Below are 1,017,378 nucleotides of genomic sequence, written 5' to 3'. Positions count from 1 at the left end.
TGCCACATAATTGCACTACACAAATACACCCCACACCAAACAATTCCACCCACACACTTCCACAACTAACAATTCTAAATCAAACCACTTAATTCCACGACAAACTACATACATCCACTCAGCTGCAAATAAAAAACATAAGTGAAAAACATTGTAATTTACAATGCCAAAAGCTCTAATTTTCACAAATGTAAGACCGATTGCATTACAAATGCTTGTTTTGGCAGTGGTGCCACTATGAATGTGAGTATGGATGAGCAGGCTATAATTGCCTGTATGGTGGGGGAGAGAGAGGATGCGGTTAAAAATATAAGTTTGTCTGGTAGTTCCAATTAAGTCTATTCCCCAGCGTAATCCCCAGATAATTAAAAACATCAGTCTGCTCCAGCAGTTCTCCATTAAGAAGCACCCTGCCCTTAATTACTCTATGCTTATGCAGGACCATAAACTTAGTTTTGTCTGCATTGATCACCAACCCTCGATCTTTACAGAACTCTTCGAATCTTAGTAAGGCCCTCTGCAGAACACTCTGGGTTTTAGAACTAATCAGGGTGTCCTCTGCAAACATAAGTATAGGGATTTTGGCACCTGCAAGGGATGGTGCATCAGTTTAAAATGCAGAAAAATAATCTACAACACCATTGATAAACAATGAAAATAGGGTTGGCGCCAGAACGCACCCTTGACGCACTCCCTTCAGTACTGGGAATGGACCAGTTTTGTTGCTCTGGGTGCTCCAGGGTACTTGGGCAAAATTTCCTGTATGTAATTGCTGTACAGCAAATAACATTTCTGCCGGCATGGCCAAATCTTTGCATACCCTCCAAAGTGTACTCCGCGAAACCAGATCAAAGGTGGATTTTAAGTCCACAAAGGCTGCATAAATGGGGCCACCAGCCAACACAACGACACGCCAATAAATCAAAACATACCGAAAGACCTGGTCTATTGTGCTCACGTTGGAGCGAAATCCTGCCTGTAATGGAGTGGAGTGGTGTGGCTTACTGGTTAGAGGCAGCAGACCCAGAAGCAGAGGACGGCCCGGGACCAGGGTTCAATTCCCGACGCGGCAGGGTCGTGGACCAGGGCCAGCAGACTCGATAATTCTCGCCTCAGTGCCCACTCTAACCAGGTATCACACTCGGCAACTCTGGGCATTAGCTTGCCTCATCTCCACAACAGCCCCCCACATTTGCCGGGGATGCCTGGTTTCACCTTGGAGATACCCAGGAGGGACCATCTCACAGGGATAGCCAGGACAGGTTCCCCGGCAGTCTACAGCGCCACGACGCCTCAAGGGCAGCAGTGCGCTTTACAAGACTCATACATTTACATGGAGTTAATATCTTATTATCATCGATCCAGTCTCGCATCCTGTTTAGTACCATTCTGCCCATGATCTTTTGAATGGCATCTATGAGACTGATAGGTCTGTAATTGCCTGGGCACGAGCGAGCTCCTTTTTTGGATATTGGCAGGATCTCTGCACCCCTCCATGAATATGGGATAGCTGCCCCACTCACTGTAGCATTCACTAACAGGAGAATATATTGTTGCCAGATTGCCTTATCTTTTTTTAACAGATCCGCCGGTACACCATCGGGGCCGGGTGCTCTACCATTAGCAACTGAACTCAAAGCTAATTCGACTTCCCCTATATCAAATTCTAAAGCTGTGCCAGAAAACGAGATGGTATAAGCAGCCTCGAGTTCACCTCCTGTCTCCAAGGCAAATTGCGTAGCAAAGTGGGAAACCCACTTCTCCGGGTCTACGTAATTATTGGGTGTGGGATTCTGTCCCCCTCTTCCCCATTTTACCTGAAGCCAAAAAGACTGGGAATTACATTCTTTACTAGCCTGGTAGAGGTCTGCCCACCTCTGTTCGTCCCAATCTTTTTTGGCTTTATTTAATGCTGGTTTATACTCATGCCGAAGATGCTTAACTGCAGTGTAATCCTTCAGTTTAATAGCTGCCGCTAGTGACTTATAGGCTGCCCTGCAATCCTTATTATACCAACTAATGCCTTTACTTTTCCGGTTGGTTGAACTGTTAGCCGGTTTTAAGAAGAAGGTTCTTATTTTACTAAACAGACCCACATGGAGCTTAGATATTCTCTCATTTATCTCAGGCTGTATTGTATTTACTTGTATCTCATCAAGAGTCTCTGAGACTGCAGCCCTTATATCAATAAGTATTTTTTCACTAGAAACTACCTTATCCCATTTTACCCTCCTCATGTTATTACAGAGCTGGACTTCACTAGTAGAAGGTAGCGACAGTGAGTTTGGTGGTTGTAGGCTACCCTTAAGTTCCATTTTTAGAGATAGTAGATTATGGTCACTTTCCACTCTCTCCAAGACCTCCATATCACAAAGGTCTGACCAATAATCTAGGCTTAACCCGTTAACCGCGGCGTAAAATCTGCCGCGGTGCGGGTGAAATCTTGCATGAGCGGGGCCGCGTCAGCCAACGGACGTACGCAGCACTACGGAGGTAGTGTTCGCGATGGCCGTTGGCCGACGCACGCATCGAAGGGGTTAATAGTATATAATCAATCCTACTAGTACTCACACCATTATCAAATGTGGCGGCTCCATGTTTATCGGAGGATGAGCGGCCATTAACTGCTCTAAGATTCCCCTCCAAACACAACGCCTTAAGTTGGAGGGCTGCTTCTGACCATCTCTTAATGGGAGGTATCTCTAAACTAGGTATACTCCATAATGTATCCTCTTCTTCGGTCAATTTAGAATCCTCGCTACTAAGGGGTGTGAAGGTGGTATTGAAGTCCCCAGCTATAACTATATAGGGGTTGCCTGCCAGTCCACCCAGAAAATCTTCTAGGTAGCCAACTGTACTTCATTGTCCTCCCCCAGTAAGACCCCTTGCATATAAGGTTGAGTTGGCCTGTAAACGTACAGCCAAGATGTCAGGACTATCGACAAGGACTATACTCGTGGTAAAACCCAGATTCTGTTTTACCCAAATAATTAGACTGGTCTACCCTTCAGCCCCTGGAGAGCTGGTTTAAAAACAATTAAGAATCCCAACCGATGTATGGGCATATCATCAAGTGGCAGCGATATTTATCACTGGCCGCAATTAGCGTGTAAAATTTCAATGCCGAATATCGCCGAAATCTATCGCCCGGTTAGCGCACTATTACCAACGCGCATCGCCGAGGCGATAGAAATCCAGGCAAAAGCAGCGGAAAGAGTAAAAACATCCGGAATTCCAGCGATAGGAAACTGCGTTAAGGAAAACCTTGTAGATAGGGAGACGTGGACTCAGCATAACAATCCACCTCCCAATATAGATATGGCTTAGTAAGAAAAATAGCAGGTGTTGCAAACTGGCGAAATACCTGGTTAGCACTATTTTAATTAGTGATACACTTGTAAATAGAGAGAAGCTGGGTTAGCGATAATATTCCATGTTGTTTCACGGGACACGCCTCCCTTGCATCTCATTAGCGATGGAAGGCGATGCGATGTTGAAGCCAGCGCTAATCCCATTAAACACGCGTTAGCGTGCTCTTGTAAATAAAACGATATTTTTATCGTCACATTTCGGCCGAAAACGGATGCAAACGCGGCGATAAAAATATCGCTAGCCCTTGATAATATACCCCTTAATGGTTTAGTTGACCACGTCTCCTGGAATATGCAGATATCATACTGCTCTATTAAGTCCTGCCAGTCTTGTGACTTCACCTTAGACTGCAGGCCCGCAATATTCCAGGAAATGTAGGATAGTACTGTGGGACATGATGGTAATAACAATTCCAAGTTCCTAGATTGGTTATATACTGGGTGAGTCGTGCACCCCGTATCTGGGTATGAGGTTTGGTGCCCTGCTAAGTCATTGTTCTTTCGAACGCTGACGTGAGGTTCTGACCTTAGTCAGTCACAGCAATCCAACCCACTCAAGGGAGCGAATCTATTTCCTATGCTTACTCCCATACCACCCAAGTTTTCTAGAGTACCAGATTTGTGACCATTCCAGCCCATGGGCACACCTAAGCCACCATTACCACCGCCCTGACTGTGCGGTGGCTTAAAATAAAATGCATAAGGCAATACTCGAATTTCAAAATTATCATGTGGAATCTAACTCAATTGATCAATAAGAAAATGTGGCGCAGCCCGATTATTGAAATTTAGGGTTACACAATCTCCCCGCAATGATTTTTGAGCTGGTCCTAACCATTCCACTCTTCTAGCCATTATAATTTGGTGGCTCAATGTGTCCCCCCGAATTCCTCTTAGATTTACTTGATGTGTTAGCCAGTGTAGGGATTTGTTCATTAGCTGTGTGGTAGACTCCAATTGGCCCTCCCTCAATGGTGGAACATTTCCCAAGATCAATACAAGTGGGGAGGAAGCCTCCGGTAGATGTAACGACCAGCCCACGGGATAGGGTTGCTGTCGACCAACACTTTGCTGAGGGACTCCCGGCTCTGTACCCGACTTCTTCGTAGAATGACTAATGTCCGTAACCAGGCCTGCTGCAGCGATGACTGGGAGCTCCTTCCCGGGGTTTGGTTTATGACTTCTATTATTATTATTACCTCCCTTGTTCCCAGGGGTTGATGATGCACCTGAAGCACCTGAAGCTACCCCCGGAAGTTGTACTACTAACTGGGGTCCCCTAGCTGCTAGAGGCACAGAACTCACAGAGACCGATGCAGGGCTGCGGTCAATATTTTTGCAGTTACATTTACAATGGCAAACCCCTGGGCTTTTTATCAAAGACAGCCGCTCCTCAATTATTGATAACTTACTTAGGAGTGGATTCAGTAAAACTGTAACCAAAGTCTCTAGCCTTTTCCACTGGTCAGTGTCACTGTCAGAGCCCACTATGTTGCTTGGGTTACCATTAAGCTTTATTGCGGGAAGCAAACCTCGGTCTTTTTCTATAACTGTGAGACCGGTAGTCACGGATTTAGTGGTTGCCTGCTTCAGCCTGTCTTTGTGTTTTTGTATAGTACCTCCCCTACTCCGTTTGGCAGGTGGCTCATTATTAATAGCAGTGGGCAGCCTTGAGGAACCATCTCTGTGAGATTTTTTAGATCTTGTAGTAATCTCGATACCCGCAGAATCACCCATTACCGACGGTGTGGGGGTTATCACATTTTCTTGGATTATCCCAGAGCCGACTGATTGTAATGAAGATGCTTCCGGTGGTAATAAAGGCAAGGCATCACATCCCCTCAAACCAGGGTCCATATCTATTGTTTCCTGCGAAATTGTGGCAGCTGGGCCACTTTGTTCAGGTACATGATCGCACTTATAATTTCAGCATGCCGGGGCTCCATCTGGGCAGACACAGGTGATTTGGCACTACTTATTCCTCCTAGCGAGGAACGTTTCTGAATAGCAATAGTGTCCAACAAAAGGTGCCTTTCTGTTGCCTGGATTTCTTTAATCAGGACAGACTCGGCCCTGGTAAGTAAGGCGTCTAGAGTCCCCGCAATTCCTCCACCCGGGGGTGCACATAGTTCTTTTCTTTTGCCCATAGTCCCGTAATCAGAAGCTTCCGTAGGTCTAAGGGGGCTTGCAATAGGCACAATAAACACACCCTGTACCTTAAAGTTGGGGCTCCTTATGCCCTAGTCCAGATGTTAGATGGGATGCCCAGCCCGGCCTCCTCTGGGCTCTGACGGGCACGGACGGGCGATGCGCGCGGGAGCCCTGGCCCACTCTTAAGCGCCTCCTGGCGCGTATGACGCGGTGCACGGCGCAAAGCCTGTTGGGGGATGTAGATGGAAAACAAAGTCATTCAGTCATGGCCAAGGGGGAGATGCAAAGAATGCTCTAGCCATAAACATGAGGTATTTGAACATCTAGTCCACTGTGTTTACTCTTGTGTGAAAAAGGGCAAGATTCATTCTGGCACGATGCTCCTGTCATTGAACCTCAACAGGAAGCACTTACAGATTTAAATAAAGCAGGTGCCCGAGTTGAAGGTCAAATTCAGTAACACATTAATCAGCACAAAAGATTCGTGAGCACGGAGGAGGCTAGGCAGGTGTGCTTTCTCCCCATATCTACCGTCAACAATTTTCTGTAATCCTTGATGGTGGTCTGTGCATCCATGAGTTTCTCGAGCGCAATCCCCGTGTAGTTCCTGACACCAGGAGGTTCTGTCTCCTCATCTGCTGCTCTGATCGGTCTCTGGCCCTTTATAAACAAGAGGCATGTGAACTGCATAGAAACCCCGCCTGTTTGGCCCCAGCCCACACACCAGCGGTGTATAACGTCTTCCCGCCCTTTCCGCACTATGATGGACAGCTCACTCGAGGGACCCCGGCGCCCATCGGCGCGGTGGCAAAAGTTACAGACACACATGGTCGCTGGAGACAACTCTTCTGGGCCTTTACGCAGCTGTAGTGTAGGAAAAGCACTATACATTTACCCACCGAGGTAGCACTAACTGATTAGCCAGCAGAAAGTACTCCAGTTGAGTAGAGGTATTGCACAAAACGGTGGCATCTTCTTGGATAAATATGCAGGGCAGGATTCCTTCTGGCATGATGCTCCTGTCACAAAAATTAAACCTCAACAGGAAGCACTTACAGATATAAATAAATCAGGTGCCCGAGTTGAAGGTCAAATGCAGTAACGCATTAACCAGCCCAAAATCTCCGCAAGCACGTGAAATTTCACGTGTTCGCTGAGATTTTTAGCCGTTTCGTAAACTTTTGCGAAAGGCAATTTCGCAAATTCCGCCCACCCTTAATGCACAGCCATGGGAGCGCGGGATAATACAGGCAGAGAGCGCACATGCAGCCCAGGCTCAGTAAAAGCACCTCTCCCACTCTGCTAAAATCACTCCTCCTTTCATCCTATCCTCCTTGTCACTATGGCCCCCAAAGCTCACTGAAACGTGCTCGACATCCTATTTATACCTGCTCTTCTCCTGACTCTCACAGGTAAAAGATGTTTTTGTATTTTGAAGAACGCGCCCTGTGGTCTTGAATTTGTACCGCTGTATGTTTTAGATAGCGCTTAAAATCTGGGCTCACCTAGGGTGCAGGTAAACCCCACATTTCTAGATAACTGTTGTGGCATAGCAAAAGCATGCTTCGCCCAGAATCACTCAAGCTAGTGATGTCGGGATTAAAATTTGAATCTTCCTTCTCTATACTAGACAGCAAATGCTTGCATGCCATGTACCTGTTAAACAGTCATAAATGCTTTAAAGATCACAAAACACAGTCTGAAATACCTACTAAGAAAAAACGAGTACTGACATTACATATACTGCTTTAAAAGTTGATGCATTATAAAAATAGATATAGATACCAAATGCCCCATATTGTTGCCAACTTCACCTAATGCTAACTTATTAACCAACAACGCATTGCACCCTGGGACTTGTAGTTTTGCTTTAACCTTTCTGTATGTAAAATCTCAATGTTTACAAATGTTCAATGTAAAAAGTTGTGTACTTGCTCATGCACACCAGCAATGCACGTGTGATATCTTCAGCCAGTTCTTGCAGATGGATGCATGTTGTGAGGTTATTTTTAGCGCATTCTAAAAGCAAAACCTCATTCACCAGAGTGCAACTTATTATCACCTGTAGGGCTTGAAAAATCAGGAGAGCTATTTTTGGGGACTACTCGCCCTTTCTGGATAGTTGAAAATCCTCTAACTTCAGGGAGGACAAACTGATGTTTGACCTCCTTCTCATTGCTTACAAAGAGAAAGAGCAATAAAAAAGCCATTCAATATTGTTTTCTTGTCACATTTGCTGGCTTTCAGAGACAGAGGTCAAAAGTCAACTTATCTTATTACATTTATTTTTCTTTCCATGATTTAATTTAGAGGAATTTGTAAAGTGAACTGTGTGACAATTGAACTGAGCAAAGCATGTTAAATGAAAGGCTGTAAGATGTCAGGCTTTCTTCTAACACAACACTGAAATAGCTAAGTAAACTGTTTAAACATTTCAAATATATTTCACTAGCTATGAAAACCCATTTTTCTAATTCTATGGTGAAAAATATATTTTTATAGGATCAAAACAAATTAGAACACTTTACTTGGTGATGCACAATTTTTAAATATTTTTGCTGAAACCCAATTTCCCAAAATTGTATAGGCACTATTATCATTAAAATTACAAGTTAGTGGGAAAGTTTTGTGGCCATTTCAATGGAAAATATGCTATCTGTTAATAACAATGCACTACCACATCATGCTTTGGTAATATATTTATGAAAAGGGAGTTTTTAAACATGAATTGAGAATTATTACTGCTCCTACCCATATGACAATGCTATTAGTGAACTAAGAGGCAAGCCAGGAATCATGTGTACCCTATATATGGGCTCAATTCTTGTTTTACATGGAGAAAGCATCAAGGGGCTGATTACGATGTCGGTCAGAAAGGTTCCAAACGGCATTCGGATTCTCCTAAACCGCTTCAGAACCTATGTTTTCGACCGGCTCGGAAACCTTTCTGACGGACTGATTTTGATGGAAAGGTAACCATTCGGTCAATCCAAATCGGTTCCAACTGGTATTCGGAGACTCCGAGTCGGTCGAAGCCGAACATTACATCTCTATGGACTGCGTTTCCGACCGACACATTACGTTGTCAGATTCGGACAGCCTTTCCGAATCGGTCCGTCCGACATGGAATGGCTATCTTAATCTGACTTTTGGGGCCTGTATCAGGCCCCCCTTCACCCAGAGGCCTCCAGTTGGGGCCCGTGGGGGTACCCAAGGGACCCCCCTTTAAACCCATGCACACTGTGGCAGGCACCATGGGGTGCCTGCACCAGGGTGCAAGGTTTTTCGTAACCACCCCTTTTTTCAATGAGAGCCTGTGTTGTGGGTTGGAACACAGGCTCCCATTGAAGTCAATAGGAGACTTTCCGAACTTTGTTCGGAACCATTGTAATCGGTTGGTCAGAACCGATGCCGAAGAGTAGTCAGTCGAAAGAGTTTTCGACCGACATCGTAATAAGGCCCTTAGTCTAGTACATAACAGAAATAGTGAACTTGCATATTTGAAGGGTGCGCTCTTATGTGATAATAAAGAAAGAGGCGGCTCAATAAGACAAAATATTTGACTAGGATCACACAATTTGAGACCAGTTCACGGGTCAAGTACATTACATTTAGGTCGAGTTGATTTATTAAAGTTACTAGACCTGCAGGTCTAGTAACTTTTTTATGATTTTTCGAGCCCCAGACTGATCTTTATTCCTAAAACATATTCACTAATGACTTGCTGCTTGTTTACATTATTGTGCTAAGCCTTTTCCTCTTAGATGAAGTGAGCTCTCTTTCATTTTGGGGCGTGTCAGTTATTTTAAGGTTTTGAGCAGCTCATCCCCACTCAGAATTTCTTCTTAATATCCAAAGACAAAAGCAGCAAAACTCACTGACATCCGGCAGATCCCCCATTGAAAGTAGGAGGCCATGTTCACAACTCGCCGTCTATTTCCAGCCCCAAAGAATCACTCAGCATCACTTCGTCATCACTCAGCACCACCTCAGTATTACTCAGCACCACCTCTATCTAGAGTTCATTCACCACTTCCTGCACAAACTACCTATCCCTCTTTATCTATTCTATGCAGCTCTCACCCTTATCTATTCACCATATCACATAATTCCTCTACAAAAATACACTACACACCACACCACACAATCCCACAACTGGTAATTCCAATTCAGCCCACATAATTCCACTCCAAACCACATACATTCCTCCACTCCAAACCAAAAAACACATAGCTTAAAGATATTGTCATTTACAATGCCATTTACAATGCCAATAGCTCTATCTCCAAAAAATGTGAGACCTATTGCATTGCAATTGCTTGTTTTCAATGTGTCTGGTTTTAGTCAATTTTATTCAATAAGAATTAGTCTTTCAAGCATCAGAATTCAAAATTAACATAATCTAATAATTGATATATATATATATTTTTTTATTTTTATTTTTTTTATTTGTCCAGGTACCAAGAACAATATACACTTTACATTTTACATTTTACAATCCCATTCGAATAGTTTATACAAAATAAATAATATAGTTCTGTAGTCAACATACTTAGATCTTATTAACTGAGCAAAGTATTACAGATTAGATTCCCTCCATCTTTTTAATGGATCCCACAAATTCTGTCCCACTTCTCTTCTTTTCCTACCCCAATAAACAAAAAGGGAAGATTCAATATTGTGTATACCCAAAAGTCTTGCAAGCCACATATGAAACACCGGCGCTTGTGTATCTTTCCAGCCCGCTGAGATAAGAATCCGAAGAACCGAGACAGCAATAAAAACAAGGGCTTCTTCTTCTTTATTCAGCCCCAACTTACTGTCCGTTCCCATTATCATAAGAGTAGGGGATAAATTAATCTTAACTCCTAACAGCATCTCCAAAAATGTCTCAATTTCCCCACGAATTACATTTAGTTTCTCACATTGCTGAAACATATGTACTAAATTTGCGGGCCCTTCCTGACACCTAGGACAATTATCATTCTCCCTTTTACCCCAAATAAACAATTTCGCTGGCGTAAAATACAAATTAAACAGGGTTTTATATTGTTGGGCTTTCAAATTTGTTGAGCGAAACAACCTCATAGCTAACTGAAGTGCTCTGTCAATATCAACATCTGGGTCTCCCAATCTCGATACCCAGGCAGTTTCCATCTTTTCCAAATCATCTGGGATCTCTAACAATAGAAATCTATATACTAATTTAATCTTATTACCTCCTTTTAATAAATAATCATCCATCACTTTAATTCTGTTCCCTATAATAATCCTTGATCTTATAGCCATTATAATACTATGAATTTGCACAAACTTAAACCCTTGATTCCCTGGAATATTGTATTTTTGCTGAATATTCTTGAATCCCATCAAGACCTCCCCTTCAAAAATATCGCTTAATGTTTTAATTCCAAGATGTTCCCATGATCTCCCCATACTATCCCCACTCAATTGCGGGAAAACCTTAGAATTCCACAATGGTGAATACCCATTAACTTTTGGTATTGATAGTAATTTTCGAACTTGTTTCCATACTTGCCAAATACCTTCAAGCGACTTGTATCTCATTTTTTTGAAATATCTTCTCTCAGTTTTCCGTAGCAGAAGCCCCAGTGCTTCTCTGCCCAGCATAAGTACATAAATAGAGGGGGGATTTTGAGTACCAAATGATGATTCCAAAAGATTAGTGGCAGGATCAAATAGGATTGCCATCTTAGTCAGCAAACACGCCCAATAATACAGTCTGATATTCGGCATTGCTAACCCCCCTTTTTCCCGTGGAAGGGACAAATACTTCATTGATCGTCTTATTTTGCCGTATTGCCAAATAAAATTCACGAAAGTTGCTTCTATTGACCTTAATAGACTCTCATCTATCGCAAATGGAATAGCACGAAAAAGATATAAAAGCTTAGGGAACATAGTCATTTTCACCACATTAACTCTCCCTATTATAGAAAGATGTAGGGTATCTATTCTTTTAAGGTCTGCCGTTATTGATTTCAACAGAGGGGCAAAGTTTTCTTTTATAATCATATCTATAGCTGAGCTAATCATAACCCCTAAATAGACTGCTGACTCAGTATATCTTATATCCTCTTTTTTAATATTAGCTGTACAAATTATCTGAGTCTTATCCTCATTCAAACGATAGCCGGATGAGTGCCCAAATTCCTCTGCTATCTCTTTAAGAGCTACTAATGCCCTAATCGGCTCAGATGTAATTATCGCCAAATCGTCCGCATAAGCCAATAATTTGGTTTCCATCTTATTACAAACTATTGGTTTAATATCATTGCAACCCATAATTCTGCATATCAAAGGATCTATATATAATGCAAAAAGGATAGGTGAGCAGGGGCACCCCTGACGCGTCCCCCTGGAGATATGGATTAGTTCTGAGCTTTCACCCATTAGCTGAATTTTAGCCTTAGGGTCACAATACATGGCTCTAATAGTTTTAATTATATTAGGGCCGATGCCCCTTTGGTCCAATATCCCCCATAAATACTTCCACGCGACACGGTCGAAGGCCTTTTCTGCGTCGAGAAGGATCATGGCCATCCTTCCCCCCAAGGCAACCTGCACATCAAACAGAGTGATCGCTCGCCTAATATGATCGGTTGTTCCTCTGCCTGGAATAAATCCATGCTGCCACGGGGAGACTAGACCGCCAATAATCCTTCCCAACCTTTTAGCCAAAATCTTAGCATAGATCTTATTGTCCGCATTAATGAGGGATATTGGCCGATAGGATCCAGGGTGCTCTTTAGGTTTTCCTTTTTTATGAAAGACAATAATATTTGTTTCATGCCAGGACTCCGGTATTAATCCCGTACACATTATCCCGTTAAATAAATCCAACAATATCGAGGCAATTTCCTTCTGAATGCTTTTATAAACTTCTAGCGGGATACTGTCCGGTCCTGACGCCTTTCCGACTGCCATCTCCTGTAATGCCTCCAATACCTCACCCATTTCCAGATCCTTATCTAGCTCTCCTTTATCGGTCGTGCTTACCTGAGGCCCATTATCCACAAACTCATGTCTTCCGGTCTCTGAATTAATCTCTTCCTTATACAGTGTCTGATAAAAGTTTCTAAAAACTTTTAATATATCACTTGGTTCAGAATAATTCTGGTTGCCTTCACATATGTTTGAAATCATATTTTTGGTTTTCCCTTGTCTGATCCGAAGTGCCAATAATCTACCTGCCTGTTCTCCAGTCTCATATAATTTACCTCTATGGGTCTGGTATTCACCTGCAGCTTTCTGGGCTAACTGCTTATGAAGCTCTGCTTGTATGATGGAGATCCTCTGTCTAGTCCGCACACCATCTTTTCCCTGGCCAATTTCCCTCATATGCTGTTCTTCTGCTATCTGATTAATTAATCTCAGGTTCTCTAACCGATCTGCTTTCCTACGCTTAGCAGAGTAACTAATTGTTTCACCCCTCAGTGCTGCCTTAAATGAGTCCCAAACATTATTTCTGGATGCGCTAAAACGATTAGCATCAAAATAATCCTGCGTCCATTTCCTTAAGTGTTCAACATAGCTACTATCCGCTAACAATTTCCTTTCAAAGGTCCATCTTGAGAATTTTTTTTTAAAAGCCTCACATTCATATTCCAAAATCAGGGGACTATGATCAGACATGATTTTCGGTAATTTATTAATATTAACTTTGTTCAATTCTGTTGCTGATACCAGAAAATAATCCAATTTTGAATATTTCTTGAAAGGACATGAGAAATATGTAAAGCCCGGATTATTGGGCTCTTTATTCCCCCATACATCTACCAGCCCATGTGATTTAGCCAAGGAGCTAATAGCTCGAAATACCCTAGGTTTTCGCCCTAAATAAGGGCCTTTATTTATGAAATCAATATGGATATTAAAATCTCCACATACTATAACTGGGCCAGGCCAGTTTGCCAATTCTATTTCCAAAAAATCAAATATTTCAGGATCATCCTGATTAGATCCATAGATCGCACAGATTGTACACCCAATTTCCAATTCTACCAATGCCCATCTCCCCGCTGTATCGGCCCTTTGACGTTTTGCCCCTCCCAACGTTGATTTGGCTAAAATTGCCACACCTCTTAGAATAGACGTCTGTGAGGAACAGGTCAGCAGATCAAAACCTTTAATATTTATCAAATGTTTTTTTTCCCAGGGTAAATGCGTCTCCTGTAACACAGAACGTCTATAGAATTTCTCTGCCAGAGATTAGGACATTTCTTTAGTTTAAATTCTAATAATTGATATTTCAATATAAGGTAAAATAGAAAATTAGTTGAAAGAATTGTAAATATTGATATAATGCCGCAAGCATGTTCCATGAAGGAAGTCCCCTAATCTTAAATATATTGGAGTAAGGTGAAAATAAGGTGTCAGTTCTGATACTCAATAAAGAGTTCTAATGAGAGAATCAGTGTATAAAGCGTAAGGTATCTGCAAATCAAGCTGTTAAGTATTCTTTGCCCTACATCAGCAGACAATCAATGGAAATAGACTAAGCAACCTCTCATGTAGAGAAGTTGTTAGAAACTGAAAACATGCACCAATATAAAAACACAATATTCCAAATGGCAACAAGTGTCTTTTTGTCTTCTCAATTGTCCATTAGGATTGTCGTAATGCCGAGGAACAGGTAAACTTGCCATCTTCTCACACTCGTACAATAGGTTTTAGACTCATGAATTATCCTTCCTGTTGCCTCCTCTGCTCGCGGTGAGAACATGACAATCAGTTGTCTAATACAAAACAGGATTGCTTGTGGTCCAGTTCAGGGAGGATCTGACTTGGCAGTTCGAGCTGGACTGTTCCTATTGGAGCAGGGTCAAGACTGATTTGCATATAGCTGGGTCCAAACTGAGGTGGCATGGTGTGCAAAATCATTATGGACTATGATGCAGCCCCAAGTAATTACCAGTGGCTGAGATTAATTTAAAGCGATACCAAAGGGGATGATGGACGGAGCGCTTGAGCAAATCAAACACTCACCCCCAGTCAACTGATCTGGGTTTAATCCATCATCATTCTTTAGCTCACTCCACCACCCCAGTTCAGACATAACCATATGCAAATCAGGTTGACCCTGTGCCTCATGGGAACAGTCCAGCCCAAACTACCAAGCCATGTCTTCCCTGGACCGAAAACAAGCATCCTGGGACCAGTTTCGGGTTCATAACCCTCATCAGCCAGGCTATCTTGAATCCAGTGGAAAAGTGAGCAAGGGACCCACGTCTGGGCATACCCTGCCAACTTCGGGTGAACAGAGCTGGACTGTTCCTATTGGAGCAGGGTCAAGACTGATTTGCATATAGCAGAGGCTAAACTGAGGTGACATGATGTGCAAAATAATGATGGACTATGATGCGGACCCAAGTAATTACCAGTGGCTGAGATTAATTTAAGCATTCCATCCATACATCACTTTTGTATACTTTGCTGTGAAATATGTGAGCTCTTCAATTTCTCTAATGTTAAAATGAACTGTTTTTCTAATGGCCTCATTAAACAGGTTAGATTCTTTTCATATACCTTGACAGTCTCTATAACTGTGGGAGATCTAAAGAAATACCATGTGATTTCCAACTTGTATTTCTCGCCCTCTTTCTTCCAAACATTCTTTAAAACATCTGCTTTATTTGCCTTATGAAATATAAGAGCTCTTCTTTCCTCTAATGTTAAAATGAGCTTCTTTTTTAATGGCCTCATTAAATAGGTTAGAATCTTTTCGGATACCTTGACAGTGTGTATAAATGTGGAAGATCTAAGGAAATACCATGCAGTTTCCATGTCTTTTGCTTGTAGATGAGGATTCATTCTTTTCTGTAGGGGAACCTTAGAACAAATCATGTCATAATTGGAAAAATAATATTTGAAATCTTCCTGTCTACAGAATAATTTAGCTAAAATAACACGTAATTGCATATATAAATAGGATCTGATGGTAAGCCACCTCTTCTGCAGGTGAAGAAGGTAAGTGTACACAAACATAACAATCTTTAGGGGCATATTATCAAGCACTGCGTTAAAATTATCGCCGCTTTGGCGGCAGAAAACTGCTGCTAAAGCGGCGATAATGGGCTTGATAACATGCCATTGAGAATTCCAATAGAAGCCCATGTTCTAGTGTGAACCTGGGCTTCTATTGGACTTCTCTAGGGCATATTATTAAGCCCATTATCGCCGGTTTAGCGGCAGTTTCCTCCCGCTAAAGCGGCGATAATTTTAACGCTGTTCTTGATAATATGCCTCTTAGTGTCTAATGATTGGTTAGATTCCTGAACTAACCTAGAATGAACATTAGTCGAGAAATCTATTGTAAAGACACTTTTAATTTAATCTCATCTATTCTGTGCACAGGCAAATCTAAATCTAAGTGTTTATTTCTCTGGTGTAAATCTCATTCGAACCAAAAAGACCATAAATACTAGCACAATAACTATTAGTGTGGAAATAATCACTGTTCTACACTTAGCATTGTTAAGGATACAAGTTTGTCTACAGTCAAAACTTTAGTAGAATATAGTAGCAGACAGATTCGAAATTCTGTATTAACTTTTTCTTGAGCAAACGAGCAAAATGTTTGATGATCTACTTGCGGTTATTTCCTTCAGCTTATATACAAATTCTTTGTGAAACATCCATAGCCCTACTCTAACTTCTTCTAAATGTGTTATCCCTAATTTTGTACTGCAGCCTTGGCCCTAGGGAAATCTTCTTAACTCTTTTTATTCACCTGTGTTAATTGTTTTATTGGCAAATTTATTTATTTCAGTCTTTTATTTTTCTGTCTTAAATACAGTTTATCATTTGTCATATCAGTCTTTCAGGCTTGAAACCACTAAATAGTGCCTGTCAAGTTCTTGGTTGTAATTTGTGTTCCACAAAACATATTTAATCAATGCTGTTTTACTGTGGCATATCATGGAGTTTCAAGTGAGTCTGATTTCAGCCTGTTAAGACTTTGATTTGATGCATTAGGTATGTTCTCTGAGTGATAGGTCCAGTCAGGTGCAGAATACTCCTGCTGTCTTGGATCTCCTTGGTGTCTGTTCATATTCTTCTTTCTCACTTACACCAGCTAATTCTGATTCTTTGATGATGGTGTGTGGTATACATTCACCTGACACACTAGGGGGCATATTATCAAGAGCAAAATCGCTGCAGCGCTGGAAAAGTGGCGATTTTTACAACTCACAATTTACAGGGACTTGCGATCACGCTTTAGTGCGAGTTTCCTTGAGTCAGGTGCCTACTTTGCATGTCAGAGATATATATCGCTAATGACATGCAAAGTAGGCGTTCCCAACCTAATCCGCATGTATTCCGTCAAAAACACAACCTTGCTCTATTATCGAGGCGGGTCAGGTGATCACAAAAGTCGCGCTAACTGCGTTTTGCGCCGGATTCTAACCCCTAAAGAAAACCTGACTTAGCCATCCTGCCAATGGAAGGTGGATTGTCAGGCTGAGTCCACCAGGGCGTATCAACAAGGATTTCGCCATTGGTGAGTTTATATCTCTGGATTTACAGCGATATTCAAGCATTTTGCTGCTATCGCTGGATTTGAAATCGCCAATGCGCAAAGCGTTGTTAATACAGTGCTATCATGGCGATACAATCAAGCGATAGCTGGTGATAGCAAAAAACGCACTATGTGCGTTTAGTTATAATTATTGCTACGTGTTGATAATATACTCTTAGATCTTAATTGCCTCCTACCATTTGTCCATTCCAATCTCCATAGGAGTCTTTCTCTTCTCACACTTGTCCCTTCATCATGATGGTTTGGTTGCTCTTGTGAGGATTTAACAGTTCCTTTAATTTTGTTCCTTCATTTTCAGTGAGTATTTCCATACCAGTTTGCGAGATTTCAGGAACTTTTACCAGAGAGATTTTGCTGTACTTTTCCCCCTCGGTCCTTCAGTACGTACAGGTACAGGAGATCTTGAACTAGGCTCAAAGTACACTACTTTTTCTTCTGGGTGTGCGAAGCATGCACCCAATTAGTTATCGCAGCACACTTGACAGCGGTGTTGGTATTGAAGCTGGCCTGGTAGGGACCTTTCCACCTCGGATCCAGTCAGGAGTTTTTGCACATGCTTTTTCACCACAACCCATTCACCAGGGTTCAGGTAATGACACTGCTCCTGATGTGAACTGGCAGTACCAGCTCCAACCTGATGAGAAACAGAATTCTCATAAAATAATGATTGTATGGTGCAGCATGCACTACTGGAGACTATAAAATCAAATTTTGAACAAATCGTTTCACTTTCACAATGTATATATGTAATTACTATTCGAAATACAATTGCTTTGTATGATTTTTAACAAAAATACAGCTTGGCATTCCTGTCGCCTACTATACATATTCAATACATTAATAACAATGCAAATAATATTTTTGTCTTCAATTGATTGAGGCCCAATGCATTTTGGAATGTAGTAATTCCTTCTTCAGGGGAAACTGGAAACAAAGTCAAATGGCAAGATACATTTTTTGGTAAACGTAATCATAATAATTGCTATAATCTTTGAGGATGACCTCTCCCACATTTAGCCCCACATCGAGAGAGTGCATTTTTGCCTGGTGGATGTACTCACAAGTCCATGCCAATAATCTGATAAAATACTCTGTACACAAATACAACAAAGCTATAGCATAACAGTGCTTTCGTGTGTGATTCAATTCTTCTAACAAGTGCTCAGTGGTTCTTGCTTTCTAGGATGTTAATGAAATGTGTGACACTCACATAGCGGCTGATAACACGGAATGCAACCAAACCATCGTAATTCTTCTTAAAAAATATAACGATCTGAAGGAAACACGTTAGTTATAGATTCCTTACCTTAGAATTACCCCAAGGCGTTAGACTGGATCCGGAAAGTTTTTTCTTCAGCAGTAACTCTGCGCGTCAGAAGGTGGTGTCGGTCGGCTCCGCATCCATCGTTGGCGTCATGGTCACCGGAATGACATCGCAGTAGCTACTTAGTCGCCGCCCTCGCGTGCTGACATGAGTTCTTTCTTTTTCTGCGGCAGCCAGCGCAGATTCGGAGAGAGCGGTACCTCCAGTCTGACTTATTCTCGAATTCTTTTTTGAGTCTATCGACTCCTGGCGCAGGAGGGATGCCCGGCTTCAAGGCATGTGGTGTCTGTCACAGACTGATGTCGGTGACGGATCCGCACTGCATGTGCCTCTTTTGCCTGGAGTGCGACCATGACCCCAAGTCGTGCTCCGACTGCTGGTTGATTGCGCCAAAGGCTTTGCGGGAGCGGTCCCAAAAGCTGCTTAAGTGCCGACAGTCGGCTCCGCGCCGTTCGAGGTCCCGGTTGCGAGGGAGGTGAAGGGACCGGTAGCGGAGCTATCACCACTCGTCCAAGTCATCAAAGTCTTCGCACTCGGGGTCGGGTAAGTTGAAGCACAAAAAGAAGTCAAAGAAGCATTGTTGCTCTTCGCCTTCTCCCTGTCGGTCGGCTGAAGCAAGGAGGGATGCGGGCGGTGCCCCTTCCGCAGCTCCGTGCACGGAGCCCGAAGAGTCGACTCATGGCTTCCCTCCCTTCCCGGGACCTGGAGCGACTCCCTCCCAACTTCGTGAGTTTTACGAGGCGATGTACGCCATCTTTGGGTGGCCCGAACCCACCGGTGTGCCTTCGGGACCCGCGGACTTAGTCGGGGGCTCTAGGCCTTCTCCGCCTTCAGCTCCTGCCACGGCGCCGCAGGCCCCCCTTGGATCCAGGCCTGGATCCAGATCGGCACCGGTTGACCTCATTTCACCTCCCCCGCGCTGCTTCTTCCAGCACCACATCCGATGCCGGTTGTGTCCTCGGCCAGCGTCGACCCCGGCCTCCATCCCAATGTGGACCTAGAGCCAGACTGGCGTCACCCGACGCTGGATCCGATGCCGAGTGGGGTATTTATGCCCCAGTTCACTCCTGGGGTCCCTTTTCAGCCAGATTGGCAACCAATCCAGATTGGCAACCTGAGGGTGAGGAGCAGGACTGGGAGGGGTCGGGTCAGATGGAGTCTGAGCAGGACTGGAGAGAGGACCTGGGAGATGCCAGTGGTCTTGACACATCTCCTGACCTTGGCATGTTGTCTCCTCAACCTCGAGCTTTCTATGGTGGCGGTCAGGACTAACCTCCTGACAGAGGGGCTTCAGCTGGCAGCGAGCTTACTGACGTCCTTTTGGGCATGTGGTCCAGGACGAACACGGGGGCACCCGTGGATAGGATGATTGCCCGATGCCACCGCCCGGCTCCGGGCGTACCTACTTTCCTCTCCCAACACCCAACCCCGGAGAGCTTGGTGGTCCTAGCCTCCACTTCCAAGGGCGCATTCCCTGCCGCTCCCCATGAAAGGGAATCCATGAACCTGGACTATATTGGGAATAAGATTTTCTCTTCCGCCAGCTTGGGACTGGGTCGGTAAACACCGCATATCTATTGGGCCGTTATTCCCAATCTGTGTGGGATACGGTTGCGCAGGTGCTGCCTGTACTTCCCCCCCCTCGGTCCTTCAGTACGTACAGGTACAGGAGATCTTGGACTAGGCTCAAAGTACACTACTTTTTCTTCTGGGTGTGCGAATTAGGCACCCAATTAGGTATCCCAGCACACTTGACAGCAGTGTTGGTAATCAAGATGGCCTGGTAGGGACCTTTCCACCTCAGATCCAGGCAGGATTTTTGCACATGCTTTTTCACCACAACCCATTCAACTGGGTTCAGGTAATGACACTGCTCCTGATGTGAACTGGCAGTACCAGCTCCAACCTGCTGAGAAACAGAATGCTCATAAAATAATGATTGTATGGTGCAGCATGCACTACTAGAGAATATATCAAATCAAATTTTGAACAAATTGTTACTCTTTCACAATGTATATATGTAATTACTATTCAAAATACAATTACTTTTTATGATCTTTTAACAAAAATACAGCTTGGCATTCCTGTGGCCTACTATACATATTCAATACAGTGTCCGGAGGACGCCCGGACAGTGCTCTCCCAGGCTGTCACCGCGGGGAGGGATGCACTAAGTTTACCATCCGTTGTGGGCTGGATACCGCCAACTCTCTAGGCAGGACAATTTCCACGTCTGTAGCCCTTCGTCACTACACCTGGATGAGATCGACTGGCTTTTTGGGGGATGTCCAAAACACCTTGATGGACATGCCCTTTGATGGCCGTCGCCTTTTTGGCGACAAAGTGGACATGGCTCTAGCGATTCAAGGACTCACAGGCTACAGACAAGTCCTTGGGCCTCTCCAGCCACCCAGTGCATCCTGCTTTTCGCCCCTTTTGTGGCTACGGAAGGGGTGCCCCACTACGTTCCACCCAGAGCCACAGGCAGCAGCAAGTTACCCAACCTTCGCGCGGCCGGGGACGTAGAAACCAACGCCGTGGTTCAGGGGTCCAGCGGACTGGCCAGTCCACCAACTACAGAAGCCTCCAAACCCTCCTAGTCCGACTTTTCAGGCCCATCAAACGCCAGTGGGTGGCAGGATCTGCCATCACCTCCCCCACTGGTGCACCATCACAGGCGACCAGTGACTTTTGCAGATAGTCCGAAGGGGCTACTCCCGCCCCTTCGAGGCTACCCCTCCAGCCATGCCACCGCAATACCACCACATTTTGGAGGATCACCTGGGACTTCCCCAACAGGAAGTTACAGCTCTCTTGGCCAAAGGAGCCATTGAGCTCGTTCCTGTCCCAGACATAGGTCACAGTTGTTATTCCCACTACTCTCTTGTTCGCAAGAAGGACAAGGGCCTGCATCCTATCTTGGATCTCAGGACCGTCAACCGTTTCCTCCGGAAGGAGAAGTTCAAGATGTTGACGCTTGCGCACGTCTTGTCTACCCTCAACCTTGTACTTGCAGGACGCTTATTTTCACATCCTCGTCCTGCCGGCCCAATGACGTTACCTGCGGATCACAGTAGTCCATGAGCAATTTCAGTTTACCGTGCTCCCCTTTAGCCTTACCAGCGCATCTCAGGGGTTCGCGAAAGTGATGGCGGTGGTCGCAGCTCATCTGCGCAGATCAAGGGTTTCAGTCTTCCCCTATCTCGACGACTGGCTGTTGAAGGCGGGCTCGCCCCAAGCAGTCGTCTCCCACCTCCAGACTACGGCCGACCTCCTGCATTCACTGGAGTTCTCCATCAATGTGCCAAAGTCATACCTGATTCCTTCTCAGAAGCTCCTATTCTTCAGAGCGGTTCTAGACACGATGCAGTTTCGGGTCTATCCTCCCGAACAGCGAGTCCAGAATATTCGGGCTATGATTCCGATCTTTCAGTCTCTATCCCGGTTTTCGGTCAGGATGACCCTGAGGCTGCTGGGCCTCACTGCCTCCTGCATCCTGCTGATCGATCATGCCAGGTGGCATATGCGGGTTCCGCAGTGGGACCTGAAGTTCCAGTGGGCGCAGCATCAGGGGAATTTGTCCGATTGAGTCCAGATCTCGGAGGGCAATTGCAGTGGTGGCTCATGAACCAGGATTGGGTCAACGGCAGATCACTCTCCCTTCCCCAACCAGAACACACAGTGGTGACAGACGCATCCCTTCTGGGATGAGGCGGCCACATGAGAAAGGCGGAGATGAGAGGCCTCTGGTCTCCGGGCCGAGCTTTGGGTGATCCGTCTTGCACTGAAAGCATTCCTTCCCTCTGTCCGGGAAAGAGTAGTGCAGGTGTTCACGGACAACACCACCGTCATGTGGTACTGCAACAAACAGGGCGGGGTCGGGTCATGGACCCTATGTCAGGAGGCCCTGCACCTCTGTACATGGCTGGAACATGAAGGCATATACCTGGTAGTTCAACACCTGGCAAGTTCTCTGTACGCCAGAGCGGACGAACTCAGCCGCAGGTGCATGATGGATCACGAATGGTCGTCTTCACTCAGAGGTAGTGCAAGGTCTCTTTTTACAGTGGGGAGAGCCTTGGTTAGATCTATTCGCCACCGAAGAGAACACGCAATGTCAGCAATTCTGCGCATTGGAATTTCCAAGCCGGCACTCACTAGGTGACGCTTTTTGTCGCGAGTGGGGTTGCGGTCTGTTGTATGCCTTTCCCCCTATACCACTTCTACCCAGAGTGCTGAAGAAGATCAGGCGCTACCGGGCCCAAGTCATTCTTCTGGCTCTGTATTGGGCATGAAGAGTCTGCTATCCCAAGCTGCTCAACATGGCCATCGATCCTCCGATCAGACTGCCTCTTCGGGAGGATCTTCTGTTGCTGCAGCAGGGGATGGTCCTCCACCCGAACCTGTCCAGCCACCACCTCCTTTTCGTGGAGACTGAGCGGCAGCAGTTGACGTCTTTTGAGCTGCCTCCTGAGGTTTGCCATGTAATCTTGACAGCCAGGCGTACCTCCACTAAAACGGTATACGCCTGCCGGTGGAACAAGTTTGTGGCATGGTGCACATCAAAGGCTGTGGATTCCCTTTCTACCCCTCTTTCTGAAGTTCTCTTGTTCCTTCTTTCTTTAGCCCAGCAGGGCTCTGCTCTGGGCACTATCAAAGGCTATCTTTCGGCTATGCTTGATTAATGTTAAATATCTCCACAGATTTTATAGGACCCCTTCACAGCTACACCGTATGGGGATCAAGGCGGATGATGGCTGTTGGAGATGTGGCTTTGCCCCAGCTACGTTCTTGCATATGGCATGGAGTTGTCCAAGGCTATCCACATTCTGGTCGGCAATCTTCACCATTATACATGAGATCATTGGCACCACTGTCCATCCGGATCCCTTGTTGGGGCTTTTAGGATACGTCAAAGAAACACCAGTCGGGAACTGAAAACTACATGCTATGTTGTTGCTTTTTGCCAAGTGGAGGGTAGCTATGCATTGGGAGAGGAGGGGTGCCCCCTCCATGAAAGAGTGGATCCAGGATGTAATATTTAGCCACACACAAATGCCCACTTTTGGGGAACTGATGCCACCGGCATCCAGGCCAAGGGACATACGGGGACCATATTTGGAGTGGGTGCGCACACGCCAACAGAATGGTGCTGACTCTTCGGGGGTGTCAGTTGACTCGTAGACATGCCTTAGTATGCCTCAGAGCGAATAACTCGATGATCTAGAAGTGTTGCTGTTAAAACAATTCATATTTGTATTGGAAAGCATAAATGGGCCCTACTTTCATAAAAAACACCAGGTGCAATGAAGTTCAATCTGCAAAGCTAATTCCACCTGTTAACTTGATGTACAATGTCTGATATGTTTTGTTTTTGCCACACTGGAGATCTGCGGGCTTTGCCGTGTACAAATATCTTGCTATTATTCACAAATAACTAGAATGTGCTAAGACTGGAAGTAGCTTGCTACGCTGTTGGTGGTGTTTGTTTTTATGTGCAAAATGGCAATAAAGATATTTTTTTTTAAAAAAGGCTATCTTTCGGCCATCTCTGCCTTCCTTTGGCTTCCTGAGCAGCCTCCTCTTTTCAAGTCCCCGGTTGTTAATCGTTTCTTGAAAGGCATAACTCATCTCTTTCCTCCTATTCCCTTTGTTAGGCCTCAGTGGGACTTGAATCTAGATTTACATTTTTTTAATGTGTGCTCCCCTTGAGCCGCTTCACAACTGCCCTTTAAGGCTTCTGACACTTAAAACTGCTTTCCTGGTAGCCTTTCCTGTCTGTCCATCCGGACAAGGTGGTTCTCAGGACTCGTCTGTCCTTCCTGCCCCAGGTTGTCACTGCCTTTCACATCAGGCAGACCATCACTTTGCCCACCTTCTTTCCGCCTCCGCATCCTTCGAAAGACGAGGAGAGGCTCCACTGTCTGGACCCAAAACGTGTGCTTTCCTTTTACCTGGATCGCACAAAACAGTTCCGGGTGGATGACCAGCTCTTTGTTGGCTATGTGGGCACCAAGAAAGGTCGGACTGTACACAAACGGACTATCTCCCGATTGGTCGTTTTGTGTATCAAAGACTGTTATTCTCTGGCAAAGAAGGAGCCTCCAGTGGGGCCACGTGCCCATTCCACCAGGGCGATGGCAGCAACTACTGCCTTGAGACGTGGAGTTCCTCTGAATGACATTTGTCAGGCAGCTACGTGGGCTTTGTTGCACACCTTTTCCAAACACTACTGCCTTGACAATCAAATAAGGAGAGACGGCTTCTTTGGCCGTTCTATGCTCCATGACTTTCTGTTGGGTGTGATCTTGGTTCGCAGACCCACCTCCGGGGTTGATATTGCTGGGGTATCTATTCTGAGGTAAGGAGTCTATAACTAACATGTTTCTTTCACATGAACAGGTTGCTTACCTTCGGTAACGATATATCTGTAAGAAACATTAGTTAGTTATAGATTCCTTACCGTCCCACCCATCCTCCCCGCTCTGCGAACTGATTTCTAGGGTTAAGGATGCCCTTACAGGGCCCTAGTTTTGTGCACCAGTGGCCAGTGTCTTGCATGGCTCTGCGTTTCTGGCGCAGAAAGTCATGTACAAAACTGACGTCAGCGCTCGAGGGCAGCGTCTAAGTAGCTACTGCGACGTCATCCCTGCGACCACGACGCCAACGACGGACGCGGAGCTGACCGACGCCACCTTCCAGCACGCAGAGGTACTGCTGATGATAAAACTTTGTGTGATCCAGTCTGACGCCTGGGGGTAGTTCTAAGGTAAGGAATCTATAACTAACTAATGTTTTTTACAGATATATTGTTACCGAAGGTAAGTAACTTGTTCCTCCATACCTACTATGTTAAAAGAACTAAAGCTGTCATTTATCTGTCATTGAATCCATTCTAACAAAAATATATAACCCACATCCAACGTACCTTTGCACTATCAGCATATTTTATTCAATGTTAGAGGGAAGCTATTCCGGTTTGCTCTGCTTGCAAATCTACAATATAATTAACACACTTTCAGAACTGATCTTCAAGTCGTGCTGCCGAACATAGCATACCTGAGTGCTGCCTAAGATCAGAAATACTGTCTTAACACTGCTGCCATACCCTGACGAGTGTATCGATTCACATTGACATAGAAATAGGACTCCTTTTGCTTTTACCACTTCTCAATTCTGATTCCCAAAGCCGCCGTGTTTAAGATATATTGAGAAACGAGTCCCACTCTACTTTGCAACTATAAAACCGATGATACATGCCATAGGTATGTCTGTCCCCCAAGGTGCGCAGAATGATCCAATTTGCGTAAACATAAGTGAAAAATCAGTACTATTTCCATCGCCATAATGGACCGACAATGAAAAATCATCCACATTGGTTCGAACCGTGACTGGTTTAAACATGCACAAGTAGTGATCAAACATGCAAAAGTGAATGACAGAGTGAACTGTTAATATTAAAATAGAAAAGAGCGTTGATTCCTGTGGATTCAAACTGTGTGGTCAATGAAACTGCATGAAATGTAACATATTTTTTTGTGGGGGTTTACATATGATGGATAAATCAATAGTATACAAAAATGTTTGCATCAATACATTTCTGTTTACCACTACTTACACAATACAGCCAGTTCCTTGTATTTCGTCTTCTTCTGAATAAAACCTATCTTGTGTGATACCTAAGATGAATGAATGTCTGATATTAAATGTGAATGTTTATACGAAACAGCTAAATTCAATCTATCATTCAAACCTCTTGGTATAAGAGTATTAAAATATTTTATCCAGAATGTCTCCCTTTGAGTTAATTTTCTGGAGTTGTTTGGGCCTGCAGTCATTTCTAGCACTTCCACTATTTGAAACGTTAGTTGTGATTATGTTCAGCCCAATGAGCAACTAAGTTAGAATTGGGATTTTTGTTTCTCATGAGACTCTTGTGCTCTGTGATGCAGATTTGTATTCTCTCAGTCTTTCCAAGGTACATGAGTCTGCAGGGACATTTGATGGAATAAATTACATTGCTGGTGTTACAACTTGATGTGTGTTGTGATTCGACCTGTTGATGGATGTGTTATGGTGTTGCCCGTCATCGCATTGTTGCAATGTAGGCAGATGCGTCACCTTGTAAAGCCCTGCTTCACATTATACCCGCATCATGTATAATGTATGCAAGGTGGGCATTCCTCTGCAAGAAAGCCTCATAGAAGTGTTGCAGTAAAATCTATGAGATTTCACTGCGACACTTCTAGGACGCCAGTGCGTCAAAACCATATGCCTGCCTCATGGCAGATGTAAGGGTGACGCAGTGCCATAGGCACAGGCCTACCCCATGCATTTCTGGAGTTGCGTCATACTTGCGACACAACTCCAGCAGTGCATGACTTTTGTGCCAACAAATACGTCAGGATTCCTGACATATCTGTCTTTCCTTGTGGAATGGAGTGTCGTACATTAAATACGACGCATCCATCGTGTCACAAGGAGGGCGCAGGGAAACTGTTGCATCGCTGTTTTGTCGCAGTGATGCAACATTTTTCTTAAATGAGGCCCTGAGAAAGCACAGCTCTTCCTCTCACTGCAAAAAATTTGAAAATGTAATCAGGAATTTCTAGTGCTGGTGGGAATGTGCTTGGCCCTTCCCTATCGCATTTATAAACAGAATTATTTAGTCTTTATGCCTGAGCACAGCTGTTGCCTGGTGAAGATTGCTTGGCAACCCTTTGCTGGGCCAAAACACAATGGGGCCTATTTATCAAAAGTCATGCAGCACTGCAGGCCACCTTGCTGCACTGCGTGACAAGGAAAGGGCAGGAATGCACTGTATTTAACATTATACAGCACGTTCCTGTCCTTTTCCTATGCTGGCTCACAATGTGCTGTCTAGCACCAATGCAGACACTATTGCACCATAATGGAAGGGTGCCTGCATAATAAACAGGATTGTTTTGGTGCAGGAAGGGACACCTTTCGGCACAAAAACCATCCCCTGAGGCATTTTCCTCTTTTTATGTGTACTGCAAGATGCAGCACACATAGAAAGAGGAAAAACAAGGAGAGATAAAGATAGTTCTCCTTGTTACACCTTCCCTAGGGATGCGTAGCATTTTGGCTCATTCCCAGGTCTGCGTACAAATAGGAGCTCTAGAGGGAAGAAACAGGTCACCCTCCACTTAACAATCAAACGAAAAACATAGAGACCCGATTTACAAGGCACCTTTATTTTAAAAATAATTTCAAACGAGGTGAGGATTCATGAAATGTAAATGACATATACTCTTCTCTTTTCCATAATGAGGTAGTCACCAACCGTTCTTATACCTTCATTTGAAACTAAAAATGTTTTTACAGATTGCAGTCAATACTTTTTTTATATCACCATACAAAAGAAATTGAAAAAAGTGCAGAAAGATTCAGAAGAGTTCAAGAGAATTCTCCAAATAATTGTGAAGAGACAAGATGACCCCTCACGTGCGCACCACCAAACGAGCTCACTGGTTGGTACTCACAAGTTATGCCCAGTTTTATCATCATTGGTAGTCATCTTGTCTCGGAAAATAAATGTGGTGTCCAAATCAAAAGAAAAGAGTATAGAATAGGTGCTGTGAAGTGAAGAGATCACATCCCACGATGCGACCCTGTGTAGTTAAAATTGAAAAAAGTGCTCATTACTCAGAACCAACTTTATTATTCAACTGTGCACTCGTTCAAAATAAAAGAGGTTGCTTAACATGCAGACCGTTTCTTACTGCACCAACATGTTTCATTGCCACATTAATTTTAGGGCAAATTCTTCAGGGCAAACAAAGGCGCCTAGGCACCAGTACTGGACACACAATTCACTTTTTCCGGGGACTGCCAAAAGTAAAAAGATAGGTCACACCTCAATTACTCTCAAAATCACCCATTCATATAAAAAATCTTATGAAACACTTATTTTAAGATCTAGAGTTTGTATTTACTAGGCCTGGGCTAAAATTCCGTTCCGCTCGCGGAAATTGCGATAACTTGACATTTTCGCGTCCCGCGGAGAGCGCGAAAATGTCTAAATTTCCGCAATCCGCATTTTACCGGAAATTTTTTGCTTGCTCGCGCCGTAAAATAATACATTCTCGCGTGCGCGCGATCGCCTTATCTGAATCCCCGCGTTCGCCGACAAGTTTTCCCGATCCGGTCGCATTCTCCACAAGATGTTGGATTGTTGGTAGCCATTTGCGTTGTCTCGCGACAATTCGCGCCCGCAGTAACGTCATTCGTCGCATGATCACGTCTTTCTTCTCACGATCATGCACCGCGAGACAAGTGAAAACAAGATGGCCGCGTCCGTGAGCAACCGCATGGGTAATTTGGCGAGCCGCGACCACGCAGAAAATACCGCGAACGGGCGGGAAAAAAACTTCCGCATCTTCGCGATATTTCCGCGTGTTTGCGGAGATTTTTAACATTTTCGCGATAATTTGCGAAAGTGAATTTCGCAATTTCCGTCCACCCCTAGTATTTACCCTAAGAGAGCCACTGTTCCCTGCACCAGATCGGTCTGTTTAGGTCGCACAAGAGGCTCCACCTGTGAGTCCTCTCTGTGGATTGCACATTCAGCTGTAATGTCAATCTATGAGGCAATACATATATTATTTAAAAACCAGAGTGTAGTATTCAGGAAGATTTTCACCATATTTCTGGGCCCTGAGAGTTCTCTTTTTACACAAGGGTTCCTTTCATCTACATAGGGCCGTGATGATACCTCCCCTAAATCTGTATTTATCATGCACCATCACGCAATGCCAGCCGACTGTCCAAAGTCTTTATAATTGCACATTTATAGCCAGTCGTCGATTATCAAACTGAGCCTCTCGCGCTCGTCATTACTTTAAAAAAAAAGATAAAACAAATTTTTTCCTTATCAATTGCCCAGAAGCGATACCTCATGTTCGTCATTATGTTTAGAACACAAGTATGTCTTCAGCGTGTCACCGATTGACAATATCCTCTCGCATTCATCTCTCTTCGTTGTTTTTAACTTGTTTAAAAACCAAAACACACACTGTAAAAATAGTGTCGTACCCCCGCTTGTCAGGAAAACACATCTTACATTAGCCTGTAACCTCGTGCTAACTCTCCTGTTCACCTTACCGCCCGGGGCCTCACGGAGCGTGTCTACTCCTCTGGTCGTCTCTCCCGACCGGGCGCCTCGTATTTAAACTTCCGAGGGCGGTCCGGTCATGTGGGGAGACGATGCAGAGGCGGTGCCATCTTTGAAAGGGGTCTAAAAACAATACAGAAAACAGAGTCGTCTATGAATGAGTACTTTCAGAATGATGCCCTGCTATTTGAGAATAATGGGCAGTCTTTATGAACAAAGATGTTATTTGCCAGAGCGTTTAAAGATCGATAAACACTTTCATGAGTAGTTATACTACTCTTTGGAATTATGCACAAAAAACCATTATTTTCAATAAAGCATTCATAATATTCTATGACCTTATATCGGAATTATAGAAATATCGTTTTTAGGCCCCTTTCAAAGAGACGCCACCTCTGCATCGTCTCCCCACATTACCGGACCGCCCTCGGAAGTTTAAATACGAGGCGCCCAGTCGGGAGAGACGACCAGAGGAGTAGACGCACTCCGTGAGGCTCCGGCGGTAAGGTGTACGGGAGAGTTAGCACGAGGTTACAGTCTAATGTAAAATGTGTTTTGCTGACAAGCGGGGTACGACACTATTTTTACATTGTGAGTGTGTTGGTTTTTAAACAAGTTAAAAACAACGAGGAGAGATGAATGCGAGAAGATATTGTCAAGCGGTGACACACTGAAGACGTACTTGTGTTCTAAACGTAATGACGAACATGTGGTATCGCTTCTCGGCAATTACTAAGCAAAAAATGTGTTTTATCTTTTTTTTAAAGTAATGATGAGCGCGAGAGGCTCAGTTTGATAATTGACGACTGGCTATAAATGTGCAATTATAAAGACTTTGGACAGTCGGTTGACATTGCATGATGGTGTGTGATAAATACAGATTTAGTGGAGATACCATCAAGGCCCTATGTAGATGAAAGGGACCCTTGTGTAAAAAGAGAGCTCTCAGGGCCCAGAAATGTGGTGAAAATCTTCCTGAATACTACACTCTGGTTTTTAAATAATATATGTATTGCTTCATAGATTGACTTTACAGCTGAATGTGCAATCCACCGAGAGGACTCACAGGTGGATCCTCTTGTGTGACCTAAACAGACAGAGCTGGTACGTAGAACAGTGGCTCTCTTAGGGTAAATACAAACTCTAAATCTTAAGATAAGTGTTTCATAAGATTTTTTATACGAAGGGTGATTTTGAGAGTAATTGAGGTGTGTCCTCTCTATGTTTTTACTTTTGGCAGTCTCTGGAAAAAGTGAATTGTGTGTCCAGTACTGGTGCCTAGGCGACTTTGTTTCCACTGAAGAATTTGCCCTAAAATTAATGTGGGAATGAAACATGTTGGCGCAGTAAGAAACGGTCTGCATGATAAGCAACTGCTTTTATTTTGAACGAGTGCACAGTTGAATAATAAAGTTGGTTCTGAGTAATGTGCCCTTTTTCCAATTTTAACTACACAGGGTCGCATCGTGGGATGTGATCTCTTCACTTCACGGAAATGAATGAGGGGCAGACCCAATATACCCTTGAGGGCTTGGGCAGATAAATTCAAAAAGCTAAACTTGCCAACAAGGGATTTTGTTTGGAATGAGATAATTATTTGAGAATTTCAAAAAACTTAATTTATAAATGTGTTGAAATGAATTAACACCACAATGAAATCAATCAACTGATCTAATCATCAGTTATTAACAACAACACACACGGGGATTTTGTTTTGTGATTTAAACACAATGATCTTTATATATTCATCAGAGATAAAAAGGAGTACAGATGAAACAATGATTTGAGCAATATTTCATGAAAGCAGGGGGCGATATTAAATCCACATTTCATCAATAGAACATCTATTCCAACTTAGTTTGAACAGAGACAAAACTCATTATTGAGAAAATAGTCAACTGTACATAACAAATATACTGAAAATAGATGGTATAGTCGACGTTTCGGTCTTGGGTGGTGTCAATCCGTCAGACCATCTTCAGGACAATTATTGCATAAACAAGACTCCTAAATGAACATAATACAAACAGTTACATCCATGTAAACATAATTTGTGCTGTCAAACTTAAGTACATAATCTATAAAATAAAAAACCAACCCGTGTGCGAGAGATGAAACTATGAATGTTCTTGTCTAACGAATCAAAGCTATGTCCAACACTTATTGTTGGCAGAGCAGTTATCATTGTTTTATATTAAATGGTTGCATTTAAGACCGGACAATTTCTTGAAAAAAAGCAGGGTATGCTTACTTTTTGAATCTTTTTAGCGTTCTCACGAGACTTTGTTTAAAATCGTGAACTAAATATTTTCAGTGGTGCTGCAACAGAAAAGGACGAAAACTCAGCATTTAATTACAATGATTCATTGTGGTTTCAAAGAAAAAAGAGAAAGAGGTAAATTTAAATCCTACCAGTTAGTCTTTGACAATTTTGACTGCCAATTTGTTTAAAAATGGGAGTCTTTCCTCCTGTAATTTCGCAGCTGTGTAACAAAGCAAAATAGTATAATATTATACAGTGACTATCGTCTACGCTAGTTGTTCTCATCCTAACTGTGCTGTTTCTATCAAAAGTCAGTGTTTTACTTGCGGTAACGATTCACTTGTAATTCCTCTAGTATCTGACCGCGCACAGTGATGTAAAATGCTATGATGGCTGCACTTATTTATTTTAAGAGTGCTTACTTCACCTGAAGCCAATGTATAAACAGTGTGTTATACTGATAGTTTAGAGGCCAGATGGTCAATATAAGTACGCGAACCTGAGCAGTAATTTTAAAATAGGTCCATTATTTGTCTTAGTGTAACAAGGATAATGGATGCTAGAGTCATCGCTGCCTTATTCTTTATTTTAATATAAAACCAACATTACTGGGGCTGAATCGGAGCGTCACTCGCTCATATCAGGGAAAACAGCCTGTGAGAATCCACCGATTAAATTAAAAGGCACAGATTGTTTAAAATGGACTGACTAATCGTAGCATTCAAAAAACTAGTCGACGGGTCACAAAGTTAATTTGACTCGTGCTGCTATACCGGTAAGTAAAAATACCGAAAAACCCCACAAAGACTCACTAACCACGCAGGAGCCAAAGTCTACTTACATATCTAACGTCTGTATCGAAGTACGCATGGGGGTCCGTCCGAGTCCGGAAAGCCTAATTCTTCTCGCCACACTCGAGTGCTTATAAAGACAAACGGCAGCTTAAACGAGGAAGTTGGTGCAACTGATGCCGGAAATGCATCGATTGTTTTGGCATTGTAATGGGGCGGCCATCTTTGAGTGCCCTATTCATTGCAGTTTCGTATGTTATTGCTGCCGCTTTTTACTGCACCCTCTATATTAGGATAACGGCTTTGGATGTTAAGTCTATATTACTGATAATCATGTATCTCCAGAATTGAGATTACGAGAAACGGATTAACTCGTAATTTATTAAATGTGAGTGATACTTCAATGTGTCTACATTGGTGATCAATAGAGGCTAAAAAGCCATTAGGGTCTACCTGAGTTGTAGTCGGTAATTGGTGATTATGCTCTTAATTAAGAACCGTCATGTGGGGGAGGCTTCTGGTTATTCTAATCACTTTCTAATTACAAGTTATCAAATTATTTGACATTTAATCAGTGCCATTTACCCTAATGTATGGTTTCATAGTAAAAAATACAATCAGTGTACGTGAACACTGCTGTGAAACATTTGCTAACCTATATATTTATCAAAGATTATGTACACCATGAACAAGTTCTACGTTACATCAGTTTAAATTTAAAAAGATGTCGAGAACATCATTTTAAATTTCCTACCTCTACACGTTTTGCTTTAACAAAATTGCTTTGATCTGGATTTGACCTCGACAACAAATCTTTGTATAAGTGACATGGTGGCTATCTCAGGGACTATACAATGTACATTTCAACAACTATTGCCAGAAATACATTCAAACATAAGACACATTTTGGTTGCAAACCTCCTAATAACTTAGTCATCAAATAATGAACAATGTGTCTGTGTGAAAAAATGACATCATCGTACTGAGAAGGCAAAAACCCAACCGTTGTAGGATTATGTGTTCGAAAATGTGGATGATGTACAGTCTAACAACAGGAGTTTCAAGAAATCTAAAGGGTGCGATTCTGTAATAGAATTGAAGCCTCACCTAATGTTAAGGACCAGTGTGTTTATCTAACTTTGACATCTTAATGGTGAGGAAACAAAAGAATCAACTGCTTCTGAATTATGTATCCGAAATGTAGTTAGTATACAATTCCAACATCATTAAATTAGGCAAGCCAAGGAATGCCATTCCGTGGCAGAGTTCAGGCCATGTTTGATGTTGTCAGTGCGACAGATCCAGCGATTTTCTCTCAAGGTGAGTATGTGATCTACATTAGCCTGTCTTATTGTGGGTTTGACCACTTCGATGACCCACCATAACATTTCTTTTTCGGTATGCTTCATTTTGATATAATGCTCAACCAGTGGTGCATTCTCCACTTTGCATCTAATTCTTGATTGGTGTTGTAGGATCTGTTTTTTCACCATTTGTGTAGTCTTGCCTATGTATTTTAAGCTGCAGGGGCATTGTATACAGTAGACAACGTTGTTGGTGTTACAATTCGAGAAAGATTTAACTTTGTAAGTCTCACCATGAAGTTCAAATGATTTAACATTACTTGTGCTTGAACATGCTGCACAGTTCCCACATTTATAGTGACCAATTACTGGTACTAACTGTCGCATGTCGTTGACTATATTCTGGTCTGGTGTCTTATAGGCATGCACAAGCCGATCTTTGAGGTTGGTGCCTCTCTTGAACGAAAACAATGGTTCTTTGGTCAACTCAGGTAATGCGGCCAGAAGTGACCAGTGTTTTTTGACGATTTTTTTGATTTTGTTAGTGGCTGTACCAAATGTGGTAACACAGACAAGTTCTGGTTCATTTATTTTAGGCTTGACTTCTAGCAAGACATTCCGATCATTGTACCAAGCCCTTTTGAGTGATTTTTTGAGTAGCTTGTTGGGGTAGCCACGTTGATGTAATTTTTCTTTGAGCTTCTTTGCTTCCAGAAAGTAGTCCTCCCTCCTGGAGCAATTCCTCCGAAGACGGAGAAATTGACCGAAGGGCAGGCCGTCCTTGAGTGACTGGGGGTGGTGGCTATCATATTTCAGAAGAGTGTTACGGGCTGTTGGTTTCGTAAACAAAGTGGTATATAGTGTGTTTTCTGTACCTACTCTAACTGTGTTTAAATCACAAAACAAAATCCCCGTGTGTGTTCTTGTTAATAACTGATGATTAGATCAGTTGATTGATTTCATTGTGGTGTTAATTCATTTCAACACATTTATAAATTAAGTTTTTTGAAATTCTCAAATAATTATCTCATTCCAAACAAAATCCCTTGTTGGCAAGTTTACTTTTCTCTTCACTTCACAGCACCTATTCTATACTCTTTTCTTTTGATTTGGACACCACATTTATTTTCCGAGACAAGATGACTACCAATGATGATAAAACTGGGCATAACTGGTGAGTAGCAACCAGTGAGCTTGTTAGGTGGTGCGCACGTGAGGGTTCATCTTGTCTCTTCACAATTTTTGGGAGAATTCTCTTGAACTCTTCTGGATCTTTCTGCACTTTTTACAATTTCTTTTATTTGGTGATATAAAAAAAGTGGTGACTGCAATCTGTAAAAACATTTTTAGTTTCAAGTGAAGGCATAAGAACGGTTGGTGACTACCTCATTATGGAAAAGAGAGGAGTATATGGCATTTACATTTCATGAATCCTCACCTCCGTTTGAATTTTTTTTTTTTTTAAAAGGTGCCTTTTCATTCCCAGGTCTACCAGTAATGGTAAATCTGGGAATGCGACAAAATCCATGGGTGTTGTGTGGGAACACCCACGCACCATCCATGGAATGCCTCCCTGGGGAAGAGTAACGCAGCTCAGTGATTTACAGTGCGTTGCGTTACTTCAGATTTATCAAGCCACGCAAGGAGTCCTTGTGTGGCTTGATAAATTGAACTTAAGGGGTTGCTTCACCTTTGCACCCTGTTGCATGGTTGAAAATAGATGCAACGCTATGATAAATATTCCCCCTATCATATTTTGCTAGGCACAGTTTCTTAGTGTCTTGTTGCTGAGCAAGGAGGCATGGCAACCAATAAATGAAGGCTTCACAGGAGCCCCCCAAAAGCCTTCAGTGAATAGCTCAAATTAATATGGGAACAATGCAAATCAGTTTGATGTCATTACAAACACTGTTGTGCTACAATCATATCACTACAAAAGTAAGCTTACAACCAAATGTTGTTAGACTTGTATCCTAAAAGGTAATTAGTAAGGGTAATTAGTATGGTACTATACCCTGTAACCTGGTGAATCTATATATGATATATAGGAAATACATTCTTCCTGGAGGGGAGGTGAAAGCCACATCATAATGTTAATGACTCACTTCAGAGGGCTACTTCTGGTGTAAAAGCAAGTCCAGGATGAAACGAGCAGTCTTCTCATCGGGGACTTCATTATATCAGCTCTGGGTCCAAAGATCTGGGTCTCATATAGGGTTGTTACTCTTGTGTGCAATTTTCACACAGACCATCGCTCAGTGTATTTCGTTTAACACGATCATTTTCAGGAAAATAATGTTTTTATTATGGGAAAGCATTTCCAAATTTGTCTATACCATGTCATCTGAATGTCAGACTGTACCTAAAAAAATATAAGAGGATGCAGTATCATCAAACAATATGGCATAATTTGAGTCGGTGTTTGCCGGTGCTCGGCACGGGCACTTATTTCTAAACACCCGCACTCATGACAGTCCACCACATAATGGTGCTGTTTCTTTAATTTTGATATGAACCCCCAACAGAGTGTTTAATTCTATACACCAGTATTTCCCAAACTGTGAGTTACAAGATGAATTTTAGTGGCTCAGAATGTCAAAGCAATCAATAAAGATGACTTTAAATTCTTAATTTTTCTTGTCGTATTTGCTGACCTTCAAAGACAGAGCTCAAATATCAGGCATGGAGAATGGTGTTTACAAACTCCTCACACTTTGCAATCAGAGAAAGAAAAGTAAATTGAATTATGCGACAATATTGCTAAGGCACAGTGGGCCCGATTCACAGAACTAACTTAAGACATAATACTAAACTTACCACCATTTTGGTATTCACAGAAGGCACTTACTCATTTTGGTATTCACAGAAGACACTTACTCATTGATGAGTAAGTGCCTTCTGTGAATACCAAAATAAGTAAGAGCACTTACTCATTTTGGTTTTCACAGAACGCACTTACTCATCAATGAGTAAGTGTCTTCTGTGAATACCAAAATTAGTAAATGGTAGTAAGTTTAGGATTTTGTCTTAAGTTAGTTCTGTGTATCGGGCCCAGAGAGTGTGAAAGGAAAAGCTGTAGGATGTCATTAATTTAAACACAAGACAAAATGTAAATACCTGTAAATGAACTGTCCACATTCAGCAGTTAGGAAATAAAAAATGAAGCACGTTTATTTGTAATTCTCAAGTGTGATGGAAACAAAGATTTTCATAGGATCAAGACACTCTACCTTATGATGAACACATGATAACTATTCATTGAAAATCGATTTCCACACATTATCATTTAGGCAGAGTATAGTTTTATCCATAAAACTGTCTGTCTGTGAAAAGTTACTGCACATTTCAATCGAAAATGTGATGCCTGTAAAATTACAGTGCGCTACCACACAATGCCTTAGTTACGTTAAAACTATTGCCCCCAATACGTCCATTAAAGATAGGTCACAATGGTTTTTGATCTAAAGTTGGGTTATAATTCTGAAAGTTTTGGGAAGCACTCCGGCATTAAAAATGTAAAAATACCTGACACCCAGGCCATTCTTACACCTTTGGGTGACCTGGAATAATCCAAATCGTCACACTTGTACCAGAGTGATGGTTAGTATTAGAGTTTGTACTGGCATTGGCAGTGCTCTTAGGGGTAAAGGGTTATGCAAGCTGCAGTATCCTCCCAGGAAGGGCCCTGTCACTTATGTTTTCACAAATTAACTCCTGGGCATACTTAAACCATAGTCTCTGCTGTGAGCTCGCTTTTACTCTAATCTGGTAGGTCTAGGAGTTATCCTGGCTCAGCACAAACTAAGCCGTAATGTAGTGAAGAGCGCAATATTGTATGCTAGTTGGAACATGACAGAAGTAGAAAGTGCGAACCTATAGTTAAAGCAAGAAAGTATGGCTACTGTGTGGGTCTGGGAGCACCACCAAAAGTTTATTTGTATGGCAAACCTTTCACTGTCTTGAGGAATCATCAAGCCCTGGTTCAAGTCGTTGCCAAATGTGGTAAGAGTGGTGGCATAAAAGAGGTAAGTCAAAAGCAGCAGCAACTTGCTGTAGGGGACACGCTGGATTTAGGTATAGTATAATTTACTATTCCAACTCCAGCCTGCGCAACAGTAGGGAAGGTGTTGAAATAGTAAATTATACTATTCCTTAGAGCACCCCCTACAGCAAGTCGTAGACCGACTTGCGTTGTAATGGTTTGCATTGTAACAACTCAGTTGTTGCAACGAAAGCATTGTAATTGCATGCGTTGTACTGCATGCAATGTAAATTCTGCTTCCTGAAATCCAAAGCTAATTTAGACCAGACATCATCTGGCAGCGGGAATATGTGAAGTGGAGTGTGATGAGTTGTCCCGCGCTTGTCAGACAACAAGCTGGTGTGACACTTGGAAACCCAAGTGGATTCTTGAGAGTCCAAAGATGGCCACTGTTTTAAAGTTTTGCAAGTGCCACCCACACCTAAATGGCCTTAATGTGCAGCTTCCATCAGATTTTCTCGCAAGGAGCTTGGTGGCATACAAGCATCATTTCTCATTAGGATCCACTGAGCAAAAGGTTTAAGAGGTGATACAAGCAAACTATCTTTGGGCCAACCTTTAGCCATGAAAGTTATCACTGATGAGAGGACTTTATCTTTGCTCAGAGCATACATCCAGTCATTGAACTAAGCAAAACCAGAGGAGAGCTGTAAGGCATCATTCAAAGTATCCACCACACACTCCACATCATATTTGTCATCACTTGCATCACTTATTTTTAAGGGCAATCTGGAGAGACAGTCAGCTCTTATGTTTTTCCCACACGGAATGTGATTGTTGGTACAGTTATACTCCTGTAGGCGTGATAACAACCTTACCAGCCTGACAGAAGCCTTGTTAGACCCATTGCCACTAAGCATGTGAATTAATGGTTATGGTCAGTATAAAGATAAAAATGCTTGCCCCCAAAATAAGGTTTTAAATTTTTCGATAGCTCAGGGGCAAGTCAATGCCTACCTCTCAATCGTGCTGTAATGCGTCTCAGCCTGAAGCTCCGATCGAGATGTGAAAGCAATAGTGTGTTCACTGCCTTGTACCTTTTGGGACAACACTGCGCTCAAACTACTCTGACTGGCGTCAACCAGAAGTATACACTTGCACCCAGATTTGTAAGAAGATAGGGCTGGCACGTCAGAATAAGATCCTTGATGTTTTCATATACTTGAGCAGCTGTATTATCACAAAAAAACTCTGACCTTTTGCAAGAGCTTACAAAAGAGTTAGAACACAAGTGCATATCCTTCTATGAACCTTTATCCTTGGGTGGAGGAACATCACTGATAAACTATACTAAGAAAAGTTTTGGTCTGATGCCGTCCACAGATATGTGACGTTCCAAATAGTCTAGCTCCTGCACTAAAAAGCGACAATTGTCTGTTTTGAAGGTATTGCCAACGCTTTGAAAGCATCTTTGACTTTGGACAAAATCAAATTGTATTCCTGAATAGTTTCTGCCAAAATCAAGATAGCATCTTGTTAAGCCTGTGTGTCACTTATGCCCAACCGAATGGAGTCCATCAACATCTGAAAGACACTCCCTGCAGATACCAGAACAAAAGGAAGCCTTAAAAACTTAAATGATCCAAAGTGGGTGACAAAGGTGTTTAAATCTTGGAAATCTGCAGCGAGTGGAACCTAATGATAAGCTGAGCGTAAATTCAATAGAGGAAACAAATGTGCATTTCCTAAGTTGGCTAACCAGTCTTACATTATGAAAGTGGATGGAAATTCACTCAAATTTTCTGTTGAAGGTGCGCAAGTCAGCACACAGGCGTATCTCACCTGTCCTCTTGCGGACAATCACAATGAGGCTGAACCATTCTGACGTGTTTGTAGAGATAATGACTCCTTCCTCGACTAATTTGTCCAATAAAACGTTAAGTTCAGGTCTCACAGACAAAGGTACCGGTCTGGGTTTATCAGCAATAGGTACTGCGTGCTTCTTCAATTTTATGCTATTCTCAAACTTACGAATTGCACCAATTTTTGTTTGAAAACCCCCTGGATACTGCATGGTAACCTTAGTATTGCTATCTGTTATGTCGCTTACAGTAGCTACCCAACCAGGATTTACCACCACTGAATTATCATCTCCAGGAACCAACATTAAACCTAGCGTGGCTAAGTCTCACAAGCCAACAATAAGTTTACCTCACAGCGCAACATAGACATTTGTCATGAACTCTCTCCCAAGACACTTTGCATTTTCCACAAAGAAACCCAACATGCTAATGTCTTGGTCCTCATAAGCCTTAGGAGCCACGTCTGGAGGAATAAGGGTTTTGATGTACGCCCATCACTGCGTGAACAAGGTGTCTGACACAATAGTGATGGCTGTGTCAGAATCGGCCGTCATCTGCAATTTAGTGCTGCTACCATATACTTCACGTAAAGGCCCTTTGATTGGTTTAAGATTCTTGTCAAGAACATCCAAAGTACGGGTTAGGATAGAGAGATCATGAGTGCAACCAGGTAATGATGTACCGACATCCACTGAGTGTACTTGAATGAGCAGATTCCCACAGTTAGCACTTTCTGTTTCTTGGCACTATTTTCACTCAAAACTACATATTTCCTGGTCTACTGATTGGGTTTTTTCTCTTTGGTCTCATTTTATTTATTAAATTCAACTCTACTTTTCTAAATTGGTGTGGGATATCTCTTGTATTGTGTTTGTGTGCTCCATAAATACCTTACACAATGCCTGTAAGTTAAGCCTGACTACTTTTCTTCCAAGCTTCCAAAAAGTTAAGCACAGGGTTATTTAGGGACTTTTGGGGTTCACTCTGACAAGGGTTGCATTTGTTTCTTGGTTTCTTGAGGAGGGTTTTCACCCCCCCCCCCCGATCAAATCCTGAATTCCTACTACTCTTCATCTAAATATGCTAGAAATAAGCATTGTATTGTAAAGCTGCACAGGGCACACAACACAGTGACATTTCCCTGGTTAAGGTAGTCTTTTCCCTTGCCATCAGATTACTGCCACCAGTGGACTAGGTGGAAAGGTGGAGCCAGGAGACACTCTTTTTAATCCCCCTCTCGTTTTGCCAAATTGTGTGCTCTTGGGCAAATTTGTCAAATGTATTCCTCTGCTCTCCTTTGACTAGATTGGGAGCATTTAGTGTCAATGTAAAAGCTTCTAGTAAGTGCGTGGTTAAAAAATAAATTTGGTATCATTTGAGGAGGAGGAGAAGTGCCCCGTGGTCATGGTATTGCCCCAAAAATGCAATATAGTTCAAACATTTAGCGTACTGCAGCAAGTAGTGCTGTGCTGCAATCTCAGGCTACTATTTAACAAACTGTTTGATCCTGGGCAAAATATACTCTCCTTTGCCTCTGTCCACTGTCTGTACAATATGTCAGCACTTTGAAAGATGCTTCATAGAAGAAATAAACACCAAGGGCATACTATCAGGTCAGGTCACTAGCATGGTATTCATGAAAACATTCAGGGCTGTTTATGGGAAGGTGAAGGTAGCTGGATTTGCATCTAAATAGCTTAACTTGTTCCTCAAGCTGTATTGTTCGGGGCCTTTCCTGTGCTGCAGCCTCTCTCTACCAGCCACTGACAGACACCTCTTTCTCAGCTCATAAAGGGTTGAAAGAGTGAGAGTTCCTTGCACTTTGAGAGGGTTAAAGGTGGCAGTAACCAAAATGTGGGACAATGGGCATTCCGCTGTGCCTCTTTGCAGGCAGCGGGACAGATGCCACAACTTCTGGACAAACCTTACTTCTCTGTGTCAGACGTTGGTCATCAACGAACTGTACTTTTAAAAATAACCCTTCACATAAATCAAAATAATTGATTTGAGATTGACTTTTCAGGCTTGTTATGAGTCCTGACTATGACACTACAGACTTTCACACCAGGCGTTCAATGGATATAGTGGGAGGGTTCACGGACACTCAATAGGTTTGATAGAGCACAACATTGCTCTTTTATTGGTAGGGGTGCCTTATAACCATGGTTAGTCCGCATGCACATATAATCTATTGTCATATTAACAATAAGGTATTAGAACATGAATTGTACTAACATGTAAGTAAAGTGCTAGGTATTTTCTTCATGTAATCAAGAATTAATGTAGCAAATGTATGAGTTTAGATGTATCATATACGTGTGAAGTGTATTCATGACTAATTAATTTTTCATATAAAGGCTCATCTAAAATGTGTGTATAATAATGACTCATATATGCTTGTGTTTTAAATGCGGGCACTGTTCTTATGTTAGCTGATCTTGATGGGCCTAACTTTCGTTTCTCCCTGTTTGCTCTAAGTGAAATTGTTAATTAGAGTTTATGTGTCTGTGGAATATTTTTCTTTTCACGTCTCTGTTGCAGGTGCAAGAATTCGTTCACGTTAGTTAGAATAACGTCTTTGTTTTAGGAGTTAGTCAGACATAGGGAGGAGAGGATGCCTCTGAACTAGCGGAGCTGATAATAAAGGAGGATGTCTTCCGTGTGTGGAAAGGTCTGGGAAGCAAGGTCACAGAGCAAGAGCTTGAATGTATCGTTACTCCATGGAAAGTTGCCTACGAGGCGGTGCTCAACTGGACGAGGTGGTCAAGTGATGTAACTGAGGTCATGATCTTCGACTTTGTATTGGGGATAGGGACAGAGCCCATGGAACTTCTGCCTTACCTGGAGAGGGGAGAGCATCTTAGCTTTATGCTACTCGACCCATTAAACGTGAGTGAGCTTCTTAGGAAGACTCCATGTGCTGACACCTTTTGAGAGCTTGCCTGGGGAATGCTATGTAGGGATGTGACGGTAGAAGTAGTGTGGGGACAGATAATGCTCTTACTTATTATTCACCAATGAAAAAGGCTCTGGATGTTGTTTCTATAATCATTTGCTTCTTAATTTTAGAATTGGCTATTCTGTGCATGTTGCACCGCTTACATTTTATTAGTAGATTTGGTTTTATATTAGTGCCCATGTATCTTTACAATGTTGTTTTGAGGTGTTTAACTGTTCTTGACTTTATAATAAATACATAACAAATTTGGATTAGCAGTCTGTGGTCCTTTGGGGTCTTGGAAAGTGGTAAAGTAATTGACTAATGATTTTCCTCCCCTCCACACTTGCAAACCAGGCAACAAGCTCATCGGTCTGAGGTTCCAAAGTGAGTCTAGAACGTGGAACCCGGCTCCTTCAGTTGGTGGCTGCAGAGGATGGTTGCCTCTCGAAGTGAGGGCAGAATCCAGAAAAATCGACTTAGACCCATAGAGCCCCAAAATAGAGCCCAATAGTTGACAGTGGAGAATGATGGGCTTTGATGGAGATCGAAGAAAATTGATGGTGCGGCGAAGACAGCGGTGAATGGTGGCATGAGTATAAACAGGGATGTGTGTGTTAGATTGCGGTAATCGGATTGTGCGATGTCTTGCTGAGTTGGGATGACAGCCGAGTGAATGTGGTTTATCGGGCTGAACGCGTGCGGTCCATGAGGTTTTGGTTTAGTTTTGGTTTATCGGGTTCAAGAGTAGCCTAAAATCCCAGGATAGGTTTGTGGTGGAGAAAACACAGCTTTTTCATAATTGTTTGCCCATTGGTCCGTTGGGAAGTCGTGGAGCGCTATCGACAACCCACTTGTGACAGGGAACTTTGTGTGAGTGAACATGTTAAAATTGTGTGTGGAAAGCCTCATGTGCAGGGGTAGACTGCAGCGATTCGAGTGGCCAGCGCAGGTCATGGGTCACGAGATATTAATGTTTTTGAGCGAGTGAATTCTATTGATCACTAGGTACCCAGGGCATTGGTGTATCTAAGGCCTACCAGGGCTGAAGCATTGATTGTGCCACCCCTGGCCTGGCCTAGCAATTTGACACGACTGGCTGATCACTCAGCTGGGGTAAGTTGGTGTATCCACCTCTTACTTAGGTGTAGTATACCTATACCTAACCTTAAATGGAACACATGTTAACCTATAAGTCACTCCTATGGCAGGCCTTAACAATCCTGAAGGCAGAGTGCTTGGTTCCATGTGAGATGGTGCTCTGGCATGAGCTGAGCCTGTCTGAAGTGGTCGGAACAACTTCCTTCTACCGTTTCCAGATATTGTCATACCATATACTCTTAAGTGCATTATGAACCTCGCGGTTAAATGCTGTCTTTGGTTTGGCTTTATCAAAACATGTCGAGTAAGGTGTCATACGAATTGGAATACTAACCCCTCGCCAGTTCTGGCGACGGGGTTAGCATTCCACCCTTCTAGAGGGACACGACATGTACAGAACCTGAAACCCGGGTAAAATCAGACATAGCCTCAGCTCCACAAAATGGATGCTGCCACCACAGACACAAGTCTGCCCTCCTGCTGCTGGGAGTCCTTCCAGTTTGGGAGACGTGGACAAAGGGTTTCCTGCCAGGGGAGGTGCGAGCACCACCCCAGACAGGATTTTGTGTATTGGTCAGGTAGGGCTTGAATGGAATCAGACATGCCTGAGGCTCACAAGGAGCCTCGGTGCATATGCCAGTTCAAACCGGTCCTGGGGCACACCAGCCCCGGACCTGGGGTGAGCTGGACAAAGGATTGGGGGTGTAACCACCCCCCTTCCTGGTCCCACCCTTAGGGAGGGAGCTAGCAGGTAGTCCGGCCCCTAGAATCCGCTTAAAGGTAGGAGCTGTGTCCTAAGACTTCGGACATCCTGGAATCAACTTAACCAAAAGAAGAAGACGGGAACTTCGACGCTCTTCTGCACAGAGGACTGAAGGAAATCTCCCCTATGGTCAGGGAGTGACCATCTTGCTAACGCAAGCACCATCCAGCAACTCGACGTCTGCTTTGCCGCCGCCTCCCGCCAGAGCCCGAGCTCAGACACCAACAAGGACTGGACCTCCAGACCTCTCACAGCTCGATCCACAGTCCCTGCAAAGAAGGAACCCGTGGAGGCACCGAGACACGTGGAGCCAGCCATCTTGAAAAGACACTCGACAAGCTGCAAGCGCAACAACAGAGGCTTCCTCCGAGTTGTGCTTTGGGTCCTAAAAAGCCCAACATCCGAGCAGCATCTGCACCAAAGGTGAGCCCTCCAGCATCTCCACGATCTGCGTGGGGCCCCACTGCACTTTGCGACTCGACGCGCTTGCCCAGTCCCTGGCCTGTTGGCTAGTGGCCAATTTGGCGACCTAATTTGAAAACTACGATGCTGGTCTGGTTGCTCCAGACTGGCCTCTGCTTCCCTCCAAAGGAGCAGCCCCTCTGACCTTGCTGGTCAGAGTAAACAGCTTTCTTCAATTCCTGCAACTCCTGCTTTTGCCAAGGCTTGTTTTCTTTGTTTGAGTCGCCGACACTGCCGACAGCGAGAGCCTGCATGGGACAGCTCGTGAACGGACTCCTGGATGTCGTCAACCTTCAGGGACCACGTGGCTGCAGAGACAAGCTACCCTTCTTCACCTGTTTGCACCCGACATCGCCTGGTACCCACCTGGTGCCACGCTGGTCACTGGTTAGTGACTGTGAACACTGTCCCCTCTGCTTTCAGGTCTTCTACAACTCCGATCCTCCCTTGGATCCACCGCATCTCTTCTGGACCGACCGCCTGCAGCATCTTTGTCATCAGGCTCCATTGAACAGATAGACGAAACCCGACGCACTTCGAGACCTATGCACCCGCTTCCTGTGGGTGAGGTAAAGCTGGCACTCCAGTGCCCAAGTGTAGAGATACATCTCTAGTGTCTGTGTTTTAAGTCTTAAGTTCGTAGTCCATCCAGAAGACCCTTCTAGCAGTAACTTTTGAACTTTTACGCACCCATTGAAAGCCTATGGGCGCCAGCGTGTAACTTTCCTCACTGCACACGCGACCCGTGGACCTCCTGGTCACTAACCGAAGTTAGCTCCTTGTAGGCCCAGCGATTCTAGAGGCCCTAGGCCTTTTCCCTTTCCTATTCGTGGTACTTATACCACTATTTTAGTATATGGTTTGAGCGGCCACCAGGGCCTATCCATATAAAGTGCAACTTCTGTATATTGTAATACTTTCTTGTTTAACGATTTGTGCTCCTGTGCTCATAAAGAGTCTAGGGGATACTTTGAGTAATAAATACATATATATTTTGAATATATATCTGTGTGGTGTCCTTTCATTGGTATAAAAGGGGGTTGCATATGGTAAAACAGCTTGCTTTACATGCCAAAACGAGTTTAGCCTGAAAGACTGCTTAGCCTACGCTACCACTAGGGCAGCTGGTCCGAAAAGGTTGACTTACAACCATACCATAAGGGTTGCTTGGCATGGTACAAGGTGGTCACTTTAACTAGTGAACATCATATACCAGGCCAACTTCTCACACTTGGTTTTGGTTTAATGTGACTGTCGGTTCTATTGGAAAGCAGACAGTTACTTGGTTCTATGAGTGGAGAGTGAATGCGTATGGTGAGATTGTTCGGGAGGGTGAACTGCTGTGAGGAGGAAAAGGTGAGTTCAGAGTGTGCCGCACTGCGATAGGTTGGTTGGTGTGATGCCATGCTGGGATTGGTGGATTGTAATTAAGAAGCAGAAGTAAGAAAAATAGTTGGGCGTAAAGATTTAGCTTTAAAAAGCGCTGCTTTAGGCTAGTACGAGATTTGTGTAAGGCAGACACAGGAGTAGTAACTCGAGTGGGTGAAGAAACACAGCCCGAGTATACTCAAGCACACTATATGGCAACGAATGTAGGTTTCCATACTATAGTTTGGCTTCAAAATTGGCACAAGATGTCTGAGAAGGAGGGAGATTTGGCTTTTCCACTTTATGGGTCATATTGATTGGATGTATTATATCAGTTGAGGGGAGTTACCGCTTCATTGCGACCCCCCCACCTAGACGACACAATTTAAGGCATTGGATGTGAGCATCCCATGCGCAGAGCAGGGAAAAATCTCAGGGTAAAATGAGAAGAGCCATGAAGGGTTATCAGGATGCACGATGGGGAGGACAGTTGAAGAGGTGCAGAGTGGATACCATTGAGGGGGAAAGATTGTACCCCTTATTGGTGAAGGAAGTAGACACTCAGAATAGGGATTGGGATGATGTAAGTGATACTGATGACAGTTTGTTAGACAAATTATTAGCAGACCGCCCCCCAACTTATAACCCACAGTCAGAAGAGTGACTGCAAGAATTGACAAGTGCAGAGAGCATGGAAAGAACAGAGTTGTCGCCAACAGGTCTTAATGCAAGAGTAGTGGGAAATATATCAGCGGGGACAGAAAGAACAGGGATGCCAGTGCTTGGAGGATCTCAGACTAGTGCTACTATACGGTTACCAGACGCTCTTACAGTACAGGTCATCATTAGGCCTGTAAATGATCCAAATCAGGGGGGAAACAGCAGCCAGCAACAGACAGAATTAAGAGAAGTAATCCGCTTAGTGGGAAATGTTACGATGGAGGGCAATGGTCCATTTTTGGTGCCAGCAACCGCAGACCTTTCGAGGATGTGTGTTGCATCTAATACATGTCGACAGGTACATTAGCCAATTACCACTCATATTTGAGAATGTGGGAAGCTCCAGTTAGAGGACCCATGGGAAGGATATCGGAGGTGGGAACGAGTCAGGTAGCTTCTGGAGTTCAGCACATCTTACAGGATACCAGGTCAGTAGATCGGCGGAGGCATCAGAGTTGTGAAAGAGAAGGACAGACTAGTGTGCCAAGTCAGGGAATGATTAAGTCTGCAATGAAAGCACAATTGTTAGGTGTGGTGAAATTGAAAGCAGAAGTGGATGAAAGAATTGATGGGAACTTGTCTTTGGACAGGCTAGAATTGTATGAACAGGATGAGCTGTTGTTCATGGCGAAGGATAATACCCGTAAGGCGAGGCGGTCACATGAGAAGTTGACTGAACTGGCTCAGAGGTACAATGTGGACCTGACTAAAACTAAATGTTGCTGGGAAATCATAGGTTAAATTACAGTGATCAGGAATTGGGGATAAAAGGATAATGGTTTTGAAAACACATATCCGAGAGTTGGTTATAAGAATATATGCATGGCGCATGCCTCACAAGTGGGAAGAGAGGTGGTCTAAGAAAAAAGTGTCGAGAAGGGGATAGGAGATATGCTACCTCCCGGACGGAGGACCACGGGAGTGGAGGCTTATCCATTGCGAGAGGTAAAATGCGGGGGAATGTGCATGTGCCTTGGAGTAGAGACGACTTAGCAGCATTTACAAATGACTTTCCTAGGCTGAGGGAGAAACCCACTGAATGGAACAAACAAGTTGACAGCTTTGTAAACATTTCAAAAGTGTTATGGATTGACCTGAATACTCTGTTTGATATTGTGATCCCGAGTGATTTATGGTCAGCGTGTACAATTGCTGTCAATTGGCCATCTGCAGAACTGGATAGCGATCCTGTGACACATGGCCCTTCCCCTGAAGACATGAAAAAGTTTGATCAGGTAATCACGTGGTTGCAGACTAAGGTTCCCCGCAGGTTATTGATTGCCTTAAGATAGATCAAACTGCCCAAGAGCCTAAGGAGTCAGTGCATGCCTATTATGAGAGGCTTTTGCAAGCCTTCAGGCAGTACAGTGGGCTGGATACTTTGCACCCTAAGGATATGGGAAAGTCTATTTCCAAGTTTGTGCTAGTGCTGAGGCCACATATTAGCTTTATGATTCAACAACATTTGATCTGTTGGCAGAATAAATATGTGAACAAAAGTTTGGGATATGCTAGGTACTGTAGTAATGAGGTAGAGTCTAAGCATAGGAAGATAAAAGACAAACTCATGTTGGCGCAGTTAAGAAATGCGGATAAAGTCAAGCAGACACAAATGAATGGGGGAACTCTGAGTAGGAGACAGGGGAATGGTCAAGGAGGCGGCCAAAATCCGTTGGATCCTGTGGGACAGGGAAGAGGAAGGGCAACAGATCCTAGGTCATGAGTAGATTTGGGAACCTTAGGGAGGACCCCTGCCTGTCATTATTGATACCAGAGTAGGAGATAACACAAGTGCTCATTGTTATGAATACAGTGACGAGGCCCAGATCCATGAATGGGGGGGTTTGAGTCAGCAGGTGCAGGTTCCCCAACCCCCAAGGATTGCACAAGGGCAACTGGGCATATCAACAGATGGTCTTCAGGGAAACGTATGAGGATTTTGATCTAGACCTATCACAATGACGGTGCTCAAGGGAGGGGAAGGACTCTTGGTGCAGTCCTGGAGGTAGTCCAGAGTGGACCATTTGTGGAGGCAGATGTTGACGGTCATCCCATTACTTTCTTGGTTGATACTGGTGCTACCCTTTCTGCTGTTTAATCAACAGGACTCCCCAACCTTCTCCTCTCGGGATAATCGATGCAAGTTGTAGGAGTTGCCAATAAAAGAATGACCAATCCTTTGATAGATGATTTACCTGTAAGAATAGGAACATTCCAGGATTGGCACCAGTTTGTTGTGTGCCATTCGACTCTGGTCTGTTTGTTAGGACGCAATCTTTTATGCAAGTTAAATTGTATCATCTATTGTACGCCAAAGGGAATTGAATCACAAACTGATGATGATGATTTTGCATACAAATTGGCGAGTCAAAACGTCTGTGTAGAAGTATTTCCTGTGCTAACAGTGGAGGAGCTACCAAATGACTTGAGAGAGGCTGTCTCTCCAGTGGTGTGGGATTTCATGAGAGAAGAGATAGGACTGATCAGAGGGGTTGAGCCAGTTAAGATACAGATCAAGCCGAATGTTGAATTTCCAAGAACACCACAATAGAACTTAACCCCGGATATGGTGGCAGTAATAGCACCTGTAATTGAGTCTATGATCGCGCAGGGTATTTTAAGGGAGATCAGAGGAAGTCCCTGCAATTTCCCCATTGTGGGATTGCAAAAGCCTAATGGCAAGTATAGATTTGCCAGGACCTACAAACGGTCAATGAGATTGTAATTCCATGTTGTCCCGTGGTACCGAATCCAGCCGTGATCCTATTCCAAATCCCTTGTGGAGTAGAATGGTTTACTGTCATCTATTTATGCAAGCTTTTTTTTCAATACCCTTGCATTAAGAAAGCCAATTTTTGTTTGCTTTTCTGATGAAGAACCTTGTAATACATGGTCGTATCCCACAAGGGTATACTGTAAATCCATCTATATTAAATCAGATCTTGAAAAGGAACCGTGAGAGTCTATTTTTGCCCCAGAATTCAGTGCTTGTGCAATACAAAGATGATCTTCTGATTGCTTCAGAAACTGAGGATGCTTCAAGGATTGATACTGTTGCTCTGCTAAATCATCTGACAGAAAATGGAAACAAGGTGTCCCCAAGTAAACTCCAATGCTGTTTATCTGAAGTCCAATATCTGGGTCATCGTATTGTTAAAGGCAAGAGAAAGGTGTCACCAGATCGCATTGAGGCGATCATGCAGATGAATCCGATGAATGAGTCCGGATATTTGTGGGAATGGTTGGCTGTTGTCGACTGTGGATTCCCAGTTTTTCATTGAAGGCAAAGCCTTTACTGAGACTGACACGCAAAGACGTGAGTAATCCGGTACCATGGGATATCAACTGTTTGGTCGCCTTCCTGGAGCAGAGAGTCTGTGTCGTGCTCCGGTGTGCGGAGACAGTGTGTCACAGGTGTGTTACATGTCAACAAATCAATGCTGGCAAGAAAACTGTGGTTGCGTTGAGTCATATTGGGAGATCAGGAGGTCCTTTCAATAGGGTTAGTAAGATTGAATGTATGACATTACAACACATACATTTACAACGCATGCCTTTATAATGCAGTTTTTACATCGCAAAATCCTTCACAACGCATTCTTTTACATCGCATGCCATTACATCGCATTTTCAGAGACTACCTTTACAACGCTTTCCATTACATCGCATTATACCTTTACAATGCATACCATTACAATGCATACCATTGCATCACATTTAAGGTAAGTGTTGGATAGTATAGGGGTAATAATTACTATTCTAACTCCAGTGAGTGCAACAGTAGGGTAAGTGTTGGATAGTGTAGGGGTAAAAATTACTATTCTAACTCCATTTAGTGCACCAGTAGGGTAAGTGTTGGATAGTGTAAGGGTACTATGCGTTGTAATGGTATGCATTGTAATGACTTGCCATGTAATGCCTGCGTTGTAGTGACATGCGTTGTAATGACATGCGTTGTAGTGACATGCGATGTAATGGCTGCATTGTAATGACATGCGATGTAAAGGATGTTGCGATGTAATGACTGCTCTGTAAATGTAGTGCGAAATAATGACTGCGTTGTAAAGGTTGTTTCCCATAAGATTTCGTTGAGATGGACTGAGGTACATTTTGGTGGCGGTGTGTGTCTTCCCACATTGAGTGGAGGCATATCTAACTAGGAGGTGTGATAGTCTGACGGTAGTCAAGTTATTGATTAGAGAGTTGATTCTGCAGTTCGGATTTCCAACTTCATTGGAGTTAGATAGAGGAACGCATATCCATAGTGAGATCATGAGACTATTGTGTGCTGCCTCACAAGTTGACCAAAGATTGCATTGTAGCTATAGGCCGGAGGCGTCTGGAATTGTGGAGCATGTGAACGGGATGCTCAAGATGAGGATGGCAAAAGTGTGCTCTTCGAAGTCTTTGAATTGGCCAGATGCGCTGCCCTTAGTGCTGATGAGTTTGTATAGCACTCCAATTAGGAGGACGGGACTTTCCCCACAAGAAATATTAATGGGGAGGGCAATGCGCTTGCCAGCAGTGCCAGCCACAGCATTGATAAACATCACTGCTGATTTGATCCTTGATTATTGCGAGGGATTGGCTGATGTGGTTTGTTCTGTGTCTCCCCAGGTTAACGCAACGATTGCAGCGACCTCGTAGGACCTCTTGCATGACCTATGCCCGGGAGACTGGGTAGTAGTTCCTAAGCACATGAGGAAGAACTGCCTTAATGCATGGTGGCGAAGTCCGTATAAAGTGATCTTGGTGACGAATACTTCTGTGAAGTGTGGAGGCTTGGCGAACTGGAGTCACACCTCCCATACCCGCAGAGTTCCAGAACCCCTGGAAGAAACAGCTCCTCTCCCTGAAGAAAATCCAGCTGTGGTTGGAAGGCTAGTGGAGTGGGCAAGCCAAGCTGTGGGGGCTCTTGACGAGGCTGGTCACCCATAAGGTTGAGCTGAGGGGGGTCAAACTACACAAGACCCAGGTATAGGCTCTGAGGGAGACGGTAACGTGAGTGTTATAGAGTCAGACTCAGCTGAAGAGACTAGTGTGGGACGTAGTTGAGTGATGTGGAAAATAATTTAAGCTGAAATTGAATCATGGCCGGTGAGACAAGGAAGGCTGAACTTGAGATTTTCACCTGAGAGAGATTCTGCTCCCATTCTGAAACAAGTGAATCAGAACAAAGTGATACAGAGCAAAATCGAGGGAGGTTGAGAAGACCGAGGAGATCAAGAGAACCATGCCAGAGGTACGCTGCCCCGGAGTGGACATATCTCATCACAGATGAAGGGAACAGCGAGGTCCGGGAAACTGGGATCTGGACGAGTGAGGCGGGGAACCTCAGCGCTCTTAATTGAAATTGAATTGTTGGTTCCTGGAGTAGAAGCTCACAGAGTTCTGACACTGACTGTACCAGACACTCCAAGGCTGAGTGGCTTGCGGAATCTGAGCCTAAGCGAGCTTTCATTTCCAACCTTTGGGTGTCAACCTTCAGCTCAGGAGATGGCAGCACTTCGTTTGGAAATTTAGCAGCGTCTCATTGAAGAACTTGGCTCTGACCCTATACATGATTTAAATTGAATTGTAAATAAAAAGTTGTTTCTCTAAAGAAGAAAACCTAGGCAAGAGTGGAAGAATACATTTAGAGACCTTCCAGTAGAAGGAGAAAGAAGGCTAGTGAAGTTTTTGGACTGTGTAAATAATTCAGTGAAGACCTGAATACAATTGAATATCAGTACCCCTGGCCATCGCCTATGAGTTTATGCACAACAGGTGAGGAGCAAGGAAGAGACTTTGGTTGGTCCTCTTGCAAGTCGTTGCCTGAACTTGATCCAAAATGGAGTCTGGAAACTCGAACCATAGAAAGAAGTGTGTAATAGGCACACTCATAGTGGGAGTAATCATTGTTATAGCTGTAGTCATCAATATATCAATTGTTGAATTGCATGAAACAGATGACTGAGGGGGTGGGAGTACGAGGGACATCTACTGCAAGCACAAAAGAGGGTACATTAGAATCTGATAGTTATGATAGAGGAAACTAGTCACTTATTGCATGTAGATTTGTCTAAAGGTGATTATACATTGAATGCGTATGCAAAGCTGTTGTATGAATATGTGGATGCAATGGATGCAAGAGATTGTTATATGTGTATGCAATTGCCGTTGTCAGTAGAGGAGGGGATTAGGTATCATCGCCTACCCCTGATGTATGGTATTACTTGTAGTATATTACTCAGTATATTTTAGGCAAGGGACATTACAAGTATAATTTTTCAAACTATGATGTAGTGCTCTCAGAGGTGCCAGCTTACAAACACCTGGATCAGTATGATTATTACAAACAGAAAGAAAGAATGGTAAAGTATTTTGTATTTACTGTTACATTAGATACAGCTTACGCGCATATGCACAACCTCACCTTCTTGCTAACTGATATAGAAAAGAAATTTGTAGATCAGATAGAAGATAGACATCAGCAATCATTATTTAGGCCTAACAGAAGAAATGTAAAAGTTGAATGGACTAAGGAGGAGTTAGCCCATAGAGCAAAGGGAAGTTATGGTCCAAAAGCTTTACATTTACAACAACTTGGAAAACTTTGCATTAGACAGACACAGACATACTATGATAATATATTTGTGGGATAGAGTGAATGTGACAACATCTTCCTGATTGAGTAGTCTTTAAACAAGGCATTGAAGGATACAATACAGAGGGTGCTGAATGTGTATTTTGTATGTGGGAGGAATACATATGTTTGATTGCCACAAAATTGGTATGGTACATGTTATGTAGCTATCGCATTTCCCAAGATTTATCAAGTGGAGGATTTGTGGTCGTTAGAAGGGAAAGAGTCTCATCGAGAGAAACGAGGTACAAGTGCAGGAGAGATTGTGGGAGATGTGTTTGGAGCAATGATACCGAGTCTGGGAGTGGTTCTGAATGATGTGAAGATTAGAAAGTTATCAACTATAGTGGATACGTTGTCAGTAAATACAGCTTAGTCCTTATTACTTGTAGATGAAAAGATGGTCTCTATAAGGGCTATGGTGATGCAAAATCGTCTTGCTTTAGACGTATTGTTGGCAAAAGAAGGCGGAGTCTGTATAATGTTGAGGGTTCAACAGTGCTGTACTTATATCCCAGATCACAGTAAGGATCTGAGGAAATATATACTGGGATAAAATTGGTCAAGGATTTTGAAAGGTTGGGAGTTGGTTTGCGAATATAGGGAGAGGATTTCTTGGTTATATTTTGAAACCCATCATCATAGTTGTGATTTGTGTCATCGTCTTATTAGGTGCTATCAGAGCCTATTAGTGTCATCGAGCAAGACAGGCTGAGAGTTCTTTTAGACAGCAGGAAAGTAGAATAGAAAGACTGCAGGACAGTCACTATGAGAATCTCAAGAATGTGGAAAGGTTCAGATAGGAAAGCCTGGCTACTACTTCTGTTTAGTTTAGTATTTTCTGCAGGGATACAATCCTAGAGGGAAAGGATGCTGATTGTGATGACACTAGTCATCAGAGCGGGGGGCCTGATAGAGCACAACATTGCTCTTTTATTTGTAGGAGTGTATTTTACCCATGGTTCGTCCGCATCCACACATAATCTATTGTTGTATTAACAATGAGGTATTAGAACACAAATTGTAATAACATTTAAGTGAAGTGCTAGATATTTTCTTCATGTAATCAAGAATTTATATAGCAAATGTACATGTTTAGATGAATCATATACGTGTGAAGTTTATTCATGACTAATGCATTTTTCATATAAAGGCTCACATAATGTGTGTATATTAATGACTCATACATGCTTGTATTTTAAATGTGGGCACTGTTCTAATGTTAGCTGATCTTGATAGGCCTAACTTTCATTTCTCTCTGTTTGCTCTAAGTAAAACTGTTAATTGGAGTTTATGTATCTGTGGAATATTTTTCTTTTCACTTCTCTGTTGCAGGTGTAAAACCTCATTCTCGTTAGTTAGAATAACGTCTTTGTTTTGAGAGTTAGTTTGACATTGAGAGGAAAGGATACCTTTGAACAAGCGGAGCTGATAATAAAGGAGGATGTCTTCCATGTCTGGAAAGGTCTGGGAACCAAGATCACCGAGCAACAGCTTGAATGTATAGATACTCCATGGAAAGTTACCTACAAGGCGGTGCTCAACTGGACGAAGTGGTCAAATGATGTAATTGGTGGCGTTCTTTTCGACTTTGTATTAGGGATAGGGACAGAGCCCAGGGAACTTCTGCCTTACCTGGAGAGCATCTTGGAACGAGTTCTGTAGCTTTATGGTACTCAACCCATTCAACGTGAGTGAGATTCTTAGGAAGACTCCACATGCTGACACCTTTTGAGAGCTTGCTTGGGGAATGCTAAGTAGGGTGTCATGGTAAAAATAGTGCGAGGACAGATAATGCTTTTACTTATTATTCACCAATGAAAAACGGTCTGGATGTTGTTTCTATAATCATTTGTGTCTTGTTTTTAGAATTGTCTATTCTGTGCATGTTGCACCATTACAATTTTATTCATAGATTTGTTTTTGTATTAGTGCTCATGTACCGTTACACTCTCGTTCTGAGGTGTTTATAGGTCCAAATTTTCTTGGCTTTATAATAAGTACATACACATTTTGGATTAGGTGTCTGTGGTCCTTTGGGGTCTTGGGAAGTGGTAAACTGGCTAATGATTTTCCTCCGATTCACACTTGCAAAGCAGGCAACAAGATCATCGGCCTGAGATTCCAGAGTAAGTCTAGAACGTGGAACCCTGGTCCTTTAAGGTGAACTTCCTGTCTGTAGTATCCACAGTGCCTAGAGTCTCTTGTGTCGCCACTTACCGCCCACTTCATTCCAATTTAATATTTAACAACACTGATGCAGGGATAGCTCAGAACATCTTTGAGGTCATTGTGACACCGGTTCATAGATGCATTCTGATTTCTATTTAAATCGCAAGTTTATTCCGGTTAACCAAATCCATCAAACTTTTTTACAGGCAATAATCATGCTAAAAAAATGAGATCATGATGCAGGGTTAGTTTATCATCCTTAAAACGCCCTAAAGTAAAAGCGCAACAAAAAACTCAAGAAATAAATAACAACACAAACATACATGGGAAGTGAAGAAGAGGGCAACTCTGTGGAGACCACATACACTAAAATCTTTGACCACACATCCCATAATTCTCCTTTTTAGGGAGGAGCCTGTGTTCAGCAAGTAACTTTTTATTACATGTTTGTGACGGAAGACTAGACCGAGCGAGCCATTATGGTGAAGCAGTACACAAAGATAAGAAACCAGTGCACACAGTATAAATATGTTCCTTAACACGTCGAAGTATCAAACATACGTCGTCATCGCAAGCAAACATTTGTCCCCTATTGGGCTGTTAGTAGGTTTCTCTGGGAGCAGTTGTTCATAAATTAATGCTGGAAAGTCAGTTTACACACAGTGCTTAAAAAAATGGAAATAGAGAAGTGCAGGTACTCCTTATTGTTTGAGTCCTTTTGTTCAGGGCATAGTCCATCAAATGATAACCTTAAAGCACTACAGTGGTCAAGAAATGAGACGGGGTAGTGAGATAGAGGAGCTGTGAAACTTCACAGGGGTAGCAGAAAAGTAAATACACGCAGAGTGTTTAGGGTCTGTATGTAGAGAGGAGCAGATAGGTCTTGAGCCCATTTCTGAATATCCAACAGTCTAGTTCAATATGAAGGTACAATGATAGAGGGTTACTAAGGCACAATTATAGTTACAGGTAACGACACCCAAAACAGGCAGCTGGTTGTATGAGAGCACAAAGTTGAATAGGTGAAGATTTGTGAGTTAGGCACATGATCTTGAATTCAATGACTTGCTGGCAGCCCATGTTAGGCTTTCATGGCATTAGTTATATAGTGCGACCTCTTTAATTAAAAGAAGGGGTGTTGTACGTAGTTTAGCACCCAAATAGTTGAACTTTTTGTCAGGTAACCTGATTTTGGTACAATACCAGTTCTGGAGCCAGGATATGACAACTGCCAGTACTGGTATAATTCTATGTATTTTTTTATTATGTAGAGGTGGATACAATGCTGGAGTCTATGATGATAAAAGGCTGTCTTGCTGTTAACATTTTCTTGTGACATGTAGGAGATTTTCACCTCTAAGGAGACATCCATATTGGAGACATGGGGGTTTATTTAAAAGTCCTGTGCGCTGTCGGTACATTCCTTTTTCCTATATTAAAAGTAACACACCGGTGGCGCAAGGGGCTCGTAAATAAGCCCCATTATGTTTATGAAATGCAGCCACATGCAGAGATGGTAGTTCTTTAAATATTAGAGGCTCATCAGTCCCAGGAGGACGATCTTTGTCTTTGGTGAATTTAAAAAGAGTTTCTGTTCATCCATCAAACACTAGGAGGTCTATTCTCAAAGGTAAATCTACACAATTAAATGTACTACTTGTAAATTTACTCTTACACATTTGAGTAACTTTACTACTTTGGGCTACACACAAAATCTGAGCTTACTCAAAAGTGTAGACTTTCATGTCTCCACCCCCTGAAACAGGAGGTAGAGCCAAATTTACAAATGTGACATTACTACCACCAAAAATGAGCAGTAGTAAGTCTAGCACCACACATGGCGAACCACTGATACGGTAACACCCTCCCATAGAAAATAATATAGGCAGGGACTTTCAATAGAACCCCATAGGAAATAAAGTTAAACTAGATTTAAAAAAATGATATTGCAAATAAGTTTATTGTTAAAACATTCAAATATAAATAAAATATATTATTTTATTATAAAATATTGTAATGACTCTTTTCTAATTGAAAAGTAAATGTAACTTTTATTTTGAAAAATTATTAAATCCATTTAAAATAATTCTTTGCATTCATTTTTCTAATTTTTGTAGAAATAATTTTAATACATATAGACATTTTATTTTAGGTGGGATTTGTTTAGATAATTAATCTTCAAAAACAATGTTAAGTTAACTTAATATATTTAAATTAATTCATTATGTAATTCAAATTTAGATTAATAGTTAAACAGATTTATTTTGTTCTACATTTCAAAATAACGATCTATACAATTAAGTTGCAATAATATTTGCAATAAACCATTTTTCACTATTTTTCACGTTACATAAACTTTTTACATTTTCCCTGTTCTGTACAGGAGAATCCCAGACCTGGTGCTGGAAATATCTCTAGGGTAAAGTATAGAGGAAAAGTAAAAAGTTTTTTAATTAATTGCATATACGTATTTTAAATGTAAAACGAAATACACAAAATGCTACAGCAATAAAACATAATTTAAATTGATAATTTAATTATTATGAACATAGTAAATTAATATTATTTTTCTGAGGTTTGCTTTTAAAATAACAATTTCACCTAAAGTAAAAAATATATATATTTTGATTATGTATGTATAATTATTAAAAGTGATGTATGTAATAAATAAAAGTAATTTAATTGAATTTTAATAAAGAATAATGTTACATTAATTTTTAAATTAATAAAATGTTATTAACATATGTTTAATGTAACATTATTTCCTATGGGATTTTATTTTAAGTCCCTATCTCCATTATTTTCTGCCCCTACCTCCATTATTTTCTATGGGAGAGAATTGCAGTACCACTGACTGGCCGTATGAGGTGGTGGACTTATTCAGCTCTTTGCTGGAATACCTTTGTTGCTATATTGTGTGCATTTTGGTTGTAGTAAATTTAGAAGTGCAGTTTGTGAACAGTAATGGACTTACTGTTTTGTAGGTATGGTGAACATAATTCCTAAATCCCTCCCTAACCTTCACTAACCTCTGCTTACTCCTGTCTAAACCCCTCATATTTAGTACAAAGTATGCAATGCAAGTAAACTTAAATGTATGAGGATCTTCCCAAAGAAAAGGTAGTAGAGGTGGAGTTGGAGGTAAACACTTTTAGGTATGTGAATAGCATTTCATCGTACTTTGGCACTAATACCAAGTACTACTGAACATACTACAAAACACAGTTTGTGAATAGGTACCATGATGTTTAGGTGGCACTCTGCAGCTCTTTGACAGCTGCCCAACCATCATTCAATGTCAGGTTCAGCTAGGTATTGTCAGAGTTTACATGGAAGTCGATCTTAAAGCTGCTGTAAAGTTATGTAAGTGGGTCCATGTAGGCATTGTACAATCTGCCCCAAGGCTTCCCAACATTCAAAAGATAAGGCATGGTACTGTTGGAGCATAATATGAAAAACACTGCTGAACCATGTGAACTGTTCTTTAACATCTCTCCTTCCATTTATAAAGGGCGAAGGCCCCATGATATGATGCACCTCACGTTACTACACTGAGCACTCTTTCCTATCTCGTTGTACGTTGGATGCAGTGTAGCGCCTGTGAATCTCCACTGAACTTTGGATATGAGCCCCCAGAATTCCTGGTTCCTGAATCCCATCCCATCCAGGGAATTTCGGGGCAGTGGATCAGTCAGTCACACTGTCTGCAAAGTAAGACAGCCGCAGTCTGCATACAGAGGACATTTGTGAACATTTCAGATTAAATGGTACTGGATAGTGGCTGTGCTCAGGGCTGACTACTAGGGGACATTCAATGTACCACTCACTAAGGTCTATGAAAGGTAATAGGCTTTGCAAGTTCATGTACATTTCAAGATACAACGGGCCTGATTTTAAAAACGACCTTTCATTTGCAAAGTCAGAGCAGCAGTGCACTGTGATTTGTAGTTGCCATGATAACTCACAGTGCCATTGTTGTCAACCCATGTGATCCACAAAACAAATGGCACAGCAAAGGGGTGCTCCTTCCCTCTTGTGATGTGAAATGGAGTTCACAAATGCCTTGCAACCAAATATACTGTCAGAAAGCATGAAATGGTTACCGACTGCCGAGGACATGGTGTAGCCATTTGCAAAGGATAAGCGTTCCATATCGGACAGCTTACACTGTATAGGTGCAGCCTGTGAGCATCAAGAGGCGCAGACAGCAGTCCCACATACACTGCCTGGCCTCCCCAATGTTGAAATCACATTGCACGCTTTTTAGGGCAGGCCCAACTACAGAACCGTGGTCGCTATGCTGACATATTATAAATGCTCAGACGGGGGTCTGCTGTCCCAAGCAAGCCTCCGTCCCAGCAATGGCTACTGTTTACTGGGAAGTACAAAGTCCAGCTCCATTAATATGAATGAGGAGGGCAGTTTGTATCTCAATGTGAACAACTCCTTTGCACTGTAGATGTTTAAAGAATCCTTCACAATGCAAAGGGTGGGAGTGCTCACGTCACAAAGCACTCAGCTACGAGCAGGCTTTTGAGCATGAGGCCCGAGATGCGTTCAAATCCTCGAGGTGCTGTTGTCCAAGGGTCTGATCCACAAAGGTAAACTTACACTTTTGTGCATGTTTATGTTGTTTTGATATTTACAAACTTCGAGTGAATAGTAAGTGTATGACTGCAGAGACTCTGCAGTGTGGCGGAGAACTCTGCACATAAAAAGACAGGCCTGTCCTGTCTTTTTAAAGCTGTGTGAAGAATTACTTTTAACCAGTGTAATATCAGTGTGCCATTTTGAAAGGGCTCCCTGGACCAACGTCCACCAGTTGATGGGCTGGTATTTTGTGCATTATTTCATACAAATCAGGAACATGTGAGTTTTCTGCTTTGGTATGAAACTGGGCTCAATTTGGGTTTGATTACACTAATTTGAAAATCAACGGAGTATTAGTGGTGTTGATATATGCCTGAAAAGCAAATTACTGTTTCTGGCTGATCTTGGATGGCAGTGAACTTTGGCCCTTACCTGTCAACTGAGAGAAGCACTAGTGTAGATGTCACCAGAAGTAATTACAAGCATAGGGCATTGTATAAAGGCGTGTAAACATGCCATTAATAGATAAAAGAGCATTTCAGTTCTGTAGCTATCCTTGTGAAACATTTGTAAAATGTACAGATTACCTCTAGAGATTTTAGTGGTGATTCTCTTATCTGTTTCCACAAATGTCCATTTATATTTGCTTTTTTAACCGCTTCTGCCATCGCATAACTGGCGGGGATCCAGTCTGCAGGGATTTTCCAGTTTTTGTGCATGCTTCTATTTGCTTCCAAATGTCTATCCATGACTGACCAGCAGACTTTCTCTAGAAAGCTCTGCTCCACTTTTACCCGTCACTGTTGCCCTTCATTGTATGGCCATCACTTAAGTCTTCAATTTTTGACGTTAGGTTCATTAAGTCCTCTTGATAAGCAGACACCATTTTGTTCGGTTATTGTAGTCTACCTACCAAGTCACATGCAATCTCTATATATTGTGTCTTTTCTGACCTTGATCAACAATGCATTTTACTTTGAGTGTATTTTAATGTCTACCTATGGATCACTCCAACAAATGACTTTAGGCAAAAGAGCATAACTTCATTAATAAATTTGAATACATAAACCATCTTCTGATTTTCCACATAGTTCTCCATTCCCATTGACGACATTTGGCCTGCTCCGGATAAGTATTCAATAATAATCCTGGGTGTTCCCTCATTCTATTACACTTTTAACTCTTGTCACACTTTAACATGTTTTTTCATGGTGGCACAATTTTTGACTTATGTGGTACTTGTACAATTCGCATTTTTTTTTTTTTTACATAAGACCTCTTCGGCACGTGGAATGAGAATGGGTTAGTTCAGAGCAGAAGAGATACAAATCGATATACAATTCAAGAGAGCATTCATTTTGCAGTTTTTCATTTCCTGAATCGCCCCTTCTGAAGGCTGGATACACATTTCCTGTATCACGATGGTAGGTGGGCAAATGCACATATCTGGCACTGGCAGTTAGTTGGGGACAGGGTTGGCATAGGTTACATTACTGCTCTTTTGAGAATTGTAATTGTATTTCTGCGTATAGTGAACTGCCCTTTGAAAGTCCTACGAGCCTGGTTGTGAGCAGTGCTCGCAAAGGGCTCTCCATTACAGATGAATCTCATGTCTCACCACCTTTCTCATCTAATTTATTCTTTCCTTGTGATCTCATGCACTGGGGCTCAGGGATGGCCACTCTTACTTCAGGAGATCTACCCTTTTCCTTGTTGTTTAGCTCCTTAATATCACTGTGCTTTTGACATTCGTTATTCGATTCCGTTTATTTGATAGTTATCCCTGAGAATAGGTTGGCTAACTTTCCATCATCACTTTGAAGGACGCTTTAAATTCATGTAGACACTTTGCGGGTGCAGAGACACTTTGCGTGCAAGGAGACACTTCGTTCACACAGACACATTAGAAATTGTGTGTTGGGGACCAGGGGGAATTGTGAGTCATGGAGCACATAACCCACTCCTCTAATTCTCCCCCTTTTATCAGTTATTAGTCAGCTGGATATCAGGCTTATCCACTGTGACTACTGTGTCATACTGTATTTGAGTTGCAACCTCTTAACCACCACCTACAGTAAGACTTGAATGTTCACTAATGGCATTGTTGTAGATAGAATTTTACAAAATGAATAACACCACCATTCAAAGAACAGGAATGAAATAGTCTGGAATGCCAAAGGTAAATATCAGCATGAACCACAAATAAAGCTCAAGGCCCACTAATTGCCTTAGAACACAAAGGAAAGGTCTCGCAATCTACTTCTGCCTATTTCTCAAAATTTTAAAATATTGTGGTAGACAAATACAGATAGTGAGTGATACAAAAACACCCTGACAGTACAACCTGTGCAGTACACTGGCATGGGCAAACGCCACCACAAAACTTTACATCCTACCCTCTCATTACTACTTTACCTAAATATGCTTGAAATAAACACTGAATTATAAATCTGGGTAGGGACCACACTACGGTAGCATTTCCCAGAGAAGGACATCCTTGACCTTTGCATCAAGATCAATGTCACCCTAGTTGTGGTCTAGTGGGTAGTTGGAAATTGTGGAACCAGACATGGGTTTTTTGGGCTAAATTGTGTGACCTACAGCAGTCATATTCCTCTCTCCCCTTTCTATTCAAGATTCATAGTATTTAAAATCAGTCTAAATGTTGTTAAGTTTTGAGTTAAAAAACACAACAAAGTCTGGACTGGATATTACTTCGGGAGAGGGAGGGTAGACCGTGTCAACCCTTTTGGTCTATTCATCAAAATGTTAAAGTTGGTAAAATGGTAGCCTTTGGAACAAGCAGTACTACAGTACAATCTTGGGCCACCAACTTTACCAAATTGTTTAATTTTGGGCAAATAATACTCTCCCTGCCTGTGCCTCCGTCCTCTGATCTGACAACGTTTGTACCTTGAAGGAGGATCAATGGAAGAAATGAACCCCTAGGGCATATTCTCAGCATATACTCCTAGCATGGTTTTCATTCACACATTCAGGTTTGCTTAACAGAAGGTCTCCAATTAGCATCTCCAAACGTGAATGTGTTGCTTAATCTGCATGGTGCAAGACCCTACCTGTTTCCTAGTGAATTCTGGACACAATTTCAGGTAGGTTAAGGTTTCCCGTCAGGTAGTTAGCTAAAAAAGTGGCATGTTTGGCGTCCTACATCAGCTGAGTGTGCGCAATAGAACAGACCACCCAAGTGTGGAACAAACCTGCAAATCAGTGCAGTTTGGATCCTGCCTGCACCTTTAAATGATGTTCAGTTTTATGAAAAAAAACAATGACATGTAACCTTCTGCTATTTGTTTAGTAAGACACAGTAAATTCAGATTTTCTTTAGAGATTCCTCTTGCTGATTTTGACATTGCAATTAAGGGCCCTTAGAAGAGTAGGGCAAGTAGACACCAACACCCACCTCAGATCTAAACATAAAGAATCACACCAAGGTGGTGTAAGAGGATTACTTATCCAGCAGGTGCCACGTTGGAGAATCCAGTAACCTTCTTCAATCCTCTCCAATTGTATTCAGATTTCTTGCATCCACACCCCTCTAACTAAAAAAACCAATCAACGACAATAACTAAGTCCAAGAAATGCTTAAGTATGGGTACTCTGTACTCTTTGCCCATGTACTTTCCAGCTTGAATTTCATAGTTGCCAATGTACTGCATAGCCATTTTCTGTCGACTTTTTGATTCTACATACCATTTTCCTTTGAATCCGTGATAATCAAACATAGCTTAAAGTGTAAAGTCTTGTTTTGGTGATTACGTCCTAATGACTCCAGAGCACAGAGAATGTTTTGAATTTCGTGAATGAATTCAGGCGTACTAGATTGTAAGGTCAATTGTGTACAGCAGAGCCCACAATAATTGGCGCTATCTGCACAAACAGGGGCATTGTAAGTTTGCCATTGACCCTAATGCAAGCGAGGAAGATTGCTCCCCTTCCCTTGGTTTGCTAGTAAAAACTGATATAATTAGGGTACAGTGGGCCTCCCCCACCACCGGTCCCCAAGTCACTGCATGTGCTGCTCTCTATAGATACTTGAATATCTATTCTCAAATAGTACAATTATCATACAAATGCATGCTAAGGCCTAGTGCTGGCCCAACGCTTTTTTTGAATACTTGAGTCCTGTGTCACAAGCAATGCATGCTGTTAAGTCTTCTGTCCCTTCCTGACATTCATAGCTTGGGACAGCTTGGTTTAATGTCACGGGTGCCTAATATGTGGCGGTATTGAGAACATGCTGCATAGAAGTGAGCAATGTCAAGTATTAGCCATCATTGTCAAAGGTACGGGCCTGCTCTGCTCTTCAGAACAGTACTAGGGTCAGTGGAGTGTCTTCATCGCGGGTGTGAGACAGGCAGTCCTATTTGACCAAGAAAAGTATGTGTTTGCCAAAATACATTTTTCTTATATTTTTCGGAACTGAAGGGAGGACACTGTTAAAGCAACAGCTGCAAACGCTGGTCATTATTTTCTCTTGTTGGCACATTCTCAGAGAGGTGCTTTGGGTAGTCTGTGGCCTTCCTGGCAGAATAGTGCTGTGTTTTTATAGAGCAGCTAGTTTTCTATCAAAGGTTAAATGGTACCATTACAGATTTTTGTGACTGATGACTGATTCACTTGTACTTGTACATATTTATGTTACTTTATTGGCAATGTGAGGGCGTAATTGTCATCTTGTACATTTAAACATTACTAATGGCGTTACTAATGACAAACGCTGCCTTGAGCTTCGGACATAAAACTGCATTTAAAAAGTGGCACGCAGACATTTGGTGCTGGAAAAGTGAGAACTTGAGGTCTGGTCAGAGGCTTACCATTTTCATGCATCATGTAAAACCATGCACAATTTATTTATGGATGACTTTAAATTGTGTTTAGTTTAGACTTGACCTCACCACAGAATGTAGATTAAAATGGCAAAACGTGTTTTGAACTTGCAAAGTAGCATATATATTTGTATTGAATTAACATGCATTTTAAAGTGTAGAGAAAAGCTGAAATACAGCTGTGATTTAGTTTCCTTTGAAAGCCTCAGCACTGTCGTTGAGGTAAGAATGGAATGTTTGCCCTTTCCTGTTTCTCCATGAAAGAAAGACTCTTCTTATAATTTACAGCCAGCAACCTGCTATCAGTATTCGGTTGTTAAAACAAAGCCTCATTCATTTCATAGCTAGAGTAACTGCAAAGCACACATTTTTCTTCTGTATTATTATAAAATGTATTTACTGTTTCCGCCTAAGTAAGAGTTTCTAGTTGGAAATAAATATTTTCTGTTTAATTGAAATAAAAGTTTCTTTAGCAGGAAGTTAGGAGATGAAATCATTTAGAGCATAATTCAAATGTGTTACATGAACTCGCCTGTTTTTCCTAAAAACAGAAAGCTGTATGCTTTCACTAACTGACTTTGCCAAGGCTTAGTTGCCCTATACTTTATTCTCTTTTTTTATATATATATTTATTTAGCCAGTAGCCATTAGCAGAAAGCAAATACATGAACCATGAATGCCGGAGACTAATAACATAAAAAAAGAGGAAGACATAGAGCATTATACAATTTGATCACTTCAAAAACATATAGATTGCAACACAAGTATAAATTAAACCAGAAAGCAAGTCATACTTCCTCCATTCTCTAAAAAACAAAATAAGTACATAAGGCAAGTTTCCAGGGGGTGACAACAATTTGAGTAATATCGGATATCGGCCTTTCAAGGACCATCTTAATATATTGTAGGTGTTAAGTGCTCAATAAGAGCCCCCCAGATCTTAATACCCACTCTCCGTTTCTGTTACCCTTTGATGGCATAAAGGCTAGTTTCCAGTTTACATATAGCATACAGCCTTCCTCTCCACATTTCAAAGGTGGGGGGTTCTTTCTGCCGCCGCAGTGATGCAATATATAGTCTAGCTACTACAACAACAATAAATATTACATATCTAAATGTATACATTTCCTGTGCTAGCCCACCATCTTCTAATACCGCGAGTAACATAACTGTCGGGGTTATCACAATCTGTGCCATTGTAACTTCAGTCAAAAAGGTCTGCATCATATTAATTAATTGTTTCAGTTCTGGACAAGTTGAAAACATATGGTCTATATCTGCCTGATCCATCCCACACCGGGTGCACTTATCTTCATTCACCCCCCCAGCGAGCAATCTTTGCAGGTGTGTAATATAAATTAAACATGGTCTTGTACTGTTGAGTTTTGAGACTGGAGGAGATTAGAAGTTTATCAGCTAATATAATGGATTCTTGAAGGATATTTCCTCCGAGGGACAGCCTGGTGTTCCATTTAGCATTCTGTTCCACTACATCATCGTTTTGTATTTCAATGAGTGCTTGGTATAAATCCCCGATCCTCCCCCGTCCCTTTACTACCTCTAGTAAGTTATTTTTCTGTGCTAGGCGTGAAATATCGCCCCTTTTAATCAGATAGTCACGAATCTGCAGATATTTTAAAAAGTCTGCTTTTGGTAGATCGTACATAGCCATTAGCGAAGCGTATGTCCTAACACCACTGCTGTCTACTAAGTCTCTTGGGGGCGTATCAGCAACACCCGGCGATAATTATCGCTCAGCGCTCTTAGCGTGAGGAGAATTATCACCGGGTAAGGTGGAATTTTATCCCTGAGATAGCGTGCTATTAGCAACGCTTATCTCCTCAGCGATGAAAATCCTCACGCTAACTGCCTAACATGAAATTATCGCTGGAAACAAAGCGATAATCTCATGAAATGTGGCGTTAGCTTGCTGATGGGGACTCACAAACTTAGCCATGATATCCTCCTTCCATAGGATATCATGGCTAAGTCAGTCCTGAAGTAGGTGTATGGAAAATAGCGATAACAGGGGTTATCGCTACTTTTCTTGCCGCTATGCTTCATAACGTGGCGCTTGATGATAGGAGAAATGTCGCTTAGCGACATTTTTCCTGTTATGTTAGGCCAGGAACACCCACTTTGCATCTCATTAGAGATGCAAAGCTGGGCGTTAGGAATCCCCATGCTAAAGCAAGGTTTCACGCGTTAGCGTGGCCTTGCTAATTAGGCGATAAAATTATCGTCGCTATTCGGCCGAAAACGACCGCAAAAGCGGCGATAATTTTTTATCGCCAGCTTGTAAATATGCCCCCTAGAATCTGAATGCCTTTACATCTCCATCTATTCATAATGCCAACCGAAAAAATAGAGGGAAGTAGAGCTGGAACATCCGTGGGGATGTAATAATTATTCCTACCAATCTGTAGATATCTCCGAATCTGAAGCCAAGCCTTATGAGCGGCCTGGACCACCTTGAACCGCGTGTTTTTATACTTTATTCTCTTAATGGGAGATTTTGCAATTATTAATTATTGATTTAGCTTCATGCTAAGCTCACTCTTGTATTTCTTGAACTCTTCATGAGTTCTGAATGACATCATTTATGCCTCATTTGTCCTTAGAATAGGGATTCCTTCCTTTATGGAATGCTCTGTATTGCAATTTATTATATGAGCTGTATTGATTCTATTTTTTCCATTTTCAATTCTGTAACCTGTTTGATATCTGAATAATGATTGATGAGTCAGAGAAACTTACATTTTGATTGGAAAATAAATCCCTTTAAAACTACTCATAACTCTCATTATTGACTAAAATATTTATTTGTATTTGATATGCTCATGTTTATGTAGGTTTCCTCTTGGTCATCACATGGTGGAAAAAATCTATCACCTTGAGCGGAAAACAAGGGTAGTGTTTTGCAAGGAGAGATTACTGTGTGATTTTCCGCTCCATCAACAACATGCAAATTTTCATTTCAGATTGTGTCAAGCTATTAACAGATCAATTTTGTCCTCACTTTTCCTGCTTGTTGAACTATTCACTATCTCCTCTTACAGAACCGTAGTATATGCAAACAGGTCAAATAGCTGTTTAGCAACCTCTCCTGATGAAGAGAACTTTCCTCCCAAAACCATTTCTCTAGAAGATGCTAAATTAAGGGCATACGAAGCGGATCTATTGTGAGTATACATGTATTGTATGTAGCTCAATCTAGTGAGAAGCTTACAATACATTGTGATAGAAACCACATAAGTTCGCCCTATTAAGAATATTTAGGAAACCTGAAGTTCTATTTTCAGGTCTATTTTCTGATGAGCTGTACCATTATTGTGTTGAAGAGGTTAATTCACCCTCTGCCTTTGATATGGATAATAGCTGACATATCACAAGAACAGACATGTGGTTATTGTTGAAATATATTTTTTTAACAACTTGGGGAATTTGGAAGTTCATGGGTCAGTAACTCCTATATCTGTGAATTGATATACTCTTTTAACTGAAACTTTGGATGATTATATACATTTAAATCCTCAAGTGGTACTCCAGTTCCTGCTGTATAGCCCAGACCTCTTATAGGAACATTTCTTTTCATATTAGTTATTGATGATCTGTCTGCAAACATAAGTGATCACCAGTGGTTTCTTATCCCAGTAACTCGACCTCTTTCCTGACTCGATTCACATTTATTGTATACTTATATGTTTTCAGCCATTAAGTATAGAAAGGGAAGCATTGTTCTGTCTTTACAGTTTTCACAAAAGCTGGGCTATAAACTATTTCGCCTGTTGATTCTGTTAGCATGCAACAATTAGCAAAGTGGTTCAATTTGTGTAATATGAATATTGTGATTTTTCTCAAGAACCAGGTACATCCACAGCAAAGACAATACACCACAAATAATCTCTCTGCTCTGCTTCAGAAAGCTATTTAGTTCCTATTGTACCCTGGTTCATGTTGACCTTTTATACTGATAGATAACCTGGAATACCTACTCTTCTTAGTTGACATAATGTATGTTGATTGTGTGATAAGGTGTTTGTCCTCCACAGGAAAGTCAATTTCAGTGGATTGTTGTGTGTAGAAAAGGGTCATGCATGTGCCTACTTCTTGTTGCTGAATGAGATGATTTCACTTGGAGATCTGTGAGGGTGCTAAGAAACACCATTCCCTTATATCAGATACTTATTTCATCCCAGATTACCTGACCATTTTTGCTGAAAAAAAGGCCAACATTTACCTGTTACATTGTCAAATGCATATCTTCTGTGCAGGGAAGTCTGAGGACACCTTGCCCAGAATTATCAAAAAAGTAGCAGGTTTGTTGAAAGAGCCCAGACATCAACTCCTTGATGTCAGCGTCCTCCAGAGAATTAAGGAATACAAGTGAAAGGGTTAGTTGTGGGTTCGGTAATGCTTCTTTTCAGGAAAATAATTAAATCACACCAGTGGAGTATGCACAACTTTACATGCCTAAAGCTGATTTTAGCCAAAAGCCAACATGTATTCCTTGAAAGTGCAATGCCCACATTCATTTTTAAAATGTTGTAAACAGTGTAGAACAGGGAACACTAAAACTCTGTTAGATTCAGCAGATCATATTGTGAATGATGATTGTGCCCAGGGCTTTAAGTCGGATGAAAAATTGGGTGGTTTATCAGAGCGGCGTAGCCGCTGTATTTAAGGGTGAGGCTTAAAACATGCTAAAAATCTGTGCTTAGCATAGTGTGCTGACCCACTGGTATTTTGCTGCTTCTGTCCATTTATTCAGATATATACCACAAGTAATATTACACCTGCAAGAAGCCAGGGCTATTGCCTTTGTCAATGGTTGTAAGTTGCATAAGATAAATAAGCAAGAACTGTGACATCGTTGTGTATAACATTGAAAATGGTTTAGTTCTTATCGGCGAGGTTGTGGCCTAAGGCTAGAGCAGTCGAACTTCGAGCTGAGATAGCAGGTTCGAGTCTGACATCCTGTGATTCACAAAAGTATTATGTCCTTCTGCAATGTAATGGTGTTCATGTAAAGCGCTCCAAGTTTGTGCTATATAAAACTGAAAAACGAGTCTCTTTGAAGTTACATCAAATGCAATGACTTTTTTTCCTTTCACCCTGAGGGTAAAAATGGAGAGCCCGATAGCGACCCATTTCGGACCTAGCCCACTTAAAGCCCTAATTGTGCCCTGAACTGAAGGAAAAAGAGGGAAAACTTTTAAACTTTATATGCTGTCAGATGAAATTACCTATGTAGGAATGGTTTATCCTTAAATGTACGCATACAGTACTATTCAAAAAGTATGTGTTCTTTACCAGATGACTTCTGGAAAGTGGCAAACTGTCTTGGTAAAGTATCTTGATTTGACAAAAGGAGTTTAAAGACATCAGACTTTGATAAGAAAGCAGAAGAGTATAAAACGTAGATTTCTCAGTCAAGCAAGTGATGTGCGTTTTGGTGAATGGATTTGTTTTCTAAATAAATAGGCGACTTGCGAATCAGGAGGTCGTCGTCGACCAATGAAGAGGTCTGGTCTGTATTCACAGAATTTGGGATGTTAAATTTCACCAGACAGTGCAGCTCCTCTTCCAGTTTACTGTTCCTAGCTGCTTCCTGTCTTTGCAAGCTGCTTTCCATCACCTGGGCCCTGTTGCTCGACTTTCCTTTGTCCAGCTGCTCAACCTCATTGATGTAGCAATGGAAAAGAGACCGCGATTCTTCGGTCACTTGATGGGAAAAGATCTTATCCGGCTCCAGGGATCTTCCAAAGTCAGAAACAAAGCTGTTCATACGAAAGAGCTTTTCAGTGGGTTCGACGGTTCTAGAAAAAAGGAATAAAAACATTTGTTTACAATTAGTATCTTATGGTTCCTTGAGAAAACGAAAGAGTGGCAAAAACCATAACACAATGCTGAACTATAGCCAGGGCTACATGAAGACCTTTGTACGCAGCTGCCTTGCAACACCATGAAAAATGGTCCTAGCAAGCTGTGGAATTGCAACAAGTGAGTAAGCATTGGCAAGGTCAATAGTTCAGGCCTTTATGTGTGAATAATGCAAACCGAGTCATGCAAAAAGGCAGGAATGCAGAAATATTGGTTGCGCATTAAAATTATGCTTCCTGGTTTTGTCAATGTTTGTTGGGGTTTACCATCAAAGGCAAGGGGCCCCCAAATGATTAAAAGGGAATTAAAATGAATTACAGTGGCTGTTTTTTTTTTTAACACAGAGGTACTTACACGGATTTACTGTCTCTCTTCTCTGCTATCAGCGAGAACACATGCCGTGCCATGTGCCTGGTGCCCCAAGTGACCCATGGAACTAACCACAAGGATGGTGAGGGAGGGGGAAAGAGCTCTGTAGCCTCTGAAGGAAGTGGCGTGTGCCAACACAGGGATACCTGTTACAGCTATAGGGCTAAGGGTGTGAGTGGAAGTAAGGCCGGAGGGGGAGGGCAGTTAACGGTGTGAAAGTTGGCATCCTCCAAAAGGCAAGATATAAACTAACAAACGGAACACTCTCTTTAATAATGTCTCTCTGATTTAGAGGCGCTCCGCCGGAGGTCAGCCGCAGCCATTTATTATCATGTCATCAGAGGCAGGACCGTGTGTTGTTTTCCCTCAGCTTTTGTGATGCGCTTTGTGTTCAGAGTGGCATTTTTACTACATTTGGCCTCTGTCAGTTCATCTTGAAGTGAAAGTGCTCTAAGTACGCCTAACTCTGACAATTTTTAGCAACTTACATAGGGGCATATCAGCAACAGACGGCGATAAATAACGCAAAGCGCGCTTAGCGCTTTTATATTTATCGCCGTCCATCGCTGGAATTTATCGCCCGGTTAGCGCGTTATTAACAAAGCGTTACTCCAGGGTGATAATATTCCAGCGATATCCATGAAAAATGGGCCAACATCGCTGGAAAACCAGAAATGTTGCACTCAAAACGGCGATAGCCTTGGTGATACAACCCTGTGGTCGTATCACTATAATCCACCTCCCATGTTAGCTATGCCTTAGTCAGGAATTTAACAGACTTAAAATTCCTGTGTTAAGGCATAGTTAACGCGATGATTATTATCGCTAAGGCTCTTTGCTGATATGGCGAAGCTGCCTTAGCGATAATTTCCCATGTAGTTTTCCCAGCCACGCCTACTTTGCATCTCATTAGCGATGTTTATCGCTGAGATGCCAGACGTTGGGAATTCGGCAGCTGACATGCGCTAATGCATGTTAGCGCCGCCTTGTTGATAGGGCATTGAAATTATCGCTGCTTTAGCGGCAAAAAGTGACGCTAAAGCGGCGATAATGCCCTTGATGATATGCCCCTACAAATGGAGCCCGGGCCCAAAGGACAGCGGCTGAGTGATTTACAGGCCTTTCTTTTTAAGGGGCCAATTAACTCTCGACTATCTAATATCTGTCCAGATTTGCCTCTGAAAATAAAGGTCATATCTTACTGAAAAACAAGGGGGCATATCACCAACATACTGCGATAAACATTGCAGAACGCACATAGCGTGAATTTGTATAACGCCGGCTATCGACGGAATTAATCACCGAGATAACGCGTTATTATCAACGCTTATCTCCACGGTGATAAAAATTCCGGCGATAGCGGCGTAATGAGGGAACATTGCTGGAAATCCAGCGATGCAACTGCAGCGCTAAGGGAATCCTTGTTAATAGGGAGATGTGGACTTAGGCTTAGAATCCACCTCCCATTATAAATATAGCTAAGTCTGACATTTTGCAGACGTTAGCTGATGGCGATAACCGCAGTTAGCGTCGATTTGTATGTCGCTATGGGTATCAGGGTCCGGCTTGATGACACCGCGATGTGCAGTTAGAGACTTTTCCAGGGTTGTTTTCAGAGGGAACGCCTAGGGAACGCCTACTTTGCATGTCATTAGCTATTATTATAGCTGACATGCAAAGCGGCAATGACATGGGCGCTATTGCCAGTAAGCCGTCGCTAACAGCTGTTAGCGACAGCTTGCTGACAGGGCGATAAAAATATCGCCGCTTTAGCGGCAAAAAGTGCCGCTAAAGCGGCGATATTGCCCTTAATGATAAGCTCCAAGGCTATTTTCTAATAATATTTTTTCTGCTATAAGTAAGCATATACATTTACCAATAAATATTCGTCTTCACTGATCAGTGAAATTGCGGGGCACATTAACAAGGCCTTGACGCCACAGGAGCGTCACGTTTTTAGCGTGAAATGGGTGGGCAAAGGGTGTTGTGGTTGGGCGTTCCGCCACAACACCCATTGCTTTTTAACACTGCCACCTATTTACAAGGGTGGCATTATTAGGAGGCAGCGCCAAAAATAGGACCAGGGAAAACTTGGTATTAACCTGGCGAAACAAGGGGAAATTATTAATTTCTCCTAGTTTTTGTGTTTCAATGTGTGCTGCATTCTGGAGCACACATAGAAACAGCAAATTGCCGCTAGTAATTGTTCATGTGCAGGAAGGTGTGCCTTCCTGCACATAAAAATCATTGAAAAATGACAAGTTGCAACTTCTATGTGTACGGCATAAAGCAGCACACATAGAAGTTACAAATCGCCATTACTGATTGTTTATGTGCAGGAAGGGACACCTTCCTGCACATAAAAAAAGAATTCCCAGGAACACAGATATCCCTGCATTGGCACTAGGCAGCTGAGTTTAGCGCCAGCGCTAGAGAAAATGCAGGGAAGCGCCGTATCATTGTAAATACGGTGCATCCCTGCGTTTTCAGAATGGACGAGTTTGACATTAGCAATTTTTGCTTAACGCCACGCTTCGCCATTCCCTTGTAAATATGCCCCTACGTTTTTCATCAGCGGCGACTCCTCCTTCAGGGCGGAGGAGCACTGCCCCGCCTACCACCACCTGTGAATTAAACAATAATGGAACGGGTTTTAAACCAGTTTTATTATCGTTTTATTTTAACCCCCTTGGACCCGCCCCCAGGACTCTGCCGAGTCTTTGGGGCGGGTCCAGGGAGATGACAATGTGGAAGGGGAGTGGTAGGCTGGCCAAACCCTCATGAGTAGAGAAGCTTTCTCCAGCCCCAGCTGCGTTGCTGTCTGCCTGGGAGCGCAAAGTCTGCATGAGAGCGCAAAGTCCTAGCGCTCAGGCCAATCCTGACGCTGCTTAATGCAGCGTCAGGATTGTCCACAGTGCATTCTGGGAGCCTGTGCCCAGAAGAGCACGATGCGGCGGTGATCAGGTACGTCATTTCTTTTTTAAATTATCATTATTTTGTTCCGACCCCCTCCCCTCCTCAGCTCCCTCCTCCATCCCGCCCGCTACTTTGGCAGGGGATGGGACGGTACTATTTTACATGTGACATTCTTTCAGCGTGAGTGGAGGATGAAATGGCGACACATGAGAGGTGGCAGCAGACGACAGTGGAAGAAGAGCATTCTCAGTGACCTAGGTAGTGGAAATATGCTTCATTATTAAACTAAACAAAATCTGTATTGGAGGCAGGCATAGAGGAGACTAGTGTGTACATTTATAATGTCAACTAAGCAGTACTAAACAGTAAGAATATCACTTTTGAATGAGCTCTAAACATTCTTAGACCAGAGCCTTTAAAATAGAGATTGAAATGACATGTGACCACCTTATTAAAGCTATGTTTGGACAGTTTACCTAGTTCATGGAGTTAACTGATTTTTTTCCAGTGGGTGAATACTATTATATGGACTTTGATCAACTCTGAGCCAGCTGCAAACTGAATAAACCGAACAATGCACCTCAAACCGATTATTAGTCGCCTGCATGAATTGGGTGATGCAGGGGAAACGGCAAATACAACGACCGCCGAGCAACGCGTTGCCTTTGCAACACGGGCGGAATAACGAATGCATCTGAACCACGCATTACATTTACAACGTAAGTCATTACAATGACATGCGTTAGGTCAAGCGCCTTTAGACTTGAAACTCCAACGCTCTCCCTATTGTTACAGTCACTGGAGTTGGAATAGTAAATTATACTATTCCAAAGTCCAGCACCCCCCGAAGACAAGTCGTTGTAACGACTTGTGTTGTAAATGGAATGTGTGGTTTAGGTGCATTCGTTGTTCCGCCGGCGTTGTTAAGGAACGCGTGGAAAATGAATGCATGGTTGTGTCATACAACCGTGATGCAGCAGTGGAGATTTGATTCTCCCACAATGACTTGTATCCCTTTTGAGACTGAGGCAACCTCAACAGTGGGGTTAGCAAAGTGTTTTCTCTTACGTAACATACACAATCATGACTGGATTTCATAACGTGCCTGCGTGGTGTTAATCTGTACAAATTTACTATTAAGAAGTACTTTTAAGAAGTTGTTTAGCTTCTGGTGGGTTCTACTGACCAGGATTTTGTGGGAGCCAAACCCCAATAATTTTGTGACTCCCAATATCTTGTGCACCCCAATTTTTACCTTGGGCAGTTCAGTTCTGAGATCTCTCATTGATCTAGCGGCAAGAGAATACTCTCCCTATCAAGAGCCTAATAGTTAAGCAGAGTAGGATTTAAAGTAGAAACTGGGGCCACTCAAACATTGATCTCTATATCAGAAACAAGTTTCAAAGATTTAATGCAGAATTGTCAAGTAAACTATACAAAATAAATAAATTTCTTGCCATGAAGACTCAGATACAGAATACAGAACCATAAAATCATACTTAAATATCTATTTAAGCAATTAAATCTCTCCAGATCATAAATTTATTAAGAGTACTGACAGCATCCAAGGGCCTTATTTATTAAGGCCTTGTGACACTTTTGCACCACCGTTGCATCACTTTTCGTGACTCAGTGGTGGCGTAAACAATGTGGCACGTTGTGTCATATTTACAAAGTGACGCATCTAGGCAAATGTGTCACCTTGTAAAGCACTGCGCCACATTATACCTGCGTCAGGTATAATGTATGCAAGGTGGGACTTCCCCCACAAGAAGTCTAATAGATTTCATTGTGGCACTTCTAGGATGCCAATGCGTCAAAACCTTACGCCTGCCTCATGACAGGTGTAAAGGTGATGCAGTGCCATAGGTACAGGCCTACCCCATGGATTGCTGGAATTGCGTCATGCTTGCGACACAATTCTAGCAATGTGTGACTTTTGCGCTAAGAGATACGTGAGGATTCTTGATGTATCTGTCTTTCTTTGCAACATGGAGCGCCATACATTAAATACAGTGGATCCATAGTGTCGCAAGGAGGGCACAGTGAAAATTGTTGCATCGCTGTTTTGCCACAGCGATGTGACTGTTTTCATAAATGAGGCTCTGAGTTAGGAAAAAAACGTCTCAAAATAATTGGCAGAGTCTCATGAGGAAAATGAGAAGTTGCCCCAAATCCTTCAAAACCGTGGGTTTTTATGCACAATTTATGCATAACAATTAGCCACAACTCAACAGCTGCAAATTCAGCATATTATGTTCATGGTTAGATCGCAATGGCAAATAAAAAACAACTTTGAGTTAATTAAAGCATCTTAACACTAACCCATTCCTAAAAGTAAGAGCCTTCTTCCACTTGATTCCTTAGCAACTGCACTTTGGAGATGTTCAACATAATATGAAACATTTCTCAAACAATAGCTCATAGGATTATATTCTCCAGCATGCCTGCGTCAGAACTTCCAGCAGAAATCCTTCAAAACAATACATCAGGTACAAAGTAGTTTTCTTCATAATACATGCTTTCTAATACATTTCCTCTATTGCGTCCTAGCAATCTGCACTCTGTAGAAACTGTGGGGAGACCAAATTCATTGCGGGCCACTGACTGGGAGGGGGAATGAGAAAGAGCAAGATGAGCAGAACATCAGAAACTGCATCCATTTTAAATAAATGGTGTTGTGCAACATAATGTGGCATAACTATACCACATTAATATTCACATTGCTAAACAAAATAGTCAAACTGTTTTTACAGCAACATAATTAGTTAATCGATTACATATGCATCATTAAAATCACTAATTTGCACAAATAATTTGTCACCAAAAATTCCACATTTAGAACAACTTCTGAAGGAGCTTAGCTGTAGCGTATATATGCATTTTCCTCCTAATAGCAGCAGGTAGATTTCTAACAGCAACGTTGTATATCTGGAGGTGTTCTGTTAATGCTAAGTGAAAGGTGATTCCAGAGATCATAGGGGCATATCATCAAGGCCATGCAATAATTATCGCTCAGCGCTCTTAGCGCGAGGATAATTATCGCCGGCCAACTCTGAATTTTATCGCGGAGATAGCATGCTATCAGCAATGCTTATCTCCAAAGCGATAAAATTCAGAGCGCAAGCTGCCAATTGTGCGATTATCGCTGGAAATACAGCGATAATCGCACAAGGTTTGGCGAAAGCTTGCTGATAGGGCAAGGAATACTTAGCTATGATATCCACCTTACGTAGGATATCATGGCTAAGTCAGTTTTGAAGCAGGCGTAAGGAAAGTAGTGATAACAGAGGTTATCGCTACTTTGCTTGTCGCTCTGCAGGTCAGCGTGCCCATTGATAATTAGAGAAATGTCGCTTAGCGACATTTCTCCAGTTATGTCAGGGCAGGAACGCCCACTTTGCATCTCATTAGAGATGCAAAGATGGGCGTTGGGGGAAAGGGCGATAATGCACGGATTCACGCGCTAGCGCGACCTTGCTGGTTAGGCGAAAAAATTATCGCCGCTTTCCGTCCAAAAACGGACGCAAAAGCGGCGATAATTTTATATCTCCTCCTTGATGATATGACCCATAGTCTTTTAGAGTAACTGCTTTATCCCTTGGTAAAATTTGAAAAAATGCAGAGTATTATTCCGATGATCATAGGTAGCGTGGAAGTATCAAAAAGGAGAACAGTTTGCAAGCTTTTCGATGCAAAGGTTTTTTTCAAGGTCTCTCTAGGAATAAGGGCCATGCACAGTACTGCTCAATCGCTCATGTCTACATTCCCAGAAGTTGCTGTCTCCTCTGCGGATTGAAAGAAAACAGTTCTATTTGCCCACAATGATGTGAGGAGTGGGCGTTTGAGTCACACTTGCCCTTGTTCAAAACAGAAGTATCATTGTTTTTGCAGCTGCCTGTGGTTCAAAGAAAGTCAGTCCCAGGTAGATCTGTTTCGTTAAGGGTTTGCTTTTTATTGCAAAATTGTTTATTTGTTGTTTGCACATGCCCTGTTGTTGCTTCTGGGCTTGTATTGGAGAAGGTCCTTCCTTTGCTCATGATGAACCATTAGCTTAGAATGTCTCTTTCGCGATCCTGCCTTTTGAAAGCTAATAGTGTTACACAACATTCACAAATTTCTGTTCCCCATGTTAAGGAAGGTGTTTATCTAAGTATTTTTAAAGGGCATGTGATAGAACGTGTCATTTCCAGAAAGTGCACTGATGCAAAAAAAATATCCATTTATACTGTTTGACCTGGCATTCTTGGCATTGTTTCCCCTGTCATTTTTTGCTTTCTGACCTCCTGTTTTGCTGACTTCATTTTTGCTGACTTTAGGATTCTGGGAACTTTAAAACTGCTGACCAGTGCTAAAGTGCAGGTGCTCTTTCCCTAAAACAAGGTAACATTGGCTTTTCTACAATTGGCACATTTAATTTATTTATAATTACCTAGTAAAGTGCACTACATGTGCACAGATCATCTAAATTGAATGCTATTATTAGGCCTGCAGTGCTGATTGCGCCACCCACATCAGTAGCCCTTTAAAAATATGTCTCAGGCCTGCCATTGCAGAGCCTGTGTGTGCAGTTTATACTGCCATGTCGACCTGACAAGTTAAGCCTCTTGCCAGGCCTGAGCGTTCCTTTTAAATACATATACTTTACCCCTAAGGTAGGCCCAGGACAGCCCTAAGGGCAGGGTAGTGTATTAAAAAAGTTGGACATGTACTTTTAAGTTTTATATGCTCAGGTGTTGACAAACTCTTACATTCCTTTTTCACCACTGCAAGGCCTATACCCCCATAGGCTGTCATTGGGGCTGCCGTATTACATTTTATAAGAGTAGTTTCCACTTAGGAAAAGTAGATATTTTGAGTTTGGTGTCTCTGGACTGACAATTTAAAATCACTGGGCTTTGTGCATTCCCTCTAGGCAGTCACACACAAAGGGAGCTTAGGTGTGCCTGATGGGCCATCCACTTCCTGGTAGCCCATCACCAGGCTGATGGGTCTCTCTGTGCTGGATGGGAGAGAGGAGCTGCGACTTCCACCTGAATAGGGCTGTACAGTCCCCACACAAAGAGCTGAAGATCCCCCTGTAGGTAGTTTGGAGCCAGGGCACAAAGGGCAGGGACCTTGTGCACTTGAAAGGCCTCTCTTTGAAGTCTTCCCAACTTCAAAGGCACAGCTGGGTATAAGTATTGGCCCCTTGACACTACCAACTGAGTACCCTTCTTGACTTGAGGACACTCTGGCAAGAATAAGGACTGCTGTGCTGCTGAAATGTCTGTCACTCTGCTGGACTCCTGCTCTTCTATGCCTGCCCTGCTGCCTGTTAACTTCCTTGCCTGGTAACGAGAACGACTGGACCTAAACCTCTACATGTCCAGCACCAAGTTACTCTAAGGGCTTGCTAGCTTGCCTACTGTTCTGAAGTCTCAAGGACATCAAAGACTTCATTCAACTCTGCTAACTCCTCTAGACTCTGCCAACTGTGGGTCCTGCCCTGCCAAGTGGTACCAATCCAGTCCTGATCCCTTGGAATTTATTTTTTGCTGATTCTGCAAGAATCCACACAGTGTCGACATTGCGCCGGTCTGCACTGACACAGTCTCTTCTATGCATTGTCGCTTTGAGGACACCACAGCACCGATAGTGCGGCAGAACAACAATGGATTTCCTTTCTTTGCCAAGAGTTCGATGACACTTCTCTCAAATGTGCGACTCAGAACCGACACATCACCTAAAATCCTTTGGATCGACTCCTGACCACTCCTCACAGCTTGATCCTCGACGTTGATGTTTCCATCATGGAGGTACTCTTTGCAGCGAGCCCTGTTTGGCTCCTGTATCCAGCCCGCACTCCATTGCTGTCGGCCTCACTTTTCAGATTTGACCTAGTCCAGTGTAGCCTGATAGCCCCAGTTGCTTATGTTTATGTTTCTAAGCACTTTATTTGCAGATATTCTTTAAAGCTCATAACTCTGGTTCCACGTATTTAATTTTTGTCATGTTGGTCTTGTTTTGTTCATTAAATTAAGCTTTACTTTTCTAACCTGGTGCGGATTGTTTTTGTGTAGTGTTTTCACTATGTTACTGTAATTTAAGTGTTGCACAAATACTTTACACATTGCCTCTTAAGTTAAGCCTGCCTGCTCTGTGCCAAGCTATCAGAGGGTGAGCACAGGTTAATTTAGGGTGTGTATCTGACTTACCCTGATGAGGATTGTGGTTGCCGCTTAGACAGGGTGCATACCTCTGCCAACCAGAAACCCAATTTCTAACATATACCATTCATTATTTTGGAAGAAAACGGATTGTGAAACCATATGCAATATGTCAGACCTGTCAGCCTTGGGGTAGTCTCCCCCAAACTTGCCTTCCTCCTCCATTTTTGCTGATCTAATTTTTGCTGGCCTTAGGATTCTGTGCATTTTACCACTGATAACCAGTGCTGAAGTGCATGTCTCCCCTCCTTAAAACATGGTAACACCGGCTCATCCTCAATTGGCACATTTAATTTACTTATAAGTTCCTAGTAAAGTAGGATTACATGCACCTAGGGCCTGTAAATTAAATATTACTAGTGGGCCTGCAGCACTGATTGTGCCACCCACTTAAGTAGCACTTGCAACATGGCTCAGGCAGGCCATTTAAGCCTGTGCATGTGCAGTTTTAAAAATCTATTTCGACATGGCAAAGTAAACCTTTTTGCCATGTCCAAACCTTTCTTTTTAATACATATAGGTCACCCCAGGGTAGGCCCTGGACAGCCCAGGGAGCTGCTTACAGTCCAAGGCTACTATTTAAAAAGTAGGACATGTGCTTGTAAGTTTTACATGTCCTGGTAGTGAAAAACTCTTACATTCATTTTTTGCTACTGCACGGCCATAACTCAACTATAGGATAACATTGGCTATACCTTATTATATTTGATAAAAGTGTAATTTCAAAATTGGAATAGGTAATCAGTTCATGTTTAGTGTCTCTGGAATCAAAAGTTTAAATCCTAACTTATGGTGAAAACTGATTTTAAATTACAGTTCTTAAAATGCCACTTTTAGAAAGCTGGAATTTTTCTGCCTTAGCCAGATAGGGCCTCATTTCAAAGAAAGTGTTGCCGCGTGGCACAGCAAGCCCTTTGGCTGCGCCATGCTGTGGGACTTTCAGAGCACAGGGATGCAACATATTTACAATAATATGTTGCATTCCTGTGCTCTCCTGTGCACAATGGGCTGGCATGTGCCAACACAGGAACCCTTGCACCATGGTGCAAGGATGCCTGCATCATGAGGATGATTGTTTATGTGCAGGAAGGGTTCGCTTCCTGCACATGAACAATCTGAAATTTTGTTTTTCAACTTCTATGTGTGCTGCAGAACTGGCAAAAATGTTAAAATGTGCAGGCTATAATATGTTTTCTTATTATGCAGGAAAACTATTCACAGGCTGCTTCCCACGGACTCAGCCTTCAACAAGCAACAAGCAACAAAAAGAATACATATGCCATTCAGAAAGAGCTACAGGACAATGATCAGATAAGTAACTTTTCCTTAGTAAGTAACTTTTGCTAAATGAAATGCAGCACAAGCGCTTTTCCGCCATTAGAGAGGCTTGGGTTCTTTAAAGTCTTTCTTGTCCTTATTTCCACAGGTTTTAATTGGCAGGCAAATGAGGCGACGAAGTACCCGTAAGAAGCCCCCCAGGGGATGGGGGGGGTGGTAACTGGAGGCGCAGCACGAATACCGGAAGGCTCAGGATGAGGCAGAGATGGTAACTAGTCATAATATCGAATTAAAAATATCGAGTGAACAAAATATCGACTTTTTAATATCGAGTGGACAGGATATCGACTTGCAAAAATATAGTGATGCAGAATAACGAAATGCAGGTAAGAAATATCGATTTTCATTGTATCGAAGTTATTAATATCGACAGTCATAATATAGTTGTTAAAAATATCAAATTTTATTTCAGTGTTAAAAATATCGATTTTTTTAGTGTTTTAAGTGTTAGTATATGTGTTAAAAAAATTATTTTTGTAATGTATGTTTGAATTTTGTAAAAGTAATGAATTTTATGTTAATTAATTTTTGCGTAAATTAATTCCGTAGCGGGTTGTGGGTTTATAGGGGAATAGGGTGGGAAGTAATTTAATTATAATTAGGGCTCCCGGTTTTCCGTTTAAACAGCTTTTTACATAAATACAGACGGAAAACAAGTTTTCCTTTGTCTGTATTTATATGTAAAAACAGGAAAATACTAGCACATTTTGTGGCGCTGCCGTGCTCCAGCAGAGAGTTTCAAAAAAGGATGGTATGGTGATTGCTCCCAGAGTAAGTATCGCCTCTGATGTTATCAGTATTTACAACAAAGCCTCATTAGCAAGTGAATGGTCTTTTAAAGACCTGTGAAGTACTTGGGTGCGGCTGGCAGCTCAAAAACTGTGTGTGTGCCCCGGAAGCTGTCTCAGCCCGGGCGGACACACACGACGTAGGTATTGCGAAACGGTCCAGCTGTGTCTATAACGTCAAGCTTATCCCTCGACGCTACCTTAGCTTCAGCTCTGGAACTGTACGCCTGCCAAGTAGGGCAAAGTTCAAGTGGAGAAAGTGAACTCTGTAAACTGTGTCAGCGTAACTCCTCTGGTTGTACAGTTCACACTGTTTGCACACACTGTGCCCTTCTGTTACCATTCCAGACCCTTATCTATGCAGCGTTTCATAGTATGCAAGTCTTGATGTATCAGGTGCCTTTCTACACGATTGCTAAGTTGAAATGTTTACTAAAGTTATCAAACAGGTTGATTAAATAACATGCTACATGTTGTAAAGTGGATTTTTTGTTTAACACACCTTCGTGGGCCTATTCACAAAGGCAAATTCAGGCATAAATCACTCCTAAAGCTATGTTCACAATGTTATTTACCATACTTAAGCCAGCTAGAAATTCAGAAAGTGGTTCCTAGCAGGTGTTTTCCCATTTATTTCTATGTGCGAAGAGCTCTACCAACAGTGTAGATCTTGGCACAGGGTGGACATGTGGGTCTTCTAAGGTGTGATTAGCCTTGAAGTATATGAACGCCAACGCCAATGGATACAGGTGTTTGACAGCATTCACAAACTACTCCCTTCCCCTTTCCCGCCTGGAAAAGATCGCATTTCCCTCCAGAAGGGCTTGAGCAAATCCCTTTTCAGAACGAAAAAGGGAATTGATCACCCTCATTTTTGGTGGTCGTTTAGAGAAAGGAGGTTATCCATGTGGGAAAATATTTTCTCTGTGTAGGAAAAAAAGATTGCGCTTGTACAGGGTACTATTTCCCATGTGCAAAGTTCTCCACTATGCAGAACTCTGCAAAATAGGAATAGGACCCTACGCAAATGTCACACGACCTTTCCAGAAATATACAAAGAAACTTGCACCTAAATCTCCTCTTGGACATAGTTGTAAATCTCCAAGCTTAGATGTACTGCTATCTTTTTAAACTGGGCCCTACATACCTTAGCAAACCAGAAGACAACCAGTAAATGTGAAAAAGTTGTGAACTGTGCAGGCAGTGTTTGCACATTAAAGAAAACGGTGCAAGGATTTATAAAGTCCCAGGCAAATACGTATCATTCCGCATTCCAGACAAAGGGGTAATATTTATAGTCCCCAGCTGTGACATTGTTTCCTATGCTGCCTCCTGCTGGTGGCACCGTACCTTAACTCGCTTCAAGAAAGTGCCTGCACTTAAGTAATTTTCACTGGGTTCCAGCTTTGTACCATATATGTTAAATTACTAAATGAAAAACACACTCCAAGAAAAATATTATTTCTGGATCATGCGTTAACCCTTCAATAATTAGAACAATCCACAAACACTTGTCTTAAAGGGGTCTAAAATCTTTTGTAAAAAGTAAGAAAAAATAAATGGAGGGGCCTAAAGTTTTTGCCGATTTATACTCAATTCAATTCAATTCAAAAGACCTTTATTCGGATTTCATAAAATCCATAAAAGTACAACAAAAAACAACACATTTGCACAATAATACAATCCATAAAAAACACCACAATCATAACAATTCATTTTCAAATATACAGCTGTCATAAATAATTTTCAGGGATTTTCCATCGTTTTGCGTGCGTGTACTATTAATCTCAGAAAAGTGCTGGTGCGGAAGATTAGTTCATCTGTATCCAGGGAAAATAATAATGAACAGGATTCCCCCAGAGAAAGGGGTCTTAATTTTCTAAAATAGGGAGTTAAAAACCAGTTAATATATTTTAAGTAAAATTTACAGAAGAATAGGAAGTGAATATCATTCTGTTTACTAGTGCCATCACATGGGCAGGGATTGTATTCTACTGTATGATGATACCCCAAAGGGAAAGCCAACAGGAATTTTACAGATCCTGCCCTTAAACGAAAAAGCAACGATCGTTCCCAATTAGACATGGGGAGAGTTAGATAAGATGGTAGTGGGTGCCTACACAAATCATACCCCATATAAGTGGCAACAGAAGATTTAAGTGACTCCCTCCCCATTCTTTCTGAATTGAAAAGTGCATAAAGTGCTTGTTTAACTACGACCTTATCGTTGTTCTCAATTCCAGTGGGTTCTGAGAAAAGATCGCCTTTATCCACGCACATAATGTTTTGGAAACCTCGGCTAACCAAGGTATTGACATATAGTGATCACATTTTAGGCAATCCATTATAATGTTTTTTGTTAGGGTTGCTGAGTTATTTGTCCAAATCCTAATCCAAAATAGGGCTGGTCTGGCTCTAATAAAATCACAAACGTAGGGGAGATTTAGTTCTTTATGACAGATGAATTCAGAAGCGGAAAAAGGAGCACCCAATATTTTCCTGCAAAAACGGTTTTCCTCACGCTGAATCCCTGAGTTTCTCCCTGAGCCCCAGACCTCAGCCCCATACGTAGCCACAGGAATGCACTGTAGTTTGAAGATTTTTAAAATGGCCCTAGTGGCACCTATTTTCTTCGGGCGTGGGAGGCTCAATATAGAATTGGTGGCTTTCGAGAACTTGCCCATGGCGTGGGCAGAATGCCCACTCCATGAGCCGTTCGCAGCGAAAACCAACCCTAAGTACGGAAAAGAGGTTACGGATTCTAGTTTATCCGAACCTACATTTATAGTATTGAGCTTCCTTTTCCCGGGTCCACAAGACATGATAAAAGATTTTTTTAAATTTACGCGCAGATCTAGTGCCTCCATATGCTGGACGAATGCTCTAACGAGCAAACGAAGAGCATTAGGAGTGCGGCCCATAATGACCGCATCATCTGCGTATAATAAAACTGGTAGTGGATTCCCCTGGATGATTGGAACGTCTCTCGTCACTTGTTTCAAGGCTTTGGCAAGACCGTTAATATAAATAATAAATAGCAGAGGTGCTAAAACGCACCCCTGCCTCACCCCCCTACCTATTTTTATGGGTCCAGACACATCACCACCAGACCCGATCCTAACTTGCGCTTTAAGGTCAGTGTGAAGATAGGTCAGAAAGTTTACAAGAGTTGCATCCAGACCATAGTTAGAAAGCATAAGCCATAATTTGGATCTGTTAACTAGGTCAAATGCAGACGAAAGATCCATAAATGCGAGATAGATTGGGCTGGATCGAGCAACGTTATACTTATCAACAATCAATTTCAAGTTTAAACATTGCTCCACCATGCCCACACCACTCCTGAATCCCATCTGGCACGGATCCAATAGATCTGTATCTTCAGTCCACTCTATCATCCTATTATAAGTAACTCGTCCAAGGATTTTTAAAGTATTGTCCAAGAGCGAGATTGGACGGTAGTTGGCTGGGTCTGACCTATCGCCCTTCTTAAAAATGGGAACTATAGTACTAGTCGCCCAGGTGTCAGGCATAGGCACCATGGGTAAACTATTAAAAACATTAAAAAGAATTGGTGCCCATAAATCCGTATTATGCTTAATAATATCTATAGGAAGCCCATCGGGACCAGGGGCCTTGTTACCAAGGCTCTCTTTGATGGCTGTAACTATCTCAGAGAGGTCGATCTTGAGGTTGCATGACACCTTCAAAGAAGGAATGGTTACTTCCTTAGAAGGGGTAGCATATATTTTAGCGAAATGGGCCTCCCAGCTACTACTAGTAATGTTACAGCTAATTGGGGATAAATGTTTCCCCATATCTCGCGTCTTCCTGACAGCTGACCAGAAGGGGCCGCTACTCTTCAAGTTTGCGCTCGCAACCAGTGTTTCCCACTGTACTGTGAACAGAGTTCAGTCAAACCTGTACTGTTAAAATGGGGTTTCTTTTTTCTTAGTGCATCCCTTGCCCCTGTGTGTCTGGCCATAATTGCGGTCAGGATCTCAAGCTGACAATGGCAAAAACTAAAATATCAATAACCATGGAATTATAAGGAAACAGCTAAGTGCAAGCCACCCTCACTGTGCAATCTGTGTTAGTTAGGGTACGGAAAATCCCGATATTTCTACCAATTCAAAAATGATAACATGCAGTTTAGAAAGCAGCGTTGGGCACAGACAGACATGCTTTTTCAGGCAGCATATTACTCTTGTCTAGTGCATAATTTGAATTGAGTTGCTTTCAGGTGTTTATAGTGGGGCACAATTGGGTTGTATCTAAAGGCAGTGTGAGGTTCTCTCAGTGGGGCAGTATGGTGTTCAGTGTGGGAGAGGATGTGGCACTCTGTGCTGATGACAGAAACTGCAAGGCTCTGAGACAAATGGCTTTTGATATCACTTTGTTGTATTTGGGATTTATATTTGTCAATTTAAATAAATGTGGAAAAATACTACCTGCACCGTCATCTTTTACTTGTTGGAAAAGTTAATGTGGATAAATACAGATAAAATGCCCAAAAAATAAATATGGATAAATACAGACGGAAATGGCACAAGCCCTAATTATAATATATATTTTTAGAATTATTTAGAATTAATTAATTATATGTTAACTTTTTTGCGTAATTTAATTATGTAGCGGGTTGTGGGTTTATAGGGGAGCAGGGTGGGAAGTAATTTAATTGAAATTAATTGATTAATTATTTTATGAATTAATAATTTTGTATTTAATAATTTAAATTGTTAATTAAGTTAATTACTTTATTGGTAATTAATTATACATTGATTAATAATAGTTAATACTTAATTGGTAATTATGTTATTTGTGTTTTTCTATTAATTAGTAATTAATGCGTTATTAATTATTAATTAGTAAATATGTTAATTGTGTACTTTTTTTCGGAATGGGTTGAGGGTTGTGAGGGGAGTAGGGTAGGAAGTAATTTAGTTTTAATCTAATTTTTATTATTTTTTATATTATATTTATTAAAAGTTATTTTATTGTGTTAAGTGTGTGAATTTATTTAGATTTGATGGTTATTAATTTTATTGTTAATTGTTTTTAGTTAATTAATTAATTGTTAATTAATTATGTTAATTTATTAATACTTTACAATATTGTAGGTAACGTTTATAGGGGAAAATGGTGGGAGGTAAATTAATTTTGAAAATTTGTTTTATGTAAATTATATTGCAGGAGTGGGTATACTAAATTATTCCCCTACGCTATCCAACACTTTCACTACTGTTACACTTGGTGGAGAGGGAATATTAAATTATTCCCACTTGCTATCCAACACTTTCCCTACTGTTGCATTTGCTGGAGTTGGAATAGTAATTTTTACCCTCCTGCTATCCAACACTTTCCCTACTGTTGCATTCACTGGAGTGGGAATAGTAATTTTTACCCACTCGCTATCCAACACTTTCCCTACTGTTGCACTCACTGGAGTGGGAATAGTAGTGTTTACCCTCCCACTATCCAACACTTTCCCTACTGTTGCACTCACTGGAGTGGGAATGGTAATTTTTATCCACCCGCTATCCAACACTTTCCCTACTGTTCCACTCGCTGGAGTGGGAATAGTAATTTTTATCTACCCGCTATCCAACACTTTCCCTACTGTACTACTTGTTGGAGTGGAAATAGTAATTTTATACTTTAGGCTATGCAATGTATTTTGTTTTGTTATATTTAGGTGCCGATTCGGATCCTGGAGAAACCGGGTACGAACCGTCGGACGGAGCATTTTCTCCGTCCGACTCGTACCCGGTTAAAAAACATTACAAACATGCAAGTACGATTCGCACTGAAACACTTTTTCCGTACGATTCGTACAAAACACCAACCGAGGAAAATAAACATACAAATGACATCCGGAAAAGCGCCGGCGTGACGTCGGGACGTATGCAGCCTGCGTTCCACGAACCAGGAAGTACGATTCCCACCGACGTCATCCCGCACGGAGAATATTTTCCGGCAGCCAAAAACTGCCGGGAAATCAGGACGACGCGCACAAGGAGCACCTGTACGCGACGGACAGACATGGACCCGAACCTACGTGTCATCCCGGCCCTCATAGCAGTCGACCTCCTCTACAGGTACAGACGCCGCAGAAGGTCAGAACAACACCCAGGGGCAAAGGGGGGGGGGCAGGGGCAGGGCACAAAACCCCCACCCAAGTCACACAGCACACATGCCCTGGACATACCTGACCTCCAGGCCCTGGTCACTTCGAGGGGGTGGGGGCGTGTCCAGCAACGCCAGCGTCCGCCACAACGGAAGTGGGCGACGATGCGAACCGGCAACACAACAATACAGGTACGTACCGTACCCACGCCTTAAGAGCGTGGGTACGAGTCGTACCACGCCCACACCCACGTCACCCCAACAATGGCGGTACGGCCCGCACCCATGTGCCAAAGGCCTGGGTACGGGCCGCACAAGCATTCCACAGCGTGGGCACGGGTACGTACGGACCGTACCCTCACCCGCATATGTATGGAGCGTACCCCCACCCCAACAGTTTATGTACGGACCGTACCCTCACCCGCGTATGTATGGAGCGTACCCCCACCCCAACAGTGTATGTACGGACCGTACCCTCACCCGCGTATGTATGGAGCGTACCCCCACCCCAACAGTGTATGTACAGACCGTACCATCACCCGCGTATGTATGGAGCGTACCCCCACCCCAACAGTGTATGTACGGACCGTACCCCCACCCGCGTATGTATGGAGCGTACTTCCACCCCAACAGTGTATGTACGGACCGTACCCCCACCCGCGTATGTATGGAGCGTACCCCCACCCCAACAGTGTATGTACGGACCGTACCCTCACCCGCGTATGTATGGAGCCTACCCCCACCCCAACAGTGTATATACGGACCGTACCCCCACCCGCGTATGTATGGAGCGTACCCCCACCCCAACAGTGTATGTACGGACCGTACCCTCACCCGCGTATGTATGGAGCGTACCCCCACCCCAACAGTGTATGTACGAACCGTACCCTCACCCGCGTATGTATGGAGCGTACCCCCACCCCAACAGTGTATGTACGGACCGTACCCTCACCCGCGTATGTATGGAGCGTACCCCCACCCCAACAGTGTATGTACGGACCATACCATCACCCGCGTATGTATGGAGCGTACCCCCACCCCAACAGTGCATGTACGGACCGTACCCCCACCTGCGTATGTATGGAGCGTACCCCCACCCCAACAGTGTATGTACGGACCGTACCCCCACCCGCGTATGTATGGAGCGTACCCCCACCCCAACAGTGTATGTACGGACCGTACCCTCACCCACGTATGTATGGAGCGTACCCCCACCCCAACAGTGTATGTACGGACCGTACCCCCACCCGCGTATGTATGGAGCATACCCCCACCCCAACAGTGTATGTACGGACTGTACCCCCACCCGCGTATGTATGGAGCATACCCCCACCCCAACAGTGTATGTACGGACCGTACCCCCACCCGCGTATATATGGAGCGTACATGGCCATTCGCAGGAGGGGTGGGTGTAGAGTCCTCCTAGCAGTGCCCAGACACAGGAGGGGTGGGTGCCTATCACTCCCAGCAGTGCCCAGACACAGGAGGGGTGTGTGCAGAGTCCCCTCAGCAGTGCCCAGACACAGGAGGGGTGGGTGTAGAGTCCTCCCAGCAGTGCCCAGACACAGGAGGGGTGGGTGCAGAGTCCTCCCAGCAGTGCCCAGACGCAGGAAGGGTGGGTGCCTATCACTCCCAGCAGTGCCCAGACACAGGAGGGGTGTGTGCCTATCACTCCCAGCACTGCCCAGACACAGGAGGGGTGTGTGCAGAGTCCTCCCAGCAGTGCCGAGACACAGGAGGGGTGGGTGCCTATCACTCCCAGCAGTGCCCAGACACAGGAGGGGTGTGTGCCTATCACTCCCAGCAGTGCCCAGACACAGGAGGGGTGTGTGCAGAGTCCTCCCAGCAGTGCCCAGACACAGGAGGGGTGGGTGCCTATCACTCCCAGCAGTGCCCAGACGCAGGAGGGGTGGGTGTAGAGTCCTCCCAGCAGTGCCCAGACACAGGAGGGGTGGGTGCCTATCACTCCCAGCAGTGCCCAGACGCAGGAGGGGTGTGTGCAGAGTCCTCCCAGCAGTGCCCAGACACAGGAGGGGTGGGTGTAGAGTCCTCCCAGCAGTGCCCAGACGCAGGAGGGGTGGGTGTAGAGTCCTCCCAGCAGTGCCCAGACACAGGAGGGGTGTGTGCAGAGTCCCCCCAGCTGTGCCCATGGAAAGAAAGGGGTTGAGTACACACAGATACAATGGCCACAATTGTCAGTCAGGTGCTCAAAGACCCAGCAGAACACGAAACACATGTGTGCGAGGCTGGGAGTACACACATGCAAAGTGTGGAAAAGGGAACATGTACACATGAAGTCCTGTCAATATACTCTACTCACAAGTACAGTGACCCCCAAGGATGACACAAATGATGCAGGTGGAGACCTTGGCCAGCATGCATGGCCAAAGTTGAAGGGGCCGTCACACACCCAGCAAATGTAGACACAGCACTGCACATATGTCTTCACAACACCCTGCAGGGAAGATGTTAGGGTCCACAGAGGAAGGTACACACCTTGGGACAATGTCACCATGCAGTAACAGCTTACATGAGCAAAGTGTGATAGCAAATACCGTGTGATGGCACACAGATAACAGGGTCCACCCCACGAACACCACACTACAACATATCCCAGACACCTAACACATTATCGCCACCACAAATCATGGAGCAGCACCACCAACAGCAATGCCAGAAAAGCAGTAGTGTGCCAAGGAAAATAAAATAGCTTTATTCAGCAATGTACTAAAATGAATTGTAAGAAGAGTTCAAAATGCACAAGGCCCATAGGGCAGTCCATAGTTCCAATCCAGGTGGGGGACACATCGGGATGCGTGTCCCCTAGCTTGCCTGCACAGTTCAGACTACCTTGTCATCCACAGGGGGGAAGCATCTTGTGGGGGGAAGGACCAGGCACCGCAGGGACAGGAGGGGCAAGGGGAGGTGTTGTGGGTGCAGGGACGGACAACTCCAACACAGGGGGTGGGGCAGTGCCAAAGGTGGATTCGAGCACGGCACTGCACACTACTGCCAGGTTGCCCAGCGTCTCCCCTGCACCCGAAGGAACCACAGGCCCCAAGGAGGGGGGGGGGGGGTTGGAGGGATGGGTCGCAGCGCTACTGGGGGGTGGTGTGGACAGGGGGGGGACTCAACTCCCCTGCTGGTGTCCTGCCTCCACCGCTTGCGGGGTGGTGCCACACTGGGGCTGATGGACAGACTGGGCAGGACTGACCCTGTGTCCGACTCTTGGCCAGGAGAGCTGAGGGGAGTGGATTTGGAGGGTGGTGGTCGTGAGGAATGTGGACTCCCACTCTGGCTGCGTGTCTTCCATTTCCCCCCCGACCCAGTGGGTGTGCCTACTTCACCCTGTGTGTGCGTGCCAGGAGTTGTGCGCTTTGCCTTCCCTGCTGGTGTGGTGCCTGTGTCTGGTGGGGTGTGTGCATGCTGACGTCTGGGTGTACATGGGACAGGCATGGGAGTGGGAAGTGTGGATGGGGCATGGGTAGGGGGTGGGACGAAGTGCTGCAGGAGACCCACTGCTGCAGTCAGTGTCGAGTCAATAGACCGCAGCAAGTTGCGTTGGTCAGCCTGCGATGCTGAAATGCCCTCCAAGTATGCCTCCATGTTGTTGAGCACTTGGCTGTGGCCATGGAGGACATTAAGCATCGCAGCCTGACCAACCTGCAACTGCCGCAGGATGTCCACAGACTCGGCATTGGCGGCAGCAGTAGAGACAGGGGCAGGGGGTGCGGTGCCTGGCAGGAAGGAGACACGTGGTGACCTAGCACGCCAGGAAGGGACACGAGCAAGTGGGAGGCCGGTGATGGCAATGTAGGGGGCGGGGAGAGATGTTGTGCTGCTGTCAGCTCGGACCCGTCAGCTTCATATTCTGTGGTGGCAGTGGACAGGTCCTCCGGCTCACTCCCCTCGGCCTCAGTTTCACTCGATGTGTCAGCTAAGATGTCACTGCAGGCACTGGTGCCCGGTCCCTCCGCACGGTCCGTGCCGGTGTCTCCATCCGTGTCCCCCGACGATGCCGTGGGCAAGGTGAATAAACAGGAATTAATCAGACACCTGTATACATATGTCACATGAGTCAAATCTACATAGGTTACAGTGCATAGCCTGAAAAGAAAGATGAGTAACATCTACAATACAAGGTACAGATATAGGCCCTGCAACACACAGTTGGTTCACCCACCATGCCACTGAGAAACTATGGAGAGCATGACACATTTGCAAATGACATGATATGGATTTGGACAGAGGAGCAAGGCTCTGGGGACAATCCAGCACTGCATCTGCACCACACAGCGTTGCCGTAACTAGGGATGAGCAGGGACCATCTCCATGAACTTGAGGCACATGCTGCAAAGGTAATACTTAAAGACATGCCCAACATGAATGGGTCACTGCACCTTGAGTGTATGTCCAGACAAACATCACACACTGGCCAGACAGAGCAATGAGATTTCAGGTGTCGACATGTAGGCCTTGCCCGCACCAACCACCCCTGACATGAGACAATTTGATGAGACACAGGAAGCACTTGCACCTCTCAGTCTGGGAGAAATACACATGGGCTGCCAGAAACCTATATTGGACCCAAAATACCCCATGTGCGCCTGTACAACGATCTCATTTACAAATGGCCATCATCAGATAATTGTAACAAGACACACAGGCACTGGCCACCGTGAGTATGAACGAGGAAAATTAGGTCAGGCTGTACAGTGGACACTTGTAGAACACGTTACGTAAATATACATGGTGCCAGGGGACAATGGCACAGAGCACATCCTATGCTGTAGACACTGAGAGTGTCCACATATTGTGATGACACACGTGATACCTAGCAAAATATGCCCCAGGGGACAGTAGTGGCCACAATATTCCATGGTCCTGAATGGTAATGACTGCAACACAGGCCACCATCCCTGCACTCTGCGTATCGCACACTCATGCACATCATGTCACAGGCCACAACATAGGACATGCTTGCTGTAAGGGATTACACTTCAGAGACATACTCCTATGTCTGCCAATTGACATGGACCCCACAAGTACTGAACTGGACAGGGCACAGGCAAGGTCCCAAAACCTGTTACACACCACCCCCACACATGATGCTGCAAGCATTGGTCACGTGGACAAACTGGCAGCCCAGATGACCTTGTGAAAGAGTGACTACACACAGACCAGGGAACACATGGCAAGGAGGGGAAGGGAGGAAGGACAGCACCGCAATACTGTGGGTGACAGGACCTGCACCGCACATTTAAACACTGGCAGTGTATCCATGCAACTGCGCACTTACAAATGCTGGTGACACACAACAAACACACATGTACCTACCCCCTTCCTGCTGCTGCTTCTCCCGTAAGCGCCTGTCCATGTCTGGAAAGACCACCGCCAGCACACGCTTGTGGATGTGGGTCAGACGGCGACGCCCATGGTTCTTAGGGCCCACAGGTCAGTCCCCCAGCAGGACCCGTGCGATCCCCCGCGTCCAGCACCGGATATCCTGCCAGCGTTTTCTCACCTGGGCCAGGCGCCACTTGCGACCCTCCGTCCTCCTCACGGCACTGACGGCGTCCCTCCAGATCTGCTCCTTGGCAGAGGCGCCTACGTGTGGGGTTGAAAAAGTGAGACTACATCAATACACCTGCCACGTGTCACAGAGACACACATTAGAACAATTTTGCTGGTTTCAACAAGGCATAGTATGCAGCCAAAGCATTGCACCTTTGTCATAGGGACATTTTCCTCTGTGTAAGGGCAAATGCACCACTTGCCATTGAAAGTACACAGGTGGCATGAGGGGTACGACACAATAAATGATCAAGACTCACACTGTGCATCAGAAGGTACACCAGGATTATGTGCAGCACCTCAAAGCAGTCACATGCCACAGGCCACCTACGCTACCTCAGCAGAGTACACAGACACACACAGGCACAGGACATTCACCTGCCATTGCCAAATGCAGCTACAAACCTCACTCTGCACATGTGCCACTAGACTGGGGGGGCTCACAGGTGTGGGGCTGGCTCTGCACGTCAGACACACAGCACTGCTCCCTGCTCACATCAGATGGGCAGGGTATATCCATCCCTCATGCAGCTGGGGTGCTACACTCCACATATGCACCCACCCACATGACAGGGGACTTACAAACACACCGATGTCCAGGGTACGAACACATCCTGTGGACACTCTCAGCACAGGTACACTGAACAAACACACATCTGTGGGTACAGTCACCTGTCACACTGGGGTGACCACAGAATCACATGAGGACTGTAGAAGCAACATTCCCAGGAGGATTAGATAGGCAGAATGTGGCATGCACCATGCAGTGATTGTCACAGTAAACACAAAGCAAGTGAGGACGGCAGACATGCACCACAGCATGCTCTGGCTGGGAGACTTTAGGGCATTCCCCCCCCTGGGACCTACTCTACAGTACAATGCATGTGTGTCACACCTGGACACAATGCCAGAAGTCCCAGTCACAAAAAAGGGACACAGTCTGTGCTAGTGGACTCACCACTCACCTGAAACCCTGGTCGGCCATACAGCATGGGGTACTGTGGGAGGATCACATCCAGCAATGCCAGATTCTCCTCCAGGGTGAAAGGCTGGGCCCTCTCCACAGACCTTGACATGGTGCCAGGGAATCACGAGCAGCAGCAGTGTTGTAGAATTAAAAGATGTGCAGGCAAGTGCTCTCTCATGGGACCTGGCTGCCTTATATCTGCCTTGCTGGCCTGTTTCATGCACAGGAGTACAGAGTGATTGGTCACTCACATTTGCATCCTATGTTTCCTCCAATCCATTTAAACCTACCCCTGTGAGGGGGTTAGATTTTTTTAGAATTCAGCATGATGTCATTTCAGCAACAACTTTGCAACAAAGTAGATTATTCCAAACCGACTTTTGCAGGCCACCTCATTCAACAAATTCAAAGTTTAAACTCGGTCTCCATGGCAACCAGCATGCATCTCTGGCTTCATACTTGTCCCTCATGTGTCCCCTATGTAATTTGGAGATTCACACACAGGTACGGTGCGATCCGGGGCCCTAGGGCACCCCAAATGCATAGCTACGGGCCGTACAGGCGTGTGTACGGTCCGTATCACTATGGGTACGCATACGCGAGCAAACCCATAGTGATACGGACCGTACACACGCGTGTACGCTCACTATCACTATGGGTGTGCTCGCGTATGCGTACCCATAGTGATACGGACCGTACACACGCGTGTACGCTCACTATCACTATGGGTGTGCTCGCGTATGCGTACCCATAGTGATACGGACCGTACACACGCCTGTACGCTCACTATCACTATGGGTGTGCTCGCGTATGCGTACCCATAGTGATACGGACCGTACACACGCCTGTACGCTCTCTATCACTATGGGTGTGCTCGCGTATGCGTACCCATAGTGATACAGACCGTACACACGCGTGTACGCTCACTATCACTATGGGTGTGCTCGCGTATGCGTACCCATAGTGATACAGACCGTACACACGCGTGTACGCTCACTATCACTATGGGTGTGCTCGCGTATGCGTACCCATAGTGATACGGACCGTACACACGCCTGTACGCTCACTATCACTATGGGTAGGCCTACGGCAGCACTCCCATAGTGATAGGGAACGTACACACGCCCTCAGAGCGAATGTACGGTGCCTTTCACACATAACAGTGGTGACAGGCAGCACACAGAAAGGAATAGAGCTGACATACTTGTCCATGGATGGACATCAAGGCATTGTCTGTGCAGTACTACATGTGTGGGGCACAGGTGTGAAAGGCTGTGATGTGGCACATTACTCCTGAGTTGTGAAGGCAATAGATGTATGATGAGATGTGTACAGATGTTATGTGTGATGGTGCACTATGTGCCAGACATGCCCTTCACTCCTTTGACATGTGTGCATGTCGTACAGAACACTTGAGATAAGCGTCACTGGCATGGCACAGTCAACAACACACGCAAGTGTCCCCTGATGCCCGCTACAGGGGTTACCACACCTGACATGTGACTACCCACGTTGCACGATGTGACTATGTCATGTATGTGTGGTGTGTTCCCATTAGCTTGATGTTGGTGTTCCCTCAAATGCATTTGCAGTTGCTGCAACCAACATGTGTCTGTGTGTAGATGGCCATGGCACACTGTTACGCACACCAGGCCACATGTGGTATCGGATGTAAGGTGTGTATGTATGCATGGGACACGGAGTAGCGTAACAAGGACCTGTCTGCATACTCTCAATGTATGTGTGATCAGTCATGACATGTACACCTTCATGGCAAGGTGTGTGGGCTGTCCTAGTGTTATGTCATGTGACCTGTGGCTCTAGTGTTCCGCTATCTGTCTCTGCAATCAACATCCTACATCTGCTGATATGTTGATGTATGTCACTCCTGTATTGCGTCTGGCTGTTCACTTACACTGGGACACAGCTAGTCCCATGTCATGGGATGTGGAGGTTCACAATCCCCGTGTGTAGCTGGGTCTTGGTAGGAGTGTCACCTGGCAGCCATACGTGTCCAGGGCATGTAGCACATACCTGACTCCGTATGTAGCATATGTGTATTGACAGATTAACATGTGCTCAGTACATATAAATTGTTGTTGTGGTGCACTCACTCTTCCTTGTCACTTCCAAATTACTGCAGAGCGCCGCCTCTTCCCCGACCAATTCCGGACTTGGCTGACATGCGGGAGAATGACTGTATACGCTGCTACCGCTTCCCCCAACCGTTGATTGAGGAGTTGACGGCAAGGCTGGCACCACACCTGCAACCGCTGCACAGGTATCTTACGGCACTGACACCCAAGCTGAAGGTAATGGCAGCCCTACATTTTTTTGCCACGGGTACCTTTCAACATACCATAGCTCATGTTGGTGGCATGTCCCAGACCATGTTCAGCCGTGTGCTGCATGATTTTTTAGAGGCCATGTTGCTTCACCTGGATGAGTTTATCCATTTCCCAACTCCTGAACAGTTGACAGGTGTCAAGCGTGGATTCTATGCCCTGGGAGGGATGCCCCATGTCATTGGGTCCATAGATGGGACACATGTGGCTTTGGTACCACCACAGGCACAGGAGGTAGCGTACAGGAATCGCAAGCACTACCACTCCATCAATGCCCTTGTGGTGTGTCTGTCCAACATGGTGATTTCACATGTCTGTGCTCGTTTTCCAGGATCAGCACACGATGCCTACATCATGAGGCGTAGCAGGGTGCCTGAAATGATGACGCAGCTGCGCAACGAACGAGCATGTGTTGTTGGTGGGTACACTCTGCTTGTCCTGTATTTTGCGTAGACTTCCTGCCCGACTGCTTCTCCTGTCCTACTTATGTCCATGTGGTTTCCATGTAAGGGACGCTGGCTATCCCAACATGCCATGGCTGATCACACCTCTCCGCAACCACAGCACGCCGGCCCAGCTCCGCTACAACACCGCCCATGGCCGGACAAGGCGAGTGATAGAGAGGACATTTGGCCTCCTGAAGAGCCGATTCAGGTGCCTACACAAGACCGGCGGCGCCCTCCCATATGCCCCGGTGAAGGTCTGCAAAATCTTCATGGTCTGCTGCATGCTGCACAACATGGCAGTTGAGAAAGCTGTGCCACTCATCCTGGATCAAGATGATCAGGACCATCCACCCGTGGAGGATGAAGGGCTTGGCAATGGGGCTAGTGATGTGGAGGATGTGGAGCCGCAAGAGGACATCCGGAGTCGGCTCATACGCGACTTCTTTGCTTAGTGGTGAGTACCAGTGTCTGAGTGTGCACGCATTGGTCCTGTGTGGCATGTGTTGCAATGTGTGTGTCCATCTGCATGTATGCCACGTGAGTCAGAGGTGTGTGTGGATGTGTCACTCGAGTGATGGTGCCAGTGATGAGTGTATTTCCACAGTCATAATTGTGACCTAGCATGTTGTCATCCTTATATGTGTCGAGTACATGCACATGCAAGTGGATGAGCTTTTTGTGGCTGACTTCTTGTGTGTCTCTCATCCCCAGGTACTTGCGCATGCCGTCTGCTGGTTGCATTGTTGTGGCACTGCTATTCCTCATGGACACGTCATCGTGTGCTGACTCAGCGTTACACGCACGGACAAGTTTGGAAGTCTCCTTAGGGTAAGGGATGCATCAGGGGTGTATTGGGTGTGGCAGTTTACGATGTGTGCACACTGCCCCTGTCGATGTTTGGTTCCTCTGCAGACATGTTGCATCACCATGGGACACATGACATGTAGCTGGATTCACTTGAATAGATGGTCAGACTTGTTGACAGTCATCTGTAATGGGATAGTGGATTGTGATGAAGGCATCAATGTGTGTAACACTGCCCTCGGACACATACGGTTTGCATTGGCTTGACATGGTGTGGGCCTTCCACATCAGAGGATCAATGGTGTATGGCAGCCTCTCCGTGAGCAGCAGGGGGTGTTTAGCTGTTACCCGACACTTGTGTGCCAGTTCCATGGATATCAAGCATTTGTGGTGCAGAAGGGGGGTGCCAGTGTTGGACCCACATGTTACTCCACATGACCTGTGTATGTGTACTCCGAGTTGCCTCTGCATTCCGGAATACATGACTAATAAAGGTGTCCCTATGCCTCCAAGGTGCCTCTCCTCAGTCAATGCTGGTGTGTTGCCACGGTGCATACGGCATGTCTGGCATGGTTCTCAGTGATAGTGGCTATGTGTCTATGTGTAGAGTAGCAAGATGCAAGCTGTTTGTCTGGGATTAGACTCGGTATTGTGCATGATGTCCATGACTGTGTGGGTATTGTGACATGTGCCATCCCCATGCATCCAACGTTTTCCAGGCCACCATTCTCTGCATCCACCTGACTCAAGCTTGCAGGACATGGTTCTGCCACCTGTCTACACATACCTGGGTGCCCCCCAGGACACTCCACATGATCCCTGACCTCTGCGCATGACTGTAGCTGTACTCAATATGTCTGTCGGCACGGTTGTGCGGCCACCCCCTCAGCTGGTTGGGCCCATCACGGGTGTGTATGGTGCTCCATGTCTGTCTTGCCTAATACATTGTGACCCATGTGTGTCCTGTGCCAGACTCAGGCCCCAGGGTATGGATGGTTGAAGTAACATGAGAACTCAGGCATGGTTAGACTTTACAAGACACATGTAATGTAATAATGCAAAATGTAGGCATCATCTCTTGATCGTGTAAGTTTTTATTTGTATTGGGGTACGTGGTGGGGGGGTATGACAAGAGGGGCTTTCCGGGTGTGTGGAATCCAAAGTTCACTGGGGGAGTTGGTATCCTTGCCATTGGCAATCATCAGAGTCCATGCCACAGTCTTTGTCAACATTGGTCAGACAGTGACCAGCAAGTCCATGTGGCAGAGAATGTCATTTGCTGATGTGCTGCTGTTGGGTCAGTGGGCCAGGTGCCAGGCCAGGTGTCCTGGGAGATTGGTGCTGTTGCGCCGACCCTCACGGTCTTTTCCGTGGACGACCCGCCCTCCTGCGGGAACCCTCAGAAGCAGGCCGTGAGATGTTTGGGATGCTCCGTCGGATGTATCCTCCTCCTCCTGATCCCTCCCTGTGGGTGGTGATGTTCTTCGCCTGGTGGCACAGGGAGGGTTGCCCATGTTGTCGGCTATCCGACGGAGTGAACGGTTAATTCCCATGAGCACCGTCACGAGCTCAGCCTGTCTGTCCTCCATCCGTCCTTGGTGTCGCTGTTGACAGGCATGTTGCTCCGCATGTTGCTGGGCCTGCTGGGTCTTGATCTCCTCGAGGGTCCCCTTCATCTCGTTGAGGGTGGACACAACCTTGCTCATGCCCGTGGTGTCCTGCCGGTATGTGTCCAGGATGTTTCTTACATGGGAATATACCGGTTCCGCAGCCAACTGGTTAGGCTCGCGCCTCCGCCGTCCTCCACTCCCACCACCCCTGCCCACTTGCGCCTGGCCTGCCCTTGTGGGCACATCGGGTCTCCGGGACCCCTGAGGGGTGGCCTTTGCGTTGTCGCCTGCCTCCTCCTGGGTGCCCGGTACACCGTGTCCCTCCTGGTCAGCCTGGCTGCGTTGTGGTGGTGGGGCAGGGATCCTGGGTGTCTCCTGGGATGTGGCAGGAGTGGGGGTGGTGGTTGGCCCAGTTGTACCTGACGCAGGTGCTGCAGGTGGTTGGACACCAGAGGGGCCAGGTTGGTCGGGGTCGTCCACAGAGTGGTGAGAGTCGTCGCTGCCGGTGGGATCGTCATCCCGCAGAGACAGGTCCTGTGAGTCTTCCCCCCCAGTGTTGGGGGGTGATCCACGACGTTGACCTGTGTGTGAGAGAGACAATGTTATTTTTGTTCCATGCAACATCCATGTTTCATTAGTTTCAAAGTTGGCACATTTCCTCTGGGTATTTGGATATGTCTTGCATTCCACTCACAGTGCACTTGTGCATGGGTATGTCCCTTGGCCACAGCTTTTGAGACTTTACCTATGTGTGACACAGTCTTACTTGCTGCGTCAATTGTGACTGCAGTCAGCAGTGGGGTGAGCAGGTGTGGCGAGCCATGCATTGGCGCCTTCCGTGTTGCACTGTACATGGGCAAATGGAGTTGTTCCACACACTTATATAATGCTGGTAGCTGGCGTTGTGCTCGTGCACAGGTTGACACATGGCCCAGTGTTTTGCCTTGGAGAAGAGAGGGGGATTCAGGCACTGGCCACCCTTGTCTACATGCACGCAGTCCACCTGCTGATGAGCAGACATTCCCACACCACCCAAGGCTGAATTGGTCTCCCTGTGTATCCCTTTCTCACTCCCTCTCTGTCCCCCTCTCCCTCCCTCCCTGTGTCAGCCTCCTCCCTCTGTCCGTCTCCCTGTGTCTCCCTCCCTCTCTCTCCCCCTCACCCTCCCTCTGTGTGTCACCCTCTGTCACCTCAGCCCAGCTTCCTAGGCACACACTGTTTGCAGATCTTTGAATGGCCCTTGGTTTGTTCATGTGAGTTTGTTTCTGATCTCCAGGCACCCATTGGGTGTAGTGTCTGTGTCTGCGCTGCTGCTGTGGTGGTGTGTGCTGCCACTCTTTCACAGTGTTGGCTGTTCATCAGCTGCTGTCATGTGCAAAAAGTGCCTTCACCCCCATGTCTTCATGCATGGCGTCCGCCATTTGCAGGCAAGTCTTTCCTGTTTGGGGACACACTGTTTGTCTGGCTGTGACCTAGGCCATATGGGCTGAGGGCATTGTTGTCTGCTTCTGAGTTGCACTATGTGATTTTTGAGGCCCACACTCCCGCCATCCGGGTTACCGTGTCTTGTGTTGGTGTTTTCTGTGGCCTGTGACTTGGCATTGTCTAGCTGGGGGCATGGGGCATGGTGGCGCTAGTGGCATGTGCGTGTTTATGGAGTGTGGTTGAGTCATGCGATAGCTTTGGGGTGGTTGCGTGCATGATTGTGAGTTTGGTTGTGGATGACGTTCCCCCCATGTGAGGTGAGTTGTTTGTGTACTCACCAGGCTCTCGGAGTCCTTCTACTCCCTCCACTCCCACCAGCGGCAGCATGGCCATCACCTTCTCCTCCCAGGGATGGTAGTGTACCGGTCTGCGGGGCGGCCCTCCTCCAGTGATGTTGGCCTGGTTGTGGTCGTCGGTCATTTTGCGGCGGACCGTCCTCCGCAGATCGTACCACCTGGATTGGCATTCATGCCTGGTCCTTCTGGTGGACCCAACAGCATTCACAGCATCGACAATCCTCTGCCACATGGCTGATTTTTTGCAAATGCTGGTCTGTCTGACCAATGTTCCAAAGAGGTGTGGCTCGACTCTGATGATTTCGGCGACAAGGACCTCCAACTCTCGGCTACTGAACTTTGGATTCTTGTTAGTGGGCATGGTGAGGGGTGTGGGTGTGGATGGTTGTGGGGGGTGTGGGTGTGGATGGTTGTGGGTGTGTGGGTGTGGTTGTGCAGGTGTGTGTGTGAATGTGATGAGGGGGTGTTTGTGAAGGTGGTTGTGTGAAGGTGTGCAGGTGTTGTGGAGGTTGTAGTATGGTGCAGTTGTTTCTCTGTGTGGTCTGGCAGCAGTGGGTCTGTTGCAAAGGATCATGGTTTGTGTGTGTTGGGCCTTTTTATTGGTCCATTGGTGGTTGTGGCTGTGTTTGAACTTTGGGTGGGTGTGTTATAAGGAGTGGTTGTGTTTTGGGCCTCTGTTTGGGAGTTTGGCAGTTGCAGGTCAGTGAATAGGTTGTATTTGTGCTTGTTGGACATGTTTTGTGGCTTTGTGCGATTCGAATGGAGTCCTCTTGTGTTGTTTTGCTTTGTCCTGGTTGTGTACCTGTGTTTTTAGCGTCTGTACGGTGCGTACATCGGCCATTTTGTTGTACAGTGCTGTCCTTGTCTCTGGCTTGGTACGACTCGTACATGCGCGATGTTGGGTGAGGGTGCTGGTGTTGGGGCCTGGGGTGCGCTCCGTACTTAGACTGGTGGGGTGTGTGTTCGCTCCGTACATACACGGGTGGGGGTACGGTCCGTACATACACTGTTGGGGTGGGGGTACGCTCCATACATACGTGGGTGGGGGTACGGTCCGTACATACACTGTTGGGGTGGGGGTACGCTCCATAAATATGCGGGTGAGGGTACGGTCCGTACATACACTGTTGGGGTGGGGGTACGCTCCATACATACGCGGGTGTGGGTACGGTCCGTACATACACTGTTGGGGTGGGGGCACGCTCCATACATACGCGGGTGGGGGTACGGTTCATACATACACTGGTGTACAAACACGGGTGGGGGTACGGTCCGTACATACACTGTTGGGGTGGGGGTACGCTCCATACATACGCGGGTGGGGGTACGGTTCGTACATACACTGGTGTACAAACATGGGTGGGGGTATGGTCCGTACATACACTGTTGGGGTGGGGGTACGCTCCATACATACGCGGGTGGGGGTACGGTCCATACATACACTGTTGGGGTGGGGGTACGCTCCATACATACGCGGGTGAGGGTACGGTCTGTACATACACTGTTGGGGTGGGGGTATGCTCCATACATACGCGGGTGAGGGTACGGTCCGTACATACACTGTTGGGGTGGGGGTACGCTCCATACATACGTGGGTGAGGGTACGGGCCGTACATACACTGTTGGGGTGGGGATACGCTCCATACATACACGGGTGGGGGTACGGGCCGTACGTACACGGGTGTGTATACACGGGTGGGTGTACGGTCCGTACGTACGGGGGTGTACATGCACGGGTGGGGGTTCGGCGCGTACATACGAGGGCTGGGGGGGTGGTTCGGCACGTACATACGGGGGCTGGGGGGGTGTTGGGCGCGTATGTGGGCACATGTCTCCATGGTTGCTATTGGAGTTCGGAGCGGACGGTGTTTTTTCCATACGGTTGTAACATCGGACGCACGGGATGGATCGTACTTGCGCGGTCGGACTTCACTTTTCACATTTGTACGGTAAATCGTCCGGGGACGTGTCGGACACATTTTCCGACCCGAGGACGTGTGGGGAATTATTCCCAATGCGATTCGTATGGACTTTTTCCCATGCGAATCGTACTTGGCAGTTTGTACGGCACTTGTACGATTCGTACGGTAAAAAGACCGGATACGAGTCGTACGGGGAAATTTTTTCCAGGATCGGAATCGGCACCCAAATGTAGTGTAAAATAATATTTCAAAAACAAAATATTTATCTTAATGTTTTGATCTCAATATATATATATATTTTATATTAGTATTAGAGGTTTATGTATATATATATATATATATATATATATTCAATGAAAAAACCAAAGGTTTCACACATGTTATAGTTAGCTGGACATTTCACTCGTAAAAAACCAATGCAATTCCCCCGTTATAGTTAGTTCAGCTAACTATAACTCGCGCCCGCAATGCACTGCTGATGACGTCACATATTACATCACTCATGACATGGTCAGTGACATCACTCATGACATCACTGATGACATCTCAAATGACATCACTAATGACATCACTGATGACATCATCCAGAGAATGTGTGTTTTTCTGAAAATTACATATGTTTTATATATGTATATCTCAAGGTCGATGGAAGAATAAATGGGTATATAAGTGTCTAAATGGATGAATTGTTTTTGAAAAATTGATTGTATAACTGACTGATTAAGTGTATCTTAGTGAATACATGGCTTAGTGAGTAATGTTTAAATATGTAAATATCTGTATCAGTCTCTCACTTTGTGTATAAGTGGCTGCATGGGTTGGTGAGTAGCTACATGAGTGTCTATATAGGTTATTAGTTGGTTTTTTGAGTATCAGTGTCTGATGTCTGTATGGTTCGGTGGGGGGTATTACGTAGTGCATAGGTGCATGAATGAATGACTCACTCTTTGTATGTGTTGAAGACAGCATGTGTGCAGGACTCTATGGGTGGATGAGTGTGTGCATGGGTGTGTTAGTGAGTGAATGACTGTCTCAATAGTGTCTCTATGAGTAACTACATATGTTTTAAACTAGTATATGTCACTATTGGTGTATATAAGCGAGTATATGTGAGAGTGAGAGATTGGAAGAGTTCCTGTATGAATAAGTATGTGTTTCTATAAGTGATTGTTTAAAAGACTAAGTATGTGTAAGTTTCTGTAGAAGTAAGTGTGGCGGTGTGTGTATAACTGTATATGCAAGTAAATGTATGTTTGATTCTTTATTAGCATGAGTGACTATGTGTGTGAGTACCTCTATGGATGAGTGGCATTGTGTAACAGGATGTATACGTGTATGAGTACATATGATGAGTGAGTACATGTATGAGTGACTGTATAGGACTGTTGGTGAATGAGTGGATGTGTATTTGGATCTTAGAATTACTGTATAGGTTGTTGTAACTGGTATTGGTATGTCCATTGTTTTTAAAATTTTAATTTCTATTTTTGAATGTGTGTATCAAAGGTTATATTAGGGGAAGAGGAGGTCTGCCACTCTATCACAAGGATGATGTCATAAGTGATGTCATCAGTGATGTCATTTGAGATGTCATCAGTGATGTCATGAGTGATGTCACTGACCATGTCATGAGTGATGTAATATGTGACGTCATCAGCAGTGCATTGCGGGCGCGCGAGTTATAGTTAGCTGAACTAACTATAACGGGGGAATTTCATTGGTTTTTTACGAGTGAAATGTCCAGCTAACTATAACATGTGTGAAACCTTTGGTTTTTTCAGTGAATTTCTAAGGTTTTTTAAATTCTAATTCCTAACTATAACGTGTGTGAAACCCATGGTTTTTTCAGTGAATTTGCAAGGTTTTTTAAATGCTAATTTTTTTTTTTCTTCTATTTTTTTAAACATATTTTTATTTTAATTTTCTATCCTTTTATAAAGACTATGGTTAAATTTTTAAAATTCTTTAATATGTTTTTTTTAATATATTTTATAAAATAAACATGTAAAATTTATTTGCAGTACATTTTTTCCTTTTTTTTATTTTTTTTTTTAGTACGCGTACCGTAAGCTTACGGTAAGCGTACGGTTTACGCAACGTCCGTAATTTATCTACGCTGTTTGCGTATATTTACGCAATTTGCGTAGCCGCGCGTACTCTGCGTGGGACGTGTACGCGTGTACGCTACACGCGCACGTTACGCGGAAGTGTCGGGGAGTGACTGTTAAGCGCATGCGCGCAAGCGCGTGTCTTTTTTACGCGCATGCGTACTTTTGCCGTAAGCGCACCGTAAGCGTACCGTAAGCGTACGGTAGGTCATGTGATCATGATACACAACTTTTGATTGGTTGAAACTACTTTCAGTTCTAGAACTCTCCTACACCACACCCATTCCCCTCATTTCTGCTTGTGATCCCTTAGGAGAAGGAGCTGGGTTGTCTTTGTGATACGATGGCAGAACAGCAGAGCCCTTCTGAGAGTGAGGCTAGCACTAGCAGCACTACCTTGAGGCAGAGAGCGAGGAAACAAAAGACCTCTTATGTATGGGATTATTTTACTTTTCCTGAAGGCCAGCAAAAGGTAAATGCACCCTTAGTAACTTGTAAGCTGTGTAAGCGTGTACTTTCAAGAGGTAATCCTGACAGGAAGTATTCCTTTGGGAATCATACCATGATGAGACACCTCAAGGATGTACACAGAAGGACACATGCTCGACTTACTGGAGGTAACCCTTCAGTAAGTCAACCAAGCACATCCACAGCAGCTCAGCCTGGACCATCATCTGCAGAGCCGAGTCCTTCTTCTGCAGGTCAGGTGAGCCCTTCATCTGTGGGGGAGCATCTCCTTTTTCTAGCCCTCTGGAAATTAACCCTCGGTTTGCGAGGGTTGAAGTACGGTGCGCCACTTGTCATGATCTAATTACTTATAGGGAGACCAGTGTTTCCCTGGTGAACAGTAAAATAGATCAGCACACTTGTCGTACCGTCTAATATTCCCAATCTTTCTTTCCTCTGTCCCTGCATGAACACAACGGCTCTTTTAAGAGCCAACCTTATCTTTCATCTTTTTTTTATATATGTTTTTAAAAACTTTTTTTATTTTTTTTTTTACCGTACGCGTATGGTGCGCGTAATTTTTTTTTTTTTTAAAAAACACTAAAAATCAATTATCACATTACAAGGTCCTTGAGAGACTACAATTATTATTATTGACTTACCATACCCACTCAAAAAAATATTTATTCATTTGTTTTTTAAAAAAATTGCTTTAAAAATGGTTCTAGTTTTCAAAAAATTTCTATATCAATCTGAAAAAAAAGAAAAAAGTATTAATATTTTTAAAACATTTTATAATACAGTACACATATTTACATATTTATCAAAAAATATTTTTGCCTTATTTTTGCTGTTTTCAGAATATATTGCATTTCACTATAAATTGTGAAAGCAATTGCATTCATCATTTAACCGCGGGCAAAAAAAAAATAACAATCTCAAAGATTGTATTAAAAAAGCCCAGAATCTCTTTTTACTTAAACTTAACATTATAGAAATGCATAATATTCTTAAAAAATATCATCTAATATCAATACTTATTTCTTTAAAATACCGTCTGATATTTTTGTTTCAGAAGTATAATCACAATATTATATCTCAAATAACTCCACAATACATCTGGTTCCATTTTCTTTAGGCCAAATAGTAATTTTAAAATTCTTTTTTGATTAAATTTCCAATGGTAATCCAATAAAATTCTAAAGTTTTATTTGTACAGATCTCACCGATTCTCTGTAACATATTGGTTCCCGAAAGATTTATTAATAATTTATTAAGTCCACAATAGAATTGGTTACCTTTCCACATGGCCAAATAGTAATTTAAAAAATCTTTTTTGAAAAAATTTCCAATGGCACTCCAATAACATTCCAAAATTTAAATTGTGCAGATGTTACCGATTTTCTCTAAATTTTTGGTTTTCGAAAGTTTCATTAAAAATTAAAAAAGTCCACATTACAATTGGTTATCTTTCCATTAGGCCAAATGATAATTTAAAAAATCTTTATTTTTGAAAATTCCAATGGTAATCCAATAAAATGGTAAAATTGTTTTGTCCAGATCTTGCCAAGTCTCTCTAAAATTTAGGTTTCAGGAAGATTAGATAGGAATTTGCTAAATCAAAAGGCAAACGTTGCTTAAAAACCAATTGGGAATCATTACACAGTGTCCAGCCTTTTTCACATTTAAGATAAACTGTGTAATGTCCAGATGTAACAGTAGGTCCTTCATGGAAAATTATTGCAACAGGTTCAAAAGTTGTTCCTGAAATTGATAATTGCTGTCCTGTAAACTTCTTTATTAAAGTATCCAATTTTGAACCATCAGCTCTACATCGTTGCATCATTAAAATTACATACTGTCCGTATTCCTTTAAAATTAATGTTGAAAACATGTCAGATTGACACTCACCGCATTGTATGCTATGATTAGCATCTTTAACTAATTTAGCAAAAGTGACTGTTTTACTCTCTGGCAATGTCAAAAAAATAAACCTTTCATTATCAACATTAGAGCCACATATATTATAACAGTTTTCACAACTATGTTCCCATTTATAAGAGAGACCAAATAAATTATCAATTGCAACTTCTTCTTCTTCCAGTACCTGAAGAAAAAACATTAAAAATTCGTGTGCATCTTGCTGTTCATTTTGAGAAAACTGTGTTCGTCCTGAACATACATCTAAAAGTTTTCTAATTTCAGTAGCACTTTCTATTTGAGTTTTATCATTTCTCAGCTTTTGAAAAAGGAGACTCAGCTCAGAACAGAATCTTTTTCCCTGATTTACTATTATCTGCTCTTGCAAACTTTCCAGATAAAATGCAACATTCAGCACTACATTAGCGTAGCAGTTGACACCAGAGCTATTTTCAAAATGACATCCTACAACCTGTTCTTCTTTTTCCTTACTCTTTTTGCTTGCAATTACATCACTCCTCTTTTTTTTCCTCCTCTCTACATCTTCATTACAGATATTCTCATTTCTCCTTTTACGAGAAACTACACGTTTCTCCAACACAGGATACTGACCTAAATGAGGAGCATAGCTTCTTCTTAATCTATTATACTCCTTTACACAATTTGTATCAGCACTAACTTTTGAGTCATCAAAGTCTATCATGAATAAACCTGATAATGTTTTCACTCGTGACAAAGCAACATATGCCATACCTTCTTTGAACACAGTTGAACCAATGTTCACAAATGCACAATCTACAGTCAATCCTTGAGACTTGTGAATAGTTACAGCATATGCTAGCGAAAACGGAAACTGCTTCCTACGTACATATAAGTCTTTCACAAGCATGAAACGAACTGTACAACGACAAATGTCTTTAACTTCTTCTATCTGATCAAATTTTATTTTTAAACATTCAATTCCATCTTTTTTCTGATAATTAATAAAACCCACAACTCTTCCCATAGCTCCATTAACTAAACCTTTTTCAACATCCAAATTTCTCCTTAAAAATACTCTACAGTTCATGCAAACATATAGATTTTTTTCTAATCCAGCTGTTTTGGAAATGTTCTTCTCTAGTGAATCCAATTTATTTTTCAGTGTGCCTGTTACTGTGACAGTAATTCTTCCATCCTCAATTTTGTCCACTGCTTCCAATTTCCTGATCTCTTCCTTTTCCAATTTCAAAAGCTCCTCATTGAATATTGAGCATTCACGTAGAGTTGGCATTAAGCAGATGACACTTTTGTTTTCTGCAATGTTCTTGTATATCTTCTCTGCAACTATTTCTTCCTTTGGAAATAAATTATGTAGCAGCCGACTCTGTAATGCTTTTTTGCCAACTTCTGTGAGTAGTCCAATTCTGATATCTTTCAGAATACTTCCATATTCTTCATCGCTTGCTTGCCTCATATTAGTAGTAAGTTCCTTGTACTCAAAGAAGGACCAAATATTTGTATTTCCGATGCTTCCCAATGACTTCTTCGTGTCTTCATGTGTGACAGTATTAAACACTGGTTGTCCTTTAACTGGAGTAAGTTGCAAAAGATCTCCAAAAACTATGACGTGTTTTCCACCAAATAACATGTCATAGTCTGTCTTCAAAATTTGCTGCATTCTTAAATGCACAAAGGCAAGCATTAAGTTTGAAACCATGCTCACCTCATCAATAATGAGAACTTGCATCTTCTTCAATACTCTTGAAACTTCCAAGGATGCTTCTCCAGTTAGCTTGTTGTATTGTATTTTGTTCTCATGCTCCACTGGTAACATTAGCAAACGATGTCAAGTGATTCCTTTTATGTTATATGCTGCTAACCCAGTTGGAGCAGTAACCACACAAGACAAAGTAGAATCCGTTTTTTGCTGTAGGTAGCTTCTGATGACTTTAATTAGGAAACTTTTTCCAGTTCCAGCTTGTCCGCTTACATACATCCTGATTGGATAAAATGATGTGCATGAGCACTCTTTTTTTTATGTAGAAATCCGTGATCAATTTTTTTTCTGATCTCTTCATAAATTTGTTGCTGCTCTTCATTCAGTTGTCTTTCCAAATTTTGTAAGTCTATAAATTCTTCTTGAGCTTGATTCATAGCCGTTTCCACTTCATTCATGGCTATTGATGCTTCATTTTCAACGATTGGTTGTCCTAGGGGATCTTGACTGAGTGTTTCTGAACTTTGGCTGTCCTGAGAACTGTCTCTAGCTATTTCTGCTGCAATTGTAGTTTCCTGTTCAATTTCTTCATTTAACATTTGCAGATAACTTGAGAATGTACTGCATTGTATGCTGTCTTTGCAAGCATTAAAAGAATCTTCATAGCTTTGAAATTCTCCCAGTAGTTCATCCTCTGTACGCCATGGTTTAAACAACTGTAAAAGAGCCAAGTAGTAAAATTCCTTCTTGTCAGTAGTGTCGCAACTCAGCTTCCTGTGATTTATCAAACTTCCTTTTGTTTGCTTTACCAAACATCCTTCCTCACCAATGACTTTATATTTTCCATTGTTGATGTCTTCTGCGGCTTTCCGTGAATAAATGTAGTTCTGCAGCACTTCATAGAGACACATGTTCTCCAGATGTTGACTTCTCTTGGGATAATATGTGTCCAACATGTTTGATTTCAAAATATCTGTACTTTCTGGGTCATTCTCGGCCAAATATTCAATTTCTCCAACAGATTTTAGTACCCGATTTCTCATTGCTGCAAGGCCTAAACTTGCCCAAATTATTCTTCTTGATTTCGAGTAGAGACTTGCAGAAGATAACCAATCTGAACATTCGTAGGATCCAATTTCTCGATGCGATAACATCTTCAAACTGAAACTGTACAGCTTCTTACTGACAGTCTTCTCGTGAGAAATCTCTTCCCACATTTCCTTCAATTCTGTTTTTTCTGATTTCGTAATGTAAGACGTTACATATCGAGCAACAGCAATGGAATTGTCAGCTACATACTGTATATCCATGTTAGCGTTCCACATGGATAAAATGACTGGGTTGTAGTCATTTATATTTTTTGATTCTTCTTTTCTTTTTAGGTTGTAGGTATTCTTAGGTGATTTTCTTGAGATAGTATGTCTCACAGCTGACATAAAACTGTTTACTCTTCCATTTGAAAGAACAGGTCTAGGAAATCCAAATCGACATTTAGTGTAGTATTTATCTTTGCTCTTGTATTTCCGTCGACAGTATTTTCCACACCGATGACTTTGGAAACTTAAAACTTGCTCCTTTAACTTTTTCTCTTCTGTGCTTTTTGGTATAGCACATGTTGCATATTCTTCAATGTAAGATAACACTGCTTCATCAGTATCTGTTCCAAACTTTGGGGCATCCTTGATCCACAACAGCATATGAATATGAGGAGCACCTCTTGCCTGGTACTCTTTTCTCCAAAAGAAATCTACTACTTCTCCAAGAGGTGGATTTTTTTTATTGCAGATGAAGGACATCATAGCCTCAAATCTATGATTGAAATATCTGCAAACATTAACCAGATCCTCTCGTAGAAAATCCAGTAAATCATCCCAAGCGTACTCAGCACAGCTTAGGGTAACGAACCATGTTGGTGTTCCTAAATTCCGTAACATGCATTTTAATTCACCATGGCGTCGGTACCAATATTCATTTGTCCCACGCTGACAAGCCATCAGATTGATCAGTTGTGTTTCCAAATGATCATCTCGGTGCTGCACTTTCTCCATAAAATCCTTAGCAGATACATTTTGTAAATGTACTCCACTTTTTAAAATGTGATTTACTGCATAAGACAGTGCAGACAAATCACTTTCAAATAAAAGATGGAACAAATAAGGAATACTTTGTCGAAATCTGGGATCTTCAGCATATAGTCTTGTAGTCCGATACTCAGAAGCTGGAATCTGTTCCGGACGTTCATCGTATCGTCCTCCTTTTCCTTTAGGAAACAGCTGGGGAAAACATCGAGCTTCCAAGCTCTCCTCCCATACACTCACGGGAGTTCCTTTTGCTTTCTTCATCTGAAAGAGATCAATATTGTCTCCCATAACTTCTTTTGAATGAAGAGGATGTATGCTAAAATGTTCATAAATTTCTTCTTCCTTTGACTTGTCCACTTTTTCAATTTGTCTAGTTGGTGTTTCTGTGTCTTCTTGTAAATCTTCTTCTTCTTCTTCTTCTATATAAATTGATTCATACCATTTGTTATTCCTTTTCAAATACAAATTTGCTCTTTGTACTTTCCGTACATCTACCAGCTCCTGCCAAATCTTCTTATTCTTTGTAGGTACACCATTAACCAGAATAATTAATGGTTCAGTTTCCAAAGTATCCGCATCAATAGTTTCCATATTTTTTTTCAAATCCAAGGGCAAATACACCACTCTACCTTTTAAACCTCTCAGTAAATCTGAAGGAGGTAATTTACCAGTTTTGGGCTCCATACGTACTATGGTCTGGAACGGATGAACACATTGAATGAGTATAGACTCATATGTATTTAATTCAGAAAGTTCAGCAGGAATAGCATCCAATTCTAAATTATTATGTACAGCTCTGGTCGGCATTCTATTTTCCTCTAACTTGTTGTAACAGTATTTACAAATACGCTGATCTTCACCCAAATCAAAACAATTTTCAAGAAATATATAGGTGGCAAAATCCTTCCACTTATAATTATCTTCATTTTCACTCTTTCTGTAGAGATCAACATTCCTGGTTTGTTTTCTATAATGAGTTCTGCGGCAACAAATACAAGTAAAATTTGGTCTTTCATTGGAGATTATTGCAAATTTTGTTATGTGATCATTAAATGTGTTACTTACAGAGGTTTCTACATTCTCTTCCACTTCTTCCTCATTTACTGTGTCCTTCTCTGCACTGTTTTGTTCAGGACCAAAGTAACAAAACTGAATTTCATCAACAACCTTCTCTACATCTGATACCGTTCCTCGGAACAGAGCCCTATTCAATTCATTTAACTTTATTGCTGGACTTTTGGCAAAATACAACCGTCTCACAAACTTTCTCATTTCAGTATGATGAACAGCCAGCATCCTAAAATGATGGAAAACACTATTACACACTTTTCTAGATAGACAAGCCAGAGAATGACCCTGCAAACCAGTATTCTCTCTCACTCTGCATGGATCCAGACTTTGAAGCACCTTAATCTTCTGTTTTATACTTTTTTTACTATATTCTCTTAGAAACTCACGAAATTTGTCAATAGATTCCTGACGCACAGTGCAAATACTACTACAATTCCAAGTGTACACTGGGGCTTTAGGACGTCTCCCCATAGCCTCATACGCCATCACTTGTACCTCATCTCTTGGAACCATTATCTCCTTCTCCATTATGCAACCATTTTTCACTTCGTAAGCACGACCTCTGGTGTCAACTGCATGCAGCAAACTATTACTTTGAAAATAGCTCTCTTCATTAAAAAAAGGTTCACTACTTGAACTATGCATCCACTTTCCTAAAAACACTTTACAAAAGTTTGTTCTGTTCACTACTCTTTTCCTTTTGCTATGTGATTTCAGTACATTAACCATTTTGTCTAATGTACGCATCCTATTCAAAATTAAAATGAATAGTTTCCTTTTTAATTCTAATGCCTTTGCTGCAATGGCTTCAATTTCTTTTTTTCTTTTATAAAACTTAGTCTTTTGCTTATATTTCTTCACATCCTTTATCAAATTGGACATAACTCTTCTCTGAAACATTTTTCTACGTATCTCTTTAAACGCTGTTTTTCTATTTATGTAAATCTTTTCAGTTGCAGAAGGTATATTTGCATTAACTAAATTCTCAATTTTTTCCTGTCCTTTTCTTTTCAAAACATTCTTTCCAGTACAGACATTATGTACATTTTTCCTTCTTTTGAAAATATTTTTTAGAAATTGTTTTGTCTGCTTACCAGAAGATTTTTTCTTTTTCCCAACATGAGCATCTTCTATTAACTTTGGTCCTCCAGTTGTCTTCAAATATAGGTTTTTTTTGTGGGTTTTTTTAACTCTGGATTTTGTAGGCATCTTAAATTTTGTTCACTGCTCTTCAGCAATACCTGAAAAAAACTAAAAAAAGAAATCCTTTATTTTATTTAAATATATTACTACATTTCTTTTCACAATAGTCACAAAACGTAATTTCTTTGCCAATTTGAAAACACACTTATTACTCTTTTTTTGGCAAGGTAATAATCACTTTTACAGACTGACACATTATAAATCCACTTTTCAGATTTTTTTAAAAGCACATGTCCAGACTGCTTTTTCAGACCACCACCATGTGTATCCTGGGTGACCGTCTACACTCCAGCAAGGGCAACCAGCCTTAGTGATGCTGAATGTATTTGCATTACAGACTGAAACCTCAAACCCCACTCGCTTGTAAATACTGTGCATGATTCTACATGGAAAACAGCTGGGTGTGTGCTAAGAGTCTGCTTCTGCACCAAAAAATCGCTCCCCCTTTTTCCTACTAATGCAACTGTGAAATCACCAGAGCAAAACGCAATAAATCTCTGGCTGTAATTCCTATTTGCACACTGAGTCATGTTTTCACATTAGTCACAAAACGAAATTTCTTTGCCAATTTGAAAGCACACTTACTGCTCTTTTTTTTTTGGCAAGTGATAATCACTTTTACAGACTGACACATTATGAATCCACTTTTCAGATTTTTTAAAAAGCCCATGTCCAGACTGCTTTTTCAGACCACCACCATGTGTATCCTGGGTGACTGCCTACACTCCAGCAAGGGCAACCAGCCTTAGTGATGCTGAATGTATTTGCATTACAGACTGAAACCTCAAACCCCACTCGCTTGTAAATACTGTGCATGATTATACATGGAAAGCAGCTGGGTGTGTGCTAAGAGTCTGCTTCTGCACCAAAAAATCGCTCCCCCTTTTTCCTACTAATGCAACTGTGAAATCACCAGAGCAAAACGCAATAAATCTCTGGCTGTAATTCCTATTTGCACACAGAGTCATGTTTTCACATTAGTCACAAAACGAAATTTCTTTGCCAATTTGAAAGCACACTTACTGCTCTTTTTTTTTGGCAAGTGATAATCACTTTTACAGACTGACACATTATGAATCCACTTTTCAGATTTTTTAAAAAGCCCATGTCCAGACTGCTTTTTCAGACCACCCCCATGTGTATCCTGGGTGACTGCCTACACTCCAGCAAGGGCAACCAGCCTTAGTGATGCTGAATGTATTTGCATTACAGACTGAAACCTCAAACCCCACTCGCTTGTAAATACTGTGCATGATTCTACATGGAAAACAGCTGGGTGTGTGCTAAGAGTCTGCTTCTGCACCAAAAAATCGCTCCCCCTTTTTCCTACTAATGCAACTGTGAAATCACCAGAGCAAAACGCAATAAATCTCTGCCTGTAATTCCTATTTGCACACAGAGTCATGTTTTCACATTAGTCACAAAACGAAATTTCTTTGCCAATTTGAAAGCACACTTACTGCTCTTTTTTTTTGGCAAGTGATAATCACTTTTACAGACTGACACATTATGAATCCACTTTTCAGATTTTTTAAAAAGCCCATGTCCAGACTGCTTTTTCAGACCACCACCATGTGTATCCTGGGTGACTGCCTACACTCCAGCAAGGGCAACCAGCCTTAGTGATGCTGAATGTATTTGCATTACAGACTGAAACCTCAAACCCCACTCGCTTGTAAATACTGTGCATGATTCTACATGGAAAACAGCTGGGTGTGTGCTAAGAGTCTGCTTCTGCACCAAAAAATCGCTCCCCCTTTTTCCTACTAATGCAACTGTGAAATCACCAGAGCAAAACGCAATAAATCTCTGGCTGTAATTCCTATTTGCACACAGAGTCATGTTTTCACATTAGTCACAAAACGAAATTTCTTTGTCAATTTAAAAGCACACTTACTGCTCTTTTTTTTTGGCAAGTGATAATCACTTTTACAGACTGACACATTATGAATCCACTTTTCAGATTTTTTAAAAAGCCCATGTCCAGACTGCTTTTTCAGACCACCACCATGTGTATCCTGGGTGACTGCCTACACTCCAGCAAGGGCAACCAGCCTTAGTGATGCTGAATGTATTTGCATTACAGACTGAAACCTCAAACCCCACTCGCTTGTAAATACTGTGCATGATTATACATGGAAAGGAGCTGGGTGTGTGCTAAGAGTAGGCTTCAGCACCAAAAAATCGCTCCCCCTTTTTCCTACTAATGCAACTGTGAAATCACCAGAGCAAAACGCAATAAATCTCTGCCTGTAATTCCTATTTGCACACAGAGTCATGTTTTCACATTAGTCACAAAACGAAATTTCTTTGCCAATTTGAAAGCACACTTACTGCTCTTTTTTTTTGGCAAGTGATAATCACTTTTACAGACTGACACATTATGAATCCACTTTTCAGATTTTTTAAAAAGCCCATGTCCAGACTGCTTTTTCAGATCACCACCATGTGTATCCTGGGTGACTGCCTACACTCCAGCAAGGGAAACCAGCCTTAGTGATGCTGAATGTATTTGCATTACAGACTGAAACCTCAAACCCCACTCGCTTGTAAATACTGTGCATGATTATACATGGAAAGGAGCTGGGTGTGTGCTAAGAGTCTGCTTCTGCACCAAAAAATCGCTCCCCCTTTTTCCTACTAATGCAACTGTGAAATCACCAGAGCAAAACGCAATAAATCTCTGCCTGTAATTCCTATTTGCACACAGAGTCATGTTTTCACATTAGTCACAAAACGAAATTTCTTTGCCAATTTGAAAGCACACTTACTGCTCTTTTTTTTTGGCAAGTGATAATCACTTTTACAGACTGACACATTATGAATCCACTTTTCAGATTTTTTAAAAAGCCCATGTCCAGACTGCTTTTTCAGACCACCACCATGTGTATCCTGGGTGACTGCCTACACTCCAGCAAGGGCAACCAGCCTTAGTGATGCTGAATGTATTTGCATTACAGACTGAAACCTCAAACCCCACTCGCTTGTAAATACTGTGCATGATTCTACATGGAAAACAGCTGGGTGTGTGCTAAGAGTCTGCTTCTGCACCAAAAAATCGCTCCCCCTTTTTCCTACTAATGCAACTGTGAAATCACCAGAGCAAAACGCAATAAATCTCTGCCTGTAATTCCTATTTGCACACAGAGTCATGTTTTCACATTAGTCACAAAACGAAATTTCTTTGCCAATTTGAAAGCACACTTACTGCTCTTTTTTTTTGGCAAGTGATAATCACTTTTACAGACTGACACATTATGAATCCACTTTTCAGATTTTTTAAAAAGCCCATGTCCAGACTGCTTTTTCAGACCACCACCATGTGTATCCTGGGTGACTGCCTACACTCCAGCAAGGGCAACCAGCCTTAGTGATGCTGAATGTATTTGCATTACAGACTGAAACCTCAAACCCCACTCGCTTGTAAATACTGTGCATGATTCTACATGGAAAACAGCTGGGTGTGTGCTAAGAGTCTGCTTCTGCACCAAAAAATCGCTCCCCCTTTTTCCTACTAATGCAACTGTGAAATCACCAGAGCAAAACGCAATAAATCTCTGGCTGTAATTCCTATTTGCACACTGAGTCATGTTTTCACATTAGTCACAAAACGAAATTTCTTTGCCAATTTGAAAGCACACTTACTGCTCTTTTTTTTTTGGCAAGTGATAATCACTTTTACAGACTGACACATTATGAATCCACTTTTCAGATTTTTTAAAAAGCCCATGTCCAGACTGCTTTTTCAGACCACCACCATGTGTATCCTGGGTGACTGCCTACACTCCAGCAAGGGCAACCAGCCTTAGTGATGCTGAATGTATTTGCATTACAGACTGAAACCTCAAACCCCACTCCCTTGTAAATACTGTGCATGATTATACATGGAAAGCAGCTGGGTGTGTGCTAAGAGTCTGCTTCTGCACCAAAAAATCGCTCCCCCTTTTTCCTACTAATGCAACTGTGAAATCACCAGAGCAAAACGCAATAAATCTCTGGCTGTAATTCCTATTTGCACACAGAGTCATGTTTTCACATTAGTCACAAAACGAAATTTCTTTGCCAATTTGAAAGCACACTTACTGCTCTTTTTTTTTGGCAAGTGATAATCACTTTTACAGACTGACACATTATGAATCCACTTTTCAGATTTTTTAAAAAGCCCATGTCCAGACTGCTTTTTCAGACCACCACCATGTGTATCCTGGGTGACTGCCTACACTCCAGCAAGGGCAACCAGCCTTAGTGATGCTGAATGTATTTGCATTACAGACTGAAACCTCAAACCCCACTCGCTTGTAAATACTGTGCATGATTCTACATGGAAAACAGCTGGGTGTGTGCTAAGAGTCTGCTTCTGCACCAAAAAATCGCTCCCCCTTTTTCCTACTAATGCAACTGTGAAATCACCAGAGCAAAACGCAATAAATCTCTGGCTGTAATTCCTATTTGCACACAGAGTCATGTTTTCACATTAGTCACAAAACGAAATTTCTTTGTCAATTTAAAAGCACACTTACTGCTCTTTTTTTTGGCAAGTGATAATCACTTTTACAGACTGACACATTATGAATCCACTTTTCAGATTTTTTAAAAAGCCCATGTCCAGACTGCTTTTTCAGACCACCACCATGTGTATCCTGGGTGACTGCCTACACTCCAGCAAGGGCAACCAGCCTTAGTGATGCTGAATGTATTTGCATTACAGACTGAAACCTCAAACCCCACTCGCTTGTAAATACTGTGCATGATTATACATGGAAAGGAGCTGGGTGTGTGCTAAGAGTAGGCTTCTGCACCAAAAAATCGCTCCCCCTTTTTCCTACTAATGCAACTGTGAAATCACCAGAGCAAAACGCAATAAATCTCTGCCTGTAATTCCTATTTGCACACAGAGTCATGTTTTCACATTAGTCACAAAACGAAATTTCTTTGCCAATTTGAAAGCACACTTACTGCTCTTTTTTTTTGGCAAGTGATAATCACTTTTACAGACTGACACATTATGAATCCACTTTTCAGATTTTTTAAAAAGCCCATGTCCAGACTGCTTTTTCAGACCACCACCATGTGTATCCTGGGTGACTGCCTACACTCCAGCAAGGGAAACCAGCCTTTGTGATGCTGAATGTATTTGCATTACAGACTGAAACCTCAAACCCCACTCGCTTGTAAATACTGTGCATGATTATACATGGAAAGGAGCTGGGTGTGTGCTAAGAGTCTGCTTCTGCACCAAAAAATCGCTCCCCCTTTTTCCTACTAATGCAACTGTGAAATCACCAGAGCAAAACGCAATAAATCTCTGCCTGTAATTCCTATTTGCACACAGAGTCATGTTTTCACATTAGTCACAAAACGAAATTTCTTTGCCAATTTGAAAGCACACTTACTGCTCTTTTTTTTTGGCAAGTGATAATCACTTTTACAGACTGACACATTATGAATCCACTTTTCAGATTTTTTAAAAAGCCCATGTCCAGACTGCTTTTTCAGACCACCACCATGTGTATCCTGGGTGACTGCCTACACTCCAGCAAGGGCAACCAGCCTTAGTGATGCTGAATGTATTTGCATTACAGACTGAAACCTCAAACCCCACTGGCTTGTAAATACTGTGCATGATTATACATGGAAAGGAGCTGGGTGTGTGCTAAGAGTCTGCTTCTGCACCAAAAAATCGCTCCCCCTTTTTCCTACTAATGCAACTGTGAAATCACCAGAGCAAAACGCAATAAATCTCTGGCTGTAATTCCTATTTGCACACAGAGTCATGTTTTCACATTAGTCACAAAACGAAATTTCTTTGCCAATTTGAAAGCACACTTACTGCTCTTTTTTTTTGGCAAGTGATAATCACTTTTACAGACTGACACATTATGAATCCACTTTTCAGATTTTTTAAAAAGCCCATGTCCAGACTGCTTTTTCAGACCACCACCATGTGTATCCTGGGTGACTGCCTACACTCCAGCAAGGGCAACCAGCCTTAGTGATGCTGAATGTATTTGCATTACAGACTGAAACCTCAAACCCCACTCGCTTGTAAATACTGTGCATGATTATACATGGAAAGGAGCTGGGTGTGTGCTAAGAGTCTGCTTCTGCACCAAAAAATCGCTCCCCCTTTTTCCTACTAATGCAACTGTGAAATCACCAGAGCAAAACGCAATAAATCTCTGGCTGTAATTCCTATTTGCACACAGAGTCATGTTTTCACATTAGTTACAAAACGAAATTTCTTTGCCAATTTGAAAGCACACTTACTGCTCTTTTTTTTTGGCAAGTGATAATCACTTTTACAGACTGACACATTATGAATCCACTTTTCAGATTTTTTAAAAAGCCCATGTCCAGACTGCTTTTTCAGACCACCCCCATGTGTATCCTGGGTGACTGCCTACACTCCAGCAAGGGCAACCAGCCTTAGTGATGCTGAATGTATTTGCATTACAGACTGAAACCTCAAACCCCACTCGCTTGTAAATACTGTGCATGATTCTACATGGAAAACAGCTGGGTGTGTGCTAAGAGTCTGCTTCTGCACCAAAAAATCGCTCCCCCTTTTTCCTACTAATGCAACTGTGAAATCACCAGAGCAAAACGCAATAAATCTCTGCCTGTAATTCCTATTTGCACACAGAGTCATGTTTTCACATTAGTCACAAAACGAAATTTCTTTGCCAATTTGAAAGCACACTTACTGCTCTTTTTTTTTGGCAAGTGATAATCACTTTTACAGACTGACACATTATGAATCCACTTTTCAGATTTTTTAAAAAGCCCATGTCCAGACTGCTTTTTCAGACCACCACCGTGTGTATCCTTGGTGACTGCCTACACTCCAGCAAGGGCAACCAGCCTTAGTGATGCTGAATGTATTTGCATTACAGACTGAAACCTCAAACCCCACTCGCTTGTAAATACTGTGCATGATTCTACATGGAAAACAGCTGGGTGTGTGCTAAGAGTCTGCTTCTGCACCAAAAAATCGCTCCCCCTTTTTCCTACTAATGCAACTGTGAAATCACCAGAGCAAAACGCAATAAATCTCTGGCTGTAATTCCTATTTGCACACAGAGTCATGTTTTCACATTAGTCACAAAACGAAATTTCTTTGTCAATTTGAAAGCACACTTACTGCTCTTTTTTTTTGGCAAGTGATAATCACTTTTACAGACTGACACATTATGAATCCACTTTTCAGATTTTTTAAAAAGCCCATGTCCAGACTGCTTTTTCAGACCACCACCATGTGTATCCTGGGTGACTGCCTACACTCCAGCAAGGGAAACCAGCCTTAGTGATGCTGAATGTATTTGCATTACAGACTGAAACCTCAAACCCCACTCGCTTGTAAATACTGTGCATGATTATACATGGAAAGGAGCTGGGTTGTGTGCTAAGAGTCTGCTTCTGCACCAAAAAATCGCTCCCCCTTTTTCCTACTAATGCAACTGTGAAATCACCAGAGCAAAACGCAATAAATCTCTGCCTGTAATTCCTATTTGCACACAGAGTCATGTTTTCACATTAGTCACAAAACGAAATTTCTTTGCCAATTTGAAAGCACACTTACTGCTCTTTTTTTTTGGCAAGTGATAATCACTTTTACAGACTGACACATTATGAATCCACTTTTCAGATTTTTTAAAAAGCCCATGTCCAGACTGCTTTTTCAGACCACCACCATGTGTATCCTGGGTGACTGCCTACACTCCAGCAAGGGCAACCAGCCTTAGTGATGCTGAATGTATTTGCATTACAGACTGAAACCTCAAACCCCACTCGCTTGTAAATACTGTGCATGATTATACATGGAAAGGAGCTGGGTGTGTGCTAAGAGTCTGCTTCTGCACCAAAAAATCGCTCCCCCTTTTTCCTACTAATGCAACTGTGAAATCACCAGAGCAAAACGCAATAAATCTCTGCCTGTAATTCCTATTTGCACACAGAGTCATGTTTTCACATTAGTCACAAAACGAAATTTCTTTGCCAATTTGAAAGCACACTTACTGCTCTTTTTTTTTGGCAAGTGATAATCACTTTTACAGACTGACACATTATGAATCCACTTTTCAGATTTTTTAAAAAGCCCATGTCCAGACTGCTTTTTCAGACCACCACCATGTGTATCCTGGGTGACTGCCTACACTCCAGCAAGGGCAACCAGCCTTAGTGATGCTGAATGTATTTGCATTACAGACTGAAACCTCAAACCCCACTCGCTTGTAAATACTGTGCATGATTATACATGGAAAGGAGCTGGGTGTGTGCTAAGAGTCTGCTTCTGCACCAAAAAATCGCTCCCCCTTTTTCCTACTAATGCAACTGTGAAATCACCAGAGCAAAACGCAATAAATCTCTGCCTATAATTCCTATTTGCACACAAAGTCATGTTTTCACATTAGTCACAAAACGAAATTTCTTTGCCAATTTGAAAGCACACTTACTGCTCTTTTTTTTTGGCAAGTGATAATCACTTTTACAGACTGACACATTATGAATCCACTTTTCAGATTTTTTAAAAAGCCCATGTCCAGACTGCTTTTTCAGACCACCACCATGTGTATCCTGGGTGACTGCCTACACTCCAGCAAGGGCAACCAGCCTTAGTGATGCTGAATGTATTTGCATTACAGACTGAAACCTCAAACCCCACTCGCTTGTAAATACTGTGCATGAATATACATGGAAAGCAGCTGGGTGTGTGCTAAGAGTCTGCTTCTGCACCAAAAAATCGCTCCCCCTTTTTCCTACTAATGCAACTGTGAAATCACCAGAGCAAAACGCAATAAATCTCTGCCTGTAATTCCTATTTGCACACAGAGTCATGTTTTCACATTAGTCACAAAACGAAATTTCTTTGCCAATTTGAAAGCACACTTACTGCTCTTTTTTTTTGGCAAGTGATAATCACTTTTACAGACTGACACATTATGAATCCACTTTTCAGATTTTTTAAAAAGCCCATGTCCAGACTGCTTTTTCAGACCACCACCATGTGTATCCTGGGTGACTGCCTACACTCCAGCAAGGGCAACCAGCCTTAGTGATGCTGAATGTATTTGCATTACAGACTGAAACCTCAAACCCCACTCGCTTGTAAATACTGTGCATGATTATACATGGAAAGGAGCTGGGTGTGTGCTAAGAGTTTGCTTCTGCACCAAAAAATCGCTCCCCCTTTTTCCTACTAATGCAAATATAAAATTACCAGAGTTGTACACAATAAATCTCTGCCTATATTTCCCAACATGTGTAACCTGGGTGACTGCCTACATTCCACCAAGGGCAACCAGCCTTAGTGATGCTGAATGTATTTGCATTACTGAGTCCAACCTCAAACCCTTAAACTATTCTTTTTGTATACCAATACACCTTAATTTATCGTGAAAACATAGTCCATATTATTTTACATGTTCCTCACATTTAAATTTCTCCCAAAACAGAAAATAATAAACACAACTTCAACAAAAAGAATTACATTTCTATTATTCATTTCTTAATTTACCATATACATCTCCTCTCAAACTCTAAACTCACCTTTAAAATTAGTTAGTTGTGAAAGAAATGTGGCACTCAAACAGCAGATTATCAGAGCCAGGATCTCTGTTCTCTACACCTCTCTCCTCTCAGCAGAACCAGATAATGGCAAAGTTTCCCTCTATTTTTCCACACATATACATGTAAGTTTCAAATCTCAGTGCTTCCCCCTTTTTTTCAAATGTAATCACACATTTCTATTGGTTGAAAACCAACCCTTTTCCAAAAGTACCCTTCCCCCAACTTGACTTCTGCCTAGTACCCTTCCCCCAACTTGACTTCTGCCTGCTACCATAGCAACAGCTCATGGAACACTGCTGTGTGGAGTCAGGTCAGAAGTTCGCCAAACAATGTTTCAATTCCACAGAGCAAGAGTGCTTGACTTTTCAAACCTAACAGCAAATCCATAGTACTGTTCTTTGGTAACACATTTTTCTGTACCAATACAAAACATGCTTCTATTAATTTACACATACAGCCTAGTTTTTATTCTAGAATGGTATGAAACAGCCAATCAGTTCTTTTTTTTTGAAAAAAATATGTATGCCTCCATTTCCAAACTGTCTTTCTTTTCATATTGCCATTCTACTGAAAGACACCTCCTGAGTGCATCCAGTTCTCCTTTGAAGATGTTCACAGTGTGGATTGTAGGGCACAGCTATGTCTTCTGGAGTGAAAAGTTTGCAGAGAAAACAGGTATGGTGAGAGACCTTGCTTTGCCAAATGTAGACATTAAATGGATTGGTCAGAGAGGGTTAAAGTGGCACCAATTGATGCCATTGGTGAAATCCTTCATGCAAATCCAACACCCTGACCTCATAATAGTGCACTGTGGTGGCAATGACCTAGGCACTTTGACTGGGGTACGTCTGGAAATGCTTATGAAGGACACCTTTGCACAACTGTTTTCACTTTTCCCTAAAACTGCCTTTGTGTTTTCTAACATATGCCAAAGGCAAAAATGGAACTGGTCCAATCATTTCTGTCCGCAGATTGACAAAGCAAGAAAGCACGTCAACAAATCTGTTTCTGCTTTCCTCCGTGACTATGGTATGGGTTCCATTTACCACAACAACTTGCGTTACGACATGCAAGACATTTATAGAGGAGATGGTGTGCACTTCAATGATGAAGGGAACAGAGTCTTCCTCTTGAACCTTAGACTCTGCATCGGTACTTACTTGTAGGTACCAATAAAAAATCACTTCATAAACACAACAGCTCTTTTTAGAGCCCCCTAATATCTAAACACTTAAATCTGCATTTCATTTCTTTTTTTTTCTTTTTTTTACCGTACGCGTACGGTGAGCTTACCGTACGCGTACCCCGCGATTTTTTTTTAAAATCAATAAATGTTTTCTTTGTACTTTTCTGTCCTTCTTTGACCCCCTTACAAATGTTAGGGGGTCTGTAACTCTCTCCCTTGCCCCCTTTTCAAGATATCACTCTTTTTTACCGGAGTGAAATACACAAAATGGCGGCCGCCGCTTCCTGGTTTCGGCCGATTCGAATGTTTACTAAGATCTAACAGCCAATCAGAATCGCGCTCGCGCACGCCACCGTACGCGTACGGTAAGCTTACGGTAAGCGTACCGTAAGCTGGCTCAGATATATATATTGATTTAAAGGCTATTTTCTCAGAATCTACTGAACAGATGTACACCAAACCTACAAAAGGCACTTCCTTGACCTGAGGACTACCTCTCTGCCAAATTTCTAGTAATTCTGTTCAGCCGTTCGGGCTGTAGCCCTGTCTAAAGGTCCTATGGAAAAATGCATGGGAAAAACGCGTTTTGGGACCCCCCTTTTATCTCAGCCCCCGCTTGACGAATCCCCCCGAGACTTTCAGGGTAGGAGCGGAGCGTAGCGCCCCACCTATTTTGAGAAATTCGCGAGGATTCGTCGACCGGCGCCAAAGTTATTCAAAATAGAATGTTGCGGATTTCCTATGGAAACAGGGTCCTAACTATAACTACCTACTGGCGACCGCCAGTAGGTAATATATATATATATATATATATATATATATATATATATATATATATATATATATATATATATATATATATATATATGTATATATATATATATAATTATATTTTAAATTCTGTTTTTTACATTTTATAATTTAAAATATTAAATCTTTTTTAATATTATTAAGTTAATATAAGTAATAAAAAATAAAAATTAATGTTTATTTTTTTTAACATTACATTTATTATTTATTAAATTGAACTTTTTTTATTATTTGTAAGCATGTTTTACTTAATTATATTTATTATTTAATTAATTTTATATTACTTTTAAGACATTTTAAAAAGTCGATATTTTAGCAAACTATATTATTGACAACGATATTTAGGATTAAATATTTTTGTACTTACCTGTTTGTAGATAGGAATTCGATATTCTGTCACTCGATATTTTCTCATCGATATTCTGGCAGCTCGGTATTCTGCACCTCGATATCCTGCCAGTGATCCGGCAGAGATCCATAACCGACGAACGCCATCGGGGAGGCCAATGCTCAAGGAGCGAGGGAGTATTTCCAGGAAGCCGCGATGACCCGGAAGAAGGTAAGTTTTACCCAGATGTGAAGCAGCACTCGCGGAACTCGCGGAACTAGAACGTAAAGTGCTCCTTCTGTGTTGTTGGATGATTTTAAACTCTTGCGGATCTGCCCCCTCTGCAACATGCAGCGGGTGCAGGGTAACTCCAACACTATCCCTCCCCTGGGGAGGTGTAGCATTCAGATGCATTTCAAGGTATCCGATTTCTCCTAAATCTGGAAATATGTCAGGTTCCCTGGGTGTTGCATGGGAACACCCACAGCAACACCAATGGAATGACCCTTTCACTGAAAGTGCTGTGCGATAAGGGGCCATGTTTACAAGGACAGGAAAAGCTATGCAAGGTTGCTTTTCCTGTCCTTGTAAATATGAGACAGTAAAATGCGCCACCAGAGCGTCTCAAAAAGTGATGCACCGGTGGCGCAAGGGGCTTGTAAATAAACTCCTAAGTTCCTGTAGCCTGTCTCCGGTCATATTACTGGTTGTAGCTTACAGTTGGTCTTTGTGTATTCCTCCCACAGAGCCACGCACAATACAGAACTTAGGTGTGCCTGGATGGGCCATCACTGACAGGATGGGAGGGAGGTGCTTGACACAGTCCCACTTACACCTGAATAGGGTGTGTCCTGCCTCCAGACAAAGGGCAACATACCGCCTGAAGTTAGTGTAGAGCCAGGAAATGGAAGGTAGGATGCCTGGGGACTTCAAAGGGAAACCTCTAGAAGCTTCCCCCCGCACAGCAAATGCCCAACTGGGTATAAATACTGGACCTCAGACACAACCACTTCAGTACACTTCTGGACCTGTGAATACTATGGCCAGAAGAGGGACTGATGAGCTGCTGGAGGACTGTCACTCTGCTAGACTGCTGCCCTGCTGGACTCCTGCCTTGCTGTGCTGTTGCCTTGCTGTGCTCATCTACTGTCTGCTGCCCTCCTGCCTGGGTAAGAAGGACAGGACATGCATCTCTTGAAGCCAGAACCTCAGAGTGACTCCAAGGGCTAAAAGCTGGCCTCCTGACTTGAGCCTAAGGGACAGAAGGCCTTGCTCTTGCACCTGGACTGTGAGTCTTTCCTGCCAAGTGATGCTGCCTTAGTCCCGGACCCTTGGAAGTGGGCCTAAGGTGCTCTGCCAATCTCTATGATCCAGTGGAACCGATGCATCACCTCTGCTGCACAGCACAACCCCAAGCAGAACCAAGATATTGTCGCTGCTTGGATCGGAACTGCCTCAACGTTCCGCAACGCTTTGCAGCCCATCGCCGTATCAGAACTGCCGCTGTGTGCCGCATTCTTGGCACAGGTGCTCACATCTCTCGTCGATTACAGCCTCTTCGCCGCTCAGAAGCAACGCTCTGCTCTAACTGCACAACACATCCCCGTCTCTGGACTCTCATTGATGCGATCTTCGACAACGACTCAGGAGGACCTCGAGCAGCAGCTTTCGCTGCATCTAGAGTCCGACTCATCACTTAAGCGGCGCAACTCATCATTGACGTGGATTCTAGCAACTGTATGCTAACCAGGATTTAAGGTACTATTTAACAGGCTTAACTTGGTCCCTGTAGCCAGCCTATGCTCCATCGCGGTAGGCCTAAATTTGTGACTTTTTTTCCGATACCAGCAGATATCCAGAGTTAGCGATTTACGACCTTTGGCGCTATTATTACTAAAAGCTTTAAAATTGAATATTTCCCTTTCTACTGATCAGATTCTTGTTGTTATGGTCTTGTTTTATTCATTAAAAAGTACTCTATGTTCCTAACACTATTGTGGGCTCATGTTATGGTGAGTTATCACTCTATTACAGTTTGAAGTGTTGTACAAATATTTTACACATTACCTCTGAGGAGTTAAGCCTGACTTGTTTGTGGTAAGCTACCTGAGGGTTGAGCACATGTTAAATTAGGGATTCCTTACTTCACTCTGAGAAGAATTGTGGTTGTTACTTGAGAATGGTTTCACCCCTCTCAACCAATGTTCCAGTTTTTTACACAATACAATTACTTTTATGTATTATTTTAAAGGTGTTTATAATGCACTGGTCTAACCACAGGAGCGAAGGAGCATTTCACATAAAGCTGCAACACGAGAAGCTATAAGAGGGTGAGAAACGAGACATGGAGAACAAATTATGCATAAAAGTACATTCTGAACAGCTGTGACTTTAAGCGTTCTGAAAGGAAGAGGATTGGTACTGAGCCTCAGATATCCAGATCAGCAGCATAACACATGCCTTCAGGGGGTCCCATTCAGGCCAAAATCAATGGACATCTGTGAGCTATGGTCGGCTTAGCGGACCCTCATCACATTTTGCAGGTGGGCCCCATCCTTTTGTGCTCTGCCACGGAGCCAGATGATGATTAAATAGAGTAATAATTTAGGTACATTTTGACCATATGTGCCTTGACAGCTTTCTGGAAGGACAGCAAGTGGGTGTTGAGTATTAGATTATTTTGTGGATGGTTCTAGGGTCTCAGTGCTCTCCGTTTCTTGAAATTTTCATTTTTTGGAATAGAGATGTTAAAATAAAGATCTGAATATATAAATAACCCTTTAAAAGAATTTGCCCTCGCACCTCAGTGCTATACATACAAACAGTAAAAGTAGGGCAAATAGTGTCACACAGTATTTTTTGCTTTGCACTAGTGTGAAATTTCATTGATGTGGCTCATTGGTTACTGATAACAGGTTCTGCATGTAATATGTGAATCTGAAGGAATGTTTCTTGCTTTGCAGCCATTGGTTCTCTGCCTCTCAAACTGCTAAGAGAGTAGGGTCACATTTGTGGTTTTCGTTGCTCTTTCTTATTCCATGCCTATGAAAGGGCCTGGGACAATATTGTTCAGTTCTTCTTCAATGTCGATCATCCGATGGTTCTTTTTAGCAGCATAAAAGTGTAAAGGAGAGCAAATTTTGTAAATCAATTTAGTATACAATGTGCTACACAATGGCCCAAGTCGACAACCAAATGAAGGTTAGTCAAATTTATAACAAATTCAAAAATAGTTGGACATATACAAATCTTAATCCTGCAGACTCGCCTGCTGCATCCACTCTTTAGGGGGCTGGTGCTAGTGAACGGGTGCAGGACCCGATATAAATGCACAAACGATAAAGGGAAGCAATAAATCCCAAAGAAGCCTCACACTCCATAGTGAGGTATAAAAGTATAAAAATGTATTCACAGCAACGCGTTTCACCAGATCCCGGCTGCTTCACGGCTAACAAAACATACACAGTTGAGCCCAACCCACAACTGTGTATGTTTTGTTGACCGTGAAGAAGCCCGGGATTGGGTGAAATGCATTGCAGTGAATACATTTTCATGCTCCTACACCTCACTGTGGAGTGCGAGGCTTCTTTGGAATTTATTGCTTCCCTTGATCGTTTGTGCATATACAAATCTTAGCATGAGAGTATCAAACTACAGGGGAAACATAAGAAATCCAAATCTACTAAAGAGATTTTCTTGGTGCAACATGTAAAGAACAACGAGTTCTATGACTATTATGCAAGAAATCAGGAAACAAAAGTGAAGGTTACCCTGCATCGGCACTTAATGTAATTCTATCTATCCCTACTCTAACTCTAGATGTGGCATCCATAAATTAGCATATAAGCAAAAGGTTCAAAAGAGAAAAGGTGTCAGTGGTAAGAGTCTTCCTAAGAAGTCACTCTGTCATAAGATGGGTCAGCAGCATGAATCCGCAAACAGGAAAGGAGCACTCAGGTGCTCTCTGTCAAGAAGGCAAAGAGGAATAGGGTAGTGTCCCTCTTTACAATGCATCACATACTCAAAATCGTATTCAGCAAATGTCCCATAATTTTGCATGACGTTGATTCCTTTCACGGCCTTCTCCATGTACGCCCTACTGCATCAGTTTGTCCTTGATCTATTTTCTCCGTCTCCCTTGTGAATGCACTTCCTTCCACCTTCTCTTCGCCAGGCCAAGCTAATTATAACTCCTTCATTCCACAACTATCTAATGGACCAATACCCTTACTCTTCACTAACAAGCGGTTGTCTATCTGCAATGCAAAACATGGGAATAAATAACATTCTACAAAACTCACATGAGAATATAAGCATTAGTTTGTTTCAGAACAAGAACATTTCCAAATGTATTGTGGATTCAGGCCTACAATGTAAGCTAAAATAATGAATGCACCATGTTATTTACATTAGCATTTCCATTAAATCATTAGCATGTCCAGCAGGAGCATTTCTCTAAGCTCTGGTAATACGTTTATTTGAACCACATCATAAGCCTAAGAATACAGTTCATATTTCACCGTGTCACATCACTAATGAGACCTATAAAAGCGTGTTACATCGTTATACGTTTTCAGCACATATTCTATGGATCATTTGTTAAGCTTCACATTGAATCATATCAATTTCACAAGAACTTGTTAATTGGTTCACATTTCTTCTAACATCTAGTTTCACCAAAAACACTGAATAATACATGAGTGCATACTACAAATGCTTACATTGCACTCCTAAGAGGCACCCTAACTAGGGCACGAATTTCCGCTCTTTCCCCTACCTGCAATTTTCCAAGTATCTCACAGATGAAAAAGGCTTCTTTATCCCTGTGTGTTATCAAGCCATAGCAATCCCTGACATAAATAGGAGTTGCGTGGATTACAAACAGATTGTCGTCTTGGTGATGGCTGAGAGCTGCGTCACTCTGGAATGCTTTGCCTCTCCACCTTCGCATGAGGGAGTCAGACGGAGCTTTAGAAGAGCACTGAAAACCTGGCTCTTTAACCGCCCGCTGCTCTCCCCTTTTTTCACCCCTTCCTTGCTGCGAATCTGCAACTCAGTGCCGGGACACCTCCGTTGGAGTTATCTGAGCGCTCTATAAATCTCACTTATTAATATTATATTATTATTATGGCTGAGAATGTTACTGTTTATAATCTGATAGATGCATTACATTCATGTGAAAGACTTCATTACGCACCAGTACTTCCTTTGTAAGTAGACCTGCAGGAGAATAAAGCAAGCAATAGTAACTCAGTACAGGTAAAGGGGTAAAGCACTACTAACTTTAATCAGAGCTATTGTATTGTTTTGCTCATTATTTATCAATGTATCGATATTTCTGCTCTATATTTGCTATTCTTTAGTTCTACATTCACAAATGTTAACAAGGGAGCCGCCGCTTGCGTTTCAGCTATAATGACTCTCCTAAATCATATTCTAGGTAACCTTGCAAAATTTATTTGAGCAAAGTACAGAGGGCTATGGTGGTGCCTAGAGGCGTCCCAGAGTATAGAGCACCATGAAGTCTATTTATCAAAAGTTATGCAGCGAAGCGCAGCAAGTAAACTTGCTGCACTGTGCTGCATGACAGGGAAAGGGCACAAATGTGCTGTATTTAACATTATACTGCACATTCCTGTCTTTTCCCAGTGCTCGCGCACAATGTGCTGCCTAGTGCCAACATGGGCACTCTTCCTTTTTGTGCAGGAAGGGGCACCTTCGTGCACAAAACAATCTCCTGGGCCCTTTTCCTGTTTCTATGTGTGCTGCAGAATGCAGCACACATAAAAAGAGGAAAAAATGAGACATAAAGCTATTTCTGCTCATTACGTCTCACCTGGGAAGGCGTAGCATTGTGGCACTCTCTCAGGTCCAACAGTGACGGTAAATCTGGGAATGTGCCAAAATCCATGGATGTTGCAGATTTATGAAGTCACTCAGGGCCAACTTGAGTAACATGATAAATCGCACTTAGTAGTTGCGTCGTGCATGCGCCCCATTGCGTGGTGCAAATGCGATGAAACTAAATGATAAAGAAGGCCCTATATGTGTCTTAAACCCATCTACCTGTTATTAAATGGTACAATTGAGATTCTTATTGCATGTACAGATCACTTCAGAAAATGTTATTTTTGAAGTAGTCTCACACGATACCATAAAATCTTAATTTTTGATCACTTTTCACTAAACAAACTGAGGATTAATCAGCAATGGCGGCAATGTTGAATGATCTAGCTCTTTATTAGAATCAGAGAATTGGAGAATAAAAAGAGGAATCTGGGCACACTAGAAAAAATATCAGGGAAGTAAACCTCTGAAATATGAGCTTATCCATGATTGACAATTGTTTTCTGGCATTGGAAGGGAATGAAAGAGAAAGGAAAGCTATTGTTTGATATATGGAAGATCCTGACATTGTGCAAAGAAGGACTAGAAGGCAGGTAAAAAAGAACATCGACCAATTACAACCTTTTCACAGGCCTGTAAGGCAATGGAGAAATGTCCAGTTTGACTACATATGCAGTTCTCAATTATTCCTATTCAAAAGTCAGTTATTAGATATAATCTTCCAAACGCATTTCAGCCTTCACATTTCAACACACCTGTAGAAGTGAAATTAGGATGTTTCATGAAAGAAAAAGTTAATGAAAATTAGAAAGAAGATTGAGGGAGGATATTTTGTGAAAATGGGAAGGATGGAGTAAAACAAGGTTGTCCGTTATTGAGTGATAAAGACACTCTTTCTACTGTGATTAAGGTGCCAGGTGGGTGAACGAGCTCCAGGCACTGTCATTAAGTTAAATGTAGGCTGCAACTAATGTGTGGCCTTGTCAAAGCAAGTTCTATGGTTGGTGGTACAATGCCCATTACTATGATTGCTCCCTTCTGCCCCTGGGAGCAACCCTCAGAGCACATAAAGTGCTCCTTACAAAATGCCCTTTCCCATGTTCTTTCCATACCTGAGTGAATTCCTGAGGCATATACGATGGAAGGAGCCATCAGAGCATATATTATTGCTGATTATATGATGTCCGATTCTATGAGGTAGTGGTAGCTGCCTAAAAGTGAACTCTAGGGGGAATATTTACAAGCCCCTAGCTCCACCAGAGAGTCACTTTTTTGGGGCACTTGTGGCGCTCTATACTTGCCCATAACTACAAGGCTGTTCTAAGCCACTTTGCGTGGCTTAATACACCTTGTAAAAATGGCACTGTGCAACCCAGTTTTCAGCGGCAAAGGGGCGTGCAGCAGATGTGGCTCTGGGCATTCCCAGCAACACCCATGGCCTTTTGACAATGCTCCTGATTTACAAGGTTCTCCTTCCACGTACCCAAGAGAAACCTCCGCTCCACCAACCTCACCCTCGCGGAAACCCCGTGCATCCGTAGAGCCGGAGTGGGTTGAAGAGACTTTTCCTACATCGTGGCAAAGATCTGGAACGAGTTCCCAATCAACATCAGATGCTCCCCTACTCTGCACACCTTCAGGAAAAGCCTCAAGACCTGGCTCTTCCGCTGTCTCGGAGCTGCACCCCCCCCAGCGCCTTGAGACCCTCACGGGTGAGTAGCGTGCTTCACAATTCCCTGACTCATTGATAAATCAGAGGCCGCTGCAAAAACTGTGGGCAACAAGGAGAAATACTTTTATTTCTCCTTGTTTTTTGCTCTTTTCAATGTGTGCTGCATTCTGCAGCACACATTGGGCCTTATTATGACTTTGGTGTTGTGGGAGCAGGGCCGCCACACTGCTGCCCGCTACCACACTGCCAAAGCCAAAACAGACTGCCTGCCAGATTATGACATTTTAAGTCGCTGGCGGGCAGTTCTTTGGCATTCCCACAGCGGTGCCTTTAAAATAAGATCTGCAATGGGAATGTCAAAGTATTTTGTTGCATGGACCGAAATGCACAATATTGTGCATTTCGTTCCATGCAGGAACATAGGGGTGAATGCAGACAGGGTGCACACCATGTGCCCTCCTGCATGCACCACATGGTGTAGAGGCAACCGGGGGCTCTTTAGGGCTCCTTTGTTTCCTCACAGCCACACTTATCATGTTGGTTGCGCTGCCATGAAAAGTGTGGTGGTAAGGAAACTCATAAGCGGCCCCACAAAGCATATATTGCGGCCTTAAGACCGCCACACAACCATCAGGGATCTCTGATCCCTGGCGGTTGTGGTGCTTCCAGGGCAGACCGACTGCTCTGGTCATAATAGGGTATGTGGAAGACTGCCACTGCTGCTCCACCGCAAGTCTGGCGGTGGACCACCAGACTCATAATAAGCCCCATAGAAGGAGCAAAATGCCATTAATGATAACTTTTGTGCAGGAACGTGTCCCTTCCTGCACAAATACAATCATCCCTGTAACGCAGGTACCCTTGCACCATGGCAGCTTTTTTAACACTGGCGCAGGAGTGAGCACAGGGAGTGCCGTATTCTTGTTACTACGGTGCATTCCTGCTTTTTGAAAATGACGCAGCTCAGCGCACCAAAATTGCTTGCGATATCGAGCTGCTCCATTTTCGTATAAATATGCCCCTATATTCTTTATACCATGTTGCATAATGCCCTTTCCTATGGGTTGCATCTCTGTTGCTTCTATTTGGGTTACACAGCATATTATCAAGTGAATGCCATAGTCCTTCCTCATGTAGCACCCTTCATCTCTGGGTACTACTTTAGTACCAAATTTGATATAGTTCAATCTTTATATAGCAATCACAAATGATACATACCTGCAACACAATTGCATCTATCATCACTCTTTCTCCAGTGTCCATGCATAGGCACAGATACATGCACAGGTTCAGTAGTCTCTGGCATACATGCACAAAACCAAAACACTTCTCATCTAGGACAAAATGCACTCACACACCTTAATCCATCATTACACTAGAATAAACATTGCATCTCAATACTTTTTGTTTCAAGTTCAAACTTACGCACAACTTTGACCCTCATGCATGGCGTCAAAACAGTAGCCATAAAGGCCACATAACACCCACTCTTCAATCCATGGTACTCGCAAAGAGAAGCGCCTATCCGTCCACAAATGTCCTTTCGCACCACTCACGCGTCTGCATCCTATACAGCTGATCTTGCTCAGAGCAGAGCTGTTTTATTGTATGTTTGCAATGTCTAAAACCCTTACATATAACTCCAACCTAGTCTGCATTGATTCATTATTTTCAGTCAGCAAGGCCTAGAAGCAGAAAGGGGCAAGCCCTTGTTATGTATGTATTTTATTGCTTTTGCTGTATTGTTGTGTAGGTTTTTTTAAGATTTTGCACGAGCCGCACCAGCTTCCTTGTTTAGATATGTAAGTTGAACTGTGCTGTCACAGAACAGACCTTTTAGATGCCTTTGTTTTGTTTTTACTCATGGATTTAATCGTATGTATTGTGCAAACTTGAATTTCCGCTGATTCGGTTGTGGTGAGACCTTTATCAGCGTTTTTACAGGGAGTGCTGCCTTTTCCCTGCTATCCCCACTGTGTCCGCATTTTTCAAATTCAACTTTACCTACCTGCATTGGAACCTTACTTCATCGATGTCGGAATTAGACTTCTGGCACCGGTTCCATTCTCTGCATTCTTCTGTGGAATCCTTATGCATGGTGTGGCGTTGCAGCATTCCTAGGTCAATCAATCAGTCATGGCATTTGTACAGCACACTACAGACCCGCGAGGGTCTCAAGGTGCTGGAGGGGGGGAAACTGCTACTGTTCGAAGAGCCAGGTCTTGAGAAGTCTTCTGAAAGTCAGAAGGTCTTCGGTCTGCCTTAGGCGGATGGGGAGGGTGTTGTCGTACTTTAATATTCGGGACCGCGTAGGGGACAGGGCCCTACCCCTGTCTATCTTGGTATTAACAAACCGCAAATGGTAAATGTGGCATGTACGAGTGCTTTATATATCGTTCTAGCTATGAATGCACTGTGTACACGTTATTCTGCTTCAACTACGCGGGTTCCATTTTGGAAGCAGTGGCCATCTTGTCATTGCCCTCACATAGGCTATAATGGAGTAAATACGGGCCTCACAGTACATGGGCTTTCCCTCTGACTTCTCTGTGACCTGGGCAGCTGGCTCTGCTGCCCCAGGTCAAACCGGTCTCACGAGCTCCCCTTCCTCCGTCCACCTGTGATTAGCATCAGGGCTTGACCCGTCATAAAACCCTTTCATTCTATACAACCCCCCGGCTAATCTCTTCCACACCTGCTTGTTCCTGCTTTATGACTTGTTTCCCAAAACAGGAGATGCTCATGTTTATTGGGGGGTCTATTGACATCAAATGTGGGATCTGAACCTTACTGTGTAAATCATTGTGGGCTGGCCGAACTGGAATGTGGGATGGTCATCATGACTCTGCTTTTTCGTTTGTAATGTATACTTATAATGGCCATATCGTAAACCAAGGAATGTGTGCCTGGAGCATGATATTTTGTACTTAAGGAGAAGCCCGTTCCTATGATTTTCAGCAGTCTCCTGAGAACATACACGCTGTTGTACTTCTAGGATACCTGTAATTGGTCTGCAGCCAATAAACGAATCTTTGACTTCACCCAGAAGACTCTGTGTTTCTGTAGGTCTGGAACAGGGTGAACCCAGAAGTCATAGGGTGTGTGCCCCTGCACCGCTGGGTCTAAAATACCCAGTACTTCAGTTTGGCGCCCAACTCGGGACGATTTCAGCGGTACCAGTCCAAGCCAGAGGTTCGTGAGGAGCTTCGTGTGGAAATTCCGGAGGAAGGCCGCCACTTCATCGACCCCTGCATGTCGACGTGGTCCGAAAGTCTTTTCTGCGAGGTTCTCCGCGTCCCGACGGCTACGAAGGACTGCTGCCCTGATTAATCGACCTGTTTTGGACCCTTGACGAATTTGAGAGAGCGAAACAATCGAGAGAGTCTTCTGGTGACGCCATCGATCAGCAATATTCAGTTAAGTATAAGTGGAGCGTCTCCCCTTTGTTTTGGTATCCTTCGGGATCATTTGAATTAGTGATTTGGAGTTTGCAAACGCCAAAGCCAGAGGACTCGTGTATTCACGAGACTATCGTAATCGATAATCCTTTGACGTTTGGATCTAGACTAGTGAGCAAAGATGCCTGGTTCTGGACTATTTGGTAGATTATTCTGTTTGGGTTGTGGAAAAGATTTCCAGCTAGAGGAATCATGTCCGGTTCCTCCGGTTGGAACTCCAACTTATGAGCTCTATGTAAAACATGGCGTAGGCCCCATTGCATATAACGAAGTATGGATCCACTACACCAGGAAAGACGGTGTTTTAAAATGGCCCCAAAATGGTAGTTTTGATACCGATATTTTAGATAATTTGGAAATTAAATTGTTTAAGAAGAAAGCCCGGCCGGCGATGTTTGACTCTTTCCGCTTATGGCGAAAGGAAGCCAAACAAAAGGAAATTAAGTTAGCGAAAAAGAATAAGAGAGAGAAAGGTATGACAGTAATGCAAGCAGCTGTACAATTTAAAGACAATGAGGAGGAGCAGATGAGTGAGCAATTGCATAGGCAGCGCAAGTTATGGATTGACTAGTGTTACCCAGCTTTACCACATTCTAAGCAGGATGAGTTAGAAGAAAAGGAGAAAGATCCCCTGATGTCACATTTGTTGAGTTCGCCACCCCCGTATGCTCAAAATGCCACGGCGCCTCCCCAGCTTGTAAATATGCCACCTCCAGTGAATATACTGCAAGCCTTGCCGCAACCGCCAGTTGCTTTGCAGCCGGCTCTTATCCATGTAGCGCAGCCCTCTCAAGGACCGCCAGTTGTGCTTCCAACTGCCCCCGCACTTCCTGCGACTTTGCCTAATACAGCAGCTGCCTCCCCTGACACTCTTCCTTCCACCACTCCAGTACCTGTCTCTACATCCTCTTTTCTTCCCTCTGTTTTTCCCCCTGTTCTCGCCTCAGCTTCTCCTTCAGCGCGACAGCGCTTAGCTAATGTGGTTACTACATTAATGTCGCCTCTCTTTGAGTCATCTGGTGCGACTCCTGGTTTACAGCGTAAGCAGTTGCGCAGCCAATTGCCTAACCCTGACGAGAAAAAGGTAATAGATAACATGGCGCGTAGATGGATTGTTTTCCCTTCACTGTATGATGTGGAATCAGTTGTCAACGTTTTCCATCAGTGGGATGCCCCAAAACAGAGATATGTGTTCGAGAAAATGTGCGAAATTCTCTGTGAAGAATTGGAGGATAGTGGTAAAAATCCGAACCCGCAGGAGTTGTGTAGAGTGAGGTTCGATTTTGGAACTGGTATAATTGTGGACCGCGGAGTAGATAAAGCAGTTGCGGTTGTATTGTCCTTTAGGAATGATGATTGCCAACAGTCATTGTTTGAACAAGATGTCCTTGTGGGGAAAAAGGTAAAAGCGCGACAATACCCTATGAGAGAAGTTCCCCCGGTATGGAAGGAAGCGGTTGCAGCTGCCGGTGGTAACCCCGCTGTGGCAGCGCATTTCCAGCGTGTTTGGGTGCATGTTCCATGGAAGCGCTCTGAGGTGTTAGCGCTTAAGCAGTCCTTGCCTGATCCCCGTAAAAACCCAGCAGGTTATTATAAAGAGTTGTCGCAGACGGCAGGGTCATGCGTTATGAATCTGGCCGACATAGACATGTTGTTTGGTAATGTTGTTCCACAGCCTCTATGGGGGTCAATTCGTAATGTAGATCACGATGCAGAACTAGGGGATACATGGGCTAACATTGTTGCTGCTGATGCTAGACAAACTGGTGGTGCGAAACCAGAACCTTTAGTAGCTGAACTGCCTGGTAGAATCATTACGTATATGAAGACAATAATGCCTGCGATGCGCGTAAATTGGGACAAGTTATCTGCATGCAAGCAGAAGAAAGATGAGACAGTGTCAGACTTCTTTACTAGGTTTGAAGAAACATTTATTGACCACAGTGGGCAGGATATGAGTACTGAGGGTGGCCAACGGCTGTTTGTGGATAAGTTTGTGCAGAATTTACTTCCTGACCTGTGTAAAAAGTTAAAAGATTCAGAAAGTTCTTGGGCTGTTTCTTCTTCAGCGCAAATACTGGCTACTGCACAGTATTATGAAAATAGAGATAAAGACGAGAAAGATAGAACAGAAAAGAAAACGAAGGAACTAAAGACAAAGGTCCTTTTACAGCAGGCCTATCCGCCACGTGGAGGTCAGAATAATTATAGGCAACCCCAAGGGGTCTATCACCAACCCCAACAGTTTCAGAACAACCAGCAAATGAACGGGTATTATCAACCACGTGTCCCTGTAGGTCCCAACCAATGTTCATACTGCAAAGAGGAAGGTCATTTTAAATACAGTTGCCCTAAATTGATGCAGCGTAACGGCAATATGTATGGCGCCAGAGGAAGGGGTGGTCAGCAAGCTCCTAGAGGCAGAGGGCGTGGAAGTGTTCCCCAGAACGCGCGTCCTCTGCCGCCTCAAAGTACCATCAATAGCTTTGATCAGCAAGCTAACGCGACTAGTAATACGGCTCAGTATTATAATAATGATTATTATGCAGAGGACGGTGATGCAGAAAATAATGATTACTAGGACAGCCATAGACAGAGAGAGGGAGTTGTTTCAGTGCCAGTGGATCAGAGTGGACCGTATGTTGAGGTGACTACAGCAAATGTAACGGAGCCTTTTCTGCTAGACACTGGTGCTGCAAAGAGTTCAATCATGCATTCAAAACTCCCTGGCGCACCTTTGTCTGGCGATATAAATGTTTCGGTAGGTTTTTCTGGCGCCCCAGTTAGGAACCCGATTTCTAGTCCCATGTCACTTTCTGTTGGACCTTGCGAGCTGAAAGCACCCCTGATTCTGACAACAGGTTGTGGTGAGAATTTGCTGGGATTAGATTTGTTGAAAAGATTGCACGCTACACTGTATTGTTCTCCTTCAGGAGTACAACTTACATTAGGCAAGAAAGTGATTTCCCCAATGTACTTGTCTAAAAACACAATGCCGCCTGAATTGTCATCCCTTTCGGATGCCCTTTGGGCTACTGGTCCCAATGATGTGGGCCTCTTGGAGATACCGCCATATGTGGTGACTTTAAAGGCTAATGTCAGACTGCCACGTATTCCCCAGTACAAGATCTCTAATGAAGGGCAGAAAGCATTGTTAGACATTGTCAGCGACTTGATTAATAAGGGTGTGATTGAAGAGACAAGAGGCAACGTTTGCAATAGTCCGATTTTACCTGTCTTAAAACGAACGGATCCTTCACAGCCACCTGTTTACAGATTTGTGATCGATCTCAGAGAGGTTAATAAGATTGTTGTGCCACAGTTTCCGGTTGTCCCCGATATAACCGCCTTGTTAACGATGATTCCAGCCTCTGCTGCATGGTTTTCAGTGATTGATTTAAAGAATGCCTTCTTTAGCATCCCAATTGCAGAAGAGAGCAGAGACATTTTTGGTTTTAGTCTGGGAGGCCGAAGCTTCCGCTTCAAACGCGCTCCCCAGGGCTACTGTGAGAGTCCTTCAATATATAGTCAAGCTTTGAAAGCGCAGCTTGATGCACTTGTTTTACCTAGTGGCGCTATCCTGATTCAGTACGTGGACGATTTACTAATCGCTGCGGATACTGAAAAGATCTGTAAAGAAGCCACATTGTCACTGTTGCGCCATTTATCCGCTTTCCATCACAAGGTGTCTCTCTCTAAACTGCAATATTGTCGACAAGAAGTGACCTACTTAGGTCATCTCTTATCGAAGGAGGGAAGGAAACTGACCCCAGAAAGAATTCAAGCCATTGCACAGTTGAGTGTGCCAAGAACACAGAGAGAAGTGCGTGCTTTCTTGGGCATCACTTCATACTGTAGGCATTGGATCCCTAGTTTTTCTTTGTTGGCAAAACCTTTAGTAGCCTTAACATGCAAAGACACACCGAATCCTATCCCATGGTCTGAAGAATGCCAGAAAAGTTTTGTGGAATTGCGTAATGCATTATGTTCAGCACCTGTGTTGGGTACCCCTGACTACAGCAAGCCTTTTACATTGTATGTTCACGAGAAAGATGGATGTGCGTTGTCAGTGTTAACACAGCCTTTTGGCGACAGACCGCGCCCATGCGCATATTTTTCATCAACCTTGGACCCTGTAGCGAGGGCATTGCCAAGCTGTCTGAGAGCGACAGCTGCTGCAGCGATGTCTATCCGACAATCTGCTGGTTTGGTAATGGACAATACATTGATTGTTATGGTTCCACACGCTGTAGACACATTATTAAATAGAACCAAGACACAACACTTGACTAGTGCGCGATTATCAGGTTATGAGCTTACACTGTTAGCAAATCACATACACATAAAAAGATGCAATACGCTGAATCCAGCTACATTGTTGCCAATTCCAGCAGACTCAGATGAGATTGAGCAACATGACTGTCTGTTCAGAACAGAAGAAGAGACGAAAGGGAGAGTAGATCTAAAAGATACTCCCCTGACTGAGTGTGATGGCACTTTATGGGTGGATGGTTCCTGTTTCAAGCTCCCTAATGGTGACACGACTGCTGCATATGCTATCACGACTTTGCACACGGTCGTGGAAACTGCACGAGTGCCACATAATTCGGCCCAAGCAGCGGAATTAATCGCCCTCACGAGAGCATGTGTGTTGTCTGAAGGAATGAGAGTGAATACATACACAGATAGCCAGTACGCCTTTGGCGTGGCTCATAATTTTGGGCGTTTGTGGAAGGAGCGTGGGTTCCTGACGTCGCATGGAGCTAAAATTCAGAATGGCAAGTTGGTGAATGATCTCCTTGAGTCACTGACCCTACCGTTGCAAGTTGCGATCATGAAATGCAGTGCGCACAGGAAAGTCACAGATGATGTTGGACGTGGGAATGCGTTTGCTGATGAGACCGCGAAAGAAACAGCACAGAATGTGAAGACTAGAATGTATGTTGCAGGCCCCGCAAGATGGGTTAATGATGTGGGAATGTGTGAGAACGCAATAGAGAGTGTGAAGTCGCTTCAAGCTGAAGCCACAGAGGAAGAGTTAAGCAAGTGGAGAGAAAGTATGGGTAAGTTGGATGAGAATGGTTGTTGGATTGATCTGACAGAACATAGGCGATGGTTGTTGCCTGATGCATATGTGCTTCCAGTGGTTACTATGGCACATGGAATGGCACATATCAGTACGAAAGGTATATGCAAGTTGTTGGCTCCAGTATGGCAGAATGCTGTGATTCCCAAGTGTGCAGAGAATGTGGTCAAGAATTGCATGGTATGCTTGAAGTATAACCCTGGTAGGGGAACCCCAACTCCAGCTGGTCACTTTGCACCCCCATCATGTCCATTTGAAGTTTTGCAGCTGGATTTTATTCACATGGAAAGATGCAACAACCTGAAATATGTACTGGTGGTTGTTTGTGCTTTCTCAAAATGGATAGAGGCTTATCCTCTGAAAGATAACACTGCCCTATCCACAGCCAAAGCCCTTGTGAAGGAATTTTTCCCTAGGTTTGGGATGCCAAGAATGGTGTGGTGTGATAACGGAAGTGAGTTTGTGGGTAAAGTGATGAAGAATGTATGTGAAGGGCTAGGGATAAAGCAGAAGTTCCATGCTGCAAATCACCCCCAATCAGCTGGATTAGTAGAACGCTACAATGGAGCCTTAAAGCTGAAGCTGGCCAAAATCCAGGCGAGCACCGGTCTTAAATGGCCTGACGCTCTGCCTTTAGCACTCCTGTCCACCAGAATGACCATGCACTCACGAGTGGGACTTAGCCCTTACGAGGTTGTTTTTGGCCGTCCGGCCAACGTATGGGGTGTACCGAGGCCTACGAAGTTCAGTGAGATTGAACATCCAGTACTACTCGATTACCTGTATGATTTGACTGTTAAACTGCGTGTTTTGCACCAACAGGTACATGATACTCTTCCCCAAGCTTCTGAACCTCCTGGACACCCTATCAACCCTGGCTCGTGGGTCCTGATCCGAAATTTCCAGCGTAAGAGCAACGACGAGCCTCGCTGGATCGGCCCTCACCTTGTATTCCTGTCGACAAGGTCAGCGGTGCGAGTAAAAGGGAAGAAACACTGGACCCATGGTACCCACTGCAAAGTAGTCCCCTTGCCTCTGCCATATGACCAGTGGGTCAAGGAGGGTATCGCCGACTCTGAGACGGACACTGTACCTCGTTTTGTACCATTCAGTGACGCACGCATAAAAGACACAGTTTCAGACCAAGAGAGTGACAATATTCTGCAGGAAGCTGTGCCACCATCAAATCGACTGGACACCACTGAGCCTGAACTTTTGTTTCAAGACCAAACAGCACCTGGCCGTCTCCGCTATAATTTGAGACCTAGGCCCATGGACAAATAAAGATTTCCTCACTATTTCCTTTTTAACATTTTTGCTCTCCCATCTGAAGGACTTTCTTGATTTTTGTTTTTTGAACCACCATCCGGGTTCTGCCGCAGGGTCGCGGTGCCAAGACTTTGGGGTACAGGCCGAAGACGCTAGGTCAACGGTTCTGGTTGGTCTAGGGCGTTTCCCTGGACTGACAGGCGTGCCCCTTAGCAGAAGACACTCATCCACCGCGAGCGGCCCGAGTAGAGGATGGAGTTTTTTAAGATGGAGAGACCGATTGAGGAAATGAACTTTAACGCAAGGATGTGTAGAATTGTAAAAAGTAAATGTTTTGTCTTTTTGTGCCTTTTTACACTGTGTAGCATAATAATGTTTATTGTAGGATTTGTGTTTTTCTCCGCTCAAAAGCCCATTGAACCCACTGAACAGCCTATACCTCTTTCTACTGCCTCCTCTCACTCTTTTCACCCTTTGCCTGAGCACGAACAGACCAGACGATCAGAGTTCGTAAATAACTCGTTTATCCAGCTCTTGCACCAGCACCAACTGGTAATGAATACGACCAATTGCTGGGTGTGTGGGTTAATGCCCCATACCATTAACAAGGGTATTCCCTACCTGGTGCTGCCGTATAGTTACAATGGTTCGTCATGGGCATTCCAGACCATGTTTCTCTATGCTCTAGATACATATTCCCCTCGCCAACCGCGTTCCATCAGACCTATCACCAATAATAAGGCTTTGATAAAAGGAGTTGCCGATATGAGTAGGGATATCGATGCATACTCATCCATTCCCAAAGAAGAGTTGAGACCTTATGTAGGATGGAACGCGACGGGGTATAGTATTAGTCTGGGTGAAAGACAGCGAAAAATCTCATCTCCAATCTGGGTCGTACCCCACATGGGTCGGTTCTGCTTACAGGGTAATGGTCAGAATCCTAGAGCTCAACTGGGAAGAAGTGACTGTACTGAAACGTACACCTTCCCGTCACAGTTTTCCCCTGCGTTTTTGGCTGCCAAGGGCACATATTTCATCTGTAATGACCGAGCATATACATGGCTGCCCCCTGATTTCTCGGGCACATGTTATATTGCGAACTTGCTACCGCCGACATTTACTTCTGCCTCTGACTATCACAAGACCAGAGTTGTGAGAGGTGTGATTAGTAAGGAGGATACTGCCGGTCAGGAAGCGGGAGACTTCTTCTTGGGTTTCCTGCCGTTTTGGGGACCTATGGTCAATAGTAGGAACCTGAGACAGCTGACTCGTGTGGTTGAATCCACTGTTAATGTAACGGCTGGTGCCCTTGGTAATCTGACGGCTGAGCTCCAAGCGGATCGCCTCATGACTTTGCAGAACCGCATGGTTCTAGACGTTATTCTTGCAGACCGCGGTGGGGTATGCAAGGTCATCCAATCCAGTTGCTGCATTTTCATACCAGATAATGCTCCAACAGTGTATCAAGCCATCTCCAAACTCCATAAAATATCTGAATCCATACACGTGGATAAGGGAGATTGGTCACTGGTGGGGTGGTTCTGGGAATTGATATCTGCCTGGGGTTGGAAAGTTCTGATGGTCATTGGAATGATCTTAGCCATTCTTTTCCTGTTCTGTCTGTGCATACAGTGTGCTCCTGCGATATGTGGCCTCTGTGCTACCTTATGTGTAAGGAAACCTGTATCGAGGGACGAACTAAGTAATAGGATGATGCTACAGCAACATCTCCATGACTTTGTGAACATTGACCTAGACTCGGATTAAGATGAGTATAGTGATTGCCTATGTAAGGGCAAAAGGAGGGTCTGTCGTACTTTAATATTCGGGACCGCATAGGGGACAGGGCCCTACCCCTGTCTATCTTGGTATTAACAAACCGCAAATGGTAAATGCGGCATGTACGAGTGCTTTATATATCGTTCTAGCTATGAATGCACTGTGTACACGTTATTCTGCTTCAACTACGCGGGTTCCATTTTGGAAGCAGTGGCCATCTTGTCATTGCCCTCACATAGGCTATAATGGAGTAAATACGGGCCTCACAGTACATGGGCTTTCCCTCTGACTTCTCTGTGACCTGGGCAGCTGGCTCTGCTGCCCCAGGTCAAACCGGTCTCACGAGCTCCCCTTCCTCCGTCCACCTGTGATTAGCATCAGGGCTTGACCCGTCATAAAACCCTTTCATTCTATACAATCCCCCGGCTAATCTCTTCCACACCTGCTTGTTCCTGCTTTATGACTTGTTTCCCAAAACAGGAGATGCTCATGTTTATTGGGGGGTCTATTGACATCAAATGTGGGATCTGAACCTTACTGTGTAAATCATTGTGGGCTGGCCGAACTGGAATGTGGGATGGTCATCATGACTCTGCTTTTTCGTTTGTAATGTATACTTGTAATGGCCATATCGTAAACCAAGGAATGTGTGCCTGGAGCATGATATTTTGTACTTAAGGAGAAGCCCGTTCCTATGATTTTCAGCAGTCTCCTGAGAATATACACGCTGTTGTACTTCTAGGATACCTGTAATTGGTCTGCAGCCAATAAACGAATCTTTGACTTCACCCAGAAGACTCTGTGTTTCTGTAGGTCTGGAACAGGGTGAACCCAGAAGTCATAGGGTGTGTGCCCCTGCACCGCTGGGTCTAAAATACCCAGTACTTCAGTGTTCCATGTCTCGGCAGCGAGTTGGGGAGAATGATCTGCCGCCGGCGGTCACTCTTTGGATGCGGGGGACGGTGGCGAGGGCCCGGTCTGCGGTGCGGAGCTGGCGTGTGGGGGTGTAGAGGCTGAGTTGGCTGTTGAGGTACCTTTGTCTGGTGTTGTGGAGTGCCTTGTGTGCGTGGGTGAGGAGCTTGAAGGTTATCCTCTTGTTGACAGGGAGCCACTGCAGGTCTCTCAGGTGGGGTGTGAGGTGGCTGTGGCGAGGGATGTCGAGGATCAGGCGTGTGCGGAGGCTTTCTGGATGCATTGAAGCCGTTTCAGGAGTTTGGCCGGGGCTCCTGTGTAGAGTGCGTTTCCGTAGTCCAGTCTACTGCTGACGAGGGCCTGGGTGACCATCCTTCTGGTTTCGGTGGGGATCCACTTGAAGATCCTGCAATGCATGCGGGTGTTGAAGCAGGAAGAGGAGACGGCAATGACCTGCTTCGTCATGGAGAAGGTAGAGTCGAGGATGACCCCTAGGTTGTGTGCGTGGTCGGTGGGTGTTGGGGGTGTTCCTAGTGCAGTCGGCCACCATGAGTCGTCCCAGGTCGAGGGGGTGGATCCGAGGAGGAGGACCTCCGTCTTGTCAGACACGTTCTCTTCATGGCGATTTTTCCTTCCGGAGTTCCTCTGACTCACACAACGCACGCTAGGGTCGTTCAGCGGCATGACATCACTCGGCAGAACTTGGCAATGGTAGCGTATTCTTCTAGACCTTTCCGCTGCACTGTGGAGTACATATTTACTGCGCATACATTTTTATGTGTTATTCTTAATTTTGCTCACAATATAATATGCTGTAAGAGTCATGCAGGGAAAGCATGAGGAGAACATTCCTGCTTTTCAAGTCATCGGCACGGAAGCTTAAAGTTCAAGCTTTTTACATGGTACATTATCCCTTTGGATTATAAACGGAAACCTTCATCTTACATTTTTTTCATTTCTGACACTCTTCTTCACTCATTTCACAAGTACTTTCTGTACTTATTTGCAGCATATTTCGGAACTACCACTACATTTTTTTTTACTAAAGAACAAGGCGAAGTTTGGACATTTTCATATTCACTTTTTTCTACTTTCACTTCTTGCATTGTCATTCAGTGTAATTTTGTATTGATTCAGTAACATTATGACCACCCAAAATGTTGCATTGCAACCCCCCCAAGACTTTTGGCCAGCTGGTTACAACCCTTGTATGAAATGGGTAGAGCGGAAGTCTTATTTTCTTAACTTCCTTGACACTATAGATGAAGATGGTAAAATGAAACCTGAGAGGAAAAAAAGTTATTTCTACATTCTATTGGCCCAGGTGGTCTAAAAGCCTATGAACACATGACAAGTCTGTGGGGGGAGGGCATGCTAATGTATTTGACGTTACTTTGCAAGATTTTGACAATTACTGTGTACCAAACGTTTGCATTGGGATAGTCAGATTTACATTTTTTCAAAGGAAGCAAGGACCGGGTGAGTTGGTGGATGAGTATGTTTCTGCTTTAAGGAAATTGGCTAGCGATTGAAAATTTGATCATCTTCAGGAGAAGTTAATTTGTGATCAGGTGGTAATGCATACTGCGGACACAGCTATTCAAGATAGACTGTGGTTCAATGGGGATGCTGATCTTAAAGACGTTTTGGTTATTGTTAGGAAGGCAGAACTTTCCAGTCGAAGTGCAAAGGTACTTAAAGCAGATCCTAGGAGTGGTAATGAAAAAATAATTTGTGAAGTTAACAAATTATATAACAAGAACAAAAAGGAGCACACAAAATCTTTTGATTCCACTAATAAGAATTATAATGTGAAACCGTCTTCAATAACCCAAAAAGATAATTTTAGATGTTATTGCTGCGACAGTAGTTCACATCTTGCTTCTAGCATGTTTTGTCCTGCTATCAAACACAGATGCTCTGTTTGTGGTGTGGTAGGGTATTTTGCCAAGGTATGCAGGAGGAAAAAAAGATGTTAAAGTTAAAGGTGTGGATGAACTTGCTTCAAGTGATGAGGAAGAGTTCTTAGAAAAGGTCATGCATTGCAATAGCCAAGATTCTGATGTGCATGATATGTTTGTGTTAAACATCAAGGATACCGAGGTGGATATTAAGAAGAAACCCATTTGCTCTATGTCCATTGGTGGAGTGTTAATTGATGTGTATGCCAATTCTGGATCTCCCTTTACTATTATTAATGAGTAGGTTGGGAATTCCACGTTTGTACCTAAAATTGGGATGAATCTCAGTGAACCTGATATCAATCCAGAAGGATACTCAGGTGAAAGAATTGATTTACTGCCCTATATGAACTTGTTTTTAAATTCAAGAATTAAGATTCTATTGGTAAACTTTATGTGGCAAAAAAGGGACCTTCAGTATTAGGTTGGAGGGATCAAGGAGCTTTACACACCATTTTAAATTCTAACAGTCCCGATACGGTTATGATCGTGGATGAGAGGGCTGCGTTGAGTGACCAAATTCTTACAAAATTTCCACAAGTTTTCAGTGGTACTATTGGAAAATGAAAAGGGTTTGAACATTGCATTGTCCAAAAAAGGATGCTTGCCCTAAAGTACACAGAGCTAGGAACATTCCTATTATAGTAAGAGAAGAACTGGAGAATGAGTTAGATAAATTGATCAAAGCAGACATTATTGAGCCAATCGAATCATCTGCATGGATTTCTCCAGTGGTCGTTGCAAGACGTAGCAACGGTAAAATTAGACTTTGCCTTGATTTACGTCATTTGAATAACAATATTGTAGTTGACAAGTTGCTTCTTTCAAAATTCACCAAAATGCTTGCCCTGGTCAAAAGTGCAAAATGTTTTTCTACTATTGGCATATCTGCTGCTTATCATCAGATTCCTTTAGCTGAAGAAATCAAACCATACACTGCGTTCATTACACCTATGGGGTGTTTCCAATACAAAAGGATGCCTTCTGGGCTTGTATCAGCAGCTGCTATTTTTCAGAGACTAATGTTTCAGTTGTTTGGAAAATACCCTAAGGGAAAGTGTTTCCAGGACGATATTCTCCTTTTTGGGAAAGATAGGGAGGAGCATGATACAGTTTTGAGAGATGTGTTGTGCACGTTAGAGAGCAAGGGACTTACCATAGAACATGCTAAGTGTAAATTTGCGGTGCATTCTGTGATATATTTAGGTCATGTTTTCTGCAGTGAGGGAGTTACTACTAAGCCAAAGCTTGTAGAAGCTGTCTAGAATGCTCCGCATCTCACCAACAAAGACAAACTTAGATCCTTCTCAGGGCTTGTGGAATTTTATGCTAAATTTGTGAAGGGGTTCTCCACCAGGGTCTTCAATATTAGACAGCTCCTTAAAAACAAAAACAGGTTTGTGTGGATGGATGATTGTGAAGTTGAGTTTACTGATATTAAAACAGCAATTACTAAAGCTCCTATACTTAAAAGTTTCGATCCAGCTTTGGATAACGTGGTCACTGTGTTGATAAAAATCTCAAAGATTTTTGGGAAATTAGGAATTAACTTTCTGCGAATCGTGACATGGTCTTCAGGGGTGAGAGAGTTATCCTTCCCACTGCTTTAAGAAAGGAAGTTATCCAAATGTGTCATGAAGGACATTTGGGAATTGTGAAGACCAAACAGAGAATAAAAAAATGGTTTTGGTGGTCTGATTTAGACTTGTGCATGGAAAAGTTTGTAATAGATTGCGTATGGTGTGCAAATTCTGACAAGTCTCTTAGAACTCTTAAATCATATATGTGTGAGGCTATTATTCCCAAAGAACCTTGGCATACAGTGGCAGTGGATATTATGGGTCCCATTGGTTCTCATTACAAGTTAATAATATCTATGATTGATATTTTTTCAAGATGGCTAGTAAATGAAGTCGTGGATAAGGTTAATTCTGAAGAAGTCTTGAAGTTCATTGACTACACCTTTGTTAGTGAACGTTTGCCGGTTCAGATAATCACAGATAATGGCGTGCAATTTTTGTCTAATGCAGTGAAAGATTACTTCAAGAAAGTAGGTGTTAGACATAAAACTACTTCCCTTTATAATCCTAGCAGAAATGGAATGGTGGAAAGGTTTAATAGGGTTCTTAAGGCTGCTGTTCAGATGGCCATCAAGAACAATGTGATCTGGGAAATACAAGTTCATAAATTTGTCTGGACTTACAGAACCACTGTTAATGAAGCGTTAAAAGCCTCTCCTTTCAGGTTATGAGAGGTAGGAATGCAAGGACTAAGTGCAATCCTGAGTGGCTTCTTAGCGGTAATGAGTGCAAAACTTTTGTGAGTAATGTAAGAGAAAGTATTGGTGAGAAACACAGGAAATACAAGGAATCTTTTGATTACAAGAGAGGCTCGAGTACCCCTACCATTCATAAGGGGATTTGGGTTAAAGTTAAACTTCCCTGGTTGGTTAAGAAAGGTTTGAGTCAATTTTCTGAACCATTACAAATTATAAATGGTCTTCGTAATGCTGTTCATCTTAGTGATGGCAAAGTGTGGAATCTCAAGAGAATTGCAATTCTTAAGGGTGATTCCAATTTGTTTTCAGGATGTGACAGCAGTACCAGAAGGCATGTCCTGAATTTTGCAGATGTGGAGGATGTAGGTACTTAGGTAGATGATGATGTGAACGGGTTGGTTGGTTCAAGTGTGGATCAACCTCTAACTAGTACCAATAAGTCTGAGGTTGTTGATGGAGTTGATCGCACTGGTTTAAGTGTGGGTGCTCAGACACCTGTTGAGGTTGGGGAAAATGTAAGTAGTGATATGTCTATTATTACCAAGGATGTAAGACCACACAATAGAAGAGTTTGTTCCAGACCTAAGTGGATGTCCAATTTTGAATGTAGTTCTTAGTTTTTTTTCTTTTCCTTCTTCTTCTTTCGTCTCTGCTGTTTTAGAGGGGAAGATGTGTTGTGTATGTATTTTATTGCTTTTGCTTTATTGTTGTGTATTTTTCTTTATGATGTTGCACGAGGCGCACCAGCTTCCTTGTTTAGATATGTAAGCTCAACTGCAATGTCAAAGTTCTGGAGTTTACAGGTCTGGCAGAGCAGTTGAGCAGGGGGAAAAACAATGTGTCCAGGGAGCTGTGCTGCTGGTGTTCTTGTATTGGAATAAACTTCTTCAAACTTAACTTATTTGTGGATTTTACTCAACAGCCCTGCTCACTGTTTCTGAGCTGTGCTCTGAAAATCAAGCTCCAAGAGAAGAAATGTTGATCTAAATGACTACAATTTAGACAGTGCAAGCGCCTAAAAACACAGGCACTCATCTCTGCACTGAGCCTGCACAGCTGCTCATGATATGCTCCCAGGGGTATGAAGTGCTATATTAAATGCAACTTCAATGTATCACAATATAATTACCCTACAGGGTCTACATCTTCTATGGCACTGCAAAGGAAGCGAAGTGTTTACACAAAGAATAGCAGCATTGTCATTATTATTTTTGAGAGAACAGTTGATTCATCTAATAGAACAATAAGTGTGTTTTTAGAAAGAGACAAAATACCTGCGAATTACATGAAATTTTGTTTTGCAAAAGATAACTACCCAGAAAATAAAATACATGATTTCTGAAGAATTACTTCTATCTTTTTTAGACGTTTTCATATGCGGACATTATCTTCAGTAGTTTGGACTGAATAGTTGTTTTGCAAACTTCCTGGAGTAATAATCAGAGAAAGGCAAGTGGGTTATATATTTCTGTCTCCAGCGTGACTAACCAAGGATTCGATTTGTTTCCACTGTTATTTCTTGTATTTGTAGTCAGTTGCTTCTACATGCCATTGAATCACGTTTTGACATTTAATAAGCTCTTCAAATACCCTGAATATGTATATAAATTAAATTTTATTTATTTATCAGCATACACTGTTCACAGAAAAAACACATTTTCTCAAGTTTGGCATTTCCTGAAATATTGCTCCTCCACAGACCGTATAAAAAGAAGTGAAAATTCCATAGGAAAAACAATAGATTCAATTGAAGCTGGATTTTTTAAATATTGCAAAACTGTAGAGCACAATTATCACTAGAAATATGCAATATTCATATATAAAACTGCATTGTTAAACAAATTATTGTATCATATAAATTGTAAGGTTGTATTAGTTATTGAATGGCTAGTATGTACAACTTTTAACTACAGAAAAAACGGAATTGTGTGTTTTGACATAAATACATATTTGTTTTACCTCACTTCTGGCTACATCATTCTAATGGCCTCTACAATGTATGTGGCCTGTGCAGAAGGTAGGAGAAATATTATCCACCCCACAGTTGCAAAATTAGAGTTTCAGCCGCAGATGCACTGAGACCGTCTTACTCTGTAAGGCTGCTATCTTCGAGATTTGCTTATTCCAGTTAGCATGATTGCCTACTCTAGTTCACATGCCTATCGGCCTTTAATGCCTTTCATAATATTTCTGCTAATTGCCACATCGCATTTCATAGATCACAAAATCTCCTTCTTTGACACCATGGGGCATATTTACAGTGAAGTGACAGAGTGCGGCGTTAGCTTTCCTGCATTTCTCCTCATTTCGCCTGTTTAAGACCAGGCTCCCTTCACTTTGGTGCTGCCTCCTATTTACGCCACCCTTGTAAATATCGAGCAGAGTCAAAATCAATGGGTGTTGGGGTGGATCGCCCACAGCAATACCCATCACCCTCCCCTTTCACGCTAATTACAGCGTGAAAGGGTGCCTTATTTACAATATGGTGAAGCCCCTATCGCCATCACAACGTCACTGAAAGTGACATTGTGGTGGTGATAGGGGCTTGTAAATATGCCCCTATATCCCTGCAATTTAACAATACTTAATCGCCGTTAGCCTATCTGGTTATTCCACCAACCATTTGCATGAACTCAGATAACCCCCAATAATGCTCAAACCTAACTCTTAACAATTTATCACAAAGAAAACGCACGGAATGGTTTCTTTAACCCCTTCGATGCTCATGACGGAATGGTTCCGTCATGAGCATCGGTGCTCCTGTGCTCATGACGGAACCATTTCGTCATGAGGACAGGGGCACGAAATCCCTCTGCTGCAAACAGCGGAGGGATTTCCTTTTCTCCCCCAGAGCCTCAGGAGCTGGGGAAGAGCTTCCCCAGCTCCCGAGGCCCCCTCCCTGGTTTCTGTGAAAGGACGATCAGCGCGCACCTCGCGCTGTCGTCATTTTACAGAAACCGAAACTAAAATGAGTCTTTAGGTTCATTTCAGTTTCACTTTCTACCTGCTCAGGGGGCTATCTCAGCCCTCTGAGCACGTATAAAGACGGGAGAGGTATCATTGGAAAGGAGAGAATCTACCCTTTCTAATGGTACCCCTCCCCAGTGGATCCCTGCTTGGGGATCACCCCAGGAGGGCGATCCCCAAGCAGGGATCCACCCATTAGCCCCCAAATTGCATCCCCGGGGGGGGCAAAAAGCCCACTAGTCACCAGGGATTTTTTTAGGCAAATTTGAATTAGGGTGGGGGCTGCCCAAAACAGCCATGCCCATGCCCCACCGCCGCCCCCGCAACAATTACAGCCTTCCTGCCCTCCCTGGGGGGCAGATGGGGGCATTAGCCCCCAAACTGCCCCCCGGGGGAGCAAAAAGCCCAGTAGCCACCAGGGAATTTTTGGGGAAAATTTTAATTAGGGTGGGGGCATTGGCATGCTCATTTTGGGCAGCCCCCACCCTAATTAAAATTTGCCCAAAAAACTCCCTGGCGTCTAGTGGACTTTCAGCCCCCCTGGGGGGAAGATGGGGGCATTAGCCCCCATCTGCCCCACCTGGGGGGGCAAAAAGCCCTCTAGACGCCAGGGTTCTTTTTGGGGCAAATTTGAATTAGAGTGGGGCAGCCCCAAACGGGCATGCCCATGCCCCCACCCCCGCAAACTTTACAGCCCTCCTGCCCCCCCGGGGGGGCAAAAATGCCACTAGGCGCCAGGGATTTTTTGGGGCAAATTTTTATTAGGGTGGGGGCATTGTCATGCCCGTTTTTGGCAACCCCCACCCTAATTAAAATTTTCTCAAAAAAATCCCTGGCATCTATTAGGTTTTCTGCTCCACCTGAGGAGCAGATAGGGGCATTAGCCCCAATCTGCACCCCCGGGGGGCAAAAAGCCCATTAGTCGCCAGGGATTTCTTTACACAAATTTGAATCAGGGTGGGGGCTGCCCAAAACAGGCATGCCCATTCCCCCACCCCCACAAAAATTACAGCCTTCCTGCCCCCTGGGGGGGGGGGGCAAAAAGCCCAGTAGACGCCAGGGATTTTTGGGGCAAATTTTAATTAGGGTCGGGGGCAGTGGCATGCCCGTTTTGGGCAGCCCCCACCCTAATTAAAATTTGCCCCAAAAACTCTCTGGCGTCTAGTGGACTTTCTGCCCCCCCGGGGTAAAGATGGGGGCAGTAGCTCCCAATCTGCCCCCCCCCGGAGGGCAAAAAGCCCATTAGAAGTCAATGATTATGCCGGCAAAGTGCCTAGCTGTAGTTTTTTAAACCTAGCTCTGCCGGCACCTAGGGAAACCTACCAAACCCACACATTTCTGAAGACTAGACACCCGGGGGCTTCCAGGGAGGTATGGCTTGCGTGGATCCCCCAACGTTTCCTTACCCAGAATCCCCTGCAAACCTCCATTTTAGCTGAAACAAATCACTTTTTTCACACATTTTTGTGTGGGAAAGTTGAGGCATCACCGGGCTCACACAAATTTACCACCACCCAGCGTTCCCCCAGGTATCCCGGTAAAAATGGTGCCTCACTTGTGTGGGAGGCCCAAGTACCCGCGACAGGCAAGGGCCCAAAACGTAGTGAGGCGACATCAAAATTGCCTATCGCAAAACAACTTGGTATTGCACGGGGGTCACCTGGGTTTTTGGCCCGGTGCTCGGCGGCCATCTAGGGAAAACTACCAAAAAAAAGCACCATATTTACAAAACATGGTGCCGCCCTGAATTTCCCCCTGCTCTGGCGCTAAACTTAGCATCCTAGGGCCAACGCAGACCCCCTTGCGCCATAGTACAAGGGTGTCTGCGTTGAGGAGAAGATTGTTTATGTGCAGGAAGGTCTCCCTTCCTGCACATAAACAATCTTTAAATGACGTTTTGTAACTTTTGTGTGTGCTGCTTAATGAAAGACACATAGAAGTTTCATCACGTCATTTATTTTCTTTGATTGTTTATGTGCAGGAAGGAACACCTTCCTGCACATAAACAATCAATGGAAACAGCAAAAACTAGGAGAAATAAAGCATTTCTCCTCATTTCGCCTGTTTAAGACCAGGCTCCCTTCATTTTGGTGCTGCCTCCTATTTACGCCACCCTTGTAAATATCGAGCAGAGTCAAAATCAATGGGTGTTGGGGTGGATCGCCCACAGCAATACCCATCACCCTCCCCTTTCACGCTAATTACAGCGTGAAAGGGTGCCTTATTTACAATATGGTGAAGCCCCTATCGCCATCACAACGTCACTGAAAGTGACATTGTGGTGGTGATAGGGGCTTGTAAATATGCCCCTATATCCCTGCAACTTAACAATACTTAATCGCCGTTAGCCTATCTGGTTATTCCACCAACCATTTGCATGAACTCAGATAACCCCGATTAATGCTCAAACCTAACTCTTAACAATTTATCACAAAGAAAATGCACAGAATGGTTTCTTTAACCCCTTCGATGCTCATGACGGAATGGTTCCGTCATGAGCATCGGTGCTCCTGTGCTCATGACGGAACCATTCCGTCATGAGGACAGGGACACGAAATCCCTCTGCTGCAAACAGCAGAGGGATTTCCTTTTCTCCCCCAGAGCCTCAGGAGCTGGGGAAGAGCTTCCCCAGCTCTCGAGGCCCCCTCCCTGGTTTCTGTGAAAGGACGATCAGCGCGCACCTCGCGCTGTCGTCATATTACAGAAACCGAAACTAAAATGAGTCTTTAGGTTCATTTCAGTTTCACTTTCTACCTGCTCAGGGGGCTATCTCAGCCCTCTGAGCACGTATAAAGACGGGAGAGGTATCATTGGAAAGGAGAGAATCTACCCTTTCTAATGGTACCCCTTCCCAGTGGATCCCTGCTTGGAGATCACCCCAGGAGGGCGATCCCCAAGCAGGGATCCACCCATTAGCCCCCAAATTGCATCCCGTGGGGGGGGGCAAAAAGCCCACTAGTCGCCAGGGATTTTTTTAGGCAAATTTGAATTAGGGTGGGGGCTGCCCAAAACAGCCATGCCCATGCCCCACCCCCGCCCCCGCAACAATTACAGCCTTCCTGCCCTCCCTGGGGGGCAGATGGGGGCATTAGCCCCCAAACTGCCCCCCGGGGGAGCAAAAAGCCCAGTAGCCACCAGGGAATTTTTGGGGAAAATTTTAATTAGGGTGGGGGCATTGGAATGCTCATTTTGGGCAGCCCCCACCCTAATTAAAATTTGCCCAAAAAACTCCCTGGCGTCTAGTGGACTTTCAGCCCCCCTGGGGGGAAGATGGGGGCATTAGCCCCCATCTGCCCCACCTGGGGGGGCAAAAAGCCCTCTAGACGCCAGGGTTCTTTTTGGGGCAAATTTGAATTAGAGTGGGGCAGCCCAAAATGGGCATGCCCATGCCCCCACCCCCGCAAACTTTACAGCGTTCCTGCCCCCCCGGGGGGCAAAAATGCCACTAGGCGCCAGGGATTTTTTTGGGCAAATTTTTATTAGGGTGGGGGCATTGTCATGCCCGTTTTTGGCAACCCCCACCCTAATTAAAATTTTCTCAAAAAAATCCCTGGCATCTATTAGGTTTTCTGCTCCACCTGAGGGGCAGATAGGGGCATTAGCCCCAATCTGCACCCCCGGGGGGCAAAAAGCCCATTAGTCGCCAGGGATTTCTTTACACAAATTTGAATCAGGGTGGGGGCTGCCCAAAACAGGCATGCCCATTCCCCCACCCCCACCCCTGCAAACATTACAGCCTTCCTGCCCCCTGGGGGGGGCAAAAAGCCCAGTAGACGCCAGGGATTTTTGGGGCAAATTTTAATCAGGGTCGGGGGCAGTGGCATGCCCGTTTTGGGCAGCCCCCACCCTAATTAAAATTTGCCCCAAAATCTCTCTGGCGTCTAGTGGACTTTCTGCCCCCCCGGGGGAAAGATGGGGGCAGTAGCTCCCAATCTGCCCCCCTCCCGGAGGGCAAAAAGCCCATTAGAAGTCAACGATTATGCTGGCAAAGTGCCTAGCTGTAGTTTTTTAAACCTAGCTCTGCCGGCACCTAGGGAAACCTACCAAACCCACACACTTCTGAAGACTAGACACCCGGGGGCTTCCAGGGAGGTATGGCTTGCGTGTATCCCCTAACGTTTCCTTACCCAGAATCCCCTGCAAACCTCAATTTTAGCTGAAACAAATCACTTTTTTCACACATTTTTGTGTGGGAAAGTTGAGGCATCACTGGGCTCACACAAATTTACCACCACCCAGCGTTCCCCCAGGTATCCCGGTAAAAATGGTGCCTCACTTGTGTGGGAGGCCCAAGTACCTGCGACAGGCAAGGGCCCAAAACGTAGTGAGGCGACATCAAAATTGCCTATCGCAAAACCACCTGGTTTTGCAAGGGGGTCACCTGGGTTTTTGGCCCGGTGCTCGGCGGCCATCTCGGGAAAACTACCAAAACCATACATTTCTGAAAACTAGACACCCGGGGGCTTCCAGGGAGGTATGGCTTGCGTGGATCCCCAAACGTTTCCTTATCCAGAATCCCCTGCAAACCTCAATTTTAGCTGAAAAAAATCACTTTTTTCACACATTTTTGTGTGGGAAAGTTGTGGCATCACCGGGCTCACACAAATTTACCACCACCCAGCATTCCCCCAGGTCTCCCGGTAAAAATGGTGCCTCACTTGTGTTGGAGGCCCAAGTACCCGCGGCAGGCAAGGGCCCAAAACGTAGTGAGGCAACATCAAAACTGCCTATAGCAAAACCACCTGGTTTTGCAATGGGGGTCACCTGGGGTTTTGGCCCGGTGCTCGGCGGCCATCTAGGGAATCCTACCAAACCCATATATTTCTGAAAACTAGACACCCGGGGGCTTCCAGGGAGGCATGGCTTGCGTGGATCCCCCAACGTTTCCTTACCCAGAATCCCATGCAAACCTCAATTTTAGCTGGAAAAGCCACTTTTTTCACACATTTTTATGTGGGAAAGTTGTGGCATCACTGGGCTCACACAAATTTCCCACCACCCAGCGTTCCCCCAGGTCTCCCGGTAAAAATGGTGCCTCGCTTGTGTGGGAGACCCAAGTACCCGCGAAAAAGGGTAATTTTTCACTGCGAAATTGAGGTGTGACCATGTTGCGTTTTGCGCCATTTCCTTTCGCGGTCACTAGGCCGCCCTGTACAAGTGAGGTACCATTTTTCTCGTAAGACTTTGGGGAACGCGGGGTGGGTGGAAATTTGTGGATGCATGCAGATTCCGGAACTTTCCACCACAGAAATGTGGGGAAAATTTGTTTTTTTTGACAATGTTTTAGGTTTGCAAGAGATTCTGGGTAACAGACCCTGGTGGGAAGCAGTCAAGTCACCCTATCCTGGATTCCCCTAGGTGTCCAGTTTTCAAAAATGTATAGGTTTGCTAGGTTTCCCAAGGTGCCCGCAGAGCTAGGGTTAAAAAACTACAGCTAGGCACTTTGCCCAAAAAGGGTCATTTTTCACTGTGAAATTGAGGTGCGACCACGTTGCGTTTTGCGCCATTTCCTGTCGCGGGCACTAGGCCGACCCGCACAAGTGAGGTACCATTTTTCTCGTAAGATTTTGGGGAACGCGGGGTGGGTGGAAATTTGTGGATCCACGCAGATTCCGAAACTTTCCACCACAGAAATGTGGGGAAAATGTGTTTTTTTAACAATTTTTTAGGTTTGCAAGGGATTCTGGGTAACAGACCCTGGTGGGAGGCAGTCAAGTCACCCCATCCTGGATTCCCCTGGGTGTCTAGTTTTCAAAAATTTATAGGTTTGCTAGGTTTCCCAAGGTGCCCATAGAGCTAGGGTTCAAAAACTACGGCTAAGTACTTTGCCAAAAAAGGGTCATTTTTCACTGCGAAATTGATGTGTGTCCACGTTGCGTTTTGCGGCATTTCCTGTCGTGAGCACTTGGCCGACCTGCACAAGTGAGGTACCGTTTTTCTCGTAAGACTTTGGGGGACGCGGGGTGGGTGTAAATTTGTGGATCCACTCCGATTCCGGAACTTTCCACCACAGAAAGGTGGGGAAAATGTGTTTTTTTGGACAATTTTTTAGGTTTGCAAGGGATTCTGGGTAACAGACCCTGGTGGGAGGCAGTCAAGTCACCCCATCCTGGATTCCCCTGCGTGTCTACTTTTCAAAAATGTATAGGTTTACTTGGTTTCCCAAGGTGCCCGCAGAGCTAGGGTTCAAAAACTACGGCTAAGCACTTTGCCAAAAAAGGGTCATTTTTCACTGCGAAATTGATGTGGGACCATGTTGCATTTTGTGCCGTTTCCTGTCGCGAGCACTAGGCCGACCTGCACAAGTGAGGTACCGTTTTTCTCGTAAGACTTTGGGGAACACGGGGTGGGTGGAAATTTGTGGATCCACACAGATTCCGGAACTTTCCACCACAGAAATATGGAGAAAATATGCTTTTTTTGACAATTTTTTAGGTTTGCAAGGGATTCTGGGTAACAGACCCTGGTGGGAGGCAGTCAAGTCACCCCATCCTGAATCCCCCTTGGTGTCTAGTTTTCAAAAATGTATAGGTTTGCTAGGTTTCCCAAGGTGCCGGCAGAGCTAGTGTTAAAAAGTTACAGCTAGACACTTCGCAAAAAAAGGGCACATTTTCATTGTGAAAATGTGGTGTGTTCACGTTGGGTTTTGAGCCATTTCCTGTCGTGGGCACTATGCCTACCCACACAAGTGAGGTACAATGTTTTTGGGGAGACTTGGGGTAATTCAGATTTGTAAAGCAACTGCTATTACCTATTGATTTTTGATGAATTTCTGCCTTCCAAATGAAAGACTTTGTGTAAAAAAGAAGTCATTTTGAAAAATGACTGATAATTCTCATGCTAGTATGAGTATTCCCAACTTCGAAAATGTGCAAATATGTACTGTTTCTAAACTCTATAATTTGTTCCCATTTCAGAAATACATAGGTGTCTTTCATACCGATTTTTCCATGTATACATTTTCCCACAATAATTGCTGTATACCCGGAACATAATAAAAAACCATTGCAAATTCCTGCTCAGTTTTTGACTCTGGGTTGGTCGGGTTCTTGGTGAACCTACAAGTCCTATATATCCCCACAACCAGGAAGGTCCAGCGGATATAACGCTATATTGCTTTCAAACAGCTGTCATAATTAGAAGAAGTTACAGGTAAAAACGTTGACACAAAAGGCTGTTTTTTTCAACAAATTTTCATTTTTTCCTATATTTAACTGTTAGTTTCTATAAAGAAACCTTGATGAATCTACACAAATGACCCCTTGCTGAATTCAGAATTTTGTCTACTTTTCAAAAATGTATAGCTTTCCAGGATCATTATTGCTTTCAGACCCATTTCTACCATTAACTGGAAGGAGGATGAAAGCACAAAAAATAGCAAAAATAGGCTATGTCCCAGAAAAATGGCAAAACTGTGGAAAAAATTTTGGTTTTCTGACAAAAGTCTGTCATTCCCTAAAAGCTGTGAAAATGGTGGTTTCAGCCCCTCAAACTCTTTTTTGATACCATTTGCTGAGACAAACCCAGGCGCTTTCATTTGCAGCTCGTTTTTCCCATTTTTCCACAAAAAAAAGAAATTTGCTGTATTTTGGCTGATTTCTGGAACCCCTCCAGGGGAATCCACAAACCCTGGGTACCTTTAGAATCCCCAAGATGTTCCAAGAAAAGGACGCAAATTTGGCATGGATACCTTATGTGGTCAAAAATTTTCAGGGGCCTAAGCGTGCACTACCCCAAATAGCCCAAAAAAGGATTAGCACAGGGTGGGGAAAGGCCTAGCAGCGAAGGGGTTAAGAGTACAAGCCTAATCCCAAAAACAATAATCTCCTATAAACAACCAGCTACTCAATCTAATGCAGTTAAAAGCCTCATCAGAGGTTGTAAGTGCTTTATAAAAGCAATTACAGTTAAATACATGCATTTTATCAAAGAGTTTATGTTCTCTCCTTTGTTATATTAATCAATATCTTCCTTTTCCTGAAAAGTTATTGGGCTGGTCAAATCATGTCAGAGTGACTGTGTTGGTTTTACAGATGGCCCGTCGTGCTCTGACAGGCTGACAAGTAGGAGGTTTGCTCTTACTGAAACCACAAGCTTCAGCTCAGCTGACTAATGCCTCCAACCATGAATCAGTTTGTGATCTGAAGCGGAATAGAGACAGAGAAACTGGGAACACTGAGAAGCACATCTACTATTAATTCATGCAATGCTGCACAGAAAGGGACCCTGCTGCACTGCATGAAAGTGCGATAGCAGAAATGGTCCATATTTCAACGATATGGATCAATTCTACTCTAACGCCAAAACAGGTACCCTTGCACCATGGTGCAGGGTGCCTGTGCTACAGGAAGGATTGATTTTGTGTAGGAAGGGACACCTTCCTGCACAGAAACTATCCAAAGTGGCATTTACGCCTCTTTCGGATTGGTGCACGATTTTGGTGCAGACCCAGGTTTACAAGTATTTAAATCTGGATATGGATCAAAATCAATAGGTGGGCGCTTGTGAATGCCCATGCTCCACCTATGTAACACCTGCACGATGCAAAGTAATGCAAGGCAGTGCTGTGCGCTGCCTTTCATTACTTCATATTTACTAAATCACTCAAAGCCACAAAAAGTGTTTTTGTGTGGCTTAGTAAGTGTCAAAAATGATTTTGCATAAGGGCTGCACCACAAAAGTGATGCAAGACCAATGCAAAATCATATTAAATTTAGATATGAGTTTCTTTCCAAAGCCACCAACATGTATCACATGGAGGTAACATTATATAAATATAAGCACTTTATAAATGAACCAACATTAAAGACACTTCTGCATGAATATGACGGGCACTGGGCTCTTGTCTTTACAAAATGACCATTTTCACCCAATTTAATCATAAAAATTGCAGATTGCTGAAAAACATGAAATTGTGATTAGTGATAAGCACAGATGTGTAATTTCATGAGTACCCCCATGCTCTATTTCCACATAAAACACGCTTCTCACATTCACTTAAAGAAGTGGGTAATAGTGAGAGAAAAGTGGGAAATGGGTAAGAGCTTGCCACAGAGTGTTTTAACATACACAATGTGCATGTATATATAGATTTGTATGGCAAAGAGTGGATCCTTCTCCAGTAAATGCGTCCAAGATACTTTTGCTGCTGTATAGAAGATCACACACTGTGACATTTGCATTATTAGTTTGCAATGAATTTCAACAGGAAAGAGTAGCAAGACAGAGGTAGAAAGCTATGTAAAATATAAGTAGTTCTGTGGTTACCTGAAAGTCTGACACCAATGAACTGGTGTATACTAGCACGCACAAAAATACTTCGCTGTAGAAGATTAAAAGCTGAACTTCTAGAAAAGAGGCATGGATAAGATAGTAGATGAGATTTGGTAACATATACATTGTCATGGTTTGTCACCGGTGCTCGTTCCCACTCCCATCCACCTCTGGACCTTGGCATTATTGCCCGCCCTTTCATCCCTTGCTCAGGCTATTGCAACTCAGGATGCTGTCTGCATTGAGTGACAGGAGTCATGCTGCTGAGGATTGTGGCTTTCACATGTGTTCCCACCATCACCAGCACAGTCTTTACTGTCCCCATTTGGGCACCCTAAAAGTCATAACCATAAGCCCTGTCTGAGTAGGAGATGACAGCAGGATTTGAAGATTTACTGCAGGATTCCAGGATTCTGACATTTGAAGTTCTCCTGCAGGATTTGAGACTCTAGCTGTCTATAAAAGCCACACTCAGGGCACAGAAAGGTGATTTACTTTTATCCCTCTTAATGAGAGGAAACCTCTGCTTGGGCTCAGCTCCTTACATGTGTTTATGGCTCTACAGTTGAGATTATCTTCAAGTCAGACATCAAGACTATCTCCCCAGAAGTTATTTTGCTTGAGCCTTCTTGGCATTCATTCCTTAGCATCGCAGCAAAGACTTTCCTTGCATCCTTGCAATCTCTCGATACCCACCAGCGCTGTCTTCAGAGGCTTAGTTTAATGATAGCTAGGGAGAGTTAGATATTGGCTTGTGGAACTCCTGTTGAGACACTACTGTCTCCTCCGCTTACATATTGGGATTCTATCACACCCTCAACGTTGTGCTGTAACAACTGGATTTTGAATCTCTGCATGGTTGTATGCAGATCTTGAGTCAATCTTTGTTTCTGATTGGCGTCTCAAGTTGTGGCACATTAGCAGCTGCTATAAGACATCGGAACAAGACCAGTCTTACGACTATAATTTTTTCTCTAACACGATAAAGATACCGGGGTATATTTACAAGCCTCTATCACCACCACAACGTCACTTTTAGTGGCGGTGTGGTGGCGATAGGGTCTTCGCATTATTTACAAGGTAGTGTTAAGCCACTTAATGTGGCTTAACACTGCCTTGTAAATAAGGCATCCTTTCATGCTGTATGTAGCGTGAAAGGGGAGGGCAATGGGTGCTTCTGTGGGTGTTCCACAGCAACACCCATTGATTTTGACGCTGCCTTCTCTTTACAAGGGCAGCGTAAATAGTAGGCAGTGCCAAAATTAAGACAACCTGGTCTTAAACAGGCAAAATGAGGAGAAATGCTTTATTTCTCCTCGTTTTTGCTGTTTCTTTGTCTGCTGTGTTGTGCAGCACACATAGAAACAGTAAAACACCATTGATTGTTTATGTGCAGGGAAGGTGTCCCTCTCTGCACATAAACAATTATAAAAAAACAAATGACGTCTTGCCACATCTATGTGTGCTGCATTTAGCAGCACACAGAATAGTTACGAAACACTATTTAAAGATAGATTATGTGCAGGAAGGGAGACCTTCCTGCACTTAAACAATCTTCCCCTCAATGCAGACACCCTTGCACTATGGTGCAAGGGTGCCTGCGTTGGAGCTAGGTTGCTAAATTTAGCACCAGTGCAGGGGGAAATGGAGAGCTGCACTATATTGTTGCAAATATGATGCAGCCATGCATTTCTGAAGTGGCGGAGCATGGCGTTAAGCCAAGGAGGCTAACGCCGCATTCCGCCACTTCGTTGTAAATATGCCCCCTGTGCCATTCATTTGCTGAAAAGTGCATCAGGTACTAGTGTGAATCTCGTTTATGCCTCATTTCCTGTAGAATATTACGATTCATAAAAAGTCCATGCAAATGAAAAAATTGCATGTGTTTTAAGTTGATGTAAGAGCAGAGAATGACATTAATGTTGTGTTCTGCTGAGTATAAAATAGCTGCCACTCATGAGAGACTGCAGAAAATCCAAATGTGATGAAAAACTGACAACATCTCTTGTGTGCTTCCCTCTTCTCCCTGTTGCTCTTCCCGCCTCTTCAACGTAATCCTACATACAGTTTTGGATGTCTTCAGCACTGACAATGAGGAAGGAGACTGGTGGATTCACATTATTCCTGCAGAAACATTTGGATCAACAGGTTAGCGGTGAAGTGAGAGAGATTGTGCCTTCTTGACAAAGAAAAATTCCAGCCTTGCCCTTAAGTGATGTCCATTTCCTCGATTGATGTCTCTCCCTGTCAAATATAATTATCCTGGAGCAATGATTCAAACTAAGCATTTTGACATCTTGGCATCTCTAAAAGAAATCAATAATCATTTTTTTTGTTGGCCTATCATTGAACGTGTTTGCCATATCACTGGTTTCTTTGGTGATTATGTTTGAACATGCACCAGTTTACCACATCTCTACAGCTGGACTAACCCCCGGTACCTCTGAGTTGGGCAGAGGGTCTTTTCAGCGCTGTACAAATATCACCCTAATTTTTGTCATAAAAGTATCACTTCTTCTCTTATTTCGCATTGGTCCTGTGGGTGCCATACATTCAGAAAGCATAGTGGCCCAAGTGTCTCACGCCCAAGTGTCTGAGCAGATGCGTCACTTTGTAAACCCCTGCGCTACATCATACCTGCGTCAGGTATAATGTATGCAGGGTGGGCATTCCCACGTAAGTAAGCCTCATAGAAGTGACGCAGTGAAATCTACGAGATTTCACTGCGCCACTTCTAGAGTGCAAATGCGTCAATATCTTATGCCTGCCTCACAGCAGGCGTAAGACTGACGCAGGCCTTTTCACATGGGGCTTTACCTTGTGAGAAAGGACACATTGCTGGAGTTGCGTCACTTTTGTGACACACTCCAGCAGTGCATCACTTTTGCGCCTACAGATATGTCTGAAATACTGACGTATCTGTAACTTCTTGCAACGTGATGCGTCATACTGTAAATATGACGCATCATTGTTGTCTTAAGGAGGGCGCAATGAAAAGTGACGCATAGCTGTTTCCTCGCAGCGATACGTCACTTTTCATAAATGAGGCCCTAGGTTTCAACAAAAAAGTCTCTTGCCCATGAACAGAGTCATAATTGGATGATACATGTTACATTTAAAGCTTGGCCATGACCCTTCACCGAACTCAACACTATTCATTGTAAAGTACTATGATATAAAATGGCATTAATTAATGCATTGCTCCTGAATAAATTACTCAAACATGAAATGAATTTTCAAATTGGGTAGCCGTCAAAACATACATAATTCAAATAACCAAAATTATAATGGACTTGAGCTACCTGTTCAAAAATATTAAAAAACGCATTAATAAAACACACATATACAAGCCTAATACAAGCGATATGGGGAAAGATCCAAAAAAGCAGCTTTGTCAAGAAGTACCTAACCGACAGCCAACTACTTCACGAGATGAAAACATGAACAGCAGTGGCTTTCGGTCAACCTGACCAAGTAAAAGCACATCCCAATACCAATACCTTGTGCTAAAGAAGATATTGTACAGAAAATAGGTGAAAAACTACTTTAAAGGCACATGAATACTTCATCTAAACAGATCGGATAACAGAAGACCGCACAGATTTCCACATTTCTAGTGGAAGTGTTTCTCAATCAGTTTGGAAGGTGAAAGGTGCAAAACAATAATTTCATCAAATGGATAGCATACATCCTTTGCCTCAACATTAAGAAAACACACTCCATTCCTTTGCAATTTCTTGGGAACTGTAAAAAACAGAACAGCAATTTCAAGAAATGCCACAAATGCATGAATTTCAGACAGTCTACACACAAAATGGCCAAAAGTACAAAGGAAAACCAGGCACAATATTAACCAAATGCAGGGACGGCAAAAGGGCGTCTGGGTAGCAGCTACTCGCTGCAGCTCCACCGGTCCGACCCCTAGCTAGGTCCATAATGCTCTCATGTGGCAGTGACTGCATCAGAAAAGAAGCCGGAAAGCTGTAAAACGTACCGATTACCCTATCGCATGGAGCGGCTGCTCTGCATGACCGTGGTCTCACTCTCGTCAAGTTCAGCAAAGGAACGCGCTCAGAGTGGGTGGCGAGGTACGACGCGCTTAACAGCAGCCTCCTGAACAGCAAGCCGGGCGGCTCAGGCATCCTCGTTTCACTCTGCTAATATGTTTGGCCCAGCAGATATGGGGAAAGTGCAAAATGAGTTAGTGGAAGTGGCATTGGAAGATCAGCTCGTCCTAACCGCTCCAGGGGCACCCTTTGCAAGCGCCAATGATCCTGGGGCCTCTTCTTCAGACACTCCAGCAAAACTGCTTCAAGTTCCCCCACACCAACGGTTAATGCAGGAAAAGCTGGGGGAGCAGGGGCAAATGTCTGTAGTGCGCAGTTAAAAACTGCCCAGCCTGAGACTACCATCTCCATCACCCCCTGACTCAAGAATCTCAGGGACAGAGTCTTTCACCAATGCGGTGGTATCATATGTAATCACCGCAAACACGGGTGCCACGCGCCTTGAGAATTCACCAACACCAGCAAATCCAATAAACACTCAGCCAGACAACTTTGAAAACTCTGGTAACCCTGATAAGCCAGATACCATTGGAAAAACCTATCCGGTTACAGATGAGTCAGAGCTATATGAGACCGGCATTTCTACATCTAGCAAAGGCGAAGACAAGGGTAAGAAGCAAGATTGGGGAACTAGTACTGATTCAGGGACCTAAAGGCAGATCGTTGTGCAAAAGAAGAAGCTGGGAATGAGACTGAAAAAAATGAAAAAATGCATAGTAGACACAAAAGCGGGGAGACTACGGAACAAGGAAGCAGTGCTGAGCTTAGATGGGATTATTCCTCCTCCCAGTTTGCGACTCCATCAGATTGCACTATTCGTTCAGGCGGTAACCTCTCGGCTATGGGAGATTTGGGCAGCAAGAATTCAGGAATCCTAAGAAGTAAAGAAGAAGAACCCACCCTCGCGGAAGTCCTACAGTTAATCAAGGGCTTCCAAGAAGAGGTAAAGCTGGACAATCGTAAAAACCGACAAGCTACACAGAAACTGCAGGGCGCAATTAGGAAAGTCAGTCGTACTTGCACTGAAATCGTTGACAGAATGTCGTCTGTCGAAGTGCGCACTCAGAATCTGGAGAAAGATGTCTCTTCACTAAAAGAGCAAGGAGAAGCACATGATTGTATAGTCAAGGATCTAATGGCAAAGGTCGTGGAGCAGGAGAATAGATTGCGACGGAATAATCTTTGCATTCCTGGTGTCCCAGAAGGAGTGGAGGGGAGTGATCCCAGGGCTTATATAATCTCACTCTTCAAAGGAGCATTTCCCGAGTTGCAATCCTGGTACTGGGACAAGGAAATTCAATGGGCTCATCGCTTCCCGCTAACACTTTCTAAACGGTCTCCGTCTCCAGTGCAATACCCCCACGCATTGCTAGTATATTTTGGTAACGTTCTTTTACGCCAAGCACTTTTTGACTTAGCAAGACCTAAAAGTAAGAGGGAGTTTAATCGCGTTACTTTTTTCAGCAGGCCCGACTTTGCCCATGCCACAGTGGAGCGACGATGGAGGCTGAGGCAGTTATTTGCTCCTTTTCAACAAATAGGGGCAACGGTCTATCTGCAGAACCCATTGCGCTTAATTATCATTTTTAATGGAGTTACATGCAGCTTCATTTCTGAAGTGCAAGCTCAAGCCTATTTGAAATAAGTTACAGAAACAAGAAGAGATAGAACCAAGGTTTCAATATTTAGGCATTTATGGACATTTATGGGCATAAAGGTTGTGTTTACACTAATGAATACTGGTTAAATTGGTTATTATAATTTGCAGTCACACTGCTAGGGTGGTTGGTCTAGGAAAGGGGCTGGACCGGGGAGGGGCACGATGTTCTGATTGCTCAGATGTCCACACCCTGGTTCGCGGTGAACCAGGTTGCCTATATGGGTGGTGGTGGGCGGGGAGAGGGATCCATCTGGATTGGGGTAGGGTTGGGGAAGGGGTTGGCAATGAGAGAGTTGACTCAAGTTCTTGTTTTTCACTATTTGTTTTATTTGCATAGGAGGAGTTTGTTAATCTTTAATGAGTAATTTACGTATAGCAACAATTAATATCTGTGGACTCAATGATCCCAAGAAACGACGGAATACCGCAGAAGCTCTTCAGCTACTTAAAGCCGATATTCTATATTTACAAGAAACGCACATAGAGAGAACACAGATTAGTCCTTTAAATTCACTTGGTTATACAGTAGTAGGGGCCACAACACAAGGTGCTCGGGTTCGGGGGGTGGCAGTATTATCTGCAAAGCGCTCAATTCAATTTAAACAGACATTAGTTGATCAACATGGGAGGTGGGTTATTGTTGAATGTCAGAGGGAAAATGGGGATTTTTACTTACAGTATGTTCTTTATATGGAAGTACCGCAGATGACCCAGCAATCTTTGATTTCATGAATAATGAGTTGGCTAAATGGCAGCTTCCATTAATCCTTTGTGGCGACCTCAATATAAATGTGCCTGCTAACAAGAACATAGCTCTAGATAAAGATTGGATTTATTGTGGGCGAAAACCGAAGGTTTTTAAAGCTTTGAAGACATTATGTTATGAACAGGCACTGACCGATATTTGGCATGCACAACACCCTACCGACGCCGGCCATACTTTTTATTCTTTTCCGCATAATAGGCTGGTAAAATTGGATTTTGTGTTTGCACCTTACTCAATTCTCCAATCATGCTCAATCAAAAAGACCCCACGTATAATTTCAGATCACAGTCCTCTAGTGGTTGAAATAAAGGGGGTCATAGGTGGTATCAGAAAACTGTCTAACTGGACTTTTGAACGATCCCTTCTTTTAAATGATGATTACTGTAAACGTATGAAGCATTGGATCCCACAATTTATCAAGGATAATTTAGGTAGCACAGGGATCGAAATGGTATGGCATTAAAAGCTGCAATCAGGGGAGAAACAGAGTTTTTCTCTTACCCTAAATAGGGATAAGCACCAGCTCCTGGACAACTTGCAAGCCCAACTCGCAGTTGCAGAGGAGAATTTAATCACTGCTATTACAGATGGTAAGGAGCCAGCAAAAGCACTTGCCAAAATAATGTCGGCAAAATCATCTGTGCTAGAGCAAATCGCCAAAAAAGATGCAGATAGATTATCAACCTGGGGGAAGGAAGCATATGAATGCAGCGGGCAGGTCGGGCACCACCTCGCGGTTAGAGCGAGGCAAAAAAACACCAGGAATATTATTACAGAAATCAAAGACATCACTCATAAAACAATTGGAGACCCCGAGGGTATTCGGAATGTATTCCTTACTTATTATCAAAATTTATGTCACAAAACTAACACAGCACAGCTTCAAGATATTAATATATACCTCAAACAAATTCCAGCGGTACAGTTAGTGCAAGATGACCAGGCGCTATTTGATGAGCCTCCTCAATGGATAGACATCTTATTATGTATTAATAGCCTTCCCAATGGTAAAGCTACTGGGCTGGACAATATTCCTGTGTAATTCTATAAAAAATTCTCTACTGAACTAAAAGAGGTTATGCTCCATTTGCTGATTCATGTATTTAAAGGGGGGAAGCCACCAGAATCATGGTCTCAAGCTAAAATGATCATTCTTCTGAAAAAGCATAAATCTCCTTTAGAACAAGCCTCCTATCGCCCTATTACGCTAATTAATGCAGATAGTAAAATGTATTAAAAATGTTAGCGGTCCGTCTAGCTGGGGTTATACATAAAGTAATATCACCATGGCAACATGGTTTTATCCCTGACCATGGCACCACGGACCATATTAGGAGAGCTATAGCATTGTTTGATGCTGCCCACATATCTAAAGACCCAATAGCACTTATTCTATTGGATGCGGAAAATGCCTTTGACAGGGTTTCCTGGTCCTTTCTGTGGGAGACCCTGTCAAGGGCTGGGATTGGGCAGGGATTTATACACGCTTTCAAAATGCTGTACGTTCAGCCTACTGCAAAACTACTTATAAATGGCATGTTGATGGATACGTTTAAAATCACTAGAGGTACCCGTCAGGGATGCCCGAGTTCACCACTTTTGTTTGCTTTATATATAGATCCCTTTTTACGATTACTTGAAATTAATCAAAAAATGTGTCCCATTATTTGTCATGGCTGGGAAACGAAAGTCCTGGCCTATGCCGACGACATAGCTCTAGTAACAACTAATCCCTGAATATCGATGGTTGAGCTAGAAAAAGAGGTGGAAAGATTTGGAATTTTATCAGGATATTAATTCTCTTAATAGATCAAAATCCCAGATTATCTGCAAGAACGTCAGCATGGGTGATGATATACGCCAGGTAGAAAAGGCTACGTATCTGGGAGTGGACATCTTGGCCAACGTTGATCGGATAGTTGAGTGCAATATAGACCCCTTGATTAATAAAATTAAACCTGAATTAATCCGACTACACAACTTGCATCTCTCAATAATTGGTAGATTCAATTTAATTAAGATGCTCTTTTTTCATAAATTCTTGTATTTTATAACAGCTATTCCGTTAGAATTCAGTACCACCTGTTTGAAAAGGATCGAAGACCTATACTCTCGATTTATATGGGCGTATGAGAAGCCTCGGAGAGCTTATAGGTTTCTTTCCCTACCAAGGGAAAGGGGTGGGTTGGCACTCTCAAATATAAAACTTTATTATTGGGCAACAACTATTCTGTATAATCTAACTCTTTTTTTCAACAAGCCTACAGATAACTGATATACCCACCACAATAGAATTTATAATGGGCAGAGATGCATGGGGATGGATCTGGAGATTCCTGAACTCGAGCGTAGAAGTAGCAGGCGGAATGTTATCAAACCTTTAAGATATCGTGATTAATGTTCATTTGTATTAATTATCAGATGCTTATGTATGTATTGATGTATTTCACTATGTTATTCGATGTAATATGTTTTTGTTTTATTTATTGTAAAGAAGGGATATATTGTGGTGATCTGGCATGCATTCCATCATGGTGCTATGTCATTGGAATGTAGAATGTACTGTGTGAGGCTGCAGTGGAAAGATTCCATGTTTCACAGTTACTCTGGGACTGCCGCAGCTGTGGCTAATAAACCTATTGCTTGAAGTATTCAACTCTCCTACTCTTTACTTCCCAATACTTCACCACGGATTCTCACTACAAGAAAGTCCGCTTTAAGATGCTCATTGCTGGGTTTAAAACTACGAAGTCGATTCGTAAAATGTTAGGACTGGGTCGTCTGAACTATTATATTCCAATATATAATAATCCTAATTTGGCAGAAATTTTTAATGACTTAATAATTAAAAAATGGCAAGATAAAGGCCTCTTAAAACTCGGTGACTTCTATTCCCTATCCGAGATAGCTTCATTTGAAAATCTCAAAGAAAGATATGAATTGGACTGGAGAGATTTCTATAAGTATTTACAAGTGCGCGATTTTTTGAGGAAAAAATGTGGCGGCCCAGCAGGATTTATAAGTAATACCTTATTAGATAATTTGGGAAAGAAACATCTAACTATTGGATTTCTATATAATTCTCTTAATTTACTAATGCCGGATGATTTGATACTGCGTGCTGGGAAGTGGGAAGAGGAAATTGACATTTCGGAAGATTTATTTTTCCACTCAACCAAATTAGCACAAAATCTGTTAACACCCGGCACGGCTACAAGCCCAGTATTATAAATCCTGCTTTTTGTTGTACTATACTCCGAAAAGGATCGCAAAATGGGGTACAGGGAAGGGGACCCTTTGCCCTCGATGCTCCTTGTATCAGGCAGATCTCAGTCACATGTTTGTTTCATGTAGTAAATTAAGTAGCTTGAAACAAGAGATCGCCAATTTTATAAAAGAAGTGCTTGGGAGGGACCTTGATCTCTCATCATCCCTGATCTGCCTTGGGGTTGATAAGGAGACCCGTGGGAAACCGGGAGAGCAATTGGTCTTTATTTGCATGGCAATATATCGGCTCTGTCTAGCTTCAGCTTGGTTAGATCCATCCCCACCAGGATTTCATCAATGGTTAGTACGACTAATATCAAACTATTACTTTGAAAAACCTATTTATGGGAATAGAGGGATGCATGCTCGAAGGAAAGGCTTAAGGATATGGGAACCACTGGCTAAATGGCTCGAGAGGTAATTTAATTTAATTTATCGAGTCAGACCTGTTATTGTTAACTATATGAAATTTCATGTCCAACCCCGGGGAAGGGCAGGTAGGGAGGGGGGGTAAAATTAAATTGTGCATGTTGTATAGCGTGAGATCTAATTTATATTTACTGTACTAATATATGTTCTAATGGATATATGTCTGTATGTATGTAATACAGTATTCTAATAGTAATCAGGCACTAATAAAAAGATTTTTTTTTTAAAAACAATATTAACCAAATGCAGACAATTTGGTTCTCTTTCAGGATTAGACTATATGGAAATAATTGGATTGGTATTAGAATACTAAAACAGCCCCATTACAGAAATAGTGCTAACCTATGTAACCCAACATAAACTATATTAAAATAAACTAAACCTTATTATCAAAAGAGATAATATACTCATGGACTTCTGTTATACCTGCTGCTCAGCCAGTGTGACTGGTTGTGTGGAATGTTGATGTGGCGATGCTGTGGAATGTTGGATGAGTGTGGTGTCAGTTGGAGGATGGGCTGAGCAGCAGCACTCTTCATGTAATCTACTTAAATAAATACTTAATCTACCCTGGACTACGCGACGTCTTTGTATTACAACATATTTTGCAACGATTTTAAAAGAAACCAAAGCAGTTACATGATCAGGAGTAAGTGTTGAGGTGAGCGTCTGCGAAAAGGAAGTGGATGTCGGCACCCTCTCAGGTTTCATTGGTACGGACTTGCTTCAAAATTCTGCAGCAGTTTAACCTGTCCGGTAAAGGTGCAACATTTGAGTCGGCTGTTCGCGCGGCCCTTGCTTTACTTTGTCACCAGGGCACGTCGAGCTGTTCGACAGCACAGGTCGGCAGAGCACCCCGCAGAATCTTGCAGTGTGATGAATCTTGCTGGGTGGTGATGTGCAGCGAGTACGTGACTGGAGCCACCCGGCTCACCTGACATCTGCGTGCCGCCATCTTGTTACCAAGCAGCAAAAGCCAAGGCTGTTTCCCAACTGTGTTTCTGGTTGATTTTCTGTCCATCGCTCTACATTAAGGGTGCTAAAAAAAGTGGATAAGTGGAGAAGTGTATGGATTTCCGGCGAGAGACCCCTCATCACCTGCCTTTCTCAATGAGTCATTTAGCATGGGATATTTACATGATATGCGGTATGGTTTGTGGGTTCCTCAACTTTGAATAATTATTAATAATAACTTGCATGTGTGTTCAGCCTGTGCTGACTTTGTGGGAAAGTTGGGGAAATGATTTTGCTCAGGAGGCAACAACGTTCTGTGGGCTTATGAGACATGGAAGAGTCCGGTTCCTGGTGGCTACCATCCTTAATCAATAGTGGAAATGTGGTGTTAAAAATAAATGAGCTTGAGTTTAAACAACAGCAAATGTTCAGGAATTAGAGTTGAAAGTAATATATTTCAGCATATATGTAATACAGTGGCAATGACTTCCTATACTGCAGCTTCTGAACTTTTCATTCTTTGATTGACACAGCTGTGGGCGCTAAGAGTCCATGATGAGTTGCAGCTCTGTCAGCAGCTTTTAGTTTGGAATAACCTTTTGGGCAGTGGACAGTGCTGTTCTGGAGGGCCATGCAACATTGTTGTGGGGTATAACGTGAGGGTTCTAGGATACAGAGATGTCTGGACTGTTCTTACTGTGATCTTAGTAGGTGGTACCAATGCATGGTGATTTCATGCGAAGTTAGTTTATGTGGGTGTTTATTTACATTTTGTGTGTTGAGATTGGAGTGTTAGTCCGGTGTTAGTACTGTATTAGGGTAAGGTAGCTGGTAAGCCAGTATGTCCACCTTTCCATGGGGTTAGGGTAAAAGGCAGCGTGTAGGCAAATGACGTGTATTGGTGTGTTGTTTCACCCTTACTATGGGTTAGGGTGAGGGAATGTGTTAAAGCCATATTTTCCAGTATTGGTGTGTTGTTTCACCCTTACTATGCATTAGGGTGAGGGGCATTTTTCCACTCTTCCTACGGGGTAAAAGTGAGGGGCAGGATTAATTCAACCGTTGAGTGTCTGAAGACTTGATGTGTGAGTGAAATTTTTTATTCACCCTTACTATGGTTTAGGGGTGAAAAGCAGCGATTGAGCCAACTCATGGGTATTTCAAATGTTTTACTTTGCCATCCGTCCTACAGAGTAAGGGTGAGGGGCAGGATTAAGCCAACCCTTGAGGGTTTGAAGATTTGATGTGTGAGTGAATTTTTGTATACCACCCTTACTATGGGTTAGGTGTGAAGGGCAGGAGTTGAAGCCGAACTTCTAGTGATTGAAGAGTTTTTTCCATCTCTACTATAGGTTAGGGGTGAAGGACAGCTATTGAGCTAACACATGGGTGGTCATGGGTGATTGAAGTTTCTATATATTTAGTGTCAGTGAAGAGTTTTCCATACTTACTTTGGGTTAGGGTGAAGGGCATCATTTAAACCAAACACTTTCTGCCTGAAGCGTTGTTCTATCCTTACCTTAGGTGAGGGTGAGGGGCGGTTTTAAGCCAAGGTGTTCATCTTTCAATATATTTTGTTAGTCACTATGGATGGTCTTCCACTCCGCCTCCGGTGGTGGGTTCCCTGCATGCTGTCTTTTATGTCAGCCTAGCCAGCGGGCGTGTTTGTGGCATTAGGGGTTTACCAGAGGTTTTGTGGTGTGGTGGAGTGCATGTTGTTGTTTCTGGTTAGAAAGGGAGAAGATGAGTGTATTCTTATATGTTTTCTTTGTAAAGAAGGGTGATGTGATTGTATTCTTATCATATGTTTAAATTTGTTTTCTTTATTTGGTGTGACAACATGCATGGTACTTTTCTATTAATACGTCATGACATGTTGCTTATTCATTTATGCATAATGTGTGAAATGTTTTCACCTTCATTTCCATGCTCCTTTATGCTGTCTATTTTGCTATAGTGTAACCATGCATGCAAGATCTTCGATTGTTATTCTTTGCTTTAGTGAAGCTTGCATGCAAGAGCCCGTATTGTTATCCTTTGTAAAGAAGAGAGATGTGTTCTACCTGCTGCTCAGCCAGTGTGACTGGGTGTGTGGAATGTTGGTGTGGCGATGCTGTGGAATGTTGGATGAGTGTGGTGTCAGTTGGAGGATGGGCCGAGAAGCAAGGAGGCTGCTCCTGGTGGGGCTCTTCATGTTATCTACTTAAATAAACATGTACTTAATCTACCCTGGACTACTGGACGTTTTTGTATTACAAAAACATAATTTAGGAGTTGCCAGAATAGCACCTGCGACACATGGCTTGCCCCTTGCGACCCCTGGCACAACCTTTGCGACCCCTGGCTTCAGAGGTGGCAAAATCAGTGCCAAGAACACAGGGGTGGCTCCGCAAACATTATTGTTGGCGTGTTTTTCATTATACTAATAATGAATAATATTTTATTACCCACTATTAGTGTAATACAAATTCGAGCACTCTTAAGACCTTTGGTAGCAGCTGTGGTAAGTGAAAATGGTTTCAAATGTATGTTGTATGTTTGCTTGAGGGTGAGATTGTGTTTAATTGAAAGTGAGCAAGAGTATGTCTGAGCAAGTGTGTATGTATGTGAAAGCATATGTGTATGGGTGAGGGTCACGTGACAAGTAGTGAGTGAGATTGTGGCCCAGAATTGCTATTCTTTGATGCAATGCAAAGCTGTACTAAAGTTTCTGTGCTGCCTGGCATCATAGGAGAGCCATGTCTAATAAGATCTGGTGCATTTTATCTCTCCCCGTGACCTGGCACACTTTTAGCAACCATGCATCAACGCACACACCCTTGGGCCATAGTGCAATGGTTTGTGCATTCTCTAAAGCATAGGTTTTATATTGGAAGTGGTCCCCTCTAGTACAAAAACTATGCTTTAAGACTTTACTCACTTTGTATGTGTGTTGTACAATGCAGCACACAGGCAAAGTTGGAAAATTGAAGAGAAACTAGTGAATTTCTTCGCATTCGCCTGTTTCAAAGAGGCATAAGATTTAGGTGGAATATCCTGTCTATTAATGTTTGTACATTTGCATCAAAACTCTTGGATAGTTGCCTGGCAACACCCATGAACCACCCATGGAATGACCATCTATACAAAATAATGAAAAGCGGCGCATAGTGCAACTTTGTGTTACTTTGGGATACTATCCAACACAAATCCTCAATTGTGCTGACAGGGGTTGTTAGAAATGGGGGACTCTAGTTGGCAAGGATTTACACCTTTGTCGAAGCCGGGACCCTTCTCACTAGTCAGGGTAAGGGGGATACACTTCTAAAATAACCCCTGCTCACCCCCTTGGTAGCTTGGCATGAGCAGACAGGCTTATCTCAGAGGCATTGTGTAAAGATTTTGTGCATGCATACAGTAACACAGTGAAAAAAACTACAAATGAACACCACACCAGTTTAGGAAAATAAGCCAAATTTTATCTAAACCAACAAGACCAAAAACAACAAAAATCCAGCATACAATACTGAAAAAAATAGTTACTGCGCAGAATAACCTATAAATTGCAGGAATAACATGAAAAACACAGTTCCTTTGGGGGCTACCGCGACACCGAGCACAACAGAGTCTAACAATTCTAGCCAACCGGTTGGTGCGGGTTAGCGAAAGCATCGAAAGACTCGGAGACAGTACCTTTCTTGTTGAGGCTGACACGATGGTACGAGCCGGTCAGGGGCAACTGTCACGGTTGTGATGTGAGATGGAAGCATTGCAGCGGGCATTGTCCTCATGACTCGGTGCAGGCAGCAGCTCATTGACGGAGTCGGTGAGACCGAGGCTTGCGTTGCAGGGTGAGATGGCACTCGATGCGGTGCTGACAGGTCACGGTGCGGCGACAGAGCTGGTTGATATTGGAGTCGGGCAGCGACGGAGTCAGTGACATCTGTGCAGCGTGTAGCGAAGCGTTGCGGAGTGCAATGGCCACTGGACGCGGTGCAAGCAGCGGCTGTTTGATGGAGTCAGTGACCCCAGGTTTGCTTTGTGAAGAAAGGCAGTGCTCTCTGTGGTGCCTTCAGGACACAGCGTCTGCAACAGACTCAGTGAAGGAGCCGGTTGCCCTTTTTTCTGCGGCAAATGGAACCAGCAGAACCAGAGACGGTGCCCAGAAAGATGGTGAGGTATTTGCTGTTCCTGAGACCTCTTGAGCAAGGGGCAAGGTCCACTTCAAGCCCTTGGAGATAGTTTCTCAAGCAGGATACACACACAGTTCCTCTCCTTGGCAGAAACAGCCACTGCAGGCCAACTCCTGACAGCACACAGCAATGGGGCAGTACTCGTCCTCCAGTTTTTCCATCTCTTCTCCTTGGCAGAGGTTCCTCTTGAAGTCCAAAAGTGATCTAAAGTTCTGGGGTCTGGGCCCCAATATTTATACAGCAAAATTATTTGTTATCTGAAGGCAGAGTATGTCTGTGCCCATCCTAAACCAGTTCTGTCTTCACTGGTGCAGCTTCCTGGCAGGAGGTGCAGACAGCATTGTGGAAGGCAGACCAGGCCCATTCAGGTGAAAGGAAATCTCCTCCCCCTACTCTAAATGCAGCCCAGGTCGATTCAGCCCAGCCCTGACCCATCAGACTCTCTGGAGCCACTGCACCTTCCCAGCCCCTGTCACTCCAAAGCCAGATGTCAATCCACATCCTACCAGAGGCACGCTTGGATGGCTAAGCAAGAAAATACCTAATTTCTAAAAGTGGTATTTTCAAACACAGAATGCAAACATCACCCTCACTAAAAGATGCATTTTAACATTCTGAGTTGAGGCATACTAAACTTTATTTTCCAACCTTGTTCCCAGGTGTAGTTATGTTTATAAGATGTTATAAGCAAACTCCCCATTCTATCCCATGGGAACAGGTAGCCTTGCAATAGTGAAAAACTACATTGGCAGTAATTCATTATCAGGATATGCCACACACAACAGGGCATGTCCTACCTTTAACATGCATTGCACCCTGCCCACAGGGGTAGCTTGGGCCTACCTTAGGGGTGACTAACATGTAAGAAAAGGGAAGGTTAGGGCCTGGCAAGTGGGTGCACTTGCCAGGTCGACATGTCAGTACCAGACAGCACACAGGCTCTGCAATGGCAGGCGTGAGTTACACTTACAGGCTGCTAAGGTAAGTGGCACAATCAGTGCTGCAGCCCACCAGCAGCATTTGATTTACAGGCCCTGGGCACACACAGTGCACTGTACTAGGGACTGACTAGTAAATCAAATATGCCAACCATGGATTCACCAATCCATAACAACAATTTACAAAGGGGGACTTGCACTTTGGCACTGAACAGCAGTGGCAAACTGCCCAAAGCATCTAGACCAGCAAAAACGAAGTCCAACACACAGCATAAACACAGGAGGCTAAGACAAAACTACAGGGGAAACCGACGCCAATGATGTCAGGTCTAACATGTGTCATATGTGTCACTTCCTGTGATGCCATTAAGGTCAAAGGGTATGTGATGTCATTTCCGCTACCCCTGGCATGTTGGTGAAATGATGCCCATGAATATACTCACAGGTCCTTTGCTTGGTGTCCTCCTGAAAGTCCACAAATTCATTCTACACCTGCAGAAAGGTCTAAAGTTGAGACTCTAAAGTACATATCATCTCAAATTTCCCCCCAAAATGTTGAAAAACTAAAGCAATGCTCAAGAAAACTTCAAAAAATACCCAGGACAAAAAGATTTAAAACCCTTTTTTCAAAATGCTGTATGAAAGATTCACAAATCGAGGTGGAACATTTAAAAAACCAATAAATGTACGAAAATTCTAAAAAACGCTCCAAGGATTTGCCAAAAAGAAAACCCAAAAAATGAAAATGAATTTTAAATAAATGCTCCAAGATGTCCAAGTGAAAATTCCTAGTCACTGCTTTGTTCGTCCAGATGCAGCGCACTTCCACTGTCATCTTCCGTTCAGCACCTCTAAAATAAAAGGAAAATAGTTAAATTCACCTTAACATTTGAAAACAAGACCCTTAACTACAAAAAAAAGTATTACAACTTTTTTTAAAACTGTGATGTTTAGCAGACAAAACGTAAATACTTACTGGAGCCAATGCAACTGCAACCAGCCACCGCAGCCTTCAATCCTCCGAATGTCGAAGAAAGACTGCTCCTGCATATGTGAAAAAAACAAACTGGTAAATTAATAGACATAAAAAACTTTTAATCTCCACCTCAAATTTATTACAAAATAAATAATATGTCTTTTCAATGTCTTCAATAGACTTGGTTTTTTAAATTAAAATTTAAAATGTCTATTTATTATTCAAGAACAAAAATGAAGATTAGAAAAATAGTTAAACACATTGATTTTTTCTCTTTGTTTGACCGGACATGATATTTATCTATAAAAAATATTTTATTCCTACTAATTATTTTCTACCTCTTTTTACAGAGCAAAAAAGAAATGAATTATCAATCAATTTGAAATTCAAAAGAATTTCAGATAGCAATAACTAAAAAAGAATATTTATTAACTAAAAAAGTAATTAATGCTTATCTGTTTTACAGATCTATATGGCCCCAATAAATAAATAAAATAATTTTCCTGAAACAGGTCTCTACAAACATATAATAACATTATACTAATAATAATTTGCCTTCTTTTTTCGTACTGCCCTGAAAACCAAGAACATTTGAAAACAGCTATGCTAATGTTAAACTTGCACCTTCTACATTGTATTTGTGTTAATAATAAAGTTATCATTTTATTACCATATATGACCATTAGCTTTGTAATAAATATTTTAAATAAACAAATTTGTAATAAAACATTTTATTATAATTCAATATTTTTCTTTCTTTTTTATGAATATATAAGAATGATGAAACATAATTGAAAATACTACATGATATAATAAATATTATAAACACATAGCTCTACTTTATACATATTTTATCTCTCCCCATTTAGTTTTACTTTTCAGAACATGGAATGTGGGTAAACTCCCCAACCCCTTGTTCCTAAAGTAAATCAAAATAAATGTAATTAGGCACACTAGAGGAGTACCCCCCCCAACACCCCATTCTAAAACAATATTTATTGGAGCATATTGGGGATATAGCTTCTAACTTGCATTCTAAATTAAATATAAAACAATAATATGTCTTTTAGGCTATGGGGCAAATCTCCACAGTCCGCTCCTTAATGAAATTTGAAATAATAATGTATCCTCTTTTGTTAGTTTATGGTGGTAAAACCACCAAACCCTCATCCTAAATTCAATTTAAAACAATAATTTATGCTTTTTGCTACTGGAGGCAAACCCCCAGCCCACCAATCTAAATTAAATAGAAAACAATACTTTGTTGACTTTCATTTTCAGCTTATTGGGGTGGGGGTGGTAAAACTTTCATCCTAAATTAAATTGCAAAATGAATTTTATTTTAGCATAAGCATGTCCCATATTAGATAGATACATATTAGATATGCACTTACCTCTATTGTACTGTTCCCTTGCATAGTAGTGTCCCATGTCGTTTTGTAGTGATATGTAGGTTGTATAGCCGATGTGGTAAACATCCAATGTGGTTTGGATTCATTGTAATGGATCCTCATTGTCTGTAAACTTGGGGTCCATCCTAGAAGCAATATTTATTATTCATTAGTATTACCAAGCTCAATAAAGCCTCAAATGGCGAGTTAAAAAACGTGCATTTATAATCGGAATAAAACTTCAACTGGCTGCTTAAATAATGTTGTCCCTGTGAAATTCACTGGTGAAACTGAATGTATGTGTTGTCTTGTAGAGTGCACGGTTTCCCCTAAGGGTTTCCTGGTGCTGAACAAAGGTAGAATGAGTCAAGCCCATACATTACAACAACCAGGTCTTCAAGTTATTCTGGAACATGGTGAGTGAGGTGCAGATAAAAGAGAGTGCAGGAAGGCATTCCACAGCTTCAGGCCTAAGTACACAAAGGACCAACCTCCCATGCATGCCAAGCTGATTCCAGACACTTTACAGAGAGAATGGTTGAGTGATCGAAGCATGTGAGCAGGCTGGTAAGCCACTACAAGATCTTGAATGTAGAGTGGGCCTTATGCTGGATCTGGCCTTGTACTTGTAGCACAAGGCCTTAAACTGAATTTATTTATCCACGCCCAGCCAGTGGTGCTCATAGAGAATATTCAACGCTGAAACTGTGGCATTTTGGACAACTTGTAGTTGCTGAATGACTGCCTTATCTGCTACCAGATATAAGATGTTCCCATAGTCAATTCTCAAAAGAATCGGGGCTTGGATCACTGTTTTTAGGATGATGGTGGAATCAAACCAGTGATCTTTTTTACCCACTTCAGCACTGCAAAGCATGTTGAGGTCACCTTGGTCATCTGAGGCTTCATTGATAGACTCTTATCAAGCCAGAAGTCAAGGTTCTTTACCTGGAGGTCATTTCCAGAAGGGTCCAGAGATTCTCCGGACAGTGCTGATGGCCCCAAAGTCGAGGGCTCTTGCCCAAGACCATAACCTTGGTCTCCTCGCTGTTAAGCATGAGAGCATTATTACTCATCCAGGTAGAAATGCTGATCAAGCCCACATTCAGGGCTACGGTACTGTGTCTATGTGCAGATAAAAAGGAAAATATTATTTGTGTGTCACCTGCATATGAGAACAGGGTTAATCCGCAGTTTTCTACCACATCCGCGAGAGGGTGTACATATATTTCTAAAAGAATTGGGCTTAGTGCTGAGCCCTGGGGAACACCAGACGTAAAAGCACACAGCTCTGATTTGACACTGACTGAGAAAACCAGGAATGATCTAGATTCCAGGAACAAGTTTATCCAGACCAAGTCTGTTCCCTGGAGATCCAGTGTCATCAGCCTTTCCAGGAGGATGGAATGGGACACAGTATTGAAGGCCACACTGAGAACTAATCAAATCAGCATATCTGTGCTGCTCTCATCCAGGAGTCATCTCAGGTATTCTGTAACTCCTAGGAGGGCTGATTTGGTACTGTGTACTGCCCTAAAGCTAGGGGTGGGCGGAATTTGCAAAATCCACTTTCGCAAATTATCGCGAAAATGTTAAAATGTTAAAAATTATCGCAAACACGCGGAAATATCGCAAAGATGCAGAAGTTTTTTTCCCGCATGTTCGCGTGATTTTCTGCATGGTTGCGGCTCGCCAACTTACCCATGTGGTTGCTCGCGGGCGCGGCCATCTTGTTTTCAGTTGTCTCGCGGTGCATGATCGCGAGAAGAAAGACGTGATTGCGTGACGCATGACGTCACTGCGGGCGCGAACTGTCGCGAGACAGCGCAAATGGCTAAAAACAATACATCTCATGGAGAACACAACTGGATCAAGAAAACTTGTTGGCGAACGCAGGGATTCAGGTAAGGCGATCGCGCGCGCGCGAGAATGTATTATTTTACAGCGCGAGCAAGAAACAAATTATCGCCAAGCTGCGGAATGCGGAAATTTTGACATTTTCGCGCTCTCCGCGGAACGCGAAAATGTCAAATTATCGCAATTTCCGCGAACGGAATGAAATTTTCGCCCAGGCCTACCTAAAGCCCAACTGCGAAGAGTGGAGAACGTTTTGAGCTTCCACAAAGGTGTTAAGCTGTGAATTTACGTGCTTCTCTAATGTTTTGGAGAAGATGGGCAGCATGGAAATCGGTCTAAAATTAGCCCAATTAGTGGGATCAAGTTTAGGTTTTTTTTAAAGTGAATGGACCATGGCATGTTTCCATGCTGGTGGAATACATCCATCTAGTAGTGAGGAGTTGAGCAATCTGACCACTATTTGGTGTAGGTCCAGGTCCAAGAGATTGCGTTTAGTCGGGGGGAAGAGGATCAAGCAGAGGGCCCAATGTGACTGACCACATTTGGGACAAAAACTGAGGAATGTCCAACAGAGACAGCAACTCCATCTTGGGAGCAACTGCAAGCATTAGTAGAGAATTTTCTTCCCTTCTTGGGACAGGGTCCGGAGTGCTGATGTTTGGTGTCAATCAATCAATCATAGTATTGATAGAGCGCACTACTTACCCGTGAGGGTCTCAAGGCGCTGTGAGGGGGGGGCTGCTACTGCTCGAAGAGCCAGGTCTTGAGGAGTCTTCTGAAGATGAGCAGGCCCTGGGTCAGTCGTAGGTGGGTGGGGAGGGTGTTCCAGGTCTTGGCGGCGAGGAAAGAGAAGGATCTGCCGCCGGAGGTTGTACGTTGTATGCGGGTGACAGCAGCGGAGCGGAGCTGTTGGGTGGGGGTGTAGAAGCTGAGTCGGCCATTGAGGTAGGCTGGTCCGGTGTTGTGGAGGGCTTTGTGTGCGCAGCTTGAAGGTTATCCTCTTTTCGATGGGGAGCCAGTGTAGGTTTTTCAGGTGGGGGGTGATGTGGCTGTGATGAGGGACATTGAGGATCAGTCGGGCGGATGCGTTTTGAATGCGTTGCAATCGTCGTGTTTGGCCGGGATACCTGCGTAGAGTGCGTTGCCGTAGTCAAGCCTGCTGCTGACGAGGGCCTAGGTTACTGTATTTCTTGTTTTGGTGGGGATCTACTTGTAGATTCTGCGGAGCATGCGGAGGGTGTTGTAGCAGGAGGAGGAGACGGCGTTGACCTGCTTCGACATGGAGAGGGAGGAGTCGAGGATGATTCCCAGGTTGCGTGCATGGTCGGTGGGTGTCGGTGCTGTTCCCAGCGTGGTTGGCCACCAGGAGTCGTCCCAGGCTGAGGGGGTGGATCCGAGGATGAGGACCTCCGTTTTGTCTGAGTTCAGCTTCAGTTGGCTGTTCTTCATCCATTCGGCAACGGCCTTCATTCCCTCATAGAGGTTGGTTTTGGCGGTGTGCGGGTCTTTGGTGAGGGAGAGGATCATGCCTCGGTGTGATGCTAGCAGCCTGCCCTCCAGTCTTGTGAGCCTTTGCAAGGTGAAGCTGTATTTTGGCCAGCTTTTTAACAAAAAAGTGAGCTAGCACTTCCCATTGATCTTGAGGCAGCGAAGGGTATTTTTCTTGGATCTGAAAGCTCCTTGACCACATTAGAAAGTGTCTTCGGGCAGTTTTAGGCATTAGAGATCTTCTCCTAATAGAATGCCACTCTAGCTGCCTTGCAAAGCCCATAGTAGTGTTACAGGGCTGATTTATACTCTGCTGTTAGGTCCTCATTGTAGGACTACCTCCACTCTCTTTCTAGGCCATTACATAATGTTTTCTCTAGGGAAGGGCTTCACTGAACCATGGGCAAGGGTGGTGGAGTCTCGGTGAAGACCTTGATGTTACTGAAAGGATTGCCTTCAGAGAATTCATGATCCAACAATCGACCATGGGCTGTTAAAGGTCTGCTGGCTTTTTAAGGTCTGGTACAGTGTGATGCAGTTGTACATTCAGAGCAGGGTCATCTAGTCTAGACCAATTTCTAGATTTGCTGAAGGTGGTGGCCGGTCTTATCAAGGGGGGAGTCTGGTTCCTAAAGGAGAATGGCACTGCCAGATGGTCCTGCATACTTTGTGTGTGCTTGTGCTTGACATCAAATCAGACAGATGAAGGTAGCTCTCCCTGCAACATTACCTGGAGTCTTCGCCTCACACTTTTCTGTGCTCTTTGCTAGCGGTAGTTCAAACATGCCAGTGAGGCAATGGGTCGTATAACAATTCAGCCAATGAACTACTGACGAAAGGCTGAGTTAAACAATCTAGAGCTGTTTCACAAGGTTTCCCACTATGAATACAAAATGTTGTGCCTCCCTCATTGGCTGTGAGCCATGACATAACAAGAACTTGCACTGCCCAATGTTCGTTACTAATAAAGATTTTTTTTTACCAAATGTTAATGTTTGGCAAACACTATATAACACTAAGAGGTGTTACATGTTTTGAATAATAACTGACTAATACATAATGATTAAATAAATAAAACTTTAAATGGTGCACTAACTGACAACTGCTAATATTGTTAACCAGCAAGAGGTTATGTTTCTGTGCTGTAATTCCATCTATTCCAATATAGGAATGTGTTGTTTTTAGTGAAGCAACCGTTCTTTCCAGGATGGCTTCTTTGTTCACCAAATACCCCCAGCCAGCTTCTGAAAACAATGCTCCTCATACATTACATAGAAAGCACTCTGGAGACAGTAGAATGATACAGCATGGAGCCTCTACAGAATACTGGATACGATTTTTAAAAGAGTAGTGACAAAGTTTTTAGCAAACACCTTGACTGTCAAGTCAGGCCTAAATATGGCCTTCCAAATTCTTAACGTACTGGTTTAAAGATTTCAGATTTTATATGAACTGGTAAGAGAAAGCCCCATTTTCTTTGCAGGTTTTTGCAAAATATAGAATTTTAGATAACAATGGTGCTGTGTACAAAACTGACTCCTTCCAAAATTCTCAGACAATTTGTAAGGAAGTTTGTTTTGTGTTTTTAAAACAATATGTATAATAAACAAACACATAATATGAAAATGATTTTAAAGATTTGCCTGAGAACCCTTTGACATGAAAGAGAGCGAGGGAAATATTTTCTTGAAAATAAGCTCAGACATCTGCTCACATCAGTTTGCCCTATCATACTGATAAATGGTGATGAGCATCATTACCTAAATATCCTAGACTACAGATTTCATAAAAGCAGGGGTATTCACTCCAAGACTGTATAAAACGGGAAACAACGACCGTGTTGTTACAACGCAGTGCCATTACTAACCAACAGCCATATGCATCAACCAAACCAAAAGCGATTCCTTAATAGCGAGAAATAAGGAATCGTTATTAAGGAATCGCTATTGAGCATGCATCAACGGATTCGGTAAATTTTAGCGATTCCTTAAAAATCGCTATATTCACCGAATAATCAATACCGGGGCATGCAAACTCCGAATAGCTATTTGCGAGTTCGGTAACACCGAATTAGCAATTAGCGAATTCGGTATTAGCGAAATCGCAATTGACCGCGTCGCACCGGGAACGTGCAGATAACATCACCAACCAGGAAATACTGCAGCCCTACCCACATTGCCTCGACAGAGGAGCAAACAGGAGCTGTGACTGAAGACTGCCTGTGCAGAGTGAAGCCACAACAACTGAGCCATCCTCAAAACAAATACCTGATGGAGAAGGAAGCACCATCCAGCGCTGAGGCTGCATGCAAGCGCAAGCGCAAGTTCTCCGAAAGGGAGCTGGAGCACCTGATAGAGGGAGTAAGCAGCAAGCACGATCGCCTCTTCGGTAAGCTGTCCCTCAAGGTGCCTGAGGCGGAGAAGCGCCGCATTTGGCTGCGCATCCGGGAGAGGGTGAATGCTGTAGGTGTGACGCCCCGCAGCATCGACGACCTCAAGAAAAGGTGGTACGACCTGCAGAAGCGTGCAAAGGAGAGGATTTCAGAGAGGCTCCGGGAGGCAAGCAGAACCGGAGGCGGCCCTTCCACGGTACAAGCAAACACTGCCCTGGAGGTCCTGGTGGAAGGAACAATCGAGCGGGAAGCCGTCGTGGGAGTGACCCAGATGGACACGTCCGGCGCAGCCACAAGTGCCCAAGGTAAGATGCATGCCTGTGACCATACCCAGCATAGCGTAAATCCATTTCCATGCCCCCAGCAGGATCTGAGTGTGTATGCAGCTTTGGCACACACAGCTTTACTCCTAACACTAGTGCATCATGGGAGTTGTAGTCTAGTCAGCCCAGTGTGCATGTACAGGCGTAAATGCAATGCCCATTCACCACATCAGTTGAACATGGATAGAGACTGTTTATTTAGTGGATCACAGAGGGACATGTATGTGTACAACACTATGTAGGTGTAACTATCCCACTAACCATGCACTGTTTCACGCACAGATGCATCTCCTGGGGATTCGGACGACAGCGGGCGGCTGATAATATCCGAGACACCTGTGGATTCCGACCTGGAGACAGCACAGGATGCGCATACATCACCTCCACCTGCCACCCCACCAGCACCACCACCACCAGCACCACCAGCACGGGCACCGGCACCAGCACCACCAGCACGGGCACCAGCACCAGCGCCACCAGCAACAGCACCAGTCACACCCGCTGCAGCTACAACAGCCACAAAAGCGCAGAGGCGCAGGTCCCAAGTTGCGCCCTTGCAGGTGATGGAAACACCCTCCACACAATTGGGACACAGTCTGCGCACCATCACACCACCTGATGCACCACCTGGACGCGCAAGACTCACACAGCAGCGCAGGGCTCGGAGAAGTTCCGTCTCCTCAGGCCACTTGGATCTCCCACACACTTCTGCCATCGAGGAGAGGATGCTGCGTGTACAGCGCCTGCAGGGACGACATATGGCAAACATTAGCTGCAATATCGTGCGCCTTGCTAGAGAAATGCGTGCCATGACTGCGGCGGTTACGGACATGAGCACGGCGGTTAGGGACATGACCACTGTGGTGGCAGAGGGCAATGCCACCTCAGGGAAGACATCCATGAGCTCACCCGTGCCATGAGGGAGGGCCATGAGTGCGAGAAGAGGAGGCACCGACAGCAATTGGTGCGTTCCGCCGCCGCTACAAAGGCGATCACACGTCACAGCAACAGTACCGCAGTGTTGGCACGCCGCTCTGTGTCCTTGCAGGTGGACCTTGGGCACTTCTGCGGGGATGTTGCCAAGGCACTAGGGCAGATGACCACTGCTGTTTAACACCTACAGAGCAGCACATGCAGTGCTGCTGCTTTGGGAGGGGATGACGCCAGTGAGGCTGCCTCCAGTGTCAGCAGCGTGTCACTGGCAGAGCCCAGCACCAGGCGCCGCAGTTCGCGGGCCTCCACGGGGACAGGCCGTGGTGAGGCATTGGAGACACCTGAGCGGAGGCTTGGGGTACGTGGCAAGCGCCACTAGACAGATACACAGACATGCCGGACCATGGTGGGGCAACCATGGACCTCCCCTTTCTGAGTCTGCACAGGCGTGACTTTAACGCACATTTGATTTTACATTTTTCCTGTGGAGCATTATTTCCATTGCTTGTTTTGTTGCACATACCGCAGTGCTACTGTGCATTAAACAGTTGCACCCCAAACAAACTTGTAATGTTTCATTCTCACCTGATTCAGAAATGATGTTGCATGATGTATGTCCGCCTCCTGTGGCCCTCTGCTGTGTTAGGGACGTGTGCCTGTCGTTGTTGGGCGGGTGGTTGGTCATCCCGGTGGTGGTCATTCCTGTCAGCCTCTATGGGTATCCCCCTTCTGGTCGCAATGTTGTGCAGCATTGCACATACAGCAATAATCCGGCAGCAGGTTTCAGGTTTGTATAGCAAGGCGCCGCCAGTCTTATGTAGGATTCTAAAGCGACTCTTCAGAATCCCAAATGTCCTCTCTTTGACATTCCTAGTGCTTATGTGTGCTGCGTTGTAGCGTTGTTCCTGTGGGGTTGCTGGATTGATGTATGGGGTGAGTATATATTCACGCAGGGCGTAAGCACTGTCACCTAGAAGATAGAAGCAAAGACTTAGCATTGGTGATGTCCATACATGTGTGGTGTTGGTGTGGGGAAGCGTAATTTGTACGTACCAAGCAGGAGTCCCTCTCCAAATTCTCCGTTGATTAGACGCCTGTGGATTCCACTGTGGCGGAATATGTAGGAGTTGTGTGTGCTCCCCGGGAATTGTGCCACTAGGTCCGTTATGATGTGATTGGCATCGCACACAACCTGCACGTTGATTGAGTGGTAGGACTTGCGGTTCCGGAATATGTGCTCATTTGCTGCGGGTGGACATATGGCGATATGCGTACAGTCGATGCATCCAATTACATGGGGGAATTGTGCCACCTGGTAGAATGCCTGTTTGTTGCGGTCCAACTGCTGTGGGGTTGTGGGGAAGCTGATGTGGGAGTGTAGCATTGTCAGCATGGCATCTAGGAATTTCTTGAAGAAGCGTGAGAGCGCGCTTTGCGATACGCCTCCGGCTACCGCAATTACCCCCTGGAAACTTCCTGAGGCCAGTAGGTGCAGGCTGCATAGGACCTGGATGTGCTCAGGGATTGCATTGGTCCGTGTGTCTGGTGCTGCAGTAATGGTTCCAGGTCTGCAATGAGGCGCATGATCATGGCACGATTGAGTCGATACTTCTCGTACACCTCGTCCTCATTCTGGCCGAGCAAGGTGATGCGCAGTCTGAAAACTCTCTCCTGGACCCTTCTCCTGCGCTGTCCTGCCGCATTGATGCGCATCCTCCTTGCAAGCACATAGAGGGCTGCCATTTTGTGGTAGCTAACAGGGTCTCCTTGGCCACATTTAAGGGGTTGGTGATTACCACAATCAGTTGCACCTGTAGAATCATTTTTTTTATTCACATATTTTTTTTTTTAACTTTACCTTCAGGTTCTGATTCCCCTTATTTAGCTCATGCAAAATAGCGATTTTTGGGATTTTCGGTATTTGCGACTGTTGTTGCATTGGGTAGCGATTCGTTATTTGCCATTGGCACTTGCCGGGAGCTATTAGTGATTTCGGTGATTGCTAAATCGGTATTTAGCGAATCGGTATTTTTGCATGTTGGTTAATTGCGATTCGGTATTTTACCGGATTTCATTTAGCGATTGGTTATTTGCTCACAGTTTTGGTTGATGCATTGGGATTCGTTTTTTTTTCATGGCTAACGGGTGTTATTAGCGATTCGGTATTTTACCGACTGGATTTTGGCTTGATGCATGAGGCTGCAAGTCGTTACAACGACTTGCGTTAGATGGCGCTCTATACTAAGGAATAGTTTGATTTACTATTCCACCACCTTCCCTAGTGTTGCACACACTGGAGTTAGAATAGTAAATCATACTATTCCTAAGTCCAGCTCGCCATCTAGCGCAAGTTGTTGTAATGACTTGCGTTGTAATGGCCCTGTGTTGTAACAAAGCGGTCGTTATAACTACCGCGTTGTGATTGCATCGCGGTGTAAGATCTGCGATGTAAAGTTTCATATTCGTATAAAACAGACTCTACAATTACTTGCATACTGGGTTCTGCTTTATCATTGTGATGCAGATGCCACCATGATGACGAGTTCTGTGTTAGAATGGTGGCATGTGGAATGGTCAGGTGTTTTAGCAGTTGGTTTCCGCTGCCTTTTCTGGCTAGTCCTATACCTGTATATTGAATAAAACCAGGAGTTATCTTACCTGCGAAGACCCTGTGTCTTCCTTTCACTGGCAACGATCAGATCTGGACCGTGGTGGACCGGCAGATCAGGAGGTTTCTTCTTGGTGTTTGTAAACCAGCAGATGGGGAATCCTCCCATCTCAGCCCAACAGCAGCACACCCCTGCGTGTTTTCTGCGCCTTGTTTCCTGCCCGACAGCATTATGCGGGGGCATACTCCTAGGTAAGATTTTTTTGGGGTGTTTTGCAACTTTAGTGACGTCACCTACCTCGTCATCATCGCGCGTAGATTAAACCCTGCCTTGTAGCCTAGCGACCATTGCCCATCCTTTCCCGTGTCTGTTCTGGCTGCGTCACTACGTGATTAACGTTGGTAGCCTAGCAACCTCCAGCTTTGAGTCTGTGATTATGGCACCAGTTTCTTTTCGCTGTCCAGCCGTTCCGCCGACTCTTTCCATATGTCTTTCTCTACTTCCTGGGTGCCACATCCTGGTAAAATCGACGTCTGCTCAAACCAGGTGCTCCTGTTTATCGTTGTTTGGCGTATCGGTGATATGCACACCCTGTTGTTGCATATTCAAGAGCTGGATCTTCTTCCCGCAGCGAGTACCAGTGACACGCACACCACGTTGAACAGTCGGATTTTAATTCCCCACCCTACCCAGGTCACTGATGTGCCAAGTAGACTCCTGTCACCAGTTTTCTGGTAACTTTCTATTTTTTGCTGCAGCTTTTCCAGCATGTTGTGTGCACCATCAGTTACACACACACTGTGTTAATTTTTATTGCAATTTACAACTGTTCACTCCCTGCACAAGAATATTCCAGCGAATTGTGTGCATCTTCAGTGACGTGCACACAGTGTGACCTTTTATTGTTTTACTGCTTTTCGCTTTCTCATAAGCCTAACCTGTTCATGTTATTCCAAGCATTCATTCTGGTTTATATCATTGTAGTCATTTAAACCTGCCAATATGCAACAGTCTGTTTTACCCACTTTTCCATTTTTAGACACTCCAGGAAATCCCCCTGTGCAGTGGGAATTATGGTTAGAAGGGTTTGAGGCTTACCTAGACGGCTTTGAAGCAGACGTTTTCACTCAGAAGAAAAAGTTAGCCTTATTGCACCATTCTTTGGGCACTGAAGGGAGGAAGGTTTTAAAGCACTTACCTCCAGCTGTAGTTATGGGTGAGGTTGATGCAGTGGATGAATATGTCTCTGCCATAAAAAATGATGGATGCCAGATTTAAAAAGAAGCATCACATCATACTGGAGAGACACAGGTTCTACATGAGGAAGCAGTTGCCCGGCGAACAAGTAGAAGCTTTCATAAGTGATTTTAGAGTCCTAGCCGCAATATGTGACTATAGAGCTTTTGAGAATGAAATGTTAAGGGACCAATTACTTGAGAAAACTAATAGCAAAAAGATTCAAGAGAAGCTTTTAAGGACTGAGAACTTAACTTTGGACAAAGCATTAGAAATAGCAAGAAAGGTAGAGACTACCAGCATGTACATGGACCAGATAGTCTTAGAAACTAAATTGCATTCAGTTACGGTGGAGAATGTCGTGTACAAGAGGGAAAGGTAAAGTGATAAACAGAGAACATTAGAGTGCTACAGATGTGACAGCAGAAGCCATTTGGGTTATGCTTCTTTCTGTCCTGATAAGCATTGCGCAAAATGCAAAAAGAATGGTAATTTTGCTAAAGTGTGCAAATCTAATCCAGTACATCTCAAACCTATGACTAAAAAGTTTCTGTCAGTTGATAACGTACCTGTGGTGGATACTGAGCCTGACAGTGAGGAAGAAACTTTGGTCATGATGGTGTTGGATGCTTGTGAATCGAGTGTTGTGGGGAAGTTGAATGATTTGAGTGATTATCGCAAAACGACTGAGTCCATAAATAAGGCTGACAATCCAGAGGTCTTGAAGCTTGACTGCACTAGTGTCAAGCATCCATTTTGTCAAATTGGTGTAGATGGTGAAAATATTTCCATACTGGCCGATTCCGGTTCCTTTTTAACTCTCATTGGTCCCGAAGAATGGAATAGTTAGTCAACATTCCCTTGAAGAAATCCCTGTTTAAGCCCGTAGCTTATGGGGAGTAAGCCTGATCAGGTATTGGGGGAATTTGATCGTGGGTTAACTTTTAAGGGGCATTCCACTCCCTCTACTGTGTATGTGACAAAAGATGGATCTTCTCTTCTGGGATGGTTGGAGCAGAAAAATCTGGGTATCATTTCAGACCCAAACAGTCCAGAGCAGGTTCTCCTTAAAGAGGACATAAAATCTATCTGGGCGGTGGGGGTACAGGATTGGAAAGCGTCTTTTCCAGAGGTCTTTAGCAAAATTCTTGGAAAAATTAAGGGTTTCACATTGTATAATTTTGAAGCAAGGAGTTCAACCTGTGGTTCACAAAGCCAGACATGTTCCATTAACCACGAGGAAGGATTTGTCCCTGGAATTAGAATCTCTTTGTCAGCAGGGTATCGTTGAGCCCATTGAGAGCTCTCAATGGTTGTCCCCTAGGTTTTGGCCAGGAATGAGAATGGTGCCCTTAGAATAAGCATTGACTTGAGGGATCTAAATGAGAGAATATTGGTCGACAGATATCCTCTACTTAACATTACGAAGATGCTGGGTTCATTAAAGGAGGGATAACATTTTCACCACCTTAGATATGTCCTTTGCATATCACCAGATCACTCTCAAGAAAAAAAGTTGGCATCTTCCATCCTTTGTGACCCCTTCTGGTGCTTACAGATTTAGGAGAATGCCCTTTGGACTTGCATCAGCTTCGGCAGTATTTCAAACGGTCATAGAGGCGATGTTTTCTGGTGTTCCCAATGTCAAATGTTTCCAGGATAAAATTTATGTGTACAGTAAGAATGTGGAATGTCATGACAAGACTTTGGCCACTGTTCTATCTCTCTTGACTGAAAGGGGTGCCACATTAAAAGTAGAGAAGTGTAAATCTGCAGTGGATGAGGTGGATTAACTGAAATATATGTTATCTGCTCGGGAGTGGAAACTGAGGAGAATTTAGTAATGGCCATAAAGGGTTTCTCCACACCGCAAAATAAAGACCTTTTTTTTTGGCATGTTGGAATTTTATGCCAGGTTCATTCTAAACTGTAGTGATAAGACACATAACATAAGGATGCTGATGAGAAAAACCAGCAGTTTATGTGGTCTTAAAGCAAGAGTGTGAATTCCAGCAAATAAGACTGGAATTAAGCTGTGCCATTCCCCTGCAACCTTTCGATACACATGATCTTTTCATTGTCATCACAGATGCAAGTCAGCATGGGTTGGGTGCTGGGTTACTTCAAAATAAAGGAGAGGTGAGAAGGCCACTTACTCTGTGATTGAGTGTGAAGCCCTAGCTTGTTGGTGGGGTGTAGATCATTTTAGGCAATACTTATGGGGTTCGGAGTTCATCATTCACATGGATCACAAGCCTTTGATTAACGTATTCACCACAAAGGGAGCCAGCAATGTCACTCCCCGCATTGCTAAATTTTAGTACAGGTTAATGGAGTTCCAGTTTCAATTGGAATATATTCCTGCCGCTAAAAATATTTTTGTGGACTGTTTGTCCAGGTTGCCCCTCTCCAATGTGTAAGTAAGGGAGCAGGTGGATGATGGTATTTGCTTAGTGGCCTCATTGGTGGAATCTGGTATTGGTTGCATATCAAAGGAAGAATGGAAAGTCACTGTGCAGGAAGCTGAAACTATCCAAGTGGTGGTTGGTATGTTGAGTGAGGGTTGGGTCCCTAAAGCTGGGGAAGCCAGTTCTTTCAAACATGTCTTTCCCGAGCTAAGTATGCATATGGGCGTGTTGAGAAGAATGGATTTGTTGGTGGTGCCTGTGGCATTGCAAAGCAAGATTTTGGCTTTGACCCATGAGGGTCACATGGGCATGAGAGCCATGAAGAGGAGAATTAGACATATTTTGGTGGCCAGGCATGGCTAGGGGAGTTGAACTTTTTGTGAGAGACTGTGTAGCGTGTGTGCTTAGTGACAAATCCCAAGTCATGTTTCCTAATCCAATTTAAGCAGTGCCTGTTCCTGACAAAGCGTGGTTTAAGTTAGGTTTGGACATCATTGGACCCATGTATGTTTTGGATGAACGAAACAGGTATGGTTTAATTGCGGTGGACTATGGCTCGAGGTGGCCTGAAGTGAAATTTGTGAAGTCTGCCAACACTGAGGAGGTGTTAGAATTTCTCCAGTCTTTATTTTTGAGATAAGGTTCACCTGTAAAACTGGTCACCAACAAGGGGGTGCAATTTATGGTCAAAGAGTTCCAAGGGTTCATGAGTCATTGGGGCATCAAGCATATTATCACTTTGTTATATCATCCATGTGTAGTGCTAGAGGCACTCTTGTGTTCTAACACCACGTGATGACCTTTGACTACTATCATTTTAATTGACTTTGGTGTTTTATTTGATCCTAACCTGAATGTACATCCTGCATTTGCCTTGTTTCTCTTGAAGATTTCTTCTCGTAGTTTTGAAGTGGGAGCTGTCACAGTAGAACAGCCTTGCCAAGAACAGAATGTGTGGGATGTGCATTTGAAAGCATGAGAGAGAGAGGTGTGGAATGCACTTTTTGGTCTCGAAGTGCAGTGTTATGAGCAGTGGTGCACAAATGTGCATTGTGTTGTAAACTGAGAGATGAAGTATGTGATGCTATAAGTAGTGGTGCACAAATGTGCATTATGTTGTACATTGAGAGATCAAGTATGTGATGCTATAACTAGTGGTGCACAAATGTGCATTGTGTTGTACATTGGGAACTATTATGCAGTTCTTACTATTTGCTTTGACATGGCCTTATGTCCTCTTGAATTCTGACTCTGCCTTGCTTGAGCTTTTCTGTGCGCACAGACAGGTCCCCATAGGGTTTGCAAGTTGTTTTGGTTAATCACGTTCAAGGTTGTTTTGTGAGAGATTGTTTAATGTAGCCTGGAATAGTGTATATATCTGTCTGATTTCTTGCAGGACGTCCAGTATTACTTGCTGCTTGTTTATTCATTATTATTATTATTCATGCATTTAACTGTTGCATTTACCAAGTGTGTTATTATTGCTTGCATATATATGTATATATATCTATATACATTTGAATGATGTTAATTTGGCATCTGGGAAAGCCATATTGTTAGAGAGCATTGCATAAATAAAACACCAAGCCGCATTCTAAAAAGAGAGTCTTTGATGTGTTTCATTTTATAAAGTGAAACCCCTTTTCTAGGTGGTGTTGTGTTTTATGTCTTCTGCCTCCTCGTGCTTGGGCCGTCGTGTGGGAGGGGTAATTTGAAGGCGAGTCAAGACACCCTGCAATAATGGTTTGGTAGAACGATGTAACAGGGTCATGAAGGACAGTATTCAGTTGTCAGTGGTAATTAGATTGAATTGGAAGAAGGGACTTGTAGACTTGTGGTGTACCCAATGTGAAACGTGAATCAATGAGAGAAAATTGTGAAAAGTCCCAGAGCAAGTATGTGACCAAGGAGCCAATCAAAGGGAGAAGACAGGCTCTTTTCAAAGCCGGAGTCTCGGTTAACGTGAGATTACCTGGTCTGGTTGCTAAGGGGTATTCAACATTTTCCAGTCCTATGCAGATCATTGCTCTCAGAGGCAGATCTGTCAAGCTTAGTGGTGGGAAATGGTGGAACAAGGAGAGGTTGTCCAAGCAGAGGTCTGACGGTGAGCAGGGAGTACTTACTACCACACAAAGCAATCCTAGCTTGAATGGTTCTGAAAGAGAAAGGAGACCTCCTGTTTGGTTCAAGGTACGTGAGATATGATATTAATGTCTGTGTTGTTTGCTTTTTGTATCTGTTTTCTTGCCATGCTTTCCTTGTCATGTTTTGATGCACACCCTCCGCCATTGTTGTACTGTAAGCTTTTTATGTTTTTCCTGACTTCCCTTTATTGTGAGAGGAGAGATGTGGTACTACGATCTTGGAAAGGACCCAAGGTGTACGCATTCCCTCCCTTTGCCATGATTCAGAGAGTTCTTCAGATAGTGAGACAGGATCAGTGCTTCCTTGTCCTAATAACTCCCTTTTGGCCATCCCAAGCATGGTTCCCCACCACTCTAGAACTAGCTTCTTAATTCCTACCCTAGAATCTTCTTGCAGACGTAGACGGAGGAGTTCACCCCCTAATTCAGAACAGGAGTTTAACCCTTCTTGCCTGTAGAGTGTGAGGAGATCCAATGAAATCTCAGGACTTTCGGCAACGGCTGCAACTCTCCTCAGAGTGTCTTGGGCCCCAGGCACTCACTACAGATATAACAACATATGGAGAATCTGGGTACGTTGGTGTCTGGAAAGGAACCTGGATTCCTTGGAGGCACCTATTGTTGACATAGTTAACTTCCTTGTTAAACAATTTGATAAAGGCCTCAGCTATAGAACTATCAATTGCTATAGATCAGCTATTTCTCCTGGTCATGTCCTTGTCAATGGTAAAACGGTAGGTAAAAATGTCATTGTTTGTAGAGTGATGAAAAGCATTCGTTTAAGAAGACCTCCTAAACCTAAATATGAAAGTCTTTGGGCTGTCAAACTAATCCTTGATCTTTTCAATAATAATAATTAAAAAAAAAAACTAAAATAAAAACTTTCCATTAAGGTGGCTACTCTACTATGCCTGATCTCATGCAGAAGGGTCTCTGATGTCAAAGCCCTGGAGATTACGAATAGGTAATATAACATGTTCGGAATCAAATTTGAGATTTATAGAAGAACAAAGACTATGTCTGATTCAATCTTTTACCCACGTTTTGATTTATGTCCAACACTTTGCGTAGTGGACTGCATGAGAGAGTATGATCGCAGAATGTTTGCTCTTCGCCCTCAGGATGTTAACCAATTACTTATATCCTTTGTTAAACCCCACAAAGGCATAACCTCGACCTCTATTGCTAGATGGGTTAAGACTGTTATGGGTCTAGCAGGTATTCACTTAAAGAAATTTCAAACTCACTCCCTTAGAGGGGTGCTATGGCCAGTCAATCTCTCTGGTCTGGAGGTAAGTTGGGACAACATTCTCAAAGCTGCTGACTGGTCAAATGCTAGCACCTTTGCACGTCATTATTACAAGCCTATTGAACATATGTCTGATGTTGTTTTACAAAGCTACCAACATGCATAATGTAGCCTCCGTTCTTGTAATGAAATTGCGATTCTCATATTACCATGACTAGAGAATCTGGATTTCATTAAAGACACGGAGGCTGACATTATCCCGCCCATCCCACCCCTTGGTGGTCTTACAATGATGTAATGCTGTTTTTGTTACAGTTTATTACTGTACTTTTTATTAACAGTACTTGTTTCATCTCTTGTTCCTTTTAGCTTGATAAGCTCGACACTGTTTTTTACATTCAAGAGATATTTATTTATTTCTCTTTTCAGGTAACGCTCCTTCACTGTGTGTCGTCTGGCCTTTGGTTTTACCTTCGTTCTTCCTTCTCCTTCATCCTGCTCATCAGAAGATAGTTTTGATGTTTCAAGTTTCATGAACCTATTTTCTTCCACATTTAAAAGAGGCAGATTGTTGATGGCTCATGCCTTTCATGTGTTGCTATTGTTCTATTCTGGAACCTTTTAATATTGTGATGTAAGCGGCTGCTTGGACTGCATTAAAGGAATAATGCATAATGTCAGCCTCCGTGTCTTTAATGAAATCCAGATTCTCTAGTCATGGTAATATGAGAATCGCAATTCTGCTTCATTATTGTGATGCACGTGCCACCATGATGACGGGTTCTGTGTTAGAATGGGGGCATGTGGAATGGTCATGTGTTTTGGCAGTTGGTTTCTGCAGCCTGTTCTGACCGGTCCTGTACCTGTATACTGAATAAAACTAGGAGTTATCTTACCTGAAAAGACCCTGTGTCTTCCTTTCATTGCAGTTATCAAACTTGGGATGCAACATGAAAGAATGATTTAGGTCATTATAGAAGAGGAGCAGGAGCCTTTTCACTACCATACCCCAAACTCTGATGTACTCTCTCCCAGACATAACTTTATGCTAATATTGAAATAAGCACTGCAGCACAAATCATATCACAAGAATGTACTTTAAATATTTTCCTAAAGCCTGGATAACAGTTATGAATTCAACCAGAAATGAGGAAGCGCTTTAATTATCTCTCTTTTTATTTGCTGTCTATTGAGAGGACACTTTGCTGCAAAGCTTTGAAAGCGCCAGATATTACCACCTTTTAAATTAATTGAACTTAAACAGAATTACAATGCAATCGACTATACCATTGTGGCAGCAATATATGGTTTTTAATATAGAACTATTCTTGAATTATTGTTTTACAATGAAAATACTCAAAAGCGGATCAATTTATACATATCCTTATTTGGAAATTATTCTTTTTATTTATCTATTCAACATTTATATGTTACAGCCAGAGCGGCATACAGTAGCTTTACAAGAAACCAGAACGATGAAGACAAGGAACGTGGATGACAACAACCAAGATGGCGGATAGTAATGTGAGGTGATTGTAGAAACATATTAGACTGAAACATTTAACCTGATGTGATTTAGCACAAAGTAGTGCTGAAACAGTCCAGCATGGATCATGTATATTGTGGTCTGACTTTAGCACAAGATTTAAGTTATTTCCTCCACAAAGGGTGTCAATGTCCTCAGGTGTGCTGGCAATGAGTTCTAGGTGGAGGCAGCCAGCCCGAGTATAATTATTTGCTTGTGAAGACAGATTTGCATTTAGGAACTTGGAGCAGAAGGGAGTTTTTACTTGTCAGATTTCTAGCTTGTTCAGCAATGCTGAGGTTACTGTCAAAGTTGTCAAAAGTCTCTATGGAAACTTTCTCTCAAACATTAGGTGAAAAACCTGTTTGTATGTGAGAATTACCTTAAATTGAGATCACTTACCATAAAAAACATTTTTACCCAGTCATTGTGTTAAGGAAACATTTTCTACACTTGATACTCAAGATACAGCAGATAAACCATATCATTTTCTGTTATCATTCCTACAATCTCACGGGCATATTATCAAGAAACGGTGTTAAAATTATCGCCGCTTTAGCGGCAATAATTTTAATGTCGTGCTTGATAATATGCCCCTCAATCCTTTATAAAAGAAGAGTTAAACCGCAGCTTATGTAGAAAGGGGATGGGGGGTATTTATTTAAGCCATCCCATTTTTTTCTGAGTTTTATATAGTGAGAGCTTGACCTGAAGGTATCAGAATGTTTTACATGAGCACCAGTTGCAGTACACAAGGAAACATTTTTTGTTTAATTTTTTTGTTTTGTTAGGCATGGGGAGATTAACCCCTTTGCTGCTAGGCCTTTTCTCCCCTAGTGCTAAGCCTTTTTGTGGCTATTTGGGATAGTTCGCGCTTTGGCCCCTGTAACTTTTTGACCACTTAAGGTATCCACGCCAAATTTGCGTCCTTTTTTTCCAACATCATGGGGATTCTAAAGGTATCCAGGGTTTGTGGATTAGAAATTAGGCAAAATACAGGTTTTTTGGGGGGGGGGGTAGGGGAATGGGAAAAAAGGGCTACAGATGAAAGCGTCTGGTTTTTTCCCTGCAAATGTTATCAAAAAAGGGGTTGTGGTGCTGAAATCACCATCTTCCCACCTTTCAGTGACAAGCAGACTTTTGTCACAAAACCAAATTTGTTTTACACAGTTTTGGCATTTTTCTGGGACATAGCCTATTTTTGCTATTTTTCTGCTTTCATCCTCTTTCCAGTTAATGGTAGAAATGGGTATGAAAGCAATAATGGATCCTGGAAAGCTATACATTTTAGAAAAGTAGATACAATTCTGAATTCAGCAAGGGATCATTTGTGTAGATCCTTCAAGGTTTCTTCACAGAAACTAACCGTTGAATATAGGAAAAATTGAAAATTAGTTGAAATGGGTGGGTCAAGTACCCGCGACAGGCAAGGGCCCAAATCATATTGAGGAGACATCAAAATGACCTATCACAAAACAACCTGGTTTTACGAGAGGAGTCCCCTGGGTTTTTGGCCCCAGGCTTGGCGGCCATCTTGGAAAACTACAAAACCCACACATTTCTGAAAACTAGACACCCGGGGGTGTCCAGCGAGGTATGTCTTGCGTGTATCCCCCAACGTTTTCCTACCCAGAATGCCCTGCAAACCTCAAATTTAGCTGAAACCCCCCCTTGCAAAACCAGGTTGTTTTGTGATTAGGTAATTTTGAAGTCACCACAATAAGTTTTGCGCCCTTGCCTGTCACGGGTAGTTGACCCACCCACACCAGTAAGGTACTACTTTTCTCGGAAGACTTTGGGAAAAGCGGGCTGGGTGGAATTTTGTGGATCCACACAGATTCCAGAGCTTTCCACCACAGAAATGTGACGAAAATGTGTTTTTCTTTAATAAATTTTGAGGTTTGCAAGGGATTCTGGGTAACAGAACCTGGTCAGAGCCAGACAAGTCACCCCATCCTGGATTCCCCTGGGTGCCTAGATTTAAAAAATGTATAGGTTTGCTAGGTTTCCCTAGGTGCCGGCAGAGCTAGGGTTCAAAATCTACAGCTAGGCCCTTTGCAAAAAAAGGGTCAGTTTTCACTGTGAAAATATGTTGTGTCCACGTTGCGTTTCGGGCCGTTTCCTGTCGCGGGGACTAGGCCTACCCACACAAGTGAAGTACCATTTTTCTCTGAAGACTTTGGGGAATGCGGGGTGGGTGGAATTTTGTGGATCCACAAAGATTCCAGAGCTTTCCACCACAGAAATGTGACGAAAATGTGTTTTTCTTTAATAAATTTTGAGGTTTGCAAGGGATTCTGGGTAACAGAACCTGGTGAGAGCCAGACAAGTCACCCCATCCTAGATTCCCCTGGGTGTCTAGTTTTCAAAAATGTATAGGTTTGCTAGGTTTCCTTAGGTGCCGGCAGAGCTAGGGTTCAAAATCCACAGCTATGCACTCTGCAAAATAATGTCAGTTTTCATTGTAAAATGTGGTGTGTCCACATTGTGTTTTGGGCTGTTTCCTGTCACGTGCACTAGGCCTACCCACACAAGTGAGGTACCATTTTTCCCAAAAAACTTTGGGGAATGCGTGGTGGGTGGAATTTTTGGGATCCACGCAGATTCCAGAACTTGCCACCACAGAAATGGGTGGAGAATTTGTTCTTTTTTACACATTTTGAGGTTTGAAAGGGATTCTGGGTAGCAGAACCTGGTGGGAGCCAGTCAAGTCACCCTATCTTGGATTCCCCTGAGTGTCTGGTTTTCAAAAATGTATAGGTCTGCTAGGTTCCCTAGGTGCCGGCAGAGCTAGGGCTCAAAATCTACAGCTAGGCACTTTGCAAAAAAAGGGTCAGTTTTCACTGTGAAAATGAGGTGTGTCCAGGTTGCCTTTTGGGCCATTTCCTGTCACGGGCCCTAGGCCTACTCACACAGGTGAGGTACCATTTTTCTCGGAAGACTTTGGGGAATGGGGGGTGGGTGGAATCTTGTGGATCCATGCAGATCCCAGAACTTTCCATCACAGAAATGTGAGGAAAATGTGTTCTTTTTAACTCCATTTGAGGTTTGCAAGGGATTCTGGGTAACAGAACGTGGTGAGAGGCACACAAGTCACCCCATCCTGGATTTCCCTTGGTTTCTAGTTTTAAAAAATGTACAGGTTTGCTAGGTTTCCCTATGTGCCAGCTGCGCTAGGGCCCAAAATTCACCCCTAGGCACATTGCTAAAAACAAGTCTGTGCCTAATGGGCTGACCGGCGCACTCGGGGGGGAATTGGGGGGAGTTGCCCCGATATGACCCTAAGGGCGGCAGAAAGACTGTGGCTATGTTTTGGGGGGGGTCGGGGCATTGGTATGCCCATTCTGGGCAGCCACCACCCTCACACATAACAAAAGCAAGCATAATCGCTGGTGCCTAGTGGGCTCTCTGCCCCCCCCCTGGGGGCAGATCGGGGCCACTGCCCCATCCACCCCTCTGGGGGCCAGAAAGACTGTGGCATATTTTGGGGGGCGGTGTGCCATTGGCTGCCCATTCTGGGCTGACCTCAACCCTATATAAAAAATAAAAAAATTCTGAGCCGGAGGGATTTCTGACCCCCTCTGGGGGGCAGATAAGGAGCTATTGCCCCAATATGCCTACGGGAAGGGGCATAAAGACTGTGGTAATAGTTTTTGGGGGAGCATTATCATGCCCATTCTGAGCAGCCCCCACTCCTACATTTTTAAATAAAAATCCCTGGTGCCTAGTGGGCTTTCTGGCCCCCCTGGGGGCAGATCAGGGGCTATTGCCCCCATCTGCCTCTGGGGGGGCTGAAAGACTGTTGCATTTTTTTGGGGGGGATGAGGGCATTAGCCTGCCCATCTTGGGCAGCCCCACCCCTATCTCAATAAAAAAAATCTCTGGTTTCTAGTGGGCTTTCTGCCCCACCGGGGGCAGATTTGGGGGCTACTGCCCCCATCCGCCCCCTGGGGGGCAGAAAGACTGACATTTCTCTGGGGGTGTTGGGGGCATTGCCATGCTCTTTTTTGGCAGCCCCCATCCCAACATCAATAAAAAAAAAACAATCCCTAGTTTGTAGTGGGTGTTCTGCCCCCTGGGGGACAGATTGGGGGCTACTGACATGGTCTGCCCTCTAGGGGGGGGGCAGAAATACTAACATTTCTCTGGGAGGGGCATTGCCATGACCTTTTTGGGCAGCCCCCACCCCAACGTCAATAAAAAAAATCCTGGGTTTCCAATGGGCTTTCTGCCCCCTGCGGAGGCAGATTGGGGGCTGCTGCCCCATCTACCCCCTGGGGGGCAGAAAGACTGACATTTTACTGTGGGGGATATTGCCATGCCCTTTTTTGGCAGCCCCCACCACAACATCAATTAAAAAATATCCCTGGTTTCTAGTGGGCTTTTTGCCCTTGATTGGGGGCTACTGCCCCATTTGCCCCCAGGGGGGTCAGAAAACTGTTGTGACCAAACAAAGGGATCCACTAGGGAAGGCTACCATTGGAAAGGGGAGATTCTCCCCTTTCCAACGATACCTCTCCCATCTTTTTCGGTGCTTGGGGGGCAGAGATAGCCCCACAAGCACGAAACAGAAACTGAAACTAAGTTTCAATTTCGATTTCGTTGCAATGACGATGGCGCGCCATGCGCGACATCGTCTTTGCAGTGAAATTCAAAAATTGGCCTGGGGAGGTTGGTGAAGCTCTTCCCCACCTTCCCAGGCAAAAAAAAAAAAGGGAAATCCCTCTGCTGTCTGCAGCAGAGGGATCTCCTGAGCATGTGCTCATGACGGAATGGTTCCGTCATGAGCACACTTCAATTTGTGCTCATGACGGAACCATTCCATCATGAGCATGGAAGGGGTTAAGGGGTTGATTACCATCGGTAAGAGCTGTTTCCTAATGCATTGTAATTAGTCGGTTGGATTCCTTTCCGACCGACCCATTTCGATGGTGTCGGTCAGAAAGAAATCCAACCGGTCATTTCAACTGACCTCCGACGGGTTCGGAGAGCCTGTCCCCCAGTCAGAATGACCTCAGTTATCCGAAGGACGGCTCTTTCCACCCGAGGGATTACAATGTTGGATTCCGAGACCCTTTCTGTGCCGGCCTTTGTGACACAGAAAGGCTGACGGAAGTTGACTTTGGGGACCCCCATCGGTGCACAGCCTCCAGTTTGTGGCCAAGGGGGCACCTATGGTGCCCCCCTGTTGATCCCTGCAACCTGTGGCAAGCACTTTGAGGTTCCTGCCATGGGGTTCAGGGTGAACTGCACCTCTTTGTTTTACAATGAGAGCATGCATTCCGGTCAGAATGCATGCTCCCACTGTAAAGAATAGGAGTGCGACCGAACACTGTTCGGTCGCATCCTAATTGGTCGGTCGGGACTGCCGATAGGAGGTCGGGCGGTCCCATGACTGAAACGTCATCAGGCAGTCTTAAATCTGCCCAACATCGTAATTAGACCCACACAGATTTGCCCAGAATTACAGGATGTTGAGCGTTGTTGCCAATACTCGAACCCGGGTCCCCAGATTTTAAGTCAACCGCCCTAGCTGTTAGGCCACATCCTCTCCCCTTTTCCCCTTGCCATTCGCATAATACTCTTTCAAAAAGTGCAAAAAAAAATAGTTACCAGTAGCCTCAAATCTGTTGAGGAAGATCATTGAAAAAAGATGGCTGACTCACAGGAGTCACTTTTAATCTCAAATTAGCTTAACCTTTTCATTGATGTTAAGTAATATATTTCACTAAACCCCAATAATTTTATATTTTGAACATTGTTCATTTATTGATATATTATATTTTGATGGTTTTAAATTGATCATCTGGATTTAAAGGCAACAGTTTTAAAAAGTAATTTACAGTTCATCATTGCTCATCATGGTGTTCTAGGAAAAGTGTTGTAATTAAGGAAAACTGTCAAGGGACTGGACAACAAGAGAGTCTCTTATATGCCCTTGTAGATTTTCCAAGGAAAGGGTTATACCTTCCAGTAGACATAGTGCCACCATGTGAAGAATAACAAATGTGAGAGGGAAGAAGTGGGAAAAAGTACTCTTTTGCCAATCTTAATCAATCTTGATTGAAAATGAAGGTGGAGTTGGTGAAAACAGCAAGGCTCCAAACTCCTTCGGAACATAAGGCAGGAGGAAAGAGCCAAGCAGAACAAACAGATCCAAGATGATCCACAAAGAAAATTATTCAACATCCTATATGAAAAATGTAGGCCTAACACGCATTGCAAATAGGTGCTAAGTGCACAGAAAAATCAAGAAAACTAAGGGGCATATCTACAAAGCGGCGATATAAAATTATCGCCGCTTTTGCGGCCGTTTTCGGCCGAAAAGCGGCGATAATTTTATCGCTATATTATCAAGGTCACGCTATCGTGTGAAACCTTGCCTTAGCGCCTGAATTCCTAATGCCCATCTTTGCATCTCTAATGAGATGCAAAGTGGGCGTTCCTCCCCAAGATAACGGGAGAAATGACGCTAAGCGACATTTCTCCTATTATCAAGCCTCACGCAAAGCAGCATAGCGACAAGAAAAGTAGCGATAACCTCTGTTATCGCTACTTTCCTTACGCCTGCTTTGAAACAGACAGCCATGATATCCTATGGAAGGTGGATATCATGGACAAATATGTTAGGCCCTATCAGCAAGCTATCGCCAAACTTCGGGGGATTATCGCTGGGTTTCCAGCGATAATCTAACGTTTGGCAGTTAGCGCTAGGATTTTTATCGCTTTTGCTAATAGCACGCTATCTCAGCGATAAAAATCCTCACTAGCTGGTGATAATTATCCTAGCGCTAAGTGCGCTTAGCGATAATTATCGCCGGGTGTTGCTGATATGCCCTAAATGCTTTGGGACACAAAATGCATTGCCATGAACTGCTTGAAACAAGAACCGACATCACAGCTCAGTGTATACCTGAGTGTGTGGGTTTTACGTCCAGAGCACCATTCTAGAGCCATGCCGCTGCCCCCCATACTTCGTGCTACCTGCAACACAGAGAGAAATCCTCTACCAAGCACAGAAGTGGTAGAGTTGCTCTGATGACAAGGTAGTTTCATGTGTGACTTAACACTGCATTCTGCAACACACCGATGTGAAATGTATAAGAGACTTCCTCTTTTACCCAATCTTAGGAGAGTTCTTGATACTGTCCTCCTCACAAATGTGACAAAGACCTATAAATGCAGCACAGCATAGTAAGAGAATCAGCGTTAATATGTGTAACAAAAGATATAGAATAAGAAAACCTGAATTATATACCATCACCTTTCAAGATGAACTAAAACTTTAAGAATTTAAATGTGAAGTCCCGGCTGCAGCAATGATATATCACAATTGCCTAGTAAGTATGTTATGCACCATGACAAACTTGTGCTCTAGGCTTTCAAGGGGGAAACAGCGTTTACAACGCTGTCGCCACAATGAAATGCTATTCCAGCGCAGTTGTTACAACGACCTCGTTGTTAGTACGCAATACCATTACATCACAAGTCATTACAACGACTTGCTGTAGGGGGCGCACTGGTATTGGATTTGAAATTCAACACCTTCCCTGCTGTTGCGCAAACTGGAGTAGGAATAGTAAATAATACTATTCCTAAGTCCAGTGCGCCCCCCTACTGCAATTCGTTTTAATGACTTGCGATGTAATGGTATTGCGTACTAACACGTGGTCATTGCAACAACCGTGTTGTAATGGCATGCGATCAAATCGCATGTGTTGTAAGGAGCTATATTCTTTCAAGGTGACTGCCACCATTGGCAAATCTTGGAGAGCCCTTTGGGCCAATCAAAGGAGAGCCCTTTGGGTCCATGGGCTACCTGGTACTGCTTGTGTTTACTCAGGTGTTTCGTGAAATGCTTTCTTCTCAGACATGAGGCTTCTGTTCAACCAGCACCCACACCTTGTGCATGCTTCCATGCTCCTATGATTCTAAAGGCATGCACATACATGATCTTCTGAGTATTGTGTTGCTTGGGACCACCTTATCAGAGTGACAGAATATGTGAAATGTGGTAAATTATTCCTGTTGCTCTGGTAAATGAGATAGTGACTTTAAATATTGCATTAAGTGGAGCCAGATTCGGTTTGAGAACACCTGTGAATAGAGAGCTGGCATTTGCCTAGTATAGACAGAACAAGGAAGTATTTCATAGCTAGCAAATGGTCTGGAAACAGGCTCAAAGATTTGAGGGCATAGGATAATGATTGTAATGGAGCTCTACATATGTTTTCTTCTTTGAAGCACGGTCTCTGTGAAATCTAGGGCCAGATTACCAAGGTGTTGCGTTGGGCTTGCACCACGCAAGGGGGCACAAGGGCAATGCAAATCGCTGCCTTGCATTACTCTGCAGCAGGGAGGCGCAGTGAAGTGCGCCATGGGTGGAGCATGGGTGTTCCCATACATCCACCCATGGATTTTGGCACATTCCCAGATTTAGCCTTACTGGTAGACCTGATAATGCTTCAAAAAGTATTGTTTTTGTGCAGGAAGGTGTTCCTTTCTGCACAAAAAACAGTCCTGCCTAAAATGCAGACACCCTTGCACCATGACGCAAGGGTGCCTGCGCTGGGAAAGAACAGGAATGCACCGTATATTTATAAATACAGCGTATCCATTTCACACCGCACAGCAAGGTGGCTGGCTGTGCTACATGTAGGAATGATAAATCTGCCCCCTAATATATTAGGTATCAAGTTTAATATGGGTACTAACAAAACATCTTCCAAAAAATGATAGACGTCCCATCTGCTCTCCTCTGCCTTCCATTACCCCATTTAAAGAATATTGGTTGGTGACATCCATCACTGACTCCTCCTAGAGAACACTAAATTATAGGCTACCTGTTCCACTACATTTCCATTAGAATCACTTTTGTGACATTCTGCCATGTAACCCATGACACACTGCTGTGAAAAAAATTTGAAAATTTAGAAAATGTTTCTGAAGTGCAAAGAAACAATTTTCAGCATGTCAGGGACAATTAGAATGAGGAACCTGGAAATGTGTCCTCACTCACAAATCCTCTATTTGAAGATCTTGTGTTACGCTAATGGGATTATTTTAATGTGACCCTAAGTTTCATAAGGACCTCATCCGTATGATGGTCTTTACATTGAAACACTATGAGGAATAGAAACAAGGACATATAAAGCTGGGGGTTTCAATCACATACTCTTGAGATAAATATTATCAACATTAATAAATATTATTAAAAATAAAGAACATATATCATCCTACCTATCAAAAACACAAATATTGACTACAAAAATATAGCCATAAAAATATCTCCAATGCTTAAATTTCAAAAACAAAAATAAAGAAAAACTAAATATTGTCTACACACTAAAACATAAGAAACATTACCAAACCATCAACAATATTGTCAATCAAAAATTCCCAAAATCATAATTTAAAAAATATATTTATATATAATTTGTGAAGCTTAAATATATATACATTATACATAGATGAATAACCAAAGCAAATGGAGTGTTTACCATTTAAGGTATAAAAAAATCAAAAAAATCCAAGCTCCTAACTCAGCAACCAATGAAATTAAACTTTAAAAGATTTAACAAATAGAAACACTTTCTCAAATAAAACAGAAACATATAAAAAGGAAACTAAAATATGCAAGTAACTGCCGCAGAAGATTCCATCACTGCTTGAAATCCTCACTCTGCCCAAATTAAACTTTAATCTAAAAAAATGCAACACTTTCTGAAAACAAAGTCCCTAAATTTAGAAAGTAAGTACCAAATTATAACATGATATAAACTTAACTACAAAAGAATGTAAATATTGAAATACACACATAAATACAGAATAGTTATTAATAGATTATGGGGCTGATTACAATGTTGGTCAGACCTGCCGTTTGACCGCCGTGTCCGGGGGACAATTCCAACTGCTGAGGCTGCAAATGAATCTCTTATGTATTACGATGCATTCAGTGCAAACCTCTGACCGCTGCAGTCGGAAAGCTCGCTGCAGTCAGAAAGCTCTCAGCATTGGCCGCAACAGTCGGGAAGCTTTCCAATAGGGATTCCATCACCGACAGCACTGCTATACAACTGCCAAGCAGATTACGATGAAACTGCTGTACTTGCAGTCCGGATTCTAAGGTCACACCCTGGCGATCGACCGCCACACTACTTATCTCACCAAACACCACAACTCTGTCCATTGGAAGTACAAAAAAAGAACACAGCTGATAGTCATTGCCTAGGTAGACACACCTACATTTCAAAGTATACAACACACCCCATCCCAGACTATGATCCTTTTCCACAACACTGCAGTGCAGCTCCACACACTACTTTGTTGCAGAGAGAGAGAGAGACATAGAGAGAGACATAGAGAGAGACATAGAGAGAGAGAGAGAGAGAGAGAGAGAGAGAGAGAGACACATAGAGAGAGACATAGAGAGAGACATAGAGAGAGAGAGAGAGAGAGAGAGAGAGAGAGAGAGAGAGAGATAGAGAAGGCGGCCATCACTGCACAACACCATCACACACCCCATCTACGTTTGTTCATACACTGTTCCTTGTCACTCCTTCTTCATACCCATTTTGCATCACATTTACTAGCACGCTCACATTTCACTTTTTTTAACATGTCACCAGCAAAAAATCTATATTTTACTGACACCGAGTTGCCAGTGTTGGTGCGTTAAATCCTTGGAGTTGAGACACATTTTTTTGGAACCCAAGTCCAACTGTAGAAGCCGCCTTTATAATGTAATACCAAATATCTTCTTTAAACGCCTGTGGAACATTGACATAAAATAATTAATTAAATGTTTCTGAAGCTGCTGAAAGTAAAGATGCTTTTGTTTTCGCAAGGCTTGCTCAGGAACCACATTCAGACAGTGCATGATGCTAGCTTAGCCACAAGTGCTTGGGCACACCATATGTGGAAGTGGCACAGTCTATGTGCACTTTACTAGAACAGATGTTGCATGTCACTTCTGTAGAAATTACCGTTACTGGTACATTGCATTAGCTTGGGCAGTCCCAAAATGTCACAAACAAAGATCACATGGGTAGCAACAAGTCACAGCACCTCAGACCATGCAGGTATCATGTAGTGTTGGCCTCTTCTGATTGGCCTAGTGTTCTATACTTGTGTAACTTGGTGAGGCTACTGATGGGCAGTAGCCGCCCCCTTTGCTTAATTTCTTAAGAAGTGTCATAATCCTGTACTTTTACTGAACATATTTGCATGAATAGTGACTATTTTCCTCTTGTGGTTTTCACCAATAAAAAGCTTTAGAAGTCTCCTTCTTGTTGGACATTCAGCCACTTTGCTGTCTGTTCCCCTGCTGCACCTACTATTGTATTGTATCTTGTCATGTAATAAATTCTCTTTTCATCATATGTGCTGAGAGACTGGTACTTTTTTAAAAAGGTTTCTACATTTGGTGAGAGAATGCGGCTCCAAAATCCCTGGCTTCTGCCACCGCCGGGCAGCTGCCTTCACCCTCATTCAGAGGTTTTGAGGTTTGACCACGACTCTTTCCTGCCATCAACTTCTCTCTCTCTCCCTCCCTCTGGGGCTGATTGCCTTCGCCGGACGTGAGTAGGTAGTTGTCATATCTCTTGTTGCGCTTGCTACTTTGCCCAGGTTCCTTCTCTCAGTACATACTGATGGATCTTTTTGTACTGTTGTGTTTGCTGTTTTCTTAAAATATTTATGCAGTTCTTTTGTGCCTAATTTGCTAAATGGTTGTTTTTTACCGCTGCCTTGATCTCTTTCATTTGCATGGTCTTTGTTGTTTTGGTGATCTGTTTTTCGGTCTGTCACAACTTTATTGAAGACTGTACTACTGTTTAAGGTTGGTACTTGCTGTCTTTCTCGCCCTCTTTCTGCTGTGGTTGATGCTGGGGGACAGACGTCCAATTTTGGGTCACAGGACCCATTGATTTTTGCTACCTGTGCTGTTGCTCTCCGGCTATGCTACCTGACCGTGCTCTTCTCAATGATATGCATCTGCATTTGGATTTTAGTTGCTGTGCCGTCGCCTTCACCACTGAAGAACGGGTAGGGCAACCATTCACATTTTTCCTTGCCAGCAGTAACTCCCTGAAACTAAGCAGTATCTTCTGACAGTTTATCACGGAGGGTGAATTTCTGAAGGTCCCTGTCTTCCCTCCGGAGACTCCCCAGCCAGGGGGGGAAGAGTTGCCGGATGGGACATCACTAGGTGATTGCTGAGGGTGGACCGTCCCACCCCAGGTTTAGGGTTGATTCGGGTAGTGTTCACCAGGTTTAGGGTTGATGCAGGTACTCCTTCCCAGGGTAAGGGTTGATGCAGGAATTGCTCCCCAGTTTGGCACAGGTATTGAGTGCATGACGATATCGTAGGGGTGCTAGCAGGTAGTGCTTCCCCCTGTTTGGTGCAACAGGTAATTTGGCACCAGTTTTTGTGACAACCCTGGTGTTGGGGCTGGTAGCCACACTATGGAGTAGCCAGAGCAGGTTCAGCTCTGGGATACTGCCTTCTGCTGGACACCGAGGGTCGTCTACAGATGTGAATAGGTGTCCACCTAATCACAACAGGGAGGGGGTTTGGATTACATTGTTTGTGATTGTATTGTATGCATTTATTTGAAGTGCTGTTATTTTTTATATGATGTCTTTAAATGTTACATTCTGTATAGGGATTCATTGAGACTATTACTATTTTGTGAGTGACCTTTCATATATTGCTAGATCTCAAATGACTATTACCAGTCGACTTAATACAAATGTTACTTAGAAATGTCACAATGCTATGTGGATACAGGCTGTCGAACTGACTAACAGACCTCCGGATATTTACTTTGTATTAGCCAAATGACCCTCTGTCTGTGTGATATTTCTTATCACACTTGAGGTTCCCATTATCCTCTTACTGTTCTATTATTATTTTGAGACTTATCACGATGGCTGATGGATTTGATCTGCACTCAACCGTAGCGGAGATTGGGTCTGACCGCCATGCGTGTGTGTGGTCCTGCCTATTCAATTATGATGGGACCGACACCGCTGCAGTCGGATTCCGCACCTTTAACATTGCGGCGGTGGCTGCTGACCGCAGCACCACCACGATGTTGAAAGGAGCATGTTGTGCATTTCACTGCAGTACGTGGCAGTCACTACACTGTGCCTGCCACTTGGTGCAGTGAAATATAGGGGAGTACCCCAGTGCACCCTCACCTCCCCCCAACACAAGGGGGGGCTGCAACGGGCCCCGGAAGGCATTCTCTGCCAGCCTTTCAATGGCGGTTCAACCGCCACGGAAAGGCTGGCTACCACCAACATCAGAATTGTGCCGGCGGAGCCTGCTAGGCTCTGCCGCCCTTGTGAGCATGCTGACCACTCCGCCAGGCAATCGTGATGATTGCTACCAGCGGAAAAGCGGTGGCTGGACTTTCCCTCCGCCGCAGTACCCACCGCCATCATAATGTTGGGGAGGGTAAATCTCATGACGATGGCGGAACGATCGCTGGCCCGGCGGTGGCTATTTTTCCGTCATCGTAAAGAGCTCTTAGGTTTGGAGTACATTCCTCAGCCAGAGCACACAGTACCACACAGCTCCGCTGCGCAGGGACTGAATTCCCCTTTCTGTATTTCATGTGTATGCCTGAACTGTATACAGAGTTCACCATTACTGCACTGAAACACTGCACGCAACCCCTTATCCACACCGTGGGGTCTTCCATTCTGTCTAGCAGCACCATTTGCCTCTTTGGGGGATTACATAGGAAAGCAAGGGAACAGAAGTGCAATCTACTTTCCTGTCACCTTTTATTCTGTCCAAGGAACGCCAATACCACAGGACTCGTTTCTCTCTCTTACCAACTTGTGAATGCTTTGGTTAACTAGTAGCAATTGCATTGTTTGTTGAATGACGGACAGCTTCCTCTGCTTTTGCAAAGGCTGCGGGCTTGCTAAAAGTGTGTGTTAATGTCCGTCCTTCCTATTGTTTCACCTGGCATTACCTTAAAAAAAGCCACCTTTTGTTTCTCCGTGTCCAGTATAACTGAACGTTGGTAACAGTGGTCAGCGCTTTTGCACACACTCGCAATACAGGATCACACAGCGTCAGATGGCAAAGAAAAAGAATGCAGGAGAAGGTGGAGAGGACCTAGTCCTCAAGGATATACTAATGGGCAGAATGATGAGTCAGCAGCAGGCTCCTCTGCTCAACACAGATTTCAAAATGTCATTCTCTGCCACAGGGGCACAACTCACCAAGCTGTCCCACGACGAACAGACAATTTACAAAGCTCTTGCGCAAAAACACATGAATGAGGAAGTTTACGAAATAGAAAGAAATATGACCTGTTAAAATTATGCACAGAAAAACAAAATACAATACCTTTTTGACCATAATTCATTAGATGACACATTTACCACCAAAACCTGACAAACTTTGCTATGGGACATGTGCATTTATGCACATCAGAGAGCCCACGATATCATCACACTAGAAAAGACCTTAAATAGAACACAGTCAGCTCCGCCTCAAAATACTCACAAAGAGTGTGTAAGTTGCCCCAATTCTGGCACCACCACACAGCACTTCCCCACGTAGTACAAAAGAAACTACTAAAGAGTGACACCTCTAAATGCTAAGCACTTCTTGACCAATTGGTGGAGGGAAGGCTTTAAGTAAACACCTTCACAGCCACTAACTCCTGATCATACCTGGAAACAGTGCTCTCACTAGCACGCGCAGAATTAATGGACAAAGGTCCTCAGGCCCTTTGTGCGTATGAGCTGCAAGCCACGGCCCTAAGAAAAGACGGAATACTGAAACAGCCCCCTCCTCCAGAGTATAGTTGGGATGTAGTCAAATTTACGTTCACAGATTTAGAACTACCGACCTGGGATCCTGCCAGGGTTGCAGACTTGCTAAACTATGCAATAGACAAGTTACGTCAGTGGATGAAATGCACGAATACATTGGCAGTAATAGAAGTAGCACACATCCTTACACTCTGTGCCCATATCTGTCCAGTCCCCACAACACCCACATTGATAATGCCCCTGCGAGATGTGTCCCCTCCACCTGGGAGAAGGAAAATAAAGTAGCATATGTACATGTCCCATGGTCCAGAGCAGATCTCATGTCCTTTACCAAAGAATTTTCGAAATTACATGAAGAACAAAGAAGAGGGTACACAGAACTAAAGAGACAGGAAGTGAGACATATAGGTGGAATGGAATGCACACTAATTACACCCATTGTTCCAGGGCCACTATATTTAAATACAGCAGCTATAGTCTCTCATTAACGCACTTGGATCTGGCCACATCTGATTTCCAGTTTTTAATAAATAAGGATACACTGAACAAAGTTTTTCAAGACGCTTGTGATGACCTGACAAACATTTACCAAGCTCTGCCTGATGTTATTAGCCAGGGTTCGAAGGAAGGGGTAGAGGTTCCATCTTAGATAACACATAACATTTCCTGGCCTCAAAGCTTCGATGATCCATATTGCCTGTCCACAACAACAGCTCCTACACCTAATGGTATAATCTTGGAAATGGCTGCTAAAGTGCGACAATGGCGTATGTACAAATATGGTTTAATAAAAAAATTTGAGTTGAGAATAGGGACAACATGCAGGACCAGCTTACACTTCAAAATAAAGGTCCCCTACATTTGCCCACAGCAACAGATACAATTTCAGCTACAATGTTGTTAGTTAAGCTCACAGACCCGCAAGTTGAAATGCCTGACTGGCTACAATGCGTAGATTTACAGTGTCAAACTAATAGAACTACTACGCCTTGCATGTGAGTGTGTGGAAGAGGACTCGTGCCTATTTTATGGCCTCTAAGAGAAATATACTAGAAGATCAGGCATATTGTCTGGGGTTAGCAGGAGAGACAATAACCTGCGTGATGCATATAATGCACCACAGGACAGGCTCCATTGTAATGCTAACTAAATGTGCAATTGGGATTCAGCCCAAATAATGTATAATATTAGACAGGTCGTAGCCCAAAAACGGACATTTAGGAAGCTTATTCAGGGACATAATGGCAATGTATTTCAGTTACAAATACAAGAATTAACATATAATGAGACACCCAGCCCTCCTGGTAATTCTGTAGACTGGGACAGTCAAGAACTGACTTTACGGCATCTACTGAGCATGTTTCCGGAACTAAATAGAAAGGATGGGAGAACTATGATGGAGGAACACGATTGGCAGCTCAGTGAAGTTATTAAGGCTCTGGAATTGCACTGAGAAATATTCTGTTTACCAAAGCTTTTGATATCACGATACTTCCCCATCGTTAAAGGGTTAAAGATCACTGTTTTGACCTGCCTGTGAATTAATTTTCCCGGCTTGCCGCAAACTCTGGACATTGAGCCCAGACCAAAAGCACATAATGCAATAAGTTTCCTGTGATTATGAATTGAACTGTAACATGGTTTAAACATGTATTCTTTGCAGCGGAGAATGGAAAGGAATTCATATACTTAAATGTATATTAATAAAATAGGATTGAATACTCTTACCATTGGTAGTTTGTTTAATGTTCATGAACGATAGACAAAGAGAAGTTTTATTATGTATATTTCTACTTTAATAAGTTTTGGTGCAAATGTTTTTTTTCCTAACATTTTTATTTTCAGGTGCAAAGAACGCCGGAGAGGAGATGTTTGTTTTTCGTACGTGTCTGTTTATGTTTTGTTTCCTGGTACATTGCATTAGCTGGGGCAGACCAAAAATGTCACAAACAAAGATCACGTGGGTAGCAACAAGTCACAGCACCTCAGACCATGCAGGTATCATGCAGTATTGGCCTCTTCTGATTGGCCTAGTGTTCTATACTTGTGTAACTTGGTGAGGCTACTGATGGGCAGGAACCGTCCCCTTTGCTTAATTTCTTAAGAAGTGTCATAATACTGTACTTTTACTGAACATATTTGCATGAATAGTGACTATTTGCCTCTTGTTGTTTTCACCAATACAAAGATTTGGAAGACTCCTCCTTGCTGGACATTCAGCCACTTTGCTGTCTGTTCCCTTGCTGCACGTACTATTGTAGTGTATCTTGTCATGTAATAAATTATTTTTTTATCATATGTGCTGACAGTCTGGTATTTCTTTTAATCGGTTTCTACACAACAAACCTCTGTTGCTAGGCAGAATTAAATTTGGGATAGGGTTTTCAACAAGGACAATAGTGTTAGTGCTACCCTGCGCACAAATGAGGACATCAGGAAGAGGTGGCATGACATTAAGATTTGGGTAAAGTGCCTCTTCAACAAGCACCACCTGGTGGCCCAGAAGAGTGGCGGTGGGACTCCCAGGCCACCATTACAACTCACAGCCTGAGTGGAGAAGGTGCTTGCCAACATGCACACTGAGGGCTTGACAGTAATACCTGTGGGGCTGGAGACTGATAAGTAACACCTCACCAACTGGCACAACATATCAATGTACTGTTTGCACACATCTCACTTCTTGCTATTGTCCATCACATCCAATTTTCCCATATGCGGTAGCTAAAGTATCAGAGATATGTCATTGGCAGTTACAAGCAGTAGTCCTGCACATGATTCACAATGTATCAGCCTCCATCACATCCCACCCGTGGGAAGTTTGTTTGCAAATGTTTTACCATCAAATCATCATCACTATACCCATATATTGTGCCAATGTACAACAGTATGTGCCAACACAACTACATCTTGCCAACAGGTATGAAATATAATGCAGTTTTATTAGTGTTGCCAAATTGTAACTGACAGGACTACAACTCCCATCAGGCCCTGTTGCCTCAGCCCCTAACAATATGTATTACTCTCTTTTCCCCATAGCCACTTTGCAGCCATGTCAGTACTCAGGTTCACCTTACAGGTAGGTAGCCATTGCTCAAGTGTGGGCTCGGAAAAGGTGACAGAACTGCAACTCTTATCAGGCCCTGTTGGCTTAGCACTTAACAACATGTGCTGCTCTCCTTTCCCCATAACCACTTGGCAGCCATGTCAGTAGTCAGAGTCACCTCACAGGTAGGTAGCCATCGCTCATGTGTGGGCTGGGAAAGGCTGACAGGACTGCAACTGTTGCCTCATGTACTGCTCTCCTGTCCCCATAGCCACTTGGCAGCCATTTCAAAACGTATCCCCATGTCTAATGGACTGCACACATTGCACACAAAGCTCTGCTCAGGCACATATTCATCTACTCAGACAGAAAATGCACCAGGTCTCCATAAATGTAAAAAAAGACAACACAACACACATCAATGAAGTGTGTAACAGAAATTTCAGTAATCCATGAAGGTAACACAACCTACATGACATGGCTGGTGAGCCACTGGCATTGCACATGCACACATGATAACCAGTGAAAAATGTACTACACATTTATTGATATGCCTATATCGGACACACCTAGGAATTTGATGTTACAAATACGCACGTAACATCTACACTGGTCTTGCATCAAGTCATTGGGCGATGCCATATCCACCCCTATTGTCAACAGGAAGTGGAGCAGTTCGCCTAATGCTCATGCCAATAACCCTTCATCTAATGGATGTTGCACAACATCATTTTAAACTGTCAAACACAACAGCTATAGGCTAGAATGTCTACCTCTCCCTTTTGTCCCTTCCATGCCTCTACTCACTGTGTACCAAAGGATGTGGAATGTACATACCATATCTACTACAATGACACTCTACTCTGTCACAACAGGTGGATCTTGCACTACATCTGGTTAGACACAAGATACCGACCAGAGCCCCGCTCCACCCCAGGATCGAGTCAACAGTGATGCTGCATCTCCTGCGCATATTGACGTGAAGGGCCTACCTAACCCTTTTGGACAGCCTGGGGTAACAGAACCGGTGAGTCTAACTGTGCCCACGAGCACACTGCCCATCCCAGTGGCAACACCTCAGCTGACCACTGCCCGAAGTACATGTGGACCTAGCTCCAGCAGCAAAATCACCTGCACCCCAGTCCCAGCTCCGAAGGTGAGCACTGGCACCACTCTCACTGAGGATAGAGGGGCCAGAGGAAGGGTGCAGTTTAGGCCAAAGCTACAAGTCTGTGGGGCAAGGGTGGTGGGAGGGTCTCTGTGGGCCAGGTTAGTGAGGCCATTGACCCCACTGAAGCCCAAGCCAACATTTTCAGAGCAATAGGTGCATATGAGGACAATCAAGGACAGATGGGCCAGGTACTAGAGGAACTCCGGGAAATAAAGTAGCTGCAGTGGTCCATAGACCACCGTTTGGATACACATAATGAGAATATGGATCATCTCATTGGGGTGCTGAAGGACATCCACCCTCTGCAGGGCTTCCCCCCATCATCTACCGATTCATGTGGCCAACCTACATCTGGGCCATCTACATTAGCAGCTGCCACAGAAATGGAGGCCCGAGCAGAGGAGGACTCCTCAGACACTTCAGAGCCTGCAGCAGTGGATCACCCCTGCAAACATAAGCGGGGACATCCCCAAAAAATACAGAAGATTTGGATGGCAACGCACTGAACCAAACCAGGAATAAGAGCCGCCCCTGAAGTCATCCTTTGTGTGTGGCACATTGGACCAGATGTACGACCGTTTTTTGTGGTCTCAAACAGGAAATCACCCCATTTGCTACAGGCAAATTAGGTCTGCCCTATGTACAAACCCTATTTTGCGAGTCACAAAATAGGGTTTGGGACTTCTATTAGGAAGGGGTGTGCCAAGGGCATCCCTTTCTAATAGAGAGTCACACTTCAATGTAAGATTGTTTTGTGGCTGCAAAACACTCGTAGTTTATCACCCATTTCAAATGGGAAGTAAGCCACTCGCAAACAAGAAGAGGTCCCCAGGAGACACGTTCCCCTTTGTGACTGGCAGTGAAAATATTTTTTAAGGGCAGGGAAAATGGAATGCATTAAAAAAAAACTCCTTTATTTAAAAAGCCGTCACAGACATGGTGATCAGCTGACCCCAGCAGGATACCATCCCTGATCGTGTTAACCCTTCCCAATGGGGTCGCAAATTGACCCTCCCTCATGAATATTAATGAGGCAGGCAATGTTCGTCCCCATTAGGATTCGCAAACAGTGTCTGAGACACTGTTGTGAATTCCAATTTGCGACTCGCAAAACAACGCAATTTGCAACTCGCAAATTGGAAGAGTCGTACATCTGGCCCAGTGACTTTGTTGACTATCCCTGTTCACATTTCATTTCTGATGACAGGACTTTGTTGGACTTTGGACTCCAGACAATATAGCTACATCTCAAACACTTTCCTACACCACCTCTGACAACTACACCCCTTTGTTTGCACCATTTCACCGTAAATGTGCTGTAAATTAGTCACAAAATGCACTACAATAAATACACGTTTCACACATCCAGTAGTTCATGCTGTATCATTCATATCTAGCAGAAAATGAATTCAATACCTTGTGTTCCACCAAATTTAAGTAGAGCCAACTTGTGTGTGCATAGACTAGTTGCATTTTGAAAATGTGCTCATAATTTTACCAAACATGTCACTCAACAAAGACATAAAAGGTCATAATGTGGTCCACAGAGTGAAATTACACATCAGTAAAATAATCAGTGTAATGTCATGTTCAGACCTCAAGAACATCTTTGGAGAGCACACGTTTGACAATGCCAAAATCAGTAGTAATGTTACAAATGTGTCAGGGAATCAGCTCGAGCCATATCAGCTACCACACAATACGAATCCCCCATCATATATTACTAGGAACCACAACAGGGGATCACTGTAGTAACTGAGCACAGGTTCAGTGCAAACAAGCGTAGCAGCATCTGATGGAATGTCATAAACAGTTACCAGCGGAGTTCCACAAGCTATGTGACATACAATGATGAGACATATTAACAGTTACATCCAGCTCATACACATTGAGGACTTAATCAATGTGAAGAGGCACATGCTTGTTTTGGCTAAAATACCACAGGGAATATTTACAAGGACGGCGATAAATAAACGCAAAGCGAGCTTAGCGCTTTTCTATTTATCGACATCTATCGCTGGATTATATCGCCCTGTTAGCGCATTATTTACAGCGCGTTTCCCCAGGGCGATATAATTACCAGCGATAGCAGGGAAATCGCCGTTTTGCATGGAACATCGCTGGTTTTCCAGCAATGTTCCCCACAAAACGGCGATAACCTTGCTGATACGACCCTGTGGTCGTATCAGCACAATCCACCCCCATATTAGGTATGCCCAAGTCTGCATTTTAACAGACGTTAGTTTTCAGCGAAAACATCGGTTTTCGCCCAAAACTAACAATCTGCTAAAATGCGTTGGCAGCCTTGTAAATATCGCGATGTGCACGTCAGCGATATTACAAGGTTGTACTGCCCAGTGATGCCCACTTTGCATCACACTAGAGATGCAAAGGGAGGCGTCGGGTAAAAGGGTGCTAACATGCGCTAATGCATGTTAGCACCCTCTTGTTAATAGGGCGATAGTTTTATCTCCGCCTTTTTGGCTTTGAAAGCAGAGATAAAGCCCTTGTAAATATGCCCCTATATTGAGTAGGTGAACATGAAGGCACACATATTGCCTAAGGACCACCACATGACAGGGAAGAAATCCAATGGTGTAAGAGGAACTTCCATCCTATCGCTGGGCAAGCTGCGTTGGTACCGGAGTTGTACACCAAATGTCTGTGCCAAACATTCTCAGGAACATACCATGTTCATTTTGCACTGCAGAACAGCATCTTACACCTGCTGATGTCACCACTCTGAAGTGTCCAGATGAAGATGGCAGGGTGAAGGTACCTACAAAAGGCCAATACACAAAGCAACAACAACACAATGTTCATGAGTCAAGAGCTTCTCTGATAACAGACCTGCACAGAGTCACCCTCATCTGTACACACCAAACTGTCAACCATTAATGACCTTCTCACAGCTGCACAACCACAGTAACTGTAACAGTCACAGTCATGACATCTCTCAGCATATTTACACTCAAGGGAAGAAGTTGTTGATTAGCTGTTGACACTTGTCAACTCCTCCCTCTTTGCCACTATCATCATCACTGCTCATTTCAGGGTTCGCACCCAGGGGGTCCTGTTTATTTCCATTCTCTGTGATCAGAGGGATGTTCCTGCACAATGCGATGTTGTGAAGCATGCAGCAGGAGACGGTGATCTGACACACCTTCCTGGGTGAGTAGAGGAGGGATATCCCAGACTTGTCCAGACATCAAAATCTGGCCTTCAGGAGTCCAAAAGCCTGCTCTACCAGCCGCCGTGTTCTACCATGGGCCTCATTGACCTGGACTTCCCCTGGCATTGTTGTATTCCTCCGCGGGGCCAACAACCATGGCGGGTTGGGATACGCTGAGTCCCCTAGATGGGAGATACACAGATGTGCATTTATGATTCAGACATCTGCAGAAGATGCCACGAGACATCACACACAGACACAAAGGTTTGACACAACTCAGTCACCAACAAGCCAGGTCCTCTCTGGTTGTAATCGTGAGATAGTAGAGTGCTGTTCCACATTACAGAGGAGTCATAGCAGATCCTGAGAATTTTGCACAGATGTGTGAGATGTATAAATCTGCAAGACATGCCTCTTGCACATTGATGGACCGGAAGTTCTTCCTGTTCCTATACACCTGCTCACAGGATTGTGGAGGTACTAGGGCAATATGTGTGCAATCAGCACCAACTTCATGTAGGATGTGACCTATGGCACAAAAGTCTCCCTTCACAGTGGTCAATTCTTGATGTTTTGGGAACTGAATGTAGCTATCCATGTGTCTCTTCAGTGCTGACAGCACATCACGTAGCACGATACTAAACATCGGTTGGGACATTCCTCCTGATATAGCCACCTTATACTGAAATGAACCAGTGGCCAGAAAGTGCAGTGGTGCCATCAATTTCACTGTTGGTGTCAGAGCTGTGGGGTAGGCCCGACGAAGACATAAGTGAGACTCCAACTGGTCACATCGATCCTACATTTTCTGCCTATTGAGACAAAACTTCTTGATGACGTATTTTTCTTCCATAGTCATTACGGCTGAAAATGGGCAGAATACTGGAGCCATCCATCTTCTCCCTCTGCCAGGGTTCCTTTGTGTGAAATGGAAACACATACCAGGATACAGCCAACATACATGCAGTAGACATACATACATACAAAGTTGTAGTATGATGGAAGTGGAAGAGATGTATGACAAATGAGCGGATGACAGATTTGAAACATCGAGCAGGGTTGTTTGAGAGCCCATCACAGCTGGCACAGGGCAGATGGTATTACATACACATACCAGATTTATACAGTAGTCATCCTGATGGATAGGATGCACTGCCATCATCACAAAATCCACCTATCTGCACTAATCTGGACTACACATGAGTCTGTAACAGCACTGTGAACATCATACATAATCATCTAATTTGAAGGGCACCGTCATAGTGTGGAGTCTGCATTGCCCACATTACGTCACCGCCGGGGTACCCAGCCCTGCGGTGACGTAATGTATTCATGCTCACTCACTGACGTGTGATCAATGGTATGAGCAGAGGAAGGTGTCATACATCAAGTGATTTGTAAATGTTGTTTGGGAGACACACTTTTGAATTACCATATAATGTGGTAAAGCGGAATGACATGGTGGAGGCCTCACCTCCACATTGTGACTTTCTGGATCCCCGACCAAGGGTGCTTTCAAACTGTGTGGTAGGTGTGTTTAGCCACGTCAGTCACTAAAGGCTGAAGAATGTTATTGTGACCATTGCAGTTCAAGAGATGTGTCTAACAACAGGGGAGACAGCCTATGTGGATATCAGACATCATTAGTGGGAAAGGCTTATTCTACGACCGCCGACTGATTTTAATCGCGTGGTAGGTGTGTTCAGGCACGTCAGTCACAGCCACAGGCTAACGTTGAAAAATGCAGAAGAGGCCCTTTCCATGCTTTAGTTGTGCTTAGCATGTGACATGGACATATGTACAGTGTTGTAGGTAGATTTATGTGTGTGCAAGATGGCAATCTATTTTTTACCTACCAGAGGTCCTCAAATTACCTTCTACAAACAGTCTCTACATCTCTTGCATCCATACAGATCAACACCCATTAAAAGAAGGTCTTCCAGAAATCCACCCGGAAGGTGTGGACCCTGAGGGTCTCCAACCGGCGTAGTGCCCACTGCCGTAAAAGGTGGGAAGACCTCTGGTGCTGGACTTGCAAGATAGCAGAAATCCAGCTGGGGCTGGCCCCCAAGAGTGGAAGGGGCAGATGCCGGACCTTGACCCCCTGATGGCCTGCATACTGGTGGTAACCCACCCAGACCTTTATGGACAGTTGAGAGCCCAAAAGCAGCAAGTTGAGCATTGAGTACTGGCCTGAGTGAAACATTGTGCATGAACTAACTTTTAAGTTTTTTTTTTATCCCCAGCAAGCTTGAAGCTGACTCACGTCCTAAGCAATAGGACTGTTGTAGCATGTGTGGGTATAGTAGTAGGTGCATGGTGTTCACCACTGACTATAAGTCGTGTTGCCTGGAACTGAGCAGGGTCCACTAAAACATGTGTTTCCACTGTTGCAGATCCACATGGCAGTGTTATGTCTCTACCTACCTACATTGTCCAAATATCTCATGTGTGTAAGTGGTCCTACACAGGCCACTTGTTAGCCTTGTGTCTGCAGTGTAGTTGTCTCACTACTGTGTCTCAGGTGATGGTGTACTACATACTTGTGGCATGGTATACAGTATACTCTGGGTGCAGTGACTGTGCCCATCTCCTCTGTATTTTGGGAGTGTACAGTAGTATGAGTTGGATAACTGCACTGGTGCCATCTTTTTTGATGCCTACATGCAGCCATTCATACCTTTACGTGTTGTACTGTCTCAAGCACCCCTGTAGCATACAAGATCTGAGAGTAGAGACGATTTACCATCTGTATGTGTCAGATATTTTTGTTGGCCAATGTGTATATGACTATATGACTGAGCGATGGGCATGAGTGTGGAGGCCATAGATATTCTGAGGCAGATATCTGTGAGTTAACCTGCAGTGCTGAATGCCCAGTAAAAGCATGGCAACAAGCTGACTCAGGCTGTTGCCTACCTGGAGGGCATTCACTCTGACATGACAGGCCTACAGGGATCTAATCAGGCCTCCAAACTAACGGTAGCCTTCTAATTCTTCCAACATTCCACCACCCCTTCTACCCCTTTTCCATCCACCATCCGTGTCCCCAAATCTGCCCAATGCATCCACACACCTCAGCACACATCCACCTCAACTTCCACATGCAGCACACTCCACCACAAAGATAAGTCAGAAAAACAAAGCACACCCACAGAACAACCAATCACCACCATCACCACAACTTCCAATGACATACTGACAGACACCACACACCCAGACTCTGCCACATCCACTCCCAAAGTCACACACCAACACACTACAGCCACAACACCACCAACACAGGCTAGTGACATCACACAGACAGACTCAACACACACACAATCATCCTCTGCCACAAATGACATCACATACCCAGAAACCACACCCATATCACCAGCAACAGACGCATCACACAAGACCCTGCACCAGAAACATTCTACACCCAAATAGACATCAAACATACAAAGACATGCACACACAGCACACACGTTCATTACTCAGACCTCACATCCCTCTACCTCCAACACCCAACCCCTTGCCCTGGCTTCACCTCCTCCCAAATCTCCTAAATCCCTTACCATGTTTGCCTTTGACCTCTCCCCTGCCACAGCTGCCCCCCTTCCAAAACGCGAAAGGGAGGGGTTCCCACCACTACCCTACCCTTTCAGTTTCATGTCCACCCCTAAAAGACCTGTGCCCCTACTACACAAGTCACTACCCCACAAGGGAGTAAGTGGAAGTGATCCACATGCACTGATACCAACCCGCCCCCTCCCAAAACCCAAAGGGCCGCTTCTCCACCACACACCAGGTCTTTGAAGCAAAAGTCCAAAAGGTCTAAAGCTATCACCCCTCTATGCCATTCACTACCCTTAAAGGGTACACATTCAGCTCATGCACTGGCCTATTCCCTCCCAATTCCATACCCAGCCCTACAACAGACCCTGCCCAAACCTCCCGATCCTGAGCCCAGCCCTCCCACAGCCTAAACCAACCCTTCCAATCGTGAGTCCAACACTCCAACTGACCAACCCAACACTCCTAATCCCAGCCCTCCCAAAGACATTTGGAGTTTGCATGGTAATCTATCTAGACAATAGTCTCATTATGGACCAATGCCCTCTGGCTCTGAAGTTGCACCTACGGAGTGCAATAGATCTCCTCCGGTTCCTTGGTTTTATCATCAATCAAGAGAAGTCGTCCCTGACTACATCACAATCTTTTATCTCCCTGGGGTTTGTGATTAAATGGTGGACTCTGCCTTGAGCCTACTGTCCAGGAAAATGGCCAAAATACAAGGTACGCAGAACCCTGGCAAAGCCTTCAACTTCTCTTTGACAGATAGCCAAGGTAGTCGGACTTCTGTCCTCCTCCATACAGGCCATTTTTCCTGGCCCCTTCACTTCCAGGACCTGCAACAACTGAAGGCGTCCCACCAGCGCAGTGGCCTCACATACTCCCAGCATGTTCCCATCTCAGACGAGGCCAAGGACGAGCTACAGTGGTGGCACACACATATGGAGGCCTGGAACGGGTGAGCTATTTTCGGTTCTCAACAGGACTTAGTCATAGAAGCTGATGCCAGTGGCTCGGGTGGGGGTCATGCTGTGAGGAATTTACCACTGGATACGGATGGTTTGATTCCGAGCAGGCCCATGTACATCAATTGCCGGACACTGATGGTGAGCTCTTTCCCTGTAAGATGTTGGACGAGAGAACATGCCCAATGCTGTGTACTCCTGAAAATGGACAGCATAGTAGTAGTCCGCTACATCAACCATCTGGAAGGTATGCGCTTCAGAGCTCTGTTGGATCTGGCAAAGAGCTTTTGGAAAAACTTGTTTGACCATCGAGTGTTGGTGGTGGTAGAGCAGTTCCTGGGCTCTGACAACCAAGTGGCGAATTGGCAATGTCGTCACTTCAAGAATACTAGCCTGTGGAAACTGACTCCAAAGATATTTCATGCCCTGTCAAGTTGTTGGGGTCTTTTCACAGTCAATCTTTTTGCATACCAGCTGGACCATCAACTTTCACAGTTTTTCAGCTGGAGACAGGCTCCCGAAGCTACAGCAACCGATGCTCATCTCTGAGACTGGTCCATAAAGATGGGTTATGCCCTCCAGCCATTTGAAAGGCTGATGAGACTCATGGCGCAGACCCTCCATCAGCAGGCAGACCTAGTGTTAGTAACTCCAATTTGGAAGTCGCAAATCTGGTTTCCAGGTCTTCAATAACTTTGTGATTTTCAAATCTGTCTGCCCCACAAACAGTTTCTCCTCAGGGATCCGTCAGAGCATCCCTACCCATTGATGGTCAGCGGATCCTTCCAGCTTCTGGCGTGGAGGATTACAGGTCACACTGGCAAGTCCCAGGGCTTTTGCACACAGCTGCGGACCACCTGTCCCAAGCCAGTGTGGACATACCCTTAAGCTGTACTGTTCGGCCTGGTCTCAGTGGTCGGTGTAAGCAGCAGGATTTGGATCCCGTGGAGACAGATGTCCACATTTTGAATTTTGACTTCTCTGGTGGAAAAAAGATTGACCCATAGGTCAGTCAAAACCTTGTGGTCCATGATCTCCTCAGGAAATGCCCACATGGGGACTGTCCAGTTGGCGAACATCCATTGGTCCAGAAACTTCAATGGCATCAGGTTGTCTCTACCTCCAGAACCAAGATATTCAGTACTTTCAGATGTCAACAAAGTGTTGAATATTTTCCTCTCCTGGCCGCGCAATACATTTCATTCTAGGAAGCAGTTGCTTGCAAATTTGGCTACGTTGTTGTGCTTAGTCTCTTGCCGTCCTGTTTTGGACATCTAGGCTCTAGACATTACTGGCTGCACCTTTACCCCTGAGGTGGTTTCCTTTCATGTGTTGAAATCCAATTGGAGTGTGGTTTATCGGACACCTGCTTGTATTTGTGTACTCTGGTTCGTTTGGGTAGTGGGTGCCGTACTGGTGAACCCTTCTGGGCACAAGGGTAAGTAACAATGAACGTACGAGCGTTATCTCCCGTAGGAGTAACGTCTCCAATTAGGCACTCCTCGAATACAATTTCGAAAACATTTTAATAAGTTTTAATAAGATTTCATGCTGAAGTCTTGAACTTGCTTTTATACTCGCTTACCGTTCACCGTGATTTGAACGCGTCTGTGCTCTTCGTATGCAGTACGCGGGTGTCTCGTGTTGCTTGGTAACCCGTATTCAAAACGAGTTCCGATCACGTGGTTAGTAAATAGTGAAAACATACTACGGTTGAAAATAAGGGTGACTGAAATCAAATTCGTATGGTTTTGACAAACAGAGTATGAATATAGTTTTGTGAGTCGAATGAGTCAAATTGCACTCCGATACTGTTTCTTGCTAGGTAACCCAAATACATTTTCAACATGTATCAAATATTTACTGTACATAAACGATGGTATGCGATGTCATGCTCAATTCCAAAAAAATGCAAGGCATTAAACATCAGGTAATCAATAAACATAGTTGCTATCGCATGATTCACTGTGATATTCTTAATTAACCACTGTCTACCTCTATAGATAACACCCAAGGTCTAAACGTTCATTTAATCCCTTTGGTTGCAACGTTGACAAATGTTGTATCCAAAAAGTTTCTCTCCTTAATAAGTGTTGAGAATTGTCTCTTCCGGGTAATAGGGGTACTTGTTCGAGGATACAAAAACGTAACTGACTCGTGTTATGATTGAGGTCATTAAAATGTACAGCAACTGTAGATTTCCTATTTTTTAACCGTAGGTTGCTTTTGTGTTCGATTATACGCGTTTTTATTTTTCTTTGAGTCTTACCAACATACGCAAGTCCGCATGGACATTTTAATATGTAGATTACATTGCTGCTGTTGCACGTTCCTGTAACTCTGAGTTTGATGGATGAGCCTTTCTTCGTCACTTGCAGGTTGAGAAGTTAATAGACTACTCCTTTCTATCTTTTGTGCTCTTTCCTTAGCGTTACTTAATGTGGTTTCGGGATATCCTCTCTGTTTGAATTTCTGTAGTGTGATTGTTTTGTGCTTGTTGTAAATGTTCTTTTTATTCGGAGGAGTTGTGAGAATGGTAGATGTTTTTTCAAAGATGGTTGGTGGAAACTCTTGAAGTGTAGCAGATTATTCTGCTCTGTGGGTTTATTGAATACACTTGTTTGTAGTGTGCCACTGTTGTTTGTGATCAGAACATCTAAAAAAGATATTTGATGTTTGTTAATGGTGGAAGTGAATTCAATCCTTTCATTAACTTTGTTCAAATTTTCAATGGCTGTGGTTAGTGTAGATTCTGACCCCTTCCGAAGGATAAAGATGTCGTCAATGTACCTTTTATATAGGATGAGATGGTCACTCCATTCCTGTTGTTGTAGTATATGATCCAATTCAAAACGATACAGAAAAATATTGGCGTAGCAAGGTGCGGCACAATTTCCCATAGATGTACCTGATGATTGAATGAAAAATAGTTTTTTCCATTGAAAATAACTGTGAAAAAGTGAGAAGTGGAGTAACTCCATCAAGAATAATTTGAGGGCTGACATATATGCGCGTCGCCGACAGCAGAAATCAACTACAGATAAATCTTCCGAAGACACGTCATCAGACGATTTCGAATACAGAAAACGAACACTTCCAAACACCACAACCACAAGATCTGATAGGTCTGACCCTTCCACATCCGACAATCAGAGACAACAAACACCAAGTATCACTCCTTTTTTAGAACAGGAGATAGGACAGCAAGAAGAACCAGGAGGGGCAGGAACAAGAAAAAAGCATATTCCAGATCCAATTGCCAAGAAGACGAGAAGCCAGAAACCCTAGTCATAAACATCTCTAAACAGCATATCACTGAATTTCAAATACAGACGTTACAGAAAGGAACCTCGTTCGTACCAAAGCATCATTCCAACATTCTCGAAACACAGATAAGTATGTACAAATTTTTACGATCTTTACAACTCAAACATTTTTTCACAAACATACTGGAAAAAAATAGAAAGTAGATACATCAAAACAAGACATTCTAATGGAATTAAGAAATTCAACGTTGCAACCAAAGGGATTAAATGAACGTTTAGACCTTGGGTGTTACCTATAGAGGTAGACAGTGGTTAATTAAGAATATCACAGTGACTCATGCTATAGCAACTATGTTTATTGATTACATGATGTTTAATACCTTGCATTTTTTTGGAATTGAACATGACATCGCATACCATCGTTTATGTACAGTAAATATTTGATACATGTTGATAATGTATTTGGGTTACCTAGCAAGAAACAGTATCGGAGTGCAATTTGACTCATTCGACTCACAAAACTTTATTCATACTCTGTTTGTCGAAACCATACGAATTTGATTTCAGTCACCCTTATTTTCACCCGTAGTATGTTTTCACTATTTACTAACCACGTGATCGGAACTCCTTTTGAATACGGGTTACCAAGCAACACGAGACACCCGCGTACTGCACACGAAAAGCACAGACTCGTTCAAATCACTGTGAACGGTAAGAGAGTATGCGGTCCCCCGCTCCTCATCACCTTTTATAAATGTTGACAGCACGGCGATAACCGGCGGTTTACTTACAGGTCACCGTGTCTTAAAGCAGGAACTGCAGTGCACACCTGAATGGAGATTTTAATTTAAACGATTGAACTGCCTAATCAGGTCAGCTGTTCAAACACCCCTGGTTTACTTTCGTCTGAGTCCGTTTATATTATTCTCCATAGTTCACATACCGCAAACGTATTCAGTGTTTCTCACGGGAAGGTTGAGCATGCTACACGGTATCCGGGTACCAACACCACTAACACACAGGTAAAACACACCACGTTAGAGTATGACCTTTTTTTACATTGTTCTTAGCACACGGTGAATAAGAGTTTGTTTAGTCATGCCAAGAATACCTTCTGATCACAGCAATAATTAGAGTACTAACAACAAGGTAACCATTAGCATTAACTTGTAACTGCCACCAACTTCCGATAACACAGCTCGAACCCGTCACTGATTTATAAGGTTGACTATTGCTTCATGTGATGACATGTACACGTTGTAGTTTAGAAACAGTTACAAAACGTACTATTGTTTATACTTTCAGAATTAAAGGCCCCTGAAGAAGGGCAGAGCCCGAAATGCATTGGGCAGAACACAAGTGAAAGAAAATGAAATATATGAATTACCATGTACTATGAAAATAATAGCATGGGATCCACATATAGGATATTAAACAATCGTATAAAAGCAAGTTCAAAACTTCAGCATGAAATCTTATTAAAACTTATTAAAATGTTTTCGAAATTGTATTCGAGGAGTGCCTAATTGGAGACGTTACTCCTACGGGAGATAACGCTCGTACTTCCTTTCATGTGTCCCATAGGACAAAGTGCAATTCCAGACTCATCTCATATACGGCTTTACCAAGTACCCCTTAACTGTGTGTTGTTCACTGTGTTAAACAGTATGAGTCAATGACCAAGAAACTATGGCCCAAAGGGGAGAGACAGCTGCTTATTGCCCTTTATGAACTTCAGAGAGTTGTCTCCTTCCCTACCATTGCGTGCTGGGTGTGCTGGGCAATGCAAGAAGCTCGTATTGACACCAGAGGGGCTATGGCATTGAAAGTGTTCGCCCTTTGGGCTCACTTGGAGGATATTATGAATGCGGTGGGCTTATTTTCGGATTCGGCCTTTAAAAGGTTTTACTTCAAATCAGTTTCCTCCATTGCGACCTTGGTGGTGACAAGCTTTAAATTAGCATAATCCTCTCCTCCGGGTCCTGACATAGAATGAAAAATTTCCAAGCGATTGTAAAGGAAAGTTTCAATTTTGTTAAGGACACGGAGGCAAAGATTAGCCCACCCATTGCTCTGTAACTTTTTCACCCACCAAATGATATCGGAGGTCTCCGTTCAAGGTGTAAGTAACAGTTCTTTCATCAAGTCCTTTAATAATTATATGAACTTCTGCATTGCAAGTGCCTGTTCTTTTGCATCTTCTGTGTTAACTGAAACTGCATTACTTCCTGGTTCACCTGAGGTCCTGGTTTGAATTTTGTGTTATTGGTCCTTGCTGGATCGGAGTCGTCCAAACAGGAGTCAGTGGTTTCCACAGACCACATTGATTGCAGGAAGATAGAGGACGAAGACAAGAGGACGGAGGCTGAGAAGGGTCACGCTAGGCCATGATGGGATGATTGTTACTGTGATTATACACATTTCCCTATGAATGATGGGAAATGTAGTTTATGTTGTTAATTTAACAGCTTCTGTTTAATAAATGAAGAAAGTGTTAGCCTAATCCTTGTCTTCATGTCCTTAATAGAATTGAAACTTTCCTTTTACCATTGCTAGGACATTTTAAATTATTAACAAACTGAATACCTAAAAAAAAATCAAACAATCAAACTTCAGCGAGACCCGCAATGATTCAAACAACCCACAATATTTCCAATTTACGCTAAGGACCATAGGAATTATGTGATTCTGCTGCCACGGCTTGTTTCACATAATTGCAGAATTGACGCATTTGCCACACAATCAATCATCTGCTGCATAATCTGGTGATTTTAACAAAAAAGATTGTTTCTGGCTTAAATAGATCAAAAGTTACTAAAAATGTTGCAACGTGTTTGTGCGCAGTGGAAGGCCTTTTGCAAAGGTTAACAGATCATCTTTCAGTTGCTTATTGCTATATTTAGTTGTTAAATTGGCACAAATGATGTCAATTCTATACCCTAACAGTATTGCCATGTGTATAAATGATAAAATAATGAAGTAATTCTATCACAAAATGTGCTGCATTATGTTGCATAATTTGCCTCTTCTTGCGTAATTTAGTCAACCCAGACACTTAATTTGGTGTTCCACTGCCACATGATTCTAGTGGCTATGCTCATGTCCCTCTTATTACATGTAAATGTTTTCAGGAGGAACTTAGTAATCACCAGAACTGTGTAAGAACTTCTGACCTGCAGGTTACATATGGGCCTCTACAAAAATGATGGAATTGTACAGGCTCTATGCATTTAGCTTTTGAATACATGATCTGTATTATATATGCAGTACTATTCCACAGCAACATTAATCCTCTAAAATGTTTGCGATATTTCAGTCCTGAGGCTAGTTTATATTCATATCTCTCCGTAGCAGGTGCTTTAACCACCTGAGGTGGATTGCCAATGCTATATGTTGGACAAGCCTACCTATAAGTCACAGATTTGAATCTTGTAGTGGTTCACTTTTGATTTCACTTTGAGCAAAAGCCCCAACCAGATGAACTGGTCTTTTTAGAGTTAATGACAGTAGGAAAACACGCAGATTTACACTTTTGCAGCAGGAATCTGTTCACAGTCAGAAGAAAATACAATTGTTAGGAAGTTTATGGAAGAAATGTAACAAATGCCTTTTTAACCATATTATAAGCAGCCACAGGAGTTTGGGGGCATATTTACAACAACTTGCGATAAATATCGCAAAGCGCGCTTAGCGCTATTTTGTTTATTGCCGGCTATCGCTGGATTTCAACGCTGAGATAGCGCATTATTATCAATGCTTATATCTGAGGCGATATGAAATCCAGCAATAGCGGCGAAAAACGCCAATATTACTTGAAAACCAGAGATAAATTGTGGGTGATAATGAAATCCTTGCTGATACGCCCCTGTGACTTTAACCCTGCAATCCACCTCCCATTATGTAGATGGCTTAGTCAACATTTAAGCAGGTGTTAAAATCCTGCGATGTCGCTAAGCGGGTCTACTGCAGGCTTGCAAATACCGCAAAGCCTTGTTAACGACTATTTCCATGTAGTTTTGCTTCGGAACGCCTACTTTGCATGTCATTAGCGATGGCATGCAGGGTGATAGAAAAACGGGAGCAAACTCACTGAAACTAGCGCTAACAAGGCTTAGCGTGAGCTTGTTAATGGAGCGAAGTAAATATCGCCGCTTTTCTGGCTCTTAAAGTCAGAAAAGCGGCGATATGGCCCTTGATAATATGCCCCTTTGTTAGGTCTCGCCTGACCCAGCGCATGCGCTGGTCTGGCGAGACTTATTGAGAGGGCTCCAAAAAGTGCTATCAGGCCAACCTAGAGCTACAGTGCATGTGCGCGGGCGCGTGCGCCGCGCTTTACCGCGATTACTTTCACTTTTGCGGCCGCACGGCCGCTTTGATGTTTGATCGTGATCGCGATCGCAATCACTTTCACGGCCGCTTGGCATAGCCAATAGGTCTCGCTTTTGGGACCTTATAAGTATTTAGTTATGCAACTGTTGCATGGCTAAACACTTATAAGGTCCCAAAGGCGAGACCTATTGGCTATGCCAATGCTTGTTTTTGAGCTTGGTTCAGTGCATTGCTTAGTAGAGATAGTTGAGACAATGTGGAAAATTGTGTCTCGCCTCTTTCCTGAGCTGTCTTGAGTGAGAAAGATATAAAATATGGGTGAGGGGTCCGAGAAGCAACAGTTTCCAAGACTGGCAGTATCTGAGGGTATCAACAGTGTGAATGCACCAACCAAAATGCTCCTGTAGCAGTGGTGGGTAGGGATAGTTGTGCCTGCGGCTGTGGTGTGCAGGAATCGTGGCATCATCACGTCACCTGCTTATTTCTGCTGTGAAAATCTCAGGCTGTAGACCTTAGGCCATCTTACAGAGCCTCGACCAAGAAGTGTCATTTTAGCAAAGCGTATCCATGGATCAGTGTCTAGTAAAGATGCATGCAGTGGATAAAACAGTCTGAAAAGACCCTTTTATTAGATCATGCCTACCAGACAGCTTTTAGCTGTAGGTGAAGGTCTCATGTAGACCTACCAATACCTTTCAGTTGGGATAGAGCCTGCCCGTTATTTACCATCGGCTGGTTTTATACTCATTCTTATTTGCTTGCCTCCAATTTAATGTCTTGTCTTCCTCTTCTTGTGTTTGTCCTTCCCTAGGAGCATGGCTTCTTTTCTTTCCTTTTAACTGGCTGTCTATTATCCGTTCCACTGCTCACGTTAGGAATCTTTCTCTTTATCTTTAAGCACCTGTCCCGTGCAGATGGGCTTAAAAGTATCGCCGTTTTAGCGGCAGGAAACTGCCGCTAAAGCGGCGATAAGGGGCTTGATAATATGCCCTAGAGAATTCCAATAGAAGCCCAGGTTCACACCAGAACATGGTTTGCCGCTACAGCGGCGATAATTTTAACGCCGTTCTTGATAATATGCCCCGCTGCACTCTCCCCTCACACCTGCTCTCTCTCTCTCACATGTGCTGCTGGTCCTAAAAATACCTGCTTCTTACTTCCCCTACTTGTACACTCTTGCATGTGCTGCTTACTGTTCATGCCGATTACACTTCTTGTTACTCTCTCTTTGTTCCTCTTTTCTGCCCCTCGGCATTTTTTGATTTTTATTTAAACCTACCTGCGCACACCCTACCCGCTCTAAGGCCCATATTATCAAGAATGGCGCAAATATTATCGCAGCTTTAGCGGCAGGAAATTGCTGCTAAAGCGGCGATAAGAGGCTTGATAATATGCCCTAGAGAATTCCAATAGAAGCCCAGGTTTGTTGTCCTTGACACCAGAACCTGGGCTTCTATTGGAATTCTCTAAGGCATATTATCAAGCCCCTTATCGCCGCTTTAGCAGCAATTTCCTGCCGCTAAAGCGGCGATAATGTTATCGCCATTCTTGATAATATGGCCCTAATTTTGTTCCCCCTCTCCCGCTCCGTTTTTTCTTTACAGTTTTTGAGGGTCCCGCAGCATTTGGTGCTTTGCCATTCCACTTTCAAAAATGCACTTTTGCGTAAGTGAAAATATGTTTTGTTCATAGTAGCAGCTGGATTGGTAAATAAGATGTAAATAAAACGGTACCCGCATCATTCAATGGGTGGGGACATGCGTGGTGACGCATGCACATGCATACGCCAATATTCATGCATGCAGGTGCCAGCAGGGACATGACATGTAAGTATTCATGCACGAATCACACCATCACGTATTTTTTTCTTTCTTGGTTTTAATGCTGTTGTTGGATTCAGACTGCTCAAGACACCACTGGTCCTCGGTGCCACTGCACATGCTGCACTATTAATAGCTAAAAGCAAACCGTCGCTTGGATTTAACATGCTGCAAATGCTTTGTTTTCTCTTCGCCCTTATAGTAGAGCCAAGTTTCTGCCTTGGAAGGGAATGAAAACCTGTTAGGTGCCTTATACCAGGTCTAAAGAGCAATTATCTTAAAATGCATCTCCAGCAGTGAAACCAGTGTGTGCTCTCCACAGCTTTTAGCAGATAATGCCTAGGTAAGACTGCACTCTAAATACCAATAGCGTCTGCCTCTGCATATGAAAGACCGAGGACTCAGAATGTTGGATACCACTACAATAATTCCCTTGCATTGTGTGATGTTCACATGCTTTACAGACGTGTATCCATGGTGTGAGCACGCCTCTAAGAATGTAAGACGATTTATCCTGATATAAGATGTAATAGCCTGCAGCTCTGAAGATGTTCACCTGGAATCCCTTTTTAAGATGAATGTTTTGGTGCCTCTCTGAGATTTCTGTTACTGCATCCAGATGCATAACACAAACAACTGACATGCACCTAAAACCAGCCAGGACTATTGTCTTTGCCAATGGTTGTTGACCGTTTAAGATGAATGAGTAACAACAATGATTTTGTTGTAAATAACTAATATTGAAAATGTTTCCATTCTGAAATGGGTAGACTGTGAATTAAACATTTCTGAGGCAGTAGTGGTTTTCCGAGTGTCTCAATCACTCCTGTTATGTTCGCTCCATGTTCTCACACCTCATTTCTTTCCTCTTCAGCACCCTCTTTTCACTCTCTCCTGGATGCACTTTCTCACATGTCCTTCTCTTCAACCCCTCCCCAAACACACAACACACCTGCTCACCTGTAAGCCCTGCATCTTCTTTTACTTTTGCACTGTCAATATTATGACAAATGTGTATCTCCTTCACATACATTTTTTTTGTGCCATATTTATATAGCGCGAACTCGACCCGAAGGTATGGGAGCGCTTTACATAGCACCGTATTTACATTACACATTCAGGCACTGGGAGATTAAGTGATTTGCCCAGAATCACAGGATGTGGACGCGACCTCGAGGCTCGAACCCTGGATTCCTGCACCAGAGGCGGCAATTGCAACTGGAATACGTGACCATTGCTCTGTGCTCTGTATAGAGAGGCCAAGGATTGGATGACAATGAATTCTGAACATCTTTCTGACTCACTGGCAGGGACTGTGAGAAACTCCCACTTCTTTCTCCCTCAGCTCCAGAGCTCTCAATCGTGACCTCGTTATAAACACCTGGAGGTTCTATGCAACATATGCACTATTCAAGTCTTGGACATTAGAATGTTGAGCCCTCGATTGAAGGCAATGGAGCAGAAACAACCTGTATAATCTGATATAGGCCCCACTGCTGTCCACATTTCAATGTTCTACTACACAGCCTTTGTCTTTCACTTTCCCCTGCCTCTCCAAAATATATGGAGTGTGTAGGGGAACGCGAAAAGGCAGAGGTTGTGAAGCAGGGCACCCCGCAGCTCCCCCTCCCCTCCCATAGCTCACAGAATCACTTGAGCCTCCTCAGCTCCCGGATCACCCTTTCCTTGCTGAACGAGAGAAAGCAGTTTAGCCGAGCCTAGGGAAAACCAGGGGTTGAATAGCCTTGCTGGTAAAGGAATTATTTACATTAATTATAAATCTTTGGACAACCTTTCTCCTCAGGGCATCTATGGACCTTGAAAGGATGTTGCTTCATACTAATGTTAGTGAGAAAATGCTCTTTTTGCAAGTTTACCCTCATTTTCTGCAGAATTTTATCCTGGCTTTTAGACTCTGCACGCTGGGGTACTGCAGTCAGCCGCGGTCCGTGCCGGTAACAGCAGTTGGGTGGTGGGGCCGTGTAAGGGGGGATTCTGAAAGATGATGCAGAGGGAAAAGTAAAGAAATAATTAATTTTCCCTCTGCATCATCCCTCTGAATCCCCCCTTACACGGGCCTACCGCCCCACCGATGTTACCTGCTCGTACCGCGGCTGACTGCAGTCCAGTGCCCAGGTGTATGGCCTTTGACCCTTAAAACACATAGAAATTGCTTAATCCCTGACTGGTGCATTGAACTCTCCTTTAAGGCTAACGTATATGTTTTAGAAATTGCACCTATAGCATGGAAAGTTAACAGCCACCTGTGAACTGAAAAACACACAAGATGATGGACGGAATATTGCACATTGGCAAAACAGTCACCCCCAGTCACAGATCTGGGTTTAATCCATCGTTATCTTGCTCACCACTCCACCCCAGTTCAGACATGGCCATATGCAAATCAGTGTTGACCCTGTGCCTCATGGGAACAGTCCAACTGGAATCAAGCATCCTAGGACCGGTTTTGGGGTTTCACCCCTCTTCAGCCAGGATAGCTTGACTCCAGTGGCGTAGTGAGCACGGGACCTACGTCTGGGCATACCCTTCCCACATAGGGCAAACAGCAAAACACACAAAATGATGGACGGAATATTGCACATTGGCAAAACATTCAACCCCAGTCACAGATCTGGGTTTAATCCATCGTTATTTTGCTCACCACGCCACCCCAGTTCAGACATGGTCCTAGGATGCTTGTTTCCAGTCCAGTCTGGCTTGGCAGTTCGGGCTGGACTGTACCCATGAGGCACAGGGTCAAGACTGATTTGCATATGGCTGGGTTCAAACTGGAACGGCATGGTGAGCAAAAAAACGATGGATTTAGGCCCAGATCTCTGTACTGGGGTGAATGTATGACATTGTTCTGCATTCTGTCCATCACTGTTGTTTTTGCATTTGTCACCCCGAGTAGGAAGGGTATGCCCAGACGTGGGTCCCGTGCTCTCCATGCCACTGGAATCAAGCTATCCTGGCTGTTCTGCATTCTGTCCATCACTGTTGTTTTTGCACCTGCGAACTGCAGCACATATTGTACCATCCACTAGTATTACAGGCAAAACATTGCTTCAGGACTGCCATTGGAGCCTCACTACTGCAGTTTGAGCCTTCAATGCACCCTGTTATAATAACCCTTTTTGACAGGTAAAAACCTCCCTCTGAAATATTAGTAAATCACTGCTATGTAGGTCTTGCAGCCAACAAGGTAGGTTGCATGCTATTTAAAAGTTTGAACATTTAGAAAATTAATGTGTACATGTCCCTATAGTGACAAGACACTGAATGCTATTTTCACTGAGGCAGGACTTGTTGTCCGATGTAGACGATACTGATACTGCTAACTCCACAGTATCAGTATTACCAAAGTAGTACAACCACAAAAAAAAACGAAACCACGATTTTACAGTAATTAAATACAGCTCCATTGTGAAGTTTGATTTGTAATAAATTTGAAAGAAAAGTACATTTGAGAAAGTTACTCTTTACCTGCTTATAAATTCAGAAGGCTAATTAACATTAGCCTATAGCAACTCTCAGCCTGTCCTAAACCTTGAATGAGGTGTGAAATTCCTCCCAGAATCTTCAGGGTGGGGACTGTGGGCATCCTCTTGTCCTCACAGTGTCAAATTCTGCCTTACAGTTTTGTTTGAGCCACATGTGATAATTTAGTGCACTTGAAAGGAATAAAACAGGATGCCAGGGCAATTATTATTTCCTGTCTGGCTGCTGTAGGACCCTGCTTTTGTCCTGTTTGTGACCTGCTTCAAATAGATTTTAGTATTAGAACGACACTAGTGAGTACTATAATACACTCCTCTAAACACTCCAAACCTTTAGAGCCACATTTAGTGTGGCTGAAGACTTCAGTCATCAATGAAAATGCCCCAACATATATATCATTATGGGCCTGAAAATAAAAACGAGCTATTGAAAAAGTGGTAGGATTTCCCCTCAAACTTTTACCCCATTGGTTAGGTAATGTCCAGAACTCATCTCAAACGCATTAGCTAACGTCAGGTATACGTGTGGCACCCCCAGACACCCCAAGAGAACACTGGACCTGTGGAAGAACAGAAGAGGATTGAACTTGCTATCTGTGACCTGAGCGGAGGTCAGAAGGACAGAATCTGCTCCCTCCTGTACCCAGGACAAAGAAACAGACTTCAAGGGCCTGTTCGCTGACGTCAGTGATAGTTTCAGGGACACAACAAGCTTCAAAAGGCCTTTTTCCTAAAGTGTACAGGTGACCAATAGCAACAGGACTTGGACTATACTTTGCTGATAGCATCCGCTGAAGTCCTGGTAGTCTTAAAAGTGTTCTCCTGTGGGTTTTTGGGCACCATAAGTAAGTTTGGAAATGTCAAAAAACTTTAGAGCCTCTGCAGTACCCACTGAGAAAAGTGTCCAACCAGCAGTTCCAAGTTGTTTGATTACATTTCAGTTTTGTACCATGCAGAGATCTCCTGCACCTCAAAAAATGACAAAGTCCCTTCCTGAGTTGGTTCTTGAAAGATTTTTCAACTAAAAACTGAAAAGCTCCAGAGGGTTAGTGGGACCAACCTGCTTTCAGTATCCAACCTGCAGTTGCACAACGGCCGCTTCAGTTTCAGCTTTAACCCGTGCAGAGAGGGTTTTCAACAAAAAAAGTGACAAAGCCCCTTTTTAGGTCGAACCTGTAGCAGCTCCCATGCGCTGTTCTGGCGAGACTTTATGTAAGGGGCTTCAGAAAGCTCATCACACGCTCGTGCGTGTGGTCAGCTTTCGTTACAGGCTATTGGGCTTTGCGTGCATCTTTCTAAGAAAGACAGCACGCAATTGGGCAAAGGCTGGTGCATGTCCCGCCTTTGCTCCGCCCACGGCCTATTGCTTGCGGTTACCCGCACAGGCGACATCTGGTTGCAATTATCGTGCACAGACGCGTGAGTGATAATAGAAAACAGATGTCTTGCTGTGGCGCGCGCATCACTCGCGTGCTTGTTCAGCATTGCGGCCGTGCGTCTTTCTTTTCTCATCACGGCGCCCTTCTGCAGCCTCCCTCAACAGGATTGAAAGCATCACTCTATACAAAGTCTCCCATGCAGTGTCTCCTACCGTGCGTATGCTGTCTGCAGCATGCACAACCCGAGCTTCGCCTGTGATGCGCGCCCATGCTCCGGGAAGCCACAGGTGGGGGGAGCTTTGACACTAACCACAGACCCCTTTCATCCCAAACAGGTGCCTGGAAACCGCCGAGCTGTAGTAATTGCTTTTTTAGATGGCGGACACTGACTGTAGGCTTGAAAGGGGGAACTGGCAGACATGGAATTGGCACACTATCGACCTTGTGCGACCTCAGTGGCCATCCACGGGCCAATTACATTTAAAAAATCTGCTCGCGTTACCGGACTGTATACACTTTCTAGCCTTTTGATTTTGAAATTAACTTTAGGGCTGTCGGGGACGGGACGAACTGTCCCAAGATAGAAATACCCCCAAAGGGGCCGGGGCGCTGTTAAGCATATTTCGTTTGTGCGCTGTTTTAGTATCACATTTATTGCGAATTTTATAAAATAAATAACGAAAACTTCAGATACCAAACAAATGTCAAAGCGTAAGGTGAAAAACTGTTCGAAGACGAATATATTCTCACGGAAAGTCACATACAAGAAAATGTACTAATATGGAATGTGTGTTAACATGCATTACTATATGTTAGAGCCTTAGCATTATGTTGTTGTGAATCCATATACGTGTATGTTTATGGTCAATTAAAAATGATTCGTTTTGATCTTATATGCATTGTGGGTTGCAACGAGTACTGTTTATTATATATTTGCGAGTTTTGTATAGTCCCACTCCTTATCTTGGTCACTTAAGAATGCCATAATTAATATGAGCAGTAGTTATTAATTGGTGAATATTGTTAACATTAACAATTTTGCGATTATTACACATTTTTAAAGTACGTAAAATTGTGTTGCTTTTCAGTGACGGTTTTAGTTAATCAAGCAGAGGTGTTTTTTTTTCTCGTGAAAACATGATCTGCTTGTGTACGTTCGTAGTGCATGTGTGTCGTTTCTTTATGTGTGTTTCAGTGTGTGTGTGGGAGGCCGTATTGCGTCTGTCTTTGATACACAACCCCACGTGTTGCTGAGATGCAGGGCCCGGCGCCTGCTCCCCGGGGCTCGGACCCTTGCAGGTGAAAGCCCACTTAGGGAGCGCCCCGATGTTGAATATGTTGTGAGTGGCAGAAGCGCTGGATGTTGAATGTGTTGTGCGTGGACGAGCTACCAGCCCCGCCGTTCATGTTAGGGGTGGCAGCAGGTTGTCTCGAGCGCTTCATTCTGAGCGGCTCGTGGAGGGGCCAGAGCTGCCTTCCAGGTTCGAGTCTCGGCGCCTGCTCAACACCCTGTGATTCTGGGCAAATCACTTAATCTCCCTGTGTCTACCAAAAATGAATGTGTCCATAAATAATGTAACTGGTGCTCATATAAAGCGCTTCAATACCTTCGAGTCTTGTTCGTGCTCTATAAAAACTGCAAAATAAAAGAAAACACAGACTTCTCCACCGCCTGCTGTTCTGCCCCTGCCTCCGAACCCTGGAGAGATCGGACAGTCCCACTCCCAGACCTTTTACTGACCTCCAGGGTTCCCTGGCCCCGGGACTCATTGCCCCCACTCCTATAGGATCTCAGAACATCCCCACCGGAGATTTTGCCATCTCCTCAAGCTAGGAGGCCCCTGATCTTCACTGACATTTGGAGTCACCAGAATCCCGCCAGCCACACACTAATTGCTCCGGGTTCTTATTACACCCTCACCTGAGGAGACCCTCACCTTCACTACCCACATACAGCATCGCTTGGAATCATGTCCTGGGATCTCCAACGACCCCCCCCTCTGGGGTCTACTGACATCTCCTCTGAGCCCCCCCCCAAACACCAATTAATCCTGACCTCCCTTCCCCTAGGATAATCGCCATACCACGACTCCAGGGTCACACTACCTATCATCACATCTGAAGTGGCTGTTTCTCCATGGGTGATCAACCGTACGTAAATTTCACGCACTGCCCATAACTTTGGCCTCTTGTCCAGTGTCCATGAGGATTTCTTCCAAGGTCGCCTTTTGTCTGTAATGTCAGACACTGGAGCGAGCTGCCCCTGAAGCAGCCTGAGAGTCCTGTAACTCTCACTGCAGTGTGTCGTTCTCTGTGGGCACTAGTGCTTGCGCCGCTGCAGTGCACCCAATTGTTTGTGTTACATAATTGCTTTTTAGAGGAAGCGCGCGATCAGCAGCTGACACTTATACGGTCCCAAAGGCGAGACCTATTGGCTATGCCAATGCTTTTTAAATTAGAACTTCAAAATGTGTTCGAATTTACACTTCCATAATTTTTTCAGCGAGACTTCTGCACTTATTGTTCCTGACCAGGACTTCATTGTGGTCGGCCTCAATTTGTGCCTAGGTCCAGGTCTACCACAACTACCATTTTTGCTTTGTGCTTTTTGGGGTACTATTTTCACTTAAATCCTAAAACATGTATATCTCTTGTTCCCCTTATTGGAGTTTTGTTATTTTGGTGTCATTTTACTTAATATATTGCTCTCTATTTATATAAATATGAGTTGGAGTTTTATTGTGTTGCGCTTTGGACTTTTTCACTGTTTTGGTACTTCTAAATGCTTTACACATTTTGGTTAAGTTAACCCTATCTACTCTGTTCCATGATTCAGGAGTTGAGATCTGGTTTAAATTACTGAAACCTTTGACTGGACCTAACAAAATTGTGACTTTATTATTTGTGGTGGGCACCAATCCACCCGACTTTCTGACAACACTCATAACAGCTGGTGATCCACAAACGGGTAGTTCACTGACTGTGAAAGCACACTTGCTTACATAAATCTAGAGACTCAGCAGTAAGGGTACATTAGGAGGTTTTCCTACTACCCAAAATCTCTGTCATGACCAATTGCAGGGATTTTCATGCATGGTCAGTACCAGATCAATATGTTAACTACTATTTATGAAGACATTTAAGCGGATGTATTCATCAGAAAAATGGACACCTGTCCATATGTACATGTGCAGGTTCTGCTTCCCGATAGCTACCTTGCAAAAGAAATCCTGAAAATGTTGTTGTGGGTGCCTTTGACCTGACCTGATACACATAGCCTTGTAAATATTCCATACCTTAAGGAAGTAGTTGTCATTGCTTGCTATTAATATTATGTTTCTGGATATTCTGCTGCACAACACCCAAACCAGTTTTACATGCCATCAGAGGGCATTAAGGATTTGTTCAAGTATTATATCAGAGGCCACAGAAGGCATTTGTTGAACATAATTATTTGAATCTTGATTCTGGAGTACAGACATTTGAAGAGGATTCAACAATAGCTCCATTGGCTCGGAGCAAAGCACATTTTTGTACTTGCTGCAGATGCTCGGAAAGCTGAATACAACTCCTTATGTGGTATGTAGAGCCTGACTTCATCACTCATGTAGGCTGATGCACAGGGGGATAGGCCTGTAAGCATGTGTCAAAGGGTCTTGGATTCAGTGCATGCTCTAGGTGCCAGCGAAATGTTTTTTGCATCATGGCCATTCTCTCCCTTTTTTCAAATTCTGTATCTGTAGAAGGATGTGGACCTTAGTGGTAGCATAGGTTAATAAAGTGATACTCACATCGTTTCCATTTTGCTGTTTTTTGTGGGTAAGTAGTTTGTGTATGTTTTCTTTGGGTTTGCATGATTTGGTAATCCTGATTTAGTTATGAAACAAGAGATTCCTCTATATGGCATGCACCATAACTAATACTAATGAGATTAGCTAAACTTTGTAGCAGGGAAGAGGGCAGAACTGGTGTGGCGATGGAGGATTTAGGTCCATCCCAGTTTCAGTTCCACCATCTAAGTGCTACTATTAATGAAACTTTCTCCCTCCCTTCAATTAACTTAGAAATTCCTTCCTATGTTTGTTCATTTAAACATCAGTAGTAGTCTTTTGAATAGGAGTACCAAACAAAACTAAATATTTCTCTCCTGAAAAAGTCAAGGAAGATGTAAGTATAAAAGTATGTCTGTAAATGTATTAATTTATAAAATAGACTCCTTCATTTAATTGAAACCATAAAGTGTAAAACTGCCTTTCTACATTTATTTCCTGCATAGACCCAATGCTGTCAAACCAAGCTATCCTCAGGAAATCTCAGATAGGCAAAACCTTATTAGCATATATGGGATGCACCTACACAAAGGAAAGCACAACATAGGAATGTATGAACATATTTATTTAAATGTTTACACAATATTACAATAATAACACAACTGTATTTGACAATATGGAAATGATTAGAGAGCACAATGATTTACCCAATATGGCTTATATTGAGATCATGACTATAGCAAAATGCCTTAAGCAGGCATCCATAAATTCTTCTGCACATAATATCTCCCAAATATCCTACCACGAGTCATAGGGCAGATTCCTTTTATTCTCAAGTTTAAATATTTTTGTTTTTAATTAGCAATACAAGTGAACCTGCAAACATATTGCGATTCCACAAAGAGCAAGAACAATAGAAATTCAAATACAATAGTACATGTAGCTAAATAAATGGCAATTAGAAGGAATCAAGTGAACAATGGATAGAAGTAAGAAAAGGTTAGAAGAAAGAGAAGGGGAAAGAGAAATACCTTCATAAGTGATATTTAAAAAGTACAATGTCTCAAAGGCAGTCAATAATATAAGTTAAAAGTAAAGTGAAAAACTTTTATCTTAAAGATGTACCAAAGGACATATAAGAATCATTAATAAGGGTCAAGAGATATAGGCATTTGTGGCGGTAAAAAGATAGGTACTGAGAGGTGACCAAAATATACCTCATTTAACCAGGATTGGAAGAGTTTGTATGTAAATGATATCTGTCAAGTCTATGATTATGGCACATACAGTTCCACCACTGTTTAATGTTGAGATTCTCAGAAGATTTCCAGTTAGATGTAATGGATAAACCTAATGCCAGTAAAAGATCTACAAGTATACCAAGCATTTTGTTATTAGCCCATAGTGTATGTAATCCACCGAGAAATATTTTATCAAGGGAGAATGGTGTTGAAATCCCAGTGATGGCACTGATTCTGTCCTGAATTTGCCTCCAGAAAACAGAAACCACATGACAGTGAAAGAACATGTGAATATAAGTGCCAGAAAATGAATTTCATTCACAACATCCTGCTTAAGAAGTTTAAGTTTGAACATGTAAGCAGGTGTATAAAATATTCTATTAGAAACGTAATGTAGTGTTTGTGTTAAATTAGCTGGACCGACTGTGGAGTGCAATTTGACCCACTTTTTATCGCATATAGAAAGGGGCAAGCTATATAATAAATAATTTTTCATAATACTTCCTGTTTAGATTTAGGTCTATCTTGAATGGGCATGGTAAGTTGTTTGTAAATGAGGGAAGCTGTGGAAGTTTTGTGCGGTGAATAACTAGGTATGTGCATAACATGAGTTCTATTAAAGGAGTGGGAAAACAGCTTAAGAGCCTGTAGAAGGAGACCATGTAATATGTTATATTCATTAAGAAATGAAGATGGAAGATCAAATGATTGGGAAATAATTGGAAAGGCGATAACTGAGCTGTTTGAAATATATTGAGAAAAAGTAAGCAGACCCTTCTCAAGCCATCTCATCCAAAATGGAGGTTCTCATTTAAGGATAAGCATTTTGTTGTACCAAATGATGCTTTGAAGAAATGGATAATATGAAGAAGAATTGGAAATAAGAAGGGGTTTGATCAAGGAACAGGAATATGAAATAAATGATGGCAACCAAAACTTGGGGGGGGACATATAGATAACCTGTTTGTGGGTGAAAGGAGAGATCATGGAGGATTCTAATGCAAAACATAGTTTAGTACCTGTGGAAGTAGAATGAAAAATAAGGGATGGGATCTGTTTGATACCGAAAGCCTTATGTAAAAGATAAAAGTCAGGAAAGTTAACACCACCCGCAGATTTGGGGAGTTTTAGTCTAGCCAATGATATGTGAGACCTTTTCCAATTCCATAGAAATTGAGAGAACATTTTATCCAGAGAATGGAAGTATTTCTTGGGTATCTTAATTGGTAACATCTGAAGAGAAAAGTTTATAATGGGAAAAATCCCCATTTTAATTGTACCAAGACTGCCCCACCAAGATAAGAAGAGGGGTGACCAGCCCTGGGTAAGGTGCGTCATTTTAGTGATAATACTCTCCAATTTGAGCTTTAACGTATCTCTGAGACTATTGGTATATAAAATCCCCAAACATTTGATCTTTACTGGGTTCCAAGATAGTCCTATCAAAGTGTAATGATCTTTAATACAATATTTATTAAGAGGTAGGACTTCAGACTTATCCATATTGAGCTTGTAGCCCGGATACCGCAGAGTACGATCACAGCTCTTTAAAGAAAGATGGCAAAAAGGTGTCAGGTTGTGAGATAAAAAGAATATCATCTGCATATTCAGTACACTTGATATGTGTATCTGTGACCTCAAATCTATGTAAGGTATCGGATGTTCTTAGTTGGTGTAAGAAGGGTTCTAAAGCTAAAATGAATTGTAACGGAGGTAGGGAACAGCCTTGTCTGTTACCTCTCTTAAGGTGAAAATAAGGTGATTGTACGCCGTGTATTAGTACTGTAGAGTGAGGTGATGAATATAGTAAGGAAATTAGTTAGAGAAAACTAGGGCCAAAACTATGCCATTCTAAGACTTTCACCAGGAACTGCAAATTGACTCCGTCAAATGCTTTCTCTGCATCTAGGGTAAGTGCAGCTAAAGAAGGCACAAGTTTACGTGCTTTACTAATAATATTTAAAAAGGTACCTGAATTGTCTGCAATATTCCTGTGTTTGACAAAGCTAGACTGTTCCTGAGAAACTAGATCGGGAAGAAGATAATTAGCTGAAGGGCAATAGCTTTAGCAAAGATTTTGCTATCTATATTTATCACAGAAATTGGGCAATCCTGTTTACATAAAGTCAAATCACAGTCTTTTTTGCAACAATACAGATCATGGCTTCAGTGAAAGAGTCAATAGATACATTTATGGAGAGAAAATAACTGACAAGCTTGAAATTCTGAGGAAATGAAATGCAAGAAAATTGAAGATAGAATTCAACAGTGAAGCCATCTGGGCCAGGTGCTTTACCTTTAGGTAAGCGTTTAATTGCTGCTTGAAGTTCATTCATAGTGAGTGTGGATTCAAGGGAGGGAGCATCAATATTTGTGAAGTTGGGGGGTTTAAGATTTGTAAAATATGAGTTCATAAGATCATCAGAAGGGCTCCAAAGAGGGATGTAGAGGTCTTGATTGGTTCCTAATAATTGTTATTGTGTTTTACAATAAATCGCTGACTGATTTACACTGTTCAAAATAAAGCATCACTCTACAATGAACATGTAATATTTGTCATATAACTACTACACAAGTGTACTACAGATGGTAACTATACCACACGTTCAAGCCATCAGTCTCCCATATAAGTTTAGGCATTTTATTTTATTATGCAAGGGAATTACAACTTGGAAAGGTGAAATAAAGATGAGTGCACAAGCATATAACACAGAATAGTAGGCAGGTGAACAGATTGGAGGGAATACCGGGCAGGTTGTGATTCTGAATACATGCTAAGCTTTAACATTTACTAAGCTTCTCAGCAACCACCAGGAAGAACAATGATCAGGATGCGGGAGAAATCTCTATGAGTAATGATCTCTATATACTATATTTGTCACCCATCTCCAAAATAGCAACCACTTGGAAGATCAATGTGATGAAACAATGTAGTGTAAGAGTGCCTTTGCCAGGTCAACGAGATGAATGAATGGTATAAAAGACTGATTTTACCTGGGGAGCCCCTAGGACGCAGCAGACACAGCTGTCTCCATGGCTGCAAGTTCTTTGAATTGTACTAACATAGTGTCCTATGCTGCTGCAAAAAGGTTGTATCCAAACTCCACGGGCCTCCACCCAGTGCAGTGCAGTGCAGTACTCTCTACATCACCCCAGCGGAGCAGAACCCTACACCACTGGGTGATGCTTTGTACCCATTAAGCCCACCAGTGCATAGTCAGTAGGCGTTTTCCAAAAGAAGGGCCAGATTCAGAGAGCATACCCTCACCTTATCACTCTTCCTCCTGGTAAGTACATGCCCAATGCTGTAGCTCCCAAAGATGCAACTAATGTGAGCTCTGTAATAGTAGCCAGCACAATGTGTATAGAATGCCAGCATCCAGATATTTCAGGGCAAGACCATAGCATGTGCCGAAAATCTGCAGAATGCGCTTGACATCTGAGGCAAGAGAGGTTGGCCATTGCATACATGCAATTCAACCATGAAAGAGTAAGGTACGCCCTATGAAGTATCATAAACTGTATATTTGGTGTAGAGGTCTTGATAATATTGTGTAAAGCATGCCACTATGTCAGTGTCATGGAGCAGTTAGGTACCTGAAGAATTAGTGATTGTCTTAATAGAACATTTTTCCTTTTTGTCTTATAATTATCCAGTAAGGCACCTGCTTTGTTTTTGGCACTGTAATAGCGAGCATTGACTCTGAAAACCATGCCACATGCTTTTTCAGTAAATAATTTATTAAACTGTATCCTTGCTGCAATCAACACGACCAGATCTTGTGAGAAGTTGGCCTTGCATATGCTGTCCACTAGTTATAGTGGGCACCTTGCACGAGTCCAAACAACCCTTATTGATGATAGGTTTAAAGACAACCTTTAGTGAAAGCTATCCTAGTGGTAGCTATGGAGAGCAGCCTTCAGGCTAAGTCTTGAAATAGTGTAAAGCAGCTTGGTTTACCAGATTATAACCTTTTGAATTACTAAATGAAAGGAGAACCACACAAGGTATACATATAAAATATATGTATTTATTTCTAAGCACTCTCTACTAACCTCTTTATGAAGTTAGAGAGCAAGGCACACACTAATACAGTTCTAAAACGACAGTAAATAGCACAATATACAATGGGCCCTAGGGGTGGACCAAACCATATATTAAGAAAGTGGTATAAGAACCACGACTTGACTAGACACAGTTCCTAGAGCATGTAGAATCGCTGGGATACCAAGGAACCACCCAAGGTAGTGACACAGGAGACCCAAGAGGGACTCGTGCAGTGTGAGAACACAGGCGTGAGCATCCTTCTATTCTATGGGAAAGTCGCGGTTGGAATTTTAGACGTTAAGGACACTTAGGAGAGGATTTTGAGCAAACCCCTTTAGATTTAGGGGGTTCTAGGGCCAGCACCCACGGGAGCACCGGAGTTCTCGAGTTACCTCACCCAGGGAAGCCGGGTGCATAGGTGTCAAATGGTGTCGGGAATCACCGTTGATTTCAATGGCGATCTGCTGCAAAGTGCTGCTGTCGGGAAGGAGATAAGTGTCCTGTGTGATCCAAGCCTGGATTGAAGATCAGAAGAACCTGAAAGCAGAGGGGACAGGATCTGGGTCACTTGCCAGTGACCTGGGGCACGATAGACGGATGCCCACCATGTCGGGTGTTTCAGGTGCGACGAAGTTAAGCTTGACTCTGCAGCCACAAGGACCAGGAGGCGTCAAGGATGACCAGGAGCTGGATCCCAGCTGTCCCACAAAGGATGTCGAGTGCTGCGGTGTCAGTTCCCGGATTGGATCCAACAAGCCTTTGCAACAGCAACCCACGCAGGAAGAGAAAAGATGCTTCGGTGCGGACCAGCAAGGTCCTGGGGACTCCCCAAGCGATGGAGGGTCAGGTCACGTCTGGAGCAACCAGGTAAGCCCAATTAGAAGTAAAGTTGCCTTCACAGAGACCCACCAGTCGACAGACTAGGGATCGCGAAGGGACCTCGAGAGAAAACACAAAGGGCCAGCTCACGGAACACTCGTGGAGTGTAAGCGGGCAATCTTCGGTGCAAATGCTGCTCAGTCAGACCTACAAGTAAAGCTCAGCTGCAGGAGTCGCTGGAAAGCTGATGCTTCTGCAAATGGTCGCGGTGTCCAGGGGTTCGGGTTTCACGGTCTTCCACCAGGGATACAGGCCTCAGAATTACTGGGTGCACAGATCGACCTCAGAGACCACGGAAACCCACCTCCTGTGTTGCAAAATTCTTCGGAGTCTGGCGGGAGCTTCGGAGATGCAAACCAAACAGATCCGTCTATGGTGCCTGCCTTGCAGGGGAGTTACTCCTTTACTCCAAGGGAGATTCGTCAGTCATCTAGTTCAATGTAGATCGTCGAAGTTCCAGGATTCAGTATCAGAGTTTCGTCCAGGTATAATCTAAAGTCCTGTAGTCAGTGGTTCCTTCTTTATACCCAAGGAAGGGGTTGGACATACTCTGGGGACCCACCTATGGGAGGGTCAGTATAGAGGGGTGGCTACACCCATTTCCTTTGTCCAGTTTCGCCCCAGAGCAGGGGATGGTAGCACCTGCGACCGGTTTGAACTGGACTATGCACAGCGACACCAAATGTGTCCCCAGTGCTGAACTTCAAAGCATTCTTGGAGTGCACCCACCCAGCCCCAATACACTAAAGCATGTCTGGGAGGTGGTGACACCTCCCTGTGACAGGAAACCTATTGTCCAGGCCTCTCCTGCCAGAGTTTCATCCAGCAGCAGGAGGGCAGACTCGTGTCTGTGGCTGGCAGCATCCATTTTGTGATGCCAGGGCTCTGTTAGCTGGTACCGGGTATATCGGTGCTGTCATGTCTCTCCTTCTAGAAGGGTGGGATCATACTCCCACACCAGCTACTGGTGTGGGGGTATGATTCCAAGGTGTTTGACACCAAACACAACATGTTTCCGTGCAGCCATCCCAAAGTTAGCATTTACCATTTGGTTATAATGCACTTAAGAGTATATGGTTTGGCTGCATCACAAACAACCCCAGAATAATGGTTCCGAAGGCTGCAGAGGGTCTCTGCTCATGCATGGGCACCCTCTCACATAAAATCCAGCACCCTGCCTTTAGGAATAGTAAGGCCTGCCATAGGGGTGACTGATGGGTTTATATGTGCAGTGATATGGAGAGATATAGTGAACCTATATCTCAGTAAGGGGTGCATGCACCACCTTACCCAGGCTGCAGTAGCAGTCCTGTGGTGTCATTTTGGAAGGCTTCCCAGGGGTGGCTTAATACATGCTGCAGCTCTCGGTAGGCCTCTGGGGTACCTATGCCCTGGGTAAATAGTATACCATCTACTAGGGACTTTTAAGGGTACCCCAGAATCCAATCTGGAGTGTATCTAAAGTACTGGTAATCATTTTAAGAGAGAAAGCAGATAGGCTGGGGTTCCTGAATAGCAGGATCCCAAGCAGACTAAGTCGAAAACCAGCAAAACAACAGGAAAAAAGTGGGGGCAACCATGCAGTCAGATTACACCTTCCTACAGATCTGACTTGCTGTTTTAAGAAGTATAATAGAGATGTTCTAAGGGTTTAATATTAGTTAATATGGCTGCGGTCTCTGTTTCCTTAAGTTTTTTCTTAGAGGAGACAAAACAAATTTTAAACCCCCTGGTTGTAGCCTTAAAAGTACCCTGTTCAAAATTAAAGGAGGCATCACCTTTGCCATTCCGTTTGAAAATGTCAGAGACAAAGTACTCATATGGTGGGATAAAGTCTTTGTCTGAAAGTAAAGAGTGATTGAATCTAGATTTGTGATTATGCGTAATTGGAATTTCAACATCAGTCATGACAGGGGTGTGATGAATTAATTAAATGTTGAAGCAGATTTCCGCTAAAAAATATATAATCAATACGTGTTTTAGATTGATGGGGAGGAGAATAAAAGGAATATTCTTTAAGATCTGGGTTAAATATTATCCAAGAATCAAAGAGGGAGTGATGCAATACTGTGCGTTTGAAAGCTTTATGTCCTTTATGAGGTGAGAATTTAGTAGAAAAAGAGCGGTCAAGGAAGGGGTCTAATATCTGATTGCAATCTCCAACCAATATAAAATTCTCTGAATAAAGTTGTGTGATTTTATGAGAAATCAGTTTCCAAAATTCTGAGTTCAGGCGTGTTCAACCATATTCATTGAGAAGTGTGTAAGGGATATCATTAGCATTAAGCTTGAGATACAAATGAAATATTATGTGTATATGGCTTAAAATAATTACTCCACTTTTACAATGAAGAGATGAGGAAAAATACAAGTCACCAACCCAACCTTTCTTTAGTGACACAGCTTCCTTATCAGTAAGATGTGTTTCTCGAAGGAAACCAATTTGACATTTAAGGGTAGATAAGCGTGACAGTACTCATTGGTGTTTATCCGGATTCAATAGGCCTTATCATTTAATGTGACAACTCTTAAATTTACCTCGGGAACAGACATAGTAATAACAAATCAACATATGTGAAGGTATGAATAATATATATCAGTTCAGAAAAAGATAAGGAAAGAAGAAAAAAAGGAAAAAGGAGAGAAGCCAAGGAAAGTAAAGGTGAGAGGGAGAACACCTGAAAACTTAGAATAAAAGTTAGAAGAGACAATACAGGAAAGAATAATTCCGTAATTGCAAGTGAAAGAGAAACAACATAACAAAAAATCCCGAAGGACACGAGAGGGCGGAGTACTTAATGAGGATGCACCTGACTCGGCTCCAAACGGACAGGCAGTAATACACTATGTGAAACTCTAATAAGTAGAGGCGAAAACATGTAAAACATGGGAAAAGAAGAAATGAAGAAAAAAATAGATGAATAAAGTTTCAATAAACAAAAAAATAACAAAAAGATCCATATCAACAAATACATTAAAAAATAATAAATGTACTATAGATTTACCATTGGTGACAAAGGGAATTGATGTCAATGGACAAGACTCACGTGGGGGAGACACACATAGGAATGAGAACATCAGTCACGAGCCAAAACTGAAACTTAAAGGTAAATGGAAAACATGGGTCAGCAGCGTTATCTCATGTGGCACAACCTGAAAGAAATGACCAATTATTTAATAAGCAACGTGAAGATGATAAAAAAGATATAGAAAAGTCACATTATAGTGTTTGCAGTGGTTTCCACATTCTCATGACCTTGATGTTGAAGGAAAGCTCGTAGATCATCTGGTTCCTCGAAAGTAAGTTGCCTGTCTTTGTATGTGATTTTATAAAAGCATGGATGCATCAAACCATATCTTATATTTAAGTACTTCAACTGAGATCTCTTCTCAAGGAATCTTTAACTTTTAACAGCAGTGGCATTGAAAGCATCCTTCGTAAAGTAGACTGTGTCCAGGCCAATGTAAAGCGACAATTTGTTAACCACTGATAAGATTTGCATCAATTCTGTAAACTATAGAAACAGGATGATGATCCCTCTGGGCTTGTAGATTGAGGAGGATGTAGTTTTGGGCCCCAAGCAATGAGCCCTTTGAATACTGATAGGACTGTTGTAGGTGCCACTACTGAAGGAATTGGGGTCTGCAATAAAGCAATCATATTAGTTCCTTCCGAGTTCTCCATTATGCTATAAAGCCCCAAGTTGTTCCAGTGATTTCTATTTTCCAAATCCTCTGTAGATTTCTTAAGTTGCGTCATTTCTTTTAGTAGGTGAGAAACATTTGGCTTTGAATCCTCCACATCCCTAACTCGTTGCTCAATGGCAGAATTGCGCAGATTATGAGAGGACCATTTTTCTTCAATACGCTGAATTGAGCACTAATTGCAATGACAAAAGGCTTTAAGGCTCTAATTTCCTCCACAACATCTTCCAGAGTGAAAGGAGAAGGTGATTTGGAGGGAGATTCAACATCTTTTTTTTGACGTTTGACTTACCCAGATCTCTTCTTTCAGATGTCTCCTGTAACAGACGCTGATGAAGCCCCTTTATATTCGCAATCGCACTGCATAATGGCTAAAAGATAGTCTGGCCTAACTTACTTTGGATGGTGAAGTCGCCTGATAATAGGTTTGGCATTAGCGAAGAATGGCTTAGTTTTACCATTCAGCCTATAAGGCTTTCCCATTAAGAGTGAATGGAGCAGTATCCCCAGAGACTTTAGATGTGTTTTATCAGATTTAATTGCAGAAGTTGTAAGTGCAAGGATTAATTAGAATGAGGGGCAGCTGAACAAAAGTGGAAGAAGCCAAGGAGAAAGTCATTATGCCAATAGACAGGAAAGGAAATAAGAAGGACAGTCAATGAAGAACTAAATACAAGTCACTTCAGATAACTGCATCTGTGGCTTTAAATTATGAACGTCCATATAGGCAAATTTTCATGTAAGGCACCAACGTTATCTAGTGAGACTAATTGAGAATGTGTAGGCGATGGAAATCACAGAAATGCATGAGTAAGCAATTAAATATTGCAAACACTTTACTCAGAAGCAATGGTTAGCTTCATCATACGCAAGGGACTTCTGTAAAGCTTAAATAGCATTGTGTCTGGAGCCTTTGATAAGTCTACAAGTAACGAAGAACATGCCAATCATTTGCTGAGTGAACATTCCAACAGAAACCTCTCATAGTGCCACTTCTGAGGTGGTAAAGTGTACCTCAAAATGAAGGAAAAATCCAAAATGGCAGCTGGCACTTCTGAGGAAGAAAGCATACACTGTCATTGCAGAATGATTATCTTAAAAATGATAATAACGAGTTCACAAAGGTATAATGGGCAAGCGCCCAGCTTCCAATGCCAGAATCTATGCCTTATGTCAGGAAACAGTCTCAAAAGAAGCCGCCTTGGAGTCCAGCCATCGGAGCCACTCAGGAGCCACTCAGAAGCCACTCAGGAGCTTCAAAGGCTGGCATCCATCTTGCGGGGCGCCTTCAGATTTTTGCTATTCTACATTTAAAAAACATAATATGGTGGAAGCTGAAAGCCAAGTTACACCTGTACTTTAAAAATTCTGAAATAAAGCTTTAACACTCACCTATAAGAAAGACGTAAAAAATAGCAATTTACTCTATAGAGCAAAGTTAATGATGATAAAATTCAATTTTTTCCACTAACCTTGACACAGTTCAGTATTTGTCTAATTGATGGTACATTGAAATCATTCCCACCACCCTTTGGCTAAAGCATACACTTTAAACAATATACATATTTTGGCTAGTAACAAACAATTATATAAACTAGATGTATGTTCATCCCCTTAATAAGCGCAGTAACACATACCACACATTTCTATCAACAATATTTTCGAAAAAACTGTCAATAATGCCATAAAAAAATTAAAATGTACTTTGAACAATCAATGATCTTTGTAGTTCTAAAAATATATCCTCAAACAACAATGAAAGGGTTTTACATTAATTGTGTCTGTATACTATCAAGATACATTGAAACAAATCTACTCTAATCATAAACTATACCACTAATAGACAATTTGCTTTGAAGATATAAGAAAACTTACGGCCTTAGTGTTCTGTGCCACCTACTAAATTAGCAAAGCACTTGATAGTTGACTCCCTATTTTACAAAAATAATGAAAAAAATCTGAGGGCCTTTTTGGACCTAGATTGGATTCATCCGCTGATCAGGTCACAAGTGCCAACCAATGTTCCACATATCGTGGTAGACTGTGTTTGAAAGCACAGTAACAAAAATAAACAGTGTATTGTAAGGGTGGCAGCACTTATTCCAAGGAATGTGTAGAAGTCACAGCCGTACACATGTGTCAATCTTTACTTAGCGCGATTTAAAAAAATTGCTACCCTCCCTTGTTAATATCGCGAAGCTGCCTTCGCGATATTTTCCCTGGTTGGTTTCACAGCCACGCCTACTTTGCATCTCATTAGCAATGCAAACCTAGGCGTGCTGGAAACAGGGCGCTAAGTCAGCAAGACACGCAATAGCGTGCCTTTGCTGATAAGGCGATGAAATTATCGTCGGTTTTCTCCCGAAAACGGACGCAAAAGCGGCGATAATTTCAAATTGCCGCCTTGTTAATATGCCCCGATGTATGTTGCTATCAGTGCTCTCCTTATGTTATTGCCTTTTTGTGAGTACTTTAAGTTTAGACTTTAATAGAACAGTGTTTGCTGTGATGTCCGTTGAAGACACTTTTCCTTTCAGGGTTGGTAATGGTAGGGGTTGTTGTTCGAGGCACCAAAGTGCAAATAACTGACAGTACTTTCTCCATGTTATTCTCTGTTTTGTCTACGTCATGCTCTGTAATTGCCTTCATTGTTTCTTTCTTGGGGGCATATTATCAAGCCAGGCGATAAAATTATCGGCTTGATAATATGCTCTATGGAATTCCAATTGAAGCCCATATTAAATGTGAAGGACGTCTAACATGGGTTTCAATTGGACTTCCATAGAGCATATTATCAAGCCCATTATCGCCGTTTTAGCGGCAGTTTTATGCCGCTAAAGCGGCGATAATTTTAGCGGCTGTCTTGATAGTATGCCCCACAGTGTGTTCTTTTCGTAGGATTTTCCATACTTATTATGAGTATTGGTACCGATAAATGCCAGTCTTGTATATGACCTCGATTCAGATGAGCACCTGATAATGTTTTTCTCTTTATCACGGTCACATTTGGTGTTTGGCGCAAGAGAATGTCTTGCTAATAAGAGCGTGTCTAGCCAGAAGCGTTTCCCAGAACAGCATCTTGGGAATGGGTCTTGAAGTACCAAACCGTGTTTTTCTGAACATGTTTTGAAGAAAATATTCAAACAACTCAGAGATACATATACAGTTATAAATACACAATATTGATTTTTAATCTCCGATTTCACCCTACTTTCGAATAGTTCAAAATAATCAGACAAGTTGGTTGCAACAGAATAAAAATAATTCTTTCACGATAGAGTGGAGCCCATATGCTCGTAAGTCACTAAGCTCAGTGGAAGGCTCTGCATTTCAACCTTTAAAACTGGTGCGAGAATCACTGAATATGCCACAGAAGGATCGGGACTATCCTTAGACAGACGAATGAATCATCCATAATCCACAAAAAATGAATATCAATGATCCATATAGAAACACAATATGTTTGTACATTGAATTTACATCCACTTAAAACAATTATCAAAAGATAAACATCTAAAATGTAAAATGCAATTTTAGAATAGCAGCATTGAATCCTACCAAGCAGAGAGCAAATATTACAAAGTAGAGAAATTCATCAGGATTAACCTATCATTTTTGCAGTGTGTGAACATGCTACTGTGATCACAGCCATGTTCAACTCACATAAAGTGTGAAAGTAATTTTTTCCTTGGCGAATCATACATTGGACAACAAAACAAACATGCATTGGCAAAGCCAATATGTCTCGCCTTTAGGATCTATTGGCTTTGCCAATGTTTTTTAGCCATGTTGCACAGCCTCTCTCTTGTTATGCATCATGGCGGAAGAATAAAGATAAAAACTTTTGGCAAGAATAAAAAAAGAAAAAAGAAGCTGCTGCTTCATTTTGTAAGTGCTGACGCAGCAGCTTTAAAAAAAATTTGGGCTGTCCCAAAAGCATTTTATTGGTAACTAAACAGAAAAAAGTGTGGCAGCATTTCAGCATTTATTTATTTTTAAAGTGGGTGGAGGCAAAGCAACACTCGGAAAGAGGGTGACAGAAGCAACAGGGGGACCTGGTGGGTGGAAGCAACACACAAGGAAAATGAGGTTGGGGGAAGCAAAATGGAGGGTGTAAATGAGGGGAAAGAACACAGAGAGACAACAAAGTGGAGCATCGGGCGGTAGTAATGTGGAGCTGGTGAGGAAGCACACGGGTGAGGAAACAACGCGGGGGGGTGTGGGGAAAACCCACAATGTATGAGAAAGAGGAACTTCAGAATGAGGAAGAAGAGAGAAATACATGAGGAAGACAGCTGGGCAACACATGCACTGTTGTGGAATGCTCAAACAAAAAGAAAGAAAAAGTGCACAAAAAGTGAGCAGTGGAAGGACACAAGTAATGCATCCTGGCACTATGGTAGGGATAAACACATGAAGAGGAAGAAAGTCCTCACAAGCTTTTAAATAACAAGCAAGTAAATGAGAGTGACAATCAAGCCAACCAATGGTAAGTAATGGGTGGGCTCTAAGTCCACTTTAAGATAACAATATGTCATGCATCAGACAGTGCGTGCTCTATCTAGTAGGCGAGCCCTCAAAATGTAACTGATTCAACACCATCAGCATAATAAAAGAGCAAACAGTCTGATTTAGGTTCTGCCCCAAGTTTGGGAGAATAATACTAAGGGGCATATTATCTAGTAATGGCAATACTGATCGCCAGCGCAAACTATCGGCATTTTATGTATCGCTTCCTTTCCTAGATACTTTTCGCATTTTTCTCACTTATTATTAACAGTTTGGAAAGATGCGAAGGTGTCCAGGAAAGGAAGCGAAAACTCCCGCTAGCACGCGATAGTGATTCATGCGATAGCATGGGATCCACATGTTCGCGGTGCGTTAGTATTTCAGCTAACACCCTTCATGAACTAATTGAAGAGGGAACAACTGATGGGGAGCGGGAGGAAGGGGCAATAGAAGGAGAAAGGGAAAATGAATACAATGGAGCACAAAGTAGTGTTGGTGGTTACCTGACTACGTTTGTTCTACAATAAAACAAAGGAAATGAACATAAAACAATAATTACAAATAATAATAATAATAATAATAATTTCAAAGCCCATTACACAAGGATATTTGGAGATGGGTATTTGGAGTCAACTGAAGAAAAGTCTTGTTCACTTTCTCCCATGTATATGTTACCTTTACAAAATGGTGAACTTTTCTTATGTGCCTTCATGTTACACTATGTTTAATCAGGTTTTTATCAGGTGTTAAAAACCTGAGATCTTCGGAGATTAGCGCAAGTTTTTTTTATCGTGGGACAACTTTGCTAATACAGAGAAGTTGTGTTAGCGACTTTTAGCTTGTAATTTATGTTAGAAACGCCTACCTTGCATGTCATTAGCGATAATTATCGCTGACGTGCAAGGCGATAGGAAAAGCGACAGCTAACTCCTGAAATCTTGAGCTAACGCATGTTAGCGCAGGCTTGCTAATAGGGCGATAAAAATATTGCTGCTTTTTTGGCAAAAAGTGCTGCAAAAGCGGCGATATTGCCCTTGATAATATGCCCCTAAGGGCCTTATTACGAGTTTGTCAAGCCTACTGGCGGCCCGCCACTGATGCGCTGACAGGAGGTCCGCCAAGCCCATAGTGCGCTCACCTGCTGGATTATGAGTGTAATCCATGTTAGGCGGGTAGTACGGCGGGGGTCTCACAGGGGGGTCTCTTAGGTTCATAGGAGAGCCTAACATGCAGATCGCTGCCATGCGAGTTCCGACTGCAGGTACCTGCACGATGTGGAATGCACCATGTCATGCATACCACACCATGCAGGAACATGGGTGCAATTCCAGGGGAGAACAACAAGTCCCCCCTGCATGCACACCCGGGCCTAGGAGCCACAGGGGGCCCGTTGCGTCTCCCCATCCTTTTGAAAAGGGTGGTGCAGAGGAAACTCATAATACGCTCAGCAGCGGCACCGCCAGCATATTACTGCTCCTGACTACAGTACCACTGCCGCGGGATCCTGGATCCCAGTGGAGGTGGCGGTCCTGTGGCAGTTCAACCACCACACTCAGAATACTGCAGGTGGGCCAGCAGTGAAGGCGGTGGTCGGACCGCAACCGTGAGTACAAAGGTCCTGTGGACAGCTGTACTCATATTAAGGCCCGAAGGGAAGTACATAGGTGAAATTTGATGTACAGTATGCTTGCAGATGAATGTTCTATGGTATCCATATAGCATTCAAACACAGGCTTACTTTGAAAACAGATAACATACTCTCTGAGCGTTCCCAAAACTGGTTTACCCCTCTCAGTTGTATTTACCCAAATTGTCCAAACCATGATTGTTTCCTGAACAACCACAGGTTATGAAAGTATATGATTTCCATAAGAACTTGGATGTGCTTGCACCAGTCTATATTTTTCCTATGATGTAGCAGAACATCACTCATGGCTTCCATAATGTACTTCTGTTTAATGCTGCTCCACATTATAACCCAATATAGCGAAGGTCTTAACTGTGCTAATGCAGGTATGCTTTTCAGCCCTACATTTAAGTACAATACAATATTCGGAGCACTTAGTGGTAGGCCAAAATTCACAAAGGTTTATTGTCGGGTTAGTGTTCCTTTTGTAATGCTAACCCAATGCTAAACCTTTTTGGGATTAACAAACCAACGCTAATTGGTATTAGCGTTGGGTTGTATGGCACAGTAATGCAAAGCAGTGTGAAATACTGCTTTGGATTACTTTGAAAAAAGGTAGAGTTACATGAGGGACACATTTGCATTCCCATGCAACCACCTATGCTTTTTGACACTAACCCTGTCTACTAACATAAGTAGACAGGGTTTAGCACCAAAATTTAAAACCTCTGGAAAACAGGCGTTAAAAAAAGGAATGTGTTCGTTTCTCAATTTGTTTCCAACTTTGCACGGGTGCTGCACTTTGCAGCACACATACAAAGTAGAAAAAGCTTTAAGGTGGGTCTAGCCATAGTATTTTGTTTAGGAAGGATATCCTTCCTGTAAAAAAAAACTATGGTAAAGTCAGGCACTCACCCTAGCAGTATGGCGCTATGGTGTGTGACTGGTGCACAGCAGCTGAAATAAGTTCTGGCGCTATGGAGAGGGGAGGAGAGAGCCATATCTCAGTAAATGAAGTGCTCTTCTGCTCTCTGCTTTCACAAACGCAAAGCAGCATTTTTGGCTGCTGCTCTGCATTCCGTGACTCCTTTCAGAATCTGTGTCTTCGCTTTACAAGTTTTTCAAGAGGCAATCCACATTGAGTGCATAAGTATTCATGTGCCCCCCCCATATTTCTGCTCAATACAGAGCAGCGTTTTGGCATTGTGCTTTATAGATGTCATTAACAGTGGATAGTGCTCATCTTTTCAGTTTGCTCAGCACACTGTGGCACACGAGCACTGAGCTCGTATACTATAATTCGTAACCATTTATTTGAAAGAATTTCTACCACAGTTCATTCTAATTCCCAACAAATCAACATCCATGGCCATTTCAATGGGATAATTGGCCAGGCTTTTGTTGCTCCTTAAGCATTTATGGCCTGTGACTACAATGGGTCTGATTATGTCGGTCGGAGAGGCTCCAAACGGCATTAGGATTTTCCTAAACCGTGTCGGAACCCATATTTCGGTTCCGACCGCCATTCAGAAACTCAGATTCAGTCGAAGCCAAATCATACAGCTCTACGGACCTTGTTTCCGACCGACGTATTACAATGGGGCCGATTCTGATCCGGGTCGGAAGGGCACCGAACGCGATCCGGCCGGAAAAACTACGAGCCGTACACGTGTTTTCTGCCCGACTCATACAGCTGTACGAGCGAGCAAGTACGATGCGAGCTACGTGAAATTCACCAGCCGAGTTGATTCCGGGTCCGAACCGCTTCATACGTCTCGGTTGTAAGCTAACCGTGGCGTGCAATGGATACGATTTACAACCGAGCAAGTACGATGCACGCGTCGGACAGCCTGTGCGAGCCGTAGTGTCCGGCTCGCAAAATGTCCAGGTGGTTGCCTTTGGGGGTCCGCGTCACCCGCAGCCCTATGACTCAGACACAGGGGGAGACTCAAGGGTCCCCCCAACACAGGCATGTATGGTGCGGATGGCACCGACCCGTGCCCACTGTAGGGGGCGCCCTTGCGCGAGACGTACCCATTCAGTCAATGGGAGCCCATGTACGCGCCGTACGACCGGCTGCCATTGACTTCTATGGGAGTCCGACCGAACCGAGTCCAGCCGCATCGTACTCGCTCGGTCGGACTGCAGGACTCCGGCTCGGTCAGAAAAGACACCGGATCCCGCTCGGTCGGAGTGTTTTCCGACCCGGATCGGAATCTGCACCAATGTTGTATTGGGACAGCCTTTGGGGACCCATAGCAGGGCCCCCTTCATCCTGAGGCCTCAAGTTTGCGGTCAAGGGGGTACCCAAGGGACCCCCTGTAAAACCATGCTCAGCGTGGCAGGGACCATGGGGTGCCCACCACAGGGTGCAAAGGCTCCCTTTTTGCAGTGGGAGCCTGTGTTGTTGTTCAGAAGCATCATAGTCGGTCGGTCGGAACCTCCGACCGCGAGTCGGTCAGAACTGAATCCAACAAGGAGTAGGGAGGTTTCATTTCCTACCGACATCGTAATCAGGCCCGATGTATTTATTCTTGGATGTATTAATAGATAGCCTCTTTAATCTACAAAAATCCTAAAATGTATTTCGCAAAACTTGCAGCTCACTTGGTGTGCAGAGAAACCAATAACATGTCATCCACAAACAACAGGATAGGAATTTCAACAGCGTCAATCATTGGTGCATCATTCAAGATATCTACATATAAAGGGGATTTACATATGAAGAAAAGAATGTTGGAGTTAAAGAACCACCCTACTATCTCCCATTGTTTACTGGAAAAATATCCGCTAACTCCCTCCCCAAGTGATGTCCACCTCACCTTAAAATATTTCCCTTCATGCAAATGTATTAACATCCTTAATAGGTTTAGGAGCATATTTTGCCAGAGTCCCCTAAAAGTTGGTAAAGGGTATTAAAGAAAGTAAACTGAGGATCTACAAATGTCACATATAGGGACTCCTATAAGAGTGTAAACACTTCTCCTCCAAAATATAAAACCTAAAAACCTGATCAATTGTGCTGTGCTTTTTCTTACGTAGGAGAAAATGTCATGGGTTAGTTTCCAATGTTCAAATCTTGAAAAGATCCACCTCCCTAAGATTTACGGGGTACTGTCTATGAAGCTAATCAGTTAAAAGTTTGTTGTATTCTGCTTGCACTCATATTTGGAATTCTATCCAGACTGTAGCTTTACTTCCTACAAGATAAGGAATGCTTTTGGGCTTTCACCAGTGAGAAGGAAAAAAGGAGAAAGCTGCAGGCTACATCTGATTGTATGATATGAAACGAGAGATACTGGACTTGCCGGAGGGACTTTATTGCACTCAGCAGTCAGCAGCCAGACACACACATTGCTGGCTGGTCTTTGGACAAAATATCGGATAACAATTGTCGTGTTGCAGAAATATTGTGTCAAGAATATCGGGATTTCATAATATATCATGGACAGGAATATCAATGACAAAAATATTGTGTTAAGTTTTGTTTTAAATAACGCTGTAAAAAATATCGAAGTAGATAATATCACTGGATAACATAGGGGCCTATTATCATGACAGGCGAATCGCCACCGCCGGACTGGCAGTGACGATCTGCCCGCCAAGACTCACCGTCGGACGGCCATTTACCCCCTGCCACATTAGCATCGTGGGGGGTACCATGGCGGACGGAAAAAACATCCGCCGCTTTTCCGCCGGCAGGCAATCATCAGGATTGCCTGGCTTGCGGAAAAGGCCCATAATATGGTAGCCGTGCCTTGCAGGCACCGCTATCCATATTATGATGTGTGCGGTGTGCATGCATTTCCATGGCGGAGACTCCGGAAAGGCATGTGGAGTTCACTTTGGGGGCCCGTTGTGGGGGCTGCCCTTGGGGGGTACCTATGGTACCCCCTTCATTGGCATACACAAGGTGCCTGTCACGTTGTGCATGCTAATACACAACATGCCTTTTTAACATTGTGGCGGGTGCTGCTTACAGCGGGATATGCCGGATGCGACTGCCAGGATGGCGGTCGCATCCTGATGGGCATCGCGGGACCGCCGCACCTCTGGCGGTCGGTCCCGTTTACTGTTACGGTGGTGGGCGGAAAGTCCGCCCGCCATCGTAATGGGCCCCATAGTTTTTTAGTGTAAAATAGTGTGTAATGTATTGTTTTATTTAATTCTATGTGTATATATTTTTCTTAATATGTTTTAAATGTAGAATTTGTTTATTTATTAAATTGTTTTAGATTGTAATTTTTAATTGTTTTAATGTTTTTTAAAGATTTTCTTTAGTAGTGGTATGTTGGGTTAATGGGGATAAGGGTGGGGATATTTTTTTTTAAATGCATATAATTATCTTTTTTAAAGTCAATAATATTTTTATATGCAGTTGTTTATTAATTTAAAAATACATTTTTCTATTTTATAATTTTTAAAAACCCCAAAATACAGTGAAGCGATATTTTTCATAAAAGAATATATGAAATATATAAACATATTTAAACAATTTTAGATTTTTATACAATATTATATTAGCATTTTTGTATATGTCTAAATGAAATAGTTATAAACATTTAAAAATTTGTAAAACAATATTTAGAATGTAAACATATTTAGAAAAATAATCATAATGTTAAATATTTAAACGTTTTGATACAATTTATTTATAAAATGTGTTTATTTGCAGAAAATGTGGTTGTATTATTTATGAATAATAGAAAATATTAATTACAAACTTAGAAATATTATCAGTAAAGAAAAAATTATTTTAATTTTTTAAATTTTCTTTTTTATATAAATATTAGTAATTAAAATTGGTGTGTAATAACGTTTTTGAAACATAATTTTTTAAGTGTGATAATGTGTGGTATCATTTGCATATTTTGTTTTTTTAAATATACTAGTGTAGGTAAAAAGGTTTATTTTGAATTGGAATTATATATTCTGCATTTTTCAGTTTTTATACTTTCCTCAAATTTGTTTTGATTTGAGTTGGAATAGTAAATATCACACTTTTTAGTGTCCAACACCTTCCCCAAATTGGTGTACATTGGAGTGGGAATAGTGAAAGTCACACCTTTACTGTCCAGCACCTTCCGAAGCCTGCCTTAGATGGGAGTTGAATGGGAATAGGAAATGCCGCCCTTTTACTGTCCAAAGCGTTACAACAAACAAATGATGGACGGAATGCTGACAATGCATACATTCTTCCCCAGTCAAGAGATCTGGGTTAAATCCATCGTTCTTTTGCCCACAACACCACCCCAGTTTAGACATGGCCATATGCAAATCAGTCTTGACCCTGTGCCTCATGGGAACAGTCCAGCCCGAACTGCCAAGCCATGTCTTCCCTGGACCGGAATCAAGCATCCTAGACCGGTTTCTGGCTATCAGCCGTCATCAGCCAGGATAGCTTGACTCCAGTGGCGTAGTGAGCACGGGTCCCACGTCTGGGAATACCCATCCCACTTAGGGCGAAAAGCGTTACAACAAACAAATGATGGACGGAATGCTGACAATGCATACATTCTCCCCCAGTCAAGAGATCTGGGTTAAATCCATCGTTCTTTTGCCCACAACACCACCCCAGTTTAGACATGGCCATATGCAAATCAGTCTTGACCCTGTGCCTCATGGGAACAGTCCAGCCCGAACTGCCAAGCCATGTCTTCCCTGGACCGGAATCAAGCATCCTAGACCGGTTTCTGGCTATCAGCCGTCATCAGCCAGGATAGCTTGACTCCAGTGGCGTAGTGAGCACGGGTCCCACGTCTGGGAATACCCATCCCACTTAGGGCGAAAAGCGTTACAACAAACAAATGATGGACGGAATGCTGACGGAGTACTGGGGTGAATGTATGACATTGTTCTGCATTCTGTCCATCAATTGTTGTTTTTGCATTTGTCACCCCGAGTGGGAAGGGTATGCTCAGACGTGAGTCCCTTGCTCTCCATGCCACTGGAATCAAGCTATCCTGGCTGACGAGGGCTGAAAGCCCGAAACCGGTCCTAGGATGCTTGTTTCCAGTCCAGGGAGGACCTGGCTTGGCAGTTCGGGCTGGACTGTTCCCATGGGGCACAGGGTCAAGACTGATTTGCATATGGCTGGGTTCAAACTGGAATGGCATGGTGAGCAAAAAAACGATGGATTTAGGCCCAGATCTCTGTACTGGGGTGAATGTATGACATTGTTCTGCATTCTGTCCATCAATTGTTGTTTTTGCATTTGTCACCCCGAGTGGGAAGGGTATGCTCAGACGTGAGTCCCTTGCTCTCCATGCCACTGGAATCAAGCTATCCTGGCTGACGAGGGCTGAAAGCCCGAAACCGGTCCTAGGATGCTTGTTTCCAGTCCAGGGAGGACCTGGCTTGGCAGTTCGGGCTGGACTGTTCCCATGGGGCACAGGGTCAAGACTGATTTGCATATGGCTGGGTTCAAACTGGAATGGCATGGTGAGCAAAAAAACGATGGATTTAGGCCCAGATCTCTGTACTGGGGTGAATGTATGACATTGTTCTGCATTCTGTCCATCAATTGTTGTTTTTGCCCTTTTACTGTCCAGCACCTTCCCCCAAATTTATATATTTTAGAGTGGGAATAGTAAATATCATCCTTTTAATGTCCAACACCTTCTCCAGATTGGTTTAGATTGGAGTGGGAATGGTAAATTTCACCCCTTTAGTGTCTAACACCTTCCCTAAGTTGATTTAGATTGGAGTGGGCATAGTAAATTTCACCCCTTTAGTGTCCAACATCTTCCATGAGTTGGTTTAGATTGTAGTAGGAATAGTAAATGTCACACCTTTAGTGGCCAACACCTTCTCTGAGCTGGTTTAGATTGGAGTGGGAATAGTAAATGTAAACCTTTATTGTCCTACACCTTCCCCAAATTGGTTGAGATTGGAGTGGGAATAGCAAATGTCACCCCTTTAGTATCCAACACGTTCCACGAGTTGGTTTAGATTGGAGTGGGAATGGTTTGTGATACCCCTTTAATGTCCAACACCTTCCCCAAGTTGGTTTAGATTGTAGATGGAATAGTAAGTGTTAAGTTTTAGTGCCCAACATATTTCCCTTGTGGGTTTAGATTATTATTTGTATTTAAATGTTTATAGTAAATAATAATGTTTTAGATGCATTTAATGTCAATTTTATAGGTGTACTATTTTTATAGGGTAAAAGTAAAAATGTGGTGTGATGCAGTATTTTTGAATTACATTATAGATGTTTATTATAAGTTTTGGTTTTATTTGAAGTGATCGATTTATGTGAAAATATTTCTTTTAGATTTTTTTTAATAGAATTTAGTAGTTATGTAGAAGATTATTTTGTAGTCAATATCGTGTTTATCGATATTTTTGACATTGTATATTTTTATTTATAGTTAACAATATTTGTGTTTTTGACATTTTTGCTTATCAATGTATGTAAAAAACATTATATTTTTGTTAACAATATTTGTGTGCTAGATATTTGATATTGTTATAGCTTTATTTATGGATTCGATATTCATGTTTCGATATTCAATTTCTGATATTTGTGTTTCTCTATATTTGTTGGATCAATATTGTGTCATTGATCCTGCTGGCTCTTACTTTCTTCAATAAGTCAGACCACTGTTTACATTCCCAGGCAGGTTTCCTTTCTTTTACTATTTGTAGCGCTTCGTTAGGCACTTTACTGCCTCAGCTAAACCTGCTTCCAATGCTAACAATAGGTTTGACTCTGCTTGTTTGCTCTTTATTGCGCTCATAGTGCTGTTTCTCCCTGTCCTTGGGCATTAATTTACAAGGCTTAGTCATAGTGATGGTAAATCTAACATTCCATAATGGAAAGATACATAGGGACATATTTTCAAGACCTTATCGCCACCACAACAGCACTTTCAGTGACGTTGTGGTGAAGATGGATGTTTTTGTCAGGGGATTTTCCTTCAAAGAATACCATGATACACCAGTATATTTTTGCATAGCCACAGAGTTTTATAATGTTCATGGGATGCCCCGGGATATGCTAGTAGACTTTTAAGGGGATTGGACCTTAGAAATGATAATATGCAACAGAAGACATTTCGGATAAGATTTCCTTATCTGCTTCATGATTTATCAATAGACAGATCATATTAACCAATTAAAAAGATCATAAAGCCCCTCAGGATAATAGGTTGGCTTTAACTCTAATGTAAAGCATTCTGCAAGCCGTAGGACGTTCCCATGTCAGAGCCGTAGCTTGTGAGAAGATTGATATGTTCACCTTCAATTTAGTTGTCATATTGGGATTTGCACAGGGATTTAGCTTACCCTTTGTGCGTATGCTAGCCAAGTGCAATCATTCTGGATATTTTAACTATCTTTTATGGTATACAGTGTCGATAAATCATCTCTGATGGGACAATCTATCTGATGAACCAAGGATCCTCATGCACACCCTCCATGTGCTTGGCAATAGTTAGATCACACTGTCCTAAATGGGTGAGCTCTGAGGACAATCACATGTTTCATTAGTGGAAATACTCAGGTACATGATAATTCTGAGGCTTCCTCACCAGTGATGACATGATTGCCAATGTCACTGGTATCACTTCCATTACCTCTGGGTCTTTTTCATTAATTTCTAAACAGTGGGTATACTCATAGATTTACTACCTCATAGATCTACAGGCTTTTGGTGGTGGTTCGACCGCCAACAGCCCTTCGGTCTTACTTCCACATTTTAATGCTGGAGAGCAGACCCACAGTGCTGTGGCCCTTTTCCTGGGCTGTAGCCCAAGCTACAGTGAAATGGACCACTTTGCAACCGCCAGACTGGCAGTCGCATTCTCCTAACAGCCGCAATAGCGGTCAGTGGTCCGCCTGACCACTATCGTTACCACCCCCTTAGTGCTCAGTCCCTGACAAAGTTTTTCTTTGCCATAATGGGAGTACGCATTATTCCACCTGCCAAAACTATTTTTCTCTTAACTCTCCCTCTGAGCCCCGTCCCTCACAGGAAACAAACTGCTCCTATTTAACACCTGCTCAGAGCAGATGGTAAATGGGAGTGTTCAACACCTTTAAATAGGGAATACAGTGCACAATTTCTCAATTATTCCCCATTCTGAGGGTTATAACTCATAAGAGGCAGAATTCCAAGTGATGATCCCAGCCGGTAACAGTAATTCTGGCCACTGGGTCTCTAGGTATGGAATTCTGCAGAACTGATAACCAGGGCCCACGTGGTTATTTCTTTACCCTCAGCAATACTTTGATCAGTGATTGTAGTACTTTTACATGGTTGATATTTACTATTTTCAAACATAATTTATACTGTTCTTAGTCCTCTATGTGTTAAGCTAACTAAAGTGTCGAGCATCTGTTAGCGTGCTGATATTTGTTGTCCTCCGTGTTGGTCAAGCAAATTGTCTTGGAGGATAGACTAGAAGAGGTTTTAGCCTGTGTTAAAGGGTTCTCGTGCATGAGAAGTAATGATCGTGGCCCTCAGGTATTTTGAAGCACGCCCATAAATACAACTATTAATTAAATATATCACATAAAACAAACACTCGCCTCTAAAGGAACTGCTGGAGACTTCTTCTGACCCAACTAGCATGATCATCGTTGCTAAGAACTTTAGCCAAGCACACAGAAACATTTCAGGCTGTCTGCAGTTAGTCAACTTTTCTCTCGGTAATAGTAAAGTAAGGGGCATATCAACAAGTTCTTTATCTCCACTTTTTTGGCTTTAAAAGCCAAAGAAGCGGAGATAAAAATATCGCCCTATCAACAACAGGGTGCTAACATGCAAAATCGCATGTTAGCACCCTTTTTCACTACGCTTCCCTTTGCATCTCTAATGAGATGCAAAGTGGGCGTTCCAGAGCAAAATAATAGGAGAAATGACGCTAGGCGACATTTTTCCTATTATCAAGCTTCACGCTAACCCTGTTAGAGACAAAAAAAGCAGCGCTCACCACGGTGTACGCAGCTTTTTTACGTCTGCTAATTTTCAGATTTAGCCATGTAATCCAATGGGAGGTGGATTACATGGCTAAATCAACCATGGGCTATCAACAAGGATATCTCTATCCTTGTAGTTTTATCGCTGCATTACCAGCAATAACCTCCCGAAAAGCCGCTATCACTGGATTTTTTTATCGCCTAGGCGGTTGGCGTTGTTAATAACGCAATAACCAGACGATATTATCCAGCGATAGCGGGCGTTAAAAAAATGAACGCTAAGCGTCCTTAGCATTAATTTTCCCTGTTCCTTGTTAATAAGCCCCTAAATGTAGTTGAGCAGTACTAATTAACATTGCCAAAGTAGGGGGTGGAGACTAGACTGGTGACGTTCCAAAATCGGGAGAGGTGGAACAAAACAATTTTGGCTTCATGATTGATCTGGAGGCCCATTGACAGGGTGTCATCCAAAAAACCCGCCAGATATTTATAACCTGGTCTTAATTAAAGGGATATTCCCCACAACAAGTAAGTGCAGTTTATTAAGTGTTCAGCAGTTGCATTGTGGATCCCAGAGCTCAAAGGTATTCTCTGCACCATAAAAATGTCTGTCTTTCACTAACAAACTAGGGTGCAGAAGGGCATCTTCCTTGCTTGATTTAGAGGAAATGAGACCTTGCTGTTCCACCACAGAAGACAAAGCAGTGAGAAGGGACATGCCTTGGTTCTACACGGAATCACTTCAGTTTTTCCCCAGTTGTGTGTCACATCAAGCTGTCGGCCCCATTACTAGATGCAATTTCAGCAACTTATGAGACTGTCAAAATTAACATGAAACCTAATCAATTTACCTTGATCCTGTTTGTCAGTCATCCACTTCAGAAACATTATTATCACAATATGACCAGTTATGATTCATATATATGGAGGTGGGGTGGAAGTGCAGGTAAAACCTCAGGAAAAAATAGCCCAGTAATGTGCAAAAAGCACATACAAGTGTTCACAAAACGCGACTCCAAAATGTGACTCAGAATTGTCTCCTTAGTAAATGTTGCAATTGCATTTTGTGCTATGAGCAGTTTGAGCAGAGTGCCGGAGCTACACTAAAAATATCCTTTTAGTCCACAGGCATAGGTGCTGGTCTCTAGAATTACCAAGTGAAAACAAAACACCTTAACCTTTCATTTGCGAAAAGAGCAGTTCTACTCTGAAAGAAATGTTTGTCTGTTAGGAAGTATTAATAAAGTAAAGTATTTTATTTGCGTCAGCTGAGCCTGTAAAAGATGCCGCTGCTAGGGAACCAGCAAATATCTTTGTGTAATTGCTCATTCGTGAGTGGAAGGTCATTTGCTTTTCCGTGGTCGCTTCAATCCATATCGGCAAATAATGGCTGTGTTATCCCACTTTACCCACTTCAGGTTTGCGGTTGAGCTGAGTGCCTTCAGCCTCACCTCCAGAGCTCTCAATTGAGCAGGGGCAGCTCCTCCGCTAAGGCGGAGGAGCATCGCCCCACTGTTTTTGCAGCAGCATAAGAAAAAAATAAAATGATAATAACTCAGTTTTTATCATTTTAATTTTTCCTTGTTGCAAAGCAGCTTGGCGAGGCGGATCTGGCAGATCGGCGCTGACAGAGCAGCCACGGAGTGGTTTGCCTTCACGCTCAAGTGCGCAATGACTGTTTTGCCGGTCAAACTCTCTGGCCGGCCAAACCAGTCTTGTGCACTCTCCCTCTTCTCCACCCAGGCTGCATTACAGCCTGAGTGGAGAAGATGCCCTGGCCCCCATGCCCTGCCTGAGAGCCGAACCACAGTGCTCAGACCAATCACAATGCTGCATTGCAGCATTGTGATTGGCTCAGGGGAGCCTGGGTGCTTCCAGGCTGCTTCCTGTTCCTGCCGGCGGGAGGAAGAGAGACCTGACCAGGGGGAGCGGCAAGGAGGACGCGGCAAGCAGGTAAGGTACATTCATTTTTTTTCAACCTCATCTAAACCCCTCATCCCCACCCTCTGCCTTCGCCCCTCCACCCCTAATCAGTGTCAGACGCCGCTGCAATTGTGACACACACTGGTGCGACTCAGTTCAGAGTATGGGTGACCAAGAATGAAAAACTGCTCTGATGTGTTGTGGCCTGGGACTCTTGTATTGCATCACTTTTTTATATTCATAACTCAAACTCGACTGAAAGGTGTTGGAGCGCTTAACATGAGCACCGGTTACATTACACAACGTCACATTCTTTTTTAGGTTTTTTTATGCACAAGGAGATTTTCCCAGAATCACAGGATGTAGTGGCAAAGCTGAGACTTACAGATATGGCCATCGGGTCAGGTGTCTCATTGCGAGTGCGTATTCCGACTGAGACAGAGGCGTAGCTAGAGCTTGTGGCGCCCGGGGCTATCCTCAGATTGCCACCCCTGGGGAAGGGGGGTTGCTGGGGAAAAAGGACGGCAAGCACTTGAAAGAGGTCCGAGAGACACGTAGTATCGCCGCTAATAGTTAACTCGATCATGCAAGTTACATGCACATACATGACACGGTCCAAGGCTACACAGTTGAATACACTGGTGACTGGCAGTACAAAAGAGAACACACAGACTGCATGATCTATCTGGGGACTCAGAAAAACCGCATGTGACATCCATCAGAGAGCTGCGTGAATAATTTCCTGGTAATCCCTCAGCACAATGCAAACATGCACATACATGACACTGTTCAGGGATCATCATCTACAGCTGACCTTAAATGACCATTCATCATGGTCCCCCCATTAAAGCAGTGCACTTTGTGATCTGCATGGTACATGTTCTTTGCAGCAGGCACATTAACCCTCTACTACTTTTCCAGGAGTCAACCCTTCCACTAGACAAAACTTCGATCTCTCTCTAGGAAGAACATCAATAACCGAAGTTATCATGACATTTTTTTTTAATGTTTCTGAAAATTGCTGGAGGCCAGGAAGGAGGCAGCACGTTTTTTTTAAACCATTATATACTTGCAAACACTACGCACCCACCCGAAATAGGTACCCAGTGCGGTCACACCTTTCGCATCGCCCTAACCTGCTCAAGGTTCATGTGACCTCAGTGACAGAGTCACAGCGACTGGATCACTGTTGCTCTAGGGTGTGCTGCTTCGTAGGCCTGCCCGCAAGACTGGACATGAACTTCAGTATGGATTGTGGTGGACAGGCCTTCAAGGTTAACCCACAATTGACACCTCTAGGGTACACCTGCTTGTGCTAAGACATCAAGCCTTCTAAGGTCTAGTGGGGCCTTCTAAGGTCTAGCATGGGAATGTGCTCCTTCGGTAGAGTGGTCTGGTGGACTGGTCATGAAGGCTGAACCCGGTTCCCCAGTTCCAAATTCGACAGCTCTGGCCATAGTGCCACATCCTCTCCCCCACTGAACACCATACTTCCCCACTGAGAGAAACTCGCACTGCCTTCAGCTATAACCTAATTGTGCCCGCCATAAACACTTGGATGTGGCTCAATTCAAATTATGCACTTGATAAGAGTAATATGCTGCCAAAAAAAAATAAGTAAAAGCAACCACCCATAGGGAATGCGAAATTAAGTAAAGCATGTGAAATGTAAGCAGAAACAATGTGGTTACCTTTACGATCTCTCACTCACTATTCAGAAATCAGCGAGTAGTTTTACCTGAAAAGTTAAGGACATGACTAGAGGGCCCTGAAGGGAACCGTTTCAATGTCCATTGCTTATATCCTTACAAAACGTAAGCAGTATGGTTTAAAAATACCACATCCATAAACACAGAGCCATGGTACACATTTTGTTTTCCAATCCACCCATCAACCAGGTATTACAGTACCTCCAGGAATGGTACACTTTCCCACCTGGGGACAACAATGCTGTTCAGAGAAGGACGAGAAAACAAAAGTAGCGCTTCACTGGCAACCTCTGTAAAGTGATGCTGATGTATTTGGATGTAAATAATACCAATTGGCCACTTTGCAACCACTCTGTCTTGCTTTATTTAGTTATGTATTTATTTTTCATATTTAAAACCTTCTATTTCTCTCCATCCCGCTGCACTTTGGAATAGAAACATGTCAGAAAAATGGCATTTCCCGCAAGAGTGTTTTTCTTTTTTGGATCCATTTCAAAGGGAAGCAACTAAATGAAAGAAGGAAAGAGAGGTTGTGAACCGTTTCTTCAAGTCACGGTTTTCAGTAAGTGAGGAGCAAGATAGAAAGAGAGGGAATAATAGGAAGAGAGGGGGGACAGCTGCCAGCACAAAAAAGAAGAGGACATTGCCCGAGTCCTATTCCTTCTCTGCCCGTCCCCGAACGTCCACGAAAGCAAGCCCAGCCTTATCTGAATGCCTTTGTCCTCCCCCAAAATAGTGCCGCCTGGGGCGGACCGCCCCCACCGCCCCACCCTAGCTACGCCACAGGACTGAGAGCAGCTAAGAGCCTGATCCAGTTCCACAGTGAGGGAGGGTGGTAGACTTTCTTTACAACAGCCAACAAATCTGACCAATCCTGGTACTGCTGTCATGTTGCTTTCAGAATGAGTGCAATACAGGGATTGGCTGGAGCAGGCTCACCTGACTGCAATCCACCAGGATGTTAAAAACAGCTAATATTGGTGCGGTCTGAAATGCGCATGTCAGGCTGGCCATCGCAAGACAGCCGGCCTATTCAACATGTGAACTTTAAGCTTTAGGGAAGTCATCCTTGCTGCCAATCAGCAGGAATGACCCTGCCCCTGTCCTCACACTAAAGCTGGAACAGCGGCAGTTTATAATGAAATGGTAATGACCATTACGGTGCAAAGCTCCTCCACCCTAAAGGAGGAGCCGCCACTTATTGAGAGTCCCATTTGGTGCCATTTTGCGGTTTGGCATTTCATATCCTCTGTAGCTTGCTGTTCCAAATAAACTATGTAAGGATATTTTCAACAGCCTATAATTTTGTTGTACTTTATCTTCTTGATAATCATGTCAAGTTTTTCTTTTTGTCCAACCATGAGACTAATGGGGCTGTATTACGCATTGTCATTGTTTGTGCTCGGCGCACTTTTTAATAGGTACAATGACAATGCACCCTATTAGGATTTATGCGCCACCCCCAGGGCAGCCACCAAATCGCACTGCCCCCAGGGCAGCACATTCATGTGAAAACACAGAGCAGCTGCTCTGTGTTTTCACAGTGCAGGCGGCACCAGCGCGCACTTTTACAGGGTAATAGAGATCCCCTTGCAGGTGGGTGCTGTGAGTGAGGGAATGTCTGGGGGTCCATGAGACCCCCTTTACCTCCTGCAGAGGGCTGCTCTCAGGAGGCGCACTCACAGTGCGCCACCTATTAAATGGCGCACTGTCAGTGCGCCTCCTGAGGGCTTCTTTGCCTCTGCACCCGCATGTCTCAAAGGAATTCTCTCAGTTGCATAGGGCATGCCCCTATGCGAATGAGTGAACACCCTCTGAAGGTAGCGCTGGTGCTTTAAGTGCGCCAGTGCTATCGGTATTAGTGAAGGGGACTCACAAGCGTCTGCACCCCCTTCTTTAATACCAAAGTGCCCCGGGAGCATGCAAAACGGGCGCAAATGCCCATTGTGCCCCCGGGGCACTTATTGTACTATAGCCCATGGTGGTCCTAAATGATGTTATCGCTTCGAAGGTTGAGATTATTTAGTCTGCTGTGGTCATGGCTATGACTAGCCTTTTTGTGCTTTTCACAAAACAACTAAAATTCCCTAAGATGGGACTGCTCATTTGTGTCAAAGGGTCTCACAACCGTTCATGGTAACTGATTTATCGACACAGTGCTGACTGAGGACAAAAGCCATAAAGGGTCTGTTAATCCAAATATAGGAAATTGTCAGCCAACGCGTTTCGTTCATAAAGAGGAACTTCTTCAGGGCATAAGTACAAGTGAGAAGCAGCCGTCAGTTCCATAAGGACCGAAGGAGCTGACACTTGTTCCCCATATTTTGTCGCAGGCTGGCCCCTAACAAGGAGGCCCTCGCAGCCGCTCTGTACACGCTTACTCCTACTCAGGAGCCACTTATACTTATGCCCTGAGTAAGTTCATCTTTATGAACGAAACGCGTTGGCTGACAATTTCCTATATTTGGATTTTTGCAATAAAGGATTGCTTAAAACAACTTAACAAAGACTATAGGACTTACTGAAAATAACTCTTTACTTATATGGGTGATGCACCACTCCACTCTTGGACTCTACATTTCTGATGTGAAACCTCAATTAGAATCATTAGAAACTTCTGGGGCTTTCGAAAATTTAGGTACAGGAGTTTGTCATTTGCAATTAGTTTTCCTCTCCTGAGAAATGAGCCTTAAGACTATTTTAATGCCAGTTTTAGGAGTAGTAGTAGGGTTGTGTTTATTAGCTTTGTTTCCTTTTTATAAAACCTATAGATATTATTTTCATGGAAGAAAGAACAGAGTGAGTAGTAAACAGATGAAGAGTGAATTAGAATTAAATGATCACATCAATCAAGAATACAAGAGGTTAGAGGAATCAGAGAGCTGTAAAATAAAGAGAAAAGACTCACCTGAGGATGAGAGTGAGCTCTAAATATTTGTTTTTGAAGAAAAATGTGATGGTTAGATAACCATCAAATGGGGAAATTGGGGAAGAGTTTAATAATATTGAGAAAATAATACAGTTTATAAGAATGTGCAGAATTAACGTGTGGGCTTTAATGAAAAATAAAACACGTTTAAGTACAAAATTTGTATTAGGCAACCATATGGACTTGTGTTAGGCCTCAAATGACTGATGCTACATTGTCTGACAAGCTGACATGAGTAAAAGAAATGTTTAAGTCGTATAAAATGTTTATCTCCTGACCCTTCCATGAAGATGTTCTTTTCAAAATTAAAAATAGTTGCATTACTATTTTCATCTAATTCTGCTAATGTTCGCTGCTAACAAATGTATAAGTTTCTCATTTAGAAAGATAGTTGTGAAGATTCCCCTCAAGGGAAAATAGTTTTGAACAAGAAAAAGAATTACAAATAGACAAGATGAAACCGCTAGACGATAAGAAATAGTTACGACACTAAAAACTGCTATGTGGATTCATTGTATTTTCTATGAGAAGACGAGGTGTGATCCTGTTCCCATGAGAGCATTGCAAGATGATTGACTGGCTGAAGAAACAAGAAACCACAAGTTGCAATATTAATAAATGTTTTGTCTATAATAGTTCATGTTTCTGGATTAGGTTATGAGCTTTTTTCCCCACCCTCCCCTCCTAAAATATTACCCAGACCCTTGTTTCAGATTGCTCTGAGACTCTACTGAGTTTCTTGAACCGCTCTTTATGAGAAGTTCTGCTCTTATTGAGTATTGATTTTATTTAGTTTACTTTTGATGCAAGAGCTTTATTCTTGTTCTCTCTCACTCTCTTGAACTAGAACTCTTCATTGGTTCTGACTGACACCATTTTCTCCACATTCCCAGAATTGGGATTCTTTACTTTATGGAACACGCTTAAGGCATTTATTATATACGATTGTCTAATATTGATTATCAAATTCTTGATGATCGAATATAATGAGAATTCATTTGTGATTTATAATAAAGATGAATTATTGACAGATTTGGATTAATAAAACCCTTTAATTTATAACAAACTCTCATTATTGACTGAAAACAGATTAGGTATTGTGATTATAATTTTGGTAATGCACAGCTCTTGTCTTCTCTCAAACAATGGCAAAGATCCATTAGACCAGGAGAGACAAAAGCAGGGATTAGCCTGATGACCATAAACCGAGAATTTAATTTAAACTGATTCCCGCTCAATCAGAACTTCGCCGTGTATTGACAATTTTTCTTGTAATATTTTCATGCAATATTATGGTTATACCGAGTAGACGAAAAAAACCATGAGCAAATATTTTGTGGGTTATAAAGAAAAAGTAAACATCTTTATGGCCTATAATGCATCATAAACTCATTACAACCTGTAGCCAATCTTGGGGAAATTGTGAAACCTTTACTGTTTTGGCAAAAATTTTCAAATTTCTTTTGGAGAGGGTGAAGCCCAACACCCCTGGGCAGGATAAGGCTTAGCTGGCAGGGAGGGAGCAGTGCAAAGCAGTCGTACTATCCCTGGTCTTTAGGTAACTCTGCATAATTAAATTGAATCTGGACATGGAGACTGCACTGACTTTGTGTTAAGTAACCGTTGTAGAGGGGCTTAACTACCCACCAGGTCTAGGGTTGGGGAATTCAGAAACTGGGCATTAGGAGGTTGTGGAGTCCTGAAAATGAACACCCTGAAAAAAATAAATCAGACTGCGACATCCACTGTTCTAAATATAGGTCAGTGGGTTCCAGAAAATCAGGCCATGTTGTAGAACTTTGGCCACACTGAGGGTCCACACATCCAGTATATAATTCAGAGATATACATGTTTTTTAAACAAAAAAAGTAAGTAGGAGTGCCACTCTCAAAGACACTGCTCAGCTCGTTGTCTGGTTGTGTGAGCTGGGGATAGCGCAATGACAAGGGTAAGGTCCTGCACCTTCAGGCTATTGTGCTTATGTGAAATCCAATCCCTGTAACCCGTTCCCACTGTGCATGATTCAAAGTTGTGCAAGTAGCTCTGTGGCTGAGGAGAGCAGGGGAAAAGCATGGCCGAAGGCAAGGCCCTGCACTCTGAGCCAACTGCGCATTTAAGAAGGCCAGGTGCAGTAGGAACAATGAGCACTGGGGTTCAGTGGAGGGCATAGCTGAAGGCCCTGTGTCCACAGTCAGATGCACACGGCAATCCCCTTATGGTCTTACCTAACTATGGGGTGCCTGTGTCACTATCAGGATTGTTTTTGAGCAGGAAGGAAAACCTTTGTGCACAAAAACAGTCCTTAGAGTAATATTCCTTTTTTATGTATGCTGCAGAATACAGCATACATGGATAGAGGAAGTAATGAGGTGTGTTACAAATAGGAGGGAAAAACTCTACTCAAGCAGAAATCACAACCCTTGTCAGGGTGAAGTCACAAGCAAATCCTTAATTGACCCGTGCTCAATCCTCAGTAACTTGGCACAGAGCAATCAGGTTTAACTCAGGCAATTTGTAAAGTATTTGTGCAACACTTCAAATAGTAACACTGTGAAAACAAACCACAAAAGGATCCCAGACCAGATTTTGAAAAATAGAGGTCCTTTTTAATGAGTCAAATAAAAAAAGCAAAATGACAAAAATCCAATTAGTAGAACCAGAGAGATGCAAATAGCTCCAAAAAGCACAAAACGCCAACCAGGGATATCTTTTCGTGCCGGACGACCAGATACGCAGGACAAAGTCACAAGTTCAGGCTGACCACGATGAGGCACAGGTTGCTGCAGGGACCCATTTAGACCCGCTGAAGAATGTACCTTAGATCTCAGTTGCAGATCATTCCACGGTTCTGCACTGATGATGCGTCACGCAGCCAAGGGGATGAGTCCGTGAGGAGTTGTTGATGAGCTGCGATGCAAGGATCTGTGTTGTCGTCAAGTATCCCGTCAACAAGGGCTTGTGATGCGAAGTCCGGCATCAAGGTGGCATCGCGCAGTCAAGGTAACAAATTGGTTCCATGGAGTTGAGAGGCGACGATGCGAGGACCTGCTTCATCGTCGAGGCTGGTGTCGATGAGAGATGTGAGCACCTACATCGGGAAAGCTTCCTGCAGGCAGCAGTTTCGAACCTTTACGGGTCAATGTAGAGTCTTTGGCGTCGGGAAAACCCTTGCGGCAAAGGCAATGCATCAGTTCTGCCATGCAATAGAGAAGATTCATTGGTTCTGCTGGGTCCATAGATGGGCTGACAGAGTGCCTTCAGGCCCACTTCCAAGGGTACTGGACTGCGGTAGCACCACTTGGCACCATAGGACTCACAGATGGCAGAGTCCAGGTGCTGGGTTCAAGGTTGATGGAGAATTCTGTCCCTAAGGCTCTAGTCACAGGACCAGCCAACTAGCCTTTGGAGTCACTTTGGAGGCCTGGTCCAGGTATTCTCACCAATGCAAGAGGGCTCAGGTCAGCACAGCAAGGCATCAGTCCAGCAAGGCAGTAGTCCAGCATGGCAGCAGTCCAGCAGAGTGGCAATCCTTTTAGCGTTAATGCAGTCCTTCTTCTTGGCAGAGTATATCAAGTTTAGAAGAGTACTAAGAGTTGGTATCTGAGGTCCAATGTTTATGCCTGGGGCCCCTCTTTAGGAAGGTGGGAGAAGCTTCTAGGTGGTTTTCTGCCTTCCCTGGCCTGGTTCCAGAGTAAATACATGGGATATGTAGCCCTTTGCATGGAGGCAGGACACAGTTCATACAAGTGCAAGCAGTGCTGTGCCCAGCTCTGCCCTCTCATCCTGGCTCTCTATTGTGTGTAGCTGTCTAGGAAAGGAATACACAAAGCTCAACTGTCAGCTACACTTAGTCATGTGACCCACGAATAGGCTACAGGCACTAAATAGCCAAGGCGGATAAATGCAAACGTTCTAAAAGTGGCATTTTCAAACTTGTAATTTAAAATCCAACTTCTCCATGAGAGAGGATTTTTCATTACAATTCCAAAGACATCAAACATGAACTGGTTACCTCCTCCCGTTTGTAAATCACAGTTTATTAAATGTAACAAGGTAACTCCAATGAAAGACTACGGGAGAGTCAGGCCTTGCAGTAATGAAAATGAATATAAGGATTTTTCACTACCAGAGCATGTAAAACTTCAAATTACATGTCCTCCTCTTTAAATACACTGCTCCCTACCATGTGGTCTGTTTAGGGCCTATCCTAGGGGTGACTTAAATGTACTAAAGATGAAGATTTGGACCTGCCAAAAGTTCTATTTTGCCAGGTCAAAATGCCAGTTTAAAACTGCACACACCTCTGCAATGGCAGGCCTGAGAAGTGTTTCAAGGGCTACTTAAGTGGGTGACACAATAAGCACTGCAGGCCCACTTGTAGTATTTATTTGACAGGCCATGGGTACATGTAATACCACTTCACTAGGGACTAATAAATAAATTCAATATGCCAATTAGGGATACGCTAATGTTACCTTGTTTTAAGGAGTAAGCACATGCACTTCAGCACATCAACAGTGGTAAAGTTCTCAGAGTCCTAAGGCCAGCAAAAACAAGATCAGCAAAAATGGTAAAGGAAGGCAAAACGTTTGGAGGAAGGCCACCCTAAGGATAACAGATCTCACAAGGACAAATGAAGATATTTCTCTTTGTTATTCCTCTCTCTCGGTTAGGCACACATTTTGGTGCAAAACCAGGTTTACTGCTTTTAGTAAATCTGGGATTGCGTTAGAAACACATGGGTGGTTGCATGGGAACATCCATGCTCCAACTGCGTAATACCTACCTGAATACAGAATACAGAAAAAGCACTGTGTTGAGTTGCTTCTTTTTACATAGCCACACAGAGCAATGTAAATTGGCAATGTAAATTGGCCCTTGCATGGCTTTGTAAATCTCGGTGGTTAGCCAAAATATCGAGTTTTAAATTTCGACCTACAATAATATCGTGTTTTTAATATCGTAGGTACAGAATATCGAAGTCAAGAATATCGATGGACAGAATATCGATCTCAAGGTAAGTAATATCGAAGTAAATAATATCGAAGTAATTAATATCGATGTAAGTAATATCGTAAGTAAAAATTTCGATGTCAATAATATCGATATTTATTTAGTGTAATGTCATTTAATATGTATTTTATTTGTATGTGAAAGATTATTGTAATGTATTTTAATACATTTAAAAATAAATGTTTAGAGATTTATAATTATTTTACATTTAATTTAGCGTTTTAGTATCAGAGCGGGTTGTGGGTTTATAGGGGAATAGGGTGGGAAGTAATTTAATTATAATTAATGAATTAATATGTATTGTTTAATTGGTATTTATGATTAATTAATTGGTAATTAATTAATAATTGGTAATTAATTGATTAATTAATTGTTAATTAATTATTAATTGTACAATTATTTTATTAATTGGTTAATTATATACATTATAATTAGTTTATTATTAATATTTATTTATTGTTAATTAATTAATTGTTAATTAGTAATTAATTGGTGATTTAATTTTATTAAGTGATTAATTGATAATTAAATTAATTATGTGAATTTTAATGTGTAGTGGGTTGTGGGTTTATAGGGGAATAGGGTGGGAAGTAATGTAATTATAATTAATGAATTAATATGTATTGTTTCATTGGTATTTATGATTAATTAATTTGTAATCAATTAATAATTGGTAATTAATGTGATTAATAGATTAATTAATTTTTAATTAATTATTAATTGTAAAATTACTTTATTATTTTGTTAATTATATAAATTATAATTAGTTTATTAATAATATTTCTTTATTGTTATAGTTAATTATTAATTGTTAATTAGTAATTAATTGGTGATTTAATTTTATTAAGTGATTAATTCATAATTAAATTAATTATGTGAATTTTTATGTGTAGTGTGTTGTGTGTTAAAGGGGGAATAGTGTGGGATGTAATTAAAATTTATTTATTTAAATATTTATTTTACATAATTGGTATTTAATAATATTTTTTTTTTTTAAACATTGTTAACATGCAATTTTTTTATAAGAAATTATTAAATTGGTTATAATGTTAATAGAATCACTATGCTATCTAGTGCTTTCCCAACTGTTTTACTATCTGGAGTGGGAATAGTAATTTTTACCCCTACGCTATCCAGCGCTTTCCCTACTGTTGCACTCTCTGGAGTTGGAATAGTAATTTTTACCCCTACGCTATCCAGCGCTTTCCCTACTGTTGCACTCTTTGGAGTTGGAATAGTAATTTTTACCCCTACGCTATCCAACCTTTTCTCTACTGTTGCACTGTCTGGAGTGGGAATAGTAATTTTTACCCTTACGCTATCCAACACTTTCCCTACTATTGCACTCTCTGGAGTGGGAATAGTAATTTTTACCCCTACGCTATCCAACGTTTTCCCTACTGTTGCACTCTCTGGAGTTGGAATAGTAATTTTTACCCTTACGCTATCCAACACTTTCCCTACTATTGCATTCTCTGGAGTGGGAATAGTAAATTTGACCCTTACGCTATCCAACACTTTCCCTACTATTGCACTCTCTGGAGTTGGAATAGTAATTTTTACCCCTACGCTATCCAATGTTTTCCCTACTGTTGCACTCTTTGGAGTTGGAATAGTTATTTTTACCCCTACGCTATCCAACGTTTTCTATACTGTTGCACTCTCTGGAGTGGGAATAGTAAATGTTACCCTTACGCTATCCAACACTTTCCCTACTATTGCACTCTCTGGAGTGGGAATAGTAAATTTTACGCTTACGCTATCCAACACTTTCCCTACTATTGCACTCTCTGGAGTTGGAATAGTAATTTTTACCCCTATGCTATCCAACGTTTTCCCTACTGTTGCACTCTTTGGAGTTGGAATAGTTATTTGTACCCCTACGCTATCCAACGTTTTCCCTACTGTTGCACTGTCTGGAGTGGGAATAGTAATTTTTACCCTTACGCTATCCAACACTTTCCCTACTATTGCACTCTCTGGAGTGGGAATAGTAATTTTTACCATTACGCTATCCAACATTTTCCCTACTATTGCACTCTCTGGAGTTGGAATAGTAATTTTTACCCCTACGCTATCCAACACTTTCCCTACTGTTGCACTCTTTGGAGTTGGAATAGTAATTTTTACTCCTACGCTATCCAATGTTTTCCCTACTGTTGCACTCTCGGGAGTTGGAATAGATATTTTTACCCCTACGCTATCCAACATTTTCCTTACTGTTGTTTTTGTTGAAGTTGGACTAGTAGTTTTATTGTGTCTGATATTAAATATGTTTTGTAATATTTTAGCTATTGTAATATATAATTAATAATAAAAATTATTCAAATTAAAATTATTGATTATTATTTGCTATATGTAATTATTTAATATTTATTAATGTTATTGTTTTATGTGTATAGATGTATTGGTAATTTAAATAAATATTTAATTTATATGTTATAGAAATTATTATTAAAAGTAATTATTAAGTAAGTGTATATATTATATATTATATATATGTTTAATTAAAGTTTCATTGAATTATATATATTTATTATAAATTTTACATATTATACAATATATTTAATTATGTTTCTTTGATTTATAAGTATTATTTGGTTTATTTTACATATATTTTTAAACTAAAAAAAAACCGATATTTTTGAATTACGATATTTTTGACATCGATATTAAATTATCGATATTTTTGTACTTACCATGTTGTAGATAGGATGTCGATATTCTTGACCACGATATTTTTGTTGCGATATTTTTGTAGGTCGAATTTTTGTCTTTCGAAATTATGTCATACAACCGTAAATCTCGACTAGCATTTTGCGTCCTGGCTGCGCCCAAAAAGTGCCGCAACTACCATGCAAAATGTTAGTAAATCTAGGCCTAAATATACTTTCAAATGTGCATAAATTGTTATAACAGTGGTGCAGAAGAACTGCCTAATCATATAGCTCAATATTAGGCTTCTGTTCTCTTCAAAATAATTTATTAACAGAGCTTAATCGCACAACATAGAACAAGATGTTAAAGATCGATTACATAATTGCAGCCTTTTTTTCTGCTCCAATGAAAGCCCAATTAATCATTTTATAATGCTGGCCATGCATCGTCGGGTGCAAGTTAATTGGATCTTCATTCATGTGCTGTTTCATTAGATTGAATCAACTGAACCTAATTGAAACAGACACTGACAAGGCCAATCGTTTCAAGGAGAGAGCTTCTCAAGCATCGCTAAGACAACTAAAACTGGTACTTCATGGGTAGTGGTTCTGCAAGCCTTATCCACACAAAGAACAGTATAACAAATGGAACAGCTACAGATTATGCTGGCTATGCTGTAAATTTCAATGTATACCCATGTAAATATTTATGACCCAACCCAAAAACAAAAAATCTACGCAGTTTGGGATTTGTCTACGTTCTACAGATTTTACTGGCAGCATGTGGATGATGTCTTTCTAGAAATATATGTATAATGGCAATATTGTTACCTGTGTCACATGCAGAGGCTGGTAATTTTTGTCCCTGTAGAATGTGGAAGATGGGAATACCTGCATTGAGGTGTATAGGGCATGCCAAATATTGTTTCCAGTGACGTCTGGAGTCTTTCAATATCAGTTAGAGGGGCGAGGGCAACTGTAGGGGCGGTAATTTGTCTTACTGGGAGCAAATGAAATCTGCCAATGAGGTTGTCTCAAAGATATCAATGCAGGGAGCATTTGGAGGCTAGAAATACCTGGGATTGGGGGGCATGTGGATGCGGGCAATTTATATTAGAATGGGATGTGCATGTTGACTATCACAGTAAACTAGGCATGTGAAATTAGCAAACTCTTTATTACTAGGTGCATGTGGCGGTTGGCAACACCTCCCAACAGGCAATGTTTGTTCCAAGGACACATGGAGATTAGCTGTATCTACTACAGGGGTAAAAGGGAAGTTGGAAATTCATTTTACCGGTGGCATGTAGAAGCTGTCTATATGTGTTAGAGGGTGTTTCTGAGCATCATTTTAGATGTTATTGTAGACATGTGTACCTTGGGGTACATAGAAGCTGTCAATGTATGTTACTGGGTACCTTTTAATGGAGCCCACTCGGGCATGTGGAGGATGACTTTAGTTCGCGCTTTACAAATGCCAGATCCATAATCACCCCTAGGGGTCTCAAGGGCTGGGGGCCATCGAGGAGATTAAGGGCCATATTATCAAGGAACGGCGATAACATTATCGCCGCTTTAGCAGCAGGAAACTGCCGCTAAAGCAGCGATAATGGGCTTGATAATATGCCCTTGTGAATTCCCATAAAAGCCCAGGTTCACATCAGAACCTGGGCTTCTATAGGAATTCACAAGGGCAGATTATCAAGCCCATTATTGCTGCTTTAGCGGCAGTTTCCTGCTGCTAAAGCAGCGATAATGTTATCGCCGTTCCTTGATAATATGGCCCCACATGAGCTATTATGGAAAAAAGCACGCTTGTGGAAAACAACACTATATGCCTGTTTCATGGATTACTCCACAGCGTTCGATAAGGTCAATCGACAAAGGCTATGGAGTAAGTTTATAACATGGGGAATTGACCCGAATCTTCTGAACTTTATTATCGGATTATATTCGGAAACATGGTTACAGGTAAAATTAACACTTGACATTACATTATCAATGTTATTGCGTCATCTTGTGTGATGCAAGGGCAATGCAAACCCTTGATAAATCTGGTCCCTAGAACAGGGAGAGAGCAGGAGAGCTGGTTTTTTTTCTGTTTCTTAGAAGACTACACGTTGCTTTTCCAATTCCCTAGGGTATTGCCATCTCTGACCCATACTCCTTGTACTTCGTAATAAAAGTGACAAATGTTAATGCACATCAATGCAGGTAGAGAATTTCCACTCACAGCAACTTTACCACTTGCCACAAGTCCACCATACACCTCATGTACATTGTTAATGAATGGTGCAGAGTGCCATTAACTTCAAATCTAAAGAAGCATTTGCAAAGTTAATAGGCCTTGCCTTTAGCAATACCATTACTGACGTATTGGCTTTGCCAATGCATTTTGCTGATGCTTGTTTACGGCACTGGTAAAAAAATCAAAAATGTGCTATGATGTGTGCATGCCTCATCACACATGTGCTGCTAAGTGTCCTGAAGCTATTGCGTATAAATGCACACCGGGCATACACTTGTGTACGGCATACCGCACCATTTTCAGTTTTTATTCATTGACCTAAGATGATGGACGTCTATTTTACATGCCGTGTTAAGAGCAAAGGAAAAAAGCAGTTTCCTGAATGTGTACAGTGGAAAGCTACAAGTCCTCCATTCAAATGGATGTTAAAGGCCCTGTGCCCCAGGGGAGGGACGAACACAAAAAGCGGAAGGAAAGCCATTGAATAAAAGGCAAGCAAATGAGAGCGACAAGTTTGCCAACTAAGGCTAAGCTAAGGGCTAGCCCACTGTAAGTAGTGGTATTGTCCACAACAGGTATTTGACAACAGACAGGTGTTGACAAGATCAAAAAAAGGGATTGCCAACTTTCAAGTTCTATTTTTACTTTTCAATTCATCACCGATCATGCAAAATCAATAGCGGCTAAAGAGTCATCCATCTCCAAAACAATGAGAGGTGACCCAATGTCCCTAAGAACCTGGATGAATATATAATACAATGGAAGTCGATTTTTTAGTGCAATCTATGAATTCCTTAGAACAAAGAATAAATCTAATTGCATACTGCTAAATATTTTGAACTACAACAGGTTTTGAACTGATGTTCAACTCCTTAAAGCATGTTTTTTAAACAAAGTTTAAGTTACTTAGTGACATATTTAGCTTCATTGTACAGATTGTAGATTTAGTATACATATCTGAAGCCACAGGCAGATTTTTTAAGAAAGTAGCAACACTTTAAAGAGGAGTGGGAGTGGATGTTTATGGCGCTATGAACTAGAAGAGAAAAATATATATATATTTATAAATTATGGGGCTATAGATATATATATATATATATACATATATATATTCACTGAAAAAACCATAGGTTTCAGGCACGTTATAGTTAGGAATTAGCATTTAAACAATCTTAGAAATTCACTAAAACAACCATAGATTTCAGTGATGTCATGAGTGATGTCATGAGTGATGTCACTGACCATGTCATGAGTGATGTAATATGTGACGTCATCAGCAGTGCATTGCGGGCGCGTGAGTTATAGTTAGCTGAACTAACTATAATGGGGGAATTTCAATGGTTTTGTACGAGTGAAAAGTCCAGCTAACTATAACGCCCCTGAAACCTATGGTTGTTTCAGTGAATTTCAAAGGTTTTTTAAATGCTAATTCCTAACTATAACGTGCCTGAAACCTATGGTTTCTTCAGTGAATTTCAAAGGTGTTTTAAATGCTAATTTCTAACTATGCCTATAGAGATAGGACATATGAAGAAAGAAGAAAAAACGCACAGAAAGAAAAAAAAGAAATGCAGAAAGAAGCAACAGAGGTCCTCAAAGACGGAGAAAAGTGCAGGAAGAAGGATAATGTGCAGAAAGAACAAACAGAAGAGCAGAAAGAAGCCTTGTTGCAAAATCATCCTGTACCCTCAACTTTTTCAGACGGATACTGGTGGTAACTGAGTCTGACTAACCAGTCCTAGAGCCAGTGCTATGTTAATAGACACTCAGAATACAGTGAAAACACCTACACACACTAGGGAACACTATGCGCTGTGGTCCCCCTGTGATTAGCATGACCTCCTCTGTAAGCCCCTAGTATATAATAGGGCAGGGGATTAAAACTACCTCTTAAAACGCGCCACAGGGCATGTTTCACACGTCACCTCAGGCCCCGTCCCCTCCCTTCCCCACTGTGTAAACACGCCCTGTGGCCGTTTTAAGTTGGGAGATTAAGTCCCCTTGAATCCTGAGGGTGCCTAGGGTCCAACTAGACCGCTAGGTACCTCCAGTAAGCGCCACAGAGCTGCAGTGCAGAGAGATGTAAAAAGGGGCATGGCCTAGACCACCTCTCTGCAACACAGCGCAGTGGCGCTTACTGGAAGCACCTGGTGGGCTAGTTGGCCCCCAGGGTCCCTCAGGATTGAAGGGGAATTATTTCAACTTAAAACGCGCCACAGGGCGTGTTTGCACACGTTAACTCGGGCCCCGTCCCCTCCCTTCACCACTGTGTAAACACGCCCTGTGGCCGTTTTTAGTTGGGAGATTAAGTTCATTTGAATACTGAGGGTCCCTAGGGTGCAACTAGCCCACTAGGTACCTCCAGTAAGCGTCACAGAGCTGCGTTGCAGAGAGGTCTAAAAAGTGGCACGGTCTGGACCACCTCTCTGCAACGCAGCTCAGTGGCGCTTACGGAAAGCACCTGGTGGGCTAGCTAGTCCCCAGGGGCCCTCAGGATTGAAGGGGAATTATTTCCCCAACTTAAAAGCGCCATAGGGTGTGTTTGCACACGTCACCTCAGGCCCCGTCCCCTCCTTTCCCCACTGTGTAAACACGCCCTATGGCCGTGTTAAGTTAGGAGATTAAGTTCCCTTGAATCCTGAGGGTCCCTAGGGGCAAAATAGCCCACTAGGTACGTCCAGTAAGTGCAATTGCAGAGAGGTGTTAAAAGGGGCACGGCCTGCACCACCTCTCTGCAACGCAGAGCAGTGGCGCTTACTGGAAGCACCTGGTGGGCTAGTTGGCCCCCAGAGTCCCTCAGGATTGAAAGGGAATTATTTCCCCAACTTAAAACGCGCCACAGGGCGTGTTTGCACACGTCACCTCAGGCCCCGTCCCCTCCCTTCACCACTGTGTAAACGCACCCTGTGGCAGTTCTAAGTTGAGAGATTAAGTCCCCTTGAATCCTAAGGGTCCCTAGGGTCAAACTAGCCCACTAGGTACCTCCAGTAAGCGCCACAGAGCTGCGTTGCATAGAGGTGTAAAAAGGGGCATGGCCTCAGAACACCTGTCTGCAACGCAGCTCCCTGGCGCATACTGTAGATACCTGTTGGGCTAGTTGGCCCTCAGGACCCTCAGTATTAAAGGGATATTAATTCCCCAACTTACATTTGGCCAAGGGGAGCGTTTGCAGAGTGCTGCAAGGAGGGGGCATGGCCTCCGTCGCGATGCCGGTCTTTTATTTATTTTATTTTTTTAAGAAGGAGGGCTGTGTGCCCCCCCTTCTTTTTCTAATTTATTGGCCCTGGGGACCCCATCCCCCAGGGCCTGCACCCTACTTTTTTTTTCCATTTGAAAAAAATTAATTTGGAAGGGGCTGCGTGGGCCCCCTCCCAAGGCCTTAATCGGCCCAGTGGACCCCAACCCCCAGGTCATGGCCTTTTTTTTTTTTTCTTTTTTAGGAGGGGGGCTGCGTTGCCCCCTCCTCAGGTCACTGATGGCCCCGGGGACCCTATTCCCCGGGGCCGGCCTTTGTTTTTTATTATTTTGAAAAAATATATATTTATAGAAGCACCTAGGACATGCTGGACAACCGTATGTACCTATCAACATGACGATTTGCGTGATATTCATTAAAAGGCAACTATGATACAATGAATCCACGTGGAATGTATTTACACCGCTAGTGAAGCTCTGACGTGTCTGACGCCCTACCGTTCCTAATCCCGGCGCCCCCGCCGGAGGGTACTCTCCAAGTAGATACCCTTGTCGTTTATTTATACAAACATGGGTAGCTATTGACGGGCACATTTAATACACATGCACACCAAGCCATTCAAAGGGGATTCGACAAAAATTCGACCAAACTATGCAAGAAACCCCCATCACGGTTAATAAAACACACATCCACCACTGGATATGTAATACTTTTTATTTTACTCTCTGGAAAGGAGACGAACCTCACTTGAGTCACAGCATGCTCCTGGCTGAGCCCAATGCTGTGTTACACCCACCAGTGCCCGCCGATTGCCACACACATCTGTGTTGTATTCCACCAGCTAGTACGTATGCTATAACACTCTCTAGCCCATGTGCACTGTAACATCACCCCGTGAATATGTCATGCCACACTTGCCTTCGCACGGGTTATATTGCCCCATCTAACGTGCCTTCCTCGATGCCTATGTTATAACGCACAGTGCTATGCCATACATATTACAATCTGGGATCCATATCTTTGTCACAGTGCATATGCAACGTTACACTCCCCAGCACATATTTTATATTACAACTTTAGAGACTAGTTAGGTTACACAACATTGCCCTGTGCATATTACACTCCAAGGCGCATATCGCATAGCACGCGTTATTGCCTCTGCTATCTCGCGCTCTCCAATGAATCTGTCATTGCGCACAATATATTGCATATTATATTTCACGCCCCGGTTCATCTTATATCACACTTTTTGGTGCATAGTTTATACCATATACTATATCTAGTTTTCATTTTCAATCGTGATCTCAGGACTGTGTTCTATATAACACTGCGTCCACCTACCCTTTTCACGGGCATTACATTTTGCGATGGGGGTGGAGGGTCAGGGGGTGTTTCTGCCAAGTGAGCCCAGAGTCACAGTCACAAACGTCCTCTTCTTCCTGAATAAAAGTGAGATTATGCTGCATACTTGTTCATATTTTAAGTAATTCGCACAGACACACATTTTAAAAACAATATCGTTCCTAATACCCACCTTCTCTGAACAGTTAGCTTGCTGCCCCATCCACCTCCTCCCTATCCTCTGTTGTCTGAATCCATGGATTAGCCTCCTCCCTCCTGCCATGCATGGTCTGATGTGCTGCCACTGCCCTCCATTTAGCATGATGTACCAGTCCACTCCTCCTGCCCTCCATTGCCCAATTCTATAGCCCATCATTGACCTACTGCTTAGCCTCTGTGCTTATCTTGCTGCCCCTATTCTCCTTCCCTCTGCCCTCCGATGTCTTTGTGCATGCCCCTGCTCCATCCTTTTTGCCCACCATGTTCCATGGACCTGCCACTCCTATCTACTCTGAGTGTTCTGTTGAGCTGCCACTCCCCTCCCACCTGCCTAGCATTGTCAGATGACTGTAACCTCTCCCTGCCACCTCCACCCTGCCTGTCCACATGCCATGCCACTATCCCCTTCCTCCTGTCCTCCATGGTCCATTTTACTGCCACACCCTTCTGCCCTCCCTGGTCTGTTGTGCTGCAACTGCTCCTCCTGCCTGCCCCACGCGGTCTGTTGTGAGGCCCCTTCCCCTGAACACTCTTGTCTGTGCCCAGGTCCTGACCCTCCCTTCTATCCTCCATGGTCCTTTGTGCATGCCCCTGCACCCTCCTTCTTGCCCATCATAGCTATTGTGCTGCCACTAACTATCCCTCTTGCCATGCATGGTCTTCTGTGCTGCCACGGCCCCTACCACCATCCCTGTGTGGTCAGCTAGCTGCCCCTGACCCCTTCCCACCTTCCCTCCATGGTCTGTGTGTATGCCATCATAGTCTCACTGTTGCTCTCCATGGTGCATCTTGTTTCTAGTGCCCATCATGCCTGACCTCCATGGTCATGTTGCTGCTCCTGCCCTGCCCCCTTGCCCCCAGCCCTCTGTTTCCATGTGCAGACCCCTATTCCCTCCCTCATGGCTTGTCTGTTCCATTGTAATGCCCCTGATCCGTCCCTCCTGCAGCTTTCTCTCCTGTCTGTCCATTATGGTCAGCTAGCTACCATTGCCTCTTTTCCCTCTGTTCTCTGTTGTCCATGTGCATGGTCCTGTCCCCTCCCTATTGCTTTCTATGGATTGTTGTGCTGCACTCCCGTCCCGCATGCCCTGTGTGGTGTATTGTGCTGTTGCAAACCCTGATGCCTGCCCTGTAGGGTCAGTTTGGTGCACCTCTCTATGTCCCTCCTGTCCTCTGTTATCCGAGTCCATGTCCCTACCCCAATTCCTCCTGCCTACCAATATCCAATGTACCATACTTGCGAAAATTTTGAACTTGGTAAGAGGGAGATTTTGAAAGAAAACTGGTGTATTGATTTTCCCCTTTGAGTTACATTGAAAAAGAGGAGATTGTAGACAGGAGACAGATCAAATAAAACCCATTCGAGCTTAAAAACATTGGACGTTTCCTGGCTGCAACGGGTCTGTTGGCATGTATGGTTGTACTACCACTGCCTCTTCCTTCTGCCCACAATGGTCTATTATATTGCCACAGCCTCTCTTGCCAGTCTGTATTGTTGGTTTGTTGCCCCGGCCCCCCTTTCCAATGCCCTCCATAGTTTGTTGTGCTGCCACTGCCCTTCCTGCCTGCCCAGTGTGGTCAAATTGTTGCCTCTGCACTCTCCTACCTGCCTTCAATTTTCAGAGTCCGTGCCCCTGGCCTCTGCCTCTCAACAGTATCCCAATGAACAACTAGATTGCTAACATTCTATATTTATTACAAAAGTGTGGAACGCCTGACGTCATCTTGATGAAATCAAAACTGTAATACCTAGAGCATTTCCTTTAGAAATTACATATATGAGAGGGTCTTATTTGCCTCAAAATTATGGTTAGTGCTCTAAAAAACTAAAATGAGGACATATTTTCTGAGTTTTCAAATAGCGACAAAGAACATTTAAATTGTTTGTAATCTTTATGTTTTTATATCCAGGTGACCACTTGATTAAATGTTGCATTTAGGGGAGAGGATGTGGTGTTACTTCCAGAGCTGCAGGGTTTGCAACTGGGGAACCAGTTTGGAGTTTCTGCTTCAGCTCAACATTCTGTGATTCTGGTCAAATCACTTAATCTCCCCATGTCTACAACCAAAATGAATTTGATCTTGTGTGATGTAACCAATGCTCATGTAAAGCACTCCAATACCTGACAAGTCTGCACTATATAAAACTGCAAATACACAAAAAATAAGTTTTTTGCACACTTAAGTCATTGGGCTACATGTGGGCTACATCTGGGTGATATTTGTGCTGCATTTGGGCTCTTTTGTCTCTGGTGGCCATCTTGGGAGATTTATTTGTTATGAAGTTTCCTAATTTCCTCATTTACTGCAGTCTCCTCAGTAGGAAATACTTTCAGTATTTTTTACTTTGGTTCCATCAAGAAGGCATTCAGATGTGTCACACATTTGCCATAAATTCTGAATGTTAGCCCTCTAGTTGCTCATTGGATCACTGTAGTAAAGCTACTGCTCTCCAGGGAAGTCTGCTGCTGGTATTGAAAGTGCATGTTTCAGTCTGCATGTCAGAATTTTTTAATTAAATAGAAGAGGATTTGAGAAGTCACTCAAAATGTGCCCTAATTTTTCTTTCTGCAGCACTAATCATACTTTCTATGGCAAAATGAACCCCCTCATTTTGTTCCTTTTTAAATTAAATCTTTTAAGTGTTACCAGTTTATTCCAATCAAGATGGCTTCAGGTGTGCCATATGTTTGTCATAAGTAGGAGTGTTAGCGCTCTAGTTGTTCTTTAGAACACTCTGGGAAGCTGCAGTAGAACACAAAGGAATCAACTGACAGTCTCTGCCCTTGTTGGATGTTAATGTTTTACTGAGAATGTCAGACTTCATTCTCACATGACTGAGAAAGATAATATGAATTTCCAGAAAATATGCTCTCAGTTTAGCTTATAGATCACCTTCCAAACCTCTGTGGGAAAAGCATGAGAAAATAGTTTTCTCTCAAACATGATTCATGATATCACAGCAGAAGGCTTTTTCACATGGTAAAATCACCTTAGAACACACCACAATTCCTAAAATGAGTATGGTACCATCAACAAATGATTTATAATGTAACTAAAGTCTTAAAACCTTCTATTAACTGCAATGCTTTTTAATGAGGTGCTATCATGTATATTGGTCCCAAGATGGCTGCCAACACTTCTTGGATGAAGTACTGACAGTCAATCAGATCTCACGATGAGATGTGTGTGTGGTTAAGCTCCGCCCAGATATATCTATCTTTTTAACTATAATTTTCTCAGGAACTACTGAACGGATTTACACCATTTAAGCAAAAGGCACGAGTCTGAACTGAGGACTACCTCTTTGCCAAATTTGGTGTAATTCCATTCAGCAGTTCGGGCTGTAGCTGTGTCAACAGGTCCTATGGGAAAATGCATGGGGAAAACGCGTTTTGGGACCCCCCTTTTTCCTCGGCCCCCGCTTGACGAATCACCGTGAAATTTTCAGGATAGGAGCGGACCGAAGCTAGCCAAAAGTTTGAAAAATTTCGCGAAGATTCATCAATCGGCGCCAACGTTATTCCAAATAGAATGTTGCAGATTTCCTATGGAAAATAGGTCCTAACTATAACTACCGACTGGCGACTGCCAGTAGGTAATATATACATATATATACACACACACACACACACACACACACACCATTGCCCAATTCTCAATGCTCAAAATAGATATAGTAGACCTACTGGTCTATTGTGTAGTGGTGATTCTACTGGTCACCTAGCATAGGCCCACTTGGGTTTATTCCAATTTGTGACCTCGATCCGAGGTCAGCTAATTTTGACACCCTCATGGGTATTTGCATATTTTGGTGTACACCGATCGACTCCCCTCTCCAAGTCTTACACTGAGACCTGAGACATTCTACTCTCCCACTCAGCCATATGCTATCCCCGAGCAGGCATGGTACCTTTTGTAATGAAATCTTTACTCCCATCCCATATCTTTTACTGACAATATATCCTGGAGGGATTGCGAGCACATATTGGATCAGTTGTGTCTTGGACAGAACTCTGGCCAGGCCATTAACCGAGCTGCCTTACTACAATTTGGTGCACTATCTCAACCTATATTGAAATAACTTAATTTAATTTTCATTTGGGGTCAATATTGATCCTTGTATATATTTATATTTTATATGCACAACGGAACAAAATATTGAACTATTTCATAACACTGTTGTAATGTGTAACACAGGGATTGTATTGTGCATATACCATGCAGAATATCTGTAATATGACTTTACCACAGTCCAAGATGGCGGTTTAGTTCTGTGTAATTTTAGAACGTGGAACTAACTAGTCCTACCTTACTGTTCACTGTTCACGAAGCATATATGGAGTAAGGGTGATACAGCCACCCCATGTGTGAAGAAGGCTGAGAAGCTGGAATACATACCAGGGGCTGAAAATCACTAAATAAGGCCAACTTTCATCTATTTTTGAGAGCGTCTGTACTCTTTTGCACTGCAAGAGATATATGATGTGTATATATGTGTATATATATATATATATATATATATATATATATATATATAGAGAGAGAGAGAGAGAGAGATAGATATATCTATATCTATACATAGATATATTACCTACTGGCGGTCGCCAGTAGGTAGTTATAGTTAGGACCCTGTTTCCATAGGAAAACCGCAACATTCTATTTGGAATAACTTTGGCGCCGGTCGACGAATCCTCGCGAAATTTTCAAAATAGGTGGGGCGCTACGCTCCGCTCCTACCCTGAAAGTCTCGGGGGGATTCGTCAAGCGGGGGCTGAGAAAAAAGGGGGGTCCCAAAACGCGTTTTTCCCATGCATTTTTCCATAGGACCTTTAGACACAGCTACAGCCCGAACGGCTGAACAGAGTTCCTTGAAATTTCAACTGAAAAATTAAAAGATTACCTTTCACAACGAAGCGCATAATATGTCCTCCATGTGCGCACGGTGCGCGAAGCGCATCGTGCGTACATGGCCCATCTAGCGTAACGTGCCCACCGTGCATGCACGGCACTAACTGCGTAAAGTGGGCGCGCGGTGCGCGAAGCGCACCGTGCGCGCACGGAACGAACTGCGTTAAGTGGGTGCGCACGCCACGAATGGCGTAAAGTAACTTAGCATTTACAAAAACATACAAATTCACTGAAAAAACCATAGGTTTCACACACGTTATAGTTAGGAATTAGCATTTAAAAAACCTTGCAAATTCAGTGAAAAACCATAGGTTTCACACATGTTATAGTTAGCTGGACATTTTACTGATAAAAAACCATTGAAATTCCCCCGTTATAGTTAGTGCAGGCAACTATAACTCACGCGACCGCAATCCTCTGCTGATGACATATGTGTCTTTATGAAAAAAAAATATTTGTAATATATGTATAGCTAAAATTTAATGGAAGAAGACATGGGCAAATAAGTGTCTAAATACAGTATTAGCATCAGCAGAGGATTGCGGTCGCGTGAGTTATAGTTGCCTGCACTAACTATAACGGGGGAATTTCAATGGTTTTTTATCAGTAAAATGTCCAGCTAACTATAACATGTGTGAAACCTATGGTTTTTTCACTGAATTTGCAAGGTTTTTTAAATGCTAATTCCTAACTATAACGTGTGTGAAACCTATGGTTTTTCCAGTGATATATATATATATATATATATACACACACACACCAACACACATATACCTTGTGGCAACTAGGTCTGATTTTCCATAGAGAGAGCATTTTGGTTTGCAAATAACTTAGGCCTTGTTCAATAATTCTTCACAAAACTTTCCCTCAAAAAGAGTTCATCCACCTCAGCTCCTTACTGGAAATTATTGGGGTGACCAGTCAAGCTGGAACTGAGAAAAAAAGGGGGTCTCAAAATGTAAAATCCCCATGCTTTTTCCATAACATCTTTAGGCAGGGCCAGAGCAAAAACTGCTGAACGGAATTGCACCAAATTCTGGAGGAAGCTAAATCGTGGGCCGCAGATTGTGCTTTTTGTGGTTTGTTGTAAATCCATTCAGTGGTTTTTGATGAATTAAAGTTGAAAAATAATTGTATATATCTACGGTCGGGTCTGCGAAAGTCTCAAGAGACTCTTGCTGGAGAGGCAACTTAAAAATAGAGTGTTCAGATTGGCCCAGGGAGCTTTTGACCCTCGGGCCATCTCACACCCGGCGAATGTCAGACACTAGCAGAAGCGAGCATTCTGATTGACTGCCAGCAACATGAGAAAAATATTGTTGCCAGCCTTGCAGGACCCCAGGACTTAGTACCCTGTCCTGTAATTAAAACAAAATACATTTTTACAAAATAGTATAAGGGGGCAGGTTAGGGATAACCTGATCCCCTAATCCCCGTGGTGGGGACCCACAGGGACCCTTCTGGTGCCAAAAAATAAAAACAATCTGAAAAAAATGGCAGACGTAACATTTATTATGTTTATGCCTGGGGAATCTACACCCAGGGCTATATTCTTGAAGGGGAGGGGGCTGTGTGATCCTCCTTCCCGAGCCTCAAGAGGCCCGGGCGAGCACACCCCTGGGGAAGAATTTTGTTTGTATGGGGAGGGGGGCCATGTGGTCCTTCACTCTGAGCCATTAAAGGCCTCGGGAAGCCCACCGCCAGTGCACTTACTTTAAGGGAGCCCCCCCCCCCATCAGCCATTAATGGCCCTGGGGGCCTAATCCCCCAGGGCCAGATAAACAGCTTTTTCCCAGGGAACCCACCCCTGGGACATAGCAGTTTCCTTACCCACAGCAGCGCGAACAAAGAAACCTGTGTTTGCTCTTCCCACCTTCGGGAATAAACACCAAGTCTGGTCCCAGCAGACGGAAGCTTTGAAAATTATCCCGTCCACTGGTAGTTGGCTTTTGATCTGTTTCCCTGCCTGTTCAGAAACACACACATTCACTGGATGATGTCATCAGTGATGTCATGAGTGATGTCATTTGAGATGTCATGAGTGATGTCATGAGTGATGTCACTGACCATGTCATGAGTGATGTAATATGTGACGTCATCAGCAGTGCATTGCGGGCGCGCGAGTTACAGTTAGCTGAACTAACTATAACGGGGGAATTTCAATGGTTTTGTACGAGTGAAAAGTCCAGCTAACTATAACGCCCCTGAAACCTATGGTTTTTTCTGTGAATTTTTAATGTTTTTAAATGCTAATTCCTAACTATAACATGCCTGAAACCTATGATTTTTTTCAGTGAATTTCAAAGGTTTTTTAAATGCTAATTTCTAACTATGCCTACAGAGATAGGACATGTGAAGAAAGAAGAAAAAACGCACAGAAAGAAAAAAAAGAAATGCAGAAAGAAGCAACAGAAGTCCTCAAAGATGAAGAAAAGTGCAGGAAGAAGGATAACGTGCAGAAAGAACAAACAGAAGAGCATAAAGAAGCCTTGTTGCAAAATCATCCTGTACCCTCAACTTTTTCAGACGGTTACTGGTGGTAACTGAGTCTGACTAACCAGTCCTAGAGCCAGTGCTATGTTAAAAGACACTCAGAATACAGTGAAAACACCTACATACACTAGGGAACACTATGCGTTGGGGTCCCCCTGTGATTAGCATGACCTCCTCTGTAAGCCCCTAGTATATAATGGGGCAGGGGATTAAAACTACCTCTTAAAACGCGCCACAGAGCGTTTGCACACGTCACCTCAGGCCCCGTCCCCTCCCTTCCCCACTGTGTAAACACGCCCTGTGGCCGCTTTAAGTTGGGAGATTAAGTCCCCTTGAATCCTGAGGGTCCCTAGGGTCCAACTAGCCCACTAGGTACCTCCAGTAAGCACCACAGAGCTGCGTTGCAGAGAGGTGTAAAAAGTGGCACGGCCTGGACCACCTCTCTGCAGCGCAGTTCAGTGGCGCTTACTGGAAGCACCTGGTGGGCTAGTTAGCCCCCAGGGGCCCTCAGGATTGAAGGGGAATGTTTTTCCCAACTTAAAATGCGCCATAGGGCGTGTTTGCACACGTCACCTCAGGCCCCGTCCCCTCCCTTCCCCACTGTGTAAACACGCCCTGTGGCCGTTTTAAGTTGGGAGATTAAGTCCCCTTGAATCCTGAGGGTCCCTAGGGTCCAACTAGCCCACTAGGTACCTCCAGTAAGCACCACAGAGCTGCGTTGCATAGAGGTGTAAAAAGGGGCGTGGCCTCAGAACACCTGTCTGCAACGCAGCTCCCTGGCGCATACTGGAGATAACTGTTGGGCTAGTTGGCCCTCAGGGACCCTCAGTATTGTAGGGGAATTAATTCCCCAACTTACATCTGGCCAGGGGGCGCGTTTGCAGAGTGCTGCAAGGAGGGGGCGTGGCCTCCGGCGCGATGCCGGTCTTTAATTTTTAAAGTTTTTTAAAGAAGGAGGGCTGTGTGGCCCCCCTTCTTTTTCTAATTTATTGGCCCTGGGGACCCCATCCCCCAGGGCCTGCACCCTAATTTTTTTTGTAGAAAAAAATAAATTTGGAAGGGGGCCACATGGCCCCCCTCCCAAGGCCTTAATCGGCCCCAGGGACCCCAATCCCCGTGTCATGGCCTTTTTTTATTTTTAATTAGGGGGAGAGGAAGTGGGCTGCGTTGCCCCCCTCCTCAGGCCACTTATGGCCCCAGGGACCCCATCCCCCGGGGCCGGCCTTTTGTTTTTTATTATTTAAAAAAATATATATATTTATAGAAACACCTAGGACATGCTGGACAAACCGTATGTACCTATCACCATGACGATTTGCATGATATTCATTAAAAGGCGACTATGCATACAATGAATCCACGTGGAATGTATTTACACCGCTAGTGAAGCTCTGACGTGTCTGACGCCCTACCGTGCCTAATCCCGGCGCCCCCGCCGGTGGGTACTCTCCAAGTAGACACCCTTGTCGTTTATTTATACAAACATGGTTAGCTATTGACGGGCGCATTTAATACACACGCACACCAAGCCATTCAAAGGGGAGTCGACAAAAATTCGACCAAACTATGCAAGAAACCCCCATCACGGTTAATAAAACACACATCCACCACCGGATATGTAATACTTTTTATTTTACTCTCTGGAAAGGAGACAAACCTCACTTGAGAGTCACAGTGTGCTCCTGGCTGAGCCCAATGCTGTGTTACACCCACCAGTGCCCGGCGAGTGCCACACACCTCTGTGTTGTATTCCACCAGCTAGTGCGTATGCTATGACACTCTCTAGCCCATGTGCACTGTAACACCACCCCGTGAATATGTCATGTCACACTTGCCTTCGCACGGGTTATATTGCCCCATCTAACATGCCTTCCTCGATGCCTATGTTATAACGCACAGCGCTATGCCATACATATTACAATCTGGGATCCATATCTTTGTCACAGTGCATATGCAAAGTTGCACTCCCCAGCACATATGTTATATTACAACTTTAGAGACTAGTTAGGTTACACAACACTGCCCTGTGCATATTACACTCCAAGGCGCATATCGCATAGTACGCGCAAGTGCCTGTGCTATCTCGCGCTCTCCAATGAATCTGTCATTGCGCACAATGTATTGCATATTATATTTCACGCCCCGGTTCATCTTATATCGCACTTTTTGCTGTATAGTTTATACCATATACTATATCTAGTTTTCATTTTCAATCGTGATCTCAGGACTATGTTCTATATAACACTGCGTCCACCTACCCTTTTCACGGGCATTACATTTTGCGTTGTTGGGTGGAGGGTCAGGGGGTGTTTCTGCCAAGTGAGCCCAGAGTGACAGTCACAAACGTCCTCTTCTTCCGGAATAAAAGTGGGATTATGCTGCATACTTGTTCATATTTTAAGTAGTTCGCACAGACCCACATTTTAAAAACAATAAAGATCCTAATACCCACCTTCTCTGAACAGTTAGCTTGCTGCCCCATCCACCTCCTCCCTATACTCTTTTGTCGAATCCATGGACTAGCCTCCTCCCTCCTGCCATGCATGGTCTGATGTGCTGCCACTGCCCTCCATTTAGCATGATGTACCAAACCACTCCTCCTGCCCTCCATTGCCCAATTCTATGGCCCATCATTGACCTCCTGCTTAGCCTCTGTGCTTAGCTTGCTGCCCCTATTCTCCTTCCCCCTGCTCTCCGATGTCTTTGTGCATGCCCCTGCTCCATCCTTTTTGCCCACCATGTTCCATGGACCTGCCACTCCTATCTACTCTGAGTGTTCTGTTGAACTGCCACTCCCCTCCCACCTGACTAGCATTGTCAGATGACTGTAACCTGGCCCTGCCACCTCCACCTTGCCTGTCCACATGCCATGCCCCTGTCCCCTTCCTCCTGTCCTCCGTAGTACATTTTACTGCCAAACCCTTCTGCCCTCCCTGGTCTGTTGTGCTGCAACTGCTCCTCCTGCCTGCCCCGTGCGGTCTGTTGTGAGGCCCCTTCCCCTGAACTCTCTTGTCTGTGCCCAGGTCCTGACCCTCCCTTCTATCCTCAATGGTCCTTTGTGCATGCCCCTGCACCCTCCTTCTTGCCCATCATAGCCATTGCGCTGCCACTAACCCTCCCGCTTGCCATGCATGGTCTTCTGTGCTGCCATGGCCCCTCCCACCTTACCTGTGTGGTCAGCTAGCTGCCCCTGACCCCCTCCCACCTTCCCTCCATGGTCTGTGTGTATGCCATCATAGTCTCACTGTTGCTCTCCATGGTGGGTCTTGTTTCTAGTGCCCATCCAGCCTGACCTCCATGGTCATCTTGCTGCTCCTGCCCTGCCCCCTTGCCCCCAGCCCTCTGTTTCCATGTGCAGACCCCTATTCCCTCCCTCCTGGCTTGTCTATTCCATTCTAATGCCCCTGATCCGTCCCTCCTGCCCTTTATGGTCTGTTATGCTGCAGTTTTCTCTCCTGTCTGTCCATTATGGTCAGCTAGCTACCATTACCTCTTTCTCCTCTGTTCTCTGTTGTCCATGTGCATGGTCCTGTCCCCTCCCTATTGCTTTCTATGGATTGTTGTGCTGCACTCCCGTCCCGCATGCCCTGTGTGCTTGTCTCTTGCCAGTCCTGTATTGTTGGTTTGTTGCCCCTGCCCCCCTTTCCACTGCCCTCCATAGTCTGTTGTGCTGCCACTGCCCTTCCTGTCTGCCCAGTGTGGTCAAATTGTTGCCTCTGCACTCTCCTACCTGCCTTCAATTTTCAGAGTCCGTGCCCCTGGCCTCTGCCTCTCAACAGTATCCCAATGAACAACTAGATTGGTAATATTCTATATTTATTACAAAAGTGTGGTATGCCTGACGTCATCTTGATGTAATCAAAACTGTAATACCTAGAGCATTTCCTTTAGAAATGACATATATGAGAGGGATCTAATAAGCAACTAGAGTGCTAACATTCTGAATTTATGGCCAATGTGTGACACATCTGAATGCCTTCTTGATGGAATCAAAGTAAAAAACTGAAAGTATTTCCTACTGAGGAGACTGCAGTAAATGAGGAAATTAAGAAACTTCATAACAAATAAATCTCCCAAGATGGCCACCAGAGACAAAAAAGCCCAAATGTAGCCCAAATATCACCCAGATGTAGGCCACACGTAGCACAATGACAGAAGTGTGCAAAACACCTATTTTTGGTGTATTTGCAGTTTTATATAGTGCAGACTTGTCAGGTATCGGAGTGCTTTACATGAGCATTGGTTACATCACACAAGATCAAATTCATTTTGGTTGTAGACATGGGGAGATTAAGTGATTTGACCAGAATCACAGAATGTTGAGCTGAAGCAGATAGTCCAACCTGGTTCCCCAGTTGCAAAGTCTGCATCTCTGGAAGTAACACCACATCCTCTCCCCTAAGTGCAACATTTAATCAAGTGGTCAACTGGATAAAAAAACATAAAGATAACAAATATTTTAAAAGTTCTTTGTCGCTATTTGAAAACTCAGAAAATATGACCTCATTTTAGTTTTTTAGAGCACTAACCATAATTTTGATGCAAATATATATAATTTCTAAAGGAAATGCTCTAGGTATTACAGTTTTGATTACGTCAAGATGACGTCAGGCGTTCCACACTTTTGTAATAAATGTAGAATGTTAGCAATCTAGTTGTTCATTAGGACACTGTTGAGTGGCAGAGGCCAGGGGCACGGACTCTGAAAATTGAAGGCAGGTAGGAGCGTGCAGAGGCAACAATTTGACGACACTGGGCAGGCAGGAAGGGCAGTGGCAGCACAACAGACTATGGAGGGCAGTGGAAAGGGGGGCAGGGGCAACAAACCAACAATACAGGACTGGCAAGAGAGGCTGTGGCAATATAATAGACCATTGTGGGCAGAAGGAAGAGGCAGTGGTAGTACAATCAAACATGCCAACAGACCCGATTCAGCCAGGAAACGTCCAATGTTTTTAAGCTCAAATGGGATTTATTTGATCTGTCTCCTGTCTACAATCTCCTCTTTTTCAATGTAACTCAAAGGGGAAAATCAATACCCCAGTTTTTTTTCAAAATCTCCATCTTACCAAGTTCAAAATGTTCGCAAGTATGGTACATTGGATCATGGAAGGCAAGAGGACTTGGGGTAGGGACATGGACTCAGATAACAGAGGACAGGATAGACATGGAGAGGTGCACCAAACTGACCCTACAGGGCAGGCATCAGGGTTTGCAGAGCCGCACAATACACCACACAGGGCATGCGGGACGGGAGTGCAGCACCACAATCCATAGAAAGCAATAGGGAGGGGACAGGACCATGCACATGGACAACAGAGAACAGAGGGGAAAGAGGCAATAGTAGCTAGCTGACCATAATGGACAGACCGGGGAGAAAGCTGCAGCATAACAGAGCATAAAGGGCAGGAGGGACGGATCAGGGGCATTACAATGGAACAGACAAGCCAGGAGGGAGGGAATAGGGGTCTGCACATGGAAACAGAGGGCTGGGGGCAAGGGGGCAGGGCAGGAGCAGCATGATGACCATGGAGGTCAGGCAGGATGGGCACTAGAAGCAAGACACACCATGGAGAGCAACATTGAGACTATGATGGCATACACACGGACCATGGAGGGAAGGTGGGAGGGGGTCAGGGGTAGCTAGCTGACCACACAAGGAAGGTGGGAGGGGCGGTGGCAGCACAGAAGACCATTCATGGCAAGCGGGAGAGTTAGTGGCAGCACAATGGCTATGATGGGCAAGAAGGAGGGTGCAGGGGCATGCACAAAGGACGATGGAGGATAGAAGGGAGGGTCACCACCTGGGCACAGACAAGAGAGTTCAGGGGAAGGGGCCTCACAACAGACCATGCGGGGCGGGCAGGCAGGAGGAGCAGTTGCAGCACAACAGACCAGGGAGGGCAGAAGGGTGTGGCAGTAAAATGGACCATGGAGGACAGTAGGAAGGGGATAGGGGCATGGAATGTGGACAGACAGGGTGAAGGTGGCAGGGACAGGTTATAGTCATCTGACAATGCTAGGCAGGTGGGAGGGGAGTGGCAGCTCAAAAGAACACTCAGAGTAGATAGGAGTAGCAGGTCCATGGAACATGGTGGGCAAAAAGGTTGCAGCAGGGGCATGCACAAAGACGTCAGAGGGCAGGGGGAAGGGGGAAGGAGAATAGGGGCAGCAAGCTAAGCACAGAGGCTAAGCAGGAGGTCAATGATGGGGCATAGAATTGGGCAATGGAGGGCAGGAGGAGTGGACTGGTACATCATGCTAAATGGAGGGCAGTGGCAGCACATCAGACCATGCATGGCAGGAGGGAGGAGGCTAGTCCATGGATTCAGACAACAGAGGATAGGGAGGAGGTGGATGGGGCAGCAAGTTAACTGTTCAGAGAAGGCGGGTATTAGGAACTTTATTGTTTTTAAAATGTGTGTCTGTGCGAACTACTCAAAATATGAACAAGTATGCAGCATAATCTCACTTTTATTCAGGAAGAAGAGGACATTTGTGACTGTGACTCCGGGCTCACTTGGCAGAAACACCCCCTGACCCTCCCCCCATCGCAAAATGTAATGCCCGTGAAAAGGGTAGGTGAACGCAGTGTTATATAGAATATAGTCCTGAGAGCACGATTGAAAATGAAAACTAGATATAGTATATGGTATAAACTATGCACCAAAAAGTGTGATACAAGATGAACCGGGCGTGAAATATAATATGCAATACATTGTGCGCAATGACAGATTCATTGGAGAGCAAGAGATAGCACAGGCACTAGCGCGTGCTATGCGATATGCGCCTTGGAGTGCAATATGCACAGGGCAGTGTTGTGTAACCTAACTAGTCTCTAAAGTTGTAATATAAAATATGTGCTGGGGAGTGTAACATTGCATATGCACTGTGACAAAGATATGGATCCCAGATTGTAATATGTATGGCATAGCGCTGTGCGTTATAACATAGGCATCGAGGAAGGCACGTTAGATGGGGCAATATAACCTGTGCGAAGGCAAGTGTCATATTATATATTCACGGGGTGGTGTTACAGTGCACATGGGCTAGAGAGTGTCATAGCATACGCACTAGCTGGTGGAATACAACACAGAGGTGTGTGGCACTCGGCAGGCACTGGTGGGTGTAACACAGCATTGGGCTCAGCCAGGAGCACGCTGCGACTCTCAAGTGAGGTTTGTCTCCTTTCCAGAGAGTAAAATAAAAAGTATTACACATCCGGCGGTGGATGTGTGTTTTATTAACCGCGAGGGGGGTTTCTTGCATAGTTTGGTCGAATTTTTGTCGACTCCCCTTTGAATGGCTTGGTGTGTGTGTGTATTAAATGTGCCCGTCAATAGCTACCCATGTTTGTATAAATAAACGACAAGGGTATCTACTTGGAGAGTACCCACTGGCGGGGGCACCGGGATTAGGCACGGTAGGGCATCAGATACGTCAGAGCTTCACTAGCGGTGTAAATACATTCCACGTGGATTCATTGTATGCATAGTCGCCTTTTAATGAATATCACGCAAATCGTCATGGTGATAGGTACATACGGTTTGTCCAGCTTTTATTTATTTATTTGTAGAGCGTGACATTCATCCCAAGGGATATCAAGGCACTAACAGCATGAACTAGGGTATTAGGCTACTGGAACAGGCAGGAAGATGTTAGTTTATTGGGAACAAATGAGTTTTCAGTTTTTTCTCCGGATAGTTGGGTGTGAGTCGAAGGTCTGTGGGAAGATCGTTCCATTTTCTAGCTGCCAGATATGAGAAGGAGCGCCCTCCGGACCTTACTTTCTTTATACGTTTAGTTCTGGCCAGTGCCAGATATGAGGACCGCAGGTTTCTTGTCGGGGCATAGAACTCGAGTCTTCCCTGTAGTATTTTGGGGCCATTTTTAAATAGTGCTCTATGGGCATGGCTGAGTAGTTTAAAAACCGCTCTTTGGCGCATGGGAAGCCAGTGCAGGTCTTTCATGCACTTTGATGCTGAACCTAATCTGTTTTTGTTGCATACCAGCTTGGCAGCGGCATTTTGGAGCACCTGTAACCGAGTGAAGAGAGACTCATTCATGCCCACAAATAGAGCATTGCCGTAGTCAAGCTGACTCATAAGCAAGCCCTGCGTGACTGTTCTTCTGCAGTCTAGTGGGATCCAGGGAAAAAGCCGGAGTAGCAGTTTCAAGGTGGCAAAACCCTTGCCACAAAGGGCCCGTACATGGTCCTTCATGGATAGAGTATCATCAATGAAGATACCTAGGTTTTTTGCGCAGTGCTTAGGGGTTGGGGCTGTCCCGAGTGTTTGTGGCCACCATGTGGCGTCCCAGATCCCCTTGGCCCCTCCAAAAAGCAGGAAAGCATGTCCTAGGTGTTTCTATAAATATATTTTAAATAAAAATAATAATAAACAAAGGCCGGCCCCGGGGGATGGGGTCCCTGGGGCCATAAGTGGCCTGAGGAGGGGGGCAACGCAGCCCCCCTCCTAAAGATTTTTTTTTTTTAAAAAGGCCATGACCCGGGGGTTGGGGTCCCTGGGGCCGATTAGGCCTTGGGAGGGGGGCCACACGGACCCCTTCCAAATTTATTTTTTTCAACAAAAACAATTAGGTTGCAGGCCTTGGGGGATGGGGTCCCCAGGGCCAATAAATTAGAACAAGAAGGGGGGCCACACAGCCCTCCTTCTTAAAAAAATAAAATAAATAAAAGACCGGCATTGCACCGGAGGCCACGCCCCCTCCATGCAGCACTCTGCAAATGCGCCCCCTGGCCAGTTGTAAGTTGGGGAATTAATTCCCCTTCAATACTAAGGGTCCCTGAGGGCCAACTAGCCCAACAGGTATCTCCAGTATGCGCCAGGGAGCTGTGTTGCAGACAGGTGTTCTGAAGCCACGCCCCTTTTTACACCTCTATGCAACGCAGCTCTATGGCGCTTACTGGAGGTACCTAGTGGGCTAGTTGGACCCTAGGGACCCGCAGGATTCAAATGAACTTAATCTCCCAACTAAGAACGGCCACAGGGCGTGTTTACACAGTGGTGAAGGGAGGGGACAGGGCCTGAGTTACCGTGTGCAAACACGCCCTGTGGCGCATTTTAAGTTGGGGAAATAATTCCCCTTCAATCCTGAGGGACCCTGGGGGCCAACTAGCCCACCAGGTGCTTCCAGTAAGCACCACTGTGCTGCGTTGCAGAGAGGTGGTCTAGGCCGTGCCCCTTTTTATGTCACTCTGCAACGCAGCTCTGTGGCGCTTACTGGAGGTACATAGTGGTCTAGTTGGACCCTAGGGACCCTCAGGATTCAAGGGGACTTAATCTCCCAACTTAAAACGGCCACAGGGTGTGTTTACACAGTGGGGAAGGGAGGGGACGGGGCCTGAGGTGATGTGTGCAAACATGCCCTGTGGCGCGTTTTAAGAGGTAGTTTTAATCCCCTGCCCTATTATATACTAGGGGCTTACAGAGGAGGTCATGCTAATCACAGGGGGACCCCAACGCATAGTGTTCCCTAGTGTGTGTAGGTGTTTTCACTGTATTCTGGGTGTCTTTTAACATAGCACTAGCTCTAGGACTGGTTAGTCAGACTCAGTTACCACCAGTATCCATCTGAAAAAGTTGAGGGTACAGGATGATTTTGCAACAAGGCTTCTCTCTGCTCTTCTGATTGTTCTTTCTGAATGTTATCCTTCTTCCTGCACTTTTCTTCGTCTTTGAGGACTTCTGTTGCTTCTTTCTGCATTTCTTTTTTTTCTTTCTGTCCTATCTCTGTAGGCATAGTTAGAAATAAGCATTTAAAAAACCTTTGAAATTCACTGAAAAAAGCATAGGTTTCAGGCACGTTATAGTTAGGAATTAGCATTTAAAAAACCTTAACAATTCACTGAAAAAACCATAGGTTTCAGGGGCGTTATAGTTAGTTGGACTTTTCACTCGTACAAAACCATTGAAATTCCACCGTTATAGTTAGTTCAGCTAACTATATCTCGCGCGCCCACAATGCACTGCTGATGACTTCACATATTACATCACTCATGACATGGTCAGTGACATCACTCATGACATCACTGATGACATCTCAAATGACATCACTGATGACATCATCCTTGTGATAGAATGGCAGACCTCCTCTCCCCCTAATATAACCTTTGATACACACATTCAAAAATAGAAACAAAAATTTTAAAAACAATGGACATACCAATACCAGTTACAACAACCTATTCAGTAATTCTAAGATCCACATACACATCCACTCATTCACCAACAGTCCTATACAGTCACTCATACATGTACTCACTCATCATATGTACTCTTACACCTATATATCCTGTTAAACAACGCCACTCATCCATAGGGTTACTCACACACATAGTCACTCATGCTAATAAAGAATCAAGCATCCATTTACTTGCATATACAGTTATGCACACACCACCACACTTACTTCTATAGAAACTTACACATACTTAGTCTTTTGAACAATCACTTATAGAAACACATACTTATTCATAAAGGAACTCTTCCAATCTCTCACTCTCACATATACTCACTTAAATACACCAATAGTCACATATACTAGTTTAAAACATATGTAGTTACTCATAAAGACACTATTGAGACAGTCATTCACTCACTAATACACCCATGCACGCACTCATCCACCCATGCAGTCCTGCACACATGCTGTCTTCAACACATACAAACAGTGAGTCACTCATTCATGCACCTATGCACTACGTAATACCCCCCATCGAACCATACAGACACTCAGACACTCATACTGATACTCAAAAAACCAACTAATAACCTATATAGACACTTATGTACCTACTCACCAACCCATGCAGCCACTTATACACAAAGTGAGAGACTGATACAGATATTTACATATTTAAACATTACACACTAAGCCATGTATTCACTAAGATACACTTAATCAGTCAGTTATACAATCAATTTTTCAAAAACAAATCATCCATTTAGACACTTATATACCCATTTATTCTTCCATCGACCATGAGATATACATATATGAAACATATGTAATTTTCAGGAAAACCACACATTCACTGGATGATGTCATCAGTGATGTCATCAGTGATGTCATTTGAGATGTCATCAGTGATGTCATGAGTGATGTCACTGACCATGTCATGAGTGATGTAATATGTGACGTCATCAGCAGTGCATTGCGTGCGAGTTATAGTTAGCTGAACTAATTATAACGGGGGAATTTCAATGGTTTTGTACGAGTGAAAAGTCCAACTAACTATAACGCCCCTGAAACCTATGTTTTTTTTTCAGTGAATTGTTAAGGTTTTTTAAATGCTAATGCCTAACTATAACGTTCCTGAAACCTATGTTTTTTTCAGTGAATATATATATATATATATATATATATATATATATATATATATTACCTACTGGCGGTCGCCAGTAGGTAGTTATAGTTAGGACCACGTTTCCATAGGAAATCCACAACATTCTATTTTGAGTAACTTTGGCGCCGGTCGACGAATCCTCGCGAATTTCTCAAAATAGGTGGGGCGCTATGCTCCGCTCCTACCCTGAAAGTCTCGGGGGGATTCGTCAAGCGGGGGCTGAGATAAAAGGGGGGTCCCAAAACACGTTTTTCCCATGCATTTTTCCATAGGACCTTTAGACAGGGCTACAGCCCGAACGGCTGAACAGAATTACTAGAAATTTGGCAGAGAGGTAGTCCTCAGGTCAAGGAAGTGCCTTTTGTAGGTTTGGTGTAAATCTGTTCAGTAGATTCTGAGAAAATAGCCTTTAAATCAATATATATATCTGAGCCAGCTTACGGTACGCTTACGGTACGCTTACCGTACGCGTACGGTGGCGTGCGCGAGCGCGATTCTGATTGGCTCTTAGATCTTAGTAAACATTCGAATCGGCCGAAACCAGGAAGCGGCGGCCGCCATTTCGTGTGTTTCACTCAGAAAAAAAAGAGTGATAACAAGAAAAGGGGGCAAGGAGGAGAGTTACAGACCCCCTTACATTTGTGAGGGGGTCAAAGAAGGACAGAAAAGTACAAAGAAAACATTTATTGATTTTAAAAAAAATTAAGGGTGTACGCGTACGGTAAGCGTACGGTAACAAAAAATAATAATAAAAGAAATGAAATGCAGATTTAAGAGTTTAGATATTAGGGGGCTCTAAAAAGAGCCGTTGTGTTTATGAAGTTATTTTTTAGTGGTACCTACAAGTAAGTACCGATGCAGAGTCTAAGGTTCAAGAGGAAGACTCTGTTCCCTTCATCATTGAAGTGCACACCATCTCCTCTATAAATGTCTTGCATGTCGTAACGCAAGTTGTTGTGGTAAATGGAACCCATACCATAGTCACGGAGGAAAGCAGAAACAGATTTGTTGACGTGCTTTCTTGCTTTGTCAATCTGCGGACAGAAATGATTGGACCAGTTCCATTTTTGCCTTTGGCATATGTTGGAAAACACAAAGGCAGTTTTAGGGAAAAGTGAAAACAGTTGTGCAAAGGTGTCCTTCATAAGCATTTCCAGACCTACCCCAGTCAAAGTGCCTAGGTCATTGCCACCACAGTGCACTATTATGAGGTCAGGGTGTTGGATTTGCATGAAGGATTTCACCAATGGCATCAATTGGTGCCACTTTAACCCTCTCTGACCAATCCATTTAATGTCTACATTTGGCAAAGCAAGGTCTCTCACAATACCTGTTTTCTCTGCAAACTTTTCACTCCAGAAGACATAGCTGTGTCCTACAATCCACACTGTGAACATCTTCAAAGGAGATCTGGATGCACTCAGGAGGTGTAATTCAGTAGAATGGTAAAAAGAAATGAAAGACAGTTTGGAAATGGAGGCATACATATTTTTTTATTAAAAAAAAGAACTGATTGGCTGTTTCATACCATTCTACACTAAAAACTAGGCTGTATGTGTAAATTTATAGAAGCATGTTTTGTATTGGTACAGAAAAATGTGTTACCAAAGAACAGTACTATGGATTTGCTGTAAGGTTTGAAAAGTCAAGCACTCTTGCTCTGTGGAATTGAAACATTGTTTGGCGAACTTCTGACCTAACTCCACACAGCAGTGTTCCATGAGCTGTTGCTATGGTAGCAGGCAGAAGTCAAGTTGGGGGAAGGGTACTAGGCAGAAGTCAAGTTGGGGGAAGGGTACTTTTGGAAAAGGGTTGGTTTTCAACCAATAGAAATGTGTGATTACATTTGAAAAAAAGGGGGAAGCACTGAGATTTGAAACTTACATGTATATGTGTGGAAAAATAGAGGGAAACTTTGCCATTATCTGGTTCTGCTGAGAGGAGAGAGGTGTAGAGAACAGAGATCCTGGCTCTGATAATCTGCTGTTTGAGTGCCACATTTCTTTCACAACTAACTAATTTTAAAGGTGAGTTTAGAGTTTGAGAGGAGATGTATATGGTAAATTAAGAAATGAATAATAGAAATGTAATTCTTTTTGTTGAAGTTGTGTTTATTATTTTCTGTTTTGGGAGAAATTTAAATGTGAGGAACATGTAAAATAATATGGACTATGTTTTCACGATAAATTAAGGTGTATTGGTATAAAAAAAGAATAGTTTAAGGGTTTGAGGTTGGACTCAGTAATGCAAATACATTCAGCATCACTAAGGCTGGTTGCCCTTGCTGGAATGTAGGCAGTCACCCAGGTTACACATGTTGGGAAATATAGGCAGAGATTTATTGTGTACAACTCTGGTAATTTTATATTTGCATTAGTAGGAAAAAGGGGGAGCGATTTTTTGGTGCAGAAGCAGACTCTTAGCACACACCCAGCTGCTTTCCATGTATAATCATGCACAGTATTTACAAGCGAGTGGGGTTTGAGGTTTCAGTCTGTAATGCAAATACATTCAGCATCACTAAGGCTGGTTGCCCTTGCTGGTATGTAGGCAGTCACCCAGGATACACATGGTGGTGGTCTGAAAAAGCAGTCTGGACATGGGCTTTTTAAAAAATCTGAAAAGTGGATTCATAATGTGTCAGTCTGTAAAAGTGATTATCACTTGCCAAAAAAAAAGAGCAGTAAGTGTGCTTTCAAATTGGCAAAGAAATTTCGTTTTGTGACTAATGTGAAAACATGACTCTGTGTGCAAATAGGAATTACAGGCAGAGATTTATTGCGTTTTGCTCTGGTGATTTCACAGTTGCATTAGTAGGAAAAAGGGGGAGCGATTTTTTGGTGCAGAAGCAGACTCTTAGCACACACCCAGCTGCTTTCCATGTAGAATCATGCACAGTATTTACAAGCGAGTGGGGTTTGAGGTTTCAGTCTGTAATGCAAATACATTCAGCATCACTAAGGCTGGTTGCCCTTGCTGGTGTGTAGGCAGTCACCCAGGATACACATGGTGGTGGTCTGAAAAAGCAGTCTGGACATGGGCTTTTTAAAAAATCTGAAAAGTGGATTCATAATGTGTCAGTCTGTAAAAGTGATTATCACTTGCCAAAAAAAAAGAGCAGTAAGTGTGCTTTCAAATTGGCAAAGAAATTTCGTTTTGTGACTAATGTGAAAACATGACTCTGTGTGCAAATAGGAATTACAGGCAGAGATTTATTGCGTTTTGCTCTGGTGATTTCACAGTTGCATTAGTAGGAAAAAGGGGGAGCCATTTTTTGGTGCAGAAGCAGACTCTTAGCACACACCCAGCTGCTTTCCATGTAGAATCATGCACAGTATTTACAAGCGAGTGGGGTTTGAGGTTTCAGTCTGTAATGCAAATACATTCAGCATCACTAAGGCTGGTTGCCCTTGCTGGAGTGTAGGCAGTCACCCAGGATACACATGGTGGTGGTCTGAAAAAGCAGTCTGGACATGGGCTTTTTAAAAAATCTGAAGAGTGGATTCATAATGTGTCAGTCTGTAAAAGTGATTATCACTTGCCAAAAAAAAAGAGCAGTAAGTGTGCTTTCAAATTGGAAAAGAAATTTCGTTTTGTGACTAATGTGAAAACATGACTCTGTGTGCAAATAGGAATTACAGGCAGAGATTTATTGCGTTTTGCTCTGGTGATTTCACAGTTGCATTAGTAGGAAAAAGGGGGAGCGATTTTTTGGTGCAGAAGCAGACTCTTAGCACACACCCAGCTGCTTTCCATGTAGAATCATGCACAGTATTTACAAGCGAGTGGGGTTTGAGGTTTCAGTCTGTAATGCAAATACATTCAGCATCACTAAGGCTGGTTGCCCTTGCTGGAGTGTAGGCAGTCACCCAGGATACACATGGTGGTGGTCTGAAAAAGCAGTCTGGACATGGGCTTTTTAAAAAATCTGAAAAGTGGATTCATAATGTGTCAGTCTGTAAAAGTGATTATCACTTGCCAAAAAAAAAGAGCAGTAACTGTGCTTTCAAATTGGCAAAGAAATTTCGTTTTGTGACTAATGTGAAAACATGACTCTGTGTGCAAATAGGAATTACAGGCAGAGATTTATTGCGTTTTGCTCTGGTGATTTCACAGTTGCATTAGTAGGAAAAAGGGGGAGCGATTTTTTGGTGCAGAAGCAGACTCTTAGCACACACCCAGCTGCTTTCCATGTAGAATCATGCACAGTATTTACAAGCGAGTGGGGTTTGAGGTTTCAGTCTGTAATGCAAATACATTCAGCATCACTAAGGCTGGTTGCCCTTGCTGGTATGTAGGCAGTCACCCAGGTTACACATGGTGGTGGTCTGAAAAAGCAGTCTGGACATGGGCTTTTTAAAAAATCTGAAAAGTGGATTCATAATGTGTCAGTCTGTAAAAGTGATTATCACTTGCCAAAAAAAAAGAGCAGTAAGTGTGCTTTCAAATTGGCAAAGAAATTTCGTTTTGTGACTAATGTGAAAACATGACTCTGTGTGCAAATAGGAATTACAGGCACAGATTTATTGCGTTTTGCTCTGGTGATTTCACAGTTGCATTTGTAGGAAAAAGAGGGAGCCATTTTTTGGTGCAGAAGCAGACTCTTAGCACACACCCAGCTGCTTTCCATGTAGAATCATGCACAGTATTTACAAGCGAGTGGGGTTTGAGGTTTCAGTCTGTAATGCAAATACATTCAGCATCACTAAGGCTGGTTGCCCTTGCTGGAGTGTAGGCAGTCACCCAGGATACACATGGTGGTGGTCTGAAAAAGCAGTCTGGACATGGGCTTTTTAAAAAATCTGAAAAGTGGATTCATAATGTGTCAGTCTGTAAAAGTGATTATCACTTGCCAAAAAAAAGAGCAGTAAGTGTGCTTTCAAATTGGCAAAGAAATTTCGTTTTGTGACTATTGTGAAAAGAAATGTAGAAATATATTTAAATAAAATAAAGGATTTTTTTTTTAGTTTTTTTCAGGTATTGCTGAAGAGCAGTGAACAAAATTTAAGATGCCTACAAAATCCAGAGTTAAAAAAACCCACAAAAAAAACCTATATTTGAAGACAACTGGAGGACCAAAGTTAGTAGAAGATGCTCATGTTGGGAAAAAGAAAAAATCTTCTGGTAAGCAGACAAAACAATTTCTAAAAAACATATTCAAAAAAAGGAAAAATGTACAAAATGTCTGTACTGGAAAGAATGTTTTGAAAAGAAAAGGACAGGAAAAAATTGAGAATTTAGTTAATGCAAATATACCTTCTGCAACTGAAAAGATTTACATAAACAGAAAAACAGCGTTTAAAGAGATACGTAGAAAAATGTTTCAGAGAAGAGTTATGTCCAATTTGATAAAGGATGTGAAGAAATATAAGCAAAAGGCTAAGTTTTATAAAAGAAAAAAAGAAATTGAAGCCATTGCAGCAAAGGCATTAGAATTAAAAAGGAAACCATTCATTTTAATTTTGAATAGGATGCGTACATAAGACAAAATGGTTAATGTACTGAAATCACATAGCAAAAGGAAAAGAGTAGTAAACAGAACAAACTTTTGTAAAGTGTTTTTAGGAAAGTGGATGCATAGTTCAAGTAGTGAACCTTTTTTTAATGAAGAGAGCTATTTTCAAAGTAATAGTTTGCTGCATGCAGTTGACACCAGAGGTCGTGCTTACGAAGTGAAAAATGGTTGCATAATGGAGAAGGAGATAATGGTTCCAAGAGATGTGGTACAAGTGATGGCGGATGAGGCTATGGGGAGACGTCCTAAAGCCCCAGTGTACACTTGGAATTGTAGTAGTATTTGCACTGTGCGTCAGGAATCTATTGACAAATTTCGTGAGTTTCTAAGAGAATATAGTAAAAAAAAGTATAAAACAGAAGATTAAGGTGCTTCAAAGTCTGGATCCATGCAGAGTGAGAGAGAATACTGGTTTGCAGGGTCATTCTCTGGCTTGTCTATCTAGAAAAGTGTGTAATAGTGTTTTCCATCATTTTAGGATGCTGGCTGTTCATCATACTGAAATGAGAAAGTTTGTGAGACGGTTGTATTTTGCTAAAAGTCCAGCAATAAAGTTAAATGAATTGAATAGGGCTCTGTTCCGAGGAACGGTATCAGATGTAGAGAAGGTTGTTGATGAAATTCAGTTTTGTTACTTTGGTCCTGAACAAAACAGTGCAGAGAAGGACACAGTAAATGAGGAAGAAGTGGAAGAGAATGTAGAAACCTCTGTAAGTAACACATTTAATGATCACATAACAAAATTTGCAATAATCTCTAATGAAAGACCAAATTTTACTTGTATTTGTTGCCGCAGAACTCATTATAGAAAACAAACTAGGAATGTTGATCTCTACAGAAAGAGTGAAAATGAAGATAATTATAAGTGGAAGGATTTTGCCACATATATATTTCTTGAAAATTGTTTTGAATTGGGTGAAGATCAGCGTATTTGTAAATACTGTTACAACAAGTTAGAGGAAAATAGAATGCCGACCAGAGCTGTACATAATAATTTAGAATTGGATGCTATTCCTGCTGAACTTTCTGAATTAAATACATATGAGTCTATACTCATTCAATGTGTTCATCCGTTCCAGACCATAGTACGTATGCAGCCCAAAACTGGTAAATTACCTCCTTCAGATTTACTGAGAGGTTTAAAAGGTAGAGTGGTGTATTTGCCCTTGGATTTGAAAAAAAATATGGAAACTATTGATGCGGATACTTTGGAAACTGAACCATTAATTATTCTGGTTAATGGTGTACCTACAAAGAATAAGAAGATTTGGCAGGAGCTGGTAGATGTGCGGAAAGTACAAAGAGCAAATTTGTATTTGAAAAGGAATAACAAATGGTATGAATCAATTTATATAGAAGAAGAAGAAGAAGAAGATTTACAAGAAGACACAGAAACACCAACTGGACAAATTGAAAAGGTGGACAAGTCAAAGGAAGAAGAAATTTATGAACATTTTAGCATACATCCTCTTCATTCAAAAGAAGTTATGGGAGACAATATTGATCTCTTTCAGATGAAGAAAGCAAAAGGAACTCCCGTGAGTGTATGGGAGGAGAGCTTGGAAGCTCGATGTTTTCCCCAGCTGTTTCCTAAAGGAAAAGGAGGACGATACGATGAACGTCCGGAACAGATTCCAGCTTCTGAGTATCGGACTACAAGACTATATGCTGAAGATCCCAGATTTCGACAAAGTATTCCTTATTTGTTCCATCTTTTATTTGAAAGTGATTTGTCTGCACTGTCTTATGCAGTAAATCACATTTTAAAAAGTGGAGTACATTTACAAAATGTGTCTGCTAAGGATTTTATGGAGAAAGTGCAGCACCGAGATGATCATTTGGAAACACAACTGATCAATCTGATGGCTTGTCAGCGTGGGACAAATGAATATTGGTACCGACGCCATGGTGAATTAAAATGCATGTTACGGAATTTAGGAACAGCAACATGGTTCGTTACCCTAAGCTGTGCTGAGTACGCTTGGGATGATTTACTGGATTTTCTACGAGAGGCAAATTCAAACATTAAAAACATCGAATACAAGACAGCAGGAGAACTGTGCTCATTGGATCCGGTTAATGTTTGCAGATATTTCAATCATAGATTTGAGGCTATGATGTCCTTCATCTGCAATAAAAAAAATCCACCTCTTGGAGAAGTAGTAGATTTCTTTTGGAGAAAAGAGTACCAGGCAAGAGGTGCTCCTCATATTCATATGCTGTTGTGGATCAAGGATGCCCCAAAGTTTGGAACAGATACTGATGAAGCAGTGTTATCTTACATTGAAGAATATGCAACATGTGCTATACCAAAAAGCACAGAAGAGAAAAAGTTAAAGGAGCAAGTTTTACGTTTCCAAAGTCATCGGTGTGGAAAATACTGTCGACGGAAATACAAGAGCAAAGATAAATACTACACTAAATGTCGATTTGGATTTCCTAGACCTGTTCTTTCAAAAGGAAGAGTCAACAGTTTTATGTCAGCTGTGAGACATACTATCACAAGAAAATCACCTAAGAATACCTACAACCTAAAAAGAAAAGAAGAATCAAAAAATATAAATGACTACAACCCAGTCATTTTATCCATGTGGAACGCTAACATGGATATACAGTATGTAGCTGACAATTCCATTGCTGTTGCTCGATATGTAACGTCTTACATTACGAAATCAGGAAAAACAGAATTGAAGGAAATGTGGGAAGAGATTTCTCACGAGAAGACTGTCAGTAAGAAGCTGTACAGTTTCAGTTTGAAGATGTTATCGCATCGAGAAATTGGATCCTACGAATGTTCAGATAGGTTATCTTCTGCAAGTCTCTACTCGAAATCAAGAAGAATAATTTGGGCAAGTTTAGGCCTTGCAGCAATGAGAAATCGGGTACTGAAATCTGTTGGAGAAATTTAATATTTGGCCGAGAATGACCCAGAAAGTACAGATATTTTGAAATCAAACATGTTGGACACATATTATCCCAAGAGAAGTCAACATCTGGAGAACATGTGTCTCTATGAAGTGCTGCAGAACTACATTTATTCACGGAAAGCCGCAGAAGACATCAACAATGGAAAATACAAAGTCATTGGTGAGGAAGGATGTTTGGTGAAGCAAAAAAAAGGAAGTTTGATAAATCACAGGAAGCTGAGTTGCGACACTACTGACAAGAAGGAATTTTACTACTTGGCTCTTTTACAGTTGTTTAAACCATGGCGTACAGAGGATGAACTACTGGGAGAATTTCAAAGCTATGAAGATTCTTTTAATGCTTGCAAAGACAGCATACAATGCAGTACATTCTCAAGTTATCTGCAAATGTTAAATGAAGAAATTGAACAGGAAACTACAATTGCAGCAGAAATAGCTAGAGACAGTTCTCAGGACAGCCAAAGTTCAGGAACACTCAGTCAAGATCCCCTAGGACAACCAATCGTTGAAAATGAAGCATCAATAGCCATGAATGAAGTGGAAACGGCTATGAATCAAGCTCAAGAAGAATTTATAGACTTACAAAATTTGGAAAGGCACACTGAAAAATAAATTGGATTCACTAGAGAAGAACATTTCCAAAACAGCTGGATTAGAAAAAAATCTATATGTTTGCATGAACTGTAGAGTATTTTTAAGGAGAAATTTGGATGTTGAAAAAGGTTTAGTTAATGGAGCTATGGGAAGAGTTGTGGGTTTTATTAATTATCAGAAAAAAGATGGAATTGAATGTTTAAAAATAAAATTTGATCAGATAGAAGAAGTTAAAGACATTTGTCGTTGTACAGTTCGTTTCATGCTTGTGAAAGACTTATATGTACGTAGGAAGCAGTTTCCGTTTTCGCTAGCATATGCTGTAACTATTCACAAGTCTCAAGGATTGACTGTAGATTGTGCATTTGTGAACATTGGTTCAACTGTGTTCAAAGAAGGTATGGCATATGTTGCTTTGTCACGAGTGAAAACATTATCAGGTTTATTCATGATAGACTTTGATGACTCAAAAGTTAGTGCTGATACAAATTGTGTAAAGGAGTATAATAGATTAAGAAGAAGCTATGCTCCTCATTTAGGTCAGTATCCTGTGCTGGAGAAACGTGTAGTTTCTCGTAAAAGGAGAAATGAGAATATCTGTAATGAAGATGTAGAGAGGAGGAAAAAAAAGAGGAGTGATGTAATTGCAAGCAAAAAGAGTAAGGAAAAAGAAGAACAGGTTGTAGGATGTCATTTTGAAAATAGCTCTGGTGTCAACTGCTACGCTAATGTAGTGCTGAATGTTGCATTTTATCTGGAAAGTTTGCAAGAGCAGATAATAGTAAATCAGGGAAAAAGATTCTGTTCTGAGCTGAGTCTCCTTTTTGAAAAGCTGAGTATTGATAAAACTAAAATAGAAAGTGCTACTGAAATTAGAAAACTTTTAGATGTATGTTCAGGACGAACACAGTTTTCTCAAAATGAACAGCAAGACGCACACGAATTTTTGATGTTTTTTCTTCAGGTACTGGAAGAAGAAGAAGTTGCAATTGATAATTTATTTGGTCTCTCTTATAAATGGGAACATAGTTGTGAAAACTGTTATAATATATGTGGCTCTAATGTTGATAATGAAAGGTTTATTTATTTGACATTGCCAGAGAGTAAAACAGTCACTTTTGCTAAATTAGTTAAAGATGCTAATCATAGCATGCAATGCGGTGAGTGTCAATCTGACATGTTTTCAACGTTAATTTTAAAGGAATACGGACAGTATGTAATTTTAATGATGCAACGATGTAGAGCTGATGGTTCAAAATTGGATACTTTAATAAAGAAGTTTACAGGACAGCAATTATCAATTTCAGGAAAAACTTTTGTAACTGTTGCAATAATTTTCCATGAAGGACCTACTGTTACTTCTGGACATTACACAGTTTATCTTAAATGTGAAAAAGGCTGGACACTGTGTAATGATTCCCAATTGGTTTTTAAGCAACGTTTGCCTTTTGATTTAGCAAATTCCTATCTAATCTTCCTGAAACCTAAATTTTAGAGAGACTTGGCGAGATCTGGACAAAACAATTTTACCATTTTATTGGATTACCATTGGAATTTTCAAAAATAAAGATTTTTTAAATTATCATTTGGCCTAATGGAAAGATAACCAATTGTAATGTGGACTTTTTTAATTTTTAATGAAACTTTCGAAAACCAAAAATTTAGAGAAAATCGGTAACATCTGCACAATTTAAATTTTGGAATGTTATTGGAGTGCCATTGGAAATTTTTTCAAAAAAGATTTTTTAAATTACTATTTGGCCATGCGGAAAGGTAACCAATTCTATTGTGGACTTAATAAATTATTAATAAATCTTTCGGGAACCAATATGTTACAGAGAATCGGTGAGATCTGTACAAATTAAACTTTAGAATTTTATTGGATTACCATTGGAAATTTAATCAAAAAAGAATTTTAAAATTACTATTTGGCCTAAAGAAAATGGAACCAGATGTATTGTGGAGTTATTTGAGATATAATATTGAGATTATACTTCTGAAACAAAAATATCAGACGGTATTTTAAAGAAATAAGTATTTATATTAGATGATATTTTTTAGAATATTATGCATTTCTATATTGTTAAGTTTAAGTAAAAAGAGATTCTGGGCTTTTTTAATACAATCTTTGAGATTGTTATTTTTTTTTTGCCCGCTGTTAAATGATGAATGCAATTGCTTTCACAATTTATAGTGAAATGCAATATATTCTGAAAACAGCAAAAATAAGGCAAAAATTATTTTTTGATAAATATGTAAATATGTGTACTGTATTATAAAATGTTTTAAAAAATATTAATACTTTTTTCTTTTTTTTCAGATTGATATAGAAAATTTTCAAAACCTAGAACCATTTTTAAAGCAATTTAAAAAAAAAACAAATGAATAAATATTTTTTTGAGCCGGTATGGTAAGTCAATAGTATCATGGTTCCTTTTTTTCTACTTCTCTACAATCACATTTTCAGTTTTTAATTGTAGTCTCTCAAGGACCTTGTAATGTGATAATTGATTTTTAGTGTTTTTAAAAAAAAAAAAAAAAAAAATTACGCGCACCGTACGCGTACGGTAAAAAAAAAAAAAAAAAAGTTTTTAAAAACATATATAAAAAAAAGATGAAAGATAAGGTTGGCTCTTAAAAGAGCCGTTGTGTTCATGCAGGGACAGAGGAAAGAAAGATTGGGAAAATTAGTCTCTGCGACAAGTGTGCTGATCTATTTTGTTGTTCACTAGGGAAACACTGGTCTCCCTATGACAAATTAGATCATGACAAGAGGCGCATCGAATATCAACCCTCAGAAATCGAGGGTTAATTTCCAGAGGGCCAGCAAAAGGAGATGCTCCCCCCACAGATGAAGGGCTCACCTGACCTGCAGAAGAAGGACTCGGCCCTGCAGATGATGGTCCAGGCTGAGCTGCTGTGGATGTGCTTGGTTGACTTACTGAAGGGTTACCTCCAGTAAGTCGAGCATGTGTCCTTCTGTGTACATCCTTGAGGTGTCTCATCATGGTATGATTCCCAAAGGAATACTTCCTGTCAGGATTACTCTTGAAAGTACACGCTTACACAGCTTACAAGTTACTAAGGGTGCATTTACCTTTTGCTGGCCTTCAGGAAAAGTAAAATAATCCCATACATAAGAGGTCTTTTGTTTCCTCGCTCTCTGCCTCAAGGTAGTGCTGCTAGTGCTAGCCTCACTCTCAGAAGGGCTCTGCTGTTCTGCCATCGTATCACAAAGACAACCCAGCTCCTTCTCCTAAGGGATCACAAGCAGAAATGAGGGGAATGGGTGTGGTGTAGGAGAGTTCTAGAACTGAAAGTAGTTTCAACCAATCAAAAGTTGTGTTTCATGATCACATGACCTACCGTACGCTTACGGTACGCTTACGGTACGCTTACGGCAAAAGTACGCATGCGCGTAAAAAAGACACGCGCTTGCGCGCATGCGCTTAACAGTCACTCCCCGACACTTCCGCGTAACGTGCGCGTGTAGTGTACACGCGTACACGTCCCACGCAGAGTACGCGCGGCTACGCAAATTGCGTAAATATACGCAAACAGCGTAGATAAATTACGGACGTTGCGTAAACCGTACGCTTACCGTAAGCTTACGGTACGCGTACTAAAAAAAAAAATAAAAAAAAAGGAAAAAATGTATTGCAAATAAATTTTACATATTTTATAAAATATATTAAAAAAAACATATTATAGAATTTTAAAAATTTAACCATAGTCTTTAAAAAAGGATAGAAAATTAAAATAAAAATATGTTTAAAAAAATAGAAGAAAAAAAAAAATTAGCATTTAAAAAACCTTGCAAATTCACTGAAAACACCATGGGTTTCACACACGTTATAGTTAGGAATTAGCATTTAAAAAACCTTGCAAATTCACTGAAAAAACCATGGGTTTCACACACGTTATAGTTAGGAATTAGCATTTAAAAAACCTTAGAAATTCAATGAAAAAACCAAAGGTTTCACACATGTTATAGTTAGCTGGACATTTCACTCGTAAAAAACCAATGAAATTCCCCCGTTATAGTTAGTTCAGCTAACTATAACTCGCGCGCCCGCAATGCACTGCTGATGACGTCACATATTACATCACTCATGACATGGTCAGTGACATCACTCATGACATCACTGATGACATCTCAAATGACATCACTGATGACATCACTGATGACATCATCCTTGTGATAGAGTGGCAGACCTCCTCTTCCCCTAATATAACCTTTGATACACACATTCAAAAATAGAAATTAAAATTTTAAAAACAATGGACATACCAATACCAGTTACAACAACCTATACAGTAATTCTAAGATCCACATACACATCCACTCATTCACCAACAGTCCTATACAGTCACTCATACATGTACTCACTCATCATATGTACTCATACACCTATACATCCTGTTACACAATGCCACTCATCCATAGAGGTACTCACACACATAGTCACTCATGCTAAAAAAGAATCAAACATACATTTACTTGCATATACAGTTATACACACACCACCACACTTACTTCTACGGAAACTTACACATACTTAGTCTTTTAAACAATCACTTATAGAAACACATACTTATTCATACAGGAACTCTTTCAATCTCTCACTCTCACATATACTCGCTTATATACACCAATAGTCACATATACTAGTTTAAAACATATGTAGTTACTCATAAAGACACTATTGAGACAGTCATTCACTCACTAACACACCCATACACTCACTCATCCACCCATAGAGTCCTGCACACATGCTGTCTTCAACACATACAAAGAGTGAGTCATTCATTCATGCACCTATGCACTACGTAATACCCCCACCGAACCATGCAGACACTCAGACTGATACTCATAAAACCAACTAATAACCTATATAGACACCCATGTAGCTACTCACCAACCCATGCAGCCACTTATACACAAAGTGAGAGACTGATACAGATATTTACATATTTAAACATTACTCACTAAGCCATGTATTCATTATGATACACTTAATCAGTCAGTTACACAATCAATTTTTCAAAAACAAATCATCCATTTAGACACTTATATACCCATTTATTCTTCCATCGACCTTGAGATATACATATATAAAACATATTTAATTTTCAGAAACACACACATTCACTGGATGATGTCATCAGTGATGTCATCAGTGATGTCATTTGAGATGTCATCAGTGATGTCATGAGTGATGTCACTGACCATGTCATGAGTGATGTAATATGTGACGTCATCAGCAGTGCATTGCGGGCGCGCGAGTTATAGTTAGCTGAACTAACTATAACGGGGGAATTTCATTGGTTTTTTACGAGTGAAATGTCCAGCTAACTATAACATGTGTGAAACCTTTGGTTTTTTCATTGAATATATATATATATATATATATATATATATATATATATATATATATATATATTAAAGCTCACAGGTTGCCCTTCAGGTTCGGGGAGCACTCTAGGAACAGCAATGCCATGCAGACTTCAATAGTTCAGACGTCGCGGCCTGACGCGTTTCGCTTTCGCTTTTTCAAAGGCCGTTCTCTTCTTTCACTCGGCAATGCGCGTCCCACATAAATGCAGAAATGCCGCCCGCTGATAGGCTGCAAGTTCCCACAGGATTGTGGTGTTTGTAGTGAGTCGCTAATTCACCCTGAATGGGTGCCGGGTTCAGAAGATCCCTAATGACTGCCCTGGATGGGCCCCCTGAGCTGAAGAGTCATGATTTCGGCGTCGTTCCTCCGGAATGAGCTGGGTGATTTCCCAACTCATCGGCCAGCTCTGATTTCAGCGGTGGTGCTTCCCCCGCGGCAAGGCATGCCGCGTTGTAAATTAAAGCTCACAGGTTGCCCTTCAGGTTCGGGGAGCACTCTAGGAACAGCAATGCCATGCAGACTTCAATAGTTCAGACGTCGTGGCCTGATGCGTTTCGCTTGCGCTTTTTCAAAGGATGTTTTCTTCTTTCACTCGGCAATGCGCGTCCCACATAAATGCAGAAATGCCGCCTGCTGATAGGCTGCAGGTTCCCACAGGATTGTGGTATTTGTAGTGAGTCGCTAATTCCCTGAACCTGAAGGGCAACCTGTGAGCTTTAATATATATATATATATATATAATATATACCTGTGGGGGCCGGTTTTGGGCCCCTGGGGGCCGTTTTTGTTACAGGGCCGTTTTTGCAGCATAGCTGCAAAATTGGCCCTGTAACAAAATCGGCCAAAAACCGGCCCCGTCAAAGAGCTCGGCGGCACCCCCGGGGGAGGGGGGGCCGAGCACTTTGCCAGGTCCGGTTTTGGTTCCCAGTCCGGCCCTGTATATATATATATATATATTACCTACTGGCGACTGCCAGTAGGTAGTTATAGTTAGGACCTATTTTCCATAGGAAATCCGCAACATTCTATTTGGTATAACGTTGGTGAAAATTAGAGTTAAAAAGATAGATATATCTGGGCGGAGCCTAACCACACATGTCATCGTGAGATCTGATTGGCTGTCAGTACTTCATCCAAGATGTGTTGGCAGCCATCTTGGGACCAATATACATGATAGCACCTCATTAAAAAGCATTGCAGTTAATAGAAGGTTTTAAGACTTTAGTTACATTAGAAATCATTTGTTGATGGTACCATACTCATTTTAGGAATTGTGGTGTGTTCTAAGGTGATTTTACCATGTGAAAAAGCCTTCTGCTGTGATATCATGAATCATGTTTGAGAGAAATCTATTTTCTCATGCTTTTCCCACAGAGGTTTGGAAGGTGATCTATAAGCTAAACTGAGAGCATATTTTCTGTAAATTCACATTATCTTTCTCAGTCATGTGAGAATGAAGTCTGACATTCTCAGTAAAACATGTACATCCAACAAGGGCAGAGACTGTCAGTTGATTTCTTTGTGTTCTACTGCAGCTTCCCAGAGTGTTCTAAAGAATAACTAGAGCGCTAACAGTCCTACTTATGACAAACGTATTGCACACCTGAAGCCATTTTGATTGGAATTAAGTGGTAACTCTTAAAACATTTAATTTAAAAAGGAACAAAATGAGGGATTTCATTTTGCCATAGAAATTATGATTAGTGCTGCAGAAAGAAAAATTAGGGCACATTTTGACTTCTCAAATCCTCTTCTATTTCATAAAAAAATTCTGACATGCAGACTGAAACATGCACTTTTAATACCAGCAGCAGACTTCCCTGGTGAGCAGTAGCTTTACTACAGTGATCTAATGAGCAACTAGAGTGCTAACATTCAGAATTTATGGCAAATGTATGACACATCTGAATGCCTTCTTGATGGAACCAAAGTAAAAAACTGAAAGTATTTCCTACTGAGGAGACTTCAGTAAATGAGGAAATTAGGAAACTTCATAACAAATAAATCTCCCAAGATGGCCACCCGAGACAAAAGAGCCCAAATGTAGCCCAAATATCACCCAGATGTAGCCCAAGTATAGCCCAATGACAGAATGTCCCAGAGTGTTCTTAAGAACAACTAGAGCGCTTACTGTCTTACTAATGACAAAAGTATGGCACGCCTGAAGCCATCTTGATTGGAATAAACTGGTAACACTTAAAACATTTAATTTAAAAAGGAACACAATGAGGGGGTCATTTTGCCATAGAATTTATGATTAGTGCTGAAGAAAGAAAAATGAGGGCACATTTTGAGTGACTTCTCAAATCCTCTTCTATTTCATTAAAAGATTCTGATATGCAGACTGAAACATGCACTTTTAATACCAGCAGCAGACTTCCGTGGTGAGCAGTAGCCTTACTACAGTGATCTAATGAGCAACTAGAGTGCTAACATTCAGAATTTATGGCTAATGTGTGACATATCTGAATACCGTCTTGATGGAATCAAAGTAAAAAACTGAAAGCATTTCCTACTGAGGAGACTGCAGTAAATGATGAAATTAGGAAACTTCATAACAAATAAATCTCCCAAGATGGCCACCAGAGACAAAAGAGCCCAAATGCATCACAAATATCACCCAGATGTTGCCCACATGTAGCCCAATGACAGAAGTGTGCAAAACACTTATTTTTTGTGTATTTGCAGTTTTATATGGTGCAGACTTGTCAGGTATTGGAGTGCTTTACATGAGCATTGGTTACATCACACAAGATCAAATTCATTTTGGTTGTAGACATGGGGAGATTAAGTGATTTGACCAGAATCAGAGTGTTGAGCGGAAGTAGAATCGTCAACCTGGTTCCCCAGTTGCAAAGTCTGCAGCTCTGGAAGTAACACCACATCCTCTCCCCTAAGTGCAACATTTAATCAAGTGGTCAACTGGATAAAAAAACAAAGATTACAAATAATTTAAAAGTTCTTTGTCGCTATTTGAAAACTCAGAAAATATGTCCTCATTTTAGTTTTTTAGAGCACTAACCATAATTTTGATGCAAATAAGACCCTCTCATATATGTAATTTCTAAAGGAAATGCTCTAGGTATTACAGTTTTGATTACATCAAGATGACGTCAGGCGTTCCACACTTTTGTAATAAATATAGAATGTTAGCAATCTAGTTGTTCATTGGGATTGTGTTGAGAGGCAGAGGCCAGGGGCACGGACTGTGAAAATTGAAGGCAGGTAGGAGAGTGCAGAGGCAACAATTTGACCACACTGGGCAGGCAGGAAGGGCAGTGGCAGCACAACAGACTACGGAGGGCAGTGGAAAGGGGGCAGGGGCAACAAACCAACAATACAGACTGGCAAGAGAGGCTGTGGCAATATAATAGACCATTGTGGGCAGAAGGAAGAGGCAGTGGTAGTACAACCATACATGCCAACAGACCCGTTGCAGCCAGGAAACGTCCAATGTTTTTAAGCTCAAATGGGCTTTATTTGATCTGTCTCCTGTCTACAATCTCCTCTTTTTCAATGTAACTCAAAGGGGAAAATCAATACCCCAGTTTTTTTTCAAAATCTCCCTCTTACCAAGTTCAAAATGTTCGCAAGTATAGTACATTGGATCATGGTAGGCAGGAGCAATTGGGGTAGGGACATGGATTCAGATAACAGAGGACAAGAGGGACATGGAGAGGTGCACCAAACTGACCCTACAGGGCAGGCATCAGGGTTTGCAGCAGCACAATACACCACACAGGGCATGCGGGACGGGAGTGCAGCACAACAATCCATAGAAAGCAATAGGGAGGGGACAGGACCATGCACATGGACAACAGAGAACATAGGGGAAAGAGGCAATGGTAGCTAGCTGACCATAATGGACAGACAGGAGAGAAAGCTGCAGGATAACAGGCCATAAAGGGCTGGAGGGACGTATCAGGGGCATTACAATGGAACAGACAAGCCAGGAGGGAGGGAATAGGGGTTTGCACATGGAAACAGAGGGCTGGGGGCAAGGGGGCAGGTCAGGAGCAGCAAGATGACCATGGAGGTCAGGCAGGATGGGCACTAGAAACAAGACACACCATGGAGAGCAACAGTGAGACTATGATGGAATACACACAGACCATGGAGGGAAGGTGGGAGGGGGTCAGGGGCAGCTAGCTGACCACACAGGGAAGGTGGGAGGGGCCATGGCAGCACAGAAGACCATGCATGGCAAGCGGGAGGGTTAGTGGCAGCACAATGGCTATGATGGGCAAGAAGGGGGGTGCAGGGGCATGCACAAAGGACCATGGAGGATAGAAGGGAGGGTCAGGACCTGGGCACAGACAAGAGAGTTCAGGGGAAGGGGCCTCACAACAGACTGCGCGGGGCAGGCAGGAGGAGCAGTTGCAGCACAGCAGACCAGGGAGGGCAGAAGGGTGTGGCAGTAAAATGGACCATGGAGGACAGGAGGAGGGGATAGGGGCATGGCATGTGGACAGGCAGGGAGGAGGTGGCAGGGACAGGTTACAGTCATCTGACAATGCTAGGCAGGTGGGAGGGGAGTGGCAGCTCAATAGAACACTCAGAGTAAATAGGAATGGCAGGTCAATGGAACATGGTGGGCAAAAAGGATGGAGCAGGGGCATGCACAAAGACATCGGAGGGCAGGGGGAAGGAGAATAGCGGCAGCAAGCTATGCACAGAGGCTAAGCAGGAGGTCAATGATCGGCCATAGAATTGGGCAAAGGAGGGCAGGAGGAGTGGACTGGTACATCATGCTAAATGGAGGGCAGTGGCAGCACGTCATGCAAAGAATTACAGCAACATGCTAATGATGATGTACTCACTTGACTCTCTAAAGTATTTTCCATGCAAGAGTGGCACCGCAATGAAGATATTGTTTTTACGAACATCGAATATTGTGGACTTCCAGCCGTACAATTAACACACTGGCGGTGCACTCTGGGACTAGTATTTTCAATTGAGTCACGTGAGTCTGTAGAACTTTAAAACACGCAGCTGAATGCAATGTGCATTTGAATCATTGACCTTCTACCTGTGAACAAGGCTGAAAGGCAGAAACGTTAGGTGAAAGAAGGAACCTGCAGTGTTTGGACGATTGATAAACGCTGTATCTGTGCCAGTAATGAGCCTCTTGTTGTTTTGCCATGTTAAAGAGATGGGCTGCTCCGTGCCCATTGTGAAGAGGCTACCATGAAGGGTCGGGGGCTCCGGTAACAGGAGGCTTGTTTGTTGATTTAGATTGAGGAGCATGACCCACTCACGCGCCCCAGCCTACCAAGGAGAGGCCAATGTGGCGAATGGGCACGCGTGTTGGAATGGATTCGGGGTGTAGGATTTTCACCCACGATCGTGCTGGCTGGATTTGTGTTAATTCTCGTCATGCAAAGAATTACAGCAACATGCTAATGATGGTGTACTCACCTGACTCTCTAAAGTATTTTCCATGCAAGAGTGGCACCGTAATGAAGATATTGTTTTTACGAACTTCGAATATTGTGGACTTCCAGCCGTACATTTAACACACTGGCGGTGCACTCTGGGACTAGTATTTTCAATTGAGTCACGTGAGTCTGTAGAACTTTAAAACACGCAGCTGAATGCAATGTGCGTTTGAATCATTGACCTTCTACCTGTGAACAAGGCTGAAAGGCAGAAACGTTAGGTGAAAGAAGGAACCTGCAGTGTTTGGACGATGAATAAATGCTGTATCTGTGCCAGTAATGAGCCTCTTGTTGTTTTGCCATATATATATATATACACATATATGATGTGTGATGTCACTGACCATGTCATGAGTGATGTAATATGTGATGTCATCAGCAGTGCATTGCGGGGGCGCGAGTTATAGTTAGCTGAACTAACTATAACAGGGGAATTTCTAGGGTTTTGTACGAGGGAAATGTCCAGCTAACTATAATGCCCCTGAAACCTATGGTTTTTTCAGTGAATTTCTAAGGTTTTTTAAATGCCAATTCCTAACTATAACATGCATGAAACCTATGGTTTTTTCAGTGAATTTCAAAGGTTTTTTAAATGCCAATTCCTAGCTATAATGCCCCTGAAACCTTTGGTTTTTTCAGTGAATTTCAAAGGTTTTTTAAATGCCAATTCCCAACTTTAACGTGCATGAAACCTATGGTTTTTTCAGTGAATTTCAAAGGTTTTTTAAATGCTAATTCCTATCTATAACTTATCTCTAAAGATATCATGTTTAATGATTTTGATTGGATTTCTATATTTTTCAAATTCAGTGTGTCAATTTCATTAATTTTTTTTTTTTAAATACTTTTTTATCACCATTTTTTAAACATATTTTTTCAATTAATTCTTTTAAAAATTAAAAAATATTATTTGAACTTAATGGGTTTTTCAAACATATTTTTTTATATTTTTCAAAATATCTTTTTAACTATACGTGCAAAACTTTATTTTAGATATATATTTTTTCAATGTTTTTGGATCCGCGCACCCTAGCGCACCGTTCACGATCCGTACGCGATAGCATCCACGCATGGTATGCGTTGGGTACGTGTTTAGTGCGCGATCGCTATGCGACCGGTACGTGACTCCCAGCCTATACGCGATACGTTCGATATGCAAGAGATGTATAGGAGAGATGGAGTACACTTTACTGATGAAGGAAACAGAGTCTTCCTCAACAACTTGGATAGGTACTTACTTATAAGTACCAAAAACTCTCAATGAACACAACGGCTCTTTTTAGAGCCACTCAAGAACAAAACACTTAAGCTTAATCTTTATCTCCCAACATTTTTTTTTTTTTTTTCCTTGGATCCGCGAACCCACCGCAAGAGAATCCGCGCACCCAACACGATAGGATGCGCGCACCGTGTCCTTCTGGGACCCCCTAAGCAGATCTAGAGGGTCAGAGTATTTCCACTCTGCCCCCTTTATATATATTACACACTTATTCCCCTTCCATCTTCAGCCTCGCTTCTACCGAGGCAGAAAATGGCCGCCAACAGTTCCTGGTTTCGAATGTAGAGAGACGCTCGATAGCCAATTAGCATTCAGCGCTCGATCGGGAGGGTGCGCGCTCCGTTCGGGGAGGGTGCGCTCACGGTGCGGGTAGGGTCCGCAGATCCTCCGCGGCCATAGATATCACTAACTTTTTTACCCTAATTTTCTCAGGAACTACTGAACAGATTCACACCAAATATGCAAAAGGCACGAGTCCGAACTGAGGACTACCTCTTTGCCAAATTTGGTGTCATTCCGTTCAGCGGTTCGGGCTGTAGCTGCGACAACAGATCCTATGGGAAATTGCATGGGGAAAATGCGTTTTGGGACCCCCCTTTTTTCTCGGCCCCCGCTTCACGGATCACCGCAAAACTTTCAGGGTAGGAGCGGAGCGGAGCTGGCCAAAAGTTTGGAGAATTTCACGAAGATTCGTCAATCGGCGCCAAAGATATTCCCAATAGAGTGTTGCGGATTTCTCATGGAAAATAGGTCCTAACTATAACTATCTACTGGCGACCGCCAGTAGATAATACATACATATATACATACATACATACATATATACATACATACATAGAATATATATATATATATATATCCAGTACTCCTTTTCTGTTTCGATTCTCCGAGCCTGGGAATCAGAAAAGGCACGGCCTCCTCTTATTTGGTGCAATTATTCCTTTTTTTTCCGTGCTGTGCCGCCATGACGTGTTTCAACCCACCAGGGGCCTTGATCACTTGACCTGCTAAATTTATTCTTCCCGTTTTAAAGTGACAAGCGCATAATACATTCATGAATATGGAAAACAGACTGCCCGTCGGTATTCCAACATTACACTATATAATTTAACAACCATAATGATTTCTTTGATGCATGGCCGATACATAAATATTTTAAATGATTATAAATCCATGATTTAAGAACAAAAATATGTGCAAAACTACACAAACTCACTGTTTCAATACATTTTGTTTGAAAGGCACAAAATTCGATTTTTATCGGTTTCACTCTTTGGATAGAGGCTTGCTATTTTATAGATATATATATTCACTCCAGTTCCAAATCCCTCGATGACGACCGGACGCCAACACTGAGATACGACTCATATAGATTTTTTCTTTGCGCTTTATTTAATTCACTGTACATATATATTTCGGAAAACTTGGGGGCCCATTAGGATGGCGGGTGTGCACCCTTGCGGTGCTGGGACTGGCCGCCAGTGGTGCGGCGGTCCCGCACTGCCAATTAGGATGCAACCACCACCCTGGCGGTCGCATCCCGCATATTCAACATTGTGGCGAGTGGTGCTGTAACCAGCACCGGCCACAATGTTGAGAATGCATCAACGCGGTGCCTATCACCTTGTGAATACCAATGTAGGGGGGTACATGGTACCCTTCAAGTGCAGCCCCCCAACCCCCCACACCCCCCAGGGACCCACAACGGCCCCCAAAGTATAGACCACATGCCTTTCCATGGCGGAGTCTCTGCCATGGAAAGGCATTCTACCGCCATCATCATAATATGGACGGCGGTGCCTGCAAGGCACCGCCACCATATTATGGGCCTTTTCCACCCGTCAGGCAATCGTCACGATTGCCTACTGGTGGAAAAGCGGCAGACGGTCTTTCCGTCCACGGCGGTACCCCCCGCCATGCTAATGTGGCAGGGGTAAATGGCCGTCTGGCAAGGTGTTTTGGCGGGTGGATCACAACCGCCGGTTGGACGGTGGCAATCCGCCCGCCATGCTAATAGGCCCCATAGAGTCTGTTACAGTGGATCTGTATAATTTCATTAGAACAATTCAGTTTCTGTGGTTACTTTTTCTGTGCCCCATTTAAAATTAAAATTAGTCCCTCAAACAGTCAGCTTTCTGTATCGATGTAATTATTACAATATTATTTTGCTTAGTCAATGTTCGATGAATTATTATTATGATTTTCATCAAAGTGTGAAAGAACGAAAGTATAGTAGCAAACATTTTATTTACATTTCTGTTTCTTTCGCTTATGATTCTGGGCCCGAATTTTGAATTCCACCCAGTGTATATATATTTTAATGAAATAACAATACGATTAGTAACTGAATGTAGTAGGCGCCAGGCGTGGATTAGACATCTGTACCACTTAAACTCACTCACAAATTTGCAGCAAATGTTATTAGTTCTGTTGCCACTATTTTTCCCCTGACCAGTAGCCTGATTAAACAAAGTTTTTACAAGTCCAGTCTAAAAAAGGCACCAACCGATCAGCTTAAAATGATATTTACATCAGCCATACGATGCAAGGCTTGCATTCCACTTGTCAGTTTGCATCGTTGCAGAATCAAGCAGTTGGGCAGCATATATTTTCTCAGGCACTCATGAGTATAAAGAGGGGTTAACGGGTAGTTGATATGGTAGATATGAGTTGGCATACGCAAAACGTGCTTGGATTTGACTCACTCTTGGTGTGGTGGTCCTGTCTTAGTCAGCAAGGTCAGTACAAAAAACATGAAAATGACGAAGACTGCAAGGCCAACCCAGAATCCGATGACAATGGAATCTGCAAGAGATTTAAGACATAAATAGTTATTTCACATTGGTGAAACGATTTGCACGCAAAGTCATGTATGCATCAGATAGATGAAGATTGCATTTGACTTAATTTCCCCAAACTTGTCACTGTTTTGTATGTCTTACCACCCTCTGAAGAGGTCACAAGCTTTGCCCATTCGTGCATTGCTTCCAATACATTTCTGCAGGGTGGACCTGCTGAAATCTTTCAGGGGAAAAAGTGAGGTGCAATAATTATTGCACAGCTCGGAGTTCCGATCCATGTGCCAACTCCTGTTTTTAGAGGAAACAAAATTAATTCCTCAGCTCATAATCAGGAAGTAAATAAAAGACCTGTTTTAAAAGGAAAATGAAATTTTAGTAAACGATGCAAGGTAAAGTGATTTGAGCTGTCTCAGGTCACTTAGGGGCCATGGAGAAACATGGACTCTAGGCATAGGTATTGAACAGAATGCCGTGTGAGGTCAAGGAGGCATACATATTAGTGAGAAACGCCTTATTAATGGCAACAGGTGGCTACTTCTTGGTAGTGAGAAACATGATTGGGTTAATGCAGTCCTAGAGGATTGATGGGGATTTTCTGAATTTAGGGGTACCAACAGCATAATGAGGGCGAGAATCCAAATGATCTACTACGGTGGAGACACCATAGAGCAGGACAGGTGGCTAAAGAAAGTGAGGATTAAGTGCAAGAGGTGAGTCTTTAGATCGTTGCGTAACTTTAACACGGCACCGCCCAGCAAGCTTCAGATATATCGTCTGTGTCAGTAGCGGCAGATGGCCCGTGCGTTCTGGGAAGCCAAGTTCAGGTGACCTGGTGTAAAGTATATTAGGAAATCTTTGGGCAGGTACACAGGAGTTCCTAAAGGTATGCCTTGTGGACAACGCACAAAGCCTTGAATTTCACAATCTCTGCAAATGGCAGCCAATCAAGAACTTTCAAGGAGTGTGTGATGTGGGCTTGTTGTTTAGACTGAAAGTGAGCTAGGAAGTGGCATTCTAGGTTGGGAGTTTTGAAATGTCTTTTTTTGGAATGCCTGATTAGAGGGCATCACAATAAAGAAGAATAAAGAAGAGAGGACGAGTGTTGTGACTACTAAGGCAATTTTGAGTTGAAGGTGGAGGTGAGGACTGATAACCAGGAGGTTGCTGTGCAGCACATATGGGCATATTAACAAGCCAGGCGATAATGGGCTTGATAATATGCTCTATGGAATTCCAATTGAAGCCCATGTTAGATGTGAAGGACATCTAACATGGGCTTCTATGGGAATTCTCAAAGACATATTATCAAGCCCATTATCGCCGTTTTAGCTGCAGTTTTCTGCCGCTAAAGCGGCGATAATTTTATCGCCTGGCTTGTTAATATGCCCCTTAGTGTCTTATTTATGAGGCCTTACATCGCTGTTACGTCACTTTTTTGTGACGCTGAGGTGGCATTAATAATTCCCCACACTGCACCATATTTACAAAGTGACGCCTCTAGGCAGATGTGTCACTTTGTAAACCCCTGTGCTGCATTATACTTGCGTCAGGTATATTGTATTCAGGGTGGGCGTTCCCCCATAAAAAAGGCCCGTAGAAGTGGCGCCGTGAAATCTATGAGATTTCACTGCGCCACTTCTATGAGTTCACTGCTTTAAATCCTTACACCTGCTTCACAACAGGCATAAGGACTGATGCAGGCCCCTTTGCATGGGACTCGCCCATGTGTAATCACATTGCTGTACTTGCATCTGTTTTGCGACACACTCCAGCAATGCATCATTACTGCGCCACAAGATACTTCAGGATTCCGGACGTATCTAGTCAATCCTTGCAACATGGAATGCCATACTGTTAATACGGTGCATCCTTGGTGTCGCAAGGAGTGCGCACTGAAAAGTGTTGCATTGCTGTTTTCAACTAACGATGAGACACTTTTCATAAATGAGACCCGAAATGTGCAAATATTTATACTTGAGCAAGGTACTATTGTTTTCATGAAATAACAAGACTCAAATGTTTAATTTTTGTGAGCAATTGTATGAATAAAACAATTGCAGAAATAAGGTTGTACAAACAGCAACAAAAACATTTGTGAACCAGAAAAAAAGACAATACATTAAAATGTGCAGAGAACACTGCTTTAAATTTGCTCAATATAACGTTGGTTTAGTGACGGGCCTATTCATCTCTCAACAACAAACAACCAACAATAGAACAGCCGTCTCTTGTATAATCTTTGCAGTAAATATAGCAAACGGTGTGGTGCTGAATACCGAAACATCATAATGTGTAATGAATATAAATCCATCAGGTTTGAGCACTATTCAGATACCAAGGCCTTAGTCACATGTTTCTAGGGCCCTGACATCAACGTTTAGGCACATTTATTATTTCCAGCCACATATACAAAGCATACATCAACTCATCTATCCATGTGAACTGTGTAATAGCTAGTCAGCTGGAAACAATTGTTCACAAGGAACTCATTTTAAAGAAAGGTTTATCACTTGTTGCAATTATATGATTTTTTGCAATCACTCTCTCATGAGCCTAAAGAAGGAACAGTACAATCTTGAGGTTTAATTTAATGTCCACATTGTGGTATTTACTTAATGTTTATTAATGTAGTAGCCCAAAAGATGTATTAGTTAATACTCGCTTCAGCTGAAGTGAGTAACCTTTATTTGTAAATGCAAAAATCTTATTAAAAACATCTGCTCACATAGAACAACATATATTGATAATGCTTCTGCAAATATTGAAAAATTAGGAAAAAGGTGACTTATTCGACCCCAGTGAAGTGACCATAACCAACAAGTGGTAAAACTCAAGTGACAGTATTTAAAAAATGGTTATTGGAGTAAAAAGGATGTCTTTTGTGATTCTAATTCAATATTTCAGATCAAGGACCTGAGTCTTTTCTAGAGCTCTCAAGACTATCCCATATTGGTTTCTGACAATGTTTCGACCCCACTATGGATATGGGGGTCTCTTCAGGATGGAGAATTCTGTGGTCTACTGGTACTCAAGTTCCTGTCGTAAGTGCCAGGTCACTGGTGGCAATTTCTTCTAATTACCATTGGTCCACACCCTTAGTTCAATTATTCTGGGTGACTGGTATGATAGAGGTACAATGCCATGCAGAAGGACTGAAGGCCTTCAAGCTTCAGCCCTTACGGTAGCAATGTGTCTGGTATCGGCAGGTGCAATAACCATGAACATAATTGTAATAATTCTATTGGGGATCGCCTCCAGGGATAATTGATCCCATCTTGTGCAAGCATTAAATGCCCTCTTCTAATGGTCCAGGACTCAGCTTGTGCAGTATTTTGTAACTGCTTGCCGTCAATCCGGAGACGTATGAGCTCCAAGAAGAATTTCAGATAAAGAAGCCATTAGAGTTAACCGATCGGCAGAGACCCAGACCCAGGTGCTCTTCAATTGGCCGCCACAGGGCGGCAAATGAAATGGAGGAATCTCGCCAGCACCCACCCCGCTCTTCAATTTGGCCATCGGTGGGACCGCCATGGGTGGCCAAAGAGCTAGCGAGGCCACTGCCTAGCTAGCAATGAATACAGACAACGGGAACAAACAAAGGGGTGCCATGTAGGGGCAAAAAGGAAATCTGTTTAAAAATACAGTAAAAAAATTAAGGCCTAAAAGAAATAGATAAGCCTCGCTATTTTCATAAATTGTGGTCGCGATAGTTGACAGCACCAGCAGAATTACAAGTAGGCTAGGTCACCCCAATGACTCCTGTTACCTTCATATCTGTATCATTCTCTCACCTGCTTCACTCAAATGCACCAACCCCACTAGTGTGCCGACTCTGAAATCCCACCCATCAAGACATTTAGCCAACGGTAAAAAAACATGCTATCATAGCCTCGCGCTGATTGGTGAAGATAGATAAGTATATTCCTTGGGTGGGTCACCGTTGGGTGGAAGCACAGGTACGCACGGTTCGAAGTTCTCTCAGGAATGTAAGCTCATAAAGGTAAGCATGCGCTCTTCTTATCTAAAGTCTTCGCCACCAAGGCTAAGCCAAGCAAGAAGAAAACAAACACTCATCAGCGGCACTGCATGTAGGGACTGCGTGCGCGCCCCTGCTCACTCCTGCGGCAATACTCCATGGCAGCAAAATTTTCAGAATAGTTGGGACATGCACTGACCATTAGCCATTTGCAGGCTACAATTTTTAATTGACACACATACAAGCGAATCCAAAGTGTGGGAGGAGACAGACTCCACATGTACAGACAACAGATCGCCTAACAGCGCAAGCGCTGCATAGGCTCGACCTAAAAAGGGCAGTACCAGGGGTTCCAAAGGGCAAGTAAATGATGGCAACCTCCTGACAAATGGAGAACAGACAGGGAAACATGTTAAGAAAGGTGTTTACTGCATGCATATTGTGCAAAACTAAAGAAGGCACTACACCCCTCAGTGCTTACATCTCCAACATATTAACCAATACTATCTCATTCACAAATTCACACACTCATGCATGCAGAACCCTGCTGAATCAATTAAAACACTGCTGGCAACAAGGTAAATTCTCACACAAGCACTCTTTTAAATGGGAATGCCATAGACCAAGCCAGTAAAAAGGACTAGTGAGAAGTATTATTGTTCCATGAAATGCTGCTCCAATTGGCACAAATATTCATCTGATACATCAGGATAAGGTGACAAAACTACTAGAAAATAAACTTATGACAAGTAAAGCACTCTACTATTATACAAACATGCAATCTCTACAGAGATTCATACTCACCTTGGGCACCATCAAAAATTAGCTGCATATGTTTACTCCTCACACCATCCCCTAAAAATATTCATAATGCCGCACTAATGGAAATGGAGCTGCTTTGCATGTGATGAATCTCTGCACTGGATCCATTCACTCACAAGAGGCACCAACAGCGTATTTCAACCATCCCTAGACAAATTGCTATGGTAAAATATGGACGTATTACAAGTCATGCTACCTTCCTCTGGACCCTACTGCATATAATATAAGGAGAGAAGGACTTTTATAGCCTCACATTACAACACTTAAACCCTCAACTCCAGCCACTCTTGGCTCCCTTTTTACTTGAAGTATGGTAGGGTACGTGCCTGGACTGTATGCGGCATTGAGTAAACTATTGGAATCCTCAAACAAATGTACCTCTATCATTTCATAAGTGGGACCACCTAGTGATTACTGGGCACCTACGGAAGATCTGCCTCAGACTCTACGACATGCCCATCAATAGATGACCATCAGCTTTAAAATCTCAGGGGCAACCACTGTAAAGACTAACAGCACAACTACTCCAACATGGGATGATCAGTGAATGGGCACTTGCCACTATCTCGGGACTGTGGTTCTGCACAAAGGAGGCACCTGGCATAAAGGCTGCATTGCTCACACATACACAAATAAGCTTCACAGGGCCTTGAGATGTCCAATGAGAGGGCAGAGAATTCTTCAAATACTCAAAGTATTTTTTCTACTACCACAATATATATGTTCATGTCCTTGTTTCCTCCCAAAGATCCTAGACTCCACATCTGCCTCACTTGAAGAACTCAAGCTCATTGTAGCCTGCAAAAAGATGACAGAATGGCCAACAACTGATATTCAGATATAGGAAATACAACTCTGCTGAGACCAACAGGATCAGAAACTGCTAAAGATGCTGAGATGGGTTTAGGACCTTGTTCTAGGGAGGGTCGTGGTACAGCAATGGTGGTTTATTATATAGTTATTTTAGACACAGAAATTATTTTCCCACAGTCATTTAATATTCAATTTTTAAGGTTTTGCAGAGCTGGATGTGCAAGATGGACACAACATTTATCCAGCTTGATGATCTATCTTCTCTTCTTTCCTTTCTTTCAGCTGGGCGGCCAGCAGTTGGACCCCCATCTGAGAGAGGAAAAAGAAAGGTTGTCCTGATAGTATGGTAAATGTTTTCTTATATCGGGTAGATTAGACTGCAGTTCTACTTAAATTAATGGTTCAGGGTAATGGTAGTACTGTTTTTACCTCCTCTTCATGGGGAAAACTGTTAGGTGAAAGAAAACAACAATGAACACAAAGGAAAAAGCGTAAGCTGCTGCCCTAAAAGAATTGAGAAAAGAAAATGGTATTCTTCCTCTCCGATATTGTCCTTCCTCTAGTTCCAGGTTTCCAGGGAGTGCATCGGCAGATTTCCCTGGAGGTCTGGGAAAGATTGCTTCTCTCCTTCCGCCCTGTGTCACCTCACAGGCATATTGTAGCTTGCATACAGAGTAAGAGTTCACTTGTAATAAGGAGTATAATACATTATACCTTATTCTCTGTCTATGCGTTCTCAACTTAAACTCTATTGAGAACATCAATTTACTTTATCTGTTTGACTTTGAATTTGGGGTCTCTAGAGCTGCTCAAATATTGTGTTGCCAGGCTTATATAATGTTCAGTGCACCTTTAGTTCTACTTTCTCTGGATGAGGAGTGGGCTAGAGTATGACTAGAGTCAGCATCATTCTAGACTCCTCCCTCACCATGACCTGCCAGATCAATGCCGTCACCTCCACCTGTTACAACTCCCTCTGCATCCTCCGCAAGACCTTCAAGTGGATCCCCTAAAATGCAGAAAGACTGTCAGCCACGCACTCATAACCAACAGACTGGACTACGGAACCCCGTCCTCAGAACCCCACAAGATGAGCACATGACCCAGCACCTACAAAACCTCCACTGGCTCCCCATCGAGAAGAGAGTAACCTTCAAGCTACTCACACACGCCTACAAATGCCTCCACAACATCGGACCCAAATACCTCAACGAAAGAGTCTCCTTCCATGTACCCAAAAGGAACCTCCGCTCTGCCAACCTCTCACTGACTGAGACCCCACGCATCCGCAGAACCAGAGCAGGTTGAAGAGCCTTCTCCTACATCACAGCAAAGGCCTGGAATGAGCTCCTGGTCAACATCAGACGCTCCCCCACTCTGCACACCTTCAGGAAGAGCCTCAAGACCTGGCTCTTCGGCTGATCCGGAGCTGCATACCTCCCCCAGCACCTTGAGACCCTTACATGTGAGTAGGGTGCTTTAAAAACCCCTGATTGATTGATTGCTTGTTCTTGGAGGGATGTGGAATGGTTGCAGTGTCTTTCCCCGTTTGTGATTTGTGTCCTGTAATGAGGTCATAGTGTTTGACCCCTCGTGCTTATAGAATAGCATTAATTGAAGGAAAGATGCTGATGATTTCTGGAGTATGCTCAGATGTGCCATCCTAGAAATGAAATGTGACATGATGTGGGGGCAGTGGACGGTGCAATCTTGACACCTCAAAATTTACCTCAATCAGAACATCCACAATTCAATGATTCTGAGACGGCGTTAAACCTCAATTTCATGAAGCAATGTGTGTCGGAGTTAAGGCATCACCCCACACATTCAAAATCAGATAATACATTCAGTTAATTAAAAAGGCCTACTCAATAACTGAGTTTTAAAGGAGTGGAACAGTTAAAGAGTTTTATTACAAAATTCAAATTAGTCAATGCCATAAAGGCTCTCACTGAATAGGACAACACTGAGTGGCCCCAAATCCAAAAATGTGTCCCAAGTGGGGAGCAACATCAAGCGATAAATGTACAGACTCCCTAGCTGCATCAAAGTCTTTAGGAAAGTCATGTGGCACACCCCCAAAATCAAGGATTTTTATAAACTATTATCGCATATTACATTAACTGAACTGCAGAATCACTGTGGTGTGAGTAAAAGTATAATTTATTTTGCAAATCGAAGTACAACTTAGTCCAATGTCAGATTGCCTTAGCACCTAAGTACTCTCCCTTTACATGAATAATGATTCTATCTGCGCTATGCTAATGTCATCCGGAGATGGTAGAAGAAACTAGTTACATGAACAACCGCTAATTATTATGAATGAATAAGGTACAGTGAGCTAGCGGACAGTCCTTGAGACAGTTACAGTTTTGTGACTGAGCTGTGGAAGATTCACAGAGACCAGCATGAACAATAACAATGGAAATAAACAAGAACAGATCTGTTTGAGTGTGTAATGCAGAAATATTTAGTAGGGTAATGTGCAGGGGAAGGAACAAGAATGACATCCATCATGGGTAAGATGGCTCCCAAGCTCTAATTGATGCCTATTTAACATTAGTCTGGAAACACACTTCTATAAATCCTTGGAAATTCCGTTAAAAGGCAATATAATTATATCAGTGTATACATGTATATTCAAGTGCAAAATCATATTTTGCACGTTGCAAATATTGCACAAAAACATACATGCCCTAAAACCCTTAACTATGACCCATTCTTGGCTAGGGTGGTTTCCTATTTTTGCGCACACCAAACAATAGAAATAACAATTAGCACTGGAGGATATATCAGAGCAGTGTTATAAACACATAGAAAAATGATTTTTGCTCATTCTGATTTACAGAATTGCACATTTTTATTAGTCTTGCATTTTACTCTCAACCAAGAGTTAAAGAATGTGACAAATTCAACTTAGACCTTCTAAGACTGAACCTTCTTCTTATGAAATGGTCGACATTATCGATTTCTCTCTCTTCTATTCCTGCATCATCAAAAGCAAATGATATGACGATTAACCATGAAAAAACAAACATAGTTATCCCAGGGTGGAAAAAGAGAAAACAACATCAATGGCATCTTGACAATCATCGCCTGACTATCGCGAATCAATTTAGGTATCTGGGCTGCTTGTTGGACAACAAAGGAGGTCACTTACTACACTGGAACTCACTACAACCAAAATTAGCCTCGCTGCAAGCTGCTTTCCGAACAATATTCAAGGGCACAAACAAATTCTCTTTTGAGGCACTGATGAAAATAGTCTCTGCTAAATTAGTGCCAACACTGTCATACGGATCAGAGGCCTACCTGGGAAAACTGGGGACTTTCTTAAATAGGGCACAGAGCGTAGTGTTTAGGTCTTTATTTCAACTGCCAGGCAACACCTCACCAGCTCAAATTAGGATGGAATTTACACTCCAGGATCAAGTGCCTGTACAAATGGCCTGCATAATAAAATACCTGCATTCCACAAGATCTGCTGAGCAAGAACTGTTGGAACATCTCCTCTGGCAGGAAGTTGCGTGTCTTGACAGCACAAATCATACCAACACCTGGTCGCAAGCTCTAGACGAAGCACTGGTGCAAACTCGATCAAGGGAGCACTGATACTTAAAATTACCTCATCTACAGTTCAAAACAGCCCTGGACAGAAATGTCACAAGCATTGGCATAGCAAATAGGTCTCGCCTTTGGGACCTTATAAGTGTTTAGCCATGCAACAGTTGGTGTTGTTGCACCAAGGATATTGTGCTGCATAACTAAATACTTTTAAGGTCCCAAAAGCGAGACCTATTGGCTATGCCAATGCTTGTTAATCCGGTGGCTGGGCGTCAATGGTTCAATGTGACATCAGGTCGCCCTGACTAACCAGTGTAATACTTTAGTGCCTATTAAGAGATGGGGTTCTCTGTGTAAGCCAGTAATAGTTAAATGGATTCTGTGAGGCAGTAAAGGTGTTTTTCTCACATCAATGCCGCTATACTGTTGTAAAAAAAAAAACCTGAACATTATCCTTTTAACTTTAGTAAAACATTTGCGAGGTGTTTATTACAACAACTGTGCGCGTGCACAAAAGTCTCCGCTCCTCCCAGTCCTCCCCGTGCTTCCATCAAAATTCCTCACCGGAGCACTCCTTCTCTAATTTACAGAAAATGTAGTGCAATAATTAGGTAGGGGTGTGGGTGTCCACTGAACAGCCTTCTTTATTGTGGAAACGGACACTCAGGGGGCGTGAGGAAAGCGGGACCCCAGACTGTGCTTTCACTTTCTTGCTCCCTGAGATCTAGGTTTAAAGTTTCTAAGGGGCATATTATCAAGACAGGCGATAAAATTATCGCCGTTTTAGCGGCAGAAAACTGCCGCTAAAACGGCGATAATGGGCTTGATAATATGCTCTATGGAATTCCAATTGAAGCTCAGGTTAGATGTCCTTCACATCTAAATGGGCTTCAATTGGAATTCCATAGAGCATATTATCAAGCCCATTATCGCCGTTTTAGCTGCAGTTTTCTGCCGCTAAAGCGGCGATAATTTTATCGCCTGTCTTGATAATATGCCCCTTAGTTCCCAATTTGTCCTGCACTTTCAGCAAGTGAAAGCTGACACCAAGATATTTCTTATTACGTACATGCAAAAATGAGCAAATTCAGTATGTTCCGTGTTTTGCTCTGGTGCAAAAATGTATGTAAGAAATGGAGCAAACTATTCCCTGATCAGAAAAAAAATATTAAAACAAGCAGTGCTTTATTTTTCCACCAGTACAAAATGTATGCAATCATGGCAGTCCACGTCGACTGTAATGCGGAAAGCTTAACTGAGGAACAGAAAAAAAGTTATTTGGGAAAGGAGGTGTTCTCAACACAAGAAAACTTTAAAAAGGGCACAGTGATCCTCGGAAATAGGGACCAGAGGTCCAGGAGGACGCAGGACCAATGAGTACAGCCGAGGCAAGACAAACTTTAAATGCACCTGTCCTGTGATCCATCTGAGCAGGGCGGGATGCCAAGTCCAAGTCCTAATAGCCTGCACTGGCTCAGTTAAAGGTTTGATAGGGCTTGGCTTCAAAGACCTTCGAAGGATAAAATGCGGAAAGGATCGATTCCAACCTGCGACCTGCAGGTCCCCGCAGGTGTTCAGCCCCAGGTTAAATAGGCTGGGTGCGCTACAAATGCATCGAGTCGGGGGAAATTGTTGAATGAGAAACTCAAGCAAGGCTCAGGGTAACCCTGTAACTCCTCCAGGCAGTCCCTGCCTCTTCGCAACTTAATTAAAGAGCAGGGGGCATATCATCAAGGGCCTTATCTCTGCTTTTTTGGCTTTAAAAGTCAGAAAAGCGGAGATAATGTTTTCGCCCTATTAACAAGAGGTGCTAACATGCATAATCGCATGTTAGCACCCTTTTTCCCTACGCCTCCCTTTGCATCTCTAATGAGATGCAAAGTGGGTGTTCCTTCCCAAAATAATTGGAGAAATGTCGCTAACTGACATTTCTCAAATTATCAATGGGCTCGCCAACAAGCATAGCGATAAGAAAAGTAGCGCTAACCGCGGTTATTGCTACTTTCCTTACGCCTGCTTTTAGTTTGACTTAGCCATGATATCCAATGGAAGGTGGAAAGTCTGCCCTATCAACAACGTAGCGCCAAACGTTGTGCGATTATCGCTTGAATCCCAGCGATAATTGCACATTTGGCAGCTAACTCGGTTATTTTCATCGCTCTGGAGATAAGTGTCGCTGATAGCGCGCTATCTCCGCGATAAAAACAAGCGATAGCTGGCGATAATTATCCTAGCGCTAAGTGCGCTTAGCGATAATTATCGCCGATTGTTGATGATATGCCCCTAAGTTCTCAAAAGCGCTTCCGGGGAAGTTATAGCTAATTAAGTTAAAGTGGAGTGTGTTGTAATTTAAAACTTTTTTCTATGTCCAGTATTGGGAAACACTGACCATTCACGGCTATCGGAACCACAATCCACTATCAGCACATCACAAACCTCACTTTTGGCATAAACCAGCCGTGCTCTCATTAGGGGCTGCACTCTGAAAGAGGGTGCGGTGTGATAGAAAGAAGCCACGATTGTACTCTACAGCCACAGGGTCAAACGTTCTTCCACCCGCACCGGATTTGTTAAAACAATTCACAGTACAAGAATGTGCACTATTCAGACAAGTTGTGCACCAAGTGAAAAGAATAGGCATCAGCAGTCACGTTTGAACAATCTAGCGCTGATACTAGCGCTGTACAGAAAAAGAGGGTGCAATAAACCCTGAACTTGGACTCTAATCTCCCATATTTAAAAGGGGTTAGAGTGCTTTCACACGAGGTATCAATGTGGCAGTCGAGAGATTTACGAGGGGAACTGCATAGCAAGAGCAGGATTGTAGAAACAAGCATTTACAATGCAACGGTCTCGGCATTGTTAAAGTTAGAGCTATTGGCATTGCTCATGACAATGCCGTTTCTTTAAATGTTTTAAAAACAAAAACATAAACAAAAATAATGTCATGAGCAATGCCAATAGCTCTAATTTTACCAATGCAATTACTACTTTTCTATGAAAGTTTGAACCACCTCCTTCAGAAAAACACGTGGACAATAATACAGCCTCACGACATGTTCCCCAAACAACCTTATTTTGTCACCTTGTACGGAGATTGATTCAGGAGACTTGTTGAGAACACTTTCTAGAATAGGAGCAATTTCGGGAAAACTCCGGGCATTATTGGACGCTTTACATCCAGCTCGAGATATAATACACGGTAAATAGAATATAAAACATATATAGGTCAAGCCAACAAGCAGGTTGAGTATACAAACACAAACTACCACTTTCCAGCTATACAAACACACGGTCTAGACCTGCGTAGATTTGTGGTGCCGTATAGTGTGTAAAAAGCAGTGCAGCGGTCCCGTGTGTGTTTTTGACATTAACAGCTCAACAATTACTCTATCAGCAGTAAAGCGCTCACAGGACAGCAGTGTTACATTTTTATATGCAACAGAGTTGTGCTGTGTGTTCCCCCTAAAGCTTCACTAAATACACGTGTTATTTCAATCTAGAACTGATCCAGGAAATATGGAGTTGAAATAGCGCATATGTACGGGAATGTCATAATATTTTCGGCAGCAGAGAGTGCGTTAATGCAGTGGTGTTTGCTTTTAAATGTCATTCTTCCTAATAAGGGCACAGCGGCAGCTGCCTAGATGTTCGTAATTGGGAAAAGTACATAATTTGAATGCAATTGACACTGCATTAAAGCAGCCACACCTGGCACCACCCCTCCCGTGTGCGATGCCAAGAGCCGGAAATGCAGGGACGAGTTTCGGCTAAGAAAAAGTGCAGGGTGTCCTGAAGACAGGGGCGCCACCCTTTTCCCTGCACAGACAAGTATGCGATGCAGACGCAGGAACGGCTGCTTTCAAAAATGGTTCCACGAAGTCCCGTCACTGGAGGTGCAGCGCGTGGTTCCTTCCCGCCATCATCCTCCGCACGAGCAGCACTCGGTCTGTGGCACTTAGAATGGCAGTAGAGCACCCATTAACACTGCAGTAGTGTCCTTGAGTGGGATGTGCAATGGACAGTCATTGTTTTCCTTCCGAGATTCCACCTATTGCAGTGATCAAGGAGCACACTCCATCCGGACGCATGACGTCAGTACATTTAAAACGTCACAGTTAAGAGGGATTACTGCTTCCTACTAGGTCTGTAAACAAGCCAGGCGCCATTGCTGTATTATGGGAAACAAAGGAAATACGATAGGTTTACATTATCCCATCATTTAAGGAAGGCGGCGGGCAGTAAGAGTGGGCTAGCCTGAACTGGATAATGCTCGACGCTACTGAAAGAGCTCTGAGACCACTGCCCGTCCCTTCCCACCTCCCGGGTCACAGACACAAAAGACCAAGACACTATGTGCTTCACCTGACAGAAGCGCTGGCAGTACTCGCTGGCCGCTTTCTCTGCAGGCTCCTCGCTCCGCCGCAACGCCTCTTCTAGCGCTCTCAGCCGCTCACCAAGCCCCGGCGGCTCCCTGGGACGGCCGCCGCCACTCTCCTGCTCGGCCTCCTCGTCCCCTCGTCCGCCATCTTCACACCGCGCTCCGTCACCTACGCACTCTCCTGCGGGTCACGTGCGAGGACAATGCCACCTCCGGGGGTGGGGGGGGGGCGACTCGGGCACCGGGGAAGGAGTGAGGCGATACAGCGGCGGAGAGCACAACTTGGCGCGCGGGGGGAGAAGGCGGTTTAGAATGGCCTGAGACTGGCACAAGGCCCGCCCCCGACATAGGAGAAACAAGACAGATCCCCGATCGGCCCTGGAGCCACTAGCAAGATGTATATAGAATTAAAGACACAGAAACGTAACAAATCGTAATAAAAACATGCATAGTCAACTACTGTAAAACTACACAACACAACACCACCGCCAAACGCAGCGTCCTTTTCGGATTCGGGGGCGTGTTTTGCTGTTGTCTCCTCCCTGAGACTTTTCGCAAAAAACACGCCCCCCGATCCGAAAAGGACGGGGCATGATTGGAGTGACGGGACCTCTTCTCCAATGGCTGGCCAGCATTTACGAGGCCAGCCAATGGAGAACAGGGCAGAAGAGGGGCGGGTTCAAGCCCCTCTTCTCCCAAGTCATTAAATCTCCGGACTTCCGGTCTGCCGACCGTATGGTCCCGAGACCTAAAAAAGTGAGCGAACCCCTTCGATTCAATCGAGTCTATTAAAGAGTCCAGGATGTATGGACTTCAGTGGGAGCAGCAGCGGAGAGGCATAGAGGTGTGTTAAAGCGGGTGGGGGTGGTAACTTAAGCAGTGTTGAGATAATCACAGCATATGAAGGAGAAACAACAAGGGGTGGACGCATATGATGGCGAGCACAACAGAAGGTGGCGGGGAGAGAGCAAACCAGGATTAAGGCTGCTGAACACGTAACGATCAGTGTGCAAAGAGGTCAATTAACTCACCTCTATATCTGATCCTACTTAATTGGACAGTGGAAGTGAGGCAACAAAGGACCGGGAGCCGGCGTGAGTCCTGGCATCCACGGGTATGAGAGCGGCTTGGGGCATAGCAATTTGGTAATTTCAGCAAGAATGCCGGAATATAATCTCTAAAATCTCAGAGTATAACTAAGGGGAGGCAAATCAAGTATCAAACATCAGACCCAAAGCCAATGGGTATGCATCGAGAGAAACAACTCACCTCATAGTCGAGAAACCGTGGTACTAATTAATACAGCTGTAAATACATTCCATAAAAGCGAAAACTTAAAATACGCTGACAAACAAGAAACAAAGCTGGAACTGGAACAGCAAAGATCTAAGATGAAGCGTGGCGGCCGGAAACAAAGCAGTATTTACGTGAAGCCTTTATGGCACACGGGGGCTTGTTTTCTTTTTGTTAAGCTTGTGTGTGATGGGTGTTTTCCTGAAGTTTGTGCATGATGGTTCTATGGTTTTATTTTTAAAATGTGCTAAATTATTTGGATTGTCAGCGTGACGCGTGCCATAACGGCTTCACATAAACACTGCTTTGTTCCCGGCCGCCGCGCTTCATCTTTGATGTTTGCGGTTGCAGTTCCAGCTTCGTTTCTTGCTTACAACAAGCGCCATATGGGACAGGTTCAGCATCGCCATCGGGTGCCCTAGCCAGGGGAATGGGGGCAGTGAAAGCCATGCTCAACACCCGACCAATTGAGCAGGCACAGTGCAGCGTGGCAGCGCTGAAAGTTTTTAGGTCCGTGTAGGACACAGTGTTTGACTGCAGCCAGCAACGAAAATCACACAGCGCGGCGTTCGTGAAGCGGGGCCACGCTCACATTGAAAGTTTAAAAAAAAGCACGCGAGTGGTGCATGCCACCCGTGGTGCGCACCGTGCTAAGTAAAAACAGATGGCCCCTGCTCGTAACCGCAAGCCTTAGGCCATGGGCAGATACATGCAGACGCCTTTGACCACTTGCGTGATGTCTTTTTAAGAAAGACACACGCATAGACCAATGGAAAAAAGAAACACACGCACAAGCGTGTGGAAAGCCCTGAGCGATTACAATAAGTCATTTTTCTAGAGCAGCGCATGCGCACTGCACTAGAGGCTCGACTTAAAAATGATATCACGGAAATCTGATCAGAGCTTTTGCTAAAAGAAAACATGCTTAACTGGTCCTCGGTAGCTACAACAGAAAAGGCCCACAAACATACATTTACGAAACATTTTCCTCCCACTATAAGATGACATTTCTGCAGCTTCGGGTTGGCTCTTTTACGTCCTTAGATCTGTCTCCACCATGGGTGGATAAACCAGTCGAAAATATGCTGACTTTGCACTCTATCTCATGAGTCAATAACTCATTTGCTCTATATATTCCCTACACTATTGGCAGACCACAGAAGATTGCTCAGGTCCCTTTGGATTAAGGAGGGGACACGGACATTACCATCTGCCGTCAGTTTTCTACTGAACAATGAGCAGCCGCAAGTGATCACAAAACTGGTAAAACTTTTAGGGTGTGTGGAGAAGCAAGTAACAATAATTTCAGAACCCCGAAATGAAGAAGGGGAGGATCCCTGAACACTAGTAGTCTTAAAACAATTAGCCTCAAACAGACAGACAGTACTGCTTCTCTTTTTATCCAAAGGCACTTTTATTAAGTCATTAACTTCTATTGAATTGTATTTTAACCATTTTTACCAGTGAGGAATACTGAGGATGAACTATGAATTGCCTGTTAAATTACGGAGACCTAAGAAAAATTGTGACAATAGCTATTACTCCGATTTTATTTGTAATTTTAGGCACTTTGACAGACTTCATTGTCTAAATAAAGTATTTTTGAATTGAAAAAAAGCAAATTATTAATTATCGTAAACATTTACTGTATAGTGGTTTTGTTTCATAGAAAAAGACTGATTTAATTTAAGTTGAGAAACGGCTGCCCATTTGTTACATTTTGAATATTTTGTTTCCGAATCAAGAATTCTTTAACATTATTTTAAAATAATGTCTGAATTATACATATATGCATGAATTGTTAACTGGAATGTGCGTTGGAAAAGTTTTGCTGGTTGTTTTGCCCGCTTTTTCAGGAAGAAGTTTTATTTATTGATGCCCCACAACCATTAACTGGTTCATCCCACTTGGTACCCTTTGCTGTAGGTGAAGTATGAGTGTTTCATGCTTCACAGTCCGAGAAGACGCGCATACCCATATACCAAGGGACTATCAAAATCCTATCCTATCAAAATCCTTCAACTGATTCTATGGATGATTACCATCATGTGAATATGGAGAGTGGGGGCATGTTGCACATCGCCCAGTAGAAGAGAAATGTCTTGCCTCCAGGATGCAAGAGCTAGTCCTCATTATGAAGTCAGCGATGCTAGCCTGCTGTCAATTCAAGCTCAGGCAGAGTGGGTTGGAATTTCATGAAAACGGAATCCAGTGGCCATTTTGAATTGGGCTTTTGCATGATACTAAGGTAATTAGTCCATGTGACCACCTTTCTGTCTGAATAAACTTTGATGAAATATATTGTGCTCATTTTCAATTATCATCAGTCTAGACTTCTCCAAGGAGTAGATTGTGAGCTACTGGTAGCTCAGCACCTAACTCTGAGTAGCTCTCCTGTGTGCCGCCCAGCCTACGAAATTAGACCCTTTACTTGATTTAATAAAAAACAAATGTATCAAAATTGAGAGTATATATTTGAAATAAAAATGGGTTTATTTTGAGAACTCATCTGCTGATGTTTTGAGAAAAGTTGCTCGATTTTTCAATACATTTTTAAAGCAGCTATTTGAGTAATACATTTTGATGCTGGGCAGACTTATTTCTAATATCATAACACTGGTGCCAGGGGAATTGTGGCTATCGTTGCTTTGTAATACTCATGTTAAGGGATTAGAAATGGATAACTTATTTCTTTACATTACTCCTGGCAATCCTGCCTGATGTACTGAGGTGATCCCTACTAGTAGTCTTGTATATGGTGACCACTAATGGGATCTTGTCTGGTGTGGTCACTATTACAGCACTAATAATTTTGGTAGCTCGGTATGATTTTGATTGAACTAAATTAGCTCTTCTGACAGAAAAGGTTGGAGACCCCTGGATAGCAAAATTATGCAATTGAGTCTCTTGTCAGTAAGATGCTGAATTAACTTTAAAAGCAAAAGACACACAATTGATGGATGGAATGCAGAACAAATCAAAACATTCACCCCCAACCAAGAGATCTGGGTATATCAATCATTCTTTTGCTCACCATGCCACCCCAGTTTAGACCTGACCATATGCAAATCAGTCTTGACCCTGTGACTCGTGGGAACAATCCAGCCCAAATTGCCAAGCCAGGTCCTCCCTGACCGGAAACAAGCATCCTAGGACCAGTTTCGGGGTTTGACCCCTCATCAGCCAGGATAGTTTCAGTCTAGTGGCACAGTGAGCCCGGGACCCAGGTCTGGGCATACCCGGCGCACTTAGGGTGAGGAAGAAAAAGACACACAATTGATGGACGGAATGCAGAACAAATAAAAACATTCACCCCAGTAAAGAGATCTGGGTTAAATCCATCATTCTATTGCTCACCATGCCTCCCCAATTTAGACCTGGCCATGTGCAAATCAGTCTTGACCCTGTGCCTCATGGGAACAGTCCAGCCCGAACTGCCAAGCTAGGTCCTCCATGGACCGGAGGTTTCAGGGTTTCACCCCTCATCAGCCAGGATAGCTTCAATTCAGTGGCACAGTGAGCCCAGCACAGGGTCAAAACTGATTTGCATATGGCTGGGTTCAAACCTGAATGGCATGGTGAGCAAAAAAACGAAGGATTTAGGCCAAGATCTCGAATTAACTGTAAAAGACATAATTGTCTTCAGCCTTGTACTGAGAAGGGTTATAAAGAGGGTCTCATTACGAGTGTGTTGCGTTTGTGATAGTGAAATACGTTTCTGAACAGAATAGCTCCACCAAAATCAAGTAATTATGAGTTTTTGTCCCCGGAATGAGAAATAACCATGAACCTGAGAATACCCACTCTCTTTCCAATCATTCCATATTCCAGGGATGCATTTGCTGCCATTTACCACCTGCTCTGAACAGATAGTACAAATTAGCAGGTGGGCCACAAAGGGTAGCAGGGTAGGGGGTAGGGAGGGAGGGAGAGGGTAGATCATGGTATTGCATGGCTGGGGGTGCTTTGCATACTCCCTGTGCTTTGGCAGTGGGTCGTTGGGGGCCAGGCTCAGACTTTGCTCACTGCCGCAGCCTCCTCATCCTAGTGGTTTTACTGGGTGTGGATTTGGGCCTGGTGTTCCCGCATCCAGTAGTTGCCTTTGTACGAACACCAAGCAACTCATAGTCTGGCAGAGCGGCAAGCACATAAGGGCTACTGCTGCACCAAACTCGTCATGGGGCACACAGGTTTTTAAAAAGCTACAGACATTTAGCTCATGTGCAATTTTCAATTTCATTTTTTTAAGGATTTTTGGTTTGTATTTACTAAGAAGGTTTGTTTGGAAATGAAGTTGTTGGTATGCTTCAAGGGAAGCAAGAACAGGTCATTGATTTAACCCCTTGCATGCTGCGTGCATTTTCACGCTGTGTGGGCGATTTAAATTGTGGGCGGGATTCGGACGGCCCCCAGACGTCCTCCGCACACGCCCACCATGACGTATGACGGAGAGGGGGCCTCCGAAGCATGCAAGGGGTTAACGTGTAACAGAATGAATGAGAGGAAACTAGGAAGCAGCAAAGCTAGGTATGGCTATTATGATAGCGGCTAGGTAGCAGCAAAGATAGGTATGGGTATTATGATGGTCTTCTGTAGTGTATCTCAGGTTTATAGCATGCATGACCTGAGCATGGTTCTTCCCTTGTAGCCAGCAGTAAACTGGCCTAGAACTGATTTCCCATGCTTGAGTCCAAACAAAACAAGAATGTAAACAAAATACTATTCCTAAAGACATAACACACTGTCAATAAAGGAACAAGCATGGATAAAGCCAACAGATCCCACCTATACAAGGCTGAAAGCTAGGAAAGAAATCACTATGATGCAGTCAGCATTGGCCACATCAGAGCACTTTTTCTGTGCCAGGGGCAGGGCAAGCAACACAATGCAGGAAGGGGTGGGGCAAGCCACAAGAGAATGCAGGAGTGTCTCAGAGGGACAGGGGCAAGCAACAACAACGGAATGTGGGTGAAGATGGGTTAAAGCAACAATGGAAAGCGGGAGGAGGTAGTCATGACAGGGCAAGCAACAACAACAAAATGTGTGATGGTAGGGAGGGATGTGGGCAAGGAATAATGGAATGCAGGGGTTTGGGAGGGAAAGGGCAAGCAATAACAGCAGAATGTGGGCGATCACATGAATAAGTGTGGGGAGATAACTCCACTTCTCAGCTGAGTTTGAGGAGTTTTTACCACTTGGAACACGAAGTTTGGCAAAAACTCTGCAGCGGAGCGGAGTTTACTGGTGCTCTGGTCTTCTTTTACTATTTAAAATAGTGCCTCACAAACTGACCTGGAACTTAAAACCAATCTGTAAAGTGAGCCGGTAAAGTGATGGGTTCCCAGGATGGCTATGGTTAACTTACCTTCATGTGTATCCACGGCGGCGCGGAACAGTGCACACTACGCTAAGAAGCATAAGGTGGCCCCGGCCTGCTGGGATTTCTCAAGGAAGTGCAGCTAACCCCCAACGGCAAGATGCCTGACCCTATCATGGGATCTCCTTGGGACAGGCTCGGCCGTCGCGCAGTTTGACATGCACAGTTCTTGCTGTCAGGGGTTAGCTGCACTTCCCTGTGAAATCCGAGCAGGCTGGTCCCACCTCATGCTTCTTAGCATAGTGTGCACTATGTGCAGCAGGATCATGCCCTGCAACCGTGGATACATGTCAAGATAACTAATCAAAATGTAACATTATACGGAAACCAGTTCGATTTTTACGTTTTTTTACATTTAATAAATGTAAATGTGTACATTTTGAGCCGGAATACATATGGTATTGTTTATTTGGATGTCTGTGGACAGATTGCAAGATTACATTTGGCACGGAGAGAGAAGAATGACAGTATTTTATGAAAATAATGGGCTGAACATCAATTATAAACCAGAACTCTGAGAGGGAAAAAAGATACCTTGAAATTCACAAAACAGCAGAACAGATGCTCACGGGTGATTTGGTATTTCAAAGTAATGTCTGCCGGCATTGGTAGTTGTGAAATACAATGACCCTGCCCTTTATGAGAATAGCACAGAGTAAAGACACGATATTGGTTAAAAAGTTGTTCGGTCTGTGCACAAATCATATTTTATTGCAGCCTAACGGTATGGAACAAAACAGACTGCAAACATGCAAAATTTTAACATGACAGTTCTGCATTTCACACCAATAAATCTTTTAAAGGTTTGCCTCTTCATGTGAATACATTTTTGGATTCAATAAAGATGCCAAATGGAAAGTAGGGGTGGAGTGAGGCAACTCCGCCAGCTCGCGGAACTCCACGGAATTCCACAGAGTTTTATGCAACTCCACGGCAAGATCCGCAAGCTCCACAAGCTTTGCTCACCCTTAATTGTCAGCCATTGGAGGGTAATACCAGGCAATAGATATGGCCAAGCAAGAGTCCAGTTCTCCCTCAGCAGGGGCAGAGGGTAGCAAGCATCAGGGCAGCACAGTAGAAAAGCAGTTCTTCCAGAGCAGCAGTGCAGAGAGTGGCAGTCTTTGTAGCAACACAGCAGCCTTTCTTCCTGTTAGAGTTTCTTTACAGGTCCAGAAGTGTCTGAATTGGTGGGGTCAGAGTCCCAGTATTTATACTCAGTGATGTCTTTGATGTTGAGGTGACTTCAAAGAGGGACTTTGAAATGCAGAGAGGTCCTCCCTTCCCAGCCATGGCTCCAGACTCACTACAGGGAGGTATGCAACCATTTGTGTGGGGACAGGACACTGGCCATTCAGGTGCAAGTGTCAGCTCCTACTTTCCATCATTCCCAGGATGACCCATCAGGATTCAGATGGCCACTTAGTCAAACCTAACCTTCCTTTGTGTGGGACTGTCTAGACGGAATGCACAAAGTCCAGCTGTCACCGACCCCAGATGTGTATTGGAGACAGGATGAAGACACACAGAGCTTAACAGCAGAGAAATGCCATCTTTCTAAAAGTTTCATTTCTAAAATAGTAATGTTAAATCTAACTTTGCCAGCAAAGAGGGTTTATCATTACCATTCCAATGATATTAAACATGAAAGAGCTACTCATTCCCAATCAGGAATTACAGTTTACAAGTGTAATAAGGAATTCCTAATGTTAACCTATGAGAGAGGTATGTCGTGCAGTAGTGAAAAAGTCATTTGGATGTTTTTCACTACCAGGACAAACAAACCTTAAAAGTACATTTCCTACTTTTTGATTACACAGCGCCCTGCCATATGGGCAACCTTTGACCTACCTTGGGGGTGACTTATATTTATTAAAAGGGGAGGTTAATGATTGGCAAGGCGTTTTAAATGGCTAGCAACATGGTAGTGTAAACTGCACACACATTCCCTGCAGTGACAGGCCTGAGATATTGTTAATAGGTTACTTAAGTGGATGGCACAATCAATGCTGCAGGCCCACTCACAGCATTTAATTAATAGGCCCTGGCACATGTAGTACACTTTAATCTTTGATTTATGAGTAAATTAAATTTGCCAATTGGGTAGGAACCAATGTTACCATGTTTAGAGGAGAGAGCACATGCACTGCAGCCCTGGTTAGCAGTGGTGAAGTGCTCAGAGTCCTAAAGCCAACAAAAATATGGTCAGAAAAAGAGGAGGATGGCAAAATGTTTGGGGTGACCCTTCAGAGAGAGCCATTTTGTAATAGAGCAACATTAGAATTCAGTAAGGGGTGTAAGGGCCAGGGTGGGTGCAAGAAACTACGCAGGATAGGTTGGGGTGAAACACATGCAAACACATGCACTTTTACCGAGTGCAGCCACTAAAATAAAAAAGTAGCTCAGAACGCTCGAGCAATGGAAGGACTCTGAGCAAGGAATTGGTATTTGGGACATGCTCAATGGACAGGGGAAACACACAAAGAGAAAGTGAAGCTGGTACGTGTAAGAATATGAAAATGACGATGAAGCCAACAAATGGTAAGCAATGGGCGGGATCTAAGCATCCCATATGTAAACAAAATGTCACACAAGTGACAGCGCATGCACTGTTTAAGGGAAGACCGATAAGGGAAATCATGTAAAAAACATACATATTCTGATACAGGTGTTGACAAGTGCTGGTACCGTCTGGCTTGACACAGTCTTTAAATGCTCCCTGCTTTATCCAGAACTCTAAAATATATAGCTCTCTGATTTACCCAGGGATTCTAAGAACTAGGCCTGGGTGTGAAATTCTGCTACACTTTCCTACTCCACGCTTGGTGTTGCGCAGAGTCATGCAAAACTATGCAGATCAGAATTTTTTCCTCTCTCAAGCTTACCAATGTCAAGTTGGCTAGTGCGAGGATGGAAAATCTTACTCCAGACCACCTCCCATCGAGATTTCGCAACGCAGACAGTAGTGGATGGTAGCTGCTGCTCGCAATGAGAAACCTCAACGACCTAATCCACTCCACCGCTTGAAGAACCCCACGCAGTGCAGCAGAGTTTTTTGGTCAATTTGCGGAGTTCCGCATGGCCTAACGCCACGAACTCTGCGCAGACCTACTAAGAACACAGCTTTTCAAAGGACTTCAAAGCCATCAATCCTTCTGCTGGAACAAGATCTACTAAGCCCCTTAAATAAAAACTGGTTATTTGGGAAAACATATGCACACAACTAAAGCTACCAGAGAAAATAGTAATAATGCATCCCTCACAATACCACTCAATATAAGTATTGGACATACACAAACATTTTACGGGTTGTCCTCACACTCTCCACCCATGGAACGCACTCTTGATGTAAAGTAATACAAATCAGCCCTAAGTGGTGCTGTGTGTTGCTTTCAGACTTCCACGACAACCACCATCTGATAAAAAACGGCTCTTTCCAGCATCTTTACTGCGCAATAAAAAATAAGCATTTTAACGCAGGTTTGGTTACCTTTGCGATGCAAACCCAGTGCAGAATGCCAGTAATTCTAATGCTTTTGTGCACAAGACACAGCACTTTAAAGAAAATACTCAGGCTAACAGAAACCCAGTGGAGTGCAGCCAAAGCATGTGATGTGTAATTTTGCATATTAGGCCCAGTACCAATATTGTAGCCCAATTTGAACTGATTGTGATCTAGCAAGGTCAATATAATCACTTTTGAAAAATCAATACTATGCATGAGAAAGAGAACTTTAAAGGTTCGAAGCTGGAACAAAGAATAGTTGACCACGTATTTAACCTGTTCACCTAGAGCTAAAGTTTAGTACTTGTCGGACATGGCCCTTTCTGCAAGTTCATTCCCAAACTTTTTGCCTTTACCCTCCTGTTTTGTGAACCTGTTTTTGTTTTGCCTTTTAGGCCTCTGCACACTCTACCACTACTAATCAGTGCCAAAGTGTTTGTGCTCTCTCTTCTAAAACATGGTAGAATTGGTTTATCTCACATAGGCCTATTTAATTTACATGTAAGTCCATGTAAAGTGTGTACCCAGGGCTTGTAAATTAAATGCTACTAGTGGTCCTTCAGAACTCATTGTGCCACCCACTTATGTAGCCCTGCAGGGAAACATTGTTTACATCGAATGCGCTACAACTTATTCCATTACAACGTGGTTGTTACAACGACTGTGTTGTTACAACGCAAACCATTAAATCGCAAGTCATTTCAACGACTTGCTGTAGGAGGCGCGCTGGTGTTGGATGTAAAATCCAACACCTTCCCTGCTGTTGCACAAACTGGAGTCGGAATAGTAAATTATACTATTCCTAAGTCCAGTGTGCCCCCTAACCATTTGATGCCTGGAGCCTGATCCTGGGTCACATGGCTAGGTCTAGCTGTCAGTTGGTCTTTGTGTATTGCTCTTAGACAGTTAGGCAAAGGGAAGATAGGTGTTGGCAGGATGGTCCACTCTGAGTTAACGCTGGGAGGAGCTCTAACCTACCATGCTTGCGGTGATGCCGAATTCTACTATAAAAGTTACTGAGAATCCCCGGTCGACTGGACCTTTATTACCTGCTGAGAAGCGTAAAGGGGAGAAACATTGCATTCATGACAAACCCAGCACAGATCAATTTAGAAAAACTCGAAAGATCAATGACTCCGAATTTCCAATTTAGGGATTTTATTACAAAGCCACAAATAACTGAACATACAAACAGCTCATGACGAGGTTGTAAAAATACATAGGCACTAATACGAAGCTCACTCTACGAATCAGTCTAATCCGGTGCAGCATAAAAAGAATGAGCAACTCCAAAAATACTAAACAGGCAATAACAGCACCAACATCGATAATAGTCTTCATTAGTCGCTGTAAAAAGAAATCTGTTAATCTATCCCTACACTATCACTAAAGTGGCATCCCTACTTAACATTTCCCAGGCAAGATCAAGAAAATGTGTCAGCTCGTGAAGACTTCCGAAGAAGTGCACTCACGTTGTAAGGGTCAGTAGCCAAAACTACAGAATTCATTTTAAGTCTTCCTTCTAAGAATCAATCCATTCCTCCAACCCCTCTAACGGCTCTCTGCTAACTCATCCCTTGGGGCACTGTCCCTAATACAAAATGCACAATCGATAGAACACGCCCCTGAAACGCCTCCTCTGGCCAGGCACCTCTCTTAGGTAATTTTCCACCAAAACTTGCACTCTGTCCAGCAACAGTTGGTGTGTTCTTGGGTCTCAGGCTTCTTCAGCAAGAAAGAATATTGGCTCACAATTATCGGCATTCCTGAATACTTTGTAACAGGTCTCCTCCATACCTAACTCCTAAAACAAAAGGCGTTATTCTAACTAACGAGGACAGTGTCCCTGCACCGGCAACAGAATCATGAGAACAGAACAACCTTGCACGCACATGAATTTTGCTGACTGCGTCCAAATGAGAGCTTTACCAGGGGAAAACGCATTTCGCCCTACACAAACCAGCTAACATAAGAAATACGAAGAGGCCTTTTATATACCACGAAAGAGCAAATACTCCATCTAGACCTTTGACATCAAATTAAACACATTTATAAATGTTGCATTAGCAAGCACTACATTTCATCACATTTAAGGCACAATTAATCATTTCTACATGTGCAGACTTTAATATGGTGCACGTTTAAATCTAATGCATTACATAACACATGAGCTACTTTATTAAGCATTTTGCAATGAACATCGAGAATTACATGATTCCCTCTAAAGGCCATTTTACGTTTCTTTAAATGGCACGACTCATTCTAACATTTTATTTACCATTGATTATTGCAACACAAATTACTAACTAAAGGTAACACACATAAGAATATATGCGGGTACGGACTATTTGTGAATATGATGTACCCCTACAATTTCCAGAATATCACTGCACTCTATCACTTGCACATGAAAAAGACTGTCTGAGTCACTCTCACAAAGGGTTTGACATTGGTCTTTTGTGACCACCAGACAAGCTGGGTTAGAGGGGTGGAGAAACCTCTAGAAGCTTCTCTACTTTAAATTGGATACCAGCTATAAATATTAGACTCTTAGGCCCAACTCTTTGGTACACTTTTAGACCTGTGTTCTTTTCCAGGAAGAAGGATGGCTGTGCTGCTGAAAAGACTGCCATGCTGCTGGACTGCTGCCCTGCTGTGCTGACCTGCTGCTCTGCTGGCCTGTTGCCACGTTGAAAAGGACTGAACCAACATCTCTGTACCCTGGACCCCAGAATGATTCTAAGGGCTAGTTGACTTGTTTCCTGATCAGAAGCCTCAGGGACAACCATCTTGAACCCATCACCTTGACTGTGCCATTTATGAGTCCTGCTCTCCCAAGTGGTGCCACCGCAATCCTGGACTCTAGGAAGTGGGTCTGAAGGCGCTCTTACAGCCCATCTGTGGATTCAGCAGAACTGAAGGAATCACTTAGACGGTGCAGTGTATATTCCTCAGAACGGGCGCATCACCTCTGCTGCTCAAAGCATCTACCTCGGAACCGATACATCACCTCTGCTGCATGGACCTCCCTAACGCAAGGACTTCGCATCACCATCGCAGCCCATCAGCACTGCCACTGTGCGACACAGTTCCACGCAATTACATGACCTTGCCCGAAGCAACCCCCCAAACCACCACTTTGCGACACATCTTCCCGCCCAGACCTCAAATCACCTTTTCTGCATGATACATCCTCGACATGGGACTCCAAATCTCTTTTGAACCAGTATTAAGGTATTTTGTTCAGTGCACCTAATTGGGTCTTTGTTGCTGTCCTTTTGTGCTTTTTTGGGCTGTTTTCACTGAAACCATTAAACTGACAAATCTTCGGTTCTACTGATTGGATTTTTGTAATTTTTTTCTTAAAATGTACTGTATATTTCTTATTTGGGGTGGGATTTTTCATGTGTTGTGTTTTCACTTTATTACTGTTTGAAGTGTTGCACAAATACTTTACACAGTGCTTCTAAATTAAGCCTGACTGCTCAGTGCCAAGCTACCAGAGGATTGAGCACAGGTTAATTTGGAGTCTGCTGTGGCTTCTACCTGACAAGGATTGTGGTTGCTACTTGAGTAGGGTTTCACCCCCCTCAACCAGCAACCCAATTTCTTATGCCTATTCAACGGCACTCATGATATGAACAACAGACACAAATCTGAGTATGCCTTGCTGCCATTTAAACCTGTGACCTGCAGGCATACCCCTGTGATCAGCACATTACCCTTCTATGCTATTGGGGAATGGATCCTGTAATTCACCTAGCACATGCAGATATTGGCGACAGTTATGTTAATCTGAACAATCTGGTTGTTATCACGTTATGTTTGTTCACATTGTTCTAGTGCTCTGTGACAGTATTTTTCTCTGAGCGTATTGAAAATTAAGCAATGTGGTGTAATGACATAATTTGGGGATTTTCATGTAACAAGAGTTAGGTCAAATGCCAGAAATACTACGAAAGATTACAACGGCATAACGAACATTTCACCCAGCCTAGTGTAAAGCAGATGCAAAATAAGGTATTTTTACTTTTTAAGATTAAAATAATTTCAAGAAGATGGGGATAGCCAAAGGCAAATACACAGAAGACACCCATTTGTCAACAGACTGAAGTTGCATTGAAAGTGCTTTTTCTTTGTTCTGAGGAAGGAAGGTGATCATAAATCTAGATTTCACATGTAACAATTGCAGGGGGTAAGCAATGGCTGAAAAATCAATGCTACACTGAAATCGCTGCAAATTTTCTACCGCCACGTAAAATATCCCCATAATTATCTATTCGCAGCATTGTTTAGTTAATTGCTCACACTGTCAAAATATTTTAATGATGCCGGTTTTTCGTTAGAAAAATGCTCAATTATTTTGAAAGATTTTTTGAGAACGGAAGCTTGAAGTCTTTAAGGAAACCAATGTATCTTTTTCGTTAAGCACCACCGAGCTTTCTTTTTAGAAACTGGGCTTTTGTGATGCTCTTGCTATGAGTTGCCATTTCCTCTAATAGACAACAAAGATAAAAAAAGATTGTGATTTTTGAGGTTCACGACTTGATCGCTTCTTATGTCTGACCCTCGATTTATGATTGCAGTGTTGAACTTAAATGAATTTATGCAAATCAAATTAGTGTAATAGTAGTAGAAGCATATATTCGGTTACTTTCACATTAAAGCACGCACATATTTACAATAAAACAATAGTTACAACTGAGCACATGGAACACCCATGTGGTCTGCAATTTCTGATTTACGAATTTAAAGCACACGTTCTACATAAACTCTGCTGGTTCGTACACAGATATCCTATAGTAATAAATATAAAGTGCTCTTGTGCTGTATAGCTCTTATGGCTCTGGAACAACAGCTTGTATCCCACATAGGGGCCGATTCCATTTCCCAAACAGATGAGCGCCGTTAAAGTGTCAGTTGCATTGTGCTTCATAGAGTGCATAATTCGAGGTTTATATGGGCGTCCTCTAAACTTCCTAACACCATTTGGTGACTATTATTCCAGAATATAGCTAAGGTCCTCTCCATTAAGAAAAAACTAAAAACAAATTATTAAGAACAAAAACTAAAAATACATACAATGAATTAAAATTCCTTTAAATAAAATCCTGTTACTACAAATAATCAAATTCCTGGCTTAACATTTCACAACTCTATTTCTCACTCGCCAGGCATATAGCAAATATCTTGATAATGTAAAGATTAACCACTCAGAACAGTCACTCCTAAGGATTCTAATAACATCGCTCAAGTGGTTCGTGGATAGTGTGTGACATAACGGAATTAGCCACGTCCTCCTAATTGCAGCCTGAGACAAAATAATAAAAGCATTTCCTCTGTTTCAGAACTAAGCACGATGGACAATTTGGGGATACATTACAATCATTCCATCTGCTGCAGAAACCACTGACAGGCTGAATGCTGTATCTAAATTTCAGGTAAAGTGACTTCGCTAATAGAGGCTCAATACAATTCAGAAATTCCTCACAAGGCATATTATTTACCAGGACCATCCTGTTAGCTCCCCAATAGTACTGAGGTTCAGACATCGGTCCCATATAAGGTGCCAGTTTCCAGTCGCGGCTCGCATGACTCGCGGGTGGGGGGTCTCGTGGGGGTCGCGGTGGGGTTTAAAAAAACTAAAAAAACGAACCTTACCGGGTTCCGCACCCACGTTTTGTTGAAACACAATTGTGAATCATACCTGCCCTCCCCTAAGCCAATCACAACGCTGCAATGGCAGCGTTGTATTGGTGCGTACAGCGCCCAGCCGGGCGCCTGTAGGGAGGCCATTTTCTCTTTGTAGGCTGCATGCAAGGGCAAGCCACTCCTCCTCAACCCGCCCACCTGCCCTATCCCAACCAGGCATTCCCTCCCGCCCGTCCCCAACGAGGCATACCCTGCCTTCTGCTTTCTTGCAACACGGGAAGCAGAATCATAAAATGGTCTCTAAAATACCATTTTATGTTTCTGCTTCTCACACTGCGAGAAAGCAGTGGGGCGACGCTCCTCCACCCTAATGTAGGAGCCGCCCCTGCCTTTTTAAGGCATGGCAAGATATTTTTTTAATGCAATCAGGGTTAATCCATAATTCGCTCCTACCCAATCTAAACAGCCATTCCGTAACATATTTAAGAGAACAGCAAACAACGGCTGACCATGATTGAGCACTTCAATTCAACTTGTTTCTTATATCGTAATGTGGTGCAACGACTCCCAGCATCCGCCGTTGATAGATGCCAATATTGCACAGAAATTCATGAGTAATGAAGGTGCACTCTGATAGGAGTCAATCAAGATAAGACAAGTATAGTCCATCAATCTTCTTTTGTTTATTTAAAGTTGTTATTTAAAAACTGGCACACCGCCAACGTGTTTCATTCCCTGATGCCAAAGGAACTTTGTCAGGGATTGCATATAAAGTGAACATTCAATATAACAAAATAACAGATATAGTCTCATCGAAGTAAAAATCACAAACGTGTGAAAATATCCCAAGGCGGTGAATGCAATATATAACCTCGAGTATGTATTAGGTATTTAAATGGAAATCATTAGAGTCCCATAATTGGCTCCCGTATAGAGTAAAGCAGGTATGAATAAATTCCTGCTTAAAATATCTTCATAGACACAGCACTCCGGACAACAGCATGATAACCGGTTCACCCTAATGCACTCAGTCAATTGACCCTGTCTCCCCCATCTTATTGGGCAAAATGATCCGTTTGGAGCCTGATTATTATTTGTAGAAGATAACTAGGGATCCCTATCTGTTCCATGGCTGCCTACATTTTTCCCCGGGAATCAGGTCAAATGTGCCACGTAGGTCCACAAACACTACTGTAATATAAATCTTTCCAATTGACCCGGACCCGCTCCTCTTTTACCCACACAATGGTGCAACGCACACAAGGCACTCCACAAGACCGGCCCAGCCTATCTCAACAGTTGACTCTCCTTCTACGTACCCAACAGGAAACTCCGCTCCACAGACCTCTCCCTGGCTACCGCCCCACGCATCCGTAGAACCACAGCTGGAGGCAGATCCTTCTCCCACCGCGCCGCCAAGACCTGGAACACCCTCCCCCTCAACCTACGACAAACCGAAGACCTTCTAACCTTCAGGAGACGACTCAAGACCTGGCTGTTCGACCAGTAGCAACAGCACCCCCCCCCACTCCCCACCCTCAGCGCCTTGAAACCCTTGCGGGTAAGTAGTGCGCTTTACAAATTACTTGATTGATTGATTGATGTATGAGCACATCACCTCTCACCCATCCTGCCGTACTGCCCCAATTGAAGAGCAGGAACGGGTGACAGGTGACGCTCACCTGCTCCTCTGTGAGCCGGACATTGCACTACAGGTCATGCAGGAGTGAGCAATGGGGCACCTGTCTCCAGGCTGTGGTTCAATGACTTGCAGTTAGAGAGGAGGGGAGGAGTATTTGTAACAAACATCAGAAGAGAAAAAGAAATCCACTGTGATGACCTAGCTCTTTCTAGTAGTGCCTCATCAACAAATCTCTATAATTCTTTAGACAGTTGGGGGCATATTTACAAGAACAGACGCATCAGCATCGATGAGTTAGATTTCTTGCGCCTGCCGCAAATGTCCTAAAGATGCCATGGATGCACTGTAGTTACAATACAGTGCTCCTTGGAGCAAAGATTCATGGATATGTCAGAAATTCTGATGCATCTTTTGGCACTAAAGTGACTCATTGCTGAGTTGGTCGCAAGACTGACGCAACTCCAGCAATGGGTCAGAACACAGAGTCTAGTCCCATGTTAAAAGCCCTTGCATCAATCCTTACGCAGGGTTTGAGAAGGCGTAGGGATTTTGATGCAGTCAAGTTGTAGAGTAAAGCAGTGAAAATTTGTAAGTTTAACTACATCAGTTCTATGTGTCCTTTAACATGGGAACACCTACCCTGCATACATTATACCTGCCGCAGGTATAAAGTGACGCAGGCCTCTACAAACGGATGCACTGGGCCCAATGCGTCCGTTTGTAAATATGGAGCAGTGTGGTGCACTGATTGTGCCGCTGCTGTGTCAAAAAGAAAGATGCTGGTGCGGCGTTAGCTTCTTGTAAATATGACCCTTGCTCTCCTAATCCTCTCATTGTGTAACATATGAGTGACTGGTTTGGCATCCTCTTCATGTCAATACAATGTTTGAAATCAATATGACATCTAACATCTTCCCTCGAACATTCAAGAAACATGTCAATGGCAGGAGTACTACTAGAAAATCTCAATATTTTTCGGGTCAAATACTATTCCTAGCTTTTTCACGTAGGGTCACTCTAATTCCAACATTGTCTATTTTGAAATGTACATATTTTTAGTACCTTCTGGTCTTTGTACGTAAACTCTTCCTAAAATCGTTTCTAGATGTTTTTGGGAACTCAATTATAATAAATAATTATAATTGGGCTTTCCACCTGACAATTTACTTTATTTCACTTTTTAGTACTAAAGTTAAACATCTATGAAACCAAGCCTGCTAAGCAAATCAGACGGTCCATGGTCAATACCATTGTTTTGGAAATACCGTATACAAAGTCTGACCTTATGTAATGATGTTCAAGATGATGGGATATATAAATGTACTAGTCTTCACTCATGCTCGTCCAAACAAATGCCTGCCTAAGAGAATCATTAATATACCAGATGGAGAGTTAAAGGGTTAAGGCGCCAAATCCAGCAAAGGGGTGAAGTACACATGGACTCCCATTGAGTACTGACAGCAGCAAAAGAATACAACTCATCCAATCAGAAGAGAGTAAGACCAAAATGTTCCTAAGTGCAAATACAAGAATAGGAAGTTATACCACAAGCAATAGATAAGAAAGCCATTGAATAATGAGCATGAGCTGACAAGTTCATGTTCTTTATTTCATGATTTGTTACACTCCATGGAGGTCCACATAAAAAGACAGCATATATTATAAAATGAGCAAAGGGGCTGACCCAAAGCCCACTCTAAGCATATAATATATAATATGTATTGCAAACTATGAGGGGCCTATTTACGATATCAGGTAGACTTGCGTCCGCCCGACACCATCTCGGAAACGGGACCGACTGACCTCTGGTCGGCAGTACTGACCACCTCATTAAGTGCGGTTGCATTCCGACATTTCCCTATGGGAGCATGTGTTACGGCCATAAACCGGCCATATTACATGCTCCTATAGGGAAATGCGGGGTGGTGTTAATCCCTGCACCTTGTGGCAGGCACTAGGGTGCCTGCCACGGGGTGCAGGGATTAACAGGGGGGCACCATAGGTGCCCCCTCGGCCACCAACCGGAGGCCGCAAAGGAAAGGTGGCTCTGCTAGGGGTCCCCAAACACGCTTTCCGACAGGGTTTCCATGTCGGAAAGGCTGGCATGGAAACCCTGCCAAAAAACGTGCATCGCAATCTGGATGCCGTAAACCGCCATCCATTTGGAATACGGGCCGGTTCCGACTGGTGGAAGCCAACCGTAATTATTGTCCGGTTTCAATTCAGACCGGCTGAATCAAAATCAGCCGGTCAGAAACCGACGATGTCGGTCGTATGGCGTCCGACCTGAGATCTGAAGCCTTACGACCGACATTGTAATAGGCCCCTAAGTCTTCCAACGGGCAACAAAAGCTGTTTGTCAAAGGGTGCACAAGAAATATCTCTCAAGCATAGCCCCACATAAGCATTAACTGTGTCACACATCCAGTGTCAATCACACATCATACACGCATAATCCACAGATGAGAAGACCACAGTGACACTGAAATATTATCTTCACTGTTGGACTCAGGAAGCTGGCTTCAGTTGCAGGAATACAAGAATAAACTGAAAACTTTCTTTTTTTCAACTATAGGAGCACACTTTCCCTTCTTAATCAACTGTTCAGATTTGTTGAACTCTTGAAAGGCTTGAAATATTTTCCATATCCCTTCATAACATCAATCTCTCTTTTGTTTAAAATATTAATAAAGACCAGCAAATGGGTCTTATTTTTTTGTTGATTATTACTTTGTGGTTTTATGCAGAGCAAAGCAGGCCACAAATGGCATCAGAACGCAATACACAGTTAAGAGTCAAGTAGAGAAAACAAGTCTAATAAATCATAGGTAGGGAAGTGGATAACAAGAGTAAAATATGCAAATCAATTCCAGGAAAAAAGCACAAACAGGAACTTGGGTAATAGAGAGAAGTACATGCATGTTAGTTATTGGACAGCGTAAGGTTTTATCGTATTCAGTAAATACAGGAAAACATCACTCCGCTAAGTCCAGGTCCCTTCTTATGCTTGTGTAGACGTGGTGTGCAAGCTCACAAATTCTAGATCTGCTTATTTCACTGCCTTCAGAGCAAGCAGTCTCTGTATGAAGTGCGAACAAGCATGTCTGTTTCGTTGAAAAATGCTGGATACAATTTTCTATCACTATTTTATTGTTAGGAGTTAAAAAATGTATGTGATAATGATTTTCACTACTTTGGGTTCCCTCGTGTTGCAATATGATAGTTCCTTGTTAAACTGCGAGTACTAAGATCTATATACGTGTCTTTCTTTCTAATTTAGTAGTCATAATGGTAGAAGTTTCCCACCAACTTTCTTTGGTGCCTGTGACATTCAGCATGCTAGTTGTTGTTTACCGGCGCACTCTCCGGAAGCCGACATCCGCTGCGCTCACGCTGGAAGGCGGAGTGCATATTTATAAATAAATATGGGCGGAGCCGCGCTCGGCAGTCCGCGCCTAATCCCTAACTCTGTGTGGTCTCCCCATCATTGCTGCTGCTTGCGACAGAGCTCTGCCGCCCCACCTCCCATGGTCACGGGAGGGCAGATCTGTAGATCTTAACTCTGGCAACGAGGACGGAGCATCCTGCGCTCCAAGGCACTCCCAGCAGGCGTAGGCTGCACAGCCCTACGCCCAAGCATCAAGTTGGCCATCCTGCAGCACCACGTGCAGTATGCACGGCGCCGCGAGGCAACCCAAGGCCCAGACCCATCAGTGACAGCAGAAAGCAGACAACACCCACATGGGTAGGCCGCACAGGACGTGCAGAGGCCACACCCGCAGGCGGCACTCACTTGGCTAGGCCCAGCCTTGGGCAGCAAGGCTGCAACCACAAAGGGGTACCACGCAAAGGTCCAGCGACGCCAACTGTGCCACGCACAGTGCCACAAAGACAGCGCAAAGGCACAGCGCTCCTGTGGAAGTACCCAACATTTTCCTTGCCACGCCAAGGGGGGTCAGGAGAACAACTCCCAACCACTGCTTAGGGCTGCACCACAGCACCCTCCCACAGGGGTCCTGCCCCCCTTCAGCGAAACAGCGGACACGGACACAGCAGAACCAAGGTGGCAAGTCTGGCTAGGCCGCCTAGAAAACTACTTTATCGCCATGAGGGAAACTGCTGGTGCTGTTAAGCGCTCGCTGCTTCTCCACTACGCAGGGGAGGAGATATACATGCTTTTCAAACACCTCCCCAACACCGGACCCCCTGAGGATTATGCAGCAGCGGTCACTGCGCTGAATGCGCACTTTGACCCTCAACTTAACCCAGATTTTGAACATTTCAAGCTGAGGAAAGCAAAACAGAGAGAAGGAGAATTCATCAACGCATTCCATGCGAGACTGAGGGAGCTTGCCAGCACCCACCTGGCAGGGGACAGAGCGGCAGAAGAAATCAGAGCACAGCTAATCCTTGGAATTCGCAGCAAAGTCCTATGAGGTCTCATCCTCAGACAGCCAAATATACCCTTGAATGGTATATTAGTGCTGGCATGATCACACGACCTCTCAGCAGCACGAGCGGAGGAGATTGACCAGGCGCTCATGCGCGGCGGTGACAAGGGTGTCACCGTAAAGACCGAACGGGCCGACACTGTCAGAACGCGCAAAAAGGACCCAAAGCAACCGATGCAGATATTGTGAGTATGACGAACAACCCCCACAGTGATGCCCAGCACAAGGGAAGACATGCACCAACTGCGGGATTGCAAATCACTTTGCCTCGGTGTGCAGGAAAAAGACACAACAGAAGGAAGGGGCACAACTCAGACAGGCGCAAAGGATGGTTCGCCAGCTGTCAAGAGTCCTCGCCAGGGAGGAAAAGGAGGGAACAGTCAACTTATCAGGATGATGAGTCATTATCTGATGAGGAAGTGGAGACATACCTAGTCTCATTCACCCTCAACCCTGATGCACGGTGCAGATAGCTGGATCAGAAGTCAACGCGGTGATCGACACAGGCACGTCAGTCACCGTTATCAGCATCCAACAATATAACAAACTAAGACCCAAGCCAGAACTCCGACCGTCTAAGACAAGAATCTTCACGTATGAGAGTGACACACCGTTGCCGCTCCGAGAGAAAATTACCATGCCAGTGCGATCAGGAGACACAGAGATCGCAGTAGACATCCATGTCATCAACCAGGAGGCCAACGCACTGCTAAGCAGCCACGCAGCAGAAGACCTGGGACTGGTGACGTTCGCCAGGAGCGTGTAAAAGACCAGACCAAAGACCTGCTCAACCAATTCAAGGCCTGTTCCAGGGGCTAGGGCAGATAAAGAAGGCAACCATAAGACTGCACATAGAGCCGACCATCAAGCCAACAGCCCTGAGGCACAGGAGGATTCCCTTCCACCTCCAACCGCTGGTGGAAGAAGAGCTGCAGAAGCTGGAAGACCAAGGGGTCATAGAAAAGGTCTCTGGGCCCATACCATGGGTGCCCCCCATGGTGTTCGCCGAGAAACCCCGCCAACCGGGGAAGATAAGACTCTGCATTGACATGCGGCTCCCCAATAAAACCATTCGGCCTGAACGTCACCTAACACCAACAATGGGTCCAGATGGTTCTCAAAGTTAGATCTGAAGGCTGTTTACCATCAGCTGGTGCTTGCGAAGGAGAGCTGATATATAACCACATTCAGCACCCACCTAGGACTCAGGAGATATAAACGCCTGAACTTCGGCATATCTTCAGTCACCGAAATCTTCCAAAACACGATCAAAGAGATCCTGGCCGGGCTGCCTGGCGTGCTGAATGTGAGTGATGATATCCTCATCCACTCGCAAACAGCGGAAGACCACTACAGACAAGTGAGAGCCACGCTGAAATGGCTCCAGGACCATGGAGTCACCCTACACAGGGAGAAGTGCCTGCTATTCCAGCAGCAGATAGAATTCTTTGGCTACACCTTCACGCAGGAAGGAATACAAGTCGACCCCCGAAAGTCTTAAGCCATCAAAAACGCGCTAGCACCCCTAACGGTAGCCGAAGTCTGTAGCTTCCTAGGGATGGCCACATACTGTGCGCGAGCAGACGCCAGGTGGCAGTGGGGCCCGGATGAAGAGGCAGCATTCCGGGCAGTCAAGAACGCCCTCCTCGACAACACCACGCTGGTGTACTTTGACCCCACCAGACAGACAGAGATACTAGTAGATGCCAGCCCCGTAGGGCTAGGGTCCATTCTCACTCAGGAGCAGGAGCCCGGGCGATGGGCCGCCTTAGCATATGCAAGCAAAGGACTCTCTCCAACAGAAAAGCGAAATGCCCAAATTGACAGGGAAGCCCTGGCAATCTGCCGGGGGTGGTGGCATTTTCACCTGTATATATGTGGACACCCGTTCAAGATCATCACGGACCACCAGCCCCTGGGACCGCTATTTAAAGGCTCAGCACCCCACCCCCGCCACGCATCGAGAGGTGGGCCATTGGACTCCAACAATACGAAATGGATGTAGCGTACCGGCCAGGTGCCAAGAATCCTGCCGATTTCCTCTCGAGACACCCGACCGTGACAGCGGACGGAGGTGAAGGAACAGACGATGAATCCACCAAAGCTCACCTGAACATGATATCAGCACTCACATGCCCGTGAGCCCTGACTCTGGAGGAAGTCGCAGAAGCAGCCGAAATGGACACAGTGATTGCCAAGGTCCGAACCGCAGTTCAAGGGGGACGCTGGCGCCAATTCCTACAGTCAGCCAATTCATGGTCCGACCCCAAGAAAGAGAGCCTCATACACATGTGAAGAGTCAGAAACAAACTGAGCATCACCCAAGGAGGGATCCTGCTAAGAGGGTCTCGCATTGTGATCCCAACAGCCCTCCAAGCACGAGCGACACAGCTGGCCCACGGAGGGCACCAAGGAATGGAGAAAATGAAAGCCTGCATGCGGGAAAAAGTCTGGTTCCCGGGCATGGACGCCTGGGTCGACAAGACAGTCTGGAGGTCCCCCTCCTGCCAAGTGACAAGTGGCCCTGAAAGACCCACACCAATCCACACTGAAGAACATGGAGAGGGGGCATGGGAGAAGCTGAGTGCAGATTTTGGAAGTTTCCCGGATGGCTGAGTGACCCTAACCGTGATTGACAGCTACTCAAAATGGAAAGTGTCAGTTCAACAGCATTCTCACATCTGGGCCCCGCCCTAGACAAGATCTTTGCCATGTTTGGGTGCCCGAAAGAACTCAGAACTGACAATGGGCCCCCGTTCCAAGGGCACGAGTTCCGGGAGTTCATGCAGCATCATGGCATTCGACACAGGCGCATCACACCACAATGGCCTCAGGCAAACGGTGAGGTCGAACGATTTATGGGAACCATCAACAAGGCGCTCCGCATCGCCGAGGCTGAACAAACAGACCTGGAACAACACCTCCAGAAGTTCTTGAGGTAATACCGCAGCACTCCTCAAAGCTCCATGCGCCAAGCACCCTGGGCGCTAATGTTTAACGGCAATTGCCGGGATGGCCTCCCTACTGCCCCTGGGTGGACACCCCCTCCCTTTGATGAAGACGGCGCCCTCAGGAGAAGAGAATAACGCAACAACACCGCCAGCTGGTCCCGGAGAGCAGTGTCTCACCAACTGCATCGAGGGGGCACTGTCATCATAAGAGACCAGGAGGGAAGTTTCGAACTCGGTACGAGCAAGGGTATTGGACAGTGGTCGACATGAAAGGAACCATGGTAACAGTCAGCAAGGAAGGAGAGACTGCGACACACAACATCTCATGGTTTAAGCGAGTGCCCATCCCCGACCCCCATACTGACATGTCCAGCGACCCTAGCAGACCAAGCGGCAGCCATGCGGAGTCCCAAGAGACAGAAGGTTGTCACCCAGAACCCGTCTCACCACCGAAGGCTCTCGAGGCCACCCAAGAGCCCCATGAGGCGGCCTTCTCTTCCAGTGTGCCAACCTCTGAACCAAGCTCCAGGCGTGGCCAGTCCAGGTATGCGCAGAGGGGCAACCCTCAGCCGAGCACTCGTTTGAAGGACTTTGCCTGCCAAGTAAGTGGACTGCAATAACTATGGGGATCAGTCAAGGACTGAGTTGGGATGGGATGTGACATTCAGCGTGTTAGTCGTTGTTTACCGGCGCACGCTCTGGATGCTGAAATCCCCTACGCTCACGCCGGAAGGAGGAGCGTGTATCTATAAATAAACATGGGCGGATCTGTGCTAGGCAGTCCGCGCCTAATCACTAACACTGTGTGGACTCCCCATCATTGCTGCTGCACACGACAGTGCTCTGCCCCCCCTCCCCCGATGAGCACGGGGGGGCAGATCTGTAGATCTTAACAGTGCCCATCTTTTAGTTTTGATAATCTCGATAGGTCCCAAAGGAATGTACATTTGAATCAATTGCACCATGTACAGGTTAGTTCTAGTGGAAACCCTTTTAGTTGGGGTGTTTACTACTAGTTTTCTTTTTTAATGTACCTCTGTCTTAGGTAGGCCGACCAGCCTTTGTCCCTACTTCTACACTGATCTGATTTTGACTACATCTGCTCACATGAAATTCGAAGTAGTCTGCATGTGCAGACAAGATCGTACAACGTTAGTACTTACTGCGGAAATCCGCTCTGACTTGTAGTTAAGAAGTTTAATTACTGCAAGCCCTAAGGAAAGTTTCATCCTATTGAAATAAATAAATTACAGTTGCTATTTACAGCTACAACATTCAGCACATTTTATACAAACGATTCACATCAACTCTCAGCTGGTGTTTGTGTAGTTTCAGTCTCACAGGCGTGCATCGCCCATAGGGCAGAAAGGGCTTCAGCCAGAATCACCCCCTACGACCCCTCTCCCCCCATCCTGTATCTCAGCTTCGGCTGATGCAGGATTCAGGGCACACACAGAGCTTGAGCTGCTGTCTGAGCAGTAGATGGCGCCTTATCTCAGTTTCATCTGAGAATTTCACAGGTCTTACAAAGACCGATTACTTGTTAAAGGGCAGTTTCTTAGGGGCATATTTGCAAGGGCTTTATCGGCTTTTAAAAGATAAAACTATCACCCTATTAACAAGAGGGTGCTAACATGCATAAGCGCATGTTAGCACCCTTTTACCCAACACCTCCCTTTGCATCTCTAATGAGATACAAAGTGGGCGTCACAGGGCAGTACAACCTTGTAAATATCGCTGATGTTCACATCGCGATATTTACAAGGCTGCCCCAGCATTTTAGCAGACCGCGGGGCATATCATCAAGGGCTGGCAACATAATTATCGCCGCTTTTGCGGCCGTTTTTGGCCGAAAAGCGGCGATAATTATATTGCATTATTTGCAAGGACAAGCTAGCGCGTGTTTCCTTGTTTCAGCTCCCGTTTTGTTCACGCCTCGCTGTACATCTCTAATGAGATGCAAAGGAGGCATGCCTGACAAAACACCATGACTAAGGCATAGCTAACATGGGAGGTGGATTATGGTGATATGACCACAGGGTCGTATCACCAAGGCTATCTCCGTTTTGGGTGCAACATCGCTGGTTTTCCAGCGATGTTGGCCCATTTCCCTGGAATATTATCGCCCTGGAGTAACGCGTTGTTAATAACACGTTACCAGGGTGATAAATTCCTGCGATAGATGGCGATAAATAAACAAGCGCTAAGCGCGCTTTGCGTTTATTTATCGCCGTCCTAGTAAATATGCCCTGTTAGTTTTTGGAGAAAAACGCTGATTTCTCCAAAAACTAACGCCTGCTAAAATGCAGACTTACCTATCCCTAACATTGGGGTGGATTATGCTGATACGACCCTGTGAGTTGTATCAGCAAGGTTATCGCCATTTTGCAGGGAACATCGCTGTAAACCAGAGATGTTCCCTGCAAAACGGCGATAACCTCGCTATCTCTGGAATTTTATCGCCCTGGAGAAACGTGTTAATAACGCGCTACCAGGGCGATAAATTCCAGAGATAGCCTGCGACAACAAAATTATCGCTAAGCACGGCCAGCAGTTCACAGAAGGGGTCCCGATCCTGTATAAAAGAATCATAGGTGGGTTAACTCCCTCCAACCCCCCAACAGTTTCCTGATACAAAGCCCTGACACTTGCCTGGAGCCACGGCCCTGCAACAGGACTGCAGCCGTCGGGTTCTCAGCACCTCTCTGCGTTGGTGCTCGTTTAACTTCTGCGCGGTCTTGCCTCTGCTTTTCACTTTTGTGCTTGTCTGCTGCATCTCCGGTGTCTAGTGGGGCCATCTCGGTTGTTAGCACAGCCTTAGGACTTGATGCGTCTTCACTCAGCTGCCCGATCTCCGCCTCTGCGGGCGTTCTCTCCACGTGGGTGGTCCTTCTGCTCTCAGCCTCAGCTCAGTCGCTGAAGTTCACCGCCAGCTTCCCCTGGTCCATGCCACTTATTAAGCCCATTTGGTGAGCCTCCTGCTGTTTCCCATATTTGTATGCCCTATTCGCTCTGCCGGCGCAAGAAGGAGAAAGTAGACAGTCTCCTAGGCTCCAGTCACAGCCTTCCAGGTCACCAATTTTGGATTTATTGGGAGTTCACCTCACAAAGAGATTATGAGTAACTCTGGTAGGGGGGAAATCAAGGACAATACAGTTGGGAGCCTGGCGGGCCAGTAAGATATGAAGAATTACCAGGTCAGGGCCTAGGTCCACCTCTTTCTTCTCCATATCCTCCTCTTTATCCTGAGCCTCTGTTCTTGCCAGCAACTGGTGAACCTCCGCCCAGGACCTCAGAGCCTTCTGGAGCTCCAGATTTTTGGTGCTCTTCTTGGTTGGAAGACTCCTTTCGTTACAGCACTCCTTGAGCTCAGCCACATTGTAGCTCTCCAGATTGATGAGTTCAAATTCCATTATTGCAGGTATGGTCACAGGCATCAACAGTCAGGTAGAATGAGAGTTAGTCTGGAAAAAGCAAAAGATCCAATCAAGGAGAATTTTGAAAAACTCAAATTGGTATCAAATTGTGGGCCATCTTTGATGATTTTTGGCTAGTTTTTCTCTTACTGGCATGCTCCAGCCACAAGATTTTCGTGACAAAAGATGCCCCCAAGATATATACCGGAAACTCTCAATGAATAACTCAAACCATCCAGTAGACATTCCGGTGCACTGGGGGAGTCCCAGATAGGGGGAAAATCTGTATACTATTTAATGCCCAAGGTATTCCCAATTCTACACCAAAGACTGAGTGCTGCCATTAGAACCCTGAACCAGTCTTTTTTAAAGTGTTTTGGAGCCCTGAACTTGTAAAGAAAACCAGCGATTTCCCAGGTGCTTTGTGACTGCTGTCAGCATTCTACCCCAATCTGAAGTATCAGGGGACCCTACCAGCATCCTGCAGTTCTTGAACTGAAAGGCATCACAATACAGCCTCAAGTCGGGACACGCTGGGCCTCCTTTTTCTAATTCTAGATGGCAAATAGTTGAGCACTATTGCACAATGCTCACATCCTACATTCACAGTTCACCACTTGCAGCTTATCAGTTCAACACAGACTTTTCACTTGCCAACCTTCAGCTTGAGAATCTAAAAAAACCTCTAGATTGCTCTCACTCTCTGCTTCCACTCACTCCTTCACACTCTTGCTTTGACCTGTACTTTCTACTCAGCCTTTTGTGCTCTTTTGTGCTAGGCATCTGTGACTGTTTGCCTTTTGTGCCAATTTGTATTTTTGGCTCTTGTGGTCTTTTCTGCTTTAGCACCCGTTTCTCATTTATGCCTTTTTTCTGCCCGTTTCATTGCTCAGCACAGTCTTCTGTGCCCATTTTTGTCGTCTTTCCTCGTCTTTTCGTGCCCATCTATGAGTGTGTTTTTGCTACATTGACTCATTGCTTTTTCTACTTTACTCCTATTGCATCAGGGAACAACCAGGTCTCCCTCTCCCCTATTTTCCCACCTCGATCCTCTCCCCTCTCCTTACCTGTTCTCGCATATGCCTTCTCCTTCTATGGTTTCCACCTCCCCCTAGCCCTGCTCCATCTCTCCTCACCCCCTGCTAGGACCTACTTAATGTTGATAGCTACACAATAGCACCGTGCCATGAGCAGTGGGGCTGCTGCTGGAACACCAAAGGCAAGGTTGGCCGTGCCAGTCTGAAGCAGGACTGCACCCTGTGCCATGGGCCCTGGTCCCTTCTACCGCCACTGATCTACTTCCTCTGACTTGCTTGCACTCAACCCCAGATGCTGTCATGATTGCTGCCATGCTCTGCACTGCGTTACAACAAACAAATGATGGACAGCATGCTGACAATGCAGACATTCTCCCCCAGTCAAGAGATCTGGGTTAAATCCGTCGTTCTTTTGCCCACTACACCACCCCAGTTTAGACATGGCCATATGCAAATCAGTCTTGACCCTGTGCCTCATGGGAACAGTCCATCCCGAACTGCCAAGCCATGTCTTCCCTGGACCGGAATCAAGCATCCTAGGACCAGTTTCTGGCTATCAGCCGTCATCAGCCAGGATAGCTTGACTCCAGTGGCGTAGTGAGCACGGGTCCCACGTCTGGGAATACCCATCCCACTTAGGGCGAAAAGCATTACAACAAACAAATGATGGACGGAATGCTGACAATGCAGACATTCTCCCCCAGTCAAGAGATCTGGGTTAAATCCATCGTTCTTTTGCCCACTACACCACCCCAGTTTAGACATGGCCATATGCAAATCAGTCTTGACCCTGTGCCTCATGGGAACAGTCCAGCCCGAACTGCCAAGCCATGTCTTCCCTGGACCGGAATCAAGCATCCTAGGACCAGTTTCTGGCTATCAGCCGTCATCAGCCAGGATAGCTTGACTCCAGTGGCGTAGTGAGCACGGGTCCCACGTCTGGGAATACCCATCCCACTTAGGGCGAAAAGCATTACAACAAACAAATGATGGACGGAATGCTGACAATGCAGACATTCTCCCCCAGTCAAGAGATCTGGGTTAAATCCATCGTTCTTTTGCCCACTACACCACCCCAGTTTAGACATGGCCATATGCAAATCAGTCTTGACCCTGTGCCTCATGGGAACAGTCCAGCCCGAACTGCCAAGCCATGTCTTCCCTGGACCGGAATCAAGCATCCTAGGACCGGTTTCTGGCTATCAGCCGTCATCAGCCAGGATAGCTTGACTCCAGTGGCGTAGTGAGCACGGGTCCCACGTCTGGGAATACCCATCCCACTTAGGGCGAAAAGCGTTACAACAAACAAATGATGGACGGAATGCTGACAATGCAGACATTCTCCCCCAGTCAAGAGATCTGGGTTAAATCCATCGTTCTTTTGCCCACTACACCACCCCAGTTTAGACATGGCCATATGCAAATCAGTCTTGACCCTGTGCCTCATGGGAACAGTCCAGCCCGAACTGCCAAGCCATGTCTTCCCTGGACCGGAATCAAGCATCCTAGGACCGGTTTCTGGCTATCAGCCATCATCAGCCAGGATAGCTTGACTCCAGTGGCGTAGTGAGCACGGGTCCCACGTCTGGGAATACCCATCCCACTTAGGGCGAAAAGCGTTACAACAAACAAATGATGGACGGAATGCTGACAATGCAGACATTCTCCCCCAGTCAAGAGATCTGGGTTAAATCCATCGTTCTTTTGCCCACTACACCACCCCAGTTTAGACATGGCCATATGCAAATCAGTCTTGACCCTGTGCCTCATGGGAACAGTCCAGCCCGAACTGCCAAGCCATGTCTTCCCTGGACCGGAATCAAGCATCCTAGGACCGGTTTCTAGCTATCAGCCGTCATCAGCCAGGATAGCTTGACTCCAGTGGCGTAGTGAGCACGGGTCCCACGTCTGGGAATACCCATCCCACTTAGGGCGAAAAGCGTTACAACAAACAAATGATGGACGGAATGCTGACAATGCAGACATTCTCCCCCAGTCAAGAGATCTGGGTTAAATCCATCGTTCTTTTGCCCACTACACCACCCCAGTTTAGACATGGCCATATGCAAATCAGTCTTGACCCTGTGCCTCATGGGAACAGTCCAGCCCGAACTGCCAAGCCATGTCTTCCCTGGACCGGAATCAAGCATCCTAGGACCGGTTTCTGGCTATCAGCCGTCATCAGCCAGGATAGCTTGACTCCAGTGGCGTAGTGAGCACGGGTCCCACGTCTGGGAATACCCATCCCACTTAGGGCGAAAAGCGTTACAACAAACAAATGATGGACGGAATGCTGACAATGCAGACATTCTCCCCCAGTCAAGAGATCTGGGTTAAATCCATCGTTCTTTTGCCCACTACACCACCCCAGTTTAGACATGGCCATATTCAAATCAGTCTTGACCCGTGCTCACTACGCCACTGGAGTCAAGCTATCCTGGCTGATGACGGCTGATAGCCAGAAACCGGTCCTAGGATGCTTGATTCCGGTCCAGGGAAGACATGGCTTGGCAGTTCGGGCTGGACTGTTCCCATGAGGCACAGGGTCAAGACTGATTTGCATATGGCCATGTCTAAACTGGGGTGGTGTAGTGGGCAAAGGAACGATGGATTTAACCCAGATCTCTTGACTGGGGGAGAATGTATGCATTGTCAGCATTCCGTCCATCATTTGTTTGTTGTAACGCTTTTCGCCCTAAGTGGGATGGGTATTCCCAGACGTGGGACCCGTGCTCACTACGCCACTGGAGTCAAGCTATCCTGGCTGATGACGGCTGATAGCCAGAAACCGGTCCTAGGATGCTTGATTCCGGTCCAGGGAAGACATGGCTTGGCAGTTCGGGCTGGACTGTTCCCATGAGGCACAGGGTCAAGACTGATTTGCATATGGCCATGTCTAAACTGGGGTGGTGTAGTGGGCAAAAGAACAATGGATTTAACCCAGATCTCTTGACTGGGGGAGAATGTATGCATTGTCAGCATTCCGTCCATCATTTGTTTGTTGTAACGCTTTTCGCCCTAAGTGGGATGGGTATTCCCAGACGTGGGACCCGTGCTCACTACGCCACTGGAGTCAAGCTATCCTGGCTGATGACGGCTGATAGCCAGAAACCGGTCCTAGGATGCTTGATTCCGGTCCAGGGAAGACATGGCTTGGCAGTTCGGGCTGGACTGTTCCCATGAGGCACAGGGTCAAGACTGATTTGCATATGGCCATGTCTAAACTGGGGTGGTGTAGTGGGCAAAAGAACAATGGATTTAACCCAGATCTCTTGACTGGGGGAGAATGTATGCATTGTCAGCATTCCGTCCATCATTTGTTTGTTGTAACGCTTTTCGCCCTAAGTGGGATGGGTATTCCCAGACGTGGGACCCGTGCTCACTACGCCACTGGAGTCAAGCTATCCTGGCTGATGACGGCTGATAGCCAGAAACCGGTCCTAGGATGCTTGATTCCGGTCCAGGGAAGACATGGCTTGGCAGTTCGGGCTGGACTGTTCCCATGAGGCACAGGGTCAAGACTGATTTGCATATGGCCATGTCTAAACTGGGGTGGTGTAGTGGGCAAAAGAACGATGGATTTAACCCAGAGCTCTTGACTGGGGGAGAATGTATGCATTGTCAGCATTCCGTCCATCATTTGTTTGTTGTAACGTTTTTCGCCCTAAGTGGGATGGGTATTCCCAGACGTGGGACCCGTGCTCACTACGCCACTGGAGTCAAGCTATCCTGGCTGATGACAGCTGATAGCCAGAAACCGGTCCTAGGATGCTTGATTCCGGTCCAGGGAAGACATGGCTTGGCAGTTCGGGCTGGACTGTTCCCATGAGGCACAGGATCAAGACTGATTTGCATATGGCCATGTCTAAACTGGGATGGTGTAGTGGGCAAAAGAACGATGGATTTAACCCAGATCTCTTGACTGGGGGAGAATGTATGCATTGTCAGCATTCCGTCCATCATTTGTTTGTTGTAATGCTCTGCACTGCATCACACAGCTGGACCCTTCTCCTGCACTCACAGACACTTCTCTTGCAGCACCTCCCTTAAGCCAATTTCCGCACACACCTCACCCCACATCAACTGCGCACTCCTTTACTCCAGATCTCTCTGCAAACACCCCACCAAGGGCTGGGACCTCATTGACACACACTCCTGGAGCTTAGGCCTTCATCCACACCCAACATAGCAGACGCCATCCCTCCTGGCTACAAGATCGTCTGCAACGACAGGCTTCACAAATGTGGAGGAGGCCTCGCGAACATCAATAAAGACACCATCAATTGCACAACCACAACAGATGAATCAACCACTCTCATGGAACACATGCATTTTCAACTGTATATCAGCCACTCCATGACCATCTCAGGTACCCTCGCTTATCGACCGCCAGGACCCCATGTTACAACATGTAGTAGGTTGAGTTCCAACATGTTGGCAGCTCCTGTATGAGAGCTTTAACTGGTAGTTTATTAGCAAGCTGAATGTTCCTCAACTGCTTAGAGCTTTAAAAGAATGACTGAAATGACTATCTTCACCTCTGCACTTGACTTAAGCCCTGTCACTTGAAACCAAGCCATTGCAGAGGTAGGGACTCATTCTTCTGCTGCTGGTGTTGTTGCTAGTGTTGTTGCTGGTTTTTCTTGTTTTGGCTGCTGTGAGCACTGTCCTCTCTATACAGGTTGAAGGCTGCACACCCGAACTTCTGCCCAGTACTCCAGCTCCCAGCAGTTCTTCTTTCAGGTCTCTTGCATTATGAACAATCCTAGTCATGTGAATTCAAAAGGGTTTTACTTTCTGGCATCCACATCAAATATGGATGAAAATCAAGCCCCCCCTAACTCCCACCACAAATTCTCCGATATTGTCCCCATGCCCTTAGATCTACCTTCTTCATTTTAATGGCTTTTTAAAATCTTTAAACACACCTCACACTGCAGATATTTCTGAGACATATCCTTCTATATTCCTTCCGAGTCTGAGATAAATAAAAGATGGAAGTACTTCTATAGTCCTTTCTGATACCACTGACTCCCCCGCTGGAGTTGGTTGCCTAAAGTCACTCTAAATACCCTTATTGGAACTTGCCCAAAGTTTTCTTGAAAAAGTGTCAAATATACTGAATTTGCCAATGCTTGTTCATGGTTAAGTGGACAGTACCTTTTAAAATCTATATTTCTGGAACCCTCTAGTGGATCTCTTTGGTGTCAAAAAGTACATAATAATACAGGGTTTTTTAGATATTGGTGTTGGATTTCTTGAGTGTCTCATGTATTTCTTCTTCAATTGTTTTGGTGCAGTTTAAATGCTTTACACTTTTTCCTTTGTGTAAACTTTACTGTTCAAAGCCACAGCTACCCAGGGTTCAGCTAGAGGGTTTTAGAAACAAAACCTATTGGTCCTAAAAGGGATGGGTTGGTTACTCCCTCTTTGATGTTGCCAATTCATGTCAGCAGCCTTGAGCTGCTGAGCTCAGTAAACAACAGCAAGGGCTAGAACCATCGTGCACTGTGACAGCATGCAGAGGATTGACGCTACCATGCCAACGTAGAGGAGCCAACTGAAGATACCTTTTTCTTAATGCCCACCGGCGGTGGAAATTACAATGACCATCATATAGCGGCAGGATTGTAGAATAATCCAGCTCAGCGCAGGAAGCTACAATACCCACAACACAGCGGTACAAAAGGTGATAGAAAGGAAACCTTGTGGTGTACAAGGGTGTGCAAGAAGCAGCTAGATGGGGTGGCTGGACTCTCACAGCATCATGGTTTGACAACTTAACCGAGAGATCCACATCTAATCAGGAGACACATTAAATGGGATCCGCGTACTTGCACATTGACAAATTACAACAATGGGTAAAATGATGAATACAAATGAATAAATGGTGAAAATACTGAACCTTTTCACAAAAAAACGGGCAACATTTAAATGATTGATTCAGACATTTCATTATATTTTTGAAGCCTGTATATCCGTCATTGAATGTAAAGACTACAACTCCCACAAAGTGAGAGGAGTATCCAGATATGACACACCTTTACAGCATGGGTGTCGTTTCACCAAAATACCAGGGGTAGCGGAAGCAGGTCTCACTTCAGGACAATCATGGAAGCAGGACTGTCGCTACCGGTTCCATACCCTCTTCCATGAGCAAGGCTTCTTTTCTTTAAATGTCTCTGCACCCAATTTTGGAATACATGTGCCTAAGGGTAGATGGACAAACCTGTGGCAGACTTGGGAGGGTTGTGCTGAGAATGTACCGCACGTGAAGCAGTAACTTAGCCAATGAAAGTCAGTCCAGTTACCTAGGCAACCACAGAAAAGTTCAATAAGGGTGAAAGCCGAGCCCACTTGTGTGATTGGCTGCAGCAAGCCCAGCCCCAGTGGAACTAATTCCGGCTAGAGCTTAGCTGAAGAGAAATGAATCTACTCCAGTTGACCATGAAAGAGAGAAATACACCACTCAGCTTATTTGGTCAGTTGATTGTGTGTCAATCTCCAATCTGAGCTGTGATGCAGAGTGTAGAAAAATACGCTATTATAACCTCAGATATATGACACTTGGCAGAGCTGCTGTAGTATCCCATACGTACTACTCTATACATATACATCAAACTTGATCTGCAGCTCCCACTCAAGTCCTGCTGGTCTGTGAAAACTCACTTTATCTCTAATAGAAACTTGAATAAAAAAGCAAAAGAAAATGTCTGAATGGAATGCTTTTAAAACGTAGTACTGCAGTAAATCTAAATGTGTACTGGTATGAATAAAAAGTATGAATGAAAAATGCAAAATAAAAACACTTATTGTAACTCTTCAAAAATGTGTGCCGTCACGACAGTTTGCATATTAGAACAGCAAAGGTGGCCTGAATATACAGACAACTTCTCCTGTGCTGTTCAAAGCGGGATAGCACATTAATACTGAAAGCCTTCAGCCATGCTTGGGGTTCTCTGGGGCCTGAGAAATATGTTTCTAAGCTACAATTCAGCTGAATCAATCAGAATTGTTACAGTTGCAAGTTGCAACTGTTACAGTCTTGAGGAACACTGCTACTGATCCTCTAGAGTATTTTGTACAGCCACATGCATTTGTTCCTCTCACCCCTATTAAGCTAGGGGTCACAAGAGCAATGGGACCCCTGGCAACCCACAAATGACCTCGCTCCTTCACAGAAAAGGAAAAAAAGATGGTAACAACTATTACGGTCAATTATCCTGTGATCAAGGCCAGGAGAGAACAAAACGCGTTGGGGGAGATCAGACATTCACGCTGTGTCACAAAATAAAATAAATAATGAATTGCAACAGTTTGTGGAGTGTTGTTGTTTTTGATGAAGGGCAATGGAATAAGAACAATGGTGAGTGGCAATACATAAATATGATGGGGCACGATGCGCCCAACTCACCACACATGATGCTCCCGCCCGGTGCTGCACGGCTCTCTCTGCGATGGTGGTGCTCACGAGCAGGAAAGGGAAGGACTTCCCTCCCTGCCCAGTGGAATGAGAATCCTGACCAATCCAGAAAACGGCAAGAGAGCAGCTCCAGGATTGGTGGGAGCAGGCTAACCCTGTGCTCATTTTGAAGCTGGGGACCTGTGCCAGCAATCGCGCCGGCTATTTCACATACCGGGGATTGCTGAGTCTATAGTGCACATGTCAGTCTGGCCGTAGGTAGCCAGCCAGCCAACCCGACGTGCACTGAAAGAGGCAGCAGTAATCCTGCAATAGCAGGATTCAGCCCCGCCTCACACTTATGCTGTACACAGCGCGAGCTGGTGGCAATATAAAATGGCATTATTATGCCATTTTATTTATTAGTGTTTGCCTGCTGCGCTCACAGCAGGCAGGGCGACACTCCTCTGCCATTTAAGAGGAGCCATCCTTGAATAAGAAAGTCTAAAGCGGGACAACTCTCCCACTGCAAGCTGCAGCGAAGTATGTCAACCTTGCCATGCACTGCTCACGACCTCACAAATTGCATCACTCATGACATGTTCTTTGACATTATTGATAACATTAATGCAGCATCTGAAATGACATTATCGATGACAACACTGTGCATGGCAGGGGCATCAGTTACAGTTAATTCACTTAACTATAAGTAGTGAATGTCAGGGTTTTTTTTGTTTAAAATGTGACATTGTAACTTACATTTTCACCTAATATTAACATCCGATATGAGCATGTGATTGGAAGTCATGGGACTCTCTTCAGACCACCAAGGAAATGCCAACACGTTCTTCAGTCAATCTGGAACCTCCCTTTGTTACTACCTTTGTTGCTGGGGGACCCTCGCCATTTTAAGGTAATTGACCTCTTTTGTAGAGAGAAGCTTTGAGATAATTGTTGTTAAGCTCAAACAATATGGAAGATTAGGCTACCCATGCAATCTGATCTCACAATATTTTATAGAATTAGTCACTGGTGTGTATGACATATAGAAGCTGTTATCCGATGGAATGCCAGTGTGCAGCAACGAATCCCTGACAGTACTTTGCACATCATGTTCTGCTTTGGAACTGTGCCTGTCATTACATACAGGCTGAGTTTCAATAACACAAGAGGCAAACGAAATGCACAAAGCAGAAGATTTGTGTTTGTATTGAATTTAAGCTCTTTACACGGCCCACTTTCCAATTAGAAAATTGCCCGTTTTGCTGAAAAATACTCATTTCAATGTGAACAATTATATTAATTTCTTTTGTCAAAAAGATGGTCTTTCTTTAGTTTACGTGTAGAATGTACCTCTAAAGTACACTGGGCCCGATTCACAAAAGCAATCTGAGACAAAATCCTAACTTTACAACTTTCGGTATTCACAAAATTCATTTAGGAGTAGTAAAGTTAGGATTCCTAACTTTACTACTCCTAAATGCTTTTTGTGACTACAAAAAGTCATAAAGTTAGGATTTTGTCTCAGATTAGTTTTGTGATTCGGGCCCACAGAGATTTAATTTTGCAACACGGTGCATATAATTCTGTAATATATGCACATTTTACAGACTGAGGGGCAGATTTACAAGCCCCGTACGCCACATTTGCGCCGCCGTTGCGTCACTTTTGTGAGGCAGCGGCGGCGCAAAGCCAGTGCCATGCTGCAGGGTATTTATAACGTGACGCATCTAGGGAAATGCGTCATGTTGTAAAGCCGTGCGCCACATGTGGGCATTCCGGCGCAGGGGGGCGTTCCGGCGCAGGAACGCCTCCTAAAAGCAGCTGAGTGAAATCTACAGCATGTTAGGCATGGGGGCACCCGAGCCTTGCTGGAGCTCCGTCGCGCTTGCGACGCGACTCCAGCAATGCGTCACCTTTACGGCAGCAGATGCGTCACGCATCTGTCTATTCTTGCCCCATGGTGCACCGCATTGTAAATGCGGCGCATCCATGGTGGCGCAAAAGGAGTCTGCCGTGACGCAAAATAACTGGCGCATTCCTGCTGATATGCAGGGATACGCCAGTTATTGTAAATCTGCCCATGAATATTTCCATTAAGCTCAAGATTTCTTTTGTGATGATAGTGCAAAATATATCGTATAATACAAGGGTCTCGCTATTTCTTTCTGTGATCCTTTCCCTTGCAGTTCGTACATTTCATGTTACGTGGACATACTGCCTTTTCAGACCGCCTTCCAGACCTCTAACATATATCTAAGAACAAAAATACTCAATGGCAATAAGCAATCAAGCACGGAGGAGAAGCACTGATTTATTTCCCGGATTGGGGGATGGGCGGGTGAGGCTCAAAACAAAGCCTGTAAAGATTAGATGAATGTGAGTGGCAGTGTGAGTGAACACAACCAATATTTCGTACTGCTGTAGACTTGCCGAAGCTACCAGGACATAGCAGAGACATGTTAATTGTACTATCTTTACTGTCTAAATGTAAAGCTTGGTGCAGTTGGGTCATTGCTCAGACAGTGGATTTTGGTACAGCAAAAGACATCAGTGTAAAATATTCTATGATGTATATGTCACTCAACGGAATCACTGTACAAGTTTTTCTAAAAGATCATGAAAGCTCGTATATTACAGAGATTCACATGTGCCCAAAGAACAAACATGGCGGAGCCTCCCACAACATACCCACTCTGGTTCTGGAGTGCGGCTTTTCCTTGATTCTAGTGATACACCGGCATACAATGGTGCTTTAACTTCTGTGGCCTCCTCAACCAGTCAGGGGCAATAGATAGGTAGATGACTTTTCTTCTAGCGATTGTTGTGGCCAGCTAGACTGTGAACGTTAGAGAGAAATGGGCCCATCCCCTTTAACCTAAGCAGGGTCAGGGATGAAACAGTTTTCTGCATTTGTGTGCTTACTTTCGCCATCAGTACTGGAGTACACACCTGGGGGGATATTTACAATAAAATGTTGGAGCGTGGTGTTACTCCAAAATTGGTAACGCCGTGCTCCGGCATTTTTTTAACGCAGTGATGAGGCGCACCCCTGGGTTTACCCTAGCCCTAGCCTAGTTCCAGTGCAGGCACCCGTGAACCATTTTGCAAGGGTGCCTGCACTGCAGGGGCGATTGTTTATGTGCAGGTAGGGGCACCTTCCTGCACATAAAAAAATATTAAAAGGCGATTTGCTGTTGCTGTGCGTGCTGCAGGATACAGCACACATAGAAAGCGCAAAATACGAGGAGAAATTAACAATTTCTCCTCGTATCGCCAGCCAAAGACCAGGTTTTATGTGGCCTCAGTCTTTGGCGCTGCCCAATCCTTGGAAATATGGGGCAGTGTCCAAAAGCAATGGGTGTTGCTACAGAGGGCCCAATGTTGCATTGCCCCTTTCACGCTAAGTGAATCGTGAAAATGGGCCTTATTTACAAGGCGGCGTTAAGCCATGTGAAGTGACTTAACACTGTTTTGTAAATAAGGCGAACGTCACTAAAAGTGACATTCTGGTGGCAATATCCCCTAGTAAATATGTCCCACCCCTGGAGGGGTGGAAGCAGTAGCAGCTCTTTCCCTACCAGCCCTTAGGACATCCTCCAGCCGCTCGAGCCTCACTGTGGCCTTCCTTGTCAAGGAAAGGTCGTGCATGAGGAGGGCCCAGCAGTCCTAGTGCCTCCCACACTACATCCCATTAGAGCAGTAGCTTGACTCACGAACCAGTGCAACCAGCATGGGTACATGAACCTGACCGCCCGCCAAATAATGCCGCCCAAAGACATATGAGCATGCCTCAGCTGTTCCATTCCTGTCCTATGCTGAAAGAATTAGTACCAAATACGAGAATAAGCAGAAGGCTAATTAACCCATTTCCTTGCACCTGCAGGGGGCGCCGTTTCGCATACACACTAGATTGTAGTCAAAATGGACCATTCCACGGTTAACATCTCACTCAAATGAACATGTTATTGGGAAAACATGCTCACGGTAGGGAACAGTGAGTTGAAAATGTTAGAGTAGGATGTAAGTATTAATTCAGGGTTTATTCGATAGCTTCCTTACATATTTTCTAAGCCTGGGACATGAATCAAGCAATCCTCGACCATAGACAGGGGGCAGGAAATTATATGTACTAAGAATTCCTCTTCCTTTAATGCATGCATTAACAACCGTCCGAAACTGCATGTATTCATTATACTGATGCGTTTTGTAGATGTTTCCCATCCACTAATTGGAAATGCATCCCTTGATGTGAAGAAGCAGGGATAATTAATGTCCGCCCGACCCTCCTGAAACATTCGATGAATAGTCAGAAAATGGCTTCTCTAACCAAAAGGTCAAGGTATGGTAATCTTTTTTGTTGCAGTCAATTATCAGGACAATTATACATGTGAATGACCAAAAGAGAGAGTAGGTAATAATCCCTAAGCAGGCCCTCATCGGAGAAGCTCTCACTGAAGGTTCCACGCGCTGAAGCAGAGGCTCCTGTAATCGCATCGACAGCCAATGAGCAGGCGTAGTGTGGGGGATGGGCGGGTAATGCTCAAAACAAAGCCGTTGGAGATCAGACATTTTATATTGCTGTCAACTTGCCGAAGCTACACAAACTACAACTATAGGGATATTTTATTATGCTTAATACGTAAATGTAAAGCTTGGATGTATGGCGTCACTGCCTGGCAGTCGATGTTGGTACAGCCACAGCCAATGATATCAGTGCAAATATCCTATGATGTATATATCACTCAGTTGCATGACTGTACACCTTTTTCTAGAAGATCATGAAAGCGTATATTTGCACGATTCTTATGTGCCCAAAGAACAAACATGACGCATCTCACGACATGTCTACTTTTGTTTTCATTGCTGAGCCTATGGCTTTATTTATGAGATTTTGCCATAGGGCAATGTCCCAGGCCTTCATGCTGCGCTGCCCTATGGCAAAAAAAGGGCAGGAATGCACCCTATTATCAGACATGGCGCATTCCTGTCCTTTTTCCCTGTACGCGTGCGACAATAAGGGCACCTTTGCACCATGGTGCAAGGGTGCGTGCATTGTGGAGATGATTATTTTTGTGCCGGGAGGAAACCTCCCTGCACAAAAACAATCACAAGAGGCTTTTTCCTCTTTCTATGTGTGCTGAAAAATTCAGCACACATAGAAAAAGGAAAATCGAGGAGAAATAAAGATATTTCTCCTCGCTGTACCTCATAGTCATAAGGCTTTGGCACTGCCTCAGAGTTACGATTTCTCGTAAATCTGGGGCAGTGTCAAAAAGTCATGGATGTTGCTTGGAACACCCCCAGCAACACCTATTGCACGCCCCTTTAATGCAGAAAACTATGTCAAAGCCAGGGAAGATATTTGGCATCATTAAGCCAAAAACAGTGGCTTAGTGCTGCCTGGTAAATATGGAGCAGCGTCCTGCGCCACCGGAACGTCACAAAAAGTGACGCACCGGCGGCGCAAGGGTCTTCCCAAGTTGTTTTCCATGTTTGCCTCATCCATTTGTAGATTATAATGAGGAATTTGTGATCCATCATCTGGACTGATTCAAAGGCCTGAGTGGGGCCACCCTGTTACCATTCTGCAATTGTTCGTCTCTTTCCCCAGCTGTGCAAGTCTTCTTTCTGTTTTGCTTTACCATAGAATCACGGCCGTTTTTGCCTCGTCATTTTGAAATTCTTAAAATGAGAAATAGCTAGAAATATGAACTATTTTTGCAGCTTCTTAGCTAGAAGACTTGAATTGGGCTTGACAAGTGAAGTTCCCTGAGCCTTACCCAGAAACTCAAGCATTTCTGAATTGGACCGTTCGACCGCCTGATTTTTGGCACTTTGTGATGCAACCCCTATGCTGTCTAGCACCAGCAACAGTGCAGTCCAGGCAATGTGAGGAATACGCAGTTGTGGGTGCAAAGTACAATAGGCGCTATATATGCAATTCAGTCAGCGCGCCCACATTCACCTCTTCAAATGTTTTTCTGTTCTTACTACCACACGTTGTCACTTAAAAAAATATACTACACAAATCGCACGGCAAATGACGATTACAGTACGGCCCCCTGCAGCGCTCTGCACACGTCCTGTGGCACTGTGCATGTATCGATTAGTTCTGGCTGCTTCAGCTCTTCTGCTTTGTATTGTGAAGCTTTTCCCTTTGAGCCAAGAATGGACAGCAATCCACTTCGATCCATTCCTGCCCTTTTCTCCCTCTGGAGGCCGAATACATCGATCCAATAAATAAACGTAGGCTTCAAGTCCAATAACCCAGTAGGCCACAAATAGAGCTGCGGGTTTTATGCATTAAATGAGCGGGAAAAGCAGCAGTTGCACAAAGCCACAGGCTTATTCTGAGGATTTTTCACCACAGTTTGCGACTGTGAGAAGAATTTGACGCCAGATAGAAGGGAGGCATGTTCACGTGTGCATGTGCAGAAATTGGGATGTAACAGAGGTGTGTTGTGTCCAGTGCCTGGGGTACCTGATTCAGTGCTCACTACCTGAATGAAGGCAATTGCATGCAGCTGCAATCGCAACATCATTGCTCAACATAGGCCTTATTTGATCACCCACAGAGAAGAAAGAAGCCACTTCGTGTGACCTATTTTTAGCTCGGCTAGGGACTTGTTTAGAGCAAAACCATGGCATTCTGTCCATCAACTGTTGTTTTCGCATAGAGACTTGTTTAGCCCTGTGCCAGAGCCTATTCCAAAACCGATGCAAGGACCTGGGTGGAGACTTTAATAGTGGAGAGCGTGCTCGATGTTAAAATTAAAAGTGGAGACTAGGGAGTCTAGTACCCCATCTCCATCTGTGTCGCCAACATGTTTCTGCCACTAAGGCTCCACCTGTGTTTCCACGCAGGACCGTGCATCGGTTTTTAACATCACTCACTCACTTTTTCAGCACAGGCCCCCACTTAGTTGTAGAAGTGCCTCCCTGTCTTCAGGTGTAAGCCCGCCCTTTATCAAACGTGTTTTTTAAAGGGCGAGGATAGTCAATGATGAAGCATGACACCTGGTAGTGTGTGAGGCCAGTCCATACATTTTTTTGAGATGTCCAGCACCACCTAATTCATTGGCATAGTGTGCCTCATCTTTTACTAGGAATCAGGCACTGGGTCAGGGTAGCTCTTGTTGTGCGATATAAGAAGTGTCCACTGAGCCCAGACAGAAGTAGAGACTCAAGAGCCAGTTGGTTGACTTCCTGTTCACAGCACAGGGCCACAAAGCTGAAGAAGCCTAGGCGAGTAGGCAGCCAAGATAATCGGATTGCCGCTCCTTGTAGCAGTGCAGCCCAAGAGAGACCGAGCCCAAACACTTAAAAGTTGCATCCAAGTCTGCTGGGCCCAGGAGAGTTGTCGGAGCGCAGCTTGGCTGCCCACAGGGACGGTTATCTCCAAAAGAAGGAAACCGCTGAGTTCGTTATGGCCGGTGATCAGTAGTCCATTGGTGAGTGGACTTTAGCTGGACCCAAGAGGATTTCGAGGGACATCAACACCTGTGGCCAAAGTCACCCCACCAGGACTGTTGTCAGAGGAGTTGCCCCAGGAAGACCTCCATTGACCCCACAGCATCTTCAGCATCTTTGAGCATCTTAAGCATCCTATATCCCTTGCATCAGGACCAATCCATAGAAATGAATAGCAAGAGACCACTGACACTGGAACTGGACTGAAGACTGCATTTCCTGTTGAGATAAATATTTCTTCAGACCTTGCTGTGGCCCTTGATTAGATCCCTGCAGGAGTTGCTTGCCCAAAGTAACTCTAAGTAACCACATTCCACTTTAACCAAAGGTTTCTTGAAAAAAATTCTAAGTATCAATTTTGTTGGATCTGCAAGTGACTGTTAAGTGAGACGTTTTGATTTAGTGTTCCCTGTAAAATGTATTCCCTCTGGAATCCTGTGGTGTTTTTTTTCAGTTTTGGTGTTGTTCTACCTGTCAGCCTTAGGGTGGTCTTTCCCCAAACATTTTGCCTTTTCCTCTTCTGTTTTGCTGAATTTGTTTTTCTTGGCCTTAGGACTTGTGCACTTTACCACTGCTAACCAGTGCTAAAGTGCTTGTGCTCACTCCCTAAAACATGGAAAAATTGGCTTACACTCAGTTGGCATATTTAGGGGCCATGGAGCACTATACTGTAAATACAGCACATCCATGGTGTTGTTAGGGCATTTGTGACAAGTGCAAGAAATCTGAGGCATCAATGCTGATGCATCAGTTCTAATAAATATGCCCCATAGTTTACTAGTAAGACCCGAGTAAAGTGGTATACCATATCTCCAGGGCTGGTATATTAAATGTCAGTAGTGGGCCTGCAGCACTTATTGTGCCACCCACTTAAGTAGCCACTTAATACATGCCGCAGGCCTGCCATTGTAGCCTGTGAGCAATTTTGAAATGTCAATTCAACTTGGCAAAATAAGCCCCTTGCCAGGCCTGAAACTCCCTTTTTAATACATTTATGTCACCCCTAAGGTAAGCCCAGAGCCAGCCCTTGCTCTAAAAGCGCCCTGGGTGGAAAGAAATTTGCCGCCTCGCTTCTGCTGGTAAAAAAATGAGGTAGCGCCCATTTTACAGGCCAGTCCCTAACCTCCCCCAGCTCACATGAATCACCCACAACTCCGCTCTGTCAGGCTGGTTCTAAGTCCTTTGTTGGACTGGTGAGGGATGCTGATGTGTGTCAACAGGAGGTACAGAACGTTGAGAGGGCATGGTAGGGGGCAGATACAGTGCTAAAAGATTGACTGCAGCACGTTCAAATGATTAGAAGCACTTTAAACAAAATCATTAGAGTCAAAGAAGAGGGGTGATGCTGTTTGGAAGATGTTTACGCCGACTATTCTTTATACCCCTCTGAAAATTGGTGCGTGGGCCTGAGCCCAGCTTGCCCATGCCAAAAGCTGGCCCTCGGTAGGGCCGTATGGCACAGTGCATTGCTTTTAAAAAGTTGAACATGCACTTTTAAGTTTTACATGTCCTGGTAGAAAAAAACTCCTAAATTCGGTTTTCACTACTGTGAAGCCTACCTCTCCCATAAGATAATATTGGCTTACCTTATTACATTTAATAAGTGATAACTTTTGTTTGGGAGCAGGTATAATGTCATGTTTGATGTCTAGGAAATTGTAATTTAAAATTCTCTTTAATGGTAAAGTTGGATTTAGGTGCTATTAGAAAGTTGCCATTTTCTTGTCCTATCCATTTGATGCCTGCAGTCTGTTTCCTGGGTCACATGACTAGGAGTAGTTGGCCTTTGTCCATTCCTCCGAGATAGCAACACAATATAGGGAGTGAGTGCTGGCAGGATGGGCTATTGAAGCCTGATGGGTAGGTGGAGCAGCACACAGCCCCACTTGCACTTGAAAGACAATGCCTCAGCTCACACACAAAGCACTTCACCCTATCCTATTGTGACTGCAGACAGACTGGGACCAGAGCAGGGATGCAGGAACTTCCAGACTCTTTTGCGGGAGGGAAAACTCCAGAGGTTTCTCCTATTTCTAAGATGACACCAGGTATAACTGTAGGACACTCTGACCCATTCTTCACCTCTCTTCTGGATCTACGGGAGGACTCTCAGAGGACTGCCTTGCTACCTGTGGCCTGCTAGGTTCTTCAAAGGACTGCTTTCCGCACCAGAGGACTGCCCTGATGCCTAAAGCTTGACTTGCACCCCCGGGGGACTGGCCTGCTGCTTGAAACCTGCTACTCTGCATGTACGCAAGACTTCGAGAGTGACTCTAAGGACAAGTTGGCTGGCCTCCTGATCAGAGCTTCAGGGAAAAAAAGGCTCCATACATCTTGAACCTTCACCTCGACCAAGCCTGAGTGAATCCTGACCCTCCAAGTGGTGACCCTCCAGGCTTGGACCCTTGGAAGTGGTGCTAAAGTTGCCCAGATAGCTCAAATCCAAAACTTGGGAATTAGAACATTTTCTGCCAAAAAGTGGTCTGAGAACCAAGAGGAGACCGAGACCCTATCTGCGTGCTATTCCCCCTGAGGTGTATCACTGGTTAGTCTGACTTCACAGTAGGCCCCGCTACTTTTTTCTCTGCCGCAGCAAATCCTGTTTAGTGGCTCCTCACAGAAGGAGCATTGGGACTCAAGGAGCCGTTGTTGGCTACAGCCTTTAGCTTTGTTCTGCTGGAGATTTTTGACTTCCAATTAAGAGAGTTAATCTAAACATAGAAATCTTCACTGCAACTCCGTTGACAATGGTGCCTCCTCCTTGGACATGGCCGGTTGCCTTGCCCTGCTGAATTTTACCTTTTCAGACATTTTTCTTACAAAATTCTTCCAAGACCGAAGGCAAGCAGAGACAGGGCCCAATTGACTGTGTATCAGAACTACCTTCCATCTTGGTCGCCATAATTTCCGACTTCACCCTGGTCTATCACGACTAGATGCCTGTGGTGGGTGATTAGATTGTTTAGTCCTGCTGCTATTAGATGACAACACCTCCTCCTTGCACACTGCCGGCTGCCTTGCCCAGCTGAATTTTTCCTTCTCAATTTTTCAATGAAATTTCCTCTAAGTCCAAAAGTAAGCAGAGGATGGTCACAAACCACTTTGTGAATCCGAACCAGACTATCTCAATGAGCCATTACTTTCGACTTTGCCCCGGTATTAAGTGACTAGGTGTTGTGTTTGGCGATTTGATCTTTTGGGCACTATTTTTCATTTTATGGTTTAAAAATTCATAACTCTGTTTCACTTTTTGTACTGTTGTTGTTTTGTTGTCAAATGATTTCTTAAATTTTCTTAAGGAAAGAAAAAAACTATTAAAAAAGTAGAAATGGGAGATCCAGAATATTGAAAAAGAATCCTTCTGGGCTATCCTACTATACGAAGTCAAAAGAAACAACGCAGAAAATTTCTGGCACACAATAAACAGCATCAACAAACCACAATATCAAGTGTTGGGCTCAAACATTTCAGAAAGCACCGGGGCCAGTTATTTAACTATCCACTTTCAAACAACGGAGATAATGCTCACAAATGAAAATGTCCTTGCAGTTGGGTGCAGGGCCTTTCAGTTGGAAATGCAGTTATAAATTACACTTGTCATTAGAAGCATTGAAATGTTCAGACCAAACACTCATCCCCCTCCCATATTCACACACACAGATAGGGAGGCAGGGGAAGACAGAGGAAACAACGCACACTAAGTAAGACATGAGAAGCTATTCACCACCTGCTCCTCATATTGGGTTGAATTCACAAAAAATGAGCCAATCTGCACCCTGTGATTTACAACCTCACGTGGATGTAAATTTACTCATTTTCGTAACTCACAAATGTTTTCCAGGTTAGACCTGGAAATATGCCCCAGTCACTGGTTTTAAGGTACAAACCTGTACAACTTTTGTGAATTCCATTTTGTGCACACAGATGTTCAGACTTCTATTTTTGCATGGAAAAAATAGTATCTGTGACATAATAACAATCCTACAAATATCAATATACACATATATCAGAATTTTAATATTGATTACAAAAATATTGCCTATTTTTACATAATTATTAATATTAATAATATTGAACACACCAATATCATTTACAATAAAATAGATGTTTACATATATCTATAGCAAAATTATCAGAAACCCATATCATATCACTTATAAATAAACATATGACATCTAAAATATCGATAAACACAATACCAACCAGAATATTATCGCCAACATGACTAATAAATCCTTACAAATACACCCAAAAAGACAAATTTAACTTAAAACAATTACTTTAAATAAATCCTAAACTCATAATAAACAAATACAACAAAAAAATTACAATTAACCAAAAATTAAAGAAACAACCCTCAAAGAACGTAAACCTAAAACACATATATTTAAAAATACCAAAACAATTACTGTCACATATAAACACATAAATACATTCATTAATACAAATTAGAGTATGTGTGTATATATATATATATTCACTGAAAAAACCATAGGTTTCACACATGTTATAGTTAGCTGGACATTTTACTGATAAAAAACCAATGAAATTCCCCCGTTATAGTTACTGTAGGCAACTATAACTCACGCGACCGCAATCCTCTGCTGATGCTAATACTGTATTTAGACACTTATTTGCCCATATCTTCTTCCATTAAATTTTAGCTATACATATATTACAAATATTTTTTTTTCATAAAGACACATATGTCATCAGCAGAGGATTACGGTCGCGTGAGTTATAGTTGCCTACAGTAACTATAACGGGGGAATTTCATTGGTTTTTTATCAGTAAAATGTCCAGCTAACTATAACATGTGTGAAACCTATGGTTTTTTCAGTGAATTAGCAAGGTTTTTTAAATGCTATTTCCTAACTATAACGTGTGTGAAACCTATGGTTTTTTCAGTGAATTTGTACGGTTTTTTAAATGCTAAGTTACTTTACGCCATTTGTGGCGTGCGCGCCCACTTAACGCAGTTCGTTCCGTGCACGGTTTTTATCAACTTTAATAAGCCCTGTACATTTGCACAGGGGGTGAGGTCAATGTGGATAGTGTTTTTTTTATTTCGATTTTATAATTTCATGTTGCCAAAATTACGTTTTTTTTCTCTATTAATAAGCCCTGCACATTTGGTGGCCTGCGGCCACCAAAAGCACAGGGGGTGGGGTAAGTGTGGATAGTGTTTTTTTTTTATTTTTATTTTTTTACCGTAAGCGTACGGTAAGCTTACGGTAAGCGTACGGTAAGCGTACGGTAAGCGTACCCCGCGAAATTGCCGAAAAAAAAATAAAACCGTTTTTGCTCTTGGGGGATGTTTGGGGACTCCCTCAACATGACTATGTGGGAGGGAGTTGTCAAAACAGCCCCGTAACATGTTTTTGGCCATCATGTTTGATAAGACAAAATGGCGGACGCCGCTTCCTGGTTTCGGCCGATTCGAATGTTTACTAAGATCTAAGAGCCAATCAGAATCGCGCTCGCGCACGCCACCGTAAGCTTACGGTAAGCGTACGGTAAGCGTACGGTAAGCGTACCGTAAGCGGGCTCAGATATATATATTGATTTAAAGGCTATTTTCTCAGAATCTACTGAACAGATTTACACCAAACCTACAAAAGGCACTTCCTTGACCTAGGGACTACCTCTCTGCCAAATTTCTAGTAATTCTGTTCAGCCGTTCGGGCTGTAGCTCGTTCTAAAGGTCCTATGGAAAAATGCATGGGAAAAACGCGCCAGTAGGTAATATATATATATATATATATATATATTACCTACTGGCGGTCGCCAGTAGGTAGTTATAGTTAGGACCCTGTTTCCATAGGAAATCCGCAACATTCTATTTGGAATAACTTTGGCGCCGGTCGACGAATCCTCGCGAACTTTTCAAAATAGGTGGGGCGCTACGCTCCGCTCCTACCCTGAAAGTCTCGGGGGGATTCGTCAAGCAGGGGCCGAGAAAAAAGGGGGGTCCCAAAATGCGTTTTCCCCATGCATTTTTCCATAGGACCTTTAGACACAGCTACAGCCCGAACGGCTGAACAGAATTACTTGAAATTTGGCAGAGAGGTAGCCATAAGGTCAAGGAAGTGCCTTTTGCAGGTCTGGTGTAAATCTGTTCAGTATTTCCTGAGAAAATAGCATTTAAAAGCATATATATATGTGGGCGGAGCCTAACCACACATCTCATCCTGAGATCTGATTGGCTGTCAGCACTTCATCCAAGAAGTGTTGGCAGCCATCTTGGGACCAATATACATGATAGCACCTCATTAAAAAGCATTGCAGTTAATAGAAGGTTTTAAGACTTTAGTTACATTATAAATCATTTGTTGATGGTACCATACTCATTTTAGGAATTGTGGTATGTTCTAAGGTGATTTCACCATGTGAAAAAGCCTTCTGCTGGGATATCATGATTGAGAGAAAAATATTTTCTCATGCTTTTACCACAGAGGTTTGGAAGGTGATCTATAGGCTAAACTGAGAGCTTATTTTCTGTAAATTCACATTATCTTTCTCAGTCATGTGAGAATGAAGTCTGACATTCTCAGTAAAACATGTACATCCAACAAGGGCAGAGACTGTCAGTTGATTCCTTTGTGTTCTACTGCAGCTTCCCAGAGTGTTCCAAAGAACTACTAGAGCGCTAACAGTCCTACTTATGATAAACGTATGGCACACCTGAAGCCATCTTGCTTGGATTAAAGTGGTAACTCTTAAAACATTTAATTTAAAAAGGAACAAAATGAGGGGGTTCATTTTTCCATAAAAAGTATGAATAGTGCTGCAGAAAGAAAAATTAGGGCACATTTTGAGTGACTTCTCAAATCCTCTTCTATTTCATTAAAAAATTCTGACATGCAGACTGAAACATGCACTTTCAATACCAGCAGCAGTTTTCCCTGGTGAGCAGTAGCTTTACTACAGTGATCTAATGAGCAAAAAGAGTGCTAACATTCTGAATTTATGGCAAATGTGTGACACATCTGAATGCCTTCTTGATGGAATCAAAGTAAAAAACTGAAAGTATTTCCTACTGAGGAGACTGCGGTAAATGAGGAAATTAGGAAACTTCATAACAAATAAGTCTCCCAAGATGGCCACCAGAGACAAAAGAGCCCAAATGTAGCCCAAATATCACCCAGATGTAGCCCAAGTATAGCCCAATGACAGAATGTCCCAGAATGTTCTTAAAAACAACTAGAGCGCTTACTGTCTTCATTATGACAAAAGTATGGCACACCTGAAGCCATCTTGATTGGAATAAACTGGTAACACTTAAAACATTTAATTTAAAAAGGAACACAATGAGGAGGTTCATTTTGCCATAGAAATTATGATTAATGCTGAAGAAAGAAAATGAGGGCACATTTTGAGTGACTTCTCAAATCCTCTTCTATTTCATTAAAAAATTCTGACATGCAGACTGAAACATGCACTTTTAATACCAGGAGCAGACTTCCATGGTGCAGTAGTTTTACTACAGTGATCTAATGAGCAACTAGAGTGCTAACATTCAGAATTTATGGCAAATGTGTGACATATCTGAATACCTTCATGATGGAATCACAGTAAAAAACTGAAAGCATTTCCTACTGAGGAGCCTGCAGTACATGAGGAAATTAGGAAACTTCATAACAAATAAATCTCCCAAGATGGCCACCGGAGACAAAAGAGCCCAAATGTAGCCCAAAATCACCCAGATGTAGCCCAAATATAGCCCAATGACAGAAGTGTGCAAAACACTTATTATTTTGTGTTTTTGCAGTGTTATATAGTGCAGACTTGTCAGGTATTGGAGTGCTTTACATGAGCATTGGTTACATCACACAAGAACAAATTCATTTTGGTTGTAGACATGGGGAGACTAAGTGATTTGACCAGAATCACAGAATGTCGAGCTGAAGCAGAAACTTCAACCTGGTTCCCCAGTTGCAAAGTCTGCAGTTCTGGAAGTAACACCACATCCTCTCCCCTAAGTGCAACATTTAATCAAGTGGTCAACTGGATAAAAAAACATAAAGATAACAAATAATTTAAAAGTGCTTTGTCGCTATTTGAAAACTCAGAAAATATGTCCTTATTTTAGTCTTTTAGAGCACTAACCATAATTTTGATGCCAATAAGACCCTCTCATATATGTAATTTCTAAAGGAAATGCTCTAGGTATTACAGTTTTGTTTACATCAAGATGATGTCAGGCGTTCCACACTTTTGTAATAAATATAGAATGTTAGCAATCTAGTTGTTCATTAGGATACTGTTGAGAGGCAGAGGCCAGGGGCACGGACTCTGAAAATTGAAGGCAGGTAGGAGGGTGCAAAGGCAACAATTTAACCACACTGAGCAGGCAGGAAGGGCCGTGGAAGCACAACAGACTATGGATGGCAGTGGAAAGGGGGGCAGGGGCAACAAACCAACAATACAGGACTTGCAAGAGAGGCTGTTGGAGGGAAGATCTATTACGGGTCAAGGAAGCTAGGGGCGGTCCCCAGATCCCCGGGAGCCACCACAGAACTGAGCAGGAGAGTGAGTCAGGGACAAAAGGGGCACCTTAATTTTAGCCGGGGTGCCTAGGAACGCTTGCTCCAAAAATGAAGAAAACAGACATATGAGACATGGAATTGGAGGCAGAATACAATGGCAGTTTAATGAGAAGATGCAACTTCAAAGAAACCGCAGAATAGAGACATAAAGTACAAAATACAGAATCCAGATAATCATACAGCTGTCATCATATTCTCTGTATCTCAATTAATGTACTGACAGAGAGAGAGAGAAAACACATCTATAAATGCATCATGAGAAACAAGTTACACCAAGGAAAATGTTACCTAGGAACACTCACGTTTACTCTTAGAGCAAGCATTCCTGCAATTACAATACAAAATCTTTTAAATGCAAAAGTAAAGAGAACAATGGTTAAACATAACATGACATTTCATATAGGTAAAATAGAATAAGATACTTCAAGCAAAGCAGAGCAAGACATTTTAAGCAAAGGAAGACAAGAGCTCCCAGCTCTTGGGGAAAACCTGCACTGCCTGTTAACCTACATACAGACGGCGAGGTAGTCCGTCGATATCTGTGGGTGCTCCCTTTTTATATCATTTTGTGGGCTCCTTTGCACGCTACATCTACCTACGTATGCTACCCAAAAGCTTCGTCTGCAGATTTTACCAGACATTTCGTCATTTACCCACTTAATGCTGACAATGGACTGGGTGAAAAGGTCAGTCTCTCAGGCCAATCGCTTATCGTAAGTTCCATAGAGCAAGCAGAAAATAATGGGTATTGTACGGGAATTCAATATATTCATGTATAAAATCTCCTCAGTTCTCCTAACTTGACGCTCTGCGGTTGCCTCTTCCTTAAAAGCGGGAAACCTGCCCAGGAAGCAAGTACCAGTCCAGGATGCAGCCTACTGTATGTCGACAGCTTCAGGGGGATGTTGAACTTTGATACCGAGCACGGAGCACTCGGGTAGGGTGGGGGCTACTAGTTTGGATAAGAAGGCCTCGCAGACCTGCCTTCAGACTGCTATACACTAAAATTGCAGAGCTATGGTCAATTTAACAAAGAGGCCTACATATTGAACAGAAGGGCCTACACAGGGGTTTTATGCTGGCTGAGTGGTAAGGATGTCTCAGGATAATTATATAGCAACACAGGACCCGCTGGTCAATTTAATACGGCCTACAAATGCAGCTGGCAGGGCAAGGACAAGGGTCTCATACTTCAGGTGTGGACAGAACGGGCCAGGGGCCCCCTGTGATACAAAATCTACCCTCCTTCAAGGCTGTGGCAATGTAATAGACCATTGTGGGCAGAAGGAAGAGGCAATGGTAGTACAACCATACATGCCAACAGACCCGATTCAGCTAGGAAACGTCCAATATTTTTAAGCTCAAATGGGCTTTATTTGATCTGTCTCCTGTCTACAATATCCTCTTTTTCAATGTAACTCAAAGGGGAAAATCAATACCCCAGTTTTTTTCAAAATCTCCCTCTTACCAAGTTCAAAATGTTCGCAAGTATGGTACATTGGATCATGGAAGGAAATGGGATAGGGACATGGACTTGGATAACAGAGGACAGGAGGGACATGGAGAGGTGCACCAAACTGACCCTGCAGGGCAGGCATCAGGGTTTGCAACAGCACAATACACCACACAGGGCATGCAGGACGGGAGTGCAGCACAACAATCCATAGAAAGCAAGAGGGAGGGGACAGGACCATGCACATGGACAACAGAGAACAGAGGGGCAAGAGGCAATAGTAGCTAGCTGACCATAATGGACAGACAGGAGAGAAAGCTGCAGCATAACAGACCATAAAGGGCAGGAGGGACGGATCAGGGGCATTACAATGGAACAGACAAGCCAGGAGGGAGGGAGTAGGGCTGGGGGCAAGGGGGCAGGGCAGGAGCAGCAAGATAGCCATGGAGGTCAGGCAGGATGGGAACTAGAAGCAAGACACACCATGAAGAGCAACAGTGAGACTGTGATGGCATACACACAGACCATGGAGGGAAGGTGGGAGGGGGTCAGGGGCAGCTAACTGACCACACAGGGAAGGTGGGAGGGGCCATGGCAGCACAGAAGACCATGCATGGCAAGTGGGAGGGTTAGTGGCAGCACAATGGCTATGATGGGCAAGAAGGAGGGTGGAGGGGCATGCACAAAGGACGATGGAGGATAGAAGGGAGGGTCAGGACCTGTGCACAGACAAGAAAGTTCAGGGGAAGGGACCTCACAACAGACCACACGGGGCAGGCAGGAGGAGCAGTTGCAGCACAACAGACCAGGGAGGGCAGAAGGGTGTGGCAGTACAATGGACCATGTAGGACAGGAGGAAGAGGATAGGGGCATGGCATGTGGACAGGCAGGGTGGAGGTGGCAGGGACAGGTTACAGTCATCTGACAATGCTAGGCAGGTGGGAGGGGAGTGGCAGCTCAACAGAACACTCAGAGTAGATAGGAGTGGCAGGTCCATGGGACATGGTGGGCAAAAAGGATGGAGCAGGGGCATGCACAAAGACATCGGAGGGCAGGGGGAAGGAGAATAGGGGCAGCAAGCTAAGCACAGAGTTTAAGCAGGAGGTCAATGATGGGGCATAGAATTGGGCAATGGAGGGCAGGGGGAGTGGACTGGTACATCATACTAAATTGAGGGCAGTGGCAGCACATCAGACCATGCATGGCAGGAGGGAGGAGGCTAGTCCATGGATTCACACAACAGAGGATAGGGAGGAAGGGGATGGGGCAGCAAGCTAACTGTTCAGAGAAGCGGGTAATAGGAACTTTATTGTTTTTAAAACATTGTGTCTGTGCGAACTACTTAAAATATGAACAAGTATGCAGCATAATCTCACTTTTATTCAGGAAGAAGAGGACGTTTGTGACTGTGACTCCGGGCTCACTTGGCAGAAACACCCCCTGACCCTCCACCCCCTATCGCAAAATGTAATGCCCGTGAAAAGGGTAGGTGAACACAGTGTTATATAGAACATAGTCCTGAGAGCACGATTGAAAATGAAAACTAGATATAGTGTATGGTATAAACTATGCACCAAAAAGTGTGATATAAGATGAACCGGGCGTGAAATATAATATGCAATACATTGTGCGCAATGACAGATTCATTGGAGAGCGCGAGATAGCACAGGCACTAGCGCGTGCTATGCGATATGCGCCTTGGAGTGTAATATGCACAGGGCAGTGTTGTGTAACCTAACTAGTCTCTAAAGTTGTAATATAAAATATGTGCTGGGGAGTGTAACGTTGCATATGCACTGTGACAAAGATATGGATCCCAGATTGTAATATGTATGGCATAGCACTGTGCGTTATAACATAGGCATCGAGAAAGGCACGTTAGATGGGGCAATATAACCCGTGCGAAGACAAGTGTGGCATGACATATTCACGGGGTGGTGTTACAGTGCACATGGTCTAGAGAGTGTCATAGCATATGCACTAGCTAGTGGAATACAACACAGAGGTGTGTGGCACTCGGCAGGCAATGTTGGGTGTAACACAGCATTGGGCTCTGTCAGGAGCACGCCGTGAATCTCAAGTGATGTTCGTCCCCTTTCCAGAGAGTAAAATAAAAAGTATTACACATCCGGCAGTGGATGTGTGTTTTATTAACCGTGAGGGGGGTTTCTTGCATAGTTTTGGTCGAATTTTTGTCGAATCCCCTTTGAATGGCTTGGTGTGCATGTGTATTAAATGTGCCCGTCAATAGCTACCCATGTTTGTATAAATAAACGACAAGGGTGTCTACCAGGATTAGGCACGGTAGGGCATCAGACATGTCAGAGCTTCACTAGTGGTGTAAATACATTCCACGTGGATTCATTGCATGCATAGTCGCCTTTTAATGAATATCACGCAAATCGTCATGGTGATAGGTGCGTACGGTTTGTCCAGCATGTCCTAGGTGTGTCTATAAATATATATTTTTTAAAAATAATAAAAAACAGTGGCTGGCCCTGGGGATTGGGGTCAAAAAAATATAATTAGGAGACTGGCCCTGGGGGATGGGGTCATCAGGGCCAATAAATTAGAATAAGAAGGGGAACCAAACAGCCCCCCTTCTTAAAAAACTAAAATAAATAAAAGACTGGCATCGTGCCGGAGGCCATGCCCCCTCCGTGCAGCACTCTGCAAACGCGCCCCCAACAGGCATCTCCAGTATGCGCCAGGGAGCTGCGCTGCAGCCAGGTGTTCTGAGGCCAAGCCCCTTTTTACACCTCTCTGCAACGCAGCTCTGTGGCCCTTACTGGAGGTACCTAGTGGTCTAGTTTGACTCTAGGGACCCTTAGGATTCAAGGGGACTTAATCTCTCAACTTAGAACAGCCACAGGGCGCGTTTACACAGTGGTGAAGGGAGGGGACGGGGCCTGAGGTGACGTGTGCAAACACGCACTATGGCACGTTTTAAATTGGGGATATAATTTCCCTTCAATACTGAGGGCCCCTGGGGGCTAACTAGCCCACCAAGTGCTTCCAGTAAGCGCCACTGAGCTGCATTGCAGAGAGGTGGTCCAGGCCGTGCCACTTTTTACACCTCTCTGCAACGCAGCTCTGTGGCACTTACTGGAGGTACCTAGTGGGCTAGTTGGACCCTAGGGACCCTCAGGATTCAAAGGAACTTAATCTCCCAACTAAAAATGGACACAGGGCGTGTTTACACAGTGGTGAATGGAGGGGACGGGGCCTGAGTTAACGTGTGCAAAAACGCCCTGTGGCCTGTTTTAAGAGGTAGTTTTAATCCCCATGCCCTATTATATACTAGGGGCTTACAGAGGAGGTCATGCTAATCACAGGGGGACCCCAACGCATAATGTACCCTAGTGTATGTAGGTGTTTTCACTGTATTCTAAGTGTCTTTTAACATAGCACTGGCTCTAGGACTGGTTAGTCAGACTCAGTTACCACCAGTATCCGTCTGAAAAAGTTGAGGGTACAGGATGATTTTGCAACAAGGCTTCTTTCTGCTCTTCTTTTTGTTCTTTCTGCACGTTATCCTTCTTCCTGCACTTATCTTCGTATTTGAGGACTTCTGTTGCTTCTTTCTGCACTTCTTTTGTTTCTTTCTGTGCATTTTTTCTTCTTTCTTCACATGTCCTATCTCTGTAGGCATAGTTAGAAATTAGCATTTAAAAAACCTTTGAAATTCACAGAAAAAAACCATAGGATTCAGGCACGTTATAGTTAGGAATTAGCATTTAAAAAACCTCAGAAAAACACTGAAAAAACCATAGGTTTCAGGGGTGTTATAGTTAGCTGGACTTTTCACTTGTACAAAACCATTGAAATTCCCCCGTTATAGTTAGTTCAGCTAACTATAACTCGCGCGCCCGCAATGCACTGCTGATGACGTCACATATTACATCACTCATGACATGGTCAGTGACATCACTCATGACATCACTGATGACATCTCAAATGACATCACTGATGACATCACTGATGACATCATCCTTGTGATAGAGTGGCAGACCTCCTCTCACCCTAATATAACCTTTGATACACACATTCAAAAATAGAGACTAAAATTTTCAAAACAATGGACATACCAATACCAGTTACAACAACCTCTTCAGTAATTCTAAGATCCACATCCACTCATTCACCAACAGTCCTATACAGTCACTCATACATGTACTCACTCATCATATGTACTCATACACCTATACATCCTGTTACACAATGCCACTCATCCATAGAGTTACTCACACACATAGTCACTCATGCTAATAAAGAATCAAACATCCATTTACTTGCATATACAGTTATACACACACCGCCACACTTACTTCTACAGAAACTTACACATACTTAGTCTTTTAAACAATCACTTATAGAAACACATACTTATTCATACAGGAACTCTTTCAATCTCTCACTCTCACATATACTCACTTATATACAACAATAGTCACATATACTAGTTTAAAACATATGTAGTTACTCATAAAGACACTATTGAGACAGTCATTCACTCACTAACACACCCATACACACACTCATCCACCCATACAGTCCTGCACACATGCTGTGTTCAACACATACAAACAGTGAGTCACTCATTCATGCACCTATGCACTACGTAATACCCCCCACCGAACCATGCAGACACTCAGACTGATACTCAAAAAACCAACTAATAACCTATATAGACACCCATGTAGCTACTCACCAACCCATGCAGCCACTTATACACAAAGTGAGAGACTGATACAGATATTTACATATTTAAACATTACTCACTAAGCCATGTATTCACTATGATACACTTAATCAGTCAGTTACACAATCAATTTTTCAAAAACAAATCATCCATTTAGACACTTATATACCCATTTATTATTCCGTCGACCTTGAGATATACATATATAAAACATATTTAATTTTCAGAAAAACACACATTCACTGGATGATGTCATGAGTGATGTCATCAGTGATGTCATTTGAGATGTCATCAGTGATGTCATGAGTGATGTCACTGACCATGTCATGAGTGATGTAATATGTGACGTCATCAGCAGTGCATTGCGGGCGCGCGAGTTATAGTTAGCTGAACTAACTATAACGGGGGAATTTCAATGGTTTTGTACAAGTGAAAAGTCCAGCTAACTATAACACCCCTGAAACCTATGGTTTTTTCAGTGTTTTTCTGAGGTTTTTTAAATGCTAATTCCTAACTATAACGTGCCTGAAACCTATGGTTTTTTCTGTGAATATATATATATATATATATATATATATATATATATTACCTACTGGCGGTCGCCAGTAGGTAGTTATAGTTAGGACCCTGTTTCCATAGGAAAACCGCAACATTCTATTTGGAATAACTTTGGCGCCGGTCGACGAATCCTCGCGAAATTTTCAAAACTAATGGGGCGCTACGCTCCGCTCCTACCCTGAAAGTCTCGGGGGGATTCGTCAAGCGGGGCCTGAGAAAAAAGGGGTGTCCCAAAACGCGTTTTTCCCATGCATTTTTCCATAGGACCTTTAGACACAGCTACAGCCCGAACGGCTGAACAGAGTTACTTGAAATTTGGCAGAGAGGTAGTCTACAGGTCAAGGAAGTGCCTTTTGTAGGTCTGGTGTAAATCTGTTCAGTAGTTCCTGAGAAAATAGCATTTAAATCAATATATATATCTGTGGCAGCTTACGGTGCGCTTACCGTGCGCTTACGGTAAGCTTACCGTACGCGTACGGCGCCGTGCGCGAGCGCGATTCTGATTGGCTGTTTGATCTTAGTAAACATTCGAATCGGTCGAAACCAGGAAGCGGCGGCCGCCATTTTCTCTCTCGCACTCTGAGGGGGGGAAGCAAAACAAAGGTTCAAAACATGTAAAGGCGCATGTTAGACAGCTCCTAACAACCTAGCCTTGATTAAGGTGTCCCATTAGAACCCCCAAGGCCAAAAAATCAATTCTTTATTTTTTCGAAAAAACGGCGATTACGTTTACCGTACGCGTACGGTAAAAATTAATTATAAAAAAAAAATTATCCACTTATTCCCCCCCCCACATGTGCAAAAGGTGCCCGCAGGGCACCTTTTGTGCCTGGCATATGCCGTGTGTGAAAATAGAATAGTTTACCTTTCACGACGTAGCGCATAATATCTCCTCCGTGTGCGGACGGTGCACGAAGCGCATCGTGCGTACATGGCCCATCGAGCGTAACGTGGGCACGCGGTGCGCGTAGCGCACCGCGTGCCCACCGTGCGTGCACGGCACTAACTGCGTAAAGTGGGCGCGCGGTGCGCGAAGCGCACTGCGTGCTCACTGTGCGCGCACGGAACGAACTGCGTTAAGTGGGCGCGCACGCCACGAACGGCGTAAAGTAACTTAGCATTTAAAAAACCGTACAAATTCACTGAAAAAACCATAGGTTTCACACACGTTATAGTTAGGAATTAGCATTTAAAAAACCTTGCAAATTCACTGAAAAAACCATAGGTTTCACACATGTTATAGGTAGCTGGACATTTTACTCATAAAAAACCAATGAAATTCCCCCGTTATAGTTAGTGCAGGCAACTATAACTCACGCGACCGCAATCCTCTGCTGATGACATATGTGTCTTTATGAAAAAAAAATATTTGTAATATATGTATAGCTAAAATTTAATGGAAGAAGACATGGGCAAATAAGTGTCTAAATACAGTATTAGCATCAGCAGAGGATTGCGGTCGCGTGAGTTATAGTTGCCTGCACTAACTATAATGGGGGAATTTCATTGGTTTTTTATGAGTAAAATGTCCAGCTAACTATAACATGTGTGAAACCTATGGTTTTTTCAGTGAATATATATATATATATATTCACTTAAAAAAACATAGGTTTCACACACGTTATAGTTAGGAATTAGCATTTAAAAAACCTTGCAAATTCATTTAAAAAACCATAGGTTTCACACATGTTATAGTTAGCTGGACATTTCCCTCGTAAAAAAACAATGAAATTCCCCCGTTATAGTTAGTGCAGGCAACTATAACTCACGCGACCGCAATCCTCTGCTGAAGACGTCAGATATTACATCACTGTATTTAGACACCTATTTACCCATGTCTTCTTCCATTAATATTTAGCTATACATATATTACAAATATTTATTTTTCAGAAAGACACATATGTAATCAGTGATGTAATATCTGACGTCATCAGCAGAGGATTGCGGTCGCGTGAGTTATAGTTGCCTGCACTAACTATAACGGGGGAATTTCATTGGTTTTTTATGAGGGAAATGTCCAGCTAACTATAACATGTGTGAAACCTATGGTATTTTAAGTGAATTTGTACGTTTTTTTAAATGCCAAGTTATGTATTTATTAATATTTTCTTTTTTCAGGTTTTTCACCGTGCACCCACGAGGCTTTGTGCGTGCCGTGCGCGCACCGTGCGCACACCCCGCGCTTTTTCGTCAAAAAAATAAATGTTTTTTTCAACCTTGGGGGTCCTTCAGTGACCCCCTGACAAAGGCTAGGGGGTCAGGAACTGTCCACCCTGCCCCCTTTTCACGTTCTCCACCTTTGTTTTTCACTGCCTCAGACTGCGAGAGACAAAATGGCGGCCGACACTTCCTGATTTCGACCAATTCCAATGTTTACTGACATCTAACAACCAATCAGAATTGCGCTCGCGCACGTCATCGTGCGGGCACCGTGCACGCACGGTGCGCACTTATAGATATATTTGTACTTTTAACTGAAATTTTCTCAGGAACTACTGAACAGATTGACTCCAGATATTCAAAAGGCACATCCCTGACCTGAGGACTACCTCTCTGCCAAATTTCAAGTAATTCTGTTCAGCCGTTCGGGCTGTACCTTGGACTAAAGGTCCCTATGGAAAAATGCATGGGGAAAACGCGTTTTGGGACCCCCTTTTTTCTCGGCCCGCTTGACTAATCACCCCGAGACTTTCAGGGTAGGAGCGGAGCGGAGCGCCCCACCTATTTTGAACAATTCGCGAGGATTCGTCAACCGGCGCCAAAGTTATTCAAAATAGAATTTCCAGATTTCCTATGGAAACACGGTCCTAACTATAACTATCTACTGGCGACCGCCAGTAGATAATATATATATTACCTACTGGCGGTCGCCAGTAGGTAGTTATAGTTAGGACCACGTTTCCATAGGAAATCCGCAACATTCTATTTTGAATAACTTTGGCGCCGGTCGACGAATCCTCGCGAATTTTTCAAAATAGGTGGGGCGCTACGCTCCGCTCCTACTCTGAAAGTCTCGGGGGGATTCGTCAAGCGGGGGCTGAGATAAAAGGGGGGTCCCAAAACGCGTTTTTCCCATGCATTTTTCCATAGGACCTTTAGACAGGGCTACAGCCCGAACGGCTGAACAGAATTACTTGAAATTTGGCAGAGAGGTAGTCCTCAGGTCAAGGAAGTGCCTTTTGTTGGTTTGGTGTAAATCTGTTCAGTAGATTCTGAGAAAATAGCCTTTAAATCAATATATATATCTGAGCCAGCTTACGGTGCGCTTACGGTACGCTTACCATACGCATACGGTGGCGTGCGCGAGCGCGATTCTGATTGGCTCTTAGATCTTAGTAAACATTCGAATCGGTCGAAACCAGGAAGCGGCGGCCGCCATTTCGTGTGTTTCACTCAGAAAAAAAAGAGTGATAACAAGAAAAGGGGGCAAGGAGGAGAGTTACAGACCCCCTAACATTTGTAAGGGGGTCAAAGAAGGACAGAAAAGTACAAAGAAAACATTTATTGATTTTTAAAAAAATCGCGGGGTACGCGTACGGTAAGCTCACCGTAAGCGTACGGTAAAAAAATAAAATAAAAAAATAAATGAAATGCAGATTTAAGTGTTTAGATATTAGGGGGCTCTAAAAAGAGCCGTTGTGTTTATGAAGTGATTTTTTAGTGGTACCTACAAGTAAGTACCGATGCAGAGTCTAAGGTTCAAGAGGAAGACTCTGTTCCCTTCATCATTGAAGTGCACACCATCTCCTCTATAAATGTCTTGCATGTCGTAACGCAAGTTGTTGTGGTAAATGGAACCCATACCATAGTCACGGAGGAAAGCAGAAACAGATTTGTTGACGTGCTTTCTTGCTTTGTCAATCTGCGGACAGAAATGATTGGACCAGTTCCATTTTTGCCTTTGGCATATGTTAGAAAACACAAAGGCAGTTTTAGGGAAAAGTGAAAACAGTTGTGCAAAGGTGTCCTTCATAAGCATTTCCAGACCTACCCCAGTCAAAGTGCCTAGGTCATTGCCACCACAGTGCACTATTATGAGGTCAGGGTGTTGGTTTTGCATGAAGGATTTCACCAATGGCATCAATTGGTGCCACTTTAACCCTCTCTGACCAATCCATTTAATGTCTACATTTGGCAAAGCAAGGTCTCTCACCATACCTGTTCTCTCTGCAAACTTTTCACTCCAGAAGACATAGCTGTGTCCTACAATCCACACTGTGAACATCTTCCAAGGAGATCGGGGTGCACTCAGGAGGTGTATTTCAGTAGAATGGTAAAAAGAAATGAAAGACAGTTTGGAAATGGAGGCATACATATTTTTTTTTTAAAAAAAGAACTGATTAGCTGTTTCATACCATTCTACACTAAAAACTAGGCTGTATGTGTAAATTTATAGAAGCGTGTTTTGTATTGGTACAGAAAAATGTGTTACCAAAGAACAGTACTATGGATTTGCTGTTAGGTTTGAAAAGTCAAGCACTCTTGCTCTGTGGAATTGAAACATTGTTTGGTGAACTTCTGACCTAACTCCACACAGCAGTGTTCCATGAGCTGTTGCTATGGTAGCAGGCAGAAGTCAAATTGGGGGAAGGGTACTAGGCAGAAGTCAAGTTGGGGGAAGGGTACTTTTGGAAAAGGGTTGGTTTTCAACCAATAGAAATGTGTGATTACATTTGAAAAAAAGGGGGAAGCACTGAGATTTGAAATTAACATGTATATGTGTGGAAAAAGAGAGGGAAAGTTTGCCATTATCTGGTTCTGCTGAGAGGAGAGAGGTGTAAAGAACAGAGATCCTGGCTCTGATAATCTGCTGTTTGAGTGCCACATTTCTTTCACAACTAACTAATTTTAAAGGTGAGTTTAGAGTTTGAGAGGGGATGTATATGGTAAATTAAGAAATGAATAATAGAAATGCAATTCTTTTTGTTGAAGTTGTGTTTATTATTTTCTGTTTTGGGAGAAATTTAAATGTGAGGAACATGTAAAATAATATGGACTATGTTTTCACGATAAATTAAGGTGTACTGGTATAAAAAAAGAATAGTTTAAGGGTTTGAGGTTGGACTCAGTAATGCAAATACATACAGCATCACTAAGGCTGGTTGCCCTTGCTGGAGTGTAGGCAGTCACCCAGGTTACAAATGGTGCTGGTCTGAAAAAGCAGTTTGGACATGTGCTTTTTTAAGAATCTGAAAAGTGGATTCATAATGTGTCAGTCTGTAAAAGTGATTATCACTTGCCAAAAAAAAGAGTAGTAAGTGTGCTTTCAAATTGGCAAAGAAATTTCGTTTTGTGACTAATGTGAAAACATGACTCTGTGTGCAAATAGGAATTACAGGCAGAGATTTATTGCGTATTGCTCTGGTGATTTCACAGTTGCATTAGATGGAATGGGGGAGCCATTTTTTGGTGCAGAAGCAGACTCTTAGCACACACCCAGCTGCTTACCATGTGGAATCATGCACAGTATTCACAAGCGAGTGGGGTTTGAGGTTTCAGTCAGTAATGCAAATACATTCAGCATCACTAAGGCTGGTTGCCCTTGCTGGAGTGTAGGCAGTCAACCAGGTTAAACATGGTGCTGGTCTGAAAAAGCAGTTTGGACATGTGCTTTTTTAAGAATCTGAAAAGTGGATTCATAATGTGTCAGTCTGTAAAAGTGTTTATCACTTGCCAAAAAAAAGAGTAGTAAGTGTGCTTTCAAATTGGCAAAGAAATTTCGTTTTGTGACTAATGTGAAAACATGACTCTGTGTGCATATAGGAATTACAGGCAGAGATTTATTGCGTATTGCTCTGGTGATTTCACAGTTGCATTAGATGGAAAGGGGGAGCCATTTTTTGGTGCAGAAGCAGACTCTTAGCACACACCCAGCTGCTTACCCTGTGGAATCATGCACAGTATTCACACGCGAGTGGGGTTTGAGGTTTCAGTCAGTAATGCAAATACATTCAGCATCACTAAGGCTGGTTGCCCTTGCTGGAGTGTAGGCAGTCAACCAGGTTACACATGGTGCTGGTCTGAAAAAGCAGTTTGGACATGTGCTTTTTAAAGAATCTGAAAAGTGGATTCATAATGTGTCAGTCTGTAAAAGTGTTTATCACTTGCCAAAAAAAAGAGTAGTAAGTGTGCTTTCAAATTGGCAAAGAAATTTCGTTTTGTGACTAATGTGAAAACATGACTCTGTGTGCAAATAGGAATTACAGGCAGAGATTTATTGCGTATTGCTCTGGTGATTTCACAGTTGCATTAGATGGAAAGGGGGAGCCATTTTTTGGTGCAGAAGCAGACTCTTAGCACACACCCAGCTGCTTACCATGTGGAATCATGCACAGTATTCACAAGCGAGTGGGGTTTGAGGTTTCAGTCAGTAATGCAAATACATTCAACATCACTAAGGCTGGTTGCCCTTGCTGGAGTGTAGGCAGTCACCCAGGTTACAAATGGTGCTGGTCTGAAAAAGCAGTTTGGACATGTGCTTTTTTAAGAATCTGAAAAGTGGATTCATAATGTGTCAGTCTGTAAAAGTGTTTATCACTTGCCAAAAAAAAGAGTAGTAAGTGTGCTTTCAAATTGGCAAAGAAATTACGTTTTGTGACTAATGTGAAAACATGACTCTGTGTGCATATAGGAATTACAGGCAGAGATTTATTGCGTATTGCTCTGGTGATTTCACAGTTGCATTAGATGGAAAGGGGGAGCCATTTTTTGGAGCAGAAGCAGACTCTTAGCACACACCCAGCTGCTTACCCTGTGGAATCATGCACAGTATTCACACGCGAGTGGGGTTTGAGGTTTCAGTCAGTAATGCAAATACATTCAGCATCACTAAGGCTGGTTGCCCTTGCTGGAGTGTAGGCAGTCAACCAGGTTACACATGGTGCTGGTCTGAAAAAGCAGTTTGGACATGTGCTTTTTAAAGAATCTGAAAAGTGGATTCATAATGTGTCAGTCTGTAAAAGTGTTTATCACTTGCCAAAAAAAAGAGTAGTAAGTGTGCTTTCAAATTGGCAAAGAAATTTCGTTTTGTGACTAATGTGAAAACATGACTCTGTGTGCATATAGGAATTACAGGCAGAGATTTATTGCGTATTGCTCTGGTGATTTCACAGTTGCATTAGATGGAAAGGGGGAGCCATTTTTTGGTGCAGAAGCAGACTCTTAGCACACACCCAGCTGCTTACCCTGTGGAATCATGCACAGTATTCACAAGCGAGTGGGGTTTGAGGTTTCAGTCAGTAATGCAAATACATTCAGCATCACTAAGGCTGGTTGCCCTTGCTGGAGTGTAGGCAGTCAACCAGGTTACACATGGTGCTGGTCTGAAAAAGCAGTTTGGACATGTGCTTTTTGAAGAATCTGAAAAGTGGATTCATAATGTGTCAGTCTGTAAAAGTACTTTTCACTTGCCTAAAAAGTAGTAGAAAGTATGCTTTGCAATTGGCAAAGAAATTTCGTTTTCTGTCTAATTTCAAAGCATGACTTTGTGTGCACACAGGAATTATGTACTGTATTATAAAATGTTTTATTAAATATTAATACTTTTTTCTTTTTTTTCAGATTGAGATAGAAAATTTTCGAAAACTTGAACCATTTTTAAAACAATAAAAATTAAATTTTAATTAATAAATAATTTTTTGAGTGGGTATGGTAAGTCAAAAATATCATGGTCCCTTTTTTCCACTTCTCCACAATCACATTTTCAGTTTTTCATTGTTGTCTCTCAAGGACCTTGTAATGTGATAATTGATTTTTAAAAAAAAAAAAAAAAATTACGCGTACCGTACGCGTACGGTAAAAAAAAAACACAAAAAAAAGTTTTAAAAGCATATATAAAAAATAGATGAAAGGTAAGGTTGGCTCTTAAAAGAGCCGTTGTGTTCATGCAGGGACAGAGGAAAGAAAGAATGGGAATATTAGACGGTACTGTGAGAAGTTGGCCTGATATGTAGTGCTCACTATTCTAGTGATCACTGTGTATCATTCCAAACGACCCTTATTGATGATTGGTTGTAAGTCAACCTTTTAGACCAGCTATCCTAGTAGCGTGGATACGAGCAGTCTTTAGGCTAAACTCTAGAGGGCGTGTTAAGCCAGCTGTTTACCATCACATATACCCCTTGAACACCAAGTGAAAGGACACCACACAAGTTGTTATGAAAATAAAAGGATATTTATTTATAACAAGACTACCCTGGCTCTTTATGAGTCAGGGAGCTAAGCACACTACAAAACTCTTAGGAAAATACTTCAGTTGCACAATTTACACAAATGCCCGAGGGGCACGAGAAACCATCTACACTAACAGTGAAATGCGAATGGTTAGAGTCTGGAGGTACTGATTCCGGAGTGATCCGATCAGTGGGACTAAACGAAAAAGGAACTGGACACTTGTAGAGCGAACCTGCGATGGAGCACCGAGGTGCTCGAGTTACCTAGCCCGGAGGCTGCGGCTGCGTGAAGTTCGGCAAGATGTCGGGAGTCCTCGTGTAGTCTCAGGAGCCTGAAAGAAGAAGTTGCTGGCAGGCGACCAGTGACGATGTTCGGAGCGATCCAAGCCTGGATCGGTGATGAAGGAAACCTGAAAGCAGAGGGGACTCAGTTCTCAACCGCTAGCCAGCGATCGTGTGGGTACCAGGGGGGTACCGGCTGAAGTCACCTCGACCAGGTGAGTGGGTGACGTCGGACTCGGCTGTTCCTCGGACCAGGAGGCGCGGCGGCGACCAGGATGGAGGGCGAGCTGTCCCACGAAGGTGTCTGCTGTCGATGATGCTGGGCCCAGGCAGGGGCAGCGGATCTTGGCAGTGGCAACCCAAGCGGGGGAGTCAAGATGGCGTCGGGAGTGGACCAGGAGGGTCCGTGGTACTCCTCTGTTGAAGGGGAGCAAGAGCCAGTCTGGAGCAACCAGACTAGTGATGAAACAATCGTGGTGCGTCGTGAAGAGGGCCACAAGCCGGTCGGCAAGTGGTCGAACAACGCGGCGAACAACAAGGAGCGGAAAGGCCCCCACGCAGATCTCGGGGATGCTGGGGAGGCAGACTTCGATGCTGGAGCTGCTCAGGGTTAGGGCTTCTCAAACCCTAGGTGCACTCACTCGAGGGTCCCTCGGTGGGCGTGCTAGATAAGCGTCGTGCAGGTTCTGAAGATAGCCGGTCCCGCAGGTCTCGTCACACCTACGACTCTCAGCTGGGCTGATGAGGTAGGTAAAAGGTCAGAGATGGCAGGGTACTCGGGTCTCGTCGAGCTGGGCAGTCTTGATCCGTAGGAGAGACTTACAGCAAACCGCAAGCGCTTAGATGGTGCCTGCTGGTGCAGGGTGGCTACTCCTTAGCCACAAGGGAGAGTCTTCAGAAATAGTCAAGAGTTCCTTTCGTGGAAAGTGGTTCGTGATTCGGAGTTATCCGATTATCTGATTATCCAGTTTGGGAAGGGGACTCGCTCCTACCTTTATTCTAAGAAAAGGGGCTGGCCCGTGACTAGGTTCTACCTATGGGTGGAGCCAGGAGGGGGGTGGTTACACCCCTATCCTTTGTCCGGCTTCGCGCCAGCTCAGGGGCTGGTGTGCCCCCGAAACTGGTTTGAGCCGGGCTATGCACAGTGAGCACCGGGGTGCCACTGGCAATCACCTTCCTTTCAGCCCTGCCTACCTGGGATACACAAACCCTGTCTGGGATGGTGCTAACACCGCCCTCGACAGGAAACCCTTTGTCCAAGCTCCCTTTGCTGGAAGGTCCCCCAGCAGCAGGAGGTCAGACTTGTGTCTGGTGGCAGCATCCATTTTGTGATGCTGAGGCTTGAGTCAACTTTAACCGGGGTTCAAGGTTACTTCCATGTCGTGTCCCTCTAAAAGGGGGGAATGCTAACCCCGTCGCCGGGGCTGGCGAGGGGTTCGTATTCCCATTCGTATGACACCTTACTCGACATGTGTAGGTGATGCAATGCCAAAGTTAGCAAATAACCGCAAGGATTATAATGCATTAAAAGTAGTTGGCCCGCGTCACCATGGAACGGCTATTAGGACTTGGTTCCGCAAGCCGCCGACGGGCTCAGCTCGCGCCAGAGCACCGTCCCACATGATTCCCTGCACTCTGCCTTCAGGATTGATAAGGCCTGCTATAGGAGTGACTGATAGGAATCCATGTGTCCATTTTAGGGTTTTAGGTGTAGGAATACTACACCTACAGCAACGGGTGATTACACCACGTGGCCCCAGCTGTCGTGCAGCCAGTTGTGTCAGATTTGGGGGGCCATTCCAGGGGTGGCATAATACATGCTTCAGCCCCTGGTAGGCCCTGGGTACACCGATGCCCTGGATACCTGTGGTATGCTGAGACAGGGACTGACAAGGCGGCCCAGTTCTAATTAGTGGATGCACCTAATGTACATGTGTGTTAATTTCGAGAGAGAACAGCTAGGCTGTGGGTCTGATTGGCAGGCCCACAGCCGGAGAAAGTCGTAAACCAATGAAGCAAAAGCAAAAAATCTGGGTGATCATAGGATTGCAGACCCTACTCTCCTACATGACCCCCCCCAAACTTTGGGACAATAAGCTAACCTTGACCAGGTGAGTCTTCTTGCTCTAAGTGGAAATACCTGGAGAGCCCATCTGCATTGCCATGATCAGTGCCAGGTCTATGCTCCACTGTGAAGTCCATCCCCTGTAGGGAAATGGACCACCTAAGTAGTTTGGGGTTTTCACCCTTCATTTGATTTAGCCACAAGAGGGGCTTATGGTCGGTCTGAATCTTGAAGTGAGTGCCAAACAAGTATGGCCTCAACTTCTTCAGGGCCCAAACCACAGCAAAGGCCTCCCTCTCAATAGCTGACCAATTCTTCTCTCTGGGGGTCAGCCTCCTGCTAATAAAAGCTATGGGCTGGTCATGACCATCAAAATTCAGTTGCGATAGAACAGCTCCCACACCCAGCTCCGAAGCGTCTGTTTGGACAATAAATGGTTTGGAGTAGTCTGGACTCTTTAGGATAGGTGCTGTGCACATGGCCTGCTTTAGGTCATCGAATGCCTTCTGACAGCTTGCTGTCCACTGAACTTTTTTTGGCATCTTTTTACTTGTCAGGTCGTTTAGCGGGGTCACAATGGATCCATAATTTCTGACAAATTTCCGGTAATAACCAGTCAGGCCCAAGAAAGCTCGAACCTGAGTCTGGGTGGTTGGAGGAGCCCAGTCCTGGATGGCCTGTATTTTGCTCTCCAATGGTTGAACCTGGCCTCCACCTACAAGGTGGCCCAGGTATACAACCTGTGTCTGCCCTATCTGGCACTTGGTGGCCTTGATAGTGAGGCCTGCCTTCTGCAGGGCCTCTAACACTTTCCTCAGGTGGACCAGGTGATCCTCCCAGGTGGAGCTAAAGACAGCGATATCGTCCAGATACGCCGCACAGAAGTCGTCCAACCCAGTGAGAACTCGATTCACCAGCCTTTGGAAGGTGGCAGGTGCATTTTTCAAACCAAAGGGCATTACCACGAACTGATAATGCCCACCCGGGGTAGAAAATGCTGTTTTGGGCTTGGCCTCCTCAGCTAACCTGATTTGCCAATACCCAGCTGTCAGGTCAAACGTACTTAAGTAGTTGGCCGAGGCCAACCGGTCGATAAGTTCGTCTGCTCTTGGTATCGGGTGGGCGTCGGTCTTAGTGACCGCATTGAGACCTCTGTAGTCCACGCAAAACCTCATCTCTTTCTTACCGCCCTGGGTGTGAGGTTTCGGCACGAGCACTACGGGACTAGCCCAGGGGCTGTCCGAGGGTTCAATGACTCCCAGCTCCAACATTTTCTGCACCTCTGTCTTGATGCAGTCTCTGACATGATCAGGTTGCCGATAGATTTTACTCTTTACGGGCAGACTGTCCCCAGTGTCGACCTCGTGGGTACACCACTTGGTCTGACTGGGTGTCAGAGAGAACATATGTCGAAAGGATTGAAGAACCTGTTTACAATCCTCTTGTTGATGTCCAGAGAGGCTGCCACAAAAGACAACACCATCTACTGATCCATCGTCAGGGTTCTGAGAGAGCAGGTCTGGGAGAGGGTCACTCTCCTCCTCCTGTCCCTCATCTGTGGCCATGAGCAAGCCCATGCCCTCCCTGTCGACATATGCCTTGAGCCTGTTTACATGGAGCACCCTGTGGGGGCTCCGGGGAGTTCCCAGGTCTACCAAGTAGGTGACCTCTCCCTTTTGCTCAATGATCGTGTGGGGCCCAGACCATTTGTCTTTGAGTGCTGCTGGGGCCACTGGCTCCAGCACCCACACCTTCTGTCCAGGCTGGTACACAGTCAGGACAGCCTTTTGGTCGTGCCAAGCTTTCTGTAATTCTTGGCTCGCCTCCAGGTTTTTAGACGCCTTTTCCATGTACTCCGCCATCCGCGAGCGGAGACCGAGCACATAGTCCACAATGTTTGATGCCGGCTTTCTGAGAGGTCTCTCCCATCCTTCCTTTACCAAACAAAGGGGTCCCCTTACAGGATGTCCGAACAGAAGCTCGAAAGGGCTGTAGCCAACCCCCTTCTGCGGGACCTCTCTGTAGGCGAACAAGAGGCAGGGTATCAGGACATCCCATCTCCGCCGAAGCTTTTCAGGTAGCCCGTGAATCATCCCTTTTAGGGTCCTGTTGAATCTCTCAACAAGCCCATTGCATTGTGGGTGATAGGGTGTGGTGAACTTGTAGTTGACACCACATTCCTTCCACATAGCAGTCAGATATCCCGACATGAAGTTTGCACCTCTGTCTGAGACGACCTCCTTAGGGAAGCCCACTCTGGAGAACACTCCAAGTAGGGCCCGTGCCACCACAGGTGCCGTAGTGGTCCTAAGGGGAATAGCTTCAGGATACCTGGTGGCGTGGTCCACCACCACCAGTATAAACTTGTGCCCTGATGCTGTCTGGGGTTCCATTGGTCCGACAATGTCGATCCCCACTCGTTCAAAGGGTACCCCCACCACTGGTAGTGGTATGAGGGGGGCCTTTGTCGTGCCACCTGACTTACCACTGGCTTGGCAAGTGACACAGGAGCGGCAAAACTCCTTTGTATCTTCGGACATGTGGGGCCAGTGAAAGTGTGGAACAATTCTGTCCCAAGTCTTATTCTGGCCTAAGTGACCTGCAAGGGGAATCTCGTGGGCCAAGGTGAGAAGGAAACCTCTCAGAGACAAGGGGATGACCAGCCTCCTGGTCGCACCAGGTTTGGGGTCTCTTGCCTCAGAGTACAGGAGTCCATCGTCCCAGTACACTTTGTGGGTACCTGTGGCGTTCCCTGCAGCCTCAGCAGCGGCCTGCTGTCTGAGGGGTTCAAGTGAGGGGCAGTCTAACTGTGCCTTCCCCAGGTCTTCCCTGGAGGGTCCCCCTGAGCCCAGAAACTCAACCTGACCAGGTTCAAGCTCTTGCGGCTCAGTTTCCCTCAGTTCTTTAAGGTCAGCCTCCTCGGAGACTTGATCCACGACCTGGGGCAAGGGGGAAGGCGAAGCCTTACCCTTACTGCTCCTTTTCTTGGAAGGTGTCTGGTCCGTTCTTCCAGGATCCAGCACCTGTTCAGTGGGGCATCTTTTGGCCTGTGACCTGGTCACAGCAAGGACATGTGCTGGCAAACCTAACATTTCCATGTGAGTCCTCTGCTCCACTTCTGACCATTGTGACGTTTCCAAATCATTGCCCAACAGACATTCTACGGGGAGGTCTGAACTAACCACAACCTTTTTCGGGCCACTTACCCCTCCCCAGGAGAAATCAACAACTGCCATACTGTGATTGGTAGTGACGTTGCTGGCATTGGTCACTAGGTAACTGGTACCTAGCATGATCTGTCCAGGGTCCACGAAGTTAGGCGTCACCATGGTGACACTGGCACACGTGTCCCTGTAGGCCTGAGCCACTCTTCCATTTATCAAAGGTGTCTGCCTGTATTTGCCCAAAGTATTGGGACTGGCATCAGGGGACATATCCATATCCCCTGTACAGACAAGGACGGCCTGAGTGAGCGTGCCGACTAAGTCGTCACTCCCCTCGGTTCCCAAGGTTAACCCAACTAATGCCTTGGGAGGCGCACTACCACTGCTGACTGTACTAGGGGGCGCAGGTGCCTTAGGGGCTGCAGTGGTAGGAGTTTGCCCTCCTTTCTTGGTGCACTCACTAAACCAGTGAGTCTTACTTTTACAGTATTGGCACCACCTTTTTGACTGGCCTTCTTGAGTCTTCTTCTTCTGTGAAGCCTGACCCCCACCCTCTTTGGTTTGTTGGGGACCTGTCGAAGACTTCTGGTCATTTTGTTCGTTCTTGTTACCCTTTTGGTCTGCTTTCTTCTGACCACCCTGGTTCTGATTCTGGTTCTGCTTGACCCTTGTTCTGACCCATCTGTCTGCCTTCTTTCCCAATTCTTGGGGAGAGGTCAGATCCGAGTCGACAAGGTGCTGATGCAACAATTGGTTCTGACAGTTGTTTAAAATCTGTTCTCGCATGATAAGATTGTACAATCCTGTGTAATCAGTAACCTTGCTACCCAGCAACCAGCCTTCCAAAGCCTTAGTGGCACAATCGACAAAGTCAGCCCAATCCTGAGACTGAATTTTCTGGGTGTCCCGGAACAGCAACCGGTACTGTTCCGTGGTTAAGCCAAACCCATCAATCAGTGTGTTCTTCAGGACTTGGTAGTTGTTAGCATCCTCAGCTCTTGTAGTGAGGAGCTTGTCCCTTCCTTTACCTTCAAAGGAAAGCCACAGTATAGCTGCCCACTGACTTGGGGGGACGCACTGGACAGTGCAGGCCCTCTCCAAGGCAGTTATCCACTTGTGGATGTCGTCCCCTTGTTTAAAGGGGGGCACTATTTTACTCAGGTGTCTAGTGTCTATACCCCTGTCTTTCTCTCTATTGAGAATGCTGCCACCAGTGGGATCTAACCCACTTAATTTCTGCTCTCGGGCTAAGGCAAGTCTTTCTTTGGCGAGGGCAAGTTCTTCCCGCTCGATCCTCAGATTGACCTCCCGCATCTTCGCTTCATGCTCCCTCCTCTGAGGGGAAGTCATTCCTCTCTGAGAAGGTGCCTGAGAGACATGTGTATGAACCGATCTGCCAGAGCCTCTGGAGAGAGACCTAGCTCGTCCGTTCCCAAGGTTAAGCCTGCTTGAGCGTGGGCCCGGGGCTCCCCCAGTTCCGTTCTCATGCCTGCTTAAGTTGGTCCTTGTAAGCCTGCCGACTACCACTGGACCTTTGTCTGCCTCGTCTCCCGATAACTCGTCCTCGTCCTCCTCCTCTGTGTGGAGGTCGAGGTCTGGGTCACCGAGGGTTCCCTCTAAGGGCGGCATGTTCCCATCTGCACTGGGGGGACCTGTGTTAGAGGACCTCCTAGCATCGTACGCCTCTAAGAGACCTATGAGAATTGCGATGGTAGGGTTAGAACCCTGGTTTAGCTTCCTGGAGGCACACAGTTGTCGCATCTCCTTGAAGCTAAGAGTTGCATATCGTGACACGACCTGTGGAGGGTCACTGACCACTAAGGGAGTCTGCGAAGACTCTCCGTGGATCGACATGCTTTTCTAGTGAGGTGTAAGTGTTGCACCTACCTACACTATGGGTTTACCTACTGATCCCTTGCTAAGAGTTGTAGTCAGGGTGTGCTAAGCCCTGTTACACTACAACAGCCGGTTCAGTAGAACTCGGAGTATTCTAAGTTAAGTTATATGTACCTGGGTACTTATGTGATCTTTCACTGCGATATTCTTAGGATACGTGTGTGGTAAAACAACAGCAAGCTCAAATCCCAACCGCTGCTCACCAATGTGAGAAGTTGGCCTGATATGTAGTGCTCACTATTCTAGTGATCACTGTGTATCATTCCAAACGACCCTTATTGATGATTGGTTGTAAGTCAACCTTTTAGACCAGCTATCCTAGTAGCGTGGATACGAGCAGTCTTTAGGCTAAACTCTAGAGGGCGTGTTAAGCCAGCTGTTTACCATCACATATACCCCTTGAACACCAAGTGAAAGGACACCACACAAGTTGTTATGAAAATAAAAGGATATTTATTTATAACAAGACTACCCTGGCTCTTTATGAGTCAGGGAGCTAAGCACACTACAAAACTCTTAGGAAAATACTTCAGTTGCACAATTTACACAAATGCCCGAGGGGCACGAGAAACCATCTACACTAACAGTGAAATGCGAATGGTTAGAGTCTGGAGGTACTGATTCCGGAGTGATCCGATCAGTGGGACTAAACGAAAAAGGAACTGGACACTTGTAGAGCGAACCTGCGATGGAGCACCGAGGTGCTCGAGTTACCTAGCCCGGAGGCTGCGGCTGCGTGAAGTTCGGCAAGATGTCGGGAGTCCTCGTGTAGTCTCAGGAGCCTGAAAGAAGAAGTTGCTGGCAGGCGACCAGTGACGATGTTCGGAGCGATCCAAGCCTGGATCGGTGATGAAGGAAACCTGAAAGCAGAGGGGACTCAGTTCTCAACCGCTAGCCAGCGATCGTGTGGGTACCAGGGGGGTACCGGCTGAAGTCACCTCGACCAGGTGAGTGGGTGACGTCGGACTCGGCTGTTCCTCGGACCAGGAGGCGCGGCGGCGACCAGGATGGAGGGCGAGCTGTCCCACGAAGGTGTCTGCTGTCGATGATGCTGGGCCCAGGCAGGGGCAGCGGATCTTGGCAGTGGCAACCCAAGCGGGGGAGTCAAGATGGCGTCGGGAGTGGACCAGGAGGGTCCGTGGTACTCCTCTGTTGAAGGGGAGCAAGAGCCAGTCTGGAGCAACCAGACTAGTGATGAAACAATCGTGGTGCGTCGTGAAGAGGGCCACAAGCCGGTCGGCAAGTGGTCGAACAACGCGGCGAACAACAAGGAGCGGAAAGGCCCCCACGCAGATCTCGGGGATGCTGGGGAGGCAGACTTCGATGCTGGAGCTGCTCAGGGTTAGGGCTTCTCAAACCCTAGGTGCACTCACTCGAGGGTCCCTCGGTGGGCGTGCTAGATAAGCGTCGTGCAGGTTCTGAAGATAGCCGGTCCCGCAGGTCTCGTCACACCTACGACTCTCAGCTGGGCTGATGAGGTAGGTAAAAGGTCAGAGATGGCAGGGTACTCGGGTCTCGTCGAGCTGGGCAGTCTTGATCCGTAGGAGAGACTTACAGCAAACCGCAAGCGCTTAGATGGTGCCTGCTGGTGCAGGGTGGCTACTCCTTAGCCACAAGGGAGAGTCTTCAGAAATAGTCAAGAGTTCCTTTCGTGGAAAGTGGTTCGTGATTCGGAGTTATCCGATTATCTGATTATCCAGTTTGGGAAGGGGACTCGCTCCTACCTTTATTCTAAGAAAAGGGGCTGGCCCGTGACTAGGTTCTACCTATGGGTGGAGCCAGGAGGGGGGTGGTTACACCCCTATCCTTTGTCCGGCTTCGCGCCAGCTCAGGGGCTGGTGTGCCCCCGAAACTGGTTTGAGCCGGGCTATGCACAGTGAGCACCGGGGTGCCACTGGCAATCACCTTCCTTTCAGCCCTGCCTACCTGGGATACACAAACCCTGTCTGGGATGGTGCTAACACCGCCCTCGACAGGAAACCCTTTGTCCAAGCTCCCTTTGCTGGAAGGTCCCCCAGCAGCAGGAGGTCAGACTTGTGTCTGGTGGCAGCATCCATTTTGTGATGCTGAGGCTTGAGTCAACTTTAACCGGGGTTCAAGGTTACTTCCATGTCGTGTCCCTCTAAAAGGGGGGAATGCTAACCCCGTCGCCGGGGCTGGCGAGGGGTTCGTATTCCCATTCGTATGACACCTTACTCGACATGTGTAGGTGATGCAATGCCAAAGTTAGCAAATAACCGCAAGGATTATAATGCATTAAAAGTAGTTGGCCCGCGTCACCATGGAACGGCTATTAGGACTTGGTTCCGCAAGCCGCCGACGGGCTCAGCTCGCGCCAGAGCACCGTCCCACATGATTCCCTGCACTCTGCCTTCAGGATTGATAAGGCCTGCTATAGGAGTGACTGATAGGAATCCATGTGTCCATTTTAGGGTTTTAGGTGTAGGAATACTACACCTACAGCAACGGGTGATTACACCACGTGGCCCCAGCTGTCGTGCAGCCAGTTGTGTCAGATTTGGGCGGCCATTCCAGGGGTGGCATAATACATGCTTCAGCCCCTGGTAGGCCCTGGGTACACCGATGCCCTGGATACCTGTGGTATGCTGAGACAGGGACTGACAAGGCGGCCCAGTTCTAATTAGTGGATGCACCTAATGTACATGTGTGTTAATTTCGAGAGAGAACAGCTAGGCTGTGGGTCTGATTGGCAGGCCCACAGCCGGAGAAAGTCGTAAACCAATGAAGCAAAAGCAAAAAATCTGGGTGATCATAGGATTGCAGACCCTACTCTCCTACAGGTACGACAAGTGTGCTGATCTATTTTATTGTTCACTAGGGAAATACTGGTCTCCCTATAACAAATTAGATCATGACAAGTGGCGCACCGTATTTCAACCCTCAGAAACCGAGGGTTAATTTCCTGAGGAGAGGAAAAAGGAGATGCTCCCCCCACAGATGAAGGGCTCACCTGACCTGCAGAAGAAGGACTCGGCACTGCAGATGATGGTCCAGGCTGAGCTGCTGTGGATGTGCTTGGTTGATTTACTGAAGGGTTACCTTCAGTAAGTCGAGCATGTGTCCTTCTGTGTACATCCTTAAGGTGTCTCATCATGGTGTGATTCCCGAAGGAATACTTCCTGTCGGGATTCCCTCTTGAAAGTACACGGCCACACAGCTTACAAGTCACTAAGGGTGCATTTACATTTTGCTGGCCCTCTGGAAAAGAAAAATACTCCCATATGTAAGAGGTCTTTTGTTTCCTCGCTCTCTGCCTCAAGGTAGTGCTGCTAGCCTCACTCTCAGAAGGGCTCTGCTGTTCTGCCATCGTATCACAAAGACAACCCAGCTCCTTCTCCTAAGGGATCACAAGCAGAAATGAGGGGAATGGGTGTGGTGTAGGAGAGTTCTAGAACTGAAAGTAGTTTCAACCAATCAAAAGTTGTGTTTCATGATCACATGACCCACCGTACGCTTACGATACGCTTACGGTGCGCTTACGGCAAAAGTACGCATGCGCGTAAAAAAGACACGCGCTCGCTCGCATGCGCATAACAGTCACTCCCCAACACTTCCGCGTAACGTGCGCGTGTAGCGTACACGCGTACCCGCCCCACGCGCAGTACGCGCGGCTACGCAAATTGGTTAACTATACGCAAACAGCATAGATAAATTACGGACATTGCGTAAACCGTACGCTTACCGTACGCGCACTACTAAAAAAAAAAAATAATATTTTCAAAGTTATACTAATATATCTTACCTGTTTGTTAAATAAAAAAAAAATCTTGAAATATTGCAGATTTTAAAGAAAAAAAACAGTGTTTTAAGAGAAAAAAAAGTTTAAAAAAAAACTTGTTTTTAAAAAAAAAAAAAACATTTAATATAAGAATTTATAAAAAAAAAAAAAAAAAATCAATAAAAAAAAATATGGGAATCACATATGTTATAGCTAAGAATTAGCATTTAAAAAACCATACAAATTCACTGAAAAAACCATGGGTTTCACACACGTTATAGTTAGAAATTAGCATTTAAAAAACCTTGCAAATTCACTGAAAAAACCATAGGTTTCACACATGTTATAGTTAGGAATTAGCATTTAAAAAACCTTGCAAATTCAGTGAAAAAACCAAAGGTTTCACACATGTTATAGTTAGCTGGACATTTCACTCGTAAAAAAACAATGAAATTCCCCCGTTATAGTTAGTTCAGCTAACTATAACTCGCGCGCCCGCAATGCACTGCTGATGACGTCACATATTACATCACTCATGACATGGTCACTGACATCACTCATGACATCACTGATGACATCTCAAATGACATCACTGATGACATCATCCAGTGAATGTGTGTTTTTCTGAAAATTAAATATGTTTTATATATGTATATCTCAAGGTCAATGGAAGAATAAATGGGTATATAAGTGTCTAAATGGATGCTTTGTTTTTGAAAAATTTATTGTGTTACTGACTGATTAAGTGTATCATAGTGAATACATGGCTTACTGAGTAATGTTTAAATATGAAAATATCTGTATCAGTCTCTCACTTTGTGTATAAGTGGCTGCATGGGTTGGTGAGTAGCTTCATGGGTGTCTATATAGGTTATTAGTTGTTTTTTTGAGTATCAGTCTGAGTGTCTGTATGGTTCGGTGGGGGGTATTATGTAGTGCATAGGTGCATGAATGAGTGATTCACTCTTTGTATGTGTTGAAGACAGCATGTGTGCAGGACTGTATGGGTGGATGAGTGTGTGATTGGTTGTGTTAGTGAGTGAATGACTGTCTCAATAGTGTCTTTATGAGTAACTACATATGTTTTAAACTAGTATATGTGACTATTGGTGTATATAAGTGAGTATATGTGAGAGTGAGAGATTGAAAGAGTTCCTGTATGAATAAGTATGTGTTTCTATAAGTGATTGTTTATAAGACTAAGTATGTGTAAGTTTCCGTAGAAGTAAGTGTGGTGGTGTGTGTATAACTGTATAAGCTAATAAATGTATGTTTGTTTCTTTATTAGCATGAGTGAGTATGTGTGAGTAACTCTATGGATGAGTGGCATTGTGTAACAGGATGTATAGGTGTATGAGTACATATGATGAGTGAGTGCATGTATGAGTGACTGTATAGGACTGTTGGTGAATGAGTGGATGTGTATGTGGTTCTTAGAATTACTTAAGAGGTTCTTGTAACTGGTATTGGTATGTCCATTGTTTTGAAAATTTCAGTCTCTATTTTTGAATGTGTGTATCAAAGGTTATATTAGGGGAAGAGGAGGTCTGCCACTCTATCACAAGGATGATGTCATCAGTGATGTCATCAGTGATGTCATTTGAGATGTCATCAGTGATGTCATGAGTGATGTCAGTGACCATGTCATGAGTGATGTAATATGTGACGTCATCAGCAGTGCATTGCGGGCGCGCGAGTTATAGTTAGCTGAACTAACTATAACGGGGGAATTTCATTGGTTTTTTACGAGTGAAATGTCCAGCTAACTATAACATGTGTGAAACCTTTGGTTTTTTCACCGAATATATATATAGATATATAAATATATATATATATCTTCAAAACAACTTCGGCGTAGTTACCACCAACGTATCCACAGCACAGAGAGTCCACAGTGATTTCTTCAAGGTATTTTTTATTTATTTTTTATCCACACCAAGTGCAAAAGTAAAAGGACGGTCGACGCATTTCGGCTGATGCCTTCGACTGGACCAGAGAGTCCCAGCGTCTAGACTGTCTATTTAAAGTAACTAAGTGCATAAGTCCCTTGTTAGTGTTTTTTTTGATAAAAAAATAGACTAGACTGCTAACCCATATAAACGGCTGGTTACATTTGGCTTATGGCAGTCGCCATTGTTCCTTTAGCATGTTTTGCATTTTTATACATTTGTTATCAATTATAAATACACATGTGTCATCACACTGTCGTAGATTTCCTGAATTGTTCACATTATTCATTTGTTGGTAAAGTACCCAAACCAAATCCTCGATACAGTGTACGAACAAGTGTAATAAAGATAAAAAAGATGATAAGGACACATAAAAAATGCAGCAGGTGGCCTGTTTAAGGATAACCATATTAAGTACTCTGTTGTGGCTAATGGTAAGGAAAAGTAGTGAGGAGGATAACCAGATCTAAGTTGGTGAAAGGGGCAATTTTAAGGCAAGGGGAAGGAGATGAGAGATAAGATAAAATAAAAAAGGTTAAAAAAGGAGAAACAGCGTCTTGTACAGATGAACAGGATTATTTCACTTCATTACATTTATGTATGGTTTAGATAATTTTGGTTCTGACCGTTGTTGAGCAACCAAAAATTCAAGTTAGGATCAACTAAACCCTATACAGTCCAAATTTCCTCTATAGACTACACTAGGAATTCCTAGATTGTAGATCTAATTTAGATAGTAGAGTGATGTAAAGTACATTCAAACATAAAGGAATTAAAGTGACAGTGCCTAGTGCAAAAATGCATTTGTGCAAATTTAACATTCCAAGGATCCTTTTTCGAAAGATTTTTTTCATTTAAAATCAACAGTAAATGTCAAGAAGGCATATATATATATTTACATATGTATATTTATTGAAAAAACAAAGGTTACCGGGACATTATAGTTAGGCTGACATTTAACTTATACAAAACCAGAGAAATTCAGCGGTTATAGTTAGCTGAGCTAACTATAACTCGTGCCCCTGCAATGCACTGCTTATGACATCACAGATTACATAAATCATGAAATGGTTAGTTGCATCACTGATGACAGCTAAAATGACACCACTGATGACATTACTGATTACATTATCCAGTGACTGTGAGTGTTTTAAAAATGTTTATGAGGGTTGAATTTATATATCAAGGTGTATTGATGAATCAGCGGGTGTATGAGTGCCTGTATCGATGATTCAGTGGTTGCGTGACACACTGTATGAGTTAGTGATTAGGTGTCTCAGTGAATGTATGGGTCACTGAGTAGGTTGTCTGAATGTCTGTATCAGTCTGCCAATTGGTGTCTAAGTAGTTGTATGGGTGTGTGAGTGGGTACGTGAGTGGCTGTATAGGTGATTAGTTATCTGAGTACCTGTATGGGTGTCTGACTGTGTTGATGGGTGAGGGTGTGTGTAACTGCCTGCATAGAAGAGAGTGGGTACGTTAGTGGCTGTATGATTTAGAGAGTGTGTGTGTGGGGCCTGTATGAATGAGTGAGTGTGTTTTGGTTGTGTAGGTGAGTGGATTTGTCAGTGGTATATGGGTGAGTAACTGGGTATATGAATGACAACACAGGTGAGTGATGGGGTATATGAGTGACTGTATGGGTGAGTGAGTGAATGTGAGAGTGGCTGTATGAGTGAGTGTGTGCTTGTGTCAGTGATTACATAGGTGAGTGAGTACAGGCTAGTAAGGGGACGCTGTAAGTGCGGCTGGGTAGTTTGTAGCTGCACGAGGTGGCTGCTGACCTTCATGAGCCCCTCCTGCCACCAACAAAGACTTGGGGAGCAATCTTGCCGCTATTGGACTTTGTGCAGGGGCCACTGCTGCACGGACACACTCTGGTGGGACTCCAAGTCCCAGAGTGCTTAGCGTGCTATCCGCCACCTGCAGCTGTTTGGGCGTCCGCTCCTGTGCCTCATAAGTGCAGCTCGCAACTCATGGCGCGGGACACGCGCGGGCGAAGCCCGGGCCATGGGCAGGCCCGTCCTGCGCCTGTCATCGCCAGGAAGAGGCAGGGCAGGGCCTCTCCCCTTGGTTGTACTGACTGGAATCGCAGAGGCACTAGCTGGTAAGACTTGTACCAGTCTATCTCCCCTGCTGCTACCTTAGCACCCAGCTTACCCTCCTGGGATTTCTCCACCATAGACAGCCTACGCTCGTGATCAGAGGTGCAATAAGGATCCTCAGACTACAGTGACTTTGGGACTAAATGGGCTGGCTGTGTTATAGCGGGAGTGCTTAGAGCCCGTTGTGTCCCTAATAAATCCATAATTGCAGACTTTCATCCCAGGCATCAGAGGTCTACAGGTCCTAGGAGTTGGACGAGTGACGCTGAAATCTAGAATAGAGCGGGATTGAGAACCAACCTGTCACCAGCTAACAAAATGGGGAGGAGGGTAGGCTCTGCTCGAGCCAAAATGAAAAGTATCCCCCCACTCCCTCCAACATCTATAGATAAAATGCTTCAGAGGGCACTAGGGGTGGTGGATTCCGAAATCGAGCAAACAGAAAGGCGGCTATCACTTACCCCTGATTTGTTTACTCCCCCATCCACCCAGAACACTCAGTTAAACCCGGTCCAAATTCAGGTAGATGTTCACCCCCGCCACCTTCTGAGTCAGTATCCCACAAGAAAGCGACATGCAAAAGTAAAAACACTCTGAGCATCCCCAAAAATGGAAAGCGTAAATTAACATCTGAGGCTGGATCTAAAAAAAAGAAATACTGTGACGATATTACTGTTAGCACACAGGGGGAAGAAGAGCGAGAACTTGGAGCAGACAGGCTGAACCCAGCTAGCGTAGACAAGACATACCCGCCTTGGGCATTGAATTTAATGGTAGATTTGCAGAACAACCTGAGGGCTATTATTAAAGAAGAACTGGCACCCCTTGCTAGCCGCCTAGTCAATCTGGGGAAAAGATTAGTGTCAAGGGAGGCTAGCCTATCTAACCACCTCACTGGCCAGCCCATAAGAGGGACCGATGCATGTTCCCAGGTTGAGAGCGAGGACTTAATATCCCCACTGGGGCGGGAAGGGAAAGTATGCAAGGGCTCTAAGCCGAGTCATGAGTCAGGGAACCAAAGTGCCCCTAGGTTACAGAGAGTTAGGAGCACTAGCATTTAGCCCCCTAGTCCCAGCTAACAACAGTAAAGAGAGCAGACAAATAGCACAAGGTTTGAGCGAAGGCAGAAACGTTTGCCCAAGCTCAAATCTCCAAGATATAAACCGCCCTCCTGCCTGCTCCCGGTATGTAGCCATTTTGACAGGCGTCCCGTCCACTGAACCCAGCACCAAAGAAACCCATCTTGAGCTGAGGAATACATGCCTGTTCTGGCTTGCAAGACACAAACATTATGACTATGCCAGAGCAGGAGGAATCATAATGGTTTGTAGAGTGCGGAGTCAAACTTTAAAAACCCCTATACTGTGACCAATCTATTTAAAACCCCCACTAATTGCCACAAATCTACAACAGCCATGAGTCTTCGACCTCTGATTTTTTTTTATACACAACCACAGCCATTTTCAAGAAGTTGTGCTCCACTCTTACTTTCAGAAGTTGGCGTAGGCCCCCCTCTAGAAGGCGGCTGGGATGCCCTTAATAGGCATCCTCTTCTTAACTTACCGGTGAACAACAGATATGACGCACTGGAAGAGGTAGACTGACAGAGAGGGACCACCCAAGGTTGGGCTCACACAGGTGGTAGGACATGATCCCAAGGATATAGATAGGCGGGGTTTGAAACAGTTTATGGCGGCCAGTAGTCCACGCATCCCCCACATGATTATCCAGAAAGGAGGAAGAACAAAATCACCTGTGGTCCTTGAAGCTCAACCCAATGTTCCCCTGGGAGAAATAAGCAGAGAAAGTATACCGAGGAGGTATTCAGGCGAGGGCTGTGTGGTTGACCCTAGCGACTCTTCAACACAAGACGATGTAACCCCAGGGGTCATGGGAGGGGCGAGCGGGCACGCTAATGGGTTGAGGATACTTTCATGGAACGTCGCAGGTCATAAAATCAAACTGCCTTGTGTGGAATGGGGCGACTTTGTTGATAAATACGACATTTTTATATTTCAAGAGACTTGGGCAAGGGAAGACCTCCAACGGGTGGGCTATGCCTCTTATAACATCTTAGCTTCCATCGGGGGGAGAAGGAGTCCCTCTGGTGGCCTAGCCATCTGGGTAGGCACCCACCTTGGTTGCAGGGCGGATCAGTAACCAACCCCTACAAGTGACATCCAGTGTGTGCTGCTCTCCTTCCCAACAAAGGCGAAAATCTCCCTAATAAATGTATATTCTCGCCAAGAATCGCCTACCATTGCCCTGTTGGGAGATCTTATTCCAACCCTGGATCTGGGGACATGGTTGATTGTGGGGGGCGACTTTAACTGCCACTTTGAACCCCTCATCGATCCTTCACATTTTGCCCCAAAGGAAGAAGACCTTTATTGGTCTATTTCCAACCCCCTTACCACACCTATGAAAACATGGTCCCCACTAGCGATGCAGCTAAACTCACTCACCTTAACTTTCTCATTAAGAGCATGCAACGGTCGGACCAAATCTGACCAACCAGGGCAGACTACATTTAATAGAGCAGGCCAGGCATCCCACATCGACTACATTCCAGTGGAAACAAGATTTTGGGGAAAAGTCCTTGATTTTTTAATTGGACAAAGACAGAATAGTGACCACAATGCCTTGATCTTGACCCTCAAACAATGGGACCTAGGTATTGCCAAACTTTCCCCCACACTTGTCAATTCCCATAGTGCACTAGTGGCGACCAACAACAGAAGAAATGTGAGATGGGCCCACATTCAGCAGCGTCCTGAGAAGTTAGCTAAAATCTATCAGCTGGCAACGCCATCCCTAGTCAAAATGTCGGAGGCAGTCCATGTGGAGAGGTCCACCACAGATCTAGATAAGATAGGGAAAATACATTCGGAGCTCTCCTTGAAATTGGGGGAGGTTTTCTTCCTGGTGATCCGTGCTAGAGAAAATAGTCATAACAACTGCTGTGGTTGAGACGGAGTTCCAGGTAATACATTGCTATGTTAGCATAAGCGTTTTAGATTTAAAATGCCAGCTTGCCACTTTTGCTGCTTTTGCACACAACACTGCAGGTAACTGTTATTATAAGAAAAGTGCCTGTTTGCTTTTCCTTCACATGAGAATGGTCTGTTGTTCACATCCCTAGACGTGCACTGCGACTTTGGTCTGAACACTGTGTGCAGAAGCCGTCAGGGCCAAATAGCAATGTATGTTTTTGAATTCATGTTGATCGGCCTACGCTCTAGCCATAACACGCACACAGCTGCAAATATCTGAAACTCGAGTGCCTTTAATATTGCAGTTTGCATGCATGAGTTAGACACTTTTTGGAGAAGACCTTTTCCAGACACAGAGCAAAGCTGATCCTGTGATGTGATTCACCTAAGCTGATATTTACGGTATGGGGTTCCCCATTCAAACTCAGAGACCTTCTATTAGTTAATAATATTAGCTTACTAGTGAAGGGAGGGTGGTTGTATTCCACTATCATTTGTAATATGATTTCTCCCTTCATTTTCTATGGTATTGTAACAATGCTGATGGTTTTATTTTTAATCATTTGTCTGCTTATGTTAGCCAAAGTACTGCATTTTAGGGCACGTAGTTAAAATAAACATTTTAAACTTTACTGTGTCTCTCATTACTCCTGTTGTGGTCTGATATGAGAATAATAACGAACAGGTATTTCTAATTCCCACCATTCCTGAGAGTACTCTAAGTCGCTTGTTCTGGGTTGTCTAATCATTGGTAGCTTCGAGATGATACGGAGAACGAATGAGACACTGATGCTAGTTGGATAGGGGTTCTGGGTACTGAGGTGAGATTTTGGTACACCGCAATTCACTGAGGTCCTGGTTTCCTGCGCATAGTTCTGTGCATGGGCAGAATCTCTGTAACACTGCCCCTGGTTTAACGACCAGTGTCATAAGGCCAAGCGGGGTCTTTTGGATGCAGTCAAGGCCAATGACAGGCCGCAAATTAAACTTGCCAGGGCTAGATATAAACGGTCCTCCCAGCTGGGGAAAATGAATTGGGAACAAGAAAGGTGGGAAATGCTCAGGAGCGCTCTGAATGACAAAGATTTGAAAACCTTCTGCGCAATAGTGAGCACGGGCGACAGAGAAGGGAGACCGGCTATCGAGCCCAACATAGCCCCTGAAGCTTGGGAGACCCATTTTGGGTCATCATACTCCCACAGGGACGCTGGCTCTGATAACATTAGTACCACCAGCACGGTACCCGAGGCCCAACCAGAGGGGGAAATGGAGATCACAAGCACTGAAGTGAGAACACTAACAAGCTCCACTGCAACAAAGCCCCATGTTTGGATAAACTCCCGGGGGATCTTTTTCGCGAAGAACCCACAATATGGGTTCCATACCTGTGAACTTTTTTAAATGCGGTCCTGAAGGGCTCGAACCCCCCCCCCCGACACTTGGCGTGGGGCTGAAATTGTTTCCATATTTATAAAAGGTTGTCCCCTCACACTCTCTAACTACAGGCCGATCAGTTTAATCGACATCCCCCAAAAACTTTTTGGCGGGTACTCTTGCACCGCCTACAGGGCTGGCTGGATGAAGAGCAAATATTAAGTCCCTATCAGGCCGGCTTCAGATCAAAAATGTCAACTGTTGAGCAGATATTCAGACTCAATTACTCTTCTGGAAAACGGTGACTATAGAGGGTGGCAGCCTCTATTTAATATTTGTTGATCTGAAGTCGGCCTTCGATCTTGTACCCAGAGAAACATTTTGGGGGATGCTGAGTGACCTAGGGATTCCTCCATACCTCCTGAATGTTATTAAGAGGTTGCACCTTGACAATTTCGCACAAGTATGCTCTGGAAGGCATGGGGAACTTACTTCACGTTTCCCTGTTCAAAAGGGGGTACGGCAGGGATGTGTTTTAACCCCTACTTTATTTTGTCTTTTTATTAATGGTCTTATCAACTATCTTAAAACAATCAAGGAAATCGATGCTCCAAAGTTAGCTTCAGTGAAGGTCCCTGTGCTGATGTTCGCAGACGATACTCTGCTACTTTCAAAATCGCCTATGGGCATTCAGCGTATTTTAGATGGATTTGAAATTTTTGCAAGTCAAGAGGGCTGGAGATCAATCTAGCTAAAACGAAATATATGATCTTCAACCCTCCCCACTCAACTCGCCCAAACACTTCCCTACATGGTATTCCTCAGAAAGAGTCAAGATATTTGATTACCTTGGAGTTACCTTGGCAGAGAATTTTGAATAGGGTCCACAGTTGGACAAAGCAAGGCTTAGATTAACGCAGGCAGTAGGTGGTATAATGAAATTGTATAGATCCTCAACTTTTAAACCAGCCGCCCCTGTGGTGGAAATCTATACAGCCCAAGCGAGGGGTGTCACACTGCTAACATGTCCAAAAGCAATACTGCTCCACTTAATTTTTAATGCTCTCATTTCCACCATGCAGTCCAGAGTTTGCTCTGGCATGGCAGGACCACTGCTCCAGCCAAGCCATAGCAAACTGAAATGTCCCAGGGGTGGGCGCCCTGGGACATTGCTGTAGCTGATCCTGGTGGGCGGTGGTCCCCAGGGCCATATAGGACTCCTGGAGGAGAACAGCGCCTTATTCAGATTTGCCCCGGGGAGACGGTGGTCCCGGGGGCCCGCAACATACTGTTATATTTCATATTGGTACCCTAATATAGGTCCAGGGAACATCGTACACTTTTCCTACATGAGCTCCCGTTATTTCATATGAACGAGCCTTATAAGGACATAATTCCAAATAAGGACAGAATGCCTTATACGGACATCCCGCCTTATAAGGACTGCAGCTTTTTATGGACTAAACCTTTCACCTAGTTCCATGCAGAGGGTGGGTTTTTCCCAATCGATATTGCTAAGACGTCATCCTTAGCACATATGAATAATTGATGAGTACACTCTCCAGGACGTCTACTTCACCTCTCCCATTGATGCACAAGGTTTAATCCCCAATATCATCCTCATACTGAACAATGGGAAACACATGTACATAGACTGTATAAATACAGCACCTCTTGCTATCAGAAAGCAGGAGGGACCCAAGACTTCACTGCCGACACACTGACCAGAGACGCTGCAGCTCCGGCATGCCTTCACTCCAGCTGACGTCCTGGACTTGAGCTGGACACCCCTTGTACAGTGTCCAGCTCATGTCCAGGACGAAGTCCCACAATCTCACTATTTCAGGTATGGGGGTTTGACTAAAGCCTAGTGGGATTCTTGGCTCGTAGGCTCTTAGGCTTAGGCTATATAGCTCCTATCTGTACATCAAAGAGAAGGGGGGGACCGGGAGCTAGTTATGGTCCAGTGTCTGTGCTCCATGTTATATCTATAATACTCAAATGGAGACACTGTTCCTAAAGAGGGAAAGGGCAAAAGAGACCAGTTCGGAAAGAGATAAGAAAGAGGAAAGGCCTAGGTTAGTATTAGGCCCAAACAAGTTTAGATCAGGAGGGAGGGCATACCTTAGTTTCTCTTGTTGCCCTCACACACCCCGAAGGATGTCATGCTTCATCATTGGGCGTTTGCTCCTCGTCGGGCCGGCGCTGCAATGCCCTACGGGTCCCCCGAAGGGTCACTTTAGCGGAGATCTTTTAGAGAAAACGCCGTTTGGTGCATGCGGGTGTGTGGTTTGGGTCCTAATAAAAAGGATATGTGGTGATGGGGTGTGTCAGTGACGAGGTAGCCTAAAAATGTCTAAGGGTTACTGAAATAATAAGGTTTAATGTAAATAGCACCCTTGACATACTAAAAAACCCGTAGGTTGGGTGTTACCTTATTGGAAATAATGTGCCATTAGGTAACTAGTGTGTGGTCATGTGGTCGACATGTTTCGCGCCCCAATGGTCCAAAAAAGGATCCTTGGCGCTTCCTCAGGACCAAAAAAGAATAAAAGTGAATGTGGACTGAGGGATACTACCCACAGTTACTATCCGGGCGTACTGGTCAAGATAGTGCTGCTCTCTGTGTGAGAGTCAGGTCGCTCCAGGATAAAAGCCTAAAAACAGGGAGAATAATGCTCCATAGATTAGGGGACGAGCGTACACACCTTCTAGTGAGTTTAGCTCCGGCGTGGCCTCTTAACCACCTACCCCAGTCGTCCTCCTATCTGGAATATAGCTCCTACTCACATGCTAGGTACATTTAGGTACATCTAGTCAGGCATCTTAGGAGTACACACTTCATTTTATAAATGCATTTCTTATTCATGTATATGTTTATGACTATTGCAAAATGGTTGATCAATAGTATTCCTTTTTATTCACTATACTGCTGGTTTTATATCTCTGCTACTGTATTACAGTTGTAACAGCGCACCTACTGTACATGAGAAGAACTACTGTACAATAAATTCTTATTGTAAACTCCCTGACTGTTTCTTCTCTGTATCTCTCTGAGAGCAAAAACAAACATGCATGAGTGACTAGGTGAAAATTAATATATTGTTTCTACGAGTCTGCGGTTATTGTGTTATAAGGTTGCCAAAAACGAATCTCTCTGATAGCAGGAGATTCTAGTGGCACAGCGAGCTAGCTAATGCAACCCAAAGGCTAATATATGCGGCGGGGGTGTACAGATTTAGTCTGCCACCAGACACACAGTATATGTTATCCGCAAACGTCGTAGGTCCTGCATGACAGGGTACTATAGGAACTACACTACATGGCGCCCAATGTGGTATATTGAAGGTACACTTACTCAACAGTAGAATCTGAGTAGCCCAGTCGTGCTTATTCTCAGAGACCCTACTTACAAAACTCAGAGACATCTGGAGTAAGTGGGAAAAACTCTGCCACAGCTGAGTAAGCGAGATATCCTATGTATTGGCTGTTGGTTAATCAAGCTTGAAAGGAACATTTCCCAAAATTGTGCATAAAACCTTTGCATAAAACCTTTTCATACCTTCCTTAGACAATTGGCCTGTGTTCAAAACACAATGGTTGAAGAGGGAGATTTAAATGTTCTAAATCAAGGACGTAATCAGTCTAGTGAGGAGGATGCAAATGCAATACATATTGCACCCAAAGTAAGACAAACCTTAACAGTTAAACTACTCAAACATGGGTTACCACCCAGAGGAGGTGTAGTAATATTTGTGATAGAGGCACACAAAGATTTCAAAACAGAGGTATTCTACTCATGGGTTATATTCCCAGCTGCAGATGCTGTAACAAAAACTTTTCATTATTACTTACATGATGACATTCTAGCGGTCTAAACTCCTTTTTAGGAGACTGAGATTCCACTTACCTACCAGGAACATATTTTCTAGTTCAGTGGCGCCCTACCCCACATAAGAACAAGAGCAAGGCTTGGTCCTTTAGGGATTCCAGGAGCAACATGGCCGATATTAGCGACCTATGCACCACATCCAAACATTGACACAATGCCAGGTGATTAACTTCTTGTTCAACGCAAAGAGTTGATAAAACTCTACAGGAAAATGACACATTTCGTCTTGAGGACACGTGTGGTCCAACCTACAGTAATTACACCGACTGCAGCTCCTACAGAGAGCTCAGGTACTAAAATTACTCGACAAACATTACAAGTGGTAATGGGCAAAGTGCCCACAGAATGTGAACAAATTCCTTTCTGGGTAGCTCAAAAAATAACCCAGTTAGAAGCAGTTTTTCCAAATACAACACCATTTGAAAAACACAGAATGTTAACAATCTGTTTGCCCATGGGGATAACACGACAGTTAGAGGACTGCACCTCTTGCGGTACAGTCTTTGCTGCCATATATACCAGAACTCATGGTATTCATTCACTAGGAGTAGTACAGTATGTATTATTAAGACAAATACGAAACGACTATGGAGCAGAACCTGCCCTGAACATAGGGATGAAGTTATTAAATAACTACGACCAGGTATCAGCCATAATTCTAGCTAACATCAAAGGGGAAGCAGCATCAGTGGCAAATCGCCAACGCCTAAGGGAATTCACTCCATTAGAACAGGAGAACAAACTACCCAAAATAATTGAAACTGCGTATGCAGCATTAGGCAGGGATAGTTTGGGGGGAAAGCTTTGAAATGTCAACTACGGGGCAGTCCTGAGAAGGATACTTTTACACAGACACCTACTTCTTCAAAAAAGAAGTGGGATAACAAAAAAGAAAACTCTAAAGAGAAAAGATCTCAGTCCCGAGGTAGGTCTCCTCAACAGGAGCCCTCTGAAAAGAGGTACAACCTTAGGAATAGGGATACTATTAGAAAACCTGACAGGTATCAGGATACTGATACACGTTCCTCTCGTTCCTTTCTGGGCTTGTAGAAAGGCTCTGAAAGAGAAGGATCAGAACACAGAGAAGAGCGCACACAGTCCAGAGACAAGCAGCACACTCAAAACTTTACTTCTAAAAAAGAAGATAAACAAAATGCAAAACCTCAATTTAAGAAAAAGAAAGTTGCTGGTCTGAAAATTAGACATGCCCAGAATTCTGAGGACACAACTTCTGAACAAGGAATGGGCTCTGACGATGCTAGACAGCGTGGGAGAAGTAACAATAGCTCGCCTTAACCTTTAGGAATTTCTGGTGGCAGCGGAGTTGAATGATTACATCACGGTGGAAACACCAGACAACAGGGTTAGCGTCCCATATAGGTTATATGAAATAACACTCCGGCTGGAGGGGGACAAGCCTAGGAAAGTAAAAGCTCTTTTGTGGAAGAACTTATCATCTGGTTATGACATCCTGTTAGCAGAACAAGATTGTCCGCCAGCATTCGTTATGAAGTGCCCCAGGGGAGAAAGTGTAATTTTCCCTGCATTTTCTAACTACGTTCTGGTTCACTTAAAACATGCTTATGCACAGGAGTGGGCAGTAGCCCAAGCTCCAGCACTGTACAAAATCACGCAGGGTGGGATGAGAACTCAACCTACCACATGATCCCGTTAAAAGTTTCACCAAATGCTCAGAGGCAATACCCAATAAAGCAAGAAGCTAAAAACAGGTCAGGGAAATCTGAGATCAACTTGAATACCTAGGGGTCATTGAAAAATGTACCTCTCCAATGAACAATCCTTTGTTTCCAGTCTCTAAACCGGACAATACATCGTATAGTTTTAGATTACAGACATTTAAACTCATGCACAAAGACATTTGCTGTCCAAAATGCACACAGTGCCGCATTAATGAGTCACATTATGTGCAAAAAATACAAAACCACACTTGATATCTCAAATGGATTTTTCTGCCAAAATATAGCGCCTGAAAGCAGGTATCTGACCGCCTTCAGTGAGTTAGGGTCCCAGCAACAATTTTGTCATGTGGCACAAGGGTATAAAAACAGCCCAGGTGTATTTTCAGCAAGAGTAACAGAGTTACTTCACAAATTTGATGAAGAAGCGTTGTCATATGTGGATGATATTTATCTGACTGACGACGACTTGATGAGGCACTGGACCAGGGTAAGCACCATTATTATGGGATTTGCCGCAAAAGGCTATAAGTTCAACTTTAAAAAGTCAAAAATAGCCCACCTAAATGTCCTATTTTTGGGATATGAGCTGTCAAGTGAAGGCAAAAGTCTGGCCGCTAACTTTTTTTTAAAAGTGTGCACTGCTCCAGCCTTGGGTTCCTAAATTTCGGTAGAACATACATTTTAGATTACGCACAAAGGGTAAAACCTTTCTATGAATTAATTAAACCTGACTTTTCAGCAAAAGATTGGACACAAGAACATACTAATATCCTTCGTTTAATCCAGGAAGACATGATTGCTTCAAAACACTTACAGACACGCGTAAACGTACGCCACTTAGTGATCCGAATAATTGCGGGTCAATGCGGGTACACATATCCGACCTTTAATGAGGGAGAAACTGTACCTATCGCTTACAAATCACACCTGTATACAAGTGCACTTCAACAGAAAAAATACTGACAGCCGTTCACACTACACTACAAGAGAAAGAGCACTGGCTCAGGGGAAACGCATTATGTCGTAGCTCCGGTACCAGCTTTAAAAGCTATTACAAAGGCCAGTGTCCCAAATGCGAAAGCGTTACATCCCAGGTGGAAACAATGGGCAAATTCTCTAACTGCAACAGACGTTGAACACAGATTTGATCCTAGTTTAAAAACTCAGGCATACCAGCAATATGAACAAGAATATCCTCTACCAAATGAAATATTTCCTCTTGATCAATATGAATATATTATATACACTGATGGATCTGCACAACTGGCCATAGGGAGTAAGCAACAATATTTTTCAGCGTGTGCAATCGTAAAAGGTTGCATGAATGATGGCAAATTCCATCCAAGTTGCAGAAAAACGCAATCTCCCAGGAGACTGCACGGCTCAGTTGGCAGAATTAAAAGCACTAATACTTGCACTAAAAAATACGGATCACGAATTCCCCACATTAATCGTGTGTGATTCTTTTTACTGTGTGCAGTCGTACATTGAGTACTTACAGCATGGGGAACAGAGCGGTTTTAAAGATGCAAAAACTGGCACAATAAAGCACAAAATGCTTTGGGAACAGGTAGCGGAATTGAAATCCGAACTACCAAGGACTCACCTGATCCATACACTGAGTCATCAACGTGATGGCATGCACGTTGAAGGGAATTCATTGGCTGATGAAGCCCCAAAAGGGGCTGTTCGCACAGCTTCCATATCTGCGCTAACTCGTTCAAAAATGGGAATAGATGGAGATATAATGGTAGATGTCATTTCATCCCGAAAAGGCAGCACAGCAGTACCTAAAACAATTCCACTCAAATACTCCTATAAATTAGATGCACAAAACATTCCATAAACTCAGATTCCTGGAGTGCGGGATAGAATTATACCAAATATGGATCGTAGACAAGGGTTAATACGAGCCGCTCACAAGGGTTTGGCTTCTGCGCACACAGGCGTTGCTGCAACTATATCTTTACTGAAACAGCGCTATTGGTGGCCAGGGTTTTCCAAGCAAACTAAAGACTATGGGCCTCATGTAGGTAGCATACCAGTTACCACTTCTAAAATACCGAACGTTACCGAATCGGTATTTAAGAAGTGGTAACTCGTATGTAGGTAATGAGTCGGTATTTTTTACCGATTCGTTACAATTCGGTAATTACCGAATCGGTATTTACCGATTCGGTAATGAGGCATACCTTCCCATTGAGGGGAAGGTATGCCTCATTACCGAATCGGTAAATACCGATTCGGTAATGGTGGAGAACATGCAAGGGTGGCAGGGTGTCACATTGACACCCTGTTGCACCCCTGATTCGGCCATGTGTGCACATGTGGCACACATACATGCCCTAAGGGCATGTATGTCTGCCACATTGCACACTGCTAAGCGCTTCAAAATGCATACACACATACATTAATTATTTACCACCAACTATAAGTTGGTGGTAAATACCGACTCCTAAACACACCCACACACTCCCCCTACATATCATTTCTGGAATCGGAATTTACCGATTCGGTAAAATTACCGAATCGGTAACATTACCACATCGGTAACGTTACCGATTCGGTAATTTTACCGATTCGGTAGTTTTACCGAATCGGTAAATTCCGATTCCAGAAATTGACCCCCTACATACCAATAGCCAAAATACCGGTCGGTAACGGTATAATTACCGAAAATCGGCCGTTACCGACCGGTATTTGGCTACCTACATGAGGCCCTATGAGGCATATTCACAAGGAGCTATCGCCGAATTAACGGCACTTTATCGCAGCCAAAGTCTTGATAAATATACCTCCCCATTCACAAGCCCGTGTTAACAGCCCACAGCACCAGTTTACCTGCGATATCAAAGCGGTACAAAAGGGGGTGGTGATGGACGGACCATCAGAACCAATCAAACACTCACACCCAGTCAACAGATCTGGGTTTGATTCATCACCATTCTTTAGCCCACTCTGCCACCCCAGTTCAGACATGGCCATATGCAAATCAGTCTGACCCTGTGCCTCATGGGAACAGTCCTGCGATATCAGCCGTAAAAAACATCGCCACAGAGGACCCCAACAACTATCGCTAATGAGTTGCAGAGTAAGCGTTCTCGTGCCAAAAGCCACGACAACAACACACCACAACTTTCTCAACGACCAGCCAGATCAGTGATAAGAACACAAAACCGGTGATAAGGCGCGTTAAGCCCTGCTCTGACCTGGTGTAAAGTCAGACGGTAGCCTGCCTCAAAAAGGGAGCACAGCCCAGGGATACATTGGAAGTGCAACAGATGTCATGGAGCCACTCATCATGCGGCCCGGACTCCCAACACCCACCGCCACCACCCCCTGGACCACCCCTCCCTGGCACACCCCGAACAAAGACATGCCACATCAGCTATACCTAAACTTGAACAAAATAATCCACATGATGTCGCACAATCACAACTGGTGACATGCATGAGTCGTCACAGAAATGAGCATCACACATTCACTTTGGAAGCAACAAATGAAACTTTATTAAAATGAACACTGAAATCAAATGAAGACACATGGCGGCTCCCCTCGGGACAGAGAGATAAGAAGAGAGGGAGAGACAGAGAAGAAGAGAGGGAGAGACAGAGAGAGAGAGAGTGCTGCCCCTGCGTACCCAGGCCACACTGCTCACCTGCTGCTGCCGGACTGCTCTCCAACCACGTGCCGGTATGTGTAGCAGTACACCAGGTCACACATCTGAGTAAGAGCCATCATCTGAAACAGAGTCCAGATATATGATTCGCACAGTACACACACTTGCACCAGATAACATTGCCTGCCCGCCCAGGCTGAGGCACCCCGAAGCCTCTCGCCGCCCATAAGAGCATGCCCACCCATGCCCACCCAGGCCTCACTGCTCACCGTCTGCCACCGGCGTGTAGACAGGATGTCCCACCACGTGCCGCTGCAAGCCACAAGCCCGACACCTGCAGACATGGCACCCTCCACACCATGCAGTCATGCTCTGCAGGCCACCAGGTCTCACGTTTGGTGCTGGGTCTTGATTACTCCATGGCATAGGACATACCAGTTCACCCGGCAACACCGCAGGGTGCAACCCGCTCAGGTTTGATTTGTTCAGCATTACGTACATCAATTGTGTGTCTTTTGCATGCCCGATCAGCCTAATGGGTGCCACTAACTCTGTGAACCCAGAAGCAACACCATGTGGCGGTAGGACCGCGCTGCCCGCTGGATCTGGTCTACACTGCGGTCCAGCAGGGCCCACAAAATCTGACTGGTCCGGACCGCCGGGACGGGGCATCATCGCAGGCTGCACACCCTCTCAGCAGCTTAAGGTGCCATTGACTCAGTGCACCCAAAGTCATCGTCCCGTGGCGGTGTGCCTGTTCCGGCCGAAATGCACCTGGTGCGACTAACCCTGTGCAACCCCAGTCAGTGCCACGTGGTGGTAGTCCCGTGCCGTACGCAGGCCTCGGTTGCCACTAACCCTGTGCAACCCCAGTCAGCACCACAAGGTGGTAGGCCCATGCCGTACGCAGGCCTCGGTTGCCACTAACCCTGTGCGCAACAATTCTTGGGCCTTTTATGATTGAGACCCGTGACGTCCGTCATCCAGTCACCACCAGCAGAGGGAAATGTGACGTAGTTGGCCCCTTATGTTGGCGGAGTCACATGGCCTGTTAAGCCTGTGCCGGATGGGTGAGGTGTGCATGCAAACCTGCCCTTAGGGAGTGGCTGTGACATGCTGACAACTAGTCCAGTGACCTGCACACCCCCAGTGAGTTCGCCTGCGACGGATAGCAATGAGGGCCCCCCCTCGGAGGGTAAGCAGAGTGGTCTGGCCTGCCGTACGCCGGACTAGTGCAGGGCTTGCAACAATGAATCGTGGGCTCTGGGTGTGGTTCAGTCCATGTCCAGACAAGGAAGTGAGGGATGTGTGTGTCCCTGTTGTAGTGTCCACAGGACCCGGTACACAAAATGCAATGTAGCACCCTCTGACGGGCATCCCACAGGATGCGCAACATTGACGCAAGGGAAATCACTGTCTCTATATTCCTCCACACATGTATACATGACTGATGAAAGACATGACACAGCAATGCGTCACTGGATGTTTATTGCACATCCTGTGCACTTCTGCAGCTGGGGCAGTACAGGGCAATGTCGAGCACACTACACATACGGGGAAGACTAGTCCTGCGGAAGGGAAGTGTACAGTCCGCAGTCTGTCCGCTGTGTCATTGGTCGTCAAACAGGATGTGACAGTCCATGTCGCTGTCCAAGGTGTGTGCTTCGGAGAGTCTCGGGGATCAGTGGAAGGTCATGAGCCCATGTGGCGGAAATGAATGCTAGTGCCTCCTGATCACAAACCCATCCACGTCCTCGAATGTGTGCTCTGCCCCACCTGTGGGTGTTGCAGTACCGGCTGGAGCACTGTGTGCCACTGACACATCAGGTGCCTGAGTGGATGCGCCTGCTGCACTGGTGTGTGCTGCAGGCCTGGCAGTGCTTATCGCTGATTTCCTCATCGCGCTTTGGCCCATCGCAGGTTTTTTGGTGTGGTTTGTGTTTTTATCTCCATCGAGGCAGTTGTATCACGGATATTGCCCACGGTTTCGGCAGACTATCGAATGGTACCGCCGCGTTGTGAATTCCACATTTTCACGGGGTTATTTTCCCGCGTTAGGCTGCAATGTTGAAAGTTGCGTTACGCTACTCTTGCGGTAGTTATCACATGTTCTTGTGAATATACCCCAATGTCTTGAAATACGACAACTGCCGCAGAACAAAAGCTCCACCGTCGCACGCCCGGCACAGACACCATTACTAAAATCAGACAAACCTCTCGCATGTGTATACTTGGACCACTGCAGCCCCTTACAAACTGATGGGGCTTACAGGTATATAATGGTTGCAGTGGATTCATGCTCAAGATTCCTATGGGTTTGGCCTCAGCGTTCTGCTGATGCTCAAACTGTTTTAAAAGATTTGCGAGTCTTTATCGGTACATACGCAGTCAGCTTGTTACACTCTGACCATGGCCCTGCATTTAGCTCTCGGGCTTACAAAGAGGCCATGGAAGAAATAGGCATAACATTGCGATTCTCATCTCCGTATCATCCTGAGGGAAATTCAGTTGTGGAGAGAAAAAAATGTGACTTAAAGCAATTTTTAACAGCTAGGGTATTAGGCAAGGGTGGTAGTTGGGTCACACACATGTATGGGGTTCAGCGTGCATTAAATAACCATCCAAGAAACTCTCTAGGGGGAGTCACTCCATATGAGGGCCTCTTTGGGACACGAATGTGGGTGCCTGATCTTGATTGTGAAGGTGCAGTGGCAGAAGAAAAACAACTTGATATCCATGATCGTTTGGCTGTTTTACAGGATCTGAATGAATCCAGGACAAAACAAAGCAATGTCCATCTAAAGCAGACCGCCACTGAGGAAGTCAAGGTAGTCACGGCAAGACCTGTCTGGATCCCAAAAGTCGGGGACCTGGTCAGAGAGAAAATAGCGGACAAAAAGGAATTTGGACCTTCCTACAGAAAACCTGTACCAGTCCTTGCAGTACACGGAACAAGAACTGTGCTACTGCCGCCTCTGGCCAGAAAAAAGGAGACACCCTCCTCTAGCTACAATCCAAGAAGTTCAAACAGAAAGACTCTTCACATTTGAAGAGCCACCTGTAAGAAATGAAGGACTAAGCAGCAATGCTATGGAACTTGTTCCACTTGAACAAAACATACAAAAAAAAAAAAATAATAATAATTCACAAGTTGCAATTAGATATAATCCAGATGTCTACATCACATGCCTCATCGAGAGGAAAAGGACATTTCAACCAATCCTGATGAAATTCCAACAATTGATCGAACTGCTTCTGGCTATTTCATTAACTTTGATACATTTTCAATGGATCCAAGCGAGACGGAAATGACGCCAGCCAAAACACCGTTCAAGCATCAAGTAAAGAACTTTCTTCTCTTTCTTCAAAAGACATACCTGATATCACCTTGGATTGAACTCTGGGTAAATTCTGGGGTAAGGTTTTTTCTTTTATGGCTAGGTTTAATATTGACTTTTAGTATGCTTATTAATGGACATTATCTTCAACAAGATTCCACAGCCCAAAAGGTCAACATCCTCCTGAAGCCACAAACATCGTCACATCGTGAACAAAGAGACTTGTCATCAGTGAACATCACAGCTGTTCCTATACCAGATGGTATAGTATGGGACAAGGTTGATTTTAACATATTCGGAACGACCAAACTTTAAAAAATTGATCATGCATTTAAAATATCATTAAGTGATTTCATTACCTCCAGTACTTTTTCTGATGATTGGGTCACTGAAACAATTAATAACATGTTGTCTGATCTAGAAAAAACTGCTGTATTTTCAAAGAATGAAATGTTAGAGGGTTCATCAAACTATGACAAATTGTACATTTTGGTCATCATTTTCTGCACAAATCCATTTCACCTAGGAATGTATTTGAGTACAATCAGTGGGAACATTGCCCAACACCACCAAAGAGTAGTTCACAAACATTTGCACAAAAATTTGAATACTTTTTAGAGTATAACATCACTGATCCAGCCTCATTTTATTATAAGGTTGCACCAACATCAGCACTGAAAATTATGTTAACAAACACCAGATTTACTCTGCTTCCTTTCTGGCCCAAGTGTCTGAACAGGGTTTCGACCTATGGCAGGCCGAAATTGACACAAAATCAATTTGGGGTTCAAAGGACTGGCAAGTCCACGGTACAGAGGCACTATTAAGAGCATGCCTCATTCCACAGCAGATGATCTTTTTAAACGATACTGTGCAACAGACATCCTGTTTTGGAATAGCCAAGATAAAGGAACTGAACACTCCAGAGTTTCCAACACCAAACCATGGCTGACAGAATTCTTCTGCAAAGGTAGGAACAACACTTGACATACTAAATTACAATAGAACAGATCCCAATTGGAAGGAGTGCGCGGTTAGGGCCTTAGACACAAACACTGGTCATAAACGGTTCCTGCACAGCACTGAGGAACTCAATATGCATAGGCCAGACCCACGTTATGTGCAGAGGGAACATCCAGGGGTAGTATCATCCTATAGTGTTGGGAAGTTGTGCCTACAATGGCTAGAAACCTCAACACTTTCAGAAGTGAAACAACACTTATCTTTTCCCTATGGTAAAACAACGTCAAAAACGTTTCCTATATGCAGGCATTTATGCTGCCTATAATGAAATCTGGAAAATTTCTCAACAAGAAGCCGCAGAGAAAATACGGGAAATAGACCGTATTAACCTAGAAAAAGCCTTTGCTGTGGGGGAAAATGGGTTAACAACTTTGACCTCCAGAGTATATTCTTTGGGCAACATTGTATCTTCTGCTATTGACATAATGGAACAAGACATAGCCATATTACAACAAGGCCAATCACAGTTGCGTTCTATCATGTTATTGAGCTGCATGCTGCAATATTTGCGTGCAGGCCTTATGCCTTGGTGCTTTATAAACAGTACGTCTCTGTTTTCAGAATACAATCTAACTGATACACAGATTGAAATGGCACAAAGGGGAGCTAAATATACAATGCTGCAAATTGAAAAAACTGGGCAGGCTACCATTTAGAGTGGCTGAATTACCAACAACTGAGTGGCTGATCCACGGCCAAATTACTCTCCCAGTCACAACATTTCAGTTTCACTATTGCCTTGAGCAACGGCAGGCAGGCACATATGTAAAATTGGGTAAAGAATACATTAAGAAATCCTGGGATTTACCATATATATTTCAGTGCAGGAGTGGGGATCAAGAAGTGTTTCTCAGTGGTACTAACTGCAGGAACGCTTTAAGAAAGAACTGCTGCAAGCATGCAAAGCCATAAACCTTCCTCAACTGGTACAACAACCAACCCACATAGGAGGCCATATCTTGGATATACTATTTGCAAACATCACAGAGGCATCGGTGGAGGAAATACTGCCTATGTACAGACTATTACTTCCTAAGGAAAATAACAAAACTAAACAATCAAGAAAATATTGTCAGGGTAGAGAATGAACTAAGTTGCTAAAAGTAAAACAACTCTCTCTAAGCCCTGGAGAAAATGTCTTTGACCATACAAAAACAGTCAAGGAAAATTATAGATATTTCTGCAGACAGATTACTCATTCTCTTGACCAGCGGGTACCATTGAAAAAATTAAAAAACAGGGATAACCTGTCAGCCCCTTGGTACAATGAGGAACTAAAAATACTAAGGAAGGAATGCAAACAGACAGGGAGAAAATGGCAGAAACAGTATGAGGAAAAGGACAAAAAAACGCCCTGAAAACGAAATCAAATTCCGATAAAAGAGCAATAGCAAAGGCAAAAGCATTTTGCAGGCCACCAACAGAACAAAAACTATCTTCAACTTAGTAAAACAGCTATCTAAACCTGATAGTACACATAATAACATTATAGCTACTAAGGGCTCTGCGATAGCCTCACAACTTTTTTTGAAGAAAAAAATCTATCAAATTATCAGTGGCCTAGAAGTAGACAAAAACGCTCAGAGGGATACCATGAGTAATGTACCGGAGGTAGCTAAAGGTAATAAATAGACTGAGGGTGAAATCAAAGGGGAACAGATTACCTTAAAACAGTTTCAGATCCCCACACAGGAAGAGTTCAATAACATAGCTCTCAGCATCTCTTCTGGATCTCCACTAGACCCCCTCCCAAATTGTTTATGGAAGGAGTTCAATGCAGAACTATTTCCATTACTCTATGAACTCTGCGGCCAGTCACTTGTCAGCGGCTTGGTCCCAAGCTGTTGGAAAAGAGTGATGGTGACCCCATTATTAAATCCGCACTTGATACTCTTTGCCCAGCAAACTATAGACCTATCTCCCTGTTGCCATACCCAGTAAAGATTTTAGAACGGCCCGTCACACGGCACAGAAACAGCCTTGGTAACAGTCCTGGATGAGTTGAGAATGAGTACTGACACTGACCATGAGGTTCTATTAGTACTATTGGACATGTCAGCCACGTTCGACACGGTCAATCATTGGATATTACTTAACAGGCTTGAGGAATGCAGAATCACAGGCCTGGCTCTTAACTGGTTCCAGTCCTATCTACAGAATAGACAGCAAGCAGTGACTATTCCTCCTTTTGTATCCAAAAATATACCCATCAGATATGGAGTACCACAGGGCTCTGCAATCAGCCCAATTTTATTCAACATATACCTACGCCCACTGATCTCCCTAATAAAATCATTTGGAATCAAGGCAGTGAAATATGCTGATGATATTCAGCTTTTCTTCTCCTTAGAAGGATCCAAAGCAATATCCTTAGAAAGTTTCCATGACTGTATGGATAAAACATCGAAACGGCTGAAGAATAACTCACTACATTATAAAGGGGAGAAAACTGAAATACTACACTGCTCAGTGAATAAAATTCAGCGTCCCCTCCCTGACAATTTCTGGCCTACCCCTGCTAACAATCAATTGACCCAATCTAATACAGTACGCAACCTGAGGGTGCTATTCAGTTGCAATCTACAGTTGGACTCACAGATGAACAGAACTGTCAGTACCTGTATGGGTCTTACAAGAGCTCTACGTAAAATCCTCCCACTACTGCAACCTTCAACAAGAGCACAGGTGGTTAGAAGTGTAATACTGAGCAGACTAGACTACTGCAACGCCTTGCTATTGGAGGCACCAGCGACCCTGATTCAAAAGTTGCAGAGAGTTCAGACGATTGCAGCCAAACTAGCCCTCAAAAGACAGTTTAGGTCCTCCATATTCTCAGCCTTGAAATATCTGCACTGGCTGCCAATCAAGCAAAGGATACACTTTAAATCACTGTGCATCGTCCATTAAGCAGTAAACAAAATGGGCCCTAAGCCACTGCAGGAAAAATTCCTCTGGTATGCCCCAGCTAGAAACCTTCGCTTCTAGTCTGCACAGCTAGCTTAAAGAAAACCCGAATGGGTGGTAGGTCATTTAGCTCTGCAGCCTCACGCCTATGGAATAGCCTACCGTTTGATCTTAGACAAACGGACAATCTACTAAACTTCAGAAAGAAGTTAAAAACCTGGCTATTCCCTAGGGTTTAGTCTAACCATGCTGCAGCTATGACCATCTGGCTGTATGAAAATGTACTACACAGAGCGTCTACTGAGTAATCTGAAGTGCCAGGATACCCGTGGGGTGATAGTGTGCTATAGAAGTCTCACATACAATATCATACAATCGAGAAGTGTTTCTTAGTGGTACTAACTGCAGGAATGCTTTAAGCGGTTCTCTCATGTGCCAAGATATAGTTTTGCACTGGGCCTGTAATGGTTCAATTTCGAATCTGTCTAGCCACATGAAAGGAACACCAGCTGCCGTCATATCGCCAGTGTTCGAGTTACTGTCGAATGGGAGTTACTTGATGCTGAACGATCAAGGTTGCTGTGGCATGCTTCGTCATTGCCTATCTGGTCACTGTGAACACCAGGGTTACTTGCTGTATGCAAGTATTTTTTTATCCAACAAATACATACAGGGAGGCGCTAGTATGGCCTTCACTGAATGTTTCGTTGATACATTTTGATGCTTTAAGCAGAATGAAAGCCATGCTTTTACAGCAAAGCGTGCCGCTGACCTCCGCTCGAGAAACCTTTGAACTTCAAGTTGCAAGAACCTCGACAGAGATACAGGTGCTAATTCAAACAAATTGCCCCCTACATTTCGTAGAAATGGTGGGTCGTATTTTTAACATGTCTGATACGAGTGGCATTATTCACCTATTTAAGACCATAGGGTCCGGATTACTTTGCACATTCCAGACTATCCTCGGAGTTATCCCTAACTTCATGCACTCCGTGTTTGGAAGCATTTTCGGAGGTCTACCTCTGATACTGCTCTATGTAGCTTGAATCCTGATTATCGTCCACCTGCTGTGCAATGGACGGACCTTCCGCCAGCGATATAGCGAAAGCTCTCCTGGAAAGACATTACCGTGAGCGCATTTTCTTTGTTTTTTAAACTGTTTTTAAATGAATTTTTAACGTTTTTAGAAACATTTTAAATGACTACTTGATAATTTTATGCGTTGACCCCATTATAAATGTGTATCATTATTGTTAAGTCTAAGGTGGAGTTGGTGTTATATTTAATATCGGTACCCTAATAGAAGTCCAGGGAACATCGTACACTTTCCCTACATGAGCTCCTGTTATTTCATATGAACGAGCCTTATAAGGACATAATTCCAAATAAGGACAGAATGCCTTATACGGACATCATTCCTTATAAGAACTGCAGCCTTTTATGGACTAAACCTTTCACCTAGTTCCATGCCGAGGGTGAGTTTTTCCCAATCGATATTGCTAAGACGTCATCCTAAGCACATATGAATAATTGATGAGTACACTCTCCAGGAGGTCTACTTCACCTCTCCCATTGACGCGCAAGGTTTAATCCCCAACGTCATCCTCATACTGAACAATGGGTAACACACGTACATAGACTGTATAAATAAAGCACCTCTTGCTATCAGAAAGCAGGAGGGACCCGAGACTTCATGGCCGACACACTGACCAGAGACGCTACAGCTCTGGCATGCCATCAATCCAGCTGACAGTAGTCTGACGATCCCTTGCGGGGTGTTCAGCTCAAGTCCAGGACGAAGTCCCACACTCTCACTATTTCAGGTATGGGGGTTTGACTAAAGCCTAGTGGGATTCTTGGCTCTTAGGCTCTTAGGTTTAGGCTATATAGCTCCTACTCACATGCTAGGTACAATTAGGTACATCTAGTCAGGCATCTTCGGAGTACACACTTCATTTTATAAAGGCATCTCTTATTCATGTATATTTTCATGACTATTGCAAAATGGTAGAACAATACTATTCCTTTTTTATTCACTGTACTGCTGGTTCTATATCTCTGCTACTGTGTTACAGTTGTAACAGCGCACCTATTCTACCTGAGAAGAACTACTGTACAATACATTCTTATTGTAAACGCCCTGACTGTTTCTTCTCTGTATCTCTCTGACAGCAAAAACAAACATGCTCGAGTGACTAGGTTAAAAGTAATATATTGTTTCCACGAGTCTGAGGTTATTGTGTTCTAAGGTTGCGAAAACTAATCTCTCTGATAGCAGGAGATTCTAGTGGCACTGCAAGCTAGCTAATGCAAACCATAGGATAATATATGCGGCGGGGGTGTACAGAGGTAGTCTGCCACCAGACCCACAGTATATGTTATCCGTAAACGTCGTAGGTCCTGCATGACAGGGTACTATAGGAACTACACTACAATACCCCCTTAATTATTTTATGTGTGCCCCGGGGAGGAGGCAGTCTCTGGGGCTGCGTGGAGTTATTACTATTTTTTTTAATGCTTTTATGCCGTGGTGGGGCGCCAGGGGGACACCAAGACCATGCCTTGGGGGCCCCCTTTTTTTATTTTTTTAGTTTGCATTGGGTACTCAGTGAAGCCAAGTCCCAAGACGGCTGCCAACACTTCCTGGTAGAAGTGTTGGCAGCCAATCAAAGCGGGGTATTTCTCTGCATGAGCTCGTCTTTTTGCACAAAGGCTTTGCAACCAGAGAAATATCTTTATCTTCTTAAATTTCTGAAAAACCACTGAACACATTTCACCAAATAACAAAAAGCACAATCTGCGTAACAACATCTACCTCTCTGCCAAATTTGGTGTAATTCCGTCCAGCAGTTTAGCCCGTAGGTCTGACAACGCGTTCCCATGGGAATTAACATTACAAACACACCCTTTTTTTTGCCCATCTATTTCTCGGTCCTCATGCACGGATCAACCCCAAACTTTCCATGACAGACAAAAGCCACTTTGACACTTTTTTTGAAAAATGTCATGAAGATTGGTGAAACAACGCCTAAGTTGTAGGCAATCTAAAATGTATATATATATATATATATATATATATATCTCAATGCTCCATTGCCAATCCCACCAGGTGAGCAGCACTCGAACACGCACTAAGGTGGCAAGCCTTTAATTCAGGGTACAAGCAGGTTCAGTTTGTCGTTTCAATCAAACAGCCAGAACGCGATTCGCCTGACGCGTTTCGAAAGTCTATCTTTCTTCTTCAGAGGCAGTCGCTGTAATGGATGCGTGCTCCGGTCTCCATTCTTAAATGCCAAAATCACGCCCCCAGATGGGCCGGTCTAATGACCCTCGGCATTGTGGATAATGAAGTCCCGGTAAATATAACCTCAGATGGTGCACTAATTTCTGTTAAATATTTTCAGCCCATAGATGAGCCACCACAAACAGCGCCTGCTTTCAATCCCAAGCGCGTTCTCCCACTTCACGGCTTGACAAATGCTCTGCCATGGCCCCCTCTTTTCACGGGGTGGTGCAAGCTCGACGGCTGGGTCGCCGCCAAATATCAATGCTCCATTGCCAATCCCACCAGGTGAGCAGCACTCGAACACGCACTAAGGTGGCAAGCCTTTAATTCAGGGTACAAGCAGGTTCAGTTTGTCGTTTCAATCAAACAGCCAGAACGCGATTCGCCTGACGCGTTTTGAAAGTCTATCTTTCTTCTTCAGAGGCAGTCGCTGTAATGGATGCGTGCTCCGGTCTCCATTCTTAAATGCCAAAATCACGCCCCCAGATGGGCCGGTCTAATGACCCTCGGCATTGTGGATAATGAAGTCCCGGTAAATATAACCTCAGATGGTGCACTAATTTCTGTTAAATATTTTCAGCCCATAGATGAGCCACCACAAACAGCGCCTGCTTTCAATCCCAAGCGCGTTCTCCCACTTCACGGCTTGACAAATGCTCTGCCATGGCCCCCTCTTTTCACGGGGTGGTGCAAGCTCGACGGCTGGGTCGCCGCCAAATATCAATGCTCCATTGCCAATCCCACCAGGTGAGCAGCACTCGAACACGCACTAAGGTGGCAAGCCTTTAATTCAGGGTACAAGCAGGTTCAGTTTGTCGTTTCAATCAAACAGCCAGAACGCGATTCGCCTGACGCGTTTCGAAAGTCTATCTTTCTTCTTCAGAGGCAGTCGCTGTAATGGATGCGTGCTCCGGTCTCCATTCTTAAATGCCAAAATCACGCCCCCAGATGGGCCGGTCTAATGACCCTCGGCATTGTGGATAATGAAGTCCCGGGGCGTGATTTTGGCATTTAAGAATGGAGACCGGAGCACGCATCCATTACAGCGACTGCCTCTGAAGAAGAAAGATAGACTTTCGAAACGCGTCAGGCGAATCGCGTTCTGGCTGTTTGATTGAAACGACAAACTGAACCTGCTTGTACCCTGAATTAAAGGCTTGCCACCTTAGTGCGTGTTCGAGTGCTGCTCACCTGGTGGGATTGGCAATGGAGCATTGATATATATATATATATACACATATGTAAAGACACAATCCCGATTCCCCGTGGTACGGACCACAGAATGTATTTTAACAGATGCAGTGCTTTATTCCAGAATATAACCCATCAAGCAACAACCAGTCAAATGAAGGCAAGTGCCCAGCATGATACGTTTCGACTGTGTCACTATGGTCTTGATCACATGATGTGCTCGAGACATTAGGAAATTTAAATAGTAACGTCTGACCCTCCTTAATTGGTTACAAAGAAGACACACCCAGAGCAATAAACATCGGAAAAAGACCAAGCATGTTACATACTCAGGGCCCGATTCACAGAACTAACTTAAGACAAAATCCTAAACTTACTACCATTTTGGTATTCACAGAAGGCACTTACTCATTTTGGTATTCACAGAAGGCACTTACTCATTTCGGTATTCACAGAAGTTAGGAGTCCTAACTTTAGGACTCCTAAATGCCTTCTGTGAATACCGAAAGTCTTAAAATTAGGATTTTTCTCAGTTTAGTAGTAGTATAGTTAGGACTCCTAACTTTAGGACTCCTAAATGCCTTCTGTGAATACCGAAAGTCTTAAAATTAGGATTTTTCTCAATTTAGTAGTCCTAAGTCTAAACTTAGGACTACTAAATTGAGAAAAATCCTAATTTTAAGACTTTCGGTATTCACAGAAGGCATTTAGGAGTCCTAAAGTTAGGAGTCCTAACTATACTACTACTAAACTGAGAAAAATCCTAATTTTAAGGCTTTCGGTATTCACAGAAGGCATTTAGGAGTCCTAAAGTTAGGAGTCCTAAATTTAGGACTACTAAATTGAGAAAAATCCTAATTTTAAGACTTTCGGTATTCACAGAAGGCATTTAGGAGTCCTAAAGTTAGGAGTCCTAACTATACTACTACTAAACTGAGAAAAATCCTAATTTTAAGACTTTCGGTATTCACAGAAGGCATTTAGGAGTCCTAAAGTTAGGACTCCTAACTTCTGTGAATACCGAAATGAGTAAGTGCCTTCTGTGAATACCAAAATGAGTAAGTGCCTTCTGTGAATACCAAAATGGTAGTAAGTTTAGGATTTTGTCTTAAGTTAGTTCTGTGAATCGGGCCCCAAATACGTTGGATCCAATAAATACATATGACTATATAAAATCAAAGTAGTAAAATTAGATATTTATAATTAAAATCTGAAACATTCATAACAGGATATTGGACATAAATAAATACCTAGTGCATTAAAATCCAACCATAGTGGTGAATTGGATTAACCAAATCCTAAAATAAGATTAATAACAAAGAAACAAAAGTCAATTCACAATATATTTATACTGTTAAACTATTTATCAATACAATGTCAGAAGAGGCTAAATATATAACTTCAAAGAAAGGGAATCAATTATTAAACCATATGGGCTACACCTTCAGCCAAGAAAGGGCATTAACAGAAACCATAAACTGGAAATGTACTAATGATTATTCGAATGCATGCAATGGGAGGGCAACTACAAAAGATAATTATGTAATAAATGTATAAGAGCACAACCACCCCCCATATGCTACAGAACTGAAAACACCTAATTGTATGCACTAAACAAGCACTGGCAAAGCCAACAGGTCTCACCTATACAAGAGCTATTGGCTTTGGCAATGTGTTTTTGCCATGTTGTACACCAGTGTGGCTGCTGTTCAGCATTGCTAAACGTTAGTGGCATGGAGTGTCCTTAAGTGGAGTGGTGGGGAGTAGAGTGTGGCAGACTGGATTTGTTGGAGTAGAATGTCGTAGATTAGATTCAAGTAGGGTGGTTTGGAGTAGGGTGAATTATGGTGGAGTGGAGTGGATTGGACTGGTCTAGAGGGGGTGGATTGGACTGAAGTAGGGTGCATTGGAGAGGGGTAGAGTGAATTTGACTGTAGTGGGGTGAATTGCAGGGTGGTGGGTTGCATGGATTGGAGTGAGTGGGGTGGACTGAATTGGGCTGAGTGGATTGGACTGGGGTAGAGTAGGGTGAATTGGAGTAGAGTGGGGCGGATTAGACTGCATTGGAGTGGTCTAGGTCCACTCTCTTCCCGCAGCTCTGCTGTGCCTTCTCTTGCCTCCAGACCCCAACCTCCTCCTTGGGAGGTTCGAGGCTGCTGTCCCCTCCTGCACCTGCTGCCCGCTCCAACTGGGACCAGACTGCCTGCAACCACCGTAACCTTTCTCAGCCATTTTTGAAATTAATTTTGCCCTGTTGTGCCACTGTTATTGTGACCATCTGAGTCATGCTCCAATTCCACCACTGTTTTTATTTTCTCGTGCCTGCCTGTTCCTTTTGCCGCTGCTGCCCCTGCGGCCCCTCACCCTGGAATTCACCCCGGGAATTCCCCCCAGAATCCCTCCCGGAATTCCCCACTCCCGCCTCCCAGCCTCTCCTCCCTCCAACCTCCCCTACTTAATGGCGGCCGCTGCATGGTTGTGCCAACGGCGCGCCGGAGGCTCGCCAAAGGCAAGACCATCTGCGCCCATCCGCAACCCGACTGTGGCCAGCACCATGAACCCTGGACCGGCCACAACCCATCGCTACGACACCACCACCCTCCTCGCACTCAACCCTGGAAGACTTTGAGAATGCCAACAGGCCTCGCCAAACACGACCCACGGCCAGTTCTCCTGCCTCCACTGCCACCAGATCCTCACCGCCACCCTGGCCTCCAACACTGCCGATGCCAGCACCGGCGACACCCTAAAATGCATCCTCCTCAACATACGCTCTGTACACAAACACGCCATGGACATTTGGAACCTACTCGACTCTTTATCGCCCGACATTGCCTTCTTCACAGAGACCTGGACTAACGCATCCTCCGCCCCCGACATCAGCACCGTCATCCCAGATGGATACAAGATCCAGAGGAAAGACCGCCCCAACCACCCAGGTGGGGGCCTCGCCATCTCCCACAAGAGCACCCTCTGCCTCACAAACTCCAGCGAAACCTTCCCCTCCACCGAACACCTGCACTTCCAGATCCAGACCACCCCTAAAGCCAGACTCCGAGGAACCCTCGTCTACAGACCCCCCGGCCCGAACACCCTTCGCCACCGCAATCACCGACTTCATCGCACCCCACGCCATCGCCTCAACAAACTACATACTCATTGGAGACCTGAACTTCCACCTCTACAACCCCAGCGCCCCCAACTCCACTATCCTTCGTGACATCCTCGCCAGCATCGGACTTAAATAACTCGTCAACACACCGACCCACAGAGCAGGACAAACCTCGACCCTATCTTCACGGCAGGAAACAACATCCAATTCAGTCACACAATGCAGCTGCCATGGACCGACCACCACTGCGTACACTTCGCCATCAACAAACCCAAGGCACCCAAACCAGCCCCACACCCACCATGAAGGAACTGGAGCAAGATTACCGACGAGCAACTTAACTCCACCCTCACCAAAGACAACCACACCTGGGCACCCGACGCAAACGACGCAGCCAGAGAACTCCACACCTGGATCTCCAACTGCGCGGATGAGCTCGCCCCGCTACTCAACCCAGACAGACAACGCCCCAGGAAAGCCGCCTGGTTCACCACCGCTCTACAAGGAGCCAGGCGCACCTGCAGATGCCTGGAGAAGAACTGGAGAAACACCAAGACAACCAAAAACCACACCACCTACAAGGACACTATGACGGACTACCACAACCAGATCAGAGCCACCAAGAGGAACTTCATCCACAACAAAATCCAGGCCAACTCCACCAACTCCAAGGAACCTTTCAGTGTCATTCAAGAATTCACCAACCCACGCAGCAAAGCCACAAACATCACCCCATTCCAAGACCTCTGCGACAAGCTTGGAACCTATTTCCACCACAAGCTCAAAAACCTCTATGACAATTTAATCGACCATCCACCAGGTTCCACAGACGGCCCCGTCCCCCAGAAACACCAGCCAACCCACCATCTCCAACTGGACACCGATCACGGCCAAAGACACCGCCTCGACCATTAAAAGCATCCACTCGGGGGCCCCCATGACCCCTGTCCCGCTCACATCTACCAGAGCTGTGGCTGCCATCGCACCCGAACTACAATGCACCATCAACACCAACTTCAAAACAGGCACCTTTCCAGATGACTGGAAGCACGCAGAAGTCAGACCTCTGCTCAAGAAGCCCACAGCTGACCCCACCGACCTCAAGAACTATCCGCCCCTCCCCTTCGCAGCCAAAGTTGCAGAGAAAACAGTGAACAGGAAACTGACACGATTCATTAAAGAGAACGCCGTCCTCGACCCGTCCCAATCCGGATTCCGAAGCAACCACAGCACAGAGACCGCCCTACTGGCCTCCACAGATGACATCCGCACTCTCCTGGACCAAGGCCACTCAGCAGCCCTCATCCTACTCGACTCATCAGCGGCCTTCGTCACCGTCTCCCACCGCACACTAGTTGCCAGACTACACCACGCAGGCATACAAGGAACAGCCCTGGACTGGATCCGATCATTCCTTACTGGAAGAAGCCAAAGGATCAGACTCCCACCCTTCCTCTCCGACCCCACAAAAATCACCTGCGGCGTCCCACAGTGTTCATCCCCGAGCCCCACCCTCTTCAACATCTACATGGCCCCCCTTGCAGCCATTGTCCGACAAGACGGCCTCAACATCGTATCCTACGCCGACAACACCCAGCTCATCCTCTCCCTCACCAAAGACCCCACCACTGCCAAACTCAACTTCCAGAAAGGAATGCCAGACATCACAGTCTGGTTGACCAACAGCTGCCTGAAGCTCAACGCTGAGAAGGCAGAAGTCCTCATCCTCGGTACAACCCCTTCTGCATGGGACAGCACCTGGTGGCTGACCGCCCTCGGAAGCCCACCTACCCCCTCAGACCACGCCAATAACCTCGGCATCGTACTAGACTCATCACTCACCATGAACCGACAAGTCAACGCCGTCACCTCCAGCTGCTCCAACACCTTCCGCATCCTCCGCAAGACCTTCAAGTGGATCCCCCCTGAGTCAAGGAAGACAGTCACCCACACACTCATCACCAGCAGACTGGACTATGGAAACGTACTCTACGCTGGCATCAACAAGTCCCTACTCCGCAAACTCCGGACAATACAGTACACCGCCGCCAGAGTCGTCCTCGGCATCCCCCAACACGATCACATCAGTCAATACCTACGAAGTCTCTACTGGCTCGCCGTGGAGGAAAGAGTCACTTTCAAAATCCTCACTCATGCCTACACAACAACAGACCCAAATACCTCAATGACAGAATCAACTTCCACGTACCCAAAAGAAACTTCTGATCTTCCAACCTCGCACTGGCTCAAAACCCGCGCATCCACAGAGCCAGAGCAGGTGGAAGATCCTTCTCTCACATTACAGCCAGGACCTGGAATGAGCTTCTGGCAGACATCAGACGCGCCCCCTTCCTTTTCAAAACTTTGGGAAAACCCTCAAGACCTGTCTCTTCAGCTAAACAGATCTGCGGACCCCCCCTCAGTGCCTTGAGACCCTCACTGGTGAGTAGCATGCTTACAATTCCCTGATTGATTGATTGATGGATTGGAGTAGGGTGGACTGGAGGGGTGGGGTGGATTGGAGTGGGGTGGACTGGAGTGGGGTGGATTGGAGTGGAGTGGGGTGGAAGGGAGTGAGGTGGAAAGTAGTGGGGTGGAATGGAGTGGGGTGAGTTGAATTGGATTGGCATGGCGTGGGGTTGATTGGAGTGGAGTGAAGTGGATTAAATTGAGGTGAATTGGATTAGGGTAGATTGGAATGAGGTGGATGGGATTGGGGTGGGTGAATTGGAGTGGGGTAGATTGGATTTGCCTGGATTGGATTGGGGTGAGGCGAATTGGAGTAAGGTAGACTGGATTGGGGTGAGGTGGGTTGGATTGTCTTCAGTTGGAGTGGGGCAGATTGTTTTGGATTGGAGTGGGGCAGACTGGAGCAGTGCAGATTGGAGCGGGGCAGATTGTTTTATTGGAGCTGAATGGAGTGGGGCATATTGTTCTGGATTGGGGCTAATTGGAGTGGGGCAGATTTCTTTGGATTGGAGTGGGGCAGATTGTTTTGAATTGTAGTGGGGCAGATTGTTGTAGGGCAAATTGGAGTGGGCAGTTTGTTTTGGATTAGAGTGGTGTAGATTGGCTTGCAGTTGGGTGGATTGGGGAGGGGGTGGGTTGGCAGGATTGCATTGGGGTGAGGTGGATTGGAGTGGGGTAGATTGGAGTGTGCTGGATTGGACTAGTGTGGGGTAGACTGAATTGGAGTGGGGTGGATTGTGGCTGATTGGAGTGGGGTAAATTGGGAAAGAGTGGGTGGACTGGGGTGAGGAAGATTGGATTGGAGTGGAATGGAATGGGTCAAATTGCAGAGGGGCACATTGTTTTAGATTGAAGTGGGGCAGATTGAAGTGGGTCTGATTGTTTTGGATTGGAGTGGGGCAGCTTGGAGTGGGCCAGACTGTTTTGGATTGGAGCAAGGCAGATTAGAGTGGGGCAGATTCAAGTGGGGCAGATTGTTTTAGATTGGAGTGGGGCATATTGTTTTGGATTGGAGTGGGGCAGATTGTTTTGGATTGCAGTGAAGAAGATTGTTTTGGACTGGAGTGAGGCAGATTTCTTTGGATTGGAGTGGGGTAAATTGAAATGGGGCAGATTGGAGTTGGGAGGATTGGCGTGTGGTGGATTGGGGTGAGTTGTTTGGTTTGGAGTGGGGTGGATTGGATTGGTCTGAGGTTGGGTGGATTGAGTGGGCGCATTGGAGTGGGTGGATTAGAGTGGCGTAGATTGAGGTGTACTGCATGTTTATGTGTTAAAACCAACAAGGCGTTTGGCCCAAAGGCGGTTGGGTGGGGCCAGAACAATTTCAGACACAAGGGGGGACCCAACCGTCACATTTGAGGTGCTGGAATGAATTTGCCAGACTGAGAGCATTCACTTGTTTGAATGTTCTTAAGCATTTACTTGCTTATCATTTATATTTTGAGCTTTTAACTCATTTACATTTGTAAAAGCATGCCTAACCATAAGACACACCATTTTCACAGTGAATTACATATAGTAAACAATCATTTTTAACTTCAGCGAAATTCAAATACATTCAATAAAGACAAAAATCATAAATACATAAAACATGAATGGTGAAAACGCATTCTAGCTTAATCCAGTCAATTTATAATCAACAACCAGTATTAGCTAAGCAGTACCAATTCTGTATAGAGAATCAAAGGGTGTTGGCTGCTGTAAAGAGTTACATTAATGTATTCTGGATTTCTTTTTCCAGACTAAATCCAGTCTAAAGGCCCTGAGGAGAACCGCCTAACTAGGATGGGGCTCGAAACGTGTTGGCGTCCAATACTGCTGGGATAAATCAACTAATAAATATGCCTTTTTCCAGGGAGTCAGTAGAAATGGAGTGACACTGATTAAATTGACTCAATCAGTGCTTGGTCCCTGCCCTGCTCTGCAGAGAGGAACGGAAATTATATTAGGCCTGCCTTGACAATTATGAGGCTATAAAGAAGAGTGCCATACAAGCCATTAATGGAAAACATCAGGCGGGATCCAAGCGTTTTTATGTATACAACAGTGTATCACAAACAAGACGCATGCACTAGCACATAAAAAGCCACCAGCGATACCCCACCTGCCCCTAGACCTCACCGAGAAATACATACACCAGAACTTTTAAAACTAACACATGGGGCCATATGTAGGTGGGCTAATACCGGTCGGTAACGGCCGAAAATCGGTAAATTTTCCGTTACCGACCAGTATTTAGCCCTTTGAGATGTAGGAGGCTGGATTGAAGGATTCGGTAATTTACCAATTCGGTATTTTAAGAAATCGGTAAAATACCGAATCGGTAAATTACCGAATCCTTAAATCCTATGTAGGAGCACTCAAGTGAGTGCATTTTTAGGTTAAGGATTTGTTATTTACCATCAACTACAAGTTGATGGTAAATACCGAATACCTTTTCAAAAGCAATTTTGTGCTTTTTTAAAAGTGCCATGTGGCAGACATGCATGCCCTTAGGGCATGTATGTGCGCCACATGTGCACACATGCACGATTCAGGGGTGCAACAGGGTGTCAATGTGACACCCTGTCACCCTTGAATATGCTCCCCCTATTACTGATTCGGTATTTACCGAATCGGTAATAGTGAATGGCTTCCCATTCATTCCTATGGGCCTTCAGGCCCATAGGAATGAATGGGAAGATATGCCTTATTAACGATTCGGTAAATACCGAATCGGTAATAACGAATATTACCGAATTGGTAAAATTTACCGATTTTTTACTTACATTCTATTTACCGATTCTTAAATACCGATTCGGTAAAATTCGGTATTTAGGAATCGGTAAATAGAAATTACCTACATATGGCACATGATGAGGAACCCTTCGTTTTACATGACAAACGACCGAATGAAACTTACCCAATACCAAACCTGGATGATGGATAGGAACTTCAAAATGTGTCCCAAACTATTCACACAAATATACACCATACAGGGTGAATATGAAAACCCTGATGTCCCTTTTGTATAAACGTTACTACCAAACAAAGCAACGCCTACGATGAACTCCTTGATAATACAATACAACATGCAAATAACCACTACCCCCAAACAATAATCATATACTTTTAGCAAGCTATGATTCAAATAATTCTAAAAATATAACCCCCCCCACAGACATACAAGGCTGTTACTATCACTGTAATCAAAGTATATGGAGACACCTTAAAAAATCTACACTATGCGGCATATTTATGACCCCCTTGCGCTGCCAAAGCATCACTTTTTGTGACGCTCTAGTGGGGCAAACCCTAAAATCATATCTATGAGGCCATGCAAAGCCACTATTAATGGCATTGAATGGCCTCAGAGATATGAAGTAAGGCAAGCCAGTGTAAATAGGTGTGTTGCCTTACTCTGCATTAGGGACGCGTTCCATGGGCATTTCGGTCAGTGTTCCCACTCAACACTTGTCGTACTTTAATCTCTGGGACCGCGTAGGGGACAGGGCCCCACCCCTGTCTATCCTGGTATTAGCGAACCGCAAATGGTTAATGCGGTATGTACAAGTGCTTTGTATAACGTTCTAGCTATGAATGCACTGCGTACACGTTATTCTGCATCACTACGCGGGTTCCATTTTGGAAGCGGTGGCCATCTTGTGATTGCCCTCACATAGGCTATAATGAAGCAAATACGGGCCTCACAGCACATTTGCCTTTCCATGACTCTTCTGTGACCTGGGCAGCTTGGCTCTGCTGCCCCAGGTCAAACTGGTCTCACGAGCTCCCCTTCCTCCGGCCACCTGTGATTAGCATCAGGGCTTGACACGCCATAAAGTCCTTTCATCCCACACAAGCCTCCGGCTAATCACTTTCACACCTGACTGTTCCTGCTTTATGACTTGTTTCTATCAACAGGAGCTGCCCGTGTTTTATTGGGGCCTATCGATATCTGATGTGGGATCTGAACCTTGCTGTGTAAATAATTGTGGGCTGGCTTAACTGGAATGTGGGATGGTCATCATGACTCTGCTCTTTCGTTTGAAATGTACACTTGTATATTGCCGTATCATAAACCTAGGAATGTATGCCTGAAGCAGGAAAAAGTGTATTTAAGAAGAAGTCCGTTTCTATGATTTTCAGCAGTCTCCTGAGAACATACACGCTGTTGTACTTCTAGGATACCTGTAATTGGTCTGCAGCCAATAAATGAATCTTTGACTTCACCCAGAAGACTCTGTTTCTGTAGGTCTGGAACAGGGAGAACCCAGAAGTCATAGGGTGTGTGCCCCTGCACCGCTGGGTTTAAAATACCCAGTACTTCAGTTTGGCGCCCAACGTGGGGCTCGATTTCAGCGGTACCAGTCCAAGCCAGAGGTTCGTGAGGAGCTTCGTTTGGAAATTCCGGAGGAAGGCCGCCACTTCATCGACCCCTGCATGTCGACGTGGTCCGAAAGTCTTTTCTGCGAGGTTCTCCGCGTCCCGACGGCTACGAAGGACTGCTGCCCTGATTAATCGACCTGTTTTGGACCCTTGACGAGTTTTGATAGAGCGAAACAATCGAGAGAGTCTTCTGGTGACGCCATCGATCATCAATATTCAGTTAAGTATAAGTGGAGCGTCTCCCATTTGTTTGGTATCCCTCGGGATCGTTTTGATTTGGAAATTTGGAGTTTGCAAACGCCAAAGCCAGAGGACTTGTGTATTCACGAGACTATCGTAATCGATATTCCTTTGACGTTTGGATCTAGACTAGTGAGCGAAGATGCCTGGTTCTAGAATATTTGGTAGATTGTTTTGTTTGGGTTGTGGAAGAGATTTCCAGCTGGAGGAATCATGTCCGGTTCCTCCGGTTGGAACTCCAACTTATGAGCTCTATGTAAAACATGGTGTAGGCCCCATTGCATATAACGAAGTATGGATCCACTACACCAGAAAAGACGGTGTTTTAAAATGGCCCCAAAATGGTAGTTTCGATACCGATATTTTAGATAATTTGGAAATTAAATTGTTTAAAAAGAAAGCCCGGCCGGCGATGTTTGATTCTTTCTGCTTATGGCGGAAGGAAGCCAAACAGAAGGAAATTAAGCTAGCGAAAAAGAATAAGAGAGAGAAAGGTATGACAGTAATGCAAGCAGCTGTACAATTCAAGGACAATGAGGAGGAACAGATGAATGAGCAATTGCACAGACAGCGTAAGTTAGGGATCGACAAATGTTACCCAGCTTTACCGCACTCTAAGCAGAATGAGTCCGAAGAAAAGGAGAAAGATCCCCTGATGTCGCATTTGTTGAGTTCGCCACCCCCGTATGCTCAAAATGCCTCCCCAGCTTGTGAATATACCACCTCCAGTTAATATACTGCAAGCCTTGCCGCTACCGCCAGCTGCTTCGCAGCCGGCTCCTATCCCTATAGCGCAGCCCTCTCAAGGGCCGCCAGTTGTGTTTCCAACTGCCCCCGCGCTTCCTGCGACTTTGTCTAATTCAGCAGCTGCCTCCCCTGACACTCTTCCTTGCACCACTCCAGTACCTGTTTCTACATCCTCTTTTCTCCCCTCTGTTTATCCCCCTGTTTTCGCCTCAACTTCTCCTTCAGTGCAACAGCGTTTAGCTAATGTGGTTACTACGTTAATGTCGCCTCTCTTTGAGTCATCCGGTGCGACTCCTGGCTTACAGCGTAAGCAATTGCGCAGTCAATTGCCTAACCCCGATGAGAAAATGGTAATAGATCGCATGGCGCGTAGATGGATTGTTTTCCCTTCACTATATGATGTGGAATCGGTTGTCAACGTTTTCCATCAATGGGATGCCCCAAAACAGAGGTATGTCTTTGAAAAAATGTGTGAAATTCTCTGTGAGGAATTGGATGATAGTGGTAAAGACCCAAGCCCGCAGGAGTTGTGTCGAGTGAGATTTGATTTTGGAACTGGTACCATTGTGGATCGCGATGTAGATAAAGCAGTTGCGGTTGTATTATCCTTCAGGAATGATGATTGTCAACAGTCATTGTTTGAACCTGATGTCCCTGTGGGAAAAAGGGTAAAAGCACGCCAATATCCGATGCGTGAGGTTCCCCCAGTTTGGAGACCTGCTGATCCAAATGCTAATCCACCTGTCTTAGCACATTTTCAGCGTATTTGGGTACATGTTCCATGGAAAAGATCTGAGGTGTTAGCACTTAAGCAGACATTGCCTGATCCCCGTAAAAACCCTACCGGTTATTATAAGGAGTTGTCACAAACTGCAGAATCCTGTGTAATGAATCTGGCTGACATAGATATGCTGTTTGGGAATGTGGTTCCACAGCCTTTGTGGGGATCCATTCGTAATAAGGATCATGCTGCAGAACTAGGGGACACATGGGCTAACATCATCGCTGCTGACGCTAGACAGATTGGTGGCGCGAAACCAGAGCCTTTAATAGCAGAACTCCCTGGTAGAATCATCACGTATATGAAGACAATAATGCCCGCGATGCGCGTAAATTGGGATAAGCTATCTGCATGCAAGCAGAAGAAAGATGAGACAGTGTCAGACTTCTTTACCATGTTTGAAGAAACGTTTATTGACCACAGTGGGCAAGATATGAGTACTGAGGGTGGCCAACGGTTATTTGTGGATACATTTGTGCAGAATTTACTTCCTGACCTGTGTAAAAAGTTAAAAGATTCAGAAAGTTCTTGGGCTGTTTCCTCTTCAGCGCAAATACTGGCTACTGCACAGTATTATGAAAACAGAGATAAAGACGAGAAAGATATAACAGAAAAGAAAACGAAAGACCTAAAAACAAAGGTCCTTTTACAGCAGGCCTATCCGCCATGTGGAGGTCAGAATAATTATAGGCAACCCCAAGGTGTCTATCACCAACCCCAACAATTTCAGAACAATCAGCAAATGAATGGGTATTATCAACCACGTGTCCCTGTAGGTCCCAACCAATGTTCATACTGCAAAGAGGAAGGTCATTTTAAATATAGTTGCCCTAAATTGATGCAGCGTAACGGCAATATGTATGGCGCAAGAGGGAGGGGTGGTCAGCAAGTTCCTAGAGGCAGAGGGCGTGGAAATGTTCCCCAGAACGCGCGTCCTCTTCCGCCTCAAAATACCATCAATAGCTTTGATCAGCAAGCCAACGCGACTAGTAATACAGCTCAGTACTCCAATAATGATTATTATGCAGAGGACGGCGATGCAGAAAATAATGATTACTAGGACAGCCGTAGACAGAGAGAGGGAGTTGTTTCAGTGCCAGTGGATCAGAGCGGACCGTATGTTGAGGTGACTACAGCAAATGTAACGGAGCCCTTTCTGCTAGACACTGGTGCTGCAAAGAGTTCAATCATGCATTCAAAACTCCCTGGCGCACCTTTGTCTGGCGATATAAATGTTTCAGTAGGTTTTTCTGGCGCCCCAGTTAGAAACCCGATTTCTAGTCCCATGTCACTTTCTATTGGACCTTGCGAGCTGAAAGCACCCCTGATCCTAACAACAGGTTGTGGTGAAAATTTGCTAGGATTAGATTTGTTAAAAAGATTGCATGCTACACTGTATTGTTCACCGTCAGGAGTACAACTTACATTAGGCAGGAAAGTGATTTCCCCGATGTACTTGTCTAAAAATACAATGCCGCCTGAATTGTCATCCCTTCCGGATGTCCTTTGGGCTACTGGTCCCAATGATGTGGGCCTCTTGGAGATACCGCCATACGTGGTAACTTTAAAGGCTAATGTCAGACTGCCACGTATTCCCCAGTACAAGATCTCTAATGAAGGCCACAAAGCATTGTTAGACATTGTCAGCGACTTGATTAATAAGGGTGTAATTGAACAGACAAGAGGCAACGTTTGCAATAGTCCGATTTTGCCTGTCTTAAAACGAACGGACCCTTCACAGCCACCTGTTTACAGATTTGTGATTGATCTTAGAGAGGTTAATAAGATTGTTGTGCCACAGTTTCCAGTTGTCCCTGATATAACTGCCTTGTTAAAGATGATTCCAGCCTCTGCTGCATGGTTTTCAGTGATCGATTTAAAGAATGCTTTCTTTAGCATCCCAATTGCAGATGAGAGCAGAGACATTTTTGGCTTCAGTCTGGGAGGCCGAAGCTTCCGCTTCAAACGCGCTTCCCAGGGCTACTGTGAAAGTCCATCAATATACAGCCAAGCTTTGAAAGCGCAGCTTGATGCACTTGTTTTACCTAGTGGCGCTATCCTGATTCAGTACGTTGACGATTTACTAATTGCCGCGGATACTGAGAAGATCTGCAAAGAAGCCACATTATCATTGTTGCGTCATTTATCTGCTTTCCATCACAAAGTGTCTCTCTCAAAACTGCAATATTGTCGACAAGAAGCGACCTACTTAGGTCATCTCTTGTCGAAGGAGGGAAGGAAACTGACCCCAGAAAGAATTCAAGCCATTGCACAGTTGAGTGTGCCAAGAACACAGAGAGAAGTGCGTGCTTTCTTGGGCATTACCTCATACTGTAGGCATTGGATCCCCAATTTTTCCTTGTTGGCAAAACCTTTGTTAGCATTAACATGCAAAGACACACCGAATCCTATCCCATGGTCTGAAGAGTGCCAGAAAAGTTTTGTGGAATTGCGCAATGCATTATGTTCAGCTCCTGTGTTGGGTACCCCTGACTACAGCAAGCCTTTTACATTGTATGTTCACGAGAAAGATGGTTGTGCGTTATCAGTGTTAACACAGCCTTTTGGCGACAGACCGCGCCCATGCGCATATTTTTCATCAACCTTGGACCATGTAGCGAGGGCATTGCCAAGCTGTCTGAGAGCGACAGCTGCTGCAGCTATGTCTATCCGACAATCTGCTGGTCTGGTAATGGACAACACATTGATCGTTATGGTTCCACATGCTGTAGACATTATTAAACAGGACCAAGACACAACACTTAACTAGTGCGCGATTATCAGGGTATGAGCTCACATTGTTAGCAAATCACATACACATAAAGAGATGCAACACGCTGAATCCAGCTACGTTATTGCCAAATCCAGCAGACCTAGATGAGATTGAGCAACATGACTGTCTGTTCAGAACAGAGGAAGAGACGAAAGGGAGAGTAGATCTAAAAGATACTCCCCTGACTGAGTGTGATGGTACTTTATGGGTGGATGGTTCGTGTTTCAAGCTCCCTAATGGTGACACGACTGCTGCATATGCTATCACGACTTTACACACGGTTGTGGAAACTGCACGAGTGCCACATAATTCGGCCCAAGCAGCAGAATTAATCGCCCTCACAAGAGCATGCGTGTTGTCTGAAGGAATGAGAGTGAATATATACACCGATAGACAGTACGCCTTTGGCGTGGCTCATAGTTTTGGGCGATTGTGGAAAGAACGTGGGTTCCTGACGTCGCATGGAGCTAAAATTCAGAATGGCAAGTTGGTGAATGATCTCCTTGAGTCACTGACCGTACCGTTGCAAGTTGCGATCATGAAATGCAGTGCGCACAGGAAAGTCACCGATGATGTTGGACGTGGGAATGCGTTTGTTGATGAGATCGCGAAAGAAACAGCACAGAATGTAAAGACTAGAATGTATGTTGCAGGCCCCGCAAGATGGGTTGATGATGTTGGAATGTGTGAAAACACAATAGAGAGTGTGAAGTCCCTTCAAGCTGAAGCCACAGAGAAAGAATTAAGCAAGTGGAGAGAAAGTGTGGGTAAGTTGGATGAGAACGGTTGTTGGATTGATCTGACAGAACATAGGTGATGGTTGTTGCCTGATGCATATGTGCTTCCAGTAGTTACGATGGCACATGGAATGGCACACATCAGTACGAAAGGAATTTGTAAGTTGTTGGCTCCAGTATTGCAGAATGCTGGGATTCCCAAGTGCGCAGAGAATGTGGTCAAGAATTGCATGGTATGCTTGAAATATAACCCTGGTAGGGGAACCCCAACTCCAGCTGGTCATTTTGCACCCCCATCATATCCATTTGAAGTTTTGCAGCTGGACTTTATCCACATGGAAAGGTGCAACAACCTGAAATATGTATTGGTAGTTGTCTGCGCTTTTTCAAAATGGGTAGAGGCCTATCCTCTAAAGGATAACACTGCCCTATCCACAGCCAAAGCCCTTGTGAAAGAATTCTTCCCTAGGTTTGGAATGCCAAGAATGGTGTGGTGTGATAATGGAAGTGAGTTTGTGGGTAAAGTGATGAAGAATGTGTGTGAGGGGCTAGGTATTAAGCAGAAGTTTCACGCTGCAAATCACCCCCAATCAGCTGGATTAGTAGAGCGCTACAACGGCGCTCTAAAACTCAAACTGGCCAAAATCCAGGCGAGCACCGGTCTTAAATGGCCTGACGCTCTGCCTTTAGCACTCCTGTCCACCAGAATGAACGTACACTCACGAGTGGGACTTAGTCCTTACGAAGTGGTTTTTGGCCGCCCGGCCAACGTATGGGGTGTACCAAGGCCTACGAAATTCAGTGAGATCGAGCATCCAGTACTACTCGATTACTTGTATGATTTGACTGTTAAACTACGTGTTTTACATCAACAGGTGCATGATACTCTTCCCCAAGCTTCTGAAACTCCTGGACACCCTATCGACCCTGGCACATGGGTGCTGATTAGAAATTTCCAGCGCAAGAGCAACGACGAGCCTCGTTGGATCGGCCCCCACCTTGTACTTCTGTCAATGAGATCAGCGGTTCGGGTGAAAGGGAGAAAGAATTGGGTCCATGGCACCCACTGCAAGGTAGTCCCCTTGCCCCTGCCATATGACCAGTGGGTCCAGGAGGGTATCGCCGACTCTGAAACAGACACTGTACCTCGTTTTGTACCACTCAGTGATGCACGCATAAAAGGCACAGTTTCAGACCAAGAGAGTAACGATATTTTGCAAGAAGCTGTGCCATCGTCAAATCGATTGGACACCACAGAGCCTGAACTTTTGTTCCAGGATCAAACAGCACCTGGCCGTCTCCGCTATAATTTGAGACCAAGGCCTATGGACAAATAAAGATTTCCTTACGATTTTTTCTTTTTGACATTATAAGCTCTCCCATCTGAAGGACTTTCTTGATCTTTGTTTTTCGAACCACCATCCGGGTTCAGCCGCAGGGTCGCGGTGCCAAGACTTTGGGGTACAGGCCGAAGACGTTAGGTCAACGGTTCTGGTTGGTCTAGGGCGTTTCCCTGGACTGACAGGCGTACTCCTTAGCAGAAGAAACTCATCCGCCGCGAGCGGCCCGATTAGAGGATGGAGTTTTTTAAGATGGAGAGACCCGTTGAGGAAATGAACTTTAAAGCAAGGATGTGTAAAATTATAAAGAGTAAGGGGCAGATCTATGTCGGAGATGCGCCACTTTTACGCCGCCGTTGCGTCACTTTTGTGACGCAGCGGCGGTGTAAACCCTGCGCCACGTTGCGCCATATTTACATCGTGACGCATCTATGGAGATGCGTCACGATGTAAAGCCCTGCGCCACGTAAAACCTGCGTCAGGTTTCACGTGGGCGTGTCGACATAGGGGGGGGCGTTCCGTCGCAGGAACGCCCCTGAAAAGTGACTCAGTCAAATCTATAAGATTTGACTGAGTCACTTTCCCAACGCTGATGCGCCAAAACCCTGCGCCTGCTTGAAGCAGGCGTAAGGCTTGACGCACCATGTTAGGGATAGGGTAGGTTGGAACAGTGCTGGAGTTGCGTCGCGCTTGCGACGCAACTGAAGCACTGCGCCAACCTTACGCCATTGGATGCGTCACGCATCTGTTTATTCCTGCGCCATGATGCGCCGCATTATAAATGCGGCGCATCATGTGTGGCGCAAGGGTAAACTTGCGTGACGCATCATTCCTGGCGCATCCTTGCTGATTTGCAGGGATGCGCCAGGCAACATAAATCTGCCCCAAAATGTTTTGTATTTTTGTGCCTATTTATACTATGTAGTATAATAATGTTCATCGTTGGATTTGTATTTTTCTCCTCTCAAAAGCCCATTGCACCCACTGTACAGCCTATACCTCTTTCTACTGCCTCCTCACACTCTTTTCACCCTCTGCCTGAACACGAACAAACCAGATGATCAGAGTTTGTAAATAACTCGTTTATTCAGCTCTTGCACCAGCACCAACTAGTAATGAATACAACCAATTGCTGGGTGTGTGGGTTAATGCCACATACCATTAATAAGGGTATTCCCTATTTGGTGCTGCCATTTAGTTATAATGGATCGTCATGGGCATTCCAGACCATGTTTCTCTTTGCCCTGGATGTCCACTCCCCGCGACAACCGCGTTCCATCAGACCTATCACCAATAATAAGGCTTTGATGAAAGGAGTTGCCGATATGAGCAGAGATATCGATGCATACTCGTCCATACCCAAGGAAGAATTGAGACCTTATGTAGGATGGAACGCAACGGGGTATAGTATTAGTCTGGGTGAAAGACAGCGAAAAATCTCATCCCCAATTTGGGTCGTACCCCACATAGGTCGGTTCTGCTTACAAGGTAATGGTCAGAATCCTAGAGCTCAACTGGGGGGAAGTGACTGTACTGAAACGTACACTTTCCCATCACAGTTTTCTCCTGCGTTCTTGGCTGCCAAGGGCACATATTTCATCTGCAAAGATCGAGCATATACATGGTTGCCCCCTGATTTCTCGGGCACATGTTATATTGCGAACTTGCTACCGCCAACATTTACTGCTGCCTCTGACTATCACAAGACTAGAGTTGTGAGGGGCGTAATTAGTAAGGAGGATACTGCCGGTCAGGAAGCGGGAGACTTCTTCTTGGGTTTCCTGCCGTTTTGGGGACCTATGGTAAATAGTAGGAACCTGAGACAACTGACTCGTGTGGTTGAATCCACTGTCAATGTAACGGCTGGTGCCCTCGGTAATTTGACAGCTGAGCTCCAAGCGGATCGCCTTATGACTTTGCAGAACCGCATGGTTCTAGACGTTATTCTTGCAGACCGCGGTGGGGTATGTAAGGTTATCCAATCCAGTTGTTGCATTTTCATACCAGATAACGCTCCAACAGTCTATCAAGCCATCTCCAGACTCCATAAAATATCTGAGTCCATACACGTGGATAAAGGAGACTGGTCACTGGTGGGGTGGTTCTGGGAACTGATATCTGCCTGGGGTTGGAAAGTTCTGATGGTCATTGGAATGATCTTAGCCATTCTTTTCCTGTTCTGTCTGTGCATACAGTGTGCTCCTGCGATATGTGGCCTCTGTGCTACCTTATGTGTAGGAAAACCTGTATCGAGGGACGAGCTAAGTAATAGGATGATGCTACAGCAACATCTCCATGACTTTGTGAACATTGACCTAGACTCGGATTAAGATGAGTATAGTGATTGCCTATGTAAGGGCAAAAGGAGGGTCTGTCGTACTTTAATCTCTGGGACTGCGTAGGGGACAGGGCCCCACCCCTGTCTATCCTGGTATTAGCGAACCGCAAATGGTTAATGCGGTATGTACAAGTGCTTTGTATAACGTTCTAGCTATGAATGCACTGCGTACACGTTATTCTGCATCACTACGCGGGTTCCATTTTGGAAGCGGTGGCCATCTTGTGATTGCCCTCACATAGGCTATAATGAAGCAAATACGGGCCTCAAAGCACATTTGCCTTTCCATGACTCTTCTGTGACCTGGGCAGCTTGGCTCTGCTGCCCCAGGTCAAACTGGTCTCACGAGCTCCCCTTCCTCCGGCCACCTGTGATTAGCATCAGGGCTTGACACACCATAAAGTCCTTTCATCCCACACAAGCCTCCGGCTAATCACTTTCACACCTGACTGTTCCTGCTTTATGACTTGTTTCTATCAACAGGAGCTGCCCGTGTTTTATTGGGGCCTATCGATATCTGATGTGGGATCTGAACCTTGCTGTGTAAATAATTGTGGGCTGGCTTAACTGGAATGTGGGATGGTCATCATGACTCTGCTCTTTCGTTTGAAATGTACACTTGTATATTGCCGTATCATAAACCTAGGAATGTATGCCTGAAGCAGGAAAAAGTGTATTTAAGAAGAAGTCAGTTTCTATGATTTTCAGCAGTCTCCTGAGAACATACACGCTGTTGTACTTCTAGGATACCTGTAATTGGTCTGCAGCCAATAAATGAATCTTTGACTTCACCCAGAAGACTCTGTGTTTCTGTAGGTCTGGAACAGGGAGAACCCAGAAGTCATAGGGTGTGTGCCCCTGCACCGCTGGGTTTAAAATACCCAGTACTTCACACTCGTGAATTTTGATGCTTCCTCAGATTTACAAGACCATCTAAACCTGGGAATGCGCTCAAACCTTATGCATCGTCAAGCGAGGCATAATGAGGAGAAATATCTTTATTTTTCTTGGTTTATTCCTCTTTCTGTGTGTGCTGCACTCTGCAGCACACATAGAAAGAGGAAAACGCTTCTCAGGATTGATTTAGTGCAGGAGGGTGCCACTTCTTGCACAAAAACAATCCTGTCGACAACACAGGTACCCTTGCACCATGGTGCATGGGTACTCACGTTGGCGCTAGGCTGCCGAAACGGCCCCAGCACAGGGGAAAAGGACATGAATGCACTGTATTGTAATACGTGTAATGCTAATTTAGCCAAAGCAGTAGGCCTGAATTGTATTTGGACTTGTTTTCCTGACTAACATTTAATGTTATTTTGCTTGTACTGTGAAATGTTGCCCCTATATGTGTTCCCTCTGCAGGTAGACAAGACATTGTTAGTTTAGAGAAGGGACCATTGTTCATTGATCGAGAGACCTGGGAAGGAAGGGATAATGAAGAAAAGATGAGTTCTCATAGGAAATGGCACCAATGATGTGTGGGGTGTTTTATTGTGTGAAGCGGCAGGTGCAAAAGGAGCCGAAGAAGCACATGATGGAAAGTTACCCAACGCTTGTAGGAGTCGCTTGGCGGTTGCTTTTGTATTAACTTAGATTAGTAGTCCCCTTTATAGTGTAGGGATAGTTAAGGAACTGAAGGGTTTCTGGGAGAAGCTGAATGCAATCAAATTTACATTTTTGTCTTTTAATTTCATACATAGCAATAACCGAGTTAGTCGTTTTCTTCGTGTTATATAGGGTGGATCGGTTTCGGAGATTTGGCTTCATCCTATTTTCTCTCTATTTTTAAAATATCATGCTAAGATTGATGTATTTGAACCTGTTTCAAAACTTACAATAAACTTGACTAATGACAATATGGTTGTGGACCTAAGTTCCTGGGAATTTCTCCCCCTGGGTTGTTGAATTGCAGAATTCCTTACCTCTCATAGGGGCATATTATCAAGGGCCGGCGATAAATATCGCAAAGCGCGCTTAGCGCTAGCATATTTATCGTTGGCTATCTCTGGAATTTATCGCCCGGTTAGCACGTTATCAACAATGTGCATCACCGAGGCGATAAAAGTTCCAGAGATAGTGGGGATATCGCCCTTTTCCATGGTGGAAAACGGCGATATCCTAGATGATAGGGCCTGTGGTCTTAGCCACACAATCCACCCCCCATGTTAGGTATGCCTTAGTCAGGAATTTAACAGACGTTAAATTCCTGCGTTAAGGCATACTTAACGTGATTTTCAATATCGCTAACCCTCGTTGTCAATATGACGAAGCTGGGTTAGCGATATTTTCCCAAGGGAGTCTTGTCAGGCATGCCTCCTTTGCATCTCATTAGTGATGCGATGGGAGGCGTGCTGACAAGGGGCGCTATTGCAAGGAAACACGCGCTAGCATGTCCTTATTGATAATGCGATAATATTAGTGCCGCTTTTTGCCCGAAAAGGGGCTCTAAAGCGGCGATAATATTACCGCCACCCCTTGTTGATATGCCCCATGCTGCTTAATAAGAGCCATCGCCCAGGTGAATAGTTGAGTTTTGGCGTTATCACTAGGCGATCGACTTGTAGTGTTGCTGCAGCTAGAATCTTGCTTCATTGACTTGTGCTTCATAATTAAGGATTGAAATCTTCTTCATTGAGACTTTTTAAATACATTCACTTTACACAGACGTATTCTTCGAACAAAGGGGCATATTATCAAGGTCCGGCGTTAAAATTATCGCCGCTTTATCGGCAGAAAACTGCCGCTAAAGCGCCAATAATGGGCTTGATAATATGCCCTAGAGAATTCCCATAGAAGCCCATGTTCTGGTGTGACATTAGGGTTTAGAATGTCCCTTTCCGCCTGTCCAGCTGCCATAAAAAGTCAGGCAGAAAGTGACTTTGAGGGGCCAGAGCAGGCAGGGCCCCCTTTCCCACTGACCCTCTGCTATGGGACCTGGGGACACCTATGGTGCCCCCCTACAGCATCCCTGCACCATGTGGCAGGCACTGCACCACACATTGCGACCACCCTGAAGGCGGTCACATCGTAATGCAGGCCGCAGGACCTCCGACTTCTAGCCGGGCTGTCTTGCTTCCGCCACTGTGCTGGTCGGATAAGAGTCCGACCAGGATCCTAATCAGGCCCTATGGTTCCAAGTTTGAAAGAATGGAGAAATTTGAAAACCTAGCAAGGCAGTATACTATCTGCAGTCTGAATGTTCGAGAAGTGGTGGGGAGGTTTTATCAAACACTTCAGGAATAAGCTGCTTCTCTAGATTACATTTGAGAACATGTGGCCTAAAGGCCATAGTTGCCCACTTTGAAACAGGAAATCCAGGTTTGAGTGGCATCATCGGCTCAACATCCTGGGAAAATCATTTAATCTCACCATGTCTGATAAAAGACACAAAAACAAAATCTGACCTTGTATAATATAATTGGGTACTAAATCCGAAGCAGGAGAAACTGCACACAATTATTGTGAATTGTCTGACTTAATCAGTGAAAGAAAAATATTAACAACAACGTGAGCTCGGCGGTTCAATCGCGGTATTACGAAATGGACAGATTGCTATTTCAAAGGCTGCGGCTGAACCGTGATCAGCGCCAGCATACTGCAGACCACCAGGGTCTAGGTGGGGGAAAAGCAGATGCCACAGGATGGCACAGAGGAGTTTCTTTGCTGTTCGTAGTACAAGCTGGCCTTTCTGACCAGCTGACCACGGCGGTGGGACTGCCAATTTCGAGTCAGCAGAAACTAAGGATTTGGGGTGCATACTCACTCCTCTCCTGTTCCACCTGTCAGAGTTTGACGTGGATCCCTTTGTCTAGTTCCCCCCTTCATAGCAGCATCTTCTCCATGAAGAATATGACACTGTTTGCGGCGAAATACAGGTAAGCCCATTTTTTACCATATAGCAATTGCCTGGACTGGCCACATTTGGGCCAGACTATGGCAATGTGTAGGTGGTATTTTTCCACATATGTCATGCATATGTGTACATTCAACACATGTGCAGTCGAAATGTACACACAGGCATCGATAGATATGGAAAACCATTGCCCATCACAGCAAGACCGCCACACCACGGGCCCAGCGGTGAACTCATAATACGGCGGTTAGAAGACCAGCAGTGCTGCAGTCTTCTAGTGGCCTGGGTGTTTGGGCAGTCTGACCACCAAACTCGCAATTAGGCCCTCAGTCCAAACATAGAAGTCTTCACCACAAATTCATCCTGTGGCTCCATGGCGACAGTGCCTCCTCTTCGGACACCGCCTGCTGCCCTGCTCAATCTTACCTTCTCAGACATTTTTCTTAAAACATTCTCTGAGTCTGGAGGTATGCAGAGACTGTGCCCAATTCACTTCCTGTATCAGAACCCCCCTCCATTGCACACAGACATCATTTTTGACTTTGCCCCAGACTAGCGCAACTAGATGTCCACGGGTGGTGCTTTACACTTTTAGGCGCTATTTTTCACTTTTATTCCTGATAACAGCTTTTAAGTGGAAGACACTGTTTTGCCTCCACAAAAGTGTCTGGAAATTCCTGCCTCCCTACCATGGTCTCAGTATGTCTGAAGGCACAATAGGCCAGCTTGAAGTGCTTTGTGTGTGTGCTGCCGCAGTGTCTTTGAAATGCACAGCTCCACCTCCATCTTGCTTGGATGGCCCATCCTGCCAACACCCAGTCCCTCTATTGTCTCTCTGGGAGGAATACACAAAGGCCAACTGCCAGCTACACTTAGTCATGTCACCTCTATAAATGTGGCCCGCTTACAGGCTGCAATGGCAGACCTGAGACATGTTTTAAAGGCGCTACATAAGTGGATTGCACAATATGTGCTGCAGGCCCACTAGTATAATTTCATTTTTCAGCACTGGGTATATAGTATATCACTTTACTAGGGTCTTATAAGTAAATTAAATATGCTACTCAGGTGTAGAACAATTTTACCATGTTTTAGAAAATGAGCTCAATCACGTTAGCACTAGTTAGCAATGCTAAAGTGCACAGAGTTGTAAGCCCAATGAAAACAAATTCTGCAAAACAGGAGGGGAGAAGGCAAAAGGTTTGGTGGAAGACCACCCTAAGGCTGACAGGTCTAACAAGAAGCAACCATTTTAAAACACTTAAGGACAAATAATAAATAAGAACCAAAGATCCAAGAGGGAGGGTGGATTTGAATGTTTTGTAAGAAAAGATGGCATTCCCTGAGTGGGCAGGCCTTACCAGTAATCCAGCTCTATTATTGGGCTTTTCAGTAAAAGTATTTTAGAACTGTAATAAAATAATCTGATAAAACTAAGTGGGATCAGCTCTTCAATGTTATTTTAATAGCCTATTCAAGGAAGTGATTTGTTTACTAGTTTCTCTTCCTAAGTACTATTAGATAGTCCTCCTATTGAAAAATCTCCTCAGAGCTCCTCACAAACATCTACAAAGCCCTCCAAAATGCCGGACCTGCATACCTCAACCAACACCTCTCCTTCTACACATCCACCCGTCATCTCCGCTCCGCCCACCTGGCCCTGGCGACCATCCCACGGATCCGCAAGACCTCAGCTGGAGTAAGATTCTTCTCCTACCCCGCTGCGAAGACCTAGAACTCCCTGCCTCTACACCTCAGTCAATCACCTTCACTGCCTCAATTTATAAAGGTTCTCAATACCTGGGTCTGCAACTGAACCGCAGACCCATGCCCCAGTGCCTTCAGACCCTTACGGGTGAGTAGTCGCACTTTACAAGAAACCTTATTGGTTGATTAGTCCTCCTAAAGACTCTTCAAGCCACTGCCAAAACATGGGGCGGCGGCTACAAAAATGAACAGAATTGTATTTTATGGAAAGTGTCAGTCAATCTGGGACTCACTGTGGACTCCAAAATGCACAAAGGATAGTTAAGGCTTCCCTTTTTAGCTTTGCAGAATTAACTTGTGTGGGGACTTGAATTCAAACAGCTGAGTTAGGCCAAAGGTGATCCTTCTGGCAGATATAGAAGGGGGAGGTTTACATTACAATTCTGTCAGTCCATCTCATTGGCTCCTTCTCTGCCTTCCAGGGCATAATCATTAACAGCAACTGCATTTGACCGTAAACAAAGATCACCTACCAAGGTGAAGAAATAAGTGAAAAGATGGTGCATTGCCACAGACTTGGTCCTTGATCATGTCTGGCAGACTGCAAGTATCTTTATTTCCAACAATATTGACTAAAATACCAAACTAAGTAACTCTCAAAGGATCTTCTGTTTGCCAGGTGAGGCATGTCCTAGAAAGAACATTTGATATTTCACCTTATCTTGAAAGCTAGGCTTGAAATTGTAACAAAAAATGGATTTATAGACTACCACCAGCAGTGGGTGACGGTGGTCAGATGTATATTCTGAATGAGTCATGCAAGGTTGGAATCGGATTTCTGGGCTCCTTTTAAAAGGTGGTTGGAATCAAATGAGTAAATTGGGATGTTCTATAAGTAGACCCTGAGGAAGACAACCTCAAAGGGTTTGTAAATGTATCTATAGATTGAGAGGCTTATTTATGAGCCCCTTTTGATGCCGGTGTGTCACTTTTTGTGACGCACCAGCGGTGTAACCTATGCACTGCACTGCAAGATATTTACAAAGTGACGCAATGAAGCAGATGCACCATTTTGTAAACCCCTGCGCTACATTATACCTGTGTCAGGTATAATGTATGCAGGGTGGGCGTTACCCCGCAAAAAAGGCTCGTAGAAGTGTTGCAGTGAAATCTATGAGATTGCACTGCGACACTTCCAGGACGCCACTGTGTCAATTCCTTACGCCTGCCTCACAGAAGGCGTAAGACTGACAGAGGCCTTTTCACATGGGGCTTCTCCCATGTGAAAGGACACATTGTGGGAGTTGCATCTGCTTTCAGACACACCACAGCAATGCACCACTTCTGCACCTCCAGATAAGTCAGGAATACTGACGTATCTGTAAATCCTTTTGACATGGAGCGCCGCACAGTAAATATGGCGCATTCATGGTGTCGCAAGGAGGGCGCAGTGAAAAGTGTTGCATCACTGTTTTTTATGCAGTGATGCAACACTTTTCATAAATGAGACCCGAGAGTCCAATGAAATATCTGTCACTTTTAACTGAGCCTCTTTATGGAGACAGCATATCTGATGAACTGGAAATCAATAAGAGGTCACTATGGGCCTGATTACGATCTTGGTGGATGGGATACTCCGTCACAAAATTGATTGATATCCCATCCGCTGTATTACAAGTTCTATTATATCCTCTGAAACTTATATTATGGTGGACAGGATATCCGTCACGTTTGTGACAGAGTATCCGATCAACCACGATCCTAATCAGGCCCTCTATTTTCCAAAAACAGTTTTTAACTGAATCTCACAAGATTACTCTTCTCAATCCTTTTAAATTAGGATGTGTCTGCACTGTGAGAGGATGAAACTTTACTTCCTCAAATTTAAAATGATTTCCTAAAAAGCCGAGAACGGGTCTTTCCCCCTTCCTGAGAGGGCCTGTAATGGACTTCTGATCCAGAAATCCTGTAACTTGATTAACTTGAGTGCAAAGCATCGGTCACAGTCCATGATTACACCCAAATGTCATAGTTGCATTGATATCATCTTTGGTGGTCCAAGCTCCTGAGGCCAGATGGTGCTATTGCGATTCTTGACCCAGTTTTCACAAATGATAGGCCATCATTGGTTCATGGATTGGAAGCAATAGTATAGGCTAGCGGCATCTAAGGCTTTTGGGGTTTCGAGCTACGGGATGATCTGTCTGTCATGTGCATAGTTGCAACACGTAAGAAAGATTTAGTAATATTCCATATTATGCTGAGGGATGCATTAAGGAGGAGTAAAAAGATTAGGGAACTTCTCATGATTCCAGTATTGATGCAGAAAGGGGTTGAAGAATACGGTGGGAAAGAGATTATGTTGGCTATGTCAGAGTGGTAAAAGGAGATCCAGATGAATGTGCTTACTGGAGTGCCAAAGTCCTCCCTTATCTGTAGTAGCATGGTGAATGGACTGTATCGAAGGAGGCGGAGTGATAAAATAGTCATAGTATGGCAACTCCATTTCTGTCAACTGTGGTCTGCTTTAATCCCAGATTAAGAAGGGAATGAATTCCATTCATATGCCAGCACTGAAGCCTGTTTGGTGATTAGAGAGGAGGCTATTTTCTTCCAAAAATGTGAGAGCTGACTGAAGCCTGTTTTGATGTGATTGCCAGTGATTGGGCAGTTGGATATTGATTTGAAGATACTGAGCCTGTTAGATTAATGTTTTGTTTCTTCATGATTTGCTTGATGTAGAATATTTTGAAGTCACTAGGATAGCTGCCTGTGATTAGGGAGCTGTTGGCAATGGTTCTGAAAGAAACAGAGGCAGTAGATGCTCTTAAATACTTACGGTGGGCAGAAGATTAAGTAGGGCTGATAGCCTCAAGAAATTGCTTGAATTTGATTGGCAAAGTTGTTTCAAGGTAGCCAGAAGTGGCTTACTGCCCGCAGGCAAACTTTTGAGTTTAGGGTTTATTGACCAGAGTAAGGAGACTAGTGAACTACCTGTTCCCGAGAAAGTGTTCCATGATTTGTCTTTTGAAATGTATGTTGGAGAGGACTTATAATCAAGACATTCTGGCTGTGGTAGATTCTGGGTTACATAATTCTGTGAGCATCTTATGAAATTCTTTTTTGATTGGCATGTAGCATTAGAAATCTGAACCGAGTAGCAGAGTCTTTTTGACTTGCATGTTTACCTTGATACCCACTGAAATTAAAGCGTAAAAGGGTTTACTTAACAATTCATTGAGAGCCCTTTCAGTAGTTTCTAGTTACTAAGATTACAGAGGAAGCTACCAATACTTGTTACAAGGATAGTCCCTTTGACTCAAAAGCCCTGAAGAACTGGAAAGTCAAGGGGTCAATGGAGTATGTATTTAGGAGCCATCCAAGCTGAGCTTCCAATCTTGGAATAATGGTGAGGAGTGTTATACGAAAGGAAGGATGAATTTCAAATGGGGTTATCATGACTCCCTTTTATACACCAGAAGGAGTAGGGGTAGAGGTGAAATATCTCTATATGTGGTGGCACATGCTGTGTGTCCTACTACTGTCCTCACCCATACAATTGAGTGACATGCTTCATCATAGGGCTGCTTCAAAACACCCCCACGCATCCAACGCTTGGGGTGGTGCAATAGGGTAGGGTAAGACAAAACACAGCACAGAAGAGAAAACATTAATTAATGACCAAAGTGACTGGGATCACCGGAAGTGAAAGTGCATTGTAGATTAAAACAAGCTCGGAGGTGTCACTGTGTATACAATGTATTCCTGGACCCTCTGGCCAGGATTAAAAAATGTGAAGGATGTTGGTGATTGGGAGAAGTAATGGGCTCCTTACACCCCTCCTTACTGCCAATCAGTCGAAATGTTTCAGCGGTGAGTTGCTCCCAAAATAAAGGGTCACGCCGGCCTTCTTCAGGACTCAACCGGCCCCCAGGATAAAGATCACCTCATTACCCGAAATCAGGTGGTGTGAGAACAAGTTGTTCTTACACTGAGGTATTCCCTAGAGAGTATACTTCTGTTATACTACATCAGAGAAAAAAAGGTAACAAATAAAGAAAGGGTCACTAAATTAGTTCCCTCTCTAAGTTATGTTCACTGTAATGTTTCAATCATACAACAACCCACCACAGCTCAGGGTCGAGTACCCCGAGTCCATACCTATACTAGGAATCATAAAAACGTTGATACATAGTAACAGCTTATCCTACTCAAATAGTAGGTGTAGATCAATGTAAGTGTGCATGAATGGCATCACTCACTACAACTCATGGTAATTAAGTCATCCCTCACTTACTGAGTTTACCTTACAAAACTGAAAAACGCACTGCTCTCACAATAGCAAAGGGACCATGGTGACATGCTTGCTTTCATTTTTCTGGTACTGTGGTCATGAAGGAACATCTACGTGCCGGCGGTGGTGGTTGGTGGCAAATCACATTGAAGGGGCCCAAAAAATATGCACATAACAAATGCACATAATAATATACACAATAATAAATAAATATATATACCCTTTTGGATGAGGATGTCCTTCTTCTCCTCCTATGACAGATGCCACAGGCATCTAAGGGGATTCTCCTGAGTATCACATTAGTCGTTTTCTCTTTCTGTCAGTCGAGCTCCCCACCATTTCCAGTTGTTGGTAGGACTTTTGTTTGGAGGAGGCTGCTTTGGCTGCTCAGATTTCTAGAAGATCTTGAACTCTCAAGTTTGATAATTTACCCTAGACTTCCTCCTTAGAGTGATGCCTTATCTAGTTCCTTCTCCTGGTTTGGAGAAAGCCTGGCGATATCAACGCTAGTGGTCCAATAATCATCATTTAAGGCATTTAGGGAACTGTGGTGAGGTTCTATGATTGCAGAGCCTTACACTGCAAAATTACATTTGGATTGCTAACTAGCATAGCCAGAGAGTTGCTTTTGGTTCCAACTTTAGGTTTTCATTCTTGTTTTACAATTCTTGCTACAACATCCCTTTGAACCCTTGCAGTTGATGTCAGATAAGTACCCATTTCTGTATGTTTTCTTTCTCACCTAACCCAAACAGTGTTCTGAGCTGGGGTACCCATTAAGGGGTCCTGCTTATCATAGAATGTTTATGGTTAAGTCGGTTCTGCAACTAGTACCTTTGTTAGTTTCTGAGGCACTTCAAATCACACATTGGAAATTACGGATTTATTATAACGTCTGGCTTGTGAAAGTGTCACTAATAATGATATATTAAATTTTGGATCGTCAAAAGGGGTGTTAGGTTTTCCACTGCTTCCATCAGTAATGGGTCTGACATTGCAGCAGCCTGTTTCATTGCCAAAAGAAGGTTGTCCAGTATTTTGGCTTCCTTGTCAGACGTGCAGTAAGTTTGGACTCAGATATGAACATGCCCATTATGATTGCTAGGCTTTGAAATGTCATGCTTAACTTCTCAGTTTAAGTAGTGGTTGACTCAGTCCTAGACATTAAACCAGATCCCGTACACAATTGACACAAACTGTTTTCAATACACGGTCTTTAACAATAAAATGTCTGGGTCACAGAGGCATCTGGGCCTTGTGTGTGTTTTAATAGGGAGTATATATTTACAGTGTTAATTGCAAACAGGAAGTGAGATGAAAACATAATATTTGTATTATTTACCTAACTCCCGATAAGGAGAAAGTTCAGAATAATTTGTTGGTGGCTTGGATATGACACAGGAGGATCTTACCTTATTTATTTAAAGACTATAGAGTCTTAGGGGCCTATTAGGATGGTGTGCGGACTTACGTCCGCCCTCCACCATAGCTGTGCTGGGACCGGCCACCAGTGGTGCGGCTGTCCCGCACCGGCAATTAGGATGCCACCGACACGGTGGTGGTGTCATCCCACATCCACATCATTGTGGCGGGCAGCGCATACAGCACCGCCCGCCACAATGCTCTGGCTGCACATTGTGCATTTGCGGTGCCTGCCACGTCGTCCATGCAAATGCATAGGTACCCCCATGTGCCCCCCCGACTCCCAAACATCCTGGGGACCCACAACGAGCTCCCAACTGTGGAATCCGCATGCCTTCGTTGCCGCCACGGAAAGGCTGCTTCCTGCTGCAATTGTAATATGGATGGCGGTGTCTAGCAGACAACGCCACCATATTCAACCCTTTTCCGCCCGGTCGACTCGTCGACCGGCGGAAAAGCAGCAGACGGTCTTCCCGTCCGCCGCGGTACCCCCCACCATCATAATATGGCGTGGGAAATGGGAGGCGGGCGGGGGATGTCGTCGGGTGGATTGCCACCGCCATGCGGGCGGTGGCGATCCGCCCGACATCATAATAGACCCCTTAGTTTCTGTACCTTGCATTCATTTAGTTATAAAAAGGATGAGAAAAATGAAGATAGTATTAATACCCTCAATATATAAAGTACACTTATTAGACCAGGCACAGGTTTTCTGGCATACTACTGGGAATGAAACATCACATATCCTACAAGCTACTATTCCTCTAGAGCAGAACCATACAAATATACAGAGCATAGTTTAAGTATGAGAAAATGGAGTTTGCTGTACAAATGAACATGTATTACTTTTATTTTATCAACAGAAAAAACATTTTCCCCTGGAAGAATACCTTTCCCTTATACTTCAACCAATCTTGGGGTGATCTGGTCACCTTCCCAGCCTGAAATAAGACTTATTGCACTCCATTGCTGAAGTACTTTTTCATTATTTCCAGGGTGGGAAAAGGTTGGATCAGAGTTTGTGAATACCCACAGAGGTTTTTAGATATTCATGAACTTCCAAAGTAAATCACACCTTGTAACACCCACTTCCCACCACTTGTGTGGAATTTACTACTGCAGATGTCTCCACTCATGTGGAGGACAAAACTGAAGTAGTAAATCCATTTATGCCTGCTACAAATTATTTGTGCATTTCTAGCAGGAATTAATGAGATATATTTGGCAATAAATGTATTTTTACAGTTGAAAATACCTTTGTGAATCAGACTCAATGTGGATATTATATGAATTGTCTCTTAAAATGGATTAAATGTGTCCTCATGTATGACATGCTGTAGCAAAGTGCAAACATTAAACATTTCTCAGTTCATGCGCTCCGACCTCGACGACATGGAAAATAATTTTCTAACCCCAATTGACATATCTGACCTTTAGTTAAAGCCTCAATAAAGTTGTGCAAAATGTATTCAAGTGCCATGAAAGTCAGATGTCTCATGTGGGCCACAGTGTGACTTTGCATCACCCACATGAGCAGGGACATAGCTTGGTCAGTAAGATTGGGGGGGGTTGTAAGCTTCAGATTTTCCAACAACCACTCTGGCATATCTTGTTAAAATACATTATGAGAAGGACACGAGGGGGACTTAAGGGGCAGTGGAAAGAGAAAGGAGTATGGATTGCTAGGGGTGCTTAAAACACAATAGTTTCCAAACAAAGCAAGTTTTAAGACAGAGACGAGAGAAAGTGTATGTGTTTGTGTAAGTGTGGGCATGTACAAATCCAGAATGAAATCCAACAGATACCTCACCATACCGGACTGAAAGCCCATGTACTCAACTATTTACTACAAAATGCATTTTTAGGGGGTGAAATCCCCCAAACCTCCATTCTGAAGCTATGCCCCTGCACTTGGGAGACTTCAAAACAGAGAATGAAGGGCTGCAGTGTCAGCCTTCAACTGATGCAGAAACAGTTGCAGCAGGCATTTGTGAAAATGGATCCTTTGACATGTTTAAAAGCTTACCTCTTACTTGAACTAAGTCATCTGAAAAAGGTGTCGGAAACCCATAACTTCGGGTTATCTGCTTGTCTATGGATGGATCCTGACAAAAGGTGACTGGAGCTCACAAGTCTCACTGACGGCATCATATGTGGGAATTGGACGTAACAAGTAAGTTACAATGTTTTTAAAGTAACTGAATTCAAATGTGCTATTTTTTAGGCAGGCTGAGGTTGCATTTGAAAAAGCCTATTTTTTGTGTACAATCCATATTCTCATAATTTGGCTTGGGTGGGAAAGAACTAGAAAAGTCAAGTCCAAAACATTTTATTTGTTGATTTTTTAAATTAAAAATAGATTCAATATGTAAATATCACAAGGATGTTGTTAGAAAAGTTGTTCCTCACCACCTGGGCCTGGAAAGCCCCATAAACTGTGCCCATCAAATTCTTTCCTGCGGAACTTACTATAATTAGATTTCCCCAGTCCTGATATGACCTGGAGTAAGTGTAAATGACTCCCATTTTGGACTACCAGAGAGCAAATATGAAATGAAATGCAATCATTTGTAAAGCGCACAGCTACCTCCGGAGGCGTGTCCCAGCACTGGGGGCCGCCAGGAAGATTAAGCGAGCTATTGCCTAGAGTCACTAGGTGCTGGGCTAACCTGCCACCGGCGATCGAACCATGAGGCCCGTGTTCCAGAGTCAGCCGCCCTGGCCGCTGCACCACACCTCTTCCCTTGGACCTCTTGGAACAGCTGCTCTTCAGTTGGAGAACCCAAGGAAGATACTTGAGGTTAATCACATGGCTTAACCCTACAATTATCTTGGGAACGCGAAAGGAGCTAATTCGTACCAAACGGTCAAACACAATTCTGGCAGGAAGTCTGGATTTGTTCCAGTTTATGTGAATAAATAGATATAGAGAGACCTACCTTTGAAGTTTGCCTGTTCCTAGCTATGCCGGCTCTCCTCACCCATGGAGGTGACAGGTATACAGCACCTCAAGTCCTCATACTATGGATAGGTGGAACCTCTTTTTATTAGACAAACCCATGGGCAGACCAGAAGAAATTCAGCAGCTGAGACTGCTTTCTCTCATCTTGGGAAAACTTTTAAATAGGGCTTCTGGGATTGATTTAGCTATAAATCAGAAGAGCGTCTAAAAAGTTGTAAAGGGACAAATGTGCCATGTTGTTGAGGGAAGGCTGCCCTCCCCCATCCATTTACTGCTATATGTTGGGCTTATGCCGCCTGGAACCCAGAGCACTCCTGGACCTGGAGGGGACAGGAAGGAGAAGAAGAGGAAGTCTGCTTACTGTTGACCTGCTAGAAGATTGATTCATTTGTTCCTGCTTTCCTGTGTATCCAAACTCTAGAGGTGGTTCTCGAAGGGTCAGGGATGGTGGCTCCTATAATTCACAGGGCAATCCTGGCCAAGAGAGCACTTTGGAAGAAGAAATCAGCATCCAGCTTTGTCGCAGTGCAGGATTTCGAGCTCTTAAACAGTTACTAACACCATGTGTAGAACCAGAGAGAAGGAATTATTTTTATTTTGCACCAAGGCTGCCATCATTATCCTAGGATATCTGATTGAAACATGATTTTTACCTCTTCAGTAAAGACAAATCCTGGGGCAGATTTACAAGCCCCTTGCGACACTTTTACGCCGCCATTGCGTCACTTTTGTTATGCAGTGGCGGCATAAACAATGGGGTCAATTTACAACGTGACGCATCTAGGGAGATGATTCACGTTGTAAGCCCTACGTCACATTATACCTGAGTCAGGTGTAATGTTTGCAGGGGGGGGGTTCCCACTGCATCACGCTTTCACTGCCTCAAAATCCCTATGCCTGCTAAGACCAGACGTAAGGAATGACGCAGGGCTTTTTGATTGGGACTCACCTATCTGTTGTGGCGCAGTGCTGCAGTTGCGACACTTTCATGAGCAACTCCACCAATGAGTCACTTTTGTGCCAACAGATGCATCAGAATTTTTGACACATCTATTAATCCTTGCGCCATGGAGCACTGTATTGTAAATACAGGGCATCCATGGTGGCGCAAGGACATTTGGCTCTGGCACAAGGAAACTGACACACCTATGCAGATGCCTCAGTTACTTGTAAATCAGGCCCCCTGTCTATATATGTGTTGGAGAGCATATATTGCTCTTCCACTAGTTCCAGTTCCTCACTCATAGCATATGCATTTGCTTGTGCTGCTGGTGTCTAAAAGTGTTGTTTAACACCACATTCAGATTTGTGGCAGATGATCCTTAAAAAGAAGTAGGATTATGGGTAATTTCGAAGCAGCACAAAGCCCTGTATATGGTTATGTCAGTTGACAAAGCCTGGCCGAAGGCCAGTCCATTAGATGAAAGTAGCTGTCCCACAAGGTGATTTTTCTTCTCTTTGCTGTTGGTTAAGAAGTTCCTGTTAGAGGCGCACTGAGATCTGGGTGGAAATTATTCAACTTGTCAGCTAAGAACATGAGCTGGGCCTTGTTTTGCATAACTCAAATGTAGAATTTACGTGTAGCACGTTTGAACATGTAAGGTTAATCATCTAGAAAGTGATTTTGAGTTTCTACAAAAGTAAAAACGATTACTGCCAGAGGGGCATATTATCAAGGGCCTTATCTCCGCTTTTTTGGCTTTAAAAGCCAAAAAAGCGGAGATAAAACTATCGCCCTATTTACAAGTGGGTGCTAACATGCATGTTAGCACCCGTTTTCCCAATGCCTCGCTTGCGAGATGCAAAGTGGATGTCACTGGGCAGTACTGCATGTAAATTATCACTGATGTGCACATCGCGATACTTACAAGGAGGCCCACGCATTTTAGCAGACGTTAGTTTTTTTTCACCAAAAACTAACGTCTGCAAAAATGCTGACTTACGTATACTTAACATTGGATGTGGATTATGCTGATATGACCACAGGGTCGTATCAATAACGTTATCGCCGTTTTCCATGGAACATCACTGGAAAACCAGCGATGTTCCATGGATAACATTGCTATCGCTGGAATAATTATCGCCATTCCGCTATGCGTTGTTAATACAGCGCTAGCATGGCGATAATTTCCAGCGATAGCCGGCGATAAAAAATGTCACACTAAGCGCGGCCAGCAATAATTATCGCTGCTGCTTGATAATATGCCCCAGAGTTAGCTAAGCTTTCGGCAATTTGAACATTTTGCAAGTCTTCACTCAAATGTTTTACAAGTTTCTTAAGATTAGTTGTCCTTTCCTGGTGAAGAAAAATCTATTTCTCCTATTTGACTGGTAAAATCCAGCTAATGAACGAAAATGAAATTTCACATGTTTTGCTGGGGGTCAAGACATAACTTTCACTTATAGGTTTCTAATCTACCTATTCCTATTTTGAAAATGTAATATGAGAAAAACTCTAGCATATTAGAGTAAAAAACATGAAGGTATGGCACAGACAAAAATACCAGTTGATCTCATACTAGGTTAGCTTTCAACACCTTTAGACATCCTCCTAGTGCATGGATTTACCAACAATCAAAAAAAAAAAAAAAGAAATAATAGGCTGACGGAAAGATATGACCGGAATTGGAACGGCTATGAATCTAAAATCAGACGGCAATAGCGATAACATATAGATATTCAGGAGCATATGTACGAGGAAGTGGCAGGGTGAGGCGTTAGCCATCACGGTCCCCCTTCCTGTACATTGACAATCTTTCAATGCCATTTTGTCACTTCTATGTGTGTTGCGCAATGCAGCATACATAACAGCCACAAAATGGCTTTTTTTGAATATTGTTTATGTACAGGAAGGGGGACCTTCCTGTACATAAACAATCTAAGCCATTTTGCTTTTTCCATGTGTGCTGCACAAGGCAACACACATGGAAAATGCAGAAACGAGGAGAAATAATGCATTTCTCCTCGTTTCGCCAACTTAAGACCAGGAATTACCTGGTCATAAGAAGGCTACGCCCCTATCGCCACCACAGCGTCGTTATAAGTGACGTTGTGGTGGCGATAGGGGCTTGTACATAAGCCCCACAGATTAAAAAAAAGAAATGGTTTAATTGCAAAACCAAAGAATGGTTACTAAAACACCGGAAGCATATGACAGCTACAATGACCATGGGAAGCAAAGACAAATGAACAAAGACTATGAACTGTCTTGAGGCTTCTCTAACCAGCTTATAAATGTGTGTATCATATACTCTGTGACGGCTTCTGACCTATGAAAGTGAAGGGGCATTAATGCATGGCTCTAAATGAACTGCACAACTCAGCACACCAAGCTTGGAACCTTGTTTATGAGCATTCGGAGTAAAGATTTACAACTAAGAAAAGTATGAAAATGCACGCCCGTATTGCTCATTTTACAGCAAACGTTCACCATAAATTGGCTGAGGGGCATGTAAAATATAGACATGGACACTTTGGGCACCATTAGGTCAGAGACTAGTAAGTCACCTTACCCACACCAGTTTCACTAACCCACAGAAACACAAGTATACAAACACATTCATTCACACACAAACAAACGGTCTTAAAGCCCCCTCCCACATACATTTCTTGGCCCTCTACACTACATCATGATGGGCATCAGTAGAGCCTTCGAAGCAACTGAAACAACACAGCGGCAGGGGCAATCGCATAGGATTGCCAGCTTTTATCTCTCTCGTTCAGATCCCTGCCAATCATGAGATGAGGGAAGAACCGGGCATGAGTAAGGGCTTATGCGTGCACTGACTTGCAATCATGCAACGATTCAGGGTTTTTTGTTTGAATGACCACTGCGTGTCCTATGAGGGCTACGACGCAGCTGCCTTCCATCTGTATTGAGTGTGCCTGTGCAAGGGAATCATTAACTCATTTGATTGCCTGAGATCAGCTGAAGTAACGAATCCTTGAATGGTGGCTGGACTGTGGCTGGGTGTTTCCCACCATGTTCTTGTGCACTGGTCCCCCCCTCCCCTCCCCCGTTAACCTGCTGTTTACATACATTTTTATCTCTTTGTAATACTCCGTGTAAATTCAGAGATGTATGGAGACGATTGATATCAAATGCACATATTACACACTGGTGATAGTGTGTAGTTATGAAAATATCCTTGGGAAAACAGTTTTTTATTTCCTTAAAATAACACTGGCGCCATTGATGACTTTGCACAAAACAGTTCAGCTGTGTACATTTTTTCATCAAGAGGGTGGAAGCAAAAGGGCAGTTATAAAGGTGACACTTCCCATTTTAACTCCCATAGCAATCTCACTGCTTCACAAATAAAGGCTGAACAGAATTACACAAATGATAGCATGAAAGTTGATCTTTACTCACTGAAGTGCCTTTACTTGATTTGGAGTAAATCTGTTCAGTAGTTTGAGATATTAGTTTTACAAGAATGTTTCAAGATGGTCTTGAAAAGGTGAAAAAGTTGTCAATGTCTGGGCCAATAATATATGGATGTTCCGTGAACTCAGGTTTATGGACCACCCATGGACTAAATAAAAAAAAATGATTAATCTAATTGGATGAGAGAGCTTTTTCTCCCATCATGCATTTTTGATCTGTGGATCCAAAGCTGGGTCTCCATATTGGAAACTCTCTGATTGGCTCATCACAGCAAAGACAATGTTGGTGCTGCTGCCACTGCAGGACATAGGGCATTGTTTCCACTGCTGAAAAGAAAAATGAAGGGGATATAATGGGGCAAGAGGAAAATCCCCTGACTGATTAGCCCCTGGCTCAGGTGAGGGAGAGCAATGGACCACTAAGGATTAAAATCTGTAAAAAAATAAAATAGCTTTTGCTGCTGGGATTGTGAACTTGCAGGCAGCTTTGAAGTTTGTGAACCATGGCTCATGGTCTGCAAAACCACAGCTATGGTTCTTGGAACCTTATTGGACCCCCCCATGGAGTTCACAATCCCAATACCAGGTCTGTGAACACTGCATGGGCTCACAAGTCTGTATGTGTCACAACCCAAACAGTGGTTCATAAACCCCCTTGGTAAAAAAAAGGCCAGTCTCCAATTGGCTGCCTAATGGCCAAGCACAGTAGGATCTGGCCCGCAATGGGGAGTTGTGCAAAGGGCCCTGCACCGAACTGTTGCAAATAGTATAGTATCAAAAATTCCAGAAAGCCATAAAAAAAGCGAAGGGCCTGATAATGACTATGGTGGTCTGATGGACCTCCGTAGCCACGGTGGCTGTGCGGGCACTGCTGCACCAGCAGTCCAACTGCCCTATTACATGGTGGACGGTCGAGCGCCATAGAAACGCTGCCACCACCAGGGATCCACGATCCCTGGCAGTCTTCGAGCAATCTGAAGCCCACAATATATTGAGTCCACATGGCGGTGAGCACACCATGAAAATAGTGGTAGTGAAGAAACTAAGGGTGCCCTATGGGTCCCCCGTTGCCTCAGGGCCATAGGGATACATGCAGAAGGGTACATGGTGTGCTGCCTTGTATGCATGAACCCCCAGTTCCTGCATGGCATGGATGTCACAGTCCATGCCATGCAGGCACTTACTTTGGCATTCCAATTGCAGTGCCTTTCTAATGCTCACCGCCTGGGACCTCCAAAGCACCGCCAGCCAGACCAGGAGAAACCTCCTAATCTGGCGGGTGGTCGGCGAACAAGTTTGGGGGTGTAGGAGTAGGGCGCTGGCATGGCAGCCCGCTCCCACACTGCCAAACTCGTAATCTGGCTCTAAGTCTATCACTTTAGTTCACTTGACATACCATTCAATTCAGACACACTATTAAAGAAAATCTTTCTGATTTCAGGACCAGAAGGTTTAAGAAAAAAAAAATGTTGGGATGTGAGGGAAGAGCTTTCCTCCTGTTCCAGCATTATTTCTTTTTCAGTCACTCTGATGTGCAGCATGCAACAACACACTGACATCGCAGTGATTGAAAGTGAAATGACTCTGCGCCATTAGGTAAAGTACAGGCTAACAGTGGACACTGACTGGAATTAGAATGTTTAGGTTTCTTTTAACTTTGATAAATATATGGTTAATAAAAGAACTGACCAATTAGAGGGCCAGTGGATATATGCTATTCTGTGACTACACAATTTACTACATAATTGTGGATTTAACAAGTACTTTGCACATAGGGCCCCATTTACAAACTTTTGCTGCAGGGCAGTGCAGCAGGCCTTCCTGCTGTGCTTGCGTGTGTCAAAAGAAAAGGGCAGGAAGGTGCCATATCTACAACATAAGGCACATTCCTGTCCTTCTCCCCTGCGCCGCCGCACAAACAGACACCCTTGCGTCATGTTGCAAGGGTGTCTGCATTGCGGGGATGATTGTTTTTGTACAGGAAGGGACATCTTCCTGCACAAAAACAATCATTGGTGGCATTTTCCTCATCTATGCATGCTGCAGAATGCAACATGCATAGAAAGAGGAAAAACAAGGAGAAATAAAAGTATTTCTCCTTGTTGCGCCCCTCCTACGGTTTAGGATTATGATTCCTCATAAATCAGGGAATGCTTCAGATTCCATGGGTGTTGCATGGGAACACCCACAGAAACACCCATGGAATGCCCCTTTCACGCAGTGTTCTGCATGAAAGGGGCAGATATTTACAAGGCCCTGAAAAAACACATAAAGTGGCTTTGCATGGCCTTTTTCAGATTACATGGGTGATGCATGGGAACACCCATAGCAACACCCATGGAACTCCCCCTTCACGCAGTGTTCTGCATGAAAGGAGCACATATTTACACGGCTCTGAAAAGCCACGTAAAGTGGCTTTGCATGGCCTTTTTCAGATTACATGGGTGATGCATGGGAACACCCATAGCAACACCCATGGAACTCCCCCTTCACGCAGTGTTCTGCATGAAAGGGGCACATATTTACACGGCTCTGAAAAGCCACGTAAAGTGGCTTTGTGTGGCCTTGCAAATATGCTGCGGCACATTGCGCCATTGGAGCGTCAAAAAAGTGAGGTTCTGGCAGTGCGAAAGTGCTGCTAGGGCCTTGTAAATGAGGCCCACAGTTTGCATAATTCATAATTCACAAAAATGTTATTACTATCTCGAATAGACGAAAATAGTACTGCAAGGGAATGTGCTGCTTAACTTGTCTCTTTAGATGTTTAATTTAAATAACCCTGCAGCATAATTTGATTCTCCATGTCACTTACATTCAATAGCCCTGAAAATGGTAATGCTCTGCAAAGTATTTTGGGACTGCCATTATGATGAATCCCATTTTTACTGGGATATACGGAAATATTTTATCTTGTACAACCGGTTGAACTTGCCTTGCGAGCACTCAGTGAGTGCTTTATAAGCTTTGAAAACCTAGCAACAGAAAATATTCTATTTGGAAATGTCTAAAGCGTTCATTACCAGGCAGCAATAGCTTTATAATTCATGTGTGCGTGCGGTTTTGAAAACCTATAAATACAAATTATGTTCCTCCATCTCTAATCAATTTAGCGCACAGCCAGTAGTCCGGAAGACCTGGAAGGTTGATCAGGATGCGTCTCTACTTGCGTGAAAGGAAATTATGTGTTGTCTATTCATGTAGTGTGTTTGATTTCCCCACAGCAACAGAAAATTGCCTTGCATAAACAATGTAGGCAGGCAGCAGTTACATCATATTTAGGGCTCCCGGTTTTATGGTATTTATTTTTTTAACATTTCCATCTTTATTTATTCATATATGCTTTTATGAAATGTTATCTGTATTTATCCACATTTATTATTGTCACAAGAAAAGAAGAGGATGTAGCTAGTATTTTTTCACATTTATTTAAACAGATAATGCACACTTGCACTGAGTTGTTATAGGTTTAGATATATTTATATATACGCCAAATTAAGTATACACAATGCATTCATCTGAAAACTTTGCCATTGCATTACAAATCCATGTGCATTTCAAGAGACTTTAAGGACATTGAGGCTCTTTCTAGATTGTTAATGAAATAAAGACCACTGAAAACCCGTTCAGTATGTGCTGATGATACTGGATCAGGGCTCTGCACCCCTTCATGTTAGCCAAGTGCGTATTGACTGCATCGTTAGCGCTGGGTGAGGACGGCACGAAAGGGGACAGATTGGGAACTGGGGTTTTAAAGTGCGTCGAAATTGGCTTCTGAACCTCTGGAAAGAAAGTGAACTTTTCTTGGATATCTTCCACTTTTTAGTCAAGGTTTCAGGTTGTATACAGCATGCTAAGAGAGACAGGCAAACGGGGCACCATGAGTTGCACCCCCTTAATTTATAGCAAGTGCGCAAAGGCTTGTTGTAACTTGTTGCCATTCCTTTTCCTTAGCTACGTCTTCCCTACTGCTCAGCCAGGATGAGTGCTGGAGTGCTTGGTGATGAATAGAATGCTGGATGTTTGGTGATGTCATAGAATGCATAGGTGCCTGGTGATGTGCTGAGTGTAATGTGGAGTATGCAGGCTGAGCAGCAGGGAGGCTGCTCCTGGTGGGGCTATCCGCTATTTACCATCATCTACTTACTTACCCGAAACTTACCTTGTATCTAAGCTTGAATAGACCAACTTTAGATTATACACCTCAGCTAATAGACTTTCAATTACAACAGGGCGGTTGCATTATTCCACCAGTAGCAGCTGGTGCTTGTGGAAAGAAAAGGAGAACGCATGGTCCTTGCTGTTTTGGTTCACCCTCCAGCTAGAAAGTGCCTCAAGGCACGCGCTCCTTTTGGGTCTACATACGAGAGTTTGAACACAGTGCCAAGGGAGCAAGGCAGCTGTCTGTTTCTCAGACACTTCTCAGTAATAGTGGGGGTGGGGGTGAATTGCTCCCACTTAATTTAGAGTGGGCACGGGGTGGGAGGAATGGGTGGGGCAATTGTGCCTAGCGCTGCAGTGGACATCACTAATGGATGGGACTGCCTATTCAAAGTCAACAGCCTTGCCATGATTTTTTTATCATGGTGCATCAATGTCCTCGTATAGGATGGGTAGAAGGTGTTCTGGGGTTCGTTCGGAAGGAGCCTTGTCTCTGCCTCTGAATGGCTGGTAGGACTGGGGAAGAGTCAGTCTCTGTGGTTGTCTCTACCCAGGCCTGTTGGGGAACAGTCCGATAGCATCGAATCTCAGTCCTTTCTGCCTGTGTGCCTCACACAGCAGTGGTGGTTTGTGGGGGTGGGAGAGGGCAGATCGGGTGTTTGTGGCCCAGCTCTTCTCGGTGTCAACAGTCACCCTTTAGTGAGACAAAGGCTGCACTTTACATATGGTGCTGCGTGCCAGTGGAGGGAGCACTTTACACTGCGGGGATGGGTGGGGATCCCATCTAATTTGGATGCTGTTAGTCCCACCTGAAGGCACCCCAGGGGTAGGGACAAGGTGAAGCTTCGTATGCTGAATTGCCAGTCCTTGTTGCCCTGCTGGGCCATTGTCACACACATGATGCCCACTGGGCAGAGAAACGTACCTTAGAGGATGGCAGGATAATGCCTTCTGCCAGAAAAACATTCCATGAGCACATTCTCATTCATTGATATATGGCCCTGCAGGGGTTCCTGTAGGCGGGCACAACCCTAAATCAGGAAGAGGGGCGAGACTTGGCGAGACTTAGCAACCCTGCGCTTGGAGCACGGCTGCGACACACAAGTCTCGGAATCCGTTTGTCAGTATTTTACGGTTTCTATTTACAGACAAAAGAGAGTACAATTCTGTCTCTGTTTATATGTAAAAATCAGTTTGAGTTAAAATCTGGAAGGCTTAATCATCAGAACACAATTATTCAAACACAAAACACCCCGACCCAGCTCTAAAGCTTAACATATAATATATGGATCACTAGGGAAATCAATATGAAGTCATCATTATACACTTTGCCTGCCTTTAAGAAGAAACAAGAAGGTGCAGCTAAGCACCAATAAAATGTACTAAGGGGTGATTTATCAAGGTTTCATGCAACACAGCCAGGCACCTTGCGCTGCGATGCGTGAAAGGACAGGAGTGTGCCATATTAAACATTATATGGTGCATTCCTGTCCCCTACTTGTGCTGGCGCACAATGTGCTGCCTTGTCAATGCAGGCACCCTTGTGCCATGGTGAAAGGGTGCCTGATTTGTAGGTAGGATTTTTTTGGTGCAGGAAAGGGCACTTTCCTGCACAAAAACAATCCACAGAGGCATGTTCCTCTTTCTAAGTGTGCTGCAGAAAGCAGTCCACTCAGGAACAAGAAACAATGAGGAGAAATAAAGATATTTCTCCTCGTTGCACCTCTGGTGGGAAGGCGTACAATTCTGACACTTTCCCAGTGCTGTGTTGGTAAATCTGGGAATGCGTCAGAATACATGGGTGGATGCGTGTGAACACCCACACTCCACCCATCCAACACTCCCACCAAGCACTGTAACACAAGGCATTGTCTTGCACAGCCTTGAATTAGACCAGATTTACCAAGCCACGCAGGGTGGCCTTGTGTGTTTTGGTAAATCTGAATCTAGGTTTTGCGTCACCTTGCGTCTCCTTGCATAGTGCAAGGGCTAGGCAAAGCATTGATAAATCTGGTCCCATGTGTCGCGTATCAAAGTGCCTCATGTAAAAAGGGTTTAGCATTCACAAACCCTCTGATTCAGAAAATCAGGTGGTTTGCGAATGTTTAAACCCTTTTAACCTCTTCAGTGCCCATGACGAGATAGTCTCGTCATGGAGCACGGTTGTGCTGTGCCCATGACGAGACTATCTCGTCATGAACCCCGCCCGCTAATGTAACGCCCGGCACAGGGCGGGGAAAGGGCGTGGCACTGAAGGGGTTAAAATTGTACTAAGCTCATTTCACTAGTCTAAAAAGGTTTTCTGAATTGTTAAATGGATTAAGAAAATCATAAGGAATCGGTATTCGAAAGGGACTTGCTAAAGGCGTCCCTTCCATATATTGATTCCTTGTGGTATGCATTAATGTTTTGGACCTGAAATCTGGTGCAAAACATTAATATTTTACCACCAACTCAAAGGAGGTGATGAACCCAAAAGTGTTTTTTTAGGAGTAGGCAGTGGTTCATGATTCTAAATGTTTTCTTTTTCTTTTTTTAACGCATCCCGCATTCTTTTTAGGAAAACTGCATTCAAAATAATTGCTTTATTTAAAAGTAATCACAGACGTGGCACACTGCTGATTCCAACAGGCCACCATACCTGTGATTTTAGCCAATTATAGTGGGTCACACTAAGCGCCTACCAATGAATATTAATGAAGTAGGTTCAATTGCAACCCTCTCCAATTCTGTATTTTGTGAGCTGACCTTTTAGAATATAAGTCTATACAAGAGTATTGAGTAAAAGTTGGTGCGCAAATTGCAACTTCTTTTACTGAATCCATGTTTGATGCCTGAGGCACTATATTGGTGAAAAATAAAAGCAGACAAGAAAATCATGATGGGAAAGTTCACTTACTCCTAGGCTAGGACTTCTCCAAGTTAGATTTACGAACATATTCTCAACTTGTACGTGTACACATTAGAAAAAAGTACATTTTTCCCATTGATATGTTTAATAAATGCAAATGTAATTATACAAATTAGACTGCATGTGTATATTTGAAATTCCGATCAAGCAAATAAGCTAAGGGTGAGGTTGGGACAGTACTAGGTGCGTTCTCCATTTACTAAGTGATCTAGTAGTAGCTCTCCCACTCCTTGGTCTTTCCTTTGCATAGTCTGGGTTGGATACTTGACTAGTGCAAGGTTTATATGGCATTGTGGCATATATTGGAAAAATGTAGCTACTCAACTCTCCTGTACACCAGAGCCTACACACGCAGGGCCATAGCCACGGGGTTCCATTTGAGCCCAGATTAAGCTCCGCCCCCCTGTGCTGCAACACCCTCAAAATAACCATGCCAGAGTTCAGAAGGAGAATGAGCAATAAATATGCCTTAACATTTTGTTTTTATCTTGTTACGTTTCCTGCATGTTCCAAGACAAGTTAAATGTCAGGCTGTCTTCTGACATATTGCTGCTTATTCTTTTATGGTGGAGATGTTAGTATTAATACAACTGACTACTGACTTTGATTTTATATTGTGCTACATATATCACATTTGCAGTGATATGCGGGATATACCACACCGAGTCCTTCGTATGCAAGTTTATGTGTTGCTCTGTAATGTAAATGTATTTGCAAAGGGATGACAAATCCACCCATATTGCAAAGAGATGCATGTGAAAAGCAAGGTATTGCATGCTGTCTCTGACGTGTGACTTCAACCTGCTGCTAGAGGGAGTGGGCACACATTCTGTGTGAAGGGGCATGTGTTGTGTTGGACTCGAGCGTGTGCTCGACCCATCATTCTTATTGAGTGTTCTAGAATTGTATGTGCTGACATTGTAGAATGTGAGGCATTCATTATACTGAGCTGCCTGCTGGCAGTTGTGCCTACATGTTGTCAGGGGTTTAAGTTAAGAATAAACCTAAGAAGAATGCTTCTTGTGTATGGCTATTCTTTACAACAATGGCGACGATGGACTTAAACCCCACAAATCCACGCCTTTGAATTATAGACAGCTAAAGGTGATTTCAACAAACTTCTATGTTGTTGAGGAAAATGTTATTCAACTATGGAAGCGTTCTCTGCGGCTCTACTGTGAGGTAAAATGTATTTTCTTGGGCCGCGGTGAAACTTTGGTACCTCATTGTTTGCTGAAGTGGAGCGTCGTATGCTGGACTGGAGCGTTGGGGAAAACCATCTTCAGCTGCATCATTCAAGTGGCAACAAGTGTTATCCTTGTGGCAGCCCTTCCCATTTAGCAAATGATAGAAAATGTCCAGCTTTAGGCCAAAGATGTGCATATTGTAAAATGTCTGGTCATTTTGCAGGTATGTGCCACAAATCCAAGTCTGTGAAGTGTGTCGTTGTAGAGTGTGAACAGGAGGAGCAAAATTGTGACTGATAATGATGAGACCATCATATGTTGTTCACATGAAAAGAATGATGAAGCTGGTAGTAAGCAAAGGAAAAAAACAGTTTGTGAGATCATTGCTGGGGGTGTACAAGTTACTCTTAAGGCGGACTCTGGTTCTCCTTATTCCATTGTCAACAAAGATAAATGGGAAGGTTTATTCTGCTCAGTAATAGGTACTGCATTGGAGAGTCCTGATATACATTTAGTAAGTCATCCAGTAAGTTATACAGGTGAACCCATTGATCTTCTTGGCTTTCGCAAACTTACGTTTGAATTCAAAAGGGAGACAAGCTGTGGCAAACTATATGTCTCTCTCTCTGGTCCTTGCGTTTTAAGATAGTGGGATCAAAGCGAATTAGGAATACGGTTGGATCCCAATAGTGCTGATCCTGTTTTGAGTATTAAGATGGATGGTGAGGATGTAAGTGAGGATTTGACATCTAAATTTCCAAATGCTTTTTCTGGGGGTGTTGGTGAACTCAAGGGTTTTTCTCACGAAATAATTTTGAAAGAAGATGCATGTCTGTGCATCCACAAAGTTAGAAATATTCCACTTTGCATCAAGGATGAAGTTATAAATGAAATTCAGAAACTAGTTGAGAATGGTATAATAAAACGTGTGGAGTCTTCAGATTGGGTCGCCCCCCTTGTCGTGGCCCGCAAGGTCAACGGCCGGGTCCGTCTATGTTTAGACTTGAGGGAACTTAACAAGAATATTTTTAATGATGTGTTTCCCCTTCCAAAGATATCGGAGTTACTTTCTGCTACTAAGAATATGGAGTGGTTTTCCACCATAGACTTAACGCCTGCTTATCACAAAGTGCCCCTCCATAAAAAAAGTAAACACCTTACTGCTTTTGTCACTCCAATTGGTATGTTCCAATTCAGACGGGTTCCTTTTGGTTTAGCATCAGCAGCTGCTATGTTCCAACGTGTGATGCATCTAATTTTTAAGGATGTTAAGAATGTTCTGTTTTTCCAGGATGACATCCTTTTCATGGGAAAAGATAGAGCAGAAGATGATAAAGTCTTGTACAGAATGCTTGTTTCCGGTCCAGGGAAGACATGGCTTGGCAGTTCGGGCTGGACTGTTCCCATGAGGCACAGGGTCAGACTGATTTGCATATGGCCATGTCGAAATTGGGGTGGTGGAGTGAGCTAAAGAATGATGATGGATTAAACCCAGATCAGTTGATGGGGGTGAGTGCTTGCAATGTTCAACACTCCGTCCATCATCCCCTTTGGTATTGCTTTGTTCACCCTAAGTTGGCAGGGTATGCCCAGACGTGGGTCCCTTGCTCATTTTGCCACTGGATTCAAGATAGCCTGGCTGATGAGGGTTATGAACCCGAAACCGGTCCCAGGATGCTTGTTTCCGGTCCAGGGAAGACATGGCTTGGCAGTTCGGGCGGGACTGTTCCCATGAGGCACAGGGTCAGACTAATTTGCATATGGCCAAGTCTGAACTGGGGTGGCGGAGTGAGCTAAAGAATGATGATGGTTTAAACCCAGATCAGTTGATTGGGGGTGAGTGCTTGTAATGTTCAACACTCCCTCCATCATCCCCTTTTTATATTGTTTTGTTTGCCCTAAGTTGGCAGAGTATGCCCAGACATGGGTCCCTTGCTCACTTTGCCACTGGATTCAAGATAGCCTGGCTGATGAGGGTTATGAACCCGAAACCGGTCCCAGGATGCTTGATACCAGTCCAGGGAAGACATGGCTTGGCAGTTCGGGCTGGACTGTTCCCATAAGGCACAGGGTCAGATTGATTTGCATATGGCCATGTCTGAACTGGGATGGCGGAGTGAGATAAAGAATGATGATGGATTAAACCCAGATCAGTTGATTGGGGGTGAGTGCTTGCAAAGTTCAACACTCCGTCCATCATCCCCTTTGGTATTGCTTTGTTCGCCCTAAGTTGGCAGGGTATGCCCAGACGTGGGTCCCTTGCTCACTTTTCCACTGGATTCAAGATAGCCTGGCTGATGAGGGTTATGAACCCGAAACCGGTCCCAGGATGCTTGTTTCCGGTCCAGGGAAGACTTGGCTTGGCAGTTCAGGCTGGACTGTTCCCATGAGGCACAGGGTCAGACTGATTTGCATATGGCCATGTCTGAACTGGGGTGGTGGAGTAAGCTAAAGAATGATGATGGATTAAACCCAGATCAGTTGATTGGGGGTGAGTGCATGCAATGTTCAACACTCCGTCCATCATCCCCTTTGGTATTGCTTTGTTCAAAGTTATGCACATGTTGGATAGCAAAGGCCTAACGGAAGCAAAATCCAAATGCAAAATTGCTAAGAGAAGTGTAACTTACCTTAGATATGAAATTAGTGCCAGTGGTATTCGCCCCAAATCTGATCTAGTAGATGCAATCAAAAATGCCTCTGCACCCCAAAATAAAGAAGAGGTTAGGTACTTTTTGGGCCTGGCAGAGTTCTATTAAAATTTGTGTACAATTTAGCAAGTAAAATGTTTTGTATTAGACAGTTACTTAAAAAGGGCTCTATTTTCAAATGGTCTACGGAGTGTCAGTCTTGTATGGATGGTATTAAGAGAGATGTTTGTTCTGCTCCTGCCCTCCCAGGTTTTGACCCAAAACTAAAAAGTTTTATTACGACAGATGCCAGTGGGCGGGATTTGGGAGCTGTTTTGTCCCAATTGCAGAGTGATGGTACTGAGTGTGTGATAGCATTTGCATCAAGATTACTTACACCCACAGAGGAGAAATACTCTGTTATTGAAAGGGAGGCCCTTGGTTGTGTTTGGGACTAAAGTACTTTAGACAATTTGTGTGGGGTACGTGTGTCACTGTAAGAACTGACCACAAACCACTTACCAAAGTACTTACATCTCAGGGTTTGAATTATGTTTCGCCCAGAATATCTTGTTTCTCTGTACAGTTATTGGATTTTGTTTATGACATTGTGTATGTTCCGGGGATTCAAAATAGAATTGCAGATGTTTTGAGCAGGTGTCCTTTACCTGTGTGTGAGGATTTGAAATGTGAATGGGACAATTGGTTAGTAGCAAGTACTTTTTGCAATGAATTGGCTAGCATTAGGCATGAGGACTGGATCAGTAACTGTTAGACTTGGGGGTCTCTAGTTGGCACAGGGATGCACTTGTGACAAATAGGGACCCTCTCCTCTAGTCAGGGTAAGTGGGTACACTCCTAAAATAACCGCTGCTCACCCCCTTGGTAGCTTGGCACGAGCAGACAGGCTTATCCCAGAGGCAGTGTGTAAAGCATTTGTGAACACATACAGTAACCAAGTGACAACACTACAAATGGACATCACACAGGTTTTATATAAAAATTAAGTATTCTTTATATAGATTTACCACAAGACCATTAAACGAAAAAAACACACAATACTGTTAATTTAGATGGTAGAATTTTGCTTAGTTCTCTTAAGTTCTTAAATGCGACACTTTAAGTCAATGTACCTTTGAGATGCGACACGCAGGGCAATGAAAGTGTTGCAACGATGTTGATGTGATGAAGTTTTTGGTGCAAAGAAATAAAGACGTGAAGATCTTCCAGATCCGGCACGCTTCTCCGATGTTGCGAGAAGACTCGACTCGATGCGTCAGCTGCAGCGGCGACACCCTTTACGCGATGCAACGACAGCGACACTCTTCTCCGACGTTTACGAGACGCTTCCGCTCGATGCGATGTTGCAGCGGTGACACCCCTTTACGCGATGCGACGACGACGGCACGCTTCTCCGTGGAAGCGAGGCGCTTTTCTTGATGGGGTGCAATGCGACAACTACGATGGCTGTGATGGCGACACGCTTCTTCCTCGATGCGAGACATTTCCTGGATGATGCGAGACACTTCCGCTCAATGCGATGCTGCAGCGGTGACACACTTTACGAGATGCGACGACAACAGGTCCGACAGCGGCATGCTTCTCCTTCTTGAGTCGCGCTTCCAGCTCCTTGCGACACGCAGTCCCTCAGAAGGCCCAACAACAGCAGCAGGCACTTCCAAAGAACTCTGGGGAGCTGGGGGGTGAAGTCTGTTGTTCCTGAGACTTCAGCAGGAGGCAAGCTCTTTTCCAAGCCCTTGGAGATCCTTCACAAGTTGAGCAAAAGTACACACAAAGTTCCTTTCTCCTCTCTTTGGCAGTAAGGCAACGACTGCAGGCCAATCCCCCAGTTTCAGAGATAGTTTCCTCCTCAGCTTCTTCTGTTTCCTCCCCCAGCAGATGTTCTTCTTGTTTTCCCAAAGTGATCTAAGTTCTTGGGATCAGAGTCCCAATATTTATACCCAGAAATCCTTTGTCCTCTGAAGGCAGAGGGGCCTTTGCCCAGTCCAAATCAGTTCTTGAGCACTCTGTCTACCAGACTTCTCCTTTCCTTTCACAGTGCAAGGCAGAAACATTAGACGTCCCACAGGAGGTGGAGCCAGCATTGTGGAAGGCACATACAGCTCTGGAGCACTTTGTTGACAGAATTCCTTCTCTTCATTCACTGTGCAGGGCAGAGACATCAGCCGCTCCCCAGGAGGTGGAGCCAGCATTGTGGAAGGCAGGCACAGCCCTATTCAGATCCCAGGTGCAACTCCTCCCACCCATCTGGATGCAGATCTCTCTATTCACCACTGGGACACCTCACCCTGTCTCCTGGAATTCCCCAGCCGTGTCACTCAAACTCCAGACAAAGGAATACACACAGCCTAGCAGAGGCAGGTTTGAATGGTTAGACAAGTAAATGCCTACTTTCTAAAAGTGGCATTTTCAAACCCAGAATGTTAAAACCAACTTCACTAAAAGATGTATTTTATCATCCTGAGTTCAGGCATACTAAATTCGAATTTCTACCATGTTCTCTGAGTCAGTTAGGATTATAAAATGTAATAACCAAACTGCCCATTCTGGCCTATGGAGAACAGGTAGCCTTGCAATGGTGAAAAACGAAAATGGCTGTAATTCACTATTAGAACATGCCACACACACCAGGGCATGTCCTACCTTACCCTTACAATGCACCCTGCCTTTGGGCCTACCATAGGGGTGTCTGATATGAAGAAAAGGGAAGGTTTAGGGACTGACAAGTGGGTGCACTTGCCTAGTCAGCATGACAGTACCAGACTGCACGCAGGCTCTGCACTGGCAGACCTTAGACACACTTTTACAGGCTGCTTCTGTGGGTGGCAAAACCAGTGCTTCAAGCCCACCAGCGGTATTTGGATTACAAGCCCTGGGCACTCCTGGTGCACTGTACTAGGGTCTGATGGGTAAACCAAACCAACCAATCATGGAATCACAAATCATACTTCAATTTACAATAGGGAGCACTTGCACTGTGGCACTGGACAGCAGTGGCACAGTGCCCTGAGCAATTAACACCAGCAAAAAATACATGAGGCACAGCGAAAAATGGAAGGGAGACTCACGCCAATGTGCCAGGTGTAACAGTAACGTTTCCAGGGATGAGACCTTACATGTGGTGAGTGATTACGTTCTTAAGGGATGGCCTGAGAAGGCTAGTTTATCCTGTGAGTTGCTACCATTTTGGGAGGTTAGAAATTAACTCTCATTTGAAAAAGAACTACTGCTCAGGGGTGGTAAAGTAGTTCCCCCTAAACCTTTCGTGATAATGTCATCAATTTGCGTCATGAAGGTTACCTAGGGATTGTTAAGACAAGTGTAGGATCAAACAGTCGTATTGGTGGCCTGGTGTTGACAGAGACATTGAAAGAGTTGTACGTGGTTGTTATAGAGTGCATTAACTCGGATAAATGTTTGGTCACTTTTAAACCCACTTTACATCCTATTGTAGTTCCAAGTATGCCGTGGGGGAGAGGATTGGAATAGACATTTCTGGTCCTGTTAAAGCTGTAGATGGTATAATAACATACATTTTTGTCATAATGGATCATTTCTCCAAATGGCCTGAGTATAAAATTGTGGAAAAGACAGATTCTGAAAATGTTTTAAGTTTTTTAGGAGAAGTCTTTGCAAGAGTAGGTCTTCCTAAGGACTTTGGGGAATATCATCAAGGCAAAGCAATAAAATTATCGACGCTTTAGCGTCTGTTTTCGGACGAAAAGCGGTAATAATTTTATCACCCTATCAGCATGGACACGCTAACACGTGAATCCATGCCTTAGCGCCTGTTTACTGAAAGCCCAGCTTTGCATCTCATTAGAGATGCAAAGTGGGCGTTCCTTCCCGAAATAACTGGAGAAATGTCGCTAACTGACTGTTGTGGTTTTACTTATTTAATTCATTCCTTTTTATATAACCTTGTTCCTGCTTCACTACTTCTTTGCCTGTGCAGCTCGTTGCATTCTATGTTCTATCTGTGACTAGCCTGGCAACAGAATGTGGGCAAAGGAGAGTGGAGGTTGGTGTTGGAGGAGGCGGTTAGCTGGAATAAGGACTGGTGGTTTTATTCTTTCACTAGAATAAATGTTACTGAAACCTACTTGTAGTCCTTCTGAGTTTTATGGACTTTACACTGGCGACGAGGATGGGACCTACAATCAAGATATACTTATTTCATGTCAGCTGAATCTGGATTTTGAACGTTGTGCACAACAAGAATAAATACTTAGAGACATCGGAGCTGTACTCTAAGTTTGGTACTTTAAGCGCTCCACAACGAGGAGGCTGTTCATTGTGTCAAGTCAGCACGGTAAAATATGTTTGGCGAGAATATTTCGTGGATGTTGACAAGAAGGCTTTGCTGATGGGTGCCGATGTCGAACTGCCCGTATCCAACAACTTTAAGTAAACTTTAACGGCGTTCGCGCTGCCGTACTGTCGTGTGGGAAGACAGATTTTCTGAACGCGCTGCCGTACTGTCGTGAGGGAAGACAGATTTTCGGAACTACTGTGTGCTCATGAGCTAACGTGTGGAGAGACAGATCCTTTGGAGGAAGGATTCAATTTGCGATATAGTTTTTGTTTTTGATGACCTCATCGATGTTGGATTGAACATTTGACAGTCAATATTTGAACGTCAAGATTTGAACGGTAACGGTAACAGCTCCGCGAGCTAGACTCACCTGCTCGTGCGCTGCCCCGTTGCTGTGGAGTCTCGAGAAGCGTGAAGCGTGAGGCGAGCGGCAGCGTTGCTGAGAACCACCCGGCTCACGTTACGCTAGCGTCATGATCAGTTTCATCGTGTATCAGTGATACACACACTGGATATCTACGGCGTTTGACTACGTTTCGTTTGGGAGGAGAGCTGTTGTGTATCAGTGATATACACTCTATTGACACAGAGGGTTTATAGAGAGAGGTTTTTGAAACAATTTTAACCTTACGTTTTAATGCAGATTTTGGACAAAACTATTCCTTATATTTCAATGTATTGAGATTAATGACAACTAGTTTTTTGTTGTTGTTTTGTTTATTTGTTTATTTATTTATTTTGTACAGGTGCATGAGTTATTACTCTTTTAGTACTTATTCATGATGACTGCGTCTAGCATGTCGCAACCTCCTCAGTTTTTGAGTGATGTGGGTGACCCCATGTTACCTTGGAAAAGATGGAAACCTCTCTTTGATTCGTATTTACTGGCTATTGGGGGAGAAAAGTTCTCAGCAGTGCGGAAGCAAGCTACACTTTTACACAATTTGGGGATTGAGGGTAGACATGTGTATGATAGTCTAGATGAGATTCCCCTGGGACGTGGTGAGGGTGAACCTGAGAATATTTATGACATGACTGTACTTATGCTGGAGAATCATTTTGGTTCCAAGATCAACGTAGTTTTAGAACGCCATAAATTTTTCTCCAGAATTCAAGGGAAGCAGGAGAAAATCACTAGTTATGTGGCGACTTTGAAGACTTTGGCACGTACCTGTGAGTTTGAGCAACTCACGGATTCTCTCATCAGAGATCAAATTGTCAGGTGCACGAATGATCCTAAAGTACAACAAAAGCTTCTGGCCAAGAATCCAGATCTTAAGGACACGTTGTCCATTGTAGAGGGTATGGAGAACACAAATATGTGGGTACGAGAGATGAAAGTGGATAAGGGTCCTTGTGTTTCGGCTGATGAGAAGACTGTTAGCGAAATAAAGAAGGAGGAAGTTGTAAAGACTGACGTTAAGGGTGTGATTAAGGAGAATTGTGAGAAAGACAAGAAGTCTCCATATTCAGAACAGCCTAATTTCAGAAACAAGTCCTCTGAACAATTTGGATTTAGGAGTAACAGAGGAGGTTTTAAATGTTTCAGGTGTGGGAGTGAAAATCATTCACCTAACAGTCCCAATTGTTTCGCGAAGTCTGTGGTGTGCAATAAGTGTGGTAAAAGAGGCCGTTATGCACGGGTGTGTCGGAATGGTAGAAGTCAAACAGTGCAGTGTGTGGATCAGGAAAGGAAGTTTGTTTGCAGCATCAGGCATGATGGAGTTGTTGATGGGGACACATTAGACATGCCTGAATGTGAAGTGTTGATTGGGGGTGAGCGATTTTCAGTGTTGGCTGACTCGGGATCACCTTACACGATGGTTGGTGATGCGAACTGGGATGCTGTTATTGGTCTGGAGAAGACTGAATTGTTTCCCCCGGATATTAGTCCTGTTGGATATGGGGGAGTTAAGATTGATGTTTTGGGTTTTGTTGTAAGGAAGATCCAGTTTAAAGACAGGGAGACTTTTGGTAAAGTGTATGTGGCGAAAAGGGGGGACAACCTTTTGGGGTGGAGACACCAAAGAGATATGGGAATCAAATTGGATCCAAATTCCCCAGAGAAAGTTTTACTTGTGTCACCTTCTTCCATGTCAACTGATATATGCTCCCAATTTCCCAGAGTTTTTAGTGATGGGTTGGGGTTGTTGAGAAATTTTGAACATAAGATTATTCTAAAGGACAATGCTCAACCTTTTGTCAGCAAGGTTAGAAGAGTTTCACATATGTTAATGAAACCGTTGGATTTGGAACTTAAGAAGTTGTTGTCGAGTGGTGTGATTGAGGAGATTGAGTGCTCTGAGTGGTTGGCTCCCATTGTTTTGGCACCTAAGGATGGTGGGAAGGGGATCAGGATGTGTGTGGACTTGCGTGGGTTGAACAAGCACATTTGGGTGGACAGACAACCTTTACCCAATATTTCCCAAACACTTGCTTTGATTAAAGACGCTAAATGGTTTAGTGTGATGGATCTTTCTTCTGCTTACCATCAAGTTCTTTTGCATCCTGATTCTAGGCATTTGACTTCTTTTGTCACGCCTTTAGGAGCTTTCAGGTTTGTCCGAATGCCCTTTGGGTTGGCCTCTGCTGCGGCTTGTTTTCAGAGGGTGATGAATAAGGTGCTGGCTGGGTTGCAGAAGGTTCTAGTTTTTCAGGATGACATATTGATTTATGGTAAGGATGTGTGTGACCATGATGAGGTGCTTTGGAAAGTTTTGGAAAGGTTGCAAGAAGCTGGTTTGGTTATAAAAAAAGAAAAGTGTAAGTTCCGTGTGTCGTCTGTGGATTATCTGGGGCACACCATTTCTTCTGATGGTATTAGTCCTAAGCTCAATTTGGTTGAAAGCATAGTTAAAGCCCCTGTTCCAGTCAGTAAGGATCAAGTTCGTTCATTCTTGGGTTTAGCCGAGTTTTGCTCCAAGTTCATACCTAATTTTGCAGGGGTTTCATTTCCTTTAAGGGAGTTGTTGAGGAAGGGTGTACAATTTTCATGGTCGGTTGAGTGTTCTTTTGCTTTTGGCTCCATCAAAAAGACAATAAGTCTTATGCCCACTCTGGGACATTTTGATTCTAGGAAAAAGACAATCTTGTCTACAGATGCGAGCACGCTTGGTTTGGGGGCGGTACTTTCACAAGTTGTTGAGGGTGAGTTGAAGATTGTTGCTTTTGCGTCTCGTTCTCTCAAGGGTGCTGAGGAACGATATTCAGTAATTGAGCGGGAAGCGTTAGCGGTATTTTGGGCTGTACATCATTTCAAGTTTTATCTTTGGGGGTTACCGGTGACAGTTAGGTCTGATCACCGTCCCTTATGTCAAATTTTTGCTTGCAGAGATGTTGAAAATGTTTCTCCTAGGATCAAGCGTTGGGTTGAGGGACTTTCTGATTTTAATTTCATTGTTGAGTATGTTCCAGGTTCTATGAATGTTGATGCGGACTGCCTGTCTAGGTTGCCTATTGATCAGTCTGGTGCTGAAGTTGATGGGTCTTTGGTTGGATGGGTGCAGGAAAACGCTGTTAATCAAGAGGAATGGTCTTTGATCTCTCATGATGATAAAGATTTGGAGTTACTTAAGAGGTTCACGATTAAGGGTTGGCCAGCGGTGGAAGACATTCCGGAGCAATTGAAGAAGTTTATTAATGTCAAGGAGGAATTATGTGTTTTTGATGACAAATTGTTAAGGGGTAACCGTGTGGTGCCTCCTTGTGAACTTAGGAGTAAGTTAATCAATTTGGCTCATGAAGGGCACTTGGGCAGGAATTTAACAAAAGCTAGAGTCCGCGAATGTTATTGGTGGCCAACAATGGACAAACAGGTGGAGGAGGTAGTTAAAGACTGTTGGGAGTGTGCTAATAATGATAAGAGCAAGAGTAGTCGTACTGCACCGCTTTCACCTGTTGAGATTCCGACTGTACCTTGGACCAAATTGGGTTTAGATATTGCTGGTCCTTTTGAGTCCTTCGCGCACAATGAGCGGTATGTGTTACTGTTGGTGGTTTACACCTCCAAGTGGGTAGTTACCAAATGTGTACCAACAGTAAATACTAGAACTGTTATTGAGTTTTTGACTGAGGAATTTTCAAGAGAGGGTATACCTAAACAGCTTGTCACAGACAATGGTGTTCAGTTTGTCTCCTTTGAGATGAATACATTTTTGAAGGAATTATCTATTGTACATTTTAAGACAGCTCTATATTCTCCGCAATCCAATGGGCTGGCGGAGAGGATGAATAGGATTGTGAAGTCGTGCGCTCAAAGAGCTTTGCAGAGTAGATCTTCGTTGAAAGAAATGCTTAGGAAAACATGGTGGGCTCACCGCAACACTCCAAATTGTTTAACTTTGGTCTCACCTTTCTCTGTTTTGAGAGGGAGGAAACCTCGTGATAAATTGAATCCGGCTTGGTTGTTTTTGAATGTTGAGGGTGTGCAGTTGGATGAGGATGCAGTGTGGAGGCAGAAGTGTCACCAGGAAAAATATAAGAGCAGGTTTGATTCTAAGAACTCTGCTGTTCTCAGACAATGGAGTGTGGGTGATGAAGTTTTGGTCAAAAGATCTGGGCTTCTGAGGAAGGGTCTTTCACGTTTTATGGGCCCATTCATTATCAAGGAAGTGAGGAAAAATGTTGTGGTATTGGATTCTGGGGAGGTTTGGAGCATGTCTCGTCTGGTTAAGTGGGTGCCAGGTTCTGAAGGTACGTCTGATGTGTCTACTCATGATTCTGCCTTGACTCATCACGATTGTACTCCGATGGCTATGCATCATTCTGGCAACCACCGTAGGATGAGATTTGCGCCATCTTGGCATAAAGATTATGCAATGTCTTGAGGTTAACTTGACAAGGGGACTATGAGATGTCTGGTTTGCAAATGTTTTGTTTTGCTTTATAAAAGTTGCCTTGTAAATTGAAGTTTCAATATTGTGGGGAGGGAGATGTGTTGTGGTTTTACTTATTTAATTCATTCCTTTTTATATAACCTTGTTCCTGCTTCACTACTTCTTTGCCTGTGCAGCTCGTTGCATTCTATGTTCTATCTGTGACTAGCCTGGCAACAGAATGTGGGCAAAGGAGAGTGGAGGTTGGTGTTGGAGGAGGCGGTTAGCTGGAATAAGGACTGGTGGTTTTATTCTTTCACTAGAATAAATGTTACTGAAACCTACTTGTAGTCCTTCTGAGTTTTATGGACTTTACACTGACATTTCTCCAATTATCAAGGGACTCGCTAACAAGCATAGCGATAAGAAAAGTAGTGCTAACCACGGTTATCGCTACTTTTCGTACGCCTGCTTTAATTCTGACTTAGCCATGTAATCCAACGGCAGGTGGATTACATGGCTAAGACCACCCTGCCCTATCAGCAAGGTATCGCCGGTCACAGTGCGATTATCGCTGGATTTCAGTGATAATCACACTGGTTTCCAGCTTACGCTTGCATTACTATCGCTTTGGAGATAAGCGTTGCTGATAGCACACTATCTCCGTGATAGAAAGCAGCGATAGACGGCGATAATTATCCTAGCGCTAAGTGCGCTTAGCGATAATTATCGCCGGCCCTTGCTGATATGACCCTTAGTTTCTGACAATGGTGGGCAATTTGATGGTGCGCCCTTTAAGAAATGTATCAAAGAAACTGGCATTATACATAGAACTACCTCTCTTTATCATCCCGAAGGCAATGGTAGCATTGAGAGCTTCAACAGGGTGACCAATAACATCATAGAATTATCACACAGTATTTATAAAGATTGGGAAGATAAGTTGAGAAAAATGGTGAGTGCATATAGAATCACAAAATGTGTGTCTACTGACTATTACCCTTTTGAACTCATGAGGGGGAGATCTCCTCGCACCAAAGACAACATGGGTCGGTTGAAGTGCAGTGAGATTATTTCATGGTCAGTTAAGGATGTTAAGCAGTCCCTAGAAAATAAACAAAATATTTTGGTGGAAAAACATGCTGGTGTGTCTAAAAGAAGTAAGGTCAATTTACAAGTTGGCGATATGGTGAAAGTCAAGTAAGGGAGGCTTGTACGCAAGGGTGAAAGCAAATATTCTGCTCCCCTTAAAGTAATTAAGATCCTTTGTAATTCAGCACTTTTGAGTGATGGGAAGTTGTGGAATGCCAATAGAATTGCTTTATACAAAGGACACGTTGAGGAAGTCTTCACTAAAGACAATCAAGTGCGAGCGTGCAGGTATGACTGGATCGATGCTGATATAAGAGAGTTGTGTTTACCGAATGATATCATTAAAATCCAATTTTCAGATGTTCACAATTTTGATGTTAGTCCCGAAAGTTCCGTCCAGGATGTATCCAAAGGTGTTGTGGGGGGAGGGGGGGGGGGATTAAGTGTCTCGGGCTAAACGTGTGTGTACCAAAATTAAAAGATGAGATGATTATATTACACATATTTACAACTAATTTTGCAATTGTTTACTATTCTGTTTTTTTAAATCTTTGTTTTGTTTTGTTGTATTTGTTTCTGGGAAAGGGGGAAGTGTTGTGTTGGACTCGAGCGTATGCTCAAGCCATCATTCTTATTGTTGAGTGTTCTAGAATTTTATGTGCTGACATTGTAGAGTGTGAGGCATTCGTAATATGGAGCTGCCTGCTGGCTGTTGTGCCTACATGTTGTCAGGGGTTTAAGTTAAGAATAAACCTAAGAAGAATGCTTCTTGTGTATGGCTATTCTTTACAACAGCATGCATGGAACGAGCATGTTGATGCATGTATGTGGTACATTAACACAATCTTTTTATACTCATTTAGAATAGCTGAGGTTAACAAATTTCTTTTTCTATGTCTTTTAATTCTTTTATGTTCTTTTGTTTTCTTGAACCTTACAGGTGCCAATATATGCCTCTCCATCTGGGGCACAGGCAAATAGGCCAGCCCCCTTTGTTGATGTTTGTTGTGTGTCTGGCATGGTGATAATTGCTAAAAGACAGACTTAACACCATGGACTGAATAGTGACTTTGACACACAATAGGTAATGGGGGTTAATTAATAATCAGTCCTGATGAAAGTCCGGACCCATTAGGGGTTGAGGAAGGACTAAAACATTTTGCCCTAGTATGAGGGTACAGGGCTGGTAGCCCTCCCCTTAGATCACCCGAGCAATTTATTCACATTCTTAATCATACCAGTGGCACCCAAAATAAAGAGAAACTGAGGTGAACACCAGGTATTTTTAAAATTCAAATCCCTGTGAACATTAGAACATTATTCAAAGTGCTACCTGGAAAATGATAGAACCCACTGCGTTTTTAGGCACCGGAGTGCGATCTTATGATGATGTATGACACCAATTGGCTGTGTGAGTGCCCGCAATAACAACACTAAGGAGAATATTTACATGGTCTGGCGCATCTCTGCAAATCAGCTGGGATGCGCCAGAACACTTGCGACAGGCAAAACCACCCGTGCGCCACCACTGGTGCGCCACCTTTACAATGCGGCGCGCCGTGGCGCACGGATGGGCAGATGCATGGCCCATCCCCCGTTGTAAATGCAGCGCATTGCTGAAGTCGCGTTGCAAGCGCGACGCGGCTCCAGCAAGGCTCGGGGGCGCCCTATGCCTAACATGCTGCATCACTCCTTGCGCCTGCTTCAAGCAGGCACAGGGTTTTGACGCAGCATGGCCGTAAAAGTGACTCAGTGAAATCTTGTAGATTTCACTGCGTCACATTTACGAGGCGCACCTGCGAGGGAACGCCCACCCTGCGCCGTAACGCCCACATGAAACCTGACGCAGGTTTCATGTGGCGCAGGGCTTTACAATGTGACGCATCTCCCTAGAGTGAATTTCAGATAGGGAGATAGTGTGGATTTTTTAAAAGTAAAACACACTGTTCTCCACTAATTTCCCAAAAGGTTGTTGATGGATATGCTCAAAGCTCGCTGTAGAGATATTCTAAATTAGTGGGGAGTTAAATTAACAATTTGCTTACAAAGTTGGTCAGAATTAAGAAACTCCTCAGTTTATGAAGCTGATGAAGTTTCCTACATTTCCATAAAGTAAGGTTTATCTTTTCAGGTCTTCCAGATGTGATGATTTCCTGATGCAGAATGCCCCATGTAGGACATCTTCTAGCAAAAAAGTTTGAGTGTGGAGGTTGGACATCCATCGCCTGAGGTAAGAGATCTAGGAGGTAGGGCTCTGAGCTGAGGCTAGCTTATTTTTGTATTTTTAAAAAGAACTTCATTAGCTTTGCATTTCACAAAGCTTGAACAGTTTAGAAAATACATATATTTGCAAGTCAGCCTACTTTGCAACTTTACATCCTATTTTAAATCCCATCTTATTGCTGGGCTTTAAAGTTGGGTTGTGCAAAGTTGATTGAGTATATGTACCTGAAGAAAATCCACATATTCCTTCACATAGAATCACATGGAGTGCACCTAAATATTGAAACCAGAATATTGATGGCATAGAACATTGAGGACAGAGTATTGAATCCAAAATATAGACAGGTGTGTAAGTATAGATAGATTTTCTATACCTTTCTCCACATATATGTACCTGCACGATATATGTTTCTTAAAGGTATGTAGATGTGGAGTTAGGAATAGTAAATCTATACTTCCCTACATGCACTTACCTTTCAATATTCTGTCTTTGATATTCTTGTACGATGATATTCTGGGGGTTGATAATTAGTAGTACAACCAGTATTTGGAAAAGAATGCACCTAAATAGCACTGTTTTAATGTCTGGTCATCGCTGAGGCCCATGCCCACCAAAATATATATACTTCTGGCTTCAGGTCTGCACCCACGGCATGTCCATTGGTGTATATCTGCCTATCCATATCCATTAAGCAACAATAGACATCAAATCATGAAGTTTGTCCACGGAAATGCACTCTATGAACCTCGTGAGTGGAGGTCTGGGATCCTCTTTGCAGTGAACATGATAAAAAGCTTATACAAGATCAGATGTCAGCAGGAAATCTTTTAGAACATGACATTGAACAATAGTCAGCCTAGGGCTTTGCCCATTTTAAAACTACCTACTAGATTACTCCAAAATGATGTTGTACATCTACTAATACTGCCTTGCCCCAAAGCAGGCCCCCCTGTTCCACAGTGCAAGGGTGCCTCCATTATGGGCAGGCTTGTTTTAGTGCAGGAATGGATTCCTCCCCGTGCAGGCCACCCACAGCCATCTTTAATTTTTGGGCAGGGTGTGGAGCCCACACACGCGCTGCCCTACAGGCTCAAATTCCGACCGGCACTGTGCTGTAAGAGGACGAGAGCTGACATTGTTCATCTCTCCTGCCTGCAGTCTGTGTGCACAGCAGCAATGCTGCAGATTGCAGTGCCTCCTCTGCCTTCAGGGTCCCGGGGATGGGGTCTTGGGACCCAGTAGGCTTCTGGGGAGGGGTTTTCATGCACACCTCCTCCCTGGGAATTTTCAAATATACACCTTGCACCGACCCCCGCGGTCTATGGGTATATCTATCCTTATCCTCCACTGGGATAAGGATAGAAATAGCAGCAGAGCCCTACACACTCCATGCATACCTAGACATGTTTAAAGGCCATGTTAAAAGGTGCATAACTAAGGCCCTGTTGAGCCAGTTTTCTTGATCTTCGGCTCAGCCTAAGCCCTAGCCACCAGGAGCATTTTCAACAGGTCTCTTGGAATCAAAGAGGTGCTCTTTGTGGGGAGCTGGTTTCACTAGCTCTCTGTGTCAGCCATCTCCTTTGCTGTGCCCTCCACAGACACCCTGGCCTCCTGGCCATCCTGCAGGCTATCCATGGGACAGTGAAGCCATGTCCTCCCCAAATGGTTCTCAGGGGGCATATGGGAGCCAGCATTAGTGGCCCTGGAGAGACCCGTCTAGGTCTGAGGGTCAGGTGGCTTCTCCTTCCAGCTCCTTCCAGCTGTCCATGCTGGTGCTGCCTTTGCCATCCAGGTCCAGGGTCTCTCTCACTGCCTCTCTCTTGTGCAGCGGTTTTGAAGTGTGAGTGAAACGTACTAGATGCCAGGCACCCCATGCCAATCCTAGGATGCAACATCATCCCTCCACCGCTGTCCCAGCTTTCCTGCACAGCAGTCTGGCACAATCCAATCTGGTGCCATCAGATTTTCTCTGTGCAGAGCTCCTCTGACGGCCTTAGCTCTACCTCTTACTGACATAACTGCCAGTTATCCTTCTAAACAAAACTTCAGGGTAGCCCCCTTGTGTTGGATCCAAATATCTGGCCTTCCACCTTTGTTCAGTGGCCTGTGCTGTCCCAACCCAGGTGAAGTGTGACATCTAATTATTAGATGCAGATTTTCCTCCCCATCCCTCCCTCCCCAGGAACCGAGTCATTCACTGATAATTGCTCCTTTCCTATGGCAAGGTGCTTGTTTCCTCTGTTCAGGAGCAAGGTGACTTACTTGGCCCAGCAGGGGGAATTAACAGCCAGTAATCTGATTCTGAGGTGAGCCAGAGAAATAAGACATTTCCGTATGACCCATTAGATGTACATGTATGGTATTTGCATCTGCATATTCAAACTCAGCGTACATGTTTCACCCACATTTGGCACCTCGCTGGACCGTTAAGGCCTAAGTGGAGTGAGACAGCTCTTTACATCAGATTTCAGCTATGTCTATAGTACAGTGATGCTACAGATTTTCCAGTAGACCCTAATGATCTTTCTATGAATACACAATATTATTTTGAGACATACCCTAGGTCAGCACCTGGGCCAGCAGGGTCCCTTCTGCGCCAGGCTATCTGTGCGCAATTGCTGGGATGTGTATGACAATAGTCTCAAACGCCCAGCCTGCACACGTGCACACGTGTAATCAGCCTTGTGTCCCTTAATCCTAGCTGTACCACATCAACCCTGTCTTCAAAGGCGAACATTGTTGTTAAACACACTCAGTCCAATTACTGTGAAATTACCATGGGTGAGACTCAGGCAGTGATACTCACCCACAATAAAGGTCCTAAACTAGGTGATGAAAAGCAAAAAATCTGGGTGGTCTAAATGGACAGAACCCATTTCTCTACAGGACGCAATGAACTTTGAAAGTGGTGGGTGGAAATATCTGCCTCAAGTTGGACCAAGCAAGCCCAACTTTATTTAGGTGAGTTAGGAAGAAGCCTCACTTGGGAGAAATTTGAAAATGTAGTGCCATGTGGTGCATGTTATAGCAAACTTTTCAATTAATTTGTATACAAAGTTAGAAGGTCCAAAGAGACTGTATTGGAACTGTCCGATACTTTTGTGGCATATCAGGAAATCTATCAAACCATTTCTACTGCATATATGCAACTCAAGGTCAAGTATTGCCACTGTTGGCGAAAATGCAATGACATGATTCTAATGTGAGCTCACTAAATTGCCAGCCCCCCCCTTTTTAGGTGTTGACTTTAAGGAGAAAAGAAGCTGAACAGACAAGATTTAGTGAAGGATGATTGTGTGGTGTAATTGTTTAGTTAAAACAGCACAAGAGTCACTCACAACAAATTTAATGTCCAAGCTTTGTGATTATTTTAGAAAAGGATATACTATACTCAGCAACATCTAGATATACTTGTGTGTTGGACTTGACCCTCTCTGCAGGGTCACCCCCAAACATTTTGACTTCACTCTCCTAAGTTGCTGAATTTGGCTTTAGGACTTTGTGCACTTTACCGCTGCTATTCAGTTCTAACGTACTTGTGCTCTCTCCCTAGAACATGGGAAAATGTACTCACACCTGGTTGGCATATTTAGTAGTGGGCCTGTAACACTCAATGTGCCACCCACTTAAGTCGCCCATTAAACATGTCTTAGGCCTGCCATTGCAGCCTTGTGGGCAGTTTTAAACTGCCATTTGGACCTGTCCAGAGAAACCTTTTTTAGGCCCAAACCTCCATTTTTAATACACATGTTGCCCCTAGGGTAGGCCCTACACAGCCCAGAGAGCAGGGTGCAGTGTATTTTAAAAGGTGGACATTTATTTTTAAGTTTGACATGTCCTGCTAGTAAAAAACTCCTGCATTTGTTTCTCACTACTGTGAGGCCTGCCTCACCCACAGGATAACATTGGGCTCCTTTATTACATTTAAAACGTGTTAACTTTCATTAGGGAACAGATAGAGAAGTTGAGTTTGATGTCTATGAAATATTAATTTGCAACCCTCTTTAATTGTAAAGTTGCATTTTAAGTCACAATTCTGCCACTAATCTTTTGTAACCTTAGACAAGCTGAGGCCAGTGCAAGGAAGGCAGGACATTCCAGACACCTCTGGGGGTGGAAACCTCCAGAAACGTCTCCTATTTTAAAGTGGGCACCATGTATAGATATTGGACCTTCAGACCTAACTCTCCAGTACACCTCTAGACATGTGGAAGACTTCGAAGGATTGCTGTGCTTCTCTGCAAGAAGAACTGCTACTCTGCTGCTCTGCTGCCTAAGTGAAAAGGACTGGACCTAGGGCCACCAGAGTTACTTCAAGGGTTAGTGGGCTGGTCTCCTGATCAGAGCATCAGTGACTCCAACCACCTTTAACCCAGCACATGGAATATGCGTTCTGTTAGTCCTACCCTTTAAGTGGTGCCACCCCAGTCCTGGAACCTTGGATGTGGGCCTGAAGGTGCTTTGCCAGCCCAGCTGTGGTCCTGTGAGCAGAACCGATGCAGTTAAACGCATCTCCTCACAGTTGCACAGGAACTGCCAAAGTACGATGCATCCCTGACGCAGGACGTCGCATCGCAGATCGCCGCTTCCTCAGAACCACAGCTGCACAATGCATCCATGACGCACGCCTTCGCATCGCAAGTCCCTCATCGATGGCCATCTTGACAATGACTCAGAATTTTGCAACGCAGCCCCACAGTTTCCTCAGAACCTCTGCTGCAGGACTTTGAATCACAAGGCCCATGACTAGAGCCTCCTTGACGATGACACAGGACTCTGCATCGCAGCTCCTCAGCTACCTCTGATCTTCCGCTGAGTGACGCATCCTCGAAGCAGGATTTCACAATACTCTGAAAACCAGGATTTAATGTACTTTGTTCAGCGGGCCTACGTGGGTCCCTGTATCCGGCCCACGGTCCATCGTGGTCGGCTTGAACATGAGATTTTATCTCAGTCAGGTTGTTAGACCCAGGGTTCCAGGGACCCCTGACTCTGACACGGTAGCTTGGCGCAAGGCGGGGAGTCACACCCGAGGCTATGTGGAATGTAGTTGTGCAGCACACTCCCACTCTGACACAGTAAGCACACACAATAAGGAGACACCACTCCAGTTTTATTTATAAGAACAAGTATCTTTATCCACCTTTTAGTCAGGGTAGAAAACGTGAGGTTCGCACAGAATGCAGGGTAAATGGGTTTTGGGTCCTCGATAGTCCACACAGAACCGAAGTTCAGGTGTGGTGCCCGGTGGGGCCACTTTCAGTACCAAAACCACCAGACTGGCCCAGGGGCGGCTGGACGGCTCAATCACTCCCAGCTCCAGCATCTTAGTGACCTCGCGCTGAATGCTGGTCTTCACCTTGTATGACAGCCTATAAGACTTGGTCTTGACAGGGGGGCTGTCCCCTGTGTCCACGTCGTGGGTACACAGCTTGGTAATCCCAGGAATGAGGGAGAACGAGGAAGAGTACTGCTCCAATACCTGGCGGCAGTCCCTCTGTTGCTCCGGGGTCAGGGACGGGGAGAGAACCACTCCCTCCACCGATCTGTCTTTCTCTTGGGATGCCAGAAGGTCTGGAAGAGGCTCGCTCTCCTCCTCCTCGCTCCCATCAGTCACCATCAGGAGGGTAAGCTCAGATGTCTCCTGGTGTGGCTTGAGGCGGTTGACATGCAACACTCTGTGGAGTTGCCTTTGGGTCTTAAGATCCACCATGTATGTGGTCTGGCCCTTCTTTTCCAGTATCTCGTACGGGCCAGTCCACTGGTCCTGGAGGGCGCTAAGCTCTCTGGACTCCATGACCCACACCTTCTGCCCCATATCCAACTCCACAGGCTGGGCATTCCGGTCATACCACTCTTTCATGACCGCTTGGCTGGCCTCCAAATTGTCAGATGCCTCTTTCCACAGCTTAGCCATCTGGCTGCGGAATGCCAACATGTAGCTCACTACATCCTGAGGAAGCCTCCTAGGAGTCTTCTCCCACCCCTTCATCACCAGACTGAGGGGTCCCCTAACAGGGTGTCCGTACAGAAGCTCGAAGGGGCTGAACCCTACCCCCTTCACCGGCACCTCCCTGTAGGAAAACAACAGACAGGGCAAGAGGACGTCCCACTTCTTCCTCAAGTCCTCAGGCAGACTCCTGATCATTCCTTTCAGGGTCTTGTTAAAACGCTTGACGAGCCCGTTGGTCTGGGAGTGGTAAGGAGTGGAGAACCTGTAAAACACCCCACACTCCTTCCACGTGGCCTGCATATAGGCGGACATAAAGTTGGTGCCTATGTCAGACACCACGACCTTGGGGAAACCCACCCGGGAAAAAACACCCATCAGGGCCCGCGCCACCGCAGGTGCAGTGATTTTCCTCAGAGGGATAGCCTCCGGGTACCGTGTGGCGTGGTCCACCAGAACTAGGATGAACTGATGTCCCGAAGAGGTCGGCGGATCCATAGGCCCGAAAATGTCGATGCCCACCCGCTCAAAAGGGGTACCAACGACCGGTAGTGGTTCCAGGGGGACCATCAACTTGGTCCCTGTCTTCCCACTCGCTTGGAAGGTCATGCAAGTCAAAGGCATCAGAGGCAATCCTCATCCTGGGCCAATAGAAGTGTGGGACCAGACGAGCAAAAGTCTTATCTTGGCCCAGGTGTCCCGCCAGGGGGATCTCATGCGCTAACTCCAGCAAAAAGGCTTGATAGCATTGGGGGACCACTAAGGCCCTTGAGGACCCATGCCCTGGTGCCTTGGGATCACTGTAAAGAAGGCCATCCTCCCAGTAATATGATAGTTTCCAGCAGCATTTCCGGCTGCTTGGGCTTCGGCCTGACGCCGCATGCCCTCAAGGGTGGGGCACTCCTTCTGAGCCCAACAGAATTCCTCCCGGGTAGGCCCTCCTTCCACCTGCCACTCTGTAGGGGTTGGCAAGTCCCCCACGGGAACAATGTCACCCTCAGCGGACTCCGGTGCAACCACAGCGGGTGCCCCATCCATCTCACGGGGTGCGCCCTCCAAGGGGTTTTCCTGGTCAGCAGTGGGATGGGCCATTGTCCCAGGCTCCAGCCCTGGTTGATTCCCTTGCCGAGCAGCCATGGACTGTGTGACCGCACAGGTCCATTCTGGTAGGCCCAGCATCTCTGTGTGCGCTTTGAACTCTACCTCCTTCCAGGCAGTATGCTCAAGATCGTTTCCCAACAGTCAACTGGCATGGCAGGGCTCACCGCGACTCTCAAAAAGGCCTGAAACCCCTCCACACTCAAAGGGAACTTGAGCCACGGGGTAGTGACCCACACTGTTGTCAGCCATCACAACCGGGTGGAATACATCAAGAATCACTTGCTCCGGTGACACCAGCTGTCTCCTTACCATCGTCATGCTGGCACCTCAGAGCCTCCACCCCTTGCCCATTGACAAGAACCATCTGCCTGTACTTGGCAGTATTTGAGGGTACCTGGGTCTGTGGAACCATCTCCCTGTCCCCCAGGGATACTAGGGTCAATCCTGCCCACTCACCCCCCTTATCTAGGGACAACACCTCCCCCAGCGCTACACTCGCCACCCCGGGGTTCTTACCTCCAGTAGGGGCTGCGGTCCTTTTACGACACTGGGGATCCCCCTTGTAGTGTCCAACCTCCCCGCACTCATAGCACCGGACAGTTTTGGGCTGCTGACTTCTGTCAGGATAAGTAGGCTTGTGGTAACCAGATTGGGGCTGGGATCCAAACCCTCTCCCTTGCGGTCTGTTTTGGGGGCCTTTGGAGAACTCCTTTTTATCACCCCCCTCTCTCTTCTGAGGGAAACCCTGTCCACCCTTCTGGGGGTCCCCCCTGGATCCCTTGTTGGACACCCTGGTACTGATCCAGGTATCCGCCTCCTCCGCAAGCTCCCTCGGGTCGGTCAACTTGCGGTCAACCAGGTGTTGGCACATCTCTGGAAAACATTTATCTAGAAGGTGCTCTCTTAAAAACAAATCGTACAGCCCTCCATAATCAGTCACCTCGCTGCCCCACACCCAACCCTCCAAGGCTTTGCGGGCGTAGTCCAGGAAATCTACCCAGTTCTGTGTGGGAAGTTTGTGGCTATTTCTAAACTTCTGCCGATATTTCTCAGGGGTAAGACCAAACTTCTTAAGCAACACTTCCTTCATGACAGAATAGTGGGTCTGATCTGCCTTGTCTAGTGTCAAGAGTGTGTCCCTCCCCACCGGAGGCATGTACCTATATAGGCTACCCCCCAATAACTCTTGGGGACCCCATGGGCTGTTAAGGACACCTCGTAGGCCGCTAGCCACTTGTCGATATCGACCCCACATCTTTGGGCATATAGAACCTAGACTCCTGTGACGCCTCAGTAGGTACGCTGCCACCATTTGCTTTGCCGTTAGCCCCTATTTGTAGGGCTTTGATTTCCAGCTCCTTAAGGCTAAGCTCATGGACAAGTTTTCTTTCCTCCACAGCCAACCTCTTCTCTTCACGCTCCTTCTCTAACCTGGCAAGCTCTAGCTTAAGTTGTCTCTCCTCCCTCCTGTCCTCGAACTCCTCTGCAGATAAGCTCCTTACCGAGGCACTACTGCCTGCCCTGGAACGCCTTCCTGGCAATACATTCTCATTAGTATCTATGTGCAGTAGGTCCAGCTCTCCTGGAGCGTCCTGCTTTCCCTGCCCCTCATCCCCTCTCCCTTCTGGGTGGGCCAATGCCCATGCTCTCAAGGTTTTTTCAAGCTCCTCTCTTTTGGCACCTCGCTTGAAGAACACCCATTTCCCATGGCAGAACTTCCTTAGCTGCGCCACCGTGTACGTTTCCAGGTTGGCCAGCTCGTATTCCATCTTGCTAGGTAGGGCCTCGGACAATTTCAGGGAAAACCACTAGGACGTAGGTAACAGGCTTAACACAAGAGCACTTACAATCAGGTAATCAAGGAGAATTTTGAGCTTGCTTTACATCAGGTGTCTGATTGTGGTGCATACTGAGTCACTGTAGGGTGCTGCACAAGCACAAGTTGTCATCCCACTGCTGAACACCAATGTTAGACCCAGGGTTCCAGGGACCCCTGACTCCGACATGGTAGCTTGGCACGAGGCAGGGAGGCACGCCCGAGGCTATGTGTGACATAGTTGTGCAGCACACTCCCACTCTGACACAGTAAGCTCACACAATAAGGAGACACCGAGCCCCAAGTGAAGGGAAGAGTGGGCTGACCGGGGAGGAGGTGTCCTGCGCGTGCCAGAGCCGGTGCAGCCTTGGAGGCTGAACTTCCCCCGCAGGGACAGTGCGGTGAGTCGGGGAGGTCTGGGGCCTACGCCCACGCAGAAGGCCATCCCCATGGACAGCAGGCATAGCCCTGGGGGCTCCTGGGGCCGGAATAGGTGCAACCAGATAAGTGCAAATTTGGCGCTTTGTGCTTCTAAGCACGGCTTTGACTTAAATCTTTCAAATTGCATATCTCCAGTTCAACTGATTGGATTTTTGTTGTTTTGGTCTCAAATAATTATTACATTTTATTATAGTTTTCTAAATTGAGGTAGGATTTTTCTTGTGATGTATTTTCACTTTATTACTGTTTGAAGTGCTGCATAAATACTTTACACATTGCCTCTAAATTAAGCCTTCCTGCTTTTATGCCAAGTTACCAGAGGGGTAAGCACAGTCTAATTTGTGGTTTGCTTGTGATTCCCCTGACAGGAATTGAGGATTCTGCCGAGAAAGGTTTCACCCCCTCAATCAGTATCCAAATTTTCTACTTTGGGTATTAGTTTATTTTCTGAAACTGTTTCTCAGTTGCTCTATAACCTTTTTGTTTCTATGATTTATGAACAATCATCAGGGATAGAATTTAAGCATGGGCTAATCCCAACTAATAGCTGAGCACAAGAACCCATGTATACCATAGGAATACCATGGGGCATATTAGCAAGGGCCTTATCGCCGCTTTATCGGCTTTTTTTTCCGTTAAAGCGGCAATATTATTATCGCCCTATTAGCAAGCCTGCTCTAACATTTGTTAGGGCCAGCTTTCCGGCGTTAGCTGCCGGTTTTCCTATCGCCTTACATGCCAGCGATAATTATCGCTAATGACATGCAAGGTAGGCGTTCCTTACAAAAATGACTGGTAAAAGTCGCTATCACCACTTCGCTCTATTACCAAAGATGTCCCGGGAAAACAAAAGTCGCGCTAAGCCCCGAGTAATGCATGAATTTAACACTTGATAAAAACCTTACTAAAAATGGTGCTACATGGAGGTACATAAGGGAGACTAACCCTGATCTCCTTCTGAGGGCCACAAACACCAAAGAGGTACAGGTCATGCTTCATTATTAGCCCCTTAGCTTGTATGAAGGTACATTTTAGCCAGCTAAAGCCATTGCTTCTACTCATGTTCAAAAGGTGCATCTCATCACAGGCCCTCACTATGTTGTCCTGATCCGGCCTTTCACAACATTAGATACATGTTAACATTCACTGTTGTTCCTGCTGCACAATTAATCCTTTGATCGGGTCATACAGGGGGTTTTCTGGCACTCCATCACGTTAGCTGAAATATTATTGACGCTAATGCATACCTAGAACGCGCTGATCCCATTCTATCGCATAAATGCCTATAGCGTGTTGGCGGGAGTTATCGTTTCCTTACCCGGACACCATCGCATCTTACCGATGTGTTCATAATACGTCAATAAGTATGCAAAAAGTGTCTAGGAAAAGAAGCGATAAAAAAATGCTGATACCTTGCGCTGGCGATCATTATCGCCTTTTGTAGATAATATGCCCCTATGTATTTATGGCATTCACATATTTACATGGGACCCTTGTATTCTAGGGAACTCCATAGAATACATGCCGAGACTTGTTTTGAAGATCATTCTACAAGTTTACTGAAACTTTTAATTACATTCTTACTTATCTGAAATATCTATTTGATAGCGTATTTGAATTTGTGAAATGGGTTCATGTCTTTTCAAGAGAAATGCTGTCGCTTCTATACAACTGCTATGCTGACTGCTTTATATGATGGCATTCATCTTACATAAGAAATAATTATCCTGAAGAAGTCAATAAAGGTTTGGGGGAAAATGCGTTGGCTGGCTATGATTATGTATCTTTAAATAATGAGCAATGAAGAGTAATAAAGCCTTCTAGAGTCTGAGGAATGCCGTTTACTTCTGGCTTGTCACATAATGGAAAAGATCACTGTTAATTACAGATTTGAAATAAGAAAACGTTCTCTACTTATATACATGTTCACTGTAACAAGAATTTTTATATATATGTAAATTAAATTTTGGATGGAATATATAACCTACTGTACTTTTACAGAGTGCTTTTCTAAGCGTTAACATTGAATATTAAGAGATGTAAAGGAAAATAGATAATATATGTATATATTCATATGCTACACTTATTGTGGCAGAATTGTTTTTAAAACCCATTGAAACTGCCTTTCCCGCACTAAGGGGCATATTATCAAGCACAGCGTTTAAATTATCGCCGCCTTAGCGGCAGAAAACTGCTGCTAAAGCGGCGATAATGGGCTTGATAATATGCCGCAGAGAATTCCAATAGAAGCCCATGTTGACACCAGAACCTGGGCTTCTATTGGAATTCTCTGCGGCATATTATCAAGCCCATTATCGCCGCTTTAGCAGCAGTTTTCTGCCGCTACAGCGGCGTTAATTTTTTAACGCCGTTTCTTGATAATATGCCCCTAAGTACTTCATAAGGTTTGAAAACCTATGTATGCACATTACTTGTTTGCCCTTGCCTGAGCAACGTAGCTCACTCCCAGCATTTCAGATCTTGAAAAGCTGCAACGTCTAATTAAGAAACGTGATTTATTGTAAAATTGCACCTGCCTGCTGGCTTGAAAGCCAAGTATTTATTGTAGCATTTGCCTGTAGTGTTTGATCTTTTCAACAATGTAACAGCAAATAATGTTTGAAAGTTCAGAGGTTAAGTTGGTTCTTAAACAGGCAGCAACTGTTTAGTATGAGTAGCAGAGCAAAAGCATTAAACAGAACTAAATTAATCACAAAATAGCTTATTCACTGGGCAACATATGCAGTAGCGGCTCGTCCCCAACCAAAGTGGTAGGGTGGGCTGGGCCGGAGGAGGGTGTTGGGGAGGGTATGGGGAACAAAAGAAAAAAAAGAAAAACATACCGTGGTCTTACTGCTTCTGGGCACAGGCTCCCAGACTGCACTGCGGCCCATCAGTGATGTTGCACGAATGCAGCATCGGGATTGGCCTGAGCGCCAGCAACTGGCCAGACAAACTAGCAGCCTGTGCCTGCTCTCTCCAGCCCCTTCAACCCAGCTGGGGCTGGAGGGAGCTTCATTGTGCATGCACAGTGAAGGGAGTGCCCACCAATTCCCCACCAGCAGTGCCATCCCCTGGACCTGCCTCCAAGACTTGCCAGAGTCCTGGGGCGGGTCCAGTGGATTAAAATAAAACGAGAACTACATGGGTTTAAAACCCGTTTTATTATCGTTTTATTTGCTAGTGGTGGTGAGGGGCGGCGCCCCTTTGCTCTAATCGAGCGGCTGCCGCTGAACATTTGGTTCATTATGGTAAGCAATAGATAATAATCACTATATACCATGCCTACATTGAGGAAGGAAGAACACCTAACTAAGCTCAAGTAGAATGTACCCAAACTCGCCATATCTATGTAAAGTAATTAAAACAACAGGACAAGAAAACATAAGAAACAAACAAAAAAGTCTTAAGTTCAGACTTCTTAACTAGTGGTAGGGCTTGACTCATACCATTCTAATGAGCAAGCTGCCACTGTCACACAGAGGAGTTCTCAATCCCTCTATTCATCCCACCCTCTGACTTCAGAAGTGCGGTTCAGCTCTAGTACTTTTGCACCTCGACAAAAGGGGAATGCTCTACTTCGTGGCCTTCCCAAGGGACATATCAGCAACAACCAGCGATAATTATCGCTCAGCGCTCTTGGCGTGAAGATAATTATCGCCGGGTAACGTGGATTTTTATCGCTGAGATAGCGTGCTATTAGCAACGCTTATCTCCTCAGTGATAAAAATCCTAGAGCTAACAGCCTAACGTGAGATTATCGCTGGAAACCCAGCGATAATCTCACGTAGTGTGGCGTTAGCTTGCTGATAGGGACTCACAAACTTAGCCATGATATCCACCTTCCATAGGATATCATGGCTAAGTCAGTCCTGAAGCAGGCGTAAGGAAAGTACCGATAACAGGGGTTATCGCCACTTTTCCGGCCCCTATGCTTCATAGCGTGGGGCTTGATGATAGGAGAAATGTCGCTTAGCGACATTTCTCCTCTCATGTTAGTTCAGGAACGCCCACTTTGCATCTCATTAGAGATGCAAAGCTGGGTGTTAGGAACCCCCACGCTAAAGCAAGGTTTCACGCGCTAGTGTGGCCTTGCTAATTAGGCAATAAGATTATCGCCGCTTTTCGGCCGAAAACGGCCACAAAAGCTGCGATAATTTTTTATCGCCAGCTTGTAAATATGCCCCCAAATCCTCAGTTATTCTTCTGAAGGCTAGGAAGTAAGATTCAGACTAAATAACACCTGCTCTACAAGATTTTTATTGGCTTCCACTGGATACAGGAACTAACATATATGTAGCTTACATAACATACCGAGTTTTACACTTCAGTTAGCCTTCCTGTTTAAAGGGCAATCTTTACCATACTGGAGATGAACAAAATACAGGAAGCATAAGTTGCTTAATTTTGTAAAATATCAAAGACCAAAAAATACTAGACTCTAAGCCAGTCCTCCTTACATCTAAACCTCAGATTTGCATCCTGAAACACAGGCCTTAAAAATCTATCCCTTCAAAACACATCTCAAGGTCTAGCATTTTCTGTTATTTATCTCCAGTTTCACCATACTGACTTTTGTTATAATTGATCTTTTGTTATTGATGCCTGTGCTCGTATATCTCTTTTTATCATTGTCTGTGAAGGGCTCCAGAGTCTATGTAGTTAGACCCTTGTTTCAGAAATACCATTAATAAATAAATAAATACACAAATAAATAAACAATGGCAGGCTATGCAATAGAAACCATGAGGTAGAACTAAGTGCAGTAAGGGGGACATACTAGCAAAATATACCAGGGCTATCTGGTTATATAACAAACTTGAGGATAGGAATCCATCATAGGGTGACGGGAAATATGTTAATGTGAATAAAAAAACAGAGAACCACAATACTGGCCCTATATTGTCAAAGTAAGTGCATGTGGAGTTAAGACAAGTGTATTTATATTTCCTTTGGCAATAGTGGTACTTGATAGAGTGAAGTTGATGTTTATGCTGGCCGTTATAACTTGACAAACAAGTCCCTTAAAATGTAACTTACTTCCGGTGTATTAAACATTCAATTAAATATTCAAGGCATTATTTGTAGTACGATCCATAAACCATCACTGTTTTCCCAAAAATGTTGTCAATTTGAAAGGAAATGTACATATAGGGGCACAATTAAGATGGAGACAGGCATATGATTAGATAGAGGAAGTTTGAAGAGTCAGCAGTAAACACGTATGATCAAGAGATAGAACTAGGTGCAAGAAAGAATCTTGTTTTAAATAGTTTTCATACTTAAAGTAAGAATTGTTCCTGTTTGAAGATGCAGGACACACCTCTAAAATGCAGGCATAATAACAAAATGCATGACTCAATGTAAGAAATTGGGTTACTGGTTGAGGGGGGTGAAACCCTTCTTCAGAAGAAACCACAATCCTTGTCAGAGTGAAGTCACAGGCAAATCCTAAAGTAACCTGTGCTCAACCCTCGTGTAGGTTGGAACAGAGCAGTCAGGCTTAACTCAGAGAAAATGTGCACTGTGTTTGTGCAACATTTTAAACAGTAACACAATGAAAACACACCACAAAAGGATCCCACACCAGTTTGAAACAGAGTAATTTGTGATGAATAAAACAAGGCCAAAATGACAACAATTCAATCAGTAGGTCAGGAGATATTCTATTTTAAAGATTTCAGTGAAAATAGCTAAAAGAAAAAGCACAAAGCTCCAAATGTGGATATCTAGTCACGCCACACTGGGACAAAGCCACAAGCTCCGGCCGACCATCGTGGAGTGCGGGCCAGCTACTGGCACCCAGTTAGGCCCGCTGAACAAGGGTACCTTAGATCCTGGTTGTGGATTGTTCCTAGGTCCTGTGCCGAAAAAGTGTTGAGCAACCGAGGCAATATGTCGGTTCTTAGGTGCTGCTAAGCGATGTCCTGCATCACTGTTGAGCATCCCATCGACATGGGCTTGTGATCAGAAGTCTGGCATCAGAGGATACTATATGCAGCCGAGGAGAGTCGTCGGTTCCAAAGAGCTTTGAGGTTATGGTGCGAGAACCTGAGTCATGGTTGACGCTGTTGTTGATGAGGGATTTGCGGTGCAAGAGCCTGCGTCAGGGAAGCTTTTCACAGGTGGTAATTTGGATGCTTGCTGCAAGGTCGATGCAGAGTACTCCGCTTCAGTAGACCCCTTGCAGCAGAGGAGATGAGTCAGTTCTAACCGGAATGGGGGAGCATAGCAGAGGAGATGTGTCGGTTCTGCTGGATCCACAGATGTGCTGGCAGAGCACACTCAGGCCCACTTTCAAGGTTCCAGGACTAGGGTGGCACCACCTAGCAGGGTAGGACCCATAAATAGCAGAGTCCAGGTGTAGGGTTCAAGGTTTTTAGAGTCTTCTGTCCCTGAGGCTCTAGTGAGGAGACCAGCAAACTAGCAATTGGAGTCACTCTGAGGTACTGGGTTCACAGATGCAGGTCCAGTCCTTCTCAACCAGGCAAGAGTAAAGCTGGTCAGCAGAGCAAGGCAGCAGTCCAGGAAGGCAGACGTCCAGCATGGCAGCAGTCCACCAGAGTGGAAGTCCTTTCATCAGCACATTAGTTCTTTTTCTTGGCAGAGTATCCACAGGTCCAGAAGTGCACTAAAGAGTTGGTGTCTGAGGTACAATATTAATACCTGGGGAGAAGCTTCTAGAGGTTTCTATTTGAATTCCACAGGCATCCTGCCTTCACTGCCCTGGCTCCAGACTACCTGCAGGAGGTATGCAGCCCTTTGTGTGGAGGCAGGACAAAGCCTTTTCAAGTCGGGCTGTGCCCAGCTCCACCCTCCCATCCTGCCAATAATGGTGCATCCAGGCACACCCAAGCACTCTATGCTGTGTGGCTGTCTAGGAGGAATACACAAAGCTCAACTGTCAGCTTCACCCAGTCACGGGACCCAGAGACATGCTGCAGGCGCTAAATGGCTGTGCCACGAAAGTGTCAACTTACTAAAAGTAGCATTTTCAAAATGATAACTTAAAATCCAATTTTTCCAGAGGAAGGGATTTTTCATTACAATTCCAAAGACACCAAACATTAACTGGTTGCCTGTTCCCATTTGCACATGGCAGCTTATGTAATGTAATATAATAACTTCAGTGCTATCTTATGGGAGAGGTAGGCCTTAAAGTTGTGAAAAATGAATTCAAGAATTTTTTGCTCCCATGACATGTGAAACTTAAATTCACAACCTACTTTTTAAATACACTGCACACTGCTCTCTGGGCTGTCCAAGACCTACCCTAGGCCCTAGGGGTGACTTACGTCTATTAAAAAGTAAGGCTTGGGCCATGCAAAAGTTTTATTTTGCCAGATCAAAAGAGCAGTGCCAGGTCGAAAGAACAGTTTCAAACTGCACACATAGTGTGCAATTGCAGACCTGAGATGTTTAAAGGGCTAGTTAAGTGGGTGCCACAATCAATGCTGCAGGCCCACTAGTAACATTTAATTTACAGGTCCTGGGCACATGTTGTACAATTTTACTAGGGACTTACATGTAAATCAGATATGCGAATAGGGTATAAATGAATTCTACCATGTTATCAGGAGAGAGCAAAAGCACTTTAGCACTGGTCAGCAGTGGGATTATGAACAAAGTCTTAAGGCCAGCAAAAAAAGTCAGCAAAAAATTGGGGAGTAAAGGCAAAATGTTTGGGGATGACCTTGCAGAGAGGGCCAGAACCAACATTCAGTTTTCTTTGTGACTGGCTGCACAGGACTCTAGACAGGCCTACATCATGAGAGTGTCTGGAAGAGTGAAAAGTCTTTTCTACAGGATTGCTTTGAGTACAGGTCAGTAGACCTCTGATCTTCTATTACATGTTTCGACTGGATGTCAGTGTAAGCAGTACAGAGGCAGCAGGAGGATAAAGGGGGTGATCCCATAAGGAGACCATGCTTCCTTTTTTTGCGTGCTTTGAAGGGTAAAAATTAATATAGTGAGACCATTTAATATGCTGTTTTGTTGTGCTTACTTTGCAAAAAACTAAATGCAGACGCCCAAAGCTTTTCTTCAGAGATTGTTGCTGGTGCTACTAAACTGCAGAGTTGTTAAATACCAAGGACACCTAACTTTGCTTCCACCTCAAGTTTTTTTCTTCCACCATCCTACTGTTGCAAATGGGTTTCAACCATTTAGTCCATCAGGATTTTATATTTTTGATCACCCAGTTTTTGCACCCTTACTTAGGATGAGTCTCACTACCTGAGTCTCACTCATGGTAAGTTTCTGGTAATTGAACTGATCATGTCTACCAACATTGTCTGCCTTTTAAGGTAAGGCCTCTGTGGCACAGCAAGTTTAAGGGGCACTAGGCTGGTTAAAGAAGAACGCATGAGAGACAACAGTTGTACAGAGATAGCATGCCCATGGCAGTTTTAAACTGGAAATGCATAATGTATTTTGACAGATCAACAGCTTCCTTTCAAATATTAATAAGTCACACCTAAGTCGTATTGCTCTTAGGGTAGGGTGCATGGTATTTAAAAGTTTAATGTGTGTAACACTGTGCTACATTGTTAAAAAACACCACTTGCAGATTGGTAGCAGCTAAAAAAATATTCTCCAATACACTCTTAGCTCAGTGTATCTAGAAACCTAGTGTAACCAGTAGGTCACAAGTTCACAGCACATTCTAGAAGGAACATGCTTCTTCCATATGATATACAGCACGTGTAGTTTACTGCATAGATTCAGATTGTCTGTATTACATTTCATTTTTTGAACAACAGCCAATAATAGGACTTCTTACTAATGCATCCAACATACTACCTAATTTTATTCACTTACTTACTGACAGCATCACAGAAAATATATCTTTTTTTTAAATAAAAAGAAAACACCTCAATTTCAACTGCTTTTTCTTTGCAAACTTACCTCCTTCAGCTCAAGCCTTCTCATGACTGCTATTGTTCCTTCACTTCAAAATACTTAGAGTATGGTTTGTTGGCCACAGCTATGTATATGTATATTGGGCTAAAGAGGCTGCAAAAAAGAGAGCTACTGACAGGGACTTGGGTTTGCCAAATGTGGAGATTACTTGGTTTGGCCAGTGAGGGTTAAAGTTTCATCAGTTGCGGGCTTTGGTTAAACCATTCTAGACTGACGAGCTCCTCACCTTATGATTGTGCACTGTGGTGGTAATGACCTAGGCACATTGACTGGGGCAGGGCTGGAAATCCTAATGAAAGATACCTTTAGAGAAGTGATGTCACTTTTCCCTCACACTGTCTTGGTGTACTATAATATATGCCAAAGACAGAACTGTAAGTGGTCAAATCAATTCTGTATACAGAATGACAAAGGCAGAAAACATGTTAATAAAACTGTTTATGCATTCCTCAGAGACCTTTGCATGGGCTGTATCTATAACATCAATCTGCATTTTGACATGCATGGAATTTATAGAAATGATGAAGTGCATTTTACAGACAAAGACAACAGGGTGTTTCTAAGTAACCTGAAACTCTGCATCAAGTCTTATGTGTAGCTGTCATATACACACAATCAACACAAAGGTTCTTTTCAGAGCTACCCCAGTACACAAAATATTGTTAATTTATTTTCTAATTTTATTTTGTTTTTGGGAAGCTTCACAACGTCGCGAATACGTTGCAAAATCACAATACAAAAGCAGACATTCAATGACTGCCAGCACATCCAAATATTTTAACTAAACAACGACAGTCTAAACATTGTGCTACACATATTACTACATACATGCATCTTTAAAACATAATTAAACTCATGTTTTTTACAAAATTTCTTAAAATCGATCTTTAAGACCTATTTTCAATTTTTGCAGTTATTCGGTGTGTCATGACTATGTCGTTAACCGCGACGATCGTGCCTTTACAATAAAGTGAAATACACACATATGCTGACATATTACAGTATTTTGCACACTAGGGGTCTATTACTGTACACATCAAACTCATGATTTTCTAGAGTATTTCTAGAACAACCGTCTCTAAAAACTATTTTCCATTTTCGCATTGAGGTTGGATATCGCAATGACTGTAATCGCGATGCCCAGCGGATACGTCGTGAAATTCGGAAAGCAAAAGCAAGAATTCAGTAGCCACCACCACATTAAAAAATGATAACTATATAATGAATTCTAACCATCACACAAGATAAATCACTATCTAACTAACTCTATATAAACATTTTCAGACTCTTAATATAATACAATGTGCATTAATGATTCACTGATATATTTTTAATTTCCACCAATATTCACAGTGTTGCCGCAATAGTCGCGACGTCCACATGGCGGTACATAAAGGGCTACGATGGCAATCGCGGCGTCATCGCGAATATCGTGCCGGATTAAAAAAAAACAATTTTGGACACATAACTTGTGTCACTAACACTTACATTTCTGAAACATGGGGTCAGAGTATTTCAACTAAGCCTGGGTGTTGAACTACGCTCTGCTCGCGGAGCTTGCGAAGTTTAGGTAACTTCGCGATTCGCGTAGAGCGCGAAGTTGCAGATTGCTACGCAATCTACCGCGTAGCGTAGTAGTTTTGCTTCCTCGCGCGCTCAATATTCATTCTCGCGTGCGCGGTAACGTCTTACCGTGATTCCGCGTTCGCCAACTCGCTTTTCTGTCCATTCGCGTGCGGCACGAGGTTTGTAATATGGCCGCCTGAGCCCGCAAGAGTGTGCGAACGCGAACACGTCATTCGGGCGGCGAGCTGACTTCCAGCGGCTGTCTTGGTAAGATCGCGATCCCGAACATGCAAAAACTACAATCTGGCGAAGGATATCTCTCGAGCTTCATAAAACCTTCTCTAAAATGATCACTTTGCTCAGAAAAACTCCTCAGATTGTGATTTTGCTGTAGTCTTTTGTGTAAGGAGTCCTTTATTTTTTTTTACTCTTTTTTTCAAGAGGAAGGAAGTGCCCCCGAGTCTCCAACTTCCTGTTCCTGTCCAGCAGGCTCATCCCAGTGCTTTGTCCATGTGCTGTTCAATTTAATTTGGATTTGGAGCTGGAAGGTTCACTTTTTGTGTCTGTCTGCTGCATCATACCATTGGATTGGATTTATTTGAGGACTTTTTGATTTGAGATTTAATTTACAAGTAAGTTGGAGAACTGGTGTGTTTGTTTCATTGGGGCTTGTTTGTACCTACATTTTTCTGGGATTGTCATTGTTTTGAAAAATTATTGTTGTGGGTGGCCTGTACTTTCAATAGGGGCCTAGTTGTTTTTCTTTGCAATTTCAGCCAGTAGGGTACCCATGGGTCCATTTTTCTGTGGTGTCTATCGAATTTAAAGATCATGTAGGGCATGGATGGCATAGGATTGAAATGCTAAATGTGGCTGTGGTGTATTTCACTGTTTGTGTGTGTGTGAATTACCTTTGTTGGATGTGTGTGCTTGATGTGTAACTTCTTTCCAATCCTTTCGTAACCCTATTGATTTTCATTTTTGTATTAAAGCTGTGTTGTTTAGCAGTCCTCCTTTGTCCGGTCATATATAGGCCTGCTTCAGTTCACTGTTTTCCATGGCCTGTTGTGACTGTGAGTGCCCATGTGGCTTGTGGCAATTTTGTGGTGGTAGTTTAGTAGTGTGTGCTTCTTTTTCCATAAAGGCCTGCATTTCTTTTCTTTGTTCCCCTTGGCTTATGCTTGTTGTTGTTGTGTCCTGGCCATGTGTGTGGCGGCCATTTTGTGAAGGCAGGCATTGTGCTTTTGCCATAGGCTTACATTGTCTGTCTTCCATTTCTTGTTGTTGTGTGTGGGTAGCGGCCATTCTGTGGAGTCATCCAAGCAGTGTGCTTGCTTTTGCCATTCTGTTCCAAGCTTGTGGCCTAGTCTGCCAGTAGGCCCAGAGGTAGTCATCCTCAAATCATGGGTGCATAAAAACAGTTTGTGTTGTCTGTTGAATTTTTACACCATGGATGGCTTTGGATTGAATTGCAAAAGGTGTTTTTTGGGGTGGAATTGCAGTTTTTGGGTGTGTGTTAAATAAATAGGGCTTTTCAGCCAGTAGGTAACCCTAGGGATTCAGCTTGCGTACTTTTGACAACTCTGCACAGCGTGGACTTACAGTTTTTGTCATTTTCGCGCTCTCAATATGCGTGTTCGCGCACACGATAACGACTTTTTGTACAGTTCGCGATGCCGAACATGCAGAATTTGCAATCTGGCAAACAATATCTCGCGAGCAACATAAAACCTTCTCGAAAACGCTAATTTTGTGCATTTTGCTAAAAAACTCCTCAGGTTGTCATTCTGCTGTAGTTTTGAGCACGGATCACTTTTATTTAAAAATATATAATTTTAGGAGAGGAAGTAAGTTCCACAGAGACTACAACTTCCTGTTCCTGTCCTTTGTAATCACTTTTTGGTATTATTGTGGTGGGTGGCCTGAGCATGTGGGTGTTGGCCATTTTGTGAAGGCAGGCATTGTGATTTTGCAATAGGCCTGCATTGTCTGTCTTGTATTCCTGACCTTTTCTTATTTTTGTGAGTGGCCTGGCCATGTGGTGGCGGCCATTTTGTGGGACCAGCCACTGTGCTTTTTCTATAGGCCTCCAAGCTTGTGGCCTAGTCGGACAGTAGGCCCAGGGGTACTACTCATCAATCATCACAGGTGCATGGAAGTTAAACAACTGTTTTTGTGTTGTGCGTTAAATTTCAACATCATGTATGGCTTTGGATTGAAATTGAAAATGTGGGCTTTACTTTTTTTCTGGGGTATATTTCACTTTTTGGGTGTTGTAAATAAATGCCTTTAGTTTTTATGTGTATATGTTCGTTGTTGTTGCTCCCTGATGCTGCATCCCTCCCATAAGATGCACACATTTTTATTTAGGGCAAACAGGCTACACTACATTTATGTTTTTGTTCTTTGCTATTCTTATTCTTCCTGAGTGTACACAGTACAAGTACACCAGGAGCCCTGGCCTTGTCAGTCTCATAAATGGCTATACTGTTGTTCTTCACTGACTTAATAAAATTTAATAATTGTTACCACCCACCACACACTAAGAAGTTATATATTATATTATTGATCTTTTGACTGATGTTCTTCTGGCTTTTTTGCTTTTAGATGCACAAAAGACGGAGGAGGTGTGTCATCATTGCCCGTTGTGGTGCCAGACCGACGTCCTGCTGCTGTACATGACGTGACGTGTGAGTGACCTGACCAGCCATCTCTGCAACTTGTGCAACTGAGTGCTGTTTTGACATCTGAAGAAGATGCGCCCAAAGAAAGCAGGTAGCAGGTCCTCCGGTACCAAGAAAGTTGCCATGGAGAAGAAGGAACAGAAGAAGAAGGAAGTGTCACTTAAGTCTGGTGTGCCTCCCAAAACCTTTTTTGGGACACCAAAAATGATGCCTGCAGCAGCGGTATCCAGGGGCCAAGCTGGGGGCAGCACCTCCGCATCAGTAGGACCAACCCACCAACCCAGGCCCAAGCAGATGAGTGTGGAAGAGGTAGCCAGCCTAATGGTGGAAAGCAGTGATGCTGAGCCTGAACTAAACTTATCGCTATCTCAAAGTAGTACACAATCTACGCAGGAGGGAACACATCAGATAAGTGGTCAACAACAACAGCCGCAACCACCGCCCGCAATAGTAGCTGTTTTTCCTCCCGAAGTAGGGGCAGTTCAGGAAATTGAGCCTCATGCAGAGGAAGAAGAGAAAGCCACTCCTTCAGAAGTTCCATTGTCTTCCAAATCCCCAGCAAGGAAAAGGAGGGTTAGTACATCAAGTTCTTCACCAAGCCCCCCTTCTGATGATCTAGATGCCACTTGGAAGCCACAAACAGAGTCTGAGACGGAGACACGTCACAAGAGCAGGCATGGGAAAAGGAAGGTTCCAGAAAGCCTTACACTTATGGAGGTTGATGTAGAAGAGCAGGATGATGATGATGATGAGCCAGTTATCATGAACATCACTCCCGGGCCTGAGGAGATGGAGACCAACATTTTTACACTATCCAAAATGGCTGCGAGGGATGTAGCACGCATACCCCAACACAGGTAACACCAACACGACTAAGCCTGGGCAAAGCACTACGCTACGCTCGCGTAGTTTGCGAAGTTCGCGCTACTTCGCACTACGCAAATTGCATGTAGCACAGTGCGAACACGTGTAGCATAGTGTTGCATAGTGCTGCAGTCATTTTTTGCTTGCTCGCGGTTCTCAACGTCAAGTTGGCGACCGCGAGCAAGCAAAACGACATCCCGGCGAGACTTTTTCCTTGTTCGCGATCAGCAACATCAAGTTGGCGATCGCGAGCATGGAAAATAAACCTCCCGGCGAGATTCCCAGCGCGAGGAGGTCAGGTTTCTCATTGCGAGTGATCGTGTATGCTCGCGACCGCTCGCGATGAGAAACTACCAGTTCGCGCTGAGAAAGCTGCCGCTCGAGTACAAATCTACTCGAGCAGCAGAAAACTACAGCTCGCACTGTGCAAGATGCCATTTTCAATGATTGCACGGTTGCTTGTCCGCACTGTGCAATCATTGAAAACAACATCTGGCACAGTGCGAACAAGGTACTACGCAGTTCGCGAAGTGCTACGCGTAGCTAGCGTAGTGCGAAGTGTACTTTGCGTAGCTTCACTACGCCCAGGGTTAAACACGACCTCCAGCTTCCATATTTACATTAGCAAAGGGCCGGCAGCGTCCTACATCCAGCACAAGCACCACCTCAGCAGAAGAAGGTAGTGGTACTGCACAGAGTCAAATTCAACACACACCCTCCACTTCATCCGGCATTGGAAGTGGCACCTCCAGCAGGAGACAAAAGTTAAGCTCCCCAGTGTGAGACTTCTTTACGGTTAGTGGAAAGGAGGAGAACATTGCTATATGCTCCGTTTGTCATACCTCTGTTAGCCGTGGTAAGCTTGGTACAAACTATGGTACCGGAGGCCAATGACCCATCTGAAAAAACACCACGCAATCCTGTGGGAGGAGCACCTTCGTCGCATAAAAACTGGAACCATTGCTGTTGGGGATAAACGAGTAGAAAGTCCGCTCACGGTGGAACAGGAAGAAGAAGAAGAGGGAGACATTCTCTGTGGTAGTGATACACAAAGTAGCCCTGTCCCCAGCACTGCAGTGGTAACGCCCACATCCTCAGCAACATCTCAGTGGCACAAGAGTAAGAGTCAGCCTAAGACACCAAGGAGTACTGCTTTTAAAAAAAGTGCGACGTTCAGCACAGGAAGGAATACCACGCAGCCTACCATTCTTAGTATGTTTACTAGGCCGGAGGGGCAGTACGAACGCAACCACCCAATAGCACGTTTGTACAAGGCGAAGTTGGCTAAAATGTTAGCACTGGACCTTCTCCATTTTTCTTTTGTTGAAGGGGTGGGTGTTCTTGAATTTGTGACAACCATCTGCTGCAAACATTTTGGATGAGTTTAACAGCAAGGTGTTTGATTGGCTGCGACCAAGAGGGCTTAACATTGGTTTTGTTGCCACGGACAATGGCAGTAATGTAGTTAGGGCCATGAAAGATGGTGGCTATTTCAGGGTCCCGTGTTTGGCACACTGCATTAACATTGTTGTTCAAGACTTTCTGAAAAAGGAAAGCAAAGTCAGCAACTTACTGACCACCTGCAGAAGAATATGCACACATTTCAACCATTCTTTTAAAGCCCGGAAGCAGCTGAGGGTCATTCAATGTGAGCATAAAATGCCAGTCAAAGCACTCATCCAGGAGGTGCCAACACGCTGGAACTCAACTTATTACATGCTTGAGCGTCTGTTTGAGCAGTACATACCACTCAATGCTTATGTCATGAAAAGGTAAGGAGATCCTACTATGAAAGGCATGACCGTTGAGATGTCCCAATGGGACCTCGTTAAATGCCTGACAGAGATGCTACTTCCTTTTGAGGTCTTCACATGTGAAGTCAGCAGGGAGGACTGTACTATGGGCCAAGCTATCCCATTGGTGTACATGCTAGAGCAAGAGGTGAAGGAGGTGTCAGAAATGTACGCAGGTGTGGATGACAAAGTAGATTCATATTATTTGGCAGACACCTTAGCCGTTCGCTTATCTGACAATACAAGGATTCAGAATAACATTGTGTCACATCGACATTACATTACTGCCTCAATTTTGGATCCACGTTACAAATTATTGCTGAGCAGTAATGAAGTAATTCCTTTTTCAGAAGTGGATGTTGCCAAGTACAAAACTTTGATAGCTGAGGAAACCACTGACTTTGAAAACGAACGGATCTTAATTAGAGGCTCGCTACCCCAGGGCGGAAAAAGTACTACAGGCCACCCAGAATCAAGTTCTACTTCAGAGGCCAAGAGCAGTGCGTTTGCCTCCTAGCAGTCAACAACACTGCCAGCAATAACATCAACAACAGCACCAACAGGATCATCAGCCACATTTAAAAAAACGGCAGGTGATTGGTTTCTACGGAAAGGGTTTTGTACGTCCATTACTGATGCAAAGGCAAAAGAGGCAAAGCAAATCGGAGCACCCCTGAACATTGAGCCGATGGATCAGGCCTTTCTAGATGACACAACAGAGGTCTTCATGGAGCAAAGTCCATTGGTGTATTGGTATGGGAAAAGAAGCCAATGGCCAGTGCTCAGCAGGCTGGTGATAAAGTATGTGGCTTGCCCTGTTGCAAGTGTCTCTTCAGAGCGTGTTTTCAGTGCTGCTGGTGCCATTGTTACTGTGAAAAGGACCAGTCTCTCGCCCAAAAGTGTGGAGAGGTTAACCATGATCAAAATGAATCAGCACTTTATACCACCGGAGTACAAAATACGTGAATCACAACAGGAAGAGGAGAGCGACTTCGATGACATAAGTAGTGGGTTATTACATGACGTACTTCTGTCTGAACCACCAGAGTTTGAAGACGAGCTCCTCTTCCCTGACAACTAGGCTTTCAAATTGTTCTTCCTTCCTTTATTTGTGTGTGTATCTGTTTTTCTGGTTCAAATCTAATCACAACAAATCCATCAACAGTCTCCTCTTTTTATTTCCCTATTGGAGTTGCACGTCTGTGCATCACTGTCCACTCCACTCCTCAGAGTCCTGCTCCATCTTCCTTACTCTCCCTAAATATATTTCAAGCAAGCCAGACATTGGATAGAGATGGAGAATAGTACAATACATGTTACCTCTAACAGTCCCTCCATAAGAAGTGAAACGTGACTACAGCTATATTCCGTTTTGTTTCCAAGCCGAAAGCAACTCATCACTGACTGTCAGAAGGCTAGGCAGGCATCTGATCTGACAGCCAAAGAGAACAGCAAGACAGGTAATGAATGATTATTTTGAATGATGGCATGCATTGCATTGGATGCTTGCTGACTACGAGTGAATGTGCATGAAGTCGAACTATACTAGTTTATCTACCAAGTAAAAGTGACTCAGGTGACAGTCAATGTTTCCTTGTTGTTTAATAGCCACATTGTACTCCTACCACTGCAGGTATCGGCCAATATCCATTGCAATTTTATCATATGGAATATATTATAAACTTAATCAGTCACTACAGACTGAGTTGGTGTTGGAGAACACGTACCACACGGTCATGATGCTGAGCATACTATCTTTGCACACAGTCAGTCAGTTGGATCGGAGATAATTGATGGAATAACTGCGCTTCATGGACTGCCTTTGAAAGGTAAACAGTTTCAACAAGAACCACAGCAGACCTAGGCTACATGTCCATGTAGTGGTGTGGACTGGAGTAGAGTGTAGTGGTATGAGGGACAGTGGCGCATTGATTTAGTCACTTCATTTGGAAAATGCTAGGTTGCTGCAGTTCATATGCCTTTTGTCTGGCTCTGTCAAAATTTAAGGTAAATGGGGGTAGGGTACCTGGCCTGTGCCGTGGTTGGCCTGTTCTGTGGCTGTGCTGGCTCCTGTCCCGTTGTTGTTGTAGCTTAATGCTGCAGAGTAGACACTATGTATACTATCCAAGTCGCCTCAGTCTGAAAGTGTTCTCTCAAGAGTCTTGTCTTCTCTTCTTGCACTCCACTGTAATTGAGTTTATTTTTTTAATTCAGTTAATTTTCAATACCCCTTTTGTTTTTCCACCTACACTTACATGCTAGCCTTTAACCTGTGCTATAGTGGGAGAAACAACTCACACTTACTTTACCAATCCACATCAGGCAGGCAGTGGTACCCAAGATTGATGTGCGGAGTGTCCATAGAAGGGAGGACCAAGAGGAATGACGAGAATGATGCAACTCCACATTTGGACCAGGATAATACAGTAACTTTAGTATCATTCATTATTCGTCTTTAAATTTATTTGATTCCTTTTTTCTCTTCAATCATTACGACTGTGTGTTGTGGTTTGTTTGGTAATTGATCCCTACAACTATTTTTTCCTTTGCTAGCTTGAAAAATAAAAGTAAGCCCGGTACAGCATGTAATTTGGTTCGGTCTGAGGGCAGACAGGCAAGGCAAATTTCATATTAATAATTTCTGCCCTGTACTGTCTAATTGTGTAGTAGTAGTTAGTAAGTACAGCTCATTATCATTAACCATCAAGTTCTCTTCATCAGCATGCATGCATTTCCTTTTTCTCACTTTATAGATTTCTTTGATAATGGATCATGGTCGTCTTCCAAGATAATGTTTTACTTTTGTTGTGGCCATGCATACTGTCTGTTTTTCTTTGTCAAACCTTTCCCAAAATCCCCCTTCCCATCCATTCATTAATCCCTAACCCTCTTCCTCCGGGCTGTGTGATTTATATTGAGGTGTGATGTGACTACATTAAATGTACACCAACAATTGATCACACGCTTGCTGGGACAGATGTGGTGAAAGCAACACTAATTGAATTTCAACTAAGGCAGGGCAAGGATCTTCTTCTGCTTGCCCACCCATGCTATACTTTACTTTGTTCTACTACTCCTCCCACAGTCTGTCTCAGTCAAGTAACTTTCTCTTTCTTTTTCCAAATGCTATTGCCAGTGTCTACTACTACCACCACAATAATGGCATCTTCTCCATTCATTTGGGAAACCAACCATGCAGCCATCAGTGTGCCGAACTTCATCATCATCAATCACAGGTAAGATACGTTTGGTGGGAGGTATAATGGACAAGGAGGAGAGACTGACAGTACTAGTATGACAATTAAAAATAACTCACTATCTGTTTGTGTGTTACAAAATCGGCAGATCTTTTAAATCAAACACTGGCTGTGGGCATGCAGCAGCAAGGAAACACATTAACAAACCATGTGACGTAAATTGAATTTGGAAAACAGTAACCCACCACAAAACATTAACATTGTATGTTTAAGTAAATAATATAAAATTTAATATACCCTAACAAAAATAAACTATCCCACTCTGACCTAACCCACCCCCCTCCCTAACCCCAACCAATGTCCAAAACGAAAGTCAAAGTCCCAAATGTCCGTAAGTGAAACCTCAACGCCCAAAATCCACCCACCAACAAAAGGAATTAAAAAAGGGGCAAATGACAAGGTCCTATAGTGGGCGGGCCTTCAGGTGTTTATCCACCAGGATTTTTACACGCTCCTCTAGGTGCTCCTCCAAGCGGGCCATCCGGTGGAGCAGCTGGTGGCGAAATGCCCTGCAGTTACATGCAGGGTGGGGGGCAGCAGTGGTAGAGATTGAGGCACGGCGGCGGGCGGCTGCCGGACCATGGCGCCGTAAAACTGGAGGCAGGGCCTGACTGGGGCCCAGGGCATTGGAGGAGGCTGTAGCTGCAGCCGCCTCCTCCTCCGCCTGAGCCACCAGCCGGCAAAATTCATCGCAAATGGCCTCCAATTTACGGCGCCGGGCCCTGGCTGCCAACTCCTTCCTAGTTGGTTTTGGTGTGGAAGGAGTATCTATATCAAGAAAGAAAAAGAACATGTTGTAACCAATACTCTTAGCAAAACAGAAACACTAAATCCATTTACCACATAGTGGCACAGTATCACTAGCAAGCACAGTACATAACATTTGTGATTTGGTGGTAAGTATCTATACTCCAACTTCCTCGGACTCTAACATTTGTGGGAGTTTCCGACATTATACTCGTACTATGTACTCCAGTACACACCAGTCGTGTTGTTCTTATCTCTAGTTTAGCGCAATTACATAACCTTGTTTTAGCCGGCATGCCAGCTCAGTCAGCTAAGCTTGCACCCAAGAGAAACAGATATGAGTCACATGATGCAGACTCACGTTAGTTTTATTTACTACTACTGTCTGCAGGTGGGGAAGCTCATATTTTCGTATTACGGGCGGTGGCACTGGCCATACTCTGTCCGTTACATGAGGGCAAATGATCAATTTCACTTTCACCCTGCCCTGGGTACTACAAAAAGGGTGATTATTTATCGGATCCGATGATCATTGCTTATATTATAGATGGTAATACGACATCAGGTCAGTAGCGGTCGGTGGTGGGAGTGCTGCCGGGCGGTGACGTGGGAAGGTGCAGGGTGGGGGTAGTAAACTATGGATTACGGACAATCACAGGTAATTAAACAATACATATAAATAAATAAAACAAATTTCGTTGCACGCACTGCATCGCATTTGGCGGTGCAGTGCGCACAATGAAAATCATTTTATTTATTTTTATGGTTACTTACCTGTATTTGGCCGTAATACATAGATTACTTGCCACCCACCCTGCCCCTCCCCATGTCAACGCCCACCAGCACTCCCACCACCGACCGCTACTGCATAGGGTACTTTGCTTTCATTGATTGTGTAACCAACAGATAGGCCACCCTTTGCAGGCTGGCTGACACAATCGAAAATACATTAACATAGGTAGGGAGTGGTCCTCGGAGTCGGAGGAAGGCGCTTCGGCTTGATTTTATAAATATGCGGACTACACCTCCCATAAGCCCTACGTGTTGTCTCATCCAGAGCCGCCGATTCACGGCACATGATTGCGTTCAAAAGGGAGGCGGTACCCGACATGCTCTTACTTACTGTCTACCTCTGAAGAAAAGAGAACTCTTGAAACGCGTCAGGTTCCAGTCAGACGCTTCACTAAAGGCAAGCGCTGCTGCTCTTACTTTTCATGGCATTGGGGAAAGCAGATCTGAGACTCGAGTGCGGCTCATTGCTTTGGACCCCCCCGGTGTGTTATCATTATGTGCGGCCGTCCTGCCGCAGAGCCAGCACCACCACGCAAATCCAAGAGGGCCACGGGTTCCTGATACACGGAGCTCATGTGGAGCACAGGTCAAGGATATTGAGCAGTGACGTCTCCGGGGGCTCGTGGTGAGCCTTGAAATGCTATAATTTAAGAGAGCATCCATTAACCAATGCGGACTACACCTCCCATAAGCCCTACGTGTTGTCTCATCCAGAGCCGCCGATTCACGGCACATGATTGCGTTCAAAAGGGAGGCGGTACCCGACATGCTCTTACTGACTGTCTACCTCTGAAGGAGAGAAAACTCTTGAAACGCATCAGGTTCCAGTCAGACGCTTCACTAACGGCAAGCTCTGCTGCTCTTACCTTCCATGGCATTGGGGAAAGCAGATCTGTGACTCGAGTGCGGCTCATTGCTTTGGACCCCCCCGGTGTGTTTTTATGTGCGGCCGTCCTGCCGCAGAGCCAGCACCACCACGCAAATCCAAGAGGGCCACGGGTTCCTGATACACGGAGCTCATGTGGAGCACAGGTCAAGGATATTGAGCAGCGACATCTCCGGGGGCTCGTGGTGAGCCTTGAAATGCTATAATTTAAGAGAGCATCCATTAACCAATGCGGACGACACCTCCCATAAGCCCTACGTGTTGTCTCATCCAGAGCCGCCGATTCACGGCACATGATTGCGTTCAAAAGGGAGGCGGTATCCGACATGCTCTTACTGACTGTCTACCTCTGAAGAAGAGAAAACTCTCGAAACGCGTCAGGTTCCAGTCAGACGCTTAACTAACGGCAAGCGCTGCTGCTCTTACCTTTCATGGCATTGGGGAAAGCAGATCTGTGACTCGAGTGCGGCTCATTGCTTTGGTCCCCCCGGTGTGTTATCATATATATATATATATTCACTTAAAAAACCATAGGTTTCACACACGTTATAGTTAGGAATTAGCATTTAAAAAACCTTGCAAATTCACTTAAAAAACCATAGGTTTCACACAGGTTATAGTTAGGTGGACATTTCCCTCGTAAAAAACCAATGAAATTCCCCCGTTATAGTTAGTTCAGATAACTATAACTCACGCGCCCGCAATCCACTGCTCATGACGTCACATATTACATCACTCATGACATGGTCAGTGGCATCACTCATGACATCACTGATGACATCATCCTTGTGATAGAGTGGCGGTCGCGCGAGTTATAGTTATCTGAACTAACTATAACGGGGGAATTTCATTGGTTTTTTACGAGGGAAATGTCCACCTAACTATAACCTGCGTGAAACCTATGGATTTTTAAGTGAATTTGCAAGGTTTTTTAAATGCTAATTCCTAACTATAACGTGTGTGAAACCTATGGTTTTTTAAGTGAATTTGTTCGTTTTTTTAAATGCTAAGTTATGTATTTATTCATTTGTTTTTTTTTCAGGGTTTTCACCGTGCGCGCACCCCGCGATAATTTAAAAAAAAATAAAAATGTTTTTTTCACCCTTGGGGGTCCTTCTGTGACCCCCTGACAAAGGCTAGGGGGTCAGGAACTGTCCACCCTGCCCCCTTTTTATGTTCTCCACCTTTGTTTTTCACTGCCTCAGACTGCGAGAGACAAAATGGCGGCCGACACTTCCTGATTTCTACCGATTCGAATGTTTACTGACATCTAACAACCAATCAGAATTGCGCTCGTGCACGTCACCGTGCGCGCACGGTGCGCGCACGGTGCGCGCATATAGATATTGATATGCTTTTAAATGCTATTTTCTCATGAAATACTGAACAGATTGACACCAAACCTGCAAAAGGCACTTCCTTGACCTTATGGCTACCTCTCTGCCAAATTTCACGTAATTCTGTTCAGCAGTTCGGGCTGTACTTTCGACTAAAGGTCCTATGGAAAAATGCATGGGGAAAACGCGTTTTGGGACCCCCCTTTTTCTCGGCCCCCGCTTGACGAATATATATATATATATAAGTCGTGCTTGCAACCTACTGCGAGTCAACTGTATTCTGAAAATACTACTTATATTCCCCTCCGCTTTGCTACTCTGGCGCAGTTTCTTTTACATTTTCTTCAAAGTAATACTCTCCAGTGACAGTCTCCACCTATGCTGTCTATTGAGGATAGTACATCCAGGCATACATCCATTAAAGTAAACGTTTATCCTTCTTTTTTATATATCTCTTACCAAACCTTAGTTGGTTTCACCAACAACCACCCATGCGTCCGCTCCTTCCTTGCTTGCCTTTGAGTTTGAACCAAGCACCGCTGATTGTTGCTATCTAGTACTATCCACCCATACTGTGTTGCCCACCCAGTCAGGCATCCTCTTCCACCTTCCACCCATCCTTCAACAACCCATGCATCTGATCTGATTACTATCAGCCACCTATGCATGCTTCCAACATATCCTTCTCTGCCAGTCAGTCATATTATTTATCTCGCCCGTCCTTCCAAACTACTTTCCCTCTTTGTTCAACACATTAATCAAGGTCATCTGATCTGAGTTTGTCTTCTCCATAAAACCTTCACAGCTGATTTGGAGTCAAATAGAAGAGGCCATTGGTTACTCAACTCACGCTGCTAATGCTAAGTAAAGGGTGTCTTCTTCAACCGTTGTATAATGTTCACTACAGCTTAAGTCACACAGTACAGTGAAGTAGTGAACACACTTCCATCCAGTAGTAATGTCAAGAAGTAATGAATATAACTTACCACCGCCGGCCACTGCTGCTGGCTCCCCCCCTGTCGCTCCTGCAGGTGCCGCCAGTTCTCCCGCCGCCTCCGGAATGGCCGCATCGCCATCACCGCTGGCCCCGCCGGCACTGGTGGTTGGTAGTATGCCTAGAAAAGACATTACACATTTTTAGATGCCTGGAAACCTCCCCCTATTTTATTAGTGTTCACTTGGAACATTGAAAAAAAAGTTAATACAACATACATCAGCACTACAGTAGTACAGTCAGTAGACAGACACTAGTAGGGATATGGTTCCTAGGGTCATCTAGTCCTACTCTACTCTTTTGAAAGTTAGCCTGAGACATGTGTAACCCTTTTAGATTCATCATGTCTACTACTACTCTTTTTGCGCATATTTAATTATGCCTGGCAGCTTATTGACATGTGCAGTAGACGCCTTTGAGGCCACATGACGGTTGCGTACAAGTGAAGAGGTCGAAAAACAAGCCACTTTGTTATTGAGTTTGGTTAGTCCATATTGCTTAGCCATCACATACATGTTACACTTTTTGCCATGACTGCAAAATGATTGCATTCAGCAGTATACTATCTAACGGCTAACGGGCAGCATTTTTCTCATATAATAGGCGGAAGATTCCCTTCTACAAATCAGAGATTTACAGAGCTTATGATGCATGATGTAACCAGTATTTCTACGTTCTACGGTGAGGGGTCTTCCAGAATTCAACAGATCTTTTGTCTTGTTCTTGTTGGCATGCACTTGTAAATGTTTATTGTTTTATTCTTATGCTTTTTGCTGGCTTATTGACGATGGCTGTAGTAAATTACATTTCATATAACGACGTACAGAGCTTGTTACTTGTTTCAAATAAACCTTTTGAACTTACACATAGACTCTGTGGTATTTGGTGTGGTGGGGTGGACTTACACAAGTGAGTGAGCAAAATGGTGTTATGTTCTGGGTTGTCTTTCTCAGTCATCATCATTGTGTATCTTCTTCGTAGGTGGGGTCGGGAGTGGGACCCTAATGTGAGACACTATAGCTAGTCGGTCAGGGGATCGTGGGTTCTTCGGACTGAGGTGTGATGAGTAAGGTCCAACCTCCCATCACCAACATCCTATTTTGTTGTGCATAGTTCTGTATGTGGCTCTGCAGAATCACTACAACAGTAGTTGTATCATGTACTATCCGATCCAAAATACTAGTCAAATATCTGGTTGGGCATTTTGTTTGTGGGAATTGTCAAAGCCTCAACATTGAGAAGACTAGAAGAGGAACACCCAAAGCACAGGACACAGTGGCTAGAGCTATTGGTCAATCAGAGTTTTATTATTCCAAAGAAAACCTTCAATAAAGAGTGGGCATCTGTGCAAGCTTCGCTACAGACAGAATAATAGTAGTAGTAGTAGTACAGAGAGTCATAGCAGAGGCAGTTAGAAGGAACTTAGTTAGAGGCAGGGATAAACAGAATTTGGAAACAGATAGTCAAGGTCAAAGAAGCTTTTGTAAAAAATAGAATTAGAAAGTGGAACCATAATTAATAGCTCGGAAAAAAAAGATGCAGTAAAAGTTAGGGAAATATAACTGTTAATATAACCACTGGAGGACTTACTGGGGCCAGCAGCAGGAGCCTCTGTAGAGGAGCGGTCCTGTGGTTCTCCCGCCAACTCGGACCCGGTCTTTTTGCCCCTGGATGGTGCTGATGATCATGTAAAATATAACAAAGAAAGAGACAAACATTAAGGAGTGCTGTGAAACAAATAAATCATTTGGAAAAATAAGTCAAAAAACATTTTAAGAAACAACAATTGCAATAAAATTGACCTATCTAATCAGATGGATCGACTACTGGGCTGTTTGCTGGATTCACGGATCGTTTACTTATTTATGAACACTCCAGTGTTCCATAATGATTCGGATTACAAATACTAACGAAGCCTAGTAAGTACCACATGACCTACACCACCTATTCCAGACGGGCCAATTGTTTACTAAGTCTGCATTTCCATTTTTTTAGCCATCAAATGCATAGATGAGATGGAGGAAACATGCATAAATTTGTGCATACATACAACAAATTGTGGGTTGGTTGCATGACTCTGATCTAGTTCTGCTACTGACTGACCATGCTAAGCCTACCACTCACTAAACAAAGTACAAAAGGTTCTACGGAGGACTGGGGTAAGCAGCACTCAGTGACAGAAGAGGCGTCACGCAGACCGCGTAAAACAATTATTAACTAATACTAACTAAACCTAGTAACCAATATCCATCCACCACTATTTCACAGGAGGACAATGGAAGGACTAGAGTCTCTCTAGCAAATTGCATTACCTAACTTCAGTTCTCTAAAATAAACTCTTACATTAATCAGCACAAGCTAGCGCAAAGTTGCAAACAAGTAAGAGTAGCACCGAGCACCTGGGTCCTACAATCACAGAAAATTTTGATTTTTGGAACGTAATTTACCAGCAACGCGTAGCACGCAGCAGTAATCTTGTTATTCGTCAAAAATTGAATTTATACACAATAAGTTACTCACCAAGCCCAACGACCTTGACACCTAGCAGGTCCAACATGTCCTGCTCCCGGTCCAGGATGTCGGACCACCGGTGGGCCAGCTGATTATGGGTGCATCGGACACCTGAGCACCGGAACACTGCCCGGCGCACCTTCGCCCACCAACGGTGACGCTCCTGGGTAGCGTACCCGGAGCAGGGCCTGCCGCTTGCTGCCAAGGTCAAGGGGAGGTGGCGCTGAATGAAAAAAACAAGGGCGGCCACCTCCGCCTCCCCAAAAAGTTGCCGGGCCTGCACCACTGCAGGACGCATTCTGCCGCAAGGCAGGCGGCTATTGCCCGCAGGTCCCTTGCCCTTTGCGCTAGATGATGTGCCCTTGGCCATGGTTCTGGGGTGGGTGGGAGGCGGAAAAGAAAAGTTAGAAGGGGAAAAAAAGTTAGGGGGAAGAAGTAAGAAAGAAGTAATAAAAGTAAAAAAAACACAGTAAAATTAGAAATAAAATGCAAAATATAAACTTAGGGAAAGAGAGAGATAGATGATAACTAAAAAAATGTTTTAAATACTAAGGATTACAAAGATTAAGGGAGGATAGAAAAGTAGGCCCAGAACCATAGCATAGATGAAAAACAAGATGGCTGCGCCCATTCGCGACCGCGTAAGTTTGCGCGATATTTCTCGCGAACATGCAATAATCGTCGCGAACAAGTAAAATGCGCTCCCGAACACGACATGCGCATTGCGAACACGCTATCCGCGACCCGGAACAGGAAATAAGGCATCGCGAGCAGGGGGGACAATTGAAAAACAAGATGGCCGTGCCCATTGGCGACCGCATGGGTAAGATCGCGAGATATTATCCCCCCAGCATGCAAGCAGCTCCCCGAACACGCTCACCATGCTTCCGAACAAGAAAAAGGCATTGCGAACGGGCGCCCCAAGCAACTACGCACGCTCGCGAAGCTACGCGTCGCTCGCGTAGTGCAAGAACATCTTCACGTAGCTTCGCGAAGCGCGACTACGCGAACTACGCCCAGGCTTAATTTCAACCCTAACCCCTTATGTTTGCTTTCACAGTAAATTGTAGCCCTGGGAGGCGTTCCCGATAAATAAAATGGCAGCCACACTTTCTGTTCAGATTGTGTCCATATAATCACAACATTCCTGTTAGCAGTAGCACGTGCAGTCACGATTAATCACAAAAATGAAACGAAATTTCCGCTATCGGAGATGTCACTATAATTTTCATCTTACATTACTCAAAGACTACTGAATGGATTTGCACCAAATAACCTTTCTGCCAAATTTGGTGTAGTTCCGTCCAGAGGTTCGGGCTGTAGGTTCGACAACGCGTTACTATGGGAATTAACACTACAAACACACCCTTATTTCATGTCCCTCTTTCTCGGTCCCCAAACTTTTCCTGACACAGAGACCCTACTTTTTGGGGAAAAATTCATGCAGATTGGTCAAACAACGCCAAAGTTATAGGCTAGTCCAAAAATGCTTTTCCTATGGAAACTAGGTCCTATATTTATCCATTTACTGAAAAAAACAAAGGCTGCAAGGACGTTCTTATTAGGCTAAGATTTCACTCCTACATAACTTCACATCTTACATCACTCATTACATGGTCAGTGACATCACTGATGAAATCGCTGATGACACCTCAAATGACATCATCTAGTGAGTGTAAGGGTTTCGTAAATGTTTCTAAGACTTAAAGATATATACTCAGCCACACCATAATTTAAATTACTATTCTTTCTGTACTACTAATAAGTTATACTATTTCTAATATATGCATTTGAGTCGCTCTGTAACAGTCTGTATCAGTGTGTGTGTGTGTGAGGGGCTGTATGGGTAAATATGCGGGGGTGTAAGTAGCTGTATTGGTGAATAAATGCATGCATGAGTAGCTGTATGGGTGAGTGAGTGGCCATGTGAGTGGCTTTATTGGTGAGGGACTGGGTGTTAGAGTGAGTGGCTGTATGGTTGAGTGAGTGGGCATGTGAGTGGATGTATAGGTAGGTGAGTGGGTGTTTGAGTGGCTGTATGGGTGAGCGAGTGGCAGTTTGAGTAGGTGTTTGGTTAACTGAGTGGGTGTTGGGGTAGCAGTATTGGCGAGTGAGTGTCTGTGTAAGTGGCTGTATGGGTGAGTGAGTGATCATCTGAGTGCTTGTAGGAATGAGTAAAGGGGTATTTAAGTGGTTGTGAGAGTGAGTGAGTGTGTGAGTAGTTGTATGGGAGTGTCAATAGGTCTGTCAGATGCTGTATGGGTAAGTGATTGGCAGTCTAAGTGATTGAATGATTGATTAGGTGGATGTGTCACTAGCTGTATGGGTGATGTTATGGATGTGTAGATTGTTGTGTGGGTGAGTAAGTGGTTGTACGGGCAGCTGTATGAGTGAGTGGGTGGTTGTGTGAGGGACTGTATGGGTGAGTAAGTGGGTATGTGAGTGATTGCATTGATGAGTGAGTGGGTGTGTGACAAGTTGTAATGGTATGTGAATAGGTATGTGAATGGTTCTATGGGTATGTGGGTGAGTGTATGAGGGACTGTATGGTGGGTGGGTGTGGTTCTGTGGATGATGTCATCAGTGATGTCACTGACCATACCATAGGTGATGTAATATGTGAGTTCTTAAGCAGTGCATTGCGGGGGAATAAGTTATAGTTAACTCAGGTAACTATAAATGCTGTATTTTTATGGTTCTGTACAAGTGAAATCTGAGCCTAACTATATCGTTCCTGTAACCTTTGGCTTTTTCAGTGAATTTCTAAGGTTTTATTAAATTCTATTTCCTAACTATAATGCCCCTGTAACGTTTGTTTTTCAGTGAATTGCTAAGATTTTTTAATGTCAATTCCTAATTATAACAGCCCTGTAGCCTTTGGCTCTTCAAGTAAATTTTTAAGGTTTTTAAAAAAATTGTATTTCCTAACTGTAACCTGTGATCTTTGAGAGTGTGTGTGTGACTGGCTTTATAGGTTGGTGAGTGGGTGTGTGAGTGGTGGTATGGGTCTGTGAGTGGGTGGGAGAGTGTTTGAGTGGGCCTGTTAGTAGATGAGAGAGTGTCTGAGTAGGTTTGCGTGTAGCTCCATGAGTGTGTGAGTCAGTCTATGAGTGAGTCCATGAGTGTCTGAATGAGTCTATGAGTGGGTTGGAGAGTATCCGAGTGGGTCTGTGACTCAGTGCATGAGTCTCAGAGTAGTTCTGTGAGCGGGTGTGAGAGAGAATGAGTGGTTCTGCAATTGGGTGTTTAAGTGTCTGAGTGGGTCTGTGAGATGGTGCATGAGTGTCTGAATGGGTCTATGAGTGGCTGTGAGAGTGTCTGAGTGGGTCTGTGAGTGGGTGCCTGAGTAGGTTTTGAGTGGGTGTGAGAGTGTCTGACGGAGGTCTGCAAGTTGCTACATGAGTGTCTGAGTGGGTCAATGAGCTTGTCTGAGAGTGTCTGAGTAGGTCTGTGCGTATGTATGTGAGTGGGTGTACAAGTATCTGAGTGGGTCTGTGATCCAGTGCATGAGTCTCTGAGTAGGTCCGTGAGTGGTGTGAGAGAGTATGAGTGGTTCTGTAATTGGGTGCTTGAGGGGGTCCGTGAGTGGTTGCGTGAGTGTCTGAGTGGGTCCATGAGTTTGCGTGAGAGTATTTGAGTAGGTCTGTGAGTGTCAAGTGGGTCTGTGAGCGGGCGTATCAGTGTCTGAGTGAGTCTGTCATTGGGTGTGTGAGTGCTGGAGTGTGTGGGTAGGTGCCAAAGTATCTGCGTGGGTATCTCAGTAGTTGTGTGTGTGTTTGGGTTACAACAGAACCACACCTGCCCCTTTATCCACCAAAAACCCACAGTTTCAGACAAAATATCAAGTGGGATACTTTCTTCCAGTTAATTAGTAACTGCTACCTCGTTGGGTGAGTGTTCAGTGCTTATTCTAGACTAAAGCTCTGTAATGGAGCATGAGGAAATGTGTCCAGTGACCTTGTGTGCATTTCAGCAATGTGATTGTTCCTTCTGCGTCTTTATCCAGAAATCTGAAATTGCATGAATCCTCCTATAGATAGGACAACAAAACTTCAAACAATCTTCAACAAACAAGGGTACTTCCTCTTAGCTATATGAAGTAAGTGCTTCTTTGTTTAGTGGAGATGTCCTCATATTCCTATATATATACTCTAACTTGTGTCCCACCCTTGCACAGTATTCTCATCAATAATTTTACAGCAAATGTGCACTGATATTATCAATGATGTCAAACAAGATGTCATGAGTGATGTAATATGTGGGGTAATTACTAGTGCATGGAAAGGGTGTGAGTTATAGTTATCTTAGGACATGAGTTATAGTTACTTGAGATAACTAACAACAACAGCTGAATTTTAATGGTTTGTGTGTGTAAAGTCTTAATCTAACTATAACGTCTCTGTAACCTTTAGTTTTTTCATAAATTTCTAAGGTTTTTTAAATTCTATTTACTAACTATAACATCCCTGTAACCTTTGTTTTGTAGTTAATTTCTTATTTTTTTTAACAGAATTAATATTTCATTACCATACATTAATCTAACCTTCATTGAGCATTGTCTTTAGCCATGCATGACAGGTGGTTGGCTGCAGGGCCCACCACATGCACCCAACCCCAGGCCCTGTACCCAACCCTCTGAAAGGCAGCCAACCCGGGAGCGAGGCACACAGCCTCCCTGATGGACCTGATACTTGCCAGGAAGTGTTTTTCTTAACTTTTTTCTTTTCATGCCTGGGTTTTGCTGACTCTCTTTTGTGGCCTCCGGGCTCTGGGCACTATCCCACTGTAGATACAGTGGGAAAGTGCAAGCTCTCTTCCTACCCATGTTGGGAAGTGGTGCTGACTGGATATTCTGAAACATGGGCCGGTCTGTCATTGCCGACTGGTGGGTGTGCACTGGCCTCTATCGCGATTAAGCTCTTGAGGAGCTTGCCATTGTCCAACCTGCCAACACAGGTCTGTGTGGCACCAGTGCACGTATGCCCAGGAAGTGAGGAATACCTGTTTTCACTACCTATGAGGCTTGCTCTTCCCATAGGTTAAGATAGGCAAGTAGTTGACATTACTTCGGGCTGCAATAGCGGATTGCAGTGGAGCAGCCTCATAATGTTTCCTATCAATTGGTTCATCATACCAAACCCTTTCCTATGGTAAAAGGGGTTTGACACAACTCGCCTAGAAATGCCACTTATAGAATATGGACATTTCTATGCTCTAAGAGTCTTGTGTGCTGTGGTTACCAGCTCCTTTCGTGAAGGGCAGACATGTGTTGATCCATTCAGTGTAGCGCATATGCAGCCCCGGACATCTAAGGGTATCACAGTCCTGTTATTGCTCAATCTTGGGTGGCTGAACGCCACTTATCCCTCTAAGAAGTTAGACGCCGACTGCTGGGGGTTGTACAACGAGTTAGCATAGAGAAGTCTTGTTTGTTTTCGGAATTAACCAGATAAATTGCTCCACCAACTAAGAACGGCCATGCACCACCACTACCCATAGAATTGAGAAAGATCAATAAATCTGTCAATCCTTTCTGTGTCAGGCACGAGTGAGGTTTCCCGTGGATCAACCAGGTGCAGCCTGAGCAAGACACAGCACTGCCGGCCTGGGCAGCTAAAGACATCCCACAGAACAGTCATTCTGACGTGCTGCGGAAATGCGATAATCAGAACAGGGCAATGGAGTGGCATGCGGGCCTAGACTGCCAGGCATCATCTGGTTCCTGGCCCCACCCATCCCCCTTCCACTCTGGTCAAATCACTGGGTGGGGCACAAGTTGTCATGGCTACTCAGCCTTCGCACTGCTGGGTAAAGTCTACACAAATTGCAAGCCCACTAGTCAGATGCTCCCTGGCAGGGTGATTTTCTTTGCTTGAAACAGCTGAGGCTGACCAAGCAATACATCCCTAAATGGACCAAGAGTGTTTAAACGATCAGAGTATATGGCACTGGCTGAACACTGCCCAGGCAGACCTCCCTGCTCTGGGATGTCAGCTTCATGTCACTACCTGTTCTCTGGAAAGGCAGGCTTGGAAGGAAGGCCCATCAGGCAGGGCTGTGAGGCAGGAGCAGACAGGAGCCATGGCAGGCTGGCCAGAGCAGCACCCAGCTAAGAACCGCTGGTCCACAAGTTGGTTTGGAGTACCCTGTCCCTAATAAACCGGAGGAAGGCTACTACTCTTACTTGTATTCCATGCACACAGAGGGACAGAGGGGAAAACCAGCACAAACACACCCATCCTCCTAGAGCCCTGCCTGGACTTTGAGAACCAAATGATCTCTCATTGGGACTTCTAGGGCAGCTGAGATTGTGGCTTAATGTCCCTGCCTGCTCTCAGAGAATGCAGGCTCAGAGGAAAGGCTCATCAGGCAAGTCTGGAGGCAGGAGTGAACCTAGGCCCCTGGGGGTGCTGGCAGGCTGGCCCTGTCCTGTGCAGCACCCATCTGAGACCCGCTGGACCACAAAAGGGGCAGAAGTACCCTGTCCCTAATAAACTAAAGGAAGGCTACCACCCTTACTTGTTTTCTGTGTGCATCGAGGGACAGAGGGAACCGCCCGCGCAAATGCACTCAACTTCCTGGAGTCCTGCCGGGGCTTAAGGAAACAAATGAGCCATCATCAGGGTCTCCAGGCCAGCTGGGATGTCCAGTTCTCATCCCTGCCTGCTCTCGAGTAGGGCAGGCTCAGAAGAAAGGCCCAGAGGGCAGAGATGGGAGCCAGGTGTGGACCTGGACGCCTGGAGTTCCTGGGGCATCCCAGGCCCTGGCAGCACCTGGCTGAGAACCGCCAGACCACAAGAGGTCCAGGATACACTGTCCCTAATAATCCGTGCGCACCAAGTGACAGGGGCAAATGCACCTGACCTTCTGGCTGGACTCCGGGAAGCAAATGTGCCCTCATCGGGACTTCCAGGGGGGCCAGCCACCTAGACGCACTATTGGAAAGCACTGCGTGTGACGAGATTGATAAGGTGCACTTGCGACCAGATGTCTGGGCTCCATCTAGTCACACTGTGCCTTAACGCAAGGGCTTCTGCTTGTCCTTGGAGGGGATAGGGACTCTGCAGCCCTGGGAATTGGCACCCCAGTTGGGCCTCAGCCACAGGGCGGTGAGGGGGGCCCTGAGAGACCTCCAAGATGGGGCTTAGAAGCAAATTAGCATGCAAGCTAAGTGGGGGAGGCCTCCCGGGGCTGATGGACCTCTGTGCCAGGCCCTTGGCGGGGGGGCAGGCTGGAGGATTGAGCCCAGGGCGGGATCACCAGCCCCAGGTCCCAGCAGGGCTCCGAGGCCCGGTCAGAGCTCTGGGGCCGGCAGAGCATGGGAGGCCTCGTGAGGCCCCAGAACCCCGTCCTGGGCACTTTGCCATGTGACAGGACCAAGGATGGAGTCCAGGATTGGTTGGAGCCCCAGGGCCCTCAAGGGCCCTGGTCAGAGCTTCTGAACCCTGCAAAGCGGGAGAAGACTTGAGCATGGAATAAGGGCCCAGGCCAGGTCTCCGCCGGGTCCTGGAGTGGGATCTCCCATCCTGCAGCCTGTCGCATGTCCAAGCACCCGGGATGGAGTCCCGTGGGCTTGGGGAGGCCTCCCCTGCTTGGCCACAATTGTCTCTCCAGAATTGATTATATATTTACACTGGCGATGGGGTTGGAGCGCGTAAGGGAGATCCGACACCTACCCTGCGGAATATCGGATCACTCACCTCTCTTCCTAACATTCTCCTCCCAGTACACTACACGACGGAGGGTCTTCCCAATACAACCGGGATATCTCCAAAACCCAATAATAGGAAAGTGAATTCGTACAGTCACGAAGCACTATTTCACTGACAATACACATTCCGTGACCTTCCCAGTAACGCTCTGGGAAGCTTACAAAACAGTGCTGCGCGGACATGCGATTTCATTAATAACCGACCACAAGAAATTACAGAGACAGCAGCTGGAAGACATCGAGCACGGGGTTGCAAAAGCCGAGGCGAACCACGCACTTGACCTGACTGACGACACTACACATGCACTGAGTTTGGCACAACAGGAATACAAAACATTTGCATGGGAGGGAGCGAAGGCAAAACTCATGGCCACAAAACACACCATTTACGAAGCAGGCGATAAGGCGGGAAAGCTCCTTGCCTGGCTGGCCAAAAAATACCGCGCCTCTAGATGGATAGCTCAGCTCAGCTCCAGCGAAGGGATGACCAGGGACCTGCAGCAAATAGTTGATTCTCTTGCCACCTATTATACGGAGATCTATACGCCAACAGCCACTAACACACTAGAAGACAACCTCGCCTTTCTAAGGGATATTCGCATGCCCTCCTTATCACGGGATGCGGTCTTAGCGCTGGATGCCGAACTGATCGAGGACGAACTGGTCTCTGCCATCGGGGCACTCCAACCAGGCAAGGCTTTAGGCCCGAACGGCATTCCGATAGAGCTGTACAAAAAGATGGTGACTCATCTCACGCCTCATCTCCTCAATATGTACAGGGCCAGCCTAGCACTTGGTGAGCTTCCCAGGGATCAGAGCCTAGCGACCATAGTTGCGATTCACAAGTCAGGTAAACCTCCGCACTATTGTGCATCGTACAGACCAATTTCTCTTATGAACGCCGTGGCAAAAGTACTTGCCAAGACTCTGGTGCTCCGCCTCCAACCCTACCTCACCACTTTGATCCATCTGGATCAATCGGGCTTCATGCCCCACTTTAACACAGCCCTGAATCTACGTAGGCTACAGGGGGTCATAGCTCGCATTCCTACTATTGATGAAGATGCGGCCATCCTCTCATTGGACGCTCGCATGGCATTTGAGATGGTGGAATGGCCCTTCCTCTTTGCTGTGCTCCTGCACATGGGTAGGCCCTAAGTTCTGTGCCTGGATTCAGCTCAATTATAATAAACCTATGGCGCACGTAGTGGCGAACAACCGTATTTCAAAGGACTTCCCTCTAGGTAAAGGTACTAGACAGGGGTGCCCACATTCCCCTCTACTGTTCGCAATAGTGTTGGAGCCTTTGGCGGCGTGGATCCGTCAGGACCCCGTCATCAGGGGGCTTAAGTGGACGATGGGATGGGAAGACCGCATATCATTATATGCGGACGATATGTTACTCTACATGGCGTCTCCCACCCGGTCACTAAATTGTCTCCTGCACATCTGTGCGGCCTATGGTAGAGACTCTGGATACACCATTAATAGGTCGAAATCCCTGCTGTATATCTTATACAGCCCTCCCCCAAAACTACCGCTTAATTGTGATATCCAAATAGCGAAGCAGGGTTTCATGTACCTTGGCATATATATCATCCCCCAGACTGCACAATTCACAAACGAAAACCTAATGAAGCCCCTGGACCGCTTCCGCCGTGACGTGAAGCATTGGCGATCTCTCCCACTTACGCTACTCGGCAGAGCAGCACTCTTTAAAATGATGGCACTGCCCAGATTTTTATATGTCCTACAAAATACCCCTTTTATGTTCCCCCCTCCTTTTTTATTTTAATAAATACTGAGGTACCCAAACTCCTCTGGGACGGTGGGACACCTCGCATCGCCATGTATATTTCTGAAATGTATAGCTTTTCGAGATCCATTATGGGTTTTGCACCCAATTCTACAAATAACTGGAAGGAGATTGAAAGCACACAAAATAAGAAAAAATGGGCTATGTCCCAGTAAAATGCCAAATCTGTGTTGAAAAATGTATTTTTCTTATTCAAGTCTGCCTATTTCTGAAAGCTGGGAAGATGGTGATTTTAACAACGCAAACCCTTCATTGATGCCATTTGCAGGTGAAAAAAAGTATGCTTTCTTATGCAGCACTTGTTTCCCCCCAAAAAACACATTTAGCTGCATTTTGCTTATTCCTCGGTCACCTCCAGGGGAATGTACAAACCCTGGGTACCTTTAGAATTCCCAGGATGTTGGAAAAATAGGACACAAATTTGGCATGCTTAACGTATGTGGACAAAACATTATGGGGGGACCTAAGCACGAACTACCCCAAATAGCCAAAAAAAAGATTAGCACAGGATTGGAAAAAGACCTTTCAGTAAAGGGGTTAACAAAGACCTCATAACATCTATTGCCTGAACATTGTAGGCCTCATTTATGAGGTTTTGCTGTAGGGAAGCGCAGCAGGCCTTCCTGCTGCGCTTCCCTACGGCAAAAGAAAAGGGCAGGAATGCGCTGTATCTATAAGATACGGCGCATTCCTGTCCTTTTCCCCTGCGCCAGCGCTCAATGGGCTGCTGTGCACTATCGCAGGCACCTTTGCACCATGGTGCAAGGGTACCTGCGTTGAGGGAATTACTATTTTTGTACAGGAAGGGAAACCTTTCTGTACAAAAATAATCACAAGAGGCTTTTTCCTCTTTCCATAGAAAAAGGAAAAAAGAGGAGAAATAAATATATATTTCTCCTCGTTGTGCCTCCCTTACGCCACCCCTGGGGAGGTGTAAGCTTTTGACGCTGCCTCAGATTTATGATTTCTCGTGAATCTAGGGCAGTGTCAAAAGGCCATGGATGTTGCTGGGAACGCCCCCAGCAACACCCATTGCACGCCCCTTTAACGCAGAACACTGCATTGAAGGGACTGATATTTATCAGGCAGCATTAAGCCAAAAAAAGTGGCTTAGTGCTGCCTGATAAATATCATGCAGGATTCTGCACCACGGAACGTCACAAATGAGGCCCTGTCTCTTTTATTCCAGTAACATCGATGAGGAAACCTTAACTATACAATTTGTTTACTGTCTGACTATCTGCCTTCCATTTTTCTTCTACGAACTGTGGGGCATATTATCAAGGACGGCGTTAAAAATGATCGCCGGTTTAGCGGCAGAAAACTGCCGCTTAAGCGGCGATAATGGGCTTGATAATATGCCCTTGAGAATTCCAATAGAAGTCCATGTTCTGTGTGAACATGGGCTTCTATTGGAATTCTCCAGGGCAAATTATCAAGCCCAATTTTCGCTGCTTTAGCGGCAGTATTCTGTCTCTAAACCAGCGATAATTTTAACGCCGTCCTTGATAATATGCTGACCTGGCAAGTTGGAGAATGGCAAGCAGACCTGCTGGAAGTCTTACTCCCTGTCACATCGGTGACATTTGAAATTACAGGTTATAAATGTCACAGCTGAGAAATTCAAGCTATTATAGTGCTTAAAATGACCGTGTTCCAAGGTTTGTATTACAAATGGAAAAAAGTCAACAGTTATAGCTACCTAGATCTTTAAATTGGTTTGTCACTGTTAGAACGAAAGTCATTGCTTGATAGCAGCCATTTAGAGAACAGGCATTTGTTATCGTGCTATTGTCGTCCATTAGAATAAATGAAATCCAGTAGAAATTTAGGGGCATATGTACAAGCCCCTATCACCACCACGTCACTTTTCCTGACGTTGTGGTGGCGATAGGGGCTGCGCCTTCTGTACAAGGCAGGGCTAAGCCACTTAAAGTGGCTTAATGCTGCCTTGTTTATAAGGCCCCTTTTCACGCTATGGTTAGCACGAAAGGGGCGTGCAGAGGGTGTTGTGGTGGGCGTTCCACCGCAACACCCATTGTATTTGACACTGCTCCCTATGTACAAGGGTGGCGTACATAGGAGGCAGTGACAAAATTAAGACCAGGAAAACCCTGTTCTTAAGTTGACAAAACGAGGAGAAATGCATTATTTCTCCTCGGTTTTGCTTTTTCCATATGTGCTGCCTTGTGCAGCACACATGTAAAAGACAAAATGCCATGGTTGGTTTATGTACAGGAAGGTGTCCCTTCCTGTACATAAATAAACCTTTTTAAAAAAATTCCATTTTGTCACTTTCATGTGTTCTACATGAGGCAGCACACTTGAAAGTGACAGAATGGCATTTTAGGATTGTTTATGTGCAGGAAGCGACAACTTCCTACACATAAACAATCCTCCCCTGCATTCAGATACCCTTGCACTCTGGGCCTGCGTTGGTGCTAAGTTGCTCAACTTAGTGCCATCGCAGAGAGAAACGCAAGGCTGCACCACATTCTTGTAAATATGGTGCAGCCTTGCGTTTCAGAAGTGGCGGAACGTGTCGTTAAGCCAACAACACGCTCCGCCACTTCCTTGTACACATCCCCCTTAGTCTTCTTTTCAGGTTTATGGGTCTAGGAAAATGACTGTCTATAATTACCATTCGACGACTGCAAGCTTATTATATCTTTTTTTCCGTATCTCATTTAGAAATGCTTAATGAAACTCTACGAGAGGAACACAAAAAATAAAATGCATTAAATTATTGCTGTTATTGTTCCTAATCCACAAGATCAGGGAACACGAGACAAATGTCAGCTTATTTACATCATAAAGAGAAACTGTATTTTTTCCCCTTATCTAATCAGTATTGTAACTGTCAAGAGACCCATGTCATGTGTGCCACATTCAGCCAGTTTTGACTTTTCAGCCAACAGAACATAGAGCCAAATTTATGACCCGGTTTGCGTCACACTTCCACCGCCAAAAAGATATGCCTCCTCAGGAGAGACTTGACGAGGAGAAATATCTTTTTTTCTCCTCGTTAATACCTCTTTCTATGTGTGCTGCATTCTGCAGTCCCCCTAGAATTATGAAACTTTCAGTTTTGCTTTTTACCTTTGGATGTAGAGGCATAGAAATGCACCCATACATAATATTGTAGGTCAAAGACTCAGCATTGGCTAGAAGTGTCCTATCAGACATCGTGCCCATTGATGTAACTTACCACTGTACCCCACCCTATACCCACAGCCACACTGTGACCCCACCCCATAATGCCAGCACTATGTCTACGACCTGTACATCATGATGTGTTTCTTCGATGCCTAACTCCCAGTGGTCTCCTGATGCATAGCAACCAGTGCTCCTGTGAGGCATATAACTTGCATGCCCCTATTGAACATTACTCTGTGCTCTCCTGATGCAGATACCCTGTGCTCTTCTGGTGAATAACACCCTTTGTTCCCCCGGTGGATATCACTGTATGCTCATTTTGCCACTGGAACTAAGCTACACCCAACTGAAGAGCCCCTGGTTTGGGGAGGACCTGGCCTGGTCATTCAGGCTGGACTGTTCCTACTGGAGCAGGTCAAGACTGATTTTAATATGACTGGCTCCAAAGTGAGGTGGCATGGTGAGTAAATGAACAATGGGTTGGAATGCTACCCCAAGTGATTTTCAGTGGTTCGGTCCCTCGCCCAGCGATCATCCCAACTGGGGTCCTGAATGGCAAAACCCTTGGATCTGACCGTTTGGTCCAAAGTGTCGGCAGTGGAGAATACATTTGTTTGACCTGTGGGCACCAGGTGAGTTTGTTTTGGTTCTTTGTGACTATGGTACCATTTTGGTGTGGATTTGGTGTGGTTTGAGGACCGCCTTTGGAGTTGGTGCGGTTTTAAGGACAACTTTTGGCACAAAGTGTCTGTGAACACTTTGCCAGGCAACATAACAAATTTGGTATATTTTTGAAAATTCCCTGGTGTAGTAAATTTTGGGTTTCTTGTTGTCGTTGTTGTTCTGCTGATGCTCGACTGGAAGAAAGTCAGCCTGGTGCTTTCAGAAGGCACTCCGAATTTTGAAATGTATATAAAACATGACATTGGCCCTATCCTGTTTAGTACACTATGGCACAAATATACGAGGGAAAATGCCAAGTTACAGTGGCCTTTGACAGGCACCTTTGATGAACTTTACAGGAGAAGTTGTTTGCAAGAAGAAGTAGGTAGTCGATGTTTGATTCCCTCAGAACATGGCAAAACAGAGGCAAAACAGAGGCAAATGAAAGCAGAAAGGGGAGGACGCAAACATTGAATCAGAAAGCTATAGCGCATGATTGAAAGATGCAGGGGATAGGAATTGAATGTGCAGACAGGAGATTTCGACTGAATACTGATAAATCATATTTTGTAGAGGAACTGCTAGATGCTCGACCCCCACCTCCGTATGCTCCGCAGAGGATATATCCTGCCCTTCCCCAACAGGTCTAGCTACCCGGTTCTTCCGTCTCTGCTGTTTCTGCTTCTGTTGATCAGACTGCCTTGGCCACAGCAACTCTTGTCCTTTCTTTGTCTTTGCCGTCTGAGGCAACTGTGACCTATTGCTTCGGCGTCTCTCTCTCCAGCTCTTACCTCCATGACACAGCCGACAATGACATTAGTGCCTGCTCCCTCTGTTGTTACCCCACTGTGTTCCTCCACTCCCTGACATTACTGAGTAGTGAGATACCGATGCGCGGCCCTGACAATAGAGAATGGAGAACATTTAAAGAGCGCATGGGGCAGACATTAGTTCAATCTGATGTGGGAGATGCTGAGAAACATGTGGTGGCTAAACAGGCAGCACAGTGGGCTCGTAACCCCATTCACAGCAGGCAGACCTGTGGAGTTTGATGAAGGATTATGAACCTTTTGAACAGCAACATGCCCTTAAGCACATGTCGGCTACTCTGATCGGTCTTTGGGAGCAGCATTTTTAGGGTGCAGCACTGCAGATCATATACGATATAAGAGATCATGTGTATGTTACTGATATGGAGCCTACTCATGTCTTTGGTAACATCGCAACATTGGTTGGTTATCGGGGAAGGCTACTGGAGAAGAGGCCCGGTGTCCCAATACCCAATGAGGGAAGTGCATCCCATATATCATCCTGAAATACCAGAGCTACGGGATCAGCATGATGTTGTTATTAGACCAGGGGTAGCGGCCAGTTTCCAGGAACAGTGGGTTTATACTCCATGGAAAAGGAATGAAGTCTTGTCCCTTAAAACTCATCTACCTGACCCAATGAAAAATCCTGCTGCATATTATAAAGAACTGACTGCGGCCGCTTCATCAACGGTGATGGCGCTTGCGGATATTGAAATGGTCTTTGGTTTGTTGGTGCCCGTTGATATTTGGAGGCAGGTCCACACACAGGACCACGTTGCCGAATTGGGTGGTACCAGGGATCAAATTAAGGAATGGGACCAGGAAAGGAAGCCCGGTGAGAACCCTAAGGCAGAGATATTTGCTCTGCCTGGCCGTATCATCACTTATTTGCATTCCCTTAACCCGCCCCGAAAGATTGATTGGGACAAGCTATCGGCCTGTCATCAGGAGAAAGAGGAGAATGTGTTTGATTTTTTTCACTCGGTTTGAAAGTTTGTTTCTGGATTAGAGTGGGCAGGACTGGTCAGTTGTGGTGGTATGCGTTTGTTGGTAGATTTGTTTCAAATTTACTCTCTGATATCGCAACTCATTTGCAGGCTTCCGAGAGCACCTGGTCCTCCTCTTCTCCTTCTGTTATCTTGAACATGGAGCAGTACTATCAGCACAGGTAAAATGAGGAGAAGGAAAAGACAGAGAAAAAGCATAAGGATTAGAGGATGAAGGTGTTGTTGCAGCAGGCTTCTTGAGGGAATGGTAGAGGACGTGGTGGTAGGGCCCGGCAGCTTCTTCGTACTAGCAGGAATACTACGCCGGTAGGGCCGGATCAGTGTGCATATTGTAAGGAGGAGGGACACTGGTGCAGCGAGTGTCCGGTGCTTTTGCAAAAGGTGGAGGTTCCAAAAGGACAAGGTTCTCGTGGACGGGGTTGTGGAGATGGTGGCCAGGACAGGGCTCAGACACCTGACACATCGCAGGGTCGTACTGATCAGAACTACTTCGACGACCCCCGGGGCAAACAGTACTACCATGATGACTATGATACAGGTGTGGCGACTGGAATGTCTTACATCTAGGACAGCCGGGGACAGGGTGAGGGACTAGTTTTGATACCTGTAGACCAAAGAGGTCAGTACGTCATTGCAAACTTGCATGGTTCGACTAAGGCATTTTTGGTGGATAGAGGTGCGAGGAGCAGCTCTATTTCTCATTCCTTGGTCTCTAGGGTGGCTCTGTCTGGCCATAATAATGTTTTGGTAGAATTTTCTGGTGTACTGGTTGTGAGCTCCATTTCCAAACCTCTTGCATTGACTATTGGGCCTTTTACTGTGGATTCACCATTTCTGTTGACGTCTAATTGAGGAGAGAATTTGATGGGTGTGGATCTATTGAAGAAACTGCATGCCACAATTTATTGCTCCCCGGAGGGTATCTACATGACGATTGGTCTGAATGTTGTGTGCGCTATGCAATGCCTGTCTAAGGATGCGCCTCTTCCTGCTGAGTTTAAAGATTGGTCACCCACGCTGTGGGTGACAGGCGAAACAGATATGGGTTAGTTGCAGATATTGCCCGTTTCAATTAGTGTCAAGGAAGGTGCTATTTTAGCCGCGCCGGCCTCAGTAGTAGATTTGTGTGAGCGCTTCCCCATTGTACGCCAACCATCGAGCCAGTCCCAGGCGTCCTCTGGTCTCATGAAGAACCAGAGCTTGCCATCCGATTCAACCCAGAGTTTTGCTGGGAACAACATGGCATACTTGATTTCCTGGTCTTGGAGTGTGTGCTTCACGTCCAGGAAGCTACAACGTTGTTTTTGGAGTCTCAAGGTGAAATCCGGAAAAAAGGACACTTTACTATTTTCAATTGTCAGCGGAGGGCCGCCCGTGCAGTTTGGAGTATAACATCTCGGTGCTGGTAGTTAAATGCTCTAGCAAGAAGTGGTCGGGGGCTCCCGGCTTCGGCCTACCCCCAGGCACACGATGAGTTCGTTCAATTGAGAATCACTTGGACAGACCCCCTGGCTGAAGCTGTTTTAGTACCAGCTCTTCAACGAAAAGGTCGGCTGCCTGCCCCTCCGCTCGTTCCGGAACACCAAGAATCCATACGTTATTGCGCCTCATTCGGCCTTCACAGTCATCCAGCTGCAGGGCAAGCGCCTCCTGGGAGGTTTGAAGTTCGGTCACCTGTTTCTTGAGGAGATCCGAGTCACTCACCAGGTCTTTTGTGACGTTTTCGACAGCACCGACTCGGTCCGCCATTTTACGCATATCTGCTCTGATCAAGGAAACCTCCGTGGTGACCGTATCTATCCGGGTCTCGAGGGAAGTCCGCACAGTCGTTATTGCTGCTAAAATGTCTTTGTTTGTGTGATTCGGGGCTCTCACCCTGGGTCGTGGCGGTGCTATGGTTGTCCTCTTGGCTCTTCTGCCACGCGTACTTATCCAGCTTCGCCTGTACGGAGTTGCGCCCACCTCGGCCCGTCGCCATGATGTCGTCAGCAGAGGGAGGTCAATAAGGGGCAGGGACGTGCCAGCTACTCACCGCCGCCTGCAGTAGGTTCCTCACACGGTCTGTCGGCACCCCAACCCTCAATCTGATGGACAATTAGGTGGCACCTCTCGGCAGCACAGCAGTCCCAGGCCGCGCTCAACAACTTCGAGAATGAGGGCCCCGGTTAGTCATCAGCAAGTATGCCCCAGTTCCAACCATCCACTGCCGGATGTCAATGCTGCCCCCATTTTTGGTCCTGCCCCAGAATAGGCAATCTGCCACCAGCCCCGAACCTGCACCGCCCCCGGGGCGCTAGGGCGGCGGGCTCATGAGGGGATCGTCCGTCTCCCCTCTCAGCACAGGAATATGGCCTCTATATGTCAGGTTGCTTGGAGCTCTGCACCCCCAGGCTGAGGAGGCAAGCCGGTTATTGTGCCAGGTGTTTTAGCCCCACAGGTCATCCAGCACACAGCGGAGTCAGAGACGCAGGACGCTGCATAAACCCTCTGCTTCCATGAAGGAGCTCCGCATGTCGGCCCCCCGCACCAGGCTCTCCGACCAATTATCACAGGACGCAGCAGCGGCCTAATGCTACGGCTCCGGATGGGAAAGGATGGGTGTCCTAGGGGCAACGGACACCAATGGGGGCCGCAGTGGTGCCCCCCTCCGCATACAGGGATCAGTACGGGGGAGGGCAACGGTGGCACTGTGGAGAACCAGCTCCGGCTAGTGCAGGAATCGCCCCCACACTCACTTGGGCGCAAGGCTCCGACGGGGGCTGCAGCGACTGCCCCTCCAGTCGTTCACACATTCCTCAGGGAGATTCCCTTGGGCATTTCCTGTGAAGCCTGTGTCGCCGAGGGAACGACAACCAAGCGGCCGCCTCCGTAGCGACGACCCATGGCACAGGCCTCAGACGCGGCCTCGATTAGGGCTCCTCCCCCGGGGTCTGTAACTCCTCTCCAGCACAGCTGCGGAGGAAAGAGTGAACGGGGGGCTGTAGCTCCTCGGGGGCATCTCCGATCCGGCGCTAAATTCACACAAACACCGGGCAGCAGTCACAGGCTTCGATGGGCACCCTGTAGAGAAAATCCAGCTGGGGCAGACAATTTAATACGGATTTATCGGGAGTGGCGCAGCGGAGCTCGGCTACCGTGCAGCCATTCCCTGCGGCAGCCATTCCCTGATCCTACCCACTCTGCAGGACATATTCTGGATGGGATCTTCTCAAACAATCCCTGCCTTACCTATACCAAAACTGTCCCACTCACTTGGACGGGTCACGCTGTGATTCTTTTTGATCTTAAACTAACTAATCGTCATTCTTTCAGATCCTCCACTAAGGTCGCCACAACCATTAGGGCCTGGAAAAACATTGATAGATTAGAACTGGGGAATCTGTTGAAAGTTTCACGGCCTGCTCCATCATTTAATGTCGAGTTAGATACAAACTTTTATACAGAATGGATAGATTCTGCCTGTCGGAAACTAGCGCCAGGCAAACAATGTATCCTTAAACGGACAGTGCCATCTGCCCCTTGGTATTCTTAAAATCTAAAAAAAACAGAAACTTGAATGTAAAAAGCTTGAGCGTAAGTGGGGGAAAAGGAATGATATTTATGACAAAGAGATCTATAAATTATGTCTCTCCAAATATAAAAAATGGCTTTTTGAAACAAAGAAAACATATTTTGGAGATCAAATTAGGAAGGCAGGACCCTCATCAAAGGTCCTGTTTAACACAATTTCCAGACTCACTACTCCCGCTAGCCCCAAAACCGAAAGTAGTCCCGAATTGTGTGAGACTCTGGCCGCTTTTTTCATACAAAAGGTAGAAAAGATCTTCTCCTCCTTTTCCTTCACGCCCACTGATGCCACGGAGGCCGCTTCAACACAACCACTTGATGGTAACAAGCACATTCCAATACTAGATCGTTTTACTTCACTAAATTTACCTGATGTTTTTAAACTTTTACTTGACATTCGATCAGGTTCCCCCTTGGACCCTTGTCCAGTTTCTATTTTGCAACAGGTTCCGGAAGTGATTGTGGAAGTTCTCACTCCACTGTTTGCATCTATTTGTGATAATGGTCATTTTCCGAGCGCTTGGAAAATAGCCTGCATCCTCCCCCTTTTAAAGACGCCCAACCTTGATCCACTTGATCGGTGCAACTATAGGCCTATTTCTCGGCTCCCTTTCCCTGGGAAAATGATTGAGAAGGCTATGAATGGTCAACTCAGTTCTTTCCTCCAAACCAACTCTTTGCTTGACAAGACACAGTTCGGCTTTCGTGCTGAACACAGCACTGAGCTGGCATTGATTAAATCTACTGAGGAGGTTAGAAAGGCCTTGGACCAAGGTGGTGCCGCCATACTCATTTTATTGGACCTTTTTGCCGCATTTGATACGGTCCATCATGTTGTTTTGACGGACCGTTTATCTGCGGCCGGGTTTACAGGCAAGGCTTGGGATCTTCTCAGGTCGTTTTTGACCAACAGAACCCAGACAGTAGATTTTGGCAGAGATAGATCCAGATCTTTTTCTATTCCCTGTGGTGTTGCGCAGGGGTCCTCGGTCAGCCCCACACTGTTCAATGTGTATGAGGCACCGCTGGCCATCCTGATTAGATCATTTGGATTCCAGTTGACCTCATATGCGGACGACAAACAAATTGTGTTGTCTATTAAAAAGGGGTCTGGGGCTGAGATTGGATCCAGTTGCCATAATTGTATGCAGGAGATTTCAGCCTGGATGGCATCTAACTGCCTAAAGCTTAATGCTGACAAAACAGAGGGGATTGTCTTTGGGAATATCGTTAACCTCTGGACTCCAGATTGGTGGCCAACAGCAATGGGCTCACCCCCAGCACCTGTGGCGCGGTGTCAGGAACCTGGTGAATACACTTACCATAGGGAAGTGTTATCACAAAAGACATAGAGTAGTAATCAAACCCTCTACTGTGAATTATTGGTTTAATGTAAACCCGGTGAAAAAGACCATTTCAAGATGGCCGCCGAGTGGTCCACAAGGCACCAGAGCCTCCAAAAGTGACGTTCTAGTCTTGGTGGCTTTTCGGAATGATGCGGCTCGCGAGCGCGCTCAACTGCGCACTTCAATTTGTATCTGAGGAAGAGAAGTCCGAGTCCGAAGCGCGCTTCTTTTTAAGTATCTAGCGGAAGCGGCGTTTTCTCAAAGATATAATTTCACAGTGGGAATTATTTCCCCTTTAAGTTGGCGGAGCACAAGTGTCCTATTCTTATTTTGGGCATTGCAATATCCGCATTGTGAGAGACTAGTTGTGGAAGCCGTCCAGGAATTCTGTGAGTCTAAGGTTGGTGTGCCCTGATTCTTCACAGCCAAATAAGCCAAGTAATCCAAGAATTAATTCAGCATCTGCGCTAAGGAGACTGCAAGTTTAGAGCAGCGCGTTTTGCTTCTGTACCCTTCCTTCCTTGCGAACTTCCCTCTCCTTTCCTTCCTTTCTTTGCTTCCTTGTCCCTTTTTTGTGCGTACCTTCGAGAAGCTATTAATCCACATAATATTACTCACTATCTCAAAGAGTTAGTGATATGACGTCCCTAGCTTCTCCTCCTTCTGTAGCAGATTTAAGGGGTTCCTTGTCAGATACTAATCCCCGAACTGTGGCCCAAGTTGTTCATTCGGTTTCCCCTCTTATTCCATTAGCGTCACCCGAAAGGTTTAGTGGGGATCCTCAAAAGGCCCAACTGTTCCTCACTCAGTGTTCCCTTCATTTCAACCCTATTTCCAGACGCTCAATCCCGGGTGGCTTTCATTTTGTCTTATCTTAGTGGGGATGCCGCCAATTGGGCTATGCCTCTGGTTTCCCGAGATGATCCTTTCCTATATGATTTTGATCGCTTCAAAACTGAGTTTCTTCGTTTCTTTGACAGGAAAAGAATTTCCCAGGCCACTGACAACGAACTTTTGGAACTGTGTCAGGGATCCAAAGATCTCCTCACAAACTTGACTCAATTTAACAAACTGTTGGTGGAAACTAATTGGCCACAGGAAAAGATGGCTGCACTGTTCTATAGAGGATTACAAAACGAGATTAAGGATACGCTTGCACAGATTCCAAACCGACCTACTGATTTTACAGAATTGGTAGATTTAGTGTTAGAAATCGATTTTCGCTGCGCGGAGCGAAAAGGAGTAAAGAAGTCTAGAGATTTCAAATGGAATTTTTCACGTTTTGATAGACCTAGAGTCGAAGGGAGTAAAACTAATGGATCCTCATCAGAGTGTGAACCAATGCAGGTTGGAATGGTGAGGGGTCCCTTAAGTAAAGAAGAAAAAGAGTCGAGGAGAGCAAATAAATTATGTATGTACTGTGGAGCAGCAGGACATTTCATGAAAGAGTGTCCAAAAAGACCCAAGCCTTTTGTGTCGGGAAACTCTCAAAACCATCTGTAGGAGGAGTCACTCAGATGGCGAAATGTGAGAAGAAGGCTCCAGAATCTCATTGTATAATGAACACCCTTCAAACTCAAGCACCACATTTGATTCTACAGATGACGCTGAAGTTCCGTGAACAAGAAATCAAGGGAGTAGCCATCATGATTGACTCAGGTGCTACTGGGAACTTCTGTGACATCAAGTATGCGAAGAGGATGGGAATCCAAGCGATGTTAAAGGAGAAGAAGGAATTGGTTCGAGCAGTAGATGGGACCAACCTCTCTTCGGGTCCCATCACCCATCACACTGAGTTGTTAGAATTGGTTCAATCTAATGGACATAGACAATATCTTCGGTTTAACCTGATTGATGCCCCACAGTTTCAGATCATTTCGGGTATTCCATGGCTCTCCACACGCAATCCGACTATTGATTGGGAGAATCGGACCGTTGAGATGACTTCCTTGTTTTGTTCTGAACATTGTTTCTCTTCAGATGAGAAGAATTTTGAACCTTCCACGGCCACCTTGTTGTCTTACGGTGGAGATTCCATGGGGTTATTGAGTCTATTCTGGTTTCGGAGGAATACAAGGAATTCGGCGATGTGTTCAGTGAACGTGAGGCGGAACGATTGCCCCCCCATCACTCTTATGATTGCGCCATCGACCTAGAACCCGGGGCCGTTTTGCCTTGCAGTCGGATTTACGCACTAACGGAGGCTGAGAACCTGTATTTGAAGGAATATTTGGATCGTTACTTGGCTAACGGGTTCATTAGACCATCCCATTCTCCAGTCACCTCTCCATTATTCTTTATTCCAAAGAAAGAAGGGTCTCTGAGGACTTGCATCGATTATCGAGCAATCAACAGAGCAACGATTAAAAAACGCTATCCTTTACCTTTGATTTCTGTTCTTCTGGATCAGATCAAAGAGGCTCAGATATTCACGAAATTAGATCTTCGGGGAGCTTACCATCTTATCCGTATGAAGGAGGGCTATGAGTGGAAGACTACCTTCAGAACCAAGTACGGGCGCTTCGAATATCAGGTGAGGCCCTTCGGGTTGTGCAATGCTCCTGCAGCCTTTCAACATTTTAATAATGATGCCATGGGAGGTTTGTTGGATAAGGTAGCGGTGATCTATTTGGACGACATCTTGATTTATTCTAAGAACCCTCAAGAACATGCGAGGCATGTGTAGTTGGTCCTTGAAAGACTTCGACAACATCAGCTCTATGTAAAATTAGAGAAGTGTGCTTTTAGTGTTCGCACAGTAGAGTTTCTGGGGTTTGTACTGTCGCCCGACGGAATCAACATGGACACAAAAAAGGTGCAGGCTGTGGTTGAATGGCCATCACCCACAGATGTTAAGAAGGTACAGCGATTTTGGGGATTTGCCAATTTTTATCGATTTATTCAAGGTTTTTCTCAACAGATTCTTCCAATCACAAGATTGTTAAAAAAAGGAGAAAAATTTCAATGGACGGTAGAGGCGGAACAGGCCTTTGTCTATCTCAAGACCAGTTTTACATCGGCCCCAATTCCCCTTCATGCAGATCCTTCTGAACCTTTCTTTGTAGAAGCGGACGCCTCAGATCAAGCCATCGGTGGAATCCTGTCTCAGCGACACCGATCTACTGGACAATTGCATCCAGTAGCTTTCAGGTCAAGAAAGTTGAATGCAGAAGAGCAAAATTATACCATTGCAGAGAAAGAACTGCTAGCAGTAAAGGATGCTTTCGTGGAATGGAGGCATTATTTATTAGGAGCCAAGCATACCGTCACAGTTTTCACGGATCATAAAAATCTCCAGTTTCTGAAATCAGCCAGAACTTTGACTCCCCGTCAACTACGTTGGTCCCTTTACTTTGCCGACTTCGATTTCGTGATTATGTACCGCCCTGGCAGTAAGAATGGCAAAGCGGACGCACTGTCCCGAATTCAAACAGAGGCCACAGAACATCTGGTGGAACCACATCCAATTATTCCTGAATCCAAGATTGTATGCACTCTTAGTTTCACGAACTATAAGGAGGAAATTGGAAGACAAATGAGTACCGAGGAAATGTCAGAATGGGTGAATCAAGAAACAGACCGAGAGATCGTAAACTCTTTGCCTTATCATCAAGGTGCATTATATTTGCCCACCAAAGCAATTCAAGAACAAGCTTTGAAAGACTGTCATGATCAACCATTAGCAGGGCATAAACGCATGGTTAAGACTCTTGATTTAGTCCAACGTTATTTCTGGTGGCCAGATATGAAAGCTCATGTAAAACGTTATGTGGAATCTTGTGATCTCTGTGCTCGAGGGAAAACCAGTAGGCAAGCTCCCCAAGGATTTTTACAACCCCTTCCTACTCCCACAGGACCCTGGCACACAGTCACATTAGATTTAATTGTAGACCTCCCAGTAAGCAAGGGTTATGATACAGTTTTAGTTGTAGTGGACACCTTCACTAAAATGAGTCACTTCATTCCTATAAAAGGGGTTCCCACAGCTAGAGAAATAGCCAAACTCTTCAGTGAACACATAGTTAAGATTCATGGGGTGCCTAAGATTTTGATATCTGACAGGGGCCCTCAGTTCATCTCTCGATTTTGGAAGGCCTTCATGCTGGATTAGGGGTAGAAGTCAGGCACTCTACCAGTTATCATCCCGTGACAGATGGTCAAACGGAACGAGTAAATCAAGAGTTGGAACAATACCTTCGCCTGTTCCTTTTGGCTCGGGATGGTGAGTGGTCGGATTTGCTGTGGATGGCAGAATTCGCTCACAACAATGCGAAGAATGTCTCCACTGGGTTCACTCCATTTTACCTCAATTTTGGAAGACATCCGAATCCCTTTAGTTGTGAAGAAGAGTTTGGGGTTCCTGCAGCTAATCAGTATTTGAAAGAACTATCCCAAGCTCACAAATCTGCAGAGTCCAATATTCTAAAGGCTAAGGAGAGTTACAAGCGACAAGCAGATAAACACAGAAAGAAAGCCCCTCCGTATCAGGTTGGATATTCAGTGTGGTTATCCTCTCGTCACCTGCGATTGAAGGGAAATAGAAAATTTCAGCCATGGTATATTGGTCCCTTCCAAGTAGAACAGGTGTTAGGGCCAGTGACAGTTAAGCTAAAATTGCCCTCGCAATTAAAGATTCACCGAGTTTTCCATGTATCCCTCCTTAAGCCAGCAGGCCCCCATCTTCGTAAGGGTACTCCTCCCCCTCCAGTGAGAATCAAGGGGCAAACAGAATATGAAGTCAATGAAATCTTAGATCCAAAAAGGATTCAAAGGAAGTTATATTATTTGGTGGACTGGAAGGGGTATGGACCTGAAGAGAGATCTTGGGAACCGGCCTTAAATGTACATGCTTCCCAATTAGTTAAACGCTTCCATTTGCAAAACCTTCTCAAACCTAGACCGATAAATCGGTCATTGGGAGGGGGTACTGTCAGGAACCTGGTGAATACCCTTACCATAGGGAAGTGTTATCACAAAAGAAATAGAGTAGTAATCAAACCCTCTACTGTGAATTATTGGTTTAATGTAAACCCGGCGAAAAAGACCATTTCAAGATGGCCGCCGAGTGGTCCACAAGGCACCAGAGCCTCCAAAAGTGACGTTCTAGTCTTGGAGGCTTTTCGGAATGATGCGGCTCGCGAGCGCGCTCAACTGCACACTTCAATTTGTATCTGAGGAAGAGAAGACCGAGTCCGAAGCGCGCTTCTTTTTAAGTATCTAGCGGAAGCGGCGTTTTCTCAAAGATATAATTTCGCAGTGGGAATTATTTCCCCTTTAAGTTGGCGGAGCACAAGTGTCCTATTCTTATTTTGGGCATTGCAATATCCACATTGTGAGAGACTAGTTGTAGAAGCCTTCCAGGAATTCTGTGAGTCTAAGGTTGGTGTGCCCTGATTCTTCACAGCCAAATAAGCCAAGTAAGCCAAGAATTAATTCAGCATCTGCGCTAAGGAGACTGCAAGTTTGGAGCAGCGCGTTTTACTTCTGTACCCTTCCTTCCTTGCGAACTTCCCTCTCCTTTCCTTCCTTTCTTTCCTTCCTTGTCCCTTTTTTGTGCGTACCTTCCAGAAGCTATTAATCCACATAATATTACTCACTATCTGAGGAAGAGAAGTCCGAGTCCGAGGTGCGCTTCTTTTTAAGTATCTAGCGGAAGCGGCGTTTTCTCATAGATATAATTTTGCAGTGGGAATTATTTCCACTTTAAGTTGGCGGAGCACAAGTGTCCTATTCTTATTTTGGGCATTGCAATATCCGCATTGTGAGAGACTAGTTGTAGAAGCCTTCCAGGAATTCTGTGAGTCTAAGGTTGATGTGCCCTGATTCTTCACAGCCAAATAAGCCAAGTAAGCCAAGAATTAATTCAGCATCTGCGCTAAGGAGACTGCAAGTTTGGAACAGCGCATTTTGCTTCTGTACCCTTCCTTCCTTGCGAACTTCCCTCTCCTTTCCTTCCTTTCTTTCTTTCCTTCCTTGTCCCTTTTTTGCACGTACCTTCCAGAAGCTATTAATCCACATAATATTACAAGGTGAACAGAACAAGACTTCAGGAAGAGAGACTTCATGAGAGACCTTCATTCAATTAGACCATAATTCTGAACATTGGATGAGTACCATATGAGATAGGTCCAGCTATCATTTAGGTAGGAGACGTCAATTTCCCAGTTAGTAAGAAGAAAGGTTAAACGTTGTGGTGTGATATTAATGTGGTATCTTCTATATGTGTTAGGAAGCTGCAGTTCCAGGTCAGTAGGGACTGAGAGACCTCAATACAGAAGAGGAGCCTATACTCCAGCCAGACCTTGTAGGATAGAGTTAAGAAATGAACTGTTAAGTAATGAGCAGGACTGCTATGTATATTGAATGCTTCTTTCCCCCTTATGTGCATTAGGAATCCCAGAAGACAGGAAAACGGAAGACAAGGGAATTCAGGTCCAGCTCGAGTGTCTTTCTCTTCTCTGTCCACTCCCCTTTCCCCCTGCTTAGAGCAGCTGCTTAACGCAGTGTGTTCTGAGAGGAAGGAATTGGCAATAAGCTTCTTCTGCCTCTGTGGAGAATCGACGTCTTGACACTCGATCTAGGAATATGGGAGTAATTATTGACTCAAAACTTTCCTTCGATGATCAAATTGGCAGGGTTGTTTCCTCCTGCTTTTTCATTCTAAGAACCCTTAGGAAAATCAAACTCCTCCTCCCTGAAGAAAGCCTGAAGACAGTAGTCACAGCACTCATTCTGTCTCGACTGGACTACTGTAACAGTCTCTATATTAACATCCAGGAGAGACACCTGGTCAGACTCCAGATCGTGCAGAATGCGGCAGCAAGGCTGATCACAGGGACACCTAGATTTGTCTCTGTAAGGTTGGGTCTCAGGACCCTCCACTGGCTGCCCGTCAAACAACGAATTCAGTTCAAAGCACTGTGTATTGTCTTTAAGGCATTCAGTGGAGCTGGTCCTGATTTTCTGAAACATGCCTTTCAGTGGTATGTCCCCGGAAACATCTACGCTCGGCTCAGGCTAAACTAGTTACCCTCCCCCGACTTAATAAAGCAAATTGGGGAGGTAGGAGTTTTTGCCATTGTGCTGCTAAGGCATGGAATGGTTTGCCTTTCCAGCTTAGAAACATCACAGAGCTTTTTCCTTTTAGGAAAGAATTAAAAACCTGCCTATTCATATAATCTCCTCTTTCAGCATAATCACTGGTTAATCTCAGGTGGGTAGTGCACAGGGCCAGGACACCTCTGGGTAACAGAGCGCTATAGAAATCATTTTAACATAACATAACAGTTGGCCACGCCCCAGGTTAGTCCACCTTTATTACCACCCCTTAATGTCTATTTTGTCTGCAGATCCCAAGCTTATGTCTGGCTCCCGGAGGGATGGTCGGGCAGGTGTTATCTCTCTTTTCTCCTCCCCCCCTGTGTATATAGCCCCGTCCACTTGCCATAAAGACCATCAGCTACAGGACTATACACTTGTCCCGATTGTAAAGAGTTATTGACACAAAAGATATAGATCAGACAGATACCACTTTTTAGCAGTTTGAGGATGCTATGAAGGGTATCGTACCTTTCTGGGGCCCCATGGCTAACAGCCTTCAGCTTCGTCATCTCAAAAGAGTTGTAGAGGGGGTTATCAATACAACAGCAGTGATACTGACCAACATCACTGCTGAGCTCCAGGCTACGAGGATTGTCACGTTATATAACAGGATGGTGCTTGACATCATCCTAGCTGCTGTTTGTACATTCCTGACCACGCCCCCAATGTGTATGCTGCCATACATAAGCTACATAGACATTCATCTGACATACACCAAGAAAATGGTACTTGGACCCTCTCTGGGTGGTTCTGGGGTATGTTCACTTCCTGGGGTTGGAAGATTCTTATTTTTCTAGTTGCAGTTGCTGGCATTATCCTTACCTGTTGCCTTTGCATACATTGCGTCCCGGTTTGTTGCGTAAATATTCTGACGCCTAGGCCAAAGACATCCACCCATGACACTAATGCCACAATTATGATGATGAACGATATTAACAACATTATGTTGATTGATGAAGGTATCTTTGAATATTGACCATTCACACATCAGATTGTAGTGGTAGCTCTCGTTTTCTGCAATATATAATCGGTTTTTAGGTAGTAATACAATTATTTAGCGAATGCTAAAAGGAGTGGGTGTTGGAACAAAATTGTTTTAGCTGAAATTACCCGTGCATTGTATGTCTTAAGCTAGCATTCACAACACCATTTTATGTTCAGACGCCATTTAGACCCATGATTGATATTAACTTCTGTCTCTCTCATTCTCTGCCCAGGCTAAAAGCAGCTGCGATAGTTTTCGTTTCTCCAAGGTTGAGCTTCGCTGTACTATTGAATACACTGTTTTCGTCCATATATACTGTAGAAATCATCGAGTAAGAACACTACACATGCCTTTCCCACTAGATAGGCCTGCTCCCACCCTTAGAGCGGCGGGGAGCAGGCAGATGACCCTGAGATAGCATGTGCCCGGTCTCAGGACTATCCTTCTTTATCTCCTTTGTTCACCAGCTACCAAATGGAAATTTCCAGTCAGGTCAGGTCTTTATTGGTTCTGAACTGTACTTATTGAATTACCATGCTTGCCGAAATCAGGCCCTCTGCAGCAATCCCAGGAGGCTGGTCAGACCGACTCCACTCGAGTGTACCTGGAAAAAATATACTTGGTTTGTATTCTTTACTGTCTGACCGACTCTTCATTTGTATGGAAGGCTGAGAGGTACTCACGAGTGACCTGGGTGGCCCTAATCGGGTCACTTCCTACATGATGCACAGCCCTAGGTGGCAAGGGAATGCCCAGATGTGGCCACCATGCACAATGTGCCACTGGAGCGAAGCTAAATCTGACTGAAGATCCCAATCAGGATGAAACTGATCTTGGGTTGCTTGTGTTTCAGTTCAGATAGGATCTGTCGTGGCAGTTAGGACTGAACTGTTACTATTTGAGCAGGGTCAAGACTGATTTGCATATGGCCGGGTTCAGACTGAGGTGGCATGGTGGGCAAAAGAATAATGAGTTGGAATGTAACCCCTAACGATTTCCAGTGGTTAGACAAATTGCAAACATTCCTCCCATTACCTTTTGCGTGTTTGATGTACCGCTCTAGGTGGCAAGGGTATGTCCAGATGGGGGTACAGGGCTCACTGTGCCACTGGAACCAAGCTACCCAGACTGAAGAGCCCTAGTCAAAGCAAAATCAACTTTGGTTTGCTCGTATTTCAGTTCAAGGATGACATGGCCTTGTGGTTTGAGCTGGACTCTTCCTATTGGAGAAGAGTCAAACAAATGTGCATATGACTGCCAGTGTGCCTCACCGTCTGCCCATCTTCGCATCACCCTGTGGTCCACTGATGCACATGACCCTGTGCCCCTTGCTGCAGAAGGATGTGCACAATGGTGCTGTTGTGTGCTTTGTTAGCTATGAACTTGTTGATTTGTGTGCATGGGTGTAAGTGCACATATTTGACTTTGTGATAGAGTGTGTTTTTTTTCCTCCATGCCCATGATTTTTATCTGCATCTGTGTGCATGCTTCACACAAACGCCAAACCTATCGACTTTTTCACAGCTCGTCATATTTTAGTCTGCAAACCAGGAAAGCACACACCTGTGCATCTTTGTTAATATGTGTTGGTGTATGCAGGAATTAAAGAGTAGCACGTGCCTCGCCTGGCAGTATTGATCACTTCTGACTATATGGCACATGAGTGACACAGGTCATGTTTAAAGCAGCTGCTTGGAAAACCTTCATATTTATAAAACATGAGGCCCTCCTACATAAACCGGGTCCCCTAACTCATATCACATCAAGCACCTGTGCATCGTTCAATATAAACTGTTATATTATTATGGGTATTAACTGTTTCAACATGTTGTGCGCTTTGATCAAACAATTACCACACACGAGAAATTGCTTCTTTCCTGCAACGAGTGTCTTGCAAATTCTATCTGAATCACAGCACACATGGAATTGATATGCGTTCATCTACAGTGTGGTCTGCCTTAATATCCAACGGCCCTTCATTTTATAATAAATAAATACAATAGATTGAGTTAATAATATGGCTGTTTAGGACTTAATTGCTGATGCCTTTTGTAATGAAATTTGAGGGCATACTATCAAGGACGGTGTTAAAATTATCGCCGCTGTAGCGGCAGAAAACTGATGCTAAAGCGGCGATAATGGGCTTGATAATATGCCCTTGAGAATTCCCATAGTATCCCATGTTCTGGTGTCAACATGAGCTTCTATGGGAATTCTCTGCGGCATATTATCAAGCCCATTATCTCCGCTTTTTCTGCCGGTAAAGCGGCGATAATTTTAACGTTGTACTTGATAATATGCCCCTATAAGTGCAATAAAAAAAAGAATATATGTTTGGAATACTGTTTAATAGATTAGTTAATGGCAGACTCATTCTTATGTTTGCTCCTATTTTTAATGACTGAGGAATAAAAGACATCTAAACCTTCAACGCAAATGTAACCACTAAGGCCTAGATTAGAAGCCCTGGTGTAACGATAAAATTGGATGTGATTTTAGTTACCATGAGGTAATTTCACAACAGTACCATCAACTTATGAGTAAGACTTCATAGAATGGGGAATTACCATGTGAGTCAATTTTCCAGTCATACAACCCGCACTGAATGCCCCATTCCGTATTGTTTTACCAAACGCATTTACAACCTGCTCAAAGCAGGTGGTAAATGTAAGGGTGGGCCTGTGGGTAGGTTTGGGGTGTGGGTGCTGTTGGGGTTGGTTGGAGTACGGGCAGGCAGAGGAAGGATATTTTTTCATCAGAGGGATCACTGTATGCTCCCTCTGATAGAAATATAAAACATGGAATGAGCTATGGCTACTACAGCAGCTAAAGAATAATGCGATTTGACAGCCCGGCTTACTGGACTATTTGGGAATCTAGTGGAGTGTAATTCCCAGGGGCGGCTCCTCTGTTGGAGCGGAGGAGCGTCGCCCCACTTAAATTCCCCCCAAAGCCTCAAGATGAAAAATAAAATGGTAAGTGTTACTATTTTATTTTTCATTCCCTATCCCGAACAGAACGTCAGGACGGGGGCGGGCCACTTCTGATTGAGGGTGGACTGGCTACGCACTGTTTAAAGTGTGCACATCATTTTGCCTGGCTGTCTTGAGATGGCCAGCCACACATGTGCTCTTTAAACATCTCTAACCAGGCTGTCTTAAGACAGCTGGGTCAGAGCAAGTGGAGGTCTCCAGAGCACTGTGGAGCTCCGAGTGAGACTGCTCCCTCCAATCAGGGCGCTGCTCTCATGCTTTGAGAGCAGTAGACTAATTGGAGGGTGTTGCAGCATCCAGTTCCTGTGGCCGTCAACCAAAGAAGCCCTCCAGAGCCGTGGATGTTGTTGATAAGTCATTTTATTTTAATCTAATTTTGCATACGCATGCAAACCTCCCGCCCCCCCCCTTCCTGGTAGATGCCAGCCACCACTGGTAATTCTCTGACGAAATTTCGCTCCACCTGACTCATAATTAACCCCTGATTTAGAACATACTTTTGTCAAAGCTCTGGGTCAAACTTACAATTTTCTTTACTTCATTGAGTCTTTGATGTAGCCCAAGAAGCAACACGGGTTACTGAGAAGCTTAGATCTCATAAACAGTGTGATCAATGTCACCACACAGTGAAGAGTCAGAGTCCATATCTATAATTTGAAAAAAGGATTTATTATGGACTCAAAGTCAAGGTAATGTAAATCAATCGAAAAAACATACTGTAGATATATGGGATTATTAAAGGAAGATCAAATTGACGTGCACTATTGGCACTTTGCACTAAAGAACAAATCAAAATCTCCTTAATTGCAATGCAAAAGATGCAAGGGTGCTCCCATTTAACTCCCATGGAGTTTGACGGATTCCCAGATTTACAAGAATTTGTAAACCTAGGGATGAACCAAAATCTTACACCTTCCAAGGGGAGGTGCAACATTCTGCAGCACCCATAGAAAGAGGACTATGCTTCCCAGTCCTGCAATTCTGCAAGCAATGCAGGCACCCTTGCACCATGGTGCATGGGTGTCTACATTGGTGCTACGCTACCAAAAGGGCTTAGGGGAAAGGACAGGAATGCTCAGTGTTGCCTTAAATATGGCACATTTCTGCCATTTCCCTGTCATGCAGTGCAGCACAGCAAGGTGGCTTGCTGCACTGCACTGTGTCACTTTTGTAAATGAGCCACTAAATGCAAAAACTTATACAGAGAAACTTTGATTGAAAAAATGCATACATTAAATCGAATATGAAAAATGGGAGAGAAAATGGGAGAAAGGAAAGGAATGAGAAAAACACTAAGGGGCAGATTTACTATCCCAGTGCGAAACTTTTGCACCACGTTTGTGTCACTTTTGCGGCCCGTTTACAACAAGACGCATCTAGGGAGATGCAGCACCTTGTAAAGCCCTGCATCACATTATACCTGTGTCAGGTATAATGTATGCAAGGTGGGCTTTCCCACGTGGTAAAGCCTCATAGAAGTGACGCAGTGAAATCTACAAGATTTCACTGCACCACTTCTAGGACGCCAGTGCGTCAAAACCCTACGCCAGCTTGGAGCAGGCGTAAGGAGTGATGCAGTGTATTAGGAATAGGCCTCCCCATGCATTGCTAGAGTTGCGTGATGCTTGCGACACGACTCCAGCAATGCGTGACTTTTGCGCTGACAGATGCGTCAAAATTTCTGACGCACCTGTCAGTCCTTGTGCCATGGTGCGCCGTATGGTAAATCAGACGCATCTATGGTGGTGCAATGGTTTCACACGCAGGCTCAGGCAAACTGGCGCATCTATTCAGATGCAGCAGTTTCTTGTAAATAAGCCCCTAAATACAGTTGGACTGCTTTCCTGTAACTGTTAAAAGTATCCCCTAACTGAGAGCCACACTCATAAATGCATATAGGCCTGTCAGGAATCTCTGTGAATCCCTGGCAGGCTTTAAAAATAGATATGTTTGGTAATGCTTTTATGTTTATGGCTGAATGTACCTTTGTTGATAAGAGCATTGTTTCTATTTTTTTCTAAAAGTTGTCTCACTTTTTGTTTTTCTCTTTCTCTGCTATTCAAATTTTTAGTTTTGCATCTTTTTCTTTCCAAGTTCTTTTTAAATCTCACTTTTGACTTAAATGTGTTTCCCAGTTTAACGTGAGCAGACGCTTGGATGCACATAGGTGTTGCTTGGCAGGGAGATGCTGAAAGTTCCATTGTGGAAGAGCAGAGAATGGGCAGATATGTGCACTGCTGGAGTGTGACAACCAAAGCAATCAGAAACCAAGCAGCGCACTCAGGGGTATATTTTGAAGCAAAGTGACAGAGCTCGGCATTAGCCTTCTTGACTTACCGCCGTGCTCTGCCACTTTGGAAACGCAGGACTGCACCGTATTTACAACAATACGGTGCAGCCCTCCATTTGCCTCTGTGCGGGTGCTAATTACAGCTACCTAGCACCAACGCAGGCAACTTTGCACCATAGTGCAAGGGTGCCTGCATTGTGGGAATGAATGCTTATGTGCAGGAAGGCGTTCCTTCCTGCACATACACAATCTTAAATGGCAATTTGTACTTCTATGTGTGCTGCTTTGTGCGACACACAGACGTTGCAACCCGTCATTTTTAAAATGATTGTTTATGTACAGGAAGGAACACCTTCCTGCACATAAACAATCATGGATGGTGTTTAGCTGTTTCTATGTGTGCTGCACAATGCAGCACAAATAGAAAAAGCAAAAACGAGGAGAGATAAAGCATTTCTTCTCGTTTCGCCATGTTAAGACAAGGTTTTTTTTGGTCTTAATTTTGGTGCTGCCCCATATTTACGCCACCCTTCTGAATATGGGGCAGCGCAAAATCAATGGGTGTTGTGGCAGAACGGCCACAGTAACACCCATTGCCCACCCCTTTCCGCTAAGTATAGCGTGAAAAGGTGCCTTCTTTACAAGGCAACGTACATAAAGTGGCTTAATGCTGCCTCGTTAATAAGGCAAGGCCCGTATTGCCACAGGAACACTGAAAAAAGTGACATTCCTGTCGCTTCAGGGGCTTGTAAATATGCCCCTCAGAGCCCTGTCAAGCAGCGGGAATTTACCTGCTTCTGTGCAGAAACCCCTCATTTTGTCATTATTTGCTCAGCTAGCCGAGTTTATTTTTCAATATTTGCACAGTTGTCCGAGATCAAAAAATGTGCGAAATTTTGAATTCTGTGACATTGCCTCTTTTCACAACCCTAGAGGCAGTGGCATTATTTTAAACTCAAATAAATGTAACATTCTTGGTTCTTCGGAACGTACCCCACACATAAGAGTAACATATTTATTTCCTGATACTGAGTCCTTGAGCACCCTTGTATTTTTTCATTTTCAATATATGTACTGACTGAGTTTATGAAGTGAATGCAGAGGCAATCAAGGAAAAAAGAAAATAAGAGACTGACACATCCTCCGTTAAAATCATAGCAAGACATGGCAATCAATATCTTCCACCAATCCCCCATCAAGAGTTCCTTATTCAATTATTTGCAATGCACTTTGAAAATGTTCAGAGTCAGAAATAGTCACATTTCACCTAGCCAGCCATGTCCTGATCTGCGGTAACAAGAGTGGGGTTGGGTCTTTATAAAGCAAGGGAGGCTGCACCTCTAGGCACTCAAACAAAACAAACAGCTCCCTGCAATGCTAGCCACATTTGGCCATAGTTACAAGTACAACATGGTTAGTTCCATTGTCAAGCCGAAACAAATCACAGCAAGATTCTAATACAAAAATCTTTGCAATAAATATTCAAAATATGTTTTTGAGCACATTCAGGAATGAGCTGTTTGCATGTATGTATTAAAAGCATTACTAGCAGGTAAATGACCATAAGTATTATCATAAATTCTTCGCACAAATTTGTCATTGGTGCACCAGTGTGATCAGTGGCAAAAAAGTGAGATAATCATGCACATAAAAACACAAAGTAAAATTGAGACCAATTTCTTGGTTATTTAGCCAGTCCTGGATTAATAGGATAGTTGGTTCCACACAAGATTAGTTGTTTGGATACAGATACCAGCCTGTTGTTTAGCAAATCGCGTGTGACTTGGCAAATAAATTATGTTTAGGGTCCTAATGCGAAAGTTTCCAATCCATGAAACCTCTTGGTATTGATTGGGGCCACAACAAAGGAAATACAACAAATATTTGGGTAGCGGGTTTCGGCTGAAAACTTGTACTTTGAGGTCCTAGTTTCCATTTATGGTTTTGTCAATGTGTGGTTTTGTGGATGTTTGGCAGAGTCTCCCCAGGATAGGGGCTGGTGTTCAATGTTTAAATCTGGCGAGGTGGGGACAAGTTTGAAAGAGGGCATTTACCTTTAAAGTTCCAGCATTGAAGGTAATGAATCAAGGTCATTAATAACTCACAATAGCTACACTGAGGTGGCAGAACATACATCTTAAGCATCATTGGGTAGATTAGGTTCAGCACATCTAAACTAAATCCTGAGGCACTGATCCACCCATAGCTGTCCTTCTTGTGACACTATGCATCTAATCAACCGGACAATCCTCACATTTCAGATTATCTTTGCTATAATCAGAGTCAACATACTCATTATTGGGAATGTCCATACTTCTGGTCTCTTTGTCTCTTCATTCCCATGTACACTAGTGTGATTGTTCTCCTTACTGAAAATATTAACATTACCCTGTTTGTCACTTTTGCAATGAGGATCAATTTTGTTCCACTACTCAGATCTGAAGTAATTATAATTCTGTTCAAATTCCACACTTTACCTTCACTGAGACGAGCAGCATTACGCCACAGCTACCTATGCAAGTTTCTGCAATAATTGGCTCTGACCTTTACACATTTTTCAAGATTTTTGTTTTACTTAAACCCATTGCCCTACAGTAATGTTCTAGTCTGGAACCATGTTTCCAATCATAGTACTCTTTGATACCATCATGCGTCTCCCTGACATTTGTATTCCTTGTCAATAGAAATATGAATTACAATTATTTCAACCAACCATCCTGGAGTATTTCTAGGTCTTGTATGTCTCTGTCTCATTCATTCAAAATGTGAAAACCCTGTGTCTACATATACCATTGTTCTATACATACAAAGCATTTTCAAAACTTGAATGTTCCAATCTCAAGAAGACATGGCCAATTGTACAGCACTCCTGAGAACATGATTGAACCTCTCAAACACAACATTTCTACTTGGGTTGTAAAAAGACGCAGTTCTGTGCCTGTTGCCAACTCTTTACAAATACACCTTGGTTAATTAGACATAGATTGTACGCTTTTGTTACTGATGAAAATGACTAGTAAAGAGTTATTTGTAATAACATCATTGAAAATTTCAACACCGAAACAATATCTGCTCATTCCAAGATCTTGATTACTGACCAACTTGAAGAAGTATTAATAATAGATACAACTTACTTCTGTTGTGAGCCAATCAGGCCCATAATATCTATTGGAATGATGTTCCAAGGGTTCTTAGGAATTTCCTGGACACACATAGGACTTTTACAAGTCTTTAAAAATGTATCTACTCTGTTACATTTATTCAATTCCTGGTCATTCTCTCAATAGAAATTTCCTTACCAGGCCACCAATTCAGACTACTTTTGATTCGCACAATGTCCAGATGTCCTTTGTGGTATATAAAGAGAAGCTCTAGCAGGATAAATGAAGAAAAACTATATCAAAGTAACTTTTTATTTGTTATAAGTAAAGGAAGTTCCCATCGATGACTACATCACTATTTGCGTATATTAACCAGGGCATCATTGTTATGTTGAAAGAGGCAAAATATTTACTTTTGTCTTGATTTTAGGCAGAGATATTCAAAATAAAGTTCATCAAGATTTTCATGCAAGCAAAACAATTTCACATTAACATACTATTATACAATCATATCACGTAGGCTTTTGATGCATTCCCAGGTTTACAAGTCCGTGTAAATCTGGGAATGCTTCAAAATCCATGGGTGCTGCGTGGGAATACCCACCGCAATGCCTATCAAATGCCTCTTTGATTCAGAGTAAGGCAAAGCAGTGACTTACTCCATATCTACGAGGACATGAAAAGCCGTGCAAAGTGGCTTTGCGTGGTTTCATAGATATTGGTCTGCTCTCTACGCCACCTCTGCATCAAAAAAGTGATGCACTGGCGGCGAAATGAACTTGTAAAGAAGCCCCATAGTGTTTAGTGTAGTCTAGGCCCAATTAGATTATATAGGGTAAACTCGTAATTTTTTCTTCAAATGTCCTTCATGGTTCTAGCTTAATAACAATAACATCTCTCAAACCACACAAAGGAATTCATCCTTCACCCCTCCTTAGGAGGCCATTCACAATACATACATACAATTCATCTCTAATTTCCCCAAACAGGTCTGAATATTCCTGCTAATATATCTCTCCTGGGCCACTCACACCTCACATATTCTTTGATTAAAGTTCATTTCTGTCATAGTCTCTAGACTAGTCACTCAACTTCAAAGCAGCGTATCCCACATCTTTAATAAGTACAATATTATATTTGCCCCACACATCATCTTTGCATTCCAATATGTCCAAAGGCATTCCTGAGAAAAGATCAGCAATACCTCAGCTTTACCTTGTACTTACATCATTTTTAATGTAAAGTCCTGCAACCTTACTGACAATCTTGCTATTCTACCCAATGCTAGTATCAAGCCTGTGGTATTTAACAATTTTACTAAAGGCTTATGATCACTACGAGCAGTAAAAAGTTTGCCCCATAAAAATGGGTGAAAATGCTGTAAGGTCCGCACACATGCAAGAGTTTCCCTTTCCATAGCAGAATATTTATCTTCTATTGGTGATAAAGAACAAGAGGCAAATTCTATTGTTACTTCACCACCACTCTGTCCCTTTTGAGTTGGAAAGCATCAAGGCCCTTTGAGCGTGCATCATTGGTCACAGTACTTTGGGCAGAAATATCAAAACCCTTGAGTTCAGGAGTATTACCTATGGCCTCTTCGATAGATTCAAAATCCTTATGACAACTGTCATCCCACTCAAATTTCATCATCTTTCAAAAGTTGTTGAATGTGATATGTTTTCTGTAAAATTACACTTTTACCAAGAATAAAATTCAACTGGACCAAAAACCGATCTCACATCATCTTTGCTTGTTGGAGCAAAAGAATTACTAATTTCTTCACCTAAATTTACGTTTAACACCTTCTTCAGACAGCACATGCCCTATACAAGTGACTTTATTCCCAGCAAAATTGCATTTCAAATGTTTTTTTTTGTAAGACCATTTGCATTCAAGGCTTTTGCAACCTTTTTGTGTCTTAAATTGTGTTCCATTAGATTTAACCCAAACACAAGTATGGCATCCGGGAAGCAAAACATTCCTTTCATTTTCCCAGAGGGTTTGAACATTAAATGCTGAAAAACAGCTGCCACTGATGGTAGACTAAAAGGAATGTGATTAAACTGGAAACAACCCTACTGAGTAATGGAAACTGAGTTTTCTGACTTTGGATTTCAAAGGAATTTGATGATAGGTCAAAGACTGATTTGAGAACTCCTTGCCCCACTGACTAAACTCAACATTTCCGAACTTTTGGGCAAAAGCAATTGATCCACCAGAATGTTGTTGTTGTTTAGGCGTTGAAGGTCAATGCAATGCAGAATTGTACGATTGTTCCTGCATGCCCCTCCACAGGGGGAGCCCAAATCGAAGTTTACAAGGTTTCAATAATATTAACTTGGATACGTCTCTGAAACTGCCTGCAAACTTCACTTCTCACAGACAGGGGCACGTTTCTAACGTTATGCACTTTAGGAATGGCATAATTCTTCAACACTATTTTATGCTCCAAGCCCAACAATTTACCAACACCATCACTTAATACATTAGAGAATTTAAAAAACATATTATTAACAATTTTTTCCCCATCATCCAAAATCACAACTTGTTCTTTATTATTTCGGTTCAAAGCTATGTGTAGTTCACCTTGATTGTGACATCCCTGTACTGACGAACGTGCACTTTCTACTACTGGAGGCCTAGTAAGATTTAAGAATTCATATGGTGGTCTATCTCATCCACTGGTATTTACTGCCTATAATGCTATGGTCCCAACTCAATCCCTAAACAGGGCAGAACTGCTGACTTTAGGCAGAGAGGCTAGCTGGGAGAAGTGAGAGGGTAAAAGCGAGAAAAAAACACTAGGGCTGCCCAAAAGTACAATGGGGCATATTATCAAGGAGGGCGTTAAAATTATCGCCGCTTTAGCGGCAAAAAACTACAGCTAAAAGTGGCGATAATGGGTTTGATAATATGCCCTTGTGATTTCCCATAGAAGCCCATGTTCTGGTGTCAACATGGGCTTCTATTGGAATTCTCTGCAGCATATTATCAAGCCCATTATCGCCGCTTCAGCGGCAGTTTTCTGCCGCTAAAGCGGCGATAATTTTAACGCCCTCCTTGATAATATGTCCCTATGTGCCCTGCAATACGTTTAGAAGGGAACCTGCAGGCATGGAACTTATGAGCATTTAAGGAAACTTTATGCGTCTTTGACAAGCTCTGGACCACAGAAGTTCAAAAAGTGTCAAGATTTGTGCTCTGGAAATCTCAAGAGGCGAACTAAAATGGGCTGCGCTTGTTAGAAATAGATTTGCAGCGATGCTGAAAGTGGGTACATTTAGAATGTCAGAGGCATCCCACTTGTCAAAGAGAGAAGTAATCTAGGATAAGAGACCTCAATTATGCTGCAGAAAAACCCTCTGCAAGTTACATGTTCGAGTCATGAGACACACAAAGGAGGTATCCTTACATATCAGCATTCCTGAAACCCCAATTGCTCATGTTGCATTTAAAATTTCGGGTTGTCCTGAATTTCCGGTTTTTAAAAGTGGAGTTATTTAATGCATTTTATGACTCTGGGAATAATTGCAATTGTCGGTTATAGGCGATAAATCCAAATGTTAATTTTTTATTACATTGCCCGCACTTTTATATTGATGTCAGAGTTTAAAGTCCTATGATGCGGCCTGTGCATTAGCAAATTTCTTTAAAAAAAAGTTTGCGCTAGAATTATAGCAGAGAGAGACATTGGTCAATACAGGTTGAATTTTATACTGAGTTTATGGGAGGAGGACGGCCACTCAGTGATTTTATGTTGTATATTAATAGGGTTATCAAGTGTGCACAAAAATAATCATCCCTGCAATGCAGGCACCGTTGCACCATGGTGCAAAGGTGCCTGCATTGAAACACGGCAGCCCATTGTGCACCAGCGCAAGGGAAAAGGACAGTAATGCACTTTATCTGATAAATACGTCGCATTCCTTCCCTTTTCTTTTGTCATAGGGCAGCGCAGCAGGAAGGCTTTCAGCGCTGCCCTACAGCAAAAACTCATAAATGAGGCCCACAGCATTTTCAAAAGATTATGGGGCTTATTTATAAGCCCTTTGCACTGCCGGTGCATCACTTATTGTGACGCTCCGGTGGCGCAGGAGCCTGCTCCATATTTACCAGGCAGCACTAAGCCACTTTTTTTTCTTACGGCTGCCTTGTAAATATCATTCCCTTAAACACAGTTTTCTGCATTAAAGGGGCTTGCAATGGGTTTTGCTGGGGGCGTTCCCAGCAACATCCATGGCTTTTTGACACTGCCCCAGATTCAGACTGAGATAGCGCCAAAAACGTACACCTTCCCGGGGTAGGCGTAAGGAAGGCACAACAAGAAGAAAAATCTTTATTTCTCCTCGTTTTCCTTTTTCTATGTGTGCTGCAATCTGCAGCACACATAGCAAAAGGAAAAAGCCACGTGTGATTGTTTTTGTGCAAAAAGAGAAGCCTTCCAGCACAAAAACAATCACCTCCGTAACGCAGGCACCCTTGCACCATGGTGCAAAGGTGCTTGCGTTGGAGCACGGCAGCCCATTGTGCGCCAGTGCAGGGGAAAGGACAGTAATGCGCCGTATCTGATAGATACAGCACATTCCTGCCCTTTTCTTTTGCCATAGAGCAGCGCAGCAGGCAGGAGTGTGGTGCTGCCCTATGGCAAAAACTCATAAATGAGGCCCTACGGGGCTTATTTACAAGCCTTTTGCACCGCCGGTACGTCACTTTTTCCCATATTAAAAGTGACACACCATGGTAAAAACGCATAAATGAGGCCCTACGGGGCTTATTTACAAGCCCTTTGCACCGCCGCTATGTCACTTTTTCCCATAATAAAAGTGACACACCGGTGGAGCAAGGGCCCTGTAAATGAGCCCTTAGATGTCCAACATCAAAATGCTTGCCAAGAAGTTTACACTTAATGAGCATACCAGTTCCACGGGGATATCACCCTCAAGGTAAATTTCAACATTGAAACTGAAGTACAGTGAATTTGCCATAAAAGTAAATACCTTTGGTATGATCCAATTACCACAAAGCATACGTTCATTTTCCAGGACTCCGCTTGTCAAACTGAAGTAAAGATGCTCAACAAGAAAGCGGTAACAGGTAATTTATTTGTGCCCTAGACACAGGAAAACATTCCTCCATCACCACCAGTCTGCCTTCAAGTACCATGTTGAATTATTACAACAATCTGATTACAAAATGATACAACAGAGCAGCACATCAAAAGTTGCCTTACAGCACATTGCACAATGTCTTACAATGATTGGATGATGCCAAAAATGTATAAATCATAACACAACACACATCCTCTGATAAAATCATAGCAAGACATGGAAATCAATATCCTCCCGTGACCCCCCCAAGAAGAGTTCCTGCTGAAGTTATTTGTGATGGATGAGCCGTGAAAATGTTCAGAGTCAGAAATAGTCACAGTTCAGCCAGCCAGGCATGTCCTCATCTGAGGTAACTTTTTTCAAACAACAAGGGGACCCAAGTACAGTCAGCCAGGGACCTCGGGATCAATTATTTTTTGCTAAAATGGTCCCTAGGGAGATAGGGATAGGAAGTTACAAATTAATACAGACCCAATCAGTGCTGTATTGGTTAACTTATCCAGCCGGACAGAGGTTCAATATTTAATTTATCAGCAAGTTTTTGGGATATAAACAAACACAAATACTGAAAAGTGGGACACAAGCCTGCATCCTACTACACAAACACAAACATAAAATAGGGAGAACATTTAAGCGAGCCTCAGGCAACGCTTACGGTTTGTTTTGACAAGCAGTATGAATTTTAAGAAACAAATTGCAAGTAACGTCTCTACACCGTTAATAATGACATCACATTTAGTGCATGAGGCGTTTTAAGGTGTCGACGGCGTTTCGATCCAAGTGAGCAATGCGTGGATCATCTTCAGGAGATTATATTAGCATATCTAAAAATCAAATGGGAGAGTGGATCACTGGTCCTGGGAGAACCAGGGTATTGCACGGTCAGTACTGAGTACCGTTTAAAAAACCCTCATTCACGTTTAGTAAAGGATCGAGTTAAGCGGTATATCTTGATTCTCCGCTAGTTTGTCATTAACGTGATCGCATAATCATTGGGTTAGTCCAATGCTTCCTCCACCCGGAGGTATTTGCCACTGGTGGTCCCAGTAGTGATCGTAAATAGAGAAAAAGGGTGAGGTGACTAGTGATGAAAAAAAGGTGTTTTTGTTTTAAAAATCTCGTAAAGCCAGTAGATTTCTTTATTGGTACTGGATTCGGGATAGGTTATAAAAAGTTCTTGTGGGTGTGCACTCGTTAGACTTGTTACGGTCTAGTGCACTGTTGTATTCAGTGTCCAAATAGGACCTCTATTTGGACACTGAATACAACAGTGCACTAGACCGTAACAAGTCTAACGAGTGCACACCCACAAGAACTTTTTATAACCTATCCCGAATCCAGTACCAATAAAGAAATCTACTGTCTTTACGAGATTTTTAAAACAAAAACACCTTTTTTTCATCACTAGTCACCTCACCCTTTTTCTCTATTTACGATCACTACTGGGACCACCAGTGGCAAATACCTCCGGGTGGAGGAAGCATTGGACTAACCCAATGATTATGCGATCACGTTAATGACAAACTAGCGGAGAATCAAGATATACCGCTTAACTCGATCCTTTACTAAACGTGAATGAGGGTTTTTTAAACGGTACTCAGTACTGACCGTGCAATACCCTGGTTCTCCCAGGACCAGTGATCCACTCTCCCATTTGATTTTTAGATATACTGAGATAAGGAAGCTGAGTGGATCTAAGCCTCTTCTTTCTCCCTCCCCTTGATTTTTGAACATTATATTAGCATGCCTGTATATAAGTGCCGCTATCCCGGTTGCTGACCCCCTGAGCAGCACGGCGCATTCATCGACTATTGGTCATTACGCCATCCGAGCACACGCCTGTGGCTCCACTCCCGTGAATCCCTCCAATTTCTTTACTTGAGGCCATCGCTCTGCCATCGCGAAGTCGTATTACACGCAGCCTCTCCTAAAGCGTTCCCTGAAGTGCCTCTTGATCCTCGACCTGCCAGTACCGCATATCTGCTACGGCCGTTCTCTTAGGCGCTTATATACAGGAATGCTAAAATAATGTCCTGAAGATGATCCACGCATTGCTCACTTGGATCGAAATGCCGTTGACACCTTAAAACGCCTCATGCACTAAATGTGATGTCATTATTAACTGTGTAGAGACGCTACTTGCGATTTGTTTCTTAAAATTCATACTACATGTCAAAACAAACCATAAGCGTTGCCTGAGTCTCGCTTAAATGTTCTCCCTATTTTATGTTTGTGTTAGTGTAGTAGGATGCATGCTTGTGTCCCACTTTTCAGTATTTGTGTTTGTTTATATTCAAAAAACTTGCTGATAAATTAAATATTGAACCTCTGTCCGGCTGGTTAAGTTAACCAATACAGCACTGATTGGGTCTGTATTAATTTGTTACTTCCTATCCCTACCTCTCATCTGAGGTAAGGCAAGAACGGATTAATCAGTATTCATGGGATTATAAATCGCTTTTACGCCTCCATCACTAAGAGCTAATTAGCACCCAACTTTAAAAAGCACACCAGAACAATCAGACCTTTTAAAACGACCTACTTCTCTGAAGTAGAACTTACATTTTGGCTCTGAGCCACCGAGAGCATAGTTTTGTTGCGACACAAAAGAAAACAGTTCAAACAAGTAATTTCGGATTAAAAAGATAATTGTGCATTTTCTTTCAAACATAAATTTGCTGCAAGATTTCATTTAGGGCTCAAGAAAATAAATGCCATCCCTTCCAGTTCAATGGAAATGTTAACGGCAGCGTACCCTCTGCTCTCTCTCCTGGAAATTAACCTGTGGATCCAGTATGACATCCACCAGTGCCTCTCAGGGTAGTTCATGACCCAAGATGGCGCAGTGAAGTCCACGACAGCACTTGCACTGTGAAGAGCTTATGCCTGATCCATAAACTGCACTTTTGAGTCATTATACACTTTTGAGTTAGTTTACACTTTTGATTAAGTTTACTACTTTTCGCATGCACAACTGCGCATTTATAGTAAGCTACACTTTAATAGTAACTTACACTTTTGTAGTAGGTAACATATTATTACATAACGTACGCTGTCTTGGTATATGTGAGCCTTTTCATCCTGACTTTTGGTTAATTTCATGGTAGCACATGAGCAATTTCATATCCACATAATGGCAAAGTCATGTTAAGTTATATTATTGGCATTTGTATAGCCCACAGTCTTATTAGTATGCCGTCTGTCACTTTTGGCAATCCAAAAGTGCTTTTGCATAAGGTTGTGATGTCTCCATCGCTCACAGGATGCAGAATTGTCCTATAATGATATGCTGCTTGTACTGCTTTCTGGCCCACTTCGAGGATGGGTTCAAGGTCTAATCACTGAGCTGTGGATGTATTTATTTATTTGTTTTGCAGTTTTTCATAGCGCCGACATGGCCCGAAAGCATCAGACCGCTTTACAACACACATGATACAGGGTTACAGCGGGTTACAGTAATAGTAGTTAAACTCGGACGATTACATCAGTGGATGTGTACAAATGTTACCACAAGAGACAGATACAACAGTTGAGCAGAGGACAAACACAGTTACACAAAGTCAGATCAGAGAGCAGTGGAGAAAGTACTTTAGGGGCATATTTACAAGCCCCTACTGACACCAGAACGTCACTTTTTTAAATTTGTGGTGGCGATATTGACTTCGTCTTATTTACAAGGCTGTGTTAAGCCACTTAACGTGGCTTAACACCGCCTTGTAAATAAGGCGCCCTTTCTTACTTTGTGTGAAAGGGGTGGGCAAATGGTTTTGCAGTGGGTGTCCCACCGCAACACTCATTGATTTTGACACTGCCCCATATTTACAAGAGTGGAGTAAATATGGGACAGTGCCAAAATTAAGACAAGGGAAAACCTGGTGTTAACAGGGCACAACGATGAGTAATGCTATATTTCTCCTCATTTTTGCTGTTTTTTGTGAGCTGCATTGTGCAGCACACATAAAACCAGCAAACGGCCGTGCATGATTGTTTATGTGCAGGAAGGTGTCCCTTCCTACACTTAAACACTAATTTCCCACAACGCAGGCACCCTTGCTCCATGGTGTAAATTTAGAGCCAGCGCAGGAGGAGACGCAGAACTGCACTGCATTGTTGTAAATATAGTGCAGCCCTATATTTCAGAAGTGGCACAGCACGGCGTTAAGCCAAGAAGGCTAATGCTGCGATCCGTCACTTCTTTGTAAATATGCCCCTAAGTCTGGTTGAAGGTGAATTAACCAAGATGTGTGTCAAATAGGAGGAGCTAGAGGTCCTTTTTGAAGGTTACTAGGCAGGTGGTTAGACGGAGTGAGGGAGGCAGAGAGAGACAGATTCTAGTGGCGCGAACAGAGAAAGACTATGCATGTATCGTCCTCAACTAAAGGTGGGGGGTTCCAGGGGTAGGGATTGGACATTTCTGGAAACTCTATTTGGTTCGGAGATTTTCAGTCTCTCATTTAGATAGGGAGGTAAGGATGAGTGCAGAGCTGTGTGTGTAATGAGAGCGATTTTTAATTGGGCCTCCGCTTCTGTGGGCTCAAATCAAGTGTATGGGGTACAATTGTAAATATTGTCTGATTTTGGTGTCAGAGAGGTATAGCTGGAGAGCTCCTCAGCCTTAAGCCTGAGTTATGTGGATGGGCCACTTCATCCGAGTGTGATGTTGCTGTTTATGTGAGATGTTTGAGCTCAGTTGGATGCTTGGGTGATGTCCTTCATATTGAGGTTTTCGTTTTTGTGATATATGCTTATATGTTACTGTCCTGTTTGAAGTTTGTGTTAATGATGGATTGGGCTCCATAGTGGTTAGGACTTATTCAATGCCTTTGTTCTGTATCGAATGGATGCCCATTGGATTTTTTTTGCCAAGAGTGTTTCATTGTGTTTGCGTGGTGCCTTTTAGTGACTTGTGTAAAAAGTGACAACATGATTCCTCTGTGTGGCCAGGAACGATGTGAAATCCCAAAATATGGTACATCTGTGCTGTATTGTGGACATTCTGTCTAATATGTCCTGCAAGATGCTTCAGTGTGGTGTGCTTTGTTGGCAGGTGCTATTGCGGGTACTGCGATAGTTGACCATAGGAAGGGCCAGAGGAAAGACCATGTGATGCGGCAGGATTGACTAAATTCTGCAGCAAGAGAATGCTGATTTTTGCGGAGTTCTACCCAATGCGTTCTACCAGATGTATATTTGTGGAATGTGCTTTGGGAAAATGTTGTTGGGTGAGCCTTAAAAGCAAATTATACAGCATTATTATGCTGTGTTGAATATTGAAAAATGGTCTGCCTGTAGTGTTCTTTAGGACATATACGGTGTGTCTTAGTGTGAAGGGTTTTCACGAGCACTGTAATATCTGTGTGTATATCATATCTGTACTGGACTGTGCTGGATGTATGAGTGGTGCTCTGTCTAATGTGCTCTACTAGATATTTAACTGTCCTGAGTGAGTGATGGACACAATGTAAACTTAACATTGCAAGAATAAAGTATTTACAATGCATTTAGGACAGTGCATTGAATGAAATCCAGTCAATATCTTAACAGACTGGTGGCCCTATTAAAAACAGTCGACTGATAGATCCGTACTGAGCACTTTCAGGCCCATTTCTCTGCCACCAGCATTAACTAAGATGTTATAGAAGCTCATTGACGGACAACTATCTAAATACTTGGAACAAGGCCAGTTGCTCCACCAGTCCCAGTCAGGATTCTGTCCTCGCTTTAGTACAGAATCAGCTTTAGTCGCGGTTACAGATTCCATCAACCTGACAGTGGATCAAGGGAAACAGACTGCGTTGATATTACTTGACTTGTATGTGGCCTTTGACACGCTGTCTTATTCCATCCTTTTCCAGCGCTTGGAAAATATAGGAGTCAGCAGCTCCACGTTGGCCTGAATTAGCTCTTTCTTACTGACAGAAGCCAATCAGTCTGGATCCCACCATTTACATCTGACCCTAAGCTGATAAAGTTTAGAGTCCTGCAGGGCTCCGCCCTAAGCCCTACTGTTTTCAATATCTATATGACCCCCCCACCCCCATCGGCCTCATTGGTGGAGTCCTTTGGTGTCCAGATAGTGCCATATGCCTTCTTACCTTGGACAGTAACTCTCCGGGTGCTTTTAGCTGGTTTAGGAACTGCCTTATGGCTGTCTTTCAGTGGGTGCTGTCTAGCAATTTACAATGCAAAGCTAGTAACAAAGAGATTTTGATATTTGGCTCTCCACCTCCTATATGGGTTGGGGATTGCTGGCCTAGCTATCCTCCTCCGCCCACCCCCTCAACAGTAGTCGGTAACCTAGGGGGTTAAGATTAATGGTCAGCTATCCTACAGCCCACAAATGGGGGCCATGGTGGGTTCCTTCTTTGGATTACTAAAGTTGATAAAAAGGGTTTTGGATCTTCTCTCTCGCAGGTTCAAAAAGGGTCATACATGCCCTTATTACCTCTCGTCTTGACTATGCCAAAGCTCTCTATATGGAACTTCCCACCTACAGCTGGTCCAAAATACAGCTGCACTGCTTCTATTAAAAGTGCCTAGGCAGTCACACATTCACCTGTATTTAAAATAACTCTCCTGGCTGCCCATCAAGGAGAGAATTTAGTTTAAGACATTAAACTAAATTTAAAGGTCTTTGGCTAGCCTATCGAGCTTCCTACCAGACTGGTCCCAGGTATTTGTCTGTAAGGTCACTGATAATAATCCTACAAGAACTCTCTGCTTCTCTGGAGCAGAGTTGACTTCTTTACAAAGAATTAGAAAAAGAGATGGGGTGGTACATCTTTCTTTTACCTTGCGACCAAGGCCTGGAATTCCCTTTCTCTGGATATGTGGGTACTGAGGGATGATCATTTCTTTAAGCGCAACCTTGAAACTTGGCTTTTCCAATCTGCATTTCAGTAATTTAATTGTGCTCTAAGTTGCCTAACCTATCCTAGAACCGGGACACTCTTTGAGTAGCCACTCGCTCTATAAATCTTGATTGATTGATTGACAGCCATATCACATAATGAATATGCAACCGCGGTTATCGCTACTTTCCTTACGCCTGCTTTCAGTCTGACTTAGCCATGATATCCAATGGAAGGTGGATATCATGGTTAAGTATGCCCTGCCCTATCAACAATGTAGCGCCAAACGTTGTGCGATTATCACTGGAATACCAGCAATAATTGCACATTTGGCAGGTAACTCCGTTATTTTTATTGCTCTGGAGATAAGCGTCGCTGAAAGCGCGCTATCTCCGTGATAAAAACAAGCGATAGCCGGCGATAATTATCCTAGCGCTAAGTGCGCTTAGCGATAATTATCGCCGGTTGTTGATGATATGCCCCTTAGAAGTTTAAAAAAATGAAAAATAAAGCAGAAGACCTTTTCAATCTATGCACTGGAACAACATCTACGTATCCATCGACTGTCTCAATGCTAATCCAATTTAGGAAAGAATGAAAGAACACCTCTGTAAAGAACACCATAACTCTCCAGATGAGGGTTAACCACCCATAATCATTTTGCATCATTGAAACAATACTGAATTGTGACTTATGGTTCCTGCTCCCATTGGGTGCTCTGTTTCCCTACAAAGAGGTTTGCTCTCTACAAATAACTATATCCAGTGCTTAATTTATCAAATTAAATTGACAGGGTCCAAGGTACTGCCCAGGAGGCCACTGCAGCTTACACCATACACTGGACCTGCTATCGCTACCTAATGCCAGTATAAACGCTCTCTACTAAGCATCATGCCTACAAATGTGATTGTTTGAACAATTCAAGCATACCCAGACTCTAAGAATGACTTGGACATAGCAGAATTATCTTTTTTAAATGGATATTTAGGTGTTAAACTGGTGTACTCTGCTCACAAATAGACAGCATCAACATGTGGTGGACTTCCATACATAAATGCCAGTTTTGAAAATTAAGGGCAGGTGCAGAGCACCGGCAAACACGGAAACAAATTAAGCAGTCATGCATACACACATACAATCTGGCTTCACAGTGTGAAACAGTTGTGAGCACCAGTGCCTCCCTTTCACTTCATTATCTTGTCACAGGGATTTCTGTGGTCAGGTTGGAGCATCTGGAAAGGGCATCAACCTTTAAATTGTCAGCACGCGCACAGAGGAGTAACTGTCCTGAAAATGACCACTCATTTGAAATGCTAATTCAAGTGTGTGGTGAACTAATATTCTTATCACTGCTAAATACTGAAATGAGCACACAGCTTTACGAAGAAAACAAATTACAGGTGTGTGGCCAACCATCATGGCTGTGTGAAGGTGTTCCACCTAGGCTACATGCAGAACCTTGAGAAATTGTTACTTACCGCACACTCCCAATGCTCAAATGAAGTGAATTGTAGAGCGGAGTGGGACCGGACTATGATGGTGACCCTTCCACCACTCTTCCATCACAGAGGAGTGCGGAGGGGCAGAGGAGCGTGGCAAAGAGTAGAGCGGGACTGCTGGGGGAAAATAGCAACAGCATTCTGAGCCTCTGGTCTGGCCTGGACACGGAGGGCTGTCTGGAGCTAAAGTGGAGGCGGGTAACCACCAGGGCTGAAGAAAGGGCCGGCCATGATCTCATCTAACATGGGGATCAGCGAGCTGCGCTGATGGCCCTGATCTTGCTACGGCTTTGTGGAAGGAGACGAATGGCAAACCAGCACTATGGTGACCCGCTCTGCTGAGACCCCTTGGCGGACGATGTGATTCCGTGGACTGAATGTCCTGGGGGCCCACAGGATCAGCCATGAACAAAAGGTAACCGTGTCTCCCCCCTCTCCTTGCAACCATTTTTTTGTATGTTCAGATACTCCTGAGGCTGTCTGCCTGACCCTAAAATGGCAGCCGGGTGGCCTGGAAACACGCTGTGTGGATTGCCTGGCTGCTGAGTGTTCCTTGGAGGGCCCTGGAAGTGGGTGCTAGGTGTGTCTCTCTCACCCTTACTTTCTACCTTTAGAGCCTGAACATTTTACTTGAAATAAGGTAGAAGAGGACCCCGCAAATACGTGAGGTGGAGGTCATGAATTTGATGGGAGTGGACTGCGGCGATGGAGCTGGGGTGAGGGGGGCCTGCCCATGGAAGACCACTTGGAAGTCTATGTTTGAACCCTGCTACTTGGCCCCGGGTCATCTCAGTCATCCCAGTACACAGCCTTGAGCCTGTAGTGAGAGTCCTGTGCCCTAGCACCAACTTTATATACTCAGTGGTGACATGCGGCCCTGCCCCCAAGTGTCTATGCCACCGAAAAAGGTACAGGCAAATAGAGTTTTGAGCTTTTTCACCCTGGCAGAGTCCAGAGCAGGAGGAATTACGCCACCTCTGTAAGAAAATAGGGTGCTGACTGGAGACTATCTCTTCGCTTTAGTACGTGACTTTAAAAAAGAGTTAAGATAAGATATCAAAACAGACATCACTTCCTCCTTTGAAACTTTTAGGACGGGGATAAATACATGCCTAGTCTCCCTCCAGTCTGATGTTGATTCTGTGGGCTCCATACCCTGGTTTTGGAAACAAAAGCTCAAAAACTTGAACAACAGTTGGCTCCAGTGGAGGAAGAGACAATCTCTTTAAGGGCTCAATTGCTTATTTTTTCAATCCACCATCCTTAAATGCAAAGAGTTGGAGAACAGGTCCCGCCGTGACAACATCAGGGTGTGGGGCCGGGAGGAGGGAAGTAAGGGACGAGACCCGGAGGCCTTCATGGTAGGCCTTTTACGGAACCTGCTGGGAGAGGACCACATGTAGGTGAGGCTGGAACAAGTTCACAGAGTAGGTGCCTGGCTTCCTGAGAGGGGCAGGTGCCCCAGAGATGTTCTTGCAAAATTCAGCTTCTTCAAGGTTAAGGAACTAGTTCTTTAGAGAGCAAGGACAAGTTATACTGTCAAATTCCAGGGCTCCATCTACTCACTCTTCCAGGATACGGCCCAGGCCACCTTGTTCCATTGTTTACAGTTCCGACCCATTACTGCAGCATTGAAAGCTTGCCATATTAGGTACAGATAGACCTATCTCTTTGGTGTAGCCATTGAATACAACAATAAGCAATGCCATTTCGCCGAGCTAATTGAAGTAGCTCTTCTTCTGGGTCTTGAGGACCTGGCTTTCTCTGGCACGACTGGATGAACGGAGGGAGAGATGGAAAAGCCCCGGGAAGAGCGCCCTCCAAGGACCTGGCATACACCGAATAGGGTGAGCAATACTCCAAAGAAATAAGAGCGGGGCCCGCCCCCTCGCATGGTAAGATGCTTATGTTGTTGGGGCCCTGGATAATCGCCATGGAGTTTCCTCACCAGACCCTATAAAGCATTCTGCTCTCTGCTGTGGCTACCTAAAGACTGATCCAGTTAGCTCATGAATAATGCTGACGTGGGAGTTGGAGGAGAGGGCTGCTCAACATGCTCTCTACCGATAGACTTTCTTCTTTCTAAATGCGGAAGGTGTTCACATTCTTATCTTCACGGGATGATAGGGCTGGTTTGTGTCCACTCCCTGAGGTTTCCTACACTGAAATCTCAACATACTATTGGGAAATCTTCAATTACCAGTTCTTTTAGGTTTATGGAGTTTTATATTTGTTTCTGTTCATCGCTTGGCAGAGCAACATGCTCCATGGGAGGAATGGAGCTGGGGGGGGATGGAGGCTGGGATGGACTTGGGGATGGCCCTGTGGTGGGGACTCTGGGGAAAGATGGGGTTTATCAAAGGTCATCAGTCCCATGACATCTTGCGCAGGATTATCCATTTCCTATAAAAAGTGCACAAGAAACGAATCCCCTCTGTCTTGTTAGCACTTGATGCCATGAAGGCTTTTGACCGGGTGGATTGGTCATTTTTAAAGAACGCAAAAAGAACAATTGATGGACAGAATGCAGAACAATGTCATACATTCACCCCATTCCAGAGATCTGGGCCTAAATGCATTGTTTTTTTGCTCACCATGCCATTAAAGTTTGGACCCAGCCATATGCAAATCTGTATTGACCCTGCGCCCAATGGGAACAGTCCAGTCCCAACTGCCAGGCCAGGTCCTCCCTGGACTGCAAACAACCATCCAAATACCGGTTTCGGGCTTTCAGCCCTCATGAGCCAGGATAGCTTGACTCCAGTGTCATGGAGAGCACGGGACCTTATGTTTATTTGGGTTTGAGGACCAATTTCTCAAGATGGTGAAGGCCAATTTTCATAGACCCAGATCCCGGGTATTGGTTAATGGTATGGCCTCCGAGCTCTTTGACTTAAACAGGGGGACAAGACAGAGCTGCCCCTATTCCCCTTTCTTTTTGCCCCTTGCATAGAGCCCTTGGCAGCACGGATCAGAGCTAACCATGAGATCCAGGATATCTAGTTTGGGATAGAGGGTTAGAAAAACACATAATATTGTTATTTGCAGATGATGTCCTCCTGCCTGTTACCTCTCCACGTACATTCCTCTCCACCTTACAATTAGAGCTGCATAACTTTGAGCTGGTGGCTGGCTTTAAGAATAACCTCTGGAAATCCTTTATTCTTAATTTGTCAAACCCCTCCCCCCTCCTGAATGAGATGGAAGAGATAATGGTATCCTCGTCATTTCAATAGGCCAAAAAGGAGATAACATACTTGGATATCAAGATCATGCCTGGCCTGGCTGACCTATACAAGGCAAATATTCCGCTGAAAGCAGTCCCAGAAGAGAGGGCGTCGGATGGCGTCGGAGAGGAGGGACGAGTAAAGACTGGGACCCAGGGCGGCCAATGGAAAGGCAGCCGTGGCTCTGTCATCGAGCCACGGTTTCAGGCAAGTGCTGTGGAAATCTGTGGGCAGGGTGAGCTGGTGGGTCTGGTTTCACGGCCACGTCACGGGGCTGTCAGGGTGAATGACAATATAAGGAAGAACATCCTGGGAGCAGGACGTTCATAGAGCACATGGGTTATTTTACTGGCACGGAATCCCTTCCTTTTTTGGGCACCCTGAAAAAGAAACCCTGACCTCTAAGTAATAGAGTGTATGCTACCCTTTGAGGCCATCACTTCCTATCCCATAATAAATTACACATTAGATGTGGTGACAGGGTGAAGGGCTACTTTGTCCACTTAGGGACAAGGACACTAATGCCTGTGACTTTATTTTCCTGAGAAGCAACCGAGGGGGTTATCGTCCAGAAGACGCCAGGTATGGACGTATATATAACTTGTAAAAGAGAAAAACAACCTGACTATCAATTTTTGTGCTGCTATTTATTTAGGTGATCAAAAAGCAAACACTGTTACGTTCATATGCTTTCAGTGTTTGAATCACAATTCTTAACATGTTCAACACATTGTTTGTAGACATTTAACTCATGACTGAGTTGAATACATTACAGATACAAAACATGTGGAGTGCATATAAAGTGTTAAGTGAAAAATACCTTGATATCACAATACAAATGTGCAATCAAATATCATCAACAACATAAATGTACAAAGTACACAAATTCAAGATAATTACACCAGCAGTAAATTGATTCAACTCTTAATACAGAGCAATTCCTAAAGGCCCTTTAACTTGGTGCCTTTGTGGGAACTGCCACCACACGGGAAAGATGCTACTCTGTAGGGTGCTCATGCGCACCCTCCAGAGGTCCAGACATTTCTGATTACCCTTTGTGGTGAAAAAAAGGGGAAATGCCGACGCGTTTCCAATCCCGGTCAGTATTTACGGGATTTTCATCAGGGCTAGGCACGGTGTAACCTATAAATAAAAATTAAATAAAAAACGAGTTACCTAAAACTAAACGTCCCTATTGGTGTATATATTTTAATTCGCCATTTTTATAAAGCTCTTGGGGGCATATTTACAAGGGCTTTATCTCCGCTTTTTTGGCTTTTAAAGCCAAAAAAGCGGAGATAAATCTATCACCCTATTAACAAGAGGGTGCTAACATGCATTAGCACATGTTAGCACCCTTTTACCCAACGCCTCCCTTTGCATCTCTAATGAGATGCAAAGTGGGCGTCACTGGGCAGGACAACCTTGTAAATATCGCTGATGTTCACATCGCAATATTTACAAGGCTGCCCCAGCATTTTAGCACACGTTAGGTTTTGGAGAAAACCGCTGTTTTCTCCAAAAACTAACGTCTGCTAAAATGCAGACTTACCTATCCCTAACATTGGGGTGGATTATGCTGGTTATTGCCGTTTTGCAGGGAATATCGCTGGAAAACCAGCGATGTTCCCTGCAAAACGGCGATAACCTTGCTAAAGTTTTATCGCCCTTGAGAAACGCGTTGTTAATAACGCGCTACCAGGGCGATAAATTCCAGAGATAGCCTGCGATAACAAAATTATCACTAAGGATGGATAATATGCCCCATAATACCTGAGAGTTAAGTTTGTGCACATGTTGTGCTTTTGACTATAATCTGCTGTCTCACTTTTCAGGACCTGAAGAGAACAAGACACTATCAATCAGTATGCCTGTCACAGTTGCTGCGTATTCCATTAAATCAAATTTGTGTTTGCATTACACTTACGGTTGTATTGGCAGGAGGATGCAGAAAGAATGAGTCTTCTGGTTCTGTTCGTTGCTACAATAGTTTGTGAAGAATTTTGAATATCGGTGCACTACCGCACTAACTAAAACGGAAAAATGGGGGGCGTGGCTTGGCGCCGATTGCAATGGCGGCGTAGCTCCGGAGCTCCGTCGGGGCCTGCAGCATAACCTGCAAAATCCGTTATTAATCCGGCATCTTGAGGGCAGTATAATCGAACAGGCAGCGCCAGAATACAAGGAGCAGGTGGGGGATCGCTGCTCCCCGCTACACTCGAAATATCTGAGAGGTGCTGGAATCGAGAGCGGCGTATCGGCCGTGGTGCAGGGGGGCAGAGTCTCGTAATCCGGAGGCCCACGGTGAAACCCAGGGCCGGGACGGGCGACTACATGAGGGCTACGGCTGCAGGCCTTCCCCCTCTTGACTGCGCGACGTGTGCTGGGACCCCCTGGGAGCACCGCCCATGTGCAGCGACGGCGGATCTCTGTCAAGGTGAGACCCGGGAGGATGGCGGGAGACCTTCCCCCGTGTGAACTGGAACATTGACGCCCGGCCTCCCTCCTGAGGCTTGCCTGCAGCGACTGAATGGTGGCAATATTTTGGAACACACCATAGTGGCAGAGGGCAAGGCAGTGGGTGCAAACTGTGGCTCAATTGTGGGAATCACCACCGCCGCCGGTGCCAGCGTTGTGGGGGAAGAAGGAAACCCCCCCAAAAGGTGAAGACGCTGCAGGAGGATTTAGGGCGTGCATCCTCGCTCATTCCCCCTCCCTTCTCCGGCGCTGCATGTGGATTGGGCAAGACAAGACTGAACGCAGTGCGAGGCCACAAATGCGACCCCACTACAAAATCCAGCCTCCAGCCGACCGCCTGCGTGTCATTGTAGCCCTCTACATCTAGCGCAGCACATATATTGGGAACCAAACTGCGAGGCTGCAGAGGAGTGAACCGAAATTAAGCGTGGCCCAGTGGGGACCGAGCGGTGCTGCGGGGGAGTCTGGACTGGCGGGCGACAGCTCCTCCGGCCTGGATTGACGTAGACTGACATAAAGCGACACCTCCTGGCAGCAACTACTTCCAAGACAGCACTTGCCACGGTTTCATAGATACTGGGACTCTCCCTGATGGTGCCATACTGCTTGGGTTGACGCCACAAGACACTATGACGAAACCTAAAGGCACTGCTGCAACCGTCCAACTCAATAAGATGGACAAATATGCGATCCCTCGCCAGCTTTCAGCGGCGGATGGAACAAATGAAGAAACTGCACACACAGAGGAACCATCTCTTGGATCAATTATGGCGGCGATACACACAGTCGGCGCTAACCTGGAGACAAAAATCGATAAGGTCACAATCGAGATGAAACTAATGAGAGCGCACATGAGGAAGACCTCTGACAGTGTTACGGCTGTGGAGGGGAATGTCGAAGAGCTCCATACTGTGACACATAAATTGCAATAAAAGGTCCAACAATGAATCCACCACCATAAAGAAATGGTGCTTCACCTCGACGATCAGGAAGGAAGAGCTCGTCGCAACAACATACGGGTAGTGGGGGTGCCGGAGGGAATGGACGGACCCACTGTGGACCTCTTCCTCGAAGATCTTATCCTGAATCATCTAAAGCCCAAGAGACTCTCCCCATTATTCTCTATCGAAAGAGCACACAGAGCTCCGATCCCGAAGCCAAAGCCTGGGGCGCCACCTCGTACAATTATAGCACGCATCCTGAACTTTCGTGACCGAGATGCGATCCTGCAAGCTGCGAGAGTCGCTGGAGACCTTCAGTATGACAATGCAACAATCCGATTTTTTCTGGACTTCACCTTGAAGGTGCAACGAGAAAGATGCTCTTTTGAAGGCATCAAACGGGCTCTCCGAGACAAGGGCATTAAGTACATGATGTTCTTCCCCGCCAAGCTGAAGGTCATCGACGGTGATAAATCATGGTTTTTAACGCCACCTGAAGAAGCATAACGATGGGTGGAGGAGGGTCCACTCAAATCACAGCGCTGCAGGGAAGGGTTGGAACGCCGGACCGCTGAATATCACCCTAAAGACTCCTCACGCGGGCACAGGGGTGGGCTTCGCTCGCTATCGCGATCCAGAGGCTCCCGTTCTGCCAGTCCTGGCAGCGACACTGCACGTGCTGGAAAATGAAGGACTGCATGACTGCGCTGGTCGGTAACCATCTCTCTTATTGCTATTATGTGGGGCGGGTGGAGATAGAGATTGGAAATTCCACCTTGAAAGACCATATGAGGACTCCCTGCCTGCCTAAAGTAGCACTGACAATATGTCGCTGAACAATAGAACTTTCAGAACTATTCTATACCTCAATGTAACTTGGTGTTGCCGTGGGCCCGGGAGGAGGAGACTACTGGGCGCTAACACCACATGACCTCACGTTTAATGGGTTTGATTCCGGGGTTTGTAAGCACTCTGTTATTGGGGTGGTGGGTCATTTTAAACCTACTAGGCAGGGTTGCAAGGAGGGGGGTTGCATTGTTTGGGGTTACGGGGGGTCGGTGGGTGGATAGGGATTTTAACAGATCTTACAGGGATTAGTCCCGCACCAACCCCCAATATAGACGTAAACTGTAATATTTCGTATAAGAAGATAGTCAGACCAAGTTGGGGTGGTGTACTCCATGTTTCAGTTGCAAAAGAAGTTGATGCGCAACATGGGAAAGTTTTAATTGTTGATGTTTTAATAGTTCTTGATCTGCAGATAACAATGTACAGTCACTGTAGTATTGGGTTCCTTATGTCCTTTGCTATCAGACATGTCACGTGACTTGATGTCCTCAATGTCTTGAACTGATCCAATGCCACACCACACTAAAACACCAACATTATCGAACATCTCCTGGAATGTCAATGGTCTAGGAGATAAGATAAAATGAGGACATCTCCTGGAATGTCAATGGTCTAGGAGATAAGATAAAATGAGGGTTAGTGCTCCAATATTTAAAACGTATCTCCCTGGCAGTTGTATTGCTCCAGGAGACACATCTGATGGGCCCCACGTGCAAATCCCTTGACCGGTGGGGGTTCCAATTAATGGCCCATTCGGAATTTACCACAGGCTCCCGGGGAGTAGGGATTTTAGTGCGAAAACGATTCCCCCTCATTTTTCACCGCACCCTTAAGGATGACCAAGGCCGATTCGCGGCCTTATCGATTCAATGGGAGGAACGAATGTTTAACATAGTATCTGTTTAAATCCCCCCGGCTTTGCACTCCCCCGCTTTTCAAGATTTGGGCAAATTCCTCCTCACCCTACCAGACGGAGACTTAGTAATAGGAGGGGACTTTAATATGACTGTGAATAACGCACTGGACCGCACACCTAGCCGACCGCAACATCGTACCAGTTCCCCACTGGCTGATTTTTTGGAAGCACATGGCTTATTAGATATATGGAGGCTTCAAAACCCGATGGGGAGACAGTATACATTTCATTCGGGAGCGCATAATAGCCTCTCCCGCATAGATTACATACTTGCAGCCATGGCCGATCTAGGAAAGATGGGAGCGACCACACACTTACCCAGAGGGATCTCTGACCACTCCCCGGTAAAGACAGCTTCGTGCACACTGCACTACCCAGAGATCCATATACCCCATCTATCCAGGGTTCCTCCTAAATTCAAAGATCAAGAAATCCTTAACTACGACAACCACACAATACTTCCTAGAAAACGAAGCGTCAGTTTCCTCTTCCCTAACGCTATGGGAAGCTTACAAACCAGTAATAAAAGGCCAAGCTATCTCCCTGATAGAGGGGCACAAACGGGAACAAAGGAAAGAAATAGAGACCTTGGAGCAGGAAGTACAACACCTAGAATCCCAACATGCAGCCGCCCCCACTGACGAGACAATGCATGCCCTACGAGTTAAAACAGAAGACTATAAAGAACACCTCAAGGCTGCCGCTCACTCTCATTTGCAGGCGGTCCAGCATCGGATCTATGAGTCAGGAGACAAAGCAGGTAAACTCTTGGCCTGGCTCGACAAGAAAGAACGGGCGCGTAGATGTATAGCGCAGATTAGAACCGAAGGCGGTGCACTCACGTCGGACCCACAACACATAGTCGATACACTGGCACGACACTACGAGCAAGTTTACACCTCCACAAATAACACCACTGAATGAGAAGCGCTTGCATTCCTTCATGATATTCAGATGCCGCGGCTCACGCCTCAAGATACCGAAAGTCTAGAAGCAGACATCACAGTAGATGAACTCAAACTGGCTATTCCCAAAATGCAATCTGGCAAGGCCACGGGTTCCGATGGAATCCCGATAGAATTATATAAACACACAGCGGAGAAGATAGCACCATATTTGTTACAAATGTTTGAAGCCAGTCGTGAAATAGGGACACTCCCTAAAGACCAACGGCTGGCAACTATTGTAGCCATCCATAAGCCTGGGAAATCGGCGGAGGAATGCACGTCCTATCGCCCTATCTCCTTAATCAATGCCGAAGGGAAAATCTTAGCTAAAACACTGGCGCTGTCAAGGTACCAAATCTCCACAGGAGCCGATGATGGTCCCAACGCCCCGCCACCTCAGGCACCAACCAAGATCAACTCGAGGTAGCGACTAAAGCAGGGGGGAAAGGGGAAGTGGATGAGAAACAAGAGAGACTGCCTGGTAAGTTGATGATACTTCTCACGGTCGTCTGGGTGGATCTTCTTACTGCACCTGGATTTTAAAGACATACATGTAAAAACGGCCTAAACATGTTTAATGCTTGATGTAACACCACAACACTAAATTTACCCTGTCGACCCCAGGCTATTGCTTCTCTCTGTGATGTTTTATAATTGGGTTAATTCTGCATCTGAATGTAAGAAAGAAGACAGCACTTGTAAATACATTTCCTAAGAACTAGTCACTCTGAATATGTATTCTTAGTTAGCGTTCTTCTATTCACCTTAGCTACGAGTGGTAGCTTATTAATCCAACTGTCTGTATTTTATTCTGGAAGGAGCTATAACTCTCTGAGGATCCCCCAGATGCACCAATAACTGGAAACCCCAAGTCTATTTTAAGTCTCTGTTTTCATGTGCTTCTGGCAGGAAAGCTTTATAATATCATATAAGCACTGTTGTTCTTTTAGGTTGATATTTCACCACACTGTCATCGGGAACACGAAGCGTTACAAAAGTGTTACCTTAGGGATGCTAGGAAGGTTGGAACAAATACCGCAACTGGAACATGAAGACTGAAGCGCTGCTTGAAATTCTCTTCCTTCGATAATTTCTTGTCAGAAAAGTTGAATCCCACGTTGCGCATGCGTAATAGAACCAAAAAATTGAGATAACGTTATTCCCTGAGGTAAATACAAAACAAGTTCTGCGCCTCACTGTGACGCTACACTCTTCCAGAAGACTACAGTTGAAGTGCGCAGTTCCCCTGTGGAACGCGCACCTTGAGCTCCCTAATTGTCGCGTGAGGGGAAACACTAGACCGCTGACCTGCTTTGGATCTGTGCCCATCTGCGCGGCCATTTTCCTCACCTGAGTTTCTTATCATTGTTAAGCATTGTTTCAACAGGATTTTGGGCGTCACACACTTTCGTTTCCTGCATGGATACTTAATTTGTTTTGTCCATGAGTTGCCTCTCGCTATGGTTGTAGTAGTAGCCAAAGTCTTGACAGGCGCTCAGACTTACTCCCCATCTCCGCACATTGGTACACCTGGACCAATCTGGCTTTATGCCTGGTAGGAACACGGCCCTGAATCTTAGACGCCTCCAGGGCGTAATGGGTCGTAAACACACTATTCAGGAGGGCGCTGCAGTCCTCTCTTTAGATGCACGGATGGCATTTGACTCGGTGGAGTGGGCCTTCCTCTTCGTGGTCCTTCAACATCTGGGGTTTGGACCGAAGTTCTGCTCATGGATACGCTTACTATATACCGATTCGGTGGCACACGTAGTTGTTAATGGTCACATATCGAGAGAATTTACCCTGGGCAAAGGTACGAGGCAGGGCTGTCCATTGTCACCCTTATTGTTTGCGTTGGTTCTAGAGCCACTGGCGGCGTGGATATGATGAGACCCCATGGTTCGAGGGTTAAAATGGAGGGAGGAATGGGAAGATCGTTTCTCTTTATATGCGGACAATGTGTTATTATATATTGCCTCACTCACGAGATCGCCTCATGCGCTACTTATTATATGCACTGTATACGGCTCCGTATCCGGATATGCTGTGAGGTTGAAGGACTGGGCTATTCTAAGGGCCAGCGGTGCCAGGGGACAACACCTGAAACCTTCGTGGGTTACCTGTTCCGGCGTACAAAACACAGAGACACGGGACACTTCCTGCGGCGTCAAAGATCAGCGTTTATTTACTGCAGGGATACAGAAATCGCAAGAAGTACACAACGTGTAGGTTCTGAGAGACTGCTTCGAATTGCAAAAGTGGATCGCTCCTTTTATACACATTCTGGTCATAGCACAACATGGCAGACAAAGGTTACGACTCAGTTCCCACAATAAACTTCAAAAGGGTCGCATTCATGTTTCAGAAGCCCGGAACATAATTACAGAAACATTGCCGGTTCCCAACTGTAAAAGCACGTTATCCCCACATTAAGCACATTCCATTCTAACTGTAAACACATTAAGAGAAGGGACAGAAACAGATGCAAAGGAAGAACAAGGATGCACCACAGATTGAAAAAGAGTGTAAAGAGTAATAACGGAAACTTGATTGCAGGATCAAAGACCTCGTGTCTAATGCATGCATGACTGAAACAATAGACTGGCACGGCAAGATGAGCCTTGAGCGGGGCCATCTGCCTTTGCCGTGTCATTTCCCTATCATAAAGGACACCCTCAAAGAAACACATGTCCTTCGTGAAAGCTTGGGAATCCCAGGGTCACAGAACGGACAAGGTCCGTTAGCTGGCTACTTGAGGGCAAGAAACAAATTGGATGCCGTATCTAAAATGGAACCCGAGGGTTCGGATGGACATACCTAGAAATGAGACGATCCGTACATAGCAGCGTAGCGAAAACGCGTACACCCACTAAACTCGTCATTTGCGGTTTGTAGATACCAAACTCGTCCATATTCGAACACACCCAAAAAGTGTCGTTCCGATTCACACGGAACCTCAGACGCTCCTTTTGCCCTCATGTAGGCAAGCACTAGTCGAGATCAGAATCGATTTCGATATTCATCAGATCGTTCAGCTGTTGCTGGAACATCATTCTATTCATCAATGTCTCCTTGGTAACAGATGGCCGTCTTATACACGTTGTAGCACAGAGACTACATAAGGCAGGACCACACTGCACACAAAGACAACACGTGAACAGAAACGTCACAACAACCCCTACGATCATCAGAATCTTCCAGCCCCAAGTGGATATAAGGCCCCAAAACCATCCTAAAAGTGTCCAATTACCTTCGTCCACGTGTATGGACTCGGAAATCTTATGCAACTTCGAGATGGCTTGGTAAACAGTTGGAGCGTTGTCAGGAATGAAAATGCAACAGCTCGAATGGATAACTTTGCACACACCACCTCTATCTGCAAGAACAACGTCTAGAACCATACGGTTCTGCAACGTCATAAGTCTATCCGCCTGAAGTTCCATTGTTAAATTACCAAGAGCACTCGCAGTTAGGTTAGCAGTCGACTCTACCACATGGGTCAACTGTCTTAGGTTCCTACTATTAACCATAGGTCCCCAAAACGGCAAGAAACCCTTAAAGAAGTCTCCTGCTTCTTGACCGGCAGTGTCCTCTTTGCTAATAACGCCTCTCACAATTCTCGTCTTGTGATAGTCTGAGGCAACTGTAAAAGTCGTTGGCAAAAGATTCGCGATATAATAGGTACCCGAAAAGTCATGGGGCAACCATGTATATGCACGTTCATAACATACAAAATAGGTACCCTTGGCAGTCAGGAAAACAGGGGAAGAGAGCATCGGTAGAACAAACGTATCAGTACAAGCACTGTTCCCAAGTTGTGCTCTCGGATTTAGACCCAAACCTTTCAAGCAGAAATTACCGAGGTGGGGTATGATCCATATTGGAGACAAGCTCTTAAGCTGTCTATCACCCACTGACGTACTATACTCAGCCTCACTCAGGTCCTTATAGGCTTGCACCTCTTCATCTGGAATAAGCGATGCATCAAAAACATCTCTATCTAAATCCGCAATCGCTATCGCCAAAGGCTTGTGGTACGGACCAGGACCAAAGTTTGCAGAGCGTGGCTCTCGACTGGGGTAGGAATCTAGTGCACTACGGAACATAGTTTGGAATGCTCGAGCTGACCCTTGGGAGCTATACGGAAGAACCAGATACGGAATACCCCTATCCATGGTATGTGGCATTAACCCACACACCCAACAGTTGGTAGTATTCATCACCAACTGATGCTGATGTAAGAGCTGCACGAAGGAGTTATTCATAAATTCCGCACGTCTAACCTGTTCATGTTGGGGCAGAGGATGAAAGGAATGTGGAGAAACAGTGGTAATAGAGCTTGGTTTAGGAGAAAGAGTAGGTGAAATGGAAGGCAATAATGACTGTATTCCGAAATAGCATAGACACAGTCAGAAACAGTAGGGATACCTGAAACAGAAAACATTTTGTTCGTACAATCTTATGCAATTTTGATCTTTGCGCCGACATCCTTTCTACTTCCAACAGCTTAGAGAATGCCATCCTCTAAAAACCGTCCGTGACGTACTTGACGCACTTCGTTCTGAGTAGCGATTATCAATTCCCAGGAGTTCCCAGGAGTCGATAAAAGTAACCAACCTAGTGTCAGAAACCTGCCAAACAGAAAGGAGTACCCCCACGGCCCTACGGTTAACCCGGATGATAGGTTTTCCTAAACACTCGGCTTAATACAAATCTCTTTAGCTGTGAAAAGCGCACATAAAAAGAAACTCGAGAAAGGATGTAATTATTTGTAATGTTCGTGGCAACAGAAAAGGGAAATATAAGAAAAAATGTTATTAGTCTCTGTTACGTGGACGAAGAAAGTATTGATTTCTTCCAGGTCGAGTCTGTTCTTCAAACAATTGTTCAGCCGGTGAAACAGTGTTCAGTCGTTTGGATGACGATTCAGACCTCGAATTCTCTTCAACTGACGACTCAACAGGTGTGTCTGACTGCGATGAATTGTCTCCTACAGGTTGAGCATCGCTAAACGGCACAAAGCATAGAGGGGTCTCAGTTTCCGTTGCCGCAACACCAGTTCTCACCCAACTATCTGTTGGTGTAGGGATCGGCACCTTCTTGGTATGGCCAGCGTGAACCCAGTTCTTTCTGCCTTCCAACCGAACTGCAGTCCTTGTGGCCAATAGCACTTGATAGGGTCCCACAAATCTTGGCTCCAAGCTGCGTTTCCGGCCAAAATTTCGGGTAACGACCCAGTCACCCGGTTGGAGCCGATGTCCAGGACCCTCTGTCTGTGCCGGCAAAGCTTCAAAGACCTGTTGATGAATTAACCTTAGTTTAGCAGTCAGATCATGAAGATAAACAATCAGCATTGGATACTCAAGACTATCAAAGGCCTTAGGTCTCGGAACTCCCCAAATATTCGCAGGGCGGCCGAACACAATCTCATATGGGCTGAGCCCTACTCGAGAGTGTACAGTCGCTCTGGTCGATAGGAGAGCCAGAGGTAAGGCATCAGGCCATGATAAACCAGTCGTAGCTTGTATCTTTGCAAGTTTCAGCTTCAGAGTACCATTGTACCCTTCAACCAAACCCGCTGCCTGGGGATGATTGGCACTATGGAATTTCTGTCGAATTCCAAGGCCCTTACACACACTCTGCATCACACTTCCCACAAACTCACTTCCATTATCTGATCACACAATCCGTGGCATTCCATACCGAGGAAAGTATTCCTTCAGTAGGACTTTCGCTGTGGACAGGGCAGTATTATCCTTAAGAGGATAGGCCTCGATCCATCTGGAGAACGCACAAACCACAACTAAGACATACTTCAGATTATTGCATCTCTCCATATGGATGAAGTCCAATTGGATAACCTCTAAGGGACAGGCAGGAGGAGCAAAATGACCAGGTGGAGTGGGGGTGCCCTTGCCAGGATTATGCATCAAACACACCATACAATTCTTAACCACTCTCTCAGCACACTTAGCAATACCATCGTTCTTCCATACAGGGGACAATAACTTGCATATACCTTTCGCACTAATGTGTGACAACCCATGAGCCATAGTCACGACAGCTAATACATACGCATCCGGTAACATCCACCTCTGACGTTCCGACAAGTCAACCCAACATCCATGTATGTCCAATCTTCCCGTACTTTCTTTCCACTTGGTTCTTTCAGTTTCAGTGGCCTCATTCCGAATTGCTTTCACACTCTCAACAGTGTCTTCACACATACCAGTCTCCGTCGGCCACCTCACTGAACTCGTAACATACATTCGAGTTGCAAGATTCTTAGCCGTTTCCTTGGCAATCTCATCCGCAAATGCATTACCACGACCAACATCATCCGTAACTTTTCGATGAGCACTACATTTAACAATCGCTACCTGTTTAGGCAATATAAGTGCATCCAAAAGATCATTCACGAGCTGCCCGTGTTGAATCTTCGTACCATGTGATGTCATAAATCCTCTTTCTCTCCACAATCGACCAAAACTATGCGCAACACCGAATGCATACTGACTATCGGTGAACACATTCACTCGCTTTCCCTTAGACAAAACACACGCTCTTGTCAGTGCAATCAATTCTGCCGCTTGGGCTGAATTCTGACTCAATCTCGCAGTTTCCACAACCGTGCTCAACGTCACTACAGCATACGCAGTCGTCACATCACCATTCGGCAACTTAAAACATGAACCATCAACATACAAAGTGCCATCGGGATCTGTCAACGGAGTGTTTTTCAGGTCCACACGACCCTTCGTTTCTTTCTCAGTTCGTAAGTAACAATCATGTGGTGGTACATCATCTGATTCCATATTAATCGGCAACAATGTCGCCGGATTCAGCACATTACAACGCTTGATCTGTATATGACTTGCCAAAAGGGTCAACTCATACCCGGACAACCTTGCACTCGTCAGATGTTGAGTTTTTGTCCGATTCAGGAGAGTGTCAACTGCATGAGGAACCATCACTATGAGCATATTATCCATGACCAGACCTGCGGATTGTCGAATAGACACCGCAGCTGCCGCTGTCGCCCTCAAGCAACTTGGCAACGCTCTAGCTACCGGGTCTAAAGTCGAGGAAAAATATGCACATGGACGCTGCTTACCACCGAATTGTTGCGTCAAAACACTCAGCGCACAACCTTCTCTCTCGTGAACGTATAGTGTAAATGGCTTACTGTAATCAGGAGTACCTAACACAGGAGCCGAACACAACGCATCACGTAGTTCAGAAAAACTTTTCTGACATTCTTCCGACCATGGCAAAGGAGTCGAGACATCCTTGCACGTGAGAGCTATCAATGGCTTCGCTAACAGTGAAAAATTTGGAATCCACTGTCTGCAGTATGACGTGATACCTAGAAAGGCACGCACATCTCTCTGAGTTGTTGGCACAGTCATTCGAGCAATTGCTGCAATTCTTTCAGGGGTCAACCTTCTTCCCGCCTTTGACAATAAGTGACCTAGATAGGTTACTTCTTGACAACAATATTGTAATTTAGAAGGTGACACTTTGTGATGTAGGTCACATAGATGCTGTAACAGTGACACTGTAGCAGTTTTGCAAATCTGTTCAGTGTCAGCAGCTACCAACAAATCGTCAACGTACTGAATCAAGGCCGCACCAGCCGGCAACACAAACGCATCAAGTTGACTCTTAAGAGCTTGGCTGTAGATCGATGGACTCTCACAGTAGCCCTGAGGTGCGCGTTTGAACCTGAAGCTGCGACCACCTAATGAGAAACCGAATAAATCTCTGCTTTCCTTAGCAATCGGAATGCTAAAGAACGCATTCTTCAGATCGATTACCGAGAACCATGATGCAGAGGCTGGAATCAGAGTCAGCAAAGCTGTAATGTCAGGCACCACGGGAAACTGTGGAACAACGATTTTATTTACCTCCCGTAAATCAATAACAAAACGATACACAGGAGGCTTAGATGGATCAGTTCGTTTCAGAATAGGTAACACAGGACTATTACACACGTTACCTCGTGTTTCCTCAATGACATCTTTATCGTAAATGATCGCTAATAGTGCTCGTTCACCATCAAGAGAGATACGATCCTGGGGAATACGTGGCAGTCGCACATTTGATTTCAATTGAACAACATAAGGTGGTATATCCAGCAGGCCCACATCATTGGGACCTATCGCCCACAAAGAATCAGGAAGAGAACTCAATTCCGGTGGGAGCTTATCAGTCGACAGATACATAGGGGAGATCACTCTCTGACCCAATGTAAGCTCCACTCCCGCAGGAGAACAGTACAAAGTCGCATATAACCGTTTCAATAAATCCAGGCCCAAAAGATTCTCACCACAACCAGTAGTCAAAATCAAAGGAGCTTCTAACTCACGAGACCCAATTGTAAGGGGCAAAGAGCTAGAAACTGGATTGCTAATGGGGGCGCCAGGGAATCCAACGGAAAAATTCGTTAAGCCAGACAAAGGCGCGCCAGGGAGTTTCGAATGCATGATGGAACTTTTCGCTGCACCAGTGTCCAACAGAAAAGGCTCAACTACGCCCAATGTAGCAACTGCGACATAAGGCCCTCTCTGATCAACCGGAACTGATACTACTCCCTTTCTTTGTCTAGGGCTGTCCTAGTAATTACCGTCAACACCAACATCATGCTCAACATAATAGTCGTCCACATGATACTGTGCAGATCTACCAGACGATGGATCGCGCCGATCAAAGCAATTTTGCGAATCTAATGAAGTGGCAAGACGCTCATTCTGATTCTGAGTAACGCCGCGACCTCTACCACGTGATGCTTGTTGAGGACCACTACGACCTCCTCGAGCCGAAACACCAGTGTTGCGGTCACGCAGCACTGGACAATTAAACTTCAAATGACCCTCACCCCTACAGTATGCGCATTGATTATACCCCAACACAAAGCGAGGTGTAGAAGAGTCATTACGTGACTGCGATCTAGAAAACTGCGATTGTAAGCGATGTGGCTGTTGCGAGTCATTCTGATTCGAGCGCGGAGGATACGCTTGCTGCAATAAGACCTTTGTTTTAAGATCCTTCATTTTCTTATCTACGCGTTCGCTTTCTTCTTTCTCACTATTTTCGTAGTATTGGGCCATGGCTAATATCTGAGCAGTGGTAGAAACGGCCCACGAACTTTCAGAATTCTTCAACTTGTTGCTTAGTTCAGGCAACAAATTCGATACGAATTTATCAACAAACAATCGATGACCTCCCTCAGAGCTCATAACCTGACCACTATGATCAATGAATGCCTCCTCAAATCTCGTAAAGAAATCGGAGACACTCTCATCCTTCTTTTGTTTGCACGCAGACAATTTGTCCCAATTAACGCGTATCGCTGGCATAAGTGTCTTCATAAGGGTAATTATCCTCTGGGGCAGATTCTCAAAGAGCTGTTCAGGTTTAGCCCCACCAACTTGCCGGGCGTCAGCCGCCGCAAGAGCAGCCCAATCACCGCCTAACTCAGCTGCGTGATTCTCGTGACGGATTTTCGCCCAAATCGGTTGAGGTACTACATTACCAAACAACATGTCAATATCGGCAAGGTTCATGACAGTAGCAGCCACTAGTTGGGACAACTACTTATAGTAACCTGCAGGATTTTTACGGGGGTCGGGCAAGGTTTGCTTTACCTGCAAAACTTCCGATCGCTTCCATGGGAGGTGTATCCAAACTCTCTGAAAGTGTGGTGGAATAGCAGGATTAGCATTAGGATCACCTGGCATCCATACTGGGGGAACTTCCCGCATAGGATACTGACCTGGTTGTGCCATCCATTCCTCAGTGGCGCCCTTAAACAATGCTCGAGGTTGCATCATAGATCGAAAAGATAACAAACGCTCTAAAGCATGTCGGACATTGTCACCTACAATCGTACCAGTCGAAAATTGATTCTGAAGCTCAGTGATCTCGGGCGGTACATTATCTACCTCCTCATTATCCCACTCTTCTCTCAAGGATTTACACATTTCCTCGAACACGAATCTTTGAGTGGGCTCATTAAACTGAGAAAATGTCTCAAAAACTATACGCAAAGCGTACTTCGCAGGATGCCTAATCCATCTACGCGCTGTTTCCACTAACGACTCACGTTCCCTACCATCAGGGATTTGACTGCGCCTCTGAGCGACATCAGAAAGATTTGACCCAAGTACAGGTCCAAAAAACGGAGAATAGAGAGTAGCGACAGCATTAAGTATACGACTACGAACAGAAGGGGAAGAAGAAGAAGGCACAGGAGCAACAACATTAGGAGGAAGCGTAGAAACAATAGCAGTAGTCGGGGTAACAGGAGTAGTAGTAACAATAGGCTGGTGAGGTACCGGCAAAGGAGCAGTAGGAAAAAGAGCGGGTAAAGGAGGATGGACAATTTGCGGCACAAGGGGATTCGGAAGAACAGGAGGAACGACAGGCTGACCAGCAGCCACCAAAACAACAGGTTGAGGAACAGGAGGAATCACCGGACCCACGGTATCTGGTGCATAGGGAGGTGGTGATTTCAATAGATAGGACAATAGGGGATCTTCCACCACTTCTTCTCCCGTCTTATCTGGACTAGACGGTAAAACCGGATAACATCTATCCACTGCCATATGATGAAGCCTAGCACTAACTTCCTGCTCCTTCTCATCTTTGTCTCGCTGATACTGTTCTGCATTTCGCATCACCGTAATGACACCTTCTCTCTTATTTTTCTTAGTCTGTTTGATTTCTTTCTGCTTGGCCTCTTTGCGCCATAATCGAAAGGAATCAAACATGGCCGGCCTAGCCTTCTTTTTAAACAATTTAGCTTCAAGATTATCTAATATTGCAGTTTCGAAACTACCATGTGAAGACCAACTAAGAACACCATCATTCTTAGTGTAACGAACCCAATAGTCATTATATACAATAGGACCTACGCCGTGGCGACTACAGAGCTCATAAATTGGAGTTCCAACTGGAGGTATCGGGCATGAATCCTCCAGTCGGGAATCCGTGCTACAATATTTAAGGAAACCAAACAAAGTACTACGGCCAGGCATCGTGCACACTAACCGAGTTTACAAACTTCAAGGGCTATCGAATTACGATGTCCTCGCAAAAAATGCAAGACCCTCGGTTTTTGGCAATTGCAATCGTCAAATAAAACCCAACAACTAAGAACCAACAACTAAGAACCACAAATGCAATGGAACCATGCAAACAACAAAGCAACCTCTGGGAGCGACCCACAAATACTTAACTGAAAGAGCAATGGCGTCACCAGGAAGCCCCGTCTATAGTCTCGCCGTACAAAGGACTACGCCAGGAGCCAAAAACAGGTCGACAGTCAGGGCATCAGTGCGTCGCAGCCGTCAGGAGGCAGGATTCTTCGCGGGAAAAGTCTTTGGGCCACTTATTTCGACAACTGGATCGATGAAGCGGGGTGCACCTTCCCTCGGAGATTTCACACGAAGTTCCTCACGATCATCGGGCTTTGGACCGGTACCGCTGATGTCGCCCCACGTTGGGCGCCAACTGAAGGACTGGGCTATTCTAAGGCCCAGCGGTGCCAGGGGACAACACCTGAAACCTTCGTGGGTTACCTGTTCCGGCGTACAAAACACAGAGACACGGGACACTTCCTGCGGCGTCAAAGATCAGCGTTTATTTACTGCAGGGATACAGAAGAAGTACACAACGTGTAGGTTCTGAGAGACTGCTTCGAATTGCAAAAGTGGATCGCTCCTTTTATACACATTCTGGTCGTAGCACAACATGGCAGACAAAGGTTACGACTCAGTTCCCACAATAAACTTCAAAAGGGTCGCATTCATGTTTCAGAAGCCCGGAACATAATTACAGCAACATTGCCGGTTCCCAACTGTAAAAGCACGTTATCCCCACATTAAGCACATTCCATTCTAACTGTAAACACATTAAGAGAAGGGACAGAAACAGATGCAAAGGACGAACAAGGATGCACAACAGATTGAAAAAGAGTGTAAAGAGTAATAATGGAAACTTGATTGCAGGATCAAAGACCTCGTGTCTAATGCATGCATGACTGAAACAATAGACTGGAGCCTTGAGCGGGGCCATCTGCCTTTGCCGTGTCATTTCCCTATCATAAAGGACACCCTCAAAGAAACACGTGTCCTTCGTGAAAGCTTGGGAATCCCAGGGTCACAGAACGGACAAGGTCCGTTAGCTGGCTACTTGAGGGCAAGAAACAAAATGGATGCCGTATCTAAAATGGAACCCGAGGTTTCGGATGGACATACCTAGAAATGAGACGATCCGTACATAGCAGCGTAGCAAAAACGCGTACACCCACTAAACTCGTCATTTGCGGTTCGTAGATACCAAACTCGTCCATATTCGAACACACCCAAAAAGTGTCGTTCCGATTCACACGGAACCTCAAGGTCCAGATAGTCACGGACAATTTCAAATACCTTGGAATATACATAACCTCAGACCGCGACACATTCTTAACACTTCATTTACAAGCCCCCCTGCAACAACTGAAAAGCGATATTCGGCATTGGAAGACATTACCACTCTCCCTTCTAGGTAGGGTGGCTCTCTTTAAAATGATGGCCTTGCAGAGATTTCTATATGCCCTGCATAATACCTCCATCCAGTCCCAGATTCATATTTTAGAGCAGTAAACGCTGAGGTAGCAGCTCTCCTCTGGGACAGCAAGCCGGCGAGAGTGGCAGCGACAAAAATGGTGAGGAGTTGGTATGACGGCGGGATAGCCCTTTCGGATATCAAGGCCTACTACTGGGCCTCGCAACTTACAATCATTAATCAATGGCTTCACGTGCCGGATTCGGACCCAGCTTACCACCTCGACAGACTGACTCTAGGAAAAGGCGGTTTTTATAGAGTGCTGTATAATACCCAGAAAGCCTGTGACCTTGTCTTCCCGGCGTCACATACCATCCACATCTGGCACACAGTAAACAGGCACTTGGGCTGGACTGACAAACTTACGAAACATACACCATTGTGGGACGCACGCAAACTTGGAACACTGGGCAATAGTAAAGGATTCCACAGTTGGGATTTGATCGGCATTTCCCGACTGGGAGATCTCTGGCAAAATGGGAAAGTGGTCAGCTTCACTCACCTGCAAGAACAGTACTCTATGGCTCCAGGCGAAAGGTTCCGATGTACCCAAATCAAACATGCAATCGAAACAGCACTCCCTGCGGAGGTGACGCTTCCGGTAGCCGCCCCCTTAGAGGACCGATTACTCACTGACCACCTCCACAAAAAAGCGACTTCATTGACATATAAAAAAATTATCAATAATCGACCGCACCAACTCCTCCGACTCAGGGAACTCTGGCAATCCAAAGTGGGAGATATGGACGATCCCGACGGGCACGAGGCACTCGCCTCGCCTAAAGAGGTGGCAATTTCCTCTAGACTGCGTCTGGTGCAGTTCAAAATACTGCATAGGACCTACTACACACGGACGGTACTACACAAGATGGGGAGGGCTCCTGAACCTAGTTGTTTGCGCCTCAGCGGGGATCAGGGATTTGACTGCGCCTCTGAGCGACATCAGAAAGATTTGACCCAAGTACAGGTCCAAAAAACGGAGAATAGAGAGTAGCGACAGCATTAAGTATACGACTACGAACAGAAGGGGAAGAAGAAGAAGGCACAGGAGCAACAACATTAGGAGGAAGCGTAGAAACAATAGCATTAGTCGGGGTAACAGGAGTAGTAGTAACAATAGGCTGGTGAGGTACCGGCAAAGGAGCAGTAGGAAAAAGAGCGGGTAAAGGAGGATGGACAATTTGCGGCACAAGGGGATTCGGAAGAACAGGAGGAACGACAGGCTGACCAGCAGCCGCCAAAACAACAGGTTGAGGAACAGGAGGAATCACCGGACCCACGGTATCTGGTGCATAGGGAGGTGGTGATTTCAATAGATAGGACAATAGGGGATCTTCCACCACTTCTTCTCCCGTCTTATCTGGACTAGACGGTAAAACCGGATAACATCTATCCACTGCCATATGATGAAGCCTAGCACTAACTTCCTGCTCCTTCTCATCTTTGTCTCGCTGATACTGTTCTGCATTTCGCATCACCGTAATGACACCTTCTCTCTTATTTTTCTTAGTCTGTTTGATTTCTTTCTGCTTGGCCTCTTTGCGCCATAATCGAAAGGAATCAAACATGGCCGGCCTAGCCTTCTTTTTAAACAATTTAGCTTCAAGATTATCTAATATTGCAGTTTCGAAACTACCATGTGAAGACCAACTAAGAACACCATCATTCTTAGTGTAACGAACCCAATAGTCATTATATACAATAGGACCTACGCCGTGGCGACTACAGAGCTCATAAATTGGAGTTCCAACTGGAGGTATCGGGCATGAATCCTCCAGTCGGGAATCCGTGCTACAATATTTAAGGAAACCAAACAAAGTACTACGGCCAGGCATCGTGCACACTAACCGAGTTTACAAACTTCAAGGGCTATCGAATTACGATGTCCTCGCAAAAAATGCAAGACCCTCGGTTTTTGGCAATTGCAATCGTCAAATAAAACCCAACAACTAAGAACCAACAACTAAGAACCACAAATGCAATGGAACCATGCAAACAACAAAGCAACCTCTGGGAGCGACCCACAAATACTTAACTGAAAGAGCAATGGCGTCACCAGGAAGGCCCGTCTATCGTCTCGCCGTACAAAGGACTACGCCAGGAGCCAAAAACAGGTCGACAGTCAGGGCATCAGTGCGTCGCAGCCGTCAGGAGGCGGGATTCTTCGCGGGAAAAGTCTTCGGGCCACTTATTTCGACAACTGGATCGATGAAGCTGGGTGCACCTTCCCTCGGAGATTTCACACGAAGTTCCTCACGATCGTCGGGCTTTGGACCGGTACCGCTGATGTCGCCCCACGTTGGGTGCCAACTGAAGGACTGGGCTATTCTAAGGCCCAGCGGTGCCAGGGGACAACACCTGAAACCTTCGTGGGTTACCTGTTCCGGCGTACAAAACACAGAGACACGGGACACTTCCTGTGGCGTCAAAGATCAGCGTTTATTTACTGCAGGGATACAGAAGAAGTACACAACGTGTAGGTTCTGAGAGACTGCTTCGAATTGCAAAAGTGGATCGCTCCTTTTATACACATTCTGGTCGTAGCACAACATGGCAGACAAAGGTTACGACTCAGTTCCCACAATAAACTTCAAAAGGGTCGCATTCATGTTTCAGAAGCCCGGAACATAATTACAGCAACATTGCCGGTTCCCAACTGTAAAAGCACGTTATCCCCACATTAAGCACATTCCATTCTAACTGTAAACACATTAAGAGAAGGGACAGAAACAGATGCAAAGGACGAACAAGGATGCACAACAGATTGAAAAAGAGTGTAAAGAGTAATAACGGAAACTTGATTGCAGGATCAAAGACCTCGTGTCTAATGCATGCATGACTGAAACAATAGACTGGCACGGCAAGATGAGCCTTGAGCGGGGCCATCTGCCTTTGCCGTGTCATTTCCCTATCATAAAGGACACCCTCAAAGAAACACGTGTCCTTCGTGAAAGCTTGGGAATCCCAGGGTCACAGAACGGACAAGGTCCGTTAGCTGGCTACTTGAGGGCAAGAAACAAAATGGATGCCGTATCTAAAATGGAACCCGAGGGTTCGGATGGACATACCTAGAAATGAGACGATCCGTACATAGCAGCGTAGCGAAAACGCGTACACCCACTAAACTCGTCATTTGCGGTTCGTAGATACCAAACTCGTCCATATTCGAACACACCCAAAAAGTGTCGTTCCGATTCACACGGATCCTCAAGGTCCAGATAGTCACGGACAATTTCAAATACCTTGGAATATACATAACCTCAGACCGCGACACATTCTTAACACTTCATTTACAAGCCCCCCTGCAACAACTGAAAAGCGATATTCGGCATTGGAAGACATTACCACTCTCCCTTCTAGGTAGGGTGGCTCTCTTTAAAATGATGGCCTTGTAGAGATTTCTATATGCCCTGCATAATACCTCCATCCAGTCCCAGATTCATATTTTAGAGCAGTAAACGCTGAGGTAGCAGCTCTCCTCTGGGACAGCAAGCCGGCAAGAGTGGCAGCGACAAAAATGGTGAGGAGTTGGTATGACGGCGGGATAGCCCTTTCGGATATCAAGGCCTACTACTGGGCCTCGCAACTTACAGTCATTAATCAATGGCTTCACGTGCCGGATTCGGACCCAGCTTACCACCTCGACAGACTGACTCTAGGAAAAGGCGGTTTTTATAGAGTGCTGTATAATACCCAGAAAGCCTGTGACCTAGTCTTCCCGGCGTCACATACCATCCACATCTGGCACACAGTAAACAGGCACTTGGGCTGGACTGACAAACTTACGAAACATACACCATTGTGGGACGCACGCAAACTTGGAACACTGGGCAATAGTAAAGGATTCCACAGTTGGGATTTGATCGGCATTTCCCGACTGGGAGATCTCTGGCAAAATGGGAAAGTGGTCAGCTTCACTCACCTGCAAGAACAGTACTCTATGGCTCCAGGCGAAAGGTTCCGATGTACCCAAATCAAACATGCAATCGAAACAGCACTCCCTGCGGAGGTGACGCTTCCGGTAGCCGCCCCCTTAGAGGACCGATTACTCACTGACCACCTCCACAAAAAAGCGACTTCATTGACATATAAAAAAATTATCAATAATCGACCGCACCAACTCCTCCGACTCAGGGAACTCTGGCAATCCAAAGTGGGAGATATGGACGATCCCGACTGGCACGAGGCGCTCGCCTCGCCTAAAGAGGTGGCAATTTCCTCTAGACTGCGTCTGGTGCAGTTCAAAATACTGCATAGGACCTACTACACACAGACGGTACTACACAAGATGGGGAGGGCTCCTGAACCTAGTTGTTTGCGCCTCAGCGGGGATGTAGGCACCTAGTATCACACCTTATGGGAATGCCCGAAACTTATGCCCTACTGGGAGGAAGTGGTAGGCACAATTGTAGAAGTCCCCAGGAAACAGGTTCCACTCGAGCCTCAGCGCTGTCTTCTTAATGTCTGGGGCCCGACAGACCTTAACCATGCAGAACGCCTTTGGGCCACAACTGGCATGATGATAGCCAAGAGGAATATAGCGCAGAAATGGGGAGCGGGAATAATGCCAACAATACTACAGTGGTATAGAGACAGGGATATGGCCAAGGTGGCAGAGAAGGCCACTTTTGTAAATAGGAAATGCCCTCGCAAATGGGCTAGGGTGTGGGGAAAGTGGAACACGCACAGAGGAGACACTTGTTCCTTCCCAGAACACAATAGCGATTCGGACGGAGACATGTAAAGCTGTGAGAATATAGCTGTATCGAAGTAAGATTGTTTGACTAAGTGACTGTAAAGAAATTGTATTATGATTGTGTAGTAACAAACGCAGATTTGTATTGTTACTTTATATAATTAAAAAAATTATTTTAAAAAAATGGAAAAATGGATGAGCGCTTTAGTGTCACACAACGTTGTTTTTTGTTTTTTTTTGTTTTTTGAAAAACTTTATTGTGCAGAGAGTCAAAATGACAGACATGGGCCTACAACCACCAGGGCCGGCCGCTAGTTTGTGCCAGTCAATTACGTAGCGTCGCAGAGCAGCAACTGATCTCCGAAGGCACAGCAGGAATGTAGAATTATTCTCGGCAACTCAAAAGTTAGACAGGGTACAGACATTTTTAAATTTTGAAGAGAACTAAAAAAAAACAACAAAAAACAAAACTCAAGGCGAGAAACAATCTAAATGGTGCCGAGCGCCGACGGGGGAACCCCACCATACCAGATAAAGAATCAGGAGGTCAATAAAGTCAACCCGGGGGGGAGGGGAGGCAGCGGGGAAGTCAGAACCATCCACATAACAAGTACAGTATTCCGAGAACCCCAGGATCAGGGGGACAGAGGAATGTCAGAAGTATCTTCAAAAGGGGGCGTACAAATGTTACCTCGGTAAGCGTTCCATTGACCCCAAATTTTACCCCACGCCCCAGGCTTGCCCCGAACCAGATATACCGTCTTCTCTCTGAACATGCACCAATCCATGTTCTCCTTCCACACTGACACGGTGGGAGGCCGTCGGGAACCCCAAAGCTGCGCGATATCCCTCTTTGCAATCATGTTCCCAAGTGCCGCCCACCGGGCCTGGGCAACGTTGTAATCATTAGGCTCCCATACATTCAGCAGACATCGACGAGCCTCAGGCAACAGAGCGACCCCAGTGACATCCTCCATCACCGCATGCACACGGCGCCAATAAGCCGCGACCTCGCGACACTCCCAAAGGATATGAAGAAAGGTGGCACTCAATCCACAGCCGCGCTTACACAGCCCGTCCGAAGAAAAACCCATCACAACCAACCGAGGACCCATCACATATACAAGGTGAAGAATTTTTAGCTGGACAAGACGGAGACGGGCCGGAATGGCGACCTCCTTCGGGGAGGACAGTGCAGACTGCCAGTCCTCGTCGTCCAACTCCAACCCGTCTCCGGTCCAGGCCTCCCAAAGATGCACAAGGAAATCGTACTATCGGGCAGATGACCATCAAGTATACGGTCCTCGAGTGGGGAAGCCGCGGGGATCGTGGCACCTGCCCCAAAGGCCAACAGCAGAGCGTGGCGAACCTGTACGTACCTGAAGAACTCCCTCTCACTCAACTCATACTCACTCTGAAGCACCGCAAAGGATTTGACCGCACCTTTCACCCAGAGGTCACCCACTCTGCTGATGCCAATCATATCCCAGTTCTCAAAGCCTTTCGTTGTCCAGAGGCATCCCAGTCCGTCCGACGCAAACAAGGGGGTCGCTCATGTCAGGCGCTCATTCCAACCCATGGCAACATTAGCATCCCTCCACACACGTACTGCAATCTTAGTGGGTCCCGTTAGGTTCCTCCCAGCCGCCCGAGAATAGAGTGCTCTGTTGAAGTCGCCACCAGGCAACTGATATTTATCCATCTCGAAAACCGGATTCGGACCCGGTGCGTAAGTAGCATGGTTGATAGCGGACAGCTGGGAGGCCCAATAATACCTCCTGATATCCGGGAGCGCGATGCCCCCGTCGTACCAGGGGAGAGTCAGTTTTGCGAGAGCTATACGAGCGCGACCATCCCAAATAAGTCTCCTCTGCAAACTCTCTACCTCCCGGAAATAAGCCGCCGGAATAATGTCAAAGGAGTTCTGTAGTGCGTAATCGGGGCAGTGACATCATTTTAAAAAGTGCCGCTCGACCGAGTGGCGACAACGGCAACCTACGCCAGCGGGCCACATCCAACTTCAAGCGCCGAAGAGGAGGAAGGAGATTATGCTCATAGCGGACCGCCGGGTCCAACGATACATAGACCCCCAAGTACTTGAAACCGGATTGCGAAATTTGGATGGGAAACCTATTCGGCAGGGGGGGAAGGCCACCGGAAATGACATACACACAAGATTTGGACCAATTAATAGTCAACCCGGAGTTTTTCCCGAAAGAAGTGAGGACATCAAAAAGGACATTAAGGGATTCACGTGGGGAGGTGAGGTACAAGAGAATATCGTCGGCGTACAACGAGACTCGGTCCTCAAAGCCAGGGGCCCACTGAATACCCCGTATTGACGGTTCCCATCGGAGCCAGGCTGCAAGCGGTTCTAAAGCAAGAGCAAAGAGCAGGGGGGACAACGGACACCCCTGCCTAGTGCCCCTCCCGAGAGCGAAGGGCTGGGACACCCTCCCATTGACAACAACCTGAGCTAGCGGATCCACATATAAAAGTCTCACCCAACTGATAAATCCCGCCCCGAAACCGAACTTCGCCAGTGCGGCCCAGAGGTATGGCCATTCGATCGTGTCAAAGGCCATCGTGGCGTCCAACGAAGCCAAGATGGCTGGCTCGGAAAGAAACTCCACCCTGGTGAGAACGCCATGCAAACGCCGCAGGTTGAGAGCAGTGTTCCGGTGGGGAATGAAACCGGACTGATCCGGATGAATCAAGTCACAGATAACAGCGAGAAAGCGATTAGCGAGGACCTTGGCAAGAATCTTCGGTTCAGCGTTTAATAGGGAAATGGGCCTGTATGAGGCACAACGATCACGAGGCTTGCCCTCCTTAGGAATTACGACTATGGTAGCCAGACGTTGGTCACGAGGGAGGGAACCGAGCTCACGTGACTCCAAAAACATATCACGGAGAAACGGCGCCACTTTATCAGGGCATAATTTGTACAATTCAATGGGCAAGCCATTGGGGCCCATAGCCTTACCAGTACGAAGGGAACGAATCGTGGCCGCGATCTCGTCGGCTGACAACGACGCATCCATGCATTCTCGATCCTCTTCAGACAGGCAAGGCAGCGCAATATCCCTCAACAGGGAACAAGAGTCAGCCACATCTCTGTCGGACACCGGGGAGTAGATCACACGAAAATAGTCAGCAAAACACTCCACAATCTCGCCAGGGTCAGTCACACGCACCCCATTGCGGTTCTGAAGCACAATGGACCACGCGATTCACTCTCTCCTTCTTATCAAGCCAAGCAATCAGTTTACCCGCCTTATCCCTGACATCATACAGTCTACCTTGCTGTTCCCTGTACAATGCCTTGGCGGCATCAGTGACAAGGGATTTGTATTCAAACTGTTTCAAGCTAAGGGCATGAAGCCCCTCAGGAGTAACACCCGAGTCTAGCTCAGCCTCCAACTCCAGTATTTCATCCTCAAGCCCCGCGACCTCCCCATTCCTAGCTTTCTTGGTCTCAGCTATTAAAGAGAGGGCCTGGCCCCGTATGACCGTTTTAAAGGCTTCCCACAAGGACACTGAGGACAAGACAGACCCCTCGTTCTCCGAGAAGTAGTGGTCGAGCGACTTCAGGAGGCTATCGCGAGTCTCGGGGCTACGGAGATGCCAAGGGTTAATGGGGGCGATCCGCCCCACGGCCCGCGTCCCCGTATCGAAATGCAGCCACACAGGGGAGTGATCTGAGATGCCCCGGGCCAAGTGTCGAACCTCACCAATGTGGGTGGCCTGGGCCGCGGGCATAAGGAAGTAATCAAGCCTGGAGAGACTCCCATGCGCCCCGGAGTGGAAGGTGTACTGACACTGCGTCGGGTGCATCAACCTCCAACAATCCACCAGCCCAAAAGTGTCCAAGAACCCACCAAGCCATGATTGGGAAACGGGAAGGGCCCTGGGGGGATGACGATCCAGGTCGCCGGATAGCACAGAATTAAAGTCACCACCCATGAAGAGAAGACTATCCGGGAGTTCCAGCAACATCCGACCAACATCAGAGAAAGTGGAGGTCTGGAGGCCCGGCGGGACATATATCGTGACTAAAGAAAGGGTCCTACCCTCCCACCTCCCAGTTAGGGCGGCATAACGCCCTCTGTCGTCAAGGATGACGTTGTCAATCTCTAGTGGGAGGGAAGACCCAACAAGAATACCGACCCCCCTGGAACCGGTGGTGAACCCGGAGTGTGCAACCAGGCGGTATCCCCACCTATTCATAGCATGACACACATTGCCAACCAAATGCGTTTCCTGCAGGAGTACAACATCAGGCGCCAGACGACGCAAATATTGTAGTACAACACCCCGTTTGATACGATCCCCCAATCCATTGACGTTCCAAGTTAGCAACCTCAACCCACTACCCCCCATCCCCACAAGAGTAGCAGGAGTCTCCCCACAGAAAGCAGGACACCGGAAACAAAGAAAGAACAAATATGCCGCCTTGAGAGAAAAAAGAAAAACCCCCCCAAACACAAACACCCCCACCAAAACCCTTTACAACTCCCCCCCCTTGCACCCCTACAAACTGTAAAACCACCCCAAAATGCAGTGTGCCTGTCGCCCTAACAATCCCATTCTACAAAAAGACCCCGCAGGAGGAGGAAGGCCAGCCACCACCCGCCACCCAGACGAGAGCTACTATAAAACAAAATATACAGGAGAGGTAGACCCCAACTGAGTAATGTCCGATTATCAAGGTTAGGGACCGAAAAGTCAATTCTGTGGAGGCTCACCACCCTCGGCACCGCCAGAGTGCCCCGCTCGATCGCCTCGACCAGGCAGGGAATCCAACCAGTCACTCACATTGTCCGGTCGTTCAAAAAAGAAGGTCCGCTCCTCATGTTCCACTCGAAGTCTGGCAGGGAAGAGCATCGCATACTTCAAGCCCAGGTCCCGAAGACGTCGCTTAACCCCCTGAAAGCCCATCCTCTGTCTCTGAACGAGTTGAGTGAAGTCCGGGAAAAAATTGACTGAGGAGTTTTCGAATTTCACCGGGCCGTGCACCCTCGAGGCCTGCAAGATCGCATCTCGGTCCCTGAAATGGAAAAGCTTGGCGATGATAGGCCTCGGGGGAGCGCCAGGCCTAGGCTTACCGCCCGGGACACGATGTGCACGCTCCACAGCAAAAAACTTGCTAAGTCCAGACGGAGCAAGATGGGTGAGGATTAGCTCTTCGATCAGGAGGTCAACAGAACGAGTCTCGGGATTCTCTGGAACACCTATGACGCGGATGTTGTTGCGTCTTGCCAGGTTCTCAAAATCATCCAACCGATGGGACATCAAGTCGTTTGCCGATTTCAGGGCGCCAAGGTCTGTTCAAAGTTCCGACACATCGGCCGTGAGGCTGGAGGTCGTCAAATCCAATGACTTCACCTTCTCGTTAGTTTTGGACAGGTCAGCCCTGATTAAAGTGACATCGATGGCGACCGTGTGAAGTTTACGAGCCAGGGCCTCATACTGCTGGCCGATGGTCTCCTTCATACCGGTAATGGCGCCCATAATGTCCTGCAGGGACAAGTCGACAGGAACAGATGGGCCGTCTCTAGCATCTTCCGGGGTATTGCTGGAGAGCCCTGGGGATCCCTTGGCTTGAGTGTAGCGGTCCATAACGTTTGTCTGGAACTGTCCCCCACGAAGAGACGTCTTGGTCTTCCGCTTCTCGGGTTCACCCCTGCCCGTCATGGTGGGAGACGCACCCCGGAGGGGCCCGCAGGACCGAGTGAAAATGGCCGCCGGTCGGCCGGGCACCAACCAGCCGAGAAGTAGGGCCGTGGGGTCCAGAGAAAGTCACGACTTGACTCAGTACTCCGTAGGGAGAAAGCAGTGATGACACCAGACTGGACTGGTCCCCGCCTGAGCGGAACAGACCCTCAATCAGACCGTGCCAGAAACCAAAAGCGAAAGTGAAAGTGGGAGTACGCCCACTGGTGAGGTCCCAATGCCGTTGTCATTCAACTACATCCCGGATCAACAGCTCACCAAGTCCCCGGCACTGCCCCGAGATGGGCCTCGAAAGTTCAAAATGCTGTAATTTCGGTCCCCCAAGTCCGATTCAAATTCTGAGAGGAGTTATGGACTCAGTCTAGGTTCACCTTCAAAAGCCCGTCCAAGAAATCAGGATATCATCAGGATAAATTGCGAGGAGTGGCGAGGGTCCGGAGAGCCCTGTGCTCACGCGACCATCTTGGATGCGCGCTGTCACACAACGTTTTTGCTTGTGAATTTATTGCCATTAAACAGAGGGTGCACTTACTTGAGGGCGTGTGTAAACATGACTGAATTTCAATCTAGTCAGCCGATTTCTACCGGACACGCTGTATATCTGGAAAAATGAAACGGTTCCATTACTACGTGTGAATTAAACTCGAGAACCTTAACTTTTAATGGTCCATTTTGGAGAGGCGATTTACTTACTTTAAACTGTCTCTATGGCCCAAATGTGCTGCAATCTTCCCGCCGTAAAACGTAGGGGCAATTGAAGCCCATGTTAGATGTGAAGGACATCTAACATGGGCTTCAATTGGAATTCCATAGAGCATATTATCAAGCCCATTATCGCCGTTTTAGTGGCAGTTTTCTACCGCTAAAGTGGCGATAATTTTATCGTCGGTCTTGATAATATGCCCCTTAGTAAGAAGCGGTCGTGGGCATCGAGTCGTTCTATATCCTGTTTCACAGGAAATACATGAAATTTCTTTTTAGATGGATTCTGAGATTTGTAGTTTCGAACTGCTTTTGAAGACGGGGCTAATTATTGTTGTACATTTCGGTGCTCGTACTCTTAGTGAGAAGCAGTCATGGGCATAGGAAATGCATACCATTTCTTTCTAGATGGACTCTGTGATTTATAGTTTCGAACCGCTTTGGGGGCGAGTCATGCATTTGTTGTGCACTTGGGGGCTCATTCATTAACAATTAGCTGCAATGTTACAAATCTAGTGCGTTTTTGTGAATATTTAATGTGTGTGCAGAACCGATTTGTTCATAGTTTGATAACATTTGAGAACAGTCATTCTTCATTATTGGCAATGTGATTCTTTACCAGGGACTCAGGGTAAAATCTGATGAAGTTCTGTCATCTCATTTAAGCCATTTGCCACACAGTTATATTTCATGATTTAATATGCTTCTCTTTTTTGCAGTAATGTCTCGCCATCACCACACTGGGTGGTGCTTTAATTCCCGTCCAGATGAACTATTTTTCGGAATGATGTTTTTCAACGAAATGGGGTACCATTGGTGCTGATAGAACTTTTTGCTTAATCCTTGATCTATGTTGTACGATCCTCTGGTTGATTTGTTGTGTGGTTTTACTGATGTACTACTTCGGGCAAGGACATTTAATGGCGTACACAACATTTTTAGTTTTGCAATTTGTAAATTCTTTGTGTACCCATTTGATTGAATTGTATGTGAATTCACTACCCTCTGCGGTGTTGTTACATGCTGAGCAGGTTCCACATTTGTGGTGTCCCTCTACTGGGGTCAAATTCCATAAAGTTCTTAAATCCGTCGTGGCTTTGTTACTCTTGAGATCTGCACGAATGATTTGTTGGCCAATGCTTTTGTTCTTTTCCATTGCGAAAAGTGGTCTTTCCATGGTGAATCCAAGATTAGTTAACAGATGCCAATTACTCAATATTATCTTCCGGAATTTGTGAGTGTGTGGGCCAAATGTGGATACACATTCCAGTCTTTCCAATGACTTTTTGTTCTTCTTGGTCAGGTACTCTTCTCATGGTGTGTACCAAGCTCTCTTTGTTGAGTGTTTAAGCATTTTCTTCGGGTACCCTCTTTCCTTTAGCTGTTCGCATAAAATGTCTGCCAGAACAACGAAGTCTTCTTTGCGAGCGCAATTGCATCGAATTCTTAACAATTGGCTATAGGGTAGATTATCTTTAAGACTTCTGGGGTGAAAACTGTGGTAGTGCAAAATGGTGTTTTTGTCAGTGGGTTTGCGGTGTAATGTTGTAATTAACTTTTGGTCTTGTACAAACACCTCAACGTTTATAAAGGTCATGCGAGTCTGGTTCTTTGTCATGCTGAATTTGATGTCTGCATGTCTACTGTTGAGCCATTCAAAAAAGGACTGCAAGAGGTCATCTGTACCTTGCCACAGACAACACACATCGTCGATGTAGCGGTACCAAGATTGGATGTTACTACTGTATGGATTATTACCTGTGTATAATAGTCCTCCTTCAAGTATGGATAGACTGTTTCAATCTGAAAATTTTTGGTGTCTTTTTCAAACGTGGCCGTCTTGAAGTTAATCGTATTGTCTTTGAAGTTCTGAATTTCTTTATCGATCTTTTCTATCATTTTCCTGAGGGTATCCTGGCTACAGAAAATAGTGGACCCATAACTCTACTCCTACGCCAGGGAGGGGACTGCGAGTAGAAGGGGTCCAGGAAGACCGACAGAAGAGCAAATTTATCACCACTTTGGCTGCGATAAAGTGCCGCTAACTCTGCGATATCCCCCATTACTTCTTATATTTGAGGCCTTTAGACATTTATTCCAAGTTGACAAACCTTTCATTACTTCCATCCAGTCATAAATTCTTTGATTCACATTACCATCCTTTAATTCATGCTTACTTTTAGCAACTCGACTTAAGTGCCATACCTTACCATCACTCAGCAGAGCAGAATTACAAAATAATTTTCACACTCCGAAACCGGTCCAAGGATGCTTGTTTTCTGGTCCAGGGAGGACCTGGCCTGGCAGTTAGGGCTGGACTGTTCGCATGGGGAATTGGGTCGAGGCTGATTTGCATATGGCTGAGTCCGAATTGGAATGGAGTGGTGAGCAAAATAACAATGGATTATACCCAGATCTGTGACTGGGGTGAATGTTTGACAATGTTCAACATTCCGTCCATCATCCTTTTGTGTTGCATTTTTACCCTAAATGGGAAGGGTATGCACAGACGTGGGTCCTGTGCTCGCTACGCCACCAGTTTCAAGCTAATCTTGCTGATGAGGGGCGATGCCCTGAAACTGGTCCCAGGATGCTTGTTTTCTGGTCCAGGGAGGACTTGGCCTGGCAGTTTGGGCTGGACTGTTACCATGGGGAACAGGGTCAAGGCTGATTTGCATATGGCTGGGTCCAAACTGGAATGGCATGATGAGCAAAATATTGATGGATTAAACCCAGATCTGTGTCTGAGGGTGAATGTTTGACAACGTTCAAAATTCTGTCCATCATCCTTTTGTGTTGAATCTTCTCCCATGGCATATTTGGACAAGCAATTGGTGACAGAGGAGGAGAGTACATTTTCTGGGTTTTGTATGGCCCATTGCACGCTCCACATTCTCTCACCAATTTTTCAGTACCAACATCCAGCCCAGGGCCACCGATATACCTTTTTAATTCTTTGGGTATTGAGACACACAAAGGCCCTTCATGACACAGTCTTAATATTATTGGCCTTAACGTTGCCGGAGATTCAAATTTAGCACATCTTATTAATAAAGCTTGTTCTTCAATCAATTCATTTCAAACTTCTCCAAATATGTGTTCACTCTTACTCAATTTCTTCTTTTCGGGCCATCCCTTGTTCACATACAGCATAATCTTTTGCAAATCCTTGTCTATTTTAACCTGTCCTTTCCATTCATTGATATTAATGGCAACCTTACCTTCAGCAAACAATCCAGACACACATCCTTCATCTAAATATTTTTCACCTTTTATCTTCAGAGGGTAAAGGCATGCAACTTAAAAAATCAGCAACTCTATTCTTAATTTCAGGAATATTGGGTACCTCATAGTTGAAGTCTCGTAGTTTGATAGACATTCTTGCTAACCTGGTGGATGCTTTCTATAAACTAATTGTAGTAAGTACTTTTGTTAATGCTTTATGATCCGCTCTTAAAATTTCATTGTAAACCCTCACATATTGTTGAAAATGAGTGACATGCATGCAAGGGTCTCCCTTTCAATGGCTCAATATTTCTCCTCCACAGCAGACAACGCATGTGAAGCCAATCCAACACCCATCTAGTATTATTTTCATCATATTGGAATAATACTGCACACAAACCTATTATACTTGCATCATTGGTGTTAGGATCAAACCCCATTAAAAATGGTGCAATACTTACTTCTGATTTGAGTTTTGTAAATTCATCCTGACATTCAGCAGACCATGAAAATTTCACTTTGTTTTTAAGCAAATAACGAATAGTAAAAGCTTTTTAAGAAAAATTCTGAATGATTTCACATAGAATTCCACTAAACCCAAAAATGCTCTAACTTCATCCTTTTTTTTGGGAGCAGGGCCGGACTGGGAACCAAAACCGGTCCTGGCAAAGTGCTTGGTTGGGGGGTGAAGTGCGGCCGAGTTGTTTGTCAGGGCGGGATTTAGCCGATTTCGTTACAGAGGCCAATATTGCAATAATGCTGCAAATGCTGTCCTGTAACAAAAACGTCCCCCCAGGACCCCAAAACTGGCTCCCACACAGGCGACTCACTGACACCAGCCCAAAGGGTACTCTTAAAAATGTAAAACATCCCACAGGTGTGATACATGTTGTCAATTTCTTACTATCATGATGATAAGCAACTTTTAAATCCAATGTGGAAAACCAGTACATCTCCCATCTATGGCCAAACACCACCTTAATTCTTGACACTGGATACTGATCCACAAGTATGCTTCTTTTTAATTCTCTTAGATCTACACATAATCTGACTTTACCATTAGAATGTCTCATTACCACCAAAGTAGATACCCATTCTGCTGAGTCCATTTGCCCAATTATACCATTCTGATCTAAAGGGCAGGTTTACAATGCCCTTGTGTAACTTTTGCACCGCCGTTGCATCACTTTTGTGACGCAGCTCCGGCGTAAAAAATGCAGCCAATTTACAATGTGACGCATCAGGGAGATGCATCATGTTGTAAAGCCCTGCGTCATATTATTCCTGCGCCAGGTATAATGTATGCAGGGTAGGCGTTCCCATGCAAAAAGCCATATAGAACTGGTGCAGTGAAATTTACAAGATTTCACTGCCTTATTCTACGTCTTCACTGCGTCAAAATCCCTACGCCTGCTCAGACCAGGCGTAAGGATTGAATCAGGGCTTTTTACATGGGATCTAACTGTGTTTTCTGAAGCATTGCTGGAGTTGCATCACTTTTGTGACCAACTCCAACAATGCGTCACTTTTGCTCCAACAGATGCGTCAGAATTTCTGACGCATCTGTAACTCCTTGCGCCAAGCTCCACTGTATTGTAAATACAGTCGATCCATGGTGATGCAAGGATATTTGGAGCTGACGCAAGGATACTGACCCATCTATGGAGATGCGTCAGTTCCTTGTAAATCTGCCCCTAAGTTTTTTAATTCTTGTGATACCTCTTCCCTGATAGAAAATGGAATATGTCTTACTTTATAAATACATGGGTTTGGTGCTGAATTGAGTTCATTTTTATGATTAAAAATCATTCAAAAGTCCCACCATTCCAAGAAAGACTTTGGGAAAATAATCAAACATATGCCTCCCAAAATCATGCTCAGTTTTTATAGACAAAACAGGCTCTGAGCTATTGTGATCCAGTATTATTCCTAAATCCCCTTTATGAAACCATCCAAGTACTGAAGGATTCTTCTCAGCAACATACAATTTGCATATAGGCTTCTTCTCTTTAAATACAAACTCTGAAGTACGAAATGCCATCAAATCAAGGCTCTCACCGGTGTAGCTTTTGGTTCTCACATCTGAAACTTCCAAATGTTCCCTAAATCCTTTTGCAAATAGACCATCACAAGCATTTATATTGATATTGGTAAATGGCAATCCAGAGTTTTCAACCACCATTACCATTACACCCCGATGTTCAAATAACACATTGTTTTTTTTTCGTTTTAGAATGTTCAATATTAAGAATATCATACTCAGTACAAAAAAACACTCGTATCAGTATCTTTTTCTTGCTGATCAGAATTTGAGTGATTTTCCTCTTGAATACATTTTGCTTTGTTATTCATTTTTTTCCTGCACACCCTTGCATAGTGTCCCATAATACTGCATACAGAACATTGGTAATTCCTAACAGTACATTTCTTATAAATTGCAAAATGTTCCAAACTGCCACATCCATAACATTTCTTTGGTTCAGTATTTGCATTTTTTGTTTCTGGAATTGCCATCACTTGAACCATGTGTGACCTTTGTGGAACAGTTACTTTTAACTTTTTTAGCCACTCTAATTTGGTTAATCTGTTTTGAGTCTTGCAATTTATCAACTACTGCTTTCGCACACCTGCCCATCAATTCTGCCTTTTTTTACTAAAGTGATTACTTTTTTCAATGGTGCCTCTCCCCACAGTTTATCCAGTTTACATGAACCTCTGTAAAGTAGTTTTGTACCGCCGTAAATGCATTAAGATAAACACTTTGCTGATATAATATAATCAATTTTACTTTGTTCCCAGTTACCACATTCCCACAACTGTCGGTCGTTCACTCTTCTGCAGCAGCTGTAATTCATCCTGTATCGTTGTTAATGTGTCAAAATAAACACCTTTGTTATTTGTATATTATGATGAATTTTACCTTGTTCCCAGTTGCAATTGTCAAATTAAAAGCGCAGGTCGATTGATTTAATATTTATGTAATTTTACCTTGCTTACAGTTATTAAATTTGCTGCACTGGTGGATCGTTCACTTCTTTGCTGTGGCATTTTTATGAGAAAAACTAAATTGCGGCACGTTGTGTGACCTCAGGGGTCACGTTGTGCCACATACAAAGTAACCTTAATCAAAGAAGAGCTGGCGTCACTGGCACGCACAGCAGCTGACAAAGGTCCAGCATCAAAGCTGAGGATCAGCGTTGAATTCACGCACCAGAATATGTCTTGGCTAATGTCACTGACCCACACTAGAGGAGCAGATGGCTGGTTACCGTTGATGGTGACCTTTGGACCGCTGAGTAGTAACAGTAAAAACAGTTGTCCCTTCAATCGGCGCTAATTTCCTTCACATCAAGTGACTGCGTACCCTTATCTGTGCATATGCATTTGTATGATGTGCTGTAGTTCATGCAGTATATACTTATATGTGTATGTACTTTGTGGGCTCTGGAGATCTGCCCCAGGACTTGTCTGCTTCCGCTTAGGGACTTTTTTTTCTGTTCAACTGCCTCTATTTAACAGTCTTATTAAAAAACAACCAGTAAAGGTCAGTAAAATACCAGAATTGCTTTTTGCTTGTGCACCTGCCTCTATTTAACTGTCTTGATGGAAAACAACCAATAGAGGTCAGTAAAATACCAGAATTGCTTTCTGCTAAGGGACCTTCTTTTTTTATTTTCTGACAACTGACTCTATTTAATTTTCTTGATAGAAAACGAACAGCAGAGGTCTGTAAAATACCAGAATCACTTTAGCATTCTCTAAATCCAGTCCATAGAAATTGTCTCCCAGGAGCACCCATAGGCAATTATATTTTTTTCAAAGCTTGTATTTTTAGTGATATGACCACCGAAGACCCTGATTTTATATTAACAACAGAGCTTTGGACTATATCATTTCCCGCTGAAAGTCAATATTTCTCTCCATGTGTTCCCATACCGGGTGTGTCATGCAGTTTGCTGCTTACTTTCCCTCCATGTTAATGAACATTAGATGTTTCAGCACCGAGGCTAATGTGCGGCATAGCTAAATACATATAAAGTCCCAAAGGCGAGGCCGATTGCATTGCAAATGCTTGTTTCCTTGATGCAACTTTTGTAAGAATGATTTCCGGACTCCAAATGGTTGTTAAGTCATCTTTCCCAACAACCCCAGACACCGTACACCAAGCACATCTCTATGACGCAATTCCTCCTCTGCCGCTCCTAGAAAACCCTCACCAACATCCTACACTACATTCAGACCCACAACATTCCAGCATAGCCATAAAAGGTATGCATTATATCACGCCATTACAACAAGTTAGCTGAGTTAGTTGAGCTGAGAAAAGTTTGCCCTCCAAATTCTATCTGCTGTTTTTTTTATCAACTTTTGTTTGACTTTTTCAAGGCGGTTGACAGCCAAGGAGGCCATCACCAATTGCCCACAAATTCAGCCAAGGGGGAGAGTTGAGCTGACGCAACCAGGCATGCATGTGCTTTTCAGTAAGTTTGGTCAGATGATGCCGAGTCGCCTCACTAGCTTTGTAAAAATCTCTGCTTGCACAAAACGCATCTTTTCTGTGAGCCCATCCAGTGTTATCCTGGGGACCCTTTCTTCTGCTGGAGGTGTCCTCTCGGACACTGGCACATTCAGACTCTGGCCATTGAAACCCTCACATGATCCTGTTGAAAAAGACTCATGGGTGTGCAGACTGTAAGAAACTGGCTCTATATATCCTGGACCAAAGTGAGGTAAAGTGTGTATAGAGTCCAAGGGTCTCCCGAGGTTTGGCAGAGGTTAAAGTTAGATAGAATCTTACTCTCTAAAGTGGTAGCTCAGTCGAGCAGTAAGGCAGTATCAGAGGACAGTGTTAAGCATTTGATTTACACACTCAGTCAGCAAATTCACACACTCAAGAACTTGGGGACATATTGTGAGAAAGTGGCTCTGTACATACTGTTCCCAAATAGGTACAGGGTGTACAGAGTCCATAGTCCCCAGAGGTTTGGCAGAGGCTAAAGTTAGATATAACCTTACTCTCTAAAGTGGTAGCTTGGTCGAGCAGTAAGGCAGTATCAGAGGACAGTGTAAAGCATTTGTTGCACACACTCAGTCAGCAAATGGTCTCACACACTCAATAATTGAACTCTAGGCCAATGGGTTATGTATAAAAAATATATGCTTGTTTTTTTTTTAACTTAGAACCAACAATAGGTATTAAAATATACTTTCTCAGAATGAGATGCTTTATATAAATACTTTTGCAATATGCAATTGGCTTTTGTAGAAAGCTACAAGTGGTTGCAATAGGCAACACAATTTTAAACACAATAATGCATTGAGTTCAATGGAAGTTTCAAGTTATTTGCAATAGATTACTTTTAGGATTACTTTTGGGATTCCAGGACTGGATCCTAGATTCAGTCCTGGGTCAGTACTTAGAAAAAAGTGATAAAAGTCAACTTAGTTACTGTTATGATTTTTAGACAATATTTTGCTATTTTAAAAGTTGACACAGAAAATATTTCATAGAAAACAGTCAATGATTCCCTAGGGAAGAAAATTCAAGTTGCAGGTATAGTATGTTCTCGTTACTTTTGTAATCCAGTACTGGGTACCTAGACTCAGTACTGGGACCTTTATCCAAAACAGGTAAGTAATTACGTTTTCACAATTTAAACGATTTTTAAAGAATATTTAAAGTTTGCAGAAATCGACAGAAGAAATTTTACAGAAAAACAGTCAATGGTTTCCTATGGCAGAAAGTTGGGTTACTGGTAAGTACGGTTGTGAATATTTTTCAGGGTCAGTGCTGGGCACCAAGATCCAGCACTGGGAGATCACCTAATAGCAGGTGAGTATTTTCGTTTTCTTTACTCGGCTGATTTTTGGTGAATATTTTAAGTTTTGAAATTTCAGGAAAAACCAGTCAATGTTACCCTATGGAGAAAATTTAGTTATCAGCTTTCAGGTAAGTACTCGACTGGCAAAGTTAAGGTTCTGGGCACAGACTCAGGGGTCTCCCAGGGTCAGGTAGGTACAGTTGTTACATCCTCAGCGGCACAGGGGCAACCGGGTGCAGAGTGAGTTAGGCCCAATGTTATCCTATGGGAGGCAGGGGGGCCTTGGTTGGTGGCTGCTAACTAGCAGGCCACACAGCTGTGGGAGCTGGGCTCCTGGTCACTTGCTCAGGGCAAATGGGGAAGTAGATAGGTGCAAAGGTTACACTGCCAGGGCCACTCGGGCAGCTGGGTGCAGGGTGCTTTTGAGCCTTCGGGCGCTCAATTGATTTCAACGGGAAAGCTCCAGTTTAGAAAAAGACTGCAAGCTCGGGGACGAAGATTCTTCAGGTGCCACCACCACTTCGAGAGGTAAGTTGGGTAGTTGGAGGATAGGTAGGTACCAGGAGTTGGGCATAGGGGGCCGCGGGGCACCGGGTGCAGGGGTGCCTTTTGGTGTCGGGAAATCTTACCCTCTGTTGATCGCGGTTGGGAGTTACCTGGTTCTGAGGCTGCAGACGTCGTCAGGAGCGTCGAGGGAAGTCCTTGGGTGCCGGACTCGGGGTCAGAGTCGCCGTGGGGTTGTCCTCGTGGTCTTTGTTCACTCCAGCACAGGCCAGGCTTGGCGGGTGCAGAGTGTGTAGGGTTTGCGGTACCGGGCTGATGCCAGGGATTAGAAGCTGATTTTGAGTAGAGCCTCTACTCCTGGGAGTCCCAGGGGCTTAGAGCCAAAAGGTAGCCAGGTCCTCCGGGGTTTGTGAGGTTGCTGGCCACAAGAGATGCCGGGTTGGAGCAGGAGCAGGTTCGAGGGTCGACAGGCCGGTAGGGCTGGGGCCAAAGCAGTTGGTGTCTTCCTCTTCTTAGCAGCTGCAGGGCAGGTCTTCTTTCTTCTTGTTCTTCTTTGTATTTCGGAATCTGGAATCTGGGGAAGGAAGGGTCAGGGTTCCCCTAAATACTAGATTTAGGGGCGTTACAGGTAGGTAAAGGGCAGGGACCAATGGGTCCCTGTCCTGGGGTGGGTACACCCGCTATTCTGCCACTCTCCTGTGGGAGGGGGGCAGTAGCCTAGTCCTGATAGGGTAGGGTCTCCCATCTTCAAGATGGTGAGTGCCCAGAGATGTGCTTCACCTCGCCTCCCCCACCTGAGGGGTGGGGTTGGCAGGCTGGCACATCCCCTGTCCTTATTTGGGGTTTCCGGCCAAGCTTCCTGCCAGAGTGGGGTTTGCAAGTGGCCTGGGGAAGCTCACAGAGCCGGCATGCCTTTGAAGCTTCCCCCTGCCCATCCTGGGGGAGGAGATCTAGCACCTCGCCCAGGATGTGCATAGTTGCAGGCCCAGGAGAGCAGGGGCTCTCCTACCCAGGGGTCCAGAAACATGTCTGCTGTGTGGCAGCCTAGGCAGGCTCTCAGACCAGACGTGGATTGTAGGTTAGGTTTCAGGGGGCCTCTCTAAGATGCCCTCTGTGGTGCTTGGTACATTAAATCCCACACTGGCATCAGTGTGGGTTTAATGTGCTGAGCAGTTTGATACCAAACTTCTCAGTCTTCAGTGTTGCCATTATGGTGCTGTGGAGTTCGTGTTTGAAAAGCTCCCAGCACCATGTGCTCTAAAATGGCAGCACTGCACTTACAGGGCCCAGGAATGGACCTGGGTACTGTAGGGGCACAGTGCTCATGCTCCTGTGCCCACACCACTGGCATAGAGCACCCAGCTAGAGGGGTGGCTGATGTATGCCAGGGCAGTGTAGGTTGTGGGCATGGCACACAGGGATGTGTGCCATGTCGACTCTCTGTTTTGTCCTGTATCCAGACACTCAGCCTGCAAGGGCAGTGTGTGTGTGTTAGGGTACAGGGCCTCTAAGGGTGGCACAATGAGTACTGCAGCCCTTAGAGGCCTTTCCTGGTCACAAGGCCCTGGGTACCTAGGGTACCATTTACCAGGGGCTGACATGTGGCCAGGGTTTGCCAATTTGGGTTGGAGGTTTTGGTTTAGGGAAGGAACATAGGCCCTGGGCACCTGATTGGCAGGAGCCCAGGGCACACTCAGTCAAAGTACATTCAGCAATTCAGCAAAAAGTGGGGGCATACCATGCAAGAAAGATGGCACTTTCTCACACATATTATCAAGAAACAGCGTTAAAATTATCGCCGCTTTAGCTGCAGAAAACTGCCGCTAAAGCGGCGATAATGGGCTTGATAATATGCTGCAGAGAATTCCAATAGAAGCCCATGTTGACACCAGAACATGGGCTTCTATGGGAATTCTCAAGGGCATATTATCAAGCTCATTATCGCCGCTTTAGCGGCAGTTTTCTGCCGCTAAAGCGGCAATAATTTTAACGCTGTTTCTTGATAATATGCCCCTAAACTCTAGGCCAATTGTTTTTGTATAAAAAATATACTGGTGTTTTATTTCTAGAACCAAGCATGCCTGGTACAGGTAAGCATATAATTACTTTGTTGTAGTAAATTACTTGTATGGACACAGGTCAAAATTGCAGTATAACTTGTACTGGTTTTGGGTACAGTTTTAAGTAAGCAGTTTGCAACACATTGCAGGTATAGTACATTCAAATGAATGGGCTTTTTAAGTAAAATGCAGTTAATTACTTTTCAGATTACTTTTACTAACACAGGGTTGGATCCTAGATTCAGCCCTGGTACATTTCCTGAAAACAGATGAGTAAATGCGTTTTAGTTAGAGGTACGAATTTTAAAGAATATTATTTTATTTCAAAAGTTGACCAATGTTATCCTACTGGAGGAAATTCACTTAGCAGGTAAGTTACTTTTGCGTTACTTTTGTAATCCAGTGCTGGACTCCTAGATTCAGCACTGGGACATCTACCTAAAACAGGTTAGGAATTATGTTTTTGTAGTTTGTACGATTTTTAAAGAATATTCTTGTATTTCAAAAGTTGACACTTGGAAACTTTTTCACAAAGAACCCCCAATGTTATCCTATGGAAGGAAATTCAATTCACAGGTAAGTTACTTTTTAGTTACTTTTCTTACTCAGTGCTGGACACCTGGGTTCAGCTCTGGGACCTTTCCTGCAAACAGTTGAGAAAATTCGGCTAGGTTATTTGTGGGATTTTTAAGGAATATTCTTAGTTTTCAAAAGTCGACAGAATCTTTTTGGGAGAAAGAGTGTCAATGTTATTCTATGAGGAAAAAGAGGTTATCAGTTTCCAGGTAGGTAATCGGTCTTTTGAATTAGGGTTCTGGGTTTAGACTCAGGGGTCTCCCAGGGTCAGTGATGCACTGTTGTTGCACCCCCAGTTGCACTAGGGCGGCCGGGTGCAGAGTGTTGAGGCCCAATGTTATCCTATGGAGGATAGGGGGGCTCCGGTTGGTGGCGGCTGGCAAGCAGGTCACGGGTTTGTGAGAGCAAAGCTCCTAGGGTTAAGCTCAAGGCAAGTTGGGGAGCAGGTTAGCACAAAAGGGGCACCCTTAGCGGCACTAGGGCGCTGGGCGCAGGGTGCTGTTTTGAGGTCGGGTGCCCTGTTGATTTCAATGGAGATTCTCCGGGACAAAGAAACACTGCAGGCTCGGGGACGAGGATCTTCCAGGAGTTACCACCACTTCGATGGGTAAGTTGGGATGTAGAGGGAGGGTTAGGCACCTCTGGGTTGGGCACACAAGGCCGTGGGCGGTGGGGTGCAGGGGTGCCTTTGGACGTCAGATTTTCTTACCCGCTCTGGTCGCGGTAGGGGGTCCTCTGGATTGAGGCTGCAGGCATCGTCTGGAGGCTTGAGGCAGGTCAGGGATCGCCGGATCTCGGGTCAGGATCACTGGGGGGAACTCCTCATGGTGTTTGTTCACTCAAACATGGACCGGGCTCGGTGGGTGCAGAGGGTGCTGGATTTGCGGTTTCTGGCTGGCACCAGAAGCTGTAGTTTAAACACGTCCGGTGTTCATGGGAGAAACAGCTTGGAAAGTGAATGCAGGCAGGTCCTCTGGGGTTTTTGAGGTTGCTGGCCGCTGGACACGCCGGGGTTTTGCAGGAGCAGGTTCAAGGGGAGACAGGCCTGTAGGGCTGGGGCCAAGTCAGTGGGCATCGTCCTCTTGTTAGCTCTGCACAGCTTCTCGTCCTTCTTCTTTTCTTGTGGTTGCTGGATCTGAGGAAGGAAGGTTCAGGGTGTCCCTAAATACTACATTTAGGGGCGTTACAGGTAGGTAAGGGGCAGGGACCAAAGGGTCCCTTCCCTGGGGTGGGTAAACCCCCTATTCTGCTACTCTCCTGTGGGAGGGGGCAGGAGCCTGTCCCTGGTTGGCTGGGTCCCCCCATGCTCAAGATGACGGGGACTCAAGGTTGTGGTTCACCTCGCCTCCCCCACCTTAGGGGTGGAGTTCGAAGAGGTGGGCACACCACTCTTCGTCACTTATTTTTCCCGCCGGTTCTCCCGCCCAAAGTGGGGGGTAGAACCAGTGGGGACCAGTTGCTGAAAGCAGCAAATGGTCTGGAGAGGCTCACAAAGGCGGCATGCCTTTGAAGCTTCTCCTTCGTGAACGCTGCCCATCCTGGAGGAGGAGGCTTGGCACCTCGTCCCAGGATGTGCATTGTTTCAGGCTCCCGAGAGCAGCAGGTTCTCAACCCAGGGGTCCAGAAACATGTCTGGTGGTGGCAGCGTGTGCAGTCACTCAGTCAGGTCACTGGTAGTTGGTCGTTTTTCAGGGGGCATCTCTAAGATGCCCCCTGTGGTGCATTTTGCATGAAATCCCACACTGGCATCAGTGTGGGTTTAATGTGCTGAGAAGTTTGATACCAAACTTCCCAGTCTTCAGTGTAGTCATTATGGTGCTGTGGAGTTTGTAATGACAACCTCCCAGCACAATATACTCTTAATGGCATAGGGCACCCAGCTAGAGGGGTGACTGATGTATGCCAGACAGTGGTTTGTGGGCATGGCACACAGGGATGTGTGCCATGTCGACTCTTTGTTTTGTTCTGCACCCAGACACTCAGCCTGCAAAGGCAGTGTGTGTGTGTGTCAGGGTACATGGCCTCTAAGGGTGGCACAATAAGTGCTGCAGTCCTTCGGGGCCTTCTCTGGTCACAGTGCCCTGGGTACCTATGGTACCATTTACCAGGGGCTGACATGTGGCCAGAGATGCCAATTGGGTTTTGTTTTGGGGAAAGAACACAGGCCCTGGGGTCCTGATTGGCAGGGCCCCAGAGCACATCAAGTCAAAGAGCATCAGTAGTATGGCAACACAAAAAGGGGGGGGGGGGTTACTGCAACAGAAACCCACTTTCTCACACAGACAGTATCCACTTCTGGGAGGCGTGGCTTTGGAGCCGAGCGAGATGGCCGTGACTCTCGGGAGCTCCGTGTGAGGGTGAGACGCTGGGAGCCTTCCAGCCCTCATTTTTGGTTGCGCGACCACCGCAACCACAGTGGTTTAAATCGGAACATGTCCTGCCTCATTTGCAGTGCTCGCGGGTACACGGGGTGAGCAAGCGACATGTTTATTTTATTTTTATTGTCGTCTGCGGCCCGTGGCTGAATCGCGGCCGCCATTTTGTTTCCTTGCTGAAGTTCGTGTCTCCCGCTCGACATCCTGACACAGTGTGTTGTCCTGCCAACATGTTAATTTGCAGATAAATCAACAGTTTTCCACATTTTACCTGCCATTGAGTCCTTACCTGGAGTTTGCCTGTATTGCTGGACTCTATTTGTTTGTTCAGCCTGCCTCACAAGTCTCATCATATTTTTGACTGCCATTTTAGGTCCTACTGTTTTCTTGTCCGCACTTTCTTCCTCACACACCTCCAATGGCTATGCCACGCACTAACAGCAATAGCGCTCGGCACATTAACACTAACTGTGCTTCACCGGAGGACAATAACCCTTTCAGTGTGCTACTAGACAATTTGGAAGAAGTCACTAATGACCCTGTTGGAACAAAAGGTCCTTCTTCTACTTCTTCATGTTCAAGTTCCAATGTCAATTTCAAAATACCCTCCGCATCTATCCCTACATCAGGCAAATGAGTAAAGACACACCCTCCTTCTCCTCAATTTCAATTGAACTTTTGCTTGAGGAAATTCGCTCGCTTAAACCTTATATGGCAGAAACAAATATTCGATTTCAAAACCTTGAGGATAATTGGTCCCACACTGAACAGAAAGTTGGAAATCTTGAACGACAAGTTGCTTCAGTTCAAATAGTCACTGACCAAGTTCCTGGACTACACAGAGAAATACAACACCTCAAGCAGCAGGTTGAAACTTTGGAGAACCACAATAGGCGTAATAACCTACTCATTTATGGCCTTGCGGAAGGTCTCGAAGGGTCTAATCCTATATCCTTCTTTCAATCCTTTCTGCCTAATCTTCTTGGTCTTCCGGATTCCCCTGCATTGAATATTCAGCGAGCTCCTCGATTGGGTCAGATCTCTCGCTCTTCATCTTCTTTGTTCGCCTCAACGAAACCTAGAGGTGTCATCCTGTACTTTCTAGAATATACTGATCTACTTAAAGTCATTCAAGCTGCGAAGCAGAAAGGGATAATCACTTGGAATGGCTCTAACCTTTTCCTTGCCCAGGACTACGCCAAAGTTACTGCAGATCTTCAGAAACAATTTCTAGACATGACACCTGCTCTGCGTACCCTGAATGCTCGATATGGCTTGTTCCACCCCTGCCTCTTCAAAGTGACTTATAATAATAAAACAATAACTTATGAAGACCCTGCGCTCCTTCAACGCTTCTTGAATACCTGCAGAGATGAATCCATGGACATTTCTCGACCATAACTCTCCTGTTCAATCTAATGTTGTCTGCCGTTATTTGTGTACATCTTCTTTCCCATTGTTTTTTGTTATGTTGTAAATCCCTCAGTTAATACTTTCTTTTTCCTTTCCTCAGGTGCGGTTCTGTGGCACCTTGATTTATGTTCTCTTCGTTTTCTTCCTGGAAGTTGCTCCCCGCATCGCTTCCTCCTGGAGTCTCCTGTCCGGCGTGCTATCTCCATTATGTGGCTCCACCATCCCCACTCTCATTGTCTTTTTGTGGTATGTCTTCTGGGGTTTTTTCTTTACCAGCAATTGTTTGATTTGTATTGTTTTTATGTTCCTCGTTTTCTTCTTTCCTTCTTTCCTTCTTCCTTTATTCTCTTTTCTTTTTCTTCCTTCCCTTTTCTTATTTCTTTCCCATTTTCAACCTCATATTCTATGATAGTTCTCTCACTACCTTCCCTTTCTTCTTTTTAAATCTAAATTCATTTTATTCTCTGCTTATCTATCCTTTCTTCAGTTTTCAAAACTAATTTTGAATGTTTTACTGTTTGCAAAACAACTGTTCATGTTAAAGTTTATTGGTTACTTTCAGGGTTATTACATGGAACGTTAAGGGAGTAAATAATCCTATAAAAAGACAACGGGTATTAACTCATCTAGCCAGATTAAATACTGATATTGCATTGATTCAGGAAACCCATCTATCTGATGATGAAGCGTCTAAACTGAAACGCTGTTGGGTGGGTAATGTTTTCTCTTCCCAGCTTTAGGTAAGAAGAATGAAGTATCAATTCTTTGTCATAAGAAATATCAGACTTCAGTTATTCATCAAGAATCAGACACAGAGGGTCGTTGGATAATTGTTAAACTCCTTGTTAATCAAATACCTTTAGTTCTTTTTAATGTGTATGCACCAGTTCAGATTCACAATGTGTTTTGGACCCATATATCTGATAAACTTCTTCAGTTTGATGATGAGTACATTATTTTTGGTGTTGACTGTAATCAAGTTCTGGACCCCATATTGGACAGGTATTCTTCTGTTAAATTCTCAAAAATGCACTCACAATTTACGGCCACCATACACCGTAAAGCATTAGTTGACGTTTGGAGGTTTTGTAATCCAGATATTCAAGAATATAGTTTTTATTCCCCTCCACACCACTCACAATTTCGAATTGATTACCTCTTTTTTAGTAATCCCTATCTCAACAGGTTTCCCAGTCCGAAATTGGCTCTATTTTAATATCAGATCATGCCCCAGTATCTGTCGATTTTTAGTTACTTCCTTATACTCCTCATACAGGAAGATGGCGCTTTAATAATACTTTATTATCTGAACCTAATTTTTCAAGCCAATTCACTTCCATTGATTCTGAGTTCTTTTCTTTAAACTCTACTCCACATTTTTCTCCTGTATTTATCTGGGACTCCTTCAAAGCTGCTGCCAGGGGTTTTATTATAAATTTTGTCTCACAGAAGAAGAAATCCTTTGAAGCCCCAAATTTCCAATTGCTTGCCAAAATTAAACAACTTGAATATATTTACTATCGCTCGAATTCTGAATCTTCGTTAAAAAGTCTTATTGACGCAAAATTTACGTTTAATAAAATATCTACTGAAGCTGCATCCTCTTATCTTTTAAATAGTAGTTCTCGTTATTATGGGGGTCAAAATAAAATGGGGAAATTACTAGCTAATTATCTGAAAATAAGACGTGAACGGACTAGAATAGAATCTCTGCAAAGTAGTACCGGTACCTCCCTTTTTAAAGACAAAGATATTCTAGAAGAGTTTGTTTCCTTTTACAAGAATCTATACACCCCTGAACAGCAACCATCCTTAAGTAATATATCTTCTTATTTGCCATCTATTGAACCTCCTCTTTCTCACAATACTGATTTTGCTTCTTTAGAAACCGATATCACCTTACCCGAAATTACGCATGCAGTTTCCGTTTTAAAAAGAGGAAAAGCTCCAGGCCCAGACGGTTTTACTATTGAATTCTATTCACACTTTGCTAATTTGCTTCTCCCAAACCTTTCACTACTTTTTAATTCATTTATTACTGCTGGCTCTTCATCTGGTACTTTTCAAGAAGCTATGATATGTCTAATGAATGTCTGACAGAATATCGACGGACAGAAAATCGACCTACAAAAATATCGACACAAAAATATCGATGACAAGAATATCGAGATCCTATCTACAACATGGTAAGTACAAAAATATCGAAAATAAAATATAGAATGTCAAAAATATCGTTATTAAAAATATAAAGTATTTTTTAGTTAAAAAAAAATATGTAAAATAAACCAAATAATACTTATAAATAAAATAAACATACTTAAATATATGTTATAATGTTTAAAATTAATAATTAATATATATAATGTAATAAAACATTAATTAAACATATACATATAATATATAATATATATACTTACTTAATAATACATTTTAATATTTATTTTAATAACTTATAACTTGTTAAAAATTATTATAAATTACAAATACATCATACACATAAAACAATAACATGAATAAAAATTAAATAATTATATATAACACATTTAAAAAATTACATTTAATTTGAATATTGTTAAAATTAATTATATATTACATTAGCTAAAATAATACAAAAAATATTAAATAGCACCGACAATAAAACTACTACTCCAGCTCCAAAAAAAAACAGTAAAGAAAATGTTGGATAGCGTAGAGCTAAAAATTACTATTTCCACTCCAGGGAGTGTAACAATAGGGAAAGTGTTGGATAGCGTAGGGGTAAAAATTACTATTGCCACTCCAGAAATTGCAACAGTAGGGAAAGTGTTGGATAGCGGAGGGGTAAAAATTACTATTCCAACTCCAGAGAGTGCAACAGTAGGGAAAGTGTTGGATAGCGTAGGGGTAAAAATTACTATTCCAACTCCACAGAGTGCAACAGTAGGGAAAGTGTTGGATAGCGTAGGGGTAAAAATTACTATTCCCACTCCAGAGAGTGCAACAGTAGGGAAAGTGTTGGATAGCGTAGGGGTAAAAATTACTGTTCCCACTCCAGAGAGTGCAACAGTAGGGAAAGTGTTGGATAGCATAGGGGTAAAAATTACTATTCCAACTCCACAGATTGCAACAGTAGGGAAAATGTTGGATAGCGTAGGGGTAAAAATTACTATTCCAACTCCAGAGAGTGCAACAGTAGGGAAAATGTTGGATAGCGAAGGGGAAAAAAATTACTATTGCCACTCCAGAGAGTGCAACAGTAGGGAAAGTGTTGGATAGCGGAGGGGTACAAATTACTATTCCAACTCCAGAGAGTGCAACAGTAGGGAAAGTGTTGGATAGCGTAGGGGTAAAAATTACTATTCCTACTCCAGAGAGTGCAACAGTAGGGAAAGTGTTGGATAGCGTAAGGGTAAAAATTACTATTCCAACTCCAGAGAGTGCAACAGTAGGGAAAGTGTTGGATAGCGTAGGGGTAAAAATTACTGTTCCCACTCCAGAGAGTGCAACAGTAGGGAAAGTGTTGGATAGCATAGGGGTAAAAATTACTATTCCAACTCCACAGATTGCAACAGTAGGGAAAATGTTGGATAGCGTAGGGGTAAAAATTACTATTCCAACTCCAGAGAGTGCAACAGTAGGGAAAATGTTGGATAGCGAAGGGGAAAAAAATTACTATTCCCACTCCAGAGAGTGCAACAGTAGGGAAAGTGTTGGATAGCGTAGGGGTACAAATTACTATTCCAACTCCAGAGAGTGCAACAGTAGGGAAAGTGTTGGATAGCGTAGGGGTACAAATTACTATTCCTACTCCAGAGAGTGCAACAGTAGGGAAAGTGTTGGATAGCGTAAGGGTAAAAATTACTATTCCAACTCCAGAGAGTGCAACAGTAGGGAAAGTGTTGGATAGCGTAGGGGTAAAAATTACTATTCCCACTCCAGAGAGTGCAACAGTAGGGAAAGTGTTGGATAGTGTAGGGGTAAAAATTACTATTCCAACTCCACAGAGTGCAACAGTAGGGAAAGTGTTGGATAGCGAAGGGGTAACAATTACTATTCCAACTCCAAAGAGTGCAACAGAAGGGAAAGTGTTGGATAGCGTAGGGGTAAAAATTACTATTCCCACTCCAGAGAGTGCAACAGTAGGGAAAGTGTTGGATAGCATAGAAGTTAAAAATAACATAGTTATAAATAAAATAATTATTTAAAATAATTAGTGATTTAATTATTAAATAACTCAAAATTATTTACAAATACCAATAAATAATTATTACAAACATAACTACCAAAGAATAATTAATTAACAATACATTAATAATAAATACCAATAAATAATAATTAATAAATATTAATGACCAAATAATAAATATTAAACGATTAAATATGTTTCATAACCAAAAACATATGAATTATTAAAAAGTAAGTACCAATTAAAATATATTTAACCATTTAAAAAAATATATACCGCTAAATAATAATTATGAAACATTAATTACCAATTAAAAAATATTGAACTATTAAATATTTTTCATACGCCAAAATAATAAATATTACACATTAATTACCAATTAATAATTACTTATTAATATATTAATTAGAAATATCAATGCATAATATTTAATTATATTTAATTCACAATTAATGATTAATCAACAATTAATTATTTTTCATAACCAAAATATTATAATTTAAAATATTTACCAATTAATAATTATTGTCCAATTAATTAATTACCAATACCCAACAACTAATTTAATAATTACTTAATTAGATTTCAATTACTTCCAAAACTATTCCCCTATAAATGCACGACACACTCCACTAATAAAATAATACAATTAACATAATTATCAATTAATCAACTAATTAAAACTAATTGCCAATTAATAAACATTAATTACCAATTAATACTTAATTAACAATAATATAATTATCAATACCAATAAATGAAAATAAATTATTAATTAATTACAATTAAATTACTTCCCACCCTATTCCCCTATAAACCCACAACCCGCTACAGAACTTAAACGCAAACATTTATTAAAATCAATTTATAATTCCTAAAAATGTATGATTAATTCCATATAATTAAATTACTTCCCACCCTATTCCCCTATAAACCCACAACCCGCTACAGAACTTAAACGCAAAAATTAATAACAATTAATTTATAATTCCTAAAAATGTATAATTAATTCCATATAATTAAATTACTTCCCACCCTATTCCCCTATAAACCCACAACCCGCTACGGTACTAAAACACAAAATTGACTTAAAAAACCATTGTAAACATATAAAAATTGTATACATATATGTTAAAACCAGTAGAACACTTAACTAAAAACATATAACACATACATATTAAATACATAATAAAATACATAACAATAATATAAATATCGATATTAGTAAAATCAATATTAGTAAAATCGATATATTTGATGTCGATATTACTAACTTCGATATTACTAACATCGATATTAAAATACTTACCTTAGGATCGATATTCTGTCCATAGATATTATTGTCATCGATATTCTGTCCCTTCGAAATTTAAAACTCGATATTTGTGTAGGTAGATATTTTAGTTTCGATATTTTGGCTGCTCACCATGTCTAATATCTAAAGAGAATAAAGATCCCTCTCTTTGCAAAAATTACCGTCCAATCTCCTTAGTTAACCTTGACTATAAAGTTTTCGCAAAAATTCTTGCCCTCTGTATTGATCCTATTTTACCTGATCTTATTGGCCCTGAACAGTCAGGATTTGTAAAAGGTTGTCTGTCTTCTGATAACTCCAGAGTCTTTTTTAACATTCTTAGTAAAGCTTCCTCTCTTGATTATCCCATTTCAGTCATAGCATTAGATCCTGAAAAAGCTTTCGACAGGATTGGATGGGACTTTATGTTTCAGGCTCTAAAATGGATAGGGTTTCCTCCAAAATTAATATCCCTTATTTCTTTATTATATTCAGGGCCTAGAGCTTCTATTTTTGTTAATGGCAAAACCTCAGACTATTTTCCTCTTTTTAGGGGGGGTACGTCAAGTTTGCCCTCTGTCTCCTCTCTTATTTATAGTAGCATTGGAACTCTTTTTAACCAAAATTAGACAAGATACTCAATTAACTGGTTTTCAACTGGACACCTCCCATGTCAAAATGTCTGTTTATGCTGATGACATTCTCTTATATTGCTCTAACCCTTCCTCGTCCATTCCTTCTTTTCTTTCCCAAGTTGATTGTTTCACTCAACTATCCGGCTATCGCCTTAATTCAGATAAATGTGAAATCCTTCCCCTCAACGTACTTTGCTCAAACAAGACTTCAATTCTACTGGGTTTTCTTGGCAATCTTCTAAGATAAAATATTTAAGCCTATGGTTTTCCTCAAACATCCCAGACACACTAAGGCTAAATTTTTACTCCATTCTGAAATCTCTAACTGACTCCATTGATCGCTGGCGCCCACTTTTTCTTTCTTGGTGGGGACGTTTGGATTCCATCAAGATGATGCTCTCTCCTTTAATTTTGTACTTTCTTTCTATGATACCTGTGCTTATTCCTAGATTTTATTTTAAGAAAATCGATTCTCGTCTAACAAAATTCCTCTCGAAAAACAAATCCCCCCGGATAGCCCTATCAGCTTTGAAAGCGGACAAAACTTCTGGTGGTCTTAAGTTTCCTGACATCAAGTCTTATCATTATGCTTTTTCTTTAAAACAATCTTCTTGTTCGCTCTCCTCTGATCAATGTATTCATCCTCCTATTTGGATATCTCTAGAAATGTCTTTTATCTCTCCTTTTGACTTTAAAGAATCTCTTGCTTTTACCAATAATATTTCCTCCTTTCGTCACCCGGTTATTTCTCATACACGTAAAACTCTCTCCCCTCTTTTACCCTCCTCATATCCTTCTTCTTCCTCACTAGATCAACAACCCAGTCGGCATAATAAACTATTACGAATTATGAATCGCACATTTTATTGGAAATCCTGGAGACTCACGGGATTGTTTTGGATTTCGCAACTTTTATTTAATAATGTTCCTTTATCCTTTTCTGATCTTCAAATAAAATTTTCTTTACCATCCTCTTGTAAAGCTCAATATGATCTACTATCTTCCTCTCTTTCCCAATATATTCTCTCTTTACCGTCGACCCCCTCTCCTTCCCCCAGATGTTCCACTCACTTTCCCTTATTATCTACTTCTCCTTCAGCCTCTTCTCTATATAAGTGTTTATTTTACTCCTCTGATAGGAACAAAACGAAGGCTGAATTGGCTTGGGAAAAAGATTTAACATACTGCTGGCCGATACCTCTTTGGGATAAGCTGTAGCTCAAAATTCACAAAACCTCTAGAGCAGCTAACACTTTTCAAACCCTTTAATTTTATCTATCAACGACTTTTATTTTCTCCTGCAAAATTAGCCTCCTTCTCTATGAACACTTCCTCTACATGCTGGTTTTGCTCCTGTACACACGCTGATTTAAAACACATGCTCTTTGATTGCCCTCCCATTTTTCGCTTTTGGCGATTAGTTTGGTCTCAAATCAAAAAAATGTTTAGCACCAGGATATCATTCTCCCTTTCTGATATTTTCTTAAGCCCCTTGTCATCTCCCTGGCCGCAAACTCCCTCTAACTTCAAACTGGTAGATTTATTATTAGCAATTGCCCTCCATTTAAAAACTTCCAATTGGAAACAAGCCGATAAAGTTACCTTTAGAGCATGGTGGAATGCTGTTTGTTTCCATCACAGACTTGATACTAGCCATGTCACTCCCCATTTCTTTATCTATTAATAGGGATCTTTTATGGCTCCCTCTTTCTGCTTATCTAACATGCATTGCCTCAACTATTGCTCCTTCAGTCAATGCGTCTGATGAAGTCTGAAAACCGCCATAATTCTTTTGTTGTCTTTTTATTTTCTTAAACATGCTTTGTTTGTGCCCCTTCGATTACACTCCCTATTATAATATGCTTTTTACCTTGAAATGTTTTTTATGCTTACAGTGAATATTTTCTTGTGTTCTTTTCTCTGTTATTGCTATAATAATATAATGTTTTTCCCTCCCCTGTTCCTTTCCCCCTCACCCTGCCTCCCCCTCCTCCTTTTCCTTTTAATATATATATATATATAACATGTTCTTTGCTAAAGATTATACTCTGGATGTATTGTACTTGTTATAAGCTATTTTTCCTTTTATCTTTGGTTATTACTTAATAGACTTAAACTTAAAAAAAAAAAAGACAGCATCCACTTCTTTGGTACACACACAGAAACGCAACACCCTCCCTATAGCGTTGCTACAAGCTCCTAGAAGAGGCGCAGAGGCCGATGTTAAAGCCATTTACATACGTTTGTGGCTCTTTCTACAAAGGTAAAGTTAGTCTGGTTCCGCCTTCAACACTGCTGCACACCTAACGGTCGGGAAAGGATGGGGTGAGAAAAGGCACATTTTCTTCAGCACTCACGAGTAGGTTGCGAATACAATGAAACTGTGATGTAATTTATTTTAACCCGATGCTATGTAATTTAGGGTCTGTGCAGTGTTACTGAGGGGTTTTGTTATGCAGATGATGTATACCTCTGGCAACCCTTGTACACTGTCATATCAGTACTGACAGGGCAACAGGGGAACGTTCACTCTGATAAAGTCTCTTGGGGTGAATTATCTCCCCTGCATCACTGGGAAACACACTTTAAGCAATCACCACAAACTTCATGTTAATACTGTGTCTTTTTAGCGCCACTGAATGGAAAGGGCAGACCAGGGTGTTGGGACAAGTTTCGGTCGACCCTGTTCAGGCTTATGGAGATCTTCCTATTTAATAGAAAGGGGTGCCATTTCACTTCCGCCAGCACCTAAAGCACAGAGAAAAGTGATCTCACTCACTTTGCAGCCAGAGAAAGTAAGGTAAGGGGAATAGTGTGTTAGTCTTGCCAGAGTGCGGGGTGTCGTGGTAAGAGAGACTGATGGATGTTATTTTTTTTCTCACCTCTGGAGAATTTCTTCATTACTGTGCTGCAACTGGATGACTTGTGTCTTTTCACTACGTGCCTTTAGGGAACTACTTTAGGGGCATATCAACAAGGGCTTTATCTCTGCTTTTTTGGCTTTAAAAGCCAAAAAAGGAGAGATAAAACTAGCGCCCTATCAACAACAGGGTGCTAACATGCAAATTTGCATGTTAGCACCCTTTTACTCTACGCTTACCCTTGCATCTCTAATGAGATGCAAAGGGGGAGTTCCAGAGTAAAATAATAGAAGAAATGTCGCTAAGCGACATTTCTCCTATTATCAAGAATGTCGCTAACCCTGTTAGAGACAAAAAAAGCTGCGCTAACCGCGGTTAACGCTGCTTTTTTACGTCTGGTATTTTTCAGACTTAGCCATGATATCCTATGGAAGGAGGATATCATGGCTAAGTTTGCCTGTCCCTATTAACAAGGTAACGTGATATTATCGCTGGGTTTCCAGCGATAATCTCACGTTAGCCTGTTAGCGTGAGAATTTTTATCGCTATTGAGATAAGCGTTGCTAATAGCACGCTATCTCAGCGATAAAAATTCACGCTAGCCGGCGATAATTATCCTAGCGCTAAGTGCGCTTAGAGGTAATTATCACCGGTTGTTGTTGATATGCCCCTTAGTCTCTTTATTCTAACACTCCATTTAAGTGCATATTTTTCTTGCCCTCTCGCGTGCGCTACATTCCCTATCAAATCCCCTGTGCTCTCTGTGTTGCTCACCCTTGGTGCCACCATTCTACTACTATTCTTTTGGCTCTCCGGCGTCTTTTTAAAAATATTTTTAACCCTTGCCTCTCCATTTTCCTCCGCCCCCACCACTACTTCCAGCACTCAGAGCCCGTAATTGCCTTTCCATCGCCCCTAACACTCTCTTTTGTTGCATACCTACCCTGTCCCATCTCGTTTTCATGTCCATATTTTGTTCTCTCTTTTGAAGAGCCTGACAGCCATTTGCTGCTGTGTTCAGAGTCCAGTATAATCAGAAAGGCATTCTAACATAGACTTGCTAGAATCAAACCCATACCTAATATGAGCCCTGGTTTATTCATAGAGGCTATTATTATATCTTTGATAAAGTGCCAACAGTGCCATTGTTTGTCACTTCGGCACATGGCATCAAATAAGACCAGTGTGCTTTGATCGACAAGTAGATGTTTGCAGCATCTAGGCATTTGAGCAGGGAGATATTTTATAAACTTTCACACCCCTGGCTGGTAGCCCTTACATGAATCCAGAAATCCCCCTCCAAGTGATACATAGGGAGCTATTGTTCTCCGTATTATTTAAATCCCAGGCTTCTTTTTGAGTTTAGTGTTTGCGCCTGTTTTCTTTGGCTTTTTTGCGGGCGTATCTACCATCCCATTTTGTTCTTTTTTTATGCTGACATTTCTAGCTCAGTCTAAATGGAACGTGTGCCCCTGTGCATTCGTCATCTCTATTTCCACATCTTAGCTCATTTCCTATGCACGTTTAACCTGCAAAAATGCGAGCTGATAGCGACCTGGTCATAGTAACTAAAAGGCATTCATTTCTAATATGTAAAAACTCGCCTACACTGTCAGCACCTTGTTTCTCCCTCATTTACTTTAAAATGTAACTACACTTCAGATGATATCCTTTGTCATCTATGGTTGTCACTTCCCTTTTTCTTGGGCAGCATCCGTGCAGATAGAGATATGCTGTTTCTACCCCACCCCCTTAATAATTTCAGTTTGAGAAACAAATTTCAGAAATACAGTGAAGTGGAAATATGTTAAGATGCAGAAACGTTTTTCTTAAATATTTCGGAGTCTCGTGCAATTCTATACACCCCCCCCCCCCACACCCATGTGGCCGATATGGCTCTCCAGGTAGCTCAAAGTCTTCACTTTCCATTTCAAAGTTATAATAGGTTAATACATTATTTGTGATAAACCCAGATCAAACAAAACATGATTTGAGAAAGGTAATATTTATATCCAATGAATAGTCCAAAGTCTTCAGTTTGCTCAAACAGACATAGCACCATCTCGCTTGACCTTCAACACACAATAAAAAGTTGTCTGCGTGCAAAGGGCCATATGGGCTTTTCCTGTTACAGTCATTTATATTCAAATATGCTGCCTTCTCAACAGATATGTTAGTGGCTCAATAGCTGTTGCAAATGCTAAAAGAACAGCAGTCCTTAACTGTATATATCACACCTCTATGATGTCTGTATCTGGTGCTAACTAGAGGTTCAGTGTACAGCATATTCATACATTCAGGGGCATATTTATGGGAGGCTTGCGTCACGTTTGCACGAAACAATGTGGTATATGCATGACACAAACCTATAAGTCAGGTTTGTGAAGCCACACAAAGCTATTTTGCGTGGCTCTGAGTGGCCTCATAAATCTGGAGTAGCGCGAAGCAGCGCAAATCGCTGCGTTGTGCTACTCTGCCCTAGGTAGGCGTTTCACGGGCGTTGTGGTGGGAGTTCCCACGCAACTCCCATGGATTTTGATACATTCGCACATTGGAATGCACCAAAATCTTACGCCTTCCTAGGAGAGGGGTAACGAGGAAAAATATCTTTATTTCTGCAGCACACATAGAAATCGGAAAAAGCCTCTCAGGATTGTTTTTTGTGCAGGAAAGTGCACCTTCCTACACAAAATCAATCCTGCTTACACCACAGGCACCTGTGTATCATGGTGCAAGGGTACCTGCATTGGCACTAGGCTGCAAAAATGGCACGAGCACCAGGGGAAATGACAGGAATGCACAGCATGGAATAAATTCAGTACATTCCTGCCCTTTACCTGTGACACAGGGCGGCGCAGCAAGGTGACTTGCTGTTCTGCCCTGTGCCACAAAAGTCATGAATATGCCCCTCAGTATGCACGGTCTGAAGTTCACAGCCTCCAGTTCTCTCATCAAACAATTCCACCCAACGGATTCAAGCACTTAGTATCCAATAAGACTACATGGACCTTCTTTTTGAATTCTTTTGTGCCATTTTCTAACATAAATTAGTCACCTGAAATTAGTAGCCATTACTCTGCCCACAAGCAAGCTATTTTTTTTTGTTGATCATCAGTGTTATTAGTTTTATAGTGAACCAAGTACATATAGTGACCAAGTACCCATTTACACGTAAGAACATACACCGAAAGATCTTACAATTGTAGTTAGTCATTGTAGACCAAGACCATAGTAGTCCCACCATTTGCCCAAAAAACACTTGTGCTTGCCGGGCCAGCCTCTTGCAATATATATTGGTTCTTCTACTTTTGCGCACCTGTTCATCCCAGCTCGCCAGTCCACAAGTTTGGGTGAGTTGGCAGTTCTCTATTTTCAGGCAATATCTCTTTTGGAAAACACAGTTGCCTTACCTATCAGGCAACATCCCCCACAGGTGTCTCCCAGCTCATCCAGCACCCCCAGTGCCTGTTTGAGGGACAGTTCGACCTGGTATCCCAGGACCTGGGTTAGAGCCAATTAAATCTCATGCCAATAAGTAGCAATTGCCAGGTCATATGGTAGAGGTCAACATCAGGTTATGGGCAGCGGAAGCAGGGGGGTTACCAGCCTGCCACAGTCTCTGAGAAGTAAGGTATGTTGCATTCAAACAGATCAGCTGGGTCAGCCTGAATCTTGAGGTTATGGTTTTATCACAGGAAGCCATGGGGCCATTTGCCAGTCAAGGCTATCGACAGGTTCAGTCCATCGTTCCCATTTTTGCCTGAGGGAAACAAAAGCTGTATGGGGTGTCATTAACTAGGGTGAGAGAAATCTGGAACCCCCCCTTTCCCAAGTCTGCCCATGAGTAACCTGGTCTCAAGCAGGTTGTATTCTTGGAGACCAGCAAGGTGGATTGTATATGTCACCATAACTTGTCAGAATTGCAGGTATTTGTGGAATTGAGTTGTTTGCGACGTGTAATAAGCATGACTGTCTTGGTCAATCTGCCAAACATCTTCTAACATTGTAATACCTCTTCTATCCCATTTATGGAACCCCTTGAGTTATGTGGTTTGGTATAAGCATCTACCTTGTCACTGTGAGGTTTGTTGTGTCAGTTTTCTGTCTACACTCAGAGATTGCAGCATGCCAGTTCTGGTAATCGCTTGCGTTATTTCTGACAGCTGTCACAGAAGTGGGCTCCAATACACCAACCCCATCACCTTGCCCACCCCCAGGAGATAAAGCTTGGCTCAATAGGCCAGGTTGTCCCATCCCCCGGTCATCCAGTCGTTAACAAGAAGCCGCTGCATTGCTCTATAATACAGCTGAAGGTCAGCCATTCCCGTTGCACCGTCGTGGAGCACCAGTCTGCATTTATCCCAAGCTATGCGGGGTGGGCAGCTAGCCCAGAGGAATATGCACATTGTGCACAAGAGCTCCCTGAACCACTGGTTTGAGATCATCAGCGGGAAGTTTTAAAGGATATATAGGCAGTTAGTGAGAATCATCATTTCAAAAATGGATACTCTCCCCAACACTTGAGCAACATTGATGCCCAGTGCGATGGTTTTTGTCATAAGAGCCATCATGTTTGGGGCTCCTGGTCAGGCCAGGTTCTCGAGAGATGTGTATCTCTAAGTATTTAGAAAGCTTTTTGTTTTTCTGAATTAGGAAATGTTTTACATTTCGTAAAGTTCAGCACTTTATTACCCAAAAAATGATAGACTATGACCAAAAATGTCGACACTTGGGCTTGTTTGGTTTTAGGAGAGCAATACTAACTGCTTTTATTGGGGACAATTGCCCAGATATTACTTGCATATTAATCTATGTACATCTATGACAGTTTAGGTGCCAATATCATCATATATTCCTGATAGAACCCTGCTGGAAATACATCCCCTCTTGGCCTCCCATTATATCTGGTAGAGAAAAATCAACCTAAAAAAACACAGGGGAAAAACAATTCACGGCCAACATAAGGGTCAGGTCTAGCACCCGATTATGAGGTTATATTGTGAAATGGGGAATAACATAAGAGAGAAATCTTTGCAACGTCTGGGCAAATAATCTGGGACACGCACAATTTACGTGCAGCGCTTGACTTGTATTTGGGGAAGATACTGTTTGCACCAAAGTGAAAAGTTGGCACAGCACTGAGAATTACGTCACAGGTTTTTTTTTCACAAACGCATATCCTGCACTAAACTCCTGTGCAATTAGTGACCTGTCCAATTCCACCTTTTCATCGTTTAATAGCCGTTCAACTTGAGCCACATCTATAATGTCTTTCACTTGCTCCTGTCTTTGAGTTGCAGAGCGCTACAGAAAACATGAATGACCTTTTACCTTCAACACTGTCACAAAACAACCACAACCAACTGTTTTCCCGTATTCACCAGCTCTATACATGGAAAAGCAAACTGTGTGCAAGAAGATGCACCTTTGGCACCAATTAACAATTACCCACCTCCTTACATCAAACCAGATATTATTGTTTCTAGTCATCCAACATATCACAAAACCAAGGCGTGGATTTATAGTTTAGTGGATTTGGGACACTGATATCAATACATATAAATAGGGTGGTTTTGAATCCAACATAGAAATCTTCTATCACCTTCTTCAAACATGTATTATGAGTTTCTGACGTTTAGCAATGACCATTAATGTTTACACTAATGTTTATGAACTGAGAGATCATAACACCTCCAGAATGGATTTTTTTTCAGGACAAAGATGTAAGGTCGTTGTAGATTCATTACAGACAGCTGAAAAAAAGAGTTCATAAAAACTTTATAGAAAGATTATGATTTGTTTGGAACTGAGAACCGTACTGACCAGTATTTTAGGTTAACAATGAGATCAAGACGCTGTATGACATTGTATTGGTAGCACTTATAGCAGAGCAGTTCTAATAGGGAAAGGGATAGGTTATATTTATGAGATTAATCGAGGCACATACATCCATTTACAAAATCTGGAGGAGGACAGCAAGAATATAGGCACATATACAGATACTTACAGACATATGAGGTGAACGAGGGTAAATTGTTACATGGATGTTGGAAATGGCCCTTTGTGCAGGGTTATCCCCAAACCTTTTGCTTCTTCCTCCTTTGTTTTTCCTGACCTGTGGTTGTTGGCTATAGGACTCTGGGCACCTTAACACTGCTGATCAGTGCTAAAGTAGATATGCTCTCTGTGTAAATTGTTATTGTGATTGGTTATCCATGATTGGCTTATTTGTTTTACCAGTAGGTCCCTAGTAAAGTGCACTGAGTGTGCCAGGGCTGGTAATTCAAATGCTACTAGTGGGCTTGAAGCACTGATTGTGCCACCCACATGAGTAGCTCTGAAAAGAGGTCTCAGGTCTGCCACCGCAGTGCCTGTGCGCAGTTTGTTGACTGCCATGCCAGTGCACCCACTTGCTAGTCCTTACCCTTCCCTTTTTCTTACACATAGTACACCCCTATGGCAGGCCCAAGGTAGCCCCTGGGCAGGGTGAACTGTATGTGAAAGGTAGGACATGTTCTAGTGTGGGTAACATGTCCTGATAGTGAAAAACTGCCAATTTCTTTTTTCACTATTGAAAGACTAACGTGCCCATAGGACAGAATGGGGAATGCTGTGTAACATGTTACCTGCATATCTTCCCATAGGAGTGAGATTGAAATTTGGAATCTGGTATCCCTGAACTCAGAATTTGATAAAACATCTTTTAGGAAGGATGGTTTTTAGATTCTGTGTTTGAAAATAGCACTTTCTGAAAGTGACTATTTTCTTGTTCAACCTTTCTGTGTGCCTCTGCCTGTTTGTGGATTGACTGTCTGGTTTGAGAGTGACAGGGGCTGGGGTGGCTCCGGGAGTCTGGGTGAGTCGGCACTAGGCTGAATAGACCTATCTGCATTTGGAGTGGTGGGAGGAGTAGCACCTGGGCCTGAATAGGGCTGTGCCTGCCTTCCACAATGCTGGCTCTACCCCCTGCTGTATGTCTGATGGCCCTGGCACACACTCACAAAGGAAGAAGATGTGCACAGACAGAGTGTCCCCAGAACTGGTTTGACTGGGTCCAGGACTCCTCACACATAGAGAACAAAGACGTTAGGGGTATAAATACTAGAGCTGAAACCCCTGAAAGTCATGCTACTTCGTGATCAAGAGGAATCCCTGCCAAAGAAGATCAGCTGAAGAGACTGAGGAGAAGTACTGCCTTTGCTGTGTGTCTGGGGTTGGCCTGCAGTTTGCTGTTTCTACTGAGGAGAGGACTTTGCTGTGTGCTGTGTCCCCTGCTTGAAGAAGGACTTTGCTCTGTGCGATGTCCATCTATAGAAAGGTTTCCAAGGGCCGGAGAAGAGCTGGCTTCCTTTTTCTGAAGTCCCAGGCACAAAAGAACTTCACCCCCAGCTTCCCTGAACTTCGGTGCTGGGAGTTCCAGTCGGCCAGGAGGGCCTGTAACATGTTAATGTTGTCGCATCGCAACAAAGACACCATTTTGTCGCATAGCACCGGATCGTCGCAACACATCGAGGCGCCATCTTGGAACCGGAGCGCAGGAAGAATCGGTGCATCGCCTTCTCTGCTACTCTTTTGTTTGTTTTGTGTCACGCATCTCAGGTACTTTGAGACTAAAGTGTTGCATTTATCATCTACAAGTTTATTTTTGCAACAACCCTTTTTAAAGACATTCTACTGAATTTTTGTATGTTGGATGTTTGTCGTTTTGGTCTTGTTTAGTTTAGATAAAGATATTTTATTTTTCTAAACTGGTGTGGTGTCCATTTGTGGTGTTTTCACTGTGTTACTGTGAGTGTTGGTACAAATACTTTAGACATTGCCTTTGGGATAAGCCTGTCTGCTAGTGCCAAGCTATCAAGGGGGTGAGCAGGGGTTATCTAAAGTGTGTATCCCCCTTACCCTGACTAGAAGGAAGGGTCCCTAGTTGGTCAAAGGTACCTACCTCTGTCAACTAGAGACCCCCATTTCTAACAATGGACATGATGGACAAAGAACGTTTTTGGAGTGTAAGGACCATTTCAAGGTGAAGAAGGAGATTTTGTTGTTGATGGAGATGAAGAAGATGGTTTATCTTCTTGTTTTCTCCGTCGTTACCTTTTGGAGCTTCGTATTCATCTGGTTCATGTTGTTGGTGGTCCAGAAGTAGCGACAGAGGGCATTTTTTCGAATTCAATTTCAGGACATTTGTAAAGCGCACAGCTACCTCCGTAGAGGGGTCCCGGCGCTAGGGACCATCCAATAGAGAAGAGCAGAGTTGAATAAATTACTTGGTCATTAGATCCGTATCAAACAAGAAAGGATTAAGATTTCTTCTAAAAACTGATTCCGAGGGGATGCAGCGGAGACTGAGTGGCAGAGAGTTCCACAATTTAGAAGCCAAGTAAGTAAAGGAGCGACCACCTTGTCTAGCTTTAAATATGTGAATATAGAGAAGTTTCAAACTGTTGAATCTCAAGGCTCTGAATTGGGCCTTAGTATCCTCCTAAGATAAAGAGGGCCCATGTGATTGTAGGCACTAAAGACTAAAGTAAGAGCTTTAAATTGGATTCTCTTGATCAAGGGAAGACGGTGAAGATGTTGTAAATGAGAAGAGATGGAAAAATGAGATGGAATTTTCAAAATGAGGCGAGCGGCCAAATTCTGGATGAATTGAAACCCTTGCAAAAGGAAGGCCGGAAGCCCTAAATAGAGACAGTTGGAATAGTCCAATTTAGCTGTGACCAATGGTGGACAACTGTTTTTTGTGAGTCCATTGGAATGAGGTGGAGAATTCTTCTAAGTGATCTCAAGATGGCAAAACAAGAGGCAGAGAGAGATCTGACTTGGAGTTCAAAAGTAGGCTGTAAATCATATTTTACCCCCAAGTTTCTGGCTAACGAAGTAGGGATCGGGAGAACTCCTACCTAAGGAGGCCACCACAAACTAGCATCCGGGGCAAGCTTAGTGCCAAAGAAAAGAATCGCCACTTTATCTGAGTTGAGTTTAAAATAACCTTTCTCTATCTAGGCTATCACATTTTTTAGACACTGCTTAAAAAAGCTAAGAGATGAAGGTGTATGTTCCTGGAAAGCAAGAAAGAGCTGGGTGTAATCACCATAGGAGACCACCCGCACCCCCCAAGTTGCCAATAATTTGGCAAGAGGCTCCAAATAAATAATAAAAAGAGTCAGGCTGAGTGCCTAACCCTGGGGGATGCCACCTACCAGCGGATTGGAGGAAGAGGTAAAGGGAGGAAGAAAAACTGCTTGTGAGAGATCTAATGGATCTCAGACAGTTTGGCCTCTGACACCAATTCTTTCAATTCTATCAAGTATAAAAGTCTTTGTTAGATTGTCGGAGTGGTTGGGGTTGTAGATGGTGGAGAGTGATTTGAGTTTGCTGGGGTGGTTAGCAAGCTGGTATTGTGGTTGTAATTGTGATGGGCAGTGGTGATGCATGCTTCAGATTAAAAATGGCCTTTAGAAGGGTGAGGCAGGAGTCTGTGAGATTACTTAGTATAGCATTCTGTTGGAAATTGATACTTTGGTACTTCAGGGTTTCTGCTTATTCAGTCAATGAAATGCAAATCAAAGTGAGAAATTGTGCAGGGGAAATTGTGGCCAAAAGGCATCTTTTTTGGCAATATTCCTTGAACACGTGAGAAAGTTGCACAGCGAAATTGGTCAATGTAGTTGTATGTACGTGAACAGGGTTGGAAGACTTCTGCATGTATGACAGCTGGAAGTCTAATTTTGTGAGGGCAGTGTGGTACATGGGTGGAGATAGTAAATTAATGGGTGATACACCCAGTGGCATTCTTGAGGGTAAAGGGGGTTTTGTGCCAAAGCATGGCACAGGTAATGAGTGGCTTAAATGGAAGAATGTTTCTGTCAGTCAGGTGTACGGATCAGAGCTCATCAGTAAAAATTGGATCACCCAAATGCTGAGAGATAGATTGTCTGTGTGCCTATAACAACATTAACTCAAGTGCAAAGGAGCAACTCAACCTCTGATGGAAGTGGGACTCCAGGAATGAAAAGGAAGGAAGGAGTCTACCAGTAAGGAGGTAATAGAAGGCAAGGAATCCAAACCGGAATAGAAGACTATAATTAGGAACAAGGAACACCAGCAGGAATCACAGATACACCAGGCAGGAGCACAGGAAACCAACAGGAGCGAGGACACACCAGCAGGAGCAAAGAGTGTTGCAACGCAAAGAAAAGGAAGGATTCATCCCTTTAAATACCCATGAATAGGAAGGGACTAAACAGGAACAGAAAGTGACCAAACAGGAACAGGAAGTGACCAAACAGGAAGTAAGTAACCATCATTTTGGATAAGGAAGAGGATGGAATAAGGAAGGTCGCCATCTTGAATTGGTAGAGCAGATACTTCCCAAGGCCTTCTGGGAAGAAGACTATGGAATCATGGGAAGGGAAGAAGGCCCCAAGAAGAATAAAAGAAAGAAATATATATCCAGTGAAAAGAAGTTAAGAATGTAGTGCCCCACATGTAAAAATAGGAAGCCACAGTTCGTAATCGGATCTGCTGCATTGCTGTCATGCAAATTGTCAGATAACGGGCCGCTGCATAGGTATGTGGTGTGCCTGACACAGAAAGAGAGCAGGCGCTGTGGGATGCACCCGTGATGCCAAAACGGCAACAGCGGGCCTCCGCACAGCAACGCGACAAGCCCGAAGAAAAGAGGGAGGTGCCGCCAGGAAGAAGTGGGCAACAACACAGGCCGACTCACGTTCCGCGGTGCAACATCACAGACTTTAGTTAAGTGTTGCTCGAGACTCACGAAGTGGTGGTTCTTCAGAGGTGCTGGGGAAAAGTCAGGCTTGTGTTGTAAATTACAGTCTTTGCGTTGAGTGGGGACCACAGCTTCGGTGCAGGCAGCAGTGATGCGTCGTGTTTTGGATGGATGCACTTGTTCAGAAGTGATGCTTGGAGTGGATGCATTGGCTTCTTCTTTTAGCACAGAAATTCACTTTTGAAAGGCCCAGAACTAGAATCGGCACCACTTCACTTGGCAGAGTAGGACTCTCAAAGAAGCCCAGGTGCGGCTGGTGAAGTCTTTAATGTCCCTGAGACTTCCAAAAGGCAAGCTCAACTCAAGCCCTTGGAGAAACTTTGAAAGCAGGATGTAGAGAGCAAAGTCAGAAGCAGCAGGCCAGCACAACAAAGCAAGCAGCAAAGTAGCAGTCCCCCCTGAAAGCAACACAGCTCTTCTTCCTGGCAGAATGTCCTGAATCCAGAAGTGTTCTGAGTATCAGTACCTATACCCATTTAAACCTTTGAAGTAGGGACACTTCCAGAAAAAGGTTTTTGTAGTACACAAGACCCTGCCCTTCCTGGCCCTGGCTCCAGACACACTACAGAGGGGTGGAGACTGCTATGTGTGGGGCCAAGCACAGCCCTATTCAGGTGTCAATTTAAACTCCTCCGACCATTCTAGCTTAGGAAGGCCCATCAGCCTGGTTATGGGCCATCAGGATATGCAGGGCACACCTCAGCTCCCTTTGTGTGTGACTGTCTAGATTGAATTCACAAAGCTCAACTGTCATCCAACCGAAATGTGTATTCTAGTGACAGACAGAAGCACAGAATGATTAAGCAAGAAAATGCCAACTTTCTAAAAGTGGCATTTTCCGACCTGCAATTTTTAAACCAACTTCACTAAAAGATGTGGTTTTAAATTGTAAATCCAGAGACACCATCCTCCAATTTTTTATCAGCTCTTTATTGGAAGATACAATTGTAACATTCTACAAGGCAGCTCCAATTCTAACCTATGGGAGGGATAGGCCTTGCTGCAGTGAAAACATTTTTTGCAGTTTTTCACTGCCAGGACATGTGAAACACCAACATGCATGTCCTACCTTTTAAATACACTGCACCCTGCCTTTGGGGCTGCCTAGGGCCTACCTTAGGGGTGACGTACATTTAATAAAAGGGAAGGTTTAGGTGACGTACATGTAATAAAAGGGAAGGTTTGGACCTGGCAAGTAGGTTAACTTTTCGGGTTGAAATGGCAGTAAAAACTGCGCACACAGGCTCTGCAATGGCAGGCGTGAGAAATGTGTGAAGGGCTATGTATGTGGGTGGCAAAATCATTGCTGCAGGCCCGCTAGTAGCATTTGATTTACAGGCCCTGGGCACACATGGTGCACTGTACTAGGAACATATTAGTGAATGAAATATGCCAATCATGGAGGAATCAATTACCATCATACTTTGTGCATAGATCACTTGCACTTTAGCATTGATCAGCAGTGGTAAAGTGCCCAGAGTCCTAAAACCCGCTAAAACGAAGTTCAGAACACATCAAAGTTAGGAGGTCAGAAGCAAAAAGACAGGGGAAACCACACCAAAAGATGCCAGGTCTAAACAAACCTTTAAACTGAGAAAATTGGGAACACAAATTTAGGTGTATACGTGTGTATGTAACATAAGTAAGTCATGTGTTTGTTTCCATTCAATGTGTAAAGTATTTGTGCAACATTTTTATCTGAGTAAAACAAGACCAAAACAACAAAAACCTAATCAGTAGAAGTTAAGATATGAATTATTAAAGATTAAATAAAAAGCAGTGCTTAGAAGGTCAATAGCACTAAAAGGTTACTTGAGGTTGCGGTAGTCTGGGGTAAATCCAAAGTTTGGGCCAACCGCGATGGAGGGCAGTCCTGCTACAGGACCCACACAGGAATCACAAGGTCCCTGCTTTTCCTGCCCTGACTCCAGACTCACTACACCAGACTCACTACAGGGGGTAGGCAGCTCTTTGTGTGGGGACAGGCACAGCCTTATTCAGGTGCAAGTGTCAGCTCCTCCCCCCCAATCGACTTCGGTAAGGCTCATCAGTCTGGTGATGGGCCGTCAGGATGCAAATGTCACAAGCCAGCTCCCTTTGTGTGACTGTCTAGAGAGAATGCACAAAGCCTAGCTGTCACCCCTAGACCAGACTTGTATTCAAAGACAGGCAGAGGCGCAGAAGGGTTAAAGTAAGAAAATGCCAACATTCTAAAAGTGGGATTTTCAGACGTACAATTTTAAATCCGATTTGTGATTTTAAACTGTGAGTCCAGAGACACCAAACTCCAAATTTTGATCTGCTCCCAATTGGAAATTACACTTAAAGGATGTTTGAGGCAATCCCAATGTTAACCTATGGTAGAGATGGGCCTTGCAGTAGTGAAAAACGGATTTAAGTGGATTTCACTACCAGGACAAGTAAAACGTAAAGGAACATGTTCCTACTTTTTGAAGATACTGCACCCTGCCTTCGGGGCTACATAGGGCCTACCTTAGGGGTGACATACATGTAATAAAAAGGAAGATTTGGGCCTGGCAAGTAGGTTAACTTGCCAGGTCGAAATGGCAGTAAAATCTGCACACACAGGCTTTGCAATTGCATTCCTGAGCCATGTTTAAAGGGCTACTGAGTGGGCGGCAAAATCAGTGCTGCAGGCCTACTAGTAATATTTAATTTACAGGCTCCTGGCACATATAGTTCACTTTACTAGGGACTTACAGGAAAATTAAATATGCCAATTGTGTATAAGCCAGTGTTACCATGTTTGGAGTACTGAGCACTGCTCTTTTGCACTGTATAACAGTGGTAAAGTGTCCAGAATCCTATAGACAGCAAAAATGAAGGCGCAAAACAGGGGGCCAGAGGCAAAAAGTCAGGGGGAAACCACACTAAGGATGCCAGGTCTAACAATAATGTACAGTTTTTTGGGATATGGGTTTGCAGATATAATGTTAGGCCTTTACCTTCTTGTGGCTGTGGTTATATAACCTTGGGCCTTGGAATCATAATGATTCATCAGTAGAGTATCTCCTGAAGTGTATGGATGCAGAGATAATTCACTGTTTTGTTAATTTATCTTCGTGTACAAACGTTAAGTCCACTTTATATTTGAAGGTATTAGGGATTTTACATGTTGCCCAGTTTACAAATAATTCGTTTTTTATTGTGGTGTGGTGTTAAGTTACTGTGAGATATCAGGAAGCATGTGTTTGTTCATGACAGATCCAACTCAACTTGAGGGGAGGGTATGGCCTAACACCTAGAGGGCTAGGCGATGTACCTCGAAGTTGGGGAACCGGGTTCGAGGCTCAGCAGTGACGCTCCACATCCTGTGATTCAGGGCAAATCTCTTAATATCCCCCTGCCTAACAAAATGAATGTGTCCATCTGTAACGTAACTGGTGCTCATGTAAAGCGCTCTGATGCCTTCTGGTCGAGTTCGCGCTATATTAAACTCCAACAAAAATATGCGTTGAGGCAGATAGTTACTTGGTCGTGCCATGAGTTGCAGGGCATAAATGAATATGCTAATGAGGAAAACAGAGCTTGGATCACAGCACACCGTTATTGTAAGAGTGATTGACATAGACTAGGCAGTTTAATTAGGCTCCAGTTGGAATGCTAAAGTGTACAACTCGCATGCTCCTCTGTGCCATGCCACAATGGCAAGCCTGTCCATGTAACCCAATATGCTGTGTTCTTGCAGATTACATCCTGCAGTGTTTGAAGGCTTTTCTGTCGAGCTGTTTCTCAAACTGTGTGTGGCTTAGCCGCATAAACCTCACTGCTTACTTTTACATCATACGGATTTTCAATTTGCAAAGATAGTGAAAAACGTTTTTGATTTACTGCACAACCACCGTGATCACGACAGAAAGGTTTACTGTATGAAGCGTTTAAATTCATCACATTGTCCTGGTGCATATCTGACTTCTAAGGAAAGGGGGAATGGCAGGAGGGTGCGGGCAGGTTGAAGTATCCTTTCTTTGATGCAACCATGGACCCTCTTATCTACAAATGCACATTGCTGAAGCTACGGCACTGCGACAGAATCCCACAAAAGCCGCAGAAAAATGAACAGGCTTACTTTTTCTTTCGGCCTTTACATCAGCACCACCCTCCAGAGTCTCAGAGACGGTGAACAGAATGCTGTTTGGAAAAGTGAGAATAAAAAATGGCAAAGCGTGACCTAACCAAGGCAAAATGGGACTGTAACTGTACAGAATTGTGATTTTATTTCTAAAAAATATGCTTAGACTTCACAGCCTGCGACCCTAAGGCTAGGAGTACTCTAGTTATGTGATCATAATGCAACAATGGTTCACACTGAATTTTACTCTAAAGAATTGCTGGCATGCAATAGATATTACAGCTATGAAGGACGGAAACACATTACAATAATTAATTTATTTATTTTAGTATATGTTGAAATATAGTGTGAAAAGTGGGCATACAAGGTGCATAAATGGTGTAGTGCTGAAAGCAGTAAAGAGGTGCTGCAGGTACAGAAAGAAACAATAACTAGAGCAGCAGTTTTTTGGGGGCATGAAATGCAGAGAGAATCAGTGGCTAAACGTCTATTCTGGCCCAAGAGATTCATCCATACATGGGATGAAACGCCCAGTTGCCATTACAATGAAACTATCAAATGTCTACATTTGGACCCCAATGTACACATCATAGGATGTTCATCAGGGGCCGGAACCAATAAAAGAAGCATCTGAGGCCAATAACTACAGGAGGTCAAAAAAGTCTGTGTTGTAAAATAATTTCAGTCAATGGATATGAAAAATATGTGGCTGATTCCTCAGATTGCAGAATAAAGGAATCCTTTCAAGTTATAATTCCGTTGATATCTGTTCTAAGCAAAGGTGACTCTCAAGGGGCAAAGTGGTTCCAACAGTTAGGGCCTGATTACGAGCTGGCCGGTGTATTCCAACCAGTGTGTAAACCCTTGTTTTCGCTTGTGTTGTGATGCATCCGATAATTATCAGATGCGTTAAATACCTCAACCTTCATTACATTTTGTCAGGCCAAACCTTAAGAAATGTGACAGGGGAAATGTGAACGGTATTTACCATACCCTGTGGATTTTTGGTGCATTTAACATCAAAATCTGCATGCTATTTCCTGTAAACACATATTTAAATAAATAAGGTACCCTGCCATATCAGTATTATTCAGGTGCGATAACAGCACCATGACTCGTGATCAGGGCCTAAGAAAGAAGCCCATGCTGCACAGCTGAGATCAAGCTGCTCTATATTAAGCTGCTTCACTGCCAACAGGTAAGTGATAATGGACCAATGATGATGATTTAACACCCAACTGTTACTGATGAGGCCTTAAAGTTTCGGCAGCTATCTTAGCTGTCATAGTTCGCATGAAGAAAACTAAGAAAGAGAAATCATCAGCCCTGGGCGTAGTGGGCGTAGTGAGGCTATGTGAAGCAATACGGAGTGGGGGCAAATCTACGCCCACCCGCACACTTCGAGTAGTCCCACTACGCGCCACCCGCCTCCCTCCCGCCCTCATTTTACAATTACTAGAAACATTAGATAAAGAAAAATTACTTACCTGAGCTGCCGCGTCCCGGGGCTCCATCTTGCTGTTTCCTGGATAGCTTATTTCTCACGAATGCGCATGCGCGGGCGCCCGCGCATGAGCATTTCGCGGGTGAAATGCGCATGCGCGGGCGCCCACGCATGCGCATTCGTGAAGTAGAAGCTATCCAGGAAGCAGCAAGATGGAGCCCCGGGACACGGCAGATCAGGTAAATAATTTTTCTTTATCTAATGTTGCTAATAATTGTAAAATGAGGGCAGGAGGGAGGCGGGTGGCGGGCAACTCTGCTTCGCCGCGGGGTGTGCGTAGTCTGCCCCTGCTACGCCTACTTTGCGCAGCGCAAAGTGGGCAGTACTACGCACACTCCGTGGGCGGAGCGGAGCACTGCGCCCACTCTTAGAAATCATCTATTGGTGTTCACAGGCGGAGGAGAGCATGAGCAGGCCTAGCCAGAACCTCTCTCATTCAACTGGTCTATTTCCCTACAACCTTCCTTCACTACAGTTAACAAAGCATGGAATTTGGGGGTCTCGGGCAGGCAACAGATACCACTATTCTTCCCCAAAAAATTATTTTATCGCAACAAACGCTGCACCTTTTTTGGACTATTGTAATTCACTTCACATAGGAATACAAAGAAGATGGGCTAGAAAACTAGTTAGTGGAGACTTGCAGGTAGAATCTTTTTTGATGCAAGAATAAGGAAAAGGAAAAATTTGGAGAATTAAAGATATTTCTCCTCGATGTGCCTCCCTTACACCTCCCCTGGGGAGGCATAGGTTTTTGGCGCTGCCTCAGATTTACAATTTCTGGTAAATCTGGAGAAGTGTCAAAAAGCATGGATGCTGCTGGGAATGTCCCCAGCAACACCCCTTGCACGCCCCTTTAATGCAGAAAACTGCGTTAAAAGGGAGCAATCTTGACGAGGCAGCATTAAGCCAAAAAAAGTGGCTTAGTGCTGCCTCCTAAACATGGAGCAGGCTTCTGTGCCACGGAACGTGACAAAAGGTGATGCACCGATGGTGCAAGGGACATCAAAAATGAGGCCCTCCATTTTGATAGGCTTTATGAAAGCAATCCGATACTGAAACCAGGGTTATGGAAGATCGCTGCCATCAGTTACCCAATCAGGTGAATGCCTGGAAGGCCTATTAATTGAAAGTTTCCATGAACTGGTCTAAGCACATGAGCAATAATAAGGTTTTATGTGCAAGACTAACTCATTGCAAAAGCAGAGTCCTGCAAGACACCTAATTGATTGCAGCCCTTCAGGTAATGAAATAACTCCTAAGGCTAGCAGTGCATAAGAATGTTTTCAGTGCTGACACTACAAAGGGATGAAAGTGTGCAGTGTAGGCTACCTCTAGGCCTGCAAATTGGCAGGGCTGTCCGTGCACATGACTGCAAAGTTAAAGTCAGTATGTGTGCTGAGCTTTTAGTGCCAAGGCTTCCTGCACACGCAGCTGCTAGTCTGAAGGACTGTCTACAAGGTTGCTGATGAGAGGGACTCTTTGCAAGACTGTCAGTCCTACATTGATAAAGGGATTGCATTGCCCTGGTGTCACTCAAGGCAAAGCAAGGCAACACAAGCCCTTAAGCCATATCTACTAAGCTACGCAGAGCCACCTTGTGTGTCCCTGCGGGGCCTAGTAAATCTGGAGTAACACAAGTCAGTGCAAGTCACTGCCTTGCATTACTTGGCTTTTGGAAGACATACCATGAGTGGAGCATGGGTGTCCATGCCATTCCACCCATGGTTTGTGGCACATTCCAAATGTACTAAGACTAGTAAACCTGATAATGTGTCAAAATGCTATGAATTCCCAACAGAGGCGTAATGAGGAGAAATATGTTTATTCCTCCTCATAATTACAGGAAATTGCCTCTGAGGATTATTTTTTGTGCAGGAAGGTGTCCCGTCCTTCAAAAAACAAATCCTGGCTATAATGCAGGCCCCCCAGAACCATTGTGCAAGGATGCCTGCTTTGGTGCTTGACAGCCACACGTGCACCAGTGCAGAGAAAGAGCAGGAATGGGCCATATGTTAGTAAATATTGTGCATTCCTTCAAACTCCATTTAACGCTGCGCAGCAAGTTTTCTTGCTGTATTGCAGTGCGTCAAATCATGGTAAATCCATCCCAAATTATGCACAGATCTCCATCTGATTGTCTGAGCATAGAGCAGTTTATGTGTGGGGCTGTCTTTATGCAAGGCTATCAATATGCAGGTTTTCCATAGCACATACCTGTTTGGAGTCCCTGCAGGTTTTAAATTCACAGTGGGGGGCCTGCATGGCACTCCAGGAGACAACAGCAGTGGTTCTCCTCTTAGTTGAGTTTAAGGACCCAATTTCCTCACAGCACTGTATGCTCTGCCCCACATATCCTACTAACAATTTGACTCAGTAATGCGTGAAGTTTATAAAGCTCAATAATTTCAAGTTCTGCTGCCCTGTAGGGCAGGCTGCCTTCAGAATGAAGTGAAGTGTTCTGTTCTGTTTTCACCACTTAAATGATAAAGGAAAAACTCCCATCAAAAACACGCTACTAGCGGTAGTGGGGTACTAGGGGTAGTGTACAATCAAAGACTGCGAGTTTTGATTTTTGTACATATGCAGAGGATCTCCCAACATGGCGGTGCTATCACAGGATTCATTCATGATCGTTAGTAATCATGCCTATGGGCAGGGCTCTAGTTATTTCATGTTCATCATGTTTTGCTCCATTCTTAATAAAGTTTCACATGCAAGAATATGTTATTTTGTCTCCTTGCGAGTTGGGAAATCTAGGGGTATATTTACAAGCCCCTATCGCCACCACAACGTTACTTTTCATGACATTGTGGTGGTGATAGGGGCTTCGCCGTATTTACAAGGTAGCATTAAGCCACTTAACATGGCTTAACACTGCCTTGTAAATAAGGTACCCTTTCACGCTATACTTAGAGTGAAAGGGGTAGGCAATTGGTGTTGCGATGGGCGTTTTACTGCAACACCCATTGATTTTGACCCTGCAGCATATTTACAATGGTGGCATAAATATGTGGCAGTGCCAAAATATACACAGAAACAGCTAAAATTAGGAAAAATTAAACATTTCTCTTCGTTGCACCAGGGTAAGAGAAGGTTTACCCTGGTGCAACGAAGAGAAATGTTTAATTTTTCCTAATTTTAGCTGTTTCTGTGTGCTGCATTGAGCAGCACACATGGAAAAAACAAAAAGCTTTCGATTGTTTATGTGCAGAAAGGGGCCCCTTCCTACACATAAACAATCATTTAAAAAAATGATGTTTTGTAGCTGCAATATGTGCTGTATTAAGCAGCACACATAGTAGTTACAAAACACCATTAAAAATTGTCTATGTGCAGGAAGGACACCTACCTGCACAATAACAATCTTCCCCTGTAAGGCAGACATCCTTGCACTATGCTGCAAGGGGGCCTACGTTGGCGCTAGGCAGCTAAATTTAGCGCCAGTGCAGGGAGAAACGCAGGGCTGCACCATATTGTTGTAAATATAGTGCAGCCCTATGTTTCAGAAGTGGCGGAGCGCCATGTTAAGCCAAGAAAGCTAACGCCACGCTCCGTCACTTCTACTGTAAGTATGCCCCCTAGTTCTACGATGCATATTAATTAGCAGGCTTATGTTGTCAGATCTGTAAGCCTTTATGCTAGGTAAGTGGACCACTCACTTTACATGTACAAAAGGCTGCTGCGTAAATTTCATTGCAGAAACGTATTCCTAAATTTTGCTTTAAAAAAAAATAGGTATATTTTGGTTAATTTGCATGACATGAAATTTCATCTGACTTTTATCCATGAGGCAATGTTCAAGTAGAGCATATCTTGCTGATATTTTCTGCTTGAAGCAGTATCCTGCCGGATATCACAAGTAACTTTTTCTGTGAGAGGTATGCCCTTGCCGAGAATAAACACACAAGTTACCATCAAACAAATTTTTTGGTACACCTCGTATTATTGTTTGGGGGAAAATCAATGCCATTGTGGGAGTAAGGAATTACATAAATGAATCCCTGTCATAGTTTTAACCCCTTCGCTGCCAGGCCTTTTCCCCTCCTGTGCCACGCCCTTTTTTGGCTATTTGGGGTAGTGCGCGCTGAAGCCCCTGTAACTTTTTGACCACATAAGGTATCCACGTCAAATTTGCGTCCTTTTCTTCCAACATCATGGGGATTCTAAAGGTACTCAGGGTTTGTGGATTCTCCTAGAGGGGTCACAGAAATGAGCCAAAATACAGCAAAATTTAGTTTTTTTCTGAAAAATTGGAAAAACGGGCTGCAAATGAAAGCATCTGGGTTTTTCCCTGCAAATGTTATCAAAAAAGGGTTTGTGGGGTTGCAATCACCATTTTCCCAGCTTTTCGGGGATACCAGACTTTTGTCAGAAACCCAACATTTTTTACACAGTTTTGGCATTTTTCTGGGACATAGCCTAATTTTGCTATTTTTTGTGCTTTTGACCTCCTTCCAGTTAATGGCAGAAATGGGTACAAAAGCAATAATGGATCCTGGAAAGCTATACATTTCAGAGAAGAAGACACAATTCTGAATTCAGCAAGGGGTCATTTGTGTAGATCCATCAAGGTTTTTTTATAGAAACTAACAGTTAAATATAGGATAAATTGAAAATTAGTTGAAAAAAACAGCCTTTTGTGTCAACGTTTTCACCTGTAACTTCTTCTAATTATGACAACTCTTTGAAAGCAATATACCATTACATCCGCTGGACATTACTGGTTGTGGGGATATATAGGACTTGTAGGTTCACCAAGAACCCGACGAACCCAGAGCCAAAAACTGAGCAGCAACTTGCAATGGTTTATTATTATGTACCGGGTGTATAGTAATTAATCTGTAAAAATGTGTACATGGAAAAATTGGTATGAAAGACACCTATGTATTTCTGAAATGGGAACAAAATATAGAGTTTAGAAACAGTAGATATTTGCACATTTCTGAAATTGGGAATACTCATACTAGCATGAGAATTATCAGTCATTTTTTAGAATGACTTCTTTTTTACACAATATCTTTCATTTGGAAGGCAGAAATGCATCGAAAGTCAATAGATAATAACAGTTCCTTTACAAATATGAATTACCCTAAGTCTCCCGATAAAAATGGTACCTCACTAGTGTGGGTAGGCATAGTGCCCGCGACAGGAAACGGCGCAAAACGCAACGTGGTCACAACTCAATATCGCAGTGACAATTTACCCTTTTTTGGCAAAGTGCCTAGCTCTAGTTTTTGAACCCTAACTCTGCGGGCACCTTGGGAAACCTAGCAAACCTATACATTTTTGAAAACTAGATACCCAGGGGAATCCAGGATGGGGTGACTTGACTGCCTCCCACCATGGCCTGTTACCCAGAATCCCTTGCAAACCTAAAAAATTGACAAAAAAACACATTTTCCCCACATTTCTGTGGTGGAAAGTTCCGGAATCTGCGTGGATCCACAAATTTCCACCCACCCCGTGTTCCCCAAAGTCTTACAAGAAAAACGGTACCTCACTTGTGTGGGTCGGCCTAGTGCCCGCGACAGGAAATGGCGCAAAACGCAACGTGGTTACACCTCAATTTTGCAGTGAAAATTGGCCCTTTTTTGGCAAAATGTCTAGCTGTAGTTTTTGAACCCTGGCTCTGCGGGCACCTTGGGAAACCTAGCAAACCTATACATTTTTGAAAACTAGACACCCAGGGGAATTCAGGATGGGGTGACTTGACTGCCTTCCACTAGGGTCTGTTATCCAGAATCCCTTGCAAACCTAAAAAATTGACAAAAAGAACACATTTTCCCCAGATTTCTGTGGTGGAAAGTTCCGGAATCTGCGTGGATCCACAAATTTCCACCCACCCCGCGTTCCCCAAAGTCTTATGAGAAAAACTGTACCTCACTTGTGTGGGTCGGCCTAGTGCCCGCGACAGTAAACGGCGCAAAACGCAACGTGGTCACACCTCAATTTCGCAGTGAAAAATGACCCTTTTTTGGCAAAATGTCTAGCTGTAGTTTTTGAACCCTAGCTCTGCGGGCACCTTGGGAAACCTAGCAAACCTATACATTTTTGAAAACTAGACACCCAGGGAATCCAGGATGGGGTGACTTGACTGCCTCCCACCAGGGTCTGTTACCCAGAATCCCTTGCAAACCTAAAAAATTGACCAAAAAAACACATTTTCCCCACATTTCTGTGGTGGAAAGTTCCGGAATCTGCGTAGATCCACAAATTTCCACCCACCCCGCGTTCCCCAAAGTCTTACGAGAAAAACGGTACCTCACTTGTGTGGGTCGGCCTAGTGCCCGCGACAGGAAACGGCGCAAAACGCAACGTGGTCACACCTCAATTTCGCAGTGAAAAATGACACTTTTTTGGCAAAATGCCTAGCTGTAGTTTTTGAACCCTAGCTCTGCGGGCACTTTGGGAAACCTAGCAAACCTATACATTTTTGAAAACTAGACACCCAGGGGAATCCAGGATGGGGTGACTTGACTGCCTCCCACTAGAGTCTGTTACCCAGAATCCCTTGCAAACCTAAAAAATTGACAAAAAGAACACATTTTCCCCACATTTCTGTGGTGGAAAGTTCCGGAATCTGCGTGGATCCACAAATTTCCACCCACCCCGCGTTCCCCAAAGTCTTACAAGAAAAACGGTACCTCACTTGTGTGGGTCGGCCTAGTGCCCGCGTCAGGAAACGGCGCAAAACGCAACGTGGTCACACCTCAATTTCGCAGTGAAAAATGACCCTTTTTTGGCAAAATGTCTAGCTGTAGTTTTTGAACCCTAGCTCTGCGGGCACCTTGGGAAACCTAGCAAACCTATACATTTTTGAAAACTAGACACCCAGGGAATCCAGTATGGGGTGACTTGACTGCCTCCCACCAGGGTCTGTTACCCAGAATCCCTTGCAAACCTAAAAAATTGACAAAAAAAACACATTTTCCCCACATTTCTGTGATGGAAAGTTCCGGAATCTGCGTGGATCCACAAATTTCCACCCACCCCGCGTTCCCCAAAGTCTTATGAGAAAAAACGGTACCTCACTTGTGTGGGTCGGTCTAGTGCCCGCGACAGGAAACGGCACAAAACGCAACGTGGTCACACCTCTATTTCGCAGTGAAAAATGACACTTTTTTGGCAAAATGTCTAGCTGTAGTTTTTGAACCCTAGCCCTGCGGGCACCTTAGGAAACCTAGCAAACCTATACATTTTTGAAAACTAGACACCCAGGGGAATCCAGGATGGGGTGACTTGACTGCCTCCCACCAGGGTCTGTTACCCAGGATCCCTTGCAAACCTAAAAAATTGACCAAAAAACCACATTTTCCCCACATTTCTGTGGTGGAAAGTTCCGAAATCTGCGTGGATCCACAAATTTTCACCCACCCGGCGTTCCCCAAAGTCTTACAAGAAAAACGGTACCTCACTTGTGTGGGTCGGCCTAGTGCCCGCAACAGGAAACGGCGCAAAACGCAATGTGGTCACACCTCAATTTCGCAGTGAAAAATGACACTTTTTTGGCAAAATGCCTAGCTGTAGTTTTTGAACCCTAGCTCTGCAGGCACCTTGGGAAACCTAGCAAACCTATACATTTTCGAAAACTAGACACCTGTGTGCTTCCAGGGAGGCATGGCCTGCGTGGATCCCCCAATGTTTCCTTACCCAGAATCCCCTGCAAACCTCAATTTTTAGTTGAAAAAATCACATTTTTCACACATTATTGTGTGGGAAAGTTATGGCATCACTGGGCTCACTCAAATTTCCCACCACCCAGCATCCCCCCGGGTCTCTCGGTAAAAATGGTGCCTCACTTGTGTGGGAGGCCCAAGTACCCGCAACAGGCAAGGGCCCAAAACGCAGAGAGGCAACATCAGAATTGCCTATCTCAAAACCACCTGGTTTTGCAAGGGGGGTCACTTGTGTTTTTGGCCCGGTGCTCGGCGGCCATCTAGGGAAACCTACCAAACCCATACATTTCTAAAAAAAATAGACACCCGGGGGCTTCCAGGGAGGTATGGCTTGCGTGGATCCCCCAACGTTTCCTTAGCCAGAATCCCCTGCAAACCTCAATTTTAGCTGAAAACAATCACATTTTTCACACATTTTTGTGTGGGAAAGTTGTGGCATCACCGGGCTCACTCAAATTTCCCACCACCCAGTGTTCCCCCGGGTCTCCCGGCAAAAATGGTGCCTCACTTGTGTGGGAGGCCCAAGTACCCGCGACAGGCAAGGGCCCAAAACGCAGTGAGGCGACATCAAAATTGCCTATCTCTAAACCACCTGGTTTTGCAAGGGGGGTCACTTGGGTTTTTGGCCCGGTGCTCGGCGGCCATCTAGGGAAACCTACCAAACCCACACAGTTCTGAAAACTAGATACCCGGGGGATTCCAGGGAGGTATGGCTTGTGTGGATCCCCCAACGTTTCCTTACCCAGAATGCCCTGCAAACCTCAAATTTAGCTGAAAAAATCACCTTTTTCACACATTTTTGTGTGGGAAAGTTTTGGCATCACCGGGCTGACACAAATTTCCTACCACCCAGCGTTCCCCCGGGTCTCCCGATAAAAACGGTGCCTCACTCGTGTGGGAGGCCCAAGTACCCGCGACAGGCAAGCGTCCAAAACATAGTGCGCCTCAACAGGCAAGGGTCCTAAACGTAGTGCGCCTCACTAAGTTTTGGGCCCTTGCCTGTCACGGGTACTTGGGCCTCCCACACGAGTGAGGCACCGTTTTTATCGGGAGACCCGGGGGAACGCTGGGTGGTAGGAAATTTGTGTCAGCCCGGTGATGCCACAACTTTCCCACACAAAAATGTGTGAAAAAGGTGATTTTTTCAGGTAAATTTGAGGTTTGCAGGGCATTCTGGGTAAGGAAACGTTGGGGGATCCATGCAAGCCATACCTCCCTGGAATCCCCCGGGTGTCTAGTTTTCAGAAATGTGTGGGTTTGGTAGGTTCCCCTAGGTGGCCGCCGAGCACCGGGCCAAAAACCCAGGTGACCCCCCTTGCAAAACCAGGTCGTTTTGAGGTAGGCAATTTTCATGTCGCCTCAATACGTTTTGGGGCCTTGCCTGTCGCGGGTACTTGGGCCTCCCACACGAGTGAGGCACCGCTTTTATCGGGAGACCCGGGGGAACGCTGGGTGGTAGGAAATTTGTGTCAGCCCGGTGATGCCACAACTTTCACACACAAAAATGTGTGAAAAAGGTGATTTTTTCAGCTAAATTTGAGGTTAGCAGGGCATTCTGGGTAAGGAAACATTGGGGGATCCACGCAAGCCATACCTCCCTGGAATCCCCCGGGTGTCTAATTTTCAGAAATGTGTGGGATTGGTAGGTTTCCCTAGGTGGCCGCCAAGCCCGGGGCCAAAAACTCATAGGACCCCCTTTGCAAAACCAGGTTGTTTTGTGATAGGTAATTTTGATGTCTCCTCAATAGGTTTTGGGCCCTTGCCTGGCGCGGGCACTAGGCCTACCCACGCAAGTGAGGTACCATTTTTCTCTGAAGACTTTGGGGAAGGCAGGGTGGGTGGAATTTTGTGGACCCACGCAGATTCCAGAACTTTCCGACAAAGAAATGTGAGGAAAATGTGTTATTTCGAACACATTTTTAGGTTTGCAATGGATTCTGGGTAACAGAACCTGGTGAGAGCCAGTGAAGTCACCCCATCCAGGATTACCCTCGGTGTCTAGTTTTAAAGAATGTACAGGTTTGCTAGGTTTGCCTACGTGCCAACTGCGCTAGGGCCCAAAATCCACAGGTATGCACATTGCTAAAATAAAATCGGAGCCCAGTGGGCTTTCTGCCACCCTGGGGGGGAATCGGGGAAGGGGGTTTCATCCTGATATGCCCCTAAAGGGGCAGAAAGACTGTGGCTATTTTTTATGGGGGTGGGGGCATTGGTATGACCATTTTGGGCAGCCCCCACCCCCACGCATAAAAAAAGCCTGCGTACTCGCTGGCGCCTACTGGGCTTTCTGCCCCCCCAGGGGGCAGATCTGGGGCCACTGCCACCATCTGCCCTCCCGGGGGGGTAGAAAGACTGGAATTTCTCTGGGGGTGGGGTGGGGTATTGTCATGCCCATTTTGGGGAGCCCCTACACTAATAAAACAAAAAAATCCATGGTTTCTAGTGGCCATTCTGCGCCCCCAGGGGGGGCCAGATTGGGGGCTACAGCTCCCATCTGCCTCCTGGGGGGCAGAAAGACTGTCATTTTTGTGGGGGGGGGAGTGGGGCATTGGCATGCCCGTTTCGGGCAGCCCACACCCTAAAAACAATTGCGCAAAAAAAATCCCTGGTGTTTAGTGGGCTTTCTGCTCCCCCCGAAGGGGCAGATTACCGAGGGGGCAAAAAGACTGTGATAATTGGGGGGTGGGGGCATGGGCCTGCCCGTTTTGGGCAGCCCCACCCCTATTCTTATTGATAAAAAAAATTCCCTGGGGACTAGTGGGCTTTTTGCCCCCCCCCGGGGGGGCAGATTGGGGGCTAATGCCCCATCTGCCCCCCAGGGGGGGCAAAAAGACTAAATTGCGCCAAAGTTACATGGGGGGAGCAAAGACCCTTGCCCAAGGGGCCGCTCCCCCTCCCTGGTGTCTAGTGGTATTTTTGCCCCCCCGGGGGGGCAGATTGGGGGCCAATGCCCCATCTGACCCCAGGGGGGGCAGAAAGGCTGTAATGGTGGTGGGTGGGTGGGGGCATTGGCATGCCCGTTGCGGGCAGCCCCCACCCTAAAAAAAAAGTAAAAACGAATCCCTGGTAGTTAGTGGGCTTTCTGCCCCCCGAAGGGGCAGATTAGGTGTCAGAAGCTGTGTCGGAATTCCCACGGAGGCAGAACGTTGCTAGCTCCTAATGCCCACCTCCCGGAACGCACCGTAGAATACAATGGCTCCAGGCAGGGGGAAAGGGGAATGGGACAAGAAGAGACACTCGAGCTTTTCTGGACTCCTTTTTCTATTCTTGATATTGTTGTCTGGAGTACCTAATGCACAGAGGGAGAAATCACTTAACTCTTATTTACTCTAAATACCTGACTGCTTCGGTTCTCCCTTGTTGTTACCTTCCCTACCCAGGTTTGCTGGAGTTTGAGCTCCTCTTCGGATTCAGCTGACTACTTCTGGCATGTGTTTCTATCAACCTAATGCACAAAGAGATAATATTCAGTCAGGTGTTTTCCTATTCTCTCCTCAGGTCTCTTAACTCCTTCGCCTCCCCTTCTTTTCTCTTACCTTGTGTAGTCTGACTGAATGATTATCGAGGGGGGTTCTACTGTTAGCGAGGACTGCACTGCTCTTGGTGAATGGTGGATGACCACAGAGTCTTATGGGCTATAGTTCTGCTACTGGTGATGTAATCCACAGGCAATTCTTGGCTTTCAACGGGAAGCGCGCAAAAAGGTAAGTAAAGGAAAGTTAGGAAGGAGAGAATAGGGAAGAACGCAAGCGGGGAGATTCAAAGGGGAGGGGAATATGCCAGGCAGCGTGGTCTCTTCACATTCAGCAAATGAGTACAAGAAGTTCTAGTCTTTAACAGTTGATCTTACTTGTTTCTGGAAGTCTGGACACAAATTCTTTAGCTCCCTAAAACTCGACGAATTCTCACCGGAGCAGGAAGTCTGCTAAGTTCTTCTTGGAATATTACTGCTCCTATCACTCCTGGAAATTATTTATCACTTCTCTCACTGAAGGCTCTCAGGTGGACTGTGAGGGAATATTCCCATAATACTGGAACTCGGAATTTCACTCTTCAATCCCTCTTCCGCAGCTTACGGAAGAATTCGCCACCGCATGTGACGCACACTTGAATTTACTCAAGTTCTACGGAGTGCACCCAAAACACAACTTCTCTCACAAAGGACTAAATTGAAGTGCGCATGAGAACGCTCTTCGCTGATGCACGAAACCTCGTATCTCGCGAGATCCCATGCGTCAAACAGTACTTAGATAGTTCTGATGAGTCAAGCGGCCATCTTGAAATGGTGCGCTTAATCTCTAATAGGCATTTGTCCAAACGTTACAGCAGGAGGGTTTAACCGTCACTCGAGATCTTTTCTGATGCAAATTGAGGGTAGCGACGGTTTTTGCTTCCCTGACAGTACCCCCTCTCAAAGACCGATTTATCGGTCCTGGCTTTAGTGGGTAACGCAAATGAAATTGTTTGATTAGTCTTGGGGCATGCACATCTTCAGCAGGTACCCAGGTTCGTTCTTCTGGCCCATAACCCTTCCAGTCAATTAAGTAGACTAACTTATCTCTTACCCTCTTAGAGTCTAATACCCCCTTTACCTCATATTCCAGGTGTTCTTTGATCTGCAAAGGGGGTGGCGGTCTGTCTACTCTGAGATTAGGAGCTGTCTTTTTTAATAGGGACACATGAAACACTGGGTGAATCCGCAACTGCTTGGGTAGCTTGAGTTTGCAGGTAACTGGACCCAAAACTTGTTCGATAGGAAATGGGCCTAAAAATCGAGGCTGAAATTTTCGATTTCCCTTCAATCCAAGATGTCGGGAAGATAACCATACAGAATCTCCCTTCTGATAATGTGGGGCTTTTCTGCGATGTCGATCGGCTTGATTCTTGTAACTTTCTTTTGCTTTCAACAGATTAGATTCCGCAGCCTTACGAGCAGAAGCCAAATCCATTAACAAGTTACTAACTGCAGGAACTTCAAAGTCTCCCTGATTACAAAAGGGGTTTGGATGTCTCCCAAAATTTAAAAAGAATGGTGAGTAACCTGTGGAAACGTTCTTGGCATTGTTGTGTGCAAATTCCGCCATCCACAAAAAGTCTGACCATTCACCACCCCGATCCAGAAGAAACAGACGCAGATACTGTTCTAGCTCTTGGTTTACTCTTTCAGTCTGGCCATCTGTCTCTGGGTGGTAGCTGGTAGAATGTCGGACTTCTACACCCAACCCTCGCATAAACGCCCTCCAAAAGTGGGATACAAATTGAGGGCCACGGTCTGAAATCAGGATCTTTGGAACCCCATGAATCTTTACAACATTTTCCCTGAAAAGCTTAGCCAACTCAGGGGCCGACGGAACTCCTTTTACTGGGATAAAGTGGCTCATCTTGGTGAAAGTGTCTACCACTACTAATACGGTATCATAACCCTTACTCTGAGGAAGATCTACAATCAGGTCTAACGTGACCGTATGCCAGGGATGTCTGGCTGTGGGTAACGGTTGCAGGAACCCCTGAGGAGCCTGTCTACTGGGTTTTCCTCTGGCACAGAGCCCACAAGACTCCACATATCTCTTGATCTGAGACCTCATGTCTGGCCACCAAAAATAGCGCTGGATTAGATCAATTGTCTTTAGAGTTCCTTTATGGCCAGCTAAAGGTTGATTGTGACAGTCTCTTAAAACTTGTTCCTGAAGCTCTTCAGTGTGCAAATACAGAGCTCCCTGACGATAAGGCAAGGAATCCTTGATGACTCTTCCTTCCTCTTGACTTGCCCATTCGGCCATTTCCTCTGCGGACATCTGTCTGCTGATCTCTTCCTTATAGTTCGCAAAAGATAGTGTGCACACAATCTTAGTGTCTGGAATGATGGGTTGGGGAGTTACCACATGTTCTGTTTCTTCTGTCTGGATTCTGGACAAAGCATCCGCCTTCCCATTCCTACTTCCTGGGCGGTATGTGATCACAAAGTCAAAATCTGCGAAATAAAGGGACCAACGCAACTGACGTGGAGTTAGTGTTTTTGCAGACTTAAGAAATTGAAGGTTCTTGTGATCCGTGAACACTGTTATAGTGTGTCGAGCCCCGAGTAAATGGTGTCTCCACTCCGCGAACGCATCCTTCACTGCCAACAGCTCTTTTTCTGCGATGGTGTAATTAATTTCAGCTGGATTTAATTTCCGGGAATGATACGCCACGGGGTGCAGTTGTCCAGTGGATTTGTGCCGCTGAGACAGGACTCCACCTATTGCTTGATCGGAGGCATCTGCTTCCACAAAAAAGGGTTCACTAGGATCTGCATGCAGCAAGATGGGTGCCGAGGTAAAGCTGGTCTTCAGATATTCGAAGGCTTGTTCTGCCTCTGTGGTCCAATGGAACTTCACTCCTTTCTTGAGTAGTTTGGTGATGGGGATGATCTTTTGCGAGAATCCCTGTATAAACCGACGATAGAAGTTAGCAAATCCTAAGAATCGCTGAATCTCTTTGACATCTTTTGGCGATGGCCAGTCCACCACCGCTTGAACCTTCTTAGCATCCATCAAAATTCCTCCTGGGGATAGAATGAATCCCAAGAACTCTACCGTCTGCACACTAAAAGCACACTTCTCGAGTTTGACATAGAGCTGATGCTGACGAAGCCTTTCTAGAACCGCCTTGACGTGCCCAGGATGTTCTTCGGTATTCTTGGAATATATCAAGATGTCATCAAGATATATTACTGCCACCTTATCCACCAGATCTCTCATAATGTCATTAATAAAGTGCTGAAAAGCGGCCGGGGCATTGCATAGGCCAAAGGGCATTACCTGATATTCAAATAGCCCGTATTTGGTCCTAAAAGCGGTTTTCCATTCATGCCCTTCCTTCATGCAAATTAAATGGTATGCCCCTCGAAGATCCAACTTAGTGAATATTTGAGCATCTTTAATCTGGTCGAGGAGAACGGAAATCAGTGGCAGCGGGTAACGGTTCTTGACAGTGACCCGATTGATAGCACGATAGTCGATGCATGTCCTCAAGGAGCCTTCCTTCTTCGGAATGAAAAAGAGCGGAGAGGATACTGGAGACTGTGACGGTCTAATGAATCCGTTGGCTAAATAGCGATCTAGGTACTCCTTGAGATAGCCATTCTCTGCTTCTGTCAACGCATAGATTCGACTGCAGGGCAGCGCAGCTCCAGGTTCCAACTCAATGGTGCAGTCGTAAGAACGATGTGGCGGAAGTCGTTCCGCTTCCTTTTCACTGAAAACTTCTTGGAATTCTGCATATTCAGATGGAATGTCTAAGGTGTCTATGACCCCAATGGATTCTCCACCAAATGATAACAAGGTGGCCAAAGATGGTTCTGGAATCTTGGATGGGGAGTCGAAACAATGTTCAGAGCAGAAGATTGAATCCATATTGACTGTCCGATTTTCCCAGTCTATCGTTGGATTATGTAATGTGAGCCAAGGAAGACCCAAAATTATCTGGAACTGAGGGGCGTCAATCAAATTAAATTGAAGGATCTCATGATGACCATTCACCTGGATCAGTTCCACCAACTCAGTGTGATGCGTGATTGGGCCTGAAGATAGATCGGTCCCGTCTACAGCACGAACTGACTCCTTTTGTTCCTTGCGCACAGCCAAAATTCCCATCCTTTTCGCATATTTGATGTCACAAAAATTGCCGGTAGCCCCTGAATCAATCATAATGGCCACACCACCAAATTCTTGATCTCGAAACTTCAAAGTCATTTGCAGAATTAAATGTGGCGTCAGGTCTGAAGGGTATTCATGACTTGATGAACTACTGGAGTCTGATCTTCCATTTGCGCCACCTGAGCGACTCCGCCTACAGATGGTTTTGAGAGTTTCCCTGATTCACTGTCTTCGGTCTTTTCGGACACTCTTTCACAAAGTGTCCAGGACCCCCGCAATACATGCATAATTTCTTTTGTCTTCTTAGTTCCTTTTCTTCCTTGCTTAAAGGCCCGCGAACAGATCCTATTTGCATGGGTTCACTTTCTGCAGCTCCTCCCGAACCCTTACTCGTATCCAACTTTGCTCTGTCAAACCGGGGAAGGTTCCAGCGGAACTCTCTTGTTTTCCTTTCTCCTCGTCTTTCTGAACTTCGAAAGTCAATTTCCAGAACTAGATCTACTAACTCAGAGAACTCTGTGGGTCTATTAGGAATCTGTGCCAGAGTATCCTTAATCTCATCTCTTAAACCCCGATAGAATAGGGCTGATCTTTTCTCCTCGGGCCAATTGGTTTCCACCAATAATTTATTAAATTGAGTTAGGTAAGTAAGAAGATCTCTGTTCCCTTGACGCAATTCTAGCAACTCATTATCAGTGGCCTGTGAAATTCTGCGCCTATCAAAAATCCTAAGGAATTCTGTCTTGAAACGTTCAAAATCATATAGGAAGGGGTCATCCCTGGAAACTAAAGGCATGGCCCAATTCGCTGCATCACCCCCCAAATAGGATAAAATGAAGGCTACCCGTGACTGAGCATCAGGGAAAAGGGTGGAGCGACACATGAAGTGTAAAGAACATTGGGTTAGAAAAAGTTGAGCCTTTTGAGGGTCTCCATGAAATCTTTCGGGAGGGGCCAATGGAATCAAAGGGGAAACCGAATGAATTACTTGAGCTACAGTGTGTGGGTCTTGAGCTGGTTGGGCACTACCAGAAAAGGTCGAGGCTGGAAGTGTTCCAGTGGAGATCTCACTAACTCTCTGGGACAATTGTGTGGTTTCCTGTCGGGAAATTATCAGTTCCTGTCTTAAATTCTTATTTTCTTCATTTAGGGCTCCTAATTCCCGCTGAATCCCCTCTAACATTTCCCCTAATGCCTTCAAACTAAAACCTTCAGCCATTCTGCCCAAGTGGGGAAATTAACGGCACTTCAATCTGTCAGAAGCTGTGTCGGAATTCCCACGGAGGCAGAACGTTGCTAGCTCCCAATGCCCACCTCCCGGAACGCACCGTAGAATACAATGGCTCCAGGCAGGGGGAAAGGGGAATGGGACAAGAAGAGACACTCGAGCTTTTCTGGACTCCTTTTTCTATTCTTGATATTGTTGTCTGGAGTACCTAATGCACAGAGGGAGAAATCACTTAACTCTTATTTACTCTAAATACCTGACTGCTTCGGTCCTCCCTTGTTGTTACCTTCCCTACCCAGGTTTGCTGGAGTTTGAGCTCCTCTTCGGATTCAGCTGACTACTTCTGGCATGTGTTTCTATCAACCTAATGCACAAAGAGATAATATTCAGTCAGGTGTTTTCCTATTCTCTCCTCAGGTCTCTTAACTCCTTCGCCTCCCCTTCTTTTCTCTTACCTTGTGTAGTCTGACTGAATGATTATCGAGGGGGGTTCTACTGTTAGCGAGGACTGCACTGCTCTTGGTGAATGGTGGATGACCACAGAGTCTTATGGGCTATTGTTCTGCTACTGGTGATGTAATCCACAGGCAATTCTTGGCTTTCAACGGGAAGCGCGCAAAAAGGTAAGTAAAGGAAAGTTAGGAAGGAGAGAATAGGGAAGAACGCAAGCGGGGAGATTCGAAGGGGAGGGGAATACGCCAGGCAGCGTGGTCTCTTCACATTCAGCAAATGAGTACAAGAAGTTCTAGTCTTTAACAGTTGATCTTACTTGTTTCTGGAAGTCTGGACACAAATTCTTTAGCTCCCTAAAACTCGACGAATTCTCACCGGAGCAGGAAGTCTGCTAAGTTCTTCTTGGAATATTACTGCTCCTATCACTCCTGGAAATTATTTATCACTTCTCTCACTGAAGGCTCTCAGGTGGACTGTGAGGGAATATTCCCATAATACTGGAACTCGGAATTTCACTCTTCAATCCCTCTTCCGCAGCTTACGGAAGAATTCGCCACCGCATGTGACGCACACTTGAATTTACTCAAGTTCTACGGAGTGCACCCAAAACACAACTTCTCTCACAAAGGACTAAATTGAAGTGCGCATGAGAACGCTCTTCGCTGACGCACGAAACCTCGTATCTCGCGAGATCCCATGCGTCAAACAGTACTTAGATAGTTCTGATGAGTCAAGCGGCCATCTTGAAATGGTGCGCTTAATCTCTAATAGGCATTTGTCCAAACGTTACAGCAGGAGGGTTTAACCGTCACTCGAGATATTTTCTGATGCAAATTGAGGGTAGCGACGGTTTTTGCTTCCCTGACATTAGGGGCCAATGCCCCATATGCCCCCCCGGGGGGGCAGAAAGACTGTAGTAATTGGGGGGTGGGGTGGGGGCATGGGCCTGCCCGTGTTGGGCAGCCCCACCCCTATTTTTATTGATAAAAAAATTCCCTGGGGTCTAGTGGGCTTTTTGCCCCCCCGGGGGGGCAGATTGGGGGCTAATGCCCCCATCTGCCCCCCAGGGGGGGCAAAAAGACTAAATTGCGCCAAAGTTACATGGGGGGAGCAAAGGCCCTTGCCCAAGGGGCCGCTCCCCCCTCCCTGGTGTCTAGTGGGTGGATCCCTGCTTGGGGATCGCCCTCCTGTGGCGATCCACAAGCAGGTATCCACTGGGTACCATTGGAAAGGGGAGATTCTCCCCTTTCCAACGATACCTCTCCCGTCTTTCTACGTGTTCAGGGGGCTGAGATAGCCCCCTGAGAACGTAGAAAGTGACACTGAAAGGAGCCTCTTGGCTCATTTCAGTTTCACTTTCACTGTAATGACGTCGGCGCGACGTGCGTGCCGATCGTCATTACAGTGAAAGGGGGGGGGCCTCGGGAGCTGGGGAAGCTCTTCCCCAGTTCCCGAGGCTATTTTGGCAGAAACGGGAATCCCTCTGGTGCCCACACCAGAGGGATTCCCTAGGGAATGCCTCATGACGAGCTGGACTCGTCATGGGCACAGCGCGACTGTGCTCCATGACGAGTCCAGCTCGTCATGGGCATACAAGGGGTTAAAATCATGGAGGCAACAACTAGTGTTGGGCAATATTTGTGCCTAACTTGTGACCCAGTGTTGGCGCAAACAGGAGTTTGCAGATATAAAAGGCATCCACTTGACAATTGTAGTCAGGACTTCCACAAGACAACTGACTACCAATCAACCAAACATACCTACTTAAGATTGAACAATGACAAATACTGCTATGCTACAACGGTAGGATATGGGACATTGGCACTAGTAAGAAGGTGGAAGGGATTTGTTTATCAATTTGCTATTACATTCTAATTGTATAACAAATAGGTTTACTAAGCAGTTACAGTGGTGGATCCAAAAGTGGATTTCTAGATTTATGTTGATGCTATACTGACTGGTAAGAAGTAAGAAATGTTAAGGAGGAATGACTGCCATCAAGAATTGATTTGCTCATTTATGCATGTGTGTACTGGAGATCAAATGAATGCACAGGGATGGGTGGAAGAGACTCTTGCAGGTGTATATCCTGATCAATTATTCCTTTTAATCCACTGCCTACTCTTAAAAAATGAAAAGAAACTTTTTCATTTTATTTTTTAAACACATGCCATTTTTCTTTAAGGAAAGTGGGCTGCATTTAAAAAAAAAAAGAGATAGCTTTATTGAAAAGCAATCACAGACATGGTGGTCTGCTGACCCCAGCACTCCACCATCCCTGTGATTTTAGCATGAGGTACTTCTATTTGTGACCCACTGGGAATCCCAAAACGTGCCAAAGACATTGGTGTTTGTGATTACCAGAATAGCGAATCACAAAAATTTGCAATTTGGTAATTGCAAATGATTACCTTTGTACATGTGGTCCAAACTCTCAAGTAAATAGGACAGAGTCTAGGGAGGAAAATGAGAAGTCGCCCCCAAACCTTCAAAAGCAGGGATTTTTATACACGTTTTGGGCATAAGCAATTAGCAAAGCTACAGATTCAGCAAATCATGATCACGGTTAGCTCATAATGGACAAATCATAAACGTATTCTTAAACACTAATAGCTCTGAGCACCTATCCATTTCTTAAGTTAGGAGAAATCTTCTGTTTGTTTTCTCAACATCTGCTCTGTAGGGATGTAGAATTCAATAGTAAACATTTCTTAGACAAAGAATTCATTCAAAATGTTCTTCTACAGGCCTACATTGGAAAATCCAGAGGAAATCCTTCAAAAATGTACATAGAGAACACAGTGAAACACAGTGAAAGTTTCATCCACTTTGTGCTGAACAGAAACTGTACAGAGAGAAGGCATGCTGCGGGTCGCTGATTGGGAGGAGGAATGAGCAGGATAAGCAGAACACTAGAAATTTCATCCATTTAAATAAAATGGTAACGTGCATTAAAATGTTGCATAACTATAATACATTATTAATCACTCTTCTAGACCATATATTAATTTTGTTTTAGATACAACATCATTAAATAATTGGTTATGGCTAAACGCATCATAAAAATTATTAATTCGTACAGATAATATATCACCCATATTTGTACATCTGAAAAGCTCCGACATCTTACATTATAAATTGGACACCTAGCGGCGCCAATATTGCTGCAAAACACATTCCGTGCTAATAGTCCTGGTTTTATTCTCACTCTACTACCTTTTACAAGAAATAATAAACTGCAAGTAATATTGCGCTCAGGTGGATATCCTGTGAATGAATACAAAATTATACCAAGACCAGACAGAAACTCATCAACTTCAAGATTGGACTACTATCATTGACAATGCAGCCTTATACTTTGAGTGTTATGCCAATCTTGTTGTCTTGGTGTATGTTTAAAAATATGTTGTGAATAATGAACTATAATTGAATCCCCTGTTTTTCTGCGGCACACGCCTATAGATCCTGTTATGGAAGCAACATATTTCTGCCAAATCTGAGGCTTAAATAGGATGGTGATAATATTGGGGCAAGAAATCATATCCACTAGCTAACCTATTTGCTACTATAAAGGATACATGCTTTCATTGGTAATTGTTATCTTCCTAAACAGATGTTTCCCTACCATCACATGATTCTGGCGCTGGACACCTGGCGGTGTTCCCATGGGGTTTGTTTTAATGCACTGGGAGGATCCATTTTGTGCAACAGCTAATTGTGTAACATATGCAGAACAGCAGTTAGAAGAATATCTGCAGAAAAATCTGCTCTACTTTAGGTGTTGTTTGGTCACAATGGCTGTGATGGTCCCTTTGGGACCTCAAATTTCACAGAGCCATTTTGACCTTCCAAAAACCAGATAGATTTATATTGTTCATTAATCTTAATATCATTTCAAATATAAATTTCAAAGAAAAGATTGAGGCATCATCCTTTGCATACTGCTGAATTGCCAGTTAGACTAGTCCAAATTTAAGACGATTTTGTGTTGCGGTCCAGGATTTAGTATTGTATAGGAAGCTCATTGGTGAATATGCTCATACCAAATAAGGTTCAATAGAGGCAAGATCAATATAAATGTATGGACAACATATAATCTCATCTAAAAAGTGTCTAACCTTATCGTAAGGTGGCCCTAGGCTGAATGATGCTTGTAGATGGTGTGAAATGCTTTAATACCAGACCAGAGCTATAACAACCTGTACAACAATTAGCTGCAGTTTAATGTTTGTTATAGAGCGTGGAAGGATACCAATAAGTGAAGCAGACTATCCTGCTATATGTGTTTATCAGTGATATTGGTGCTGTTATTAGCCCACGATCTTTAATATAAGAGCTGGACTATGCTACTCCACATCAGTCCGATTTTTGTGTTCACTGTGCAAATTAAATGTTGCAGAGAAAGTAGTACTTCTATCTAAAAGTAAATTATGATGAAAAGTAAACAATTAGGTTGCAGGAGTCATTTCACTAACAGGACTTAAAAAGGAGGAAAAGAAACAGTTCTAAAATTATAAGATGACTTGGCAAATAAAACTGGACATGGTATTGTACCACACAGGCTATATTATACAATTAGTATGACTATACCGAGAGCTCATATTCATACATCATATTATTGGGCACAGATGCTTTGAATCAAATTCAAAGCTATCTATTGTTTAAGCTATTGCTAAACACATGGGGGCAGATTTATGACGACTGGCGCATCCCTGCATATCAGCAGGGATGCGCCAGTTATTATGCGCCACAGCTGCGCCACCATGGATGCGCCGCATTTATAATGCGGCGCACTATGGGGCAAAAAACGGCACAGATGCGTGACGCATCTGTGCCGAAAAGTGGCGCATTGCTGGAGTTGCGTCGCAAGCGCGACGCAGCTCCAGCAATGATCTGGGGGGCCCTATCTCTACAATGCTGCGTCAATCCTTACGCCTGCTTCAAGCAGGCGCAGGGTTTTGACGCAGCATGGGCCTGAAAGTGACTGAGTGAAATCTTGTAGATTTCACTCAGCCACTTTTAGGAGGCGTTCCTGCGCAGGAACGCCCCCACCTGCCCTGGAACGCCTACATGTGGCGCAGGGCTTTACAACGTGACGCATCTGGGAGATGCGTCACGTTTGTAAATACCCCGCACCATGGCGCAGGATTTGCGCCGCTGCTGCGTCACAAAAGTGACGCAACGGCGGCGTAAATGAGGCGCAAGAAAAACATAAATCTGCCCCATGATGTGAATGACAGTGACTAAGGTAATAGAAAGAAAACTTACATCACAAATTGAGTGAGTCAAAGATATCGCACAATAATAGAAATATTTCAGTGTGGCATATGATTTATTAAATAAGTAAGTCAATTAAATTATAATCATTAGACCAGTAGTTTATAAAAAGTAAATTTCACATTACAAAAATGATTTCAAATGGATTTATGTTAACTTACGTCTTCTAGAACGTAGAAAGTAGTAGCTTCTGGGGAACTCAAATATGAATATTGATCCTCTTCTATGGAGCAGTTACACTAAAACGCCTAAATTTACTAACACATTTCGTCAAGTTTGCATCACAAAAGTGATGCAAAGCCAGCACCAAGTGTTGTGGTGGGATTTATTTTCCAATTCAAATCATAATTTGCATTCAAACATTGCCTAAAGTAAAATGAAGTAGAGTTATGTGCTACTTTTCACTACTCCGCATCCAGGGGTTACACCATGGGTGGTACATTGGTGTTCCCATGCAATCACCCAGGGATTTTGAGGTAAATCCCTATCTACTAACATTGGTTGATGGGGATTTGGCCCAAAAAAGCTATGTCTCCTCCAGGCAAATGTAACAGTGGAACAACTTTTAAAAGCCTCCACATTTTTCCAACTTTGAATATGTGCTGCACAGTAAAGCAAACATACAAAGTGAAAACGTGCATCATTATATGTTTTGTGCAAAACCTATGCTCTACCGAATGCAAACACCCTTGCACTAAGGGGCAAGGGTGGGTGCGTTGACTCATGGGAGTCTAAAGTGCAACACCACTGAGGGACAGAAATATAGAACCGTATCTTGGTCGATAAGGGCCAGTTTTCTCTCACCTTTTGGCACAACAAATACAATTTGACAATGCCATGTTCAATGCATTCACCCCACCACCTCCACTCAAGAGACTCAGGGTAAAAGAGATGTGGGTCAAGTCGTGACAGGGGTATGTTCCTGTGTTAGAAAAGCTGGAAGGAACAACCATGTTTTAAAAATAATTCCTGTAAATCTGTTAATTGTCATAATAAACACGATCTCCCTACCAGCAGATCAGGGCAATGGGATCTCACTTGCACCAGTGGATATCTAAAATTGTACAGAATTAGAAGGTATTTAGATTTTATGCTTACCTATAGTCTTGGATTTGATGTTTGTAATACATTTACCAGTGCACAATAAACAGTTTTTGCCTAAATTCAGTAATCTGTGCTAATGTCACATTATTGATTGTGTAGACCACATCCCCTACAAACACCCTCATGTATTTAGAATTTTCAGACTCCAGATGTTCATGGCATTATTTCCTTTATTATTCTTCTGGGATTTATGTTTGCCACTTTAGAAATTCAACATGCTATGAAAAGGATTTTTAAAAATAATATTATCTTTAGGTTGCAATGAAATATTGATGTCGAGTTTGCATCAGTATATAGCTATGACTGTGCTGAAAAAACATACTTGATTGAGTGCACAAACAGATCAAAAAGATATATGTTTGAACATCTTAACACTGAGTTTTGTGAAACAGTTATGACTAGGTTAACAATGATTAATTAAGTTACTTTAAGAGGTATGGATAGCGCCAGTGTTAGGGTTACAGTAAGGATATTCAATAATAATATTGTAAATTAATTTAACTATTTAATGTTCAACATTGGTATTAAATATATGTTAGGTGTCATTCTGTATTTTAAATTAAATTAATTTAAATTCTAAAGGAAGAGTCGAGTTTAAGGTAGGATAAAGACATTAATTAAATTAAATCAATTTAAAATAAATTATGTGTAAGGGTTAAACGTTAGGGTTAGTGTTAGACCTGGCATCGTTGGCTTGGTTTCCCCTGACTTTTTGCCTTCTGACCTCCTGTTTTTCTAACTTCATTTTTGCTGGCTTGAGGATTCTGGGCACTTGACCACTACTAACCAGTGCTAAAGTGCATGTGTTCTGCACTCTAAACATGGTAACATTGTCTTATCCACAATTGGCATATTTAATTTACTTCCAAGCCCCCAGTAAAGTGCATTATATGTGCCCAGGGCCTGTAAATTGAATGCTATTAGCGGGCCTGCAGCACTGATTGTGCCAGCCTTTCAAGCATGGTTCAGGCCTGCCATGTGTGTATGCAGTTTTAAACTGCTATTTCGACCTGGCAAGTTCACCTACTTGCCAGGCCCAGACCTCATTTTTCATTGTATGTATGTCACCCCTTAGGTAGGATCTAGGTAGCCTCATGGGTAGGGTGCAGTATATTTGAAAAAGTAGGACATGTACTTTTGAGTTTTACATGTCCTGGTGGTGAAAACTGCTAAATTCATTTTTCACTACTGTAAGGCCTATCTCTCCCATAGGTTAACATTGGGATTGACTTAAAACATTATAACTTCCAATTAATTAAGGAAAGAGATTCGGGACTTGGTGTCTCTGGACTCACAATTTCAAATCACAACTTATGGTTTAGTTCGATTTGAAATTGTAAGTCTGAAAATGCCACTTTTAGAAAGTTTGAATTTTCTCACTTTAAACATTTTGTGCCTCTGCCTGTCTCTGAATACTCTTCTGAATCTGGTGACAGCTGGACTTTATGTATTTCCTCTAGATGGTCACGCAAAAGGAGCTGGGGTGTGACATTTGCATCCTGATGGCCCATTACCATGGCCCATCACATTACTGAGGTAGATTGTGAGGCAGGAGCTGACATGTGCCCCTAAATAGGGATGTGCTTCTCCCTACACAAAGAGTTGCATATCCCCCTGTAGTGTGTCTGGATACAGAGCAGGAAAGGCAGAGACCATGTGATCTTCAAAGGCCTCATAGATTTCTCCCTCACTTCAAAGGCACATTTGGGTACAGGTACTGGACCCTGACACCACCAAGGCATACGTTTGCTGGGACCAAGGACATTCTGCCTGAAAGAAGAGCTGCTGTGCTGTAGGAGGGATTGCCACTTTGATACCTGTATTGCTGTGTTGGCCTGCTGCCTGCTGATTGCTGTTCTGTAGGGGGGGCTGCTACTTTGCTACCTCCTTTGCTGAGTTGGCCTGCTGCCTGCTGCTTCTTTACTGGGAGTGAGAGCGACTGGACCAGCTCTCTTCATCCTTGATCCAAGTTTCTCCTAGGGCTTATTGTCCTGCCCCCTGTTTTCTGAAGTCTCAGTGTCAAAAAAGACATCTTGCAACTCAGCTGGTGCTGCTGTACTCTGTGAGTCCTACCATTGTCTGAGAAGCCCCCTCCAGTCCTGGGTCTCAGAAGTGGGTTCTGTAGCTGTTTTCTTAAAAAATCAACACAGTGATGCCTTTGTGCAGATCAGAATCTACGCTGTGTCCTCCGAAGCAGTGCTGATTCGACGATGACACAGGTCCTGACTGCGAGGTTCGATGACAGCACATCACCAATCCTTGGACGCCATCTGCGAGGTTCAACAACAATGCAGTGCCGATCCTTTGGCACCATCTTCAAAGCTCGTTTCAGACGCATTGACCCGACTACGTGGAAAAGACAGACGCATCGTGCTCTCGACATCGATGCTTTGCTCCACACAAGGTACTTTTTCAGCGGACCCTGTGCGGATTCTGTAGCTGGCCTGACCTCCATATTGGTCGGCCTGAACTTTGGATTTCTACCAGTCCCTCACAACCTCAAGAAACCTTTTGACCGCTAGTGACTTCTAAGCACAGTTTTTTCATGTAATCTTTAAAAAGTCATATCTTGAGTTCTACTCATTGAATGTTTGTCATTTTGGCATTATTTTACTTCAATAAACATTCTCTATTGTTCTAAGCTGGTGTGGAGACTTGTTATGGTGTTTTCACTGTGGTACCGTAATTTAAGTGTTGCACAAATACTTCACACATTGCCTCTAAAGTTAAGCCTGACTGCTCTGTGCCAAACTACCCTAACTAGGATTGTGGTCCCTACTTGGACAGGGTGCACACCTCTGCCAACTAGAGACCCAATTTCTAACATTAAGGAAATGGGAAATAGTTGAATTATGGTATATTTATTTTAAAATGATTAAGAAATAAAGCTATTATCAACTAAGCAACAAAATGTAAAAATGATTATTTAAACTAATCTCAAATTAAAAAAGGTCAAGGTTGTCTTAGGGTAGGGGTACCATCAGGTTCATGGGGCCAGACTACTCGGAAATACATTTTATAATTACCTTTATGATGTAGTGGCTAGTGAAGTAGTGTCAATGAAGGCATGGCACCTGGAGGTAATACCATACAGCACAGAGAGAGATTAACCAACGTTTTACAGACCGCTCTAATAGTAGAGATGCAAGAAATAAATTCCTCAAAATAAACCTACAACTCGACCAATAAAAATATGCATTGCAGAAATTATTTGGGAATAGATAGCCTCGTTAACGGAAAATATATTAGATTTATAGAAGTAAAAGAATAGTTCTTCGGACTTTTGTATGACTACTGATTTACGAGCGGTTGCTTATCATCCTACTCTTCATAACTCTGTTATCCTGATATATGCGCCACTTGTCTGAGGCCAAAAGGATGCAATGCGCTTCGAAGATTTTCATCAAACAAAATAAAAACGAATTCAGTGCCTGAGCATCAAATATGACTGAAGAGCATGCCTGCGAAGGATATTTGCAGAGCATTTTCTGTAAATGAAATGACCTCATCTTTGTATTTTGACCTTCCCAAAAAATTGAGGATACATTTTTTGTGTTGTAGAGTATTTCAAATGATGGAAATGAAAATCCTTTTGTAATTTTGTATATTTTTAAGAATGTTGGTCTGATGGTTTGCAATGTAATTCGTTTACACAGTAGTGAATCACCTATCAAGAAGAAACACTTTCTATCCCCCTTTGATGTCAGGGAAGGAGTGGTCTTTCACACGGCTTGAAAGACGTCAGGCTAATTATGTCTCACAGCACAGATCTTAGAAAAAAGCTGTGAAACCTTGCAATTGGATGTAGAATAATGATGTCTGAATGCTTTTTTACTCCAATCTTCTTTCAATTTTCCTGTATTTCATGTGAAGACCGGAAGCTTTACCTTGAATTTTCAGAATAAAAAGGATAAATAAAGGGATCTCAATAATAATCCAGTGGTCAATATTAAGTCATGTCCTATTAAAGAGGTCGCTTTGCTGCCACTGCACTCTTAAAGACACACACACTGGATACATCTACGAATCTGAGACTCTTTAGGCCTTTGTGCATAGCACCAAGATTTACGACCGTTATTATATACTAGATGCTAATCGTGTTACTATGTCTAAAGTGACGTAGCAAAGCCAGTGCTTAATTTGAACCAGTGGTTTCCGGTGCTCGGCACTGGCACCTAATTGCCAACACCGGTGCTCGTGGCAGTCTGCCACAAGGTGGCGCCATCTGGCTAATTTAGAGGTGACCACTACAACAGTCAATTATTAATTCAATATACATTAAAATAAACTAGGGGAATATTAGCAAGAGCTGGTGATATAATTATCGCCGCTTCAGCGTCCGGTTTTGGGCGATAAGCGGCGATAATATTATCTCAATATCATCAAGGACACGCTAGCGCGTGTTTCTTTGATGTAGAGCCCGTTTTTTCACAGCCTTGCCTCGCTAATGAGATGCAAAGAAGGCATGGCTGTGAAAACAACACATGAAAATATCGCGAAGGCAGCTTCACGATATTAACAAGGAGGGGCAGCGATAAACAAAAATCACGCTACCTCGGCCTTAACGCTGGAATTTAACGTCTGTTAAATTCCAGACTAAGGCATTCTAATAATGGTAGGGGGATTATGCTGATACGACCACAGGGTCGTATCAACAATGTTATCGCTGTTTTCCATGGAACATCGCTGGAAAACCAGCGATGCTCCATGGTAAACACCGCTATCGCTGAAATATTATCGCCATAGCGCTATGTATTGTTAATATAGCGTTATCATGGCGATAATTTTCAGCGATAGCCGGTGATAATATTTCTACCGCTATGTGGGGCCAGCGATAATTTATTAATATGCCCCCTATTACCTGCCTCCCAAGCCATTCTTATAGCTTTGGGTGCCTGAAATAGTTCAAATTGTCACACTTGTAAGAGGAGTGAAATGGTTAGTAGTTGTTACTATCATTTGCAGATTGGCAGAGGCAATGTCTGGTGCCAGCTGCAGTAGCCTCCTGACGAGAGCCCTGGCACTTTTTTTTTTTTACAAATTAAGCACTGGGCAAAAGCACATTTTATCTCTGCATAACCATGCCCTTCTCCACGGTGCTTAGGAAGTGCAGACTTTTTGTGAACTCCTGTAAATAAAACAAATCACTGCTTTCCCGTGGATGTTTGACACTTCTTACAGGCCTAAACATTAATATGTATTTATTTTGAGTTTTATATAGTGCTACATTCTGGTTACTTCAGAGTAACAAAAGAACTGAAGCAAGGGCATCCCAATATGGATGGCCTTCACCTAATGTTCTTCGAATCAGACCCTTACTCAACGAGGGGTTTTGTTAGGAAGCAAGTCTGAATAATTCACTCTTTAGCGATTACCTGAAACAGAAGTAGTTGGTTTCAGCTGTCAGGCAGACACTATGGGCTTTCCATGGTTATGGGCCCTGCACTCTGAGGGATTACATCTTGTTTTTTGATCTCTTGAAAGACTGCTAAGGGATTATGTGGGTGGATGCTGATCTGAGGTTTTTGACTGGTGTGCAGTAAAGGGTACACTTTTGCAGTAAGACTGTAGGGCATTTTTACAATGCGTGGAGTTTTTGACAGCTTGAATTAGACCCGAAGGTATCAGAGCGCTTCACATGAGCACCAGTTATATTACAGACAGACACATTCATTTTTGTGAGGCAAAGGGAGATTAAGTGATTTGCCCAGAATCACAGAATGTTGAGCGTCCCAGCCAAGTATCGAACCCGGTTACCCAGCTCCGAGGTCGACCGCCCTAGCCGTTAGGCCACTGGCGAAGCGCATTGTTACTCCAAAATTGGTAACTCCATGCTGCAACAGTTTTAAAATGTAGGGATGGCCATATTTACAAAAATACATTGCACCCCTGCATTTCCCCTAGCGCTAAAAAAGCTGCAGAGTGCCAGCGCAGGCATCCTAGCGCCCATTTGCTAGGGTGCCTGTGCTGCAGGGACGATTGTTTATGTGCAAGAAGGAACACATTCCTGCACATAAACAATCTTAACAGGTAATTTGCTCTATCCATGTGTGCTGCAGAATGCATTCTGCAGCACACGTGGAAAGAGCAATAAACAAGGAGAAAAAAAACATTTCTCCTCCTATCGCCTGTTTAAGACCAGGTATTTCCTGGTCTTATTTTTGGTGCTGCCCCATACCTTGTAAATACGGGTTAGCGTCAAAAAAACAATATGTGTCGCTGCAGAACGCCCACTGCAAAACCCATTGCTTACACCATTCACGCTAAGTGCTGCGTGAATAAGGGCATTATTTACAAGGCGGCGTTAAGTCATGTTAAGGCTTAACTCCACCTTGTAAATAAGGCGACGTACTTAACGCCACCAGACCGTCGCAAAAAGTGACGCTCTGGTGGCATTAACTCCTTTTAAATATGCCCCTGTGTCTTATAGAAAGGGTATAGCATCTCAAATTTTATCCTGACAAATTCTGGTAGCCTGTTGAAGGTCTTCGGGTGGCTATGTTTCCAGAGATTTAGGCTCAGTCTGGCTGCTTGACTCTGGAGTCTTTGTCAAATGGCTATAAGTTTCTTGGGGAGACCAGTGTAGATGCCATTGCAGCAGTTTAGGAGTGCTACCACAAGGGCGCTTGTCATCTCCACACACTGGTGAATCTGTTGAAGCAGAAAGAATCTGCAGAGATGGAGAGCTTGAGGCTGAAGCCTTTGACTGGTGCATTGATTTTAGGGGAAGGGGGAGGGGCAGGCGAACAAGAGTTCCAAGTCAAGGAGTATCCTCACATTTCCAGCTTTATGGGCTGATAGGGGGGTACTCTGACCTTTGGCCATTTAAATGGGGGACCAAACCTCAGTTTGTTTGAGTACACTGACCTCGGTTTTGTGCCTTCTTCATCCAGTGGAGCACACGGTTTATTAACATATTATGTCTATAATACGTATTAATGGCCTGTTTAAAGCAATCATGATCAGACGTTGGACTCAAAGAGCCATCTCAGTGGAGCAACAAACACTTAGGGGCATATTATCAAGAGAGGCGATAAAATTATCGCCACTTTAGCGGCAGAAAACTGCCGCTAAAACGGCGATAATGGGCTTGATAATATGCTCTATGGAATTCCAATTGAAGCCCATGTTAGATGTGAAGGACATCTAACCTGGGATTCAATTGGAATTCCATAGAGCATATTATCAAGCGCATTATCGCCGTTTTAGCGGCAGTTTTCTGCCGCTAAAGCGGCGATAATTTTATCGCCTGTGTTGATAATATGCCCCTTAATTCCAGAATCATCGGTTTGTCACAGCTCATCTGAAACTGTTGTTGCTCAGATAGTCATTTCAATGCTGTCAGCTTGTACTTGGGGTGTGTGAAACTTCCCTTTTTTTGTCATGGAAAAGTTTTGCGAAGTTACAGCTTTTCGCTCATCGCACTGTTTGCAAGGGTTCTCTTAAGGTTCCTATGCACAATGGCATTGCCGAAGGGAAGAACAATAAGGTTTCATCTTTAGAATCATAAAAGTGCCCGGTAGTAAATAGATTAGTTACTTCACTTTGACCAGGGGGTAATTATACTGCACTGGAATTTTCTGTCACAAAATAAGGGTTAACCGCCAAATTTGCATCCGAATTCTGCACACAATCCTTTGTGCTGACCAGATGTCTCTGTGCAAATTTACACCACACTCACAATGAGGACTTGACTGTTTTCTGCAACGTGTACCTTATGTACCAACAATGTGTTTATGTTAAATAAAGTTGCAAGTAGGGGCGCTGGAATTATGCTGCAGTGGAGGGAGGGCCACATTATTTAGCAGACTTGACTAAATTATGCAGCGAAAAAGCCAATATATGTGGCTTTATACAGCACTGTTTGGCAGTAAGGCTATTTTATCCTTTGATACAAAAGAGATTCCAAATGTTACGAAAATAAAACTTTTTCTAAAGAAAGAAACTGATGTACATTCAGCAATAAATAATGGTTTTGTATTGTGCGGGATCTCAGGAACACGTTTTGCACTGTGTGCACATAAACATTTGTTGCACTCTTACATTCAGCAGAAAAAAACTTACATGCGCAGACTTCTTAAAATGAAAGTAGTGCCTCTTTTATTCAGTGTATCTAAGTTATGTTTTAGAACTGGTCGTCAACTTTGGCTTCCTGTGTGTCCACACTGGGGCATAGAGAAGCATATATTTCCTTTGTGAATGAACCCTTCAGAACATTTGTGTAGTGCAAGTGACATGGAGGGAGGCACAATAAGATTCAAGATATCAGACCTCAAAAAAAGAGAATTAAATGTTTTGCATTTTCTGTACATAGCGTGCCCTTTTGAAACAGCTGCTGCTCTGAGAACAAACATTGCCATGGCAAAGAAGACATCATTGTTTCCACCCTAGAGCAGTTGGTAAATTGAGTGGCAAATGCAGCAAGTTCATAATGATGCAGAAATTGCAAGAGCAGCATAATGCAAAAGTTTCAATAAAGACATCACGACGTTGACATCCATGCCTCAAAGGTATTCCGGACTAAATAGACTTTAGGTGACAGTGTCACATAAGCCCTTTGTATGTTTATCTCAGTTGCACAAACGTCAGACTACTGAGTTCGTTCACATTGTTCCTCATAGCCATCTTTATACTAAAAGGCAATGTAATAAGCAAAGAAACATTATATACAGATTACCCTCTATCCTGATAGATGAATCTCTACTTAACGCTGTATTTCCGGACTGACATTTTGAATAAGATCCTTTTGTAAGGAATATGCTCGAAATCATGAAATCGCTTTCACAGAAATGCGATGCGAACTCCCTCTTAGAAGCGTAGATTGTGTTTATTACATTCATGTAGCAATGATCAGACTGGCTTTGCAGTTGAAGCTACTTTATACACAGTCAAAGTTAAACCGCACCTCCCCTTAAGCTGCTGAGGCTCTCTGTGGGCCATGGGTGGTCTACTATCACATTCAATTCCACATGCCTCATCTGCACCAGCACACACAACATGTGTGATGGAGGCATTTGTGAGGTGGCATGCATCCAGCGCTGGCACAATGCATCTGTTTGTCCATGTGTTGGTGCACAGTTTAGGCCTGGGCCAAAATTCCGTTCCGTTCGCGGAAATTGCGATAATTTGGCATTTTCGCGTTCCACGGAAAGCGCGAAAATGTCAAAATTTCCACATTCCGCAGCTTAGCAATAATTTGTTTCTTGCTTGCGCTGTTAAATAATACATTCTCGCGTGCACGTGATCACCTTACCTGAATCCCCGCGTTCGCCGACAAGTTTTCACGACCTGGTCGCGTTCTCCACGAGATGTTGGATTGTTGGTAGCCATTTGCACTGTCTCGCGACAGTTCACGCCCGCAGTAACGTCATGCTTCACGCGATCACGTCTTTCTTCTCGCGATCATGCACCGCGAGACAAGTGAAAACAAGATGGCCGCGCCCGCGAGCAACCGCATGGGTAAGTTGGCGAGCCGCGACCACGCAGAAAATACCGCGAACGGGTGGGAAAAAACTTCCACATCTTCGCGATATTTCCATGTGTTTGCGGAGATTTTTAACATTTTCGCGATAATTTGCGAAAGTGAATTTCGCAAATTCCGCCCACCCCTAGCACAGTTGTGCCGGCATCATGTCTATGGTTTGCTGCACGGCTACTTAGATGTTGGTCTGAGTGCACAATGGTGGTGTTGACTAGCCCATAATCCTAGGATGATCTATGACTCCACTGCAAATTGAGGTTGCAGGATATATGTTCCATTTCTGTAAAATTCGTTGTATCAATTGACGCAAATGGTTAAACGGTGGCACCATCTCACTGGCAATAAAGAAGCATGGTCTTGGCCTTGTGAGGGACATAGTAATATGCATCCTTTTGCAGAGCTATTAATGACAACTTAGAACCTGATGCCATCTAGCACAGGGAGGTAGACCATGGGGAGTGTAAACACCCAAACTGAGAGACAGGGACCCCATGAACATGTATGCCACTAAACTCCCTTCAAACATACACTGTATAGATGGCAGGTATAAGGAAGTAAATTAGAGTCCCAGAAATGCAGTCTTCTTCCTTTTCTATTCTGGCTCCAGCCCTTTTCCAAACCAAACCAACATGTTCAGTCTCTATTGTCTCCAAATCCTGTTGTTGGTGTCTACAGTTGTTGTGTACCGGGGCAGATTTACAAGAAACTGACGCATCTATACAGATGCGTCAGTTTCCCTGCGCCAGCCTGCGATACACTTACGTCACCATGGATGCACCGTATTTACAATACGGCGCACCATGGCACAAGGATTGACAGATGCGTCAGAAATTGTGACGCATCTGTTGGCCCAAAAGTCACGCATTGCTGGAGTCGTGTCGCAAGCACAACACAACTCTAGCAATGCTTGGGTGAGGCCTATACTTAATACACTGCGTCACTCCTTACGCCTGCTTCAATCAGGCGTAAAGTTTTGACGCAGTGGCATCCTGGAAGTGGTGCAGTGTAATTTTGTAGATTTCACTGTGCCACTTTCCTGCATGGAAACGCCCACCCTGCATACATTATACCTGACGTAGGTATAATGTGACACAGGGCTTTACAACGTGATGCATCTCCCTAGATGAGTCACGTAAATTGGCTGCATTGTTTACGCCGCTGCTGCGTCACAAAAGTGACACAACGGCAGCGCAAACGTGTCACAAGGGGCTTGTAAATCTGCCCCCTGATTTTTAGATCCCCTCCCTCCCGCTAGCTCATCTGTTGCTTCCCCCATCCGTCCCTGTCCTTCTTGGCTTTTTTTAATGACTTCCATTTCCCACCAGAACCTCTGTTATTTTACCACCCCTCCCTGCTCACAGCTGCTCGTCATCAGCTGTAACTTTCTTCTTCCCATCCCCACAATCCTCCACTGTTCCACTGTGTCTCTAAATCTTATTTTTCATGTATTTGTTACCTTTTCAGAATGATCTGCAGCTGCTATTTCCTAACGCTCGATTTCCTAACTGATCTTTCGCTCACCTTTTTTTTTTATTTCACTGTTCCAAGACGGGTGTCTACTGTCTTGAAATGATACATTTGAAAAACTAAATTGCCTGTGTGCTGTCTGGATACATCATCACAAAGGGAAAAAAAAAATGGCCGCTGAGTCAAGACATATATGTGCGTGGTGTCATCACGCTGGGACTATCATACCAGCATGATAGACACGTGTGGCTATGCATGAGTGTTTTCGCAGATCACGTCGGGGAGTTTTTTCTGCGTTTGTGTTGTGCCAAAAAGAATAATATAAGTGCTTGTTTTAGACAATCACCCTGGCTATGCTAGCATCTGTCTATTTCCCTGTAAACACAGTGGCATGTGCCTTAAAAATGGCATCTGCTAGTTTTTTATTCTTAACTATACACAATTGAAATAAAACAAAATACAATTTTTTTTTGTTAAAAGGGATTTCAATAATCAATACACACAAAGACATTAATAAATAGGGCATTTACTTTTTTTAAAATAAAAATTGGCATTATAGAGTTTCTTTTCTGAATCCCTGTGTAATGGTGGTATTAAGCTAAATATGACGCATTACTTTCAAGATGGCTTCTATTATTACTACTGAACACATTGTCCATTGGTGATATGTATGGAGAACTGCTGCATGATGTGTTGCCCATCAAGCTGTGGCGTGATCCTTTGCGTTTTCTCTTTCTAGTCAGCACCTGAGATTGGGTATTAGATGCCTGCCCATCTAAATGTATAATTTTTTGCAGTTCCCGTTTTCACACGTTATGGATGCCAATAGTGGAGGCTTGACAGATTCCTAATGCTTAGAGATGAAGCACTTGAATGGGCTTCAGAAGGTGGCACAGTTTAAAATCGGTGCTCAGTACACACCAATGAAGAGTTAGAGGTATCACCGTAGCCTTCCAGAGGTCTACAGGTAACAGAAATAGCTAGATAGGGCACCTCACCCACTTATATTGGCATGCTTCCTCATTGGTGACCTATCCACACTGTGGTAGGGATTATACAGGGCACCGTTGACGCTAGATACAAGTAGTTGTAGCAGTAATATCCTTTATTTAGTATTGAGAAAAATCATAAAAGCACAATATATATATATATATATATAACAAAGCAGTAAAATCACATCTGGTCACAGCTATACGTACATAAAAAAAACTGCAAGATCACATCAGATCACAGGTATGCACCCATGTAAACATTCCCTCATATAGCCATTAAAAAGACCCAAACATTAGGATTCTCCAATTAACATAAATAAAAACATAGTTCGTTAAGAACAATACTGAAATGCTTCTTGAGCTTTACATTTTTTTAAATACATGTGCAAAAAGTCTGATCATACTATTTATAACTATACAATCACAGGGAAGATCATCACATAAATTGATCATGAATTTGAAATTCTAAAAAGCTTTGTATTTTCTATAGACATTATTACTCTTTTCTAGTCAATAAAAAAATTGTAAAATTAGAATACAATTCATTAACAGCAGAAGATTTGATTAATTGCCCTGAAAATAATTTCAGATTCTTCTGTCTCAGCTGCCAGGCATATAACAAGTATTTAGACAGTGCAAAGATTAACCATTCTGTACTGTCACTTATGAGAATTCTAATAATGGCCCTCAGATGTCTCATCGATAAAATACGACAGAGCGGGATTAACCAAGTTCTTTTTATGACCTTGTATCTAGGACAGCAGAATAAGAAATGTTGTTTCAGGACAAACCAAACACGATGGACAGTTTGGGGGAGGTGCTACAACCCTTTCATTTGCTGTAAATAACATGAACTGGCAAAATACGGCAAAATACGGTATCTAAATTCTGCATTGTGAGGGATTCAGAAATTCCTCACAATACATATTGTCTTTAATATTCAAAAACCTCACTGTTAGCTCCCGGGCAGTACTATGGTTCAACCACTGTCCGCTAATATAGTGCCAGTATCTCTTTTTTAGGGAAAACAAGGTGTTCTTCTGTATTCGGTCAGGGTTGGTCCAGAGTACACTCATGCCCACTCTGAACAGCCATGTCTTAACATATTTAAACCAGGGTATACTCCCTTTCGTATCAAGTGCAATCACATCAAGGAATGATTGTCGCAGAGAGAGTGGTGAATTATAAGACCAAACTAGGATCCAGGAAGCTACAGGTCTAAATTCTGCCACTTGCACTATGTTTTTAAGACCAAGATCGAAGACAATGTTTGTTAAAGGAGCGTTTCGGGGTAGTTCAAGAACTGCTTGCATAAATATGCTCTCTGGTTTCTCGACGATCCCCACATTATTAAGTCCCTATATCTCTGCGCCATACAGCATGCTCCGATACCCATAGCCCGATAGATTTTAATGGCAGGGATAACTGGCCTGTAGTTTGATATTTTCAACTTTTTGACTAAGGCAGAGCTTACAGGTTGGAGTTGCAGCTAGCTCTTAGTGATTTGCGGGACCCATGATAAAGTGTTTGTGAACCTTACCCCCAAGAAATCAAATTGCTTTACTTGCTCCAAAAAAGTGTCACCTAACCTGTGAAACCCTTGTGTGGCCCCTCCTCTTTCCCAGTGCAAGCTGGGGGATGTAGTCTCATCCCAGCTATAGGGCAGAAAAGTGTCTCTTTGTAAAATGTGGACACAGAAAAATCGTAGAATGTCCGACCCACGCTGTGGGACGGTTCCACCTCTTTTGAGCGTGTCAGGCCATTGTGGCCCCTTGTCTTTCCCTGAGCAAGCTGGGAAATGAAGTCCCATCCCAGCTACTTGGAAAGTGCAGGCACAGAAAAACTGCAGAATATCAGACCCGTGCTGCGGGACGGCTCCGGCTCTTCTGAGCACTTCGGGCTATGATGATCTCTTGTCTTTCCCTTTTCAAGCTAGGGAGCGACGTCTCACCCCAGCTTCAGGGCAGCAAAGCATCTCTTTGGGAAGTGCGGGCACAGGGAAACCACAGAATGCCACACCCCGATACGAGTAATAACTTTAATGAGCATAGAAGTGTTGTAAAGGAGTAGGTCCATTCCATGTAGTTTCTTCAAATTATTTATTCCAAGATAAGATGTTACAATAAGAGACCCCCACCAGGAGCAGCCTCCCTGCTGCTCAGCCCTTCCTCCAACTGACACTCTCTCTCTCATCAACATTCCACAACCAGCTCTCACACCAACATTCCGCTCCACAAACACAGAGGCTGAGCAGCAAGGTATAACACATCTCCCTTTCTTAATACAAATGAAAATAAACTGCAAAAGAATCACAATAAAATAGGTGCATGCATAAGGTGACATTAATAATTACATGCAAGAGCGGGGCAACAAGCAACACCTGTAGATGGCGATATTCATGTATACAAAATAGCAAAAGATAAATATTAGGAAGAAGTAAACAGGTCACGCAACACAGCAATTCTAGCACTCACTACTTCTCCCTTTCCCATACAAAAACAAAATCCACGCTCCCATAAAACCAAGCCAAAGCAACACACACACTGCCACACCACCAAAACACAAACGAAGCCCCCAAAACCAAACAAGAAGGCTGGCCAGGCCAACAAGAGGTAGAAAGGGTCCCGACTAAAAAAACGCGACAGGAAACCATACTTGCAAGAAGTTCAATAAATTCAATGCTTCCCCCACCGAAAGACAGGGTGTGATGTGTAGAAAATATTCTACACGGAATCCATGCAATCACAACACTTCACTGGAAAAATGTACCACTCCCCCCAACTAGAAATGGGGTGTGACGTGAGCAGCCTCCTATCTGCTCAGCCCTTCCTCCAACTGACTCTCTCTCTCATCAACATTCCACAACCAGCTCTCACACCAACATTCCGCTCCATAGACACACAGGCTGAGCAGCAGGTATAACAAGAAGGTAGATTTCCACAAAAAGAAAGTTAAACAAACCTGAGTATTTTTGGCTCATATTTCCCCAGTAGTCCTTGACATTTTGATTAGTGCGATAAAACAGTAAGATGACTCTTCAAGACATTTATTGGCAACTTGCAATTGTAATAACGATTCAAAGCCTAACATGTTTGAAATAGGAGGAACTGGTATTCATGTCAGTTCATAACTAGCAGTGATGATGTCCTCACTTTTATCAATACTGTGTGACTATAAGTAAGTGACCTCTCACCATGGTCAAGACCACTTGCTATTCTAAGCTATGGGTAAGTTTGATAAGGGAATTCATGAATGAGTTTAACAATGAATGAAAACCTTCCATGGATTTACAATGATTTCCAATGTGTTATGCTCACATATAAATCAAATATGGCACAATTTATGGCTTGGTTTTAGTTTGCTATGTCCCCAAGTATATTCGGTAGAGTCCTTAATTATATATATTTGCAGTGATCACAGGCACTGTTTTTACAGGTTTCTATTTATCAAAGCAAACAAAGGTATGAGTGTTTGCCTCCTCTAGCAGCATGGTCTGTGTGTGTTAGACAGGTGGCACACATTAGAGCCCTGACAAAGGCCACTTCACCCATATGGGCATGGATATGGCCAAAATATGTTCGCTATTCACAGATTAAAAAACAAAATAAGATTGGATAGATGACACATTGTCTATCATCCAATAACCACTGTTTCTATATAACTTGGTGGGAATACCTAAGGTATTTTTAGATCTGGACCCTTGTCATTATCCAGTGCCACTTTGTTAAGGACTCCCAGAAATATAGTTGACTCTACCTTGGTGGTATCATTCTTACCACGTGTGGAAAGGTCACCAGTGTTGAAGCATGCCACAATATATGTGGATGAGATTACCTATCTAGATATTTTTGATACGTCTAGACCTTTTTGAAGGAGCCCAGCAGTAGATTCTCTTTCCAACCTCTAGCAATTATGGTGTTATATCAAACCAGTTTTTTAGAGGGCAGATATTGTTGGCTGACTTCACTAGGGGGTCCTGCAGCCCCGAGTTTAAAATTATTTTCAAGGAACTGCTATACAAATGAACAAGAATTGGCGTTTATTTGTTCTGCAACCTTTAATTCACTAATTAGCCATTACTTAAATCGCAAATGTGAATGTATGATCAAAATAGGGGTTCACGCTCCTATTCGTCTTTTGTTTCTCAAAGTAGATTTAAGTGAAACCTTTGCAGCCATTCTTCAATAGCAAAAGAGCAAAAGCCTTTCATAAGCAAGAAAATAGTTTGATGATTTGTTTTTTAAATTTAGTATCCCATAGTTAAATACTGAGAACTCGCCTCATAGATGCTTGCAAGTTATTTCTGAGGAAGTGGTGGAACAATAAAATGAGGGGTCTATCTAAATTAACATAGTGAGTAGAAAGAAGAACAAGAGATGTGTGCAGGGTTATCTAATGTGGGTCCAGGAAGGCCTGAACCGTGACCCAGTTTCAGAAGAGCCAGATACATTTAAGTGAGAAGAATTGAAATGATGTACATAGTCAGTGTGTATCCTGAAAATCTGGCATAAATACCATGCTCCCAGGGTATGTTGGAACTAACTGGATTATAGCTGTTGTCTATCAACTTGCTGGCTAATTCTTGCACAGCAATCATTTCTGAACTAGCCATCAGAGAGAAGTAGGCAATCATTTTCCCCATTCATAAGCATCACAGTTCAACATTTGCAGTTTACTTGGAGCAGGTTATGCACATATCTAGAAGAGAATCCGCTGACTTTATTCAAACGATACCAAAATAGGATTTTTAATACTTGGGGGAGATAAAATGACCCCTCACATCACCAAGGAGCTATAGAGGAATCACAACCAGGTCATCCTCCACTCAAAATAATCATCAACAACAAAGACCTGATATAGTCGGGTGATTAATTCCGTTTTGCTTACTAAGTGGGAATAGGAGTTTGCTTTCTCCTTTCACAACAATCCTTTATATGATATATATGTTGACCCTACTCATAGTAGCCTACTCTTTACTAGTTCATAAAAACAAAACAAACTCTGAATCACCAGCCACCGTGTCAGAAAAAGTACCCTGTACTGTAACAGAAGCACACCGCAGAAAGGTACGGGACTTTGATCCCAACATTTTTTGCTATTATAAACAGAATATGTGATAAAATGTCAACCTTCAGTATTACCGGAGGGCTATGCTTCTTTACAACCACATTTTGACAACACTTGTACTTCAGCTGTGTGCAAAAAAACCATAGCCATGTGTTTTTCAGTCCCATGTTTATGTGTAGGATTCTTCTGCACCTGAAGTGTAAGTTACCAGAAAGAGGAATACTGACAGGCACCCAAGTGATGTAATCTGGTGCATTCAAACATGGCCACCATAGATGAACACCAATCCGCGGCAGCCAGCTAGGAAAAAGCAAGCATTCCAAAAGCTAGTATGCTTCCCCCGTAACAGCTATTGGCTTTGCCAGTGCTTGTTGCTTAATGGAATTGCTTGGATCTTGAGAGGGTGATGGGGTCATTGCAAAGTGGGCCGGATGCCTTCTGTTGAACTTGGATCTTTATGCATAGTTATCCCCAAACATTATAACTTCACCCTCTTGTTTTCTTAACCTGTTATTGTTGGCTTTTACGACTCTTCACACTATAGCACTGCTAACCAGTGCTCATGGTCTCTCTTTTAGGCATGGTAGGATTGGCTTACTCCCAATTGGCACATTTAATTTACTTGTAAGTCCCTAGTAAAGTAAAACTTCATGTACCCAGGGCCTGTAAATTAAATGCTACTACTGGGCCTGCTGCACTGATTGTGCCACCCACTTAAGCAGCCTTTTAAACATGTCTCAGGCCTGTCACCGCAGCCTGTGTGTGCAGTTTTAAACATCCATTTTGACTTCACAAAATAAATCTGTTGCCAAGCCTAAACTTTCCTTTTTTAATACATATGTCACCCCTAGGGTATGCCCTAATAGCCTGTAGAACAGGGAGCAGTTTATTTAAAGAGTTGGACATGTACTTTTAACGTGTACATGTCCTGGTGGTGAAAAACTCTTACATTCATTTTTCACTACTGCAAGGCCTACCTCTTCCATTGGATAACATTGGAGTGCCTTATTAGATTTAATAAGTGCTTACTTTCAATGGGGGCAAGTAGGAAAATCGACTTGGGTGTCTAAAGATTTGTAATCTAAAACTGTCTTTAATGGTAAAGCAGATTTAAAATCACAATTTAGGAAATGCCACTCTTAGAAAGCTGTCATTTTCTTGTCCTAACCATATGGTGCCTGCAGCCTGTATCCTGCACCACAAGACTACGTGCAGCTGGCAGTTGGTTTTTGTGTATTGCTTCCAGACAGTGAGACAAAGGAGAATAGGTGTTGGAAGGATTGGCCATCTCTGACCTGATGAGGGGGAGGAGCTGTCACCTACCACATTTGCACATCACAAAAGCTCTGTATGAGTACACACACAAAGGGTTTTATAATAGTTTGACTCTAGTCTTTTGGGACCCCACACAAGGTGTGGCCAGGGCAGGGAGGCAGGAAACCTTCTCCTACTTCAAAGTGGGCATCAAGTATAAATATTGGACCCTCAGTACCAACTCTTCAGTAAACATCTGGACCTGTGGAAAACTCAGAACTACTGCTGTGCTGCTCTGCAAGAAGGGTTGCTGCTCCGTTGCCTTGCTGCCTGGGTAAAAGGACTGGACCTGCATCTTGAAACCAGGACCACAAGTTTTAACCTGCGCATTCCGTTTGTTGCATGAACAGGACAGCAGGGGGCACTATAATTTAACCAAGCTAGCTTTTAGACAAGAAAATGTTTGGTTTTGGTTTACACTCTTATGTAACCTTTCCAGCTTCTCTTGACTTTGACAAATGGATAATTCAGGCACCTGGAGTTATTCCAATGTGCTCAAGAGCATACAGTTCCACCGGTATGTATAGGTTAAAACTTAACTATACGAATCCGCAGCCTACAAAACCTTTGCTACTGATATTGAGCTTTGTTTGATGGATTCATTGTATTCGAAATTTAAAAAGTGTTTCATGAACATTAATAACCAACACAGTATTGCAAGATTAAAATTTAAAACACTAACAGGCAAAAATGAAAGACATGACATTTCTTAGCAGTCCATGATAACTAATAAAAATTTAACAAATAGGCAGACAAAAACATTAAAACACATTTGCCTTTACCATTCATGCCTTTACACAACATTCATTGTAAAGGCATGCGCTGTTAAAGCATATTCGTTAAAAAATCCTGCATGTTACATGTAGGAAGGTGGATATCTGACTATGGTTACCCCCAAATTTTTGCCTAGTGTCTAGCTGGTTTTTCGACTTAGTAGGCCTGAGATACTGCCATTCAGGGTCTCAGCCTGTCTGCCCTCTCTCTAAAATGGACTCCATGTACCCTAGGTACATAACCCATTGGAACTAGATCACCCTGTGAGCCCCTGTACCAGTGTACACTAGGTACCCAGGGCATTGGTGTATCTAAGGCCTACCAGGGACTGAAGCATGTATTGTGCCACCCCTGGCCTGGCCTAACAAATTTGACACAACAGGCTGATCACTCAGCTGGGGTAAGTTGGTGTAACCACCTCTTACTTAGGTGTAGTATACCTATACCTAACCTTAAATGGAACACATGGTAACCTATCAGCCACTCCTATAGCAGGCCTTGACAATCCTGAAGGCAGAGTGCTTGGTTCCATGTGAGATGGTGCTCTGGCATGAGCTGAGCCTGTCTGCAGTGGTCGGAACCACTTCCTTCTACTGTTTCCAGATATCGTCATACCATATACTCTTAAGTGCATTATGAACCTCGCGGTTAAATGCTATCTTTGGTTTGGCTTTATCAAAACATGTCGAGTAAGGTGTCATACGAATTGGAATACTAACCCCTCGCCAATTCTGGTGACGGGGTTAGCATTCCTCCCTTCTAGAGGGACACGACATGTACAGTACCTGAAACCCGGGTAAAATCAGACATAGCCTCAGCTCCACAAAATGGATGCTGCCACCACAGACACAAGTCTGCCCTCCTGCTGCTGGGAGTCCTTCCAGCTTGGGAGGTGTGGACAAAGGGTTTTCTGCCAGGGGAGGTGCGTGCACCACCCCAGACAGGATTTTGTGTATTGGTCAGGTAGGGCTTGAAAGGAACCAGACATGCCTGAGGCTCACAAGGAGCCTCGGTGCATATACCAGTTCAAACCGGTCCTGGGGCACACCAGCCCTGGACCTGGGGCGAGCTGGACAAAGGATTGGGGGTGTAACCACCCCCCTTCCTGGTCCCACCCTTAGGGAGGGACCTAGCAGGTAGTCCGGCCCCTAGAATCCGAATAAAGGTAGGAGCTGTGTCCTAAGACTTTAGACATCCTGGAATCAACTTAACTACAAGAAGAAGACGGGAACTTCGACGCTCTGCCGCACAGAGGACTGAAGCCAATCTCCCCTGTGGTCAGGGAGTGACCACCTTGCTAACGCAAGCACCATCCAGCGAATCAACGTCTGCTTTGCCGCCGCCTCCCGCCGGAGCCCGAGCCCAGAGACTGACAAGACCTGGACCTCCAGACCTCTCACCGCCCGATCCACAGTCCCTGAAAAAGAGGAACCCGTGGAGGCACCGAGACACGTGGAGCCAGCCATCTTGAAAAGACTACGACAAGCTGCAAGCGCAACAACCGAGGCTCCCTCCAAGTTGTGCTTTGGGATCTGAGAAGCCCAACACCCGAGCAGCATCTGCACCAAAGGTGAGCCCTCCAGCATCTCCACGATCTGCGTGGGGCCCTTCTGCATTTTGCCACTTGACGCGCCTAACCGGTTGCTGGCCCGCTGGCTAGTGGCCATCTTGGCGACGAACTTCAAAAACTACACCACTGGTCTGGTTGCTCCAGACTGGCCCTTGCTCCCCTCCAAAGGAGCAATCCCTCTGACCTTGCTGGTCAGAACCATCAGCTTATTTCGTTTTCCACAACAATTGCTTTTGCCAAGGTTTGTTTGCTTCGATCAAGTCGCCGACAGCGCCGACAGCGAGAGCCTGCGTGGGACAGCTCGTGAACCGACTCCTGGACGTCGTCGACCTTCAGGGACCACGTGGCTGCAGAGACAAGCTACACCTTTCTTCCTGTTTGCACCCGACATAGCCTGGTACCCACCTGGTGCCACGCTGGTCACTGGCTAGTGACTGTGAACACTGTCCCCTCTGCTTACAGGTCTTCTACAACTCCGATCCACTCTTGGATCCACCGCATCTCTTCCGGACCGACCGCCTGCAGCATCTTTGTCTTCAGGCTCCATTGAACAGATAGAAGAAACCCGACGCACTTCGAGACCTATGCACCCGCTTCCTGTGGGTGAGGTAAAGCTGGCACTCCGGTGCCCAAGTGTAGAGTATCATCTCTAGTGTCTGTGTTTCCAATCTTGAGTTCATAGTCCATCCGGAAGATCCTTTTTGCAGTAACTTTGTAACTTTTACGCACCCATTGAAAACCTATGGGAGCCCGCGTGTGACTATTTGCTCTGCACACGCAACCCGTGGACCTCCTGGTCACTAACTAAAGTTAGCTCCTTGTAGGCCCAGCGATTCTAGAGGCCCTAGGCCTTTTCCCTTTTCTGTTTGTGGTACTTATACCACTATTTTAGTATATGGTTCGAGCGGCCACCAGGGCCTATCCATATAAAGTGCAACTTCTGTGTATTCTAACGTATTCTTGTTTAACGATTTGTGCTCCTGTGCTCATAAAGAGTCTAGGGGATACTTTGAGAAATAAATACATATATATTTTCAATATATATCTGTGTGGTGTCCTTTCATTGGTATAAAGGGGGGTTACATTTGATAAAACAGCCTGCTTAACACGTTTCACAAGTTTAGCCTCAAAGACTGCTTAGCCTACGCTACCACTAGGGCAGCTAGTCCGAAAAGGTTGACTTACAACCACACCATAAGGGTTGCTTGGCATGGTACAAGGTGATCACTTTAACTAGTGAGCATCATATACCAGGCCAACTTCTCACATTGGTGAGCAGCGGTTGGATTTGAGCTTGCTGTGTTTTACCTCTGTAATCTCTTTGTTACCAATTGAAAGATCATACAGGTACCTTTAGGTACATATAAAACAAGAATAGATATACTTAAGTTCTACTGAACTTAGTGTTGTAGAGCAAAGGGAGTAGCACACCCTGACTACAACTACTAGATAGGTTTAGTAGGTAAACCCAAGTGTAGGTAGATTGCAACACATCCACCCACACTTAAGAGCAATGGCTGGGGCAGAGGGGTCCAATGTACCCATCTCTGTTGAGAGTGACCCCCAGAGGGCACCATCCATCTTTGCTACCCTAAATCAAAATGAGCTCAGGCAGTTGGCAAATATCAGGGGCCTTAAACAGCCCAAGAATCCTACTTCTGCTGAACTCAGAGAGCTTTTACAGGCTGATGAAGTTCAGAAAGCTCTCAGGAAAGCCTCCCAGTTAGGCCCCTTAGGGACAGGAACAGGAGGCCCCCCTTCTGAAGATGCTACTGAGGTACCCCTTTCCAATAGTCACCCCTTAGATGAGATTCATACTACAGAGGATGAAAGTGAGAAGGGTACTGATACAGAAGGTAGTGAGGATGAAGGGAGAAATAGCCCAGTGCCAAGTGTTATACGTGGCCCAGCTAACCTAAGGATATTGGGGACTGACAATGGGATCATCCCATTGGATCTCCCCAGTGGACTTAACCAGGGGCTTGGGAGGCAAAGGAATCACTCAGGTGAATCTAATGCTTCTCATGCCTCTAGAGGCTCTCAAGGTCACTCCAGAAGGAGGATGACCACCCCTCAGAGGAGGGAACATGAGGCCAGAATGCAGGAAGCTCAGCTGAGAATCAGGAAACAGGAGCTAGAAGTAGCTCTGATGGAAGAGAAACTGAGTAAGGCTAGGCAACCTAGAGAGAGTGGGTCTATACCCACTGGTGGCAGCACTGTCCCTAGGGACAAAGATAGGGTCTTTGATAATAGGAACCTGTCCAAGGTTGTGCCCCCCTACAAAAGTGGGGATGATATCCACAAATGGATGACTGCTCTTGAGAGAGCCTGCAAAGTACAGCAGGTTCCTGAAGACCAGTGGGCAGCAATCCTCTGGCTCTCCTTTGAAGGAAGAGGCAGAGACAGACTCCTCACTGTTAGGGAGGAGGATGTCAGAAACTACAGAGCCCTGAAGAGTGTCCTAGTTGATGGGTTAGGCTTAACCACTGAACAGTACAGGTTAATGTTCAGAGACACCCAGAAGACACAGACTCAGGACTGGTCTGAATATGTTGAATGTGCCACTAAGGCTTTGGAGGGTTGGTTGCTGGGAAGTAAGGTATCTGATTATACAGGATTGTACAATTTGATGATGAGAGAACAGATTTTAAGTAACTGTCAAAACCAGCTCCTCCATCAACACCTGGTAGACTCAGATTTGACCTCTCCCCAAGAATTGGGAAAGAGGGCAGATAAATGGGTCAGGACCAGGATCAGGCCTAAAAACCAGGGTGGTGACCAAAAGAAAGATACCACCAAGCCTCAAGAGAAGGGTGGGGATAAAGCAAAAGAGAAATCTTCCTCAGGGCCCCAAAACTCCACACAGGGTGGTGGGTCCCAAGCTCCCTCCTCTACCACAGCTAAAAAGCCTTACTGCCATGAATGTAAAATTCCTGGGCATTGGAAAACTGACAGCAGTTGCCCAAAGGCTAAAAACAAAACTGTTCCTCCAATTACTCCTGTCACACTACCTATTACTGTCAGCAGTAATCCCCCAGGTGGTGGGAGTGCCCCCAGAAATCTGGGTGGGTTTACTTGGGGAACACAGGGGGACCCTGGCTTAGCCAATTCCCCTACAGCAACTACTCTTGTCTGTGATGGTGGCATGGGGTTTGCCAACTTCACTGCCTGTCCCAACACTTTGGGTAGGTACAGACAGGAGCCCTACATCAATGGTACAAGAGCTGAGGCCTACAGAGACACTGGAGCTAGCATCACTATGGTGGCCCATTGGCTAGTTCCCTCTGAGCAGCTTTTGCCTGGTTTATCCTACCAGGTGACTAACATTGATGGCAAAGAGAACAGTCATCCCATGGCAGAGGTATGTCTCAGCTGGGGAGGTGTCACTGGCCCTAAAAGGGTGTCAGTGTCCCCAACCTTGCCTGTAGACTGCTTACTGGGGAATGACTTAGAACTCTCAGCCTGGGCTGGAGTTGAACAAGACACCCATTCTAAAATGGTAGGCCTTTCACAAAAGGGTAGTGGGGTTGTGCCAATCACAACCCCTGTCCAAATAGATTTCCTCCCTGGAAAGGTTGGAAGGGCAGTGGTAGCCACAGCCCAGGCACAGACAGACTTCCCTGTAGAGACTGGCAGAGCTGTGACAGTCACAGCTCAAACACAAACTGAGTGCCCCCCTGAAAAGGTTGGCAAGGCTGTAATGGTCTCAGCCTATACTCAGACTGACATAGGTGTAGTGAAGCCTGAAACTATGGATCACTCCACACAAACAGAGAGTAGTGGGGAGGAAGAAAAGTCTCCCTCTCCCCAGACATTAGGAAAAGGTCAGCCTCCTCAGGGATCTGACCTCACCCCTTGAGAAGGAACTGCCCCAGAGGTAGCCAGGCCTGGCCTGGCAGAGCCTCTGATGTCAGTGGCCCCTTCCAAGGTGGGACCCAGTCTGGTGCAGGTAGCCTGCCTCTCTCTACCCTGCCTCAGTCAGCCCAGGGCTGAAGAGGTCAGGGAGGCCAGTGGACCCCAAGAGGGCCCCTGTCCACAAGAACCCCCCCCCTTCAAAAGAATGAGGATTGCCTGGCTAGTAGCCCTAGACAGGTGATGGTTAAAAACATTCCTGAGGGATCTCCTTTACAGGTAGTTAGGGACCTCCCCCAGAGGGATTCTGTTGGGCACAGGCAAACATGGGACCTTAGGGCCCCAAACCTGACCTGTCCCTCCAGTAAGCCCACAAAAGGGACCCAGCCTCCAGCTTTAGGTAGCCAGAGGCCGACCCTGAGAGCACAGTGCAACTCAGTTAAGGAAAGAAAGGCATCCATGGTGGAGGATGATTGGAGGAAGCTGAGGCCTCACTTTGAGGACACTCACTTCAGTACTCCATCTCAACACCAGCCTTTTACTTTGCCAAGACACACCAAAGGTAGAGATTCCCTATGGTGGAGACCCTCTGATACCCTTAGGGTGAGGGATTGCTTAGTGGACCATGAGACAGGGGGTAACCATGCCAGTGCTGGTTCCTCCTTATATGGCCACTTGGGCAATATAGGCTTACCTGGTCAAGGTCAGCCTTATCTCTCTTCGTTTGTGGGGGGGTTGTGTAGGAAGGTGGATATCTGACTATGGTTACCCCCAAATTTTTGCCTAGTGTCTAGCTGGTTTTTCGACTTAGTAGGCCTGAGATACTGCCATTCAGGGTCTCAGCCTGTCTGCCCTCTCTCTAAAATGGACTCCATGTACCCTAGGTACATAACCCATTGGAACTAGATCACCCTGTGAGCCCCTGTACCAGTGTACACTAGGTACCCAGGGCATTGGTGTATCTAAGGCCTACCAGGGGCTGAAGCATGTATTGTGCCACCCCTGGCCTGGCCTAACAAATTTGACACAACTGGCTGATCACTCAGCTGGGGTAAGTTGGTGTAACCACCTCTTACTTAGGTGTAGTATACCTATACCTAACCTTAAATGGAACACATGGTAACCTATCAGCCACTCCTATAGCAGGCCTTGACAATCCTGAAGGCAGAGTGCTTGGTTCCATGTGAGATGGTGCTCTGGCATGAGCTGAGCCTGTCTGCAGTGGTCGGAACCACTTCCTTCTACTGTTTCCAGATATCGTCATACCATATACTCTTAAGTGCATTATGAACCTCGCGGTTAAATGCTATCTTTGGTTTGGCTTTATCAAAACATGTCGAGTAAGGTGTCATACGAATTGGAATACTAACCCCTCGCCAATTCTGGCGACGGGGTTAGCATTCCACCCTTCTAGAGGGACACGACATGTACAGTACCTGAAACCCGGGTAAAATCAGACATAGCCTCAGCTCCACAAAATGGATGCTGCCACCACAGACACAAGTCTGCCCTCCTGCTGCTGGGAGTCCTTCCAGCTTGGGAGGTGTGGACGAAGGGTTTCCTGCCAGGGGAGGTGCGTGCACCACCCCAGACAGGATTTTGTGTATTGGTCAGGTAGGGCTTGAAAGGAACCAGACATGCCTGAGGCTCACAAGGAGCCTTGGTGCATATGCCAGTTCAAACCGGTCCTGGGGCACACCAGCCCTGGACCTGGGGTGAGCTGGACAAAGGATTGGGGGTGTAACCACCCCCCTTCCTGGTCCCACCCTTAGGGAGGGACCTAGCAGGTAGTCCGGCCCCTAGAATCCGAATAAAGGTAGGAGCTGTGTCCTAAGACTTTAGACATCCTGGAATCAATTTAACTACAAGAAGAAGACGGGAACTTCGACGCTCTGCCGCACAGAGGACTGAAGCCAATCTCCCCTGTGGTCAGGGAGTGACCACCTTGCTAACGCAAGCACCATCCAGCGAATCAACGTCTGCTTTGCCGCCGCCTCCCGCCGGAGCCCGAGCCCAGAGACTGACAAGACCTGGACCTCCAGACCTCTCACCGCCCGATCCACAGTCCCTGAAAAAGAGGAACCCGTGGAGGCACCGAGACACGTGGAGCCAGCCATCTTGAAAAGACTACGACAAGCTGCAAGCGCAACAACCGAGGCTTCCTCCAAGTTGTGCTTTGGGATCTGAGAAGCCCAACACCCGAGCAGCATCTGCACCAAAGGTGAGCCCTCCAGCATCTCCACGATCTGCGTGGGGCCCTTCTGCATTTTGCCACTCGACGCGCCTAACCGGTTGCTGGCCCGCTGGCTAGTGGCCATCTTGGCGACGAACTTCAAGAACTACACCGCTGGTCTGGTTGCTCCAGACTGGCCCTTGCTCCCCTCCAAAGGAGCAATCCCTCTGACCTTGCTGGTCAGAACCATCAGCTTATTTTGTTTTCCACAAAAATTGCTTTTGCCAAGGTTTGTTTGCTTCGATCAAGTCGCCGACAGCGCCGACAGCGAGAGCCTGCGTGGGACAGCTCGTGAACCGACTCCTGGATGTCGTCGACCTTCAGGGACCACGTGGCTGCAGAGACAAGCTACACCTTTCTTCCTGTTTGCACCCGACATAGCCTGGTACCCACCTGGTGCCACGCTGGTCACTGGCTAGTGACTGTGAACACTGTCCCCTCTGCTTACAGGTCTTCTACAACTCCGATCCACTCTTGGATCCACCGCATCTCTTCCGGACCGACCGCCTGCAGCATCTTTGTCTTCAGGCTCCATTGAACAGATAGAAGAAACCCGACGCACTTCGAGACCTATGCACCCGCTTCCTGTGGGTGAGGTAAAGCTGGCACTCCGGTGCCCAAGTGTAGAGTATCATCTCTAGTGTCTGTGTTTCCAATCTTGAGTTCATAGTCCATCCGGAAGATCCTTTTTGCAGTAACTTTGTAACTTTTACGCACCCATTGAAAACCTATGGGAGCCCGCGTGTGACTATTTGCTCTGCACACGCAACCCGTGGACCTCCTGGTCACTAACTAAAGTTAGCTCCTTGTAGGCCCAGCGATTCTAGAGGCCCTAGGCCTTTTCCCTTTTCTGTTCGTGGTACTTATACCACTATTTTAGTATATGGTTCGAGCGGCCACCAGGGCCTATCCATATAAAGTGCAACTTCTGTGTATTCTAACGTATTCTTGTTTAACAATTTGTGCTCCTGTGCTCATAAAGAGTCTAGGGGATACTTTGAGAAATAAATACATATATATTTTCAATATATATCTGTGTGGTGTCCTTTCATTGGTATAAAGGGGGGTTACATTTGGTAAAACAGCCTGCTTAACACGTTTCACGAGTTTAGCCTCAAAGACTGATTAGCCTACGCTACCACTAGGGCAGCTAGTCCGAAAAGGTTGACTTACAACCACACCATAAGGGTTGCTTGGCATGGTACAAGGTGATCACTTTAACTAGTGAGCATCATATACCAGTCCAACTTCTCACATTACAGACTTGCGTCGTAAAGATGCATGTGTGGTAAAGCCTTAGTTGTAAAGGCTGTTTCCCCATGAAACACAATTGAAGCAAATATTCACTTGGGATACAATGGAACAACTCAAAGACATTAATCATGAATCATTTCTGATCTCTGTTAATGGTGTCCTCCCTTCTCTCTCATAGTGTGTGTATCTTCCCTGTACTCTTTGTGAGAAACAACCATTTTTGCAGGATCACCCCCATATTTTTGCCCATACTTTTTGCTACATTTAATGCTGGATGACAGGTTCTGAACAGCGGGTCCAGTGTGCAGTTTATGTTGTCTGAACCCTGAAGTATATGTGCAGTTAGCTAATAGCCTGATTGGCATATTTACTCTTACTGATATGTTCCTAGTATATGGTACTCTGTGTACCTAGGGCCTGTAAGCTAAATGTCAGTAGTGGACTTCAGCACTGATTGTACCACCACACAAGTGACAAAGTGAAAACATGACTCTAGGCCTGCCACTGCAGATTATCATGGCAGTTTTAAAACTGAAAATTTGACCTGTCGAAATAAACCATTTGCCAGGCCCAAACCTGTCTTTTTAATACATATAAGTCATCACTATGATAGGGGATAAATGCCCATAGGGTAAGCTGCAACATATTTAAAAAGTAGGATATGTGAATTTAAGTTTTACATGTTCTGACAGTGAAAAATCTCCAAAGTTGTTTTGTACTGTGGCAAGGCTGGCTCTTCCACTGGGTTACAGTATAACACTTTATAATGTATAACTTAATTTTGAGAATAGCAAAAACCATAGTTCAACCACTCAAATGAAAAATAATCTAAAATCCAAACTGATGGTAAAGTCGGATTTAAAATGACTTACTATTTTGAAAATGTCACTTTTAGAAAGTTGTCATTTTTCTGCCTATAACCTCCAATAGCCCTTTCGGAGCTGTCCAAGCAGCCCAATAATAATCGGTAGGCTGATACTGTCAGGCAAAATTATACCTCATAACATCAGGGCATGAGCTGCAACGAGGATACCATAAGTAACACTGGGATCACCCATGCGGTGCCAACATTATACATCCCACCATAACTAACACAGTGGCGGCACCTGCTCTCCTATTACAAGATATCCGGTGCCCCTGTTCCCATCACGTAGGCTCTTGGGCCACCAGCCCACCTACAACAGGGAATGTGGTACTGCTAAGCGCAGCACCGATCACTCAAGTGCTAGGAAATCATAGCCCCTTGGGACTTGCCGAAGCAGTGCAGAAGGCTTGGAGAGAAGACAAAGGTATGCCTGCCCTGGCCCCTTAGGGTGGATAACTGCAACACTGTTGGGCACTCCAGGCCGCTTAGAGCAGTGGCACGCGACGTCGCCTGGGGAGAACGCTGCCATCAGGGCAGAGCCTTCCACTCTCGCACCCCCAGGCTCTCCTTCTTGATGGGCCGTAGCGTGAAGCGAAGCCTCCGTTGGGGCAGAGCCTTTGGCTCTATGCCCTTCTACCACTGCCACCCGAAACTACACGGTCCACCCGCCTTGCCTCAGCAGGGAAGCACCACAACCCTTGACCGCAGCTGCCCACCAACCTGCGTTGCAGCCACTCCATCTGGAGCGAAGTCTCCAGCAATCACACTCGCCACTCAGAGGTCCCTCTGTCAGCTGGGCCTCATGCCCGATGTCAGCCTCGCTGCCGGCAGCTGACGGCAACAAGAACACCCCGACCGAATCCTGTACAACCCATGTCATGCATGGATTTGGGGTCACCCAAAAGGGCAAAGTCAGCACTCTAGCACACACTTCTCAGTAGGGACACAACCAATTCAGCTGCCCCTGGAAGCGCCTAGCACACTCAGGTTCAACTGCAAGAACCAAAGAATTAAAGTGCTACCCTGGCGCTAGATTCTCCCAAACACAGGTCAGCCCACCAAGCCCTGGGAGATCACTGGGCCGCAATGAGCCGCAGGCCGGCACATCAGGGTTCTTGCAGGAAGGAGTGGTAGTCCTTCTTCTGTCCTAACAGGCCACAGGTCAACCCAGCAAAGCAAGCAAGTTCAGATGGTGGTCTCTCCTGGCTGCATAACAGTTCATTCTGGGCAGGTGTCATCTGCAGAGCCAGCAGTGGCTGGGTACAAGTCCCACACAGTCTCTCATTCATGGGGTCACAGCACCTGTACTTTTAGTCAGAAAGACTTTGTTCTGGGGGGCACTTCAAACACTGTTTAAAAGTGGACAACACCCCATTCACATCTCAAGCCCTGGCCCCAGACAACTACAGGGGGGCAGAGACAGCATTGTAAAAGGCAAGTACAGCCCTATTCATGTGCAACTCCTCCTACCACTCTAAATACAGACCAGGCCTTTTCAGGTGCAAGGGAAACTCCTCCTGCTACTCTAAATGCAGCCAAGGTCTATTCAGCCTAGTACCGAGTCACCCACGAAAGGCAGGACACAACCCAACCCCCCTTGTGCCTGTCCAGAGTGAAGACACATCCCCTCTCTCCTGTCAGTCAAAACCAGACGGAGAATGCGCATCCAGTCAGGGCACACATACTCATAAGCACACAGAAATGCCCTCTTCTAAAAGTGACATTTCTAAAATAGTAATGACAAATCCGCTTTCACCAATAAGCAGGATTTATCACTGCTATCCCAAACATACCAAACATGGTTACACTACCCCTCTCATGTCAGAAATTAGCACTGAAGCATATATCAGGGAATCCCTAATGCAAACCTATGAGAGGGCAGCCTCACAGTTGTGAGAAATCAAATAGGCTGTTGTCACTGCCAGGACATGCCACACAGTTAAGGCACATGTCCTACCTTTTATCTACACACACCCTGCCCATAGGGCTAGCCAGAGCCCAACTTAGAGGTGACCTATATGTAGTAAAAGGGGAGCTTCAGACGTGGCAACCACTTTACATGCCACATCACTGTGGCATTAAACTGCGCGCCCAGGCCCTGCTGCGGCAGAGGCCTGAGACAGGTTTGAAAGGATACTTCAGTGGGTGGCGCAAGCAGCACTGCAGGCCCACTAGTAGCATTTACTTTACAGGCCCTGGGTATTTGGGATACCACTGTACACGGGACTTACAGGTAAATTAAATATGCCAAACAGGTGTAGACCAATCTTACCAAGTTTACAAGAGAGAGCACATGCACTTTAGCACTGTACAGCAGTGGTAAAGTGCCCATCAGTCATAAAACCAACAAAAACAGGTCAGAAAAGGCAAAAACATGTTGGAATGACCCTGCAAAAAGGGCTAAGTTCAACAACCAGTGTTGTAGGATGTACAACTGATGCCGCCTCCTAGATTATTCATTCACGTCTATGTCCTTTATGCAAACACAGTAATAATGCTCTTACGCTCAGCACTTACTTCACAACATTAACCTATGTACTGTTGAAATATGTTAGTGAAAATCAACAATGAATGGAACATCCAAGCACTAAACCAAATTATTAATCTTCATGCACATTATGCAAAAGTAAGGTAAAGAAAATGTTGAACCCATTTTCTTAATCTTTGTATATACTACACAGTGTCCGAAGAACTTGAATGGAACTGGTTTTGTGGACGAATCAAATGCAAAGACGAATGTTCTTGCTGAGCTCGTATTTCCTCCATTCTTCCTCAAACATCTGTGCCATGTCCATGTCTCAAGCAGGGAGCGACAGATTGCAGGGAAGTGCATGTGAAGACACCTACCAGTGATCTCACACCCTGAAGAGCAGGCCTATGAACATGGCGCAGCCTTTCAATTTTCGTAATTCTGTACGCATAATGTGCTATACAAACCATCAGACGAAAAGAAAAGCACTGGCATGAACTAATGATGCAAACAAAATGAACCCAGCTGATGAACAACCGTCAGCAGGAGCCCGTATGCCCCACTAAAGCACCGAAGTGTACTCTATGTACAATGGTTTCAGCTTTGTTGTCAATTGAAGTTGGCATGCGGTTTGTTTTTGGCTGCAAATTGATCGACTGAAGCTCAAGCTCTATCGATGCCTGCTCCGTGGGATTGTGGGTAATCATTCATGCCAAGTGAGGAGACCTAGGCGGAAGTATGTGTCGTGTAACCTGAGGTCGAGTGTCTTCATGAGTTGTAATTATCTTTGTCATTGTTCAACTGGAAAACCTTTTTCAAAAGTGGTACTTATAACATTATTATTGCTATTGATTTGTACTTGTGGATTTGAAGCAGGGTTGCATCACATCATGAGCAGTCATAAGACTCATCTGGGCATGTACTGACCACTGCACTTGGGGCCATGTGTATGAACACATTTTCCCATAGACACAGAATGGGTAAAACCCTTTGATACATCTGGCCCTTGATTCCTTCTTGTGGGAAGTCGTGCAGCTGGCTTACAAGCGAGGCTCAGGTCTGAAGAGGCGGGACTCACAGTGCAGCAATGCCCCCCTTAACCTTGCAATATAACACATCATGCATGAGAAGCATTCCATTTCTGGTACAAATGAGGTAAGCACAGATATCTCTATGAATACAAAACTTACATTTATGAGCTTTCAGTCCTTCAAAGGAAATCGGGTAATCATAGTATTCATATTCCCAGGTGTAGTCTGACTGAGATGTCTTGTTAGTATGTGAGCTGTGTCCAGACATCTCTCTAACCTGTAAGGAAACAGAAAAGTAAAAATTGTCCCAATGAGATGCAACATTACCTAGATTTTGCTTTCAACAAAAGAACACAATTGCACGTCATGGGCTTCATTTATGAGGCTTTGGCGTAGGGCAGCGCAGCGAGTCACCTTGCTGAGCTGCCCTTCGTCAAAGTGAAAGGGCAGAAATGCACCACATGTATCCAATGCGGTGCATTCCTGACCTTTCCCCATGGAGGATGCAGCACACAAGGAAAGATAAAAATATGAGGAGAAATAAAGTAATTTCTCCTCGTTGCACCTCCCATGTGGAGGCGCAAGGTTTTAGGATATCCCCAGGTTTACATGCTTTTTTAAAATCTGGGGATGAGACAAAATCTATGGGTGTTGCGTGGAAACACCCACTGCAACGCCCATTGAACACCATCCTAGTGCAGAGTAAGGCAATGCAGCAATTTGCGCTGCTTTACCTTACTCCGTATCAATGAGGCCATGCAAAGTGGCTTTGTGTGACATCATAAATATGATTTTGTAGTTTGCACTTCCATGGTGTCACAAAAAATTATCCTCTGGCGGCGCAAGGGGCTCATAAATATGCACCCATATTCAGAAGAAACTTGTTTTCATCACACTTGCGTGAGCCATCCACCCTTCTTTCGTGCTACTACTTCCTTCTTCCTAGCCCTTGCTGTCATTCCCGGTGCTCACCTGTACTTTCGGAACCCTGTCCTCTAGTAGCGCACATTTTGCACAAGCATACGTAGGTTTTTGTATATATTATTGTTAGAACAAAATCTTGAAAAAAAGGCCTTTGTGAAGTGACAGTATGAAAACTGGGGCTCAAAAGAGCTTAAAGAAGAAAAGGCCATTTCACACTTGTTCTTACCCTTGTTCTCCAAATCAACATTTCAAGGACATTGTTAGAAGTTGGGGTTCTAGTTGGCTAGAGTATGCACCTAAGCCATGCAGAACCCACCCATCTAGGCAGGATAAGGGATTTACACACATAAGTTAACCCCTGCTTTCCCCTTTGGTAGCTTGGCATGAGCAGTCAGGCTTATCCCATAGGCAATGTGTAAAGCGTTTGTGCAACACGCACACACACACACACACACACCAGTGACACAAAAAAACATATAAAAATATCTCATATATTGTATTTAACGCATAGACCAAACATGATATAAATCATAAATCACTTTGCAAACTAGGCAATGGTCATAACATCACAGTTAGTGCAATAAGATGACTTATATGTTGTGCACGTCAGGAAACATCATTACCGAGCACATAAATGCTATCCTGAGATAATACTCATTATCTGGTCAGTGCACGAATAAAGACAACATATATTGGTACATTCACGGCAGGTATTGCAGGAGGTAATAACCCAAAAACACAGAATTCCCCAACACATCATCAGTCATTCGTACCACAACCTCACAACATGTTACCAGCTCAATGTAAAAATTAATATCCCCTCCTGAATCTTAAATAAATGCCAGATGCCTACATCTGCCACACACATAATCTTTCTGGGCACTGGATCTGTGATCGGTTCTATCCTTCGTGATTTGCACTAAAAAAATGTTCATGTCTGTTGGACCTGGCCCCTTTTGCAGTTTATCCCCAAACGTTTTGCCTTCCTCCTGTGTTCTTTGTGACCTGTTTTTGTTGACTTTAGGTCTCTGGGCACTTTACCACTGCTATTACCTCTAACCTGTGGAATAACATTTCCAGTTTGAGTAAACTGAAAATCACTAATCTGCACACCAACCCGTTGTATGCTCAAATTTATCCCAGCAACAAAACTAGAATAAAATGCAGGATCTGACATGTGGGAATGCCAGATCACGGTGTAATGCCACAATTGGTAACGCCGTGCTCTGACATTCTGAAAATGCAGGGATGCATTGTATTTACAATAATACGGGTGTCTGAGCGAGTCTGAGCAAGGGAGTAACATCCAAGCCCAGAGCCAAACACAGCAGAGGCAGGGTGGAGCAGGATTGAGCAGATCGTAGCGTGAACAGCACGGTGACCCGGGGGGGTCTGCAGAGAGGACGGGCAGCTGGTAAAGGTGTCCCTGATCCCACCACGCGGTACAAAAGGAATATTGTGTGCCCGCTCTTCCTGCTGCCGGATGATCCCCGCAGCACATTCTCCAGTCTTCCAGCATTGCTACTGAGGAAGCTGGGATTAAAGCTGGGATTGAACCAAAGCAAGTAGGCATGACAGGTGCGGTAAGCTTTTCTTTGCTTTGATATAGGCCAGTATCTGGGGAACAACTACAACTATATACCCCATGCCATATACCAATGATCCCTTCATTTGAGGTCCCGAATCCCTGGTAGGATGCTGCTGGGGCAGAGGAGCACAGCCATTGTGGAGGTGTGAAGATCGGCTTGCCGTCCACCCTCGATTGAATCAGCAGGTTGTGGCTGCTGCTAGCCACCATTTGCCCCCACCCCACATTTAATAGCATGCATAGTACACAAGGCACAGAGCTCTTCATTGATCCTCTTGCCATAGTACCATCCTGAAGAGCCATAGACCTCGAAACCCCAGAAAAGGGGAAGGAGTTGCCTTGTTAGAAGGATAGCCCCAATCTGAGGAACTTTATAAATGTGGGTACGAGTGCTTGAGGAGTTTTGGCAGCCGACAATTCCAACATTATTCAACAAGAACTTTGTGTCCCTTGAGTCTTAGCACCATCACTCTGGCAATCAGACGTGCTAAACAGGTGGTCCCGAGGCTCTCACAAAGAGTTTTTAACAAGTTGCTCGCAACATACCCAAAGGGGAAGGAAAGCATGTGAAAGGGGTATGCCAGTGCATCAGATTACGCAGCTGTGATCCAGCAAACAGAGCTTGTCGAGGCACATTCACAACTCCAACATCAATTACAACCTACCTCCTCTCCGTATGGTGCTATCTTGTTTAGACCCAGGAGGGACTCTCTTCAAAGTTGAGCATGAGTTTCTATCAAAAGAACTGGAGAACATATTTGCCGTCAGAGCAGTGGTGAGCCAGGAGACTGTAAAGGTCAAACCATGAGGCACATCAATAATGCTGGGGGAGTCTACCCTCAAAGATGAGCAGGCCCCTATCTGTGTGGAAAAGTCTGGTTCCCTGAATCTACGTTTGAGTCTGAGGAAGGGAATGCTGCCTCAAGCAGTCTAAATGCTCAGTCAATGGCACAGGAGCAAGGTAGACACAGGCCTTGTGATGCAATGATAGGAAGAACAAATGGTACCCAAGGGTTAGGACCTTCACCACTGACAAGCAATTTCATGGTACTGGCAGAACTAGGTAGAGATTAAACCACTCATCCACTGGGATACTGGTATGCCTCACACAGGAGGTAGCAACCCAAAGCTTTGTCGCTCCAATGGACCAGTTCGGAGACAAATGCCATGGTAATCAGCACTTGAGTACTAGCTCTTTGTTGTTCTTGGACTGTACCCTGCCTGATGTGCCTACGAATGCCATAGGACGAGGGAAGGTGTGCACTGGGAGCCTCAGAAATTCTAATGATCCAAATATAATTTTTGTTGATAGTGAGGAGGTGCAGGCTGAAACACAGGCAGGGGCAGAGGAAGAGATGGGTGTCCCCCCAGGAGAGAGCAGTAGCGCCTCCACGGGGGCCTCCCAATTCGACAAATCAACAGAGCATCCTTGTAAACCAGTCTTCTGGAAGTACCCCAAACAACTTGGAGGCTGCACAAGGCTTTATAATCCCTGCAGCAAAGAATGCCCTTATTATGGTTTTATCTTCAATTCTTTATAGAAGACCCAAGGGGGATCTGATCATATAGAATCATTACTAACTCTGATATTTTGTGCTCTTATGCCTGTGGGTATGAAATATGATGAAGCCTCACAAAGGGAACCGTCAAGTGTGACAAGAAATATCAGCACATAAAAACCAGCTAATATCAATGACAATGCATCGCATCACAGATGGATTTTCCAAGTGTGATTGGAAATCTGATAGACCAAAAAGTAATCTCCATGACTAAACTGGAAAGTACAGCAACAAGTAGCCCAGTGTGCAAAGATACAACCAAGCAGCGTGCCCCCTTGTTATTTAAACCAGAAGAGGAACCAAAAATATGCACTATTTCTGATAGTCCTGATAATGCCTTCCGGTATCAAAGGAGTGAACTCACCTCCATTCCTGCTGTGGAGAACGGCAAGACAGTGCCAGGAGGAACCGCAGTGGGAAGCTCTGGTCAAGTGTCATGTACCCTAAAGAGTCACGGTCCACAAATATTGAAGAATGTATATTTGAGTTGCACTGTGAACCCGAAAAACAGGGGGATAAAATAGGTAAATCCAAAAGAAAGAAAAGAACAGATCCTGCTTTCCCTGTTTATTAGCTGAAGTGGCTTTTTTCCACACCCAAGGGGTGCAAGATAGTTCAGGCCCCAAGCGAGAGCCTGGTCAGTACAAAAACAACTGAGAGCGTGACCGCTCAAGAGACAAATTTTGCCTGTTTCCCCGGAGAATCAAACAATAAGTAAGTATAAAAGTATAAAAAAGGCTTATAGAGCACTTGAATACCAGAAGGTGTCTTGGCGCTATGGTGTGTGTGATTCGCAGGTGCGTGAATTATAGTTGGACCTGTAAAAGGCGATGCTCAAGCATTTTTCTGAAGAGGGGATAGCTGGCTTGGAGTAGCATCTCCACAGGCAGTTGGTTCCATAGTCTGGCTGCACAAATGGCAAAGGAGCGGCCGCCCCATCTAGCTAGTTTGAATCTGGAGATGCAGATAAGGCAGACCGCAGGGCACAAGGCGGGATGTAAGGTAGGAACCTGTCAGTCCCATCGTTCGCACCCCCACCGAAGCGGGCCCGATGCACCAGACAGAGTGCTTTGAACTCGATTCTTTGTTGAACCGGTAGCCAGTGAAGAGAGTTCCTTCCCGCTGAGGTGGAGCAACCCCTGGGTAAATTTAGAATTACCCGAACCGCGGCATTCTGCAAGGATTGGAGCTTTCTGACCTGGAACTTGTCAATGCCCAGAAACATGGCGTTACAATAGTCCAGTCTGGACATGAAAAGTGCGGCCATCACCAACTTTTGTAATGCCGAAGGTATGTATGGAAAGATCTTCCGCAGAGTTTTAAGCAGAAAGAAGCAGGAAGACGTTAGGCTGTTGACCTGAGCTGACATGTTCAGCTTTTGGTCAAAGATCACCCCCAAATTCCTCACTTTAGTGACCGGGGAGGGACATTGCCCAGCCGCCGGTGGCCACCAGAGGGAATTCCAGACTGAGGGACCTTTCCCAAACTCCATCACTTCTGTCTTTTCGGTATTGATTTTCAAGAAGCTCAAATGCATCCACTTCATCACATCGGAAAGACAGGCGTGGAAATTGGTCGCTATTTGATCAGGATGCTCAGCGGCGGATATCACAAGTTGTGAGTCGTCCGCATAGGAAACCAGCATGAAGCCATGTTTCCTGACCAAGCTAGCTAGAGGTCGGACATAAATGTTAAAGAGGGTCGGGGAAAGAGCCGAACCTTGAGGGACGCCGCAAGACAAAGCAAAATTTGTCGATTGTAGCCCGGCCCAATTTAGGCATTGCCTTCTATTGTCCAGAAAGGAAGAAAGTAAGGCCAAGGCTTGGCCCGCAATCCCAACCTCTCTAAGACGTTGAATCAGTATCGCATGATTCATGGTGTCGAACGCAGCAGACAGATCCAGGAGGACGAGAATAGCTCGCCCCCCTTCACCTACTGTCGCCCGAATCCCCTCGGCTGCCGTTATAAGGGCAGATTCTGTGGAGTGCCTGGGCCGGAAGCCGTGCTGGGACCTGTCCAGCAGGTCGTTCTTATCCAGATACCCCATCAGACTTTGGTTAATGGCCTTCTCAGTGACTTTAGCCATCAAAGGAAGGCCAGAGATAGGACGATAGTTTTTAGGTTCAGAGGGGTCCAGAGAGGCCTTTTTGAGAAGGGGTTTGACACATGCGGACTTCCAGGTGACTGGATAGCTACCTGCTGCTAGAACCTGATTAATTAGGATCGTGAGACTTGGCACTATCCTGTCTGCCACCAGATGGATGATATGAGGGGGACATGGGTCGGAGGCAGCACCAGATTTTATAGAGCCTAGCAGTCTCGAAACCTCCCTGCTGGTTAAGGGATCAATGGTAGTCAGCCTACATATGGGTGGTTCCTGCTGAGAATCCAAGGTAGGGGATCCCGGTGCATTTAGTAAATCATAATAAATAGTGGCCACCTTAGTGTGAAAAAAGGTAGCTAGCTGGTCGCAAAAGGCCTGATCTGGGCTGAACTGGTCGGTCTGCTGCGGATTTGCCAGAAAGGCCACCGTTTTAAAAAGTTCTTTAGAGGAATTCCCAGCCTCGGAGATATTCCGGGAGAAGTTGTCCTGCTTAGCTTTCCAAATGGCCTGCTTGTATATGTGCAAGGCCTGATTGTAGGCTAGCTTATGGCCCATATTGTACTCAGTTCTCCAAAGCCGTTCCTGCCGTCTACACTCTACCTTCAGGGATTTCAGCTACGGGCCGTACCAAGGGGCATCCGAGGGGCGCCTATTCCTGGTGGCTGACTGGAGGGGGGCAACCTGGTTAATAGCATCCCAATCCAGTTTGTGAACTGGGAGACAGCTGTATCATTGTTATCCTCCAAGGTAGGAGGGGAGTTGCCCAGAGCCTCCGTCAGGGATACTTGGGTGACCTTATTCCATCTCCTAAACAGGATCTTAGTAGGTTTGTGGGGATCACTTCTGGCCCTTGATTTTAGCCCAATCGTAAAAAATACCGCCCTAGGATCGGTCCATGGGAGGGGTTCAGCCCTAAGATATAGCAGGTCTGGGTGGCTAGAGAAGAGACCGTCCAAGGTGTGGCCCCCATCGTGAGTAGGGGCTGCCACCAATTGATGTAGTCCATAGGCCTCTAAGCTGTCCAGAAGTTTCGTAGTGTCCGAGTTATTCTCGGCCTCCAGATGCAGGTTGAAATCCCCAAGGATCATGTAGGCCTCAAACTCTGTACAGGACTCTAGATGGACTTGAAGAGCCTCCAATAACGCGGCCCTAGGTCCGGGAGGTCTATACACCAGTAACCCATGGGAAACGTTAGTATCTTTGAGGAATATACTAAAATGCAATGCTTCTGCATGCAAGTTTTCAGTGGCCCTAACCTGGACCTTTAAGTGATTCTTGTAAATGATCGCTAAGCCCCCCCCTCTGCCCACCTTTCTATCAAGACAGTGAAATGAATTGCCAGGAGGCAGGGCGATGTTCCAGTCTGGGCAGGAGGCCGCGTTGGTCCATGTTTCCGTGATAAAGGCCATATCCGGAGAATGGGAGGTCAAGAGCAATTCAAGTTCGCATTTATGTTTGACCACAGAGCGGGAGTTCAGGAGGATACAGACCAAGTGAATATTAAAGCTCACCCTAGATTCCTGGTCGGTGGTTTGCCTCTGGGTTTCATCAGGGTTAACAAAGTGTCCAGCCCTTGACATAGTGCATAGAGGGTGGCTAGGGCCTACTTCATGACTCCTGATCTCTCTAGCCGCGGAGAACCGGCATCCAGGGCAGAGGTAGCTGTACAAGTCATCTGGGTCTGAAACGGAGATACAGTCTATAGATTTCGGCACCTGCAAATCTAGCAGCCTTGCTCGCGAGTATCGTATGGGACAGGGGAGGGGTGTAAGGAGGGGGTCCTGTCACTGGCACGCTCCTGGCGCGGATGGGCGCGGACGGGCGCAGACGGGCTTGCCTTCGGCGCGCCGCCGGCGCGCCCGCTGCGCACGTCCGCTGCGCGCTCACGCCAGCGTGTGTTTTAAGGCTGCCGGGAGGTTAGCGCTAGACCGCTAACCTCTACCGGAAGAGTTGGAGCGGGCCCGCTCGCACGGATGGGCCGCACAACCAAGGAAGAAAGTCCAGGAGAAGTGCACCGGCTTACATGAAGGAGGTAAATGCTTTAAAACCAACGATAAAAAGTTAAAATTGGTCTAAGCTTAAAAACATGAGGAAATACACAGGCCAACACACAGTTAAAACGCTATTAGCAATGTCGAATATTCATAACAGATATCATGCCAGGAAAGCACAATCGCAGCCCGTACCTAATTCAGTTGTACCGCTGCTAGTGTAACACACACTGCGCGCTCGCGCCAGCGTGTGTTTTAAGGCTGCCGGGAGGTTAGCGCTAGACCGCTAACCTCTACCGGAAGAGTTGGAGCGGGCCCGCTCGCACGGACGGGCCGCACAACCAAGGAAGAAAGTCCAGGAGAAGTGCACCGGCTTACATGAAGGAGGTAAATGCTTTAAAACCAACGATAAAAAGTTAAAATTGGTCTAAGCTTAAAAACATGAGGAAATACACAGGCCAACACACAGTTAAAACGCTATTAGCAATGTCAAATATTCATAACAGATATCATGCCAGGAAAGCACAATCGCAGCCCGTACCTAATTCAGTTGTACCGCTGCTAGTGTAACACACACTGCGCGCTCGCGCCAGCGTGTGTTTTAAGGCTGCCGGGAGGTTAGCGCTAGACCGCTAACCTCTACCGGAAGAGTTGGAGCGGGCCCGCTCGCACGGACGGGCCGCACAACCAAGGAAGAAAGGCCGGGAGAAGTGCACCGGCTTACATGAAGGAGGTAAATGCTTTAAAACCAACGATAAAATGTTAAAATTGGTCTAAGCTTAAAAACATGAGGAAATACACAGGCCAACACACAGTTAAAACGCTATTAGCAATGTAAAATATTCATAACAGATATCATGCCAGGAAAGCACAATCGCAGCCCGTACCTAATTCAGTTGTACCGCTGCCAGTGTAACACACAAACAATGCAATTAACACTACCACCCTGGATGTAGATAAACCCAATAATTATGTTACAAGCAAAAAAGTATGCTGCCTGATCTAAAAAAGAACTAATATCTAAATGGAGATGTTGGCCCCTAAAAGGAGCTGTTGAGGTGTCCCACCAGGGTAGGGCGTTGAGCCCTGGAACCTCAGTACCCCCAGTACAAAGTTTGGATGTAAATCAGCCGGGGATGGCTGGAACTGGTTACATGGGGAATGTAGGGCTAGTGTCCAGCCTTAACCCCTTGGCCTGACTTACACAAGGCCAGGTGAAAACAAGGGAGGTCTAGCTGAAAGGAAAAATAATTCCTTGGCAGCCAGAGACATTAAAGCCTTTGTAGGAAATAATTAATGCTGCCTTGAATTTATTGTTCTCTTTCCTGATATCAGTTCAACAATATTTCTCAACAGAACAAGCTTACTAGCCCTATTCTATGCCATCTCAGAATTAAGAGTTGCTTTACCAAGTGACATGAGGGCAGTGAAATTAATTAATCATTCACCTGGGCCGGATTTAAGTATGAATAATGCCTACTCCTCCAGGGTCGAATATGTACTTCCCGGTATTGCTAGACTGGTTCTTAGCCACCTTGATGATTTCAGCATCATGGGAGTGGACGTATTGCACTGACCAAGCTTAGTCCAGGAAGCCATTTAATCATCACGGCAATATCAGTCACAAATTTCCCCCTTCAATGCAGAGTGCCCTCCTAATTACAAATCATCTGTTAGGGCACTGAAGAGTGAGCCATGGAATGTAAATAATGTCATTTATGAGAATTTGCGTATCACTGCTTGTAACAATTCAAGGTCAATCAGGCTCTTAAACTCTAGGAATAAAGAAATCGAGGTTGATCACAATGATTGGATGGATAGCAGCGACACTGGCAACTAAGTCTGGAAATAACCTTAGATGCTACTCTGATTGAGTATGGAAGAGTTTGCCACCTGAGTATGCTGCTGTGCGTCCTACTGGGCAATTAAGGGCCATCATTACAAACAAGTATAATAAAGACAATTTGTACGTACTATCATGGAACATAGCAGGCCTGGGTAGTAAAATAGAGGATGAGGATTGGTTGACGTTTGTTGCTCAATATGACATATGCTGCTTCCAGGAAACATGGGTCTTGGAGGGCCTTAACGTTAATGGTTTTCTAGATTGCAGCAACCAGACCACCCGCTCTTGTAGGTGTCAGCCTTCGGGTGGGCTCACTATCTGGGTGTTGTGTAAGCTGGAATGTAGGCTAGAGCAACTCAGGGCAGCTAAACTGTCCTCTAATGTTCAACATGTGAGAATTTGGCTTACTGGCCAAGAAGGCAGTGTGATTGATATAGTGAATGTGTATGCTCCACCGGGGTGGTCTCCAGAGGTACAGGTGAGCTAGAGGAATTCAGTAACTTGTATTGATAGTATTAGGGAGGACAAGGCCATTCGCAAGTTATTTGGGGAGGGTAAAGGGGCGAAGTATGTGTTATTGATTTGGGGAGATTTCAACACACAAGCATCAGATGTTGTTAGAGGCAATTAGGTGATATTGGGAAATCGTTGTTTGGGCATCCCTGAGTCAGCCTTGAGCAATTTTAAATCCACCAAGAAGGGAGGCGCATTCTCTGCACTTCTGATAAACTACCACCTGCGCTTTATTAATGGTCGTACCCCCTCAGATAGTGCTGCTAGGGCAACTTTTAATAATGGGAGAAGTACATCAATAATTGACTATATCGTAGTTTTAATATAGAGGGCTGGGAATGTGTGCGTGATATGACAGTTGTCGGGAGAGTGGAGAGTGATCATGATCCAGTGGTTCTTTGCCCTGAAATATGACTAAGGGAGGGAGTTGTCAAAATTAGCCCAGTGGAAAGGAGGATAGTTTCATGAATGTGGTATCAAACTATAGAAAGAGGATAAGATGGAGCAGGGGGTGACATTTACAAAAACTACCACTGCTAGAGAGTATATTGATTAAGTATGGTTCTGTAATTTTGAACTGTCCTTGCAGTGACAATGGCCCCACCCTAGCAGCCTACAAAAAGATGGTAGAGGAGCTGAAAGCCCTGTGATCTGAGCCAATTGAGCCTGCATACTCCTTGTTGGTTGGTGGGAAAAGGAGCACACAGGTTACTTGGAATGATGAGGAATGCTATAGAATGTATCATCCACCCTAGTACAACGACACCATAGCCCTCAAAGCGAATTACTATTTAGAGAGTGTAGGGCAGATTATAAACGCCCTCTGACAACCAAGAAACTGCTGCATCAACTGACTCTCTTGGAGGAATTGAAGGAGGCTGCACAGGAAAAAAACTTCAAACAATTCTGGGAATTGGTAACACGGGTGGAGAGGAGCTCAATGCGCATTCTAGAAACTTCTATTGGGCCATCTGTCTGGACTAGTCACTTTAGTAATTTTGTCAACCCCAAAATCCCCCTGTCAGGCTGAGAGAACATCTGTTCAGGGCCTTTTGTTATTGATATCTTAGTACCAGACGTGCTGAGAGCCCTGACTGATGCAAAGAAACACAAAGCCCCAGGTCCCGTATGGTGCCTACTGGTATACACTGTGAAGAGACATACTTTTGGGGCAACATCCTTACTAAAGTCTTCTGGCACTTGCTGAAAATGTTGTATACCCTTCATGCCATTTGGTCATTATTGGGCCGATCCATGAGAAAGGCGATCGATCTAGCCCATCCAACTACCATCCGATCTCTCTTCTGGGTGGTGCAGGAAAAAATCTGTGTGAAGTCCTGCTGAACGACCTCCAGGGATGGGTCGATGCTTACAAATTTTTTACTGAACTGCAAGCTGGATTTAGGCCTTGCATTGGGACCATTGACCAGGCTCTCCGGTTATATATGATCTCCTATAAGTTTACGGTGGTGAGGAAGACATTGCTGTACCTAATATATGTGGACTTGAAAGCAGCCTTTGATTTAGTAGCCCAAGTGAACCTGTAGAGATCACTGGTGGATCTGGGTGTTGACTTGTCACTAGTAATGGCCATACAGGTTATACACACTAATGACTCAGCCAAAGTACGGCATGGGCAGGGCGGGGAGTGCACTGTAACCTTTACAGTCGAAAAAGGTGTCGAGCACGGGTGTGTGTTGGCTCCCTTGCTATTTACCCTTTTTTTAAATGATGCAGCTGACTATTTGATGGAAGACCCATAGATATTCCAACTGTAGCTGTGAAACAGGTACCTATACTATTATAGGCCGATGACGCAGTATTGATGGTACGCACAGAAAATGCCACCAATAGGCTACTAAAATGTTTTGTGGAGTATTCTGAGAAGTCATTTACCATCAATGGTAGCAAAACAAAGTGTATGGTACTGAGGCCCTTCCTTTGTTTTAAGCGAAATCCTTTGGTTGAAGGTAGTACCCTGGATATGGTCAAGCTGTTTTACTATTTTGGAATTCGATTTCCAGAGAATTTGCGATGGGGCAACCAGATATAGAAGGCCACACTAGTTTTGAGACAATTGGCCGGAGCAGTTTTCAAGTTCAGACATCAGGCCGGTGCCAGAAGTATCAGTGTTATTTTACAAATATATAAGCAAAGGGCAGTGGCGGCCGCGATGTACTTTGCAGAACTAAGGGGGTTTGGGAAAGTCCACCCACTCCAAGTAGCCGAGAATAATTTCCTCTGAAATTTGCTGGGGATTGGGCCAGGTACCCCTCTACCCGCACTGTACGAAGAGCTTTCTTTTATTCCTATATTCGAAATTATTGCTCTCGGTAAAATTCTTTATCAGGTAAGACTGGTAAGAAACTCTGAGACCACAGTTTATTTAGAAACCCTTGAGGAAGTCACAGCTAGTTGCTCCTTTCGAGGCCACACATGGTTGTCACATGTACACAAAATGTTAAAGGAACTTGATATCTTTGTGGGTAGCTCCTGGTAGTGTTAAATAGAATACAACAGCTTTGATTAAAGAACGGTATCTGGAAATCAATGCAGATAAAAAAAGGTGGGAGCTAAAGCCGGAATCTCTCACGAGCAATTATTTCAGCAACACCTAAGGTCTTGCGTATCCAGAATATTTGGACATGCTATACCCTGAATTAAAGCAAACACTGTAATTAAGATTTCAGCTCGGTTACATATGATTGATGGACGATCTGATTGCTGTGATTGTAGCGTTGGTGGTCTAGATAATCGAAACCATTTTATGCTATTTTGTAAAAAATATATAGCCGCCCAGCGAGGTGGCTCTTTCCCCTTTTTAAATACTATGGGGTTAGATTTGTTAAACCAGCAATGACGCTATGTATTAAATCAGATAATATGAATGTGGTTACCTTTATAGTATCATAAGTTGCCTCTGACTGAAATGTTTACCTTTCCCTTTGCACTCACACTTTAATGTATCTGAAGAATTTAAACATGCTCTTTTTCTCAGATTGTATCACTTTGATGAAAAGACACTTTTCTAGCATTTTATTGTAATTGTATTTGATTTTTTTAAATTAAATTTATTGATAGACTTCTATGCTCAAGTTTTTATTGAGTTGTTCTTATATTGCATGTGTTTACAATACTGTAAGGCTCTCAGCCAAAACAATAAATAAATAAACTAAATTACAATAATAGGGTGCACTCCTGCGTTTCCCCTAGCGCTGGCACTAAAGTTTGTTGCCTATCGCCAACGCAGGCCCTCTTGGACCAAAGGGCAAGGGTGCCCATGTTGCAGGGAATGATTGTTCATGTGCAAGAAGGTGTCCCTTCCTGCACATAAACAATCGCTAATGGGGATTTGTAACTTCTATGTGTGCTGCAGAATGCAGCACATATAGAAGTTGCAACTCGTCATTATCTAATGATTGTTGATGTGCAGGAAGGTGTCCCTTCCTGCACATCAACAATTCCAAATGTTTTTATGGGGCATATTATCAAGGACGGCGTTAAAATTATCGCCGGTTTAGCGGCAGAAAACTGCCACTAAAGCGGTGATAATGGGCTTGATAATATGCCCTGGAGAATTCCAATAGAAGCCCATGTTCACACCAGAACATGGACTTCTATTGAAATTCTCAACCGCATATTATCAAGCCCATTATCGCCGCTTTAGCGGCAGTTTCCTGCCGCTAAACCGGCAGTCATTTTTAATGCCTTCCTTGATAATATGCCCCTCCGTTTTTTAATTAATCATGATGCATATGTTTTTTTTATTCTTTATTCAGGAAGTTGCCTCTGACTGTAATGTTTACCTTTCCCTTTGCACTCACACTTTAATGTATCTGAAGAATTTAAACATGCTCTTTTTCTCAGATTGTATCACTTTGATGAAAAGACACTTTTCTAGCATTTTATTGTAATTGTATTTGATTTTTTTAAATTAAATTTATTGATAGACTTCTATGCTCAAGTTTTTATTGAGTTGTTCTTATATTGCATGTGTTTACAATACTGTAAGGCTCTCAGCCAAAACAATAAATAAATAAACTAAATTACAATAATAGGGTGCACTCCTGCGTTTCCCCTAGCGCTGGCACTACATTTTGTTGCCTATCGCCAACGCAGGCCCTCTTGGACCAAAGGGCAAGGGTGCCCATGTTGCAGGGAATGATTGTTCATGTGCAAGAAGGTGTCCCTTCCTGCACATAAACAATCGCTAATGGGGATTTGTAACTTCTATGTGTGCTGCAGAATGCACATCAACAATTCCAAATGTTTTTATGGGGCATATTATCAAGGACGGCGTTAAAATTATCGCCGGTTTAGCGGCAGAAAACTGCCACTAAAGCGGCGATAATGGGCTTGATAATATGCCCTGGAGAATTCCAATAGAAGCCCATGTTCACACCAGAACATGGACTTCTATTGAAATTCTCAACCGCATATTATCAAGCCCATTATCGCCGCTTTAGCGGCAGTTTTCTGCCGCTAAACCGGCAATCATTTTTAATGCCTTCCTTGATAATATGCCCCTCCGTTTTTTAATTAATCATGATGCATATGTTTTTTTTATTCTTTATTCAGGAAGTTGCCTCTGACTGTAATGTTTACCTTTCCCTTTGCACTCACACTTTAATGTATCTGAAGAATTTAAACATGCTCTTTTTCTCAGATTGTATCACTTTGATGGAAAGACACTTTTCTAGCATTTTATTGTAATTGTATTTGATTATTTTAAATTAAATTTATTGATAGATTTCTATGTTTTTATTGAGTTGTACTTATATTGCATGTTTTTAAAATACTGTAAGGCTCTCAGCCAAAACAATAAATAAATAAACTAAACTACAATAATAGGGTACACTCCAGCGTTTCCCCTAGCGCTGGCACTAAATATAGTTGCCTATCGCCAACGCAGACCCTCTTGCACCATAGGGCAAGGGTGCCCATGTTGCAGGGAATGATTGTTCATGTGCAAGAAGGTGTCCCTTCCTGCACATAAACAATCACTAATGGGGATTTGTAACTTCTATGTGTGCTGCAGAATGCAGCACATATAGAAGTTGCAACTCGTCATTATCTAATGATTGTTAATGTGCAGGAAGGTGTCTCTTCCTGCACATCAACAATCACTAGTGGCGATCTGCTCTTTGTATGTGTGCGCACGCATAGAAACTGCAAAAACAAGGAGAAAATTAATAATTTCTCCTTGTTTGGCCAGTTTAACCAGGTTTTCCAAGGTCTAATTTTTGGCACTACCCCATATTTTCGTCAGTCTAGTAAATAATGGGCAGCGTTATAAAACAATGGGTGTTGCGGCATAACACCTACTGCAACCCCCATTGCTCACCCTTTTCAAGTTAAGTGCTGCGTGAATAGGAGCATTACTTATCAGGCCGTGTTAAGCTACGTTAGGTGGCTTTACGCTGCCTTGTAAATAAGGCAAAGGGGTTATCGCCACCAGAACGTCAAAAAAGGTGACGTTCTAGTGACGATAACCCCTTGTAAATAGGCCCCTTTGTCTGCATCACGATCAACGTTTCCTTGATTTTTCTCTATTTAGCATCAAAATAACCATTACAATAATTCACATACTTTAGGACTCATCAAAAGATTTGTTTGCCAACACATCACACTTTGCTGATTATGGGCACTGCTTTCCGGAATATAAACTCTGAGATGAATCCATTAAAACCCTCCTTTGTGGGGTTTTTAACTCTGCAGTATTGTCTGTAAATCTGCATTATTTTCTCATAAAATGCACACTGACTCTTTAGGCTCCTGTGTCACCTTCATGATTTATATTTATCCTTTATATGGAGCTACTCTCAGAGGCTCTGCATCTGGCCAGCCTTTATTTCCTTTGCACCAAATCCATAATTATTAAGGAATAATATCTCAAATTTATCCAAAGTACTTTTGAGATTTGTGACCATCATTCCAACTTCAGTATCCACTTATCTGGTTCTTCTCTAAGCTTTGGAAAGTTTTTCATAAATGTAAGAAGATCGGATCTCGTCAATGCACATATCACCTCCATGCGCTTCTCTCAAAATCCTGCACCTACTCCACATTTAGAATCACTCACGCTGGTTTCTTTTTCTTTTTCAATTAGCTTTTGTTTTTTGTTTTTTCTCCTTTCTTTAACCAGTTTTCCTTAAAACCTTTCAATTCCCCGAATAAAAAAAGACTAACATGAACCATCCTGCCTTAAGAATAAGCAGTGACTTTTACCCTAAAAACTAATGAATAGTTCTATTAAACAAAACAATTACTCATTTGACATTACATGTTCAATGTCCATTAGTCAGAGGAAGTGTCCTTGCAAAGATACAGTCAAGCTCTACTCCTTTCTCCAAGAACAAGAAAACGGATGTAATTTAAAGATATAATTAAACCAAGACTGTAAAACAGCTTGAATCTAGCATAAAAGGGTAATAAGAGGTCCACCTCTAATGTGGCTTTTTGGACTGTTGGATTCTCCCTAATAGCAAATGTAGTCATCCTCATCTGTTTATCATCAATATTTTCAAGCTATTACCAAAATGAGGAATATTAAATCTATTATCACTAAAATAACCCCTACATCACAGGTAAAATATTATGTCAAAACCCACCTCACACTGAAGTGGTGTTTCTAATAAGTCATGGGTGACACCCGCGTAGAGATCCCTGATAAGCTATGAAATAAATTAGTCGTCAACAAATTGCAAAAATAATTAATTGGGTGATACGGATTAGGGTAAATTGATAGACCAAACTGATGTGTCTCCATTTTAGGAGACATGGTGTATGGAACCAGCTCTTAGGGTGGGCTATTTGAGCTTTAGCATTCCAGCTCTACACATAGGCAGTGGCCGGCCCTCTCTGGGCTTATTCATATGGGTTTGGCTTTCAATGAATGCAGATATAAAGGCAATCAAGGTGGGTTCCCCCGATATTCAAGGTGTTTGTTTGTCTAGGAAGGAGGGGTGCCCCCTATACATTTGTAATAGTTACAATAACGGAATTAAAGGGACAGGGGAATCACCAGCAATAAAGATAAGTGCTACACACAGAGGAAACCCTGGATCCTATGACCCTGTGATTGTTGCTGGGGATCTAAATACCACCTTTGAGCCCTTGACCAACCCGGGTGAAGTCCTGGGTGAGGGAGAGGAATGAGGAATCCCATCTTTGGATATGCCTCCCATTAAGAGACACACAGAGGTAGCCAATCTGATGTTATTGCTTACTCTAGCATGTGGTCTGCGGGCCTGTAATGCCCACATTAAATCAGATCTACAAGTTTATCACACATACATATAATAGATTGGGACATACCAAGAGATTAGATTAGATTTTTGTATCGCTGCCCCAATTGAGATCTGTGGTAGACATAAAGATAGTTACAAGGAAAGATGGCGATAACAACACTAATCACTGTACGATGGCTGGCATCATGTCATACCATGAACCCTCTCCTTTATATCTCCGCAGAGACATTGGTCTCGCTAACTACAGATGCACCCTGAAATGGTTCCAAGTTGTTATTCAGCCTGAGATTTTAGACAGCATAAATGAGGCGCTCTCGACTGCCTTATAAACTTCTTAACTCTGCTACAAGAAACCAGGACATCCTTGCTATCCACAAGGAGCTGTATTCCTCGATTAGTAACCACTTTCAGAATACACATAGGAGGCTTCATCCCAATCCTACCTCTAATGATTCCTGGTTTTGAAAGGACTGTAGAATAGCTAAAATGGATCTACTGGCAGCTCAAAGAAGTGGACATTGTGAATTGATTAAGGCCAGATGGTCAAAGTATAAAGAAATGCAGCCGAAGACCCAAAGATAGTGGTATTCCCTTCTATGTGATCTTGTCTATAATGCAGCTAAGTCCAAGGATTCTCAAATGTTTTGGAAATTAGTGGCTAATGGTAGACGTCCATCCCAAACCACTCTGTCCAATCATGATAATAAAATGATAATAATCCTGTTTTATTATCATTTTATTTTTCAAGTTTTGCATCTGCTGGCAGGGAGAGCAACACTGCTCTGCCATAACTGAGGAGCGGCCACTGTATGCCTTACAAGTGACCTCAATGATTCCAAACCACTCCAAGTTGTCCTGACCATTAACATACATGTAGATAAGCGCTCATGGAATGTTGGTCATTACCTGGCCAGAACTGGAGGCGGACTCACTTCCCCCGAATGGAGTTGTTCCTGCTGCCATCCTAAGCTTCTCTTTGTCATGGTCAATATTTCTATTTAATATTCCCTCTTAATTTCTCTTCATGGGCTAATTCCTTCTGCATCTCCCTTTGTTCCTGATGAACTAGCCTCCTTTTCTCCCCCTCAAACTCTGTGACCATCTCCTGCTCAGCTCCAGCTTTCTGGAGAGCCAATTGCAAATGTAGGGTCCCTACTAGAATCAATTCACCGAAGGGATTAACACCTGGTACTGGTGATAGGGGTCACCTAGAAATAAGTGATGTACATACTCGGAAATGCTGAAAAATACATTAGGAGAAACATTTGGCATGCGTCTGGGATAGAGCATGACACTGTAGCATCCTCCTCCTGTCGCTTCTTCCCTTCTATTGTGTCTGGTTTGTCCCCAATCGCAGTCACTTTTAGATGTACCCCTTTCCAGTCACCACATGACAAAGTCCTGTTCTGGCCTTAACAGTCAATTTAAGTTTTGAGTTTGTGCAAGTCCCATTAAGGCCTTAAGGCTAAAACAATCTTAACCGACACAGGGCACAGAGCAAGTTAAGTGAGAACCGGGGTCCATCTCCTGAAGCTTAGTCCTGGCGATGCGGAAGGACTGTAGCATATCACGGTCTCCTCAAGATGATGTGTTGGGGCCGCCACAGTATCTTGATAGACCGCGGCAGTTGAATGACTCCACTGCAGATTCTTTTTCTTTTTGTAAGTGTGTATGTATGCGTGGTGGTCTCTAGGTCAGGTCAGGGATCCTCTCGGCACGGTGTTCAGGATAATGGCCCTAACCTTCTTAGTGACCCACACCTGACAAAGGGGGGTCACTGAATCACTCCAGCAAGACCTACGGCTCACAACTCTATGGTGCCCTCACTTTAGCATATTGGGGTCATGGACTGTCAACAGCAAGGGCGACTGCCCTAAACTTCACAGTAGCCCCCACCAGGCATACAAGGGTCACCGACTTTCCACAGCAACAGCGATGGTCCTATGCTTCACAGTGGCCCCCAGCAGACATGCAAGGGTTGCTGACTTTCCACGATAGGGACTGTTGACCCACACTCTTGCAACGGTTCCAAAAATACCAAATCCCCTTTCTGTGGGCCTCTGGGCAGGCAGAGTTTACTGGGCCCAACTGTGGGGGTTGTGAACTTTTACTTCTGGTGACTGGGCCTGACCTTCTATGGGTCCTGAAAAGCTGTGCCGATGAAGTAGTGGAGTCCTGGGCAGTGTCCCCACGTCTCCTCTTCCCTTCTAATGGGTCTGGTTAGCCCCTATTCACTAATGGAGGTGACATTCAGATGTGGTCCATGCTAGTCATCATGTGACAAAGTCCTGTCTGGCCTTAAGAGTCACATTGAGCTTTGAGTTTATGCAAGTCCAGGGAAGGCCTATAATAGTCTTACCATACCCAGGGCAGTCAGGGAGGACCAAGGCGCATCTTCTCAAGCTCTGGCCTTGCAATGTGGAAGGAGTGGGTCATCACCCAGGCTCCTCCAGATAACATGTGGGGGCTACCATAGTCACTTGATGGGCTGCAGGCAGTTGGACATCTCCTCTGTAGTTTTCTTTCGGTAAGTATTACTGTGGGTGGTTGTTTATAGGTCAGATCTCTCTTGGTTGATCATTCGTCAGGGATCCACTTGGCATGATGTTCTAAGGTGACAGCCCTGAATTTCTCAGTGGCCCTCACTTGGCATAAGGGGGTCAATGACTTAATCCAACAAGGGCAACAGCCCTAACCTTCATGGTGGCCCTCATCTAGAATATGGGGGTCACCGACTTTCAACTAAACCTGGGCAGAGTTCCGCGTAGTGACAATAAATTATGCAGCACTACACGGAGTTCCGCGAGCAGCCGAGTGCTTTAGGGTAATGCAGTTTGCGGTGATTTCAAGTACCCGTTGTTTGCCCATGCTATAAAATCATCACGAAAGCACCATGTGCAGTGCAAGAAGGCGCAGCTTCCTTTCTGCTGCTTGAGTATATTTTCTGCTTAAGCGGCAGCTTTCTCAACGTGAACGGAAGGTTTCTCAACATGAGTGGTCGTGACCTGCTGTGACCACTCGCATTGAGAAATCAGACCACCCGTGTTGAGAAATCTCGCCAGGAGGTTGATTTTCCTCACACGCACTTGCCAACAAGACGCTGACGAGCACGAGTGAGGAAAAAACCTCTGCTGCACTTCGTGGAGCAGAATTTTTGGGAACTCTGGGTGCTCCGCGGAGTGCGGAAAACTGTGCAAACTCTGCGAACCGAGTGGATGTCACTGCCCAGGGTCCCTTCCAACAACGAGAGTGAAGACCCTGACCTTTAAAGTCGCTGACTCTCCACAAGAAGGAAAGATGGCTCACACTCTTGCAATGGTCCCGACCGAACATTTAAGACTTTGCTCACCTGGATCCACACCACAGGTTCCCTACTGGGTCTTGCTCAGTGCAGGCGCTCTCCTCTTCAAAGAGTCTGCTGGTTGCAGCAGGCAGGCAGTAGGCTGTTGCTCCAGGCTCACAGCAAGTGGTCTTGACTTTCTGGGGGTTGGCCTCTCTCCAGGCAGGAAAACTAGCAGACCTTGATCCCGAGTCCTAGTTGCAGCAGCTCAAAGTCTTGGGCATGTTCTTTCCACACTGACAAGCAGCTTGTGGGAGTCATGCTCCCACTTTTATAGTCCATTTCCAGACATAGATGTGATTTAGTGTCTGGTCCTTTGTAATTCATGCTGTGGGTGTAGACTCCTTTGAAGTGTCCTCTCTTCTGCCTTGACCTTTGAGAAAGGGACAGTCTACCTCAGCAGGAGTGTCTACAATTCCAATTGAACTACAACATAGGCTGAAGGAGTAACCGGGGATAACATCTGGCTGTCACTTTCTACTGAAATATGCCTCCCAAAGTTACAAAGGCCTAAGCCTTTCCCTCTATTATGATTCCCAGGTCCTACAGTGCCATTCTTATCAGACCCACCATCTCACCTGACAATGAGCCCAAACCACACTGACCAGTAATTCTTCTTGAAGAGACATTTGATGAGCAAAGAGGACGCTCTGCTCTCCTTCCTCCAGTGTGGATGCTCCCATCCCAGCCTGCAGCAATGTCAGTAATCCCTATCTCCTGTTGGGAGTTGCAGTACTCACCTCAAACTAGCCTTTCCAGCCCCTCAGCTTTTCAAACGGAGCCACAGGCCTCAATGTTATGTACCACGCATAGGCACACATACAACAAAGCATACACACAAGCAAGACGCTGCCTCAGATGTTTAGACTATAAAACAAATCTTAATATATATTCATAAAAATTCAGGATTGTAGAGAATTTGTTTTATTCATAACATATCATAAGTTTACAATATGTATCTAAAGAAACTGTGTACATATTTTTTAATATGCATATAAAGAAATGATTTACAATGTTGGCTCTCAGCCTTATATCCTCATTGATCTCTTAGAGAACATAGGGAGACAACTTCAATGATTTATCATCACTGACTGATTTACATTTGCCATCAAGGGGTCACACCCCTCTCAGAGCAATGTTGTGTTATACTGCACACAACAATCATTTTGCAGACAACTTAGACCTGCACAGTCTCCTTGAACCAAATTCCAAATGCTCTTTCTTTGATCTTTCTTTGATGGAACTTGTGTTTTTTATATGAAGGATTGTAGTTCAACTATACTGAAGTCATATTCAGTCATATATAGCTTTATTAGGAGCCATGATTGAACATCCATAAAAGCATTTACACACCTAAAAGCAACAGGCTTCAAATTCATATAGCTACATTTCTAAAAAAGGGTTAGAAACACTTCCATCATAAAAAACTTATATTTAAAAAAAAAAAGTATGGACAAAAAGATGAAGACCGCCACTATGCAGAGTTCAATTATACAATTCTAAAAAGTTTAAAATGCATTTACCCAAAATTCTTAATTTCCTGCTTCTCAAAGTTATTAATCCCAGGTACCTTATTGATCATAGGTCTTGGTATATGTTCCAATTAATATGCTCTATCTGGCATCAATTATCAGCTTCTTTCTAGCATAAAACGCTGCCCAGAGAAAAGATGACATGCTGCACCAAATCTCTAATGATGGCAATGACTGTAACTACAGATAAGCTGGGCGGCATTGTTTGAAGTGTAGGTGCCTTATAATTGGAAGAATACACCGTTTCCTATTCTTAGAATACAATTTACACAATAAAACCACATGCATCGTATTCTGGGGCAGTCTGCCATCACAGGGACAATTTACCAAGTCTCGTGACCATTGATTAACTTTGGGAAAGGTACACATTCTATGCTGAAGTCTCTGGATTAACAAATGGCGTGCAGAAAAATTGGTGAAGGTCTTAGACCTAGGGACATATACCTAGAAGTGAGTTAGATCTAATATTTAATCCTGAATTAATCAATTAATGTAAAGACACTTGAGATGATGAATGATATTTATTCACCAAGGTAACGTGAAATAAAGTACAAAAAAACATGTAAATTAAAATCATCAACAAGCAAAAAAGACATGCTTTTTTAAAAAACTGTAAAAATTCTATGACGAACATCATTGTTGTATAATTTAAAACATGTTAGTTAAAAATATTGAATATATTTTTGAAAGAATAAATATGTTTATATTCAGACATTTTTATGCACGGTTAACACATTTTATCATTAATCCTTAATATTTCTTATGATCTTGGTATTTCATCAACAATAAATACTTATGTAGTGAACCGAGTAATTGAGAGCAAATGATTAGGGTTCAATGCAAAAGATAACAATAAAATGTAGGAATTTCATCTTTAAGAAATATTTGAAAAATAGTGTTTAAAATCATAGCGAGTAATAACATTCTAATTAATATTTAGGTGTTAACACACTTTTTAAGTTAGAAAGAATAATTGCTTTTTTAACAATGTATACACTATAAGGTATTAACAGTGGTCAAGCATCCATTTCAATTTAAATGCACATTGTAAAAACTGTTTATAATCATAATATGAGAGACAAATGCACAGGGTCGGACTGGGGTTAGAAATCGCCTTGGGCACCAAAATAAAAGTGGCCTCTATTAACGAATCAGAAAGCTAAACAAGGGGCTGGTGTTTGCAAATATGGCAGATTTGAACTTGTTGAAGAAATAATGTATAGGTGTTTTCCATGGTATAGGAGACTGCATGCCTTTGTACTTGCTACAGGCAATGTTTGTCGCAATATCAGGGAAATCCACAGTACAAACTCCACCAGACCATAAAACGACTCCCAAATCTTAAATAAACAGTCCACATACTGACCTATCAGACCAGCTCTTCTGGCACTGCCTGAGTGCCCTATGGGCCAGTCCAACACAGTAATCGTAGATACAGGACTACTCATGACGCACACAAGGCATTGTTTTATATGGTGTGTTATTTAATAAGTAACATGAGTAAAATGTTAGCACGGATAAACCATTTAGGCTTACCATGCAGTAGGCCATCTCCAACAAATATGGAGATTGATGGTGGAGTGGAAGAACATATAGGAACCATGTACTCTCCCAGAGTACTTGGCTTCATTAGGGAAGTAGTTGCTGGCATGGCATATTGCCTGCACGTAGATATGTTTGTGAGTGCATTAGAGTGGAGCAGTGACTGGTGGTGAAGCAAAATTTACAAGAGCGCAATCCATGTCCAATGTGTACTTATTTATGTCCAGGTTTTGGAAAAGAAGGTGTTGTGTTCAGGGACGGCTTCTTCGTTTCAGTGGAGTAGCGCCGACCACTGAAATGCCCTCAGAGATGAAAAATAAAATGGATGAAGTTAATTCATTACCATTTCATTGTTCGTCCCAAACGGAGCATCAGGACAGGGGCAGGGCTGCTGCTGCTGACATGTCTTTTTGGCCAGCCATGTTGCGACAGCCAGCCACATATGCGCACTTTAAGCCTATGTTACCCAGCTGTCTTCCTGCAGTGCTGCCCTATGGCAAAAGAAAAGAGCAGAAATGCGCCATATCTATCAGATACGGCCCATTCCTGTCCTTTTCCCCTGCGCCGGCACACAATGGGCTGCCGTGTGCCAATGGAGGCACCTTTGCCCCATGTTGCAAGGTGCCTGCATTGCGGGGATGATTTTTTTTTTGCAAGAAGGGAAACCTTCCTGCACAAAACCAATCACAAGAGGATTTTTCCTCCACAATGCAGCACACATAGAAAAAGAAAAAACGAGGAGAAATAAAAAATATTTCTCCTCGATATGCCTCCGTTACGTCTTCCCTGGGGAGGCATACATCTTTGGCGCTGCCTCAGATTTAAGTTTTCTCACAAATCTGGGGCAGTGTCAAAAAGCCCTGGATGTTGCTGGGAACGCCCCCAGCAACACCCATTGCACGCCCCTTTAACGCAGAAAACTGTGTTAAAGGGAACCATATTTACAAGGCAGCATTAATCCAAAAAAAGTGGCTTAGTGCTGCCTCGTAAATATGGAGCAGGGCAGCGCCAAGATTGGCTTGTGAGTTTTGAGCCTTCCTGCCTGCTTGCCTCGAGGTGAGAAGACCATCTAGGAGGACGTCGCACTTGCAGGTAAGTACTTTTAATTTAATTTTTTTTTATGTCTCACCTAATTCACCACTCTCAGAATATGCCAGCCGCCACTGATTGTGTTGTGGTTTTCAGGATGTCATCCACAACAGACGTTTATAATGCAGAGAGTGCACTCTGTGATACGCTTGCCAATTTGGTACATGTTCTCTAAAATGTCACACAGCCAAGTAGATGCAGTACAGCCACAATCGTTACAGGAGGTAGTATGGCATGTGATCTGGCATTGATGAGCTCTAGAGCACGTCCAATCTTGTCCCAAAAAAATCCATTATAATGTTTTTGTTGAGTCTGTAAAAAATGATGAAGCCTTCATTTCAGAGAGCAAGGGCTTCAACCTCCATCTGAAGAGCCTCTTATGTCTCTTTCTGACAAGTTGGCTTATGAGTATAATGTGTTACAGAACAGAATAACAATCTCCAAGGTGGATGCTCGGTATCAGGAGTGTTGTCTCCTGCTCTGAGCTTGCTGGATTTGTCTGTGCAAGAATAATTTGTGTGACTTTTGGAAGAAAGTAGCAGTTCGCTCTTTGTCAGTTATTCATGCGTTTAGCATCAGTTCTGCTGTAACAAGCCAACCTTGCACATGCTAAAAAAGGATGTCAATGCTTCACAGTGCAAGCCAGTTTCACTAACACACTTTGGTTTGAAAAGGTTTGAAAAACAACACAAAAAGACCAGTGTGCCAAAAAGCAACCCAACGCAAAAAGACAAGGCAAGGCAAGTCAAAAAGCCCTGGGCTTAGTAAATCTGGCCATTTTTGTCTCTACCCTAGACTGAGCGGCATATTTAGGATATTTTGGCATAGGACAGCACCGCAAGCCTTCTAGCGGCGCTGCCCTATGTCAAAAGAAAAGGGCAGGAATGCACAGAATTTACAAGATATAGCGCATTCCTGTCCTTTGTGCCAGAGCCGGAGCACAAACTGCAGCTGAGAGCCAATTCAGGCACCCTTGCACCATGGTGCACGGGTGTTTGTGTTGTTGTCATAATTGTTTTTGTGCAGGAAGAGCTATCTCCCTGCAAAAAACACAATCAAAGGAAGCATTTTCATCATTATATGCGCCGAATGCTGACTGCAGCACATGCCTGCTTTGGGAAGGCATTAGATTTGGCGCTGCCCCATATTTACACTATCTTGTAAATCTGGGGCAGTGTCAAAAACCATGGGGGTTGCGTGGGAACACCCATGGAATGCTCCTTCCATGTACAGTAAGGCATTCTCTTACTCTATGTTTACAAGGCCATGAAAAGCCTTGCAGGGTGGCTTTGCGTGGCCATATAAATGTGGGCTGGCATACTTCGCCTCCTAAGCATCACAAAAGTGACTATCCGGCAGCATAAAAGTGCAGCAGGGGCATTGTAAATCTGCCCCCAAGGGGTGTTACGTGGAAACACCAACAGCAACACCCATGGAACGCCCCTTCCACGCAGAGAAAGGCATTGCATTACTCCATATTTACAAGGCCATAAAAAACAACGCAGGGTGGCTTTGCGTGGCCTTGTAAATATGGGAAATCTCACTGTGCCTTCGGTGTGATGCTCTGGCAGTGTAAAAGTGCCGTGGGCCTCATAAATATGTCACTAGTTCTCCAAGTATTAACTGCCCCGCCATCTGGCACAGAATGCGAGGTTAGCCTTTTCTGTTACTGTTGTCTCCATGCATGATCAGACTCAAACTAATTTGCAGCAGATCACTGCCCATTCAAGGATAAACTCTTTGGAACACCCTACAACTTAACCTGACACTTGAAGCTGACATCCAGAGGTTTCACAGAGCCATAAAGACCAACGTTTTCAATATTGCCTTTGGGTCTGACATGGCTTTATCTCCTGTGGGCCACACCTTCTGATCATGCACAAACGGCATTACCAGGCTACATTTATTCTACCCTTCCATTGCTGGACAGACTTCTAACACCATTCCACGCCTCAACATCACTTTGGCAAGTGCTTGGAATGAGTGGGGCACTTCAAGGCTTTTTAAGCACACGCTTCACGCACACAAAAGGACATCTTGAAGGTTTGGACATTCCACACACCCAACTTGACACAGCTCTGTGAATTACCTGTTTTTATGAATTATATTATAAATACGAACGTACAAAAACAATAGTTCAATGCTGTGTTCAAAATTGTTTTGCTTTGTATTTTGCAAGTAGTTTTATAGGTCAGTCAAAATGAGTGGGTGCGCATCACTACTCACTTGTGACTTGCGAGGTGAAGCAATATGGACATTGTGTGCCACAACAGCAATTGTGGGGCTTATTTAGGGGCCTTGTGTCACTTTTGCGCCTCCGGTGCATCACTTTTTGTGACGCACCAGTGGTGTAAACAATGGGCCATGATGTGCCATATTTACGAAGTGACGCATTTAGGTAGATCGGTCACTTTGTAAACCCCTGGGCCACATTATACCTGCGCAAGGTATAATGTATGCAGGGGGGCTTTCTGACGCTTGAAAGAGTCGTAGAAGTAACGCAGTGAAATCTATAAGATTACACTGCGCCACGTCTAGTACGCATATGCGTCAATATCTTATGCCTGCCTCATGGCAGGCGTACAACTGACGCAGGCACATTTAACATAGGACTTCCCCATGTGTGTTTACCCATTGCTGGAGTTGTGTCACTTTTGTAACACACTTCAGCAATGCGTCAATTTTGCGCCTACAGATATGTCAGACATACTGACGTATCTGTAACTCCTTGCAACATGATGCGTCACACTGTAAATATGATGCATCATTGGTCCCGCAAGGAGGGTGCAATGAAAAGTGCCGCATCGCTGTTTTCTCGCAGCGATGCATCACTTTTCGTAAATGAGGACCTGTGTATTTTCTATATACATTAGGGACCAGATGTATCAAACAGCTTTACTCATTTTGTGTTTATGCGAACAGGTGTTCATACATCTGACCCTAAGTACACTAAGGGTCTCATTTATGAAAAGTGACGCATCGCTGTGTGAAAACATCGATGCGTCACTTTTCATTGCGCCCTCCTTGCGACAAGCTGGATGCGGCATATTGTAAATATGACGCATCATGTCACAAGGAGCTACAGATACATCAGTATTTCTGACGTATCTGTAGGCGCAAAAATGCTGCATTGCTGGAGTGTGTCACAAAAGTGACGCAACTTCAGCAATGAGTCATTTAACATGGGCAAGTCCCATTTCAATGTGCCTGCGTCAGTCTTATGCCTGCTGTGAGGCAGGCGTAAGATATTGACACATTTGAGTACTAGAAGTGGCGCAGTAAAATCTTATAGATTTCACTGCGTCACTTCTATGAGGCTTACTTGCGTCCGAACGCCCACCCTGCATACATTATACCTGGCGCAGGTATAATGTGGCGCAGGGGTTTACAAAGTGACGCAGCTACCTAGATGCGTCACTTTGTAAATATGACACAACATGGCGCAATTTATACGCCACAGCGCAAAAGTGACGCACGGTCTCATAAATAAGCCCCAAAGATCTCACTCAAAAGTGCTGTGAGCCCCTTTTTATGTTGAAGTCTCATCCTCATCAGTAGCCCTCAACCAACTTGGTCTTGTTCGCCGCTCCTCCATCTACCCACACCTCTGTTTGAGCTCCGGTCCCCTGGTGTGCCCTGATAAGTAAATTGTGCATTACGTGTTTCTCCTTTCTTCTGTGCTTTAACCACTATTGTACTGTTTTTATCAATTTACAACACTGGAATATTATCGTTTTTCCTAATTTAAAACGCAGTTTGCCTTTTCTTTCCTACATTTTAGAATGCAGCATACCACTGCTTCTGTTGTTTTTCTTCCTCTGTTGTTTGCTGTTTGTGACTGCTCACTGTCTTTCTGTGCCACCCACGCTCCCTGCCCTCCTGCCTGCCAGACAGGCCCTCCCACCTCCCAGGGCTACTTAGTAGAGGCAGCAGAGCGGCCGTCCTACCAGCGAGCCGAAGGTGGGCCAAAGGCAAACCCATCTGGACCCATCTAATCATGGACCGCACCCAGCGCCAGGAGCCCTGGCCCAATGCACTCCCACAGGTACTCGGCCGCATAACCCAACACCCTGGTCATTGCATGCAAACAACAACTGCTGCTTTGCATCAACTCACTCCACAGCAGGACCGTTCACCTGCATCCACTGCAGCTTCACAGCCATCCCTTCACCAGCCATCAACTCATCAGGCAACGCCAAGCCAATGCTGACACACAACTGCCTCCTGATCAACGACACCCCACTGCAAACACGCCACTGAAATCTGGGACACCATCTCCACCATCACCCATAACGTGACCTTCATCACAGAGACATGGCCCACTCCCACATCGGCCCTGGACATCACCACGGTAACTCCCAGTGGCTACAAGATGAAACACCAAGATCCCACCAACAGACATGGGGGGCATCACCATCGTACCCAAGGGATCAATCACCTGCACCCTCACCAACGAAGACACCACACCAACTACACATGAATTTCCAGCTTCAAGCCAATGTCAAAACCACCATCGAAGGCACTCTCACATGCAGACCGGACCACCAATCAGCCTCAGCGACACCATCGCCTAATTCATCACCTCGCTCGCCATTGGATCTGAACACTACATTTTCCTGGGCAACCTCAAATTCCACCTGGATGACCCACACCAATGCCAACACTAAGGACCTCCTAGAAAGACTGGACGACATCGGCCTCAAGCAAATTGTCGTCAACGCCACGCACAGAGCAAGACATACGGTAGACCCCATCTTCACATCCAGCAACAGAATCAGATACATCTACACCTCAGAACTCACCTGGACGGACCTCTCCATTGTACACTTCACCCTCACTGGTCTGCTGCACACTGCCCCCAACCTACACAATGCTCCCTAACGCAGCTGGACCAAAGTAACTCAGCAACAATGGACTGAAATCCTTAGCACCACTTGGAACAATATCACCACTATCCAGGACCAGTCAGTGGAGAATTTCAGCGTGTGGATCTCCAGTGCCGCCAACCAAGTCACCCCCACCAAATCAGCCAAAATGCACAGACCCACCAAATCAGCCAGCTGGTACACACCAGAACTCAGCGCAGCAAAGCAGGTGTAAACAACTGGAAAGAAGATGGCGAACCAACAAGAATGACACCGACTGAGCTGGATAAAAATCAGCCCTCAAAGACTACCACCACAAGCTCAAAACCACAAAAAAGTAGGGTCTGACACACCAGATCAAAACTAGCACTAACCAAACCAAGGAACTCTTCACCCTTGTCAGAGAGTTCACCTGCACATCAGCCACAGAAAACTCCATTCCTTCATCATAGGAAATCTGCAACACCCTCGCCGACCATTTCCACAACAAGATAGGAGCCATCTACAGAAACTTTGATCCCATAACTCTCCGACTTCTTCGGCACCCCTTCAACCACAACCACCAACCATCAGCTCATTGCATGAGAACAACTCAGCTCATAAACAACTACCACCCTGATGAACTCCATCCACTCAGGAGCACCCACCGACCCATGCCCCCACCGACTCTTCAACCTCAAAAGCAATGAGATCAGCCACCTGATCACCACCATGCTCAATACCTCCATAACCACACCCACCTTTCCTGACACATGGAAGCACATAGAAGTCAGACCCCTCCTCAAGAATCCCTCGGCAGACCCCTTAGAACCCCAGAACTACCATCCCATCTGCCTCCTCCCGTTCCCCGCCAAAGTCTTGGAGAAGGCCATCAACCTCCAACTCACCGACCATCTGGAAAAATACAAACTGCTGGCCCCTTCCCAATCAGGTTTTATAACGAACCACAGCACAGAAACAGCCCCAATTGGAGCAACAGACAACATCCGAGCCCTACTTGACAGAGAAGAATCAGCCACCCTCATCCTCCTGGATCTCTCCACAGCCTTTGACATAGTATTCCACCACACACTCATCGATCGAATTCTCTAGATTGGCATCGCAGACAATGCTCTCAGATAAATGATATGCTTCCTCATGGGGCACACCCAGAGAGTAAGCCTCCCTCCCTTCACCTCACAACCCAAGCACAACATCTGTGGAGTTCCCCAAGGCTCATCCCACAGCCCTACCCCCTCCAACATCTACATTAATCCACTCGCAGGCATTGTCAGATCATACGACATCAACATCCTCTCCTACGGTGACAACACTCAATTTGTCCTCTCACTCTCAACAAACCCCAGCTTGACGAAAACTAACTTCCACAACTGAATAAAGAATGTTGTGACATGGATGAAAGACAACTGCCTGAAACTCAACATGGACAAAACGGACGTTCTGATCTTCGGCAGACACACCGCCCTTTGGAATGACTCCTGGTGGCCAACAGAGCTCGGACCCCCCATGCCGAAAGACCATGCCCGAAACCTCAACATCATCCTGGACAGCGAATTTCTTCATGAAACGCCAGGCCAACGCCGTCACTGCAGATTGCTTCCACCTGACCTGCATGCTCGCAAAATCTTCAGATGACTACCCAGTAGCACAAGGAAAACTGTGACACAGGCCCTCATCACCAGCCGGCTCGATTACGGCAAAACCTGCACAGACTCCAGACAATCCAGAACGCAACAGGCAGACTGATCCTCAACCTGCCCAAGATGACACACATCACCCAGCACATGAAAAACCTCCACTGGTTTCCCATCCAGAAGAGATGCCAGTTCAAGCTCCTGAGCCATATATACAAAGCCCTCCACAACCAAGGACCACACTACGTGAACCACTGCCTGATTTTTCACCAACCCTCCAGAAAACTCCACTCCACACACCTAGCCATTGCTAAGACACAATGTATCTGCCGTCACTGGTCCGGAGGACGCTCCTACTCCCACCTCGCCGCAAAAACCTTCGCACTTCTCCCTCACTGAACCACTTCAATAAGGAACTCAAGACCTGGCTCTTCAACTGACACTTGCAGCACAACACCTGGCCTCACAAATAATTGATTGATTGATTTGCCTGGGAGCTATCTGGAGCGTAATACCTAGATGCCATTGCCATGGGGTGAAACAAGGGCACTTTTTGTTAACTTCTGAAGTGCTTCGGAGACACTGTGATTTAGAGACAGATTCTTGACTTTGGTCAACCCCTGTATCTACCAGATGAGCATGCAGTGTAAGAACATCAGATATAACTAACTGTATATGTAATAACAAAAAATTATTTAAAATGCACTTACTAAATATTTTTTTATTTAATGTTTTTTATAGTGCTACATATCCCAATGTAGAGTTTCAAAGCACTTATACACACACACATATTAGCCAGAGTCATTGACTCTTACAAGTGTGCAAATCAATGTACAGGAATGTTACATAAGACGATGATTACAAGGTGTAGGTTGTCATATATCAGCAACTAAAGTAGGCATTACATGTTCCGAAGCTTTATCAGGAGAAATACAAAGTTGGGTTTCAAAATGTAGGGGTTTATTAACTAAGATTTGGTGCTGTGTTTGCATCACAAAAGTGATGCAAATCAATGTAAAATCTTTTTTTTCCAAATTAATTTCCAGGGCAAAACTTGAAATGCCTACAGCTGCTTTGCATCACTTAGTGCCAGGAGGGCGTTCCATGGGTGACAAATGGTCATTCCCAAGCAATCACGCATGGTTTTTTTCTCAAAACCTTGTCTCCTAGAAACAAGTAGATGTGGTTTTGCATCAAAAAGTAATACCCTTCTGAAAAAGGTGGTATCAAGAATAAATGCTTTAAATTCTATTTCTTTACTGGCTTTGCTAAGGGGCTGCACTGTACGGCACACATACAAAGTAGGAAACGTTTTAAGTTACTGTAAGCACAATATTTTGCACTAGAAAGATACCCTTCCAGTATAAAATCTATACTAGACTCACACAGAATCCTTTGCACTATGGTGCTGAGGTGTGTTCATGGCGCTCGGCCGCATGATTGCATGTCAGTGCTGGGGATAGAAACGGAGAGTGCCTTAAAGCTCTACCATTGCAAAAACAACAGTTGATGGACAGAATGCAGAACAATGTCATACATTCACCCCAGTACAGAGATCTGGGCCTAAATCCATCGTTTTTTTGCTCACCATGCCGTTCTAGTTTGAACCCAGCCATATGCAAATCAGTCTTGACCCTGTGCCTCATGGGAACAGTCCAGCCCGAACTGCCAAGCCAGGTCCTCCCAAGACTGGAAGCAAGCATCCTAGGACTGGTTTCGGGGTTTCACCCCTCTTCAGCCAGGATAGCTTGATTCCAGGGGTATGGAGAGCACGGGACCCACGTCTGGGCATACCCTTCCCACTCGGGGAGACAAATGCAAAAACAACAGTTGATGGACAGAATGCAGAACAATGTCATACATTCACCCCAGTAGAGAGATCTGGGCCTAAATCCATCGTTTTTTTGCTCACCATGTCGTTCCAGTTTGAACCCAGCCATATGCAAATCAGTCTTGACCCTGTGCCTCATGGGAACAGTCCAGCCAGAACTGCCAAGGGGTGAAGAGAATTGGATGAGATATACGGAAGATGATGGAGTTTTAGATTTTTCCAGGGCATCGTACATTTAATGTAAGGATTTTGGAGAACTTGAGTTAACAAATGAATTTATTTAAACCAAATTCTAGACCTATGCAGTATGAAGCGTTTGAGGAATGGGAACATGAGGCATATAAATGGGAGAGAGACAGGAATGGGATAAAGTACAGGAATATAATACCAAGGTATTCTGAGGCTAGATGGGATGATCAAATGAAAAGATGGAGGAGAAATGTAATTACAGATGGATTATATCCAGTAATAGTTGCTGAAGATTAGGGTGGAGGCAAATGTAAAGAGAAGAAGAATAACTGAGAGACTTCAGAACTATAAATAGACCCCAATGAAATTGATGATGAGTTAATGGATAAAATAGTATTAAAGAGACCTCCACCATATCAGGAAAGTTCAGGGGAAACAATTCTAAATGCACCACTAATTGAAATGCAAGTCCCTCAGGTTCCACAAGTTCCACAAGTTTTACAGGTTTCACAAGTTCTGGTAGCCTCACAAGTTTCATTAGGTACTCGAGTGTTGCAGGAGAGTGAGATTGACATGTTGAATAAAATTAGAGAGGAGTTAACTCAGAGAATTAGTCAGATGAGTCTGAATGCAGAAGCATTATCGGTACCAGTAGCAATTGGTCCCATAGTTCCATTGTATCGTGAGAATCAAAATATATCGAGAGTACATGCATTGACAATTCCCGTGAAAAATGTCAGGAATGTTAGTGGATAATGGATAGTGGATAGTTGAAATAAGTACTTCATTGATTCATCTTCCAGTAAGTGAAAATGTGACTGAAACACCAAAGAGAAGTGTGCAGATGGATCCTAGAAAAATAGTGCAGAGGAACAACTCCAGTGACAGGGAGTTCAGTGGCTCCTTCGCCAGAGGAGTTAGATGACAGGATACAAGGAATGGAAAATAATAAGTCTCAGTGGAGTATAGATGTAGGTAGATTGAGAGTGGATCTGGAAGAAATGATTATTGGTACAATAAGTCCAGAGGGATTGAGTAAGTACCGAGATGAAGAGTTGTTATTTTTGTGTAAGAATATTAAATGGAAAGCAAAGAATCTACATGAGAAATTGGCAGAAGCTGCACAAAAATATGGAGTGGATATAGAGAAATCTAAAGTTTTTCAAAAAAAGTATAGACTGGATTTTACTGGTAAAGATTTGGAGAGTTTGAATATGTCTGGCAAACAATTGCAAATAAAAGAATTAATGAATACTTTGAAGAGATGGGGTGGTTTAGAACAGTGGAAAGGTAGATGGGTGAAAAAGAAGGAAGAAATGCTTGCAAGTAAAAATGTGTCTTTATTTCCATTAAGAGAAACAGAACAGGCTGAAGTGGTATGCCCAATGAGAGAAGTTCCAGGTGGTGGATATGTTCAAGTTCCTTGGACAAGACAGGGTTTATTATCATTTACAAATGATTTCCCCAGGTTGAGGGAGAATCCTGTTGAGTGGTACAAACAGGTAGATAGGTTTTCAAAAGTTTCAAAAGTTTTGTTGAAAGATTTAGATGGTTTGTTTGAGATTGTAGTTCCAGCTGATTTATGGACTGAGTGTAAAATTACTGTTGATTGACCAAAAGAAGAATATCCTAGAGATGTGAAAACAGGAGCACCTTCAGAAGAAGTGATGAGAAAATATAATCAAGAAATTGCTTTCTTGAAAAGTAAGATATCTCCAAAAGAAACAGTTTGGGTTAAAATTGACAGGACAACACAGGAACCCAAAGAATCAGTACGTGCTTATTATGAGAGGTTGTTACAGGTGTTTAAGCAGTATATTGGTTTTGAGAGTATAGGTGACAAAGATATGAGACATTTTGTATATAGGTTTGTTTTTGGATTGAAACCCGAAATTAGTAGCATGATTCAGCAACATTTGATATGTTGGCAGAGCAAAACTGTCTATGAGATTCTGAGATATGCTAAATATTGTAGTGATGATATTGAATCAAGGCATAAAAAGCTGAAAGAAAAAATGATGTGGGCACAAGTGAAAGTGGCAGAACAGAAAGACGGAAACAATGGTTTTCAAGCAGGTTTTCAGATGAGAGGACAAAATGAAAATCTTCATAATGATCAGGTACCAAGTGGAGGTAGAGGTAGAGATAGGATGAATAGAAAGGAATTGAAAAAGAAATGTCCTTGTCGTGCGTGCGGAAAGTTTGGGCATTGGAGGAATGAGTGTAAATCTTTGTTAAAGAAATAATGGAATGAATCAAAATTTAAATCCGCAGATGCAGAATGAGTTGGTTGTGAATCAACAACAGCAACAGGTAGTTACACCACAGGTACAACAAGTACAGGTGCCTCAAGCTTCTATGCCAAATAATGTGAATGCTCAGGTACAGAGATGCAGTGTGAATGCTGGATTTCAAGCAAGTGAACAAGTTGGTAAGAATCAAAATGTACAAGTGGTTTCATAATATTTGTTGCAATGTCCTGAGAGTGATTCAGACTCATCTCAATGACGGTGCCTGAGGGGGGAGGAAGAGTGCGTGCTTGGTGCATCTCCAGAGGTAGATCAATCAGGTCCTTTTGTTGATGGAAAAATGGAAGGCAATAATGTCACATTCCTTGTGGACACTGGTGCTACCCGTTCTACTGTGAGAGCAGCAGAAATTCCAAACCTAACCCTCTTGGGAGAAACAATCCAAGTTGTGGGAGTCTCAAATAAATATATTAAGACTCCAATAACAAAACCAATAGAGGTTCATTTTGGAAAATTCAGAGACATGCCTCGGTTTGTGGTATGTGATTCAAGTCTGGTGAACCTTTTAGGCAGAGACTTGTTATGTAAGATGTATTGCACCATCTATTGTACCTTAGATGGTATTGCTTTTCAAACACCAGATGAGGATGCTGCTTTTAAAATGATGTTAGCAAAGCAAGGTGCAGAGGTGAATGATTTATATTCATTGCTTACAGAAGAGGATTTACCTGCAGAGTTGAGAAATACAGTAAGATCTGATGTATGGTAATTTATAGGAAAAGACATTGGTTTGATGAACAGTGTGCATCCTATTCAGGTTACAGTTAAACCAGGTGCAGAATATCCAAACGCACCTCAGTACAGGATGAGTCCTGAGATTACAGCAGGAGTGATTCCTGTAATCGATCAAATGATTGAGCAAGGTATTTTAAAAGAGATACTTGGAAGTCCTTGTAATTCACTTATAATGGAGATCAAGAAACCAAGTGGAAAATACAGAATAGTGCAGGATTTGAGAAAGATTAATAAGGTTGTGGTACCTTGTTGTCCAATAGTACCAAACCCAGCAGTTATTCTTTATCAAATTTCTTGTGATGCGGAATGGTACACAGTGATTAATCTGTATCAAGCATTTTTCTCGATACCTGTACATCCGGATAGCTAATATCTTTTTGCTTTTCGGTTTGGAGACCGTGTTTTGGCATGGTGCCGAGTTCCTCAAAGGTATACAGAAAGTCCTTCAATTTTTAATCAGATTTTGAAGAAATGTTTGGAGTCATTGATCATGCCAGAAAATTTGGTGTTAGTGCAGTATATTGATGACCTATTGGTGGCATCACAAACATGAGAAGCATGTGTGACAGATATTTCTGCTACTTTGGATTCAGTGACTGCAGCATTGCCAGGCTGTTTAAAAGCAGTGGCTGCTACCTGTGTGAGTCTAGAGCAAAGTGAAGCAATTGTTATGGGACTTCCAGTGAAAGTATATGTGCCACATTCTGTTGAGATCCTATTAACAAGGACCCAAACTCAGCATATGACATATAGTCGGCTGACTAGATATGAAAGAGTGATTTTGGGTGCTGAAAATGTGACAGTAACGAGATGCACAACTTTAAATCCAGCAACTTTATTGACGAGTTTAAGTTGTGAAGAAGTGAAGGATGAAGCAGACCATGATTGTTTGGATGTGATGGAATTGTGCACAAAACGAAAACTTGACATAAAAGATACACCACTAGAAGAGTCAGATTGTGTGATGTTTGTGCATGGATCTTACCTGAGAGATGAAAAGGGTGTATTGAGTGCTGCTTATGCAGTATGTACAGTCGCTATGGTTCTTGAAGCATCCTGTCTAAAGGGGATACATTCTGCTCAAGTTTCTAAGCTAATTGCTCTGACTAGAGCATGTATAATTGGCAAAAATCTGAGAGCAACCATGTTCACTGATAGTCAATATGGTTTTGGAGTGGTGCACAACTTTGGTCCGTTGTGGATGCAACAAGGATTTTTGACTTTTTCAGGATCCCCAATCCGGAACAGTAAAAATGTGGAGGATTTATTGAGTGCATTACAAATGCCCAAAAAGATTGCCGTGGTTAAATGTTCAGCACATAAGTCAGGAAATTACTATGTGACAAATGGAAACAGATACGCAGACCAAGTGGCTTGTTTCTGTGCACAAAATTCAATTTCTATCAACAGAGGGATGGAGAAAAAAGATACAAATTGCCACTTGATGTTCTCTTCTCTGGAAACATGGGAAGAAATTAGACAGTTGCAGGAAGAAGCAAATGAGGAAGGGAAAGAAATCTGGATAAAATCAGGCTGTAAAAAGAGAGCAGAATGACGTATGGGTGTATGTTGATGAAAGACCAGTAATGCCAGACTATTTACTCTCACAGATGGTAAGGATGTACCATAGAATTGAGCATGTTGGATGAGATGCTATGATTAGACTCTTCAAGCAGTCATGCTACAATCCAAAGTTTAGGGTCATTGCAGAGAGTCTATGCCAGAGATGTATAGTCCGCCAGCAGCAAAATCCGGGAAGCAAGACAGTTGTTAGTTGGGGTCGAATTAGGAAAGCAGCGGGACCATTCACTAGACTACAGTTAGATTTCATAGAACTTCCCCCTTGTAATGGGCTGAAATATGTGTTGGTGGTTGTATGTTTGTTTTCTCGTTGGGTAGAAGCATATCCAACAAGGAGGAATGATAGTTTGACAGTTGTTAAATTGCTTTTAAGGAAGATGATCCCCAGATTTGGATTTCCAGTCTCTTTAGAAATAGATAGAGGAACTCATTTCAATAACGAAATAATTCAAATGATTTGTGCAGCATTACAAATTGAACAAAAGCTGCATTGTGCTTATCGACCTGAAGAATCAGGAGTAGTCGAACAAATTAATGGCACTATTAAGTCTAGACTATCAAAGGTGTGTGCGTCTACAACACTGAAATGGCCAGACGCTTTACCCCTGGTATTAATGAGTCTTAGAAGCATTCCTGATAAAAAAGACTGGATTAAGACCTCATGAAGTTTTGATGGAGAGAGCAATGAGACAAGCAATTTTACCAGCAAACTGATGAATATTACTGATGATCTAGTGCTTGATTATTGCAAAGGATTGGCTGATCTGATGCATTCTGTGTCTCATCAGGTTGGAGAAATTGCAACCACAACACAGCAGGATCAAGCACATGATTTGAGTCCAGGAGAGTGGGTTCTGGTGAAGAAACACGTGAGGAAGTCATGTTGAGAACCCAGATGGCATGGACCTTACCAAATAATATTGGTAACAATGACAGCAGTAAGGTGTGGTGGTTTGCCGAATTGGATTCATGCAAGTCATACAAGAAGATTCCCAAGTCCACATGATAGACAAGAAGAAGAGCAGCAACTGGTAAAGAACAGAAAAGAACCAGAAGCTAAAGAACATGAAGCTATTGAATCTTGTGTTGCAGATTCTGAAAAAGCTTAACACGAGGAAGAACCAAACACAAGTCGAATAAAGTGGGCACCAGCTACTGGGTCTCAAAAGACAGCTGTTGAGAAAGAAGAAAGGAAAGTGGTTGATGAAAATCAAGAGCAAGTACAACAAAGAAGAGAACGGAATAAAACAACTTGCGAACTTGACATCATAGGTGAAGAAGCAGTTCAAGTTAAGAAAGCAAGAAAATGTGATGTGTGGCAAAAAGAGTGAAAAGACTGAAATACACTCTAGAAAAGAAAAAGCCAGATCCAAAAATTGAAATATCAAGTCGAACTGAACAAAGTGACTGAGAAGAAGATTGAGGGGCATATCAGCAAAAGCCGGTGATAATAATCGCTAAGCGCGCTTAGCGTGAGGATAATTATCGCGGGCTATCGCTGGATTATATCGCTGACGCTTATCTCCAAAGCGATAAAAATCCAAGCGATAGCTGATAAATGTACGATTATCGCTGGAAATCCAGCAATAATCGCACAGCCATAGGCGATAGCTTAGTGATAGGGCAGGGCAGACTTAGCCATAATATCCACCTTCCATTGGATATAATGGCTAAGTTAGACTAAAAGCAGGCATAAGAAAAGTAGCGATAAACGCGGTTAGCGATACTTTTCTTATCACTCTGCAGGTTAGCGTTCAGATTGATAGGAGAAAGGCGCTGAGGCATGGATTCACGCGTTAGCATGACCTTGCTGATATTGCGATAAAATTATCGCCGCTTTTCACCCAAAAACGGACGCTAAAGTGGCGATAATTTTATCGCAGCACCTTGATGATATGCCCCTACGTACGAAAAATAGAAAGAGAAAGAATTCCAAATAAGAAATACATAGCTCCAGAATGGACATATGTGGTGTTGGAGGAAATTGAAAAAACAAATCAAAACGAAGAAGAAAATGGTATTGATCAAAGTAATAAAAACAAACTAAAACCATCTTAAAAAGAACTGTTAAAATTAAGGTACAACAATTGTAATGAAGAATATTTTGGAAGTTACAACAGATTTGAAGAAAAAGAAGATATAAAAAAACAAGAGGGGGTAAAGAAGAGAGGCATGAATTGTTAGGATACACTGCTCTAGATGGTTTTGGATAAGATTTACAGATACACTACTCTAGATGGTTTTTGGATACGTTTTTCAAGTTTTAAAAATGTTTAGTTTTTTTTTCTTAGATTTAAATTTTTTTATATAGTGTCTAAAATGGCAGAGACTGGACATCAAAATCATAGTTTTAAATGTAGATGTATTAATGCTTGCTTACGTAGTGTTTTATTACTAATGTTGGTGTGATTAGCACTGATTGTTATTGTGCCTGTTCTAATGGTGACTAATCACAAAAATAATACTAATGATGTGGGAAGTGAGAGAATGGATTCTATTACTAAAGAACATTCAAACACTAATATAGAAAAGATAGAAGATGATAGTATTTATCATCATGATAAATCAATTAATGATTTTTCATTAAATGTTTTTACTAAATTGTTGTATGAATACGTTAACACAATGAATGCGAGATATTGTTATGTGAGTATGCAATTACCATCTTCTTTCTCAGAGGGGGTGACATACCATCACCTACATTTAACTTATGGTGTGTCTTGTAGTGTTTTAACCAGTTTGTTTTATGAGTGGTAAGTTTTGGAGTATTCTTACTCTAATTTTGATTTAATATTTTCAGAAATTTCTGTTCGGAGAGATTTAAAAATTGTTTATGGTCCTGTTTATGCTGCATACATGGGAGATTTTTACATTAGTCACAAACCAATTGACACAATGGATGAACATAGAGATATCTAACCTGTAAACTACGACATGGAGAAATAGAATTTATGAATATGGTAGAAGATAGAGGATGAGATTTCAAAAAGAAAGCAGCTGAGCAAAAGTCCCATGTACCTCCATGGGCTTTCAGAGAGGGTGATTACAAAAAGGGTGAGACATACGCTGCCATGACTTTAGATTGTCAAACTAAAGGAAAGCTTTGTGTGTTTAGAGAAAAGACTGAACTTAATAGTTACTTCATTGGTTCTAGTGAATGTGAGCATATTTTCTTGATAAAAGGAAGTTGGGGATCTAATAAAGGTCTTTGACTTACCTGCTGTTGCCTGAGTGCTGCGTGTCCTGTGGGTGATTTGGAGCTTCAATTTTCACACGGCTGCCCGGCCGTGATGCATGCACCAACCCGCAATGCTAGGGGGCCACGCGGCTAGGTATTTACTGCGCCATGTTTGTGGAGCAACAGCAGAGGATTGAGGAAGGGCCCTACCCGCGGAGGTCCATTTGAGGACTTTAAATGAATCCGGCAGTCAGATCTTGTGGACATCCATCTGTGGAGTGATTTTTTCTGGTACTACAGCCCTCAGAATGCACAGCTTCATACGAACGGCCCATAAAGGGCGTGTATATTGAATGTGGACTTTGACCGGATTACCGCACTTCCTTCCGTCACTGCCTCTGAAGAAGAAGTGTAAACTTTGAAATGCATCAGGCTAAGTGTGATGAAAGGCTGCTAAAGGAATCTACTGGAGGGACTGTATCCATACCTAATAAAGGTCTTTGACTTACCTGCTCTTGCCTGCGTGCTGCGTGTCCTGTGTGATTTGGAGCTTCAATATATATATATATATATATATATATATATATATATATATATATATATATATAGAGAGAGAGAGAGAGAGAAATGCAGGTTGTATTGTGGATTTGGTAAGTGGGGTATAAACCTCACATCAAACTGAACTCAGCGTGAAGGGATTAGTTGGGTAAAGTAAATGGGACTTTGTTTGTGTCATATTATTGTTCCCTGATCGCTGGATCACTTCCCTAGCCCAACACACCATCTTGGTGCCATTCCCTCCCCATTCTCATCCTATAAACACATTTACTCCTGCCCTTCCCCGTTTCAATGGTGGTATGCTGCCTTGAATACGTTTATGAATTCCCAAAAACTCAAAGGGAGTTTGCCAAATGTCTATGGCATTGCTTCACTAGAACAGTTACCAGTGTAATATTAAGTGTGTGTACGTAGATTTGTGGGTGCAAAGTCACATATTGTGATATAGCAAAATCAATTTGCACTCACAAATAACTCATAAATTGAACTATATTTGGACCCATGGCACAATGTACTAAGAGTCAGGTTGCAAAAAGTGGTCACAAATTTTTAACCAAATTTTTGTGACTTATCATTATGACCTTCATTCTAACAAGTCTCACTGCAAAATCACCAGTCGCTATGGGTTACATAATGAAACTTCTGTTTCGTAAGAATCGAGGGTGGGTAGTACTCCTCCCACGGCTAACAGCATAAGTCACAAAGGGAAAGGTGTCCCAAGGGGACCTATGTTTTGGGTAGGGTAACAAATATATTAGAATTTTGAAATTTTAGTTGTACTCCTAGAGAGCTGCTGCATAAGTCACACTGGATTGCAGCTTCTTAGGAATACTCATGTTTAAAGAGTTAAACATTGTTGTATATGGTGTTCACACTCAAGTTTTCCGTTTATTTTATTCTGCACAGCATAACTATTTCCCACATGAAACCTCTGCCCTGCCGTCAATTTTTGTGGGGGGGTTCCCTCACCATTACTGTCACGCAGATTTACTCCTGCCTTTGCTGAAATACATGTCCAGCTGTGGTGTAGCAAATGTGCTATGGGCCCTATTTTCAGCAAGGAAAAGGGTCCCCAACCCTCTGAATGAATATAAAAAAACACCCATATTTGGGTTGCAGTGGGCCCCACACAGCTCCAAAGTGGGTGAATATTAAGTTGAACTTCGCTGCTCGGTAAGCTTTAGGAATTTGGCTCCATTATCTTTAGATCATCTATTACTTTTATGCCTTCACTTTTCAGTACCCCAACATTTATAGTGAAATGTTTTTATTTTAAACTGTTTCTCCAATTAATGCAGTGTTTGATGAAAAGTGAAAGCAATAAAATACGTTCTGCCGTTTTACACTTTGTTGATTGCTATGTTCCTGAATGTAACAACAGTGCATCTCAAAATTGTAATGTGAATTGTAATATATAATTCATGTCATAAAAATTCAATTTGATGCATTTATACATGATTTTACGCATTGATTGGGTGCTCTTTCACACAGCGACTTAGTACAAGACATTATGTCCTTGTTTTGATGGTTTTTAAATACCACACTTACTTGAAAATAATGAATTAAATTAATCAGATATAATTTTCTGCATGACAGCTTAAAAGTGCAGCAAGCAGAATTTACCATTAAAAGGGCATTGTTAACTTTACAAACCCTGTTGATGTTTAGTTATGAACGACTAATGCTGTTTCAAGGGGGTAGCATCATCTGTCACTTAGCATACCTTGCCCACCAGACAGAACATTCTGAGTGCTTTCTGAAAGGCACACATATTTTGAGGGTTGAATTAACTGAGCTATCCTAAAATAACAAGTGTCAGAAGGAGAACAGCATGACCAGCTCTTATGTGAGCTGATGATATTGGGCTGAGCAAAGGCATTAATTACAATTATTGATCCACATACTCCCGGCACTCTTCCCATTAAGAGAAGAGTGAGATGTTTTTCCACAGAATGCCTTCTACTATAAGCAGTGCTTTAACTTACAAACTCCGATTGGATATATTTGTAGAGGGTGGAGCACAGTTAACAGTACGTCAAGGAAGATTGGTTCATTGTGTATTTTTTCATGGGACAGTGTTGGATTGCCGTCATGGCACTATAGCGCATGGAAGGGTGAGGAAGCCCTCTGTATGGGTGACAGTGAGGTGAGTACCACGGCTACAACCTGATAAACACATGCCTCCGGAGAGTAGATGGAGAGAAATCATTTTTGTAGCATGAAGGAGGAGCTGCTTTTCACACTTATGGAGAAGCCCTGTGTGACCTTTATAGGTCAGAGTGCCAGGTCCCTTTCCTCCTTCTTTACACCATGGGATTTCTTGTTAGTTATGCATAGTTTTCGCCATGCAATCCCATTGCCAGGTGCTAGTTCATTCAGGCAAGATGTCTAGATATCATACTATACAAGTAAAGAACACCCAGCAGAAAATAACTCCAGAGTCTGTCTTAGACATGTTGAAAAATCCCGATCATGAAAGCTTACCTCCTTGAAAGTAATTTGTTTGGGGTAAGTACATGGCCAGGTTTCTGTAATAAAGAGGACCCAATAAAATAGTGAGTCTGTGTCTTTGCCTAGAAGGATCATGCAATGGGGAAAGAATGGAGCTCCTTTGGTGTGACTAGCACTAAAGAAGAGATGAGTCGAATGTGTAGCTGAATCCTGGTACCTTAAGGGAACTCTAGAATGAGCAAGACCTAGGACCTAAGCAGGAGAAAGCAAAGCAAGAAACCTAAAGCAACAGCAATAACAAAACCATTGGAGGCTCTCAGTTGGTAGATGAGAAAGGAAAATTGTTGTGAGTATATTGCCGATGCTTGTGATTCGGTTTAAAGCAGATCACAATGTCTGACGTTGATCATCTCACAGTAAATGAGTCCGGCTATGGTCATTGCCTTGGCAAAGGCGGCCCTGGCTACTGTAATATCATTTGCACTAGTTGTCTCGAAACTACAAAGGCTGCAGAACAGGCAGCAAGAATATGCCTACAGCTCTTGAAGGTGAATCACATTAAACCCACCCTGAAAGCACTCCATAGGCTTCAATTCAATGCTAGAATCAAATTCAAGGTTCTCTACACTGTCCTGTAAGTTGGTGCAAAGGGTTGGAATACCTGCAGAAATTTGCATGCACAAGGAACCAACTCCAAACCTCTGGTGAGCCTCTGTCCACCTGATGAACCAATGATCCTTGAAGAGAATGAAACACAGAGAAAGATACAGAGGAGATCAAGGCCCTATAAATCGAAACACCCTCAAACCTAATCTGAGCATTGCGAATTCCAAGAATTTTTTTGGGAGAATATCTTGTATACACTTTGTAGTAAACATTAGGGGGCATATTTAGGAGGGCCTTGTGTCATGTTTGCACCACGCAAAGTGTACATGCCTGATGGAAAGCCCCAATTCATATTTAAGAAGCCATGCAAAGCCATCTTGCTCGGCTATGAGTGACTTCAAAAATAGGCAGTAACGCAACACAGCACAAATCGCTATGATGCATAATTCTGCGCAAGAGAGGCATTCCGTGGGCATTGTGATGGGTGTTTCCATTCCACTTCCATGGTTCTTGATGCATTCCCAGACTTACAAGGATTTGTAAACCTGGGAATGCGTCAAATTATTGTGCCTCCCCAGGTGAGGCGTAACAAGGAGAAATATCTTTATTTCTTCTCAGTTTTTCCTCTTTCTTTGTGTGCCGTAATCTGCAACACACATAGAAAGAATAAAACATCTCTATGGATTGTTTTTGTGCAGAAAGGTGCATGGGCATTATCATGTAGGAATAGTCTACGCAGAAGGGAAGAAGTCATTTCAGAGCTCATGGAGTAAATATGCTGTGTATTGTATACAAACACATTGATTATTATAATGCTTCCCACAGAGCACCAATGTCGCGGAAGGACATTTTCCAATGAACGCATTTCCCCAAGGAGTACACTTAGGTGCCAATTACGATCCGGTAAAAAAAATTCCCGTACGACTCGTATCCGGTCTTTTTACCGTACGAATCGTACAAGTGCCGTACAAACTGGCAATCACGATTCGCATGGTAAAAAGCCCATACGAGTCGCATTGGGAATAATTCCCCACACGTCCTCGGGTCGGAAAAAGTGTCCGACACGTCCTCGGACGATTTACCGTACAAACGTGAAAAGCGAAGTCCGACCGGGGAATCACGATCCGTCCCGGGTGTCCGATTGTACAACCGTATGGTTAAAAGACCGTCCGCACCGAACTCCAATAGCAACCATGGAGACGTCCAATCAGATGCCCGGTACGCGCCGTACCCCCCCCCAGCCCCCGCATGTACGCGCCGTACCCCCCCAGCCCCCGCATGTACGCGCTGTACCCCCCCAGCCCCCGCATGTACGCGCCTTACCCCCCCCAGCCCCCGCATGTACGCGGCGTACCCCCCCCAGCCCCCGCATGTACGCGCCGTACCCCCCCAGCCCCCGCATGTACGCGCCATACCCCCCCCAGCCCCCGCATGTACACGCCGTACCCCCCGTGTATGTACACCCGAGTACGTGTCGAACCCCCCCGTGTATGTACACCCGAGTACGTGTCGAACTGTACGTGTCGAACCCCCCGTGTGTGTACACCCGAGTACGTGTCGAACCCCCCCGTGTATGTACACCCGTGTACGTTCGAGTCGTACCCCCACCCGTGTATGTACGGTGCGTAGCCCCAGCGCGTAGCGCTGGGGGTACGCACCGTACATACACGGGTGGGGGTACGACTCGAACGTACACGGGTGTACATACACGGGGGGATTCGACACGTACAGTTCGACACGTACTCGGGTGTACATACACGGGGGTTCGACACGTACTCGGGTGTACATACACAGGGGGGTTCGACACGTACAGTTCGACACGTACTCGGGTGTACATACACGGGGGGGTTCGACACGTACTCGGGTGTACATACACGGGGGGTACGGCGCGTACATGCGGGGACTGGGGGGGGTACGGCGCGTACATGCGGGGGCTGGGGGGGTACGGCGCGTACATGCGGGGGCTGGGGGGGGTACGGCGCGTACATGCGGGGGCTGGGGGGGGGTACGGCGCTTACCAGGCCACCTACTCTGGTCGTTTCGCGCCATACTTCGCTTTTCCGGCACTTTTTGGGTGCCGTAAAAATATTGCCGTCCGGACTGCTGTCGGTTCGAATCGTAATTCCTGGGTCGTGAAACGCGGCCTGAGAGCGTCCCGACGTCACGTCGGCTCTTTCCCCGGATCCCATTTGTATGTATCTTTTCGTCGGTCGGTGTTTTGTACGACTCGTACGGAAATGGTGTTTCCGTGCGATTCGTACTTGCATGTTTGTAAAGTTTTACGACCGGGTACGAGTCGGACGGAAAAAAGCCTCCGTCCGACGGTTCGTACCCGGTTTTTGCCGGATCGTAATTGGCACCATAGTGTAATCAGCTGCAGTGTAAATACGAACCAGCAGAAAAAAGAAGGTAGTGTTGGAGAAGCATCTGCTTTTAGAGTTCGGTTCACACAGATCTTTACACGTACTGCAATCTGTCCAACTCCAGTTTTGTAAATGGACTGTTTAAATAAGTATATTCTGCAAAACATAAGGCTTCCATTCTGGATTTTGTCTTGTGTCACCTCAAGGTAAGTGCCAAAGAAAGCATTTGGCAGGGGGACTCTCTTCATAGGTTTGCCAACATGATAGATAAAGTGCATAAAATAACTCAGTATAGTGGAGGAGGGAGACCTTTATGATATGAAGGGACTGCAAAAGGATTGACATATAAAACATGCATTCGAGGGTAGGGGAAGGTTCATCACACAGGAAACCAATTGAAAATATATTTCTTATTTTAAAAAATCCCTAATGCAAAGAATTGTTTTTTAAATGGGAAAACTATTAAAGAAGAAATATAGCATAACAATACACTCTAACAACTCTATATTTAGCAGTAATAACTTTGAACACATTCACATGTTCCTCAAAGTGTGATTAAAAATAATGCAAAAGATTAATCATTGACATAAAAATATCTGGACCAAATGGAAGTGAAAGTCAGTTCATCATTTCTGGGGTCTGTTGGTGACTTTTTCCAGATTTGCTTGTGTGATCGGGTCAGCAAGTCAATCATCTATACTAAGTTTCTCTGTAGTTTTCCAATCATTAAGGATCCTTCCTTTAGTAGTCAATACATTTTAGCAATCCAAAGATTGATAAACCCTTTTCTAATATCAAGAGAAGAGAAGTCAATCAGCAATAGCACAGACAGTGATAGCTGGTGATCTACATTTGCGATCAACTTTAGCTTAGCAAAAATCTCCTTCCACCACTCTAGAATTAAATGTCAATAAACATATCAAAATACTTTCCACAACCAGCATTTATTATCTTCTTATAAACTTAGCATAAAAGCTTCAAAGGAGTCCAATGAACTCTCAAGAAAATGTTTTGCTGTTATCACCGGGGATTAAGGACCGATTTAGAGTTTGTTGAACAGAGTACTTTCTCCTTTGCAAATGCAGCAGAGTACCCTGCCCCCCAATCATTCTGTCCGCCCATCTCATTTAGTGAGGGACAGACCTTAAGTATTCAGTTGATAGAGACCCCATTGGCTTTTTTGAGGGAATACCTCCCCCAACAGCCTGACTGAGTAGGGGTCTTCAGAGGAAGTATGTGCAAAAAAGAACAGGTGATGGAGAGAATGCTGAATCAATCGAACGTTTACACACAGTCACAAATCTGGGTTAAATCCATCATTTTGTTTTGCACGCCACGTCATTCCAGATAAACCCAGCCAACCCAGCCATATGCAAATCAGTCTTGACCCTGTTCCCCATGGGAACAGTCTAGCCCGACTGCCAGGCCCTCCCTGGACCAGAAACAAGCATCCTAGGACCGGTTTCAGGGTTTCACCCCTCATCAACCAGGATAACTTGAATCTGGTAGCATAGTGAGCACTGGACCCACGTCTGGGAATAGCCTTCCCACTTAGGGCGACAAGTGCAAAAATAACAGATGATGAACAGAATGCTGAATCAGCCGAACATTCAACCCCAGTCACAGATCTGCGTTAAATCCATCTTTAATTTTTTGCATGCCACGCCATTCCAGTTTAGACCCAGCCATATGCAAATCAGTATCGACCCTGTTCCCCAGGTAAACAGTCCAGCCCGAACTGCCAGGCCAGGTTCTCCGTGGACCAGAAATAAGCATCTTGGGACCGGTTTTGGAGTTTCCCTCCTCATCAGCCAGGATAGCTTGAATCTGGTGGCATAGTGAGCACGGGAGCCACGTCTGGGCATACCCTTCCCGCTTAGAGCGACAAAAGCAAAAAGAAGAGATGATAGACAGAATGCTTACTCAATCAAACACTCACCCCCCAGTCAAAGATCTGGGTATAATCCATCATTTTTTAGGCACGCCATGACATTCCAGTTTCGATCCAGCCATATGCAAATCAGTATTTACCCTGTTCCCCAGGGAAACAGTCCAGCCCGAACTGCCAGACCAGGTTCTCCGTGGACCAGAAATAAGCATCTTGGGACCGGTTTTGGAGTTTCCCTCCTCATCAGTCAGGATAGCTTGAATCTGGTGGTATAGTGAGCACGGGAGCCACGTCTGGGCATATCCTTCCCGCTTAGGGCGACAAAAGCAAAAAGAAGAGATGATAGACAGAATGCTTACTCAATCGAACACTCACCCCCCAGTCAAAGATCTGGGTAAAATCCATCATTTTTTAGGCACGCCACGACATTCCAGTTTAGATCCAGCCATATGCAAATCAGTCTTGACCCTGTTCCCCAGAGAAACAGTCTAGCACGAACCGCCAGGCCAGGTCCTCCCTGGACAAGAAACAAGCATCCTAGGACCGGGATTACACACAACATCAGCCTGGATAGCTTGAAGATGGTGGCAAGCAAGCATGGAACCCATGTCTGGGCATATCCTTCCTATTTATGGCGACAAATGCAAAAGAATACTGCTTGCACTTTTTAGAGTTGATGGTGTAATCAATTTCTTTTCCTGTCTGTCACTGCCAGGAAAAACCTGGTGGTGAGGGATAGGTAAAAAATAATTATGCCACCCCACACCCTGGGGGAAAGGTCCCAGGGTGTGGGGATAATAAGGAGCATATTTACAAGGTTGCTAGGCAGCTAATTTTAGTGCCAGCACTAGGACAAATCAGAGGGGTGTGCCCTATTGTTGTAAATACAGCTCATCCCTGCGTTTCATAAATGCCGTAGGGCAGAGCTGACAAATTTGGCACAGTTCGGCGCTCCAACATTTCACCATACACATGCCTCTTGGTTTTTTCTTTTTTAGAAACAAACTTCCGCTTTGGAAGGGTGGAGAAGGTAATGTACACCGCCACCCTGATGGTCTGTATTTCATCCACCAAACCTTCAATCAGGCTCTTAGTTTATTTATGAGGCTACTATCAACTGTAGTTATCAAACAATAAGCAATGAAAACAGGAAATACTCAAAAGATGATGATTTTGATGACCTACTATGGGGCATATTATCAAGCCAGGCGATAAGATTATCGCCGCTTTAGTGGCACAAAACTGCCGCTAAAACGGCGAGAATGGGCTTGATAATATGCTCTATGGAATTTCAATCGAAGCCCATGTTAGATGTGAAGGACATCTAACCTGAGCTTCAATTGGAATTCCATAGAGCATATTATCAAGCGCATTATCGCCGTTTTAGCGGCAGTTTTCTGCCGCTAAAGCGGCGATAATTTTATCGCTTGGCTTGATATTATGTTCCTATGTTATTATTCCAAATAAACCCGCTAATCTTTACATAATAAATTAAGAATGAGCAGCTGCAATCTTTCTGCCAAGACTTTTGTGAGAATTGTTCAGTCCTGAGTTAATTCTGGAATAGGCCTATAACTTACACATTCAAAGAGAACCTTACATAACATCTATATATAACATCTAACACATTAGGAGATAAAAAGTAGATGAATACCTAGCCAGAGATATAGGCTGGCAAAATAATTACCATCATTTTTTTTATCTCAAAGTGCTACAAATAACAGTTGTTAAAATTAGCCAATTAACCAATCTAAAAACCAATGTAACAATACATAGTTTACTAAACAAAAGGATTGGCTGGCCTAGCTGGAATATGTAGCATCTTCCCTGCCTGGGTAGCCGCCAATGAACACACCACAATGTAGCTTAAAATTAAATGTCTTTCTTTACTCTGCTGCATGTAACTGCAATCTCAACATTCTAAACAAGATTTCTTGGCATGGCGTTCACCTGCATCAAAGCTCTAAGGAGTCCATTAGGAGCCAAAGGGATTCTGTCATAAAATGTTGCAAGAAACTACAGGATTCAAACTTGCAACATGCAGGTCACAGCATTAGACAGCAATGTTTAACTCACTGAGCCAACTGCTACAGACAGAATATGACATACAGGAATAGGCAGTAAACATTTTCTGAGCAATCAATTGACCATAACACAATGCTGCTTCATTCTGCTTCTTCTTTTGGCCTTTCTTCCTTTAGTCCCTCAAAATGGCTGAGTAACGTGAAGAGTAGAATAGCGTCCTGCCAGCCTTGGCACTCACCAATAAGTACGCCACACACGGAGAGTAGGTTTACACATCTTTATTATGCTGCATGTAAGTCAGAACTCAACATTCCATGCCCAGCCCTGCCAAGTACCACCTGTCAGAGGTTAGACTAACACATTTTAGTATTGATGTCCGCATCACTGCACTAAAATGTATTAGTCATGCCTAATAGCACTCCTGTACCTCCAGTAATGAGGCGCTAAAAAAGCCGGATGACATTTTAAAAAATGCAACCAGTGCACCTTTAGCTTGGTGTGGCAGTAGGACCTGCGTGCCGTGCGATGCTGCTGCAGAGCCCATCTAACAAATTATGTAATAGATTTGAGTCAGCGCGGCTTGGAGGGGGGGCCGCTGACGTGTTTTTATTGTTTCGGTTTTTCTTTAGGTGAGCTCAGAGCGGGCTCCAATTCAGATCAATCAATTCACTGCCAGGCAACCTCACGGCTTCTCTCTGGGGACTACATGGTCAGGAGGCATGGTCAGGTTACCGAGGTTGGTGCCTTGACTTCTGTTGCATTTTTAAATTTTCGCAAGGCGACCCATACAATGGCAATGGCAGGGCAGCAGCTGAATACTGGTGTCTGCAGGCAGTTTTGTGTTTTCTCCTGACTTGCAGTGCTCCCTCTCTCTTCCCCAAATATGCATGACCGTCAGTGCTGTGTGTTTTGGAGAGGTTGTGCTGGTAGATTTGTCTACCATGAGTCATGAATCCTGCTAACCTTGGGCCCTCGTCAGCTGGTGGAGCTCACCAGACATTATTTCGGCATCCAGTGTGGTGCTGGAATGTAATTTTTCTTCCTGGCAGGCTGAGCCACACAGTTTAGTCGAGTGCCCCCAATCTCCACCCCCACTGTCCAACATCCAATCCTAAATCAGAGAATAAGAGGTGAGTTTGCAGATGATATCTCACCATGATTGCTCCATCATGCCTTGGCCCCCGGCAGGTCTCAGGTGGCCGGACCATCTGTAGACAGCAACAGAGTGAAGTTGGACTCACATAGCAGACCGTTGTGCACAGAGGCCAGTCTACCCTGCTGCCAAGCCAGCAAATTCGACACTGTGACCTGAAAGAGGTTGGCCTTCTCAATGAGTGCTGAATGATTTCTCAAGAATTATTCTAACACTATAAAGTAATCTGAAAGCAATACAGCCCCTGGTTGTTTCACATCATATTCTTCCTCTTGAATTCCCAAATGCTATTTGCTTTCAATCAATATTGTGTTTGTGTATTTTCTTAACAAGATACACTGCATTCTGTGAACCAATCCACCTAGTATATGCAGAATGACAAGATGTAAAGACAGTGATAAAGAAGGAGATTACCTGTAAGATATGCAGATAGACAATTTCAGAAACATGTGGGGAGGGAAAGAATGAAAGTAGCTAAAAGAGTGAGAAACTGCAGATGACAGTATGAATCGGAGAATTTGTCCTCTTCCTTTACAAATACTATAATAATGTTTACGTGAAAGCATGACATTTTCAGAATGTAAACCTTTTAAATTCTGATTTACAACAAAATCTTTTTTTTATAATTACTGAATTATTTCGTTCTGATATGAAGCACTTGTACCACCAACATGTCTGGCTTGCTTTAGGGTTATGTTTATTATACTCTGTGTCTCGATCCAGTAATATAAAGCTCACAGGCACACACATACTAGTCATGGATTTACTCATGAGGAAGTGTCACTTGAGGTGTCACACATTCAACAGTGGAATGCCACTCATTCACACATTGAAACCATGGAAATGCCTCACATAAGCAATCTGAAAACTAACTCTGGGCGTAGTTCATGTAGTAGTGCTACGCGTAGCTACGTGAAGTGCACTTCGCACTACGCGAGATTGGACTACTGCAACGCACTACTGCTGGGAGCCCCAATTAATCTGGTGGCTAAGCTGCAACGTGTGCAGAACATGGCAGCCAAGCTGGCTCTGTCCCGACGCCGTTCCGATTCCTCCTCTATGGCGCTAGTCGATCTTCATTGGCTACCTGTCCGGCAACAAGTTATCTTTAAATCACTTTGTTTAGTGTTTAAAGGACTTCATGGGCAATGACCTGTTCCGCTGCAGGAACTGTTTCAGTGGTATGTTCCCACTCGCACCCTTCGGTCTTTGTCAGCACATCTCGTGGCAATCCCAAAGGTAATAAGGGCTCGGATGGGCGGGCGGGCTTTTGGATTTGTGGCAGCTAAACATTGGAATACTCTTCCCCTGTCGCTGAGAAGCTCCAGGGATTTCCTCTCTTTTAGGAAGGAATTAAAAACATTTCTCTTCCCTAGGTTTGGCTAATTCTTCTTGACTGTTTGTGTGGTGTTGGTATAATTGTCTGTAGCGCCAGGATACCCTTCGGGTGTCAGTTTTGCGCTATACAAGTACGCCATACATACATACATACATACATACGCGTAGCGCTACGTGAACTGCGTAGTATGCTGTTTGCGATGATTGCACAGTGCCGGATGCTTTATGTAGCTGACAGACAGTAACTCTGGGTAAATGTATGATAGCAGCAGGAATCTGCACTGGGTCCTCTCTCAGCCTGTTTGGTCAGCTGGTCACACGTGGGACAGAGAGCCTACAGACTTTGTGTCAATTGATCATGCATTAATGTGATTAATTGCCAGGGAGGAGCCAGAAAGCCTGGTTTGTGCAGGCTGGCTAAAGCAGGATCTATGTTTAATTTCATGGTTACACATTTGTTTTACAGTACAATCAGGTTACAAAAGCACTAGATAAGTGCCCTTCCATTTCTGGTTCTTTGGAGCAGTTTTAAGATATTCTTAGAGTTTCCTGTTGCTCAAACAAGTGTAATTTCTGACATTTATATGTTTCCCTAGTTTTCATTTCTTAATTTTGCTTGCAAGAAAGTGTCATTCTAAGTGTCACATATAGTCATTGAATGTCACTCATAAGTACACTGAAAATATGAAAATGTCACACATAAGCAATTTGAAACCTTGGTAGCTATTTAAGCCTGCCTTCAACTCATCCCTCCAATATTTACATCACAGGTCTATGGTATATAGGGGGAACCAAAAGAATTCCAGCATTGTTTTATTGCAAGACACTACATCTCCTGCATTGTTAAATAGTTACAATTTTAAGAAGTAGATAAATAAATAATTCCCAAAATATTTATACAAGTAAATCTATGAATGAATACATAGATACACAAGCAATTACAATTCTTCAATTAAGTATCATGGTGCCTGAATCACATGTTCACTGGAAACTGGGAACTGACAAAAGAGGTATCAGTGATCTGCACAGGACTGACAGGATTATTAGCATATACAGATTTACCAACAGTCTGTATTAACCCAGGGCCCGATTCACAGAACTAACTTAAGACAAAATCCTAAACTTACTACTTTTGGTATTCACAGAAGGCATTTAGTAGTAGTAAAGTTAGGATTTTGTCTTAAGTTTGACTTAAGACAAACTTAAGACAGACTTAAGACCGACTTAAGACAAACTTAAGACAGACTTAAGACAAACTTAAGACAGATTTAAGACAAACTTAAGACAGACTTAAGACAGACCTAAGACAGACTTAAGTTAGGATTTTGTCTTAAGTTTGTCTTAAGTCTGTCTTAAGTATGTCTTAAGTCTGTCTTAAGTTTGTCTTAAGTCTGTCTTAAGTCTGTCTTAAGTCTATCTTAAGTTTGTCTTAAGTTTGTCTTAAGTCAAACTTAAGACAAAATCCTAACTTTACTACAACTAAATGCCTTCTGTGAATACCAAAAGTAGTAAAGTTAGGATGTTGTCTTAAGTTAGTTCTGTAAATCGGCCCCCCAGTCCCTACATTGACATCAATGTTTGGTGAGTGATGGGCCACCTGTCGAAAATTAGAGTAATCTCTCATAGGGGACTTCCTAGGATGCTTGGCAGTCACCACGCGTCCTTTGGTGTTGGTCATAGTAAAGGATTAAACCTCAAAAGGAGCATCAGAGTTCCTTCTTCTATATTATCTAACCAGAATTCGATCTCTTCTTGTAAAAGTGATTTCCTTTGCATGAAGTCAACAGTGAGCTTATATTTTAATCTTCTGTTTGTGACCAAAGTCCACAGTTTGAATGTCTTCCTCATTCTTAGATCTGAGGTTGGTCCATTGGGGCAACTTGGTAATCATGGCTCTTCCAAACATGAGAGTAGCAGGACTTTCCCCTGTCGTTGAGTTAGGATGGCAAACAGTAAGCTCAATGAGTAGTGTTTAAAATTGCTTTGAGGTCGAGATTCTCCAATGTGGCATGCCGAACAGCTTTATTTTGAGTATTCATAAACCCTTCTTCCAGGCCATTGGCCTAGGGCCAAGAAGAGTGTATGTTTGACGCTTTACATTGAGGTGATTTAGAAAGTCTTTAAATTCTTAACTATTAAAAGGTGGGCCATTGTCAGACTTGAATTCTGTAGGTACACCCCATGTTGCAAAGATGTCATCTAGTTTTTGGATAGGCCTTTTCATGTGTAGTGGGTGAAAGGTCTTCCCCTAATGAGAAATTGGAGTATTCATTGACAATGACTAGAAGATGATGTTCATTCCCAAGATGAGCAAAAAAATGAATAGAAAAATCCTCTACTAATCATGATGTGGCAAGTCTGATATATTTAAAGGGTGCTGAATGACTTGAGATGAAAGACAGTTGTATATGTGACAAGTCTATAATTTTAGACTCTTTCATTATGATACAGAAACCAGACTCGGTCACAGATAGCTCTTTTAGTGGCAACTATTCCTCGATGTCCTTCAAGGGCAACATCGATTACTCATTGTCGTAGACTCTCAGGAATAACAATGCGTTTACCTCAAAGAATGAGGCCTTCTAGGGTCACTGAAATTTAATATCATTCATTTTTAACTTCAAATACTCATTGTCGTTAGTCAAAGGTTTGGAGTGCTGATTCCACGATTGATGAGCAATGATGTCTTTTAATCAAAGTTTAAGCAAAGTCTCTTATGTATATCGTACAGTAACTGGCCAGTCCAAGAAAGGATCATAGCATAGAAATATCTTGTGGAGGATTTGCCGTAGACAATGCTTGCACTTTTGCTGGATCAGGTTTCATACTCCCATCAGAAAAGACATGCCCAAAGAATTTTAAGCTTTTCTTTTGGAATTAACATTTGTAGGCATTCAGATTTAAACTTGCATTGGTCAACAAACAACATACTTTCATTAGATCCATGTTACGTTCTTTCTGTGTTGCTTCGAAAACTAATGTCATCACTATAGTTAAAATGCATTTATTACAGGTTGTATGATACGTTGAATGACATCTTGGAAAACCTCTGCAGCAGCGGATACACCAAAAGTCTATCACTTAAAGCAAAACAAACCAATATGCGTAGAAAAGATTGTAATATACCTGGATTATTATTTAAGCTGCAGTTGGTGTTATGCTTTATTTAGTTCGAGAGAAGAATTTTGCACCATTCAGTTGAGTTATCATATCAGCAATGTTTGGACCAGGATGACTCTCTCTCTCAATGGCCTTGTTGGCCTGACGCATTTCAATGCATATACGTATAGCTCCTTCATTGTTTCTTTGGGCAATACTACAGTGGGAAAACCCCCTTGTAGTGTCGGCCCAGTGGAGCGTTCAATTATTTCATGTTTGAGTCACAAATTAGGTTCCTTTTCAACAGCGTCTTACAAGTGAAACGCAATTCATCTATGTCTTTGAGCAAAAGGACGAATATCCTCATTTATGGGTAACTTCACTTTCAGTATTTTCCCAGCCCTTAACATAATTAAGTAAATTGGCTTACAATTTCAAAATGAGCATTCATAGTGTAGTTCACTGATAACAATCCCATATCAGTCGCAGTATTAAAACTCAGAAAACAGACACTTAAAGCTGATCCTTGAAGTACATGAATCGGCACTTGTGTCACATTTTTCTTGTATTTCATCATGGCTACAAAGGATCCTTGGCTCTTTAAGGGCATCAAAGCAGCCCTTGTATACTTTTGTCTTTGACTTAATAAGCTGTGGTAACGGAGACAGTTCTTGAGACTTCTCCTCATGCATGATATTTATCGACACACCACTGTCAATTATGATTGGTATTGAACACCCATTTGTTTTTAGAGTGATCTTGGGACATTGTTTGAATGTGGAGCTACTTCATGTTACTTTTTTGCCACTTTGAGTTTTTCTCTCACACTTGATCAGTCCCACCTGTGCATGCCTTTATGAGCTAAAGATCTACATCACACAAATATCATTGTCACTTTCTCTGGAAACTGAGACTGAGGAAGTCTCAGTCGATGATTTAGATGATGATCAACTTCGTTTGTTGTCAATTTGCCTCGGTTTATGTGACCACTCGGCCTTGCGGGAGCGCCTCAAACGGAGCTGAGGTAGCATTCGGTCGGCCATTTTGTCTTCTTTCGGTGACGCACTTACTTTCCTCTTCGCCCTACAAGTCATCACAAAATGGTTCACTTTACCACAGCCGGAGCAGGTTTGTCCAATGGCAGTAACTTTAACTTTGTGTGGAAACGACAATCTACATCTGTAACACTTTCTTTTTTTCTGTGGAGACATCACCTTGTACCCCTCAGTCTTTTACCTTGGCTTACTTTTCATGTTAATGACTGACGTATTTTGGATACCTCCGGCCTCCATGTCAGTCGCTTGACGATCAGTATGCTCTTCAGCGAGAGCAGACTTGAGTACTTCAGAGTTTTCTTTCAGCATTCGTCGTTGAAAGGAATCTGACAGACATCTGTCTATCACTCAGAGGCAAGTAGCTTCCTGATTCCTAAACTCATTGTATCTACAGTGCTTCAGTAGAACATTCATTCTCTCAAAAAATTAATTGATGGTTTCACCTGGTCTCTGGCGTTCTTGACTAAATATGCATTTTTCATCATCCCCATTTGGCAAAGGTTTAAGCTTGACATTCATAGCTGTTTTGATTTGTTCTTACGTCACTTCACCTTCTTTTGTTATCTTTTTCATGGCTTCTTTCACTCTTTCACCAGCCATGTTCCTCAGATACTTTATAATCTTTTTATCAACATTTTCATCTATTGCATATAAGAAATCTTCAAATCCCTGCAGTCCATCAATTACTAATATTGTATTTTTTAGGAGTATCAAATGAAGTTGGTGGTTTTAAGAATGCAGTAGCCTTATATACATTGGTGGACAGTATTGGACAGGCGCTTCGTGTGGAACTTTATTAGACAGATATTCTCTAGCGTCTTGTGACGTGCTGGTTTCAGGGTCATCCCTAACAACTTTCATAGTTTGTGTCTCAACCTCGCTCTCCATTGGAGCTGTTGATGTTGTGGCAGTCTAAGGAGTTGTTCTGGTTAGCTATTGGTGGTGGGCTATTTCATCTGGGACAAATCCGCATGCAAAACCCCTGACCCTCTTCTGGGGTCACTCTGCAGCACTTTGTTGCACGATGAGTTGTGATTTCGGTAAGTAGATGAACCTTATATAACTCTAATCCATGAAGCAGGTAACATTATGATATTGGGTTGCTTTGTGCTTAAATGTTTCTTCACAAACACCTGGTTAATCTCTGCCTTGTAGCACATGAATTTCAATTTAATTTGTAATGAAGTATCATTGTGCACTGCTTTGGTAATCTTGTTGAATCTGCCTTTGGCATTATTTACTCCATATAGCATATTGCATATATTTGCGCCATGGTGCAGTTCCTTTTTTTTGCAGCCGTTTCATTCAGTTTCTGGTCATCAACATGTAGACTTTCAATCTCGCTTTCTTTATCTCCAAGGCATTTTATACAGGCTTGCGCTGCGCTGAGACTGCGCATGTGAAAATGTCAATTGTACACTTTGACTGCAGCACATGTAGTGCGCATGAGCAGTTTGCTGGAGGAGGGCAAACTCTCTGCAAGAGAGCTTTCTCGGTGTTAGAAGGCGACCTCAGAGGAGCCCGGAGGGGGCCCTGACTATCCTGAGACCAACCCTCGAGGTATCGTAGCCGGGCACTGGCAGGAGACTCCTCAGGGGAGGAATCTCGTATCTAGGATCGTTCACTCGGCACCACACGACAAAGAGACGCCACACTGTGAGTTCTTAAGAACAAATCTTTATCAAATCGGAGTCGTAGGATCTTTATGATCAGCAAGGCAAATATATACAAGTAGAGCACGGCTCACAGGGTCTCGGGGGGGGTAGGAGGTAGCGGGACAGTCTTTGGGGATATGGATCAAATGCAGGGGCGTACCCGGCGCACAGCTCACAATCCTCGAGCTGGGGGATACGCTTGTCGTCGTCGGGGTCCGGCGGGACCTAGGAGAGTCTGTGGGAACCGCAAATCACTCAGCAGAGCTCAAGCACCAGTTCGGAGGTCTTACGATCTTTCGGGGAGCCGCGAGTCACTCAGCAGGGCTCAAGCACAAGTTCGGAGGTCTTACGATCTTCAGGGAGCCGCGAGTCACTCAGCAGGGCTCAAGCACAAGTTCGGAGGTCTTACGATCTTTCGGGGAGCCGCGAGTCCCTCAGCAGGGCTCAAGCACAAGTTCGGAGGTCTTACGATCTTCAGGGAGCCGCGAGTCACTCAGCAGGGCTCAAGCACAAGTTCGGAGGTCTTACGATCTTCAGGGAGCCGCGAGTCACTCAGCAGGGCTCAGGTATTTCCAAAGGCGAATCTGCCGGGTAGTCCCAGAGCACCCCTTGTTATAGGTCGATCCCTCTTTGATGTCCGGAGTCTGTGCAGGCAGGGGTTTTGTCACCTGGGGGTCGCTTGTCGGGGTTTCCTGCCATTGTCTTTTGATCCTTTCCGGGTCGGGTCGGGAGGAGCCCCAGACACCCAGCAGGCGTGGAGCCAGCCCTCGGGGAGGCCGGAGGGCCGATCGAAACCCACCTTCCCAGGGGAGCTCAGAGGTGCGATGGAAACTGCTCCTCCCTCTCTCATCCCAATGGGAGCACGATGTCCTCCAGCCGGAGTGGCGCCTCTAGGCCAGGGTCGCGCTGGGGCCGGGCGGCCATCATGGTGCATGAAGTGGGCACGCGGGCCCGGTGTGGCCGAAAGGAGGAAGGCCACGGACGGGGAAGTCCGGGTCGGGTGTGTGTGTGTTCTGGTGGGAAGGATCCGCTAGGCCGTGTGCTCGGGGGCTGCATGAGGTGCATGGGTCAGGATATGTGGGGCGGGGACAGGGATGGCCATGCCACGAGGCCGGGTCTAACACGCGTCCCCCCCTGCTGAAAGCCGGAGAGAACTACCCATCTTCTTGGGGGTTCTCTTCGCTGAGGCGGAAGAACCGGGAGAGGCCATAGGCGTTGGCGTGGTCAGTACCAGGGCGATGTTCCACGGTGAAATCCATCCCCTGGAGGGAGATTGACCACCGCAGTAGTTTGGGGTTTTCTCCTCGCATCTGCATGAGCCATTGCAAGGGGCGATGGTCGGTTTGGACTTTGAAATTGGTGCCGAACAGATAGGGGCGTAACTTCTTGAGGGCCCAGACTACGGCGAACGCCTCGCTCTCGATGGTGCTCCATCTCTGTTCTCTGGGCAACAACCTTTGGCTGAGGAAGGCTACGGGCTGGTCTAGGCCTTGGTCATTCACCTGGGACAGGACGGCCCCAATGCCATGCTCGGAGGCGTCCGTTTGTACCACAAACTCCTTGGAGTAGTCGGGGGCCTGGAGGACGGGGGCAGTGCACATGGCCGCTTTCAGGGCATTGAACGCCTCTTGGCAGGCAGAGGTCCACTGCACTTTCTTAGGTTGTTTCTTGGACGTGAGTTCCGTGAGGGGACTGACCAGGCTGCTGTGGGTGGTTCCCAGGCTAGGATGGCGTTGATCTTGGGCTGTAGAGGGGCGACCTGGCCGCTTCCGACCTGGTGCCCCAGGTAGACTACCGAACCTTGCCCAATCTGGCATTTGCCGGCTTTCACGGTGAGGCCTGCCTGGCGCAGGGCGGTTAGCACCCTCCGGAGGTGCTGGAGGTGCTCACTCCATTCGGAACTGAAAACCGCGATATCGTCTAGTGCCCATCCGGGGTGGAGAAGGCGGACCGCTCCTTGGCTCCTTCTGTGAGCGCAATTTGCCAATAGCCGCAGGTGAGATCGAATGTGCTGAGGAACCGAGCAGCCCCGAGTCGGTCAATGAGCTCGTCGGCTCGGGGAATGGGGTGGGCATCGGCTCGGGTGACTTCATTGAGTCCCCGGTAGTCCACGCAGAAGCGTAGTTCTGGGGCGACACCGGGGGCAGCTGCTTTCGGGACCAGGACCACGGGGCTGGCCCAGGGACTGTCTGAGGTTTCGATCACTCCCAAGGTCAACATCTTCGAGACCTCGGCTTGAATGCAGGACCGGACCCGATCAGGGACTCGGTAGGCTCGGAGTTTCACCGGTGGGCTGTCTCCGGTGTCCACGTCATGGACACACCAGTCGGTGACTTGGGGGACCAGAGAGAATAGGTCGGAAAACTGCCCTAGGAGCTGGCGGCATTCCTCACGTTGCTGGGAAGTGAGGGAGGGGGAGAGGTTCACTCCCTCTACGGAGCCATCCTTCTCTTTGGTACACAGGAGATCAGGGAGGGGATCCGACTCCTCTTCGGCTCCGTCATCGGTGGCCAGCAGGAGGCTCAGTTCCGTCCGCACAAAGTGAGGCTTGAGGCGGTTCACGTGAAGGACCCGGAGGGTGTCCCGTGGTGACTGGACGTCCACCAAGTACGTGACCTGGCTCTTCTGCTCAATCACTTTGAAGGGCCCGGTCCATTTATCCTGGAGGGCGCAAGGTTTCACGGGGGCCATGACCCATACCTGCTGGCCCGGCTGGAACTCGACCAGAGTGGCGTTCTGGTCGTACCAGTGCTTCATCTCTTCCTGGCTCGCCTCCAGGTTGGCCTCGGCCAGCTCTCGGAACTTCCTAGTCTGGTTCCGGAGGGTCAGGACGTATCGGAACACATCTCGTGGGGTGTTTTGGGGCGCCGCCTCCCACCCTTCCTTGACCAGGCTGAGGGGCCCCCGGACGGGGTGCCCATAGAGTAATTCAAACGGGCTGAACCCCAAGGATTTCTGGGGGACTTCCCGGTAGGCGAACAGGAGGCAGGGGAGCAGGACGTCCCACTTACGCCGGAGGGGCTCTTCCAGGCCCGCGATCATCCCCTTCAGAGTCCGGTTAAACCGCTCTACCAGGCCATTTCCTTGGGGGTGGTACGGGGTGGTGAACTTATAGGACACTCCACATTGTTGCCACAGGGACGTCATGTATTTGGAGATGAAGTTCGTACCGCGATCGCTCACGACCTCGCGGGGAAAACCCATACGGGAAAAGATTCCCATCAACACCCGGCCCACCACGGGGGCTGTGACGGTGCGCAGGGGTATGGCCTCAGGGTATCAGGTGGCATGATCCACCAGGACGAGGATAAAGCGGTGACCTTGGGATGTTGGGGGGTCCAGGGGCCCCACGATGTCGATCCCGACCCGTTCAAAAGGGGTACTGACGACAGGGAAGGGTTGGAGGGGAGCCTTGCGCTTTCCTCCGCTCTTCCCGCTAGCCTGGCACGTGGGACAGGACTTGCAGTGGGCTTCTACATCCGCTTTCATTCTGGGCCAGTAGAAGTGAGTCACGAGGCGACTGTAGGTTTTGTCCTGGCCCAAGTGGCCTGCGAGGGGGACGTCGTGGGCCAAGCCCAGGAGGAGGTCTCGGAAGCGTAGGGGTACCACCAGCACCCGGGCGGATCCTAGCTCCACCGACTTCTGCTCGCTGTACAAAAGGTCATTTTCCCAATACACCCGGTGCGTTCCAGTTTGGTCGCCCGCGGCCTGGGCCTCTGCTTGTTGCCGGGGCCCGACCAGGGAAGGACAGGTAGCTTGCTCCCGGCAGAACTCCTCTCGGGAGGGGCCCCCCTCGTGGCACCACTGGGCCAACTCGGGCAGATCGCCTAACTCGGTGACCTGTGCGGAGTCGGAAGGTGGGGGTTCGTCGCTGGCGACCGCCCCTTCTTGTGGGGGGATGTGGGGACCCTCGGCGGGGACCATCCTGTCTTCTGTGGTCGGGGCGTCTTCGACCTCCCCAAGGGGGGTCAGTCGGGCTGCCATAGATCGGGTGGTGGCGCACACCCACTCAGGGAGACCCATCATCCCTAGGTGGGTCTTGCGCTCGACTTGTTTCCAGGGGGAACTTTCCAGGTCATTCCCCAGGAGACAGTCGACTGGCTGGGAGGTTCTCACTGCGACTTTCAGTTTACCGACCACCCCTACCCATTCAAAAGGCACCAGGGCTACCTTACACAGACTTTCCGTATTGTCAGCGGAAATTACCGGGCAAAAGACGTTGGGGAGGACCTGGTCTTCGTTGACTAAATGACTGAGGACACCGGTGGTGCTGGCCCCGGTGTCACGAAGGGCCTCTACTTGGTGGCCATTGATCGTTACGAGCTGCCCATATTTCTTCGTGTTGGAGGGCAGGAGGCTTCCAGGGACCATTTCTCTATCTCCCAATGATACTAGGGCCATGGCGGCGGGTTCTCACTCTACGGTCTCCTCAACCTCCTCCCCCAGTGCTACATTGGCTATCTGTCTAGCGGGGGGTGCTTTCGGGGTGATGTGTGGGGCCATGGGGCATTCGGGGTCGTTGGAGTAATGCCCGGGCCTCTGACAACGGAAACAAGTGATGGTCACCCGGTGCCCCCGCCTCACGGGTGGGCCGGATACAGCTGGTGGGGGCACCAGGAAAGGCGGAGGTTGGGTTTTTGGGGGACTGGACTGGGACTCCCTCTGCCCTCCCTGGTTCCCCCCCTCTCTGGCTGGGTGGTCCCTGACTGGCTCGGGGGTACTCTCCTACGGGGCCCCGGGAGACCCGGGTGTTGGTCCAGCGATCCGCCTCGACAGCCAGCTTTCTCTGATCCATGAGCTTGCTGTCGAGCAGATGCTGGCGTAGTTCCACAAAGCAGTTCGCAGCCAGGTGTTCCCACAACATGAGGTCGGTTAGTTCTTCTAGGGTGGTTACCTTGCTGCCCTTGATCCACCCATCGAATGCACGGCTGAAGAAGTTTACATACTCCACCCAGGTGGTGCCCGGGATCTTCCTGCAGTCCCGGAACCGCTGGCGGTACATCTCCGGGGTGAGGCCGTACCTTGTGAGGAGGGCCTCTTTCATGTGGTTGTAGGAGGTCTGCATGGAGGTGGGTAGGTCGAGCAGGGTGTCTCTCCCTTCGCTCAGAAATCGTCCCCACAACCCGGCCCCCCAATCCTTCTGCGGGACCCGATGGGAGGTCATGGCGACCTCGTATGCCCTGAACCACTGTTGGATGTCATCGTTTTTGTAATATTCTTTGACCACATCCTTGGGAATGTGGACCTTCTGCTCTGCCGGGGAGGCCGCCTCTCGGTTTCCCGGGGGCCGCGCTTCTTCGCTTTTTGCTTTTAGCTCGATTTCCTTGAAGCTGCATTCGTGTTCCAGTTGAAGTCTCCTTCCTTCGTGTTCCCGTTGGAGTTTCTTCTCTTCTAGTTCTCCTTGTACTCACATCTGTTCCACTGCTAGCTTTTTCTCGGCTAATTTCAACTCGCCCTCGATTTTAAGTTTGGCCAATTCGAGTTCGTGATGGCGACTTCTCTCCCTGTCTGCGAGTTCCTCCGGGGATAGGCCCCCGTCTGGTATGAAGCTTCGCACCTGGTTGCTGCTGCGTTCTCCTTGGGAGTGTCCAGCTTCGTCGTGGAGTTCCACAGCTCCTTCAGGGCGGGGGGCTCCAGAATCCACCCAAGCTTTCAGTGCCTTCTGCATATCTTCCTTGGTGTTGAGACCAGTGGTAGCGATTTTTAGTTCTTTGCAGAATTGCTTTAGTTCTCTGTGCGTGTATTCTTCCAGTTGTTCCACCTGGAACACGGTACTGGTGTCGTTTTCTGTGAGACTCATGGCGTTTCCTTCTGCCATCTTTGTCGGTAGTGTGTCAGCCGTTCACGGTACGAGCTCTAGATTATGGGCCCGAATCCCGTCGCTTGCCACCAATGTTAGAAGGCGACCTCAGAGGAGCCCGGAGGGGGCCCTGACTATCCTGAGACCAACCCTCGAGGTATCGTAGCTGGGCACTGGCGGGAGACTCCTCAGGGGAGGAATCTCGTATCTAGGATTGTACACTCGGCACCACACAACATAGAGATGCCACACCGTGAGTTCTTAAGAACAAATCTTTATCAAATCGGAGTCGTAGGATCTTTATGATCAGCAAGGCAAATATATACAAGTAGAGCACGGCTCACAGGGTCTCGGGGGGGGGGTAGGAGGTAGCGGGACAGTCTTTGGGGATATGGATCAAATGCAGGGGTGTACCCGGCACACAGCTCACAATCCTCGAGCTGGGGGATACGCTTGTCGTCGTCGGGGTCCGGCGGGACCTAGGAGAGTCTGTGGGAGCTGCGAATCACTCAGCAGAGCTCAAGCACAAGTTCGGAGGTCTTACGATCTTCAGGGAGCCGCGAGTCACTCAGCAGGGCTCAAGCACAAGTTCGGAGGTCTTACGATCTTTCGGGGAGCCGCGAGTCACTCAGCAGGGCTCAAGCACAAGTTCAGAGGTCTTACGATCTTCAGGGAGCCGCGAGTCACTCAGCAGGGCTCAAGCACAAGTTCGGAGGTCTTACGATCTTCAGGGAGCCGCGAGTCACTCAGCAGGGGTCAGGTGTTTCCAAAGGCGAATCTGCCGGGTAGTCTCAGAGCACCCCTTGTTATAGGTCGACCCCTCTTTGATGTCCGGAGTCTGTGCAGGCAGGGGTCTTGTCACCTGGGGGTCGCTTGTCAGGGTTTCCTGCCATTGTCTTTTGATCCTTTCCGGGCCGGGTCGGGAGGAGCCCCAGACACCCAGCAGGCGTAGAGCCAGCCCTCGGGGAGGCCGGAGGGCCGATCGAAACCCACCTTCCCAGGGGAGCTCAGAGGTGCGATGGAAACTGCTCCTCCCTCTCTCATCCCAATGGGAGCGCGATGTCCTCCAGGCGGAGTGGCGCCTCTAGGCCAGGGTCGCGCTGGGGCCGGGCGGCCATCATGGTGCATGAAGTGGGCACGCGGGCCCGGTGTGGCCGAAAGGAGGAAGGCCACGGACGGGGAAGTCCGGTTCGGGTGTGTGTGTGTTCTGGTGGGAAGGATCGGCTAGGCCGTGTGCTCGGGGGCTGCATGAGGTGCATGGGTCAGGATATGTGGGGCGGGGACAGGGATGGCTATGCCACGAGGCCGGGTCTAACACTCGGTATGGACTTCGGATCCCCTATCTCGCTGCAAGCTGTAGCGTCGTGCCAGTATAGCCACTCACTAATAAGTACGCCACACGTGGAGAGTAGTTTTACACATCTTTATTTGCTGCGTGTAGGTCACAACTCAACATTCTGAGCCTGCCTTCAACTCACCCCACCAACGCTTATGTCACAGGCCTGCGGTATACTGTGGGAACCAAAAAAGAATTTCAGCATTCTTTTATTACAAAACACTACAAGTAGGAATCCAGTTTTTCTAAGAAAGAATGAGAAATCTGATCTGCGGGGGTCCTCCAAACTATCCTCAGCTGTAAGTGGGGACAGACAACCAGCTGGGCAATGCGGTATGCAATAAAATCTGGAAGGACACCACCACACGCTGCAATGCAGTAGGCTTATATATGGAGCGCCAAGAATGGCACAAGCACTAGAAGGCCCTTCACTCTGGTCATGGCTCAAGCATAGGATATGCTAGGGTTATCTTCACACCCACATTTGCATTATCCTAGGCTTACACAAATGTACAGGAGGGTCAGCCACAGGAGGGTCGTGAAAATGCCTGGCTGACCCTCCATGTTTTTCTGGCGATACATGAGGAGCAGATATGCGGTAAGTCTGATTTTTGATAGAAAATCTAAGTGCTTATATGTTTTAAAAGTCTCGTTCAGTCATGTTTCAAGTTTCGTTGGTTTTGACCTATGACATTTGTTGTTGAATGAGTGTGTCTCAGTTTTACTTTTCATATAATTAAAAAATATATATTTGATAAGAATATGTTGACACACAAGATCATTGTATTGTGAAAGCATCTGTATTTCAATGAAAACATTGAGGTCACAATTTTCATATGTCATTATTTTATAATTCTGTCCTGGATATTGTTATTTGCACATAATATTTTTAATGTATTCTGCTTAAAATGTATCAGATATAGAACTAAGATAATGTACAATACTTTTCTTAGCCATACAGAATAGTTGCACACAAAATTGGTCTTTGAAAAGCGATTAAGACATAATGACCAGTCACCTATCTTTTGTCATTTTTAACCAAAGACTCATATCTAAGTTCCTTATAGCAATTGCAAGTGAATGAAAGGGTGACAGTGTTCCGGTAATTCTAGTAATCCAAGGTGCTAAGGTGTAGTTTTGCCGTCTCGACCATAGACAAAGGATAATGTTTGAGGGTGGATTACATGCACTTAAGCTGCATTTTGGTTTATTATAGACAACCATTGTTAAAAGTAGAAAGTGGAAAGAACAGCCTTGCTTTGCACATTTTTGAGGTCCCAAAGGTCCAGTACTTATACCCAGTTAGGCCATTGAAGTGGGGTAGACTTCAAATAGATGAGATGGAGTGCACAAGTCCCTGCCTTTCCTGCCCTGACTCCAGACTCACTACAGCATGGTAAGCGCCCTTTGTGTGGGGACAGGACACAGCCCTTTCAGGTGTAAATGTCAGCTCCTCCATCCCATCCTACCCAGGATGGCCAATCAGGTTTCAGAGGAGCACTCAGTTACACCTACAATTCCTTTGTGTGTGGCTGTCTTGATGGAATGTACATAGCCAGCTATTACCCACCTCAGATGTGTAGTGCAGAGACAAGCGGACGGCACCAAATGGTTACGGTAAGAAAATGTCAAATTTCTAAAAGTGGCATTTACAGCATTGCAATCTAAAATCCAAATTCACCATACGTTGTATTTTTAAATTGGGATTCCAGTGACACCAGATTTGGGGGTCCCAGCTCTTCCCAATTGGAAATTACACTTATAAAATGTAATAAGGCAAACCCGATGTTATCCTATGAGAGAGATAGGCCATGCAGTACTGAAAAATTAATCTAAGAGTATTTTACTACCAGGACATGTAAAACATAAAAGTACACTGCACACTGCCCCTGGGCTGCCCAGGGACTACACTAGGGGTGACTGTATGTAATAAAAAGTAAGGTTTCAGCCTGGCAAATAGGTTAACTTGCCAGGTTGACATGGCAGTTTAAAACTGCACACACAGGCCCTGCAGTGGCAGGCGTGAGACAGGTTTAGAGGGCTACTTACATGGGTGGCACAATCAGTACTCCAGACTCACTAGTAGCATTTAATTTAGAGGCCCTGGACACATGTAGTGCACTTTACTAGGGACATATAGTTAAACTAAATATACCAATGTTACCATGTTTTAAGTAAAGAGCACATCCACATTAGCACTGGTTAGTGCCCAGATTCCTGTAGCCAGCAAAAACGAAATTATCAACAACAGTGAAAACTTGAGGCCTGAAGGCAAAACTTCAGGCAACCATTCCAAGGATGTCAGGTCTCATTCAGAATCAACCCTCGCTTAGTCCTATTAAAAAACATTACTGAAGAATCAGTAAAGCAGGGTCCTTAAAGAAATACTTGTATATTTCCTTATATGGTTTTCACTGACCAATACGTGCTTTATTGTATTCACACCTCCTGCTTTACAATGGACTCGCTTCCAAGGAGATGTAATTGAAAAATGTCGCTACTTTCTATATTTTTCCACCTCGTGAACTGCCTTCAATCACAGATGCCATTCCAAATCTTGCTAGAAATTGCAGATAAATCTGTAATAAGTGGTGAAATGCATGTGATTGCATGACATGCACAAGTGAAGGATTGAGCTAAACCTATAGAAAAAGAGATTAGGAGCTAATATATTGAGTATGAGGTTTTTTGCATTTTAATTTGGTAGAGACCTAGCCTGCTAGCTGATGTTGGGCTGGACTGGAACCAATTCCAATTTGCATGTGGCCTGTTTTGTTACAGGGGACCTGTTTTAAAGCCCCCAGTAACAAAACCAGCAAATAAATGTTTACAGCCTCTGGAAGCCAGGCCGAGCTTCCCAGGTGCTCGACCGATAAAACTGCCAGGGCTGCTTTGGGTTCTCAGTCTGGCCCTGTTAGTAGTCTTCGTCACTTTTTGCCCTTTCTTCTCAAATGACCAATAAGACTCATGCCAGGAGTGGAGCCTGAAGACCCGGGGTGGGCAAACACTCATCCCCTCTGGAAAGGCTGTTGTCGAGGTGGGCGGCTAGAACAGTGCTCTAGTAGCTTTTTTCAGTGGACTCTCAAAAAAGTGGTGCAACCCTGATGTCAAAAACTAAGTAAATTTGGACAGTCTTTGTACTCTGGGTGCAAAGGAAGTGACAAACTCTTCCAACCCTCACTGCATCCACCAATGAACACACATGAGAGACAAATGGCAGCAAGCAAGAAAGGGCATTTGGATAAGACAGGAAGCAGAGACACTGGATAGCACACTCTTCCTCATCACTGCCCATGGTTGGCTGCAGATTGGAATGGATATGTAAAGGCAAATCAAGGCGTGTTTAGTAATCTGTCATACACGCCCTGCATCTAACTTTGAAAGTGAAAGACTATAGCTTTAAATCAATCTCTGTTTATTAGTATGAAATAGAATGGTCTGCAATTGAAATTAAAATGTAAGCAATTAATACAATGCCGACTCATATTCCTCTCTATTAGTTAATTAACTACCTCTGATTTCATACATGTGTACTTCCGGAATTAATAGTCTTTTGAGACGCCTTGGTACAACTGGAAAACATGTAACATCCGTTAATGCTCTGTCCTTCCTCTCCTGGAGAAAAATATATGACTTATAAAACAACACTCATACAGTAGTGTGCACAATACATATATAAAAATATCAAATGTGCTAAAATAATAGAATTATGTCGCTTCATTCACAGAAGAATTCAACTTCAAAAGACTATAAAAGCCTTTCAATTTTAAAAAGTCTAATCAAGAACTCTTCAAACTTTGATAACCACATTATATCCAGTGCCCTTAAGAAAAAGTCGCAACTCCTTCTTCTGCCTTTATTCTCAGATCTGTAAACTTTGAAAGCCCTGGCACTCAGAAATAGGTTCAATTCAGATGGATCGTGCTTTATAAAGCCTGAGAGAAGCTTCAACAAGGTGAGCAATTTGCCATGTTGAGCAGACAGAACCACTAATAGGTTTTAGCTACTAGACCCTGAACATATGGTTCAAGAATACTGTAACCAACACAGCTTTTAACGGAAATGTTGTGTCTTAAACATTATTGAAAAAAATATTGCCTCGTTGGATTTAATATTAGAAAACTTAGACACAGCACAGCAAAATTGTTGTATGTTTAGGGCATGCTATTTTTATAAGACAATATTGTTACTGACAATATTCTGACATACAACCACACCAGCTTTGACGTTGACTTACAATCCTGGCTTCACCACTGTACCAAAATATGCTAGTAAATCACTGAATAAAAAATCTGAGAAGCAATCACAATACAGTGGCAACTCCATGGAGGGCAGAGTGTGGGCACAGCCATCTAAACAACCCTGACACCAGTTGCGGTGCAGCGGGCAAGCTGTAAAATGTGCACCAGGAGATTTGAAATTCTGGCCTCCCCATTCAACTAAACTGTGTGAGCTTGGACAATCACTTTTGAAAATATTTCTCATCTTATATTTACAAATACTGAAAGTAGTTCGAATCACATTAAATGCTGTCAGTAGGTGTATGATAAGAAAACTAAAGGGGACTCAATATGCAATGAATACCACCGGGGATGACTGGAGGAGGACAGTAACCAGCCTCATTGTCTTCTCACTAAAATGGGTCAGGGTAGGAAAGTTAAATACCTTGAAATGAGAAGTCTGGTTCAATCTTGACTTTATTACTTGACCAAACTTCTTCACTCGAAGATTGTGTTAAATCATGTCCTCTCATGTCCTTTAGCCCCTTATTTGACTTTATAAGACTTCAACAGGCTGAACACAGGAATTGAGAACCATGGGCATGATCCCAGGACAGGTCCAAGTAGTGTTTATAATTCACAGATGATTACAAATTCATAATATTATTGGGACAAAGCAGGAGATGGTGGGAAGGTCAATATACAGACTTTATGCCGCATCCCTGCTGGTTCCGCGCCTTTTCACTCAGGTACCCACATTCTTCTCTTATATCCAGACTCAGGTTTACTTGTGTGTTGCTCCAGGTTTGCATCATTTCTGTGTGGCACGCCTGGTGCAAAGTGTTAGGGAGGGATTTACTATCCAACGCAAATCAGAATTTGCATTAGATAGTATCCCAAAGTAAAGCAAAGCTGCACTATGCACAGCTTTGTGTAACTTTGTGTCAAGTGGGTTTTAGGGTGGGATTTTCTATCCAACACAAACCAGAGTTTGCATTAGATAGTATCCTAACGTAAAGCAAAGCTGCACTATGCACAGCTTTGTGTAACTTTGTGTCAAGTGGGTTTTAGGGTGGGATTTTCTATCCAACACAAACCAGAGTTTGCATTAGATAGTATCCTAAAGTAAAGCAAAGCTGCACTATGCACAGCTTTGTGTAACTTTGTGTCAAGGTGGTGTACCATGGGTAGTGCATGACTGCTCCTGTGCAACCACCCTTGCAAATTTCTTCCCGCAAACATTGGTAGAGAGGGACTTGCGTCAGAATCTTACACCTCCTTGAGTAAGGTATAGGAAGGAGAAATGTTTTCATTTCTCCTGATTTTTCCAACTTTGCATGCATGCCGTGCTGCACACTACACATACAAAGAGTATTTGTACTGCAAGAGACTACTTCCAATACAAAGCCTATGCTTCAGAGACCTCACACACCCCTGCACTATGGCGCAAGGGGGTGTGCACTGACGCATTGCTGCCAAAAGTGTGTCAGCCTGGAGGATAGACAAGATTTGACATTTCTTAGAAGACATGGCACCTTTTTTCTCTCTTCCTGTAACGCAAGGCAGCGCAGCAACTATGGTGTATTATTGCCTTGCTTCAAAGAATAGTAAACCTGGGCCTCAGTGCTTCATTTGTAACAAAAAAATGCAGTTATCCAAAGATGTTTCAGAAGCATACCGAGGGTGTTGCCGAAGGCCAGAGATGCTGACTACCGGAGATGTCCAGTCTTGATTCCACCTCATGCCTGATTCTGCCACCACAGTACAATTATTGTCTCTTTATTTCGATGTTGAAAGTTATTTTTCAACCCCTATTCCACAAGCCACTTTTTTCCTATTGTTTTCTTCCTCCATCTTTCTCACTTTTCTACCTTTCTCTCTCTTGCTCAAAATCTAATGAGGAAAAATATGTCAGAGTCCCCAAACATGATTGCCGGTGCGCACCACCTGTAACTACTGGCACAATTTAAGTACTGGTTAGCATACATTAAGGTAAATGTTTTCCTTAAGCAGCATCGGATGGACACCTTCTGTGCTGCAGCTTCTCCCACTCAGTTACCTTGTAAAGATGTGTTGGCCCCTAACTCGCTCCTCTGCATGGCTCTTCATCATGGTGTCGGATCAGGGACATCCTAATGGGTTGCTCACGGCTCCTCAGCCAGCCTTTATGTCTCACGTCCTCCTAACTGAAGAGCTCCTCTGAACACATTATTCTGCCTCTAGCTCTGCAAGTCCCTCAGCTTGCATCGTCCTCTGTGACCAGCAAACAGCAGGGCATCCATCACCTGGCACTGGCTCGGTGTAGGACAGACTCCATAATTTCTGGAGAAATCCTGCAGACTTTGATACATTTGACCCCACCATACTTTTGCTCTTTATCAAAAGATAGAAACTGTTTATTTCAAGATGAGAAGGTCAGGTGGTCAGTGACAATAAGTTGAGATCTCAGCATGGAGAGCAACAACATTTTTACTTGTTACATGGCCAAATATCCTTTATCAAATACAGTGCACGCAAATATGGCACATGGTGCATTTCAAATGCCAACAGAAAGTTCATTGTGAGAATATTTCCTCTGCTATACTAAGAGAAGTTTATGGTTTCTGAATTCAATGGTACTTATTTTATTGACCTTGGGAGGATGAAGGTTTAAGTGGAACCACGAGGATTCAGGATTCAAACATGTGACCATGGGATCACTCAGCTGGGATCACTCAAATTCCATGGTCCCACTTAGATGCATTCGTCCCCTGAGCCTGCAGACCCAGCTGCCACTTTACCTTGTTAATGTCCTGATCCATGATACCTCCTGAGTACTTGTTTTTGTAGGGTTTCCTTATTTTTAAATTCTCTTTGCTAGCAGTTTTAGAAAGACTTGTTCAGAAACGTCAGTGATTTTACTAAAAGACAGTTTTGTTTTAAGGTGCTGCAGAGGTGCACTGTGCAAAGTATGTCATTTTTGTACCTTAGAGTCTGATCAGTAGTATTTATAGGTGTTCCAAGGTTTCATCCCTCCCCTTCTCCCTTCATTTCCCTCTCTTGGACTCCTTTTGACCCTTGTGGTTGTGCAGAAGTTGTGTGTTATCTGAGTCTTGTGTCTACGTGCTTTCACTTCCTTTTTTGAGTGAAACGTACACCGGTGTTGCCCTGTGCAGCACTTGTTCCATGTGTTTAAGGGAAGCTTGCACTTGTGCTACACAGAGCTGCAGTCCTTGCCTGTGTTGAGGGATTCTCTTACTTGTCCCAGGTGTCTGAGCGAAGTGTGCACTGTTGCCATTTACTGCTTCACTTGTTCGGTGTGTGAGGGAAGCTTGCACCATTGCTCAGTGCTGCACCTGTTCTATGTGTTTGATGGGAGATTGCACTTGGGCTGCAGAATGTAGCACTCATTCCATGTGTTGAGGGAGTCTTGCACTGCTGCTGTTCAGTGCGATGCTTGCTCCATGTGCACGAAGGAAGCTGGCACTGTTGCTACACAGTGCTGCACTTGCCCAACCTTTAAAGCAAGCTGGCAATACTGCTGGCCAGTCCTTTTCACTATGAGTCGAGGAACACTTGGACCGCTGATACTTGTGCTCTGCGAAATCTGTATTTACCACACTTGCTAAATACCGAATATGTGCCATTCAAATACAATCTCCTATAATTAGCTCAAGCACAAAACATAGTTCTCATTTTCAGTCATTAGATGTTCCTGGAGTGAGAAAAGTAATCCCTAGAGAGAAGAAACAGCAAAGCAGCACAGAAGGAGCTCAGAACACACCTAAAGCACACCAACACCTTCTTCTTGTGTGGGAGTATGTAGGCAGTCATTTGTGTGCCCAAAGCACCTTAAAACATGACAAATTGTATCCCTTGCAATCCTCTGACATCATTCAGTCATCACTGGCAGAAACGTGCCAAACACTTCCATCGAAGACACCAGCAAGGCAAGCAAGTGCAGCGGAGGTGGTAAGATGCCATGGCCTTCTAATGTGCCATTATATGCTGAGGACCTCACCGAAAACAAAAACGTTCCAGTGGAAGGAGTTAACAGATGATATCTGTAGTGTCTTGCAAATATGTATAGTGGGACCCTTATGGTCACTGATGGACTCCGTAGAAGAATTATGTAATTGTTTGAGTGTGTCTGGGTGTGGTTAATAAAGTTCATGAAGCATTGTGTACAGTTAGACAATGGTTGCACTCTGAAGAATAAAAACATGCACTACAGAGTTCTGTGTGTGGCGCGGTCATTTGCATGCCAGAGGGCTGAGGAGGACGCTAAAACTTTCTAAGAAGGCAAAGGCCCTACAGAAAGTTCAGTCATAGTCAGTCAAAAGAAGCGGTATTGTGCTGCAACATAACACAGAGCCAACATATATACAGTATGATAGGGCTAAAGGCAGTGACAACTATGTACAGGGAAGGCAGAAGCCCACAATAGCCAAGTGCAGAAAAGTGCACCAAGGAAAGTAGAGGCATCTATGCTGAAAGAATATAATTGAAAATTCACCAGCAAGAATGAAGCATCCGACATTGAGCCAAGTTCTGGCCGTAGACCAGTGCGTTCAAAGTAGCATCTACAACAATACAGGTGAATGCACAGAGGTTGTGCTTACAAAGTCATTGGTAACTGAAGCAGCAACCACCAAAGTCCCAGTTATACTCAGTCTTCAAGATTTGAAATGTTCCAATGGCTGCAGAGACTAGTGTCAAATATGGTACTGCCGCCTTTTTATACAGCTGCTTCCATTCAATACTGTCACAAAACAGAATATTGGTGCCAGATGGACTTCCTGGATCTAAAACTTTGACAATTTCATCAGCACGCTAGAAGAAACAAATGTAGAAAAGATCAACAAATACTGAAATAGCCTTGCAGGTGGCTGTGTGAAAGAAGTGATAAAGAAAATGCCACAAGCTAATGAAATATCTCGCTGTCTGATTAAGGCAGCATTAGGAATCAAGTTCAATCCAATGCTATGAAAGGTACATCTTCAACAAAGCCAGACAGTAAGCTGTAGAAACAATGGATTGGTTTGCTGAAAAGACTTAAGCCCCTCATTAAGCATTGCAAGTTCAATGAATTCAATGATGAAGTCATCCATCTCAGAGTCATCGATGGTTGCCTTTCTGACTCACTCAAGTGACACATGCTGCGTAAGACACCCCAGACACTCAGTCGGGAGAGAGTGCTTCTAGCTGCTGATATGGAAGCTGAAGTAGCCCATAGTGAATCAGCATTGAACATGAAAAGTAAGCAGAGACAGAAGGGCAAGTGCCATAAATTGATGTCTCTGATGAAAAAACAAATGTGTTTCCGATGAAGATTCAACTTTACGCGCAAAGGTAAATGCCCCGCTATTGGACAAACATGCAAGGGTTGAGGGAATAATAACCATTTTGTAGCGGTTTTCAAAGCGAAAGAGTAAATGGCTGCGTCATGTCGAGGAGAGATAATGGATGACAGAAAGTTCCAGAAATCTACTAGCCACACCCACAAGACCCAGCAGCTACACCAATTGACACTAGTAGATTCAAAACGAAACAAAACAAAGTCAACTGTCATTAAATTCATCTTCCAAAGGTTCTTCAACATCATTGTCAATCTACATTGAAGCAGACAGCTGTTCGGTGATGGTGTCGACTGGTGAACTACATGAGCATGTGGGTTTGGCTCTATGCAGAGAAGAGTCCAAGTCCAAGCGACATTGCCAAGTGAACCAACCACGTTCCTTTATAGTTTGCCTCAAAATCACACTAAAGGTGAATGGTTATTTCCTATCTTTTATCATCGATAGTGGTGCATCGATAAACATCATGCCAGCAGGGAAGTACAATTAACTGTCGCCGGTGCCCCGTCTCACACTTGCAAAGACAAAGGTATACATGTGGGCTGCCTCCACGCCATTGCAAAGTCAAGGATCGTTTGTACCATGTGACACAAGAAGATGACGGCACAAACATTGATTCATGTTCTTTAAGGTACTTCGTAAAGTGCATATTTGCTCAGTTTCCATTCTGCTGAAGACATGGGTCTGATTTCCATCAACTGTAGCATAAGTGCACATGCAGACATAGTAAGTTAGTTCCCATCATTGTTTCATCAAGTACGAAAGCTTAAGACCATAAAAGTGCAGTTTCACATCAATGAAGATATTCACCATTTCCTCAAGCACCTTCTGAAATTGCTTTTCACTTGCAGGAACCTGCTAAGAAAGAATTGGAAATGCTGCCTAATCATGATATCATTAAACACTCTACTAGTCCAACCTCATGGGTTTCACTCATAGGGGTCGTGCTCAAAAAAGGGAGTGGAGGTGCTGTGGGCATCTGTGTTGACATGTGCCAAGCTAACAAGGCAATTGAGACAGAACGACATCCTGGTCCACACATTTCAGATTGATTACACAGATGAATGGGCCAAAGGCTTTTTTCGTTTTTATCTGAACAAGGGGTGTCATCAACTGGAACTAGAGGAAAACTGCAGGCACATTACCATCTTTTTGACCCATGTTGTCTTGTTCAGATATAAAATACTACATCTTGGGGTGTCTTCAGCTTCAGAAATTTTTAAGGATGTCATCCACTGAATTATACTGCCTTTCACACATGCTTTTAATTATAGTGAGGATATACTGGTATTTGGGGCACTCAAAAAGATCACACAGCTCTTAAACAAGTATGCAGCTTGCTGGCTGATTCTGGTCTCACTTTGAAAGCAGAAAAGTGTAGTTTCAAAAACGAAACTCAAATTCTTTGGGCATATTTTCTATGAAAAGGGGATGACACCAGATCCGGCTAAAGTACAAGCCTTATTGTCTACTTCTCCATCACAAGATGTGACCAGGTCATGATCCTTCCTTGGCATGGCCAGTTACTATTCCAGGTATATTTGTGAATTTCCCACAGTCAGTTCCCCGTTGAAAGACTTGACAAAAAACAGCGCTGTGTTCAAGTGGTCATTTGAATGCAAACAAAGCTTTATGAAAATCAAACACGAAATTGAGAAAGATACTCAAATAGCCTATTTTGATCCGAAACTTTATGCTGCGATTATAGTAAGTGCCAGCCCAGTTGGGTACGATCCTTGCCCAGCACAGTGGACACGACAAATCTCGAAAGGCACATTGTGGCATATGCGAGCCGGAGTCTGTTGACGACCACATATGCTTACTCCCAACATGAGAAAGAAAGTCTATCTGTGGTGCGGTCTTATGAACACTTCCATATGTTTCTATATGGAAAACACTTCACTCTTGTCACTGACCACCAAGCTTTACATAACATTTTAGGGAATCCGAAAGCCAAGATGCCTCCTCAAATTTAGAGGTAGGGGTTGCGACTGCAAGTGTATGATTACGCTATTGTGCATAGGACATGGAAAGATCAAAAGCCTGCTGACTACTTTTTACGAGTGAACGTCTAAAGCGGCTGGGACTTATGTTAACTTCATAGTCAAGTCAATAATACCTGTAGCTCTTTCAGTGGAGCAAATTCTTGCTGCTACAAATACAGATCCTGCAACAAAAAGACACTGAACTAGCCCATGAGGGTCATTGTGGCATTGTCGCCACCAAGACAGCTCTTTGAGACCAAGTGTGGTTTCCTTGCCTTAAGATGAAAGTGAAATAAAGGACTGTCATTTGTACAACGGCTTGTCTTCCAAAATAAAGCAGCATACATTAGTTATGTCTGATTTCCCTAAGCAGGTGTGGTGGAGGATTGCAGTTGATTTCTTTGGGCCCCTTAATATTGTAGGTCATCTAATAGTAGTTGATGATGAGTATTCATGATTTCCCCTGGTGGAAGACCTGTTGTCAACCACACAGGACAAAGCCATTGGAACATTAAATAACATTTTTGCAACATGGGGAGTCGCCTCCATTCTTAAGTCAGTCAACGGCCCACTGTTCAACACGTGAGAGTTTAAAGAGTTTCTCATTAACATGAATGTCAAACATCAGAAAAATAATTCTCTCTGGCCACAGGCCAACGGCGTTGACGCATGCTTCATGGGAACCCTATGGAGAGTAGTTCAGCACAATATGCTAGAAGACAGTGATCGCAAATCGCCTCTATGTTCAGCCCTTTGTGCCTAAAGATCAACTTCTCATTCCAATGCAGATGAAATTCCTGCAATCTTGATGTTTGGAGAACCATGGGAATCAAATTGTCACAACAAACCACTCATAGGTCGACAGATGTGGATAAGATCTCTACAACAGATTCCTTACATAAGTCCAGAATGGAAACTTATGCTGATACATGCCGATGTATTCGGGATACGGCTTTCAAGGAAGTATAATGGGTCCTGATTAAGCATAAACAGAGATGCTCCATTTGTTGCTGAATCCCTGAGGGTTGTGAAGAGCAAAGGACATATAGTGACCGCTCCACATCCCAGAAAGTCCATCGCAAGAGATTTGTTGCACTTGTAGCACATACCTCGTTGTTCACCAGCTTCAGATGTCAGAAGTGAGACCTGTCCACCTGAAGGTCTGGAGAACCCACCTCCTACACCTACCTCTGCATTCCCATTGCCTGAGGCAGGCTCCGCTCCTCTGCTACGTCAACCTCACATGACTCGATGTGGAAGACCGGTTCAAGCACCTCGACGACTCATTGAGTAACTGTGACGTATATGTGTAATAACTGTACTTTTTATTTAACTGAGGGGGAGATGTAGTGTCTTGTAAATATGTATAGCAGGACCCTTTTAGTCCCTGATGGACTCTGTAGGAGAATTACATAATCATTTGAGTATGTCTGAGAGTGGTTAGTGAAGTTCAAGATGCAATGCGTACAGATCGTTAACAGTGGTACTCTAAAGAACAACGACGTGCACTACAGAGCTCTGTGTGTGGCATGGCTACTGTCTGTTTGGACTGCATGTTAATAGGGACTCAAGCTCTACAAGCATTTCCAGGAAAGGGGAATAACAATGGGTTCCTGCGTTGGGCTCCATTGAGTTTTAAAGGTGAAAATATGTTTTGCATAGTGCCTATATCAAGCCTGTATGTCTTCTGGATCTCATGTTGGCTAATTTTAGAGGCTCCAGCCTTCCTCTGTCAATTCAAGCTCTCAACCTGCAATTCTATTCGCTTTGAGGTCATGAATGGGTAGCCTGGCTTACATCCTCATGTTGCATGGTTTATTATAGCAGTACATGGGTCTGGCATACCGTGATATAGTGCCTAGCTGTACAGTGGAAACAAAGTGTGAGCTACTGCAGTCATCCTGTGAGTGCTTCACCTGTGCATGGCTGTTTATGTAGGTAATTGTAGTTGTAATTTTTTTAAATCAATCAGTGCATGTACTGTTTTTTTAACATTTAGATTGTTTTTTGTTTTTTTATATTGTTTTCTTGTTTATATTTTATTACTTACACTTTCAAGAGCTTTTACCACCTGCTTTTGATTAACGGTATCTTAAGGTGTCATTTTCAGCTGGTTTTCAATTACCTCTAATTCTTATAATTGGGTTGGATTAACTGCATGCATTATGTGGTAAATATCACTTGCGGTAGATAACACATGCTGTAAACAGTACACATGGACTACAGGCATGTGGCATTTAGCACGTGAATATTGCATGCAGTTTTTAATTGGTTATCTGATAGGTTGGTAAACTGACGTGCTATTTACCCTGGGGTGCATTCATTACCACTAGGCCTAACTCAAAAGAGAGGCCTTAGTGTCACATAGATATTCTATGGCATTGTACTCTCACCTCAAGATTGTTTTTTTTTCTGGTGTTTTATATAGAGCGAACTTGACCTGAAGGTATCGGGTATCAGACCGATTTCCATGAGCATCAGTTGTGTTGCAGACAGACACATTAACTTTTAGGTTGAGCATTCGAGACCTCTTGTATATACTTTAGTATATACTTATATGTGTATGTACTTTGTGGGCTCTGGAGATCAGCCCTAGGACTTGTCTGCTTCCCCATAGGGATTTTATTTTTTTGTTCAACTGCCTCTATTTAACTGTTTTGATAGAAAACGACCAGTAGAGGTCAGTAAAATACCAGAATTCCTTTCTGCTGAGGGCCTTTCTTTTTTTTATTTTCATGGCTACAGCGTCTATATAACTTTCTTGATAGAAAACGATCAGCAGATGTCAGTAAAATACCAGAATCACTTTGGCATTCTCTAGATTCCAGTCCATAGAAATTGTCTTCCACGCGCACCAGTAGACAATAATATTTTTTTCAAATCTTTTATTTTCAGTGATATGACCACCGAAGGCCCTGATTTTCTATTGGAAACAGAGCTTTCAACTATACCCTTTCCAGATAAAAGGTAATATTTCTCCCCATGTGTTCCCATACCTGGCGTGTCACGCAGTTTGGTGCTTACTTTCCCTCCATGTTAAAGCACAGTAGATGTTTCAGCACCCAGGCTAATGTGCTGCATAGCTAAATACATATAAGGTCCCAAAAGCTAGACCAATTGCATTGCAAATGTTTGTACTGCTAGGCACATGGAGATTAAGTGATTTGCCCAGAATCACAGGATGTTGCCGAGACTTGAACCCGGTTGAGACTTTATACATGATTCATCTGTTTCTTTGTTTCCGCTGATGGCTATGGACACCCCGCCTTGAGCCATTTACATGGAGTAAGTGTTGATGCTTTTGGATGGCAAATAATACTTTTTGCTTTAGGAGGCCGAGGTGGAAGGTGGCCACAGTTGGCCGGACTGGTCAGAAAAATGTCAAAAAGATCAGTGAGTGATTAAACTGGTGACATTATCTCTTCCTCAGAGGCCACTCTAGGGTCATAGAATAAGTCTGAGACAAAGAAGGAATCTGGATTAAGCCCCTCATCAGGAACCTCTTATCTGCACAGTGAGCTAGAACCTGGAGAACTGGGGGGCATATTATCAAGGGGCGACGATAATATTATCGCATTATCATCAAGGGCATGCTAGCTCGTGATTCCTTGATGTATCGCCCCTTTTTCACACGCCTCGCTTCGCATCGATAATGAGATGCAAAAGAGGCGTGGCTGTGAAAAGCAACATGGGATAATATCGCGAAGGAAGCTTTGCGATATTATCAATGAGGGTTAGCGATAAATAAAATCGCGTTAAGTATGCCTTAACTCAGGAATTTAACGTCTGTTAAATTCCTGACTAAGGCATACCTAACATGGGGGGTGGATTGTGTGGCTAAGACCACAGGCCCTATTATCTAGGATATCGCCGTTTTCCACCATGGAAAACGGCGATATCCCACCTATCTCTGGAATTTTATCGCCTCGACGATGCGCGTTGTTGATAACGCGCTAACCGGGCGATAAATTCCAGAGATTGCCGGCGATAAATATGCAAGCGCTAAGTGCGCTTTGCGATATTTATCGCCGGCCCTTGTTAATATGCCCCTGGGTGACCATAACAAGAAGAAATTCAGGGATTAGGATAGAGAGGGCTGTCACTTCATCAGAGTCATAGGGCTAGCGGAAGTAAAACTTGCTACTTTTATTTATATTGAAAACAAGGCTGCTGGATGGCAAAAACCAATAATTGTCGCGAACACGCAACTACTAAAAGTAGCAAAAGCTAAAAATAAATATACTTATCAGTAGTCAGATTAGTGAGGGGAGCAAGCATAGCAACATCAGGATGGGGGAGTAGTAATCGCTAACCCTGGCCATCCCTAGGTGATGCAGTGTTCTGGGCCCACCATGCCCAATCGCTCTAAAGACGGGGGTACAGTGAAGAAGATGGTGACAGTTGGTATTCGCAATTCCTTAGAGCATGTGTGCTGATAAAGTTGTTTTTGCTCAAATAGTAAAGGAAACACCAGAGGCTGACTGGGGAAAATACACTTCGATTTAATGTTTCGTTTTACCTATATTTCGAAACAATTTTTTTGGGCTTTATTCAATCTGCAGAGCCCTCTGAAACCTGCAAGTTGTATAGAGTGTGGAGAGTGAAGCATCCTCATTTTTTGTTTTTGTTTAAATCTCTTTTATTGATTTTTTGATTGAACAGAATAACCCAAAGAAGGGAATAATAATGCATGCAATATACAAGGATACAATGAATGAGGCAGGCATTTGTTGTAAGAAGAGAGGGATACATAATTCAAAGTACCAGAAGAGCACACAATTAAGTATCTAGTAAATATGTTACTAAATCTCCGTACATATTTCCTTGCACACTTGACTATCAGCGAGAAAGCCATGAGCGAGGGCCTGTTGTAGGCCAATGGCATAGCAGTACATCACAGTTTTGAAAGAAGGAGAGAAGACAAAAAAAGAGGCGAGGTAACAATATGATTCATCCCAACTTACCTTTTCCCGGCTCCCCACCACCCTCAATGAGAAAAGAAATGTGGCAATATCTGTGTGCACAACTCCTATTAATGCTTATTGCTGCCCATGTTCAAGTGATGAGGGCTAGCCTCACGTTACTGTCTCAACTACACAGTGCAGCGCCCTAATCAGTGAGCACTTCTGTTTTAAATTGGGAGCACCACGAAATGTGCCTTGGGCTAGCGATAGGGAATATGTAAATAGGATCATTATATGTACCAGTAATATGCTGGCGGCCAGGTCGCATTAGGGCGAAGAGCATCGCAGAGTCCTGCGACTAGTGAAATGATGCTGTGTAATTTACTCTGACATTGGAAGAGAGATTGACAGGTGATGGGGCTTCTCAGTCTGTCCTTCTAGGGGGACCCGCCTCAGAGCAGCAGTGTCCCCTCATCCTCCTAACTGTCTCATCGCGCAGCCTGGCCGTCTGAAGGTCGCACCGCATGAAAGTCCCTGGAGATGTGCCCTGCATTGATTCTTCGAGCTCCTGATAGCGTGGGTAAGGCAGCTGCTTCCACACTGCTGATCACGCTCGCTGTTTTCAGTTCATGCAGGGCTGGCCTTTTGCATGTGCGAGCTAGGCCCACGCTCGAGGAGCTGACCTCCGGAGGGGCGCTGCGGCCCCCTGCAGCCGTCTCCATACAGCTTAGGTCAAAGAAAAGTGTGGGGTAGGCACCAACTTTGGGTTCGACCTGGCGGCTCTCTGAGCAAAGGCCAGCTCTAACTTCCAAACCCTCTAAGACTCAGGGCTCCTGCCCAGAGAGACCTCTTCACTGCACGCATTATCTCCCCATACAGTGCTGCTTGTGGTGCCTCTGCTCAGGGGTGTGACACTGGCGTTTGCCGCCGCTGCAGCGCAGGGAGCCCCAAGCCTTCTGGGCCCCGAACCCTGCAAGGGAACCCCTTTCAGTCCAAGACGAATGCATATCTATGAGGTGCCGGACACATTCTGCGGAGGGGGTGAGGGGTGATCATTTTTTGTTACGCCACTACCTCTGCATACCTGCCAACTCACACGGTACCACACGAGGTGTCACAGGGCATCGGCTCCTGTCATACGGTCATACGAGCTGAAAACCACTGTATATAGTTGCTCTCCAGTACATTTCCGAGGCTTTGAACTGCCGATGTCCATTGAGGGGTGTGAAAACACGCAGGACATCGGCAACAGCCAGAGCAGGCTTTTTTGGGGAGGGAGTTGAGGAGGCTTTGGGGCGGGGTGAGGTGAGGTGGAGTTCAAAAATGCCTCATAGGTACTTCTCGGCACGAGGCCCCGCTCCCTCCTCACACAGTGAGATTGTTCTTCAAGTTGGCAGGTATGCCTCTGCTGCAATGTGTGCCGGCTCCAACACCTACCCTAGGCGCATTTTAACATCTGCCTGCTTCATCCACCTTTGCAGGGGGGGCTTGTTCTTGTACCTGGTCCCTCTCCACTACAATGTAAACACAAGACCAACATATTCCCCATCACAGGGGCATATTTGCAACAGGCAGCGATAATTATCGCTGACCTTGTATACTGCATTTTTTTCTATCGCTGGAATATTTCGCCAGGCTAGCGCTGTATTAACAACGCTTAACGCCATGGCGATGTATATTCCAGCGATAGCGCCCTTTTCCATGGAACATCGCTGGTTTTCCAGCGATGTTCCATGTAAAACGGCGATATGCTTGATGATACGACCCTGTGGTCGTATCACAAGAATCCACCTCCCACGTTAGGTATGCCTTAGTCAGGAATTTAACAGACGTTAAATTCCTGCGTTAAGGCATACTTAGCGCAATTAAAATAATCGCTTTCCGCATTGTAAATATCGCGAAGCTGCCTTCGCGATATTTACCCACGTTGTTTCCACAGACACGCCTACTTTGCATCTCATTAGCGATGCGAAGTTAGGCGTGATGAAAACGGGAGCAAAATCAGCAAAACACGCAACAGCGTGTCTTTGCTGATAAGGCGATAAAATTATCACCGCTTTTAGGCCGAAAACGGCCGCAAAAGCGGCGATAATTTTTTATCGCCGCATTGTTAATATGCCCCTCAGTTCTTTAAGGAAAGGATAGATGTGCAGGGGGTGATGAGAACACAGCCATGGGTTCATTCTTTCCCCATTTTAAACTACTGCATGCAAACTGGACATTACTTCATTTAGATTCTGTCATTCATCTCGCTTTTAAACTTTCAAATGATGTACTTCTCACTATACATACAGTCTTTGAAAATTATATTTTTCTTTTTTACTACAAAACAATGCATTATTTTGCTTCTGCTTTTGGGTCCCGCTTCGCCTGGTGTGTCTCTGGCCGCTGAGGAGGTGCTTTCCCTCGTTGTCATCCAGGAAGGGGCTGCCTGTCACCGTTATTGTCTACAAGGAGTCGAGGAGGGCTGTAGCACGACGCGGGACTCTGTGTCCCAGGATCCCGTGCTCTCTAACACCTGTGCTCGCTCCACGCCCACCCGACCTGGACTGTATTTAAAACCTCGCGGAACCCGCTGGCGCGGGTCCCGCTTCGCCTGGTGTGTCTCTGGCCGCTGAGGAGGTGCTTTCCCTCGTTGTCATCCAGGAAGGGGCTGCCTGTCACCGTTATTGTCTACAAGGAGTCGAGGAGGGCTGTAGCACGACGCGGGACTCTGTGTCCCAGGATCCCGTGCTCTCTAACACCTGTGCTCGCTCCACGCCCACCCGACCTGGACTGTATTTAAAACCTCGCGGAACCCGCTGGCGCGGGTCCCGCTTCGCCTGGTGTGTCTCTGGCCGCTGAGGAGGTGCTTTCCCTCGTTGTCATCCAGGAAGGGGCTGCCTGTCACCGTTATTGTCTACAAGGAGTCGAGGAGGGCTGTAGCACGACGCGGGACTCTGTGTCCCAGGATCCCGTGCTCTCTAACACCTGTGCTCGCTCCACGCCCACCGGACCTAGCCCTCCCACCGCTCATAAAGGAGGAGGCGCCATCCGCTACGCGGGACGCGAGCGGGACGCGCCGGACGAAGCCCGGACAAAGGGCGGGCCGTCTGTGGCCGTCAGGGGCAGAAGGAGGCTGGGCTGGGCCACGTCCTTTTCCTCTGCAAGAACTGTGAGTACATATCCCGGTTTTGTACCCAGAAAACTATGTCTACCCGTTCTGGCAAGCTGTTAAGGACTGAAAACGCAAGGGGGCCAAATGCGGCAAGCCCCATTATTGGAACCATGGACCGCTTTATTACCAGGGTGGCGGCGGTGATAGAAAAGGAGATTGCCATGTCTGAGCGGCGTCTGTCTGAGGTTTACCTCCCCTCAAGACGTTCATCCCTGGGGGTCGACGCTCAATCACCGTCCATAACGGCCAGTACCCAGGTTCAGGCCGCTTCTTCGCCTAGTGTGTCTAGTACTTCCTTAGACCCACCCCAGTTGGTTGGTATTGAACAAAATATAGATAGGCTAGAAAGTTTGGCTGCTCTTTTTCCCACAGTCATCGTGGAGGCCGATGGCCTTGGTAAATTGACTACGTCATCATCCATTAATACCCCAAGTGAAGTCATCAGTGATCTGGAGCCCTTAACATCGTCCACTTCGCCCTTGGCTCTACCAGAAGGGGAGATAGTTAGGTCCCCTAATAACCCCCAAACTCCAATCACTAGACAGGAGATTAAGCCCTTAAGTAAGAAGGCTCGAAAGCGTAAAAAGGGCTGCCCAGTTAGACAGGCCGCTCTTTACCAAAGCTTAAGAAAGCCTTTTGGAGTAGGAATGAGAACTACAAAGGGTAAAGCTATAGTGAACAAACCGGACATAGCTGGGGATGTTTTGAACCCTCCCGAGGAGTTATACCCTGGTGTAAATAGTGTGAAGCCTCTAAAGCTTCCTGACTTAGCAACGGCAGAAAATATTTTTGAGAAGGTTTTTAGCCTCTTGAACCCGTTGCTAATTCAAGTTAAAGGCCTTGGGGAAAGGATAGACAAACTGGAGCAATCAACCCTTCACGGTTTTCATTCGCTTAAAGCAGTAGTTAAACAATTAAGTAGAGTGACCGAAGCTAAGGACTTGGTTGCAAATGTGAACGTGTCTTCATCTCAGCGAGTCCCTAAGCACCCAATATGTCTTGATAAGGGAGTTTCCAATAGTCCATCAATTTCAGCTTCCGCATCTCCCCCAAGTCCCAAAGCAGGACCTCAGCAAAAGGGTTCCCTAATCCACATAGAGCCCGATAAAAATAAGCTTAAGTCTTTCCAACAAAAGCAGCCACAGGAAGCTAGTGGCATAATGGAAGTCCCCAAAAAACTAGGGGTATGCACCAATTTTAACAGGTTAGCTCTCGAGAAAGCCCCTAGGCCCGTCCCCCATCCTACTATTACATCTACCCCCTCACTGGCCTCTAGTAAGCAAGTACGACGGATCCCCCCAGTAAACCTTCCACCAGACTGTCAACCCTTTGCGGCAGTTATGGTTAATGTGCCCCCTTTAAAGGACGGCCAGTTGGAAAATCATCAATCACTTAAGAATAAGTGTATCCACTGGCTAAAGGCAAATAAGCCAATCCCGCTAGGTGTGGATGGCATTATACTAAGTGTCCGTAGAGTGGACTGGGTTGGACAGGGGAAAAAAACGCAGGAGGGGGACTGTATAATTATAAATTTCCAAGATCCAAGAGTGGTACCATCGATTTGCACCCCTATTTCCAACATGGGGGCTCCGGGGGTTAAAGTGGTAGATCTTTCCTTCTTTTACCCCAGGCAAATCGTTGATTTTACCGGTGGAAGCTCAAGTCCCCCTGTCCTTGGCCTGAATCGGGATGAGGCTTCAGGGGATACTAGGGAGAAACATTTGTGGCCAGCAGGACCTATTTGACTGGAAGTTGGGCATAGAGCAGACTCAGTGGAAGCATTATCATGTAGTAAAAGAAATCCTACAAGTGGGATAGGTGACCCTATGCTCACCCTGTATGACCCTGGCTCTCCTCATGTTTCCCCGAGGAGCTCTACAGGTGGGGGCATTCCGGCGCCCTGCGACACCCCAGCTGTGGCGGACCCTGTCTTTAAGGTTTTCAGCTGGAATGTCGCAGGGATCGCAGGAAAACTGGCTCTGCCTGACTTTATTGCTCCGGTCGACGTGCATTCTCTGTGCCTTTTTCAAGAGACATGGAGTTGTGTGCCGGTACACAGGGTGGGTTTTTCGTCTTATTTTTCCCCTGCGCAGGTTTCGTCTTCAGGGAGGGGGCGCCCTGCGGGTGGCCTCCTTATTTGGGTCGCGGCATCTCTAGATTGTAGAATTATGGAATTCCCCACAGGTTCTCCTGACATACAAAACATCACCCTAATAGACCAAAGGGGGAGAGTTGTTTTAAATGTTTATAATGTTTATGCCCGGGGAACCGTGGGCGGGAGAAAGTCTCCTGTAATATCTCTCCTCGAGACTTTGCTAAGCAATACCCCACATAAGTCTCGTATATTGGTTGCCGGTGATATGAACTGTACGTTCGAGCCCTTGGGCTCGGACGTTTCCCTCGACCAAGAAGAGGAGGATACCAGGTGGGGGATTCCGGCTCTGGAAATCCCACCGATTAGAAGGTGGTCAGAAGTGGCGCTTCAGTTATATTCCCTGAGCCTTGAATTCAATCTAAGGGCTGCTAATGGGAGGACACCCTCTGTGGAAATTTAGCTCGCAAACTGAACATTATCTGCGCCATCTTGCCCCTCCCCAGCACCACGCACAAGCGAACGCACGGCCGTCATTTTAGGCACCCCACTCTCTCCCCGCTCACTCTCGACCGCCAGCGCTTTCCCCTGGCGCTGCAAGCATTCCCCCGCGCGCTGGCCACCCCTGCTCTCTCATACAGGCCATAAACCCTCTCCTTCTGCGCGACCCTGCTGCGGAACCACTTCCGACCGACAACCCATACATGGTCATGCCTCTCCTTTGATAACCCCCTTCCTCTGCGCCCCATTGTCTGAACTGGTCCCAGGCCATCGCCTAGCCCTGCGGATGCAGTTTATTGCCCCTACTGTAAGGGAAACACCCCACATCAAAGGGATTACAGTAGAATCAAAGCCCCTACCCCCTGAGACCCGGCCGGTTGCACACACCCCCGGGAATTAGCGGAATTCCCTGCTGCGCGATAGCCATCTCCCACTGCGGGTAGGGTGGGAACTTCTACTGTATCTATGTGTGGGATCGGATCTGAGCCGGGGCTTCAGGGGATGTTCTTTCAGGCATCAAGGGAATCTCAAGAATATACTGTGTGTAATAAAGCAATAAACCAGTGTATAAGAGACCAGGTCTCAGAGATGCAGTTAGAGCACCTCGTGACGATACCTTGCTGTCTGATCTGATGTGTTCTGCTCCGACGGAATAAAACTTTGTTTCCTGCCTTCCAGTCTCCGGCGCCTGCCTCTTTCATTGGTAAATTATCGAATGGTATGAGAGGCGATTACCGCCGGGCAAATACTTGAAAGATTATCGACTGAAACTGCCGCTACCATTTAACAATTGGCGTCCCAAACGTGGGGCCCATCAGCGACACGTGGATCCAGTGGGAGAGGTCCCGACGACAGAGTGAACGACTGCAACGATCGGGAGAGCTCCTGCCCAATAGACCCTCGTCTGGCAGCCGATCATCCGAACTTCACTGGTTCCGAGCAGACCTCTCTCGAGTGATCTACGGTCCTGACTGGGAACCATCAGGAGTGCCGCGGCAAATACGGAGAATAGAGGACGATCGGGCGCTGGAGGCGGAAGACGAGAAACTGTCCACGCGGTCCGGGTAAGGTCGTGAAATACGACAAAAGTGCGAAATAATTGATTGATTGTTTGAATACTAGTATTGCTCATTGATTGTTCTCTTTGAGATATTCGCTGTCTACAAACGGGGAGGAGTAGAAATACTCTCTCTCTCTCTCCCTTTGCAGATAGTGAAGGGTAGGTAACGCAGACTTTTGTCCCCGTTGAAACCCGTCGTGCCTATCTTTATCTCCTCATTGATTGTCCGAACATTGATTGTTTTGAAGAATAGTGCTTTTTGAGATATTCTCTGTTTGCAAATAACGTAGAATAGGAATATTCTGTCTAGTCTTTGCAAATAGTGAAGGGTAGGTAACGCAGACTTTTGTCCCCGTTGAAACCCGTCGTGCCTATCTTTATCTCCCCATTGATTGATTGATTGATTGTCCGAACACTAGTTGTTCGATATTGGTTCTTTGGAGGTATTCTCTGCTTACAAATAACGAGGAATAGAGATATTCTGTCTAGTCTTTGCAAGCAGTGAAAAGATAGGTAGTGCTGACTTTTGTCCCCGTTGAAACCCGTCATGCCTATCTTCTCCCCACTGATTGGTAGTTGGTTCTGCCCGGACCGCTTATTAGAGGTGAACCACCCGGCTCCACTGGAAGGCACCCCTAATAAGGACATGTTCACTAAATATGGACTAGTCGCCGTAGCTTATAGCAAGCTGTGGCATAAATATACCAAGAAGGACCCCGAAAGTCAGTGGCCACTGATGGGATCCTTCGACGACCACAAGATAGAAGCGCTAGAAGTAGCTCTGCGTAGCAATAAGACGACGCCTACTATGCTTGACAGTATTGGCATGTGGCGCAAAGAAGCGACGCAACGGAAAAAGAGGGAAGAAGTAAAAGCAGAAAAGGAATTACGAAAGGCAGCTCACCTTACCGCTAGAAAGTTAGAAGAAGACATAAAGGAGAGAAGGGAAACTAAACTAAGACAGGAGCCCGAAACCTCAGGCCAGTACGCTGTTAGGACCCCTTCTTTGCTCTACCCTGAGTTGTCCTCCAAACAGCGAACGAATGACGAATTACTGTTAGGTCCCCCGATCATTTACATGCCCCCTCCGTATGCACCCTCCCAATCAGTAGTGCAACACCCACAACCCCCGAACACGAGCGAAAGCAGTACAGGGGCCTCGGCCCTCACGGCCTCCGCGCCGGCTGAGCCTCTTGTACTGAACCCAATGTCGACTACAACGCTAGATGACCATGAGAGGGGAAAGAAAGAGTCCACCAGAATGAATCGATTAACTAAGGATGAACGAACAGGAATCGACAAGATAGTAAAGGCACTGGTAGGATCCTTTTTGACCTTACAAAAACTAAAATAACGCTAGGAGTTAGCCCTTTGTGGGACCTATGAAACCAAGGGAAGGAGTCAAGCTCACGGTCGAGACGACCACGAGGTAGCCCGACTCCATTACTCTCGCTACCTAAACATGTCTGCCCTACTGCCCACCCCGCCCAATAAGCATGACAAAATCCCGCACAAACGGAAGCCTGCTGACACCCACCATCGACGTCACCGAACTAGGGCTAGCTCGCGCACAATTGGGCTATGTTATTTTTCCGATTGCACAGTCACCTCCTTGTGCTCGTCATCAGACTACAAATATGTACAAACACTCCAACGAAGTAATGTAGTTATAACATTTTAATAACTTATAGGATATAACAAACACACCAACAGGGTAAACAGGTTAAAACACGTTTTAAAACAACTATTTACATGACAGTCTGCTGCAACCTCCATCCCAAAGCCTTAACGTCCACGTGACACCGTCCTCGCCTCTCCTTCCTCGAAATTGCAACATTGGCCTGTTTTGGGCGGTCCCTCTTAGTTGACTTTGGGCTATAAAAGCCATGCAAAAATCCATTGACATCAGTGGCGAGCGATTGTGCGAATAGGCCGGAGGCTATACGAAGCGCCGAAGTTCTGGCAACACCAAGGCGGAGCCCGCCACGCTGTGCGGGCCTTTCCGCTTTCTCTTCTTCTTTCTTTAATGAGGGCTGGTGCCCTGGCGGGGGGAGGCGACGCGGACGAGCCTCCCCCACCTCCCCAGGTGGAGGCTCGCCAGCAGATGAGGGCACCCCAAACCGCATCCTTCACACGTCAGCCAGCTGAGTTGCGCCTTGCCACTTCATTCGCCGTTCGGCTGAGCCGGCACCCCTGCACGCGGCCGCCAGGCAACCACCCAAGCACCGGGTTCACCAGGACTGCCGCTAGCACCCGACGTGAGGAGTGGGCCCCCGCAGCAAGGTAATCGGGGACCCACCCCGGTGGTGATACCATCCAAACTGCTGTCGTCACTGCTACTGGAATCTCCCCGGTGGCAGTACCATCCGAACTGCCGCTGTTACTGCTGCTGGCTCCTCTCCGGTGACTGTACCGAAGAGCTGCTGCTACTGCTGCCCTTGAACTCCGGCGGTTGACCCCTCCGGTTCCAGGCCTGGCCCACCGTGAGACAATTCTGGACTCGAAAGCTTGTTTGCTAGGGCATGGGCCCCACCCTTGACAGAACGCTCCCCTCAGCCTTGCAGAATTGGTTGGAGTCATTTGACGTTCGACTCCTGCGGACTTCCGGTAAGGACAAAACCACCACCATTGCTCTTTTTGCCCCCGGGCGGCAGCCACCTTGCCCCCGCTTGATACAGTGAGACAGTAAAGCGTCGGCGGAAGAACCCGCCTGCTGCCCCGCCCTAAGAACAAACCGTGACATTGCTACAAGGTTGCAGTGACGCAAAGTTGACGCTAACGAAAGTTCTCGAACTACCGAAAGGGATTCTGGTTCAACTGCTAATTCATGGAAAGACTTAGACTGTGCACTGGCCCGACCCCGCCCTAAGATGGCGCTGATGTAGGAGTGGCCTACAACTCCTTGTGGCGTTCCAGTCACGTGACATTCGTGTTAAAAAGAGATATATATACATGTATGCGATGCTTTCACACATGGCGGTGGGGGAGAGGGGGGAACCGATTTTTATGTTAATCCAGTGTTGCTCGACGCCTCTCACACCGTGGCCGGTCTATGGCGGCTGTAGGCCCGTACTTCCATACTGACATTGTTTTAAATAAAGGGCTTCTTAAAAAGGAATTACGAAATCAGTGTCATGACTAATCATCTGGGTTGTTGAAAGTTTTTTCTTTTAAATAAATGATTGTTACTCCTAAGCGAAAGCATACAGATAATACAGACACAATTTGCCTAAAAATCTTTTTGTTTAACGGAATTTGTACCCATCACGCCTGCCCTTTTTCCAAGAATTGTCGAATCAATAATGAACTATAACTTAAGGTACATGTCGCATGCAAGGTATGGTATCCTGCACCATAATACACGACCAATTGAGAAATAAATGCACGACCAGGGAACGCGAATTTAGGAGATGAATGAACTAGAGCATCTTTGCCTCGAACTAAAGAATAATGGGTCCGTGGTATTACCCACCCCTGCGGCTAGCCTGGTACGTGGTAGGTAGAACCTTTCGTGTCTGCGCGCGCTGGGGTATTTTGAATACTGCACCTCCCCTCCCCTCTTATTTCCCCTCTATAGGTCACGACGAGGTTCCGACTGAAGAGTGGAGTGGACCTGGACCGCACCGAGTTCAATATCAGGGAAAACATAGACAAACGTTGTGAGATAGTGCGTAAAATTACAGACCATCATTGGGAACATGAAAAACCCGTATGATATGATTGTGCGTGTGTACTACGATTATACGCTATGAATGTGTATGCATTTCATGTTTGGATCACTTGAAGAGAGCGTCACTGTATGATTGGAGTGCTTGTCCACCGATCAAAGGGAGGAGAATAAAGGGGTCAGACACCCCCTAAGATAAACTACAAAGTGCTAAAGGTACGCCACATGCGTAGGAAATAGGGGACAGGAAAGGAGAGGTCCCCGTGCTCAACGCAGCCCTGAGTCTCCATCTTGATGCATGTACTGTCACCCCCTATCCGACATTTGTGTGTACGTGATCACCGAATTTATGTCTTTTCCCCGCTTGTGTTTTCTTACATGGAACAGACCCATGCTACTCCATGTTGTGTGTGCACCAAGTGGCCTATTATCTTACCCATCTCTCTCTCTCTCGTTTTGTGTCGTATGTACGCCAGAATAGCCTACCTGATGCACACGTCTCTCTCTCTCTCTCTCTCTCTCTCTCTCTCTCTCTCTCTCTCTCTCTCTCTCTCTCTCTCTCTCTCACTCTCTCTCCCCCTCCCTCGCAAAAGGCTCTTTCTTGTCCTCTTTCTTCTTGAATAAATTAACGACATACACCTCTTTGGTAAGTGTATAATTGGCCCAAACACGGTGGTGTTCGAACAAAATTGACAGAAACAAAAACGACCATACTTTACCACGATTACTACCTCTCCTTTCTGCGAACGTTAAGCCTAATCGGCTGAGAAGGAAAGGACAGGTAAGACGACTGATGTCTCCCAATCTGACCCTCAACACGGGGACTATATGTCAGTGGTTTTTGTTCTTAAAGGACACCATCTCCACCACCCAGAATTATCCCTGACCAATTAGCCCGAAATAGAATGTCTAAAGCACCCTGTTCTCCCAGAGATAACTCCAGCCCTATACTAAGCCGTCTCAGAGTATCCCGAACGAAACAACTGATGGCCCTGTTTTAAACTGATAAAGGGTCACCTACTGTATGAAAAGGATACTCACGAACGCATGACAGTAGCACCTCGCACTTACGGGTACTACCAAACCTTGTATTATAAGGCGCAGAAACCGACACCTAGAAGGCCAGACGATGGACAGGGACACCCACAGAACCCTGCACCACAGCAGTAATTAATAGATTAGTAACACGCACATTAACATCAGAGTTAATAGGCACCAATCATGTAGTAACAGATAAGAGCATTTCCGCAACTACTCAGTGGTTGGGAGAGAGAAATGAAGTATGTAAATGTCTTCCCTGCCAAGATCTCTAAGACTTTCGTTTCTTATAACCTATTCAAGGATAACCTGCAGCCATCGGAAGAGAGGGGTCGGACGTGACGCACAGTCTGGCTGCGGATCATAAAACATCTATGACATCGACCAAGGGGGAAGCGACGAAGCAACAAGGGTGTGAGACGAGACACCGTTATCAGAACGATGAGCGCGAAGGGCTACATCGAGGCCCCTGCTCACTGACCAGCGTGCCCGAAGTCTCAACCCATCGGGCCCGATTGATGGGCCCAGTGCTGAAAAGATTCTGCTCTCCTTGGTCCGCATTTTTGATCCGATCCCATGCCACCCCATTCTCTCTTCCTCTTTCATTTGGACTATGACTTTGACCTACTACCGAGGAACAAAAGGCCGGCACCCTGTCTCAAAAGTACCTGTGGTGAACTGTGTTAAGGAACAGGACTGTGATCAAAGAACAGTGAGTGGTCACACCCTGCCACGTGAAGAAATCGGATTTGAGCTGGACCTTAGTTCCACCGCCGGTGCTCAACAGTGCCAACGAAAGAAGAACAACAATGAGAGCTTACCAGTGATAGCTCTTTATGAAACAAGGACACTGGAAAGAAGAACCCATGTCAAAGTTGAAAATCCTCTCCCAACCACCTTATTATATTAACTATCTTCTTATCAAGTTTTCATGATGTTGCATCAATCACTTCCGACTGTAAACTGAGAAGTTAAGAAAATGTAACTTTGTATAGTAACATTCATACAACACCAGCCATGTACACGACTATACTGCAACTTTGAATGTACTTCCTCCTCGCCTACTTTATCAAACTGTATGAGACAATGTACAAATGTGTCAGATTACTCCTGCCTACCCTAAACGACTCTGTATCTTTTAAATGTGTGACGAACATTGACGATACTGTAACTGAAAGGCTAACAAAGGCGAATATTGGCCGGACAAGCTGGCGAGATATGTTAAAAGGGAGGACTGTGGAAATTTAGCTCGCAAACTGAACATTATCTGCGCCATCTTGCCCCTCCCCAGCACCACGCACAAGCGAACGCACGGCCGTCATTTTAGGCACCCCACTCTCTCCCCGCTCACTCTCGACCGCCAGCGCTTTCCCCTGGCGCTGCAAGCATTCCCCCGCGCGCTGGCCACCCCCACTCTCTCATACAGGCCATAAACCCTCTCCTTCTGCGCGACCCTGCTGCGGAACCACTTCCGACCGACAACCCATACATGGTCATGCCTCTCCTTTGATAACCCCCTTCCTCTGCGCCCCATTGTCTGAACTGGTCCCAGGCCATCGCCTAGCCCTGCGGATGCAGTTTATTGCCCCTACTGTAAGGGAAACACCCCACATCAAAGGGATTACAGTAGAATCAAAGCCCCTACCCCCTGAGACCCGGCCGGTTGCACACACCCCCGGGAATTAGCGGAATTCCCTGCTGCGCGATAGCCATCTCCCACTGCGGGTAGGGTGGGAACTTCTACTGTATCTATGTGTGGGATCGGATCTGAGCCGGGGCTTCAGGGGATGTTCTTTCAGGCATCAAGGGAATCTCAAGAATATACTGTGTGTAATAAAGCAATAAACCAGTGTATAAGAGACCAGGTCTCAGAGATGCAGTTAGAGCACCTCGTGACGATACCTTGCTGTCTGATCTGATGTGTTCTGCTCCGACGGAATAAAACTTTGTTTCCTGCCTTCCAGTCTCCGGCGCCTGCCTCTTTCATTGGTAAATTATCGAATGGTATGAGAGGCGATTACCGCCGGGCAAATACTTGAAAGATTATCGACTGAAACTGCCGCTACCATTTAACACCTCGGATAGGTTGGGCGTCCACACGTATAATAGGCCAGGACATACCTCTAGGTTAGATTATTTCTTAGTAGACGTATGTCTGTGGCCCCATGTAAAGGACATGCAGGTGGTCCCCTCGTCTGAAAGCGACCATAACCTGCTTTCTTTAAGTATGGCCCAGTGGTGGCAACACTCAAGCAAGGATACTATAAATCGGGTAGCAGCACCACCGGAGGTCTCGGAAGTCTCCCCTTGTGGTAGGCGAATTAAATGGGCCAAATTGGTTTTATCAGAGGGGAAGGTAGAAGAAATACAATCTCACCTAAACCACACGGTATTAAATCTTGGAATATCCACGGAAGGTGTGGGTAGAGTGAGTGGGCTCTTTGTCTCCCTGACAGAAGCCTTAACTAATGTCTTTACTTTACACCATAACAAATTGGGTAATAAACACTCTAAAAAACCCGTTGATGGCTGGTATACCCAATCATGTAGGGTTTATAAGGTTAAGCTAGTTGAGGCGATTAAAGCTAAGTCCCGTCCTGTGATACAGGAAGCAAGGAAGGCCTACAATAAGTCCCTTAAAATAGCCAGGAGGGAGTGGGAAGACAAATATTGGGATGACCTGCTCCAGGCCAGTAAAATTAAGGACTCAAGGGCATTTTGGCATCTTATAAGTGCACGGAAAAACCCCAATGCACTTGTGAGACCCTGTAACATCCCGCCTCAAAGCTGGGTAAAGCATTTCGGGTCCCTATACCTCCCTCCAGATGGGGATTGTAATGCGGGGATGGACCTCACTCGAATTACTGAACCTCATGCCTATGATCTCTTTACTCCGCTAGAGATTGAGGGGGTCATAGGGTGGATAGCCCCACGCAAGGCTGCGGGCCCCGACGGCCTCCCGGGGGACCTTATGAGGGCATATCCAGCGGAATGGGCGCAGGTTATATCAGCACTACTTAATGATATCATGATGGGAGGGGCAGTACCAGAATCCTGGAAAGGGGCGGTGGTGGTCCCGATATATAAAAAAGGGTGCAGGGAAACACCGGGGAACTACCGACCCATAAGTCTGATTGACTCCACCCAAAAGATAGCTGGTAAAGCTATCCTTGGAAGGATTCTCCATTGGGTGGAGGAGAACAAAATTCTCTCAGACTTTCAGGCAGGTTTTCGGGTTGGAATGGGGACAATAGAGCAGGTGTTTAGGCTGGTATTATTGGGGTGGAAGGTGGTGGAACTGGGCAAGGGCAGTCTTTATTTGGCCTTTATAGACCTGAAGACTGCCTTTGACCTAGTCCCCCGGGAAGACCTTTGGAGGGTACTTTATGAGCTGGGTTTACCCCCTTACATCTTGTCACTTCTTATCAGCCTTCACGCCCATACCTTTGCTCAGGTCCGTTGGGGTAAAAACGGTGAACTTACTGAGAAGATTCCAGTCTCTAGGGGCGTAAGACAGGGCTGTGTCTTGGCACCCACCCTATTTTCACTCTATGTGAATGGGGTGGTAAAACATCTTCAACAAGAACCAGCTGACGCCCCCTGTCTCGGAGGAGTCCGTATCCCCACCCTGCTTTTTGCGGACGACACGCTCCTGATTTCGAAGACCCCTCAAGGTCTCCAGAAATTATTAACGCGATTTCAGGAGTTCTGTGGTGCAAGAGGATTAACAATAAATGTGGATAAAACAAAATATCTAGTCCTAAATCCTCCTAAGAAACTGGGCCGCCCACCGACACTAAACTTGATCCCCCTAGAGAAAGTAGCCGAATTCGATTACCTCGGTATTCGGATTACGGATAGGATGTCTTGGGCTAGTCATATTGATAAAATGGTCCTCAGCCACAGGAGAGTGGGAGGTGCTCTAATGAGGGAGTTCAGGGCCTCTCCAAGGAGATCACTCACCCCAGTAGTTGATATCTACAAGGCTAAAGTAGTGTCATCAGCCTTGTATGGGGCAGAATTGTGGGGCCACTGTTGTCTGAACGCCCTAGAGTCAGCGGAGAGTAAGCTATTGAAATCCCTTATCTCCGTGCCCCTGAGCACTCCATCCGTACCTGTCCGCTTGGACATGGGCTGTAATTTGCAGTTTTCTGCCGCTAAAGCGGCAATTATTTTAACGCTGTGCTTGATAATATGCCCCACAGTCCGCTGGTAAAAAATAGAAAGACACATTGTGTAGTAAAAACGAATATTAATTTACAAACTAAGGAGCATATTATCAAGACCGGCGATAAATTTCTTGCCGATTTAGCAGCGATAATTTTATCGCCTGTCTTGATAATATGCCCCTAAAAACTATTTTTAGAAGAAAAAGAAATTAATTGAAAAACAGCAAATCCAGATTAGGGGGCATAGTTTTGGCATTGACGCAGAAAAAATGGTAAAAAGGGGCATAGAATGGTAACTCTTAAGTCCCAGACTCCAATAATTCAAAAATACTTCTGGCCCCAAAATTACTCATGCAAAACATGCTTTTATCACTATTACAATTAAGCCTTTCAACGCGCTTACTGTGAAAAAAAAAGAAAGGCGAAATGTAATGGAGTAAAATGAAGAAAAATAAAAAGTTAAATATATATTTGATTGATTGGAATCATTCATGATGGACGTGGCTGTGCAGCTTGAATGGGATCAGCTGTGGTTCCTTTGTGTTTGTTCGACATTGCAGCGCAATTGGGCAGAGTGCGGAGCAAGCTTGCATGCCTACAGAGTGTGGAAGCAATAGAGTTTGGTTAAAATGTATTACAGAATGCATATGGAGTACACAGGTGTGCATCTCACCACCCATGATTTACATGAAAATACGTTTTTTGTCAGGTCCAAACCTTCCCTTTTAGTAGATATAAGTCACCCTTAGGGTAGGTCCTGGACTGCTCAGAGGGCAGGGTGCAGTGTATTTAAAAAAGAATGGAAATGTACTTTTAAACTTTACATGTCCTGGTAGAGATAACTCTCAAATTAGTTTTTAACTACTGCAAGGCCTAACTATCCCATAGGATAACATTGGAGTTACCTTATTATATTTATTAAGCTGTCATTTCCATATGGAAACAAGTGAACAGCTCATGTTTGGCGTCTTTCGAATTGTAATGAAAAACACTCTCTTGTTACTGCTACTTGCTACTGGATACCTGCTCTATGGACTGCTGCCCTACTATGCTGAATTGCTGCCCTCTTGCCTGGGTGAGAAGGACTGTACCTGCAACTGTTGAGTGACTTCAAAGGCTAATTGGCTTCCTGACTTGAGCCTCAGGGACAGAAGTCTCCAGCAACCTTGAACTTAGCACCTGGACTATGTTATTTGTGAGTCCTACCGTTGGAAGTGGGCCTGAAGGTGCTCTGCCAGCCCACCTGTGACGCAGCCGAACCAACACATTTCCTCTGCTGTGGGCACAATTCCAACCAGAAGGGATGTATCACCTTAGCTGAGTGGGTTCCTTCAGTGGAAGGACTATGTGTAGACGGTGCAGTCCACATCTGAACCACCGCCTGTGCAAAGCTTTCGAAAGGCAGGCACTTGAATTCAAAAATTCTCATTAATGGGATCCTCGACTATGATGCATAGCCTTGCATCACAGCTTTGCACCACCTCGTTACTGATGCATTGCCTCAGCTACGCGACGCATCCTCAGTGGGGCACATCGCAACGCTCTGCAAGCAGGATTTAAGGTACTCTTGTTCAGCAGGCCTAACTGGGTCCCTGTAGCTGATCCGCACTCCATTGTGGTCAGCCAGAGCTTAGAACTTTGACCTATACGGTGCGATTAGGGTTTCAGCCCTCTCAACCAGTAACCCAATGTCTTGCACTGGTGTTCAGCGGTGATAATTTGTACTTGTACTTTTGCAGTGCTATATAATAATTTTTTTGACACTGCCATCCCATATAAATATTTGGAGACCATTTCAAGGTTTTTAAATTCTCCTTGATTGACTTCATTTGTTTTTCCAAATCTACTCTCATTTCCACTGGACTGTCTGAAACCATACTTGCAGCAATGGATTTTGAGCTAACCAACTTGGGAAATTACACTGTTTTGAGCTCAAACAGTTCTGTAAGGAAAGGGGACTGCAAATGATGAAGGGCACCACAAATGTGGAGCTTTAGAAAGGCAAGAGGGATTGGACAGAGGTTCACCGGCAGGAAAGGAGCAACATGATGAGGGGGATATGATTGAGCATGTTCAGGACATGAAGATCAGCCCTGAAATGCAGCTTTCAGGGGTGGGGCGGACCCATACCCTGAGTTGGAACACCCTTCCAGAGCAGGAAGCAGTGTATCCTCGCACAGCCTGTCCCCAGAGGAGCTGGCAGACAGGAAGGCAGAGAGGGAGTTCAGGCTACAGATGACAAAACTCAAGATGAAGGCAGAGGAGCAGAAAATGGCCCATCAAAGGAGCCTTAGAAGCTGAAACTTAAAGCAAAGCTATCAGATTCCAGAAGCATAGGTGACAGCATACACTCAGTGCCCAAAGGAGACAAAAAGATCTGCATCTCTAAAGATCTAGCCTAATTATGTGTTAGGCTATGACATTGATAAAGGGTTTTCGGCCAATGAGGTGACCATGATGGTGCACAAGATCCCAGAGGAGCACTAGGGGCGGCGGCTTGTGGAAACATATGCCTTCAGTGGGGAGGGACATACTTCTTACTTTAGAAGTAGAGGACCAAACCAGGTACATCCTCATGACACCCAGGTACATCCTCATGAAACCCATACTAAATTTGAGCTGACTCGTGAAAAGTACCGCTAGAGGTTCAGGTATAGCCACAAGCTTCCAAATCAGTCTTGGTTGAATTTTTTAGACTACTCCAACAAGGCACTGAATGGCTGGGGGAGGGGCAGCACAAGCACACAAGCAGCCCACGACTGGTTTCGCATTACTTATGAGCCCATTAGCTGTGTACAACTTGGTTCCAGTGACACAGTGTGCACCGGACCCACATCTGGGTATACCCATTGCACTTAGGGTGACACTCTAAAAGATATATAAAAGTGATGGATGGAATGCTTGACTTAGTCTTAGCCACTGGTAACTAATCTGCCCGCATTCCAATCCTTCATTATTTTGCACACCGTGTCATCTCATGTTGGACCGAGCAATATACAAATCAGTCTTGAGCCTGCTCCAATCGGAACAATCCAGCCTGAAATTCTAATTTAGTTATGGCTCACCAGCTGAGTACAGCTTGGTTCCAGTGACATAGTGTGCGCGGGGCCAATGTATCGGCATACCTGTCCCACTTAGGGCAACGCACTAAAATATATAAAAAAGTGAACTAAAAAGTGATGGATTGAATGCTTGATTTAATCTCACCCACTGGTAATTACTCGAGTCGCATCCCAATCCATCGTTATTTTGCACACCATGTTACCTTAGATTGGTCCCCATCTATCTGCAAATCAGTCTTGAACCTGTTCCAGTCTGAACAGTCCAGCCTGACTTGCCAAGCCAGCTCCTCCCTGAAGCTGAACACAAGCAACCCAGGACCAGTTTTGCCCTAGTTAGTGGAGCAACCCCAGTGCCTGGAACCTTGGAAGTGGGCCTTAGGTGCCTATCAGTGGAATTGATGCCTCTTCTCTGCTGAGCGACGCATCTCTGACCAGAACTGACTCATCTCCTCAGCAAAGTGGCACATCCCCAAGCAGAACCGACGCATCACCTCTGCTGTATGGATTGGACCGGTTGCAAAAATTGCTGCTCCCTCATGTATCTTGGGACCAACGCATCACATTCGGAACTGTGCATCGTGACGCTTTACCTAGCGCAAGTAAATCACATCCCTCATTGATGGCAGCCTTGACAATGATGACAAAACAATGCATTGCAGATTCACTGCTCATCATCAATCGACACATCAACTTGGCTGCGCCCCATATCCTCGATACCCGATTTCGCATCGAAAGCCCTGTCGACAGGATCCTTGACATCAATCCATCAGGAACTCTCACTGCAGCCTCATTGCTACTCGAAGCCATTCTGGCATTCTCTAGATTCCAGTCCATAGAAATTGTCTTCCACGCGCACCAGTAGACAATAATATTTTTTTCAAATCTTTTATTTTCAGTGATATGACCACCGAAGGCCCTGATTTTCTATTGGAAACAGAGCTTTGAACTATACCCTTTCCAGATAAAAGGTAATATTTCTCCCCATGTGTTCCCATACCTGGCGTGTCACGCAGTTTGGTGCTTACTTTCCCTCCATGTTAAAGCACAGTAGATGTTTCAGCACCCAGGCTAATGTGCTGCATAGCTAAATACATATAAGGTCCCAAAAGCTAGACCAATTGCATTGCAAATGTTTGTACTGCTAGGCACATGGAGATTAAGTGATTTGCCCAGAATCACAGGATGTTGCAGAGACTTGAACCCGGTTGACACTTTATACATGATTCATCTGTTTCTTTGTTTCCGCTGATGGCTATGGACACCCCGCCTTGAGCCATTTACATGGAGTAAGTGTTGATGCTTTTGGATGGCAAATAATACTTTTTGCTTTAGGAGGCCGAGGTGGAAGGTGGCCACAGTTGGCCGGACTGGTCAGAAAAATGTCAAAAAGATCAGTGAGTGATTAAACTGGTGACATTATCTCTTCCTCAGAGGCCACTCTAGGGTCATAGAATAAGTCTGAGACAAAGAAGGAATCTGGATTAAGCCCCTCATCAGGAACCTCTTATCTGCACAGTGAGCTAGAACCTGGAGAACTGGGGGGCATATTATCAAGGGGCGACGATAATATTATCGCATTTTCATCAAGGGCATGCTAGCTCGTGATTCCTTGATGTATCGCCCCTTTTTCACACGCCTCGCTTCGCATCGATAATGAGATGCAAAAGAGGCGTGGCTGTGAAAAGCAACATGGGATAATATCGCGAAGGAAGCTTTGCGATATTATCAATGAGGGTTAGCGATAAATAAAATCGCGTTAAGTATGCCTTAACTCAGGAATTTAACGTCTGTTAAATTCCTGACTAAGGCATACCTAACATGGGGGGTGGATTGTGTGGCTAAGACCACAGGCCCTATTATCTAGGATATCGCCGTTTTCCACCATGGAAAATGGCGATATCCCACCTATCTCTGGAATTTTATCGCCTCGACGATGCGCGTTGTTGATAACGCGCTAACCGGGCGATAAATTCCAGAGATTGCCGGCGATAAATATGCAAGCGCTAAGTGCGCTTTGCGATATTTATCGCCGGCCCTTGTTAATATGCCCCTGGGTGACCATAACAAGAAGAAATTCAGGGATTAGGATAGAGAGGGCTGTCACTTCATCAGAGTCATAGGGCTAGCGGAAGTAAAACTTGCTACTTTTATTTATATTGAAAACAAGGCTGCTGGATGGCAAAAACCAATAATTGTCGCGAACACGCAACTACTAAAAGTAGCAAAAGCTGAAAATAAATATACTTATCAGTAGTCAGATTAGTGAGGGGAGCAAGCATAGCAACATCAGGATGGGGGAGTAGTAATCGCTAACCCTGGCCATCCCTAGGTGATGCAGTGTTCTGGGCCCACCATGCCCAATCGCTCTAAAGACGGGGGTACAGTGAAGAAGATGGTGACAGTTGGTATTCGCAATTCCTTAGAGCATGTGTGCTGATAAAGTTGTTTTTGCTCAAATAGTAAAGGAAACACCAGAGGCTGACTGGGGAAAATACACTTCGATTTAATGTTTCGTTTTACCTATATTTCGAAACAATTTTTTTGGGCTTTATTCAATCTGCAGAGCCCTCTGAAACCTGCAAGTTGTATAGAGTGTGGAGAGTGAAGCATCCTCATTTTTTGTTTTTGTTTAAATCTCTTTTATTGATTTTTTGATTGAACAGAATAACCCAAAGAAGGGAATAATAATGCATGCAATATACAAGGATACAATGAATGAGGCAGGCATTTGTTGTAAGAAGAGAGGGATACATAATTCAAAGTACCAGAAGAGCACACAATTAAGTATCTAGTAAATATGTTACTAAATCTCCGTACATATTTCCTTGCACACTTGACTATCAGCGAGAAAGCCATGAGCGAGGGCCTGTTGTAGGCCAATGGCATAGCAGTACATCACAGTTTTGAAAGAAGGAGAGAAGACAAAAAAAGAGGCGAGGTAACAATATGATTCATCCCAACTTACCTTTTCCCGGCTCCCCACCACCCTCAATGAGAAAAGAAATGTGGCAATATCTGTGTGCACAACTCCTATTAATGCTTATTGCTGCCCATGTTCAAGTGATGAGGGCTAGCCTCACGTTACTGTCTCAACTACACAGTGCAGCGCCCTAATCAGTGAGCACTTCTGTTTTAAATTGGGAGCACCACGAAATGTGCCTTGGGCTAGCGATAGGGAATATGTAAATAGGATCATTATATGTACCAGTAATATGCTGGCGGCCAGGTCGCATTAGGGCGAAGAGCATCGCAGAGTCCTGCGACTAGTGAAATGATGCTGTGTAATTTACTCTGACATTGGAAGAGAGATTGACAGGTGATGGGGCTTCTCAGTCTGTCCTTCTAGGGGGACCCGCCTCAGAGCAGCAGTGTCCCCTCATCCTCCTAACTGTCTCATCGCGCAGCCTGGCCGTCTGAAGGTCGCACCGCATGAAAGTCCCTGGAGATGTGCCCTGCATTGATTCTTCGAGCTCCTGATAGCGTGGGTAAGGCAGCTGCTTCCACACTGCTGATCACGCTCGCTGTTTTCAGTTCATGCAGGGCTGGCCTTTTGCATGTGCGAGCTAGGCCCACGCTCGAGGAGCTGACCTCCGGAGGGGCGCTGCGGCCCCCTGCAGCCGTCTCCATACAGCTTAGGTCAAAGAAAAGTGTGGGGTAGGCACCAACTTTGGGTTCGACCTGGCGGCTCTCTGAGCAAAGGCCAGCTCTAACTTCCAAACCCTCTAAGACTCAGGGCTCCTGCCCAGAGAGACCTCTTCACTGCACGCATTATCTCCCCATACAGTGCTGCTTGTGGTGCCTCTGCTCAGGGGTGTGACACTGGCGTTTGCCGCCGCTGCAGCGCAGGGAGCCCCAAGCCTTCTGGGCCCCGAACCCTGCAAGGGAACCCCTTTCAGTCCAAGACGAATGCATATTTATGAGGTGCCGGACACTCAGGAGCCCTTCGTCAAATTCTGCGGAGGGGGTAAGGGGTGATCATTTTTTGTTAAGCCACTACCTCTGCATACCTGCCAACTCACACGGTACCACACGAGGTGCCACACGACATCGGCTCCTGTCATACGGCCTCCCGGTAAGGAGCAGATATCACACGGTGGCAGAGAAAACGAGCAGAAAACCAACGTATATAGGGGCATATTATCAAGACAGGCGATAAAATTATCGCCTCTTTAGCGGCAGAAAACTGTCGCTAAAACGGCGATAATGGGTTTGATAATATGCTCTATAGAATTCTAATTGAAACTCAGTTTCGATGTCCTTCACATCTAACATGGGCTTCAATTGGAATTCCATAGAGCATATTATTAAGCCCATTATCGCCGTTTTAGCGGCAGTTTTCTGCCGCTAAAGCAGCGATAATTTTATCGACTGTCTTGATAATATGCCCCACAGTTGTTCTCCAGTACATTTCCGAGGCTTTGAAATGCCGATGTCCATCGGCACCAGCCACAGCCAGTAGAGGTCCGTGGAGGGAGTTCCGTGGGGCGGTGAGGCGGGGCAGGGTGGGGAAATGTAAACACCGGAATATGGATGAACGGAGGTAAGTACACATTTAAATAAATAAAACGAATTTCGTTGCGCGCGCTGCATCGCATTTTGCAAAGGAATTCGTTTTATTTATTTAAATGTGTACTTACCTCCGTTCATCCATATTCCGGTGTTTACATTTCCCCACCCTGCCCCTCCCCCGCCCCGCCGCCCCACGGAACTCCCTCCACGGACCGCTACTGGCCACAGCAAGCTTTTTTTGGGGGGGGAGGTATTGAGGGGGCTTTGGGGTGGTGTGAGGTGGGGTGGGGTGGGGTTCAAAAGTGCCTCATAGGTACTTCTCGGCACGAGGCCCCGCCCCCTCCTCACACAGTGTGATTGTTCTTCAAGTTGGCAGGTATGCCTCTGCTGCAATGTGTGCCAGATCCAACACCTACACTGAGCGCATTTTCATATCTGCCTGCCTCATCCACCTTTGCAGGGGGGCTTGTTCTTGTACCTTGTCCTCTCCACTGCGATGTAAACACAAGAGCAGCATATTCCCCATCACAGTTCTTTAAGGAAAGGATAGATGTGTAGAGGGGGTGATGAGAACAAAGCCATGGGTTCATTCTTTCCCCATTTTAAAACTGGACATTACTTCATTTAGATTCTGCCATTCATCTAGCTTTTAAACTTTCAAATGATGTACTTCTAATTATACATACAGTCTTTGAAAATTATATTTTTCTTTTTACTACAAAGCAATGCATTATTTTGCTTCAGTTTTTAAAAGCACCCTGCATAACATCGCTATAGAAAAATAAAATGCATTTAAAACTTGCAGTTTACAAAGTATTTTGAGGTTGTAATGTTCTTGCTATTTTTCTCTAAGTCTCTGACTTGTACACTAACCCTTGCTGGCTGGGAGAAATAAGTTCTATGTACACATTATTAGCGTATACTCCCCACAGCATACTGAAATTCTCTTGAAAAGATCATACAGTTCTATTCTGTTTGACCTTTTAGAAACACAATACTGGAGACAGAACACTGCACATAAAACCAGCACAGTAGAAATGGTTATGCAGTCAGGTTCCCGCAATAAACACTTTACACACAAACATAAAATAGAAATTGTTAGATAGAACACCTCACGTTTACCAAGCACCGCCTAGATACACCATAGTGGCAAACAAATTAACAAAATAATAAAAATACAGTCCGCTGGTAAAAAATAGAAACACACATTGTGTAGCAAAAACGAATATTAATTTACAAACTAAAAACTCTTTTTAAAAGAAAAAGAAATGAATTGACCCACAGCAAATCCACATTAGGGGGCATAGTTTTGGCATTGAAGCAGAAAAAAAATATTAAGGAGACAAAGGTAAAAGGGGGCATAGTATGGAAATGGTTCAGAGAAGGAATGAGGGAAAAGATGGGGGAGCGCCCCAAACAAATAGTGAAAACAAGAGAAGGATGTAGGAGGGAGAATAAATACACTAATAAAAATGAGGAGAGGAGGAGAACGGGAAAAGCTAGGAGGAAGAGAAGGAGGTTGGGAGAAGGAACGTGGGTGAAAAAAATCACAATAGAATGAGGACGCGGATTTGGGGGAACAGCAATGAATAAGAAATAGTGAAACATCACCCAGTAACAGAATGTGAGAAGAGAAGTGGGTTTAAAGGAAATAGGATAAATACAAACCGTGTAGAAAAACCAACACAGAAAACACATTGTAACAGCAGTGGGTTTTCCACTTTATAAACACATATAAAGCATTCTATGAACTGGTTTTTAACAAATGGTAAATGCTATGTATCTGGTAATTTTAGATGTAATGGTTCAAATGAAATGGCTTCTCAGAATTGGTACTGTGTGAGTTTGCAATTTTATGATGTTGGACCTGACCCTCTCTACAGGGTCACCTCCAAACATTTTGCTTTTACCCCTCACTTTTTACTGAAATGTTTTCTTCTGGGCTTAGGACACTGTGCACTTTGTCACTGTTGACCAGTGCAAAAGTTCTTGTGCTCACTCCCCTATATATGGTTTGATTGACTTACACCTGATTGGCATATTTAATTTAGTTATAAGTCCCTTGTAGAGTAGTATACCATTTACCCAGGGCCTATAAATTAAATGTTGCACACATTGTCCACCTACTTAAGTAGCTCTTTAAACATGCCTCAGGCCTGACATTGCAGCCTGTGTGTGCAGTTTTAAACTGCTGTTTCGACCTGGCAAAATACGTTTTTTGAACAAACACGAAGGAACCACAGGTGATCCCATTCCAGCTGCACAGCCACGTCCATCCCGAATGAATCCAATTAATCAAATATATATTTAACTTTTCATTATTCTTCATTTTACTCCATTACTTTGCGCCTTTTTTTTTTTCATAGTAAGCGTGTTGAAAGGCTTCATTGTAATAGTGATAAAAGCATGTTTTGCATGAGTAATTTCGGGGCCAGAAGTATTTTTGAATCATTGGAGTCTGAGACTTAAGAGTTACGATGGTTTGGATGTTAGGGGCGTTGAACAGGGTTTGTTATGGAAAATGATGAGTGTTGTAATAAGAAGAACAGTGGAGGCTTGATGCTGTAGCGTTTCATGGTCTAATTAACTCAGAGTCAAAAGGATGTTTTTAACTAGTCTGTTGCATAAGAAGCACTATAACCGAGCTGATGGTTGTTTATTAATTTTTGTAGCCTAGATACCCCTGAGGAAGGGAATATCCCGAAACGCATTGGGTAATTTTAAATAAAATCATGACATGTGGAAACATATAATTCTCCTGTGTTTTTACTGAAAAACCGTGACTAAAATAGTGAATGAGTAAAATGAATTGAAGAAAACTAAAGGAAAAAACAAAAAGCGAAATGTAATGGAGTAAAATGAAGAATAATGAAAAGTTAAATGTATATTTGATTGATTGGAATCATTCATGATGGACGTGGCTGTGCAGCTTGAATGGGATCAGCTGTGGTTCCTTTGTGCTTGTTCGACATTGCAGCGCAATTGGGCGGAGCGTGGAGCAAGCTTGCATGCCTACAGAGTGTGGAAGCAATAGAGTATGGTTAAAATGGATTACAGAATACATATGGAGTACACAGGTGTGCATCTCACCACCCATGATTTACATGAAAATACGTTTTTTTCCAGGTCCAAACCTTCCATTTTAGTTGATATAAGTCACCCTTAGGGTAGGTCCTGGACTGCTCAGAGGGCAGGGTGCAGTGTATTTAAAAAAGAATGGACATGTACTTTTAAACTTTACATGTGCTGGTAGAGAAAAACTCTCAAATTAGTTTTTAACTACTGCAAGGCCTAACTATCCCATAGGATAACATTGGAGTTACCTTATTATATTTATTAAGCTGAAATTTCCATATGGAAACAAGTAAACAGCTCATGTTTGGCATCTTTCGAATTGTAATGAAAAACACTCTCTTGTTACTGCTACTTGCTACTGGATACCTGCTCTATGGACTGCTGCCCTACTATGCTGAATTGCTGCCCTCTTGCCTGGGTGAGAAGGACTGTACCTGCAGCTGTTGAGCCCAGAACTCCCCGAGTGACTTCAAAGGCTAGTTGGCTTCCTGACTTGAGCCTCAGGGACAGAAGGCTCCAGCAACCTTGAACTTAGCACCTGGACTCTGTTATTTGTGAGTCCTACCGTTGGAAGTGGGCCTGAAGGTGCTCTGCCAGCCCACCTGTGATGCAGCCGAACCAACACATCTCCTCTGCTGTGGGCACAATTCCAACCAGAAGGGATGTATCACCTTAGCTGAGTGGGTTCCCTCAGTGGAAGGACTCTGTGTAGACTGTGCAGCCCACATCTGAACCACCGCCTGTGCAAAGCTTTTCTAAGGCAGGCACTTGCATAACAAAAATCTCATTAATGGGATCCTCGACTATGATGGATAACCTTGCATCACAGCTTTGCACCACCTCGTTACTGATGCATTTCCTCAGCTACGCGACACATCCTCAGTGGGGCACCTCGCAATGCTCTGCAAGCAGGATTTAGGGTACTCTTGTGCAGCAGGCCTAACTGGGTCCCTGTAGCTGATCCGGACTCCATTGTGGTCAGCCAGAACTTAGAACTTTGACCTATACGGTGCGATTAGGGTTTCAGCCCTCTCAACCAGTAACCCAATGTCTTACACAATGTCTTAATGTGTTCAGCAGTGATAATTTGGACTTGTACTTTTGCAGTGCTATATAATAATTTTGTTTGACACTGCCATCCCATATAAATATTTGGAGACCATTTCAAGTTTTTTAAATTCTTCTTGATTGACTTCATTTGTTTTTCCAAATCTACTCTCATTTCCACTGGACTGTCTGAAACCATACTTGCAGCAATGGATTTTGAGCTGGCCAACTTGGGAAATTACACTGTTTTGAGCTCAAACAGTTCTGTAAGGTAAGGGGACTGCAAATGACGAAGGGCACCACAAATGTGGAGCTTTAGAAAGCCAAGAGGGACTGGACCCATCCCCTGAGTTGGAACACCCTTCCAGAGCAGGAAGCAGTGTATCCTTGCACAGCCTGTCCCCAGAGGAGCTGGCAGACAGGAAGGCAGAGAGGGAGTTCAGGCTACAGATGACCAAACTCAAGATGAAGGCAGAGGAGCAGAAAATGGCCCATCAAAGGAGCCTTAGAAGCTGAAACTTAAAGCAAAGCAAGCAGATTCCAGAAGCATAGGTGACAGCATACACTCAGTGCCCAAAGGAGACAAAAAGATCTGCATCTCTAAAGATCTAGCCTAATTATGTGTTAGGAGATGACATCGATAAAGGGTTTTCTGCCTATGAGGTGACCCTGATGGTGCACAAGATCCCAGAGGAGCACTAGGGGCAGTGGCTTGTGGAAACATATGCCTTCAGTGGGGAGGGACATACTTCTTACTCTAGAAGTAGAGGACCAAACCAGGTACATCCTCATGACACCCAGGTACATCCTAATGAAACCCATACTAAATTTGAACTGACTCCTGAAAAGTACAGCTAGAGGTTCAGGTACAGCCACAAGCTTCCAAATCAGTCTTGGGTGAATTTTGTAGACTACTCCAACAAGGCACTGAATGGTTGGGGGAGGGACAGCATGAGCACACAAGCAGCCCACGACTGGTTTCGCATTACTTATGAGCCCATTAGCTGGGTACAACTTGGTTCCAGTGACACAGTGTGCACAGGACCCACGTCTGGGTATACCCGTTGCACTTAGGGTGACACTCTAAAAGATATATAAAAGTGATAGATGGAATGCTTGACTTAGTCTTAGCCACTGGTAACTAATCTGCCCGCATTCCAATCCTTCATTATTTTGCACACTATGTCATCTCATGTTGCACACCATGTTACCTTAGATTGGTCCCCACCTATCTGCAAATCAGTCTTGAACCTGTTCCAGTCTGAACAGTCCAGCCTGACTTGCCAAGCCAGCTCCTCCCTGAAGCTGAACACAAGCAACCCAGGACCAGTTTTGCCCTAGTTAGTGGAGCAACCCCAGTGCCTGGAATCTTGGAAGTGGGCCTTAGGTGCCTACCAGTGGAACTGATGCCTCTTTTCTGCTGAGCGATGCATCTCTGACCAGAACTGACTCATCTCCTCAGCAAAGTGGCACATCCCCAAGCAGAACCGACGCATCACCTCTGCTGTGTGGATTGGACCGGTTGCAAAAGACTCATATTGCTGCTCCCTCATGTATCTTGGGACCAACGCATCGCCTTGGGAACTGTGCATCGTGACGCTTTACCTAGCGCAAGTAAATCACATCCCTCATTGACGGCAGCCTTGAATATGATGACAAAACAATGCATCGCAGATTCACTGCTCATCATCAATCGACACATCAACTTGGCTGCACCCCATATCCTCGATACCCGATTTCGCATCGCAAGCCCTGTCGACAGGATCCGTGACATCAATCCATCAGGAACTCTCACTGCAGCCTCATTGCTACTCGAAGCCATTCTGCTGCGTGACACATCTTCAACGCTGATTCATACAAAGCGCTACAACCAGGATTTAAGGTACTTTTTTCAGCAAGCCTAACTGAGGCCCTGTAGCTGGCCCGTGCTCCATCCCAGTCAGCCTGAACTTTTGACTTGGTACCAGTCCGGCTTGAGGGATATCCACAGTTGGCATTTTGTGGTTTTTCACACTATTTTTACTGAAATCTTTAAAATTGAATATCTCTGGTTCTACTGACTGGTTTTTGTTGTTTTGGTCTTGTTTTATTTTTTAAAAAGTACTCTATTTTCTAATCTGGTGTGTAATCCTTTTGTGGTGGGTTTTGACAGTATTACTGTTTGAAGTGTGGCAGGAATACTTTACACATTTCCTCTACATTAAGCCTTACTGCTCTGTGTCAAGCTCAATGGTTCAAGGGTTAAGCACAGGTTAATTTAGGGTTTGCTTGTGATGACACCCTGACATGGATTGTGTTTTTCTGCTTGATTAGGGCTTCACCCTGCTCAACAAGAAACCCCATTTCTTACATAGAAACCCACACAGACACAACAGAATAAAAAATATATCTCTCTCTAACAAATCTGTAGACACATTAGAGCATTTAATGAAGGGCCAAGAAAGAACAAATATTACATCAAGGAGGCTATCATGGGATTATGTACTTCTGTACTAGCTGCTATTACATACCAAAGACAAGAACTGTAAGCTACATAAGCCAAAAATCATACATTCGCTTAGTAACTACCCACCACATACGTACTTACTATGATAATCAAGACATTCTCTTCCCAGACACAAAAACACTCTGAACATCACACACATGTTAAACTTTGGCTAGTTGCGTAACCAGAAAAAGCATTGCTCTGATGAGGCTTCTCCAATAAGTACGCTTGTGACCTACTGAAAGCTCTTCAGCTACCTGCAAGTATCTCTCCTGTGTGCAGCCCAGCCTAATAAATTAGAAGCTTTTGCTTAGTTGAATTAAAATATGTAAACCAATATTGAAAAGTCTGTATTCAAGATGATATTGTCTGTATTTTCAGAACTTTTAAGCTGATGATTGGAGAAATATGGTTACATTTGCAGTTGAGCTTCCAATTCAGCCATTCCAAGCGGTGAGCTGAGTAACAATATACAGATATTATTTCAGCGTCAAGATAGCCTTCAGGGTGAACATGTACTTTAGAAATACACATCATGGTCTGGTATATAGATCACCAGGCACTGGGGAGCTTACTATTACCTTGGTACATTGCAGCTCTAGTTGTTATGTATTACCCCATATAGGTATTACAAAGTGATAAAGTCTTTTTACATTACTGCTGGCAACCGTGCCTGAGGCCTTGAGGTGATATTCTTGCATGGGGTGGCCATTATTGTATTCTTATCTAATGTGATCGCTATTAAAACACTAATACTATCAGTAGTTTGGGATGATATTTAATTGAGCATAAGTAGATCTTATTACGGAAAATACTATGTCTAACCATCAGGCAATGGGCTCAGTGCCAAACTGATAGATATGTAAGCAACTGGCTAAGCTCTCCAGTCACGCCACTCCAACACCAAATCACAGGCCTTTTGCTCAACAAATCAGACGCTGTCAATCAAGCATTTAACATGCACCCTGATGGAGTGAAGGGGAGATAGGGAGATGCGGGGATGAGCCACAATAAATATCTGATAACAGTATTTGTCAAGACTTGCTCCCAAGGCTCTGACAGGGAGTCTTAGGTTCACACATTTCATCCAGATTCACATTCTAGTCTATCTTGGCTTCCCACTGTCCTTGTTGCTGTGCACATGCTTCATGTAAACTCGCTACTGAAAAGGATACAACTGTCTAAGAAAAACAAAGATATTCTTCTCTCCCAAATGCATCCTCCTGCGATAAGCCTACTTTATTTGGACAAACATGCACAACCAGGGCACAAGCGACACTCTTCTAAGTGCAGCATCCTCTAGAAAGTATATCTTGCTTGGACAGATGTGCCCATGCAGGGCATACACGGCAGTGTCCCCCAAGTGCAGCATACTCTAGGAAGCATGCATGCTGCACACGCAACACTGTCCTGCAAATGCAGCATCTTCTTGAAAGCATACCTTGCTTGGACAGACGTGCACATACGGGGCTCATGAGACACTTTTCACAAGTGCAGCATCCACTTAAAAGCATACCTCACTTGGACAGAGGTGCACATATAGGGTACATGTGACACTATCCCCCAAGTGCAGCAAACTCTAGAAAGCATACCTTGCTTGGACAGACATGCACATGCAGGGCACATGCAACACGGTCCCGCCAAATGCAGCATCCTCTAGAAAGCATACCTTGCTTAGACAGACATTCTATAGAAGGCATACTTTGCTTGGACAGACATGCAGATGCAGGGCTCATGCAACATTTTCCTCCAGTGCAGCATCCTCTTTAAAGCATTCCTATCTTGGACAGAGGTGCACATATAGGGCACATGCGATACTGTCACCAAGGTGCAGCAAACTCTACAAAGCATACCTTGCTTGGAAAGACGTGCTCCAGAAAGCGTACGTTGTTTGGACAGACATGCACATGCAGGGCTCGTGTGACCTTTTCCCCAAGTGCAGTATCCTCTTAAAAACATACCTTGCTTGGACAGAGATGCACATATAGGGCACATGCAACACTGTACCCAAAGTACAGCAAACTCTAGAAAGTATATCTTGCTTGGACAGACGTGCTCTAAAAAACATACCTTGCATGGACAGATGTGCATATGCAGGGCTTATGCAATACATTTCCACAAGTGCAGAATCCTCTAGAAGCCATATCTTGCTTGAACCAACATGCACATGCAGGGCACATGCAACACTGTACCCCAAGTGCAGCAAACTCTAGAAAGCATATCTTGCTTGGACAGACGTGCTCTAGAAAGCATACCTTGCATGGACAGATGTTCATATGCAGGGCTCATGCGATACTTTTCCACAAGTGCAGAATTCTCTAGAAGCCATATCTTGCGTGAACCAACATGCAGGGCACACGCAACACTCTTTTCCAAGTGCAGCAAACTCTAGAAAGCATACCTTGCTTGGACAGACGTGCTCTAGAAAGCATACCTTGCATGGACAGATGTGCATATGCAGGGCTCATGCAATGCGTTTCCACAAGTGCAGAATCCTCTAGGAGCCATATCTTGCTTGAACCAACATGCACATGTGACATTCTCCCCCAAGTGCAGCATCCTCTAGAAAGCATAACTTGCTTGGACATACATCCACATGCAGGGCACATGCAATACTGTCCCCCAAGTGTAGCATACTCTAGAAAGCATACTTTATACCATATACTTTATGTGCAGGAAAGTGTCCCTTCCTATACATAAACAATCATAAAAAATGACGATTTGCAACTTCTATGTGTGCTGCACAATGCATCACACATAGAAGTTTTAAAGCGCTGTTCTGGATTTTTTTTTTGCAAGAAGGGACACCTTCCTGCACATAAACAATCATTCTCTCAATGTAGGCACCTTTGCACTATGATGCCTGCACCTTTGCACTATGGTGCAAGGGTGCCTGCATTGGTGCTAGGCAGCTTAATATAGCACCAGGTCAGGGAGAAATGCAGGGGTGCACCGTATTATTGTAAATGCAGTGTATCTCTGTGGTTTCTAAAGTAATGGAGCGCGGCGTTAGATATTTTGTAGCTAACCCGCTCCTAGACACTTTATTGTAAATATGCCCTGCAGTGCTTGACTGAAGCTTCTTTTTCACCCTGATGACGATAGGAAGCATGACAGCCTGCCACAAGTAATGCACATCTACAAGATTTACTCGTAAAGAAAATGGAAGGGATTATGAGAAGCGAAAATGAAGCTGCGGCTTCGTGGTATGAAGCAGTTAATAGTTGAATTGTATGTTTGGAAATTGTAATATCAACAACATAATAGAACTAGCACTTCTCAGCGGCCATGTTATACTTTACACTGTCAGTACCGAAACATTGCAGGGCTGACTGACCTCACCAATATTCGTGTGCTCTTCTGGGGCAGAGTGACACTACTAGGAGATTTCACGTCAAGCCACGTGTGACAAGCATTCTCAAGGATTTTATACAATAAATTATCTTTATATAGTGCCTCATGCTGCAGCTCTGCTATTTCTAAGTGCTACATATAAATATCACTATCATAACGGAATTTAATAGTACTTACTAGAATTGAGGGGCAATAAGACAATTGACGAAACTTTCCACTGTATTGTGTTGTATTGGTATGTTCAAAGCTTTGGAGACTGTAAAGGGGGGGCAGGTACACATCAGGGTGAATGCTTGAGACATTTCGCACTGAATGCACGTTGGACCACTACCAGTTGTCAGCATTGGTTAAAACCTGATTGATTGTTTTACCCCAAAACTTGTTTAGATAATGAGGACAGAATGCACATTTTGTTAGTAACCACTTTATGGGCCATATGTATCATGCATTTTACTGGTCGCAAATGGCCCGATTCACAGAATCGGGCTGTTTCTGACCAGTAAAATGCTTTTTGGTATGATTAAATTCCAATTTGTCATCCGGTGACATGTTACTGAATCACAGTTTGGAACTGCGAATACATACCGATTCAGTACTAAGAAGGGGTGTGTTTAGGGCGTTCCTTCCTAATACCAGTAGTATGTAGGAATGTTTTGCGACTGAAATGCGGTTGTAAAACATTCTCATTTTACCACTTTATTGAAGTAGGTGGTAACCCATTCACAAATGGAAAGGAGTCCCCAAGGGATGCAGCTCATCTATTCAGAACATTTAGAGACCCCAATGCCCCAATGCTCCTGAACGGTTGAAGTACAAGAATAGGGAGGAATGCCATTGAAGCAGGAGGAGGAAACTGAGACAGTCAATAAAGGTCACCAATCATGACCAAGGGGCTAACCCAAAGCCCACTCTAAATAAGTAATGCATTTGATACCTTGGGGGCATATTTACAAGTCCCTATCACCACAGGAACGTCACTTTAAATGATGTTTCTGTGGCGAAAGGGGCTTCGCCTTACTCACAAGGCGGCATTAAGCCACTTAACATGGCTTAATGCAGCTTTGTGAATAAGACACCCTTTCATGCTATCCTTAGCTTGAAAGGGGTGGGCAATGGGTGCTGTGGTGGGCATTCCACCACAACACTCGTTGAGTTTGACTCTGCCCTATATTTACAAGGGTGACATAAATATGGGGCAGCACCAAAATTAAGCCCAGGGAAACTGGGTCTACCCTGGTTAAACAAGGAGAAATGCTTTATTTCTTAATTTTGTTGCTGTTTCCATGTGTGCTGCATTGTGAAGCACACAGGGAAACAGCAAAATAGCATTGATTGTTTATGTGCAGGAAGGTGTCCCTTCCTGCACATAAACAATCATTTTGGAAAATAATTATGAGTTGCAACTTCTATGTGTGCTGCACAAAGCAGCACACATAAAAGTTAGAAATCGCCATTTCAGATTTTTATTTGGAGGAAGGGACACTTTCCTGCACATAAACAATCCTTCTCCTCAAAGCAGGAGGTGCCTGCGTTGGCGCTTGGCAGCTGTAATTAGCGCCAGCGCTGGGAGAAGTGCAGGGCTGCACTGTATACTTGTAAATACGGTGCAGCCCTTAGTTTCAGAAGTGGCAGAGCGCAGCTTAATGCCAACAAGGCTAACGCTGTGCCCCGCCACTTCACTTGTAAATAATACCCCTAGGGCTTGCCAGCAGACAGCTAAAGCTGAAGTTCAAGCTCTTAATAGCCTAGACTTGAAAGTTAGCTACCATTCTGAGAAGGGGTTGGCATTTTCCCATTAAAAAGGTATGGTGGCTCCTTTAGGAGATGTCCCAAATATGACGTTAAAAATGTACGCTTATAGGCTTATTTTAGGGATTCACATGAATTTCTGACTTCCTTGGAATTCACAAGGCGTTCCAGAAGTACCCTGGGAGCTTTTTACTGTCTTAGATTGAGGCAGATTTACTAAGAATTTACGCAGTCACAAAAGTTACGCAAATTGGAGCAAAATCTTGTTTAGACGTTGGAAATAAAGTGAAAGTAACGCGAAGCAGCACTGCTTTGCATTACTTAGTGCTAAGCGGGTATACCATGGTGTGGTGGATGGGCATTCCCATGCAACCACCCATGGTTTCTGACTCTAAACCCAATCTACTACATAAAGTTTACAGGATTTAGTGTCAGAAGATAGCGCACCCTTCAACCAGGTGCTATGAAGGAGAAATGCTTTTTTTCTCCTTTTATTTTTTGACTTCGCATGCTTGCTGCACTGTACAGCACACATAATAGGTGGGACATTTTTTAAAAATTAGTCTATGCATAGTATTTTGTACTGTAAAGGTATCCTTCCAGTACAAAACTTATGCTTGACTCACGGAGACACCCTTGCACTATGGCACAAAGTTGTCTCTGTGGCACACTGCAGGGGATTTCAGCGCTGGCGCTAGGGAGAAGGGAGGAGAGTGCCATATTTCAGTAAATTCTGCACTCTCCTGCTCTCCTTCTCAAGCAGCGAAGTGCAGTTTTTGCGGATGTTGTACTGGGTGCAAAATTGGTAAATCTGGCCATAAATTTTCTCATGTGGAAATGTCACGCTAAAATGCATTTGCGCTTGTAAACTTTTTTTGTTTCGTCACAATGAAAATAATTTGCCCTTTTGAGCAACCTCTTCTATTCTACCCCAGCCAGTGTTACCTACCCATTTCTACCCTGGATTCAGACTCACTTTTAGTAGAAGTGGATTGTAGAAGCGGACAACGGCACTTCACCTGTAGTGTTCCCTTAGTTTGATCGTGAGTCGTCAATTTAGTTAGGTGTGCACAGACTGCTCCAGCACCAGCTGCTGTTTGGTGCTAACTGCAAAGCAGAGAGATACTAAGCCCAAAGTTGGAGTGGTGCACCACCTGTTAGGTGTGAAGGGATGTGTTTCCAATAAGTATCACAACCTTTCGGGATTAGTCTTTTAAACAGTCTTTTATTGTGTAGATCCAAATGTAGAAAATTTCAGCCAACGCGTTTCGTTCATAACAATGAACTTCTTCAGGGCAAAAATGTTTAAAGACGTCCGAGTTGTAGTGATCATAAGCTAAACAGCTGCGAGGGCCTCCTTGATAAGGGCCAGTGTGCTGCAGAATCTGAGTGAGCAAATGTAGAGCAGCCGTCCACTCCGATTGTTATGAACGAAATGCGTTGGCTGAAATTTTCTACATTTGGATCTACGCAATAAAAGACTGTTTAAAAGACTAATCCTGAAAGGCTGTGATACTTATTGGAAACAAATCCCTTCACACCTAACAGGTGGTGCACCACTCCAACTTTGGGCTCACTTTTAGTAGAAGTACACCTCGAGCAGTATCATGGCTGGGGAATTGCACACCAAAGTGTCACATAAGTGTGAAAATGCCTTTGTTAAGTAAACGCAGTGTAAGCACTACAACCCTGCTGAGAAGTGCTAGAACTGTACCAGTAGAAGTGTGAGAGAGAGATATGCTGACCTATAAACATAGTTGTGGCAGAAAATAAAATACCACCAGAATTTGTGGAATTAAATGCCACTGTACCGCCATGTTAAGTCTTGAACATTTGAAATGTTGTTCCTGAAGCAGTCTAGGGAGCAGCATATTATCTTTAAGGATTCTGCTCAAATATTCCCGAAGACTGCAAACAGCATTATACCTAATATGCCAGCCTGGTAAGACTCCTCAGCATCCCAGAGTTGTCACAGGTTACTCCCCATCAGGGATATTAAGCACTTTATAAATACAATTAACAATTACAATGACATAGGGCCAAACTCTCCATCGGGCTAGAAATCCCCTTGATGCTATCTTCTACATTACCACAGAATTTAATGCACACATTGCCATTCTAGCCATCCTACTGCCCCAGGGCCAATAGGTAAAGCGAACAATGCAATCGTGAATTTCATATGTCCCCAGTACGTAAAGCACACAATGCCAGTGGTAGATCCCACATTACTCATTATATAAAGCACTGCTTGCCATGCTCATTTCAACATCTCCCTTTCTGTAAAACAACATTGCAATGACATTTCCACATTGACATGCATGAAATGCACTGTTATCAATCATTGAGCCCTGGCTTCGAAGCACTATTATCAGGCGCATTTCATATTGATATGACATTTTCACTTTGCCCTGTCTGTCCCATGCACATTTCCACATTGCTTTGTAGGTAAACCATCATTCTCAGGTACAAATTCACTAGTGCCCTGCATATTTTCACATTGCCCTGTATGAAAAGAACACATTGTACGCTAATTTTCTCATTACCCTCTCTGTCAAGCGCCAATGTTATTAGAGTGCCCATGTTACCTCCTATATGAAGCAGTACTGCCAAGTCCAATTCCAATTCAAATCTTTATTCAACACTTAAAAATGCCATAAAAGAATACAAATACAAACATACATGGGGTAAATCCACTAAAATGTCAAAATAATTTCAAACAACAGCTCAATAGGATCTTAAAAAACAGCAATAGAATCCGGCGAATAAAGCTAAAAGGATCTGTTTTAAAAGGTTAGCCGTTCTTTAAGGTTTCTTATTGTCAAGGCGTCCTTAATACAAATCAATATTCCAGTGCATATTTCGAAAGAGGATAACCTTTGTAAAAATTCCATAGAGGGCAAATAATTTTTAAAACTAGCCTGGCACAGTAAAGGATTTAGGAAAACAGATCTAGAGCTTACATACAGGGGACAAAACTGGATGAATTGAAATGTGCATTGTTTAGATACATGATTGCAATGGCATGGTGGCAAATGATTGTTCTAGGCACATTGAATGTGAAAGGTCACTTTAAAATGTATAAAATTAACTCTGAAAAGGGCTAAAATGACAAAATTAGAAAGGTTTTCAATCCAGCACAAGTATGGTTCAAGGCGTTTAACTGTCACAATGGGAAATAAGCTTCCACAGTCTTCATATTCAACATCTTACATCTTACACAAAGTTCCTAGAGGCGTGACTCCACAGTGTTTTTTGCATAGTCATTAATTAAAGATGGTTCAGTAATCATTTCCTGGAAGCCTGAATTATCAAACATGTTTTTACATAAACCAGTCATGGTATGTTGGACATGTTTTGGAGAGACAAAAAAATCAGATGTACACTGCCAAGTCTTTCACTCCCTTTCAAAAGGCAGCTAGTATATGGACTGGTTCAGATGATGACCGATGACCAGGGCCGGACTGGCCATAGCAGGCACCGGGCGTTTCCCCGGTGGGCCACCAGGGTGGGGGCCGGTTTTCGGCCCTTGGGGGCCGTTTTTGTTACTGGGGGGTCGGCAATATCGGCCCCCTGTAACACCTCGGCCGCACCCACCCTCCCCTCCCAGGGCGGCCGGCAGAGCAGTTTGCCAGGGCCGGTTTCTGTTCCCAGTCCAGCCCTGCCAATAACACAGTACCTCTAGGTTGAAGTTAAAGCACCATCTCTTGTAAACCATGTCAATGCAAGTTGCTGACTAATGTTTATTCCTTTGAGATAACAGAAGATGAAGGCCAGGAATAGAGGCCCTGGCTGAGTCCAGTATCAGGACTCATGTTCAGTTCTTGCATGGTTTGGGTCCTGGCGGATCTTAGCCCACTTAGAGACCTGGCTAAGACCGTATGTGGAAACGATAAACTGGCATTATCACTGGCAAGAAGAGGGTTTCAAGTATTTGCATTTCAGTCGCCGAATACATTTTCATTGCCTGTGGCCACTTACCTCACTGCTGATGTATCGTTCGACCCATGAAAATGTGTCTTCATTTTTAAATGTGGGTCTTTTTTATTTCATTGTAGAAGAAAAAAGGAAATCCTTTGTGCAGGCTTTATTGGTTGTGGGAATAACACATGCATTTGTTTTGGGGCTCTGCTTTACGAGGACATAGTGTCCTCAATGACAGTTTTGTATTGCGAAGTAGATATATGCAAAGTGGGTCACTGGCTGCTTCTGGTCTTTTGGTTTATCGGAGTCCGTTTAGGCTGCCTTGTGTCTGTTGATCCATCTGACTGGGTTTATCGATCCCATGGTCTTAATTGAAACCCTTTTTAGCATACCTGTTGCCTCACCTGTGGGTCAACCTGCTGTTCAACGTTACCTTGGTTTTTGCCGCTGCCTCGCTATCCCCTCTGCAGACACTTGATTCTGCTCCTTGATTTCATCCCCCTTTAAAGTGTCGGTGGTTTAATCTACTGCATGAGAAAAAAGGGAACTTCTTTATAATGGCTCCATTGGATTTAGTAGGAAGATATACTTTTTACCTGGATTCAGCTTTATAATGAGCAGCTTTTTGTATTGCGTGTGGCAGGTGTGCCGATGCCGAATGAGTCACTATCCCCCCCCATAGCATGGCCACAATTCACTAAGGAGCATGGGCCTTCACCAGGTTTGCACCACGCAAAGTGATACATGCATGATGCAAGACTCTGAGTCAGATTTATGAAGCCATGTAAAGCCACCTTGCGTGGCTTTGAGTGGCCTCAAATCTTAAATAAGGCAACATAGAGAAAATCGCTGCATCAGCATGGGCACTGCAGGGGTGTTCCCACGCAACTCCTATGGTTTTTGATGCCTTTCCAGACTTACAAGTACTTGTAAACCTGGGAGAGTGTCAAAATCTTATACCTCCCGAGGTGAAGTGTAGAAAGGAGAAATAGCTCTATTCCTCCTAATTTTTCCTCTTTCTATGTGTGCTGGATTGTGCAGCTCACATAGAAAAAGAAAAATGCCTCTCATGATTGTTTTTGTGCAGGTAACAATCCTGCAGACAACACAGGCATCCTCACACCCTCGTGCAAGGGTGCCTGCATTGGTGCTTGGCATTCGAGACGACTCCTGCTCAGGGGGAAAAGACAAGAATGCACCATATTGGATAAATACGGTGCATTCCAGCCCTAAAACTTTGGTGTATTGCCCTATGCAAAATCCCCAAAAATGAGGTCCTATGTCTGGTCTGTGGCTGCACTATGCGAGGAGGTTACCAATTCATACTTCCGATTGGATCTTCTGATCACATGGTGCTTTGAGTGTGCTTGCAGCATTTCGAAGGCATGCAGAACACCAGGCAAAGGCAAATGTCACAGTATGATGTCCCATGAATAGACACTGATCCAATGAGAGCAATCTACTACTGAAGTAAGGTTTGCTATGTCTTAAAGCCCGAATGGTTTCAAAGAGCGGCCCATGCTTGCAAAGATTTGTAATTAAAGCAATCAAAAGTATGTGATCAAGATCTTGCTTTTGACCGAGACTAATTGCATGCCTGTAGGACCACCTCATAAAGAAGCCTCACATTAATCCCTGCCCCTACTGGCATTGCTATGGCAGTTATCACAAGTCACTCGGGCAAATAGTCACATCAAAACCATATTCTATTAATTGATCATGCACTCTGAAAATTGGATAAATGGCCAGGGGGGGCTCCTCCACTATGGCGTCGCTCCACTGCTTTCAAGCAGTGCAGAAGCAAAAACATAAAATGATAATAACTTTATCATTTTGTTTGGCTGCTTTAGGGTTGGCCGGCGGGCAGGGCTGCTCTGCACTGCGAGCAGGGCAGTGGAGGAGTGGTTTGCTCACTCCTAAAAGTGCGCAGTGAAATGTTTGGTCGGCCCTCTCTAGCTGCCCAAATCAGTCATGCGCACTTTCCCACTTCTCCGTGCAGGCTGCCTTACAGTCTGCATGGAGAACAGGGCCACCCCTACAGCCCCTGGCTGAGCGCCGTATCATTAGGTTACAGTAAAACACGCCATAACATAATTAAATTTCAAAATAAGACCACTACTGAGATCCTAGATATCCACACTGGTTATAGTATTGCTAGTCTAACCACATATACATGTGGATTGATCGAGGTACCTGTGCATAGACAATATCCCTGTTGACAGGGACTAACTGTATCCAACCTAGCTGAATTTCGCCATTAGAGCTCAGTCAAAGAAAGTAAACTGGTTCGTGCAATGACCAGTTTCTTTGATCTGCGATTGGCAGGACTTTAATCCTGCTTACAGTAGCCTACTTGAACAGCCGAATGTAGAGGCTCGAAGGGTTGTCTGCAGATCTCAGAAAAGTCTTAGTATACCCTGTTGTTTGCGGTGGTGAGAAATGTACCCATATGGTCACGACGTATCATTTCTTTTTGATCTTGTGGCGTTGGGGTCACACTCGTCCAAGACTTGCTTAAAGTGCTTCAGTGCAGCCAAATACAACCTTTGGATTGGGGGCCCATCTCTCCCCTACCAAATAGGTGCACTTAACGTGTAAATGTATGGCCGAGAACAGCTTTAGACTGGCCCTACACGTTGAGCCAGACCTTTGCCTGATGTTTTCCAGGCTCAACTTTCTTTCTGTCGCCTGTGTACTCCTTTCACAAGATGCGGCCACGTAGCTCTCTGTTTCTGTTTCAAGTACCCCTTGACATCTCACTACAGTTCTCACCAGATGACGTTAGTTTGCATAGATTTAGCAATTCCCGACCAGAAACCCTTAAAAGTAAACGTCATGCTAATGCCACCTGCATTTCAGCTTCCAGCATCAACATAGATTATAATCAGCTTTCTTCATGTTTGCGGGAGGACTTGGCTCATTGATGTTAATTAATTAAAACTAATAAATATAACAGAGCTAAAAAAGTGACGTGGTTTTCAAATGACACAGCCATTACACCCCAAGCTTGTAACCCTGACGTGGCCACCACAATGATTACAATTCCAAGAATACTTACAAATACACCTAGAATGAACACAAGACGCCAATGACTAGAGCCCAAAATATGTTTTGTGCTTCCCATGTTTTTGCATCATATAACACACAGAAAGAAATCTACAAAGTGAGTTAAGGACTCTCCTCAGGTAAAAGCCCCATCTCCCTTCATTCCATCAGGGGCATTAGGTGATACACTCTCGGTCTATTTCTAAAGTAGAGACTACTTTGAAGAGAAAAGTTGAAAAACATTCTCTGATAAGTACAGTCTTTAATCTACCCATGACAGTGTACACCTGTGCCTACAATCAAAAGCTACACGGTCTGTCTACCGTGGCCATATTCCATTTTAAAACTGCAACGTTAACACATCCACCACTTTATGGCAGTGTTGCAGATTATTAAAGATGTTTAACCACAGACTCTCCTCGCAGGTTACTGGGATCAGAATGTAAAAACTTTCTAATGCCTCTCAAATGTATTTAAAAATGTGATGGTACATCCCTCATGGTGCATGCACGCAACCTCTGGAATGGGCTGTTCGAAGAGCAGAGGCAGGGTATATTTGGTAAACACTGAAGGCCAATCTTTTTATGTGATTTGATACCTTATCTCGCTGTGCTTAGATGCCTACAGCTCTTTGACAGATTATAAATACATGATTATAATGGTGATGACGAACTTGCATAAGATCAAAGCACACCAGCCCCCTCACAGGCTACCCATAATGCAATCATAGACCCCTGATTTATCCATCCTTCAGGCTATAAGTATACTTGGAGACCACTCATTTTTTATTACAAATTTGGTCTTAAGGCACTTTTGAACCTTACCAGTATCTACATTCAAATGATTCTTCCAATCTTAGACCATTTGGCTCTAGTGTTTTTTTGGCTCTGGAATTGTGGTTTAGCATTTGAAGCTAATCAGATCCTGACACTTATCTCCCTCACTCCTACACAATGTCCTTCGCCCTTATAAAACACAGGGCCGGACTGGGAACCAAAATCGGGCCTGGCAAAGTTCTCGGCCGGCCCCCCGGGGGGAGGGGGATGGGGGTGCGGGCGAGCTGTTTGCCAGGGCCAGTTTCAGCCGTTTTTGTTACAGGGGCTAAAGTGGCCGTTATTTCAGCTCTGCTGCAAAAATGACCCCCCAAGGGCCTAAAACAGGCCCCAAACCTGGCGGCCCACCTGGGAAACGCCCGGTGCCCACTACGGCCAGTCCGGCTCTGATACAACACCTTCTAAAAAGTTTTATGAGACGTTCTTCCGAGCTCCTCTTTATCGCCATTCTTTTGAAACATTTTCAAGAAGCCGCTTGCACCTTACTATTTAGAAACTGATTTGCTTTCTACACATTTTTGCCAATGCCACCTTGTTGTAATCTCTTTCATTTTGCTCACCCTCTCCTCTCCCCTTCCTTTCTTTCCCCGCCTCCTCACCCCTGCACACCCCTGTGCTTCTAACCTTTGGGTCATCCTGTTTAGAATGTAGAATGTTGTCAGGGAGCTTGTGATGGAACGTTATGTGAGTGAAGAGCTAACGGCAGTGCCAGTAGGTGAGTCTTCTGGCAAGCTGGAGATGTGTTGGTTTAAATAAACTTTATTACCAGAAGAAGCCTCCTTGCTTCATTACTTTCAATCCACCTACATCATGTTGAGTATGAAATATACTCTGGGTGAGACAGTTGAGCAATTCAGGGTATGTCTATGGACTGCCTGAGAGTGGATGAGCCAGAAATGATTATCCAGATGTAAGCCAATAACATGCAACTGGTAGTTCACTTAAAAGAGGGAAGAGGTAGCAGTGTGTTAATTTACACCATCTGTGTGAAATCAGTAGGTGGATAAGAAACAGCAAATCAGCTTTAAATGGTAGCAAACTGAGGACGTCATATCTCTAATGGCTGTCCTCTACGATATTGTCTGTGGCCGGCCTAGAATGTTGGGATTTTTTTCTCTAACTGTTGAAATTGTAAATAATAATTTTGACCAATGACTATCCGCAGCCATTGGGGATAAATGAACTGCTGAAAAGCTGTACCTTTAATATTAAACTGGACCAAAAAATTCCACAATTTATGGTCAAGGGACATACTTAATAGAGATTAAAAATAAATTCCAACTGGCTTAAGTCGATGTATATTGTTCATTGGTTTCGTTGTCTATTAATGCCAAAGACTACACAGTGCAAAATAGGTTTGTCAGGGCAAGCTAAACGGTACGGAAATATGCTTAGGTTTGACCTCACGGACTGTGCCTTTAGTCACTTCCAGTCAGAGAGTTGCTATGATATTCCGCTTGGGTCGTAGAGTAGTCTGGGGCAAAGGTCCACAATATTTGAATCATGTTTTTTAAGAGACTCCAGCCCAGAATATTGATTGATTCTAAGTATAACATCTGGATGATGCCTCATAGGAATGGAACAGCACTCTTGGAAGGGCAGACAGCAGTGTTCTAGGGAGATATGCTTCGGAACACATGCCTCAAACTATCCAATTCAAGAAACCACTTAAAGTGGTTTTGTTTAGGAAAGCCTGTGGTTAGCTGTCCCACAATGCTATGAATTGTACCCGATGCCTTGAAGAGACCTTTCGTTGAACAGTGTGTGGGAAAAATTCACAATACCCTATTAAACAAAAAGATGCAGACTGGGTAGTACAGTTTTGGAGAACTTATCGGTTGTGAGGGGTGGCCACAGAAACAGTATTCTGAAGAAAGTTGAAGTCAATGAAAACAAACCACTCTCTAACTTCAAAAGAGGCAATAGGAGCTTAGGTACATCGTGAATTACATAAAACATTCTCATTTTAAATTGAAAATATGTCCACTTTTGCTAATAAATTCAGAAATAAGTATAACATTTAGGTAAGAGCACACATTTTGAGAATGTAAATTTCGCCCCACAAGACATTGCTAAGTATAGGTCGGCGGAATGTTTCATTCTGCACGCGGCATTGATGGAATTTGGTGACTCTGCATTACTCTTCTAACTCAGAATTCTGGTCACATTCCGCCAATCCCAGAGGGGCAAAAAGAATTCTTGCGAGGCTCCTAAAATGTGAAGGTGAGTGAAATTTGGTGTCCCTTAGCACCATTTTTTAACACTGACCGTTGTAGTTGGTCACAAGCGGTCTGAGGGCTGTTTCTTGAGTAGATTTTCTGCCTGTTGAGTAGATTTCCTACACGAGGGGCAGCAAAATCAACTCAAATGACCGCACACTCTTGCCCACCGCATTGTGCCATTCGCACTAATATTTCAGCACTTCCCGTACCTCTGGTGCTAAATTGCAGCTTAACATTCATATTTTCAGCCCGTTGGCGGAACTCCGTGGAATCTTGTGGAGCGTTCATGTAATCCCACAGAATTCCACGGAGTGAAACACTGCGAGTTCTGCCCGCCCCATTGGTAAGCTCAACCATAATTTCAATTAGAAACTCTACACAACTAATCTGAGCAATTTTAGGTAGTTTGTATCATTTTAACACCACATTAATTTATAACATTAACTCTTTTTATGATTCAACCATGTATTGGTTAAATCAACAAATTAGTCCAAGGCCAAGAAGAAACTGTATTAGACAGCATTAGCCTAGAGAATACATTTCTTAAATCAAAGCTAATCTGCAAGTGAACAGATTCCTAACACGTGTCCCCATGCAGGTGAGGTAACATGCTCTTCCCCGACTGAAGACAAATATAAATGAAGGGGGAGTTGTTTAGATTTACGGGAAAATTGCAGTAGGAGTATCTCCCTTGTCCACCATTTAAAAATACACAGTTAGCTCTGCGGGTTCCCCAAGCTCCTGTTTCAGGTGGCAATGGGGAGAGGTCAAGTAATCTGAAACACGGGGAGATGGGTTTTCCCAAGATCCCAAGAATCTGTAAAGTCCCAAGTTTGAAGTCTGAATCCGCAGCCCTCAGAATCTGCTCCCAGGCACATTTCGTGAAATTTCTTCATAAACTACATTTCCCATGATCCATGGGGTACGTCATGACACACCACTTGCCTCATGGGTGTCTTAGACAATGGTAACAAAATCTAAACACTACAGGTGCGTCACATGCTGATCACTGACACTAACCCGGTCCAGCTAAGCTCTCCTTGGGGAATAAAAACCCTCCCTCGTCAGACACTCATTTGTATCACAGTTCGATTGTGAGCAGACCAAAGTAGGTACACTGACGGTAGGGACCCTTGAAGATGTGAGTAATCCTGGGACTTGGCTGTCTTGGTTGGCGCTCATTGAGTAGCCCTGTTCTTCTGACCTATGTTTGCCGTTTTCACTGCTGTAAGAACAATCACTTTGACGTATTTGTGTATTTTTTTCTGCATTGCAATCTCTGCACTTTCTTCCTCCTCAGTTTATTTGCCATTAGGGTCTTTAGTGTTTGACTACTGGGCCAACCTCCCTCTGCCCACTGAGGAGTCTGAAAATACTCACTGCCAGGGTAAGTCTTAAAGCCCACCTCATGTCACAATTAATGTAAGCTAACCACACCTAACGGCTCACTTAATCTTCACGTTTGCAGGATGATTTTCTGGACAACTACCATAGACATTTGAGTGTGTATGTGTTTTGGCATGGTCTCAATACTGAGATACTAATGTATGAAACGTTGCATGCGCCAAACAGGAATGCATCGTATGCATGATACCTGTACCAAAATTGTGTTGCCGTAAATTTATCTTGAGTATGAGAGGTGGTAGACACACAATGCTGTGTTCGTGCATGTCACTCAAATCCACTTTGGCACTGTAAAATTTTCTTTTTGTTTATATATCCTACTTGCAGGTACCATTGTGTAGGCAAATATTCCCTGCTTTTGCACGCCTAAAATTTAGAAATGAGTGGGGGGATGTATTAGGCAGCAAGGTAGGAGTGGGTGGGGGACGGGCAAGCAATGAGGAGGGAGGGAGGAAACAATAATGAGGATGCAGTAGCAAGTGTGGAAGGTTGTTAGGGATGATGTGGCAGAGCGCTGGGAAGGAGAGGAGATGGCCTGCAGATGCAGTAAATAAAAAAAAGTCTTTCCTAAGTGCAGAGCAGGTGGAAGGATACTGGCCACTAGCCACAAGCTAGTGACCGTAAGTTGTACTTGGGCTATGCTCCACAGCATGGACAAGCAAAACTGGAAATTGTGAAAAGTGAAAGCAGACAACATATTGACCAAATATAAATATGGAAATTAAGGCGATGTTGATTCCAACGAATGTTAATTATTGGTAAGTAATGGTCAGGTTCTAAGCCCCTTTTAAGACTATTTTTTTAACACAAGAGATTTCGCAAGCGCTGTGCAGACAAAACCTAAAAATGAAGTAGGATACAAAAAACGGTTACACATGCTTGCAGCTGTCCAAACTCTCTTGTTAGATACTTAGGTGCCGATTCCGATCCTGGAGAAACCGGGTACGAACCGTCGGACGGAGGGTTTTCTCCGTCCGACTCGTACCCGGTTGCAAAACTTTACAAACATGCAAGTACGATTCGCACGGAAACACTATTTCCGTACGATTTGTACAAAACACCAACCGAGGAAAATAAACATACAAATGAGATCCGGAAAAGCGCCGACGTGAAGTCGGGACGTATGCAGCCTGCGTTCCACGAACCAGGAAGTACGATTCGCACCGACGTCATCCCGCGCGGAGAATATTTTCCGGCAGCCAAAAACTGCCGGGAAATCAGGACGACGCGCACAAGGAGCACCTGTACGCGACGGACAGACATGGACCCGAACCTACGTGTCATTCCGGCCCTCATAGCAGTCGACCTCCTCTACAGGTACCGACGCAGACGCCGCAGAAGGTCAGAACAACACCCAGGGGCAAAGGGGGGGGGGCAGGGGCAGGACACAAAACCCCCACCCAAGTCACACAGCACACATGCCCTGGACATACCTGACCTCCAGGCCCTGGTCACTTCGAGGGGGTGGGGGCGTGTCCAGCAACGCCAGCGTCCGCCACAACGGAAGTGGGCGACGACGCGAACCGGAAACACAACAATACAGGTACGTACCGTACCCACGCCTTAAGAGCGTGGGTACGAGTCGTACCACGCCCACACCCCCGTCACCCCAACAATGGCGGTACGGCCCGTACCCATGTGCCAAAGGCCTGGGTACGGGCTGCACAAGCATTCCACAGTGTGGGCACGGGTACGTACGGACCGTACCCTCACCCGCGTATGTATGGAGCGTACCCCCACCCCAACAGTGTATGTATGGACCGTACCCCCACCCGCGTATGTATGGAGCGCACCCCCACCCCAACAGTGTATGTACGGACCGTACATACACTGTTGGGGTGGGGGTACGCTCCATACATACGCGGGTGGGGGTACGGTCCGTACATACACTGGTGTACATACACGGGTGGGGGTACGGTCTGTACATACACTGTTGGGGTGGGGGTACGCTCTATACATACGCGGGTGGGGGTACGGTCCGTACGTACACGGGTGTATATACACGGGTGGGTGTATGGTCCGTACGTACGGGGGTGTACATGCACGGGTGGGGGTTCGGCGCGTACATACGGGGGCTGGGGGGGTGGTTCGGCACGTACATACGGGGGCTGGGGGGGGTGTTCGGCGCGTATGCGGGCACATGTCTCCATGGTTGCTATGGGAGTTCGGTGCGGACGGTGTTTTTTCCATACGGTTGTAACATCGGACGCACGGGATGGATCGTACTTGCGCGGTCGGACTTCACTTTTCACATTTGTACGGTAAATCGTCCGGGGACGTGTCGGACACATTTTCCGACCCGAGGACGTGTGGGGAATTATTCCCAATGCGATTCGTATGGAGTTTTTCCCATGCGAATCGTACTTGGCAGTTTGTACGGCACTTGTACGATTCGTACGGTAAAAAGACCGGATACGAGTCGAACAGGGAAAAGTTTTCCAGGATCCGAATCGGCACCAAAATCTTGTCTAATTGTCAAACACACTAGCATAATTTACAACTGTTTTCAGTCATCATGTGTTTCGAGGTGCTTCTAGAGGAGTTTCAATGTTGAAATGACAAAAAATAAAGATGTATAAATAGTCAAACACGCTATACTTTTGACAGCAAAGCACACCTCAATATAAATAACATACATAACACTGTATTTACTCACATAATTTCCTCATTGAAGAACACCAAACTCATGTAAAGCCATTGTACATGCTCTACCATGTGAGGTTCTGCAGTAGCCATGTCTGCCAATGATTCCTGGTCTGATTTTAACACAGCCACATAGACCAGATGCTGCCAAATCACTGTGAAGTGCCTGCTACTTGCCTCCCCAGACTAAAGCAGGTGATTGGATGACACACCTTTCATTAATGAGAGAGGCAGCACAGATTTCAGAGATCTATTCTACATAGTGTGTGTTATCAATTCTTTAACATGTACAAAGTATGGGTTTTGACTGTGTGTAGGTGAGTAGTTTCTTCTCATTTCATGTTATTGTTTGTTTAGTGTATTATTCCCCCTCCCATGGAGTAGTTAATTGCAATGGTTGAGGACCGATTTCACATTGCAAAAGTAAACTGAATCATCACACATTATTGTTTTTATCCCATGCATGCATCATATACCGAAACAAAAGCCCTTTTGCTTTGTTTTTAGGTCTGGTGTTAGCCAATACCATTTGATTTTACTAAACTGTGTATGTTATAGTTACACATAAGGGCTTCGGCCACCTCATTTCAACCATTGGTCTATTGTTGTGCCATTCACATTTTTCTTCTGCCTAATAAAGCATATAGCAGGGGGCGGTGGGGCAGCCTACTTAAGCTACTGGTTAACTTTGCTTTAAACAACTGCATTTTGCTCTTTCACAAGGAACACATCCACTCACAAGCTAGTTTCCTTCACTGCCAGTGTTTTTGTTTTTACCCTATAATTACTTTATTGTTGCCTTTGTGTTTAGAGCCTGATTGCAGGACGATTATGATGCACATTCTATCTTTATCAGATCCCATCTCTTGCCAATGTTGTTGTAAATTCCTTTTGGAGTGTTTTGATTTTCTGACGGTTTCTATTTTACAGCTTGCCAAATTGTATGTTTTGGGCACTGTTCAGTATTGAGTTATCCTCTTTTTACTCTTATCTTTGTTTGTGTGTTTCTTTCTTTCTCACTTTCTTTCTTTCTCTCTTTCTCTCTTTCTCTCTTTCTTTCTCTCTTTCTTCCAATGCCAGTTTGATTGAAATATTATAGCCAATAATTTTTGATTTTTAATTTACTAAAATGATGTGCATAACACAGTTACTTACATGGGTTTTAGCCAATCTTCATCCATTAGTTTGTGGTTTGTGTCATTCATATTTTTCTTCTACCCACTCCAACATACATTATGGGGCAATGTACCAGCCCACTTCAGCCATTGGCTGACTTCACTATGAGTTATGGCATGCCTCTCTGTTGGACTTGGCCCTTTGTGGCTAAAGTTCCTTAAACTTTTTGCCTTCCTCCTAGACCTTTTTCTGCATTATGTTGCCGACTTAAATGCTTTGGGCACTTTGCCACTGCTGACAAGTGTCAAAGTGCAAGTGCTCCATGGTGATAGCGCATCGCGCTCTATATGCTGGTGGTCCGCCATATCTCAGGAAACGTTTTGCTTTTTATGCGCCTACTAGGCGTCTGAGATCGTCCTCTCAGCTGCTTGCAAAAATTCCTCGGGTGCGCCTCCAAAGAATGGGAGGCAGATCTTTTGCTGTTAGGGCCGCGATGGCCTGGAACTCGCTTCCCGTTTCTCTACGCACTATTAAAGAAGTTAGTCAGTTTAAAAAACAGCTCAAAACTTTCTTGTTTTAATTTTCCCCTCTCTGGATCCTTACAGGCTCGCGCCGGGACACTCCTAGGAGTAGCTGAGCGCTATAAAACTCAATAACGTAACATAACATAACATAAAGTGTTATGGAAATTGGTTGTCCATAATTGGTATGTTTCCCTTACTAGTAAAGTCCCTAGTAAAGTGCACTATGTGTGCCAGGGCTGGTAATGCAAATGCTACTTGTGGGCCTGTAGCACTAATTGTGCCACCCACACAAGTAGCCTTAAAGAGAGAACTCAGGCCTGCCACTGCAGTGCCTGCGCGCAGTTTGCTAACTGCCATGTTGTCCTGACAAGTGCACCCACTTGCCAGGCCTTAACCTTCCCTTTCCATGCACATCAGACACCCCTATGGTAGGTCCAGGGTACCCCCTTGGGTAGGGTGCAGTGTCTGTGAAAGGTAGGAAATGTACTGAGGTGTGTACCATGTCCTAACAGTGAAATACTCTCCATTTAGTTGTTCACTGTTGCAAGGCCATCTTGCCCATGGGACAGAATGGGGAAGGCTGTGTAATATGTTTCCAGCCTATCTTCCCATAGGCTTAAGATGGAGAGGTGAAGTTTAGTGTGCCTGAACTCAGAATTTAATAACACAACTTTTTATGAAGGTGCCTTTTGAATTTTGTGTTTAGAAACCACACTTTTAGAAATGGCTGGTTTCTTTGTTCTAACCATTCTGTGTGTCTCTGCCTGGTTGTGGATTGACTGGATTTAAATGTGATAGGATCTGGGAAATGTCGTGACCCAGGGGAGGAGGTGAGACAGCAATAGGCTGACCTGCATCTGGAGTGTAGGGGGGAGGAGTAGCCCCTGGAGGTGAAAATGCCTGGGCTGCTGTCATAAAACAATGGCTCCATCTCCTGCTGAGTGATTGAGGACCCAGACCCCCACCATCAAATGAAGAAGGTGTCACTGGCAGGGAGGCACCCACAACTGGTTTGGACAGGGGTCAGTGCCCCCCTGAACATAAAGGCTTCAAAGACATTTTGGGGTATAACTATGAGAGCTGAAACCCCTGAACATTGGATTTATCAAGACTGAAAAGAATTGAAACTACTTTGTGGTCAAGAGGATCCTCTGCCAAGGAAGAACAGCTGAAGAGACTGAAGGAAAGGACTGAGCCTTGCTGTGTGTTCTGGGGCTTGCCTGCAGTTTGCTGATTTAACCAAGGAGAGGCTAAGGGACTTTGCTGTGTGCTGTGTCCCGCTGCTTAAAAGGACGTTGCTGTGCGCTGTGTCCTGAAGTAACTTGTCCCTAAGGGCCCCAGGAGAGCTGGCTCCCTATTGTCGGAACTCAGGAACACAAAAGTTTCCAAGTGTGTCTCAGAGGTGCTGTGTGCGTCTGCTTTTTGCAGCCTGAGACCTTTGTAAGCCTTGCCCTGGAACTGTGTGGCCCTAAACCCAATCGAGTCTCAGCGAAGCTTTGTGCGTGTGCAGCCTGAGACTGCGTGGGGTCCATGGTGCTGGGTGGAAAAAGCCCCGTGACTGCAGTGCCCATGCAGCATGAATCATCGTCCACACTGCTGTGTAGCCGTTTGTGGCCCAAGCCGTCATCGTAACGGAGGTTGCGGATCAAGATTGCCGCCGCTGGTCCGAGCCGAAGTGTGCTAAAGGATTTCATAAAGCTAAGGAAGTTGTGAGGTAATTGTGATCATTGTTCGCAACAGGAATCTGCCCAAGATCGTCAGCAACGGAGAAGGCAGCACCGTAATCGGAGCTGCGTCGTCATCGGTAGCGCCCAGCAGGACGTCCAACGAGCGAGGAGAGAGAGAGAGCGAGGCAGCGTATCCCACAGGTAAGGCTTGGACTCCGGTCAGGAGTCGCAAGCGTGTGTGGCCGGGGGAGGCGCAGGAGGAGTACAGGAGTGCTCCCATCTCCCGCTGCATCGCGTTAGCCGCGCTGAGTCCTCGAGCGGCCCGAACCTGCCTGGCAGTACCGGGGCCACCCTCGGAAGTTCAGAACTGTTGTCTGTGGTTGGGGCCTAGTGGTGCCCATGCTAATCGCCTCGATTGGCCAGGTATTATTCCTGCATTACGAACTGCCTTCTTACTTGCATTGAGAATTGTATTATTCCTGCATTACGAGCTGCCTTATTACTTGCATTGAGGATTGTATTATTCCTGCATTACGAACTGCCGTATTACTTGCATTACAGAGTGCGTTATACTTGCATTATGAACTGCCTTATTACTTGCATTGAGGATTGTATTATTCTTGCATTACGAACTGCCGTATTACTTGCTTTAAGGAGTACGTTATCCTTGCATTACGAACTGCCTTATTACTTGCAATGAGGATTGTATTATTCCTACGTTACGAACTGCTATATTACTTGCATTAAGGAGTGCATGAAACTTGCATTAAGGAGTGCGTTATACTTGCATTATGAACTGCCCTATTACATGCATTGAGGATTGAATTATTCTCACATTACGAACTGCCTTATTATGTGCTTTGAGCATTGAATTATTCTCGCATGACAAAGTCCCTTATTACTTGCATGCAGGAGTGCATTATACGTGCATTACGAACTGCTTGATTACGTGTATTGAGGATTGCATTATTCTTGCATTATGAACTGACTGATTACTTGCATTGAGGATTGCATTATTCTTGCATTACGAACTACCTTATTACTTGCTTTGAGTATTGCATTATTCTAACGATACAAATCTCATTACAAACTGCATAGCATTGCATTAGGACTCCATCTGAACATCGTGAACTGCTCATTAATAACGCAAGAACCTACAAGTGTTTGTTGGCCTAATAGCCGGCCAAGTGAAATATTACAAATACGCATATGTTGGATTGTTATCGTGTGGTCTTACCGTATTTTTCTTCTTGATAAAGATACTGCTATTTTTATACATCAGTGTGGTGTCCATTTGTGGTGTTATCACTGTGACACTGGGAGCGTGGTTGCAAATACTTTACACATTGCCTTTAAGATAAGCCTGGCTCCTTGTGTCAAGCTACCAGGGGGTGAGCAGGGGTTATCAAAGAGAGTGTCCCCCCTTTCCCTGAATAGAAGCAAGGTTCCCTATTTGGACTAAGGTAACTGCCTCAGCCAACTAGAGACCCCCATTTCTAACACTCTCTTTGACAAGAAACACATCCACCCACAAAGTAGTTCCCTGCAGTGCTAGGGAGTACTATGGTAATGTGTGGTTTATTGCGAACAAATAAACTTTTTGCCTTTACAAATGATTTTCTTTAGACTGATAAGTGCCTGGCATATTCCCAAACAATGGTGTGCAAAAACCGTGACCAAACAAAACAAGAATTGCCAGCCCTATTGGCTTTGCCAATGTTTGTTTCATTGATGCAGCCGTTTAGATAATGTTGTATTCATTATTTACATTTTGCTGGCTTGAACCCTTCATATAAAGTGGTAAACAAGCAGTGGCAAATAGGCGTGGGCAAAATTTGCGGGTGATTTGCATAATAGCTTTTTCCTGACTGCGGTGCAAAATTAAGATATGTTCAAAAAGCAGAAAACAACTAAGCTCGAACAAAAGGCGCATTGCAAGAAGCCAGGCATTGTAATTACCTTAATGATAATTGCACCAAGGTAAATAAATTGCCCATTAACTGACAGGGTTCTTAAAAACAACTTCCCCGGCAGGTAAGCAGGTGCACAGTGCAAGGCTGTCGCAGGCAGGCACCACACACAGGATCTCCAACTACAGAACTTTCTTTTCTTCCCTATCAGGGTCTGGGCAGTGTAATTAATTAAATGTAATTACCATTAAGGTAAACATATTGCTCTGTGCCAGTTAGTGCTAGGTACCGTGCAAGTGTTCCTCATTCTGTGCATTCTTCACTGCAAAGAACAAGGAATATCTGTGCTGCAGAACATTCCGCCTGCAATCCGCCTATTTATCAATTCAGATTAGGCAGTTCTGAAACCACTTTTCTACGGATTAACAAAAACATGCTCACTTCCAATGACAAAGGAAAGAAGTCAACCTTTAAACGCCTAAACAGATATGTATAAATTGTCTTTGTTTACTTTCATACATTGAAGCCAGACCTACTGGTTTTGTCAGGGTTTGTTTAAGATGGCAACGAAGGCTGGCATTCAACATGTTTCTACATGCTCATGAACTTGGCAAAACTAAGGCACCAATAAGTTATTAGCTGACGATAACGTAATTTTGGTAAATGGTGCAGGCGGGATTGACACAGATTTTCTAGTTCTAAAATCAGAAGTTTACACTGTGTGCCATCATTCTTCCTTAACCTATGTTTTATTCTTTCTCCTCCTCCTTCCTTCTGTTGTCTCCCTCACTTAGGTTGTCTTCATACCTTCTTTCTTTCCTTTTTTCCAACATGGGGTCTGTTGTACGAACGTTTCGTGAGTTAATAACCATTCTCAAACTGGTTAGTGACTTCTGAATAGGCTATTACTGATGTACAAGGACACTTTAAATGAGTATTTCTTATAGGCGCACACTTCAGCAAATAAAATACGATTTCTTATTTTTGTGATATGAAATGCGATATCCAATTTGTGAGTCGCTATTTCGGTGTGCAAAGCATTCAAAATTAGGACATTTAGTAAAAATAAGTGTTTTGCTCATGCAAAATGCCATGGATTGGAAACAGGTGGTAACCAGGTGCAAAGTATAATAGATGTCCTAAAATTCCTTGCAATCTTTCACAATAGTGGCATTCTACGATGTAAAGAGGAGGATACATATTCCTGGAGCTTAACAGATGAGGAGGAGAGAAAGGATATTCAGTCAGAGGGTGACTTTGTTTGAACATACTGATAAAATGGGAAATGGGAATGACTTGTGAGTGTAATCAGTTCTATAATGAAAAGAACTGGTATTAAAATATTATATGTGTTTAAAAAGTTTGTAATTTTTTGTCACTAAAAAATAAAAAGATTGTGGCTTGTTATGACTATTTTTCTTTTTTTCTCTATTTTTCACTACTTTTTTACGGGATCGAATTGAATCTTTCTTCGCAGCCCTGAGAAAGCGGAAGAGATAAACTCTGCAAAACAGATGTTGGCTGTTGTTTGTAACTTTTTAAAAATAAAGATTTTTCTTGTATCATCATTTGATCTCTTCAAAAAATCTGTGTAACTTCACTTATTCTTGAAGTAAAAGTGTGTGACAAATAGAATTAAATTTTGCAATAAAAATGTGTTTTACAAATGTTAAAATGTTATGAAATAGTGATTTGACTCCCCTTTAAAAGTAATCCCCCTTTGGGGCGTTATAGTCAAAATAAGGTGTCAAAGCGGGTAGTGCTTCCTTGGGAAAACATAGCCAAGAGGGTTTTGAGTCGTAGCAGGGCCACAGATGTGCATTCTTTGCATTCCTTTAAGTTTCCACAAGAATCCGCAAACTGATAGGTAAAACTGAGAGCTTTATGCCAAATACAGATTTACCAAACAGGTTATTTTGAGTTTTATTAATGGGCGGGACCCTGTGTTCTGCAGGACTACCCAACACAATGTAGCACTAATTACACATATTCAGGTTTTGTACACTTCACCCCTACTAGCTTTTGGTAGCTACCAAGGCACTTTGGCTGCAGCAGGGAGAATTTCCCAAGGTGCATTATGGTGGGATTTCCATAATTTTATTGAGGCAATGGGTCTTTCGACATAGCACCCCTATAAAGTTGAAAATTATTAAATTCCAGTTCTATGCATTAGCATATTTCCCACAAGTACCTGGTTGTGAAGAAGCTACACATATTTTAATTTGCCTACACTCTGACACAAAGTATGTGTATTGTAACCGTAAGAGGCAGCATTCTTTAAAAATACAAATATTATGAAATGCACAGGTTAGAAGCTCTGGGAGAATTCATGACTGCTACATATTTCGACACGGTGGAAAAGATTTCTGAGATGACTGGTTGTTAGGTAATTATCATGCACATCTACTTATTTTTTTTAATATGGTGTAAAAATTAAACCAGCTGTGTTATATTTCTAGTGACAGTGCATATTCCTTAAAGCCTTGGTTTTGTCCTGGGCTTTCTTTAGGGCCCCCTTAGTTTGCTCGTATTTTAGTTTGCTTGCACATTTAGGCTGATTTGCCTTGCACATGTTAGGCTTGGCACGTTCATTTTTGTACCGCAACATTATTTCAGAAAAACAGTCCACATGTTTTTGCTTTTGCTTCAGACTGTCTGAACATATTGTACAAGGTCAAATAATACTATGCTCAGTCTTTGCTGGGATCAGGTTAGCAAATGTAACTTAACACTTAGACCTAACATCTGCTGTCTGCTGCACCTGGTAACATATACACAGAGATGGACTATTTTGAAAACAGAGAGAAGACATTCTAGCAGAGGAATGGTTCAGAGACGAGAGGCCTGCACCGGCTGACATGTAGAACAACTATTTATGCATGACAGTTATGGGGTCCCCCACTCATCCCAGAGATCTAAAATATAACACAGTGTTTTCATAGTGAGGATGGGCTGAGGCAAATAAAGAATTCACCATGGTAGGACTTCTTATTGTTTATAGTTTTTTTGTAATGCTTCTCACGCTGTTGCGATGCATTTGTATACTAGTTGCAGCGTAGATGTTTTATAATAGAGCACAATACGTTTGAATAAATCTTGTGACTGTTCTTGTGTCTTTTTTGCTTATTATGGAAATGTATGAGTGAGAAAACAGACGATCTGTTTCCGGCTCCCTGAGGGTACTGGAGTGTGATGTACTGGTGTGCTAACTTACCTGTCCCTCTGGAAAGGGTAGGAGGGCAGGAAAAGCACTATGAGCTCATCAGGATTGGGGCTCATAGGTACTGATGTTGTATGCTGACTCAGTCCTTACATACTGATGTTCTGTGGTCCCAGGCATAGTTCTGTTTACTAACAGGAATCCCTGCAACATAGTGTGACCAACGCCTGGTCTGGTACTTATTGCACAGGTCTCCTGAGCAGGGGTGGCTGGTGTTAATGCGTAAAATGAGCATTGCCCTTCCACCCCAAGGAGAGAGGAAAGAAGAGAGTTAAAAAAACGCCAAGCAGCTGAAAAGAAAGAGTATACTACTTGCTGGCTGATCTCTCATTTATAATGGGGCAGCTGCGATGTGTTTGCAGATGTCCTGCTACTGCTGTACAAGTGCGTGCTAAGTGAGTTATTCTTTGACCTGCAGGCACAAGCTACAGCAGTGACGTCATGGAAGAGTGTGTGTCGAGTTTACAATACCGTAGATAAGGTTGTTTTTTGGGTGCTTACACAGTGGCCCTGGGATGAGTTCACTGAACTCCGTTCATTTCAAAGGTAGGGGAGTAGGACAAGCAGAGAGGGAGGATGAGGTAGTGGGTGGCAACACTTTAACAGTCATCACGAGAAGGGGCGGGGTGCAGGAGGGGTGCAGCTGGCTGCGCTTTTCATTCCCCTCATGCCATATGCTTTCCCCTTTGAAGGATTGCTTCACAGTCTCTGCGCACAGATTTGTAATTTTTTTCAATCGCCAAAGTTTTGGCGCGCATTACATGAGGTCAGATATTGTTAGGCACCAGGATGTTAAGCGATTTGCTGGAATCACAGGTACTAGAGCCAGCGCTGAGACTAGCGCAGCGCTAAGTGCGTTTTTCCTGTTATTCCTCCTCCGGTTCGCCTCGTGTGCTACATGTATTTATTTTCACTGTAAGTCTGTGCCTCCACACTCTTTCCACTTATTATGAAAAATTTGAAATGTGAAGTAAAAAAGTTGCCAGCACAAGCAAATGTTGTCTGTAAGACTTCCAATTATTGTCTTAATGAATAGGAACACAGGCACAAGACTTTCCTGTGGTTGCACACCCACCAATATTTCTATCAAATTTGTCGCCTTTGTTAAGGTGCTTGATTTCTCAGCAAGGAACCTTTTAAACATGAGCAGAGCTTTCTTTCACTCGAGCTTCGTGATTATTATTGAATTCCTGTGTTTTTTTTTTCAGTTTAATGCTGTCAGTGAGCGTTTCTTTCCCAACGGGAATACGATCATCTGTAATCTTACTATAAACAGTGCTTATGATTTGAAAAAACAGTATGCAATGTGCACTGAGACGGGAGTTATGAGGAATGCAGCTGCCCCCGACTTCCTAGGAAGCTAAATGCAGCTTAAGAACTCGTTCTTGTGGGTCCACAAAGTATGGGAGGTAGGCCTTCTGTATCCTTCATTCATAGCATATCTCCCTGTCACACAGCTAGCCACCGAGCCATCAACTAGCACTTACTACATGGCGGGCCAGATTGGTGGTTTATACCACAGTCATGAGAGGTGGAAAGGACATTTCTAAGTTTAACTACATAGAACGTTATACAAGAGGCTGTTGTGTCGAATCCACTCAGGTATTGTAATATTACAAAAGCCTGCACCCTGAGCACTGGTCATCACAGGCTGCTCCCCGGCTCCTGGTGTCAACGCCGCTTCCTTTGAACTAATCAAGCTTGCATTGTACAGAGAAATTTCTTCAGTGCCAGGATTGTACTTAACTGACACTGATGCGCTGTCTTGAGTGCAGGATAAAAGAGCCCTGCTCTGCATATGGCACGTGAGCAGCATAAATATTACAGGCTACAGAATCTTAGGAATCTATGAGATTTCATTTGTATGAATGCTTGGGAAGGTGCCGGGTATTTGGCCAAACTGGAGAACCCTTGATTGTCGCAACTATAAGCTCCTTAGATAAATGGTTTTATTTTTGGAATGTTATAAACTGTGAGCTAGACTGTGTTCCTCCCTGGAGTGTGTAGAGTGAAAAAAAGAGAAAGGGTATGCTGGTCTGAATTTTAGATGATGACATTCACATATAAAGCGATTGAATTAGCTTTCTGTGAGCTTTCAAATGTTAATTGACAATTATAAAACTAAAGAAAGCAAATGTAATTGTTTCAAATATGAATGTCACCATCTAATACTCAAGACAAGATTTTGATTTTTGAGGGCTGTGTATCATTGTAAATGTTTACTTTCGCTCGACACATCCAGCAGGACTACATTCCAGCTTCAAATTTGACTCAACAACATTAAGACGCTGGTCATAATAACTAATTGTAAATCATTCTTTGAAGGGGTACATCTGCTCACAATGTCAGGTTGGGCGCTGTGATCTGACAGTCAAACTGTTTATTTATTGCTGCCTAGTCTTCATATTACTTGTGTTGTGCATTTCCATAGTTTCAGAGTACTTATCTTCAATTGTAGAAGTGGCTCACTACAGTAACTGTTGAAAGTATTTAATGCAGTAAAAAAGGGGGCAATTTTTGATATGTTTAAATATTTCAACACTACACATCCACAATCGCTTTCTAAATCTTCCTTTCTTTAATTTGCATTAAAATGTACCATGTGCCACTGTTAATTTAAAAATGTTCTCTGGGGAAGAACCCTCGAACACCCTTTATGATGGTCCAGCTGGTCTGCTTCACGCTCTTGCAACGTAACATTTATATCTAATTTTTACTCCCCACCACTTCGAAAAGTCACCAGCCGCCAATGCTCCTGAGTAGTGCTTGTGTGTGTCCATAATACCCCTAACAACTACCAATGGACACCTCCATGGTTTGGGGGATTAATCCTCCACAGTATTTAGGAAGCACCAGATTATGTGTTGTTTCAAGCTTGAAAGTTTTAAAGGAAAATCAATTTTTGTGCTGTACTTTATTTTAATTTCTGTTTTACTAATGGCTGCACCACCTGTTGTCATTCCATTACTTGCAGGCCTGCTGTCAATGCACATGTAACACATTATGAACTTATTAAAGCAGGTGGTGCTTTAATTTTTGTGGTAGAAGCAAATGATGATTATTGTTTTTAAGATTTTTATTCTTGGGTCTCTTTTTTGGCTGTGGATACTAATTCAAACAACAATCATACATATACTACTTATGCACCACCAGTACAATACAGAGCATATGCACTCATGGAAAAACCACTGTGTTACTGGGAAGACAATACTTGGATCGTTTGCTCCCTAATACATTGGTCCGCTCATTAATGATGGAGCGACTTGGCCAGCATTAGCTGGATATACACAATACCCTGATATGGGAGCTCTTAATCTTTTGCAAACAACAGCATTATATGAGGCTTTAGTTACATTATATGGACACCTGACTCAATATGTTTTACACACTTTGCTGGCTGTCCCAACTTGGCCTAGCTTGTTAGGACAAGCCCATTGGCCTGTAGTGCCAACCCTAAGTCCTGTATTTGTTCATTGAGATATGGGCAAGATGCTCACCAATCGTGAGGACATTCCATTTTGGATTGCCAAAAACATAGATCAACTTGAAGCTGTGTTTCCCCTTATGGGACCACAAGACAAGAACAGAATATTAACTATGTGCTTACTACTTGGAATGGTTCCCGGATTAGTTACTGTCAAACTTGCGGGACAGTCTTTGCAACTATATATTCCATCAGTCACGGCACTTCATACATGTCAGTCTTGACGGTCGTGTTAAAACCAATTCAGAAAAAGCATGGGGCAGCTGCTGCTCTGGATTTGGGGATGAAACTGATGGGAAATATGTCTGTGGGCTCCTCAGTGATTCTGTCTAACATTAAAGGCAAAGCAGCATCTGTGGCTATCCACAAGAGGCTCACAGCAGTCACACTAGCTGACCATGAATTTGAGCTACCTATAATTATTGCTGATGTGTACACATCCTTGGGATGCAATATTTTGGGAATCAGAACTACTAAACCACCTCTTGGCAAACCTAGTACTGTCAAGGGAGCTAAGCAAAACCATGAGTTTGTTAAAAAACCATGGGGTAAAGTTAAATAAAAACTGAAAAGATAAACCTCGCAGAGGTTCTCCACCCCATGACCCCACTGAGAGATGCTACGATTTCCGCATTCACACTAAAACCAAGGCTCCACATTCTCCTCATTCCTTGCAGGACTCATCTGACACGCAGTACAAGAGAGGTCAATTGGTCAACATAGTTCATACAAACTTTTCACAGGGTGATGATGTCTTACTTCCTTCCTTCTCTGCTCTTGTCCTTGAACAAGTCAAATAAAGTCTATGCAGCAGATTGGGCTCTTGCACTAGCCTCTGTGCTATATCACAATCATGTTAACATGTTGGCTGGGATAAGGATTCTCCTTATCATATCATACCCATATAGTCCAACCGCAAGTGCAACCACAATATCCCATTAAACGGTATGCTAAGGCACCTGTTAGAGAAATACTCTCACAATTGGAGTGCCAGAGAGTAATTAAACTCTCTGTGTCTCTCAGATGAATAATCCTCCTTTTCCTGTTTTGAAACTGGATCATTCATATCAAATAGTTTTAGACTACAGCCATTTAAACAGTTATACATGCACATTTGCAATACAAAATACGCACAGTATACCACTTATTAACAATATAGTCTGTAAAAAATACGAAACAACATTGAATATTTCCTACAGATATTTCAGTCACAATCTAGCGCCTGGGAGCAGAGATTGGACAAAATGTTCTGCACTTGGCTTTCAGCGTTGCTTTGCCTGCTTGGCTATGGGCTATAAAAAGAGTCTGGGATTATTTGCTGCTCGCATAGGGCCGCATTTACAAGGCTCCTAGTGGCACTTTTGAGCCACTGGATCATCACTATTTTGACACTTCCGTGGCACAATGTGCCATAATATATTTACAAGGGCATGCAAAACCACTTTGCATGGCTTTTCATGGCCCAGTAAATATGTGCACCTTTCATGCAGAATACTGTGTTAAAGGGACAATCCATGGGTGTTGCTGCGGGTGTTCCCATGCAACACTCATTAAATCTGAAGCATTTCCAGATTTACGAGGAATTGTAAACCTGGAAATGCATCAGAATCTAAAGCCACCCCAGGGAAGGAGTTCAGGAGGAACAATGAACAGAAATTGCCTTATTTGTCCTCGTTATTTCCTCTTTCTATGTGTGCTGCCTTGAGCTAAAACCTTGTAAAGGAGGCCCATAGTGTCAATTCTACATAATATTGGCCCTGACGCATTGTCATGTAGATGACTTCTACCTGACAGACAATGAGTTGAATCCCCACTGGGCCAGAGTGGATCGCATAATATTGTGATTTGCTGAACTGGGTTACAAGTTTAACTTCAAAAAATCTAATATAGCTTTTCTGAGTGTCCTTTTCCTAGCATATGAACTTATGCATGAGGGAGAGTCCTGCCCCTTATTTTTGGGGGAAATGTGCACATCCACAACCTCCAAGCATGCTCAAAGAATTGCAGTCCCTGCTGGGATTTCTACATTTTGGCAGAACCTACATACCTGATTATGCCCAGGGCATTAAATCACTATATGAATTAAATTGTCCAGATTTTTCCAATATACTTTGGACATAAGAACACACAGATAGCGATGGAGCAAGATGGCGCCAATGTGAAACACAAGCTCATGTCGCTCCCTTCGGCAATACTCCCCAACAAGGAAACGAAGCGCCGTGTCAGATGCAAGAGCATGCTGTCCAGTTTTCATTTCCATGGACTCTGCAGGCGAGGCGTGCTCGGAGTTGAATCACAACTCCACCTGATCCTCCAGGCAACTGCCCGCATCGCGTTATTCGCTTCCCTGTTGCTTCTGTGGTTCTGACGCTTCCCGCTGCGGATCAGGGTTAAAATGACAAAAATCCAAGAATGTCCAGCCGGGGGGCCAAGAAAATGGGAGCAGCCACCGGCTCATCGGGCAGACTCCCCCCTCCTCGCTGGATGCTGGTAAGGTGACGAGGGACAGGGAAACTATGAAGGGGCTCCTGATAGGGGAAATGGTGAATCCAGTAACTGGGATAGCCGCACAAGGACTCCACCTGGCAAAACTGGTTTACAAGGAGACTCAAGGGGGTCCCAATCCCTAATCTCCACCTTATTCTCTGGCAGTAATAAAGGTCATTCCATGGACCTTAAAGATCTGAGTTTGAACAGGGGGGCTGAGGCAAACACGGCTGGCTTGCGGGCAGAGGGAAGGGTGGATGCCCCCCGCTGCAACAGATTGAAGCTGAGGTCCCAAGTAAATCTAACATCCCTCAGAATGAAGTACCAATTCAAAGTAACGACCCCATCTCACACCAAAGGTAAGCGAGGGGACACTAAATTATGTAGCTTCAACTCCGGTTACGGAGTACGAAGGCGCCACTGGTGACGGTCCTAATGAAGAAGGTCCAGGTCACTACACAGTTATACAGCTACACCTGAGGGATGCCCACCTTGAATCCCAGCATACTAACCAGAATGCAACACTTGTTCATCATGATACATACGCTACCGATACCACGTCGACCAACTTGGAGGACGTCCTGGGTCAGGGTGGGGCTATTAGGGGGCCGCTCTTAATGTGCTCATCTAAATCTCCCGACATTGGGGAGAAATTCTACTCACTTACAGATGAGTCAGATCTTTCTAACCTAGAGGATTCGTCATCTTCCCTGAGCAATGAGCTAGCCTCATTATTGTCCTCCAGCGACATTCCAGATAACATCACCTGCTTACCCCAACGTAAGGTTTCCAGGAGGGGCATGCAGGGGGAAAAAAAGAAGAGCAAGAAAAGGGGAGCGGGCGGAGAAGTCTCCAATGCCAGTAGTAAAGACACCTCGAGGGAAATCTGCATTGGGACTATTCAGCTGCACAGCTGGCCTTCTCAGGAGATGAACCCAAAGGAACCCCAAAAAACCTAAGGGGGCATCAACAGGCATGCCCCTACAATCCTTAACCATGAAGGGATCACTGGCACTAATCCCTCAGACGATCAAGCAAGTCCAGGAAGAAGCCAGGTGTTAAAGTCGGCGTGCCAGGCTAGCCACCAAAAACTACAAGGGACAATTAAAAAATTCAACAAAACTTGTTCAGACAGTGCTAGTTGAATCACAATGGTGGAGGAACGGACTGAGCACCAGGAAACTGAAGTCAACGCTATAAAACTTCAGGAATCCTCACATAAAGCAACTATGGTCGATGTCTCCTGGAAGCTTGATGATCAGGAGAATAGACAGAGGCATAACAACTTGAGACTATTGGGAGTGCCCGAGGGAACTGAATGCTCAGATACCAGAGCTTACATTGTATCTTTGTTCAAGGGTGCTTTCCCAGAAAAAACAAAGTGGGACTAGGAGTTGGAAATTTAATGCGCCCACAGGTTCCCTTTAATGTTAATGAGACCCCGGCCCAGCTAAGTAGAAAGACCCAGGGCGATCTTAGTCTACTTCTGGAACTTCCTCCTTCATCGTGGAACTTTTGAGCAAGTCTGTCCCAATGCAAAAAAGGACTTGGGTGGGGGTATTGTTTTTTGTTAGATCATATTTTGCTCATGCAATGGTAGAGAGGCGTTTGCGGTTGCAGCAAATGTTTACCCCATTTCAGCAGGTCAAGGCAGGGGTATACATCCAGAACCCTGCTCGTCTCAAAGTGATATATAAAGGGCATACCCGTAGCTTTACTTCGGAGATTGTGGCTCAGGAATATCTGAAAGAAATTAGCAGGGGTCCAGCAGCTAGAGTGTAGGTAATTTCAATGTTTGAGTCATATGCTCTCCCCTGCTTGTTTATACATCAGGTAACAGGCTTCCATTCTTTTTTTGCAGGAAATGTCACTAAAGTTTAAAGGCCAGATGAGTTCCTCTACACATTAACCTGAACAGGGTGTTTTTTGGGTTAAAACCTCTACGTTTATCTGTGGGGGTGCTATGGGAGGGGAGCGACCAGGGATGCATGCTTTCACAGGTGCCATCATTAAGGCATGCTGCCTGATTGCTCAGTTGGAGTGGGGGAGGAGAAAGGGGACAACGGGAGGGGGGCACCGGGGAGGGGTTGGGGCGGCGCTGCACAAGACAATAGAGGGTACAGTATCTTAGGAGGAGATGGAGGTCAGGGGGAGGGGTCGCTACTGGGTGGCCAGCATCAACATGGTAGGCCTGATGTGTCTAAAAGAAATCGAGAGAAGAGGGGTGATGAGTAAGTTGAGAATCGCTTCAGCAAATATCTGCGGGTTGAATGATAAGAAAAAGCAGGCCAAGGTAGCCTTGGAGGTACAAGTCCTGGCGGCAGACAAAATATGCCTCCAAGAGACTCCTTTTGAGGGGGCTCAGGTATCACACTAGGGTTCAACCTGGTTGGTGGTTCTCTCCAAAGCACTCGGACCTGTGGGGTGGCAATCTTGGCCAAAAGGACCTTATTCCGTTTTTCACACAAACCCGTACAGATAGACTGGGCAGATGGGTTATCTCAGAATTTCGGTCTGCTGAGTGCAGTTTTACTTTGTGTTCTGTATACAGGCCTATTTTAGTTGATGCGGGCCTGTTTGACTGGCTGACAAACAAATTGGTATCTCGGCCTTCGCCTATTGTTTTGTGTAGAGACCTAAACATCAATCTACCCACTAGTTGGCTGTGGGAGGAACGGTATAAGTGCTATCGAAGGCCTTTGTAAAGACCACATCCTGGTGGATGTTTGGCAAATGAGGAGACCAACTGAACAGGATTATACCTTTTCTATACCTTTTCTTCCTTTCCTCATCAGTTGCACGCACTGCATGATATTGAAATCTACCCCCGGGTCATGTCTGACCATAATCCTCTTGTTCTTGTGATTTCAAAGGGGGGGGGGGCTCCACAAAAGGGCAATAATTGGAGCGTTGAGCGTATACTATTGTTCAACAACGAATATCTCGGCCATATGAGGAGCTGTATAACTTTAATTCTTAGAGAACATTTAGGTAGCACATCATTGGAGATTGTTTGGGACGCACTGAAAGCGGGGAATCGAGGAAAAACCTTGCAGTTTACATTGACTAGGGTGAAGAAAGAAAAATAGAAAATGCGGGAGTTATATACCACACTTGCCCTAGAAGAGTGGAAATTAATAACTGCCACACAACTGGGGGTAAATACCCAAGAGGTTCAGATGGGGATTATGTTAGCAAAAGCAGCTATCAATTATATCACGTTAGCAAAGATAGCTGATAAATTCACAGTATATAGGGAGCAAGCGTATGAATGTGGTGAACAAATGGGTCATACTCTTGCTATTAGAACCAGACAAAAGCGAGGCCAGAGCAAAGTTAGGGAAATTCGGTATCCAGTGCAGGGTATGATTTCTGATCGGGTAGGAATCAGGTCGGCATTCAAAAGATTCTAATAGACACTGAACTTAGAAACCGGTAAGGGGGATGATGATGATATCAAAAATTATCTAGAGTCAATACAGTCCTCCACATTTGGTGAAGAAGAACAACTGGGTCTAGAGGGGAGTTCCCCTTGGGAAGAGATTTTAACTGCTATCTCCTCTCTGGCAACAGGAAAAGCAGCAGGGGTTCACGGCATACCCGTAGAATTTTATAGAGTATTAGCGCCGGAACTGAGGGATTGTCTAACTGGGCTGTTTATGCATATATTTGAAGGAAACAAGCCCCCACCTTCATGGTCGCAGGCAAAGATCATGGTTTTCCCTAAAAAGAATAAACCTGTAAACGAACTCTGGTCCTATAGACGATCACATTGATTTAATGGGGACTCCAAAATATATTCAATGATTCTAGCCTCCCAACTGTCCCCAATCATCAGCAAGGTAGTAGTCGGGCAGCAACACGGGTTCATACCCGTGAGAAGCACTACAGACCACATTAGACGTGTAATTACACTGTTCGATGCAGCCCAGGTTGCAAGAGACCCTATGGCTTTGATTCTGCTGGATGCGGAGAAAGCTTTTGATAGGGTCTCCTGACATTACATGTGGAATGTGTTAGAAAAGGTAAATATAGGACCCAAGTACCAGGAAGCTCTTAAGGCTCTATAAATTAAACCAACGGCCAGGGTGTTTGTCACAGGGGAACTCTTTAACTCATTCGAAATCTCAGGAGGGGCCAGGCAGGGGTGCCCATGCTCCCCACTCCTGTTCGTCCTTTACATAGACCCATTCTTACACAGGCTTGAGCTTAATGCTAGGATCTCTCCCATGGATTTTAATGGTTGGGACACAAAAACACTTGCCTATGCTGACCATATTGCCCTGCTCATGCCCGAACCCTCTACAACACTTGTTGAGATAGAGAAAGAGGCGGCTGATTTTGGACGTACCTCGGGCTATTCACTAAATAGGGAAAAAACTGTAATATTGGTCAACAACCAGATTTGCCTACAGGACTCGCGGGTATCCACCAGCGCTGTATATCTTGGAGTGGCCATTTCTCCCAATATGGATCTTATCACTAAAAATAATCTCGAGCCCTTGATCGAAAAATCTAAAAAAGATTGATATAGGTTGAACAACTAGCACCTATCCATGGCCAGCCGCTGCAATGTTATTAAAACGATTTTCCCCCCAAATCCGTTATCTTTTCTGTGCTATTCCCTTAGAGACTGGAAACCTCTGGTTCAAAAAATTAGACGAAATGATCTCCCGGTTTGTCTGGTCATACGGAAAACCAAGAAGAGCTCTAAAATTCTTGACCCTTGATAGAGGTGGGTGAGGGCTCCCAATTTTAAAGCTGTATTGGGGCCCTTCTGCAAGAGAAATCACCCAGGCAAATAGGAGCTGAGTATTTCCCCTCTCCATTCAAAGTATTGGTTGGTGAAGGGGTGTGGGGGAACCTCTGGAAGCAAATCGAGTTGAACTACTTCAAGAGGGTCCGCTTCAAGACCTTACTGAACTCTTTTAAAATCAGGTCAATGGTCTGTAAACAAACGGGTCTGGGCAGGCTTAATTTCTACACCCTCCTGAATGATAATAAGTATTTGCCAGGTATTTTTGGGGATCAGCACACCCTACCCTGGGTTAAAACTGGCCTAAATAAGGTGGGCTTTTTCTTTTCTCCTAGGGGTATAACATAATTCCAAGACATTAGGAGCGAATTCGATATTAGCCATAAAGACTTTTTTAAGTATCTACAGGTCAGGGATTTTTTTAATCATAAGGGAGGTGGCCCGATCGGATATAAAAGGTGCGATTTGGCTGACGCTCTGACAGTGGGGCGCAAACCTCCAATTGGTGTTATTTACTCCCTTCTCAATAAAAGAATGAAGGATGATATGGACAAACACTTCTTGAGATGCTAAGAACAATTGGCCGTCCCTGAATCTAGTTTCCGGGAGTCCTTCACTTTGGCTCAGTCGTCGTTTTTGTCCTCGAAACTACATGTACAGTACTATAAAACTAGTTTTAACCTATATTACAGTCCTAGAAGGATCATCAAATAGGGGGATGGGAAAGGTTCACGATGCCCTAGATGTCCTCTTAGGGGGGCTGACATTATACATATCTTTTCTACCTGTTAGTCCCTAACGTTGATTAAAACACAGATCACTGAATTTTTTAGCACCAAATTAAACATTCAGGTATCTCTGACCCCCGCTGTGATTCTTCTGGTGGTATCTGTCGATGAGAGGCTGTCAAGAGGTAGGGTGTTGGTTTTTATCGCCAGGACCATTTTCCGTTTATGTATAGCCTCGGCATGGCTAGATAACAATCCACCCATGTTTCAACAATGGCTAACTAGAGTGGTGGCAACATGTAATTTAAGAAAAAGCTATTTTCTCAAGGAAAGGGATTCATAGTAAAAGGAAGAGTCCTAGGATATGGGGACTGTTATTGGATTGGATTGAATCAAGGCATTGAGGATGTTAAGCAGGATGCACTTTAATTAGGTGTTTGTTAGGATTTATGTATTTTAGCCCCTAAGGTCCTCTCCTTGAATGAAAGCTTATGAAATATGATCTGTACCATTGGTAAATAGATGTTATTTAATTGTGTAAGCGCGGTGGGTGGAGTTTGGATTTTATATTGGGGTAAAATGACGGTCTCATGTTTTGTATTATGCAATTGGATATGAAATTGATAATACATTTTTTTTTTTTAAAAGAACACACAGATACACTCAGATCATTGCAATCTGATTTGCTTGCATCCACGTGTAAATACCACAAACCTAGTTATCCATGTTGTAACGTGTGCAATTGGATTCACCTATATCACTAATGAAGGTGAGACAGTGCCGATGATATATAAATTGTATTTATATTCCAATATGGAAATGTGTTTTGCCTCCACTGAAAAAATACTGACTGCGCTGTAGATGGCTATTCTTAAGGAGAGGCCACTTGCAAAAGGAAAACACATTATTGACATTACTCCCATGCGAGCCTTAAAGGCTGTCACAAAGGCTAGAGTTCCTAATACTAAAGCTCTCCATCCTAGTGCTTTTCGTGCTGATTAATGGCCAAAACCTTCCAGAATGCTCTGCTGTGTAATTGGTCGATGGGGTGTTGGCATACGCTGAAAAGAGACTTGTCCTTTGTTAACATTTCAGTTGTTCCAGTGATGTTTGGAATTGTTTGGGATAAAGTTCCCTGCAACATATTTGATCCTATGGAGATCCTGCAGTTACCAAATATGTCAGAGTTTCTATGGAGGATTGAATAGAACCTGGGTTATATTCAGATAACTGGGATGGTGAAATATTATACTGTTTTTGAATCAGAGGATTTGTACCTTAATCCTGCTAACTATGGTTAGATGTTCTGTTACCACCATTATGGACATCATTATTTACATCGAGCTAGTGTTCATTACACACTTTTCAATTACACACAATGGGAACACTGTCCCACACCCCTCAAGGGAGTTCCAAAATATACAAAGATAGATTAAAATATTTTTCAGGATATGGGAGGTCAGATCCAATTTTATTTAAAACTTGTCCCTACACACTCAAAAAATATATCCTTACTCAAACTAAATGAATCTATATGGAATCATTCGTTGCACAATTGGCTATGAAAGGCTATGATTATTGGAAGAACACCATTGATTTGAAATCCATTTGGGGTACCAAATCCTGGCAGGTCCAGTGTACAGATACTTTTATTCGAGCCTGCTTAATTCCAACTCAAATGACACCATTCAGCAGACTACATGTCTAGAATTGGCTAAAAAAAATGAATGCACTAATCATTCCTTCCTTGCAACATTTAACAAATTTTGCTGCTGACCAACGCAGTAGTATATTACGCTTTCAGGTTCTCATAGATGGTTATTGGGGCCAGTGAAAGCAAATGGATGCCATGCCAGGGTTTAATGCTAGCCAACCTGATCCCCGTTAGTCCCAATCCCAACCCTCAGTAATTGTTACTACCTATTCAGTGGGAAATCTGTGACAACAATCGTTAGAGCACTCTACACTATCTGCAGTGAAAACACATGTTGGGTCCTAAATCTCCACGTATTAAAAGATTTATTTATGCTACATATAATGAAATTTGGATATTGTCACAAATAAGAGCTGCTGCGCGTTTAAGACCAATTGATCAAGATAATTTGGATAAAGTGTTTGCTGTTGTTGATAATAGTATTAATAAGTTGTCTTCTCGCATTTGCAATTTGAATAACATTGTGTCATCTGTTGATATCATGCAAAGTGACGTCTTCATTGTACCGTGAGCAAAGACAGCTTCGCTCCATCATGCAGTTTAGCTGGACCCTTCAAATCCTTAAAAATGGTTCCATCCCTTGGCATTACCTTAATTCCAGCCAGCTATTCATGCCATTCAACCCTACACATAAACAATGACTCATGGCAAAAAAAGACTCAACCTACACAATGATACATCTCGAGAAGTCAGATCAGCTCCCGTTCACAATAGCAGAAACACCTTCCACTGTATAGTTAATACATGGTATAATATCTCTGTCAACTTCAACATTTCAATTTTCAGCTTGCATGAAACATTTCCCTGTTGGTAGATATATGCCCTTCAAAGGCAGCTTAATTCCTAAATTATGGTCCCTCCCATTCTGTTATTGTTTTGAATGCAATAATAAGATGGTCTTCCTTACTGGAAATGAATGCAGATATTCACTTATTTGTCAACACGTTGAGGTCATGGCACTTGTAACGCATCTGTACTGAATTTAGTCTGTTTTCTAAAAGGAATATCAGTCCCTTCAATCATTTACCTTATTCAAGTTCTTTCAAACGGAAGCTATTTAATGTTAAATGATCACAAATGTTGTGGAATTAAGACCGGGATCCTATATATTTTATCAATTTCCCAGGTAGTCACCTGCTGCAATAATGTGCTCTTTCCCCCTCCGCAAGTAGGATACAATAGATCATTGTGGCCTTCCATTCCAATGTTGAAGATAGATTTTAACAAGTTAAGCTGACTAAAAGCACTATTGTTTTAACCCCTTGGTTGCGGGTTTATTTCCCGCGCTGTGCGGGAGAAATAAACAGTGGGCGGGATTACGACGGCTCCCGGCCATCGTGCGCACATGCCCACCCTGATGCATGACTGCCGGGAGCCGTCATGCGCATACAAGGGGTTAAAAAGAAGTAGCACTGAATTCTGCTTGAGAAACTTTCAAATTGTAGGTGGCAAGGACATCCAGTGGAATACAGACCTTGTGAAACACCAGCCTTCCAATACATTTCTGCAAATTGGTACATCACATCTTTAATGCAGCTAATACTGTGGGCCTTGCTCACTTTTTTAAAACCCTCGGTTCTGGCATTGTCAGTTTCTTCCCAAAAAATCTTTGGAGTGGTACCAGCTTTTATTCATTCCCTTTTTTCCAGTGTGTTCGGGGACATCCCATTGGTGTTATTCCTCATTTGCGGCAATTTGGTTCTATTTTTGATTCCCCGCAATGGATGTTCTGTCTCCTTGCCCTCTGGAAATACCACCGGTCAAGCTATGTTGTGAACATATGCTAAGGTTCTTTGGGATTTGACTGCTCCAAGTAGTAGATTTTGACTGATCTTTGACATTCCGACCTCTCTGGTGTTCCTGCATCCAGCTCGTGTTTCATTGCCTATGGTGCCCCTTCAAATGGGTACTAGATATTTGCCAGGCTCTGCAAATGCCGGTTCCTGTGGACATGACCCCGGTGATGAGTCCTCGAATGGCCTATTTTCACAGTTGTCCCATAGGCTTACGGCTGCTGCTCAATGCTAGATATGAGCCCCTCTCTTCTGAGGAGACGAGTGCTTCAACACAAGACTCATTCAACTTTGGCCATAATGGCACAGATGCAGGTTGGCCTGATACCTCCTCAACATCAGCTGGCAACGAGGAGCACGTCTGTTCTCTGGATGATTTGAACTGGGCTATGATGGAGTCATTGTCTGTGGAGCTTGAGTCCATCCTGGTCTCACTTCCTATTATCTTCATGGAAGACATCATGGACCCTCCAAAACACCTTATTTTGGATACCATTCAAAATTGACTTGTTATTTGTTTAGTTTTATCATTATAATCTTTTTATGAATAACCTGCTTATTAGCGAAGCATTAAATTTGCTTAGCTTGTAATTTATAGTGTCTATTTAGTAGCTCTGTTACTAGCTCGATCAGAGGGGGGTGTTGTGTGTTTCCTTTAGGGCCCACTTAGTTTGCTCGTATTTTAGTTTGCTTGCACATTTAGGCTGCTTTGCCTTGCACACGTTACTCTTGGCATGTTTATTTTTGTGCCACGGCATTATTTCAGAAAAGCAGTCCCCTTGTTTTTGTTATTGCTTCAGACTGTCTGAACATATTGTACAAGGTCAAGCAACACTGTGCCCGGTCTTTGCTGTAATCAGGTTAGCAAACATAGCTTAACACTTAGAAACAACATACATTCACATCTGCTGTTTTCGAAAAGACACCTGGTAACATATACACAGAGATGGGTCATTTTGACAACAGAGAATTGACACAGAAAAGAGGGCTTGGCCGGCTGACATGTAGTACAACTATTTACGCATGACAGGTATGGAGTCCCCCACTCATTCCTGAGATCAATAATATAACACTGTGTTTTTATAGTGAGGGTGGGCTGAATCAAATAAATAATTCACCATGGTAGGACTTCTTATGGTTTATAGTTTTCTTGTAATGCTCCTCATGCTGTTGAGATGCATTTGTTCTCTAGTTGCAGCACAGATGTTTTCTAATAGAACACAATAAGTTTAAATAAATATTGTAAACTGTTCTTGTGTCTTTTTTGTTTATTATGGAAATGCATGAGTGCGATAACAAAAGGTTGATGATCTATTTCCACAGTTCCATTAGAGGACTAGAGTGTTGTGTTCTGGGGTGCTAACTTACTTGTCACTCCTCGAAAATTAGGAGGGTAGGTAAAGCACTATAAGCAAGTCAGGAATAGGGATCATAGGCACAGATGTGACATGGTGACTCCCTACATACTGATGTTCTGTGGCCCCAGGCATAGTTCTGTTTACAAACAGAATCCCTGCAACAGATTATGACTCTATACTTACATCATATAACCCCCAAATAATGGATATTTAATGTTGCCCAGAAGCAAACAAGAATAAAGAAAACAATGGTTCCTTATGGGTAAGTGTAAACCTCAACTTCCTTGAAAAGCAGTTGTTTACCATCAACTGATTGGTCTTACTGAAAACAACACAGTTTTATTCCATTGTTCAACATTCGGATCACAAAAGAAAAACTCATTAAGCTTTTTAATTTAAAGCATATAGGGATAGAGTGGTGCTCCCAAATGACGCAACAGTGCAGTGAAAGTGAGGAAAGTGAGTATGAAGTGCACTTGTGCTATGCAGTATATGTACATAAATAGTGACTGATTAAGGATGCAGTGGTGTTTGATACACACTCTGAAACAGAGTGAAAGGCTCCAAAATCACATAAAAACAGTAACTCTTACTGTGTCAATGGTTCAACTTTATAGGAATAATTATGCAAGGTCATCATCACGACAAAGACGGGGAAGCTTCCAATGAAGGACAATCATATGATGGATGTCAGATAGTACATTACAGAAACAACTGAATAAAACTGTGTTTTTTTCAATAAGACCAATCAGTTGATGGTAATTTACTACTTTCCAAGGAAGTTGGGTTTTTACACTTCCCCCAGGTCAAAGGGTTCCCCTTGTTCTTTAAACACAAGCAAACAAGAAGCATGATAGAAAGAACATTTGGACTTCATAAAGGCCAATTTAGATGTCTCTATGACAGTGGGGGTGACCTGGAATGTGACCCTACAAGGTGTTTCAGGATTATTGCCATGGGTGCTATGCTATGTAACCTAGTTGTGTGTAGGATTCTGCCAATTGAAGCAGCAAGTGATGATTCTGAAGTGGAGAATTGTAAAATTCCCCCTCATGTACCACATCTAGGTCTTGATGCTGTAAGAGCTGCAGAAGGACGTGTATGCCGAAATGATGTGACAAACAACTATTGTTACGGTACTTACAATAGATTTGGTCAATATAGAGAAAAACATTACTGCAAATGTTCAAAGTGGAAATTATTATTTTTTCTGTTTATTCACAGATTACGTCTTCTGGTGGGCAAGAACAGAATTTCTTTTTCAAACAATATATTGTTTCCATTCAAACCAAGAGAATAAACCATATCATATTCATGTTCAAATACACACTGTCATAGATGTATTTACTGTTTACACCTTTGACGTCCAGTACTTGGTTGTAGATTAGAATGTAAGATGGCCCTTCCTTGTCCTTCCCCACTGGCTTTTATTGCTCCTATATGTAGAAAGCTCACCAATGGACACACTGCTCATGATTGAGCCCTACTCAGTCTCGCCAACAGACCATGGTGGCCTATTCACTTCGGGCCCGATTCACAGAATTAATTTAAGACATAATCCTAAACTTACTACTTTTGGTATTCTCAGAATGCACTTACTACTTTTGGTATTCACAGAATGCACTTACTACTTTTGGTATTCACAGAATGGATTTACGACTACTAACTTTACATCTGCACTCGGGCCGGAAATTCCGGCCCAGAGGCGGTGCTTCTAGCCCAGAGGCGGAGCTTCCGGTCCAGAGGTGGAGCTTCCGGCCCGAAGGTGGAGATTTTCGGCCATGGCTAAATCTCCGCCACCGGCCGGAATCGCCACCTCCGGGCCAGAAGCTCCGCCTCTGGGCCAGAAGCCGCGCCTCCGGGCCGGAAGCTCCGCCTCCGGGCCGGAATTTCCGGCCCGAGTGCGGACGTAAAGTTAGTAGTCGTAAATCCATTCTGTGAATACCAAAAGTAGTAAGTGCATTCTGTGAATACCAAAAGTAGTAAGGCGGAGCTTCCGGCCCGGAGGCGGAGCTTCTGGCCCAGAGGCGGAGCTTCTGGCCCGGAGGTGGCGATTCCGGCCGGTGGCAGAGATTTAGCCATGGCCGAAATCTCCACCTTCGGGCCGGAAGCTCCACCTCCGGACCGGAAGCTACGCCTCTGGGCTAGAAGCACCGCCTCTGGGCCGGAATTTCCGGCCCGAGTGCAGATGTAAAGTTAGTAGTCGTAAATCCATTCTGTGAATACCAAAAGTAGTAAGTGCATTCTGTGAATACCAAAAGTAGTAAGTGCATTCTGTGAATACCAAAAGTAGTAAGTTTAGGATTTTGTCTTAAGTTAAATCTGTGAATCGGACCCTTCATTAGTAGTTTGTATTTCCTCAAGCATATTTGTTATTTGTAAAAGTATTTTACCACTTCACCACAGCATACTTATTCAACCTGCATGTTTCCTGTTCTTCTCCATATTGTTGATGTCACTGTAGCTAACCTTTCCAGAGAACATTCTAAATTTAGCAGCTGTGTGTTCTTGTGTCTTTGTTAATGCATGTGTGACACAGAATCTTGAGCCATTTTTGTTGCCAGATCTTTAATAGTCATAGTTAAGCTCTCAAAGTCTGTTTTTATAACCTCAGTGCCTTGATAACTGTCTCTCTCTCTCTAATCCTCCTACCCTTCCACTTAATTCAGATGTTGCTCTGTGCTGCTTGTGTTGCATTTTTAGCATGAATTGCTCCAAGGCATGACAGGGGTAGGTGATGAATCATGAATATTTCACATAACATTCCTTCCAGCCTGTCTTCCAGTCATTCTTCCTCTATGCACTACATGTACTGAGGTCATGCTTTGCTTCTTTATTTTCAGCTGAGGTGAGGTGCCAATATATTTAGTCTCCTCTACTAAAGGACTGCTTGCTCCACTTTTTGTGTCTGTTGGAATATCTATTATAGAGTCTGCCTGTCCAACTTCAGTTTGACACTACTCCATGGTGGCCGGGTGCTAATTGAGAGCTCAAGGCCTGACTTGCCAACCGTGTAAAAGCTCAGTGGACAGATGTACAAACATTAGAAGCACTGATTTCCTCATTGAGATTCTCTCCGAATCGCAATTAGGTAATTGGCATTCCTAATGTGTGAAACTCATTGAGCTTCATTGAGGGATTCCTTGTGGGTGACAAATCGACCTGCCTCATGAATATTAATGCAGTATTTCGCAGTTTGCGACCCGTTAGGAATCACAGCCATCACAGGGATAGTGGTCTGCGAGGTCCGCAGACCACCAAGTCTGTGATTGCTTTTTAATAAAGCAATCTTTAAAGCAATATTTCTCTTTTTAAAGCAGCCCATTTTCCTTAAAGGAAAACAAGATGCATTTAAAAAGAAAAAAATGAAACCGTGATGTTTCAAGTTTTAAGAGTAGGCAGTGGTACGTCGGACCACTGCCTGCTCCTAAAATTGTTTATTATTTACAATCAAGGGACCCCTACCTGCTGTGAATGAGTTACCACCATTTTTAAACAGGTGGTAAAGTATTGCTGTTTTCCAAACAGAATTCAGTTGCAAAACAGTAATAGGTACCATACAGCCAGGGATGCTGGTTAGGGCCTGTTTAAGCTGAAGCAAGGGGAGTGGGTTATCTAATGTGTATATCATTGCTATGGTGAGATTATATTGGTTTAGTCTCCCATGCACAAAGACCCATCTCCCTCCTGGATCAACCTGCGTGACTTTTGCTTGGAATGGTAAATTTTTGCCTATATTGATTCCCACCCACTTCTGTGCACAGCCAGCGTTTGACAAGCAGTAGAAATTGGCCCACTAATGCAAAATCCTACTCGCACTATTTAAATTCTTAAAATTAGTTTCCTGTAGTAGTATAGAGTCCAGATTGTGGCTTCTGAGCCAGCTTTATATTGTGTGGGTTTTACGTTTGCTGTTCAGTCCATTGGCATTAAAAGAGAGTACTGTAAGTTCTTCCTTACCTATTATTTGCTAAATTTAAGTGACTTGTGCTGTTATAAACAAATGCTGTAAACACATAAACCCACAACCTCTCAGAAAGTGCTGCGTGCATGAATACCTTCATGTTTTGAAAAAATTCCATCCAGTTAAATACCGTAGCAGCTGAGATGCAACCCATTTAGGTCTAAAGTGCATCTGAAATTCACAAATGGACTTGTGCTGTTCTAAACAAATACTATACACATATAGACCCCCAACCTCTTAGAAAGTGCTGTGTGCGTACATACTTCATCTGTTGATTAAATTCCATCCAGTTAAATAGAATAGCAGCTGATATACAACCCATATAGCTCTAAAGTGCATCTAAAATGTCATAAAGTGACCCAAGCATTTTTTAAATGAAGTGACATGTGCCTTCTTATTACCCCCCTCCCTGTGATGCCTATTCCCTGTTCCATATACCAACTCAAACTTTGACCTATGTGTCCTAACTTGTTTCATCCCGCAGGGTATTTAAGCACTTATGGTTGAACTCTCTTTTTTATTTTGCCTCACCCCCACCACCTCTCCCTCTGCTTTTCCCCCCAGAAAGACGGAATTACCCACTGTTCCCTCTTCCTCCCACTTGTCACTGGATGCCATTGGATTGCATCCTTTTGCGCCATCCAGCTCTCCACCCACTTGCCCAGTGCTGTTAAGTGCTCTTCCTTCCTCCCATCGAATGACCGAACCTTTCCATTCAGACTGGCTATTTGGATTGTGCCCCCTTTGAGGATGAGCCTCATTTTCTCCCGCCAGACAGTTTTGATAACAATAGTTGAGCTTCCTGAATATCTATGAAGACATAAAATGTTCCTTTAGCTAGCACTTTAAGTTTTGATTGATGAACTATCGAGACCTGAGTCCCCCTTTCCTTAAAAAAGTCAATAATCTTGATATATTCTTTTCATCTACGTGCTGATGCTGCAGACATATCAGAAAATATCTTAAATTGAGGAATTTCTGCAGTGGAGAAGGATCTTTTCATCATATCACTACTTAATATTCTTTCCTTGACCCTAAAATCCGCAAAATTGAGTAGTACGGTCAGTGGGAATTTTGCATTTGAGTCTCTCTGCGCTGGGACTCTATGGCCTCTGGTGATCGTAAGGTCCCCTTCTAGCTCCGGCATTACTTTCTTCAGCAGGGAGTCAGCCCATTTAGTCACCTGCCTGCCTTCCCACTAGGAGGAGGTTTGAGCGCCTATTATAGTTTTCTAAGTCCTGAAGCTTCAATTCCATCTGGCTCTTGCTTTTACCCAGATCTAGCTGTATGGCCGACAACTTGTCCTCTTGATCGGAGATGCGGCGCTCTGCGACATCTATTCTTTTTGTCACACTAGACATACTCTCTTCCAGTTTAGCCAGCCTTTCATGTAGTGAAGAAATCTCTAAGGCCTGAGACACTTTCAGTTCTCTAATTTCACTGAGTATGGTTTGCAGCATTTTTTGTTCTCCGCTCTCCCTTCCTTCTCAAGTTCTTTCTACCGATGCCTTCGGTTTAGTCATTACATTTCTTCCTTCACTTTCGCAGGCTGTCGCCCATGCAATCCTGATTGCTGGTTGAGTAGCTCGAGAGGGGGGTATACCTTTAGGGATGTCTTTTGGAGGATCGTTGTTTTCTTGCACGTTTGCTGATCTGGCCTTTTCTCCAATGGGCATGGCTTCATCCACTGGAGCGGGGACTGATTGTAGTCTCATGCTTCAGGTATTTCTGGAAGAGAGGGTATTGCCTGGGGGGATAGGGCTATAATTTGGATCCTGCACCTCCATGCGCCTATCATGTTCCATGCTGCTCATTGTATCCAGTCGTGGATTGGGGAATGATTGAGAACATCTTCATAATTTTCCACCACTGACGTTCTCTCAGCATCTGAAGGATCGTCCAGCATCCCTGGCTTTATCATAATGAGTGGCGACTTCACCTTCCTTCAGAATCCATTAGTTGATTCTTGACCAAAGACTGAAATCAGAACAAGCCACAAGTGGCCATTACTGTGGCTAGCTGCAAAAGGGACCTAGACTTAGTAGATCCATGGCGCCTCCTGCATCCTGGGAACCATGCTTTTTCATGCTTCTCAGAAAAATACAATATGGCTTCCAGAACAGACTTTTTTCTGATCTCACATTGTCTTAAAATGAGTACGCATAATTACATTCCCAATGCCTTTTCAGACCATGCACTGGTCAAACTGACAGTGGCCGGGGTAGGGCCTTAAAGAGCACCTAGAAGATGGTACCTCAATAAAATGAATTTAGAGAGAGGAATGATGCACAGAGGTAGCAAATTAAATCAATTGATTTTTCCTTAGCAACACAAATAATGCAACGGTAAGCATAGTGTGGGATGCCTTTAAGGCTACACTATGAGGGATTATTACTTCGAAAGAAATCCAGCAAAAAAGGGCAAAAAGAGAAAGAAGATCTGAGCTTGAGTCTCGTCTGGAGCAAGCAAATAGAAAGTACACCAAAGATAGAAACCTAGCAACAAAACAGGCGCTGCTACAGGCGAAGCTAGAAATGCAGGAATATTACTATCTACAAGGTGACATGGCTAACATAGCCTACCTCCAGAAGACATATAGAGAGAGCAAATATACAGGGAGACTACTTGCGTGGAAGGCAAAGGAGAAACACTGGTCCAAAATAGAATCTAATTACTGATATATGAGAATTGTAAAGCACAAATAAACAGTCCCCTGGAGATTGGGGAGGCCTTTTTTAGACACTATGAGTAAGTATATCAGACAGATCAACAAATAATGCTTAACTGTATTATAAACTTCCTAGGTAAACTACTAATTCCATCCATGATCAAATAACATAGCGAAATAGTAACAGCAGAAATCTCTATTGAAGAAATAGAAACAGTTGTGAACTCAATGGCTAATTGTAAAGCAGCTGGGGAGGATGGACTGCCAGCAGAATTATATAAGAGGTTCACCCCAACTCTAAATGCACAACTGCTTATTCTTGCTAACTATAAACTAAGAGGGGGTGAGTCTCCGGCCTCCTTTTATACGGCAGTAATAGTTAGCATTTTGAAGAAGGACAAAATCTGGAAAAACATCAATTCCCACAGGCCAGTAAGCCTTCTCAACACTGATTATAAATTTTTTACGGAGCTCACAAATAGGCTTAATGAAATTTTGGGATCAATAATTCACGGAGACCAATGTGGTTTTGTAGCAGGTAGACAACTCTTCTTGAATACAACATTTTTGATAGAAACTGTGAACTAATTTACCAAGAATAAAACAGAGGCGCAGGTGTGTTTTTTAGATGCTGAGAAGGCTTTCAATCTGGTGTCCTTGGAGTATCTTTTTTTTAATTCTCGCTAGATTCGGTTTTCCAGAATGTTTTACATATAGTGAAAATATCCGTATAAGGACTCAATGGCACAGATAATAATTAATTCTAGAAATATAGGCAGCTGTAGAATAATTCTATCTCCAATTCTCTTTGCCTTATTCATAGAGCCCCTGGCAAAAGCCATCAGACAAAAAGCGTTACAAACTGCACCTTTACAAGGCATGACTAATATACAACTTTTGCAGATGATATAATTCTATTTCTAAAACCTGGGGAGAACATTCAAAATGAAATATTTGGGATTTTTTTAGAATTTCAAGCACTGGGTGGCCATAAAATAAATAATGTTAAGACAGACACTACTACCAAGTTTCCAGTTATTACATAACTCCAGACCCAAGAGGTATTTAGGGATTTATGTGTCGGAAAGAGTGGATGAGCTATATACATTAAATTATGTCCCTTTAGTGCAAAACGTTAAGTATCTATTAGCGAAATGGAATCAACTTCCAATTTTAATATTAGGCCGGGTGACACTTCTCCGAATGACAATTTTACCCCTATTTAATTTTTTGTTTTCAGCAATCCCATGCCCACTACAAACATCCTTTTTTAAAGAACTAGGGGGCATATTATCAAGCACGACGTTAACATTATCGCTGCTTCAGCGGCAGAAAACTGCTGTTAAAGCGGCGATAATGGGCTTGATAATATGCCGCAGAGAATTCCCATAGAAGCCCATGTTCTGGTGTGAACATGGGCTTCTATTGGAATTCTCGGCGGCATATTATCAAGCCCATTACCGCCGCTTTAGCTGCAGTTTTCTGCCACTAAAGTGGCGATAATTTTAACGCCGTGCTTGATAATATGCCCCTGGATGTTCTATTCTAATCTTTCCTATGGGCCAACAAGGTACCAAGACTTGCACTAGCCACTTTAAGCTACCCAAATGAGGATGGAGGGTTTGCTCTCCCAAATCTGAGGGAATACTACTATGCAAATTTTGCACATAATAATCACAGATTCCATAACCATTTTAATTTATCAGATATGGATACATTTTTTATGATAAACATATTGAACAAATATAAAATAGTAGATCCTGTGAGGATAGTGAAGAACACCAAGAAAGTATGATACAAGGTTCTCCAGTGGTATCTAAAACAAAAACTGTCAAAGCATTATGGAATTCCCAGGATAAATGGCTTTATATGTTTGGGCAATCTAAATGCAGGGTTGTTGCAACCTGGCATATTAAAGAAATGGAAGTAAAATGGGAACAGACATGTGGGAGACTTTCTCAACTCAGAGATAGAGAATGAGCTTCTTCATTCTCTAGATATGCTTAAGTGATCATTTATTCAAATCAAGCACTTTTTAGAAACTATTGATTTAACACCACTAAGATCAAGATTAGAACTAAGTGAGGCACTAGTAGAAACAATGAACAAGCGGTCAGTAAGTAGGTGGTTGAAATTTTTTATTGAAAAAAAAACCTCTACTGTCAATGAAAAAGCCTGAGACAAATAGCAGGAGAAAGAAGACCTCCAAATCTCAAGAACGGTCTAGAAGGGAATCAACAAATTTAATGCCACAATAATAAGAGGCACCAATTTCAGGAGAATTCAATTCTATACAAATTGGTAAATATACAGGACTCCATCCTTTCTCCACAATATATACCCTCATTTTGAAGATATATGTTTTTGCTGTCCTGAAGAGGGGGAGGTACCTGCACTCATATTGTTTGGGATTGCCCAAAGATCAAGCAACTATGGGAAGCAATTGAGAAACACCTTAGAACGAACATAGGGCATGCATTAACCATTGAAAAGCATATTACAATTCTGGGATGTTCACCAAACATAATGATAAATAAAAAACAAGAGGAATGTTTATTTATATCGGCCCTTGTGGTAAGATCATTAATTCTACAGAATTGGCGAAGTACCACTGTACCCACATTCCATGCCTGGCAGGCTAAACTGCACAAAGTTAAAAAGCTGGAGAGACGCTACGCCCTAAGGTCAGACACACTTATAAAATTTTAGAAACGCTGTAAGACCATAGGAAACGAGACACCAAATTGTATAAAATGGAATATTAAAGGGAAATTGTGAAATAGGCGGCTTTCCGTTTCTAGATGTGCTTTGATGTACTTTTTAATGGCATTATTTATAGTGATATGTTTTAAGGATGGAACATGCTTGCATGAATGTGTCATCCAAAATTGAAACTGTACAACGTAAGCACTTTATTTTGTATATGACCAACTGTGAATTGAACTCTCAATAAAAAAAAAGTGAAAAGTAATACGTATCATACCAATTTAGTATTTGGAATGGGCGCCTTAAAAACGCCTCTTCCAAATACCACATTGCAAATGCAAAACCCAATTTGCTAAGATGCTACTGAATCCTATTTTGTACATTTGAAAAAGCATTTTTCCAGTCGCAAACAGTACGATTCTGTGAATTGAACAGTTTTTTTTTTAGCTTCATCATAAAACAGGATACAAACAATTGCACGCACCGTTGCGTCGCATCAAGGCAACTTAATACACAGCAAGGTTGTTATTCGAGAACATGAATTAGACAATTAGGGAATACTGTCTTTTCAATGTCAGCTATGGAACTGATCTCAGCCAGTGCTGACAGAGTGCTCAATGCGGTCTGCCAGTGGCTCACATAAATCCCAGCTCATGTCTGGTGGTCCTGCCATAGGTATTGTGTATACACCTGTGGCCTCCTCAGTCTGCTATGTACCCACCACCTGTGATGATGTCTCGATAGGAGTGGTCTGTGAGTCTGAGGCTGTGTCGGCGGCTGTATTTGAAAGGTGTGTTTGGTACGGTCCCCAGTAATTCCTGGGGCTGCTTCTGGGAGGGAGCAACTCATTGTAGGTACGGCCTGAGTATTGCAATATAGCATGTTGGCATGCCAGTCTTTTATCAGTGGGAGTGGAACTCCCATCCAGCACAGTGCCACACCGCGTTTAGCTAGGAGAAGCCCAATGGCTATAAACAGCCTCACTGTCTTGTTAACTGTGAGATGCCACTTCAGGAGGGCCATTTTTGGGTCCGGTTCCAGGTGCCAGAATCCGGCATCTTCCACCCCACACCTCTGACAGCGGGAGTCCTCTGCTAGCCCACACCTAAACTGTTGCGCATGGGTGCAGTACGCTCTATATAGAAATTTATAATGAATGAGTCTGTACCTCCCGTTGATAGAAATCGATTGGGTGCGGGAACAACAATACTGCCACCCTTTATCGCTCAACAGGGTGCCCAGATCTTGTTGCCATTTCTATCTGACTCGGAGGACTCCAGACCCACGAGTGGCCTCTAGACTAGTATAAAATTCAGTGATCAACTTAAGGGGTTCTTCGGTTTTAATGAGATTAGTGAATGTCTCTATGGCTTGTGGTTCCTGTAAATCGTCCCCAAGGAGATCGCGCCATGCGTACCTAGCCCTGAAGTAGTGAAATAGCAATGTACCTTCGGTGTCACCTCCGCTCATTACAAAGCCTCCCAGGATGCTAGTGTACCATCTCGGAAGAAATCACCCATTCTAGTGATACCCATGGATTGTAGTGCCTGCCTGGCTCCCGCATCCCGACTCAGCGAGAACCACAATCCCCACTGGAGTGGCATTTCTAGGGAATACAGGAAGGCCCCTGCTTGCAAGTATAGAAGCTTCTGCCATGCATGTACTGTGACTGCCAGAGAATCAAATACACGTATTCTCCTAGAGGATGGACGGGTAAGTAATAGGGGTAATGAAAGTGGAGCCGCCGCATTCTTTTCCAGATATAAAAAGGGCGCATCTTGTGGACCATGAATCCAATAATGGGCAAATGTGTTGTTAGCCGCATTGTAATATTTTTCTAAATCCGGGGCGCCCAGCCCGCCAAGTTCATAAGGAAGAGTGAGCGAGTACCACCGTATTCGGAACTGTTTACCTGCCCATGCGAGTCCTATCAATTGTGTGCACCAGACTTTTAATAAATATTTGGGTAGAAGAATAGGTGTATTCTGAAAGAGAAAGAGGAACCTTGGCAAGATTATCATTTTTATTATAGCGATTTGTCCCATTAATGAAAGTGGAAGCTGTATCCATTTGTCTACATTTTCCACCAGCTTTTGTGTGGCCATGAAATAGTTTTCCTGAATCACTTTTGTGGGATCTGTATGAAATTCTAAGTACCGTACGACCTCATCAGTCCAGCTTAGTGGGAACTTCATGCTGGGTTTTGTAGTGATAGGGGTGAGGAGGAATATGATGGATTTAGTCCAGTTTACTCAAAGACCAGAATGCCCACCGAACTGAACAACCTCCCGCAGTATGGGGGACAAATTTACATCTGGGTCATAAACATATAGTAAAGTGTAATCCGCATAGGTGGAAATGTTGAGGGTGTTCTTGGGGAATCCCAGCCCACTACGAGTGTGATACTCATGAATAGCACAAGCCAAGGGCACAAGGGGCACCCCTGCCGTGTCCCGCGTGTAATGTGGAATGGCTGGGAGACTACGTCCCCAATCCGCACTCTAGGTCTGGGTGATGCACACAACACTTTTACCAGACGTAGCAATATATTTCCAACTCCTATCTTGCGCAGTACCGAAAACATAAACCCCCACTCGACAGAGTCGAAAGCTTTCTCAGCATCGAGAAACACTGCAGCAGCTTTGACTTTTGAGTTCAATCCCTAACAAGGTTCTAAGATTATGAGATAGATTACGGCTGGGAACGAACCCTGCCTGTTCTGGTCGTATAATGCCAGGTAACAAGGGGGCAAGCCTATTGACCAGGATTTTGCCATAGATCTTCGCATCCACGTTGAGCAAGGACAGGGGTCTGTATGAGGAACAATTGCTTGGTGACTTACCTGGTTTTAATAAAGTAACAATGATAGTCTCATGCATAGAGGGTGGCATGATACCCGACTCTGCCATGTCTTCATATAGCGTTTTGAGGTGAGGGATCAGTATATCCAGAAATTCTTTGTAAAAAAACACAGGAAGACCATCCGCCCCTGGGGCCTTCCCTGCTGCCTTCCCACTCAAGGCACCCCGAATGTCATCAGTTGTCAACGGTGCCATCAAATGTTCTCTATGTTCGGCACTAACCAGGGCATTTTTATGTATGAGATTCATTCTTCTAGGGCCTCACTATCTGTTGGGATTTGTGAAGTATATAATTTCTGGTAATACTCACGAAAGTTTGTAACAATATCTTCAGTAGTGCCAAGCGGACTCCCGCTCTCATCTAACATGTCTACCATCTTATCTAGCTCTCTCTTGAGCCTCAGTAATCCTGTCAACATGGCACCCGGTTGATCCCACTCCCTGTAGATACGTGCCGTTGCTTATTTCTCCATGTGTTTAATTTCATCATTAGCGGTATCCTGAAACTCCACCAATTTTAGTTTTAGAAGTGCGGCGCCCTGTGCATTCCCAGTCTCAGACAGAGCATGTTCTAGTTGACCAATCTCCTTTTCTAAAAGATACAACCTGCCCCGAATAGAGCAAAGCACTCCTGCATGCTTTGAAATCACCACCCCCCGAATATAGACTTTGAATGTTTCCCAGACTGTGGTGAATGATTGGACGTAGCCAATGTTGGTAGAAAAGAACTCTTCCGTTGCCAGCTCCTCCTTAAATGCTGTGTCAAGTAAAGAGTAAGGGGGAAAGTGCCACGTGAATGCCGGGGCATGAGGAGCTTTGTAGCTCAGTGTTAGTCGAACCGGGGAGTGGTCCGAATATGTACGCAGGAGATGAAGGCAGGCTAGTACCCGAGTCTCTAACCTCCCAGATATTAACCAAAAATCTATACAGGTATGAGTATCATACACTGATGAGTAATGAGTGTAACCACTCACTGCGGGATATCTATGTCTCCAGATGTCCAGGAGGCCATCTGCGTGCATGATGTTTTGCAAGGCTACTACTGCGCCTGCTGGACATCTGGGCGGGCCCTGTGACCTATCCAAGTGTGGTTCCAAAATACAATTAAATTTCCCCCCAAATCTGTGGAATGCCCCTCCATTGTACCAGTTTGGCCGCCAAGGAATTATAAAATTGAGGATCATCAAAATTCGGGCCATACCCTCCCACTAGTAGAAATTGCAGGTCGCCCTTCTTACAAAGAGCCACCGTGAACCTACCCTGTGGGTCACTCAACAAGCCTGTCATCTCCACCCTTGCCTTTCTGTTGACCCCTAGCAGAACCCCTTTAGCATGGGATGTGAAATCAGAGGAAAAGCAAATTTCATTTAATTTACGTTGCGCGTCTCTACTACGTTCTGGGTTGAGATGTGTCTCCTTGAAGAGGGCAACAGATACTGAGTGTCTTTTTAAATAGGCACCTATTTTTCTAACTCTCTGTCATTATTTAGGCGGCGAACATTCCAAGTAATGAGTTGAAGACCCCGTGGTCCTACATTGTCAGTGGCCATGTGATGGAGGTGACCCCTGTGGTAGACGGAACCTCTTGCCTACGGTCTACAATGTGCAGAAACAACATAGCAAAAAAATACCAGTGCAAACATACATGTGCATATAGAGAACATTCCCTGCCACGCCACGAAAACCCACAACCATCAAGGCTAATTGCATTCCCCCGCCCCACCCCAACTCCCAACAACAAACAATAACCTCAGAAAAAAGAAAGCGGACAGTGTGATACACTTGGGGGCAGATGTTGCCATCAGATCTAGTTCCCTTCGCCACTGTGTCCATAGAATAGATCTCTAACAGCTGAAACTTGTATCTCTGTAGGGTGCCAAATAACATTGTCTATGCGCCCTGCAAGATGTGCCTGCAACTGCCATTCAGTCATTGTGCTCTGGATCATTAATCGAACCCGCGCCCATTATCACCCACAAGGCTTGCCATATTTTAACTGTGTTTGCTACTCCTTATGCCTCATGCCACGCTAGGTACCCATAGTGTCACTTACCAGTCCTTGGGATATCTTTAGCAGAACAGTTTATGCAGTTACTCCTCTTGCACACGTTCTTCTTGTAGACTTGACGAGTCTTCCACATGAGACTGCGAAGCGGTCGGTGAACCACGTCATCTCGGGAGCTGCTGTCTTTCCTTAAGGCGCGTAGGATGGGTTTGGGGTCGGTGAAAAAAAATTTACTTTACCGTCCATTTTAATTCTTAGTTTCGCGGGATAGAGCATGCTGTATTCCAGGTTCAAGTCCCGGAGCTTCTTTTTTGCTGGGATGAAGAGCCTGCGTGCCTCCTGAACATGCAGTGTGAAGTCAGGGAATCGTGCGATTATAGGCCGAGGGGGTGCCCTGGGAATTGGTATGGGTGCCAGCGATCGATGAGCCCATTCAATGACGAAAATTTCCGAGAAGGTGTTCTGACCCAGAAGAGTGACAAGAAGTTGCTCCACATACTGCTCCATGTTGCCGATATTGGACGACTCGGCCACTCCTAAAACGCGCATGTTGTTCCACCTCGATCGTGCTTCAAGATCTTCTGCCTTCACCTGTAGCACACGTAGAATTTTGTCACTTTCTTTGTCAGTCTCAGCATCCACACGTATTACATCTTCCATATCAGAGACCCGCTGTTCCGCAGCATCGAGGCGCTCCCCATCCTTGTACAACCGTTCTGACATGCGATCCATCTGAAATGAAAGTGCGTCAATTTTACTATCTATTTTGGAGAAACTTTGTTGTATTGTGCAGAATGTGTGTTTCACATCTATGTCAACTCCCGCATCCAGGTCGTCTGAAGCATTATCCTGGTCAGTAGGAGCAAAGTCAAAATGTAGCTTGGACTGGAGCTAGTCTGTCTTGCCCATGATGTGAGGATGGGTGCAGGATAGGTGAGCAGCACAGGGTTTCTAGCTGGACTTAAGTCACAGTTATGCAGGACAGGAGCTCACTCTCGTTGAGGTCTTGGTGCTGCGGTGGGTCTTAAGAGCAATCTCAGCTCCATCGCCGTGATGCACACCCTGCCCCTGTCGTGTCAGCACATATAATTAGTGGGTGTCTGCCCCTTTAGGATGGTTTGATGTGGCGTCGCTCCTCACCTGGTAAACCCAACTTACATGGTTGAGCGTTGTGCAGTTCTGTCCTCAGGTAGCCAGAGCCATCTGCACATGGTGGCCTGGTTCTCCAGAGATAAGGGCACACTCCGGGAGAGCACTTGCGTACTTAAGGGCCCCAAGTGATTGTCTCCTGCGAGTCTATCACACACTCTGGAGTTGCAATTGCTTGGGATCGCAAAGTGACGTCTATCGAAGGGCCCCCACTCGTCGCCACCAGCCCGTGTCTGGTGCCTTGATGTGGTGAGATGGTATTGCAGGGGCCGCCTCGTGGGGGAAGTGCCCGCCGACTGTATGGTAGCCCCCAGTGAGGGCGGACAGCCGCTGACGTGCGTGGGCACTTTCAGGCGGATTCTAGGCACCGGCCCATTACTCCACCAGTCACTCTGTGGCCACGGCAGCTTGGAGCGGTAGGTACCTGTACGTCGCAGGAGTCCAGCCAGTCCCACAGACCGTATCTTTCATGGGACATGTAGCGGTCTGCGAAGAAGGCGTTTGTCAGAGACCTCCCTCCCGAGATGGGTCACAACGTTGATCGGGCCGCAGCGAGGCCCAGAGCTGCATGGCTACCAGAGTGCGTCACCGTTGGCCGGTCCCCCAATATCGCACCGATTTTTACACTGCTGGGTGCGTTGTAATGCTCGTGACTACAGAGAGACAGTGGCACCTCCAGGTCAAGGAACAAACTGGATCTTCATGTGAAGTTTGTCGGATTATTTGAGGCGATTGACGGAGCTGCACTAACTAGCGGCCATCTTTTTTTTTCTTCTTTATTTGGGTAAAACAAACATTACAGGTTAAGAATTTGGAAGACACAGAAGTACGGAATAGCAATAACATGAGTACATGAACATTGCCACGCAATGGTAGCCACTGAGGTAACATTACAAATATTCTAGTTTGAAAAACAATCTGAAATTTAGTGCATACAAAATCACTGCGTAATGCTAATGTAAGAGTCCACATCGTCGTTTTCAACCATGACTCTCAAGGGCACGTTCAGGTCTGCTCTTGTGTGATCTGGGGAGGGAGAGTTATTGTCTGATCGCTGTAGGTACGCTACCGGGGGGGCTATATGTCATGTAGTTGACAGGCTGGGGGCATGAGGTTCCAGTATTCAGTTAAATGAGTCTGGCAATATGCTGCGTCTGCCAACCAGGCCTTAGGAGTTGTTGCAGGTTGGGACCCCAATGGATCGCCACACGACGGCGAGCCAGTATTAGCAGCATGGCGGACAAACATCTACTGACATCCGGAATATCTTTGACATAGCCCAACAAACAGGTCATTGTGTCTGGAGCTAGGGTGTCTGAGGTGATGTCACTTATTATGTGGCATACGTCATGCCAGAAGGCTGTAACCTTAGGGCACATCCAGACTAAGTGTATAAATGTGGCGACGGGAGCAACATATCTCATGCAGTTAGATTCTGCAATCAGTCCCATTTTATGAAGCACAATGGGTGTGTGGTAAAGCCTGTACAGGTATTTAAAATGTATGAGGTGTAAACGGTAATTCAGCAAACGTTTTTGGGACTGATTGCAGCAGTACGTCCATTGTGCAGTTGTGGGAACATCCCTGAGGTCAGACATCCAGGCTAGTCGCGTCTGCTCAGTGTCGACTGAGGAAGCTACGAGCGTCAGCGCATAGAGGGGCATATTCTCAAGGAGTTATCGCTGAGTTATCATCACTTTAGCGCAGCTAAAGTCGAGATAAAGTTATCGCCCCATTCACAAGCTGGTGCTAACAGCCGATATCACCAGTTTTCCTGTGATAGCATCCTCAAAAAACATTGCCACGGATGACCCCGGCAACTATTGCTAATGAGATGCAGAGTAGGCGTTCTCGAGCAAAAAGTCGTGACAACTCCACTTCGCAACATTCCCAACGACCAGCCAGATCGGCGATAAGAACAAAAAACATGTGATATGGCGCGTTAGCAGCAGGAAATTAACACCTGCTCTGACCTGGTGCGAAGTCGGGCGACAACCAGCACCAGACAAGGGAGCCCAGACCACAGCCACTCCTGAAGACCAACAGATGCCATGGGGCCACTGATCATGCAACACGGAGCCCCAACAGGGCCACAACACCCACCGCCACAACACCCAGGACCGCCACCCCTGTACCCCCTCTGCCCCCCCAGACCACCACAGAGGCAGCGCAGACCAAGACAGCGGACCTCCAGAAAATGCACCAACCTCACAGACCCAACACTAGGGAATGTCATTGCCCACTCCAGGCTCAAAAGAACAACCATCCTACGCATCCTGACCACCATTGCCCACAAGCTGACGGTACCGACACAGCGGACAACCAACATCCCTCCGCGGACAAAGCTGCTGGCTGTGCTGCACATGTTGGACTCTGGTACCTTCCAACCAACAACTGTCTTAGTCGGAGGAGTCTCACAGCCAGCCCAATCAAAGTTCATCACAACTGTCTTGGATGCCATCATCAGCTTGGTACCCCAGTACCCATACACCCCTCACACTGCGTATGAACAGCTTGAGACAAAGCAAGGCATCTGCATCATAGCTGGCTTCCTGCACATGTCAGGGGGCAATTGACTGCACACATGTCCTACTTGTGCCCCCTGGTGACACTGCACACAATTACCTCAAAAGAAAGCACACACATTCCATCAATGTGCAGGCAAGAGTGGACCACCTGGGAATCGCCACCAACGTCGTCGCCAACTACCCAGGCAGTGTGCATGATTCCTACTTCTACCGACAGTCCATCATCAACCAGCACTAACAGGATGGCACCCATGGAATTGCACTGCTCGTTGGCAAGTACCAAATAAACACAACACACCCCTCAACTCCACAATCATGCAAATCAAAACTCACATTCAACATGCCAAACAACATGCCCACCCACCAGACATGACAGCATAACTTACTGCGACAACCTGGGCTAGCCATGTACATGAGCCATCAATGGCATGGCACCTCAGCCACACAATGGCGGAATGTTGAGAGAGGTGGGAACCAGGCATGTGCGACAGCGGCAAGTGACCCATGAATGAGAAGGTACACAACGCCAAGTGTGGCAGAGATGTGCAGGACAGACTGCAGTATGCAGACCACAGACATATCCAAGTCCACATACACCACTGGTGTATGGAGTGTAGTAGACAGTGGACGCAACCATGTCACCCCAGCCAGTGGGGAAGATCCCGGAAATGTAGCTTGTGACATCCCCCCCTGTAAGTGTGTGCGGAGTGGGCTGGCCCAGCATACGCCAGGCCAGTGTAGGGGTGTGAAAAAAAGCATGTAGCTCTGGGCATGGTTCTCTTCTGGAATGACCAATGTCTCTGCAAGGGCGGCGCCTCCCAGCCCACCATGAGGCCATTGCCGTCACCGTGAGTGGTGTTGCCTGCGAACCTGTGTGCCTGCTGCACCCCGGGACGCTGGGCACTGACACGTCATGACCGCCCCTGCACAGCCAGGCCTCACTGCTCACCTGCCGACACTGGCGTGTGTCAAGGAGGGCCCACCACATGCCGGCGCAAGCCGCAAGCCCGACGCCGGTGAGCTTAGCAGCCTCCTTAGACCATCACGGCCTCCGCAACACAGGCCCACAGTACTCCTTTCCCATTTACATACACCACCGGCCTACACAGCTGCCAGGTCGGTCACACATTTGGAACTGAGTCTTGATTTGTGTATGGCAGAGTTCATATCATTGAACGCATGGAGAGGAGTAAGAGGAAGACGCTGTGCAGTCCGGAGGAAAAAAGGATCCTCGTGACGGAGGTGATCGAACACTGCCAACAACTGCACTGGTGTCACTAACTCTGTGCATCGCGAGCCAACGATACGTGGCTGTGGGCCCCTGCTGACCACTGCCTCGGGCCTACACTGCGGTCGAGTAGGTCACACATTGGGAACTCAGTCTTGATTTCTTAATGGCAGCTTTTATATCATTGTACTGGCCTCATCGCAGACTGCACACCCCTACAGCTCCAGTGCCACTAAGTCTGTTCCCCGACAGCCATGAGCACTTTCTGGTTGAATTTTGGTGGCGACTGAGTCTATGGACTGGGGGTTGTCTTCATTATCATGTCGGTGATACTGATTTTTTGGCGAAAATGAGGCTGTAGCATTCCACTCCTCAATTTGCCCCTTCCGGATGGCTTCTACCCTCTGCCTCATGCCCTGGAGAACACCTTTCACTGTCACCCGCAACCCTCCGCCACATTCACCTCGAACATCGATGAGGACCCGCTCAGCTCGCGTGACCCCTCTCACTGCACCGCAAGTCACCGTCCCGTGGCGGTGTGCCTGTGCCGGCCGCAATGCATCCAGGGCCACTAACTCTGTGCAGCTCAAGTCAGGGACCCTGTCCAGTGAGATATTGGATGGCCTCTGAGACGATGGCCTTGGGGTCCTCAATGCCATGTGTCTTTGGCCCTGTGCTGTCCGCTGCCTCCGGACTCAAATGCGGTCCACAGGGCTCACATATCAAATTGAGTTCTAACCGGCCAGGACGTTGCATCACCACAGGAGGCACACGCCACCACCACCAGGACCACCTCCAAACGCCTACTGCCAGAGTCAAAACAGCCGTACTGGCACACTAACGGAGTTGCTCACACCTGTTGTGGATGCCATCATCTGGCTGATACCCTGCTCAGCACTCCAGGTGCCACTAACTCAGTGCACCACGACTCATGGACCATTTCTGAATGAGTTGTGTGCTGTGGTGAGCTCACGCAGCAATGTCAACTCAGGCAGTGTGGGAGACCCAGTACGATGATGAAGAAGATGATACATGTGTAACACACCCCACTGCAGCTGCATCAGGAATAACCCAAAGGGACACAATCCTCGACATTTTTCTCACATGAGCACGCTTATCTCTAGTGCCCCAACCTTAGTGCACTGCAACTCACGGACACTTCTGTTTGCATATTGGGTGACCTCTGTACTTGCTCTGGCTACCACCATGATGCTCCGCAGTTGTCTCTGTAATGCTGGTGTTTTCTGTGTCCGTTTTAATGGTGTTCACTGTTCAAGTTGTTGCCAGCACCAACCACTCCTTGCGGGCTGGCTTACACTCACCCCACACCCATCCAGCACAGGCGTCACTGTACAAATGACTTTGCCAATAAAGTGGCTGGGCGCACGTGCCCGTAGACAGTTCCACAAACTATCTGTGTGTGTCCGTGTGGTCATGATGTATGCATGGAGGCCCAACAATACATTGTGCTGTGCACAGCTGATGCAACCATGTCACCGCTGGCAGCGGGTAAGACCGTGGACAAGTAGCTTTATGCTTTGACTAACTGGCTTCCCCAAGGCTTATTTGCCCTATGATTTATTTCTCTTTATGTGAAATTCTGTCAGTATTAAATATTGATTTAGCCTCATGCTAATCTCACTCTTGCTTCAATTTTTTAACTCTTCATGAGTTCTGACTGACATCATTTGAACCTCATTTTCTTACAATAGGCAGTCTTTCCTTTAAGGAACGCGCTGTATGCAATTTTTGATATGCTCTGTATTAACTTTATATTTCTATTATCAATTCTGTAACTTGATTGATATCTGACGAATGAACAAAGAGTCAGAGAATCTTACATTTTGATTGTAAAATAAATCCCTTTAAAACTACTCACAACTCTCATTATTGACTAAAATGTTTATTTGCATTTGATTATTTGCCCATGTTTGTGAAGGAGCTCTTTCGTCAACATACAGGGGCCAATATCCGTCACCTTGGGCGGAAACAAGGGTGATGGTAATCAAAGGTGATGGCGCCACATTTCCTAAATTTTCCAAAGAGAGATTACCCTGAGATTTCTGTGTTATCAGTTATTTCTAGCTGCCTCTCAACCAGTGCTTAATTTGTGCCGGTGCTTTCCGGTGGTTAGCACCGGCACCTAATTATCAGGGCCGGGTCTACAGTACACACGCTGATGCTGGTGCATGTAATTGATTTCAATACAAGTAAATATTACTTGCTTCGCTATTGCTACGGGACTTGGCAGTGGCACAGACAGTGAGTGACGGTGTTACTGTTGAACGAACACTCAAGTGTTACTTCTTATCCGACTCCGGAGACACTGTAGTCACTTCACTTCTTCATCTCACTGACTGGCTGCTCGCTCACGGCTCTAAATGTTGCAGTGTCGCCGCCGGCGCCAGCCCAGTGGGCGGGACACTTTTGGGTAGGGCTGGATTTTGGTTCTCAGGGTTGGGGTTGTGCGCTGCGCAGATTGTTTAAGATTATTGTGGAGGATTGATTGCGCAAGCGCAATCACGCATTCGTCTCAGAGCCACGCCCCAGCATACCCTCACCTAGTCATCGTGGTGGTGGTTGAGGTTCGTTCAATGAAACGGCCGTGCGTTCACTCACTGGCTCCGCTCAATTAACCCGGCCGACGACGTTGTGAGCCGTGAGTTAGCCAAGGTGGCAACAGCTGCACCAGGTGAGACAGGGCCTCCTGGCAGGCCTAAGGCAAGCCATAATCAATCAGGCAGACACAGACAGTTAGCTACGCAGCAGCAGGCAGTGCACAGAGAGAGTCCCAGCCAGTCCCGAGTCCCACGGCCACCCACGTCCACTCAACTGGTCCCCGGTGTCACTGTCCCCGGCGCCCGGCCGGCCCGTCCACGGTCCCAGCCATCCCCATCACCATCCGATCCATCCACTCCCCAGCCAGCCCAGTTCGCGAAGTGTGTTGCAGGCGCGCCTCTGAGCCAGTCTGTCTCTAAGCACTTTACAGTAAATCCTTGGCAATCCGCGTAGGATGCGTTTCTTCTGGGTGCTGCTCGTCTCCACGCACGTTTTTACAGAACAGTGTTAAGTGAGTGACAAGTAAGCATATGCTCGCGAGCAGTGTTGTGCTTTAAATGTTTTCTCGCGCACTCAAAAATTATTTGATTTACACAGCACATTAATGTAAGGTTCGCCTTCATACGTTGTGCACTTGTGTTTCCTTGTCACTAATTTAACAATGTCCTCTACAAACGTGCGAGAATACTGGTAGCACCAGAAAGCTAAGCAAATTTACGCGGTTAGCCATGGATTTACAGCGCCTAGGCTCAGCTTGACCTGTGCCCTGCCATGTGGGAGCTTTCGGTCCTATGCAGTGGCATGGGTGCAAGATGTGCTTGCAGGCAGGGACACTGACAAAATTGGAAAAAAAGGTTCTGTGTGGGTTTTTTTTCAGTCAAAATATCGACACATACATAGAATGAAAGCACACAAGGCCTCTCTGAAAGCAAAAAAGTATATTATTGTTATTTACATTTGGTTAATAACTCCATCCATTAACCCCTTGCATGCCCGCCCCTTTCCCCGCCCAGTGCCGCGCCTTCCATTAGCGGGCGGAGTTCATGACGAGCTGGACTCGTCATGGGCACAGCGCCACCGCAGCCCATGACGAGTCCAGCTCGTCATGGGCACTGAAGGGGTTAAGGTTAAATTTGTGGCTCCCCCTTACATTTTAGTGAGCTTTGAGGCAATGAATGATTCTCAGTGGAAATTGTGGAGCCAAAACCATCTTTGGCGACACTGTAAAAAAAGAAAGAGTCCATCAAAGTCGGGGATATTTAGCCTTTGAAAATGAAGGTTAAGTTCCTCTAAAACGGAAACATTCCCTGACTTTTCCTTAAAGAATCAGGGACCCACCTAGCTATCTGTGGTGCGGCCGGTGCAGAGGCACCGGGACATAGAGGTGGGTCAGGTGATGCCCATCCTGCCCTGCACCTGCTGAGGTTATTCTAAAGGCCTCCCGCTCAGATTTTCTTTTCTTTTTTTAAAGCAGCGCAACTGTGGCCTTGTTAGTTCCGTGTTTACATTTCATTTACAGGGGAAATGGAACCAGAGGAAAAACAAAAAATAGAGAAGAGAAAAGACAAAGGAAAATGAGGGGGTGAAATATATGGAAAAAGGAGATACTGGGTGGGAGGGATCAGAAGTAAGATAAGGACGAGGAAAAGGGGCAAAGAATGACCAAGAGAATGGGTCCAGAAGTAAGGATGTCATATTGAACGGAGATGAATGAGAACCTAGTAAGAGAGAGAGGAGGGAAGTGAGAGACGGAAAAAGAGGATAGGATGGAGAGAGGAAGAAGCTGAGAGGGTGGAGGTATAAAGATAGGCAGGAGAGAGGAAAAGACGGGTAAAATGAGGAACTTGACGATCGGTAAGCAGGGTCACATCTGTTACATAACTTAACATGTGTATTTGTAAAGCACACGTTCACCCAAGGGCGTCTTGGAGCTGAATAACAGATGTTTATTGTTTCCAACTCAATGGTACTCATTTTATCGACCTTGGAAATATGAAAGGAGTGGAGTTTGAAGCTGTGGCCATGTGGTTGAACACAGGCCCCTATAGTGGGTGCATTGGTCCACTAAGCCACCAGACCCGGCATTACTAGTACACAAACACCTGGTCTAGGTGTGAGGGGCCCACTGCACATCAACTATGTCTGTTATTTTTTTTACATCAAGCCGGAATCAGCAAGGGATCCATTTCCTTACCTGCATTATATTCGGACAACATATTCTGTTACCATACGATAGTGGTCAGCTTCCCACTACAAACTCGCCAGGGTGGCAGGCATGGACTATTAAAAAGGGCATACCCTACCCCAGTATTGTCCTTTCCCCAAATCAGCACATAGAGCACAGGAAGTATTGTCCCTTTTCAATGCATTAGTGATTTTATCTAATTTATTCCAAAATTGTGCTTTAAATGCACTTTTGATTTAATCTTTTTAAAAAAAGGTTCACAGGGCAGGGGAACCTCCTATCAAAACCTTATTATGAGGAAGGCAGGCTCCCTTGCTGAAATTCATCTGATGTTTCACAGTGCCAGTTGAGGATGTGGCTGGAGCTAATAGAGGAAGTGGGTGGAGCCAGTTGAGGAAGTGGGTGGAGCCAAATAAAAGTAGGTGTGGCCTCTGACAAAGATTTGAGCACCTGCACTTCAAATTTTACAAATTAAGCACTGCTCTTAAATGAATGTTTTAAACAACTTCTACTTCTAAGTCTCCTGGCCAGACAACCCGATACTCTTCCATATCCCCACCTCCCAATGCAGATCCCTTCAGTAACATAAACTGTGTGGCATTGCTACTTTTCGGCCAGTTCTGTGATTTTTTACAAAGAAACAGAGCTATGGGTCCTCCATAATATTTTATTCCTCTACTGTTTTCTTGCCTGAGGGAGTTCTCATAGAATTGGATGTCTATTGAAACTGTGCACAAAATCAAAGGAACTGGGGCCCTCATTTACTATATTTTGATGCACAGCAGTGCAGCAAGCCTTCCTGCTGTGCTGCTCTGCATCAAAAGCAGTGACGGCCCGTGTAGGGCGTTTTTGTAACTTACCTGAACTCGGCAGTTTGGCGCATTTTGCAACCCCCCACCCTGCCCCTCCTCTGCGCCACGTCACCGCCCCGGTAAAACGCCCTACACGGGCCCATCACTGGTCAAAAGAAAATGGCAGGAATGCGCCATATCTACAAGATACAGCACATTTCTGTCCTTCTCCTCTGCGCCAGTGCACAACAGCAGTCATGTGCTAATGCAGACACCCTTGCGCCAGGTAGCCTGCTTTGCGGGGATGCTTGTTTTTGTGCAGGAAGGGGCACTTGCCTGCACAAAAACTAAAATTGATGGCATTTTCCTCTTTCTATGCGTGATTTAGAATTCAGCACGCATAGAAAGAGGAAAAAAATAGGAGAAGTCTTTCTCCTTGTTGCGCCACTCCTGTGCCTCCCTTGGTGTAGTGTAGGATTCTGACACATTCCCATCTTTACAAAATGTTGTAAATCTGGAGAATGTGCCAGGTTCCATGGATGTTGTGTGGGAACACCCACGGTAATACTCGTGGAACACCCTTTTCATGCAGAGTAATGTGTGAAAGGGGGGCATATTTACAAGGCCATGAAAAGTCAATCAGGGTGACTTTTGGAGGCCTTGTATATATGTGCAAGCCCATTGCGTGCCAGTGCTTAAAAAATGTGATGCACTGGCGGCCCAATGGGCTTGTAAATGAGTCCCTGGATTTTCAGTGTGGTTTCCTGAGAAGTCAGTCAGGGGATCAAGGTCCACCATCAACCAATAGGTTCCTCAGTGCAGGAAAAATCAGAAACTATATGGTGCTGCTATATTTTCCTCCAGTAATGTGGTTACAGAGGGCAGGGGATTATGTTGTGCCTTTTAATGCTCATTTTCTTCCCAGCTGGAGTCACTCTATATATATACCACATGTACATCCATCCATCATAGGAATATTAAGGCAACGCACGGTCAGAAGTCCAAACAATATATAATTTGCAGTGCTTCATTGTGGCCCTGGGTGGGGTATCAATCACCTCAACATCCTAACAGTGAACTGAAATTGAAAAATTCAAACAGTTCGGGAGTCAGTGAGTTAATACATGTATTGAGCTCCTTTACATTCCAGGAGGAGCTCACTCACTTAATCGTCTCTTGGGGTCTATAAAATGGCCTTCAGGCATTTAAAATCTCAAAAGTAGAAAATGAGACACCAAATCAACGGTGCCCAAATGGGTTCTGGTGTCCCTTTTGTAAACAGCTAGTCTTGAAGTGCTTTCTTTGCAGCCATATTTTGTATGTCAAACCAACCTATATTAAACCAGCCTTCTTTGACTATAAAGAAAAGCCCAAAGCAAATGTCAATATCTCTCCTACCCCCACATGTTGCAATGTTAACTATTCCCACATATAAATTAAAAGGGCATGTAAGAATTACTCACTGATCCCCCCCACAAAACACTATTACGGTGCAATTAAGGATTCTTACCCAACTGATGCAACTACTACTGCTAATACTATCACTACAATTGAAGACACAAATAAACATGTTACCTACTTCCACACAACTCTAGACTTTTATGAAATAATATTAACAGCCACTGGACATCAGAGATCAGCAAATTACTTTCTTTCCAGCATTATATGCAACAATCTTTCCCAGTGCTGGAATTAGAAAACATTGTGCTGTGGAACCTGTTAGGGGATGGGCTATGACTGTTAGGAGCTGAGATTTGCAGTCAGTTGATGTGATACTTGAGGAACCCACTACATTGATTTGAATGTGTATTACAAGTGTGGACTGCTGACACATATTACAATCTTCTGCTGCGTTTATTGGAGAAGTTTAGTAGTTTGCGCTGTTTGATCTGCTCTGTGTGTGAGAAACATTTTAATTGCCGCAGCTTGAACTGTGCATGTTCTCTATGTTGTTGATGTTGCCTCTGCTGTACATGTTCTGTAACATAGAGATTATTGCATTGCTGTGTGTGTGTGTTTGTGTGTGTAGCTTAGCCACTTGACCACAACTCCCCGCAAGGAATCACTAATGCCACAGCTTTTGATATTAAGGGCCATATGTAGATAATTTATATTTACCGATTCATAAATACCGAATTTTACCGATTCGGTATTTATGAATCGGTAAATAGTATGTAGGTAAACAATCGGTAATTATTACCGATTCGGTAAATATCGGTATTTATGAATATTCGCTGTGCATTTAATCCCCTCCTGAGGCGGAAGCCGGGAGGTTGCTGCTTTATTTGTTTGATTATAATTTCGTTTTGCACCTTTTAAATCCTCGCCGTATTTTTAGCTTTTAACTCCACTGCACTTGGCTTGAAAAACGAAGCTTAGCTGCACTGTTTAGTAATTGTGACTGATTTACTCTGTTTGATGTAAAAGTGGCAGAAATTATCCCCCTGCCCCCCGCTTGTTTAACTTAGCACTCACCCTGATACTCGGATCACCCTCAGCCGATTTGGATGCTGAGATAGCCGAGCCTCGGCCAGGTAGAATCGACTTTGGCGGCCATCTTGGTTTGGGGCAGCGTTTCCACGCTCTCTATTGGCCACTATAAAAGGACATCCCCTATCAAGCACTCCTATTCGCTGTGCATTTAATCCCCTCCTGAGGCGGAAGCCGGGAGGTTGCTGCTTTATTTGTTTGATTATAATTTCGTTTTGCACCTTTTAAATCCTCGCCGTATTTTTAGCTTTTAACTCCACTGCACTTGGCTTGAAAAACGAAGCTTAGCTGCACTGTTTAGTAATTGTGACTGATTTACTCTGTTTGATGTAAAAGTGGCAGAAATTATCCCCCTGCCCCCCGCTTGTTTAACTTAGCACTCACCCTGATACTCGGATCACCCTCAGCCGATTTGGATGCTGAGATAGCCGAGCCTCGGCCAGGTAGAATCGACTTTGGCGGCCATCTTGGTTTGGGGCAGCGTTTCCACGCTCTCTATTGGCCACTATAAAAGGACATCCCCTATCAAGCACTCCTATTCGCTGTGCATTTAATCCCCTCCTGAGGCGGAAGCCGGGAGGTTGCTGCTTTATTTGTTTGATTATAATTTCGTTTTGCACCTTTTAAATCCTCGCCGTATTTTTAGCTTTTAACTCCTCTGCACTTGGCTTGAAAAACGAAGCTTAGCTGCACTGTTTAGTAATTGTGACTGATTTACTCTGTTTGATGTAAAAGTGGCAGAAATTATCCCCCTGCCCCCCGCTTGTTTAACTTAGCACTCACCCTGATACTCGGATCACCCTCAGCCGATTTGGATGCTGAGATAGCCGAGCCTCGGCCAGGTAGAATCGACTTTGGCGGCCATCTTGGTTTGGGGCAGCGTTTCCACGCTCTCTATTGGCCACTATAAAAGGACATCCCCTATCAAGCACTCCTATTCGCTGTGCATTTAATCCCCTCCTGAGGCGGAAGCCGGGAGGTTGCTGCTTTATTTGTTTGATTATAATTTCGTTTTGCACCTTTTAAATCCTCGCCGTATTTTTAGCTTTTAACTCCACTGCACTTGGCTTGAAAAACGAAGCTTAGCTGCACTGTTTAGTAATTGTGACTGATTTACTCTGTTTGATGTAAAAGTGGCAGAAATTATCCCCCTGCCCCCCGCTTGTTTAACTTAGCACTCACCCTGATACTCGGATCACCCTCAGCCGATTTGGATGCTGAGATAGCCGAGCCTCGGCCAGGTAGAATCGACTTTGGCGGCCATCTTGGTTTGGGGCAGCGTTTCCACGCTCTCTATTGGCCACTATAAAAACGGAAGGCAATGCCTCCGCGCAGCGGACGCGTTCAGTGGACGCGCCGAACCTGCGCCGGAGTCGGGCCTGAGTCCTGCCCGTCTGCGCCCGTCCGCGCTGAGGACGGGCTGGACGGCTGGACCACTGGCCATTACAAGGCAGGCGCCCCTGTCCTGAAATACTCTTTAAGGGAAATGCTGCGGCTTAAGCCCGCCCCTGCCCCTTGCTCACATCGCTACAGACCTGAGGATTATTTGACATGTCCTAGCTGTGCGTGCTTTCCGATTGATGCAGATGAGCCTCTGCTTTCTCTTTCCTCTGCTCCTCCGGAGTCTTGCTCTTTATCAACATCTAAAAATCCCAGCGAGTCCTGTCTTCTTCTCAATGCTCGCTCGCTCATTAAAAATAACATTGTATTCAAGGAACTGGTCTTAGATAAAACACCTTCTTGGGTTTTTATTACGGAGACCTGGGCCAAAGACTCCTCGGGTCCTGATCTGGTTGAAGCGGTCCCTGAGGGTTACTGCCTAACTCGATTTGACAGATTAGGCCGTGTTGGCGGTGGTCTGGCTATTTTATATCAGGACAAATTTCACTGCCACACTATACCCCTTTCTGACCCCAAGGACACATTCCAGGTCCTATATTTTTCCCTCTCCGATTCTGCTAATCCAGCATTTAATGGAATCTTGGTCTACCGCCCCCCTGGCCCAAGAGCAGGATTTGGGCTGAAATTGATGCAGGTTCTGGAACCCTATTTTGGCCGACAAAATCTGACCATTCTAGGTGATTTCAATTTCCATCTTGAGCTATTGGAGGCTCACGACACTATTTCCTTGGTAGAAATAATGTCAGCCTGCGGACTCACCCAGCTGGTGAACGGTCCCACCCACCGAGCGGGGCACACGCTCGATGGCATCTTTTCTAACGACCCTAGGCTGACAGCTGCCAGCCCCTTCCATCTCTCCTGGTCGGACCATCTGGCCGTTCCCTTTAATATGATGTATCCCTCACGGGGCTATATTAGAAGGGCCTCGAGCACCATGGAAGTGCGAAGGAACCTCAAAAAGATCAGGGAAGATTCCCTCCATCCATGGACAACCAGTCTGTCCATTCCTCAGGAGGCAGATACCTCCACTGCGGTCTCTATATTTGAAAATACCATTGCTGAGGCCTTAGAGGAACTTGCTCCTGCAAGGTCTTGCTATTCTGCTAGAAAAAGACCTTCAGCTCCCTGGTTCTCCGAACAGCTCCGGCTTCGGAGACAGGAAGTAAGAAGGCAGGAACGCTTATGGCACTCTAGTTGGGCCCCTAAGGATAGAGAAGCCCATAGGGTCCTGCTTAAAAATTACAAACTGGAAGTTATTAAGACCAAGCAGGAATACTTCACGGCACTCACCTCCTCATTGTCATCTCCTAAAGAACTCTTTAGGATTGTCGATTCCCTTACGACCCTTCAGACACCGGATCCTGTGGTTGCCTCTCAGGACCTGTGCAACAAGATAGCCGCCTTTTTCCAGTCAAAAATCGCCGACATCTATGCTTCTCTGGAGGTCCAAAAATCCCTGACCGCCGTTCCTTTGCTGCCTGCTCTCCCTGAGCCCAGTGTTGCTGAATCCTCTCAACATCAGGATTTGATTTCCTTTCCTCCCCTTTCCTGTCAGGATCTTGAAATCCTGCTTGATAAAACTAAATCTGGCTCTCCGTTGGATGTCTGCCCGCTAAAGATCCTCAAGCAGTGCAGAGAATCTCTCCTTCCTCCTCTGGTTGACATCATGAACAGAGCGATGAAGGAAGGCATTTTTCCCCAGCAGTGGAAGAATGCTGTTGTAAAACCTTTGCTTAAAAAGCCTTCTCTGGACCCCGGGGTGTTAAAGAACTTTCGCCCCATTTCACTGCTCCCGGCTCCCGCAAAGATGCTCGAAGCCCATCTAAATAAACATCTGGCTGCATTTGTGGAGAGCTCGGGCTGTTTGGATCTCTCCCAGCATGGTTTCAGGAGGGAACACAGCACTGAGTCTGCCCTCACCATAGTGCTGGATACCATCCGCACTAGAGTTGATGAGGGTCAGACCTCCCTCCTGATCCTTTTAGACCTCACAGCGGCCTTCGATACCCTGTCTCCTGTGGTGTTAACATCTCGCCTGAGGGAGATTGGGGTCCGCGGGCCTGCTCTGGGACTCCTTTCCTCTTTTCTCGACCATAGAGAACAAAGGATAATGCTGGGATCGTTTCTATCTCCATCCCTGTCTGTGCAATGTGGGGTCCCTCAAGGGTCAGCGCTCAGTCCTACCCTTTTTAATATCTATGTGACCCCCCTTGCCAGACTCATTAGATCTTTTGGGATGGAGGTAGTTTCCTACGCGGACGACACCCAGATCTTAGTCTCTCTCTCCCAGCCAGCTACATCAACTGCCGCCAATTTTAGATCTTGCATGGAGGCAGTTGGCCAGTGGATGATCCACAATTCACTAAAACTGAATGGGGAGAAGACGGAGGTGATGGTCTTTGGAGGAAAGGAACCGATCTGGTCGGCGGAGTGGTGGCCGAACTCGCTGGGCGTATGTCCCGAGCCCACCTTGTCAGCAAAAAACCTGGGAGTTATGATCGACCCCAACCTTAGTATGTGCCAACAGGTCAACAGGACTGTTTCGACCTGCTGGGGGATTATCCACATTCTGAGGAAAATCAGGCACTTTTTGTCACCCCAGGCAAGAAAGCAACTTGCTGTCGCTCTTTTGGGTTCGCGACTGGATTACTGCAATGCGCTGTATGCAGGGCTGAACAAGAGTCTTCTACAGCGCTTGCAGGTGGTCCAGAACGCGGCAGCGAGATTGGCTCTTGACCTACCAAAACGTGCCTCTGCCACCGAAGCCCGAAAACAACTGCACTGGCTCCCCGTTGAATACCGGATCCTTTTCAAATCCATGTGCCTGGTGTATAAAGCCTTAGCTAAACCCAGCCCTACAAGCATGGGATCCATTCTTTCTCGGCATAACCCCAGTAGAAATCTTCGCTCCAGTCACAAACTTCTCCTCTCTGTACCCCGTGTCAGAAAAGCAAGATGGGGAGGCAAGGCCTTTTCCTTCCTGGCACCTAAGTGGTGGAATGCCCTCCCTTTGGAAGTAAGATCCAGTCCCTCTCTGCAAACTTTTAGATCCGCGCTTAAGACTCACCTTTTTACACGTGCATTCCCGTAGTGGTGCTTTGTATATTCTGTTTATTGTTTATTGATTTTGATAGGCGCCTTGATACCTTCGGGTTTAGTCTGCGCGTTATAAGTTGCATAATAAATAAATAAATAAATAAGGTATTTACCGAATCGGTAATAATGCATCCCTTCCCATTCATGGGAAGCCATTTACTATTACCGATTCGGTAAATACCGAATCGGTAATAGGGGAAGCATAATCATGGGTGGCAGGGTGTCACATTGACACCCTGTTGCACCCCTGATTCGTGCATGTGTGCACATGTGGCGCTTATGTATGCCACATGGCACTTTTAAAGCAGCCAAATTTAGCTTTTTGAAAGGTATTCGTTATTTAACATCAACCTGTAGTTGGTGTTAAATACCGAATCCTTACTACTGAAATTCACTCACTTGAGTGCTCCCTACATATGATTTAAGGATTCGGTAATTTACCGAATCTGTATTTTACCGATTCGGTATTTTACCGATCCCTTACCGATTCGGTAAATTACCGAATCCTTAAATCATTTCTCCTACATCTCAAATGCCTAAATACCTGTCGGTAACGGGATATTTACCGAATTTCGGCCGTTACCGACCGGTATTTAGCTACCTACATGAGGCCCTAAGTGTGCTGGGTAGAAACTTTCAGAAAATCCACAGAATGCCATGTATAGGGAGTGCACCTGATGCGTTTTGTTGGTCTTCAATGTTCATAGTCAGATGTTGCAAAACTCATGAAAATTCAAGAATGGTGCATTTTCATTATTTCTCCAAAGAACTGCCTATTTTTCCATAGTGAACGTGTAACTGAAAGGAACTTGCTCTATTTTTATTTCTAGCAGATTTGTGGAGCATGAAGGTGTTTAAGGTGTTCCAAAAGAACATTAATGAGGGTTGAGTTTTCAGGTTTCATGGCAAAGAATTACAAATGTTGCCAGAACAGTTGGTGAGGTTGTCGCGAGGTAGTTGCGGAGGGTGGCAGAGTTGGGGTCACTGGGGTTGTCAAGGTGGAAGTTCAGGTGTCCGATGAGTATGTAGTTCAAGGTGGCGATAGCGTGGGATGCGATGAGGTTGGTGATGGTGTCAGTGTTGGCGAAGAGGGCCCGGTGGGTCTGTAAGCGACGGTGCCGCGGAGTGTGGAGTTGGGGCTGGTCTGGTCCTGGAAGTGCAGGTGAGTGAGTCCAGGAGGCTCCAGATCTCCACGGCATGTCGGTGGTTTTGGCGGCCGGGGGGGTGGTAAGGGATGGGCAGCAGTTATGGCAGGAGAATTGGCAGTGGGTTGTGTTCGGCGTGGCCTGCTCGCAGTTGTTGTTTCATCTGGGTTGAGTGTGAGGAGGGTGGCAGCGTTGTAGCGGTGGATGGGTTGAGATCCAGAGTCCCTGGCGCTGGTCACGGCCGGGCGCAGAAGGGCTTGCCTTTGGCGCACGTCCGATGCGCGATCTCGCAGCGGCCACCATAAATAGGGAAGGGGGGAGGGACGTGGAGCTGGGAGGCGGGAACCGGCATGGGGGAGGGGCCGCAGGGGAAGCAGCGGTGGGAGGAAAACGGGGCTAAAGCAGAACTAGCAACAACAATACAATAATACAGTGTGAGCCAAGAGAATGGCAGGAAATAAATTATAAAGAGAGCAAAAACACACTAGTATCAGGCTCAGTCACAGCAGGAGAATGGGGCAGAGCGGAGCGAAGCGGGCACAAGGTGGACCTGGGCAGCCTCAAACACCAGGAGGAGGTGAAACGGGGTGTGCGCAGAGAGCGGAGCTGCTGGGGAAAGGAGAGCAGTTCTCAGACAAGGAGGTCAGAGGACTTGCACGCGCTCCTCTGCAGTGGCCGCCGTGAATAGGGTAGGGGGAGGGACAAGGAAAATCTGATGTTGACAACCTTGCCAACATCAGACTAAAACAACTCGTCACCATACCGACCCACAAGGCAGGACACATCCTCGACCCCATCTTCGCTGGAGGCAACAATGTCCACTTCAGTGACACCACAAAACCCCTTTGGACCGACCACCACTGCGTACACTTCCTCATCAACAAACCCAAACAGCCCAAACTCGCTCTGCGCCCCCTGCAAAGAAACTGGAGCAGAGTCACTGAGGAACAACTCAACTCCACCTTCAACTGCAAAACCCTCACTGCTGCAACCGACGCCAACCTCGCAGCCAGGGAATTCCGCATGTGGACCTCCAACTGCACAGACAAGCTCGCCCCGCTTCACGACCCCGACAAACAGCGCCCCAGGAAAGCCGCTTGGTTCACCACTGACCACCGACCTCCAAGAAGCCAGACACACCTGCAGACACCTGGAAATGAACTGGAGAAACATCAAGACACCTGAAAGCTACACCACCTTCTAGGACACCATGATGGAATACCATCAACAAATCAGAACCAACAAAAGAGCCTTCATCCACAAACAAATCCACGCCAACTCTAGCAACCACAAGTAACTCTTCAGCATCATCCATGAATTCACCAGGATCCCAGTGAAGCCACGGACATCGCCCCCTCCCAGGACCTCTGCAACAAACTCGGATCCTACCTCCACCTGAAGATCAAAAACCTCTACGACAATTTCAACAACCATATGCCTGACTTTGCAGGCAGCTCACCCTCCGGCAACGTGGCCAGCCCACCATTTCCTCCTGGACACCGATTACGACCAAAGAGACCACCTCAATCCATGAAAAGCATTCACTCGGGGGCCCCCACAGACCCCTGCCCACCACACATCAACCACAGAGCCGCCATCACACCCGTACTGCAATGCATTTGTGTACAAATGAGATTTGTATGCGATTAGAACTGTCTCACCTTCATTGAATGTGATGTAAGTATACCCTGATAACCCGGGGACGACCCGTATTACGAGGTTGCAGATGTTTACTCGTGTCTGCAAGTGTTTTGTAGATATCATGTCAGCTTAAACTGAACATAGAGTGACTGTATGTTTTTGAGTCCACTTGTTTGCTGTTAAATCTGGTCTGATTAGGAAGTAGAAAGGTTTGACTCTTTCCGCGCAGTCTTGAATGTATGTTCTGCCGAAATTCAGAAATCCTGAAATGGATTGTAACCATTCAGAGTCTTCGGAAGCTTGATTAGCGCCCATTTTTCTTCAAAATTTGCAGCCGGCCTTTTGCATCCACTTGACAGCTCATATCCCAAAATAGGACGCTGAGATGGACAATTTTACATTTTTTGAAGTTCAATTTGAAGCCCATATTGGCAAAACCAACAATTATGTTGTGTACCCTGCACAAATGTCCAAGTAATTAATTGTCCATCAGATAAATATCATCTACGTAGGACACTGTCTCTTCATCGCAAGTTTGTAATAGCTCTGACACCCTTCCTGAAAATAACCCGGGGCTGTTCTTATAGCCTTGGGGCAGACAACAAAATTGACGCTGATTGCCGAGGGCAGAAAATCCAGTCAAATATCTTCTTTCAGGAGCTATATTTTGGCAAAAGAATCCATTCGAGATATCTAGTGTTGTTTTGTATTTCTCCCACACAATGTTATTCATTAATGCGGCACTATGTTCTGAACTGCAAATGTTTTTGTGCATGTGTTCAAGTGTCTGTTATCTAACACCAAACAATATGTGTTGTCAGGTTTCATGAGTGGAAACAAAGAGTTGATCATTGGAGAGGGGGAAGTTTCAATAACACCTTGGTATTCAAGTTGGTCTAAGATTTATTTGACCTGTTTCTTTGCTTTATTTTTAATAGGGTACTGTCTCTGTGGAATTGGAGTAGTTTTTAATTGATGTTGTGATATTTGGACTTCACGTCCTACCCTACATGGTTGCGGTATAATGCCAGGGCTAGCGCTTGCACTCACTCCAGCGCATATGAGTGTTTTAAGGAAACAGGAACGAGGTCAGAAAAAGCAGGCAAAATGATGCATTCACCTTTTGGGCAATCCATTATAAATTCAGACGGCCAATCTTTTTCTACTAACTGGATGTCGTATCCAAATGTCAAATTTTCCCAAAAAAGACCTTTAATTTTTCTTGCGATGTCCCCCTCTATTTGGAGATTAATTTTGTGTATAACGGTGTGGAACACTCACTCTTGTATCAGGTGTTTCTACCATGATGTATTTATTCAAAACTGCTGTCACCAGCAATTCCTTCTGTTTCTGGTGAGCTATTGTTACTTCTGCCACGCTGTCTAGCATCGTCAGAGCCCATTCCCCATTCAGAAGCTGAGTCCTCAGTAACCTAGGCATTTCAAATTTTTAAGCCAGCTACTTTCTTCAATTGTTTTGTTCTGACCGTCCTTGCGTCTCCAAGCTTTTTGATGAACCCTGAAAGGAAAGAAAGGAATGTGTTTCAGTATCCCGAAACCTGTCAGGTTTCCTAATATTATCACGATTCCGAAGGCTGTACCTCTTTCCAGAGGACTTCCATTGTGGAGACCCACCCCTTGATCGTAAAGTGTTTCCTTTGTTATTATTATTGTTGGATTGATTATTATTATCCCATTTCTTTTTTAAAGAAGTGGGTGCTTGCTTTGAGTTATCCTTATCAGAACTACTCACCACTTGTGGTTTCCCTGGTTTGGCTCCCAAAGTATCTCTACCTAGTGAAGCATAGGTTTCTTTGATAATTATTTTTGGTAATGCACACTCCTGATTTGCAGGAGCTGTTTCCCTTAAGTGTTGGCGTATAGCCACCGCTGCTATTTCCCCCTTGATGGGGCTCAGCATAATTGCTAAGACTTGGTCAAAATTACCCATCAGTTTCATCCCCAAGTCCAGGGCAGGTCCTGCCATGTACTCATTTTGTATCTGTTTCAATACTTCAGGAATAACTGATATGGTCGGGGTACCGTGTATTCTAATATAGACTGCAGCAAAGATTCCCCATGTGGTACAATCCTCAAGTGATGGAACCATTCTCATTGGCAAGCAAATTGTTAACATTCTGTGTTTTTCCTCTGCACCCATATAGGGAAAATCTGTTTCCAACTGCTATTTTTTTAGAAATCCAGAATGGTGCTTGATCTCTCTTTGATGGGAAGAAACCCAATATTGCTTTTAGTGTTTCTGGACTAAATATTGGTGTGGGCTGGGTCTAGACTATTCCAGGTGGAGCAGTTCTCACAGGTTGTAATGTGATTGTACGCATGACGAACTGGACAATATGTCTGTATAGCCTTACTACTTCTTTATAAAGTGTGCGCACTTCGCCTATTTGGAGTGTGTCTATCTCAGGATGTGGCGTGTAATTCGCTAAGACCGGCCATGACTTCAATGTCTTCATATGGGATGTATTCTTCATGTAGACCCGCTTCAATGTATCCGTAAAATAAATGTGTTTGTGGATATGCAGGTGGGAATTTCACCCAGGAATAGAATACCTCTGATCCGAACACCTCTTGTGCCTCAATCATGAAAGTTACATGGCCACCTGTTACAGGTATGCCATGTTCTACCAATATCAGAGCTACTGCCTGTCTGAAGTTGTCTCCGATGTTTAGAGCGTTAGCAAATTCGTCTCCTTCTGTGCTTCCACTGCTACTCGCAGTTTAAGCCATTTTGAAAGGAGAAGAAAGTAAAGGTTTTGGAGGTAGGGTTTAGCACAATATGGGAACCTTTAATCCTTACAAGCTTGTCTAAACCTTCAGCCAGTACACAAGGTGTACCTGTTCAGCTGTGGCGGCTAAACATTCCCACTTCAGACGTCTCTGAATTTGTGTGAGTAGAGTTGTCTAAGAAAGCACGACTGAACTACTCAGATTTTATTTTAATATAAGAACCAAACCAACGTTGGCGGGGCCATGTCGTGTGGTTCCTATGAGCCCCTAGGACCTGCACGTTTTGGATGACCTAAACTGAGGGCTTGGTGTGCAGACAGACTCTGGACGCCCCCACAGGATGAGTCATCTGTTAGACCAACTAGCTCTACAGTGACACCACCACCAACCTGTTTTCTACAGTGGTGTATGTAGTTTCTGGTAACCACTGAACATGACAATCCTGAGCCTTCAGGTATCGTGGAAACAATACGGTATCTTTCGCTCAGTCACCTGCGCGCACTTTTCTCAGAATACACATAGAATGACGATTGGAATGGTTTCAATAATTACTTATTGGTCATGTGTCAGTCTAGTGTGAAACATATTCGCTGACAGGAGCAGACAAATGTGATTGCTAGCACCAATATCGTAAATAATAAATACATTTCTAGCGTAGTGCTACTAAGATGAATAAAAGCAGATTATATAAAACAATAGCATAGGCGTACTCCTACGATGCGTAGCCTACCTAAATGTACCTAGCATAGATATTTAGGTGAAGCATGTGTATGTAAATGTCAGGATAGAACCTAATGTAGCCAAGAATCCCCCAGGGAAGTGCTAACCCCTCACCTGATGGTTCTGAATGAAGGACCCCGTCTCTCTGTCGAGGATGACACCCCGCAAGGTCTCTGCCTGTCGAAGGTTCAGCCTGCAAAGTCTCGGTCCAGCCTGGAAGGAATTCTCCTTTCTGTCTGTAAGGGGAGTGAGGGTCTTTTATACTAAAGTGGCCACTCTAGGGTTTCTTCTAGAATCAATATTTTTTTTAAAACATTCACTAATCCTCTGCTAATCCTTTTCTAAACAAACATGATCATGGCTGTTGGCTATGGATGAAAAAAAGTAGTGACCCTTAAACAGAATAAATCTGCTGTGTCTGGGGACATGTTTATGTATGTCAGGTACAGGGATTAACGTACGGTAACGGGAGCCTGATGTCGGAGAGTCAGAAGTAAGCTAGTAGGTAAAAGGGCACCGGTGTAGAACCGGTATGTCGTGTGGATGGGACAAAACGTATGTCATTGGTATGTATATGATAAGACTATCCTAAAGGACATGAAAGTGTGTGTGCATGTGTACGCATGTGTGTGGCCCGCCTGCCCTCTCCCCACTCAAATTACCAAACACCCATACTGTGGCTCTTACTAAACTAAGGGCTGTGCAGTGTGGTTACACAATTGAGACTGCAGAAAACTCCTGATAAGAAGAGCTCAATTTTCCCATGAATGAAAAAAAAGCAGCCAAAAACAATCCCAGACTGTGGGATTTTTTAAGTTTGTGTGGGACAAAGTTGAGTTGAGCCATCCAAAGTCCAGGGATAGAGACAAGCTGCCATCCTGGTTGACTCCCAGTCAAATCAGGGACATTCTTAATGTCCAGCCAGACAGTGTGAAATGTCTTATTTGACTACACAAGTGTGTGCTCTATGTTGCCCTTATGTTTGCACTTTGGTCATTTATTGCATAACTGTGAGCAAACCTGAGTCAGCCTTCGTCCAACAGGCTGACCACAGCACACTTTACTAAACCCTGCCTTTGTGCCGGAATCCTGAGGGGAAACTGATGTTAGCTACACAGGTGCATTCCTCCTGTTTTAGTCAGGTCTGGAAAGGACTAGGAGCTCCTGAAACCTCTTCTGACAAGACTGGTTAGAATAGTGTATGACACATGCAAAGCAGTCTCTATTGACTTAAACAGAAATGCGTTTGACAGGCTAGTACTCAAAGTCATTGACCCATGTGGTCTATATTGTAGTGAATCCTTTCTGTATAGCGCACATCCTGAACACATGTATTTCAAGGCGCTCTCATATGTGTTAATGACCTCACTAGCACATGTTATGGATACCCTATATACAGGGCTACTAGAATTATGCGATTAAGCAGCAACAGCTTTTTGTACATATTTATGGATTTGCCACATAATCCAACATCTGAGTGTAATCTGCAGATTTTAACAAATTAAATAGTTTTTAGCTTAAAAGGATGAAAAGTTACTGCAACCTGGCGATGTGGGTTCGCGAGCAGTTGAAGGCCCTTTGCAAAGTTTAACTGGTTGCTCTTGTTGTATTTGGTTGTGAAACAACTACTACTGACGTGAAATCTTTGCCCAGACAGTATTACCATGTGTAAAAATTACAAACCAATGAAGTAAGAGCATCAAATTACGTGGTATAGTTTGCCACATAATTTGTATTTTCCTGCTTCATAATTTAGTCAACACTGCTGTATAATTTTGGGCTATTCTGACACATAATTCCAGTAGCACTGCATCTATAGTATAGTATATAGTTATGTGTACAAGATTCTAATTATGGCTGGAGCAAAATGAGCCAAGCTTTCATGTTGCTGCTTGCCACTCAGACTGTCACCTCATGTACCAAGAAATGAAGACAAAACTTTCATGACAAATCTTTGATGTAAAACATTTGATGCAAAACAGGCAAGAGCAAAGCAGATACTCAGCTAGTGGCCGAATTATACAGTGCAAAACATGAAATCCCAGCTTCCCTGCTTGACCAAATTATGTTATCCTATGCAAATATTATATTTCACCAGGACTCCTTTTCCTTCATTCTCATATTTGAGAGAGCCTTCGAATATGGGCGATCAGGATGTATGGTATCCAAGAAGGTTTTGTTTTTGTTTAATAGACCGTAATGCTGCTCAGTCTTCAATACAAATCTACACCACAAAAAAGTAAGTATACATATGTTATGTGTATGTGTAAAGCGAACTGTCACTCAGGAGGGCATCCTGGAGCTGAGTAGATGAGTGTGTCTAGTCATGCCTAGGACGGGGCAGAACGGTAAGTAAAAAAGCTAGGTTTTCATCTTCTTGCAGGATTCAGGAAGAGAGGAGGAGGCTAAAAGCGTGTTTGGTTCAGTGACTGTGCATGAGAGGGTGGGTTGCTGTGTGGGTGGTGGATGGTTATGGTCTCATTTACGAGAAGTGGCTCATCACTGCGTGAAAGCAGTGATGCGGCACTTCTCAGTGCGCCCTCCTTGTGACACCAATGATGCGTCATATTTACAATATGACGCATCATGTCGTAAGGAAGGACAGATACATCAGTATAACTGACGTATCTGTCAGCACAAAAAGTCGCGCATTGCTGGAGTTGTGTTGGAAGCCCGACGCAACTCCAGCAATGTTCCTTTCACATGGGGCAAGCCCCATGTGAAAGGGCCTGCGTCACTCTTATGCCTGCCATGCGGCAGGCGTAAGGTTGTGACGCATTGGTGTCCTAGAAGTGGTGCAGCGAAATCTCATAGATTTCGCTGCGCCACTCCTACGACCCTTTCTTGCGGAGGAATGCCCACCCGGCATACATTATACCTGACGCAGGTATAATGTAGCGCAGGGGCTTACAAAGTGACGCATCTGCCTAGATGTGTCACTTCGTAAATATGGTGCAACATGGCACATTATTTACGCCACCGCTGCGTCACTAAAAGTGATGCAACGGCAGCGCAAAACTGGTGTTCTGGATATGGGAGGTATGAATGTGGATGGGTGCATGAGGGCTTGAGGAAGGTGCAAGTGAAGACTCCCTTTGTGTTGTGTGGAGCAGTACGTCGAGTGGCAGTAGGGGTTGAGAACACAGAGGAATGAGGTTGGTAAGCGGAAGACCAGGGTTCCCTACAGTGTGCACTTTCCAGGCACAGGTAGTCTTGCTATGGCATGCTTGCAGCACACCTGCTTAAAGTCTGCACTGCGGTAGACATTAAGTAGGTGCTGGGAGGGTGGTAAGTGCAAGAGGCGGAGTTGAAAATGGAGCACAGACAAGGGTAAAACCACGGGACAAAGAGCCACAAACAAGAGCAGAAAATGTGGCACAGGCAAGAGCAGACACGAAGCATACAAAGGTACAAAAAAGGACTAAAAAGAAGCACACAGAGGCACAGACAAGTGTTGCAACAAGTTGAAAATGGGCATAGGGAAAGACACAAAACAAGGGAAAAACAAGCATTTGCAATGCAACAGGTCTCGCATCAGTTAGAGTTATTGGTATTGTAATTACAATCTTGTGGACTGGGGCCTCTAGGTTTCCAGGATTGCGACTGGGTATTTGAAGAGTGATGTAATGCTTTGTGAAGGGTGAACGTATTCCTTTGTCCCCTATAGCGCGCATGCCAGCACTTCTGAATAACCAATGGGTAGAGTTGGAGAAAGGTTTGTGGTAATTAATGTTTCAATGCATCACCTTGCATTGGGTGGATGACATTTTTTGAGAGAGACCTAACCTGGTACACTTTTTCACTTGAAAACAGTGAGTCTTATGCTTGAACTGGGGGTTTTGACATGTATACAATAACGTACCCCGCTGTAGCAACTAAGGTGCCTGTGGGTGTGTGTGTGATGCGTTCAGCTTGTCCTGTTGTTGTGGGCAACTATACATCACAAGTTGGTGCTGCCTTGGAACTGGTGTCGGATATGCATATCATAGATGAAGGCGCGCAGCTCATAAAGTTCTGGGTCGGCTAATTAACCAAGCCCCGGCGAGGCCACTGGGACCACACTCCAAGGCGGAAGAGACGCTGCGAGCAAAAGAGACGCTGTGCGTGTGCACAATCTCCAGTCCAGGTGGGCAAGGTAAACAGGAGACAGGGAGGGAACAAACAAGCCTCCCTTGCAATGAAAAGCGAACATTTATGACGCGCGCCAATCAAGAGCATGGGTGGAGTTTCCACCACACTTCCTGAGCAAACCCGACGTCAATAGATCTCGCAGAGCGAGCAACGCATGCGCTGCAACGTTAGGCGTGACCTAAAATCTTCGATCAGTTTACAAGGGCACTAGTTTATTGCCCTTCTATTTCTGTGATTTCCAGCAGTTTTAAGATTTTCTTAGTTTCTTGTTTGCTCAAATGGTTGTCATTTCTGATATTTTCAATATGTTTCCCTTGTCTTTACTGCTTCATATTGCTTGTGAGAAAGTGTCACTCATGGTGGATGAAATGGCACTCATAATTACACTGAAATTATAAAGATGACACACATAACAATCGGAAACCTTTGGCAGCTATGCACCACAGTCCGTACTTTGTGGCCCCTGGGAAAATGTTTGGAGTACCCATGATCTATGGGGTTTACTAAGCCACCATACTGCTAAACCTCCACCTCTCCAGATAGGCTAAGCTCAGAAGAAACTATGCTACTACATACTACACAGCTTGAATAGAACAACGGGAACAAATAAAACACTTTCTTAGATGATCAACAAGAGTGGTAATGAGCATTAATACTAAAGATAGCTGCTGTTAAGATCAGTTTATATGCATGTACAATTTTGTTATGCTAGTCATGTGTTACTTTCCAGTCTATAATTAATATTTCTACTGAAATAAAGAAGGGGAAATAAATCATGCTATCTGCAACTTACTGGAAAGGGAATATGGTTAATTCCCAGCCCTGTCATGTATGCCAGATTCCATCGACATTTAGTAAACGTTCAATGCAAAAAAGCTAATATAAAATACAAAAGACCATTTAGTTGGATCTGCATTCAGCATCTACAGGATAAGCAATGAACTAAAGAATAAATAGACTAGACCAACTAACAAGACGCATAGGGAAAAGTTACAGTGGGCAATAGATGTATTTACTCCTAATCCATGTGAAATTTACAATTTTCCTTGAAAACGTTCTGCCCTAGGTGAATTTCTCAAGCAAGAAACACAAAAAATATTTCTTTCAGATTGTTACTAGGTTTCTCAGAAGAATATACAGGTGGACTGAAATATTACTTTTTCTATTATTTAACTCCCCCAGCCAAGCAAGGTACACGACCCTCATTGGAACGTTTAACAGAAACGTATATGTCTAAGCTAGAAGTATCCTCTGCTGTAGAAAATGAAGACTACATGGTAACCATAAACACAGACAGAACAAATACCAAGGTGCCGATTCCGATCCTGTAAAACCCGGGTATGAAAAAAATACGGATATGAGTCGTACGCGAATTTGTTTTAACGGATCGGAATCGGCACCCAAATGTACAATTATAGAAGGCGTCACTAGAAGCCAAAGATTATGTGTTTTTTTACAACAAAAGTGAGGCAAGCTTTCAAACAAGTCCGGCACCTCTATTTTAGGTAAACACATGTTCACTACTTACATGGACTTTTCATGAATTCCACCTTCTGTCTAATATTTACAAGGACGTCCCATGAATTCAGTCTTCTGGCCGTTATTTGATATTTTACCAGATGACATTGGTCAATAATATCATTACTTCAGGGTCGTACGTCAGCCAATTCCATGTCTAAACATGTTCTGGGAGACGACTGGGATTGGGAGGGGCTCGTACTGTGCAAAGTGACTTAGGATTGGAACATTGATAGCATGTCATTCAATACCAGTGCGTTGCATTGAATTCTAAAGTGCTGATTGGCTATGGAATTGCATTTGCCTTTTGCGGCAACCAGCATTTAGGACTTCTCCGAAAAGGGCTGTAGGTGGCGGTTCTCCTGTAGTTTGGAACAAAGTGCATTAAAAAAAAATTGGAGCAGTGTGCATTAGGGTAGTTTATAGGAGTCCGTTAGCGATGGACAAAGCTGTAACCTGGACCCGAGTCAGTGAGTTCTCAGCCAAGAGCAGAGAAGTGTGGTTAGAGCTCAAGTTAGAGAAAGCCCCAGCTAGAGTGAGTGCTAGTCAGAGCTTGGGCACACTAGGTCCCCATGTAGTCGGTCGCTTGACTGATGGGTCTACTGTGTGAATGCTGGTTCTTAGCTAGTTAAGAAAACCCTGCTGGAGTGAGACCAATGTTTCTGGGGCTTAGACCGTTTCGGTGAATACGGAGCGACACCCGTCTAATGCTTTGCGCTTAAGAACGTTGGCTCATGCCGCTAAATTCATTCACTTTTGGCGGGTGTTACCCGTTGGAAGGACGCCTACACGCAATGATATATCACGATGGCTTCACTGTTGTCTGGGTAACCGGCACAAGTCAGTGTGGCGCATGCGCACACCAAGGCGGAAGAGACGCAGCGAGCAAAAGAAACGCAGTGCGCGTGCACAATCTCCAGTCCGGGTGGGCGAGGCAAACAGGAGACAGGGAGGGAACAAGTAAGCCTCCCTTGCAATGAAAAGCAAGCATTTATGACACGTGCCAATCAAAAGCATGTCTGGAGCTTCCACCCCACTTCTGAAGCAAAATCGGCGACAATAGATCTCGCAGAGCGAGCAGCGCATGTGCTGCAAAGCTAGGCGAGACCTAATGAGCAGAAAACATGGCGCAAAAAGACAAAAATGAAGCAGAAAGGGGATCAAAGGTAGAAACCAGCAGAAAATGGGTACAGACAAGGACAAAAACAAATTATAAATATGCACAAACGAGCCAGAAACACAGTAGTCCATACGAGAGAACCTTTGAACACTAGAACTCAGAATGCGTGTTTAACAAGAATAATTTTCCAATGTACAGAGTACAGGATCAGGAGCCCAACCTGCACTCAATCATCCTGTGGCTTGATGCAGTGTTACCTGCTGCAATGGGGCACTCCAGAGGCTCACTTCTACATATACCAGCCCAGTGCTTAATTTGTAAAATATGAAGTGCAGGTGCTCACATTTTTGTGGGAGGCCACACCCACTTCCCATGGTTCTACCCATTTCCGATTTGAATTCCTCCCTTAGTAATATGATGGTTGACTTGAAAAGTGCTGGTCTCGAGCTCCTTGGAAAGGATATCTTAATAAAATCAAGGCAAAACCGCAAAAGAAACTGGATGTCATGACTTTTGGAACCAAAGATAATGAATTTTTTCTGGTCATTAGAGACCTGACTCTAAAGTAATGCTGATATGACTATCATCTTCTGTTGTATTTTGTGCCTCCCCGGGCTTGACCCTAAACTGCTCGGACCAATCTTTTACTAAAAGACAGTACCACTCCTTACACACTTCTCAATTCTTTTGCTATGAGAATTTGGGGAATTCGCCACTGATATATGTACATTTTGTTGCCAAAGCATACATGACATTACAGAGCTCAGAGATACAAACCCACTATGAATGCATCTATCACATAAAGAATATATTGACTCTGTTAGAGGCACAATATGCACCTCCCTGGTATGTGCACAACCTGTAATGATTTATGCACATCATTCAGTCCTGTAATATGCCCAATATTGTAATTGTATTTAGATAGCGCTCCCACTCCTGACGAGGCATCAGAGCACTTTTCGGTGAGTAGCACACTACTCCGGAACCCAAAAAGGATTAGTGGTGAGTTAATATAGGGAAATGTATGCTAATTTGAGCGATGGGCATTTAAGTCTGTTAGTTTCATTGAATGGTACAATGGAGGGATAGAAAAGGGAAGCACCTAGAAAGTGTTATTTAGGAGATCATAGTAGTAAAATAAGGTTTGGGATGGGTCGAGGGAGGGAAGAATCTAGAAAGGGTTATTAGGGTGATCAAAGTAGTAAGATGAGGCTTGGGTGGAGTAAAAGGAGAGATAGAGGAGGGACAAGCCTCTAGAAAGGGATTTACTCTCACAAGTGCATTGTAAATGGGAATAAACCGGACACCTCTTACTCCAATTGGCACCCCTTAGCCCTTAAAATAATGTTCCCAACATACAACAGGGTCTTTTGCTCCCTAACATGAAGGTAATACACAATGATGTAGCTGTCAAACCCCAACCAGCACAGAATACAATTGACAACAGACTATAAAGAGGTCTATGTTTGACAGGGTGCATAGAAGAAGAGACAATGGACCAAAATCATTAGAATGTTGATACTATCCTGTTTTGTTTTCATGTACACGCAACATTTTAAGGTTAATAAACTCAACTGTACAAAATGCACTACACACAATATTACACATGCACAAAACACTTGAAACAGCCAAATACGCTCTGCTAGATTTGAGTACTAGTTTTGCATTCTGTCATTTTACCACTGAAAACGTTTAATGAATCAATACATTTTGTAACAATCAAACAGTAACCTTGCAACTGAAAAATAAAGGAAAATCACACTAAGCCTACATATTGGTATTTGTCTTTTTTTTTTTAAATTCGAGTTGAGATAACAAAAACACACATATGTGTCTTACACTCAAGAAAATTAATGAAACTCAAGCACATGTGGCCAAAGTGCATTCTGTCTGTGTTGTTCTTCAAAATAGAACGAAACAGTGCAGTGTCAAAGCAGTTTTTTAAAACTTCTTTAAAGCCGAATCAGCTTACATGTATTGAGAGGCGAGGGAGGGATGCTGCAGAACCTTAAGTGCTATTACTGAAGTAAAATACAGCATTTTGTATTCGTAGCTATTAAAACTATTAAGATTTGTGTAAAGTAAAAGAAAAAATGGCGGCAAAGTGTATGTCTGCATAACGAAGTTAAAAACAATATTCCGTTTTATCTCACCACACAAGGTTATAATGAGCACTGTAATCAGGGCTGTGTGAAGTGGAAGGGGTAGCGTTTCTAGGGGCTGCCTTAGTGAATGTTGTTGCTGACTCGGGGTAAATCAGGGGTGGGTGAATCATATCGCCCAACGCCCGAGACAGCAAGATTTCTCGCAAGGGCAGGTTCTAATGACTGTTTTGTCCAAAGGACAAGTAGAGATTAAATTATGCTAAACTGATATGAAGTTATCCTCTGACCTTCAAGTTGCTAAAAAGCACAGGAGCACTGTGTTTAACCCGAACTTTAATAGTGTTTGCAGGGAGTAGAAGGGACAAAAAGAGCTTGCCTGTTATTGTTGTAAATTAGATAAAATGTGGGATATTGGAACGCCTGTGGGCTTGCCTGTTGTAAGTGAGACCAGAGCTATAGTTAGGACAGGGCCAAATTATGTGGCAGGGTTGAGTAAATTACGTGACAAGTAAAAGGCAAAATATGCAACACAATGCAGCACATTTTGTAATAGAATTAGTTTATTGTTTCATCATTTTTAAACTTGCTAACACTCTGTGGGCATTACTTGCAACTCAATACTAGTTTAGCATCCAAATACAGCAATAAGCAACTGAAGGTTGACTAGCCCAGCTTTACAAAGAGGTTTCCACTGTGAGACAAATCTATAATCATGTGAAAATCGCCACGGTGGCTCAGTCACATAATTCCAGTGGCCCTGGCTATAGTCTCTGTGAGAGCCTGAGGTTGCATTACGTAGCAGATGTCAACGGATGGCTTTTGTCCTGACTTAAAGAAATCACCCTCAGTCTAGCGCCCCAGTGCTGCTTTAAAGTCATACTTGGTGCTGCACATAACAGCTTCTAAAGCCCCTCATAGTTTCAAGTGCAAGGTTTTGGTGACATCGTATTAATGACAGTAAGGCTTAGGCTTTTAGTTTGTGGTAAATGTATCACTGTAAACCTGCCTGCAAAAGCAAACTCTGCCTTGCACGTTTTGTTTTCTTTTTCTGGCCTCTGATTGCCAGGTGCTGGTGAAGGAATAAATCTAAACCATAGGGGGAAGAAAAGGGCGTAGTGCAGGCAGTGGTTTAGGAATTAGGGGCTCATGAAAAGGAAAGTGTTGGGGGTAGGCCTGTAGGCTGCATGAGAGCCCCACAGAAAAAGTAAGGCGCTTAAATGTAGAGCTGGTTGAGACATTAGAGGCCAAGAATAGCAGTGCAGAGGCACCGGATGAAACAGATGGAAAGCAACTTGTGAAGGGAGGGCCCAAGAATTGTATGACACGAGGAATCAAGGCTCTTCACTGCAAGCCTTGGATGTGAAGGGAGGGGAGAGGAGAGGAGCGACCTCGGTTCAGCACGAGAGGCCCAAGTGGAGCAAAAGAAAGGGCAGGAGGATCAGAAGGGTGAAAAAATAAGAGGTTTACCCCCGCATGCACAGTGTTTAAGAGGTAAAACTCCAGTTCTTAAAATCCATGTGCACGCTATCGGCACTGTGAATTCCTGAGTATTAGCTCCTTAAAGCTATGCGTCCTATGTAATACAAGCGGTAAAGGATCACTGCCTGCATCATGCCTCACATTTTGAAACAATCGGTACCTGTGGTGAGCAGAGCCATTCATAACTCATTTTTCCTGGCTGGACTCGACGGCCCGGGAAGGTTCAATAATCATAAACAAGCACCTCTGTATCTTGAAAGAAATTGTCATGTGTGCGTGGCTGGAGTGATCTCGGCCTGGAGTTTCAGTGTCTGCTGAGAAACTCCCTAGACCTTCATTAACCAATAGGGAGCTGCTGAAGGCGTACGTGACAGGTAACAGGCATTAAGAGTCCAGCCTTCTTCCGCTCCTCAAGGGGCTATCTAACTTGCTCTAAGGGAGGGGGATAGGGGCTCTCTAACTTGCTCTAAGGGAGGGGGAAGACATGTTAACCGCGGAAATAAAGACAGCTCGTGGAGAGCCCTGTTTGCTTTTTATTTTATTATTAGTGAAAGCTTGAAAGTTATAATTCAGTCACCAGCCAGCCAGAAGTGCATGCGTTTTCGAATAGGTGAGAGTCAGAGGCTGAGCAGCACAGACGACGTGGGAAAAATAAAGCCGTCTCACTCTGTGTTTGTATTTTTGAAAAGTTACGTTCACCACCACTGCCTCCTGAAAGAAATGTATACCCTGACAATAAAGTACCGGTGCTAAACACCGGAAAGCACCGGCACAAATTAAGCACTATACCAGCCCCACTCTAGCCTCACAAATCTATATATAGAGAGGCCCCAGAGCTGCTAAGAACAAGAGTTTCCAAAGTGAGCTCTGCAACTTCCATTGCACTTCACTTTGATTGGTTGTGAGTGTCATGTGACATTCAGGGGCCGATTCCGATCCGGGTCGGAAGGGCACCGAACGCGATCCGGACGGAAAAACTACGAGCTGTACGCGTGTTTTCCGGCCAACTCATACAGCTGTACGAGAGAGCAAGTACGATGCGAGCTACATGAAATTCACCCACCGAGTCGTTTCCGGATCCGAACTGCTCCATACGGCTCGTTCATAAGCTAACCGTGGCGTGCAAGGGATACGATTCACGACTGAGCCAGGACGATGCACGCGTCGGACAGCCTGTGCGAGCCAGAGTGTCCGGGTCAAAAATCATCCGGGTGGTTGCCTTTGGGGGTCCGTGTCGGACACCCTGTCACCTGCAGCCCTATGACTCGGACACAGGGGGAGACCCATGGGTCTCCCCAACACAGGCATGTACGGTGCGGATGGCACCGACACGTACCCACTGTAGGGGTCGCACTTGTCCACGACGTACCCATTCAGTCAATGGGAGCCCATGTACGCGTCATACGCCCGGCTCCCATTGACTGCTATGGGAGTCTGACCGAACCAAGTCCGGCAGCATACGGCCGCATCGTACTCGCTCGGTCGGACTGCAGGACTCCGGCTCGGTCGGAAAACACTCCGGATCTGGCTCAGTCGGAGTGCTATCCGACCCGGATCGGAATCGGCCCCTCAGTGTTTGTTATGCACACAATTTACCATTTCTATTTCATTCATATCCTTTTCCGATTCAGTCAATATTTTGTGAACCTCAACGTGATTCATACCCAGTTACAGTGATGCATATATCCACTGTTATTTATATCTATCTCAAGATCTGTTATATTTAAATCATTCTCTAATGTAATTTTCTTAAAACTAGCTTTTATATTATATTGCCTCCATACAAAACAGTACACTTTCCACCATTAGAAAACAGTACAATACACACATGGAACAACATATTGCATACTCAGGGCCACTGGACTTATGTGATTCTGCCGCAGCTGCATTTTTGCAGCATATGCCACATAATCCACCATCTGCTAGACAATCTGCAGATTTTAAAAAATGTTGTTTCCAGCTCAAACAGATCAAAAACCTATGAAAAACATGGCAACATATGGTTCTGCATACTGGAAGGCCCTCCGAAAACGTTGTTTGGTCATTTTCTATTTGCTTGTTGCTGCATTTGGTATTCAGTTGGTACTAATAAAATGAAATCTTATCACAGCCAATCAATCAGTAGATTTGTAGAGTGCTACTAGGCACCCACAAGGGTATCCAGGCACTGGCTGGGTCTAGTTGATTAGCCGAATAGCCAAGGCTTCAGGGACTTTTCTGAACTCTGGAAGAGATGGGGAGGTCTGTAGATAAAAGGGTAGCTCATTCCATGACTTTCCTGCTAGGTTGGAGAAGGAGTGACCTCTGCATCTGCCTCGTCGGATAAATGGGGTGAGGGTTAAAGAAAGGGACGCTGAACAGAGGTGTTTGTGGGTGGATGAAAGTTCAGGCGGTGGTTCAAGTAGTTGGGTCTGCAGTTGTGTAGGGCCTTGTATGCATGGGCCAGGAGCTTGAACTAGTATCTTTTCTGCACAGGGGGCACGTGAAGTTCCCCGAAGGGAACTCCACCGAAGATTTCCTGGGGTTCAGAGGTGAAGAGGGGAAGTCAGACGTTTTGCATTCTTCCAATGAGGAAAGGGGTGATCCGTCTGAGAGCGGCTCCTTGGATGCCTATGTTGTGCAGCCTAATGATGAATATTTGGTGAGTGACAGTATCGCAGGCTGCTGAGAGGTCCACGAGGATCAGAGCTGCAGTCCCTCCTTAGTCAAGGGGGCTCAGATGTCATTGGTTGCTGTGATGAGGGCTGTCTCGGGGCTGCGTCTGCTGTGGAATCCGGATTTGGAGGAGTTGAGTAGGAGGTTCTGTTCTAGAAATAAAGAGGCCAGTTGGTTGATGGTTTTTTGTAATACCTTGCACAGGAATGGGAACAGAGAGATCGGTCGGTAGTTGTTGAGCTCACTGGATTCTGCCGACAGTTTCTTTAGTTGAGTGTTGACTTCTGCATGTTTCCAGTCCTTGGGGAAAGTGGCCCTGGCAGATGAGATGTTGAGCAAGATCGTGAGTACGTGGTTGAAGATATGGTAAAGACATGGGTCGGTTGGGGCCCTTGAATGAACCGAGTTCATGAGTGAGGCAGTGCCCTGTGGAACGAGCTGGCTCCATTCGGTTAGTCATATGTCTATGGTGTTAGCGGGGTCGTTGTATTGCTTGAAGAAGTCAGTGGCCTTAGGATTGGGTTTGAAGTTTCTGTAGATGTTGACTATCTTGTTATGGAAGAAGTTTGCAAGGTTGTAACAGAGTTCCTGTGAGTGGGTAATGTTGTTTGTTGCAGCTGAGGGGTTGGAAAACTCTCTCATGATTTCAAAGAGTTCTTTGCTGTTATTAGAGCTTGATTGGATGCATGAGGCTTAGGTCTTTTTCTTTGATTCTCTTAACTGTCTGTGGTAGAAGTTGAGGGCTACCTTGAAGGCGTTCTTCTCAGTTGTGTCCTTGCTGGTGTGCCATCTTCTTTACAGTTGTTTACAGTATCGAGTAGTGGTTCTGAGGTCTTAAGTGTACAAGCTGGATCACTGACAAAATATCTAAGGTCAAAAAATCGACCTACATAAATATTGGAGCAAGAATATCGATGTCAAGAATATCGACATCCTATCTACAACAAGGTAAGTACAAAAATATCGAAAAAATATCGATGTAAAAAATATCGTTATTAAAAATATCTTTTTTTTTAGTTAAAATAAATATGTAAAATAAACTAAATAATACTTATAAATACAATACACTTAGTTAAAAATATTTTATAATGTTTAAAATTAATAAGTAACATATAATTTAATAAAACATTAATTAAACATATACATATAATATATAATTTATATACTTACTTAATAATGAGTTTTAATCATTATTTTAATAAGTTATACATTATTAAAAAATATTATAAATTACCAATACATCTATACACATGAAACAATAACATAAATAACAATTAAATAATAATTTATAACAAATTCTAAAAAAATTATTTACTTTTAATATTTTTAAAATTAATGATATACTACATTAACTAAAATATTAAATAGCGGAGGGAATAAAACTGCTATTCCAGCTCCAAAAAAGAACAACAGTAAGGAAAATGTTGGATAGCGTAGGGCTTACAATTACTATTCCCACTCCAGGGAGTGCAACAGTAGGGAAAGTGTTGGATAGAGTAGGGGTATAACTTACTATTCCCACTCCAGGGAGTGCAACGGTAAGGAAAGTGTTGGATAGCGTAGGGATAAACATTACTATTCCCACTCCAAAGAGTGCAACAGTAGGGAAAGTGTTGGATAGCGTAGGGGTAAAAATTACTATTCCCACTCCAAAGAGTGCAACAGTAGGGAAAGTGTTGGATAGCGCAGGGGTATAAATTACTATTCCCACTTCAGGGAGTGCAACAGTAAGGAAAGTGTTGGATAGCGTAGGGGTAAAAATTACTATCCCCACTCCAAAGAGTGCAACAGTAAGGAAAGTGTTGGATAGCATAGGGGTGAAAATTACTATTACCCTCAACACTCTATGGCAATTGGAGGAAAGTGATATACAACAAGAAAGACAACAGATGTCTTAATACTGCCCTCACACACTTTGCAGTGTCATGCTTCATCATAGGGCCGCATCTGATGTCCAGGTGCAGACCAACACACTGGACGGAGCGCATTTTTTATATATAAGAAGATTAGTGGTGAGGATACAGAGAATGTGAAAGATTTAAGCAGACATTCACAAAACATATAGAAAAAATATAACAAGAAAGAGAGAAGAGTATTCTCCTCAAACGGGACCAAAAAAGTGCAGACATATACAGGTAAAACTACCTAAGGGGAATACCATCATACTCTTTTATTCTTGAGGCCCCTTGGTAGGATTAAAAACTCAAAAGGTCGGGATATTTAGGGGAGGTAAAGAGCCCCTATCTCCCTGCTGACTACGTGACTCTGGTGGAGGAAGGGCCAACCAACAAAACATAAAGGAGCCCTTAAATGCCCTACGTCCTCCTCTACACTCACTCCTCATCCCTCACCACCCATAAGGCTCCCTCTATTCCTCATAAATAAGTCATCTCTCACTTCTGATTTTTAATAACCACTTCACATCCCTCACTCTACATCACTCAATCTACTGTTTGTTTCATCCCTCACTCTATAGTTATTCCTCCACATCCCTCATTCCTTATTCCATCTCTTTATCTCCCACTTTTTTCACTCACTCTCCATTATTTGTCATACACCTTTCAACGAATGTCCTATTAATTTCAATGGATGTCATAATCTGCTGAACATCTGTCATAACATTTTTAACATGGGTCATATCCAATTCAACTAAGGTCATATTGACTTCAATACATGGTTGATAAATTAAGTGACTGACCCTTGGTACTGAGCACTTTCACTCCACTCACTGAAGAGAAGGTTACTACTTTCATCAAAACGACTAAATCAGGAGCTTCTGCGGACCCATGCCATCCGCAGGTACTTCATAAGTTTCCAGAAACTATCTGTTCTCATCTTTCCCTGTTGTTAAATAGGACTCTTGAGTCTGGGCTGCTTCCCAGATACCTGTAAAAAGGCATCCATTTTGCTGATTCGTTAGAAACTCTCCCATGACCCCTCACAGGTGAAGAACAATTGACCTATCTCATGCCTTCCCCTTCCTGCTAAGATCTTAGAAAAGCCCATGAATCAGGAATCCACTACTTTTGATGAAATTATGATTCGTCTTGACCTTGCACAGCATGGGTTTAGACCTAATCACTGCACAGAAACCGCCTTATTGGCGCCCACTGAAGAGATCAGAGTCATTGTTGATAGAGGTGACAATGCAGCCTTGATCCTATTGGATCTGTCTGCCGTGTTTGATGCGGTTGACCACTCCTCATTCGTTAACCATCTTCAAACAATAGGCATCAAAGGTCTCAAATTGATCAGGTCTTTTCTGTCAAATGGAACGCAAATGGTGACCTTGGAGGATTTTACCTCCCCCCCTTTGCGCTTCCCTGCGGGTCTCTCAGGAATCTTCATTAAGTACAACCTTGTTTAATTACATTACTCACTTATCAAACTTATTTGATCCTGTGGGTTCTCTGCATTCTCATATGCCGATGACACCAAAATAATGTTGTATGTTTCATAGGAACCTGAAAAAGTGGCCAAACATTTAAAAACATGTCTGGGTAGCATTGCCAGCTGGATGCAGAAGCACTTTTTAAAGCTTAATTTGGAAAAAAGAGGTGTTGCAATATGGTAACAACTCCTCCTTCTGGAACACTTCCTGGTGGCCACTCAACCTTGGGTCCCTTCCAGTCCCAGTGCAGAAGGCACAAAATATGGTGTCCCCTTTGATACCAAATTAGCTTTCATATATCGCTCAAAGCAGGTAACATCCTACTGCTTTCTCATGTTAACAGTTTCAAAAAAACATTCTCCCTTTCCTCCCGTTGGAGTAAAGGAAAACAGTCATCTTGGCCCTAGTCATCTCTAAAATAGATTATTGCAATGCTTTATATGTAGGCTCTCAAATGTGCCTTCTTAATAGGTTTCAGACACTTCAAAACAGGGCAGCTAGAGTTTTGATGAATGTGTCAAACTTGTACTCAACCTACAAAGCCATAAAGAACTGCATTGGATGCCTATTATTGCCTAAATAAGTTAAAGGCCTGATGCTGGGTCTCTAAAGCCCTGCATCAGGTCGGCCATCACTTCCTGCAGGATATTTTTTAATTGTACTCTCTCTGGGGAGGAAGACGTTTCTCCTACTCCACCTCCAAATGGTGGAATTCTTTGCCTAGTCATGTAAGAGCTCAGTCCAATCTCTTAAAGTTCAGTAAGGAACTGAAAACGTATCTTTTTAGCTCATCGGCCTAAAAACTTCTCCTAAAGCTCAGCAACATTTTTCTGTTTTCTTGCCTCAGTCCAGTACATACCCCTCCCTTTGCACTGTAATTGTCTGGCTCAACTGACACTAGCGCCAAGACAGGGTTTGTTATTCACATGCCTTACAAAAGTATTACTATAACATTAACAAAACATGCAATGTTCATTTTGATATGTATCATATTATTTTCAAAGCATAACATATATATTATGACAAGTTTCCTCTTAATTTCAGCATTGGTCATATTCATTTTAATGCATGTTGGATTCATTTTAATGGGGCTCATATTCATTTCAATGCCTGTCACATTCCTCTAGCATGTGTCATATTCCTTTCACTGGATGTCTCATTCATATTAACTCATTTAATAATATTTTAACATGAATGATATCCATTTCAAGACGTATCATAATCATGCCAATGTGTATCATATTACTTTCAATGCAAGCCATATTCATGCCAACTCATGTAATATTCATTTTTACATGTGATATATTCCTTTCAATCATTGTTATATTTATTTCAATGGATGTCATATTCATATTAACACTTTTCATATTAATTTTAAGATGCAACCTATCCATTTTAACATATATCATATTCATTTGAATATGTGTCATACTAACTTAAATGCATGCCATATTAACTTTGCCAAATGTCATGGGAATTTCAGCTTTGGTCATGCTCATTTTAAAGCATGTTAAATTCAATTCAATGGGGCTGATATTAATTTCAACACAAGCAATATAAATTTTTAGTCATCTCCTATTCATTTCTGTATATCTCATATTCATTGCAATCTGGGAAATAATCATTTGAACACAATTCAGAAACAGAATCAGAATCAAGTAAGCTTTATTCGATTTTTGCATTAAGAAAACATAAAAGCGTGCAGTTAAAATCATATAAACAGTAACTAGTTAATATTAATTACAGGTGTTCAATTAAACAAGGTTAGGTTAAAAATGTCTATTAATATAGTTCCGACCAGTTTACTTTTACGCAATTTCATGTGCAAATAGCTTTTCTGCATTTGATTACGCATTTTAAAAATGATGAAATTAACCTTTAAAAACATTTGTTATCTAAAAATTGCAGTGCTAGAAATGCTGGTTGGGATTGTCTCAGACCCCACAATCTTAAAATAGGGAAAATCCTCCTCCTTCTTTGTGTAATATAAAATTTGCAAAATAAAACTACATACATTGATTGCTGAGACATTTCGGCACACGGACAGTTACTCAATGTTTTTTTACCAATCATTTATTGTAGGGAAGCTTACCAATCGATGAAAGATACCTACTCTGAAACGGGTCAGTACAATCTCTCATACCCACTTGATATAATAATTAAATAAGCCTGGATCCGAGGGGTCCTCAAAATCATTTGGTTAGATTCTACCGATGGTTGTGATGCCTCAACAGCAAGTCTATTTGCCTCCAAGTGCGTCCAATATCTTTTAAAAGCCCTTCTGGAGACATAGCACAGGGAAACTGGGTCATCGTAGTATTCAGGGCAGCCCAGATCGTTCATAATTTTTTTTTATGTATTTCAGCCAGGGAATCTCGATTACCTGATCTAGCTTATGGCTGTATTTTATAATATCGCAATTAAAAGACGTTTTTATGGAAGTCCAAATCCGGTGCCACAAAAGAACCGGTTGGGCTTTAATTAGGTCTGAGATGAACGGAATCCCTAATTCTGCGTAGCATGTATAAGATGATGTACTACTTGGAACTGCCAGGAGAAATTTTAAAAAGGCGTTTTCAACCTGCTGGATGGGTTTTATTTTGCGATAACCCCACACGCTGGCACCATATATGACCGTACTGACACATTTTGCTTGATAAATGCGCAGTAACTCAACAAGGGTTCTTCTTCCTAATTTCTTGGCAAAGTTAACTAGGGCTACCGTGGCTTTCATAAATAGTAGTTTCCTATTCTTGACAGCCTGGGACCATTACCCCTTCTGGTTGAATAATATACCTAAGTAGGGGTATGTATTAGAAGTTTCCACCTTTCATTTTCATTGCAACATGTGTAATGTTCATTTCAGTGTATGTTGTATTGTTTTCAATGTACATTATACTCTTTTCAAAATATAATATATTATTTCAGTAACTTATATTCATTTCCTTTCAATCTGTCATATTCATTTCAATGTATGTCATGTTCCTCTTGGCATATGTCAGTCATTTCAAGAAATGCCCCATTCTTTTGGATGCATATTGTATCCATTTCAGAGACTGCTATATTGTTTACAGGGCGGGCCGTATTCATTTCAGTATGATTGATATATATTTCAGAATATCTTTATTCAATTCGAAGTGTGTGTTATTCATATCAGTCACTAAATAGCTATATTCACTCTGCCAGGTTTCAGATTTATGTAGATTCAAGTCAGATTCACTCTGCCAGGTATCATATTTATTTTGACAGATATTACATTAATTCTGATGTGTGTCATATTCATTTTGTGGCTGCAAAAACTACACAGAAAACAAGTAACGTTTGTGAGGATAATGTGTTTTTCTACTTTATTGTGAGTGTGCCAATTTGCTTTTAGATGCATGAATGAATAAATGAATTAAGTGTAACTGAGTGGGCCCCATGCTTATTAGTCCTATAGTCTTCCTGAGAAAACGACACTGCAAGTTTAAACGCATTTACATGCTTTTCAAATAGGCGACTGAAGGCCATTGGTCCTAGAGAGTACAATGCAAGTTCACAATAACCATGGATACTCTCAAACATTTTACCAAGGGCCAAAAAGATTGGTCAGTGATGTGACCGAGGGCCGCATTGATGGCCGCAGTGTGGCGTCGAGGGAGCAAGGGCAGTAAGGTAAGTGTAAGGCCCGCGAAGCATGTATGTCTAGTGGCTGAAATGCATAATGTGAAACCAGAAAACCTGGATCATTCCTGGCTTCCTCCCTTGCCCAATTTTTGTGATCCTAGGCAGTTCATTTATTTCATTTCTTTTGCTCTTTCTTCATTATCACATGCAAGAGGACCTTGAGATACATGACTTTAAGATGTGCGCTGTTCAAAAACCGTCTCCTGTCTTTGATTCAATAAACTATATTGTTATTTATGTATAATATCAACCCAGGCACCCCAAAGGGTGCACAAAACAGCTGACTTGCCTCTTTGTTCATTATTGACACTGTTGTCAGGGTGGGGAGAGGAATGAATGTATCCAAAATCATGCTTGAAAAACTTAAAATAGTACTTCTCAGTGCACGGATGTTATCTGATGTACTAAGGTGGAAAGGTTCTGCAGATGAATGACACAAGCTTTTTGAATTTTGAAGATACTTTATCGTAATTTTACACTTTAGCTGAAAGATGTCTTCAAAAATGAAAGTGTTCCTAACCTTAAGTGGTGTAAGACATCTTCTTTTCTTTTAATTCAGTTAACCTATAAAGAAATGCTTCCCCATTTACGTAAATCTTTGTGAATATTAGTACTGAGTCGAGTAAACAGCAGCCCAGAGTTGACCAGGTGGCTGAATGTGAAGGTCAGGAGGGCCACAAGCGGCCCTTGGGCAGTACTGAGTATCACTTCTATGAACCATAAACTACCTGTACGGCAGAGATGTTTTAATGCACGATGCATGTACAAAAAATGTATTTTGAGCCCATGGTTAGAGGACACAGGGCTTGATTCACAAAGGTAAACTTACACTTGTGTATAAGCTTATGATTGTTTGGTATTCACAAAGGGATTTACAAGTAGTATCTTCATAAGTAAGGAGACTATGTACATAAAAAGATAGGACTGTCCTATCTTTTCAGGTGCGGAAACTCCACACTTGTAAAGAAACTACTCATAAATCCCTTTGTGAATTCCAAACAATCATAAACGTACACAAATGTAAAAGATTACCTTTGTGAATCAGGCCCACAGTGCATACCTTGGTAAAGAAGCTCTGGGTTGTCTGATGAACATAACCACATTTTGCTGTACTAACAGATGCAAACATCTACCCAGACAATGGACGTGTATTGCCTGCATTCCTGTGGCTTAAGGGTAGAGACAAGACAGTGCTGTGTGAAAGAGGAGTTGGACTGCATTTTGTATAACTCACATGAAGACATTTTTAGTGGGTTTGATGACTGTTACAGTAAGGCTAAATGACAGCAGGATGCAGGATGTTACACTTAATTGTGCCTGTGTTGTGGATGCCCAGTCCTACCTGGCCTGTGGAGCATTACTTACTACTTTACACATTCTCACTCAGGCAGACTCTGTCGTCCTTCATTCTGCCCAGATCGGCAGAGATAAAAGGGAAGAGTATATCTAGCATTAACATTTAAAATACAGTGTATCTGTTTTGCATTTTATTTCTATTAGATTTTATTAGAAAATAAAGCCATATTTATTTAAATTCTTTTTACCTTTGGGTAAGAGCTTTTTACCTTTGGGTGATAGTGGGATGTATGAGTGCTGGTGTTTTCATGGCCCACATGCAAATAATGTTGTTTCCTTCCGCAGTTTTGCATGCAGTCTCAAATTGCCTCCACAAACTTCCTAAAAACCTTGCATGAATAACTGACTTTGACTTAACACTTCCAATTGTCGACTCTACTTTTTCTTTCAAATGACTCTCTTCTTCCTTTCCATCCTCTGCATGCCTCCTCTCTCTGAGTACAGCCTCTTGTAAGTCATATGCATATTTGCCTTAATTCCTATTATTGTATCTCTGCAAATTGCCCCCACCTTATAACAAAGATCACAACTTCTCCTTACATTCCTTTGCCCACTAATACCTAATCTCATGTAGCTCATCTATTAATACAGCCAACCATTGCATGAAAGTGCATATCCCCCTCTCGCACTAAAGATTACCTCAAACTCCTATTCATTTAATTTACCACATAGAAATTACAGCAAATACATTATATAAGCAAAAGATTATTCCCAATAACCAACAATATAAAAAACTACTAACCCTGCTGCCTTCCCAAAAGTACCACAATTCACCAGGGGTGGTAAGCACTAAATATATGCAAATACACTACAATATATAACCCACACAGGAAAGACCTGTTCAATTTCCCCATATTGCTCTGGCAAATTGTAATTTGGAAGACCCTGGAAGATGTCCAAATGATCCTGACAGTGAACACCTGTTCAATTTTCCCATATCGCATTGGCAAGTCATAATTCAGAAGACCCTGAAAAAAGTCCAAATGACCCAACCATGTGCCTTGAATATTTCTAACAGTGCTTTCAAAACACTTCGGGGAAGGTCAATGAAAATCTTGTCTGCAAAAAAACACTTCCTGACTCTAGTTACAGAGTCTCACAATCAATATACAACTGCAGTCGAACCAAGGCCTCAATCTTATTTGACATTGCCGCTGTCAAAAACCACATAAATTACGTTTTCTAAGATAACAGATGGTCCTATTCGACATAGGGAAGTTGCTGAAGGATGCAAACATGCATTTGTTGACACTTCTTGTCACTTCTGCTCCTACCCGAAGGAGTTCTTGACTCACGTACTGTGCACCTGCCCCTGTTTTGAGTGATAAAGATGATTTGTGTTAAAGGAAGCATTTAGTGAACTGAAAATTCACTCTAGCCAGGAGGCAATTGATCAGTGCTTCCTGGGCCTAGACTGTAAACTCATTGTCCATTTTGTGATATTCATGGATAAGTTAGCTGCGAGACTCAACCAACAGACTAGCCGTGGGAGCACCCAATTGAGAAGTACAAGCACTAATACTTGCACTTAGCATTTTCATTATCTCGCCATGCAAATGTTCTGGTCATCTTTTAGACTTGTCCACTTTAGGGTGGCCTTCCCTCAAACTTTTTGCTTTTCTACTCCAGGTTTCTGATCTAATTTTTGTTGGCCTTAGAACTTTGTACACTTTATCACTGCTAGCCAGTGTTAAAGTGTGTGTGCTCACTAACTAAAACATGGTAATATTCGCTTACATCCAATGAGCACAAGAATTTACTCCTAAGTCCCTAGCCAAGTGATGCTACATATACCCAGGGCCGGTCAATTAAATGCTTATGGTTGACCAGCAGCACTCATTGTTCCACCAACTTAAGTAGCCCTTTAAACATGTCCTGGTAGTGAAAAACTCTTAAATTCATTTTTCACTACTGAAAGGCCCAACTTTCCCATGGGATACCATTAGGTTACATTATTACATTTAATTAATGTTAACTTTCAATTGAGAGAGAGTAGGAATATTGAGTTTGGTGGCTAAAGAATTGTAATTTAAAACCCTTTAAATGGTAAAGTTAGATTTTAAGTCACAACTCGGAAATTGCCACTTTTAGATAGTTGACATTTTCTTGTTCTGACCATCTGGTGCCTGTATCCTAGGTCACATGACTAAGCGTAGCTGGCAATTAGTCTTTGTGTATTGCTCCCTAACAGTAAGAAAAAGAGGAAATAGGTTTTGGCAGGATGAGCCATCTCTGCCTTAAAAGGTGGAGGAGCTGTCACCTACCACGTTTGCACATCACAAAGGCTCTGCCTGAACACACTCACAAAGGGTTTGGCATTAGTCTTTTGTGCTCCAGGCAAGCTGAGGCCAGGGTAGGGAGATGGTAAATTCCAAACACATCTGGGGTTGGAGACCTTTAGAACCCTCTTCTACTTCAAAGATGGCACCAGGTATAAATATTGGACCATGAGACCCAACTCTTCGGTACACCTCTGGGCCTGTGGAAAACTCAGAAGGATTCCTGTACTACTCTGCTGCAAGGAGGACTGCTACTCGACTGCCTTGCTACTCTGCTTCTCTGATTCCCTGCTGTCTGAGTGAAAAGGTCTGGACCTTCATTGTAACCCAGGATCACCAGAGTGACTCCAAGAGCAAGCTGGCTGGCCTCCTGATCAGAGCCTCTGGGACAGAAAAGCTTCCATCCACCTTACCCCAGCCAAACGGGTCTGAAGGTGCTCTGCCAGTCCAGCTGTGGTCCTGTGGGCATAACTGATGCAGCACGATTTATCTCCTCACAGCACCATATTGCAACTGCCACTGCCCGATGCATTCTCGACACAGGGCTTTGCGGCTCTTAAGAACCGCAACTGCTTGATGCGCCCTTGATGTAGGACTGCACATCCCCGCCACGCAGCCCATCAGAACCTCCTCTATGTGACACATCCTCAATGCAGGACTCCACATTGCAGCCCTGCAGCTCCTCTGAACTGCCGCTGCATGACGTTTTCTCAATCCCAGACTCACAATGAATCTCGCAGCTCCCTGAAATGGCATCTGAGGCATGGATCTTCAATGCAGGATCTCGCAATGCTCTACAACCAGGATTTAAGGTACTTTGTTCAGTGGGCCTAACTTAGTACATGCTCCCAGACTGGTTTCTGTTGCAGTTAGCCTGAATTTGTGATTGTGTTCCGGGTCACCATGACTAGGTAACCACAGTTGGAGCTTTGTGCATCCTTGCACTTTTTTACTGAAATCTTCAAATTTGCATAAATCCGGATTTACTTTTTGGATTTTTGTTATTTTGGTGTCAAACAATTTATTAACATTTATTCTATTTCTCTAAATTGTAGTGGGATTTTTCTTGTGTTGTATTTTCACTTTATTACTGTTTGAAGAGCTGCATAAATACTTTCAACAGTGCCTCTACGTTAAGCCTGACTGATTTTGTGCCAAGCAATCAGCATTGTTAGTTTGTTGTTTGCTTGTGGCTTCACCCTGACAGAAATTGTGGTTTTTGCTTGAATAGGGTTTCACTCCTTCTCAACCAGTAACCCAATTTCCTACACTATCTCTCTGATATAATTGATGATGCATCTATTCACTATAGGTTTTTAAGATGAAATTGGTTGTAATGTTTTTTTAGATTGAATGACAGCTAATTCTCTCATACTTGAAATGTATGTTTAAATAATATTTTATTGGTTTTAATTAACTATCAAATAAAGATGTATACCCACACTTATACCATAACACACAGAGGTTTATACTGACTGCATAATAATTCTCTTTTCTGCTTCGTGTGACACTCTTACACTCGCATTAGACAAGACTGCTGTGGGTTGTGTCCATTACGAAACAGCGTAATTGTCCACTGCTAATAAACCGATCATCACCAACTAAACAGGAATGGAATATGTGTATAGAAATGGAATATGTGCCACATGCTGCTGGCCAATGGAGGATTTTAATGTAGTCCACCACCGCAGGTCCCAACAAGTACATATTATTACTGCTTCTTGACATCTCACAATGACATTCAGATATGGGATGATATTATCAAACTCCATTCAGCAGATCTCTTACCATTTCTCACTTTAACCTATGCCTGCTCAGGATCATAAACTTTAAACTAATTATCTCAGAATGGACAACCATTGCAGTAACCAGCGACGTTGACTATGAATATAAGAAATGCCCTTAAGGGACCTGCAGGTCTGCTCAAAGCTGCCAGTGTACTGAAAACCATAAACTGTGCCCCTGTCTCTCATACTACTTCACCCTGAAAAGCATTGAGTTCCATAGCCCAATAACAGCACCTCGGTGGTCATCGCACACGACATGGAAGGACTTCCCACGCAGGATCAAATCAAAGCCAACACACTCGCATCCACACACCATATACGTTGTGGCAGCCCCCACATAGGGGTAGTATGCAATATATAAATGTTGAAATACATTACAGTTATATGTGCAAACCCCTTTAGTCTGCTGGTATGGCTTTCTAGTTTGTTTTCAGCATTTGTGCATGTCTTCTTTATATAGGCATTTAACTATTGTATTACTAATTGAAGCTGTGCCCTTTATTGCAGTTTTCTGTCCTATCTATATGTCTGTCGATACAACACTATTTGTCAGTGTGTCTGTCTACTTATCTGTCTCTTTACCAGTTTGCCTGTCTATCCATCTACCTGTTTATCTACCTGTCTCTGTCTACCTGTCTGTCTACCTGTCTATCTACTTGTCTATATGCCAACCTATCTACTTGTATACTCTTTCTGTGATTCTATCTATCTATCTATCTATCTATCTATCTATCTATCTATCTATCTATCGATTCTCTCTACTGTCTTCCAAAAACAAAGCAGAATAAAAGGAATTGCCAAATCAAGGCTGGCGGCCACCCCCAGAACTATTGACTTTATCAGTACTTGTTTGTCAGAGGGTTGCAGGAGTGTTTCCCATTCAGTCTCAAGTGCACGTATGAGCAAACTAAGGGGCATATGTACAAGGAAGTGATGGAGTGCAGAGTTAGCCTTCTTATCTCGGCCACTTCTGAAACGCAGGGCTGCCCTGTATTTACAACAAGGCGGTGCTGCCCTGTGTTTCACCCTGCACTGGTGCTAAATTCAGCTGGCAAGTTCCAATGCAGGCACTGTTACACCATTGTGCCAGGGTGCCTGCGTTGTAGGGTAAGATTGTTTATTTGCAGGAAGATGTGCCTTTCTGCACATAAATAATTAGAAATGGTGTTTTTTAACTTCTATGTGTGATGCAGACTGAAACACACATAGAAGTCACAACTCGTCATTTTTTTAAAATGATTGTTTATGTGCAGGAAGGGACACCTTCCTGTACATAAACAATCAATGGTGTTTTGCTGTTTCTGTGTGTGCTGCACAAAGCAGCACACATACAAACAGCAAAACAAGGAGAAATGAAGCATTTCTCCTAGTTTCGCCATGGTAAGACTAGGTTTTCCCTGGTCTTTATTTTGGTGCTGCCCCATATTTACGCCACTCTTGTAAATATGGGGCAGCATCAAAATCAATGGGTGTTGCGGTGGAACGCCCACTGCAAACCCATTGCCCACCCTTTTCACTCTAAGTATAGCGTGAAAGAGGGCCTTATTTACAAGGCAGTGTTAAGCCATGTTAAATTGCTTACTGCTGCCTTGTAAATAAGACGAAACCCGTACAGCCACGGGAATGTCAAATAAAGTGACGTTATGGTGGCGATAGGGGTTGTAAATATGCTCCTAAGTATGTATACACCTTTGATATTCCCTACTCAGAGATCTCAAAATTTCACAAGAACTTCCTTTGTGTTTCAGCATTTGATGTTGTGGTTTGTAAGTGGCTGTGCTTCACTTGCTTTCAGTGTAGTGAAGCATACTGCAGCCCAGTAAGGCTTACACCTTAACGATGCATGGCATCTTTTTCTGCAGCAATCGTTACCTAAAATGAATACACTGATTTTAGTTTGATTGTAATGGAGTGTATCATCGTTGGGTGAACATTTAGGGGCCAATTACGATAAGTGTCGGAAAGTTTCCGTCACTCATTGTCGGTTTCACTTCCGGTCAGAATTCAAACTGGCCGGTCATTCTGGCCAGCTTGGACTGCGTTTCAGCCATTGGAATTACGATGCTCGGTTTACCCCAGGCTCTCCATGCCAGGCTTTTCGACATGGAAAGCCTTGCGGTCTCCGGTTGGGAGCCGAGGGGCACCTGTGGTGCCCTCCTGTTGAACCATGCACTGTGTAGCTGGTACCTTGAGGTGCCTGCCACACGGTGCAGGGATGAACACAATCTCCAATTTTTCAATGGGTGCTTGTGCTATGGCCGATATATGGCCATAGCACAATCTCCCGTTGAGAAATGGGATTATGTAACAGCGCCATGTGCGGTCGCATTGTAATTATGGTGTCGGGACCACAGATCGAAGGTCGGTCGGTCCTGAGACGGTGGTGGTGTTGGTTGGAGGCATCACAATAAGGCTATACATTTATTTACTCAGCCTTGCAACTATAAAATTGCTATGGGATTTCTAAAGGGACTGAGGGTGATATTTTGAACCTGTTTCTGAGTCACTTTATTTCTTTTAGGAAACATGCATCTTTGTCATGCGAATATCAGCTCATTTCCAGAAGTTGTTCATTCTTGCATTACCAGTAACTACTTCCCTGAAATACAAAATGGAACGACTTTTATTCAAAAAGAAAATTGTAATAAGAGGAAATCAATTTCTGTTTCAGTCATCGAATTTGAATATACTCATTGTTTTGCTGCTTCTCAAAGAATGCCAAACATTGACTTTATCATATACTAACCACTAATTAAATGTTGATTATGCCACCAGAATATGGACTCCAAAATATTCTTTGACAGAAATTGGTCAAATTATTGGGACAGCAAAAATATATCGACATAGCATCAAAGTAAGTTGTCATTGTTGCCAATAATAGCAATGTTAAAAATATAAGGGCATATTTACAAGCTCCTATCACCACAGGAACGTCCCTTTTTATGACGTTCCTGTGGTGACAGGGGCTTCACCTTATTTACAAGGAGGTGTAAACATGGCTTTATGCCGCCTTGTAAATAAGGCACCCTTTCATGCTATACTTGGGGTGAAAAGGGTGGGCAATGGGTGTTGTGGTGGGCGTTCCGCTGCAACACCCATTGATTTTTATGCTTCCCCATATTTATACGGGTAGTGTAAATAGGAGGCAGCGCCAAAATTAAGACCAGTGAATACCTGGTCCTATATGGCAAAACGAAGAGAAATACTTTATTTCTGCTTGTTTTTGCTGTTTCTATGTGCTCTGCATTGTGCAGCACACACAGAAGCAGCAAATCGCCACAAATTATTTGTTTATGTGCAGGAAGGTGTCCCTTCCTGCACATAAACAATCATTTAAAAAAATGAAAATTTGCAACTTCTATGTTTGCTGCACAATGCAGCACACATTGAAGTTTAAAATCTCCATTCTGGATTGTTTAAGTGCAGGAAGGGACACCTTCCTGCAAATAAACAATCATTCCCTCAACGCAGGCACCCTTGCACTATGGTGTCAGGAGTCAGAGCAATGCAGCTTCTAACGAATCAAGAAAAGTTGAGTCTTGGGTTCTCCTGACAGTATTGGTGCTCTCATCCAATAGCGGCGTGAAATGATTTGTTTTCGGTTGTTTATTAAAAAAGAGTGCCAGCTCCAATATTTTTTAAAAGCCCTCCGTATGATCGGGTCTTTAATTGATAATTACCGGCGCCTCCTCGCGTCTGTCACGTTTCACTTCTGATAAGAAACAACTTTGCCCTCACTACGGTGAACTGTGAGCCTCATAATAAGGTAGTAATTATTAAACTCAGACGTGGATACTGGGAACAGGATCAATCATCCCCCGGATAGAACTCCTACAATTGGGTTCAATTAATTTGAAGATATATTAATAGCTGAGAGTGTATGTTTTTGGTCTTGATAAAGATGATCTAAATCAGGAAACCATCGAAACGCGTCGACGCCTTCATACCATAAATCCATCCAATTTGATGTTACTCTAGATGTTGACGGACTGTAGTAAATCAGGGTTCATCTTTAACATTTCGTTTTATGGATATGGTTTCCTACGACAAAGAGTAGTGTCTTCATTAATCTCGCTATGTTTTTTAATTGTTTTTTAAATTGTTTTTTAATCCGTCTTCGTGCACAATTTTTGTAATTCTATGTGGATTGATATGATGATGCTGCTGCCACTGTACACAATGTAATTTGTATGAAAAAGTTTTTAACTTGGGGAATTTTTATTAGTAAATTGTCTTTACAAATTTGTAATTTACTTTTATATGTAAACACACAGTTTTTTTGTCAGAACAGTAACCCTCAAGATTGGATGTATATAATTTGGAGTGATTGAGTAGAAAACATTGGTGGTGAAATAGTCTCCGAAGGACAATTCGTTGCTTCTTTCTAATTTAGAGATGACCACAGCAACATTTAATTATTAATTTGATATACATTCAAACTGACTATTACATGCAGCACATGCCATTCGTATAGCTATGGGGACTGGACTAGTCTGAATTGTTACACTTGTAGGAGTGTGATGGTTAGTGGTTGTGTTGTTACTGCCATTGGCAGCATAGCAGGGGCAAAGGGTGGTGAAAGCTGCAGTGGCCTCCTGAAGAGAGCCCTGTCACTTATTTTTTTACAAATTAGGCACTGGAAATAAGGTATTGGCATTATCAGCTGCAGACCTAAAGAATATGAGGTCAGCATTGTGTGTTGCATAAATGTTGGTTTGTTAGTATGAAATGTGATATTTCGGAGGTTACTTTGCCCTTTAGATATTGGGTTCTGTGCTGTTTATTTAGTTCTTGGCAGGGTGCGAATTTCATGTGTGGGGGTGCTGAGAGCGTTTCGCGCATTTGCGATAGTATTGAGATGTGTCTGGAGAATTACACCCTCTTTAGGGGGATAATAAAGAGACCTGCCGGAGGGCTGTGTATAAGTAAACTCAGAGGTGGGTTTGTTTTGTGTGCCAATGAGGGAAGGAACCAAGGGGCATATTAGCAAGGCTAAGCGAAATTTATCACTTAGCGCTGTATTTTTTATCGCCAGCTATCGCTGGTTTACATCGTGGAGATAACCCGTTATTATCAACGTTTATCTCCAAGGCGATAATAAACTAGCGATAGTGGCGATTCTCCAGCAATAACGCGAGAATTCCAACTAATAATTCCCATCGCTACGGAAAAGGTCGCTAATTCGCAGGTGAGGATTCAGTCGTAGAATCCACCTCCCATAGAAAACAATGGCTAATTCAGGATTTTAGCAGGTGTTAAAATCCGGCGATAATCGCGGTTAGCACAAGTTTTTTTATCGCTTCGCAGGCATTGCTAATAGGAAGAAGTTGTGTTAGCGACTTCTTCCTATTACTTTTAGTGAGGAACGCCCACTTTGCATGTCATTAGTGATAAATATCGCTGACATGCAAAGCGGTAAAAAAACGGCCGCTAACGCCATTAAGCTGTTGCTAACAGCTATTAGCGACGGCTTGCTAATAGGGTGATAAAAATATCGCCGCTTTATCGGCAACAAGTGCAGCTAAAGCGACGATACTGCCCTTGCTAATATGCCCCCAAGTAAGTTTGTATGTGAGGGAGTGCTGTAGCAAGAGTGCTATAGGGGGTTGAATTTGTTGGTATGGGGAGCCAATTGCAGTTTATTTACAATACAAAGGAGGAAATGAAGAGATGTGTGTTTTTTTCCTCCCTTAGGGAATTTAATTGTTTCATGAGATGGAGAAGAGACTGTATTACCAGGCATGTGTGTTGCTTGTGAAAAACATCATATGTGTTTTAATAGTGTCCACGCTGAAACTGTGATAGGTATCACTGGTTAAAAGTGTGGGGTTTTCAGTCAAGGCTTTCAGTTTGCGAAACTTCTTGGTGTTTAGGTCTTGCCTAACCAGCACGCATGCGCTGCATAGGAAAAAGACCTTTTGAAAACGATTCCGTTTTGCTTCTAAAAACGTGCACACATTGCATTGCTTTGAATGGCAACACGTGCACGTTTGGCGATTCCCTTGCGGGAGCGAGCTTTCAAAACCATCTGTTAGTAATTAACAGATGGTTCCTGCTTGCTACGCAAGGGAAACAGGCGCCGGCCCCCTCCTCTCTCCCCTACCCCTGCTGCCTCTCGTGAAACTTTTATTTATTTTTTTACTTGAGCGCGAGGCGCGCACACTTGTTTCACTAGCAATTGTATTTGTATCGCCCGCCTTATCCATGATGAGCAGCCTACACGCTAGCACGCTACTGTACATTCTGAGACATGATGACCTTACTTTTACCCGTGTTTCACTTCCACAAGTCCGTAACAAGGTCAGAGGCGCACTGAAGCCAAGCTTCACGCTGGAGGGAGGCTGGTTCTGCCCTCGGCACTCCAGGCCCACTCCCCACACTGTTCCTTCTTGTTCTCTTACCTCAGCTCTTCTATCCTCTGACGCGCATCGGATTTCTGGACAAAAAAGGCAACAAGATGCCCTTGAGCGTTGGGTGCTGTCATCGGCGGACCGGGCCTTGGAGTGAGCTGCTAACGCAGGGCCGTCGCAAAGAGAGATCCTCTCTCCCACACAGCTCTATTCTCCCACACAGCTCCCTTCCGGAGCAGCCCTGTGTCCCAAACACCTGAGACAGCGCGCAATGAACGGACACTGGTGTGGCCATTTCACAACAGCTGAGGTCATCTCTCCCCCTCCACGGGTGCCTTGGAGGTCGAAAGGCTGTCAGCCAAACACTTTTCTTTCTGGGAGTTTCGCTCAGTGGTGATGTTTGTGGGGTGCTGCCGGTCCACCATTCGTGCGGGTTCTTTTTAATCCCAGATATGACCCTTTGTCGCTGGTTTACTCTTTTCTTCCTCCTTTCTAACTCGTCTGCCTCTCTCTCTTGCTGTGAGTCATAGTCTAATGGCTAGGGCGGTCGACCTCAGAGCTGGGGAACCAGGTTTGAGTCTCGACAGGGACGCTCAACATCCTGTGATCCTGGGCAAATCACTTAATTTCCGCATAACAAAAATGAATGTGTCCTTATGTAACGTGACTGGTGCTCATGTAAAGCCTCTGATACCTTCTGGTCTAGTTCGCGCTATATAACCCCGCACCCCCCCCCCCCCCTCCAAAAAGATGAAAAAATAACTCCAGCACACAAAAAGAAGGGTAATGCCAAGTGCCTCAACCACCGGCATAAATTAAGCACTGGATTTGGTTCGCACCATAACATTCCTTATATCAAAGCTTTTCCGTGGATATACAACCCAAAGGACACACAGACAAGCTGTGTTTTTTGGTATTGCAAAAACATAAAAGTCAAAAATACCTGGATGAAACTTTAACCTAATTTCCTTATTATAGTACTCGTAATATCCGTAGTTCTCTCTCATTACAAAATGTAATCCTTTAAAACATTTGAGTTGTAATGTCTCAATGACTGCTGTCAGAACTAACAAACAGTATAGGCAGTCTCCTCCTGAGCAGAACACCAACTCTCAGTTCATTAAAAAAAAAAGCAAATTTAGCTCTCTAGATCCATTCATTCTGAACTTTGCTTTCCTGTTAATACATGTTCATGACCTGGTAGGAAATGTTTAAGGCTGTATCTATATATATTTGCCAGCCAGCGTTCAACACAGGAGAGGACATGGGTCCTGTCCACTCACTGCTACATTCCCCTACACCTTAGAGCGTAGGGAAGGGGGTCATCGGCAGCTCTGTTATCAGAACACTTCAGGCCTGATGTGATGCAGCCGGAAATGGCATGACATGGGATTTCCAGTATCGTGTGGCCAGACCACCAATATTTCTGGAGGCTTTTATCCAAGCCCTTATGAAAACCCCCTGGCACACATGTGGGTGTGGAAAATGCAGCCCAAGTTTTAACATACATTTGCAGTAGCCACTTTGGTGCCAACAGTTCCACCATACAGCAAGGGCATGGAAGACTTGCGGGCCCAGAGATTTTAAATGCAAAGGGGGTTACAACCATGCAAGCAGGGGCTGTTTCCAGGGCAGAAACCTCAGCCCTAGCCTCGGCACCGCTCTTTCAGTGTTATAGTGAAGACATGTTTCAGTGTTGGTTTTAACTAACAAAAAGTAGCAAAAAATCGCCTTAAATCGAAGTTTGAATAAACTGATTGTAATAAATTACCTTTCAAATACACATTTTCAAATCACTTACAATCAAACCAACTGATTCGATAAAGCTGTTGTTCAAATCAGATTATTTTAACTATTAATATCGATGTAAACTCGATCGGCATCAGGTACCGACTTTGAAAGCCCCAAATCCCTAATGTGAACTAAGCTAGTCGATTCCAACATATTTCTTTAGACTCAAGACCACTGCTCCATTTCTCTCTCACTTTCATCTGTTGGTGAGTCTAAAAAGTGATCAAGCAGGATACTCCTTGTCGACCAGCTGGAACAGCCGACTCACGCAACTCACATAGGCACACAGTCAGCACCAAGTAAATGAAAACCGTTGATTGAAGAACTGGGCAAATACGTACTGCTCTAGAGAGCAGCAAGTCACTGTGGGGGATATGAGCAAGGGCCTTATTGCAGCTTTAGCGGCACTTTTTGCCGCTAATGCGGCGATATTTCTATCGCCCTATTTGCAAGCTGTCGCTAACAGCTGTTAGCGACAGTTTTATGGCGAAAGCGACCGTTTTCGTGCAGCTTTGCATGTCAGCGATATATATCGCTAATGACATGCAAAGTAGGCGTTCCCAACTTAAAGCGACTGAAAACAGTCGCTAAAACAGCTTCGCCCTATTAGCAATGCCCGCAAAGCGATAAAAATAATTGCGCTAACCGCGACTATCGCTGGAATCTAACACCTGCTAAAAACCTGACTTAACCATTCTAGTCAATGGGAGGTGGATTGTAAGGTTAAGTCCTCACCTGCCTATTAGCAAGCTTTTCATTAGCGCGTTGAATTTCTCGCTGGATTTCTCGCGCTATTGCTGGGTTTTGCCGCTATCGCTGGAATTTCTATTGCCTTGGAGATAAGCGTTGATAATAATACGTTATCTCCGCAATGAAATCCAGCAATAGCCGGCAATAAAAAATTATCGCAATTTCTTGGTAATATCCCCCTGTGTTCTATCACCAAGAACAGGCATGTATGTGCTACTCAACCATCACGGAAGGCATAAATACAAAAAACATTGGCATAGCCAATAGGTCTCGCCTTTGAGACCTTATAAGTGTTTAGCCATGCAACAGTTGATGTTGTTGCACCAAGGATATTGTGCTGCATAACTAAATACTTATAAGGTCCCAAAGGCGACACCTATTGGCTATGCCAATGCTTGTTTTGAAATGGCCAGGAGGGGAGAGGATCTCTGAGGCACTGTAACTTAAATTCTGTAATCTAATCTGATAGGGAGAGCTCTAACTTTTGAATCAACTGTCCATGCTGAGTTTCTTTCCTGGCACAAAATTTCAGATGGAGATATCAAAAATCACATGGCTAAAGGATCACAGGATCACACTGACGAGCTAATCATGATAGAGGAAATCAGATGGAGATGCCAATCGCCATTAAACAAAAACATGAAGGAGCAGGTCATATGGAGCAAATCACAACTGAAAAAATCACGTGAAGCAAATCACAAAGCAAAAAAATTAGCGTGGAACAAACCACATGAAGGAAATGACATGGAGTAAATCACGTGTGGGACCAAATTAAACAGAGAATAAGATCACAGTGGAGCAAACCATGTAAAACAATGTTGTGGGGGTGGAGTTATCTGTGGTAAAGTGCAATCAGCCGAATTTAGGGGCATATCATCAAGGGCAGGCATTAACATTATCGCCACTTTTGCGTCCGTTTTCGGGCAAAAAGCGGCGATAATTTTAACACCCTATCAGCATGGACACGCTAACGCGTGAATCCATGCTGTAGCGCCCATTATCTTTTAGCCTTGCCTCGCATCGCTAATGAGATGCGAGGTAGGCATTCCCGTGTGAAATACAGCGAAATTAATCGCTAACAGAGGTTCTCCCTGTCAGCAAGGAAATCGCTACCCGGCCTAGCGACATTTAAACTAGCGCTAACCGGCTATATAGCAGGTTTCTTACGCCTGCTAATTTTCTGACTTGGCTGTTTATCATGGAAGGTGGATTATTATGCTGAGTCCACATCTCCCTATCAGCAATGTTTTTATCTAACTCTTTTTTTATGCTATTGCCTAGATTACTATCGCCTTGGCGATGCGCGTTGTTGATAGTGCGCTAACCGGGCGATTGAATCCGGCGATAGACGGCGTTAGGATTTCACGCGGCCAGCGATAATTATCGCTGCCGCTTGGTGATATGCCCCTATATGTTTCTTGCTGGAGACAAATATATGCATGCATGAATGAGTCTACCTAAACAAACTTTTTAAAGGGACTTCTGAAAAAAGTACTAAGGTTTAGTACTGTGACACATACAAAAATTGAAAATGTCGGTTATTTTGAGTAGTGAGCCACTGGAAGCTAGAGCCAGACTCGAGCCTGAAGCATGGCACAGGCTCAGCTCGAGGTCCTGTGGGAATCTCGAGCCTATATCGAGCAGAGCTTTCATGTGGCTTCTTCTTGCCACGCTCGCTCTACCCTCATGCAGAAAGAGGTAAACAAAGCATAAACATATGAGGGACAAATGAGGGCTTCCTGCTTACCTAAATCGTGTGATCTTGGACAAATATTTTTTTTACTCATCCTCCTTTTTCTTCACTCTCACAAATGAAAGCGCCTTCATATACATGCGTGTACAACACCAGCTGTACGCAAACTTATTGTGTTTGAACTAACAGAGAATAACGTCGCTCTATCTGTAAGAACGCATCAGGCACACACAGACACTCACGGAGACGCACACAAACACGCCGTCTGCAGGAAGCACCGTGCAAGAATCGTCCCAGCGTCAAAAGAATAACTTCAAGTGAAACTGAAGCAGAAGAACACAGCTGCTACCAGCCTTCGCTGAGTCACCCGCCCGTACAACTGAATCGCATTAAAGACATCATGATCTCAGGGGAAGCAAATTACCAGCATACACCGATTTGTCGGTCTGGTTCAGAACCCAACTTGTAAACCAGTGTGCCTCATAAACAACCTACCGCGTGTAATGCTATTCACTTATCGACATTGGGGCAGATTTACAAGCCCCGTGCGTCACTTTTGCGTCACTTTTCCCATGTTAAATGTGACGCAAAAGTGGTGCAAGGCAACAAGGGGCTTGTAAATCTGCCCTACTGTATTTTTGGAAGACGCGAAAAGTGAGAGTTGCGTATATGAGTTACTCAGGTCAAAGCTTCCTTGCACCCTTCTCACTGCCGGCCGAAACGTTGCGTGGCCCCCAGCGACCAGAGACAGGTTTTCCACTGAGTGACTGACAATAAACCCGCGAAGCACGTACACATATCCACTGGGTCCGTCCACACCAATAGTACAGAATATCACAGAGTACATACTAGTACACATAATACAGAAGCAAGTGGCAGCCAAAACTGGGATCCAGACAGAGAACCTGCGTGTGAGGTGGCGCTGTCAGGAGCAGCATCAGTCAAGGGCGCGCAAATGGGGAGACTGACTGGCAGCAGCGGATTCGGAAACAGAGCATCAATGAAGTGACTTACCGGGGCCCCAGAGAGGAGTGTGCGACATCTCTCAGCTCCGCTAGGGTTCTGAGCAGGCAGCTTCAACTCTCCGAGGCGGGGGTCCGGGAAGGAGTGTGCGGGAGATAGAAGACCGACCCGGCCAGTGCACGCTCACTCCACCAGGGGTTAGACGCGCTGGGAGGGGGGGGGGGGAGGGAGGGGCGTGCCAGCGAGCGTGCAGCGCGTACCACACCGTGCCACTGCTGAGCAAGCGGGCAAAGAGCGAGCACAGATGGGCAGCACTGTATGTTATTTGCTGTGTGTATATATATAAATACATACATATATATATATGTACATATACACACACACATACGTGTGCGTGTGCAAGCACTGAGTTCTTGTTAATATTTCAAACAGTTTTTTCAGTTGCCACCTATCGCTGTATTAACAACTCGTTGAACATTCCGCCAGTCAGATGATCATGTGCAAACGCAACTTGGCTCCTGTCAATAGAGGTACTTTTTTTATTTTATAGATCAGGCTAAAGAGTACCGAGATGACGCCGCAGAATAAAAATGGAGCCCACTCTGTTCTAAAGCAGGGACAAAAATACCACGCTTTAAAAGTGGACTGACTGGGACTCACGTTTCCGTTAAACCCTGCCCCCACATTCATCATTCTATACTTGACTGACAGGACTCAGTTTTCGTGGACACATCTGGTGGAAAGTCTACCATGGAGGCGCGCAGACATCTGTTATATCAACCGCGCTCCGAGGACGCCGGTCCTGCCGCCTCCGCACAGACACAACAGCACACAGGAGACGGAGGCTGCGCGCATCGGAGCCACAGTGCATTTCACCAGTTAATACAGGGCGTGGGCAAACAAAAGCGGAAACGGTGGCTAACTTCACGTTGTGCTATAGAACATACTAATGAGCACCTCTGATGAGTCAGTCTAAAGTGATATTTTCTGTCTCTCAATAAATGCAACATTCAATCCACCCATGGACCTCGATTCACCAAAATGCCGGGGTCAGGGAAGTGAAATTACACACCCTTTGACCTTATTGGCATCAAAGGAAGTAATATTATATGACCTTTGACCCCAAATTTTCCCAGTAGTGATGTCACTTGACCCTAACCCCAGATGGTATCACAATAGTTGACATCTACATTATAACCGTGTCCTTAATGTTAAAATGCGACGCAAATGTTTCTTTTGGATTCATCTATATTAGGATGTTAGGCTGCTGACAAATCTTTGACAGTGGTGTGGGTGTAAGTAAGGGGTCAGTACTAGCCCTAAATTGTACTGGACAAAGGGAATAAATCAGAGCTCTTGTGACTGGGTTCGGGGGTAACTGGCTGTCCTCAGAAGAACATTTCGTAAAAACGTGTTAAATAGTGCATTTTAAAGGAAACTTATCACATAAAACTGCTATAAAGCCATGGTCTAGGAAAGGGCACTTGGTAAATAGATAAGTCCTTTCATGGCGTGCCAAGCCAATCAAACCTGATGTTCCGTAGGAGTTGACCCCCGTGTTTTAAAAATGTGCTGTGGGTGCTCCCTTATGCAAAAAAATAATCTCCTTAGTGCTAGGGCCGGCATTATGCCATAGGTGACCCCTATATGCCATGAGGACCCTCTTCTACCAAAAACGTACATATAATATGTCAATCGTGGACTTTTGCTAATAATGTTATCCATATACCATGTCAAAAAATCAGGTGGAGAGTGGATCACTAGTCCTGAAAAAACCAGGGTTAACAGTGTCAGTACCGTGTACCGATAAAAAACCCTCATTCACGTTTAACAGGTGGAATAAAGCGGTATATCTTGATTCTCCGCTCTATTGTTATCAACGTGACAGCATCATCATTGGGTTAATCATATGCTTCCTCCACCCGGAGGTTATCCCACTGGTTATTTCAGTAGTGATCTTAAAAATTGGTGATTGTGTATGGTGAAGTGACGTGAAGTGATATATTCTAAAAATCTCGTAAAGCCAGTGCGCACTTTTAATTAGACTGGGTTCGAGAAAGTTAAAAGGTCTTGTCGTGCACAAAAAAGACTAATTATGGTCTGATGCACTGCGGAGTATCCATAAAAAAGGTCGACATGTTTCAGCCCTTTATATTGCCCCTAAGGGTCAAGTGGGCTTTCTTCAGGACCTAGCAAAGTGAAGGGGGCCCTTATCTTAGTAGGGTCTCCAGTGAGTAGGTGGGATAATTATTCCACCTGTCTTCGTTCAATTTTGAACCTACATTGATAAAGAAAAAGGGGGTGGGGGGAGGGGGAAGTAAGAAAAGACGAACTTTGTTTAGTTTGTACATATGCTGTATTAATGCTAATAAAATAAAAGCATCACACGGTGCAACAACAAGAAAATGGCAATTCTTTAATAGTAGTCATTTCACTCTGTTATGATAAGTCAAAAAACCCTCATTTATGCAAGTACAAATCTGACAATACATCCATTTTGTCATATTAAAGCTACTATTTGCGAGTAATAGTGTCGTATTTATTTAGAAAATCATTATAAAAAAACACTCTAAATAATCGTGTGTCTATATTCTTTCATCATTTAAGTTTCAGATATGTAGCTGTTAGTGGAAAGTAGGAGTAACATTACACAGAAAATGTAAGGTACTGGATGAATCAAAGGATAGGGAGTACAAGTAGGAGTTCCCCATCCTTGCTTTTTAGAACAGCGGTAGCGTGAATGTATCAGTATCACTAGACACAATAGGTGGGCCTCATTCTATAATCTCTGGTGTGGGCCTCCGTGTAGAATGTGCTTTAGGGAATAGCGCGATATTGTGCTAGTCGGTATAGTCTATCTACGGACTTCAATATACGTGAAACAATCCTGATGTTGATGTAAGAGGGTTGTTCAAACAGGAGAGATTACGTGTTTGTAAAAACAGGGAGAGATTACGTGTTTGTAAAATGTCCCTTTTCCGTTCTGCCCATCTCAATTGGAGTACTAGTGCGCTATATTGCGCAAGTCAAAGAAGTGGTTTTAGGTACTCCCTTGTTTGTAAATTCAACGGTTACTGTTGAACGTTTCTAAGATGTATGTGATATATTTGTAGGAGTACTTCGTATGATAGCGCGATATTGTACAAGTCGATATGGTCTATCTACAGGCTTCACTGTACATAAAATAAATATTAAAGTCATTGTCAAAAAGATGTTTTAAGATGTATGTGAAACCGTGGATGAACTACAATACATTGCACTAAAACTCATAGCAACGGGTAGAATCTACTTAATGTGCACAATCATTCAAGTTTTAGCTGTACCTTGTATCCCAGGATTCGGGCTACATCGGGTGTTAGGGAGGCCGTCTCCGCTCTTGAAATAATAGGAAAGAACATTCATGAGGGGCACTGCTGGGTAATACGTTACCGTTTTTTGGCGGCGTCCTCGTGTTCTGTTCGTATACCTTTGTGGCAGGAGTGCACGTCTAGTGCTGACTCTACCTCTTGTGACCCGGTACTGATCCGGGTACAGCTTCATGTGGTTAAATGGAAAAATTCATGAAGATCGAAAGAGGACTGGCAGTTCACTACGAGTGACCACGTACTTTTAGTAATTAACCCCGTTCTTTTGGTGAAAATAAAGATTATTAATTGCTGTGAGCAATCGTAGATGGATATCAAAAAAGAGTTCTGCCTTGGAGAAGGGGTGAATTCAGAGATATATGTCGTATTTGTGTCATTAAATAAAATAAAATTGCACTGACAAATTTATTATTTAATGCTGAGCCACGGAATATTATCGTTCAGCCCATGTGTATGTTTTTGTAGACGATAGACCCATCTTTGCTCTTTTTCATAGAGTATGTGTTCTGCATTGTGATTTTTGGCCGCCAAGGTCTCAAGGATTATCCATTGTAAGTCGTTGACTGTATGTCCTTTCTCCAGGAAGTGACTGCTCATTTTAGTAGTATTCCTCTTACACTTGACATTACTCCTGTGTTCACAAAGTCTTTGTTTGAACTGGCGACAAGTCATTCCTATGTAGCGTAAACTGCAAGGACAGGTAATCATGTAGATTACATGAGTTGTGTTACAATTGGTGTGAGCTCTGATTGTCCACTTCAAGTTTGGCAATAGTTGTAAAGTTTTCGTTGCCGTTGTGAGATGGCAAACAGAACAAGAACCACATGGGAAGTGTCCAGTCACAGGTGTGTTGTTCCAAAGTCTTGGTAGAGCCTCTTTCCGAGGTTTAGCTGGCGGTCTAGTGTGTACTAGCATATCTTTTAGGTTTCTCGTTCTCTTGTTAGAAAACCTAGGTTTGGGCCATTTCAAAGATCCCGAGGTCAGGATTCGCCAGTTCTTATTGTTGGTTCTTTCTTTGTAGTGTCCAGAAGGATATCCTTCTGGACACTACAAAGAAAGAACCAACAAAAGACCCGGTTATCTGTGTCAGTACCTACAGTACGGTATCTAATGATGTTAAGAAAATCATCAATAAGAACTGGCCAATCCTGACCTCAGGATCTTTGAAATGGCCCAAACCTAGGTTTTCTAACAAGAGAACGAGAAACCTAAAAGATATGCTAGTCCACACTAGACCGCCAGCGAAACCTCGGAATGAGGCTCTACCAAGACTTTGGAACAACACACCTGTGACTGTACACTTCCCATGTGGTTCTTGTTCTGTTTGTCATCTCACAATGGCAATGAAAACTTTACAACTATTGCCAAACTTGAAGTGGACAACCAGAGATCACACCAATTGTAACACAACTCAAGTAATTTACATGATTACCTGTCCTTGCAGTTTATGCTACATAGGAATGAATTGTCGCAAGGTCAAACAAAGACTTGGAGAACACAGGAGTAATGTCAAGTGTAAGAGGAATACTAATAAAATGAGCAGTCACTTCCTGGAGAAAGGACATACAGTCAACGACCTACAATGGATAATCCTTGAGACCTTGGCGGCCAAAAATCACAATGCAGAACACATACTCTATGAAAAAGAGCAAAGATGGGTGTATCGTCTACAAACACATACACATGGGCTGAACGATAATATTCCGTGGCTCAGCATTAAATAATAAATTTGTCAGTGCAATTTTATTTTATTTAATGACACAAATACGACATATATCTCTGAATTTACCCCTTCTCCAAGGCAGAACTCCTTTTTGATATCCATCTACGATGGCTCACAGCAATTAATAATCTTTATTTTCACCAAAAGAACGGGGTTAATTACTAAAAGTACGTGGTCACTCGTAGTGAACTGCCAGTCCTCTTTCGATCTTCATGAATTTTTCCATTTAACCACATGAAGCTGTACCCGGATCAGTACCGGGTCACAAGAGGTAGAGCCAGCACTAGACGTGCACTCCTGCCACAAAGGTATACGAACAGAACACGAGGACGCCGCCAAAAAACCGTAATGTATTACCCAGCAGTGCCCCTCATGAATGTTATTTCCTATTATTTCAAGAGCGGAGACGGCCTCCCTAACTCCCGATGTAGCCCGAATCCTGGGATACAAGGTGCAGCTAAAACTTGAATGATTGTGCACATTAAGTAGATTCTACCCGTTGCTACGAGTTTTGGCGCAATGTATTGTAGTTCCTCCACGGTTTTACATACATCTTAAAACATCTTTTTAACAATGACTTTAATATTTATTTTATGTACTGTGAAGCCTGTAGATAGACCATATCGACTTGTACAATATCGCGCTATCATACGAATTACTCCTACAAATATATCACATACATCTTAGAAACGTTCAACAGTAACCGTTGAATTTACAAACAAGGGAGTACGTAAAACCACTTCTTTGACTTGCACAATATAGCGCACTAGTACTCCAATTGAGATGGGCAGAACGGAAAAGGGACATTTTACAAACACGTAATCTCTCCCTGTTTTTACAAACACGTAATCTCTCCTGTTTGAACATCCTTCTTACATCAACATCAGGATTTGTTTCACGTATATTGAAGTCCGTAGATAGACTATACCGACTAGCACAATATCGCGCTATTCCCTAAAGCACATTCTACACGGAGGCCCACACCAGAGATTATAGAATGAGGCCCACCTATTGTGTCTAGTGATACTGATACATTCACGCTACCACTGTTCTAAAAAGCAAGGATGGTTTTTTTGATAATGATTTTCTAAATAAATACAAAACTATTACTCGCAAATAGTAGCTTTAATATGACAAAATGGATGTATTGTCAGATTTGTACTTGCATAAATGAGGGTTTTTTGACTTATCATAACAGAGTGAAATGACTACTGTTAAAGAATTGCCATTTTCTAGTTGTTGCACCGTTTGATGCTTTTATTTTATTAGCATTAATACAGCATATGTACAAACTAAACAAAGTTAGTCTTTTGTTACTTCCCCCTTCCCCCACCCCCTTTTTCTTTATCAATGTAGGTTCAAAATGAACGAGGACAGGTGGAATAATTATCCCACCTACTCACTGGAGACCCTACTAAGATAAGGGCCCCCTTCACTTTGCAAGGTCCTGAAGAAAGCCCACTTGACCCTTAGGGGCAATATAAAGGGCTGAAACATGTTGACCTTTTTTATGGATACTCCACAGTGCATCAGACCATAATTAGTCTTTTTTGTGCACGACAAGACCTTTTAACTTTCTCGAACCCAGTCTAATTAAAAGTGCGCACTGGCTTTACGAGATTTTTAGAATATATCACTTCACATCACTTCACCATACACAATCACCAATTTTTAAGATCACTACTGAAATAATCAGTGGGAGAACCTCCGGGTGGAGAAAGCATATGATTAACCCAATGATGATGCTGTCATGTTGATAACAACAGAGCGGAGAATCAAGATATACCGCTTTATTCCACCTGTTAAACGTGAATGAGGGTTTTTTATCGGTACACGGTACTGACACTGTTAACCCTATTTTTTTCAGGACTAGTGATCCACTCTCCACCTGATTTTTTGACATTTGAGAAAAGAAGCTGAGTGGGTCACATGCTCTTCTTTCTCCCTCCCATTTGATTATAACTGATCCATATACCATGGACATGTTTGTTCCCGCCTATATGTTTTTTGTTTTTTGTTTCGTTTTTTTAGTAAACTTTATTTTCAAGTATTTCACATGTAGTAACATAATATACTCAATGATACACCGTCATATGACACAGCACAATACGAATAAGAATAGTGATCAAAGTCAGCACAGGTTAGCAAATTAACGCCAGTGATACACAGGCATCAGTATGGGGCATATTATCAAGCCAGGCGATAAAATTATCGCTGCTTAAGCGGCTGAAAACTGCCGCTATAACGGCGATAATGGGCTTGATAATATGCTCGATGGAATTCCGATTGAAGCTCAGGTTAGATGTCCTTCACATCACATCAAAAGCAGCCTCACAAGCACATCTCCACTTTCTCATTCCTGCTAATTTACACTCACCAACTCACATTCATTTTCACCTACTGACTCTTAATCATTCTCACTTACTTGTACTCATTCATCTTCATTCTTTTTCACTCACTCACACATTGTTACTCATTTTTACATTGATTAACACACACCTACTTTACTCTGACTTCCACTCACTCCCACTCCATCATTCTCACTCACCCTAACTCACTCATTCTTACTGACATTTAATCTCATTTATTGTTACTCCTATTAACATTTTCACTCACACACATGCTCACCTACACAAATAATTACAGAAAAACACTCTCTCTCCAACAAACAGACTCTCACCTGCAAGCATGCACACAACGCACATTTAAAAAAATGTTTTACTTATCAGATGCTTCAGTATTTATTACGCTATGTGTGAATAATATACAATTATTTACTGTTAGCGTAATTAAAAATGTCCAAAAAACAAGGAGGACAGAGCCCAGTGGCATTGCTAGACCTCTGGCTCCTGTGTCGGTCCCCACATTTGCTACCTGCCGGTGGCCACATGTAAGAGCGGGGGTGGTGGTGTGTAGGTGATGCCTACATTTGCATCCCCAAAACTCGTGCCACCCCGCCCCCACTTGCTACCTATGCCACTGACAAAGCCGCCCCCGTTTTCTTGGCACTCATTTTGCCACCAGGCCAGAAGTCACTAATGTAGTGGCGGCTCCTCCGGTAAGGTGGAGGTGCGTTGCCCCACTGCTTTTAAGCAGTGTAACTAAAAGAAATTTAAAATTACAATAACTCAATGTTATTATAATTTTATTTCTCCTGATGCTTTGCAGGCAGGGATGCTCTGTTCTCTGAGCAGGACAGGGAAGGAGTGGTTTGCCACCTACAAGTGCGCATGAATGTTTAGCCTGCCCTCTCTTGCGCACTTTGCATGTTCTCCACGCAGGTTGCATTACAGCCTGGGTGGAGAACATGCCCTGGCCCTCAGTCCACGTCTGAGCGCCGAACCACTGTGCTCAGACCAATCACAATGCTGCATAGCAGTGTTGTGATTGGTCAGGGAAGCCTGGGTGTGTCCTGGGTGCTTCCTGTATCCTGAGTCCGACAAGAGGAGAGATGCGGCGATAAGGTACGTTTTTTTTGTAATTATCATTTTACATTCTGCCCCCGCCAGTTATGGCCCCCGTCTCGCCACCCCCAATACATGCCAGCCACCACTAAACAAAGGTGACAGGGGTCGCAGGAAGCAAGCCAGGTGTCGCAGCTGTGACCCCTGGTGATCCCTAAATGGTGTCCATGAATCCAATGCCAGCAGTAAACTCTCACAGATTGCAGGGGCATATTTACAACGAAGTGGTGTAGCATGGCGTTAGCCTCCTTGGCTTAATGCCACGCTCTGCCACTTCTGAAACGCAAGGCTGCACCATATTTACAACAATATGATGCAGCCCTGAGTTTCCTCCTGTGCTGGTGCTAAATTTAGCAGTCTAGCACCAATGCAGGCACCCTTGCACCATAGTGCAAGGGTGCCTTCTTTGAGGGGAAGATTATTTATGTGCAGGAAGGTGTCCCTTCCTGCAAATAAACAATCTTTAAATGGCGTTTTGTCACTTCTATGTGTGCTGCTTAATGCAGCACACAGAAGTTACAAAATGTCATTTTAAAAAAAAGATTGTTTTATGTGCAGGAAGGTGACTCTTCCTGCACATAAAACAATCAATGGCCTGTTGCTGTTTCTCTGTGTGCTGTACAATGCAGCACACATGGAAACAGCAAAAACAAGGAGAAATAAAGCATTTCTCCTCGTTTCGCTTGTTTAAGACCAGGTTGTCTTAATTTTGGCGCTGCCTCCTATTTACGCTGCCCTTGTAAATAGGGGGCAGTTTCAAAATCAATGGGTGTTGCAGTGGGATGCCCACTGAAACACCCATTGCCCTCCCCTTGTACGCTAAGTGTTAACAAGGCAGCGTTAAGCCACATTTAGTGGCTTAACGCTGACTTGTAAATAAGGCAAAGCCCCTATCGCCACAGGAACGTCACTATAAGTAATGTTCCTGTGGTGATAAATATGCCGCAGTGTTTTCTGACAGAATGACTGGCTCTGGTGCTAAAAGTAAATGCCAGAGGGCAGGTCTTCTAATGCAAACTTGAAGTACATTCGAAAACAAAGATGAGTAGGAAAAGCGACTTGTAATGATTACACTAGAGTTCCTTTTGTGTTAAGAAAAACCTGCAATGAGTCAGAGAGAGAGAGGAGGGGGGAGGGAGAGAGAGAGAGAGTGGAGGCAGGGATGAGGAGTGTGAATTTGTTACCACATGATTACAGGGATCGTTTTCAAACTGTCATTCTGCTCATCTACAGCAGCGATGAAGTGATAGGACACAGCAAGTTCCTTTCCCTGGGGGTAACCTATTTCGAAATGTCATTAGATCAGCAATAAACACTATTTTTGAAAACACAACACACTGAAGTAAAACAAAGTTGAAGTGAATGCAAGAGGAAGGCCACGAGAAAGGACTCAGGGGAGGCACTGAGGTAAAAGCGTTTCAGCTCCACGGTAAGATGTTTCAGTGCTGGCGAGCAGCTCTGCAAGGCAAGGACTGGGGGCTTGCACCTTCTCAGGATCTGTGAGGGGTTTTCGGCCTTGTAGCGGAGGAGGTGATGCACATCTGCAGACACGTTTATTTAGTTACTAGGCGCAAGTCTGGGTCTAAAACTACAGTACAGCTTGCATATTAACAATCCCAAATTGGCAAACTAATACAAAGATAATCTAAAATATCTGGAGCAATATATACCAATGTAGGAAGCTGACTCCATATAGTGTACTAAAAAGAGGTACACTGCGCAGAGACTCCAGTGAGTCCCAAATTGGTTTACAGAGGCTTAAGTAGATAATAATCGGGATTACTACACTTGATGCTTACCAATCGGTGACCTCACTGCCTCACTGCTGCGGCCGGAGCCGCAAAAACATTTCCTTTCGGCGCGGCGCTGCCGCGAGTCCCTCACTGCTGCGGCCGGAGCCGCAAAACATCTCCTTTTGGCGCGGCGCTGCCGCGAGTGCCTCACTGCTGTGGCCAGAGCCGCAAAACATTTCGTTTTGGCGCGGCGCTGCCACGAGTGCCTCACTGTTGCGGCCGGAGCCGCAAAAACATTTCCTTTTTGGCGCGGTGCTGCCAGTACTTCACTGCTGCGGTTGGAGCCGCTTCCCTTTGTTCTCCACACCGTGCCGGCTCCTGGGCCTCTGAGTTGAACGCCTTCCTTCGTTCACCTCTGCTGCTGCAGGATCCCGTCCACGTGCTGTCTCCGGGCGCCTTTGTTTGGAGATTGTTAGTAACGGAGAGCCCGTTTGAACAGAGTATCCCTATCGCCCTGAGGCCCGGCCGTGGAAGAACTCCGGAAGGGCTGGCCTGCCCTCCGTGCACCGCTGCAGGAAGCACCCCGGACTGGAGTGTTCTCGGCCGATGCCCACCTCGTCCTCGCCTTGCCCTCCTCCCCAGGTAAAAAAGTCCAACGCTGTGGGTTGAGCTGGCTAGCTAGGGGTTGCGTGGGGCAGGCTGTTGGGCCGACTACCCTCGGTGGGACTGCCGGAGGCTGCATAGGGCAACATCCAGGGAGTGGGGGTGTGCCCAGAAGAACTTGACTTCCCTTGACTTCCCTTCCCGGCTGCATTCTGGTTCAAACACAGCGGGACTAATTCTGGTGCCGGTTTGTCTCCTTTGGCTGCCGTATCCTGACTGTGAGCATGGTAAAGGCACATTAGTGCAGAAGTTTAACCCCTGTCGCACCCGGACCATTTTGCTAGTCTCTGCGGTTGTAACCCACTTCACTGAGCACTAGAACTGACTGCCACTGTAGAGCAAGGGGGAGAGACTGACTGACTTTGCGGGACTGCGAGGACCAGCGTGCAGTGCGGTGTTCGATTTACTGCAGCTAGTCCTCTTCCCGCCCCTATCCCCTCGTCTTAACCTCTACCTGAACCGGGACGTGCCCAGGCCGGGCTGGGCCATCTTATTTGATTTTTAGTTTTAATATTGTTTTAATATTGCACGGTGTTAATATATTATTATTTGCGCGGGGCAAAGGCCGGGGCGTTTAAGGCCGTTTAAGGCCGTTCAAGGAAGGCAGAGGACGGCCCTGGCCCTGAACCCCTGTATCCTCGCCCTTCATCCGTTGGCAAGGTAGGCGGAACTGTGATTTCCATCTCTTCTATAAACACATAGTGTCCACCTCCTAGCCCTATCATCTACCGCTTTTGAGAGGCCCCTTCTTGCATCTGACCCAGCACCACAGATGTCAACTATGCGCAATAGAACTAGAAGCTGTACTAAAAAAGCCATGGCGGTAGCACAAGTGACTGGACCTATAGATCTTTTTATTTCACGGGTGAATGAGACCATCGATAAAAGTATTATATTGCTGGAAAAAAGAGTTTCCTTGGACCTCATGAACGCTAAGCGCTCTTCCTTGGGCTCTCTTGCAAACGCAAATTCACCCTCCCAGCAAGCTTTGATCAATTGTTCCTTACCACTACCCTTGACCACCGCCGGCGAATTCACAGTTCCGAACGTTGTCGATTTGTCAGTCACCCAATCTGACTCGGATCCATCTTATGTTGATCTTGAGGCTACCCCAGATCTAGAAGTCTGCCAGACATCTGAAAAGACAAAGCCAAGCCTAGATGGGCAAATGGACAAAGGAACACTTTCTGTACCTATCGACACTGGGGGCAGGGTTACTATTCCTACAAAGGTGGCGTCCAAGACCAAGTCTAAGGAAAAACCTAAAGCTAAAGCAAGGAATCACAACTTGATATCGCCTACCCCGCACCTGGCGTCAGGCATACCCTGCTGGGTTGAAAACATGGTAACAGATCTTAAACTGGACCTTGATGCCACAATAGCAGCGCAAATAAAGCCTTTAATCTCCAAACTTGACAGACTCACGTCGCTAATAACTTCGAAATGGCCTAATAAGATGAATGGGCCTGGGTCTATTCAGTCACAAGGGATTAAAGAAACGCTTCCCAAACCTTCACCTTGCGTCAAGCCCCCTAAAGATGCATCTAACAAGGCAAAAATACCATCAGTTACCAAGGATCCAGCTGTATTACACCTGTCCCAAACAGGGAATACTTCTGCTCAATCCCCACCCCTATCTACTCCGAAGGCGGTGGGTCCAACTTCGGCTTTGCAACAATCTGCTGGTGGAAATAAAACTACCAACTTACAAGCAAAAGATCTCACAGGAAAGTCTACTAACCCTGCAGCTCCTCATTCTACAAACAAGCCCGAAGGCTCTAAGCCAAAGCAGGCGCGCTTCAAGTCAATTAGCCTGCCACCGGAAGTCTCTCCTTTTGTGGTTGTGCTGACAGCCGTTCCCCCACTGAAGGAGGGAGTAAAAGAAACCTTTGTAGAGCTAAAAAACAAATGTGCTCAGTGGCTTCAACTACACAAACCTTTACCTAGCAATATGAGTGGTGAAATTCTTACAGTGCGTAGAGGGGACTGGGTGGGCAGGAGTAAGAAAACAATAGCAGGGGATGTAATTACAATTAACTTTAGGGATATAGGGGCAGCCAGCTACATATGCAATACACCCAATAGTGGTCCTGCTACCCAAATCAATCCACTCCCTTTGTCTTATTTCCTTCCCATGCCGCCAAGACTAAATCCCCATCGGCCTACTTTTCCAACTAACAGAAGGTCTGTGTATCCCCCGCAACATACCACTAAACACTGGCAACAATCACCACAATTCTCATCTTTATTCCCACATCATGCTAGTCTTCAGTGGCAACAACCTTTTCAACATCTACCACCCCTATATCAGGCTGCTCAGCAGTGGCAGCAACCCCTTCAGCCTCCACAATTCGCTAATCATCATTTGCAACAGCCATGGCAGGACTTGCCCCCTTCTTTCGACCCCTCGTATTCACAATTTGCTCATCCAAATAGATACTGTGTGCTAGATGAGGTAGACTGACTCAACTTCATGGAAGGTCCAGATATAAATCTTACTATCACCGATAACGATATGGAGGATGTTCCGCCAGCCACATCTCTCCCTATATGTTCCGAATCCCCAACAGAGGCACCCCTAATACCACTTGCCCACATATTTACTAGGGACAGTGTAGACCCACCAAATCCTAAAATTATTACCATCCCCGACGGTGATCCAACACATGGCGAGATAAAAATTCTTAGTTGGAACCTTGCGGGGATCTCTAGAAAATTAGGCCTCCCGGAGTGGAACGTCCTGATTGACGCCCACAAGATTTGTGTATTCCAAGAGACCTGGATCACTGAGCCACTGCACCGTGTCGGGTTTGTCACATTTTATACACCAGCTGTAAAACCTAAGGCAGGGAAGGGGCGGCCATCAGGGGGGCTTATCATCTGGGTAAGCATTTCGCTTAACTGTCGGATAACCATAAAAAAGGCAGGAAACCCAGACATCCTTGGTATCTCTCTATCGGGCCAACGTGGGGGACTACTTGTAGATCTCTACGATGTCTACGTTAGAGGCTCCAAAAATGGGTGCATCTCACCAACAGTAGCGGAACTTGAGGCCCAATTAGGGGACCATAACGAACCTGGCCATATCATAATAGCAGGAGATTTCAACTGCACATACGAGCCACTCCCCCTAGAAGGAATACCCGATTTAGGAGAAGAGGACAGTAGGTGGGGTATTCCCATCCTCTCTATCCCACCCATTAAGCGCTGGACTCGCAGTGCAATACAGCTTAACGCACTTACATTAGAGTTTGGATTAAGAGCAGCCAATGGCCGCACATGTTCTGATCAGATCGGTGCCCCAACGTTCAAGAGAGTTGGTCACACCACAAGGATAGACTATATTCTGCTGGACCGGGGGCTCTGGAGTTCGGTCATCGATATGGTTGTTATTCCTACCATAGAGAGTGATCATAACTCACTTTCCCTAACCCTAATGAATTTTTGGTCTACCAGAGCGCCGCTAGCACCACCGAGCTGTCCACAGGAGATTACTGTCTCCTCTTGTGGAAGACGCCTTAAGTGGAATAAGATCTTGTGTAATACTAATAAATTGTCCACTATTGAAGAGGTGATTAATGGCACACAAGATGTAATCAGCTCCATAGATTTATTTATGGCAGCAGATAAGGTAACAACTATCTACGAAGTAGCCATAAAAACTATAGGGGACCTTTTCTGGGTAAAAGGGATTATAGGGAAAATCAAACCTCTAACCAAACCCAAAGGCAGACACGACTGGTATTCTGCATCATGCAGAAAGGCCAAGACATGTCTAATTGAGGCAGTTAAAGGGAAGTCCCCCTTATCAATTCAAATAGCTAGAAGGGAATATAAAAAGGTCTTGTGGTTGGCCAAAAGGGAGTGGGAAGATGCCTACTGGTTAACCCTTAAAGAAGCCAGCCTGAAAAAAGACTCTAAATATTTTTGGGACACTATAAGGGCACGTAATAGACCAGACAGTGATCTGCTAACCTGTAACATCTCAAGCCAGGTGTGGGAGGACCACTTCTCCAAACTCTACTCCTGCCATGACGGCTCCAATGGGAGAGGGTCTGCTATATCCCTGCCTACCACAAACTATGCACTCTGCCCCACTGACTTTGATTTTACGCTAAAGGAAGTGGAATACGCAATAAGCTCTATCATTCCACAAAAACGGCCGGACCTGATGGGATTCCCGGGGACCTGCTAAAATCCGATAGCACCAAATGGGGCAAATTGATCCACTCCCTTCTTGTTGCCATCTGTAGGGGTGCCCCTATTCCCTCATCGTGGAAAGGGGCGGAGGTGGTCCCCATCCATAAGAAAGGTTCGAGGGATGACCCATCTAACTATAGGCCAATCAGCTTGTTAGATACCAGCCAAAAAGTTGTCGGCAAAGTCCTGTTACTTAGAATCCTAAATTGGGTAGAAGAAAATAAAATCCTTTCCGACTTCCAGGCAGGTTTTAGAGTGGGTACCGGAACGATTGAGCAGGCATTCAGGCTCATGATGGTATATTGGAAGGTTGTGGTTATAGGCAAGGGCAGTCTTTATCTCGCGTTTATCAATTTAAAGACTGCCTTTGACCTTGTACCTAGGGACCTATTATGGAAAGTACTTGCTGACATGGGGCTGCCACATTATCTACTATCCCTATTAGTCAGACTACACCAGGACAGCTTTGCCCAGGTCAGGTGGGGCCCTGGAGGGGAGAAAACGGGCAGTATTCCGGTCGAGAGAGGAGTCCGCCAGGGATGTGTTCTGGCTCCCACCCTTTTCTCTCTCTACATCAATGGGGTGGTTGAGCATCTCCTCAAACATCCATCTGACGAGCCATCCCTGGCTGGCGAACGCATACCGACCCTCCTCTTCGCGGATGATACGCTTTTAATCTCCAAAACCCCAATGGGACTCCAGAGACTTTTGGACAATTTCCAATCATTTTGTACCAAACGAGGTCTGGTAATAAATACTAACAAAACGAAGTACCTTGTCCTCAATCCACCGAAACAACATGTGCGTTCCCCCACCCTAAACGCTGAGCTTCTGGAAAGAGTAAAGGTCTTTGATTACCTTGGGATACGCCTTTCGGATAAAATGGACTGGACGCCACACCTAGATAAAATGCTGTTGAGCCACAAAAGGATTACAGGTGCCCTATTAAGAGAGCAACGTTCCAGCACAACAAGGCCTATAGGAACAGTCCTTGAGATTTACACAGCTAAAGGAGTTAGCTCTGCCCTTTATGGGGCGGAACTCTGGGGCTTTTCGTCCACTGACGCTCTGCAGAGATCTGAGAACAAATTCTGCAGAGAAATAATGTCCCTTCCACAAGGCACCCCGACACTTCCTTTATTCATGGACCTTGGCTGTACCCAGATTGGCGAAATCGCGAAATTTCGCCCTTTATTATTATGGGCCCGTATTTGGCGGGTAGAAGAACTAAGCGGATATGCCAGAGGCCTCAAGGAAATCATGTCATCACCAAGCTGGTATAAAATCAAATGGCTAAAAGACATGAAAAACTTATTAATTAAGTTGGGCCAACTTGAATCATGGCTAAGTGGAACTTCACCCCCAAAGCAAACACTTAAAAAGCTTTATTGGGACTGGATTTGTTCTCAAAGAAACTCTAGCACCTCCCTGGGCAGGCTAACAGAGGACTTTCTGAGGTTCAAAGACTGCCCCAGGCGGGAACTGTACCTGGATGCAATTGGAAAACCCTTTGATAGGGCCTTGTATTTTAGATTTAGAATGGGAACCTTACCACTTAACACCTTTACTAAAAGATGGAAATCCTGTATGGAAATGTCTGAGCTATGCCCATCGTGTCTTGTTAAACCGGAAACATTAGCACATTTTATGTTTGTGTGCGGCGAATATGCTACTCCAAGGAGGGTCTGGCTCAAAAACCTATGCCGTCAGCTGGGGACTAGGAGTCATGATGTGGCAATCAGGATACTTATTTCGGACAGTAGCGTACCCTATGCTTGCGCCCTAGCCAAGTTTCTATCCTGGGCTTGGGCTATCCGGGCCAAAAAGCTAAAACAATCTGTTTAATTCTTTGTTAGAAAAATTTCTTATACTGAAAATGCTGCCATAATTGTTTAACCTCTAAAATTTAATCAACTAGTTGGCTAGTTTAACTGAACAAACATTTTTTGAAACTATTGCCCTTCCGAAATGTTGGAACAGAGATATAAAATCTTTTTAAATTTATTACTGTTGTTCTTAACTGTAACTTTTTATACACTGAGCTGCTTTTATGATAATGACTTTTTATCGAAATAAAGCTTTGACTTTGACTTTGAATAATAACGCTCTCTTTTGTGGTAGTATGTGCAACGGTTAGGCTTGTTAGAGCGTAGTACTAAGAATTTGTTGTACTCACAGAGGCAATAAACGAAATCCACACTCAAAGAGTAAATCTGAGACCAAATTCGAAGAATAACTTTTTTTATATGTTTCAAAAACCGGAACTTCGTTCAAAGGTGAGTAAAGGTAAGAAAAGCTTTTAAAGTTGAGCACTTTTATGCACAATGAAATGCTGTGGAAGAAAAAGTCAGAAATGCATAAATGTAGGAAGTTGGTTTCAGGGGTTCAACTTCAGAGTTCAGAGTTGTAGTGGGCCAAGGTCCAAAGTACTACAATCAGTTCTTCTGGGAACGCCGGGTTCAGCCAGTAGCAGGGTGCTGGTGAGGTTGGTAGCAGGTGCGCTACGGAGAAGGGGGCACCCAAAATCAGGCTGAACAGGAGGACTCAGGGACAAGTAAGGAGCTCCCAAATGGATACTTTGGTCACAAGGGATCTTGGAGCAAGGGGGCACAGCCATTTCATCGTGACCCAAGCCAGGCATCTCAGGTGCAGAGTGGTTAGGCTGGGCTGGGCTGGGCTGGGTGCGCAAAGATGCTCATCGCAGTCAAGGACAATTAGCTGGCAGGGGCACAATCAGGGCGGGTGGGCCACTCACGAAGTGGGTCTCAGTGATGCTGAGATCCCTCAACGGCTGCCTGGTCCTGGTGCAGTGGGAATCCAGACTGGACTCTCACTGTTGGTGTTTGGTGCAGGTCGTCCAGTACCCAGGGGGTTGGTGGTGCACCTCTCCAGTTGGTCCTGGTATCTTCATACTTGGTGGGGTGACTGATCGGATCTTCCAGAGCTGAAGGACATATTGTGGTCACCTGCATCTACAGTCAGGCCAGGAAGCTGCAAAGTGGTGGACCAGACTCTGATTGTCAGTGCCTGCGGACTGCAGGGGAGTAGCTCCTCTACTCCAAGGGAGACTGTAGGCGATTTACAAAGTGCTGGATTGCTATCCAAAGCTTTGGTAGTTCTCTTGCTCTCATGATGAGTCACTGTGTTGCAATTGTGAAGAAAGGGCTCATGACAGGCCGGGTTTCATGCAAAAAGTCCACAGTTCTGCTCCAGTTCTCGCCAGGAAGTGACAATTCTTCGTCCTTCTTCTCTTGATCCATCAAATCTGAGTTCTTGGGTTCAGGGGTGCCACCTAAATACTCAATTTAGGGGTGTTTAAGGAGAGTCACAGATAGTAGCCAACCAGCCATATACCTTTAGGGTGTCGACACCCTCTATATTACCACTTTCTGTGGGAAGTGGGCATAGCCCTGACCAATATTCCCTCTAATTTCTTTCCTCTGTGTGTGGCAGTGTAAGCTCTCTGTGTGCTGCAGCTAAGGCTATGTGCAGTAGGAACCCGACCTCGCGTGTGGGTGCAATGACAAAAAGTGCAGATTGTGTGAGTATTCATGTTAATTGCAGCGCCAGTAATGCGGTGCAATTAACATGAATACTTTCTCAGATGCATGCAATTTGCCCAGCCCAGCACCGACCTTATCTCTGGTGGCGCTCTGTGGGGCAATTTTTGTTGACGCCTCCTAATGACCACCTCCCCCAGTGATTCCCCTACTATCACTCTTTGACAGTGCCCCTCAAGTATACATGACCAGTCTCTCTGAGATGCATTTAAATTGTTTTATTGCGCCACTCATACTAGTGTAGGGTGTACTTAACATTGCACACACATTAAACAGAGACAATCAATCATAGATATGTAAATCAGTGTATAAGAAATGTTACATATGATATAGGACTGCAAGGTGTAGGAGTGACCTGTCATTCATGCCGGGAGGCAGTATAGTTTAAGAGTACTTTGTCTGGAGAAGCACAAACAGGGAATTTAAAACCATGGTTAGGGATTCTCTTTAATAAGAACCACTTTGTACCCAAATGAACTCTTTTTGCAACATTAGGATAATGAATGGCTGGGGAAAAAATCATAATGCTCCAATCTATACATGCAGTATGCATGAAGTTCTTATTAGGATTTCTATATTGGGATTTTGACTTATAAACTGCAAGTTACAAAATGACCTCTCTGCCAAAAGTAATAATCCGCAAACCTATTTTCATTCTATGCACTTTTTGATCTGCATGGTACACGTTCTTTGCAGCAGGCATATTAACCCTCTGCACTACATTAAAACTTCGACCAGAGAAAATTGCGATCTCTCTCCAGGCAGAACATTAATTACCAGATTTATCTTGACAAATTTATTATTGTCTGAAAATTGCTGGAAGCAAGGAACTTCTCAGCCGGTCTCTTTTTTTAAATGAACATACCTGCAAACACGATGCCCCCCACCTCCCCCCGAAGTCAGCAACCGGTGCAGTGGCACTGCTCGCATCGCCCTAGAGCTGGCCTTGGCCCCGCAGCCACGCCCTATGAACAAAAGAAATACAGCTAGTCTACAAGCATGTGTGCTTTCAGAATCACCCGAAAGCACACGTCGTCCTTGTAGAATTGCAGGATTTCTTTTGCTAAAAGGGTGCGGCTGCGGGGCAGATTGTGTGCCTTTGTGAAATAATTCATGTTAATTGCAGCGCATGATGGGTGCTGGGATTAAAATGAATACTCTCAAAAAGGCACACAATCTTCCCCGCAGCTGCACCCCTTTAACAAAAGAAATGCAGCAAGTGCAGGAGGCACTTGCTGCTGAACTTACCTTCCACTGTGCGTGCTTCACATACCACACTGCGCGCTCGGGATGACATAGGTGCGCTCGCGTGCACACCTTACAGGGAACAATGCCTGCAACCCTTCTTGGCACCCTCTAGTAGCTCCATTCCAGTGCAGAGAAGGCATCCCTTCATTACTGTCACTGGAGCCAGATTTCCACCAGTACATTAGTTGTCTGGTATGTAACAGCTCTAATATAGCAGGCTTCTCAAGACTGTGTTACAATAACTTTTGATCAAGGTAGACCCCCCTGATCTATTAGTATTATCACTGTTACAATAGTGACCATATCAAATAAGATTTCGTAGAGAGTACCCTAATTTATGCCATATTACCAATAGTGATCACCAGAGTGCTTTAAGTGGGGTTACCAATAATAAAGTCTTAAACGATTTGTCAGTATGAAATGCCTCTGGACGAGTAATGAAATAACAGCCATAGCAACAAGAGCCCCTTAGGTGCCAAGATTGGATCAGCTGTAAGATTTCTGAACTACTCTAGAATTATTATTGAAAAAAATCAACTTATAATATATATTGGACATTAATTGCCTTTACATTTGAAAATAAATGCTTTTCGCTGACAAATGCAAGTATTTCATTTTTGATAAACACATTCAAATCACATAAAAGCTCCTCATTTGGAAAGACAAATACATTATGTATGCCTCTTAATACCAATTTACAGTTTTAGTAAGTTTACAGTTTGTCTTTTTTCTTCAAGTACTCACGTGTAATTGCCTCACATGGACAGATTCTACCTGACATGGATATGTGCAAACATCTCTGGGCAGGGGAGGCCACCATAATTGCAAAAATAGCAGCAAAATGCAAAGGTTAGCAACTATTATTTCAGGGCCACCGTTAAGCAGGTGGCTAACAACATAACTCCTAGGATTTCCACAGTATTTAAAGGATGACTATCATTATACCAGGGCAAGCCACAATTTGGCCAGGTATGCCACCAGCAGGCAAAGAGTGATTATCCCTATGCCAGGCTAACACCTCAATGCGAAGGAGGGCACACTATATCAAGGATAGTCGTCATTATACCATACGTGGGCACCATTGTGCCATGAGAGAGGTGCAGTAGGTTTACCTAAATTTCAAGTCTTACAAGATCCCAGTCTTCCCCTGAGCAGAAAAACCACAGACGAATGGGCACACGGCATGACAGAGCCAGACATTCGCCATTACACACTCCTCTCAACAGAATTAAAGGACTTATGCCACTTGTTATCAGTATGTTAAATCGTGACTCAGCAACTTGGGAACAATTTTACATTCATGTTAATAAATTGAGTTTTGTAACAAAATGTTAACTAAACAGCATTTTACTGAAAAGAATATTTTAATTATAATAAATTATCATTGTTATACAAATAATGAAAGCCCAGAATATAGGACTCTCTGCTTGCAAGAGTGTATGTTTTTGAAGTATGGGAATGGTTGCCAGTGCAATCATTAACAAAAGACACAAATTCAAAATGGCATTTTAATTGAGAGATTAAAAGTAGGCAATCAAATGAGGCAACGTTAGTCCTCATATAGGTGTTTCCATTGCACCATATGTGCAAAGCGGCATGATGCACTATTTGAGTGTAGGTGCATCAAAGACCCTAATTCCACTCTGTTTCATTTACAAAGGATTTTGACATAGTGATGCTAATTAAAAACAAATTAAAAAATCAAGCAGTTTTGGCAAATATAATTAGAGGTAGCTGGTGTGTATTCAAGTTTGTACAATGTGCCGGCCTGTTGCTACAGGCCTATTTACTTGACTTCCTGAATTGATTGTGCTGATTTTAAAATAATTCCAATTATTTCCCACTTGAAATCTATACAAATGCAACCAGGACTTGCAGTATTAATGTTTGGTTAACCTTTGAAACCATGGAGGTGGTGGCACTATCAGTTACGTACCCAGTGAAAACCGTCGGCCTAAACTGAGTAGGGCCGCCCTATTTATCCTCTGCGCTGTTTCTGTGGTTTTCCATTTTGAAGTGTAGCCAGCAGTTGGGTTGTTGTTTGTTCAGCTCAGTCTTCATCAGCACTGCCTATGAATACTGTTGAGCTCTTTGCTATGCTGTCTAGCTGTAACATGCTAAATCTTCATATAGGTTTGGGCGGGGCTTTAAGTGGGATGAAAAAACTGGGGGGATCCCTTAAAGGGGAGAGGCCTATGTAATGAAGGGTGTGGCTTAAAAACACATATTCTAAAAATCTGTTCTTCGCATTGTGCGTATCCCGACTGGTATTTTGCTGCTTCTATCATTGCATCCAGAAATATAATACAACAAGTAACAATACACCTACAACCAGCCAGGACTGTCAGCTTTGTCAATGGTTCTAAGTTGCATAAGATAAATAAGCACCAGCTATGCCTTTGTTGCATATAACACTGCAGATGCTTCAGTTTTGAGAAAAGGTAGTGAAAGGTGACTCTGCCGCAGATTTAAGATTTTCTTTCTCACCCTGAGGGTGATGGCAAAAACGGAGAGCCCGATAGGGACCCGTCTCAGCACCTGCTGAGCACAGACAAGACCCATCCCACTTAAAGCCTTGGGTTTGGGGTTACTTTCTGTGTGCGTCCGCTCTCCCGCATAGTGAGTCACAGGCGTGAAGGAAGTCCGTTGACACCACGGGTTGGCACAACAAAGCTTGTCATGTTTGCAGACTTGCTGCATTTCACATATAGAGCACAGCACACTATCTGCCCCACTCAATTAATAAAAGAAATGCAGCAAGTCTACAAGCACGGCGTGTGCTTTCAGGTAATTCTGAAAGCATGTGTCATGTTAATTGCAGCGCATGTCTGGCGCTGCGATTAACATGAACACTTTCACAGAGGCACACAATCTGCCCCGCAGCTGCACCCTTTTAACAAAAGAAATGCAGCACGTGCAGCAGGAACTTGCTGCTGAACATACCTGTCACTATGCATGCTGCACACACCGCACTGCGAGCTTGAGGTGACATAGGTGCCCACGCGCACCTTACAGGGAACAGTGGCCCTGACCCTAAAAGGCTAATTCCGTCCAAAACACAATGGGGGAATCTAAAAGGTGGGGTCCACATCAGCTAGGATGGTGCTGGGTGAATGTGGGCACACCTCGAATCTTACTAATTTTCCTGCCTGTCCTTCTGCAAAAAGTGGGAGCAGGACAGGGGGTGGGTATCTCGTCTATCTGGAGAGGCCTGGGTCATATAACAAAGGTGGCAGGGCCTTTGAACCCTCCTTCCCTGGATTGCACATCCTGTGTGGAGGAGGTATGAATACCTATGCCCAGAGCAGGCTTTGTTCCTGGCCTCTGAGAGCAAAGGCTCTCACCTCAGGAGGTCAGAAACCAGTCTATGGTGGCTGTCTGGTTGAGACCAGTCAGTCAACACACTAGTAGCCAGTAGGTTTGCAGGGGGTACCTCCAAGGTGTCCTCTGGGTGCATTGCTTATTAAATATGCCATTGACATCAGTGTGGGTTAATCATGACAAGGTGTTTGGTGCCAAACACCATGGGGTACAGTATACAAAAAAAAATAGTGGCTATGCCTTTTGCAATTATATAGTATCCAGCATTAGATACTTAGTTTAGGTTAGTAAATACATTTCCAATGAGTCTATTGATCAGGATAGTGCATTGGCAGCCCAACTGTGGTGCTAACATGGTGAAGGCACCCAGTCACCTTGGGTGCATTTTCCAGTGCTGTCTCCACAAAAGACACCGAAGCACCCACTTGTATTTTTACTGTAATTCTTGATAACATAGAGTACGTAGATGTTTTTCAGTTGTAACAGTCTCTCCTTTTAATATTCAGTTTGGCATGATGTGGACCGTTTTATTAGGCAGCCGACACATGTTTCGTCCACAGGACTTCTTCAAGGCTGCAAAATCATATAGAGACATTTAAAAATGTTGTGCTAACCAAATGTTGCATCACACCCGGTGATCATGATGAGTTGTGAGGAGACAGATACATCCTGTTTGTGCTACCAGAAATCATGCTGGTCCAACTTGTGAGGGGTAAGCACCTGTGAAAAGCAGAAACTTATTGGTATGTTCTTTACAGTATGAGCAAATGTTAGTGCTGAGTGGAAATGTAGAAAGGATTGTTAAGACAGTATATTCAGAGGAAAAAGTAAAGACAAGGGTCACATCTATTAGAAAACTGCCAGAATGAAAGTGCTCCAAAATTACAATATCTACCTTAATCGATTGTGGCAAGATGTGAGCATCTTACTAACTGCAACAGCAGAAACACTGTGAGGAACTGTGTATACTCCAAAGGTCACCTTATTGGGCATGGGTCTGTTGGCCCCAGTGTTAGCCCTATTTATGCTACAAATTAAATATCAGAAAAATATTTGTTGAAGTTTAAAAATCCAAAATGAGTCACCCCCTTGGCTTGTGAGGCCAGGAATATAAAAAAGCACATGAGCGATACAACCATACCCCTGAAACCAACTGTACCCACCTTTATGAATCTCTGACTTTTCTTTCCATAGGATTGCATGGTGCATAAAGGCGCACAATTTTGAAAGCTTTTCTTTCCATACCATGCTAGTAGCAACAACCTGGCTTTAAGGGAACCTTTTGTTGATGGGCAGTTTGATCGATTTTGATTTTCTGTGCCTTTGGAAAGCCTAGTAAAATAAAGTGATGTAGCAATACCTCTGGTGCTTCGTCTAGCCATTATTTTGCCCAAGTCAATTCAGTAAATTATAGGGGCCCTTTTGGTGGGAAAAATGTGAGAACTGGGATTTGTTCTGGTTTTGTTCCTGGTGTTGTGTAATGGAATTTGTGTTAATAATGTGTAGTACTTTTGTAAAAAAATGTTGTAAAATGTGTTTCAAGATGTATATCATGGATTTTGTGTTTTGATGTGTTTAACAGACACTTTGAACATAATTTAATTAAGTGTTCTAATCAATACCAGTGAGGAATAAAAGGAATGAGATTTGATCACGTTGATTAAGAGTCAAGATCAGTTATTTAAAAAGCTCACATTAAGATGCGTCAGTACTGTTGTTTTCCTGTTGTCCTTCAGAATATAGTGGCCGAGATCTGCTGACAATAAATAGGCCCAACTTCCTAATTGTTTATCTACTTTTAGAAAGTGGCCATTTTCTTACCTTACCATTCTGTGCCTCGGTCTGCTTGTAGAATCCCCGGTTGTTTTAGACTGACAGTTGGCCTGGTTCTGCATTCACTCTAGACATTCACACAAGGGGAGCTAAGGTGTGCCCTGCAAATCCTGATTGCCCATCACCAGACTGATGGGCCTTCTTGAGTTAGAGGAGGGGAGGAGGTGTCACTGATCCCTGAATAGGGCTACGGCTGTCTCCACCCCCCTGTAGTGTGTCTGGTGCCAGGTCTCGGTCCTAAGCCACTACAGAAGAAACTGGTTTGGTATACTCCTACCCGAAGTCTCCGTTCCTCTTCCGCCTATCTGGCAAAGGTACCCAGATTCTACAGGGCCAGACTAGAATGAACTTCCACTCGAAATCAGACAATGTAGTACCTTGTCCCTGTTCAGGAAAAGGATCAAAACGTGGCTTTTTCCTAGAAACTGATTCTGTTTGTCTCTGAGTAATGTTTGTCTTAAGCTCTATCTTTCTAGCTCCCTGCTGGTCTGTGTTCATGTATCTTCAGCGCCAGGGTACTAGTAGGGTGTTTGTCACGCTCTATAAATATAAAAAAAAAAAAAAAAGGTCAGGGAAAGGCAGGGTCTTGTGCACTACACAGACTTTTCTTTGAAGTTTGCCTACTTCAAAGGCAGGAACTGGCATAAATACTGGAGCTGTGACACCATAAATTCAGAACACTTCTGGACTAGGAGGAGATTCTGCCAAGAAGAAGAGTTAGAGAAGCTGTAGGAGGGGAACTGCCACTCTACTTGTTGATGTGTTGTGCTGACCTACCACTTGCTGCTTCTGTCTTGGAGAGTGAAAGGACTGTACTTTGTTTTCATCATCCCGTTAACCAAGATTCCCCAAGGGCTTGTGTGTGTTTGTCTTCTGTTATGAAGTCTCAGGGCCATCAAAGACTTCAATTGCAGTCCCTAAACTCCTTTGCTGGGAGTTATGATCTGCCAAGTGGTGCCAATTCCAGTCCTGAGCCCTTGGAGGTGGCTTCTGTTGCAAGAAAGGAAGAACATCAACACACCGGTCTTCAGCACCTGTTTTTCGCGCCACAAGTTTGCTGTGAAGTTGAAAAAGCAACACAACACTGTGGTGAGGGTGAAAAATTGATGCAATGCCTGCTGTGCAGCCCGAAAATTGCCGCAGTCCGAGTCCCAAGCATTGTGTCTCAGACGTCTAAGACACTCACTCCGACTCTGATGCGGACCCTGCTGTGTGGCTGAAGTATTGGCTGGGAGAATCTACGCAGCCCTTGTTTTACCTCATCAATCCCAGCACGTCCGGATTTTCCAAGCATCTCACCTGCGTGCCCTTCATCAACATTGCCCAGCATTAAGGAACCAAGGCTGTGTGTCCAGGAATCGATGCATCACCTCCCGTCATAGTAAGGAACCGACACATCACATACACTGATAGCAAGGGACCAACGCATCACCTCCCCTGCTCTGCAGTACAGAACTGGTGCATCCCCTCTCCTGGCAGTATGGAACCGATGCATCGCCTCCCCTGGGTGTGAGGAACTGATGCATCGCTTTGTTTTCATCCTTGATTTTGACGCATCTCAGGTACTTTGTGCTAAAAAGGACACCTCCTTAGTTTTCTATGACTGAACTATCTTTAACCTTTTAAAAGTGATATCTTTGCTTATGTATGTTGGATTTTTGTCATTGTTCGTCTTGGTTTACTTAGATAAAGATTGGTTATTTTTCTAAACTGGTGGGGTGTCCATTTTGAAGAGTTTTCACTGTGTTACTGTGTGTGTATATGCAAATACTTTACACTTGGCTTCTGGGATAGACCTGACTGCTTGTGCCAAGCTACCCAGGGGGTTAGCAGGGGTTATTTCAGGCGGGTAATCCCCTCACCCTAACTAGAAGGAAGGGCCCCTACTTGGACAGGCTGCAAACCACTGCTAAATAAAGACCTAATTTCTAACAAGCACTGCATCACGATATGCTGCAATTGGATGGACAAGCTTTGCAACAAAGTGTTGTTCACACCATCCACTTTATATATATATATATATTACCTAACGAGTGAAATGTACAGCTAACTATAACTTGTGTGAAACCTATGGTTTTTTCAGTGAATATATATATATTCACTGAAAAAACCATAGGTTTCACACATGTTATAATTAGCTGGACATTTTACTGATAAAAAACCAATGAAATTCCCCCGTTATAGTTACTGTAGGCAACTATAACTCACGCGACCGCAATCCTCTGCTGATGCTAATACTGTATTTAGACACTTATTTGCCCATGTCTTCTTCCATTAAATTTTAGCTATACATATATTACAAATATTTTTTTTTCATAAAGACACATATGTCATCAGCAGAGGATTACGGTCGCGTGAGTTATAGTTGCCTACAGTAACTATAACGGGGGAATTTCATTGGTTTTTTATCAGTAAAATGTCCAGCTAACTATAACATGTGTGAAACCTATGGTTTTTTCAGTGAATTTGCAAGGTTTTTTAAATGCTAATTCCTAACTATAACGTGTGTGAAACCTATGTTTTTTTCAGTGAATTTGTACGTTTTTTTAAATGCTAAGTTACTTTACGCCATTCGTGGCGTGCGCGCCCACTTAACGCAGTTCGTTCCGTGCGCGCACGGTGCGCTTCACGCACCGCGTGCCCACGTTACGCTAGATGGGCCATGAACGCACGATGCGCTTCGCGCACCGTGCGCACATGGAGGACATATGATGAGCATCGTTGTGACAGGTAAAATATATGTTTGGCTTTGATTTCATATGCCATGCACAAATGGTGTCCTGCGGGCACCATTTGCACACGAAGTGGGAAGAGTGTGGATAATTTTTTTTTTTTTTTTTATTATTTATTACCGTACGCGTATGGTAAGCGTAATCGGTGAAATTTTACGAAAAAATTAAAATTGCCTTTTTTCACTTGGGGGATCGTTGGGGACTCCCTCGACATGGCTAGGTGCTTGGGAGCTGTCTAAACAGCCCCTTTACATGTTTTTGCCCTTTGTTTTTCAACCCCCCGTCAGAGTGCAAAATGGCGGCCGCTGCTTCCTGGTTTCGACGGATTCGAATGTTTACTAAGATCTAAGAGCCAATCAGAATCGCGCTCGCGCACGCCACCGTACGCGTACGGTAAGCGCACCGTAAGCGCACCGTAAGCTGGCTCAGATATATATATTGATTTAAAGGCTATTTTCTCAGAATCTACTGAACAGATTTACACCAAACCTACAAAAGGCACTTCCTTGACCTGAGGACTACCTCTCTGCCAAATTTCAAGTAATTCTGTTCAGCCGTTCGGGCTGTAGCTGTGTCTAAAGGTCCTATGGAAAAATGCATGGGAAAAACGCGTTTTGGGACCCCCCTTTTATCTCAGCCCCCGCTTGACGAATCCCCCCGAGACTTTCAGGGTAGGAGCGGAGCGTAGCGCCCCACCTATTTTGAAAAATTCGCGAGGATTCGTCAACCGGCACTAAAATTATTCAAAATAGAATGTTGCGGATTTCCTATGGAAACGTGGTCCTAACTATAACTACCTACTGGCGACCGCCAGTAGGTAATATATACATATTACCTACTGGCGGTCGCCAGTAGGTAGTTATAGTTAAGACCACGTTTCCATAGGAAATCCGCAACATTCTATTTTGAATAACTTTGGCGCCGGTCGACGAATCCTCGCGAATTTTTCAAAATAGGTGGGGCGCTCCGCTCCGCTCCTACCCTGAAAGTCTCGGGGGGATTCGTCAAGCAGGGGCTGAGATAAAAGGGGGGTCCCAAAACGCGTTTTTCCCATGCATTTTTCCATAGGACCTTTAGACAGGGCTACAGCCCGAACGGCTGAACAGAATTACTAGAAATTTGGCAGAGAGGTAGCCATAAGGTCCATGAAGTGCCTTTTGCAGGTCTGGTGTAAATCTGTTCAGTATTTCCTGAGAAAATAGTATTTAAATCAATATATATATCTGTAAGCGCGCAGAGTGCGCGCTGGGTGCGCGCACCTTGCCGTGCGCGAGCGCAATTCTGATTGGTTGTTAGATCTTAGTAAACATTCGAATCGGTGGAAGTCAGGAAGCGGCGGCCGCCATTTTGTCTATCGCATAAAGAGGGGGTGATAAACAAAGGGGGAGAACTTGAAAAGGAGGCAGAGTGGGGAGAAATTGACCCAGTAGGCATTGTAAGGGGGTCACAGTAGGACCTTGTAGGGCAAAAAAAAAAGATTTATATTTTGTTAAAAAATATCGCCGAGTGCGTGCACCCAGAGCGCACCCGAAAAAAAACTTTAATAAAAAAATAAAAATAAATCGCATTTAAGTGTTTAGATATAAGGTGGCTCTAAAAAGAGCCCTTGTGTTTATTGTTTGTTTTTTGGTACCTACAAGTAAGTACCGATGCAGAGTCTAAAGTTCAAGAGGAAGACTCTGTTGCCTTCATCAGTGAAGTGTACACCATCTCCTCTATAAATGTCTTGCATGTTGTAACGCAAGTTGTTGTGGTATATAGAACCCATACCATAGTCTCTGAGGAAAGCAGAAATAGATTTGTTGACGTGCTTCCTTGCTTTGTCAATCTGCGGACAAAATTGGTTGGACCAGTTCCACTTTTGCCTTTGGCATATGTTAGAATATACGAAGGCAGTTTGTGGAAAAAGCGACATCAATTGCACAAAGGTGTCCTTAATAAGCATTTCCAGACCTACCCCAGTTAAAGTGCCTAGGTCATTTCCACCACAGTGCACAATAATAAGGTTAGGCTGTGGGAGATGTAGAAAGGTTTTCACCAAAGGCATTAATTGGTGCCACTTTAACCCTCTCTGACCAATCCATTTGATGTCTACATTTGGCAAAGCAAGGTCTCTCACCATACCTCTTTTTTCTGCAAATTTTTCACTCCAGAAGACATAGCTGTGACCTACAATCCACACTGTGAATATCTTCAAAGGAGATCTGGATGCACTCAGGAGGTGTCTTTCAGTAGAAAGGCAAAAAGAAAGGAAAGACAGTTGAAAAAAGGGGGCACACATTTTTTTTTAAAAAAAGAACTCATTGGCTATTACAAAGCATTCTACACTAAAAACTAGGCTGTATGTTTAAATTTTAAAAAGCATGTATTGCATTGGTTCAGAAAAAAGTGTGAAAAAAGAACATTAGTTTGGATTTGCTGTTAGGTTTGAAAAGTCAAGCACTCTTGTTCTTTGGAAATGAAACATTGTCTGTTGAACTTCTGACCTCTCTGCTCACACCTGTGTTCTATGACCTGTTGCTATGGTAGCAGGCAGAAGTTAAGTTGGGGGAAGGGTACATTTGGAAAGGGGTTGAAGTTTTCAACAAATAGAAATGTGTGATTTCATTTGAAAAAATGTGGGAAGTACTGAGATTGAAAATTAACATGTATATGTGTGAAAAAAGAGAGGGAAACTGTGCCATTAACTGGTTCTGCTTAGAGGAGAGAGGTGTGGAGCTCAGTGATTCTGGTCTGATAAACTGCTGTGTGACTGCCACATTTCTTTCACAACTAACTAATTTTAAAGGTGAGTTATGAGTTTGAGAAGGGGGTGTTTGTGGTTAATTTTGATATATAACATTTTTTTTTGATTATTTGTTTAAAGTTGTGATTTACATTTTCTGTTTTGCGAAATATTTAACTGTTTTGAATATGTAAAATATTATGGAGTATGTTTTCAACATAAGATAATGTGTACTGGTAACAATGAGGAATACTGTTTTGTGCCTACCATCAAACCATGAGTCTGTGTGCAGAGAAGAATTGTGGGCAGAGATTTAATTTGTGTTGCTGTTGAAAAGTAAGACTTGCAGTTGAAAGAAAAGGACAGCTTCTTTTTAATTGTGATGGTTAGCATTTAGCAGAAATCACTTTGAAAAAAAAGAGAGGAAAATGGCAGCTCATTTGAAAAAAGCATTAGTTCTGTTAGAATTGATAACCCAGGAAAGGGGCAGCCTGTGTTTTGTGCCTACCAACACAGCATGAGTCTGTGTGTATATAGGAATTGTTGTCTGAGATTTAATTTGTGAAGTTGCTGTTCAGTAAGAAATGTAGTGCTAGGAAAGTGGCAGCCTGTGTTATGTGCTTAAAATGATGACATGAGTCTGTGTGCACACAGGAATTGTGGGCAGAGATTTAATTTGTGAAGATGTTGTTCAGTAAGAAATGCAGTCCCATGGAAGGGGCAGCCTGTTGTGTTTACACAAATTATCCCTTAGCACACATGCACTGTTACATACATCCCTGCAGTCTTCATGCAGTTCTGGAAGTCTCTTTGCTCATCTGTCAAGCACCAGACAATCCACAGTGTTCAGAAACACACTCTTGGCACACACACAGCAGCTTCTGCAACACTCTCATGTGTACTACTCAGCTCTGTGTGCTGTTTCAGATAGCACTGTGTAATGCAAACACATTCAACGTCACCATGGCCTCATTTAAATTGATCTTGTTTATTCACTCACTCTGTAACATATGGACATGGTCTTAAGGAGCTGTTAGGAAATGTGCTGTTTTCTGCTTCTGTAAATAATAAGGGAAATGTATCAGGCTGTAACAGTTATTTGGTACTATTCAGGGACACTGTTTTGTTCAAAAAAACATAGCATGAGTCTGTGTGCGCACAGGAATTGTGGGCAGAGATTTAATTTGTGAAGTTGTTGTTCTGAAAGAAATGCAGCCCATGAAAGGGGCAGCCTGTGTTATGTGCTTAAAATGGTGTATGTTAATTTAAAAAAAAAAAAAGAAAAATTTTAAAAAAACCTTGGGTGCGCGCAGGGTGCGCGCACCTCAAAAAAATTTCAAAAAAAAATATCTCAAAAAAAAATTTGGGGGGTTTAGTTTATAAGTGGCTCTTAAAAGAGCCCTTGAGTTAATGGAGGGAAACAGGAAGAGAAAAACGAAAAAAAAGAAAAAACATCTATGGCCTAGTGCACGGATGCGCATCAAATTTTCTCTGAAGGAGATCAAGACTGGTCTCCCCCACAGAAATAAGAGAACCGCAATCAGTGCACCGTGTAGACAACCTCGCCAAACAAGGTGGACCAACAAGAGGTGTAGAAACAGGTGAAGGCACCATCGCAGCTGAAGTGCTCCCCTGAGCTGCCGAAGATGTGCTCGGCTGAGCTGCTGCAGATGTCGTCGGCTGAGCAGGTGGAGGGTTTTCTCCAGAAGCTCGACGAAAAGTTACTGGATGCATTTTGTTAACATGTCTCAACATAGTGTGAATGCTAAAAGAATATTTCTTGTTAGGATTCCCACGAGATAAGACTTTTTTACAAAGTACACATGTAACTTTCGGTGCATTTACATTTTTCAGACCTTCAGGAAAAGTGAAAAACTGCCATATAAAGCTGTCTTTCTGCTTCCTGTTCCTCTGCCTCTCAAGAGTGTCCTGGTCACTGTCTGAAGATGGTTGCTGTTCAGCCATTGTCTCTCAACAACAGAATAGCTCCTTCTCCAAAGGAATCAGAACTAATAATGAGGGGAGTAGGTGTGGTTTGGGAAGAATCTGGAACTGAAAGTACTTCAAACCAATCAAAAGTGATGATTCTTGATCACATGACTTGCCATCAGGGGATTGGGTATGGTATTGAAACAATTAGAAACTGAAAGTAATGAAAACCAATAAGAAGTGCTGTTTTATTATGTATAAACCCGAGGTGCGCGCACTGCGCAAGCTCCGAGCGCGCACCTCATGATTACGTATGCACGAACGCGTAAGCGCGCATGTGCATACGTCATATGCTCGAACCTAGCGCGCATACGTTGAACACGCGTATACGCGACCGTTATTGCGCGTAATTTTAGCGTATGCGGAAGTAAACCGCGTGGAGCACGTATGACGCACGCACGCATGCGTACGTACGTACGTATACGTACTGGGTGCGCGCTCCCAGCGCGCACTATAACGTATATTTGCGTACGTAAATAACGTACGCCGGAATTCATAAAAAACTTACGAAATAGTACTAGGAGAGCGCTCAGAGCGCGCACCCCAAGAATTTATATATAAAAAAAAAAAGTGGACAAAAGACAAAAAATAATTTAAAAAATTAATAAAAAAAAAAAAAAATTCCAAATTGAAATTTTTTTAAAAAAAAAATAAAAAAAAAGATACAGATAATATATAAATGAATATATAGTAATTTTATTTTTATTTTAAAAAAAAATATCTTTATTTAAATAATAGAAAAATTAGCATATAAAAAACCGTAAAAATTCACTGAAAAAACCAAAGGTTTCAAAAACGTTATAGTTAGGAATTAGCATTTAAAAAACCTTGCAAATTCACTGAAAAAACCAAAGGTTTCACACATGTTATAGTTAGCTGGACATTTCACTCGTAAAAAACCAATGAAATTCCCCCGTTATAGTTAGTTCAGCTAACTATAACTCGCGCGCCCGCAATGCACTGCTGATGACGTCACATATTACATCACTCATGACATGGTCAGTGACATCACTCATGACATCACTGATGACATCTCAAATGACATCACTGATGACATCACTGATGGCATCATCCTTGTGATAGTGGCAGACCTCCTCTCACTCTAATATAACCTTTGATACACACATTCAAAAATAGACTAAAATTTTCAAAACAATGGACATACCAATACCAGTTACAACAGCCTCTTCAGTAATTCTAAGATCCACATACACATCCACTCATTCACCAACAGTCCTATACAGTCACTCATACATGTACTCACTCATCATATGTACTCATACACCTATACATCCTGTTACACAATGCCACTCATCCATAGAGTTACTCACACATATAGTCACTCATGCTAATAAAGTATCAAACATACATTTACTTGCATATACAGTTATACACACACCACCACACTTACTTCTACGAAAACTTACACATACTTAGTCTTTTAAACAATCACTTATAGAAACACATACTTATTCATACAGGAACTCTTTCAATCTCTCACTCTCACATATACTCACTTATATACACCAATAGTCTCATATACTAGTTTAAAACATATGTAGTTACTCATAAAGACACTATTGAGACAGTCATTCACTCACTAACACACCCATACACACACTCATCCACCCATACAGTCCTGCACACATGCTGTCTTCAACACATACAAACAGTGAGTCACTCATTCATGCACCTATGCACTACGTAATACCCCCCACCGAACCATGCAGACTCTCAGACTGATACTCAAAAAACCAACTAATAACCTATATAGACACCCATGTAGCTACTCACCAACCCATGCAGCCACTTATACACAAAGTGAGAGACTGATACAGATATTTACATATTTAAACATTACTCACTAAGCCATGTATTCACTATGATACACTTAATCAGTCAGTTACACAATCAATTTTTCAAAAACAAATCATCCATTTAGACACTTATATACCCATTTATTCTTTCATCGACCTTGAGATATACATATATAAAACATATTTAATTTTCAGAAACACACACATTCACTGGATGATGTCATCAGTGATGTCATCAGTGATGTCATTTGAGATGTCATCAGTGATGTCATGAGTGATGTCACTGACCATGTCATGAGTGATGTAATATGTGACGTCATCAGCAGTGCATTGCGGGCGCGCGAGTTATAGTTAGCTGAACTAACTATAACAGGGGAATTTCATTGGTTTTTTACGAGTGAAATGTCCAGCTAACTATAACATGTGTGAAACCTTTGGTTTTTTCATTGAATTTGCAAGGTTTTTTAAATGCTAATTCCTAACTATAACGTTTTTGAAACCTTTGGTTTTTTCAGTGAATATATATATATATATATATATATATATATATATATATATATATATATATATATTATCTACTGGCGGTCGCCAGTAGATAGTTATAGTTAGGACCGTGTTTCCATAGGAAATCCGCAACATTCTATTTGGAATAACTTTGGCGCCGATTGACGAATCCTCGCGAAATTCTCAATATAGGTGGGGCGCTCCGCTCCGCTCCTACCCTGGAAGTCTCGGGGGGATTCGTCAAGCGGGGGCTGAGAAAAAGGGGGGGTCCCTAAACGCGTTTTCCCCATGCATTTTTCCATAGGACTTTTAGTCCGAGCTACAGCCCGAACGGCTGAACAGAATTACTTGAAATTTGGCAGAGAGGTAGCCGTCAGGTCAGGGATGTGCCTTTTGAAGGTCTCGTGTAAATCTGTTCAGTATTTCCTGAGAAAATAGCATTTAAATCAATATATATATCTATAGGCGCGCTCCGAGCGCGTACCGTAAGCTTACCGTTCGCGCACGCCGCCTTGCACGAGCGCGATTCTGATTGGTCGAAACCAGGAAGTGTCGGCCGCCATTTTGTCTGTCGCAGTCTGAGGGGGTGAAAAACAAAGGTGGAGAACGTGAAAAGGGGGCAGGGTGGACAGTTCCTGACCCCCTAGCCTTTGTCAGGGGGTCCCAGAAGGACCCCCAAGGGCAAAAATGACTTTTAATTTTTTTTCGAAAAATCGCCAAATGCGCATAGCGTACGCGCACGGCGTAAACGGAGAAATTCCGCGAGAAAAATTCCGCGAACTTCGCGTAACTATTCCGCGATTACGCGTACCGTACGCGCACGGCAAAAAAAAAATTTCAAAAAGGAAAGCTTAAAAAAAAATCCAAAAGATTGTGAGGTAAGGTTGGCTCTTAAAAGAGCCGTTGGGTTAATACAGGGATGGAGGAAAGAAAGAATGGGAATATTATGAGCGTCTACAAACGTGCTGGTCTATCTTATTGTTAATAAGGGAAACACTGGTCTCCCCAAAAACAATAAGACCACAACACGTTGTACACCTCATTGAAACCCTCCGAAATCGAGGGTTAATGTCCAGAGGAGCAGAAGAAGGTGATGCTCCCACCTCAGAGGAAGGGCTCAGCTGAGCTGCCGATGATGTACTCGGCTGAGCTTCTGAGGTTGGGCTCCGGTGACTTACTGAAGAGTTTTCTTCAGTATGTCGAGCAAAGGTCCTGGGATGTTTATCCCTAATGTGTCTCATCATAGAGTGATTTCCAAAGGAATACTTCTTCCTTGGATCTCCTCTAGATAAAACACGGTCACAAAGTGTGCAAGTGACCAATGGAGCATTGACCTTTTTCTGCCCCTCTGGAAAAGTAAAATACTCCCACACAAAAGAATCCTTTTGTTTCCTCCTTCTCTGTCTGATGATGGTGCTGCTAGGCTCACTCTCAGAAGAGGTCTGCTGCTCTGCCATTGTATCTCAATGTCAATTCAGCTCCTTCTCCTAGGGGATCTCAAGCAGTAATGAGGGGAATGGGTGTGGTGTGGGAAGTTTCTGGAACTGAAAGTAGTTTCAACCAATGAAAAGTGTTCTTTGTGGATCACATGACCTACCGTGCGCGCTCCGTAAGCTTACGGTACGCACTCGTAAACAAGTACGCATGCGCAAACGTGACGCTTACGGAGCGCTTACGGAGCGCGTACGTAAAACACACTCGCGCATGCGCATTACACACCCCTGCGTAACCGCGACGTTGCTTCCGCGTACATATCACGTAAGCGCACTGTATTTATGACGTACGGAGCGCGTAGCGTCAGCTTACCGTACGCGCACGGCAAAAAATGCATAAAAAAAATAACAACATTTCAAGAGTTGTAGAAGATAATAACTGTGATGTACAACTGTATGTAAACATTAATTTTTAAAAAATGAACCTATTCCATAATGCAGGATATAGTACATATATTATTTTATACATAGGTTGGAAATTATTTTTTACCAAAAATCTCCCAAAAAAAATTGCATTTAAAAAACCGTACAAATTCACAGAAAAAACCATAGGTTTCACACACGTTATAGTTAGGAATTAGCATTTAAAAAACCTTGCAAATTCACTGAAAAAACCATAGGTTTCACACATGTTATAGTTAGCTGGACATTTCACTCGTAAAAAAACAATGAAATTCCCCCGTTATAGTTAGTGCAGGCAACTATAACTCACGCGACCGCAATCCTCTGTTGATGCTAATATTGTATCTTTAGCTATACATATATTACAAATATTTATTTTTCATAAAGACACATATGTCATCAGTGATGTAATATTTGACATCATCAGCAGAGGATTGCGGTCGCGTGAGTTATAGTTGCCTGCACTAACTATAACGGGGGAATTTCATTGTTTTTTTATGAGTGAAATGTCCAGCTAACTATAACATGTGTGAAACCTATGGTTTTTTCAGTGAATTTGCAAGGTTTTTTAAATGTTAATTCCTAACTATAACGTGTGTGAAACCTATGTTTTTTTCTGTGAATATATATATATATATATATATTCAATGAAAAAACCATAGGTTTCACATACGTTATAGTTAGCTGGACATTTCACTCGTAAAAAACCATTGAAATTCCCCCGTTATAGTTAGTTCAGCTAACTATAACTCGCGCGCCCGCAATCCACTGCTGATGACGTCACATATTACATCACTCATGACATGGTCAGTGACATCACTCATGACATCACTGATGACATCTCAAATGACATCACTGATGACATCATTGATGACGTCATCCATTGAGTGTGTGTTTCTGAACAATTTTAATATGTTCAATATATATAGGGAAAGGCCAGTTGAAGAATTAGTGGGTGTACAAGTGTGTAAATGGATTATTTTCTGTGGTGCGTAACATGATTCTATAAGTGAGTCATTAAATGTATCTTACTGCAGACTAGTGACTAAACTGTGTAAATGTTTGTATGTGTCTGTATGTTGGTGTATAAGTGGTGGCATGGTTTTGTGAATACCTATATAAGTGTCTATATGAGTTATTGATTGCTTGTCTCAGTATCTGTATGGGTTCCTGAGTGTTTGTGTGGGTAGGGTGTGTTTGACTCTATGCATAGATGTGTGAGTGGGTGATTCTATGGGTGCATGGTTTTAAGAGTGCATCTGTGATGGACTGTATGGTTGAGTGAGTGTATGTATGGGTGTGTTAGGAATTGAATGTATATCTCAGTGGTACATTTGTGACTAACTACATATGTGAAAGGCAGTATATATGCGTGTAAGAGTATATAAGTGGGTAGATGTGAGAGTTTGTGATTGTGAGAGTGACTGTATGGATGAGTGTGTGCTTGTATCAATGATTCTATAAGAGCGTAAGAATGTGATACTATTTTTATGAGTAATTGAACTTGAGTGTGTATAACCGCGTAGGTGAGTAAATGGGAGTCTGATTATTTGCATGACTGAATAGGTGTGAGAGTACCTCTATGGATGATTGGCAGTGTGTGAGTGTCTATATAGGTGTATAAATGCATATGATACTTTTGTATGGAGTGACTGTAAGTATGAGTGACTGTACAGGTGAATCAGTGGAGGTGTATGTAGACCTAAGAGTTAATAAGTGGGTATGTAGTTATTGGTATTGCAGTATGTATGGTTTTGAGAATGGAACTCTTAAATTTTGTGTCGGTGTATTAAAGGTTATATTAGGGTGTGAGAAGATGTAGTCATTTATTACATGGATGACGTCATCAGTGATGTCATCAGTGATGTCATTTGAGATGTCATCAGTAATGTCATGAGTGATGTCACTGACCATGTCATGAGTGATGTAATATGTGACGTCATCAGCAGTGGATTGCGGGCGCGCGAGTTATAGTTAGCTGAATTAACTATAACGGGGGAATTTCAATGGTTTTTTTACGAGTGAAATGTCCAGCTAACTATAACGTATGTGAAACCTATGGTTTTTTCATTGAATTTGCAAGGTTTTTTAAATGCTAATTCCTAACTATAACGTGTGTGAAATAGGCCTGGGCAAAAATTTCGTTCCGTTCGCGGAAATTGCGATAATTTGACATTTTTGCGTTCCGCGGAGAGCGCGAAAATGTCAAAAATTCCGGTTTCCGCAGCTTGGCGATAATTTGTTTCTTGCTCGCGCTGTAAAATGATACATTCTCGCGCGCGATCGCCTTACCTGAATCCCTGCGTTCGCCGACAAGTTTTCTTGATCCGGTCGCGTTCTCCATGAGATGTTGTATTGTTTTTAGCCATTTGCGCTGTCTCGCGACAGTTCGCGCCCGCAGTGACGTCATGCGTCGCGCGATCACGTCTTTCTTCTCGCGATCATGCACCGCGAGAACAACTCAAAACAAGATGGCCGCGCCCGCAAGCAACCACATGGGTAAGTTGGCGACCCGCAACCATGCAGAAAATCTCGCGAACATGCCGGAAAAAAACTTCCGCATCTTTGCGATATTTCTGCTTGTTTGCGATAATTTTAAACATTCTCGCGATAATTTGCGAAGGTTAATTCCGCAAATTCCGCCCACCCCTAGTGTGAAACCCATGGTTTTTTCAGTGAATTTGTATGGTTTTTTAAATGCTAATTCTTAAATTTAACGTGTGTGAAACATTTCGTTTTTTTTTTTACTTTGCAAGGTTTTTTACATCTTTTATTTAAACTTTTTTTTCCCTTTAAACACTATGCTAAAATTTAATGCATTCTGCAATATATAAAGTTTCACCTTTTTTTAAAAAAGGTAAGATATAGTTGTATAACATAGTGAAACTCTTTAACAAACCTTTTTTTAAATTTTTTTTTTTTTCCGTGCGCGTACGGTAAGCTTACCGTAAGCGCACGTTTCGCTTTATGTACGTAATATTTTTACTGTGTTTGCGTATGGTTACGCAATTTGCGTAGGCGTCCGTACTTCCTACGCGACGCGTAAGCGCATGCTTTACACGCGCACGCGCGCGCGCACGTTACGCAGAAGTGTACGAGTGTGCCTGTAATGCGCATGCGCGCATGCGCGTGTCTTTCATACGCGCATGCGTACTTTTACCGTAAGCGCTCCGTAAGCGTAACGTACGCGCACGGTTGGTCATGTGATCAAGAAACAACACTTTTGATTGGTTTAAACTACTTTCAGTTCTAGAACCTTCCTACACCACACCCATTCCCCTCATTACTGCTTGTGACCCCTTAGGAGAAGGAGCTGAGTTGTCTTTGAGATACGATGGCAGAACAGCAGTCCTCTTCTGAGAGTGAGCCTGGTAGCAGCATCATCAGAGAGAGAAGGAGGAAACAAAAGACTTCTTTTGTATGGGAATATTTTACCTATCCAGAGGGGCAGAAAAAGGTAAATGCTCCTTTAGTCACCTGCTCACTTTGTGAGCGTGTCTTATCTAGAGGGAATCCAAGGAAGAAGTATTCCTTTGGCAATCACTCTATGGTTAGACATATTAAGGATAAACATCCCAGGACTTATGCTCGACATACTGGAGAAACATCTCCAGTAAGTCACCCGAGCACACCTGCAGAAGCTCAGCCGAGTACATCTTCGGCAGCTCAGCTGAGCCTTTCCTCTGCGGTGGGAGCATCACCCTTTTCTGCTCCTCTGGATATAAACCCTCGTTTTGGGAGGGTTGCAATGAGGTGCACAAGATGTCATGGCCTAATTGTTCATGCGGAGACCAGTGTTTCCCTAATAAACAATAGGATAGACCAGCACATCTGTGGTCCTTGTTAATATTCCCATTCTTTCTTTCCTCTTTCCCTTTATGAACACAACGGTTCTTTTAAGAGCCAACCTTACCTCTTAACTTTTTTAAAATTTTAGTAATCACATTTTGTGTTTTTTTTGTTTTTTTTACCGTACGCGTACGGTACGCACATTTTTTTTTTTTTTTTTTTAAACAAAAATGTTTTAATCAACCTACAAGGTCCTTGAGGAACTACTACAGAAATGAGAAAAACATAGAGAAGAGTAGTGAAAAAAAGTGAGCATTAAAGTAAATGTGTGATAATTCCAGAAATTTCACACTTACCTGCCAATCAAAATAACTTAATTAAAGAAAAAGTGATTTATTTAACTTTCTATAAAGAAGTTTATTTTTCATATTTTTCCTTTCTCAATCTGTAAAAAAAGAAAAAAGTATTAATATTTAACAATACATTTTAGAATACAGTGCACATATTTTCATATTTCAACAAACATTTTTTTGCCCTTTTTTTGCTGTTTTCAGAATATATTGCATTTCACTGTAAATCGTAAAGGCAATTGCATTCATCACTTAACAGCGGGCAAAAAAAAAAACAATCTGAAAGATTGTTTAAAAAAAGCCCAGAATCTCTTCTCACTAAAACATACCGTAATAGAAATGAAACATTTGCAATAAAAATCTCACCTAATAACAATAACTAATTCCAATAAATATCGTCTGAAAATTCTGTTGCATAAGCATAATCACCAAAATAATTTGTGTCAAAGAAGTCCATAATGCAAATTATTACCTTTCCTTTAGGCCAAATGGTAATTTTTTTAAAAAAAATGTGATGACATTTCCAATGGTAATCCAATTAAATTGCAATAATGTTTTGTACAGATGTTGCAATTTCTGTCTAAAATTTTGGTTTCATAAAAATTAAATAGGAATTTGCTAAATCAAAAGGCAAACGTTGCTTGAAAACCAATTGAGAATCATTACACAGTGTCCAGCCTTTTTCACATTTAAGAAAAACTGTGTAATGACCAGAAGTTACAATAGGCCCATCATGGAAAATTATTGCAACTGTGACAAAAGTTTTTCCAGAAATTGATAATTGCTGTCCTGTAAATTTCTTTATTAAAGTGTCCAATTTTGTTCCATCAGCTCTACAACGTTGCATCATTAAAATTACATACTGTCCATATTTCTTTAAAAGTAAAGTTGAAAACATGTCAGATTTACATTCACAACATTCCATGCTATGATTGGCATCTTTAACTAATTTACTAAAAGTCACTGATTTAGTCTCTGGCAATGTTAAATAGATAAACCTTTCTGAATCAACATTAGAGCTGCATGTGTAGAAACAGTTTTCACAACTATGTTCCCATTTATAACAGAGACCAAACACATTTTCAATTTCTATCCCTTCATCTTCAAGTACCAAAAGGATGTACATCAAGAATTCCTGTGCATCTTGCTGGACATTTTGAGAAAACTGTGTTCGTCCTGAACATACATCTAATAGATTTCTAATTTCAGTCGCACTTTCTATTTTAGCTTTATCAACACTCAGCTTCTCATAAAGAAGACTTAGCACAGAACGGAATCTTTTTTCATGATTTTCTATTATCTGCTCTTGCAAACTTTCAAGATAAAATACAACATTCAGCACTACATTTGCGTAGCAGTTGACACCAGAGCTATTTTCAAAATGGCAACCAACAACCTCTTCAACATTGTCCTTTTTCTTTTTGCTTGCAATCACATGACTCTCTTTTTGTTTTCTCTTCTGTACATCCTCATTACAGATAGTCTCAATTCTCCTTTTCCGACAAACAACACGTTTCTCCAACACAGGATACTGACCTAAATGAGGAGCATAGCTTCTTCTTAATCTATTATACACCTTTACACAATTTGCATCAGCACTAACTTTTGAGTCATCAAAGTCTATCATGAATAAACCAGATAATGTTTTCACTCGTGACAAAGCAACATATGCCATACCTTCTTTGAACACAGTAGACCCAATGTTTACAAATGCACTATTAACAGTTAATCCTTGACACTTGTGAATAGTTATAGCATATACTAGAGAAAATGGAAACTGCTTCCTACGTACATATAAGTCTTTCACAAGCAAAAAACGAACTGAACAACGACTAATGTCTTTTACCTCTTCAATCTGATCACATTTTATTTTTAAAAACTCAATTCCTTCTTTTTTCTGGTAGTTAACAAAACCCACAACTTTACCCATAGCTCCATTTACTAAACCTTTTTCAACATCCAAATTTCTCCTTAAAAATACTCGACAGTTCATGCAAAGATATAGATTTTTTTCTAATCCAGCTGTTTTCGAAATGTTCTTCTCTAGAGAATCCAATTTATTTTTCAGTTCGCCTGTTAATGTAATAGTAATTCTTTCATGTTGGATTTTGTCCACTGCTTCCATTTTCTTAATCTCTTCCTTTTCCAATTTCAAAAGTTCCTCATTGAATATTGAGCATTCACGTAGTGTTGGCATTAAGCAGATAACAGTATTTTTTTCTGCAATGTTCTTGTATATTTTCTCTGCAACTATTTCTTCACTTGGAAATAAATTATGTAGCAACCGACTCTGTACAGAGCAAGAGTGCTTCACCTGTCCAACCTAACAGCAAATCCAAACTAATCTTCTGTGGAAACACAATTTTCTGAACCAATACAAAACATGCTTCTAAAAATGTACACATACAGCCTACTTTTTACTGCAAAAAGATTTGAATCAGCCAATGAGTTCTTTTTATTTAAAAAAAATATGTATGCCTCCATTTTCCAACTGTCTTTCATTTCATATTGCCATTCTACTGAAAGACACCTTCTGAGTGCATCCAGATCTCCTTGAAAGATGTTCACAGTGTGGATTGTAGGTCACAGCTATGTCTTCTGGAGTGAAAAGTATGCAGAAAACAGAGGTATGGTGAGAGACCTTGATTTGCCAAATGTAGACATTAAATGGATTGGTCAGAGAGGGTTAAAGTGGCACCAATTATTGCCTTTGGTGAAAACCTTTCAACATCTCCCACAGCCTAACCTTATTATTGTGCACTGTGGTGGAAATGACCTAGGCACTTTAACTGGTGTAGGTCTGGAAATGCTTATTAAGGACACCTTCGTACAATTGATGTCGCTTTTTCCTCAATCTGCCTTTGTATATTCTAACATATGCCAAAGGCAAAAGTGGAACTGGTCCAACCAATTTTGTCCGCAGATTGACAAAGCAAGACAGCACGTCAACAAATCTATTTCTGCTTTCCTCAGAGACTATGGTATGGGTTCTATATACCACAACAACTTGCGTTACAACATGCAAGGCATTTATAGAAGAGACGGTGTACATTTCACTGATGAAGGCAACAGAGTCTTCCTCTTGAACTTTAGACTCTGCATCGGTACTTACTTATAGGTACCAAAAAACACTTCATAAACACAACGGCTCTTTTTAGATCCCCCTAATATCTTAACACTTAAATTTGTTTTTTTCTTCTATTTTTTTTATTGGTTTTTTTTCTACCGTACGCGTACGGTAAGCTTACCGTACGCGCACCCCGCGTTTAAAAAAAAAAAAAAATTAAATGTATTTTTCATACTTTTATGACCTTCTTGGACCCCCTGACAAACGCTAGGGGGTCTGCAACTCTCTTCGTTGCCCCCTTTCCACGTTCTCCTCCTTTGTTTATCAGTGTGAGACACACAAAATGGAGGCCAACACTTCCTGATTTCGACCGATTCGAATGTTTACAGTCATGTAACCACCAATCAGAATTGCGCTCGCGCACGGCAGCGTACGCGTACGGTAAGCTTACCGTACGCGCTCGGAGCGCGCCTATAGATATATATATTGCTATTTTCTCAGCAAATACTGAACACATTTACACCAGACCTACAAAAGGCACATCCCTGAACTGAGGACTACCTCTCTGCCAAATTTCAAGTAATTCTGTTCAGCCGTTTGAGCTGTACCTTCGACTAAAGGTCCTATGGAAAAATGCATGGGGAAAACGTGTTTTGGGACCCCCCTTTTTTCTCGGCCCCCGCTTGACTAATCACCCCGAGACTTTCAGGGTAGGAGCGGAGCGGAGCGCCCCACCTATTTTGAAAAATTCGCGAGGATTCGTCAACCGGCGCCAAAGTTATTCAAAATAGAATTTTCAGATTTCCCATGGAAACACGGTCCTAACTATAACTATCTACTGGCGACCGCCAGTAGATAATATATATATTATATAATATATATATATATATATATTCAGCTTCCCTAGTGCCCAAGCATAGGACACACTCGTCCAAAAGCAAAGTATCTCAAATCAGGCTGCAGCGCAAACAAAAAATTCAGGATTCAATCAATGATGCCTGACGCGTTTCTGACTTACATCGTCCTTGTTCACAGGCAGAGCTATCGCAAAAAATGAAGACAAACCGCTGATTGGTAACACCTGTGCATTTTATTGCCCTAGTGGGCCTCCTGATAAAGCGCAATGCATTCTGGAATCAGCAGTCCCAAACCGTATCACAGTTCATAATAAATGCTGCTAACAGTTCGAAATATACAATGCAATGCCTCTCACATATTTAAAATAATGCAGCCATTAGTGGGCTAACACTGAACTGTTATTTGCATGCAAAAACAGTCTCACGCCATGCTTCTGGTCCGGAACGAGCCTCGTGTTCACAAGGCTATACAGTCGAGCGGTGGTGCATCCTCACGGCTGGACTGCCGTGTGTAAGTATTCAGTTTCTCTAGTGCCCAAGCATAGGACTCACTGGTTCAACAGCAAAGTATCTAAAATCAGGCTGCAGCGCAAACAACAAATTCAGGGTTTCAATCAATGATGCCTGACGCGTTTCTGACTTGCATCGTCCTTGTTCACAGGCAGAGTTATCGCAAAAAATGATTCCAAACCGCTGATTGGTAACACCTGTGCATTTTATTGCCCTAGTGGGCCACCTGATAAAGCGCAATGCATTTTGGAATCAGCAGTCCCAAACCATATCACAGTTCATAATAAATGCTGCTCACAGTTCGAAATATACAATGCAATGCCTCTCCCATATTTAAAATAATGGAGCCATTAGTGGGCAAACACTAAACTGTTATTTGCATGCAAAAACAATCTCACGCCATGCTTCTGGTCCGGAACAAGCCTCGTGTTCACAAGGCACCCGGCCCGCTATACAGTCGAGCGGTGGGGTATCCTCACGGCTGGACTGCCGTGTGTAAGTATTCAGTTTCCCTAGTGCCCAAGCAAAGGACACACTCGTCCAACAGCAAAGTATCTAAAATCAGGCTGCAGCGCAAACAACAAATTCAGGGTTTCAATTAATAATGTCTGACGCGTTTCTGACTTACATCGTCCTTGTTCACAGGCAGAGTTATTGCAAAAAATGAAGCCAAACAGCTGATTGGTAACACCTGTGCATTTTATTGCCCTAGTGGGCCCCCTGAAAAAGCGCAATGCATTCTGGAATCAGCAGTCCCAAACTGTATCACAGTTCATTATATATATATATATATATATATATATATTACCTACTGGCGGTCGCCAGTAGGTAGTTATAGTTAGGACCACGTTTCCATAGGAAATCCGCAACATTCTATTTTGAATAACTTTGGCACCGGTTGACGAATCCTCGCGAATTTTTCAAAATAGGTGGGGCGCTACGCTCCGCTCCTACCCTGAAAGTCTCGGGGGGATTCGTTAAGCGGGGGCTGAGATAAAAGGGGGGTCCCAAAACGCGTTTTTCCCATGCATTTTTCCATAGGACCTTTAGACACGGCTACAGCCCGAACGGCTGAATAGAATTACTTGAAATTTGGCAGAGCGGTAGTCCTCAGGTCAAGGAAGTGCCTTTTGTAGGTTTGGTGTAAATCTGTTCAGTAGATTCTGAGAAAATAGCCTTTAAATCAATATATATATCTGAGCCAGCTTACGGTGCGCTTACAGTACGCGTACGGTGACGTGCGCGAGCGCGATTCTGATTGGCTCTTAGATCTTAGTAAACATTCGAATCGGTCGAAACCAGGAAGCGGCGGCGCCATTTTGTGTATTTCACTCCGGAAAAAAAGGGTGATATCTTGAAAAGGGGGCAAGGAAGAGAGTTACAGACCCCCTAACATTTGTAAGGGGGTCAAAGAAGGACAGAAAAGTACAAAGAAAACATTTATTGATTTTAAAAAAAATTGCGGGGTACGCGTACGGTAAGCTCACCGTACGCGTACGGTAAAAAAAAAAAGAAATGAAATGCAGATTTAAGTGTTTAGATATTAGGGGGCTCTAAAAAGAGCCGTTGTGTTTATGAAGTGATTTTTTATTGGTACCTACAAGTAAGTACCGATGCAGAGTCTAAGGTTCAAGAGGAAGACTCTGTTCCCTTTATCAGTGAAGTGTACACCATCTCCTCTATAAATGTCTTGCATGTCGTAACGCAAGTTGTTGTGGTAAATGGAACCCATACCATAGTCACGGAGGAAAGCAGAAACAGATTTGTTGACGTGCTTTCTTGCTTTGTCAATCTGCGGACAAAAATGATTGGACCAGTTCCATTTTTGCCTTTGGCATATGTTAGAAAACACAAAGGCAGTTTTAGGGAAAAGTGAAAACAGTTGTGCAAAGGTGTCCTTCATAAGCATTTCCAGACCTACCCCAGTCAAAGTGCCTAGGTCATTGCCACCACAGTGCACTATTATGAGGTCAGGGTGTTGGATTTGCATGAAGGATTTCACCAATGGCATCAATTGGTGCCACTTTAACCCTCTCTGACCAATCCATTTAATGTCTACATTTGGCAAAGCAAGGTCTCTCACCATATCTGTTTTCTCTGCATACTTTTCACTCCAGAAGACATAGCTGTGCCCTACAATCCACACTGTGAACATCTTCAAAGGAGAACTGGATGCACTCAGGAGGTGTAATTCAGTAGAATGGTAAAAAGAAATGAAAGACAGTTTGGAAATGGAGGCATACATATTTTTTTTATAAAAAAAAGAACTGATTGGCTGTTTCATACCATTCTAGAATAAAAACTAGGCTGTATGTGTAAATTTATAGAAGCATGTTTTGTATTGGTACAGAAAAATGTGTTACTAAAGAACAGTACTATGGATTTGCTGTTAGGTTTGAAAAGTCAAGTACTCCTGCTCTTTGGAATTGAAACATTGTGTGGCGAACTTCTGACCTAACTCCACACAGCAGTGTTCCATGAGCTGTTGCTATGGTAGCAGGCAGAAGTCAAGTTGGGGGAAGGGTACTAGGCAGAAGTCAAGTTGGGGGAAGGGTACTTTTGGAAAAGGGTTGGTTTTCAACCAATAGAAATGTGTGATTACATTTGAAAAAAAGGGGGAAGCACTGAGATTTGAAATTAACATGTATAAGTGTGGAAAAAGAGAGGGAAAGTTTGCCATTATCTGGTTCTGCTGAGAGGAGAGAGGTGAACAGAACAGAGATCCTGGCTCTGAAAATCTGCTGTTTGAGTGCCACATTTTTTTCACAACTAACTAATTTTAAAGGTGAGTTTAGAGTTTGAGAGGGGATGTATATGGTAAATTAAGAAATGAATAATAGAATTGGAATTCATTTTGTTGAAGTTGTGTTTATTATTTTCTGTTTTGGGAGAAATTTAAATGTGAGGAACATGTAAAATAATATGGACTATGGGGCAGATTTATGAGCCCCTTGCGCCACTTTTGCGTCACTTTTCCCATGTTAAAAGTGACGCAAAAGTGGCGCAAGGGGCTCATAAATCTGCCCCCATGTTTTCACGATAAATTAAGGTGTACTGGTAAAATAAGGAATACTTTAAGGGTTTGAGGTTGCACTCAGTAATGCAAATACATACAGCATCAGTAAGGCTGGTTGCCCTTGCTGGAGTGTAGTCAGTCACCCAGGTTACACATGGTGCTGGTTTGAAAAAGCAGTTTGGACATGTGCTGTTTTCAGAATCTGAAAAGTGGATTCAAAATGTGTCAGTCTGTAAAAGTGTTTATCACTTGCCAAAAAAAAGAGTAGTAAGTGTGCTTTCAAATTGGCAAAGAAATTTCGTTTTGAGACTAATGTGAAAACATGACTCTGTGTGTAAATAGGAATTACAGGCATAGATTTATTGCGTATTGCTCTGGAGATTTTACATTTGCATTAGATGGAAAGGGGGAGCCATTTTTTTGTGCAGAAGCAGACTCTTAGCACACACCCAGCTGCTTATCCTGTGGAATCATGCACAGTATTCACAACCGAGTGGGGTTTGAGGTTTCAGTCAGTAATGCAAATACATTCAGCATCAGTAAGGCTGGTTGCCCTTGCTGGAGTGTAGTCAGTCACCCAGGTTACACATGGTGCTGGTCTGAAAAAGCAGTTTGGACATGTGCTTTTTTAAGAATCTGAAAAGTGGATTCAAAATGTGTCAGTCTGTAAAAGTGTTTATCACTTGCCAAAAAAAAGAGTAGTAAGTGTGGTTTCAAATTGGCAAAGAAATTTCGTTTTGTGACTAATGTGAAAACATGACTCTGTGTGCAAATAGGAATTACAGGCAGAGATTTATTGCGTATTGCTCTGGAGATTTCACATTTGCATTAGATGGAAAGGGGGAGCCATTTTTTTGTGCAGAAGCAGACTCTTAGCACACACCCAGCTGCTTATCCTGTGGAATCATGCACAGTATTCACAACCGAGTGGGGTTTGAGGTTTCAGTCAGTAATGCAAATACATTCAGCATCAGTAAGGCTGGTTGCCCTTGCTGGAGTGTAGTCAGTCACCCAGGTTACACATGGTGCTGGTCTGAAAAAGCAGTTTGGACATGTGCTTTTTTAAGAATCTGAAAAGTGGATTCAAAATGTGTCAGTCTGTAAAAGTGTTTATCACTTGCCAAAAAAAGAGTAGTAAGTGTGCTTTCAAAATGGCAAAGAAATTTCGTTTTGTGACTAATGTGAAAACATGACTCTGTGTGCAAATAGGAAATACAGGCAGAGATTTATTGCGTATTGCTCTGGAGATTTTACATTTGCATTAGATGGAAAGGGGGAGCCATTTTTTTGTGCAGAAGCAGACTCTTAGCACACACCCAGCTGTTTATCCTGTGGAATCATGCACAGTATTCACAACCGAGTGGGGTTTGAGGTTTCAGTCAGTAATGCAAATACATTCAGCATCACTAAGGCTGGTTGCCCTTGCTGGAGTGTAGTCAGTCACCCAGGTTACACATGGTGCTGGTCTGAAAAAGCAGTTTGGACATGTGCTTTTTTAAGAATCTGAAAAGTGGATTCAAAATGTGTCAGTCTGTAAAAGTGTTTATCACTTGCCAAAAAAAAGAGTAGTAAGTGTGCTTTCAAAATGGCAAAGAAATTTCGTTTTGTGACTAATGTGAAAACATGACTCTGTGTGCAAATAGGAATTACAGGCAGAGATTTATTGCATATTGCTCTGGAGATTTTACATTTGCATTAGATGGAAAGGGGGAGCCATTTTTGTGCAGAAGCAGGCTCTTAGCACACACCCAGCTGCTTATCCTGTGGAATCATGCACAGTATTCACAACCGAGTGGGGTTTGAGGTTTCAGTCAGTAATGCAAATACATTCAGCATCAGTAAGGCTGGTTGCCCTTGCTGGAGTGTAGTCAGTCACCCAGGTTACACATGGTGCTGGTCTGAAAAAGCAGTTTGGACATGTGCTTTTTTAAGAATCTGAAAAGTGGATTCAAAATGTGTCAGTCTGTAAAAGTGTTTATCACTTGCCAAAAAAAAGAGTAGTAAGTGTGCTTTCAAATTGGCAAAGAAATTTCGTTTTGTGACTAATGTGAAAACATGACTCTGTGTGCAAATAGGAATTACAGGCAGAGATTTATTGCGTATTGCTCTGGAGATTTCACATTTGCATTAGATGGAAAGGGGGAGCCATTTTTTTGTGCAGAAGAAGACTCTTAGCACACACCTAGCTGCTTATCCTGTGGAATCATGCACAGTATTCACAACCGAGTGGGGTTTGAGGTTTCAGTCAGTAATGCAAATACATTCAGCATCAGTAAGGCTGGTTGCCCTTGCTGGAGTGTAGTCAGTCACCCAGGTTACACATGGTGCTGGTCTGAAAAAGCAGTTTGGACATGTGCTTTTTTAAGAATCTGAAAAGTGGATTCAAAATGTGTCAGTCTGTAAAAGTGTTTATCACTTGCCAAAAAAAAGAGTAGTAAGTGTGCTTTCAAAATGGCAAAGAAATTTCGTTTTGTGACTAATGTGAAAACATGACTCTGTGTGCAAATAGGAAATACAGGCAGAGATTTATTGCGTATTGCTCTGGAGATTTTACATTTGCATTAGATGGAAAGGGGGAGCCATTTTTTTGTGCAGAAGCAGACTCTTAGCACACACCCAGCTGTTTATCCTGTGGAATCATGCACAGTATTCACAACCGAGTGGGGTTTGAGGTTTCAGTCAGTAATGCAAATACATTCAGCATCACTAAGGCTGGTTGCCCTTGCTGGAGTGTAGTCAGTCACCCAGGTTACACATGGTGCTGGTCTGAAAAAGCAGTTTGGACATGTGCTTTTTTAAGAATCTGAAAAGTGGATTCAAAATGTGTCAGTCTGTAAAAGTGTTTATCACTTGCCAAAAAAAAGAGTAGTAAGTGTGCTTTCAAAATGGCAAAGAAATTTCGTTTTGTGACTAATATGAAAACATGACTCTGTGTGCAAATAGGAATTACAGGCAGAGATTTATTGCGTATTGCTCTGGTGATTTTACATTTGCATTAGATGGAAAGGGGGAGCCATTTGTTTGTGCAGAAGCAGACTCTTAGCACACACCCAGCTGTTTATCCTGTGAAATCATGCACAGTATTCACAACCGAGTGGGGTTTGAAGTTTCAGTCAGTAATGCAAATACATTCAGCATCAATAAGGCTGGTTGCCCTTGCTGGAGTGTAGTCAGTCACCCAGGTTACACATGGTGCTGGTCTGAAAAAGCAGTTTGGACATGTGCTTTTTTAAGAATCTGAAAAGTGGATTCAAAATGTGTCAGTCTGTAAAAGTACTTATCACTTGCCTAAAAAGTAGTAGAAAGTATGCTTTGCAATTGGCAAAGAAATTTCGTTTTCTGCCTAATTTCAAAGCATGACTCTGTGTGCACACAGGAATTGTTTTTAGATATTTAATTTGTGAAGGTGTTATTGTGATTTTCATTTATAGGAAAGGGGTTTATAGTATTTTAAGATTTCTAAAGATCATAAAAAATGTAGTAATATATTTAAATAAAATAAAGGATTTTTTTTTTAGTTTTTTTCAGGTATTGCTGAAGAGCAGTGAACAAAATTTAAGATGCCTACAAAATCCAGACTAAAGAAAGACCACAAAAAAAACCTATATTTGAAGACAACTGGAGGACCTAAGTTAGTTGGAGATGCTCATGTTGGAAAAAAGAAAAAATCTTCTGGTAAGCAGACAAAAGATTTTTTAAAGAACATATTCAAAAAAAG

General features: G+C 44.1%; 1 protein-coding gene and 1 long non-coding RNA gene across 2 annotated transcripts; both read right to left on the bottom strand.

Annotated features, from left to right (window-relative positions):
* Positions 1–65,761: 65,761 nt before the first annotated feature.
* On the bottom strand, positions 65,762–965,467 carry MRAP2 (melanocortin 2 receptor accessory protein 2). The gene is made up of 4 exons (XM_085611037.1): positions 965,351–965,467; positions 733,376–733,493; positions 334,691–334,790; positions 65,762–71,153 (listed from the first exon to the last, which is right to left on the bottom strand). The coding sequence occupies exons 2-4, from the start codon at positions 733,482–733,484 to the stop codon at positions 70,763–70,765; spliced, it is 600 nt and encodes a 199-aa protein (XP_085467163.1). The 5' UTR covers positions 733,485–733,493; positions 965,351–965,467; the 3' UTR covers positions 65,762–70,762.
* LOC146817543 (uncharacterized) lies at positions 180,193–182,005 on the bottom strand. Its single transcript, XR_014963007.1, has 3 exons — positions 181,961–182,005; positions 180,567–180,634; positions 180,193–180,441 (listed from the first exon to the last, which is right to left on the bottom strand). It is a non-coding gene; the product is annotated as an uncharacterized LOC146817543 (long non-coding RNA).
* Positions 965,468–1,017,378: the final 51,911 nt, after the last annotated feature.

This window comes from Triturus cristatus, chromosome 6 (genome assembly GCF_964204655.1).
Source record: "Triturus cristatus chromosome 6, aTriCri1.1, whole genome shotgun sequence".
Classification (NCBI taxonomy): Eukaryota; Metazoa; Chordata; class Amphibia; order Caudata; family Salamandridae; genus Triturus; species Triturus cristatus.
This window is presented reverse-complemented; position numbering and strand designations above follow the sequence as displayed.

Excerpts from the sequence above, each read along its gene's own strand:
- MRAP2 (XM_085611037.1), bottom strand. The coding sequence starts at position 733,484 with ATGTCTGGACACAGCTCACATACTAACAAGACATCTCAGTCAGACTAC. Across the intron at positions 334,791-733,375 it reads AGGACTGAAAGCTCATAAAT|ATTCCATTGTCATCGGATTC; the intron begins GTAAGTTTTGTA and ends AATCTCTTGCAG. Across the intron at positions 71,154-334,690 it reads ACAGGACCACCACACCAAGA|AACCGTCGAACCCACTGAAA; the intron begins GTGAGTCAAATC and ends CCTTTTTTCTAG.